A 1,153,433-nucleotide genomic window follows, 5' to 3' on the forward strand; every position below is an offset into this window, starting at 1 on the left:
AGCCGTGTGGGCCTCTTCTACCAAAGCCGCATCTTTCTTCTTCACCTGGCCGCAGGGATCTCCATTCTGGCAAAGTTGCGTGGTTTTCTCTTCCACCTGGCCAAGAGGGGGTCTGCACTCTGCTGAAACTGCATGGCTCTCCCTCCTAATGGCTACAGGGGTCTACATCTTTCTAAATAGCGTGGCTCTCCCCCTCATCTGGCCAAGAGGGGGTCCTCACTCTGCTAAAGCCACATGGCTCTCTAGCAGGCCCTCTCTCAGAGAAGCAGCTCCCAATTCTAGCCTGGGTAGCCCCCACTCTGCTAAAGCCACATGGCTCTCAAGCAGGCCCTCTCTGAGAAGCAGCTCCCAATTCTCAACCTGGTTAGCCCCCACTCTGCTAAAGCCACATGGCTCTCCAGCAGGCCCTCTCTCTGAGAAGCCGCTCCCAATTCTAGCTTGGGTACCCGCACTCTGCTAAAGCCACATGGCTCTCCAGCAGGCACTCTCTCCGAGAAGCAGCCCCAGTTCCAGCCTGGGTCGCTACTCCACTCTCCCTGGCCCAAAACTTGGCCACAGCTATTTAACATATCTATGAAACCAGTTAAAGGTTATAGATATGTTAAATGACCACTCCAGAGGTTAGCTGCAAAACTGTTGCTATGCAAAACAGTTCTCAATGGCCCTGCTCCATTCATCCCTTCCCCCAACTGACACCTGGGGTGGGGGGGGCGGTGAGGGCATCCTAATATTTCCTCCAATATTTCTGTACACTTTGAGTTCTGGACACCATTCCAAATCTTTTCTGGGCCCCCCCTTGGCTGCACCCTGTATCAAAAGCGGCCAGCTGGGTGAAATATCACAGTTAATGATATATTTATCCGAAGAATCTCCTAACTTTTCTCTATCTGCTGGTATTTTAAATCTCATAAAATACTCTTCTGCCATTTCAATCAATTTTGCCTCCTACAACACTGAGCACATACAAGAATAGGGGGAGCTGAAAATATCAATATACCTGCTGGAGGAGAAAAGCCACCAACAAAATAACTGCCAAAATGTAAAAACCCAAGTACAAGAAAAGAGCCAATACAAACAGAAAGAAAGGGCAAACCTAGAGCATCCAGACAAGGAGATCAAAGGGACCACACCACTGAACCTCATAGAATTCCTACTGTAGAAGTTCACCCTACAAAAACAGCTAGTAAAACAAAATATCAGAAAGTGCAGAAACAAACAAAAAATCACCTAAAATGGGGAGACAAAAAAAGAACATGCAATCAACAGGAATAGTACACTCCCCACTAAAAGAGCTAAATGAAATGGAGGTAACCAAATTGTCAGATATAGAATTCAAATTAATGGTTATAAAGATGCTCAAGGAACTCACAGTCAACTACAAGGAACTGAGTGAAAACCATGTCAGGAAGAAAAAGGAAATAGACACTATAAATAAAAACCAGGAAGAAATGAAAAATAAAATCTCAGAAATACAAAACACATTATGAGGAATTACAAGTAGGCTGGATGAAGCAGAAGACTGAATCAATGAGTTGAAGGACAAGGTAGAAAAAATGCCCAGATAGAGCAGGAAAAGGAAAAGAGAGTCAAAAAGAAGGAAGAGGTGGTAAGGGAACTGCAAAATAACATGAAACATAATAGTATCCATATAATAGGAAAAGAAGAAGAAGAAGAAGAAGAAGAAGAAGAAGAAGAAGAAGAAGAAGAAGAAGAAGAAGAAGAAGAAGAGATAGAAAATTTATTTGAAAACTAATGATGGAAAACTTCCCAAATTGCATGAGAGAAAAAGTCATACAAATCTAGGAAACACAGAGAGTCCCAAGCAAGAGGAACTCAAAGAGGCCTAATTCAAGACACATCATAATTAAACTGGCAAAATTCTAAGACAAAGAGAAAATCTTAAAGGCAGCAAGGCAAAAACAAACAAACAAACAAAAAAAAAAAAGTGCATTTCCATTTCTCAATGGAAATGCACCAAGCCAAAAAAGAATGGCAAGAAATATTCCAAATAATGAGATCCAGAGGCCTGCAACTCTTTTCCCAGAAAAAAAAAGTCTAAAAGAATACATCTCCACCAAACCATCTCTGCAAGAGATGATAAAGGCACTACTTTAAGAAAAGAAAAAAAAAAAAAAAAACAGTGAGAGAAAAAGAAACACAGGCATGAAAAAGTGGCCATGAATAAATACCCATTAATAATAACCTTAAACATAAATGGATTAAATGCTCCAATCAAAAGACATAAAATAGCTTAATGGATAAGAAGGCATGACCCACACATATGCTGCCTACCAGAGACCCACCTCAGGACAAAAGTCCTACACAGCGTGAAAGTGAAGGGCTGGAAAAAATTTTCCAAGAAAATGGACAGGAAGACAAAAGTTGGGCGGCAATATTCATGTCAGACAAAATAGGCTTCAAAAAAAAAGGCTGCTAAAAAGAGAGCCAGAGGTCACTTAATAATCTTCAAAGGAAGAATCCATCAAGAATACATAAACATTGTTAATATATACATACCCAACATAGGAAAATCCAAATACATGAAGAAAACATTGGAGGATTTTAAGAAAAATATTGACAGCCACACAATTATAGTAGAGGATTTCAACATCCCACTGCCAAAAATGGACAGATCTTTCAAACAAAATATCAACAAAGATATTGTGGAATTGAACAATGTCCTAGATGAAATGAACTTAACTGATAATATATCGAGCCTTTCATCCCAAATAAGCTAAATACACATCCTTTTCAAATACACATGGAATATTTTCAGAGATAGACCACATGATAAGATACAAAATAAGCCTCAACAAATTCAAGAAAATTGAAATCATATCAAGCATTTTATTTGACCACAAGGGAAAGAAGCAGGAAACCAAACTCAAGGAAAAAAACCCTCAAAAACACTGAAACTCATGGAGATTGAATAGCATGCTATTAAACAATGTATGGGTCAAGAATGAGAAATCAAAAATTGATTCTTGCTTGACTTTAAGCAAGGAATCAAAAAGTTTCTGGAAAGAAATGAAAGAAGCTCACAACAACTCAAAATTTATGGGACTTAGCCAAGGCAGTTGTGAGAGGAAAGTTCATAGTGATACAGGCCTACCTAAAAAAAGAGAAAGAATGAAACATTTCAAATAAACAACCTCACACTCCATCTACAAGAACTCTAGTAACAATAACAAAGACAGCCCAGAGCAAGGAGAAGGAAGGAAATAGCCTAAGATCAGAGGATAATTAAATGACATAGAGACTAAAAGCAAAAATATTTTCACTGATATGTTCCCTAGAGCAAAAGACATAAAAAAATGAACAAATCTGGTCTCATAAAAATAAAATGCTTCTGCACAGCTAAAGATAACAGTATTAAAATCAAAAGAGAACCAACGGTATGGGAAAACATATTTGCCTGTGATACCACAGACAAGTATTTGTTATCCAGAATATAAAAAGAACTCATATGACTCTACAGTAAGAAGACAAGCAACCCAACTAAAAAATAGGCAAAGGACATAAACAGATAATTCTCTAAGGAGGACATACAGAGGGTCCAGAGACATGTGAAAAGATGGTCAGCATTGCTAGCCATCAGATCAATGCTTATTAAAACCACAATACGATACCACTTCACACTGGTGAGAATCACCATCATAAACAAATCAACAAACACCAAGTGTTGGAGAGGATGCAGAGAAAAGGGAACCCTAGTGCACTGTTGGTGAGGATTTTGACTGCTGCACCCACTGTGGAAAACAGTCTTAATTTTTTTCATAAAACTAAAAATGAAAGTGCCATTTGACCTGGCAATTCCACTGCCAGGATTATATCCTACAAATCCTATGCACTCCAATCTTCATAGCAGCACAATTTACAATAGCCAAGTGCTGGGAGCAACCCCAGTGTCCATCAGTAATTGAATGGATCAAAAAACTATGAGGCATTTACACAATGGGATTCTACGCAGCCAAAAGAAAGAAGGAGCTCCTACCCTTTGCAACAGCATGGATGAAACTGGAGAGCATTATGCTAAGTCAAACAAGCCAGGCAGTGAAAGAGAAATACCATATGATCTCACCTTTAACTGAAACCTAATCAACAAAACAAACAAGCAAGCAAAATATAAACAAAGACATTGAAGTTGAGAACCGGCTGACATTGACCAGAGGGAACAGGTGAGGGGATTTTTGGAGAAAAGCATGAAGGGTTTTCAGGAAGATTTATGAAGAACCCATAGAGAAGGACACATAATAAGAAGGGGTGTAAACTGGTGAAGGAGGTGTGAAGAGGTGGGGGAAAAGGCAGAAAACTACTTGAATAACAATAAAAATATTAAAAACGAACTAACTAAATAAATAAAATAAACTATTTATGAAAATAGAATAAAATAAATTACAAAATAAAGGGTGAACACCACATGATTATATCAATGTATGCAGAAAGAAAGTTTGATAAAATATAGCACTCATTTGTGATATCAACTCTCAGTCAAATGGGAATAGAGGGAACACACCTAAACATAATAAAAGGTATATATGATAAACCCACTGCCAACATCATATTCAATGAGCAAAACCTACAGTCATTCCTCTTAAGATAGGGAATAAGACAGGGATGTCTGTTCTCACTTCTTTTATTCAACACATTACTGGAAATCCTAACCACAGCAATGAGACAAGAAACAAAAATAACAAGTATCCAAAAGAAGAAGTAAAAGTTTCATTATTTGCAGATGAAATAAAACTGTACATAGACAAACCCAAAGATTCTAATAAGACACTACTACAACTGACAAAAGAATTCAGCAAAGCATCAGGATACAAAATTTATATTAACAAATCAGTTTAATTTTTACATGACAGTAATGAGCTAATAGAAAAATAAATTAAGAAAACAGTCACATTCACAATTGCTTCACAAAATAAAATAACTAGGAATAAATTTAACCAAGCATGCTAAAAACCTGTACTTGGAAAATTATAAGTCACCGAGGAAAGTAATTGAAGAAAATACAAATAAGTGGAACCACATAGGTTGTCTGTGGATAGGACAAATAACATCAATAAAATATCCATATTACCCAAAGCAATCTACAGCTTTAATGCAATTCTTATCAAATTCTAGTTTAGTATCCCACCAAACTAGAATAAATATTTCAAAAATTTATATGGAACCACAAAAGGCCCACATAACAACAGTGATCCTTAGAAAGAATAACAAAGTAGGAGGAATCACAGTACCTAATATCAAACTATGTTACAAGATCATAGTAATCAAAACAGCCTGGTACTGGCATAAAAACAGATACTTATCACTGGAAGAGAACAGAGTGCACAGAAGTAAAACCACACTTTCATAATAATTAATATTCAACAGAAGAAGCAAGCACATACAATGGGTTAAAGGCAGTTTTTTTCAATAAATTGCATTGGAAAAATTGGGCAGATATATGCAGAAAAGTTAAACTAGACCACCTTCTTACACCACATACAAGAATAGATTCAAAATGTATCAAAGACTTAAATATTAGGCCCCAAACCATAAATGTCCTGAAAGAAAATAAAGGCAGAGAAGTCTTAGACATTACTCATAGAAATTGTTTATAGGGTGTATCTCCCAGGCAAGGGGAACAAAATGAATAATAAACAAATGAGACTTCATCAAACTAAAAAGCTTTTGCACAGCAAGGGAAATCATTAAAAAAACAAAAAGACAACCCACAGAATGGGAAAGCATATTTGCTGATACATTTGATAAAACAGGTTAATGTCCAAAATTTATAAAGTAGTTACAAAACTCAACACACACACAAAACAAATAAAAAAAATCAGACCAATTAAAAATGGGCAAAGGACACTAAATAGACACTTCTCCCAAAGGGACATACAGATGACCAATAGACATATGAAAAGATGCTCAATGTCAATAATCATCAGAGAAATGCAAATAAAAACCTTAATGAGATACCATCTTACACTCATCAGAATGGCTGTCATCAATAAATATAAAAACTACAAGTTCTAGTGAGGAAGTAGAGAAGGGGAACCTTTTACACTGTTGATGGGAATGCAGACTGGTACTACCACTGCAGAAAGCAATATAGTGATATCAAAAAAAATAAAAATGGATATGCCTTTTGACCCAGCAATCCCACTTCTCAGAATATATCTGAAGGAACCCAAAACACTAATTTGAAAGAGCATAAGCACTCTTTTGTTCATTTTAGCAGTATTTAAAATTGCCAACATAAGCAGCCAAATTGTCAATCAGTAGATGAGTGGCTAAAACAGCTATGGGACGTTTTACAATGGAATACTACTTGGTCATAAAAAAGAAAAAAATTACCCTTTGCAACAATATGGATGGACCTGAAGAACGTAATGCTTAGTGAGATAAGCTAGTCAGAGAAAAACAAATGCCATATGATTTCACTAATATGTAAAATCTAATGAACAAAGTGAACTAACAAGCAAAACAGAGATAGACTTATAGCTGGAGAGCAGATGACAGCTAGTGGAGTGTGGGGAGGTTAGTCAGTAGAGAGATTGAGCAAAGATAAAAGGGTGCTCATGGATGTGGACAATAGTGTGGTGATTGCTAAGGGGTGGTGATTTAAGGGGGCTAAATGGTAATGGAAAAATATATCATAAATTTCAATTTAATAATGTAATCAATTAATACATATTTATAGATTAGAAGGGAAAATGTAATTGTATCAGTATATGGGGATAAACTGCTTGATAAGACTCACAACTAACATTATACTTAGTGGTGAAAGACTGAAAGTTTTCCTCCCAAAGCAAAACATAATTCTAGGATGGCCAGTCTCATCACTGTTATTAATATTTTATTGAAGGTTTTAGCTAAATCAGTTATGCAACAACAATGAAAAGACATTGACATTAGAAAGGAAGAAATAAAGTCATCTCTATTTTCATGTAGCATAATCTTTTATATACTAAACACTCAAAAGAATTAATATTTAGGAATCTATAAGAACACTTACAGCTAATAAATTCAGTGAAATTACAGAAATCAAGATCAACAGGCAAAAATCAATTATAGTACTACATTAACAATGAACAATTTGAAGATAAAATGGAAAAATATATTTACAAGAGTGACAAGAGGAATAAATCAGGCAGAAATAAACTTAAGGAGGCACAAGATGTACAACAAAAACTGCATATCATCAGAAAAATAAAGAAGTATTATATAATTGGAAAAACATATCATTCATGAATTAGAATACTTAATATTTATAAAATGGCAGTCTTATCCAAATTGATCTTCTAATAAAACTCAATTTTTATCAAAACCAGTGAACTTTTTAAAAAAGAATTTGATTAGCTAGCTCTAAAATTTATATGGAAATGAAAGAACCCCAGAATAGTCAAAGTAATAATAAAAATAAAAAAATAAAATTAGGAGACTTACACTTACTTAATTCAGTGCTTACCACAAAGCAAAAAAAAAATGTTTCTGTATATAATTGGAATAAAATTAGAAAAATAGATTGATGAAATAGAACTGAGTGTTCAGAAACAAAAACCATACATTTATGGGACACTGATTTTTCACAAAGGTGTCAAGACAATTCAGTAGGAGAAAGAATAGTATTTTCAACAAATTTTGCTCAAACAATTTGTGTCCTAATATAAAAGGATGAAGTTGGACTTGTACCTACAACATATAAAAAAATGAACTACAAAAGCATCAAAACCTGTAACATCTAATATCATAAAACTTTTAGAATAAAATTTATATGTAAGTATTTTGACCTTAAAATAGTAATTGTTTCTCAAGTATTACTCCTAAAGCCAAGCATACAAAGAAAATACAGATAAATTAGATTTTATCAATATTTAAAACTTTTAATCTTCAAAAGGCACTATCAAGTAAATGAAAAGCATGTACCATATGATTTCACTCATATGTGGAGCCTAATGAACAAACTGAACTAACAAGCAAAACAGAGACAGACGCAGATGGAAAACAAAATGACAGCTAATTAATTGGGAGGAGGTTAGAGGACAAAGGGAATGTGCAAAAAGGAAAAAGAGCTCATGGACATGGACAATGGTGTAGTGATTGCTGGGAGGGGAGGGAGGTATAAAGGGACTAAGTGGTAATGGGGAAAAGTACAATAAAGATTAAAAATAAATAAATAAATAAATGAATAACACAGTAGAGAGGCCTATAAAAAAAAAGAAAAACAACCCACAGAAAGAGTGAAATATTTGCGATTCTTATACCTCATGAGTGTAGAATTCATAATATAGTAAGAATTTGAACACTCAACAACAAACAGAGCAACAATCAGTTAAAAAATGGGCAAAGAACCAAAGTAGATATTTATCCTAAGAAGATACACATATGACTAACAAACACATACAGACATGCCAATCATACATCATTAGCTAAATGTTAATTAAAACCACAAGATACCACTTAATGCTCATTAAGATGGTTATAATCAGTTAGTCAGATAATTGTAGGCAAGTGTATACAGAAATTGGAATACTCATTTATTGTTAGAATGTAAAATGGTGCAACTCTTTTATAAAATATTTTAGCAATTCCTTTAAAATGTAAATATAAAATTATCACCTGACCCAACAATTTCACTCTTTCATGTATATCACAGAGAATTGAAGATGTTCAAATAAAATATATCCATAAATGTTCATAGCAGTTTTACTTTAATATTTATTAAATTCATTACTCATAATAGCCAAACATGGAAACGATACAAATGCTCATCAACTAAGAAATGTATAAATGAATTGGGATGTGTCTATACATGGAACAGTATTCATCTGTTTAAAAAAATAAATATTGATAGGTAGTATAATATCTATCAATTTTAAACATCCCCTAAGAACACTAAAACACCAATTCAAAAGAACCTATGCACACCAATGTTCATAGCAGTACAATTTACAATAGCCAAGTGCTGGAAGCAACCTAAGTGTCCATCAGTAAATGAATGGATCAAAACATTATGATACATTTATACGATGAAATATCATGCAGCAGAAAGAAAGAAGGAGCTCCTACCCTTTTTGCCACAGAATGGATGGGTCTAGAGAGCATTAGGCTAAGTGAAATAAGCCAGGCAATGAAAGACAAATACCATACAATCTCACCTTTAAGTGGAACCTAATCAACAAAATGAACAAGCAAGCAAATACAACCAGAGACATTGAAATTAAGAACAAAATGACAGTAACCAGAGGGGAGGTGCAAGGGAATAATGTAGGGAAAGGTGGAATGGATTTTCAGTAACGTGTATAAAGAACACATGGATAAAACCAAAGGGGGTGGCGGTAAGATCAAGGGTGGGAAGTGGGGATGGCTGGGGTTTGGGGAAGTGGTGTGGGGAAATGGAGACAACTGTACTTGAACTACAAGAAAAATGTGAAAAAGTATAAAATTTAAAAAAGATACACCTCTAAAAATAAATAAATAAACATGTTAAGAGATAGATGCCCAGATACAAAAGACTGCATATGGTATAATTTCATTTATATAAATTGTCTTGAATAGGCAGGTCTAAAGTGACTGAATTCAGACTAGTGTTTGGCAGGGATGGAAGAGAGAAGAATGTGAAATAATTGCTTATAAATATGGGGTGAAAATATTCTGAGCATTAGTTTTGATAGTAAATGTTGTGAATATACTAAAAACCTAAACATTATAAAATCATATACTTTAAAAGAGTAAATATTATGGTATGTGAATTATGTAGGGAAAAAAAAGGATGCCAAATCTAAATGTAAAGTATGATCCTTGATTGGATCCCTGAAGAGAAATACAAACTTCTACAAATACTTTATTGAATACATACAATTAGCAAAACTTAAATAAAATCTGTTCAAGTAGAACAATTATATCATTACTAAATTTCCTGCTTTGGAAAAATTTGGGAAATTACACTGAAATTCTTGATGGGAAAGGGTATCAGTGATTGCTGCTTATTTTCTAATAATTCAAAAAGAATAAAAATGTAGCAAAATTGCTGTACCAAGGTGAAGGGCATGAAGAAATTCTTACTACTTTTCTTGTCATTTTTATGTAAATCTGAAATTCTTTTAAGATACAAAATTCTTCCCATGAAGTGAAAAATAAGTGAAAAATTAGAAAACAGAAAACTCAATACATCTAACAGAATGTGGTTGTGATCCTTTCTAAAAATTGGAGAAATTAAATTCCACGATTCTTCAAGGTTTCTTGATGATTTCTCAGGCTGTTACTAACAGTGAATGTGTAACATGTCAGAGTAGCCATTGAAAAATAAAACCCATACTATGCTGCAGGAAAAAAACCTCAGCAATACATGGACATTTATCTGTTGGATTTACAAAATTATTTTACTATCCATATTTGCATATATGTGTTTACATAAGTACAGTTTATAAAACAAGTCTATGTGGTCCTTGCTGGTATGGATCAGCTGATTAGAACAACCTCCAGTGTATCAAAAGGCTGAGGGGTTAAATTCCTGGTCAGGGACATACCTAGGTCGCAAGTTTAGTACCTGGTCAAGGTGCTAATGGGAGGCAATTCATCAATGTTTCTCTCTCACATAAATACTTCTCTTTCTCCCCTTTTGTCTCTATCTAAAATGAATAGACATATTTTTAAAAATAAAAAAAAAAAGAAATATGTGCCTGGTATCCTTTGTTGAAAAGACACTACTCCAGGTAATTACTTTTGCATTTTTGACAGCAAATCTTTTGAGCATATTTGTGTGTGTCTGTTTTTGTGTAATCTATTTGGGGGGTGGTTATTTATTTTGTTTAATAAATCTATGTATCTACTGTTCTTCCAATATAATTATACCTTGATTACTTTAAATATTTATCAGGCCTTAATACTGGGTGCAGTGATTCTTCTCACTGGAGCAGTTAGATATCCATAAACAAAATTTGCAAAAATTCATCAAACCAAACTTCTCGTATTAATTCTAAATGAATCTCAAATTTAAATATCACTGAAACCCTTGAAAAACTTTAAAAAGTCTTATAATCCAAGGTCTAGGCAATGTCTTCTTAAACTTAATATCCTAATCATGATCCATAAAAGTAAATATTGATCAATTTTGCTTCACGAAAATTAAATGCATTTGCTCTGTGAAAGACCCTATTGAGAGAGGGAAAAACAGAAAAGAGAAGCTACAGAATTAGATAAAATATTTGAAAATAACATACCTGACAAAGGATTTATCTACAAAATATACAAAGAATTTTCAGAATGGTTCCAGTCAAGATGGCAGCATAGGTAGCATATTTTCAGACTATAAGATGTACTTTCTCCCAACCCCAAGTTTGGGAGGAATAATAGTTGTTAATGCTGCTGTTGAGATCTGTTTACATTTACATTGGTAAAATATTATATTGTTTATGTTATTAAATATTTTATTACATTTTTTGCTTCAAAATGTTTTTTCTATTTTCCTCCCCTAAAATATACATGCATTTTATGGTCCAAAAATATGATAAACATAGTATTTGAAACAACCATATCAAAATTACAACTAAATTAAAGAACAACTATCACTCAGAATTTCTGTAATATAACTGAACAAAAGCCCTACAACCAAGGATATTAATAAAACCCACATTGAGGCTGGTAAAAGGGACAGAAGCACTGAATAGGCTGGTTAAAAATCAAAATCGGCTACAGAGTTCCCCCCTGACCAGGGAGGAGTCCCAGTCCCACACCAGGCACCCAGTACAGGATTCCATTGCCTAGAAGTCCCCATAACTTCTGGATGTAAAAACCAATGGGAATTACAGCTAAATGAGATTGAGAGCTTCTGTAGACCCAGGCATTCCTCTTAAAGGGCCCACACATGGACTTGCTTAGACTCTGAACTTCAGCAGTGGGAAAGCAGTTCAAAAGATCCCAAGGACTCATGGGGAGGAACTGATCTTCCTGGCTTCTGGAAAAAGGCTGGCAGAGCAGCTTTCTCTCAGACAGAAGTGCTAGCAGAGGCCATTGTTTCTTTGCTGAGCCCTCCCCCCAACAGAGCCGGAGGGCAGGCCCCATGTCCTGGCCTCCATCAACCTTGCTAACACTGTTCACCCACCTTGGTTATTTCCTGAGACCACACCCCTCTCAAATTGCAGGTTCACCTAAGGATTTCTAATGGCTTTTCCATTCAAAGTACATCTTTTGGCTCATGCTTTGAACTTTTCTAAAATCTCTCAAATGAGGAGCATCTGGCCTGTATACCCCATACCTCTTTCTAAGTGGCCCTAGGCCTGACACCAGCAGCAGCCAGCATTCATTCACAGTTTAGCCTTTTCCAGGTACCATAAGACCAACACAAGTAGCAGCCATCCACAGATCACTATTTATCTCATGCCAGTGGCCCTGGGCAGGGTACAGGCAGTAGCTGACACATCTCTGCAGACTCCCCAGAGCCAGTGTACCTGCTAAACAGCTTCAGACCATGTCAAGTTTATTACCAAACTACCTCCATGAGTGACACACTCAGAGGGCAAACTTGGCAGACAACAAAGCCCCAGTAAAGTGGGTCCTGCTCCATGTAGTGGGCCCCTGGCCAGCAGCTCCTCTACTGTATTTGCAGTCATTCCTCACAGTTGATCATCCTGGGGGTAAATCACTCCCAGTGACATGCCAAGAGCAATCAAGGTTCAACTATAACACAACAGTGTACACATCCTTCACAGGGGTGAAACTGGAATGTCCAACTCAGATGACCAGGGAGACTGAGCCACTGGGCTCTACAGAAAACCTACTAAGTAAGGCCATTCTGCCACATCAAGGAGATATAGCAAATCTACCTAATATATAGAAGCAAACACAGGGAAACAGCTAAAAGTAGGAAACAAAGAAACAGATCCCAAATAAAAGAACAAGAGAACTTGTATCAAGTGAGACTTAAATAAAAGGGAGGCAAGCAAAATACCAGATACAAAATTCAAAGCAATGATTATAAGGATGCTCAAGGAACTTAATGAGAACTTTGACAGCATTAATAAAAGAAGACATGGAAACAATGAAAAGGAACTTGTAAGAAATAAAAAATAAGCTAACTGAAGTGAAGAATAAAATATAAGGAATCAAAATTACAGTAGATCAAACAGAGAATCAAATCAGTTGTTTAGAATATAAAGAAGAGAAAAACACCCAATCAGAACAGCAGATAGAAAAAAAATCCAGTAAAGTGAGGATAGAGAAAGGAACATCTAGGACGACTGCAAGAATATCAAGATTAGTATTACAGAGGTGCCAGAAGAGAAAGAGGGAGAGACTGAGAGAGAGAGAGAGAGTATGAAATTAAAATGTATTTTTAAAAAATAATGACAAAAAAATCCTAACCTGGTGAAGAAAATAAACATACAAATCCAGGAACTTAGGAGAATTCCAAACAAGGTAAACACAAAGAGACCCACACCAAGACACATTATAATTAAAACACTGAAGATCAAAGACCAAAAATAAACTTTAAAACACCCATTTACTGATGGTCACTTAGGTTGCTTCCAGCACTTAGGTACTGTAAACTGTGTTGCTATGAACATTAGGGTGCATAGGTTCTTTTGAATTGGTGTTTCAGGATTCATAGGTATAATCCCAGTAGTTTTATGCCAGGTCAGCAAGAGAAATGGAGACAATTGTACTTGAATAACAATTTAAAAAAAAAAACACCAGGAGAAAAGCAGTTATTTGTCTACAGGGGAGATCTCATAGACTTTTAGCTTATTTCTCAACAGGAACTTTGTAAACCAGAGGGATTGATATGAAATATTGAGAGTGATGAAAAACAAGGACCTGCAACCAAGATTACTCTATCTAACAAAATATCATTTAGAATTGAAGGAGAGATGAAGAGCTTCCCAGACTAGAAAAACTAAAGGAAGTTCATTAACACCAAACCAATAGTACAAAAATGTTAAAAAAATTTTCTCTTAGGAAAAATACAAAACATTAAAAATATGAATATGAAATGGCAACAAATATATATCTGTCAACACATGCTTTAAATGTAAATAGATTAAATGCTCCAATCAAAAGACATATGGTGACTGAATAGATAATAAAATAAGACCCTTATATATGCTGTCTACAAGTCACTTCAGATGGAAATATATACAGACTGAAAGTAAAGGGATAGAAAAAACATTTCATGAAAATGGAAATAAAATGAAACAAAAATATGAAATAACAGTACTTACAGCAGATAAAATAGATTTTAAAACAAAAGCTATAACAAGTGACAAAGAGGAACCCATTAACTTCACTGCTTTGTATTTATTGGAAAAAACCCAAAACACTAAATTGAAAAGACATATGTACCTATGTGGATGCAACCTAAATATCTATAAATAGATGAATGGATAAAGATGTGGTGCATGTGCTTGATGGAGTATGATTCAGCCACAAAAAAAAAAAAAAAGAATTAAATCTTGCCATCTGCAACAACATATGTAGACCTAGATGGTATCATGCTAAGTGAAATAAGTCATACAAAGACAAATGCCAGATGATTTCACTTATATGTGGATTTAAAAAAAATAAACAAACATGCAGAAACAGATTCATAGATACAGATAACATTTTGAATGTTACCAGATAGAGGAGGGGTTTGGCAGGATGGATGGAAAAAAGTGAAGGGATATAAAGTACAAATTGGTAGTTACAGGATAAACACAGGAATGTAAGGTACAGCATAGGAAATATCATTAGTAGTATTATAATAACTATATATAGTATCTGATGGGTTTGAGATTTATCACAGTGATACCTTTCTTAGTTATGTTCATGTCTAATCATGTGGTTATACATCTGAAACTAATAATATTGTAAATCAAGTGTAATTCAAAAACTAAAAACTAAAAAAAATCAAAACAAAACAATATGAAAATAAACAATTCACTTTAAAAATGATAAAAATGAACAAACATTTTAACAAAGAACATCTACAAATATAAAATAAGCACAAGAAAAATATTCAACATCACTATAATCAGGAAAATGTAAATCCAAATCACAATGAATTTCAGTACACATTTATCACAGTGGCTGAAGTTAGAAAAAATAGTTACAACACCAAATGCTGGTGAGAATGAAGGAAAACTGATCATTCATTCATTGTTGCTGGGATTATGTAATGGTAAACAATTTGATAGTTTCTTATAAAACTAAACATACAACTACCATATAATCAAACAATTGCACACTTGAACATTTATTTCCAAGAATTAAAAACTTATATTCTATAAAAGACTGTACACAATCAAGCATAGCATATTTATTCATAGTTGCCAAATCTGAGAAAAATACAGATATTTTTAAAGAAGGGGGAGGAAGAAAGAGAGGAAGAGAAACATCAATGTGTTGTTGCCTCTCATGCACCTCCTACTGGGGACCTGGCTTGCAACCGAAGCATGTGCCCTGACTGGATGTTGAACCAGTGGCCCTTTGGTACACATTCCAGCACTCGATCCACTGAGCCACATTAGCTAGGGCTGAAAATAATACGGATATTCTTTAATGGGTAATTAGTTGAATAACCTGGAATGAGCCATACGATGGAACACTACTTAGAAATAAATTGTTGATGCATCCAACTATGTGGATAAATACACATATAATTATTCAGAGACAAATATTTAGTCTTAGAAGATTACATAGTTTGTGATTCATTTTTATGACATCATTAAAATGACAGAGTGATAGAAACAAAGAAAGAATTAGTCGTTGCAAGCATTCAGGGGCCAGAGGACAGATGTAAGAAGAAAGTGGATGTAGTGATACAAAAGCAATAAGGAAAGTCTTTGCAGAGGTGGATCTGCTCTGTGTCTTGACTCCATCAGTGTAAGTAACCTTGTTGTGATATATTGCTCTAGTTTTGCAAGATGTTGTAATTGCAGAAAACTGTGCGTATTAGTTGACTAGAACTGCCATAACAAAATACCATAGACTGGAGAGCTTAAAAAATAAATGTATTTCCTCACAGTTCTGGAGGTTAGAAGTCCAAGTTCAAGATGTCTACAGATTAGGTTTAACCTGAGGCTTCTCTCCTTGGTTTTTAGAGGGCTGTCTTCTTTCTTTGTCTTCTCGTAGTCTTTGCTCTGTATCCTCTTCTTACAAGGACCCAAGTCAGGCTGTAATAGGGCCCGCTGTTATTATTTTATCTTACCTTAGCTGCCTAATTAAAGGTACTGTCTATGAATACAAACACATCCTGAAGTACTGAGTTTTAGGATTCAAACATATGAATATTGAGGGATGAAACTGAGAATCCAATTCTAATTCTTATATCTATGGTCAGCCTATTTTGATAAGTGCCCCAAGAGCTTTCAAAGTGAAAAGAATAGTTAGTATAATAGTATTGCATGGAGAAAACTGGGTAACTACATGTAAAATAATGAAATTGTAATATTAGTTCACACCACAATAAAAAATAAGTCAAGCAAATCAGGGGCCAACCTTTAAGAGCTAACATTAGAAAACTCTTACAAGAAATCAGAGAGGTCAATCATTAATTATCTTGGACCGAGCAATGGGTTCTTAGATATAACTCCAAATGCAGAAGCAACAAAAGAAAAAAATAAATGAAACTTGGTCAAAATTAAAAATATTTTTGTGTTTCAAAGGACATGATCAAGAAGTAAAAAAAATTAGAATGGAAAAAAAATACAAGTTATATACCTAATAAGGAACTTTTATCAAGAGTACATACAAAAATTTTAGTTTGATGTACTCCAAATTATTTTGTTCTTTTGCTTCCTTTGCTCAAGGAAGTATATCAGAAAAAAATAATGTAACAAGAAATGTCCAAGACTTTGCTCCCAGGATTTTTATGATTTCAGGTCTAACATTTAAGACTTTAATTCATTTTGAGTTTATACTTGTATGTGGTGTACAAAGTGGTCTTAATTTAATTTTATTGCAAGTATCTATCCAATATTGAAGAGACTATCTTTAACTTATTATATGTTTTTGCCTCCTCTGTCAGATATTAATCCACTATAAAGGGTTAGGTTTATTTCTGAACTCTGTATTATGTTCCATTGATCTATACATCTGTTTATTTTTTATGTCAGTACCATGCTGTTTTAATATCTATGGTCTTAGAGTATGGAATGATTCCTCAAACTTTGTTCTTCTTCCTTAAAATCACTGTTGCTCTTCATGGTCTTTTGTGGTTCCATTTAAATTTTTGGATTATTTGTTCTAGTTTTGTGAAATAGATCATTGGTATCTTGACAGGAATTGTGTTGAATTTATAGATTGCTTTGGGTAGTGTGGACACTTTAATTATGCCAATTCTTCCAATCCATGAACACAGTATGTGTGTCTACTTATTCGTATCTTCAATTTCTATCCTCAATGCCTTGTAATATTCCAAGTATAGGTCTTTTACATTCTTGGTTAAATTTATTCGTAGGCATCAAAGGATACCACCAATGAAATGAAAAAAATACTGAATTGGAGAACATATTCACTGATACATCTGATAAGGGGTTAATATCAGAAAAAATATTGTGTAAATTTTATTTTTAAAATGTATAAAACTCAACACCAAAAAATAAACAATCCAATAAAAAAATCGGCAAAGGACCTGAATAGACACTTCTCCAAAGAGGACATGCAGATGACATATAGATATAAGAAAACACTCAATGTCACTAATCATCAGAGAAATGCAAATCAAAACCAAGAGGAGATATTACTTCACACCTATCAGAATGACTGGCTATCATCAATAAATCAACAAACAACAAGTGCTTGCAAAGATGTTGACAAAGGGGAACCTTTTGCATTGTTCTTGGGAATTTTGATTTTTGCAGGCACTGTGGAAAGCAGTATGGAGTTATCTCAAAAAATTAAAAAAAATAGAACTGCCTGTGACCCAGTGAATCCACTTCTGGGAGTTTATCCAAAGAAACTGGAAACACTAATTCAAAAGAATGCATGCATCTTATGTTTATTGCATCATTATTCACAATAGTCAAGATTTGGAAGCAGCCCAACTGTCCATTAGTAGATGAGTGGTTAAAACATCTGTGGTGCATTTACACAAAGGAATAGTACTTGGCTGTAAAAACAAAGAAAATTTTATGCCTTTTGACAGCATGGATGGACCTGGAGAACACTATGTTAAGTGAAATAAGCCTGTCACAGAAACACAAATGTTATATTCTCTCACTCATATGTGGAATCTAATGAACAAACTAAACTAACAATCAAAATAGAGACAGACTAATAGACAGCAGGCTTGCAGATCTGTGGGGGAGGCATTGAGGGAGTGAAGAAATCAAGCAAAAAAGAAAAACTGGTAGATGCAAACAACAGTGTGATGATTGTGGTGAAGGTATGGGTAGAGGTCGAAGGACATATGGGGGGATAAATAAAAGGAAATAAAGGAATAAAATAAGGAAATAAAAACAATAAAAATGAACTCTTAAAAATGATATGTAAAAAACTTATACAGACATAGACAAACAGTGTGGGAATTGACTGTGCCAGCAAGGGTTGGAATGGGCAAAGGAGGGCAAAGGGGGGAAATTGGGACAACTGTAATAGAATAACAATAAAAAATGATTTAATAAAAAACTAATACAACTTCACAATAAAATAAACAATGCAATTTTTTAAAATAGGCAAAATATTTAACTAGATATTTCTTCAAAATTGATACACAAATGGCCAGGAAATGCATGAAAAGATGTTCAACATTATGATTCTAAGATAATTGCACATTAAAACCACAATAAGAAAACATGCACTAGAATGACTAGAATGACTATAATCAAAGTCAGATAATAAATGTTGGCAAAGATGTAGGTAGCAGTCCCCAACATTTTAGGCACCAGGCACTGGTTTCATGAAAGACCATTTTTCCATGGAAAGGGATTGGGGACATGGTCTCAGGATGATTCAAGCCATTACATTCAAGCTCATCTCTTGCTGCACAGTCCGGTTCCTAACAGGCCCACACCAGTGTCAGTCCACAGCTTAGAGGTTGGAGACCCCTGATTTAGAGAAATTAAAATCCTTACTTGCTGCTGGTACAAATGTAAAATAATAAAGCTACTTCGACAAGTAGTTGGGAGTTCTCAAATAACAAAATTGAGTTACCAGATGATCCCAAAATTTCACTTCTGGAGAGTTCTATTTCCAAAAGAAATTGAATATGTCTGTATAAATGATTATAGCAGCATTATGAAAAATATACAAAAGTTGGAAACAACCTGAACATTTGCAAACTGTGATTTAGCATAGTTAGCTAATGGGTTTTAAAAATTGGAAGCATAAATGATGATGAAAAAATTAAAAATAAAACAATTAATAAAATAATAAAATAAAAATATAAAACTTTCTTATAAAAACCACATGGTATTTTTCATTGTTGATTTAATTAGTATTTTCCTGAAAACATATGATGTGGATATTTTATAGTATACAAATATGTGTAAAACACAGCAAGGGGATTCTGATAACATATAACACATAACATAATATATACTATATAGTATATAGTGTATGGTATAAGACATGTAACACATATATCTTCATGTTTGTGACTTAATTTTTCAGTCTTTGTAAGTTTTTTTGTTTGTTTTAAGAACTTCTTGTGGTTACAATGGATGGGGGACCACAGAACATTGTGATTAAGGATTCTGACTTTATATCAGGCAAACCTAATGTCCATTCCTGGCTTTGAAACTTTCTGTGAATGAAGAGTTGTTACTGGTACCTCTCTGAAGTTAATCTTCAAATTAAAGTGTGGATATTATTTCATTTTACATTTCTAGGATTCGTAATACTTTAAATTTCTTAGACCTTTAGATAAGATAGTTCATTTAAACTACCACAATGTATGATTCATAGGACTTTCCCAATAAGTAGCAGTAATTATCATTATTTTCTTGATTTAAATAACTAAGCCAAGTCTCACAAATTCGTTCCCTTCTCCTCCTTTCCCATGACCTTTGCATTATTTGATTAACAATATGATGGGTGCCTTTGCACATGAGACCTTTTTTTACAATTTATACTTTTTTTTTATTTTAAGGACACAACATTTTAGAAGAATTTCAATTCATAACCAGAGTGTTAGGCTATCATTTTACTGTTGAGGCATCCAAAACAACAAGTAGCTGGTCTTTGTCTCAGTGTCACACAGATTGACAAGGTGAAGTCTAGTACCCAGGTCTCTAATCTTCCATTTATTAGATCATTATTACAGTTATTCTGTATATCTCTTGCAGAAGGGCAGTTTTTTTCACACCTTTATGCATTACTCAAAACAACCACTGTAATTCATTTGGGGAACATGTATTCACACATACAAGCAAATATCTCATATACACATCAATGAGTAATAAATAAAAACACTTGTCAATTCTATTCAGGGTAAAAAATAGCTTAACTGTTGAAATTTGAGTGGAAATGCATTACTATCAATGGCTAGCTGTCATTTGTAGTCTTGGTCAATAGGAAAGGACACCTTTTACTTTATTACAGGGTCAATAACAGCAGAGAACAAAGGTACATATTATGAAAATCAAGAAATGGGGATTTGTGGTGAAAGAAGCAAGAGAAGGCAAAAAGAACCAAGTCTAAGAATTCAAACCTGTCATTAATTTTTTTTTACATTTCATTCAAACAACTGTTTGATTTAGTAAAATAACATGTCAGTTAACCTGATTTACAACTAAAGTAGCTTATTTTTTGTTTGCTTTGCAGTCGCATTGGTGATATATGAGAAAGGACATTCTCAAAGAAGTTGATGAGTTCCAAGAGAAGAAGCCATTTAGAAGAAATCAGGCCCTGGCCCTGGCTGGTGTAGCTCAGTGGATTGAGCGCGGGCCTGCGAACCACATGATCGTGGTTCAATTCCCAGTCAGGGCACATGACTGGGTTGCAGGCCAGTTCCCAGTGGGGGACGCACGACAGGCAACCGTACATTGATATTTCTCTCCCTCTCTCCTTCCCTTCCCCTCTAAAGATAAGTGAATAAAATATTAAAAAAAAAAAGAAAGAAATCAGGCCCCGGAAAACAGACTTAACTTTGAGGTAGATAGGTCAGCTTTAGGCATTAATCTCACAATAATCAATGGCGAAGATTCCCACAAAAGACACAGGTTGACTAGTTAGTTATTTTCTCCTGAAACAGAAGCCACATGGAGGATCAAATTAAAATTTAATAACTACAGAATGAGGGTACCTGAGTGGAAGATCCTATAACCATTCACATCCATTTGTATCAAGCTTAATTTTTTCTACTAAGTTATAATTTTCTACTTACTACTGTTCAATTGAATTAAATGATGATTTCAGTTAAGAGCATAATTGTTCTCACAATTGCTATAAAAATCATGTAAATCTCACAGTTTCAGTCTATTCTAGACATGCAATGTGATAGAGATCACATGGGCTACAAGATCAGAGAAAACTGACTGTGTGGCCTCATGTTGAATAAACATAAATTTTGTTAAGGAATACACAATTATCTTACTCCCAAGATGTCAGGAAAAGTTGAATGAAATATAATATACAAGGTCTGGTAAAAGTAATGCCTACTTGAGTGTAGTTGATAGGATAATGAGAAGGGTGCAATAATTTATTTTTAACTTGAACATTTCACTTCAAATGTCATATGGTGTGCTTGAGTGTGGTATTTTTATGCTACAGAATTATATGCTTATAATTTGCAATAAAATATTTTATAATAAAAAAGAGTATTATTTGTGCAGGACCCTGTATAAACACTCCTGATGTACTGAACATTTCAAAAAATATTAAAGAGTCAAGTAAAATTCTTTAGAGAAGTAAACAAATGTTTTTTAAAAACTAAACAAGAAATTAATTTATGCCTTGAAGAAGAATGTATTTCATTTAAATCTATAGTAATTTTAATAGGAAAATAAGTGTTTGAATGGATGTGATGAACTAGGAATTGCTGTAAGTATTTTACTTATACTAACCCAATGTTCACAATAACCAAACAATCCTAATAGGCAGATCTTATCTTTATCAGCATTCATCAGATATGAAAATCTTAGCACATACAACACATATAGGTTAACATCATACAGTTCTTGGTAGAAGATTCATAATTATAACTTAGGCAATCAGCCATTACAATGTATCCTCTTAACCACTTTGCTGTGTGTGACAATCAGGAGAGGTAAAGTTATGCTTCAATAACAATTAGCTCCAAATTTCAGTGAATTAAGGCAAAAAATATTATTTCCCACTCATCTGTGTCTACTTGGCATATGGGGTGTCTAATCTAAAATTGCCTCACTTGAGACCTCCACCATCTTGAACTGGTTGCCTCAAAAATAAAAAAATGGATATAATAAATATTTCAATGCCAAGATAAATTACAAATATTGAGTCAGCTTACATTTCACTGGCCCAATCAAGTCATGCTCCACTTTAAGGCAGTGACAAGAATACTGCCTTAAATAACTGTTAGACAACACAACAATACCTCTAGAATGAGAATAACTAGAATACTGATGAAGAGTCATACTGACTTCAAAATGAGGCATCCAAAAATTACACATATACTAACATACTTGTAATCATGTGCATGTATGCACAAAAACACACTGAAAAGCATATGTATACATTTCTTTTAGCAAGACTAAAAGAAGCACAATAAGTATTTCAGTCAACTCCTTCTTTCTGTGTTATTTGCTCTGAGACTATATGGTATACTACTGATGCAGGATGTCTTTTTAAAAATATATAAATTTTAACAAGCAAAAGGTTGAATACCTACAGTATGAAGTGGGATAATGCTAACACCAAACTCTGATATTTTAATTAGTCTGTGATCTGGTAAGTACATATTACTGAAAAGTACTATAAGTTAATTTCTTGATTTTCTATTAAGGTGGTAGAGTAGTTGAACATTATGATTGATCAGCTCCTCCCAAAACCACACCAAAATTACAAATAAATTGTAGAACAACAACAGTTGAAAAACACCTGAAGTCTAGCTGAACAAAAATCTTATAGCTATAAAGAAGCCATTTGGAGACTGGTAGAAGGGGTGTAGATGCAGAGTGGGCAGGTCCCACATCTACGAGGGAAATTAAGAATGAGGAGGAATATTGCAACTGTTGAGGTAACTCCCTGAAGAGCAAGGGGTCCCAGCCACACTCTCAGCTCCCCTGGCTGGACAACGGTGTCAAAAAAAGCACCCATGTTTGGCAGTGAAACACAGTGAGGCTTGCATCCAAGTGAGAGAAATGTACTTTCAGGTATTCTTCTTGAGAAGCTGTGCATGGACTCACTTGTTCACAGACTCACTTACTCTGGTCTTCAGTGTTGGGGTGACAACTCAAAGAATGCCAGAGACAAATGGGTAGAAACTGAATTGATTGGATTTATGGTGAGAACTGAAGGGTGGAGGGGTCAAGAAGGCTCTCTTTGGGGATAGTTATTAGCAGGTGATATGGTTTGAGCCCTCCCTCCACCCATGCAGTAAATGAAAGCAGGCATTAAATCTGAATTTTCCACTAACCTGCCTTACACTGTTCACACTACCCTGGTGGTTCTCCAAGACTCTGCCCCACCATACTCATGTGCTCAGCCTAAGCTGCTTCTAGCAATTTTTCCATACAACTGGCTTATATCAACCTATACTTCAGACACTCCTAAAAATCCCTCAATGTTCCACTAACTCCAAACAATCAGATGCTGGCCTTTGTACACCCTATACCTTTTGTAAACAGCCATAAGTCCATCCCTAACAGTGACCAGTCTGAACTTTGTAAGCATTGCATAAGACTTATTGTATAAGGAACTTGTATAAGCATTGTATAAGACCTGAACTTTTTGAGCATTGTAAGACCTATTAGGTTGTCCCATCATAACATAAGCTGCAGCCATTCTTGGCCCAAAATGTAGATTTAACTAAGCTGCAACAAACTAACACAAGAGGCAGTTGATATTAGCTCACATTTTGGTTCCCAGCAAACAATTCCAAGCTCAGAACTGGTGGCAGCCAGCCTTGCTCAGTAGTGTAGCCTCTCTCAAGTGCCTCCAAGTCTAGTCAAGTGACAACCAATCACAAATTTCTTTGTTGCTTCCACCATGAAACCCAAAGCTGCACACACATTTTAGCTAACCATGGTCTGCACCAGAAATCCTCCCAAGATCTTCCAGAACAAACCCCCAGTATCCAGCTTCAGACTATACCACAGCACCACCAAACAAGCTCCACAAATGACACACCTGAAGAATGGATTAAGCAAGTAACACCCATTTTGTGGGGTGAACACTTGCCCAGTAGCTTGTCTGCTTTAGCAACAGCTAACCCTCAAAGCCAGTCAGCCCGGAGTCAATTCTATTTATTGATGTGCCATTGACAATCATAGCTCAATGACAATAGGAACATATGCATAACCCACACAAATGACACCCTTGAAGCAACTGGCTCAATTAAACAGGTAGACTGAATCACTGGGCCTCATAGGACAACTGCTACTACAAGTCACTCTGTGAGGACAAGTCACTCTGTAAAAGACATAGTAGTTCTACTTGATACATGAAATAATATTGGAAGTCAACCAATGAGAGGAGAAAAGAAAATGTCCCAAATTGTTGGGAACTGCTCTGTCTGATTTCAGGAGTTGTAACTGCCCCCCCCCCCATAGCTAATACTGAGTAAGCAACCTCTGGAATATGAGCTACTAAGGAGACAAAGCTTATCTCTGGTAGCAAATGCTGCTTCTGCTTCATCCCCCTGGCCCCAATGCACAATGGGATAGTCCATGACAGGAAAGACCCCTCAAGGAGGGACAACCTGAGCCAGGCACAATCACTTGGGAGGCCATTATGGAAGAACTCAGGGGGCTGCAACAAAGAGGGAGTAATGGACTCTCACCCCCTAGCTAGTCTGACATAGCCTGAGTCCCCATGTCCTCTGAGAGAAGTGCTTCCTGGCTCTAATTCACTTAAGCCTGAAAACCCATGATTGGGGAGGTGGTGCAGCCCTTTGCCATCGAAAGCAGGTTCCAGGGTGATCAGGCATAAGAAATAATTCCTAAAAGTCCTGTCAAGCCCTGCTTTGCTAAGAGTACTTTCATTCACATGGTAAGGGTCTGAGCAGTAAATGAGTATGTCTCCCAAAGTTTCTGCAACCCCCTTACCTGAGAGACACTGATTTAGATTAAGCCCTCAGATTTCTTTGAAATGTTATCTACTGTTTGATCCTTGTCGCCTGTATTCCTGTGTATTACAACCCAATAAAAGCCACTGAGGAAGAGGCTTCTGCCCTTCTCCTCTGAGAGATTGGCCACCTCTCCTCCCTAAGCAGATCATGTCTGAGCAGCGTTACTTTCATCTGTGGCAGACGGGGGGACTTGCGGGCAAAGTCGCCCTCACACCAAATGAAAGAACAGGACAAAACTCCAGGAGAAAATAACCTTGAATTAAATAAATAAAATCAATGTACATAATACAGAGTTCAAAATACTGGTAAAACAAATGTTCAGTACACATAGGGAAGACTAAATAAAGTCAATGAAGACTTATACAAATATATAGAAAATATAAAAACGAACCAGTGGGAAATGAAGAATACAATAAATGAAATGAAGAATACATTAGAGAGAATCAGAGGCACATGATATGAATCACAGGATTGCACCAGCAATCTGGAAGACAAGGTTGCAAATAAAGAAGCCATTTGAAACAGCAAAAAGAAAAAAATAGTATTAGAAATTAGGAAAATTTAATGGGCATCTAGGAAACATTAGATGTAGTATCTTTCACATCATAGTGAAGAAGAGAGAGATCAAGGTAATGAAAATCAATTTGAAGAAATAATGACTGAAAACTCCCTAAACCTAGTGAATGAATTAAATAAAAAGTCCAGGAAAAACAGAAATTCCAAATAAGATGAACCCAGAGAGACCCAAGACAAATCATGATTAAAATACCAAAGGTTAAGGATAAAGATAAAAACTTAAAAGTAGCAAGAGAAAAGTAGTCAATTGTGTACAGGAAGCTGTCATGAAATTATCTGTTGATTTTCAATAGAAACTTAAAGGCCAGAAGGCAATGGCATGAAACATTCAAAGTGATAAAACACAAGGACCTGAAACCAAGATTACTCTACATAGCAATACTATTATTTAGAATTGAAGAAGAGATAAAGTATTTTCTGTACAAGAGAAAGCTAAAAATCTTCATCAGTTGAAAGCCATTATCACCAGAAATATTAAGGGACTTCTTTAAGTAGAAAAATATTTAAAATATGAATAAGAAAATATATAATAGAATATTTTTAATGTCAAATGCAAAAAATATAAGCACTGGATCAACCAACTGTAAACCTACTGATAGTACAATTGTTAAAAGGCAAAAGTGAGAAAATTAGATGTAGTTTTAATAATAAATTAAGAAATACATGAAAAAGAACATACAAAAAAGTTAAAAAATAATGACAAAAACATAAACATGGAGGAGGTGAGCAAAATTGTAGTGATTTTAGAATTTTTTAAACTAATTTTACAATAAACTTAAAATAGATGGTTATAAACATAGCTTAGCGAGTATAAAACACAAGGTACCATTGATAAAAAATTAGAAGAAATGCACGAGAAAAAAGAGAAACAAGTACAGATATGAGTATACACATATATAAATGAGTGTTGGTTAAAAAAGTAGTTTAATTCTTAAAACATATACTGAACTCTGATACATTCTACCCTATTGCATAAGTTGTAAACATAACGTTGATTTTACAGCCATTACCATATTTTGCCATGTATAATGTGCTCCTGTGTATAATGCGCACCCAAGTTTTTTTCCCAAACTTTCGGGGAAAATATATTTTATTTTAACTTTTAATCCAATTATTTATGTATTTGTTTGTTTGTTTATTTATATTTAGAAACAAAACTGATTATTTTATTCCAGGGTAATATTATGCATACAGATAGTGTTATTGCTTTTAGAGTTATACTTTTAATGCATAAACATAAAAATAATTTAAGACATTTATATAGATATGGAATTAATACTACCCATGTGTAATGTACATCTTTATTTTTCCCTCAAAAGTTTGGCCAAATAAAGTAAGCATTATACAGAACAAAATATGGTAACAGGTTTGTGACCTACAGTTTGGAAAACATTGGATAAAATAGGTTAATTTAATTAACCAAAATTTAATAGCTACTCAGTATTGGAGACAAAATTTCAACCTTAGCTTCCCCAATTGCAAGACTATACGAGTGCCATTAACAACATGAAATTTTATTCATGGGATGAACAACATGTTTATACATCGGCAGGAGTTTTCACTGGAAGCAGTTTATGGAGAAATAAAAAGAAACGTCTACCTTTTACCCAGAACTTCCCATGCCTACCTGTGAGGGTGGCTGGATTGTCCTTGACTTGGGGGTGCAGACTTGGCTAGATATGTAACTCTCAACACAAAGTTAGGCAGCTAACTTTGATATTTGGCACAACTGATATTTTAAAGCAATTTTATAAAATTCAACACTGTCATCTTTGCACAGTGGTGATATTGTAGCTCATTAGGCCTGTGCAAATTTTAATATAAAGGAAATAAAGTACATGATATACTAAATGCAGTGAGTTTAATGATAAAATAAGTACATAGCATAGCTTATTTTTCTTTTTGTCTATTAGAACTGCATCAATCTTGGATCAGGGACACACACATTCATCCACAGACAATGAGATGCAAACATATTTTATCCCAAATATTCAAAAGCCAAATGGGAAATATGAAGCAAAAAAAAGTCAAAGTTAGTAAGAAGGAATAAGAAGGACAAAATGGATGAAAGGAAAACAGCAAATGAAAATGGTTCCTATATTTTGTCATTCCTAAACCAAGAGCTGCATGTAAGCTTCCTCCCACACTGGCAGGAAGTGCTCACTTGTAGAGCTGAGGACAGACTCCAGCTTCACCCATATGGCTCCCACAGCCCAAGCACTGAAGTATGAGGGCCACCTATACTGGCTTCCTCTCCCTTAGATGAGGTTGTACTAGAGTCAAACTGGGGTGTCCCCTTGAACGGTGGACTCAGGAAGCATGAGCATCATTTGTCAAGGGTTGGGTAATAGATGGAATAGATAGGAGGACATAAAGAAAGCCATATACATTCCATAATATTTTAAATATTAAAAGTAGATTTTTCTATTTCTTATTTTCTCTTCACAATAAAACAAGAAAGTCTCATAGGTCATTATATTTGTTATCACATGAGGATTTTTTTTTTTTACTGCATTATCCCAAACTAAATATCAAACTATATGTGGTAAAGGACACTCACTGCTTAAATTTCCCCAAATATTGTGTAATGATGTATTGGAAAATATGAAACAACCTGGATGATATATTAATTTCAACTTCTATAAAACCTTCCATTTTTTTCTACTTTGCTTATCTCATCTTGGACTTGCAAGAATGAGTTTTAGCAATAGTCTAACCTGTTTGAATACCTCCAGCATTACTATACTAATCATTCTATTTTATGTCAACTTTATTACATTTTCTTCACTCATGGAAAATAGAAACAGTGAGATAGTCATCTGGGTGATGGAAATACAAAAATGATCAGAGCAGGATCTATGAGTGAAGGGACTCTCTGTCCATCCCAGAAACATGAAGGTTTGGTGATGATTTCCAGAAGAGAAGGTCCATAGCAGTCTTGAGGGAAGACTAGAAATTAATCAGATGTTATTGGAAAATAAAGAAAGTTATAAGCAGAGCAAATAACATTATTGGATATATGAAAATGTGAATAAGTACTCAGAAAATTGAAAGCAGTTTGATGTGCAGGAACTTAAAGCTCTCTCTCCAGCTGTCTGTCTGTCTCTCTCACTCTTGTCTTTCTTGCTCTCACTCACTCATTCTCTCTTTCTATTCTTTTAGTTTGATATAGAGCCATTTTACTTGCTGTTTAATTTCTTCTCATTGGTTCTAGTTATACCTGTGAGGCTCAATTTTCAGTTACGGGCTTTATCATCGCTAATATCAGAGAGAAAGACAAGGGGAAGATGAATGAAGAGGAGGGAGAGAAAAGAAGGAAAGAAAGAAGGAAGGGAAGGAATCACAAATCCAATTAGCTCTAAAAAAGTAAAGATAATTATTTCCAATCTTACAGAAAGGCAATGGTTTCTATCTCTGAAATCTCTAATTAACTTCTCAAGCTTTATTGGTTATCTTTCTTTAATTATGATGACAGAGTAATATGGAATATGCACACCAGCAGTCTCTCACATTCTACTCCTGAAGCTGTTTCTCCACCTAAAATTACATGGTTGCTTATTAGATAGGATGAATTCTCTGAACAAAAATAAAGATACATTCTGGAAAGGAGAATGAATGCGGAGGGAGGACAAAAGTCAGGCCTAAACGAGTTCCACAACAGTTCCTCTTACAACTGACAGGATTAAAATATTTGAAGCACTCTTTCAGTGCTTCTTAAAGTTAAACATAATTTCTTTCAATGTGCCCCACATTTCAGATTCACTCAATATCTTGATAATCATATTTAGGAAGAGAAATATACCAAAATTTCTCATTAAGCAAATGAGGTATGAAATCTTTTCAGTGACTTACCAGTGGCTCTTAAGTCAAGCGTGAAGGCTCTAATGTGACCCACAAGGCTCCACATAATCAGCTTTTGTCTCCATATTTAGACTCTTCTCTGCCATTCTGGCCCTCAGCTCAATATAACCATCATGATAACTTCTCCCTCTCTCACTGGTCTTCTGAGGAGAACTCCTTCTCTGCCCTAGATCTTTGTGGAGGCTTTCTCTGCCAAGAACACTTTGCTCCACCAGCTGCCTAATCTTCCTCTGAATTCATCCACCTTGCTAATGGTGAGGCCCCAGATTCAACACCCTGTTATTAGGGAGAATGCCTCTCACTTCAGTCCAGATTAATTTCTTCAAGTATATTTATATATGGAACACACTTTGTTTTCCTTCTTCTTAAAGCAGTAAAAGAGAATGGTAATTCTATAATAATTGTGATGTCTGACTTCCCCACTAGAATGAAAGCTCTATGTGAGAATAGGGAACTTGTCTGATTTCTCTTTATAGGCTTAATATAGTACTTTACATAATAGTCATTTAATAAATATTTGCAAATACGCACATGAATTTTTAAAAAATAATTTTCAAATTTTATTTATTTATTTTTAGAAAGAAGGGAAGGGAAGGGAAGGAAAGAGGGAGAAAAACATTAATGTGTAGTTGCCTCTTGTGCACCCCCAACTGGGGACCTGGCCTGCAACCCAGGCATATGCCCTGACTGGGAATCAAACTGGTGACCCCTTGGTTTGAAGGACAGCAATGAATCCACTGAAACACACCAGCCAGGGCTGAACACATGAATTTTTAAAATAATATTTACATTAGGTACAACAGCTGCAGATCTAATGTCACAGATCAGACACTAGAGCCAGATTTACTTCATATTCTTTATTCACTTTAGTGTTTTAATCAATCATCTTGGAAGCTAGTAAACCTTGGTTCTGCCAGAGACAACAGAGTATAAATACGTGGATATAAAATTTTGAAAACTTACTTTATCTGCAGGAAATACAATTTTCTTAGGAGAGTAAATGGTTATGTTTGGGGAAATACCATGATAATTTGTTTGGAAGGAAACAAATGAGAATAGGACAAGCTGAAGGGCTCTGTTCACAACACTGGCAGACTTGGCTTCTCTTAATCATGAGAGGGGGAAAGGCCAGAGAAGAGGGGCAAGATAAAAGCTTCTGGTCAGTGGTGAGAAAGGTGGAAACTTAAAGTTGGGGCACCCCTTAGAGAGAAGCAAACAGGGAAAGGCCACGCACAAGGCTGGTCTAAGGAAATTTTACGTAAGGGAGTGTTTTACATTCAACTTGAAGGATTTTGTAGGACTTCTGTTTCCTTCTCTACACCATCCCACCACAATTCCAAAACAGTTTTATTCCACTTACATGTGCTGTACTGAGGAGGCTTTTCTGTTTTTGTTTTATCATATCTTACATGTAGAAGCTCCAGTGGTCTGCCAGGAGTAAGGTGGTGTAGGAAAGAAATAGCACTTATGAATGAACAAGATATAAACATAATTAATTAGGAAAAAGTAGATAACTTGAGGCTCAGGAAACCATAACATGATACCAATTAGTTTTCTAAAATTTCTGGAGGAAATTTAGACTTCTACAGACTTAGAATTGGTCCACTTGATTTTATTTAGATCTCAAAAAATTAGGTCATCCAACATGATCTCTACTTTAAAATAAATTGAAGCTAAGAATCATTTTGTGCATGTTTACATGTATTTGTCCTTTTTGCCCGATTTTACTACTGATTTGTAACACACCAGTGTGGGGTTTTCATGGCTTGGGGGAGCATTTATGCACTTTGGTGTTCACATAAAATGTTGATGGCTGTGAGACCCTGCTGAACGTAAGCATTCTCTACTATTATGCTGATTATTAGTGAATATTTTAGTCATATACATGGAGTTTTTATCTGTTTTCCCTGCTCATAGTTTATTAGCTATAGTAAGACTTAAAATAGAGTATCTTGCATAAATGAGACCAAATTTTGTTACTTCTTAATAGCTACCTAGTATTTATAGCAAACATCCTATTTCCAGGCACTATGCTGTTCCTTTTTTTACACTTTACAAAGATCAAAGCCTCAAAGAATGAAGAACTGTTTCCAGTGTATTGCTGAGTCTGGGGCTCAGTACAGTAAAGCAATTGTCAGAGCAGCACAGCCAGAGGACAGACATAAATTTCAAACTCCAGTGTACTTAGTACTTACTAACTACATCTCAAGACAACCTAAAAGTCAATTTGAAAAAAAATAAAACTCTTGAATCATTTGCCTTGAAAAGAGAGAGGAGTCTTACTCACTTTTACTGGCTTAAGAGGATCAGTGCTTGGTAGGTTCTCCAGATATCCAAGGTGCAAAGTTTCCATACTGACATAATTTAAAGCTACACATAGTGAGAAAAGAATACAACTTGGAAGTCACTTCTTTTTTTTTCTTTTTTTAGAAATAGGGAAGTTAGAAAATATATGGGCTCTAACTTTTTAAAAATTCATTTCTACCTTCCATCTTTGTGGCCAACTTGACAAGAGGTTATATTAGACTGTTAGCATTCTTGAAAATAATACATTGTATTATAGTAGTATGGGGTTTCAAATAGCATATTTTGGTAGTGAGGTAAGGAAGGAAGGAAGGAAGGAAGGAAGGAAGGAAGGAAGGAAGGAAGGAAGAAAGGAAGGAAGGAAGGAAGGAAGGAAGGAAGGGGGAAGGAGGTCACAAGGGACAGAAAAGTAATACCATAGACAAAAGTTATTTTAGTGTTAGAGGAGGAGTTAGCAAAGAACATGTTATGCTTCAACCTTCTACTCATATGACACTCTAATTTGAATATCACAGTTTGAAAACTTTTATTTATTTTACTAGTGTAGATGGTGAGTATATCTATCTATATATATATATATATGTATATATATACATACATATATATATATATATATATATATACAGATACATATAATACATACATAAAAATTGAACAGACAATACATAACATCACATAATAGTAAAATACTTTTTTAATATAATTATATAGTTAGTACACCTCAAGCTCTTAAGAAGCACAGAAGTGGGTATTTTTGGCCAGCACCAACTAACCTTTGTTATCAAATTCTTTTCAGAATTGTCAATAACATTAGAAAGGCTTGGATAACTTCTCTCTGGAGGCAGCAGAGATTGTGACCAGTGGCCACCTTTTCTAAACCTGAAGAATCTAGAAGCAAGTAGTACTTTGCATTTGGAGCCAGATCAAAATATTATTAGATATTTCCAATTAGTAGAAAATATATACTTGCTCTATACTGATATCTCCCTAAAATGGTTACCCAAAGATTTTGGCCCCAGGATAAAAAGGGGTAAGTCTGTCATTCTGTCTTTTTATTTTTTTATAAGACTCCTTATAAAATGCATTTTCTTCTTTGTTTAAAATTATCTTTATCTCTGTTTTTTCTTTATTTTCTGGAATGACTTCTGGACACATTAAATATTTTTAGAGCTCTATTTAAACAAAAATTATAGTTACAATGAAGTTATTTTTAAATCACTGAGGTTAGAGGAATCAAAGGAAGAGTCTGCATCTCAAACAAAGGGTGAGTAATAATGAGCTTCACACACATCCCCAGATTTTTTTTAGTTTTATTTTTTATTGTTTATGCTGATACAGTTGTTTTTGCTTTTTCTCCCTTTCCTGACATCCACCCAGCCCCACTCACTCCCAACCCAATGCCCATATTATTGTCTGTGTCCATGGGTTGTGCATAAATGTTTGTTGGTTAATCCCTTCAGCATTTAAATCCCCTCTTCTTTCCAGCAGAAATCAGTTTTATGTATCTTTGCTTCTGTTATTGTTTTATTCATTAGTTTATTGTGTTCATTAGATTCCACATATAAATGAGATCATGTTGTGTTTTTCTTTCACTGACTGGCTTAATTCACTTAGGAGGTCCGTCAATACTATTGTAAATGGAACAGTTTCTTCTTTTTTACTGTTGCATAATATTCCATTGTGTAAATGTACAACAGATATTTGTAATCACTTAAGTAATGATGGGCATCTAGGATGTTTCCAAAAATGGACTTTTTTATTATTTTTTTCATATCAATACTATTTTATTTGTCTGTTATTTCTTTTTTATCATTGTTCAAGTACAGTTCTGCCTTCCCCCTGACCCTTCTCCACCACTCCAGCCCTCCCCACCTCCCTTCTGTATTTCTACCCCTCTTGATGTTGTCCATGTGTCCTTTATAACTGTTTCTGTAAACCCTTTACCTTCTTCCCCCATTATCCTCTCCTCTCTCCTTTCTGGTCACTGTCAGCCTTTTCTCAATTTCAATGTCTTTGGCTATACTTCACTTGCTTGTTCATTTTGTTGATTAGGTTACTGTTTTTTTTTTCCCATTTTTATTTAATTATTTTTCAAGTACAGTTTTCTGTCTATTACTCCCATCCCATCCCACCCCCATGCTCCCCCCTCCCTCCCATTTCCACCCTTCTCAGTTGTTGTCCATGTATCCTTTATATATGTTCCTCTAAATCCCTCCCCTATTTCCCCTGAAATTCCCTCCCTCTCCCCTCTGGTCACTGTCAGCCTGTTCTCTATTTCAGTGTCTTTGGTTATATTTTGCTTGCTTGTTTGTTTTGTTGTTTAGCTTCCTGTTAAAGGTGAGATCATATGGTATTTGTCTTTCAACACCTGGCTTATTTCACTCATCATAATGCTTTCCAGTTCCATCCATGATGTTGCAAAAGGTAGGAGCTCCTTCTTTCTTTCTGCAGCGTAAAATTCCATTGTGTATATGTACCATAGGTTTTTGATCCATTCATTTACTGGCAGGCACCTAGGTTGCTTCCAACTCTTGGCTATTGTAAATTGTGCTGCTATGAACATTGGGGTGCATATGTTCTTTGGGGTTGGTGTTTTAGGGTTCTTAGGATACAATCCTAGCAGTGGAATTGCTGGGTCAAAAGGCAAGTCCAATTTTAGTTTTCTGAGAAAATTCCATACTGTTTTCCATAATGGTTGTACCAGTCTGCAATCCCACCAGTGGACCAGAGTCCCCTTTTCCCCACACCCTCTCCAACATTTGTTGTTTATTGCTTTGTTTATGATAGCCATTCTCACTGGTGTAAAGTGGGAGATCATTGTGGTTTTAGTTTGCATCTGATAGCAAGCGATATTGAGCATCTCTTCATGTGTCTCAGGATCCTCTGTATGAAAAATGGACTCTTTTAAATAGTGCTACTATAAACATAGTATTATATATATATTTGCATATATATTTTTATATTGCTGTTTTGAGATCTTTAGGATATATTCCTAGAAGGGAATTGATAGGTTAAAAGTGAGATCCATTTTTCATTTGTTAAGAATACTCCATATCATTTTCCAAAGTGGTTGCATTCCCACCAACAGTGCAATGGGGTTCCCTTTTCTTCACAACCACACCAACATTTGTTATTTTTTTTTATTTATTGGTGGTAGCCATTATGACAGATGTAAGGTGATATCTCCTTGAGGTTTTAGTTTGCATTTCTCTGATGATTAGTGATGTTGAATATTTTTTCATAAGTCTACAGGCCCTCTATATGTCTTCTTTGGAGAAGTGTCTATTCAAGTCTTTTGCCCATTTCTTAATTGGGTTGTTCTTCTTCTTGACCTTGAGTTATATTAGTTCTTTGCGTATTTTAGAGATTAAACCCTTGTCAGATGTATCACTCGTGAAAATGTTCTCCCATATAGTCAGTTCCCTGTTTGTCCTGCTGATGGTTTCTTTGGCTGTACAGAAGTTTTTTTAATTTGATGTAGTCCCACTTGTTCATTGTTCACTTTGTTTCCATTGCCTTAAGAAATATACTGGCAAAAATATTTCATGTAGACTATTTGATATTTTACTGTCAATGTTTTCTTCTAGCTTTTTAAATTTAATTATTGTTCAATTATAGTTTTCTGTCCTTTACTCCCATCCCAGTCCACCCCGCACCCAGTGCTCCCCACTCTTCTAGGTTTTTTATGGTGTCATGACTTACATTTATGTCTTTTATTATTTTGAGTTTATTTTTGTGTACGGTGTAATTTGGTGATCTATTTTTCTTTTATTTTTTTGCATGTACTGGTCCAATTTTCCCAATACCAGATTTTCTTGGCTGCAGGTTAATAATACAGCATTGAACTTTAATTTAACTCATCATTTTTCCCATTCTGTCTTACCTTAAAGCAATTTGTTTTCTTATACAAATAAGATATATTTCTTTTTTTTTCAAAGAAGTTCGAGATTTATTTATTTATTTTTAAAGACTTTATTTATTTATGCATCTTTAGAGGGGAAGGAGAGAGGGAGAGAAACATCAATGTATGGTTGCCTTTTGTGCATCCCCTGCTGGGAGTTGGCCTGCAGGGAACCAGCCTGCAACCCAGGCATGTGCCCTGACTGGGAACCAAACCGCGATCCTCTGGTTCACAGGCCTGTGCTCAATGCACTGAGCTACACCAGCCAGGGCACAAATAAGATATATTTATTATAGAAGAATTTGAAAATATCAATAACAGAGAAAATACTTCATTAATAAAAGAAGAATATATATACATATTTCAGGGTAAGCTTTTGAGTTCTCTATTTATATATGCTTGTTTTATCTTACCAAAATGGGTCACATGAGACATGTTTCCAAATCCCTTTTGAAAGGATGCAAGCTTTCCACCTCGGAGACCTCTGCTGCACTGGCATGTAGCTTACCTGATGGGGATTCCTTACTGAATCTTCAAGATCCAAATGGGGGCATGGTTAAATTGGGGAAGACACTATTGTAGGCTTTGGTAAGTAGGTTGTGATCCATTTGTCTCTTCCGATTCATGATATTTTATTAATATTTTAACATATGATGTTTCTTCTGTCTCCTCTGTCTCTCTTTCTCTCTCCCTTTTACATTTATATTTCAAATAGTTCACTCACTGAAGTGAACAAAACAAGAATCTTTGTTTTTCATAGGTTGCTGTATTAATTTGATTCAAAAAGTTGTTCCTTTAAGGGAAACTTGAAATTCTTAAAACTTTAATCAATGTTCAAGTGAAAAGTTGTTTAATGACTTTAAATTGCTTTAGTTTGTTATATCTGGTTCAAGTCCAGTCTTCTGAAAATGCATTGTAATTATTCTACAAACTTTTTCCAGTTGTATAAAAACAAATCATGCAGTCAGATTCTCATAATTTTTAGGATGGCTTATTTGCACTTCAGCAGGCTTTTTCCAAAGATCAATTTTTCTGAGATGATGGGGTATATCGGTGACTGAAAAGAGAGGTAATATACAAAATAACTTAGTAAATTATATGCCATATTAGAAAATAAAATTGCTAATGAGAGAAATAGAAAAACCATCAGAAGACTAAAGATAGGTCTTTTGGCAGGTGAGGTAGTTTGCAAACATATAGAGCAGGGGTGTCAAACTCATTTTCGTTAGTGGCCACATTAGCCTTGCAGTTGTCTTCACGGAGCCAAATGTAATTTCAACTCCTTAATAGTTAAGGAGTAGTTACATTTATACAGTCTTACAGTTATTTTGGCCCTTTGAAAATAACTGCAAGGCCGATGTGGCCCCTGGTGAAAATGAGTTTGATACCCCTGATAGAGAGTGTTCAGGGAGAGTGTTTTTTAAAAAGGTAGTGTTTGAGCAAAGGTTTAAATGTTGAGAAGAGCATGGGGTGGGGGGCGGGCAGGGTTGGGAATATAAGACAGAAACCTGTACTTGAACAAGAATTAAATAAAAATTATATTAAAAAAAATAAATGTTGAGAAGAAGCTTGTTTTGTGAATACTGGGGGAGGACCATTCTAGGTAGTAGAAAACCATGTGTACAGGCCTTGATGCATTAGCAAGCTTGGCTTTCCCACCCTGGGACCAGCAGGGAGGTGTGTGTGGTTCACGTGGCATGATCCAGAGAGAGTAATGACAGAGGAATTCAGAGATATTTCTGGACACTAGATATTGTAGAACCTTGAAGGACAGTGTAAGGCATTTGGTTTTGCCTTGAGTGATATAGGGATTATTTCAGCATTTTTCGAGAGAAGTGACACTGTGTAATTCCTGTTTTCAATGTCTGTGGCTGCTTCATTAAAGAACAACGAGGACAGAAAACCTGATTGCAAACTGCTATTTAACAGTCTAGGTGAGAGCTGATAGAGCCCAGAATAAGAGAGTAGAAACACACATGGTGCAAAAGGGGGCAATCTGCAGGGATTTGAAAGATAGACTCAGCAGGATATCTGACGGACTGTCTGTGAAGTTGTAGGAAAATGTGGTGTGTGTCTGACCAACAGGGAGAAGAAGCCAGAATGGGGCCTCTTGAGGTCTCTCCCAACACATGTGGGAATCTTATCATCTGTTAACTGAGGAGCTGAAGTTTAAGATCTAATGCAAAACATAGTAATCACAGAATATAAAACATGAAATGGAACATAGAAATTAATTGTAAAAAAAAGAAATTAATTGTACCCCTTTATTTTACAGATATGAAAATTAAAGCTCAGAGAGGTGAACATAATTCCTCTGAATTATTTATGTTCCTGTCCTTCCATTTGTATAAATATAAATGCATAGAAAGCAGAACATATGCAGAGAGACATACACAGATCATGAGTGTACAGCCAGGTGATGTCCACACAGTGCTCATAATCAGGTCATCAAACCCAGGCCAAGAATCCCAATGGTACTTCAGAAGGCCCCGTGTTCTGCCTCCCAGAGACTATATTTCCTCCAAAGTAATAACCACTTTCCTCCAATCTGAAATCTATGTTTTTTAAGCTTTTGAACTTAAAATATAAAATCATATGCTACACTCTTTCTTAAAATTACTTTCAAGAGATTCCTATGCTGTAAAGTGTGATTGTTAGTTCATTTATTTTCATTGTAATATATTGCCCATAAATATAAAATATATTAATCCAGTCAGACATTTGAGCTATTCTTACCACTCCTGGCCTTGCCTATTATGATTAGTGTTACTATAAATATTTTTGCATATGTTTTATAAATTGCTTATTTCTTGCCTCAATTTATGTATTATCAATTATAGCTTTGTCTTCAAACTTTACAGATGTAATATTATTGCATGATTTGGCTTTAGCATGTGATTCCCCAGAAAATTTGTTTTTAGCTATACCTTACAAAAACAAAAATTCATGTCCCGTTCAAAGTTGTGACTTTTACCAACTCACATGTTCTTACAGAGTCTCTAAAAGGTGGCAGAATGCTGTTCTTACATAAAGATAACTGACACCTAAAGAACATTAAGAAAGAGATGAATCCTATAATGAGTGATTTTGCCATTCAGGCTTAGCCATAAACAGAATGGAAGAGTAAATATTATTTTTTTAAAAAGAAATGTTGGTTAGAAATTATATAATAATAATACTGCAAGCTCTAAATTACTGAGTGTTAAATAGGGTGCACTTTGGACAAAAACTGCTTGTTTAGAACCTCGTCCCTGCCATTTTCTGGCTGTATGAAATTTTTTGTCTCAAAGTTATCTTATGTCAGATATGAAAAATAATTCTACCTACGCCAAGTGGTGTTAATTGAATCAGGTAACTTGAAAAGACCAGGAACTATGTTTAAAATATAGTAAGCATTATACATATTTTGAGTAACTATTTTTCATTATTTTTGAGCATTAGATAGATACATTATTTCCAGGTTTTTTTTACAATCTTTCAAAATAGCTAGAACTATTTCTAAATGTATATGACATATCATTTTATGATTTAATATTTAATTTCCTAATTTTGTGGTCTTAATATGGTTTCTTTATTTTAAAAAATGTATTTTTGTATCATATAATTAATTTGCTTTATTTATTTCTAAATACTTTGTCTTGTCTCTGTAAATCTAAGGCAAGGACAAATCTAGATGGAAATTTCTTATTGCCTATTTTACAGATTTAATTACAGAGACCCACATAAGTTAAATAACTTACTTCAGGCTTTTCAGTTTGTTAAGTAACCAATTTTATGTCTTCTATTTTGCAAATCCAGTGGTCTTTTGCTATTTCTTGCTGCCCCCTGCGGTTTAGTGGAAAAAATTAAGTCTTCAGTGGGTTCCATTGTTATAAGCTAGTTTTAAAACCCTAATTTATTAGATGCTGCAGTTGTAAATCTTTATTCTCGGACTAAAGAAATGACAAACATCTAAACTGTCAGACCAAATGTTGATTTTTCAGTTTGATTATTTTGAAAGGTCATAAATGGCAGAGAAAAACATCAGAAATCAAAACAAATGAATTAATATAATAGCATGAATATGTATGCTACTTCTTTGCAGTACTTATAAGCTCTATTGATGTTCATTTCTGTTACAATTTTAAAATAGTTCTAGTAAATTAAGAAGTTTCAAGTGAGTCGTCTATTAGCCGCAACTAAAACCCTGGACAGAATGCATCAAGAAGCTGAGGATTCTGCAGAGAAAATGATAGCAGAAATATTGCAGTACAAAATGAGAAATATTGCACTACAACTCAAATGACAGTAAGATTCCTTGTACTTTTTTTTTTAATTTTGGATTTTCCTAGATCAGATACAAAGACAGCACAATACAAGGAAGTATGCATAAAATGTGGACAAAAGGAAATTAAAAAGAATCTTTTTTATGGAGCAGATATAATAAGATAAAACTCACCAATTTTGTTGTTTTTGTTCTCTCCTAACCTGCCCCCAGCAATCTTGTAGTGACACAAAAATAGGCAACTAAGAAAATACCTAAATTTCTAGAAATGATTGTTTTTCTTCCTCTATCTTATCTTTTGGCCCCAGAGGAAGACAATACACATCACCACAAAAAGTTCATGATGAAACAAAAAGATTAAGTCCTGATTTAGTTGTCTGAGGACTGGAATAAGGATCCCCTGTTGCAAGGAAAATTTCAAGGAGACCATATACAGGGAAAAAAATCTCAATCAAATGATCCCATAAAGTTGTGTATGAACTTCTTAACTCACCCTAAATCTGCACATGCTGAATATACACAGAATAACAAATACATTAAGAACTGAACCAAACTACTGACCACCACCTTGGTCTTAGACAGGCTACTGAATGGAATGCAGGAAAAAGCTGTAAATTGAATGAACTGCAATTGCTATTGAAACTGGCTTGACATTGGTACCACAGCCTTCTGGTATGTAGGAACTTGGCTCCTGACAATAACTTGACTACTAAACATAAAGATGAGTATTTTAATAGCATTCTGACACTCATAGCATAATACCCAAAAGGCATTAATATAGTTCATAACTCCTGCTCCTATGAAGGAACAGTAAATCCTGAAGTCTTTCAAGGGAAAAATATTAATTATTATTAACTCTGAGATGACAGAATATTAAAATTAGATCATAAAGAGCTATTATTAACATGACCCAGAAGTAAGGTTCAATATTTTTGAAACAAATGAAAAGATAAAAGGGCTCAGAAGACATAAAATATATTTTTTAAAAAGTAGGAAGATGGTGAAAGAGTGAATGGAAGGCACAATAACTTCCTCCCAGGACCAATCTGGAATTACAATTAAATTAGGAGGAAATCACCCTACACAAACAACTGAACAATAGCAAGACAGAAGGTTTATAACTTTGGACAGACAGAAGAGTACAGACAGAATTAGCTTCAGCACAACCTGACTGGTAAGGTGTGCTGTAGAGACTTGAGAAGACTGGCTGGGCATGCACAGGTGGCAGCACTGTAGGAATAATTAGGTGGCTGGTTGAATCCCTCTGAGAAGAGTGGGATTTAAACTCTAAACTGTGATTCCCAACCTAGAGCACCATAACCCCAAAAGTACACAGATAACAAAAAGAGGTGAAAAGTGGCAGGGTTGATCTCTCCAGAGATGGGCATTTAGAGTTTCAAAAAGCCACATAAATGGCCAAAACACAAATTTTTATTTGCAGCCACTTAGGCTGGGCCCCGGCAGAGGCAGGGTCAGAGTGGGTTGGTGATACCTCATGAAACACTGGGGATGGAAGCTTTGGGGAAGGAATTGAGTGAATAGATGCTGGGATCCTGGGGTTGAGTCATCACCCATATGGCAATAGCCGTCCTGCTTAGGCAGACAAATCCCCTCTGAGCAAGAGCAGCCTGAGGGAAATGATACCCTGACCAAGGAGGGATTCTTCCCTGCCCTATGGGGCTTAAGCCTGACTACTGAGTGCAGAATGACAAGATTAACACCTGAAGGAGACAGCCATAGACAGTAGATCCCTGAAAGTCTAAAACAGGCTACCTAAGGTCAGGCAGGGTCAATATCTGACATTACCAAAGTCAAATCCAGAAAGAAAAAAAAAACAATGGTAAATACCAGAGGCTACCAAGATAAAATCCATTGTGGTCTTCTCAATAATTTTCAATATTTTATTTCCTTCATAGCTTTTAACATTCATTCTTTTCCATCACGTTTGTGCATATTCAACCTTCTTCACTCCTTTTTTTATTCATGATGTAAATTCTACTTTCCCTCTTCACATTGCTCTGACTCCAACTCTTATTAGTCCTCCTCCCTCTAACCTCTCAAAATCGTTTTTCTTTCAATAGGTCATCTCATATTCACTCTCCTTTCTTATAATTGTCTTACTCTATTTACAGCTTTGTTAATACTGGTTTATTTACTGCTGGCTGTGGGATTGCAGGGGGTAGTTATTTTTGCAGGTATAGGTTTGTTTCCTGGGCTTTGTGGTTTTGTTCTGACAGCACCTGCAAAACAGCATACACTATGCAAAGGGTACAGTGACACTTGGTCAACAAGCTAGAAGGGAGAACCCACCAAAAAATGACCCAACAAAAGTCAAAACACAATTACAACCAAAAGCAACATGAATGGCATAAAAGCCATCCCCAAAGCATCAAGTTCAGGACATTAAGGAGATTGTACCTCTGAATCTAACATATCTCCTAACATAGAAGTTCACACCACAAAATTAGGGAGTCAAAACAGATCATTTTAAGATGCAGAAGCAAACAAAAAGAGTCTCACTAATAATGGGGAGACAAAGAAATGACCCCCCGATTAAAAGGACAGGATGAATCCTCACAAAGCATGTCACTGCAGCAGAGGCAGTAAACTATCAAACACTGAGTTCAAAACAATCGTTATAAGGAAGCTCAACGAAATCAGTGAGAATTACAAAATACTTCAGGACAGCAACAGGGAATTTACTGCAAACTATATCAGCATGAAAAAGGATATAGACACAACCAACAGGAGAAAAAAACAAATGAAAGACACAGTTTCTGAACTGAAGATTTCATGTTTAAGTGGAACTTAATTAACAACAACAAAAACAACAAACAAAAAAAAAAAAACCAAGCAAAATATAACCAAAGACATTAAAATTAAGAACAAACTGACAGTAACCAGAAGGGAGATGTGAGGGGATAGTGGAGGGACAAGGGTGAAGGGTTTTCAGGAACAACTATAAAGGAGACATGGAAAAAAACAACAGGGTGTGAGATCACGAAAGGAGGTGAGAATAGCTGGGGTGGGGCAGAGAGGTGGGGGGAAAGGCAGATAACTCTACTTGAAAAATAACAAAACACACACAAAAAAAGGAATCAAAAGCAGGCTAGATGAAGCAAAGGATTACTTCAGCAAGCTGGATGATAAGGAGAAAAAAAAAAAAAACTCCCAGAAAGATCAAGAAAGGGAAAATAATCTCAAAAAATACAAAGAGGTATGAAGGGAACTGCAGGACAGAATGAAACATAATAATATTCATATCATAGGGACACCAGAAGGAGAAAAAGAGGGGCATGTGTTAGAAAACCTGTTTTAAAAACTAAAGTTGGAAAATTTCCCTAAATTGATGAGAGAAAAAGTTACAGAAGTCCAGGAAGCACAGGGGTCCCAATAAAGAGGAACACATGGACCCACTCCAAGACGCACCACAATTAAAATGCCAAAATTCAAAGAGAAAGAGAGAGTCTTAAAGGCAACAAAGGGAGAAACAGGAAGTAACACGGAAGGGAGCCCAGATAGGTCTACCAGCAGACCTATCAACAGCAACACTATAAGCCAGAAGGGAATGGCAAGAAATATTCTACGTAATGACAAGCAAAGGCCTGCAACCAAGGCTATTTTACCTAGCAAGACTCTCAATAAAAATGTAAGGTTTATAAGGAGTTTCTCAGAAAAAAAAGAAGATAAAACAATATACTTCCACCAAATAATATAATAAATATATACTTAACATATATAACACAAAATAATATACTTCCACCAAACCAGTATTACAAATATGCTAAAGGAAATGCTTTAAGATGAAGAAGAAAAGGAGTGAGAAAGATGAACCCAGGTACAAATGGGGTAAAATGACAATGAATAAGTACCTATCAATTATAATCATAATTGTAAATGGATTAAATACTCCAATGAAAAGACATAGGGTAGCTGAATGGATAAGAAAATATGACCCACACATATGATGCCTACAAGAGACCCACCTCAGTACAAAAGACCTACACAGACTGAAAGTGAAACATTGGAAAAAAATATTGCAAACAAATGAACGGGAAAAAACTGGGGTATCAATATTTTTATTAGACAAAATAGACTTAAAATAAAGGGTATAAAATGAGACACAGAAGGATGCTTTATAATATTCAAGGGAACAATCCTTTAAGAAGACATAAATATTGCAAACATATATGCACCCAACGTAGGAGCACCCAAATATATAAGGAAGATCTTGGAGGACTTCAAGAAAAATAGAGACAGCAACACACTTATACTAGTGGATTTTAACATCACATTGCCAAAAATGAATAGATCTCCCAAACAAAATATCAACAAGGATATTGTGTAACTGAATGACACATTAGATCAAAATAACTTAACTGTTATACATATATATATATATATATATATATATACACAATATATATACATATTTATAACATTTTATCCTAAAGGAGCAAGATACACATTCTTTTCTAAAAGATGATCTATTTTCAAACATAGAGCACATGACCACAAAACAAAAATAGACCACATGAACACAAAACAAACCTCAACAAATTCAAGAAAATTGAAATCATGTCAAGCATTCTCATGGACCACTATGGCTTGAAATTAGAAACCAACCTGATGAAGAAAAATTTTAAAATATTGAAACTCATGGAGACTGAATAACATGCTATTAAACAAAGAATGGATTAATAATGATAGCAAAGAAGAAATAAAAATTCTATAAACAAATCAAAATGAACACATAACAGTCCAAATACCTATGGAACAAAGTGAAGGAGTCCTGAGAGGAAAGATCATAGGAACACAGTCCTACCTAAAAAAGATAAAACAAGCTAATACTACATCTACAAGAATAGAGAAAGAACAATAAAAAAGCACAGAGCAAGTAGAAGGAATAAAATAATCAATATCAAAGTAGAATGAAATGACATATGAACTAAAACAAGAATTCAAAGTATCAATAAATCCAAGAGCTTGTTCTTTGAAAATATAAAAAACCCAACAAGCAGTTAACAGGATTCATAAAAAAAAAAAGCTAAGGGCCAAAAACAAAATCAGAAATGAAAGAGGAGACATTACAACAGATTACACAGAAGTACAAAGTTTTGTTAGAAGTTCTTACAAAAAACTATATGCCAAGAAACTTGAAAATGTAGTTGAGATGGACAAATTCTTAGAAAAATATGATCTAAAACTGAATCAAAAAGAAACAGACGGCCTGAATAGGCCAATGACAGCTAGTAAAATTGAAGCAGTAATAAAAAAAGTTGCCTGGGGCAGGGGGACAAAAAACCTCTCAACTGGACAGTTTCACAGGAGAATTTTACAAAATATTTAATGAAGAGCTAATCCCTTTCCTTTTCAGACTGTTTCAAAACATCCAAGAATAATGAAGACACCCAAACACTTTTTATGAGGACAGCATCATCCTAATATCAAAGTCAGATAAAGAAAAAACAAAGATAGAAAACTACAGAACAATATCAGTGAATAATACACACTCTAAAATCCTCAGCAAGATATTCGCAAACCGAATTCAGCAATACATGAAAAAGAACGTACACCATGATCAACAGGGATACATCTTAGGGATTCAAGGATGGCATAATACTCACAAATCAATACATATAATATTAATATATCACATAAACAAAAGGAATGGCAAAAATCTCATGATCATATTTATAAATGCAGAAAAAGCATTGTATCATGTACAGTACCCATTTAACATAGAAACACTCAGCAAACTGGAAGAAGAGGGAGGATACCTCAACATAGTAAAGACCATATATGAAAAAGTTAGAGCTAACATCATACTCAATGGGGGAAAATTGAAAGCTTTCCCATTTATTTTAAGAACAAGACAATGGTGTCTGATTTCACCACTTCATTTCAACATGGTATTGAAAGTCCTAGTCACAGCCATCAGACAGAAATGACAAATAAAAAGCATCCAAATTGGAAAGGTTTACTTAAATATATCACTGTTTGCAGATGATGTGATATTGCACATAGAAAACCCTACAGAATCCATCAAAAAACTACTCAACATAATAAGTACAGTTGTCAAAAAGCGGGATACAAAGTCAATATTCAGAAGTCAAAGGCACTTTTATATACTGACAATGAAAGATCAGAATTAGAAATCAGAAAAAAAATCATGTTTGCTATAGCAACAAGACAAATAAAATACCTAGGAATAAACCTTACCAGGGTGGTTAAAGACCTGTAATCAGAAAACTACACAACACTGAAGAAAGTAATTAAGGAAGACACAAACAAATGGAAGCATATACCATCTTCATGGATTGGAAGAATGAACATCATCAAAATGTCCATACTACCCAAAACAGTTTATAGATTCAACACAATCTCTATTAAAATGCCAATGATATATCTCAGATATACAACAAACATTTCAAAAATTTGTATGAAACCATACAAATGACCCCAAATAGCTGCCTCAATTTTGAGATAGAAGAACAAAGTAGGTGGGATCACCATACCTGACATCTAACTATAAGACCACTGTGATCAAAACAGTCTGATACTGGCATAAGAACAGACACATAGGTTAATGGAACAGAATAGAGAGCCAAGAAAAAAAAAATCCAAGTCTGTATCATCAATTAATTTTCAACAAAAGGGTCTGACGCATAAAATGGAATAAAAAGAGTCCTTAAAAATGGTGTTGGAAAAAATGTTGTTAGGTGATCAGTACAGCTACATGTAAAGAAAATGAAAGTCAACCATCAAATTACAACATACACAAAGATAAATTAAAGATGGATAAAAGATTTAAATATAAGCTGTGATACCATAAAAGTCCTAGAAGAGAATATGGGTAGAAAAATTTCAGATATCCCATGCCGCAATATTTTCACTGATATATCCCCTAGAGCAAGGGGCATAAAGGAAATAATAAACAAATTGGACTTCATCAACATAAAAAGCTTATCCATATTTAAAGAAAACATCAGCAAAATAAAAAGGATACAACGGTATGGGAAAATATATTTGTCAAGGATATCTTGGACAAGGATTTGAGGCTCCACTCCAAGAAGATAAACAATTCAACTACAAAATGGGCATAGGATCTGAACAGACACTTCTCCAAGGAGGACATATATAGGGCCCAGAGACTTATGAAGGAGGCTCAGCATCACTAGCCATCAGAGAGATGCAAATTAAAACTGCAATGAGATACTCCTTCACTCCTGTCAGAATAGCCATCATAAACAAGGCAACAAAAAATAAGTGCTGGCAAGGTTGTAGACAAAAGGGAACCTGAGTACATTGTGGTGGGAATGTGACTGGTGCATCCACTTTGGAAAACAGTGTGGAATTTTCTCAGAAAACTAAAAATGTACTGCTTTTTGACCCAGCAATTTCACTGCTGGGATTATAACCTAAGAATCCTAAAATATTAATTTAAAAAAACCTATACTCCCCAGTGTTCATAGCAGCACGATTTACAATAGCCAAGTGCTGAAAGCACTCTACATGCCCATCAGTAGATGAGTGGATCAAAATACTTTGAGACATTTGCTCAATAGAATACTACCCAGCATTAAAAAAGAAGGAATTTCTACCTTTTGTGGGAGCATAGATGGAACTAGAACTAAGTGAATAAGCCAGATGGTGAAAGGCAAATATCATATGATCTCACCTATGAGTGGAACCTAATCAAGAAAACAAAAAAGGAAGGAAAAATATAACAACAGACATTGAAATAAAGAACAAACTGACAGCAACCAGAGGGATAGAGGGAAGGGACAATGAGGGAAAGAAGGAAAAGAGTCATCAATGAATATGTATAAAGGACCCATGGGCAACACCAAATCAGAGGTAGAATTGAGAGTGAGAATTGGGGGTGGTTGGGGCAGGGGAAAGTGATGGTGGGGAAATGGAGACAATTGCATTTGAACAATAATTTTAAAAATGATTTTAAAAGCACTTTATTAGCCAAACTAAAAAAATAAACAAACAAAAAGGAAATTGAAGGCATTTTTGTGCACCATCAATGAAATATCAGAAACTGAAATTAGGAAAAAAATCTCATTTGCTACAGCAACAACAAAAATAAAGTACCTAGGAATAAACCCAACCAAAAATGTAAAATACTCTTGGGATTATACCCTAAGGATTCTGAAACATCAATTCAGAAGAACCTGTGCACTCCAATGTTCTTAGCAGCATAATTTATAATAGCTAAGTGCTGAAAGCAACCTAGGTGCCCACCAGTAAATGAATGGATCTAAAAACTGTGGTACAGCCCTGGCTGGTGTAGCTCAGTGGATTGAGCGTGGGCCTGAGAACCACACGATCGCAGTTCGATTCCCGGTCAGGGCACATGCCTGGGTTGCAGGCCAGCTCCCGGTTCCCAGCAGGGGACACACAAGAGGCAACCATACATTGATATTTCTCTCTCTCTCCTTCCCTTCCCCTCTAAGATAAATAAATAAAATCTTAAAAAAACAACAACTGTGGTACATTTACATGATGGAACACTACACAGCAGAGAGAAAGAAAGAACTCCTACCCTTTGTGACAGCATGGATGGTTCTGGAGAGAATTATGCTAAGTAAAGTAAGCCAGGTGGTAAAAGACATATGTTCTCACCTATAAATGGAACCTAATCAACAAAACAAATAAGGAAGCAAAATATAACTGGAAACATTGAATTAAAAAACAAATTGACAATAAAACAAACAAGCAAGCAAAAATATAACCAAAGACACTGAAATAGAGAACAGGCTGACAGTGGCCAGAAGGGAGGGAATTTCAGGGGAAATAGGGGAGGGATTTAGAGGACCATATATAAAGGATACATGGACAACAACTGAGAAGGGTGGAAATGGGAGGGAGGGGGAGCACGAGGGGTGGGATGGAATGGGAGTAATAGACAGAATACTTTACTTGAAAAATAATTCAATAAATTTTAAAAAAAGAAAAAAAAAACAAATTGACAGAAACCAGAGGGACCAGATAGGGGAATAATGGGGGGCCGAGTAGGGGGATAATGGGGGGAAGGGAAGAGGAAGGGTGGTCAAGTGATGTGTATATAAGACTCATGGACAAAACTAAAATGGGGGATGATTGATGGTAGGGGATGGGGTGAATGTGGCTGGGGAAAGTGATGGGGAGGGGGGAGAATGGAGACAGCTGCACTTAAACAGTAACAAAAAATGAGAAAATTAAAACCAAAACAAAAAGAAAGAAAATTTATAAATGAAAACAAAACATTTTCAAAAAATATTGGATGGGCTAAATAAAAAATGGAGATAACAAGAAAAGGGTTAACAAATTCAAAAATTCATCAACAGAAATAATTTAATCTGAAAATTCAAGAAAAAATATGACTGAAAAAAATAAAGAGCCTCAGGGACGTGTGAGGTATAACCCAAGATGCAATCTTCATGCTATTAGAGTCCCAAAAGAAGTGGAGTCAACGTGGCACTTGAAAAAATGTAATAAAGGAATAATGCCTAAGAAAATGTTGGCAACATACAAACATTCAAATATACAAAATTTGAATAGAGAGCCCAGGAAAACACTCATGCCTTTGTATTCAATCAACATTTGATAGAGTAAGCCAGTACATAAAATGGGCTAAAGATGGTTTGTTCAATAAATAATGTTGGAAAAGTTGGACAGATATGTTAAGAAAAATGAAACTATATCATTTTTTGCATGATAAATAAGAAAAAATGGATTACTGAATTAAATGTTAGACTTCATAAAAATCCTAGAAGAAAACATCGGTGGTACATCTTGGATATTGCTCATAGCAATATTTTTTCTGATGTATTTTTTCATGCAAGGGGGAAATAGAAAATGAAACAAATGGGAGTACATCAAATTAAAAAAGGTTTTGCATTGGCTATGAGGTTGGCAGTAGGTTTTCATATATAGCTTTAATTGTGTTGAAGTATACTTCCTTTATTCCCATGTTGCAGAGAGTTTTTATTATAAATGGGTGTTTGATTTTATCAAATGCTTTGTCAAGATCTATTGATATGATCATGTGATTTTTGCCTTTAATTTTGTTTATGGGGTGCATTATATTTATTGATTTGCAAATACTGTGCCATCCTTGCATTCCTGGAATAAATTCCACTTAGTCATGGTGTATGATATTTTTAATGTGTTGTTGAATCTCAATAAAATCTAAATTTTATTGAGAATTTAGCATCTATGTTCATCAGAGATATTGTCTTGTAATTTTATTTATTTGTAGTGCCTTTACTTGATTTTGGAATTAGGATAATACCGGCTTTGTAAAAAGAGTTTGGAAATATTCCCTCTTCTTGAATTTTTAAAAATATTTTGAGGATAGGTGTTAGTTCTTTGGGGTTTTTTTTTTTAGATTCAATTGTTGATCAATATATATGTTTTGTCATTTTATTGTTCAAAGTTTTGATCTTCTTTTTCTCCAATAAGTCCCTTTAACATTTTATATAATAATGGTTTGATGAATATGAACCATTCTAGTTTTTTTCTTGTGTGGAAAACCCTGTATCTGCCCTTCGATTCTAAATAATAGCTTTGCTGGGTAGAAAAGTCTTGGCTTTAGGCCCCTGCTTTTCATGGCTTTAAATACTTCTTGCCAATCCCTGTTGGGAGCCACCCTGCCTGGTTTCAGGAGCTGTAACCCTACCATGACTAAGGCTGAATGAGCGACCTGCGGACCTTAAGCCACTAAGGAGACAAAGGTTATCTCTGGCAGGAGCACCACTTCTCCTCCTTTTACTTCATTCATAACTGACCCCCAGTGCTTGATCAGTTAGCCAATGACTGGTAAGATTCCTCAAGGGGGAACAAATTAAGGCAGGCATGATGACATGGATGCCCCAGGGAAGGACTTGGGGAGCTATGAAGAAAGGGGAGGTGATGGACCCTGGCCCCTCAGCTTTGACAAAGCCTGAATCCTCAGTCTGTCTTTGAGAAGTCTCCTAAATTTTTTGGCTATCTTGCCTCCTCTGCCTGACTTAAGCCTGAAACAACGACAAAGGGCAGTGCAACCCTGTGCTGGAAAGGGTGGGCTCCCCAGGTGATCAGGCCTGATAAAGGATATGTAAAATTCTGTGAAGCCTACTTTGCTAAGAATACTCAGTTAAATGATAAAGGCCCAAGCAGGAAACGAGTTCGTTTCCCAAAGTTTTGTAGCCTTTTAGCTGATAGACCCTGACTCAGAAGAAGCCCTAATAGTTTTTGTATGCTATCCATTGTTCGATCCTTACTGCCTGATAATAATTAATCAGCTGTACCTGTAGTCCTGTGCAAATTAAACACAACAAAAGCTGGTCTAGGCAAGGGTCAGTGCACTCTCCCCTTGAAAGAGTGGCCAGACTGTTCTGAGGCACTCCCCTCTTAAGGGAGTAGCTATGTCGTCCCTTTTTCTCCACAAGACTCAGTAATCTGTATGAATCTGTCTCATCTCATCTATGACACTGTGGGCACTGCAGGCCGGTGTCCACGTCAAATCCCATCTAGCCTGCATGCAAAGTTTCTTTGGAGAAATCTGCCAACAGTCTTATGGGAACTCAACTATAGGCAATTAACTTCTTTTCTCTTACTACTTCCAATATTTTCTCTTTTTTGTTAACCTTTGGCATATTAATTATGATCCATTTTGGAGTTTGTCTCTTTACATCCATTATGTTTGGGACTATTTGTGCTTCCTGGATTTGAATGTCTATTTCCTTTACTAAATTAGGGAAGTTTTCTTTCAAATACATGTCCAATGTCTTGCTCTTTCACTTGTCCTTCTGGCACCCCTATGATGCAGCTATCAGAACTTTTGAAGTTGTCCCAGAGGCTGCTTATATTTTCCTCCTTTTTTTGGATTCTTTTTTCTTCTTGCTCTGATTGGTTGGTTTTTGCTTCCTTATTTTCCAAATCATTGATTTAATTCTCAGCTTCATCCACTCTACTGTTGTTTCCCTGTACATTGTTCTTTATTTCAGTTAGTGTATCCATCATTTTTCACTGGATCATATTATTGTTGTTAAAGTCCACAGTAAGTTTCCTGAGCATTCTTATAAACAGTGTTTTAAAGTCTGTGTCTTATAGATTGCTTGTCTCCATTTCACTTAGCTCTTTTTACTGGAGTTTTGATCCATTCGTTCATTTGAGCCATGTTTGTCTCCTAGTTTTGGCAGCCTCCCTGTGTTTGTTTCTATGTATTATGTAGAGCTGCTTTGACTCCATGTCTTGGTAGTGTTGCCTAATATAGTAGGTGTCCTGTACGGTCCCATAGCACTGTCTCCCCTATCACCTAAGCTGGGTACTTGATGTATACCTTCTTTGTGGGTTGAGTACACCCTCCTCTTGTAGTTGAGCCTTGGTTGCTGCTTGCAGACCAATGGAAGGGATTTACATAGGCCAGTCAGTGTCAAGGATTGGCTGTGACCACTTTCCACCAACTTCTGCCCTTCATGGAGGATCAGCTGTGCAGGGTCAGATTGGTAGTATTCTGACCTGGTCTCTAGCTCTCCAGTGGACATGCTGGCCCTGGGGTTTCCTGGGTGATGCAGGCCAAGGTCAGCCTCCACCTGTGTTCTGCCCAGTGTCACTCTATATGAGCTATAAAGGAATCTGAGATGGCTGCTGCTTGTGCTGGGATTGGAGATTCTCAGGAAAAGCCACCCTGTGAATATAGGAAAAGCCAAGCTAGTGCTAGGACTGAGGCTCACTGAGGCCTGCCGGCTGTTTCTTGTTTGAGAATATTTAGGAAGTTGTGAGCATGAGCTACTCATATGGAAAGCTACTCATATGGAAAAGCAGTTTGGGTGGGCCAGACAGTTGTGGGAGGCATAATCTGTAGAGATCTCCAAGGTAAGTCAAACAGTGTTAGCCAGGTTGATGGAGTATCAGATATGGCACCAGCTTGCCAGCTCTGTGGAGGGAGGGTTTAGAAAAGGAACAATGTCCTCTGCTAACCTTGATATTAGACACTTCAGTTTCTCCCTCTATGCCATTGGTGCCTTCAAGCTGCTACCCCAGTACTGGAGCTCAGAGGGAGTAAGTCTGAATTGGTAAGTCTGTATGTAGGCCCTTAAAGAGGAATTTTAACAGTTTTTTTCTACTGACTTAATCCCTGCTGATTTTTGCAGCCAGATATTGTTTGGGTTTATTTTCCTGGCATTGGAACACTAGACTGGGAGGCCTGGTGTGGGATTGGGACTCCTCATTCCCAAGATACCCCTCCCAAATTTTTATGCACCACACATGGGTGAGGGACCAGCCTTTTCCACATTTGCATCCCTTCTACCAGCCTGGATGGATGTAGTTCATTTAATTCCATAGCTATCAGACTTCCATAGTTGTCAGTTGTCAGACTTCCACTTAACAATTCAGCATGAAGGTTGTTGTGTATTTTACTTGTATTTTTGATGTAGTTGTGCAAAAAGGCGAGCTTTGTCTGTCTATGCTGCCATCTTGACCAGAAGTCTGTGGTGTTAGTTCTTTGAATGTTTGGTAAAATTTACCTGCAATGCCATTTGGTCTTGCGCTTCTGTGTGCCAGGAGGTTTTTATTACTGCTTCAATTTTGCTAGTTGCTTTTAGTCTACTGAGGTTTTCTACTCCTTCCTGATTCCATTTTGGAAGATTGTATGTTTCTAGAAATTTAGCCATTTTCCCCAGGATGTCCAATTTCTGGGTATATAGTTCTTCATGGTAATTTCTTACAATCTTCTGTATTTCTGTGATATCAGTTGTTACTTCTTCTATTTCATTTTTTTATTCCATTCATTTGGGTCCTCTCTCTCTTTCTCTTCATGGATCTCATTAAAGGTTGTCAATCTTGTTGATCTTTTCAACGAACAAGCTCCTAAATTCTTTTTACAATCTAGGTCTTTTGCACAAAGGTCTTTTGTATTGTTTTTTAGTCTTCATGCCTTTTAAAGCTGCTCTTATCTTGTTTCTTTCCTTCCTTCTACCAGATATGGGCTTTGTTTGTTACTGTTCCCCTAGGTTTTTAGATGTAGGGTTAGGTTATTTATTTGAGATTTAGCTATCTTCTTTAGATAGGTCTCTATTGCTATGGCCTTCCTTCTCAGAACTGCTTTCCCTGTGTCCCATATGTTTAGAGTTTTTGTGTGTTCATTTTTGTTTGTTCCAGATGCTTTTTGATTCCTTCCTTGATCTTGTTGTTAACCTAGCAACTGTGCATTTGAATGCTTTTGAGTTTTTTTCCTTGAGGTTGGTTTCTCATTTCAAAGCATTGTGATATAAGCTGTTTGATACAATTTTAATTTCCTTGAATTTATTAAAGACTGCTTTGTGTTCTACCATGTGGTTTATCTTTAAAAATAATCCTTGTGAGTTTGACTAGATGTATATTTTGCTTCTTTGGGGTTATATGGTCTAAAATATCAATTACATGCACATTATCTAGAATGTTGCTCAACAATAAAATATCTTTGCTTATTTTAGTTTGGAAAATCTATCCATTGTTAACAGTGGAGTGTTAAAATCCCCTACAATGACTCTATTGCTGTCCAAAACTTTCTAAAATGGACAAAAAATAAAAGGGTTTTTCTTAGGATCAGTGAGAAGACAAGTGTGTCCACTTTCACCATTCTTATGCAGTGTAGAAGTAGAAGTTCTAGCCACAGCAATCAGACACAAAGAAGAAACACAAGATATTCAAATTGGAAATGAGAAGTGAAACTGCCAGTATTGGTAGACAGTGTACATAGAAAACCCTATAGTTTACACCAAAAAATGTGTTGACCAAATAAGTGAATTCAACAAAGTAGGAGGATATGAGGCCAATATTCAGAAATGAATGGCATTTTTACACCAATAATGAACTACCAAAATGAGAAACTAAAAAAGAAATTTTATATACTGTATTAATAGAAAATAAAGTTTCTATGGACAAATTTAATCAAAGAGGTAGAAACTGGGTACTTGCAAAATTACAGAACACTGAAGAAATTGAGAAAGATACAAATAAATGGAAGCATATACCCTGTTCATTAAAAGAGTCAGCATCATTAAAATGGCCACACTACCCAAAGCAGTATACAGATTTAATGTCATTCCTATTAAAATACTGATGGCATATTTCACAGATCTAGAGAAAATACTCTGAAAGTTTATATAGAATGAAAAAAGACCCCAAATGGCCTCAGCAATCTTGAGATGAACAAAGTTGGAGGGATCACAATACCTGACATCAAACTACACTGCAAGGCCACTGTCAACAGAACAGTCTGATACTGACATAAGAAAAGACATGTAGATCAATGGAACAGAATAGATAACCCAGGCATGAACCAATGTCTCTCTGGTCAATTAATATTTGACAAAGGGGGCATGAGCATACAATGTTGTAAAGATAGTTTCTTCAATAAAGGGTGTTGGGAGAAATAGACCAGTAGATGCAAATAAATAAATAAATAAATAAATAAATAAATAAAACTATTTCACCAACTTATATCATGTATCACAATAAACTTTTTATTTAAAAATTATTTATACATGTTTTTATTAATGTTCCAATACAGTTGTCTCCATTTTAACACCACCACTTTCCCCTGCCTTACTCAGCCAGACCTCCCACCCTTAATTCTACTCGGCTTTGTTTTTTTCCATGGGTCCCTTACACATGTTCACTTATGAACCTTTCCCTTTTGTCCTGTGTTATTTCCCTCTTCCCTCCCCTCTGGTTACTGCCAGCTTGTTCTTAATTTCAGTGTCTCTGGTTATATTCTGCTTGCTTATTTGTTTTGTTACTTAGGTTAAACTTATAAGTGAAATCATATGGTATTTGTCTTTCACCTTTTGGCTTATTTCATTTAGCATAATGCTCTCCAGTTCCATCCATGTTGTAATGAAGGGTCAGAGTTCCTTCTTTGTTTCTGCTGCACAGTATCCCATGGTGTAAATGTACCACAGTTTTTAGATCCACTCATTTATTGTTGGGCACCTAAGTTGCTTAGAGCACTTGGCTATTGTAAATTGTGTTGCTATGAACATTGGAGTTCATAGGTTCTTTTGAATTAGTGTTTCAGGGTTCTTAGGATATAATCCCAGCAGTGGAATTTCTGAGTCAAAAGGTAATTCCATTTTGGTTCTTAAGGACATTCCATACTGTTTTCTAAAGTGGCTGTACCGCTCTGAATCCCTACCACCACTGTACTCAGGTTCCCTTTTCACCACAACCTTGCCAGCACTTGCTGTTTGTTGATATAATTATGGTGGCCATTCTGACTGGTATGAAGTTGTATTTCATTGTGCTTTTAATTTGCTTTTCTCTCATAGCAAGTGATGCTAAGCATATTTTCATATTTCTCTGGGCCCTCTGTATGTCTTTCTTGGAGAAGTGTCTGTTCAGGTTGTTTGTCCAATTTATAATTGGATTGTTTGCCTTCCTTGTGTGGAGTCCTGTGAGTTCTTTATATATTTTGGAGATCAAACCCTTGTCTGAGATATCATTGGAAAATATATTTTCCCATACGTTTGATTCCCTTTTCATTTTGCTAATGTTTTATTTAGCCATGCAGGAGCTTTTTATTTTGAGATCCCACTTGTTTATTCTTCCCTTTATGTCCCTTGCTCTAGGGGAAATATTGGTGAAAATATTGCTGAATGAAATATCTGAGATTTTCCTGCCTATGTTCTCCCCTAGGACTTTCAATTTATCACAAGTTATATTTAAGTCTTTTACCAATCTCAAGTTTATTTTTCCGTCTGGTGTAAATCGGTGGTCAGCTTTCATTTTTATCCATGTATCTGTCCAAATCTCCCACACCATTTGTGGAAAAGACTATTTTTACTCCATTTTCTGCTTCCTCTCTCTTTGTTGAATATTAATTGATGATAGAGACTTGGGTTAATTTCTGGGCTCTCTATTGTATTCCATTGATCTATGTGTCTGTTCTTGTGCTGGTACAATACTGGCACTGTGGCCTGGGAATATAATTTGATGCCAGGTATGTTGCTCCTACCTACTGTGTTCTTTTTTCTCAAAATTGCTATAGCTATTCTGGGTCATTTATGGTTCCATATAAATTTTTTGAAATGTTTGTTTTATATCTGTGAAATATGTCACTGGTATTTTTATAGGGATTGCACTAAATGTATAAACTGCTTTAGGTAGTACGGACATTTCCATTATCAAAATAAACATAAAATAGATAAAATACTTAAATATAAATAATGATACCAGAAATATCCCAGCAGAAAACATAAGCAGTAAAATTTCAGATATTTCACATAGCACCATTTTTGTCAATACATCTTCTAGGGCAAGGGAAAGTAAGGGAAGAAAAAAATCGGACTACATGAAATTAAAAAGCTTCTGCATAACTAAAGAAACTATCAAATGGTAGGGTACATGGAAACTCCTATAGATTCTACAAAAAAAAAACTTCCCCAACTAATAAATGAATTTGGCAAAACAGCAGGTTGCAAAGTCAATATCCAGAAATCAAAGGCATTTTTGTATACTAACAGTGAATCAGAAGAAGCAGAAATCAAGATAAAAAATCCCATTCGATATAGCAAAAATGAAAACAAAATATCTGGGAATTAATCTGACCAAGGAGGTAAAAGACCTCTATGCAGAAAACTACACAACATTGAAGAAAGAAATCAAAGAAGCCACAAACAAATGGAAACATATATCGTGTTCATGGATTGGAAGAATTAACATAATCAAAATGTCCGTACTACCCAAAGCAGTTTACAGATTTAATGCAATACCTATTAAAGTACCAATGGCATATTTCACAGATATAGAACAAACACTTCAAAAATTTATATGGAATGATAAACGACCCTGAATAGCATCAGTAATGTTGAGATAGAAGAACAAAGTAGGAGGGATCACAATACCTGATATCAAACTGTATTACAAGGCCACTGTCATCAAAATAGTCTGGTACTGGCATAAAAACAGGCACATAGACCAATGGGACTGAACAGAGAGCCTAGAAATAAACCCAAGTCTCTACTCAATTAATATTTGACAAATGGGTCAATAAGATGAAATGGGGTAAAGATAGTCTCTTCAATAGATAGTGTTGGGAGAACTGGACAGCTACATGAAAAAAATGAAACTTGAGCACCAACTTACACCATAGATCAAAATTAATTCAAGGTGGATAAAAGACTTAAATATAAGCTGTGACACCATTAAAGTCCTAGAGGAGAATATTGGGAAGAAAATATAAGATATTTCACGAAGCAACGTTTTTACTGATATGTCCCCTAGAGCAAGGAATATAAAGGAAAGGATAAAGAAATGGCATCTCATCAAAATAAAAAGCTTCTGCACAGCTAAAGAAAACAGTATTAAAAAAAAAAGACAACCAACTGTATGGGAAAACATATTTGCCAATGATACCTCAACAAAGGTTTAATCTCCAAAATGTACAAAGAACTCACACAACTTCACTCTAAGAAGACAACTAACCCAATTACAAAATGGGCAAAGAACTTGAACAGACACTTGTCCAAGGAGGACACATGAAAAGATGCTCAATATTGCTTGCTATCAGAGAGATGCAAATTAAAACCACAATGAGATACCACTTTACACCACTGAGAATGGCTATCATAAACAAAGCAATAAAAAAACAAATGTTGGAGAGGGTGTGGGGAAAAGGGGACTCTGGTCCACTGTTGGTGGGATTGCAGACTGGTACAACCACTATGGAAAACAGTATGGAATTTTCTCAGAAAACTAAAAATGGACCTGCTTTTTGACCCAGCAATTCTACTGCTGGGATTGTATCCTAAGAACCCTAAAACACCAATCCCAAAGAACATATGCACCCCAATGTTCATAGCAGCACAATTTACAATAGCCAAGAGTTGGAAGCAAACTAGATGCCCATCAGTAAATGAATGGATCAAAATTTATGGTACATATACACAATGGAATTCTATGCAGCAGAAAGAAAGAAGGAAATCCTACCTTTTGCAACAGCATGGATGGAACTGAAAAGCATTATGCTGAGTGAAATAAGACAGGTGTTGAAGGACAAATACCATATGACCTCACCTTTAACAAGAACATAAACAACAAAACAAACAAGCAAGCAAAATATAACCAAAGACACTGAAATGGAGAACAGGGGGACAGTCACAAGAGGGGAGAGGGGAGGGAATTTCAGGGGAAATAGGGGAGGGATTTGGAGGAACAAATATAAAGGATAAATGGACAACAACTGAGAAGGGTGGAAATGGGAAGTTGGGGGGAGCACGAAGGGGTGGGTTAGGATGGGAGTAATAAACAGAAAACTTTACTTGAAAAATGATTTAAAAAATAAAATAAATGCAATGAGAAATTGTTTAATAAAAACAGTGCTTATGCAACAGGATGTTCATAGAAGCACTATTTTCAATAGCCAAGAGTTGGAAATAGGCTAAATGCCCATCAGTACACAAGTGGATCATAAAATTGTGATACATTTATACAATGAAATACTATGAGGCAGGAAAAAAGAAGAAATCCCTACCTTTTGTGGTAGCATAGATGGGGCTGGAGACAATCATGATAAGTGAAATAAACATGTCAATGTAATACAGGTAGTATACCATTTTACTTATAAGAATAATCCAGTGGTCGCTTTGGCAGCACATATACTAAAATTGGAATGATACAGAGAAGATTAGAATGGCCCATGTGCAAAGATGACATGCAAATTCATGAAGTGTTCCATATTTTTAGAAGCACCAAGAGTTAGGCTGTTGTTGCCGGCGAGGGGAACTGAGAGTGCGGGACTTGAGCTGGTACTCCCACAGTCTCAGGGAGCTGAAGGCTACTGGCAGGGTTCCTGGAAGAGTGCCAGTTGCAAGCTCCATCCCTACCCAGCCGGGCACAGACTGAGAAGCACCTGGAGTCAGGCTGTGGCTGTCGGTTTAGAAGAATTGTGAGTTGCCCAGTGTGTGCAGCTACAGCACTGGGAAAGGTCCAAGCCCAAGCCTGCGAGACCAGGAAAACCTGGCTGGCAGCACATGCCCTCATGCCAGGTCAGGGCTGAGAAGCTAGAGGAAAAACCTGCTCTCAGTGGAGCACGGGAGAGCGGCACAAGTCTGGATCTTGGGAGGACACTGGCTAGACCAGATAAGTTCACCCAGATGAGAGAAAGGCACACGAATAGCCCCTCAGACTGCTGCAGCTAGTGAAACCAGAAGAAAAGATTTGATCAGCTGGAAACCAACAAGAGGAGAAAGATGGAAGTGGAGAACACCAGATACCTACAGGAGACTGCACCACTGAATGTCACAGGCATCCTACCACAGAAGTTCAAAGCATAAACCCAGGGAACCAGAACAGATCACTTTAAGAAGCTGAGGCCAACAAAAAGAGCAACACAAACAATGGGAAGACAAAGAAACAATCCCCAAATGAAGGAAAGGGAGAAAGTTTCAGAAAGAATGTTAGATAAAATAGAGGCAAGCCAACAATAAGATATTAAATTCAAAGAACTGGTCATCAGGAAATTCAAAGAGCTCACAATGAGCTACCAGAAACTATAGGGGAGCTACAATGAACTCTCTGCAAACTATACCAACATGAAAAAGGAAATAGAAACCATCAGCAAAGGCCAAGAGGAAATGAAAAATACAATTTCTGAACTGAAGAACACAATAGAAGGTATGAAGAGTAGGATTGATGAGGCGGAAGACCGTATAAGTGAGATTGAAAACAGGATAGAAAGAATCTGCCAGATGGAGCAAGTAATGGAAAAGAGAATCAGAAAAAAATGAGGAGAATTTAAGAGAAATGCAAGACAACATGAAACGTAATAATATCTGAATAACAGGAATACCAGAAGGAGAGGAAGAAGAACAAGGGATAGAAAACCTACTTGAAAGTGTAATAACGGAAAATTTTCCTAAGTTGAGGAGAGATAAAGTCACACGGATCCAAAAATCGCAGAGAGTCCCAATCAGGTGGAACCCAAAGAGGCCTATTGCAAGACATATCAGCATTAAAATAGCAAACCTCCAAGACAAAGAGAAAATACTAAAGGCAGCAAGGGAGAAAAAGGAAGTAACATACAAGGGTGTTCCAATAAGGTTGGCTACTGACTTCTCAATGGAAACATTCCAAGCAAGAAGACAATGGCAAGAAATATTCCAAGTAATGAGAAACAGAGGCCTACAACCAAGGCTGCTTTACCCAGTAAAGCTCTCAATCAAGATAGAAGGCCAAATAAAGAGTTTCCAAGATGAAAGAAGTCTAAAAGAATATGCCTCCACCAAACCAGCTCTACAAGAATTACTAAAAGGGCTATTTTAAGGAAAGGAAGGAAAAGACAGAGACGGAGCGGAACACGGATACATAAATGGCAATGAATAAATACCTTTCAACAATAACCTTCAACGTAAAAGGATTAAATGCACTAATTAAAAGAGATAGAATAGATGAATGGATAAGAAAGCACAACCCAAACATATGCTGCCTACAACAGACCCACCTCAGGTCAAAACACCATAACAGACTAAAAGTGAGAGGATGGAAACAAATTTTCCAAGCAAATAGACAAGAAAAAAAGCCAGGCTAGCAATTCTCATATCAGACAAAATAGGCTTCAAAAAAGGGCCATAACAAGTAACCCAGAAGGTTACTTCATAATACTCAAGGGAAGAATTCACCAAGAAGACATTAACATCACAAATATATATGCACCCAACATAGGAGCACCCAAATATATAAAGAAAATTCTAGAGGACCTCAAGAAAGATATTGACAGCAACACAATTATAGCAGGGGACTTTAACTCCCCACTATCTAAAATGGACAAATCTTCCAAACAAAATATCAACAAAGATATTGCAGCATTAAATTACACCCTAGATGAAATGGACCTAATTGATATATATAGAGCCCTCAATCCCAAAGAAGCTAAATACACATGGAATATTTTCAAAGATAGACCACATAATAGGACACAAAAAGAGTCTCAACAAATTCAGGAAAATAGAAATCAAACCAAGCATTTTCTCTTTTCACAAGGGACTGAAATTGGAAACTAACCCCACAGGAAAAAAAAACAAAAACACCCAAAATCATGGAGACTGAATGGTATGCTATTAAACAATGAATGGGTCAATATTGAAATTAGGGAAGAAACCAGAAAGCTTCTGGAAACAAATGAAAATGAACTCACAACAACCCAAAACCTATGAGACATAGTGAAGGCAGTCCTGAGAGGGAAGTTCATAGCAATACAGGCTCACTTAAAGAAGATAGAAACATTTTAAACAAACAACCTAACCCTACGCCTGCAAGGACTCAAGGAACAACAACAAAAACAGCTCAGAGCAAGTAGAAGGAAAGAAATAAGCAAGATCAAATCAGAATTAAACAACATGGAGACTAAAAGCACAATTTGAAGGATCAATGAATCCAGGAGTTGTTTTTTTGAAAAGATAAACAAAATAGACAAACATTTAAGTAGGTTCATTAAGAAGAAAAAGGACCCAAATAAACACAACCAGAAATGAAAGAGGAGAGATTACAACTGATACCAAAGAAATAAAAAGGATTGTAAGAAATTACTATGCAGAACTCTCTGCCAAGAAATTTGAAAACCTAGGTGAAATGGACACATTTCTAAAAAAATATAATCTTCCAAAACTCAATGAAAAAGAAGCAGAAAAACCGAAGAGGCCAATAACAGCAAGTGAAATTGAAGAAGTAATCAAAAAACTCCCATCACACAAAAGCCCTGGACCAGATGGTTTCACAGAAAAATTCTACAAAGCTTTTAAGGAACCGCTAACCCCTATTCTTCACAGACTATTCCAAAAAATCCAAAAGGAAAAAAAAAATTACCAACTCTTTTTATGAAGCCAGCATCACCCTAATTCCAAAGTCAGATAGAGACACAACAAAGAAAGGAAACTACAGGCCAATATCGCTGACGAATATAAATGCTAAAATCCTCAATAAAATATTAGCAAATTCCTCCAGCAATACATCAAAAACATCATACATCACGACCAAGTGTGATTCATCCCAGGGATGGAAGGATGGTTCAATATCCGCAAATCAGTAAATGTAATACACCACATAAACAAAAGCAAAGACAAAAATCACACGATCATATCAATAGATGCGGAAAAAGCTGTTGATAAGGTCCAACACCCTTTTATGATAAAGGTACTCAGAAAAATGGGAATAGAGGGAGGATTCCTCAACATAATAAAGGCCATATATGAAAGACCTACAGCCAACATCATACTCAATGGGCAAAAACTAACATCTTTTACACTAAGATTAGGAACAAGACAAGGTTGCCCATTTTCACCACTTCTATTCAACATAGTATTAGAAGTTCTAGCCATAGCAATCAGACAAGAAAAGGAAATAAAAGGCATCCAAATCAGAAAGGAGGAAACAAAACTGGTATTGTTTGTAGATGATATGATATTGTACAATGAAAACCCTATAGCCTCTACCAAAAAACTGCTTGAACTAATAAATGAACTTGACAAAACAGCGGGATACAAAGCCAATATCCAGAAATCAAAGGCATTTTGTATACCAACAATGAAGCAGCAGAAGTGGAAATCAGGAAAAAAATCCCATTCGATATAGCAAAAACAAAAATAAAATATCTGGGAATAAACTTAACAAAGGAGGTAAAAGACCTGTATGCAGAAAACTACACAACACTGAAGAAAGAAATCAAGGAAGACACAAATAAATGGAAACATATACCGTGTTCTTGGATTGGAAGAATTAACATCATCAAAATATCCATACTACCCAAAGCAATTTACAGATTCAATGCAATACCTATTAAAGTAACAAGGGCATATTTCTCAGATATAGAACAAACACTTCAAAAATTTATATGGAACCATAAAAGACCCTGAATAACAGCTGCAATTTTGAGAAAGAAGAAGAAAGTAGGAGCGATCACAATACCTAATATCAAACTGTATTAAAAGGCCACTGTAATCAAAACAGCCTGGTACTGGCATAAAAACAGGCACATAGACCAATGGAATAGAACAGAGAGCCCAGAAATAAACCCAAATCTCTACAGTCAATTAATATTCGACCAAGGGGGCAGTAACATAAAATGGAGTAAAAATATCCTCTTCAACAAATGGTGTTGGGAGAACTGAACAGCTATATGCAAAAAAATGAAACTCAAGCACCAACTTACACCATACACCAAAATAAATTCAAGTGGATAAAAGACTTAAATATAAGCCGTGAAACCATTAAAGTCCTAGAGGAGAACATTGGCAGGAAAATATCCGATATTTCACGCAGCAATATTTTTATTGATACATCCCCTAGAGCAAGGGACATAAAGGAAAGAATAAACAAATGGGATCTCATCAAACTTAAAAGCTTCTGCATGGCCAAGGAAAACAATATCAAGATGAAAAGAGAAGCAACAGTTTGGGAAAACATATTTGCCAATGACACCTCAGACAAAAGTTTAATCTCCAAAATATACAAAGAACTCACACAACTCCACTCAAAGAAGACGCACAACCCAAGTAAAAAATGGGCAAAGGACTTGAACAGACACTTCATCAAGGAGGACATACAGAGGATCCAGAGACACATGAAAATATGCTCTAAATCACTAGCTATCAGAGAGATGCAAATCAAAACCACAATGAGATATCACTTAACACCAGTCAGAATGGCTATCATAAACAAAGAAACAAACAAGTGTTGGAGAGGTTGTGGGGAAAAGGGGACTCTAGTTCTCTGTTGGTGGGATTGCAGACTGGTACAACCAGTATGGAAAGCAGTATGGAATTTTCTAAGAAAACTAAAAATGAATGTCCCCTTTGACCCAGCAATTCCACTATTAGGAGTATATCCTAAGAACCCTGAAACACCAATCCAAAATAACCTATGCACCCCAATGTTCATACAGCACAATTTACAATAGCCAAGAGTTGGAAGCAACCTAGATGCCCATCAGTAAATGAATGGGTCAAAAAGCTATGGTAGATTTACACAATGAAATTCTATGCTGCAGAAAGAAAGAAGGAACTACTACCCTTTGCAACATCATGGATGAACCTGGAAAGCATTATGCTGAGTGAAACAAGCCAGGAGGTAAATGATAAATACCATATAATATCACAGTTAACAGGCATCTAAACAACAAAATAAACAAGCAAGCAAAATATGACAAATGACACTCAAATATGGAACAGGCTGACAGGGTCCAGAGGGGAGAGGGGGGAGAATCATAGGGGAAAAGGGTATTGACTCACATAAACAAGTATAAAGGACACATGGACAATAACTTAGGTTGTGGGCAGAAATGGCAGGGAGGTGGGGAGCATGGGGCAGGGGGTGGACAGGGCTAGGAATACTAGACAGAAAGCTGTACTTGAACAAGAATTAAATTTAAAAAATTGTAAAGTAAGAATAACTAATTAACAAAATAAACTAATGAGTAAAATAGGATCAGAAGCATAGAATCCTGAAACAGACTATCAGTGGTAAGAGGGGAGAAGGGAGATGTAGACTTTTTGAAAGAGGGTGAAAGGATTAATCAAAGAACATATATGAAGGGTCCGATGGACATAGAAAGTAATGTGGGGATTGAGTATGGAAGTTAGGGGCAGTCTGGGTGGAAGGGAGAAAGGCGGAAAAATTTGGGACAACTGTAATAGCATAAATAATACAAAATTAGAAAATAATAATACTTTTCTCAAAAAATATTTTGCACCACAAAGAAAACCATCAAGAAAATGGAAAGACATCCTCCTGAAAGGGAGAACATTTTGCCAATACATCTGATAAAGTGTTGATATTAAAAATTTATAAACAAATTATAAATCTCAATACCAAAAAGCAAAAAGACACTTCAATTTAAAAAATGAGCAAAGGACCTGAACAGACACTTCTCCAAAGAAGACATACAAATGACAAATAGACATATGAAAGATGCTCGATCACTAATCATTAGAGAAATGCATGTTAAAACTGCAGTGAGATATTACCCCTTATTGGTCAGAACGATTATCACTGATAAATCAAAAAACAAGTACTGGTAGGGATATGGACAATGTGGAAGCTTGTTGCATTGTTGGTGAGAATGTAGATTGTTGCAGCCACTGTAGAAGGACACAGTATAAACATACCTCAAAAATTAAAAATGGAACTGCCTTATGATCCAGTGAATCCACATTTTGGAATCTATCTGAAGAAACATAAGACACTAATTTGAAAGAATATATGCACCCATATTTTCACTGCAGCATTACTTACAAGATTTGGAAGCTAAGATTTGGAAGCAGCCCAAGTGTCCATCAGTAGATGAGTGAATAAAACTAACATGATACATTTACACAATAGAATACTACTCTATCATAAAAAGAAAAATGTACCCTTTGTGACAGCTCGGATGGAACTGGTGGGCATTATGCGAAGTGAAATCAGCTAGTTAGAGAAAAAATGCCATACAATTTCACTTATATGTGGAATCTAATGAACAAACTGAACTAATAAGCAAAATAGAGAAAGACCCAAAGATAGAGAGCAGGCTGAAGCTTGGGGGTGGAGTGTTGGGGGTGGAGGGATGGAGCAAAACAAAGGACTCATGGAAACAGACAACTTTGTGGTGATTGAGTTGGAGAGGTGGGTGGGTGGTGTTGGAAGAGGGTATAAAGGAGGTAAATGGTAATGGAAAATATAATAAAATAATAAAATATTAAAAAATAATAATACATAGTTTTAGTGAATTCCAAACAGGTTAATTTCAAAAGTACCCATGCTTGGATACATCATAATAAAGCACCTGAAAACTTAATTAAAAAGTTTAAAGTACAGGGCTTGGCAGGAATAATGCCCCTTTTTATTACAAATATGTTATTACAAAGTCATAATCATATAATTCTGGAAGATAACAGTATCACACTCAATCATGCCATGTGACATTTTAGGTAAAATGTTCAAATTAAAACTATAAATTATTATACCCAATGCACTCAAGCAGATTCTTACTTCTGTCAGAATCTGTACACTGAAAGCAATTAAAGAAAAAAAATTGCTTATAGGGAACAATAATTTAAATGAGGGTGGATTTTTTTAAAACCAAGGAGTACAAAAAACAGTTACAATATTTTTAGAGTGATGAACATAAAGAGTTGTTAACTCAGAATCTACTTCCACAAAAAATATTCTTAGGGAGTAAAGGTCTAATTGAACAAATTCTTAGATGAAGGAAAACTGATCAAATTTGTCAGCAGCTCTAAAAGAAATGCTAAAATAAGTTATTCATATAGAAGAGAAGTTATACCAAATGGCACTTGGAATGTCCAGACTGAAAGAAGAGAGAGCAACAGAAATATTAAATAACTAGTTGCAAATAAATAATCTAGAGTTCTCCTCTAAAGGCCTTTAACATGTGTATGTTAATTGAAAGCAAAAATTCTAACGCTGCTTAATGGAGATTTTAATATATGTGAACATAATATCAATGACAACTACAACATAAAGAGAGATGGTACAACAATGCCTGTGATGATAATTTTTCTACATTTCATTTAAAGTGATAAAATAAGTGTGATAAAACTTGTGGAACTACACATCAAATAAAAATAAACTTTTTGAATATAAATTAAAAAATTTGTAATTAAAAATTTATAAAACCTAAAAGGTTAATAATACTGTTATTATTAGAGGCACACATATACCCATTATTGACAAGTTTATTTTTGGTTAACAGTCATGTGTAATATGTTGAATTTCTTGTCTCTTTAGAGGGCAATAGAAATATATGGACCTAGTGAAGACTGCCAAAGGGGCAGCTCTTCTAGTGAGATTATGTGACTTTGTCTGGGAACAAGAGGGACTGAAGGCCTAAGGTAAATGGAAAATGGCAAAGCTAATCAAAAACTGAATACACTTGTAAAAGTACCACAATTCTCACTAAAAAGACATACTTTGTGTATAAAATAATCAGAATGAAAGTTTATGGAGTAAACAGACTATACTTACTAGTTTACGATTCTGCATATAAATTCTGTGAGTCTTCCTCATTTTAAAAAGGGGTGTAATAATAATAACAGATGCTGGATTTCATCTATAGCATTCCTATAGGTGAAATTCTTAGAACTGTGCCTGGAACATGCTTAACACCTCGATATAGATTAGTTGCTACAGGAAGTTTATTCAATATGTCCATGTCCTAATCTCCATCTTCTATGAATCTGTTAATTTACAAGACAAAAAGGACTTTGCAGTGTGATTAAATAAAAGATCTTGAGATTAATAGAAATTATCTAGATGTACCCAATGTAACGACAAGGGTCCCACCATATAAGTGAAAGAGAGGACCATGAGAATTAAAATCAGAAATGGTTTGCAGATGTTGTGATTGGAAGGAAGAGGCAAGAGAAAAGAATTGCAGGTGACCCCTACAAGGTGAAAATGCAGGAGAATAGAATCTCCCCTGCAACCTGCAGGAGGAGCATAACTTTATTGAAACCTCAATTTTAACCTGGTGAGATCCAGATTCATTTCAGACTTCTGAATGTCAGAACTATAAAATAATAGATTTGTGTTGTTTTAGGCCACTGTTTATGGTAATTGGTTGCAGCATCAACCAAAAACTTACAGTTATTTAAAGCAAATATTTTTTCTGGTTTTACTTCAACTTATAAAACTGGTACGATTAAAAAAACTTTTTTAAATTCAATATGATTTTTTTACAGAAAATAGATGCTTAGAAATGATCAATAAGTGAGTTCTCTGTAGTGGGTAGAAACTCACACTTGAAGTTGGCCGCCCCTGTATTCAAACCCAGATTTCAGCACTCACCAGCCTTGTGACCTGAAATTTCTTGTGCTTCTATCCCCATAACCAATACAGAGATTAATGACTGCCTGCCTAAAGAGTTGTTGTAGAAATTGAGATATTGTCACAATCATGCAGCAAATAAAATGACTCAATTAGTGGGCATCAAATAAGAATTATTGGTATTAATGTTTATCCAATATTCTCATTTCCCACATGAGAAAACTAAAGTCCAGAGAAGGCAAATGGCTTGGCTGAGTCACATTGATAATTCTTAGGATATGCATGGCTGAACACACATCTTTTAGCTTTAGGACAAATGTAAGCCCTTCATGGAGTTGACTGTTTCTGAATATCTATAATTCATTTTTCCTTTAGGAAAAAATTGAAGAGGTAAGCAGAGGCTGTGACTTGAAGATTATGGTTTCTAAATGTTTTCTTATATAAATTATTGTTCTAGACTCTCAATTAAAACTTGCACTTCCCTTTTCTAATCTCTTTTACCTTATGATAAAGCATTCTTTTCAAAGTATCCTTTTCAAATCTCAATTAAAACTTAGCTTCAGGTATAGCTGTCTCTTTTATACTGGAAAAAATAAAGGTCTCCTCTTTTATTCCCTGTCAAACATCTTCTGAAGTAAAATTACTCAAATGTCAAATGACAACATAATAAGCTTGTAGCTGCGCTACACCTGGCACCAGCAAGGTGCAGGGCTGTGCTGCTCACCTTGCCCATGGCCTTGCCAGTGGGGCTCCTGATCCAACCAGAAGGCAGTGACCAGAGCCACAGGGGCATAAAAAACAGCAGGGCAAACTGAGGGGATGTAGCAGCAGCATCAGCAGTCAGCACCCACCCAGGTGGAATGAGCTGGATGGATGCAGGAGACAAGCTAGACACTGCTGCCTGGGCCTGAACACACTAGTAGAAGAGGCAGTGCAGCTGTGGGAGAAGCCCACAGAGCATGCAGTGAGCATGGGTCTCCAGGCACCAGTACTGCGGAAGTGCGAGTGCCCAGTGCCTATACACGAGTGTTCAGTACAGGCCTCAGATGTCTATCAAACACCCAGGGATGTGCCCAGAAAGGCCTATCTTGTGCGTCTGGAGGACTATTTGTTTGTGCCAATCTTCCTGAGGAGAGGAAAGAAAAATCCTTGGGAAATTTGAAGAGGGGGAAGGACCAAGAAGCCATCTACCAGGGATGGGTGGGGACTGGAAAAGGTGAAGACTCTGTGGCTTTCTCAGGGTACTGGACAACTGCTGCCCAATAAGTAAACTCTTTATGTGTCCCCTATTCCTGACTATTTCCTGACTATTAATGTGCTCCAAGAATTGTGGCTGCAAACCACTGTGACATAACTCCAGACATTTTGGCGCCTGCTTAGAGTAGATCAGGAAGAACTGCGAGCTCTGTGGCTCATGGCTGCCAATGAAGCACCACCCCTGACTATTTTCACAGAGAGATGGGTTGTGTACTAGGGGCTAACATTATGGATCTTTACATGGCATGCAAATCAATGAATGGTTATACATAGGTCATTATGGGGATAGGCCTTGGGGCAAGATCTATAAGAATTAAGTCACCAGAAGAAAATCACTGTATATCCTGTAACCAGGCATGCACCCCTCTTCTTCCCCAGGAATGTTGAGGCTGATATTCTGGCCAAGATGCATTGGCTAGAAATGGTGTCTACCAGCACATGAGGTAGAAAAATAGCCCAGTGGCTACACCATTGGCTCTTATGGTACAATAGTCTCTTAAAGCAGGGCTTGCAAGCCATAGCTGCCACCCTCATACTGGGGCACTGGATGAAGTGTTTGTGGACTGTCCTCTAGACTCTAAATGAGAGGAGTTAGAGGTGTGGGGCCCACTCTGATGGAAGACTTACTCCAGCGGACTGCTGCTCCCATTCAGCTGCAGGTACATATTAAGGATGCCTTGCTGAAACTAGGCATGGGGGAAAAAAGAATATTCTGTTGTTTGCATTTGAGGGCCTGTTGTGAGGGCAAATAGCCACTTGGGAAATAATAACCTCCACATGTGTAGGGTGGCTCTTGTTGCTCCTTGGGGACAAGGAGAGTTCTTGGAGAGTAACTTACAAGTAGTGCCCTGAGCGATTAGGATACGGCCCCCAATTTTAAAACTGATGACATACTCAGGGCCAGCAAACCACAAAATGCCTCTTCATGGTACCTTTGTGATATCCTTATAGCACATTAGGAGTTCTCCACTGTCGTTGCAAGTAGATGCTAAACCCCCAGTGGAGGCACACAAGATAAAGTATTCACACACAGGAAGGCTCTCTCTGTCAGCCACTGTCTTATCTGCTGACCAGAAATTTGCATGTATGTTGCCTGAGGGTCATGGATTGCCATGATTGTCTATAACTGCTTTTAAATTTCACACCTAGGGTGCAAAGTAATAACTTACTTGGCTGGGTCCACACCTATGCCTCAGTGGCTAACCAATCAGCATGCTGAGTCTGCACTGAAATTCCCCTGGGCATGTCAGCTGGCCTCCCATGGCACTTCTCTCCAACTTCTGTCTCAAATTGGATTTGGTTACAGCACCAGTGGAACAGTGCATGTCCCTCATGGAATGCGACCTGGACTGACATCTACACTGGCGCCAAGCAGCCATATGACCAGCCCTGGCTGTTTGGTCAGCTGCTCCATGTGAGGTAGTCTCTGGGCTGGACTTTAATAGGTCTGTGTCAGAAGCATACTTGTAAACATTGCTGGGAGGCACAGAAAGGTGTGTGGGCTGTGTCCGACAGGGGTCCTCTGGATGTTTTGCTCACATGGGTGGCCTTACTTGCCTGGAAATTGCATGGGCCAATATAGCTAGAGGTGGCCTTACTTGTTGCTTGCTACTGCAGCTTGTACTGCTGCTACAGCACCTGGGTGCAGAGCTCTGCCCTTCTTGCCAAGGGACTTTAAAGGAAGACACCTTTGTGTAGATTGTACTGTGAGGAACCCTGAAGGGGTAGATTGTAGGTTAAATGGAGTCAGTCAGAATCCATCACCCAGATTTCTGGGCAACTAAAATAAGTAGCATTCCCATAACATTGAATGGGCCCACATGCACAGAATCATGCTTTGTTATATAGTATCTTGGCACCCTGCCAGCTTTGTGTACATGTACTGTATAATGAAGTTGAGACTCCCTGCCGGTGAGAAACACTGCTTGCAGGGTGTATGGATCACCCTGCCCTGAATAAAAGCATGTTAAACATTTCCACGGCTCTGCATTTTCTTCTATCTGCCCAAATTCCGTGTGAACCTGCCTGGCCTTGAAAAGCTACAACATACACTTCCTCCAGCTTGTCTACTACAATCATAATTCTAGGATGATAGCTGTCAGTAATGCAGTCACATTCTTTTCCACCATCAATTATACTAATTAAGTTAACAGTCTGATAGCAAAACATGTTTCCTAAATTCTATAGGATTTGGTCTTTACTGCCACTGTGAAAAGTACATTTTTAGGACTGAGTAACAGAATATTCTAGCTTCTGAGTCAATTTTTTGATGAGTTTAAGAATGCCTTAAAAAGAGACAAAGAAGACAGCTGGAGAAATGATCAATTAGGGTCCCATAATCTCTCTCTCTACCAAAATGTACTAAGCCTATCCAAGGTTTTTAAAGAAACATACCTCTCAAATTTCACATAATGCATGCACATACACACATATGCATGCACTCAAATCTTCACATAGAATTGTATTTGAAAATCTTGTATGTTGTATACTAGACCAATATTGGATTCAGCTCTAGAAACCATACTGAGTCCCTGGGTTAAGCTGTTTTTTTTCTATTCTAGTGCTTTCCTATCATTCTGTGCCTACTTCTATCAAAAACAAGACTTCCTAGCTCAACTATTATTATGTTAGTGTAAATATGTATATGTATCTTCATTTTCTTTTCACTACTCCATAAAGCCTTCAATAGACAGGAGGTTGTGGGTAGGTAAAGGGAACCAGACTATGTGATGGTAAGGATCATGCCCTTTCTATAATAAGGTGCATAATAGCAAGCCAGATTTGTTTTGGGGTGTGTTACATTAGGGCTTTATTTATTGACCACTCTGAGTATCTTCTCCTCTGAACAGTCAATTTAGGCACCAAGATAGTGAAAATAGGTTTTCTAGACGTTTTACTTCACTCTAGCCCCAGTAACTAACCACAACACCTCACCTCACCCTAAATGAGTTCTCAACAGAAAGCACTTTGGCTACCAGCCTTTTTTTGAACCATGGAAACTGACTTTAGAGCCAGCCTGAGTGTAATTCCAAAAACCATGCATAAAGAGAATGATGTGGCATGGAAGACAGGACTGGATGGATAGAGATTATCTGACAGCATCATCTAGTTTATTTGCCATTAATAGCAAGACATCCTACTTTCCTGGGCCTGTTCCAACCTGATAATAGTTACTCCCTAGGGATGGCCTCCTACCCCAATCCCCTCCCTTGGCTGAGCGGAACTACTGAAAAGGCATCTATGGACTTGAATTATTGTTTCTAACAACAACAGTACCCTACAGCATTCTAACCTCTGAATGAATTCTCCATTCACAAAGCAGAATTCTGTCTACCTAGCCCTTCCCGGCATCCACATTCCTCATAAGTGAGAGCATTTAATATGTCATACCAGTTTTCTTTTGTTTTCCATATAAGCACTCCCTTTAATAAAGGCACAGACAATTAATTTAATTAAAAGTTTAACACAAGAGCAATCTAATCTTTACTCCCCACCATTTTTATTATCTGATTTACCTCAAATTGTAACATATATGAGAATCATAGAGAAGGAAAGAAGGAAAAGGTATCAAGCTGGTTGTACAACGAGATAAATCAAAGAACAGCAAGGGAAGGCTCAGTATGGTGAATAGAGGACATTGGCCATTTGAATTGAGATGTTTTGATTTTTCAATAAATAGGATTCTCATCATTGGGTTATTTGAATAAGTCTCCTTCCTTTTCCAGAGTTCAGTTTTATGATCTGTTAAATGACTAGAGTTTCTCAAACTTGCTGAAATATGAGAATCACATGAGATACTTGTCAAAATATAGATTTCCAGGATATAAGTCAGATAAACCAAACGCGAACTTTCAGAGAAGAAGTCACTTCTGGTGTTCATGCTGGATAAATGCAGGTGCTCTAGGTAAAGGAGCCCTGCATTCTTGCCCCACTCTGACATCTTGGACCATATCTGATGGTCCATATCTGGGAGTCTAAGGCAACATTCCATTTGGGTTATGGTTAGAAACAAAATCAAGGGCTCAGGGTTTTTTCAGAAGTTCTTCGAAGGTACTAAAATATCAGAATGCAGAAAGTCATGGCCAGCCCTAGAAAAATTCAAAAACCAAACAAATGTATTTAGTATCTTGTCAAACTCCCTTATAGAGGTCTTTGCTCTGTCTCTGTTGCTTTCCTCTTTTCTTTAGAAATTCTTTGGCCCAGTGCTGGTCTCTGACTTATATAGACACCCCATCATGTCCACCTAGAACATTAGGGCCCCATTCTCATATCATATCTTATTTCCTGTCAATTTTCTATTCTCATGTCTGTGTCATTAGACAGTATATGAGAATAAATAAATATTTATATATTAATAACTAGTTTGGACATATATGTATTTTCTCAAGCAGAGTATTTGCATTTTAACCAGGAATATCACCTAAATTTAAAAGAAAGATTCTCTGTTGGGATTTTGAATAACATGTATAGTCTAGTGTGGAGATTTTTGGAGCCACTAGGTTGCTTCTGGCACACTAAATCACATCATATCATGATATGATATCACATCATGAAATCAAGTGCATTAATGGGGCTTTATTTTTTAACACTTTGATGTGTATGGATTCACCCACTAGGCTGAGATTATTAATTCTTTATCTACACGAAAAAGAATTTTGAAAATTTAATATAAAATTCACTTAGCCTTTTCTAATTGTATGAACAAACTTATTTTTTTCCATTAGGATCATTCCTGCATTTCAGCTTCTACTAACAATGAAGTCCAAGTCCCCCAGTGCAAATCTAAAAATAAGTTAGAACCATATGAAACATGTACATCTTTGCTTAAGCTTTAGCAAGGAATTATGATGGTGTCAAAACCACACATTACAGCATATGAGAATAATTTAGTGCAATTTTTTTTCTGTAAAGCTAAATGGACACACTTGACTTTCTAAATAATATTTGCAACATTAATATCAAATGCCTGGGGATTTTCCTATGTGGAGATTAGACAGTAAATGGAGGATAACGTTACTGGAAATGACATAACTTAAGGAAAAATATTTTCACTCATATTCATCTTACTAATTCACATAAAGTTTCAATAGAGCCCAACAATTTCTTTTGATTTTGTCAAGCAATGCACAGTGACTCACTGCCTAGGTTCTGCACACAAACATTTTTAACTGGAATGGGTACCACTATCTTTAAACTGTGAGTTCCCGGGAAAGTGAATGGATTCCCTAAACTTTAGGTTTCTCATTTAGAAAGTGAGTATTAAAATACTATGTACACAGTACAATTTCTATGAAGAACAATTGAGGTCATGCATGAAAGAAGCTTAAAATAACACATTGGCAACCAGTTATCATGTGATATTAGGGATATGCATCATTATTTTTACCCAATAGCTTTCTTACACAGAGGGGTTATTAATTGAGGTCAGTCTTTGCAAATCCAGTGCTTAATTACTATCTATAACTTTGGTCCACATCATGACTAACTTTCTTATAAATATGCTGAATAATAAAAAAAGTCCTGGAGAACATTATGCTAAGTGAATAAGACAGTCAGAGACAGACAAATTCCATATAATTTCACTCATGTGTGGAATCTAATGAACAAACTAAACTCATAAGCAAAATAAAGACACTCAAAGTGAGCAGGCTGACAGCTATGGGGGAGTTAGCAGGTAGAGGCAAAAAGGAAAAAGGATTTATAGACTTGGGCAACAGTGTGGTGATTACAGTGGGAAAGAGTCTGTAAGGGGGGTAAATGGTAATGGTAATGGAATACAACAAATTTTAAAGTAGCAGGGGGGAAAAGGAAGTCTCAAGGATCTTTTTTACCCCTGGCAATTAAACTTGGCAGTTCTGCCCCAAGCCATCTTTTCCAGGCTTTGTCTCTTTTAGCCATCACCCAGAGTAGCCAGTACCCTTCCTCGTCTTTGCTCACCAGACCCCTCTGCATGTGGGAGGAGAAGCTTTAGGAGAAGAGCAAGAAAGCTCTGTCTCCTTTTTCACCATAGGTTCCTCCTCCAATGAAAATGATAAACAGACATATTCATTGAAGGTACAATTGTGATTTTTCTCCAGGTATCCATTTTAATTTATTACCTAATAATTTTATTTTTATTTTTCCACTACTCTTAGAGAGAGAAGGAGAGATAAAGGAACGGGGGAAAGACGCATCAATTAGTTGCCTCCCATACATGCCCAGGCTGAGGTTAGAACACTCAACCTAGTTATGTGCCCGACCTGGAATGGAAATCAAAACCATGAACTGTCAGTTCAGATGACAGTCCAAACAAATGAGCTACCCCTGCCAGGGCTACTCCATAATGATTTTAATGTGAATGAACCAGGGTGTCCCTTGATGAAGTCAATAAATATTTATTGAGAGCAAACATTATAGCAAGTTCAATTCTAGGGACAAAAGTTATATTAATGAAAAAACAAGGTTTTAATTCACATGGCCCTTAAATATAGAGGATATGTATACATATACCAATGACCAAATGCTTACAAGTAATCACAAATATGCCATGAAAGAAAAGTAGATGCGGTATAATGCAGTCAAGGATTTGGAGAAAATAACATATAATAATAGAACAAGAGAAAAACAAATTACATTTAGATAAAAATAAGGAGAAAAGGTGTTCTATGCAAAACAGAATATATAAGGCCATGTGAAGGAGGATGTATAAAACAAAAGTGTTGTGCATAAAAAGAATTGAGGATGGGGCAAAAATGTAACAGAAAGAGAAGCAGGGCCATCTTGTTTATGGTTTAGGAGGCAATGTTAAAGACGTGATTTTTTGACAGCATTGTAAATCATTAGAAAGTTTTTTTTTTTCTCTAAAACAGTTAGGAGCTCAAGATTATTATTTATTTTTAAATTATTTTATTGTTGTTCAATTACAGTTGTCTGCATTTTCTCCCCTCCACTCCCTTCCACCCCAGCCAAAGCCACCTCTCTCCCTTGCTTCCACCCTCCCCTTAGGTTTTGTCCATGTGTCCTTCATATTAGTTCCTGAAAACCGTTCTTTCCCTTGTTCTCTCCCCAAACCCCTATGGTTATTGTTAGATTGTTCTTAATTTAAATGTCTCTGGTTGTATTTACTTGCTTTTTTTCTTTTGTTGATTGTGTTTGAATGTGATAGGTAATTTATGATATGAAGGAAGTGTTATTGACTTTTTGAGATGCCACAATAATAAGGTAGTGAAGATTTTTGTCTATACTTACTTTATTTTATTTTGGCATAATGGATATACAAGTTTCAGGTATACAACATAATGTTTCAATATTTATATATTTTGCAAAATGATCACCGCAGTAAGTCTAGTTAACATCTATCACCATAAAAAAAGAGTTCAGGATTATTTTAAAGGGATCACTCTGGCTGCAATATAGATAAGTAGAACTTGTAAATTATTAAGATGGGTATAAGAAGAAATAAAAAATGATAGGGGAGGTAGGAGAGATTCTGGATTGAAAAAATTCAAGAAAAGGTTATCATTTCCTGCAGTGAGCAATATTAAAGTAAGATAATTGGGACATGCTGAGTTTGATGGCTGTCTAGGGCATCTCAGTGGAGATATTATTGGGAAGAAAGCTGAATGTGTGCATAGGGAGGTCAGAGTAGTGATCTTGCTTAGTGCATGATGTCTAGCATAAAAGCCATGGGAGTATAAGAATTAACCTAGGGAAAGAGTATACAGTAAAAAAAAAATGCAACAATCTAAACTGAACCTCGAGGAACTACAAATTTTAGACACTAACTTTATTGTTGTTTGTTACAGTTGTCCTACATTTCCCCCCATTGCTCACCAAAGATTTCTTCCTTCCTTCAGCCTTTCCTTCCTTCCTTCCTTCCTTCCTTCCTTCCTTCCTTCCTTCCTTCCTTCCTTCATTCCTTCATTCCTTCATTCCTTCTTTCCTTCCACTTTCTCCTTCATCCTTTCCTTTTTTTCTCGTTTATCCTTCCTTATCTTTTCTTTTTTTCACTATAATCCACTTTAGTGCCAGCAGCCTATGGGCCAAGGCCAGACAATAGTTCAAGGCCAGTTTGCTGTGGCATGGTACACTATGAGACACCCAGGGCGGATGGGCCTGCCATAAATCCAAACCCATGAATCTGCGCATGAGTGAATGGGATAATTATTGATACCCTCTATTTCCTAATCATTGTCCCAGAAAATCTCTGTAATAATCAGTATATGGCAGCTTTTGCTATAAAAATAATCCCAAAAGTTTACTTCTTTAATTTGTTATATATCTATTTCAGGTTTTAAAGGCAAAAGAGATGGAAACTAATGAACAATCCACTGTCATCTAAACCCACAATCTCCATTCTTAACAGTTAGAGAGAGAGAAATCTGGGAAGTTGTATATCAGCTTTTGTGTGCCTCAGTCCAGAAGGAAAACCTGTTATTTCCTCTTGCAGTTGTAGTGATCAGGACAAGTCACTCACGCCTCTCTAATTAAAGGAGGGCTGGAGAATGCAGACTAATGCATGTAATTCTGGGAGACACCCCTGTCTTCACTGCAGTGTACTGTTCTGGTCACTTAGCATTTCTTCATTCTTTCTCCCCCACACTTATGATACATTCAAATCTTCAACAAATGATGAAACCCAAAGTCTCATTCATCCAAGACATTAAGCTCAAAGTCTGGTATCTCAGGGTGATGTCCAATAGTTTTATTCAATGGTTCCAAAGATAACTTGTCCTAGACTAGAGGTCTATGGACAAAAAAGAAGAATCAGGCCCTGGCTGGTGTAGTTCAGTGGATTGAGCACAGGCCTTTGAACCAAAGGATCACAGTTCAATTCCCAGTCAGGCCACATGCCTGGGTTGCAGGCCAGTTTTCATCAGGGGATGCATGAGAGGCAACCATACATCAATATTTCTCCCCTTCTCTCCTTTCCTTCTCCTCTAAAGATAAATAAAATCTTTCAATTAAAAAAAAAAGAATCATCTACCTCATGTATACTGCACTGTTAATATGGAATGGAGATAAAGTGACCAAAATAAACCCTGATCTCATTCAGAAAGGGAAAGAGAGAGGTAATGGGATCCATAGAAACCTGAACTCTGATAAGAATACTGTCTAGCCCAGAATACTGTTCTGGGCTAGAGAACACTTTTTGACTAAATCTAATTCTGTTTCCAAAAAACAAAGAACCTTGATTCTACTCTCTGAAGTGTTCTTGCTTTCCCATTATCCTTTTGAGATTTATCTAAATCTCTTTAGTATTGACAATCTTTTTTTGTCCTGGAAGCTCTTGGAGAAAGCTGAAAGACCTAAAAATTGTTTTGAGTCTCAAAGAATTTATAATTTACTCAAGTGCCCAGTTTCTTAGCAATATATAATTATCTAAAAAAATAGTATATTTCCTATTTATTTAATATCAATTTGTTTAAAGTCAATGCTTATATTTACTTTCTCATCTTCAAACCCCTTTTAATTTGAAGGGGTTATCTTGAGGCTTAAGATAGTTTACTGAAACTCATAGCTGTAATGACCCTTACCTGTGTCAGTCATTGAAAGGGAAGATTTTACTGGGAGGTATGTCCTTAACCTTTCTGGGGCCTTGAAGCATTGTGATTTCATTTGAGAAGTTTTAGCAGCATGTGTAATATCATATCTCTCTGACATTTGTCAAGAAACTGAATTTAAACTGATTTCTGTCTCTGAAAGATCCCTCAATATTTTTTCCTAGACTGTAGTATCTCAAAGATATTGGTTCTTCCAATAATGTAAGGCTGGGTTGCTGCAATCACTCTATTCTCTTTTTTTTCTTCTTGACATCTAAGCAGTTTATTACTCAGCTTGATATTTTCTTGTGATGCCTTCCCAAATGCACTCTAAATATTTATTCTCCCATGGTATTTATTGGCTCATATATGTATCATTATGAATGCCTCCTACTTTTTCTCCTAACAAACTATTTATTTTATTGTAAAGCAGCTTCCATTTGCCTATCAGAAAGCACAATTCTGACCCTTTACTTAAAAAAAAAAACTTCATATATAACCAGGGGAGCATTTATGTACTGAATACCCATTCTGTGTCCGTTGTGATTTCATGTGTTATTATGTGTAATCCTTGCATCAATGTAGTAAATAATTACCCCATTCACTCACGAGTGTTTCTGATATAGGGAGGTAAAGCAACTTTTCCAAGTTAAATCGTGTTAACTGACAAAGCTAGCCTTATGGACTTGAACTACCTTGACTCCAAACCACTAACCTCACTCCCTCCATTATTACCCATGAAGGAGTTAAAATAATGGATGAAATCTATAATCTCTAAGCAATTAAACAAGCTCTAGTCCTGTGAATGGTTAAGATTTTGAACATTGCAGATACAGTTTGTCTGATTTAAAATATCAGAGTCCCATGTACCTTGGTATCATCCTTAAATAAGCACTGCAATTTAACACATCTACTATATATATTTAGAATGTCTTTTTTCTTCAGTTTTTTTATTTTTATTTTTTTAATTTTTTTATTTAATTATTTTTCAAGTACAGTTTTCTGTCTATTACTCCCATCCCATCCCACCCACCATCCTCCCCCCTCCCTCCCATTTCCACCCTTCTCAGTTGTTGTCCATGTATCCTTTATATAGGTTCCTCTAAATCCCTCCACTATTTCCCCTGAAATTCCCTCCCTTTTCCCCTCTGGTAGCTGTGCCCTGTTTTCTATTTCAGTGTCTTTGGTTATATTTTCCTTCCTTGTTTGTTTTGTTGTTCAGCTTCCTGTTAGAGGTGAGATCATATGGTATTTGTCCTTCAACACCTGGCTTATTTCACTCAGCATAATGCTTTTCAGTTCCATCCATGTTGTTGCAAAAGGTAAGAGCTCCTTCTTTCTTTCTGCAGCGTAAAATTCCATTGTGTATATGTACCATAGTTTTTTGATCCATTCATTTACTGACGGGCACCTAGGTTGCTTCCAACTCTTGGCTATTGTAAATTGTGCTGCTATGAACATTGGGGTGCATAGGTTCTTTGGGATTGGTGTTTTAGGGTTCTTAGGATACAATCCCAGCAGTGGAATTGCTGGGTCAAAAGGCAAGTCCAATTTTAGTTTTCTGAGAAAATTCCATACTGTTTTCCATAATGGTTGTACCAGTCTACAATCCCACCAACAGTGGACCAGAGTCCCCTTTCCTCCACACCCTCTCCAACATTTGTTGTTTATTGCTTTGTTTATGATAGCCATTCTCACCGGTGTAAAGTGGTATCTCATTGTAGTTTTAATTTGCATCTCTCTGATAGCTAGTGATATTGAGCATCTTTTCATGTGTCTCTGGATCCTCTGTATGTCCTCCTTGCAGAAGTGTCTGTTCAAGTCCTTTCCCCATTTTTTAATTGGGTTAGTTGTCTTCTTAGAGTGAAGTCGTGTGAGTTCTTTGTATATTTTGGAGATTAAACCTTTGTCTGAGGTATCATTGGCAAATATGTTTTCCCATACAGTTGGTTGTCTTTTTATTTTAATGCTGTTTTCTTTAGCTGCGCAGAAGCTTTTTATTTTGATGAGATCCCATTTGTTTATTCTTTCCTTTATAGTCCTTGCTCTAGGGGACATATCAGTAAAAATGTTGCTGCGTGAAATATCTGAGATTTTCCTGCCAATGTTCTCCTCTAGGACTTTAATGGTGTCATGGCTTATATTTAAGTCTTTTATCCACCTTGAATTTATTTTGGTGTATGATGTAAGTTGGTGCTCGAGTTTCATTTTTTTGCATGTAGCTGTCCAGTTCTCCCAACACCATTTGTTGAAGAGGCTATCTTTACCCCATTTTATGATACTGCCCCCTTTGTCGAATATTAATTGACTGTAGAGATTTGGGTTTATTTCTGGGTTCTCTATTCTGTTCCATTGGTCTATGTGCCTGTTTTTATGCCAGTACCAGGCTGTTTTGATTACAGTGGCCTTGTAATACAGTTTGATATCAGGTATTGTGATCCCTCCTACTTTGTTCTTCTTTCTTAACATTGCAGCTGCTATTCGGGGTCTTTTATGGTTCCATATAAATTTTTGAAGTGTTTGTTCTATGTCTGTGAAATATGCCATTGGTACTTTAATAGGTATTGCATTGAATCTGTAAATTGCTTTGGGTAGTATGGACATTTTGATGATGTTAATTCTTCCAATCCATGAACACGGTATACGTCTCCATTTGTTTGTGTCTTCCTTGATTTCTGTCTTCAGTGTTGTGTAATTTTCTGCATACAGGTCTTTAACCTCCTTGGTTAGATTTATTCCCAGATATTTTATTTTTCTTTTTGCTATATCGAATGGGATTTTTTTCTTGATTTCTGCTTCTGCTGATTCATTGTTAGTATACAGAAATGCCTTTGATTTCTGGATATTGACTTTGTATCCCGCTGTTTTGCCAAATTCATTTATTAGTTCCAGCAGTTTTTTGGTAGAGTCTATAGGATTTTCCATGTACACTATCATGTCATCTGCAAACAGTGACAGTTTTGTTTCCTCCTTTCCGATTTGGATGCCTTTTATTTCCTTTTCTTGTCTGATTGCTGTGGCTAGAACTTCCAATACTATATTAAATAGAAGTGGTGAAAGTGGACAACCTTGTCTTGTTCCTGATCTTAGTGGAAAAGCTTTCAGTTTTTGCCCATTCAGTATGATGTTGGCTGTAGGTCTTTCATATATGGCCTTTATTATATTGAGGAATGCTCCCTCTATTCCCACTTTGCTGAGTACCTTTATCATAAATGGGTGTTGTACCTTATCAAAAGCTTTTTCCGCGTCTATTGATATGACCATGTGGTTTTTGTCCTTGCTTTTGTTTATGTGGTGTATTACATTTACTGATTTGCGGATATTGAACCATCCTTGCATCCCTGGGATGAATCCCACTTGGTCATGGTGTATGATCTTTTTGATGTATTGTTGGATGCGATTTGCCAATATTTTGTTGAGGATTTTAGCATCTATGTTCATCAGTGATATTGGCCTAAAGTTTTCTTTCTTTGTTGTGTCTCTATCTGGTTTTGGAATTAGGATAATGCTCGCTTCATAAAAAGAGTTTGGGAGTTTCCCATCATTTTGGATTTTTTGGAATAGTCTGTGAAGAATAGGGGTTAGCTCTTCCTTAAACGCTTTGTAGAATTCTCCTGTGAAACCATCTGGTCCGGGGCTTTTGTGTGATGGGAGTTTTTTGATTACTGCTTCAATTTCATTTGCTGTTATTGGTCTGTTCAGGCTTTCTACTTCTTCTTCATTGAGTTTTGGAAGATTATATTTTTCTAGAAATTTGTCCATTTCACCTAGGTTTTCAAATTTCTTGGCATACAGTTCTTCATAGTAATTCCTTACAATCCCTTCTATTTCTGTGGTATCAGTTGTAATCTCTCCTCTTTCATTTCTGATTGTGTTTATTTGTGTCCTCTCTCTTCTTTTCTTAATGAGCCTACTTAAAGGCTTGTCTATTTTGTTTATCTTTTCAAAAAACCAACTCTTGGATTCATTGATCCTTATAATTGTGCTTTTGGTCTCTATGTCATTTAATTCTGCTCTGATCTTGGTTATTTCCTTCCTTGTACTTGCTCTGGGCTGTCTTTGTTGTTGTTCTTCGAGTTCTTGCAGGCGTCGGGTTAGGTTGTTTGTTTGAAATGTTTCTATTTTCTTTAGGTAAGCCTGTATTGCTATGAACTTCCCTCTCAGGACTGCCTTGGCCGTGTCCCATAAGTTTTGGGTTGTTGTGAGTTCATTTTCATTTGTTTCCAGAAACTTTTTGATTTCTTCCCTAATTTCAATCTTGACCCATTCGTTGTTTAATAGCATACCATTCAGTCTCCATGATTTTGGATGTTTGGGGTTTTTTCCTGTGGGGTTGGTTTCTAATTTCAGTCCCTTGTGGTCAGAGAAAATGCTTGGTATGATTTCAATTTTCTTGAATTTGTTGAGGTTCATTTTGTGTCCTACCATGTGGTCTATCTTTGAAAATGTTCCATGTGCATTTGAAAAGAATGTGTATTTAGCTTCTTTGGGATGAAGCGCTCTATATATATCAGTCAAGTCCATTTCTTCTAGAGTTTCATTTAATGCTGCTATATCTTTGTTGATATTTTGTTTGGAAGATCTGTCCATTTTTGACAGTGGGGTGTTAAAATCCCCTACTATAATTGTGTTGCTGTCAATATCTTTCTTGAAGTCTTCTAGGATTTTTCTTATATATTTGGGTGCTCCTATGTTGGGTGCATATATATTTATGATGTTAATGTCTTCGTGCTGGATTCTTCCCTTGAGCAATATGAAGTGACCTTCTGGGTCTCTCTTTATGGCCCTTTTTTTGAAGTCTATTTTGTCTGATATTAGAATTGCTACCCCGGCTTTTTTTTCTTGTCCATTTGCTTGGAAAATTTGTTTCCAGCCTTTCACTTTTAGTCTGTGATGGTCTTTTGTCCTGAGGTGGGTCTCCTGTAGGCAGCATATGTGTGGGTCATGCTTTCTTATCCATTCAGCTATTCTATGTCTTTTGATTGGAGCATTTAATCCATTTACATTCAAGGTTATTATTGATAGGGACTTATTCATTGCCATTTTTGTACCACAGTTCCTCTCTGTCTCTCTCTTTTCCTTCCTTTCCTTAAAGCAGCCCTTTTAGTATTTCTTGTAGAGCTGGTTTGGTGGAGGCATATTCTTTTAGACTTCTTTTGTCTTGGAAGCTCTTTATTTGGCCTTCTATCTTGATTGAGAGCCTTGCTGGGTAAAGTAGCCTTGGTTGTAGGCCTCTGGTTCTCATTACTTGAAATATTTCTTGCCATTCTCTTCTTGCTTGGAGTGTTTCCATTGAGAAGTCAGTAGCTAACCTTATTGGGGCTCCCTTGTATGTTACTTCCTTTTTCTCCCTTGCTGCCTTTAGGATTCTCTCTTTGTCTTGAAATTTTGCCATTTTAATGATGATGTGTCTTGAAGTGGGCCTCTTTGGGTTCCTCTTGAATGGGACTCTCTGTGATTCCTGGATTCGTGTAACTTTTTCTCTCATCAAATTAGGAAAATTTTCCATCATTACTCTTTCAAATAGGTTTTCTATCCCTTGTTCTTCTTCTTCTCCTTCTGGTATTCCTATTATTCGGATATTATTACGTTTCATATTATCTTGCATTTCTCTTAGTCCATCTTCATTCTTTTTGAGCCTCTTTTCCCTTTCTTGCTCTTTCTGGGAGATTCTTTCTACTGTGTCCTCCAACTCACTGATCCGATCTTCTGCCTCATCGATCCTGCTTTTCATTCCTTCTACTGTGTTCTTCAGTTCCGAAATTGTATTCTTCATTTCCTCTTGTCCTTTGGTGATAGTTTCTATTTCCTTTTTCATGTTGATATAGTTTGCGGAGAGCTCATGGTAGCTCCCCTCTAGTTTCTGGTAGTTCCCCTCTAGTTTCTGGTAGCTCATTGTGAGCTCTTTGAATTTCCTGATAACTAGTGCTTTGAATTCAATATCTGATAGCTGACTTGCCTCTCTTTCATCTAACATTATTTCTGAGACTTCCACCTTTTCTTTCATTTGAGCATTGTTTCTTTGTCTTCCCATTGCTTATGAGACTCTTCTTGTTAGCTTCAGCTTCTTAAATTGATCTGTTCTGACTGCCTAGGTTTATGGTGTGAAGTTCTGTGGTAGAATTCCTGTGAAATTCAGTGGTACAGTCTCCTGCAGGTATCTTGATGTTCTCTGCTTCCACCTACTCCTTTCTTTGTGTGTGTGTGATCAGCTTGCGCACTTCCTCCTGAGGGCCCATCCTCCCGACCCTCCGTCGCTTACACTGCCCAGGCCGCGGGAATGGGGGCGTGCCTCCAAGAGGCACGCTCTGCAGGAGGGAGGCTCCAGGATTGCCCAGGCGGGCCGCAGCCTTGGGTCGGGATTCCTACAGGATTTGGGCCAGCAGCCACCTCTAGAATATCTTTTTAAATTTATTTAATTATTGTTCAAGTACAGTTTTCTGTCCTTTATTCCCATCCCAGCCCACCCCCCAGTGCTCCCCACCTCCCTCCCATTTCCACCCCCTGCCTTAGTTTTTGTCCATGTGTCCTTTGTACTTTGTTCCTGTGAATCCTTCCCCTTTTCCCCTGAAATTCTCTCCCCTCTCTCCTTTGGTTCCTGTCAGCCTGTTCTGTATTTCAGTATCTTTGGTTATATTTTGCTTTCTTGTTTGTTTTGTTGGTTAGGTTCCTGTTAAAGGTGAGATCATATGGTATTTGTCTTCTACCACCTGGCTTATTTCACTCAGTAAAATGCTTTCCAGTTCCATTCATGCTGTTGCAAAGGGTAGGGGCTCCTTCTTTCTTTCTGCTGCATAGAATTCCATTGTGTAAATGTACCATAGTTTTTTGATCCATTCATTAACTGATGGGCACCTAGGTTGCTTCCAGCATTTGGCTATTGTAAATTGTGTCAATCGTAGACTTTTTGATACTTTTTTCTACTTCTATTTTATAGGAATCTTGCAAGGGTTAGTATAAGTGAAACAAAGGAAACCTCCTTCAAGTGCAAAAATGACAAGGACACCACACCAAACTAACATCTGGTGACCACATTATCCAAATATTTAATTTAAGGAACTGATAGAAATAGCACTTGTTTTTTTTTTAATGTATTAATCTTGTCTCACTTATTTTCTAATTCCTCGATTCATTCTGTGATACTTTTTAGATTTTTTAAACAGTTAATGCTGCTTTTTGTAACACTCAATTCACACTCTCTTTTTTTCAGTTCTTTCACACTTCCAGAAAATCATCACTTAAAACTGACATTGTGTGTCTTATATCTTAATATACTCCATCTTTTCCTCAACCATCAATCTTGCCATGGCTATCTTTGTTAAAAAGACATGACCCGAAATAAAAATAAGAAATAATCTGCCCTGGCTGGCATAGCTCAGTGAATTGAGTGTGGGCCTGCGGACCACACGATGGTGGTTTGATTCCCAGTCAGGGCACATGCCTGGGTTGCAGGCCAATTCCCAGTAGGGGACTCAGGAGAGGCAACCATACATTGATATTTCTCTCCTTCCCTTTCCCTCTAAATATAAATAAAGAAAATCTTTAAAAAATAAATAAGAAATAATCTTTATTCAAAATGTGTTCATTATAACAGTCCTGTGCAATGTTTACAAATGGAACAAGATAGTAATATGAGTTACAATTTTGTCATCGATGACACCATTCCATCATTCAGCCTCTGTTGTTTTTGTAACTGGTGACAATCAATCATTTTAGTTTTGTTTAAAAATATCTCTGTAGTTAAAAATAATATGTAATATAAATAATGTAAATGTTCAATAAACTAGAACAACTCCATCACCAAAAGACAAATACCAGTACTTTAAAATTTTATGCTCATATATTTTACAAAGCTATTTATATATGTATGCATATGATGTATCTGGATTTTCTTTTTAAAATACAGAGGTATTTCTAATATCTTTGAAAATATTTTAAGGACTACCACATTCTAATTCATCACACCTTAATTTTGTCAATCAATCTACTATGGTTACATATTTATCTATCTTTTAAAATTTGGGGGGCTTGAGGGTACAGGAGTAAACACAACTATGCCACGGATAGCTTTTTAGTGTTATTTCCTTAGAACTGATGCTTGAAATTGAAAATTTTGGGTCAAGGTTTAGTGATATTTTCAAACCTCCAAATACATATTGTGAGATTGCTTTCCACAATTATAGAAGACCATTCTGCGCAGTGTGGGCCCAGCTCCTACTTGAAAATGCACAGGACCAATGCCCACAGATAGGTTCTTCCTTGGGGAATCAGGCCTGCATTGTACCTAGGCGACTTTGAGACTTGCCTTTTGCTAAAACTCCCTCACCCTGAATTGAGGCACAAGTGCTTATTGTAACTTCCTAAAGTCTGTGCTAAACCTCCCAAGAATGAGTGTAACCAGTTCAACCACTTTTTCCTTTGCATTTGCAAATATCCTTCTTCTGTGATGTAATTTGTGGCATCCTCTCCTTTGTTTTCTATAAAAGGTAACCACCTAAAGCCAACCTGTGCATAGTAAATGAGGACCATCATGTTATATGACCAGAAAAGCAATGAAAGCTGGTCAAGGCAAGGGCTGAGGCTTTTTCTCTTCTTGAGAGAGAAGTCATGCTGTCCTTTTTCCTCCACAGGACTCAGTAGTCCACGTGAATTTCTCCTATCTCATTCACAATGTCACAGACACCATGAGCCAGGATCCTTATCAGCTGGCACCCAGGACCAGGGACTCAGGGCTATGAGATGTCATTGTAGATAACACACCAACTTGGTTGGAGAACACATGCATCAGCCCAGGTAGGGACTGATGACACTGAGTGCTTTTCGGTTAGGTTGTAAGGTGTGTTGGATTTCAGAGGTAAAGCGGTTTCTTCCTAGGTTGCTTTCTCTTGTGACTGCTTTGCACCTGTACCTTCTTTAATAGGCAGGAGTCTTGCTCTCTCTCCCAAGTATTTACTGCAATCTTACAGCACAGGTCGAGCAATTAAGAGCCACAAGAGCACTCACTGCAATGCTGTAAAAACACTCACAAGCCCATCCCCATGGCACAATCCCCAAATAGGCCTGGGCTTGGGAGAAAGAGCAAAGATTTTCCCTTTCATCAGCTTTAAAAAAACATCAACTAGTTATAGGACAATTTATAAGAATGTCAGAAAATGCTTTCTTTTAAGCTGCCTCTTGTAGTCCCTTCAGTTTTTGCCCTTTCTCTCTATCTGCCTGCATAAGAATTTAAAGATGCAGGTGGAGAAAAAGCAAGTCTCAAAGTGGCCTAGGTACAATGCAGGCCTAATTCCCCATGGGAGAACCTATCCATGGGTGTGGGTCCTGTGCATCTCTGAGTGGGAGCTGGGCCCACACCAGGCAGAACAGTCTATACACAATGGTCATACAACTTTAGTGTTTCAGCAGTAAATGGCTGATAATCATTTTATTCTAGCAAGTGCTGGTATTGATTAGAGAAAATACCATTCTTTTGATGATTAGTTTATATTAACATATATTGTGTTTTTAGCACTTTACTAATACTTGGTATTTTTTAGTGTCCTTGAAAGTACAATATTTTATTTACAAAGCCTTGCCAAAAAGGTGTATTACTAGACTCTTACAGGTGGAGCATTTGAGGATAATGATAGAGAGTTCAATATATTGCTCCAGGTAACTCAATGGAAGAGCTGAGATTATAGGTCACTTATAGCACCCCTCAAGGTGATCCTTCTCTCTCTTTTCCATCTAGTCTTCTCTGAATGACTACCCCCTAGGTACAGCCATGCAGAGAGATTCATACCTCCCACCACCCTGGGACTGGACCATGGCCTCCATTTAGTTCCCTTTCTTTTTTTTTTCTACTAAACACATGCATTATAATGGGTGCCACCAAATCCTTTTAAAAAGTTGTGGTACATTTAATCAATGGAATTCTATGCAGCTGTAAAAAAAGAAGGAGCCCTTTCTTACCTTTTGTGATAGCATGGATGGACTTATAGATTATTATGCTAAGTGAAGTAAGCCAGTCAGAGAAAAGCAAATGCCACATGATCTCACTTACATGTGGGACCTAAATGAACAAAATAAACTAATGAACAAAATATAAACAGAGGCATGGACACATGCAACAGATAGAGAGCTGTCACAGGGGAGTGGGGAAAGGGGAACTGGAAGAGATTTGCCAAAGAACAGATATATATTTATATGCAAATCCCATGGACACACACAACAATGTGATGAAGGCAGGAGGAGTGTAGGAGCGTAGTGGATTGAGGAAAAAGGGGAAAATTGGGAACATCAGTAATAATGTCAAAAATGTAAATAAAATTATAATAAAGAATAAGTTAAAATATCTCAGAAGCCATATTGCTATATTATAATAAAAATCTGTTAAGAGCTGAGATAGACCTTTAAAATATTGGGCCAACTCCTTCATTTTACAGAGAAGAAACTGAGGAAAGGTTGTGTGACAGCTTCATATGGAAGCTGGCCCTGTGAAGGAATTCATATTCATCATTGTTAGTTAATCTAAGCTGTATGTGGAGGAGTATAGTGGGGACCCACATGTGTGCCTGCACCTGCTAGGGAGCCAATCACATTTTCTCAGTTTTCCTCTTTCACTATGGGGGTGACTTGTCCCACAAGTCCCCCCATCTTCCATGGATGAAAGTGACACTACCAAGACATGATCTACTTGGGGAGGAGAGGTGGCCAGTTTCTCAGAGGATAAAGGCTAGGAGCCCTCTCCTCCATGGCTTTTTTGGGTTGTAATACACAGGGATACTGGTGGTAAGGATCAAACTGTAGATAACATTTCAAAGAAATCTGAGGGCTTACTCTGAGTCAGTGTCTGTCAGGAAAGGGGGTTGTAGAAACTTTGGGAGACATACTCATTTCCTGCTTGGACCCTTATCATATGTACAAAAGCACTCTTAGCAAAGCAGGTTTCACAGGTCTTTTAGGAATTCTTTCTTATGCCTGATTACTCCAGATCCCACTCTAGCAAGGCAAGAGGCTGTGCCACCTCCCTCATCACAGGTTTTCAGGCTTAAGTAGATTAGAGCCAGGAAGTGCTTCTCCCAGAGGACATGGGGACTTGGGCTATGTCAGAATAGCCAGGGGGCGAGGGTACATCACTCCCTCTCTGTTGCAGTCTCCCGAGTTCTTCCATGAAGGCCTCCGAAGTGTCTGGCTTAGGTTGCCCTTCTCTGTGAGGAGTCTTACCCATTATGGACTAACTGACCATGCTTTGGGGCAGGGGGAGTAAGCAGAAGCAGCATTTGCTACAAGAGATAAGCTTTCTCTCCTTGTGGCTCACATTCCGGAGGTTACTCATTCACCCTTAGCCATGGGAGGTAGTTACAACTCCTGAAACCAGGCAGAGAGGTTCCCAACATTTCATATTCTGTCCTCTTCAGCCATGTATTGTTATTATGACATTCTTCATTGGAAACATGCAGTGAAATCTCATATCTACTTCTCACTTGTCACAAGATGTTACGTAATTTGTAGATTAATTTTATACTGTTAACCAGTGATAATTAGAATGCTAACATTTAAATTAATTTAGTCATCACTAGTGGCATTTATTTTTCCTCTGTGATGCCCATTGCTTTGTTTTGAAGTTATTTTTTGATCACTAAAGAATATAAAAACACTATGGAATTTTCCTGTGGGAAATTTTTCTTTAGTGTTTTCATTCTAGCATAACTGTTTAAATGTCTGCTTATTCCATTCCATTACTTGCTTACATATATTCAGAATCACATATTTTTATTGTTAGGGTGGGTGGGGATAGGAGGAAGCTCCGGCTGGACTTTGCCAAGACAGAAATCCTCACAGTAACCCGAGTCCGAGGAAGAGACCACCAATGCTATATTGCTGCTTTGTTCAGAGGGCACCAATCCCCAGCTCCCCCAGGGAGCCAACAAAAATAACACTCTATGACATTCCCTGCTTGGGTACGACTTCCCTGGCCTGATTTTGCAGGCCGGGGAACCTCGCTTGGGTGAACAAACCTCAATAAAGCTCTTTATTGCCTCCTTTGTGGCTGATTGGCATTTCTTTCTCGGTGGAGCCTAAGAAAACCTCTCATTTGGTTCTGAAACCCGGGATGAGTTGTTGTCTGCTGAAGACTGCTCCTCTCCCTACTCCAGGAGAAAGCCTCATGGCCGCCCCACCAGTCCGGACAAAGAACCAGGGTAAGTTCCGCTGCCCTTAAGTTTCTGGTCCCCGAACACTGATTCTGGGCCCCGGTCTGGAGAGACTGGAGAGACTGCTCTCCACCAAATCCCAGCACTGCGTCGGGGTGACCCTTCCTGGAGATGCTGCTCTCCCTGCGCTGAGAGTCTCTAGGCACTGAAGGAGCCGTTCCTATTCCTAGATCCTCATTTTTACCAACCACATCAGCAGATTGGGTTGAGGGGCACCGATTCCCATCTGCTGCTCCTTGTGGGACCAGGAATGAGGGGGCAGGAGTCCAAGCCAGATCCTAAGTCACCTCTAGGGTGCCTTCTGAAAAATTTGAAAGTAATTGATCTTGGCCTCAAGCAAAAATGGCTGAGTTTTCTATCCACTACGGCCTGGCCATTAATTGCACTCCCGCCCGGCTCCCACGCAAGTTCTCCTTGCCTGAGGGAACCCTGAACCCGTCTGGCCTCCTAAGCCTGCTGCCCCAGAGCATTCGTCCCCCTTTTCTGATCCCCCTGAAGACCCTGCTACCCCTCCTCCTCCTTATCAGCCCTGCCAGCAGCCACTCAGTCCTGGCTCCCCCTTCTCAACCAGTTTCTCCCTCTCCCTGTGAAGACCCAGCTACCCCTCCTCCTCCTTATCAGCTCCCACCAATGGTTACTCCAGCCAGGTCCCCCCCCTCTCAACCGGATTCCCCCCCCTCCCTCTGAAGACCTTTCTTCCCCTGTTAGCTCACATACTTGCTCCCACCTGAATCTAGAGGCCCTAGACTCCCTTATTTGCCCCCTCTGGGAAGTGGCAGGAGCAGAAGTTGTAGTTTGGGTCCATGTTCCTTTTTTCACTAGCTGACCTCTCTTCAATTGAAAAATGCCTAGGCTCATTCTCCACTAACCCTACCAATTTTATCAAGGGATTCCAGTACCTAGCCCAGGCTTATGACCTCACATGGCATGACCTGCACATCATTTTTACTTCCACTATGACCCCAGATGAGGGCAACCACATCTGGACTGCAGCTAGGGCTCATGCCAACCAAACCCCCACCACTAATCCTCTCATGCCAGTAGGGGCTGAAGCTGTACCAGAGGCAGAACCAGGCTGAGGCTACCAGGTAGGACAGGCAGGTTGGAGACGCTGTGACCAAATGGTCGAGTGCCTGATAGCAAGTATGCACCAATCTGCCCAGAAAGTAGTCAATTATGATAATCTCAGAGAGGTCACCCAAGGCCCCGGAAAAAAGGACCAGTGCTGTTTTTCAACAGACTAAACGAGGCAATGGTGCTCCATACCTGCCTCGACCCGGTTTCTAACACTGGGGCCACTGTCCTAGCTACTCACTTTATCTCCCAGTTGGCCCCAGACATTAGAAGAAAACTAAAAAAGGCCGAGGATGGCTCCCAAACCTCCATCTGAGATCTGGTAAATAAGGCATTTAAGGTTTTCAATAACCGGGAAGCAGAGGCTGAGGCTGCCCGCCAGGCTCACCTACAGCAAAAAGTAGCCCTGCAAACCCAGGCCATACTAGCAGCCTTGCGGCCAGCGAAAAATACCGGCCCCGGGGGTGAAGCCTAAGTCCAGGCCAAAGAACACCCCACCGGGGGGCCTGTTTCAAGTGTGATGAAAAAGGGCACTGGTCCTGCCTGTGTCCTCAACCTCGGCCACCAACGAAGCCTTGCCCTGAGTGCCGACAGCTTGGCCACTAGAGGTATGCCTGTCCCCCTTAGAGGCTTGTCTCTGGCGCCTCTATGCTGGGGACCAGCTGATCAAGGTGCGGACTCTTCCCTGGTCATGCCAGCCTAGGCAATTGAAGCTTCCCGGACTCGAAGACCCCTATCACCCTCACTGAGTCCAGAGTAATGCTGCAGGTAGTGAGTAAGTCCATCTCTTTCCTAGTAGACATGGGGGCTACCTACTCTGTTTACCATCTTTTTCAGGATCTCAGTCATGGAGGTTGACGGGACCCCGTCTTGTCCGTGGAGAACCCCCAGTTTAGCTGTAGTCTGGATGGCTTTCCCTTTTCCCATTCATTCCTTGTCATACCCTCCCGCCCTATTCTGCTCCTAAGACAGGATGTTCTCAAGTTACTAGGCACAAAACCCAACCCCTTCCCTCTCCCTTATCCTCCCGCTGTTGGAAAACCCAACTCCTCCTCCTGCTCAGCCCATTTCCCCCTCCCTGAATCTCACCAATCCATCCTGTCCTTTCCATCTGTTTACAGAGGAGAGACAGAGAATTGCGGTTAGAGTCTTAGCTCAACCGATAGGCCCAACATACTGCCCAGTTGCCTACTTACCAAAACAGCTTAACCCTAGCCTACATACATGGTAGCTGTGCCTCCAGGCATTAGGGAGCACAGCTGAACTCGGGAAGGAAGCCCTCAAACTCACTCTATGCCAAACTGTTACTGTATTTTCCTCTCATCGCCTTACGGACCTGCTATTCCACTGAGCTCTCTCTCTCTTTTGAGCCCTTCCGGTCTACAGGAATTCTACCACCTGTTCGTTGAGGGGACAGCCCTGTCTCTCCAGCTCTCACCATGCCTCAACTCAGCTAACCTCCTTCCAACCCCCACTATGGATATAGAGCCTGCCCTCTCTTTCCCAGAAGTACTAGACTTCCTGGGTCAGCCTCTAGACTGTCTACCATCTACACAGCGGCTATCTACATAGCCACTTGGCTTTGTGGAAGGAAAGGGGCTTCCTCACTACTAAAGGTTCACCTGTTGTTAATGCTTCCCTCATTGCCAAACTCCTCCAGGACACAGACCTACCCGCTACCATAGCAATGGTCCACTGTAAGGATCACCAGGCCTCACAGGACGCTGTTTCCCGTAGCAATGCCCGAGCGGATGCTGTGGCTCGAGAACTCACCGCACAAGCCCCGCCACACTGCATCCTCTTTCTGACCACTGATATTTGCCCCACCTATACCCCCCGAGAGTACTCCACTCTCCTCCAGCAGGGCGGGTGGCCAGGAAATGAGGGATGGGTCTTCCTCAATGGAAAAATAGCCCTACCCCAAGAACAGGCCACTGCACTTCTCTCTGAAATTCACCAATCTTTACACATTGGTCCGAAAGATCTGATGAGATTTCTAGACACCTTGATTATTCATTCCACTCTTTTCCAAGCCATCAAGGAAGTCCACTCTAAATGTGCCATTTGCTCCAAGACACCCACCCAGGGAGGGATGAAGTCTTAGGTCCCGGGCCATCAACTACATGGACACCTCCCCAGACAGGATTGGCAGGTCGACTTTACACACATGCCTCCCCACAAGAAATCCCGCTACCTTTTAACCTTTGTTGACACGTTTCCAGGTTGGATTGAGGTCTATCCCATGATAAGAGAAACAGCGGATATGGTGGCCAACTTCCTCCTCAACCACATCATCCTACGATTTGGGCTGCCCTCCTCTATCCAATTGGACAATGGCCCAGGCTTCATCTCCCAAATTGTCCAGCAGGTCTCCTTCTCCCATGGCATCACCTGGAAGCTGCACATCCCTTATCATTGCCAGTCTTCTGGTAAAGTTGAATGGCTAACAGAATCCTAAAAACCCATCTAACCAAACTTACCAACAGGACAGCCCTTTCAAAGTACTGTACGGCCGCTCTTTCCTTATTAACCATAACCTGCCAGTATATACTCCTCCTCTGGCCTCCTATCTGCCCTATCTCTCTCACCTCCAGCATCTTTTCCATGAACATGCAGACAGAGTTCTTCCTCCTGTGGGGGGTGTCGGGAGACAGGCCCAGTCACTCTCCTACAGCCTGGAGACCAGGTATTACTCAAAGAGCTCTGACCTGGACCGCTCCAGCCCAAGTGGACGGGGCCTCATACTGTTATTCTAACCACTCCCAGAGCAGCAAAACTGGTAGGTCAGACAGTGTGCGTCCACCTCTCCCACCTTAAGCCTGCCCCTGCCTCAGGAAAGTGATAAGTGCAGCCCATAGAAGATACCCGAGTCCGCTTTACTAAAACACCAAGTTCTCCCAATGAAGTCTCTACAAATCCTCCTTCTCCTCCTTCTTGCTTACCTATCCCTGCCAAAAACCCCTCCTAACCTACAAACCAAATACATCTAGAGATTCTTCATACGTGAAATATATCGCAGAAATGGACAGGTAAATTCTCACTCTGTCACTTTTGCGGACTGCCCTCCCTCTGGTTGCTCTACATCCATCTGTCTCTCTGCTCCCAAAAGTAGCTTTAAGAGGGCTAGACAGCTGGACTGCCAGGCATGGATTGCACATTCTCTGCTTCCTCTATGACTAGACAAAAATTAAGTGCAAACTCTGGCCAGACACATATGGAGGCTGCCTCTTCCACTATTGTAGATACCATACATAGAGTACTCTCCAGTCATGGCGCTTTACCATTTATGATCCACAGGACTCTAGATAGGAACAAGGAGTGAAGGGAAAACTATACAAAAGCCTCTCATATTTGTATCCCCAGAGTTCCATTGAAATATACTGAACTCTTGTTCCAGAACCATGGAATACAACCCTATTAACTAATACCATATTAACACATGAACAATCCTTGCAAACACAGATCTGAAAAAGAAAACAGAGTGCCCCTTTTTCTTGGCTAAGCTTCATACGCCAAGGAATCCAACTCTTCAATATCACTGGCATAGGAAACGTCACCGAGTGTTTCCTGTGTGCTTTTCTTGACCACTCCCCTATTGCGGCAGTTCCCATATCCCCTCCCCTCAAGGTCATGAACTCCCCGACACCTTTTTTCCTAAAGGATGTACCTCTCTTTCAAAACATAATGAACAGTCACAAAGTATGTTACACTACTGCAGGCGCTTCCTCATGCGACGAAACCGGGCAGCTATGGGGAACCACTACCAACCCCCCAGGTACATTTTTCTGGTGCAATGGAACACTGTTTCAGACCATTCACTCCTCCTCAGCCTTCCCCTGCTTCCTGACTGTACTGACCCCACAGCTTATGCCAAGACCCCACCACTCTTGAAATAACCCTGTGGTGGCGTTCCCTATTTTTTAGCACCCTGGCCCCAGTCCTAGGGCCAATCAAAATAATCTGCATACTATTAATGCTTTGCCCCTGTTTCCTGAGATTCCTCCAGGAAATAATTTGCGAAGCTTCCAGGATTACTTTTCACCAGATGTTGCTTCAGACACAAACCTACTCACCCCTCCCTGGTGAACTAGAAACAGTTGACCTCTAGGCCCTCCCCTCTACGCCCCTCCTGTCAGCATGAAGCAGCCAGATGAAACATGGTGCCCCTTATCCTATCAAAGAGGTCCAAATGTTAGGGTGGGCAGGGATAGGAGGAAGCTCCGGCTGGACTTTGCCAAGACGGACACCCTCACAGTAACCTGAGTCCGAGGAAGAGACCATCAATGCTGTATTGCTGCTTTGTTCAGAGGGCACCAATCCCCAGCTTCCATGGGGAGCCAACAAAAATAAAACCCCACGACATTTTCTGCTTGGGTGCGACTTCTCTGGCCTGATTCTTCAGGCCAGGGAACCTCGCCTGGGTGCACAAACCCCAATAAAGCTCTTGATTGATTACTTTGTGGCTGATTGGCATTTCTTTCTTGGCAGAGCCTAAGAAAACCTCTCACTTATTACATTTTTAATTTAAATTATATGCTAATTTTCTTTTGGTATGGCATGCAATTTTTAGATCTACCTTTCTATAAATCATAATTATGATTTGTAAAATTTTTTAAAAGATTTTATTTATTTATCCTTAGAGAGAAAGGGAAGGAGAGAAATATCAATGTATGGTTGCCTCTCATAAATCCCCTGCTGGGAACTGGCCTGCAACCCAGGCATGTGCCCTGACTGGGAATCGAACTGCGATACTCTGGTTTGCAGGCCCACACTCAATCCACTGAGCTACACTAGCCAGGGCTTGTAACATATTTTAAAATTTCATTGTACATGTACACAAAATTTTATTTGCTAAACTATCATATTAACTATGCTAATTACTTACTTTTTAAAAATAAAGCTGGAATGAATGTCCTTGTGTATTTTTATGATTCTATAGTGAGAAAAACTTCCTTATGATAAGTCATATGTTTAGAAGAATTTAACTATGGTCACTCACAAGAGTGATATCTTAGGATAACAAGGTATGAGCACTTGTGCAATTCCTGATATGTATACCATAATTCTTTTCTCAGAGTAAAATGTTATTTCCATCGATTCTTATGAAGATGTCTAAAGTTGTACACCATGGCTAATCTATTTCATTATAAACTTAAAGTTGTAAGCTTTCTACATAATTAGAAAAGCGAACTGAGGTATTTATTAGTGGAATACATACCTTTGTGCTGAGATTTGGTTTGGGGAAAATAGGATGACATATAATTTCTCAGCATATATACTAATTTCAAGTGATTAAATAATTAAAGACATTTAAATTTGTTTTTTAAATACGTTTGTAAAAATATCACTGGAATTTTAATAAAGATTAATTTAAACTTGTAGATTGCTTTGTAAGTATGGACAGTTTAATAATATTAAATCTTCCAATTTATAAAATAGAAAATCATTATATACATTATTTCATATGAATTTTTTATTGTTCAAGCATAGTCGTCTTCTCTTTCCCTGGAACCCTAACCCCTCCCTACCCATCCCTATCTTCCACCCTCAATTCTACCCCCTTTTGACTTTGTCCATGAGTTCTTTATACATATCCTTGATAACCCTTCTTCTATTTCCCCCATTATACCTCTTCCTTCTCCCCTCTTGTTACTATCAGTTTGTCCTTTATTTCAACTTTCTGCTTATATTTTGCTTGCTTCTTTGTTTTGTTGATTAGGTTTCATTTATAGGTAAGATCATATGGTATTTGTCTTTTATCACCTGGCTTATTTCACTTAGCGTAATGTTCTCCAGATCCATTCATGTTCTAAAGGGTAGGAGCTCCTTCTTTCTTTCTGTTGGGTTGTATTTCATTGTGTAAATGTAGCATAGTTGGTTTTTTTTTTTTATCCGTTTATTTACTGATGGGCATTTAGGTTGCTCCCAACACTTGGCTATTATAAATTGTGCTACTGTGAACATTGGGGTGCATAGGTTCTTTTGGATTGGTGTTTCAGGATTTTGGGGGTATAATTCCAGCACTGGAATTGCCAGGTCAAAAGGCAGTTCCACTTTTAGTTTTCCACCATGGCTGCACCGGTCTGCATTCTCACCAACAAGATACTAGGGTTCCCTTTTCTTCACAACCTCGTCAGCAGTTGTTGTTTATTGATTTGGTTATGATTGGCCTCTTTAATTTTCTTTAATTATTTTCATTATAATCTTTTCAATTTCAGCAGATAAGTATTTCACCTCTTTAGTTGTTTTACCTAAATATTTTATTTTATTTTTTTGGTGCTATTGTAAATAGGGTTGTTTTCTTAACATTTTTCAGATTATTAATCAATAGTAACTAGAAAGGTGACTGATATTTTGTATTTTGATTTTGTATTTTTCAACATTACTTAGTTTACTAGTTTTAATTGTTCTTTTTGTTTGTGTGTGTTTTGTGTGGAGTCTAGGTTTTTCTATATACAATTATTTTATGTGCTAACAGGGACAATGCTGCTTCATCCTTTTTATTTTAATGTATTTATTTGCTTTTATTGACTAATTACCCTGGCTAGGATTTCCAATACTATGTTAAACAGAAGTAGTGAGGATGTACATCCTTGTCTTGTTTGAGACCTACAAGAAAAAGCTTTTAGTTTTTCACTGTTGAGTGTGACATGTAAGGGAGGGGAAAAATGCCCCCTTTTTTCCCATTGATTTTTTGGCTATACTAAGAATTAAGATGTGAGACAGATTAACAAGAAAAAATGACCAAATTTAATTACATATGTACATGCAGAGCTTTTATAATAATATGGGGCCTAAGGACAAACCCAACAATTATGGCTTATTTGCCATCTTGAGAAAGGGAAAAGGGGTAATTATTTAGGACTTCAAAGGAGTGGAAGGCAGGTCATTCACATAGAGATAGAAAAGCGAATGTTCAGTAAACAAATACTTTCTGGGTCACCCAACAATGGGGAACAGAGAGAACTTTGATCAAATGAAGCTCACACGCCTCTCCCTTTCTATCACAACTGATTAATATTAAACTATAGTTTTCTATGATGATGGCTTCCTGGAGCAGGTCCTCTATCTAAATTCTTTTATGCAGTTAGGAGAAAGGCCAATCATACTTCCTGAGACTTTTGTTTCTTAAAATTAACCATCCAGTTAGCTCAGTTAGTTAGAGCATGTCCTGATGTGCCAAGGTTGTAGGTTTGATCCTCTGTCAGCGCACAGATGAGAATCAAGCAATGAATGCATGAATAAGTGAAACAACAAACTCTCTCTCTCTCCTTTCCTCTCCACCTCTAAAATCAATCAGTAAAAAATAACCCATTTAAAATAATAAATAAACCAAAAACGGCATTAGTGTTACAGTGGCAAACTCTGCTCCTTCAAGATATTGGCTATAGGCTTTCATATATGGCCTTTATTAGTGTTGGGTAACTTCTTCAACTCCCAGTTTGTTGAGAATTTTATTATGGATGAATGTTTAATTTTGCCAAATACTTCCTATAATCTATTTTGAAAATTACATAAATTATATCCTTTATTCCATCAATGTGGTGTATCATGAAAACAATTTTTTGTAGGTTGAGCCATCTTTTCATCCAAGGAATAAATTTTACTTGGTAGAATTCACCAGTGAAGCCATGGACTTCTCTTTATGAAGAGATTGTTGACTATTGATTCAATCTCCTAACTAGTTATAGGGCTGTTTAAACTTTTTTTGCTACATGATTTAATCTTGGTAGGTTGTATATCTCTAGAAATTTATCGGTTTCTTTTAGGTTATCCAGTTTATAGGAAATTATTCCTAACATCATTCTATGAACCTGTTTTACATTTTTGTGGTATTAGATTTAATGTATTTTATTTATGTGATTATTTAAGTCTTCATTCTTAATTTTCTCAGTTTAGCTGAAAATTTGTCAAGTTTGTTTATCTTAATGAAAATCAGGACTTCCAGCCAAGATTGAGGTGTAGGTAGATGCACTGTGTCTCCTCACACAGTGAGGAGAATTTGTTACCACAAAATTTGAATTTGTAACAAATTTTGAATTTGTTACAACAAATTCAAAAACAAACAAACAAAAACAACCAGGACTGACAGAAAATCAAACTGTATGGAAGCCTGACAACCAAGGAGTTAAAGAAGAAACATTCATCTAGACCTGTAGGAGGGGCAGAGATTGGCAGCTGGACAGAGAGTACTCGAGGCAGGGCTGTGGCTGGCAGACCCAGTGAGGTGGCAGATTGTGGACTGCCTGGTCCCATGATCATGAACAGATAAACCAAGAACAACTGGGAAGCTGACACAGAATCAAACCTCTGATTGAAAACACCTGTGGGGTTTGAGGGAGCAGCTGGAAAACCTCCCAGCCTCACAGGAGAGTGCTTTGCAGAAACCAATAGTGTCCTAGAATGTGCACAAGCCCACCCACCCGGAAATCAGCACCAGAAGGACCCAATCAGAATGTGGGTAGTGAGGGAAGTGAGTGAAAATTGGCAGTCAGGCAGTGAAACACAAATACTATATGATCTTACATTTAACAGGAACCTAATCTACAAAACAATTGAGCAAGCAAAATATAACAAAAGACACCAAAATTGAGAACAGGATGACAGTGACCAGAGGGGAGAGGGGAGGGAATTAAAGGGAAAAAGAGTGAAGAGTTTGCAGGAACAATTATAAAGGGCACATGAACAATAACAAGGGGGGAGTGGAAACAGGGGAGGGAGGTGGAGAGGGCTGGGGTATTGGGCTGAGGTGGGGGGTAAAGACAGAAAACTGTACTTGAACAACAATTAAAAAAAAAAGAAGAAGAAAAGCAGAGAGTGGAGCAAGCAGCATTGTTCCCTCTCAAAAACCTCCCCCGCATAGGACATCACAACACAGTGACATGAGTTGCCCTGCTCTGGTGTACACCTAAGGTTCCGCCTCTTACTCTGTAACAGGTGTGCCAAGACAAAAGAAAATGGCCCAAATGAAAGAACAGATCAAAGCTCCACAAAAAATACAAGTAAGTGATGAAGAGATAGCCAACCTATCAGATGCATATTTCAAAACACTGGTAATCAGGATGCTCACAAAATTGGTTAAATATGGTCATAAATTAAATGAAAAAATGAAGGCTATGCTAGGTGAAATAAAAAAAAAATGTACAAGGAACCAACGGTGATAGGAAGAAAACCAGGGCTCAAATCAACAATGTGGACAAGAAGGAAGAAAGAAACATTCAGTCATAACAGAATGAAGAAACAAGGATTCACAAAAATGAGGAAATTCTTAGGAATCTCCAGGACATCTTTAAATGTTCCAAATCATGGGAACATTTCATAGGATTACCAAAGGAGAAGAGGAAGAGCAAGAAATTGAACACTCATTTTAACAAATAATGAAGGAGAACTTCCCCAGTGTGGCAAAAGAAATAGACTTCCAGAAAGTCCAGGAAGCTCAGAGAGTCCCAAAGAAGTTGGATACGAAGAGGAACACACCAAAACACATCACAATTACAGTAGCCAAGATTAAAGATAAGACTAAAAAGAAACATAAAAGAAGCAAGAGAAAAAGAGACAGTTACCTACAAAGGAGTGCCCATAAGACTGTCAGCTGATTTCTCAAAAGAAACTTTGCAGGCAAGAGGGGCTGTAAAGAAGTATTTGAAGTCATGAAAGGCAGGGACCTACATCCAAGATTACTCTATTCAGGAAAGCTATCATTTAGAATGGAAGGGCAGATAAAGTGCTTCTCAGATAAGGTCAAGTTAAAGAGTTCATCATCATCCAGCCCTTATTGTATGAAATGTTCAAGAGACTTGTCTAAGAAAAAGAAGATAAAAATAAGAACAGTAAAATGACAACAAACTCACAGTTATTAACAACTGAACCTAAAACAAAAACAAGAACAAAAACAAACTAAGCAATCAATTGGAACAGGAACAGAATCACAGAAATGGAGGTCGCATGAAGGGTTATCAGCAGGGGAGTGAGTGGGGAGAGGGGGAAAATGACAGAGAATAAAAGTGATAGATAGAAAAAAGTGATAGATAGAAAATAGACTGGGGGAGGCAAAAATAGTATAGGAAATGTAGAAGCCAAAGAACTTATATATATGACCCAGGGACATGAATTAAAGGGAGGGAATGCAGGAGGAATGGGGTGTGCAGGGCAGAGGGGAATAAATGGGGGGAAATGGGACAACTGTAACAGCATAATTAATAAAATATATTAAAAAAGAAAATCAAGCTCTTATTTTACTGATTTTTTATCATTTATTATTTTTATTTCTGCTCTAATTTTTATTTCATTTCTTTAAAAATTCTAAAATTCAGATGGAATCCAAAGAACTCTGAAGCCAAATCAACTTGAAAAAGAATAAAACTGAAGGCACTGTACTTCCTGATTTCAAATATATTATAAAACTACAGTAATTAAGACATATGGTCCTGTCATATTGGTAAACATGTAGACCAATTGTATATATTTGAGACCCCAGAAGTAAATATATGCATGTACAGTCAAATGATATTCTAAAAGGGGGTGAAGAGTATACAATGGGGAAAATAGTCTCTTCAGCAGATCGTTTTCAGTAAACTGAACATCCACAGGAAAAAATTTAAATTGAACCATTATTTCACTATATACCCACAATCAACATTAAATAAATTAAAGACACAAATGTTAGTCTCTAAACTTGTGGAAGAAAATATAGAACAGCTTGATGAGATTGCCTTGGACATGATTTTATGGACCTGATACAAAAAATACAGTAAAAAAAAAGCAAAAGTGGACAAGTGGGATTTAATCAAATTGAAAACTTTTATGTAGCAAAAGAAACAATCAACAGAGTTATAAAGTTACCCATAGAATGAAAGAAAATATTTGTGCAATGTATATCTGATAAAGGATTGATTTTCAAAACATGTAAGGAACACTTACAACTCAGTAATAAAGAAAAAATCTAATGGCCCAATTTTAAAAATGGTCTAAACATAACAACCATGACCATTCCCCATCATGAAGCAGACTCTGCAGACTCCTTCCAGGACCCACTGAGAGTTCCTGACGGATGACACCTATGACTTTAGACCTGCAGATGTCAACTAACCTGGCACCCTCCTTGCAGTTTCTGCCTTTGAATGTCTTCCTTCTCATGACCAACTCAACCTCTGCCCAGTTTTGCCTCTCGCAAGAGCTCCTTTTCCATACTGCTACAATGTCCCAAAAGTCTTTGCCAATTCTGTGGCTGTCACTCATCCCCTCTAGTCTCACCAGGTAGGCTTGTGGCATGCACAAGCTCCTATACATACATGTGCACATTTCAAGAGCATCTTCCCTCATCAGGGGACATCCCAGGGCTTCTCCAGCAACACCTGTGCCTTAAATACTTAATATATATCAGTTCCCCCTCACCAGGCCAGGTAAGGTGAACTCCAGGTGCCGTATAAAGGGAAGGCAGCCATGGGAGGATCTGCCAGATGCTATGTGACCAGAAGATTTCACTGCTAAACATGAAGCTTTCAGGACATCTCACAGAAAGAAGCTACTTAATTCCTAAACCCACAATGTTGAAAAGTCCTTAGGGCGAGATGAGTAGTCCACTTAGGAATCTCATGTGCTGCTGACTGACCTGAAATGTGCACAACAGTCTGGAGCAGCAGTCCCCAACTCTTTTGGCACCAGGGACTATTTTTATGGAAGACAATATTTCCACAGATTGGGGTGGGGGATAGCTTTATAGCCTGCCACCAGATGTAGCTTAATTGTCACTTGCCACTCACTGATAGGGTTTTGATATGAACCCACAAGCAAAGAATTTATTATGGCTTCTGTGCAGTCAAACTCTCTGCTAATGATAATCTGTATTTGCCCCAGTGCTAGCATCATTGCCTCAGCTCCATCTCAGATCATCAGGCATTGGGTTCTCATAAGGAGTATACAACTTAGATTCCTTGTATGCACAGTTCACAGTAGTGTTCATGTTCCTATGAGAATTTAATGCTGCCACTGATCTGACAGAAGGTCTTCCCTGGGCAGGGGGAAGAGCCCAGGTTGTATAACACCAAGATCTGTATTTTGAACCTATTAATCAGGTTTTATGACAAGTAAGAAAATATTTTCAAATTTGAAAATATATTACTGACATTATATAAAATGTAATAACATGTATATTACATAAAATGTAATATAAATATTTTATATTTATAAAAATATAAATGTTATGAGCAAATGCTTCCTGGAGTTTTATACCTGGGATGACTCTATCCTAAACTAGAAAATAATGCCAAACCAAAGACAGCGAGTTGTGAACGGGGTGTGGGCTTAGAGTGGGTAAATTTTTGAGTGATGGGATTTTCTGGAGAAGTAATTTTCTAGGAAATTTTGCATCTAAATTCCAAATTTCATCATTTATAAATCTGGTATCCATCAATCTCTAATCGTACTGAAACAAATCTCTCAGGTACAATGTTTTGTTTTTACTTTAAAGCCTCATATGAATATATTGTTTTTCACCTCGACTGCTGTGATTCAGTAGATTGGGTGCCATCCTGCAAACCAAAAGGTCTCCAGACTGACTTTTAGTCAGGCACATGCCTGGTTTGCAGGCCACATCCCCAATTGGGGGCACGTGAGAGGCAAACAATCAATGTTTCTCTACCCCTCTTTCTCCCTCCCTTCCCCTCTCTCTAAAAATAAGTAAATAAAATGTTTAAAAAATAAATTGTTTTCCATCTGTTTTCATTACCATTATAAATTTTAAGTCAGGCTTTATTATGCTTATTTCTTTTAGCTGTGTTGAAAACAGACCTTGAAATTGGCTATTAATTCTTCAGGAAAATAAGTCATTGTCCACAGAAACAAGTTGCCAGACAAATGTCAAACACTCAGAAAATCACACTGTCCACCTTCTAAACATCTTGTTTCCCCAAGAGAATATAATGATCTTTGATAATGACAATAACTGTAATCTTGCTACATCTATGAAGATTTTCTATATGAAAGACATTAAAGAGTCCCAACCACAACTTGCTGAAAGTAAACACGGTACATTTAATGACACCAAAATATGAATAACAATCACCACTTAATGAATGTTCAAGCACCAAGTACCTCATTTCATTTATTTCATCTCCGATTTTCACAACAACCTTGTTATTTGTTGTCATCCCATTTTACAGATAAAAATAATATAAATAGCCCTGGATGGTGTGGCTTGGTGGACTGAGCACTGGCCTGAGAACCAGAGGGTCGCTGGTTTGGTTCCCAGTTCGGGGCGCGTGCCTGGGTTGCAGGCCAGGTCCCCAGCTGCAGGTGCACAGGAGGTGGCCACACATTGATGTTTCTCTCCCCCTCTTTCTCCCTCCCTTCCCTGTCTCTAAAAAAATAATAAAATCTTTAAAAAATAATATAAATAATTTACCCTCTATAAGACATGGCTAAGTTGAGATGAAACAATATATGCCTAATACTCTGAACAATAAATTTCAAATCCATAGGCTGCTGTTTCTTTGAGTGAAGTGTTAGAGATACTTGAAACAAAAAAATATGTTGAATGAAGGAGTCAGATATTATCACATTGTAACTACTAAGGCATTTATGAGAAATGACTTGGTGTATTTGGAGCCAAAAAACTAAAAAAAAATTGAAATAACTAGTCACTCCCCTTCTTAAAAATTATTTTAAAATGCCTACATTAACTTTTGCTTTCTCTTCCAGTAAATATAAAACCTTTAACAATTATGTAGTCCCAACACTTTCCATTTGGAGGCCACCCAAAATTCTGGTAGTCTTCCTTCTAGCTATTCTGCTTCCTCCACCAAAGTTTCAGAAAGACACTGTCTATTTTAAATCTTTTTCTGCTCACCACATAAGTTTGTTTCTTTGAACCTTTCCTGACCTCAAGATAAGGTCAAATTGAGAGGAGGAAGATGGTGGCAAGGTATGTGGGAGTGGAGTCCACTTCCCCCTGAGCACAGATTGAACACCTAGCTGATCTTCTGAGGAACGAAGTGAACAGCCAACAGCATTGCAGCATATATGAAGGTTGGAGGCCAAAGTTGTAGAGGACGTTGAAAAACAGATGGTAAGGAGATTGCTTTGGGACAAGAGGTCCTTGGGATCACCACAGGGACCAGGGTTGCTGCAGCCCCAGGCTCAGCATTTGCCACAGTAGTCTTGGAAGACAGTCAGGTCAGTGGCTTCCTCCCCTGCCAAACTGGGAGGATAGAGAAGCACCAGGATGGACCTGGATGAAATCAGGGGGACTGGGGGATAAAGATCAGCTGAGAGACTCACAGTGGCGGTGTTTACCTGATGATACTGTGTTCATCAGCTGGGTCATTATCAGAACAATTGGGGAGTGGAGTGACACCTGGAGAAGTGAGAAGAGTTGGACCATGACAGACCCTGACCCAGATAGTCTCCACTCTGGTTGAAAAGTCGGGCATGTGAGAGGCCAGGTGCTGGGAGCTGCAGGCTTGTACAAGAGGATTTTGTTCAGAAAAGAGGCTCTGGTTGACTGTTTAGGGAACTCCCCCATGGTGGCCACCCCCACCACCCTGGGCAACCTGCAACCACTGAAGATGCAGCCTCGGCCGCACTCCCACCACCGCAGTGGTGGAGGGCCCATCCCCAACAGTCTTGTGGCCTCTGCCGTGCCCCCGCCTCCATGGTTACAGCCTCAGCCACACTCCTGTCCATGCCACCTCAACTGCAGCAGCACCCCCCTCACCACAGCCCTGTGTCTGTGCCCCTGTGGCAGCCGTGAATGGCACCCTAGCCCTGTGCAGCTGGACTGGTTCACTAAGGGGAAGGCAGAGGCACCCTATGTAGAGGAGAGCAGCAGGGCTCAGAAGTTAGTGGTCTTTCAACTCAATTCAGAGAGGAAGTTGAATTACCCTGAAGAGACACTGAGAGGGTCTAGCACCTAGGACAGCAAAGACCAAGAAGGTGGTATGTGGGTTACCCCTAATTGGTGCACCTCAAGGACAGCACAACTGGTGGACTGAAGGCATAGGCCTGGTGTAGAAGGGCACTAGGGGACCAGCAGTGAACTGAAGAACTGGGCTGGAGGCTGGGCAACTGTAAAGAGTGAATCCCAGGCCTGGCCCCTATCCTCACAAAACCACAGGAAGGGAGAAAAGCAAAGCCCAACCCCTCTCAGCCTGCTTCAGCCAGGAAGACTAGCAGAACTCACTTGGCCAGTTTAAAGTCAGCCAGAGGCTTTTCTTTCTCTCTACATATATTTTTCTTTTTTTTCTTTTTTCCTAAGTGAAACAATTAGACTTGGAGTGGTGAAAGGACTACAGCCAGATCTAAAGAGGGATCACAAAACTAATCCCCAAAATTGAGAAAGAAATAAATTTCACCTTGCTGTTCCAGAGAATTTGTATGTTATTGTTTATTAGTATTATTTTTCATCATTTTAATTTATTTTATTTTATTAGTATTTTTATTTTTCTTCTTTCTGTAGTTTTCTTTTAATTTCTTTGTTTAATTGTATTGTTTGATTGGTTTTCCTTGTTCTCCCTTTCATAGTGTATTTTTTAAAATATATTTTATTGATTATGTTATTACAGTTGTCCCATTCCCCTCCTTTATCCCCCCCCTGCACACCCCCTTGCACCCACTTTCCCTCCCTTTAGTTCATGTCCATGTGTTGTACATATAAGTTATTTGGCTTCTATATTCCCTATAATATTCTTAACCTCCCCCTCTTTGTTTTCTACCTACCATTTATACTATTAACTCTCTGTCATTTTCCCCCTCTCTCCCCACCCACTCCTTCATCTGATAACCCTCCAAGTGATCTCCATTCCAAGTAATGTAATTCTGTTCCTGTTCTGATTGTTTGCTTAGATTGTTTTTATTTTTCTTTTAGGCTCAGTTGTTAATGGCTGTGAGTTTGTTGTCATTTTACTGTTCATATTTTTATTTTCTTTTTCTTACATAAATCCTTTTAACACTTTATATAATAAGGGCTAGGTGATGATACACTTTTTAAACTTGACCTTATCTGGGAACCACTTTATTGGTCTTTCTATGCTAAATGAGAGCTTTGCTGGATAGAGTAATCTTGGATGTAGGTCCTTGCCTTTAATGACTTCAAATACTTCTTCCAGCCCCTTTGGAAGGTTTCTTTGGAAAAATCAGCTGATAGTTTAATGGGAACTCCTTTGTAGGTCAATCTCTCCCTTTCTCTTACTGCTTTTAAGATTCTCTCCTTATCTTTAAAATTGGCTAGCATAATTATTATATGCCTTGGTGTGTTCCTCCTTGGGTACAAATTCTTTGGGACTCCCTGAGCTACCTGGACTTTCTGTAAGTCTATTTTCTTTGTCAGATTTGGGAAGTTTTCCTCCATTCTGTTTTCATATAAGTTTTCAATTTTATGCTCTTCCTCTTCTCCATCTAGCACCCTTTCATAGTGTATTTTTAATTTTCCTACTTTAACTTCACTTGTCTTCCAAGAGCACACTGCTTTAGGTCATATACTTCCTATTCTTGTTATTTAAATCATATAGATTCTGTCATATGATTGTTGTTCCAGTATTATTGTCAATAAATGTTGTTCCATACAATTGTAAATTCTATACGGCACCACTCCAAGATCTTAGCCCAGTTCACTGTCTTCAGGAACTTTATTACTGCTGTGATTAACTCATTCTCTCACACACTATACTTATTTTCTATCCTTTACTGCCACAATATCTTATAACCTGACTACCTACAAGCTCACTGTTTTCTTGATTCAACTCACAATCCTTTCCCATCTAACAAGAGTTGTATCCTTTTTCTGCCTTTTCTAAAAAGTGTCTCATTGGGTGAAATATCATGGCTAATAATATACTTATCCAAATGATCTCCTCTCTCTTTACATCTCATAGAAGACACTCCCACTGTCTTAGTACAATTCATCTTCAACTTCTAACTGAGAGCTGTGAACACCAGTATACTTGCTGGAAAAGAGAACCCACCAACAAAGGAACTACCAACAGATAATAAAGAAAGATGGTGAAGGAGTGAGTGGATGCCACACTAACCTCCACATAAGACCAATTTGGAATTACAACTAGACGTTGGAGAAATTACACAGAACAAAAAACTGAACAATAGCAAGAGAGAAGCCTCAAAACCTCAGACAGACACAGGAACCAGCTTTGACATAACCTCTCTGCACCTGCACAACAGCATAAAAGATGTGGTGGGCAGAGTGATCCTCAGGGAACCAGCTGGAGGGAAGGAACCATCAATGAAGACCCCCCAAAAATCAAAACCCAAATGCATCCAGGGAGCCAACATAAATGGCAGCCCAAGAGCAGTAAGTTCAGGGGATCTTCATCATCACTACTGAATCTCCAAGGTCTCCTACCATAGAAGTGCACACCAGAAACCCAGGGAGACAGAACAGATCAATTTAGGAAGCAGAGTCTCACAAACAATGGGAAGACAAAGAAAAGCCCTAAATGAAGGGAAAGGAGAAAGTCTCAGAAATAATGCTAAATGAAACAGAGGCAAGTCAACTATCAGATACTGAGCTCAAGCAATGGTTATCAGAAAGTTCGATGAGCTCACAGAGAATTACCAAAAATTACAGGGAAACTATGTAGAACTCACTGCAAATTATATCCACATGAAAAAGAAAAGAGAAATTATCAACAAGTACCAAGAGGAAATTAAGAATACTCTCTGAGTTGAATAACAGAGTAGAAGGAACTAAAAGAAGCCTAGATGAAAAAGAATATCAAATCAGTGAGCTGGAGACCAAGGTAAGAAAAAAACAAAAAAACAGAAAGAGCAGGAAAAGGAAAAAAAATCTCAGAAAGAACAAGGAGGTGTTAAGGGAATTGCAGAACAACATGAGCTGTAATAATATCCATATAATAGGGTACCAGAAACTGAAGAAGAAGAGCAAAGGATAGAAACCTGTTTGAAAAGGTAATGTTAGGTAACTTCCCTACATGATGAGAGAAAATGTCACACAAATCCAGGAAACACAGAAAGTCCAAATTAAGAGGAACCGAAAAAGGCCCACTTCAATACACAACATAATTACAATGGAAAAATTCCAAGACAAAGAGGTGATCTTAAAGGCAGCAAGGGAGAAATAAGAAGTAATATACAAGGCACCCGGGTAAGGCTAGCAGTTGACTTCTCAATGGAAACACTCCAGGCAAAAAAGATATTGGCAAGAAATATTCCAAGCAATGGTGGGAAGTGGAAAGACATGCAACCAAGGGTACTCTATCAAGCAAGGCTCTCAATTAAAATGGAAGGCAAAAAAAGACTTTCCCAGACAAGAGAAGCCTCAAAGAATACACCTCCCACAAACCAGCATTGCACAAGATACTAAAGGGTCTGTCTTAAGAAAAAAGAAAATGAAGAGTGTGAGAGAGAGAGGAACATGAGTAAGAAGGAAGTAAAATGACAATGAATAAGTACTTATCAATAATAACCACAAAGGTAAATGGATTAAATGCTGCAATCAAAACACATAGAATAGCCTTGGCTGGTGTAGCTCAGTGGATTGAGTGTGGGCTTGCGAACCAGACGATCGTGGTTCGATTCCCAGTCAGGGCACATGCCTGGGTTGCAGGACAGTTCCCAGCAGGGAATGCATGAGAGACAACCATATATTGATATTTCCCTCCCTCTCTTCTTCCCTCCCTCTCTTCTTCCCTCCCTCTAAAGATAAATAAATAAAAATATCTTAAAACACACATAGAATAGCTGAATGGATAAGAAACCATGATCCACACATATAATGCCTACAACAGACTTATAGAGTCTGAAAATGAAATGTTGGAAACAAATATTCCAAAGAAACAGACAGGAAAAAAGCACCAGGGAAGCAATACTCATATTAGACAAATAGATTTCAAATGAAGGGTAATAAAAAGAAACCCGTAAGGTCACTTCATAATATTAAATGGAATATTCCTTCAAGAGGACATAAACATTGTAAGTTTATATACATCCAACATAGGAACACCCAAATAACACCCAAATACATAAAAAAAAATCACAAAAAGTCCTGAGAGTAACACCATTATAGTAAAAGATTTTAACAGCCCACTGTCAAAAATGGACAAAATTTTCAAACAAAATAACATGAAAGATACTCTGGCATTGAACAACGCCCTAGATAAAATGGACTTAACTGATATATATGGAGCTCTTCATCCCAAAGAAGCTAAATACACATTATTTTCAAATGCCATGGAACATTTTCAAAGATAGACTACTTGATAGGACAAGAAAATTTAAATCATACCAAGCATTTTCTCTGACAACAAGGGGCTGAAACTAGAAACCAACCCCAAGGGAAAAGACCCAAAACACTCAAAATCATGGAGATTGATTAGCATGCTATTAAACAACACATAGGTCAAGAATGAAATTAGGGAACAAATCAAAAAGTTTCTGGAAACAAATGAAAATTAACTCACAACAACTCAAAACTTATGGGACATGGAGAAGGCAGTCCTGAGGGGGAAGTTCATACTGATACAGGCCTACCTAAAAAATATAGAAATATTTCAAACAAACAACCTAAACTTATGCCTACAAGAGCTCTTAGAACAACAACAAAAACAGACCAGAACTAGGCAAAGAAAAGAAATAACCAAGATCAGAGCAGAATTAAAAGACTTAGAGAGGAAAAGCACAATTCTAAGGATAAATGAATCCAGGAGCTGGTTCTTTGAAAAGATAAACAAAATTGACAAGTCTTTAAGCAGGCTCATCAATAAAAAAAGGAGAAAGGACACAGAGAAACACAATCAGAAATGAAAGAAGAGAGATTACAACTGATACCACAGAAATACAGAGGACTATAAGAAATTACTATGAAGAACTGTATGCCAAGAAATTTGAAAACCTAGGTGAAATAGACAAATTTCTAGAAAAAGATAATGTTCCAAAACTCAATGAAGAAGAAGCAGAAATCCTGAACAGACCAATAACAGCAGATGAAATTGAAGCAGTAATCAAAAAACTCCAGACACACAAAAGCCCTGGACCAAATGGTTTCACAAATGAATTCTACAAAGCATTTAAGAAAGAACTAACCCCTATCCTTCGCAGACTATTCAAAAAAAAACCCCAAAAGATGAAAGATTCCCAAACTCTTTTTAGGAAGCCAGCATCATCCTAATCCCAAAACCAGATAAAGACACAACAAAGAAAGAAAACTTCAGACCAATATCGCTAATGAACATAGATGCTAAAAGACCTCAACAAAATATTGGCAAACTGCATCCAGCAATACAGTAAAAAAGATCATGCACCATGGCCAAGTGGGATTCATCCCAGGGTTGCAAGGATGGTTCAATATTCACAAATCAGTAAATGTAATACATTACATAAACAAAAACAAAGACAAAATTTACATGATCATATCAATAGATGCAGAAAAAATGATAAGGTACAACACCCATTTATGATAAAAACACTCAACAAAGTGAGAATAGAGGGAGTATTCCTCAACATAATAAAAGCCATATATGAGATACCTACCATCAATATCATACTCAAAAGACAAAAACTAAAAATGTTCTCACTAAGATCATGAGCAAGACAACATTGTTCATTTTCACCACTGCTATTTAACATTGTATTGACTTAGCCACAGCAATCAGACAAGAAAAATAAATAAAAGGTATCCAAGTTGGAAAAGGGGAAACACAACTGTCATTGTTTGCAGATGACATAACAATGTACATAGAAAACCCTATAGATTGCTTAAAAAAAACTGTGCAACCTAATCAATGAATTTGGCAAAATAGTGCCTTACAAAGTCAGTATTCAGAGATCGAAGGCATTTTTGTATACCTACAGTGAAACATCAAATACACAAATCAGGAAAAAATTCCATTTGATATAGTAATATAAATAATAAAATACCTAGGAATAAACCTAACCAAGGAGGTAAAAGAGCTGTACTCAGAAAACTACACAAGACTGAAGAAAGAAATTAAAGAAGACACAAACAAATGGATACCATGTTCATGAATCAGAAGAACTAACATCATGAAAATGTCCAAACTATCCAAAGCAATTTATAGATTCAATGCAATCTCTATTAAAGTACCAGTGATATACTCTCACAGATATAGAACAATCACTTCACAAATTTATATGGACTCATAAACGACACGGAATATCTGTGGTAATTTTGAGAAAGAAGACCAAAGTAGGAGGAATCACAGTTATATCAAACTGTATTGCAAGGCCACTGTGATCAAAACAGCCTGGTACTGGCATAAGAACAGATATGTAGACCAATGGAACAGAATAGAGAGTCCAAAAATAAACCCAAGTCTCTATGGTCAATAATATTTGACAAAGGGGGCAGCAGCATAAAATGGAGCAAAGATAGCCTCTTCAACAAATGGTGTTGAAAGAACTGAACAGCTACATAAAAAAGAGACTTGAGCTCCAACTTACACCATACACAAAAATAAATTCAATGTGGATAAAATATTTAAGTATAGGTCTTGACACCTTTAAAGTCGTAGAGGAGAACGTAGGCAGAAAAATCTCAGATATTCAATGTAGCAATATTTGCATTGATATGTCCCCTAGAGCTAAGGATATAAAAGAAAGTATAAAAAAATGGGACCTCATCAAAATAAAAAGCTTTTGCACAGCAAAAGGAAACAGCATTAACATGAAAAGAGAGCCAACCCTATGGGAAAATATATTTGCCAGTGATACCTCTGACAAGGGTTTGATCTCCAAAATATACAAAGAACTCACATGACTCCACTCTAAGAAGACAAGCAACCCAATTAAAAAATGGGCAAAGGACTTGGACAGGCAGTTCTCCAAGGATGACATACAGAGGGTCCAGAGACATATGAAAGGATGCTCAGCATTGTTAGCCAGCAGAGAAATGCAAATTAAGACCACAATGAGATACCCCTTTACACAGGTCAGAGTGGCCATCATAAACACAGCAACAAACAAGTGTTGGAGACGTTGTGGAGAAAAGGGGACCCTAGTTCACTGTTGGTGGGATTGCAGACTGGTACAACCACTATAGAAAACAGTGTGGAATTTTCTCAGAAAACTAAAAATGGATGTGCCTTTTGACCCAGCAATTCCACTGCTAGGATTATATCCTAAGAACCCTGAAACACCAATCTGAAATAACCTATGCATCCCAATATTCATAGCAGCACAATTTAGAATAGGCAAGTGCTGGAAGCAACCTAGGTGCCCGTCAGTAAATGAATGGATCAAAAAAATTATGGCACATCTACACAATGGAATACTACACAGCAGAAAGAAAGGAGAAGCTCCTACTCTTTGCAACAGCATAGATGGAACTGGGGAGCATTATAATAAGTGAAATAAGCCAAGCAATGAAAGACAAATACCATATGATCTCACCTTTAATAGGAACCTAATCAACAAAACAAGCAAGCAAGTAAAGTATAGTCAGAGACATTGAAATTGAGAACAGGCTGACAATGATCAGAAGAGAGAGGAGGAGGGGATAAAGGGGGGGAAAGGGTGAAGGGTTACAGGAACAATTATAAAGGACACATGGAGAATAACAAGGGGGTGAAAATGGGAGAGGGAGGCGGGGAGGGCTGAGGTGGTGGGGGTGGGGGGAAAAGGAAGAAAACTGTACTTGAAAAATAATAATGTTAAAATATATATAAAGGTTCAAAGCAGGTACCATCTATATGCCCTTTAGCATGTAGTGATACACTGGCAGATTCCCAAGTAGATAAAGCTTGTGTGAATTGAATGAAGTCACGTTCCACTTAAATAAATTAATATAGTAACTCTTATTGCAAACTTTCCCATTTTAGCAATTTTGAATAGGAAATTTGTTAAGTCCTATGCATTTGGCCCTTAAAAATAGTTTCTTGTATGATGAAATAAAGGGAAAGTGTATATATGATATAATAAGTTTCCATGCAATTTGAAGGTATTTTGTCCTCAGTACTAGTCCATGATCCCTCAAAGCTACTTATTATGCCTAAATAAACTAACATCTGCAGTGTCTCAAACACAGCTATCATAGAGTAGGCACTTAGTAAATAGTGACTGAAATGACTTACCAAAAAAGGGAGTTTAAAAATGGCAATACAAAGAAATATATATAGTTAAAATGTATATACATCACTATATATATGTATATTTATATGTATATATAAAATATATCTCTGAAAATATTTTTAATTGTATAGCTTTAAATTATGTCAATAAAACTCTGTTTTTCATTGGAAGAGATGGGTGGTGATTTTTTAATTAAAAATAAAGTAATGAATTTTATTCAATATGACAAATTATAAACTTTTATTCTTGGCTTTGCATGATTTCTTAATAGACATAATATTGGAGGTGTAAAAAACTGAAAATATAAACAGATTTATTTTTTTGTTTTGTTATCTCCTCTTACATATTCTCTCCACCTGTCCCCAAATGAACAATAATTCAACAGCTGGCCAACTTTCCCACATGACTGCTTTAAATTTAGTTTTCTGTGTGTTTGTTTGCTTGTTTTTTCCTATTAGTAACCATACCCTTGCTGGCTCTAGGGAACACTCATTCCACCATTTTGAAAATCTTAATAAAAAGCTTATTATAGATGTTTTTCACTGTTTTCTATGGTGATTTAAATATAAAAAGAAGAAAAGGCATATATACTGGGGATTAGGTTACATAATGAAAAAAGCCTTTGAAATAAATTTTCTCCCTCCAAATAATCTATTCCTCAAAAATACACATTGGAAAATACAAACATGTTGTAAAAAAGTTTTTATAGTAGTGGTCATGACATATTATGTTTATGTTCAGATATCAATCTGTCTTACATAAAGATCAGGTGCACACCAGGCACAGACAGATTCATGCTGCTCCTCATTAATTCTTTTTAACAAACCTAGCAATAGCAGGTTAACTTTGAAGATAACTAATCTCTAGGAAACAGCAGCAGGATATCAGTAACCCTAAACATAGCATTTTTAAGTAGAAATTAAATTGTCAAAAAACTTTTGCCTTTAAGTTGGCAGGTTTAATGAGTAGAAAGAGAAGGGGGCAGAGAAAGAGAATTAGATGTATTTCATTTCTGAGCATTTGTGGTGCTGAATAACAGCATAGTTAGCCAAGATTCTGCCATCAGAACCTCTGCACTTCTACTTAATAGATTTATGCTTTACACAATGTTACTTAAATTTCATAAATTCCAGTATCTTTATCTGCCTCGCATACTAATAATACATTTTCAGAACTATGCCATGAATTCTAAACAAACAAATGAACAACAACAAAAAAGTCAAAATTTTTATTGCAGTTTGACATTTAATAAATGTTTTATTTTCCTCTAGAGAACATAACTAGTGGTGGCTTAAATAATGCACACATTCATTGTTCTGGAGCAAAAGTTAACTCTGCTACAATTAAGACCTACAAAAATGCCCTTCTTAGCTTTTTGCCATATCATTGTCCTGGCCATCAATCTCCTCATTTCCAAGTTGGCTACTTGGAAGATACAAACCGCATATACTCAGGAGATACATGCATTCAGTACTGTACTCAGGAGATACAGTCCATGCTCTGGGGATAACTTTGGGGACAATATGATTTTTATTCACACATTTTTCTTTCTTCCTAGAGAACAAACTTTCTTTCCCTTTGTAAATCAGAGCTGGGTCACATTGCAGGTACCAGATAATCATTCCCAGGGGGAAAAGTAATTGCTCTGGAAGGTTGAGTCACATCATGATTCCCTCCCCAGCCTGTTTTGCAACCAAAGAAAAATTTGAAATGGCTGTTGATTAAAAAACCAATAATGCTTGCTACTTCCATGGACTTGAAAAATACAGTATTTAGTTGCTTCTCACCTATAAGCACATATTACTTATGTTTACATTACCCTCTTATTTAAAAATCATGGGGTACATAAAAATTGTGAAGACAGGACAGGCTATCTCATCTATAGCACCTGTTTAACCAAAAGTAAATGATATATGTCTAGGAACATAAATATTTCTAAAATTAAATGTTGGTTTTGAAATTATCTTGATGCATTTGAGTAATGAATTATGTATATTTCCTATAGAATAGATAGTGTTTTAGACATATGCATACATTTTTACCCTAAGGATGAACTGACAAACAAAATTCTTAAAAAATCCAGTGGTTAGGGCTGCATAAGTTGTCTCCCTTGAGCTTATAACTTGTGACTGTATAACAAAAAACATATTTACAAATGATATTTTATTCACTATGAAAAAATACCTAAGCCAGGGATTATCACAATTCACAATTTATAGGTGTGGAAACTGTATCTCAAAGACACCAGTTTGTATACTCAAAGTCTCATACCTAGTAAGCTGCAAAGCCAAGGCTAATACAGTTTCTGATTCTAAGCTCAGAACTCTTCTCCTTAAAGCACTCCACAAGACATATATCACAAATGACTTTTCAGTGATTGTAATAAGGACTTCCTTCAGAGAGAGCCAGAAATAAAGTAGAGAAGAAAGGGTTTTTTCTTAATGTATGCTTTTGAATATGACATGCCTGGGTTTGTACAAACATAGTTATATATACTTTAAGGGTAAAATCCTCCCACAAAATAAATACAAGTATTGTAAAAATATATGGTTAGTAGAATGAACCATCAAGATACTATCCTATATTGCATACTTATTGATTATTCATAAAATTGATGTCCCAAATTCCAAGGTAAATAAGGGCAAATGACCTCAAAAGAACCTCTGAATCTGGTATAATGTTTAGATGGTGTTAAGATGGGTGTGTGTGGGGGGGGGAGGGAATGTAACTTCTAGGAAAGTTGACAAGACCTTTTTATATCTGATATTATTTATTCATCGTACATTTCTTGAAAGACTACTACCTATGTTAAAGACTCAAAGTTGAATACTAACTGCTAAGCTACTTAGAGTTAGAAAAATATGTCAACAGAAACATTACAGTAACAAATGTAGACCTCAAGAGAGAGATATTAGCTAAATTTAGACTTGACTGCTGAGTGCAACTTAGACAGGAAGGAGAAGTTCATAGGAGAAAGAGAGAGTAGTATTATTTTAAAATATATTTTATTGATTATGCCATTACAGTTGTCTTATTCCCAACCCTTCATTCCCCTACACCCTGCACGCACCCTCCCACACACATCCCCCCCCCCCTTTAGTTCATGTCCAAGCATCATAAGTTCTTTAGCTTCTACATTTCCCACACTACTCTTGCCCTCCCCCAATTTTCTCCCCACCATCTATGCTACTTATTCTCTGTACCTCATCCCCTCTCCTTCTCCCACTCCCCTGTTGCTAACCTTCCATGGAATCTCCATTTCTGTGGCTCCACTCCTGTTTTAGCTGTCTGCTTAGGTTGCTTTTGTTTTAGGTGTGGTTGTTAATAACTGTGAGTTTGCTGTCCTTTCACTGCTCATATTTTTGTTTTCTTTTTCTTAGATAAGTCCCTTTAACATTTCATATAATAAGAGCTTGGTGATCATGAACTTTTTGAACTTGACCCTATCTGAGAAGCACTTTATCTGCCCTTCCATTCTAAATGAAAGCTTTGCTGGATAGAGCAATCTTGGATGTAGGCCCTTGCATTTCATGACTTGAAATACTTCTTTCTAGCCTCTTCTTGCCTGTAAGGTCTATTTTGAGAAATCAGCTGACAGTCTGATGGGAAGTCCTATGTAGGTGACTGTTCCCATATCTCTTGCTGCTTCTAGGATTCTCTCCTTTATTTTTACCTTGGCTAATGTAATTATGATGTGCCTTGGTGTATTCCTCTTTCAGACCACCTTCTTTGGGTTGATTTCTGTTGTAAATTAGATGAAAAAAATGAAGGCTACTAAGTGAAATGAAGGAAAATGCACAGGGAACCAATAGTGATGGAAAGAAAACTGGGACTAAAATCAATGGAGTGGAAATGAAGGAAGAAAGAAACAACCAAACAGAAAAGGATGAAGAAACAAGAATTAAAAAAAAATGAGGAGAGGCTTAGGAACCTCCAGGACATCTTTAAATGTTCCAACATCCAAATTATAAGGATACCAGAAGGGGAAGAGGAAGAGCAACAAGTGGAAAACTTATTTGAGCCAATAATAAAGGAGAACTTCACCAATCTGGCAAAGGAAATAGACTTCCAGGAAATCCAGGAAGCTCAGAGAGTACCAAAGAAAAAGTAGTGTTCTTAAACAACTCGGAAACATGCATTACATCTAAAGGTTTTGGAAGTGTTCTATTTGCAGGAGATAGATTAATAGCATTCTGATATCATGGATGAGTATGTGGTGACAAGACTGATTCCGAGGTAGACTAGGAGAGAGAAGTAGTAGCAAAAGGCTCAAGTGATTTTTTTTTTCTCAACATTGTGCTGAAACCCATTTGCCTTAATGGAGAAGTCTACTCTTCTGCAAAGACTTTGCCTTCATTGCCCTAAGACTTGATTTTCTTTTTTTTTTTTTTTTTTAAGGATATGTTTGTGGATTTGAGAGAAAGTGGAAGGGGGTGCAGAGAGAGAGAGAGATCAATTGGCCACCTCCTATACTCACCTCAATGCGTGATGAAACTTGAAACCTAGGCATGTGCTCAGACAGAGAATCAAACCTACAAGCCCAGGGTACACAGGATGACACTCCAACCAAATGAATCACCCAGCCAGAGCAAGACTTGACTTTCTTGTTAAGGCAAACACACCTGACTTAGCCTGACTTGAATAACAGGCTTTAATTTCAGTCTGAAATTCCTTTAACTCCAGAACCACTCCATTATGCCAACTCCAAGTTTGCCTTCCCAGAGGAAGCAATCTTGGTCAACTTACAAACTCCTACAGCATTTATGATATGAACCATGAAGAACTTAATCGCATGCCAATTTACCTTAGTTTTTAATGTTTACATTTTTTCGTAAATCATTTTTAGTTCTATGATAGCGGAACATTTTCCCCATTTCTTATACCTATGTATTTTGTATATTACTGACCACATATTATAAAAAGGGGAAACAAAACAATAAGATTAAAACAGAAAAAGAAAGAATAAATGAAAAATAATTAACCTTTTGCTACATCAAGATTTTTAAAACTTTATTTCAAAGATATAGGTGGCAAAAGAAGTCATTCTTCAGTCCTTAAAACATATAATAGGTGAGGTTGAAAAAAGACAAAGTCTGATATTCAAAACAGAGTGGTCTACCACAACCAGTGCAGACTCTTTTATGATACATACCAGATACTCAAACGTCACAGTGAGTTCTAACTATTTGCTTTCTAAACATAAAGGAAATAAAATGGAGAATTTTCATTTTCAAGTGTTATATGGTTGAGGTCATTAATTCTGTATGATATATAACATGTCAGTCCTCCTGTTATTAGCATCCAATCTGTAAAATGGATTTATATGTCTTATAGAAATTCTGTATGTGTCACAGGAGAGTTACAAAATCAATGAGACAAGATACTTGTTGAATATTTGAAGACTAAGATACCAGTTGATAAATGATTGTTTCTATTCTACTTTTTTTAAGGAGAAAATTAAGGGAAAATGAAAGGAACATAAACATTTCCCATTCCCTATTAGCCACAAATGTGTTCTATCTATGCAGGATTCTTAAGCCTCTTCAAAACAAAGTGTTCTGTTTTTGTATATTAGTCAACATGAGAGAAAAAGGGAGGTTATTTTGTTTCTATTACACTGGTCAAAAGGAACCTTTAACATACTAAATGGTAATGTTTAGAACACAATTTCATTAGGTTAATAACAACCCAACTGAAAACAGTTTTAATAGTATTAGTATTCTAAAGCTAATAAAATCTTCCTGGCAAAATGCCCGCAGAAGATGGAATTGTTTCATTTGACAGGAACAGCTGTTTGCCCCTCACCTCATTCAGGACTGCAATATTCTTACTGAAATTTTAGCAAATCTTAGACAAATGTCTGCTGCTTAAGGCTCAAAGTTACTTTGAGAAGCGGTGTACTTGAGAGAAAAAACCTACAATGGTAAATAGAACTTTAAATTAGGTGCAGTTTATATATTATACACTGGGTCTGCATATGGACATCTATAAATGCAGAGTTCCAATATTTACTAATAACTTCAAAATCATTCACAGGTTTGGGGGCTTCTTGGAACAAATTTCCCTGTTTGCCTTTTAATATATAATCCAAGCACATTTTATTGGTACAGATTCATTTTACATCATTCTGCCCGAAAATAAACACAATATTTTCCATAATTTTGAAGTAGTTTATTTAACTAAACATGTTTTTTGAGAAGAGTAGAAAGTGGGATGATATAATGGACCATTATCCTCAATGACTTTAGGCTTGTGTTATCTGGGTATCATTTTCCTATTTGTAACCAGCGATGTCCTGAAGGGTGGACAAGACTGTGAAGCAAGGGAAATTTCACACACTGCTGGTGGCAGAGGAGGTGTGAACTGCTACCACCATTTTATAGAGAAATTGCCAATAACCACTAACATTGAATACAAGCATTTTGTATGGTCAAAACATTCACTCCCAAATGCAAATTTGAGAAAAAATAAGAAATAGGTATCAGACTGTATTAATTCATATTGAGAAAAAAACAAATAATCTGTAAATTAATAAGCAGAAGAATTAATAAATACATTATGTTGTACTCATAAAATGAACAATAATACAGCAGTTGAAATGAAAGACTTAGGGCTATATGTATCCAAATGCATGAGTTTCAAAACAATGTTGAGTAAATTGCAAGGTGCAAAATGAAACAATATGATGTTAATTATACATTGGTTACATGTAGTCAAAATAATACTATATACTGTTTAAAATGTAAATATGTATGGTAAATATATAAAAACAATCTATAGTAATAGAAAACAAGTATTTATTTCTAGATATGATGGGAAATGTTGGGATCAGGTAAGTATGTGGAAGGGACTTAATTTACATTGCAATACATTATTGCTTTTAAAGTATCTAAATGTTAAAGAACATATGTTTGTTTGTTTTTACCTAGACTCTAGTATGATTAAACTGGCCACAGACGTGCTTTTAAACCTGGGATTCTCAAAGGCCAGGGTTAGGGTAGCATCCCTGTGGGGCCCTCAGTAGGAGAATAAAGCCCAAGGAGCTGGACTTTGAATTCCATGCCCCTCCTCAACCAGGCCTCTGCCAACAGGACAGCATCTTGTAATTCACAATCTCCTGGTATGGCCTTTCTCTCACAGCTAAAGCTTGCGTTAGATAAGTCTTCCCAGGGCTCAAGAATTTAGTAACTAAACAGATTATTTTCAGTTAGAAGCTAGAGACTGAGGGTCATGTATTTAATAAGTGAGAGGACTCTCAGAATTCTTCCTCTCTAATAAAATAGCAATAATGCTAATCCAATTATCATTCAACTGCCTTTTAGTATTCCAATGATATGAGTTAGACTCTGAGCAAAACCACAGGTTAACCTCAGAATTCCTGCAGAAGCTGTAGCTGTGCAGTGAGCTGGCAGCTGAAGAGCTCAGGCTTTTCAGGAATCTATCTTGTAAAATGAGCCTACCTATTTGCTACTGCTTGGGAGTGGGGAGGGGACATCAACTTCCTTCGAAGTGATTCCACGCCAACGTGATTGATTGTAAGCTTCACCAGGACAAATCACAGTGGTCCCTCATTTTGTTAATGTCGGATGGCTTTCTGACAGCTTCCAATAAAAATAATATAAGTCGATATGTGGTAAAGCAGGAGAGTCACCAGATGTAAACTAGAGGCTAAAAACAGAATCTCCAGAAAGCCTGTGGGAAGAAACCGAAATTAAGATGTTTTTCCTTTTTTAAAAAACTTAAATCTTTCTAGCAGACCCTTCATATGTGAAATCTTATGAGACAGTCAGGATCCTCAGCCTCTCATCCTTACTAAACCCAATTTGTCTCCCTCACCTCCTCAGGCGCCAGCGAATACCTGAGCTCCAGAGCCTAAAGCAGGGGCACCTGGCCCGAACGACGTGCCTGCAGCGAGAAGAGCAGATGGCTCTGCGGTGAAAGGACGAGCGAGGGGAGCTGGATGAGGAATGGCAGGGAGCAAACCGAATGTAAACTCACTAAATCAGAAACCTCAGCATCATCAATACCCATCAGCCTTCCATACTGGGGGGTGGGGGGAAACACTCGGTAAATAATATCGCATTATTCAAGTGTTTCCTACCTAAACGACGACGACAACAACAAAGCTTGTCCTTAGCTTTGCAGATCTTTCCATGGGATATTACTTCTTGCTAACGCGTTTGTCATCTAACTCCTAGTATTCCTTCAGCAACGTTCTTCCAAAACCTGGTTTAAATTTCATTACCTTTACTCACCCCCAAGTTTGGAGTCGGGGAGGGAAGAGAGACTGAGGGGAAGGGAAGGAGAGGCACCCATCCCCACCCCTTCTCGTCCCCCTTCCCCGCCTCTCCCCACTGCCGCCCCGGTAAAGAAGCGTCCCACCGCACTGTGCAGGAGTGGACCGAGGCTCTGTGCTCAGGCGCCAGCTACCCGGAGCCCAGTGCTGGGCGGACCGAGCGGGGGCGGTGCGGAGCAGCGGGCTCCCCTAGGAGGAGCTGTCCCGCTGCCTGGTGTGGATTCGGGTTCCAACATCAGCCGAGTGCGAGTCTGCGGATGCCGTTGGATTGAGATTTGCATTTTTAAGGAGCGGGTGAGGGGAAGGCTGCGGCTAGGCGCAAGCACCGCCCGCGGCAGCCGGGGGCACTCTCTCTTCAGCTTCAGCTCTGGGAAGACGGGCTACGGTTTGGTAGGGTGTCTCGGAGCTGGATGGAGTGAAGAGGCCTTCTCCGCGGGGCTGGGTGGGAAGGGATCAGCGGTGCTGAGGGGAGATAGGCACGAAGCCACGGTGGGCGTCTGCGAATTTGGGATTCGATTGGAAGAGACTGCTTACTCAGGGGAAATGGATTCCGTACCACGGCTGATCAGCCTTTTCACTTTGCTGGTCTCCAGCTTGTGGCCTCCTGGATTAGCAGCGACAAATTGTAAGTATCAATTAGAAGCCGAGGATGGGTAAGTGAGGTGGGAAACGTTAGCATTTGGAAAGACAACAGTGTTCAATTGGATCTGCTCTGAGCACACGAAAAAGAAAAAGATGCTGGTTAGCGTGGTTCCATCACTCTAATCATCCCAAAACTTAGCAGAGCTCCAATGATCCAGCCTCGCTGGATTTTCTGCCCTCTCTCCAATCTCAAAGTTCAGGGAATATGGGAGGTGTCTTTTCCCTAAGCCTCCCTCTAGCTCCGTGTTCCGTGCCTGTGTGATTTCAGACAGAGCTTTTCCCTTGAAGGCCCCTGGTTCAGATTGTCGGCGCCGCCTGGGGCTGAGCTCCAGGGATAGAGATTCTCCCAACCACCACTCTGGGTGATCGCAGCTCATCTCTGAATGCTGCTGCCTAGGGTTTGCAGTATATCCAGTGTTTCACAATACAGGGCTCTCAGCTCTCTGCGAGGCAAAAGGCTCCAGTTGGGGTATCTTGCAACCCATAGGTATGGGTTTAACAGAATTGGGAGTTTTGGCCTAAGAGTCATGGTCCAGTGTAGCCAAACTACAAGATCAATGGCTGTCCCTGCTGCATGGGGAAGAGCTTTGATGCACACCTCACCTCCAAAATCTTTGTGCCAAATCAGTGTGCACTAAATGCACACTCTGTTTTCCAAGCTCTAACCTCTGCAACTGCAGAGCATTTAATTTATAGGCAGGGAGGCTGGACACCTGGGGATCCACTACCTGCACTGTGTATTTAAAGAACTCAGTTTGTAAAACTTGAATAAATCTCTAGAACCATCTGAGGTTTAAGTTCAATTGCTCAGCTGCCTCTCTAAGGCAGAGAAGGGGAAGTTTTCCAGCTCTTGAAACTCTTAAATGAGAAAGAGTGCAATTACGCCGACTGTATTTTTCCAAAGACGGTTTACCAGGGTCCCTCAAGTTTTCGGGCTTGCTCCACTATCTGCTAACTCCCTGAAACTTCAGAAATATTTAGTCATAATGGTACATTTTAATAGTATTCATTGTAATCTGAACCAAAATTACTAAAGGTGGTAAGACAATGCACCTCTACGAGTCCCTCTGCTTCACTCCTCACCGTCTTAGGTCTAAGAAGGCCTTGAGCAAGATACTCAACCCAGAGTTATTCTTCAAGAGAAGAGATTTAGAGAATTGCTATTTACTGAATACTGTCCAAAGCAGAACCAATGTTTCTCTCTGGTTGGGAATTATGGAGATTCAGAATCTACAGTTAGTATAATGGCTTATAAAGGTTTTATTAAAATTCGAATTCTAAAGCTGTGCTGAAGAGGTCAACCTCTCTAAAGAGGAAGATCCTAAGGCTCTTTGATTAGAAATTATTTAAGAAAACAGGTAAAGACAGGTTAGAATCTGATTTTTCTTTTCCTCCCCCTCCTCTCTGACCTATCCCTGCTTCTCCTCCTCTTTTTTTCTTCTCTTAAGTGAAATTGTCCCCATGGTACTTTAGAGGGGAAAAGACAAGCAACAATAACAACAACAACAACAACAACAAGAAAAATATCTAAATCCTCTAGTAAGTGGAAGTTAGGTATGGTGCTGAGCTAGTCTCTCTACCTCCTATAACAACACTAGAGGTCAGTATCGTCCTAATGATGCTAAGGTGTGGCAGAGAAAGGCAGTTTTCCTTTAGCACACTTAGCTATCTGAAAAAACTGAATATTCTGAAGATATACAAAGGTGGAAGGAGGAATAAGGGTAAATAGATAGAATATACTCTACAGGAATAGGATTTGGGATTTCTTATGTAGTACATTTTCTTAAGAGCAAGGAAAAATATAAATTGTTGAATGACATTTCCTGTAATAAATTAATTGAATTAGGTTAATACATTATAATAATACTTACAAAATCTCTATGGTATGGATTTAGGGCTCATGCTTATCATAACTGATGTAGCAATAAAGCTGATTCTGAAATTTAAAATGAAACTTTGTGATAATAAACTTTTTAATATGCCATCACTGACAGTTTCATTTCCTTATTTTCAATCAGTCTTTCAATTGCATGCATCTTGTTTACTAAATATTTGGGGGTCAATGTTCTTAAAAATAATGATAAATGTTTTTCTTATGCCAAAAATATATTCATTCAATGAACAATTAACTAGCATAAAAAATTGCTTCTGCACTCAGTAGGTCTTGATAGTCTTAGAATCTGTGATGTAGAACCTCTAAGGAAAAAGGAAAAAAAGGACATTCCACAATTCTAGACATCTATAGTCTACACTCTTCATCCATTAAATATAGGGCTTTGATTTCCCATCATAATTCAGTAACATTCATATGTGTAAGTTGAAGAACAGGCCATTTGTATAAGTTTATAAATTATTTGGAGAAATTCTTATTTCAAGTTTATACTTTAGTATATTTTGAAATAATATTTTATGTCATTGTGACACTAGCTTTGAAAATGGACTAGTTATCGGAGATGCTCCATGGCATCAGTATGCCTGTGAACTTTGTTCAAATAAAATTAACTTTTTTAAATTCTTCAAATAATTTGTTGTTGTTACTGTTGTGTATATGGTGTGTGTGTGTTTAATTTTCTCATAATCTTACAAAAATTTGGACATTTATCTCCAGGGAAAAATAAATGATTACCCAACTATAGATTTTAAACATCACTAATTAAACATTAAAATAAAGTCAGATTAGAAGGCCAGCTACGGTATAGATATTATGAACTTTTGCAGAAAATACAATTACCAACCAGTAATAAAATTCTGGAAACTCTCCCACTCCAAATTTTCAGGATATTAAATAGCTATAACACCTTCTTTGGATTTACGCTGAGAGAATTAGTTAATTTCAAATGAAGCTATGATAAGCTGGTGTTAAATGAAAAACACTTTTATGTATAATAATAAATTCTTTTGACACAAGCAGAAACAATGTGACTTGATTGTTGATTAAAGTGAAACCAAGAGTTTGAAATGCTGTGCAGTTCTAGTCCTACTTATGCTACAGGTAAGATATCACATGCCCATTGGGTTATGCAACCTTTTTGTGTTCACATGCTTGGGTATAAAATAGCAATTGAGATATGTGTCTGTTCCTATGCTGAACAACTGCTTAATATTTTACTGAGAATATTCATCAAATATTAGCTATGCTTAAAGAACATAAGAACATTATAATGGAGAACTTTCATTCAGAAGATAAGAGGAATGCACAGGACAGTAATAGGGTAACTATTCACTTTATTGTTTTTAACAATAATCAGATGTCATGTAATTATAAAGAGACTTATTTTTCACCAGTGAGTCAGTTCAAATATCTGTTTTTCATTACATATTAGGTTCACACAGATAATAGACTTGAGAGAGAAATAAAACAAGCAAAACTCTTCATTCTAGTCCTTTCCTTGTAGAACATTATCCGAAATATACAAGGATGCCAATTATATTTACAGATATCTTCAAATAAAGAGATACACAGCCATTTGCAGTTTATGCACAAACCCAATCAATGGTAATATTATATAGATAAACAAAGATCAGATTGATTTCTTTCAACAGGAAAGCGTTAGTGATATACTTTTTGTGGTGTATGTAGTCAGCAGATATAAAGGAAGTATATAATATTTATTTAGAAGAGTCCTAAAAATTTCCCATGGTTGAATATGCTTGATTTTGTCAATCTGTCCTATGAATTATCTTTCATTTCTCTTTGGTTCACAGGTCTGCACTTAATCCACTGAGCTACACCAGCCAGCTCTTTCATTTCTCTTAACATAGCCCTCCTTTCTCCCCAACCCTCTGCCAAACCACATTCCTGTTTCTACTATAGAAAATGTAAAGGAAAAACTAGACTAATGATTTTCACACAAGGGTGCAGAATTATGAAAAACTTTGTTTCTATAAGAATAAGTTTCCCCCCTTATTCTCAATCTAATGGAAAAATGTTCTTCAAATTGCAAGTTTTCATTTTTCCCTGCTCCTCTTGCCCTTGCCCCTTTTTTTCTTTAGTGGTATCCAGTTTTCTTTACTACATTGCTTTATTTTTTCTGTGCCACTTTTTACAAAAGAAAGTAATGTGATATTGTTGGGGATGTTTCTAAAAACCTTTAGTAGGTGATCCAAAGCCCTTTGGCTTATATGTCAGAAATCTGCTGGTATATGTATTTTATGCATGAGCTAATTATTCTTGTTATGTAGGAAAGTATGGAAGGAGTCTAGTTATGGCCAGAATAGTCATTCACTCAGTAGTACATTATTTTGAAACTTTGGTGTACTTATTTAGAGCTTTTATTTATTTACTTAAATAATGTAAATGTACATTATTTACAATAATGACATTTTTAATTCATAAGAAAGCCGTCTTCATTCATCAAAGCTTTGACACTGTCTGGCTGGTGTCCTTGTAAAAGTTATAACTTATCTTAATGTTCTTGGTGTATTAAGTAAAGGAGTTGGATCACATGATTGTTAAGGACCTATCTCATCATAATGTTTTGGTTTTTTTTTAATTTTTAACTGCTGATGTTGCCTACTGGTCACTCTATTTGAATACTTCTGGGATGATTGTACTCAAAATTGTTAAGCAATTTTATTTATAAGAACAACAACATAATAAGGTTTTAATTCCTACTAACTGCTGCACATTTTGTGTCTCTCACTTCATATGCTAAATCCACATAATTTGTAAAGGCCACACTACTAAGTAGACTTTATTAAATTCACTTTACAGATGAGTACATTTAAGGTTAATATAAGATAATACTTTTTCTAGGACCATAAAGCTAAATGAAATAAATCAATATCTGGAACTATATATACTTATCTCCAAAAATCCCACTCTTTGCAAAATGTGGAATTAATTCATAAGAACTTAGGATCTGTGTGAGCAGCTGTGGGGAGTTGCCTTGTAATTCCTATGATTAGTCTCTATAGCTCTGTCCTTAGCAAAGGCCATGGAGCTCACTGTTTCCACCAGAGCTCACTTTACTCCACCAGAGTAAAGTCCTAAGTCATATCTTTGAAAACCACCAAACATTTGGAATTTATGATCAAAGATAAGAATTTCACATCTGACATATATCAGAGACTTTTTTGTTACGTTTCCATAAAGACATGATAAGAAAAGGGCATAGTCTTAGAGAAGACTTGTGACCACAAACACACACACACTAATACCATGAAAGGTACCCCTATTGGAGTCATGTCTTGTCAGTTTATAGATGTCAAAGCAAACATATTAATTAAATAGCAAGTATAATAAGCTCCTTTTCCAAGTACAAGGCTGGTCCTGATCTGGCACTGCCTAATACTAAATTACATCTTGACCACTCCTTCCTCATCCTTTAATTTGTAAATTTATGGAACTCCTTCACACTCAACAAACCATATTTTCTCACATCTCCTTGCACCATTTATTAGTATATTGTCTACTTAGTTTAGAATACCCTTTTTCATTTTTATCTTCTCTTTTTTTGTCTCAACTCTACATACACACTCACACAGACACACATACACACTTTTCCCAACCTGGGTCAGCTACCCTTATGTATTACTGTTATATTTCTATAGCACTTATAAACATTGTCTCCCTAATTAAATGGTAAGTTCCCTGATTATCATATTTTGTTCAAATGTCTATATTCAATAACTAAAACTTTGGACAAAAGAATAGATGAAACAATACATGAATGGTCTCCAACTAAGAGCTTTTATTTCTAAGTTAAAATACTTCTGTGGTTTTATAGCTAGAATCTGTTTGAATTTATTTGTTTAATGTTTGTTCCTTAAACAAATATTACCTATTGCTTTTGGATATGCCTAGAAGTAATTAGCATGTGGGCTGCTACATGAAAGTGCAGACATTCAGGTTGTTCTGTTGGACACGAAAGCTGGTGAATGGGCCTGCACTCACCCATGCTGTATGTTTCCAGGACCTCGTTGCTGATGGTTCTACCTGTGTGTTAAGTGTTGGTTCCTAACCCAGAAAGTTGTTGCATCCCTCTGATTTCAATACAAAGTTTGAGCTAATTTTATTAACTTGCTTTTATAGTCTTAATGAGTGTTTCCTACACAGACTGTAGATTTACAAATATATAAGAACTTGTTTTCATAGTCCAGGGTTCAGTCTAAATGGAAAAGTTCAGGTTCTATTTAATTGGGTTTTAGTAATAAATCACTGGAAAGATCTTTTTAAATCACAAACTTACAATATTACTCTGATAACATTACTGAGTCTCCAGTGTCATCTTATCAAACTGTGGCTGAGGAAAGATTTAAGTGTTATTGGGTTGTGTGTTACTCACTTGAAAAACTTTTCGAAGAAATGAGTCCCAACTGAAGGCTCTTTTTCCAAAACTCATTTTTAAAAAAGAAATCTGGAGAAATATAGATGATGTAGAAGATATAGCCCGTGACCTCAAGAAACTTTGAACCTAGGCAGCTAGAAAAATAAAATTTTGAATATGTCAAAGTGATAAATGATATGACAAAGGTAAACAATGTATAATACACAAAAGAGAACTTCAGAGTGACTGGGGCATCAAGATAAGCTCTCTGTGAAAAATAAAAAGTAACTCAAGACTTAAAGTCATACTTCAGTTTCACTAGCTGAGAAATGCAAAGAGATTATTATAGGTTTTCTGTGTGAAAGCATGAGGTTGAGATATGTAGGAGTGGCTCAGAGGCATTGAGATAGAAGAAGAAACTACAGACAAGCATGGAGCACTTTCATTTTTACTGTTAAAGCTATGGAGAGTCATTGAAAAGTTTTGTATATGTAATTAGATATACATAATCAGATTTCTGTTTTAAAAAATTTACTGTGGAAAATAGGCTAGAATGAGCCAAAACTAATAGTAATAAAACCAGTTAAGAGATTATTACAATAACTCAGATGATAATTAATAAGGGCCTGAAGAAGGAAGTTTCATAATCGTCAAAGGTTACAAAGAATTAGGAAGAAAATAATGGCCAAGTAAATTTAAAGAATAGAAATACATGAGGTAGTATACTCACAGAAGCCACAGATTTGTGGTTAAATGTATTCTACACCTGCTCCCATTATTTTTTACATATGAGAGCTATAGATGCTAGAGAAGGTACTCTGTTCTTTGAAATGAAGTTTTTCTCTGGGAAAACCAAATGACCTTGTTCTCAGTGCAGTATATTTTATATTTGCATGACACAATAGAGCATACACTGTGTGTATTCAGCATCTTGAGTCTTCTAGTCTGTAAACTATGCCATTTTTTGTTAGCAGAGTGAGAACTAGTCATTAAATGACATGTAATTAAACATTCACATCTCCATTTTCAGTCACCCTCTGGTGGGGGTGAACAGGGAGCAACTGTCCGTGTTTGCTCAGTAGAAACAGAAACAAGGGGAATTGGGTGTGGCACATTGACTTGCTATCATTAGTGTTTGATTTGTTGGCATATACCCCATGTCTCTACATTTCTTTTTTTTTTAATATGATTTTTATTTAATTCTTGTTCACGTACAGGTTTCTGTCTTATATTCCCAACCCTGCCCGCCCCCCGCCCCATGCTCCCCGCCTCCCTCCCCTTTCCACCCCTCACCCTTAGTTATTGTCCATGTGTCCTTTATACTTGTTCATGTGAGTCCATTCCCTTTTCCCCTATAATTCTCTACATTTCTAATTGCTTTTGTGCATATTCTTGGGGGGTTGATTACTGCCATCTGTTCACTGGATCAGCTGAATTGATTGAGTTTCAAAGGATGACACTAGTAATGTTGAAGATAGAAAGAAAGTAAAGGGAAATGTCAAAACACTACCCATGATGTATATTATTTTTAACTATTTTTGGAAGCAGAAATATTCCTCTGAAGACAGTCTAAGGAGATCTGCCTAACAGAGAGATGCTTGTAGGTGTTAGTTTACGCTATTGTTAATGTGTATGTTCAGTTCCCTCCCTTCCTCCCATTCTTTTCCTCCCTCTCTCACATTTTTCCTTCCTCTCTTCCCCACTTCTGTCTGTCACGTGGCCATGTACTTTGGGTGTTACTCCTGGCTTTTCTCTGAGCTCATGATTGTCATAAAATATGAGAGCAGAGGAGAAAAAGGCTGTTGGATCCAGTTCTGCCCTGCCAAACTATGTGGGCACAATCACTAAATGTGAAGTTTCTCTACAAAGCCTATTTTGAGGGCAGTACTGACAGACATCTGCCACACACTGGCACTTGGGAAAACCCACCTGATTATAACACCCCCCACCAATATGTCCCCAAACAACACTTCTGCTAACCCCTGAAGCTGTAAAGTTTTTCCCCATAAAGCCATTCAGTTCATTGGAGTAAGCATTACAGAACAGAGTCTCACTGGGAGAAAAATATATATGATGTAAATCTGTACTTAAGCATACTTGAATAAGAGAAATAGACCATTTTCAGAAGAGAAACTTATAGAAGAGAGAGTACTAGGTATCTGAAAGAGGGGAAGAGAATGTTCTAAGTTGGGGAAGAACAAAGAATAGAAAGTTCAGCATGTCTAAGACAAGTGTTTCCTGATTTTGCCCTCCATATGTAATATGCAGGACTAACCCTCCATCTTACAAGGCTGAGAACACACCAGGTGGGCAATGAGAAGTGGTACAGGATGGTGAAAAGGGAATATGCCGTGCATCTCTGGGTTTATTTAGTTCTCACTTGGAGAATATTTTCTATATATACTGCAGTGGACTTTGTAAAGTTAGTGTAACTATGAGTCACTCCGTTTAAAATGCACATGATGTGGGCATTCAATAATCATACCTGTTATTATAATTAGTAATGAAACAACATAGATTCTCTCAATACCAATTAGGACAAAGACAGCTGTATTTCTATTCTCAAAGAAAGAAAGAGTGGTCCACTTTCCCTGCACTTGGGTATTCAGAGATCTGAGTGATTGCTGAGGCAAATAGAAACTTTTTCTTATTTTAACTCCTGTGTCAGAGGGACACTGGGCAGAACTGGTCTCTCTCTAATCAGGAAACACAACTATGTGGATTTCTCAGTTGAGTACTGGGCTCTATCAGCATATGATCACTGGGCCTTGGCCAGTGCACCTGCTTGCTTGAAACACAAATGCAGCTTCCTAAGAAAGTGGAGAATAGACTTTCACCTGGAAATGTAAGAAGCATATTGCCTCCAGAACCCTGAGCAGGTCCTGCAGGTGTCAGCAGTATGAGGAGTTGTCTGTGAACACACTCAGAGAGAATCGATTACCCCAAACAAGAGTGTGTGTGAAGTGTCCCCAGTGTCTTAGGCACTCCATCTGTGGGAGACTCAGATGGAGGTCAAATCAGAAGGTCTGGAGGCCTGTATTTCCTCTGTGTATACTACTGAAAGCATGCTAGGTGTGAACAAATACTAGAAGGATTCCTCTGTTCTTAGCATTGGGTTAAAAATTAGGGGCTGGTGCATTGATTAAGGAATTATAAATACTTATATCACCATTAAGTTCCTCATTCATCCATTCATTTATTCATTCAAGTAGGGCATGCTGTGCATGCACTTCCCTATACATTAACAAAAGCCTCACTACGATGAATTGATGAGGAGGATTGGGATTGTTGACCACATAGCTCCAGAAATAACAAAAGAAAATAACATCACTTCAAAATAAAGATATAACAGTATGGCCTCTGCACTTTGTTCTTGCTCAATTTATTAAGCACTCCTTTCCTTTCCTTAGGGCTTTTCTCTCTGCTTCCTTCACTTCATCATCTTTCCCTTGCTCCAATGTGCCTTCCTTTGAATGCTCTCTCCTTTCCTGTCTTCTTTCCTCCCCTCTTCTTTCCCTCTACTTTCTTGTTTTAAATCAGGTATTATTGATTATGCTACTACTGTTGTTTTGATTTTCCCATTTTGTCCCACTCTGCCTAGCACCTCCGACTCCCTCACACAATCCCCCCACCATTATATATGTCCCTGGGTCATGTGTGTAAGTTCTTTGGCTATTCCATTTTCTATACTGTACTTGAAATCCCCATGAATATTATGTAACTACCTATTTGTCCTATTTAATCCTCTCATCTCTTGACCCACTCTTCCCCAACCCCTTCCCATCTGGCACCTACCAAAAAATTATCCGTATCCATGATTCTGTCTTTGTGCTTCTTGGTTAGTCAGTTTTGTTTTGTTTTAATTCTAGATCTAGAATCAACTAGATTCTATAGTTGATACACAGGTAGTTTTTCCCCCTCTACTTTCTATCTCTCTTTCTGTGGAGGAACTTTGTCCAGCAGAGCCCCTGGCCATTGTGGATGAGAATAAGTTGACCAAAACATAATCTGCTTGGGGAAGAAATGCAGACAATCTCTCAAAGGAGAAGGGCTTTGAGCCTGTTCCTTAGTGGGCTTTTATTGGGTTAAATTTGCAGAAGAATGCAGGTAAAGCTCATCAATCATTGTAATGATCAAATAATAGATAACATTCAAAGAACTAAGAGGGCTTATTCTGAGTCTGGGTCAGATAGTTCAAGGGCCAGAAAACTTTGGGAAACAAACTTATTTTATACTTGGACCCTTATCAGAAAATTGAGGGAATTCTTAACAAAGCAGATTTCACAGGATTTTATGCATTCTTTCTTAGGCATGATCGCCCCAGGGAACCTGCACGTTCCTTCATCACCCTCTGGCATTGTTTCAGGCTTAAGTCAGGCTGGGAAAATAAGGCAGCCAGGAGATCAGGAGACTTCTTGCAGACTGAATGAAGACTGAAGCTATGACAAAACCCAGGGTTGAGGGTCCATCACTCCCTTTTTTATAGTTCCCAAGTCCTTCCCTGATTGCCCCATCGGGACCATGCCTGTCTTAGGTTCCCTCAAGGAATCTTACTCATCATTGGCTAACCAGTCATTGGCATGGGGTCAAGCAGTGTGAAGTAAAGGGGTCACAGGTGGCATCCCTGCCGAGAAGATAAGATTTGTCTTCTTAGTGGCTTATGGTCCCAAGGTCTTTTACTCAGTCTTAGCCATGGGAGGTTACAGCTTCTGAAGCCAGTCAGGGTGATTCCTAACAACTTTCCTCACTATGTTTCAATTCACATTTACTAAATCACTTGTATTTATGTTTTATAGTCAAAACTAATGCTTTTCACACATCACCAGAAGAAAAGAGTGTAGGTAAACTCAGGGAATTCTGAGAGCTCAGCTTTAACTGGACACCAAAGCATATGGTTTCTTGAATTTTATCTTAAATACTCAGTAAAACTGAAATTCTGCTCCATAATATATCCATGTTTAAAAAGTTGAGCAAAGGCCACATAAGGCCACATACACCCAGTGACACAGGCCTAAGCTTCTCAGTTTGTTCTCCCCTGTATGCCTTCCAGTATTCCCAGGTGAAGGAGAACAGTGTCCCTCTTTCTCCTCTCATTTGGGAGCAACAGGTAGCTTCAATTCTCACTCACTTGACTAGGGTGTGAGCTGCAGATTCTGGTCAATCAATAATGAGAGGGTGAAGTTCTAACCAGTTCCTAGGAGGAAAGAAGACCCACAATCTTATTTAGTGAAGAGAAATGGAGCTTTGGGGAGGGGCTGAGCAGCACCCATTGCAGTCACCTGGCATTTTGTTGTCACATCCACAGTTGACTTTTGAGTGAGTGAGCTGTATGAAGTGACAGGATTTGGGTCAATGAGGGCAGATACTTTCTAATTGGAAATAGGCTGAGCTAATCAGAATATTAAAGAGAGATTAATGTCTCTCACTGTACAACAATCAGGAAACTTTGATACTATCAAAAGAAATAAAACCAGCAGATTGGAATGTTGGAGCATTGGAGATTAAATACCAAGTTAACAAAAATATGTGTCTTTTACTTGTCAGGGTTTCTAAACCTACACCCTGTGATGGAGTGGTACTGATGTGGTCTTATTTTATTCCTCACCTTAGTTAGTCCTATGGACAGTTCTTCCTTCACTCTGTTGGCTTCAATTAATGTTTACTACATGATTTGTTTTTATGCTTTTCTTGTAGAAGCTAGGCTTTCAAACTTTTCCATTGAAGTGTCATGCACCAGGTTTTTAAAAAAAAAGGTGCAGGAGAACCCATGGGATTTAATATTTAAAATATTCTAGAATGAGAATGCACTGGCTTGGATTGTTAGGTAATTTACCAAGATCAAATAGACAGAAGATGGTCACACTGGGGTTAGAGTAAATGTACTCTAAAATGCATACTTTTTTTCACCAGAAATTATGTTTTTTAAACCCAAAACTAAGGCTGAGCTATTCTTAAACTTGAGGAGATGTTCAGCTTTACAGAAGCAATCTTTTGTGTGATTCATGGTAAGAAAATATTTACCAGTGTAGACCTACAGGATCCTCCCAGTGTGCAGGTCAGTCTTGTTATTCCAACCTTGCAGGCAGGCCTTCACCCACATCTAGATGTCCCTATGACAAACAATTCATGTGAAAGTTGATCGTATTACTCATTAAAGTTTGTGTCATCAATTCTTCATGACCAGGTACAATGCCTATAACCAACAGCTGTGGACTCCATGATCAGTGCCCAATATTTGCATGTTTGTTCCTGTTTCATGCTTCCTATAGACCTTCCTCACCAACACAGTACTTTCTCCACTGCATCATAACAACCTAGAAATTGTTAGATGGATATTCTGATTTTTTAAAAGTTGTTTCTAATAAGAAAAACCCTTTTACTGATACTTAGATTACAGGTTCAGATAAGGCAAGGGATAAATGACAGTTCTGTTCTCTGTTTATAGCTGTAGAGGTCATTCCACACACAGGTTATAACCTCCTTTCACCTGGTGGGAAAAGATGGAGGGCAGTTAACAAATGCTTATTCAATGCCATTATTCTTCATCACATGTTAGATGCAATGACTGGCACCTGCCCTGCCACCTCAAAGCACCTGCTTGACAGAGGAGGACCAGCCTGGGTATGAACATCCTTTCATCACAGGCTACATGAAAAGCCAAGTCAGGAACTTCTTTATTTTTTATTCTCATCTATCCTGCATTTGTCCCTTTGACCTCCACAATTTCTTGGCTTTGTTGTGAGCTCTGTCTTTGTGTCTTTCTATCCTCCTTTTTTTTTTAAGTTTTAGAGAGGCTGATTAATTTGTCCATTGTCCAGTATCCTAAGAGTCTTGACTTCCCCTATCAATGCCACTATCAAGGAAGGACATAAGAAACCATGAAATGGTTCACACCGAACCATTTATCAATGATTCACATTGATAAATGCTGGGTTTCATCTCTCCAAAAGAATTTGTTTCAAGGAATAAGGACTTAATATTTAAAGTTATTTTAGGAGCAGAACTTTTTGGTTGTCCAAAATGAAGTTACACAAAATTTCAGTATGTAAATTACAAAGATTTTTGCTTTGTGGAGGTACAGAAGAAGAGGTACGAGGAGGTACAGAATCCCACCACTCAGCATTCTCTTCACTCTGATATTCACAGAAGTACCCTGTGAGGATATCTACCTTATTCTTAAGTACAGGAATCTCTAAGTGCATTATTTCATTCAACAATGGTTAGGCATATTGAGGTTTTAAGGAAAGGTGGGCAGGTACCGTTAATGGTCATCAGTGCTTGGTGGGCTGCAACAAGTGCACCCTGGCTGTGTTTGCATCAATCTTTTGAGGTCATTAATATTTTAAATACTACCTCTTCCCAGGTGCCTGTTTTTAGCTCTTTAGAAATCTGGATTTTTTGTTGTTGTTGTTGCCATTGTATGTAAAATCTCAGGGCAAGAAAATTTTGCCCTGAGACTTACATAAGTTTTTTAAAAGATAGCACCTTGTCAAAAAAATATCTTATTTTGATCTCCTTTGTTAGTTAATGTATTCATTTTTAAAGAAATGTTATTTTGTGAAGGGCTTTGAATTATCCACACCCATCCCAGACACCCCTTTGGAACCTTCTGAAAAGAAAGGATTTCATGTTATTTATCCAGTGAGTGGGGAAAAAAAACTTGATAATTTGAATTAAAACACAGACAGGTTAGAATAAACCCAAGTAGTGTGAGCAAGCCTGGATTAGGGGAAATATTGGGGCAAGCCCCTGAATATCGGCACACAGGTCAATGTTCACTTAGTAATCTCATGCCTCTGATTCCTAACTTTGATGAGAGAAATAGAACATGGCCTCCATCACTAAGATCCTCTCAAAGATCCCTAATGATAATTAATGTGACTAGAAGTAGTGAAAGGTTACAAATTAAATTGTTGAATACATGGATTCAGTTTGGGTTTCAGTCTTGGTTTCAGATTTCAATTGGACAGTTAATTGTAATCATATGCTTGAGTGTATGCTTAGAGCACATCCATTAGAAAATCACATTGCATGTAGAACTACACAGCACTCACATACAAAAATAATATCCCAAGCGAATTCCAAATGTTCTTGCTTTTCATTCTTAACAGAATTTAATATAATAGATAATGTAAGATTTTATTATGTATAATATATATATATGTTATATATATATATTATTTATATATATATAACATATATATATGTATATATATGTATGCATATATATATATATATATATAATCCTAAAATAAGACCACATCAGTACCACTCCATCACAGGGTGTAGGTTTAGAAACCCTGACAAGTAAAAGACACATATTTTTGTTAACTTGGTATTTAATCTCCAATGTTCCAACATTCCAATCTGCTGGTTTTATTTCTTTTGATAGTATCAAAGTTTCCTGATTGTTGTACAGTGAGAGACATTAATCTCTCTTTAATATTCTGATTAGCTCAGCCTATTTCCAATTAGAAAGTATCTGCCCTCATTGACCCAAATCCTGTCACTTCATACAGCTCACTCACTCAAAAGTCAACTGTGGATGTGACAACAAAATGCCAGGTGACTGCAATGGGTGCTGCTCAGCCCCTCCCCAAAGCTCCATTTCTCTTCACTAAATAGGATTGTGGGATGATATATATATTACACACACACATATACATTTGAGTTACTTTAGCTTTCTTTCATGGTTAATATACCAGGTAGAATTTTATGTTGGTATATGTTCTTTGTAAATTGGTTACTTTGGTAAATGCCAACATTTATTATTCCTCAGGGTCAATATTGCTTGGATGTCACCTTTGTTAATATTTACCTCTATAGATAATACATTGAAATGGGCATCTGGATGAAATTAATATTTATTTATTTTCTGAAATTAAATTAGTTTTGCCAAAGAGATGGATAAATGCCATTGGGAAGTATGCAGATGTATTCTATGCCACTGCTCTTTTTAGGATGGCATTCAGTGAGGGGCTTAGGCATTTAGATTTACTGGGTTTTTTTGCTGTTGTTCTATTATAGTTGTCCCGATTTCCCCCCATTGTTTTCCTCTGCCCCCGCAACCTCCTACCCTGATCCCACTGTCAATCTCCATCCTGCTGTCCATGTCCATGGGTCATTTATATATACCTGTTCTTTAACTAGGCCCTTTCCCTTCTTTCCTCCCTTATCCCCCTCCTCACTCTCCTCCAGTCCCTGCCAGTCTGTTCCTTGTTACATGCCTCTGGTTCTACTTTGCTCTTTTTTGTTAAATTTAATTGTTGTTCAAGTACAGTTTTCTGTCTTTTACTCCCATCCCAGCCCACCCTCCCAGAGCTCCCCACTTCCCTCCCATTTCCACCCACCTTAGTGTTGTCCATGTGTCCTTTGTTGATTAGGTGAAATCATGTTGTATTTGTCTTTCACTGCCTAACTTAATTTACTTAGCATAATACTCTTCAGCTCAATCCATGTTGTCCTGAAGGGTAAAAGATCCTTTTTTCTTTCTGCTGCATTGTATTCCATTGTGTAAATGTTAGGTTTTTTTTTCACATGGTTCTTTTATCTAGTGGACAGAATGCAAAAGTTTCCTATATGTTTAGCTTGACATTTTAATAACATAATCAGGAGGTAATGATACTAGAACATTTGGATAATACGTGTGCATGAGATTAAAGCTCCTTCTACAATAATCAAATTATAGAAGAATACAAAAAGATATATAAAATTACAAAATTGTGTCTTAGGTTTTGAATTATTGATTTGTTATTTTGTAAGAACCTTAGGTTATGTCATGTGCTTTGGAGACATTATATGTATGTGTGCTTGTGCATGTGTGTATATGTGTAATGGTACACATTTCTTTATTAACAAAAGTTAGTACCACATGTTTAGGATTTTTTTTTTATTTATTGACTTTAGAGTGAGAGAAAGAGGAAGGGAGAAAGAAAGAGGGGGCAGGAGAGAGAGAGACATAGACACAGACACAGACATTGCTTTGTTGTTCCAATTTTTTGTGCATTGGTTGTTTCTTAGATGTGATCTGACCAGGGATCATACCTATAACCTTGGGGTATCAGGATGACACTCCAACCAAGTGAGCTAGCTGGCCAAGATCTAGGCATCTTTTAATATATCAAGCCAGGTTGACTTATTTTTCTAAAATTATTAGTCTATAATAAAATATTTCATGTTCTTGTCATCAGTATTTTATCAATTTTGAGTACTATGCATATATATATATATATATATATATATATATATATCATTTTAAGCCAAATGATTACCCAGTATATATATAGTATATAAAATGATATAATAAATGACATATAAAATGATATAATATATAAACAATATTTATATAAAATGATTAGATAAAATGATATATAAAATAATATATAAATTATAAAATGATATATGTATAAATAATATATATAATGATATATATCATTTTATGTCAAATGATTACTCACTATATATACATATATAATATATAATATATAATTAGACATATAAAATTATATATATTATATATATAACTATATAATATACAATATGTAATATATAATATACATTATATTATATTATATATTATATATAATAATTATATATATACAATCAGTAGTTTTATATATGTATATACTGAGTAATCATTTGGCTTAAAAAGAACTGGTAAGGCATTTCTAGATAAGCATAATTGTGACACATTCTGTGTGCTGTTATATATATACATGGGATGCATATATGTTTTGCTATGCAGGTATTCACACACATTGCCTTCCTGGTTGTTCCCTTTATAAAAATTGGTTTTGTTTAGATGTCATATCAGCAAATCTTTTTCAGCTATTAATGATCTGATAAAAGACCTGTACTTAGGAGAGATGTCATAATTAAGCACAGACTGTGGCTTAGTAGTCAAGGGAATAAACCATTTTGAAAATTCACTAGTCAAGTTAATCCAAGAAACATCTGAGCAAGTGAAACAAAATCAATTCAAGGGAAGAAGGTAAAACTCTATTGATGTTCTCACCCTTGTTGATACATTGTTTGGGGTAAAGATCTCTATGTTTTCTGCATAAATATCTGGTTTTATTGGAAAATTTTTGTTTGACTTATTGGGTTTCTATAGTTAAGTATTTTGTAACTGCTTTTAGGAAATATCACTTTGTATATGGTGAAATAAAAATACCTCACTTGGCCAATGAAAGTCTCATATTAGTTACATACCACCCAACTTTCATCCCAGTTAGAAATTGAAGCAGATACCACCTCTGCTTTGTGTGAGTGTGTTTGTGTGTAAGGAGGTTTGATTCCTAGAATCCAGAGACCCTGGAGAGTTCTCCATCATCTGCATGTGTATGTGCATGCACACAGCTGCACAAAGCACACATACATACTCACTGTTGAGTACTTTAGTTACTGTTTCTCTCATAACACAAATTGAACCTGGTTGTATTAGATCAGTAGTTATCATTTAAAAGCAATGTTGCCCCAGGGGTATTTGATAATATCTGGAGACATTTTTTGTTGTCACAACTGGGAACTTGCTACTGGAATCTAGTGGGTAGAGGCCAGGGATGTTAGTAATCATCAAACAATGCACAGGGACATATCCTATAACCTATAATTATCTAGCCCCAAATGTCAAGAAAGACAAAGTTTAAGAGAAACTCTGTTTAGATCTGTTGTTAGTCATTCATGAATCATCAAATGTTAATTGGAAACCACCCCCATCAAAAAAAATCCCTGCTTCTGACATGTAGTCCTATAAAAAGATACTTTTGAGAGGAAGTAAATATTGGTTCTGATTTGGCCCTTTATTGGCTGTGTAACTTTGTGGTAATGATTACACATTTTCCCCAAATAAGGATGATGATATCTACCCAGATTATCTAGGAATGTGAATAACACATGAGATAGGAGTGTCTTTGGAGAAGCTGTACACACATATTTTTGATATATTGATATCAATTTTAATTTTTATTATTTGGAGAAGTAATCACTTGTCTGTACTATCCCCACAGTTTTTAACAAATGAGGGATAACAGGGGTGATGTGGACACAATGTGATAGGAATTGGGGAACATGAGTTAGCTGGGAACTGAAAAGGTAAATTTCATACCATTTTTTAGTTTTTCTATGTACCTTTTTGTTTTAATGTTCAGTCTTATCTTGAAAACCATCTGGTCAGGTCACCTTTGACACAATGCCATGCATTAGCTAAAGTTCATTTTATAATAGAGAATTTCCTAACTCTTTGTCATTTTTTTTCTTTTTCTAGCCCCCATCTGGCATGCATATATATTTGAGAAGCTCTGGGATGAAACTAAAGGTGCCAAAGTGGCCTATGCAAGTGCTTCTGAAGTGACATAGAAACATGGGTCAGGAAAGGCCATACATCAATTAATTCAGATAACATTTTCTACCTTATTTAGCAGCTCAATGATTAGATAAGAATTCTAGCTTTGATCTCTTATCTGCTCTAATCTGATCTTTAATTTTTGAAATCAATTGAAGTAGACACACTGTCTTTGATTTGGCTTTTCAATGGAAATGTGGTGGTTGGCTTTCGCTTAGGTCTCTATTTGACTCCACTTTTTTGAAAAAGCAGGTTACACAAGTCAGAGACTGAAGAGTTGGGAAATGCAGGCATTTAAAGTTATCGTAGTCTATCCATGACCTGCATAACCTATATAGATGTCCATATCCCCTCAAAGCATTCAAGACCAGTGGCTGCTTCATTCTAATTCTTTCTTATAAACACACACACACACACATACACACACACACACACACACACACACAGAGTGACTTCACAGGTCAGCTCATGTTCCTCCTCCTAAAAAAACTGTAATTACTAGGGTGTCTATCCTTCCTTCCACTGCACCTTAATCCATCTACAAGTAGAACCAATCCACTCTCCTTCCTGACCTCTGCTTACTGGAATATCTCCAACCACAGCTTCTCCCTTTTTACCATGCCTATTCTGCATATACCTAAGGATATATGCAGCCTTGCTTCTCTTGATCTTCTTATCTCTTCTCTTTCTTTAATTTTTCCTGAGACATGGTTCTTCCTTTTTGGACTTCCAATATAAAGTTCCCTTGTTTTGTACATATTCTTTTTTGTCAATGTTCTTTTCAAAATACAATATTCAGAATAAATCACAATTGTTCCTTTAATCTAGATCATTGTGGCTGTGGGTGTCACAGTGTGATGGTCATTTTGGTCAATGACCCTGTGGTGGTCAACCCTGACACCAGGGTTGCAGAGAAGAGGCAGGTAGTTTTTACAATAACGTAAACCTTCAACTCTAAAATAAGTCAAATTGGAAAGTCCCAAGAGCTTTATTATCCACAGGCTGCTGATATCTCTCCTTTGTCTCACTTACTATTTTTATTTAATTAGCCCTCAAATCATATAAATGGTTCTGCTCACTTTGTTTTAGAATATCTTGCAGGGTATTATCTTGATGGATTCTCTTAAACTCTCATTTTCTTCTATCTGCATATATCTTACCCATGATCCATTCTAGTTTTCAATTATCCAATCTTAATTTTGCTATCCTGTAAACTCTAAAAGTCTACACAGTATACATTACATCTTTAGGATCTCAATACTGCCTTTTATCAGTTTCCATTTTTCTTTTCATTCAGAACTTGTCTAACTACACTACAATGTGTGGAATAACATGTTATATAGTCTCTGTTTGTAGTAATAGTAGCTACCATTAGTGACTGCCTACTGTGTGCCATACCTTGTCATTGATACTAATTATTCATGACATTGCTACTAATTGCTACTAATCTGCCCCACAACTTGTGCAGTTGTGGGGCAGATTAATGTTTCCTAAGCAACTTTAGTTTAAAGAAGCTAAATAATTTATCCAAATTTATACAACTGTTATTCAGTTTTATGCAGTTTATCTAAGATCCAACCCTGGTCTCAGGTTCCAAAGCATTGTGCTCTTTCCACCCAAGAAAGGATTTTAGACACCGGCTAGGAGTTGAGTTCTTAATACTGACTTCACAAATACATTTTATGTATGAGTTTTAAACTAGAAACTGATTTTAAGTTTTTGTGAAGAAACACATTCAATTTCTCAACATGAACCATGGCTGCTTTCATAGTAGAAGGCAGAGTCCCATTCTCCTGAGGTCCTATGTTACAGAGATGATGATTTGTATTGGCTTCTAGTCAGTAGTCCCCATCTCTGCTTTTATGCTTGCTTACACTTTTCAAAAAGTCCTATAGTTGTTCTTATTTCATCAACATTTGGAATGTATATGCTGTGAAATGATCACAACATGTTCAGGATCCATATCACTTAGGGTAACATTATCTCTGAACCCACACTTCTCAATTGTAGCTGTAGCACCATCGACCACAGAAGGAAGCAATAATAATGAGGAAACACCCACACAGGCAGACTTGCACATACACAGGCAAGACTCATCAAAAGGAGAGCCCATCTACATGGAGCATCAATATCCTTCAAAGCCTAAGAAATGCATATTATTTTAATATTAAAGAGCACAAACAACTGATTTCTGTATATTCATTTTCTATCCTGGTACTTTATTGAGTTCAGTTATTAATTGTATTAATTTTAGTGGATTCTTTAGGGTCTTTTGTACATAATTTCATGCCACTTGCAAATAGCTACAGTTTTACTTCTTCTTTTCCGATTTGAATAGCTTTTATTTATTTTTTTCTTGTTTGACTGCTATGGCTAGAATTTTCAGTACTATCTTTGTCATGTTGGTGATCTTAGAGGAATAGTGTTCAGTTTTTCACCACTGAGTATAATTTATGTTGAGGTATGTTCCTTCTATACCCATTTTGTAGAAAGTTTTCATTGTGGATGTTAAATTTTGTCAAATCCTTTTTCTATACCTATTAAGATGATCATATGATTTACCTGTGATTTTGTTGATGTGTTGGATCACATTAATTATTTTGTGGATTTTGAATCACCCTTGTATTCCTGGTATAAATACCACTTGTTCATGGTATATAATCCTTTTAATGTATTGATGAATTTGGTTTGCCAGTATTTGTTGCATCTATGTTCATCAGGAATTGTGGCCTGTAATATATTCTCTCTCTCTCATGTTGTCTTTGTCTGTTTTTGATATCAGGGTAATTTTGGCCTCATACAATTATATTAGAAGGGCTTGTTCCTCTTTAACTTTTTGGAATAATTTTAAAAGGGTAGGTATTAATTATTTTTTAAATAGTTGATAGAATTTCTCTGTGAAGTCATTTGGTTCTGGGCTTTTTTGTGTTGTTTTGATTACTGTTTCAATTTCACTGTTAGTAATCAGTCTTTTTGGATTCCTTGTTTCTTCCTGGTTTGTGCTGTTTTTGTAAATATTTTATTTATTGATTTTTAGAGAGAGGGGAAGGGAGGGAGAAAAATAGGGAGATAAACATCAGTATGTGGTTGCATCTCTCACAGCCCCTCTGGGAGCCTGGCCCACATCTGAGGCATGTGCCCTGACTGGGAATCAAACTGTCTACCCTTTGGTTCATGAGCTGATAGTCCACTGAGGTACACTAGCCAGGGCATTGGTTTATTGTAGATGGTCTTAGGTTTCTAGAAACTTATTTATTTTTTCTAGATTAGCCATTTTATTTGGCATATTAGTGTTCATAGTATTCTTTAATGATCCTTTGCATTTCGGTGGTGTTGGTTGTAAACTGTCCCCTTTCATTTCTGATTTTCTTTGTCTAGGTTCTCTCTCTTGCTATTTTGGTGCATCTTGCAAGAGGTTGTAAATTATATTTATCTTTTCATAGAATTATCTTTTAGTATCTTCTATCTTTTTAATTGTTTTTATAGAAGCCGCAAATGTGATATAGAGTAGAATATAAACTCTTACACAATTTTTAGGTAAACCATGAAATTTCAAACATGTCTCTGCCTTAGAAATATACACCTATAGATTCACGCTTAGTAGGTTTACTTTTCTCTGACTTAGAGATTTCTCAGGAAAAACCTTTGCAAAACATACCCTGGATCGATATCTATGTGCTTATATAAAGATTTTTAGGTTGGTCTCCAATTTAAAATGTCTTTTTCCATTTTGTTTTAAAAATATATGGTTTCTAGATTGTGTTACAATACAAAATATTACAGTTGTGTATGTGTATTATCTCACAGTGCCTTCTGATAAAAGGCACTATGTAGTCAGTGACAATAATAACACCTTTCAATTCTAGTACCATTTTTAGAGGTACTGTTACTGCTGGCTTTCTGTGTTGGAATATGGAATGCAGTGATATTGACAGACCCCAATTTGTCCCAGCCTTCTCACAGAAAGTCCTGAGTGCACTCTGTATAGGATTCTTAAGGATTTTCATTTTGTATGTAAGACTTACTGCAAAATCCCTTAAACTTCCCAAAGTCACTACATATGTATGTGTGTCTGTGCATTTTACTTGAATAAAGGTCTTATATTTTACTTGATTTACAAAACACGTCTATGACCCAGAAAGAAACTAAAAGGAAATAACATCGAGAGTCTCATTACCCTGTGTGTCTTCAGGAAAGGAGGGAGCAACCTTACTCTAAATGCAGTGATAGTCATTTTTGCCTAAGTGTGCAGGAATGGAATATTCTCTCCCAGCTCTCCACTGGATTGGATAAGTGTGAGCTCTGGGAGTCTAAAGAGCATAAGAGAAAGCCACTCAAGAGGGAAAAATTGCATATACTGTAAAATACAGTGACAAGAAAAGAAAACTTAAGATTTCACAATTTTGCCAGTGGCCAAATATGCACATCACAAACAGTCTGAAATTAATATGGATGAACATCTTTATTACAAAGAACAGAGATTCAAAAGAAATATTCAGGACCTATCCCTTTGTCCTTTGTAAGGTATCCTCTGGCATACCTTCACAAAAGAGAAAAAGAGGGAGTACTACTGCTTAATAGCTAGAATTTGCAAGTCTCTGAATATCCACCCAACAATGGTTACCACCCCCACTGAGGAACCACTAAACTTTAATCATTTTTATAACATCGGAGGAAAGATGGCAGCTGAACTATCCATTTTTTTCTTTGAATGTTAGGTGCCCACGGGAATAGACTAATCCTACTTCAGCTAGGTCAGGTTACCAGACAAGGTATATGTCATACAAGGAGACTTCCTACAGAGAAGTGAAAAAACATTTCACAATAGACAAAGACTGCACTGGAGGGCCATGAGGTCCCCTGAGTAATCTTGTGCCTATGCAGTGGAAGCTGGGAAATGATTGTGAGGTTGGGCTGGAGAGGGAGATCTCACCTTGGGCACATATATTTTATTAGATTAATAGTAGGATGGCCTTTACAGTCTCCAATATAAGAGATTTTTTTATACTGAAATCTTAAGAATTCCTAAGACTGTGCTTGAGTGTGCGGCTTGTTCAAATCATCTTTACTGCATATCTACAATGACCTGAAAATTGAATGCTTATCATGTGACGATAATGAGAACAGGACAACTGTCAGCTATATGGAGCATGCACACTCACCTTTACCACCCCCTTCTTTCACTATGATTCCCCACATCACCATCATGCCTGAACCTCCTCCCTCTTCCTCTCTCAAGGCAATTTCTCTCCTTTCCTGTTCTGGCCTCTCCTCTCCTGTTCTCCCCTCCCCTCCTCTCTACTTCCCTCCTCTCTCTCTTCACTCCAAGGGCCCTTTTGCTAAAACTTGTATCCTGACCCCATTTATTCTACAGCTCATTTGTTCTACTGCTGTGACTGTCTAAAATAAACTTTTCTCTTACAATTTGCAAAGAAAAAGAACAAGAAAAATGACAAGAAAGACCTAAAATTAATGGAACACATTAAAGAGTGAAACAATTCTGTAATATACTCCTATTAAGTATAATTTTCATAATAACCCTGCATGATTATTGTATGTTGAACCCTTGTTTACAGATAAGGAAACAGAAGCATAGAGGTATAAAGTCACTTACCTAAGGTCACAGAGATGGAAAGTGAAAATGTCAAATCAGGCACCCTGGCTTCAGGGTTCTCAATCAGAGGTTGACATCATAACCCTCATTTGACAAAGGAGAAAATGTGACTAGGTGAGGTGAAGAAAAATGTACATAAGGTTTGTCACAGCTACACACAGAGCTTGACTTTGAGGTCTGCACAATTTAATATGCCTTTTCTTATACAATCTCTCCATAAATCTGTGTCTTGCATACCATCAAATTGGAATTCAGCTCTCTAAGGGATACTGGTCCCTAAGTCTGATACCTGTACCCAATTATTTAGAAAGAGTAAAGCTCAATGGCATTTTATTAATCCTATCACTCTGGAAAACTCCTTGGAACTCCCTGTTAACTAGTTTTCTCCTGGGTACCTGGTACATTCAAGTGCAATCAATGACACAATTACCAAAGGGATAAGTTATAGGTTCCCTCCTCAGAAATGTGAAGCTTTTCATAAGCCAACCTGTCTCCTTTTTCAGTCATATCATCCCATGCACTCAGTAAGCACCTGTCAAGTGCCTATACTGTGAATTTGGTATGCAGCAGTAGTAAAGAGCCAATCTTTGCCTTATGACACATGTACCTGTCTAGGTTCTTGGCTGAAACACCTCTATAATAAAATATTGAATAAGAGGAGAAAATAAGAAGTTAATAACATGTATACCTCTTGTATGCATGGGAGATACCTAGTAAAAATTAGTAAATCTCCAAAATAGCCCAAGCCTTCACCTTACCTACTTTCTGTAGGGAACCAATTTGTTTTAGTCTGGCAAATGTGACTCAGCTCTGTATGGAAAAACTACAGAAGCAAAGTGGTGGACAGGAGCCAGACCTTCAAACTGAGTTTCCCCATGGGACTCAGGCCTAGAAAATGCATACAAACTGTTATGGCTTGCTCTTGCTAAAACTCTATCACCCTGGTCTAAAACAGCAAATGTGTATTGTCTATCTTCAAGGTAATTTCCAAAGCCTGTGTGAATTTTCCCAAAGACAGAGCTAATCAGCTCATCCCCATTCCCCTCTGCATGTTATTTTCATTTTCTTGATTGTACCTAAAATGTAGACAATAATATTCTATGTAATAGATAATACATCTTTGTCTGATATAAGACTGGAGGAAAACAATAAAAACCTGTCTAGGCAAGGGTCAATAAGCTCTCCCCTTGAGACAGTGGCTGAGGCATTCATAGGCACTCTCCACTTGAGAGAGTAGCCATGCCATTCCCTTTTTCTCCGCAGGATTTCTGTTGTCTGTACATTTATTCTCATTATCAGCCACAACAGGTGGACTCTGCTGGCCAGAGTTCACCACATCTAGCGCCCAAACAGGGACCCAAAGGCCATCAGCAGTCCGCCACAACTTTCTTCACTTAAAGACACAGAATAAATGTCAGGATGAGGGGTAAGCAATTACGGGAGGTTACCAGGAAACACACAGCAAGGGGGTAACATTGTTATGCAGATTTAAGTCTTTGCCTTCTCCATTGATAAGTTTCTAGAGATTCCCTCTTTTTCCAGGTACAGAAAGGGAAATGGAGGGAGACAGTCCTCCCTCTATTGGAGGGAGGTGTCCCTGATGAGTATAAAGATTCCTTAGAAGAGGATAAATTCTTTGTTTTCAGAGCTTCTCATGTGCATGACATTTGTCAAAATTAGCTGACTCAAGACAATCATTAAGCCAAAGACGCATATTTTAGGGTGGCAATTTATGCCCTCCTTTAACACTGAAAGGCCAGGATCAGAGGCCCATGAAGCATGGTGTCTGGTGCTGTCACCGTTTTCATAGTATGCCCTGTTCTTGCCTTTCACATGCTTGCAGCAAACAATTTCTCCTTTGCTTATCTCAAACACTGCCCTTACCAAGCCTTTGCTATTTTTCTGGGTCACTAATGCATTCTTATTTCTGTATTATTAGTCTTCTTATCACATAGATCTCTAATCTTTTCCTGTAATAGATTGTTCCTTTAAGTGAGAGCCATTTTCTACCCATCTCTGTAGTAGTAATAATGTATCCCCACTAAACCAGTGGCATGTGTAGTAGAGGCATGCTTTACAGAGTCATGCAGAGCTGGGATCCAATTCTAGCTGTACCTTGGGAATGGAACCTGGGGAAAACTCTTAACCAGCTTCTCCCTATCAGTAAAATGAGAATTCTTTTCTTCCCTCATTTTTTCTAAATTGTTTCCAAGTTTATTTTTATTAGGGTTTCCAGACTTGTTTTAAAATAAAACATATTATAAGGCATCATAATGCCTTAATTCAGTATTCTATAAGAATACTGAATATATATATATTACATATATATTTCCACACATAATATTCATGTGCTGTTTAATAATTGTCTTTTCCTTTTTCTCTGTACCTAGTAAATGCTCAATTAAAATTTTCTTTTTATTAAAATATTTTATTTATTTATCTTTAGAGGGGAAGGGAAGGAGAGACGGAGAGAAATATCAATGTATTGTTGCCTCTCATGTGTCCCCTGTTGGGAACTGGCCTGCAACCCAGACATGTGCCCTTACTGGGAATCAAACTGCAGGTAGTTTGGTTCGCAGGCCCGCGCTCAATCCACTGAGGTACCCCAGCTAGGGCTCAATTAAAGTTTTCTTGATTCATTTGTTTTGTTGTTTAGGTTCCTGCTAAAGGTGAAATTGTATGGTATTTGTCTTTCACTGCCTGGCTTATTTCCATTAGTATAATGCTTTCCAGTTCCATCCATGCTGTCATGAAGGGGAGGAGCTCCTTCTTTATTTCTGCTGTATAGTATTCCATTGCATAAATGTACCACTGGTTTTTGGATCCTTCCATTTACTGATGAACATTTAGGTTGTTTCCAGCACTTGGTTATTGTAAATTGTGCTGCTATGAACATTGAGGTGCATAGGTTCTTTTGGATTCAACAAAAAACAAGCAAAATATAACCGAAGACACTGAAAATGAGAACAGACTGACAGTGACCAGAGGCTACAGGGGAGGGAATTTCAGGGGAAAAGGGGAATGGTTTGCAGGAACAAATGTAAAAGACACATCAACAATAACAATGAGGTTGTGGAAATGGGAGGTAGATGGAGAGGGCTCGGGGGTGGGCTGGGATGGGGGTAAAAGGCAGAACACTATAATTGAACAACAATTAAAATAAGTAAATAAATTTAAATAAATAAATAAATAATAAAACACACAAATTTGTTTTCTTGGTTCATTCTAAGGTATTAACTGAGAATTAAAGTCATAATCCTCTCTGACACAGTGGCTGGGATGTTGAGCAGATGCATACACCTGGTTTCGCTCAGACTTAAGGGTATAGCTCTGCTCTTTAGAATGGATTTCAATTTCTTTAAAATATTAAACTTGCAAAATATGTGCAGCTTTAGTTCACTTGCCATACTCTGCTCAGGTTACTCAAATAAAATTTATAGTAGAAACCAGCTCAGAAACACAAGCACTATTCAAAATGTGTTATTTCTAAATGGAAGAGGGACCAGGAGAACATCAATAATGCTTAATCTTAGTTGGGTAAAGTTCTATGGGACTGCAGCATGTTAAAAAATCTATGGTTAATACCTAAAGGAGTGGTGCACACAATCATTTACTACTGATCAAACATTACAGATAGGAGGTGGGATAGGAACAGACATAATGACAAGTGATAAACATTTCCTGGTGACAGCACATCCTATGTATGCAATAAAATAATGTGAAGCCTTAACAATTATAAAACCACCTTTTCTATCTCCTCTCTCTTCTGAAAATACTCACACACACAAACGTAATTATAATAGATAAACATAAACTATCTCATTAGACACAAAGAGGTGGTCTGAAATTTGTCTTTGGATAAAAATCTAATGCAAAGATCCTCCCTAGTAGAAGCCCTGGCCTGCTTATTAGAGATTTTCTCTTGTTCATCTTGAAGGCCTTCTATTCTAAGGCAGAGCATTAATAGGGTGGTACCAATTACCCAGGATATGTTGAAGATCATTGTTGCCTGTAGCGTTGCACTATGGATTATGGATATTTAAAATGGTTTATGATATAGACCCCCATCATAATAAACTTTAAATCTAGTAAGGGCACTGAGCCTAATTTTAGCAATAAATTATATGGTTTGTGACAGGGGAGCAGGCCAATAAAGAGTACATATTTGGGGCTTATATAGATTTGAGGTTGAACTCCCACCCCCATAATCTAAATATATGTTCCTAGCTCCTGTTCATGTTACAGAGCTTTGGTAAATTTTGAGTGAGACATTCAATTAACCTGCCTGACAGGTAGTGACCACTCAGAAATGCTAAGGCTGCTTTTTAAATTTTTTTTATGGCATTCTTTGCAACACAAAGTTGAGTAGGGTTTCTCAATCTATTTGGGGTAAAGCCCTCCCACACTCCTCTCTTTGGCCCTACCTGTCACAGACTAACACTTTTGTAAAGTACACCAACAAAAATAAGCTACTGCAAAAATAGAATAAAAATAACAAAAATATAGAAAATACAATACTTTACTGTTACATTCAACATAATGAAATGTGCAGCCAGATTGCTTTAGGCTCCTCCGAGAACACAGTGGAGCTCTCTGCCTGTCTTATCCTGGACTCTGACAGTGGAATCTGGACCTGATACATCTTGGTTTGCATATTTCACTTTGAGTAGCTAACTGAAAACAACAATATGGTCCTTAAACTTAATATCATTAACTGTAAAAATTAGTGAATTAATCTGTTTGAAGCCTTTACTTAATGCCAATCTGTACAGAAAGACCAATCTTCATTTGAAAGTGATAATTAAAACCTGACCCAAAGGAATAATCAGGCACACACAGACATCAAGGACATGAACTGAGAAATACTCAGAGGAAAGTTTACCAGGTATCCAAGAAAAGATGAAAGAATTAGAAGCAGCCTGAACATTCCTCTCAAACAGGGGTCCTGATACTCATAGCAAAGAGGAAGTAAAAATTATTGCATTTCACAGTGTTGAACTTTTAGGATTATACAAATTTTCATTCCAGTTTGCAACCAGTAATTATTAATAATCATTGTTTTAAATTTTAATTGTTGTTCAAGTACAGTTTTCTGCCTTTTACTTCCATCCCATCCCACCCCCCAGCCTTCCCCACCTCCCTCTCATTTCCAACCCCGATCCTTGTTTTTGTCCATGTGTCCTTTATACTTGTTTCTGCAAACCCTTCCCTTTTTCCCCTTAAATTCCCTCCCCTTTCCCCTCTAGTCACTGTAAGCCTGTTCTCTATTTTAGTGTCTTTGGTTATATTTTGCTTGTTTGATTATTTTGTTGTTTAGGTTTCTATTAAAAGTGAGATCATGTGGTATTTGTCTTTCACCACCTGGCTTATTTTGCTTAGCATGATGCTTTTCAGTTCCATCCATGCTGTCACAAAAGGTAGGAGTTTCTTCTTTCTTTCTGCTGCATAGAATTCCATTGTGTAAATGTACCATAGTTTTTTGATCCATTCATTTACTAATGGACACCTAGGTTCCACACTTGGCTATTGTAAACTGTGCTATTGTAAATAGTGCTGCTATGAACATTGGGGTGCATAGGTTCTTATTAATAATAATTTTGACTGACATCACTACCATTGTGATGTGATCTTCCACTTTCTGCCTTTTTCACTGCATCTTACACTTTAATTCAGAAAGAACTCTATAAAATGCACAACTGTCTCTGTTACTAACTTCATGCCAGTGCAGGACTTTTATTGTCCTGGCTCTGTTTGAATTTTTTGAATTCAGCTCTCCTTCCTAGCTCTGCAAATAGTCTTGCATTTAGTGTTCTAATTGTCCTGAACTCTGGGAAGTTCCCTGCTTCCACCTTGCCTTTTTATTTATTTGTGCCTTCTTTTGTTTTTTCAGTTTCCTCTGTTTGGCCCAACATCAACCCCTCCTTGTCTGGCTGACTTTTAATTCTTCTTCAAGATTTACTTTAGATGTCCTCTATAAAGTCTTTCCTGACTTTTCTTCCCCTGTCTGGGCTAGATTGTCCCTGCCTTCTGTGCCAGAACTTTCCTCTGCATACCTTGACTACTGAAACAACCACATTATTCTGAAACCATCTGTTTATCCTTATTTCTTATTCATCAGCAAATGCCCAAGAACTGTTTAAGATATGCCCGTGATTGAAGTAGCTGTCATGGCCAGGTTGAGAGGCACTCAAGAATAGAGCTAAATACTGATAAAGCAAAAAAAAAAATTATTGTTCAAATGTGGCTAAGACAAAGCAGTACCAAAGCTCTTCAGATTTACCCCTTAGTAAAACAAGAACTATGTGATTAAGGCAATCTATCTACATGGCCCTCCCTTTCTCTGTACTATGTTTCTATTTTGATGTAAACTAAATACATATACATACATTTCAAGTCTAATCAATTGATTACCATCAGCTATCAGGACAAAGTCTTCACTTCTGGGTAGCAAAGAACATGAGACTTGGTATAGAATAATGGAAAGAGTACTGGGTTTTGACTGACATTTTGGCCTTGCTACTTACAAACTCAACAAGCTTTTAAACTTTCTGAGTTTCTGTTTCCGCAACTGAAAAAGCATGGTAATAACCTATATCATAGGATTAGTTTGAGAATTATTTGGCATGGTTTACATAAATACCTGGTAGTGTCAGACACAAAAAATGATGTCTTTTATGATTTGAGGCAGCTATTTTTATTCTGTTTAAAAGCTTGCTTTATGTGACTCTGCCGTGTCATTTCTAACAACCTTACATTGCATTACTAGGAAATAAATTTTGGGGGGCAATAAATTGAAGGTAAATCACAGCATGCCTTCACTCATCTTAAAACCTTCTTAAGAAATTATTAAAATATCTGATCTATGGAGCTGTTTCTTATTCCTGTATTATGAAGATTTTGGAAAATCTGAATTTTTCCAAATTGTGGAGCCCATGCTAAAGAGCTGGGATGAAATAACATGAAGGCAGGGGGAAATGTCAGAATCGTTTACTGAATGAAATAACTTTGTATTGTCATTAAAGACCAAAGTAGGTTAGATAACATGGAAACATACAGATACAGATATAAATATTTACTGTGTTTACAAATACAGATATAGATATTTCAACTAGTCCAGAGGACCACTAAAGATGTGAAGTAGGGGACCAAAGAAATGCCTCCATTTGAGCATAAAAAATAGATGTGTGCACTTTACCATCTTTTGAGAAAATTTGTGCTCTTGGATTTTTGTCCAGATACTTGCATTTGTTTATTTTTAATCTGGGGGAGAAGTGGTATGGGCATTTGGGCATGGGAAAATGCTTTTGGTTTTCCCAGGAGTGTGATGGGGAAACAGTGCTAAAATATTATAGAACATGTTATAAGTAATGCATTAGGGCCCTGACTCCCAGGCCCCTGTGCTCCTGCCCCTGACAAAGGTGAACCAAGATCATGTTTAAAAAGGAATAACAGTCAAGGTTACCTGTCTGCTTTGAGCAGCTGGCAATGCTATCACCCACCTTAAGTAGCCTGGCTAAAAGTTGCTGGAGATAAGACTTACAAAAAATAAGAGGTCAAAAGCATGAAGAAAGTGGGGTGTAAGATAGAAATTTAAGTTTCTTGGGGTCATTGATGCTTAAATGTTAAATTTACTGCAGCAAAATATGGCTACTGTTCTGATAGCTACTCAGGCTATGTAAAATACAACACACAACACTAATGAACTTTCAATGTGTTTATGAGCAAAATTGCCTCCAAAACAATACTTGACTTTTATATTTTTCTTCTTGCAACAGCCTCTGAATTTATTCCTTGACTTCCAAAAATTATTTCTTCCATCAGAACAAGGAGAGAGCCTGACTTGTGGTATGGGTCCTCCTTAAGTGCATGTTGATGTGTTCCCACTAATTATGTACCTACCAGAGTTTATGAATGGGAATTGAATAGGTGGGGACATGAACTTGGCATCCTATGCTTCCTATCTATGTGACCTTGGCCAAAATGAGCATGAGCTCTACTAATGTGAAGGTTAGATATATTGTATGTAAAGTCTCTTTAACACAGAGAGAGATCAAACCAAATTTTGTTCCCCTATCCTGACATCATGAGATAGCTGAATATGAGCATCTGTAAAGTCTGAAATATGATGGCTAGTGATGCCAATCATTGGTTTCTGCTTTGAAAATCCTTGACAAAGGATGAATATCAACTTTTTGGATCTTTCCAGAAACTGAGGCACACCTATCTGCACTTTCTAACTTTTCTCAACAATATCACTCTCTTCATCACTTCAACACTTCCATGTTAATTTCCAGCCTTCAGATAATGTTTTATTCTATATTTCTGGTTGCTCATGCCTCTTGAAATGTTCTTTCTCACTCCTTTCCATAAGCATATATTCTGTTCAACATTCAAAGTTCACCACAACTCTCACATTATTCATGACTGTCACCAGAACATTGTGATGCGGTTATTCATAACCAGTGGTATGTAACATTATGGTGGAACACAGGAGTTATCTAAAGTGGACATCTGGTTTTTCCACAAGTTTCTTAGAGTTACCTAAGCATCACATTCCATTTCAGGCTGTTTGTCTTCATCCTGAGCTGAACCACTTAAACTGCCTGCCCATAGTTGTACATGTCCTTGGTCACCCATGTCCCCTAAGGTGCTATTCTTATTTTCATTTCATTTTATTTAAGCCCATGTATATATATATATATATATATATATATATATATATATATATATATATAACACTTATACTTTATATGTATATATATAGTACATATATAAGTATATATATATATATATATTTACTATGAGACAATATTATTTTTAGCTAATATCTCCTAAGTTATCAAGAACTTAGAAAAATAGAAACCATCTATTTGGTAAGATATGGCTGAACTCTTCCTTTTGCCATCTAACAACATGATTATTTCTGTACTCAATTCACTTTCCTTAACCATTCCAATATCCACTGCTATGACTATAAATATGGCTTCTCTGTGACTATAAAACAGCATCTCTGTGCCTGTCTCTCCTGTGTCTTCATCTTCTCCCTCTCTGCTTTTCCCCTTTGAATTAATACCTGCTTTACCTCATTAATTTAGCATCTCTTCATCTCATGTTACTTTTCCTTTGTTTTCAGAAATAAAGTTTTAAGAAGGATCATTGATATGAAATACCTCTAGTGTGGCATCTGTCATTCACCCCTCTATTTACTAGATATGAGGTTCCCGAAATTCATTTCATCCAACTCTTCAGGACTCAGCATGTGACTGAGGAAAAGCCATAGTCTTTCAGGCTTGGCAGAAGTGGGGCTGAAACTAAGCTTTTCCTACTATGACCCATGTAAACTTGAGCATTTTAAAATTTTGTTTTCTGTCTCAGCACCTTCTTCTGTAATCTTAGAGTAAATTTCCCTGCCACATAGAGTGGGAACACAAACTGACAATATACATCAAGTGAGACATTCAGCACATTGGGAACATTGAGTCTTTATAAATTGGACATCACAGCAGGACTTTCTTACAATAGACATGTGTCTCTCTCTCCTCTCAGAATTCACTTTACTTTTCCTTAAGTGGTACCTCTTTCTCTTCTAGGTATCTTCCTATCTATTTATTGTTATCCCTTCTCATTTTCTTCTTTTTCCTTTCTTCCTTCCATTCTTTCTTTCTTTCTTTCTTTTTCTCCTTTCCTACAAATTTTTATCTTCTACTAAATGCTATGTTCTCCAAAATTCTAAATTATTTTTGTTTTCTTTGATGCTACTGTGTTCTTTACTCACCCAGACTTTGACTTAGATAATATTAATAGCTTGAAAATTACTAAATCCTCATGTCCAGTGCTGACTTTATGAGCTCTGTTACATGAACTGACATCATAATTTGGAAGGGACACAGACAATAAGAGTGCCCATTCTGAACTCATCTCTTTCTCCAATAAAGCACACACATTCCCTTACTTCGTAGCAACACAGGTTTTCAGGGGTCATCTTTGATTTGTTCCTCTTCCTTGTCCACTACATCTAATAAATTAACAAACACAGCCTCAATTTCTGCATGTTGCCTTCTTAATCTCTCTTCATTTTTGAATTTCCAATTCAATCTATAAATGGACAAATTGTGGCCAAATCTTCCAGTTAAAACAATTTAGTAGTTATTGCACAAGAGTGTCTTTTAAAATTGCAACCTTATAAGTACCAGAAATTCCAGAACCACGAGAAGTAAACTAGCCTGGGAAGATTATTTAGCATGCAAATTCCTAGACTTAATGCAGACTTCTTGAATAAGAATGTTGTGGCTAGTTCGTGCTTATGCACACTGAAATTTGGGTTTAACTCCAGAAAAAGATCTAATCCACAGAACTGTATATAAAGCTTTGCCTAATTTAACTTTTGACTGCCAATCTAACTTCATTGTCAACCATCCTACCATACATAGACCTTACATGTCTGCCATGTGGTTTAATTCTTCATACCACTATGCCTTTGCATAATGTCAAATTTCTTCCACTCCTGACTTACCTACTACACGTATTCATCCTTCTTAGACTAGATCACATCATTCATCTCTCTCTTATTAGGGCTTCCCAGAGGCTCTTAGCTTACCACCCATTTAAAACAAATGTCCACCTTTCATACTTACATAAATCTGAGAGCATCAATAAGTCACAATCCCTTGTTTTTCCGTATGGTCTAAAAGTTAAAAGTATTGTACACCTTACGATATTTAAGTGTCTGTTTATTGATCGGTCTTCCTCACCAACTAGAAGCTTCCTAACACTTAAATATTATTAACAGCATGTATTAGGTTCAAAAAATAATGTGTTAATTGAACAAATATCTCTAAGTCATTATATCTGCCAGTTGTATCCTATCAGTCCAATAGGCTAAACCTTATCTATCAATGACTTTCTGAAATTCAGGTATTACTCTTGTATGGAAACTTCATCCTCCTGTCAAATCCTGAGCTTCTAAGTAAGTGCTTTTGCAAGCTGCTTCCTGCTGATCCAATCTGCCAAGAATATTTAGTTGGCCCATGTCTGTATTCCTTGTATTCTGCAAGGTAAATTATTGTCCCACCTACTCTAGTGATATAAATATTTCTTATCTTGCATTTTTAAGTTATAGAAGTAAAATCATTATGGATACTATTATTGCCAAAATCTTATTGAAATTTTAGCTAGTAATATATTTATTGTTCCTTGTTTATAAATAATACAAATAAAATGTATTTTCAATAACACTAGCGCACTTTTTACTTACTGTATTTATTCTTTCCTCTTAAGCAGTAAAGTTTTCCTTAGTAGTGTTATTAAAATAATGGACTCATTAGATTTGTTTGTTTGTATTCTAAAGCTTTAATTGTAAAATGGATTCACTGTGTGTTGAAATGACATATATATATCACATAACCATGAGCAAATAGTAAATAACTAAAAGACTCTAATCGTAACAAATTTCTTCAGAAAATTGTGCTTTTGCTCTTTCTTTCCAAAAGGAAACCATGTCCTATACTGGAATGGGCACAGCTTTTCAGGTAGGACTAATAGGGTTGGATCCTGGCTTTGTGAGCTGTTAGCTATGTAACCATGCATTGGGAATCATCCCTGAACTAGGGTTTTCTTTTGTAAATTGGAGATAATGATGGGAACTTTGTAGGGCCACAGTGATAGAGATAAAACTAACTGTGAGTACTTATTGGGATACCTGGCCCATATCAGGCACTCAGTAGACGTATTTTCTATGATTTTACATGTTTTCTATCATGGTGTAAAGCAGACTGATTTTTTTTGATAGAACCATTAGGGAGAAGTTGACTAACCACTATTCTATTTTCTCTGGCATTTTGTTTTTGTCAGTGTTGACAATCTTCTGTGTGGCATCACCATAAAAGTATTCAATATATGTTTGACACTGGTCTTTCAAAAAGACTGCAAGTTCTTCACAGACAAGAGCCTATGAATGCCAACAGTGTATGCTCAGTAAATAAAAAAATTAATGGATGCAATACAAAATGCATGAATAACATTATACGAGAGAAGCAATATTGTACTTGTGATGATTCCTCTTTCTGCAAGCATGGATTCCTTAAAATGAGAAGTTAAAAACGTTTTAAATCTTTTATGAAACTAATAGTCTTTGTTTGTTAAGATTTTTCTGTGGTTGATTAATTTCCACACATTTAAGTCTTCACACATATGAGAAACTTAACAGGAATTATATTTTATTGTGTATAGGGTGGTCCTTATACCTTTCTTGGTCTGAGCACACAGTGTAATTCAAAGTTGAGAGATGTCTGCATCCACTTGTGCCAGAAACCCAGCATGTTGAAGATATCTGTTGTGATTAATCAGGCTAAGCAGTTCTCAAAGAAAAAAGGCCTCAGTGAGTTTGTTTTGCTGCAAAGGCTGCTCTGATCACGTTAATTTGTGAGGTAGAAGGAGGTGACAGTTTACCAAGGAAAATTGGGGAGATCTGCAACACTGTTCAAATGCTCATGAGAAGTTCCTTTTGTAATCCACAGGAGAGCTTATACTTACATCTGAGAAACAGTTACAGAAAAGTCCTGTCACAAATTGCAATCGTAGATAGTTTGAAGCAAAAACTGCAGGTGGATTATTTAGGGAACAGCTGTATGCATGCCTGCTTTATGGGCCCACATGGGTATGGAAGTGCCTGGCACTGTGTGGAACAAGAACCTGAAGTTTGGCATTTAGTAGAGTTTGGTCTGAATCCTGGTTCTGCCACTTCCTGTCTATGTGAGCTGCAAGTCACATAATTTTAGTATCTACATCTGTAAGACAGAAACAAGATGTACTTTGCAGAGTTATTGAAAGGTTTAGAGACCAAGTTCTTTCACGTGTAGTTGCTAAAAAGAAGAGTCATCACCCTACCTCCTCCTATCTCTAAGTAACTAGGTAATATGATTTAATAAATATTTAAAACTTCTCTCTAAAGTTATCTCCCTCATAATCTTACAAAGAGCCAGAAATTTTTACCGTGGTCATTTTGTTTCTATGGTTAAAACAAGGAAGTTCTTTGTTAAAATGCAGTACTTCTCTTAAGGGAGATGTGGCATATTATATTATCATAAACATAAATTCAGATAAGCTTTGGGGGGTACCTACTGTGTGTCAGACACCGTGTGTGCATATGTATACAGACAGCAAGAGAAAGTCTGATAATAGAAGAAATAGGGACACATCAGTAATTTGGAGGATTCTCTGCGTGTTACTCCTGAAATAAGCCTCAAATCCAGTATGTGTTTATCATCCAGGGCAATGGTGGTAATGAGATTATCTCTGTCTCAATAGAAGTCTTGCAGGTGTGTATGTTGTGTACTGCTCTGTGCCAATGCAGATTATGACTTCATTAAGAAAACAAAAAAGTGATCATCTTTAAATTCCATTGCCTAGAAGAGGGCCCAACACAATAAATATTTGTTAAATTATGCCAAAGTAAAACTGTTTATAGAAGTGACCAGAAGAGATACCAGGTATCTCTTTATTTACTTTACAAAATAAAAATTATGGCTAAGGATTATATTCCTAAGAGATTGCGACAATAGGTCCTTACCTAGAAACTCATAGATTGTGTTTTTAATCCTTTTGAGGTATGCTACTTTTCTAACAATTTTGTCACAGATGTTTTCAAATTGTAGTGGTTTAAGGTCCAAATTTTTCTTTTTGGAACTCAAGGTCTTTTATATCTGACTCTCTTCTCCTTTGTTGACCCTCTTTGCTGAGCTTTCTTCAGCTGTCCTAGTGTCTTTATCTGTGGTTTGCTCTCATGTTCCCAGTGTCAGGTCTTTGTCCATTCTCTTCTTTTGCCCTGAATCACCTCCTTCCCCCATCCCTGAGACAGAAGATCCCCCCTTTCAGCCACAGTTAGACTCCTAGTTCCTCTAGGGAATAGCCCTCTGATGCCATGTCAGCAAGCATAGACCTCCATCTTCTCTTTTTCAATCCTGGCTTGACTAGCCCCATGCTGTTTCACATGTTCTTAACTGGTTGTTTCATAATTGATTTATGATCTGTGCTATACTTCTCCAACTACATTGAAAAGACATAATGCCTGCCAGTGGAACTGTGATGAAGATTAAGTGAGGTAATAAATGAGACTAAGATTAACTCAATAAATATGAGTTATGATATTTTTCTTTCATTTCCTTAACTCTTCACATAGAGGTAAAATAAGCTGGACTTTGGAGAGCATTATTTCAATGTACATCAAAAAGAATGTTCTAAACTAGAGCTTCATGCAATGTTTTGTGTTGGGAACCACTCTGCCTGGTTTTAGGAGTTGTAACTAGCTCTCATGGCTAAGGATGAGTGAGCAATCTCTGGAATGGAAGCCACTGAGGAGACAAGGCTTGTTTCTGGCAGCAGATGCTGCCCCTGCTTCATCCCCCTGCCCCCAGAAGTCAGTGACAGGTAAGACCTCCCTGGGGGGGGGGGCAACCTAAGCCAGCCTTGATCACTTGGGAGGCCATCATGGCAGGACCTGGGGTGGGGTAGGCTGCAACAAGGAGAAAGTGATGGGCCCTCACTACCTGCCCCTGGCTATTATAACATAGCCCAGTCCCCATGTCCTCTGGGAGAAGCGCTTCCTGGCTCTAATCCACTTAAGCCTGAATACCTGTGACGAAAAAAGAGTGCAACCTTTTACCAGCTAGCGCAGGGCCCGGGTAATCTGGCAAGATAAAGAATTCTTAACAAACCTGCGAGATCTGCTCTGCTAAGAATGCTTTTAGTCAAATGTTTCTATTTTCTCATAGTTTTGTAGCCTTTTAGTTGATACACCTTTATTTAAGGACAAGCCCTAATGGTTTTTTGTATACTATCTGCTGTTTACTGTGTATCCATGATGAATAAACTTGTACCTGAATGCCTGCACAAAAAACAACAACAACAACAAAAAACACCAATAAAAGCCTGTCAAGGCAAGAGGTAGAGGGCATTCTCCACTATGGAGAGCGTCCTGCCCTTTTCCTCCACAGGACTTGATAGTCTGTGTGAATTTGTCTCAATCATCCATAACTATGCAGGCACTGCTGGTCAGTGCACCCATCAGTTTTGCATCTTAGAGCATGAAAATACCAGCCCAGCTCTCCAGTTCAAGGGCAAAGGCAGTTCTTGTTTAGAAGAAATTGACTGAGGCTTGGACTAGGCAGGTTCTGCTTTTTTCCTCAGGAACAATGAGTATTAATACTTTGGTCCATCTGTGACCATTGACAGTACATTGCTTGAGCATCTCAACAGATGAGATCATTACTATCCTGACAAGGAACTCTGATGTTAAGAATGGTGAGTTTATAAAAGAATATATGCACCCTGTGTTCACTGGAGCATTATTTACAGTAGCCAAGATCTGGAAACAGCCCTAGTGTCCATCAGTAGATGAGTAGATAAAACAGCTATGATACATTTACACAATGGAATGCCACACAGCAATACAAAAGAAGGAAATCTTACCTTCTGTGACAGCATAGAGGTTATTTTGCTAAGGGAAATAACATCTATGTTATTAGATGAAATCTTATTTCCCTTATAGCATCTATGTTATAAGGGAAATAAGCCTGCCAGAGAAAAACAAATACCATGTTATCTCACTTACATGTGCAATCTAATGAACAAAATAAACTGACAAACAAAATAGAAACAGAGGTATAGATACACAGCATGGACTGACAGCTGTCTCAGGGGAGGGGGGTTTGGGAGGCCTGGTTGAAAGAAGGTGAAGGGGTTGGCTAAAGCACATGTATGCATGAAGCATAGGCACAGGCAATAGTGTGGTGATGGTCAGAAGGAAAGGGAGGCAAGGATAGGTGGAGATGAGCAAAAGAAAGGAAAATGGGAATGGAAAGAGACTTTGCTTTGCTTGGATGAATAGGTGCATGATGCGATGTGCAGATAATATTTTATTGAGCTGTTCAGTTGAAACTTGTATGATTTTTTTGAACCAATGTCACCCAAATAAATTCAATTAATAAAAATAAATAAAACAGGAAATGCACTAATCTGAAAAAAAGAAATAATGCTGACTTTTACCATACTAGGAATTAGAGTTTTCCTCCACGATCAGTGTGTTTTTGTTTTGCCTTTTAAAATAATTTTAAAAATTAAGTGTATACCCTTCCTTTCATACAAATATTCTGCATATTAAAGAGAAATGAAAGATTCTGAAAATGTTCATCTTCTTCTTTATCTGCAGTTAAAACCCTATACAGTGACTTAAGAACTCCATACCTCCTTCAGGATGCCACCATTACTCCAGAATTCCACACCTACTCCAGAATCTCACAGTCATTCCAGAAACCCACAGGCACTCCAAGCATACCTTACAAACATCAATTCCCAGACTTCTCATTCCCTTGGCTCATTTTCTTCTCAGAGATTACTATCCATGCTCCTTTATCTTCTCCTCAACCACAGAACACATTTCTTAAGCAATTCTGTTGTCCAGGGGTATATTTGGTACTATAGCAACTTCTGGTTAGTCATAATCAATGAACACAACACACAATATATTAGGGTTCTATTGCTCCTGTAACAATTATCAGAATTGATGGCTTAAAACAATATAAATACATTTTTGTTCAGTTCTCTTTTCTAGGGAGGCCGAAATGACCCCCCATGGGCTAAAACCGAGGTGTAGCTGTAACTTCATCTCTCTCAGAAGGATTTAGAAGAAAATCTGTTTTCTTGCCTTTCCTACCTCTTAGACACTGGGCGCTTTCCTTTGTCCCTGGCTGCTTTCCCCCCACATCAAGCAACATCTGACTGAATCCCCTTGCTGCCATTGCTATGATGCTCCCTCTTCTGCCATCCTCTTTCATTTATAAGGACCCTTATGATTAGATAGGTTCATTCAGATAACTCAGAAAAATCTGTCTCAGGGTTACTTGATTAGGTACCTGAGTCCATCAGCAACTTCAATTTGCCTTTGTTCTGCAACTCAGTATGCTAACAGGCTGTGCAGAATAGGTAATGGGAAATATGGGTGTGTCATTTTCTGCCTATTACAGGAACGGTATAACATATTGGGTCAAACAATTAAATGATATATTACATGCAAAATGCTCATCATAGTACACAGTGAATAAGTACTTAATGTGTACTCAGTTTTTATCACTATGATTTTATTTTTTTTTAATTATGCTCTGATTATGTATTATAAGCAAAACCACAGCACAGTTCATCCTACAATCTCCAGGAAAGAGGGCAGTCATTCAGAATGAAGTAAGATGAGACATAACAAAGAGACTTATACTGTGAACAATAAATGCTGAGGTCTGTTGAGTGGTTTTTATTTTCTAGTCACTGTATAAGCACACTATATTTATTAACTCATAATCCTCACAACAATTTCATGACACAGGTAACAGTATTACTCCTGTTTGGCATTTTAAAAAAGAGACAGTGAGGTTAAGTAATTTATCCAGTTTCATACCTGACTTCTGACCAATGCAGGTTTTCTCTTAAATACAACTGCATGGATGAGTGTCCACATGCATGAATGTGTAAATGGATGAAGAAACAAAGGGGTGCACAAAAAGAATGTTGTTAGCTAAATGACCTACCCCCAAAGTAAAAGCATTGTCTTTCTGGTCTAAGTGATATTCAAGACCAAGCCTGAACACTTCCAAGCATATTGCATTATAGGCAAAATGGGCATTTCTTACAGAAGAAAAATTCCATACCTGGAGATTCAAAAATATACAGTATAAAATGGGACTTCCCAATCAAACTATTTTTAAGTGATTCAGGAGCTATGATTTCTCACATGAGGGCTTTGACATCAGTCAAAGTAGGTTAATGACTGAGGTAAAAATTTTAAGTGTATTTTGTAGGATCCATTTTCAGGAAAATCATGCCAATGGTGGAGACTAGACAGTGGATGGTCTCAGCCATGTCAGGTCAAGCCTGTCTGAGGGGTCCCACAAGTGTTTTTGGGTTGCAGTACCAGTCTTATCTTGCTTTTTTCACCAGGTGTGTACACATTTTTTCTTCAGTTTTTTTGCTTGGATAGTATATGCTGTCTCCACTAGAAGTGCATATTCTCCAAGGCTAGAGAATACTGGAGTGGAAGTGTTCACTGTGATTCATCCTAAAATTCTACTGACTGTGCCCTATTGAACAAAGCTTTAGTATTTGTTACTTTATTGTATTTCCCTTCCAAAGATGAAAAAATGTATTCTAAAGCAGAGAAGCTTAACCATTGTCTTTAATTCATCAAAATATACATTTTTGCCTACATAAATTATTTAAAATTTGATTTTGATTTTGATTTGTCCAATGATCAGTAATCCTTTTAGCTTATGTTTGATGTCTCTATTAATATGCATCATTTTACTTTTTCTGGTAGAAGTTACTCTGACCCTACATCTATGAGTAAAGAAAAATAAGAAAGTTGCAGGCTTTAGGAAAGCTTGTTAATCCCCATATCTGTAAGGCATATCTTTGGTCACTTTATGCAAAGACCATAGAAGAAGGCATTCTACTAGGTATTGTCCTCTTGTAGGTTATAATAAAATTACTTTAAAAAGTAAAACATTCAATAAATAAAAAATAATATTAGGTTTTAAATCGAAGACATAAACACACCATTTGACAAAGAAGAAAGATAAGACTAAAACATTTCAATAGCTATCTCAAGGCCACCCAACTAAATATCAGGTTTAGTGTTGAATCCCTAATTCCAGTCTCTACTATATGCCCAAATTTAATATCTGCTCTTCAAAACCTGCTGTTTCTCTTCTTGAGTTTCTATATTAATGATTAGCACCATTTTCCTAGATCAAGAAAATGTAATAATTCAGAGTCCTTTTCTCTGCCCTCTACACCATCCTCACATCTAGTTAATATGATTCTGATTGATTCTACCATCTAAATATTTTTCACATCCTTCTCCTGCTCTACATACTTCTAGAGCTTTTCATCCCTTATTTAGTCTTTTTCATCCCTTATTTAGGCTTTTTCCACAGTTTTCTAAAGGAATTATTTCCTTCAGTGTTACCCTTATGCCACTGTCTAATTCTAGACATTGTGTTGCCCACTGCATTTTTTTTCACTACATATTTGATTGTTGTTTATTTAGTTAGCACCTGTCATTCCATCCAACTCTTATAGGGTATCTCAAGCCCCTAATTCTGGCACACATGTTTTTCATGATTTGGCTCATACCTACTCTCCTACTTTTATTATAGCCATCCTTCTTATACATTCCTTCCTATTCCCCCACATCCCCAAATCTACTTCTCTGTGCTTTTGCTCTATTTCCCGTAGCTTGCAATTCCACCCTTCATTTTTTCCTAACTAATTCCAGTTTTTATACCTCCTAAAATTAGGCTCAGAAGTTTTCTGTTTCAGGATGCTATCCTGGTCTCTGATCTTAGGACAAACTCTATGCCTCTTCTCTGCGATTCTCTGGAACTGTGTATATTGAGTATGGAAGTGACCAGTCTTTTATGTGGGTCCTTATTTAACCATCCTCTCACTACAAGCTAGAACCACGTTTTGATCTATGCCCTGCCCGCCCCCCACCACACACACACTGGAGTACCTATTACAGTCTCTAGCACATATTAGCTGCTCAACAAAAACTTTTTAGACACAATTGAAAAACTTTTCATGGAATGTAACATGACTAAAGACAGGGCTGTGACCACAGATTTAGAGGTAGAAGTAGAGAAATTTCTAGGTTGTCTGTGTGAGAAAACCCCATTGCTTAACCACAGCCAAGTCAAGTAGGAGACTAAAACATGGAATTCCTTTCTTTTGTGAAGGTTTTTGTTTTGTCTTTAAGAAAGACAAATAGGGTTCTTCTAGTATTTGTCCACAGGGAAGCCAGCATTCACATTCCTATCTCCATATTGCCAGAAAAATCTGGGGAAAATATATCATATTTACACATTTGCAATTAATTTCATTAATGATTAGAAAGTATTCTAATCTTAGGGATAGCAGATGCACATTATTATTGAGTGTCTTGTTACACTTCTGTTTCTTTTTCTGGGTTCTACTGACTGGAGACCAATGATATCCTTCTTTTTTCTTTTTAAAATTTCCCATATGGCCTAAAATTTGATACAGACAAACTATGAACTCAGAAATGCTAGATTATAAACTGGTAGAAACCCACAGCACATAGCAAAGTTCGCTTAACACTGAGTTTGACTGGAAGATCAATTATATTTCTAAGATCTGCTATATCCAGTCATGTTATCTTAGGTTAATTAGTATACACTTCCAATATAACTTTCCTTTTTATAAAACAAAATATTAATTTAGATAATTTCCTAGATTTCTTACAACTTTAATGTTTTATGATTCTAAATTCTACAATTTAAATTTAAATGACTCCAAAGGTATATACTGAATCCTTTATTCTTAACAAAACAAGCCACAGAATAACAAGGTCTGGTCCCTGTTCTTACTAAGTAATAGTCTGCAAAAATAATTTTAAAGTGTAACAAAAATGAGAATTATAAAAGCACTTAGACAGACATATAGTACTCAGCACATACTTCTTAAACTCAACAAAACTTTTTGAGTCTATTTATATGTAATGTCTAGAGTACAAGGGGGAAATAAAGGAAAGTCTGTTCCTAGAGTCTAGTAAAACTAATAGCCATTTATTCAATTAATTAATAATTCCAATTTAATTCATTTAACTGTATACTATTCAAACCAGTATAATACATAACAAGATTATAAAGGTGTAGGATTTCAACATTGTTTCTGTTGTATCTTGTGAGATGGAGCTTTTTGTCAAGATAAAATATATATATATATATATATATATATATATATATATATATATATATATATAACCAACTCATGCTTTTTTTCCATTGGCTGAAATTTAGTGTTACACTAATTTATAGCTATAAGGAAGCAGACTTTAGTCATGTGCCAAAGTGAAATTTACTTGAAATCTATTAGAGGACTGGATAGTCCATTATTTGATTCTTACACAAATGGTATTAGCTTGGAGTTCATATGATTAAAGTAGCAGGTAAGTCTGGCAGCTCTTGCAGTATTTACTGGCCGATTACAGTAAGAAGTAGATGTGCAGAGAAGTGGGTCTGAGGATGGCAATCCAGTTAGGGTGCTACAATAGTTATCTAGCCAAGGGATGAGGGCTTTTGTTATTATGAAAATCATTTGAATAGAGAGCAAGGTCAAAATGAAGATTCTGCTCCAAGAAATAATCAGACTATTAAAGGAACCAGAGAGGTGTAGGCTGAGAAGATGTTGTGAATCCTTTAAGCCTAAGGTTGATCATGGACATAGAGATCAAGATCCCCAAATAGAAGTGCTGCTGTCCTAGAAGTGGAGTAAGTCTGGGGAAAGATGTCCATGCAAAGTGCTAGAGAGATTTGTTCAGAGATGCATGGACCTATGTGCATTTGAGCCAATGAGTTACACATGAAAATCTTCTGTATTTCCTGGGAAAAAGAAGCTGGGCTTTTGCCTCCCACCCCTCCCCTCCCGCCCCCAGAAATAAGGAGAAAACATGTTGCTCTCACAGCTGCAGAAAACTATCTTGTGAAACCTACAAAATCAGACTTAAAATGAAGCTGATATTCATAGAAAGAAGAGAAGAAGTATGGAAAGAAAGAACACACAGATAATATAATGGAATAGCTAAATCAGTTAACCCTAAAACTTATCTCTTTGGGCTTCTTCATATCTAAGATAAAACTCTTTTTTTATTAAGTGCATTTGATTTGGGGTTTCTACTACTTGTGCCAAAATGACTATAACATACTGTGTATAAGTATCAAATATGTGTTAGACACCAAGAATTAAGATTACAATCTGATGGTAGTAAATAGTTGTAAGGATACGATGATTTGTTTTTCAGGCATAGTAGGAACAATCCAGGCTATAAGCCTTCTTTTCTCTCATTCAATGTGTTTAATCAATCACAAATCGTGTCAATCTTATGACCTTTATACCCTACATACTTTGTTCCATTTCTAATGACATGAACCCAGTTTGGACTGCAATATTTGCATAGTGGATCAGTACTGCAGGGTTCTCTGGTCACCTACATCCATGCATTTTTCACTCTTCTGATTTATTCTGTGCCATACAAACCTGGTAATGCCATTTTCTGGCTTAAGAAATATATATTTTCAACAGTAAGTCATTGCTTTTTGATAAAATAGCTTACAAACATTTCCACATCATTATTCACCAATTATCTAATCTCTCATGACCAGACTTGGTCTCAGCCATTATGAATCTCTTTGAAATCCTATTAGTGCATTCAAATGCTTGTATGCCATTTGGTCCTCATACATGTTTTTCACTTTGCTGGGAGTGCTATACTTTCATGACAGTCTGACTTCTATCACCCTCAAGGTTTCGACTAAAATGTCACCTTTGTGAATGTTCTCTTCTGTCCCTTGTTTAGATTGCTCCCTTCTGCTAGACTGCTTCAACAATTCTTCTGTACTCAGTTTTTCTCATTCTAGAACAATTGCTTGTTCATTTTATTCTTGCATGTTCTAGAATGTCTTGTTTACTATTGTAATCTCTAGTGCCTACCTAGAGTGGACACTCCTTATTTAACTAAAAAGATGGATCATTTGAGGTTGTATATAGTCCAGGGCAGGCACAGACACTGATGTTAAGTAAAGTTGGTTACAGTTCTTGCAAAACAATAGTGATTAATTACTCATTGCTCTTTCCTAAAGTAAAACAAATGACTAGCATTAAAAAGAATATGCATACAACACTGGTGGGGGTTCCTGACTCAGACCTTGAGCCATGTCATTCCTCCTGGCGAATACCATTCTGACACAAACACAGGCTTGCAGTGCCTGTGGCATCATGGATGAGAGATGAGACAAATTCACACCGACTACCAAGTCCTGTGGAGGAAAAGGGACAGCATGGCTACTCCCTCAAGAAGGGAGCACACTGACCCTTGCCTAGACAGGCTTTTATTGGGTTTAATTTGCACAATACTACAGATACAGCTCATTGATCATTGTCAGGCAGTTAGGATCAAACAGTAGATAACATACAAAGAACTATTAAGGCTTCTTCTGAGTCAGAGTCTATCAGCTAAAAGGCTACAAAACTTTGGGAAACAGTCATTTCCTGCTTGGGCCTTTATCATTTAACTAAGAACATTCTTAGCAAAGCAGGCTTCACAGGATTTCACATATCCTTTCTCAGGCCTGGTCACCACTGGAGCCTGCCCTTTCAAGCACCGGGCTCTACCACCCTCTGTCATTGTTTCAGGCTTAACTCAGGCAGAGGAGGCAAGATAGCCAAGGAATTAGGAGAAATAAGGACTCAGGCTTCCTTAAAGCTGAGGGGCAAGGGTCCATCATCCCCTTTCTCCATAGCCCCCAAGTCCTTCCCTGGGGCCTCCACATGATTATGCCTATCTTAGGTTGTTTCCCACTTGGGGAATCTTACCCATCACTGGCTAACTGATCAAGCATTGGGGGCCAGTTATGAAAAAAGGAGCAGAAGCAGTGTTCCTACCAGGGAGATAAACTTTGTCTCCTTAGTGGCTTATGGTCAGAAGGTTGCTCACTCAGCCTTAGTCATAGGGGGTTTACAGCTCCTGAAACCAGGCAAGGCGGCTCCCAACACCATTCCAATTAGTCTTACCTGATCCCTATTGCTGCCGAGGTAATTATTCAACCTAATTATGTGGGTACAAAGAATAGGAGATCTGTCCACAGCCACAGGTGAGCCGAGTGTCAATATAGACATCAATGCATCATAAAGAGCTGGGATTAGAAGTTAGCTGGACTGATTTCAAACCTCTTTGATCTAGTCTCTAAATCACCTGAGTATCTGTTTACACATCTTGAAGTTGGAACTAATTAATTCTTTAAAGAATTGTACAAATGTAACCTTTGCATGCATAACAGCAACTATATGCTCAGGAAAGTGATACTTGTCATTATAATAACACAAAGGTCCTAATTTAGAACACGTAATAAACAACAGAAATAGGAATTCAAGTGCTGAGTAATAGTCACTTCTTCTCATGGTTGGTGTTCTCAGTTTAACATGGCAAGGCTATGATTCACAAACTAGATGATTCATAATCAAAAGTGGAAAAATCCAATTTAGTTCAGTGTTGGTACTAATGTTTGTCTCTATCTGAAGGCTCATCAGCTTGTCCGTCTGCTTCATAAAGCTAAAAAAGGATGATGTGTTCCCAGTGTGATTTTGGTTTCAAATTGAGAAATGCTTTCTGAAGCTGTTGACAGTAAGTGGCTATGCTCTGGAGGTAGAATTTCAAAGTCATAGGAATGTGTCTCTGTAACTGCCTCAGTGCTGAGAGCACAAAATATCTACTCAGCTACCATGGGTATTGTTGTGACAGCATTGGTGAAGCAGAAGTGGAAACATAATGATGGGAGAAGGCAGTGAGGATAGAGTGGGTGGGGGCAGGATGATTGGTGGGAGGTGTGCGACAATCCCTTACCCCCCCACATTCTTTCTAGAGGGTTATGGACAAGGGACGCTCACAGTAAACCTCTGGAATGCTTCTGTTTAATACAAATGATTTCAATTTATACTTGAACGGAGAATAAACCCAGGTTACATTTTGAAATTATTACATTTCCTAAAATCTAACATAGACTTTATTTCATTATAATATTTGGAGTTTAGGGTATGCATATTTAATCTAGTGATGAGTATCTTTCTCTTTGAAAACTGTTACTAAATTAATGGTTTATGTCATCTGAGCATTGAAAATATATATATTCCTTTAGGTGGCCAAGCCCCATGTCACTAGGAGAAGATATAATTCTATTATTGTGCTTGGAACTTTTGATGAAGAGATATGTTATCAGGTCAGTGTTCCAAGATCCCTCTTGTATATTATGCTATTATTCAGATAGTGCTTCTAAATGGCACTGAACTGAGAAAAATTTTATACAAAAATACTTGTATTGTTTTCTCATTATTAAAAATCAGGACATTGGAAAACATAAAATAAATAGAAAGAGAAACTCATCACTATAAGCCCACCAGCCATAAAAAAACTATGAACCATGCCTTGAACCACATGCTTCCTGAACATTTTCAATATACTGTCAGAATGATTTAATGGTGCTGTCTTTTTAATATATCAATACATGTGAACATATTTCTATGTCAATACATTTGTTTACAACCTCATTTTATTGTATTTATTTTATTATTTTATTTTAATTTAATTTTATTTTATTTTATTTATCTTTAGAGGGGAAGGGAAGGAGAGAGAGGGAAAGAAATATCAATGTATGGTTGCCTCTCGTGCATCCCCTGCAGGGAACTGGCCTGCAACCCAGGCATGTGCCCTGACTGGGAATCAAACAGCGATCCTCTGGTTCACAGGCCCGCACTCAATCCACGGAACTACACCAGCCAGGGCTACAACCTCATTTTAAATGACCAAATAATATTCCACTATGCAAATATGTTACTGTTTTTAACCAAGTTTCAGAATTTGCACAATTACTGTATATTGCAATTCTCTATAATGCATTTATTCACCTGTTTTTTAGACTAGAAACGTATCAATAAGACAAGAGCTCTGTTTTAATCAAATCTGTATTACAGATGTTTTTTACTTGGTAGGTTCTCATGAAACATGTTCGTGGATTTGAATTAACTCTATAAACAAAAAAATACTTGAGATAATGTGCAAAGTCCAGGGAGATAATCTATTAGCTTCCTGTGGCTGCTTGCCTCATTCTCTCCTGTGTGTAAAATTTCTCTGACTAGCTCTTAAAAGGATAAATATGCTTCTTTTTAGCTCCCATACAGATAATCCAAGATAATCTCTTTCTCTCAATATCATTAATTTAGTCATATCTGTAAAGGTACTGGGTTCTTTTTACACATTTAAAAAATATTTTAGGCCCTGGCTGGCGTAGCTCAGTGGATTGAGCGCGGGCCTGCGAACCAGACGATCGCGGTTCGATTCCCAGTCAGGGCACATGCCTGGGTTGCAAACCGGTTCCTTGCAGGCTAACTACCAGCAGGGGATGCACAAAAAGGCAACCATACATTGATGTTTCTCTCCCTCTCTCCTTCCCCTCTAAAAATAAATAAATAAAATCTTTAAAAAATATTTTATTTATTTATTACTACAAAGAGGGAAGAGGACAATGAAGAGAGAGAGAAACATCAATGTGCAAGAGATATATCGATCAGTTACCTCTTGCACACCCACAGGTACAGAGAACCTGTCAGCAACCCAGGCATGTGCCCTGACTGGGGATTGAACCAGCAACCTTTCAGTTTGCAGGCTACCACTCAGTCCACTGAGCCACACTAGCCAGGGCAAGATACTGGTCTTATTGTTGTTGCTTATTTGTTTGTTTGTCTTTTGTCATATAAGGAAACTATAAACTGCAGAAATTAGGGCATAAATATGCTTCTTTTGAAGGGGGGATGATTTTTGACTAACCACTAGTAGCACATAAATTCAGCTACAGTTTTTAATCTTGGGTTGTGCTTTTCTGAAAAACTTATTGAGTGAGGGGAGTGTGTAGGAGGACTTGATACTACTGTTCAAAATACCCTTTATAACTGAAAATATTTTATGTTTGGTGAAATGAGAGCTATTAGTTTTCTATTGATTTAAAAGGTACAGTGACTCCATATTATTCAATATCATTATTTGAAACAAAAACCTTGTATTTACTTTTACTTATAAATAAACTTGGTGGGGATAGTCAAACTAAGTTAAGTGGTAGAAAAGTTAACTACCAAGTCTATGGTAGTTAACTGGAGAAAGTGAGAGAAATAAGTAACAAAATCAAATAAAAAGAATTAAGTGAGGGTAAGGAGAAGGAAGTTGAAGAGAGGTTTACTACACTGAGAGAAGAGTGCAGACAGGATGGTGCCAATAGAAACCTTTTATTCTGTTGTTCTGCCCCCTTTTATTTTAGCCTAGGATCCTTGGGGCTTGTTTTGTTGTTTAATTAAATTTACTGGGTTGAAATTGGTTGATAAAATTATACAGGCTTCAAGTGTACAATTCTATAATGCATCACCTGTACATTGCATTGTTTGTTCACTACCCAGAATTAAATCTCTTTTCTTTATCATATATTTGGCCTCCTTTACCATACACTACTCCCCACAACTCTCTTTCCTCTGGTAACCAAAATACTGCTGTCTGTATATATGAATTTTTGTTTGTCTGTTTGTTTTGTTTGTTCATAGGTTACTTCCAGTTTTATATCCCACACGAGTGAAATTACATGGTTTTTAGTTTTTCTGACTGACTTATTTCACTTAGCATGATATTCTCCAAGTCCATCCATGTTTTCACAAATGGCAGTATTTCATCTTTTCTTATGGTTAGATAGTATTATACACACACACACACACACACACACACACACACATATATATATATATATACACACATACATATGGACATATGGAATATATGTGTGTGTATATAAACACACACATTATGTGGTATATATATAGTAATATGCATATATGTATAGTAATATGTATAATATATATATAGTAACATGTATATATGTGTATATGTGTGTATCATATCACATCTTCTTTATCCAATCCTCTATCAAAGGATACTTCAGTTGTTTCTATGTCCTGGACACCTTGAATAATGGTACAGTAAACACAGGGGTACATATATTGTATGTTTACAAATACATGCTTTTAAATGTATTGGGAAGATACCTAGAAGAGGAATTGCTAATAATACGGTAACTTTATTCTTAATTTCTTGAGGTAATTCTATACTGTTTTTTGTAGTGATTATACCAGTTTACATTCTCATCAGCAGTGAAGGAGGGTTACTTTTTCTCCAAAACCTCTCCAACACTTGTTATTATTTATCTTGTTGATAGCAGGTGTGAGGTGGTAACTCATTATAGTTCTGATTTGCATTTCCCTAGTAGCTAGGGAAGTTGAGCATCTTTTTGTATATCTCTTGGCTATTTGTATGATTTCAGAGAATTGTCTAGTCAGGTCCTCTGTCTGTTTTTTTAATTAAGTTATTTATTTTTTTTGTTGTTGATTAGTATGGTTTCTTTACATATTTTGGATAATAACTTATTTTTTTAATTTTAAATTATTTTACTATTGTTCAGTTATAGTTGTCTGAATTCACTCCCCACCACTCTTCCCCACCCCAGCCAAACCCACTTCCCTCCCATGCTTCTACCCTCCCCCTTGGTTTTGTCCATGTGCCCTTTACAGCTGTTCCTGAAAAACCTTTCCCCCATTAGCCCTTCCCACCTACCCTTTGGTTACTGTCAGATTGTTCTTAATTTCAGTGTCTCTGGTTATGTTTTACTTGCTTTTTTCTTTTGTTGATTAGGTTTCACCTATAAAGGTGAGATCATATGGTATTGAGAGGTGTTGTTTGTAAATATCTTCTCCCATTTCATCAGTTGCCTTTGTGTTTTGTTGACTTCTTTTTTTTAATCTTACTGTGCAGAAGCTGTTTATGTTGATGTAGTCCCATTCATTTATTTTTGCTTTTACTTCCCTTGCTTTTTCATAAATTCAGGACTTACTAGGTGCACTTGATAATCTGAGTAGAAAATGAAATGTAGGGCAAATAGATAAAAGCACGGCCTGTAAATTTCATTATCTGATGTCTTGTGGAACACATTAGCCAAGATTAAAATGAAGGAGAGAATCCAGAAGCAGCAAGAGATAAGGGGACAATCATCTACAAGGGAGTTCCCATTAGACTGTCAGCTGATTTCTTAAAATAGAGCTTACAGGCAAGAAGTGGTTGGAAAGAAGTATTCCAAGTCATGAAATCCAAAGACCTACAGCCAAGATTGCTCTATCCATCAAAGTTTTCATTTGGAATGGAAGTACAGATAAAGTGCTTCTCAGATAAGATCAAATTCAAGGAGCTCATTATCACCAAGCCCTTATTATATGAAATGTTAAAGGGACTTATCTAAGAAAAAGAAAATGAAAACTATGAACAGTGAAAGGACAGAAATCTCACAGTTATTAACAACCACACCTAAAACAAAAGCAAAACAAGAGGACAGCTAGATCAGGAGCGGAACCATAGAGATGAACACATGGAAGGTTAGCAACAGGGGAGTGGGAGGAGGAGAAGGGGGGAGAAGATACAGAAAATAGCATAGACAGTAGGTAGAAAATAGATAGGGGGGAGGGCAAGAATAGTAGGGGAAGTATAGAATCTAAAGAACTTGAGACACGTGCTCATAAACTAAAGGGGGGGAGTGGTGGGGGAGGGGGTGTGCAGGGTGAAGGGGAATGAAGGGGAGGAATAGAACAACTGTAATAGTATAATCAATAAAATATATTTTAAAAAAATTACCTTGGCATCATATCTCTTAGTAATACTAATGAGTGTCATCATTATTATTATTCATGCAATTTTTAGCATTACTATCATTTTCCTGTTATTGACAATAACTAGTATTCCTGTTATTATTCTTAATATTCATTTACTATGGGCAAAGCATGGTGGTATCTACTTTACATAGTTTATGTTTTTTGATCTTCAGAGTAATTCAGGCAGTTCTCCCTTGCAAAATTTTTAAATGTGGAAAGCAGACTCAATAATCAGTGAAAAAGTACAATTCTGTGACTTTACAGAGTTCAATTTCAAATATTATAAACTTTTTATGGTTGTCTTAAATGTATATAAATAAGAAAGCAGTAAAACAAATTTCACATTAATTAGAAATACTAGGAGCACCTGGTGCATTTGTTTGGTTTTTGTAACTTCTCTCTCTTAACTATCATAGGACTATTTGGATATACCTACCAATTTATTTATAAATGAAATTAAATATAAGCTTTTTATTTCTTTTCCAAAATACTTACCAAGAATAGTTTGAGCAGTGCTTGCCTTCTTTTAATTGTATGGCTTACCCCATGGAGTAACCAGTCAACCTCTCTCAGCCTCTGTGAATTATCAGACTTCTTCCTCAGTTTAAATTATGTTCTAATTTTTAGCTTTTATACTTTCACTGGTGTGTAGTATCTCTAAGTGTATCTTGAATGTAGAGTTGTCTGTTATTGTCACTTCTTCTGGGACACCTTCATTTATTTGTCACAATCAATCGTGTCAGTTATGTTGATAAGCTTGCCTTTACTAAGTTACTCTAGTTCATATCTAGTCACTTGAAGGGCAGCAGGGTCAACATTGTCAAAATCAGCTATCTCTTCTGTACTGCCATTTCATTAAATTTTAATTTTATTTTCAGTGTTAATACTTTTAATTTCTTTATTGCACATTCTCTGTTGTTGCCCAAGTCCCCTTCTCAATTGTCCACTTTTGTAAAAGGCATCATTTGTTCCACTAGGAACAAGGAAGTTGATACAACTACACACTTTGCTGGTTGCTCATGAACTGTATAACAGATGCAAAGCAACCAGTCACTTGAGATAAGTGATGTGATTGGCACTGGCCATGATGCTCATTTATTATTTATATGATTGCTTGTGGTCTAAAGAGCTACCAGTCAAGTTTGTCATTTGCGTATTAGTCACAAATAATGTACCATGATAACCTATATTTGAACCATGTCATTGTAGAACTTTGTTATTTAATTACACTGTGGTAAGTAAAATGTGTGTGTGCCAGAAATGTGCCAAGTGAGGACTACTTGTGCTATGAAGTAGGGACTATTATTTTTCCCATTTTATAGAAAAGAAAATTGAAGATAAGAAATATTAAATGGTTTACTCAAAATATTAGTCAGTCAACCCAGAATTAAAATTCAGGCACATTGTGCATAACAGAGCTTAATCTTCATATTCTTTGGCTTCTGCTTTGATCTTTTTTAAAAAATATATTTTATTTCTTTATTTTTAGAGAGAGGGGAAAGGGAGGAGAAAGAGAGGGAGAGAAACATCAGTGTGTGGTTACCTCTCACTTGGCCCCCACTGGGGACCTGGCCTGCAACACAGCCATGTGCCCTGACTGGGAATCAAACTGCGACTCTTTGGTTCACAACCTGCACTCAATCCACCTAGCTACATCAGCCAGGGCTGCTTTGATCTTATATCCACATCCCTCACAAAGATGAGATAAACTCTGATCACTAGTCTCAGGCAGCTCTACTCCTTAGGGAGGATAGCAGATTGCTGATTCTGTAGTACCTCTAGTCCAGAAAGGAACCTATCCTCTGCAAATAGCAGAGCTTCCAGCTTCTTAATTTTCTTGACTATGGAGAAGACTTTGGAGGAACTATAAAACATGTATGACAGTGTTCACATTTGATGTTTGCTATGTTCCCATTGCTAGTGTTCTCAATCCCTTGATCATGTCCACTTGGTTGAGAATTCCAAGCTTGTCCTTTCTTTTCCTCCTCAGTGGGTTATATTGGACCCTCTTTTAACACCCCTCTTGCTCTTGTATTTTTTTCCTAGAAACATTTTATTTTTTAAAATATATTTTATTGATCATGCTATTAAAATTGTCAATTTTCCCTTTCACTCCCCTCCACCCTGCACACCCCCTCACACCCCTATCCCCCCCTTATTTCATGTCCATGTGTCATACTTATAAGTTATTTGGCTTCTACTTTTCCCATATGCTTACCCTTCCCCTGTCTATTTTCTACCATCTATGATACTTATTGTCTGTACCTTTTCCCCCTCTCTCCTCCTCCCAATTCCCTGTTGCTAACTCTCCATGTGATCTCTGTTTCTGTGGTTCTGTTTCTGTTCTAGTTGTTTCCTTTGTTTTTATTTTTGTTTTAGGTGTGTTTGTTAATAATTGTGAGTTTGCTCTCATTTTACTGTACATGTTTTTTATCATCTTTTTCTTAGATAAGTCCCTTTAACATTTCATATGATAAGGGCTTGATGAAGATTAACTCATTTAACTTCATCTTATCTGAGAAGTGCTTTATCTGCTCTTCCATTCTAAATGAAAGCTTTGATGGATATAGCAATCTTGGATGTAGGTCCTTGCCTTTCATGACTTGGAATACTTCTTTCCAGCCCCTTCTTGTCTGTAAGGTCTCTTTTGAGAAATCAGCTGACAGTCTGATGGGAACTCCTTTGTAGGTAACTGCCCCCTTATCTCTTGCTGTTTCTAGAAATCTCCCCTTTATTTTTATCTTGGCTAATATAATTATGATGTGCCTTGGTGTTCCTTAGAAGCACCTTTCTGATGCTTTTGAAATTTTCCCTCACTCCTTTCTGCCAGCATAAGAGGACTATATGCAATTCATTTTTTGTTTTTTCCCTATTTTTATTGTTGTTTTATTGCAGTTGTCTCTATTATCCCATTACTCTCCTCCACCCTACCCACTGCCACCTCCCACATTCAATTTTGCACCCCCCATTGTCTTAGTCCATAGGCCCTTTATACATGTTCCTCGATGGCCCTTCCTCTTCTTTCCCCCATTATCCACCTCTCCCCTCCCCCTGGTCACTGTCAGTTTGTTCCTTATTTCCATGTCTCTGGTTCTATTTTGCTCACTTGTTTGTTTTGTTGATTAGGTTCCATTTATACTATGCAGCAGAAAGAAAGAAGGAACTTCTACCCTTCATAACAGCATGGATAGAACTGGAGAACATTGTGCTAAATGAAGTAAGCCAGGGAGTGAAAGACAAATACCATATGATCTCACCTATAAGTGTAAGCTAATCAACAATTTTTATTTCTTCCCAGGTAGTTCCTTAGCTTTCTCCCCGACCCCGTGTTTTCAGGAGACTGTCCGAAACTCATTCTCTGACTAAGAGATGAAATAAGCCTGACTATTTTTGGTGCTAGAAGTATCAAATTGGTGCACAGTTGTTGACAAAACTGAAGAGGATGAAACTATCTCTTCTGTCCACATAGCAAGCAACAATCCTTTTTACAAAATACTGGACCACTGTCTTCTTTGTTTGCATTATTATTTTTCAGAAGGGATAACAAATTTAATGGGTAAGGTTTAGAAATAAATTACTAGTTTTTCCAAAATGGTGGTGCTAGAGTTGGAGCCACCATGTTACTATAAAAGAAACAGTCCTAGGTATGAAACCCATAGACTTGCCTGTGAAGTCCAGCTCCATCACTCACCTACCATTTTTATAATTTAGGAAAACTGAACATTTCAGAACCTCCATAACCTCTTTACAAAATGAAGAAAAATTCAAACTCTCTTTATTAGTGTCAATAAGGATTTAAAGATAGTTCATGTAAAATGGCTGGCACATATAGGGAGCAATCCAAAGTCAAGCTTTATTTTTGGTACCTGGAAGAGAGGGGCACAGAGGCATGTAAAATTTTACACAAAGTTTTTTTCTTCATTCATTTATTTATTGATGTAGAAATCTTTTGTAGTATCCTCTGCTGTGGTCTAATTACAGTTGTGAGAAAGGCCACATACCAATTTATTATCTACATTTTAGATAGCATGCTTCCAAATGTACATCAATACAATAAGTTTAATGTTATAAATACAGTCAAATAATTAAAACCAGATGTAAATTTTATTTGGGAAGGGGTCATTAACATATATTGACTTCCTAAACATGACTGCATGTCAAAGCTTCCAAATTCATACTCCAGCTCTAGTTTCCTGATATTTGTGTTGCCATAAATTATTAGAAGATCTTGCTTGAAAATTCCTTTGTACTTCTGACCACATGACAATGTGTGATTAACTGAGCACATAGCCAAGGTTATGTTGACATAGTCTCTGGCTCTTAACAGTATTCACTTCTGGAAACCTGATCTTTTGTCACCCAGGGTCAAACATCAAGACCTTTTCTCTTATTCTTTTTTTCTTCAATCTTTTTTGAAATTATTGTTCAAGTACCATTATCTCCATTTTCCCACCACCATTCCCCCCTTCTCTGACCATCCCCACTTCTCACCCTTGATCCTACCCCCTTTGATTTTCTGTATGTGTCCTTTATAGATGTCCCTGAAAACTCCTCCCCACTTTTTCCCCATTGTCCCCTCCCACCTTCCCACTAGCTACTGTCAGTTTGTTCCTTTTTTATGTTTTAACACTTTTTTAAAAATAATTATTTTATTGTTCACATGTAGTTGTCTGCATTTACCCTCAACCCCGGCCATCCCCACACCCCTCTCCTACTTCCACCCCACCTTGGTCTGGTCCATGTGTTCTTTATAGTTGTCCCTGAAAACCCTTCTGCACTTTCTTCCCCATCATTCCCTCCCACCTCCCTTCTGGTTACTGTCAGATTGTTCTTAATTTCAATATATCTGGTTGTATTTTGTTTGCTTGTTTATTTTGTTGATTAGGTGAGAGGTTTTTGTCCCTGACCACCTAGCTTATTTCACTTAGCATAATGCTGTCCAGTTCCATCCATGGTGTTACAAAGTGTAGGGGCTCCTTCTTTGTTTCTGCTGCATAGTATTCCATTGTGTAAATATACCATAGTTTTTTGATCCATTCATTTACTGATGGACACTTAGGTTGCTTTCAGCACTTGGCTATTGTAAATTGTGCTGCCATGAACATTGGGGTCTGTAGGCTGTTTTGGATTGGTGTTTCAGGGTTCTTAGGATACAATTCCAGCAGTGAAATTGCTGGGTCAAAAGGCAATTCTATTTTTAGTTTTATGAGGAAAATCCATACTGTTTTCTACAGTGGTTGCACCAGTCTGCATTCCCACCAACAGTGTACTCAGGTTCCCTTTCCTCCATATCCTTTCCAACACTTGTTGTTTGTTGATTTGTTTATAATGGTCATTATTACTGCTGTCAAGTGGTATCTCATTGTGGTTTTAATTTGCATCTCTCTGAGGGCTAGTGAAGCTGAGCATCTTCTCATATGTTGCTGGGACCTCTGTGTGTAGTCCTGGGAAAAGTGTCCATTCAAGTTTTTTGCCCATTTTTTAATTGTGTTGTTTGTTTTCCTAGAGTGGAGTTGTATGAGTTCTTTATATATTTTATTACACCCTTATCCGAGGTATCATTGCCAAATATTTTCCCATAGACTTGGTTCTCTCTTTTCATTTTAATGCTGTTTTCTTTAGCTGTGCAGAAGCTGTTTATTTTGACAAGATTCCATTTGTTTAATCTTTCCTTTATGCCCCTTGCTCTATGGCACATATCAGTGAAAATATTTCTGCATGGAATATCTAAGATTTTCCTGCCTGTGTTTTCCTCTGACACTTTGATGATGTCGCCACTTATATTTAGGTTTTATCCACCTTGAATTTATTTTTGTGTATGGTGTAATTTGGTGATCAAGTTTCATTTTTTGTATGTAGATTTCTAAATCTCCCAACACCATTTGTTGAAAAGGCAATTTTTAGTCCATTTTATGTGTCTGCTACCTTTGTCCAATAGTAATTGACCATAGAGACTTGGGTTAATTTCTGGGCTCTCTATTCTGTTCAATTGACCTGTGTGTCTGTTCTGATACCAGTACCAGACTGTTTTGGTTACAGTGGACTTGTAGTATAGTTGATATCAGGCATTGTGCTCCCTCCCAGATTTTTCTTCTTTATTTTTTTTCCTATTTTTTCACTTTTCAAGCTTTTTTATTGATGCTCAAACACAGTTGTCTCCATTTTCCCACCACCAAATTCCACTGCCATACCCACATACACCACCCATCCTCAATCCTACCCCCACCTGCCTGTGGGTCTCTCATTCATCTTCATTTACAACCCATACTCTTCTTTCCAATGTTATTTTCCTCTCCTCTCCCCTCTGGTTACTGTCAGGTTTTTGTTGATTTCAGTGTCTCTAGCTATATTTTACTTACCACTTTATTGTGTTAATTAGGTTCTACTTATAGGTGAGATCATATGGTATTTGTCTTTCACTACCTGGCTTATTTCACCTAGCATAATACATTCCAGTTCCATGCATGCTGTCACAAAGGTAGGAGCTCCTTTGTTCTTTCTGCTGCATAGTATTCCATTGTGTAAATATACCATAATTTATTGATGCACTCATTCACCGATGGACACCTAGGCTCTTTCCAGCACTTGGCTATTATAAATTGTGCTGCTATGAACATTGAGGTGCATAGGTTCTTTTGACATGGTGTTTCAGGATTCTTAGGGTATAAACCCAGTGGTGGAACTGCTGGGTGAAAAAACAATTCCATTTTTACTTTCTTGAGGACATTCCATATTGTTTCTTTTTTTTAATCTTTTTTTAAAGTTTTATTTAATTCTTGTTAAAGTACAGTTTTCTGTCTTATATTCCCAGCCCTGCGCCCCAGTGCTCTCCACCTCCCTCCCATTTCTGCCCCCCACCTTAGTTATTGTCCATGTGGCCTTTATACTTGTTCATGTGAGTCCTTCCCCTTTCCCCTATGATTCTCTCCCTTCTCTCCTCTGGACCTTGTCAGCCTGTTCCGTATTTGAGTGTCATTTTTCATGTTTTGCTTGCTTGTTTGTTTTGTTGTTTAGATTCCTGTTAATGGTGATATCATATGGTATTTGTCTTTCACCACCTTGCTTATTTCGCTCGGCATAATGCTTTCCAGTTCCATCCATGATGCTGCAAAGGGTAGGAGTTCCTTCTTCCTTCCTGCAGTATAGAATTCCATTGTGTAAATGTACCATAGCTTTTTGATCTAATCATTTACTGATGGGCATCTAGGTTGCTTCGAACTCTTGGCTATTGTAAATTGTGCTGCTATGAACATAGGGGTGCATAGGTTCTTTTTGGATTGGTGTTTCAGGGTTCTTAGGATATACTCCTAATAGTGGAATTGTTGGGTCAAAGGGGACACTCATTTTTAATTTTCTTAGAAAATCCCATACTGTTTTCCATAGTGGTTGTACCAGTCTGCAATCCCACCAACAGTGAACTAGGGTCCCCTTTTCCCCAAACCTCTCCAGCACTTGTTATTTATTTCTTTGTTTATGATAGCCATTCTGACTGGTGTAAAGTGGTATCTCATTGTGGTTTTGATTTGCATCTCTCTGATAGCTAGTGATATCGAGCATCTTTTCATGTGTGTCTGGATCCTCTGTCCTCCTTGAAGAAATGTCTGTTCTCAAGTCTTCTGCCCATTTTTTAATCGGGTTGCTTGTCTTCTTTGAGTGGAGTCGAGTGAGTTCTTTGTATATTTTGGAGATTAAACCTTTGTCTGAGGCATCATTGGCAAATATGTTTTCCCAAGCTGTTGCTTCTCTTTTTATCTTGATACTGTTTTCCTTAGCAATGCAGAAGCTTTTAATTTTGATGAGATCCCATTTGTTTATTCTTTCCTTTATGTCCATTGCTCTAGGGGACATATCAGTAAAAATATTGCATACTGTTTCCACAGAGAGAGCACCAGTAACATTTCCCACCAACAGTATATGAGGGTCCCCTTTCTTCACATCCCCGCCAACACTTGTTGTTTGTTGATTTGTTTATGATGGCAATTCTGACCAGTGAGAAATGGTATATCATTGTGGTTTTGATTTGCAGTCTCTCTGATGGCTAGTGATACTGAACATCTTTTCATATGTCTCTGAGCCATCTGCATGGCCTCCTTGGAGAAATGTCTGTTCAGGTGCATTGCCCATTTTTTAATTGTATTGTTTGTCTTCCTGGTTGTGAGTAGTCATTTGAGTTCTTTATATATTTTGGAGATCAAACACTTGTCGGAAATATCATTGGCAAATATACTTTCCCATACACTTGATTCCCTTTTCATTTTATTAATGTTTTCTTTAATCCATGCAGAAGCTTTTTACTGTCATGAAGTCCTATTTGTTTATTCTTTCCTTTATGTGCCTTGCTTTAGGGGATATATTGAAAATATTGCTGTGTGGAATATCTGAGATTTTAATGCCTATCTTCTCCTCTAGGATTTTCACAGTGTCACAACTTATATTTAAGTATTTTATCCACCTAAATTTTTTTTTGTGTGTGTATGGGTCAGTTGGTGGTCAAATTGCATTTTTTTTGCTTGTAGATTTACGTGTTTCCCAACACCATCTGTTGAAGAGGCTATTTTGATTCCATTTGATGTTTCTGCTCCTTTTGTTGAATTTTAATTCACCTTAGACACTTGGATTTATATCTGTACTCTCTGTTCTGTTCCATTGACTTGTGAGTCTCTTCTTATGCCATTACCAGACTGTTTTGGATACTGTGGCCTTGTAATACAGTTTGATGTCAGGTATGGTAATCCCACCTATTTTATTCCTCTTTCTCCAAATTGCTGCAGTCATTTATGGTTCCATATAAATTTTTGAAGTGTTTGCTCTATGTTTGTGAAATATGCCATTGGTACTTCAATAGGGGTTTCATTGCTCTATAATTGTGTAGTTTTCTGACTACTAGGTTGTTTAACTCTTGGTTAGGTTTATTGTGACATATTTTATTTTTCTTGTTGCTATAGCAAATGCTATTTTATTCCTGATTTCTGTTTTTGATATTTTATTATTTGTGTACAATAATGTCTTTGATTTCTGAATATTAACATTGTATACAGCTGTATTCCCAAATTTACTTATTAGATTGAGTAGGTTTTTGGTAGAGTCTATAGGATTTTCTATGTGCATTATCATGTCATCTGCAAATAGTGACAGTTTTACTTCCTCCTTTCTAATTTGGATGACTTTTCTTTCTTTTTTCTTGTCTGATAGCTATGGCTAGGACTTTCTATAGTACGTTTATTAGAAGGGGTGAAAGTAGACAACCTTGCCTTTTTCCTTATCTCAGGGGGAAAGCTTTTAGTTTTTGCCCTCTGAGTATGATGTTGGCTGTAGGTCTCTCCTATATGGCCTTTATTATGCTGATGAAAACTTCCTCTCTCTGCATGTTGCTGAGTGTTTTTATCATAAATGGGTGCTGTGCCTTGTCAAATGCTTTTTCCACATCTATTTGATATGATAATGTGATTTTATCTTTGCATTTGTTTATGCAATGTATTACATGTATTGATTTGTGAATATTGTACCATCCTTGCATCACTAGGGTGAATCCCACTTGGTCATGGTGAATGATCTTTTTAATGTATTGCTGGATGAGGTTTACATATATATATATATATATGTAATATATATATATATATTAGGATTTTAGCATCTATGTTCATCAGCAATATTGGCCTGAAGTTTTCTTTCTTTGTTGTGTCTTTATCTTGTTTTGGGATTAGGAAGATGGTGGCTTCCTAAAAAAAGTTTGGGAGTCTTCCCTCTTATTAGACTTTTTTTAATAGTCTGTGAAGGATAGGGGTTAACCCTTTTTTAAATGCTTTGTAAAATTCTTCTGTGAACCATCTGGTCCAGGGTTTTTGTGTGTCAGGAGGTTTTTTATTACTGCTTCAATTTCAACAAGTTATCGGTCTGTTCAGGTTTTCTGCTTCTTATTCATTGAGTTTTGGAAGATTATAATTTTCTAGAAATTTGTCCATTTCACCTAGGCTTTCAAATTTCTTGGGACATAGTTCTTTGTAGTAATTTCTTTCAATCCCTTGTATTTCTGTGGCATCCATTATAATCTCTCCCGTTTCATTTCTGATTGTGTTTCTTTGGGTCATCCCCTTTTCCTGATGAGTCTTTTTAAAGAGTTGTTGATTTTGTTTATCTTTTCAGAGAATCAGCTCCTGGATTTATTGATCCTTAGAATTGTGCTTGCAGTCTCTATGTTGTTTAATTTTGCTCTGATCTTGATGATTTCCTTCCTTCTACTTGCTCTGGGCTGTCTTCATTGTTGTTCCTTACATTCTTGTAGGTGCTGGGTTAGGTTGTTCATTTGAAATGTACCTATCTTTTTTAGGTAGGCCTGTATCACTATGAACTTCCTTTTCAGGACTGCCTTTGCTGGGTCCCATAAACTTTGGGTTATTGCAAATTTATTTTCATTTGTTTTCAGAGACTTCTTGATTTCTACCTTGGTCTTATTCTTGACCCATTCATGGTTTAATAGTGTGCTATTCAATCTCCATTATTTTGAGTATTTTTGAGTTTTTTTCCTTGTGGTTGGTTTCTAGTTTCAGTCCCCTGTCATCAGAGCAAATAATCCAGAAGAGAGAAATGGATATTTCCAATAATAAGGGGTATCTCTACTACTTGTGGCTAAGGGCAAGGGACAACCTCTGGAATGCAAGCTGCAGGATACAAAGCTTGTGTCTGGTGGCAAATGCTGCCTCAGTTTCCTCTCCCTGCCCCCAAAGCTTGGTCAGAAGTCAATGACGGGTAAGACCCCTCAGAGGAGGGGCAACCTAACCCAGACTCGATCACTTGGGAGGCCTTCATGGAAGAACTCAGGGGTGCTGTGACAAAGAGCAATGGACTCTCGCTCCCTGGCTTTGACATAGCCGGGGAGTCCCTAGCTTCTCTGGAGAAGCACTTCCTGGCTCTAATCCCCTTAAGCCTGAATACCTGTTGGGGAGAGTTGCAGCTCCTTGCCTTGCTAGAGCATGTCTTGGGGACCAATCTGGCATAACAAAGACTTGCTGATAAACCTGTGAAATCTGCTCTGCTAAGAGTGCTTTCATTGATATATTAAGGGTTTGAGCAGGAAACCCTAAAACTCTGTTCCTGACAGACTCTGACTCAGATTAAGCCCTCAGATTTTTTTTGAAATGTTATCTACTGTTTGATCCTTGCTGCCCTGCATTCCTGTTATTACAACCCAATAAAAGGCCCTGGAGGAAGGGGCTCAAGGCCTTTTTCTCTTTGGAGAAACTGACCACTGCTGACCTGTCTTCCCTGAGAAACTGGCCACTGCTCACTTCTCCTCCCCAAGCAGATCATATCATGTCTCAGTCATATTTACTCTCATCTGTGGCACACAAGGGGACTTGGAAGGAAGTCCCCTCCACAGATATGGTTCCAATTTCCTTGACTTTCTTGAAGCTTGCTTTGTGTCCTATCTTGTGGTGTATCTTTGAAAATGTTCCATGTGCATTTGAAAACAATGTGTATTTAGCTTACTTGGGATGAAAGGCTCTCTATATATATCAGTTAAGTCCATTTCATCTACAGCATTGTTCAATGTCACAATATCTTTGTTGATACTTTGTTTGAATACAGAAACCCTCTACTATAATCCTGTTGCTGTCAATGTCTTTCTTGAAGTCCTCCCCTATTTTTCTTCTGTATCTGGGTGATCCTATATTGAGTTCATTTATATTGACAATGTTTATGTGCCCTTGATGGATTCTTCCCTTCAGTATTATGAAGTGACCTTCTGGCTCCCTTTTTATGACCCCCTTTTTGAAGTCTATTTTGTCTTGTATGACTATTCCTACCAATTTTTTCCCTGTTCATTTGCTTGGAATATTTGTTTCCCGTCCTTCACTTTGTCTGTGTAGGTCTTTTGTTCTGATGTGGCTTCCTTGTAGGCAGCATATTTATGAGTCGTGATTTCTTATCCATTCAGCTATTCTGTGTGTTTCAATTGCAGCATTTAATTCATTTCTGTTTAATATTATTATTGATAGGTACATATTCATTGCCATTTTTCACCTTTGTTACTCTTTCCTTTTCTGTTTTTTAAAAGGAGACCCTTTACCAGCTCTTACAAAGCTGGCTTGGAAGAAGTGTACTTTTGAGACTTGTTTTGTTTTGGAAACTCCTTACTTGGCCTTCTATTTTAGCTGAGATCCTTGCTGGTTAAAGTAGTCTTAGTTGCAGGTCTTTGTTATTTGTTGCTTGGAATATTCCTTGCCATTCCCTTCTGACTTGGTTCATTTCCATTGAGAAGTCAACTGCTAATCTTATGGGAGAACCTTTGTATGTTACTTTCTGTTTCTCCCTTCCTGTCTTTAAGATTCTTTGTCTGTGTTGGAATTTTGCCATTTTAATTATGATGTGTTTTGAAATGGGCTTCTTTGGTTTTCTCTTGATTGTGACTTTGTGTTTCCAGGATTTGTGTGGCTTTTCTCTTATCCAGTTAGGGAAAGATTCCATCATTATTTTTTCACACAGTGTTTCTATGTCTTATTCCTCTTCTCCTTCTGATGTCCTCATTATAGGGATAGTGTTAGGTTTCCTGCTCTTCCCTTTACCCCTCTTCATTCTGTTTGGGTGTTTTTTTCCTTTTCTTGCTCTTTCTGGGAGTTTCTTTCTACCTGGTCCTCCAGTTCACTGATTCAGTCCCGTGCTTTATCTACCATGCTTTTGATTCCTTCTACTGTGTTCTTCAATTCAGAAATTGTATTGTTCATTTCCTCTTGGCCCTTTTTGATAGTTTCTATTTCCTTTTTTCATGCTAATATAATTTACAGTGAGTTAATTGTAATTTTCCTGTAGTTTTTGATAATTCTCTGTGAGCTCATTGAGTTTCCTTTTTACCATTGTTTTGAACTCAATATCTGATCATTGACTTGCCTGTATTTCATTTAGCATTCTTTCTAAGGCTTCTTCCTTTCCTTTCATTTGAGGTTTGTTTCTTTGTCTTCCCATTTTTTTGTGAGACTATTCTTGTTAGCCTCTGCTTCTTAAATTGATCTGTTCTGATTCCTTGGTCCTATGGTGTGGACTTCTATGGTAGGGAACCAGTGAGGGTTTGTGGTGCAATCTCCTTGATCTCCTGAACTTGCTGTTCTTGGGCTGTCATTTATGTTGGCTTTCTGTATGGTTAGGGGTTTTGATTGTTGTTGGGTCTTCCTTTGGTGGTCCCTTGCCTCCAAAGTGACCCTATTAACTTAGGGTCACTCTGCCCACCATGTCTTGTATGCTTTTTACATGTGTGGACAGATTGTGTTGAAGCTGGTTCTTCTTCTGAGGAGAAGAATGTTTTGAGGTTTCTCTCTCGCTATCATTCAGTTGTTTGTTCTGGGTAATTTCTCCTCCGGTTAATTGTAATTCCAGATTGGCCCTGGGTGAAGGTAGCTGTGGCTTTCATTCCCTCCTTCAGCTTCTTCCATTATTTTCTGTTTGTAGTTCCTTTGTTAGTGGTTTCCTTCTTCTAGCGGGTATACTGTTGTTCGCAGCTCCCACCTACTCTTTTATGTGATCAGTTGTTTGGAGAAGGCAAAATGGATTTAAAAAGTGAGTGTATATTTTATGGATTTTAAAGTAACAACCTGTAGAGAACAGATAGGAAATCCTTTGGGTAAGCATAGTGTTAACCGTGATATTTCATCCAACTGGTCACTTTTAAGACAGGGCGGAAAAAAATAAGATTCTTTTTAGGGCCTGGGAAGTCTTGTGAGTTGTATCCAGAGTAATAGTGAGCCTGTGGGAGGTCAGATTTTGAGATATAGTGAGAATAAAGGGTGGAAAATATGTGTAGTGTGTGCTAGAATAGAGTTAGCCATGAGAGTAATAAAGTTCAGGAAACAGTGAAGTGAGCTAAGATCCCTGAGGGGTGCTGTGTAGTATTTACAATTGTATGGAACAACAGTTATTCACAATAGTAATGGAGTGATAATCATATGAAAGAATGCATGTGATCTGAATAACAAGAATAGGAAGTACATGACCTAGAGTAATGCACTCTTGGGACAGAAATGAAGTGAAAGAAGAAAAACTAAAAATACACTATGAAAGAGAACAAGAAAAACCAGTCAAACCATGCAATTAAACAAACAAAACAAAGAAAACTAAGCAGAAAGAAGAGAAATAAATACTAATAAAAGAACTAAACATAATGAAAAAATAGAAATAGTGAAGTAGTTGCAAGTTCTGTGGAATAAAAAAGTTAAATTTGTCTCAGTTTCTCAGTTGTTGTGATGATCCCTCTTTTGGGTCTGATTCTGGTCCTTTCAGAGCTCCAGGTCTTATTTTCTAGTTGTGGGGAAAAAAAGAAAAGAAAAAAAGAATATTTCTGCTGGCTTTAAACTGGCCAAGTCAGTTCTGCTGATCTTACTGACTGCAGCAGGCTGAAGTGGGTTGGGTTTCCCTTTTCTTCCTACATGTGGTTTTGGGAGGTGGGGGCCAGATCTGGGCAGCACTCTTCACATTTTCCCAGGCTCCAACCCAGGTTCTCAGATTGTTGCCAGCCCCCAGTGCCCTTTTGTGCCAGGCCTATGTCTTCAGTTCACCAGTTGCACTGCCCTTGAGGTGTACCAGTTAGGGGCAACTCACACACCACCTCCTCGATCTTTACTGTCCTAAGTGCTAAGGCCTTTCAAAGTCTCTTCAGGGTAGTTCAACTCCCCCACTGAGTTAATCTTTCTGGGCACTGCACTTCCCTGAGCCTTGCAGCTTTTCTCTGTGGGGGGTGCCTTCTCCTTCCTCTTAGTGAGCTAGTTCTGCCCTGCAGGGCAGGAGAGCTGCCATGGCTACTGAGGCAAATGTGGGCACTGGCCTCTGTGATAGGGGTCTTGGGCAGACCCCTGGGACAACAGGTGTGGTGGGTGTGGTTGCCCAGCCTTGGCTGCCACAGAGGCTGGAGACTGGACACTCTATCTGGGAAGGCTGAGTAGAGTGCGAGCCTCTGGGGCTGCAGCAGTGGGGGAAAGGCCCTGGTGCTGTAGGGTCAGGTGCATACATCTGAGGGAGCAGGCACTGGTGGGACCTCTCTGCTAACGTGACTGGGGGAAGGGCAGGGGTGGACCAGCAGCTGAGGCTGTGGTGGCTGCCAGGACATAGCTAGGGAAGTAGGAGTGGCCACCACAGGGTAACTCCCTAAACAGCCACAGAGACCCCCCACCCCCTTTTTAAACAATTTTTTTTTTCTTTTCAAGCCTGCTACTCCAAAACAAGAACCTGGCCTCTCTCACAACCCAACTCTCCAACCAAACTGGAGACTATCCAGGTCAGGGTCCATCGTGACCTACCTCTTCTCTGTTCTCTAGGCATCACCCAGCTCTCCAGTTTCTCTGTTAATGACCGAGCCAGTTTCCACTGTCTCAGAAAGTGGATACCACCCCTGTGTGTTTGCCACTTCATCTTTATTCTCCCCAGGGACTTGAAGCACCCAGGTCTATCTTGGTGCTGCTTAAACCTCCTTGTTTGGCAGGGGAGGGAGCTGTTGACCTGGTTCTCTCCCAAGAGTCCTGTGGCTGGCCTGGGAGGTGCTGGGCCAAGTGATGCAGCTGCCCTAGTCCCCGCACTTGTCCTAGGGACCTTATCTTTCCAAAGTGATCATCTTGCCATCTAATTTTTTCAATGTCCTCTATAATATTTGGCCTCCAGCCTTCACATATGTTGGGATACTTTTGGCTGTTCACTCTGTTCCTCAGAAGATCAGCTATGTGTTCCACCTATGTTCAGGGGGAATTGGACTCCACTCCCATCTATCACGCCACTATCTTAAATATCTGTCAGTTTGTTCTTAATGTCTATGTCTCTGAACATATTGGTTGCTTGTTTGTTTGTTGATTAGGTTCCACTTATAGGTGAGATCATATAGTATTTGTCTTTTACTGCCTGGCTTATTTCACTTAGCATAATGCTCCCCAGTTCCAACCATACTGTTGCAAAGGGTAGGAGCCCCTTCTTCTTTTCTTCTGCATAGTATTCCATTGTGTAAATATATCACAGTTTTTTGATCCATTAATTTACTGATAGGCACTTAGATTTCTTCCAACGCTTGGCTATTGTAAATTGGGGTGCATAGGTTCTTTTGGGTTGGTGTTTCAAGATTCTTAAGGTATAATCTCAATAATGGAATTGCAGGGTCAAAAAGCAGTTCCATTTTTAGTTTTTTGAGAAAATTCCATACTGTTTTCCACAGTGGCTGCAGTAGTCTGCATTCCCACCAACAGTGTACTAGGATTCCCTTTTTTCCACAACTTTGCCAGCACTTGTTTGCAGATGATCGTAGTGTTCATAGAAAACCTTACAGACTCCACCAAAAAGTACTCAATCTAATAAAGGAATTTGGCAACACAGCAGGATACAAAGTTAATATTCAGAAATTGAAAACATTTTTTTGTACACCAACAATGAAATATCAGAAACAGAAATCAGGAAAATAATCCCAGTTGATATAGCAACAAGAAAAGTAATGTACCTAGAAATAAACCTAAGCAAAGAAGTGAAAGAACTGTACTCAGAAAACTACAGCACACTGGAGTAAGAAATTAAGAAAAACATAAACAAATGGAAGCATATATTATATTCATGGCTTGGAAGAATTAATATTATCAAAATACCCATACTACCCAAAGGAATTTATAGATTCAGCACAGTCCCTATTAAAAGATCAATGACATAGTTCACAAATTTAGAACAAACATTTCAAAAATTTATGTGGAACTGTAAATAACTCCTAATAGCCACAGCAATTTTGAGGAAGAAGAATGAAGTAGTAAGGGTCATAATACCTGATATCAAACTATATTACAAGGCCACAGTAATCAAAACAGTCTGGTACTGGCATAAGAACAGACATGTAGATCAATGGATCAGAACAGAGAGTGTAGAAATAAACACATGTATCTGTGGTTAATTAATATTTGACAAAGGGGTCAGAAGCATAAAATGGAATTCAGAAAATGGTATTTGAAGATCTTTGTTCTTCCTTGAGGTTGGAGCTTATATTATTGTTTTAACTCTTACCTAATCCATGTAGTTAGTCCTGTTAATTTCCCTCTTAGCACTTACTCCTTTAGCCACATGGTACAGATTTTTGTATGTTGTATTTCCATTTTCATTTGATTCAAAGTATTTTTTTATTAAACTTTCTCTTGACTTAGTGGGTTACTGAGAAGTGTGTTGTTTAGTTTCAAGTGTTTGAGGATTTTCTTTTATCTTTTTTTTACTGGCAACAAATTTTATTCCATTATAGTCAGAGAGAACATTCTATTTGATTTCAATTTTAAAAAATCTCCTGAAGTCTGTTTTATAGCCCTTATGTAGTCTATATTGGTGGAGTTTAAGTTAATGTATATTTCAATACTATTGCTTGATAATGTTGTTGAGGGTTTTTTTTTGTAACATTGCTGATTTGATATTGTGTCTTGCTTTTTATCAATTATTTAAGGGAATGATGTTAAAATTCCCAACTGTAATAATGAATATATCTTTTATTTTTCAGTTCTAATAGCATTTGCTTCACACATTTAGCAGCTCTGTAGTTTGGTGATAAGCATTTATGAAGTTATGTCTTCTAGAGGTATTATATCTTTTATTATTATACTATCCTTCCCTACTTGTGATTTTGTTTATTCTGAAGTAGTTTATCTGATATTAATATAGTCATTTGTGTTTCCCTATGAGTATTGTTTTCCTGATATATCTTTTTACCTTTTCCTGCATTCATCCAGCCTATACTGTTAGAACTAAAATAAGATTTTTGTAAACAGCATACATTTGGCCATGGTTTATAATCCATCCTTCTAACCTTTTTTAAAAAAATTTAATTGGTATATCTAGACTGTTTATATTTAAGTTTAATATTGCTATATTAGCATTCAACATTTAATATTTCATTTTCTGTATGCTACCTCTGTTTTCACTCCTCTGTTTTATTTTTTGTCTTCTTGTGAATTACTTAAACAATATTTTAAATTCAATTTTAATTTAGCTGTTGTGCTTTCTAGTGTATTTCTATATATAGCTCTAATAGTGGTTGGTCTATGTATTAAATTACATATGTTATTTATCAGAGTCTGCTGGTGTCATCATTTTAGCAATTTAAGTTTACTATTAAAAACTTAATTCCTTTTAAGTATTTACTCTCACCCATTACTATTGTCTTAAATATTTCCTGTACCTAAATTTAGCCACGTTAGCCAATGTTACTACTCTTGTTACAGTTACCATACATAATTTAGAAGGCTGATAATGAGAAGAAAAGCTAATTTAATCAACCCATATGTTTGTTTACTGTGTTCTCTTTTCCTTCCTGATGTTTCAAGTTTACTTCTTTGCTAATTTTATTTTGTGTTTAAATGAGATGTTCTACCTCTTCTTTTACAGTAGATCTGGTGATGACAAATGTTCTCTTTTTAAATTTTTTATTCCCCTTCATTCTCTGTTTTCACTTAATTCTTAAAGGATAGTGTTGCTGAGATTATGGTTGACAGTTCTTTTCTTAAGCATGTGAAAATATATGCCATTTATTTTTTGGCCTCCATAGTTTTTGAAGAAATAATTTCTGTCATTCAAATAGATTTTTCCTTTATGGGTAACATGCTGTTTGTCTCTGGCTGTTTCTAAGAATTTTTCTGTTTCATCCAAGTACTAACCAGGCTTAATCCTGCTTCACTTCTGAGATCAAATGAGATATGGGTACATTCATGGTGACTACTATCAACAGATTAACAAACAACAAATATTGGTGAGGATTGGTGAGGACTGACATAAAAGGGAATTCTAGTGAGCTGTTGGTGGAAATGCAGTCTGTTGCAGCCACTGTAGAGAACAATATGGAGTAACCTCAAAATATTAAAAATGAAACTTTCTTTTGACCCAGCTATCCCACTTCCGGGAATTTAAGAATCCTGAATTACCAATACAATGATATATATGTTCGTAGCAGTGCTATTTACAATAGCCAATATCTGGAAATAGCATAAATACCCATTAGTAGATGAGTGGATAAAAAAAGCTATGATACAGTTACACAATGGAATACTAAGCAGCAGTAAAAAAGAAGGAACTCTCATGTTTTGTGACAAAATGGATGGACCTGGAGAATGTTATGCTAAGTGAAATAAGCCAGTAGGTAAAAGGCAAATACAATACCATCTCATTTATATGTGGAAGCTAATGAATACAATAAACTAACTGACAAAGTGAAACAGAAGTATAGATACATGGAACAGTCTGATAGCTGCTACAGGGGAAAGGGTTAGTGGATGAAAGATGTTGAATACATTAACCAAAGAACATGTATGCATGACCCATAGACATGGACAAAAATATGGGGATTAACTCAGGGAGGGGGGAGAGTGGGGCTGGGTGGAGGCAGGAAAAAGGGGGGGGGAGAAAAACTGCAATAGCATTCACAATGAAAATATTAGTTATTTGTCTCTTTTATTTTGGGCAAACATTTTCCCCAGGTTCTTAAATATATTAATTATGTTTCTATTTATTTAATGTGCAAAACTTCTGAAACTTTTATGAGACCAATTTATTTTTCATTGCTTTTGAGCTTTGAAAAACTTCTGTGTTTAGAAAAAAAATTTCTGGCATACTATGAATGCTTGATAAATGTACAATAAGTAAAGAAAAAAAGGAAATATTTTTTCTGTTTTTAGTTTTCAAATGTTTAATTATAATATGTCTTAGTATGGATTTCTTTGGTTTTATCCTATCTGGGGTTTACTCAGCTTCCTTATATGTGTATCTAGATATAAATAAATATCTAGATATCTTATATAGATATACCTTGTTAAGTTTGGGAAGTTTTTATTTATTTTTTTTAGTTCTTTTTCAGCTTCACCCACTTTCTCTTTTTTTTTCTGGGTTCTGATGGCACAAATGTTAAAACTTTTCTTTTCATAGACTAAGTTACTAAAGCTCTGTTTTTCAGATTGGATAATTTTTTTTTTCTATCTTTCAGTTTTCTGATTCTTTCCTCTCTCTCGTTCTGTTTGTTATTGAACCTATGCACACAGATGTTTATATTTCAATTCTTGTATCTTTTCGGTTTAATATTTCTTTAGTTTTTATGTCTTAATTTTCTGATAGTGCTATTTTTGCTTAGATTTTTAATGCTACATTTGTCTTGTGTGTTCATAAACAATTATTGAAATCATTTTCATCCTTGTTTTTAAATTTTTGTCAGATAACTGCCATATATCTCATCTTGGTGCTGGCAACAATTGATTATTTTTTCATTTAGTTTAAAAGTTTCTTAGTTGTTGGTATCATAACTGATTTCCAGTTCAAATTTGGATGTTTTCATATTTGGTTATGAGAATCTGGGTCTTAACTAAATCCCATTTAACTGGTATTTTGGGGCATTGTTATGGAGTCAGAAAGAGGATCCTCACCTCAGGAGTGCAATGTGGATTTAGAAATCAAAATTCCTCACTTTCCATTGGCACCTGACTGGCAGGGCTCCCATTTTTGCAGGGCAGGTTAAGAATTTTGGCTCTGCCTTGGCTTCTGTGTCTCAGCGGGTTGAATGTCAGACTACAAACCAAAGTGTTGCGGGTTCAATTCCAAGTTAGGGTACATGCCTAGTTTGTGGGCTTGGTTCCTGCTAGAGGGTGTGTGAAAGGCAACCACACATTGATGTTTCTCTGCTTCTCTCCCTCTCTTCCTCTCTTTCTAAAGATAAATAAATAAAACTTTACAAAAAAAGAATTCTGGCTCCCCACATGCTCCTCACTGAAACTAGAGGTAGGGTCTGTTTACTGTTAGTAGAGTGAAAGTCCTGGCTTCCTGTCTGATTTTCTTTGGTATCTCCCAGTGCCTCTATTACTGCCTCATGAATGGGGACATGTAGGTTCCTCACTCAGCCTTTTCACAGTAGAGGTAGGGTCACTTTTTTTTTTTTTTTTTTTTGGATGGTGCTGCCCGGAGCAAAGTAATCTTGGCTATGAGTTTTCTGATTTACCAAGTTTTTCTTTTTCTGTTCCTTTTCCTAGAGAGAACAGGCATCTGTTGGAACATTATTTGTCTTCCCTGATTAGTGTTTGCCAGTTGAAGCTTCATCGAGTTCTATGTTGAGATATGAGGCAGAAAGAAAGTTGAGTGCACTCACCACTCTCTCATTTCTCAGGTCCTAAGTTTTCTAGCCAGTATGCTTTTTTCCCTCCAAAGTTCAGAGTCTTCTTATGCTTGTTTTAATAATGTTAATAATTTCCATTGTACATAATGGAAGGAATAGGGAAAATCTGTCTACAGTCTTTTTTTTAGAAGTTGAAGACTCCACTGTTTTTTTTGTTTTTTTTTTAAGTACAAGAGGACAAAACAAATATTGTGTTGGATTACTATGCACCAGACATTCAACTTGTATAATCTCATTCATCTTTTCCCTAATCTTCTAATGTTGTCCCATGATTACCTGTGAAGTATAATACTTAGGTTTCAGAAAGCTTAAGAAACTTGCCCTTTGAGACAAATATTGGTTCCTTGTGAGGTTAACTTCCCTGCCCATGCCTCTCCTGCTATGCTTGTGCCCTCCTTCCGTGTTTTTCAGCATTTTCAGAGTAGCAACACCTCTGCAAAGAAGTTTAGCAAAAATCCTTCTCAAGTATTATAACAAATGTGTGAAGTCAGTTACTTAAAGAAATATATAGAATCCGAGGATAAAGAAACCTAAAAGTTTATTTATTTTATGTAAAAGTATACTTGTTTGGGTTCAAAATGTTTCCTAGTCCAGGCTTAGGCCAGGTAGCTCAGTTGGTTAGAGCATCATCCTGATATGCAGAAGTAAGTGGAAGAGCAAATTGATAATTTTTTCTCTCTCTCCTTTGTTTCTCTCTAAAGTAAACAATGAATTAATTAAAATACAGTAAATAAAATAAGTTCCCTAGTCCAGATCTCCTTGTCTTACACTGCAGCTTCTGAAACAATAAAATGAGAATGAATTAACCCATTTATCATTGAACTAAATCTTCATGAAGCACAACACAACTCGTAAACATTTACAAGAACACTGAAGGGCTGAAATACTTTGCCACCTTCATCATGTCAGTTGTCCCAGTCCACTCACAGTCAGCCTTCAAATTTTACCCAGTGACTGTGAGTCATTCCCACATCTAACTTTACACATATGTCATTATGACAGTCACCCCATACCACTAGAGCTTTTCTGCACTCTGTCTTTCCTCCTGTGAGTGGAGTCATTGAAAAGGAGAACTCAATCTTTTCATTTTCACTTCACTTTTACTCCTTTTTCAATAGAGGAGAGTAAGTTACCCTCAATGGGAGTTTTTAATAGTTCAATCACTTTACTGGCAATTACATAGTAGAACCCCAAGAAGCAATGTTGAGTAAATGTATGGGTAAGGGAAAGAAAGTATAACCCACCAAAAAAATATCATCTTATATTTTTGAGAAGGTATTTCTTGATTGAACAGGGCTTTATTTAACTAAAATAACACTGTTTACATTGAAAAATAATTAGAAAATAATTAGAAAATTACACACATTATTAGACCCATCCTGCTTTCATTATATTTGACCTTAAAAACATCAACCAACCACTTTTGATGAGAATACTTGTTTTTCTCCAACAAAAACATGACCAAGAAAGCTTACAAAGATCTGCCTGAGGAAAAACTTTCTCATGGGATTATATTGATTATTTTAGCTGGGATTGAAGATAAAGCTACTAATTTTCTTTATGAGACTGCAACTAATCAATATCAAATACTTATTACTCCTTATATGTTCAACAAAATCCTAAAGGCTAACGTAACTAAAGAAGAACAGTGTTATTGAAATGAACAGATTCTACAGAAGAAATAATGAGAAAATTTTATAAGACTATAGAAACAGAGACCTGGGTTGTGTCAGGTATCTTATATAAGCACAGAAGCGTTCATAGGAACAAGTATAAAGGACACATGACAAAAACTAAGGGGCGGGAGTGGAAATGGGAGGGAGGTGGGGAGTACTGGGTGGTGAGCTGGGATGGGAGTAAAAGACAGAAAACTGTACTTGAACAACAATGAAAATAAACAAACAAAACCCCCACAGTGCTAGCTTAGAAAAAGGAATGTAAAATATGCATTAATTGCTTCCCATGTATTAGCTATTATATAAGACACTCTCATATGTTATACTTCAGAAAAACCTTCCAAAATATATAATTATTTTTTTACATATGCAAAATCTGAGGCTTTGAGAGGCTGAATAACTTGCTTAATGTTGAATATTAACTGAAAAAGCTAGGATTCAAATGAAATTTGACATAAAGTGTATGCTCTGCAAAATACATTAGGACTGTTGAGCTGAATAGCAAGAGTTTAATTAAAATGTGCATTTTTGGAATTAGGACAAAAAAGTATAAGAATGAGAGGGAAGAAGTCTATGTGGAGGAGTTGTGGAGATTAAAGATGTGAAGTATTTGGATGTATGGAGAAAAGAAGACATGGGAATGGCTAGGGAAAGAAATTTCTCTGAACAGAAGAGCAGACCAGTATAATCAGAATAGAGGCACTTCTGGGAAATAAACTAATGAATAGAGGAGAGGAACGTGTACTCAATGGGAGAGAAATTAAAATTACATCAGAAATGTTTGAACAGAGTAGTATAATGTTAGGACAATTTAGGGATTAACCTTGCAGTTGGGAAAGAATGGTCAGAATAATGGCATATTTTCATGAGAAAGAGCAACTAGGGGCTCAGTTTTCCAAGACTTGGATTTGGTAAGACAAAGGCAGTGAGAAAGGAGGGATAGATGCCTGAAGGAGTTGCTCTCCAGATCTGGGGGATAGACTAAACATGAAGAAAGGAGAGGAATACTTTGCACAGCTCAAACATGCATGATTGTTCAAGTATGGGAAGCAACATGAGAAGAAGACTGAAACTGTGACCTTACCACATATGAGTTCATAATCTGTAAGTGTTATTTTACTGCTCTGAACCTTAGTTTCTTTTAAATCAGTTTTTCATTTTTATATTGGGATTTTTAAGACCCACTCCATAGGTTTTCTATGAAAATTAAATGAAATAAAATATTTTTTATTCCTCCCTTTGTCACTACACAGTGTCCTTCTTTGTCTCTTACTATAGCCTTAGTTTTAAAGTCTATTTTGTTGTATATAATTATTACTCTTGCAGACTTTTTTTCTTTTTCACTGCATGAAATATCTTTTTCTATCTCTTTACTTTTAGTTTGTGTATAGCTTTTCATTTGAGGTGGGTCTCTTGCAAGGTGCATATATGTGGGCCTTGTTTACTTATCCATTTAATGACCCTATGTCTTTTGGTTGCAGCATATCATCCATTTATTTTTAAGATGATTATTTATACATATGTATATAGCGCCATTTAATTGTTTGACTATTTTCCTCCTTTTTTAATCTTTTTATTCTTCTTAAAGCAAGCCCTTTAACATCTGTTGCAGAATTGGGTTGGTGTTAACAAACTCCTTTAGTTTTTTTTTGGCTGGGAAGCTCCTTATTTATCCTTCATTTATCCTTATTTATCCTTCATTTATCCAGCATTGCTGGGTAAAGTAGCTTTGATTGTAGGTCCTTGATTTTCATTACCTTGAATATTTCACACTACTCCCTTCTGGTCTGAAATGTTTTTGTTGAGAAATCAGATAATTGTCTAGTTGGTGGTACCTTGTACATAACCACCTGCATTTCTCTTGCAGCTCTTAGGATTCACTCCTTGTCTTTAAGCCTTGTCATTTTAATTGTGATGTGTCTTGATGTAGGCCTCTTTGGGTCCATCTTTTTTGAAATTCTGAGTTTCCTGGACTTGTGTATCTTTTTCTTTTACCAAATTAGGCAAGTTTTCAGTGATTATTTCTTCAAATAGGTTCTTGATCCCTTGCTCACTCTCTTCTCAGGGTGTGCATGTATAATTCAGAGATTAACTTTGTAGTTGGGGCAGAACTGATTAGAATAAAGGCATAGTTTCATGAGAAAGAGCAAGTAGGGGCTCAGTTTTTCCAGGTTTGGTATTGATAAAAGAAAGACAGTGAGAAAGGAAGAAATAATACCTGAAAGAATTGCTCCCCAGATCTGGGGGATGGACTAAATGTGAGGAAAGGAGAGGAATACCTTGTACATGCCATGGGGTATATATTCCCATGATGCACATATTGTTACTCTTCATGTTGTCAAAAATGTTTCTTAAACTCTCCTCACTCTTCTTAATTTTTTTTTCTTTTTGCTTCTCTGCTTGGGTGTGTTTTGTCTACATTGCCTTTCAAATCACTGATTTGATCCTCTGCTTCATCTAACCTAATGTTTATTCCTTCCAGTGTATTGTTTATTTCAGATATTGTATTATTTTAAAAAATTTTTGAACTATATATTTTTTTATTTAATTCTTGTTCAAGTACAGTTTTCTGTCTTATATTCCCAGCCCTGCCCTCTCTGTATTCTTTATTTATGACTGGTCCATTTTATGGTTTCTACACTTTTTCATGTTGTTCAGTATCCTTATAATCATTAAACTCTCTATGTGATAAAATGTTTGCCTCTATTTCATCTAGTTTTTCTTCTGGAGAATTCCCTTGCTCTTTCATTTGGGATCTGATTCTTTGTCTTCCCATATTGGCTGATTTTTTGTATTTGTTTCTATAGATTAGATAGATCTGCAAATACTCTGGTTCAGCCCTTTGTCAAATGCTGCTTGTGACTGGCCCTGGGCAACCTGTTTAGAGCTATCAGCAATCCACCATGTATGGCTTTCTTTGCTGATGCTGTTTGTGTGAAAAAAGAATGAGGCTGCATTCCAAGGTCACCTTTTACCAGTGCCAGGCACAGGGGAGAGTCAGCTAAAGTCTCAGTGCTCCCAAAGATCCACCTTAGTTAAACTTAATCACTGATATAGCCTCAAATTCTATACAGCCTCCTAACTTTAGCTCCACAGGATGAAGCATAGTAATTCCTGTTGCAGGGGGGGGGGGGGTTCTATTGCTTCCCCTCAGTCTGATGCCGTTTGGAGGGGACTGCTATGCCTGAGCAAGATGGCTTCTGCAGTATGGGGAATGGTTCAGCACAGGGATCCTGGTGGCTCTTCCTTTAGTTCTCTCCTCAAGTCCATCAGCCCCAGATTTCCCTCACGTGTCTATAGTACACTCTGCCCTCCCTCTGCTAGCGCCTAGGCTAAGATGCAGTATTATCTACAATAGCCAAGATTTGAAAGCAGTCCATGTGTCCATCATTAGATGAGTGAATACAACAACTATGGGACATTTACACAATGGAATACGACTTGGCCATATAAAAGAAAAATCACCCTTTACAATGGCATGAATGGACCTGGAGGACGTTATCCTAAGTGAAATAAGTGAGTCAGAAAAACACAAATACCATACAATTTTACTCTTATGTGAAATCTAATCAATAAACTGAACTAACAAGCAAAATAGAGACAGACTCATAGAGGACAGGATGACAATTAAGGGGGAGGGAAGGTTAGCAGGTAGAGAGATTAAGCTAAAAGGAAAAAGGACTCATCATAGACAACAGTGCGGTGATTGCAAAGGGGGAAGGTGATATAAGGGGACTAAATATCAAGGGAAAAATATAGTAAAAATATAAAAAATGAAATAAAATTGACTGTATTATAGAGAGTGCAAAGGAAGCTCATTCTTATCTTCTTGACAATTCCAGTCCAGGTATTGGGAATCTTAGCTTACTAAGAGATGAAAATTTACGTTCAATAAAATACATTATTAAAAGTTAAAAGCATATAAAATATGTAAAGCATCTGGCCCATAAAAGTCTCTCAACAACTGTGAATTTTTTCCCTTGGATAAATGCCAATACCTTTCTAAGGGAGAAGAAAGTACCAAGAAGTAGAAAGCGATGTTTGACTTAGAAGCTCTGATATATGTTATGTTAATATTCCACAAGCATTTGGAAGAAGACAATTGGCCTGGACCCTAAGGAAGATCAGGGGTCTCCAATTCATGAGGTAGGATAACAGTTTCTGTGTCCTAAAAGTATTAGGTAAAAACAGCATAGAGCTGTCTGTGCCTGTGATACTGCAATTGCCTTGTGTTTAAAACCTTAAGTAAGCCAAGTATGCTACCTGAAATTCCTGGGAAATGTGGAGCCTTCTGCTTCGCTTGTGTGCCACCTTTGTGTCAATCTGTGTTAATGCTCTTTTGAATTTAGAGGGTTAATGTTCTCTATATCACATTTGATATCCTCTTATAATAAAAAAATGCATTGTATTATAATATGGCTTCTGAAAAAAATTAATCCCACAATCATTTTCTGGGCTAAATAACTTGTCCTATTACAAAATTAGATTTTATAATACCTATGATATAGGGTTACAAACTAAGACACACAAAGGTAAAGGGATTTATTTGGGTTCTCAGCCCCAAATTAAAGCCTATTAGAGAAAAGCCAGAGTTATGGAGCTATGGAGGAAACATAGGGTTTAGAAAGACTGTGGCCACCAACTTGTCTCAGGGTTGGCAAACTTTGTAAAGGACAAGATAACAAATATTTTTTAGGTTTTGTAGGATATATTAACACCTCTGTTGAGTACCCTTCTCTTTCTCCTTTATATTATTTAATAAGTTATTTAAAAACTAAAAATAACCCTAGGCTTAAAGCTGTATGAACAGATCACCAGCAAAATTGTCCCCAAAGCTATAGTTTTCTAACTCCAAAATAGTTCAGGCCTTTAATTTTATATGTGGGATGACAAATAGATAAACAGGTCTAGTGAGATTCCAGGTGGCCCGACCTAGCTAGGAACTTCAGAATTCATCATTCGCATTTTCCTCATCACCATAATTTAATATCTTTAACACTTGCCAGTTGTGGAAGTGGAAGCAGTTATCTACCTATTTAAAGTCCAGTTAGGGCCATGTGAATGGACCTGATAATTGGGGCACCAGGCCTTGTCTCTTCCCCTTTGTGCCTATTCTCATCATTCACTTTTTAATAAAATTATGCATTACCTTAGTCCACAGATTGTTTGAGGTTGTGCACAAATGTACAAAATCCCACAATAATTAAATAAATAGTGCAGTCACTTGATACATGTGATAAAATAGTAAATAATAATGCCAAGAAAAACATTAGCAGTAAATAATAAACTTTGCCTTGGACTTCTAAGTTCCCAGTACTGAGATAGATTCATAGTTAGTCACAAATCCAGTGACCCAAGTTGGATATGATGACGAGAATCTGGATGTCACTCAGATTCTCAGGTGCCCTAGTTTTTTCCTCAGGATTCATAAGTGGAGAATTCTCACAATTTGACAAAGATTATATTTTTTTAAGATTTTTTTGTTCAAGTAGACAAGCATTTTAGAAAGCGTGATTTTTCTATGTTCTTACCAGATGTCAATGTAACACCTAACTTCTAGGTCTGACAACAGTGAGAAAGAGAACTCCCTCCTGACCTCTGGCCTCACTGTGGCATTGAAGTTTCAGATGAGGAAGGATCTGGGGCAGTGGGAAGAAGCGGAGCACATACCTACCCCTATGGCAGTGTGACCTATGCCTGTCCCATTCCTGCTCTGGTCTTAAGGCTTTGTGAGACAGACCTGGACAATCTAGCTTACAAAAGGGAGAAAGAAGGATGATAAAACATGGGCCATGCAAAGGTTCTCCACACTAAAAGAGCTTTTCAATGACAGAGGAATCTTTACCATTGATTCCTTTAATTGAAATTACCCAGGGCTTTGCAAAGAATAGGTATACAAATCTATTAGATCTCTTGTCCACTGTGCATAGTTTCTGCCCTTTTCCAATATGGCTGAGGGTTTCCACCTTTTCCAAGCAAACTATGTTGAAGTTTTCACTTATGGCTGGTTGGTGGTTCATCATCTTGATGACTGATATGATGATGCCTAGTTTTTATGTTGACTAGGTCCAAGATGCAAAACAAGAAATATCTAATTCTAGCCCTGGCTGGTGTAGCTCAGTGGATTGAGCATGGGCCTGCAAACCAGTCTATTGAGGTTCGATTCCCAGTCAGGGCACATGCTTGGGTTGCAGGCCAGTTTCCGGCAGGGGCCAGTTCTCTGCAGGGGATGCACGAGAAGCAACCATACATTGATGTTTCCTTCCTCTCTCCTTCCCTTCCCCTCTAAAGATAAATAAATAAAATGTGTAAAAAAAAGAGGCCCTGGCTGGTGTAGCTCAGTGGATTGAGCACGGGCCTGTGAACCAGACAATCGAGGTTCAATTCCCAGTCAGGGCACATGCCTGGGTTGCAGGCCAGTTCCCAGCAGGGGCCAGTTCCCAGCTGGGGATGCACAAGAAGCAACCATACATTGATGTTTCTCTTCCTCTCTCCTTCCCTTCCCCTCTAAAGATAAATAAATAAAATATTTTTAAAAAATGTTAAAAAAAAAAAGAAATATCTAATTCTTCTTCTTCTTGGCTCCACTCTGACATACACAAAATTTCCTCCACTGTCCCTGGCCTGGTTCCTGCTTTGGGAAGATTAATTTGCCCACTACTTCTTTGTTCTGCTTTCTCAAGCAAGGTGCATGCAAGCACTGGCTAATGCCTTTTCCTAACCCATGAAAGTAATCTCTTAGAGCCTGTCTGCCCTCTATGTCCTCATTTTCTAGGAACCATCTTTTTATTCCAGCTGCTCATCTCAGAACCATCGTCATGATTTTGTTTTCTCCATTTGGATACCTTGTAACTTTCTCTAAGAGCTACATTCAAGGTATGCCATGTAAATAGGTTGGAGTTGGAGACAAGAACAGTCACTCTACATTTGGAGCTCTGGTAATAAAGTGGCATATGAGACAAGTATTGGTCCTCCTCTAATTGCAGAGCACACTATCTATTGAAGAATTTTCAAGACTATACATTTAATTATCTAACAAGTGGAGAATATAACTTCCACTTGTCATCTCAACAACCTGTACTCACATCTTTGGCTACTTAGTATTCCTACGTTCCCACTAAACATCAATCTTTCAACAGTTTTTCATTACAGTCCAGGTATATTTGCACTATAACTTTATTTTTATTGAAAAGCATTATCTCTTGCCATAATCTTAGTTAACAAGTAGGAATAAGATTAGGAAAGAGTGGATTTCAGCACTAATCTATTTTATGAAATGGCTTTATTTTACAAGATCTTCATTTTGTTCATGTTATTTCTTTCATAACTATTGTTACATAACCTGTGGAAGTAGGTTGAACTTCTGCTGAAATCTTATCCTGTTATTTTCTTGCTATGTGGTTTTGGCAAGTACATTGGCCTTTCTCCTTCCTCACGTCCTTACCTGCAAAATGAGAAATAAGAATAGCTTACCTGAGGACTGGTGATTCAGAGTACTAAATACATTTGAAGGTTTTAGTTGAGGCTAGCATATAATCAATGTTCAATAAATGGTACCTATTATAATAACTCAGTGTGAGTTTTTGACTTGTATTTTGAAAGAGTGATGATTATTTAAGCATCAGCAACTCATTGCTAATTTAGTATCACATGAGTGCTGGTTGATTAATGATGACTGGTTGACTATCCATTATTTGACACTAGATGTTTCTGGTTAGTATAACAGATGGTGAGATATTTTCCTTTTTAGAGGAATGTGCAGTGCTTAGTTATATTAACATTTAAAATGTTTGACATTGTAAAGTTAAAGCACAACAAATTTACAGCTGATACTTCATCTTGCAAACCTTTAGTCTGAATTTGTTTTCACAGTCTCTTTAATCTCTATACTCTGGTACAAGATAGGGAAACTAGCTAATGGAACATGGACTACAATGATAACATTGCATTTGTATACTAGCTTGATAGAATTAAAATAAAAATATTTATTTCAACTCTGTTATTTCGCATGATTTGTATTACTGATATCGCAACCTCTTGTTCTAGAGCAAGCTTCAAAGTTTGCAGGTGGTACTAAATTATGGAGACAACAAATAATGAGGTGCAATGCCTTCTGATAGAGGATAAATTTGCTCATTTGGGCACCTCAGGCTAATAGAGAGCCTACGGACAGTAAATATATTTGGGTGTAGGTGAATGTTGAATAATGACTTATAGAATAAAGACTTAAGGGAAGGAGTGCCTAATGAATTAGAAATGCTTTAGTACAATGAATAAGAGAAGGCTGCTGAGTTATTAGATGAGATAATAAAAATGTTGAAACTCAAGTTATTTCTCCTTTGCAGAGAGAGAGAGGCAGATGTGTCTACAAGAAGAAACTAACATTTTGGATAATCAACATTTCAGAAAACAGAAAGAGCAGAAAATTAGGGTGAGAAGTCGGGTGAGAAGGGATGCTTTTCCCCTAAATTGTCAAAGGTGCCATAGGAACTGATGGTGGCCCCCAAAATGACCTGGTTCTTGTGCTTAGGAAACAGGAGGTGCACTCTTAAGGGCCTGTTAGAGGGTGATGGTGGTTTCACCAAGGATCTGTGTGAGGCTATGGAATACTGCGGGCCAAATTACTTCATTGGGGTCTACAGTGTGGATCCTGCCCTCCTCTTCCTACAGAATCCTGACTTTTAAATACTTGAAAAATAATTAAATAAATTTAAAAAATGCTCCACCGTAATTGTCCATTTACCTATATGACTCCTTTTTCAGAGTTTGAGTTTCTTGCACTCCCTGCCAGGATGAAAGCAAATGTAAATACCCCTATTTCCAAAGGAAATGTTCTGAAGATATGGTACCTTTCTTCTGTGTGACTCTTGAAGGAATCTCTGTTCTGCTGCCTTCCATTAAGGACAATGGCATTTTCTGGGAATAGCTCTTTTAACTTGTTATTCCCCCCATTTTTCTACTCAAAATTCACCCATTATTTATATTTAGTTTTTGTCATTCAAAATTTATTGAATATATAATGTGTGGCAAACCATTGTACTAAACTTTTCAGTCTTCATTTTATTTAATCTTTAAAACAATTTATGAGATAAATGTAATTAGCCACATTCATAATATATCACATATCATAATAAATAAAATATACTTAAACAAACAAACAAACAAACAAACAAAACCCTGAGACTCAGATAGGAAAGCAGCACTTCGCAAGACTGCACAGTTAGCAGATATTAGCATGAAGATGAAAGCTAAATCTACCTGTGTTAAAACTGCTCTTACCCTGGCCAGTGTGGCTTCATTGGTTGCAGTGTCATCCCATGCAAAGACTGGGGGTTCAATTCCTGGTTAGGACACATACTTAGTTGAGTTTTCAGTCCTTGGTTGCAGGATCTCATCTGTGCAGTGCACAGAAGGGAGGCAGCCAGTGTTTCTCAATTTCTTTATCTTTCTCTCCATCCTCTCTCCCTTCCCCACTTCTTAGGATTTTTTGCAGTGCTGCTCTGAGCATTCTTCTCAATCTATTCTCAAAATTTTGAAGACATTATCCTGTTTTTGGTAACATGCTCATACTTCATTATTTGTGCCTCACTTTTCTCTATTCTACTATATAACCCCCAAACAAATCCAGTGTTGTACTGTCTTTCACTGTCTTCAATTTCCATTTGTGTTTAGGTGAGCAACCTATCTAACAGCCATTAATTGTGTCTGATTATACTCATATATCTACCAATCAAAACACATTCATGTGGGCTAAATACAGCCCTGCTAAAAGAATTAGAGGGAAATCCTCTGGACAAGAGTTACATATTAAAAAAAAGTTACACATGGGAATATTGTTTGACTTCAACTCCAGTTATTTCTTCTTGCTGATTAAATCAATTCCACCTCTTGTAAGTTAAGACCCATTCTGTTGGGCATCTAGACACCCATTTCTAAGTGCATTTCTCTTAGACTCCCTGACATAAATTGTCTTGCATAACTTTCTTATGTCTATCTTTCTAATTATTCTATATGCTATTTTTGCTAATTTTATTTTATTTATTGTTGTTCAAGTATCCTATATACTTTTCAAGGACAAGAAGCACATACTAATGTCCTATTCATTCTAATAAAATACTTTGTGAACTGCATTCACTAGTCTTGAGCATATCATTTTTCTTTTCATTAATCTACATTATTTCTCTGACTGAACTATCATTACACTTCTTTTTTGTAATTTATGGGATAATTTTTATTTAAATTATTTTATTGTTTTTCAATTAATGTCCCTCCAAAACTACTTCTCTCCCTTGCTTCCACCCCCGCCTTGGTTTTGTCTATGTGTCCTTTATAGTAGTTCCCGAAAACCCTTCTCCCTTCTGTCCCCCCCTCCTCTGACTATTATTAGATTATTCTTAATTTCAATGACACTAGTACTATTTAATTTGCTTTTATCTTTTGTTTATTATGTTCCAGTTAAAGGTGAGATCATATGGTATTTTTTCCCCACCACCTGGCGTATTTCGCTTAGCATAATGCTCTCCAGTTCCATCCATGCTGTTGCAAAGGGTGTAAGCTGCTTCTTTCTCTCTGCCACATAGAATTCCATTGTGTAAATGTACCATAGTTTTTTGATCCACTCATTTGCTGTTGGGCACTTAGGTTGCTTATAGCACTTGGCTATTATAAATTGTGCTTCTATGAATATTGGGCTGAATAGGTTCTTTTGGATTGGTTTTTCTGGGCTCTTAGGGTATACTCCCAGCGGTGGAATTGCTGAGTCAAAAGGCAGATCCATTTTTAGTTTTCTGAGAAAATTCCACTCTGTTTTCCACAGTGGCTGTGCCAGTCTGCATTCCCACCCACAGTGCAGGAGGGTTTCCTTTTCTCTGCATCCTCTACAACACTTTTTTTGTTTATTTGTTTATCTTGGACATTCTGACTGGTGTGAGGTAGTATTTCATTGTGGTTTTATTTTTATTTTTTTATTTAATTTTTGTTCAAGTACAGTTTTCTGTCTTGTATTCCCAGCCCTTACCCCCAACCCTCGCTCCCATTTCTGTCCCCCACCTTAGTTACTGTCCATGTGTCCTTTATACTTGTTCATGTGAGTCCTTCCCCTTTTTCCCTGTGATTCACTCCCCTCTCCCCTCTGGACCCTGTCAGCACGTTCTGTATTTCAGTGTCTTTGGTTACATTTTGCTTGCTTGTTTGTTTTATTGTTTAGATTCCTGTTAACGGTGATATGATATGGTATTTGTCTTTCACCACCTGGCTTATTTTGCTCAGCATAATGCATTCCATTTCCATCCATGATGTTGCAAAGGGTAGTAGCTCCTTCTTCCTTTCTGTTGCATAGAATTCCATTGTGTAAATGTACCATAGTTTTTTCATCCAGTCATTGACCGATGGGCATCTAGGTTGCTTCCAACTGTTGGCTATTGTAAATTGTGCTGCTATGAACATCGGGGTGCATAGGTTCTTTTGGATTGGTGTTTCAGGATTCTTAGGATATACTCCTAACAGTGGAATTGCTGGGTCAAAAGGCACATTCATTTTCAGTTTTCTTAGACAATTCCATACTGTTTTCCATAATGGTTGTACCAGTCTGCAATCCCACCAATAGTGAACTAGAGTCCCCTTTTCCCCACAACCTCTCCAACACTTGTTGTTTGTTTCTTTGTTTATAGTAGCCATTCTGACTGGTGTGAAGTGGTGTCTCATTGTGGTTTTAATTTGCATCTCTCTGATAGCTAGTGATATGGAGCACCTTTTCATGTGACTCTGGATCCTCTGTATGTCCTTCTTGGTAAAGTGTATGTTCAAGTCCTTTTCCCATTTTGTTAATTGGGTTGCTCATCTTCCTTGAGTGGAGTCGTGTGACTTCTTTGTATATTTTGGAGATTAAATCTTTATCTAAAGTGTCATTGGCAAATATGTTTTCCCAAACACTTGCTTCTCTTTTTATCTTGATACTGTTTTCCTTGGCCATGCAGAAGCTTTTAAGTTTGATGAGATCCCATTTGTTTATTCTTTCCTTTATGTCCCTTGCTTTAGGGGATGTATCAGTAAAAATACTGCTGCGTGGAATATCTGAGATTTTCTTGCCAATACTCTCCTCTAGGGTTTTAATGGTTCCCCAGCTTATATTTAAGTCTTTTATCCACCTTGAATTTATTTTGGTGTATGCTGTAAGTTGGTGCATGAGTTTCATTTTTTTTTGCATGTAGCTGTCCAGTTCTCCCAACACCATTTGTTGAAGAGGCTACCTTTACTCAATTTTATGTTATTGCCCCCTTTGTCAAATATTAATTGACTGTAGAGATTTGAATTTATTTCTGGGATCTCTGTTCTATTCCGTTGGTCTATGTGCCTGTTTTTATGCCAGTACCAGGCTGTTTGGATGACAGTGGCCTTTTAATACAGTTTTATATCAGGTATTGCAATCCCTCCTACTTTGTTCTTCTTTCTCAAAATTGCAGATGCTATTCAGGGTCTTTTATGGTTCCATATAAATTTTTGAAGTGTTTGTTCTGTGTCTGTGAAATATGCCATTGGTATTTTAATAGGTATTGCATTAAATCTGTAAATTGCTTTGGGTAGTATGGACATTTTGATGATGTTAATTTTTCCAATCCATGAATACGGTATATGTTTCCATTTATTTGTGTCTTCCTTGATTTCCTTCTTCAGTGCTGTGTAGTTTTCTGTATACAAGTCTTTTACCTCCTTGGTTAGGTTTATCCCCAGATATTTTATTTTTGTTTTTGCTACATCCAATGGGATTTTCTCTTGATTTCTGCTTCTGCTGTTTCACTGTTGGTATACAAAAATGCCTTTGATTTCTGGATATTGAGTTTGTAACCCGCTGTTTTGCCAAATTCATTTCTTAGTTCCAGCAGTTTTTTGGTAGAGGCTATAGGATTTTCCATGTACACTATCATGTCATCTGCAAACAATGACAGTTTTTTTTTTCCTCCTTCCCAATTTGGATGCCTTTCATTTCCTTTTCTTGTCTGATCGCTGTGGCTAGAAATTCCAATGCTGTATTGAATAGAAGTGGTGACACTGGACACCCTTGTCTTGTTCCTGATCTTAGTGGAAAGCTTTTAGTTTTTGCCCATTGAGTATGATGTTGGCTGTAGGTCTTTCATATATGGCCTTTATTATATTGAGGAATGCTCCCTTATTCCCATTTTTTCTGAGTGCCTTTATCATAAATGGGTGTTGAACCTCATCAAAAGCTTTTTCTGTGTCTATTGATATGATCATGTGGTTTTTGTGTTTGCTTTTGTTTATGTGGTGTATTACATTTACTAATTTGAGAATGTTGAACTATCCTTGCATCTCTGGGATGAATGCCACTTGATCATGGTGTATGATCTTTTTAATGTATTGTTGGATGTGTTTGCCAATATACTGTTGAGGATTTTAGCATCTATGTTCATCAGAGATATTGGCCTGAAGTTTTCTTTCTTTGTTGTGTCTCTATCTGGCTTTGGAATTAGGATGATGCTGGCTTCATAAAAAGAGATGGGGAGTTTTCCCTCCTTTTGGATTTTTTGGAATAGTCTGTGAAGAATAGGGGTTAGTTCTTCCTTAAAAGCTTTGTGGAATTCTCCTGTGAAACCATCTGGTCCAGGACTTTTGTGTGATGGTAGTTTTTTTTATTACTTTTTCAATTTCATCTGCTGTTATTGGCCTGTTCATATTGTCTGCTTCTTTTTCATTGAGTTTCGGAAGATTATATTTTTCTAGAAATTTGTCCATTTTACCTAGATTTTCAAATTTCTTGGCATACACCTCTGCATAGTAATTCCTTACAATCCCTTCTATTTCTGTGGCATCAGTTGTAATCTCTCCTCTTTCATTTCTGATTGAGTTTATTTGTGTCCCCTCTCTTCTCGATGAGTCTATTTTGTTTATCTTTTCAAAAAACCAACTCCTGGATTCATTGATCTTTAGAATTGTGCTTTTAGTCTCTTTGTTGTTTAATTCTGCTCTGATCTTGGTTATTTCCTTCCTTCTACTTGCTCTGAGCTGTCTTTGTTGTTGTTCCTCGAGTTCTTGGAGGTGTCAGGTTATGTTGTTTGTTTGAAATGTTTCTGTTTCCTTTAGGTAAGCCTGTATTGCTATGAACTTCCCTCTCAGGACTACCTTTACTGTGTCTCATAAGTTTTGGGTTGTTGTGAGTTCATTTTAATTTGTTTCCAGGATTTTTTTTGATTTCTTCCCTAAAGTCTATCTTGACCCATTTGTTGTTTAATAGCATACCATTCAGTGTCAATGCTTTTGGGTGTTTTTGTTTTTTTCCTGTGGTGTTAGTTTCCAATTTCAGTCCCTTGTGATAAGAGAAAATGCTTAGTATGATTTCTATTTTCCTAAATTTGTTGAGTCTCATTTTGTGTCCTATCATGTGGTCTATCTTGGAAAATGTCCCATGTGCATTTGAAAAGAATGTGTATTTAGCTTCTTTAGGATGAAGGGCTCTATATATATCAGTTAGGTCCATTTCATCTAGAGTGTCATTTAATACTGCAATATCTTTGTTGATATTTTGTTTGGAAGATCTGTCCACTTTTGACAGTGGGGTGTTAAAATCCCCTACTGTAATTGTGTTGCTGTCAATATTTTTCTTGAGGTCCTCTAGGATTTTCTTTATATATTTGGGTGCTCCTGTGTTGGGTGCATATATATTTACGATGTTAATGTCTTCTTGGTGGATTCTTCCCTTGAGTAATATGAAGTGACCTTCTGGGTCTCTCTTTATGGCCCTGTCTTTGAAGTCTATTTTGTCTGATATTAGAATTGCTCCCCTGGCTTTTCTTTCTTGTCTATTTGCTTGGGAAATTTGTTTCCATCCTTTCACTTTTAGTCTGTGGTGGTCATTTGACCTGAGGTGAGTTTCTTGTAGTCAGCATATGTGTGGGACATGCTTTCTTATCCATTCAGCTACTCTATGTCTTTTATTTTATTTTATTTTATTTTATATTTATTCAGATTTATTTTTTAAGATTTTATTTATTTATTTATCTTTAGAGGGGAAGGAGAGGGAGAGAAACATCAATGTATGGTTGCCTTTCATGCGTTCCCTGCTGGGAGTTGGCCTGCAGGGAACCAGCCTGCAACCCAGGCATGTGCCCTGACTGGGAATCGAACCGCGATCCTCTGGTTCGCAGGCCCGGGCTCAATCCACTGAGCTGCACCAACCAGGGCTCCTCTATGTCCTTTAATTGGTGCATTTAATCCATTTACATTTAAGGTTATTATTGAAAGGTACTTATTCATTGCCATTTATATACCTGTGTTCCTCTCTGTCTCTCTCTTTTCCTTTTTTTCCTTAAAGCAGCCCTTTTAGTAATTCTTGTAGAGCTGATTTGGTGGAGGCATATTCTTTTAGACTTCTTTTGTCTTGGAAGCTCTTTATTTCGCCTTCTATATTGATTGAGAGCCTTGCCGGGTACAGTAGCCTTGGCTGTAGGCCTCTGTTTTTCATTACTTGGAATATTTCTTGCCATACTCTTCTTGCTTGGAATGTTTCCATTGAGAAATCAGTAGCCAACCTTACTGGGACCTCCTTGTATGTTACTTCCTTTTTCTCCCTTGCTGCCTTTAGGATTTTCTCTTTGTCCTGGAGGTTTGCCATTTTAATGCTGATGTGTCTTGCAGTAGGCCTCTTTGGGTTCCACCTGTTTGGGACTCTCTGAGATTCCTGAATCCGTGTGACTTTATCTCTCCTCAACTTAGGAAAATGTTTTGTTATTACTCTTTCAAGTAGGTTTTCTTCCCCTTTTTCTTCTTCCTCTCCTGGTATCCCTATTATTCCGATATTATTACGTTTCATTTTGTCTTGCATTTCTCTTAAATTCTCCCCATTTTTTCTGATTCTCTTTTCCATTATTTGGTCCATCTGGGAGATTCTTTCTATCCTGTCTTTGATCTCACGTATGCAATCTTCCACCTCATTGATTCTATTCTTCATACCTTCTACTGTGTTCTTCAGTTCAGAAATTGTATCATTCATTTCCTCTTGGCCTTTACTGATCATTTCTATTTCCTTTTCATGTTGGTATAGTTTGCAGAGAGTTCATTGTAGCTCCCCTGTAGTTTCTGGTAGCTCATTGCAAGCTCTTTGAGTTTTCCAATAACCAGTGCTTTGAATTCAATATCTGATAGTTGGCTTGCCTCTATTTCATCTAACATTCTTTCTGAGGGTTCCTCCTTTTCTTTCATTTGGGGATTGTTTCTTTGTCTTCCCATTGTTTGTGATACTCTTCTTGTTGGCCTCAGCTTCTTAAATTGATCTGTTCTGGTTCCCTGCATTTATGGTGTAAACTTCTGTGGTAGGATGCCTGTGAATTTCATTGGTGCAGTTTCCTGCAGGTATCTTGGCGTTCTGCACTTCTACCTACTCCTTCCTTTATTGTGCGTGTGTGATCAGTTGTGGGGGAGGCAAAATGGTTTATTACAGCAGAAGATTATTTCATATTATTTACAGACACAGTCAGTAGAGAAGAAATAGACAATCTTCAGGCTATGTATAGAGTTAACCGTGCCCTTTGACCCAGCTTGACACTTTTTAAGAAAGGATGGACATAAGTTAAGTCTCTTGTTGGGAAGGGGAGGCTTGTGAGTTGTAACTAGAAAGCAATGTGGTTGCGGGTGGTCCCATTTTGAGGTAAGGTGAGAGTACAGGTTAGTAACTAGGTGTAGTGTGTGAGTAAATAGAGTAATAGAATTCAGGAACCTGTAAGGTGGTCTAAGTTCCGAGAGATGTGGTATGAACTATTACTGTTGTATAGAACAGCTTTTATTTACAATAATATTAGAGCAAGACTCACGTGATAGACTCTATGTGATCTGTCTAAATGGGGGTTATAGAGCTTGGGTAGTATGCCAAAGGAAAGCAAGTGAAGGATAGAAAATTAGCAATGCACTGTGGAGGAAAGAGCAGTAGGAACCTTTCAGGTATTACAATATAACCAGCCAGGACTGAATCAAAAAACTATGGCACATTTACACAGTGGAATTCTATGCAACAGAAAGGAAGAAGGAGCTCCTACCCTTTGCAACATCATGGATGGAACTGGAACACATTATGCTGAGCAAAATAAGCCAGGCGGTGAAAGACAAATACCTTAAGTATCACCTTTAACAGGAATCTAAACAACAAAACAAACAAGCAAGCAAAATGTAACCAAAGACACTGTAATAGAGAAGGTGCTGACAGGGTCCAGAGGGGAGAGGAGAGAGAATCACAGGGAAAAAGGGGAAGGACTCACATGAACAAGTATAAAGGACATATGGAGAATAACTAAGCTGAGGGGTGGAGATGCACTGGGGGTGGGGCAGGGCTGGGAATACAAGAAAGAAAACTGTAGTTGAACGAGAGTTAAATAAAAATTTAAAAAAAGAATAATGCAAAAAAATAATAATACACCTAAAAGAAAACTAAGCAACACACAAACAATCCAACGCACACACACACACACACACATATACACACATACACAAAATTCAGGAGAAAGGAGGAATAAGCAGAAAATTTGTGAAGAACAGAAGGACTAAAACCGGACAAGAAGAAATAGAAATGAGGGACAGAGTATTGAAAGATAGAGCAACAATACAGTTTAAAAGATATAAGATTACTTAAAAAAGAAGTTGAGAGAGGAAAAAAAAAGAGGGAAGGGGGAACCCCCCCACACACACACACACACAAAACCACCCTTCCTTTGTCGGTTTCAAATTGTCCAAACCGGTTTTTCTGGTTGTGGCCCGCAGGGCTTCTCTGAGGGCAGGTATGCAGGCACACATGAGCATGAGCCAGGCTACCTGATTGGGATGTGGGTACCCACACCCCTGGGACACTGCCTGGGTCCCGTGGTGGGTCCCATGTGTTCCCACCCCTCCCCTAGATGGCTCCTGGGTGGTTGGGCCATGAGGCAAGCTGCTGTCACAGAATACCTCAGTTCACTTTCCAATAGAGACTTCTCCAGAAAGCGTGCCTCTCAGCCCAGTCCAATCCCAAAAGATTGGCAACAACAGTGTCCTTCTTAATTCCCCTGGGCTGGCAGGCTGGTGAGCTGGCGGGCTGGAAACCACAGAGTCCGCAGTTGAATAGGCCCCTCTGCCCTTGCCACCCTTTACGTTAACTTAAGCCCACAGGTCTCTGCCCAGTATTACTCAGCCTGCCTAGACGGGGAGGGTGGGAGTCAGTTCTCTCCCACGGACCCTGTACCAGGCCCATGGCTCCCATGGAGTCTGTTGCTGGCCCACCAGGTGCTGGGCCTCTGGAGTTCCCTCCACCACAGGCACCCCGGCCCTGGATTCAGACCGGGCCTCGGTTTCCCACTGATGGTGCTGGCCCAGATTGTCCGCTGCTTTCATCCATACTCTCACACTGCCGGAGGTTGTTCGCCTTGGGCACGTGGAGGGCGAAGCCTGCCGCCAAGGATGGCGCAGCCCGCTGCCAAAGAGGCCACAGGTGCAGCCGCTTTTATCCTCACTCGCCTTCTGGAGTCCTCGCCGACATGCAACTGGTTCCTCTGTCACACTCTCTGGTCTCTTATTTTCATAAATGTTGGGGAATTGTTGGTTGATTATGCTGTTCTTCAGTAGATCCACCTGGATTTTCTTTTTTTTTAATGTTTTATTTATTTATCTTTAGAGGGGAAGGGAAGGAGAGAGGAAGAGAAACATCAATGTATGGTTGCTTCTCATGCATCCCCTGCTGGGAACTGGCCCCTGCCGGGAACTGGCCTGCAACCCAGGAATGTGCCCTGACTGGGAATCGAACCTCAATAATCTGGTTGGATTTTCTACCAGATACACGGGAGCTGGGTTCCCTCTGTGCTACTCTGTCACCATCTTCTCATTGTGGTTTTAATTTGCATCTCTCTAATGGCTAGTGATGCTGGGCATCTTTTCATGTGTCTCTGGGCCCTCTGTATGTTCTTCTTGGAGAAGTATCTCTTCAAGTCTTGCTTATTTTTTAGTTATTTTTTTTCTTGGAAGGGAGTCATGCGAGTTCTTTATATATTTTGGATATCAAACCCTTTTCCGAGGTATCATTAGCAAATATGTTCTCCCATGCATTTGACTCTTTTCATGTTAATTCTGTTTTCTTGAGCCATGCAGAAGCTTTTTATTTCGGTGAGGTCCCATTTGTTTATTCTTTCCTTTATGCCCCTTGCTTTAAGGAACATATCCATGAAGATGTTGCTGCATGGAATATGTGAGATTTCCCTGCCAATGTTTTCCTCTAGGACTTTTATGGCATTACAACTTATATTTAAGCCTTTTATCCACCTTGAATTTATTGTTCTGTATGGTGTAAGTTGGTGATTGAGTTTCATTTATTTGCATGTAGATTTCTAGGTCTCCCACTACCATTTGTTGAAGAGGCTATTTTGCTCCATTTTATGCTGATACCACAGAAATACAAAGGGTTATAAGAAATTACTACAAAAAACTATATGCCAAGATATTTGAAAACTTAGATGAAATGGACAAATTTCTACAAAAAATATAATCTTCCAAAACTCAGTAAAGAAGAAGCAGAAAGCCTTAACAAACCAATAACAGCAGATAAAATTGAAACAGTAATTAAAAAGCTTCTGGCAAACAAAAGCCTTGGACCAGACAGTTTCACAGGAGAATTTTACAAAGTATTTAAGAAACAGCTAACCCTCATCCTCCACAGACTATTCCAAAAAATTCAAAATGATGGAACACTCCCAAACTCTGTTTATGAAGCCAACATCATCCTAATACCAAAACCAGATAAATATGTAACAAATAGAAAACTTTAGGCCAATATCACTGATGAACATAGATGCTAAAATCCTCAACAAAATATTGGCAAACCACAGCCAGCAATCTGTTACTCTTCTTTGCCATTGAAATGTGGCCCATTCCTAACAATAACTAGAATTTGGACATTCTTTATGAGCCTATGAGCCATATTCATATACATCATTTCATAAAATTTTAAAATAAATCTATGAGAAAAATATATCAGTATCCTGTTTAAATAAGATATTTAGAGGTGAGGTGACTTGCCCAGAATATGCTAATGAAGGCTTTTGTTGCTGGTATTCTAACACAGATATTCTGACTCTAAAATCAACATTTAATGTCTCAGCCCAGTTCTGTTTCCACTATGATAAATTTTTGCTTTCTAATCAATCTTACTTTTCAACTTTTATATTCCTTGATGACAGAGATGAATTCTATAGACCTCTATTATTGTCATAGTAATAACCAAATAAATATACAAATTAAAAGTATTCCGGTTGAGCAATCACAGATTAAAAATGAGTCTCCTGGTATCCTATAGCCTCCCATCCTCATCTTTTAATCAACCTCCCTTTAAAAACTTTCTGGCCTGTGCTGTCTTCCAGTGCCAGTGGCACCTAACACATACCACCATGTACAATGATCTTGTCTTTCATTATTGTTTTCTATGTGCTTTACCTAAAGAACATTGTTGCCAAACTCTGAATTACATATTCCAAGATGAGGAATCCTCCCTGCTGGGGAGGATTCACTCAAGTTAGGGCACTAACTGCAATTAACTTTGCTGACCATTATATGCTAGAGATAGTTCTAATGATACCATATTATGTGTATTGAGTCATTTAATCCTCAAAGCAACCCTGAGAAGTGATGTACGATTTTTATCTTAATTTTACTGATGAAGTAACTGTGCATAAATAAAAAAGTGTTTCAGAGACAAAGCTAGTATGTGTTCAGTGTGGGATATATACTAAACCAATTCTACCTTGGAGTCTGCTTTATACCACTATTTGAGTGTAAGTTAAGTTAGAGTTGTAAAAAACGAAATAAAACAAAACAAAACAAAAGCCTAGCCTGAAGAATGGCTTAGAGCCTTAGACAAACTGGCTTTATTCCTATAGGAAAGTCAGGTAAAGTCATAAAGTGCATGAATTCTGCCAAGGCCATCACACATGTATGAGAGAACCATGCTTCTGTTAGCAACATCAGCTATCATTCTGAGGATGCTCTGCAGCAAGTGTCATCTCCAATTTACAGACTAATTTGTATAACTGCCATTTTATCTCTCTATTATCTATGAAAAAAGCTCTGCTAGTATGTCTAGAAATTAAGAATCTCCATAATTTAGGTTCTGCTTACCTCTTCTGACTCATCTCCCATCATGCCCCCCTCACACTGTATGTTCTGATAGTAACAAGGGATCTATAATTCCCCCCACACCCTCAATTTTGAGGGCTTTCCTTAGGTTCTTATTCTGTCTGTGATCTCTTTCATATTATCTGTGCCTAAACAATTAGCCTTGATTCAACTCTTTTCTAATCCAGGTTATCTCCTCTCAGCACACATCTTTGATGATATATCTGTCCTCTGGAGCTCTAGAGTACCAAGTACTTACATATATATGAATGTTATATTTTATATATTACAATGACTGTCTTAGTTCATATATCCATAATTCACCACATAGCAAAGCCCTTGAAGCAAAGTTTGTCATATTGGCTTTTGCTTCTTAGTATCTAGTGTATCACATGCCAAGTGCCAAAAGAGGATTGGATTATGTATCAGACTCGGGTCTGGCTTTTTAAATTCAGTTCTAATCTCAACATAACCTCTTGAGTTTGATCATTACTAAGTCTACTCTACAAATAAAAAAAATAAGCTCAGGAAAATAAAGCAACATATTCAGAATTGCATATAGTAAGCAGTGAATATAATAAGTAAGTGACAGATTTAGGAAGGATTCAAATCTAGCAATATTCAGAATCCGGCCGTGGTTTCCAAGGCTTTACACTGCACAACACTGAATTCCCCCTCTGCCCAAGTAAGATGACAGTTGAAGTTTGGGAAACTGAGCGAAAAAATCAAGAATCAATAAAGCTAAATAAACAGATTAAGAAGGCATTTTATATGATTTTTTAAAAATATTTTATTTATTTATTTTTAGAGAGGGGAAGTTAAGGAGAAACATAGGAAAAGAAACATCAATGTGTGGTTGTCTCTCACACGTCCCTTACTGGGGACGTGGCCCACAACCCAGCCATGTGCCCTGACTGGGAATTGAACCAGCAACCTTTTGGTTCGCAGTCCAGCACTCAGTCCAGGAACCACACCAGCCAGGGCAACTACTATGGAAAACAGTATGGACTTTCCTCAGAAAACTAAAAATGGACTTGCCTTTTGACCCAGCAATTCCACTGCTGGAATTATATCCTAACAACCCTAAAACACCAATCCAAAAGAACCTATGCACACCAATGTTCATAGCAGCACAATTTACAATAGCCAAGAGCTGGAAGCAACCTAGGTGCCTGTCAGTAAATGAATGGATAAAAAAATTATGGTACATATACTCAATGAAATTCTATGCAGCAGAAAAAAAAGAAGGAGCTCCTACCCTTCGCAACAGCATGAATGGAACTTGAAAGCATTATGCTGAGTGAAATAAGCCAGGCGGTGAAAGACAAATACCATATGATCTCACCTTTAACAAGAAGCTAGCAACAAAACAAACAAGCAAGGAAAATAAAAACAAAGACACTGAAATAGAGAACAGGTGGACAGTGACTAGAGAGGAAAGGCAAGGGAATTTCAGGGGGAAAGGGGGAAGGATTTACAGGAACTAGTATAAAGGACACATGGACAACAACTAAGGGGGGTGGAGATGGGAGGGTGGTGGGGAGGACTGGGAGGGTGGGCTGGAATGAAAGTAAAATAAAACTGTACTTGAACAATAACTGAATTAAAAACTATTTGAAAAAATATATATAAACAAAAGAGAAGGCATTTTTTAAAAAAAGGTCTTAAGCACTTTCTTTTTATTACCCAAGGCTTAGATAGAAAAGGGCAAGACTGACAGAACTTGGCAAAGCCTAGGTCACAGACATTAGAAAGATAAAAGAATCCTGGGATAAGTCCAATAATGATATAACTCATAACAAAAGTAATTGTAGCTATCATGTTTGATCACTTACTATAACTCACCAATGACATTAACTGTGACAACAATGACTTTTATGTTTTATATTATTTTTATAAAATGGGTATTATCTTTATTTATTAAATGAAAATAAAAAATTAAGTAACTCATTTAAATTTGCATATACCAAGTGAAAAAACAGACTTCAAAACTCAAATTTATACTGTCAGATCTCAGATTATACACCTATAACAGGAAACATACACTGCTTCACTCATTGGAGGTTAACCTCCAATGAGGTGAGGACACCTAGTATTTCAGAACTGTAGAAGAGCAGTAGAACCCCAGGCAGGGAGAACAAGGGATGGTACATTCAGACAAGGAAGAATGGATGTGAGGTGGATTAAGAGTCTGCCCTGGTACATAGTATTCCATTGTATAAATGTACCATAGTTTTTTGATCCACTCATTTACTGATGGGCACACAGTAACCAGAGAGGAGGGTGATAATGGGGAAAGAAGAGGAAAGGTCATCAGGGAACATCTATGAAGGACCCATGGACAAAGTCAAAGGGGATAAGGAGTAAGGGTAGGAGGTGGGGGTGTATGAGATGGGGAAAAGTGGTGGCAGGCAAATGGAGACAATTGTACTTGAACAACAACAAAATATACATTAATCCATCCTGGTAATCCCAAGTACCTATCACAGCCTTATTTTAATATAGGAATTGGCCCAGGTGTAGGTGATAAAAAGCAAAACTAGATAGTGGATAATTGCAGCAAAAGCATAATTGCTTTTTCTCCAATTATGTAATAGATCCCACTTAGGACTGCTTTTGCTGTGTCCCATAGATTTTGGGTTGTTGTGTTATTTTCATTTGTTGAAAGTTGTTTTTTGAATCCTTCTTCGATTGCATTGTTAACACATTCATTGTGCAGTAATATGTTATTTAGCCTCCGTGTCTCTGTATGTTTTTCAGTTTTTCTTGTAACTGACTTCTAGATTCATATCAATTTGATCAGAGAAGATGCTTGGTGTGATTTCAGTATTCTTAAATTTATTGAGACTACTTTTGTGTCCTAACGTGTTCTATTTTTTAAAAAAAGTTCCATGTGCACTTGAAAAGAATACATATTCTGCTGCTGCGGGATGAAATGCTCTGAAGATATAAATCAGATTAATCAAATCTAATGTGTCATTTAAAGCCATTGTTGCCTCGTTGGTTTTCTGTCTAGAAGATCTTTCCAATATCAAGTGATGTGCTGTTAAAATCTTCTACTATGACTATATTACTATTGATCTCTTCCTTAATGTACATTAAGATTTGCTTTACATATTTACATGGTCCTCTGTTGGGTGCATAAATATTTATGAGGGTTATATCCTCTTGTTGGATTTCTCCCTTTGTAATTCTGTAGCATCCTTCTTTGTCTTTCATTATAGCCTTGGTTTTAAAGTCTATTTGGTCAGATATAGGTATTGTCCCTCTAGATTTTTTTTATTTTCATTTGCATGAAATATCATTTTTTATCTCTTTACTTTTAGTCTGTGTTTTCTCTCACAACTTTAGATGATAGCCTTTTTGGGTAAAGTAATCTTGCTTAAGAAACTTGCTTTTCATCACTTTGAATATTTCATACCAATCCTTACTGGCCTGAAATATTTTCATTAAGAAATCAGCCGTTATTCTTGTGGGAGCTCTGTTGTAAGTTACTACTGTCTTTCTCTTGCTACTTTTAAGATTTCCACTTTGTTTTTAACTTTATCCCATTTAATTATGATGTGCCCCAGTGTGAACCTCTGTGGGTTCATCTTGTTTGGAACTCTCCATGCTTCCTGGACATCTGTGACTTTATTTTTCCAATTAAGGAAATTTTGGTCATTATTTCTTCAACTAGGTTATCAATTTTTTGCTCTCTCTTTTCTCGTTTTGGTGCCCCAATGACGCTGGTATTGTTATGCTTTGTATTGTCCTAAAGTTCCCTTACATTATCTTCATTTTATTTTATTTTTATTTTTGCTGGTTTCATTAGGTGTTTTTTAAATATTGTCTTCCAAATCACTGTTTCAGTCCTCTGCTTCATCCAACCTACTGTTTATTCCTTCCAGTGCATTTTTTTAATTTCAGATATTATATTCTTTATCCATTTTTAATGTTTTCTTATTCCTTTTCATGTTGCTGTAGTTCTAAGATCCTTGTAGTTCTTGCTAAGCTCTTTGATTGTCCTATCCTTATAACCATTTTTCAACTCTGCATCTCATAAGTTGTTTGCCTCTATTTCATTTAGCTCTTTTTCTGAAAATTTTTCCTCTTCTTTCATTTGGACATGTTTCTTTGCTTCACCTTTTTGACTGCCTCTTTGTGTTTGTTTCTATGTATTAGGTAGACCTTCTATGATTTCCCGTCTTGCTAGGGTGGCCTTTATGTATTAGGTATCTTGTGGAACGTCCTTTATCACTTGAGCAAAGTGCTCTGGGAATATCTCTTGTTGGATTATGCAGGCCCTACTGTTGTAATTGACTTGATTACTATTTGCCCATTTGTGAGCCTCAGGCTATCTGATTCTGAGGATCAGTGCTGACTTCAGTGAAAGATACTATACATGTGCTGATCACATGAAGAGGAATTAACCTCAGTAGGGTCTAGTGCCTGCTGAGAACTTCCTCTGTATACCCTCCTTGTGAAGCTAACTAGATCCTTCAGTCTTAAGAGGAAAATTCCTAACAAAAACCTACTTCAAGAAGCAGGTTATCAAACTGGAGACAGCAATACATTAAAAATATCATACACTGTGATCAAGTGCGATTTATTCCAGGGATGCAAGTTTGGTACAATGTCCAAAAATCACTAAACATCATAAACTAACATAAAGGAAATTAAGGATAAAAATATATGGGTAATATCAATAGATACAGAAAAGGTATATATGATAAAAACTCATCACCCATTTTTGAGAAAAACTCTCAACAAAGTGGAAATACAGGGAACATACCTAAATGTAATAAAGCTATATATGACAAACCCACAGCTGAGATTATACTCAACAGGAAAAAATTACTTTCCCTTAAGATTGAAAAAAAAAGACAGGAATACCTTCGCTCTCCACTCTTATTCAACATAGCACAGGAAGTCTTAGCCACAGTAATCAAACAAGAATATGGAAAAAAGACATTCCAATGGGAAAGGAAGAAGTAAACTAGTCATTTGCAGATGACATGACACTGTATATAGCAAGGGTCCCCAACCCAGGGGACATGGACTGTACCAGTCTGCAGCCTGTCAGAAACGCATTTGCAACTGAAGCTCACCTAAGCTCTGCATCTTGTTCCCTCCGACCCCCTATCTTTCACAAAACTGATCCCTGGTGCAAAAAAGGTTGGAGACCATTGGTATACAGAGAGTCCAAAATAATCTACCAAAATCTACTACTGATAAATGAATTTAGTTAAGTAGAAGGATACAAAATCAATATTCATAAATTAGTTAAATGTTTTGCACTAATAATGAACTATCACAAAAGGGAAACTGAGTAATCATCCCATTCACAATTACTTCAAAAAGAATAAAATAACAAGAAATGAAAATTTAAAATTATTAATTTTTTAAATTAATTTGTTTATTTTAATTGTTGTTAAAGTACACTTTTCTGTCTTTTACTCCCATCCCAGCCCACAACCCTCAACCCTCCCCACCTCTCTTCCCTTTCCAACCCCACTAGTTTTTGTCCATGTGTCTTTTATACTTGTTCCTGTAGACCCTTCCCCTTTTCCCCTGAAATTCCCTCTCTTTTGCCCTCTGGTAACTGTCAGCCTGTTCTCTATTTCAGTGTGTTTTCTGCCTTTCCCTCAACCCCAGCCTACCTGCCCAGCCCCCCCACCTTCCTCCTATTTCCACCCCACCCCTTGTTATTGTCCATGTGTCCTTTATACTTGTTCCTGCAAAGCCTTCACCCTTTGCCCCTGAAATTCCCTCCTCTCTCACCTCTGGTGGCTGTCAGCCTATACTCAATTTCGGTGTGTTTGGTTATATTTTGCTTGTTTGTTTGTTTTGTTGATTAGGTTCCTGTTAAAAGTGAGATCATGTGGTATTTGTCTTTCACCACCCAGCTTATTTCGCTTACCATAATGCTTTCCAATTCCATCCATGCTGTTGTGAAGGGTAGGAGTTCCTTCTTTCTCTCTGCTGCATAGAATTCCACTGTGTAAATATACCATAGTATTTGAACCATTTATTTACAAATGGGCATTTAGGTTGCTTCCAGCACTTGGCTATTATAAATTGTGCTTCTATGAACATTGAGGTGAATAGGTTCTTTTGGATTGCTGTTTCTGGGCTCTTAGGGTATAATCCCAGCAGTGGAATTGCTGAGTCAAAAGGCAGATCCATTTTTAGTTTTCTGAGGAAATTCCACATTGTTTTCCATAATGGTTGCACTAGTTTGCATTTCCACCAACAGTGCACTAGGGTTCTGTTTACTTCACAACCTCACCAGCACTTGTTTGTTGCTTTGTTTTATGATGGCCATTCTCACTGGTGTGAGGTGGTATCTCATTGTGCTTTTAATTTGCACCTCTCTGATAGCAATACTGAGCATCTTTTCATGTGTCTATGGAACCTCTGTATGTACTCCTTGGAGAAGTGTCCGTATAAGTCCTTTGCCCATTTTTAATTGGCTTGCTTGACTTCTTAGCATGGAGTCCTGTGAGTTTTTTTTTTTTTTTTTTTACATATTTTGGAGGTTAAACCCTTGTATGAGGTATCATTGGCAAATATGTTTTCCCATACAGTTGTTTCTCTTTTTATTTTAATAGTTTTCTTTAGCTGTGCAGAAACTTTTTATTTTGATGAAATCCCATTTGTTTATTCTTTCCTTTATGTCTCTTGCTCTAGGGGACATATCAGTGAAAATGTTGCTGGGTGTAATATCTGAAATTTTCCTGCCTATGTTCTCCTCTAGGACTTTAAAGGTGTCAAGACTTATATTTAAATATTTTATCCACCTTGAACTTATTTTTGTGTATGGTGTAAGTTGGTGCTTGAGTCTCTCTCTCTCTTTTTTTTTTTTAATGTAGCTGTCCCAGTTCTCCCAACACCATTTGTTGAAGAGGCTATCTTTGCTCCATTTTATGCCGCTGCACTTTTTGTCAAATATTAATTGACCATAGAGACTGGGTTTATTTCTGGACTCTCTATTCTGTTCTATTGGTCTATGTATCTATTGTTATGTGAGTACCAGGCTGTTTTGATTACAGTGGCCTTGTAATACAGTTTGATATCAGGTACTGTGATTCCTCCTACTTTGCTCCTTTTTCTCAAAACTGCCACAGCTGTTCAGTGTCATTTATAGTTCCATATAAATTTTTGAAGTTATTGTTCTATATCTGTGAGAGTATATCATTGGTACTTTAATAGAGATTGCATTGAATCTATAAATTGCTTTGGGTAGTTTGGACATTTTTATGATGTTAATTCTTCTGATCCATGGACATGGTATCTATTTGTTTGTGTCTCCTTTAATTTCTTTCTTCAGTTTTGTGTAGTTTTCTGAGTACAGATCTTTTACGTACGTTGTTAGGTTTATTCCTAGGTATTTTATTATTCATGTTACTATATCAAATGGATTTTTTCCCTAATTTCTGTATTTGATGTTTCACTGTTGGTGTACAAAAATGTCTCTGATTTCTGGATATTGACTTTGTAAAGCATCATTTTGCCAAATTCATTTATTACATTGTGCAGTTTTTTTGAGGGATGTATAGGGTTTTCTATGTAAACTTTCATATCATCTACAAATAATGACAGGTGTGTTTCCTCCTTTTTGCTTTGGATGTCTTTTATTTTCTTTACTTGTCTGATTGCTGTGGCCTAAATTTCCAATACTATGTTGAATAGAAGTGGTGAAAATGGACGTCCTTTTCTCATTCCTGATCTTAGTGGGAGAGATTTTAATTTTTGCCTATTGAGAATGATATTGGCTGTAGGTCTCTTATAGATGGCCTTTATTATGTTGAGGACTGCTCCCTCTATTCCCACTTTGCTGAGTATTTTTATCACAAGTGGGTGGTGTACCTTATCAAATGCTTTTTTTGCATGTATTTATATGATTATGTGGGTTTTGTCTTTTCTTTTGTTTATGTGATATATTACCTTTATTGAATGGTAAATATTGTACCATCCTTGCATCCCTGGGATGAATCCCACTTGCTCATGGTGTATGATCTTTTTAATGTATTGTTGGATCCACATCCAACAATATATTGTTGCCAGTATTTTGTTGAGGAGTTTAGAGGCTATATTCTTCAGCGATATTTGTCTGAATTTTTCTTTCTTGGTTGTTTCTTTGTCTGGTTTTGAGATTAGGATTATGCTCACTTCATAAAAAGAGTTTGGGGTCTTTCATCATTTTGGATTCTTTGGAAAACCTGTGAAGAATAGAGGTTAACTCTTCCTTAAATGCTCTGTAGACTTCTCCTGTGAAACTATCTGGTCCAAGGTTTTTGTGTGTCAGGAGTATTTTGATTACTGCTTCAATTTTGTCTACTGTTATTGGTCTATTCAGACTTTCGGCTTCTTCTTCATTGAGTTTTGGAAGATTATAATTTTCTAGAAATTTGTCCATTTCACCTAGGTTTTCAAATTTCTTGGCATACAATTCTTCATAGTAATTTTTTACAATCCTTTGTATTTCTGTGGTATCAGTTATAATTTCTCCTCTTTCATTTCTGATTGTGTTTATTTAGGTCCTCTTTTTTTTTTTTTCTTGATGAGCCTGATTAATTGCTTGTTGATTTTTTTTTAATCTCTTCAAAAAATCAGCTCCTGGATTCACTGATCTTTAGAGTTGTGTTTTTAGTCTCTATGTCATCTAGTTCTGCTCTGATCTTGGTTATTTCCTTGTACATGTTCCAGGCTGTCTTTGTGGTTGTTCCTTGAGTTCTTGTAGGCATAGGGTTAGGTTGTTTGTTTGAAATGTTTCTATCTTTTTAAGTAGGCCTGTATTGCTATGAACTTGCCACTAAGTACTGACTTCTCTATGTCTCATGAGTTTTGGGTTGTTGTGAGTTTATTTCCATTTGTTTTTAGGAACATTTTGGTTTCTTCCCTAATCTTATTCATGACCTATTCCCTGTTGAAGCAGCATGCTATTCAATCTCCATGAGTTTGAGTGTTTTTTTTTTCTTTCTTGAGGCTAGTGCCTACTTTCAGTCTCTTGTGGTCAGAGAAAATGCTTGATATAATTTCAATTTTCTTGAATTTGTCTAGGCTTGTTTGGTATCCTATTATGTTGTCTATCTTTGAAAATGTTCCATGTGCATTTGAAAAGAATGTGTAAGTAACTTCTGTAGAATGAAAGACTCTCTCTCTCTCTCTCTCTCTCTCTATATATATATATATATATATATATTTATTTATTTATTTATTTATCAGTTAAGTCAATTTCCTCTAAGACATTGTTTAAAGCCACCATATCTTTTTTAGGATCTGCCCATTTTTGACAGAGGGGTGTTAAAATCCCCTACTATAATTGTGTTGCTGTCAATATCTTTCTTGAAGTCCTCCAAGATTTTCTTTATGTATTTGGGTGCTCCTATGTTGGGTGCATATATATTTACAATGCTTATGTCTTCTTGGTGGATTATTTTATTGAGTATTAGAAGTGACCTTCTGGGTCTCTCTTTATGGCCCTTTTTTGAAGTCTATTCTGATATGAGTATTGCTACCCCAGCTTTTTTTCCCTGTTGGTTTGCTTGGGAAACTTGTTCCCAGCCCTTCACTTTCAGTGTGTGTAGGTCTTTTGTCCTGAGGTGGGTCTCTTCTAGAAGAATATGTGTGAGTCATGCTTTTCTATCTATTCAGCTATTCTGTGTCTTTTGAGTGGAGCATTTATTACTTTTACATTTAAGGTTACTATTGATAGGTACTTATTCATTGCCATTTTATTGTAGCTGCATTACTCTCTCTCTCTTTTCCTTTCTTCCCTAAAGGAGTCCCTTTAGCATCTCTTGCAGAACCGATTTTGTGGAGGTGTATTGTTTTATACTGCTTTTGTCTTGCAAGCTCCTTATTTGGACTTCTATCTTGAGAGCCTTGCTGGGTAAAGTAGTATTGGTTCCAGGCCTCTGGTTTTCATTACTTGGAATAATTCTTGCTATTCTCTTCTGGCTTGGATGATTTCCAGTAAGAAGTCAGCTGCTAGTCTTATCAGGGTCCCCTTGTATGTTACTTCCTGTTTTTCCCTTGCTGGGTTAAAGATTCTTTCTTTGTCTTGGAATTTTGTAATTTTGATTATGATGTGTCTTAAAGTGGGACTCTTTGGGTTCCTCTTGATTAGGACTCTATGTTTCCTAGGTTTGTATGAGTTTTTCTATCATCAAATTAGAGAAGTTTTCCATCATTACTTTTTTGAAATATATTTTCTATCCCTTTCTCTTCTTCTTCTCCTTCTGGCTTCCCTATTATATGGATATTATTATGTTTCATGTTTTCCTGCATTTCCCTTAACCCTTCTTCATTTTTTTTTTCTGAGCCTTTTTTTTCTTGCTATTTCTGGGTGTTTTTGTACCTTATCCTCTAGCTCCCTGATCTGATCCTTTGCTTCATCTAGCCTGCTTTTGATTACTTCTGCTGTGTTCTTTAGTTCAGAAATTGTATTCTTCATTTCCTTTTGGCCCTTGTCGATAGTATCTTTTTCCTTTTTTAGGTTAATATAATTTGTAGTGAGTTCATCGTAGTTTCCCTGTAGTTTCTAGTAATTCTCTCTTAGCTCATTGAGCTTCCTGATAACCATTGGTTTGACCTTATTATCTGATAGTTGAGTTGCCTCTTTCGCTTAGCATTCTTTCTGAGACTTCCTCCTTTCCTTTCATTTGAGGATTGTTTCTTTGTCTTCCCATTGTTTGTGATACTCTTCTTGATAGCCTCTGTTTCTTAAATTGATCTGTTATGACTTTCTGTGTTTATGGTGTGAACTTCTATGATAGAATACCTCTGAGATTCAGTGATGCAGTCTCCTTAATCTTCTGAGCTCACTGGTCTTGGCCTGTCATTTATGTTGCCTTTCTGTATATCTTTGGGTTTTTATTATTGTTGGGTCTTTCTTTTTGGGTCCTTCCCTCCTGCTGGTTAACTGAGTGTCACTCTATCTACCATGTCTTGTATTCTGTTGTGCAGTTGTGGACAGGTTGTGTCGAGGCTGATTCTCTCTGTGCACAAGATTGTGAGGTTCTTCTCTCACTCTTGTTCTGTTGTTTGTTTTTGGTAATTTCTCCACCTTTTAGTTGTGTTTCCAGGCCATTCTGGGATTGAAGTTAGTTTGCCATCCACTCCCCCCTTTTCCTTCTTCCATTGTTATCTTTTGGTGGTTCCTTTGTTGGTGGGTTTTCTCTTGAAGCAGGTGTGCTGGTGTTCACTACTCCTTTCTTGCAACTTCTCTGCAGTACCAAAGTGGAAATTTCCTCACTGTCTCTGTTGTTAGGATGACCTCTGTTTAGGTCTAACTGTGGTCTTTTCCATGCTCTAGGTATTATTGTCTCACCTATGGGGAAAGAAGGAAAAAAAGGGAAGGAAAGGAAAAGATTAAACAGAAAGGAAAGGAAGGAAAAAGAAAAGAAAAGAAAAGAAAAGAAAAGAAAAGAAAAGAAAGACAGAGAAGGAAAGGAAGAAGCACTTTAAGAAAAGAAGGAAGGAAGAAGGAAGAAAAGAAGAAAGAAGAACTGAAAGCAAGAAGGAATTAAAACAATGATTTCTTTTGGCTTTAAACTGGTCAGGCCCGTTCTGCTTATCTTCCTGGCTGCATGGGGCTGAGTAGGGTTTGGTTTTGCTTTTAGCCCTTCCTGAACTGCACCTTTTACCATTGTCCAGCCTCGGCACAGTTCCTCGGTTCTCTTATGTGCCCAGACTAAGTCTTTAGTCCACCAGTTGTGCTGTCCTTGAGGTGCAACAATTAGAGGCAACATACACGCCACCTTCTTGCTCTTTGCTGTCCTAGATACTGGGGACTATCAGCACCCTTTCAGGGTTGTTTAGCTCCCCATCGAGTCAAGACTTTCTGGGACTGTAGCTCCCCTCTGCAGAGCTTCTCTGCTTTCCTCAGCTTTCCTCCAGTTGGCCATGGAGGGATCTAGCTAGGTGCAGGAGCCAGGTGGGAGGTTCTCAGTCTCTGGTGCTCCGCATATGAGTGTGGATGGGCTACTACGTGGCCATGAACATGGTGTGCACTGTCCCCAGTGCTTCTGCAGCAGGTGTGGGTGGGAGGTCCTCAGCCTCAGTTTGGGTGCACACTAACCCAGGACTGTGTGGGTAGGGGCACAGGAGTCTGGAGGCTGCTGTGGAGAATTCCCCAAATAACTGAGAAGTGCCTCTTTTTTCGCTTTGAAAAATTTCTCCTATTCACCCCCGCCCCCATCCAAACTAGCATGTGGTCTCTCACATAACCTAGCCTGTCTCTCTCCCAAGAATCTTGCAGCAGAACTGGTGGGTGCAGGGCCTGGGGCTGTCGCTGACCTGGTCCCCATGCTGGTCCCAGAGACCTCCTTGTTCTTAAGCACTCTTCTTACCATCTGATTTTCAATGTCTTCTATAATTTTTTATCTCCAGTCTTCATATATTCTGGAATATGGTTAGCTGTTCTCGCTGTTCCTCAGAAGATCGGCTAGGTGTTTCACCTGTGTGTTTGGGAAAGTGGACTCTGCTTCCACCTACCTTGCAACCATCTTCTCTTCCTTCCCCCAAGAAATGAATTTAACCAAGTATAAAAAAGTACTCAGAAAATTATAAAACACTGGAAAAATAAATTAAAGAAGATACAAATAAGTGGGAACATATACAGAGTTAGTGGAGAAGAAGAATTAACATCATTAAAGCAATTTATAGATTTAATACAATTCCTCTTGAGATACCAATGGTATGAGCTCGGGCCTGCAATCCACACGATCGCAGTTCGATTCCCAGTCAGGGTACATGCCCAGGTTGCAGGCCAGTTCCCAGCAGGGGACTCACAAGAGGCAACCATACATTGATATGTTTCTCCTTCTCTCCTTCCCTTCCCCTCTAAAGATAAATAAATAAAATCTAAAAAAAAAGAATAAACTCAAAATGAATTAAAGACTTAAATGTTAGATTCAAAACCATACAAATTCTAGAAGAAATCATAGGCAGTAAAATACCAGACATTTCTCACAGGAATATTTTTTATAATTAATCTCCTGGGGCAAGGGAAACTAAAGGAAAAATAAGTAAAAGAGACTACTTCAAATTAAAAAGCTTTTGTGCAGCAAAGGAAACCATCAACCAAAAACAACCTACTGAATGGAAGAACATATTTTCTGATGATACATCTGATAATGGGTTAACACGAAGAATTTATACAACTCAATACCAAGAAAATAATCCAAATTTTCTTTTAAAAAGTGAAATAACTGAATAAATACTTGTTCAAAAAGGATGACCCATAACTATGTGAAAAAATGCTCAATGTCAACAATCCTCAGAGAAATACAAATTAAAACAACAATGAGATATCTCCTCACAACTGCCAGAATGGCTGTCATCAATAAATCAACAAACAACTGCTGGTGAAGAATGTGGAAAAATGCAAAATATTGGTGGGAATGCAGATTGGTACAACCACTGTACTAAGCAGTATGGAATTAACTTAAAAAACAAAAATGGGCCCTGGCTGGTGTAGCTCAGTGGATTGAGCACGGGCCTGTGAAGCAAAGGATCATGGTTCGATTCCCAGTCAGGGCACATGCCTGGGTTGCAGGCCAGTTCCAAGTGGGGGACACATGAGAGGCAACCACACATTGATATTTCTCTCCCTCTCTCCTTCCCTTCCCCTCTCTCTGAAGATAAATAAATAAAATATTTTTAAAAAATTAAAATGGAACTGACTTATGACCCAGTGACTCTCCTTCTGGGAATATATCCAATGAAACCCCAAAGCACTAATTTTAAAGAATGTATGCACCCTATGTTCATTTACTGTAGCCAAGATTTGGAAAAAGCAAACTACCTCTCAGTAGATGGGTGGATAAAACAGTTATGGTACTTTTACATGAGGGAATATTACTTGGCCATAAAAAGAAGGAACTCTTAACTTCTGTGACAGCATTGATGGACCTGAAGATCATTATGCTTAGTGAAATAAGGTAGTCAGGAAAAGACAAATACCATATAATCTCATTTATATGTGGAATCTATTGAGTAAAATAAACAAACAAACAAAATAGAAACAGACTTTTAGGTACAGAGAACAGACTAACAGCTATTAGAGGGCAGGTAGTTTGGGGATGCCAGGGGAGAAAGGTAGAAAAATTAAGCAAAAACAACAACACTCACAGAGATAACTGTACGTGATTACCAGAGAAAAGGGGGTATGGGGGTGCTAGCATCGGCAAAGGGGTATAAATAATGATGAAAGGAGCCTTGACTTGTGGTGATGAACACACATTACAATATACAGATGATGTATTATAGAAATATACACCTGAAACCTATACAATTATATTAACCATATTTCCCCAATACATTCAATTAAAAAATAAAAAAAGAATAGCCCTGGCCAGTAAAGCTCAATTGGTTGGAATGCTGTCCTGTACAACAATAGGCTGTGGGTTTAATTCCCATCAGGGCACATCCGTAGGTTATGGCTTCAATCCCCAGTTGTGGTACAAATGGGAGGCAACCTATTGTTGTTTCTCTCACATCCAAGTCCCTCTCTCTGTTCCTTCCTTGATCTCTAAAATCAATAAACATATTTTTTAAAGTAAAAAGATAGATCCCAAAATTTTGTTTAAGCTTATTTAATTTAGCGATTCACTCACTGAAGTCCTAATAAATCCATGGACTGTTGATGTTTGGACTAAAAACAGCACATCAATATTATCAATGTGGAGAACTTAAAGGACCACTCATCTTGATTACTTACTTCAGGTCTTCTTCCAAAGAGAATTAGGCAGATTTTTTTTAAACATGTCTTCTTTTTAAAGCCAATTGGTATTTATAGTTCTATCTCAAACCTACCATAACTTTCTTATAACTGCCTTTCTCACAGGTTGAAGTCCCTGACGTTTATAACTGTCGGGCCACTGTTAGGTTCCAAACCACTTGCTTACCAGTCTTATAAGACCTGCCACAGATGCTAAAAACAGTTATGACCTCCTAAGAAACTGAGCTAAACAGTGAAGCTTCCTTCCCCTCCAGTACCACCAAAACCAGAATTAAATATCAAGGTATTAAAATACATTGTATTTTTTTTAAAAAAAACTACCTTTGAGATTTTTTGTACAGATATAAAAAGCAATATCAGAGGCAAAGAAACATCCACATCTTTTGGGCCACTTTAAAATAAATAAATCTGTACATGAAGCAAATAAAGAAACTGCAAGAAAAAATTGCTAAATAATAAATTCAAATATTTGAAATCATCCCAAGTAAATAATTATATCTTGGGCTCTGGCTGATTTTGCACAAGAAAAGAACACAGGCAAGCAGTGAAGTGATCAGGGTCTTCTGCCCATTTGTTGGCTTTGTGACCACACCTCAGGCAGACCACTCCATATGTTTGGGGTTCAGTTACTCTTTCGCTACGGAGAAATGGTCACACTAATATAAGTCACAGAAGTGAATATGAGAGCAATGAGAAAACTAGCCATCCTGTCTTTCTCTCTAGTCTCATTACATTAATTCAATAGGAACAAACCTCCTGTCTCCATTTCAAGAAAGGAGTCTTCTGGTGGAAGTTGACCTCTGTATCTGTGCTCTGGAAGCTGCCTCCTAGCTTCTCTGGAAATCTAACCTGAGAAAATCATTTAACTTCTCCAAGGTTCAGACTAATTATCTGTGAATTTGGATGAAAAATAATGCCTACTTTCTAAGACTGTTGTAATGATAAATGAGATAAATCAAGTAAAGCACTTAAAATAGTGCCATATACATTTAAAATACACAATAAATATTAGCTCTTGTTATTTGTGGCTTTTAGTTTCCTACATATAAGAATTTCCAAGTGTCTGTCACCTTAAATATCTACATATAATATAAATATAGTATATCATATCATATGTAATTTAACCATTATATAATATTAATATTAACATATTTATTTTTTGAGATTCCACATATAAGTGAGATCATACAGTGTCTTTCTCTGACTCATTTTACTTATAAAATATATACAGCACATATACACAGCATATTTATATATACTGTATATATATACACACACAATATACACAGTATATATATGTGTGTGTGTGTGTGTGTGTATATATATATATATATATATATATATATATATATATATATACTGTAATATACTGTAACCACTTCAGGCCTTTATTACAACTACCTTATTTCTCAAAGTGGCTATATGATGCTGAGCCCAGCTCATGGGGTCCACGACATTGTGGATAGGGGAGAAACATTCACATGGACTACCAAGTCTGGTGGGGAAAATAGTACAGCATGGCTTTTCTCTCAAGGGGAGCAAAAGCCATGGCCCTTGCCATGACTGGCTTTTATTGGGTTTCTTAGAACATTACATGATGGTCCTCATTTACTATGCACAGGTTGCTTTAGGTGGTTACCTTTTACAGAAAACAAAGGAGCCAATGCCACTAATCACATCACAGAAGAGGGATATTTGCAAATAAAAAAGGAAAAGTAGTTGAACGGGTTACACTTCATACTGGGGAATTTTAGCATGGATTTTAGGAAGTTATTTTGCAGTAAATGTTTGCCACAAATCTGGGTGAAGGAGTTTTTTGGCAAAAGCAAGACTCAGAGCAGCTTAGGCATATTTCAGGCCTCATTCCCCACAGGAAAACCTATCCATGGGCATGGGTCTTGTGCATCTCCGAGTGGGAGCTGGGCCCACACTGTGCAGAACAGTCTCCTACAGCTATACTTTCAGATTTTTGGACCAGGTGGTTACATTTACAATCTTCATTTCTTCTTCTTTTTATAAAGAAAAAAATAAAAATATAATGAATCATGTGTAATTATCACTCAACTTCATCTATTACCTATTTATGGTTTACCTACTACACCAACATTTCATCTTCAACATTATTTTGGAGCAAATTACCAGTATAATATAATTTGTTCATAAACATCAGTATGTGTCATTGAGAGGATTTTTGACTCTTTATTTTGAATTTCCATTCATTCCTTAATGAGGAATTATTTCTTCATTCCAGTCGTAGATGTTATAAACAGATCAGTGGTTCTTTCTTAATTCTCTGAGAAGTACTACATGACCTTTTCTCACAAGTGTGACTTAACCATTCTGCTTGAATAACTCCCATTTTATTAAAAGTTTTAGTTTACATTTTTTTGTTTGGTCAGATTAACTAATGAGTTAATGATTGCTACATTGTCAAATTCAGTGGGCTTTTTTTCAGTCCTAATTGTGTTACAGAACAGAGGTCCAAGGGGGGCAATATTTAGCCCAGGGTCAGCAAAAACTTACAGAACAACAGGGCCCACCCTGCTATAACAGTATGTTAATACCGTCTGGACCACCTACTGGGCTCCTCTGTCCACTGCCAGAGGAAATACGTCTCTCAATGCCAAAGACTTGTGAAAAGGAAAGGAAAGGTTTATTTAAAGCTATACAGACTTAAAGCAGTGACCTGATGTCCCCGTCAAAAATATCAAAGTCCTTTAGGATAACCACAGACTTCCACAGCGGTCCCTTCTCCCCTTGCCCTAATTCGGGGTACTGTAACTCTGGAAAAGAAGCACACATTTGTGTTTCAGGACCTTAGTACCTGCAGCTGTGTCACCGTCCAAGCAGGATCTCCAACTAATGCAAAGTCATGTAGCACCTTCTCATGGTCCACTGGCAAGAGTTCTTTGTACTCATTTTTCCAGGCAAAGTCTCTCCTGCTTCCGAGGCCACTCGGCCAAAGGGAGCACCCCAAAGCCACGTGGGCCTCCTCTACGAGAGCTGCAGGGGTCTACAGTCTGTCCAAAACCATGTGGTAGTTTTCTCCACCAGAGCTGCCAAGAGGGTAGGGTGACCACTCTGGCAAAGCTGAGTGGTGATTCTCTCTACCCCCAGCTGTGGGGGTCCCCACTCTGTCCAAAAGTGCCTGGTTCATTTTCTTTGCACTGCCACAGCCATGTGGCTCCCTCTCCTTCTCACATGGCTGCGGGGGTCCCCATTCTGGCAAAGCTGCAGGGTACTACTCAATGGCTGCCACATCTGTGTTTAAATCCCCTTGCCAATCTTCCTCTGCAGCCTCATTTCCGACTTCTCCCACAATCGGCTAAACTTGCCAGGACTCACATGTCCTCCCAGCTTTACTGGGCTGCTATAGTGCATCTGTGCAGGCATAGCCCCATGGCGTGGAGCCAATCATCTCCAAGCTCTCACGCAGACACTCTAATGGTGGCTGGAAGTTGTCTCCCAGTTATATCTTGGGTGGAAGTCACTCCCTTCTTCCTGGCTCAAAGCATGGCCACAGCTATTTAACATATCTGTGAAACCAGTTAAAGGTTATAAATATGTTAAATGACTGTTCTAGAGGTTATCTGCAAAACTGTTGCTATGCAAAAGAGCTCTCAATTGCCCCTCTCCATTTGTCCCTTCCCCCAGCTGACACCCTTGAGGAGGGTGGTAAGGGGTGAGGACATCTTATTTGCCTTTCTAATATTGCCTGGACACCCTGAGTTCTAGACTCCATTCTAAATCTCTTTTGGGAGCTCCCCTCTTTGCTGCACCCTGTTACAATTGTACTTGAATTTCTGCGGCCTTTCATACTTTAAAGTGAAATAAATTAAAACTAACATTAACCTCTGAATAAGTTACATAATGCTGTTAACCTTTATTTAAACTCTCAAAAATAGAAACAGTTCTATTTTAAGTCATGTAACATAATTATTGGCATAAGTAATTTTAATATGAATGAGAATTGATATTATTAATATTACCTAATTCCCCATGGGGTTCCATAATACTCAACTCTTTTTGTTTATCTTCTACAGATCATAATTTTAAGTCATTTATGGCAACCACAAGTTTTATAAAAGTTGATAAATTCAGACATTTGGACCTGGGCTCACATCTCGGAATTCTATGTAATTGCCATGGGGGAGGCTCATATATGGTCATTTTTTCCACTTCATGTCCATGTGAATGACCTGATTTTCTTTCATACACTGCCCACAAATATTTCCATTTGGATATTCTCACAAGCTCCTAAAGTGAGCATGTCTGAATAAAATTTTTTCTATTAATTATCTTAGTTATCCCAGTAACCTCCTTAAATGACATTGCTGAGACATGCTTAGAGCATTATTTTTTTGTTCACTACACTTGGGGAATAGGGATTTAAAAAAATGCTAACTTGATTTTCTTGCTGATGAATCTCTCCTAGGAGAACATGAAGCATTGGATTGGCTAAAAAGTGTCTGTTTTCTTCTATAAAATAAAAGACACAATTTTCACTTTTACCAATAACTTTACCAATTTGGATATTTTCAGTAGGTTGGCTCTCTCCCTCATGGTATAGCATTGATTTTTCTCAATTAACATCTTGGCTTGATTGCTATATACCTCATCTGGTCTACCTGACTGTGGATAATTGTCCAGAGAGATATCTCCAGCAGGAAACTTCACAAACCACTTTTGATATGTTCCATCAGTCACAGCACCTTCTCCATATGCTGCACAAATCTTTGGGGGTGCTTTAGTTACATTTTTTTGAAATAATAAAGTATAATATGCCCTAACATTGCATATTTTCTCCCATCTTCAGTATTAAAGTGACTACACAAAAGTTCACCAATCTCGATAAATTTTTTTAATGCATGCTGATATGACACCTGCCACAATACAATTCAACAAAATTGCTTCAGATGTAGTTAAAGATGACTGAGGACTATTAGAGCCATCTTACAGAAAAAAAAAAAAAAAAAAAAGAGTTTTTGACCAACTCAATATTTCTACATTGTGTTTAATCCCTGTCACTTTGTAACTGTCTGGCCCTACCTATAGATGCCAGGCTTCAGCATCTTTGTTTCAATAACCACAGTGTCCAGCACAGTGTGCCAGTTGCAAATTAATGCCCACTAAGATTTTTTAAGTATTGTTATCTGATGTTTAGACAATGGAGACACAATGGGAAAGTCTTGTTTTCATTTATTTTACAGCTAAATAAAGATATAGATATAGATCTTCTGCAAGTATATAAGCATATATAGATATTTTCTCCCATTTTAATATGCATATATTGTCTAGATCAATTATACTTTCAAGTTAAAAGTAAAAAAAATACATAAGCATATATGTATTTCATTATTTAAAAATAGAATAACTGCCCTGGCTGGTGTATCTCAGTAGATTGAGTGTGGGTCTGCGAACCAAAGGATTGCTGTTAGATTCCCAGTCAAGTCACTTGCCTGGGTTGCAGGCCAGTTCCCAGCAGGGGATGCATGAGAAGCAACCATATATTGATATTTCTCTCCCTCTCTCCTTCCCTTCCCCTCTAAAGATAAATAAATAAAAATTCTTATAAAAAAGAATAACTGTAACTCACTGTCATCAACTTTAAAGGAAAAAGAAAGAAGTGTACATATACCCATTTACTTTTTTATTATCTCAAAATTTATTAAATTGCATAGATTACAGCTCATCAAATTGTACACATTAAATACATACAGAATTGGAAATTAGTGGGTTCAAGGAAACAATGTTTGTTTGCTAATGAATAGATATTTCTGTAAAGTTAGAGTAAAGGATTTATATGGAATGTGATTGATGCTGAGTGTAGATGCAGAGGTTGCCTAGGCTGCACCTGGTCTGAAGTACTACAGGAGTACATGAAATAGCAACATCATGTCCTGGCAGAAGAGGGACTAATGCAATGTAAAAATACTGTGTACACATTTCTATCTGTATAGAAGTACAAAATTAATAGTGGCTTATAACTCCAGGAAAGGATATATATGTGTGTACACACACACACACACACACACACACACACACACATATATATATGTGTGTGTGTGTATATATATATATGTGTGTGTATATATATATATATATATATATATATATATACACACACACACGCCAAAGAATGTTCAAATATATACATGTGTATGTGTGTAATCATTCCCATCCCAACCCCACCACAGGTAGAATACACTCTGTGGGTGAGTTCTGATAGTTGGTATAAGAGAGGCTATAGTGGTTATACACAGTCTCCCTGGTATTAATTCTAGTCCATTACTTATTTAAAAAAGCATAGTTGCTTGTCATATTGATTGCTTTGTTTTGGGGGAAAATAGGGTTACTATTATCTTTACTTTTATTCATTTTTGAAAAATTAATACAATCACACTGTACACAGTTAGAAATGTACATAAAGATATGCATCTAATAGTTTCTTCCTATACCTATCCTTTAGAAAGCCAGGTGCCCTTCTTTGGAACAACTGATTTTTAATATGTGTATCATCAGAAATATTCTCCAGGTATACAAAAATATATAGACATCTTCCATTTTTAATATACATATGTTGGTAAATACATGTATATTATGCATCTTAAACTACTCTGCATCTTGCTTTTTTAATTTAACATATTCCAACAGTACCTTCAGATCAAAGCATAGGAAACTTGCTTGCTCTTTCTTAAGATGCGCATTATTTGTCCAGATTTTATCACCATGTGAAAATAATATTAGTATGATATAATTGTTTGTGTTAAGACAAAATGCTGTTTTTAAACAAATTCAGTAGGTTGTCCAAAGAACTGCTATGTGATCTTTTTCTATACAATTACATGCTATTGAAATTCACAGACATAGACAGCAGTATGATGGTTACCAGAGGAAAAGGTGTAAGGGCTAGTAAAGGGAAAAGGAGGCCAAATGTATGACAACAGAATATAATTTTAATTTGGGTGGTGAGCACACAGTGCAATATATGATCATGTGTCACTGAAATGTACACTTCAGTGTACATTATATGCTATTATTAACCAATGTCACACCAATACATTTAATTAAAAATGCACATTATTATTTAGTATAAGTGTATCATAATTTCTTTAATCCATTTCCACCATTGAACATTTAGATTTTAGCTAAGTAACCACTGTCATTAAAAACAATGTTGTTGTAAATAACTTTGCACACTGGACAGTATTTATTTTTGAGTACATGTATAAGAAATTTCTATAAGTGGTATCACTGAGTCAAAAGCTATAAATACTTGTTAATTTTAGTGATAGTGACAAATTGTCCAATAGACAAGTTCTTTGAATATACAATCCAATTAGCAATTAGTGGCTTCTAAAAAGTCTTATGAAAATGGTTTTGTTAATTTTTCTGATCTATTCAAGTTTAATTAATTAAAAATGGTATCCTGTTCTAATGAACATTTTCTATCAGCTTTATCTGCATCTTATAAATTTTAATATTTTATGCCCATCATCACTATTTTATGAATTTTTAAAAATTCATCAATTACATTTTTATGCAGATGATATTTTAACATGTTATTGGTGGCTTTTGTTGTTGTTGTGTTTACTTAATTTTGCAGTAATAGAGTCAGTTGATTTTATCACTTTTATATTGATTCTAGCTTTGCCCCATTTTAATCAGATAATATTGTCTGCATGATTTTAATCCTTGAGAACATATTTATATTTTCTTATTGGTTATTTCTTATTTACTTATTTAGAATCTTTTATGAATCATCTGGAAAATATTTTCTCGCAGTTACCAGGCTACAAAGATTAATAGATCTATTACAACTACTTTTAAAATTGCATTACTTAGATTATCTATACACCTTTGTTGGTCCACTTTATTTCTCATGGAATGTTTCTAGGTATTTATCCATTGCTTATTTTTTCCTTTATACATCTTATTTTGATAGAAATTACACTTACACCACATGTGGGAGGATCCAGGGTAATGAGGGTCTAGAAGTGAGAGTAAGAGTGTCAAGAGGTGTGATCACTTATCAGCTCCCCTGAAACACCAGTGAATGAGACAATGGGAGTGGTCATACTTTCAAGAAGGCATAGCATTCAGTCCCTAAAGTGTACCTGTGAGATGGGAGCTCAGGGAAATGGAAGCAGGTGCTCTAGTGAATGCCTCTGTGGGTTCATAGCTGGCCTCTGATGGTGGGCTTAGGACAACTGAGAGTTAGCAGAACCAGCGGTGAAGAACAAAAGCTGGACCTGGAGCAGAGGACAGCGAGGGTGACTGGAACCCATACCACCTGTCTGTCTTTTAATCTGACTATGAAAACCTACCAGAAGAGTCTAGTTAGCTTCCCTTCCAAATCTGACTCAAATCCTTTTCCTACTCAGGGCCATATAGAACAGAAAATCTGGAAAAAATATTTACTGCTTAACAAAGTTCACTCAACACAATCCAGCTCACCTTTGCTCATAATCCATTTTCAACTCTGAATTATTTGTTATAGATAGTGTGCCTGTCATATACAATAAAGTTGGGATCTAATCTTGGAATGCTTTCTTCCTTTTGATAGGTGAGTTTAGCTATATATATATATATTATTCCATGGTGGGATTTTTTCTTAGTTCTTCAAACATTTTCTATGAAATTTTATTTCTTGTGGCTTCATAAAACTATTTCTCCAGATACTATGTTTTCTTGTTTTTTTTGAATAATGTAGAAGGTTAAGATTTTTATTCTAGTGGTTAACATTAGAGCTATAACTATGTATAATATTTTAATTCTCTAATTAAAGAAAGACTTCTGATTGTAACCTCTGGTTATGAGTAGCAATTAAGTTAATCTTCCCTCTAGCTTGTACTTACCTGTCACCATCTGTTCTCAGGGTATTATGTCCTCTTTCCCACCATTTACACTTGTGATATTAAATGTACTTCTTCCTCCATTAATTAATTATTAATATTAATATTATTTTATTGCTATTAAAGTAGTTGTCTGCTCTATTACTTTAAATGTTAGTGCTCAGCAACCATTTATGAAAGATGAGAAGCCTAGAAAATAACTTCTTCCACCTTATAATCCCCTTGCTCCCTCAACTTTTCTCTTATACACCATCTCTGAATTGTTTACATGTAGTTTGCATTTCTGATATTGTTGCTCTTTAGGCTTTTATGTCATTTCTCAGAAGAAATGAAAATGCCCATTTACTCTGTCATATGCACATGAGAAGTATATAAATGTTTTTTTATGTTCAAAATCAATGATTCCCAAATTTAATTCTTTAGGTAATATTCAGAACAGTTTGTCTACCACATAGCAGGCTGCTTGTAGTCACGTATTAGTTTGTGGAAACCTTGCAGTGGTGAACCATTTTTTTGAGGACAGATATAATAATAATTTCATTAATATATTTCAGGAACCAAAAAATAATCAGAAATTTTTCAAGTTGAGGTCATAAAGTTTATTAATGTTCCTTCCAGGAGATTTCCTTAGCCTTTCACTTAGGCCCATATCCACTTTATATAACCACAGTTCTAGCAAGCCAGAGTATCACCAAGCCACCATCACATTAAAAGCACAAAACCAGAGTTTTCTAGAGAAGTATTAAGTAATAGCTTTACATCCTGACAGCAAGCAAAGAGATCCCAGGAAACAGAGCAATATGAGGTAATCATGATCACCTTCATGCATAGATTACCAGTGCATCACACAAGGTTCCCTGCTCTGGAGAGTCCCTATTTGCATACTCTTAAAATTTTTAGTTTATCATTATTGAAGGTGTGCTTTGTAAGTGATGCTCAGTGGGAAAAAAAAAAAAAAAAAAAAAAAAAAAAAAAAAAAAAACACATGCACGGGGCTTAGATCTTTAGCTAACAATGAAGTTTGGGCTGCCAGTTATCAATGTACTGATACTCCAGTTGTCCCTCTGGCACAAGGAGAGCTGCCAGCCTCCTTTCACAGAAAAGCTTTGGGAACACACATCACAACAGATGGGGATAAACATAACTTCAGGCAGATAAGGCAGAGCTGTCCCTGATCCAGCTGCGCAACATGAGGGCACAATAAGGTCACACAGTAAGAAGGGCTAGTGTCTTGCCCACTCCCAATACACCACACATATCGTAAAACAGAGTTTTGATCCTTTAAGGGTCACTCATCCTGCATGTGTTGGGGTACAGGCCTGTGAGAGGAGACTCACTTCCCACTGAAGCCTGAGCCCAGTGTATCTGCAGGGCAATTGGCAGCAGGGCTGAGCCAGAAGGCTGTCTTGATGAGTCACAGGAAGGGTGGATGGGCAATTGTGAGAATCTGCACTCACTCGGCAAGTATTTCCTTGCCTGACAAAGTGTAACATTAAATTTTTTAAAAAGCTCAGCAGCTCAAAGACACCAAGAAAAAACCACATATGCATGTTAGCAATTTTAATGACCCTTTTTCTGTTTTCTTAAAGTAGGAACCCAGATTTTATTTTTCACTTGGTTCCTAAAATCATGTCAGTCCTGCAGGTAATTTAGGTGCAAGGCAAACTTAGCAATGGCTCTTTCAGTGTAATTTGCATGAAATTACAGTTAGTGCTCAAAGGGTTATACAGGTTGTACTCAGTAAACTGAGCGTGTGGGGGAGCACAGGATTCACTATTTTTTTGGTCATTTACTTGCTTCACTAGGTCCAATTGTTTGAGGACTTTCATTCCAGGTTTTGATTCTTTTGATGTCATCACAGTGGCACCATATGTGTTTCTATCTAAGCCTCCTTCCCGTTGAATCTATGCATATGCCCAAACTGGCTCCTTTAAATGAGAACACAGGGCTTCTTGTTTAGGAGTTGGGGGATATATGCAAAGGCAAGTAATATACCAAATAGATAGCCCACCTTTAAAGCTACATGCAAATATATGCATGTATTCAGCTCTGTTTGGCCCTGGGAGGAGAGGAGGTCAGATTAATAAATAACTTAATTATCTTTTAAGAACTTAGAATCAAATTGGCAGCCAAACACATGCACATTAAAGGAAAAACAAACAATATTAATGACAATCATGATGCTGTCAAATGACATCAAAAAGCCATAGGACAAGAGAAGTCTGTATTTACTGAACACATGCCATAGGCAAGGCATAGTGCTAGTATTTTACTTATATGATTTCTTTTCCTTCTTCCTACCATCCTGAGGGAGGATGGCTTTTGATATCTTCATTTTTCGGCAATGAAACTGAGTCTCAGATAGCTGAGTTTTTCCCCCAGGGTCATACAACTGGTTGGCATTCAAACACAAATGTATGTGACCTCAAAGCATTCTACTTTAAAAGTGTACCTGCCAAGGGCAGCCATCTCTACTTATTCAGTATATTTTCCATTCAAAAACTTTCACATCTCTTACCTTATTTGATCTTTACAAAGGCCCTTGATGAAGAGTTCACCACCAGAAAGGGGAGCTGAGGACACAGAGCAGGTGATGAGCCCAGGTGCATTATCCATTTGCAAGTGTGGCTCTTCTGATCTCCTGTGATCTCTGTTGAATGAATGGACTGAAAAATGACTGTATAATCTAAGTGCAATTTGTTCTTGATGGTACTGTATGAATAATTCATGTAGCATAAATACTGTTAGATGAAGCACTTAACTAAATCCTTGATCTTATGCCTGCTATTATCTGGTTGGCAGACAGTCAAAAAATTAAATGAAATTTGGGCAAATTCCATACACACTTATTTGGGAAAGGCCACAGAGAGCAAATGAAGAAAGCATAAAGAGGGGAATTATTGAGAGTATGAAGTGTATTTGGATTTCTGAGACTGCTGGACATCCATTATGAAAACAGGTTAAAGTATAGCTCCAAATCTTAGAATAATATTATTCTATGTATTGACTACAATTACAGATAAACTGGAGTCTCCTTTCTGGCTGTGATGTGGGGGTTGGGTATTTTGCACAGTTTCAGCCTGTTGTGACTAAATCTTATATTGTTAGTGACCTCAGAGTCAAGTGTACGCTGATAGATATGAGTCTATTACAGTGTACATTTACCACTGCATGAGCCATAAGATTATTGACATCACCTAGAAAGTCAAACATTGTTTCTTCACCTTTCATTCAGTCAGTAATGTGGATAACTAAAAGCAGCCCTAGTGAAAAAAACTATAAAATGACTGAAACAAAGCCAGAGAGCACCTATGGTGAGAGATACCGAGCGTTCAGAACTCAAGGCTTTAGGCAGATGATGGGTTTCTTAACACCTAAAAATTTCTTCCAGCCTTCTCCATATTAGTCATAGAGTGGGACTCCTTTCCAAATAACAGCTTTTATTTCTGACTTCACAATTTCTCCAAAACCTGAACCCCGAGTCAACAGACTGATTGTTCAGGGGTTTTTATCACTCCACAGTTCAACACACCCATTGCTGAGGTTCTGCTCAGGTCCTTGCCATCTCTCTCCTGTTCCCAAAGATATAATTCTGATGAGTGCGAACACATGCTGTGGTTTATCCTTCACTGGACATCATGGTTCCACCTATAGGAGTTTGCTGAAAACTTGTGATACCCTGAATATAATGATGGTAGTTAATGGGCCTTCCCAAGAAATATTTAAACTTTCTTGAAGACTAATAGGATATTTATCTTCCATTCAAATTTTTGCACATAAACCTGGATTCTCCACTTGTCAAGCTAAAGAAACAAGTCTATCCCACCACTGGCTGGCTTATTTAATAATCACAGGCTTGCCTTCCTGACTTCTCATTTTGGTCTGTCATTCCTTCACATTATTTTCTTTACTTCTCAAAGACATGGATTTTCCTTTCGTTCTCCTAATATCTGCCTCAAGTTTTCCTTGAGTTGGCTATCTGTTTGGACATGGATAACTCAACACAAAACATTATTCTCCCTCTGCTCAGAAGCTGAAAAACTATTTGAGAGGTGCTCCGACCACCTGTCTTGCACAAAGGACCCATGTCAGCTGAGCCAGCTTGTCACAACACCCCTAGAAAGGAGGGCAGTTAAGGGCTCTTCCATTTACTTTCCAGTTCACCCAGAGCTATTAGACTTTGCTCTTCTCCCACATATCAAACTTGCTAATTTGTCTGGGTTTTTTTTTCCTTTATAATTAAATTTGTGCTCCTAAAGATGAATTTACAAAAGAAAATTGCTTAACTTAATGACATATTACAAAGTGCTTACCTGTGCAGGCACCATTCATTTAAAGAGAATACATTAATAAACATTGCCAGCACCCAGAAGCTGCTGACTAGGCCCCTGTAAGCACTTTTTCCTCCTCCTTAACAATAACCACCTTCTCTACTGTTGCAGTTAGCATTTTAATGCTTTTAAAATAGTTTATCTATACAGCAGGCATCTGTAACCATCATATATTTTTAACTGTATAAGTGGAACTGGTATCTTGTGTTTGGCTTCTCTTCTCAGTATTATGTTTCATTAAAATTTTTTCAAGTTGTTATTTGTAACTATACTTATTAATTTCCATTAGTAATTTTGGAAATACAATCTAAAAAACAAGATTTCATACAGAGCTGACAAAATACTTAAAATAAAAAGAAAACATTGACAATATCAAGACCAATAATATCAAGTGTTTGATATGCTTCTGCTGGGAATGTAAAGACATACAGACACTTTGGAAACAAGTTTGCTACTATTGACTAAATTTCAAGATGAGCATACTCAGATCCTGTGACTTAACAATTCCACTCTTGGATATATATCCTGCCAAAATGCATGCACAAGTTGTACTAAGAATCATATACAAAAATGATCTTAGCATCATTATCTACAGTATCCAAAAACTACAACTGCTCTAAATAAGTATCAACAATTAGAGGATAAATTATTACATCCATACAATGAATTATGTGTGAAAAATATTTGAATTTTGAAGCTTTTTATGCATTTTTACATGTGCTGTATTTCTCATTCAGAATAAAAAGGTTAATAATAAACTTTATTTAACAAATTTAAATAGAATGAATATTCTGTACCTTCATGCTGAGTAAATGAAATATTATGTCACTTAATATATATTGCCCATTTTCCATTGGGCTATGTAATATATTATTTGAAGGAATCATTTTTTATATTCTGGAAGGTTTATTGGTTCATTATATATTGCAAGTATCTTCGGCCTTGCTATTGTTTGTTCACTATCTTAATTAAGTTCAAATAGAAGTTCTTTATCTAATTGTGCAATGTTTTTATTTCTAGCATTGTGTATATTGTTTAAGAAATTTTAAAATGGTATACCAAGTTGAAACATTATTATTTTACCTTTCACATTTATATTTATACTCCTTTGAAATTTAGTTTTGTAGATGGTATGAAATAAGGTCAAATTTTATTTTGTTTTCAGTTTTCCCAACACTACTGCTTTACAGTGTTACCTTTGCTATAAATCAAGTTTCTACACATATATGGATCTGTTCCTAAGTTTCCTATTCTTTTCCATTGGTCAACATCACATGGCCCTCATTACTGTAGTTATAATAATTCTCAGTAAGAGAAGAAACTTTCCTATCTCATCCAATAATATCATTAACATTTTTGTCTTTTAATTTTCCACATACATTTTTAAACCAGCTTGTTGAGTTCCAAAACAAAATACATTGGTATATTAATCAGGATAGTATTTAATCAACAGATCTGTTTAGAAATAACTGACATCTTTTTAAAAAATATTTTTTTATTTATTTTTAGAGAGAGGGGAAGGGAAGGAGAAAGAGAGGGAGAGAAACATCAATGTGTGGTTGCCTCTCATGTGCCCCCTACTGGGGACCTGGCCTGCAACCCAGGCATGTGCCTTGACTGGGAATTGAACCAGTGACTCTTTGCTTCACAGGCCCATGCTCAATCCACTGAGCTACATCAGCCAGGGCTAGAAATAACTGACATTTTTACAACATTAATTAGGTCATGAGTCAATAAACCTAATCTGTCTCTCTCTTTCTTAATTTGTCTTATTTCATATTTTTCTCAATAATATTTAAATAATATTTTCTCCCTCCCCTCTCCCCTCCGGTCACTGTCAGCCTGTTCTCTATTTCAGTGTCTTTGGTTATATTTTGCTTGCTTGTTTGCTTTGTTGTTTAGCTTCCTGTTAGAGGTGAGATCATATGGGGAAATAAGGGAGGGATTTAGAGGAACCTATTTAAAGGATACATGGACAACAACTGAGAAGGGTGGAAATGGGAGGGAGGGGGGAGGATGGGGGGTGGGACGGGATGGGAGTAATAGACAGAAAACTGTACTTGAAAAATAATTAAATAAAAAATATATATATTTTCTCAATAATATTTTTTGCATAGAAGAATGTATTTATTTTATTATATTTTATTTTAGGTATTTTCTATTCTTGAAGTTGTGATGAATTTGAAATTATAATTTCCAAATATAATCTTCTAATTGTAGCCAGTATACAAAAGCAAATTTTAGTTAGAAAATTGACCTTGATTGTATTTGCTACCCTTGCCAAACTCATTATTTCTAGTAATTCATCTATGAATTCTTTCATATTTTCTATGTATGTAATTATAGTATTCATGAGTAATGAGTTACATATTTTCATTTCTAATCCTAATATTTTAATTATTCTTTTGCATGACAATGGATACGTCTTTTAGTATACTGTTGTAAAAGTGAGGATAATAGACGACCTTGTTCATTCCTGATCTCAAAATGATATATTTCAAAATTTGATCAATAAATAGTATTATGTTTAGATAAGTTTGTAGATTCCCTTCATTAGATAAAGAGTATATTTTAATATAGGCAATACTGTGTGTGCATGTAATTGTCAAAGCTTTTACTGCATTTAAGACAATATTATTTTTCTCCTGGCCAAGATGGAGGCATAGGTGGAAATACTGTGCCTCCTTGCAACAAAGATTTAGTAATAAAAACAGAACCAGAACAGACAGAAAATTGAACTGTACGGAAGTCTGACAACCAGTCGAGCAGACCAGTAAGAGGGGTGGAGTCAGCAGCTGGCAGAGATGGCGGTGGCTGACAGACCAGGGAGTGCAGCAAGCCTGAGGCTGAGCATGGTCACACATTCATGCAGAGATAAATTAGGCAAAAATGGGCAGCAAGACAGACTGTACAACCCAGGGCTCCAGCATCAGGAAATAAAGCCTAAAAGCACCAATTGAAAAGGTTGTGAAAGAGGCTTCTAACCTCACAGGAGAATTTGTTGGAGAGACCCACAGGGTCCTAGAATGTACACAAGCCCAGTGACCCAGGAACCAGCACCAGAAGGGCCCAATTGGCTTGTGGGAAGTGGCAGAAGGGGCTGAAATCTGAGGGAGAGTGGAACAAGCACCATTGTACCCTCTCAGACCCCACCCCCACATACAGCATCAGAATCCAGCAACTGGAATGCCTTACCCTGGTGAACACCTAAGGCCCCACCATTCATACATAACAGGCACAACCTGACCAAAAATGTATGGCTCAAACAGAAGAGCAAATCAAAGCCATGGAGCCAATATTTTTAAGCTACCAAGAGACAGTCAATATATCAGATGCACAGTTCAAAACTCTGGTGATCAGGATGCTCACAGAGCTTGTTGGTTTTGGTTGCAAATTAGATGAAAAAGTAAAGGCTACACTAAGTGAAATGAAGGAAAATGCACAGGGAACCAATAGTGATGGAAAGAAAACTGGGACTGAAATTAATGGATAGATCAGAAGAAAGAAAGAAACAACCAAACAGAAAATAATGAAGAAACAAGAATTCAAAAAAATGAGGAGAGGCTTAGGAACCTCCAGGACATCTTTAAGTATTCCAACATCCAAATTATACAGGTACCAGAAGGGGAAGACAAAGAGCAACAAGTGGAAAACTTATTTGAACAAATAATAAAGAAGCATTTTCTCAATCTAGCAAAGGAAATAGACTTCCAGGAAGTCCAGGAAGCTCAGAGAGTCCCAAAGAAGGTAGATCCAAGGAGGGGCACACCAAGGCACATGATAATTACATTAGCCAAGATTAAAATGAAGGAGAGAATCCTAGAAGCAGGAAAAGATAAGGAGGCAGTTACCTACAAAGGAGTTCCCATCAGACTGTCAGAGGATTTCTCAAAAGAGACTTTACAGGCTAGAAGGGGATGGAAAGAAGTATTTCAAGTCATGAAATGCAGGGACCTACATCCAAGCAAAGCTTTCATTTAGAATGGAAGGTCAGATAAAGTGCTTCTCAGATAAGGTCAAGTTCAAGGAGTTCATCATCACCAAGCCCTTATATGAAATGTTAAAGGGACTTATCTAAGAAAAAGATGAAAAATATTAACAGTGAAAGGACAGCAAACTCACAGTTATTAACAACCACACCTGAAACAAAAGCAAACTAAGTAGACAACTAAAACAGGAGTGGAGCTACAGAAATGGAGATCATATGGGGGGTTAGCAACAGAGGAGTGGGAGGAGCCGAGGAGGGGAGAAGGTACAGAGAATAAGTAGCATAGGTGGTAGGTAGAAAATAGACAGGGGAGAACAAGAACAGTATGGGAAATGTAGAAGCTAAAGAACTTATGATACATGGACATGAACTAAAGGGGGGGTGTGGGGGGAGGGGGTGTGCAGGGGGGAGGGGGATGAAGGGGGGAAATGGGACAACTGTAATGGCATAATCAATAAAATACATTATTTTTAAAAAGACAATATTATTTTTATTTTCTATATAAAATTAATTTTACTGGTAAATTTTAAATGTAAAAATTAACCTTGCATCTTAAAAAATAATTATTCATACACATATTAATACACAAGAATAGAGGTATATTTTGATTATGATATGTGATTATCATAGTATTATTATGTCATGATGTGTAAAATCAGAGTCTTTGAATTTTAAATATTGGTAAACTCAGTTTATTAGTATATATAATGCAATCATGGTATAATTATTTAATTTATTTTAATGTCTTATTCAAGTATATTGAAATATAAAGGAAATTAAAAAATCTAGATATAAAGTTCAGTAAATCCTCATTGAATAGACACTCTTATGTAACTAGTTTTGCTAATAATGTGTTTCAGACTTTACTAATGTAAAATGTTCTATGTAATATTCAATGTTCATGGACATAGAATAATGTATTAAACCATAGACTTCTACACAGGGGGGGGGGTGGGATGGGATGGGAGTAATAGACAGAAAACTGTACTTGAAAAATAATTAAATTTAAAAAAGAGAGAAAAAAAGAACCTCAAATACAAATAATTTCCTTAAAAAGAAAAGACATGTAATTTCCAGAATTATATCACACTTAGGGATCTGAGACAAATCCAATGGGTTGGGAGAAAAATGTCTTTGTCATAAAGATTATTTATATTCCAACTAAGAGCTAGAAAACAAAATAGAATGAGGTACTAGCATAATCACCTACAATACTTAAGGTAGAAAAAGATTAAGGACCCTCAAGTGGGACTGGCTGATCTTACCATGACCCTGTTATTGTTAACTAATTTTTACCTTGAACATTCTATTTATCTTCTCTAAAGTTCAATTTCCTCACCAGTAAAACCAAAAATTATTACCTTTTGTAGAAAAGTCTGAAGAAACTAAAATGTGCTAGTTCTTAAAACACAAAGCTTGGCATTCAGTAGATATTCAATAATTTTTTTCTATCCATCTACTCTTAAATAGCATAAACCCAAAACAATAAACAAAAATGATTTGATGATTTAACAATGTGTTTATTTGTTTGTTTTAGGTGTAAATAAAGAACTAATGATTACTGCTTTGATTTGTCAGTTATTATTGAAGCAGTAATTGTGCATGGATGGAGATGCAGAGCATTATGCTAAGTGAAATAAACCAGGCAGTGAAAGACAAATACCATAGGATCTCATCCAAGAGTGAAAACTAATCAATAAAACAAGCAAGCAAGCAAAATTTAAGCAGAGACATTGAAATTAAGAACAAAGTGACAGTAACCAGAGAGGAGAGAGTGACAGTAACCAGAGAGGAGAGGTAATGGGAGGAGAGGGGGGAGGATTTTCAAGGAATATGTGTAAAGGACACATGGACAAAGCCAAAAGGGAATAGGATTCAGGATGGGAAGTGTGGGTTGCTGGGGTTTTGGGGGGGAGGATTGTGTGGCAGGGAATGAGACAACTGTACTTGAACAACAATAAAAGACTCAAGAAAGAGGAAAAGGGGGGGGCAGAAAGAAGGGAGGGAGGGAGGGAGGAAGACAACTAATGAGAAGTAAAATGTAGCAGCAGTTACTTCAGAGGGAAAGTACAGATCCGATCTTAGCTGAGACTGTGAGTTCTCTCTCAGCATTTAGTACAGGGATGCAGTGTACACAAAGTGTTCAAACTAGAATTGTGGGACAAGGAGGCTCTGCCTGATAGGGTGTGCATACTACTGACTCACTTGGGACAGCAGGAGCAGGCAACAATAATTCTGCTGGCATCTGTATTCTCATAGGTTATTTAGTTGTATGCATGTAGTCAGTGCCCTGAGGTTGAGCTCCGTTGTTTCACTTCATGTTGGTGGTTTCCCACAGGCTCATTGTCTGTTCAAGGACCACCAGATATTTTGAATTATCTCAAGATTGGCCTATTCCTAGATAAATCAATCCTTTCTAACACAAACTTAAATGTAGCCCAGAACTCCTAGACATTTTGGAATGTTTCTATTAAGAATTTTATATTTGATAATAACTTCCGCATATATCAGAGTAACTGTTAGATAGTGCTTAGTCATGTATTTCTCAGGTACATGTGCTTTGTAATAAAATTTGCTCCTTACCTCCAATACAATTACCATGATTGAACTAAAATCTAGGATTAAATAAGGCAAGCTAGTGCTGAAAACTACACAACACTGAAGAAAGAAATCAAGGAAGACACAAACAAATGGAAACATAGACCATGTTCATGGATCAGAAGAATTAACATAATCAAAATGTCCATATTACCCAAAACAATTTACAGATTCAATGCAGTACCTATTAGAGTACCAATGGCGTATTTCACAGATATAGAACAAACACTTCAAAAATTTATATACAACAATAAACGACCCCAAATAGCTGCCACAATTTTGAGAAAGAAGAGCAAAGTAGGAGGGATCACAATACCTGATACCAAACTATTACAAGGCCACTGTAATCAAAACAGCCTGGTACTGGCATAAAAACAGGCATATAGATCAATGGAACAGAACAGGGAACCCCCAAATAAAACCAAGTCTCTATAGTCAATTAATATTCGAGAAAAGGGGCAGCAGCATAAAATGGAGTAAAGATAGCTTCTTCAACAAATGGTGTTGGGAGAGCTGGACAGCTATGTGCAAAAAATGAAACTTGAGCACCAACTTACAGCATACACAAAAATTAATTTAAGATGGATAAAAGATTTAACTGTAAACCATGACACCATTAAAGTCCTAGAGGAGAACATAGGCAGGAAAATCTCAGAGATTACACAGAGCAACATTTTCACTGATATGTCCGCTAGAGCAAGAGACATAAAGAAAAGAATAAACAAATGAGATCTCATCAAAATAAAAAGCTTCTGCAGGGCTAAAGAAAACCATATTAAGATAAAAAGAGAACCAACCATATGGGAAAACATATTTGCCAATTATACCTCAAACAAGGATTTAATCTCCAAAATATATAAAGAACTCACATGACTCCATTCTAAGAAGACAAGCAAGCCAATTAAAAAGTGGGCGAAGGACTTGAACAGACACTTCTCCAAAGAGGACATACAGAGGATCCAGAGACACATGAAAAGATGTTCAGTATTGCTAGCTATCAGAAAGATGCAAATTAAAAGCACAATGAGATACCACTTTACACCAGTCAGAATGGCCATCATTAATAAATCAACAAACACCAAGTGCTGGTGAGGTTGTGGAGAAAAAGGAACCCTAGTGCACTGTTGGTGGGATTGCAGACTGGTAGAACCACTATGGAAAACATTATGGGATTTTCTTAGAAAACTAAAAATGGATCTGCCTTTTGACCCAGCAATTCCACTGCTAGGATTATATGATAAGAACCCCAAAACACCAATCTAAAAGAACCTATGCACCCCAGTGTCCACAGCAGCACAACTTAGAATAGGCAAGTGCTGGAAGGAACCTAGGTGCCCATCAGTAAATGAATGGATCCAAAAATTATGGTACATTTACACAATGGAATTCTATGCAGCAGAGAGAAAGCAGGAGCTCCTACATTTTGCAACAGCATCGATGGAACTGAAAAGCATCATGTTAAGCAAAATAAGCCAGGTAGTGAAAGACGAAGACCACATGATCTCACTTTTAATAGGAACCTAAACAACAAAACAATCAAACAAGCAAAATATAACCAAAGACACTGAAATAGAGAACAGGCTGACAGTGTCCAGAGGGGAGAAGGGAGGGAATTTTAGGGGAAAAGGGGAAGGATTTACAGGAACAAGTATAAAAGACACATGGACAAAAACAAGGGTGGGGCTTGGAAATGGGAGGGAGTGGGGGTGCTGGGAGGTGGGCTGGGATGGGAGTAAAAGCCAGAAAACTGTAGTTGAACCACAATTTAAAAAAAAATGATAAAATTACAAAAAAGAAAAATATATAAGTAAATAAATAAATGCATTTTTAAAAAGAAAACATTTCTGTGCGTGTGTGTGTGTGTGCAAAATGTGTGTATATGGCATGTAAATGCATATATACCTAATACATATGCATATACTTACACAAGCATATAAAATCCAAATCTAAATTCTTCTATATTTTGGTAGCTGAAGAGTTTTCAAAGCCACTATAATTTTTCCAGATTGTCATTTCTGTAGCTTACTTTTCTTGCATTCAACTTAGACAAGATTACAATTCATCCTTAGACATGTTTCTTCTGGGGGACTCTTTTTTTTCACTTGGCTGATGGAAGGTATAAAAAAGATGGCTCAAAAACCATGATTCTTGTTTCCTCTGCAATGAAATGGTGTGACAGTAAGCCAGTCCACTTTCCAGACCATCATGACCCAGTTTGCTTCTGCCAATTCTGTGCCTTAGAGAGAGGATAGAGTGAGTGTTTTGAAGAGGAGGAAGGTTTTTGGAAGTTCAAGGGAAAATAGTTCTGATAGCAGGTCATGCATCTTAATCCAAGCTACCTGCTCTGTGACTTGTGGAGACCTAGTATGCGACACATGGGTGAGATAAGGGAGAGGAGGAGATCATTATTTGTTAAGCACCCACTAAGGACTGGGAATTTATATGTAAAACTTGTTTACTCTTCATAATAACTCACAATATAAAATTACATTTCTCTTTTAGAGAAAGAACCTGAGTTTCATGGGTGCCACGTATTTTGTCCAGGATTGTACACCTAGTAAATAGGGTCAAACAGTTTGGTATAGGTACAACTGACTTCAAATACTCTTTTGTGCACACAATGCTTCCAGGGACTTGGATGAATCAAAAGTGTCCAATACACTTCCTTCTCACCAGTGGATACCATTTAATCACTCTGTTTTTGTTTTTGTTTTTTTCTGTTTGTGGAACAGACCAGCCTCCTTAAGGACTTTACTCTTACTATTCCCTCTCCTCTCAGATATTTGTGAAGATGGCCTTTCATGCTACTTCTAGCTCTATTCCCCTGTAATCTATCTAGAGTGTCTCCTGACCACCTAGAGCAATGCAGCTTTCTTGGGCATGCTCATGATATCACCCTGCTACACTGTTTTTTTCAATTTTTAAAAGATTTTATTTATGTATCTTTAGAGGGGAAGGGGAGGAGAGAGGGAGAGAAATATCAATGGATGGTTGCCTCTCATGTGTCCCCTGCTGGGAACTGGCTTTTAACCCAGGCATGTGCCCTGACTGGTAATCGAACTGCTATCATGTGGTTCTCAAGCCCACGCTCAATCTACTGAGCTACACCAGCCAGGGCTGTTTTCTTGGCACATATTAACTGAATGTGTGCTCCTTACTTATGTTTTTGATGACTTATTTATAGTTTCAGGTTTCCCATTAGAATGGCCATTCCTTGCGATCAGAAGTTTTCTTTCTTAGTAATGATTGTATGCCTGCCCCTTAGATCAATCCATGGCACATAAGAAGCACCTAGCATATACTGCATATTTTGAAGGAGTAGAATGTCTCAGTATGCACTACATATTTTGAGAGAGTGGAATGAATATATCCTATCAACAACAGTAGGTAAAAAAAAAACACTTGTAATTTTAAATAATTTTTAGTAGTTATGATACCAAATGACTGATAAAACAAAAGATTACTAGGCAAGTTCTACAGGGTGGTACCATGTGAGAGGTAAAAATGATTTAAGATAGACCATACTATAACATCTTATTTTATAAAATCATAAGTTCAAAGTATATGGGCAAAAAGTGTCATGAACCAAAAAGAAGAGAAGGAATCACTACTGGAGGTTTTCATCAGAGATTAATTTATTCATTCATTTATTAACAAGTATCCCCAAATACTCTAGTATTAGACACTGTAAGGCAGTACTTTTCACATTTCAAAATGCCAGAGGGGCTTAAAAATACTCATAATTGGGATTCACCTAGTAATTTCTGATTTAATTCTCTGGTGGAGTGACCTAGTTGTTGGTGTGTTTGAAGGCTCCCCAGATCAGTCTGCTATGCAGAATGGGTTGACAACCACCACTCTGGGGACAGAGCATTAGCTTATGTGGGTGTCATAATCTGATAAAAGTAGCTGATACAGCAATCATTGTAGAGAGAAACAAGTGATGCCTAACACTAATGGTGACTGGGGGTGCTGCGGGGACAGAACAGGTGATGCTCATCACCTTCCATAGCCTAAGCAGACCTACATAGAACACAGAGGCCACATGGAAGAAAATACATTGGAGGAGGAATAAACAGAGGAAACATCATATGGAAGGGAACAAGGTAAACTAGAGAAAACTGATTTGGCATCCTCGGAGCAGGAGGAAGTAGTGGGTGAGGAAAAGGAAAAAATCTAGGTCTGCACAACTATCTTTGAGGGACATGATACCTAAGCAATTTTTAAATTATCATAAAATATTAATGGATTTATATAAAACAGGTTAGCCTTAGAGTAATAGAGTTACAAGAGAAATAGAGTTATGTATAGTCTAGGAATTATCTGATCTAACCTGATAATTTTATAGGTGAGGAAACTATGGTGCAGAAGCATTACTCAACTTGCCTCTAACCAACAGCCATATCATAGGGGAAAGCCTGGATAATAATATAAGCCTGGCATGTCCAGGCAGGTTTATCTACTGCAGTGCACTCAGGAGAAATGATACTAAGGACACAAAAATGAGTATTTGTGTTTGAAATGAGTATTATGTGTTTGAAATAATGAGAATGCAGATTTGGCATAAAAGAAGAACAGATACTAACTCAGTGGAGACAAAGATTCCAGTTATATTGTTATATGGTCCCAAAGAAGACCTGAGCATGCAATTACTTACACTCTAGTCTTGTTTCCAAAGAGGCTCTGTATTGAGTCTACTAGGTGTGGGATAAGAAGGTAGATTTTGAGTTAGGCAGATGTAAGAATTAATCTTAGTGTCCCATTGGTTTGGGTCATCCTGGACACCCTGTGTGTCCCTAGTGTTGGCCATCTTCACCTAAGTGGACACACTCTTTATCTTGAAAGGAAGGAAGCCTTTGCTATCAGTGACATGCATTCACACACACACAGAAGCCATGCATACTCATCTACAGGCTTTGCTTGACATAACAACAGTTAAAGCCATTCACAAGCCTACTGTGGTTGTCTTAGTCTGCATTTTGCACAGCCTGGCCATTTAAAGCATGTTTCATTAATGCAAATCATGGATGAAAAGGCACAACATTCCTATCCAGCTGGTCTCCTAGCACATGTGTTTACATTTCAGTTTCCTGTTTTCCATACTATTTTCATTCTAAAATATTTTAGAGGCTTACTCTTTCCTCTGTATTTCAGTTTCACAGAAGCCTGCACAGTCAACATAATCACTGCTTACATCTAGCTCCCAGGATTTTATCATAACTAGGGTGAGATACAAACTGTAAAACACATGCCCTCGTGGTCAAGTGCTGAACTAGGCTTTAAAAGAGTTTACAGTTGGAAAATGTTTGACGTATTCTGAATTGTAAGAGACCAAGGAACTCATTGCCCTACACCCCACCATCCTGAATTATCCAATGCCTCCAATGTTTATAATACACATCCAGACCTGAGGCTCTCTCACCTCTGTGACCCACATTGATCTTTCCCTTACAGCAGCAATTCTCAACTGGTGTGCCACAAGATTTTAAAAACACACAATACTAGACTATTTAGTATTGACTTAGTATAGACTATTTAGCACTGACTTCTTTTTCCTTAGATTGCCAAATACAATAAAATGATAACAACTAACACAACAATAGCCATCTGGTAGAATGAATCAAAATCATACCTATTTTTGTCAGGTTGAAAAATATATAGTATATTTTTGGTGTGCCACAGAACTCTACTAATTAGTTTATGTGTGCCATGAGATGAAAATTACTTCCTTACGGGAGCATCTGCTGAGTTTTTAGCGTGTACCAAACAATTTAGCACTTAGCTCTAATTAAATGAGGTTACGTAAAATCACTTTTGTAGAGAAGTGCCTGCTGTGAACTGCATGAAGCAGATGTATAGTATTATCACCACCATTAATTAGATTAATTGCTTTTGTATGTTCATTTTCCACCTCGATTCTTTTGTAAGCTTTCTACTGGAGGTTCCATATCAGGTGATACATGATGAGAAGAGAGGAAATTCTAAATAGATGTGGATTTATTAAAGGTGAAATTACTTAGTGGCATGATCTGTGCCTCATTATACACAGCAGTCTCATTTTTTCCTGATGACATTTTATCCTGGAAAATTGTCACTCATCCCTGCAAAGGGAATAATGCCAGAACACTAGCTATATTTAGACAGCCAAAACTGAAATAACTGTAACATGATTGATAACCTTAAGTCCAGGGAAATGATATTACTAATTAAATCATGAAACATTAGGCAGGATGGCAGGAACGGATACATTTAAAGTCATAATAACTCTTGCTTATCTTTCAAAAGTATTTACATACTGAATGATTCTGGTAAAACTGTCTCTATTTTCTAGACCAAGTTTAAAGTGCTCATTTCCATGGTTTCTGTAAACATAACAGGCAATCTCAGGTAAATCCAGGATCATGAGAGCAATTTCTTTTTCATATCACATTCTCCATTGTTCTATAGTCTTTCCCTCAGTTTTGAAGTTAAAAAAATTAACATTTTACAATTTCTAGAAACTAAAGTATGTGGTGAGGTAAGGTGCCATAAAAAACTAGAATTGAAAAAGCTATAATTTATTGAATACCTAATGTGTGCCCAGTTCATACATGGTTTACTAAGCTTACCAGTCCCATTTTTACAGATGAAAGTAAAACACAGAGATGTGGAGGTGGAAAAAACAAGGGAAAAGAATTCTCCCTAGCATGGCCAGGCCAACAAGGGCAGTCCTGTTGTGAATGAAGGGCTCATTGATGCCAATGTCAACGATCCTTCTAGGAGGCCATTTTCACTCTCTCTGAGTTATTCCCTATATATATATATATATATATATATATATATATATATATATATATATATATATATTAAACTGTTCTCTCTACATATTAAGCTCTTAAGTTTAATGATAAAAAGTGTTAAGAAAAAAACTCTCACGTTCTCTACTTATTAAACTCTTAAATTTAATGATAAAAAGGTTAAGAAAAATAAGTCTCTCACGTTAAGGAGCAGATGAAGGTCAAATTATTCTCCAGAGATGGTTACATTCATAAGTTAAATTCCTTGAAAGGATTAAAACTTCTAAGCCAATGAAAACTGAAGACAACCCTATGGGCTTTGGGGTCAACCAGACCTTTTGTCCCATTGGCAGTCAGACAGAATTGCCTGAACACAAACACATTACTCCCCAATTCTAGGTATCACCAACCCCTTCTCTAAAATGAGGCAATGATATTCACTTTGACAGTGTTTAAGAATATTAAATAGAGATTTTTAAGATATCAACAAGAAGACAAAGGAAGATAAGGGAGAGGTGAGAGTAGGAGTTTACAAAATTGTGTTCATGTGTTTGCTTATTTTCTGTTCAAAGATGGCCGTAAATATTGCACTATTGTAAATGTGGGCAAACAATAGGTATGGGATTAGGCGTAATAAAATTGTAGCTTAAAAGGAAAGGGATGAAAAATCAAGTTAAATAGGATAAAGAAGACTTAATTGAAGCTGCAAAATGATTGCTTTAAAACCTCTTTATGTGGTTTTGTTATTTTCCTGTCTAATAGCAGAGAAAAGGATGTTCCCAGGTGATCTATCTTACATTCTAACCGTCTTTCTGTCACTTTTGCAAATGAATAAACTGATACTGTCCCTAATTCTGAGGATGCTGTGCAATCACAATAAATTAATTACACACACAGAGGTAGAGAAAAGTCTTTTGGCATTAAATCCCTATCTGGGACCTCATCTTCATTCCATACAGATTATCAACTTGCCAAATTCAAGGCTATAGTCTATTGTTGTAATTAGACTTTGGGAACCATTTTCTGATTTCTTTTTTTCTGTGACTAAGATTTGCTGCTAAAATTATACACTGCAAGTACATTTCAGTATGTGTATTGGATCATATTTTATTTCCTTCTAATCTTCAAGAAATTGGCTCTGTTTTCAGTGTTGGATTTGTGTGGATTTAAAGTGCTACCTCTGAAATGACTGACCAGGAGAGGAAACAAGAAAGATGCGCACACTCTTCTGTCCTTTGGAAGCAGTGTTGTGCCCAAGCTTAAAACTGCACTGTCAAATTTGTAGGCTTGACTCAGCCTCAACTCCCACTGCTCTCTGCTCGTCCACCTTCCATCCCCCTTTAACCCAAGCTGAATCTTTCCCATGTAATATCTTCCCTTTGATATTCATAGAGTGAGCATAGAATTTTGAGAGTGAACTAAATATAATTCATCATCATGCCTGAAAAAACATGCATAAACTGAGACTCTTCTGGGCCAGTCAGGACATCTGGTCATCTCACATATGCAAACTTACACTTCAGCAGTCTCTCAGCTCCTCCATCATTAACTGGGAGCCTGAAAATCTTTCTGATATTGAGTGCTTCTATTTTTTGTGTTATTTTGTTTTCACATACTTTGAATACATGCTTTATGTCATGAAATAGGTTTTTAACCTCAACATAAAAACTCTCTTGGACATATGGACAAAGCCTAAATGGGGTAGGATTGAGGGTAAGAGGTGAGAATGGTTGTGCTGTGGGGAGTGGGTGGGGGGATAGAGACAACTATACCTGAACAATAAAAAATATATAAAAAATTAATATTTTGTTTTAAGCTTTTAATTATTGAGCAAAATGGGGAATTAAAGTCAAAACTCTTTAAATTCACATGCAATTCACCTTTAGCTTATTGTTATTGAAAATATTTATTTATAGTGGTTGTACCAGTCTGCAATCCCACCAACAGTGAACTAGGGTCAACCACTATGGAAAACAGTATGGAATTTTATAAGAAAACTAAAAAATGGACATGCCTTTTGACCCAGCAACTCCACTTTTAGGAGTATATCCTAAGAATCTTGAAACACCCATCCAAAAGAGCCTATGCACCCCAATGTTCATAGCAGCACAATTCACGATAGCCAAGAGTTGGAAGCAGCCTAGATGCCCATCGGTCAATGACTGGATCAGAAAACTATGGTACATTTACACAATGGAATTCTATGCCGCAGAAAGGAAGAAGGAACTACTACCCTTTGCAACATCATGGATGGAACTGGAAAGCATTATGCCGAGTGAAATAAGCCAGGCGGTGAAAGACAAATATCATATGATCTCACCGTTAACAGGAATCTAAACAAACCAAACAAGCAAGCAAAATACGACCAATGACACTCAAATATGGAACAGGCTGACAGGGTCCAGAGGGGAGAGGGGAGAGAATCATAGGGGAAAAGGGAATGGACTCACATGAACAAGTATAAAGGACACATGGACAATAACTAAGGGTGGGGGGTGGAAAGGAGAGGGAGGCGGGGAGCATGGGGCGGGGGGCGGGCAGGGTTGGGAATATAAGACAGAAACCTGTACTTGAACAAGAATTAAATTAAAAAAATAATAATAAAATAAAATAAAAAGAAAATATCTATTTATAAAAATTTCTGGTCATTGAATATTATGCTTGCCTTAACATGTTCAAAAACTAGATCACTCTAAGAATGCTAAAGCAGAATTTTTATAGCTTTGCAGAAAAGGACATTTGCAATTAAAATGATGGAAAAATTAAGGAGATGTATAATACCACAATGTAATGGTCAAGAAGTGTTATTTTCAAGAGTATAGGATAATTCAGAACTTATAAATAACTATATAATTAGATTAAAAGCCATTTTATTGTAAGACATATATTCTGGATTAACCAATCATACATGGGTGCTATTAACCTCATGTTGTCTTGGATGCAGTTTGTCACTGAATGTTTATTTGAAATAATAGAGAAAGAATAAGACACAATAATGAAACTGACTTTATTTTTTTTTTAAGATTTTATTTATTTATCTCAGAGGGGAAGGGAAGGAGAGAGGGAGAGAAACATCAATGTACGGTTGCCTCTGGTGTGTCCCCTGCTGGGAACTGGCCTGCAACCCAGGCATGTGCCCTGACTGGGAATTGGACAGTGATCGTGTGGTTTGCAGGCCCGTGCTCAATCCACTGAGCTACACCAGCCAGGGCTGAAACTGACTTTAGATCAGTTGAAAATTTAAAAAATAAAAATAAAAATAAAAACTCCATTTTGTGTATAGTGATGTGCTAAGGTATGGTCAGAGTAAGAATTAGAAAGCAGAATGAATACAGAATATGTATTAATTCACACAATTTGGACAGTTTCCCTTTTTTTTTGTAAACTGAAGAGAAAAAAGGTGATATGTTATAATAGTAGCAATTCCCAGAAGTGTAAAATTCAAAGAATATATCCATAAACATTAGTAACAGCAGTCTCTTTTGAGGTTTGATTTCTTTAAAAAACTTTGTAAAGTAAGGTACCATAGTAAACCTGCCTTCCATTAAAGTGAGTGGCTGTGTTTTCATGAGAGGAGCATTGGCCTAAGAACATGAGTTGTTTTGGGCTATAGTTTTGACCCTCATGGAATAGCTGTGTAATCTTAGATGCATTATTTTAAGATAACAGAGTCCCCCTTTTCTGATCTGTATGTCGGCTTAATAAAACATTTTTTATCTAACTCACAGTCCTATTCTGATGATGCATTTGATACCACAGCTTATTAAGATCACATTCTCTGTGAAAAGTGCTTTATTGTTCATCATACACATGAATGTCCTGAAGTACAACCCACACAGAAAAGTTAAGTTTTCTTAACAATCTTGTGTCATGAGTATACTTATTGTACTTGCAGCTGAGGACATGAAGGTGAAGAAGAGTTGAATAAATTGGCCAAGTTAGTAAGTGTAGAGCTGACTAAGTGATTCAATAGTTAGTAAGTGATTCAATACCAGGTTTATTTGACTGTGTAATTAGTAATTGTGTCATTGCTCTAGTAAATCCAATCCCTTGCTGATGGGTAAGTAATTTGGAGGTGATAGACTGGGAACTGAGCTAGGGATTCATTTCACTTTAGTGGTTCCATACCCATTCAAATCAAATCTGTTTTGGTAGTGACACTGCAAAACATTGATTTTATTTGTCCATTGAGGTGTTGTTGTTTTTTTTTTTCGGGGGGGGTGAACTAAATGAAAGACTATAGAGAAAAAAACTCCACAGTTATAAGCATTCCTTTGTTCACAGTTTCCAATACACAAGTTGTAGAAAGAAATAGACTCCTTCCTTTATGAATTTCCCTCTTTAGATTGGCGAAGACAAGGGAAACATTTAATTTAGCTTTCTGTCTTGGCACTACACCTCTTGTGTAAGCATGCCATGGCTGTGTGCAAAGGATGGATTAAAACAAGGACCTTGTCATTCCAGGTAAATCCATATAAGAGGGATGAGTTGAAGTATATTAATCAATATAGTCAGCTTAGTCTATTGAATGTGAGAGGAAAGATATGCCTTGTTCCTCCTTAGCAGGAAAAAGGAAAAGGTGTGAACATGCTGCACACACAGTGCCATCATGGTTACAGAAAGCCAATCTTCAGATCATCCCTGAGCAGAAAAGATATTTGCACAGCAAAGGGGCATTCAAACACTTCCCATGGTTATACTCAGAGGAGAGGCAGCCACAGAGGTGGAACCTCAGAGGACAACCAAGAGGGTGAAGGTAGAAAGACACAGAACAGCGGCAGCTCTTTCCAGGTCAGCCAGGAGAATCTATCAGCCCTGGCCAGGTGTTAGAGCATCAGTTGATGAGAGCATTTTTCTAATACACCACAGTTGCTGGTTCAATCCCTGGCCTGAGCACATACAGGAATCAACCAACGAAGGCATGAGTAAGTAGAACAACAAATCTCAATCTCTCTCTCCCTCAAAATAAAAAAAATAAAAATAAAAATATTAGTGATAAATAATAAAGATCTGAAGAAAGTGGCAGGCATTTAACTTGATAGAGGCTGCATACTGAACCTCCAGTGTACCCTTGATTAAACTGCATAATGGTTATGTTATTTCTTTGTGGGAAGGACTGGCCATCCGAGCACAGTGTTTTTCTGTTATAGTTTGCTAACTCTAAGAACACATGCCATTACAAGCAGTGCTCACAGTATTCTCAACACATCCTTCTGTTAGCTTCATTAAGTGAAGATACACATATTCATGTTCATGAAGATATGAAGATATTCATGTCATTAGATATTTTATTCTAGTGAACTGTGCTCAACTCTTAGAGTTAACATTTTCTTGCACAAATAACCAAATATTCCCTATGAAATAAGATCTTACTAGGGCTTTCATTTATCTTACCATATTATATGATACACTTCCACATGGGTCATTTGACTTCACCATTAGAATAATTCGGTGATGTAAATAGAATCAACCTTATTAACCTGGCTTTATAGATCAGCAGTTCAGTTAATTATTATTGTTCCTGAGACTTTCCAAATATTCAAGTTCTATGAACATTGAATGACTGTGATAAAATAGTAATAATGCCAATATAGCAATAGTACTAATATCTAATAGCTAATGAGCACTCACTGTGTGTTGAACACTCCATTATCAATTATTTCAATTTTTAACCTGTAAGTTAAAAATGTAATTATTATCCTATAAACTTCATGGGCATTGTTGAGGAGTTAGATGCAATAATGTATGGTAAAAGTCTTTAACATGTTAAATACTGTTCAAAGTGACTGTTCATTTGTCATTTTATTAACTACATGTAAATAATTTTATGTCTACAGCTCACTGAACCATGCACATTTGGCATCCCTGTCTGTTCTACTTTTCTCAGACACCCTACTCATGTTTCTTCAATTCCTTAATTATAATATAAATAACAGCAAAATAATAGGAACCATGATAATATGGTAATTAATTTATTCCATTGTAGAAACCTGTCTGGTTTACAAAGCATTTTATATGGTTTATCTACAAATACCCTGTGAATATGATAGATCAGATATCATAATTTCCATTTCTAAGAAGTAGGAATGATTCAGACAGACTAATTTTTCTGAATCACCTGAACAGCAAAGTAAAAGTCTCACCCACAGTTTTATTATTTCCTCTATAGCTACCTCTGCTTCATGTGAGTGTACATTTCTTTTGCAAGCCTTTTCTTGAAAAAAAATGCCTAGAAGAGTGCCTATGACTTCCTCAAAGCTTCTTATATTAAGGGTTTTTGCCATGCTACTCGCTGCAGCTGGTGGTCTGTGCTATCATGTACAGTCTGAAGGAGGTTGTCCTACAAAAATTATCTTTATTTTCATTCTCTATGGAGGACCTGGTCACACAGATGAGGGGTGAGGGGTCATACTGCTTTCTCTACAGGAAATGCTCTTCTGCTTATATAGCTGGAGTATCAGAAGATTAAGCTCATATGTCTCCTCTCTTGTGAAGTGTTTGCCAATACCCTGTTAATGAGCATTGCTGTGTATCTCCTGTACCCAGTAGTGACTGTCAGTGCAGCACAGGCAGTGCTTTCTTCCCCTCAATGACGCACAGATCTGTCTCATCCAGAAAATGGTGGGATCTTTGAGAGCCAGAACCACACCTGGGAGATACTTGAGTACAGATCATAGCACAATAGATGGAAAAAAACTATAGTAAATGTTTGAATGAATTGATAGATAAATAAATTGATAGATATAGATAGACCCTGTTTATTAGTGCCATAAATCAGCTATATGCTTTGATGGAAGATAAAGTGACGAAAGGAACTGCCTCTTTTATGAGGTTCCTTAATTGCTGTTTTTTCTTGCAACATTACAAATTTAATGTGCTAGTTCTTTGTACATGTCACCGAAACACATTATCAAATGGATGCGAAGCCTAATTCTGGTTTTATTCATGTGTAAAGGACAGTGTTGAGGTATTGTAAAAGTCTTACCTCTGTGAGTCAGTGAATTTCTTTGTGGTTAGTTCAATGGGCCCATTAGTTATCTAATCTAATTCTCATTTTCTTATTGGAGTAAAAGGAAAAAGACTCTGAAAGGAAAATGTGACTGTCATCATTAAAGGAAAGAAGGGTAAGACAATTAGAAATACTCCCAGACTATTTAGCCCATTGAAAATTAATGATCTTGTGCTTCAGACAGAAATTATGGAGCCTAGTAAAAAATGAGTTTGGGTACAACATTACACTTGGTTCTTTTATATGGCAGTTTCTTCTTCAGAAAATTTGCTATTAGTAAAATATTCCCAGCAAGGGGCTGGCACAAAGCTATTTCTATCTCATAAAAATTATATTGCCCACTTCTAGTCAATACAACACACTATCTAATAAAATTTAATTGTATATGATCCGAAGGCCCAGAAATCCTGTGGGCTATTGAAATAAAAAACATAGAATACAAATAATTGGCTGTAGTCAATATGCCTAATGATTTCTCCCACCTAGCTTTTTGGATATACCTGCATTTATTAACACTTTTTCCCAGGCTGAGCTGCTATTACTCCTCAATACTCCTCTTGACCTAACTCCACCTCAGAACTTCATCTTCCCAGCAGTAATGTTATACTATGGAAAGGTCACTGAGCTTATAATCAGATAAGCTAGGCTTCAGATTGTGATTCTGCATCTTCCTGGTTATGTGACCTGAAATTTTGTGCTAGCATGTCAGTTTCCTCATTTGTATAGTTAAAATAAAAATAACAAATATACAGATTGTTGAGAAAATTAGAGTGAATTAGGGTATGCCAATAACAACTAGAGCTGCATGGTAGGTCTCATTCATCCTTCTAAGAAATCATAGAGGGCTTCAACAAATGAAGCAAGGTGCTTTTGCTCCAAAAAAAACAAGCAAGGTGGACAAGAAGTAAGAGAGACTAAAAAACTCAAAAACCCTATAATCATTTTTCTGCATAAGCTGATGAATGGCCAAGTTTTTTTTTTTTTTTACCTCTTATGAGACCTGGCAACTATAACATTTCTGAGAATCCATATCTGCTGGAGGGCAGAGCATTTCTTCGACCAGCTCTTGTTGAGAGCGAGGTGTGCATCCAGAGAACATGAGCTTTGGTGGCTGATAATTCAGCTCTGCTTTCACCCTGCACAGGCTTATTGCAGCAAAATGGAGGCACCCTAGGCACACTGACATCTTTGGGGCCTCCTGCCTCTACAAGGAGGATTTAAGCTCAATTGGCTCATTTCTGTTTTTCCTGCACATGTCTGCACTAGATTAGTAAGGAGGGACTTGAAGAGAGACAAGAAAAAATGAATGGACAACTCAAATTGTGGTAAGAAGAACCTACATTTATCAAGGGAGTATCTATTTCCATCTGAAGCTGCAAATAGCCTTTCCCCTTGTGGAGACTTAAAGCACATCTCACTGTCTGGTTATTTCTGCTCCTATTCTTTGTTCTACACTTACTATATACCAACATTTACTTGTGCATCTACACGTCTACTTACATCTACATTTATGTCACCATCTTTCTTTCCACCAAAAACTAGGTGTGGAAGTCTAGGTTGTATTTATTTGTTTCATTCTGTTTTATTTCTAAAGTGTTTATATAGAGCATAATTCTTGTCCGTGTCTTGTAATTCATGCTCCTCTTTGCCATATAAACCTTGTTTATTCCTATTTTATTCTCTAAAACTGCAACACGTACAAACTTCTTCATAAGTAATAACCTTGATCTTTATTCATTAGGCTATACTCCTGAACTCCTGTATAATATATTATTGTGGTAATGATGAATCCTAAATTTGTATGAACTGCCTAATATTAGATGAGGAATGTTAAAATCACACCATCTAGATAATCTTGGGCATGTAGTTTCTATACTTGAAAACTGTGATGCCAAATTTTTGATTAAATAAATTTCCATTTTTAAAGAGTGTAATCTGGTCTTATAATTGTTGGAGGTTCTCAAAGGTAGAACCATTACTGTTTCATTATATGTAGCTCCATGGATGTAGCTGAATCAGAAAAGCCTGAAAAATGGCCCCAAGCCTTCATGTTTTGAACTTCCCCATTTCTGTAGTCATAGGGTGACTAGAATGAGAACAGGAACTAACAATAGGTAGGAAAAGTGAGACAACTGGTGCTTACCATAATACATGTGTGTGTGTGACAAGTAAAATCAAGTTCACACTGGAACGGGCTGCTGGCTGGGAGCAGTGAACCTCTTCTATACACATTGTTTGATTAAATCTCACATCCTCTAGTAAATGTCTTTTCATCAGGAAAATTCTGGTTGTTGTAAACAACATAACTTTAAAAAATATGCTCTATGTTTTTATATGCATTTTTGTCCTTTAGGGATATTCAGTTTCAAATATTTACAGACTTATATATAACATTCTCTAAGGGGGTGATCCCTTCTATAGGCTAGATAAGATGTCCCTCACTGTGTCATCTCTCTTTTTTTTTACATTAGCATGGCTTGTATTGTATTGTGTTCTGTGCATGTGTTCAGCTTCTTCTCCAAGACACAAATTCTTGAAAGGCCCAATGGTCTTTTCCATCTCCACACACCACTGCCTAGAACAGGCTCTGACTCAGCATTGGTGTTCTAGTGGTGTTTTTTGAATGTGTCAATGAGTGAATATATGTATGAATGTCTGTACAAATAAATGATGCTGAATATTACACTTAGGATGTCTCTTATTATTTTATTTTAAAATGTTCTCTCCATGTTTTAATAAGGTTGTATTTGTATATAAATAAAAAAAGGAGAGGAATGACAATGACAAAAGTGCTCAGTTTCATTTGGTACCTCACAGGGTTTGATGTAAACAAAATTCCAGTGAATTCTTTTGACCTCAGATGGTAAGCTAACAAAATCTGAAACAATGCACTAATCATGTAGATTTAATTTATATAATCTTGTGTAGAACCAAGTCATATGAGTGAAGTCCAATTCTACAGAAATTTTTCATTCATCAGTCTTCATGTATTGAATACAAGCAAGGCATTGTTCATTTGGATGCTTTAAGATAACAAAGTATAGAATTAAAACCAGTCTCTAACTTCAAAGAGCTTACATTCTAGTAAGAAGACTGTGACATATATGTCTATAAATCCTGTTGCCAAGTATCAAAACAGTGTGGGAAGCATGGCAATAAGATAATTTGCATTACCATCGAAGAGATGATGGCCAGATTTGAACATATGGAGAAGTTGGTAGCCATTCTCTGTGAAAGAAATGGCAGGGGGTTCTGAGTCTGAGGACTAAGATCAGTTTGTAAAAGTAAACACTGTGGAAGAGGGTTAGTGCTCTAAACCTGAAGGTAGGCCGAGGGAATACCCTGACAACACTTCCTTAATACCATTTGATCCACATTTCAGGGCAATTATATTTTGCTGGATTCTATTTTTTAATCAGTAATCAGCATAAATTTTCTTAATGAAATTATTTAAAAATATTAAATAACCGTAGTTTTTTAAACATTTTTATTTGTGTTCAAGTGCGGTTTTCTGTCTTTAACTCCCATGTCTGCCCACGCCCCCAAGTACTTCTGCCCGCCTTAGTTGTTGTCCAAGTGTCCTTTATACTTGTTCCTGTGAATCCTTCCCCTTTTCCCCCGAAATTCCCTCCCCTCTCCCCTCTGGCCTCTGTCAGACTGTTCTGTATTTCAATGTCTTTGGTTATATTTTGCCTGCTTCTTTCTTTTGTTGTTTAGCTTCCTGTTAAAGGTGAGATGATATGGTATTTGTTTTTCACCGCCTGGCTTATTTCACTCAGCATAATGCTTCCCACTTCCATCCTTGCTGTTGCAAAGAGTAGGAGATCCTTGTTTCTTTCTTCTGCATAGACTACATTGTGAAAATGTACCATAGTTTTTGGATCCATTCATTTACTGATGGGAATCTAGGTTGCTTCCAACTCTTGGCTACTGTAAATTGTGCTGCTATGAACATTGGGGTGCATAGGTTCTTTTGGATTGGTATGTCAAGGTTTTGGGGACATACTCCTTAGTAGTGGGATTGCTGGGTCACAAGGCATATTCATTTTGGGTTTTCTGAGAAAATTGCATACTGTTTTCCACAATGGTTGTGCCAGTCTGCAGTCCCACCAACAGTGAAGTAGGGTCCCATTTCCCCACAACCTCTCCAACATTTGTTGTTTGTTTTGTTTATGATGGCCATTCTGACTGGTGTCAGGTGGTATCTTGTTGTGGTTTTAATTTGCATCTCTCTGATAGCAAACGATATTGAGCTTCTCTTCACGTGTCTCTGGATCCTCTGTATGTCCTCCTTGGAGAAAAGTCTGTTCAAGTCCTTTGCCCATTTTTTTTAAATTGGGTTGCTTGTCTTAGTAGAGTGGAGTCATTTGAGTTTTTTGTATATTATGGAGATTAGATCTTTGTTTGAGTTATCATTGGAAAATATGTTTTCCCATACAGTTGGTTCTCTTTTTATCTTAATACTGTTTTCTTTAGCCATGCAGAAGCTTTATATTTTGATGAGATCCCATTTGTTTATCCTTTTCTTTATGTTGCTTGCTCTAGCGGACATATCAGTATAAATATTGCTGTGTGAAATATCTGAGATTTTCCTGCCAATGATCTCCTCTAGGACTTTAATGGTGTCGTGGCTAATATTTAAGTCTTTTATCCACCTTAAATTTATTTTGGTATGTGGTGTAAGTCAGTGCTCAAGTTTTATTTATTTATTTACTTATTTATTTTTGCACGTACCTGTCCAGTTCTCCCAATACCATTTGGTGAAGAGGCTATCTTTTCCCCATTTTATGTTACTGCCCCCTTTGTCAAATATTAATTGACTGTAGAAAGATGGGATTGTTTCTGGGCTCTCTATTCTCTTCCATTGCTGTATGTGCCTGTTTTTATGCCAGTACCAGGCTCTTTTGATTACAGTGGCCTTGTAATACAGTTTGATATAAGGTATTGTAATCCCTCCTACTTTGTCCTTCTTTCTCAAAATTTTGACTGCTGTTCAGGGTCGTTTATGGTTCCATATAAATTTTTGAAGTGTTTGTTCTATGTCTGTGAAATATGCCATTGGTACTTTAATAGGTATTGCAATGAATCTGTAAATTGCTTTGGGTAGTATGGGCATTTTGATTATGTTAGTTCTTCTAATCCATGAACATGGTATATGTTTCCATTTGTTTATGTCTTCCTTGACTTCTTTCTTCAGTGCTGTGTAGTTTTCTGTATACGGATCTTTTGTCTCCTTGGTTAGGTTTATTCCCAGATACTTTATTTTTCTTTTTACTATATCAAATGGGATTTGATTCTTGATTTCTTCTTCTGCTGATTCATTATTAATTACAAAAATGCCTTTGATTTCTGGATATTGACTTTGTAACCTGCTGTTTTGCCAAATTCATTTATTAGTTCGAGCAGTTTTTTGGTAGAGTCTATAGGATTTTCCGTATACACTATCCTGTCATCTGCAATCAATGACAGTTTTATTTCCTCCTTTTTGATTTGCATGCCTTTTATTTCCCTTTCTTGTCTGATCTCCGTAGCTAAAACTTCCAATCCTATATTGAATAGAAGTGGTGAAAGAGGACAACCTTGTCTTCTTCCTGATGTTAGTGGAAAAGCTTTTAGTTTTTGTCCATTGACTATGATGTTGGCTGTAGGTCTCTCATATATGGCCTTTATTATATTGAGAAATGCTCCCTCTATTCCCACTTTGCTGAGTGTTTTTATCATGAATGGGAGTTGTACCTTATCAAAAGTTTTTCCTCATCTACTGATATGATCATGCGTTTTTTATCTTTGGTTGTGTTTTTGTGATGTATTACATTCTGTGATGTATGAATATTGAACCATCCTTGCATCCCTGGGATGAAACCCACTTGGTCATGGTGTATGATCTTTTTTATATATTGTTGGAAGAGATTTGCCAATATTTTGTTGAGGATTTTAGCGTCTATGTTCATCAGTGATATTGGGCTGAAATTTTCTTTCTTTTGTGTCTCTATCTGGTCTTAGAATTAGGATGATGCTGCCTTCATAAAAACAGTTTGGGAGTTTCCCATAATTTTGGGTTTTTTGGAATAGTCTGGGAAGAATAGGTGTTAGCTCTTCCTTAAATCCTTTGTAGAATTCTCCTGTGAAACCATCTAGTCCTGGGCTTTGGGCGATTGGTTTTTTTGATTACTGCTTCAATATCATCTGCTGTTATTGGTCTGTTCAGGCTTTCTGCTTATTCTTCATTGAGTTTTGGAAGAAACTCTATATTTTTCTAGAAATGTGTCCATTTCACCTAGGTTTTCATATTTCTTGATGTACAGTTCTTCATTGTAATTGTTTACAATATCTTCTATATCTGTCCTGTCAGTTGTAATCTCTCCTCTTTTATTTCTGATTGTGTCTATTTGGGTCCTCTCTCTTCTTTTCTTAATGAGCCCACTTAAAGTCTTGTCTATTTTGTTTATCTTTTCAAAAAACCAACTTCTGGATTCATTGATCCTTAGAATTGTATTTTAGTCTCTATGTTATTTAATTCTGGTCTGATCTTGGTTATTTCCTTCCTTCTACTTACTCCGGGCCGTCTTTGTTGTTGTTCCTCAAGTTCTTGCAGGCATAGAGTTAGGTTGCTTGTATGAAATGTTTCTATCTTCTTTAGGTAAGCCTGTATTGCTATGAAATTCCCTCTCAGGATTGCCTTCACTGTGTCCCATAGGTTTTGGGTTGTTGTGAGTTCATTTTCATTTGTTTACAGAAACGTTTTGATTGCTTCCCTTATTTCATTCTTGACCCATTTGTTGTATAATAGCATACCATTCAGTCTCCATCATTTTGGGTGTTTTGGGTTTTTTCCTTTGGGGTTCGTTCCCTATTTCAGTCCCTTGTGGTCAGAGAAAATACTTGTTATGATTTAAATTTTCTTGACTTTGTTGAGGCTCGTTTTGTATCCTATCATGTGGTCTGTCTTTGAAAATGTTCCATTTGCATTTGAAAAGAATGTGTATTTAGCTTCTTTGGGATTAAGGGCTCTGTATATAGCAGTCAACTCCATTTCATCCAGGATGTTGTTTTGTGCAGCTATATCTTTGTTAACAGTTTGTTCGGAAGATCTGTCCACTTTTGACAGTGGGTTGTTAAAATCCCCTATTATAATTGTGTTGCTGTCAATATCTTTCTTGAGGTCCTCTAAGATTTTCTTTATATATTTGGGTGCTTCTTTGTTGAGTGCATATATATTTACCATGTTAATGTCTTCTTGGTGGATTCTTCCCTTTAGTATTATGAAGTGACATTCTGGGTCACCCTTTATGGCCCTTTTTTTGAAGTCTATTTTGTCTGATATGAGTATTCCTACCCTGGCTTTTTTTTTTCTTGTCCATTTTCCGGGAAAATTTGTTCCCAGCTCTTCATTTTTAGTCTGTGATGTCCTTTTGTCCTGAGTTGGGTCCCTTGTAGGCAGCACATGTGTGGGTCATGCTTTCTTACCCATTCAGCTATTCTATGTCTTTTGATTGGAGCATTTAATCAATTTACATTTAAGGTTATTATTGATAGGTACTTATTCATGGCCATTTTTGTACCTGTGTTCCTCTCTGTGTCTCTGTTTTCCTTCCTTTGCTTAAGGCACTCCTCTTAGCATCTCTTGCAGATCTGGTTTGGTAGAGGCATATTCTTTTTTTTTTTTTTTTTTCTTGGAAGCTATTTATTTGGCCTTCTATGTTGATTGAGGGCCTTGCTGGGTAAAGTAGCCTTGGTTGTAGGCCTCTGGTTCTCATTACTTGCAATATTTCTTTCCATTCTCTTCTTGCTTGGGGCAGTTCCATTGAGAAGTCAGTAGCTAACCTTATTGGATCTCCTTTGTATGTTACTTCATTTTTTTCCCTTGCTGCCTTTAAGATTTTCTCTTGGTCTTGGTATTTAGCCATTTTAATGATGATGTGTCTTGAAGTGGGTCTCTTTGGGTTCCTCTTTCTGGGATGCTGTGTGATTCCTGGATTTGTGTGACTTTTTCTATCGTCAAATTAGGGAGGTTTTCTCTTATCACTTTTTCAAATAGGTTTTCTATTCCTTGTTCTTTTTCTTCTCTGATATACCTATTATTTGGATATTATTATGTTTCATATTGTCTTGCATTTCTCTCAACACCCCCCATTCTTTTTTAGCCTCTTTTCCTTTTATTGCTCTTTCTGGAAGTTTTTTTTCTACCTTTTCCTCCAGCTCGCTGATCTGATCTTCTGCTTCATCAGTTCTGCTTTTGATTCCTTCTACTGTGGTCTTCTGTTCAGAAATTATATTCTTCATTTCTTATTGGCCTTCGCTGATGGTTTCTATTTCCTTTTTCATGTTGATATAGTTTGTGGTGAGTTTATTGTATCTCCTCTTTAGTTCCTGGTAGCTCATTGTGAGCTCTTTGAACTTCCCCATAACCAGTGCTTTGAATTCAATATCTGATAGCTGACTTGCCTCTATTTCATGTAATATTCTTTCATGGCTTTTCTTTCATTTGGGGGTTGTTTTTTTCTCTTCCCATTGTTTGTGAGCCTCTTCTTGTTAGCCTCAGCTTCTTAAGTTGATTTGTTCTGACTCCCTGGGTTTATGGTGTGAACTTCTGTGGTAGAATACCTGTGAAATTTAATGGTGCAGTCTCCTTCAGGTATCCTGGTGTTCTCTGCTTCCACCTACTTTTTGTGTGTGTGTGATCAGTTGGAGGGGGAGGCAAAATGGTTTATGGCATTGGGATAGTGTTTTTTTGATATTTACAATCACAGCTGGTAGAGAAGAGATAGAAGATCTTTAGGCTATATATAGTCTTAACCGTAATCTTCAACCCAACTTGCCACTTTTTGAAAGAATGGGAAAAAAATTAATTCTCCTTTTGGGGAGGGAAGGCTTGTAAGTTGGATCTAGAAAGCAGTGAGGTTGCCAGCGATCAGATTCTGGGGTAATGTGAGAGTAAAGGGTCATAAATAGATCTAGTGTGTGAGCAAATAGTGTTAATCACTCCAGTAATAGAATTCAAGAAAATGTGAAGTGGACTAAGATCTGGGAGATATGTTGTGAAATATTTACATTAGTATGAAACAGCTATTATTTACAATAATATTAGAGCAACAATCACATGACAGACTCTATGTGATCAGGATAACGTGAATAGGGAGTATAGAACTTTGGGTAGTGTGGTAAAGGAAAACAGGTGGCGTGAAGTATAGAAAATTAGCAATACACTGCGGAGGAGAGAACAGGGGAAACCTGTCAGATGATACAATATAACCAGGGAAGGCAAAGAGGCCTATACAGAAAGAGGAGGAATACAAAGATACTATTATAATATAAAAGAAGTGAAAATAATGAAAAAAATAATAATACAAATGTGCAGCAACTTGTGGCTTCTCTGGTATAGAAAAGTGAAATTTATCTCTCTGTCTCTACTCTTGGGATGCCCCCTCTTTGGGTCCAACTCTGGTCTTTTCACAGTTCCAAGTTGTTCGTGTCACTTGTAGGTAATAGGAAAAGAACAAAACAACAATAACAAAAAAAGGCAGGAGAAGGGAGGAAAAAGTGGTAAGTTTGGAAAGAAAGCATGAAGGAATGAACCAGGAAAGAAGAAAGGGCAGGAAAAAAGTGTTGAAAGATAAAAGAATAATAAATTTTAAAAGATACAAGATTACTTAAAAAGAACAAAAAACACATCTCTTGTTGGTTTTAAACTGGCCAAACTGGTTTTACTGGCTGCAGCACTGAGGGGCAATTCCTGTGGTCTTTCTAAAGATGGTCTCTCAGGGGCTAACCTGGTGTGTCCCCACAGCGCCCCAGAAAGGGGATCTAGATTATTTTCAGAGCACTTTCCCCAGGGGTCCTCACTGTGGGCTGGGGTGCAGGTGTGCGCACATCAGCTGGACTGTCCAGGATCTGGTGCAGTCCTTCCCAGTTCTGTGGGGGAATTCAAGGACATCTGTCCATCATCTGGATCACTGCCAGGCTAGGTGGGGAGCAGGGCAAGTTTCTGTCACAGAAGAATCCTTCAGTTTACTTTTCAAAAAATTTCTCAAGAAAGTCTGCCTCTCAGCACATCCTAATCCCCCAACCAGACCAGTGACTATCAGAGTCAGAGCCCAACAATGAGCCTCTCAATTCTCCTGGGCTGACGACCACAGAGTCCACGGTTGAACACGGCCCTTTGTCCTTATCACCCTCTCTGTAAACTCAAGCAGAAAGGTCTCTCCCCAGTTTTGCCCAGCCTTTCTTAGACTGGGAGGGAGGGATGCTGATGACCCAGCTCTCTCCCAAGAACCCTGCAGCAGGCCCAAGGTTCCCAGAGAATCTGCAGTACACCCGCAGGTCGCCTGGGCTCCCGAAGAGTCATTGGGTAGTACCAGAATGTTGGGTAGTACCGAAGTAGCAGGCATTGGGCACTGGTCACCAGGCAAGGCTGCTGCTGCCCCTGTCCCCGCTCTGGTCCCTGAGACCATACCGACCTGTAGCTGTCTCCTTACCTTCCAGTTTTTCTGTGTTTGTTACAATTTCAGGTCTCTTATTTTCATATATACTTGGGAACTGTTGGCTCTTTGTGCTGTTTCTCCATAGATCAGCCAGGATTCTCTCCCATGCATATAGGGAAATGGAATCTGCTCCTTCCTACTCCATCACCATCTCTCCCTCTCCCGCCTGGCCCTTTTCACTTAGCATATTGCTCTCCAGTTTCATCCATGCTGTTGCAAGGGTAGGATTTTATTCTTTCTTTCTGCTTCATAGAATTCCATTGTGTAGATGTACCATAGTTTTTTTATCCATTCATTTACTGATGATCACTTAGGTTTCTTCTAACACTTGGCTATTCTAAATTGTGTTGCTATGACATTGAGGTGCATAGGTTCTTTTGGATTGTTTTTTAGGGTTCGTAGGATATAATCCTAGAAGTTGAATTGCTAGGTCAAAAAGCAGTTCCATTTTTAGTTTTCTGAGGAAATTCCATACAATTTCCCATAGTGGTTGCACCAGTCTGTAATCTCACCAACAGTGCACTAGGGTTCTCTTTTCTCCACAACTTCTTCAACACTTGTGGTTTGCTGTTTTGTTTATGATGGTCATTCTCAATGGTGTAAAGTGCTATGTCACTGTGGTTTTAATGAGCATCCTTTTACAAGTTTCTGGACCCTCCTGGAGGGTCATCCTTGGAGAAGTGTCTGTTTAAGTCCTTTTCCCATTTTTTATTTGGGTTGCTTGTCTTCCTGGAGTGGAGTCATGTGAGTTGTTTGTATATTTTGGAGATGAGACCCTTGTCCAAGGTATCATTGGTAAATATGTTTTCCCATATAGTTGGTTCCCTTTTCATTTTAATTCTGTTTTCTTTAGCTGTGCAGAAGCTTTTTATTTTGATGAAGTGCTATTTCCTTTATGTCTCTTGTTCTAGGAGACATATCAGTGAAAATATTGCTATGTGGAATATTTGAGATTTTTCTAACTATTTTTCTCCTCTAGGACTTTAATGGTGTCACAACTTATATTTAAACATTTTATCCATCTTGAATTTATTTGTGTGTATGGTACCTTTACACAATGGAATTCTATGTGCCAGAAAGGAAGAAGGAACTCCTACCCTTGCAACAGCATAGATAGAACTGGAGAGCATTGTGCTAAGTGAAAAAGGCCAGGTGGTGAAAGACAAATATCATATAATCTCACCTTTAACAGGATCCTAATCAACAGAATGAACAAGCAAGTAAAATATAACCAAAGACACTGAATTTGAGAACAGTCTGACAGTGACCATAAGGGAGAGGAGAGGGGATTATAGGGAAAAAGGGTGAAGGGTTTGTAGGAACAACTATAAAGGACACATGGACAATAACAAGGGTGAGGATAGCAAGAGGGGAGGGAGGTGGAGAGAATAGGGGTAGTGGATAGAGGTAGGAGGAAAAGGCAGAAAACTGTACTTGAACAACAATAAAAATGTTTTAAATGCAATATAATTATGCACATTTTTAGTCAATTATTTTGGTGGTAATAGTTTAAAATCATTTGTACATAATATTACTCAAACTTAAAGGTGAAATTAAGAAAAAAAGAAAATATTAAATTGAAAAGGAAAGTTAGAGATTTTCCATTATAGGTGACGAAGCTGCAGCCAAAGCCCCCTTCGTGCTTCTCTATATCAGTGTCTCACAGGATTCTGATCATTTGGAGGAAACCCAGATACTGACTAGACACTAAGCATCTCTGCCATATTTCATGTCCTATAAAACAACCACAAGCAACAAGAGGAGAGGGGTGAGTGTATGCCAAGGTTTGCTGATCCTTAAAAAGAGTAGTGTCATTATTTTATATGGAGCAATTTTCAATACCTTGTTTTCATTCAGGGGACGTAAAAGAGCTTGTCATCACTGTCCTAGCAGATATGGCATTCTTAATTAAGCGATATCGAAAAAGTTTTGCTATGAAACCTCATTCCCAAAAGTAAAGGGAATGTGACATTTAGGCGTAAGCATGCATACTTTTCCATGAAGATCTTAAACTTTTGTTTCCGTGATGTTGGGTCTCTCTAAGATGCACTATTTTGTCCCACACATGCCATACCCCAAGGCTTCCACTGTTGTGCCATTGTCAGAAGATGGCAGGGAACTGTGCTCTTCTCTCAAAACAAAAAGAAGTATCAGTCCCTATGATTCAAAGAAAACCTATATAATTCTTTTTTTTTTAATTTAACTCTTGTTCAAGTACAGTTTTCTTTCTTGTATTCCCAGCCCTGACCCCGCCCAGTGCTCCCCACCTCCCTCCCATTTCTGCCCCACACCTTAGTTACTGTCCATGTGTCCTTTATACTTGTTCATGTGAGTCCTTCCCCTTTTTCCCTGTGATTCACTCCCCTCTCCCCTCTGGACACTGTCAGCACGTTCTGTATTTCAGTGTCTTTGGTTACATTTTGCTTGCTTCTTTGTTTTGTTGTTTAGATTCCTGTTAAAGGTGATATCATATGGTATTTGTCTTTCACTGCCTGGCTTATTTTGCTCAGCATAATGCTTTCCAGTTCCCTCCATGATGTTGCAAAGGGTAGGAGCTCCTTCTTCCTTTCTGCAGCATAGAATTCCACTGTGTAAATGTACCATAGTTTTTTCATCCAGTCATTGACCGATGGGCATCTAGGTTGCTTCCAACTCTTGGTTATCGTGGATTGTGCTGCTATGAACATTGGGGTGCATAGGTTCTTTTGGATTGGTGTTTCAGGGTTCTTAGGATATACTCCTAGCAGTGGAATTGATGGGTCAAAAGGCACGTCCATTTTTAGTTTTCTTAGAAAATTCCATACTACTTTCCATAGTGGTTGTACCAGTCTGCAATCCCACCAATAGTGAACTAGAGTCCCCTTTTCCCCACAACCTCTCCAACACTTGTTGTTTGTTTCTTTGTTTATAGTAGCCGTTCTGACTGGTGTGAAGTGGTGTCTCATTGTGGTTTTAATTTGCATCTCTCTGATAGCTAGTGATATCGAGCACCTTTTCATGTGTCTCTGGATCCTCTGTATGTCCTCCTTGCAGAAGTGTCTGTTCAAGTCCTTTGCCCATTTTTTTAATTGTGTTGCTCATATTCTTTGAGTGGAGTCCTGTGACTTCTTTGTATATTTTGGCGATTAAACCTTTGTCTAAGGTATCATTGGCAAATATGTTTTCCCAAACTGTTGCTTCTCTTTTCATCTTGATATTGTTTTCCTTGGCCAGGCAGAAGCTTTTAAGTTTGATGAGATCCCATTTGTTTATTCTTTCCTTTATGTCCCTTGCTTTAGGGGACGTATCAGTAAATATATTGCTGTGTGAAATATCTGAGATGTTCCTGCCAATGCTCTCCTCTAGGGCTTTAATGGTTTCATGACTTATATTTAAGACTTTTATCCACCTTGAATTTATTTTGGTGTATGGTGTAAGTTGGTGCTCGAGTTTCATTTTTTTTGCATGTAGCTGTCCAGTTCTCCCAACACAATTTGCTGAAAAGGCTATCTTTACTCCATTTTATGTTATTGCCCCCTTTGTCTAATATTAATTGACTGTAGAGATTTGGGTTTATTTATGGGCTTTCTATTCTATTCCATTGGTCTATGTGCCTGTTTTTATGCCAGTGCCAGGCTCTTTTGATTACAGTGGCCTTGTAATAGAGTTTGATGTCAGGTATTGTGATCCCTCCTACTTTGTCCTTCTTTCTCAAAATTTTGCCTGCTATTCAGGGTCGTTTATGGTTCCATATAAATTTTTGAAGTGTTTGTTCTATGTCTGTGAAATATGCCATTGGTACTTTAATAGGTATTGCATTGAATCTGTAATTGCTTTGGGTAGTATGGACATTTTGATGATGTTAATTCTTCCAATCCATGAACATAATATATGATTCCATTTGTTTGTGTCTTCCTTGATTTCTTTCTTCAGTGTTGTGTAGTTTCCTGCATACAAGTCTTTTACCTCCTTGGTTAGGTTTATTCCCAGATATTTTATTTTTGTTTTTGCTGTATCGAATGGGATTTTTTTCTTCATTTCTGCTTCTACTGATTCATTATTAGTACACAAAAAATGCCTTTGATTTCTGGATATTGACATTGTATCCCACTCTTTTCCCAATTTCATTTATTAGTTCGGGCAGTTTTTTAGTAGAGTCTGTAGAATTTTCCAGCTACACTACCCTGTCATCTGCAATCAATGACAGTTTTGTTTCCTCCTTTCCGATTTCGGTGCCTTATATTTCCTTTTCTTGTCTGATCTCTGTAGCTAAAACTTCCAATCCTATATTGAATAGAAGTGGTGAAAGTGGACAACATTGTCTTTCTTGTTCCTGATGTTAGTGGAAAAGATTTTAGTTTTTGCCATTGACTATGATATTGTCTGCAGGGCTCCCGTATATGACCTTTATTATATTGAGGAGTGCTCCCTCAAATCCCACTTTTCTGAGTGCCTTTATCATAAATTAGTGTTGTACCATATTAAAAGCTTTTTCTGCATCTATTGATATGATTGTGTGGTTTTTGCTTTCCTTTATTCATGTGCTGTGAGAATATTGAACCATCCTCGCATCCCTGGGACGAATCCCACTTGGTCATTGTGTATGATCTTTTTGATTTATTCTTGGATGTGATTTGCCAATATATTATTGAGGATGTTAGCATCTATGTTCGTCAGCAATATTGACCTGAAATTTTCTTTCTTTGTTGTGTCTATATCAGGTTTTGGAATTAGGATGATGCTGGCTTTATTAAAAGAGTTTTGGAGTTTTCCATCATTTTGGATTTTTTTGAATAGCCTGTGAAGAATAGAGGTTAAATCTTCCTTAAAGGCTTTGTACAATGCTCCTGTGAAACCATCTGGTCCAGGGCTTTTGTGTGATGGGAGTTTTTTATTACTGTTTCAATTTCACTTGCTGTTATTGGTCGGTTGAAGTTTTCTGCTTCTTTTTTGTTGAGTATTGGAAGATTATATTTTTCTAGAAATTTGTCCATTTCACCTAGGTTTTCAAATTTCTTGGTGTACAGTTATTCATAGTAATTGTTTACAATCTCTTCTATATCTGTGGTGTAAGCTGTAATCTCTCCTCTTTCATTTCTGATTGTGTCTATTTGGGTCCTCTCTCTTCTTAATGAGCCTATTTAAAGGCTTGTCTGTTTTGTTTATCTTTTCAAAAAACCAACTCCTGGATTCATTGATCCTTAGAATTGTGTTTTAGTCTCTATGTCTTTTCATTCTGCTCTGTTCTTGGTTATTTCCTTCCTTCTACTTTGGGCTGTCTTTGCTGTTCTTCCTCGACTTCTTGCAGGCATAGGGTTAGGTTGTTTGTTTGAAATATTTCTATCTTCTTTAGGTAAGCCTATATTGCTATGAACTTCCCTCTCAGCATTGCCTTCGCTGTGTCCAATCAGTTTTGGGTTGTTGTGAGTTCATTTTCATTTGTTTCCAGAAACTTTTTCATTTCTTCACCAATTTCATGCTTGATCCATTTGTTGTTTAATAGCATATCATTCAGTCTCCATGGTTTTGGGTCTTTTGGGTTTTTTCTTTTGTGGATGGTTTCCAATTTCAGTCCCTTGTGGTCGTAGAAATGCTTGGTGTGATTTAAATTTTCTTGACTTTTTTTGAGGCTCATTTTGTGTCCTATCATGTGACCTATGTTTAAAAATGTTCCATGTACATTTGAAAAGAATGTATATTTATCTTGTTTGGGATGAAGAGCTCTATATATATCAGTTAAATCCATTTCATCTAGGGTGTTGTTCAATGCCACAATATCTTTGTTGGTATTTTGTTTGGAAGATCTGTTGATTTTTGACAGTGGGGTGTTAAAATCCCCTACTATAATTGTGTTCCTGTCAATATCTTTCTTGAGGTCCTCCAAGATTTTCTTTATATATTTGGGTGCCCCTATGTTGGGTGCCTATATGTTTACGATGTTAATGTCTTCTTGGTAGATTCATACCTTGAATATTATGAAGTGACCTTCTGGGTCACTCTTTATGGCCCCTTTTTTGAAGTTTATTTTGTCTTATATGACTATTGCTACCCCCGTTTTTTTGTTGTTGTTATTTTTCTTTTTACCTGTAAAATTTGTTCACAGCTTTTCGCTTTTAGTCTGTGATGTCCTTTTGTACTGAGATGGGTCTCTTGTATGCCATATATATGTGGGTCATGCTTACTTATCCATTCAGCTATTCTATGTCTTTTGAGTGGAGCATTTAATCCATTTAAGTTTAAGGTTATTATTGAAAAGTACTTATTCATTGCAATTTGTGTACCTGTGTTCCTCTCTGTCTCTCTCTTTACCTTCCTTTCCTTAAAGCAGTCATTTTAGTATTTCTAATAGAGCTTGTTTGGTGGAGGCATATTCTTTTTTAAATATATTTTATTGATTATACCATTACAGTTGTTCTATCCCCCCCTTCATTCCCCTCCACCCACACACTCCCTCCCCCACCATTCTCCCCCCTTGGTTTATAACTACGTGTCTCAAGTTCTTTAGATTCTATATTTCCCCCACTATTCTTGCCCCCCCATCTATTTACTACCTACCCTCTATGCTATTTTTTGTGCCTCCCCCCCCTTCTCCTCCTCCCATTCCCCTGTTGCTAACCCTCCATGTGTTCTTCATTTCTATGTTTCCCCTCCTGATCTAGCTGTCCTCCTGGTTTGCTTTTGTTTTAGGTGTGGTTGTTAATAACTGTGTGTTTGCTGTCCTTACACTGTTAATATTTTTCATCTTCTTTTTCTTATATAAGTTCCTTTACATTTCATATAATAAGGGCTTGGTGATGATGAACTCCTTGAACTTGACCTTATCTGAGAAGCACTTTATCTGTCCTTCCATTCAAATGAAAGTTTTGCTAGATAAAGCAATCTTGGCTGTAGGTCTTTGGATTTCATGACTTGGAATACTTCTTTCCAGCCCCTTCTTGCCTGGAAGGTCTCTTTTGAGAAATCTGCTGACAGTCTGATGGGTACTCCTTTGTAGGTGACTGTCCCCTTATCTCTTGCTGCTTCTAGGATTTTCTCCTTCATTTTTGTCTTGGCTAATATAATTATGATATGCCTTGGTGTGTTCCTTCTCGGGTCCAACTTCTTTGGGACTCTTTGAGCTTCCTGGATTTCCTGGAAGTCTATTTCCTTTGCCAGACTGGGGAAGTTCTTCTTTATTATTTGTTCAAATAAGTTTTCCAGTCATGGCTGTTTCTTTCCTCCTTCTGGTACCCCTATAATCTGGATGTTGGAATGTTTCAAGATGTCTTGGAGCTTCCTAAGCCTCTCCTTATTTTTTTGAATTCTCATTTCTTCATTCCTTTCTGGTTGGATGTTTCTTTCTTCCTTCTGGTCCATTCCATTGATTTGAGTCCCAGTTTCCTTTCCATCACTATTGGTTTCCTGGACATCTCCCTTCATTTCAATTAGTTTAGCCTTCATATGTTCCTCTAATTTGTGACTATAATCAACCAGTTCTGTGAGCATCCTGATAAACAGTGTCTTGAATTGTGCTTCTGAGAGGCTGGCAATTTCTTGGTCATCGAGAGTTATCGGCTCTGGGGCTTTGAGTTCTTCTTGTGCCATCTTTTGGGCTGTTCATGCCTGTTCCGTAGCAGGATAGGAGCTCTAAGGTGTTCACTGGAGCAGGACAACTAAGTCGCTGGGTTGTGACATTGTATGTGGGGGCGGGGTCAAAGAGGAACAATGGCGTCCCATCTGCCTCCTGCTGCCACAGCCCCCACTGGTTCTGCAGCTTCCACCGTCACCGGGCCCACACGTTTCGTTCCACTGCATGCGAGTGTGCCACCGCCGTCAGCCTTCACCCCCTTGGGCCTGCGTGGTCTGTCTCACTGTGCGCGAATGTGCCACCGCAGTCAGTCTGCCCCACACCCCAACTCGTTCCAGACTGCCTGTGCACCTAGGTCGGGGGATCTGTCATGCCCTACCCTGACCACTGCTGGCTCCGCCCCTCTTACCATCCCCGTTGAACGGGTGGATGTAGTCGGACTTCTGTATAATTCAATTTTCTGTCCTTTGATTGTGTCTTTGTTCTCCAAACCTTAGTGGTATTCAGACTTGGTTGTGTTTCCACCAAGGCACAGTGTTTCCACCTATGCCTCCATCTTGGCGGAAGTCTCGAGGCATATTCTTTTGGACTTCTTTTGGCTTGGAATCTATTTATTTGGCCTTTTATCTTGATTGAGGGCCTTGCTGGGTATAGTAGCCTTGATTGTAGGCCTCTGGTTCTCATTACTTGCAATATTTCTTTCCATTCTCTTCTTGCTTGGAGTGTTTCCATTTAGAAGTCAGTAGCCAACCTTATTGGGGCTCTCTTGTATGTTACTTCCTTTTTCTCCCTTGCTGCCTTTAAGATTCTCTCTTTGTCTTGGAGTTTTGCCATTTTAATGATGATGTGTCTTGAGGTGGGCCTCTTTGGGTTCCTCCTGATTGGGACTCTCTGTGATTCCTGTATTTGTGTGACTTTTTTTTATCATCAAATTAGGGAAATTTTTCATTCTTACTCTTTCACATATGTTTTCTATTCCTTTTTCTTCTTCTTATTTTACTGGTATTCCTATTATTGAGATATTATTATGTTTCGTATTGCTTCGCATTTCTCTTAATCTCCCTCTCATTGTTTGTGAGCCTCTTTTGCTTTTCTTGGTCTTTCTGGGAGTTTCTTTCTACTTTGTCCTCCAACTCACTGATCAGTTGATCTTCTGCCTCATCAATCCTGCTTTTCATTCCCTCTACTGTGTTCTTCAGTTCAGAAATTGTGCTCTTCATTTTCTCTTGGCCTTTGCTGATGGTTTCTATTTCCATTTTTTTTACGTTGATATAGTTTGCGGTGAGTTCATTGTAGCTCCCCTGTAGTTTCTGGTAGCTCATTGTGAGCTCTTTGAATTTCCTGATAACCAGTGCTTTGAATTCAATATCTAATAGTTGACTTGACTGTAATTCATCTAACATTATTTTTGAGACTTCCACCTTTCCTTTCATTTGGAGAATGTTTATTTGTCTTCCCATTGTCTTTGAGCCTCTTCTTGTTATTCTCATCTTCTTAAGTTGATCTGTTCTGACTCCCTGGGTTTATGGTGTGAACATCTGTGGTAGAATACCTGTGAAGTTCAGACTTTTCTTCCCGTTGGACTGGTGCAGTCTCCTGCAGGTATCTTGATGTTCTCCGCTTCCACCTACTCTTTGTGTGTGTGTGTGTGTGTGTGTGTGTGTGTGTGTGTGTGTGATCAGTTGGAGTGGGAGGTAAAATGGTTTATGACCGCAGAAGAGTGTTTTATGTTATTTACAGTCATAGCCAGTAGAGAAAAATAGAAAATCTTTAGGCTATATATAATGTTAACTGTACTCTTCAACCCAACTCGTCACTTTTAAGAAAGGATGGACCAAAGATAAGTACCTTGTTGGGAAGGGAAGGCTATGAGTTGGATCTAGAAAGCAGTGAGGTTCTGGGCGGTCAGATTTTGAGGTAAGGTGAGAGTAAAGAATAGTAACTAGGTGTAGCATGTGAGCAAATAGAGTTAATAACTACAGTAATTGAATTCAGGAACCTGTAAAGTGGGCTAAGATCCAAGAGATGTGTTTTGAAGTATGTACAGTAGTATGAGGAACAGCTATTATTTACAATAATATTAGAGCAACAATCATATGACAGACTCTATGTGATCTGTCTGAAAGGGGGCTATAGACCTTTGGGTAGTAGGCCAAAGGAAAACAAGTGGCATGAAATATAGAAAATTAACAATACACTGTGGAGGAAAGAAAAGGGGAAACCTGTCAAATAATACAATATAACCAGCAAGACTAAGAGACCTATATAGAAAGAGGAGGTATACAGTGATGCTATTAAAATATAAAAGAAATTAGAATAATGAAAAAAAATAGAACTATGCAGCAATTGAGGCTTCTCCATTATAGCAAAGTGAAATTTGTCTATCTGTCTCTATTGTTGAGATGCCCCCTCTTTGGGTCCCACTCTGGTCCTTTCGCAGTTCACAGTTGTTTGTGTCTCTTGTGGGTTAAAGAAAACAAAGCAACAAAGAAGCCGACAAACCAACACACACACAAAAAAAGGCAGGAGAAAGGAGGAATAAGTGATAAACTGGGAAGAAAGGAAGAGGAACTAAAACATGAAAAAAGAAAGAACAAAGTATTGAAAGATAAAGCAATACTAAATTTAAAAAAATATAAGATTACATTTTAAAAAGTTGCTAAAAAACAAAACAACAAAAGAAAACAAATAAGGGAAAAAAAACCTTCCCTTGTTGGTTTCAATCTGTCCAAACCGGGTTTTCTGGTTGGGGCAGGATCTCCATGTGGGCTGGTGTGCAGGTGTGTACTCTTGCGCATGTGTGCCATCCAGGCTACCAGACTGGAATGCGAGTGCCCGCACACCCCACAGGCTGCCTAGGTCCCGCGTGATCTGGCATGTTTTTTCCCAGTCTTGTGGCAGGACTCAAGTGCTTCCACCCCTTCTCTGGATGACTGCTGGCCTGGGTGGGAAGTAAGGCAAGCTACTGTCGCAGGAGAACACCTCAGTTCACTTTCCAATAAAGACTTCTCCACAAAGCCTACCTCTCAGCCCAGCCCAATCCCCGGAAGACCAGTGATGGCAATGCTCTTCTCAATCCTCCTGGACTGGTGGGCTGGTGGGCTGGTTGGCTGGTAACCATAGAGTCTGCAGTTGAATGCAGTCCTCTGTCCTTGTTACCCTTTATGTAAACTTAAGCAGACAGGTCACCCCGTATTGCCCAGTCTTGCTTAAATGAGGAGGGAGGGAGTCAGTTCTCTCCTAGTGACCCTGTAGCAGACCCAAGGCTCCCAAAGAGTCTGCTGTAGATCCGCCAGGTGCTGGGCTTCTGAAGCTCCCTCTGTAGCAGGCATCCCCAACACTGGTCCCAGACTGAAGCCTCTGTAGCCCAGACATGGAAAAGGAACTATGTGTTAAATGAAGTGTGTGTGCATATGTGCATATATATAAAATGTTATTAGTGATGAGCCCACTTAAAATATATTTACTTTAATGGGCCTATTTGGAAAAAGTAGAGTTTTTCTCTTTCTCATCTCCCAGAATTTGACTTTTCTAACCATGTTTATTTTTCTTTCCTGCTTAATTTGTTTGAACACTTTAATCATTGAATTGCTTTCCAAGGTAATACGGATATATTTTTAACATGTGCAATATGGAGGGGACAGAGGAAGGCTTGCACTGAGGTTTGTCTCTTGTCTTTTTACATGTTCTGAGTCACAGGATTCATGAAGTCAAAGACAAAATAAATTTACTTTTAAGAAAAAAGAATTACGCTGTTGTGGTCCTCCAGGGAAACCAATTCTTCACTTAGTGACTAAGTCTTCTGCAAGTTTGGAAGGAGAGCAGCTGGACCCTTTATGTACAAATGCAACAGTACAATTCTTTTCTGCTCTGGAGAGAGTGAGCTTACCCTAGCATTTCTACCCACACTCAAGGCAGGACTGTAGAGAGCTTTGAAAAGTGCTTTTGAAAGAAGGTTTGAGGAAAAGGTAGGTTTATGCCAGATAATGTAACACAATCTCAGAAAGCTTTAACAAATAAAACTGACAGATGCTTGCAATCATTAATCTTAACCTGAAAATATGATTAAGACTTTAAGACTCTCATGGTCAAGTCTGAAAAAACCAAGGAGATTGTTTGTTATTCTGGCAAGGCCAAGGGGCAGGAGGTAGTAGGGCCAGTCAAGATGCTTGAAGAACAGAGGAGAGACTCAAATCAGAAAGATGGCACTGTGACTCCAGAGTCACCACTGACCATCAAAATGAACTTATTAGTGATTTTTGCTTCCTGAGCCTCATTTTATGCATCTATGAAATGAAGAAGCATCACCGTCAAGTCTATGGCAAACACAGCCCAACAACAGTTGTGGGAATGACCTGAACTAACATCTGTGTCAGGCCAGAGTGTGGAACTAGTAATGTGAACATTCTGCTTAATTATTTGAGTTAGAACATCTGGGTCAAACCCTAGCTCCCTACGAGCCCAGTAATGTGATCCAGGGAAGTTTCTCATCATCTGTAGGCCTCAGCTACTTTGTGAAATAGAATAATTCCAATCTTGTGGTTTATTGAGAACTGAATGATCTAATATGCATGCAAAGCTCATGGTACAGAGCCTGGCACATTATAAGCATGTGGAGGAGTTAAATTGTGCTTAAGAATCCATCCATAACACTTTGTCATTAGTTATAAAGCCCCTGGGGCTCAGGTTTCTGTGTGTGTAAAATGGAAGAGGGTCATTACAGTCATTCAGTATTCTGGTTCTTATTTTTGGTTATTCTCTATTGCAGCATTGAATGAGCTGCACTGGAAATCTGGTTGCCTATCTCTCTCACAACATCCATCTTCTTAAGAGCAGAACCTGGAGGTTAACTTTATATTATCTAACCCTTAGATTATATTCAATAAATGTTTGTGAACAAATGAATGAACTACTGAATATAAAACTTCATTACCACCTGTTCCTGTGCCATTGGAGTTTGGCTCCTTAACAGCTCTGCGGAGAGCCAACTGAGTCAGGCTCTTTGACTCAGAAAAGCAAGGGGCAAATTCAACTCTTGTTTCCTGATTTTCCCACCTTACTTTTCTTTTCAGCAATTGTATTTTTGTATCCCTTTATAGAAGTTTCCCTACCCACTTCCTTTTTATCTTGTTATACTGCAGGTAAAATTCTAATATATTGGAATTCATTTTGAAAGATATAAGGTGATAAATATCAAAAAGTAGAACTAAAATATAAGTTTTATAATTTAAAGTAAGTTGTGTAACATTCCTGAGCCTCATTATTCATTTGCTAGGTGAGATTTATAAGATGTGATGTTAACCCCTTCAGCTCTGGCTCTGGATGGATTGCTCAGTTGGTTGATCTGCTTCTGGAATGAGTATATGACACAATTCTAGTAAAACAAAGGATTTATTTGACCTAAAAAGATTTTTGAGAAGAAACAATTCATATTTCTTTTATTAGATATGTCAGAAGTACATTAGTTTTGCAGTTTTGAAAATAAAAATGACTTGCTGAAGTTGGTAAAGGAAAATCCAGAAATAACATGGGTTTTGTATAATATTATTAGGCCACTAAATTAAATAATTCTGAAGCCACTGTCCATTTTGTTCTATCATAAGACAAATTCTCTTACTGATTTCAAGCAGTTTGGATTTTTCTGTTTCTGACAACCTAAAGCACAGCACTTAGAACTCTTATTTATACCATTGAGTGACGAAAGAACTTGTTGAGGTAGTAGTTACATATTTATGCCAAGCCTGTTAACAAATTCAAAGATATTGATGTCTCAGTGACAGCATTCCCCCACCCTACTATGAACTGACGTTTGAACTATTTCTTGCTTACTTCATGGATCTGTGCCTGTTTAAGACCTAGGTTGATGGTTGTTTTGCCATCAGATAGTCAAAGTAGTTTATCTTACCACTGCAGCTCAACACAGTAGGCATTTGCTATTTATTTTCTATTGAAAGGGTGAAACTGAATAGTCCATGACAGGTGTAGAGAAGGTGTACTGGATATGTGTGTATGTTGGTGAATGAAACAGGGAGCTGCCTTCAATGCTTACAGGAATCTTACAGTTCAACTACCAACAAGTCTGCTTAAGTAAAAACTTCTCAATGTTCATTGCAAACCTGGGGAGAAAGTTCATATGAAGTGACTTTAAGAGACTTATATTTCACGTGTTTCAGCACTTGCTTTCCAGTCATGTGCCCTAACAAACACAATGGTCTTAAATGTTGAAGTTTCACTTGTGACAGTATGTGTCTTTTGAGATATAAAACTCACATAAGGGTAAAACAGTCAAATAATGTTGGTTAGTTTTTTTTTTCCTACTCAGATACAAAATGGTTTGAGTGGTAACTTATTTCATAAGTCAGAATTTTGTAACTGTTCTTCTTCATCATGTGTCCATAAGCTTCCTTTAGAGAGTCAGATAGTGAATAAGCATCGCAGGCCAGATGGTCCCTGTTGCAACACTCAACTCTGGTGTTATAGCAGGAAAGCCATACACGATATATAACTGAATAGAATGTGACTACATTCCAATATAGTTCTCTTCATAAAAATACATGACAGGCCAAATTTGGCCTGTGGGTCATACTTTGGTGAGCCCTCTAATTAATCACTGAATAGTTAGTTTGAACACTTTTTTCTCACTTTCATCTCTAACAAATTATAATACCATCATAAAATCACTTGATATCTTCTCTCATCTTCCTCATTTGGGAAATAAAGGAAGTGGAAAAGGTGATTGTCAGATTTTTCTATAACAAATATATGACATTATGGAACTAAATGATAATACAGAAAATACAATAAAATTTTTAAACTAGAAACCAACTTCAAAGAGATTATATGGTATTTGTCTTTCACCACCTGGCTTATTTTGTTTAGCATAATGCTCTCCAGTTCCATCTATGCTGTCACAAAGGGTAGGAGCTCCTTGTTTCACTTCATAGACAAATACCATATGATCTCACCATTAACAGGAACCTAATCAACAAAATGAACAAGCAAACAAAGTATAGCCAAAGACAGTGAAATTGAGAACAGGATGACAGTGATCAGAGGGAAGAGGATAGGAGATAATGGTCGGGGGGTGAAGGGTTTACAGGAACAACTATAAAGGACATATAGACAAGGGGTAATAGAAACAGGGGAGGGAGGTGGGAAGGACTGGGGAAGTGAAGAGGGGTGGGGGGAGGCTGAAAACTGTACTTAAACAACAATAAAAGAGGAAACTAAGAAAAAGAGAATGAGCTAAACAAAATAAAGTTCTCTTAATAAAAAGTCTAAGGTACTAGGGTATTAGCTCTTAATAAAACACAATTACTTTAAAAAAGAAACCAACCTCAAGGAAAAATTCAAAAATATTCAAATTCATGGAGACTGAATAGCATGTTATTAAACAATGAATAGGTTAAAAATAAGACCAAAGAAGGAATTGAAAAGTTTCTGGAAGCAAATGAAAATGAACTCACAACAGTCTAAAACCCGTGGGACACAGCAAAGGCAGTCTTGAGAGGGAAATTCTTAGCAATATAGGCCCACCTAAAAAATAGAAACATTTGAAATAATCTAAGCCTACATCTACAAGAAGTGAAGGACCAACAATAAACAAAGCTCAAAGCAAGTAAAAGGAAGGAAATAATGAAGATCAGAGCAGAGTTAAATGGCCTACAGACTTAAAGAACAATTCGAAATGTCAGTAAATCCAGGAGGTGGTTCTTTGAAAAGATACGTTAAGGAAAAGATTCATTAATATTAGGGCCATCAAAATAACAATCTACGTTCCTCTTGTCTCCCAACAATAAACTGTTCAATGATAGATACCACATGTGTTCAGTTTTCACTGTTCTCACTGTTTGCTGTCTTTGCCAATTTTTTTCTAGGTTGAGAGTAATAGACCATAGTACATAAGCAACACACTATAAACAATGAGCATGCAGGTATAGAGAATAGTATCATAATCAGTTAAAACCTACAACAGAGTTAATTTGACACATACCTAATGATGTACATATTTGAATTTTGAAGCATAATACTTAGGTAAAAATGATAAGTTATAGACATAAATGGCTGAAATTATTATTGCTGCTGCACAATCAGGTCATGTGTTAAATTTTACATTTTTCATTTCGTTGGGTCCTTGGGATTCATAAATTATCATTATTGTCAACACAATTTATAACTGGAGAATGCAAGGCTTTGTAAATTTCTGTCCAAAAGGCTATATTTATTGGTTTTATTTTATTTGTTTTCTATATTGTTTCTTTATATTATACTTTAAGTTTCACAAAGACTGTGGAATCATCTGGAATATGTATATATAGTGCAATAGGAAAACATACATACAATAATTTTTTAATCAGTGAGATAAAGGAAATATGTGATCAATGATAAAATAATGTTTAGACCATAAGAGAGGCTAAAAATTGACTGTGCCTTTTAGAGCAATGGTGAGATGATAATAACTTTTGTGAGCTGAGTGCTTAGTACATCAATTCATTTATTTCTAATTATTTTTTATTGTTGTTCAGTTACATTTGTCCCCATTTCCCCACTGTTAATCTCCCCTGCCCAATCCAACCCCCATTCCCAAAGACAATCCCTTCCACACTGTCCTTGTTTGTGAGTCCTTTGTATACATTTCCCTTCTTTCTCCTGTTATCTCCCCTCCCCTGTGTTCCTTTTCAGTTTGTTCTTCATTTCCATGTCTCTGGCTCTTTATTTCTCATTTATTTGACCTTCAAAGTCTAATTTCCACTTTATACAAAGGTCAGAGTGATAAAACTGTTTACTAAGTTAATTGAACTAGTGAATGAATAGAGTTTAGATTAAATATCAATCTGCATGATTTCATATCATAGTCTACTATGCTCAGTAGGAGAGGACTTGAGTTGAGATAAATGAGGGTCATGGTGGGGCTGGGATTTTGAAAAACTAAATTGTAAATCCAAGTATCTAGAATACTGAGGTGACAGAGAGGACAGAAGTGGGCAGACTTGCATGGCCCAGCACAAGCATACACACTAAGAGGAGCCACAGGAAAACCATCCCAGAGACCAATGCAACTTAGCAAGCATTCAGTATTGCTTTAATGATTTATTGACAAGAATATATTTTGAATGATTTCAAAAAGGTACTAGTTATGTGAGTGTCAACACAGTGGCATTATTATGTGTTCATTTTACTTTGGACATTTTCCTTACTTAAGAGAAACTTCTTTACTTAAAAGAAAAAGAAACATTGAAAAATGTGCTCTGTAGGAGTGCAGACAAGAACAAAAACAATTGGCAACCACCTAGGTCAAGAGATCTAATGATATATTGGCCTATGACCACCCTCAAATTAAATATAAAAATAAACATAGTAATAATTAAATTTTGGAAGTTTTTTTCAAAATTCATCTATAAAATTCACCATAAGATTGTGGGTGACTAGAAATTATCTCATGGTAAGATGACATTTGGAAGATATCTTTAATTGTGTATTAAGATTTCAAGAATTAAAGAAATGAAGTGAACAAACACAAATAATTTAAAATATATAGCAGGTACTCATGACACATGTAGACATTGGCCAGGAAGCTACTTCTCTGTGCAGGCTGAGCTCCTGTGTCATTGATCTAAATATCCTGGGGCAGGTTTTCTACTTTGTTCTTCACACATATTCTATCTGTAAAACTTCCTCAAGGCAAGGATTTCATAATCTAGTACACAATCCATGTACTTAAAGTACATGGCACCAAGCCAGGCACATAATAGATGCTAAATAAATGTTGGATATTTTAATTATAATTATGAATGAAGTGAAGATATTTATATATAAGTAGTAGGACCTGAGACATAAAAATATGTTACTTAAAAAAGCACTTTTTTGTAAAATGCTTAAACCTACGTTGAGTAGTCAGTCTATATTGCATATTTCATTTGTGCCAGGTATTGTATTAAGTACATGGCTGGCATTATTTCATTGAATTTTTATCATAGAATTATGCAGTAGGTCTCTTACTTATCTTGTGCATTTCCAAGTCAGTAAATAACAACACAAAGAGGTGAAGGGACTCACCAGTTGCTCCCCAGTTGAAAGTGGCCAATGGGCTTTACTCTCACACAGACCAGTGTAACTGGCTTGAATGTTAAATAGGTATACTCAAGTGGTCCACACTGGGCAGATAAAAACTTCATCATTGATTTTGGAATACTGGTGCTGTTATTAATATGGAAGAAACATGATTCTTTGTCTTTTTTTTACCACACTGCCCTGATCCATAGTTTGAAATAAAGAAACATAGAATCAAGTAAGAGAAAGACAATTGTTTACCAGAATTTCATCTAGAATTACAAAAAATGAAAAACACTAACTGTTCTCATTTTGGAAACTAAAGGGTTGTCTAGTTACTATATGTTTATATGAATAAGTAACTATAATATCATAATGACAATAAATATATCATAGAATATTTCTCAGAGCATGTTTCTTATGGTGGCATAACAGCTTCTGTTTCTCTCTGCACCTCCTCATGTCCCTAAATATCACTAACCAGATAGAAATACCAAATAGGGACAGAGCACTTTAACATCAAATTTTCTCTAAAATGCATGTTAACCTTCAAATTTGAAATAAAAGAGGGTGCCTCAAGTTGCTATGAACAGTGTACCTTCCAAATTAACTGGTATGTTTTTCAACTATTCCTATGGCCATTATACATTTAGAACTATGGGATATTAAATCTGGAAACAGACCATAAAGATTATTTAATCCCATCCATATTTGAATTTCAGAAATGGGGAAAATAAAGCCTTGAAATGACAGCAAGAGGAACTGATGGCAGAACTAACATACCTTGCCCCTGTGTTCTCTTCTGACCATAGCACACTCACACCCCTCAGGTTGCAAGGACAATGAAATGTTTCCTCCAGCCCCAGGAAACATGTATATGCAAAGCCTTGTTTATATAAAGTTGTTGCCATAAAAAACCCTCAGGAAGAAATCATCTTATCTGTTTACTCAAAAAGTGTTTTCATTTATGCAAAGGTCAAGAAGGGATTAGCATGATTGGAGGAATTAGGCATGGAAGTCTCAATCTGATTGCCATGAAGACACTTCCAGACAGAAGAGTTGGTCGGGGATTATCGTTCTACATGAAATTAAATAAAATTTATTCATCTCTCTCCCTTAAGGTCACTAACAGCAATGTTGACTTTGGTTGAAGCTCTCATTTCAAAAGCAATGTGCTTTCCTCTCTCACATCTACCCTACAGAAAAGCTATGACCTCATGTGACAGCCTGTGATACTATTGGCCTCTCCCCATTATCACTTTAATATCTTCTCTCTGTCTGCCGTCTTATTTTTCCAGTTTCAGGAAAGGGAAAAAAGAACAAAATGTTTGCTTTTGTTCCATGAAGAAATTGCTCCTCTGTGTTTAGCTTCAAGTTATTGTCTTTGCCTTTATTTTTTAAAGAATTAAAATCACTGTTAACATTTGTGGCTGAATCATGTTTCCTTCTACTCCAAGTTTTATTACTCTGTTCTTTGTCTCACTCTCTTAGCTGGGACATCACCAAACATTCCCTTTTTTACATTTGTATTTATCCATAATGCATGGCTCTAGTGGATTTCAAAATACGATTGTTTTCCTGTGTTTGGCTGTGAAAACATTAAAATGCATTCCAAGGGGTAAAGGGGGGAAAATTGGACATCTGTAAAAGCATAATCAATAAAATATATGAAAAATGCATTCCAAATGTTATAAAATATACCTTCACCCTTGAAGTCACTTAGCCTTTTGTGCAAAGAAATGTATCCAGTTCAGACTGGATCAGGCACTGTACTAAGTGCTTAGACACAGCTGCAAACGTGGTAATACTCTTGACCCCATGAAACTTACATTATAGGGAGGGATATATGATAGGCTTCCACAGTGATACTAATATGATTTCAGATAGCTCTAAGTGATAATAAGAGAAATAAACCCCAGTTAGTTCAGACACTTGAAATTAGATTGTGATTTTTTATAATGTTTCTGAGGGAATAATGTTTGAACAAATATCTAAATGAATAAGAGAGCAAGTTTGGAGGAAGAGAGGAAGGTGCAGTCTATGAGACTAAGGCACCTTTATTTTCTGGAGGAACTGCAAGGATGCTAAGGTAACGGAATGGCTGAAGGATAGATAGTGTGGAAGATAAACCATGAGCTAAAGCAGAATACATAGGGCCACATGATCCACATAAAGGGAGTTGGATTTTATCACAATTGTGTAAGAAGCTGTTGGAAGCTTTTGAGTAGTGGTTTAAATGATACAGTTTAAATATTCTTAAAGTCACTGAAGCAATATTGTAGAAGGGGCCGGGTGGTGAAAGACTAATATCTTATGATCTCACCTATAAGTGGAAACTAATCAACAAAACAAAGCAGCAAAGCAGATAGCAAAATAGGATTAAGGCATGGAAATAAAAAACAAATTGAGAGTAACCAGAAGGTGGGGCGGGGGGCGGGGGGAAGCGTCAAGTCAAGGAATATGTATAAAAGATTCAAGAAAGAGACAATGTGTAGGAAGTGGGGGTGCAGAGGGAGATTGAATGTGGGAGATGGGGAGATGTCCTTTTGTGTCAACAGATCAGGTTTGAATCTCAATTTAATAAATCATAGTGTATCATTTTGTGCACTAGGTGAGCTCTCTGAGGTTCTTCCCCCTCTCTGAAAAATGGAAATGTGTAGAGCAACATCCATCTCCTGTGGTTGTTTTGAGGATTAAAACCAAATGGAAGCACCTAAGATATAGTGGATGTAACTTAGTTGGTGCATGATTTTGGACTATCTTCTTAATCAGTCTTTTTCATAGTTTCATCTTCTAAAAAAGGGAAATTTCTGAAATGTTTGCGAAGATTGAATAAAATAATAAGCCTGTAGTTTTTACCAAAATGTCCAGTATAGCATTCTTGTTACAAAATTGTAGGTTGACATCCTATTTTCATCTTTGGCAACTTTCTTTCACCTTCCTGTTGGATGCATGGACACATATGATCACATTAAAGATCTACTTTATGAGTGGTTTCAGATATGCAGCCCAATAAATGTCTTCAATCCTCTTTCTCTACCTTTTCATCACTAAAGCTTCAAAGTGGTATATTATAGTGTCAAAGACATTAAAAATAATCTGTAATGATATTTTTCTGCCCCCATCACCAGCTATCTGTCCATAGACAACTCCTTTTCACTTTTATTACCATTATACCTGTTGGTATCTTCCATTAATTCATTCTACAGCCATTCAAAAGCCTATTCTATTTCAGGGCACCAGACACTAAAAAAGATACAAAAAATAAAATCAAGGATATATGATATTTATTCTGGGAAATGCATAGTTTAGAAAAGAAGTCCCATACCGGTGTTCATGCACAGACAGACAAACAAACAGACAAATAAATAAATAAATTTCCTATTTGAAATAAGGTATTCTTTGTATTGAAAGTCCCAGATTATTTACTTTGCCTATAAAAGTATAAATATTTACCAGAGTTACATATAACAGTACAGCAACTGACTCCCAATGGGACATGAAATGTTCATTTTCACACGATTCCTCTCCTCCCACCTGCCTTCCACCATCACACTCAGGCATTACCTTCTGTGTATGCAGAGATTTATGAATGTGAAACCTTAGTTGATTGCACAAAGGAATAAGGTCTAGACATGGAGACTGTCCAAATATTCAGACCACAGAGTCAATTGTTCTGGTTAAAATATTAATGCTGATAATCAAAACTAAAGTCTCACAACAGCCAAATGTTTGAGCTGCAATTTGCCTATTTGCTTCATCATTTATTGCTCCTATGGCTTCACATCTGTGAATCTGTAAACAAGAAAAGACTGAATTATGGGGACTGTTATTTAGTTCAAAACTGAAATTCTGTAATTCTGATAAAAACATTATGTTTGAAAAATTATTTAAAAATTATATGCAGTTCTTATTAGAGTCAGTAAGTATCTAATTCATATTTACTAATCTAAAGCTTAGAACTAGTCACATTTAGTTACCTCTGGATTCAAGTATAGGAACCCAAGTTGTTGGAGGTTTTTTTTTTTTTTTTGCTTTTAAAAAAATTTATTTTGACATAATATTTAAGATACAGCAAAAGACAAAAAGAATGATAAAGTGAACACCCAATGTAAGAAATAACACAAATATCTAATTGACATTCCCATCTCTGGTTACAGGCTCCTCTCTCCCCATCAGAGATATCAACAATACTGTTTATGGGGATTATTATTTCTCTCTTCTTTAAGATTTTAAAATATTTGTAGTTCTTCCTTTTATAGTATATACAATATTGGTTGCATATTTTAGTGTAAGTATAACTGGGGAACCCAAGTTTAAAGAAATGGGCACTGCTGTCCTCCAGACTTGACCAGGTCTTAGACAAGCTGATCAGCTTAACCAGTTAGAATGGAAGCTTTATCTGGTAGACCTCTTAAGTGAGTGTTGCCAGTTTTCTCTCTTACCTTGATCTCTTATTGGCTTCTACTTTTACTTATTGTAAACAGCTGTGGCAGCTCTATTACTGTGCCAGTAATCCCAGCTGATAACAGAAACCACCAAAAAAGTACTTTACAATTTTCAATCCCTTAAATTTCTTTCTGGGTAGTGTTAGCTACCAGAAAGAGTAAATGGGGCAACTGGGATTTGCAATTAGAATGTATGCATACACTGACCAAACCTACATCACTAGCAAAGATGAAGAGTCTACAAAACTCAAAGGTTTCCCAAGCTAGAGACTCAGCTCACTCCCTCTGTCATTGAACAAAATGTTCAATTTCCTCTTCAAACCTCTCTGAACAAGGAGCCAGCAAGTGAGGTACTGCTCAGTTTCTATTACCTGTTCCTGTATTAGCTTTTCTCATTAGGGCATCCTTGCATGTAGAGACTGTCCATAACCAAGGAAGCAGGGCCATGGTTCCTGGGAAGTTCAGTGTGTCTAAAGTTTCTGCTCCACTTAGCAGGGTGTCAATGGACATTTTTACTCAGTTTGACTCTAATATTTATAAAGGTAGAAACTCTTCACTCCTCTCCTTTGTATATGGTTCTTTTGTCCCACTATCTACCCTAAATTCTCAAACTTAACACATTCTATTTTGTAAGCTATACCTCATATTTCTTTCTCTTTCAAAATAAAATATCTCAGGAATACCCTGTTAGTTTTCCTCCTTCTCCCAAAATTCATTTTCAAGTGAAGTTCTATAGTTTGTAGAAGCAATACATATTTTAAAATGTTGCTATACTTTTCAAAAAATAGTTAAAGAGGTGGTTTCTGTTTAATATTGTTCCAAATGTGACTGCAGAGTTAAAATTATAAGAGACTGGAAAATTTTCTCTTAACACTCAAGAGTCCATTTTTACTTGGCAATTTCAACTCTACTCCTCATTTGGAGTTAGTGAGTTAAAACAAAATATTTTTTAAAAGGTTCTAGGTTTCTCTGCATAATATATAAATTCCTGAAAAAAAATAAAAAAATAAAAACAAACACTTCTCATTTTAAAAACATAAACACAATGTAGCGGGTTTTATGTAGAGAAACTGATTCAATGTCCATGTAGTCTAAGATTCTGAAAATAATCACAAGTCATTGAAAACAGATGGTCTCTTCCCATCTCCTGTCAAGCCAGTTGCAAAGAGTGCAACTAGACTGGAATCTCAGGGAATGTGGAGCTGTTTCCCTGCAGGGTCATTAGTCTGCAGTACAGTGGGACCAGGACAGTATGATTTCCAGAGTCTAGAAACAGTCTAGAAAGGTAGTTCTAGACTACCGCATGACAAAGAACTACCTTTTCCTTCTGCGTGTTAATAGTTTACCCCTGAGATCTAGTGAAGGAAGGAAAGTAAAATCCCCAGTGATACAAGGCCAAAGTAGAGTGTGAAAACACCTGAATGTCAAGAAGGACAAAAAGGAGGAATTAAAGGAGACAGGAGGATATGTCCAATGTTGGGAGGAAGAGAAAAAACAGATACAGGAAGGAGAAGGAAACTAGAGCTATTCTAATTCTTGTCAGCCTTCTCTGTGGGAAGGATGTGGGGAGGTCAGTGTCCTGCTGTGACAATGCTGATGTGAGGATATGTGAGAAATGCCATACAAAGCATGCTTCTACATGAGCTAACACACAATCACCAGTTTTCTTTACCTCTCCGTGAAGTAGCTATCTCACTGTGAATTATCAGTCAGACCAGGGAGTAGAAAGCAGAGATTCTGGGTTTACAGATATGGTATAAAAGAGACTCTCTAATCATTTTCTAAAAGTTCTATCAGAAGAGTGAGAAGGAGAACATTTGTGAACAAGCCTTGAGCTCAATACTTCTAACTTTCAGGGTTTTCTTAGTGTAGGTTCTGTTTGTTTTGTAGCAGTTGTGACAAACCTAAGCCTGTTCTTCCTGCATATGAATGGTTTAATTTATTGGTCAAAAAGTTGCTTTCTATTCAATTTTCAAACAGATGTAGAAAAATAAATTGGAGAAAAATATTTCCTGAGGTGGTTGGAAGGAAAGGATAAGTTAGAAAATGTTCTCTTAATTTTTAAAAATATCTGCAAAAATTTCTTGTTGGGGATGCTTGGGGCTTGGCCTGAATGGACAGAAGAGCAAGAAAGGAGAAGCAATTGTATCCTTTCAGGATCATTTCTATTTTGGGAACATTAACAAAGACCACCAGCTGCCCCAAATCCTCTGTATAAAAAATAGAATATAAATACATAAAGATAGCAATTGTTATTATTATTATGTAGTGTTGCCTATTCCTCACCAAAACTAAACATCTCTACATATTTGGCAATATAACTGTTTCATGCTTTGAAGCTGATACAAACTTTAAAAAATTACTCCATGGGATCTTCCACACCATCCAAATAACACACCTAACAACCACCACACTTCTAATATAGGGACAACAACACCCATTTTGGAATCAATAGGTTTATTTTTTTCTGTACTCAGCACTGCCTCCTAAACTTGTTTCTTCCTGGTTCTTTTCACTGTTTGATTTACATTCATGTTTTCTTCTCCACCAGACTGTAAGTCTCTTCAGAGCATAGACTGGACAGTATTGATTATATCCTACAAAGCTCCTGTTCCTCTGCATGCAAAATAACAAGCAGCAGAGGGAAAACTGAGGGGAAGCTAAGAGCTAGCTGTTCTTTCAGTACCATCTGTGTGGTTGATGTTGCTGGCAGGTTGAGCTTTGGATTGGTGCAGGGAAAGTGGAGGGGAAGGCCATGGTGATGCACTGAGCAACTACTGGCCCACACATGGACATATTAAAAACAAGGGAAGATTTAATTCATCATCAGGGGAAAATGAACTATGAAGATGATGGAAAAGCACAATGAAGAAAGGCCACTTTGAAAGAAAATTTCAACATAGGCAAAGTGTCTGTAAAAATCCTTGATTTAGAAATAGGAATTGGAAAGAGTTGACAATTCTTGTGAAATTTCAAGGAATGCTACAGAAAATGTAACAATTTGTTTTTCAGAAAATCATAACTGGCAATGTGATGGTACACTTCCAGGAAAACTTGGTTTCTAAGATCTAAGCAACTTGGCCCATTAGAATTACAATGTTCCAAAAATTTAAATGTAATGCTCAAGTATTAATTCTGGTTATATTTTAAGGTGAAGAACAAAATGAAAGTACATTTAGAGCCCTTACTCCTGTGTATATTCAGTGTAACTCTGCATCTTACATGAAGGAGAGACATGTGAAACCAGTGTCCCCCATTTTCTGGTGTTAGGGTCATTTTGAGTGACATCCATCACTTGCCACATGACATGTCTGTCTTTCTCTTATCTTCACATGGGTAAAGGTGGTGGACAGTAGCCTGGTCAGGAGCAACATGTAGAATCTATCTATTGCCAGGGCCAAAATAATCCAGCTGTCCATTTAAGGGAGCCTGGTATACATTCCCATTTTGAAGAGAGGAGAGGCAGGGAGACTTAGGAAACCAGGGCAGCAAACTAGGACAGGAACACTGTAGGGTGATGCAGGGTCTGAGCAAAGGAACAGAGAAAATAAAGAAAGACAGGTGGCATATGGAGATTTTAATGAAGAAATCTACTTTAAAACTTTATATGTCTTAAATGTGTTTTTTCTCTGAAAAGGCATTATGTTGACTTCTATTTCAATGTCTGACATAAACTTTACTTTTCTTTATGTGAGTTACTGTGGGAGCTCAATGCATATTTGACTTATTCATTTGGCATGATTTAGTACCTGAATTATTTTTTAGAAGTCTTGCCAATATTAGCATTGTATGCAGATGCTTTTCAAGTGAATGGCATCCAGGGACACTAGAGGAGATGTTGCTATCAAATTACACATCATTGTTCTCTGCCACTCTCTGAAAGGAATACAGAACAGCAGTTTCCAAATGCCACTTTGTGGGTAAAATATGTAGGTTTTTCTGGTAGTGTCTGGCAGAACTTTCTGACAGGCTGTTGGGTGAGAGTAGATACAATACAGAGTCACAGTTAGAGTGACAGCCCTGGGCCACAGTAAGTTATGTCAGCTTCTATCATCACTTGGGAAAGAATAACTGTAGGTCCACGAACACAAATGATTGGTGAGAAGACTGCAAGAGCAGGAAAAGGGGCTGGAAGAGCCCACTGGGTCAGATCATCATGGAAAAGCATATAAAGTCAGAGTGGAAAGACAGTGCTCATAAATTCCATGGCCTTCCCATTCTACTTAGTGACCTTGAGTCAGCTACCTTGACTTTACTGATCAGTAGTCTTATAGATCTTAAATAAGAAACCCAACAGGCTCTTGTGGCTGTGTTCTGATCCATTAGCCATTTGTGAAACCCCTACTTCCTTTTCCACCTCCCCAACTCCACCATGTGGGTTGATTTTTTCTAAGTTGCTGAGAACTATAGTAGCAACCTCGTATTGCTGTTACTCAGATAAAAAGAAGGTTATTGCTTTTCAAAAACAGGATAGAGTTACAGCAGAGATATAAAATTTTGGCTTCCACTGGGTAATTTCAGATGTCTTATTGGCTCTTCTGCCCTCCACAAATGCTCTTTTAATTTCCCCACTTGTCTAAAGCTACCTCTTCTCTTTAAGCAAGGTCAGATAAAGGAACTAAAGGTTAATTTGTTATATATTGAACACACAGGTCACATTACCCCATTATGCCAGGTTCAAAATACCTTTCCATTGTTTTTGATTGTCAGGAGAGTAACACAACAAGATCACCACAAACCTTAAGCAAATCTGAGCTTTCTCCAGATATGGAAATGGTGAAAAACTCTTAATGATACTTTCTGGATGTGCAGCTAGAGTTGCTGGAAAAGAAAAATTGATGGAGTAGGCATTTGACCTTAATCAGGGTTCACCAAAGATTTTGGGATTATCAAGCTGGCTGAAGATGTCCTTGAAGATGATATGATGCATGCGGTATCTATGTTTATCTAAGACTCTTGACCTACTCATATCTCTAATGTTGAGAATTTATTATTTCTGTAGAATCTAGTCCCAACTATCAGAGCAAAAGACTAGGGGTCCTCACTGTATGGGCATTCAGCAGAGTGAAGGTCAAGCTTTTCTGATTGATGTGGTAAAGGCTAAAACAGGACTTTCTGAGGAAAATGGTTCAGAAAGGCTTTGTGTCAACCAAATTTGGTTGTGGCTCATGTTCTTCACCAGAAAATAGTAGCACAGTGACCTCTCTCCCTGTGCACAGCCATAGTCTATGTTGGCCGTTTTACCAGCCTAGCTCACATGCTCACATGCTCACATGCTCAATGCCTGGCTACAGAATCCACTGTAAATGATACCAAATGTTTAATGATTGAATAATTATGATGAACAGTTCTATTTATGTTTCTCTATTAGAATTTTATTACACATAGTTTACTTTTTTCAGCTCTCAATGTTTCTATATACTAAGTGCTTGTATAAAAACAAATTATGTAGTGGAAGACTGCATTTCCCTTTCAAAACAGCAGCAAAAATGGTAGGAATTCTTCAGAGAGTGAGAAATATATGTGTATTAGGGTGAATGTTATCATTAGTATTAATTTGTGAGAAGTCATTGCTAAATAACTACTGAAAGGTTTATGTGTTCTTTATTATAAAGTTTATACATTAAAAAAATAGAAACTATAAAACACCAGTAATTGATTTGCTAACTAAGAATATTTTGATATCATGGTCTATGTTTTACTAATTTTAAATGTTATCTCTTTTTTTCTATACATACTAATTGTTAACATATAAATATATGCATATATTTCTATATACATCAAAAAAGTGCACCAAATATACATATGTGTACATTGTGTGTGTATTAAAGCTTACTTACTTACAAATTAGTATCCTGATTTTTTTAGACTTTACCTTATACTGTAGTCTTTTCATTAAATTATCCTAAAAATATTATTTAAAATATATTTACTTTTTATTAAATTATAGTTGATACACAATATTATTAGTTTTAGGCTACAACATTGTGATTTGACATTTATAGGTGTTATGAAGTGATCACCAATGTAAGTCTAGTAACCATCTCTCACTGTACAAAGTTATTACAATATTATTGAGTATATTCCCTGTGCCAAATACATTACATCTCCATAACTTATTATTTTATAATTGGAAGTTTGTATTTTGAAAATGTATTTAATTAATATTGAAAATATTTTAAATTAATATTGAAAACTCACACACTGATGCGACAGTCTCTGGGGCTAACAACATTGTGGATTAGAGACTTTGCTGTGTCCTTCCTTTTCAATTCCCAGAATTTCTCTTCTCTTTTCTGATCTTTCAGTATTCTCCACATGCCAGGTATAAAAGAATCACTGCATCTGCTAGCAAATAATCCTCTAGGCTTCAATTTCCTAAAACATAGCAAAAAATCTTTGAATAAGAGACAATATCATTGTTTTACACCTCATTATCGAGAGACATGAATTAATTTTATTTAGCTGAATTAAGGGAAAGGAAGTACCACTTACTGAGCTTAATGATGAAATAACTCAAAGTACAAAGCTCAGAGATCTGAAAATGCCTTCCTTTTAGGGGTTTTGTGGCTTCTAAACCAGGCAACACTCATGTTTAGGGAGACACTAGCAATCTATTTTCTTCCAGAAGGTCTGCTGTGTTTTCTGTCAAGAGAGACATGGGAAAATAGAGGTTCTGAAGTCAGAAAGCTCTGGACCCACACTTGCTTCTTCCACCTGAAACGTGTGCATTTATATGTGTTATTTCTTCCTTTTATATTATTTTTTATGTAAAAGAGTGGCAAAACTCATTTATTTGGGGGTTTGAGAGGAATACATATGTGAATGTGTGAATAGTGCCTGGCACACATGAGATATGTACTTCTGTGTGCCTGCAAGTGTACATACAAGAATATAGATTCCAAACCCCCCAGCAAGGAGATAACTCTGGTGAGCACTGTAATGTCATATATATATGGAAGTAGCAGGGTTTTAATTATATATATATATATATATATATATATATATATATATATATATATATATAATTTATTGATTCTAGAGAGAGGAGAAAGGAGGGAGAAAGACAGAGACAGGAGCATTGATGTGAGAGAGAAACACTAGTTGGTTGCTTCTTGCACATGTCCTGCATAGGGACCAAACTCGCAACCAAGGCATGTGCCCTGATAGGGAATCAAGCTAGCAACCTTTTGGTTTTCAGGATGATGTCCAACCAGCTGAACCACATGGGCCAGGGAATCCCTACTACTTTTTACATCAACTTTGTATTTTAATGATTTACCTTTTCCTTCACATTCCTCTTCTCCAGTGTCCATTCCTGTCTCACCTGGGTCATTGGTTATACTGAGCAAATATCCTTCCTTAAGTATTGTTTTATATGTATAAAAATCAATAGCTTTCATACAACCCAGGCATTTCTTTGGCTCAAAAAATTCCTTTATTATTTCTTAGTTTCAAAATTTTTATTTATCTTTTAAATGAGTTTTACTCTCCATTAAACCTTATCCACCATGTTCCTGATATTATCATTTCATTTAATTTCTGAGACAACAAAATTAACTAGCTCTATAATTATAGTCTGACTAATCTGACAACAAAATGGGTATTAATTGGTATTTCCCACATATTGATATATTCTATAGTTATTGTAACATATTACTTAATGTTACTATTTTTGCATGTCTTTGTATACTATCATTTAGCTTGTGATTCACTAAGACCACAGAGCCCAATTTGGTCTCAGTTCCTCAGAGGCAGTACTCATTCTTCCTTTCAGGTTTGAAATGTTTTTATTGTTACTATAGTGATGGTGGTGGTGGTTGTTTGCTTTTTTGTGTGTTTGCTTTTTTAGCTCACAAGATTAAGGCAAACATAAGGTTGTCACATTTTGTTTTATTTTAGACTTTTGATAGTTTTCTCATTGTCATAGGATTGATAAAATTTGCCAATAGAGAGACATTAATTTGAATAAGAATAAATATGTATGGAAAAATTCTGCAATTTCAGAGCTCCTTCAAGAAACACCATATTAAAGTTAGTTTCTCACTCACCCACACACCACAGTCCCCTGTCGCCCCCTCCTGCCCCTAGCCTTGCACAAACATGCACTTCTACTCACTCTCTAAGAATTCATATGTTGATACTGTAGGCTCCACAAGATCAATTTTACCTGGAAGAATGTGTGCACATTTTTACTTATTTATCTATTTTTAAATCACAAAGTATGTCAGTAAAGTATTTTGTAAAGTGATTACATTATTATCAGATGAATGATGCATTCTACAAAATCAGAAGGGATCAATATTCAAACTAAAGATGCCTTCTTTAATTATAGGCAAAATGCAAGTCACATAAAATGAAAGGGAGGTGTTATCCCAATTCACTCAAAGACAGGTGTACTTCCAACTTCTGACTTTTGAAATCCAAACTTGTGGCTTTACCATAATCTACAGGACTTTGATGCATTCCTGATAGTTTTGACTTTTAGATTTCACTAGTTGGCAGTATGCCTGTGCTTAATTCTGCTGTTCATCTGTTTATTTCTGTTCCCCAAAGACAAGGCTATTTTAGAATACACATTTATCTCCATCAAAAAATAAATAAACCTCTGGTGTTTCCCCACCCATCAGTGTAATATGGATAATTCTACAATAAATGAAAGAGAATAAAATACATGATTTAAAAAACATTAGAACTATAAATAAAGACAAAAATATTTTGCTTCTGCTTTCTTTATTCAACAATTTATTTCATGAAAGACTATTCTGAAAGTTTAAAAACAATTGCATAAAATGCACAATGGTCTTTTACAGAACTTCAAAAATCCTGCAGAACTGAGATTATTTCCATCACAGAAAATCAATTTTCTATAAATAGCGAAGAAGCAAAGATTTTAGGCCAACATCATATATGATTCTCAAGAGTCTATTTTCTGCTTGTTTTCTGGAAGAGTTCATTGGCAATTTGAAATAGATATTTTGTACCATCGTTTAATTCCTCTTCTTCTCATCAGCATTGGTGATATTAGATGAAATATTTTATGTTTACTTTAAGATTCAATTATCTCCACAAATGATGGTACACTTATAAAAATAAATATTGGTTGTTCACTGTTTGCTATGTGACCCTTAACACTAGTAATAGATGAAAAGAAAATGAGTGTTCAGTAATAAGTCCCAGCTACTGCCCTCCAAACCTATGTCTGGTAGAATCCCAAAGCCTAACTTTATACAAATTAAAAATAAAATGAAGGTTTAGGAGTATTTTGATATAAATTTTCTGTAAATTCAAAATGAGTTTTACTATTATTCATTATAAATTCTTCCGACAATTGAAAAAATCATTTAAGAATTATGATATTTGGTGCTGACTGGTGTGAGTGACTTAGTGGATTTAGCACCGTCCTGTGAACTGAAAGGTCATTGGTGTAATTCCCAGTCAGGGCACAACAAACCAATTTGCAGGCCAGGTACCCAGGTGGGGGTGTGCAAGAGACAACTGATTGATGTTTTTCTCTTTTTCTTTTCACTTTCTTCCCTCTCTCTAAAAGTTAACAATTATTTAAAGAAAATAATTATGGTATTTGTTAAACAAAATCTTCCATTAAAAAAGTGTTTCTGGAAGAAAAGAAGTATTAAGCAAAATGCTAGTCAAAAGAAAAAATGTGAATGCTTATGTATGTTATGTTTTAGGGAAGAAAAATGTAAGTTGTTTTCAAAGAAGTTACAGTGGCTACACATAAGGGAGGGTGAGACATGGTGAAGGGGGAGTTCTGTGAGATGAGCACAGTCTCTAAGGAAGAAGTATTTACTACTTCTGATTGGCACATCACCAGTCTTCAACCTTCAGGCACATGCAGGATGCAGAGAGGTCTAGTGGTTAGCTAGCAGATGCCTGGACATTGATTCAAAGCTTCAGCGCACATACAGGTATATAAGCAGTCTTTCCTCAGCTGGCCCCAGTTATGAACAGGCTCACTGTTCTGTCTTACTCTCTCACTCTCTGTCCTATTGTAGTTTAGTTTAGAATGCCTCAGAGTTTTGTTTTTTTTTCATTGTTATACTGTTTCGTGATATATTACTATGGGAAAACTTATAGTTAGAAAATATTTCTAGTTCTTCATCTTTGGATTTCACAAAGTGAAAATAAGCTCCCTACCAATTAATGCTTTGCTAAGTAACAGAAAACACCCTCTTCTGCAGCCCATTTCTTCCTATTATTACTATCTGTAAACGACCCCCTCAGTTTCATATTTGTACCTCCCTCCACATTCAGAAAATGGAACCTGGAAAAGAGACCCAAGAGTACTATGAATTGTCTTTTGAAAGAGAAAGTACGAAGAAGTTTCAGAGAAATCAACCATTTTCATCTAGCAGGATCTATTTATTCAGACTGATACATTGCCAGAAAATAAAAACAGATTATTTTGATGATAATGTAATTGTATATTTAATTTATTTACATACTAATTTTACATTTACATTATATTTTACATGTAATATTTATTTTAGAGAATCCTTGATGTTTCTTTTATTGGCCATATCTGTTAGCACAGTACCTTGTTTTCAGAGTTTATTAAATAATTATAGAGTAAATAAAAGTAAAATGTATAAGAATTTCTGCATTCCAGAATAATTTATTGCTTCTAAGTCAAACTTATATTATGCAGGAATTTCTCACCTTATGCATAATCAAGCTTTGGCAATAAATATAGAATTTAATTTAGTAAATTAAGCATCATGAAGATATATTTGGAATATGTGTTATCTATATGCCTATAGCCAGGTTTATCTTTTTTCTTCATTCTTTTGTTCTTTGTTTCTAGCAAGCTAATACCTATCTCCAATATGCTTTTATTCTAGAAGTAATGTATCTCCTTAATGTTGAAAATAGGTCAAGTAAGGAAAGAAGCCCAGTGAATCAATGAAAAGCATCCTAGAGGAAGTAGGAAATGTCTTAATTCCAGTTCTGGCTCTGATCTACACTGTCTGAATCTATTTACACAAGTTACTTACCCCTATGTTACCTAGTGAAAGTCATTTATCTCTTGCCTGTTTCACAACTTTTTGGTAAATATAAAACAAAATAATTAATGTGCTCTAAATATATATCTATTTATATACATGTATTTCAATTATATATTCATAAATGGTATTGTTTATATAATGGTGACAATAGTAGTAGTTATTAGCTAATTATATGTTAAATAATAGTGCTAATTGATAATGATAAACCTATACTTTAAAAAGAGAATAAGATTCTTCCTTCTGTCCTTTCAATCTTGATTCAATCAGTAGTTACTCTTAGCTTTAAGATGTTTTGAGATTCAAAGTTGGTTATGGGACAGAAGTTATATAATGATTATAAAATGTGTTAAAAGGAGTCACTTGAAAAGATAAGTATAGTTTTAACCTGATGTACATAGATAACATTATATATCGTCTTACAGAATTAATGCCTGCTTGAGTGTGGTTGGTAGGGTAATAATATTGGTGTAATAATTTATAGTTTTAATTTTAACATTTACTTAATATTTCATATGGTATGCTTGAGTGGGATATTGTTATGTTACAGAATTACATGATAATGATTTTGTAATAAAAGATTTTGTAATTAAGAAAGGGCTGTTATTTGTGCCAGACCCTGTGTTTTAGAGAAAGTAGATCTAAGATTAAGCCTTAATAAATAAGACTTCTTCCCCAAAGAATCAGACTTGGGAGCACACTTTTAGTCATTGCACTAATCTATTCCTTCTATTGTTATAGCAAAATAGTTATATGTTTGTTTATTATTTATAGGAATATTATTATCACCATTAGAAATCACCCTTGTATTCTCTTCAAATGAAATATGGAAAGGCAATTGTCCTAACCACAGTTATGTATTTCTCCTTAAATGTAATGGTAGGTGAAATTATAGACAGTAGCTCATTTAATTCTTTAAAAATGTTTAAATTTTTTTAAAATTATAATTCACATACAGTATTATATTAATTTCAGAAACAGAACATAATGATTAGACTTTTATGTACCTTATGTTATGATCATTCTGATAAGTCTAGTATCCATCTGACAACATATATAGTTATCATGATATTATTGTCTAGATATTTTATATCCCCATGATTATTTTTATAACTGGCAATTTGTATTTCTTGATTGGTTCCATTTTTTTACACATTCCCCAATCCACCTATCAAATTTTTCTCTGTATCTATGAGTTTCTTTCTGTTATGTTTGCTCATTTATTTTGTTGGTTAGATTCTACAGGTAAGGGAAATCATATGGTATCTGCCTTTCTCTGTCTGACTTATGTCACTTGGCATGATATCCTTTAGGTCCATCCATGTTGTTGCAAATGACAAGATTTTATTCTTTTTTATTTTTTATGCCTGAATAATAATATTTCATTGTATATATGAACTGCATATTCTTCATCCAGTTACCTAGTGGTGAACACTTAGGTTGCTTCCATATCTTGCTTATTATAAATAATGTTGCAATGAACATAAGAATGCACATGCCTTTTCAAATTGGTGTTTTGTATGTCTTTTTGTATGTTTTGTATGTCTTTATTCATATCTGAATAAATATCCAGATATGGAGTTGCTGGATGATATGGTAGGTTTTTTATTATTTTATTATTTTTTTATTATTTATTTATCTTTAGAGGGGAAGGGAAGGAGAGAGGAAGAGAAATATTAATGTATGGTTGCCTCTCACGTGTCCCCTGCCAGAAACTGGCCTGCAACCCAGGCATGTGCCCTGACTGGGAATTGAACTGTGATCATCTGGTTCACAGGCCTACGCTCAATCCACTGAGCTACACCAGCCAGGGCAGTAGTTTTATTTTTAAGATTTTAATAACTTCCATACTGTTTTGCATAGTGTCTGTACCCATCTGCATTCCTATCAAAAATGCAGTAGGGTTTCATTTTCTCCATAACCTCACCAACACTTGTTGTTTGTTGATTTATTGATAACAACCATTCTTACAACTATGAATTGATATCTTATTATGGTTTTTATTTACATGGTCCTAATGACTGGCGGTGTGAAGCATCTTTTTATATGTCTATTGGACATTTGTATGACCCCTTTAGTTAAATGTCTCCAGATTTTTCACCCACTTTTGTATCTTATTTAATTCTTGAAATATTTCTAATAAGGACTGATTACAAGTTTTAACTGATGATGAAAAACTGTGACTCACAAAGATAACATACTAAAATACACACAGTTGTCAGGGAACTCAAGTTTCTCACCAGATTTCCTTTACTACGGAATTCACTCATCTCTACTTCTATTGCCTCTAGAATACATAAGGCTGTATCAATGAAGTGAAGAACACTGACACTGGCACAACAAAGTTCTGGCAATTACATCACCCCTGACAAATCCAGGAATTAATACTTTAGTCTCATCACTCCTGTTCTTTAACCATGTGTTTTTACTTCAGTATGTGTCACTTACTTAAGAGTGTGTCCACCCAAATTCTTTAATGTTTTCACAAGTACCAGCATCTTCCAGGTAGCGTTGCCTTCATGTTCTTGCCTTTATTTATTTATTTTTTGTTTCTATGGTATTTCATTATTTCTCCACTTATTTCTGACTATTTCTTTGGCACCTGTGAAACAACCCTTGTTGTGCTGTATTTTATCCTTTCAACCAGAAGCTTTCTGCCATTTTACTCCATACCAGGCAAGTTAATTCACTTTGTGTTTCCAAATCTTTTATACTTAAATTCTGACTTCCTTATTATGAAACATTTGAATATTTGATATAGTATTGTCGTTATTCATTCGCATAACTAACAAATAAACAGTAAATAATCCTCTTAGTATGGGAGAGTATCCACATTTTGCTTGTTTGTTTTGTCCTTTAATATTTGGCTTAGTCATCACTGTTACCATACAGTCTGTCTGATACATTAGTATGATTTAGATTCTTCTTCTCTATGGCCACTTATTTCTGTATACCTAGCACTGGATGCAGTGGCTGGCATTTAATAAGCACCATTTAGAAAAGAATAAGCAAAAAATAAATAAATGAATAAAATGTATGTTTATAAATAAGAGATTGCTGTAAAACTCCTAATTTCTCTGATCTAATTTATAATGTCAGATTCTAAATACAAATTCTGCTAATTATTTTTGGTATCCTTGAAAACCATCTCTTAATTTTCAATAAATAGTAAAATATGTAATTCTTTGCATTTTCAATTTTTTATTTACTGATTCGAGAGAGGAAAAGAGGGAAGGAGAGAGATAACTAGTGGGGGATAGAGAAAGAGAGAGAGATAACTACATCAGTTTGTTGTTCCACCTATTTGTGGATTCACTGGTCCAAGCCCTAACCAGGAATCAAACCCACAACCATGCCATATAAAGTTGATTATCTGATCAACTCAGCTATCCAGCCTGAGCCCTAAAAATGTCTATTTTCCTTTGAATTACATTCAAGGCTTACAAACAATTGAAAATAAAATGCACGTTTGGCATGTTGTAATGCTATAGAATCAACTGATATTGAATTTCTGTCACTGTCCTCTGCTGAGTTGAATGGCTTCCTTGCAGAAATCACCATCTATTGCATTAATCAATCTAATCAAATAGTATATTATAGTCATTCTTTTCTCTCTTTGAAAATGTGTAAAACACAGTTAATGTATTTTATTGAAACTCCATTATGGTCTCTTCTAAATTTTTTAATGGAAGATTATAATTCAGTTGGCTAAATTTATGTATACATTCATTCAAAGCCCATTATTTTAGTGTAATTTACAGAGAACTTCTCAAAAACTAAGTGGAAATAGATAAGAGATAATACTGTTTCTTAGATATTCACTTTCAAGGTATGAAGGCAGATATGTAGATAATTGTAACAGATAGTGTTATTAGGTTTAAGATATATAGATATTCAGTATTTTTTGACAAAGAGCAAAAGAGAAAACCCATGAGATCAGGAATTTGGCTGACTCTAAAGGAAGTTACACACTTGCTGAAGAAAAAGGAGAGGCTGGTAGAGCACTGTAGGAGGAGGCAGAAGATTTTGAGGGAGAGAGTAGCACAAGCAAAGACAAAGAGACAAGAGTGACAGATGTGTTTAGGATTGAAATATGTTGACCGGATTATAGCAGTATTGGATTTGCATATCTGTGAGAAGAGACAGAGATTAAGCTGTAAATATGCTCAAGAACTACTTTTAAAAGGACCGTATATTATGCCCTCACCAGCTTTTATTTGGGGGTGGGTAGAGTTAAACTGAAGAGCTGTGTGATTAGATTAACACCAGAAAAAAAACCACTCTGGTATAGAGTTATCCAATAAAGTGTAGTTAAATTTTATATAAATAATGGATATCACTTTAGTATAAATACATTCCAAGTGCTGTGTAAGATATACACTAAAAAGAGTTGTTCATTGCAGACTTAAAATCCAACTGAAACTGAGCAAGTTGTATTTTAATGTATTAAATCAGACAACCTTTCTTCGGTGACAGTGTAGAGAATGGGTGATAAAAATACATAAGGCAGAAAGACCAACTTGGGAGACAAGTATTAAATCTAGATCTGGCATTTGAGCCATAGTGGCAGTGGGATGCACTGTTAGATTTCAGAATGTTGGACCACCTTGCTATAGGTATTGAAAGTCAGAGAGGTACCATTTGAGGTGAAAGACTGCTTTTGTTTTTCTTATTTTTAAAAAATACTTTACTTATTTACTTTTAGAGAGATGGGGTGGGAGAGAGAAAGAGGGGGAAAGAAACACCAATCCAATCAGTTGCCTCTCACCTGCCTCAAACGAGAGATCTGGCCTGCAATCAGGCATGTGCCCTGATTAGGAATCGATCTGGGGACCTTAGAGTTTACAGGGCAATGCCCAATCAACTGAACAATGGTCAGGGCAAGCCTATTTTTAGAGCTGTAGATCTTATTAGAAATCAATGGATATTTTGGAACAAATAGATAATTTTACCAACCAAGCCCTATATGTGTTAAATTGAGGAGAGTGTCGCATATATGAATCTGTGCCCAGAAGGATGTTGGGTGAAACAGGTGCTGAGGTGATGAAATCTAGAGATACAAAGACCCAGTGTAGTTATCTTAGTTTCAGGGGGACGTTCACAGATATGCACTATGTTGTTTACATTATGCTTCTTCAAATTCCTTTTCTACTAATTTTCTCATATATATACCCAATGGTCTTACAGTCACTTATTATTAACCCAAGTTGACAGGTAAGGAAATCTGCATGTATGTATAGAGGTACTTTACTTTAGCTCCCCTATTAAACTACTTTTTGCTCTTTCAATTCCAGTTGAAACCTTACATGTCCCACCAAAATTTTTACTGCTCACAGTTTACTTCTTTGCCTCTTACAATGCCAATATTTATTTTCTTTTATTTTAATTGTTCAAGTACAGTTTCCTGTCTTTTACTCCCATCCCAGCTCACCTACCCATCTCTCCCCTACATTTCCACCTTCCCCTAGTTTTTGTCCATGTGTCCTTTATATTTGTTCCGGTAAACCTTACCCCCCTTTCCCTGAAATTTCCTCCTCTCTCCCCTCTGGTCACTGTCAGCCTGTTCTCTATTTCAGTGTCTCTGGTTATATTTTGCTTGTTTGTTTTGTTTTGTTGTTTAGGTTCCTGTTAAAGGTGAGATCATATGGCATTTGTCTTTCATCACCTGGCTTATTTTGCTTAGCATAATGCTTTCCAATTCTATCCATTCTGTGGCAAGGGGTAGTAGCTCCTTCTTTCTTTCTGCTGTATAGAATTCCATTGTGTCAATGCCAATAGTATTTAATTCAGCACAAGCCTTCTTTCTGAGGCCTCATATGATTTCAATTTTTGCATGCAAATTAGTAGAATTGTAAAATGCCCAAAGACAGTGGTAAAGTCTTTCATCTTTCTGTAAACTTCTGAAGTATCTTAGTGAGTGTTGACATGTAAAAGGCTCTTCATAAATATTTTATTATTGAACCCTTGTCTTATGTATTATTGGCAAATATGGTATTTTTCTGTGTATAATGCACACTTTTTTGACCAAATTCTTAAAGGAAAAATAACACACATTATACATGGATAGTACCTGAAATACCTTATATCGGTTCTTGTGTTTTGTAATTATTTGTTACATAAAATTTATTATAGCATAGTATGTTCAAAAATGCTAAAATTTCTTTTTAATACAAAAGCAAGTATCTAAATATAAACATATAATTAAATTAAAAAAAATAAAATGATTATTTTCCTGAAAGTTTGGACCAAAAACATGGGTAAGCATTATATACAGGAGTGTGTATGTTTTTCTTTTCATTTTGATATGTAGATGCTCTTTAGTTTGATGTAGTCCCACTTATTTATTTCTTCCTTTATCTGCCTTGTCCTAAGAAATATATCAGCAGAAATATTGCTACTATGAGATATTTGAAATTTTTCTGCCTGTGTTTTTTCCTCTAGGATTTTTATGGTGTTACAATTTATATTTAAGTCTTTTATCAATTTTGAGTTTATTCTGTTATATTCGTAAGTTGGTGGTCTAGTTTCACTTTTTTGCATAGACCAACCAGTTATCCCAACACCATTTGTTGGAGAGGCTATTTTTACTCCACTATATGCTCATGCTCCCTTTGTCAAATACTAATTGACTGTAGAGACTTGAGTTTATTTCTGTATTCTCTATTCTGTTCCATTTATCCATGTGAACTACAAAACTTATAAAAAACTCAGATGATTCAACAGCAGGAAGACAAACAATACAATTAAAACATGGGCAAAAGATCTGAATAAACACTTCTCCAAGGAGGACATGCAGATGGCCCATAGACATTAGAAAAGATGCTCAGTATCACCAGCTATCATAGAGACGCAAATTAAAACCACATTAGAATACCACCTCACACCTGTCAAAATGGCCATCATTAAAAAAAAAAAAAAACCAGCAACAACAACAAGTACTGGGAAGGATGCAGAGAAATAGGAACACTAGTGCATTGTTGCTGGGAATGCAGACTGGTGCAGATACTGTGGAAAGCAGCATGGAATTTCCTCGAAAAAATTAAAAACGGAACTGCCTTTTGGCCCAGCAATTCTGATGCTGGGAATATAATGTAAGAATCCCAAGTCACCAGTTCAAAAGAACTTCTGCACCCCGATGTTCATAGTGACGGTATTTACAATAGCCAAGATGTGGAAACAACCTAAGTGCCCATCAGTAAATGAGTGGATCAAAAAATTATGGTACACTTATACAATGGAATTCTATAAAAGAAAAAGGAAGAAGGAACTTTTGCCACATCATGGATGGAACTGGAGAGTATTTTGCTAAGTGAAATAAGCCAATGAAATCTCTTGGTAAAAGATGAACACCATATGATCTTACATAGAAATGGAATCTAATGAACAAAATAAACCAACAAACAAAATAGAACCACAGGCATGGAAACATGGAGGAGACTGAAAGTGACCAGAAGGGAGAGGGGAGGAGAACAATCATAGAAAGAAGAGAGGTTTAGATAAAGAACGTGTATGAATGACCACGGGCATGGACAGCAGTGTGAGAATTGGCTGTGGGGGTTGGGTTGTGATGGGCAGAGGAGGGAAAAAAGGGAAAAATTGAGGCAACTGTGATAGAGTAACAACAAAATTATTTTAAAAAATGTAAGTGTATTTTATTATCAAACTATCAGTGGCAGAGATAAAAGTAAATAAAAGTTTCTTGGTATATGAAGCCCTATTCTGCTCTTTTGGGTTATCTTCAGACCCTGTTTTTATTCTGTTTTTGTTGTTGTCGTTGTTTAACCATGTAGAGGAATGTTTGAGAGCAGAACAAACACACAAAAAATATAGACCTACATACTACTCAGAAGATGCTTTATTCATCCCCCATGTTTAGTGTAGAATTGCACCTAAGCTATATTAAAAAGACCATATCTGTATAAACTGCATCATGGAACAATTTAACATTGTTATAGCATGAAGGTTCTACACCTGACACACACTTTTTCTCCTAAGAAGCCATGCTTCATTTTTTTGTTTTTTTTTCCACCCATCCTGACTATGTAAGTTGAATCCTCTTCAGTCTGCCTAGGGTCTGAAAGTGCTAAAGGAGTGTGAGCAGAGTCCCTTGTGCATGGCCCTAGCTAATGGCAGTTGCTTTATATTTATAAATATCTTATCTTATTTATTTATTTATTTATTTATTTGTTAGTATAAGGCCACATGTTCCTTTAAAGATATTCAAAGTACACTTAATATATATTTTATAAAATAGTATTGTCACTCTGAACTGAAACTCAGAATACCTTGGACACTTATGAAAACACAATTTGCTGGCATTCAAGGTTTCTGAGTCATTTAGTCAGGGTTGTCCTGAGATTGTGCAATTTTAACACATTCCCAGGCAATACTAAGATTATTACTACAGCACCACACTTTGAGTTCTGTTGATACAGAATGGATTGCCTGAGTATACACCATACAGACATTGGTATATAGTTGCATGCATCTGTTCTATAATGTGTATTATATTTAGAGACATATTACTGTTCATATGCTTTTCTGTATACTTAATGCACATATATAAATATATGCAAATAGCATGCACACTTATAGAAGCTGCTTTTATATGTCTGTAGTATATATAAATGCATATGAAAAGTTATAAACCTAAATATATAATTGCACAATACAAATATGTGTGTGCTCGTATATAGAAATATAAGTATGGCCCTGGCTAGTATGACTCAGTGGACTGAGTGACATCCTGTGAATCAGTTGTTGGTTCAGTTTCCATTCAGGGTACATGCCTGTGTTGCAGGCCAGGTCCTCAGTAGGTGGCACATGAGGCAAGCACACATTTATGTTTCCCGTTCTCTTCCCCTTCCCCTCTTTCTGAAAGTAAATAAATAAAATCTTTAAATATATATGTATGTTTGTAGATGATGCCTATGCTGTATATGTGCATGTGCATATTATTAATATTTCTTCTAATTTCCAAAATTACATTTATTAAGTAAAACATCAAACTCCATATTTTGTGTTAAATGCATTGACAAGCAATAGTTAAGTTTCCATCCTGAGGGCAGAGATGTGTTTGCGCAGGTCTTCTTAAACTGTGATTACCATTCAGTTTCTCTAGAGTCTCTCATATTTGCCTTATTTCACATATGGAAATGCCAAGTTAAATAAGCTCTTTGTTCTTTCAGAACCATTCAGATCCTATTGCAAAGTCATATTTCAGTTATTTCACTCCTTTTCCTTCCTCACACCAGATAGTGTAATCTTTCTGTCATTAAACTGGCAAAATTGATGGAAAAGAAGTACAAACTCAATGTATTGTGTGCTCCTGGGTCACATTCCCTCCATCTGTTGAATGTGTGTTTTCATGAAAGCAAACATTGACTTTGGAGGAGGAGGAAATGAGAACTGTGAGATTAGGGCTTCACACTTACTAGACCAGAAGTAGTGAGAAAAATATTAAAGCACCAGGGTTACCAGATTTTATGGGACACTCAATACATAATAGCTTTTCTCTTTTTTCTAACCACCTTCCCTCATCCAAAGTTCTTCAAACACAATGGAGTAATATGGAAGAAGAACAAAAGAGTGGAAGAGATTGTCAACTGTTTCTAGCTACTGTGTTTCACAGGTGTGATTATGGTTTTGGTTTCTTTAGACTTCTTGACAACACATTACAATAAATGCTAATGTCAATGCATAACTTTATTAAATATATAAATTGTTTTAGTAGGATGTTCTAAGATTCTTAACTAAAAATGGAAGAGCCAGAATTTAAATAAAGATATTTCTGCATCCAGAGTTTAGATGCATGAATTGAGATCAGTGTTCCCTTAAAATGACCTGCAAAAGACAGTTGAATTAATATATAGATATAGATCGATATAGATATAGATATAGATAGATCTATATCTAGTATATATCTCCCTTTGGAATATCTGAGTACACATGTCTCATTAGAGATGAAAGGATCAGTGGTACAGGTCCTAGCAGGACAATGCATTTTGAAGCAATAAAATAAATTTTGTAGGAAGAATGAGAGGGGAAGTATTTGTGGTATGCTGTCAAGATCAAAATGTATCAAATACAAGGTGGTGAGTTGCCCAACCAGAAACTTTCTTCGTGTAAAGTCTGAGGTTTACATATTTTTATGCCCATAGCTTTTTATTAGGGTGTTTGGCCTGTGGCAAGTTCACAACACACAATCATTGAATTAATTACCTGATTTGAGTTGGCCATGCTTAAAGTTAGTCTGCCCTTACTAGTTCTCTAATGCTTGTAATTCTTTAACAAGGTACAAGGTTTTATTTTATACAACGAGATAAGGATAATTGCTAATAATGCAGAGAGAGAGAGAGGAAACATTGACTCAGCAACTACAAGTATACATAATCAGTGTTGGACCATCTTCTGAGATTGTGGTATACTAGAAAGATGAAGTTCACTGAATGTCTGATTAGGAGTAGGGAGAGATAAAGAAATAAGAGAACTGAATGGTATTAGGTAAAATGTTATGATCTCATTACTTTCCTGGTATCTGATTTTTTTAGCCCACTTTCAGCAGAGGAAAGGTGAGGGGTAGCTTTGGGAGTTGGGAGACCCTATGCACAGAAGCTTTCCTGGAAGCTTCTCTTCCCAGGGGCATTGTTGCTAGACCCTTAGCTTGAGCAGAGAAAATATTACGAATCCAGCATAGAAAACTGCAGATCCTGAAGGTAAAAAAAAATTGTAAAGAGGTCAATGAGTCAGCTAAATCAATGTTTAAAGATCCTTGGGGGAGTTTGGAAGTCAGATGCTTTAAAACTAAAGAGAGTAATTACAAATTAAAAAGAATGAAAGAAAGAGAGAAAGTGTAATTTCAACAGTAGCCAGAATTAGTTTTACCTGTCATGCTTTGGACATTGTTGTCATAAAGAATGAAATTACTCATGACCGATGGCATAGGGATTTTAACATCTGGATGTCTCAACTCTAGCTTAGGTGATTGAGTGCAAAACCTTCATAATGGGGTTTCAGTATTTTGAAAGTTAAGTCTTTTCTAAGTGCTTTAATGTTTCCTTCAATCAAGCAGTCAATCTGAATTTAAGCAAAATATTTGGGAAATGAATATTCTATCATATTCATCCTCTAGATATTTAGAAACTGTCACTTTAATTTTTTCTTGTTGTTCATGCAGAAAATATTTGTTGAGCAGTTATGCAGGTAACAGCAAACCACACAGAAATCCCTAACCTTGTAAAACTTAAATACTGGTGGAGGTAAATAAGCAAAATAAATTAGTAAAGTATATAATGCACTGAACAGTTTACATTGTTGCACACTTTCATAAAGTCTTCACCTGGGTCTAGTTAGTTAGGGTAACTCCAGGATCCATTGCTGACCCTGTAAGGAAAATAGGCTGAGTAGCTTAGAGGGGTCCTCACACATCTCCTCAACAATTTCCTAGTTTCTCGGTCATATGCAGATCACTAAGTTACCCTGAGCCTCAATTACTTCAGCTTCAGTAGTGTGGTTTTCACAGTTGCCTTGAAAGTAATTGAGTTCATAGATCATATATTTGAAAGAGCATGAATGTGACTAGTGAGGAGGAGAGCACTGAGTAACTTAATACTTCAACATACTCAAATCAACATAACTTTGATTAACCAAGGGGAAAATTCCTTTTTTGGAAAAAATACTTCTGATTTGTTTTGTTTGCATTTAATAGGCTGGACAGAATTTGACATCTTAAGAATTGGGAAAGAATCATAGGGGAAAAGGGGATGGACTCACATGAACAAGTATAAAGGACACATGGACAATAACTAAGGGTGGGGGGTGGAAATGGGAGGGAGGTGGGGAGCACTGGACGGGGGGCGGGCAGGGCTGGGAATATAAGACAGAAACCTGTACTTGAACAAGAATTAAATAAAAATTATATTTAAAAAAAAGAATTGGCAGGCCATTTGCCATAAGATTGCTAATAAATTCCAAGACACCATGTACGTTACAGGACTGCTATTCTAGGTATACATGATGATGAACTCATGTAAAGGATTTAAGGGATGAAAGTAGAGGAGACTGAGCTGATTCTCAGCAAATGCCCAATGAAAGTTAGCGCTATAGAGAACAGGTGCCACTCCCCTACCAGGCTTTCATCTACCTCCATTGTAGGCTTTGAACATCTTTTAACATCACTGATTTTTTTTGCATCTCAAAAATTAGAAAATATATCAAATTGGCCAACTATTTGTTGGGGCTTACAGAAGAGATCTTCCTCCCCCTCCCCCCAAAAAAAAGAAGATACAAAAACATTTGTGCTTTAATTAAAACTTACAACATCCGTATGTTTTGCTAAACACTTTTCTTAAGTATCCAGGGTGAGATTTTTCTCTCTTTGTTCAATAATGTGTATGTTATTTAAATAATTTATTGCTTTGGTGGTTTGAACATGGATATGATATGAGGCTTATTAAGCTAGCAATTGGTAGCAATGGGAAATGTAGTCTAAAAATAACAGTTTCACAAGTTAAAAACAATGGTGGAGGTAATCAACAAGAAAAAGTCTATTAGGAAAGAGGGGATGAGTGTAGTTTCAAATAATGTGCTTTCTCCATGTGTGAGCTGAAAATTCCACTGACACTTTTTTACCACACTGGCCCCATGGGTCATTTACCCTATCCCCCCCAGGGCCCCAGCACTTATTGGGTCAATTACCCTAAACTTAAAATCAGAAATACCCTGGCCTTGTGAATAACTGCTTCCTAGTATGTCAATTAATTAAAAATGTGTGTAGTGTGGGTGGACCTAGAGGGTATTATGCTAAGCGAAATAAGTCAAAAGAAAGAAAGACAAATACCACATGGTTTCACTTATATGTGGACTCAAAAAAAAACCCCAAAACAAACAAAAAAAGAACAAATGAAACAAAAGGGTAGGGTCAAGTAAAGGAACATGTATAAAGGACCCAACAGAGGGAGGATTGAATTGGGGAGGTGGAGGTGTGAGTAGGGCAGGCAAGAGTAATGTGGGATAAATGAGGACAACAGTAATTGAACAGCAATAACAATAAAAAAATCAGACTGATAAAAACAGAGATCAAAGTGATGGTTACCAGATGGGGATGGTTTGTGGTGGTAATAAAGGTGAAGGGGAATATAGTCAATAACATTATGATAAGTTTGCATAGTTACAGATGATCACTAGAATTGGTGGGGTGATAATATTGTCAGGTATACAAATGTTGAATCACAATACTTTAAAACTAAAACTAATATAACTAATATAATATTGTACACCAACTAGATTTAAATTTAAAAAAATGTATGTGGCAAGAGAAAAACACTCAATCAAGGTACTTGGACTCCTAAAAAGAGACATGGAAATATGTATTTTAAAATTATTTATTTATTTACCTTTAGAGGGGAAGGGGAGAGGGAGAGAAACATCAATGGATGGTTGCCTTTTGTGCGTCCCCTGCTGGGAGTTGGCCTGCAGGGAATCGGCCTGCAACCCAGGCATGTGCCCTGACTGGGAATCGAACCGCGATCCTCTGGTTCGCAGGCCTGTGCTCAGTCCACTGAGCTACACCAGCCAGGGCGAAAAAAAATATTTTATGCAGTATTCACTTATCTGAATCTGCCTTTACTTCATTAAAAGAAGAATAAAGCTGTGATAAGAGATGCCTCTTCATTGGCAATATCATATGATGTCTAATAATATAGTTGGCCAAAGCATTATATATAAATATTATATATCTATCTATCTATCTATCTATCTATCTATCTATCTATCTATCTATTATATACTATATATAACCTTTATGTCTGTCAGTGCTTTGTTTTAAGTATTTTCTCCAATTTCTCTCATTATAGAAATGATTGATTTTGTGTTATTTTTCTTGGCATCAATCTTTCAATCCTTCTCATGCTCTGGGACGATGCCACTCAAGGTGTTTATTTTTCATCCTGAAAACTCAGATTGATTTCTTTTCAGCTATTGAATGATAATAATACAGGCTTGACTTTTTGTGATATTTTTTTCTGGAATTCAAAAGGTTAAATACAAAATTTTTGAACTGGTGGTGATGATGCTGGTAGTAGTGGGGGTGGTGGTGATGTCATTGAAGAAATAGTGTGTTAAGAGAAAAGACCAAAATGCATTTGGGTTTTCTGACTAAAAGCCTAAAAAAAACTGTATCTTTTCTCAGGTCAACAAATATGCATGATACGGATCTGTATAATTTGTACAAATATACATACATATAACCAGATCTATACCATCCATTATATATGTATGTGTGCACACATACATGTGTGTACACACATGTATGCATATATGCACATGTATAGGCATATAGGTATATAAACTTGCAATGCATATATGACACGTGCATATGTCTATGCATGTATACACACACATATGTCATTTAGTATGTGGAGAAAACTTCAGAAGATGGGGGCTCCATGAATTGTCTTTGCTGTGCATATCAGAGTGTGCTCACCTCTCTGGGTTTTTACATTTTCATGTTTTTCTATATGCCTCTTCCATTAAAAAAATTTTACTTGCTTTGCCAAATAAACTTTCTTAAAAATGCTTCCAGACCTTGAAAAAATTTTAAATCATCTAATTTATAATCAGTTACAGATACATGGCATTAGCGTAAATCAATATATTAAGAAACACTGAGGTCCTGGCTGGTGTGACTCAGTGGACTGAGTGCCAGCTTGTGAAGCAAAGGGTCAGTGGTTTGATTCTCAGTCAGGGCAGATGCCTGAGCTTCAGGCCAGGTCTCCAGTATGGGGCACACAAGTGGCAACCACGCATTGATGTTTCTCTCTCTCTCTCTTTCCCTTCCCCTCTAAAAATAAATAAATAAAAATATTTTAAAAACATTGCAATGGTTGCATCTCCTATCAGCAATCACAAACCAAGACCTTTTACTACCCACCTTCACCCCCATCTTCTCACTCAAATGGGAAACTTAGGACCTGACTTTAATCTACTCCACCCATAACTTATACCCTTACAAAGTCCAGGAAATACAATTCAGGTAAGTATTCTTTCATTTGGGGTAATTGAGCTCACACAACCAAACTTTATGTTTAGCCTCTCCCCCAATTTTATTTTATTTTATTTTTTAATTTATTGTTTTAATTTATTATACAGCTTTCTGCCTCCCCACCCCAACCCCAGCAATCCCCACCTCCCCCTCGATTCCAGCCCCTGCCCCTCGATTTTGCCCATGTGTCCTTTATAGGTGTTCCTGAAAACTCTTCACCCTTTCCCCCCATTATTCTTTTCTATCTCCCCTCGGGTTACTGTACATTTGTTCTTAATTTTAATGTCTCTGTTTATATTTGCTTGCTTGTTTGTTTTGTTGATTAGGTTCCACTTAAAGTTGAGATCACTCTAGGAAGACAAACAACCCAATTAAAAAAATGGGCAAAGGACTTGAACAAATATTTCTCCAAGGAGGATATACAGAGAGTCCAGAAGCATATGAAAAGATTCCCCACCCCCACAATTTTAAAGCACAGATTCCTGGTCCAAGTGTTTTTTCACCAACAAAAAATAGTAAAAAGTAAGATAATGTAGCTGATGTCATGATGCTTGTTATATAGCAATGCAAGAAATAAAATTCAGTTTTTAAAAATACATTGTAATAATTTATTGTATAATCTGTTTTTTTCTTAAAAAGAGGTGAAATCCTACAAAGAGAAGTTAATTAGTCTATTACTTGTGAAAACCATATTTTTTGCAAATTTTTATGTTGAATGACATAGATGTTTAGAGGGAAATGGGGTTTAAGTTGGCAATGGGCATATGTATTTATTAATATGAATGATAACCATATTCAGCTTAAAGAACATATGTTCTCCCTTTTATATGAAGTTCCCTGATGTTGTTAAAATCTACAGATTAGTCATTACTGAGAAACTAGAGTCTCTGGATTTACCAAAATCTAAATAATTTGAGGCAATATTCTTAATATTAGCTATTACTCTGATGAGTAGTTGTTTTCCTTAGATTACTTTAATTTATAATAGTAATGAACATAGATTACATGGCTAATTTAAAGTGGTTAACTAGCCCTGGCTGGTTTGGCTCTGTGGGATGAAGTATTATTCCATAAACTGAAAGGTTGTAGGTTCAGTTCCTGGTCAGGACACATGCTTAGGTTGTGGGTTTGGTCCCTGGTTGGGGTGCATATGAGAGGCAACTGTTTGATGTTTCTTTACCCCATCAATATTTCTCTCCATCTGCTCCTCCTCCTTTCCCTTGTCTCTAAAAATCAGTAAGCATATCCTTGAGTCAGAAAAAAAGAATAATCAGATTTATAAAGGCAAACATATCTGTATTTTTTCTTTTCTTTCATCAAAAATTATCATCTGTAATATTTCCTGAAACAAAATAAGCAAGGAAAATAGTATTTTAGTAGTTATAAATCAATAGCATTACCTCATATTTTTATTCAGAATAAAATGTTTTGAAGTATCCAGATGCATAATATAATATCATATGTGCTGTTAAATTAATATATTTTATAGTTAAAACTAGACACAAAGTTTGTTCTAGTTTTTTTTAAATCTACTTTATTGATTATGCCTGCACAGTTGTCCCATTCCCCTTTTCATTCCCCTCCACCCTGTATACCCCCCTCCCCCATCATTCTCCCCCTTCAGTTTATGACCATGTGTGTTAAGTTCTTTAGATTCTATATTTCCCCTACTATTCTTGCCCTCCCCCCTATCTATTTTCACCCCACTATCTATGCTACTAATTTTCTGTACCTCCCCCCCCTCTTCTCCTCCCACTCCCCTGTTGCTAACCCTCCATGTGACCTTCATTTCTATGGTTCTGCTCCTGATCTAGCTGTCCTCTTAGTTTGCTTTCCTTTTAGGTATGGTTGTTAATAACTGTGAGTTTGCTGTCCTTTCACTGTTCATATTTTTTCTCTTCTTTCTTAGATAAGTCTCTTTAACATCTCATATAATAAGGGCTTGGTGATGATGAACTCCTTGAACTTGACCTTATCTGAGAAGCACTTTATCTGCCCTTCCATTCCAAATGATAGCTTTGCTGGATAAAGCAATCTTGGCTGTAGGTCTTTGGATTTCACGAGTTGGAATACTTCTTTCCAGCCCCTTCTTGCCTGGAAGGTCTCTTTTGAGAAATCAACTGACAGCCTGATGGGAACTCCTTTGTAGGTGACTGTCCCCTTATCTCTTGCTGCTTCTAGAATTCTCTCCTTCACTTTAATTTTGGCTAATGTAATTATGATGTGCTTTGGTGTGTTCCTCCTTGGGTCCCACTTCTTTGGGACTCTCTGAGATTCCTAGACTTCCTGAAAGTCTATTTCCTTTGCCAGATTGGGGAAGTTCTCTTTTATTCTTTGTTCAAGTAAGTTTTCCACTTGTTGCTCTTCCTCTTCTTCTTCTGGTACCCTGGTCTGGATAAAAGGTTCATTGTCAGACTTCGGTACATTTCAATTTTCTGTCTGTTCCGGTTGTGTTTTTGTTTTTAAAGCTTTGTTGCCCTTAAATGTGTGAGGAGGCACAGTATTTCCACCTATGCCTCCATCTTGGCCAGAATTCCTCTTGTTCTATTTTTTAACCCTCTAACATCTGAATATTAGCAAAGAATAATTTTAAGTCTCCATAAATTAAATTATTCAAGTCACATCACACATTGGCTTTACTGTATTGAAAGAGAAATAACTCTGGTTCACAGGTAAAAATTAATTGTTTTGAAATTAACAGAAGAAATATGTCATTCTATGACCAGTCAATGATATCTCATAACTGAAGTAAAATCCTCACATTTACATAATGAAACTAGGAAAAATCAGCATAGGATGATTATCTTAGATATATTATGTGAGGAAATACTTTTTGAAGCCACTTCAGATGACATTACTTGGAACAGAGAATGTTTAGCCTGTCTTTCAGTATTGCAAGGGTCAGGACATACAAGATAATGGAATTATGCCCTTTGAAAGGTACTAAAGGGTGAACTAGATAAAAATAATAAGGATGTATATTCAATATCCATGCATTTATTTAACAAAAAGGCACTGGATGTTCATGATATACAAAATCTGTTCTGAAGAACAAGATGAAGATGTGGGTGCTACTCTCACTAATTTATAGTAAAAAAATAGGTTAGGCAATATAGGCAATCCTAGACTAGAAAAGGATCATAGAGGAAGAACATGTATACAGTCTTGCCTGTCATGGATAGTTTGAGCCATTCTGGGGAGAGTAGGGGTTATATGGGAGCAAGAGGAAGAGAATCCCCAAGCACACAGAGCATAGTTTTGGTAGTTTCCTCTTAATTTCCATTGGTCTTCAATTAACACGTACTGGTTCCCCTCTCTTTGCTCTCACATTCTTTGCCCTTACATTCTTGACCTGAGATGTGGAATATCCTAAGTAAGAAGCAAACCCTACTCAAGACAATTGTGGTGCAGAAGATGGCAGGAACTTTTAGAAATATAAAACAGCATTCTAAGGCCAATGCATATAAAAGAACTGGCCCATTAAGATAATTTAACGTTTGATGTGACTGGTGAAAAAATGGAGAAAACAGATATTAGGTGAAAAGAGATAAGCAGGGTCATAGTTAACATGCTAACAAGTTGAACATTTTTTAAGCTATGAAGAGATGCCAATGATTTTTTAAAATTTTATTTTTTTGATTTTTAGAAAGAAATAGATACTTCTTTTACTACTTATGTATTCATTCATTGGTTGCTTCTTGTATGTGTCCTGACTGGGGATCAAAACCTCATTCTTGGCTTATCAGGACAGAATGATGCTCTAACTGATTGACCTACCCAGGGCATATAGATGAATTTTAAAATGTGATACTTGAAACAACATAAAAGAAGATGACAAAACCCTTTTTCTTCAGATGTTTTAAGGAGCTACAGTCTTTGGGTAGCTTCAGTTTGGACCTTCGTGGGATTGGGTAGATGACTTGTGATGCAGATTCTATGATCTTTTTTCATTACCATGAAAAGTAGCAGAAATGCTGAGTGGGACACTTTCCTTTTTTAATGTTTTTAAATTTAATTATTGTTCAGGTAGAGTTTTCTGTCTTATATTCCCAACCCTGCCCACCACTCGACCAGTGTTCCCAACCTCCCTCCCATTTCGGCCCCCCACCCTTAGTTATTGTCCATGTGTCCTTTAAACTTGTTCATGTGATTGCTTCTCAGCCTTTTGGCTAAGATCAAGTGTAGTATCTGTTCTTATCAGTTTAAACTTGCTCACGTGAGTCCATCCCCTTTTTTCCTATGATTCTCTCCCCTCTGGACCCTGTCAGCCTGTTGATATTTCAGTGTCTTTGGTCATATTTTGCTTGCTTGTTTGTTTTGTTGTTTAGATTCCTGTTAACAGTGATATCATATGGTATTTGTCTTTCACAGCCTGGCTTATTTCACTCAGCATAATGCTTTCCAGTTCCATCCATGATGTTACAAAGGGTAGTACCTCCTTCTTTCTTTCTGCTGCATAAAATTCCATTCTGTAAATGTATCATAGTTTTTTTGATCTATTTGTTTACTGATGGGCATTTAGGTTACTACCAAATCTTGGCTATTGTAAATTGTGCTGCTTTGAACATTGGGTGCATAGGTTCTTTTGGTGTTTTAGGGTTGTTAGGATATAATCCCAGCAGTGGAATCGATGGGTCAAAAGGCAGGTCCATTTTTAGTTTTCTGAGAAAATTCCATACTGTTTTCCATAGTGGTTGTACCAGTCTGCAATCCCACCAACAGGGAACAAGGATCCCCTTTTCCCCACAACCTCTCCAAAATTTGTTGTTTGCTGCTTTGTTTATGATGGCGATTCTGACTGGTGTCAAGTGGTATCTCATTGTGGTTTTAATTTGCATCTCTCTGATAACTAGTGATATTCAGCATCTTTTCATGTGTCTCTGGATACTCTGTATGTCCTCCTTGGAAAATGTCTGTTCAAGTCCTCTTCCCATTTTGTAATTGGGTTAGTTGTCTTCTTAGAGTGAAGTCATGTAACTTCTTTGTATATTTTGGAAATTAAATCTTTGTCTGACATATCATTGGAAAATATGTTTTCCCATAGAGTTAGTTGTATTTTTATCTTAATGCTGTTTTCTTTAGCCATGCAGAAGCTTTTAATTTTGATGAGATCCCATTTGTTTATTCTTTCCTTTATGTCCCTTGCTCTAGGGGACATATCAGTAAATATGTTGCTGCGTGGAATATCTGAGATTTTTCTGCCAATGTTCTCCTCTAGGACTGTAATGCTGTCATGGCTTATATTTAAGTATTTTATCCACCTTGAATTTATTTTCGTGTATGGTGTAAGTCAGTGCTCAAGTTTCATTTTTTTTGCAGATAGCTGTCCAGTTCTCCCAACACCATTTGTTGAAGAGGCTTTTTTTACTCCATTTTATGTTACTGCCCGCTTTGCCAAATATTAGTTGCCCATAGAGACTTGGGTTTATTTTGGGATTCTCTGTGCTCTTCCATTGGTCTATGTGCTGTTTTTATGCCAGTACCAGGCTGTTTTGATTACAGTGGTTTTGTAATACAGTTTGGTATCGGGTATTGTGATCCCTCCTACCTTGTACTTCTTTCTCAAAACTGCAGCTGCTATTCAGGGTCCTTTATGGTTCTAAATACATTTTTAAAGTGTTCATTCTATGTCTGTGAAATATGCCCATGGTACTGTAATAGGTATTGCATTGAATCTGTAAATTGCTTTGGGTAATATGGACACTTTGATGATGTTAATTCATCCAATCAATGAACACGGTATAGGTTTCAATTTGTTTGTGTCTTCCTGGATTTCTTTCTTCAGTGTTGTTTAGTTTTCTGCATACAGGTCTTTTACCTCCTTGGTTAGGTTTATTCCCAAATATTTTATTTTTGTTTTTGCTATATCGAATGGGATTCTTTTCTTGACTTCTGCTTCTGCAAGTTCATTGTTACTATATAAATGCCTTTGATTTCTGGATATTGAATTGTATCCCATTGTTTTCCCAAATTCATTTATTAGATGAAGCAGTTTTCGGGTAGAGTTTATAGGACTTTCCATGCACACTATCATGTCATCTGCAAAGAGTGACAGTTTTGTTTCCTCCTTTCTGGTTTGGATGCCTTTTATTTCCTTTTCTCTTCTGATCACCGAGGCTGAAACTTCCAATACTATGCGGAATAGAAGTGGTGAAAGTGGACAACCTTGTCTTGTTCCTGATCTTAGTGGAAAGGATTTTAGTTTTTGCCCATTGAGCATGATGTTGGCTGTAGGTCTCTTATATATGGCCTTTCTTATAATGAGAAATGCTCCTCTATTCCCACTTTGCTGAGTGTTTTCCTCATAAATGAGTGTTGTACCTTATCAAAAGCTTTTTCTGCATCTATTGATATGATCATGTGGTTTTTGTCTTTGCTTTTGTTTATGTATGTATTGCAATTACTGATTTGCTAATATTCAACCATCCTAGCATCCCTGGGATGAATCCTACTTGGTTGTGGTGTATGATCTTCTTGATGTATTGTTGGATGCGATTTGCCAATATTTTATTGAGAATTTTAGTATCTATGTTCATCAGCAATATTGGCCTGAAGTTTTATTTTTTTGTTTCTGTCTCTATCTGGTTTTGGAATTAGGATGATGCTGGCTTCGTAAAAAAGAGTTTGGGAGTTTTCCATCATTTTGGATTTTTTGGAATAATATCTGAAGAATAGGGGTTAGCTCTTCCTTAAATGCTTTGTAGAATTCTCCTGTGAAACCATCTGGTCCAGGGCTTTTGTGTGATTGGAGTTTTTTATTACTTCTTCAATTTTATTGTTATTGGCCTATTCAGGCTTTATACTTCTTCATTGAGTTTTGGAAGATTATATTTTTCTAGAAATTTGTCCATTTCACTTAGGTTTTCAAATTTCATGGCATACAGTTCTTCATAATAATTTCTTACAATCCCTTCTATTTCTGAGGTATCAGTTGTAATCTCTCGTCTTTCATTTCTCGTTGTGTCTATTTGAGTCCTCTCTTCTTTGCTTAATGAGCCTACTTAAAGGCTTGTCTATTTTGTTTATCTTTTCAAAAAACCAACCCCTGGGTTCATTGATCCTTAGAATTGTGCTTTTAGTCTCTATGGCATTTAATTCTGCTCTGATCTTGGTTATTTCCTTCCTTCTACTTGTTCTGGGATGTCTTTGTTGTTGTTCCTCAAGTTCTTGCAGGCATAGGGTTAGGTTGTTTGTTTGAAATGTTTGTCTTCTTTAGGTAAGACTGTATCACTATGAACTTCCTTCTCAGGACTGCCTTCACTGTTTCCCATAATTTTTGGCTTTTTGTGAATTCATTTTCATTTGTTTAAAGAAACTTTTTGATTTCTTCTCTAATTTTGTTCTTGATGCATTCATTGTTTCATAGCATGCCACTCAGTCTCCATGATTTGGAGTGTTTGGGGTTTTTCTCTTTGGGGTTAGTTTCCAGCTTCACTCTCTTGTGATTGGAGATAATGCTTGGCATGATTTCCTTTTTCTTTAATTTGTTGAGGCTCACTTTGTGCCCTATCATGTGGTCTGCCTTTGAAAATGTTCCATGCACATTTGAAAAGAATGTGTATTTAGCTTCTTTGGGATGAAGGGCTCTCTCTATATATATCAGTTAATTCCATTTCACCTTCAGCATTGTTCGATGCCACAATATCATTGTTGGTATTTTGTTTGGAGGATCTGTCCATTTTTGACAGTGTGGTATTAAAATCCCCTACTATAATTGTGTTATTGTCAATGTCTTTCTTGAAATCCTCTAAGATTTTCTGTATATGTTGGGTGCTCCTATGTTGGGCACATGTATTTTTATGATATTAATGTTTTGTTGGTAGATTCTTCTCTTGAGTATTATGAAGTGACCTTCTGGGTCTCTCCTTATGGGCCTTTTATTGAAGTCTATTTTATCTCATACGAGTATTGCTCCCCCTGCTTTTTTACTTGTTTGTTTGCATGGAAACTGTCTTCCACCCTTTCACTTTTAGTCTGTGATGGTCTTTTGTTCTGAGGTGGGCCTCTAGTAGGCAGCATATATTTGGGTCATTATTTCTTATCTATTCAGCTATTCTGTATTTTTGATTGGAGCATTTTATCCATTTACATTTAATGTTATTATTGATAGGTACTTATTCATTGCCATTTTTGTACCCGTGTTCCTTCTGTCTCTCTCTTTTCATTCCTTTCCTTAGAGCAGTCCTTTTAGCATCTCTTGAAGAGCTGGTTTGGTGGAGGCATATTCTTTTAGACTTCTTTTGTCTTGGAAGCTCTTTATTTGGCCTTCTATCTTGATTGAGAGCCTTGTTTGGTAAAGTAGCCTTGGTTTTAGGCCTCTGGTTCTCATTACTTTGCAAATTTCTTGCCATTCTCTTCTTGCTAATAGCATTTCCATGAGAAGTCAGTAGCCAACCTTACTGGGGCTCCCTCTTATGTTACTTTCTTTTCTCCCTTGCTGCCTTTAAGATTCTCTCTTTATCTTGCAATTTTGCCATTTTAATGATAATTTATCTTGAAATGGGCCTCTTTGGGTTCCTCTTGATTGGGACTCTCTGTGATTCTTGGATTTGTGTGACTTTTTCTATCATCAAATTAGGGAAATTTTCCCTCATTATTCTTTCAAACAGTTTTTGTATGCCTTATTCTTTTTCTTCTCGTTCTAGTACCCTTATTATTTGGATATTATTATGTTTCATGTTGTCTTGCATTTCTCTTAATACCTCTTCATTCTTTGTGAGCCTATTTTCATTTTCTTGCTCTTTTTGTGAGTTTTCTTCTACTCTGTCCTCCAACTCACTGACCCAATCTTCTGCTTCACCAACTGCAGTTGTGATACCTTCTACTGTGTTCTTCAATTCTGAAATTGTATCCTTCATTTCCTCTTGTCCCTTGCTGATAGTTTCTATTTCCTTTTTCATATTGACATAGTTTACAGTGAGTTCGTTGTAGCTCCCCTGTAGTTTCTGGTAGGTCATTGTGAGCTCTTTAAAATTCCTGATAACCAGTGCTTTGAATTCAATATATGATAGTTGACTTGCCTCTATATCATCTAACATTCTTTCTGCAGCTTCCTCCTTTCCTTTCATTTGGGGGTTGGTTTTTTGTCTTCACATTGTTTGTGAGCCTCTTCTTGTTATCCTCAGCTTCTTAAATTATCTGTTCTGACTCCTTGGTTTTATGGTGTGAACTTATGTAGTTCAATGCCTGTGAAATTCAGTGATGGAAACTCCTTTGGTTATCCTGGTGTTTTCCGCTTCCATCTACACCTTTTTTGTGTGTGATCAGTTCGAGGGGGAGGCAAAGTGGTTTATGACTTCAGGAGAGTATTCTGTGATGTTTACAGTAACAGCTGGTAGAAAAAAAGATAGGTGACCCCCTCTCTATGTACAGAGATAACCGTAATCTTTAACCCAACTAGTCAGTCACTTCTTGGAAAGGGTGGAAGGAAGATAAGGATCTTGTTCCAGAAGGAGGGCTTGTGATTTGGATCTAGAAAGGAGTGAGGTTGAAGGAGGTCAGATTCTGAGGTAAGGTGAGAATAATGGACGGTAAATATGTGTAGTATGAGAGAGAATAGAGTTAATTAGTACAGAATTATAGTTCAGGCAACAATGTAGTGGGCTAAGATCTGGGGGGGGGGTTGTATAGTATTTACAATAGTATGTAATAGCTATTATTTACAATAGTATTAGAGCAACAATCATATGGCAGAATCTATGGTATATGAAGATTAGGGAGTATTGGACCTTCAATAATGTGCTAGCTGGACAAGGGGAAGTAAAGGACAGTAAATTAGCAACACACTATGATTGAGGGGACAGGGAAAGCCTGTCAAGTGATACAATATATCCAGCCAAGGAAAAGAAGACTATACAGAGAGAGGGGGGATACAGAGATATTGTTAAAATAAAAGATGTAAGAATAATGACAAAATAATGAACAAAATACAAATATGCAGTGACTTGTAGTTTTCTGTTATAGCAAAGTGAATTTTGTCTTTCTGTTTCTACTGTTGGGATGTCTACTGTTTCTACTGTCAGGACCACATTCTGGTCCTGAACATCTGTCCTAGAAGGAGTCTTCCACAAGTCCCTTGAGGGACACTACTAAAAATGCTCATTTTGGTGCTTTTCAGGGCATTAGGAAACATGTAGAAGATCCAGCATTCTTCTCTGGAAGCCAGGATGGGTAACACATGGTCAGCGATCACCTTAAGTCAGGGCTCATCAAATCGGCCTGTAAAGGACCAGAAAATAAATAAGGTCTGCTGTGTGAGCCAGAGGGTATCTCTCTCCACTTCTCTGCACTCTCACTGTAGCTCTGAATTGCCCCATGCACTTGACCCAGAGGAATGGATGGGCCTACAAGTCAGTAAAATTCCATTTATTGAAACAGGGATTTGGCTGGATTTGGCCTGGACTATAGTTTTGTCCATTCTGTATAATGAAGTTCTGCTATAAAAATATTTAAAATAATATTCACACATACTGAAAAAATCACCTAACAAGTCTATATATAACAAAAATATACACACTGATCACATATAAATGATAACTTAGGGAATGAATGTGGAAGTGGGGTAATATAGAAGAGAATAACAGATGAGAAGAAGGGGAAAATGATGAAAATAGAACTAGAAATAAGGATTATCATTGGCTCCAGTTTCTACTTAGGACTGATTTCTTGTTTCTAAACAAGGACACACAAACTAAAGTTTTGAATAAGAAACCTTGGTGTGTTTATGAGTTCTTAAGAGCTGAGGTACTGTGTAAAGAAAGTGCAGGTGAAATGACCACTGTGAGTTGCCATGAAATATGGGTCTCTACTTTGCTGACACTTACATTTGTGGTAGGCAGTCAAAGAACTTTGTGTTAGATCATTTTTAGTGCTCTTCTTTTGAAAAATAAATGGTACTAGATAAAAATATCTTCATTTTCTTCTTGATCAGAAAATAATGATTTGACAAATGCCCAAAGGGAGAAGACAATTGTCAAGTAACATGGCTTATATTGCTCAATATATGAGTACTCAATATTACTAGTTATCAGAGAGATACAAATTAAAACCACAATGAGATGCCACTTTACACCAGTCAGAATGGCCATCATAAACAAAGCAATAAACAAATGTTTGAGAAGTTGTGGAAAAAAGGCTACCCTAGTTCATTATTGGTGGGATTATAGACTGGTACAACCACTATGGAAAACAGTATGGAATTTTCTCAGAAAACTAAAAATGGACCTGCCGTTGACCCAGCAATTCCACTGCTAGGATTATATCCTAAGAACCCTAAAACACCAATCCCAAAGAACCTATGCACCCCAATGTTCATAGCAGCACAATTTACAATAGCCAAGAGCAGGAAGCAAACTAGGTTCCCATCAGTAAGTGAATGGATCAAAAAAATATGGTACATTTACACAATGGAATTCTATGCAGCAGGAAGAAAGGAGTAGCTCCTACCTTTTGCAACAGCATGGATGGAACTGGAAAGCATTATGCTGAGTGAAATAAGCCAGGCAGTGAAAGACAAATATCATATGATCTCACCTTTAACAGGAACCTAAACAACAAAACAAACAAGCAAGCAAAATATAATCAAAGAAACTGAAACAGAGAACAGGCTGACAGTAACCAGAGGGAAGAGGGGAGGGAATTTCAGGAGAAAAGGGGAAGGGACTACAGTAACTAGTATAAAGGACACATAGACAAAACTAAGGGGGGTGGAAACAGGAGGGAGGTGGGGAGGCCTGAGGGGGTGGGGTGGGATAGGAGTAAAAGATAGAAAACTGTACTTGAGCAATTAAATAAATAAATTGAAAAATATATAAATATAAAGAAAAATAAAGAAATAAAACAAATAATAAAAAAGAAAAAAGAAATGGTGTTTTGCCTTAAACCCTGGGCACTGAGATGTACAAAGAAAAGAGTGTGCTAAACTTGTGTGCTAAACTTTGTGCTAAAAGAAAGGAAGTGGAGTTGGTTTGGGATTCATATCTTGTATCTCCCATTTCTAAGGTAAATTACTTAAATTTTGTCATACTCAATTTCTTCATGTTCCAGTAAAGATACCTTGAAAGACTGAGGACGAGGAACTTCAATTAAAATTTAGCTTCAGTTAAATTTAGCTTCAGTTAAAATTTAGCACTGGTACGCAGCAACACTCCTGTCATAGAAGATTTATTGATAGTTTGTATGAGGAGCAGGTCCTCATTTTCATTGTTCTCCATATTTCCTGGCTAAGATAATATACTCATTAACCCATACTCACTTACAGAGAGATGCTTGCTCCCGCAAGAGTATAGCATTTTTTATGGAAATACTACCAATGTATTGTCTTGAACCCCAAAGCACCTAGAAAGCATTACAGTTCCCACTATAAAATACTCACAAAACATTTTTATAGAGACTAATTTAAAAAAAGATAATGTTAAAAAAGTAAGTGAATAATTAAAATTAGTAAAAAGCAAAAGAAACACACAATGGTGGTCAAAGGTCACACAGGGTCATCCACAATGCCCGGGTCTCAAAAATCCTATAATAATATGAAGATTCTGTCATCTGTTTTATTCCTTCCCATGTCCCAAAACTTGGGGTCAGTGTTTGCTTTTCTTACAGATTCAGCCCCAGCTCTTTTCTCAATATCATTTGGCAGTGAGACAAGCAGTATGTGTGCACTATCTGAAATGGTAGGTGGTCTGTATAAATGGTATTTATAAAATGTCTCATGTTTCTAAATCAGTTCCAAATGATTCATATTCTTTCACTTGCACACTATATATTTCCTTGGTCCTTCTAAAATATTTTAATTAAATTGAGAGTATATGAAGTACTATTTATCAATTAAGTTGAAAACACAAATAATAAAAATGAATTGATATGCCTTCCACCTCAATTTGGGAAAAATAACATTGTCATTTTGTGAGAATCTGCCTGTGGGCCCCTCTCCAATCTTATTCAATCCCTGTTTAATGAGGCAAGGAAGACTTACATGTCTTGTTTTGCAGGAGACCAAATTCCACATTTAATAAAGGAGAAACCAATCAGTTGCAGCCCAGGAATCAGAGAAAGTAAAGTGGACCTAACACTAAGTGTTTTTATCTTCTCTGTCTGCCATACTGGCTCTGTAGATTCTGGAGATATGGTCATGTATACATTCAAAATAATTCCAAATTCCAGGTAAAATTTTTTTCTGAAAATGGCTTGAATAAAGTTTCCTTTGGAATTTTAATACTGGACATTTTGCCTCTTCTTGGTAATTAAACATTGATTTGGCTATACCTCTATACATCGTAACAATGTTGGCAGAGTGTATGTAGAAATCACTTGTATTTGGCCAAAGTTTTCCAAGATGGTTTGGTCAGGAGATTGTGAGCAAGTTAATAGAAGGTACAGAAGTTTCCTAGGTCACTTCTGTAGAACAGTAATAAAGTAGATAAGTTAATAGGCACTAGACAGATATAGTGCCAAACCCAGCTCTGTGATCTTGAGCAAGTTACTTAAATTCTCCTTATAAAACCAGAAAAAATAATGCCTGATATAATAGTTTTCGGAGGAGTCAATTAGTTAAATTAATGTAAATCACCTGTCACAATAGCCTTTTGTCAATACATACTGTGTGCTGTTGTAATGTTAGCAGTTGTAGCAACTGGAACAGAATACCATATTTTGCCATATATCATGCACACCCACATTTTTGGCCCAAACTTTCAGGAAAAAATATTTTGTTTTAATTTTTTATTTATTTATATTTAGAAATAAAACTGATCATCATATTCCAGGGTACTTTGCATACATATATTGGTATTGCTTTCTAGCACATAACACACTTTTAACACAAAAGTATAAATAAAACATAAAAACATTTATATAGATATGGAATTAGTATTACCTATGTGTAACGTGCATCTTTATTTTTCTCTCAAAATTTGGGCAAAAAAGTATGCATCATACACAGCAAAATATGGATACATATTTCCCACACTGTAATATACTTTGTGATAGGAACAGAAACTTTGCCTATAAGATGCCCTTATTGATAATCTTCCTATTTCCTTGTCTGCCATCCCATTTTCCTCCACCATGGGGCTGGGACAGCTTTGTCAGTCTCCAGCTGTGTGGTCCCACAAAGGTTATTTAAGATTCCAGAGGTCTGAATTAGGCCAGTGAGGGCAGTTACATGAAATAGTAAATTGAGAGAAAGTCAGGAGAGGCCACAAATGTTGTAGGTCTTTCCTGGTCCATGTGTGACTCACTGACCAGCAGAGTGGGAGATTTGGGAGCTTGATCCTGAATAAGATTCTGCATTCTATCAAGATGCCAGTGTAATTCATGCTCTCAATGAGGTTGAGGTGCCTGGACCATCCTAAACAGAAATACAAGGATTCTGGAATTGGGTGAGGTTTTATAGGAAGATGATCAAAGCAGGAATTCTATCAGGTTCACCTCTTTTGATGGCTCACACACAGCATGAAAAAATACTGTCCTGTCCAGATATCAACAGATATCAAAAATGAGCAAATGACTACATATTTTCAACTTATCAGTATTCATGTAGATTCAGCCCAACTCTCTGTGGCAAATATAATATTTAGTATCCAATAGCATTCATTCACATTTTCCGAGTGCACTAAAGAATGCTTCCCTAACGCATTTATATTAAGAACTAGACTCTGTGACCCAGTTCATCAAAACATGTTTGAAAAATTCTCTTTGGAGCTCTCAAAGCAATGCAATGCTTTAAAGGATTTATTTTTTTCATTCTGTCTTTCTTGAGTCTTGACTCAGAACACTTGAGGTAATGTTAAAGCTGACAGAGAAACTGAAAGTCCTGTCCCTTTTTGCCCAGAAGAAATGTTTGACTGGAGCTTTCCAACCTGGGTTTTCATAAAACCTAAACTTAACCTTGTTCAGAAAAAGAACCCTGAACTTTCAAACCAAATCCTTGTCAGTAGTATTCAACTTGCAAAGTACAATGTTAGGAGGAAAAAATGAAGAAATATAGCAATGAATGCATTTCAGTTTGAGGTTATCGAGACTTGAAATGATCACTTCTCTTGTTTTTCGATGACATTAAATTTAAATGTCTTGCTTCATGTGTACTTACCACTTCTTTCATCTCCATTAATTTTTGCTCACAGTTTTGAAATATAGCACTTCTGTCTTCAGCAATGAAATTAAATTTCCCTAAGGTAATAATTACATTCCAGTGTGTCTTTCCTCATATTATTTGATTGCTAAAGATTTCCTCCAAAATGGGAAATATTTAGTGAACAAAGTACAATGTATTTTCCTGCTATGTTTAATTTGTTCATATATAATTTGAAGGGTTGGTTATGAGAAAAATGGGAATTGAACTCATCTAACCATGACAGGATTTCAGATTATGAATACAACTCAGACTTTATTGATGCTATTAAACTACAGCACCAAATACCTGGACATGGCCATATAACATTTACAACATTTTATGTCTCCATAGCATTCACCAACATTTGCTTAAAAATCACAGTAATGATTCAGGATGGCCAAGAAGAACATTTTGCCTGGAACAAGGTTTTGTTTTTAGCTTGTCCCCCTAAAAATTATTATCTAGAGGCCTGAAATGTCTCAAAAATTATTATATTTTCATGCCTGCTAGGTCATTTTATAGAGTCTTGCAGGGTCGTAAGTGATGTCAGACTGGGAAGCTCTCTGGACCACACAATTGGTGGAATGGATTGTCTGTTGGAACCTAGCCCTTGCTTCTTCTTCTGAGGAGCAAACATTCTCCAGTGCACAGAGCTTAAACAAAGAACACACCACACAGTAAATTATATGCAGGATTTTTATTGAGTTATTTAAGAGTTACCATTTTCAAAGATGAAATGTGATAACCTGAGGATCTCAGAATAATCAATACTTATAAATAATATTTTATAAATAATAAAATAATGAGTAATATTTATCTGTATGCAATAAGCTTAGGTTTTCTTTCTAGTGATTTTTCTTGGATCAAATATGCAAAAGTAATAGCATACAAAATAATGCCAAAAATAAAAGGGTAATATTTAGTATATAGCCTGTACTCTGTCTGTTCCCTCTCTTCCAGGGAAAATAGTTCTTTTAGAAGAGAATAAAAACATAAACCAGCATCATAAATCATCAGTTAAAGAGAACCAGCTGTTTAGTGAGGACCACCCATGCTAGTTTATGGGTCACCTCTGCTTAGTTCCCATTCCAAATTATGAAAAGCCAGACCCAGAGAGACCTAGTGAAACATTAAGGGAACTGCTCATTGAGGATAATTAAAAATTAGATATCTGAATGTGTTTCAGTTGACAATTTCAGTATTCAAATTTATTTACTCTCTAAACATTATTTCTTACTTAAGAGTCTTTTCAGAGGGCTGTTGCATAATTATAATGTTGTAGTTATCATTACTTGAGTAATTCCTGTGTGCCAAGCACCATTCTTTCTGTTGGAGTTTCAAAATAATCCTCATTTGTGCCTGTGCCCTGTAGAGAACAGGCATCATCAACCTCATTTTTCAAGGATGAAATTTGTAGCACAGGAAGAAATGGATTTGCCTAAATTTGCCAAGTCAGGCAACAGAACAACCAAAAGTCCAAGCAGAGTGATGGCACCCACAGCTGTGGCCTTTTCATTCCATGTTACACTGTCACATATTCATTGGTCTTGTACAGCCAGGTTGCTCCATATTTCCAGGTTAATTCCCATCACCCTCAGATCATTGTTTTCTTTTTTTTGCCCTGCAGAATAAGGGATATTTGAGTCTATAACAAATGCTTTAGAGAGCAGATGACTTTGCCTCCCCAAGCCATATCCCTGAAACCTGGATAAATATGTCATTTGTCCCCTCAGAATGTGGTCACCATCACAGCCACCCTACCTGCTGAGATGCTTTTTCTAAATATCAATAGAGTAGGCATTTGGGAAAAATACACATTTATAAAAATAGTGATTACCTCATCAAAATGATCAAGTCTTGATTTCACTCTCCTGTGTGAGTTGGGCAAATGAGTCTCTATTAGGAACCTCCTTGATTTCTACCCAGATTTTTAATCCCAATTTAAAATTTCCCTCTACTTTAAAAAAATCTACTTAGATAATTATTGAGCAACTAATTTGAGATCATGATTGTGAAAGGCAATGAAGATCAGAAGTAATGTGGTCCCAGCTCTGAGATATGGAGGTCTCACTTGTTATAACATCATCAAAGCGAGGACCTTTCTGGTACTGGGTCCTCCTAGTGGAGTGGAGAATAAACATAGAAGACGCCAAAGGTGGAAGAAATTCTTGTTTACAGGAGAGATAAGGCATGCTTTCAGAAGCATCTTTATACTGTGCCATGAATAAGAGTTGATGTTTGGGCAAAAGTAAAGTGGTATGGGGGCATTCACAATGGAGTCAAATATAGATGGGCACAGAGGGGTGATGTGGCATGTCCAGAAGGCTGCCAAAAATTTTCATGTCTGAGCATAGATGAGGAAATAAGGAGTGTTAGAAGACAAAAATCACAGAAAGCCTAACCATGAATGAATATACAGAAGTAAAGAACTAGAAACTTCTGAAGGCATGGGGAACTACTCACCTCAGGTCCCTGTGATGTTTCTTTATTCCTAGATATAGCATTTACTACTACTGTGTATAGCACATGTCTCTTTGGGCAATTAAGAATGTATCCATTTGTAGTGTTGTATCACCTACCATCTTATATGTATCTATGTGTAGTTTTCATTCCTATGAGAGCACTCATATTTATCTAAAAGGAGGGTAAGAAATGGTAACTATAATTTAGAAATCATTTTCACCTGGGCCATTCATCATCTCTGTTTTGCTTGATAATTTTTTCGAGTTTAAAAATGATTTGTGAGCTCAGGTCTCTAACATAATAAAGAGATATTAAAACCAAAAATCTTGAGATTATCCTCTATTATTACCTCACTTTTAATTCACTTGGCAATCCTGATTTTTAATAATATAACTAAATCACATTCTCCAATTCCAATTGTCAGTTTTTTTAGGTCAGACCTTTATTTTTTCCTTCATTACTTCTGAAGGTCTTGACTGAGTCTTCATTTTACTAATTTTTGCTCTCACTAACCTTTCCCTATCCTTATATCTGCATGTCCCTTTGTCCACTCTGAAATCAGAAAATGCTTTCTGAAATAGAAATCACTGTGGCTCTGTCACCCAAAGTAGGGTTTTTCAACTTTTTAGGGTTATAATCCCAAAACACAAACATGATAGTCCTGTTTCAAAATGTCAACATTAAATAAATTGAATATAAGGATGAAAAATAAATCCAAACATTTTCTACATCCTTATCCCTTGCAATGCTATGGTTTCTATTCCCCTTAAAACTAACCCATCTGTGAATCATATCACATTATGCCTGTAACACTGTGTAAAATAACACTGTGCAAAATTTATTGAGTGCAGCAAAAATGTGATAAAACTTAGAATGTTTAGTGTTTAGTCTTGGGGCTGAAGTAATGCAGAAACAGTAAAGCTTTGGGTACAGAATTATCCTATGAACACTGAAGAGCTGATAAAAAATAGTCTTAAAACCATCTGGATGAGTAACGTCTGAAAGACATAGAAGATATAAGAAATGTCACTCTACAAAGGCAATCTTTGGAACCAGAGATGATGAGCTGTAATATAAGAAAAAAATGATAGAAAATAAAAAAAATTAACATGTGTCTAGTTGTGTGCCAGTAACTGGGCCAAATATATTAAATATATGGTCTGTTTATTCTCATAATAAGCCTATAAATAGTTAATATCCCATTATCTATAGAGAAGACTGAGATTAAATAACATCTAAAGGACATATTAGTGAGCTTCAGAGTCAAGATCTGAATTCGCACGGGGCTCAAACTCAAAGTCTGAGCTCTTTCCAAGTATACTATTGTCTCCATCTGGTCCAGAAACACATATTACACACAGAAGAAGATTAGAATTTTGAAGGACTACTAATTCTGTCTTTGAGCTGGCATCATTTTTTCACTTAAAAAAAAACAATTGTGCCTATTACCAGTATATGTTTATCTTATACAATTATATTGTTGATATTAACCTCACTGAGTTGTGTTATCAACAAGTCCCCAACTCATTGCTATCTCTTTAAAATTATTTTATTGTTGTTTAAGTAGAGTTGTCTGCATTTACCCACCATTACTCCCCCATCACCCCTGCCATACCAACCTCCCTCCCCTCTTCAACTCCCCTTGATTTTGTGCATGTGTTCTTCAAAGTTATCCTGAAAACCCTTTCCCCTCCCCACCCAGTATCCTTTCCCACTTCCCCTCTGGTTACTGTCAGATTGTTCTTAATTTCAATGTTTCTGGTTATATTTTGCTTGATTGCATGTTTGTTGATTATGTTCCAGTTAAAGGTAAGATCATATGCTATTTGTCCCTCACCTCCTGGCTTAATTCACTTAGCAAAATACTCTTCAGTTCCATACAGGGTGTTGCAAAGGGTATAAGCTCCTTCTTTCTCTCTGCTGCATAGAATTCCATTGTGTGAATGTTCTATAGTTTTCTGATCCACTCATTTGCTGATGGGCACTTAGATTGCTTCCAGCACTTGGCTATTTTAAGTTGTGCTGCTATGGACATTGAGGTGCATAGGTTCTTTCTGACTGGAATTTCAGGGCTCTTAGGGCATAATCCCAGCAGCAGAATTACTGGATCAAAAGGCAGTTCCAGTTTCAGTTTTCAGAGAAATTCCACACTGGCTGCACTAGTCTGTATTCCCACCAACAGTGCACTAGGGTTCCCTTTTCTTTCCATCCTCTCAAACACCTGTTTCCTGATTTTTTTTTCTAAAATCTTTTTTTTAAGATTTTATTTATTTATCTTTAGAGGGGAAGGGAAGGAGAGAGGGAGAGAAATATCAATGTATGGTTGCCTCTTGTGCGTCCCCCGCCGGGAACTGGCCTGCAACCCAGGCATGTGCCCTGACTGGGAATCAAACCGCGATGTGTGGTTCGTAGGCCTGCGCTCAATCCACTGAGCTATACCAGCCAGGGCTGTTTCCTGATTTGTTTATGCTGGATATTCTGACTGGTGTGAGGTGGTATCTCATTGTGGTTTTAATTTGTATCTCTCTGATGGCTAGTGATGCTGAGCATTTGTATGTGTGTCTCTGGGGCCCCCTGTATGTCCTCCATGGAAAAGTGTGTGTTCAAGTCATTTGCCCATTTTTATTGTTTTTTCTTTTCTTCCTGCAGTGGAGTGGTGTGAGTTCTTTTTATATTTTGCAGATCAAGCCCTTGGCCAATGTGTCATTGGTATGTTTTCCCATAGGATTGACTATCTTTTCATTTTAATACTGTTTTCTTTAGCCATGCAGAAGCCTTTTAATTTGATGAGGTCCCATTTGTTTATTCTTTCCTTTATGTCCCTTGCTCTAGGGGGCATATCAGTAAAAACGTTGCTGCATGAAATATCTGAGATTTTCCTGCCAATGTTCTCCTCTAGGACTTTAATGGTGTCATGGCTCATATTTAAGTCTTTTATCCACCTTGAATTTATTTTTGTATGTGATGTAAGTTGGTGATCGAGTTTCTTTTTTCTTTTTTTTTTTGCATGTAGCAGTCCCCATCTCCCAACACGATTTGTTGAAGAGGCTACTTTTACTTCATTTTATGTTTCTACCCCCTTTGTTGAATATTAATTGACTATTGAGACTTCAGTTTATTTATGGGCTCTCTGTTTTGTTCTACTGATCTCCATGCGCCTCTTTTTATGCCAGTACAAGGCTGTATTGATTACAGTGGCCTTGTATTACAGTTTGGTATCAGGTATTGTGATCCCTCCTACTTTGTTCTTCCTTCTCAAAATTGCTGCAGCTAGTTGGGGTCATTTATGGTTCCATATAAATTTTGAAGTGTTTGTTCTACATCTGGGAAATATGTCATGAGTACTTTAATAGGGACTGCATTGAATTTATAAATCACTTTTGATAGTATGAACATTTACTAATGTTAATTCTTCTGATCTATGACCATGGTACATGCTTCCATTTGTTTGTGTCTTCCTTAATTTCTTTCTTCAGTGTGGTATCATTTTATGAGTATAGGTCTTTTACCTCCTCAGTTAGGTTTGTTCCTAGGTGCTTTTTTTTCTTGTTGCTGTATCAAATGAGGTTTTTTTTCCCCTGATTTCTGTTTCTGATGATTCACTGCTGGTGTACAAAAATGCCTTTAACTTCAGAGTATTGACTTTGTAACCAGCTGTTTTGCCAAATTTATTTATTAGGTCGAGTAGTTTTTGGTGGAGTCTAGGATTTTCTATGTACACTATCATGTCATCTGTGAACAGTGATGGTTTTGTTTCTTCCTTTTCAATTTGATGCCTTTTATTTCTTTTTCTTGTATGATTGCTGTGGGTAGGACATACAGTAATATGTTGAATAGGAGTGGTGATAACAGGCATCCTTGTCTCGTTCCTGATCTTAGTGGAAAAGCTCTAAATTTTTTTCCAGTGAGTATGATGTTGGCTGTAGGTCTCTCATATATGGATTTATTATTATGTTGAGGAATGTTCCCTCTATTCCTATTTTCTGAGTATCTTTATCACAAATGGGTGCTGTACCTTATCAAATGCTTTTTGCACATCTATTGATATAGTCATGTGATTTTGACTTTCATTTTGTTTATGTGGTGTATTCTGTTTATTGATTTGGAAATACTATATCGTCCTTGCATCACTGAGATGAATGCCACTTGATCATGGTGTATGATCTTTTCAACATACTGCTGGATGCAGTTTGCAAATATTTTGTTGAGGATTTTGCATCTATGTTCATCAGTGATATTGGCCTGAAGTTTTCTTTCTTTGTTATGTTTTTATCTGGTTTTGGTATTAGACTAATGTTGGCTTCATTAAAAAAAGTTTGGTAGTCTTCTATTTTCTTCAATTTTTGAAATAATATGTGAAGGATTGGGGTTAGCTCATCCTTAAATGCTTTGGAAAATTCTCCTGTGAAACCATCTGATTCAGGGTTTTTTTGCATCAGAAGCTTTTTAATTACTGTTTCAGTTTCATCTGCTGTTATTGGTCTGTTAAGGCTTTCTGCTTCTTCTTTATTGAGTTTTGGTGGATTGTATTTTTCTAGACATTTGTCCATTTCACCTAGGTTTTCAAATTTCCTGGAATATAGTTCTTCATAGTATTTCTTATAATCCTTTGTATTTCTGTGGTATCAGTTTTAATCTCTCCTTTTTCATTTCTGATTGTGTTTATTTGAGTTGTCTCTCTTTTTTCTTTTAAGCCTGCTTAAAGGTTGCAAATTTTGTTTATCTTTTCAAAGAAGCAAGTCTTGGATTCTTTGATCCTTAGAAATGTGCTTTCAGTCTCATTGTCATTTAATTATGCTCCAGTCTTAGGCTATTTCTTTCCTCCTACTTGCTCTGGTTTTTCTTTGTTGGTGTTTCTTGAGTTCTTATAGGCATAGGGCTAGGTTGTTTATTTGAAGTGTATCTATCATTTTTAGGTAGGCCTGTGTCACTATGAACTTTCTTCTCAGGACTTCCTTGGCTATGTCCCATAAGTTTTGGATTGTTTTGAGTTCATTTTTCTTTGTTTCCAGAAACTTTTTGATTTCTTTCCTAATCTCATTCTTGATCCCTTCATTGTGTAATAGCATGCTATTCAGTCTTTATGAGTTTGAATATTTTGGGTTTTTCTCTTGTGGTTGGTTTCTAGTTTTACTCCTCTGTGGTTGGAGAAAATGCTTGGTATGATTTCAATTTTCTTGAATTTGTTGAGGCTTGTTTTGTGTCCTATCATGTGGTCTATCTTTAAAAATGGTCCATGTGCATCTGAAAAGAATGTGTGTTTAGTTCCTTTGGGATGAAAGGCTCTCTCTCTCTCTCTCTCTCTCTCTCTCTCTATATATATATATATATATATATATGTATCAGTTAAATATATGTGCATTAAATCTATTTGTTTTTTTTAATTCTTATTCAAGTACAGTTTTCTGTTTTATATTCCCTGCCCTACCCTGCCCAGTGCTCCCCACCTCCCTCCCATTTCCGCCCCCAACCTTAATTATTGTCCATGTGTCCTTTATATTTATTCATGTGAGTCCCTCCCCTTTTCCCTTATGATTCTCTCCCCGCTCCTCCCCTCTCTGGATCCATTAAATCTATTTGATGGACAGTGAACGATATGTCCAATGGACAACTGTTAAATCTATTCCCATTTGTTGTTTAATAGCATACCATTCAGTCTCCATGATTTTGGGTGTTCGGGGTTTTTTCCTTTGGGGACGGTTTTCAAATTCAGTCCCTTGTGGTCAGAGAAAATGCTTGGTATGATTTCAATTTTCTTGAATTTGTTGAGGCTCATTTTGTGTCCTATCATGTGGTCTATCTTTGAAAATGTCCCATATGCATTTGAAAAGAATGTGTATTTATCTTCTTTGGGATGAAGGGCTCTATACATATCAGTTAAGTCTATTTCATCTAGGGCATTGTTCAATGCCACAATATATTTGTTGATATTTTGTTTGGAAGACCTGTCCATTTTTGACACTGGGGTGTTAACATCTCTTACTATAATGGTGTTGCTGTCAGTATCTTTCTTGAATTTGTCCAAGATTTTCTTTATGTATTTGGGTGCTCCTATGTTGGGTGCATATGTATTTACTATGTTTATGTCTTCTTGATGGATTCTTACCTTGAGTATTATGAAGTGACCTTCTGGGTCTCTTTTTATGGCTCCTTTTTTATGTCTATTTTGTCCCATATGAGTATTGCTACCCCGGCTTTTTTTTTCTTGTCCTTTTGCTTGGGATATTATTTTTAGTCTGTGTAATCTTTTATTCTGAGGTGGGTCTCCTATAGGCAGCATACGTATGAATCATGTTTTCTTATCCATTCTGCTATTTTCTGTCTTTTGATCGGGGCATTTATTCCATTTACATTTAAGGTTATTATTCATAGGTTGTTATTTATTACCATTTTTTCATAGCTGCATTCCTCTATCTTTTACTGTTTGTCTCTCTGTTCTTAAATCTAACCATTTTTCATGTCCTGTAGATCTGGTTTTGAGGAGGTATATTCTTTAAGGCTTCTTTTGTGTAGAAAGCTCTTTATTTGGCCTTCCATTTTAATTGAGAGCCTTGCTGGTAAAGTAATCTTTGTTGCAGGTCTCTGGTTTTCATTATTTGCAATCTTTCTTGCCATTCCTTTCTATCTTTGAGCATTTCCATTTAGAAGGCAGCAGCTAGTCTTATTGGGGCTCCCTTGTATGCTATTTCATATTTTTCCCTTGCTGCCTTTAAGATTCTCTCTTTATCTTGGAATTTTGAGATTTTAATTATGAGGTTTCTTGAAGCAGGGCTTTTGGGGTTCCTCTTGATTGTGATTTACTGTGTTTTCTAGGTTGGTATGATTTTTTCTCTAATCAAATTAGGGAAGTTTTCCATAATTATGTTTTCAAACAGGTTTTCTATCCCTTGCTCTTCTTCTCCTTCTGGTTTCCCTATTATATGGATATTATTATGTTTCATGTTTTCCTGCACTTCCCTTAACCCCTCTTTATTCTTTATGATCCTCTTCTCCTAGTCTTGCTCATCCTGGTTGTTTTTTCTTCCTTATCCTCCAGCTTGCTTATTCTACTCTCTGCTTCATTGAGCTTGCTTTTGGTTTATTCTACTGTGTTCTTCAATTCAGAAATTATATTCTTCATTTCATCTTGGCCCTTGTTGATAGTTTCTCTTTTCTCTTTCATGTTGATACAGTTTGCAGTGAGTTCATTGTAGTTTTTCTGTAGTTTTTGGTAATTTTCTGTGAGCTCATTGAGCTTCCTTGTAACCATTCCTTTGAACTCAATATCTGGTAGTTGACTTGCCTGTATTTCATTTAGCTTTCTTTCTGAGGCTTCCTCTTTTCCTTTCATTTGGGAATTGTTTCTTCGTCTTCCCATTTTTTGTGAGACTTTTATTGTTAGCTTCTGTTTTTTAAATTAATCTGTTCTGTCTCCCTGGGTTTATGGTGTGAACTTCTATGATAGAATCCGTACTAGATTCATTGACACTGTCCCCTTAATCTCCCAAGCTCACTGGTCTTGGGCTATTTTTTATGTTGGCTCTGTGTATGTCTTTGGGTTCTGATTGTTGTTGGGTGTTTCTTTGTTGGGCCCTTTTCACCAGCTGGTTAACTGAGGGTCACTCTGTTCACCACCTCTTGTATTCTATTGTGCAGGTGTGGGCAGGTTGTGTTGAAGCTGATTCTTCCATGTGTATAAAGTTTTGTGGATTGTCTCTTGCTTATGTTCAGTTGTTTTTTTCTGGGTAATTTATCTACTATATAGTTATATTTCCAGATAAGTCCTTGGTTGAGTTTGTGTGGTTTCCACTCCCTCCTTCAACATCTTCTATTATCTATTGTTGGTTCCTTTGTTGGTGGGTTTCCTCTTCCAGCAGGTATCCTGGTGTTCACAGTTTCCACCTACTCTTTTTAGTAATCAGATGGAGGGAGAAGGCAAAATATTTTAAGACAGAAGAATGTATTCTGTGATACACTGTGATACAGTACCAGCCCATATAGAAGAGACAGGAGATCCTTTGACTATGTATAGTGTTAACAGTGATATTTCACCCAACTAGAAACTTTTTAAAAGGGTGGAAAGAAGATACGATTCTTGTTGAGTGGGAAGGATTGTGAGTTGTATCCAGAAAGTGGTGAGCTTGTGGGATTTCAGATTCTGAGATACAGTGAGACTAAAGGATAAAAATCACGTGTAGTGTGTGAGAGAATAGAGTTAACCACACCAGTAATAGAATTCAGAAAACCATGAAGTGGGATAAAATCTGGGAGGAGTGTTATATATTATTTACAATTGTATTGACCAGCAATTATTTACAATAGTAATGGAGCCACAATTATGACAGAATCTATGTGTTCTGGATAACCAGAATAGGAAGTACAGGGCCTAGAGTAGTGTGCTAGTGGAGCATAAGTGAAGTGAAAAACAGTAAAATAACAGTACGTTATGAAAGAGAGGACCAAAGGAAATCAGTCAAACAATGCAATTTAACCAGCCAAGCAAAGAAGACTAATCAGAAAGAAGAGGAATAAAAAATACTAATAAAATAAAACACATAAGAATGATGAAAATAATAATACAAATATGCGATAACTTCAAGTTCTCCATAGTAGCAAAGTAAAATTTGTCTCACTGTCTCAGCTGTTCTGATACCCCTTTTGGGGTCTATCTCTCGTATTTTCATAGTTCCAGGTTTTTTGTTTCACTTATGGGAGTTATATTATTAAAAAAGGAAGGAAGGAAGAAGAGATAAAAAGATAGAGAAAGGAAGAAGGAATTAAACAAGAAAGACTTAAAAGACTTAAAAATTCAAAAAATACTAAAAACAAAACAAAACAAACAACAACAACAAAAAATCTCCTGCCGGCTTCAAACTAGCTAAGCCAATTTTGGTGTTCTTCCTAGATGCAGCAGTCTCAGGGGTGATTTCACTTTTATTCATTCCTGTTCGGCCGTCAGCCTCAAGCCCAGTTGCCCAGGAGTCTCTGGCATGCGTGTGCACTCTCCTCGGGGCTTTGGGTGTGGGCTCATGGGACCTCTCCTGGCACCTCTGATGTAGGCTCTCGGCCTTGTGCAGTGTGCACTCTCCCTGAAGTGTGGGCATGTGCACTTGGCCTAGCTGCCTCTGGTTCCACAGGTTCAGGCCTGCACTCTTCCCAGGGATATGGTAGTGGGCTCAGGGCCTTCCCCTCTACCTCGGGAGCACTGCAAGACTAGAGGAGGCCAGAGTGGCTACTGCAGGAGAATTCCCTAAAAAACTGTCAGGTATCTCTTTTTTCACTTCTTCTTTTTGAGAAATGCCTCTTATTCAAGCCTGCTACTCCCTAAAGAGGCCTGGCCTCTCACCAGCCTATCCAGGTCAGGCCCCCTTATGGCCCAACTCTGAACTCTCAACTCTCTCTAAGTGTCATCCACATACTCTGTAGGTGCTCATAGCCCCTGTGTGCTTGCTTAGTCTGTATTCCCCTATCTGATACTCTGAACAACTAGGTCTCTCCCAGTGCTGCTCCAACCTTGCTTGGCAGGGCAGAGAGCCATTGACCCAGCTCTCTCCCAAGAACTCTGTGGCAGACCTGGCAGGAGCTGGGCCTGGTACTGTAGCCACCTGGTCTCTGTGCTGGTCCCATGGACCTTACTGCCCTGAAGCACTCTTGTTACCATCTGGATTTTCAATATCCTCTACAATTTTTTCAATTTTTGGCCTCCAAGCTTCATATATGCTGGAGTACTGTTGGCTGTTCCTGAAGCACTCTTGTTACCATCTGGATTTTCAATATCCTCTACAATCCTTTCAATTTTTGGCCTCCAAGCTTCATATATGCTGGAGTACTGTTGGCTGTTCCCTCTGTTCCTTAGTAGATCGGCTACATATTTCACTCATGTGTAGGGGGAAGGGTGCTCTGCTCCCACCTACCTCACCACCATATCCCTACCTGTACCATAGTTTTGTGATCCATTCATCTACTGATAGGCACTTAGGTTGCTTCCAGCACTTGGCTATTGTAAATTGTGCTTCTGTGAACATCGGGGTGCATAAGGTATTTTGGATTGGTGTTTCATGGTTCTTGGGATATAATCCTAGCAGTGGAATTGCTGGATCAAAAGGCAGATCCACTTTTAGTTTTCTGAGGAAACTCCACACTGTTTACTAAAGTGGCTGCACCATTCTGCATTCCCTCCAATGATGCACTAGGGTTCCCTTTTCCCCATGCACTCTCAAACACTTGTTTGTTGATTTGTTTATGATGGTTGTTCTGATCAGTGAAGTGGTATCTCATTGTGGTTTTAATTGGTGTCTCTCTAATGAATAGTGATGTTGCACATCTCTTCATATGTCTTTGGGCCCTCTGTATGTCCTCCTTGGAAAAGTGTCTGTTCAAGTCTTTTGCCCATTTTATAATTGGGGTTTTTGTCTTCCTGGAGTGGCGTTGTGTGAGTTCTTTGTATATTTTGTAGTGCTAATCCTTGTCTGAGGTATCAGTGGCAAGTATGATTTCCAATATGTTTTGTTCTCTTTTTATTTTAATGCTGCTTTTTTAGCCATGCAGAAGCTTTTTAATTTGATGAGGTTCAATTTGTTTATTTTCCACTTTAAATTTATTTTTGTGTATGTAGTTAGCTGGTTATGGAGTTTCTTTCTTCTTCTTTTTTTTTTTTTCACGTGTAGATGTCCAGATTTCCCAATACCATTTGTTGAAGAGGGTATTTTTGCTCCATTTTATGTTCCTGCCTCTGTTGTCGAACATTGATTGGCCATTGAGACCTGGGTTTGTTCTTGCTCTCTATTCTGCTCCATTGGTCTATGTGTCTGTTCTTATTCCAGTTCCAGGTGGTTGTGATTGCAGTGGCCTTGTAATACAGTTTGATATCAGGTATTGTGATTCCTCCTACTTTGTTCCTTTTTCACAAAATTGCTGCAGCTATTTGGGGTCATTTATGGTTCCATATAAATTTTTAAAATATTTCTTATTTATCTGTCAAATACATGATTGTTAATTTAATAGGGATAGCATTGAATCTCTAAATTTCTTTGCATAGTATAGATATTTTGATGATATTGATTCTTTCATTCCATGAGCATGGCACATGTTTCTATTTGTTTGTCTTCCTTAGTTTCTTTCTTCAGTGTTATGTAGTTTCCTGAATACAGGTCTTTCACCTCCCTGGTTAGGTTTATTCCTAGGTACTTTGTTTTACTTGTTACTACATCAAATGGGATTTTTTCTTGATTTCTGTTTCTGGTATTGCATTGTTGGTATACAAGTATGTCTTTGATTTCTGAATATTGACTTTGTATCCCACTGTTTTACAAAATTCACTTATTAGGTGAAGTCATTTTTGGTGGAGTCTGTAGGATTTTCTATGTAAATTATCATGTTGTCTGCAAACAATGACAGTTTTGCTTCTCTCTTGCCAATTTGGATGCCTTTTGTTTCTTTTTCTTGTCTGATTGCTGTGGCTAGGACTTCCTTTGCTATATTTAATAGGAGGCTGAAAGCAGACATCCTTGTCTCTTGCTTGATCTTAGTGACAAAGCTTTTAGTTTTTGCTCATTCAGTAGGAGGTAGGTCTCTCATTTATGGCCTTTATTATGTTAAAGAATGCTACCTGTATTCCCACTTTGTTGAGTGTTTTTATTGTAAATAGGTGCTATGCCTTATCAAATGCTTTTTCTGCATCTATTGATATCATTATGTGATTTTTGTCTTTCCTTTTGCTTATGTGATGTATTACATTTATTGACTTGTTAATATTGTTCTATCCTTGCATCACCCATAGGATTCCACTTGATCATGGTATATGATCTCTTTAATGTATTGCTGGATATGATTTGCCAACATTTTGTTGAGGATTTAAGTAAGCACCTATGTTTATCAGTGATATAGTGATATTGGTCTGTAGATTTTCTTTCTTTGTTATATCTTTGTCTGGTTTTGGGTGAGCATGATTCTGGCTTTATAATAAATGTTTGGGAATCTTCCATCTTCTTGAACTTTTTGAAATAATAAGTGGAGGAGGGGGTTAGTTCATCCTTAAATGCTTTAAAAAATTCTCCTGTGAAACCATGCAGTCCAGGGCTTTTGTGTGTCAGGAGGTTTTTTTTTTTTTTTTTATTACTGCTTCGATTTCATCTGCTGTTATTGGTCAGTTCAGGCTTTTTGTTTCTTCTTCATTCAGTTTGAGAAGATTATATTTTCCAGAAATGTTTCCACTTCATCTAGGTTTTCAAATTTCTTGGCATTTAGTTCTTTGTATTCATTTCTTATAGTCCTTTGTATTTCTGTGGTATCAGTTGTAATCTCTTTTCTTTCATTTCTAATTGCGTTTATTTGGGTCTTATCTCAATTTTATTAATGAACCGGCTTAAAGACTTGTTGATTTTCTTTAGCATTTCAAAGGAGCTGCTCCTGGATTCTTTGATCTTTAGAATTGTACTTTTAGTCTCTGGTTAACTGAGTGTCACTTCACCCATCTTGTCTTATAATCTGGATTGTGTCAAAGTTGTTTCTTCTGTTTGTTCCAGGTTTTGAGGCTTCTCTCTTGGTGTTGTTCAGTTGGAGGGGGAAGGCAAAATGGATTGAGCCAGCAGGAGTGCATATATGAAATTTAAAGTACTAACACATAAAAAAGAGATGGGAGATCTTTTGGGTAAGCATAGTGTTTACTGTGATACTTCATCCAATAAATCACTTTTTAGATGGCATTGAAAAAAGATGACTCTTGTTACAGGGAAGAAGGATTGTGAGTTGAATCCAGGAAACTATGAACTTGTGGGAGGTCAGATTGAGAGATATAGTGAAAGTAAAGGATAGTAAATAGGCATAGTGTGTGAGAGAATATAGTCAACAACAACAGTAATAAAGTTCCAGTAGACAGTGAACTGTGCTGAGATCTGGGAGGGGTACTGTGTAGTATTTATAATTACGTGGAACAATAATTATTTACAACAATACCGGAACAAAAATCATATGACAGAATCTATGTGATCTTAATAACAATAATGGGAAGTACACAGCCTAGAGTAGTGTGCTTTTGGAACACAAGTGAAAGAAGGAAAATTACACATACACTGTGAAAGAGAGAACAAGGAAAACAAGTCAAATAATACAATTAAACAAATGAAATGAAAAAAAGTATACAGAAAGAATGAGGCATACACTGGCCTGCAGTGTCCGTGTCATTATGGATGAAATGAGACATTTGCCTGGACTACCAAGTCCAGCGGAGGAAAAAGGACAGCATGGCTTTTTCTTTCAAGGGGAACAAAAGCTGAGGCCCTTGCTATGACTGACCTTAATTGGGTTTCTTGGCACATTACCTGATGGTTCTCATTTATTATGCACAGGTTACTTTAGATGGTTACATTTTACAGAAAACAAAGGAGCCAATGCCACTAATTACATCACATAAGAGGGATATTTGCAAATGAAATGGCAAAAGTGGTTGAACTGGTTACACTAGTTCTTGGAAGGTTTAGCATGGATTTTAGGAAGTTACTTTGCAGTAAATGTTTGCCACAAATCTGGGTGAGGGAGTTTTTAACAAAAAGCAAGACTCAACGCGACATATTGCAGGCCTGATTCCCCACAAGAGAAGCTATCTGTGGGTATGGGTCCTGTGCATCTTGGAGTGGGAGCTGGGCCCAGGACACGCAGAACTATCTCTTCCATCTCCTCCCTTGTTTTCAGTTAGAACCACTATAGATCCCAAAAAGCTTGTTGCTTGCTTGTCTCCCACAGCACCCTGAGAAAACAATTTGCACGTACATGAAAGTACATAGAGCATTATTATAATCAGTAAGGAACCAGTGGTTCCAAAGACCCACATTCTCAGATTAAGCCAATCAATCAGTGTCAGGCAGTAATGATTTTAATAACATGCAAAGAACTCTGAGGGCCTATTTGGAGTCAGGGTGAGATAGCAAAATGGCCATAAAATTTTGGGGAAACAAATTCATTTCAGGCTTGGGCCCTTATTATTTAAATTGAGAGTATTAGCAAAGTAGGTTTCATAGGATTTTATGCTTTCTTTCTTAGGCTTGTTGCCCTGGGGAACCTGCCCTTTCTAGTACAGGGCTGCACCCACCTCTAGCATTCTTTCAGGCTTAGGTAGAGCAGGGAAAGTAAGGCAGCCAAGAGATTAGGAGACTTCTTGCAGACAGAATGAGGACTCAGGCTATGTCAAAGCTTAGCGAGGGCCCATCACCCCCTTTTCTATAGCCCTCCAAGTCCTTCTCTGAAGGCCTCCACCTGATTGTGTCTGTCTTAGGTCGTCCCTCCCTTGAGGGATTTTACCCGTCATTGGCTAACCAACCAAGCACTGGGGGCCAGGCAGGGTGAAATAGAGTGGCCAGAGGCAGTGCTCTTGCAAGGAAGATATAAGCTTTGTCTCCTCAGTGAATCAGGTCCCCATGGCAGAACAGACCCAGATGAAGCAAGTCCCTTTGGCTCTTACTCAGCCTTAGCCATGGGGCATTACAACTTCTGAAACTAGGCAGTGTGTTTCCCAACATCTAATCTCCCCCCTTTTTATTGTAAATGCAATCATAGCTATTAAGACTGTGAAATCTACTATTTGCTGTTTCTGAATGTAATTTTAAGAAAACAATATCCATATATACATCATAAAGCACAAATAAGGATTCAGACAAGAGGGCATCCAAGGGCTGCTAAGGACCCAAACTTGTAAATTCAGTCCATTGAAACAGTTTTTAGAGTTCAACCATTAAACATTATGTGGCCCCGAGGGGTTGTTGCCCTCTGCAGGAGGAGTTTGAGCCTTGGGCTCCATCATTTGGGCAGGCCCCATTCTCCGCTGCTGGCAGACCCAGGCCTGTGAGTGACAGTGTGAGTGTCCATTTTCCTTCTAGTTGTTCAGGGTCAGCTGGGCCATCTGGTCTGTCTGTTGATTGGTTTTTCAGCTTCAGGTCGCAGAGCTTGGTCTGTCCCAGTCATGATAAGTCTTTACTCTTTTGGCTGTTAGCCAGACAGGACCTGTAGGAATGGAAACACAAGCATACCCTCTTCCCCAAGTTAAGAGATCCATAGGGCCTTGCAAAGAGCCATCTCCCAGAGAATCTCTATATAAAACCTGAGGATAAGATGATTTTGGATCCTTCTTCTGAAAAGGTTTCTCAATTGGAGTATAGAGTGATTCATGACAATTTAGAAAATTGTAGGTAAACATGGCTAATAAAATCAAATTTATGGGAAGGACTCATGACTTTTCCTTTTTCTGTTTCTTAAGAAGATTTCTAAAAGTATGAGGAGCCCGTTCTACAATTGCCTGATTGGTTGGATTTTTAAGGTATTCCTGTACTTTTAAGGTATTCCTGGATTTTAAGGTATGTTGGATATTTCTTTTTTAAAAATAATTTTTTATTTAATTCTTGCTCAAGTACAGCTTTCTGTCTTATATTCCCAACCCTGCCTGCCTCCTGCCCCATGCTCCCTGCCTCCCTCCCATTTCTGCCCTCCTGGATATTTCAACACTGAAGAAAAACCTGATTACAATGAGGGAGGTATCCAGGGCCATTGTCAGTTTTAATTTGCTGAGGCCATCCTAAATGACTCAAGCCAATGTATATTTTTAGCAGATCCTCCTGTTAAAACAGATGCATGTGGGGCATCAGATCAATAGAAATATGAACATACTTGAATTTTACAAAGGGAGCATAATGAGTGACATCTGTTTGACAAATTATTTGAGAACTTAGTCCTTGAAGATCAACTCCTGTAAATGGGGGTGCCTTGCTAAGGGCTTAAAAAGACAGCCCCCTGCTGTTTCTGCAAGCTGCACTGAGTTTATTGTTCTCAGGACCTGGTAGCTCCTAGGTTCACAGTTTTCAAGAAAAGTGGGAAAGATGAGGGAGAGGTGCTCTGAAAAAATATGTTTTAGACAAAAATGTTTGCATACCAAGGGCCTTTTGTGACTTGATTGACTAACCATTCCCTTCGGCAGAGTAGCCAGTTCTTCCCCGAGGAAACAATCAGTGTTTACAGGTACTGAGTTAAAAAGTGGTACTTAGTCTTCTGTGGAGAAGGGCTAGTTCTCCCCAGGAGACAGTAGGCCTATATCTCAGTTTTATAATAAAGGTCACAGCTCTGGCATAAACAAGGAGGATTCTTAATATTTCTTTAAATTGTCACACCCCCATCCCACTTATAGCATGCTTTAGATTGGTAAATTTATGAACATATTCACAATTTTCAGAAACAGTTTTTTCTTTACTGGCAAATACATTTCCTTTTTTAGAATTGGAGTTTTGACCTGCTCCATTTCCAACCTGTGTAGGTTCATCCCTCCTTAGGCAACCTGGTGGCCCCCCTGCACTAGGAAGGCCATTATATTGATGCCGACCCTAGTGCAGACACCTGATCCGCAAAGCGCACTGCAGCCCAGAACTCCTGGGCTCAAGCAACCCTCCTGCCTCCTCCTGAGCAGCTGGGACTGCAGGTTCGTGCCACCGTGCCAGACTGGTTGCAACTGCGCCTGAGTGTATAGGACTGCACCTGGTGCAGGGTGCTGGGAATGGTCCGCCCCCCGCCCCGCCCCCCGCAAGCACCTCTCCAGGGATGCACCACGGAGAAAGGGAGGTGAGGCAAACCAATCTCCCCTCCAGGCAGCTGCCCAGCCCCAGTAGAGAGACCCAGTCCCCACTCTACTTGCGGCAGGTGCAGGTGTGCACACTCGCACAGGCGGCTGCAACCGTGTTAAGAGCACGAACTCACATCCACCCCACCAAGCTCAACCTGCGAGCTAGCCCTGACACTCAGGGCCCCTGGCGGGAATCTCGAGAAGGGCCTAGCTAGTGCGTATCGATCCCTTCTATTCCATACTTCCAGAACTAAAGATCCCTAATCTAGGAGACATGCAGCAGTGTCAAAATGCTGCTGAACCTAAAACATTGCTCTTGTTCTTTAGAGAGCCCATTCACCATGGTTGAGGATTCCCGGAAACCTTCAAAGAATTTTTTTAACAAATAAAAGAACCTTTTCTGAAATTTCTCCCACCGCAAGCACAGTGATTACAAAATGAATCCCCATTTTGCCTTTTTCCCACCTGCACCTTTAAATCCTTAGGCCGGCAGACGGACGGAAAAGGCAAAACTGAAGGGGCTGGAAGAGGCAGCTTAGAACAAAGAATTTACTGAGATGACTATAAACTGTCCTGCAACTAGTTGATATTTTGAAAGCTGATTAAAGGGAAAATCTTTGCGAAAGCATTATGCTGAGTGAAATAAGCCAGGTGTTGAAGGACAAATAGCATATGATCTCACCTTTAACAGGAACCTAAACAACAAAACAAACAAGCAAGCAAAATATAACCAAAGACACTGAAATAGAGAATAGGCTGACAGTGACCAGTGGGGAGAGGGGAGGAAATTTCAGGGGAAATAAGGGAGGGATTTAGAGGAACAAATATAAAGGATACATGGACAACAACTAAGAAGGGTGGAAATAGGAGGGAGGGGGAGAGCACGGCGGGGGGGTGGGATGGGATGAGAGTAATAGACAGAAAACTGTACTTGAAAAACAATTAAATAATTTTTTTAAAAAATTAAAAAAAGCGGGGCAATCTTTGCTCTTTCTCCCAAGCCTAGAGCTACTTGGGGGTTGTGCCACAGGGATCGGCTTCTGGGTGTTTTTACAGTGTCATAACTGCTCAACCTGTGCCCACGAGGTTGTGGCAAAAGCATTGGAGAGGGAATAAGGCTTATGCTTACTAAAGAAGGTACAGTTGCAAAGCTGTCACAAGAGGGTGACCTAAGAAAAAAACCTTTCTCCTCTGAAACCCAACACACCCTAGGACATTCCCAAACAGCACTCTAGGTCCTCAGCCCTTATCTGGGCTAATGTGTACATATGATACAGGGTGCAGCCAAGGGGGTGCCTAGAAAAGATTTGGAATGGTGTCCAGAACTCAAAGTGTATAGGAATATTGGAGGAAATATTATTAAGATTTCCTCACCCCACCCAGGTGTCAGTTGGGGGAAGGGACGAATGGAGCAGGGCCATTGAGAGCTGTTTTGCATAGCAATAATTTTGCAGCTAACCTCTGGAATGGTCATTTAACATATATATAACCTTTAACTGGTTTCATAGATATGTTAAATAGCTGTGGCCAAGTTTTGGGCCAGGGAGAAGTGAGTGGTGGCTACCCAGGATAGAACTGGGGGCTGATGCTCAGAGAGAGTGCCTGTGGGAGAGGCATGTGGCTTTAGCAGAGTGAGGACCCCCTCTTGGCCAGGTCAGGGGGAGAACCACGCTGTTTTGGAAAGATGTAGACCCCTGTAGTCATTAGGAGGGAGAGCCATGCGGTTTCAGCAGAGTGCAGACCCCCTCTTGGCCAGGTGAAAGGAAGACCATGCAGCTTGCCAGAATGGAGATCCCTGCGGCCAGGTGAAGAAGAAAGACGCGCTTTTGGTGGAGTGCGGCTTTGGTAGAAGAGGCCCATGCAGCTTTGGCGTGCTCCCTTTGGCTGAGTGGCCTGGAAAGCAGGAGAGACTTTGCCTGGAACTTGGTACAAAGAACTCTTGCCAGTGGAAGGTGCCACGTGACTTTGGATTAGTTGGAGATCCTGCCTGGACAGGTGACATAGCTCACAGTGCCAGCGACCTGAAAAATGGACGTGTGTTCTTTTCCTGATTTACTGTACCCGGACAGTAAATTGGGATAGTGGGTGGGAGTTGGGATAGTGGGAGAAGGGAGTGCTGTGTGTGTGTGTGTGTGTGTGTGTGTGTGTGTGTACCCTTAAAGACTTTAATATTTTAAGGAAGTCATTAGGCCTGAATAGCATTAAATAAACATTGTGTTTCCTTTTCACAACTCTCTGACATTGAGAGATGTCTTTCCAATTGGCGGTGGACAGAAGAGCCCAATAGATATTAGTATACCGTCCTTGGGAGGGGCCTCTGTTTTCTGAAGCAGTTTTTGACATCTGTGGGTGGGCCAAGTATTGCTCCTCCCCCGGACCGTTGTTCGGTAACACATACTCCAACCAAGTTGGTGTATTGTCAATAGTGACAATGGCTCCTGTCCTCTGGGTCCATTTTCAGGCACCAGCTGATGAGGACACCAACCTGCAGTGTCTGTGTCATTATGGATGAAATGAGTCATTCACACGGACTACTGAGTCTGGCAGAGGAAAAGGGGCAGCATGGCCTTTCTCTCAAAGGTAGCAAAAGCCTTGGCCCTTGCTGTGACTGGCCTTTATTGGGTTTGTCCGGCACATTATATGATGGTCCTCATTTACTATGCACAGGTTGCTTTAGGTGGTTACCTTTTACAGAAAACAAAGGAGCCAATGCCACTAATTACATCACATAAGAGGGATATTTGCAAATGAAATGGCAACAGTGGTTGAACTTGTTACACTGGTCCTAGGAAGGTTTAGCATGGATTTTAGGAAGTTATTTTGCAGTAAATGTTTGCCGCAAATCCAGGTGAGGGGGGTTTTAACAACAACAACAACAAAAAACAAGACTCAAAGTGGCCTAGGCACATTGTAGACCTGATTCCCCACGCGAGAAGCTATCTGTGGGTATGGGTCCTGTGCATCTCGGAGCGGGAGCTGGGCCCAGGTCTCCTACAAAAGAAGAGAAAAAATACTGATAAAATAAAGGAAGTAAAAGTAATGAAAAAGTAATACAAATAATGATTTGCAAGTTCTCTGGAATAGCAAAGTGAAATGTGTCTCAGATTCTCAGTTGTTAGGGTCATCCCTCTTTAGATCCCTCTGTCCCTGGTCATTTCACAGCTTTAGGTCTTATTGTCTCACTTGGTTCAGGGGCAGGGAGAGAAGGAAAGAGAGAAAAAAGCCTCCTGCTGGCTCTAAACCAGCCAGGCAAGTTCTGCTGGTCTTTTTGGCTGCTGTAGGCTGAGGGGTTGGGTTTTGCTTTTCTCCATTCCTATGGTTTTGGGAAGATGGGGGCCAGGTCTGGACTGCACTCTTCACAGTTGCCTAATCTCCAGCTCAGTTCCTCAGTTTGCTGCCAGGCTCTCAGTGCCCTTCTGCCCCAGGCCTATGCCTTCAATCTTCCAGTTGTTCTGGCCTTGAGGTGCATCAATTAGAGATAAGTCACACACCACCTTCTTGCTCTTTGCTCTCCTAGGTGCTAGGGAGTCTTAAAGTCTCTTCAGGGTAGTTCTGTAGTGGCCTGCCCATGAGGGGGCTTGCAGCTGAGTCAACAGGATCAGGGAGAGCAAGTAACTAAATAACTGGGAAGTAAGAACAAAGAATTTCGTATTAACTCATATCAGCAGTTCTGCTTTCTGGCTTCTGTAAGATGCTTCCTGCTTTCCCGCCAGAAGTAAGGGTCAGAGTGACAGACCACTCCCTCACCCTATATAAGCAATTGTTGCCCACCGATGGGGCCCAGAATTTGGAGACTGCCTCCTCTGGGTCTGCATGTGTAAATAAAGTTCCACTCCCTACACCTGAAAGTGGCTGAGTTGTTTTCTGGAACAGTTCGGCTCCCACACTGAGTTCAATCTTTGTGGGGACTTCTAACTCCCTGAGCCCTCCTGGTCTCTGTTGGGGGAGTACTTCCTCCTTCCTCTTAGTGAGCCATTCCCACCCTGTAGGTCAGGGTGTGCCACCCTTGCTGCAGTGGCTTGTGTGGGCAGGCACCTCTCTCATTGCTATCTTTTTAATCAGACATTTTTCTTAAATTCCAATGAGCATATTAAAGACACAGAGAAATTTTAGTTTTTCCTTTAGGAACCTTATGCCTAGACCCATTAAAAATGAAGAGGGTTATATGGATTGGTTGAGATGTACTTTAAGATCATGGTCTTGTGAGTAGCCAGGATTTTCTGAGCAACTGAGTACTACCCAATGAAGATCATGATTAGCTATTGGAAGTTTAGCTCTACTGTAGTAAAATAAATAAATAAATAAAGTGTGTGTGTGTATATGTGTGTGTGTGTGTGTGTGTGCGCGTGCATGTGTGTATAAATAAACAACAATTTAAAAAAACCCTACTGTGGAAGCCACAGCATTACTAGGGAATTCTCAACTCTTACAAGCACTGAACTGACAAAAGCACTATTCTTACAATTATCCATTTGTCTCTTTTTCTTCATTTAAATATTTCATTTATAATTATTTAAAACAGTATACTATTTAAAATTAAATGACCCTATTTTTAAAATTTTTTAAAGATTATATTTATTTATCTTTAGAGGGGAAGGGAAGGAGAGAGGAAGAGAAATATCAATGTATGGCTGCTTCTCATGTGTCCCCTGCTGGGAACTGACCTACAACCCAGGGATGTTCCCTGACTGGGAATCAAACTGTGATCATGTGGTTCACTGGCCTGCACTCAATCCACTGAGGTACACCAGCCAGGGCTGTATTTTTTAACTTTAAAAGCCTTTCTTGTATATATTCCATTCATATCCCATTCTTTCATTTTTTTAACTTTGTGTAAAAACCAAGTAAATTTAAAACTGATTTAGCACTGTGCTTTGTAATAGTGTTGATGGATGAATATGGAAAGGGTGGCATGAGGGTTTATATAAGAAACGTTAAATTCAGGAAACATTTTCAAGTAGGTAAGTTTCTTTTTCCAAAAATTGCTTTTTCCTTATCACTCTCTTCTAAAACCCTCCAAATTAACTTAGCCTTCAATATCTGCTTTGCATATTCTAGAAATTTCAAAGTATTTTTATTTATTGAATCGTACATTTTCTACCATGACAAATTTAATGTGTTCTAGCTAATACAATTAAGTTATGAAGGAACATTCATAACCTTAAAGGTTTAATATCTTTAGCAATTTTGTGTTTAGATAGTCAGAGAGATGTTTTTGTGGGGCATGTCCCTAACCTCTGATTGAAGTTGATCCTAATAACAGGTCCCTTACTTTTTTTGACCATAGTTTCTTGGGCCTCACTTTCTGAATGACCTGTCTGCCATCCTATCAATGATATCCTGGCTTTATGTTCAGCTTGAATGTGTTAATATGCTTTTAAGTCATTCCTTGTTCATTTATCATCATAAACCCAATTTAAGGCTGTCATCCTTAGCAAGTTTTAGTGAAATAAACATATTGAAAGTCACATTTTACAAAGGCTGGTTTAATGAGAGTAGAGCACAGTGGTAAACTGAATACATAGTGTGATTAAGATTAACTTAGCGAATGGGTAAGAGAAGAAAAAAAACTGTAAATCTGAGGGATTGTTCTAAGCAACAAAATGATAGGATTTGTATCCTTCATCTTTTAACTCAGAACAAAGATTTATTAAACATACACATAGTGCCAGATACTATATACAATGATAAAAATGTATTAATCAACATGATGATTTATATTCCCCAAATAATTAGTATAGAGTGTGCCACACATATGGGAAGTTTAAGAAGCATTTGTTAAATTGGATGGTCATTGATAAATTAGATTTGGATAAAAAAATAAATAAGACCAGTTTACTTGAATGCAGTATTTCTACCATGGGGATTTTTTTAAAAATCACCTGAGGCAGGATAGGGGAAAAAAGAAATAATCTGTATAAAAGCAATTTTGAAGCCACTGAGTTTGGGCTAATTGTGGCACATCATGTACAGATGTTCTTGAAAATGTAAGAAAAAAAGAACTAAACTCACAAAGAGGGTCAAATAGGAGACTGGTTGTTGTCTATCTACGATGCATTCCTGCAATCATTTGGGGGATTTGAAGCAGATTTTTAGAGAAACAATGTACAAATTGTTACAACAACCTTGGTTCAAAGCCCAGGTTAGACACTGACTAGAGTATGAAATGGAAAAAGCAACTTGTGGGTTCCTCATCCATACAACAGGGATGCTGATCTCCTGTTGGCCAATCACATTAACTGCTGACAACCTGGATAAAATGTTGCTCACTGCTTGTCTCTGTGCTTGCTTATCAAATTCAATTATGATCTTGTCCTAGCAAGCCACTTAGAAGGGAAGCTCAGTTCCACCATATCATATCTTTCCTAAAATCTTAAATAGAAATGTTTGAAAGACCTGTAAATAATCCAAGCACTTTTGTTAATTCCTAGACAGGACCAGCCTGCTTCTGGGTTCAGCTTTGTCCCTTTATCCCCACCATGTGACAGGAATCTGTCACAATTGCTTTTATTAATTTTAAAGCCTGACAGATGTTCTGACACCTACAATGTGCTCAGTTAAAGTCTGTTGGTTGAACAAATGAACAATACTCCTGTCAATTATAGCTGAGGACTCTGAAATGCTGAAAGGTAAAATGAGAATGTGCTCTTAGTGAAGAGACTAAGACTCCTTGATCATGAAGATCAAGACTCATGAAGAGCCATGACTCCTTGATCCCAAGCCAAATGATTTTTATGCATAATTGTTTATAAATATATGGTGCTTTTATAAAAGTACCTTTGAGTTGTACTATTTACCCTTGGGGGTAAATGCAGATGGGAGGTGGTGTGCAAGGTGGAGGTGAATAAAGGGGGGAAAATGGGACAACTGTAATAGCATAGTCAATAAAATATATTTTTAAATATATAACAAATAAGACAATGCTACAGTGATGTAGGAGGAAACATCAGAGTCAATGGAACAGAATACAGAGATAGACACAAATTTTAATATAAAATTTAAAATTATCACAATATGCAAATTAAAATATAAATATGGTAGCATTTTAAGGAACAGGGAAAAGATAAATTATTAAATAGCCAAGTTGAAAAAATTGATTATCCACTTTAGAAAGAAAAGTTAAATCCTCTAGTGTACTTTGTTGTCCACCAAAAAATAAATTTTTAATGAATCAAATATCTAAATTTTCAAGAAAAATTACAAGAAAATATAAGTGATTATTTTCATGAACCTAAAGAAGAGAATTTCTAAATATGGTACAAAACTGATAGACAGATAAATAAAAACTGATAAATAGATAGATTAATATAATGACTACAAAAATATAAAATGTATATACAGTGAAAAATAAACTTCAAAACAGCAATTTAAAGCCATTTGCAATATAAGAACAAAAAGATTACTCTTTTTTAAATAATAGCTATATTAAGACATAATTCACATGGTAAAAAGTTTATTCTTTTAAAGTATGTAAGTCAGTGATTTTTAGTATATTGATAAAATTGTGCTTCCACCACAATCTAATTCTAGAATGTTCTCATCACCCCATAAAGAATCCCTGTTTCCATCAACACCTTCCCCCACACCTAGTCACAACTAATCTACTTTCTGACTCCATAGATTTGCCTATTCAGGACATTTCATACAAATGGAATCACAGATTATGTGCATGGTCTTTTGTGTCTGGCTCCTGCCACTTAACATCAGTTGTCAAGGTCCATCCATATTCTATCATGTATCAGTACTTCCTTCTTTTCTTATGGTTGAGTTATGTTTCTTTGTGTGAATATATGCATGCTAGGCTTCTTGAGTTCAGGGTCTATATCTGTGACTTTAATTCCATCTTCCCTCAGACAAAGCATAACCAGGTGATCAAAAGGGTGGCACTGCATTCAGCTGGAGATGGTGTCAGCACAAAGAGGGTTTAACCTTTTCGTGACTCACTCAGAGAACCATATTTCTTGGTTTGTTCATTAGAATGTAATTTATCTTTTAGGATTTCATGGTATAAAATGGGGACAGGGTCAGAATTCAAGATCATATTAGAATTATTTAATTTTGTGGTTTCCTAAGCAAAATTTTAAGTAAGAAGAAAAAAAGAAATGAAGCTAAAAGAATGAGTTCTGAGCACCATTGTAGGCACTTCACAGAATGTATGCTTTATGTCTTTTTTAAAAAGTAGGCCATTAAGTATGCAATGCTAAGAGTAATTTTATCTCAGATATAAATGCTGGTCTTTTAAGCTCGAAATACCAATATACAGACAATTTATTGTGGTGATGATTATGCTTGCAATTTAACTTCAGAACTATATTTAGCTTTACTAGTATTTTAACTATAATAAGTAAAATATATGTTGCCAACAATATGTTACTTAAAGTGTAATCATCTTAAAAAGTTAATAATAATAATGTCTGAGAAGTTGTGTAAATATCATATTTATTCAGAATTCTTTTTTTTCTTTAAAGATTGTATTTATTTATTTTTAGAGGGGAAAGGAAGGAGAGAGGGAGAGAAATATCAATGTATGGTTGCCTCTCATGCGTCTCCTGCTAGGAACTGGCCTGCAATCCAGTCATGTGCCCTGACTGGGAATCAAAGCATGATACTCTGGTTCACTGGCCCGTGCTCAATCCACTGAACTACACTAGCCAGGGCAACTCAGAATTCTTTTTTGTGCCTTTATTTTTTTAATTAATGGAAAAGAAGACTTTTAAGATTTCACTATGAATCTGTATTGTAGAACAAATTATTCCCACTGATTCAAATTGAAAATATAAAATAACATGTTTGATTTAAATAAACATATATTACTATGAAAACAATATATTTTTCTTTTTGTTTTTTTATTCTTTCCTTTATTTTTAATTAAATTTATTGGTGTGACATTCGTTAACAGGATCATGTAGGTTTCAGGTGTACATTTATTTGAGATAAGATCTATATACTTCACTATGTGAACAGCACCTTTAGTGTGAAAGAGCTATTGGTGACACCAATTCTTGGGTAGGACTTGTGACATAGAAACAAGATCCCAGAAATAAATTTGTTGAAATAGTTGCTTTAAATTGCAGCAGATATTACAGACAATTCATATACTGCTTCCTATTCTCATTTTGTTCTTTATCCCTTAAAGTTAATATTTTCTAATCTGTTCTCATTTCATCTTCAAAATCAATCTACAGGGCACATGGCAGAGATGACTTTCTCTGACAGATAACAATGGAAATAAAGCTTACTGAATTTGAATGGATTACCTGGAGTCACCAGGACAAGAGAAAAAATCAGTCTAGCATGTGAATCTCCCAGTTCCAATGCTCCTAAGACTTTCCACTATTTCACATTGTCCCAAATAATTAGTTAAAAACAAAACAAAAACAAAAATCTAATTATTGTTATTATTTATGCTAGATCAATCACCTCTGCTTTAAGAATAAAACATATGTGCCCTGCCTGGTGTGGCTCAACAGATTGAACTCTGTCCTGTGAACCAAAGGGTTGTCAGTTCAATTCCCGGTCAGGGCATATGACTGAGTTGTGGGCCAGATGCCCAGTAGAGAACACATGAGAAGCAGCCACACATTGATGTTTCTCTCCCACTTTTTCTCCTCTCTCTAAAAATAAGTAAAAGTTAAAAAGATAACTCAGATGTGTAAAGATAATGTACACTTTTGGATTTAGAATGGTTATATAGATACTTTATTAAATTCCCAGTGACTAGGGGTTATTTAATTAGAGAACTGGTCTGTTCTTAATTTAGGTGACATCAAGATTGTTTATGTGATATGGAGATGACAGAGGGAACTACCTGTTGTCTGGGAACAGGGGAGCCTTTCTCACTTCTGATTTTCAAATCTTCTGCTCTTATCACTGTTAGGAGGAACAAGAGAGCCAAATTTTACACATGGGCTGTAGCAGCTTCTGTTCTGACACACAGGCTCCAATGAAGAAAGTCATCTAGAGGGATCTCCTGGATCCTTTTCTTAGCACAGATAGTTTTAGTGGATTTACTAATTTCCAAGATAGAAACATTGATACCACAAACTTAGATAAGGAAAGCACATTTGAGAAGAAGATGGTCAGTAGAAAAATGGCTAGGGTCCTAAGGCAGGTGAGTTTTGGAAACTCATCTCTGCCTGTGGCTATGACTCGTGAATAAGAAGACTGCATAATGTCAGGTGAGACGGAAAAGATCTGGACATCTGGATAGCAAGGTGCCTGATTCACTGGTTTGGATGTGACTTTGATGAAACTCTTCTGAACTTTGCTATAAGTTTATTTATTTCTCTATATCTCTGAATTTCTCAATAGTCTCTGAACTTCTTGAGTTATGAGATTTAATTTTACTCAAATATATCCTCAATTCCTAACAAAGGTCAAGCATAAAATAGGTTCTTATAAAAACTTATTGGACTGAATTAAACTAAACTGATTAGGTCACTTCTAGTTCTACTTAGGGGAAAATAGGATAAGGGGTACAATACTAAGACAAATGTCATCAGTGACATATGAAAAGCCGTAATGTTACCGAACAAAGGGTCCGAGGGGGGGCAATACTTGGCCCACCGAGAGATGCCAAAAACTGCTACAGAAAACAGGGGCTCCTCCCAAGGACGATACACTAATATCTATAGGGCTCTTCTGTCCGACGCCAATTGGAAAGACATCTCTCAATGCCAGAGATTTGTGAAAAGGAAACAAAATGTATATTTAATGCTATTCAGGCCTAATGCCTTCCTTAAAATATTAAAGTCTTTAAGGGTATACACCTACACACACACAAACACACACACGCACAGCGCTCCCTTCTCCCACTGTCCCAACTCCGGGTACCGTAAATCAGGAAAAGAGCACACGTCCATTTTTTTCCCAGGCTGCTGGCACTGTGAGCTGTGTCGCCTGCCTGTCCAGGCAGGATCTCCAATTAATCCAAAGTCATGTGGCACCTTCCACTGACAAGAGTTCTTTGTACCAAGTCCTAGTCAAAGTCTCTCCTGGTTTCCAGGCCACTCAGCCAAAGGGAGCACGCCAAAGCTGCATGGGCCTCTTCTACCAAAGCCACACTCCACCAAAAGCGCGTCTTTCTTCTTCACCTGGCCGCAGGGATCTCCATTCTGGCAAAGCTGCATGGTCTTCCCTTTCACCTGGCCAAGAGGGGGTCTGCACTCTGCTGAAACCGCATGGCTCTCCCTCCTAATGACTACAGGGGTCTACATCTTTCCAAAACAGCATGGCTCTCCCCCTCACCTGGCCAAGAAGGGGTCTGCACTCTGCTAAAGCCACATGCCTCTCGCCACATGGCTCTCTTGCAGGCACTCTCTCAGAGAAGCAGCCCCAGTTCCAGCCTGGGTAGCCACCACTCACTTCTCCCTGGCCCCAAACTTGGCCACAGCTATTTAACATATCTATGAAACCAGTTAAAGGTTATAGATATGTTAAATAACCATCCCAGAGGTTAGCTGCAAAACTGTTGCTATGCAAAACAGTTCTCAATGGCCCTGCTCCATTCATCCCTTCCCCCAACTGACACCTTGGGGGGGGGGGGGCCGGTGAGGACATCTTAATATTTCCTCCAATATTCCTGTACACTTTGAGTTCTGGACACCATTCCAAATCTTTTCTGCCCCCGCCCCTTGGCTGCACCCTGTATCAGTAAGAACCTAATAAAAAATGGTAGCATGGTTTTGTACATTGGGCATGCTTAAGAAACATATGAATGCTATAATAATACAATATATTACCTTTAAAATATCTTCAGTTTGCTTATGGAACTGAGTGTCATAAGGGTTGTGAGTTATTGAGAAGTGGTGGAAGCTGTGTAATTTGAAACCAGAAGATAACTGTTACTACATATATGGATTGGTGAGGTTTATGACACAACTGCGCACTGACCAGGATATTACATGGTGTCTTCTGTGTGCACCTCTGTGACCATGTGCATAGAACTTTCTTGTGGGGCTCAGTTCAATCAATTTTAGTTTTTTGCATCATCTATTATTTTCTGATTATAAAACAGGCCTGAAAAAATACAATATTTTAACTATGCTTAAATTGTTTTCCAATATATAAATACTGTAAAAGGCTTGCATTTTCAAAGTGCCTGGGTATATGCACCTTCTTTCACTGGCATGCCAGGAGACTACTGATCTCTAGCTTTATTTCCCATTCTCAGAATGATTGTGTCTGCAGAGGTGCTTTGCTGTGATTTTTGTTATTTTTCTTTTCTGGTTCTGTTCTGTGTTTGTCAAATACCTCAAAATATTTTTAAAATATTTGTGGTGAGGAATAAAACTCAGAATATGCTTTGCTAGTTTATTTTTAAAACACATTTAATTAACAAAATAATTCTATGTTTCTTATTAATTTTCCTGCAATTAGGTGAAATACTTCCCTTTAAGAATTTTACAGATAAGACCCATTGAAATTAAGAAAAAACTGACAGTAACCAGAGGGGAGGGGCAATATGGGGAAAAGGAGGAAGGGTCTTCAGGAAAAACTAAATGGACACATGGACAAAACCAAGGGGACTGGGATCAGGGGAGGGAGGTTGAGATGGCTGGGGTGGGGGTAGAAAATAGAGACAACTGTACTTGAACCACAATAAAAAATAAAGAACAAAATAAACTAACAAAACAGAAACATACAGATACAGAAAACAGACTCTTGGGGGCCAGTGGAAAAGGGGGTTGGGGAACTGGACGAAAAGGTGGAGGGATTGAGAAATCCAGATTGATAGTCACAAAATATTTATGGAGATGTAAAGTATAGCATAGGGTATATAGTCAATAATATTGTAATAACTATGTATAGTGCCAGTTAGGTACTAGAAATATCAGGGGGAACAGTTTGTAAGTATATGATTGTCTAATAACTATAGTGCACACCTGAAACTAATACAAAATAATTATAAACATAAACTATAAATGAAAAAAATAAATAAAAATGTAAGCTAAAAGAAAAACAATAATTTTACAGATAGGAAATCAGCCTCAAAATTTCATTTATTTTCTTTAAAAAATGTCACATCAAGTCTTTATGCGAGCCATTAATACCTTGAAATTTATCTTTAAACCAAATAACACATTTCTAATTTTTTTGACTGGAGTTTTTCTAAAAGTTTCTTGCAATGCCCTGCAAGATTAATTGTAAACAAGATAAAAGAAATGGAAAAGAGTATCTGTACTGTTATGTAAATTCATTCTTCCTCTCTTCCTCCCTTCCCACCTCTCTCCCTTCCTTTCTTCTTTCTTTCCTTCCTTCCCTCACCATTCCATTCTTTCTATATGACTTTATAAAAGCCTATTATGTACCAGGTATATTCCCAAGGTTCCACAAAGGTCATGTCATCTATAAGAGAAAACAAGCAAAAAAAAATAAAATACTACAAGACTTGTACATGACAGATATGTTATGTGAAGAGCAACATCCTCTGCATGTGATTGCATGGTTAGGGGATAACAGTCCATGTGGCAGAATATATCTATGTTCTTAAGGCCACACCTCTGCCCTTGGCCCTCATCATGTTTCATATATGGGGAGCATCAAAGACACCTTAGAAGGCATATTTACCTCATTTAGGGAAGGCTGGAAGGGTACCTACTGAAGTGAATAGCATATTCAATACTGTACAAGATCAGAAATATTCTCTATTACTTTGCGGAATAGAAATTAATTGTTAAAACTAGAGACTCATTTTTAAAAGACTTTCACACCACTGAGAGTGAGATATTCTAAACTGTTCTGTTTCTTTAGATGCAACTATTACAAGAGTCCTTAGGGTCTGAATATTAGAGAGTAGTTGAACAATGTTTCCCCCTTTAATAGTCTTCCTTCTTACAGAATAATCTCAGTAGCTGTTAACTCAAGGCTTTTCTCAAGCAGTTTATTCAAGGAATAGATGGGTAATAATTGGGCTTTTGAGTTAAACAAATATAGATGAGAATTCTGGACGCACTATTTTCTAGTGTTGTGACCTTGAACAAAATAACATCTCTAAATTTTAGTTTATCCAACTGTTAAGAAAACGTAACTTTTTTAAGGTTGTTGAAAGGACTAGATGAAACAACACATGAACATAAATAGTGCTGGCCTTGTCAAAGCAGGCGATTAATAAATGGTGGTGGGTAATGGAATAATTCTTATTTTTAAATTTTATCTCTTAATGATAAAATTTGCTCTCTTTCTGTCCTGTTGCTTCAGACAATTGTGATGACCCATTAGCATCCCTGCTTTCTCCAATGGCTTTTTCCAGTTCTTCAGACCTCACTGGTACTCACATCCCAGCTCAACTCAACCGAAGACTTGGTGAGTAGGGTGCAGAATTTCTAAAGCACTGTGTGGATTTGGCATACCATGGTTAAATGGAAGAAAGTGCACCTCTGTACACTGAGATAAAGTTCTTCCTCTTTCAGAGGAAGAATGCAGGTAGGGGCTAACAGTAAAGTAAACATGTCTCTCTGCACAAAATGGATATTCAAATTATGCAGATTCTTTTACCCCAACTCACATTATTCTTCCTTGATGATCATGAGAGGCCTTTGAGAAGTATTTCAAAAAGCATTTGGTTTATTTTAATGTATATTACATAAACAGTTACGGAAATATATTTATAAAAAGTATAAATAAAATCTACAAAGGTTTTCCCTTGATAACTTTAATTTTTACAGTAAAATAAATGTTGTTGATTTTTTAAATGTGAAATACTATTCAGTAAAAGAAAGAAAACACAGAAATATGCAATCCTACCCAATAGAGATATGCATGATTAAATGCTGGATGTGTATCTTTACAGTGTGTGATAGAAATAAGAGCAGACACCCCCTAACTAATCTCTTGAGTAAAATTTATTTGGAAAATATAATGCTAGATATCTATATAGATATAGTTTAAATCTAATTTTAATGTTGGTCATTATTTTTATATTTATATATTTATAATTGTATAGTTACTTGTTTTAATTTTTAAGACTAAATATCTGATAGTTGTGTATCTAATAAATGTCATAAACTCTTTTTCAATTTGAGAAAAATAATTTTGTGTGTAACTTTAATAGATACACTACTCTACTAGAGTTCGAATTAATTGCTTTTAGCTATATTTTCCTTTTCATACGTAAAACCAATCACATTAGTAAGTTTTTTTAATGTTGAACTATCTTTGCATTCTGGAAAAAGTTTTAATTGGTTATTGAATTATTGATATTCTTTTTATAATCTGCAGAATTATTTAATTTGGTGACATTGTAATTTATAATTTTGAATATTAATTGTAAATTTGATTTGTAATTTTATTTTTATATTTGTTTATTGTTTCATGCTATGTTTCACAGATTTTATTTTTATTTAATGGGGTTAGTAATTTAAATGTTAGCAAGTGCTATTGCTTTGTTGAGGGAGGAGTTTAAGAATATTATTTTAAAGAAAAAAGAATGGCTAATTATAAACCCAGCAGGATAATATTAATAATATTTTTTACTAATTTTACCCTTTGCTGAATACTCTGTACCATAACTCTTTAAGGCATTTTACCTATATAAAGTTTTTTAGTCTTCACAATGATAAATAAGGTAAGAATTATTAACTTTTACCTTCAAGTATGGTTCTTGAGGTTCAGAGAAGTTTTGTAACTAAAATCAGAGTTAGGTAAGGGAAATGATTGGTTTAAAATCATAGTTATATAGCTGACAGTGACCAGAGGGTACAGGGGAGGGAATTTTGGGGGGGAAAGGGGAAGGGTTTACAGGAAGAAGTATAAAAGACACATGGACAAAAACTGAGGGGGGGGGCGGTGGAAATGGGAGGGAAGTGGATAGGGCTGGGGAGGCTTGCTGTCATGGGAGTAAAAGACAGAAAACTGTACTTGAACAGCAATTAAAACAAAAAATAAAACATCTGGAGCAAGAAAAAATAAAAAGCAAATTAGATACAAATACACACACCTTAGTTATGCAAATCAAAGGCTTTGCCCATAACAACCACATCAGCAAATTGACTCACTAACACAGGTTTTAAAAAAGTAACCATTCTTGGAAACAAGCTATCAGTCAGAGTTCAAATACTAGTATGATATTTACTGATGAACTTTGTAAATATCTGCCAGTCACTGTTCCCAACCTCAGTTTTTTATCTGTAAAGTACAGCAGTATTGCCTATCTTGCAGCATCATGTGTGGACTAAGAAGACATGGACATATTAAAAGATCCTTCTCACCTCAGAGTGGAGCATAACTCTGGAGCAAGGAGGTACACTTGTCATTTCAGGGAAAACCACAAGTAGGCAAAATTGGGAAGATGCATATAAAAAAACTAGACTACCTCATTACAACATACACAAGAACAAACTCAAAATGGATTGAAGACTTAAATGTAAGTTTCAGAACCACAAAACTATTAGAAAAGAACATATACAGTAAAACCTTGAACATTTCTTTTAGCAATATTTTTTTCTGATATATCTCCTCTGGCAAGGGAAACAAAAACAAATAAATGAATAAATAGGATGATATCAAACTAAAAACTTTTGGCACAGCAAAGGAAACCATTGACAAAAAGAAAATACAATCCACTGAATGGAAGAAGATATTCACTCATGACATATTCAATAAGGGGCGATATCCAAAACTGTAAAGAATTCATGTAACTCAACACACACATTTACAAAAAAAATCCAATTAAATGGGCAGAGGACAGAAGACCTGAGCAGGTACTTCTTCAAAGAGAACATAACAAACGTGAAATAAACTTGTGAAAAGATGCTTCATGTCACTAATTATCAGAGAGATGGAAATTAATAACTATGGCATATCTCCTCATCCTTCTAGAATCATTATCTTCAATAAATGAACAAACATTAGGTATTGGTGAGGATGTGGGGAAAAGGGAATGCTTGTGCATTGTTTGAATGCAAATTGGCACAGTCACTGTGGAAAACAGCATGGAGGGTCCTAAAAAATTAGAAATGAATCTGTCTATGTCCCAGTAATTTCACTGCTGGGTATGTATTCAATAAATCTCAAAACACTAAAATGAAAGTATGTACACACCTATATGTTTATTGTAGTGTTATTTACAATAGCCAAGATACAGATGCAACCTAAGTGCTTGTGCATCAATACATAAATGTTTAAAAGATGGTGGTGCATGCATACAATGAAATATTACTTAACCATAAAAAATAATGAAATCTTATCATTTATGATAGCATGAATCATCCCAGGGGCTATGTTATGTTAAGTAAATAAGTCAAGGAATAAAAGATGAGTACAATATAATTTAACTTATATGTAGAATATAAAAAACAAAATAAACACAAATAATAGAAACAGACTCATAAATAAAGAGAATAGATGGAAGGTTGCCAGGGGGAGGGGATTGCTGGGCTAGGTGAAAGAAGTGAAGGAATTAGGAAGTACAGATTAGCAGTTACAAAGTGGTCACAGGGATCTAAGGTAAAGCATAAGGAATATAGTTGATGAAATGGTAATAACAATGTATGGTGTCAGGAGGGCATTTGAAAATCTATTATCATTGACCACTATGCTGTACACCTAAAGCTAATACAAAATAATAATGATGTAAACAGTAATTGAAAAAATATAACATTTTCATACAGAATGCAAATTAACATACAATTAATTGACAGCTAATTTGATATTGATATTAGCATTTTTCACATATATGCAATATAAATCATGTGCATGTGCATAAATACAAATACACACAGTAGTATATTTAGATTAAGTCATGTATATATAGATGTGATCTGATGTATCCAGATTCAGAGTTATATATAGAGAGAGGTGGATATATGCAGGGTTGAAAATACACATACCTCCATTTCCAATAGAATATATGCATACATGCATATATGAATGCATATAATAATATGTACCTATACGTATTCACATACTATGTATAATATATAAATAGACACTATATATTGCGTATGTGCATATACAGTGTATAGTATAACAAACTTATTTTGTAAATATTATTAAAAACAAATTTGTTAGACCTGGCTGGTGTAGCTTAGTGGATTGAGTGCGGGCCTGTGAACCAGAGGATCGCAGTTTGATTCCCAGTCAGGGCAAATGCCTAGGTTGCAAGCCATTTCCCAGCAGGGACACACAAGAGGCAACCATACATTGATATTTCTCTCCCTCTCTCCTTCCCTCCCCCTCTAAAGATAAATTTAAAAAATTAAAAAATATTGTTCTATGAATTTTATGAGTATAAAATTTAGATATTTCAAAGATAATTTTTATTTATATGGAAAATAACACTACAAATTAATGATTCATTTTTTAAAGACATAATCTGTTTCCACTAAAATAACCTACAAATAATTATCTGTTCTACGTGTCTTCCTTTAAAACTTCCATTTTGAGTTTTTGTTATATTTTTTGGATAACATTGGACAATAAAATCATATAGATTTCTTAGTTTTTAAATTTTTCAATGATGTTCAAGTACAGTTCTTTTCATTTACCCCCTACCACTCACCCACCCCAACTTCCCTACTTCCAACCCTCTATCCAACCCCACTTTGACTTTGTCCATATGCTTTTTCAAGATGTTCCTTGACAACTCTTCCCCTACTTCCTCCATTATCCCTTTCACCCCTCCAGTCCAGTTACTATTAATTTGTTCTTAATTTTAATGTTTATGGTTATATTTTTCTTGCTTGTTTGTTTTGTTGATTAGGTTCCACTTATAGGTGAGATCATATGCTATTGGTCTTTCACTGTCTGGCTTATTTCACTTACCATAATGCCCATTAGATCCATCTATGCTGTTGCAAAGGGTAGGAGATCCTTCTTAATTTCTACTGTGCACTATTCTATTGATCTGGTGATTCCACTGCTGGGATTATACCCTAAGAATCCTGAAACACCAAATCTAAAGAACCTATGCACCCCAGTGTTCATAGCAGCACAATTTACAATAGCCAAGTGTCGGAAACAGCCTAAGTGCCCATCAGTAAATGAGTGGATCAAAAATTATGGTACATTTACACAAAAGATCATATAGGTTTCAAGTGTGCATTTCTATGATACTCAATCTGTGCATTGCATTCTGGGACCACTACCAAAGTCAAACCATCTACTTTCACCATTTATTTGGTCCCCATACCCCTCACCTGCCTTTCCCTTCCTTCCCTGTGGTACAGTTGTCTTCCCCACCATACAGTTGCCTGTATCTATGAGCTTCAGTTTTATATCCCACATACAGAAAGGGGGAGAAAATGAGATTATCTTCTGGCTGGTGGGACCCTTGTAGTACAGACTTCCTCACTAGATGAGTATTCTGGTACACATTTGTATTAGTATATCAGCTGGCATTGTAACAGGCTGCATTTAGCTTTAGTGAATTTTTTTAAAAGACTTTCAGTGTGTTTTCCCATTTCATGATGGGTAATTTGAAAGCACACCTGCCCACACAATGCTGAGTATTCAGCAGTTTTTGACCAAAAATGGCATGACTCTCATGCCCCATTCTCCCCACTTACTGAATCTCAGCCTGAGCAACTTTTTTTTGTTTCCCCTTATGAAGAAAGTCTTAAAAGGGAAACATTTTGCTGATGTGGAAGAGGTGAAAATAAAAACAGCAGAAACACTAAAAGGATTCAAAATTCATATGTTGAAAAATTCTTTAGAGCAGTGGAAAAAATATCTTGATAGGTGTATTGCATCAAATGCAGAGTACTTTGAAGGTAATTTACATTTAAACATGTAAGGATAAACACCTGTTTTAATAAATTCCAAGTTTTGGGGAATATAAGTGAAATTGTGAAATTTCATAAAAGTGAAATATTTTATATAAGTGAAATCATATGGTTTTTAGTTATTTCTGGCTAACTTTTTCTCTTAGCATAATATCCTCAATGTCTATTCATGCTTTCACAAATAGTAGAACTTCATCTTTGCTTATGGTTAAGTAGTATCCCATTATTTATATGTACCACATCTTCTTTATCCTTTCTTCTATTGAAGGACACTTTTGTTGTCTCCATGTCTTGGCCACCACGAATAATGCTGACAAAGGAGTGTATATATCTTTGAGAGCAAATGCTTTTGAGCTTCTCAGGTAGATACCCAAGAGAAGGAATACTGGGTCATATAATAATTCTACTTTTAATTTTTTGAGGAATCAGCATACTGACTTCCATAATGGCTATACAATTTACATTCCCACCAGAAGTGAATGAGGGTTCCCTTTTCATATAACCTCTTCAATTCTTGTTATTTCTTGTTTTGGTAATAATAGCAATTCTAACAGGTTAGTGGTGAAATTTTATTATAGTTTTGATTTTTATTTTTCTAATAGCTAGTGAAGTTGAACATATTTTTATGAATGTATTGGCCATTTATATGTTTTATTGAGAGAGGTGTCTGTTCAGGCCCTCTGCTCATTTTTACAATGAGAATGATTATTTGGTATTGAGTTGTATGAATTTTTTATATATTTTGGATATTAACATCTTGTCAAAATATTGTTTGCAAATAATATCTCCCATTTGTGAGTTGCCTTTTTTTGGTCACTTTCTTTTGCTATGCAAATATTTTTAATTTAATTTGGTCCTGTTGCTTTATTGTTTGCCTTTACTTCCCTTGATTTTGGGATTAAATTCATAAAATGTTCTCTGTATACAAGGTCCATAAGATTAATACTTAAGTTTTCTTCTATGTACTTTATTATTTTAGATCTTAAATTTAGGTCTTTCATCAATTTAAAATTAACTTTGGTTCATGGAGACAAACTGTAGTCTAGTTTTATCCTTTTGCATTTCCTACCACCACTAAATGAAGAGACTTTTTTCTTTATTTTGTGCTTTTTGACTCATTTGTGAAAAATTATTTGCCCGTACACATGGTTTTATTTCTGTGCTCTTCATTCTGTTCCTGTGGTACTTGTGACTGTTTTTCTGCCAATTCCATGCTATTTTGATCATCATTGTTCTGTAGTGTAATTTGAAGTCAAGCAGTGTGACACTTTTGTCTTTATTCTTTTTCTCAAGATTGTTTTGGCTTTGGGTTTTTTTTGTGGTTCTATACAAATCTGATGTTTTTGTTCTGTTTTTGTTAATAAAATGGGAGTAGGATTTTGATGAGGATTGCCTTAAAGCTGTGTATTGCTTTGGGTAATATAGGCATTTTAATTATGTTGATTCTTTTAGTCCATGAACATGGAATATCTCTCTCTCCATTTTTGTTGATTCTTTTTCAATCTGTTTTAAAAATGGTTTGTAGTATTCAGGATATCAGTCTTTCACATCCTTTGTTTAATACTAAGTATTTTATTTCTTTGGTTGCCATTGTAAAATGAATTATTTTAATGTCTTTCTATGAAGTTTCATTGCTAGTATACAATAATTGGAAAATGAAAAAAGAATGCAGTTATTTTTTTGCATTGGTATTGTATCTGGCAACTTTACTATATTTGTTTATTGTTTCTAATAGATTTGTGTGTGTGTGTGTGTGTGTGTGTGTGTGTGAAGTCTTTAGGGTTTTCTATGAACAGAATCATGTTGTCTGAAAAAAAGTAACACTTTTACTTCTTCCTTTCTGATTTGGGTATCTTTTATCTTTTTTTTCTATTTGATTGTTTTTACCAGGATTTCCAAAACTATGTTGAATATAAATGGTGAGAGTGGAGTTTCTTCTCTTGTTCTTGATTTCAGTGGAAAAGCTTTTAGTTTTTTTTACTTTTGAGTATGATATTGGCTAAAGGTTTGCTATATATGGCCTTTATTAGGTTCATGTACTTCCCTTTGACACCCATTTTAAAACTTATTTTTACTTTATTTAAAAAAATATTTTATTTATTATTTATTTATTAGAGATCAGAAAAGGGAGAAAGAAAAAAGAGGGAGAGAAACATTAATGTGTGGTTGCCTCTTGCATTCCCCCTCCTGGGGACCTAGCCAGGCATGTGCCCTGACTGGGAATTGAACTGGCAACCCTTTACTTCAAAGTCCAGCTGTCAATCCACTGAGCCACACTAGCCAAAGCAATGAAACTTCCTTTTACTTTAAAAGAGGAAATACATAAAATGTATCTCAAACTATTAACTATTTCATATGGTTTAAAATCAAGCATACTCTCTACATACATAGAGATTTAAAAATTGCATGATGATTTTAATTTAAATTCTCCATATAGTGTTTTAAACAGCAGGTTCACAGCCAGATGATAAAGAAATTCTATGGTGCACTGCCATTATCACGTTTATCTCTTTCCTAAATGGTTTAATTGTGTGCCTAGCAATTATACTTCTTCTCTTATTAGCTTGTGCTTACCAGAATACAACTAAATATCAGAAAAAAATAGTAGAATATTGTCCTATAGAAAAAAGGTACCTATCAAGAAAAGCTCCTGTTATAACTTCCAAACATGTTATGATCTTTTAATGATGAAAGAATAAGAAACATACCTCATATATATGCTGTCTACAAGAGACCCACCTCGAAAGAAAAGTTTTGCACTTTTGGAAGGTAAAAGCATGGACAAGAATTATTCCATGCAAATGGAGACAAACAAAATAGATGTGATAGCAATATACATCTACAAAATAGATTTCAAAACAAAGGTCACAACAAGAGACAAGGTTACAATGTCTTACTAATGAAATCAACCAAATAAATCTATATAACACTTATAAACACACATGCATCCAATACAGGGATGCCTAAATATATAAATAAAATCTTAGTGAACTTTAAGGGAGAGATTAACAGCAATACAGTCATATTAGGGGTTTTGAATACCTCTCTGTCAATAATGGATAGATCTTAAAAAACAAAAAGAAAATCAACAAGGATACAGTGATTTTAAATGACACCCCAGATAAAATGGATTTAGTTGATATTTACAGAACAATTCATCCTAAATCAGCAGAATATACATATTTTCAAGTGCACATGAAATACTCTCAAAGATAGACTACATGGTAGGACACTGAATACGTCTTAAAAATTCAAGAAAAGTGAAATAATATCAAGTGTCATCTTGAATAACAATTGTAGAAAACTAGAACTCAACTAATAAAAAACTCAAAAACATTCAAACACATAAATGCCAGTAAGTGTGTTATTAAACACGGAATGGGTTACCAATGATATCAAGGAAGAAATCATAAATTACCTGGAAACAAATGAAAATGAGTACATAATAACTTAAAAAATCTACTGAATACAGATAAAACAGTCTGGAGAGAGAAGTTTACAACATTACAGTCTTTTCTCAAGAACCAAGAAAAAAATCAAATAACAATTTAACTTATATCATAAAGACTTGGATTTTTTTCTGGGCTCTCTATTCTCTTCCATTGGTCTATCTGTGTATTCTTATGTCAGTAGCATACTGTTTGGACACAGTGGCATTTTAGTATATTAGATATCAGGTTTTGTGATCCTTTCTACTTTGGTTTTCTCTCTCAAAATTGCCATGACTATTTGGGGTTATTTTATAGTCTCATATAAATTTTTGAAATGTTTGTTTAATATCTGTCAAATATGTCATGGGTATTTTTAATAGGGATTGCATTTAATCTATAAATTGCTTTGGGTAATATGGATATTTTGATGATGTTAATTCTTCCAATCTATGAAGACTGTATATGCTTCCATTTATTTGTGTCTTCCTTAATTTCTTTCTTCAATGTTGTGTAGTTTTCTGAGTACAGGTCTTTTACCTCCTTAGTAAGGTTTATTACTAGGTACTTTATTTTTCTTATTACTATAGTAAATGGAATTTTTTTCCTTTCTGATTCTGATATTTCATTGTTGGTGCATAAAAATGCCTTTTATTTCTAAATATTGACTTTGAATCCTGCTGTTTCGTCAAATTTACTTACTAGGTCAAGAAGGTTATTTTTATGGAATCTATAGGGTTTTCTATCTATATTATCATTTCATCAGAAAACAGTGACAGTTCTTCTTTCTCCTTTCCTATGCATATGCCTTTTAAAGGTGGCAGAAGTATAAAATGAAGTAAAGATAGCCTCTTGAAAGAATGGGGTTGGGAGATCTGGACAGCTACATGCAAAAAAATGAAACTCAATCACCACCTTACCCCATGCATAAAATAAATTCAAGGTGGATAAAAGACTTAAATATAAGTTGCAACATCATAAAAGTCCTAGAGGAGAACATGGGCAAAAAAAATCTCAAACATTCTATGCAGTAAAATAATCACCAATATATCACCCACAGCAGGGGTCTCAAACTCATTTTCACCCAAGACCACATCACATCAGCCTCCAGTTACCTACAAAGGGCTGAATGTAATTTCAGGACTATATAAATATAACTACCCCTTAACTGTTAAGAAGCTGAAATTACATTTGGCCCTTTAAAGGCAACTGATAGGTTGATATGGCCCCCAGGGAAAATGAGTTTGACATCCCTGCCCTAAAGTAAGGGACATAAAGAAGAGTATAAACAGATGGGACATCATCAAAATAAAAAGTATCTGCATGGCTAAAAAAAAATCAGGAAAATGAAAAGAGAACCAATCATATAGGAAAACATATTTGCAAATGATACCTCAGACACAGGTTTGATCTCCAAAATAAATAAAGAACTCACACGACTCCACCCCAGGAAGAAAAGCAACCCTATTAAAAATGGGCAAAGGACCCGAACAGACACTTTTCCAAGGAGGGCATACAGAGGGTTGTGGGGGTGACTTTGCCTGCAAGTCCCTGTCTGCCACAGATGAAAGTAATACTACAAAGACATAATCTGCTTGGGGAGGAGAGGTGGCCAATTTCTCAGGGGAAAAAGGCCAGGGGCCCCTTTCTCAAGGGGCTTTTATTGGGTTGTAATACACAGGAATACAGGCGGTAAGGATCAAACAGTAGATAACATTTCAAATAAATCTGAGGGCTTGGTCTGAGTCAGTGTCTGTCAGGAAAGGGGGTTGCAGAAACTTTGGGAGACATAGTCATTTCCTACTCGAATCCTTATCATATGAATGAAAGCACTCTTAGCAAAGCAGCTTTCACAGGACTTTAGGAACTCTTTGTTACGCCCAATTTCTCCAGATCCAGCTCTAGCTGGGCAAGAGGCTGCACTGCCTCCCCCATCACCCATCAGGTTTATCTGTATTACACAGCCAGGAAGTGCTTCTCCCAGATGAAAATGAGGACTCGGGCTATGTCAGAATAGCTTGGAGGGAGGGGGGCAAGGGTCCATCACTCCCTCTTTGTTGCAGCCCCCCAAGTCCTTCCATGATGGCCTCCCATGTGACTGTCTGGCTTAGATTGCCCCCTCTGAGGGGTCTTACCCATCTCTGACTAACTGACCAAGCATTGGAGGGTGGGGAGAAGCAAAAGCAGCACTTGCTGTCAGAGACAAACTTTGTCTCATTAGTGGTTCGTGTCCTGGAGGTCACTCACTCAGCCTTAGCCGTGGGGGGCAGTTACAACTTCTGAAACCAGCAGAGCAGTTCCCAACAGTACTGGAAGTTCTAGGCACAACAATCAAAAAGAGCAAACAAACAAAGAAAAAGCATCCAAAATGGAAAAAGAAAATAAAGCTGTTGTTATTTGCAGATGGTATGAAGTACATAGAAGACATTAAAGATTCCACCAAAAGTTGCTAGCTCTAATTAATGAGTATGATGTATTTAAGAATATAAAATTGATATTAAAAAATAAGTGGCATTTTTATACACCGATAATAAACTATCAGATAGAGAAACTTAGCAAAGAATCTCCTTTAGTAATGTGGCAACAAAAAAAATAAGGTACCTAGAAATAAATTTAACCAAGAAGGTAAAATATTTATACTAAAAATAGCTATAGAACATTGAAGAAAGAAATTGAATAAGATACAAATAAATTGAAGCATATGCTGTGTGCATGAATAGAAAGAATGTGCATCATTAAAGTTTCCATATTATCCAAAGTAATCTGTAGATTCAACAAAATTACTATTAAAATACCAATGGTGTATTTCACTGATCTATAATAAATACTCTAAAAAATTATATGGAACCAAAAATGACCCTGAATAGTCTCAGCGATCTTGAGAAAAAAATAACACAGTTGGAGGTATTATAATACCTGACAGCAAACTATACTACAAGTCTATTGTAAAAAAAAAAAAAAAAAGCCAGGTATTGGCATAAGAACAAGTATATAGATCAATGGAACACAATAAGATGACTAGAAAGTCATCTGAACCTTTGTAGCCAATTAATATTTGATAAAGGATACAAGAACATACAATAGAGTAAAGATAGTCTCTTCAATAAATGGTGTTGGGAAAATTGGCCAGGTACATTAAAAATGTAACTAGACCACCGACCTATACTATACACAAGAATGAACTGAAAATGAATAACAATCTTTAATGTAAGTCAAGAAACAATAAAAGTCCTAGAAAAAACACAGACAGCAAAATCTCAGACATCTCTCATAGGAATATTTTTGCCCATATATTTGTTGGAGCAAGGGAAACAAAGGAAAGAATAAACAAATGGGACTATATCAAATTAAAAACCTTCTTCATATAAAAAATCAACAAAATGAAAAGAAAACCCATTGTATGAGAGAACATATTTGCCAGCGATGTATCTTATAAGAGGTTAATTTTCAAAATATATAAAGAACTACACAACTCGGCATCAGGAAGACAAACAATCCAAATAAATAACAGGCAAAATACATGGATAGACACTTCTCCAAGAAGGACATACAGATGGCCCATAGACATACAAAAAATATTCTCAACATCACTAATCATCAGAAAAATGCAAATTAAAATGATAATGATATAGCACTTCAGACCTGCCAGAATGGCTATCATCAATAAATCAACCAACAACAAGTGTTGAAGAGCATGCGGAGAAAAGGGAACCTTAGTGCAGTTTTGGTGGAAATAAAAACCAGTATAGTCTCTGTGAAAAACATTATGGAGTTTTCTTAAAAATTAAAAATGGAACTGCTTTTAGAACCGGTGATTTCACTTTTGGGAATATATCCTAAGAATCCCAAAACGCCAATTTGAAGGAATGTATGAACCCCTATGTTTACAATAACACTATTTGTGATACCCAAGGTCTGGAAATGGCCCAAGTATCCATCATTAAATAAGTGGATAAAAATGTACATGTACACAATGAAATATTAATACTTAGCAGCTATAACAAAAGAGAGAGAGAGGAAATTTTACCTTTTGTGCCAGCATGATTAGACCTGGAAATTATTATGCTAAGTGAAATAAGATAGTTGTTTAAAGTCAAATACCATATTATCTCACTTGTATGTGGAATCTAATGAAAAAAATAAACTAATAAACCAAATAGACATAGAGGCATAGACACATAGAACAGACGGACAGCTGTCAGATTGGTGGGGGAAAGTAGGGAATTGGATAAAAAGAAGATGAAGGGTTTAACAAAATAACATATCTACATAAACCATAGACATAAACAACAGTGTGGTGATGGCCAGAGGGTAGGGGATGTAAAGGTAGGGGAAAGCTTGGCAAAGGAGGAAAAATGTGAACATTTGTAACAATATAAATAATGGAAACAAAGCAAAAAGATAAATATCACATTATAAAAAGAGAGAGAGAGAAAAGAAGAAGGGCTCCTAATGTCAACTTAAAAATAGAGTATAACAGCCATTGCTAAATAAAGGACTCTTCTGCAAGCTGTGCTTCAGGAAGAATCCTGCCCTGAACTACTTGCTTGCTCTGTGTCCCTGCTGTCTGAGTCAATCCTTATAAATAACTCCTGGAATCCTATTTCAACCAATAGAACTGAGCATTCCCCACAAAATCAAATTTGCATAGCTATATCCCATTAGCATATTTACTGACCAATTAGAGTGTCCCCACTCTGACCAATCAAGACAGTGATTTTGGAACTAATCAAAGTGTGAGGATGTGGGGTCCTTACCTGCATGAAAATGGACAAATAAGGGATTGGGGATTGGACTTCTCTCCATATAAATCAGCTCCCTCTGGCTTGGGAGGGACACTTGCCCTTTATAATAAAAACTGTGTTTCCCCAGCTAGAGTTGAAGTGTCAAAGACATCTTGCTGGAGTGGATGGGAGCAGAGCTGTTTAATGGGAGAGGAACCTTATGAGAGAGAAAACTTGCCTGAGGGCCATCTCACAGCTGTGCTGTTCCATGTGCTATCATAATGGAGCAGTAACACTATTAAACTGTGTCACAACTGTGCTATCCTGCAGCCATGCTTATCACAGTTGACATGTTTGCATTGAATAACGTTTCTTTCTTCCTCAGACACCATGTTAGAAACCCCTGTTGGTATTGCATTGGTACCAATTACCATTGGTTGATATTATTTAGCACTATGATAGGGTCTCACTGTTCTAAGACCTTGGGTTAATCACAACTACCCCCTCACAAATTTCATTGCTCTCTCTGTGTCATAGGTAAAAAATGCCATTGCACAGAGAGAAAAATAAATATTAGAATAAGAATTCTAGATAGAATCAAAGCTAGTTAATATCTTACAAGATAATAAAATATTTTCTATTAGACAAATGTAAGTTAACATGTAACTTCAAAAAATCTAATGCATAATCAACGAGTAAGAAGCATAAGCAAATAACAAATACATTCTTCTAGAGACTTAAATAATAATTGAGTGAACTTGTTAAAAATTGACTCAGCTGCTGCTAGTTCTGGGCCTGGGGCTGCTTAGCAAGAAGTAGTGGGCTCACTGAGGCCAGATAATGCTTGTTTGAGAGGAATTAGGAAAATCTGAAGCATTACACAAGACCTTTGCATGGAAAAAATAGTGGAAACAGCTTGTGTGAGCCCAAAAATGGGGTGGGAAGAGCATCAGGGAATCACCATAGTGAGGTAAATAATATGAGTCAGGTTGACAGTCTCAGATATGGCACCTGCCTGAAAGCTCTGTGTGGAGAGGGCTCAGGGAAGGAAAAGAAAAAAAAAAAGTCTCTGCCACCACTTATGTTTGGGAGAACACTGTTCCCTGGCTCTTGTCCTGATGCAAGACACTTCAATTTCTCCTGGTATGCCACTGGTGCCTTTGAAGTTGCTTCCCTGGTGCTGGAGCTCAAAGGGAGTAAGTCTGAGTAAATCTATGTGTGGGTCCTTTATGAGGAACTGCCTGGGTATCCAGAAGTTTCTGTCTTCCAAATCCTGAATTCCAACCTATTTTCTAAAATAATGACAGAAAACTTCCCTAATTTGGTGAAGGAAATAGACATACAAGTTCAGGAAGTGCAGAGAGTCCCAACAAGATGAACCCAAAGAAGACCACACCAAGACACATCATAATTAAAGTGCCAAAAGTTACATACAAAGAGAGAATCATAAAAGCAGCAAGAGAGAAGAAGCTAATTACCTACAAGAGGGCTCCCATAACACTGTTAGCTGTTTTCTCAGAAGAAACTTTTTAGGCTATAAGGGATTGGCAAGAAATATTTAAAATGTTGAAAAGCAAGGACCTACAATCAAGATCACTTTACCCAGCAAAGCTATAACTTGGAATCGAAGGGCAGATAAAAAGTTTATAAGAGAAAAAAAAAAAAAAACTAAAGAAATTCATCATCACCAAACCATTATTATATGAAATGTTAAAGGGGCTTATTTAAGAAAAAGGAGATCTAGGGGAGAAAGATGGTGGCGGAGTAGGACAAAGGATTTTGCTTCCCTCCACATGCTGGAGAAAGACTGGGCTGATCTTCGGAGGAGCACAGCAGATGCCCAACAGGGACCCAGCATATAAGAAGGCAAGACTCCAGAGACTGTAGTGGACACAGAATGACCAGAGGTTCAGGAGAGGAGGAGATAGCAGATCAACAAGGTACAAGGGAGCAACACAGAGGCGGTGGCAGGCCCTCCACCAGGCTGCGCCAGGGCTCTGGCTGCCCGCCCCGGTCTCTGAGAGCCGAGGGTGGGCAAAAACAACTCTGGGAGAGAACTAGTCACTGACACCCCCCCTATCTGGCAGGGTGCTTGTTGGAAAACACCAGGAGAGATCGGTTTGCCAGTAGTGGCAGAGAGAGGACTGGGCATTCGGAAGCAAACCAGAGATCTCTGATAACCCGTGGAGTCAGGCTGTGGTTGCTGGCCTAGGAGAACTGAGAGTCCCCTGTACATTCCCTGTGTCTCGGGGCCTGTGCCAACTCTTGAACAGTCTCCGGCTGCTGGCAGGACCCCTGGAAGTGAGCCAGTCGCCAGCTCCATTCCTACTCAGCCAGAGCAGATTGGGAAACACCGGGAGTCAAGCCTTGGCTGACGGCTTGGGGAACTGAGAGTCGCCCATGCTTTCCTTGTGGCATGGGACCTGCGCAGGCTCTTGGCTGGAGGAACTGCGACCTACCCGTGCTTTCCTGGTGGCGCGGGGCCTGTGCCGGCTCTTGCCTGGGGGCATTGACTCCCCCGTGTGTTCCCTGTGGCTTGGGAGCTGCGCCAGCTCTGGAACAGTCTTGGGGATTCTCAGACTGCTGGAAGGGCCCGTGGAAGAGAGCCAGTCACCAGCTCCATCCCTACTCAGCTGCCGAAGACTGGGAAGCAGCGGGAGTTAAGCTGTGGCTGTCAGCTTGGGAGAATTGTGAGTTGCCCTGTGTGTTCAGCCACAGCACTGGGAAAGGTCTGCACCCAAGCCTGCGAGACCAGGAAAGCCTGGTCTGAGAGAGCACGCCTGCATGCAAGACCAGGGCTGGAAATCCTTGGGAAAAAATCCACTCTCAGTGGGGCGCAGGAGAGGGGCACCAGACTGGATTTTGGGAGGCCATTGGTGAGACCAATTGAGCTCATCGAGGTGTGATAAAGGCCACACTAACAGCCCCTCAACCTACTGTAGCTAGTGACCAGAAGAAAAGGTTTTAGCAGCTGGAAACCAACAGGAGGAGTAGGTGGAAGTGGAGAACACCAAGATACCTACAGGAGACTGCACCACTGAATTCCACAGGTATCCTATCACAGAAGTTCACACCATAAACCCAGGGAACCAGAACAGATCAATTTAAGAAGCTGAGGCCAACAAGAAGAGCAACACAAACAATGGGAAGACAGAGAAACAATCCCCAAATGAAAGAAAAGGAGGAAGTCTCAGAAAGAATGTTAGATGATATAGAGGCAAGTCAACTATCAGATACTGAATTAAAAGCACTGGTTATCAGGAAATTCAAAGACCTTAGAACAAGCTTTCAGAAACTACAGGGGATCTACAATGAACTCTCTGTGAACTATACCAACATGAAAAAGGAAATAGAAACCATCAGCAAAGGCCAAGAGGAAATTAAGAATACAATTTCTGAACTGAAGAACACAGTAGAAGGTATGAAGAGTAGGACTGATGAGACGGAAGACCACATAAGCGAGCCCGAAGACAGAGTAGAAAGAATCTCCAAGACAGACCAAGTGTGGAAAAGAGAATCAGAAAAAATGAAGAGAGTTTAAGAGAAATGCAAGACAATATGAAACATAATAGTATCCGGATAATAGCGAAAACAGAAGGAGAAGAACAAGAGATAGAAAACCTACTTGAAAGAGTAATAATGGAAAATTTTCCTAAGTTGAGGAGAGATAAAGTCACACGGATCCAGGAATCGCAGAGAGTCCCAGGCAGGTGGAACCAAAGGGGCCTACTGCAAGACATATCATAAAAATGGCAAAACTCCAAGACAAAGAGAGAATCTTAAAGGCAGCAAGGGAGAAAAAGGAGGTAACATACATGGGGGTCCCAATAAGGTTGGCTGCTGACTTCTCAAAGGAAACACTCCAAGCAAGAAGAGAATGACAGGAAATATTCCAAGTAATGAGAAACAGAGGACTACAACCAAAGTTACTTTACCCAGCAAGACTCAATCAAGACAGAAGGCCAAATAAAAGCTTCCAAGACAGAAGAAGTCTAAAAGAATACCCCTCCACCAAACCAGCTGTACAAGAATTAGTAAAAGGGCTGCTTTAAGGAAAGGAAGGAAAAGAGGGAGACGGAGAGGAACGCAGGTACCAAATGTCAATGCATAAGTACCTTTCAATAATAACCTTAGACGTAAAAGGATTAAATGCACCAATTAAAAGACATAGAATAGCTGAATGGTTCAGAAAGCATGGCCCACACATATGCTGACAACAAGAGACCGATCTCAGCTCAAAAGACCATCACACACTAAAAGTGAAAGGGTAGAAACAAATTTTCCAGGTGTACGGACAAGAAAGAAAAAGCCGGGGTAGCAACTCTCATATCAGACAAAACAGACTTAAAAAAAAAATAAAAAACGGCCATAAAGAGAGAGCTAGATGGTCACTTCATAATACCCAAAGGAAGAATCCACCAAGAAAATATTAACATCGTAAATATATATGCACACAACATAGGAGCACCCAAATATATAAGAAAAATCATAGAGGATTTTGAGAAAGATATTGACAGCAACACAATTATAGTAGGGGACTTTAATTCCCCAGAGTTAAAAATGGACAGATCTTCCAAACAAAATATCAACAAAGATATTGCAGTATTTAATGACGCGCTAGATGAAATAGACCTAATTGACAGAGCCCTCCATCCCAAAGAAGCTAAATACACTTTCTTTTCAAATGCACATGGAACATTTTCAAAGATAGACCCCATGATAGGACACAAAAGAAGTCTCAACAATTTCCGGGAAATAGAAATCATACCAAGCATTTTCTCTGTTACAAGGGACTGAAATTGGAAACCAACCCCCCAGGAAAAAAAACCAAAATACCCAAAAGCATGGAGACTAAATGGTATGCTATTAAACAACAAATGGGTCAAGATTGAAATTAGGGAAGAAATCAAAAAGCTTCTGGAAAATAATGAAAATGAACTCACAGCAACCCAAAACGTATGGGACACAGTGAAGGCAGTCCTGGGAGGGAAGTTCATAGCAATACTGGCTTACGTAAAGAAGATAGAAACATTTCAAACAAACAACCTAACCCTACGCCTACAAGAACTCTAGGAACAACAATAAAGACAGCCCAGAGCAAGTAGAAGGAAGGAAATAGGCAAGATCAGAGCAGAACTAAATGACATAGAAACTAAAAGCGCAATTCTAAGGATCGATGAATCTAGGAATTGGTTTTTTGAAAAGATAAACAAAATAGACAATGCTTTTAATAGGGTCATTAAGAAAAGAAGAGAGAGGACCCAAAGAAACACAATCAGAAATGAAAGAAGAGAGACTACAACTGATACTACGGAAATAGAAGGGATTGTAACAAATTACTATGCAGAAATGTATGCCAAGAAATTTGAAAACCTAGGTGAAATGGACACATTTCTAGAAAAATATAATCTTCCAAAACTCAATGTAGAAGAAGCAGAAAACATAAACAAGCCAATAACAACACATGAAAATGAAGAAGTAATAAAAAAACTCCCATCACACAAAAGCCCTGGACCAGATGGTTTCATAGGAGAATTCTTCAAAACATTTAAGGAAGAACTAACACCTATTCTTCACAGACTATTCCAAAAAATCAAAAAGGAAAGAAAACTCCCAAACTCTTTTTATGAAGCCAGAATCATCCTAATTCCAAAGCCAGATAGAGACACAACAAAGAAAGAAAACTTCAGGCCAATATCGCTGAGGAACATAGATGCTAAAATCCTCAACAAAATATTGGCAAATCACATCCAACAATACATCAAAAAGATCATACACCATGATCAAGTGGGATTCATCCTAGGGATGAAAGGATGGTTCAACATTATCAAATCAGTAAATGTAATACAGCACATAAACAGAAGCAAAGACAAAAACCACATGATCATATCAATTGATGCGGAGAAAGCTTTTGATAAAGTTCAACACCCATTTGTGATAAAGGCACTTAGAAAAAGGGGAATAAGGAAGCATTCCTCAATATAATAAAGGCCATATATGAAAGACCTTCAGCCAAGATCATACTCAATGGACAAAAACTAAAATCTTTTCCACTAAGATCAAGAACAAGACAAAGTTGTCCACTTTCACCACTTCTATTCAATAGAGTATTAGAAGTTCTAGCCACAGCAATCAGACAAGAAAAGGATATAAAAGGCATCCAAATCAGAAAGGTGGAAACAAAACTGGCATTGTTTGCAAATGACATGATAGTAAACTTAGAAAATCCTATAACCTCTACTAAAAAAACTGCTGGAACTAATAAATGAATTTGGCAAACAGCGGGATTCAAAGTCAATATTCAGAAATCAAAGGCATTTTTGTATACCAACAATGAAACAGCAGAAGCAGAAATCAGGAAAAAAATTTCATTTGATACTGCAAAAACAAAAATAAAATATATGGGAATAAACCTAACCAAGGAGGTAAAAGACCTGTATGCAGAAAACTACACAACACTGAAGACAGAAATCAAGGAAGACACATAACAAATGGAAAGATATACCATCCTTATGGATTGGAAGTATTAACATCATCGAAATGTCTGTACTACCCAAAGCAATTTACAGATTCAATGCAATACCTATTAAAATACCAATGGCATATTTCACAGACATAGAACAAATACTTCAAAAATTTATATGGAACTATAAAAGACCCCAAATAGCAGCTGTAATTTTGAGAAAGAAGAAAAAGTTGGACGGATCACAATACCTGATAGTAAACTGTATTACAAGGCCACTGTCATCAAAACAGCCTGGTACTGGCATAAAAACAGGCACATAGAGGAATAGAACAGAACAGAGAGCACAGGAATAAACCCTACTCTCTACAGTCAATATTTTACAAAGGGTGCAATAACATAATATGGAGTAAAGATAGCCTCTTCAACAAATGGTGTTGTGAGAACTGGATAGCTACATGCAAAAAAATGAAACTCAAGCACCAACTTACACCATACACTAAAATTAATTTAAGGTGCATAAAAGACTTAAATTTAAGCTGTGACACCATTAAAGCCCTAGAGGAGAACATTGGCAGAAAAATCTCAGATATCCCACACAGGAATATTTTTACTGATACTTCCCCTATAGCAAGGAACATAAATGTAAGAATAAACAAATGGGATCTCATCAAAATTAAAAGCTTCTGCATGGCTAAGGAAAACAGTATCAAGATAAAAAGAGAAGCAACAGTTTGGGAAAATATAGTTGCCAATGATACCTCAGACAAAGGTTTAATCTCCAAAATATACAAAGAACTCACTGGACTCTACTCAGAGAAGACAAGCAACCCAATTAATAAATGGGCAGAGGACTTAAACAGACATTTCTCCAAGTATGACATACTGAGGATCCAGAGACACATGAAAAGATGGTGGATATCACTAGCTATCAGAAAGATGCAAATTGAAACCACAATGAGATACTACATTACACCAGTCAGAATGGCTATCATAAACAAAGAAACAAACAACAAGTGCTTTAGAGGTTGTGGCCAAAAGGAGACCCTAGTTCACTGTTGGTGGGATTGCAGACTGGTACAACCACTATGGAAAACTGTATTGAATTTTCTCAGAAAACCAAAAATGAATGTGCCTTTTGACCCAGCAATTCAACTATTAGGAGTATATTCTAAGAACCCTGAAACACCAATCCAAAAGAACCTATGCACCCCAATGTTCATAGCAGCACAATTTACTATAGCCAAGAGTTGGAAGCAACCTAGATGCCCATCGGTAAATGACTGGATCAAAAAGCTGTGGTACATTTACACAATAGAATTCTATGCTGCAGAAAGGAAGATGGCGCTCCTACCCTTTGCCACATCATGGATGGAACTGAAAAGCATTATGCTGAGCGAAATAAGCCATGCGGTGAAAAACAAATACCATTTGATCTCACCGTTAACAGGAATCTAAACAACAAAAGAAACAAGGAAACAAAATATGACCAATGACACTCAAATACGGAAGAGGCTGACAGGTTCCAGAGAGGAGAGGGGAGAGAATTATAGGGGAAAAGGGGAGAGACTCACATGAATAAGTATAAAGGACACATGGACAATAATTAAGTTGGGCGGTGGAAATGAGAGGGAGGTGGGGAGTACTGGGTGGGGGCAGGGCAGGGAATATAAAACAGAAAACTGTACTTTAATTTAAAACTAAATTAAGAAAAGAAAAGGGAGAAGATCAACCTTATGAACAATAAAATGGCAATAAATACATACTGATTAAAAATTGAATCTAAAAAAACAAAATAAGGAAAGAAGCAGAACAGAAAGAGATCATAGATACAGAAAATGTTTTCATGGATTCTAGATGTGAGAGAGGTAGGGTAGATTTTCCAAAAAAGTGAAGAGATTAAGAAGAACAAATTGGTGGTTACAGAATAGTCATGGGAGTGTAAAGTACAGCACAGGAAACAGAGTAGCCAAAGAACATATTTGCATGACCCATGGACACAAACAATGGTGTGGGGATTACTTGAGGGAGTAGGGGTAGTGTGGGTGAAGGGGGGGGGGGTAATTGGAAATAGCATAATCAATAAAATATAGTTTAAAAAGTGTCCTCAGGATGACCTTGAATGGATACACTATATTTTCTTTTGATTTCCAAATTTTGGGTGGTTTTCTTTTAACATACTCCATTCATTCATTTATTCATTTATTTATCACAGTAGTTTATGAATTTCTTATTTTCTCTGTCATTCAGCCTTTTACAAACTTCTTATGAAATTTTCTGATTTTTCCACACAAAGTAAAATTCAAATTGTGATACCCTTGACTTTCATAAAACTAAGTCCCCTTGCTCAGTTGTACATACTCAGTGGCATCCTTGTTCTCATCACTGCTGAACTATTTCACAAAGTGACATTGCCTACAAGTTCTCTGAATCTCCTGGGAATCATAGCCAGGTTTCTCTCACTTGGGACAGTATGAAATCTTTCATAAAATAAAATGGTGTAAAGTGAAGAAGCAACTACCATTAATTTAAAAACCAAAATCCTCTTCAAATTTATTTTCACTAAACAGCTACTAATGCTCTTTTGTAAAATCAAAGTGGTATGATGCAAATTTTCTAAAAGCAAAAGACACCTGTAGAACTTTGGCATGCTTTGAACATAGGTGCTTAAGGACCTCTTTACCTCCATTGTGTGTTCAGAGCATACACATCCTCTGACCTATTCCCAGGAAGAAAATGCACATAGCTGGTAAATATGTGGTGTCATAGCAGGGATCAATCAAAAGTTGAAAAGAATATAGGGAAAGTATGCTGATGGTAACCCTAGTGTCTTAGTAAAATAAGTGTAACGACCTCTGGCAGTGACAAAATCATATTTCTGAGAGAAAATTCACTCTTGGAAATGGTGTCTGAGCTTACACATTTTTGTGGTGCACAAGCTCTGAGAAATCCACCAAAAGAGGATGATGCTAGGTGGTGAAAGACCACTGTAATAGCCTTCACACTGCTATTTCATCTACGAAAGGAATTTGCCAAATAGAATTTGTGTTCTTTCACTTCCGTATGCCCCTTTGCTCCCATCTAATCCCCATGCAAAGAAATAAAAAACAATAAATACAACTAATTACTTTTGTAAAAAAATCCTAGAAAATAGATTAAACTGTACGTCAGATCACCATTCACTTAGCTTGCCAAGTCAATCCATACAGTTGTGGCTTAGCAGAGACCTGACTTTGTCACATGTGATTGATTTTGTGGCAGGAAAGTTTTTGATTTGGGCATTAAAGTCAGCTGGGCTGGGAGAAGCAATTTCTGTCAGCAGGAAGCCACAGAGCTGTGGGTTAGACCTGCCTAAAGTCCCAGGAAGGTGACCTTATATGATCAAAAGCAAATAGAAATAGTCATCTTTGGTCCCATGATAGTAGAGGTTTTTGCTTTTCTTTCCTATCCCCCTAAAATATGGTTTTACAAACAATTATGTTTGCTTTTTGTTCCTTGTACTGTTAATCTTTCTTCTTTACTCAATATATTTTCTAGATTCCTGCCTGTGTAAATTAATAATATGTGTTTCTAGCATGACAGACAATGCAGTTGCCATGGAGAATTAGATTTTTTATATCAAGGCATTTTCAGCTTCCTGGGCCTTTGGACTGATGAAGAGGCTTGAAACTCATGCCTCTCTTTGGTAAAGAATTCATGCACACGTTTTCCTCCTTTGGCCAGCACTGTTTGTAAATAACTAAGGGTATGTGAAGGTCTTAGGAAATGGCTTTTCAGTTTGGCATTATTGGTCCCTCTATGGAGAGATATGGATTGGGAACGGTGCAGGAATCAGTGTTTCACAATTAGCATGCTATCAGCTGTCTAGGGACTTGTCCCAGATAGCTAGGTGACAATCCTGAGATTCCAGTTTTACAGGCAGCACTACAACACCTGCTTGCAAAAAAAGAGTACACTTCTCCCAACTGAATTGATTGAACCAGATATGACATGAATAGAATCTAATCTGTTTCATGAGAAAGTTAGGTATACAGAAATATGTCACTGGGGTCCCCTCTCTCTCTTTGAAGGGCTCTTTCCTTTTTTATGTACCTTTCTTTTATTTTTTCCTGTCCTAGCTATCCCGGGATGTCAGGGCTCAGATCCTGTGCTTTCCTCTATTACTTTTAATGCACTCACCCTTACTACTGGAGGTATGGACTCTGAATGGAAACATAAACATCACCTGGGAATGTGTTAAAAATGCAGAATTCTGACCTTTGCCCCAAATCTACTGGATCGGAACCTGAGCTTTAACAGCTCCTGCATTTGCAAAGTCAAATTTGAGATGTACTGTTCTAAGAGCATCCCTGAACCTTCTGCCTCTTCAGTTCTTACCTGTATAATTTCTTTACTCTGGATCTCTAGGGTAGGAAAGGATGGAAGTGTTAACCTAAAAATAAAAGGCCTTTCAAATGGAGAGGCAACAAGTACTTATTTGAAATCAAAGAATAGCTGTTCCTGTGCACTGATTAAGACTGAAACCAAAATAGTGTTTCTATTAGTATACAAAGGCAATGAATGGGGTTTTTATGGGAAAGAGGGAACCACTACATCAATAGAAGGAAGCCACTTTTATTGGTGCAGATAAGTTAACATGGTGATACTAGTTCTAAATAATGTTTTTAATTTTCAGTCCAAGGACCATCTGGCTGGCAGTCATAAATCTGCTTTCTTGTTATTGTTGTAAATAGTTCTTTGGGGCACAATGTTATGTTACAAATAGTCCAGAGGTTATTGCCCTGTTTTAACCTTAAAAGTTTCAGATATAAGACTTGCAAGGTAGGTTCTCTAGCATGGTGGCTCCAGCTCCATTTTAAAGTGGTTCTGTTTGTAGTATTGTCTATACAAGAAAAACAAAGATAGCTAAGTAATTATGAATAAAAAACTACTAAAAACTCAGAGGTAGTTTTGATATCAATTGCCATAGATACCACAAATATTTTGCAAAGATAAGATCTCACTCAATTTCTCAGTTCACTTCATTTAACTCAAATTATCATAACATAAAAATATAGTAATAGAATTAGTAGTGAGATAATTAATGGCATATATTTGTCTAATGGTTGACAGTTTACTACTGTATTTTCAATAGTGTCATAATAGAAGGAAATGCGTTGCATTGAAGAGCATATTGTATAGTGGATCCTCTTGCTTTGTGTAACCAGTAATAGTTAGAGAGTATCTACTCAATTGATTTATTGAATTCATGGAGCAAGCGATTTTTACTTAAAACATTGTGGGAGTGCCATTTTAAAGATGAGCTAAGGATTATTGTGTTCATCATATGGTAAAAATTGTAACATAAAACAAACTCTAAGGAACCAGAAAACAGGAGCTGATATAAACATGCAGCTCATTTTTCTCTAGCAATCTGGCTTGAATGTTCCTTATCCAATGGAGGTGCCTTCCCTGGGGCCCCTTTTCTATGTTTCAAACCATGCTTATCTTACTTACATTCTCTACCATCTGTTGCTTACGTCTCAAATTTAGTTTTCTAATCAATATACATGTTTGATGAAAATCCAGATTTTGTAAATTAATCCTTGTGATTTGTTTGTTAAAAATGTGTTTCTAAAGAATCTCTTCCACAAAAGTATCTAAAACAATCAGTTATTATCCTTGGAATAGTTTTGTTAGGTTAATTACATGTTCAAGAGACAAAAACTCACTACCTTGAAAAATTTCACTAGCTTGAAAAATATTATATTATTGAGATTAGGCACATGGAGATTGGGAGGTATCTATATTTCTATTTCTTGAACACAGTCATTGTTATAAAGATATGCACCCTGTAATAATTAATTAAGCCAAATATTGTTTTGGTGAGATTTTTCTATGTCTGTGTTTTATTTTATATATTTTTAAAGCTTTTATTTATTTATCTTTAAAGAGGAAGGGATGGAGAAAGGGAGAGAAATATCAATGTATGGTTGCCTTTTATGAGTCCCCTGCTGGGAACTGGTCTGCAACCCAGGCATGTGCCCTGACTGGGAATTGAACCACAATCCTCTAGTTTGCAGGCCCAAGCTCAATCCACTGAGCTATGTCAGCCAGGGCTTATTTTATATTTTAAAAAAATAATTAAAAAGAAAAAAAAATAATGAGGACAGGCTTCAGAGCTGGTTCATAGATGTCACCCTCAATGTAGACTTCATTCCGGAGCTAATGTGCCTGCCCAGCATCTCTGCAAAACACAATGTTCCAGGAAAGAGAACCCATGGTCTCAGCAGAGAGGACTTCTCTTCAGGCCATTCAATTGTGATTCCTCAGAACTACCCTGTGGTGATCATCACTTGGAACACGTTAGAAAATGCAGATTGTCTGATTTATTCCAGTCCACGTAAATCAGAAACTCCAGGAAAATAACTTAGAAACCTCTGGGTTTTTTTAGGCTCTCTCAGGTAATTTTGATGCACTAAATTTTGAGAACCACTTAGAACAATGAGTGTTTTCAGGACTCAGGATCCAGGATCTAGGACACAGACCAGCCAATTACTACAATCGCAAATCACCACCGGACCTTCCTTATGTCTAATTAGCCATAATGTTGTCATATGTCAGCTCCTGAACCCATCACAGTAAAAGGGAGGTGGAATTACCTGACTGGGTTTAGGCTATTGGTCTGATATGAAGTAAAAGAATAATTAATCAAGTCACCTCTTTCTCTTTCTTGAGCTATATCTTCTGCCTTTTATTTGGTTACATTGCACAGATCCTAGTCAAAAGAGTAACTTCCTGTTGGAGTTTTTAATTGATGCCAGAGTTTTTCTCTTAGATAGAAATATAACAAGATGAAGTTTTGGGGTCAACACAGTTAAACACACTTCTCTTTAACCATTATATGCTCATAGTTAAGGAACATATGAGTTGTCATATCTTATCTTATTTGATCCCTGATAAAGTAGACACAAAATGTATAACTTTTAGAGAAGTAGATAAATTATTAAGGTAATAATTTATTAATAAATTATTAAAGTCACAGAGTAGAAAGTAACAGTTTCAACACAAACATCAGACTTGGTCTGGGCGCTAGCTTTCAAACCAAAATGCCCCAGGAAAGCAAGATAGGTGTAGGTGGTCAACTGTACTCACTAGAGGGAAGTTTTCAGTAGTTTTAAGTGCTAATGTCAACAGTATGAGATTTACAGCTACTCTGTCAGCTACTCTTTTTTACTACTCTATCACAGTTGTCCAAATTTTACCCCATTGCTCTCCACTGCCCTGCCCACCACCCACTCCAGTCATTCCTACCCTGGTGTCCATGTACTTGAGTCATTTATATACACTCCTTGACTAGACCCTTTTCCTTCTTTCCCTCCTTTGCCCCCCCCCCCCGTGACCTGGTCAATATCAGTCCTTTTATTTCTGTTCATCTGGTTCTATTGTCTTGTTCATTGCATTCCACTTATAGGTAAGATCATATGGTATTTGTCTTTTGCCACCTTTCTTATTTCACTTAGCATAATATTGTCCAATTCCATCTATGCAGTCACAAAATGTAGTCATCCCTTCTTTCTTTCTGCTACATGGTATTCCACTATGTAAATGTACCACTGTTTTTGTTTTTTTTTTGACACACCCATTCACTGATGGGCTCTCAGGAGGTTTCCAGCACTTGGTTATAGTAAAAAATGCTGCTATGAGCATAGGGGTACAATGAGTCTTTTGAATTGGTCTTTCAGGATTATTAGGATATAATCCCAACAGTGGAATTGCTGGATCAAAAGGCAATTTCATGTTTAGTTTTTTTTAGGAAATTCCATACTGTTTTCCATAGTGGCTGCACCAGTCCCACTTCTTCCTCAAGACTGCTGAAGCTATTCAGGGTAAATTTTAGTTCCACTCAAGTTTCTGAAATATTTATTCTAAATCTTGGAAATACATCATTGACATTTTAATAAGAATTGCATTGGAATTATAGATTGCTTTGGATAGTATGAATATTTTAATGATGTTAATTAATTATTTCAATAAATGAACACAATATAGGTTTCCCCTTATTTTTATCTTCCTTAATTTCTTTCTTCAGTGTTCTATAGTTTTTTTTTTAATACAGGTCTTTTACCCCCCTTGTAAATTTTATTTCTAGTTGCTTTATTTTTCTTCTTGTTTTGGTAAACTGTTTTCTTTCCAAGTCTCTGTGTGTGATATTTCATTGTTGGTGTACAAAAATGTTTTTGGTACCTGAATATTGCTTTGTAGCCCACTTTTTGCCAAATACACTCATTAGATTGAGTAGTTTATTGGTGGAGCCAAAAAGGTTTTCTGCATTGAAAATGCAGGAAAAGAATGGCAACAGACATTCCAAGCAATGAGAACCAGAGGCCTACAACGAAGGCTACTTTACCGAGCAAGGCTCTCAATCAAGATAGAAGAATAAATAAAGAGCTTCCAAGACAAAGGAAGTCTAAAAGAATATGCCTCCACCAAACCAGCTCTGCAAAGATGCTAAAAAGACTGCTCTAAGGAAAGAAAAGAAAACAGAGAGACAGAGAGGGACACATACAAAAATGGCAATGAATAAGTACCTATCAATAATAATCTTAAACATAAATGGATGAAAGGCTCCAATAAAAAGACATAGAATAGCCTAACGGATAAGAAAGCATGACCCACACATATGCTGCTTACAAGAGACCCACCTCAGGACAAAAGACCATTACAGATTAAAAGGGAAGGGCTAGAAAAAAAATTTCCAAGCAAACGGACAAGAAAAAAAGGCCGGGGTAGCAATTCTCATAGCAGACAAAATAGACTAGAGACAACAAGAGAGACCTAGAAGGTCACCCATAATACTCAAGGGAAGAATCCACCAAGAAGACATTAACATCATAAATATATATGCACCCAACATAGAAGCACCCAAATATACAAATATAATCTTAGAGGACCTCAAGAAAGATATTGATAACAACTCAATTATAGTAGGGGATTTTAACACCCCACTGTCAAAAATGGACAGATCTTCCAAACAAAATAAAAACAACGATATTGTGGCATTAAACAACACTCTAGATGAAATGGACTTCACTGATATATATAGAGAGAGCCTTTCATCTAAAAGAACATAAATACACATTCTTTTCAAATGCACATGGCACATTTTCAAAGATAGACCACATGATAGGGCACAAAAGAAGTCTCAACAATTTACTACCATAAATTGTTGGTAGTAAACAATTCCTATGGAAGGAATTTACAATTTATAGTCTTCACTATGACCAAGCAGAATTTATACCAGGGATGCAAGGATGGTTCAATATTTGGCAATCAGTAAATGTAATACATCACATAAACAAAAGCAAAGACAAAAATCACATGATCATTTCAATAAATGTAAAAAAAGCTTTTGATAAGTTACAGCACTTATTTATGATAAAAACACTCAGCATAGTGGGAATAGAGGGAGCATTCTTAAATATGATAAAGGCCGCACATGAGAGACCTGTAGCCAACATCATTCTCAATGGGCAAATACTAAAATCCTTTCCACTAAGATCAGGAAGAAGACAAGGTTGTCCACTTTCACCACTTGTATTCAATATAGTAATGGAAATCTTAGCCACAGTGATCAGAGAAGAAAAGGAAATGAAAGTAATCCAAATCAGAAAGGAGGAAACAAAACTGTTATTTTTCGAAGATGGCATGATAGTGCACATGGAAAATCCTATAGGCTCTCCCTAAAAATTGCTTGACTTAATAAATGAATTTGGCAAAGCAGTGGGATACAAAGTCAATATCCAGAAATCAAAGGCATTATTATATACTAACAATGAAACAGCAGAAGCAGGGACTTCCGCCAAGATGGAGGCATAGGTGGAAACACTGTACCTTCTCCCATAACCAAGTTTGGATACAACAAAAGTTTTGGAGAACTAAGACACACCCAGAGACCAGAAAACGGAATTATAAGGAAGTCTGACAGCTAGGAAGGTAAGAGAGATGGAGCCAGCAGCGGAGCTTGGTCCGGCAGGACAGACCTAGGAGCTCAGGCAGCCCAGAACTAGTCGGGGTGCGGGGCAGACTGACCAAGGTCGCACATTTGTGCGCAGTAAGATGTACCACGCAGGCCCCAGGAGGCAAATCCAGTGGTGGAGGGCTGACAGCGGTGGCACACTTGAGGGCCGTGGAGCGAGGCCTGTGGGCCTGGTGACAGTGGTGGCTGCGGTGCCGGTGGGGGTTGCGGCAGCCGGCGGTGGAGGGAAGCCATTGTCCCTCTTTGACCCCGCCCCCACATACAACATCACAACCCAGCAACTGAGTTGCCCTGCTCTGGTGAAAACCTAGGGCTCCGTTCCTGCTACTTAACAGGCACGAACAGCCCAAAAGATGGCGCAAGGAGAACTCAAAGTCCCAGAGCCAATAACTCTAAGCGACTGAGAAATTGCCAGCCTCTCAGAAGCCCAATTTAAGACACTATTTATCAGGATGCTCACAGAATTGGTAGAGTACAGTCACAAATTAGAGGAACATATGAAGGCTAAACTAATTGAAATGAAGGGAGATGTCCAGGAAACCAATAGCGATGGAAAGGAAACTGGGACTCAAATCAATGGAATGGACCAGAAGGAAGAAAAAAACATCCCACCAAAAAGGAATGAAGAAATAAGAATTCAAAAAAATGAGGAGAGGCTTAGGAACCTCCAGGACATCTTTAAACATTCCAACATCCGGATTATAGGGGTACCAGAAGGGGGAAAGAAACAGCCATGAGTGGAAAACTTATTTGAACAAATAATAAAGGAGAACTTCCCCAGTCTGGCAAAGGAAATAGACTTCCAGGAAATCCAGGAAGCTCAGAGAGTCCCAAAGAAGTTGGACCCAAGAAGGAACACACCAAGGCACATCATAATTACATTAGCCAAGACTAAAATGAAGGAGAGAATCCTAGAAGCAGCAAGAGATAAGGGGACAGTCACCTACAAAGGAGTACCCATCAGACTGTCAGTGGATTTCTCAAAAGAGACCTTCCAGGCAAGAAGGGGCTGGAAAGAAGTATTCCAAGTCATGAAATCCAAAGACCTACAGTCAAGGTTGCATTATCCAGTAAAACTTTCATTTAGAATGGAAGGACAGATAAAATGCTTCTCAGATAAGGTCAAGTTCAAGGAATTCATCATCACCAAGCCCTTATTATATGAAATGCTAAAGGAACTTATATAAGAAAAAGAAGATGAAAAATATTAACTGTGTAAGGACAGCAAACCCACAGTTATTAACAACCACACCTAAAACAAAAGCAAAACAAGAGTTCAGCTAGATCAGGAGTGGAACCATAGAAATGAAGAACACATGGAGGGTTAGAAACAGGGGGGGTGAGAGGAGGAGAAGGGGGGAGAAGGCACAGAAAACAGCATAGATGGTAAGCAGAAAAGGGATAGGGGGGAGGGCAAGAATAGTAGGGGAAATATAGAATCTAAAGAAATTGAGACACGTGGTTATAAACTAAGGGGGGAGAATAGTGGGGGAGGGAGTGTGTGTGTGGAGGGGACTGAAGGGGGGGAATAGAACAACTGTAATGGTATAATCAATAAAATATATGTAAAAAGAAGGAACAGCAGAAACAGAAATCAAGAAAAAAAACCCACTCAGTATAGCAAAAATAAATAAATAAATAATTAAATAACTTGGAATAAACTTAACCAAGGAGGTAAAAGACATTTATACAGAAAATTACACAACATTGAAGAAAGAAATCAAGGAAGATATAAATAAATGGAAGCATATACTTTGTTCATGATTTGGAGGAATTAACATCATCAAAATGTCCACACTACCCAAAGCAATTTACAGATTCAGTGCAATACCTATTAAAGTACCAATGACATATTTCACAGACATAGAATGAACACTTTAAACATTTATTTGGAACCATAAATGACCCCGAATAGCAGCTGCAATTTTGAGAAAGAAGAACAAATTAGGAGGGATTACAACACCAAACTGTATTACAAGGCCACTGTAATGAAAACAGCCTGGTACTGGCATAAAAACAGGCACATAGAACAATGGAATAGCACAGAGAGTCCAGAAATAAACCCAAGCCTCTATTGGCAACTAATATCTGACAAAGTGGGCAGTAACATAAAATGGAATAAAAATGTCCTCTTCAATAAATGATGTTGTGAGAACTGGACACCTACATGCAAAGAAATGAAACTTGAGCACCAACTTACACCACACACCAAAATAAATTCAAGGTAGATAAAAGATTTAAATATAAGCTGTGACACCATTAAAATCCTAGAGGAGAGTATTGGTTGGAAAATCTCAGATATTTTATGCAGCAACATTTTTACTGATATGTCCCCTAAACTAAGGGATATAAAGTTAAAAATAAAGAAATGGGATCTCATCAAAATTAAAAGGTTTTGCACGACTAAAGAAAGCAGTATTAAGATAAAAAGAGAAGCAACAACTTGGGAAAACATATTTTCCAATGATACCTCAGACAAAGGTTTAATCTCCAAAATATACAAAGAACTTACACGACTCCACTCTAAGAAGACAATCAACCCAATTAAAAAATGGGTCAAAAACTTGAACAGACACTTCTCCAAGGAGGATGTACAGAGGATCCAAAGACACATGAAAAGATGCTCAATATCACTAACTATTAGAGAGATGCAAATTAAAACCCCAATGAGATACCACTTTACACCGGTCAGAATAGTAATCATAAACAATGCAACAAAGAACAAATATTGGAGAGTTTGGGGAAAATGGGAACCTAGTTTATTGTTGGTGAGATTGCAGACTTGTACAACCACTATGGAAAACAGTATGGAATTTTTCTCAGAAAGCTAAAAATGAATATGTCTTTTGACCCAGCAATTCCACTGTTACGAGTATATCCTAAAAACCCTGAAACACCGATTCCAAAAAACCTATGTATATCAGTGTCCTTAGCAGCACAATTTACAATAGCCAAGAGTTGGAAGCAACCTACATGCCCATCAGTAAATAAATGGATCAAAAACTATGGTACATTTACACAATGGACTTCTATGCTGCAGAAATGAAGAAGGAACTCCTACCCTTTGCAACAGCATGGATGAAACTGGAAAGCATTATGCTGAGCTAAATAAGCCAGGCAGTGAAAGACAAATACCATATGATCTCACCTTTAACAGGAACCTAAACAACAAAATAAAGAAGCAAGCAAAATACAACCAAAGATACTTGAATACATCACAGGCTGATAGGGATCAGAGAGGAGAGAGGAGAGAATCACAGGGGAGAAGGGGAAGGATTCACAGGAACAAGTATAAAGGACACATGGACAAAAACTAAGGTGGTGGGTTCAGAAATGGAGGGTGGTGGGGAGCACTGGGGTGGTGGGCTGGGATGGGATTATAGGACAGAAAACTGTAATGGACAATAATTAAATAAAATTTTTAAAAAAGAATGGGAAATATAATGTCAGATTACTAATGACAAGAAAAATGATTTTGATAGTCTGGAGCGTAGAGAGATAGTAGGAATGTAGATTAGAAACATATGATAGCAAGAGAGGAAATAAATTTGAAAACAAAAATCAGTAGACAAGGGAAGAAGTTAAATGGAATAGGGAAGGGGGACAAAATATGAGATTTGGAAAAAAAAAAACCTTTAGTATAAATGCTAGTGACCTAATAGGCACAAACATAAAGGAAAATAAATGAATGTTTAAAAAGTTGTAGAGGAGAGAGAATAATGCAAATCATGAAGAAGACTGTGGTGGAATACTGTCTTCCCTTTTCTGGATCCCGCCCTGGTAATGTGAGATGGTGTCTCAATCTGACCCTAGGCAGACTGTTTGATACTGCAAATGACCCACCGTCTGTGGCTGTCTCCTTCAGATTTGGCTAGACTCCACTGTTGTTCCCTTGTAGGTTTCTGTCAGCCCTGGGAGACATGTAATGACCTGAGAGGACTGTCAGTAACTTCTCTATCTGCCTGCAGAGAGGGCCTCTGGTGCGATCAGGTGGGTGGGAACCCTGAGTCACTACTGGGGGAGTCCAATATTCAGTCTTCAGGGAAGATGGTGAGAGTCTTTCCCCATTCCCTCGCTGCACATCTTTGTCTCTTTCGAATTCTTTACAAGGTGAATTTCCTGATCATTTCATGTAAATGGCCAATCTGTGTAAAAGGGACATCTCTTCCTTGCTTAATACGGGGAGCAGCTCTCTCTGGATGCTGAGGCTGGGTGAGGCACTTGAACCCTCTTTGTTTCACCTGTCTCTGTGCTCCACTGGGTTTAGTGGATCAGGGCCTGAGAATCAATGTAGCTTGTGGTGCCTGGTTAAAGGCTCTTTCAGAGCTTTTTCTTCTTTCTCCTGCAGAAATGTGCCCAACAGGGTACTCCTGAGCCTGGCCTCACTGATCTGCAGAGCCTGTAATCCTGAAGACAAGGGTTGTGCTCACCTGTCTGTAAGGGAAGCTGCCTGGCTGCAGCAAATCTCAGGCATTCCGTTTTTGGCCTTCCAGACCCAAGACTACTGTTCTCTCACAGGAGAATCAGGCCTGCATTCCCTACTCTGTACAGACCCCTTGTCATCAGCTGTAGGGGGTGAGACCCACATACCCTTCTATGTGACTCTATCACTCTGAATCATCTGTTGGTAGAGCTGATGAACCCATGTACATATGTGTGTGAGCCCTGGGTACCTGCTGAGTCTCAGTCTTGCCTCTGCTCCCCTGTTAAGTTAGTTACTGTGTGTTCCTCATGCTGCAACACTGAACACTGGGAAGAACCCAGGCAGTTCTCCTCATGCTCCCCCTTCCCCCAAATCACAGAGTCTCTCATGGTCAGAGCTGGCGACTGCCTGTCAGAGCTTCTGACAGTTTTAGATAAAGTTTCTCTCTGAGTCTTTCTCAGACGGCATTGAGAAGAGCCTCACAGCTATACTATAACACAGGGTGGTGATGGGAAGCTGGCCCTGCTCCATGCAGAGATTTTCAGCCTCAGAAAGTCCTGCTTCCAGTGCACTGTTTCTGGAGCTAGCACCTCTCTGGTCCTTTTCTCTCCACCACTGGTGCTTGTAGTGGCTGTGCAGATCCACAGCCACCTGGGCTCTGCAATGCCAAAAGTGAGATTTACAGTTTTAAATGACTTCCATTCCACTTCTCCACTTTCCCTTCAAGGATCTTGGGAGAGGTGTTTCTTTTTTCTTGTAAAACTAAAAATAGGAACAGTGTCTTATCTTGCTGAGTCTTTTGTACTGCTTTATTCATGGATAGAATTCAATAATTATATATCCATTAAAACATGAATAAATGATCCACTAAAAATCTCCCAGGTCTGAGCAGCTGATGGGTATAGTTAGATTATATTGATTTGCCAAATTAAAATAAAGCTTAGCTTTTGCCTCTTTATAAGAGAAGTCTAGAACAGTGTTGTGCAATAGAAGTGCCTGCAAGGCTGTAAATATCCCATAGCTGTGTTAGCTAATAAGGTAGTCTCCAATTATACATGGCTATTGAAATACAGATAACACCACTGAGTGAAATTTCAATATAGTTTAAGTTAATTTCAAATTAAATAGGTACATGTGACTATTAGCTACTATACTAAACAGTGTAATTCTGGTGTCCTTTGAAGTGTTCTGTGTTTGACACTCTCACCTAAATTTATAAAAATGCCTTGGTGCTTTTCTGTATACAGGTCCAGCAAAAATAAGGCTTTTTTGAGTGTGGTTGGTAAGGTAGTAATATGAGTGTAATAATTTATAGCTTTAATTTGAATATTTCACCTAAAATGTCATATAGTGTGCTTGAGTGTGATATTGGTATGTTACAGAATTACATGATTGTTATTCTGTAATAATATTTTTGTAATAAAAAGGAACATTATTTGTGCTAGACCCTGTATATGAACAGTCCTTGGTCTGCAAGGGGCATAAATTGAGATGTCATTCTTGGGACTGAAGTCTAAATTTATCTAAACCCAAGTGCACTCTTAATAATCTCTCTTGCTTCTTGTATAACTTTTCCCTGTGCAATACATGCAGATATTCTTTTTTGACCCATGAGAATATTAAGAACTCCACTCTTCATAAGGGAAGATTCTTATCATAGGCCAACACAGCAAAACTGAGTAATAATCACCAGAACCCTTCAGAGTAATAGTACAAATCTCTTATTTTTTCAAAGATTTTATTTATTTAATTTTAGACAGAGGGGAATAGAGGGAGAAAGAGAGAGAAAGAAGCATTAATGTGTGGTTGCCTCTTGCACACCCCTACTGGGGACCTGGCCAACAACCCAGGCATGTGCCCTGATTGGGAATCCAACCGGCAACCCTTTGGTTTGCAGGCCATAGCTCAGTTTACTGAGCCACTCCAGGCAGGGCACAACTATGTCCTATAAACATAGAAACACATAGATTTGTATATAAGTCTGCACACTATCACAAGGTTATTGGTGCCCATATCCCTCAGATTTTAGTTTAGGGCAAGGACAACTTCTTAGAAGCTGAGTAAAAAATGGACTTTCTGCTTAAAATATGTGTGGGGATGTGATTTTTGTGGACAGATTATGAGGGAAGAAATAATGAGGGAGACACTACCAATAAATGTGGTCTCAGCTAAAGTCTACCTTCATTCAAATTCCAAGAGAAAATTCTGGACCACAGATTGCACCATAAACTCACCTAGCTTGGTGAGTTAGGAATAGGAAAAGTGTTAGCTTCCTAGGCAAGAAGGCTTCTGTTTGGCTAAGGGAAAATCTCTGGAGGAGGGGACAGTCAGTTCTAATTGTCAGCTACCACTCTTGGGGATAAAGCAATCGTCTAAAGACAATCTAAGTAGAGTCATGAAAAAATCTTCAGCAGAACTACTTCCAACCCCAATAGCTTTTTCTTCCTTTATCTGCCCAAGGGATTTCTTTATATGCTTTAAATACTGCCCTGTTCCTCAACAGTCTTCAATCAATGCCTGATACTGTTGATGTATAAAACCCCTAGTTTCCTCCTGCTCTGGTGGTATAACCCTAAGGTGCATCTATGCTGGTACGATTAAGTTCAGCCTTGGGAATGGCTAGCTACCTCCTATACTATATATTGGCTCTCTTTTATTCCTATTTCTTCTACATTGACTTCACCTGACTTCTTGGGGGCACTTCAAATTCATGTCTCATAATTGACTTCTGGGAATCCAAACTGAGTTACAAAGAGGGCCACTCTCCCATTCTGGTTTCGACTGAACCTCAATTATGATACCTGGGTCTGATTCAGATTCAGAATTTCCCTTCCTTTATATTGATCTCCTCTTGTGAGCTCCTTTGTTTTTTCCTGCCAACTGACCTCAAGTATGGCTACTCTAGGTTTTCCTACGGGTTTTGTCTTATTTTGAGAACCACAGGGCATTTGATCCAATTCTCACTCTCCAAACATGCAGATAGAAATATAGAGCCCTGACCAGGACCAGAATGCAATGTCCATGTCTTACTATACCTGGCTAGTAGCAGAAAGGTAATGGCCAGTGCACCAGGTGGCAAATTCCCAGACTCAAGTGTTTTTGCTGGTTCACTGGTTCTGTTACAGATGGATGGTAACAATGCTCTGAGCAGAAGTGCAAGAAGCACTTTTGAGTGCTATGAACAGGCCTGTGAATGTTACTACTTTTGCCCATACTGTATAGTGTTACATATTTATAGGGAGCCTCTCATTAACATCACCAGGTAGTTTGTGCCTGAAAATTTTCAAACTTTTCCTATAGAGGCACCAACTGTTTAATAATTAAAGTTGCAGCTTGTAATTCAACCTAACAGCCCAGTCACTTGTGAGAATGTGATTATAGCTTTTAGGGCATTGTGTAAATCTGGAGGAGGTGCATGCCTAGGAAATCTGCTCTCTATAGTGTTTATTTTAGGGATTTAAAAAATGACCAGTGTGCTTCACAGATTAGGTGTGAACATGTTATTTATTATTTGTGACTCTTAGCTTCTGTTGGTCTTGTGCTAAATGGACTGTTTTTGATAGTTTTGATAGTTGTGAAATGCCAGTTAGCAGAGACCTACATATATTTTGTGCCCATTTTCATGTTGTGATATCAATCAATTCTCACTTCCCTTTCTCAGTTAGAATGGAAAATAAGTGTAGAAAAGAGATTTCTGCATTTTGACTAGTCATTTTCTTTCATGCTTAAAGTCTACCCTTGCATTTAAAGTTGGGAATAAACCTTGTGATATAGAGGGTTGAGCAGAGAAACCTGGGTCTCTTGTCTTTAAACTTTTCTTAGACTTCTTCATATGAGATGTTTCTCTTGGTGTAAGACACTGGTTTCAAAAAAAATTTAGGCAGGGACAAGAAATAAGAACAACTTGATTGGAGAACAGTTTCTCACCATATAATCTGCATGGATTAGTTGGTTCTTTGTGGCTGCTTCCTTCTCTAGTGAGTGAAAATTAAAAAAAATACTATTGCTTATTGCTAGGAGAATCAAGTGAGATACTAAAAATTGTTTGAAGTGGGAATTATGACTCTAGTGAGAATTTGAAAGAGGACAAAGAAGGAATACAAGGGAAGTGTTATGTCTTTGCTATTCAGAGGTTACATAGATTAGTGATTAAGATCTCAGGTTCTTGGGTCCTGGATTTCTGTGTTTGAATTCTCTACTCTATCACTTACTAGTTGTGTAATCTTAGAAAAGCTACACAGTCATTGTTGCCTCAGATTCCCCACCTGTGAAATAGGGGTAATAATATACCTGTCATGCAGAACTACTGTGATTATGAATGAGACAATGCTGGCCACATGCTAGGTCAGTGCCAGACTGTGAACAAAGACTGTTAGCTAGTAGTGTGTAGAAATGAACACCCTACAGGTGTGTGGAAGGGGGATGGTGAGAAGAAGCCAAAAGCTAACTGGGAATGGAAAGAAATGCCAAGCAAAAAGGAAAGATTGGCATTTCTGAATTCAAAAATTTTCAGATTTCCTTGGCAATTGTAATTCTGACATTAAGTATCAATTTATGTTGGTCTGGGAGGGTTGGGAATCAAACTGAAGTGAGTGTTTATCTCTTTCTTTCTTTTAAATCAGCTTTATTAAAATGTAAAGCATGCACCATACAACTCACTGTTTAAAGCAAACAATGCAACAGCTTCAAGCGTATTCACAAAATTGTGCTTTCATCATTGCAATCTATTTTAGAACATTTCATTGCCTCAAAAAAAGCACTTATGCATTATTTCCCAAACTTCCATTTCTCCCAGCTCTGAGCAATTACTAATCTGCCTTCTGTAGAGTGTCATCTTTAAATCCAGAGTGATTTCATATTGTTACTTTTTTGTTCTTAATATTTGAAAACTGCATGTGGTATTTAAATATGTAAATAATGATCTATTTATTAGTAAAATATTAGATCTGACACTTTATAAGCTATCTAACCCTGTTTCCAAAACCACTTAGCATGTCAGCTTACAGTCCCACACCCAGAAAAGCTAGATTCAGAGCCTCTCCTTCCTCCTCCTTCGCATTTTGTTCTGCCTACTTCTCCTTTAGTTCCTTTAGTACTTTTTGCTAAGGACCAGTCCTATGCTTCCACTCCCCAGAATTACAGTAGGTTTTTGTTGAAACCAACTCTCAAAATAAACTTAGGGGGGATAAAATTGTGGCAAAGTAGGTGGAAGCTGAGCCCACTTGCTCTCACCCCTAACTCAAATTCTTGGTTGATCTTCTTCTGACAAATAGCCTGAACAATCAAGTATCCTAGCTGATGTGAAGTTTCAAAGCCAAGGAGTAGAGAAGGCACTTTACTATGAATGGCAGGAAGATTTTAGAGGTTAAAGGGGAAATACTCCATGCATGGTGCCTGCAGCTTCAGAGATACTAGTCAGAAACCTCAGCTTTGTTGGCTCTCTCCCCTCCCAGGACAGGGAACACCAGAAACGGGTCAGAAGTGACTTGGAAGAATATAGAAAGTTGGGGAAATCCCGACTACACCCACAGCAAGAAGCACTTCCATAGCTGCAACATTAAATGCCAACCAGAAGAGTGCCAGAGAGAGAGAGGAACTCTATCTCCCAAAAGGATGAGAAGCCACACCTGGGTCAGGCAGAGGCAGGTGGCAGACAGCAGTGACTGTGAGAGACTTTTGGCTTTTTGGAGAGGTGGTGTGGGAGGAGAACCAGACAAAGACTTGGTACTACAGTGGGTGGGCCACAGAGAGACTTTTTAAAAGGGGAGCTAAATCATGTTTAACATAGGAACCCTGAGCATAGTTGCCCTGGCAACAAAGGGACCAGATTGAAAGTTCAGCTTGCTCCCACTGAATATAAGTAGTGCAGAGAGATCAGAAAGTTATACAGCAAGGGGATTTCTTGGCCCTAGCCCAGCACTACTAGCAGTGTAGGCTGAGCAGATTGGAGGGTTTGGGACAATGTCTCCTATGAGGGCAGTGGGTTGGGAACTGGATGGGCAAGAGTTGAGCACCCGAGATTATTTACAACCAGCCAGAACCACCTTCCCCAGCAGAGTTCAAACCTCTGGGAAGGGAAGGAGGTATGCAGCCCCCACCTCCAACAGGGTTGTAAGCACCTCATCCAACAAAGAAGCTCTGCAAAACAGGCAGGACATATTCAAGAACCCCCTGCAGGGTGCATATCTGCAGGAGAAAGAGGAAGATAAATGACAAAAGCCCCATTTTGTGTCTCTCTCAGGGAGACAAAATACAGTGGTTCCTACAGCCCTATTCCACTGAGACCAGCAGTACAGAGGGACCAGAAATCTGTGCATCAAGGGAGAATCAGGGCCCCATCAAGCCTCATCTCACACACAGAGCTGTCATCAGCACCAAGCAAGAAAGAGCTGACCCTCCTAAACAGATTGGCTTTTTTTCTTGAAATGGACAGCTAGTTCAGCAGAAACTATACATTATTGGAAATAAGATCGAACATGCCAAGATGGGTGGTGTAGGGGCTGGGTAACACAACCACAATTTTTCCAGAAGACTGAACAATGCCTCCCAGGGGGTCACCCAGGGATCCTATTTCTTGATCACAATAGAAGCCCCCTCTAGATTCAGGTAAAGGTGACACATGCAGTGCAGCCAGAAGTTGGATGACCCATCCCTGGACCTTGAGCTGATAAAAAGCCAGAGCTGGATCCAGAAGAAGATAGAAGGCAAACACCAAACTCTGCTCAGGTGAATTCCACCACATTTTTCTTCAGAATTTGCTTTATTTTTTTTCTTTCAACAGTCTTTCAACGCAGCCTTTCAACATTTATTTTTATTTCAATTATATTGCAACTAATAAACTATTTTGTATTTTGTTTTTTATTTTTAATAGTTATATCTTCATATTTTTATTTTATTTTAAATCTCATATTGTACACTTCCCTTGTCTTACTCCATTTTCCTACATTATGCCCTTTCTTATTTTTTGTTTTTATTTCCCCCTTCTATACCTTTTTTTCTATTCTTTCCTCATTATATCTCATCCTTCTGTCCTCTCAAAATCATTTTTCTTTCCGTTAGTCAGCTCACATTCTTTTCTTCCTTTCTTACAATATTCTTATTTTCTTGGCACCTTTATTATTGTTGCTTGTTTGGCATGGATATTGTAGTTGTTGGTACATTCCTTCAATTGTGTTCCTACTTGTTTACTTTTTTTTTAAATTTCAAATCCTATAGGTTACTGTTCCTCTGTCTTACTACACTTTGCTTTCTTTCTGACCTTGCTTATTTGAGGTTGTAATTTTACTCTTTCCTCCTCTCAGCCCAGATTCCATTCCTTACTCTTTTTATTTCTCCTCCCTCTACCTTATCAAAATAATTTTTATTTGCTGTAGTCATCTCATATTCTCTTTTCTCTTTCATATAATAGTCTTATTTTCTTTCTAACTTTATAAATCTTTGCCCATCTTATTGTTACTGCCTCTATTCTGGTTTTTCTTCAATTTTGTTACTATTGGTTCACTGTTGTTGTTTTTTTTTATTTTAATTTAAAACCTTATATTATACTCTTCCTTTTTTACTCCATTTTGCCATTGCCCTTTCCTTTTTCAATTATGATTTAAATTCTATTTTCTTCCTTTCTTCACCTTGTATCGGTTCCCTACTCTTTTTATTTTTCTCCCCCTTCCCTCTCAAAATCATATTTTTCTCCTTTAGTCATTTCATATTTTTATTTCTATCTTATAATATATTTAATCTCTTTACACCCTTATTAGTCTTCCCTTAGTTGCTGTTGATATTGTTGGTATGGTAGGGTGGTATTTTTGCTGGTGTGGGTTTTGTTTTCTGGTTAGTTTTGCTCTGTCCTGCCAGCAACTGTATAACAGCATAGAAGATGTGGTGGGGTTAGTGACTATCAGCCAGTCACCCCGAGTGGAGAACCCACCAATGAATGAGCAATCAATAACTAAAGCTACAGCAAGAGGGCCCACATAAACTGAATAAAGGGCCTCCCTAGATCCAAATCAGGTGACCACAGAGACTGTACCACTGAGTACCACAAAACTCCTCCCACAGAAGGTCACCCATAAAGACAGGTGGTCAAAGCAGAGTAGTATGAGATGCAGAAGCAAACAAACAGAACCACTTAGAATGAGGAAAGAAATAAATAACCCCCAATTGAAAAGAAAGGAGGAATCCCCAGAAAAAGATTTACATGACTTTGAGGCAAGCAATCTATCTGATATAGAGTTCAAAATAATGGTTATAGGGATTCTCAGGGAACTCACTTATAAGTGGAACCTAATGAACAACACAAACAGGCAAGCAAAATAGAATCAGAGACATTGATATTAAGAACAAACTGACAGTAACCAGAGGGAGGTGGGAGGACATAATCGGTGGAAAATGGAGCAAAAGTTGTCAAGGAACATATATAAAGGACACGTGGACAAATCCAAAGGGGGATAGGATCTGGGGTGGAGATAGGGATGGCTGGAGTAGGGGGAAGTGGGAGAGGACAACTGTACTTGAACAACAATAATATATTAGGAAAATAATAAATATTGGTTAAATATTAAAATAAAAAAGGAACTCATTGAGAACTACAAGGAACTTTATGGGAGCTACAAGAAACTTAGTTGGAACTATAAAAGCATTCAAAACATATAAACTATGAATAATAACCAAAAAGAAATGAAGAACACAATATCAGGAACATAAGTTACACTAAAAAGAGTTAAATGCAGGCTAGATGAAACAAAGAGCCAAATCAGCAAGCTGGAAGACGAGTAGGAGAAAACACCCAGTTGCAGCAGCAGAAGAAAAAAAGACAAAAAAAAAAAAAAAAAAAAAAAACAAGGATAGATTAAGGGAGTTTCAGGACAACAAGAAACATAATAATATTCACATTACAGGAAAATTAGAAGGAGAAGAAAAGGAATAAAGGGTAGAAATAATAATGACAGAAAATGTCCCTAACGTGGTGAGGGAAAATATCATGCAAGTTCAGAAATTAAGGAGGGTCACAGTCAAGATGAACCAAAAAAGTCCCACTTCAAGTTATATAATAATTAAAATGGCAAAATTTAAAGACAAAGAGAGAATCTTAAAACCATTAAGGGAAAAACAGAGAGTAACATACAAGGATCTCTGATAAGGTTATCAGCTGATTTCTCAACAGAAACACTACAGCCAGAAGAATTTGGTACTAGGTATTCCAAATAATGAAAATCAAAGACCTGCACCCAAGAACACTCTATGAAATGAGGTTATCATTTAAAATGGAAGGTGAAATAAAGAGGTTCCCAGACAAAAGAAACCTAAAATGGCATATGTCCACTAAGATAAAACTGCAAGTGATACTATGACAGCTTTAAAAAGAAGAAACAGAGGCAGAACATGTACAAAGGGGAAATTATAATGAAGAAGCATGTGTCAATAGTAATCTTAAATGTAAATGGATTTAATATTCCAATCAAATTCCATAGGGTAGCTGAGTGGTTAAGAAAACATGATCTGTATATATGCTGCCTGCAAGAGACCCACCTCAGAACCACAAAAGATCTATACAGGCTGAAAGTGAAGGGATGGAGAAAAAATATTCCAAGCAAATGGACATGTAGAAAGGCTGGGGAAGCAATAGTTATATCAGCCAAAATCAGTGTCAAAACTAAAGCTATAAAAAGAGACAAAGAAAGTCACTACATAATACTTAACATAGTGGTCCAACAAGAGGACCTAACCTTTGTATACGTATATGTACTCTCCACAAGGGCACCTAAATACATAAGGAAAATCTTGAAAGACTTTAAGAAGGAGATCGACAGCAATAGAGTTATCATAGCATATTTTAATGCCACAATGTCAACAATGAATAGACCCCCAAACAAAGAATCAATGAAAATATTGTGGTATTGAACAACGCTCAAGATCAAATAGACTTGATTGATATTTACAGGACATTTCACTCCAAAAAAGCAAAGTATACATTCTCTTCAAAAACACGTGGATCATTTTTAATAATAAACCACGCAAAACAAGCCTTAAATTCAAGAAAATTTATATCATATTAAGCATCTTCTCAGATCACAATGTATTGAAACTGGAAACCAACCTCAAGCTAAAAAAACTGGAAAACATTAAAATACATGAAGACTGAATAATTTGTTATTAATTATTAAATGGGCCAACAATGAAATAATGAAAGAAATCAAAAAGTATCTGGAAACAAGAGAAAATGAACACAAAACAACCCAAATCCTATGAGACACAGTGAAGGCAGTTCTGAAACAGAGGTTCATTTAAACACAGGACTACCTTAAGAAGAGAGAAAAATGTCAAATAAATAACCTAGCCTTACCTCTTAAAGAATTAGAGGAACAACACCAGAAGAAGCCCAGAGCAAGTAAAAGAGAGAAAATATCAAGATCAGAGCAGATTCAAAAGACATAGAGATTAAAATAACATTCCAAAAACCAATGAATCCAGGATCTTATTATTTGAAAAGATAAACAAAATTGCCAAATCTTTAACAAGATTCATCAAGAAAAAGAGGGAGAACCCAAATAAATAAAATCATAAATAAAGGAGGATAATGAACCATTTATACCCCAGAAATACAAAGGATTGTAAGAAATTACTATATACAACTACATGGTAAGAAACTGTAGAACCTAGGCAAAATCGACACATTTCTGGAAACATACATTATCTCAAAACTGAATCAAGAGGAAGCAAAAAATCTGAACAGACTAATAATAACTAGCAAAATTGATGCAGTAATCAAAAAACTCCTAGCACACAAAAGCTCTATACTGAATGCTTCACAGGTGAATTTTACCAAACACTCATAGAAGAGCTAATAACTACCTTCTCAAACTACTCCAAAAAATATCAAGAAGAGGGAATATTCCCAAAGTTATTGTACAAGTCCAGTATTATCCTAATTCCCAAACCAGGTAAAAACACACAAAAAATCACAGGCTAATATCTCTGATGAATATAGATGCTAAAATCCTCAACAAAATATTGGAAACCTGGATCAATACATTAAACAGATCATGCACCACGTTCAAATGTGATATATCCCAGAGATGCAATGATAGTATAACATTCACAAATCAATAAACACAGCGCATCACACAAACATAATGAAACACAAAAATCCCATGATCATATCAATAGAGGTAGAAAAAGCATTTGACAAAAAACAGTACCCATTTATGATAAAAAAAAAAATTCAGCAAATGGGGAATAGAGAGAGCATACCTCAAGATAATAAGGGCCACATATGAGAAACCTACCACCAACATCATACCCAATGAGCAAAAACTAAAAGTATTTCCCTTAAAATCAACACATGACAAGGATGCCTACTTTTACCACTTTTATTCAGCGTAGTACTGAAAGTTCTAGCCACAGCAATAAGACACAAAAAAATAAATAAAAAGCACCCAAATTGGAAAATAGGAAGTAAAATTGTCATTATTCACAGAAGACATTATAGTGTGCATATAAAACTCTATAGTGTTCACCTACTCTACCTAATAAGTGAATGTGGCAATGTAGTGGGATACAAAGTCAATATTCAGAAACTGATGGCATTCTTGTACACTAACAATGAAGTATCAGAATGAGAAACTAAGCAAAAATATCCCATTTTCTATAGCAGTAAGGAAAATAAGGTACCCAGAAATAAATTTAACCAAGGATATAAAATATCTGTATTTGGAAAACTATACAACACCGAAGAAAGGAATTGTGGAAGATACAAGTACTAGGAAGCATATACTGTGTTCATAGATTGAAAGAATTAACATCATTAAAATGTGCATACTACCTAAAACTATCTATATAGTCAATGAAATTCTTATTAAAATATAAATGGCATATTTCACAGATTTATAACAAATATTCCAAAAAATTATATGGAACCATAAAAGACTCTGAATAACCACAGCAATCCTGAGAACAAAGAACAAAGTTGGAAGGATCATGAAACCTGATATCAAACTTTATTACAAGGTAACTATAATCGAGAAAGCGCGGTACTCATGTAAGTGCTACACATAGATCAATGGAACACAATAGAGATCTCAGAAACCCATGTCTTTGTGGTCAATTAATATTCAACAAAGAGAACACAAGCATAAAATAAAGACAGCCTCTACAATAAAAGGCATTAGGAAAACAGTACTACTAAAAATAACAATAAAAATACTAGAAAAATAACAACAATGCAAACAAATAACAATAATAATACTAGACCACAAACATATACCATACATCAGAATAAAATCAAAATGGATAAAAGATTTAAACATAAAAATCCTAGCAGAAAATGTAGCCAATAATATTTCAGATATCTCACATAGCAATATTTTTGCTGGTATAATTTCTAGGGCCCAGGAAAAACAAACGAATGGGACTACATCAAATTTAAAAGTTTCTGTATGGCTAAAGAAAACATAACTAATTCTTTTGGAGAATATATTTGCCAATGATACATTGGATGAGGGTTTAATCATCAAAGTATATAAATAATTCATATGACTCAACACCAAGGAGACAAACAACCAAATTTTAAAAATGGGCAAAGGACCTGAGTAGACACTTCTCCAAAAAGGACATGGAGATGGTTCATTAGCACATCAACATCAGGAGCCATTAGAGATGCAAATTAAAACCACAATGAGATATCATATCACACCTGTTAGAATGGCCATCATTAATAAATAAATAAACAACAAGTACTGGTGAGGATGTAGAGAAAAGGGACCCCTAGCACACTGTTGGTAGGAAGACAGATTGGTGCAGCAATTAAAGAAAACATTATGGAATTTCCTCAGAAATTTAAAAATGGAATTGCCTTATGATCCAGTGATTCCACTGCTGGGAATATACCCTAAGAATCTGGAAACTCTGATTCAAAAGAACATATGTTCATGGCAGTTCTATTTATAACAGCTAAGTGTTAGAAACAGCCCAAGTGCATATCAGTAGATGATTGGATTAAAAATCTTGTAAATTTACACAATGGAATACTACCCAGAAGAAAGAAAAATGAAGTCCTATATTGTATGATAGAATGGATGGAAATGAAGATTATTTTGCTAAGTGAAATAAGACAGTCAGTGAAAGACAAATACCATATGACCTCACTTACAACTGGAATCTAATGAACAATATAAACTAATGGAAAAAACAGAACTGGAAACACATGGTACAGACCAATAACTGTAGGAGGGGAAAAGGGAGAGTGGGAATGGTGGAAAGAAGGGGAAGTGACTACTCAAAGAACATGTATGAATGATTCATGGACATGGATAATTATAAGGGAATTGACTTTGGGTAAGAGGGGTGGGCTGGATGGATGGGAGCAAAAGGGAAAAGAGGAAATTTGGGAAACTGTAATGAAATAAACAATAAAAATACTGATTCTCAGGTTAGGTTTCTGAGAATCAGGATAAAGCCTCCAAATAATTCCATATCCTATGTTTGGGAACTATGGGAGAATTCTAGATGCTGTAAAATTCTCAGGTGTGGTTATTTTTCTTTTAAAATTGAAACAGTCCTTTACATTTCTATTCAATTCTTTTAAATTTAAACCACAGGAGTTATGTAAATTGTTGTTAATAATTACTGATACACAGCCAAGATTACAGTCAACACTGACTTAGTTAACACCTTTAACTTCCCAAACACCAGTATCTGTGTATCTGTTACACCACCCAATATAAAGAATAATTGAGAAACAGAAAGCTAGCATGGATATGGTGAGTCTTTAAAGCAGCTGCAAAAATATCTTCAGGCTATTCTCATCATTTTTAAATACTAATTTATTGTTCTGTAGAAGGAAGAGAATGCTTGTCATAGCAACCATGGCAACCCTGAGTGTCTGGCCTATTAGCTGTGATTCAGGGAGCATGCTCAACAGCAGGGAAAGAAGTCCTTGGTGTCTATCACCTAGAGAGAGAGTGTGCTTCTATTTATGATCTTAGGCTGAAAGTCCTGGGCATAGATAATTCTGAATGAATGCTAACAGTAACAATTTAATTTACTTAATTGCAGGGGTATTAATAAACTAAGGTTTTTACTGTGGGCAAAATCAAGATGTACTTTCTAATGACAAATTTGAAGACATTTTTATTTTAGCATTAACTCTCCCTTATTTGTTTGTTTGTTTATTTTTAGTCAGACTTTTGTGATTTTATTCTTTCCAGGTGGTGAGGTAAATTTCTTGTTATTGTTTTTGTTTAATCCTCAACATTATTCTTAGCATACATGCATATGATATGAATAATTATAATAAATGAATGAAAAATTCTGAAGCATTACTAGAAAGACTAGTTGTAGATTATTGGAAGTAAAAGACAAATAAAATTTGAGAATTTTAATTTCAAAAATAGTAATTGCCTTACAAAAAATAATAAACCCCATGTCATACCACCAGCTGTCAAATTGTTATATATACTCTTTATGCAGTAATCTATATAAATGTGACTAATTAGATAGTTCATAAGATAAAGACATTCTCATAATATAAACTATGTTACATGCAAAAAACATAAAAGTCACTTAGAAGGAGCACTTTCACTCCTCATTTAGTTCACCAAACAGATTATTTCTAACACTTAAAAATATTATTGCTATTATGTAGCTTATACAACTTTGCTTTTTTTTTTCCACTTAAAAAGAAAGAAGCCTCTCGAGATGAAAAGATGATGTGGAAATAGAGCAGGTTCAGGATAATTTTAGATTTTGTGCAAATGTAAAATTTTCTTAAACCTTTATGCCAGTTTTGAGAAGTTAGGGGTATGGATTGGAGATTGTGCACATGGAGGTGAAGAGAAATCTGAGTGATAAAAATTTACTTGTGGATATGACTCCTCAAATGCCTCCTCCTATTGCCTTTCCTACTTTTTCACTTGCTAGGTTTTTACATTAGAAACCTTTGTTTGTTTGTTTGTTTAAGTAGTCTCAAATCGCTATGATTGAATCCTAAGGGCCCTGTGCTCTGAACTTCTGGATCTCAGGTTCCTCAACTATATTATGGAAATTATGCTGTTTACTTCACAGAATATTATCCGTGTAAGATAGGCTCACCCGCAGTATCAATAGGTTTCAGTGTGCAATGGCTTAAGCACAATAGGTCAGACTTTGTTCTAAGCAGGTGTTCAAGCAGGGAGATGCTTCTCTCCATGCTGATGCAAGATTCCAGGATCATTCCACTCTGTGGTTATGCCATCGGCTAGGATCCTATTGTCAACTGCATCCCTCAGTAGCAGAAGGGAAAGCAGACAGAAAAGAGACTTGATGGCCTGCATGTGGCACATCTTTTTCTTCTCTTTAAAAAAATTGATTGTATTGGAGTGACATTGATTCACTGGATTGTATATGTTTCAGGTGTACATTTCCAAGACCCATGGCCTGTATATTGCATTGGGTGCCTACCACCCAAAATCAAGTTATCTTCCATCACTATATGCTTGGCTCCCTTTACCTTTTATTGCTCCCATCCCCTTCCCTCTGGTAACCACCATGCTGTTGTCTGTTTGTGTCTATGAGTTAAAGTTTTATATCCCACATATAAGTGAAATAATATGGTTCTTAGCTTTTTCTGACTGACTTATTTCACTTAGCCTAATATTTTTAAGATCCACTTACGTCATCTCAAATGGCAGTGTAGTATTCCTCTTTTCTTATGGCTGGGTAGTATACCATTAGTACTCCATTGTATATATGTACCACATCTTCTTTACTCACTCTTGTTTTTATTTTTTATTGTTGTTCAAGTACAGTTGTCTCCATTTTATCCCTATCACTCCCCTACCCCAGTCATTCCCACTTCTTACCCTTGGTCCTACCCCAAGGATCTTTGGTTTTATCCATGTGTCCTTTATAGATGTTCCTGAAAACCCTCCCCCTTCACTCTTCTATGGAAGAACACTTTGGTTGTCTTCATAAAACAAAAGCTCACAAATCTATAAGAAAGATCATCAGCAAACTTACAGCATAAACAGGCATAATTTTTAACAACAAAACATAAAAGGGGAGGGGAAAGTTCTCAATTTATAATGGAGGCTAGAGATTAGATGTATTGAAAAGACAAAGGACTACTGTATATATGAAACTTTATTTTTCATAAGTCTAATAATAACCACGCATAAAAATTTCAAAACCGAGTTACATAACCAAAAAAGAGAAAAGAGAAGAAAGAAGTATGAAATACCACTAAACAAAAACAACAGACAGAAACACAAAATTAAAGAGCCAATGGAGCCCACAAATGTACCAGAAAACAAAAGATAAAATGGCTATAGGAAATTCTCATACATCAATAACTACTGGAAATATAAATAGACTGGATTCACCAATAAAGAGCCACAGAGTGGCACATCTTTTTCCAACTAACGTTTTTTTCAGAGAAGATTTGTCTATGTAACCATATCTCCAATAGTTGGAGAGCTTAAATGTGCAACTAAGTCATGCACATTGCAGTCCTTATTACTACAGAGGAGGAAATAATAGGTATTGGTGAATTTCAGTGATATCTGCCATTGCACTCATGTCCTGCAAAACACACAATACCTACAATAGGTATTGAGCACATTCTTTCTATTTTTTTCCTTGTCTGCTATTTCCCTGCATTTGAATCTTTTCAGGGAAATGAAAAACATTTTATCAAAGCAAAATGATCAATAGCACTAGCTATTTATTGAGAGAAAACCAATGCGTGATTGTAGGATAAGCCTTATGGCCAGAGTAGGGTCTGCCTCATGCTCTCCATCTCTTTTGTCCACATGTCCACTCCCATAAGATGAGAAACCATCTCTTCAGTAGGGAGCCAGGACACTAGAGTTCTCAGTTACCAAGGAGAAATCCAATTGACTCCTCCAAAGACATCAAGAACGTAGACTGGCATTATTAAAATTGCTTTAAATTACATAGCTTGAAATAAAATGGAATTTAATTCTTAATCTCCTCTAAATAGTCAATTAATTCCTGGGCTTGATGCTCTGAGCAAGGTGCTTCAGGGCCTGTTTTCATCCCATTCATACTCATGGCACCAGACATTGCAGCAGCTTCAGCTGAAGGTCCAGAAGTTTTGTGAACTCTGATATCACTACAAATTAGTTAAATTGTTTACTCCTATGTGAGATAAAGACAGAAAAGTAGACCATGAGTTGTCCAACTAAGCAAGAGCTAATGTTGATCATCTACAAAGTTCTAGTGTGTCAAATATCAAAATTCTAAGCCCAAAGTCTTTTGTTACATATCAAAATGTCCTTGTGCATCAAATACATTGAATCACATGCAGATCCAGGAATGTGGCATTCTTTCACTTCTCTCTGAGATTTGCATATGCTGTCACTTTGACCCTGTTTGATCTCTCTAATGTTTTCTCGATTCTACCTTGTCTTTCTGGAAAATAGACATACTTGTTTCAGGTTTTAGCTCCACCATCATTTTCTTTAGGTATTCTTAATCACCTACTGAGTCATTCTGTTTTCTGTGCTTCTATTGTACCTTCTGTATACCTCTTGTAACACTTCCTTACATATCACTTTGCACATTTTTTGTGTGTCTCTTTCTTCAGCACCGAGCATGCTTTTGGAACTCAATAAACACCATTGAATGAATGAATACTAACCTCTCAAAGTCATAGTCAGTGATTTTTCATTTCTGTATCCACAGCAAAATACTGATTTCCAAATAGAACATATTTGGAGTGAGATGAGCAAAGAAAAGAGAAAAGGGGAGAAAAGAAAATAAAGAAGGGGACATTAATGAGGCAGAGGACAGAAGACATGTTAAAAGTTAAGATTGTAAAAAAAAAAATTATTAAGAATCCAGAGGATGGAAACTGTAATGACTAAAGAAAGAGGAAGAATAATAAAGGAAATGGTATTTGAGATGAACATTAAAACATGAAAGCAAATTAAATGGAGGGAGAGGTTGACAGTGGACTAAGAAATCACCAGGGGTTTAAGAGCAGAGCCAGGGAATACTTAGGGTAATGATATTTTAGTTGAACGCTGTTTCATTTCTTTTTGGGAATTAAAGTCATGACTGTGTGAGATGTTACTACAACTCTCTGTTTGATCCTCCTTCAGGAGCTGGTGGTTGGTCCCCAGAGGACTCCAATGCTCAGCATTGGCTCCAGATGGACCTGGGAAGCAAAGTGGAGATCACAGCAGTAGCCACACAGGGACGATATGGAAGCTCTGACTGGGTGACAAGTTACAGTCTCATGTTCAGTGACACAGGGCACAACTGGAAACAGTACCAGCAAGAAGACAGCATCTGGGTAGGACATTGTTTCTCTTTATATAAATAATAGTGAGATGTGATACTGGTAACTAGTGAACTTTTGTTGTTTTTCTGTACCCAGACTGAGAGTAGCTCAATAGCTGATGAGTACTCATTTAGACATACTTAGGCCATATACAAGTCCTATCTCCAGCATGGCTCTAGTTCCTGGGGAAATTAAGAGGCTTGTTGCTAAAGTTCAGTGTTTTCCTGCTTTTCTGGCAACTTGGCTAATTCACTGACAGGAACTCAGTTCTTTCATCTATAAAAACAGAAATACACTAGGAAAGTTTGATTATTAATGAAAATATATTGATTTACTGGGTATTAATTTATTTATATAGTTATTGATTTATTATATGCTAGGTACTTTACAGACCTTGTAATGATCCAGTTAACTCAGCTATGTGGCTTGACTGAAGTCGCACAATTTGTGAATCTTGGTATGGTAATATGCAATCTGGTCTGACATTAAAGCCAGTGAGTCTAACAGACTTTCTCCAAGATTTGAAAGCAATGAAGAGGGTTAAAAATACAAAACAAAGATAAAATTTAAAATTAGCCTGTATTTATAAAGAATCTTCAGGTTGGAAGTAAAGAACACTTTGCTCCAAATGAAAAAAAAAAGAAAAGAAAAAACCTTTCCTTCCCCACCCCAACCTAAACTCTTGGCCTCGCAGTATAATCCCACAACCATGAGGTGAGCAAAGAAACGTCGGGGAAGAGCAAGGGACACTTGAAGGAGAGATACACATTGAAAAAAAATGCCTGTTAGTTTATATAACTTATAATTTAGCAAAAATTTCACCAAAATGTGTATTGTTTTCTAAATACACATAAAATGTGAGTAATTGGCAATTGATAGCATAATCTTTCTTTTTCATAGTCTCCCTATTTCCTTCCCTCTGTTTGGCACATGTATTTTTAATTGGAAAAATATACTCTATACTTACTGTTATTTTTTAAAATTTATTTTTAAGTTGTTGTTTAAATACAGTTTTTTGTCCTTTATTCCCATCCCAGCCCACCCACTCAGTCTCCCCCCCTCCCTCCCATGCCCCCCCCCCCCGCCACCCAGATTTTGTCACTGTGTCTTTTACAGTCCTTTCTGTAAACCCTATCCTTTTTCCCTTGAAATCTCCTCCCATTTCCCCTCTGGACACCTTCAGCCTATTCTCAATTTCAGTGTCATTGGTTATATTTTGCTTCTTGGATTGTTCGGTTGTTTAGATTCCTGTTAAAAGGGAGATCTGGTATTTGTCTTTCACCACCTGGCTTATTTCACTCAGCTTCCACTAATGCTTTCCAGTTCCATCAATGCTGTTGCAAAGGGAAGGAAGTTCTTCTTTCATTCTGCTGCATAGAATTCCATTTTTAAATGTACCATAGTGTTTTTTTAATACTCATATGAAAAAAGGGATTTAATTATTTTTATTTTTTGTTTAGATTTATTTAATTCCTGTTCAAGTACAATTTTCTGTCTTATATTCCAAGCCCTGCCCATCCCCCCAGTAATCCCAACTCCCACCCATCCCCCCCCACCTTAGTTATTTTTCATGTATCCTTAATATGCTTCCTTGTGAATCCTTTCCCTTTCCCCTATGATTCGCTCCCTTCTCCCCTCCGGTCCCTGTCAGCCTGTTCTGTATTTCAGTGTCTTTGGTCATATTTTGCTTGCTTGTTTGTCTTGTTGTTTAGGTTCCTGAGAAAGGTGAGATCATATGGTATCTGTTTTTCACTGCCTGGCTTATTTCACTCAGCATAATGCTTTCCAGTTCCATCCATGATATTGCAAATGGTAGGAGCTCCTTCTTTCTTGCAGCTGCATAGAAACCTGTATATTCCATTGTATAAATGTACCATAGTTTTTGGATCCATTCATTTACTGATGGACATCTAGGTCACTTCCAACACTTGGCTATTGTAAATTGTGTTGCAATGAACATTGGTATACATAGGTTCTTTTGGATTGGTGTTTCAGGGTTCTTAGGATATACTCCTAATAGTGGAATTGCTGGGTCAAAAGGCATGTTCATTCTTGGTTTTCTGAGAAAATTCCATACTGTTTTCCATAGTGGTTTTACCAGTCTGCAATCCCACCAAGAGTGAACTAAGATCCGTTTTCCCCAAAACCTCTCCAACATTTGTTGTTTATTGCTTTGTTTATGTTGGCCATTCTCACTGGTGTAAAGTGGTATCTCATTGGGGTTTTAATTTGCATCTCTCTGATAGCTAGCAATATTGAGCATCTTTTCATGTCTCTGGATCCTCTGTATGTCCTCCTTGGAGAAATGTCTGTTTAAATTTTTTGTCCATTTTTAAATTGGGTTCCTTGTCTTCTTAGAGTGGAGTCATGTAAGTTTTTTGTATATTTTGGAGATTAGACCCTTGACTGAAGTATCATTGACAAATATGTTTTTCCAAACAGTTGGTTCTCTTTTTATCTTAACACTGTTTTCCTTAGCCATGTGGAAGCTTTTAATTTTGATGATATCCCATTTCTTTCTTCTTCCCTTTATGTCCCTTGCTCTAGGGGACATATCAGTAAAAATATTGTTGCGTGAAATATCTGAGATTTTCATGCCTATGTTCTCCTTTGGACTTTAATGGTTTCACAGCTTATATTTAAGTCTTTTATCCACCTTGAATTTATTTTGGTGCATGGTGTAAATTGGTGCTCAAGTTTCTTTTTTTTTTAAAGTAGCTGTCCAGTTCTCCCAATACCATTTGTTGAAGAAGCCATCTTTACTTCATTTTATATTACTTCCCCCTTTGTTAAATATTAATTGACTGTAGAGATTTGGGGCTACTTCTGGGCTCTTTGCTCTGCTCCATTGGTGTATGTGCCTGTGTTTATGCCAGTACCAGGCTGTTTTCCTTACAGTGGCTTTGTAATAGAATTTGGTATCAGGTATTGTGATCCCTTCTACTTTGTTCTTCTTTCTCAGAATTGCAGCTGCTATTTGGGGTCTTTATGGTTCCATATAAATTTTTGAACTGTTTGTTCTATGTCTGTGAAATATGCCATTGATACAACAATAGGTATTGCATTGAATCTGTAAATTGCTTTGGATAGCATGGACATTTTGATGATGTTAATTCTTCCAGTACATGAACATGGAATATATTTCCATTTATTTGTGTCTTCCATGATTTCTTTCTTCAGTGTTGTGTAGTTTTCTGCATACAGGTCTTTAACCTTCTTGGTTAGGTTTTTTTTTAATTTTTAAATTTTTATTTTTATTTAATTTTTGTTCAAGTACAGTTTTCTGTCTTATATTCCCAGCCCTGTGCCGCCCAGTGTTTCCCACATCCCTTCCATTCCCCCTCCCACCTTACTAATTATCCATGTGTCCTTTATACTTGTTCATGTGAGTCCATCCTCTTTTCCCCTATGATTTTTTCCCCTCTCCCCTCTGGACCCTGTCAGCCTGTTCTGTATTTCAGTGTCTTTGGTCATATTTTGCTTGCTTGTTTGTTTTGTTGTTTAGATTCCTGTTATCAGTGAGATCATATGGTATTGGTCTTTCACCGCATGGCTTATTTCGCTCAGCATAATGCTTTCCAGTTCCATCCATGATATTGCAAATGGTAGGAGCTCCTTCTTCCTGTCTGCAGCATAGAAGTCCATTGTGTAAATGAACCGTAGCTTTTTGATCCAGTCATCGACCGATGGGCATCTAGGTTGCTTCCAACTCTTGGCTATCGTAAATTGTGCTGCTATGAACATCTGGATGCATAGGTTCTTTTGGATAGGTGTTTCAGGGCTCTTAGGATATACTCCTAATAGTTGAATTGCTGAGTCAAAAGTCACATTCACTTTTGGTTTTCTGAGAAAATGCCATACTGTTTTCCATAGTGGTTGTACCAGTCTGCAATCCCACCAACAGTGAATTAGGGTCCCCTTTTCCCCACAACCTCTCCAGCACTTGTTCTTTGTTGCTTTGATTATGATAGTCATTCTGACTGGTGTTAAGTGTTATCTCATTGTGGTTTTAATTTGCATCTCTCTGATAGCTATAGATATTGAGCATCTTTTCATGTCTCTGGATCCTCAGTATGTCGTCCTTGGAGAAATGTCTGTTCAAGACCTTTGCCCATTTTTTAATTGGGTTGCTTGTCTTCTTCGAGTGGAGTCCAGTGAGTTCTTTGTATATTTTGGAGAGTAAACCTTTGTCTGAGGTATCATTGGAAAATATGTTTTCCCAAGCTATGGCTTCCCTTTTTATCTTGATACTGTTTTCCTTAGCCAAGCAGAAGATTTTAATTTTGATGAGATTCCATTTGTTTATTCTTTCCTTTATGTCCCTTGCTGTAGAGAACGCATCAGTAAAAATATTGCTGCATGGAATATCTGAGATTTTCCTGCCAATGTTCTTCTCTTGGGCTTTAATGGTTTCACGGCTTTTATTTAAGTCTTTTATCCACCTTGAATTAATTTTGGTTTATGGTGTAAGTTGGTGCTTGAGTTTCATTTTTTTGCATGTAGCTCCCCAGTTCTCCCAACACCATTTTTTGAAGAGGCTATCTTTACTCCATTTTATGTTACTGCCCCCTTTGTCGAATATTAATTGGCTCTAGAGTGTTGGGTTTATTTCTGGGCCCTCTATTCTATTCCATTGGTGTATGTGCCTGTTTTTATGCCAGTAACAGGCTGTTCTGAGTACAGTGGCCTTGTAATAGAGTTTGATATCAGGTATCGTGATCCCTCCTACTTTGTTCTTCTTTCTCAAGCTTGTGGCTGCTATTCGGGGTCTTTTATGGTTCCAGATAAATTTTTGAAGTGTTTGTTCTATGTCTGTGAAATATTCCATTGGTACTTTAATAGGTATTGCATTGAATCTGTAAATTGCTTTGGGTAGTATGGACATTTTGATGATGTTAATTCTTCCAATCCATGAACACGATATATGTTTCCATTTGTTTTTATCTTCCTTGATGTCTTTCTTCAGTGTGTGTAGTTTTCTGCATACAGGTGTTTAACCTTCTTGGTTAAGTTTATTCCCAGATATATACATTTTTTTGTTTTTGCTATATCAATTGGGATTTTTTTCTTGATTTCTGCTTCTGCTGATTCATTGTTAGTATACAAAAATGCCTTTGATTTCTGGATATTGACTTTGTATCCCACTGTTTTGTCAAATTAATTTATTATTTCGAGCAGTTTTTTAGTAGAGTATGTAGGATTTTCCATGTACACTATCATGTCATCTACAAACAATGACAATTTTGTTTCCTCCTTTCTGATTTGGATGTCGTTTATTTCCTTTTTTTCTCTGTTCGCTGTGGCTAAGATTTCCAATAGTATATTGAATAGAAGGGGTGAAAGTGGACAACCTTTTCTTGTTCCTGATCTTAATGGAAAAGATTTTAGTTTTTACCCATTGAGTGTGATGTTGTCCTTAGGTCTCTCATATATGCCCTTTATCATATTGAGGAATGCTCCCTCTATTCCCATTTTGCTGAGTGTTTTATCCATAAATGGGTGTTATACATTATCAAAAGTTTTTCTGCTCCTATTGATATGATCATGTAATTTTTGTGTTTGCTTTTGTTTATGTATGTATTACATTTACTGATTTGAGAATACTGAACAATCCTTGCATCCTTGGGGTGAATCCCACTTGGTCGTGGTGTATGATCTTTTTGATGTATTGTTGGATGAGATTTGCCAGTATTTTGTTGAGGATTTTAGAGTCTATGTTCATCAGCGATATTGGCCTGAAATTTTCTTTCTTTGTTGTTTCTCTATCTGGTTTTGGAATTCGGGTGATTCTGGCTTCATAAAAACAGTTTGAGAGTTTTACATCATTTTGAATATTTTGCTATTGTCTGTGAAGAATAGGGGTTAGCTCTTCCTTAAATACTTTGTACAATTCTCCTGTGAAACCATCTGGTCCAAGGCTTTTGTGTGATGGGGGTTTTTGATTAGTGCTTCAATTACATCTGCTGTTATTGGTGTGTTCAGGTTTTGTGCCTCTTTTTCATTGAATTTTGGAATATTGTATTTTTCTAGAAATTTGTCTATTTCACCTAGGTTTTCAATTTGCTTGACATACAGTTCTTCATAGTAATTTATTACAATCCCTTTTATTTCTGTGGTAAGAGTTGCAATATCTCCTCTTTCATTTCTGATTGTGTTTATTTGGGTCCTCTCTCTTCTTTTCTTGATGAGCCTACCTAAAGGCTTGTCTGTTTTGTTTATCTTTTCAAAAAACCCACTCCTGGATTCATTGATCCTTAGAATTGTGTTTTAGTCTCTATTTCATTTAATTCTGCTCTGATCTTGCCTATTTCCTCCCTTCTACTTGCTCTGGGCTGTCTTTGTTGTTGTTCCTGAAGTTCTTGCAGGCGTAGGGTTAGGTTGTTTGTTTGAAATGTTTCTATCTTCTTTAGGTAAGCCTGTATTGCTATGAACTTTTGTCTCAGGACTGCCTTCTCTGTATCCCATAAGTTTTGGGTTGTTATGAGTTCATTTTTATTTTTTTCCAGAAACTTTTTGATTTCCCCCCTAATATCATTCTTGACCCACTTGTTGTTTAACAGCATACCATTCAGTCTCCATGGTTTGGGGTGTTTTGTTTTTTTTCCTTTGCATTTGTTTTCCAATTTCAGTCCCTTTTGGTCCATGAAAATGCTTGGCATGATTTCAATTTTCTTGAATATGTTGAAGCTAATAGAGTGTACTATCATATGGTCTATCTTTGAAAATGTCCCATGTGCATTTGAAAAGAATGTGTTCTTTTAAAAAAAAAAATTATGTTCTTTGGGATGAAGGGCTCTTTCTATATATATCAGTTAAGTCCATTTCATCCAGGAGGTTTTTTTTTAATGCTGCAATACCTTTGTTGATATTTTGTTTGGAAGATCTGTCCATTTTTGCCAGTGGGGTGTTAAAATCCCCTACCATAATTGTCTTGCTGTCAATATATTTCTTCAGGTCCTCTACATTTTCTTTATGTATTTGGGTGCTTCTATGTTCAGTGTATATATATTTATGAGTTTAATGTCTTCTTCTTGGATTGTTCCCTTGAGTAATATGAGATGACCTTCTGGGTCTCTCTTTTTGTCCCTTTTTTTGAAGTCTATTTTGTCTGAGATTAGAATTGCTACACCTGCCTTTTTTTCTTGTCCGTTTGTTTGGAAAATTTGTTTTTAGCCCTTCACTGTTAGTCTGTAATGGTCTTTTTTCCTGAGGTGGGTCTCTTGTAAGCAGCATATGTGTGGGTCATGCTTTCTTATCCGTTAGGCTATTCTATGTATTTTTATTGGAGCCTTTCATCCATTTATGTTTACGGTTATTATTGATAGGTTCTTTTTCATTCCCATGTATGTAGCTCTATTCCTCTCTTCCTCTCTGTCCTCTTTTCCTTCCTTTCTTTAAAGCAGTCCTTTTAATATTTCTTGTAGGGCTGGTTTGGTGGAGGCATATTCTTTTAGACTTCTTTTGTCTTGGCAGCTCTTTATTTGGCCTTCTATCTTGATTGAGAGCTTTGCTGGGTATCATAGCCTTGATTGTAGGCCTCTGGTTTTCATTACTTGGAAAATTTCTTGCCATTCTCTTCTCGCTTGGAATGTTTCCACTGAGAATTCAGTAGCCAACCTTATCGCGGCTCTCTTGTATGTTACTTATTTTTTCTCCCTTGCTGCCTTTAATATTCTCTGTTTTCTTGGTATTTGGCCATTTTAATGATGGTATGTCTTTTTTAAATATATTTTATTGATTATACCATTGCAGTTGTTCTAGTCCCCCCCTTCACTCCCCTCCACCCACACACTCCATTCCTCACCATTCTCCCCCCTTAGTTTATAACCAGGTGTCTCAAGTTCTTTAGATTCTATATTTCCCCTACTATTCTTGCCCTCCCCCCTATCCCTTTTCTGCCTACCATCTATGCTATTTTCTGTGCCTTCTCCCCCCTTCTCCTCCTCTCACCCCCCTGTTTCTAACCCTCCATGTGTTCTTCATTTCTATGGTTCCACTCCTGATCTAGCTGTCCTCTTGGTTTGCTTTTGTTTTAGGTGTGGTTGTTAATAACTGTGTGTTTGCTGTCCTTTCACTGTTCATATTTTTCATCTTCTTTTTCTTATATAAGTCCCTTTAGCATTTCATATAATAAGGGCTTGGTGATGATGAACTCCTTGAACTTGACCTTATCTGAGAAGCACTTTATCTGTCCTTCCATTCTAAATGAAAGTTTTGCTGGATAAAGCAATCTTGGCTGTAGGTCTTTGGATTTCATGACTTGGAATACTTCTTTCCAGCCCCTTCTTGCCTGTAAGGTCTCTTTTGAGAAATCCGCTGACAGTCTGATGGGTACTCCTTTGTAGGTGACTGTCCCCTTATCCCTTGATGCTTCTAGGATTCTCTCCTTCATTTTGGTCTTGGCTAATGTAATTATGATGTGCCTTGGTGTGTTCCTTCTCGGGTCCAACTTCTTTGGGACTCTCTGAGCTTCCTGGATTTCCTGGAAGTCTATTTCCTTTGCCAGACTGGGGAAGTTCTCCTTTATTATTTGTTCAAATAAGTTTTCCACTCGTGGCTGTTTCTTTCCCCCTTCTGGTACCCCTATAATCCGGATGTTGGAATGTTTAAAGATGTCCTGGAGGTTCCTAAGCCTCTCCTCATTTTTTTGAATTCTCATTTCTTCATTCCTTTCTGGTTGTATGTTTTTTTCTTCCTTCTGGTCCATTCCATTGATTTGAGTCCACGTTTCCTTTCCATCACTATTGGTTTCCTGGACATCTCCCTTCATTTCAATTAATTTAGCTTTCATATGTTCCTCTAATCTGTGACTATAATCTACCAATTCTGTGAGCATCCTGATAAATAGTGTCTTGAATTGTTTTTTGGAGAGGCTGGCAATCTGTTGGTCACTTGGAGTTATTGGTTCTGGGACTTTGAGTTCTTCTTGCGCCATCTTTTGGGCTGTTCATGCCTGTTCCATAGCAGGATTGGAGCCCTAAAGTTTTCACCAGAGTAGGGCAACTCAGTTGCTGGGTTGTGATGTTGCATGTGGGGACGGGGTCAAAGTGGGACAATGGCTTCCCTCTGCCGCTTGCCGCCGTAGCCCCCACTGGCACCAGGCCCACGCGTTTCGTTCCACTGCACGCGAGTGTGCCACCGCTGTCAGCCCTCCACCACTGGGTTCACCCCCTGGGGCCTGTGTGGTAGTCTCACTGTTCGCGAATGTGCGACTGCGGTCAGTCTCCCCCACACCTTGACTGGTTCCGGGCTGCCTGCATGTCCAGGTTGCGGGATCTGTCCTGCCCGACTCAGCTCTGCTGCTGGCTCCGCCTCTCTTACCATCCCCGTTGAACGGTTCGTTGTTGTTGCACTTCCATATAATTCCATTTTCTGGTCATTGGGTGTGTCCTAGTTCTCCAAAATTTTTGTTGCATTCAAACTTGGTTGTGGGAGAAGGCACAGTGCTTCCACCTATGCCTCCATCTCCACGGAAGTCTCTAATGATGATATGTCTTGAAGTGGGCCTCTTTGGCCTCCTCTTGATTGAGACTCTCTGTGATTCCTGAATTCTTGTGACTTTTTCTTTCATGAAATTGGGAAACTTTTCCATAATTACTCTTTGAAATAGGTTTTCTATTCCTTGTTCTTCTTCTTCTCCTTCTGGTATTCCTACTGTTTGGATATTATTATGTTTCTTGTTGTCTTGTAATTTTCTCAATCCCTCCTCATTCTTTCTGAGCCTCTTTTCTTTTTCTTGCTTTTTCTGGGCTTTCTACTTTGTTCTCCAACTCACTGATTTGTTCTGCTTCATCGATCTTGCTTTTCATTCCTTTTACTGTGTTCTTCAGTTCAGAAATTATATTCTTCATTTCCTTCTGGCCTTTGCTTATGGTTCATATTTCCTTTTTCATGTTGATATAGTTTGTGGTGAGTTCGTTGTAGCTCACCTATAGTTTCTGATAGCTCATTGTGAGCTCTTTGAATTTCCCGATAACCAGTGCTTTGAATTCAATATATGATAGTTGACTTGCCTCTCTTTCATCTAACATTCTTTCTTAGGCTTCATCATTCCCTTTCATTTAAGGATTATTATTTTTTTTTTGTTTTCCCATCATTTGTGAGACTCTTCTTGTTGGCCTTAGCTTCTTAAATTGATCTGTTTTGACTCCCTGGGTTTATGGTGTGAACTTTTGTCATAGAATACCTGTGAAATTCAGTTGTTGCAGTTTCTTGCAGGTATCTTGATGTTCTCTACTTCCACGTACTTCTTTCTTTGTGTGTGTGTGAGCAGTTGGAGGGGGAGGGAAAATGGTTTATGACAGCAGGAGAGTACTTTATGATATTTACAGTCACAGCCAGTAGAGAAGAGATAAAACGTCTTTAGGCTCTATATAGTGTTAACTGTAATCTTCAACCCAATTTGCCACCTCTAGGAAAGGATAGACCAAAGATAATCCTCTTGTTGGGGAGGGAAGGCTTGTGAGTTGTATCTAGAAAGCAGTGAGGTTGCGGGTGGTCAGATTTTGAGGTAAGGTGAGAGTAAAGAATAGTAAATCGACATAGCGTGTGAGCCAGTAGAGTTAATCACTACAGTAATAGAATTCAGGAAGCTGTAAAGTGGGCTAAGGTCGGAGCGATGTGATGTGATGTATTTACAGTTGTATAGAACAGCTATTATTTACAATAATATTGAGCAACAATCATATGACAGACTCTATGTGATCTTTCTGAATAGGGGATATAGAGCTTTGGGTAGTGTTTCAAAGGAAAACAAGTGGCGTGAAGTATAGAAAATTTGGAATACACTGTGGAGAAAAGAACAGGGAATACCTGTAAAATAATACAAAATAACCAGCCATGACTAAGAAACTTATTGAAAAAGAGGAGATATACAAAGATGCTATTAAAATATAAAAGAAGTGAGAATAATTAAAAAAATAATGCAACTATGTAGCAACTTGAGGTTTCTCTGCTGTAGCAAAGTGAAATTTGTCTCTCTGTCTCTATTGTTGAGATGCCCTCTCTTTGGGTCCCACTCTGGTCCTTTTGCAGTTCCCAGATGTATGTGTCTCTTGTGGGTAAAAGAAAACAAAGCAACAAACAAACAAACACACAAAAAAGGCAGGACAAAGAAGGAATAAGCGATAACTTTGGGAAGAAAGGAAGAAGGATTAAAAAAAGAAAGGAGAGGAACAAAGTATTGAAAGATAAAGCAATAATAAATTTTAAAAAATATAAGATTACATTTAAAAAGTTGCTAAAAAACAAACAAACAAAAAACCTTCCCTTGTTTGTTTCAACCTGTCCAAACCAGTTTTTCTGGTTGCAACAGGATCTCTCTGAGGGCTGGGGTCCAAATGCATAAGCGCGAGAGCGTCTGGCTGCCAGACTGTGGTGCAGGTGCCTGCCCACCCCACAGGATGCCCGGGTTTTGAGAGATCTGGCATCGTCCTTCCCAGTCCTGTGGTGGGACTCAAGTGCTTCTGCCCCTCCTCTGGATGGCTGCTGGCCTGGGTGGGAAGTAAGGCAAGCTGCTGTCACAGAACACCTCAGTCTACTTTCCAATAAAAACTTCTCCACAAAGCCTGCCTCTCAGCCCAGCCCAATTCCCAGCCATACCAGTGACAACAATGCTTCTCTTAATTCTCCCAGGCTGGCAGGCTGTCAACAACAGAGTCTGCAGTTGAACACAGCTGTTTGTCCTTGTTACCCTTCCTGTAAACTTAAGCAGAAAGGTCTCTGCCCGGTATTTCCCAGCCTTGCTTGGACGAGGAGGGAGGAAGTCAACTTTCCCCCATGGACCCTGTAGCAGTACCAAGGCTCCCAAAGAGACTGCTGTAGACCTGCCTGGTGCCGGGCTTCCGAGCGCCTTCCATAGAAGACGCCCCTGACGCTGGTCCCAAACCGAAGCCTTTTGAACCCGAATGCCATGTCAGCCCTGAGGTCGTTAGGCGCTGGCAAAGGGCAAGGGCCCCAGCCACCGCCTCTGCTTTTGACCTTACTCACTTCCCAGAGTCCCTACTGACCTGTGGCTGTCTGGCCCCTCCATCACAATTTCTGGTCTCTTATTTTCATAAATGCTGGGGAACTGTTGGTTGATTGTGCTGTTCCTCAGTAGATCTGCCAGTATTTTCTCCCAGGGATACGGGAACTGAAATTGCTTGGTCTTACTCTGTCGCCATATTCCTGCACCATAGTTTTTTGATCCACTCATTTATGGATGGCCACCTAGGTGGCCTCCAGTCCTTAGCTATTTTAAATTGTTCTGCAATGAATGTTGGGGGGTATAGGTTCTTTTGGATTAGTGTTTCAGGGTTCTTAGGATATAATCCTAGCAATAGAATTGCTAGGTCAAAGGCAGATCCATTTTTAGTTTCCTGAGAAAATTCCATACTGTTTTCCATAATGGTTGTACCAGTCTGCAATCCCAACAACAGTACACTAGAGTCCCCTTTTCTCCACAACCTCTCCAACACTTGTTGTTTGTTGCTTTGCTTATGATGTCCATTCTGACTGGTGTGAAGTGGCATCTCATTGTTGTTTTAATTTGCAACTCTGTGGTAGTTAGCAATATTGAGCATCTCTTCATATGTCTCTGGGTCCTCTGTATGTCCTCCTTGGAGAAGTGTCTGTTCAAGTCCTTTTTCCACTTTTTAATTGGGTTGCTTGTCTTCTTAGAGTGGAGTCGTCTAAGTTTTTTGTATACTTTGGAGTTTACCCTTGTCTGAGGTATCATTGGCAAACATGTTTTTCCATATGGTTAGTTCTCTTTTTATTTTAATACTGTTTAGCCATACAGAAGCCTTTTATTTTGCTGAAACCCCATTTATTTATTCTGTACTTTATGTCCTTTGCTCTTGGGGATACATCAGGAAAAATATTGCTGCATGAAATATCTGAGATTTTCCTGCCTATGTTCTCCTCCAGGACTTTAATGGTGTTGTGGCTTATACTTAAGTATTTTATCCACATTGAATTTATTTTTGTGTATGGTGTAAGTTGATGCTCAAGTTTCATTTTTTTGCACCTAGCTGTCTACTTCTCACAGCACTATTCGTTGAGGAGGCTATTTTTACTTAATTTTATGTTGGTGCCCCTTTTGTTGAATATTAGTTGACAATTGAGACTTGGGTTTATTTCTGGGCTTTCTGTTCTGAACCATTGATCTATGTGCCTGTTTTTATGCCAGTATCAGGTTGTTTGATTACAGTGGTCTTGTAATACAGTTTGGTATCAGGTATTGTGATCCCTCCTACTTTGCTCTTCTTTCTCAAAATTGCAGCAGCTACTTGGGGTCATTCATGGTTCCAAATTAATTTTTGAAGTGTTTGTTCTATGCCTGTGAAATATGCCATTGGTGCTATGATAGGTATTGCATTGAATCTGTAAATTGCTTTGGGTAGTATGGACACTTTGATGATGTGAATTCTTCCAATCCCTGAACACAGTATAGGTTTCCACTTGTTTGTATCTTCCTTGGTTCCTTTCTTCAGTGTTGTGTAGTTTTCTGCATACAGGTCTCCTAGCTGTTTGGTTACCTTTATTTCTAGGTATTTTATATATTTATTTATTTATTGCTGTTTTGAATGGGATTTTTCTTGATTTCTACTTTCGCTGTTTCATGGTTTGCATACGAAAATGCCTTTGATTTATGGATATTGACTTTTTAACTTGCTGTTTTGCCCAACTCATTTATTAGGTCAAACAGTTTTGAGTGGAGTCTATAGGATTTTTTATGTACACTATCATGTCATCTGCAAACAATGAGCATTTTGTTTCCTCCTTTCTGATTTGGATGTCTCTTATTTCCTTTTATTGTATGATTGCTGTGTCTAGGACTTCCCATACTGTATTGGATAGGAGTAGTGAAACTGAACAACATTGTTTTCTTCCTAATCTTAGTAGAAAACTTTTAGTTTTTGCCCATTGAGTATGATGTTGGCTGTAGGTGTTTCATATATGGCCTTTATTATATTGAGGAATGTTTCCTCTATTCCCACTTTTCTGAGTGTTTTTATCATAAGTGGGTGCTGTATCTTAGCAGATGCTTTTTCCACATCTGTCGATATGATCATGATCATGTGGTTTTTTATCTTTGCTTTTATTCATATGGCTTATTACATTTACTGATTTGTGAATGTTGTACCATCCTTGCATCCGTCGGATGAATTTTACTTGGTCATGATATATCATTTTTATAATGTAGTGTTGGATGTGGCTTGCGAACATTTTGTTGTTGATTTCAGTATCTATGTTCATGGGTGATATTGGCTTGAAGTTTTCTTTCCTCATTGTGTCTTTACCTGGTTTTAGGAGTAGGATGATGTTGGCTTCATAAAAAGAGTTTGGGAGTCTTCCATCATTTTGAATTTTTTTCAAATAATCTGTGAAAGATAGGGGTTAGCTCTTCCTTAAATATTTTGTAGAATTTTCCTGTGAAACCATCTGGTCCAGGGCTTTGTGTATTTAGAGTTTTTGGATTATTACTTCAATTTCATCTGCTGTTATTGGTCTATTCAGGCATTCTGCTATTTCTTGATTAAGTTTTGGAAGATTATATTTTTCTAGAAATTTGTCCATTTCACCTAGTTTTTCAAATTTCTTAGCATACAGTTCTTCATAGTAATCTCTTATACTCCTTCATATATCTGTGGTGTCAGTTGTAATATCTGGACTTCCATTTCTGATTGTGTTTATTTGCGTCTTCTCTATTTTTTCTTGATGAGTCTGCTTAAGTCTTGTCAATTTTCTTTATGTTTTCAAAGCAGCAGCTCCTGGATTTTTTTATCCTTAGAATTGTGCTATTAGTCTCCATGTCATTTAATTATGCTCTGATAGTGGTTATTTCCTTCCCTGTACTTGCTGTGGGCTTTCTTTGTTGTTGTTCCTCAAGTTCCTTTAGGCACAGGGTTAGGTTTTTATTTGGAATATGTCTATCTTTTTTAGATAGGCCTATGTTGCTATGAACTTCCCTAAGAGGACTGCCTTCGCTGTGTCCCATAAATTGTGTGTGGTTGTTAGTTCATCTTTATTTGTTTCCAGAAACCTTTTGATTTCTTCTATAGTTTCATTCTTGACCCATTCATTGTTTAATAGCATGCTATTCCATCACTATGATTTTGAGTGTTTTGGTTTTTTTCTCTTGCTTTTGGTTGGTTTCTAGTTTCAGTCTCTGTGGTCAGAGAAAATGCTTGGTATGATTTCAATTTTCTTAAATTTGTTGAGGTTTGTTTTGTGTCGTATCATGTGGTCTATCTTTGAAAATGTTCCATGTGCATTTGAGAAGAATGTGTATTTTGCTTTTTTGGAATGAAGGGCTCTCTATATATATTAGTTAACTTTATTTTTTTTCTAGAGCTTTGTTCAATGCCACAATATCTTTGTTGATATTTTGTTTGGAAGATCTGTCCATTTTTGACAGTGGGGTGTTAAATTTCCCTAGTATAATTGTGTTGCTGTCTATATCTTTGTTGAGCTCCTCTAAGATTTTATTTAAGTATTTGGGTGATCCTATGTTGCATGCATATATATTTACAATGTTTATGTCTTCTTGGTGGACTCTTCTTTTGAGTATAATGTAGTGACCTTCTCAGTATCTCTTTATGCCCCTTCTTTTGAAGTCTATTTTGTCTGATATGAGTATTGCTACCCTGGTCTTTTTTTCTTGTCCATTTGCTTAGAAAATCTGTTACCAGCCCTTCACTGGTAGTCTTGTATATCTTTTGTCCTGAGGTGGGTCTTTTATATGCAGCATATTCATGGTTCATGCTTTCTTATATTTCAGCTATTCTATGTCTTTTAATTAGAGCATTTATTTCATTTATATTTAAGGTTATTATCGATAGGTTCTTATTCATTGCCATTTTCATACCTGTGTTCCTCTCTCTATCTTTTCCTTTCTTTCCTTAAAGCAGTCCATTTAGCAAGTCTTGCAGAACTGGTGTGGTGGAGTTGTATTCTTTTAGACTCTTTTTTTTTTTGTCTGGAAAGCTTCTTATTTGGCCTTCTATTTTGATTGAGAGACTTGTTGGGTAAAGTAGTGTTCTTTGTAGCCCTCTGATTCTCATTACTTGAAATATTTCTTGCCATTCTTTTCTTGCTTGTAATGCTCAATTGAAAAGAGAGTTGCTAACCTTATCGAGGCTCCCTTGTATGTTGTTCCTTTTTCTCTCTTGCTGCCTTTAAGATTCTCTTTTCGTTTTGGAATTTTGCCATTTTAATGATAATGTGTCTTGAAGTGGACCTCTTTGGGTTCCTCTTGATTAGGACTCTCTGTGTTTCCTGAATTTGTGTGACTTTTTCCGTAATCAAATTACAGAAAAAGGATTCTATAGGATTCTTTAGGAAATTTTTTCCTCATTATTTTTTCAAATAGGTTTTCTATTCCTGGTTCTCCTTCTTCTGGTATCCCTATTATTTAGATATTATTACGTTTCATTTTGTCTTGCATTTCTCTTAATCCCTCTTCACTCTTTCTGAGGCTGTTTTACTTTTCTTGCTCTTTCTGGTTATTTTTTTTCCTACTTTGTCCTCCAGCTCACTGATCCGATCTTCTGCTTCATCTACCCTGCTTTTGATTTCTTCTACTGTGTTCTTCAGTCCAGAAATTGTATTCTTCATTTCCTCTTGGCCCTTATTGATAGTTTCTATTTTCTTTTTCTTGTTGATATAGTTTTCAGGGAGTTCATTGTAGTTTCCCTTTAGTTTCTGGTAATTTGCTGTGAGCTCATGGGTCTTCCTCATAATCATTGCTTTTAACTCAATATTTGACAGTTGAGTTGCCTCTCTTTTATTTGGCATTGTTCTGAGGTTTCTTTTTGGGGGTATTGTTTCTTTGTATTCCGATTGCTTGTGAGACTCTTCTTGTTAGCCCCAGCTTCTTAAATTGATGTGTTCTGACTCCCTGGGTCTGTGGTGTGAACTTCTGCGGTAGAATACCTGTGAAATTCAGTGGTGCAGTCTCCTTCAGGTGCCCCGGTGTTTACCACTTCCACCTACTCTTTTTGTGATCATTTGGAGGGGTAAGGCAAAATGCTTTAATACCAGAAGAAAATATTGTGTACTATTAACAGTAGCACTCAGTAAGAAAGGGATAGGAGATCCTTTGGCTATCAATAGTGTTAACCATTATATGCCACCCAACTAGCCACTTTTTACGAATAATGAAATGAAGATAAGACTCTTTTTGAGGAGGGAAGAATTGTGACTTGGATCTAGAAAGCAGTGAGGTTGTGGGAGGTCAGATTCTGAGGTAAGGTGAGAACAAAGGATGGTATATAGATATACCATCTAGTAGTTTGTGAGAGAATATGGTTAACCACCACAGTAATATAGTTCAGGAAACCATGAAGTGGGCTGAGATCTGGAAGGGATGTTTTGTAGTGTTTACAAGAGTGTGGAACAGCTATTATTTACAATAATATTAGAGCAACAATCATATGACAGAGTCTGTGAGATCTAGATACCAAGAATGGGGACTCAATAGTCCTTCAGTAGTGTGCTAATAGAACACAGTGAATTAGCAATACATTATGAATTAGAGAACAGGGGAAACCTGTCATATGATATAACATAACCAGCCAAGCAAAGAAAGCTAAATAGAAAGAAGAGGAATACAAACATATTATTCAAATAAAAGATGTAAAATATTGAAAAATAAAAATACAATATGCAACATCATGCAGGTTCTTTGTAATAGCAAAGTGAAATTTGTCTCTGTGTCTCAGCTGTTGGGATGCCCCATCTTTGGGTCCAACTCTGGTCTTTTCACAGTTCCAGAGTTTTTTTGTCTCATTTGTGGGTATTTCAAAAAAAAAAGCAGACTAAGGAAAGTAGAAGATATAAAATTGGAAAGAAACAAAAAGGAATAAAATAAAAAAGAAGACAAGAGAAGCAAAATGAATTGAGAGATAAAAAATAATAAAAATTAAAAATTAGAAAATTACTTAAATAAGTCAATCAAACAAAAAACAGAACCAAAAAGAACAAAACAAACAAACAAACAAAAAACCTCTTGCTGGTTTCAAACTGGCCAAACCAATTTTTCTGTTCTTGATAGCTGCAGCAGGCTGAGGGGCAGGCTTACAGGTGTGGGTGGGTCTTCTGAGGGCTCAGGCTCCCTCTCAGTTTACTGAGTTTACCGAGTTTACTGAGTTTACCGGTGTGGTCCCCATGTCTCTGGAGGCTCATGAGCTCTGTCTGATCCCAGGGTGTTCCACAAAGCGCTCTCTCTCCCTGGGTTGCAGGCATGGGTGCCTAGCTAGGCCACCTCCACCATTCACATGGACTCTGGCACACACTCTTCCCAGGGTTATTCGTGGGTGCTCACAGACCTGTGTGTTTGCCACTCAGTCCTTCCTCTCCTCTCTGCTACTTCAAGCAACCAGGTCTCTCCCGGTGCTGTTCAAACCTTGTTTGGCTGGGAAGGGAGCATGGACCCAGCTCTCTCCCACCAGTCCTGTGGCTGGCCCAGCGGGCGCTGGGGCTGGGGCTGCAACCTCCCTGGTCCCCAAGCTGATCTCTGGGCCCTTATTGTCCTGAAGCACTGTCCTTACTGTCTGTTTTTTCAATGTCCGCTGCAATTTCTGGTCTCTTATTTTCATATATGCTGTGGTACTGTTGGCTGTCTGCTCTGTTCCTCCATAGACCGGCCAGGTTTCTCTCCCATGTCTAGGGGGAAGTGGAATATGCTCCCTCTTACCTAGCCACCATCTTATCTCCTATTCATTGTCATTTCTTGTTTGCCTACCCTTCACTATTTTTAATTGAAATAATGGTACATTGAGAATTAAGATTAGTTATGACAGACTAAATTTGAGCACATTATTCTGTCACTAGCAATATTAGATTGTAATACTCATAGATGGCATGTATTTCTTCATTTTTAAAAATGAACTTTTGGATACTATTTTATTGTTTTCTCAATTTTGAAGCCCCCATATATTTTATAGGTTTTTGTTTAGTTTTTAGTTTGAAATAAGAATTAAGCACACTTTCCATTTTGAGGGACAATTTTAATGATTTACATTTAATCTAGAGGGACAAATAGATGTGAGACTATTTATTCTCTTTGGTGTTTTCAGTCAGAATTGGCTGTTTGTTTGTTTTTTTTGTATTGAATTGCATTTTTGAGATATTTTATCTAATTTTTTTAAAACCACAAGTTTCATATTCTTTTTTAAAAATATTTTATTTATTTATTTATCTTTAGAGGGGAAAGGAGAGAGGGAGAGAAAGATCAATGTATGGTTGCCTTTCGTGTGTCCCCTGCTGGAGTTGGCCTGCAGGGAACCAGCCTACAACCCAGGCATGTGCCCTGACTGGGAACTGAAAAGCGATCCTCTGGTTCGCAGGCCTGTGCTCAATTCACTGAGCTACACCAGCCAAGGCTAAAGATTTTATTTTATTTTATTTTTAATTTATATTTAGAGAGAGAGAGAGGAAGGGAAGGGAAGAAATATCAGCATGTAGTTGCCTCTCGTATGCCCCCAAATGGGAACTTGGCCCGCAACCCAGAGCCTGCAACCCAGACCTGTGCCCTGTCTGGGAATCAAACCAGTGACACTTTGGTTTGCAGCCCGTGCTCAATGCACTGAGCTACGCCGGCCAGGGCTCAGGGCACATATTCTTTAGAACCAAATGACCTGCTCTCAGTCTATGCTCTGGATCAGGGTGCAGTTTAAGGACAAACAGTTCTTCTGGGCTTGTGAACTGTTACAACTAGGTTCATTCCAGTCCTTTGTCCATATTGGTTTACATGTGTTTTCAAATAACTCCAAGCCTCTTGAAGACAAGAGCCTGTCTTGGAGGCCCTTTCAGCCTCTGTGCCTATTGCTGCTGGACATATAGCAAGAACTATTCATTAGATGGTCATTTAAAGAAGTGTAGAATCAGTAGGGCTTCTAGAGTTGGAGGGGAGGAAAGTGTTTTAATCTCTTACCTTACCCTCATAACAGCCCAGCCTTCAGCCTTCACATTTCTAGAGATGCAAAAGACAGACACTGGGTGGTCAGAAAAGAAAAGGCAGGGAACCATGTGTGTAGAAAGGTGGTAATTGCAGTTATGGCTTTTCTAGAGATGCTTAAAATGTTGCAGAACTCTTAGGAGAGGCAGTAGCTTCAGGGTCACTTGGTCAGGTGCAACCAGTGGGAGGGGAAGAGACTTGTGGAGGGATCATCACTAATTCTAATTGGAAGAATCAAATGCAGTAACATTAGGCACAAACACCGTGATATGTGATACTCAGTAACCAGACTCAAATTTGAAAAAAAATGTGCATCCAATTATATAAATACTGAGAAAACTAAGTTACTGAACACCAATTACACATCACATAAGCAAACATGTATAATATTATATATGTATATGTAAGCAAATATATATGTAACATTATATATGCATACATGTGAATGTGTATGTGTGTGTATAATATTCTTATAAACTCTGGAGATTCTGTATTAATATCTCCATGAATGAGAGCCAGGAGACTCACAGCAACCCATCCAAGCTCAAATAACCAGAAACTGGTAGAGACAGAATGCAAAATGTGGACTTAGTCCTAAGTATACCTGAATGTAAAATTGTATTTTTACTTCTTTTTCACTACACATGATTTAAAATTTTTTTCAGTTAATTTACTTTTTTATAAGTATAAAGTTTGTCTGAACCTCTCTGTAAGAATATTAAACCCCAGCATTTAATTCCCATGTTGCTAAAATTTAAAAAAGGAAAAAAAGCAGGAGTTATATCTAAATGCATTCCTTTGTGTTATAAATAATTCTGAAACTTTTTAAAGCTGTTTAGGCATCAGGAACACCCTTCAGACTCAGGCTATTTCACCAAACAATTCACAGACATATGTAATATCTGAATTGTGTGTACTGTCCATTTCTGCCAGATTGTGTATAGATTTCCTCAAGAGTTTTACTTTTACTATTTATTTTAAATTTAAAGTTAGAAGTAAGACTGGAGTCATCAGAGTTAAGCCTGTAAGCTTTTTAAAATAAAACTCTCCAAATTGTTTTTAACTTTGCAGAAAAATGTCAATACCTAAAAATATCAATGATGATATTGACTTAATTAATGATTAAGTATCAAAGATACTTAAGATTCTCTGTATCAAAGATATGGAGAACTTCTTGAATGAAACTCTTACATGGTCTTTCTTTTAAAGATGTTCTTAGATGATATAGAGTTTAAAATGCTGTTTAAAATTGATTTACCAAACCATACCACTGCAGCACGCACTATGGATAGTATATCAATTTATCAGGGCTTGAAAGATGTATTTTATTTTATAAAGTTCAAATCACAACAGGAATTCTGAACATATACCTGCTTAATGTGCAGTAACAAATATTCATCCCCCCAAATCTAATTTTCAGTATTTCTGCTCTGGCACTAAAGGGGATGTTCATGAGTGAGGCCAAGCAGCCACTTAACAATGCCTCATGATTTGTGAACAGGCCACAACTTTCATTTGCTGAATACTTAGGTATGAAGGTGTTTCAGTGACAAACTTAGTAAGAGTTTTATAATCTTACCAGATTCAAAATGTTTTCATCATTGATTTGTAGACAATATTAAGATTCTAACTCTGAAAACAGGCTGAGTGTGACCAGAAGGGAGAGGGGAGGGAATTTCAGGGGGAAAAGGGAAGGGTTTGCAGGAACAAGTATAAAGGACACATGGACAAAAACAAGGAGGAGTGGAAATAGGGGGGAGGTGAGGAGGGCTTGGGGCATGGGCTGGGATGGGGATAAAAGGCAGAAAACTATACTTGAGCAATTAAAATAAAATTAAATTAAAAAAAACAATGATAGGATGGACAAAAAGATTTTAATACTAAGCATCACTGTTAACTGATATTTGGTAAAGTGTATGAAATTTGGAAAAAAGGAAACTAATTCTCTAACAAAATCCACCCAGAGTAGAGTCCTTTGTCATTTTGAAAAATATGCCAGGAGAAACCCTTACTGTCCCTATTGTGTCCAGAGTCCTTTGTGAGAGTTTTCAAACCTTTTATCAATCCAATCATTCTTTATGTACTACTACGAAGTGTTCTAAAAATGCATTTTTTCTCTATATGCATTGGCACTACCCTTTACTTTTTGGTACTATCTTTTATTATCCTTTTTTATTTTATTTTCCTTTATTTATCAGTCTGGATTTTCAACAACTGGTGTGTGTGTTTTGATATATGTTATCCCTTTTAAAAATTACCTTATCCACTGTTGCAGACTCTGTCCAGCAGAGTCCGCCTGTTGTGGTTGATGATGAGAATCAATGCACGGGCGACAACAATCCTGTGTGGAAAAAGGGAACAGTCATGACTACTCTCTCAAGGGGAGAGTGCCTATGGTGCCTTGGCCACTCCCTCAAGAGGGGAGTGCCCTGACCCTTGCCTAGACAGGCTTTTATTGTTTTCCTTTGGTCTTACATCAAAGAAAGATTTATTATCTATCACATAGAACATTATTGTCTACATTCTAGGTACAATCAAGGAAATAAAAATAGCATGCAGAGGGGGATGGCAATGAGCTGATTAGCTCTGTCCTTGGGAGAGCTCACACAGGCTTTGGAAGTTACCTTGAGAATAAACAATATACATTTGTTGCTTTAGACCAGGGTGAGGGAGTTTTAGCAAGAGCCAGCCATAACAGTCTGTAAGTATTTTCTAGGCCTGATTCCCACAGGAAAACTCAGAAAACCCAGTTTGAAGGTCTGGCTCCTGCCCACCACTTCACATCTGTAGGTTCTCCATACAGAGCTGAGTCACATTTGCCAGGCCAAGACAAAATGGTCCCCTACAATCCACATTGCTTCTGGTATTGTACAAGTCATTCTGGATTCCTTTCTATTCATATTAGACTAAATATCTCTATGTTTTCAATCAATTATAAAATTTCAGTTGTATTTCTCTTTAGTTCCTCCTCCCCCATCTTCCTGGGAAAATCAACAGTGGCAAGTTTTTTAGGCACAAACACAAAAGCCTTCTATAAGGAATTAAGTACCCAGTATATTACTTGTTTTGCTTTCAATATCCTCCCTCATGGCAAGTTTTACATCCATTTTGACTAGAATGGTATAGTAGGGTGGTGTTTCTAGTCAATGAATTGACAAGAATTTAATAAGGTCTTCTTATGACTGGGCAGGAAGTAACTACAAAAATTTTCAACCCACAAGAAAGGATCTCCTAGTAGATGTTCAAGTGTATTTCACTCACCAAAGGAATTTCTAATGACACAGCCTCTGAATCTCATCACTGTTTGCTGTGTTTCTTAAATGTGTGAGATGACATGCATCTTGATAATCTTAACCTTCACATCCAAGAACTTCACAAGAAACCCAGTGTGCAAAAACCAAAGAAAAGTCTGTCCTAAGCCCCAGCATCATATTATATGCATATTGGATAAGACATTTACCTTTTCTGACCACTTTTATACATATGTAAAAGTGTTCAAAAATTATTTCTGTTATATAAATCTAAATGTTTCTGATTTGGAGACTTTAATGTCACCTAAAAATTTTATAATTTTTACAATTCTTCTGCATTTTTATAGGATAACAGCATAAGAACTAAAAACAATCTGTAAGAATCCTGGATTCTTCTTTTTCTGTTTTTCCTTCTTATTGCATTTATTGGAGTTACACTGTTTAACATAATTATACAGTTTTCAGGTGCACAATTCCATAATACATCACCTGCATACTGTTTGGGTATTTACTACCCTAAGCCAAGTTCTCTGTCTGTCACCATTATCCCCCCTATATCCTCTTTCACCTGCTCCCGTGCCCCTTCCCCTGGCATTCACCACACTGTTGCCCATGCCCATTAGTTTTTTTGTTGTTGTTTGTCAAACCTCCAACTTCCAAACCAGTGCTCCCCATGTCCTCTCCAATGGCTGTCAGCAAACTCCATGAGTTTCATTCATGAGTATGTCTTTATTTTTCTTATTAGTTTATTTTGTTCAAAAGATTTCACATATGAATGAAATCACATCATAGTTGTGTTTCTTTGACTGGCTTATTTCACATACAGTAAGGCTTTCCATGTCCATCTATGCTGTTGCAAAGGGCAAGATGTCCATTTTATAGTCAAGTATCATTCCACTGTGTAAATGTACCACGGCTTTTTATCTACTTATCTTTGATGGATACTTGGGCTGCTATCAAATCTTGGCTATTGTAAGTAGCACAACAATGAACTTGGGGGTCCCCATATACTTTTGAATTAGTATTTCAGGTTTCTTTTGATATATTATCGGAAGTGAGATTACTGGGTCAGAATGCAGTTCCATTTTAATTTTTTGAAGTAACTGTACTGCTTCCCACTGTGGCTGCACCAATCTGCATTCTCACCTACAGTACACAAGGGTTCCCCTTTTTCCACATCCTTGACAGTATTTCTTCTTTGTTGATTTATTGATGATAGGCATTCTTACAAGTGTGAGGTGATATATCATTGTGGTTTTAATTTACATTTCTCTGATGACTAGTGATGTTGAACATCTTTTCATGTCTATTGACCTTCTATTCATCATCTTTGGAGAAGTGTTTATTCAGGTCCTTTGCCGTCTTTTCAATTATATTGTTTTTTGTTTTGCTTTTCTTTCTTTCTTTGTTTCTTTGGTGTTGAGCTATTTCATTTCATTTCATCATAAATTTTGGATATTAACCCTTTATCAGATATATCAGCAAATATGTTCTCCCATTCAGTGGGTTGTCCTTCCATTTGTTTAATTGTTTTCTTTGCTGCACAAAAAAATGTTCAGTTTGATGTAGTCCTCTGTTTTTGCTGTTGTTGTTTTTGTTTGTTTCCCTGGCCCAAGTAGATGTGGGATGGCTGGGATTGGGTGGAGTGGCAGGGGGAAATGCACACAATTGCACCTGAATAGCAGTGAAAAAATTTAAAAAAAAGAAAGAAAGAAAAAACGTTGCTGAGAAAAATGCCCGTGATTTTACCATCTGTGTTTTCTAGGATGTTTATGGTTTTAAGGTTAATATTTTTTTATTTAAATTATTTTATTGTTGATCAATTGCAGCTGTCCGTATTTTCTCCCCACCTTTTTCCCACCCCCTCCAAATCCACCTCCCACCCTTGCTTCCATACTTGTCCATGTGCCCTTTACAGTGGTTCCTAAAAACCCTTTTCCCCACTGTCCCCACCTTCCCCTCTAGCTATTGTTAGATTGTTCTTCATTTCAAAGACTCTGGTTGTATCTTGTGTACTTTTTTCTTTTGTTGATTATGTTCCAGTTAAAGGGGAGATCATATGGTATTTGTCCCTCACCACCTGGCTTATTTCACTTAAGTATAATGCTCTCCAGTTCCATCCACACTGTTCCAAAGGGTATAAGCTCCCTCTTTCTCTTTACTGTGTAGAATTTCATTTTGTAAATGTACCATAGTTTTCTGATCCACTAATTTGCTGATGGGCTCTTAGGTTGTTTCCATCACTTGGCTATTGTAAGTTGCTAAGAACATTGGGTTGCACAGGTTCTTTTGGATTGGTATTTCAGGGCACTTAAGGTATAATCACAGCAGCAGAATTGCTGGGTCAAAAGGCAGTTCTGTTTTTAGTTTTCTGAGGAAATTCCATACTGTTTTCCATAGTGGTTGTACCAGTCTGCAATCCCAACAGTTCACCAGGGTTCCCTTTACTCTGTATCTCTCCAACATCTGTTTGTTGATTTGTTTATGTTGGACATTCTGACTAGTGTGAGGTGGCATCTCATTGTAGTTTCATTTTGCATCTCTCTGATAGCTAGTGATGCTGAGCATTTTTACATATATCTCTGGGCCCTCTGTAAGTCCTTTTTGGAGAAGTGTCTGTGCAAGTCTTTTGCCCATTTGATAATTGCTTTTTTTAATCTTCCTGGAATGAAGTTGTGGGGATTCTTTATGTATTTTGGAGATCAAGCCTTTGTCTGATGTGTCATCAGCAAATATGTTTTCCCATACATTTGGCTCTCTTCTCATTTTACTGCTATTTTCTTTAGCCATGCAGAAGCTTTATAATTTGATTAGGTCCCATTTGTTTTTTCTTTCCTTTATATACCCTTGATTGAGGGGGGCATACCCATGAAAATGTTGCTGCATGGAGTGTCTGAAATTTTCCTGCCAATGTTTTCCTCTAAGACTTTTATGGTGTTATCACTTATATTTAGGTATTTTATCCACCTTGAATTTATTTTTTCATATAAGTTGGTGATCAAGTTTCATTTTTTTATTGTAGCTCTCCAGACATCATTTGTTGAAGATCCTATTTTTGCTCCATTTTATGCTTCTTCCAGTTTTGTCAAATACAAATTGACCATAGAGACCTGGATATATTTCTGGGCTCTCTGTTTTGTTCCACTGGTCTATGTACCAGTTTTAAGCCAGTACCAGGCTGTTTTGATTACAGTGGTCTTGTAATACAGTTTAATATTAGGCATTCTGATCCCTCCTACTTTGTTCTTCTTTCTCAAAATTGCTTTACCAATTCAGCATTATTTATTGTTCCATATAAATTTTTGATGTGTTTGTTCTATATCTATGAAGTATGTCATGGGTACTTTAATAGGTATTGCATTGAATCTGTAAATCGCTTTTGGTAGTATGGAAATTTTGGTGATGTTAATTCTTCAAACCCATTCGCATGATACACACTTCCATCTGTGTATCATGCTTCCATGTCTTTCTTAATTTCTTTCTTCAGCATTGTGTAGTTTTCTGAGTATAGGTCTTCTACCTCCCTGGTTAGGTTTATTCCTAGGTACTTTATTTTTCCCGTTGCTATATCAAATGGAATTTTATTCTCTTATTTTTCTTTCTGATGTTTCATTGTTGGTGGACAAAATTTCTTTGATTTCTGATTATTTACTTTGTAATCATCTGTTTTGCCCAAACTGTTTATTAGGTCAATTAGTTTTTTCATGGATTCTATAGGATTTTCTATGTACACTATCATGTCATCTGCAAATAATCACAGTTTGTTTCTTCCTTTCCAAGTTGCATGCTTTTTATTTCTTTTTCTTGTCTGATTGCTGTGCCTAGGATTTCTAATATTGTATTGAATAGAATTAGTAAATGTGGGCATCTTTTGTTTTTTGTTCCTGATCTTAGTGGGAAAGCACTAAGCTTTTTTCCCATTGAGAAGGATGTTTTCTGTAGGTCTCTCATATATGGCCTTTATTATGTGAAAGAATGCTCCTGCTATTACCACTTTTTTAGTGTTTTTATCATTAATCTGTACTTCACTTTATCAAATGTTTTCTCCACATCTATTGATATTATCATATAATTTAGATATTTGGCTTTGTTTATGTGGTGTATTATGTTTATTCATTTGCAAATATTGTACTATCCTTGAATTCCTGAGATTAATCTCACTGGGTCATGGTGCATGAACTTTTCAACGTATTGCTGGATGCAGTTTGCCAATATTTTGTTAAGGACTTTAGCATCTGTGTTCATCAGTGATATTTGCCTGAAGTTTTTTTTTTTTTTTGTTATTTCTTTATCTGGTTTTTGGGATTAGGATGATGTTGGTTTCATAAAAAGAGTTTAAGAGTCTTCCATCTTCTTGAATTTTTTGAAACAATGTGTGGAGGATGGGGATTAGCTTTCCCTTACATGCTCTTTAAATTTCTCCTATGAAACCATCTTGTCCAGGGCAGTTGTGTTTCAGAAGCTTTTCAATTTCTGTTTCAATTTCATCAGGTGTGGTTGGACTGTTTAGGATTTCTGCTTCTTCACTGAATTTCAGTAGATTATAATTTCATGGAATTTGCCCATTTCATCTAGGTTTTCAGATTTATTGGCATATAGTTCCTCATAGTGTTTCTTATAATTCTTTATATTTCTGTGGTATCCATTGTAATCTCTTCTCTTTCATTTCTGATTGTGTTTATTTGAGTTCTCTCTCTTCTTTTTTTGATAAGCCTGCTGAAAGGCTTGTCAATTTTCTTTCTTTTCAAAAACCAGCTCCTAGATTCATTGATCCTTAGAATTGTGCTTTTAGTCTCTATGACATTTAATTCTGCTATGATCTTGGTTATGTTCTTCATTGTACTTGCTCTGGGTTGTCTTTGTTGCTGTTCCTCAAGTTCCTGTAGGCATAGGATTAGGTTGTTTATTTGGAATGTTGCTATATTTTTTTAGGAAAGCATGCATCACTATGAACTTCCCTCTTAGGACTACCATGCTGTGTCCCATAAATTTTGGATTGTTGTGAGTTCATTTTCATTAGTTTCCAGAAACTTTTTGGAAAAAAAGTTCTTCCCTAATCTCATTCTTGACTCATTCATTGTTTGATACCACACTACTGAATCTTCATGATTTTGAGTGTTTTGAAATTTTTCCTTGCAGTTGTTTTCGAGTTTTAGTTCCTTGTGGTCATAAAAATCACTTGATAGGATTTCAGTTTTCTTAAAATTTTTGAGGCTTCTTTTGTATCCTATTATGTGGTCTATCTTTGAAAATGTTCCATGTGCATTTGAAAAGAGTGTGTATTTTGCTTCTTTGAGATGAAGATGTCTGTATCTATCAGTTAAGTCCATTTCATCTAGAGCATTGTTCAGTGCCACAGTACCTTTGTTGGTATTTGGTTTGGAAGATCTGCCCATTTTTGACAGTGGAATATTAAACTCTCCTACAATAATTGTGTTGCTGTCAGTATGTTTCTTGAAGACCTCCAAGATTGTCTTTATGTATTTCGGTGTTCCTATACTGGGAGCATACATATTTACTATGTTTGTATCTACCTGATGGACTCTTCCCTTGAGTATTATGAAGTGACTTTCTGAGTCTCTTTTTATGGCTCTTTTTCTGAAATCTATTTTGTCTGATATGAGCATTGCTACCCTGGCTTTGTTTTCCTGTTCCTCTGCTTGAAATATTTATTTCTAGCCCTTCACTTTCATGCTGTGTAGGTCTTTTGTTTCAAGATTAGTCTCCTGTAGGCAGTATATGTATGCACCATGTTTTCTTATCCATTCAGCTACTCTGTGTATTTTGATTTGGGGCATTTATTTCATTTATGTTTAAGGTTATTATTCACAGATGCTTATTCATTTCCATATTTTTGTTCCTGTATTTCTCTCTCTTTCACTCTTTTTATTTCTTTTGGAGTAAAGCAGGATTTTTTTAAAATATATTTTATTGATTATACCATTACAGTTGTTCTATTCCCCCCTCTTCATTCCCCTCCACCCGCACACTCCCTCCCCCACTATTCTCCCCCCTTAGTTTATAACCACGTGTCTCAAGTTATTTAGATTCTATATTTCCCCGACTATTCTTGCCCTCCCCCCTATCTATATTCTACCTACCCTCTATGCTATTTTCTGTACCTTCTCCCCCCTTCTCCTCCTCCCACTCCCCTGTTGCTAACCCTCCATGCTTTCTTCATTTCTATGGTTCCATTCCTGATCTAGCTGTCCTCTAGGATTGCTTTTGTTTTAGGTGTGGTTGTTAATAACTGTGAGTTTGCTCTCCTTTCCCTGTTAATATTTTTCATCTTCTTTTTCTTATATAAGTCCCTTTAGCATTTCATATAATAAGGGCTTGGTGATGATGAACTCCTTGAACTTGACCTTATCTGAGAAGCACTTTATCTGTCCTTCCATTCCAAATGAAAGTTTTGCTGGATAAAGCAATCTTGGCTGTAGGTCTTTGGATTTCATGACTTGGAGTACTTCTTTCCAGCCCCTTCTTGCCTGGAAGGTCTCTTTTGAGAAATCCACTGACAGTCTGATGGGTACTCCTTTGTAGGTGACTGTCCCCTTATCCCTTGCTGCTTCTAGGATTCTCTCCTTCATTTTAGTCTTGGCTAATGTAATTATGATGTGCCTTGGTGTGTTCCTTCTCGGGTCCAACTTCTTTGGGACTCTCTGAGCTTCCTGGATTTCCTGGAAGTCTATTTCCTTTGCCAGACTGGGGAAGTTCTCCTTTATTATTTGTTCAAATAAGTTTTCCACTCGTGGCTGTTTCTTTCCCCCTCTGGTACTCCTATAATCCGGATGCTGGAATGTTTAAAGGTGTCCTGGAGCTTCCTAAGCTCTCCTCATTTTTTTGAATTCTTATTTCTTCATTCCTTTCTGGTTGGATGTTTCATTCTTCCTTCAGGTCCATTCCATTGATTTGAATCCCAGTTTCCTTTCCATCACTATTGGTTTCCTGGACATCTCCCTTCATGTCAATTAATTTAGCTTTCATATGTTCCTCTAATTTGTGACTATAATCAACCAGTTCTGTGAGCATCCTGATAAACAGTGTCTTGAATTGTGCTTCTGAGAGGCTGGCAATTTCTCGGTCCCTTAGAGTTATTGGCTCTGGGACTTTGAGTTCTTCTTGCACCATCTTTTGGGCTGTTCGTGCCTGTTACATAGCAGGATCGGAGCCCTAGGTGTTCACCAGAGCAGGGCAACTCAGTTGCTGGGTTGTGAAGCTCTATGTGGGGGCGGGGTCTGAGAGGAGCAATGGCGTCCCATCTGCTGCCTCCCATGGTGGCCCCCACAGGTGCGGCAGCTGCCACCGTCACCAGGCCCACGCGTTTCGTCCCACTGCATGCGAGTGTGCCACCGCCGTCAGCCCTCACCCCCTGGGACCTGCGTGGTCCGTCTCACTGTGCACGAATGTGCGACCGAGGTCAGTCTGCCCCACACTCTGACTGGGTCTGGGCTCCTTTCGCGCCTAGGTCGGGGGATCCTTCCTGCCTGATCCTGCTCCTCTGCTGGCTCCGCCCCTCTTACCATCCTGGTTGTATGGTTCATTGTTGTCGGACTTCCGTATAACTCAATTTTCTGTTCTTCGGCTGTGTCTTTGTTCTCCAAACCTTTGTTGTATTCAAACTTGGTTGTGGGAGAAGGCACAGTGTTTCCACCTATGCCTCCATCTTGGCGGAAGTCCCTCACTCTTTTTATTTCTGCTCTTAAAGCAAACCCTATAGCACCTGCTGCAAAGCTAATTTGGAGGAGATATATTCCTTGAGGCTTCTTTTGTCCAGGAAGTCCTTATTTTGCCTTCCATTTTAATTGAGAGACTTGCTGGGTGAAATATTCTTGGTTTCAGGCCTCTGGTTTTCATTACTTATAATATTTCTTGCCATTTGTTTATGGCTAATAATTTTTACATTGAGAAGTCAGCTGCTAAATTATTGGGGCTCCCTTGTATGTTACTTCCTGTTTCTCCTTTGCTGCCTTTAAGATTATCTTTTTGTCTTGGAATTTTGGCATTTTAATTATGATTTGTCTTGAAGTGGACCTCTTTGTGTTTCACTTGATTGGGACTCTATGTGTTTCCAGGGTTTGTGTGACTTTTTATCTCATCAAATAAGAGAAGTTTTCCATCATTACTTTTTCAAACAGGTTTCCCTTCCCTCCTCCTCCTCCTCCTCCTTCCTCTTCTTCTTCTTCTTCTTCTTCTTCTTCTTCTTCTTCTTCTTCTTCTTCTATTCATAATGTACAGATATTATGTTTCATATTGTCTTGCAGCTCCCTGACCACCTATTCATTCTTGCTTATTCTTTTTTTCCTTACCTTGCTATTTCTGGGTGCTTTTGTTTTCTACCTTGTCCTCCAGCTTGCTGATGTGATCCTCTGCTTCATTGAGCTTGCTTTTGATTTCTTCTGCTGTGCTTTTCACTTCATAAATTGTATCTGTCATTTCCTCTTGGCCTTTGTTGAGAGTTTCTATTTCCCTTTTCATGTTGATATAATTTGCAGTGAGTTCATGGTAGTTTTCCTATATTTGTGATAATTCTCTGTAAGCACATTGAGCTTTCTCATAACCATTGCTTTGAACTCAATACCTGATCATTGCCTTGCCTCTTTTTATTTAGAATTCTTTCTGAAGCTTCCTCCTTTCCTTTCAATTGGGGATTGTTTCTTTGTCTTCCTATTGTTTCTGAAACTCTTCTTGTTAGCTTCTGCTTCTTAAATTGATCTGTTGTGACTCCCTAGGTTTAGGGTGTAAACTTCTATGGTAGAATACCTGTGAGATTCTGCACTGCTTTCTTCTTGATATCCTAAGTACACTGGTCTTGGGTTGTTGTTTGTCTTGGCTCTGTATATGTTCTTGGGTTCTGATTGTTGTTTGGTCTTTCTTTGGTGGGTCCTTCTTACCAGCTCCCTACCTGAGGTTCACTCTGTTCACCACCTCTTGTATTCTGTTGTGCTGGTGTGGGCAGGTAGTGTTGAAGATGGTTCTTCCATGTGTATGACGTTCTGAGGATTCTCTCTTGCTCTTCTTCAGTTGTTTGTTCTGGCTAATTTCTCCACTATTTAGTTGTACTTTTAGATAGGTCCTGGGTTGAGTTAGTGTCACTTCCACTCCCTCCTTCACCTTCATCTGTTGTTATCTGTTGGTCATTTCTTTGTTGATGGGTTTCCTCTTCCAGCAGGTACCCTGGTGTTCACCATTTTAGCCTGCTCTTTTTTGCGATCATTTGGAGGAGAAAGCAAAATGTTTTAAGACAACAAAAGAGTATTCTGTGATATGATATAGTGTCAGTCAGTATAGAAGAGATAGGAGATTCTTTGGATATTATAGTGTTAACTGTTATCTTCCATCCAGCTAACCACTTTTTAGAAAGGGTGGAAAAAAATATAAGACTCTTGTTGAGGAGGGAAGGATTGTGAGTTGGATATAGAAAGTAATGAGCTTGTGAGAGGTCAGATTATGAGATATAGTGAGAGTAAAAGATAGAAAATAGGTGTAGTGTGTGAGAGAACAGTTAACCAGAACAGTAGTAGGGTTCAGGAAACCATAAAGTGTGGTAATATCTGGGAGGGGTGTTGTGTAGGTATTTACAATTATATTCAACGGCAATTATTTACAATTGTAAATGAGAAACAGTCATATGAGAGAATCTATGTGATCTGTATAACAATAATAGGAAGTATAAGATCTAGAGTAGTGTGCTAATAGAACATAAGTGAAGTGAAATACAGTAATTTAACAATACACTATTAAAGAGAGAAGCAAGGGAAACTAGTCAAACAATGCAATTTAACCAGCCAAGCGAAGAAGACTAATCAGAAAGAAAAAAAAAATATATGAGAAGATGGCGATGGAATAGGAGGAAGTAGATTCCATTTCCCCCTACACACGAGAGAAAAACCTAGCAGATCTACAGAGGAACAGAGCAAACAGCCAACAGTACCCCAGCATATATGAAAAGAAGAGACCAAAAACTTAAGAGGACACTGAAAAAACAGATGATAAGGACAGTGCTTCAGGACAATAAGGTCACAGGGACCAGCTTGGGGACCAGGGTGGCTGTAGCCCCAGGCCCAGTGCCCGCCCAGTGTCAGGTCTACCACAGACTCCTTGGGAGCTGCAGGCCTGCCACAGAGTCCTTGGGAAAGAGTCATGTCAACTGCTCCCTCCCTCCCCAGCCAAAAAAGGTTTACACAGCACCAGGAGAGACTTGGTTGCTTGAAGTCCCATAGAAGGGAATAAGGACAAAGAGGAAAACACAAAGGGTCTGTAATCACCCACAGAGTCAGTGGTTGCTGGCTTGGGAGAGTTGAGAGTTGCGCAGTGATGGGCACTGACCCCAATAGTCACTGGTCTGGCTGGAGAATTAGGCTGTACAGAGTGGAAGGCTTGAGTAGGAGCAATTACTCAAAAAGAAAAACTGGGTATTTCTCCTGCAACAACCACTTTACCTCCTCCCCACCCAGCTGGGCAGCCATCCTCAGGTTCCATGAAGGCTGGGTGGAAGGTCTTGTGCACTCGTATAGCACTGGGAAGGGCAAAACAACCTCTCCATGCAAGCACACCAAAACCCCAGCCCACAGCAGTAACCCCAGGGGAAGGAGCCTCTAAGGAAGACCTGGATCTTATGCTCAAGGTTCCGTGGAGAGGCACTAGACTAGCTCTAGGGACAGTGCACCCAAGACTGGCAGAGTGCACATTGAGAAGGGAGAAGAGCCATACTAATTGCCCCTCAGCCTGCTGCAGCCAGCAAGACCAGAAAAAACAGTTTGGGTAGTTTGAAACCAACAAGATTTTTTTCCCTTTGTTTGTTCATTTTTTTCCCTTTGTTTGTTTGTTTTTTAAAATAATCTTTTATAAAAAATTTTACTACTGTTTTCTCTTTCAATACCTTTCTTGTCTCTTTTCTTTTTTCTTGTTTTATTCCGTCTTTCGTTCTTTTCAATTTTATCTCTTCTTCCTCCCTTCTGTTTTTTTTTTTATTTATTTATCTTTAGAGGCGAAGGGAAGGAGAGAGGGAGAGAAACATCAATGTATGGTTGCCTCTGCCGAGGACACACAATGTATCGTGTGTCCCCTGCCAGGAACTGGCCCGCAACCCAGGCATGTGCCCCGACTGGGAATCGAACCTCGATCCTCTGGTTCACAGGCCCATGCTCAATCCACTGAGCTACGCCAGCCAGGGCTTATATATATATAAGACAAAAAAAACTGGAACTGTGAAAAGACCAGAGTTGGACCCAAAGAGGGGGCATCCCAATACTTGAGACACTGAGACAAATTTCACTTTGCTATTATTGAGGACCTGAAACTTACTGCATATTTGTATTATTATTTTTTCATTATTCATTCATCTTTTAATTTAATAATATGTTTGTATTCCTCTTCTTTCTGTACAGTCATCTTTGCTTGGCTGGTTATATTGTATCATTTGTCAGGTTTCCCCCTGTTCTCTCTTTCACAGTGTATTGCTAATTTACTGTCCTTCACATCACTTGTGCTCCTTCAGCACACTACTCAAGGTCCTATACTTCCTCTTCTTATTATCCAGATCATAAAGATTCTGTCGTATGATTGCTGCTCTACTATTATTGTAAATTAAAGCTGTTCCACACAATTCTAAATACTTCAAAACACCCCTTTTGGATCTTAGCCCACTTCACAGTTTCCTGAACTCTATTACTGTAGTGGTTAACTCTATTCTCTCAAACACTACACCTATTTACTACCCTTTACTGTCACCTTACCTCAGAATCTGATCTCCCACAACCTCACTGCTTTCATGATCCAACTCAAAAGCCTTCCATCTCCAACAAGAGTGTTACCTTCTTTTTAAACTTTCAAAAAAGTGGCTAGTTGGGTGGAAGATCATGGTTAATATTATATATAGTCAAAGTATCTCCTGTCTCTTTTCTACCAGTTGCTACTGTAAATATCATAGAATACTCCCTGCTGTCATAAACTATTTTGCCTTTCCCCCCAACTGATCACAAAAAAGAGTTGATTGAAATAGTGATCATGAGGATAACCACTGGAAAAGGAAGTGGTTATCCAAAGAATACAACAAAGAAACCACAAAGAGATAACAAGAGAAGAAGGTGAAGAAGGGAGTGGAAACCACACAAATCTCAATCCAGGAACTATCTGGAAATATAACTAATAGTGGAGAAAATACCCAGTACAAACAACTGAAGAAGAGCAGAAGAGGATCTTCAAAACCTGTACACATGGAAGAAACAGCTTCAAGATAACCTTCCCTCATCAGCACAACAAAAAACAAGAGGTGGTGGATAGAGTGACCCTCAGTTAATGAGCTGGTGGGAAGGACGAAACAAAGAAAGACCCCAAAACAATAAAAACCCAGGGACAAACACAAAGCCAACTTAAATGACTGCCCAAGACCAGTGAGCTTGGGAGACCAAGGAGATTACACCACTGAATTTTACAGGTATTCTACCACAGAAGTTCACATCATAAACCCAGGGAGCCAGAAGAGATTAATTTAAGAAGCAGAGGCTAACAAGAAGAATCTCACAAGCAATGAAGGATAGAGGAACAATCTCCAAATAAAAGGAAAGAAAAAAACCTCAGGAAGAATGCTAAATGAAATAGACACAAGTAAACAATCAGATAAGGAGTTCAAACAATGATTTTCAGGATTAATGAGCTCAAAATGAGCTACCAGAAACTACAGGGAAACTACAACAAACTCACTGCAAACTATATCAACATGAAAAATGAAATAGAAACTCTCAACAAAGACCAAGAGGAAGTGAAGAATACAATTTCTGAAGTGAAAAACACAGCAGAAGGAATCAAAAGCAGGGTTGAAGAAGTAGAAGATTGAATCAGGGAGCTAGAGGACAGAGAAGAACAAAACACCCCAAAAAGCAAGAAAAGGAAAAGAGGCTCAGAAATAATGAAGAGGCATTAAGAGAAATGCAAGACAATAAGAAACATGATAATATCCCTATAATAGAGATACCAGAAGGAGAAGAAGAGATGGGGATAGAAAACCTGTTTAAAAAAGGAATGATAGAAAACGTCCCTAATTTGATGAGAGAGAAAGTCACACAAATGCAGGAACCACAGAGGGACCAAAATAAGAGGAACACAAAGAGGCCCACTTCAAAACACATCATTATTAAAATGGCCAAATTTCAAAACAGAGAAAGAACATTAGAGGCAGCAAGGGAGAAAGAGGAAGTAAGATACAAGGGAAACTCAATAAGGTTAGCTGGTGACTTCTCAATGGAAACGCTCCAAGCAAGAAAAGAATGGCAAGAAATATTCCAAGTAATGAGAATCAGATGTCTACAACCAAGGCTACTTCACCCAGCAACATTATTAATCAAGATAGAAGGTCAAGTAAAGAGGTTTAAAGGCAAAAAAAAAAAAAAAAAAAAAAANAGGTTTTAAGGCAAAAAAAAAAAAAAAAAAAAAAAAGTCTAAAGTAATACACCTACACCAAAGCAGCTCTGCAAGAGATACTGAAAAGACTGCTCTGGGGAAAAAAATTACATAGAGAGAGAGGAACACAGGTATGAAAATGACAATGAATAAATACCTATGAATAATAACCTTAAACATATATGGAACAAATGTTCCAGTTAGAAGACATAGAATAGCTGAAATATAAGAAAGCATGACCCATGCATATGCTGCATACAAGAGACATACCTCAGGACAAAAGAAGTACACAGATTGAAAGTAAAAGGTTGGAAACAAATTTTCTAAGCAAATGGACAAGAAAAAAAGCCGGGGTAGCAATACTCATATCAGACAAAAAAGACTTGAAAATACGGTCTGTAAAGAGAGACCTCGGAGGTCCCTTCATAATACTCAAAAGAAGAATTCACCAAGAAGACATAAACATTGTAAATATACATACATGCAACATAGGATCACCCAAATACTTAAAGAAAATCCTAGAGGACTTCAACAAAGATATAGACAGCAACACAATTATACTAGGGGAATTCAATACCCCACTGTCAAAAATGGACAGATCTTCCAAACAAAATATCAATAAAGATATTCTGGCATTGAACAAAGCCCTAGATAACATGGACTTAACTAATATATATAGAGTCCTTCGTCCCAAAGAAACAAAATACACATTTTTTCAAATGCACATGGAACATTTTCAAAGATAGACCACATGATAGGACACAAAATGAGCCTCAACAAATTCAAGAAAATTGAAATCATACCAAGCATTTTCTATGACCACAAGGGATTGAAATTAGAAACCAACCAACCCCAAGGGGAAAAAAACAAAAATTAAAAAAAGATGAAGATTGAATAGCATGCTATTAAACAACAAGGGGGTCAAGAATGAGATTAGGGAAGAAATCAATTTCTGGAAAAAAGCAAAAATGAACTCACAATAAGCAAAAACTCATAGGACACAGCGAAGGTAGTCCTGTTAGGGAAGTTCATAAAGATACAGTCTTATCTAAAAATATATAAACATTTCAAACAAACAACCTAACCTTATGCCCACAAGAACTCTAGCAACAACAACAAAGACAGCCCAGAGCAAGTAGAAGGAAGGTAATAACCAAGATCGGAGCAGAATTAAATGACGTAGAGACTAAATGCACAATTCCAAGGATGAATGAATCCAGGATCAGTGTTTTAAAAGATAAACAAAATAGACAAGCTGACTCATCAAGAAAAAGAGAGGGCCCAAATACAATCAGAAATAAAACAGGAGAGATTACAAGTGGCTCCACAGAAGAAATACAAAGCATTGTAAAAAATTACTATGAAGAACTATATGCTAAATTTTTGAAAACCTAGGTGAAATGAACAAACTTCTAGAAAAATACAATTTTTCAAAACTCAATGAAAATGAAGCAGAAATTCTGAACAGACCAATAAGTCAAATGAAATTGCAGCAGTAATAAAAAAAGAAAGAAAAAATCCTCCCAACACAAAAGCTCTGGGCAAGATGGTTTTGCAGGAGAATTCTACAAAACATTAAAGGAAAAGCTACACCCTTGTCTTTTAGAGACTATTCAAAAATATCCAAAATTATAAAGCTCTCCTAAATACTTTGTATGAAGCCAGTGTCACCCTAATCCCAATATCAGATAAAGGCTAACAAAGAAAGAAAACTTCTGGCCAATATAGCTGATGAACATAGATGCTAAAATCCTCAATAAAATACTGACAAATTGCATCTAACAACACATTATCTGATACACGTCTGATTTATCAGACGGAATCAACACGTCTGATTTATCTATATGTTCTTTCATTTTTTCCAAGTTTTTATTCATCTAAGCATTCACAATTAGCCTCTATTTTATTCAGGTCATATGTTTTAAGATGGTATCATTCTAATCATTCCTGATGTCATAACATAGACAGCCTTACTCATGAGGGATGCCAGGGCCACAGTGATATGGACTGTTGGGGAAGGCAAAAAAATAATTCTTAAGAGCTGTGGACATTGATTAAAACAAGGAATTTTTACAAGACTGGCACCTGTAAATAAAATGAAAGCAGTTTAGGATATAGTATGGAAAAGTTATAGACAATCCTATTGATTTGTCTTGTGTCTATATCCCTGGATGCCTACTTCAGTGGGACATCTACTCAGAAAGTAGGTGCTTTGAGAAGACTACCAAATGTATTATTTAATATCTTCTGGGTAATTCTAATAGCTCATTTATATTTTATGGAAGAAGAAACTGAGACTTAGGAAGACCAAGAAATCTAGCCCGTATCAAACAATTAATATTCTGATAGACCAAGGGATAAACCCAGCTCTGTGGGTCCATAAAGCCTAAGTACCTACATCACTAGATACTAACTTAGTCAAAGAGTGATGGCAAGACCCAATATTCCTAAAGTGTTGTTGCAATCTGGGTTTAGGTTTAGGACATATTCTGTTACAGCAGGAAAAATAGTCTGCTAAGGTAGAACTAAGTGGGAATTCAAATGCCACCTGGGCTAAACCAGAATGGTCAACCTCTTGGGAAAGCTTGGTGAGCATGAAGATTCTCAGAATGTATCCCTAACATATTATATCCTTGTCAGCTAATTTCAGATTTTTCCTGCTGATGACTCTGATGCTAGTGGTATGCTCATGATTGTTTCAGGAAAAAAAAAAAAAGGCTATTACAATTACCTTTTTGGCCTAAGTCCTCATTTGATTGTTCTCTAAAAGAGATCATCAGGGCTAAAGTTGAGAGACCAATACACATAAGGCTGAGATCTGTTTCCTCCAGTGTTTGCATATTGATCCCCAGTTGTTTGCTTCTGCAACATGGGCATAAAAATGTCTACCTCCTCTTGTGTAGAATGGTGTTTCAGTTCTCACACCTAGAGGCTCTGACCCCTTTTCTTTTTACTGGTTAGTATAACCCTGTTTCTGTACTGTTAGTAAGGCTTCTCACTGAGTCCAATAACTCTACATGTTCAGCCATTCCTTTCAAGGCTGATTCAGGCACCCCCTCTAGCCTATCACTCTTCTTCAAATATATTGTATGCATTAGTTATTACATATATTAACATTTAGTTTACAGTTTGCTCTTATAAAATTACATTTAAAAAATATATATTAGTGTTTCATTATAGAATTCTTTGGCTTGTATAACATGATAGTCCATGTTTTCCTATGGCTTTCTGTACTCTGTTTAAACATGAAGGCCTTCCATATGTTACCCAGCCCTTTTCTCAGGGAATCAATTGAAATAATAAGTTACACATTTAGGTCATGAATTCCTCAGGTTCATCCTCAAATAACTTCCAGAGTCTCTGAGAGATGTTCTTATCTTTATGATTTATACACATTTATTATACCAATTTGGCCTAGAACAATCTCAGTATTGATCACTATTTGATATAATTTTTAGCCTACCAATTATAGAAAACAATTGCCTACCATCAGCATATATCTTTTAAAAGCTCATTATATGCCAAACACTGTGTTTCATGTTGGGCAAGAAAAGGGGGTATAAGGTGTGATCAATTCTTTCTATGAATGTGTAGAACCATTAAAGAGTCAAAAAATTACTCTGCAATACAGCACATGAGTAGCACGGAGAGTAATTCAGACACATGGAGCTGTCAAGAAGGTGTGCTGATGTTGTAGACTGCTCTGCCAGGTTTTATGAATTGTATCTGTACCCCTTGTGGCTAAGGGCGAGGGACACCTCTGGTATGTGAGCCACAGGAGACAAAGCTTGTCTCTGGTAGCAAATGCTGCCTCAGTCCCTCTCCCTGCCCCCAAAGCTTGGTCGGAAGTCAATGATGGGTAAGACCCATCGGGGGGGGGGGGGGGGGGAGCAACCTAATCCAGACTGGATCACTTGGGAGGCCTTCATGGAAGGACTCAGGGAGTTGCAACAAAGAGCAACGGACTCTCACCCCCACACACACGGGCTTTGACAAAAACCGAGTCCGCATGTTCTCTGGGAGAAGCTTTTCCTGGCTCTAATCCCCTTAAGCCTGAATACCTGTTGGGGAGAGGTGCAGCTCCTTGCCTTGCTAGAGGGTGTCCTGGGGGAAAATCTGGTATCACAAAGACTTGGTGATAAACCTGTGAAATCAGCTCTGCTAAGAGTTCTTTCATTCATATAATAAGGGTCCGAGAGGAAATGAGTATGTCTCCCAAGGTTTCTGCAACTCTCTTCCTGACAGACACTGACTCAGACTCTGAATCCCTCAGATATCTTTGAAATGTTATCTACTGTTTGATTCTTGCTGTCTTGTATTCCTGTGTATTACAACCCAATAAAAGGCTATGAAGCAGGGGGCTTGGGGCCTTTTCTCCTCAGAAAGACTGGCTGCTGCTGGCCTTTGTCTCCCCTGAGAAACTAGTCACAGCTCACCTCTCCTCACTAAGCAGATCCATCATGTCTTGGTCATTATTCACTTTCGTCCATGGCACCTGGGGGGACTCGAGAGAGAAGTCGCCCCCACATGCTGAGGAATAGATGATTGGGAAGGGCTTAGATGAGTTGAAAGGACAGTCATTGTGCTTAAATTACTTTGGCTTCCAAGCAACTACAAAGCGTTGTATGCCTGATAAAAACTCCACAAACATAGGAAGGATGGAAGAGAAATCATAAGAAAGGGGAAGCGCTCACAGCAGAAGTGCTATAAGCTAGATCTTCAAGGAAGGTGTATCAGATATATATGAGATGCACCAAATCAATTTAGATGTAAGATTTCTCTAGTCAATTACACAAAATAAACCTGGAGAATTGTCTTGTTAGAGATGATAGACTGCTAGCACCCATGTGTTCTTTAGTTAGAGACCAAGGCAAGTAATTCATTTTGTGTAATTCATTAACTTTATTTTGATGCTTTTGTGTTGAATAACAAAGATTACATACAAGAAAATGCTATCAAGTATAATGTTCAAAATTTTGTTAATGGTTCTCTCTTTGGTTCTCTCACACATTTAACATGCAAACTTTTAATAGAGATTTTCACTTCATAGTTGGTCATTTTAGAAACTGAGATAAGAACATGGCATGTTCAGAAACTTGCCCCAATCTAATGAAGACTACCAGTAAAAATCAAGGCATCACCATGCACAAGACCAAGAGAGATGAGGCATGAAGGGAAATGCAGAGGCTTTTGACTGGGGTCAGAGTCTCCTTGCACCATTGGTTGCTTGTATGACATTGGAAGTGTCACTTAATGTCCTTGTGGTGATCATTCTCTCCACCCCTGGCAGTCATAGATCTACAACTGCCTAGGCCCTTTGTATCCCCTCCTCTACACTTCTGTGCTCAGAATTCCTGGTTTATGGGCTGCCCTGGGAGCTATTTGGAGAAAAACCCTTCATAATGTGTCCAGTTCAAAACAGACAAGTAAAAGCTCTTGAAGCTTAATGTTCTCCTTGACTCATCACCATGGTTCTATCCTAAATAGTTACTGACCTTAGAGTCTCTTGTCATTGAATGAGGCTCTGCAGAAGAGGGAAGAAGAAACAACTGGCCGATCAGCATTGTGGAAGCCACAACTTTTCTTTATCCCAGTTTCCCTCCAGCACATTGGTTTCACACTTAGCTCTTGAAAGTTCTCACCAGTGCCCATTTACCTTCCTTTCTCAATGCCAGAATATGCTGAGATGTTTCAGAGAACTCCCCAACATAACTTCAGAGAACTTCTAGCCTCTTTAAGGAGTTAATACTTTCAACACATTTAAACATATGTATTTTAAACACATCACCTGAATAGGGATCAACATACAGTTTTTAGGTATAATATTCATATGGACACTTTCCAGGGGAGAGCAAAGGTTTGCAGTCTCCAACAAATTGGTTATATTTTTCATGGGAATGGATACAACACCTGGTATCAAAGCTGAGGGTCAGCTTAAAATTAATTCTTTCAAATTCACTGATATTAATTTAATCTCACTGTTATGGTACTTAGTGGTTTGCAGAAGATTTGATTTCTTAGGGGCTCAGTTCCATCCTCTGCAAAGTGGGTATAATGAGCATACGTGTACTTACCTGATGTGTCCTGTAGAGGAAAAATTTTTAAAAAGGTATGTTCATCTAGTGTCTGATAGGGCCCCTTAAGACACATATAACAGGTCCCTCCTGCAGAGCCTCTGATCCAGTAGGTCTGAGAAGACTGAGAATTTGCATTTATAACAAAATCCTGGGAAATGCTGCTGCTCCTTATTGGGAACCTTATTTTGAGAACCACTGTATTAAACTGTAAATGAGTGAATGCATGTAAGCTTTATATAGTGCTTAATAAATGAGGGATACAATTACTATCGCTATTAAAGACAGGTGTATGTGATAGTAGGCACCCAGGTGATAGTAGCTCCTGGTGATTTTTCTTTTTTTTTTGAGATTTGTATACAAAATAGAAAGGAAAAAGAAAGTCAGCCTTTATTATTATTATTATTGTAATGAACTAAATGCTCAGTGGAGAAGGTAAAATTTCCATGTGGTTATAGTCCAAGCTAGTTACTTACCTAGGATCATTAAAGACAATTTGCCAAGAGTCCAGACAGAAGGTTGGGGGGAGATCCTGGGAGTTACTGACTCCTAAAGGGAAGGACTCTAGGCCAAAGCCTGAAGACCAAGTATCTACTTGACTCCAGACAGGTGAAAAAATTACAGAACTGGCAGGATATTCAAGGAGGGGAAGGGAGTCTCAGTGTTTAGAATAAAAGTCTGAAAGAAAGAAGGCTTCATTAAATTTTTGGTACAGTGATAGCAGTTGATAATAAGTAAAAAAGCATAATGTAGTGACTGCATGTTTCTATTTCTTTGAGTATGGGCTCTAGTTGCATGAGAAAAAAACACAGTGAAATCACAGTGTGAATGGGATGTGATCCTGTGTTTCAAACCTCTGATGACTGCAGGTGTTCATATAGGAGAGCATTACTCTTTCACTGCAGCAGTCATGGTCATTCTCTGAATTTCAGAGAAGAGCTGAGTAAAATCACTACATTGTCTAGACTCTAGCCTTGAGAAAAATTATCTAACTGAGTACTTAGTGACTCAAGAGGTATTTATAAATTAATTCACAAGTCCATAAAAAGGGAGTAGTGTTTTTGTTTTGTTTTTCAGTAACAAAATTAAAGATAGGTAGTCATAAAAATTGGATTGGATTTTAACCTGAAGTTTTATCAGTCCTTTGTTATTTGGGAAGAAATATGTGCTTCAAAAAAATCTCTACCAGAGGATCATGGAATCCTAACATCCTATTTTATGTGATTATAATTTAGAATATCAAGCATTTATTAGGCACAGGCAATATTCTGCATGCAATAAATTAAGGAGACTTCAAGAGTAGGATTTAGAAATTTCTAGTCAGAGGTAAGATAAATGCATGGAAAGATACACAATGAAAAGGTATGCACAGATGGGCATGTGGATGAGAGCATGAAGTTTCTGACTTGCCAATAGAATAAGTGTGATACAATTTTCCCTATAGTTTCTTACAATGGGGTATCCACAGTTTTGTCCTATCTAAACCCATTTATGGTACAATGCTGTAAAAAAAGAGCCAGCGTCCATAAATGGAGTATGAAACAAAGTAGGAGGAGCTGATAAAGACCGCATAGATAAGAATGAACAAGTTAGTACTATGTTCTAAACAAGTCAGCTGCCTGCGGATGGTAACTTGTGTGAATATGGAGTCCAAGTGTAGGTGAGAAAAAGACATCACTGTGTAGGTGGAGAGGTACATGTTATACAGCCACATTTACCTGAGGGGGGTGAGTCTTTTCCATTTTATGTTTATATCCCTGACTTCCCCCTGTCCTCACCCCACCTTCCCCATCTAGTGCATATTTCTGTGAGATTTTGTGTTTCATACAGTGTTGTTGTTAGTGCTTTAAGCATGAGAGCATTTAAATATGTTTGGGTGTGTGTACAGAGGCTGCTTTAAGCTGTAGTATGGGAAGGACATCCTATTCCACTGCAGTAAACACATGGGTTGAAGGACAACCCAATGCTTGCCAGTGGGCTTTTTGTACAAACAACACCCTCAGTCTGTATTCCACCAAGCTTGATCTGCTACACCACTCACATTGGTTGCTGGTTCAGGTGGTTCATGGGTGATGACCAACCACACTGCCTAGCCGAGGCCAAGTCCTGTTCTCTGTGACACATTTCTGAAGGAAGCAGTTACTCAGGATGCTCTTGAGTCCTGTTTTCCTTCTTTGGTTGTGATTTTCATCCACTTCTAATGATTCCTCCATATATATTCCCCCATATTATATATATTCCATATACTTATGGAATATATATTATATATGTGTTCCATATATTTATGGACTATATATTATATATGTATTCCATATATAGTATGTACTTGGGCTTCTTTCTTTGACATGGATCTGTCACATAATAAATAATTTCTAAAACAATTAAATGACAACTCAATAAATGGCTTTGTCAATTTTGGGTAATGGAAAACCACATTTTCGTGTAAGAAAATATAAAACCTTTTTTTTATAATACCCTAGAGGTGTTTTAAAAATAACTGCACATTTAGCCCTGGCTGGTGTAGCTCAGAATATTGAGCACTGGCTGTTGGGTCATTTCGCAAACCGAAGGGTTACCAGTTTGATTCCCAGTCAGGACACATGCCTGAGTAGTGGGAGAGGTCCCCAGTAGGGGCACTGGAGAGACAACCGCACATTGATATCTGTCTCTGTCTCTCCTTTCCTTCCCTGTCTCTAAAAGTGAACGAATCAAATCTTTAAAAAAAGTAACTGCAAATTAAAAATTTTTCATGTATTTAAGTTTGCGAAATCAAGTAAGTGTACTTTGTAAACGTTTTCTCTGGAAATTTGAAACCTTACAAATGATCTTATTTAAATGGAGAGCTGTGAAGCCCTGGCCCGTGTAGCTTAGTGGATTGAGCACACATGGTTTGATTCCCAGTCAGGGCACATGCCTGGGTTGCAAGCCAGTTCCCAGCAGGGGTTGCATGAGAGGCAACCATACATTGATATTTCTCTCCCTCTCTCCTTCCCTTCCCCTCTAAAGATAAATAAATAAAAATCTTTAAATAAATAAATAAATGGAGAGCTATGAATGAAAATTCTGCTATTTTAGTATGTGCTATTATCATTTAAGCTAGAGCTGATAAATAAATTAACATATATCCACACATAATATGTTTATATAATTATATTTTTAAATCATAATAATATAAATGTTAGATTTAAATACATGTGTGTATATCTTTAAATAAATAGGTGGTGTGTATATGTCTATATACATGGATATACATTTAATATTAGCATGTTTCATTTTAATTTCTTCTTAATTATAAATTCAGATATTTTACCTTTATAATAGTTATAGGATTTAGAATTTTTTAGAATATGTTTGCTCCATATATTTTATAATAAATCTTGATATTGGAATTAGATGTCATAACAGTAATAATACATAAATCAGCCGAAGGTATTGTAAGCTTTGGTCACTAATTGCAAAATTCTTATTAAAATGCAGAAAACAAAGAGAAAAAACATAGTACTTTAATGATATAACAATGAAACTGGATCCCACCATTTTTGACAGAGGCTAGATTTGAGTGAGAAGCAGTTTGATGAGATTGAAGACTTTAAAAAAAAATGTGCCTGAATTTTAATTTTAATTTTAATTTTTTATGTATTGGTATTAGAGAGAGATGCAGGGGGAGAGAATCAGTGACTTGTTGTTCCACTGATTTATGCATTCATTGGTTGATTCTTGTATGTTCCCTGACTGGGGATTCAACCCACACATGGTTGTTGTATGGGGATGATGCTGTATCCAACAGAATTACCTGGCCAGGCTGAATTCCCTTTTCAAGTACATTAGAAACAATGGTACTTGCAACACATATTGAGTTCAACAATGAGCAACATTTGTGCTAAATACCTTTATAAACCCTTCAAAGGAGAAATTATTCCTGCTTAAAAACAAGACAGTGGAGGCCATAGAGTTAATCATTAATCATGAAGACTCCTCTATGTGAATATCAGGGCTGAAATGTAAAAAGAGGCCATCTGAACATGAAGTTTGTCCATCCAAGTGCACAGCATCCATTCAAATCAACAGAGTAGTTCCTGTAGGGATTCAGGGGTGCTAGCCATCTCACTTTGAAAAATAGATCACATTTTTTGAGATGATCATAATTACTCTCTGTAATACAGATGACTCCTGGTGAAGAGACATATTAAGGATGTTTTAAGTGTCACTCTATTTATTGTTCAGTGACTTGTGTGAAGTTATTATGTAAACAAGAAAAATAAGGCAAAGAAAAGAAATCATTGTACTTTGAAAATAATAGGGCACCACTGACAGAGTTTGTGCATGCTGGACACTAATAAAGAGAGTGCAGTCTGAATTAATTGTTGTCCAGTTAAAACCACTTTTGCTTATCTGACACAAAATACAGTGCTGCCAATACCCGAATAACTGTACTCCATGGATTTGGATAAGAAGATGATGGAGAAGGAGGGTTTTGGGGTCAAACTGGATCAAGATTATATTGTTTCATTTGAGTCTTTTTGATTTAAGATTAATAAACTCTCTTTTATGAATGAATTTAGAGTGTGAACTTTAGAATTAGGCAAATCTAAATTTGAATTCCTACTACTTCCTAACAAAGTCACTCTGAGCAGCACTTTCTCTTTCTGAATCTTAAAAGTTCACATCTGTAAAAGTTAATAAAATGTACATCAGAGTGATGCAAGGGTTCATAAAGGTATCAATCTATACAGACTAGCAATTCCCCAATGTACCTGACATAATAAAAGTCATTAAATTAGCATCTTTAAATTCTTTTTTTTAATATTTTATTTATTTATCTTTAGAGGGGAAGAGAAGGAGAGAGGGAGAGAAACATCAATGTATGGTTGCCTTTCGTTGGTCCCCTGCTGGGAGTTGGCCTGCAGGGAACTGGCCTGCAACCCAGGCATGTGCCCTGACTGGGAATCGAACCTTGATCGTCTGGTTCGCAGGCCCGCGCTCAATCCACTGAGCTACACCAGCCAGGGCTTTAAATTCTTATTTGAAGCAAATTTAAATATTTACCCAGACTTTGTGAGAATTTCAAAAGGCAGCTTTTCTCCCTCAAATGTAAGATGATTAAGAACCATGAAAACAGCCTTCTTGGTGCACACAGGTGTATTTTCCAAGCCAGTAGCATCTTCAAATCCCAGAGGCCATGACATACTAGTTGCCTTCTGGTAAGAAGAAGAGCAGGGCTTTCCTAGTTTCTGAGCATTTCCACTATTAGGGTAATGCTGCTCAACTTACTCCCAGGACAGATGAGGCATCTACCATTCATTTTTTTAGGCAAATACAAGTTACTATGAAACGTGAAAGAAGTACAAGTTTGTCTGGAAACAAAGTAAACTATCTGGAAGGACAGGCATTTAATACTGAATAGATTTTTAGCACTTGATATTTTTCTAATCAGCTCCTAGGCAAATCATTTGAGCTTCACGTAAAATAAAAACTGGTGCCTTGGTTGAGGACAGAAATCTTGCTGCAGGCCCAGAATCTCAGGTCCCACTTATTAAGATCTAATTCACTCTAAGTAGACAACTAACCCAATTAAAAATGGGGAAAGGACTTGAACAGACACTTCTCCCATGAGGACACGCAGAGGATCCAGAGACACATGAAAAGATGCTCAATATCGCTTGCTATCAGAGAGATGCAAATTAAAACCACAATGAGATACCACTTTACACCAGTGAGAATGGCTATCATAAGCAAAGCAATAAACAACAAATGTTGCAGAGGGTGTGGGGAAAAGGGGACTCTAGTCCACCGTTGGTGGGATTGCAGACTGGTACAACCATTATGGAAAACAGTATGAAATTTTCTAAGAAAACTAAAATTGGACTTGCCTTTTGACCCCGCAATTCCACTGCTAGGATTGTATCCTAAGAACCCTAAAACACCAATCCCAAAGATTGCACCCCAATGTTCATAGCAGCACAATTTATAATAGCCAAGAGTCGGAAGCAACCTAGGTGCCCATCAGTAAATGAATGGATCCAAAAACTATGGTACATATACACAATGGAAGTTTATGCTGCAGAAAGAAAGAAGGAGCTCCTACCTTTTGCAACATCATGGATGGAACTGGAAAGCATTATGCTGAGTGAAATAAGCCAGGTGTTGAAGGACAAATACCATATGATCTCACCTTTAACAGGAAGCTAAACAACAAAACAAACAAGCAAGCAAAATATAACCAAAGACAATGAAGTAGAGAACAGGCTGACAGTGACCAGAGGGGAGATGGGAGGGAATTTCAGGGGAAATAGGGGAGGGATTTAGAGGAACAAATATAAAGGATACATGGACAACAACTAAGAAGGTTGGAAATGGGAGGGGGGCACGTGGGGTGGTGGGATGAGATGGAAGTAATAGACAGAAAACTACTTGAAAAATAATTAAATACATTTAAAAAAAGATCTAATATCACAATTCTAGGTGATAGCAGTACACTTCTTGTTCATTCTGAGTGGGCTGAGTGGCCAGTCAAATCAAGTCAGACAAAATACTGACTTTTGACTAATTTCTAAAAACACAATTCACTGTTTTGGTTGAGTAGTTTTTTGGTGGAGTCTGTAGGATTTTCTATGCGAATTATCATGTCACCTGCACACAGTGACAGTTTTGCTTCCTCTTTTACAATTTGGATGCTTTTTATTTCTTCTTTTTCTTCTTCTTCTTTTTTTTTTTTGTCTGATTGCTGTGGCTAGGCCTTCCAATACTATGTTCAATAGGAGTGGTGAAAGGAGACATCCTCTTGTTCCTGATCTTACTGGGGAAGCATTAAGTTTTTGCCCATTGAGTGTGATGTTGGCTTGTACGTTTCTCATATACGGCCTTTATTATGTTAAAGAATGCTATATCTATTCCCACTTTCCTGAGTGTTTTTATCATAAATGGGTGCTGTAACTTATCAAATGCTTTTTCCACATCAATTGATATGATCATGTGATTTTTGTCTTTCATTTTGTTTATGTGATGTATTTCGTTTATTGATTTGCAAATATTGTATCATCCTTGCATCCCTAGGATGCATCCCATTTGATCATGGTTCATGATCTTTTTAACATATTGCTGAATGCGATTTGCCAATATTTTGTTGAGGATTATAGCATCCATGTTGATCAGCAATATTGGCCTGAAATTTTCTTTCTGTGTTATGTCTTTATCCGGTTTTTGGATTAGGATGATGCTGGCTTCCTAAAACGAGTTTGGCAGTTTTCCATGTTCTTGGATTTTTTGGAATAATCTGTGAAGGATAGGGGTTAGCTCATCCTTAAGTACTTTGTAAAGTTCTCTTGTGAAACCATCTTGTCCAGGGCTTTTGTGTGCCAGGAGTGTTTTTTTTTTTTTTTTATTACTGCTTCAATTTCATCAGCTGTTATTGCTCTGTTCAGGCTTTCTGCTTCTTCATTTAATTTTGGAAGATTATATATTTCTTTTTTTTAAGATTTTATTTATTTATCTTTAGAGGTGAAGGGAAGGAGAGAAGGAGAGAAATATCAATGTATAGTTGCTTCTCATGAGTGCTCTGCCGGGAACTGGTCTGCAACCCAGGCATGTGCCCTGACTGGGAATCAAACCGCGATAGTGTGGTTCTCAGGCCCGTGCTCAATCCACTGAGCTACACCAGCCAGGGCTGGAAGATTATATTTTTCTACAAGTTATTCCACTTAGGTTTTCAAATTTCTTGGCATATTGTTCTTCTTAGTAATTTTTTACAATCCTTTGTATTTCTGTGGTATCTGTTGTAATCTCTCCTCTTTCATTTCTGATTGTGCTTATTTGGGTCCTCTCGCTTTTTTCTTGATGAGTCTGGTTAAAAGTTTGCAGATTTTGTTTATCTCTTCAAAGAACCAGCTCTTGGATTTATTGATTTTTAGAATTGTGCTTTTAGTCTCTATCATTCAAAGCTGCTCTGACTTAGTTTTGTTTTGTTTTTTTTTCTTCTTCCTTTTACTTGCCCTGGGCTATCTTTGTTGTTGTTCCTCGAGTTCTTGTACATGTAGGATTAGGTTGTTATTTGAAATGTTTCTGTGTTTTTTTAGGTAGGCCTCTATTGCTATGAACTTCTCTCTGATGACTGCCTTTGCTATTGCACATACATTTTGGATTGTTGTGAATTTATTTTCATTAGTTTCCAGGAACTTTTTGATTTCTTCCCTAATCTCATTCTTTACCCACTCATTGTTTAATAGCATGCTATTCAATCTCCGTGAGTTTGAGTATTGTGGAGTCTTTTCCTTGAAACTGGTTTCTAGTTTCAGTCCTTTGTGGTCAGAGAAAATGCTTCATATTATTTCAGTTTCCTTGAATTTGTTTAGGCTTGCTTTGTGTCCTATCATGTGGTCTATTTGAAAGTGTTCCATGTGTATTTGAAAAGAATGTTATTTTGCTTCTTTGGGATGTAGGCTCTGGCGCTCTCTCTCTCTCTCTCTCTCTCTGTATATATATATCTGTATTTGTGTGTATATATATATATATATATATATATCAGTTAAGTACATTTGATCTAGGGCATGGTTCAGTGCCACAGTATCTTTGTTGGTATTTGGTTTGGAAGATCTATCCATTTTTGACAGTGAGGTGTTAAAATCCCCTACTATAATTGTGTTGCTGTCAACATCTTTCTTGAAGTCCTTTAAGATTTTCTTTATGTATTTGGGTGCTCCTATGTTGGGTGCATATATATTTACAATGTTAATCTCTTCATGGTGGATTCTTCCCTTGAGTATTATAAAGTGATAATACTTCCCTTGACCTTCTGGGTCTCTTTATGGCTCTTCTTTTGAAGTGTGTTTTGTCTGATATGAGTATTGCTACCCTGACTTTTTTTTTTCCTGTCCATTTGCTTAGAATATTTGTTTCCAGCCATTCACCTTCAGTCTGTGCAGGTCTTTTGTTCTGATGTTGGTCTCTTGTAGGTGGTTATGTGTGGGTCACAGTTTCTTATTCATTCAGCTATTCTATGTATTTTGATTGGATCATTCAATCCATTTACATTTAAGGTTATTATTAATAGGTACTTATTGATTGCCGTTTTCATACCTGTGTTCTTCTCTCTTTCTCTCTGTTTTCCTCTTTTCTTAAAGCAGGCCCTTTGGCACCACTTGCAGAGCTGATTTTGAGGTGATATATTCTTTGAGGCTTCCTTGTCTTGGAATCTCTTTATTTAAGCTTCCATTTTAGTAAAGAGCCTTGCTGGATAAAGTAGTCTCAGTTGTAGGCCTTTCTTTTTCATTATTTCAAATATTCCTTTGAATATTTCAATCTCTTCTGGCTTATAGTGTTTCCATTGAAAATTAAGCTGCTATCCCTATCAGGGCTCCCTTGTATATTACTTTCTGTTTTTCCCTTGTTGTCATTAAGATTATCTCTGTACCTTGAAATTTTGTGATTTTAATTATGATGTGTCTTGAAGTGGGCCTCTTTGGGTTCCTCTTGATTGGGACTCTCTGTGTCCTTGACTTGGGTGACTTTTTCTATCATCACATTAAGGAAGTTTTCCATCATTACTTTTTCAAACAGATTTTCTATACCTTGCTCTTCTTCTTCTCCTTCTGGTATTCCTATTATACAGATATTGTTACATTTCATGCTGTCCTTCAGTTCCTTTAGCACCATTAATTCTTTCTGAGCCTCTTTACCTTTTCTTGGTCTTTCTGGGAGTATTTTTCTATATTGGCTTCCAGCTTACTGATCCAATCCTCTTCTTCATCTAGCCTGATTTTTATACCTTCTACTGTGTTCTTCAGTTCAGATATTGTACTCTTCATTTCCTCTTGGCCCTTGTTGATCATTTCTCTTTCATTTTCATTTTAATATAGTTTGTAGTGAGTTCATTATAGTTTCCCTGTAGTTTTTGGTAATTCTCTGTGAGCCCATTGAACTTCCTCATAACCATCGCTTTGAACTCAACATCTGATTGTTGACTTGCCTCTATTCCATTCAGCATTTCTTTCTCAGGCTTCCTCTTTTCTTTTCATTTAGGGGTTGTTTCTTTGTCTTTCCGTTATCTGTGAGACTCTTCTTGTTACCCTCTGCTTCATAAATTGATCTGTTCTGACTCCCTGGGTTTATGGTATGAATTTCTATAGTAGGAAACCTGTGGTATCAAGCAATGAAGTCTCCTTGGTCTCCTGAGCTCTTGGGTTGTTATTTATGGTGGCTCTCTGTATACCTTTCAGTTTTAATTGCTGTTGGTTACCTGAGGGTCATTCTGTCTACCACATGTATTCTGTTGTGCAGGTGTGGGCAGGTTGTGTTGAATCTGGGTCTTTTGTCTCTCCAAGGTTTTGAAGCTTCTCTCTTATAATCGTTCACTTGGTTTTTCTTGGTAATTTCTCCACCATTTAGTTGTAATTCCAGATTCATCCTGGATGGAGGTTTTTGTGATTTCTACTCCCTCCTTTACCTTCTTCCATTATTATCTGTTTGTAGTTCCTTTGTTGGTGGTTTCCTTCTTCTAGCAGGTATACTGTTCTTCACAGCTCCCACCTACTCTTTTATGTGATCAGTTGGTGGAAGAAGGAAAAATGGACTAAGACAGTGAGTGTATATTTTATGGGTTTTAAAGTACCGACCTGTAGAGAAGAGGTAGGAATTCTTTTGGGTAAGTATAGTGTTAACTGTGATATTTCATCCAACTGGTCACTTTTAAGACAGGGTGGAAAACAGATAAGACTCTTGTTAGGGTCTTGGAAGGCTTGTGAGTTGGATCCAGAGTAATAGTGAGCCCGTGGGAGGTCAGATTTGGAGATATAGTGAGAGTAAAGGGTGGAAAATAGGTGTAGTGTGTGCTAGAATAGAGTTAGCCACGAGAGTAATAAAGTTCAGGAAACAATGAAGTGAGCTAAGATCCCTGAGGGGTGCTGTGTAGTATTTACAATTGTATGGAACAACAATCATTCACAATAGTAATGGAGCAACAATCATATGAGAGAATGTATGTGATCTGAATAACAAGAATAGGAGCACTGGGGGTGGGGGCAGGGCAGGGAATATAAAACAGAAAGCTGTACTTGAATAAGTATTAAATTTAAAAAATGAAAAAATAAAGCCTGGATTAATATTTAAAAAAAGAATAGGAAGTACATGACCTATAGTAGTGTGGTATCGGAACACTGTGAAGTGAAAGAAAGAAAATTAAAAATACACTATGAAAGAGAACAAGGAAAAACAGTCAACAATGCAATTAAACCAACAGAACAAAGAAAACTAAACAGGAAGAAGTAAAAAAATGCTGATAAGAGAAAAGAAATAATAATAATGAAAAATATAATAAAAATAAACAATAACTTTCAAATTTTCTGAAATATTGAAGTGAAATTTGTCTCAGTTTGCCAGTTGTTGTGATGATCCTTCTTTGGGTGACTTGTGTCCTTTCACAGGTCCAAGTTTTAGTGAATTAATAGTGGGGGTGGGAGAAAAAACAAAGAAATAAATAATGAAAGGAAGAAGGAAAGAAAAAAAGCCTCCTGCATGCTTTAAGCACCCAAGCCAGTTCTATTGTTCTACTTGGCTGCAGCAGGCTGAGGGGTAAAGGAATTTGCTTTTCTTTCTTCCTGTAGTTTTGCACGAATGAGGCCCAGGTCTGAGCCATACTCTGCACAGTTGTCCAGCCTCCTGCCTGATTCCTCAGTTTGCTTCCAGGCACCCAGTGCCCTTCTGCACCAGGCCTACACCTTCAGTCCAACAGTTGTGTTGTCCTTGAGGTGCACCAGTTAAGGGTAACTCACACAGCATCTTCTTGCTCTTTGGTGCCATAAATGCTAGGGACTATCAGAGTCTTTTCAGGGTAGTTCGACTCCCCAACTGAGTTAAATCTTTCCGGGGATTGCTTACTCCCTAAGCCTTGATGCTCTCCTCTGCAGGGTGCATCTCTGCCTTCCTCTTAGTGAGCCAGTTGGGTGCCCAGCACAGTGGGTGTACTGCCATGGCTGCAGCGGTGGACATGGGCATGCACCTACTCTATTGCTGTAGCCAGGCAGTGGGTATTGGTGAGCAGTACCTCTGGGTGGCTGGATCAGGGGCGTTCTGCCCCAGGGCTGTGGGTGTGCATGCTAGACCTCCCCTGCTGCTTCCAGTGAGATTGCAGTAGAGATAAGGTGGTGTCAGTGGAGCACCTAGCAGGAGCAGGGAGCTCAGCCATGGGGTTGGAGTGGTGGTTAGGTGGGTCATGTACCACTGGGGCTGCAGGTGCAGTTGGGCACCCTTTACTGCTGTGGTCAGGGTAGAGTAGGGGCACAGCCACAGACCTAGAGGCAGAGGTGGGCCTACCTCTGAGTCTGAGGATACTGCATGGAAGCAGCCAGGGAAGGTGGGGGTGGCTGCTGCAGGAGAATTCCCTAAACAGTCACAAAGTGACTTTTTTTTTTTTATTTTTAATTTCCTCCTGCTCAAACCTGCCACTCCAAACAAGCCCCTGACCTCTCACACAGCTCACCTCTCCAATCAGACCAGAGACTATCTGATTCAGGGTCTGTCACCACCCAACTTTTCTCAGCCGGAGTCCACAGTCTCAGTGGGTGCACACCACCCCTGCATGTTTGCCACTCTGTTCTTATTTCCCCCAGCGACTTTAGGCATCCAAGTCCATCTTGGTGCTGCTCAAGCCTCCTTCTTTGTCAGGGGAGATAGCTGTTGACCTGGCTCTGTTTCAAGAATCCTGCAACAGGCTCAGCAGGCCCTGGCCTGGGGCTGCAGTTGCCCTGGTCTCCGCACTGGTCCCAGGCACATTCTTGTCCCAAAGCGATCTCCTTAATGTCTGATACTTCGATGTCCTCTACAGTTTTGGCCTCCAACCTTCATATATGGTGGGATACTGTTGACTGTTCACTCTGTTCCTCAGAAGATCAGCTAAGTATTCCACCTGTGTGTAGGGGGAAGTGGACTCCTCTCCCACCTATCTTGCTGCCATCTTTCGGACTTAACATTTTGTTTACTAAAGTCTCAAGTAGCAACTTGCTTTGGATAAAGATGTGAAATAAGACCTAAAAAAGGGGGTCAGGGAAACATCAGGGAAATAACACTCTGCATCTAGAAGTGAATAGGAATAAGGTTTCAGGAAAGGTCGGGAAGGTATTTAAGGAACCAAATTGAGAATCATCTTTATTTGGTGAAACTTAAAGAATCTTTTAAGAGAGATAGCTAGTAGAATTAATACACAATCTAGAATTAAAATATCTATGTCCCACTCCTGGCTTGGTGGCTTAGTTGTTTGGGAGCATCATCCCATACACCAAAGGGTTGTGGTTTCCATCTGAGGTCAGGGTACATATCATGGTTGGAGTTTGACAAATCTTATGGGAAAGAACCTATAATATTTTTTTTACCTTCTCAGAAAATAAGAAAAATGTTATTTGCTTCTTTGAAACACAGGACTTGTGTGTGAAACAGACAAGATAATAAGATTGGGCAGATATAGTGGCTGATGTATCTTCTGGGTTTGTTTAGGTAAATTTCTGTTTACACATGTTCTTCCACTGTAATTTTTAATTAATTCACTTTTCACTCTCAAATATGTCTTGCATGATAAATGATATAGTCCATGTACTTCTAGGGTCCATTAATTCAGAGTATGCAAATTATAATTAGCTCAGAATAAACAAATACTGAGGAAATGTAGTATCTTTTGAGCATGTGTGACTGGAGGATTGGTAATGATATTAATGAATGTTGGATGATCCTTGCCCTACTATTAATTCGGGAGATGGCCAGCAATATTTTTAAGAGTGTAAAAGGTTAAGCATGATCAAAAAGTCTACCAATGGATAAAATCTTGGTTGTAAACCTCCAGTAGTTATTCAAGTTGAGGGTTTTTAGAAGTCTATGACATCAAAGTTATCAATAATGCAGTAAATATTAAAACCCCAATTTCTATGGAGTTCCAGAAAAAGGATTATGAAAATAAAAAAGGGAGCTCACCTGTCTTAATTAATATTTATTAAAGACAAACTCAACTTCTTTGAGAGAAAGATACCCCGTAGAGGGTGGATCAGCAAATAAAAGAAAAATGTACTTTGCTTTAATGCTTCAGAGGAATCAAGTGATTCTTCTATTAAGTAGAGTCTATTTAGAGGCTACAAGGTTAAGACATATTATTTTAGTCACTTTTTAACTGTTAAATAAATCAACTTGTTGCAGAAAGTTGAATACTGCTGCCCAATCCAATTTATGTTTACTTGGAATCTCATAATGTTGTCTTTTTGTAAATAAGATATTTGTGAATATAAGTAGTTTAAGATCTTGAAGTGAGATCATCTTGACATTAAAATTTTTTAATCAAATGACTGATATCCTCAGAAAGAGGAGAGGACACCAGGAAATGTTAGAAAGGCCATATAAAGTTGAAGTTAGACACTGGAGTGACTCACTACAAACCTAGGAACACCAAGGATTGTCAGGAGCTACCAGAAGCTAAGGAGGAGCAAGAGTTTCAGCAAGAATATTATTCTACTGACAGTTTGATTTTGGATTTATTTCCAGAATTATGAGAAAAAACTTTTTTAAAATTTCATTTAAGCCACTCAGTTTGTGGTAATTCATATGGCAGCCCTAGGAAACTATTGCAATTCATTTAGGACTTTGGGGTATGTACTCTGATATTACATGTGTAACTCTGAGCTTCTCTATCAGAGGGTAGGCACTTTGAGTAGCAGCCATAGCACAATGCTACCACTGGTTTAATGCAGCCAAAATCTGCTGTCCATATTAATCCATTTCAGCCTTTGAGCCTTTCCTCAGAGTAGTACTTGGAATTCTCCTTCAGTTTCCCCATGTCTCCTTAAGTGATCTCTTGCACATCTTTACTACCCAATTTGTTGGGACATCTCTTAGAGCTTGTAGCAATTCTTCTTTATATTTTGTTATAATCCCTTCAAATATTGCTTCATGTGAGTTCATCTTGTCCAAGAAATTGAAGGGGATGATTTTGGAGATAGCTCTGATTTGCATCCCCATCTGTCTGTTTAGCTTTGCACAAAGTAAATATTCAATAGTATTATGATGACTGTAGAGATTTCGGTTTATTTCTGGGCTCTCTGTTCTATTCCATTGGTCTATGTGTCTGTTTTTATGCCAGTACCAGGCTGCTTTGATTACAGTGGCTTTGTAATACAGTTTGGTATCAGGTATTGTGATCCCTCCTACTTTGCTCTTCTTTCTCAAAATTGCAGCTGCTATTTGGGGTCATTTATGGTTCCATATAAATTTTTGAAGTGTTTGTTCTATTTCTGTGAAATATGCCATTGGTACTTTAATAGGTATTGCACTGAATCTCTAAATTGCTTTGGGTAGTATGGAAATTTTGATTATGTTAATTCTTCTAATCCATGAACACGATATGTGTTTCCATTTGTTTGTTTCCTCCTTGATTTTTGTTGGTGGGATTGCTGACTTGTACAACCACTATGGAAAACAGTATGGGATTTTCTAAGAAAACTAAAAATGAACGTGCCTTTTGACCCAGCAATTCCACTGCTGGGGTTATATCCTAAGAACCCTAAAACCCTAATCCAAAAGAACCTATGCACCCTGATGTTCATAGCAGCACAATTTATGATAGCCAAGAGTTAGAAGCAACCTAGATGCCCATCAGTAAATGACTGGATCAAAAAGCTATGGTACATTTACACAATGAAATTCCATGCAGCAGAAAGAAAGAAGGAGCTACTACCCTTTGCAACATCATGGATGGAACTGGAAAGCATTATGCTGAGTGAAATAAGCCAGGCAGTGAAAGACAAATACCATATTATCTAACCTTTAACAGGAATCTAAACAACAAAATGAAACATGACCAAAGACACTGAAATACAGAACACGCTGACAGGGACCAGAGGGGAGAGTGGAGAAAATCACAGGAGAATGGGGGAAGGATTCACATGAATAAGTATAAAGGACACATGGACAGTAATTAAGGTGGGGGGTGGAAATGGGAGGGAGGTGGTGGGCAGGGCTGGGAATATAAGACAGAAAACTGTACTTGAACAAGAATTAAATTTAAAGGAAAAGAAAGAAAAAAATAGGAATATTATGACTATTTCCCTGGCTTCCTCAACAGTGATAAGATTAAAATGCTCTCTAAAATTACTTTTCATCATTATAAATTTTACTTGAAAACCATGCAATTGATGCATTTACAAGGGATTATCTTTTGCCCATAGCTCATTAAAGCTGTCTTTATATAGCACACATATTTATAGAAACACTGAAACCTTGGCCCCTAAGCAAGAAAAGTGATATGTGCAAATGGGCTGCATGAGAAAAAATACAAAAATCAAAACATTGTACTGCAAAATATAATGACTCTGCCGGGTGGCTGCAAATGTGGGATGTAGACAATGAATGAAGTAGTGTGGAGGAGGCAGCCAGAGTTGTCAGGGGAAAGAAAGGATATAACACTTCATTAATTTGTTCCCAGCACACAATTTTCAAGATTAACCACATATTGATGCTCCAGAATATGCTCTTTGTAAATGACCGAAGGTGATATGACAGGCATTTCAAAACATTAATCATTAGATTTATGTCACTGCTGAGGAAAAAGGCTCATTATAACTGATTTTGAACATTGTGAATCTGCTTCACAGGTGAGATACAATTGTGGCATTTGGGCAAAAGGGCAAGATGAATGCAAAATGATGTCACAGGGCCCCTATCAGAGGCCTTAGTGATACTTTATTTCCTCTCACCATTCATTATTTGAAGAATGTGAAACAATATTCTATGTTTATGAGAAAGAGTTTACGCATTTTTATTTTTTTTAATTTATAGATTTGAAAGAGAGAGATAGAGAGAGATTTGCTGTTCCACTTACTTCTGCATTCATTGGTTGATTCTTGTATATGCCTTGACTATGGATTGAGCTGACAACCTTGGCATATTGGGACAATTCTCTAGCAAAGTGGTCTACTCAGCCATGGTTATAAGTTTAAATCAGGGCCAGCTGTGTGCTATGCTGCAGAAGAAACTGAGGAAAGTATAAATTTGTGACTATGCTATCACAGGGTTCCATTTAGAGAGACTCTACTAGTCCTGTCCAGGTGGTTTAGTTGTTTGGAGCATTTCACTGTGGGGAATAATTTAAAATGCATATATCAAAGCCAAGTAATACTTAAAACCGGCATACCTTGTTTTTTTCCATAATACAAAACACTTGGATGAGACAGTATATTATTAGAGTTTAAAAGAAAATATTCATTCATTCACTAATGGAGAGCTATAAATTTAATTTAAAATTATTAAAATCAGACTTCCTGCCAAGATGGAGGCATAGGTGGAAACACTGTGCCCCCTCCCACAACTAAATTTTAAGACAGAAAAGTTTTAGAAACAAAAACACAGCCAAAACAGTGAAAATTGAACTGTACGGAAGTCCGAAAAAACAACGAAACACTCAGCCAGACCGGTAAGAGGGGCAGAGGCAGCGGCAGAGCGGGGTCGGGCTGGAAAGACTGTTTGGTCCAACCACAGGAGCGGAAGCGGAGGTGGCTGGTGGATCCCATGTGCGGGGTGGCGATGGGAGGACCCAGTGAGGGCACAAGGCTGACTGACTGCAGTCACACATTCGGGCACAGATAAACCAAGCGAAGGAGCGAACAGTGAGACAGACCCTGCAGGCTAGGGCCCCAGGGATGGGAATTAGAGCCTGAAAGCACCAACTGGAAAGACTTTCTTGGGGTCAAGGGGCCGGGAGAGGCTCCCTGGCTCACAGAGAGTTTGTTGGAGAAACCCACAGGGTGCTGGAGAGTACATGGGCCCACACATCTGGGAACCAGCACCAGAGGGGCCCAATTTGCTTGTGTGAAGCCACAGATGGGACAGGAATCTGAGAGAGAGTGGAGTGGAGCAAAGTGCCATTTTCTTTTTCCCTCTCTGACCACGCCCTCAAATACAGCATCACAGTCCAGCAACTGGGTCACCCAGCCCTGACAAACACCTAAGGCTCCGCCCCTCAAGCATAACAGGTGTGAACAGACCAAACATTATGACTCAAGAACAGCTCAAAGCCCCAGAGCCTATAAGTCTAAGTGACAAAAAAACAGCCAGCCTTTCAGATGCACAATTCAAAATACTGGTGATCAGGATGCTCACAGAATTGGTTGATTTTAGCCACAAATTAGAGGAACATATGGAGTCTAAACTGACTGAAATGAAGGGAAATGCTCAGGAAACCAATAGTGATGGAAAGGAAACTGGGACTCAAATCAAGGGAGTGGACCAGAAGGAAGAAACAACCAAACAGAAAAGAAGGAAGAAAGAATAATTTAAAAAATGAGGAGAGGCTTAGGAACCTCCAGGACATCTTTAAATGTTCCATCATCCAAATTATAGGGGTACCAGAAGGGGAAAAGAAACAGCCACAAGTGGAAAACTTATTTGAACAAATAATAAAGGAGAACTTCCTCAGTCTGGCAAAGGAAATAGACTTCCAGGAAATCCAGGAAGCTCAGAGGGTCCCAAAGAAGTTGGACCCGAGACATTAGCCAAAATTAAAATGAAGGAGAGAATTCTAGAAGCAGCAAGAGATAAGGGGACAGTCACCTACAAAGGAGTGCCCATCAGATTGTCAGCGCATTTCTCAAAAGAGACCTTACAGGCAAGAAGGGGCTAGAAAGAAGTATTCCAACTCATGAAATCCAAAGACCTACAGCCAAGATTGCTTTATCCAGCAAAGCTTTCATTTAGAATGGAAGGACAGATAAAGTGTTTCTCGTATAAGGTCAAATTCAAGGAGTTCATCATCACCAAGCCCTTATTACATGAAATGTTAAAGGGACTTGTCTAAGAAAAAGAAGATAAAAAATATGAACAGTGAAAGGGCAGCAATCTCACAGTTCTTAACAACCACACCTAAAACAAAAGCAAACTAAGAGGACAGCTAGATTGGGAGCAGAAGCATAGAAATGGAGATCCCATAAAGGGTTAGCAACAGGGGAGTGGGAGGAGGAGAAGGGGGGAGAAGGTAGAGAATAAGTAGCATAGATGGTAGGGTAGAGAAGGCAGAGAATAAGTAGCATAGATGGTAGGTAGAAAATAGACAGGGGGGAGGGCAGGAATACTATGGGAAATACAGAATCTAAAGAACTTGTGACACATGGACATGAACAAAAGGGGGGGAATGGTGGCAGAAGGGCATGCAGGGTGGAGGGGAGTGAGGGGGGAATTGAACAACTGTAATGGTATAATCAATAAAATATATATTTTAAAGTAAATAAATAAAATTATTAAAAATCCACATAGTGTAAAACTCATAGAATCTTTTGCCTCAAAATCTGATTCCAATTAAATATGTATCATATCATACACATGTAAAAGTAGAGTACAATTTTCAAAGCTTAAATAATTTTGAGAAATTACTAACTTTACTGAAGAATTATTCCTTTTCATACTGACTCTCTCAGATATATAGCTAGAGAAATGTTCTTCCCAGTGTATTTTCAGCCTGCCTACCACCTGCCACAGTGTCTATATTATAACCAGGCCACTCTATACTTGGGAGCTGCAGGCAAGATGCTATTTCTGTGGTGACATTTCCTTCCTTCTTGGCTGCCAAATGCAAGGACAGTTCAGGTGCCATTCTTTACACTCTTGAACAAGATAAAAATGCTATATATGTAGTTGAGAGTGTATAGGTTTGACCAAAGCGGGATTTTCTAATTGAAACGGTCAAGGAAGCATGGAAAGATTAGACAAGTACCAGTCTCAGTTTTATTTTGATTATTATACCTGATTATTAGTCATTTACAATCCATTCATTCTATTCAGGAGTAAAATGGCTTGTGAAAATGTATGTAATTAGAAAATATAAAATATATCAATGAGGGAATTGCAGAAAAGAAGAAATAATGGTACAAACCAAGATAAATTCAGTTTAAGGCTAATACAACAGATTAGACTTAATACATAGCAGCTTCCTATAACAAGTATCATCTTTGTTAACATTGCTTTTGCATGTGAAATACAAATCTCACTGCAAAAATTAAATACGTTAAGATAGAAATAATAGCACTTTATCTTCTAGTCTCCTTTAGTTTATGTGAAGCCAGTTAGATACTTTACAGGTCAGTGAAAGAGACTGGTATTTTCTGATGAAGCATAGCATGGTATTTACCTAAACACCTTCTGGAAAATAGCAACTCTTGGGAGGTTTATTTCTATAGTGCCATGTAAGACGGGCAGACTGGAGATGTAGGAGCAGGTGAACGGCAGTAAGCCAAGTGAGATAATGTCCTCCTTCAAGAAATTCCATTTGGATAGAAGTCCTGAGTGGTTAAAAAAACTGTGGTGCACTTACACGATGGAATACTACACAGCAGAAAGAAAGATAGAACTCCTACATTATATGACATAATGGATGGAACTAGTGAATATTCTGCTAAATGAAATAAACCAGGCAGTGAAAGACAAAGACCATGAATTTTACCTAGAAGTGGACCCTAATCAACAAAACAAATAAGTGAGCAAAATATAACCAGAGACATTGAAATTTAAAAAAAAAAAACAATTGACAGTGACCAGAGGGGATGGAGGATAACAGGGAAATGAAGGGGAAGGGTCATCAAGGAACATGTATAAAGGACCTATGGACAAGGATAATAACAGGGGGGATTGAATGTATGGTTTGGGCAAAGTAAGAGAGAGCACTGAGGGGGGGATGTGGACAACTGTAATTAAGTGATAATTAAAAATTAAAGAATATAAAATAAAAAAAACATCTACTTCAGGGTCCATATGATAAAATCCAAGGACCATCCTATCTTCCACCTTCTGCCAAAAAAAAAATAATAATTAGCTTCATGACTAATCTATCTCGCTTAACCTGGCTAATTTTCAAACATGCACAATTTGGAGGCTCATTGTTCTTTAGTGACACTCTTTTGTATATACAGTGTTTACAAAGTCCAACTGAAGGAGACACCGTGAGGCTAGGAAAAATATGGGTCCTATGTCCACAAGGACTGACTTTGAATCTCAGCTCTATTATCACCAACTTTCCTGAGCTATTAGACCAAAAATTGCATTTTTTTACCTACCCAATTTCCTTCTTATGGTATGCAAATTAACATCATCTCCCAGGTCAGATTATTTAGGGATTAGGGGGAATTAATATAAAATGTCTGTCACACAGGTGATCAACAAGTGGTTGACCTTGATAGACACCTTTGCTGTATGATAACCCATTTAACCATGTATAGGAAGAAGACGTTTTCAATCTCTAGATGTCAGAGTAATGGAAACAAGCCTGCTTTGGGGAATCATCTGCATATTCAGACCAAGGGCACTGATAAGAATCTTCTGAGTTGAGTAACAAAATGAGTTTATTTAAACCATAAAAATATGTGAATGTTTTGTTTTAAGTAACTTTCTCAATTTGATTCTTCTTAAGAAACAACAGACATAATCTCATGGTTGACAGTCTTTGAGTAAACTGAGTGTGTGCTCAAATCTACACACATACACACACGAGTCACTATGGCCAGTGATCAAATCAGAATTAGATCCCACATTAGGGATCTAATAGATCATCAATAGACCAAGATTAGGACTATTGATTGTTCCTGTGTCAACATGAATCTGGAGCGCCAAAGCACTAGCTCCCCTCTTCAAAATTCTTTGGGGGAAACTATAGAATCAGTTGTCTAAGAGATACAGATTCAATATCAAGGATAAAAGGACAGGAGGAACACTGAATTTAGGTGGTCAAATGGAGAGAACAGACTAATAGAGGGTGGGATGGAGTGAAATCAGACCTGGTGCAAGGTAAGATCCTGAATGATCTTCTCTAACTACCTGATAGCTTTATAAACTTACTCAACTACCAGAGACACTTTAGAAAATTAGAGAGCCAGAGGCTGTCATAGACACTCTTGTTACTTTATTTGTGTGCTTCATTGGAATTTCTGTATAATACTATTGTGAATTTGTGTGTCTGTGAAAGAGAGAGAGAGAAAGAGAGAGAAAGAGAGAGAGAGAAGATGTGTGTGAGTGTATACATAAGTACGTGTACGTGAGTGTTTGAGTTTGCATTTATGTGTCTGCATACACTTTGGGGAGTACAGCATTTCTTTTTCATGAGTTTACTTTATGATGAAGGCCACAGGAAGTGTCAGTAACACAAATCTCAGAAGAGATCCCAGAATTATAATTCTTACCATAAATTATGTTGCTAGAGGACCTAGCAAGGTGTTCAGGTTGGCTGCATTCATTGTTTAGGGAAGGTAGATTGTCAGACAAGGAACATGATAAATACTCCCACCTCTCTCACAATGATGGAGTCATACGGCTGCCTAGTCCTCACCTTGGCACAGAAAGAACATGAATAAAGCTCCCACTGTGTGTGCTTTGTCCTCTGGAATTCCAGCACTGCTAATCAATGCTGGCTTGCCTCATTCTTTCCTTAGGGTAAATTTTACTTTCTGCATCCCAAAAGGTTCAAATGGACATCTCTGTGCATACCATCATGCTAATAACAGCTTATTGGCTACAATATCAGGGTCATTATCCCCCTCAAGTTCATGAGGTTCAAATTGCCACTTTAACATCCTTCGCTTATGTTTTAATCAATTACTATCCTTTATACCAGCTGCTCTTAAACCCCAAGGAAGTCTTACCTAAAAATGCAGCTTTCTGTCTCTGCTTCCTGAAGGCATTCAGAGATGAAAGAATGAGGATACTGAGGGAAGCATGCCTGAGAGAGATTATAGCAAGTTAGGAAAAATAATAGGCCCTCTGGCAAATTTGTTAAATGTGATGAGTGAAACCAATTCTTGAGCAAATAATACTGACATGAAGTTGGAACCAGTGCAATGTGTGTGTGCAGTCTAGCTTATCTTGGTAATAGGGGGCTGGCCTTAGAGCCCAGGGCCTATCTTCTGCTCTAGCAGCTCTGGCTGGACTACATAAAATTAATGGACCTTCATATTTCCACTTCCAGCTTGTTAATGGTAAAATGAATGGAGCCTATCAGGAAGGATTTAGGTCAGTGCGAAACTGAACATCCAAGCAGATGAACCACAAAAGCCACAAAAAGACATACCACAAATTTCAGAGGCTGGAAGAATTTATCATGGTCCTTGTCTGAAAACTTAGAGCCACAAGAAGACAAATCACAAAGTTTCAATTCTTACTCAGGTTGGCAACCTTCTTTCTGCCCCCATTGCACTGCCTTTGCTAACAGAGTTAGGCTTTGGGTCTTCCAACTCCGATCAGGTGGGGAACTTTGAGCAAGTTGCTTAATCTCTCCAAACTTTCATTTTCTCTTTTAGAATAGGAAATGGAAATAAAGTCACTGATTCCATAAAATCAATATGGTTGTTATGTCATATCTCCTGAGCCTTGCAATAGCTAGGGCTCAACCAATGACTGTTGATAGTACTTTTATCCTTAGGACTGGACAGAAGTTGTAGGCATCTTATGATATGATAGCTCAGCATTACCATATCTGATAATCAGCTGGAATTTTCTGGTATGCACAAGTAGAGATGATCATTTTTAAAACTAAATTGACATGTTATTAAACTGGATGAAATCAAACACTTAATAATATGGATATGTTATTAGTTTCTTTTCAGACTTTGAAAACTGATCCTATTCTGTTTGATTCTGGGAACGTCTTAAGTTTCACCTTCAAATGTTGGGCAGCCCTCAGAATAATTTATGAATAGGTCTCTGAAGCATAAAATCTCATTTTCTTAAGTGCATTTGTCAAAAGCTTTTCTGATGTGTGTCTTGTGTAGGACTTAGTTACTGTAATCCCCTCAGCCTCACATGCAGAAGGCATATTTTTGCTGAAACTTTCCCTTGACAGGTCTTGGGATGATCACATTTGACTGGTGTGTTGATGCTCTTCCTTTAACTCCTGCACTGTGAGCTTTATATCATGTTTTACTTTCCTATGTATTAATACTAGGATCTTTGTGTACAGAGGAAATGAAGCTATAAAACTCAGTCCTGTCAGACAATTATGTTTCATCTAAAAACTGACACTTTGTCTTTTGTGTACTAAGCCAGGAATGGTGAACAAACAGCATCTCATTTGCCTTTCCAAAAACTCATCCCATAGAACAGAAATTAAATGTGCTTTTAGCTAGTCTAAGCATAATATGGAATTATTAAATGGAAAAGAGATTTTTCAACATACTGTGAAGGCTTTAAAATTATGTACTACCATCATTATTATTGGGAAACAGGCATCATCTCTCTCCCTTTTTTATAGTGAAACTCTATTTTAAGATTCATAATTTTTAAGAATCACCTGCTCTTCATAGAATATTCCCTCTTCAGGTCTGACAGACACCCAGTCATCTTCACAACATGTATTTGAAACATTTTGAACATGTTTTTTAACAGGATGTGAAAACTGGATTTTATTTTGTTTTTTCTTTTTAAAATTTTTATTTATTTATTAATATATTTTATTGAAAACTGGATTTTAAACAAAATGTATGCTGTTTAGAAGATTATTTGAAAAGAAATAGCTGAAGAATATATGTACTATGCACGTTTAAAGACAAAATTCAAATTCTCATATTTGGAGTCATGGTAATTAATTTTCATTACAAATGTAACTCCTCTTCTAATCAAGAAATCCAGTAACTATTTTCCTTTGACCAACAACCTCCTGAGCTATTGGCAGAATTAATAAAGCTGTCAGGATTTCCTTAGAATGTTGCACATCTCTCTGTATGCAATTTAATTGTGAAGAACAAATATGCCTGTGGCACATCAGGAAGACTAAACACATCAGTCTTTTAGACTTTGGCACCTGTTTCTGTACTTGTTTATCAACTTTTCTAAAATTAAGGGAGAGCATCTTGATATAAAAATGAATAAAAGTTATGTAATTTTCCAGGAGAATGACTTGCATAATTTTTTTACTCTCTGACAAGGGAGAATATATATTTTTCTAATATATGGTTTTGGAAATGTACAATGTTATGTGTATGAGATTATATTCACATCTTGGGAGAATTTGGGGAAATGCACCTGGAAGGCAAACTATTTTAGAAGAAAATATAGAAAACCCAGAAGCAGAAGGAGACATAATGCAACTCAGTTTCCCTCAATTTAAAATATGTTCATAGCACAATTTGCAATAGCCAAGAGTTGGAAGCAACCTAGATTCCCATCGGTAAATGACTGGATCAAAAAACTATGGTACATTTGCACAATGGAATTCTATGCTGCAGAAAGGAAGAAGGAGCTTCTACCCTTTGCAACATCATGGATGGAACTGGAAAGCATTATGCTGAGCAAAATAAGCCAGGCAGTGAAAGAAAAATACCATATGATATCACCGTTAACAGGAATCTAAACAACAAAATAAACAAGCAAGCAAAATATGACCAAAGACACTGAAATATGGAACTGGCTGACAGGGACCAGAGGGGAGAGGGGAGAGAATCACAGGAGAAAAGGGGAAGGACTCACATGAACAAGTATAAAGGACACATGGACAATAACTAAGGTGGGGGGCAAAAATGGGAGGGAGGTGGGGAGCACTGGGGGGCAGGGCTGGGAATATAAGACAGAAAACTGTACTTCAACAAGAATTAAATTAAAAAAAATAAAATAAAACATGCAGTTCTAACTGGCAATTCAGGTAGGGACTCTCTAAAGGAGATTCTGGGATATGGTGTAGGGGATAGGGAGACTGAGTGAGAGAGCTTCTGGTTATGTCAAAATCAAGTAGTCTTTTTGGTTGTTGTTGTCTAAAGGTGATTGGCAGTGATGGATGGCTAAGTCAAGTCATGCTGCTAATTTACCTCCCCAGGTTTGTTTAGCACATCAGAAATCTGTTCTTTTGATGGAAAGAAAAAAGACAATGAAATGTGCACCGAGTTGAATTTTTCAAAGCAATGCTGTCACACGAATTAATCTGATTGAGGAGAATGGCCTATCATTTACTAGGTGAACTTGGGGTCAAATGCCCACCTACTTCAACTGAGTCCTCCATCTTTGGATGAATAGATATTGGCCAACACACAAATAAGTCAGAGTTCTGACTGCAGTGACTCTTTTTGCTTTGAAACAGTCAAGGAGGATTATCTTTTATAAAGAGTAACAAGACATTTATAAGTGGGTTTAATTTAACCAAGTATTGAAGTTTTATTTAGTTTTTATTTCTTTTATTTTTCTCAGTCTGAGGTAAAAGATTAATATTACTGACTGATTAGTATATGTCCTCTGTCATCACAAATATTATAAAATTAGAAAATGGCGGCGGAGTAGGACGGAGCTACTGCAGTTCTCCTACACTTGGGGGAAAATCCTGGCAGATTTACAGAAGAACAGTGCAATCAATTCCCCAACCAACAATTCCCTAGCATTTATGAAAATAAGAGACCAGAGATAGTGACGAACCAGACAGCTAGAGGTCCTTGGGGTCTCAGGGACGCAAGTAAGGACGGAGGCGGCCAGACCGGCGGCAGCCATTAGCCGGCGCGTAAAGACCTCGGAGCCCCGGCTGCCCCAGCGGTTGGAGCCCAGAGGTTTCCTTCCGTCTGTGCCCAGCAACAAGGGTGTCTGCCACGGAGAACTCATCGGGAGCCCGGCAACCCTGAGAAAAGTCAAGAGCAGCGGCAGCAGTGAACTCATCGGGAGCCCGGCAACCCTGAGAAAAGTCAAGGGCAGCGGCAGCGCTGGCGGAGGCGGCAGGACGGCAGCCATTGGCCGGCGCATAAAGACCTTGGAGCCTTGGTTGCCTCAGCGGTCGGGGCCCAGAGGCTTCCCCTTGCGCCCAGCAACAGGGACGTTGAACACAGAGGACTCATCGGGACCCCAGCACCTGTGAGTAAAGACAAAAGCGGCAGCGGCAGGGCCAGCTGCCCTCGGGAGCCAGGCACCCCAGAGTAAAGTCAAAAGCAGCAGCGGCAGGACCAGCAGCCATTGGCCGGCGCGTAAAGACCTCAGATCTGCTGCTTTCGCAGCTTCCAGGGCCCAGAGGCTTCTGTCTACAGCCAGCATCGGGGCGTCTGCCACAGAGGACTCAGCGGGAGGCCAGCAACTGTGAGTAAAGACAAAAGCGCAGTGGCAGGACCGGCTGCCCTGGCCAGCCCAAAACGCCTCAGAGCCGCCACTGCCGCTGTGTTAGGGGTGTAGAGGCTTCCGTCTGTGGCCAGTGCCATGGAGGACTCATAGGGACCCCAGCACCCAGTGGAGGATTGGGCCGGCTGCGGGGTCCCTGGAAGAGCTGGCTCCCTCCCTCACCATCTAGGAGGGGCTAGGTGGCAGAGACCTGTCTGCCTAGGTGTGCAGGGAGGGTGGCAAGGACAGGGGGCCGTGTTCAGTTGCCATCTCTGTGGTCGCCAGCCCACCAGCCTGCCAGCCCACCAGCCTGCCATCCCAGGACATTTGAGAGGAGCATTGTCCTAACCAGTTAGATTGGGGATTGGGCTGGGCTGAGAGGCACGCTTTCTGGAGAAGTTTTTACTGGAAAGTGGACTGAGGTGTTCTGTGAAGGCAGCTTGACTTGCTTCTCACCCAGCCACAGGACAGTACCAGATCCCGTGGGACCAAGGCAGCCTGTCAGGTGGGCGGGCGCCTGCACCCCAGTCTGGTAGCCTGGCTGGTGGGCGGGTGTGCGCCTGGGCCTACAACCCAGCCCACAGAGGGGTCCCGCTGAAACCAGAAAAACCGGATTGGACAGTTTGAAACCAACAAGGAAGGAGTTTTTGTTGTCGGTTTTTTTTTTTGTTTTTTTGTTTTTCTTTTTTACTTTTATTTTTAAACTTTTTTCAGTAATCGTATATATTTTTTAATTTTATTGTTGCTGTATCTTTCAGTACTCTGCTCCTGTCCTTTCTTTTTTCCTGTTTTAGTCCCTCTTCATTTCACCCCAAACCTATTGCTTTTTCCTCACTTCTCTTGCCCTTTTTTTGTGTGTTTGTTTGTTTGTTTGTTGCTTTCTATAGCACTGTAAATACTTCACGACACATCTCTCCAGTCTTAGCCCGCTTTACAGGTTCCTGAATTCTATTACTGTAGTGATTAACTCTACTTGCTCACATGCTACGTCTATTTACTATTCTTTACTCTCACCTTACCTCAAAATCTGACCACCCCCAACCTCACTGCTTTCTAGATACAACTCACAAGCCTTCCCTCCCCAACAAGAGGCTTATCTTTGGTCTATCCTTTCCTAGAGGTGGCAAATTGGGTTGAAGATTACAGTTAACACTATATAGAGCCTAAAGATCTTCTATCTCTTCTCTGCCAGCTGTGACTGTAAATATCATAAAGTACTCTCCTGCTGTCATAAACCATTTTGCCTCCCCCTCCAGCTGATCACACACACACAAAGAAAGGAGTAGGTGGAAGCAGAGAACATCAAGATACCTGCAGGAGACTGTACCACTGAATTTCACAGGAATTCTACCACAGAAGTTCACACCATAAACCTAGGGAGTCAGAACAGATCAATTTAAGAAGCTGAAGCTAACAAGAAGAGTCTCATAAGCAATGGGAAGACAAAGAAACAATGCCCAAATGAAAGAAAAGGTGGAAGTCTCAGAAATAATGTTAGATGAAAGAGAGGCAAGTCAGCTATCAGATATTGAATTCAAAGCACTAGTTATCAGGAAATTCAAAGAGCTCACAATGAGCTACCAGAAACTAGAGGGGAGCTACCAGAAACTAGAGGGGAGCTACCATGAGCTCTCCGCAAACTATATCAACATGAAAAAGGAAATAGAAACTATCACCAAAGGACAAGAGGAAATGAAGAATACAATTTCGGAACTGAAGAACACAGTAGAAGGAATGAAAAGCAGGATCGATGAGGCAGAAGATCGGATCAGTGAGTTGGAGGACACAGTAGAAAGAATCTCCCAGAAAGAGCAAGAAAGGGAAAAGAGGCTCAAAAAGAATGAAGATGGACTAAGAGAAATGCAAGATAATATGAAACGTAATAATATCCGAATAATAGGAATACCAGAAGGAGAAGAAGAAGAACAAGGGATAGAAAACCTATTTGAAAGAGTAATGATGGAAAATTTTCCTAATTTGATGAGAGAAAAAGTTACACGAATCCAGGAATCACAGAGAGTCCCATTCAAGAGGAACCCAAAGAGGCCCACTTCAAGACACATCATCATTAAAATGGCAAAATTTCAAGACAAAGAGAGAATCCTAAAGGCAGCAAGGGAGAAAAAGGAAGTAACATACAAGGGAGCCCCAATAAGGTTAGCTACTGACTTCTCAATGGAAACACTCCAAGCAAGAAGAGAATGGCAAGAAATATTTCAAGTAATGAGAACCAGAGGCCTACAACCAAGGCTACTTTACCCAGCAAGGCTCTCAATCAAGATAGAAGGCCAAATAAAGAGCTTCCAAGACAAAAGAAGTCTAAAAGAATATGCCTCCACCAAACCAGCTCTACAAGAAATACTAAAAGGGCTGCTTTAAGGAAAGGAAGGAAAAGAGAGAGACAGAGAGGAACTGTGGTACAAAAATGGCAATGAATAAGTCCCTATCAATAATAACCTTGAATGTAAATGGATTAAATGCTCCAATCAAAAGACATAGAATAGCTGAATGGATAAGAAAGCATGACCCACACATATGCTGCCTACAGGAGACCCACCTCAGGACAAAAGACCATCACAGACTAAAAGTGAAAGGCTGGAAACAAATTTTCCAAGCAAATGGACAAGAAAAAAAAGCCGGGGTAGCAATTCTAATATCAGACAAAATAGACTTCAAAAAAAGGGCCATAAAGAGAGACCCAGAAGGTCACTTCATATTGCTCAAGGGAAGAATCCAGCACGAAGACATTAACATCATAAATATATATGCACCCAACATAGGAGCACCCAAATATATAAGAAAAATCCTAGAAGACTTCAAGAAAGATATTGACAGCAACACAATTATAGTAGGGGATTTTAACACCCCACTGTCAAAAATGGACAGATCTTCCAAACAAAATATCAACAAAGATATAGCAGCATTAAATGAAACTCTAGAAGAAATGGACTTGACTGATATATATAGAGCGCTTCATCCCAAAGAAGCTAAATACACATTCTTTTCAAATGCACATGGAACATTTTCAAAGATAGACCACATGGTAGGACACAAAATGAACCTCAACAAATTCAAGAAAATTGAAATCATACCAAGCATTTTCTCTGACCACAAGGGACTGAAATTAGAAACCAACCCCACAGGAAAAAACCCCAAACATCCAAAATCATGGAGACTGAATGGTATGCTATTAAACAACGAATGGGTCAAGATTGAAATTAGGGAAGAAATCAAAAAGTTTCTGGAAACAAATGAAAATGAACTCACAACAACCCAAAACTTATGGGACACGGCCAAGGCAGTCCTGAGAGGGAAGTTCATAGCAATACAGGCTTACCTAAAGAAAATAGAAACATTTCAAACAAACAACCTAACCCGACGCCTGCAAGAACTCGAAGAACAACAACAAAGACAGCCCAGAGCAAGTACAAGGAAGGAAATAACCAAGATCAGAGCAGAATTAAATGACATAGAGACCAAAAGCACAATTATAAGGATCAATGAATCCAAGAGTTGGTTTTTTGAAAAGATAAACAAAATAGACAAGCCTTTAAGTAGGCTCATTAAGAAAAGAAGAGAGAGGACACAAATAAACACAATCAGAAATGAAAGAGGAGAGATTACAACTGATACCACAGAAATAGAAGGGATTGTAAGGAATTACTATGAAGAACTGTATGCCAAGAAATTTGAAAACCTAGGTGAAATGGACAAATTTCTAGAAAAATATAATCTTCCAAAACTCAATGAAGAAGAAGTAGAAAGCCTGAACAGACCAATAACAGCAAATGAAATTGAAGCAGTAATCAAAAAACTCCCATCACACAAAAGCCCCGGACCAGATGGTTTCACAGGAGAATTCTACAAAGCGTTTAAGGAAGAGCTAACCCCTATTCTTCACAGACTATTCCAAAAAATCCAAAATGATGGGAAACTCCCAAACTCTTTTTATGAAGCGAGCATTATCCTAATTCCAAAACCAGATAGAGACACAACAAAGAAAGAAAACTTTAGGCCAATATCACTGATGAACATAGATGCTAAAATCCTCAACAAAATATTGGCAAATCGCATCCAACAATACATCAAAAAGATCATACACCATGACCAAGTGGGATTCATCCCAGGGATGCAAGGATGGTTCAATATCCGCAAATCAGTAAATGTAATACACCACATAAACAAAAGCAAGGACAAAAACCACATGGTCATATCAATAGACGCGGAAAAAGCTTTTGATAAGGTACAACACCCATTTATGATAAAGGTACTCAGCAAAGTGGGAATAGAGGGAGCATTCCTCAATATAATAAAGGCCATATATGAAAGACCTACAGCCAACATCATACTGAATGGGCAAAAACTGAAAGCTTTTCCACTAAGATCAGGAACAAGACAAGGTTGTCCACTTTCACCACTTCTATTTAATATAGTATTGGAAGTTCTAGCCACAGCAATCAGACAAGAAAAGGAAATAAAAGGCATCCAAATCGGAAAGGAGGAAACAAAACTGTCACTGTTTGCAGATGACATGATAGTGTACATGGAAAATCCTATAGACTCTACCAAAAAACTGCTGGAACTAATAAATGAATTTGGCAAAACAGCGGGATACAAAGTCAATATCCAGAAATCAAAGGCATTTCTGTATACTAACAATGAATCAGCAGAAGCAGAAATCAAGAAAAAAATCCCATTCGATATAGCAAAAAGAAAAATAAAATATCTGGGAATAAATCTAACCAAGGAGGTTAAAGACCTGTATGCAGAAAATTACACAACACTGAAGACAGAAATCAAGGAAGACACAAACAAATGGAGACGTATACCGTGTTCATGGATTGGAAGAATTAACATCATCAAAATGTCCATACTACCCAAAGCAATTTACAGATTCAATGCAATACCTATTAAAGTACCAATGGCATATTTCACAGACATAGAACAAACACTTCAAAAATTTATATGGAACCATAAAAGACCCCGAATAGCAGCTGCAATGTTAAGAAAGAAGAACAAAGTAGGAGGGATCACAATACCTGATATCAAACTGTATTACAAGGCCACTGTAATCAAAACAGCCTGGTACTGGCATAAAAACAGGCACATAGACCAATGGAACAGAATAGAGAACCCAGAAATAAACCCAAATCTCTACAGTCAATTAATATTCGACAAAGGGGGCAGTATCATAAAATGGGGTAAAGATAGCCTCTTCAACAAATGGTGTTGGGAGAACTGGACAGCTACATGCAAAAAAATGAAACTCGAGCACCAACTTACATCATACACCAAAATAAATTCAAGGTGGATAAAAGACTTAAATATAAGCCATGACACCATTAAAGTCCTAGAGGAGAACATTGGCAGGAAAATCTCAGATATTTCACGCAGCAACATTTTTACTGATATGTCCCCTAGAGCAAGGACTATAAAGGAAAGAATAAACAAATGGGATCTCATCAAAATAAAAAGCTTCTGCGCAGCTAAAGAAAACAGCATTAAAATAAAAAGACAACCAACTGTATGGGAAAACATATTTGCCAATGATACCTCAGACAAAGGTTTAATCTCCAAAATATACAAAGAACTCACACGACTTCACTCTAAGAAGACAACTAACCCAATTAAAAAATGGGGAAAGGACTTGAACAGACACTTCTGCAAGGAGGACATACAGAGGATCCAGAGACACATGAAAAGATGCTCAATATCACTAGCTATCAGAGAGATGCAAATTAAAACTACAATGAGATACCACTTTACACCGGTGAGAATGGCTATCATAAACAAAGCAATAAACAACAAATGTTGGAGAGGGTGTGGGGAAAAGGGGACTCTGGTCCACTGTTGGTGGGATTGCAGACTGGTACAACCATTATGGAAAACAGTATGGAATTTTCTCAGAAAACTAAAATTGGACTTGCCTTTTGACCCAGCAATTCCACTGCTGGGATTGTATCCTAAGAACCCTAAAACACCAATCCCAAAGAACCTATGCACCCCAATGTTCATAGCAGCACAATTTACAATAGCCAAGAGTTGGAAGCAACCTAGGTGCCCGTCAGTAAATGAATGGATCCAAAAACTATGGTACATATACACAATGGAATTTTACGCTGCAGAAAGAAAGAAGGAGCTCCTACCTTTTGCAACAGCATGGATGGAAATGGAAAGCATTATGCTGAGTGAAATAAGCCAGGTGTTGAAGGACAAATACCATATGATCTCACCTTTAACAGGAAGCTAAACAACAAAAGAAACAAGGAAGCAAAATATAACCAAAGACACTGAAATAGAGAACAGGCTGACAGTGACCGGAGGGTAGAGGGGAGGGAATTTCAGGGGAAATAAGGGAGGGATATAGAGGAACCTATATAAAGGATACATGGACAACAACTGAGAAGGGTGGAAATGGGAGGGAGGGGGGAGGATGGGGGGTGGGATGGGATGGGAGTAATAGGCAGAAAACTGTACTTGAAAAATAATTAAATAAAAAAAATTGGAAAAAAAAGAAAATAAAAAAAACTAAAAAACACAAATATTATAAAATTAACTTCAAGGAAAAGATAGGTATTATTGTCTCATTTTGTACATGAAATAATTGTGGTTCATAAATGTTAGTAAATTTACTTCAAGTTGTAAGTGAGGCAGTATTTGCTCTAGTAATGGTGGGGCTTGGGGATAAATTATAAATTGATATTTTATTGTACTACATTCTTGCATATGTAAAAGCTATAAATCACATCACCTATTAAATAATTATGTTTTCTACACCTTTTTTAACAAATATGCTTTCATAATAAAGTAGAAGTCTAGATTCAAAGTGGAACATGCACTACCCACAACACTCTTCCCTTCCGATAAGTAGACCCATCTGACACATCACAAAGAGCAGAGCTCACACTTCCAAACTCTGCCCATCAGCTGCTGTTTTACCATGCTTTGGCCCCAAGGTTGCCCACTCTAACCTTGTGGTCTGGATCATCTTCTCTGAAAAGGATGAGCCTTGGAGAGGTCTGCACAATCCCAGAAAGTGGGTTTAGGGTCATTTGGTTATGAAATTTTAAGGTCAGGGTACCTGAAATAATCATAGTCTAAACTGGAATGACAGGGGAGGAGCATAGGCTCCAAGGAGGCTCATCAGGAGCCAGACCCTATGGAGGCTTCATCTGCAGGGAGAAACTCAAGAAAAGGAGGGCTAAAAAGAAGCCCTTACCAATCTAGTAGATGAAAGATGCTACCACGTGGACAGAGTGATTGAAAGACTCAATGAATAGATACAAACTAACACCATGTGACTACATAGTTGATATTTTATTTTATCTGTCCTACCTTGGTGCTTTCTAGTGCTTTAAAATAAGTAAATAAATAAATAAACAAACAAGTAAATAAAATGTGAATCAGGCTAACTTACTATTTAGGATTCTATTTCACATGAACAAAATAAAAATTTTAAGAGTCAGTCCTCAGTGCAGAACCTTAAGTTCCCTGTGTGCCTTTGAGCCCTGGGACAAAAATCAGGACCTCCATGACACTGAGTTATGTGTCCATGTCTGTCTTCTTGTGTAGGACCTTTAGAGTACTCAGGAACACTTATCTGCTGCTAGTACCTCTAATAAAATATCTGGGCTCTGCAAAGTCATCGGCTGTGCTCCCAGTGAGCCACAAGGGCTCTGAACTTCTGTGTGTCTACTCCAAAGGGGAAAAAGAAGCCATGAGAAGTCCAGGTCCATGGTCCAGACAGGGAAATTGATAAAAAGAGGAAGGCCTCTATAGACTGACTCAAAAAGTAACTGCAAGGTAAATAAAAGGGAGCCTGGGATACAAAAAGATAAAGCAGTTGCGTAATTGGCAACTGGTTGTTGGGTATCTATTCAAGTCCCAACCTCATTCTACAGCATATACTAGATCAAACAAACAAAATATATGTGTGTATATGTATATATGTATGTCTGTGTATAAGGGCCCTGTTATTAAAAAAAGGCAAATCATCCAGTTAGATTGAGAGAAAAATAGGGTAAAAACCTGAGTCACTTTGGAAAATGAAAGCATTGTTTGCTCAGATAGCCGACTCCCTCAAACCAAGTCTGGAGGTATGAATGAGGATATAGCTGTGCTGGGCAGAGTAAGAACAATAGTTCTTGCATTAAAACACAAATGTAAATAAGAGTCTCTAAATAATTTTTAAAAATTATGACCTGATGTAGCATTATAGGTCATAAGCACACTTCTTTTTGCAAGGAAATGAAAAAAAGTAAAAACTCCCAGGTCAGGAACTGGCCAAAGTGAGGGTATGAGACGCTCAGTCCAGTCCATCTAATCTCAGAGATAATCTAGGGTCACATCTGTTTAACAAGCACAGTATTTAATTTCTGCAAATTTTAAAGAAGGGAGAAGAGAATAACTCTTGAGTATGACTTGGTAATTTTTAAATATGTAAATTTTTAATTTGTAAAATGGTGTTGTCTTTTAAGACCAAGTTGAAATATCTTTACTGCAGAATTTCTTAACCAAGAAAAAAAAACACTATGTCAAATATGCACATTCTAAAAGTTATGTAAGTAGCCATATCAAGATGACTAAAGAAAAATATTAGACCTTCTTTTCTTCTACCTTAATTCTCCCATAATTAGTATAGATATACTTAACACACTATAGTTTCCCAGTGTTTGGTTCCATAGTTATGGTCAACATTCCCATGAAATAGAGTTTAGTGATTGCTGAATAATGGCAAGGAATGGGTTATTTATACATAGAGCTGTTGATTCTCTTAGCCCTTGGAGATTCTGGGAAGTGCCTAGATGGATTATCTGTCCTAATGATGGAGCAACCTCCTTCAGCACTGTACCAGTATAATCACTGAATATTGTGATTTGGAAAAAGGTGGCAATATACTGCCAGCTGAGTCTAAGAAAGAGAACAAAATGCAAGTGTGATGACTAAATCAAAGAAAATTAATGGAGGAAGTAAGTTCTATATATATATAGTTGAAAGAGCTCTGAATTTAAAATTAAAGAAGGAATAGGATAGCTTCTGCAAGAAAGAGATGGAAGAGAGAAAATTAAGAGAGCACCATTAGAAGATGATAAGGAAATAGTAGGACGACTGACATTCTGAAAGGGCATGTATAGGCCATGAGAAAACTGAGGCCAGCTCTGTGGTCCAAAAGTTCTTGGGGTGGGGTGGGGTAGATGGCAAGAGGAAGAAGACATCTCAGGGCAAAGATGTGATATGATAAAGGTTGGGTTTGGGAAAATGCATCTTTTAGGTGCAGGCATGAAGGAATGATAGGGAGAGAAGTTGATGGAGTCCATGACATTTGAGAAAGATCTCTGAATCTATAATTTTTCAGTTTCCATCTGAAAGCTTTTTCTCAAAAAAAATACAGTCTTAGTTTTCTCTTACTTTAAAAATTTACTTTATATATTTAAAAATAATTTTCAGCTTGAAAAACTTATTTTTATTTTGCTTTTAGATTTTAATTGTGTGCCTGTGACATAAACTCCACATTCAAGTCTTTGCTATAGATAGATATCAAAAATTAAGTAGAGAATGAGTTTATTTCTAAGATATTTTTAGTTTTCTCAAGTTTTGATCTGGACTTTCAGTTTTAATTTATTTTCTTTGGCTTAGATAGGATGAATTTATTTGGCTTAGAGGTAGAAGTGTTCTCTAGCAACAAGACTGTACTTTTAAATGTGTTATGAAAATGGATTGCAATGATCTTTAATAGGAACTAACTGTAGTGTACACACCAGACATGTGTGTACAGAATGTGCTTTCAGAAAGATAATCTGAAGCCTGAAAACTTTTCATAAACCATCTGCTCAGCACCTCACCTCTGGAAAAGTATAAAAAAAATAAAGGGGGAGACTTGCTAAATCATAAAATTTTAGAGTAAAATAATATAACTCTAGCTTTATCATTGCACAGATGAAGAAGAAGGGGTGGATGAATTAAATGCTAATACAACTTATTTGGCATTTGTTATTTGTGTGTTGATTAAATTGCTTAGGTTCTTTGAGCCTCTTTCCTCATCTGTAAAAATTGATAATAGTATCTACCTTGCAGGAATGTTGGAATGATTAAATGGCATAGCATATGTAAAATACCAGTTATGAAGTAAGTGTTCAATAAATCATCCCCATGTACTATTATTTTATTAATATTATTTTTATAAAAACAAATCTGAAACATGAAAACTAAGATATGTTTTGTTTGGAGAAGTAAAGAGTTCAATGCATGAGTCTGCTAAAGATGGTCTCTAAGCATATGATAAGTAAATGGGTAATCATGTAGGTCATTTCCTCATGAATCTTTGTTCTTGACCTTGTTCCTCAAAGCATGTTGTACAACATAGGAAAAGTGGTGATAGCCTTACTTCTGATAGTTACTTATGGCTATATGGCCTTAACTAGGTCGCTTAAATTTTTTTAGCTAAGAGACCTATGATTACAAATATAATCCAGCAAGCAACATATTCTGTATAATGCTTCTCATATTAAGTATTATATGATCATTGGTTCCCTATTCTCAGCACCTTACCTCTAACATTAACATGCTACCAGACTTTCCTACCTTCCAGTTTACTTTTGGTTCAGAAAATATAGTGGGTGATAGAGAAATATATAGGAGATGACATTACATCTGTGAACTAAAATTAAAATGAATTATGACATCGGTGTACTCTTATAGCTTGAAGAGGAAGGTGGAGTTACAGATTTGTCCATATGTAATGTACTCTCAGCTTTTTTCATTGAATCTGTCAGTGTTTGGGCCTGAGACTTAGGGAGATTTCCTCAACCCTAACCATTAAACTTGCTGACTAGGACAACCCAAATTTCTGATTTCCACACACAGAGTAGATATAAAATGTGCTTCCATTTTGGATGCCACATTTACCTGGCAAATAACAAAAGAAATGACCCCTATCCCATTTCCTGTCTGCCAGGTGGTGAGCCTTGTCTCCCCTTCCTATGATGGAGTTTGGTGTTGTGGGGCTCTCACCGAAGAACACTGCAGGGAGAAAAGTGGGTGCCACTTTTTACCACAATACCATTTTGCCACATTATTTAATTTACCATTAAATTATTTTTAAATATATAAAGCAAATTTTACCACAATACCATTTTGCAAATTAAAAATTTACATATTTAAAAATTACCAAGTCATACTCAAGAGTTATTCTCTTCTCCCTTCTTTAAAATTTGCAGAAATTAAATACTGTGCTTGTTAAACAGATGTGACCCTAGACTGTCTCTGAGATTAGATGGACTGGACTGAGCATATCATACCCTCACTTTGGCCAGCTCCTGACCCGGGAGTTTTTACCTTTTTCATTTCCTTGCAAAAAGAAGTGTGCTTATGACCTATGAGTGGGCACCACTTTTCTCATTTACAGTAACATCATGCACCCTCTGTAATTTATTACTTATCTTCATATTAACTCTGAAACATACATTATGTATAGCAATATTTTGTAGGTTGACACTGAAGCTTAAAAAAATTAAGAAAAACTAGTTTAGGTGCACAGACCCACAGGACTCCAAAGTGTATTGGCCAGAGCTGTCCAAAGAAATAGAAAGCAAGCTGCAGATGTAATTTTACATTTTCTAGTAGTATCATTTTAAAAGATAGATAGAAACAGTTGACATTATGTTAATAACAAATTTTATTTAACACAATATGCACAAAATATTATTTTATTATATAATAGTGTAAACTTATTTTTTTAAGATTGTATTTGTTTATTTTTAGAGAGGGGAAGGAGAGAGAAAGAGGAGAGGAACATCAATGTGTAAGAGATACACCAATCGATTGCCTCTCAAATGTCCCAAAATGAGGACCTGGCCCACAATCCAGGCATGTGACCTGGCTGGGAATTGACCAGTGACCTTTTGGTTCTCAGGCCAGCACTCAATCCACTGAGCCACACGAGCTAGGGTTAATAGTGTACAATTACTAATTAGTTATTTTGCTTTTTTGTATTGTCTTTAAAATAGCATATTTTAACCACTTTTTGAAGTACAATAAAATACAAAAAACATACATGTTTAACACATACAAATTGATGAGTTTTTAATAAAGTATATATTTATAAAACTATCACCACAATCTAGCATAGAAATGCATCTATCACCTTCAAAATTTCCCTCACCTTCTTTATTTACTATTATTTGCAGAAGATGAAAACACATTGAGCCCTGGCTGGTGTAGCTCAGTGGATTGAGTGCAGGCCTGTGAAGCAAAGGGTTACTGGTGTGATTCCCAGTCAGGGCATATATCTGCGTTGCAGGCAAGGTCTCCAGTAGGGGACACATGAGAGGCAACCACACATTAACTCTTTCTCCTTCCCTTCCCCTCTCTCTAAAAATAAATAAACAAAATATTTTTAAAAACACACTGAGATCTATTCTCTTAACAAATTTAAAATTTTTAATGCAGTATTACTAACTAAAACACTGTGCTTTATAGTAGATCACTTGGACTTACTTGTCTTGCACAACTGAAACATTTTGTGGCAGCCATCATTTTTCCTTTCATTCCTATAATTATACTGTTTTTTTATACCCCATACAAGTAATGTTATGTAATAGTTGTTGTTTGGGATATGGCTGATTTCACTTAGAATAATTTGAGTCCATTATACCACCAATGACAAAATTTCCTTCTTTGTTAATGCTTGATAATATTACATTATGTGCATATATAACTTTTTCCCGATTGTTTTTTACTTTTTATTTTTATTTAATTCTTGTTCAAGTACAGTTTTCTGTCTTATATTCCCAGCCCTGCCCCCCAGTGCTCCAAACTCCCTCCCATTTCCACCCCCCACCTTAGTTATTGTCCATGTGTCCGTTATACTAGTTCATGTGAGTCCTTCCCCTTTTCCCCTGTGATTCTGTCCCCTCTGGACCCTGTCAGCCTGTTCCAGATTTGAGTGTCTTTGGTCATATTTTGCTTGCTTGTTTGTTTTGTTGTTTAGATTCCTGTTAACAGTGATATCATATGGTATTTCTCTTTCACTGCCTGGTTCCTTATGGAACCATCCTTGCATCCCCGGGATGAATCCCACTTGGTCGTGGTGTATGGTCTTTTTGATGTATTGTTTGATGCGATTTGCCAGTATTTTATTGAGGATTTTAGCGTCTGTGTTCATCAGCGATATTGGCCTGTAGTTTTCTTTCTTTGTTGTGTCTTTCTCTGGCTTTGGAATTAGGATGATGCTGGCTTCACAAAAAGAGTTGGGGAGTTTTCCTTCCTTTTAGATTTTTTGGAATAGTCTGTGAAGAATAGGGGTTAGCTCTTCCTTAAAAGCTTTGTAGAATTCTCCTGTGAAACCATCTGGTCCAGGGCTTTTGTGTGATGGGAATTTTTTGATAACTTCTTCAATTTCATCTGCTGTTATTGGCCTGTTCAGGTTTTCTGCTTCTTTTTCATTGAGTTTTAGAAGATTATATTTTTCTAGAAATTTATTCATTTCTCCTAGGTTTCAAATTTCTTAGCATACAATTCTGCATAGTAACTTCTTACAATCCCTTCTGTTTCTGTGGTATCAGTTGTAATCTCTCCTCTTTCATTTCTGATTGTGCTTATTTGGGTCCTCTCTCTTCTTTTCTTGATGAGCCTACTTAAAGGTTAGTATATTTTGTTTATCTTTTCAAAAAACCAACTCCTGGATTCATTGATCCTTAGAATTGTGTTTTAGTCTCTATGTCTTTTAATTCTCCTCTGGTCTTGCTTATTACCTTCCTTCTACTTGCTCTGGGCTGTCTTTGTTGTTGTTCGTCGAGTTCTTGCAGGCGCCAGGTTAGGTTGTTTGTTTGGAATGTTTCTATCTTCTTTACATAAGCCTAAAAAAGATATGTATTGCTATGAACTCCCCTTTCCGGACTGCCTTCACTGTTTCCCATAAGTTTTGGGTTGTTGTGAGCTCATTTTCATTTGTTTACAGAAACTTTTTGATTTCTTCCCTAATATCATTCTTGACCCATTTGTAGTTCATTAGCATACCATTCAGTCTCCATGCTTTTGGGTGTTTTGGTTTTTTTCCTGTGGGGTTGGTTTCCAGTTTCGGTCTCTTGTGATCAGAGAAAATGCTTGGTATGATTTCTATTTTCCTAAATTTGTTGAGACTCGTTTTGTGTCCTATCATGTGGTCTATCTGTGAAAATGTTCTATGTGTATTTGAAAAGAATGTGTATTTACCTTCTTTGGGATGGAGGACTTTATATATATCACTTAGGTCCATTTCATCAAGGGTGTCGTTTAATGCTGCAATATCTTTGTTGATATTTTGTTTGGAAGATTTGTCCATATTTGACAGTGGGGTGTTAAAAGTCCCTACTACAATTGTGTTGCTGTCAATATCTTTCTCGAGGTCCTCTAGGATTTTCTTAATATATTTGGGTGCTCCTATGTTGGGTGCATATATATTTACAATGTTAATGTGTTCTTGGTGAATTCTTCCCTTGAGTATTATGAAGTGACCTTCTGGGTCTCTCTTTATGGCCCTTTTTTTGAAGGCCATTTTGTCTGATATAAAAATTGCTACCCTGGCTTTTTTTTCTTGTCCATTTGCTTGGAAAATTTATTTCCATCCTTTCACTTTTAGCCTTTGATGGTCTTTTGACCTCAGGTGGGTCTATTGTAGGCAGCATATGTGTGAGTCATGCTTTCTTATTCATTTAGGTATTCTATGTCTTTTAATTGGTGCTTTTAATCCATTTATGTTTAAGGTTATTATTGAAAGGTACTTATTTATTGCCATTTATTGGCAATTATCTACTATCATTATTAACATTAGGAAACAGGCATCATCTCTCTCCCTTTTTTATCGTGAAACTCTATTTTAAGATTCATAATTTTTAAGAATCACCTGCTCTTCACAGAATATTCACTCCTCAGGTCTGACAGACACCCAGTCATCTTCACAACATGTATTTGAAACATTTTGAACATGTTTTTTTAACAGGATGTGAAAACTGGATTTTATTGACCCTACAAATGGAGAGGGAAGTTCATAGCAATACATATCTTCTTTAGGAAGGAGATAAAAATCCAGGAGATAAAAATCCTGTGTTCCTCTCCATCTTTCTCTTTTTCTTCCTTTCCTTAAAGCAGTCCTTTTAGTAATTCTTGTAGAGCTGGTTTGGTGGAGGTGTATTCTTTCTACTTCTTTTGTGTTGGAAGGTCTTTATTTGGCCTTCTATCTTGATTGAGAGCCTTGGTGGGTAAAGTAGCCTTGTTTGTAGGCCTCTGTTTCTCATTACTTGGAATATTTCTTGCTATTCTCTTCTTGCTTGGACTGTTTCCATTGAGAAGTCAGTAGCCAACTATATTGGGACCCCCTTGTATGTTACTTCCTTTTTCTCCCTTGCTGCCCTTAGAATTGTCTCCTTGCCTTGGTCTTTTGCCATTTTAATGATGTGTCTTGCAGTAGGCCTCTTTGGGTTCCACCTGATTGGGACTCTCTGCGATTCCTGGATTTGTGTGACTATCTCTCCTCAACTTAGAAAAATGTTCCTTTATTACTCTTTCAAGTAGGTTTTCTATCCCTTGTTCTTTTTCTTCCCCTTCTGGTATTCCTATTATTTGGATATTATTATGTTTCATATTGTCCTGCATTTCTCTTAAGCTCTCCTCATTCTTTCTGAGTGTCTTTTCCATTACTTGGTCCGTTTGGGAGATTCTTTCTACCCTGTCCTCGAGCTCACTTATGTGGTCTTCCGCCTCATCCATCCTACTCTTCATACCTTCTGCTGTGTTCTTCAGTCCAGAAATTGTATTCTTCATTTCCTTTTGGCCTTTGCTGATGGTTTCTCTTTGCTTTTTCATGTTGGTATAGTTTGCGGTGAGTTCATTATAGTTCCCCTGTAGTTTCTGGTTGCTTGTTGTAAGCTCTTTGAATTTCCTGATAACCAGTGCTTTGAATTCAATATCTGATTGTTGACTTGCCTCTATTTCATCTAACATTCTTTCTGAGACTTCCTCCTTTTCTTTCATTTGGGGATTGTTTCTTTGTCTTCCCATTGTTTGTGATGCTCTTCTTGTTGACTTCAGCTTCTTCAAGTGATCTGTTCTGACTCCCTGGGTTTATGTTGTGAACTTCTGTGGTAGGATGCCTGTGAAATTCAGTGGTGCAGTCTCCTGAAGGTATCTTGGTGTTCTCCACTTTCACCTACTCCTCTTGTTGGTTTCCAGCTGGTCAAACCTTTTCTTCTGGTCTCACGAGCGGCAGCAGCATGAGGGGCTATTAGTGTGGCCTTTCTCGAGTCTTGGTGACCTCAACTGGTCTCACCAGTGCCCTCCCAAGGTCCAGACTGGCACCGCTCTCCAGCACCCTACTGAGAGCAGATTTTTTTCCCCAGGCTTCCCAGCCCTGGTCTGGCCTGCAGGCGTGCTCTCTCAGCCAGGGTTTCCTGGTCTGGCAGGCTTGGGCGTGGAACTTTCCCAGTGCTGCGGCTGAACACACAGGGCAACTCATAATTCTCCCAAGTGGCAACCACAGCCTGACTCCCCGGTTTTTCCATCTGTGCCCATCTGGGTTGGGAGGGAGCTGATTACTGGCTCTCGTCCAGGGCCCTTGCTAGTAGCCCAAGGCTCCCAGAGTCTGTGGCAGACTCGGCTCTGGCCCTGTGCTACAGGGAACGCAGGGGCGATTCTCAGTTCTTCCAAGCTGGCAGCCGCAGCCTGACTCCATGGGTTATTAGAGCTCTCTGGTTTACTTCCCAATGCCCACTCCTCTCTCTGCCACTACAGGCAAACCAATCTCTCCTGGTGTTTTCCAATCTATGCCCTGCCAGATAGGGAGGGTGCTGGTGACTAGTTCTCTCCCAGGGTTGTTGTTGCCCGCCCTCGACTCTCAGAGACCAAGGGGGCCCCGGGCAGGGCCCTTGAGTGTCCTGGCGGAGGGTCTGCAGCCTCTGCGCTATTCCCTCGTACCTTGTGGATCTCCAGTCACCTCCTCTCCTCAATCTCTGGTCATTCAGTGTCCACTACACTTTCTGGAGTCCTGCCTTCCTATATGCTGGGTCCCTGTTGGCTATCCACTGCGCTCCTCCACCGATCAGCCCGGTTTTTCTCCGGTGCATGGAGGGAAGCAAAATCCTTGTCCTATTCCACCACCATCTTCTCCCAATTCCCCCTAACTTTTTAAATAGACTTATCTGGCAGTAGATATTTAGATTATTTCCTTGTCTTGGTTGTTATAAATAATGATGAAATGAACATGAGAGTTCAAATATCTCTTCAAGATCCTGATCACACTTCTTTTGGGTATATACCCAGGAATAGAAATACTGGATTAAATGTTAGTTTTATTTTAAATTTTTTGAGGAACCTCCATACTGTTTTACATAGTAGCTACACCAATTTACATTTCCCCCACCATTGTATAAAAGTTTCAGTTTTGATACTGACCATCCTAACTGGTGGAAAGTGATATCTCATTCTGATTTTGATTTGCATTTCTCTAATAATTAGTGATTATTATTTTCCTGAGTCACTTTGCAATTCCTAACTCTTGATCCTGTGGATGTGTTGATTCTTGACCCATTGCTTACCTTATCTTTTAAGAGAAGTACCACTTTACCATGATTTTTCTGACATGGCATGAGATAATTTGTTTGACTCAATGGCCTATCCTTTAGTTTTGCTCATGGTGCTAGTATTCTTGGAAATGCTTACTTGTTCACTGAGCTTCCAATGCTACACTCTGATATACCTTTCTCAGTGGCCCACCAGAGACTCCAGCCCTACTTCTGGTGCCAGGCTTTCCCCTCACTGGAATCCCCATGGGATTCTTACTTGTCTTGCCAACCATGACTATGAATGGAACTGTCTGTTGTCTTCCAGTGGAAAGGATTTTTCAAAATTCCTTAATTTCTAGTTCTATGAGGTTTCTCAGATATAAGCCTAACATTCTTTTTAAAAATATATTTATTTATTTATTTTCACAGAGGGGAAGGGGAGAAAGAGAGGGAAATATCAATGTGTGGTTTCCTCTCATGTGGCCCCTACTGGGGACCTGGCCTGCAACTCAGGCATATGCCTTGACTGGGAATAGAACTGGCGAACTTTTGGTTTGCAGGTTTGTGCTCAATCCACTTAACTACACCAGCCAGGGCAAGCCTAACATTCTTATTCAGAAAACTCCACAGTGAAACGTTCTTCATTCCTGGGAGGTTTTTTTTTACATATTCATTTTTTTTTAATTTAATTGTTGTTCAAGTACAGTTTTCTGTCTTTTACTCCCATCCCAGCCCACCTCCCTAGTGCTTCCCCCTCTCTCCCATTCTCCCACTTCCACTCCCCTTAGTTTGTCCTTTGTGCTAGTTCCTGTAAATCCTTCCCCTTTCCTGGGAGATATTTTAAGAGACACAAAAACCAAAGTTATATAGAACAACTTCTTAAACAAGAGTTTCCCATGAATGTAGATTTACCATATGTGATAGAAGGCAGTTCTGAAGTGAACAATGATAGGGAAGTAGAAAATAAAAAAAGAAAGAAAAAATAATATTGCATGCCTTGGGGCAAGTTAGGCATGCTTCTGAGATGAATTAAAAATAAAAGACCTTAAGGCAAAATTTTACTTTGATTTTATGTTAAAGAAAGATTTGACTGATCCAGTTAAAACTTAATTAAGAAAACATAGATCAACTTATCTTTCAGTTGTCATTTATGAAAACATGCCCCTGGATTTATTTAAACGTTATCTACTTTTAGTGAATATTTAAGTATGGATCCACAAAAATCTGCACCATGATCAGATGATGAGTCCAATCCCAGGAAAAAAAAAACATACGGAGACAATTTTTCAACATTCCAAATACATTATAACTGAAACTTCATCACTATTTGGGGTAATTCAGCAACACTAACAAAGTTCAAAGTTACTATTAGTAAATGAGTGACATGCTCTTTCCCCCCAAATTTATTCACGAGAAGAACTTATTCCTTTCTTCTCTGGACTTGTAATGGAAAAATCTTAATTTGGAGGTATTTTTGGGTGTTACACATTTACAGAATAACAGAGATAGACCTGGCTGGTGTGGCTAAATGGACGAGTGGCAGCCTCTGAACCAAAAGAGTGATGGTTTGATTCCCAGTCAGAGCACATGCCTGGTTGTCGGCAAGGTAACCAACTGGGGGTGTGGGAGAGGAAACCAGTAGATGTAGCTCTCATTGTCCCTCCCTTCTTTTCTCTTTCAATAAATAAATAAAATCTTAGAAAAAAAGAATAACACAGACAAAGGAGTGTGTACCTGGGGAAAAGGACTAGTGCAGCAAGCGCAATCAAACTGAGTCAAATGAAAAGGGTGAAAAATATTACAGATGTCCAGTCTAAAGGATATTTTGGCAGGATTGGAAATGAATGGCATGTGACTTCCATGACAAGAAGAAGCCACAAAGAATGGGGAATGCAGGAAACAATATCCAGCTGATCACATTCTATAGGTTTTGGTGTTGACATGAGATGGAGAGCTGAACTTTATGACCTTGAAGGACCTCTCCAGCATTGAGATTCTATCAAAATATTCTTCTCCCACAGCTAAATGTAGAATATTTGTCCCCTTCTGAAACACCACAAGATTCTATTTAGTCATGTTAGAAAAGGAGAGGCCTGCTAATGAGGAGTTGTATACCTTGAATCGGACTTGTTTTTCTAAATAATCAATAATACACATTGCCATGCAAGGCAGGTAGCCTCAGCACACGTGCCTGGACTCATCTCACCTAATAAAGAGGGAAAACCCAAGCCTTCTTTGCTCTTAGGCAAGGAAGTTTTATTGACCATAAACAATCTGCAATCAAAGAAGAGAAACCACAGAAGTCCTATAAACTACAAGTATTTGTCATGTTTTCAAAATGAACAAAATACACAGGAGTTCAGCCTGGCTGGTATAGCTCAGTGGACTGAGTGCGGGCTGCAAACCAAAAGGTGGTTGTTCGATTCCCAGTCAGGGCACATGCCCATGTTGCAGGCCAGGTCCCCAGTAGATGTTCCAGAGGCAGCCACACATTGATGTTTCTCTCCCTCTCTTTCTCTTTACCTTCCCCCCTCTCTAAAAATAAACAAATAAAATCTTAAAAATATATATACAGGAGTTCTTTAGAAACCTAAGCAGTCTAGATATACTTAATTCTGTCTGCAGGAAACCCCAATATGTATTTTCACATAAGTGATTGGGTGGAACCAATCCTCATTACTTTTCAGCTCCAAATGATTTAATATGTACTATTTTATTACTTTAAAATAAATATTGAGTGAATTGTACTTTTTCATTATTGTTACTAGTAGTAGTAATGGTAATAGTACTAGTAGTAGTATCATTAGCAACAATTATCCGAGAACATCAGTTAGAATAGGTGTAAGAGTTAGCAAGAATAGTTTTAATTAAGGAGTGATAGACAGAAAAAGAGAGAGTATATGTGTTTATTTGTCTCTTACAATCAGAAATCCAGTGGCAAGCAATTCTGGGCTGGTAGAGCAAATGTGAAGTAACTAGTCAGTGCAGGAATATAATTTGAGTCCAAGTTTATTTGAAATCAGGGCCCATGCACTTGCAATCATCACCATGTTGACATACAAGAGTCAGCCCCAGACTCAGAAACAGGTCCTCTTATAACTGACTGCATTATATTACTACCAAGTGTCTCCCTGCTCCCCACTTGTTCCCAACATGCTCCCAACAGATGGAGTCACAATGTTCTTACTATGTTCAGCTGTCAGTGTAAGTTCATTGTCTCATAGTTATTGCAGCATCTTCACTATATGTAATTAATATTAAGAAAGCTGCCCTGGCTGGTGTAGCTCAGTGGATTGAGCGCGGGCCTGCGAACCACGCGATTGCGGTTCGATTCCCAGTTAGGGCACATGCCTGGGTTGCGGGCCAGTTCCCAGCAGGGGACTCACGAGAGGCAACCATACATTGATGTTTCTCTCCTTCTCTCCTTCCTTTCCTCTCTAATGATAAATAAATAAAATCTAAAAAAAAAAAAAAGAAAGCTGAAGGAAGTTTGGGAGCTCGAATGGCATATTTCACAAACGTAGATGAAGGCAGTTCTTGTTAGAGAGGATAATAAGACCATTAAACTTGCTCAAAATAACTAACATCATCAGGCCTAATAGACCTAATGCTATATTTAAGAAGAGACTTTGAAAATAACAAGGTTATAATAAAATATAAGCAGATTCTACTCATTTAATTAATTCTCACCAAAGGAACCACAACTTCTTTTCAAAAAAAATACTAGGATAAAATAATAAAAAAACAATGAGTTTGCTCCTACAAACAAGTAATCAGACTTTAGTAAACATTTGCCTTTGCTTAATTATTCATTATAGTCAGCTATATATGGAAATAAATGGATCTTAACACCTCAGATGGCCAATCATGTGTTCACTTATATGCCCACAGTCAAAACAAAGTCCCAGACAAGCAGTGACTTCAACATTTTATGCAAATTAGAAGAACTTTTAACAAATAGGCCTCAAACGGGTGATGCAGTACTTTCCTGAGTGATCAAAAATTTGAGATGATGAAGAATGGTTTCATGAGGCTCAATCATGTCATCTAAGATGATATTTCTGACTAAAGAATGGTATCTATGACAAATATTACAGACTACAGTAGAGATGCATGCTCATATTGAATTAGAATTTGTCACCATCCCTTGATTTTTCCAATACTTAAAATGAGCCTTGTTTCCTTGTTTCAATCCTCTCATTTCTTTCCTACTTCCTCTCTTTTAATTATGTCTAAGTTCTGTGGCAGAAGGCATATATCTTCTTACATAATGTTTCTATTATAATTTATCATGGGGCTTGTTTATGCACCTGGCCATGATATGTTTAAAGTTTGTTCCTATTTATTCCGGCACTTGATATTATGTATTTACTGAACACTTACTAGGTGTCAATAGTTTGGCATAATTCTTTCTGTAGAACTAAAGAAGACAAGTTCCAGAATCACTATTTGCTGCCTCAAAGCACAGATAGAGCTAAGCTTATGTTGACTATATACCAGTGTTGCCTGGACAGTCCAGATTTGTGCTTATTGTCTGAGTATAACTATTTATAGTGAAATGTTTCATCTTCAAGTGTCTTAGTTTGGAGGATAAATTATATGCTCATCCTAGTTAGAACCGTAGGACATGTGTCTTAAGTTTGTGACCACATCTGGCTGTCTTCCTTGTGTAGTTGACAATAGATTAAGAAAACTCAGATTATGTGAGTTGAAAAATATTGCCTTTGTTATATAAGAAATTGAACTACAAAGCCTACCAGAAAACAGAACCACCCTTTAGAATATTCCGTGCAACATTAGCTTATACAGTAAAACTAATGCTAGCTAATACTTATTGTCTATATACAACACGCCAGGCTGTGCCAAGGGCCATCTAACCTTCAGCAACAAACCTTTAAACAGGGATGTTTATTGCCATTTTTTTGTTGTTGAGGACAGTGAGGTTCTGACAAGTAAAGTGAGATGTCCAAGGAACTTAAATGTAACCTCCCTGGAACTGAAACTAGGGATGCTGTATATGAATTCACTTATTAAAACAGTGCTACTCACAAATTCCAAAGAACCTGTTCTTGCTTGTATGTGGATACAGTGGGTACAATTAGTTGGAACATAGGATAGGAGTCACACCATTACACTCACTGAGTTTGTGTGATTGCCCACACTATGGTAGAACCTGTTAGATTCAGGAATTCAACCTCTCATTCTCTTGTACCAAACCATGCTTCAACCTCCTTAACCCTACTCTTCCAGTAGTTACACATATATAGTCCTCTACATGGTTTATATATGTAGAAAGGCTATACTCTTCCCTTATATATATTCACCAAAAATAATGCACACTTAAACTTTGACACATGCCTTTCAGCTTTCAGCATTATACTTCACTTGAAACTTGTATAGCTTAAACATCTATTTGCTTGAAGAGAATTTAGTATTTGCTACCCATAATCTAACTCATACTTTATATTTAAAGCTAATTGTTCCAGCTTTATTTATTCATCTTTAACATTGTATAAGTACAAGGTGTACAACTCTTGAATTGATACACTTATGTATTATAAAATAATTACCACCATAGCTTTAGCTGGCACCTCCATCATATCACATAATCATCTTTTCTTGTTTGGGTAATAGCACAGAACATCTATTCTCTTAACAACATTCAAGCATCACTCTCTTTTAAATATCCCAGACACCTTCTCTGTGATCAATGCTTGTGGAGAGTTCCCTAAAACACCACTTGAACAAGGGTGCTTATTATATACAGTGGGCTTTTATTTAATCTTTAGTGACAGTGTAGAGTGATCATAGCAATGAAAGACAATAAAATATTGAAAACGGAGTGCCACTTCCCCTTTAGTCACCAGCTGTTCCCAGCTCAGGAGATCTAATTGCCTATCTCTTCTTAAACCCCAGTTCCCTGAGAACACCATATCCTCAAATCAAGACCCTCTCTTATCCCATCGTTTTACATAGCCCCAGGCCCCAGAAAAAAACAAAATAGATTTTAAGATTACTACAGCTATTAAAATATTCTAAAAATAACAAAAATCCATCTACATCAGAATAACTACTTCATCCAAAGAAGGAAGTGTCATTTTCTTGTTACTATTGTACTATGCCAAATAAATACTTTTGTCTGGACCTTCCAAGATGTTTATGGGGCTGTTTCTTAAACAGAAAAGCAAGCTCTCTTTCTTCTCCACCACGTTAGAACAAAAACATGCTGAAATTAGCTTTTAAGCTAACAATTTTCTTTAAATGGTAGGTATAAAATCTATTTCATTAATCACTAAAGCATATTTATTAAGCTACTGTAATGCTGCAGCAATGTGAGGAAGATTACAGGACTATAAAGCAGCATAATATGGATGCTCAAGGACCTTTCAAGTCAGTTGAACAGAGAAAATTTGTCAAGAACATATAAAAAAGAGAAAGAGGGTGAAAAGCCTAGGTGTTTTTCCCATACCTTGTCTCCTACCCAATAACACAAAACTTGTTTGAAGATTAAAATCAAAACATCTATGGAAATAAATATGCTCTTTAAATTTTAAGTAACTTAATTAAAATTAATTCAATACTTATTTATTTTCAAACCTCTGTCATCCTTTGAGTAAGTGATGGCAAACAGAGAATGCAAAAAGAGTATTTTAAATTGCTATTTTTAAAATATGTTATTGAGCACTATAAAAATAGACAACATAGATTAATGAAAACACTTTATCATAGAAAATTTAAGGTGAATAATTTCTCCTCCAACTGAGATATTATTTTTGTTTTTACACATGGAGTTATTTATAAGACTAAAATTTCTAAAAAGTCCATGAAGTTCAACCCCAAGGAGAAGCGAGCTAATTGAGGAAACCTGGAAACTGTGGATTCTCCTGGGCCCAATTAGACAAAAAAAAAAAAAAAAAAAAAAAAATAGCTTTTGCTTTGCTTTCTTTCTTCAGTGGGTGTTGCAGGGGTGTTGCTAACAAGTATGGAAGCTGAATGAGACATAAACAAGAAAGTAAAAAGCATCTTCTACAATTCTAGTTCTCCAGGCTTGGGCCAAGCAGTTGTCTTTCTTAGCAACTCACCCTAAAGTGGAAAGCACTTCTCTCACCCTACAGTACCTCCTAGGATCCCCAGAGGACATTTGTCTGTAGGTTTTATGTTCAAACTCATTTAAAAACTCTGTTCAGATTCTTTCTTCTTCCCAAAAATGAATCAGCAGTTACCCATGTTTGAGATGTAAAGATTCAAGGCAATATGGTTTTCAGGCTTTCAGGACAGAGGTGTCTTCAAGTTTAAATGAATCACTTAAGTAGAAATTCTGCAGGAAGGGATGCAAGATGGTGGAAAATGATGTAGAAACTGCACAAAATTCCTCCAAGGACCGAACTGAGTTCATAACCAAATTGTAGAGAAATAATCCTGGAAACCAATTGAACACTAGCTAGGAAAAAAAGCCCTTTTAACCAAGGACAGACAATAGAAACCATTTCACAAAAATGTGAATTACAGGGTTCGTGGAAGAGGCATGAGAGGGGTGACTGGGCTCCCACAGGTGGATAGTTGAAGTTTTGGAAGGGTTTTTCAGCAGTTGGAGGGTTGCCTCTGAGAAGTGTGGAGTCTAAATCCCAAGGTGGGCTCCCCAGTTTACAGCACCAGAGCCAGGAAAGAAACCCAGAGAATATCCATCTGTGAAAAGCAGTAGGGTTTCTGCCCACCAGGGAGAAACTACCGGAGACACAGAGAGCCTCTTAAAGGGCCAATACACAAAACTGCATTTGGAGCCACTTATCTTGGGCTCTGGCAGAAGGAGGGCAGGGTGGACTAGAGACATGTGTGGAGAGTCTGGGGCAGGTGGTTCTGGGAACATGCTAAAGGAACACCCACCCGGATCCCTGTGACGAGTCATTCTCCACACTGCAAAGTCCATCTTGCTCAGGCAGAGCAATCCTCTCCAACTGATATTAGAATGAGGGAAAGCAATAGCCACTCCCACAGGGATTATTATGCCCCATCTTGTGGATCTTAAGCCAGGCTGCTAAGTACACTTTGAGGCCATATCAGTGATTAAGTTTAACAACTAAGATGGATTTCGGGGAGCTCAGAGATTTTAGCTGGCCTTCTCCTGGGACAGCTGCTGGTAAAAACTAGCCTTGGTGCACAGTTCAGTTCTTTCTGCACACAAGCAGGCTCAGCAGAGAAAGTCACAAACTGTGGATAGCTGATAGCTCCAAGCAGGTTACAGGAAACTGGTTACTGGCCCCTAGCTCAGGGCCAGTTACAGGAAACATCTGACATAAAACTGTATGACAGTCTTTGAATATCTACCTAATGCATAGAAAAAACACAAAGAGCTAGCCAAAATGAGAAGAAAAAGAAATAGGTCCAAAGTTAAAGGGCAAGAAAATCCTTCAGAACAAGAGGTAAGTGAAGGGGAGGCAAGCAATTTGTGAGATATAGAGTTTAGAGTAATAAGTATAAGGCAACCCAGCAGCATGAAAAAATGATATGGAAACAATAAAAGGACCAGTAAGAAATAAGAAACACAATATCTTAAAGAAATAATACACTGGAAGAAATAAATAATAGGTTAGATGAAAAAGAGGATCAAATCAGTAATTTGGAAGACCAAGTAGAAAAAAAAAAACACCTAAGCAAAGAATCATAAAGAAAAAAATAATTAAAACAATGAAGAGAGCTTAAGAAACCACTGGGACAAAACAAGACATGCAACATCCCTATCATGGGAATACCAGAAAGAAAAGAGGGTAAGCAAGGAATTGAGAACATATTTGAGGAAATAATGCCTGAAAATTTCCACAGCCTTGTGAAAGAAAAAATATACATGTCCAGGAAGTGCAGAGAATCCCAAACAAGACTGAACAAAAGACTACACCAAAAGATATCATGATAAAAATGACACTTTATAGATAAGGAGAGAATCCTAAAAGCCAGGAGGGAAAAACAGGTTGTTATCTACAAAGGAGCTCCAAATTGATTGCCATCTAAAAACATTCAGGCCAGAAGGGATTGACACAAAATATGCAAGGTGGTTGAAAATCAAGGACCTACAACCAAAGCTAGTTTACACACAAAGGATATCATTTAAAAGTTGAAGGAGAAAGAAAGCACTTTCCAGATAAGAAAAAGCTAAAGGAGTTTGTTAATACCAAACCAGTACTGCAACAAATGTTAAAGCACTCTCTTTAAGAAGAAGAAGGTGAAGAAAAATAAAACCAGAGGAGAATAGTTTAAAAATAAAATTTAATAACTATGTATCTATTGATAACCACCTTAAATATAAATGGCTTGAATGCTGCACTCAAAAGACATGAGGTAGCTAAATGGATAAGAAAATAAGACTCATATATATGCTGTCTCTAAGAGACCCACCTCAGATCAAAAGATACTTAGAGACTAAAAGCAAAGGGGTGGAAAAAGCTATTTCTTACCATGGATAGGAAGAAAAAAGCTGGAGTAACGGTCCTTAAATCTGATAAAATGGACTTTAAAACCAAGGCTATAATAAGAGTTAAATAAGGGCGCTACATAATGATAAAGGAAACAATCTAATGGGGGGCAATGGCACTAAAAAACATTCATACACCCAACACAGGAGCACCTATTTGTACAGCAAATCTTGACGAACAAAAAGTAAAGATTGGCATAAATACAGCCATTGTAGATGATTTTAACACCCCATTGACTTCAATGGATAGATCTTCCAGGTAGAAAATCAACAAGGAGACAGTGACCTTAAATGATAAACTTGATCAAATGGATTTAGTTGATATCTTTAGAGCATTTCACTTGAAAGCAGCAAAATATACATATTTTCGAGTGCACATGGAAGATTTCTAGGATGCATCACATGTTAGGAAACAAAACGTCTCAATAAATTTAAGATTGAAATAATATCAAGCATTTTCTATGACCACAATGCTATGATAGTAGAAATCGATCATAAAACGAACACTAAAAAATACACAGAGGTGGAAGCTAAATAACATGCTATTAAATATAATGGTTCAACATTATGAGATCAAGGAAGAAATCAAAAGATACCTTGAAACAAATGAAAAAGAGAACAAAACAATCCAAATTATTTGGGACATAGGGGAAGCAACCTTAAGAGGGAAATGCATAGCAATACTGGCCTATTTCAAAAAATCAAGGAAAAGCTCAAATAAACAATCTAGATTTACACTTAAAGGAACTTGGAAAAGAACAACAGACAAATCCCAAAGTGAGAAGGAAATAATACATATCAAAGAAGGAATAAATAGAATGGACTCTAAAAATATAATTTAAAAGATCAATTGATCCAAAAGCTAGTTTCTTGAAAAGATAAACACAATTAACGAACCTGCACCCAGAAAGAGGATTCAAATAATTAAAATCAGAAGTAAAAGAAGAAAAATAAAAAGTGACACCAAATAATAAAAAAGATTGTAAGAAAATATTAGGAATGACTATAGCCAAAAATTTTATAACCTAGATGAAATGAATACCTTCCTAGAAATGCATTAATATTTAAAAACTAAACCAAAAAATCAGAGAATCAGAATAAACAAATTATACTTAGTAAAATTGAAGCAGTATTCAGAAAACTCCCAGCAAAAAAAAATCCCTTTACCAAATGGCTTCACAGGTGAATTTTGGCAAATATTCCAGGAAGAACTAACACCTCTCCTTCTCAAACTATTTCAAAAAATTCAAAAGGAGGAAAAGGTGCCAAGCTCATTTTTCAAGGCTAGCATTCCTAATTCCAAAACTAGATGAGGGCACTATTAGAAAAAGGAAATTACAGGATAATATATCTGATCAACATAGATGCTAAAATCCTCAACAACATATCAGTAAACCAAGTATAGCAATGCATTTTCAGGGGAGGGGGTTCTATCCACAGGGTTCCCTCAACTGCCATGGATGAGAATAAGTCTACCAAGACATGATATGCTTGGAGAGGAGAGGTGGCTAATCTTTCAAAGGAGGAGGGCCTTGAGCCTGTCCCTCAGTGGGCTTTTATTGGGTTCAGTTTGCACAGGAATACTGAACAGGTAAAGCTCAGCAATCATTATCAGGCAGTAAGAATCAAACAATAGATAATATATGAAGAACTATGAGGGCTTATCCGAGTCCTGGTCGGTTAGTTAGAGGGCTATAAAACTTTGGGAAATGAACCCATTACCTGCTCAGACCCTTATCAGAAAATTGAGAGCATTCTTAGCAAAGCAGGCTTCACAGAATTTTATGTATTCATTCTTAGACCTGATCCCCCTGGGGTGAACCTGTCCTTTCCAGCACAGGGCTGGACTGCCCTCTGTCAATGTTTCAGGCTTAAGTGTGGCAGGGGAAGTAGGGCAGCCAAGAGATTAGGAGACTTCTTGTGGACAGAATGAGGACTCAGGCTGTTTCAAAGCCGAGGGGTGAGGGTCCATCACCCACTTTTTCTATAGCCCTCAAGTCCTTCCCTGGGGGCCCTTTCATGACCATGCCTGTTTTAGATCATCCTTCTCTTGAGGAATCTTACCCATCATTGGCTAACTGGTCAGACTTGGAGTGAAGCAGGGTGAAGTAAAGGGGGAAGAGGTGGCACCCCTGCCAGAGAGATAAGCTTTGTTACCTTAGTGGCTTAGGGTCCCACGGTCTCTCACTCAGCATTAGCCATGGGAGGTTATAGCTTCTGAAATCAGGTAGGGTGGTTCCCAACAATGCATCAAAAATATTATACATCATAATCAAGTGGGATTTATTCCAGGAATACAAGGTTGGTACGACATTTCCAAATCAATACACATGACCCACTACATAAATAAAAGTAAGGATAAAAAACACGTGATTATATCAATAGATGCAGAAAAGCACTTGATAAAATCCAGTACTCATTTATGATTAAAAAAAAAAACCTCTCAGCAAAGTGGGAATAGAGGGAACACACCTAAACATAGTAAAGTCTATATATGACAAATCTACAGCCTGCATCATACTCAGTGTGAAAAATCTACAATCATTCCCCTTATGATTGGGAACAAGACAGGTATGTCTGCTTTCACCTCTCTTATTCACCATAGCACTGAAGTCCCAGACATTGCAATCAGACAATAAAAAGAAATAAAAGGATCCAAATTTCAAAAGAAGAAGTAAAACTGATGTTATTTGCAGATGACGTGATACTGTATATAGAGAACCCCAAATATTATACCAGCAACCACTAGGACTGATAAATGAATTCAGTGAAATAGAAGGATATAAAATTAATATTCAGAAGTCAGTTGCATTTTTATATCCCTTTAATAACTTAACAGAAATGAAAATTAAGAAAGCAAACACATTCACAATTGCTTTAAAAAGAATAAAATACCTCGGTATAAATCTAACTAAGGATGTAAATACCTGTGCTCAGAAAAAAATAAAATGCACTGAAGAAAGAAATTGAAGAAGATGCAAATAAGTGGAAGCACATCCCATGTTCATAAATAGGAAGAATTAACATAATTAAAAGGTCCATGCTACCTAAAGTAATCTATAGATCAAGGCAATTCTTATGAAGACTCCAGTGACTTATTTCACAGAACTAGATCAAAGATTTCAAAAATGTACATGGAACCACAAAACACTACAGCATAGCAACAGCGATCATGAGAAAGGAATAAAATTGGAGTAATCAATCTACCTAAACTCAAACAATACTCTAAGGCCAGAGTAATCAAATATTATGGTACTGGCATAAAAATGAACCCAAAGATCAATGGAACAGAATATGGAACCCAGAAATAAACACACACAATTATAGTCAATTAATATTCAAATAAGGAAGGAAGCACACACAACGAGCTAGTTTATGCAATCAATGGTGTAGGGAAAATTAGAGAGACGCGTGCAGAAAAATGAAACTAGACCACCTTCTTACACCACACACAAGAATAAATTCAAAATGGATTAAAGACTTAAATATTAGACCTGAAACCATTACTAGATGGTTAACTGAAACCAAATCCTAGAAGAAAGTATATTCAGTAAAAGCCTAGATATTACTCACATCAATATTTTATCTGATATATCTCCTCAGGCAAGGGAGACAAAATAAAAAATACACAATTGGGACTATATCAAACTAAAAAGTTTTTGCGCAGTGAAGGAGACTAACAACAAAATGAAAAGATAATCAATACAATGGTAGAACATATTAGCTAATACATCTGTGCTTGCTTTGGCAGTACATATACAAAAATTGGAATGATACGGAGAAGATTAGCATGGCCTCTGAGCAAGGAGGACATATTAGCCAATACATCTAACAAGGGGTTAGTATCCAAAATTTATAAAGAATTTAAAAATCTCAATGGCAGAAAACCAAATAACCCAATTAAAAAATGGGTAAATGACCTGAATAGACATTCTCCAAAGAGAGCATACAGATGGCCAATGGGCATATGAAAAGATGTTCAATGTCACTAGTCATCAGAAAAATGAAAATTATAATCACAGTGAGACATCACCTCATACCTGTCAGAATGCCTATCATCAAGAAGTCAACAAACAATAAATGCTAGTGAGGGTGTTGAAAAAGGGAAACCCTTTTTCAGTGCTGGTGGGAATGCAGACTAATGCAACCATTATGGAAAGCAGTATGGAGATACCTAAAAATATTTAAAATGTATCTGCTTTTTGATCCAGTGATCCCACTTCCGGGAATATATCTGAAGGAACCCAAAACATTTATTTGAAAGAACATAAGCACCTTTATGTTCATTGAAGCATTTTTTACAATCACCAATATATAAAAGCAGCCCGTTGTCAATCAGTAAATGAGTGGATTTAACAACTATGGTACATTTACACAGTGAATACTACTTGGCTGTAAAAAAACGAAGAAAATCTTACCCTTTGCAACTGCATGGATGGAACTAGAAAGCACTGTGCTAAGTGAAATAAGACAGTCTAAGAACAACAAATGCCATAAAATTTCACTTATGTAGTGGTAAATAATGAACAAATTGAAGTAACAAACAAAATAAAAAACAGACCCTTAGAATGGAGGGAATGATGACAGCTATTGGGTGGGGTTGGGGTGGAGGGATAAAGCAAAATGGAAAAAGGACTTGTCATGGACATGGACAAGAGCATGGCAATTACATGGGGAGGTGGGTATAAGGGGGTAAATTGTATCAGGAAAATACAATAAAATAAAAAAAAATAAAAGATTCTAATCACTATTCAATAAATACAAAATACATCATTGGTGGCAAAACAAAAGGTTTTGAAAATCAGGAACAAGCTGAGTATCTTAAGTCTAATAATTAGCTACTGTTAGCCTCAGCATTCTTCTGGGAACAATTAGTAGATTCTGAAATTTAGAAGTGATGACTATTAAGAGTCCTGTACTCAACAGGCTATGGCCAGGTGGTTTTAACAAGTGATGTAGCAACCTAGAGTGATTCTTCCTTCTTTCACCATTGAAATTTTCTGTGATGGTTAGTGCATGCAAGACAGTATCACAGCCAGCCTTCTCTGAAAGCTTCAGATTGCTCCAGGGTATTTGTTAATTGGGTACTTCTTTTCAAATTATCACCTGTTGAAAAATTTTGTTTATTCCTGTGTATCATTAAAACATGCCTCCTACTGGTCATACGCTCCTTCAGAACAAGCACCATCTTATTGGTGTGTGTTTTTATTTGTTTATTTATTTACTTACTTGCTCACTCACTCATTTTTGTATTGTCAGGAGCACCACCAAAACACACAAAGATGCTCAGCCCATGATTGGTGCACGTGAATATTGATCAAAGTTTTAATCCTTACAGAAAATGTTTTCCAGTTTCACAGGCCAGAAAGCTGAAGACCTGACAGGGCAATTTTTCTAATTAGCATAGCATGTGGAGGGCCAGAGATTGAGACCTGAAAGTGATTCTCTAGAGTCAAAACAGTTCTTACTAAGATAGAAAACATCTCATTATCATCTTTTGTTTTTCAGATCAATAGAAGGAAGCTTAGAGGATGATAGGTGTCTCACCCATGCATGTGCTCAGTGAAAGCAAGCGCTCTAACCAGGCCTCCCAATTAGGTATCCAGAGCTCCTCCTCCTCTCACCTGTTTTTTTTTTTTCCACCGTGAAAACCATTCCCAGGATGGTTCTAGAGCCTCAACTCTCCTTGTCCTAGGTGCCCAGAATTGGCTTGGCCCAGGCAAGAGCAATGATTTTTCCCCCCAATGACCTGAAGGAATCTGTCTCACCAGAGTCCTGGATTGGCATTGGTTGAGAGGTAGATTTTAGCTATCACCTGCTTGCTTGTCCTAATTTTTCTGGAGAGCATTTTCTCTAAATGCTTCTTACAAGCAGCCAGGCCATTTTATTATATGGCAGTGTGTCTCGAATCTTGGAGTGCAGGAGTGTGATGCTATTGAGACATTAAGTAAAAGAGATTGTAGAATTCATCACTTCAGGCTGAGGGGTGAGATGCTTGAGATCCTGGAAAGATCTCTGCCTTTGGAGCCCAGTGTGGATTGTGAGCAGTTTACCCTCATAAGCCGGTAGGCTTGTGGGCTGCACTCACACACATCAGATATAACTTTTTCAGCTTGCTAAGTGAAATAAATTTAGAAAACAACAGAATACTGTTTCTGGCTTGGCAATATTAACTTTTGTTAGGAAGCTTTGCCTCATCCACTGATAATGAAAAAGGGCCTTTTCCTGTAGGCCAGCCCAGTACCTGTACTTAACCTCTATTCAAGCCTAGGAAGCACCAGTACTGCTCAACCAACATATTTTCTGGCCCATTGATAAAATTCCCAACATGTCCAAGTAGGCCCCATAATTTTGTGTCCACCTTGCTTCCTCTCCAGGAATACAGTATTGTTTAACCTAGCATTTAAAAGATACAGCTGGGGGCCTCCATGACCCATCTTGAAACTTGTTCTCATGATATGATGCCAGAACCCTGATAGGCAGTTACTTATTAACTATTTTAAAATTTTCTCTGCTTTTGAAATTACTTTGTTTTACCTGGTTTCTCTATTAGACTATAAATGCCTTGTGAACAGCAACTGTAATTAGCTTACTTTTTTTAGCCAGAATCCTTAGCAAAGAGTTGGGAACATTCTATGTTCTCAAGAAATTAGAAGACACAGGCCTTGGTCAGGTAGCACAAATGGTCAGAGCATCATCTCGATACACCAAGGTTGTGGGTTTGACTTCTGGTCAGGTGACATACAAAAATAAACCAGTAAATGCCTAAGTAAGTGGAACAAGCAATCTCTCTCTGTCCGTTTGTCTCTCTCTCTCTCACTAAAAAAATCAGTGAAAATATTTTTAAAAGAGATTGGAAGATACAGAGCAACTTTTTAGTATAGTTTGTTATTTTACAACAGGTTAGTGGTTGAAGTGTGGCTATACATTCCATGGTGTGGATGTGCTGTGTTTTCTTCCAGGACAATGACTTGTTTTAGCTAGTGAAATTAGAGGTAGTTTTCTCTTGATTGATCATTATCATCTGAACTCTTCTGTTAAACTGGAGGAGAGCAGTTTCACAAGAGTTAGCCAGATCACTAGTGTAAGGAACTGTAACCACTTAGGCAGTTCCCCTCTTTCCTGGCACTCCTGGTAATACCTGGGTATAGGATATCTCTTTTCATGGTTATCTCAGGTGAAATTATCTATTCAGTATGCAGTATATATATATATATATATATATATATATATATATATATATATGGCAGTAGGAAACTAGATTATATAGTCATTTAAAATTGCTGATCAGCTTTTATACACTGACTTTCCTGTCACGCACAGCTTTGGACTTTGTGTCTTTCATTTATTCATAGAGAAAATATAAATTTTTAAAACTTTTTAAAACTGAAATGTCCATACTTTATCCAGAACATCATTAAATGCAGGGAGTTTAGTCATTTGGCCACATTTCATCTGGAACAATGAAAAATATTATAATAAATAATATATTTATGTAATCAATACTTTTTATTTATTTATTTCCCACCATGTGACAGCTATTTTAAATGCATTGCTTTTTATTTTGATCACAACACTCCAAACTAGGTATTATTTTACAAATGAGAAAACCAAAAGCAAGGGAAATTAAATAACTTTCCTGAGGCCATCCAGGTGCTAATTGGTGGGTTGGGATTCAGTTTGAGTCTGCCTGGCTCCAGCTCACAAAGGCCTTCACCCTGGTGGTACCACCTCTCATTCCCCCAGACTCAGGCCTTCTCAAGCCTGGCCTGCTGAATTTGCCAGCAAACACCAGCCTTAGAAGCAAGTTTGCCATCCTTACAGTTACATTTTGGAGCAGTGGGTCTCAAAGTATTTGGAAGGCTGCAGAAACTGCAGATGTCTAGGTCCAACTTTAGATATTCTGCCTTAATTGGTCTGGAGATGGCCCAGACATTTAGAAATTTTAAAAGTATTCTGACAGTTCAAATGTGCAGCAAAGTTAGAAAAAACTTTTGGAGCAGTGCCCCCAAATTCAGTGTGCGTGTGAATCCCTTGTGGATTTGTTAAGAAAGATTCAGATTCTGTATAGCGGTGCTTAGACCTGACTTCCCACATTTCCACAAAGCCCTCAGTGACACCTGAGTTGCTGGTCCACAGACAAATATGTCGCTACAAAGTCCCCAGAATTTACACCATTTCTCCTCCTAGCAGATCAGTCCCCTCTCCTCCAGTTTGTACTCCTCCTGACAGAACACCTCTAGCCGAGGGCTGTGCCTTCCCTTCCTAGCAGCTGTCTTCAGGCAGGCTTAGTAAGTCATGTGAAGCTCCAGATTTTTAAAATACCTTGTTAGCTGAGTGGAATAAAGGGTAATGTGTAATGAAATCAGGGTCCTAAGTTCAGTGCCTGAGTTGAATGCCCATAGGGATCAATTAGTTTTTCTCCCCTCCTGGCCAGTCTCCAGGCTAGCCATTATATAGATGTACAGGGTTGGCCCTGAGAGACAGCTGCCTCCTCTGTCGTTCACAAAATTACTCAACAGAAAATCAGCCAGTGTCTGGTTCCTACCCACAAGGGGTCAACGGTGTTGTCTTGATAGAAATAAACATTCAACATTATCAGCTATAACTGGTGCTTACATGTTTGGGGCACTGGGCTAACCATTTTAGAAACTTCAAAACATTCCATGAGGTAAGTAGTCTCATTATCCCTATCATATAGATGAGAAAATTGAGTTCATGGCTTTAATCTTCTGACAGCACAGGGACTATAAGCAACCTGTAATACCAGAACTGAGGCTGTATACTGCATGCTAAGAGCATAAATTAATGGTGACAAATACAGCCTTTCAGGGTTGGACACTTAAGAATACATCTTTCTAAGCCCTCTCTTGCTTCTTGATTCTTTGTATTGCCCCTTCAGTTTATAATAATTATGACTGTCTCACTGATTTACTGTGTTTTTAAAGAAGCATGAATCAGATTGTATCTGTATTAAAAACAAAGAAAAATCCTTATCAATTATATAATACTGGGGCTATTTTAGCTATATCCAAAATGAGCAGCAAGAGTAGCTACAGGTTTAACTACCATAACAAAGGCCTGGGTCTTCAGATGTAAATATCTTAGACTCTCTTGGTCTGTCATCAGTTTACAAATAGGCTAAGAATTTCCCCATTCAAATTTATGTTTTATTCCTATGCATGTGACTATCGAGGTTGGTTTTATTTCCATAGCTGAGGAAATACTAATTTAGATATAAATGTTTTGTTTTAAGCAAAATAATCAACAAAAAGTCTCATCTATTTTGGTTTAGTGTTCAAAAATAGAATTTTTTTAGATTTAGAGTGAATTTGAATACTAAAATAGTGATGAAAATATTGATTCCAACAAATTTGAAAATTTATATAATTAAGCCAAATTGCTAAAAAAAATAAATAAAAACAAACTAAGTACCAGTTACTGAAAGATACACAGCATATCTTTGGAAATATTCCCCATTCACTTTCCATGTTCAGATAATTAGTCACGCACTCACTTTAAATCAAACCAATCAACTGGTCAACAATTTTTTATTGACAACTTGATATACCGGGATCTCTCTTCAGCCCTAAGAATTGTACCACTCAAACGTGAGGCCTGCTGACATAGAGATTTCATCTTTTATGTAAGTGGAAATATTTTATTTTCCTTATTTTAAATTAAATGTTTGCTTGCTAGTTATAGTGTTTTTATCTTGTTCTAATGGATGACCAATATATTCTGACAAATATTTTGTTTTTGAGTTGATGTTATTCAGGGTGCTTCATGAAATGAAAAAAATAAATAGAACTCTCAGATCCTTGCTATTTTAACTAAAATACCTTCCCAAATCTTCCTCTTCAAAATTATTCTCTAACCCTTCCTTCTGCCTTATTTCCTGATTTTCATTTTATCACTCTCTAAAATTATTCTCTTCTGAATTTATTTTCACCTCCACATATCCTGCTCATCTTCACAAATTTTTGTCTATAGTTTGATAGTGTGTCATCAAAACCCAGAATAGGACTTAGGAAATAGGACCTAGGCACTCAACAAATAATCATTTGGATTGATGAATGAATGAATGAATGCGTATTAGCCACGAATTCAGCAGAAGAGAATTATGCACTTGATGAGAGGTTAAACAGAGATGACACTTTAAGCTCCTCCATCTAAGCATAGATTTAAGATTTATGATTCATTTTCTTTTTTTCCATTAATAATAACAATTACCATTATTAATTCGTTGAGTCTGCAGGGTACGATCAGGGTGATTTTGTGCCTAATGATCCAAGTATACCATATTCCTACCAAAACTGCACTCGGTATTATATTTTATCTATTCTGCTGTGCTGTTTCAGTCTTCAAATATTTCTGGTATAAAACATAGTTCTTTTTTTTTCTTTTGCACCTCCTGAAGACTATTTCACTAATATGGACACCTTCAATTTTTGCTAGGGATCCAAAGTTAACATTTCCTAAATTGCTTCATTAAAGATTGTTTTTAATGAAATTGGTTACTGAACTGTTGCTAGCAACAAACTAGAGGGAAAGAATGAATGGCAAGTTTTCACCTGTCTTAATGGGTATAAAATTGGTTTTATAGTGTTTACATTTATGATCATTTAAAAACCTAGGTTTAAACAGCATAAAAATAGTATCAGTTTGTGATGCGGTCTGTGGCCAATGGGGTCCGTGTGTTGTGGCAGCAATAAACAAATTGATACAGACTACAGAAGTCCTGTGGAGAAAAGGGATGTCACAGCTGCTCTCTAAGTGAGAGAGGGACCCAACCCTTGCCTGGACAAGCTTTTATTGCTTTTCTGGGTACATTAAATCGAGGATGGTCCTCATTTACCATGCACAGATTTGCTGTAGGTGGTTACCTTCTATAGATAACAGAGGGAAGGATGTTGCTAATTACTTCAAAGAAAAGGATGTTTGCAAATGCAAGGGGAAAAGTGGTTGAACTGGTTACACTCCACACTTGGGAGGTTTAGCACAGATTTTAGGAAGTTACTTTAAAGATATGCAGTAAACATCTTCTGCCTAAATCCATGGTGAGGGATTTTTAGCAAAAGCAAGCCTCAAAGCAGCCTAGGTACAATGCAGGCCTGATTCCCCACTGGAACACCAATCCTTGGGCTTGGTTCCTGTGTGCCAACTTGCTCCCCACCAGTATTCCAAATTAGGGGCTGGGCTACATTCGCCACTGACACACGGAATGGTTCCCTATAAGTCTGTGTATACAAACTTAGCATCAGTCCCCATAAATAAAAATAAGGGTATAACACTTGAAGCATAAGGAAATTGGTTTGGTCTTAAAAATAAAATGAAAGGAAATAAAATTTATGCTTTTTTTTTTCTCAGCAATTGCCAGGCACTCAAGTATTTTTTTTTAAACTTTACTGATGTCCTGTGAGGTGAATATATCATCACCATTCCAAAAATGTAGAAACTGAGGGTCATAAAGATTAAAAAGCTAGTGAGAAATTTAATTCAGACTTTGAACCAGACATGTTCACTATACCTTGCTATTTGAATGCTACAATACTACCTCTTGTGCTCCAGGCTATTACACTCAGTATAATTATTGATTGTTAAAGATACTCATGTATTATAGTGTACAACTTTTATCCAGAGGTATGTCTTGGGAAACTCTACTTAGATATATATAATATATAATAGCTATATAATAAAATATATATCTATAAATTACATTATATAATTATATAAGACCATATATATGTGTACATACTTCTGTTTGCAAACACACACACACACATATTCTGGTTGATAGAATATAAATGCTTCTTTCTTTTCTAACTTATATTCATTGTTCTAAATTGCTAAAAGGAACATATATTACTTTTCATCTTTATATTTTTAAATATTGAACGGGCTTTTTAGAGAGCAACTATACATTTTTACATTAAAATGTTTTTATTTCCGTTATGTTGTACTTAAAGCACAATATTGATATTTTTAAACTTTTATTTAATTGTTTAAGTACAGTTTTCTGTCTTTTACTCCCATCCCAGCCCACTTGCCCCCCCAGTGCTCCCTACCTCCCTTCCATTTCCACCCCCCTTAGTTTTTGTACATGCGTCCTTTATACTAGTTCCTGTAAACTCTTCCCTTTCTCCCCTGAAATTCCCTCCCATCTCTCCTCTGGACAGTGCAACTTTTTTTCTTCCCCTGAGAAACCAGCTGATAGTCTTATGGGAACTTTTCGGTAAGTATCTGTTTCATTTTCTCTCGCAGCTATTAAGACTCTCTCCTTATCTTTAATCTTGGGTAATGTAATTGATGTGCCTTAGTGTGTTCCTCCTTGGGTACAACTTCTTTGGGATTCTCTGACCTTCCTGGACTATGTGGAAGTCTGTTTCATTTGCCAGATTTGGGAAGTTCTACTTCATTATTTGTTCAAATAAATTTTCAATGTTTTGGTCTTCCGCTTCTCCTTCTGGCACCCCTATGACTCAGATGTTGGAACATTTAAAGTTGTCCCAGAGCTTCCTAATCCTTTCCTTATATTTTTGAATTCTTGTTTCTTCATTCTGCTCTGGCTGAATGTTTATTTCTTCCTCTTGGTTCAAACCATTGATTTGAGTCCCGGTCTTCTTCCCTTCACCTTTGGTTCCCAGTATACTTTCCTTTATTTCACTTTGCATAACATTCACTTTTTCCTTTATTTTGTGACCACACTCAGCCATTTCTCTGAGCATGCTGATTACCAGTGGTTTGAACTCAGCATCTGACAGGTTGGCTAACTCTTCATCCCTTAGTTCTATTTTTGGAATTTTGATTTGTTCTTTAATTTGGGTCATATTTCTTTGTCTTGGAGTGCCTGTTACAATGTAAGGGTGGAGCCTTAAGTATTTGCCAGGACCAGGCAAATCCATATTGCTGCATTGTGGTGATGTATGTGGGGGAGCGGTCTGAGAGCAGGCAATGGTGCTTGCTCAGCTCTTGGCCACTATCAGTCACCTCCTGCTACTAACAGGAAAATTGGGCCCTTCTGGTGATGTTTCCTGAGTAGGTGATTTTATGTATTTTCTAGGACCTTGTGGGTCTCTCCAATGAACTCTTCTGTGATACTGGGCATTTCCCCTGCCTACTCAACCCCCACAGGTGTTTTCAGTCAGAGGTCTAAAGGCTCTATTTTCTTGTGCTGGAACTCTGGGTTGTGCAGTCTGCCTAGCTCCCTAGTTGTTCCTCCCATGTTAAAATGTGGGACTGCTAGTGCTGTGGACTGCCACCTTGTCAGGGGTCCTCTCCACCACAGCCCTGGCTGCCTGTCTCTGACCATCCTATCTGTTCTGGATGAATGTTTCCTCTTTAACTCCTTGCTTGTCGGAATTCCATACAGTTCAATTTTCTGGCAGCTCTGGTTAATTTTATTTTAAAATTTGTTGTCCTTCTTTTGGTTTTGCGAGGAGGCTAAGTATATGTCTACCTAAGCCTCCATCTTGGCTGGAAGTAGTTCACGTTTTCTTATTCATTCAGCTACCTTATCTTTTGAATGGGGCATTTAATCCATTTACATTTAAGCTTAGTATTGATAGGTACTTATTCATTGTCATTTACTCTCTTCTTACCTTTGTTCTTCTCTCTCTCACTTTTTTCTTCCTCTTCTTAAAGCAGTACCTTTAGCATATCTTACAGCACTGGTTTGTAGGAGGTGCATTTTTTTCATCCTTCTTTTTCTGAGAAACTCCTTATTTCACCTTCCATTTTAATTAAGAGCCTTGCTGGATAGAGTAATCTTGGTTGCAGGCCTTTGCTTTTCATTACTTAGCATATTTCTTGCCATTCCTTTCTGACTTCCATTGAGAAGTCAGCTGCTACTCTTATTTGGGCTCCCTTGTATATTACTTCCTGTTTCTCCCTTGCTGCCTTTAAGATTCTCTCCTTGTCTTGGAATTTTTTTCATTTTAATTATGATGTATCTTGGAGTGGGCCTCCTTGGGTTGCTCTTAATTAGGCCTATCTGTGTTTCCTGAATTTGTGTGACTCTTTCTCTCAACAAATCAGGAAAATTTTTCATCATTACTTTTTCAAACAGGTTTTCTATTCTTTGCTCTTCTTCTCCTCCTTCTGGTATCACTATTTTGTGGTTTTTATTACATTTCACGTTGTCCTGTACTTCCCTTAACCTCCCTTTTTTCTTTTGGGGTCTTTTTTTTCCTTTTCTTGGTCTTTCTGGGAGTTTTTTTCTACCTTGTCTTCCAGCTCACTGATTTGATCCTCTGCTTCATCTAGCCTGCTATTGATTCTTTCTACTGTATCCTTCAATTCAGAAATTGTATGCTTCATTTCCTTTTGGCCCTTGTTGATAGTTTCTTTTTCCTTTTTCATGTTGATATAGTTTTCAATAAGTTCCTCATAGTTTCCTTTTTGTTTTTGGTAATTCTCAGCGAGCTCATTGATGTTCTTATAACCATTGTTTTTAACTTGTATCTGATATTTGACTTGCCTCTATTTCATTTAGCATTCTTTCTGAGGCTTATTCCTTTTTGTTCATTTGGGGTTTATTTCTTTGCCTTCCCACTGTTTGTGAGACTCTTCTTGTTTGCCTCTGCTTCTTAAATTGATCTCTTCTGGATCCTTGGGTTTATGGTTTGAAATTCTATGGTAGGAGATCTGTGAGATTCAGTGGTGCAGTCTCCTTGATCTCCTGAAGTTGATGCTTTGGGGATGCCATTTATGTGTACTCTCTGAAAGTACTTGGGTTTTTACTGTTGTCACATCATTCTTTGGTGGATCCTTCTCTCCAGCTCTGTGAGTGAGGGTCACTCTGCTACCACATCTTGTACACTGTTGTGCAGGTGCTCATAGACCAAACTCACAAACCCAGGGGACAAACCCACATCTGCAAAAATATCCACCCCAACCCCTGCAGTCTCTCTATCAACAATTGAACCGGTATTAGTTATGGTGCAAAGAGATTAAGACTAGGATAAGAAAGAGAGAAACTGGTATAAAATCTAGTGACTGAATATGCAAACTTGTTGGATAATAAATGAGTATTAAAAATCTATGAAAGAAAGAGAATATCACTAATCATGGAGAAGACCACAGTGGATTTTATTTTGGTAACCTCTAGTATTTACCACTGTTTTTTCTTTCTGGGTCCTCCTTTGGTGATGTCAGATGTTGACCCAATCTTACCTTAGGCAGTCTGCTCTGCTACTGTCCAGGATTTATTGTCTGTGGCTGTCCCCTTCAGCTGTTAGTCTAGTCACTTTGCACTCAGCAGTCAGGCTTAAGTAACACAGAGCCAGGGCAGGGTCTCTCTTGAGGGTGGGGCTGTTGTTTACCCTCAGGCTGCTGCTGATCAGAAGGGGGTGATCTGCCTGAACAGGATGGCTGGTGCTGTATGGGTGATGACTCAGCACTGGGATCCTGGTGTCTATTCTCTCAGCTCTCTTCCCAACGCTTCTGTCACCAGTCTCTCCTCAGGTGTCTCTAGCACACTCTGCCACTGCCTTTGCTGGAGCCCCAGGTAAGTGGCAGCAAATGAAAGTTTGTGTGTTGTCCCTTTAAAGGGCTCTTTGCATCTCCAATCATCTCTCTCTGGCAGAGAGCAACTCTGCCACTTTCCCCTGCCAATTGTTATTTTTGTACTTTTGGGGCTCTGGTGCTCTGGGATAGTCATCCTTGTTTAGAGTTTAGACCCCACTCTTCCCAGTGGGGTCCAACCCAATGAGAAGTGTTAATTATTTCTCCAGCATGCCACCTGCAGGCATTTAGCCAGCCCTTTCAAGTCTCCACTATGCTCCGTACCAGTAAGTTAGTGCTGAAGCTCATTTTTTCTGTTTGTCCAAGGTTATAAGACTTCTCTTTCACTATAGTTCAAAGAGTTTGTTCTGGGTGATTTTTCAATAATTTAATTGTAACTCCAGATTGGTCCTGGGAGGAGGTTAGTGTGGCTTCCATTCACTCCTTGACCATCTTGCCCCCTCTAATTTGTATATTACTCTAAGTAATTAATACTAACTGTTCACAAAAGGCAAACTTATAAATCTCAAAGTGAGTGCAACAGTTTGTTTTCTTGTGTAGTTGGATGTTGATAGGACAGCCTTGCCATCTGGAATGATGGCCTCCACCTTGCTCCATAAGTAATACACATCACTCCACTGTTCCTATTCAGTGAAACTAGTTTGATGACCCCAATCCACATTCAAGGGAGCAGGGGGCTGGTGAAAGTGCATGTGTTCAACATATGAAACATTTAATTAATTTTCTGTGCCCCACTGCTTCTAACCAGGTTACCTTTTAAGAATAGTTTTCAAATTCAGGACTTAATATTGATTTCAACTTTTTCTTACATGTATACAGGAAAACCATGACTCATCCTAGCTTAATGGATGTCTGTCCATTTGTTGTGGTGTTGGTTGTGGTAGCTGTCACAGTGTTTTCTCTTATTTTAGGTTTAGTGCACACAGAAATGTGTTTGTTTATGTTCTAAATTATGTCAACTGGGCCCAAACATTCCTGTAATCTTAAAAGCAAATAAATAACCAAAAAAAGGCAAAGCATTCCAATAAACTATGACAAGTCCCTTCACCTAGTCTGTGAGCTAAGACTGACCTCCTATAGCATAGGTCATTTAAGCCTGTATGTTAAGGTTGGGTAGAAATGAGCCATGTGAGGATAAGAGAATCAGAGGATGGTCTAGTCAATGAGCAGAGGTCAGGGTAGTCAAGGAGGAAGAAGAAGCATGTATCCTTGTGTAATGAATTAAAGTAAACAGGGCTACAAGGTGAATATACAGGGAGCAGAGTGGAAAACTAGCAGAGAGCAGAAATAAAAGGTCTGGACTGCCACGTGAGAACTTGAGAGTTTAGCCTGAGGACAGAAGACTTAAGCAAACTACTGCTAGGGATGTTACATTCCTGTCTTCCTCCAAAACACTGCCAACTGTGAGGATGCAGAAATATCTCTGGCCTGAGGGAAACAGAAGCTTTTCAGGACCCAAGTTTTCAAGCTGCCTCTAGAAAGGTAATCAGAAGGCCAAAGGGCTTGACATGCCTGCAGTTTTAACTTTGAAAAACTGAGGAGGGGTGTACATATCCATCAGATGGCATTACAGGAACTATAGATCCCAAGCATTCTATTTCTGTTTTGACCACAAATGTACCTTCACATTGCTTTGTACACAATATAAAAGTGAAAAGTAAAAACTGTTGCATCTTTTTAAACAAAAGCTCTCCTAAAGAAGTTGTGCTAAGGGAATACTTGTTTCCTTTCAAGCTTGTGACTTAGCAATTATGTGATTAGGTATTGTGTGATTTATGAGGCCAAGATATATAATTGCTACAACCACTAACCTTTGCTTTGATGATGTACTATCTAATACTGCAATTTATAGTCTGAATCTTTCTTTTCTTTTCAGAAGCAGTATATAATCTCCAAACACTGGTCAGTTGTAGTTGCTAAATAAAGTATTGATTACCTTCTTAAACTATAGTGCCTTTTGCAGTTTGTGAACTAACATCGCACTCTTCATGTTGCCTTTATCCATTACATTTTATTATTGTCTTCATCCCCCCTGCACATATGGAGGAAAATTATTAATGAAGGATTTATGCATAGTGTAGTATTATTGGCTCTCCTACTACAGTTAAATTTTATTCATGTTACTTTGAAAAAATGATCTTTCGTTTATTGCATATACTTTCTTACTAGATTGCACTGCTTAGCTTGGTTTACTAGTTTTAAATTTGCCTGACACTTTCCCACGCATTGCTCCCATGCACATCACCTTCATCATGGTCTCCTAAAGGCTTGTTCCTGGAGCTTCTATTTGGATAGTGTTTCCATCCTGTCCTGGCTCAAGGTATCTTATCAGGCCTAACAGAATTCTCCTAACTCTGCTCCTGCTATTTTGTCTCTGATTTCTCTGGGGACTAGTCTATGGATTTACCTTAAATACTCCACTTCAGATTATTTGTGGGAGAATACCCACCACAGGTATTCACCTTTGTGGATTCCTCAAGAAAAAAACTTGACTGAAGTAAACTTTAATTTAAGAAAAATAATTATGATAAAAGCACAGTTTCCCTGCTCCTTTGCATTTACGTGTCCATTTCTACCTTTGTCCATTTGGTTCCTACTCTCCACCAAAGCAGTTCTATGCTTGAGTAAGGTAAGCATGTAAGGGATGTTTAGTTTAGGAAGCAATTAGCTAACTATAAAGTTCCGCCTTTGCTTTTCATGAAATGTGCCTTTTCTCCTGAACTCTGTCCTTAGAACTTCTACCTGGTAGTTGAATCCTTTGTTGATCTCTTTTTTGCATTTTGACTCCATATATTTGCTCTTTGTTTATATAAGGATACTCCCTTTCTCAGCAAATCTACCTTTTTTACAACAAATTGTTTTCTACCAGCCTTCCTGGTGTTGTTAAGACATCAGTCCCTCTCATGAACATTCAGGAGGTCCTTTTTGTCATATGGTTTAAGGCCTTCCATATATTTACCAGCATGTGGGGAAGATGGAGGCAGAAACCTGACATTACTTCCTGGAATCAACTCAAGCAGGCAAGTACCATTTGGACATACAGCCAAAAGGTATGAAAATGTACATGTAAAACAATATATTCAATCTTGGCACATGTTTTTTGAATGATGATTCTTAAAACTAGATAACACCACCTTATAAACCCATGTCCAAATGTTTGCAGCTGACAAATGAAGCAGCTGTTTGTGGTCACACAGCTGTAGAAATACCTACTCTTCCATGGAGGCTAAGGGCATCTGTTGATGTAGTAACAACAATCAAGACAGATGTTCAATTTAGAAACAAACAATTGCCAAAAATTCTATTTTTGCTTGTTTCAATAAAACATTAAATCATTAAAGTGGGTTATAATTTTCAGCTATTTATGAACAAAGTACACAGATAATCTGGAAGAATTGAAATGGTTGCAAGGGCATCCTGATTGGGCTGTATTGCTTTGACACAGTGAGGCATGACCAGACTTACTTCTCTGCATCTTGATCATTATCACCTTCATCATCAGTCCGATCTGTGCTGGGAACTTGGCTCACTGGTAGGAACAAATGGTGAGCAAGATAGACATAAGCCTGGTTTTATAAGCTGAGTGTATATTCTAGCAACAGAGATAATAAAATAAATAATTAAGCAAATAATTAGAAACAAAAGTAATTTTAATTATTATGCTAAGAGGAAGTATTTTGTGCAGTGAAAAATGTATAATTCCATCACTCAACTTCAGCTAAAAGACCAAGAAGGGCTTCTCTGAAATAGTGACATTTAAGGCAAAATGTGATGTATTGGAGGAAATAACCGTGGAAGGTCTACCCTTCTACTTTTTTTTTGTAGAAGGGTAGACCCAGAGAGGGAGCAGACTATGAAAGCCTTGAACCAAGGGAGCTAGCTCATTCAAATGGCAGCAGTTAGAGGAGCCACGTAGAATGAGACCAGATCCTTCCAGTTCCCAATGGCAATGGCAAGTGATCACTTAAGAGTTCTTAAACACCTGTACAGCTGTAAAAAAGGATTTTCCATGTGGAGTGGTATGATTACATTCCCCATTGTAAATTAACATTCTGGCTACACTGTGGAGAACATGTTGGAGGAAGGCAAAAGCAGTTATAATATAATCAGGGGAAGAACTGTTACCAGTCAAGTAGTGACAGTGGACCTCTTAGTTCATATTTCTGTAGAGGACTGTCAGACTTTGTAATTTGTTTTCTGTGTTTCCCAAAGTATGCACAGATCTCAGATGTTTCTTTGAAAATGACCTGAGTCATTTATTCACTCACTGAATATCCCTTCATTGTGAATTGACCCTGTGTGAGGAACTGAGTTTCAGGGAAGGAATGCACAACCTCAGCCACCAGGAATACTCTGGGAGAGGGAGGCAAGTGAATTACAGTCTGACAGGGCTATCACACAGCTATCAAGGACAGTGCTGTGATTATATATATATATATATATATATATATATATATATATATATATATATATATATATATCACAGCCTAACAGTGTGTCAAACGGGAGAAAGTATTCTTCTCTCTTCCAATAATTTTAGTGAAGTTCAAAACTAAGCTATATATGGTTCCATCCTGGTGAGAGAATTAATGGCTATCACTAGGAATGTGACTTCTGTTGGCTAGCCATATCTTGTCACACAAGCATTCCTGAAGGAGCTTGAGTGGCATTTGTTCTACACAGATTGAGTGGCAGATGGTGGACACGCCACAATTTCTCCAGGAGAGTGCTGTGTATCAACCCCAGAATGGGGACTAAGATAGGCCAATGCCTGCTACACTTCTACCAGAACACCTCTGCTCACTTTGACCTTCTGTTTTTGTTAACTTGATATCTCATCAAAATATTTTCCTCTGACACAGGTAGGGATGGAGGAATTGCTGATTAAATCACTCATATTTGTTACATCTAGAATACTTCTTGTTGGCATTGATTTTATCTTTGATTTTTGGCAGCAGCGTTTTATCTTGAACCTATAATCTATAGATTCAAGCACCTTAAGATTTAACCTTCAACCCTGTTTTCCCTTTGGTTATGTTCTGAATTTATTATGGGGTAGTCTGGTCGTCCATGGACCTTTGGGATCATTCTGGGAAGAATAACTCATGTACCAGAAATTGTAGACACAAGTGGGAGGTCAGGGACTTGCTTTCTTGGGATTAAATGACAAAAACTGAAGATGATTAGATGTCTTCTGAAGTACAATATTTGCTCCATTGGTGTTTCTTAGGTCTTGAACGAGGAAGAAGAGACCCTTCTGGAGAAACAAAAGATGCTTTGGAGACCAGATCTCATGGCTTCTTGATATCTGCTACTTTGTTTCCCCTTTTGTCTTCCATACCTTCTGCATAGTCTTCTCTAAAATCTTGCTAGAAGTTGGTTAGAAATGAAGAATTTCAAGCCCCATCGCAGGTCCACCAAATCAGAACCTAAAATATATAACAGGGCTGTCAAGTGATTTGCAAGCACTTTACAGTTAGATAAACATTGCTCTGAAACCTTCAGTCTCAAGCACCCTATGTTTTATATTAGGAAAGATTTAAGGCTATATTTGAACACAATATTCATTGAGCATAAGTTGTTACACACTCCCCACAAGCAAGGTAAACTTCAAGAGAGAACTATTGGGACTACCCCTATATCTTTTTTGCATATGAAAACTCTCCCTTCATTTCCAATACTGGAAGACATCTATTTGAGACTAGAAAGTTATACTTTCTTATAGATGAATGTTAGTTGTGAATTTAGAAGCTTGAGAGCCAGTATTAGCCACTTATCTGCAGTCTGACTCTGCACCCCGACCCTTTCCTCAGCCTACAGGCTGGTTGCTAATATTATTCTCGACTACCTTCTCGGCTAGCGATTGAATTTATTATTTCTATTTCCTTTGTCACAGGTGGCCAATCCCATTCTGCTAACTAAAACCAACATAGATGTGCTATAAATTTTATTGACTATTTTATGTAACAGCTTGAATTACAAGAAGGTTCAAACCTAATTCATGGAAATTTAATGCATAGAAAAATTTAAGCCAGAAACTATTTAACAGACTTAAAATGTTACCAAATGAAGAGAATAGGGTCAGTTTGTTTGAGTGATAACATAAGAAATAAGGCTGAATTGGGGAGGGAAAATATGCCTCTTGACCTGTACATTTATCTCCTAAATGAAGTATCAGCTCTTTTACTATTTTTAAATTAAAAAAAAATGAGCTAACATATAAATGTAAAAGCACTGCAATGACAAATTCCCCACATTGAGTACCGAGAGATCATTTTTGTGGATTTATAGAATTTGAAAACAGAGACTATAAAATTGGGGAAGAGCATGTCTCTATGGGCAAAACTGAGCTGGCTTTAAGTCCCCATGAACCATGCACTTACTTGGGTGAGTTGCTTCAGCTTTCAGACTTCGGCTCCATGTCTATAAAATAGAGAAAGTAATAACTCTACAAAGAACTATTTTATAGAGTAAATGAGATTATTTACTTATTGAACTCATCACAATATATTACAGGTATTTAGTAAAGTGGAGGTAGTAACATTAGGAGAGAAAGCTGAGAGATAAGTAATGGCCAGAATGACACACTATATAATGCTAGGGAATCTTTGTCGATTCAATTAAATTTAAAAGAACCACCTCTATTTTCATATTTGAGCCCCACAGACCACCTTAGGAGTAGTAAATATATATAAATTTAATATACAGATGGAACACCATAATTATGAGGTTAAGTGACAGACAGGGCTCCCAGCCAGTCCATGGCAGAGCCAGGACTGCACTCCACTGCTCTGGGGCCTTTAACCAGAGCTCCACTTCTGGGTTTCACTGATGCTTCATCCTGTGTCTATTGATGTTGTGTCCCATGGGCCCTGCTCTGTGCCAGTTAAGCTTCCCTACTAAGATAGGTAAGATATGGAAGAGCAAAGGGGCTCTGTACAGAATAGACAGCATGCTAGATCCACAAGACAGGTGTATCCCACATACCTAAAACAGTGTTTCCCACATAGTAAGCACTGGACATACCTGTTGGGTTAAGCACTAAGCACATGTTTTTATATTACAAGAGAAAGGTTGGAGAATATTACATATTTGGTCTGCTCTAGGCAATATTCACCTACAAGGGATTGGAATATGTAAACTTTCATAAGGATAACTGTGCATTGATGGGTAGTTGTCACACATTAGTTTATAAAAAGGAACCCTCTCAAATGTTCATTAAAACTGCAGATTTCTATTCCCACCATCACTCTGAGTCACTTGGTCAAGATGGTTCTCAAGACTGTGTTGGTATTAATGCAAGCATATGTGAGCTACACACTGATATACCTCAGTTTGATTCTAGGTGAAGATGTGTGTGTGCATGTATGCACTTGTGATTTTTAGTTGGGGGAGGTGGATGGAAGAAGGTGCCAGATGAGAAAGAAAACATACAAACATATAGAATGTTCTACTTAGTGGGTTGGTAAATTCTTTCTCTTCTATTAATAATTACACTTATGTTTATATTTCTTCATGAGGAAAAGTACAGATTGGTTAGAAACATGATTTCCCACTATGTTTTCCATTAATTTTCATCCTTCTTCCACTGCCCACTTTGCTATAACCAAACCCTAATGAGCCCTTGGAAAGAGTGAGAGAAAAAAAACAGGTCTCATAAAGTTCCCTAATGTCTGTTTCAAAAAGCCTTTATTTTTTAATTTTTATTTTTAGATCTTTATAAATAACATTTCTATTAGAGTGTTGTCAAAGGCCCCATATAATTTATGAAAACTTTTTTTAAAGAAAAGTAGGCAATGATTTCAAGGACAATGCCAAATATCTTTAAAAGTGCTGTATTTAAAATTATGGATAAGGAGAAAAGTTTCAGGTAGTTAAGATTAAGTTTCAGGTAGTTCAAGATTTGCAAGGAAATCTTGACATTGACATGAGCATGACTGACTGAGAGGAGCTTAGGTTTGAACTGAGTCACCCCATAACCTTATGCAGGTGTATCAGTACTCCAAAGACAAATATACCTCTCTGACAGTTTCTTTAGTATTTTTTAAATATTTGGGTTAAAGTAAGATAGCATCTATAAATAAAACTCAGTATATGTCCTTGGTAGTTAGAAAGACATTAAACAACTATTGAGTTTTTTCACTCTGATATTGTGTAAGAAAGTCTAATTATTTTACTTCTCTTTACACTCTCTTCAGATGACCTTCTTTTCTTCTTCTTTTCTTCTTTACTCTATCTAATTAACTGTCATTTTTATTAGCTCTATTAAGCAGCTCAGGCTGCTGTAACAAAGTATCAGAGACTGGGTGGCTTAATCAATGATCATTTATCTCTCATAGTTCTGAAGCCTGGGAAGTCCCACATCAATGTACCAGCCAGTTCAGTTCCCTGCAAGTGCCCACTTGCTGGCTTGTAGGTTGTAGGTGATGTATTCTCCACTGCATTCAAATGGTTTTTCTTTGGTGCATGTGGGTGTAGAGAAAAAATGAGATCTCTCTCTCTTCCTCTTCCTAGAAGGCCATCAGTTCTGTCAGATTAAGAACCTACCCTTATTACCTCTTCTAACCTCAATTACCTCATAAAAGCCTCATTTATAGTCACATTGGGAGTTTTATAGCTTCAACATATTCATTTTGGGGGAACACAACTCATCAATCACAGCCTTTGTTTTCTAATGTTCTCGAGTTTTCTAATGTTCCTCTGGGAAGAAGTCAACCGTCTGTACAAGTCTCTTGATAGTTACATGAGTGTTCATTCAGTAAGACTATGTTAATAACCTACTATACTAGGTTTGGCTCTATTCTAGGATCTGGGATTACCAGACACTTAAAAAATGTGAAGCAGTATAATATTACTGATATGGTCATAGAAATAGGTCCATTATACTGTGTGGTACAAAAGAGGGAACCCTGACTTACGGCTATAAATGCAGATTACATAGATTCTCTAAATATTAGTAGTAAAGAATGTGGAGAGGGAATAGAAAACAAGAAAGAGCTTGGTGCAGGAAAGGCAATAAACCACCTGCAGACAGTTTGGAGTATCTAGAAGCTGAATTGGAAATGGTGACTTGGAGAGTCCCAAAGCCAGCATTTCAGACAGGGACTTGTTTAGAGTAGACCTTATATATCTTCCTGAAGAACAACTTCTTTGCCCTTGAAGACATTAAGTGTAGTGTAACAATAGAGCACAGTGTTTAATATAAGAATTGGGTTGGAGATGTGTGGGACAAGTGTTAGAGTGGGTTTGGCAATTTAAAATTTCACATTGTAATTGCTAGTGACAAGCCCTTTTATCAATTACTGTATTTTTCAGACTATGATATGCACTTCCCCCCACCCCAAATTGGGAAGAATAATGGTTGTTAATGCTGCTATTGAGTTCTGTTTGTATTTACATTGCTGAAATATTATGTTATTTATGTTATTAAATATTTTACCACATTTTTTGCTTCAAAGTTTTTTTCCTATTTTCCTCCTCTAAAACCTAGATGTATCTTATGGTCCAAAGAATATGGTAGCTATTTTTTATTGTTGTTCAAGTACAGTTGTCTTCATTTTCCCACCAACACTCCCTCTCACCCCAGCCATCCCCACCTCCTACCCCTGATCCCACCCCCCTTCTTTTTGTCCAGGTGCCCTTTATAGGTGTTCCTGAAAACCCTTCCCGCTTTTCCCCTCATTGCCCCTCCTACTTCCCCTCTGTTACTGTCAGTTTGTTCTTGATTTCAATGTCTCTAGTTACATTTTGCCTGCTTGTTTGTTTTGTTGATTAGATTCCACTTAAAGGTGAGATTGTCATCAGATAACTATTGACCAACTAGTATTCATGGCATCAGGTTCTGAATGGGCTAGATATTACAGTGTATTCATTTGTGCCATGTTTCTCCTTGTATCTCAACTAACCCAGTGCCATCACAGATATTTAAGAGTCACTCAGGCTTTCACATTCAATTCATATAAAATATTCTAAATAACATATCTCAATTATTATAACACCTGTTGAAGATAGCTGAAAAAATTAAGTTATTTTTAGGAATGCAATCATTGAATATATATGAGACAGAAAAGGCAGATGTTTTAGGGTCTCCCTTACTATGATAGGAATTTGTTAAAGATATGGCCCCTAATTTTAATATCATTATAACTCCTTAGATATAGTCAACTCCCAGGCCTGACCCTGGGCTGGTAGCTCAGGTCAGAATAGATATGACCAGCAGCCCAAAGAAAATCATGCTACAGGGACTCTAATTCTATTCATAGAATTACCTAGAAATCCAAAATGTGGCTTTCACTCACTATACTTTTTTCTCTGTCTTAATATAGTTATTTTGTCTTATGACTTAAACACAATAACTGCAACACACAAATGAAAGTTCTGACTCTGTCCTCAAACCCCTTCAACGTTTGAAACTTGTCAAGTATTTGAGTTTGTGCTATTGTAATGGATAATTCCCTTATTGTTCATGTGATAAGATATACTATATAGACACCAGGTAATCTAGTGTCATGAAAATAATTTGGAAGCTAACAAAGCTATTGGACAGGCAAGGCATATGGATGAGAGTGGGGTGGGGATGGGGGAAAGATAACATTTTAAATCCAAATCATCCCTGCTCTCCATTCATTGGCAATGATTTACTCAAGATGCCAAAATTATACTTGCAGGTGAACTTAATGGTTTTCTTCACTTTATTATTTTAACTGATAGAGCTAAATTGCAGACTTCAGTTCCTTTACTTAATAACCAAAAAAATACTATATTTTATTCTTTGTCCTTCAAAGTAGCCTTTGATTTGTTGTCCAAATGGATTTTTTTCTTTCAGAAATACTATGGATTGGTAATTTGTAGGAAAAGTTGCAATCCTTTTTATTTTCCAGTACTGATTTGAAAACAGTAATGAAATAATGTTGCCTTATCTCTCAAGTTTTCAGAGAAAGATGAACATGCCTGGAGCTGGCAACATGCAATCTCTTGCTATTTAGTAATAATTACTTAAATTACAGAACTTGTCTGTATTCTATTACTGATTCTTGAGTTTCACCACCTGTAGTTTTCCCATCTTCAGAAGTAAGGAAAAATAGCTCAAATTAGAAATTGCATTGCCAAAGCCTATAAAAAAGCCATTTTTCCTTGACTTGTGGTGCTTTATTTGAATATCCATGGTGGTAACTAAGAGACCGTTATTTTGTCTCTGGTAGCAGGTCCAACACAGAGTTATGATTTACAGTTTTAGCCAAGTGAACACAATGAGGCGCTAACTGACCAAATTGTTTTCATGTGGATAATGTACCTAGTAGCCTCCAATTGATTGTATCCAGCTTTTTCCTAAGCTCAGAATTCCCATTTTCACTTTTTAAGCTAATAACATGTGTGGGTTTCCTTTTCCATTTATAAAAGTAATACATGCTTACTTTATCAATACAATATATAAAGAAGGAAATAAAATATTTTATAATTTCAGCATTATTTTGGTGTTTTAAAGACCACCCATACATGTATCTATGTAACCAATCTATCTATCCATCCATCTATCCATACCTGCTTTATTTAACATTATGATTGAGATAACTTACATTATATTATAAAAAGTATATAAAAGTATTAAAATAAACATTAAAACATGTTTTCAGCTCTTACAATTTTCACTTTGAAGTAAAAGAAAGCATATCAGAATGTGCATATAGTATATTTATATGTTTGAAAATTACATGTGTAATGTATATAATAGGCAAATAAAACTTTCTGTTTGATGGGTTTTGTGTTCTGCTTTGCCTGTGCTATCCTTTTTCCAATTGGAGAAAAGCTTAATTATGAAGAGTATATGATTTAGAGGTGGCAAGTGAGCCCTGACAGAGCCATATGTCCTGTGGTTTTCAAATCTCACGCATTCCAAGAAGCTTCCCCAGGGGTTGCCTTGGGCAGTAGTGCTTTCTATCCTATTGCTTGAGCTGCTCCACTCTCTTAGTTTTTGAATAATGTTATTTGACAAGATGATTTATTAAATTTGTGTATGTAAAGGTTTCAATTGATTTAAAAATATTTGAAAGCTGTTAGTTTTGTTCATCTTATTCAAGGTGGCTGTCTCTCCTACAATAGGCCTTTCAGGGGTTGTTTAGATGATATTTTATCTTCCCAGTGATTATTAGCTGAGAGTGCAAGTACAAACCCTTCTTTCCAAAGTAGGGGTCTGAAAAATTTAAAAATTTTACCACCTCATGTCAGCTATTACTATTTTAGGAATCCAGGTATACAGTCCCTGTTGGTCAAATGTGCAAATGTCATGAAAAGTATTTTGCTGGGAGCTTCTGAGAAAGAAGGTTTCTTGTTCTTGAGGAAAGAAAAAAACAGATAAGTTGGGTTTTCTTGCTATCTATTGATAGAGGCCTGGAACAACTTCTATAACTCTAATATGAGCCTAATGGGCCAGACAGAGGAAGGCAGACCTCAGATAACCAAGTATGTGGAAATATGCCTTCATCTAAATCATTCTGCTTGCTTCCCTTCCTCATCCCAGCCTCAATTTCTAATTAGTTTATTTTATTACTGTGGAGAGTTAGGATGGTAGGACTTGAGTGATGTGAAATGTCATCCTCATCATGCCAGTAGACCAAACATTCTCGGACAAGCTCAGTAACTTGCTGGGACTGGAGAAAAACTATACCTTACCGGCATTAGAGGACTTGAGTATGATTTGAAGTAAAATAACTTAATTTTCTTCATTTAAAAGTTGACTAATTCTTTTACATCTTGATCACATTAGTAAATTGATGATAACTATCTATACAATACTTAAGTTACAGAATTGCTGATTCACATTAAGTATATAATGAATGGGTGATACAAAATGGTTAGCATTTTCATACTTGTGATAGCTAGAGTACACAATGATAGCTAACATTGAGGGAGCCTTTTCTATATGCCAGGGTCTAAAGTAAAATATTTCACTTTCACGGTCACTAAAAACTTAGGAGGTAGGTATAGGTTCTCAATTTTATATGACCATTAACATCAAATGACTTCAATTAAGACCTAACATCATTATGGGGCAAATGTTCCCTTCAGCTTAAATAAGTTCAGGTCTGATGCAGACCCTGGCAGATGGGGTCCACAGCATTATGGATGAATGACAAATTCACATGGACTACCGATTCCTGGGGAGGAAAAGGGACATCCACATGGATTCTCTCTCAAGAGGAGAAAAGCCTTGACCCTTGCCTTGACAAGCTTTTATTGCTTCTCTGAGCACATTACATGATGGTCCTCATTTACTATGCACAGGTTTGCTTTAGGTGGTTGCCTTTTACAGAAAACAAAGGAGAGTATACCAGTAATCACATCACAGAAGGATATTTGCAAATGCAAAGGGAAAAGTGGTTGAACTGGTTACATTCATCCTTGGAAGGTTTAGCACAGACTTTAGGAAGTTACGGTAAGCACTTTCTGCCTCAATGCAGGGTGAGGAAGTTTTAGCAAGAAGCAAGTCTCATAGTAGTCTAGGTATAATGCAGGTCTGATTCCCCACAGGAGAACCTGTTCATGGGTGTGGGTCCTGTGCATCTCTGAGTGTGAGCTGGGCCCAGGCCATGCAGAACTGTCTCCTATACAGGTTAGATATTGCAGCCACATGAGTTAATAATTTTAATACTAGTGATGGTGATGATAATAATTTTCAAACACTTTCAGAAATCAGGATTGTGAATTGTGCTGTACTTATTCCATATTTTAGGTAAAAACTAAGTCATGCAAAGGTTAAGCAAATTTCCACACACCACACAGCTTTGTAGTGGAGAAGCTAAGATTAAACTCAGGCTCTTGGTCTCAGAGGGTGTCACACTCTTCATCTGTCTGATAACCTGTGTTTACACTCTGAGCAATAGCTCCTCTCTGTGATCTCATAATTAATATAGTGATTGATCTACATTATTGTCTGAAGAGGATTTTTGGAACATCAAAACTATGGCAAACAAATATCAGCAACTAGTCTTCAGAGAAGAAGAATCAACAATTTGTTTTTACTTTTTCGCTTCTATAATTTCTGTATATATTCATTGTTTTTAAAAGAAATCAGGCACTTGTTAAAATATAATAGAGAATATAAGCACAGATATAAACATAATTAGTCATTTATAATTCTTTACTATTGAAATCACTGATTTAAATAAACATACACATTCAAGCTCTTCATATTCATATTTATATTCATATATGATATGTATGTGTGCTAACTATTGTGTACCAGAACCAGTGCTGGAGATATGAAACTGGCAGAATGAATAGAGACAGACAAACACAGACAGCATTGACACTTTTTAAAACTGCAATATATGTGATAAGCTCTAGAGTATAAAGTCTGCAAGGCTTCATAGATGAAATGAAAAGAAAAAATTCCCAGTAAATAATTCCCAGAAGACACAGCAAAGCAGCAGGAAGGGAAAAGAGCTGAGGCTTCTCCGGAGAAAGGGAAGCATAGGACAGGGGCTGCAGTCAGTGGGAGCAGCAGACACACATGATCTACTCAGTGCCACTGGGAAACAAACTTCAGGTTGGGGCTGTTGACAGGGATAAGGGAACAGGAAGTAGCAAGCAGGGGCAAAATCATAAAGGCCTACTTTGTTATGAAGCTGATATGTCTAAGTTCATATCTAATCATTGAATAATGTTAAGCTAGACATCACTGTTAAAATATACCTTCAGTTCAAAGAGAACATATATTTACACCACCCATTTTTATTGAGCTTTGTGCTAAAAATATGACTACATAATCAGTAATTCCTCAAAAAGTATGACTGAATCTGTCTCACATTCCAGATACAGTGCATAGGCTTGTGATCAGAAAATAAAAGGATATTTATAAAATGATGGGCCAGAATATTTCTGTAGTATTTCAGATTATTCCAGTGTTAGTAGCTGGCCACACAACCATCTGTTCCCTCAGCCAGAAACCTAAGCATGTTTTTGACTTTCTGCCACTGCTGGTCATTTCCAATCTATTTGTTATTTCTCTTTCTTAAACATGTCTCCCTCTGTTTCTTTCAAGTCTATTGCCAGCCACCGCTATATTTATACAAACCACTTAGCCCAGATGTCCTTCAAGACTCCAGTTATCTTCCCATGAATCTTCCCTACACTTTCTCCTCTACATGGATGGAAATGACCATTCACACCTGAACCTCGCAGACAGTTTTGGGGTTGTGTTTTACTACATGTCAGTCTCTCATCCTAGATTCTCTATAATCTGTTTATTGAGAGCAGAGATGATGCTAAATTCATTTTTTTAATCCTTAGACTCAGTACATGGCACATTCCTGACACTGTAAACGATCAGCCAGCACTTGCCAAGTGAGTGACAAGACATCTCTTAATGTATTTTTTCCTGGTACTTCTATTCCTTATTTGTTTTAGGAGGTTTTTCACATTAAATTACATGATTTTTAGTATTTAAGGCCAAAGTCGATGTCAATTCTTTACTCTTGGGATTTCTAGACATTAATATATTAAATGAAAAATATGTATAGACAACGGATTTTCAACATGACACCAAGAAAATGAAGTCTCATAGGTTTGCTGTGCAATATATCAAGGACCCTTGCCTGTCAGTATTCTGTCTGTTGGTTTAATAAAGAAAATATAAACTCTATATAGGGACAGATCAAGATAGGTGCATAAGCTCATATTTTAGTTTAGACTATCACTTACCTGGCTCTTGTCTTCATGTTGGAAGTGTGTTTATTTGCTTTTTGTGTGTTTGTGTTTATGTATGAGTATGTATTGGCATAGACTCCATATATATATCTTCAATATATATATATATTGAAGATAGAAGGAGGAAGATAACTTGGGAGGGAGATGAATAGAGTAAAAAACAAAATTATATATATATTTTCATAAAACAAGGAATAACTAAATATTCTATGTTCACTTTATACTATATTATCATAAATTATGCAATTAGTTATAAAAGAACTCCCATCACACCTGTAGCATTTCTCGTGTAGAATAGTTGTTCTAGCCTCCTCTTTCCCAGAAGATATTTGATGATACCAGATATTGGACAATTTTGCTTGTCAGAGCTCGAAGATGGGGTTGTACCTCCATTTTGTTGGTAGAGGCCCCAGCTATTGCTACTGCTAAACATAGTATAATGCACAGGCTAGCCCCCCTGGGCAAGGGCTGATCTGGTTCAAAAAATCAGTAGTGCCCAGGATGAGAAATGCTGATCTAGGGAATGAAGATAGAAGGAGGAAGAGAACTTGGGAGGGAGAGTATGATATATATATATATATATATATATATATATATATATATATCACATATATCACATATATCACATATATCACATATATCACATATATCACATATATCACATATATCACATATATCACATATATCATATATATATATAATTTTGTTTTTACTCTATTCATCTCCCTCCCAAGTTCTCTTCCTCCTTCTACCTTCATATCTTCATTTCTTCAGGATGAGAAATGCTGAGAGTATGATATATATACTCTCTCACTACTGCTGATGTTGAAGAGATGGTTTAATGGAGCATCTAACTGAAATAGCATGGCATCAGACCTTTTGGGGCCAACCCACTGCTTCCATGCCCACTTTCAATTTCTGGAGCAGCTGCCTTGGACACTTCAGTTGAGGAAAACACTCACCTCACCTCACAAGCAGTAAAATTGTGTTCTAAGCTATAATTAAGTCAACTCCAGCAAATAAGCTTTTCCTTTATCAGAAAAATGTGTAAGTGTTTGGGTATTTTTTTAATCATGATTTAGAGAGAAAAAAAGGACTTTACTCATAATTTAATTTTTTTTTTTACTGTTTCTCACATTTTAGATTTGTGGGGTTGTGTGTGCGTCGAGTGTATACGTGTCCTTCAAACAGAAAATTGGAGATCTATTCACTGGTGAATTATGTATTTCTGATGCCCCATTAAGTATCCTTGATTTTTAGGAATGTGCTGCACTGGGAAAGGAGATCAGTTGTGAAGTTAGCAGCTGCTGGGCTTAGTTTATGGGAAAATGGTATGGTCTGTGAGGGGGGATGCTGTATTTCAGGATCCAGATGAGCAGTCATTTGGAGCTCTTGTAAAGTCTCTAAAGCAGTTAGTACTTCAATACACCTTCACAGAGGACTGGCTGGAGAAAATAGGTTTACAATGGCACAGGAATGATACAGGAGAAATTCTGTGTTGTTGGAGCAAAAAGTAAAGGAAAGAATTAGAACTTTTTTTTTTTTTACTTTACACGTTTATCATGTAATAAAAGGGATATATTAATTCTACTTTGAAGTTTCTGAAAATATTTATTTCATTACAGAGGAACAAACATATTAATTAGAAATTTGAAAAGATAAATTTTAATAGACATGTAGCAATGGTGGCATGGAAATTCTGTTCTTCAACCAAGTATGATTGGAAGTTAGTGGGAATTCCTCTTAGATTCTGCTAATATAGTGATTCTGGTCTTGGATTATATGAGTTTTGACATATTTTGGATGCTTTAAAATAAATGAAAACAGAAAGTTGGAGCAGATTGTATTACAGCCTCAAGAATTTGAAGCAATAAATGTAAATCTAAATTTATATTTGATACATTTACATTTGATATTGCTTTTATAAACTATTTTCACATTTATTTATTTTTCAAAAAAATCTCTAAAAGTAACAATTTTTATTTAATATGATGACGAAGTCAGAATTTATCAGGGTCAGGCCCATAACATACAGGCTAATGATTGCCTTCCCTTCTGGCTCTTTCAGAAGAAAGTCATTTCACTAGTTAGATTCAGTTTGTTATAACTTGAGAGCTTGCTATCTGTAGCTATGAGGTTAACTTCAGAAATTTCACTGCATCCAAATATGAGACAAAACCGGAAGGTAATATACAGGGGTAAAAGGAGAAAGAGATTCTGACAGACTTTATTAAGATAAACTTCATCGTAATCAAATCAACCAGGAAAATAAGTATATGTGTAAATGGATATTTAGTAGAGGTAGGTATATCTTGTTTGGGGAGTCTCAGGTGAAAAATTGACTAATAGATATGACATTTCATTAACTGCTTCACAGTGACCTCTCAGTGCAGTTGGAATTTGTCATATAATAGCAAATAGCACCTGGAGTAGGTGCTCAGAGCATAAAAGCTTGACTTCCTCCTCAATCACAGAACTGTGTGTGGTAGAGCTGTAGTACACATGCACCCTTTTTCTGCTTCTCTAAAATTCCAGGTACTTAAAACTACTCTTTCAACAAACACCAACTGAATCTAATATATATCTAGTACTACATAGGATGAGACTATGCTTCTTCTTTGTGGGGGACCCTGATTTTATAAATAAATAATCTCATAAGTTTCTGTTATTATAGAGGTTAAGGTACAAAGTACAGAAGAGAGTTACCATATATGCCTAGATGGGTCATAGATTCCTCCTCAGGGGAAGAACTTGATCTGAGCACTTAAGTTCTCATGGAGGTCAGCAATTTACAAAATGGAAATCTCAAGTCCATAGTTCTTAGCACTACTGGCTACTTGTCTTGATTCTAAGGTTTTAGCATGGCCTCAAAAGAGAAAGTCATAAACTCAAGTCAGTACCTTAAAAACAAATGTGACTAGGTCTTGGTACTAGTGAACAAATCCTAAGTATCTCACCATTCAGTAGCATGTCTCTTGCATTAGCTGAGAAATCCAAGGGAATCAGGAATACCAAGAGAGCTGGAGCAGGGATTCATCTGTAGGAAGAGATGGTACCTAAACCCTGGGGTGTCATCTGTGTATGGGTGTAACACAATGTCCACAGTACCCTTAGCTCACAAGCAAAGTTCACATTAGAGTAAACATCTTGGAGTCCAGAAGTTTGTACCTTTCAACTCTGGCACTCATTGATATAATTAAAGGCAGTGACAAAGTCACTCCTGTCTAGGCCTCCTTTTCTCATTTCTCATCTCTAAAATGAGAAAGTGAGATAGGGCCTTTTTCAGCTTCCTTCCTAATTGAATTTATTATACTCTAACTATTCACATATTAAAATAAGTTTAACTAAGAATCTGGCTGCTTTATCTCCAATTTATTTAGAGAAATAGGGAAATGTGACTATAAACCAGCACTGGAAGGGAAGGTGACCCTGGCTAGACCCTATACTTTAAAGTGTATGGCAGAGTTCAGGGCCTTGTACAGGGAGACAGAGCATGAGCTAAACCAGCCAGAGGCTTAAGATTTAAGCACAGCTATTCTGGTTCTAACAATGAAAACACCAAATGAGTACAAGAATGATAAAAACAGATAACAAATAAATAATAAATAGAATTAAATGTTTGCAGAATGTACCGGAGTGCAGTCATGGGTGAGGACCAAGAGAACATTAAGTTTAGATACAAGATGTGGGGGGTTGTTGAGGAGGAGTTTTGGTAGAAAGCTCATCATGAAAAATTTGTTCCCTGGGAGTCTGTTCATGGGGCTTAAAATTACTTATTAATCTATATTTATGGTATGCATAAGATATACTTCCTTCTTAAAGTTATGAAGTTTTCAGAATAATTTTTAAATCACTGAACATTTTTGCTACCTAGAACTAGTGATGTGTGTTTGTGGGTGTGCACACACATGCACACATGTGGTGGACATGGAAAAACTCTTAAAGTATTTCATTTTATGAAATATGACCGCAGCCATCAGTATTAAGCCTTTGGTCGATAAAATAAGAGAGCCTATGAATCAATAAGAATGATGCTATATTTGAAATGAAGTTTATTAAAGCAGTTAACACAGGCTCTGGAAGTACATTGTATGGGTTAAAATTGATGCCCTTAGATTTATTATAAGCTGTGTGACCCAGCACACTTTATTTCAGTATTTTCTCCATTACTTTCCTCATTTTTAAAATGAACATTATAAAAACACATCTCATATAAGATTTTGAGAATTAAGTGAACATCTCATGGTTAAATAAATAAAGTAAAAAAAAAAAGAGCAGGGCCTAAGTTTATGCTCAAAAGTAAAAGTTGTTATAGAAAGGAAGTTTTAAAATTACGTTAAAAGCAGAGTTACCCTCTTGCACTGTTGGTGGGAATGCACATTGGTGCAGCCATTGTGGAAAGCGGTATGGGTATACCTCAAAAAATTAAAAATAGAACTGCCTTTTGACCCAGCAATCCAACTTTTAGAAATATATCCAAAGGAACTAAAAAAACTAATTTGAAAGAACATAAGCACCTGTATGTTCATTGCAGTGTTATTTACAATAGCCAAGTGCCCATCAGTAGATGAGTGAATAAAACAACTATGGGGCATTTACACCATTAAATACTTCTTGCTCATAAAATTGAAGAAAGTTTTATCTTTTGCAAAAATATGGATGGACCTGGAGAATATTATGCTAAGTGAAATAAGGCAGTAAGCAAAAGACAAATATCATATGACTTCATTCATATGTGGAATCTATTGAACAAACTGAACTAACAAGTAAGAGAGAGACAGATTTGCATAGCAGGATGACAGCTAAGGTGAGTGAGGAGGTTAGGGGGTAGAGAGATTGAGCAACAAAGAAAAAGGGTGCATGGACTTGGCCAATAGTGTGGTGATCATGGAGGTGGGACACATAAGGGGAATAAATGGTAGTGGAAAATATACAATAAAATATAAAAAGCACAGTTATATTGGGAGAAGTATATGCTTAACTTAAGGTTCTACTATATAGTACACACACACACATATATATATTATACACATACATATATATTTGTTCTTTAAAATATTTTATATTTTAAATGTATTAAATATATTTGAATGCATTTAAATATATTATTTTATATTTAAAGTATATTAATGCATAAAATATATTAATTAAACACAATAAAATGTTTGGTTTTTAAAATATCTTATGCATATAAAATATTACATATATATATATAAATACATATAAATATGTTAAAGTACATCTATATAATATTTTAAAGAATAAATATTGCTCTCATTTTTCTCATATATAAGATGAATGAGGTATAAGAATGAGTCTTTTTGGAGAAATTCCATAGAGAAAATGGTAGTTCCTAAATTGCAGGCACTTTACATATGTTCATCAAACCAGTAACCCTGTCTTATCCCACCCCTCTTGCCTCTTGTAGTGAGGCTGGGACCTGGGAGCTAGGAGCTCACCTTGCTCATATCATAGATACTACTTATAATATTTGGCCTCTTGCTCATAATTCTATGAGTTTATTTGATTCTTGGTCTTCTAGAGCTTTGTAAAAAAAAAATCTCTTCTTTCCTGAATTAGTGCCTTCTCTCTCTTCACACTCCAGGAGACTGATCAGAATTTCCTTATTTTTGTTACTCCATTTATTTTATTAATTTTATTGAAGTATAAATGGCTTACATATTTCATTAGTTTCAGGTATAGAACATTTGATTAGATATTTATCTATCTTAGAATTTCATTACCAAGCTAAGTTTAATAACTATTTGTTACCATGCAAAGTTATCATACTGTTATTGACTATATTTATTTTCACTTTTTTCACTAACCCCCTCTCCTCTCTGGCAACCATATGTTCTTTGTTTCTGTAAGTCATTTTTAGTTTTTTTTTGTTTTCTTTTGATTTTTTAATTTACATATTTAGAAAAATTATGAGGTATTTGTGTTTTCAGTCTGACCTTTTTTACTTGACATAATATTATTTATGTCCTTCAATGTTGCCTCAAATGGCAAATTTTCATTATTTTTTATTGTTGAGTAATTATCTTTTTTCCCCATTTATCTATCAATGGATACCTAGGTTTCTTCCATACTCTTAATATCATAAATAAATAATGCAGCAATGTTCATGGGGTACTTGTATTTTTAAATTATTATTTCTGATTTTTTTGATAAATAGCCAAAATTGGAATTGCTGGATTGTATGAGAGTTATATTTTAGTTTTTTTGAGTAATTTTCATATAGTTTTCCAAAGTATCTGCACCAGTTTGAAACTCCACCAACAGTGCATGAAGATTGACTTTCTCCACATCCTTTCCAACACCTGTTGTTTGTTGTGTTCTCATAGTATCCATTTCAGTGAGATGATATCTAACTGTGGTTTTGATATGCATATCCCTGATGATTAGTGGTATTAAGCATTTTTTCATATGTCAGATTTTCATCTATATGTCACTTTTTAGGAAATGTCTTCATGTGCTCTGCTTATTTTTATCAGATTATTTATTTTTTGTTAGTGAGTTATATGAGTTTATAATATATTTTGGACATTAACCCTTATCAGATATATACCCTTTGAAGTTATCATCTCCCTTCATAAGGTTGTTTTTTGTTTTGTTTTGTTTTGTTAGTGGTTTCCTTTACTGTACAGAAGCTTCATAGTTTAAGTTCAATTTATTTATTTCTGCTTTTGTTTCTTTGCCATATAAATTACAAACAGGTATTATGCACACTAATGTCAAAAGTTTATTATGTATGCATTCTTCTAGGAGTTTTATGGTTTCAGATCTTGCATTTAAGTCTTTAATCCATTTTGAGTTATTTTTGTATATGGTGTACAATTGTCTAATTTCATTCATATGCAAGCACTTGTTCAGTTTTCTTAACAACACATGTTGAAGACACTGTTGTTTCTTCATTGTATATTTTTGCCTTCTATACCATAGATTAATTGACTATATGAAAGAGGTTTAATATATCATTGGTCGATATATCTGTTTTTGTGCCAGTACCACATTTTTTTTATTGTTAGAGCAAAAGCTTGATTGTTTTATTATAGTATAATTTAGAATCAGGGAGCATGATACCTCCAGTTTTGTTTTTCTTTATTAAGATTTATTTTGCTCTTTATTTTTGTGGTTTCATATTACTTTTAGGATTATTTGTTATAGTTCTGTAAAAATGTCATTGGTATTTTAATATGGTTTGCATTGAATCTGTAAATTTTGGGGTGTAGTATGGGCAATTTAACAATATTAGTCCTTCCAATCAATGTATATGGTATATCCTTCCATTTATGGTCTCCCTATGTTCTTCACTAGGACTTTTATGGGGTCATAACTTACATTCAAGACTTTTATCCCTCTTGAGTTTATGTTTGTATATAGTGGAATTTGGTGGTGTAGTTCCATTTATTTGTTTTTTTTCCAATTTTTTAATTTAATTATTTTTCAAGTACAGTTTTCTGTCTATTACTCCCATCCCATCCCACCCCCCATCCTCCCCCCTCCCTCCCATTTCCACCCTTCTCAGTTGTTGTCCATGTATCCTTTATATAGGTTCCTCTAAATCCCTCCCTTATTTCCCCTGAAATTCCCTCCCCTCTCCCCTCTGGTCACTGTCAGCCTGTTCTCTATTTCAGTGTCTTTGGTTATATTTTGCTTGCTTGTTTGTTTTGTTGTTTAGCTTCCTGTTAGAGGTGAGATCACATTTATTTGTGTTGTCTTTGATTTTTTTAATGCCTTAAAGTTTTCTAAGTACAGTTATTTCACCTATTTGGTTAAACTTATTCCTCAGTATTTTATTGTTTTATATGCAATTTTAAATTGAAATATTTTCTTAATTTCTTCTCTTGATTATTTGCTATAGGTGTATAAAAATGAGACAGAGTTCTGTAAATTAATTTTGTGTTCTGCTACTTTACAGAATTCACTTATTAGTCCTATTAATTTGAGTGAATTATTTAGGATTTTCTGTATAAATTATTATGTCATCTGAAAATAGTAACAAATTTATGTCTTTCTTTCCAGATAGGATGCCTTTTAATTATTTTTCTTGTCTTATTGCTGTGTCTAGAACTTCCAGTATTGTATAGAATAATAGTGTAAAAAAGTGGGCATCCTTGCTTTCTTTCTGATTTCAGATAAAAGCTTTCAGTTTTTCATCATCACAAATAATGCTCATCAGAAAGAAAAAAAGAGCTCTTACCCTTCACAGCAGCATGGATGGATCTGGAGAGCATTACACTAAGTGAAATAAGCCAGTCAGTGAGAGACAAATACCATATGATATCACCTATAAGTGGAGCCTAATGAACAAAACAGATAAGCAAACAAAATATAACCAGAGACATTGAAATAAAGAAACAAACTGACAGTAAACAGAAGAGATGGAAGAGGGAGATAATGGGGGAAAACAGGTGAAGACTCATCAGGGAACAGGTATAAAGGACACGTGGATAAAGCCAAATGGGATGGTATTGAGAGTGGGAGGTAGGGAGGGGTAGCGTAGAGGGTATTAGAGAGGGGCAAATGGAGACAACTGTACTTGAATGACTATAAAAAAGAACACAAAGACAAGAATATGCAGAACAAGGATTTCAATTATTAACTTTATTTTCCATGGAAAATAGCAATATATCACCAGCAACGCTTCAAAAATTAGAACACAAGGGAGAGTCCCTGGCTCTTTCTCTATGTATCTATATGACTGCCAACCTGTCACTAAACCTCAGAGCCCCAGATCTGAATCTCAAAATCTCAAACACTGGGTTAAGGGTACCTCATGACTATTGTAAATTGTGCTGCTAGGAACATTGGGGTGCATGGGTTCTTTTGAATTTGTGTTTCAGGGTCCTTTTTTAATTTTATTGTATTTTAACTGTTGTTCAAGTACAGTTTTCTGTCTTTTATTCCTATCAGCCCACCCACCCAGCCCAAATTCACTTATTGGGTCAAATGGTGTTTTGGTGGATTCTGTAGGGTTTTCTATGTACACTATTATGTCATTTGAAAACAATGACAGTTTTACTTCCTCCTTTCCCTTTTGGATTGTTCATGCCCTTACACATATTGATGTTTTTTCTTAAATTGTGTAAGCACTTATGTAGTAGTGAATGTATTGATCCTTTTTCTATCACACCTATAAAAAAGTTTATTTTGACATGTTAGAAATTAATCTTCTAGTTAAGTACCATTTTCTTCAAAATAGTCCTAAAGACCTATTGCACTTGTTTCAGTGATGGTTTCACTTAAAACACTGTGAAATACTTTCCAAAATGGTTTTAAGATATAAATCACAGAATTAACCCCTGGCTGGTGTAGCTGAGTGGATTGAGCACACGCCTGTGAACCAAAGGATTGTGGTTGGATTCCCAGTTGGGGCACATGCCTGGGTCTCAGGCCAGTTCCCATCAGGGGATGCACGAGAGAGAACCACACATTATTTTTCTCCTTCTCTCCTTCCCTTCCCCTTTAAAGATAAATGAATAAAAATTTTTTAAAAAATAACCCACCTTCTTTCATTTTTGTGAACCCAATTCAGTATAACCAACTTAATTATTCACTTATTCCCAAACTTGTTTTTTTTTGAAATGGCTTATGACTATTTACAAACTAAAATTACCTTAAAAGGATTAGCATTTGTTGTGTGGATATTATCAAATATGAGATATTAATTCTAAAAAATTTGTTGGAAAATGAAAGTTACAAACTCTTCTAAGCAAACTTAGTATTACCAGGAAAATTTAATGTTCTTCCAACTATGACTACTTTGAATGCTAAAATGTCTATCATGTATTCTAATAAATTTAAATATGTATGTAAAATATGTATACTACTTATTGGAATACAAGTGGTTTGTTACTTTTCTAAAACTAACTTTTCTTTATGCTGAATTCTTACACCTCCACACTCATAAAATACAATCTTTTTTTACATTCCTTCAAATAATTTAACAGCTATTGACCTTTAAAAAAATCTTTAAAAATGACATCTAGACTTTGTGAGGAGACATCACTTTGGTAAAAATAGGTGTGTGGGGGTTTTGCTGGCTTAATTTATCAATCATTTTGAACCAAATTGACATAACTTTATTTACTATAAAATATGTTTAGGTTGTAGTACCCTGGCTCGTGTGGCTCAGTAGACTAAGTACCAGCCTGTGAACCAGGAGGTCGCTGGTTCAATTCCCATTCAGGGCACACCCCTAGGTTGCATCCCAGGTCCTCAATAGGGGGCATGTGAGAGGCAACCACACATTGGTGTTTCTCTCTTTTCTCTCTCCCATCTCCCTCTGTAAATATAAATAAATAAAATATTTTTAAAATGTGTTTAATCTTTAAAACATGTGTTTAAGATTCTATATATTTCTAACCTCATACATACAATGAGGTCTAAAATTCTTGGGTACTAAAACATGCATGAGGAAATCTTTGTGCATCCTAAGAGAGTAGCTAGGGCTGACTACCTCATAGCCCTCTCTTACAAGGCCTTTTCTTTCAGTGTTGTACCTGATACAGGTAATCCAGGCTTTTGTTTGTCTTCCCAAAGAGGATACTGACCTCAACATTATTAGAAATGTTTCTTTTAAAACTTTTTCATTTTTCAAAAGGCTTTGACTTATATTGCCTGACACCCTTCTATAATGTCCCCAGACATTGCCTTATCTGTACACAACAGATAGTGTCTTTGATAGTTACATTTCTCTAGAGAAGAGAACAAGTTTCAAACATCAAACAAAAAAAAAACTCATTCCTTTTGAGAAATAATGGAAGTATTTGTAAAAATAATATAGAAGAGATACTTCCTGAAACAAAGATAGTCTTTCTATATTTTCCCTAAACTTTGCAGATTTCTGAGAGTGCCCTTATTCAGGTGTGATCCTTTTCAAGGAAACTTCTTTCTTTCACCCTAATTTCATGGATAAAGTAAAATCAAAAGCCAATTATTGGGGCAGCTCTTTCCATTCTGTGACTATACATGCAAGCCCTACTGGCTGTCCACTATTTGTCATGTTCACTTTCTCTGGTAAGCAGGCCAGTCCACCTTGCAGGTGCTTTCTTGCTAGTGTGATTGTGATAGATTCCTGATGGTTGTGCCTCTAATCTAAGCCATAAGCAAAGATAGTCAATGAGAGGCGAAAAGGATGGATTCAAGTCAATATATTAAAGAAGTTTATTTGAATGAATTTTCAAAATAAGAAGTACATGCTTAGGGTTAGTGGTTTGAAAGAGATAAAAGAATGAAGAAATTGAGGGTACAGAGAGAATAAGAAGAGCAGAAAGGCAGTCATGGAAAATAAGAAAGAAGTATTTCCCAACACTTATTGAAAAATCTGGCCAGGATAAAGGATCTGCAGCAAATTGTATAACAATTGATAGTGCCAAAGAATATTTTACTTTGAAATTAATGGAGATTGACAGACATATCCATCAAATGTCTATTATGTCACTTATAATTTATTTTTTTAAGATTTTATTTATTTATTTTTAGAGGGGAATGGAAGGAGAGAAGGAGAGAATTTTCAATGTATGGTTGCCTCTCGTGAGTCCCCTGCTGAGAACTGGCCTGCAATCCAGGCATGTGCCCTGACTGGGAATCTAACCAGCAACCCTTTGTTTCACAGGCCTGTGTTCAATCCACTGAACTACACAAGCCAGCGTGTTATGATTTAATTTATATAATTATAATACTGAAGAGGAAACAATAAATACACTGCTCTAAGGGCAGGTATTTGCATGGAAGGGTAACCCAAAAACAATTTAACATAACTACAATGACAGAGCTAAGGGAGAGATGGAGGAATAGCATACCATAAACTTGGGAGCAGGAGAAGTATTTGAAGAGTAGGCAATAACTATGCTAGAGTAGTAGTGATGCTGACACTCAAAGTCTCTCAAGAATGTCAGTGCACTTTTTCCTTTTGATGTACAGAGAACCATGTGGCACTTATCTGCTTCAATAGTCTTCATTTCACCAACCCCATTTGAAATAAACATTATTGTGAAGATTCACTTTCCTATGACACATGAAATTGTATCCTTGCTCAACATGCTGAGGAGATAGTGATTAAAGAAAAAAAGATAATTAATATTGTGTTCATTATGTGTCCAACACTGCCTTAGCTATAGTGTATCTTAATCAGGAGACTCTCCTCTATGTAAATATTGCATGCATGTTACAGGAGAAAGTGAACCCAACTTTAGTTAAGCACCTTAACCAGGGAACATATAGAAGGTGGAGAATGGAGCTCCTTGTGTTTCCAGAGTCTTAGAATCAGAGAAATATGATATCTGAGGAAAAAGCTCTTGTCCTTCAACCACTGGTTGGGGCATCAGCGACTAACCAGCTCTGTAAGTTAAGGAAGTCACTCAATTTCTCTGAGCTTATGCAACTGTGATGTAAAGCAAAGATATTAACCCAAAGTTGCTCTAAATATAGAAGTATTATATAGAAAGTTATATTTTAATATTTGTAATTTGTTAAATTACTATTTGTAATAAAAACAGTGACTTGATAAGCACATTTTTAGATGAAGGTGTATGCTCCAGGGTTTGAATAGGGGTACAACTGTTCTGCTTATGAAACATATATATATATAATTTGGTGTTCTTTCAAAGTTAAATAGAGCAAGTAGTATAATTAAAAATAAATCCATGAATAGACAGACCCCCTCCTTCTAATTCTACAAATCTTTGGTAAAGTTATTAAAGTCATAAAATACTTGGGTAAAGTTGTTTTTTTCTGTTCTGTTTTTAATAGGGGGAACAACTAATAAAATGGTCTGACTTTAGGTCTAAATTAAGAAGGAACAGCATTAAAGCATGTGTGTAGCATGTGATTTAAACAAAGAGAATAGCATAAGAAGGGCTACAGAGCTGAAATCAGATCAGATTGAGGTATGTCTTTCAGGGAAAGAGAAAGCCATCTGACATCTCACAAAATGCAACGAATGTAGCAATAGGAAAAAAGACAGAGGATGTACATTTTCAATGGAGGGTAATAGTACTATGACTCACCACAGTGTGTGGTGCTCTGCCTTATTCTAAAGGGCTTTCGGTGTAGATGTGAATTTAAGTCTTCAATTATAGATTTCCCTACTTCTCACAAAAAGAAACAGAAAACTGAAGGCCACAACACCAGAAGAGAGTGTAACATTGAACTAATGCTCTGAACCTGGGATATTTTTATAAGTTAGGGTCCAGTGCAGATGGAGTATGAAGTACAAATGCAGAACCATACATGCAGCCACCTGTTTCCCTAATAGAAACATGTTCTAGACTCAGAGATATGAAGCTGTCCCAGTGTGCACTACCTTCCCTTACATTTCCGTAGAACAGTGCCTCAAATTCTTACATATTTTTTTCTATTCCCACAATATTGCAGAATAGAAATGGTTATCACTTTGAAGGCTTGGAAGGAGACGAAAAATTTAGAGGTAAAATTTATATCAAGGGGTGGTAGTTTATGAAAGTCACAGCTATTAGGGTTGATGACAGAATACTCACATGAGGGATTTCCGAGGACTGCAGTTATTCTTGGGCTTCATCTCATCTCAGTGTACCACAGCCACAGGGAGTGAGGACAGGATAGGCATTTTTCAGTTAAAAAGAGATATATGTCATAACAGTCTTGTAGACTGGAAGTTTGTCTAATATATACAAATGACATTATGCCATCTGCAGGCAGATGGGAATCAATTAGTACATGAATACAATATTTCAACAACACAACAGTAATCAAGAAGATGTTTTCACACTGAAACAAGAACATAAGTATATATGGAATATATAAGGATGAAGAGACACCACCAGTAGGATGAAATAACATGGATTAAATAAGAAAAAAATAAAAAGGAAATTTAAAATATTTAGGTAGAATTTATTTTCTTCTTTCTTAGTGTTAGTGAAAGGTATAAATAATGTTAAAAATATTTAACATAAAGATGAAAGGAAAATAAAAGAATTTCAAGGGATCTGGAAACATAGTGGTTTTTGTTCTTTAGTAATGTCTACGGACAATTGAAAAGACAACCATAAGAACATTTTAAAACAACATGTATGAGACCTACTACTGTCTTAAGAGAGTGCTTCAATCTGTTGTAAACTAAGTAGAGTTTCTGAAGATGAAAAGAAGGGAAGCATATTTTAGGGGCCAAGTTTCTAGACTACATTATTTTAAGGCTGATCTTGCAACATGAGGAATTGGTTTGGACCAGGCAGAGTTTTTACCCAACACCTTTACATTGGTGGGCACAAAGAACCAAGAACCCAAAAGTAAATGTCAATTAGCAAGTTGTTAGTCTTGGTCAGTTTCTATTTTAGTTGGTTCACAGTTTTATCTTAAGAAAAAGTATTTTCCAAAGCAAAAGATAAATCATTTTTGCTTATTCTCAAAATTATTTAATACAGAGAGAGGGGATAAAGCTGTTTTTAGTTCTCAATAACCTGTTTTTCTAAATTTATGATTAGATATTTGCCTCTTCTATTTAAAAAAAACACAACAAAACATGTGACCAAGCTGTTTTTTTCCTTTTGAATGATTCTTTTATTTATTTATTTGATTATTTTTCAAGTACAGTTTTCTGTCTATTACTCCCATCCCATCCCACCTCCCGTGCTCCCACCTCCCTCCCATTTCCACCTTTCTCAGTTGTTGTCCATGTATCCTTTATATATGTTCCTCTAAATCCCTTCCCTATTTCCCCTGAAATTCCCTCCCCTCTCCCTTCTGGTTACTGTCAGCCTGTTCTGTACTTCAGTGTCTTTGGTTATATTTTGCTTGCTTGTTTGTTTTGTTGTTTAGCTTCCTGTTAAATGTGAGATCATATGGTATTTGTCCTTCAACACCTGGCTTATTTCACTCAGCATAATGCTTTCCAGTGACCAAGCTGTTTTGATTACAGTGGCCTTGTAGTATAGTTTTTTATCAGGTATTGTGAACCCTCCAATTTTGTTCTTCTTTCTAAAGATTGCTGAGGTTATTGTTGTGGCTCCATATAAATTTTTGAAATATTTGTTTTAAATCTGTGAAATGTGCCATTGATATCTTAATAGGAATGGTATATAGTATATAAATTGTTTTGGATTGCATAGATATTTTATTGATGTTAATTCTTCCAATCCATGAACATGGTGTATGTTTCCATTTATTTGTGTCTTTTTCACTTTTCTCCTTCAATGTCTTACAGTTTTCTTTTTAAAAATATTTTATTTATTTATCTTTAGAGGGGAAGGTAAGGAGAGAAGAAGAGAAATATCAATGTATGGTTCCCTCTCCTGGGTCCCCTGCTGGGGACTATCCTGCAACCCAAGCATGTGCCCTGACTCGGAATCAAACCATGATCCTTTGATTTGCAGGCCTGCACTCAATCCACTGAGCTACACCAGCCAGGGCACAATGTCTTACAGTTTTCAGAATATAGGTCTTTACCTATTTGGTTATATTTATCTATATGTACTTTATTTTTTGTTATGGTAGCAAATGAGATTATTTTCTTAGTTTCTCTTTCTGATAGTTCATTATTGGTGTCTAAAAAACAGTCTGGCACTGGCATAGGGACAGATACATAGATTAATGGAACATAGTAGAGAGCCCAGAAATAAACCCAGCTCTTTATAGTCAATTAATATTCAACAAAGGAGGCCTGAGCATACAACAGAATAAAGAGAATCTCTTGAACAAATGATGTTGGAAGAACTGAACTGGTGCAACCAGAAAAATGAAATTAGACCAATATATTTTACCATACACTAGAATAATCTCAAAATGAACAAAAGACTTAAGCATAAGTCATGATACCATAAAAATCCTAGAGGATTTTACCACCTATACACAGGTGGTAATATTTTGGATATCTGACTTAGCAATATTTTCACTGATATATCTCCAGGGGCAAGGGAAATAAAGGAAAAAATAAACAAATAGGACCACATGAAATTAAAAAGCTTCTGTACAGCTAAAGAAACCACCATCAATATGAAAAGGGAACTGACTGTATGGGAGAACATATTTGCCAACAATACATAAGACAAGGGTTTAATCTCCAAATGTATATAAAGAATCTATACAACTCAACACCAGGAAGACAAAAAAACAATTTAAAAAATGAACAAAGTACATGAATAGACATTTCCCCAAGGAGGACAGAAAGAGGGCCTATGAAAAATGTTCAATATCACTAGCCATTATGGAGATACAAATTAAAACCGTGATGAGATACCACCACACCTCTCAAAATGTTACCATTAATAAATTTTAAAAAATCAAGTACTGGTGAGGATGTGAAGAAAAGGGAACCCTAGTACACTATTGGTGGAAATGCAGAATATTGCAGGCACTCTAGGAAATAGTATGAGATTGCCTCAAATAAGTTAAAAAAGGAATTTCCTTTTGACCAAACAATTCCACTGCTGGGATTGTTTGGGATTGCCTGTTGGAATTCCACTAGGAATCCCAACACAAAAATTCAAAAGAATTTGTGCACTACCCATGTACTTAGCAATACTCTGTACAATAGCCAAGATTTGGAAACAGCCTAAGTGCCCACCAGTAGCTGAATGCATAAAAAACAAACAAACAAAAAACACACATACACACATGAAAAGAACAGCTGTGGTACATCTACACAATGGAATACTATGCAGACAAAAGAAAGAGAGGCTTCCTACATTTTGTGATACCATGGATGGAAGTGGAGATTATTATGCTAAATGAAATAAGGCAGTCAGTGAAAGACTAATACCACATGATATTTCTTATAATAGGACTCCAATAAACAATATAAACTAATGAGCAAAATAGAATCAGAGGCATAGAATCATGAAACAGACCAACAGTTGTAAAAGAGGAGAAGAGAGCTAGGGACTAATTGAAATAAAGTGAAAGAATTAGTCAAGCAACACGTATGATGGACCCATAGACATGGACATGGACAGCAGAGAGGGGACTGATCATGGAGGTGGGGGAGGTAGGGGATGTGGTGGGAGCTGAATGGGGAATGAGTGGGACAGCTGTAATACCATAAATAATAAAATATTTAAAAAGTAAAAACTGATGTGACTGAGCCCTGACCAGGTAGCTCAGTCTGTTAGAGCATTGAACCAATACACCAAGGTTGTGGGTTCCATCCTTGGTCACATATGTACAAGAATCAACCAATGAATGCAGAATTAAGTGAAACAACAAACTGATGTTTCTCTTTCCCCTTCTCTGTATTTCACTCCAAAAATCAGTATTTTTTTTTAATTTGACCAGATTTTTCTTACATAGAGTTAGTTTTAGTCATTAATTTTTCATGAATGTGTGAGAGGGGATCCAAAATAACTGGAATTATAAAAATATGTATTTATTCTTTTAATTTAATTCTTGTTCAAGTACAGTTTTCTGTCTTTTATTTACAGCCCTCCCCACCAGTGTTCCACACCTCCCTCCCATTTCCAACTCCCACCTTAGTTATTGTCCACGTGTCCTTTATACTTGTTCATGTGGGTCCTTCCCCTTTTCCCCTGTGATTCATTCTTACATGTTTAAACATCAGTCACCTTTAAAGCACTCTCCATTTGATGCAGTACACCTATTGAAACTTTTTTCCCACTACTCAAAATAGTTTTTGAACTTGTAGATTTTCATGCTTCCTAGTGTTCCTGCCATTTTTGTTTCGCTCTTCCATATCAGCAAAATGTTTCCCTTTGAGGACTTTTTTTTTTTAATCTGGAGAAACAACAACAAAAAATTACTCAGGGTAAGATCAGGAATAGGGAGCACAGGGCACACAGGTCAACGCCATTTTTGGTCAAAAACTGATCAACACTCATAGTGTGGGCAGGTGCATGCATAAATTACCCATCATGAAATGGGCAAAGCACTTTGAAAAGATTTCTTAAAAATTCAGAGTTTAAACACAGCCTCTTACAACAATGCTAGCTGGTACACTGATACAGATGGGTTCCTAGAATGCTAACCAAGCAGAGAAAGCCTGAGCTAAGAGGGCTCCCCACTCCAGAAGATAATTCCAGTTTGGGAGGTTCTTCCTCATAGTCCTCCTTACTTTTTTATTGAAATATGTGTCAAACATTACCCTATTAGTTTCAGGTATGCATTATCATGATTCAATATTTATGTACATCATACACAAAAAGTCTAGTTATTATATGTCACCATACAAAGTTTTGATAATGTTATTGATTATATTTCCTCTCCTGTGCATCATAGCTTCATGACTTATTTATTTTACAATTGTAAGTAAGTACTTCCTAATTACCTTTACTCTATTTCTCCAACCCCAACTTCCTTCCTACTCTAGTAACCACCAGCTTGTTTGCTGTATCTATGAGCCTGTCTCTATTTTGTTTTCATTTTTTCTTTCTTTATTACTTTTTTTTAGATTTCACACATAAGTGAAATCATACAGTATTTATCTTTCTCTGTCTGACTTATTTCATTTAGCATAATTCCCTTCAGATCCATCCATATTGTCACAAATGGCAAGATTTCATTTTTTATGGGTAATATTCTATTAATATGTATATATGCTATATCTTTATCCATTCTACTATTGATTGACACTCATTTCTATATATTGTTTCCATATCTTGGCTATTGTAAATAGTGCTGGAATAAACATAGAGAAGGATACATATTTTCCAATTACCATTTTTATTTTATTTGGATAGATTACCAGAAATGAAATTGCTGGATCCTGTAGTAGGTCTATTTGTAATTTTTTGAAGAACGTCTATACTATTTTCCATAGTAGGTACACTAATTTACATTCCCACCAATGGCATACAAAGATCCTTTTTCATCACATCCTCGCAAACACTCTTTTTGTTTTTGTTTAGTTTTGTTTGATGATAACCATTATGAAATGTGTGAGGTGATATATCATTGGGGTTTTTATTTGCATCTCTTTGATGATTAGTGATGTTGAACATTTTTTTTGTGTGCTTGTTGATCATCTATATGTCTTAGTCAAATCTATTCAAGTCTTCTGCCCATTAATTAAGTTGGTCTGTCTGGGTTTTGTTTTTTGTTTGTTTGTTTGTCTGTATAGTAAGTGGTATGAGTTCTTCATTGGATATTAACCCTTTATCAAAAGTAGCATTTGCAAATATCTTCTACTATTCATCAGGTTTTGTTTTCATTGTGCTAATTGTTCTCTTCATTGTGCAAAAAAAAAAAAAGTTAATGTAACCTCATTTGTTTACTTTTGCTTTTATTGTCCTTGCCTAAGAAGACAGTTCCTAGAAAAAAATTTGCTAAAACTGATGTCAAAGATCTTACTCTGTTTTCTTCTATGAATTTAAAGGTTCAGGTCTTACATTCAAGTTTTAATATTTTTTAAATTTATTTTTGGACACGTTTTAAAATAACCATCCAGTTCCTTCCTTCCTTCCTTCCTTCCTTCCTCCCTTCCTTCCTTCCTCCCTTCCTTATTTTTCTTATTTATTTTTTATTTGTTCCTTTTGGTATGTAGCTATCCCAGTCTTCCAAACACAACTTATTAAAGAACTATATTTTTCTCGTTATATATTCTATCCTCTTTTATTTTAGATTAATTGACTATATAGTTATTTCTGGGTCAATTTCCATTCCATCTATCTGTATCTGTTTTTGTGCCAGTCTCATACTGATTATTATAACTTTGCCATATAGTTTGAAAACAGGGAGCTTGATGCCTTCAGTTTTGTTATTCTTTTTAACAATGGCTTTGGCTATTTGGGGCCCTTTGTGATTTTATACAAATTTAGGATCTTTTATTCTAATTCTTTAAAAAATGTCATTGGCACTTTGAGAGGGATTGCATTAAGTCTAAGTTCCTTTGTGTACCATGGACATATTAAAAATGTTAATGATTATATTTCATGAATATGTTATATATCTCCATTTATTTTTATTTTTCATTTCATCAAAGTCTTACAATTTTTGGAGTAAAGTTCTTTCAGCTCCTTGGATATATTTATTTCTAGGTATTTTATTATTTTTATGCAACTGGAAATGGGATTTTTTTATTTCTGTTTGTGGTAGCTTGTTATCTGTGTATAGAAATGTCACCAATTTCTTTATAGTAATTTTGTATCCTGCTACTTTACTGAATTTATTTATTCTAATTGTTTTTTTTAAATTTGTTTGAGTGTTTAAGATTTTGTATTTATAGTATCATGTCACCTGTGAATAGCAATAGATTTATTTTTTCCTAATTTAAATGTCTTTTATTTATTGCTCTTGCCTAATCTCAATGTCTACAACTTTAAATACTATGTTGAAATTGTGGTAAGAGTAGGCATCACTGTCTTGCTCCTAATCATAAAGTAGAAGCTATTTACTGTTGAGCATGATGTGAAGCTGTGGTTTTGTTATATATGGCATTTTTATTATGAATTCTGTTCCCTATATTCTCACTTTGATGAAAGTTTCCATCTTAAATACATTTTGCATTTTATTATATGCTTTTATATGTATCTATTGAGATGATCATGTGATTTTTATCTTGTGATGTATTAAGTTGATTGATTTGTGAATCTTGAAACATACTTGTATTGCTGAAAGTAATGCCACTTGTTTATGGTTATAATCATTTTAATGTATAGTTGAATTTAGTTTGCTAATGTTTGGTGATGATTGTTGCATCATTGTTTGTCAGGGTTATTGCACTATAATTTTTGTGTTATCTTTGTATGGTTTTGACATCAGGGTAATTCTAGTTTTGCAAAATGAGTGTGGAAGCATACCTTCTTCAATTTTGCGAAAAACACTGTGAAGGGTATTTATTAACTCTTGGTGAAATGTTTGGTGGAATTTACCCATGAAGGTGTCTGGTCCTGGACTTTTGTGTTTTGGTAGTTTTCTCATTACTAATTCAATTTCATTATCACAGGTTACTGGGTCAGAGGTGGAGTTACCCCTGTCTCTTTATCTTTGTCTGTCCTAACAGTTTCAATGAAGTTCCCATATCAGTAGTTGTGCAGAAGTTTTTCAATCAACCCTCAGTATTTCAATAGAAGTTTTTGCATATATAGGTATAGATTTGGTGTGTCCATGGGATGAGATGAATTCAGGGTCTTTCCTATACTGCCATTTTGAACCTTCCTGTAGTCTTCCATTTTATGACCACACAGATGCCATCAGTTTAGAAAGTTTCTCTTCCATTGTGTTCCTAACTCTTTTAAAAACTTTTTAGTTAATTAATTTATTTTTAGACAGAGGGAAGGGGAGAAAGAGAGGGAAAGAAGAATCAACGTGTGGTTGCCTCTTGCACACCCCCTACTGGGGACTTGGCCTGCAACCCAAGCATGTGCCCTGAGTGGTAGTCAAACTGGTGACTCTTTGTTTTGCAGGCAGGTGTTTAATCCACTGAGCTACATAAGCCAGGGCTGAGGTAACTCTTTTTGCACGCATTAGTCATTTCTTCTTTTGGAAGAGTTCTCCTTAAAGTTGATTATATTCTCTATGCTCCATACCTTTAATCTTTTTTTTTTTTCTTGTCAATTTTCTTTTTTTGTGTAATTTGTGTTTTCTATAAGAAGTAAATAATACTTTCAAAAATAAAGAATGCATATTTAAATATGTGTATACCAAAAAGTGTCAGAAACTAAATGCTCCAAAATGTTTTTGAAGTATTTTTATCTAATAAAAATAGATCAAGTAGGTTAACTTTACAAATCTACTATTCTCATTTTCCATATTACTTTTTGAAACAGGTATAATTTTGCCATGGTTGAAAAAACTAATTTTATTTTTATGAAAAAAAAGACAATAAAAGATCCTGGCTGGTGTAGCTCAGTGGATTGAGTGTGGGCCTGCGAACCAAACAACTGCAATTTTATTCCCAGTTGGGTTGCAGGTCAGTTCCCAGCAGGGGATGCATGAGAGGCAGCCATACATTGATATTTCTCTCCCTCTCTCCTCCCCTTCCCCTCTAAAAATAAATAAAGAAAATCTTTTTTAAACGACAATAAAAGGGAAGTGAAAGGTTTCAGAGCCTCCTTTCCTGCACTTAACTTTTATATGTGTCCAATTAGAGTGTGGGGAACTGCTGGTAGAAGGGAGGAGATCACAAAAAGCCCTGAGCAGCTATCTTGCCATATCCATCTCACGGAACCCAAAATTCACCTCACTGACCCTCTTATTTATCCCCCTGAAAACCATACCTATCTAACTGCATCTTGTACCCATGTAACTAAGCCCCATACACATCTCAGTGAACCCTGTATCCATCTTAATCCATCTCACTGAACCCAGGGTCTGTCTCACTAAACCCCATATTCATGTCACTAAACCCTGAACCAATGTCACCAAACCCTGTATCCATCTTGCTGAACCTCATACCCAACCTGTTGAACCCTGTGCAAATCTTACTGAGCCCCATACTCATCTCACTGAGCCCCATATCTATCATATTGAGCCCTGTATCCTTCTCGGTGAACACCATATCTATCTCACAGAACTCTGTGACCATCTCACTGAACCTTGTATTCATCTCTCTGAACTCTGCATCCTTCTTACTGAACCCTGTATCCATTTCACTAAACTCTGTACAAATCTCACTGACTCAACTTTTCCTCATTAACCCATTGTGCTGCATAAGCCACCTTTTGTAGAAAACCTAGAAAAACATGGGGTTGCCCAAAAAGTCCATTTAGTTTTTTTCCATAAAAGACACATTTTTCATTTTCACAGATAGCTTTATTGATTTGGATATTTTGAGTATGTAATTATCTCCCACGTGTTATACCTTTGACTGTTCTCAATTAATGTTTCCATTGACCGCTATCAGCTTCAACTGGTCTACCTGAGCATGGATCATTGTGCAGTGATAAATCTCCAGCATGAAACTTTGCAAACCATTTTTGACACATTTGATTAGTCTCAGAACCTTCTCTAAATGCTGCAAATATCTTTTTTTTTGCTTTTCAGTTACATTTTTACCAATCTTAAAGTAATAAAATATAATATGCTAAAAACGTTGCATATTTTCTTCCATCTTCAATACTAATATGGCTACACAAAATTTCACCAATTTTGACAAGTTTTTTTATTAAATGCACACTGATATGATAGCTGACACAACACAATCTAACAAAACTGTTTAGAATGAAGTTAAAAACAACTAAATGCTACTAGAGCCATCATATGAAAAAACAAACAAAACAGTTTCTTGTCCAACTCAATAGAATGCTTTTTCTATAGTTAATTTCAGAAGCAGCTCCAGAGGTTCTGTCTCAATCACCTCCTTGGTAAATGACATCTTCAGAGGTGAGCCCAATGTCATGGAAGACAAAATGCCTACATTAATTTTTGGATTTTGCAGCCATTTTTATTTTCCCAAATTAAGAAATCTAAACATAGAAGTGAAGCTTTGATATCTTTAATTCACATTTACTGGATGTGATAAAAATCCATGGATACTGAAAAGTAAGGAGGGTGTTTCCATTCTTAAAAGGACTAATTTGTGAGCTTTTATTAGCATTTGTTACATCCAATATCAATCAACTATGCCAGGTATAATATCAGAATAACACATCTGCAAATGAACTAGAAGTGGGTGTTTAGAGTGGATGATTGACAATGCTTATAGATGAAACAAAATTTTCTTTTGCTAAATCTTAGCAGTATAGATGAATATATTATTATCAAACAAATGAGCCAAAATGTTCTCATGATTTGACCATTATATTTAGCAAAACAATTATTAAAATATTATAAAATCCTAAAATCTTTAGAAGATGTAAGGAACTAAAGATAATGTCTTTCTCTTATTATCGTATGTGTACATCCAATAATTTTAGCATATATTTTAAAAATATACTTGGTGAGATGTTGATCCATAGAATCCCAACCTTAAATATCATGAGAAGAAACTTCTAAGTGTTATTGAGAGTAGTTATTTGATGTGTCTAGTAAATAGTATTGGTTTGAGAATCTTATCTTACTGCTTGATGTCTTATCATAAATTTGATGGTTTGGTTTATTTTTACATAAGTCATGATTTTTCAAAATCTAGGCTATCATTCTTACTCTTTAACCATTGTTAACTCAGTAACTTGGGACATAACTTTTAGCTTCTTTACCGTGGATGATTACACTATGTTAGAGAAAGGCAAGTGTTGTCCTCTAAGATTGAGGGAATAAGCACGATAGGATTCTGGCTAGATAATTCAGCCTTCACTTTGCTATCAATTTTAATAGCTTTCTTCCTTCTAGGTCTAGCCTTAGGTTTGACCTTTTTGAGAATGCATTATGCTCCTTTTCAGTCGAGCTTTTATCTCATTCTATACCCCACTGCTTAGCAATAGATTTTTATGTTGAGTAAACACATTACCCACTGTCAATAATTGACTACACTTGATTTTTCTGTACATGTTCAATCACTCTTCAAAACACACCTGTGAGCATACCTAGTGTATGTCAGTGAGTCTTTTCTAGAAGCTCAAGATACATAGGAAAACAATAAAAGAATGTGGTTTATAATATGGTAGAGAAGACAAAATAAATAATTTAAAAAACAAATGTTTTACTCATTATGGTTTTGGTAAGTGATATCAAAGCACTATGATATTTTCTAGTATCTCATATTAATTGCCTATTGCTGGCTATTAATCAGGACATGTATAACTGTAATTCTACTTTTGGTCACTTTTTTCAGTAGCTTCCAAGACACTTCATTCTTTGTATTTTTCTCAAATGTAAGCTGTAGAGCCTATAAGATTTAGAATATATAGAATTATTATTCTCAAGGTAGAGAATATCTCGATCTAATCTATTCTTATGTTTCTAGATGTGTATCTCCAAATATTTTCACATTCTGAACTTTAGACCCATAGATCCACCTGCCTTCTTAACAGCTCCCTTGTACCAAATCAACATACCCAATATGAAATGACTTCTTCCCCAAACTTGCCCATCCCTCAGACTTTGAAATCTTACTAGATAACAACTCAGTCCTTCTAAGAGCCCCCAGACCTTAGGTATATATCATTGCAAGGTTTCTTTCTTTCACACCTCATAACAATCTATTAGCTCTAATGTCAAATATATATAGATATATAGATATATATGTATGCACATATATGCACTATATATGTATATATAGTGCAAGTATGTGTACACACACATGTGTGTGTGTGTGTATACACATGCTTCAAACCACTGTCACCCTCCACCCAATACTATCTCTACTTCTATCACTTATCTTGCTGGAATCTATCAAACAGAAGGCAGAGATATTCTTTGAAAGCTTAACTCAGCTATGTCTGTCCTCTACTTGATCTAACACAGTAGCTCCCTATACATCTCAGAAAAGACAAGGTACATAGAGTCGCCTACAAAATCATCCACAATGAGAGGGGGAGGTAAGGTGGCGGAGGAGTAGGACAAAGGATTTTGCTTCCCCCCATGGGCCAGAGAAAACCCAGGCTGATCTGCAGAGGAGCACGCTGGATAGCCAACAGGGACCCAGCATATAGGAAGGTAGGACTCCAGAAAATGTAGGGGACACTGAATGACCAGAGGGTGAGGAGAGGAGAGGACTGCAGGTCAACAAGGTCTGAAGGAACAGCACAGAGGCTGCAGGCCCTCCACTGGACTGCGCCAGGGCCCTGACCAGTCCACCTGGGTCTCTGGGAGCCGCAGGCTGCCAGCAAGGCCTCTGGAAGAGAGCCAGTCATCAGATCCCCCCCCTACCCAGCTGGGCATGGACTAAAAAGTGCCAGGAGTCAGGCTGTGGTTGCTGGCTTGGGAGAATTGAGAGTCACCCTGTGCATTCTGCCATAGTACTGGGAAAGGTCCGCGTCCAAGCCTGCGAGACTAAGGAAATCTGTCCGGGACTGCACACCCACAGGCCAGGCCAGGACTGTGATTCCTGGGGAAAATCTGCTCTCAGTGGGGCGCTGGAGAGTGGCGCCAGTCTGGATCTTGGGAGGGCACTGGTGAGACTGGCTGAGTTCACTGAGAAGAGAGGAAGGCCACACGAATAGCCCCTCAAGCTGCTGCAGCTAGTGAGACCAGAAGAAAAGGTTTGGCCAGTTGGGAACCAACAAGAGGTGTTTGTTTGTTTTTTTGTTTGTTTGATTTTGTTTTATTTGTTTATGGGTATTTTTGTCTTTAAATGATATTTCATTTATTTAGCTTTATTATTCTTTTATCTTTTAATACTTTTACCCTCTCTCTTCTTCTTTCTTGTTTTATTCCTTCTTCCTTTCTTTCCAAACCTACCATTTTTTCCTCCCATCTACTGCCTTTGCTTTCTCTTTTTCTCTTTCTTTTTGCCCCTCTCCCCCCAAGTGAGACAAAAGAATTGGAAAGGCAAAAAGACTGGAGTTGGTCTCGGGGGGCGGGGGGCATTCCAACAGTAGAAACAGAGAGAGAAAATTCACTTTGCTATAACAGAAAAACTACAAGTTACTGCATATTTTCATTTCTTTTCATTATTTTGTCATTATTCTTACATCTTTTATTTTAATGGTATCTCTGTATCCCCCCTCAGTCTGTATAGTCTTCTTTTCCTTGGCTGGATATATTGTATCACTTAACAGGTATCCCTGTCCCCTTAATCACACTGTATTGCTAACTTACTGTCCTTTAATTCCCCTTGCCCAGCTAGCACACTATTGAAGGCCCAACACTCCCTAATCTTGGTATATCATAGATTCTGTCATATGATTGTAGCTCTAATGCTATTGTAAATAATAGCTATTACATACTATTGTAAATACTACACAACACCCCTCCTCCAGATCTTAGCCAAATTCGCTGTTGCCTGAACTATAATACTGTAGTGATTAATTCTATCCTCTCTCATACTACGCCTATTTACCATTCCTTATTCTCAGCTGGCCTCAGAATCTGACCTCCCTCAACCTCACTTCTTTCTAGATCAAAAACACAAACCTTCCCTCTCCGACAAGAGCCTTATCTTCCTTCCATCCTTTCTAAAAAGTGGCTAGTTGAGTTGAAGATTAAGGTTATCTCTGTACATAGCCCGGGGACCACCTGTCTCTTCTCTCCTGGCTGTTGCTGTAAATATCACAGAATACTCACCTGCTGCTATAAACCACTTTGCCTCCCCCTCAAACTAATCACACACACAAAAAAGAAGGAGTAGGTGGAAGAAGAGAACACCAGGATAACCGAAGGAGTCTGCACCACTGAATTTCACAGGCATTCCACCACATAATTTCACACCATAAACCCAAGGAGTCAAAACAGATAAATTTAAGAAGCTGAGGATAACAAGAAGAGGCTCACAATCAAGGGGAAGAGAAAAAACAACCCACAAATGAAAGGTAAGGAGGAAGCTGAAGAAAGAATATTAGATAAAACACAGGCAAGTAGACTATCAGATATTGAATTCAAAGCACTGGTTATCAGGAAGTTCAAATAACTCACAATGAGCTAACAGAAACTACAGGAGAGCTACAACGAACTCACCGCAAACTATATCAACATGAAAAAAGAAATAGAAACTATCAGCAAGAGACAGGAGGAAATGAAGAATACAACTTCTGGATTGAAGAACACAGTAGAAGGTATGAAAAGTAGAATCGATGAAGCAGAAGATCGGATCAGTGAGCTAGAGGACAAAGTAGAAGAAAACTCACAGAAAGTGCAAGAAAATGAAAATAGGCTCACAAAGAGTGAAGAGACATTAAAAGAAATGCAAGACAATATGAAACGTAATAATATCTGAATAATAGGGATACCAGAAGGAGAAGAAGAAAAAGAAGGGATAGAAAACCTATTTGAAAAAAAAATAATGAAAGGAAATTTTCCTAATTTGACGAGAGAAAAAGTAACACAAATCCAGGAATCAAAGAGAGCCCCATTCAAGAGGAACCCAAAGAGGCCCATTTCAAAACACATCATCATTAAAGTGGCAAAATTCCAAGACAAAGAGAGAATCTTAAAGGCAGCTAGGGAGAAAAGGGAAATAACATACAAGGGAGACCAATAAGGTTATCTACTGACTTCTCAATGCAAACACTCCAAGCAAGAAGAGAATGGCAAGAAATATTCCAAGTAATGAGAACCAGAGGCCTAAAACCAAGGCTACATTACTCAGCAAGGCTCTCAATTAAGATAAAAGGCCAAATAAAGAGCTTCCAAGACAAAAGAAGTCTAAAAGAATATGCCTCAGCCCTGGCTGGTGTAGCTCAGTGGATTGAGTGCGAGCCTGCGAACCAGAGGATTGCAGTTCGATTCCCAGTCAGGGCACATGCCTGGGTTGTAGTCCAGTTCCCTGCAGGCCAACTCCCAGCAGGGGACGCACAAAAGGCAACCATACATTCATGTTTCTCTCCCTCTCTCCTTCCCCTCTAAAGATAAATAAATAAATAAACTCTTAAAAAAATAAAAAAAATAAAAGAATATGCCTCCACTAAACCAGCTCTGCAAGAGATGCTAAATGGACTGCTCTAAGGAAAGGAAGGAAAAGAGAGAGACAGAGGGAACACAGGTACAAAAATGGCAGTGAATGAGTACCTATCAATAATAACATTAAATGTAAATGGACTAAATGCTCCAATCCAAAAATATAGAATAGCTGAATGGATAAGAAAACATGACCCAAACATATGCTGCCTACAAGAGACCTACCTCAGGACAAAAGACCTACACAGAAAAATGTCAGGGGCTATAAACAAATTTTCCAAGCAAATGAACAAGAAAATAAAAAGCCGGGGTAGCAATACTCATATGAGACAAAATAGACTTCAAAAAAAGGGCCATAAAAAGAGACCCAGAAGGTCACTTCATAATACCCAAGGGAAGAATCCACCAAGAAGACATTAAAATCATAAATATACATGCACCCAACATAGGAGCACCCAAATATATACAAAAAAGTCTTAGAGGATTTCAAGAAATATATTGATAGTAACACAATTATAGTAGGGGATTTTAATACGCCAGTGTCAAACAGAGACATATCTTCCAAAAAAATATCAACAAGATATTCTGGCATTAATAATGCCCTATATGAAATGGAATTATATTATATATATATATATATATATATATATATATATATATATATATATATATATCCCTTCATCCCAAAGAAGCTAAATACACATTCTTTTCAAATGCACATGGAACATTTTCAAAGATAGACCACATGATAGGGTACAAAACAAGCCCCAACAAATTCAAGAAAATTGAAATCATACCAAGCATTTTCTCTGACCACAAGAGACTGAAATTAGAAACCAACTCCAAAGGAAAAAAAAAACAAACAAACACTCAAAATCATGGAGGTTGAATGACATGCTATTCAAAAAATGAATAGGTCATTAATGAAATTAGGGAAGAAATCAAAAAGTTGCTGGAAACAAAAAAAAATGAACTCACAACAACCCAAAACTTATGGGACACGGTGAAGGCCGTCCTGAGAGGGAAGTTGAGAGCAATACAGGCCTACCTAAAGAAGATAGAAACATTTCAAACAAACAAACAACAACAAAAAAAAGACTAAACCTACACCTGCAAAAACTTCAGAAACAACAACAAAGACAGCCCAGAGCAAGCAGAAGAAAGGAAATAACCAAAATTACAGCAGAATTAAATGATATAGAAACTAAAAGCACAATTCTGGGAATAATGAATCCAGGAACTGGTTCTTTGAAACGATAAACAAAATAGAGAAGCTTTTAAGTAGGCTCATCAAGAAAAGAAGAGAGAAGTCCCAAATAAACACAATCAGAAATGAAAGAGGAGAGATTACAACTGATACCACAGAAATAGAAGGGATTGTAGGAAATTACTATGAAGAAATATATGCCAAGAAATTTGAAAACCTAGGTGAAATGGACACATTTCTAGAATAATATGATTTTCCAAAACTCAATGAAGAAGAAGTAGAAGGCCTGAACAGACCGATAACAGTACATGAAGTTGAAGCAGTAATAAAAAAACTCCCATCACACAAAACCCCTGGACCAGATGTTTTCACGGGAGAAGTCTACAAAACATTTAAGGTGTTTTGTAGACTATTCTTCACAGATTATTCCAAAAAATCCAAAAGGAGGGAAAACTCCCAAAGTATTTTTATGAAGTCAGCATCATCCTAACTCCAAAACCTGATAGAGACACAACAAAGAAAGAAAACTTCAGGCCAATATAGTTGATGATCATAGACATTAAAATCCTCGACAAAATATTGGCAAATCACATCCAACAACACATTATAAAGATCATACACCACAACCAAGTGGGATTCATTCCAGGCATGCAAGGACGGTTCAATATTCCCAAATCACTAAATGTAATACATCACATAAATAAAAGCAAAGACAAAAATTCATGATCATATCAATAGACACAGAAAAAGCTTTTGATAAGGTACAGCACCCATTTATTAAAAAAAAAAAAACACTCAGCAAAGTGGGAATAGAGGAAGCATTCCTTAATATAGTAAAGGCCATATATGAGAGACCTACAGCCAACATCATACTCAAATGGGCAAAAACTAAAAACTTTACCACTAAGATGAGGAACAAGACAAGGTTATCCACTTTCACCACTTCTATTCAATATGGTATTGGGAGTTTTAGGCTCAGTGATCAGGCAGGAAAAGGAAATAAAAGATATTCAAATCTGAAAGGAGGAAACAAAGCTGGCATTGTTCACAGATGACATGATAGTGTAAATGAAAAATCCCATAGACTCTACCAAAAATTGGCTTGAAGTAATAAATGAATTTGGCAAAACAGCGGGATACAAAGTCAATATCCAGAAATCAAAGACATTTTTGTATACTAACAATGAATCAGCAGAAGCAGAAATCAAGAAAAAAATCCCATTCAATATAGCAAAAACAAAAATAAAATATCTGGGAATAAATCTAACCAAGGAGGTAAAAGACCTGAATGCAGAAAACTATACAACACTGAAGAAAGAAATAAAGGAAGACACAAACAAATAGAAACATACACCGTGTTCATGGATTGGAAGAATTAACATCATCAAAATATCCATACTACCCAAAGCAATTTACAGATTCAATGCAATACCTATTAAAGTACCAATGTCATATTTCACAGACATAGAACAAACACTTCAAAAATTTATATGGAACCATAAACGACCCTGAATAGCAGCCGCAATTTTGAGAAAGAAGAACAAAGTAGGAGGGATCACAATACCTGACATCAAACTGTATTACAAAGCCACTGTAATCAAAACAGCCTGGTACTGGTATAAAAACAGGCACACAGACCAATGGAACAGAACAGAGAGCCCAGAATTAAACCCAACTCTCTAATATTCGACAAAGGGGGCCAATTAATTAAAACTTATGGGACACGGTGAAGGCCGTCCTGAGAGGGAAGTTGAGAGCAATACAGGCCTACCTAAAGAAGATAGAAACATTTCAAACAAACAAACAACAACAAAAAAAAGACTAAACCTACACCTGCAAAAACTTCAGAAACAACAACAAAGACAGCCCAGAGCAAGCAGAAGAAATTAATATTCGACAAAGGGGGCAATGACATAAAATGGAGTAAAGATAGCCTTTTCAACAAATGGTTTTGGGAGAACTGGACAGCTACGTGCAAAAAAAACAAAACAAAAAAAAAAAAGAAACTTCAGCACCGACTTACACCATACATCAAAATAAATTCAAGGTGGATAAAATACTTGAATATAAGCTGTGACACCATTAAAGCCCTAGAGGAGAACATTGGCAGGAAAATATCAGATATTTCATGCGGCAACATTTTTACTGATATGTCCCCTTGAGCAAGGAATATAAAGGAAAGAATAAACAAATGGGATCTCATCAAAATAAAAAGCTTCTCCACAGCTAAAGAAAACAGTATTAAGATAAAAGAGAAGCAACTGTATGGGAAAACATATTTGCCAATGATACCTCAGAGAAAGGTTTAATCTCCAAAATATACAAAGAACTCACTCGACTCCACTCTAAGAAGACAAGCAACCCAATTAAAAATTGGGCAAAGAACTTGAACAGACGTTTCTCCAAGAAGGATATACAGAGGATCCAGAGACATGAAAAGATGCTCAATATTGCTAGCTATCAGAGAGATGCAAATTAAAACCACAATGAGATACCACTTTGCACCAGTCAGAATGGCCATCCAAAACAAATCAACAAACAACAAATGTTGGGCAGGTTGTGGGGAAAAGGGGACCCTAGTTCACTGTTGGTGGGATTGCAGACTGGTACAACCAGTACGGAAAACAGTATGGAATTTTCTAAGAAAACTAAAAATGGACTTGCCTTTTGACCCAGCAATTCCACTGCTAGGGTTGTATCCTAAGAACCCTTAAACCACAATCCAAAAGAACCTATGTACACCAATGTTCATTGAAGCACAATTTACAATAGCCAAGATTTGGAAGCAACCTAGATGCCCATCAGTCAATGAACTGATCAAAAATTATGTTACATTTACACAATGGAATTCTATGCAGCAGAAAGAAAGAAGGAGCTCCTACCTTTTGCAACAGCATAGAAGGAACTGGAAACCATTATGCTGAGTGAAATAAGCCAGGTGTTGAAGGACAAATACCATATATTCTCACCTTTAACAGGAAGCTAAACAACAAAACAAACAAGGAAGAAAAATATAACCAAAGACACTGAGATAGAGAACAGGCTAACAGTGACCAGAAGGGAGAGGAAGGGGGGGCGGAATTTCAGGGGAAATAGTGGAGGGATTTATAGGAACATTTATAAAAGATACATGGACAACAAATGAGAAGGGTGGAAATGGGAGGGAGGGTGGAGCACGGGAGGTGGGATGGGATGGGAGTAACAGACAGAAAACTGTACTTGAGAAATAATTAAATAAAAAATAAAAATATAAATAACGAAAATCCACAAAAACTTCTAAAGTGCTGTTTTCTATTATGTTCTTTTAGTGAACTTCATTCAAATAACTGTTAATTAGATAAAGAAATCAATTCTTGAATGGGGACCAGCAGACAATTTCCAAACACATTCACTCTTCAGCACTGGGATTTTGAGTGGATATTCGCTTCCCATCAAATACATAGTTCATGTTTGGTGTGATTGACAGGGAGTGTCCATTGTCCACACTGCATGCTTTTCAGATGCATTTTCATCATTATGCTATATGAAATAACAATTGATTTTTTATTATGAAAATATTATAAATACTGTCTTGATTCCCTAGCTAACCCTTGCATTAGCCTCTCAACATTTATATTGAAACAAACAATTGCAATAATGAATAGCAAGTTTGATCAATGAAAAGCAGAGAATTAATATAAAATGAATACACAAAGATATAGTTTTAGAAATTAGCTTCTAAAAATTGATGACTACAACCTAAATGTCTATCAGTAGAAAAGTGAGATATAATTCAATACAAAAAATGTAAAAAAGAACGAGATAGCACCCTAAATGTATATACTGGTATAGAAAGATATACAAAATATATTATTCAGCGAGAAAAGCAAGATGTAAAGCAGTAGGGATGGGATACCATCATTTGAATACAAAAGGAAAAGTACATATGTATTTTTGTGTATGTATACAATATCTCTGAAAAGCTATAGGAGACACTGGATATGGTGAGTTCTAGAGAGTGAAACTGAATGGCAGAGTTGTGGGGACAGGGTTAGGAGGGAAATCATGACTGAATGCTCATTTAAATTTTTAGTCATGTACCCTGGCTGGCATAGTTCAGTGGATTGAGCCCGGGCCTGCGAACCAGACGATCGCGGTTCGATTCCCAGTCAGGGCACATGCCTGGGTTGCAGGCCAGTTCCCAGCAGGGAACACACGAGAGGCAACCCTACATTGATATTTCTCTCCCTCTCTCTTTCCCTTCCCCTCTCTCTGAAAATAAAAAAAATATTAAAAAAAATTTTAGTCATGTAAATTATTGTCTATGTAAAATAAATAAAAACTAAATAGCTTGAAAATTGGTAGTTTGACAAAAAACTGATTTAGGTAGGAGAGGACAGAAGAGATGAGACTGTGATAAACTTAGAGGTGCCATCCTGGATTAGCCCTGTTGTCTCACCAGATCTCATGGTGCTGAGGAGTGTGCAAGAGAAGATAATTCCTGGTGAATGGGAACAAGAGACCTATATCCACCACCCAATTGTTTCAGGAGAGTCAGGGACACATGACCACAGTGTTATTAAAGGGCTTTATATATTTACACAGAAAAAAATCATGGAGACCATTGAATCTAAAAGGAAGATGAGTTGCCCTGGCTGGCGTAGCTCAGTGGATTGAGCGCGAGCCTGCGAACCAGACGATCGCGGTTCGATTCCCAGTCAGGGCACATGCCTGGGTTGCAGGCCAGTTCCCTGCAGGGGCCAGTTCCCAGCAGGGGATGCACAAGAAGCAACCATACATTGATGTTTCTCTTCCTCTCTTCTTCCCTCCTTCTCTAAAGATAAATAAATAAAATATTAAAAGAATAAAATAAAAGGAAGATGAGTTAAGTTGGAATCAGGAAACACTAGATTTAATTGCAAACACTCAATTATATTACTTGTATTAAATGATTTAATCTCATGGTTCTTAATTCTCCCTACAGATTAGTTGTCAATGGCATCTTTTAAAAATGTATACTCAGGTCAGGGGCCTTATCATGTATCAATAAAAATAGAATCTCTAGAGTAGGAGGATACATTGATATTTTTAAGTCCCTCAGATAATTCCAAATTGGAGGCAGAATAAAAAACCTTTATTCATTCATTCATCTTTGCTTCAGTTTTATAACTTGTTAAATTTATAAGTTTAACAAGTATCAGATAACATTATACATGGTCAATGACACATTTTATTTTGCTGTGAGTCAGTTTTATTTTTTAATTAAAATCATTTATTGTTGCTCAGTTACAGTTGTCTGTATTTTCTCCCCACCCCTTCATCCCATTCCCTCCAAATCTACCTCCTTCCCTTACTTCCACACTCCCCCTTGATTTTGTCCATGTGTTCTTTATAGTAGCTTCTGAAAACCCTTCCCCTCACTGTCCCCTCTCCCCTCTGCTCTGGTTATTGTTAGATTGTTCTTAATTTCAATATCTCTGGTTATATTTTGTTTGTTTTTTTCTTTTTTTTTCTATGTTCCAATTAAAGGTAAGATCATACGCTATTTTTCCCTCACTGCCTGACTTATTTCGCTTAGCATAATGCTCTCCAGTTCCATCCATGCTGTCACAAAAAGCAGGAGTTCCTTTTTTCTCTCTACTGTGTAGAATTCCATTGTGTAAATCTACCATAGTTTTTGATCTACTCATTTATTGATAGGCACTTCAGTTGCTTCCAGCACTTGGCTATTGTAAATTGTGCTGCTATGAACATTGAGGGTCAAAGGTTATTTTGGATTGGTGTTTCAGGGCCCTTAGGTTATAATCCCAGCAGTATAATTGCTGGGTGAAAAGGCAGTTCCTTTTTCACTTTTGTGAGGAAATTCCATATATTTTTCCACAGTGGCTGCACCAGTATGCATTCCCATCAATAGTACACTAGGGTTCCTTTTTCTCCAAATCCTGTACAATACTTGTTTGTTGATTTCTGATGGCCATTCTGACCTGTGCAAGGTTGTATCTCATTGTAGTTTTAATTTGCATCTCTCTGATGGCTAGTGATGCTGAGCATCTTTACATATGTTTTCTAGGCTTTCTGTATATCCCCCTTGGAGAAGTGTCCATTCAAGTCTTTTGCCCATTTCTTAGTTGGGTTTTTCGTCTTTCTGGGGGGGGGGGGGATGTGTGAGTTCTTTATATATTTTGGAGTTCAAACCTTTGTCTGAGGTATCATTGGCAAATATGTTTTCCCATATAGTTGGTTCTCTTTTCATTTTAATGCTGTTTTCTTTAGTCATGCAGAAGCTTTTTAATTTGATGAGGTCCCATTTGTTTATTCTTTCTTTTTATGTCACTTGCTTTAGGGTACATATCCGTGAAGATGTTGATGTGTGGCATGTCTGAGATTTTTCTGCCTGTTTTCCTTTAGGGCTTTTAGGTTGTCATGACTTACACTTAAGTCTTTTATACACCTTGAATTTACTTTTGTGTATGGTGTAAGCTGGTGATTAATTTCATTTTTTTCATGTAGTTTTCCAGATCTCCCAACACTATTTGTTGAAGAGGCTGTTTTTACTCCATTTTATGCTTCTCTTTCTGTCAAATATAAATTGACCATAGAGACTTGGGTATATTTCTAGGCTCTCTATTTTGTTCCATTGTTCTGTGTATCTGTTCTTATGCCAGTACCAGGCTGTTTTGATTACAGTGGCCTCCCAATACATTTTGATATCAGGTATTGTGATCCCTCCTGCTTTGTTCTTCTTTCTCAATATTGCTGCAGATATTTGGGGTCATCTATGGCCCCATATAAATTTCTGAAATGTTTGTTCTATATCTGCAAAATATGCCATTGCTACTTTAATAGATGATGCATTTAATCTATAACTTGCTTTGGGTAGTATGGACATTTTGATGATGTTAATTCTTCCAATTCATGAGCATGGCACATGCTTCCATTTGTTTGTGTCTTCCTTAATTTTTTTCTTCAGTGTTGTGTAGTTTTCTGAGTACAGGCCTTTTACCACCTTGGTCAGGTTTATTTCTAGGTACTTTATATTTCTTGTTGCTATGTCATGAAAAATGTCCTCAAGAAGGAATAACAAATTCATTCCAGACCCTGTCCTTCTGCTCTGTTTTGTAATCAAATGGAGATGGATATCAAGCTTGTAAGATTTTCCTGAAATATGAAAATGGAAAGGAATGAGAATATAGTAGATAATAAAATCTGTGTCCTAAAATTAAGTGAAAGAGTTGGGTTGAAAATGGTTTTAAGAATTATAAGGGTAAAATACTGATCTTAATTTCAAAATAACCATTCATACTAATATGGAAATGGAAACCTGATTAGTATCACGAATTCAGGTGAAACAGACTATCATTCATTTAACAAAATTGACCTTTGTGATAAAAAATCCATGATAAGAAATATAGAGTTTTCATTTGTTTTTCTAAATATTATTACCAAATGAAAAAGTAGAGACAATAATAAATGCTACTGGGAAATAAATGCTGGTTCAGAGTAAGGATGGCCCTTGCAATGGTAATTTATGAAGCACTGTTCCCAGGTAAATGGAGGTTGTTCAGGAAGAGAGGGATGATCATTTTGGAGCCTATGGGTCCATGCATCTCTGTACTAGGATAAATGATTTTCATAATCCCCAAGAGTTTGTCTAAACTAAATTCCAGGATTCTGTGACATTGGAGAATGCATATCTATTTATGTGTGTACTATATGTGTGTATAATACAAATTTGAATGTTCAATCAATATTATAAAGTTTGGCACTTGGTAAGTGGCAGTTTTGGCTTCATAAATGAGCACACCATTTCATGTTAATATCTGCTGTCTCCTATTTTAAAGAAGATCTTTCCTTTTTGTGCAATATTCCGCAAAGGATTCAGAGGGTCCAACTTTTTTTAAGCTTAAGAAAATAATTAAAATTAGAATTAGAATTCTTCTATGATTCAGGCTCCACACCCCTAGAAAAGTGCTGGGGTAAGCACTATTGTTTATTTATTTTTCCAACTCCTTTTCTGTATTTAATTGGAAATATTGATACCTATAAACAGGTGTCTCCTGAGGTTTGGGGAAGATTAATATCTTATAGACTTAAAGAAGGAAATATGAGGAATTAAAATAAAAAATCTTGGAAAATCATTGCTGATAGTCTTAAAGCAGACTCAGAGGCAGTTATTAGCAGCTTTCAATGATAACATGGCACAAAAAACTCAAGCTCACTAACTAGGTAACTAAGGAGGTGTTTATTTACATTATGCACTCACTCTTCCACTATAAATATTTATTTGCTTTAGTTGAAGAATTCATTCTTCAAAAAGGGCCTGTCTCTTTGTATGCATTTAAAAGATTAGCATGAGTTACACCTTACTTCAGAGAGAGAATAAGGTAAGTGCAGAAACTAAGGAATTGTAGAGGAAATCATACTAGGAGGTGCCAATAATTTCTGCACACAAAATTAGAGATAATACATCTTATGAATAATAGTATAAATTATGGTTGAAAAAATTAATTTTGGAAAATTTTATGGTTACCAGAGAATGTAGTACTTACAGATGAAGCTTCAAAAAATTCTAAGAGATTCCGAGCTAACAGTGTGAATAACACTGAAAGAAAAACTTTCATGTATTCAACTCATTTCAAATCATAATTAGCATCTTGATTTAAATGGGCTGTTGGCCCATTTGGACTCATGCCTTGGACTTAAGCTTTTTGGTTGCTCCTAGCAATTCAAAGAGCCAATGCTAACTCTTGGAAATAATTTATAGTTTCTAGTTGTTTTGAAACCATTTGGGTATAATCACATAAAATGGGTTTACAGGATTTGTAAATAGAGACTGATGCTTACTCAAAATCTTTATCCAATGATCTGAGAGGACTGAAATGGTCTAGGTATAAATATAGCAATACACCCAAATTTTAATGTGTTTAGTTAAGGACTCCATGAAGACAACGAAATGACTAAGAAAGGCTGAACTCATTCTATGACATAAACCATATGTAATATATCACACAAAAATATATAATTATATGTAACATTGCATATAATATACACATATAATTGAGGTAGTATTTTTGGTATTTTTCCTGTGTTTTTCTAGATATCTCTCTAAATATAAATGTGTAATTCTACACATGTAAATGTACATAATGCATATTTTAAAATCATATTTTAAAAGGCTTTTCTATCATCACATGTATACTCATCTAATTTTTACAATAGCTATTTAGTATTCTATTATATGATCTTATCATTTTCCTTCATTTTTGGACGATCAAGTTGACTTCAATTAAAGTTTTACATTTTTTATCTATTGATTTGAGAGAGAGAGGAAGAGATAGAAAGGCAGAAAGAGAGCAAAAAACAGACAGACATCAATTTTGTTGTTCCACTTATTTAGGTACTCATTGGTTGCTTCTTGTATGTGCTTGACTGGGGGTTGGATCAACAATGTTGTATTGAGACAATGTTCTAACAAACTGAGCTACAAAGCCAGGGCCACAATTGAGCTTTCAGGTTTCAAGATAGTGCAGACACATTACTTGTGAGTTTGTCTTGGTATACTTTGTGAGAAAAGCCACAGAGTTGCTTCCTGGAAATGAAACTGTTAAGGTACAAGGTATATACATTTATATGTTTATTCTGTTGGATATCATTTTGTGTTGAGGTATTTTTGGCCTCAGCTATTATTTGGTAGACTTTTGCTAGTTTCTGTTTACATCTTTGTAGAGGAAAACAATGTTCTATTTCAGAATGCCAGGAAGAAGCTTACCTTGCACATTAATCATCTTGCACAGGAGAGATACTTCCTTCAATGTCCTACGGAAAATGACTTTGTGAGTTCCAACAACACTCTGGTACTGACTTCCTTGAGAACTCTACATTCAACTCAGTGACCTGTATCCAGTCCTGGGATCTTCCTCCTGTGGGTAGAAAGAGTAGTTTCCTGAATGGGGTGGACTCCTGAAAATAGATAGATCCATAGTTCGGCTGAAACATAAAAATTGATTAGCAAAATGACACTCAGGAATGCAGATGATCAAAGGTATTATAGTTTAAACAGATTGTTCCTGATACCTTGCTTGTGGAAACTCCTTTTCTTGAGACTATGCTGAAATCAGAATTGGAATGGCAGCTGGGTTAACACATTTGTTTGTGTGCATATGTGTATACATATGGCCTGCCCAGAAGATATCCAGACATTTAACATGAAAAGGAGAGACATTTATTGAAGAAGATACAAGATACAAGAATTATTGTACTTAGGACAATGATGCCTCTGTCCCTTCAAAGTAGGTACCTTGGGACCTCATGTATTTCTTTCAGTTGGCATTAGCTGCTTTGTCATATTTTTCTGAATCTTAATGGTCTGAAATATCTTTCATTTCAAGATGATTTTACTATAATAACCCCATGGAGACATACAACAATGTAGTGATGGCCGGGGGATGGTGAACGGGAGAAAAGTTGGGGGTGACAATGGAGGACATCTGTAATAGAATCAACAATAAAAAAGAAAATTTGAAAGCATGAGTGAAATTGAGCTAAATCAAAACTAAGAATTCAGTTTTTACAATGTGATCCAGTCACATCCTAGAGTACCTTGTTATTTTTTTCAAAGAGAGAGAAGAATATTTATGTTACACAATTAGCCAATGATAAGATACCCATTAATTGTAACTCATGAGTTATAACTTATTAAATCCAATCATGATAGAAAATGTGGTAGTAAAGCACTTTTTGTAAATAGTCTTGACCTTCAAATCGTCTGCAGTTTTTTTTTTAAAGAAAATGGAGGGAAGATATTCTTAATAACAACAAATGTGGAGTTTACCTGAAGTTTAAGTTTGTTCTTATGTGTATTGTTGACATTTTACCATAATCACATTGCCTCTCTCTGGAAGGCAGTACTAAGTGAATGGAGCCTTTGACACAGTGAGGTGAATGGTTAGGAGAAGAATCAATCATTGCTGGAGTGATTAGAAAAGGTTTTTTTTGGTGCAGAGAGGCTGCAGTGGACTTCAAAAGACTGCTAGAAGCCGGCGAGTTAGGAAGGAGGACATCCGAAGCACATGATGTAGCTGTGCCTGTACACTTTCAAGACCTAAGTCTCCCTGTCTATAAGTCCAATGCTAACATTTGCTTCAGGATGTTAATGGGAATGTAATCAGGTAGTATGAATGCAATGGTCATCTTCAGGGAAGGCTGGTGCTGTGCTGACTTAGAACTATTATTTCTAATATACTGTTTGCCATGTGCTTTAAACTCCTTGAAAGAAAGGTGAGCAGAAACACACAGGCCCTTGCCTGCGGTTCTTGGCATAGAAATAGAGGTGAGGCAGGAATGTCTCAGACTTCAATCATGGTGTGTGGAAAACAGGTCTGCAGGAGTATGTTTGAAATGTATCATTTCAAACTACATACCTAATTTAGTTTCAAGAAAACTACAGAATCTGAGGAATGTGAAGAACACTCTAAAATGGAAAAATAGTGGCAGCCTTTCCAGTATTTAATTTAAAAAGTTATATTTCCTAATTTCAGATATTATAATTAAACCAAAAGGAAACCTCAGAATTAATCAAGAATTAAATAGTTTGACCTAGGATTTGTGGGTAAGAAAAAGGACAGCAAATTATTTTAAGTGCTTAGTTTTCTTTGTTGTTGTTGTTTTCTCTTTTTGTTTTATTTCTATTCAATTAAAATTGTCTCCATTTTCTCCCCAGCACTACCACCCACCCTAGTCATCCCCATCTCCCATCCTGAATCCTACCACCTTTGGCTATGTCCATGTGTCCTTTATACACGTTCCCTGATGACCTCCCCCTTTCCCCCCTGTTCTCCCCTCCCATCTCCCATCAGGTTACTATCAGTTTGTTCTTTATTTCAATGTGTCTAGTTATATTATGCTTCCTTGTTTGTTTTGTTTACTAGATTCCACTCATAGGTGAGATCATATAGCACCTTTCTTTCACTGACTGGTTTATTTCACTTAGCATAAAACTCTCCAGATCCATCTACGGCATCTCAGAGGTTAGGAGCTCCTTCTTTCTTTCTGCTGCATAGTATTCCATTGTGTAAATGTACCAAAGAATTTGGATTCATTCATTTAATGATAGACACTTCAATTGCTTCCAACACTTGGCTGTAAATTGTGTTGATATGAACATTAGGGTGCATAGGTTCTTTGCAATTGGTGTTTCAGTACTCTTAGGGTATAATCCCAGCAGTAAAATTGTCCTGTCAAAACCATTTCCATTTTTAATGTTTTAAGAAAATTCTGTACTGCTTTTTACAATGGCCGCACCAATCTGCATACCACCAACAGTGTACCAGGGTTCCCTTTGCTGCAAAACCTTGAAAGTACTTGCAGATTGTTGATCTGGTTATGATGTCCATTTTGACTGGTGTGAAGTGGAATCTAATTATAGGTTTAATATGCATCTCTCGAAGATCAGTGGTGCTGAGCATCCTCTCATATGTCTCTGGGCCCTCTGTATGCCCTCCTTAGAAAAGTATCTGTTTATATCATTTGCTCATTTTAATTTTTTTTTACTTTTTTATAAATTTACTTAATTATTTTTCAAGTACAGTTTTATATCTATTAATCCCATCCCATCCAACACCCCCGGGCACCCCCTGCCTCCAATTTCCACCCTCCTTGGTTGTTGTCCATGTATCCTTTATATTTGTTCCTCTACATCCCTCCCCTATTTCCACTGAAATTCCCTCCCCTCTCCCCTCTGGTAGCTGTGCCCCTATTCTCTATTTCAGTGTCTTTGGTTATGTTTTGCTTGCTTGTTTGTTTTGTTGTTTAGCTTCCTGTTTAAGGTGAGATGATATGGTATATGTACTTCAACACCTGGCTTATTTCACTCAGCATAATGTTTTCCAGTTCCTTCTATGCTGTTGCAAAAGGTAGGAGCTCCTTCTTTCTCTCTGCTGCATAGAATTCCATTGTGTATATGTACCATAGATTTTGATTCATTCATTTACTGGCGGGCACCTAGGTTGCTTCCAACTCTTGGCTATTGTAAATTGTGCTGCTATGAACATTGGGGTGCATATGTTCTTTGGGATTGGCATTTTAGGGTTCTTAGGATACAACCCCAGCAGTGGAATTGCTGGGTCAAAAGGCAAGTCCAATTTTAGTTTTCTGAGAAAATTCCATACTGTTTTCCAAAATCCCACCAAGAGTGGACTAGAGTCCCCTTTTCCCCACACCCTCTCCAACATTTGTTGTTTATTGCTTTGTTCATGATAGCCATTCTCACCGGTGTAAAGGGGGATCTCATTGTGGTTTTAATTTGCATCTCTCTGATAGCAAGTGATATTGAGCATCTTTTCATGTGTCTCTGGATCCTGTGTATGTCCTCCTTGGAGAATTGTCTGCTCAAGTCCGTTGCCCATTTTTTAATTGGGTTGCTTGTCTTCTTAGAGTGAAGTCATGTGAGTTCTTTGTACATTTTGGAGATTAAACCTTTGTCGGAGGTATCATTGGCAAATATGTTTTCCCAAACAGTTGGTTGTTTTTTATTTTAATGTTGTTTTCTTTAGCTGCACAGAAGCTTTTTATTTTGATGAAATCCCATTTGTTATTCTTTCCTTTATGTCCCTTGCTCTGGGGATGTATCAGTAAACATATTCCTGTGTGGAATATCTGAGATTTCCCTGCCAATGCTCTCCTCTAGGACTTTAATGGTGTCACGGTTTATATTTAAGTCTTTTATCCTTCTTGAATTTATTTTGCTGTGTGGTGTAAGTTGGTGCTCAAGTTTCATTTTTTCTTCCACGTAAATATCCAGTTCTCCGAACATGATTTGTTGAAGAGGCTATCTTTACCTCATTTTATGTTACTGCCCCCTTTGTCAAATATTAATTGACTGTAGAGAGTTGGGTTTATATCTGGGCTCTGTGTTCTATTCCATCGGTCTATGTGCCTGTTTTTATGCCAGTACCAGGCTGTTTTGATTACAGTGGCTTTGTAATACAGTTTGATGTCAGGTATTGTGATCCCTCCTACTTTGTTCTTCTTTCTCAAAATTGTGGCTGCTATTTGGGGACTTTTTTGGTTTAATATAAATTTTTGAAGTGTTTGTTCTATGTCTGCGAAATATGCCATTGGTACTTTAATAGGTATTGCATTGAATCTGTAAATTGCTTTGGGTAGTATGGACATTTTGATGATGTTAATTCTTCCAACCCATGAACACGGTATATGTTTCTATTTGTTTGTGTCTTCCTTGATTTCTTTCTTCAGTGTTGTGTAGTTTTCTGTACACAGGTCTTTTACCTCCTTTGTTAAGTTTATTCCCAGATATTTTATTTTTGTTTTTGCTATATCGAATGGGATTTTTTGCTTGATTTCTACTTTTGCTGATTCATTGTTAGTATTCAAAAATGCCTTTGATTTCTGGATATTGACTTTGTAACCTGGTGTTTTGCCAAATTCATTTATTAGTTTGAGGAGTTTTTTGGTAGAGGCTATAGGATTTTCCATGTACAGTAACATGTCATCTGCAAACAATGACTGTTTTGTTTCCTCCTTTCCAATTTGAATGCCTTTTATTTTTTTTCTTGCCATATCTCTGAGGTTAAAATGTCCAATACTATATTGAATACAAGTGGTGAAAGTGGAAAAGCTTGTCTTGTTCCTGAACTTAGTGGAAAAGCTTTTAGTTTTTGCCCATTGAGTATGATGTTGCCTGTAGGTCTTTCATATATGGCCTTTATTATATTGAGGAATGCTCCCTCTATTCCCATTTTTCTGAGTGCCTTTAACATAAATGGGTGTTGAACCTTATCAGAAGCTTTTTCTGTATCTATTGATATGACCATGTGGTTTTTGTCTTTGCTTTTGTGTATGTGATGTATTACATTTACTGATTTGCAGATATTCAACCATCCTTGCGTCACTGGGATGAATCCCACTTGGTCATGGTGTATGCTCTTTTTGATGTATTGTTGCATACACTGTGCTAATATTTTATTCAGGATTTTAGCAACTATGTTCATCAGCGATATTGGCCTGTAATTTTCTTTCTTTGTTGTGTCTCTATTTGGTTTTGAAATTAGGATGATGCTGGCTTCATAAAAAGAGTTGGGGAGTTTTCCCTCCTTTTGGATTTTTTGGAATAGTCTGTGAAGAATAGGGGTTAGCTCTTCCTTAAAAGCTTTGTCGAATTCTCCTGTGAAGCCATATGGTCCAGGGCTTTGTGTGATGGGAGGTTTTTGATTACTTCTTCAATTTAATTTGCTGATATTTTCAGGTTCAAGCTTTCTACTTCTTCTTCATTTAGTTTTGGAAGATTATCTTTTTCTAGAAATTTGTCCATTTCACCTAGGTTTTCAAATTTCATGGCATAGAATTCTTCATAGTAATTTCTTACAATCCCTTGTACTTCTCTGATGTCAGTTGTAATTTCTCTTCTTTCATTTCTTATTGTGTCTATTTGTGTCCTGCCTCTTCTTTACTTAATGAGCCTACTTAAGGTTTGTCTATTTTGTTTATCTTTTCAAAAAACCAACTCCTGGATCATTGATCCTTAGAATTGTGCTTTTAGTCTCTATGCCATTTAATTCTGTTCTGATCTTGGTTATTTCCTTCCTTCTACTTGTTCTGGGCTGTCTTTGTTGTTGTACTTCAAGTTCTTGCAGGTATACAGTTAGGTTGTTTGTTTGAAATGTTTCTATCTTCTCTAGGTAAGCCTGTATTGCTATGAACTTCCCTCTCAGGACTGCCCTCGCTGTGTCCCATAAGTTTTGGCTTGTTCTGAAGTCATTTTTATTTGTTTCCAGAAGCTTTTTGATTTCTTTTCTAATTTCATTATTGACCCATTCAATGCTTAATAGCATAACGTTCAGTCTACATGCTTTTGAGTGTTTAGGTTTTTTTCTTTGGGGTTGGTTTCTAAATTCAGTCTCTTGTGGTAAGAGAAAATTCTTGGTATGATTTCAATTTTCTTGAATTTGTTGAGGCTCATTTTGTGTCCTAGCAGGTGGTCCATATTTGAAAATGTTCCATGCGCATTTGAAAAGAATGTGTAATTAGCTTTTTGGGGATGAAGGGCTCTATATATATATCAGTTAAGTCCATTTCATCTAGGGTGTTGTTTAATGTCACTATATGTTTGTTGATATTTTGTTTGGAAGACCTGTCCATTTTTGATACTGGGGTGTTAAAATCCCCAGGTATAATTGTGTTGCTGTCAATATCTTTCTTGAAGTCCTCTAAGATTTTCCTTATATATTTTAGTGTTCCTATGTTGGGTGCATATATATTTACGATGTTAATGTGTTCTTGGTGGATTCTTCTTTTGAATATTATGAAGTGACCTTCTTGGTCTCTATGGTCCTTTTTTTGAAGTCTATTTAGTCTTATATTGGAATTACTACCCCGTTTTTTTTTCTTTTTTGTATGCTTGGAAAATTTGTTCCTAGCCTTTCGCTTTTAGTGTGTGATGGTCTTTTGATGCGAGGTGGGTCTCTTGTTGGCAGCATATGTGTGGGTAATGCTTTCTTATCCATTCATATATTCTATGTCTTTTAATTGGTGCATTTAATCCATTTATGTTTAAGGTTATTACTGAAAGGTACTTATTCATTGCCATTTATGTACCTGTGTTTCTCTCCGTCTCTCTCTTTTCTTTCCTTTCCTTAAAGCAGCCCTTTTAGTAATTCTTGTAGAGTTGGTTTGGTGGAAGCGTATTCTTTTAGACTTCTTCTGTCTTGGAAGCTCTTTATTTGGCCTTCTATCTTGATTGAGAGCCTTGCTGGGTAAAGTAGCCTTGGTTGTAGGCCTCTGGTTCTCATTACTAGGAGTATTTCTTGCCACTCTTTTCTTGCTTGGAATGTTCCATTGAGAAGTCAGTAGCCAACCTTAGTGGGACCCCCTTGTATGTTACTTCCTTTTTCTCCCTTGCTGCCTTTAGGATTCTCTCTTTGTCTTGGAGTTTTGCCATTTTAATGATGATATGTCTTGCAGTAGGCCTCTTGGTTTCCACCTGATTGGGACTTTCTGTGATTCCTGGATTCATGGAACTTTATCTCTCCTCAACTTAGAAAACTTTTCTGTTATTACTCTTTCAGGTAGGTTTTCTATACCTTGTTCTTCTTCCTCTCCTTCTGGTATTCCTGTTATTCGGGTTTCATACTGTCTTGCATTTCTCTTAAATTCTCCTCATTTTTTCTGATTCTCTTTTCCATTACTTAGTCTGTATGGGAGATTCTTTCTACCCTGTCTTCGATCTCGCTTATGCGGTCTTCCGCCTCATCCATCCTACTCTTCATACCTTCTACAGTGTTCTTCTGTTCAGAAATTGTATTCTTCGTTTCCTCTTGGCCTTTGTTGATGGTTTCTCTTTGCTTTTTCATGTTGGTATAGTTTGCAGAGAGTTCATTGTAGCTAGCTCCCCTGTAGTTTCTGGTAGCTTGTTGTAAGCTATTTGAATTTCCTGATAACCAGTGCTTTGAATTCAATATCTGATTGTTGACTTGCCTCTATTTCATCTAACATTCTTTCTGAGACTTCCTCCTTTTCTTTCATTTGGGGATTGTTTCTTTGTCTTCCCGTTTCTTGTGATGCTCTTCTTGTTGGCCTCAGCTTCTTAAATTGATCTGTTCTGGTTCCCTGCATTTATGGTGTGAACTTCTGTGGTAGGATGCATGTGAAACTCAGTGGTGCAGTCTCCTGTAGGTATCTTGGTGTTCTCCACTTTCACCTACTCCTCTTGGTGGTTTCCAGCTGGTCTAACCTTTTCTTCTGGTCTCACTAGCTGCCTCAGCCTAAGGGGCTATTAGTGTGGTCTTTCTCTCATCTCGGTGAACTCATCTGGTTTCGCCAGTGCCCTCCCAAGATTCAGACTGGCGCTGTTCTCCCATGCCCCTGCTGAGAATAGGTTTTTCCCCAGGCTCCCCAGCCCTGGCTTAGCATGAGGGTGCGTGCTCCCAGCCAGGCTTTCCTTATCTCACAGGCTTGGTCTTGGACTTTTCCCAATGGTGTGTCTTAACACACAGGGCAACTCACAATTCTTCGAGGCTGGCAGCCACAGCCTGACTCCCAGTGCTTCTTAGTATGCGCCTGACTGGTTAGGGAGGGAGTTGGTGACTGGTGCTCTTCCAGGGTCCCTGCCAGCAGCCCGCAGCAACCCGAGACTGTGGGACTACCAGCTAGGGTCCCGCACTACCAGGAACACACAGGCGACTCTCAGTTCCCCAAGTTGGCAGCCACAGCCTGACCTCATAGGTTATCAGACCTCTCAGTTTTGCTCCCCAATGCCCATTCCTCTGTCTGTCACTACAGGCAAACCAATCTCTCCTGGTGTTTTCCAATCTGTATCCTGCTGTATAGGGAGGGTGCTGGTGACTAGTTCTCTCCCAGGGTTGTTTTTGCCCACCCTCAGTTCTCAGAGACCAAGGCAGCCTGGCCAGGGCCCTGGCGCAGCCTGGTGGAGAGCCTGCAGCTTTTGTGCTGTTCCCTCTTACCTTGTTGATCTGCGGTCATCTCCTCTCCTCAACTTCTGGTCATTCAGTGTCCGCTACACTTTGTGGAGTCCTGCCTTACTGTATGCTGGGTCCCTGTTGGGTATCTGCTGTTCTCCTCCACCGAGTGGAGGGAAGCAAAATCCTTTTTCTTGCTCCACCGCCATCTTTTTCCAAGCTCTCAACAAGATCTTAATATATCAGCTCCAGTAACTACTGGATTTTACTCCAAGATCCTGCAATGGTAACTTATTCCTTCAGAGTAAAATAAGAATAAACCAACAGCCAAGTGAAAGAGATACACAGGACACAGAGCTTTCACACCCTCTCTTCCAACCAATTTCCCAGAATCTCTAGGTGTTCACTGTCTGGAAATTCTCCATTGTTGATATTTTAATAGGCATTTAATTTAATCTATGAATTGCTTTAGGTAGTATGGACATTTTAATGATGTTAATTGTTCCAATCCATGAACATAGTATATGCTTCCTTTTATTTTTGTTTTCCTTAATTTCTTTCTTCAGTGATGTGTAGTTTTCTGAGTTTTTTATCTTCTGATTAGGATTATTCCTAGGTACTATATTTTTCTTCTTGCTATAACAAATGGGGTATTTTTCCTGATTTCTATTTCTGATATTTTATCATCTATGTACAAAAATGCCTGTGAATTCTGAATATTTACTTTGTATCCATATGCTTTGTCAAATTCACTTATTAGTTCAAGGAGGTTTTTGGTGGAGGCTATAGGTTTTTCTGTGTACACTATCACATCATCTACAAACAATGACATATTGTTTCCTTCTTTCCAATTTGTTTTGCCTTTTATTTCTTTTTTTTTTGACTTATTGATGTGGTTAGGAATTTCAATACTATGTTGAATAGAAGTCGTGAAAGCAGGCATTCTTGTATTTTTCCTGATCTTAGTAGGAAAGATTTTAGGTTTTGTCTATTGAGCATAATGATGGCTGTAGGTTTTTCGTATATGGCCTTTATTATGTTGAGGTATGCTCCCTCTATTCTCACTTTGCTGAGTGTAATTTATCATAAATGGGTGCTGCACCTTATTAAATGCTCTTGCCACATCTATTGATATGATCATGTGATTTTTGTCTTTTTTTATGTGATGTACTACATTATTGATTTGTAAATAGTGTACCATCCTTCATCACTGGGATAAATCCCACTTGATAATGGTATTTTCTGAGTTTTTATCAGAAACTTTTTGATAAACTTTATGAACTTTTTCATGTATTTCTGGATGTGGTTTGACAATATTCTCTTGAGTATTTTGGCATCTATGGGTCATCAGCAATATTGGCCTATAGTTTTCTTTCTTTATTTGGGTCCTCTCTCTTTTCCTGTTAATGAGTCTGGTTAAAAACATGAGTCTGGTTGATTTTGTTTATTGTTTCAAACACCCAACTCCTGAATTTATTGATCCTCAGAATTGTCCTTTTAGACTCTATTTTATTTAATTTAGCTCTGATCTTCAATATTTTCTTCCTCCTACTTGGTCTGGGCTTTGTTGTTTTACTGCTAGTTCTTGTAGATGTAGTGTTGGGTTGTTTATTTGAAATATTTCTCCTTTTTTAAATAGCCCTGTATCATTATGAATTTCTCTTTCAGGATTGCCTTTGCTGTGTCCCATAAGTTTTGGACTGTTGTTAGTTCATTTCCATTTGTTTTAAGATACATTTTCATGTCTTCTTTGACTGCATTCTTGACGCATTCATTGTTTAACAGCATACTATTCAGTCTCCATGGGTTTGAGTGTTGGTTTCTAGTTTCAAAGAAGTTTCTTTTCTTTTTTAAAAAATATTTTATTTATTTATCTTTAGAGGGGAAGGGAAGGAAAGAGGAAGAGAAACATCAATGTATATCAGTTAAATCTATTTCATCTAGGGCATTATTCAATGTCACATTATCTTTGTTTCTTTGTTGATATTTTGTTTGGAAGATCTGTCCATTTTTGACATTGGGGTGTTAAAATCCCCTACTATAATTTTGTTGCTGTCAATATCTTTCTTAAAGTCTTCTAGGATTTTTCTTATATATTTGGGTGCTCCTATGTTGGGTGCATATATATTCACAATGTTTATGTCTTCTTGGTGGATTCTTCCTTTGAATATTATGAAGTGACCTTCTGGGTCTCTCTTTATAGACCTTTTTTTGAAGTCTATTTTGTCAGATATCAGTATTGCTACTCTGGCTTTTTAAAATTGTTCATTTGCTTGGAAAATTTGTTTCCAGCCCTCACTTTTAGTCTGTGTAGGTCTTTTGTTCTGAGGCTGGTCTGTTGTAGGCAGTGTATGTGTGGGTCATGCTTTCTTATCCACTCAGTTATTCTACATCTTTTGATTGGAGCATTTAAGCCATTTACATTTAAGGTTATTATTGACAGATACTTATTCATTGCCATTTTAGTACCTGTATCTCTCTCCCTCTCTCTCTCTCTTTTCCTTCCTTTCCTTAAAGCAGTCCCTTGAGCATCTATTGCAAAGCTGGAGGCATATTCTTTTAGACTTATTTTGTCTTATTTCCTTATTTTCAAATAAGGAAACTCCTTATTTGGCCTTCTCTCTTAATTGAGAGATTTGCTGGATAAAGTAGCCTTGGTTGCAGGCCTCTGGTTCTCATTACTTGGAATATTTCTTGCCATTCTCTTCTTGCTTGGAGCATTTCCATTGAGAAGTCAGCTGCTAAACTTATCAGGGCTCCCTATTATGTTACTTCCGTTTCTCTCTTGATGCCCTTAAGATTCTCTCTTTGTCTTCGAATTTTGCCATTTTAGTTATGATGTGTCTTGAAATGGGTCTCTTTGGGTTTCTCTTGATTGGGACTCACTATGTTTTCCAGATTTGTGTATTTTTTTCTTATCAAATTAGAGAAGATTCTCATTATTACTTTTTCAAACAGATTTCTTATCTCTTACTCTTCTTCTTCTGCTCTGGTCTGTCTATTATACAGATATTATTACATTTTATGTTGTGTTGCATTTCCCTTAACTCTTCTTCATTCTTTCTGAGACTCTTTTCCTTTTCTTGCTGTTTCTGCGTTTTGTTTAGTTTTTTTACCTTGTCCTCCAGCTCACTGATTTGATCTTCTGGTTCATCAGGACTGCTTTCGATTCCTTCTATTGTGTTCAATTCAGAAATTGTATTTTCCATTTTCTTTTGTCGCTTGTTGATAGTTTCTATTTTCTTTTTCATGTTGATATAGTTTGCAGTGAATTCATTGTTGTTTCCCTGTAGTGTCTTATAATTCTCTGTGAGCCCATTGAGATTCCTCATAACCATTGCTTTGAACTCAATATCTGCTAGTTCACTTTCTTCTATTTCATCTAGTTTTCTTTCTGAGGATTCCTCCCTTTTTCATTTAGGGGTTGTTTCTTCATCTTCCTGTTGTTTTTGAGACTCTTCTTGTTAGCTTCAGTTTCTTAAATTCATCTGTTCTGACTCCCTGGTTTTATGGTACAAAATTCTATGGTAGAGTACTTGTGAGATTCAGTGTTGTGGTCTTCTTGATCACCTGAGATCACTGGTCTTGCACTGTCATTTATGTTGTCTCTGTGTTTTTCTTTGGGTTTTGATTGTTGTTGTGTCTTTATTTGGTGGGTCCTTCCCACCAGCTGGTTAACTGAGGGTTAGTCTGTCCACCACTTCTTATATTTTGTTGTGCTGGTGTGGGCAGGTTTTGTTGAAGCTGGTTCTTTTTGGTGTACACAATTTTGAAGATTCTCTCTTGTTCTTATTCAGTTGTTTGTTCAGGGTAATTTCTCCACTATTTAGTTGTATTTGCCAGAGAGGTCCTGGGTTGAGTTAGTATGGCTTCCACTCCCTCCTTCACCTTCTTACCTTGTTATCTGTTAATGGTTCTTTTGTTGGTGGAATCCCTCTTTCAGCAGGTATCCTGGCATTCACAGCTTCCACCTACTCTTTTTCGTGATCATTTGGAGGGGGAAGGCAAGCAAGAGTGTATTAAGACAACACGAGTGTATCCTATGATATTTACAGTAGCAGCCAGTAGAGAAGAGATAGGAGATCCTTTGGATGTGTATAGTGTTAACTGTGATATTCCTCCCAACTATCCACTTTTTAGAAAGAGTGGAAAGAAGGTAAGACTCTTGTTGTGTGGGAAGGATTGTGAGTAGGGTCTAGAAAGCAGTGAGCTTGTTTGATGTCAGATTCTAAGGTAAGGTGAGAATAAAGGATAGGAAATAGGTGTAGTGTGTGAGAGAATAGAGTTAACCAGTACAATAACTGGGTTCAAGAAACGATGAAGTGGGTTAAGATCTGGAAGGGGTATTGTGTACTATTTGCTATTAAATGGAACAGCTATTATTTACAATGATAATGGAGCAACAATCATATGACAGAATCTATGTGATCTGGATGACAAGAATAGAAAGTATAGTACCTTGAGTAGTGTGCTAATGGAATACGAGAGAAGTAAAGGACAGTAAATTAACAATATGTGGTGAAAGAGAGAACACTGGAAACCTCTCAACAATACAATTTAACCAGCCAAGAGAAGAAGACTAAACAGAAAGAAGAGGAATACAAAAATACTATTAAAATAAAAGATGTAATTATAATGAAAAATAATAATACAAATGTACAATAACTTGCAGGTTCTCTGTACAAAATGAAATTTGTCTCACTGCCTCATCTGTTGTGACAACCCGTCTTTTGGTCCAACTCTTGTCTTTCACAGTTCCAGGTTTTCTTTGGTCTCACTTGTGGGAATTAAAAAAGAAGAAGGAAGAAGTAAGGAAAAAGAGATAAAATGGGAAAGAAAAGAAGAAGGAATCAAACAAGCAAGAAGGAACAATTAGAAAAAGGAGCTGAAAGGTTAAAAAATAATAAAAATTAAAAAAAATAAAGAATTAAAAAAAAAGAAGCCTCTTGCTGGTTTCAAACTGGCAAAATCGGTTTTTCTGATCTTCCTGGCTGCACCAGGAGGAGGGGAGATTGGTTTTGCTTTTCTCTCTTCCTGATCTGCACTCAGCCTCCAACCCAGCTCCCCAGAAGCCTCTGGTCCCTCAGGTTCCACAGATTTGGGCCCCTACTCTCTCCAGGGCTAGCCAGGTGCCTCTCCCTGGAGCTCTAGGTTCAGGAGCCAGGCTTTCCACAGAGTGAACTCTCCCAGGTTTGCAGCTGGCGTGGGCACTTGGCCAGGCTGCCTCAGGTCCCTCAGTTTCAGGTGCATACTCTTTTCAGGTTCACACTCTTCCCAGGAAATGCTCAGGGCCTTCCTCTCCACCTTCGCACTGCCACCCAGATGGGTAGAGAGGAGGCCAAAGTGGCTGCTGAAGGAGAATTCCCTAAACAGTGTCTCTTTTTTAACTTTTTCTTTTTGAGAAATTTATTCTATTCAAGCCTTTTGCTCTGTACCAAGGCCTGGCCTCTCACACAGCCAAATTCTCCAACCAGAACTGGACCTGGCACTATTGGGGCCAGGACCTTTCACGGCCCAACTCTCAACTCTCCCCACTCAGTATCCACAGACTCTGTGGGTGCTCAAAGCCCCTGTGTGTTTTTCCCGTTAGTCCTTATTCTCCTCTCTACGACTTCAAGCAACCAGGTCTCTCCAAGTGCTGCTCAAACCTTGTTTGCCAGGGAAGGGAGCCTTTGACCCAGGTCTCTTCCAAGAACCCTGTGGCAGATCCAGTGGGTGCTGGGCCTGGTACTGCAACTGCCCTGGTCCCTGCACTGGTCCTAGGGACCTTATTGTCCTAAAGCACTCTCTTCCCAGTCTGGGTTTTCAATATCCTTTACAATTTTTGGTCTCCAATCTTCATATATGCTGGGGTACCACCAGCTATTCTCTCTATTTCTCAGAAGATTGGCTAGGTTTTTCTCCCATGTGTAGGGGTAAGTGGAATTGACTCCCTTCTATACCTTGTGGCCATCTTTGGACTCTGTATCTTCCTCAGTTTTTCCCTTCAGTGTTCAATAGTTTTCCAAATAGAGGTCTTTTACTTCCTTGGTTAAATTTATTTCTAGGGATTTTATTTTTTTGTTCCTGTAGTAAATGTGATTTTTTTTCTTAGATTCTTTTTCTGATAGTTAATTGTTGGTGTACAAAAATGCTATCAATTTCTGAATATTGACCTTATTCCTGCTACTTTGCCAAATTCACTTATTAGGTCTAGTAGGTTTTTGGTGTAGCTTATAAAATTTTCTATGTACACTGTAATGTCATCTGCAAATAATGAGTTTTACTTCCTTCTTTCCAATTTGTATGCCTTTTACTTCTTCTTGTCTGATCACTGTGGCTACAATATCCAGTACTAACTTGAATAACAATGGTAAAAGCAGACACCTTTGTCTTCCAACAATACAGTAAACATATCATACACATGATCAAGTGAGATTTATTCCAGCGATGCAAGATGCTACAATATTCACAAATCAATAAATATGACATATCAGATAAACAAAATAAAAGAGAAGTCACATGTTTAATTAATACATGCAGATAAAATATTTGATAAAATCCAGCACTGATTAATTATTACAACACTGAGCCAAATGAGAATAGAAGGAGCATATCTCAACATAACAAAAGCCATATATGGAAAACCTACTGCCTCTTATACCCATTTTTAATTTGGGCAAAAAAGTTAATGAGCGAAATAGAACCAGAAACATGGAAACAGGGAACAGATTGACAGCTGCCCAAAAGGAGGCAGAGAGGGTAATAGTGGAGAGAAGGGAAAGGATTAGCCAAAGAGTATGCATGAATGACCCATGGACACAGATAATGGTGTAGGGATTGACAGTGGGAGTAGGTGGTGGGTGGGCAGAAGAGGGAAAAGGGGGAAATTTGGGAGAACCAGCAGAAATAGCATAAACAAAAATAAAAAAAGGAAGTGAATCAAAATTTGTTCAGGAACTATAAAGGACACATGGACAAAACCAAGGGGGGTGTGGAATCAGAGGAGGGAGGTGGGGATGGCTGGGTTGGGGCAAGTAGTGGTGAGAAGTAAATGCTGACAAATGTGCTTGAACAACAATAAATAATTTAAATTTTTTCAGAAAGTTCTATATACATTAAAAATTACTGAGGAAATATAGTACAAGTAAGCAAACATACAACTGCTATAACCCCACATACATGGAGAAAACTATATTTCTAAATATCCTTTACATATATTCTCTGCATATATTTATATATTTTGAAAAGAAAAATGGAATTTAAAAAACTTGGACACCTTTTTTTTAAAAAAATGGGAAAGTTAAGTATTTGCCCAAGTTCTCACATCTAGTAAATGGTAGAGCAAGGGTTTACAATTCAGCGTATATAACCACCCTCCTAACACTGTACTGAAGAGTAAAGTTATAGCACAAAGGCATGGAAACAAGATTACACGTGATATCTGTGACCAATGACAGTGAATAGCTTAGTTTCTGGAGTTTACAGGGAGGCAGGTATTGTGCAAAATAAGACTCAATACAGAATGGGATCAGCTTAATGGACTTTGAATATCAAGTTCAGGAACTCAGATTTCCTGTTTGACTACATTCAAATGCTGTCCGCCAATATTGAAGTTGGACCAATTGTGGAATTATCAAGATGGAGAATCTGAAAATCATTATTTGAATCTGGGAATAAAGAAAGTGTGAAGAGAGCCTGAGTGTCCCTTCATGCAGTGAGGTACAAACACATTCACCCAGCCTCATTCCTCTGCATTTATAAGGAGTATGCATATCCCCTTAGTATTTATGCACAAAAGCAGCTGGAAGGATGATTAGTTTTAGCAGTGGGAAACACTGTTGAAAACTACTGGACAACAGCTAATCAATTCATAATCCTAGGGGATTTTTTGGATAAAAGAAGTTTTAATGTAGAATTGCTTTTATATGAATTATTATGTCAATTTAATAGATAAAGAAGTCAAAATTCTGAAAGATAATACAAATTGCTTTTGGCTACATATAGAATAATGATGGGAGATGATTTTCAAGGGTACCTCTCTCTGAAGCCCAGAAACTTCATACTGAATGATGTAGCCAAGGATCCAGTACCACTGCTCAATGGGGATAAGAGATAGTAAGTGAAATGAAGATTGAAGATGTTATGTACTTGCCACCTTCTGTGTGCTACAACGTATGCCATGTATTAGAGATGCATAATTCATTGGAGCAGAGAACTTCAGGTGACTGCTGTCTAGATGAGACTATCAGAAGAACATAAATGCTTGCTAGCCTTTTCATGTTTCTATAACAGAAGAGACAATAGGAATAAACAAGGAGCATAACCAGCTTAAACAAAGAGGTGGGGAGCCCACTGGATAAGATGCTTAAAAGACAATTTGCTGGTTTGCTTGAGGGATCTTTTAGCCTTTTGATATGGTAGAAGGAGGGTATGGTGAGCAGAGAAGAAGCAGGAGGTGGTTCAGAAAACAGAGAGGTTTATAAGCCATGCTAAGAAATTTGTCCTTGATCTTAAAAATATGAACTATCTTGTCAGATTGATTAGATGGTAATAACATTGGAGGGAGAAAGATTATTCAAGTTGGTATTGTGGTGATGCAAGGAAATGGTGATGAAGGTGGTTGTTGAGATGAAAGGAGATGAAACATATACCAGATGTTTACTTAGTTTTTCATTTACTTAGGGTCAGATCTCAAAGCTTGCAGCAAATATCCAGATATTTTATTTGTTTTTTAGCAAATTAGCATTAGAAATTATTTCAGCATGTAACTGCTCCCCTTTCTTCCTTTCTTCCTTCCTTCCTCCCTCCCTTTTTTTCTTTGTTCCTTTGTGCTTCAAATATCCCTTTTAAAAGTTTAAATACAGGTTTTCCCTAGGAAGGATTATTGCTCAAGCTACTAACAATTTAAAAGGAAAAAATGAAAGTCAGATAAGAGCAGAAATGGAAGAAAGGAGCAAGGAAGAAGAGAAGAAGATTGTGATAAATTGGGCCTATTATATAGTTTTGCCAAAAGCTGACACTGAGCTTACATCTTCTTTGAAGAGTTCTGGTTTGAGATCTAAATCTCAGGGGAAAAAAGACACATGATGTTTTTTGTGTTCTTTATCTCCCATGAGAATCTTCTATTTCCTCAAAAATTTCCACTCAGGGAAGTTAAATTATCTTAGCAGAAAATCAGCTGCTTACATGACAGGTGAATTTAGGCTTGTGTGCTAGTACAGACATTGATATTTGGAAATTGTCCTGAAAAACTTGGAGGAAATAATGATAAGAGCCTTTTAGTCATTTCTTGTTCCCCACAAATATGGTACCAGGATTGCCCTGTTCTCTGCTCAATTACATGTAAGAGCCCACAGTCTGTGGTAGCTTGTGGGGTCAACAACCAGATTTTCATTGACACAAATTGTGATTGAGGAAGAAATATGGACAGTTTGTGCTAGATTCTTCTGATGCTTCTCCCTCAGATAGTTTCTGATAGGCTGTATGGTGCAAGATTTCTTAATTATATACATGGAAACATTCTTTACTTTATTAAAGTCAGCTACAGTACTAGAAGGGATTCAAATATGCAGTATTGTTTCAATTCCTTCTCCAATTAATGGAATCTTTTTGACAAAAAAATGTGTCTTGAAACTCCTATCTTTGATTCATCCACCCAAAGCTGTGAACATGAAGTTCTCTCATTATGACATTGTGTTCCCGTTTATATGGAGCATGATTCCTTTGGAGCATGATTTCTATGAAGCAAGATGCTCCCTGAAAAAAATAATAGGGTCCCTTAGTGAACACTAATTAGGGAAACAAACACTGCATATCACTCCTTCTTTGCTTCAACAGATCTGTGTGAGGCCTCCTCACTTGTCATTCTAGAAGATCATTCTCTCAAGGAGCTTACAGTGCTGTGCAGAGACACAAACAAGAAAAGCGATAAGTTTAGAAAGAAAATTGCTTCAAGATAGGAGAGTGGGTTATGCTGGGCAGAGGAAAGAATTTGACAAGATCACAGAATAAAGCTATTGCCTTGCAAACACAGGACTGCTGAGCTTATCAGTCTTTCCATCTTTGTTTTATTTTTTTCCTTGTCCTTGGCTTCACCCTGGACACACTGGTAGTACTCTTTTCAGCTCTGGACCCAACCAGCCTTTGTTGCAATGTCTCTCTTTAACTCCAGGTCCTGTGATAGAAAGCCAGACCCTTTTGTCAACTCCCCTGCTTAGTTCTCTTAGTTTCTTTTTTTTTTCAGAAGTCGAAGAAGAGTGAAGGTATTGTTTCTTATTTTCTTTAGTGAAGTGTGAAAAGTCTTAATTTGCTAAGTGGGTATTTCAGTTTTCTCCAGTCATGGGCCATATTGTCCAGCTGCCACATGTATTGGGGTTATAGTTCTCAGCATATAAATGGGAAAAATATATATGACACTGTTAGCAACAATTGCCTTATTACCCATTATACTTAGAACAGAAACATCACAAAATTCAGAGCTTCTGAACAAGTACAGCAATGGCAATGGAGGATTCTGGTTTCATGTGCATGTACTCATTTTTAAACATGCATAGTGTCTTCCTAGGTAATTAGTGCTCTAGATCAAGATGATCCTAGCCACATATCCATTTAGCTCTAGGTTGATACACATGTTTTTGACATTATTAGCTGATCATAGTTTATTTTCTAGCAAAAATGTACTCAGTCATTATAATTGCTACAGGGAATGTGGTAGCATAATTATATGTATAAGGATTCTACTGTTCTAGGATGACTATTGAGGAACTTAATCCAGAAACTTCCTGTAAATCAGATGCTTATTTGTAAAGCTTTTAATGAGAAAAGGCCCATAGTGACTTGAGAAGCCTTCACCTTCTACTTTAAAATAGCTTTACCAATGCCCTTTCTTAGTGCTTAAAACTTTTGATATTTAATAAACTCTATTTGTGCGTGAAGTATTGATGGAACAGTTTAAATGCAAAAAAGCAACACACTGATTCATCTAATTAGGAGAATGATGAGGAAAAGTGGGAATTCACCAGCTTTGATGAGAGGCCTGGAGGTAGATACCCAGGTGCTTCATGAATAAGGGTGATGCACCTATGAGAAGCCAGGTTTTCCTGTATGAGATACAGTACTGAGCATGGATAGTGCTGGTGCCTCCACTGGAGCAGGAATTGAATTGAGGACATTGTGCGCAATCTTTTGCTTGCTACTCAGTAACTTCTGCTGTCAGGTCTTTCTACATTCCTTCATGGGAATCAGACCTGCTGTCAGGTCTTTCTATATTCCTTCACTCATGTGATCTGTTGGATGAAATTTTGTTAGTATGTTTGGAGACTCTTTATCTGATGAGATTTGTACCACAAACAACTTTGATATGGCCCTGGCCAGTGTGGTTCAGTTGGTTGGAGCATCATCTTGTAAACTGAAAAGTTTAATTCTTGGTCAGGGCACATGTCCTACATTGTAGGTTCAGTCCCAGTCAGGGAATATATATAAAGGAACTGATTGATGTTTTTCTCTTACAGCAATGTTTCTCTCCCTCTCTCTCCCTGTTTCTTTCCCCTTCTCTAAAGTCAATAAGCATGTCTTTGGATGAGGATAAAAATTAAAAATCAAATAACTTTGCTATGGATAAAATAATAATAAAGTGGCCAATATTAGGATTTCATATAGGATTCCATTTTCTGAACCTGCCACAAAATAACCACACTTCAGGAGGTAAGAATGACAAGTTGGGCACAGGAATGAATGCATAATAATGGCTTTGTCAGGGATGAGATGGGAATAAGGAAGACTTAATACAATTGAAGGGTTTTTCTACTGACAGGGACAGAGGAAAAGAAATATGTTTTCAGTGACTCTGTTCCATGACTCAGAAAGAGTAAAAACACGCAGCTCCTAAGGAAAGTGAACTGTACATGTCTGTCTGACTTCATGGCTCAATTTCCTCAGTCTTCCTCTAATGTTGCCCAAATCTTTGAATTTTCCCCTATTCTAGAGGTCATACCTGGCGAAAGAGGCAAGGTAGAGAGTGGCATGGATCAGTTACCCTCCTTGCCAAGTATCATGATCAAACTAGAGAGTTGGGACCACCCTTACACAGCTATCACGTTCCAGATGGTCTTCTAAGTTAATGAAATAACCACTCCTGTGTAACTACAGGTATATATACATACTGCATATGCACTGATAATAATGTAATATGCAATGCACCATGAAAAGTTAGAAGAAATAAATATCCAATAGTTTAACTTTCCTTTTTAACCCCCTAAAATCTATCATGTTAGAATTTCTGTCAGAAACCTATGCCTAGCACCTGCCTGTCCCATCTCTTTTTTTACTGTTAAGTCAGTGCCTGTCTTAACTTCATTTTGGCACATATGCCTGAGCAGCAGTTTAGAACATTAAGCCTGAGTGGGTTTATCAATTTTAGTTTTAACTCTATGGTTTGCATGATAATTACCCTCTGCCTTATTAAATATATCTTATTAAATAAGAAAAATGTATTTCTAATTATTTCTGAGCTTCTGGTCCTTTTTTAGCTCTAGTCTGCCTCTTATTTGGAGAGAGCCCTTTGAACGTCATTCAAACATTTTAAGTAAGTTTGACAAATACACACTGTGGGGACAACTTTGCCCACAAGTGCCCCCATCCACCATGGATGAAAACACTGCCAAGACATGATCTGCTTGGGCAGAAGAGATTGCCAATTTCTCAGAGGAAAAAAGCCCAGAGCACCTTCCTCAATGGCTTTTATTGGGTTGCAATATGCCGGAATACAGGTGGTAAGGATCAAACAGTAGATAACATTTCAAAGAAATCTGAGGGCTTAGTCTGAGTCAGTGTCTGTCTGGAAAGGGAGTTGCAGAAAATTTGGGAGACATACTCATTTCCTGTTCAGACCCTTAACATATGAATAAGAGCACTCGTTGCAAAGCAGGTTTCATAGGACTTTTAGGAATTCTTTCTTATTACTGATTACCCCTGATCCCGCTCTAGCCTGGCAAGAGGCTGCTCTGCCTCTCCCATTACAGGTTTTCAGGCTTAAGTGGATTAGAGTCAGGAAGCACTTCTCCCAGAAAATATGAGGTCTTTGGCTATGTCAGAATAGCCAAGGGGTGAAGGTCCATCACTTCCTCTTTGTTGCAGTCCCCCGAGTCCTTACACGATGGCCTCCCAAGTGATCGTATCTGGCTCAGATTGCCCCTCCTCTGAGGGGTCTTACCTGTCCTGGACTATCCCACCATGCATTGGGGCCAGGGGGATGAAGCAGAAGCAGTGTTTGCTACCAGAGACAAACTTTGCCTCCTTGTGGCTCACATTCCAGAGGTTGCTCACTCATCTTTAGCCGTGAGAGCTAGTTACAACTCCTAAAACCAGGCAGAGCAGTTCCCAACAACACACCTTGCATGGGGCTTGAAGGTATTAATAATTCACTGCTGCAGAATATACTCACACAAAAACATTTGTCCACCATAATAGGTATTGGAAAACCTCTATATCTGTTAGACTATTGCCTATATCCATGAGAATCTCTATGTGCAATTTCATTTGAGCACAATGTTTAATATAAGATTTACTATATCCCTGGAAAATTTATTTGCACCATTTTCCTGATGAGAAAACCAAGATTTAGAAAACTTATGTTCCTTTTGTTCAGTCATTCACTCAGTAAGTCAGCAAATCATGTAAAACAGTGTGAGCAACTTTAAGATGCTCTATGTAAAAATTTTGATTGGGGTTAAAAAACACCATTTCAACATATTTTTAAGAAATACTGTGCTCCATGTACTGAACTAGACATTCCCATTTACAATAAGATGCAATCTTTATCTCCAAGGGAATTGCAGTCCAAGTGCCTACCTGGGGATCCCTGAGTAAGTCAGCAGATGGTTAGGATTGGCACCCAGAACTTCTCTTCCTTCCTTCCTACTCTACTGTTACCCTCACAACAGCCACACAGGCAACATAGTTTGTTTGGCAGAGTGCCCGTCTTGAAATAGAAATCTCCCTGAGCATCCCTGATATTTTCTGTTAAAGTTACTGAAGCAAAATTTTGTTTTACACCTGTTATTTCTTATTCAGACTGTAATTAAACAAACTTATTATGCCTTCCCTGTGGCACCAGCATACATACAATCTCACTGACAAATTCATCAGTGTGGATTGATTTTGTGCAGTATATTCATTGAATGCAATGACTTGGTCTGGTGGCAGCTGACTCAGCCTGCTCTTCAGTGGTAAGATCCAGTGATGGTGCTGTCATAGACTCACAGTTTATGGCCTCTCTATTAGCTGCCTAATAAACTAGTTGAAAATCATTGTCAACTTCATTGTGACCATAAGTTATTGTGTTCACAAACCTCAATGTTCTTTAATATGAAGGAATGAACAACCAAGAAGAAGGAAATGAGTATTGATTCTGGTAGCCTCCTTTCATTTACAGGCTTAGGATGATTAAGGTCCCTGGGAGCCCCTCTCATGTTCTCCTTCACTTTTATAGGCATGTAAGAACTTCTCTGATATTCAAATTACTTTAACTCTAGGAGAAGAAATGGGGTATAAAGATTAACTTCTATACCATATTTCTGAATAGGGACAAAGTCAATGATAGCTGTGTCAAGAACAATATGCATGGTATTTTAAAATAATAATAACATTTATCTCATGACAATAGTTCAAGGTCTGTGCCCAAATTCAATATAACACTGCTTGAGGTAGGGGGACAGTAAAAACAAACTTTTCAAAAGTAGTGTATATAGTATGGTTCAGATTTAACTCTCTAATTCTCAGAGTCTCCAGGTAAAGTGAGGAACACCATATTAAGTGACTACACAATTTTAAAGTGTATTGCAAATGCAGAATGGTTAAATGCATGTGTGAGGGTGTGTGCTGAGGTGCTTCCTTTACTGAGCAATTTGGCTAAAGGTTTCCTAATGATAAATAGAATGCAGTGAAGTATAATATGCAGGGGGCCTAGCAAGCGTCAGGTAAAAAGGAGACTTGAAAAAATGGTAGCTATTATTGTACCACAATAATAGTTGTGCTGCTTTCAGAAACCTGGTGTATGGGATGACAATGGAAGTGGAATAAAAGAATCACTGGTCTTTGATGAGAATATCTATAATCTAGTCCCAATTTGATAATTTATTGATTTATTGCTTATCACTTAATTTCAACTCTTCAAAACTAAGTTCTTTTATCTCTAAAATAAATATAATACTGATTTCTTATCTTACAAAGATGTTATACTCACATGAATTAGTGAACATTTTTTGCGGTCATTTTCTGCCCCCACATCATCAAAAATTACTGATTTAATTTCTACATCAAAGTTAGTTATTCCTCTTCTGAACAAATGTACGGTCTCATTCAAGATGTACTCATTATGGCTGGATTCTTTTGCAGAATGTTTAGTTGCAGGTATCAATAGTCTGTGACTATTTTTATTATTGAGTATTGAGTATTATTCAAATCTTCTAATATTCTGTGTTTAATTTACACTTTTTCAAACTTGTTGACATATAAAATTAGATTTTTTATTTTATACCTTTCTTCCTACATAAAAAAACAAAACATTGTAAGCAATATATTTTCTTCTAAAGACTACTTTAAGTGTGTTCTACACATTTTGACATAGTGCTTTTATCACCATAGAATTTGAACTATTTCCTAATTTCCATTGTGAGATCTTCTTTGACCTACAGTTAACTTCTGAATATTTGAGGGTTCGCTGAGTAACTTAATATTATGAATTATTTTTTTAAAGATTTTATTTATTTATCTTTAGAGGGGAAAGAGATGGAGAGAAATATCAATGTATGGTTGCCTCTCGTGGGTCCCCTGCTGGGAATTGGCCTGCAGGGAACCGACCTGCAACCCAGGCATGTGCCCTGACTGGGAATCGAACTGTGATCCTCTGGTTCACAGGCCCACGCTCAATCCACTGAGCTACACCAGCCAGGGCTGAATTCTTAATTTTATTGTGGTTAGAAACAAGCTGTGTAGTTTCAATAATACTTTATCATATAGAATGTGCTCTCTCTTAGTAGATGTTCCATGTGCACAATGAAATCTACAGTGTAGTGACATAGTATATGAACAATCATTAGGCTAACTCACTAATAGCGTTATTTACATTTTCTCTACTGTGATGATTTTTACATTTATTCAGTCAATTACTGAAAAATGTAAAAAACATCTGAAATTGGGGACTTTTTTCTCCTGTTTGTTTCTATTTTTTTCTCCTTGTATTTTTAATCTTTAATGTAGCTGCATATAAACTTATTTTTGTGTATTCATAATCAATTGGCCCTTCATAATTTTAAAATGTATCTTGTACCTTGTAATATACTCTACTTTGTCTAATATTAATAGAACTGCAGGTTTATTATGCCTACTGTTGTTAAGTAATGTTTTCCATCTTTTTATTTTCAACCCAGCAAAGCTTTGTTATTCAACAAATAAGTATTATATAAAAGGTATATTAGTCTTTACAAGGTTATAAACAAACAATTTCTGCCATTTGATTGGAGTTTTACTCAGTTATAAAAAAATGTATTTTAGCCCTGGCTGGTGTAGCTCAGTGGATTGAGCGTGGGTCTGAGAACCAGAGGATTGTGGTTTGATTCCCAGTCAGGGCACATGCCTGCCTTGCAGGCCAGCTCCCAGCAGGGGACACATGAGAGACAACCATACATTGATATTTCTCTCCCTTTCTCCTTCCCTTCCCCTCTAAAAATGTAATTATTTTTAAAAATATATTTTATTGATTATGCTGTTATAGTTCTCTCATTTTTCTCTCCCCTTTATTGCCCTCTGCCCCGTATTCCCCCTCCCACCAGCATTCCCCCACCTTAGTTCATGTCCATGGGTCATACATATAAGTTTTTTTGGATTCTCCATTTACTATACTATTCTTAACCTCCTCCTATCTATTTTGTACCTAACATTTATGCCTCTTATGCCCTATAACTTTTCCCCCATTCTTTTCCATCTCCCTCACCACTGATAACCATCCATGTGATCTCCACTTTCATAATTCTGTCCCTGTTCTACTTGATTGTTTAGTTCATTTTGGTCTCTGTTTTTTTTTTTTCTTTTTTTAAGGTTTGGTTGTTGCTAGTTGTATGTTTGTTGTCATTTTACTGTTCATATTTTTATCTTCTTTTTCTTAGATATGTCTCTTTGACATTTTATATAATAAGGGCTTAGTAATGAAGAAATTCTTTAACTTGACCATATCCGGGAAGCACTTTATCTGCCTTTCCAATCTAAATGATAGCTTTGCTGGATAGAGTAATCTTGGGTGTAGGTCCTTGCCTTTCATGACTTTGAATACTCCTTTCCATCCCCTTCTTGCCTGCAAGGTTTCTTTTGAGAAATCAGCTGATAGACTTATTGGCACTTTTGTATGTAACTATCTCTCTCTCTCTCTCTCTCTTTTTTTTTTTTTGCTGTTCTTAAGATTCTTTCTTTTTCTTTAATCTTGGGTAATGTAATTACGATGTGCCTTGGTGTTTGCTTCCATAGGTCCAACTTCTTTGGGACTCAGAGTTTCCTGGACTTCCTGGAATTATATTTCCTTTGCCAAATCAGGGAGGTTCTCCTTCATTATTTTTTCAAGTGGGTTTACAATGTTTTGCTCTTCCTTTTCTTCTGGCACCCTTATGGTTCAGAGGTTAGAATGTTTAAAGTTATACCAAAGGTTCCTAAGATTCTCCTAATTTTCTTTTTGAATTCATGGTCTTTCACTTGTTTTGGTTGGATGTTTATTTCTTCCTTCTAGACCAAATCATTGATGTGACCCCTGTTTCCTTTCCTTCACAGTTGATTCCCTGTATATTTCCTTTTATTCATTTTGCATACCTTCACTTTTTCTTCTATTTTACTTTTACACTCAACTATTTCTATGAGCAACCTGATTACCATTGTTTTTTACTTTTTAAAATTTTATTTATTTTAATTGTTGTTTAAGTAAAGTTCTCTGTCTTTTACTCCCAGCCCAGCCCACCCCTGCAGTGCTCACTCCCTCCCTCCCATTTCCACCCCCCTTAGTTTTTGTCCATGTGTCCTTTATACTTGTTTCTATAAACCCTTCCCCTTTGCCCTGAAATTCCCTCACCTCTCCTCTCTGCACACTGTCATCTTGTTCTCTATTTCAGTGTCTTTGGTTATATTTTACCTGCTCATTTGTTTTGTTCTTTAGGCTCCAATTAAAGTGAGATCATATGGTATTTGTCTTTCACCACGTAGCTAATTTCACTCAATATAATGCTTTTCCAGGTCCATCCATATTGTTGCAAAGGGTAGGAGCTCCTGCTTTCTTTCTGCTGCATAAAATTTAATTGTGTAACTGTACCATAGATTTTGTATCCATTCATTTACTGATGGACACCTAGGTTGCTTCCAGCTCTTGGCTATTGTAAATCGTGCTGCTATGAACATTGGAATGCATAGGTTCTTTTGGATTGGTATATCAGGGTTTGTATGATATAAATCTAGCAGTGGAATTGCTGGGTCAAAAAGCATATTCATTTTTGTTTTCAGAGAAAATTTCACACTGTTTTGTATATTGGCTGTACCAGTCTCCAAACCTACCAACAGTGCACTAGGGTCCGCTTTTCTCCACAACCTCTCCAACACTTGTTTATTGCTTTGTTTATGATGGCCATTCTGACCAGTGTGAAGTGATATCTCACTGTGGTTTTAATTTGCATCTCTCTGATAGCTACCAACATTAAGCATCTTTTCATGTGTTTCTGGATCCTCTGTGTGTTCTCCTTGGAGAAGTGTCTGTTCAACTCCTCTCCCCATTTGTAGTTGGGTTGCTTGTCTTCTTTGAGTGAAGTCGAGTGAGTTCTTTGTATATTTTGGAGATTAAACCTTTTCCGAGGTATCATTGGCAAATATGTTTTCCCAAACAGTTGTTTCTCTTTGTATCTTGATACTGTTTTCCTTAGCCATGCAGAAGCTTTTAATTTTGATGAGATCCTATTTGTTCATTCTTTCCTTTATATCCCTTGCTCTAGGGGACGTATCAGTAAAAATATTGCTGCGTGGAATATCTGAGATTTTCTTGCCAATTCTCTCCTCTAGTGCTTTAATGGTTTCATGGCTTATATTTAAGTCTTTTATTCCCGTTGAATTAATTTTGGTGTATGGTGTAAGTTGGTGCCCGAGTTTCATTTTTTTTTGCATGTAGCTGTCCAGTTCTCCCAACACCATTTGTTGAAAAGGCTATCTTTACTCCATTTTGTGTTATTGCCCCCTTTGTCGAATATTAATTGACTATAGAGAGTTGGGTTTATGTCTGGGCTCTCTATTCTATTCCATTGGTCTATGTGCGTGCTTTTGTACCAGTACCAGACTATTTTGATTACAGTGGCCTTGTAATACAGTTTGATATCAGGTATTGTGATCCCTCCTACTTTGTTCTGCTTTCTCAAAATTGCAGCTGCTATTCAGGGTCTTTTATGGATCCATATAAATTTTTGAAGTGTTTGTTCTATGTCTGTGAAATATGCCATTGGTACTTTAATAGGTATTGCATTTAATCTGTAAATTGCTTTGGGTAGTATGGACATTTTGATGATGTTAATTCTTCCAATCCATTAACATGGAATATGTTTTCATTTGTTTATGTCTTCCTTGATTTCTTTCTTCAGTGTTGTGTAGTTTTCTGCATACAGGTCTTTTACCTCCTTTCTTAAGTTTATTCTAGATATTTTATTTTTGTTTTTGCTATATCGAATGGGACTTTTTTCTTGATTTCTGCTTCTGCTGCTTCATTGTTGGTATACAAAAATACCTTTGATTTCTGGATATTGGCTTTGTATCCCGCTGTTTTGCCAAATTCATTTATTAGTTCCAGCATTTTTTTGATAGAGGCTATAGGATTTTCCATGTACCCTATCATGTCATCTGCAAACAATGCCAGTTTTTGTTCCTCCTTTCCGATTTGGATGCCTTTTATTTCCTTTTCTTGTCTAATTGCTGTGGCTAGAACTTCTAATACTATATTGAATAGAAGTGGTGAAAGTGGGCAACCTTGTCTTCTTCCTGATCTTAGTGGAAAAGTTTTAGATTTTGCCCATTGAGTATGATGTTGGCTGTAGGTCTTTCATATATGGCCTTTATTATGTTGAGTAATGCTCCCTCTATTCCCATTTTTCTGAGTACCTTTATCATAAATGGGTGTTGAACCTTATCAAAAGCTTTTTCCCCATCTATTGATATGACCATGTGGTTTTTGTCTTTCCTTTTGTTTATATGGTGCTTTACATTTATTGATTTGTGTATATTGAACCGTCATTGCATCCCTGGGATGAATCCCACTTGGTCGTGGTGTATGATCTTTTTGATGTATTGTTGGATGCGATTTGCTAATATTTTATTGAGGATTTTAGCGTCTATGTTCATCAGCGATATTGGCCTGTAATTTTCTTTCTTTGTTGTGTCTCTATCTGGCTTTGGAATTAGGATGATGCTGGCTTCATAAAAGACGTTGGGGAGTTTTCCTTCCTTTTGGATTTTTTGGAATAGTCTGGGAAGAAAAGGGGTTAGCTCTTCCTTAAAAGCTTTGTAGAATTCTGTGAAACCATCTGGTCCAGGGCTTTTGTGTGATTGGAGTTTTTTGATTATTGTTTCAATTTCATTTGCTGTTATTGGTCTGTTCAAGTTTTCTGCTTCTTTTTCATTGAGTTTAGGAAGATTATATTTTTCTAGAAATTTGTCCATTTCACCTAGGTTTTCAAATTTCTTGGCATACAGTTCTGCACAGTAATTTCTTACAATCCTTTGTATTTCTTTGGTATCAGTTGTAATCTCTCCACTTTCATTTCTGATTGTGTTTATTTGGGTCCTCTCTCTTCTTTTCTCCATGAGCCTACTTAAAGGTTTGTCTATTTGGTTTATCTTTTCAAAAAACCAACTCCTGAATTCATTGATCCTTAGAATTGTGCTTTTAGTTTCTGTGTCATTTAATTCTGTTCTGATCTTGGTTATTTCCTTCCTTCTACTTGCTCTGGGCTGTCTTTGTTGTTGTTCCTCGAGTTCTTGGAGGCGTCAGGTTAGGTTGTTTGTTTGAAATGTTTCTATCTTCTTTAGGTAAGTCTGTATTGCTATGAACTTCCCTTTCCGGACTGCCTTCACTGTGTCCCATAGGTTTTGGGTTGATGTGAATTCATTTTCATTTGTTTCCAGAAGCTTTCTGATTTCCTCCCTAATTTCAATCTTCACCCATTCGTTGTTTAATAGCTTACCATTCAGTCTTCATGATTTTGGGTGTTTTGGGTTTTTTTCATTGGGGTTGGTTTCCAATATCAGTCCCTTGTGATCAGAGAAAATGCTTCATATGATTTCTATTTTCCTGAATTTATTGAGACTCGTTTTGTGTCCTATCATGTGATCTATCTTTGAAAATATTCCATGTGCATTTGAAAAGAAAGTGTATTTAGCTTCTTTGGGATGGAGGGCTCTATATATATCAATTAGGTCCATTTCATTTAGGGTTCATTTAATGCTGCAATATCTTGGTTGATATTTTTTTTTGGAGTATTTGTCCATTTTAGACAGTCAGGTGTTAAAATCCCCTACTATAATTATGTTGCTTTCAATATCTTTCTTGAGGTCCTCCAGAATTTTCTTTATATATTTCAGTGCTCCTATGTTGGGTGCATATATATTTACAGTGTTAATGTCTTCTCGGTGGATTCTCCCCTTGAGTATTATGAAGTGACCTTCTGGGTCTCTCTTTATGGTCCTTTTTTTGAAGTCTATTTTGTCTGATATGAGAATTGCTAACCCAGCTTTTTTTTTTTTTTTTCTTGTCCATTTGCTCGGAAAATTTGCTTCCATTCTTTCACTTTTAGTGTGTTATGGTCTTTTGACCTGAGGTGGGTCTATTGTAGGCAGCATATGTGTGAGTCATGCTTTCTCATCCATTCAGCTATTCTATGTCTTTTAATTGGTGCGTTTAATCCATTTACGTTGAAGGTTATTATTGAAAGGTACTTATTCATTGCCATTTGTGTACCTGTGTTCCTCTCTATCTCTCTCTTTTCCTTCCTTTCCTAAGGCAGCACTTCTAGTAATTCTTGCACAGGTGGCTCGGTGGAGGCGTATTCTTTTAGACTTCCTTTGTCTTGGAAGCTCTTTATTTGGCCTTCTATCTTGATTGAGAGCCTTGCTGGGTACAATAGCCTTGGTTGTAGGCCTCTGTTTCTCATTACTTGGAATATTTCCTGCCATTCTCTTCTTGCTTGAAATGTTTCCATTGAGAAGTCAGTAGCCAACCTTACAGGGACCCCCTTGTATGTTACTTCCTTTTTCTCCCTTACTGCCTTTTGGATTTTCTCTTTGTCTTGGAGGTTTGCCATTTTAATGATGGTGTGTCTTGCAGTAGGCCTCTTTGGGTTCCACCTGTTTGGGACTGCCTGCGATTCCTGAATCTGTGTGACTTTATTTCTCCTCAACTTAGGAAAATTTTCCGTTATTACTCTTTCAAGTGGGTTTTCTATACCTTGTTTTTCTTCCTCTCCTTCTTGTATTCCTATTATTCGGATATTATTACGCTTCATGTTGTCTTGCACTTCTCTTAAATTCTCCTCATTTTTTCTGATTCTCTTTTCCATTATTTGGTCTGTCTGGGAGATTCTTTCTATCCTGTCTTCTATCTCACTTATGCGATCTTCCCCCATACCAATTCTATTCTTCACACCTTCTACTGTGTTCTTCAGTCCAGAAATTGTATTTTTCATTTCCTCTTGGCCTTTACTAATGGTTACTATTTCCTTTTTCATGTTGGTGTAGTTTGCAGAGAGTTCACTGTAGCTCCCCTGTAGTTTCTGGTCGCTTGTTGTAACCTCTTTAAATTTCCTGATAACCAGTGCTTTCAATTCAATATCTGATAGTTGTCTTGCCTCTATTTCATCTAACATTCTTTCTGAGACTTCCTCCTTTTCTTTCATTTGGGGATTGTTTCTTTGTCTTCCCATTTCTTGTGATGCTCTTCTTCTTGGCTTCAGCTTCTTAAAGTGATCCGTTCTGGTTTCCTGGGTTTATGGTGTGAACTTCTGTGGTAGGATGCATGTGAGATTCAGTGGTGCAGTCTCCTGCAGGTATCTTGGTGTTCTGCACTTCCACCTACTCCTCTTGTTGGTTTCCAGCTGGTCAAACCTTTTCTTCTGGTCTCCCTAGCTGCAGCAGCCTGAGGGGCTATTAGTGTGGCCTTTCTCTTGTCTTGGTGAACTTAGTTGGTCTCGCCAGTGCCCTCCCAAGATCCAGAATGGTGCCGCTCTCCCGTGGCCCGCTGAGAGCAGGTTTTTCCCCAGACTTCCCATCTCTGGCCTGGTGTGAGGGCACGCACTCCCAGCCAGACTTTCTGGTCTCGCAGTCTTGGGCTTGGACCTTTCCCAGTGCTATGGCTGCACACACTGGGCAACTCACAATTCTTCCAAACCAGCAGCCACAGCCTGACTCCCAATGCTTCTCAGTCCGAGCCCAGCTGGGTAGGGATGGACCATGTGACTGACGCTCTTCCATGGGCCCTGCCATCAGCCAGCAGTTCCCTGAGGCTGTGTGAGTGCCCGCTGGATTCCCCTGCTATCGGAAATGCAGGCCACTGGGAATTCACGGGACTCCCAGACCCCCAAGCTGGTAACCACACCGGACTCCCGGTGCTTCTCAGTCTGCGCCCGGCTGGGTAGGGATGCACCTGGCGATTGGCGCTCCCCCAGGGACCCTGTCAATAGTGCGCAGCTCCCGGAGGCTGTGTGTGCGCCTACTGGAGTCCCCAGCTGGAGTCCCCCGCTATCGGGAATGCGCACCACCGGGAATGCACACCACCATAAATGCACGGGACTCCCAAACCTCCAAGCTGGTGACCATACCTGACTCCCGGTGCTTCTCAGTCTCTGCCCGGCTGGGTAGGGAGGGAGCTGGTGACTGGTGCTTTTCCAGGGGCACTGCCAGTATCCCGAAGCTCCCCGAGACTGTGGGAGCTCCAGCTCAGGCTACTGGGAATGCCGAGGCCCCTCAGTTCCCCAAACTGGCAACCACAGCCTGACTCCACAGGTTATCAGAGCTATCCGTTTGCTTCCCAATGCCCACTCCTCTCTCTGCCACTATAGGCAGACCGATCTCTCCCGGAGTTTTCCAATCTACACCCTGCTGGTTAGAGAGGATGCTGGTGACTAGTTCTTTCATAGGGTTGCCATTGTTGCCCTCCCACGGCTCTCAGAGATCAAGGCGGCCCTGCCAGGGCCTTGGCGCTGCCCGGCAAAGGGCCTCCAGCCTCTGCGCTGTTCCCTCATACCTTGTTGATCTGAGGTCCGTCTCCTCTCCTCAACCTCTGGTCATTCAGTGTCCGCTATACTTTCTGGAGTCCTGCTTTCCTATATGCTTGGTCCCTGTTGGGTGTTCGCTGTGCTCCTCTTTAGAGCAGCCTGGTTTTTCTCCGGCGCATGAAAGGAAGCAAAATCCTTTGTCCTACTCCACTGCCATCTTCCCCTAGACTCATGTAAGTACTTTATATATTTTGGAGATTAATCCCTTGTCTGAGGTATCATTGGCAAATATGTTTTGCCATGCAGTTTGGTCTCCTTTTATTTTAATACTGTGTTTCATTTTTTAGACTTTCAGAAGCTTTTTATATTGATGAGATCTCATTTGTTTATAGTTTCATTTATGTCCCTTGTTTTAGGGGACATATTAGTAAAAATGTTGCTGCATAAAATATCTGAGATTTTCCTGCCTATGTTCTTCTCTAGGATTTTAATGGCTTCACGGCTAATATTTAAGCCTTTTATCTAGAATTTATTTTTGTGTATGGTATAAGTTGGTGCTCGAGTTTCTTGTTTCTTTCTTTCTTTCTTTCTTTCTTTTTTTTTTTTTTTTTTGCACATAGTCATGCAGTTCTCCCAACACCATTTGTTGAAGAGGCTGTTTTTACTCCATTTTATGTCATTGTCCCTTTGTCGAGTATTAATTGACTGTAGAGACTTGGGTTTCTTTCTGGGCTCTCTGTTCTGTTCCATTGGTCTATGTGCCTGTTTTTATGCCAGTACCAGGCTGTTTTAAGTACAGTAGACTTGTAATACAATTTGGTATCAGGTATAGTGATCCCTCCTACTTTGTTCTTCTTTCTCAACATTGAAGCTGCTATTTGGTTTTATTTATGGTTTCATATAATTTTTTGAAACATTTGTTCTATGTCTGTGAAATATGTCATTGATACTTTAATATGTATTGCATTGAATCTGTAAATTGCTTTGGGTAGTATGGACATTTTTATGACGTTAATTCTTCCAATCCATGAACACGGTATATGTTTCCATTTATTTGTGTCTTCCTTGATTTCTGTCTTCAGTGTTGTGTAGTTTTCTGCATACAAGTCTTTAACCTCCTTGGTTAGGTTTATTCCCAGATATTTTATTTTTGTTTTTGCTATATTGAATGGGATTCTTTTCTTGATTTCTGCTTCTGCTGCTTCATTGTTGGTATACAAAAATGCCTTTGATTTCTGGATATTGACGTTTTATTCTGCTGTTTTACCAAATTCATTTATTAGGTGGAGCAGTTTTGGGGTAGAGTCTATATGATTTTTCATGTACACTGTCACGTCATCTGCACACAATGACAGTTTGGTTTTCTCCTTTCTGATTTGGGTGCCTTTTATTTCCTTTTCCTGTCTAATTGTTGTGGCTAAAACTTCCAATACTATATTGAATCAAAGTGGTGAAAGTGGACAACCTTGTCTGATTCCTGATTTTAGTAAACAAGTTTTTAGTTTTTGCCCATTGAGTATGATGTTGGCTGTAGGTCTCTCATATATGTCCTTTGTTATGTGAAGGCATTCTCCTTCTTTTCTCCCTTTGTTGAGTGTTTTTATCATAAATGGGTGCTGTACGTGATCAAATACTTTTTCTGCATCTATTGATATGACCATGTGATTTTTGTCTTTGCGATATATTATATTTACTGATTTGTGAATGTTGAACAATCCTTGCATCCCTGGGATGACTCCCACTTGGTCATGGTGTATGATCTTTTTAATGTATTTTTGGATGCAGTTTGCCACTATTTGGTTGAGGATTATAGCATCTATGTTCAGCAGCAATATTGGCCTGTAGTTTTCTTTCTTTTTTGTGTCTTTACCTTGTTTTGGGATTAGGATGATGCTGGCTTCCTAAAAAGAGGTTGAGAGCCTTCCATCATTTTGTATTTTTGGAATTGTCTCTGAACGATAGCAGTTTCCTCTTTCTTAAATGCTTTGTAGAATTCTTCTGTGAAACCATCTGGTCCAGGGCTTTTGGGGGGGGTGGTGGTTGATTATTGATTCAATTTCATCTGCTCTTATTGGTTTGTTCAGGCTTTCTGCTTCTTCATTGAGTTTTAGAAAATTATATTTTTCTAGAAATTTGTCCATTTCACCTAGGTTTTCAAATTTCTTGGCATACAGTTCTTCACAGTAATTTCCTACAATCCTTTGTAATTCTGTGGTGTCAGTTGTAATCTATCCTCTTTCATTTCTGATTGTGTTCATTTGTGTCCTCTCTCTTTTCTTGATGAGCCTACTTAAAGGCTTGTCTATTTTTTTTATCCTTTGAATAAAACAGCTCCTGGATTCATTGATCCTTAAAATTTTGCCTTTCCTCTCTAAGTCATTTAATTTTGTTCTGATCTTCGTTTTTTTCTTCCTTCTATTTGCTCTGGGCTGTCTTTGTTGTTGTCCCTCGAGCTCTTGTATTGTAGGGTTAGGTTGTTTATTTGAAATGTTTTTATCTTTTTTAGGTAGGCCTGTTTTGCTATGAACTTCCCTCTCAGTACTGTCTGTGCTGTGCCCCATAAGTTTTGGGTTGTTTTGAGTTTATTTTCATTTGTTTCTATAAGCTTTTTTATTTCTTCTCTAATTTCATTCTTTATCCATTCATTGATTCTTAGCATCCTATTCAATCTCCATGAGTTTGAGTGTTTTGGTTTTTTTCCCCCCTTAGGGTTTGTTTTTAGTTTCAGTCCCTTGTGGTCAGAGAAAATGCTTGGTATGATTTTAATTTTCTTGAATTTGTTGAGGCTCATTTGTGTCCTATCATGTGGTCTATCTTTGAAAATGTTCCATGTGTATTTGAAAAGAATGTGTATTTAGCTTCTTGGGATGGAGGCCTCTCTCTCCCTCTTTCTATATATCAGTTAAGTCCATTTAATCTAGGGCTTTGTTTAATGCCGCTATATGTTTGTTGATATTTTTTGGAAGATCTGTCCATTTTTGACATTGGGGTGTTAAAATGTCCTACTATAATTATGTTGCTGTTAATATCTTTCTTGATGTCCTCTAAGATTTTCTTTATATATTTGGGTGCTCCTATGTTGGGTGCATATATATTTACTATGTTAATGTCTTCTTGGTGGATTCTTCCTTTTAATATCATGCAGTGACCTTCTGGGTCTCTCTTTATGACCCTTCTTTTGAAGCCTATTTTTTGGATATAAGTATTGCTACCCCAGCTTTTTTTTTCTTGTTCATTTGCATGGAAAATTTGTCTCTAGCCCTTCAATTTCAGTCTTTGTATGTCTTTTGTCCTGTGGTGGGTCTCTTGTATGCAGCATATTTGTGGGTCATTCTTTCTTATCCATTCAGTCATTCTATGTCTTTCCACTGAAGCATTTAATCTATTTAAGTTTAAAGTTATTATTGATAGGTATTCATTCATTGACATTTTCATACCTGTGTTCCACCCCCTCTCTTCATTCCTTTCCTTAAAGCAGTCTCTTTAGCAGCTATTGCAGAGTTGGTTTGGTGGAGGTGTATTCTTTTAGACTTCTTTTGTCTGGAAAAATTATTATTTGGCCTTCTATCTTAATTGAGAGCCTTGCTGGGTAAAATAGCCTTGGTTGCAGGCCTCTGGTTCTCATTACTTGGAATATTTCTTGCCATTCTCTTCTTGTGTGAAGCATTTCCATTGAGAAATCTGCTGCTAACCTTATCGAGGCTCCCTTATACGTTACTTCCCATTTCTCCCTTGCTTTCTTTAAAATTCTCTCTTTGTCTTGGAATTTTGCCATTTTAATGTTGATGTGTCTTGAAGTGGGCCTCTTTGGGTTCCTCTAGATTGGGACTCTCTGTGTGTCCTGGATTTGTGTGACTTTTTCTCTTATCAAGTTAGGGAAGTTTTTCATCATTACCTTTTCAAATATGTTTTCCATTCCTTCTTCTTCTTCTTCTCTTTTTGGTACCCCTATCATTGAGACATTATTACGTTACATATTGTCTTGCATTTTTCTTAATCACTCTTCATTCTTTCTGACTCTCTTTTCCTTTTCTTGCTCTTTCTGGGTGTGTTTTTTTTTTTTTTTTACATTGTCCTCCTATTCGCTGATTCCATTTTCTGCTTCATCAGTCTTGCTTTTGATTCCTTCTACTGTGTTCTTCTGTTCAGAAATTGTATTCTTCATTTCTTCTTGGCCCTTGCTGATAGTTTCTATTTCCTTTTATGTTGATATAGTTTGCAATGAGTTTGTTGTAGCTTGTCTGTAGTTTCTGGTATCTCATTATGAGGTTTTTGAGCTTCCCAATAACTAGTGCTTTGAATTCAATACCTGATAGCTGACTTATCTCTATTTCATCTAACATTTTTTCTGAAGCTTCCTTTTTTCCTTTCATTTGGGGATTGTTTCTGTGTTTTTCCATTTTTTTGTAAGACTCTACTTTCTAGCTTCATCTTCTTGAATTGATTTGTTCTGGTTCCCTGGGTTTGTGGTTTGAGCTTCTGTGGTAGAATACCTGTGAGATTGAGAGGTGTGGTCTCCTTCATCTTTTAAGCTCACTGGTCTTGGGCTGTCCTTTAAGTTGGCTCTGTGTTTGTCTTTGGGTTTTGATTGTTTTGGGGTCTTTCTTCTGTGTGTCCTTCCCACTAGCTGGTGAGTTGATGGCCACTCTGTCCACCACCTGTTGTAATTTGTTGTGCTGGTGAGTGCAGGTTGTATTGAAGCTAGTTTTTCCATGTGTACAGGTTTTGAGGATTCTCTTTTGCTCTTGTTCAGTTGTTTGTACTGGGTAGTTTCTCCACTATTTAGTTGTATTTCCATATAGGTCCTGGATTGAGGTTTGTGTGGTTTCCAATCTCTCCTTGACCTTCTTTTGTTGTTATCTGTTGGTGTTTTTTGTTGTTGTTGGGTTTCCTCTTCCAATGGGTGTTCTGGTGTTCACTGCTTCCACTTACTTTTTTTTTATCAGTTGGAGGGGAAGATAAACTGGTTTAAGGCAGCAGGAGAGTATTCTATGATATTTACTGTAGCAGCAAGTAGAAAAGAGATAGGAGATCTTTAGGCTACATATAGTGTTAACCGTGATCTTCCACCTAACTAGCCACGTTTTAAAAAGGATGGAAAGAAGATAAGACTCTTGTTGGGGAGGGAAGAATTATGAGTTGGATCTAGAAGGCAGTTAGGTTGTGGGAGGTAAGATTCTGAGGTAAGGTGAGACTAAAAGATAGTAAATAGGCATAGTGTTTGAGAGAATAGAGTTAACCACTACAGTGACAGAGTTCAGGAAACTCTGTAGTGGGCTAAGATCCAGGAGGGGTGATGTGAAGTATTTAAAATTGTATGGAACAGCTATTATTTACAATAATATTCAAGCAATAATCATATGACAGAATCCATGTGATCTGGATAACATGAAAAGGGGGTATAGGACTTTGGGTAGTGTGCTAAAGGAAAACAAGTGCCATAAAGGATAGTAAATTAGCAATACAATGTGGAGGAGAGAACAGGGGAAACTTGTCAAATGATATAATGTAACCAGCCAAGCAAAGAAGACTATACAGAAAGAAGAGGAATACAAAAATACTATTAAAATAAAATATGTAAGAATAATAAAAAATAATAATACGAATATGCAGTAACTTGTAGTTTCTTCTCAATAGCAAAGTGAAATTTGTCTCACTATCTCAACTGTTGGGATGTCTTCTCTTTGGGTCCAACTTTGGTCCTTTCACTGTTCTGAGTTTTTTGTCTCACTTGTGGGGGGAAAAAAGGCAGGAGAAGGGAGGAATAAGAGATAAAGTTGAAAAGAAAGAAAGGAGGAACAAATCAAGAGAGAAGGAAAGAGAGGGGAAAGGTATTGAAAGATAAAACAATAATACAAATTAAAAAAATAAAAGGTTACTTAAAAAAAAAAAACAAGCAAAACAAAAAACACCTCTCATTGGTCCGAAACTGGCTGAACCATCTTTTCTGGTCTCCCTAACTGTAGCAGGCTGAGGGGCAATTGGTGTGGTCTTTCTCCCTTCCAGATGTGTGTTCAGCCAGTCTTGCAAGCAGTCTCCGAAGAGATAGTCTGGTGCCTCTCCTGGTCACCTTATGTGGGGTACCCAGGTCTTCTTTTGAGCACTGTTTACCAGTGGGTTATCTCTGTGGTCTGGGATGTGGATGCATGCGTGTGCCTGGCCGTGCTGCCTGGGTCCCATGGGTTTGGGCATGAAACATTCCCAGTACTATGGAGAGATGCAGGGCCTTTCTGGCCACCTCTGGATTGCTGCTGGATTGAGTGGGGAGTAAGCCAAGAGGCTGTCTCAGAATAATTCCCTAGTTTTACTTTTTGACAAATTCCTGCTACTCAAGCCTGCTGCTCAGTACAGCCCAATTCTCCAGCCAGACTGGTGACTATCAGGGTCAGTGCATGTCATTGCAGGGCTCTCAAGTGTCCTAAGTCAGCAACCACAGACTCCATGGGTGATCATGAATGGCTCTTGTGTGTTTGCCTCTCTGTCCTTATTCCCCTCTTTGCAACTTCAAGCAACCAGGTATCTCCAGGTGCTGCTCGAATAATGGTTGGCCTGAAAGAGAGGGAGCAGTTGACTTGGCTCTCTCCCAAGGACTCTGTGGCAGGACTGCTGCTCCCAAGGAGTCTGTGGTAGACCCAGTGCTGGCACCAAGTGCTGGGCACCATCCCGGGGCTACAGTCATGGCCCTGTGCTTATCCCTGGGAACGTATTGTCCTGCAGCAGTCTCCTTACCTTCTGGTTTTTCAACATCCACTAGAATTTTTTGTCTCTTATTTTCATATATGTTGGGGTACGGTTGGCTGTTTGGTCCTTCCTCTGTAGATCAGCCAGGTTTTTCTCCCATGTATAGGGGGAAATGGATCTGCTCCCTCCTACTCTGTGCCATCTTCCAAGTCTCCCTGATTACCAGTATTTTGAACTCTGTATCTGATAGGTCGGCTATCTCTTAATTGCTTAGTTGTATTTTTGGAGCTTTCATCTGTTCTTTCATTTAGGACATATCTTTTGTCTAAGCAGGCCTGCTATGTTGTAAGGGGCAGAGCTTTAGGTATCTGCCAGGGTGGGGGCAATCCATGTGGCTGCATTTTGGTGCTATATGTGGGGGAATGGTCCAAGAGGGAGCGACACCACTTGCTCAGCTCTCCAGCCAGCTTTCAGTCACTTCCCCCACTACCCACAAGCAAACTGGGCTTTTCTGGTGTTGATCCCCAGGTTGGTTTTGTGTATGTTCCAGGATCCTGTGGGTCTCTTTAACAATTTCTCCTGTGAGGCTGGAAGTCCTGCCACTGAAACCCCCATAGATTTTTATAGCTAGAGGTTTTGAGGCATTTCTCCCCCAAGCAAGAACTCTGGGTTGCACAGTCTGTCTTGCTCCCCGGTTGTTCCTCCTGGTTTATCTGCATGCAAATGTGGCACCACCTGTTTTGTCAGCTGCCTCCTCATGAACCCAGTCCTCCAGCCACCACCTGACAGAAAACCCACTCCACCCTGACTGCCCTTCTACCAGTATGGATAAATGTTTCTTCTTTAACTCCTTGGCTGTCAGAGTTCCATACATTTAGATTTTCTGACAGTTATGGTTATTTTTTTGTTTTTAAATTTGTTGTTGTCCTTCTTTTGGTTGTGTAAGGAGGCAAAGTGTATCTACCTATGCCTCCATCTTGGCTGGAAGTTCTTTCACTTCATGATTTTTAATAGTAATTATATCAAATATTTAATATTAGAGTTATTAGACAGTATGTGTTTTCTGTTCAGCAGAAATATCAGACTGTTCATGTGACCCTATATTCTTGAGTGTTTTAAGGGTATACCAAGATTGAATTTTTTTAATGGAAATCATTAAACAGATAAATAATTTCTTAGTGTTGACTTTTGCCTTTTTAGAAACCAGTGGACCTACTTATTGGTTGGCAGTGAAGGGCATTAGTAAGCAGGCTTTGTCTATGAATATGTGAATCAGAGAAGAAGGCAAATGATGACTCATAAGAAAGCAATCATATCAGTATGCTAGCTGACCTGTACAATGGTGATGATGAAAAGTTTTGTGGATGAATAGTTGTGATAGATTTTTGAGCAATGGGAATGTAATTAATGCCACTGAAGTGTATAATTTAAAGTTGTTAAATGGTAAGTTTTATGTTATATATATTTTACTCCAATGGGGGAAAATAAGTATACAGAAAAATTTCTACTCCAGAAATCATTTATCTAAATAAAGGCCAGGAGGCACAATTTTAGCTCCCATACCATGTATTCCTTTGTTTAAATTTCACAAGGAAATATAAAATAAATTACCTAAAAGCTGGATCCTTCTGTTACCCTGCTTTTAACAATTAACAATAATATATTTGAAGAGTTAGGATGCTGTAGAAAATCTATACGGTTTGAAAGAGTAAAATCTTGGAATTGAGTTTCAGGCCAATTACTAACAATTGAATAATTTAAGGAATTTCCCTCCCCCTTCTTTTTTCTTTCTAAGCTTCAAGTTTTGTTTTGTTTTGTGCCCCCACCTCCGACAAAAATGCTAATAATGGAAAGTGCTTAGCATAGTAGAAGCACTCAGCTAAATATAACAATTACCTAAAAAAATATTGTCATTTATCTCTTATACCACAGTGATTAGGAACATTAAAGACAGAGAAATCTATATGAACAACAATTAAGATAAATAAACATAAATAAATAAATAAATAAGTAAATAAATAGAATATCAAAACTTCATTGTATTACTATATAAAGCTTTCAGGTGTGGCATCTTATGACTTGTTAGAATTCACTTACTCAAAAAACTGGGGGTTGGTATTAAAGAATAATGTACATTTTCAAAAATATGATGTATAATGAAAAATTCTCACACAAGTCAGATTTCACTTGAAATATCTGAGAAATTGAGAGTTTTTTTCTGAAAGACTTAGTGAAATAACATGTAGATTTGCAGTGACTTTCCTTGAGCTCTAGCGTGTAAGGAAGATCCATCAAAATCACAGATTTCACTGGGCCTCCTCTTCCCTTTGCAGACCTTTGTTGGGAACACTAATGCTGATAGTGTGATGCACCACAAGTTACTGCATGCAGTGAGAGCCCGCTATGTTCGCTTCATGCCCATGGAATGGAATCCAAGTGGAAAGATTGGCATGAGGGTTGAGGTGTACGGATGCTCCTATAGTAAGTACCCACATGGACTGTCAAACTATCGACACAGTACCAGTTTATTTATATTGAGAATAGCAATCTAAATTGTTTTAAAGTTATTTCTGGACTTTGATAATCCATAAACATTTGAAAATTTGAAATTCAAACCATGAAAGAGAAAACAAAAGCTCTCCTATTTCAGAATGGAAAAGCTTGGAGGTAACAAATGATAAATACTTAAAAGATTAAATTAAGAACTATTAATGTTTGAGTTGCCATTTTTCCTTGCAGTAAAATAATAATTTAAGTTCAGTTATTTCTTATCAGGAGTGAGTATTACAAAGTTATTTCCTCTTTCAGAGCCATGAAGGAAAGAAAAATACAAGCAAAAATGAACAAGAACAACTAGAACATCAATAATAATAGTAATAAAAACTTCTTCCTGTTCACATGTCAAGAGGAGGAGGGAAAGGGACATTTCAACCCAATGTAACCGATAGAATGCTTCTTACCTGAAATTATGCTAGCCATTCTTTCCTCTGTGAGTTGCTTGTATTGAAAGTACAAGTAGAGCCCATCTTGTATGTAAAGAAGATTGTAAACATAGACAGAACTGGTAACCACTCTAAAATAAGGTCAAAATTATGCAAGAAAGCTTTCCATTACTTTAATTCTCCCCCTTTCAGTTTTATATTTAAATCTAAAATTACATAAAACTCAAAGGGAGATGCAAATTAAAACCACAATGAGATACCACTTTATACTGGTGAAAATGGCTATCATAAACAAAGCAATAAACAACAAATGTTGGAGAGGGTGTGGGGAAAAGGGGACTCTGGTCCACTGTTGGTGGGATTGCAGACTGGTACAACCATTATGGAAAACAGTATGGAATTTTCTCAGAAAACTAAAAATGGACCTGCTTTTTGACCCAGCAATTCCACTGCTGGGATTGTATCCTAAGAACCCTAAAACACCAATCCCAAAGAACATATGCACCCCAATGTTCATAGCAGCACAATTTGCAATAGCCAAGAGTTGGAAGCAACCTAGGTGCCCGTCAGTAAATGAATGGATTAAAAAAAAACTGTGGTACATATACACAATGAAATTCTATGCAGCAGAAAGAAGGAAGGAGCTCCCACCTTTTGCAACAGCATAGATAGAACTGGAAAGCATTATGCTGGGTGAAATATGTAAGGTGTTGAAAGATAAATACCATATGATCTCACCTTTAACAGGAAGATAAACAGCAAAACAAACAAGCAAGCAAAATATAACCAAAGACACTGGAATAGAGAACAGGCTGACAGTGACCTAAAGGGAGGGAATTTCAGGGGAAATAGGGGAGGGATTTAGAGGAACATATATAAAGGATACATGGACAACAACTGAGAAGGGTGGAATGGAAGGGAGGGGGGGCATGGGGAGTGGGATGGGATGGGAGTAATAGAATACTGTACTTAATTATATAACACTAAATTGTCCTTCTGCCTTAGCAGTGCCATTTCCTGATCATATGCTATGACACCTAATAAAAACATTTGATTACTACTACTTTAGTGTAAATTAGTTCAATAAATTCCTGGCTTTGGTTACAAGAGTGCATAATGGGTTATATACTTGCACTCTTTTTCCATGTAATGGTCAACTAAATATCTGAAGAATCATCTGAATATCTTCATAAAATGTATTTTCCTGATCCTGTCTTATACAAACTTGACTATGGTTTCTGGGGTTACAGATCCAGAAAGCTGAATGTTAACAAACTCCCCATGTTAATATAATATATGAATTATGCTTCATATGTCCACTTAAAAGTCTAATAAATATCTGAAGCTTAATATAACAAAAACAGAATTCTTGGTTAGCATTCTCTCAACATCCTGCTCATTCACATTGCCCCCATCTCAGTATCTGGCACCACTGTTTATCTACCTGCTAAAGTAAAAATCCAGGACACAGCCTTAGCTCCTTCCTTTCCATAACTTCTATTCCTATGTAATGTATCTACAGTTCAGAGTGCTTTCCTCCCAAACATATCTTAAATCCATATACTTCTTCTGTTTTCCTGAGCAGAAACCTCTATCAGTACCATTTCTTTGGGAAGGAATTTAAAAGTTCCTGTTCCATGACACAACCTCCCTAATCTCATTTTTTCCTGCAATAGCCAAAGTGATTTTTATAAATAAAGAAATAAAATCACATCATTTCCCTTACCTGCTTTACTTAAAATTGAAAGTCCTTATTGACAAGTAATATTTCCCATTGAATGTTCTCTGCCCACCTCTTTAACTTCCTCTACTTCTCTGTATCCTTACAGACTTTCTTGTTATTTCTTAAATACATCAGGCTTTTTCTACACCAGGGCTTTTGCACTTCTGATCCCAAGGTACAGAACATTTTTTTCCTGGAATTTACATGTTTAGCTCTTTTGATCTGTGTGATTCTTAATTATAATGCCACCTCTTCAGAGAAATTCAGTCTCATTGCCCCTCTAAAGTCACCTGACTATTTCCTGTGCACCCAGTATTAACCCATAGTTATATACCATGGTTTTACTGATTCCTATTTCTACCCATACACTAAAATATCTTGCCTGGGCTTACTAGTTTGATGCTTTCCCTCTCAAGCCCCTGTACCAGAATGTACATACTGTGAGAGCAGGCACCTTGACTGTTAAGTGCCAGAACATCATAGAGACAGACAGGTGTTCAATAAATACTTGTGAAATGGTTGGGACACCTTGTTGTCCCAACCCAGACAGCCAGGTTATTCAGAAATTAGTTACTGTTAATACACCCATTGTAAATAACTGTTTTCCCCCATGGGCCTATAAATCTTTTTCTCTGAAATTACATTTGATTATGTTGCTAAAGACTGGTAGAAATCTTATAGTTATATAATTTCTTAAGTCTTAAACTTTCAGCAATTTTAGAAATTGCTGCACCTTCATTCATTCATGCATGCACTCACATAGCTGACAACATTTATTTAACATTTAAGATGTTTCAAGTATCATGTAAATCTTTAAGTAATTATTTATTAATCTATAAATAATTAAAACCTTTTCCTGGACTTTGATAAGTTCTGCATTTTTTCTGTTCAAGCATTTTATATTATTGCATTTAATTAATTGATTATGTAATTGTTTTGTTGACAACTGTATTTCCCAACTAAATTCTAAGCTTCAAAGAGACTGTGCCTGTTGGGTATCCCCATGCTCTGTCCAACACAGAGTTGAATACACAGTATATTTTCAGTAAGTATTGTTGAATGATTGACATTGCTGATATTCAACTTTGGGGTAACAGGCATGCCAATAAAAGCATGCAATATGGGATTATGTGTGTTTGATAGAAATCTGCCATGGAGGCAAAGGGAGGAGAGTAAAATGTCACTGCTGGAGTCCAAGTCAGGACATCACCACCTCGCATCCCATGGGTCTCAAAAATCTAGTAGTCAAGTCCCATAGCAAGGATCCCAGGCAGTAGGAGAGGGTTGTCACAGAAGCCGCAAAGCTTGTTATGCTTAGTGCATAGAAGACAACGGAAGAAAAAGTGTGAAGTAAAGATATGTGCCTCTCTTTGTGCCTGCATTCCCCATGTTGTCTGCACCTTCTTTCCTGTAGCTTAAAATAGAATTAATCTGGCCTGAGGGAGTACAGACAGTTATGGTAGAAGATAGTCCTTCCCTTAAGCTCCAACTCCTTGAAGATAAAGTTTACACTTTTCAGTTTAAACAGCTTCTCCTCATGGGAAAATTCAATGCAGGCTGGGGACTGAGAAGTTTACTGTCTTTCAGTTGTCTGTCAACATTACAGATTCTGCCCCAAGTTAAGATTTGTTTTGCTTCACTATGTTTGTTCTTCTCTCTTCAAACCTGACTTAATAAGTCTGTGCCTGTAGATTCCTTTTTCTTTTTAATTCTCACCCAGGAGTATGTTCATTGACGGGAGAGAAAGAGATAGAGATAGAGATAGCGAGAGAGAAAGAGAGAGAGAGAGAGAGAGAGAGATCATTGAGATAGACAGAATTGAAGAGTTGCCTCCTGTATGAGCCCCAGCTGGGATAGAATCTACAGCCCCCTTGTGCATAGGATGATGCCCCAACTAACTGATCCACTGGGGGAGGAAAGTAAACACCTGTAGATTTCTCTTGCAAGTGCCCATCTCTGGAACCTGTGTTCTACTTCCTGTGGGCTTCAGCATGCATGACTCGCCATGTTTGTCCCTTATCTTCCCTTTCCTAGCTGCTCTGATGGCCTCCCTGCTGAATGGCTCCCTCACTGAAATAAGCACCATTTCACCTACTGAAGGACTCCTGAAAGCACTGGGTAGAGTTTATACTCCTCACACACTTAAATACTACTCTCTTTTATCTTCTTTGTCCCCCATATTCAACTTCCACCAAGTGCACAGACTGTGTGATTCCCTCCTGATTCTATGTGTTCATAATTGATGCCACTTTTTTCTGAAATACCCTTATTCTCTTTCATCAGAATGCCTCCTAATTGCCATCAAATACCCAGATCAAATGTCACCTCTTTTTAAAGTTTTTCTGACTCCCACACCTAGTCATGTGACACCCTTTTAGGGTTTATGTTTCAATTCTATGCCTTGCCTTGTTAAATTAAAATTAGCCAGTGTTCCGCTCTACTCCCCAGTCTGTTCTTGTAAGGTGGAGATCTTGTCCTGCCTTTCGACTCCTGGGGCCAAGATCAGAGTCTGAAAACTACTGGATGTTCCATCAAGATTTACTGTGTATTTAATTATTTAGACACAAAAACTAGCCAGCCTTATTCATTTTTCAAACTTTTTATTGTATTCTTCAAATGTACAGTGCTGTTTTTAATGGGAGCCTCCTTTATCTTGTACATACATAAACAATTTATAGGTGATAAAATTATGAGCTCATTAGAACCCTCTTTATACATGGGTTTCTTTAATATCTCACACTATTTCCCATTGAATAATTGAAATCATCAGTGATCACAATTCCTAAATTGAAGGTGCTTAGAGCCTCCTAAATCTATTGTGGTATATTGTGTCTTTAAACCTCTAGAAGTAAAGTATATCCCCATTTTCTCTAAATATTTACATTTTTAAATCATATTTCTTGCAAGGCCTTCATTTCCTCTTACAAATGCCAGAATGACTCTTTCCCTTTTTGGGTTCCTGCTGCTTTCACCAGGGGCATCTTTTTTGCCCTGGCCACAATGAAATTTATAGTGAAATATTCCTTTTTGTGTGTTCAGATGTGAACAATGGAAAAAAAAAAAGCCTGCTCCTAAAAAAATGAGTCTTTTAGCAAATACTCTTGTCTTCAAGACAAGAAGATTCCTGTTTCCTCATTTCCAAATGACAGTGGTACTCACTGTTAAGACTGCTATATCATTTTTTAATTACCATGAATATAGCATAAAGCAAATTATCTAACAAATAGTCTGTGCTTAGTGAGAGCTATGCTAATGTAAGTGCATAGCCATAGAGGAAACCCCTGTATTGCCACTAAATGTTTTTTTTGGAGAAATATGAACCATATCCTCTATCAGGCAAGGACACTTCTGACATGCAGGTCCTTGTTTGCTGTTGTTTTCACTTTCATTGTTGTAGGCTCTGGGATCTCAGTTTTCTGTCACCTCCAGGTTCTTTCTTTATGCTCAAAAGTAGAGTCAAATGTGTTCTCCTAATGCATTCTACAAAGATACAATGTCTTCTCCTATTACAATTACTACTGCTAAATAATTCCTTGAAGTGAATAATTCCACAGTAAGCCAAGAACATACTTTTAACCCACTTAAAGATAATTATCCTGAACAAGTTATACCTTCTTCTGGCTGTATGTCAGGTTCATTTTGGCTATGACACATTGCCCATGTACAGATATCTGGCAGCCAAGCTTGCTATAGTATATTCTCATAGTAATAATAGAATATCTCCTTTATCATCATTTTCCTCCTGTGCCAACTCTGTTGTCTACTGACGTATTTGTTTTTTAAGTTTTGCATCTGTGATTCCTCCCTCTAAACAATTAGTCTTTGGTGAAACATGTTCATGCTGGTGAACCAAGTGGATAAAGGACATGGCTCTGCTGTCTCACTGAATTGGAGATACAAAAATGCACACTTAAAAATGCCAAAATAGAATTGTATAAAATAATTTATTTCTTGTAGAAACAACAAAAAACAATGAGGAAATAAGAAGACTCATCCTGAGTTGTGAATCAATTCTTGTCTAAAGAGCCAATATCTTTGCTATTGGTGGCAAGTTTCCCATCTGTGGGGGTGACTTTGCACCCAAGTCCCCCTGTCCACCACGGATGAAAGTAAACACTACCAAGACACGATCTGCTTGGGGTGGAGAGATGGCCAGTTTCTCAGAGGAAAAGAGGCACTGAGCCCCTCCTTCCAGGGGCTTTTATTGAGTTGTAATACACAGGAGTACAGGGTTGCAAGGATCAAACAGTAGATAACATTTCAAAGAAATCTGAGGGCTTAGTCTGAGTCAGAGTCTGGCAAGAAGAGGGTTTGCAGAAATTTTAGGGTTTCCTGCTCAGACCCTTAACATATGAATGAAAACACTCTTAGCAAAGCAGGTGTCACAGAATTTTGAGGGATTCTTTCTTATGCCAGATTTCTCCCCAGGATCCGCTCTAGCAAGGTAAGGAGCTGCACCTCTCCCCAACAGATTTTCATGCTTAAGTGGATTAGAACCAGGAAGCGCTTCTCCCAGAGGACATGGGGACTCAGGCTATGTCATGCAGCCAGTGGGCAAGGGTCTATTGCTCACTCTGTTGCAGCCCCCCGCGTCCTTCCATGGTGGCCTCCCAAGTGGTTGAGTCTGGCTTAGGTTGCCCCTCACTGTGAGGAGACTTACCCGTCATGGATTTCCGACCATGCTTTGGGATGAAACTGAGGCTGTGTTTGCTACCAGAGACAAGCTTTGTCTCTTGTGGCTCACATTCTGGAGATTGCTCACTCATCCTTACCCATGAGAGGTAGTTACAATTCCTGAAACCAGGCAGAGTGGTCCACATCACCCATCAATGAGTTAGCAATTGCCATTAGAAAGGCCACCACTACCATCATCAATATCACCTTCCCTACTGGCATTTTATATGCACAAGATGGTGCAATGCACACTCCAAAACTAATCTTTTAAGATATAAACTTCTATTTTTATGTACTATAGAAATAGAAACAAATTAAATTTATAATAGTGAAGTGACTTTTAAATCAGTAATTTGAATCCTGAGGCAAATATTTCTTCTGAGCTCTAAAAGTATATTTTCATAATATCTCAATTTGATTATGCCATAAATAGCTCCTATTTGTCATATTTCTAAGGGAACTCTTAACCAATTTGTGCCTTCCAACCACACTCATCATTTTTTTCTTGTGGTCTTCCTCATCTCATAAATACTACCAGTTGCCCAAAGCTGACATGATAATCTTTCTTGAATTTTTTTTCTTTCCCTCATTTTGCACAGTAAATCCACTAGCAAGTTCTATCACTATTACTTCTAAAAAACCATCACAATTATATATCCATTTCTTTTCATCTTCACAGCCACCAGCCTTGTTCCATTATGTCTTCTATCACCTTGTTGTTTTAATTCAGCAACCACTTGCAGTTTCTCTTTTAGTCCATTATCTCTGCTACAGTCAGCAGGATCATCATTACATACAGAGTTGAGCCACTTTGTACTAACATTTTTTCAATGGCTTCTTCCTGCCTATAATAACAAAACCAAAGTCTTGTGCATAAAGAACAGGTCCTGTGGGATATATATGGAGAGGGAGAGAAAGAACAAGAGAAAGAGAAGAATGTTAGATAGATGAACGATAGATACAGTCATAAATAGATACGCATCTAATAGTGATTTACATGTTCATTTCACTATGAATTACCTATCTCACTCCCTAGTTTATGAGCTTCGTAAAGTCAAAGATCATATCAACTTAGATGCCCAGTTCTCAACTCAGAAAAAGGACTATTTTAATTAATAGCAATTAAATTTATTGAATCACCTCTGCTTGAACAACCGACGGTCGCCCATGCTTCCCGGCCTTGCGGGGCCTGCACGGGCCCTCTACTTGGGGAATCGCTAGTCGCCCGTGCTTTCCCAGCAGCATGGGGTCTTCCCCAACCCTCGGCTGGGGGAATTGAGAGTCGCCCGGGTGATCCCTGTGGTGCGGGACCTGCACCGGATCTCCAACAGTCTCCGGGAGTCTCCGGCTGCTGACTGGGCCCCTGGAAGAGAGCCACTCACCACCTACATCCCTACTCAGCCTGCACAGACAGGGAAACAAAGGGAGTCAGGCTGTTGCTGATGGTTTGGGAGAATTGTGAGTTGCCCTGTGTGTTCAGCCACAACACAGGGGAAGGTACCCACACAAGCCTAGGAGAACAGGAAAGCCTGGCTGGGAGTGTGCACCCTCATGCCAGACCAGGGCTGGAAAGCCTGGGAGAAAATCCGATCTCAATAGGGCATGGGAGAGAGGAGACAGTCTGAATCTTGGCGGGGGCGGGGGGGGTGGTACCTGGTGAGACCAATTGAGCGTACCAAGGCACAAGAAAAGTCACACTAACAGCCCCTCAGGCTGCTGCAGCTAGTGAGAAAAAAAAAAAAAAAAAAAAAGTTTGACTAGCTGGAAACCAACCAGAAGAGTAGTGGAAGCAGAGAACACCAAGATACCTACAGGAGACTGCACCACTGAATTTCACACGTATCCTACCACAGAAGTTCACATCATAAACTCAGGGTACCAGAACAGATCAATTTAAGAAGCTGAAGCCAACAAGAAGAGCATCACAAACAATGGGAAGACAAAGAAACAATCCCCAAATGAAAGAAAAGGAGGAAGTCTCCGAAAGAATGTTAGATAAAAAAGAGGCAAGCCAACTATCAGATATTGAATTGAAAGCACTGGTTATCAGGAAAATCAAATAGCTTATAACAAGCTACCAGAAACTACAGGAGAGCTAGCTACAATGAACTCTCTGCAAACTATACCAACATGAAAAAAGAAATAGAAACCATCAGCAAAGGCGAAAAGGAAATGAAGAATACAATTTCTGAACTAAAGAACACAGCAGAAGATATGAATGGTAGGATCAATGAGGCGGAAGACAGCATAAGCAAGCTCGAAGACAGGGTGGAAAGAATCTCTCAGACGGACCAAGTAATGGAAAAGAAATTCAGAAAAAATGAGGAGAGTCTAAGAGAAATGCAAGACAATATGAAACGTAATAATATCCGAATAATACGTATAACAGAAGGAGAAGAAGAAGAACAAGAGATAGAAAACCTACTTGAAAGAGTAATAACGGAAAATATTCCTAAGTTGAGGAGAGAGAAAGTCACACGAATCCAGGAATCGCAGAGAGTCCCAGTCAGGTGGAACCCAAAGAGGCCTACTGCAAGACACATCATCATTAAAATGGCAATACTCTAAGACAAAGAGAGAATCCTAAAGGCAGCAAGGGAGAAAAAGGAGGTAATATACAAGAGAGTCCCAATAAGGTTTGCTACTGACTTCTCAATGGAAAGATTCCAAGCAAGAAGGGAATGGCAAGAAATATTCCAAGTAATGAGAAATAGAGGCCTACAACCAAAGCTACTTTATCCAGCAAGGCTCTCCATCAAGATAGAAAGCCAAATAAAGATCTTCCAAGACAAAAAAAGTCTAAAAGAATATGCCTCCACAAAACCAGCTCTACAAGAATTACTAAAAGGGCTGCTTTAAGGAAAGGAAGTAAAAGAGAGAGACAGAGAGGAAGACAGGTAAATAAATGGCAATGAATAAGAACCTTTTAATAATAACCTTAAAGGTAAATGGATTAAATGCACCAATTAAGAGACATAGAATAACTGAATGGTTAAAAAAGTGTGATCCACACATATGCTGACTACAAGAGACCCACGTCAGGTCAAAAGACCACCACAGACTAAAAGTGAAAGGCTGGAAACAAATTTTCCAAGCAAATGGATGAGAAAAAAAAGCCGGGGTAGCAATCCTCATATCACACAAAATAGACTTCAAAAAAGGGGCTATAAAGAGAGACCCAGAAGGTCACTTCATAATACTCAAGGGAAGAATCCACCAAGAAAACATTAACATCATAAATATATATGCACCCAACATAGGAGCACTAAAATATATAAAGAAAATTCTGGAGGACCTCAAGAAAGATATTGACAGCAACACAATTATAGTAGGGGATTTAAACGCCCCACTGTCAAAAATGGACAGATCTTCAAAACACAATATCAACAAAGATATAGCAGCATTAAAATACACTCTAGAAGAAATGGACCTAATTGATATATATAGAGCCCTCCATCCCAAAGAAGCTAAATACACTTTCTTTTCAAATGCACATGGAACATTTTCAAAGACAGATCATTTGATAGGACACAAAACAAGTCTCAACAACTTCAGGAAAATAGAAATCATACCAAGCATCTTCTCTGATAACAAGGGACTGATATCGGAAACCAAACCCACAGGAAAAAAACTAAAACACCCAAAAGCATGGAGATTGAATGGTATGCTATTAAACAATGAATGGGTCAAGATTGAAATTAGGGAAGAAATCAAAAAAATTCTTGAAACTAATGAAAGTGAACTCACATCAACCCAAAACTTATGGGAAACAGTGAAGGCAGTCCGGAAAGGGAAGTTCATAGCAATACAGGCTCACCTAAAGAGGATAGAAACATTTAAAACAAAGAACTTAACCCGATGCCTGCTAGAACTCGAGGACCTACAACAAAGACAGCCCAGAGCAAGTAGAGGGAAGGTAATAACCAAGATCAGAGCAGAACTAAATGACATAGAGACTAAAAGCATAATTCTAAGGATCAATGAATCTAGGAGTTGGTTTTTTGCAAAGATAAACCAAATAGACAAACCTTTAAGTAGGCTCATCAAGAAAATAAGAGAGAAGACCAAAATAAACACAATCAGAAATGAAAGTGGAGAGATTACAACTGATAACAAAGAAATACAAAGGATTGTAAGAAATTACTGTGCAGAACTGTATGCCAAGAAATTTGAAAACCTAGGTGAAATGGACAAATTTCTAGAAAAATATAATCTTCCAAAACTCAATGAAAAAGAAGCAGAAAACTTGAACAGACCAATAACAGCAAATGAAATTGAAACAACAATCAAAAAACTCCAATCACACAAAAGCCCTGGACCAGATGGTTTCACAGGAGAATTCTACAAAGCTTTTAAGGAAGAGCTAACCCCTTTTCTTCACAGACTATTCCAAAAAATCCAAAAGGAAGGAAAACTCCCCAACGTCTTTTATGAAGCCAGCATCATCCTAATTCCAAAGCCAGATAGAGACACAACAAAGAAAGAAAATTACAGGCCAATATCGCTGATGAACATAGACGCTAAAATCCTCAATAAAATATTAGCAAATCGCATCCAACAATACATCAAAAAGATCATACACCACGACCAAGTGAAATTCATCCCAGGGATGCAAAGATGGTTGAATATTCGCAAATCAATCAATGTAATACACCACATAAACAAAAGCAACGACAAAAACCACATGGTCATATCAATAGATGGGGAAAAAGCTTTTGATAAGGTTCAACACTCATTTATGATAAAGGTACTCAGAAAAATGGGAATAGAGGGAGCGTTCCTCAACATAATAAAGGCCATATATAAAAGATCTAAAGCCAACATCATACTCAATGGACAAAAACTAAAAGCTTTTCCACTAGGATCAGGAACAAGACAAGGTTGTCCACTTTCACCACTTCTATTCAATATAGTGTTAGAAGTTCTAGCCACAGCAATCAGACAAGAAAAGGAAATAAAAGGCATCCAAATTGGAAAGGAGGAAACAAAACTGTCATTGTTTGTAGATTACATGATATTGTACAATGAAAACCCTATAGCCTCTACCAAAAAACTGCTGGAACTAATAAATGAATTTGGCAAAACAGCGGGATACAAAGCCAATATCCAGAAATCAAAGGCATTTTTGTATACCAACAATAAAGCAGCAGAAGCAGAAATCAAGAAAAAAATCCCATTCGATATAGCAAAAACAAAAATAAAATATCTGGGAATAAACTTAACAAAGGAGGTAAAAGACCTGTGTTCAGAAAACTACACAACACTGAAGAAAGAAATCAAGGAAGACACAAATAAATGGAAACATGTACCGTGTTCGTGGATTGGAAGAATTAACATCATCAAAATGTCCATACTACCCAAAGCAATTTAGAGATTCAATACAATACCTATTAAAGTAACAAGTGCATATTTCACAGACATAGAACAAGCACTTCAAAAATTTATATGGATCCATAAAAGACCCTGAATAGCAGCCGCAATTTTGGGAAAGAAGAAGAAAGTAGGAGGGATCACAATACCTGATATCAAACTGTATTACAAGGCCACTGTAATCAAAATAGCCTAGTACTGGCACAAAAACAGGCACATAGACCAATGGAATAGAACAGAGAGCCCAGACATAAACCCGACTCTCTACAGTCAATATTCAACAAAGGGGGCAATAACACAAAATGGAGTAAAGACAGCCTTTTCAACAAATGGTGTTGGGAGGACTGGACAGCTACAACAAAAAAATGAAACTCAAGCACCAACTTATACCATACACCAAAATTAATTCAAGGTGGGTAAAAGACTTAAATAAAAGCCATGAAACCATTAAAGCCTTAGAGGAGAGCATTGGCAGGAAAATCTCAGATATTCCACACAACAGTATTTTTACTGATACGTCCCCTAGAGCAAGGGATGTAAAGGAAAGAATAAACAAATGGGATCTCATCAAAACTAAAAGCTTCTGCATGGCTAAGAAAACAGTATCAAGATACAAAGAGAAGCAACTGTTTGGGAAAACATATTTGCCAATGATACCTCGGAAAAGGTTTAATCTCCAAAATATACAAAGAACTCACTCGACTCCACTCAAAGAAGACAAGCAGCCCGATTAAAAAAATGGGCAGAGTACTTGAATAGACATTTCTCCAAGAAGGATATACAGAGGATCCAGAGACACATGAAAAGATGCTCGATATCACTAGCTATCAGAGAGATGCCAATTAAAACCACAATGAGATACCACTTAACACCAGTCAGAATGGCTATCATAAACAAAGAAACAAACAACAAGTGCTGGAGAGTTTGTGGGGAAAAGGAGACCCTAGTTCACTGTTGGTGGGATTGTAGACTGGTACAACCACTATGGAAAATAGTATGGAGTTTTCTAAGAAAACTAAAAATGAACGTGCCTTTTGACCCAGCAATTCCTCTCTTAGGAGTATAACCTAGGAACCCTGAAACACCAATTCAAAAGAACCTATGCACCCTGATGTTCATAGCAGCATAATTCACGATAGCCAAGAGTTGGAATCAACCTAGATGCCCATCAGTAAATGACTGGATCAAAAAGCTCTGGTACATTTACACAATGGAATTCTATGCCGCAGAAAGGAAGAAGGAACTACTACCCTTTGCAACATCATGGATGGAACTGGAAAGCATTATGCTGAGCAAAATAAGCCAGGTGGTGAAAGACAAATACCATATGATATCACTGTTAACAGGTATCTAAACAAAACAAACAAGCAAACAAAGTATGACCAATGACACTCAAATACGGAACAGGCTGACAGGGTCCAGAGTGGAGAGGGGAGAGAATCATAGGGGAAAAGGATTTGGACTCGCATGAACAAGTATAAAGAACACATTGACAATAACTAAGGTTGGGGGATGGAAATAGGAGGGAGGCGAGGAGCATGGGGCGGGAGGTGGGCAGGGTTGGGAATATAAGACAGAAAGCTGTACTTGAACAAGAATTAAATTTAAAAATTAGTTAAAATAAAGAAAAAAAATTATTGAAACAAAAGCTGTGTCCCAAGATGGCACATCCAGTAGGTTTTTGAGACAGGATTTGAACCCAATTCCCTGTTGTTGTTACACTCTTTGCATTCCCACTATATGTCTGAAGGTATACATGGGGAAATTTTATTATCAGGAAATGTTACATTCAACCTTCTAATAACCACATTATTATTTAATTAACAAGACAAAAGTGAGCAATCTACAGTTCTTCAGCATATGTATCTAAAATGTACAGAGATAAAGTTTAGCTATTGTCTAGTCCAGGAGCTCTTGGGCTAGCACACTTCTACTTTTTATCCCTCTCCTGTGTTCTCAAACCTAGCTCTGCATGAGAATACTTGGTGTATATATTTAAGACCTATTCTAACACTACTCCAGCGCAATCATAAATACTCTTCAAGGGCCCCAGCAAAAGTAGTGTTGTTGTTGTTCCTAGGTGATTGCTATATAGAGTCAGAACTTAAAACTATTTTCTCAAAGTGCTCTTCTAATTCTGAGACTCCATTCTAAATCTAAAAATTTATTTTTATATCTGTGATTGCTTATTTTAAGGATTCCCAGTGAAGCATTAAAACACATTTTAACAGTAATATACAATAATGTTAAACATATAGAATCTACACTCAAAAAATTAGAAATGCAAACCAAATTTTATCACCTATTTGTCATGCAATCTTCAAAAATCTTGGGCCCATCGTTTTCACAATTGTTTTCTATGAAAAAACAGGTAAAAATAATGCTCATTGTATATATTCAAGTTGCTTGAAACAGGATATGATGATAAAGTTTCAAAAAGTATTTGTTATGATTATCATTACTTTCATCTAATATTTAAGGTGGTTGTCACATTTCTCTGTTTTTTTCTTCCTTCTTCAGGACCTTATTCCATTAGTACCTCAAAGGAAAGAGGTAAATTTTGTTACACATAAGGTCCAAAAGAGTTCTGATACCTTAAAGAGTCCATCTGGAGACTAGGCTCTGTGGACTTCTGTCTGGGGACTTCTGTTTGAGTTCCTTCAATAATGAAAAGCTAATTAATTTTTAAAACACTGTAAATCCTTATAAGATTTAATGATCTGTTAGGCTTTCCAATCTCCTTTAAAAAAACACAGCCATTATGTTATACCTCAGGTTGCCTTTTATGCAAGAAAAGTAAACGAACAAACATTTTGCTCCTATTTTAATTAAATATTGCCTAGTAGTGCCATCCAAAATTCATTAGCTTCTGAGCTAAAGTGCTAACATTACATTCTTTACCCTGAAAAGTCTCTTTGCCCTCCCAGCTTCAGCTGCCCTCTTTGTGGTTGTTCTCATCATCTGTGGCCATTTATCATACATTGTGGAGGCCATAAAGTGGTAGAGTGCATCTTTGGCTTGCTAAGGCCCATATGGCCTCATTACAGGGAACCTCAAAAGGCCACATTTGAAAACACTGGAGAAAACATGGGGGCAAGATGGCAGCTGTCATACCTCAGACTTGGAGACCCCAATGTGAACTTTGAATCCTATCCCACATATCATAGCATTTTATAGTTGGAAAAACAACTAAAATCATCCTCTGTGATTATTTTATTTTATTGGTGAGGATACTGAGGTACAGAAATGTTTTTAAATTAGCTTAGTCAAATAATGCAATATGCCTACTATTCTTTCTTAGTTCATGTAGAAAAACCTAATTTTTCCTACGAAGAGACAAATATACATATACATGTGCAATGAAAGGATAAGAGAAATATTTTTAGTTTGTTGAGAATATGAAAGTGTTTTCAGCAGGGAATCAATTCATTCATAAGCCTTTCTGCTAGGCTGTGGAGATACAGAAATAAATAAGACAACCTCTGCTCTTTAGGAGCCCAAAGGTTGTTACAGGTATGAAAGGCAGATATAAATTCTTGTAGTGGAGGTTGAGGAAACCAACTCTTATCTAAGGCTAGCAGAGGAGGAGGAAATCCACAGCTAATAGTTTTTCCTGATGGATTAATGTGCGTGAGTTATCTGACTATATGGCTCTGACTCTCATAGCCCATATGCTAATAGTGGTGATTTTAGAGAAAACCTTGAAAGGGGAAATGACTTAATAAACACTTTACTCAGTGGTGGCTTTCCACACAATGCCAAAGCCTTTGTTTCCTACATCATGTTTTATATTTACTCTGTTGAAATGGTCACTGAAGTTATTTATTGGTATTCTTCCTATGGAGCTCTAGCAATAAGTTCTGTATATTTTGCCCAGGTAGAATTATTAACAAAGAATGTTCAATTTTTCCCAAATATAAAACCATGCCAAATCTTTTATTCCCAGAAAAAAATGGTAACTAGTCTTGGGGGGGGGGGGGATTGCAATTATCTTCTCCATTTTTGACATTGCTATTTAAATGAAACATCTTTCCAGGGAGCAATTGTTTATTATGGCTGAGGACCACTGATAGTTTTCTGAAACAGGGAGCTGTTCATAATTGTGTTATGCCATTTTCATTGACTGCTCAGTGTCAACTTTTACCTTGATCATTCTTTCTGTGAACTGGTGAATGGATTTGTGAAACATTATCCCCTTCATGAAAGCTTCTGGTAGCCTGTCTGTACCTCTCTAGGGGTGATCAGCCATTTCCCAAGTTGCACTTTTCACTTGGGTGACCATATGTCCAATCTAGCCCATGCCACTGTCCGGTTTAATAATCTAGAGCTTCCTAATCAGTCACACAAATTTTTAATGTGCTGAAAGACATCTACAAACCTAAGGTACCTAAAAAAGATAGACATTATATGTCTCACTGTAAGAGCAAAAACGACTACATGCTAAAGCTAGGGTTGGAATTCAAAGCTTTTATTATTTTTTTTCTATGACTGTTTTTCTGTGTTGTCTCCTTGCCAGCTATCCTGTTTCTCAACGGTTGTCATACAGAAAAATGTCAGAAATTTCTGTAAGAAAACCTATTTTTAGGATGTGTCACTATTGTCTTTAGGAACTTACATTATTTATGTAGTTTATCTGAGGTTATTGACTTTTGATAAGGCCTGGAAAAGTTGCAGAACTGGTGGAGGATCTATGCATATTTGAACGGACTGCAGAAACATTTGTGGTTTGTGGATTGCTAGCCAAAGACCTTGAGTATTCGGTGCAAATGTATGGTTTTAATAATTATGATTTTTCTTATATAGTATATTATGAAAGAAACTTCAACTGTAATTGTATCAAAAATCATGTTTACTGTGAGCAACTGAAGAATCTGAGTGGGACCACTTGCCTCAGTGTGAAGCAATAATTTCTCTATCAATGCTGAGCTTCAGCTTCCCAGCCAGTGAGAAGTGTGCACTCCGTGTCACCAACCCACACGAGACCCCTTCTCAGCTCACCTGGGGATTTGAGCTTGGAATCATTTATTCAGTAGAACCCTTTTCTCAGCTGGTTTTCTGACAAGCTACTAACATCCATCAAATATATCAGAATATGTCTCCAGAATTATTTTTTTTCTCAGAAAACAAGGTATGACAGCTGGGTCAGCAATTATGAACTCAGTGGGAAGTAAACCAGCACTGGAAGTTTTCAGTGCCACTGGGATACAGGGGAGCACCTGCTTGATTATCCCAACCTACAAGGAGAGGTTTGCAAGCTGTAGGAACTGCCTTTAACCTGAAAACTTCTTGGGTTCACAGTTGACTTATATTTTATATTTTAGAAAAACCTGCCAATATATGACCATATTAACAAGCCAAAAATTGAATTGAATTGAGTTTATAATACTGAGGTTCTAAAAATGTATTTTGAGAAGGAGGGAGAAATTGCCCATCCAAGAAGTGAATCTCTTAACAGCTGGTTTCTGGGTGGCACTGTTGATGAGTTAAGGAACTCTGATGAGTGGTCAATGTGGCAGGATGAGGAAAAGTACAACCAAACACCAGAAGGGTCCGCAACCTTGTTAAAACACAGAAACTGGAACAGAGTAATTCCAGTGAGGACCTGGACAAGTAGCCAAGAGTGAGAAGCAGGGTGGACAAATAAGTAACCAAGGTAAATTTTTTGAAAACCAGACTTGATGATGTGCTTTCCCTACTTTACATACATTGATAATTGTTTCTCTACTGACTTCAGAGTTACATTAAAACCTCAGAGTTACATTTAAAGGACCCTCTATCATAAAACTCCCCACCCTGTCTCCACTCTCTTGACTCTCTCTGCCCTGGGATCCTGTGCTTTAGTGAAGAGGTTCTCTAACATCAGTAAATATCAGGATCACATACAGTGTACAATAGCACACAGGTGGCTGGGACCCAATCCCAGAGTTTCTTATTCCATTGGTCTCTGATGGGGTCCCAAATCCTGCACTTCTGAAAGGCTCCCTGCAGATATCCAGTATGCTGGTGCAGAGAGCACACTTCTAGAGCAACACCTCTAGCGTGTCTGAGTCCTTATAGATTGAGATCTGTCCTTGTACTCTTTCCCCCATGCTTGGAATGGAGGCTTCTGCCTTCTGCTGGCTGGATGTGTAATTGCGTCATGCTGCTCTCTTCACCATAGCCATTTGGAGCTGGGAACTCTTCTGAATTTATTACTCTTGGTGTGTGCTGAATATGGGCTCCGTATGCTGAGAGGGTTCAATAAAGGTTCAAATGAGAAAATATCTGACTGAAGTAAGACCACAAAAGTCAACCAGGATGGGGGTTCAAGCTTACTGGAGATAGGATAGGGACTGCATTGCATATCTACCCACAAATAGCCTCTCAAGTATGTGTGTGGTTTCCATTTCCCTCCCAGAAGCAGCCACTTTTCTGAGTGAACTTGGTCTCAGAAGGAGCAAGCAGAAAAGAGAAGAAACCACTGGGAAATTCAAATCAACTTTTAAGAAAAAGAAAACTTCCTGTTCAAAGTTATTTTCTTATACACTTGGCATCTCCTTTCTTATGCACACACACACACTCACTCAGGGCCCAGCGCATGTCTGATTCTCACTGCCTGAGGTCAGAGGCAGCCTCACTGTACACAGGAGGTAATTCTCACCAATCCCCCATTTTTTTAATGAGGGAATGTGTATTGCTGGGTGTCAAACACCCATCTCCATGTGTAGTTTTCAGGCAGGTACACTATCACTGTGCTTTGACATCTCTGTTTTGTAAGTGGGGAAAATACAGACACTGCAAGGCTGATAAGAACATTAAATTAGGCAAATACATTAATTCCTTTTTCCCCTAAAAAAATGGGTTACTCAGTTCAGAGTAACTATCTCTATGACTGGCTTAGAGAGGATGTAGAAGAAAATTAAAAAAGCAATATTTAATTTTTTTGGTACTTTTGGTTCCCTAAACCTACTTTCAGAAGTGCTCACCCACTTTCCCATCTGCCAATAGAAGCCTATTTCTACTCTTTACACACCTTCCCACAAATTTTTCTTTGTTTTGTTTTCTTCTTTTTGTGTGTCATTGAAGATAGTCCTCTTTCAAGATAATTGTAAAACATGAATGAAGATGCTGATGTCCATAAAAAATAACAAAGCCCCATGCCCCAACTTAAGTACCAAACCAGAGGATCAGGGCAAATTGTGTATAGTAATATCTAATATGGAAAAACAGAATATAATAGAATTGTTTTTCTTAACAGCAACATTACAAAAATTTGAGTAATTATTCTTATCATTTTAAAGTGATAATATTTTATCATTTTTTATCATTGTTTTATCCAAGTGAAATTGAGAATGCTATTTCACATTGTTTCAGTGCCTGGGGAAAACATTACATATTCGGCTGGGGAAAACCTTAATTCTTTTTTAAAGTGTATTTTTTGGAAAAATGCATTTTGTTAATCCTTTGTTTTTCCATTTGTGAAACAGTTGATGCATTTTGTGTATGACTTAATTAACATTGCAAAGATCTCTAGGCCATTTGCCTGACTTCTGTTAGAGGCAAAGCTTTTCTCATTAGCTGTTGTTCACATTAAGAGGGTAGATTCCACTTTTGCCAGACTGATTGTGTGCTCTCCAAAGGGGCTTCCCACCTCTACACAAGTGAGCATATGTGAGCAATGCAGGTATCACCTCCCAAGTGGTTATGGAGTGGGGGCAGGTGATGTCTCAGGAAATCAGGGACAATCAGCAGCATCATGCTTGGGCATTGGAAGCTCACTAGGTTGCTAAGTCATTTCACAGGTGTTTCTGCACAACACAGTGATCTGACTTAATGAAGCGGTTAATACACAAGTGGCCATGCCCTCATGGGATGCACTGTCATGCTGGAGAAATGGACTAAAACAGATCAGGGAACAACCATGTATCAAATTCCAACTGGGAGGTGAATTAGGAAGAAAGTAGATGACACTTAGAAGAAGGAAACTAATGGGAGAAACCTGTTAGGGAAAGGAACAAGACGCAGAGCTGAGCATCAGAACATTGGAGAGAAAGGCACAGTACTTGGAGAGTGCTCGGCACAGTCAAAGCAGGGGTAAGCCTAAAGTGATATGTTGAATTTCTAATTCTACCACTTGCTAATGATGTATTTTTCATCTTTGGTACCATAGTTTCCCCATTTGTAGGACAGTAATAATAACAGTATGCTCCTCATAGGGTATCTAAATGGGTCAAACAAGTTCATGCACAAACAACATTTAGAGAATTCCAGGGTTCATGATGTACATTTTGTGGATATTACTAACCCCCTCACTCCACTTATGCACATTCACATGACTCACACACCCTGAGTGCAGCATGCAGGAGGAGAGTCAGGGTTGGGAAGACAATTAGCAGATGAGGTGGGAAAGGAATACAGAGACCAATCCTGGTGAGTTTTAGAGATTTGATATATTTTTAATTCAGAGAAGTTTACTGAAGGATTTCAACAAAGAGGATGTGTGATGTTGCTTACATTTTATAAAAATGAGAGAATGTGTCAGAAGGAGGTGATGGAGGTGATGGTTGAATCAGGAAGGGTAGCTATGAGGTTATTTTGAGAATATGGAAGGTGATGATGAGGGATTGATTGCATGCCTGCTCAGTGTGATGTGAAGGATACTGAACCCCAAACTCAAACAAAATTTCTTCACATCATGTTCTTCATATTGTCTTTATAGCATGCTTCAAATCTTTGCTACTCCAGTACTTCCTTTGGATTAGGGACTGAAATGTTAATGAGTCACTAGTCATTTCCAAGTGTGAGTTTTATATCATTCTCACAATGACATTTAGGGGTGGTTTCGCCTTAGCTCTATTTTACGGATAGGAACATTGAAGCTCTGGGATGTCAAACAGTTGCCTCAAATTCACCTGCCAGGAGGTAACAAAACCAGAATTAAAACCCTGGCCTGTAGATTTCAATTGCTAAACCAGAACAACATTTTCTTTGTTCCTGTTTTGTCCATTGTCTATGTTTCCTTAAGATCTCATAGCAAGATAGAGATGTATATTTTTAGAGACATAGATAACCTATGTCACTAAAATCTATATCATTAATTTTGTCTATAGATTAACTAGACATTTGAGGAAAGATCTACATGGAAGTAGATCTTAAATGCTGTGATGAATTGAGATCGAGAGTAGATAATATATTAGAGTGGAGAGTGAAAGAGTCAGGGCACTGCAGACCTAGATACAGGGCACAAAATGTGTCTTCTAAGCAGTAGTAAAGTATATGTTTATTCATGGGAGCACTTGTCCCAGTCTCATACGTAGCATATGAACTTTTTGTTCCCATAGTACCAGTTGATTTCTATTTTATAACATGATGCCTTAGCCTCATTGCCCACAAATTGCACATGCTATGTCCACTCACTTCCCACTATAGCTGTTAAGGACCCCATTCCAGACCCAGAGTCTGGTGCAGTGGAAGAGGGAAAGCAATCAGAAGAGAGAATGCAGACCCAATATACAGATGAAGAATTTCAACTGGAGTTTGAGAAGCTAAAATGTGGCAGTATGGGAAACTTGAGGCCTACTTGACATCCCTTGGGCTGTGAATCATTGACTCCAAAAGAGAAAAATACAGTCATTTTGCATGAGAAGATAGAGTATCTGCTACTAGGATGGACTGAATAAGAACTAAATCCCTCTAGTTGACCCACTCAATATTAATATGCCTACTGTTATTGATTTAACATAAATAGTGTGCCACACATGATGGTATCAATTTATATGTATTATCACTTTATATGTATTAGCATATTAATTCTTACATCAGTGTTGTCTGAAAGATGTAAATTACCCCATTGTATAAAATCAAGTCTTAGAGAGGTAGAGTTGCCCAAGTTGACCCAGTTAACAAGCTATGGCTACTGTATTTTAAAACTCTTGATATGATATGCACACTATGATCCTCATTGTTCCATGATTGTTGAGTTTGCTGCCTGCAGTCTCCATCTGGTTTGAGTAAAGTTTTGTTCAAGGAACAGGTCTAGGGCACTGACAAGGAGATCGGGGGACAGTATGAAAGCAATGGGTTGTTTGTGGAAATCTCTGTGTGTCCAGACTATTTATTTTTAGGGTCTAGACAGTCATCAGCAAACTTTCAGTTAGAAATACTCTACTCCTAGGGAATAAATTATAAGATTGTATTTTAAAACTAAATATAATAAAAGTATGATTTTATTTTTATTTCAGAAATCTAATTTTACAAATAATATTTCTAGGTCCTCAGTAAAAAATTCATAATGAATCACTGCAGATACTCAAGCTGCAAATTTTAATTTTTTGGTGAATAATTAAAAATTGAGTATTTTCAAGTAATTAGTTTCAAATAAGACAAAGTCCACCCCCTCCAAATACCTACTCACCACCATCTCACTCACATAAGATAGCATATAGTGAATCTGTTTCAAGTTATAATTAGCCTAATTTTTCTATCATAAAAGCAATAAATTTAATTATGAAGCATTCATAATTTAAAAATAAAAATAATGTGAAAATGTACAATAACATCTCCCAAATAGAGTCCTTACTAACTTATTTTTAAAGACATTTTAGATTCACATCAAAATTTACAGTTTTTATATACTGCTGACTGAAAATATGCATCCTCATCTGTTATTAGCACCCCCAAACAAAAAGGTACATTTTTTACCACTGATGAACTTAAACTGATACATCATAATTATTCAAAATTTATAGTTTTCATTACCACTCACACTTGGTGATGTACATTCTGTGTGTTTGATGAATATATTAACATATCCATTACTATGGTGTCATGCAGAATATTTTCACTACCCTAAAAATTGTGTATACTTTGCCTATGAATACCTCCTCCCCAATCTGTGGCAGCCATGCTCTTTTTATTTTTACCATATTTTTGGCTTTTTCAGAATATTATATAGTTGGAAACATACAGCATGTAGCCTGTTCAGATTGGCTTCTTTCACTTTGTGATATACATTTGATTTTCTTCCATGTCTTAGTATAGCTTGGTAGTTTATTTTTTGTGGATAAATTATATTCCATTGTCTGGATATATCATAGTTTATTTATTCATCCCCTACAGAAGAACATCTCAGTTGCTTCCAAAATTTTTAAATTGTAAATAAAGCTGTTTTAAACATCTGTGTCAGGTTTTTGTTTAGACATCAGTTTTCAACTCCTTTTGATAAATACCAAAGACTGTGAATGATGGATGGTATGGTAGGAGTATATTTAGCTTTTTAAGAAACTGCCAAACTATCTTTCAAAGTGCCTGTACCATATTGTGCTCCCACCAGCAATGAATGAGTATCCCTGGTGTTCCATATCCTCACTAACATTGGGTATTATCAGCAATCCAAATTTAAGTATGTAGAGATATCTCATTGTCTTAATTTACATTTCCCTAATGGCATATGGGTGTGGAGAATATTTTTATATTCTTATTTCCATCTGTATACATTCCTTAATGAGGTAAAACCCTTCTAAAATCCCTCTAAAAATTTGGTCATACAATAGATAGATTTTACACATCCACAATCTAAATGTATCTAAATTACAATTACTTGACCTTCTTTTGCTTTAAATAATAAATAAACATTTTTGTATATAAAAACTAAAATAGTAATTGTCACTGGCACAAGATAAAGGGAGAGATGAAAACGATGCAATATATTTTCCCTCTGTTTTAAAATACCAAGTTTTTCTCATTGCATGTGAGTATTCTTTTCCACCGAAAGCAGGAAAAAATCTCAGAATCCTCAACACAGGGTAGTTGAAAGACAGTACAATTCAGTCGGAGTTGAATAAGACTATTTTTATCTCTAACCTTGGTCCTGAGAGGAGTAGATCAAGCAGCTCCAACTATCAAGCAAAGTAACAAGAAAGAAAAATTATGAGATTACATTAATTATTACATTCTGGCATCTGACTGAATGTAGGTACTTATGGCACTCTCTCATCCTGTCCCTTCAAAAAAGAAATGACATAACAAAAAAAATGGAACATAATCAACAAAAGAAAAAATATATAGCCAGAGACATTGAAATTAAGAATAATCTAACAATAGCCAGAGGTGAAGGGGGAGGACACAGTGGGGGATAGGTTTTCAGGAGCTACTATAAAGAACACATGGACAAAATCAAGGGGTAGGGTGGAAGCAAGGAAAGAAGATGGGTTTGGCTGGGGTGCGGGGGAAGTGGTGGGAAGAAAATGCAGACAACTGTAATTGAACAACAAAGAAGTAATTTTTACAAAATGACATATCACTAATGAGAGGTTTTGGTTCTAGGATGGCAATCAATTCACACTTTAACTCAGTGTGTGGTGGTTACTTGTACTTAAATTATTCCCCCATATCTAATTAGGATGGGTCTAGTTTATATACCTCCCTTTAAAACAACAGGTCCTTCCAGATGTCAAAAACATGCATATACAAAGAACTCACAGGACTTCACTCTAAGAAGACAACTAACCCAATTAAAAAATGGGGAAAGGACTTGAACAGACACTTCTGCAAGGAGGATATACAGAGGATCCAGAGACACATGAAAAGATGCTCAATATCACTAGCTATCAGAGAGATGCAAATTAAAACTACAATGAGATACCACTTTACACCAGTCAGAATGGCTATCATAAACAAAACAATATACAACAAATGTTGGAGAGGGTGTGGGGAAAAGGGGACTCTGGTCCACTGTTGGTGGGATTGCAGACTGGTACAACCATTATGGAAAACAGTATGGAATTTTCTCAGAAAACTAAAATTGGACTTGCCTTTTGACCCAGCAATTCCACTGCTAGGATTGTATCCTAAGAACCCTAAAACACCAATCCCAAAGAACCTATGCACCCCAGTGTTCATAGCAGCACAATTTACAATAGCCAAGAGTTGGAAGCAACTTAGGTGCCCGTCAGTAAATGAATGAATCAAAAAACTATGGTACATATACACAATGGAATTTTATGCTGCAGAGGGAAAGAAGGAGTTCCTACCTTTTGCAACAACATGGATGGAACTGGAAAGCATTATGCTGAGTGAAATAAGCCAGGTGTTGAAGGACAAAGACCATATGATCTCACCTCTAACAGGAAGCTAAACAACAAAACAAACAAGCAAGCAAAATATAACCAAAGACTCTGAAATAGAGAACAGGCTGACAGTGACCAGAGGGGAGAGGGGAGGGAATTTCAGGGGAAATAAGGGAGGGATTTAGAGGAACCTATATAAAGGATACATGGACAACAACTGAGAAGGATGGAAATGGGAGGGAGGGGGGAGGATGGGGGGTGGGGTGGGATGGGAGTAATAGACAGAAAACTGTACTTGAAAAATAATTAAATAAAAAAATTGGGAAAAAAACATGCATATACAATGGACAACAACTAAGCTGGGAAGGAAGCGTAGAAATTATGAGGATATACATTGATTTTTCTCTCCTCTTCTTTTTTATTTTTTGTGCCCAGAATCAGATGTTGCAGATTTTGATGGCAGAAGCTCTCTTCTGTACAGGTTCAATCAGAAGCTGCTGAGCACTCTAAAAGATGTGATATCTCTGAAGTTCAAGAGCATTCAAGGAGATGGTGTTCTTTTCCACGGAGAAGGTCAACGTGGAGACCACATCACCCTGGAGCTCCAGAAAGGGAGGCTCGCCCTGCATCTCAGTTTGGGTAAGGTCAAGTTAACCTCTGCTCAGACACCTACAGAAAACTTTTTTTTTTTTGTAGCAAGTTCTAGTTTCTAATCCTCCTAGTGTATGAGGTGGAAGTTTATAAAGCACAGTACAAGTGATGTATTTCTTTTATTCCTGTTGGAGAAGAAAACTGCCCTGTTTTGAAATGGTCAAGCCATAGATGACATTATTTGAAATGAGATCATATTGGTAGGTAAGGAGATATATATGCTAATTGCTGGGATTTATTTTGTTTGGTTATTCATTTATTTGCTTATTATCTACCTGTATGTCTTTTTATGTTTTTTAAAAGTAATTGAGTAAGTTTAAACACACACTCATGTTCACATATTATAATGAGTCTTGCTCGCAATACTTCATTTGGTACATTTGGTACATTTATGAAAGGAAAGTTCCAGGAGAAAAAATGAAAAAGAACATGTTACTTTCTTTAGTTTTTTTTGTTATTGTTTGTTTGTTTTGTTTTTAGGGAGGAGATGTCATGTATATAAGGAAAGTGTAAGTTTCTGGGCATTCTTGTGTCTTTTTATGATGGGTACTGCTTTCTTTAGGTGTCCTGGCTGCCCCACAGTGAGCTTGAAACTTGTCAGATGCATGCTAATTTAGTACAGAATACCCTCCAATCTTCTGCACATTGAGGACATAAACCTCTTGCTGTGGGTTGGTGCCTATAATGGACTGTTTTACCTCAAGCAGGTCTTCATTTCACTGTAATCCTCTTCCTATCCCAAAGGAAGAAAGAGGGGGGTTCCCTATCCTTTATGTGATCAAAGGCACTTTTGGAGGAAGGGTGAGACAACTGCAGGAGGCAAGGAGCAGAATTATGAAAGATTCAAAGGCAAATCAAAAAGGAAATTATAAAGAGAGCCAAATGGATCAAAGAAGAAGTGACTGTTTTATATGACAATGATTCCCTGCCACCCATTTGATATTTATTTTTTCCACATTTTTATCTTTTGCTTTATTTGTTTAAGTTTCCCTTAAGAAAGTTATTTTGAGATCAGTAATAATTCTACTGTTACAAAGAGTTCCTATATCTAACTCTCAGAGCAATCTGCCCCATTTTCTCTATGATATTTTTTTAAATTTAATTATCATTCAAGTAGTTTTCTGTCTTTTACTTCCATCCCAGCCCACTCCCCCAGTGCTCCCCACCCCCCTCCCATTTCCACCCCCCTTAGTTTTTGTCCACATGTCCTTTATGTCCATGTGTTTCTGTAAATCCTTCCTTTTTTCCCATAGGGTTGCCAAAAAAAGTCTGTTATTTTTTTTCTATAAAATGAAAGGCACAGCATTCATTTTCAGCAATACCTTTATTGATTTGAATATTTTGAGTATGTTGGTTATATTCTGCTATTGGTTTCTAATGGGTAGAGGCAAAGGGTGCTGCTAAACATCTTCCAATGTATAAGATAGCCCCACAGCAAAGGGTTTTTTGGCCAAAATATCAATATAGAAAGAAACTTCACAAATCACTTTTAACACATTTGATCAGTCACAACAACTTCTCCATACACCGCACAATATTTTTTTGTGTATCAGTTGCATTTTTACCTTTCTTGAAATAATAAAGCTTAATGTGCTGAAAATGCTGCATATTTTCTTCCATCTTCAATATTAAAATGGCTACACAAAAATTTCCTATTTTGATATTTTTAAAAAATTCATTCTAATGTGACAGCTGTCACAATACAAACCAACAAAAATGTTTAGAATGAAGTTAAAGATTACTAAGCCCTGCTAGAGTCATTGAATGGAAAAAAATAAACTTATTGACCAACCCGATATTAGAAAAAGGGGTGAATATTATACTTGTGAAAGGCAATTATCAGTAAGTATTCACTATTAGATAGTAAAGAAGGAAAGTCACAGCAGAATTCAGTCTGTAAGTTCAAGTTTCCTCAAAGACTGGAAAAAATCACAGATGAATCATAAAAAAATATTTAAACAGTTAACAAGAGAGACATAAAAATGAAGATTAGTTCAGACTCAACAAAAGGTCAGAACACATATGTCTTTATTTTGAGTGGTTTCTGAGTATCTTCTTAGCCTCCTGAATATTGTCAGGGTACAAAAACAATCTCTGGAATCCTAAATTTAACTCATAAAACTGACACCTAATACATCAGGTTAAATATACACCAAAGGCATCTTTAGAACAGTGTATTACTTAGAAGAGAGCAGTAAGAGGACTTGGTAGTAATTTAATTGGTTGTATTTTAGTGGTTCATCAATGAACTACCTGCAGGGTGGACATATAAATATTGGTTCATTAACTGCTATTTAATTTCTAGGAAAAACATATGGGTGAATGAAGGGAAGCCCTCACCCTCTGCCAAGTACATGTGCCTTAGAGAGCATTGTGGGCTGTGAGTGAAGTTACTATTTCTCGCCAATATTATAACATATCTTTACTGATAATATTAATTCTACCAGTTACTGCTAAAAGTATTTTGATTGTCAATTCACATATGGCATTCCTCTTCTACGGCTTTGTTTCCTCAGTATTATATGATGGAAAGAAATGGGTGTGGTCATGCAACAGATTTCATTAAAATTGCAGACATTGGTTGGCTGTGTATTGTGGGTAAAGCTGCATAAACTATATGTATTTTATGTATTTATAACATAGGCTAATAATAACTATCTTGCAGAGCATGAACATAAAACCAAAAATATTATGAATGGATAATTTATGTCAGTAAATAAATATGGAGATGTATCCAGATGAGAAGCTCTTAATATTTCTCATTTATTCAACAAATATTTGAATGTTTCATACCCTCTGCTACCCCAGTCTTCCTAAAAATAAATGATTATATTAAGATAAATAGGACCTGCACCTTGTGATGATACATAGAAGACAAAGAAAGTCTTTTTTTCCTCCTAATTTCTTCTGCTCTATGTTTCTAGCCATAGTATTGACAAAGTAAAACTTCATTCAGCATTAAAAATATGTTCTGTCTGTATTCTATAGTTTGGTAATGCCTTCAATTTTTACCTGCTTTTGGATTTCTTCCATTTACATCAGTTTCCATGGTTGAGTGCTTCCTATACTTACCCATTTTACTCAGTTGCCTGGTATAGTTTAGTAGCTCTGTTTCTAGAGACACATCATTATCTATTAGTACTTTAACTTCTCATATGTCAGTTTTGCCAGTAGGTATCTGCAAGCACTAACTTAAGTGGAAATTACTTGAATTGCCTAGAATGAAGACTGTAGTGCAGGTTCCACAAGTGCAAGGTAACACTTTGTTCATTACTGCAGCTACAGAACCTAGATAAGCACCAACCTAAAGTCGGCACTTGAGACAAATTGAGTACATTGGAAAAAGGGTTTATATTTCATACATCAGGGCCTGATATAACTACACATTGTTTTTATTGGACTTGTTCACCTGCAAGTCTATGCTCTTAACTTCCTCATGACCCATTCTCTCTCCTATGAGCGTGCTTAACATTTACAGAGTACCCACACTGTGCTAAAATACTACCCAATTCACATAGCAATCCTATTAGCCAAGTAAACATAAACCCCAATTTACCCATGTGGGATATTAAGTTCAAAGAATATAAATCACTTGCTCAATTTGCATAGCTGACTATTAGATGTAACCACTTTTAATGTCTAGTTATATCTAACCAGTATTTTATTTTATTTTAGGCTTCCAATTTATGACCATTTTTATTGATTTAGATGCTATTGAATTTATCTCAGAAATAATCTATCATTTTCAATACTCAAACTTTATACCTCTTTTGGTAAATTTACTTGTCTATTTTCCACATTTTCTTTTTTTTCTTTTTTTTAAATATAATTTTTATTTAATTCTTATTCATGTACAGGTTTCTGTCTTATATTCCCAACCCTGCCTGCCCCCCACCCCATGCTCCCCGCCTCCCTCCCCTTTCCACCCCCCACCCTTAGTTATTTATTGTCCATGTGTCCTTTATACTTGTTCATGTGAGTCCATTCCCTTTTCCCCTATAATTCTCTCCCCTCTCCACTCTGGACCCTGCAGCCTGTTCCATATATGAGTGTCATTGGTCGTATTTTGCTTGCATGTTTGGTTTGTTTAGAATCCTGTTAACGGTGGGATCATATGATATTTGTCTTTCACCGCCTGGCTTATTTCACTCAGCATAATGCTTTCCAGTTCCATCCATGATGTTGCAAAGGGTAGTAGTTCCTTCTTCCTTTCTGCAGCATAGAATTCCATTGTGTAAATGTACCATAGTTTTGTGATCCAGTCATTAACCGATGGGCATCTAGGTTGCTTCCAACTCTTGGCTATCGTGAATTGTGCTGCTATGAACATTGGGGTGCATAGGTTCTTTGGGATTGGTGTTTCAGGATTCTTAGTTCCCTAATTCACTGTTGGTGGGATTGCAGGCTGGTACAACCGCTATGGAAAACAGTATGGAATTTTCTAAGAAAATTAAAAATGGATGTGCCTTTTGACCCAGCAATTCCACTCTTAGGAGTATATCCTAAGAATCTAACCAGTATTTTAGTATTATTTTAAGATTATAAAATATGCTAATGAGCCCTGGCTGGGTTGCTTAGTTGGGTAAAGTGTCATCCTGTACACCAAAAACTTGAGGGTTTGATTCCCAGTCAGGGCACATACCTACGTTGCAGGTTGGCTCCCCTTTTGGGTGCTCATAGGAGGCAACAAATCAATATTTCTCCCAATTGATATTTCTCTCTCACATTTCTCTCCCTCTCTCTTTCTTCCTCTCTCTAAAATCAATAATCAAGAAACATATCCTCAGGTGATGATTAAAAAAATAGGCTAATGTGCTCCTGTTATATCTAATAAGGAGCTGATATTCAAAATGTACAAAGAACCCATACACTCAACATGGAAAGAATAAGTAACCCCATTAAAATGTGCAGAGAAACTAAATAAACACTTCTCCAGAAAGAACATAGGGATAGCCAAAAGACATATGAAAAGATGCTTAACATCTTCCATGTGACTCTTTCTTTGCTGATTGTTTGATTCACATTACCTAGTTACCTCTACCATGTCTGACCATACTGGTCAGTTCTGTGGTAAAGTTGAAATAGGTGGACACTATTTGATTAATTTTTAGGGTAGGAAAATGACTTTCCATTACTATAAATAAGAGTTTACTTATAAACTCTTCTTATCTCAGACCAGAAAGAATTTTTACACATTTCCATTTAGATTACCTGTGGCAGTTTTCCCTCTGTAGAATTACAACAGGAAAAACCTTCCATACAGTAGGGAAATCAAAGAGCAGAGGTATTATGTGACTGGGAAACTGTTGTAAGAACTACATAGGACATCAATAGTACATGTAGGTCCCTCATTCTAGCAAGAGTTCAGTGCCTTTGAACAGAGGCAGAAGTTTGGTGCTGTCTGCAGTAAATACAGTAAAGTGAGAATCCTGGAATAGCATAAACAAACAGGTGTACTGCAGAGTGTGCAGTGCAGGTGTCCTGGGGCCAAATTTAGGGTTTACAGGCAAAAGCACTGATTATATAACAACCCATTAAGATATATTGAGATATCAGTGAAATCTCTTCACATTTCCAAAGAGTTCAATGGAAATTTACTTTAGCTATTTTAAAATTCACACATTTTAATAAGCCAATTCACATGTATTTATAGAATGTGTATAAATGTGTAGAATGTGTTCTGAGCTTGTATTAAATACTTAAGAAACTTTTTTAAAGTTGCTGTTTTTGAGAGTCTACCTTTAAGCACTCTACTAGACATTTAAAATATATATTTCATTTAAATCACATTATGATCCTATAAACTATATCTAACCCCATTTCACAGATGAAGAGATGGTCATTGTTACCCAGTCAGTTTTTCAAAGTGACAAATTTGTATATCTCTAGACCTAGGATTAGAACCCTCTTTAATCTTACACCAAAACCCTAACATTAATAATTGAAATTTTGTAAATCTTCATAAAATAATTACATATTAAACATCAGCAAGTCCATGTGAATGTGTTAAATTGTGAGAATAGAGAGAAATGGGTGGGAGAGAGGAGTCCAGAAAGGCTTTATGAATTAACTGTAATCATGTGGCTGCGTTAGTTTTTTTCTTCATTAAAGTCTCACTTAATTACTTCACAAAATATTCATTAGCTCTGCATATTGTCACACATTTTTTAAAAAAATTCTCATTGGAGGACATTCTCACTTGCTTTTTTTTAGAGAGAAAGGAAGGGAAAGAGAGAAACATGGATGCAAGAGAACCAATACAAAAGAAGCATTGATTGGTTGATGCGCATAGGGACTATGGATCTTATGCGTTTGGACAGGGGGTCACTGGCACTCATGCCTGCCTGACTGGAGGGGGGTGGTAAACCCTCAACCTAGGTATATGCCCTAACCAGAATGGAACCCACAACCTTTCAGTTATGAGACAATACTCCAACCACTGAGGCACAAAAGCCAAGGCCACACAAGAGATTTTTATGATAATGACTAGCCTATAGAGATGAAATTTGCCTTTTCATTTTACATGACATCCATGCCCCTTCGTGTTACCCCATTTTTCTTTTCCAGAATTCTCTCCTTTTTTGATCCATTAAATTATTTTCTGAGAATGTCTATTCCTCTACAAGCTTGTGTGTGTGTGTTTGTGTGTGTGTGTGTGTGTGTATGTGTGTGTGTGTGTTGGATGCAGATGGTCCAAACATAAGAAATGAGGGTGAATGAGTATCATTTTTTTCCAGTAGCAGTAGTGTGAGAATATTAGCTTTGTTGACAGAGAGAGCAAAGTTGTAACCGAAATTCTTTTTTGTCCTTGGGTAAGACGTGTGGATTCTTTGAGACAGGCATTTTTGCAGGGTTGTGCTCAGAAATGATCATAACAACATACATCAAGTCTGTACCTCATGTAAGAAGTTTAATAAATACATTCAAATACCAATATTGATAATCTTAAATTAAAAATGGTACAGTCCAAAAATTCCAAAAATCCAAGGGAAGCAAGCAGTGGAAATACCCACATGAATGCCCAACTATTCAGCCAGGAATCAAGCTTTTCTAAGAGAGATTTCTTTTTTGGCTTACAATCTTAAGCAAGAGAGTTTTCAATCTCTTTTGCTCAGGCTATCTGAAATTCATAGATTGTAAAAGTGAAAGTGACATACATATTTGAACTAATTAAGACCAAGCAAGAAAATTCCATCGAAGAAGACTTCTGGGTGAAAAATAATGCAAAATGCACACACTTAGGCACAAAATATTAGTTCTAATGGTGAAGAAATTGACATGTTTAACCACAGTATGTTGGGGGTGGAAGATAAAAAGATTATATTAGAAATGTTTTGCAAATATTTTATGCTTTCTATACAAATTGTTATATTTTGGGGGGTTTAGAGTAATATTTATATGATTTCATTTTAACTATATCTCAAACCACGTGAGGATCTGTACATTTTAATTAGAAATAAGATGGTTTTCTATACTTCTTTGGCCTAAAAAACAGCTTTTGCATATTTTTCTTGTCTTTCTCCATGGGGATTTTTTCTTGCCTTAATCAACTGCAAACTAGTTAAAGCTAGCAGTTAGACTTCAACTGTCACTGATATAAAACTTAAAATAGGATAAAGAGATTTATAATCTTTTGAAAATTGTTTATTTGTAATCTCTAATCATGATATTTTTATGTAACGTGGAATGTTTTCTAGGACTAAGATCCTGCCTTCTTCCTGGAAACACCAGGTACAGATACAATACAAAAGTTCTACTTATGGATTGCATAAATTCTATTTTGCCAGTTATTTAAACAAACAAATTTTTACACACTTTTGTTTTAATACATAATTTCTGAGCGTTAGCATTGAATGAGTAATGAAAGGGCAAGTGAAATTCATTCATATCTGCCATTTTTTATAAACTTAAAAGTAACTTGATTGGAAAGAATATATGCACTCCTATGTTCATTGCAGCATTTACAATAGCAAAGCTATAGAAGCAACTCAAGTATCCATCACAGTAGAAGTGGATAAAAAGCCTGTGATACACACACATATACAATGGAATAGTACTTGGTCATAAAAAAACAAAATTTTACCTTTTGAAAATTCAGAAGTACAAATTGGTAGTAACACAAAAGGCAGGGGGATGTAAAGTACAGCATAGGGAATATAGTCAATAATATCATAATAACAATATATGATGCCATTTGGGTACTGGAAATATCAGGGGGAATACTTTGTAAGGCACATAATTGTCTAACCATGATACTGTACATATAAAACTAATACAAATAATATTAAATGTAAATCAAAATTAAAAAATAAAAATTAAAGAAGCAAAAATGAAGTAACTTGTAATGCAGTAGGTATTCTATAATTTAACCATCATTCATGCAGTGTTCAATAAATCAGTTATGGAAGACAAGGGTTAGACTTTTAAATGTTTGTTTTCTCATTACAAAAATAATGTTCACTTTAAAATATAGAAAAAAGAAAAAGAAAACTTTTGTTAATATTTTAGTAATAGCATACTTGAGTTTTACATTTTTATTTATTTATTTTCTGTAGCTGTAACTTACTCTATATTTATACTATTCTATCTTACTTTCATATATTTTAAATCAATAAGGTATACATTTTAATTTTTATTATATATTCTCCCCATTACCATACTATTCCTTTATGTCCCTCTCCCCTCTTCAATCGCTATGCTGTTGTCAATGTCCATGAGTTCTTTTTCTTTCTTTTTTAAAAATATTTTATTTATTTACTTTTAGATAGAGAGGAAGGGAAGGAGAGAGAGTAGGAGAGAAACATCAGTGTGAGGTTGCTTCATATGTATCTCCTACTGGGGACCTGGCCTGCAACCCAGGCATGTGCCCTGACTGGGAATTGAACCAGCAAACTTTTGCTTCACAGGCCCATGCTCAATCCACTGAGCTACACCAGCCAGGGCTCTTTTTCTTTTTTGTTCCATTCCTCAACCCTGTAACTTCCCCAATCATATGTCATCCTGCTCTCCATATATGAGTCTGCCCCCATTTTTCTTGTTAGTTTGGTTTGTTTATTAGATTCCACATATTAATGATATCATATGTCATTTGTCTTTCTCTTATTAGCTTATCTCACTTAGCATAATGTTCTCCAGATTCATCCATGCTATCACAAAGGGTAAAATTCACTTCTTTTTCATGGTCGAGTAGTATTCTGTTGCATAAATGTGTCATAGTTGTTTTATCCACTCATCTATTTATAGACAACTGGGCTCTTTCTCTACCTTGGAAGTTGTAAATAACACTGCAATGAACATAGGGGTACTTATGTTCTTTCAAATTCATGTTTTGGATTCCTTTGGATATAGTCCTAAAAGTGGCATTGCTGAGTCAAAAAGCTTATCAATTCTTAATTTTTAAGTATCCCCATACTGCCTTCCATAATGGCTCAACCAATCTGCATTCCCACCAACAATGCAAAGGAAACTATTTCTTCACATCCTCCCCAACCCTTATTGTTTATTGTTTTATTGATGACATGTATTCTGACAGGTGTGAGATGACATCTCATTGTGGTTTTAATTTGCCTTTCTCTGATGTTTAGTGACATTGAGCATCTCCTGATATGTCTATTGGCCATCTGTGATGGTCTGTCCAGGCCGTTTGCCCATTTTTAACTGGGCTGTTTGTTTCTGGGGGCATACTACTCAAGGGCCTAAAATCCCTATTCTTGCTATCTAGATCCTATAGATTCCATCATATGATTGTTGCTCTAATATTATTGTAAAAAATAGCTATTCCATACCATTGTAAATACTACACAACCCCCCTACCAGATCATGGTTTTCTGAACTCTATTACTGTAGTGGTTAGCTCTATTTTCCCACACACTACACCTATTTACTATCCTTTACTCTAACCTTACCTCAGACTCTGACCTCCCACAAGCTCACTGCTTTCTAGATCCTTCCCTTCCCAACAAGAGTTTTATCTTTTTCCCATCCTTTCTAAAAAGTGGCTAGTTGGGTGGAATGTCATGGTTAACACTATACATAGCCAAAGGAACTCCTGTCTCTTCTCTACCAGCTGCTACTGTAAATATCATAGAACACATTCTTGCTGTCTTAAACCATTTTGCTTTCCCCCTTCAATTGATCACAAAAAAATGAGTAGGTAGAGGCTGTAAATGCCAGTATGCATGCTGGAAGAGGAAACCCACCAAAAAATGAATCATCAACAGATAACAATGGAAGAAGGTGAAGGAGGGAGTGGAAACCACACTAATTGCCACCCAGAACTCACCTGGAAATACAACTAAATGGTGGAGAAATTACCTAGAACAAACAATTGAACAATAGCAAGAAAGACGCCTCAAGATCTCAGACAGACAGAGAACCAGCTTCAATACAAACTGCCCATACCAGCACAACAGAATACAAGACATGGTGGATGGAGTAACCCTCAGTTAACCAGCTGCAGGAAAGGACCCACCAAAGAAAGATCCAACAACAATCAAAACCCTAGTACATACAGAGAGCCAACAAAAATGACAGCCCAATAACAGCAAACTCAAAAGATTAAGAAGACTATACCACTGAATATCACAGGTCTTCTACCTTACAAGATCACACCATAAGACCACAGAGTCAGAATAGATCAATTTAAATTGCGGAGTGTAACAAGAAGAGGCTAACAAATAATGGGAAAACAAAGAAACAATCCCCAAATTAAAGAAAAGGAGGAAGCCTCAGAAAGAATGCTAAATGAAATAGAGGCAAGTCAACTATCAGATATTGAGTTCAAAGCAATGGTTATCAAATAGCTGAATGAGCTCATAGAAAATTACCAAAAACTACAGGGAAACTATAATGGACTAACTGAAAACTATATCAACATGAAAAATGAAATAGAAACTATCAAAGGGACAAGAGGAAATGAAGACTACAATCTCTGAACTGAAGAACACAGTAGAAGGAAGCAAAACCAGGCTAGTTGCTGCACAGGATTGGATCAGAGAGCCAGAGAACAATGTTGAAAAACACCCAGAAAAAGTAAGAAAAAGAAAAGAGACTTGTAAGAGTGAAGAGGGGTTAAGGGAAATGCAGGAGAACATGAAACATAATAATATTCATATAATAGGAATACCAGAAGAAGAAGAATAATAACAAGGAACAGAAAACCTGTGTGAAAAAGTAATGATGAAAAACTTCCCTAATTTGATGAGACAAAAAGCCACAAAAATCCAGGAAACAGAGAGAGTCTGAATCAGGAAAAACCCAAAGAGGCCCACTTCAAGACACATCATAATTAAAATGGCAAACTTCCAAGACAAAGAGAGAATCTTAAAGGCAGCAAGGGAAAAACAGGAAGTAACATATAAGGGAGTCCTGATAAGACTAGCAGCTGAACTTTCCATGGAAACGCTCCAAGCAAAAGGGAATGACAAGAAATATTCTAAGTAATGAAAACCAGAAGCCTGCAACCAAGACCATTTTACCCAGCAAAGCTCTCAATTAAAATGGAAGGCCAAGTAAGGAGCTTATCAGACAAAAGAAGCTTCAAAGAATATACCTTCTACAAACCAGTTTTGCATGAGTTGCAAAGGGTCTGCTTTAAGAACAGGGAGAAAAACAGTGAAAGAGATAGGTACATTGGTAATAAAAATGGCAATGAATACGTGCATACCAATAATAACTTTAAATGTAAATGGCTTAAAATGCTCCAATCAAAACACATATAAGAGCTGAATGGGGAAAAAAGCATGTCCTACATGTGCTGCCTAAAAGAGACATACCTCACAAGGAAAGACCTACAGAGACTGAAACTGAAGGGCTGGAAAAAATATTCTAAGCAAATAGGAGAGAAAAATGGGGTAGCAATTCTCATAACAGACAAAATAGACTTCAAAACAGGAGGTATTAAAAGAGACATGGAGGGACACTTCATAATATGCAGTGGAAGAATCCATCAACAAAACAACAACATTATAAACACATATGCACCCAACATAGGGGCACCCAAATACATAAAGAAAATCTTAGAGGACTTCAAGAAAGATATTGACCAGAACATTTGTATAGAAGATTTCAACACTGCACTGTCAAAAGTGGGTAACTCTTCCAAACAAAATGTCAACAAAGGTACTCTGTCATTGAACAATGCCCTCAATCAAATGGGTTTAACAGAAACATATAGAGAGACTTTGGTACCAAAGAAGCAAAATACACAATCTTTTCAAATGCACAAGGAATATTTTCAAAGACAGACCACATGACAGGACACAAAGCAAGCATTAAGAAATTCAAGGAAATTGAAATCATATCAAGCGTTATATCTGACCACAAGGGACTGAAACTACAACTGCAAGGAAAAAACTCAATACAGTTAATCTCATGGACATTGAATAGCATTCTATTAAACAATGAAGGAGTGAAGAATGAAATCAAGGAACATATCAAAAGCTTATGGAAACAAATGAAAATGAACTCCCAACATTCCAAAAGTTACAGGAAACAGTGAAGGCAGTACGGAGAGGGAAGTTCATAGCAACACAGGCCTACCTAAAATATGTGTGTGTGCGTGTACATGCATATGCATATATGTGTGTATGTATACACGTATATGTGCATATATGAATATATGTTGTGTATATCTGTATATATATATACACATTTCAAATAAACAACAAAACCTTACACCTACAAGAACATGAAAAACATCAACATATGTGTGTATATATATATGTGTGTTGTGTATATATGTGTACATACACATTTAAATATATATGTTGTGTATATGTGTATACATACATAAACTTCATCATGTATATATATATATATATATATATATATATATATATGTTGTGTATATATGTGTGTTTGTGTGTGTATATATACACACACATTTTAATAAACAACAAAACCCTACACCTAAAAGAACATGAAAAACATCAACAAAGACAGCCCAGAGCAAATAGAAATAAAAGAAATAACCAAGATCACAGCAGAATTAAACAACATAGAAACTAAATCCATAATTCTAAGAATCAATAAATCCAGAAGCTGGTTCTTTGAAAAGATAAACAAAATCCACAAGCCGTAAGCAGACTCATCAATGAAAAAAGAGACAGGACCCAAATAAACACAATCAGAAATGAAAGAGGAGGGATTACAACTGATACCACAGAAATACTGAGGATGGTAAAAAAATATTATAAAGAATAATATGCCAAGAAATTTGAAAACCTAGATGAAATGGACAAATTTCTAGAAAATATAATCTTCTAAAACTCAATGAAGAAGAACAAAGCCTGAACAAACCAATAACAGATGCTGAAATTGAAGCACTAATCAAAAAGCTTCCAACACTCATAATCCATGGACCATACAGTTTCACAGAAGAATTTGAAGACACATTTAAGGAAGAGCTAACCCCTACATTTCTCAACTATACCAAAAGATTCAAGAAGACAGAAGAAGCCCAAGCTCTTTTAATGAAGCCAGCATCATCCTAATCCTAAAATCAGATAAAGATATAAGAAAGAAAGAAAACCTCAGACCAATATTGGTGATGAACAGAGATGCTAAAATCCTCAACAAAATATTTGCAAACTGCATCCAGCAATATGTTAAAAAAATCATACATCATGACCATGTGGGATTCATACTAGAGATGCAAGGATGGCACAATATTCACAAATCAATAAACTTAATACATCACATAAACAAAACAAAAGACAAAAATCTCATGATCATATCAATAGATGTGGAAAAAGCTTTTGATAAGGCACAGCACCCATTTATGATAAAAACACATAGCAAAGTGGGAATAGAGGAAGCATTCCTCAACATAATGAAGACCACATATGAGCCACCTGTACCCAACAATGTACTCAATTGGCAAAATCATAGACCTTTCTCACCAAACCAAGAACAAGAAAAGGATGCTTGCTTTTACCACTTGTGTTCAACATAGTATTGGGAGTCCTAGCCAAAGCAATCAGATAAGAAAAGGAAATCAAAGGCAACTAAATTGAAAAGAAAGAAGTTAAACTGTTATTGTTTGCAGATGACATGATCATGTACATAGAAAATTCTACAGACTCCATAAAAAAAAAAAACCCTGCTCAACCTAATAAGTGAATTTGGAAAAACAGCAGGATACAAAGTTAATATTTAGAAATTGAAGGCACTTTTGTACACCAACCACAAATATCAGAAACAGAAATCAGGAGAAATATTTCATTTGATATAGCAACAAGAAAAGAAAAGTACCTAGGAATAAACCTAACCAAGGAGGTAAAAGGACTATACTCAGAAAACTATACAACAATGAAGAAAGAAATTAAGGAAGACACAAACAAATGGAAGCATGCACCACACTCATGGAGTGGAAGAATTGACATCATCAAAATGTCCATACTACCCAAAGTGATTTATAAATTCAATGCAATCCCTATTAAAGTACCAATGACATATTTCACAGATATAAAAAAAAATCATAAATTTATATGGAACCTTAAATGACCTCAAATAGCAGTAGTCATTTTGAGAAAGAAGAACGAAACAGGAGGAATCAAATTACCAGATATCAAACTGTATTACAATGTCACTGCAATCAAAACAGCCAGCTACTGGCATAAAAAACAGGCACATAGAACAATGGAACAGAACAGAATGCCTAGAAATAAACCCAAGTCTCTACAGCCAATTAATATTTGACGAAGGAAACAGCAGTATCAAATGGAGTAAAAATAGCCTCTTCAACAAATGGTGCTGGAGAGCTACATGCAAAAAAAAAAAAAAAAAAAAAAAAGAAACTTCATCAGAAACTTACACCATACACAAAAATAAATTCAGGGTGCACAAAAGACTCCTAAGTCCTAGAGTCCTACAGAACTCTATAGTCTAAAGACTATAAAATTCCTAGAGGAAAACATTGGCAAGGAAGTCTCAGACATCCCACACAGCAACATTTTCACTGATATGTCCACTAAAGCAGGGGACATAAAGGAAAGAATAAACAAATGGGATCTCATCAAATTAAAAAGCTTCTGCATGGCTAAAGAAAACACCATTAAATTCAAAAGAGTAACAGCTATATGGAAAAACATATTTGCCAATGATACCTCAAACAAGGGTTTAATCTTCAAAATATATAAAGAACTCACAGGACTCCACTGCAGGAAGACAAAAATAACCAATTAAAAGATGTGCAAAAGACTTGAATGGACACTTCTCAAAGTAGGACAATACAGAGGGTCCAGAGACATATAAAAAGATGTTCAGCATCACTAGCCATCAGAGAGATGCAAATTAATACTACAATGAGATACCAGTTCACACTGCTGATATTGGCCATTATAAACAAATCAACAAACAAGAAGTGTTGGAGAGGATGTGGAAAAAGGTAACCTTAGTGTACTTTTGGTGGGAATGCAGACTGGAGCAGACACTTTGGAAAATAGTATGGAATAAGGACCTAGAAACACCAATCCAAAAGAATCTATGAACCCCAGTGTTCATAGCAGCACAATATATAATGGCCAAGGACTGGAAGCAACCTAATTGTCCATCAGTAAATGATTTAATCAAAAATCTATGGTACATTTACACAATGGAATACTACAAAGCAGAGAGAAAGAAGGAGCTCCTACCCTTTGCAACTGCATAGATGGAACTGGAGAACATTACACTAAGTGAAACAAGCCAGGTGGTGAGGGACAAATATCCTATGATCTCACCTTTACCTGGAACCAAATGAACAACAACAACAAAAAATCAAGCAAAATATAACCAAAATATAATCAAGCAAAATAAGAAACATTGAAATTAAGAACAATCTGACAGTGACCAGAGAGGAGGTGGGAGGGGATAATGCAAAGGAGTGTTTTTAGGAAGTACTATAAAGGACAAATGGACAAAACCAAGAGGGGGGGGGTGGAAGCAAGGAAGGGAGGTGGATTTGGCTTAGGATGAGGGACTCTTGGGTGAGGGGGATTCAGACAAGTATAATTGAATAACAATAAAATAATTTAAAAAATATTCCAGTAATGAAAAACAAGAGCTGCAACACTTACTACTCTATCAAGCAAAGTCATCATTTAAAATGGAAGGCAAGATAAAGCTTTTCCCAGACAAAAGTAGTCTAGATGAGTACATCTTCACCAAGCCATCACTGTAAGATATGCTAAAGAGAGTGCTTTAAGAAGAATATATATATATATATATATATATATATATACACACACACACACACACACACACACATGTACACATGTATACACACATATATTCATATATATGTATACATATATGTATATATACACATGTATACATATACATACATATACATATACATATATATATAGAGAGAGAGAGAGACCCAAATACAAAGGGAAAATGGCAATGAATAAATACATATAAATAGAAACCTTAAATGTAAATAGATTAAGTGCCCAAATCAAAAAGTGTAGGGTAGCTGATTGGATAGAAAACAGGACTTACATATATGCTGTCTACAAAAGACCTACCTCAGAAAGAAATATATACACAGGCAGAAAGTGAATGCATGTAAACATTTATTTCATGCAAATATACATAAAAAGCTGGGATAGCAATACTTATATTAGACAAAATAGACTTCAAGAGGAATCCTATAAAAAGAAATGAAGATTATCACTTCATAATTCTTAAGGGTATACTCCAGCAAGAAGATATAACTATTATAATTATATATGCACCCAAAATAGTTGCATCTAAATATATAAAGAAAATATTGGAGGACTTTAAGAAAGAGAAAGGCAAAAATAAAGTAATTATAGGGAAATTTAATACCCCACTGTGAACAATGGATATATCTCCCAAATAAAAAAAATCAACAAAAATATTGCAGAACTGAACTTCAATTGAAATATCAATATACTTCATTGATATTTATAAAACATTTCACCCCAAGGAAGCAAAATACATATTCTCTAATGCACATGGATCATTCTCAAAGATAGACAATATGGCAGGACACAAGAGAAGCCTTAACCAATTCAAGAATATTGAAATCATATCAGGCACCATTCAGATCACAGCAGCTTGAAACTAGAAACCAACCTCAAGAAAAAAATAAAAAAATATATTCAAATACATGGAGGCTGAATAACAGGTTATTAAATAATAAATGAGTTAACAATAAGATCAAGTAAGAAATTAAAAAGTATCTGAGAACAAATGAAACTGAACACACAACATCCTAAAACCTATGGAACACAGAAAGGCCACACTGAGAAGGAAGTTTATAGCAATGCAGGCTTACCTAAAGAAGACAGAAAAATCTCTAACAACCTAACTCTACATCTAAAAGAACTAGAGGAATGGCAAGAAACAAAATCCAGAGTAAGCAGAAGGAAGGGAATAATCAAAGTGACCAGAGAGGAGAGGGGAGGGAATTATATATATATATATATACAGAATTAAATGACATAAAAACTAAAACATATAATTCAAAGGATCCATGAGTTCAGGAGCTGGTTGTTTGAAAAGAGGGGAGAGGGGAGGGAATTTCAGGGGAAATAAGGGAGGGATTTAGAGGAACCTATATAAAGGATACATGGACAACAACTGAGAAGGGTGGAAAGGGGAGGGAGGGGGGAGGATGGGGGGTGGGACGGGATGGGAGTAATAGACAGAAAACTGTACTTGAAAAATAATTAAATAAAAAAATTAAAAAAAAAAGAAGACTTGAACTGAAGACCTGAATTCGGGTTCTTATCTAAACTTTTGTCTCTGAAAGAAACAATAAATTAAGTAAATAAATAAAAAAAAATAAAAAAAAAGAAAAGATAAACAAAATTGACAAACTGGTAACCAGACTCATCAAGAAAAAAAGAGAAGATGCAAATAAGAAAAATCAGAAATGAAAGGAGAAAAGTAACAAGTGATACCAAAGAAATGCAAAGGATTGGAAGAAATTACTCTTAACAACTAAGTGTATGCCAAGAAATTGGGCAACCTAGGTGAAACGGATAAATTTCTAGAAACATGCACAATCTTCCAGAATTGAATCAGGAAGAAGCAGAAAACCTGAATAGAATGATAACAATTAGCAAAACTAAATCAGCAATCAAAAAGCTATCTACACAAAAAAACCCTGGACTCGATGGTTCCACAGGCCAATTTTACCAAACATTCAAGAAGACCAATCCTTCACAAACTATTCCAAAAATTCAAGAATAAGGAAGACTCCCAAACTTTTTATGAGCCCAGTATTATCATCATCACAAAACCAGGTAAAGACATAACAAAGAAAGAAAATTACGGTCCAATATCTCTGACAAACATAGATGTGAAAATCCTCAACAAAATACTAGCAAACTGGATCCAACAATACATCAAAAAGATCCTACACCATGATCAAGTGGGGTTTATTCCAGGGACACAGGGATGGTACAATATTCACAAATCAATAAATGTAACACACCACAAATAAAATGAAAGACAAAAATCATATGATCCTATCAATAAATGCAGAAGAACATTTGAAAAAATCCAGCACACATTTATAATAAAAACACTCAGCAAAGTGGGAAAAAGGAAGCATGCCTCAACATAATAAAGGTCATATATAAAAAACCTACAGACAACATCATACTCAATGGGCAAAAATTAAAATTTTTCCCTTAAGATCAGGAATAAGACAAGGCTATGCACTTCACCACTGTTATTCAACATAGTACTGAAAGTTCTAGCCACAGTGATTAGACAACATGAACAAGTATAAAGGACACATGGACAATAACTAAGGTGGGGGGCAGAAATGGGAGGGAGGTGGGGAGCACTGGCAGGGCAGGGCTGGGAATATTAGACAGAAAACTATACTTGAACAAGAATTAAATTAAAAAAATACATTATTTAAAATTTAATAAATAAATAAATAAATACATTATTTAAAATAGAAAAAGAAATAAAGAAATAAAAGGCATCCAAATTGGAATGGATAAAGTAAAACTGTCATTATTTTCAGAAAACTTGATAGTGTACATAGAAAATCCTATAGGCACCATCAAAAAACTACTGGTCATAATAAGTGAATTCAGCAAAGTAGCGGGATATAAAGTCAATATTCAGAAATCAATAGTATTTTTGTATACCACTAATGAATATACTTTTAAAATAAGTACTTCTTAAAATTATTTAGATTTAGATGCCTCTATAATATTTCATCTGGTGATTCCAAGGATAAACAAAGCTACTTTTTCTCTTTCTGAATGATTGAACATTATCTCCAATTTTTTAATTATTAGACAATAAAATATATTTCATTATTTTTCAGTTTGTACTTAAGGTAGATTTCTGAAATGTAATTTACTAGGTAAAGAGTTATTAAAAGTTTTTACATTTTCCAATATTTATTAGTATATTTTTTAGTTCGGTAGAGTTCATATTGTATTAGCTTTGGGCAATAAAAATAATTGACTAAGTAAATAAACAACTAAACAATGAGTAATATTAATTCACTTTTGAGAAAAGGTCAACAAATTAGTTTAAGCATTTATGAACATTTTATTAGGCATTTTACATGAAAACATAAGTGTGTTAACTAAGATTTGGGGTTTCACTAAGCACCATAAAAAAGAAGTAGCAATATTTTATTTAAGAAGCTAGACACTTTTATTCCTTTGAAGTCTTAAATATATGGGTGAAATTATTGGATGAAATGGTAGTTTCAAACTTTAAGATCCAAGGTTAGACTACAGGAGAGAAAGGCTAACTTTTAAACTTGATAAGAACAAGGGTGGGGTAAGCAGTGAGACTCTAATCCCTGCTGTTCAGATGCTCTGACCAATTGAGATGGTGGTGATGAAGGGGGCAGCAGAGGAGGAGAATGTGGTTGTTACAACTAACTTGCAATTTTACTAAAGATCCCAATCTACATGCCATAACAAATAAATTCATACAATTTAGTTTTATTATTCAGCACATTTAAAAGTTACACACCTGATGTACTTAAAACAGATTATCAAGTATTTTAAAATTAGGATTTGGGATTAATAGCCAGTCATTTAAAAAATATAAAATAAACGCTTTTACTTAATCTAGGTGCCCGTCAGTAAATGAATGAATCAAAAAACTATGGTACATATACACAATGGAATTTTATGCTGCAGAAAGAAGGAGCTCCTACCTTTTGCAACAACATGGATGGAATTGGAAAGCATTATGCTGAGTGAAATAAGCCAGGTGTTGAAGGACAAATACCATATGATCTCACCTCTAACAGGAAGCTAAACAACAAAACAAACAAGCAAGCAAAATATAACCAAAGGCACTGAAATAGAGAACAGGCTGACAGTGACCAGAGGGGAGAGGGGAGGGAATTTCAGGGGAAATAAGGGAGGGATTTAGAGGAACCTATATAAAGGATACATGGACAACAACTGAGAAGGGTGGGAATGGGAGGGAAGGGGGAGGATGGGGGGTGGGATGGGATGGGAGTAATAGACAGAAAACTGTACTTGAAAAATAATTAAATAAAAAAATTGGAAAAAAAATAAGTCTCTCAAACTATCTGTGCTAAAAAATAAAAATAAAAGTAAAATAAAATAAAATAAATGCTTTTACAACCCCGATATAGGCCTGACCCCTACTTTATCCCTATTTATTAATTCAAGCATTTTTGGTATATCCCCTAAAATTTTCTATAATTCTATTTCTTCCTTTTCTTTCTGTATACCTCTTACTTCATTTATGGCTGATTGCACTGGCTAGAATCTGCAGTACAGGTTGAACAGAAATGGTAGGAGCAGACATCTTTTACTTGCCCCTAGTCTTAGCTAGGAAACATTGAAGTTTTTCACCATTAAGTATGGTGCAAGCTATAAGTTTCTGTAGGTGATCTTTATCAGGTTCAGCAAGTTCTCTTTTATTTCTAGTTTGCTTACAGTTGTTTATATAGAATAAATATTGAAATTTTTGCAATATTTTTCTTTCTCTATCATAATAATCTTGTGCTTTATAGTTATTATTTTTCCTCTTTTTTGCACTTTATTTATTTGTGTATTTTTCCATTACCATTTAGTTCCCTTATACCTTCCTACTCCCTGCAGTCACAACATTGTTGTCCATGTCACTGAGTCTCTTATCCCTTTTGCTCAATTCCTCCACCCCTTATCCTTCCCCCCTTCTGTCATCTTGCTCTCTACCTATGAATTTGTCTCTATTTTGCTTGTTATTTCAGTCTCTTCATTAGATTCCACATACGAGTGAAATCATATGGCACTTTTCTTTCTCTGACTTATTTCACTTAACATAATATTCTCCAGGCCCATCTATACTGTTACAAAGGGTAAAACTTTCATCAGTTTTATGACCAAGAAGTATTCTATTGTGTAAATGTCCCATAGTTGTTTTATCCACTCATCTACTGATAGACACTTCGCCATTGTAAATAACATTGCAATGAACGTACAGTTGCTAATGTTCTTTAGAATTAGTTTTTTTGATTCCTTTGGATATATTCCCAGAAGTGGGGTTGCTGGGTTGAAAGGCAGATCCATTTTAAATGTTTTGAGGTATCTCCATACTGCTTTCCACAGTGGCTCAAGCAATTTGCATTCCCACCAACAGTTCAAAGTGTTTCCATTTCTCCAGATCCTCACCAGCACTTGTTTGTTGATTTATCGATAACAGCCATTCTGACAGGTGTGAGATGGTATCTCATTGTGGTTTCAATTTGCCTTTCCCTAATTATTAATGATGTTGAGCATCTTTTCATATGTCTATTGGCCATCTCTGTGTCTTCTTAGAGACATGTCTATTTAGGCCCTTTGCCCATTTTTAATTGGGGTTTTTGTTTTTTGGTGGTGAGTTTTATAAGTACTTTATACATTTTGGATATTAACTCCTTATCAACTGTATAGTCAAATATGCTCTCCCATTCTGTGGATTTTTTTATGTTCTTGAGCAATCATTAACTCTTGGACAAGTTTTACTTTATAAGTAGAAGGATTAGTGTATGTGTGCATTTTTGTATGTGAGTATGTGTGTAGAGGAGGGGGTGTTCTTTGTTCTTTATTGTTTCATTGCTAGTGCAAATTTTCATCCACCTTCTCAAAAATCTCGCAATTAATCTGAGTAGTTCCATTATTACCCCATTTCTAATATCCAAGTGACATGTAAGGCCACCTCATCCTTTCTGTGCTCTCTTTTTCTAAGCTTCTTAGAATTTATGCCCCATCTACATTTATGCCAATATCACTGCCAGTTTTTTCCTCTAATTAAATTTAATAAAACAGCCAGCATATCTTTTCTTAAATAGTAATCATAATTCATAATCTATGATTAGTAATTCACCAATGGCTCCCATTCCTGAAAGGTACAATATAAGCTGTAAGTTCACACACTAGCACAATAGTCCTGAATGTCCTGTAGACCTATGTGGTCATGCCATTTGGGCCATGTGGAATCCCTCTACCATGTTCCAGAACTACCCCTCCAAGCCATGGTACTTGCCTCTCCTGATTGTGTAACAATGTTCCCGTGTTCCTCATTTTGGCCTAATAAATATCAGGCCTGTCACTGCTCCTTAAAGGAGGACTTCACAGATCCTAACCCTATATTTTTTGGCTCCCTAAACTAACCTAAAATTTGGTATCATTTTCATGGATTTATTTATTGAGAGTTTCCACAGTAGACCTTCAGAGAGGGTAGATTGCCTTTAAACTGTGTATTGCCTTTATCTCCTTTATACATCACCTGTCACAGTGAGTAGCACAAGTATATTTCAATACCTCTTTATAAATACAAGGGAGAAAAAAAGAAAGAAATATAGAAAGAAGGAAGGACATAAGGAAGGAAAGGAAGATGAAAATAAAATATCTATTATTCATTAGCTTGATTTGACAAATGGTAAGAACTCAAAAATTGTGGAACAAATAAACAATTAAAAAATCAATTAAATGAAACCAGCTATGAGATTTCTGGCTCTAATTTTTGAATTACAGTAAATTTGCTGTCTCACCCCTACACAAAGTGGTGACTTAAGACCATCATGGAGGTACAGTGGGCAGTGATCCTTCTTGACCCCTAAACCACACTTGAGCAAGAGTTACAGTTGTTCTAGCAAAGATATTTAGCTTTCAGTTACTTAGGGGATCAAATACATAAACTATTCAAAACAATGAAAGTGTATTCATAAGTAATAATTACTTGTGTTGAAGTATTCACTTTGTTACATCTGGGTAACTGTGTAACATTCTGCTGATACATTTGACAAACATACATTCTGCTGATAAAAAAATCTGTGATCTTTTTGACAAAAGGTATAGGCAGGAACTTCCCTAAAACTGGAGGGACAGAAAGGAGAGGGACCCATGCAGAATTGATTTACAATTTACCTCTTTACCTATATGTCTCACATTCTTCTAAGAGATGTCTTTCAAGCTCAACTCAAGCTAAATAAACATATGTAACCAACAGCATGATCAGAGTGAAAAGGGCCAAACAGACCTGGTTTGGAACCCTGGATACACCTCTGGGTCTTGCATGCTTAACCACACTGAGCCTCAGATTCCCTATTTGTGAAATACAGGTAATAATTTTGCCTTAGAAAATTAAAAATGGAGGTTATAAAATTCCTACTTAAGTGCTATTCACATTGTAGGCACTTGAAAAAAATTGCCGTTTCACTTTGGCTTTGCCCCTATACTTGCCTAATTCACTGTGAACTTAGCTAGTCAATCTCCTCCAAAGTACAATACAAAATTCACTTTCTCTATTCACAAGCCACTGAAACACAGAGAATGTATATTATTTCTAAATACAATAACCTCATTTTTCAGTAATATTTATGTGATTCTTAGGATAGAGTTTCTTTCATTTTTTTTTAATTTTTCAAGTCCTGAAGGCATGTCATTTTCTGTCTAGAGGAGTGTGTGGATATGAATTGACCTAGATTTTGGTCCTGGAACTTGTAGGCAATACTTGCGATTCCTTCACAAGCTCAGCAGAGTTCTGGGCCTATAGAGATAAAATGATCTTTACCTTCATGATAGAGAATGCTGGCTTGCTTGTAAAAAATTCTAGTGCTTAAAGCTGACCTCAGGCACAGATGTTGTTCTGTGTTCCTTTCCCCTTCACAGATGACAGCAAAACTAGGCTTAGCAGCAACCTACCATCAGCTACCTTGGGCAGCCTCCTAGATGACCAGCACTGGCATTCGGTCCTCATCGAGCGGGTGGGTAAGCAGGTGAACTTCACCGTGGACAAGTACACACACCACTTCCGGACCAAGGGAGAGACTGATGCCTTAGACATAGACTATGAGGTGAGTTGATACTTTCTGCAGATCCCTAGGCACCTTGCCCAGGATCAGTGTGAAGATCAGTAAACAAAAAGTCACTAGAGAAAAGTCTTATACTGGAGTTTATCTTTCCCTCCATCAAAGCCAAGGCAGCATACAGTGAAGGAGTCCATGGAGAGAATCTGAACAGTGAGTTATCCTGGGCATGAGAAATAATGGTGGAAACCCACAGGGCATCAGATAATTGTGTGAGATTTTAAATCAGCAAGTCTCATTTGTATTTTTTTGTATTTTCTGCGGTATCACCCTGTATCATTGCTTAGAGTCCTGGTTAATTCAGTCATTCCTTTTTCCAACATAAAATTTAATTAGTGACAATTAAAGAATAAGGAATTATACTAACATGATGTTACATTTCAATTATACCTCAATAAAATAAGAATTGTAAATAAAACCTAAAATAATATAAAAGTAAACTCTAGGTGCTTGTCTTTAACCTTCATTCCTAAGGAAACTTTTTACTAATACACATGAACAGTTGTTACTTTCTTACAGAAGAAGCAGTGATATGCACAAGTGCTACAAAACAAAAAAAGGTTGTACAAAGTTCTGCAAAATAGAAGCCAAGTTAAACATCTTTGCTAGTAGTTTGATTCAAAAAGTGTACATTGTGCCATACTGTATACTGTACAATGATCTAGGAAATAAAATTAGAGATTACTGAGGCTAAATTCCTGATCTGGAGAAGCTTACAGTATAATGGTCAGTCAAACCTGAAAAACTGGTACAAAACAAGGAGATGAAAGCTACAGTGGAGAGCAGCACTGGGTACTATGGAGATATGAGAGAGAGGGCACTCAGCTCAAACTACTAAGATAGGCTTCCAACAGGAGACACTGCTAAGTCTCACAAGAGGTGTAAGGTTGGACTGATGAGGAAAGTCAGAAATGTTGGCCAGGCCAGACAGCCCACTGAAGAGCACTTTGACTGTAACAAAGTGCATAATTGTTACCACCCAGTGTTCACAGGGTTTGAAACAATAGGCAGGCAGTTGTGCTGGAGCCAGCTGCAACTGACTCATGTGAGGACCATCTAGTACACTTTCAGAAATTTTGTAAACTGATAAACACAGTAATTATTAAAAGTTGAGTTGAATTAAATAAAGCATTTCATTTACATATTTATTTTTTATTGTGGTTGAAGTACAGTTGTCTCCATTTTCCCACCACCACTTTCCTCCAACCCACACACCCACACCTCCCACCCTCAATCCTTCCCCTCTTTGGCTTTGTCCATGGGTACTTCATACATTTTCCTTAACAATCCATCTCATTATTTCCCTTATTATTCCCCTACCAACTACCCCCTAGTTACTGTCAGTTTGTTCTTTATTTCCATGCCTCTGATTATATTTTGCTTGCTTGTTTGTTTTATTGATTAGATTCCCCTTATAGGTGAGATAATATGGTATTTCTCTTTCACCACCAGGCTTACTTCCCTTAGCATAACACGCTCCAGTCCCACCCATGCTGTTGCAAAGGGTAGGAGCTCCTTCTTTCTTTCTGCTGAATAGTATTCCATTGTGCAAATGTATCATAGGTTTTTGATCCACTCATTTACTGAGGGGAATTTAGGTTGGTTCTAGCACTTGGCTATTGCAAATTGTGCTGCCATGAACATTGGGGTAAATAAGTTCTTTTGGATTGGTATTTCAGGGCTCTTAGAATATAATCCCAGAAGCCCTGGCTGGTGTAGCTCAGTGGATTGAGCACGGGCCTGCGAACCAGAGGATCGCGGTTCGATTCCCAGTCAGGGCACATGCCTGGGTTGCAGGCGGGTTCCCTGCAGGCCAACTCCCAGCAGGGGACGCACAGAAGGCAACCATACATTGATGTTTCTCTCCCTCTCTCCTTTCCCTCTAAAGATAAATAAATAAATCAAATCTTTAAAAAAAAGAAATAAGCCTTGTAAAAGCACATTTAAAAAAAAGAATATAATCCCAGCAGTGAAACTGCAGGATCAAAAGTCAGTGCCATTTTTAATTTTTTGAGGAAATCCCATATTGTCTTCCACAGTGCCTACACCAGTTTGGATTCCTGCCAACAATGTATTAGGGTTCCCTTTTCTCCACAACCTTCTTAGCACTTACTGTGTGTTGATTTGTTAATGATGGCCATTCTGACTGGTGTGAAGAGGTACCTCACTGTGTTTTTAATTTGTATCTCTCTGATGGCTAGTAATGCTGAGTATCCTTTCATATGTCTCTGGGTCCTGTGTTTGTCTTACTTGAAGAAATGTATGTTCAGGTCCCTTGCCCAATTTTTAATTGGATTTTTTGTCTTCCTGGACGGAAGTGCTATGAGTTCTTTATATATTTTGAAGATCAAATCCTTTTCCAATTTATTATTTGCAAATATATTTTTCCATGCAGTTGGTTCCTTTTCACTTTGCTGATGATTTCTTTAGACATGCAGAAACATTTTATTTTGATGAGCTCCCATTTGTGTATTCTTTCCTTTTATATCCCTTTCTCTAGGGGACATGTTGGTAAAAATACTGCTGTGTGAAATATCTGAGATTTTCCTGCCTATGCTCTCCTCTAAGACTTTTATGGTATTGTGACTTATATTTAAGTATTTTATTCCTTCAGGTGTGTGTGTGTGTGTGTGTGTGTGTGTGTGTGTGTGTGTAAATGGTGTAAGTAAATGGTGTGTAAATGGTGGTAGAATCCTTTGTCAAATATTAATTGTCCATAGAGATCTGGGGTTATTTTTGGGCCCTCCGTTCTGTTCCATTGATCTATGTATCTATTCTTATGCCAGCACCAGACTGTTTTGATTACAGTGGCCTTGTAATATAGTTTGATGTCAGGTATTGTGAGTCTTCTTACTTGATTCTTCTTTCTCAAAATTGCTGCAGCTATTCAAGACTGGGTCCGTGTAAATTTTTGAAGTGTTTGTTCTATATCTGTGAAATATGCCATTGGTAGTTTAATATAGTTTGCATTGAATCTATAGATTGCTTTGGGTAGTATGGACATTTTGATTCTGTTATTTCTTCCAATTCATGAACAGGGTATGTGTTTCCATTTATTTGTGTCTTCCTTAGTTTCTTTCTTCAATGTTGTGTAGTTTTCTAAGTAAAGGTTTTTTACCTCGTTGGTTAGGTTTATCACTAGGTAGTTTAATTTTCTCTTTGCTATAGTAAATGGGATTTTTTTCCTGATTTCTGTTTCTGATGCCTCAATTACTGAATATTGCTTTTGTATCCTGCTGCTTGGTCAAATCACTTATCAGGTTTTGTAGTTCTTTGGTGGAGTCTATAGGATTTTCTATGTACACTATCATGTCATCTGCAAACAACAACTGTTTTACTTTCTCCTTTCCACTTTGGATGCCTGCTTGCTTGCTTTCTTTCTCTCTCACTCTCTCTCTCTTGCTCCTCCTTCCTTCCTTCCTTCCTTCCTTCCTTCCTTCCTTCCTTCCTTCCTTCCTTTCATTTCTTTGCTTTTTTTTTTGGGGGGGGGAGGGCTTGGTCACTGTGTCTAGAACTCCCAATACTATAACGAGTAGAACTGGTGAATGTGGACATTTTTTTCTTGATCCTGATCTTAGTGGGAAGGCTCTTGTTTTTCACCCATTGAGTGTGATTATGGCTGTAGATTTTTTTATATGTGTCCTTTATTATGTTGAGGTATGCTCCCTCTACTCCCACTTTGCTGAGTGTTTTTTATCATAAATGAGTGTGGTGCCTTATCAAATGCTTTTTCCACATCTGTTGTTATGATCATGTGATTTTTGTGTTTCCTTTTTGTTTATGTGATGTATTACACTTATTGATTTGTGAATATTGTACCATCCTTGTATCCCTGGAGTGAATCCCACTTGGTCATGATGTATGGTCTTTCTAATGTATTGGTGGATGTGGTTTGCCAATATTTTGTTGGGGAATTTAGTGTCTATGTTCATCAGTGATATTGGCCTGTAGTTTTCTCCCTTTGTGATGTCTTTATCTGTTTTGGGGATTAGGATGATTTGGATTTTTTAGAGTAGTCTGTGAAAGATAAGGATTAACTCTTCTTTAAATGTTTCACAAAATTATCCTGTGAAATCTCCCAGTCTAGGGCTTTTCTGTGCCAGGAGGGTTTTTTGTTTGTTTGTTTGTTTTACTGCTTTAATTTTACCAGCGGTTATCAGTGTGCTCAGGCCCTTTGTTTCTTCTTGGTTCAATTTTTGAAGATTGTATTTTTCTAGAAATTTGTTCATTTCACCCAGGTTTTCAATTTTCTTGCCATGTAGTTGTTCATTGTAATTTCTTACTACCCTTTGTATTTCTGTGGTATCAGGTATAATTTCTTCTCTTTCATTTCTGATTTTATTTATTTGGATCCTCTGTTTTTTCCTTGATGAGTCTGGTTAAAGGCTTTCTACTTTGTTTATCTTTCAAAGAATCAAAGCCTGAATTCATTGATCTTTTGAATTAATAAAACATTTTAAAATGTAATAAATTAGCCCTGGCTGGTGTAGCTCAGTGGATTGAGCACAGGCTGCAAACCAAAGGGTCACAGGTTCAATTCCCAGTCAGGGCACATGCCTGGGTTGCAGGCCGGTCCCCAGTGGGGGCTATGTGAGAGGCAATCACACATTGATGTTTCTCTCTATCTCTTTCCCCCTCCCTTCCTTATCTCTAAAAAATAAATAAATAAAATATTTTAAAATGTAATATATTATTGATTCTTAATTATTTTATTATGCTATTTTTATCTACAACCCTCTACCACTCTATGCATCTATATTTAAGGTCTCTTACTCTTGTTATATCTTAAAATATTTTATTTATTTATCTTTAGAGGGGAAGGGAAGGAGAGAGGGAGAGAAACAACAATGTGTGGTTGCCTTTCGTTCATCCCCTGCTGGGAACTGGCCTGCAGGGAACTGGCCTGCAACCCAGGCATGTGCCCTGACTGAGAATCGAACCGCCATTGTCTGAGTCGCAGGCCCGCGCTCAATCCACTGAGCTACACCAGCCAGGGCTCTTGTTATATCTTTGTGGTGGAATTACATGTCTTTCCTATTTTATGTTCATTAACATTCCTTTAATAGCTTGAAATCTACCATAGTAGGAATATTTACACCAGAACTATTGGAAATTATTATAAATCAAGTTTTGATTCATTTTATTCATTATCTAGACCAGTGATGGACAAACTACACCCTGTAGGCCAATTCTGACTTAAAGCCTGTTATCCTCCAGCCTGTGTGTCAAGAAAATGTTTACATTGAAAGGGTTGTCAAAAAATAAGAAACAAAAAAATAAATATGTGACAAACTGTATGTGATTATAGATAGAAAAAGTTCAGTAAAAATTCAAACAAACCATTCTATTAGAATTGTTCTTTACAATTTATAACATAGAATTTACAATACAGATTACTCTAATTTTTTGTAAATTGTGTCTAAACACTGTTTATATCAGTAAAATAATGTAATGTTTGTTTAAAATGCACACATACAGACACACATATATAAATATTTATGTGTTTGGGAGGCATCATGAATAGCCAGATTCTAAATCGTTGTCAATACACCACTTGAGGCAGGGGATAGTGCAAGATAAAACAAGAATGAGGGAGAACCCAAGTGATAATGAGCCATGTAAGCCATGTTAATGAACATAAACTATGGGGGATGAGGAACCACAAAAGGATTTTTTTTCAGAATGATGACATGACCAGTTTTATGTTTTAGACTAGTAATTCTGAATATATGTTTCAGAAGTCAACCCAATTATATCTCCTGGAAATTTGTTGAAAATATCCATGTTGCACCCAAACTTATGAAACTAGAATCTCTGGGAGAAGGGTTCAAAAATATGTTTTTAAAGTCATGCAGGTGATTCCATTGCCCCTAACATAAAAGAACCCCTATTTTATATCAATTAATCTGAAGAGTTATTCTGTGGCTTAGTCTTCTGGGTAGGTGGAAGGAGGGGTTTACTGGATAGATAGTTGAAAACCCTGCTATGATGCAACTTCAGTCACTAATAAGAGACAGAATAAAAGAGTGGCAGTGGTGAAGAATAATTGAATATTTAAGATATGACCTTTTTTCAGTCATTGTGATGAGCTACAAGAAAGATTTTCTCTTTTGATCCTAATTTTATTTTAGAATACTGTGGATAAGTTATGATATTCATTAACTTCAAAAGAAAATTTGTCATTTTTTTTTACTCAGAATGTGACATACTCTAGTTTTTTTAGTTGCTTATAACAAGAAGCCTCTGGATATCAATCATTCTCATTTTTCAACTTTGTTTAAATAAATTAAAAATAATATATACAGAATTGAAATTACCTTAAAGCAAAGAGATATCTTTTATGAGCTTGAGGACAATAAAGAACATAAAATCATGTTCCCTCAAATGTCATAAATGATTGTAAAGTTCACTTAGTTGCCTGCTCTAATATGTATTTTTAAGATGAGCCCTGGCTGATGTAGCTCAGTGGATTGAGCATGAGCCTGTGAACCACACAATCGTGGTTCCATTCCCAGTCAGGGCACATGCCTGGGTTGCAGGCCAGTTCCCAGCAGGGAACTCATGAGAGGCAACCATACATTGATGTTTCTCTCCCTCTCTCCTTCCCTTCCCCTCTAAAGATAAATAAATAAAATCTTTAAAAAAAGATGATATTTATCTGTCTGTGGTCTCCTGTGTAGAAAACCCTTATGGAATCATAGCTGAGTGGCATAAAATGAATGTTAGCACTGAGGGAAAAAATTCAATGAATTCATTCAATTTATGAAATTGGAACAGATTTTTTTTTCAGAAAATACCTGAAATTCTTGCCATTCCATAAAAATGGTTCCTTAGTTTAAAAAATATATATTGTGAAATGTTCCCATAAAGCAACTTCTACTTCAAAAACTTCAAGTCTCTTCCCAAGTGTGTGGCCAGCTTGCTCCAATGACAGAAAAGAAAAGAGATGGACTGGACTAGTGATGTTGGCTCTACTGGAATGCAAGAGATATGTTTCAGGAGAACTCTAGAAAAACTGGAACTCTTCAGCTTTTAAACTTTCACCTTAAAGGCATGTGGAGAAGAAGAGTACTGTGGACTGTTTAGAACAAACTCCTGTGTTCTTAACACTTTACCATTAACTAGTTATATAAGTTTGGAAAATAAAAAAATCTTAAATTCTGTTACTCAGAAATAATTTTAGCACTCTTATTAGAAGGGATAGATCTAACTAATATATAAATCTAGAGTATTTTTATGAAAATATTGTTCATTAAATAGAATCTGGGGTACCGATTTGATTTTTGCCATGGTCTGATATGCACATATATGAGTCCTGGACACAACCAGCTAAAAAGATTACTGAATTCAGGGCCCCTGGTTTTATAAATTCTTCACAAATTTTAGGTATTAGCCACAGCCCCGTATCAAATGTATCATTGAATATGTTATCCCATTCCATGGGTTGTCCTTTTTTGGTTGTTGTTGATGGTTTTCTGTGCTGTGCAAAAACCTTTCAGATTGATATTGTTCATTTGTTTATTTTTTAATTTCCCTTGCCTAAGGAGATATATCAGATAAAATGTTGCTAGAAACAATGCCGAAGATTTTACTGCCTATGTTTTTTCTAGGGTTTTTAGGTATAACATTTAAGTCTTTAATCCATTTTGAAATTATTATTGTGCATTTTATAAGAAGATGATCTAGTATCTTCTTTTCTGCATGTATCTGTCAAATTTACCCAACACCATTTATTGAATAAACTATTTTAAGCCCATTTTATGTGATAGTTTCCTCTGTCAAATATTAATCGACTATAAAGGTATGGGTTTATTGATGCTCAACACCAAAAACCCCAAAACAATCCAATTTAAAAATGGTAAAGGACCTGAACAGACTATTCTCCAGTAAGACAGACAGATGGCTAATAGAAATATGAAAAGATCCTCAATATCACTAATCATCAGAAATATGCAAATTACAGCCACAATGAGATATATCTTCAAATTGTTCAGAATGCATAGCAGACAGCATAATGACTTTATGTGAGGCATCTACTAGAAAAATGACCACATTACAATGTAAACAGTTGCCTGTGTCTCATCCCACTTAAACAAAAAACACAGACAAGTGCTCATAGAATCTCTGTCAAATGTAAAGCAGAAATAATACATTCTTTTGCCTCTTGTTGGAATTTTACCCCAGTTCAAATCACTCAGCCTGTGTGACTTTCTCCAAATGCTTATGAGGATCTGTCAGGTCTTACAGTAGTTCATGTCTTTTTTAGCCTGGAGGAGAACGGATTCAAGAAAGAGAGATTTTTAGGATCTTAGAGATTTCATTTCTCTGAGATTCTTATAATCACAGAAGACTTTTCTTATCAAGACCATTCAGTGGTCCTATTTTGCATATGTCTTACAATCATCAAAACTATTATAACAGGAAAAATGGCGGTGGAGTAGGATGGAGCGACTCCAGTTCTCATACCCATGGGAGAAAATCCTGACAGATCTACTGAGGAACAGCGCAATCAATTTCCCAATTAACAATTCCCGAGCATTTATGAAAATAAGAGACCAGAGATAGTGATGAACCAGACAGCTACAGGTCGGTGGGGTATCAGGGACATGAGTAAGGATGCAGACATCTGGGCTGGCAGCCCTCAGCCAGCACATAATGGCCTTGGAGCCACCAAAGCCACAGTGGTCGGGGCCCAGAGTCTTCCCTCTTCGACCAGTGGCAGGGGTGTCTGCCATAGAGGATTCACCAGGAGCTGGGCACCTGGCAGAGCCTTGGGCCAGCTGTGGGGTCCTTGGAAGAGAACTGGTTCACTCCCTCCCCATCTAGGTGGAGCTGAGTGGCACCAGGAAGACACCTGTCTGCCTAAGTTTGCAGGGAGTGTGGCAGGGATAGGGGGCCATGTTCAGTTGCAATCTCTGTGGTCGCCAGCCCATCAGCCCACCAGCTGGGAGATTTGAGAGGAGCATTGTCCTAACTGGTCGGGTTGGGGATTGGGCTGAGCTGAGAGGAAGGCTTTCTGCAGAAGTTTTTATTGAAAAGTGGACTGAGGTGGTCTCCTGGGTAGGCAGCTTGCCTTGCTTCTCACCCAGCCACAGGACGGGGAAGAACCAGTACCAGATCCTGTGGGACCCAGGCAGCCTGTCAGGTAGGCGGGAGCCCAACCCCAGTCTGGTAGCCTGGCTGGCGCCTGGGTGTGCACCTGCGCCTACAGCCCAGCCCAGAGAGGGGTCCTGCTGAAACCAGAAAAAAACGGATTGGACAGTTTGAAACAAACAAGGGGGGATGTTTTTTTTTAACTTTTAAATTATTTTTCAGTAATCATATTTTATAAAATTTTATTACTGCTTTATCTCTCAATACTTTGTTCCTCTCCTTTCCTTTTTTCCTGTTTTAGTTCTTCTTCCTTTCATCCCAAACTTATCCATTTTTGCTCCCTTCTCCTGACCTTTTTTAAAATGTTTCTTTGTTTGTTTCTTGCTGTCTATACCACTGCAAATACTTCACAACACATCTGTCAGGTCTTACCCCAGTTTACATGTTACTGAAATCTATTACTGTAGTGATTAACTCTACTTGCTCACATGATAGACTTATTTACTATTCTTTACTTTCACCTTACCTCAGAATCTGACCACCCACAACCTCACTGCTTTCTAGATCCAACTCACAAGCCTTCCCTTCCCAACAAGAGACTTATCTTTAGTCCATCCTATCTTAAAAGTGGCAAGTTGGGATGAAGATTATGGTTAACACTATATATAGTCTAAAGATCTATCTCTTCTCTACCAGCTGTGACTGTAAATATCATAAAGTACTCTCCTGCTGTCATAAATCATTTTGCCTCCCCCTACAACTGATCATACACATGCAAAGAAAGGAGTAGGTGGAAGCAGAGAACACCAAGATATCTGCAGGAGACTGCATCACTGAATCTCACAGGTATTCTACCACAGGTGTTCACACCATAAACCCAGGGATTCAAAACAGATTAATTTAAGAAGCTGAGGCTAACAAGAAGAGTCCCACAAACAAAGTGAAGACAAAGAAACAATGCCCAAATGAAAGAAAAGGTGGAAGTCTCTGAAGGAATGATAGATGAAAGAAAGGCAAGTCAACTATCAGATATTGAATTCAAAGCACCGGTTATTAGGAAATTCAAAGAGCTCACAATGAGCTCTGAGAAACTACAGGGGAGCTACCAGAAACTAGAGGGGAGCTACAATAAACACTCCACAAATTATATGAACATGAAAAAGAAAATAGAAACTACCAGCAAAGGCCAAGAGAAAATGAAGAATACAATTTCTGAACTGAAGAACACAGTAGAAGGAATGAAAAGCAGGATCGATGAGGCAGAAGATCAGATCAGCGAGTTGGAGGAGATATTAGAAAGAATCTCTCAGAAAAAGCAAGAAAAGGAAAAGTGGAAGAGGAAAAGTGGAAGTCTTCAGAAAGAATGAAGAGGGATTAAGAGAAAAGGAAGACAATATGAGATGTAATAATATCTGAATAATGGGAATACCAGAAGAAGAAGAAGAAGAAGAAGAAGAAGAAGAAGAAGAAGAAGAAGAAGGGATAGAAAACCTATTTGAAAGAGTAATGATGGAATTTTTTTCTAATTTGATGAGAAAAAAAGTCACACAAATCCAGAAATCACAGAGAGTCCCAAACAAAAGGAACCCAAAGAGGCCCACTTCAAGACACATCATCATTAAAATGGCAAAATTGCAAGACAAAGAGAGAATCTTAAAGGTGGCAAGGGAGAAAAAGGAAGTAACATACAAGGGAGCCCCAATAAGGATAGCTACTCACTTCTCAATGGAAACACTCCAACCAAGAAGAGAATGGCACAAAATATAACAAGTAATGAGAACCAGAGGCCTACATCCAAGGCTACTTTACCCAGCAAGGCTCTCAATCAAGATAGAAGGCCAAATAAAGAGCTTTCAAGACAAAAGAAGTCTAAAAGAATATGCCTCCAGCAAACTAGCTATACAAGAAATACTAAAAGGATTGCTTTAAGAAAAGGAAGGAAGAGAGAGAGACAGAGAGGAACTCTGGTAAAAAATTGGCAATGAATAAGTACCTATCAATAATGATCTTAAACATAAATGGATTAAGTGCTTCAATCAAAAGACAGAATAGCTGATGGATAAGAAAGCATGAGCCACACATATGCTGCCTACAAGAGACCCATCTCAGGAAAAAAGAACATAACAGACTAAAAGTGAAAGGCTAGAAAAAAATTCCCCAAGCAAACAGACAAGAAATAAAGGCCCGGGTAGCAATTCTCATATCAGACAAAATAGACTTCAAAAAAAGGGCCACAAAGAAGGACCCAGAAGGTCACTTTATAATACTCAAAGGAAGAATCCACCAAGAAGACATTAACATCGTAAATATATATATACCCAACATAGGAGCACCGAAGCACATAAGGAAAATCTTAGAGGCCCTAAGAAAGATATTGAAAGCAACACAATTATAGTAGGGATTTTAACATCCCACTGTCAAAAATGGAAAGATCTTCCAAACAAAATATCAACAAATATATTGCGGCATTAAACAACACCCTAGATGAAATGGACTTCATTGATATATATATAGAGCACTTCATCCCCAAAAAGCTAAAAACACATTTTTTTCAAAAGCACATAGAACATTTTCAAAGATAGATCACATTATAGGACACCAAATGAGCCTCAACAAATTCAAGAAAATTGAAATCATACCAAGAATTTTCTCTGACCACAAGAGACAGAATTTAGAAACCAACTCCAAAGAAAAAAACCCAAAACACTCAAAACATGGAGACTGAATGATATGCTGTAAAACAACAAATGAGTCAAGATTGAAATTAGGGAAGAAATCAAAAGGTTTCTGGAAACAAATGAAAATGAAATCACAAAATCCCCAAACTTATGGAACACAGCAAAGGCAGTCCTGACAGGGAAGTTCATAGCAAGACAGGCTTACCTAAAGAAGATAGAAACATTTCAAACAAACAACCTAACCTGACACCTCTAAGAACTCGAGGAACAACAACAAGGACAGCCCAGAGCAAGTAGAAGGAAGGAAATAACCAAGATCAGAGCAGAATTAAATGCCATAGAGACTAAAAGCACAATTCTAAGGATCAATGAATCCAGGAGTTGGTTTTCTGAAAAGATAAACCAAATAGACAAACCTTTAAGTAGGCTCATCAAGAAAAAAAGAGAGAGGACCCAAATAAACACAATCAGAAATGAAAGAGGAGAGATTACAACTGATACCACAGAAATAGAAAGGATTATAAGAAATTACTATGCAGAACTGCATGCCAAGAAATTTAAAAACCTAAATGGACAAATTTGGTGAAATGGACAAATTTCTAGAAAAATATAATCTTCCAAAACTCAATGAAGAAGAAGTAGAAAGCTTGAACAGACCAATAACAGCAGATGAAATTGAAGAAGTAATCAAAAAAGTCCCCTCACACAAAAGCCCTGGACCAGATGGTTTCACAGAAGAACTCTACAAAGCATTTAAGGAAGAGCTAACCCCTATTCTTCACAGACTATTCCAAAAAATCCAAAATGATGGGAAACTCACAAACTTTTTTTATGAAGCCAGCATCATCCTAATTCTAAAGCCAGATAGAGACACAACAAAGAAAGAAAACTTCAGGGCAATGATGCTGATGAACATAAATGCTATAACCCTCAATTAAATAGTGGCAAACTGCATCCAACAATACAATAAAAGGATCATACAACACAACCAAGTGGGATTCATCCCAGGGGTGCAAGGATGGTTCAATATTCACAAATCAGTAAATGTAATAGATCATATAAAAAAGCAAAAACAAAAACCACATGATCATATCAATAGATGCAGAAAAAGCTTTTGATAAGTTCAACACCCATTTATGATAAAGACACTCAGCAAAGTGGAAATAGAGTGAACATTCCTCAATATATGCAAGGCCATATATGAAAGACCTATAGACAACATCATACTCAATGGGCAAAAACTAAAAGCTTTTCCACTAAGATCCGGCACAAAACAAGGTTACCCACTTTCACCACTTCTATTTAATATAGTATCGGAAGTTTTAGCCTCAGAGATCAGGCAAGAAAAGGAAATAAAAGGCATTCAAATTGGAAAAGAGGAAACAAAACTGTCATTGTTTGCAAATGGCATGATAGTGTACATGAAAATCCTATAGACTCTACCAAAAAACTGCTCCAACTAATAAATGAATTTAGCAAAATAGCGGGTTACAAAGTCAATATCCAGAAATCAAAGGCATTTTTGTATGACAACAATGAAGCAGCAGAAAAAGAAATCAAGGGGAAAAATCACATTTGATATAGTAAAAACAAAAATAATATATCTGGAAATAAATCTAACCAAGGAGGTTAAAGACCTGTATGCAGAGAACTACACAACACTGAAGAAATAAATTAAGGAAGACACAATCAGATAGAAACATATACCATGTTCATGCATTGGAAGAATTAACATCATCAGAATGTTCATACTACCCAAAGCAATTTATAGATTCAATGCAATACCTACTGAAGTACCAATGATATATTTCACAGACATAGAACAAACCCCTCAAGAATTTATATGGAACCAGAAACGACCCCGAATAGCAGCAGCTCCAATGTTGAGAAAGAAGAACAAAGTAGGAGGGATCGCAATACCTGATATCAAACTGTACTACAAGGCCACTGTAATCAAAAGAGCCAGGTACTGGCATAAAAACAGGCACACAGACCTATGGAACAGAACAGAAATCAGGAAAAAAAACAACTCTCTACAATCAATTAATATTTGACAAAGGGGGCAGTTACATAAAATGGGGTAAAGATAGCCTCTTAAACAAAGGGTGTTGGGAGAACTGGACAGGTATGTGAAAAACAATGAAACTTGAGCACCAACTTATACCATAAACCAAAATAAATTAAAAGTAGATAAAAAAACTTAAACATAAACCGTGACACTATTAAAGTCCTAGAGGAAAACATTGGCAGGAAAATCTCAGATATTCCACACAGCAATACTTTTACTGATACGTCCTGTAGTGCAAGGGACAAAAAGGAAAGAATAAACAAATGGGATCTCATCAAAATAAAAAGCTTCTGCACGGCTAAAGGAAACAGCATTAAAATAAAAAGACAACCAACTGTATGGGAAAACATATTTGCCAATGATACCTCAGATAAAGGTTTAATCTCCAAAATATACAAAGAACTCACATGACTTCACTCTAAGAAGACAACTAACCCAATTAAAAAATAGGGAAAGGACTTGAACAGACATTTCTCCAAGGAGGACATACAGAGAATCCAGAGACACATGAAAAGATGCTCAATATTGCTTGCTATTAGAGAAATGCAAATTAAAACCACAATGAGTTACCACTTTACACCAGTGAGAATGGCTATCATAAACAAAGCAATAAACAACAAATGTTGGAGAGGGTGTGGGGAAAAGGGGACTCTGGTCCAATGTTGGTGGGATTGCAGACTGTTACAACCATTATGGAAAATAGTATGGAATTTTCTCAGAAAACTAAAATTGGACCTGCCTTTTGACCCAGCAATTCCACTGCTGGGGTTGTATTCTAAGAACCTTAAAACACCAATCCCAAAAAACATATGCACCCCAATGTTCATAGCAGCACAATTTGCAATAGCCAAGAGTTGGAAGCAACCTAGGTTCCAGTCAGTAAATGAATGGATAAAAAAAAAAACTGTGGTACATATACACAATGAAATTTTATGCAGCAGAAAGAAGGAAGGAGCTCCCACCTTTTGAAACAGCATAGATAGAACTGGAAAGCATTATGCTGGGTGAAATATGCAAGGTGTTGAAAGATAAATACCATATGATCTCACCTTTAACAGGAAGCTAAACAACAAAACAAACAAGCAAGCAAAATATAACAAAAGACAGTGAAATAGAGAACACGGGGACAGTGACCAGAGGGGAGAAGGAAGGGAATTTCAGGGGAAAGAGGGGAGGGATTTAGAGGAACAAATACAACGGATACATGGAAAACAACTAAGAAGGATGGGAATGGGAGGGAGGGGGAGCACAAGGGGTGGAATGGGATGGGAGTAATAGACAGAAAACTGTACTTAAAATATTATTAAATAAAGTTTAAAAAACTATTAAAACACTTTTAAATAATTTACATGTTTTTAATACTGAAGAAACAATTTACAAAATAAAAAATATTCTAATTTCTCTTATTAGTATAAATAATAGATTATCTCAAGCCCTCTAAATATTTTAAATTATATATATATATATATATAGTTTTAAATATATTACTTTTTATTTCTTCTCTGAAAGTGTTTTATTTTTTTAATTTAATTTTTTTTAATTTAATTGTTGTTCAAGTACAGTTTTCTCTTTTACACCCTTCCCAGCCCACTCCCCAAGTGCCCCCCACCTTTCTCCCATTTCCAACCCCCTTAGTTTTAGTCTATGTGGCCTTTATACTGGTTCCTGTAAATCCTTCCCCCTTTCCCCTGAAATTCTGTCCCCTCTCCCCTCTGGTCAGTGTAAGCCTGTTCTCTATTTAAGGGTCTTTGGTTATATTTTGCTTGCTTGCTTGTTGTGTTGTTTAGCTTTCTGTCAAAGGTGAGGTCATACTGTATTTGTCTTTCACCACTTGGCTTATTTCACTCAGTATAATGCTTTCTAGTTTCATCCATGCTGTTGCAAAGGATAGGAGCTCCTCCTTTCTTTCTGCTGCATAGAAATCCATTGTGTATATGTATCATAGTTTTTGGATCCATTCTTTTACAGATGGACACCTAGGTTGCTTCCAACCCTTGGCTATTGTAAATTGTGCTGCTATGAACATTGGGGTGCACAGAATATTTTGGATTGGTGTTTTAGGGTACTTGGGATATAATCCTAGCAGTGGCATTGCTGGGTCAGAGGGTAGGTCCATTTTTTAATATTCTGAGAAAATTCCATCCTGTTTTCCATAGTGCTTGTACCAGTCTGCAATCCCCTAAACAATGGATTAGGGTCCCCTTTTCTCCATAATCTCTCCAACACTTGATTGTTGTTTTGTATATGATGGCCATTCTGACCAGTGTAAAGTGGTATCTCATTGTGGTTTTAATTTGCATCTTTCTGATAGCTAGCGATACTGAACATATTTTCATGTGTATTTGAATCCTCTCTATGTTTTTCTTGGAGAAATGTCTGTTCAAGTCTTTTGCTCACTTGTTAATTGGGTTGGGTTGCTTGTCTTCTTAAAGTTGGAGTCCTATAAGTTCTTTTTATATTTTGGAGATTAAACCCTTTTCTGATGTATTATTGGCACATATGTTTTCCCATACAGTGGTTCTCTTTTTATTTTAATACTGTTTTCTTTAGCCATGCAAAAGTTTTAATTTTGATGAGATTTCATTTGTTTATACTGTCCCTTATGTCCCTTGCTCTAGGGGACATATCAGTAAAAATGTTGCTGCATGAAATATATGAGATTTTCCTGCCAATGTTCTCCTCTAGAACTTTAGTGGTGTCTCAGCTTATATTTAAGTCTTTTATCCACCATAAATTTATTTTGGTGTATGGTTTAAGTCCATACTCAAGTTTCATTTTTTTTTTTTTTGCACATAGCTATCCAGTTTTCCCAAACCATTTGTTCAAAAGGATATTTTTAGTCTATTTTATGTTTTTGTCCTCGTTGTTGAATATTAATTTACCATAGAAACTTGGTTTTATTTCTGGGCTCTCTGTTCTGTTCCATTGGTCTATATGCCTGTTTTTTTGCCAGTACCAGGCTGTTTTCATTACAAGGGCCTTGTAATACAGTTTGGTATCAGGTATTGTAATCCCTCCTACTTTGCTCTTCTTTCTCAAAACTGCAGCTGCTATCTGGGGTTGTTGATGTTTCCATATATATTTTTGAAGTGTTTGTTTTATTTCTGTGAAATATGTCATTGGTTCTTTAATAGGTATTGCATTGAATCTGTAAATTGCTTTGGGTAGTATGGACATTTTGATGATGTTAGTTCTTCCAATCCATGAACATGGTATATGTTTTCTTTAGTTTGTGTCTTCATTGATTTCTTTCTTTAGTGTTGTGTAGTTTTCTGGATACAGGTCTCTTACCTTCTTTGTTAGGTTTATTCCTAAGCATTTTATTTTTCTTTTTGCTATAATGAATGGAATATTTTTTCTTGATTTCTGCTTCTGCTCTTTTATTGTTTGTATACAAAAATGCCTGTGATTTTTGGATATTGACTTTGTATTCTGCTGTTTTGTCAAACTCATTTATTAGGTCAAGCAGTTTTGGGGTAGGGTTCTTAGGATTTTCCATGTACTCTATCATGTCATCTGCAAACAATGACAGTTTTGTTTCCTCTTTTCTGATTTGGATGTCTTTTATTTCCTTTTCTTCTTTAATCGGTGTGGCTAAAACTTCCAATAATATATTGAATATAAGTGGTGAAAGGGAGAGAGACCTTTTCTAGTTCTTGATCCTAGTGGAAAAGATTTTAGCTTTTCCCCATTGAGTATGATATTGGCTGTAGGTCTCTCATATATGACCTTTATTATGTTGAGGAATTTTCCCTCTATTCCCAATTTGCTGAGTGTTTTTATCACAAATGTGTGCTGTATCTTATCAAAAGCTTTTCTACATCTATTGATATTATCATGTGATTTTTGTCTTTGCTTTTTTATGTGAAGTGTTAAATTTACTGATTTGTGAGTACTGAACCATCCTTGCATCCCTAGGATGGATTCCACCTGATCATGGTGTCTGAGTCTTTTAGTGTCTTGTTGGATGCGATTTGCCAACACTTTGTTGAGGAATTTAGTGTCTATGTTCATCAGTGATATTGGCCTGAAGTTGTCTTTCCCTGTTGTATCTTTATCTGGTTTTGGAATTAGGATGATGCTGGCTTCATAAAAAGAGGTTGGGAGTCTTCCATCATTGTGGATTTTTTGGAATAGTCTATGAAGAGTAGGGGTTAACTCTTCCTGAATTGCTTTCTAGAATTCTTCTGTGAAACCATCTGGCCCATGTCTTTTGTGTGCCAGGATATTTTTGGTTAGTGCTTCAATTTCATTTGCTGTTATTGGTCTGTTCAGAATTTCTGCTTCTCCTTCATTGAGTTCTGGAAGAGTATATTTTTCTAGAAATATGTCCATTTCACCTAAGTTTTCAAATTTCTTGGCATACGATTCTTCATAGTCATGTCTTACAATCCTTTGTATTTCCGTGGTGCCCGTTCTAATATCTCCTCTTTCATTTCTGATTATGTTTCTCTGTGTCCTGTCTCTTTTTTATTGATGAACCTGCTTAAGGACTTGTCGATTTTGTTTATCTTTTCCAAGAACCAGCTCCTGGGTTCATTGCTTCTTAGAGCTGTGCTTTTAGTCTCTATGTCATTTAATTTTGTTCTGATCTTGGTTATTTCCATCCTTCTACTTGCTGTGGGCTGTCTTTGTTGTTGTTCCTTGAGGTCTTCCAGGTCTAGGGTTTAGTTGTTCATTTGAAATGTTTCTATCTTCTTTAGGTGAGTCTGTATTGCTATGAACTTCCCTCTCAGGACTGCCTTTGCTGTATCCCATATACTTTGGGTTATTGTGAGTTCATTTTGATTTGTTTCCAGAATTTTTTTATTTCATCCCTAATTTCATTTTTGACCCATTTGTCATTAAATAGCATGGTTTTTAATCTCCATTATTTTGAGTGTTTTGGGCTTTTTTATTTGGAGTTTGTTTCCAATTTCAGTCCCTTGTGGTCAGAGAAAATGCTTGGTATGACTTCAATTTTCTTGAATTTGTTGAGGTTCTTTTTGGGTCCTACTATGTGGTCTATCTTTGAAAATGATCCTTGTGCATTCGGAAAGAATGTGTATTTAGCTTCTTTGGGATGAGGGACTCTCTATATATCAATCAAATCCATTTCATCTATGGTGTTGTTTAATGCTGCTATATATTTATTGATATTTTATATCACCCATTTTTACAGTGGGGTGTTACAATCCCCTATTATAATTGTGTTGCTTTCAATATCTTTCTTGAAGTCCTCTAAGATTTTCTGTATATATTTGGGTGCTCTTATGTGGGGTGCATATATATTTACAATGTTAATGTCATCTTGGTGCATTCTTCCCTTGAGTGTTATGATGTTACCTTCTGGGTCTCTCTTTATGGCCCTTTTTTTAAGTTTATTTTGTCTTATATGAGTATTGCTACCCGGTGTTTCTTTTCCTGTCCTTTTGCTTGAAATCTTTGTTTCTAGCCCTTGACTTCCAGTCTGTGTAGATCTCTTCTCCTGTGTTGGGTCTCTTGTAGGCAGCATATGTTTCAGTCAGGCTTTCTTATCCATTCCTCTATTCTGTGTCTTTTGACTGGAGCATTTATTCCATTTACATTTAATGTTATTATTGATAGGTACTTATTCATTGCCATTCTTATACCTGTGTTTTTCTTTGTCTCTCTCTTTTCCTTTCTTTCCTTAAAGCTGTACTTTTAGTATTTCTAGCAGGTCTGGTTTATTGGAGGGGCATTCTTTTAGACTTTTTTGTGTGTGTTTGAAGCTTTTTATTTAGCCTTCTATCTTTGTTGAGAGCGTTGCTGGGTAAAGTAGCCTTGGTTGCAACCCTCTGATTCTCACTACTTGGAATATTTCTTGCCATTCCCTTCTTGCTTGGAGTGTTTCCATTGAGAAGTCAGTAGCTCACCTTATTGGGGCTCCCGTGTATGTTACTTCCTTTTTCTCCCTTGCTTTCTTTAAAATTCTGTCTTTGTCTTGGAATATTGCCATTTTAATGATGATGCGTCTTGAAGTGGGCCTCTTTGTGTTACTCTTGTTTGGGACTCTCTGTGATTCCTGGATTTCTGTGATTTTTTCTCTCATCAAATTAGGGAAGTTTCCCATCATTATTTTTTGAAATAAGTTTTCTATCCTTTGCTCTTCTTATTCTCCTTCTGATATCCGTATAATTTGGATATTATTGCATTTCCTATTGTCTTGCATTTATCTTAATCCCTCTTCATCTTTTTCTGAATCGTTTTTTAATTTTCTTGCTCTTTCTAGGAGTTTTTTGTATGTTGTACTCCAAATCGCTGATCCCGTTTTCTGCTTCATCTATCCTGCTTTTGATTTCTTCCACCATGTTCTTCAGTTCAGAAATTGTATTCTTCATTTCCTCTTGGCCCTTGTTGGTAGTTTCTATTTCTTTTTTCATGTTGATATCGTTTGCAATGAACTCATTGTAATTCCCCTCTAGTTTTTGGTAGCTCATTGTGAGCTCTTTGAACTTCCTGATGACCAGTGCTTTGAATTTAATATCTGATAGCTGACTTGCCCCTATTTCACCTAGCATTCTTTCTGAGGCATTTTCCTTTCTTTTCATTTGGGGATTGTTTCTATGTCTTCCAATTGTTTTTCAGACTTTTCTTGTTAGCTTCAGCTTCTTAAATTGATTTGTCTTGCTTCCTGGGTTTATGGTGTGACCTTCTGTGGTATGATACCTGTGAGATTCAGTGGTATAGTATCTTTGATATCCCCAGCTCGCTGGTCTTGGGCTGTCTTTTACGTTGGCTCTGAGTTTGTCTTTGGGTTTTGGTTGGTTTGGGGTCTTTCTTTTGTGGGTCATTCCCACCAGGTGGTGAACTGATGGTCCCTGTGTCCACCACCTGTTTTAATTTTTTGTGCTGGTGAGGGCAGGTTGTGTTGAAGCTAGTTATTCTGTGTGTACAGTGTTTTGAGGATTCTCTTTTGCTCTTGTTCAGTTGTTTCCACTGGGTAGTTTCTCCACTGTTCAGTTGTATTTCAAGTTAGGGCCTGGATTGAGGTTTGCGTGGTTTCCACTCTCTTTTTGACCTTCTTCTGTTGTTATCTGTTGGTGGTTCCTTTGTTGTTGGGTTTCCTCTTCCAGTGGGTACCCTGGTGTTCACTGCTTCCACTTACTTTTTTGTGATCAGTTGGAGGTAAAGGCAAAATGGTTTATGACAACAGGAGAGTATTCTATGATATTTCCAGTAGCAGCCAGTAGGGAAAAGATAGGAGATCCTTTGGCTATGTATAGTGATAACCATAATCTTCAACCCAAGTTGCCACATTTTAGAAAGGACAGAAAGAAGATAAGGCTCCTGTTGGGGAGGGAAGTTTTGTGAGTTGGATGTAGAAAGCAGTGAGGTTGTGGGAGGTCAGATTCTGAGGTAAGGTGAGAGTAAAGGGTAGTAAATAGCTGTAGTGTATGAGAGAATATAGTTAAGCACTATAGTAATAGAGTTCAAGAAACTGTGAGGTGGGCTAAGTACTGGGAGAGGTGTTGGAAGTATTTACAATTGTATGGAACAGCTATTACTTATAGTAATATTAGAGAAACCATCATATAACAGAATCTATGAGATACCAAGAATAGGGAGTATTGGCCCTTCAATAGTGTGCTAATGGAGCACAGGTGAAGTAAAGGACAGAAAATTAGCAATACACTATGGATGAGGGGACAGGGAAAACCTGTCAAGTGATACAATATATCCAGCCAAGGCAAAGAAGACTATACAGAAAGAGGAGGATTACAAAGATACTATTAAAATAAAAGATGTAAGAGTAATGAAAATAATGAAAAAAAAAGTAATACAAATATGCAGTAACTTGCAGTTTCTCTGCTATAGCAAAGTGAAATCAGTCTCTCTGTCTCTACTTTTGGGAAATCCCCTCTTTGGGTCCAAGTCTGGTCTTTTCTCAGTTCCAAGTTTTTTGTCTCACTTCTGGCAGGGGTGGTGGGGGGAAAGGCAGCAGAACAGAGGAAAAAGTTATAAGTTTGGAAAGAAAGGAAGAAGTAGTAAAACAAAAAGGAGGGAAAGCGAAGAAAAAATATTGAAAGATAAAACAATAATAAGGATAAAAATAAAAGATTAGAAGGAGAGGAAGATGGCGGCAGAGTAGGACAAAGGATTTCGCTTCCTTCCACTCGCCAGAGAAAAAACGGGCTGATCAGTGGAGGAGCACAGTGGATACTCAACAGGGACCCAGCATATAGAAAGGCAGGAATCCAGAAAGTGTAGCAGACATTGAATGAACAGAGGTTGAGGAGAGGAGTTGACTGCAGATCAACAAGGTACGAGGGTACAACGCAGAGGCTGCAGGCCCTCCGCTGGGCCGAGCCAGGGCCCTGGCCAGGTTGCCTGGGTCTCTGAGAGCCTAGGGTGGACAACAACAACCCTGGGAGAGAACTAGTCACCAGCACCCTCCCTAACCAGCAGGCACAGATTAGAAAACACCAGGAGAGATCAGTGTGCTTGTAGTGTCAGAGAGAGGAGTGGGTGTTGGGAAGCAAACCAGAGAGCTCTGATAACTCATGGAGTCAGGCTGTGGTGCCCCCTGTATTCCTGGTAGCCCGGGACCTGAGCTGGTGCTCCCATAGTCTCTGGGAGCTGCGGAATACTGGCAGGGTCTCTGGAAGAGCGCCACTCGTCAGATCCATCCTTACCCAGCTGGGCGCAGGCTGAGAAGCACTAGGGGTCAGGCTGTGTCTGCCAGCTTGGGGAACTGAAAGTCTCCATGTGTCTGTAGGGCGGGACTTGAGCCAGCGCTCCCACAGTCTCTGGGAGCTACAAGTTACAGGCAGGGCCCCTAAAAGAGCATCAGTCACCAGCTCCCTCCCTACCCAGCCGGCGCAGACTGAGAAGCACCGGGAGTCAGGCTGTGGCTGCCAGCTTGGAAGAATTGTGAGTTGCCCTGTGTGTTCATCCACTGCACTGGGAAAGGTCCATGCCTAAGCCTTCGAGACCAGGAAACACTGGCTGGGAGCACGGGCCCTCACGCCAGGCCAAGTCTGGGAAGCCTGGGGAAAAACCTGCTCTCAGTGGGGCATGGGAGAGCAGCACCAGTCTGGATCTTGGGAGGGCACTGGCAAGACCATTTAAGTTCACCAAGACACGAGAAAGGCGACACTAATAAACCATCAGGCTGCTGCAGCTAGTGAGACCAGAAGAAAAGGTTTGACCAGCTGGAAACCAACAAGAGGAGTAGGTGGAAGTGGAGAACATCAAGATACCTGCAGGAGACTGCAACACTGAATTTCACAGGCATCCTACCACAGAAGTTCAAACCATAAACCGAGACAACCAGAACACATCAATTTAAGAAGCTGAGACCAACAAGAAGAGCATCACAAACAATGGAAAGACAAAGAAACAATCCCCACATGAAAGAAAAGGATGAAGTCTCAGAAAGAATGTTAGATGAAACAGAGGCAAGTCAACTATCAGATGTTGAATTCAAAGCACGGGTTACCAGGAAATTCAAAGAGCTTACATCAAGCTACTAGAAACTACAGGGGAGCTACAATGAACTCTCCGCAAATTATACCAACATGAAAAAGGAAATAGAAACCATCAGCAAAGGCCAAGAGGAAATAAAGAATACAATTTGTGAACTGAAAAACACAGTAGAAGGTATGAAAAGTAGGATCAATGAGGCAGAAGACCGCAGAAGTGAGATCAAAGACAGGGTAGAAAGAATCTCCCAGACGGACCAAGTAAGGGAAAAGAGAATCAGAAAAAATGAGGAGAAATGCAAGACAATATGAAACGCAATAATAGACACATAATAGGAATACCAGAAGGACAAGAAAAGAACAAGGGATAGAAAACCTGCTTGAAAGAGTAAAAATGGAAAATTTTCCTAAGCTGAGGAGGGATAAAGTCACATAAATCCAGGAATGACAGTGAGTCCCAATTAGGTGGAATCCACAGAGGCCTACTGCAAGACACATCATTATTAAAATGGCAAAACTCCAAGAAAAAGAGAGAATCCTAAAGGCAGCAAGGGAGAAAAAAGAAGCAACATAGAAGGGGGTCCCAATAAGGTTGGCTACTGACTTCTCAATGGAAACATTCTAGGCAAGAAGAGAGTGGCAAGAAATATTCCAAGTCATGAGAAACAGAGGCCTAGGTCCAAGGCTACTTTACCCAGAAAGGCTCTCAATCAAGATAGAAGGCCAAATAAAGATCTTCCAAGACAAAACAAGTCCAAAAGAATACGCCTCCACCAAACCAGCTCTACAGAAATCACTAAAAGTCCTGCTTTAAGGAAAGGAATGAAAAGAGAGAGACAGAGAGGGACACAGGTTTACAAATGGCAATGAATAAGTACGTTTCAATAACAAACTTCAACGTAAATGGATTAAATGCACCAATTAAAAGACATAGAATAGCTGAATGGATAAGAAAGCATGACTCACACATATGCTGCGTACAGGAGACCAACCTCCGGTCAAAAGACCATGACACACTAAAAGTGAAAGGATGGAAACAAATTTTCCAAGCAAATGGACAAAAAAAAAAAAAAAAAAAAAAAAGCTGGGTTAGCAATTCTCATATCAGACAAAATAGACTTCAAAAAAAGGGCCATAAAGAGAGATGCAAAAGGTCACTTAATAATACTCAAGGGAAGAATCCACCAAGAAGACATTAAAATCGTAAATATATATACACAAACATAGGAGAACCCAAATATAAAAAGAAAAATCTGGAGGACATCAAGAAAGATATTGAAAGGAACATAATTATAGCAGAAGATTTTAACACCCCAATGTAAAAAATGGACAAATCTTCCAAACAAAATATCAGCAAGGATATTGTAGTATTAAATGACACCGTAGATGAAATGGACCAAACTTATGTAGAGAGAGCCCTCCATCCCAAAGAAGCTAAATACACATTCTTTTCAAATGCACATGGAACATATTCAAAGATAGACCACATGACAGGACACAAAACAAGTCTGAACAAATTCAGGAAAATAGAAATTATACCAAGCATTTTCTCTGATCACAAGGGACTGAAATTGGAAACCAACCCCACAGGAAAAAACTCAAAACACCTAAAGCATGGAGATTGAATGGTATGCTATTAAACAACTAATGGGTCAAAATTGAAATTAGGGAAGAAATCAGAAAGCTTCTGGAAACAAATGAAAATGAACTCACAACAACCTAAAAATTATGGGATATGACAAAGGCAGTCCTGAGAGGGAAGTTCATAGCAATACAGGCTTACCTAAAGAAGATGGAAACATTTCAAATGAACAACCTAATCCATTGCCTGCAAGAACTCAAGAAACAACAACAAAGACAGCCCAGAGCAGGTAGAAGGAAGGAAATAACCAAGATGAGAGCAGAATTAAATGACATAGAGACTAAAAGCATAATTCTAAGGATCAATGAATCCAAGAGTTGGTTTTTTGAAAAGATAAACAAAGTAGAGAAGCCTTTAAGTAGGCTCATCAAGAAAAAAAGAGAGAGCACCCAAATAAACACAATCAGAAATGAAAGAGGAGAGATTACAAGTGATAACAGAGAAATAGAAAGGATCGTAAGAAATTACTATGCAGAACTGTATGCCAAGAAATTTGGAAACCTAGGTGAAATGGACAAATTTCTAGAAAAATATAATCTTCCAAAACTCAATGAAAGAGAAACAGAAAACCTGAACATGACAATAACAGCAAATGAAATTGAAGAAGTAATAAAAAAAACTCCCATCACACAAAAGCCCTGAACCACATGGTTTCACAGGAGAATTCTACAAAGCTTTTAAGGAAGAGTTAACTCCTTTTTTCACAGACTACTGTAAAAAATCCAAAAGGAGAGAAAACTCCCCAACTCTTTTTATGAAGCCAGCATCATCCTAATTCCAAAGCCAGATAGAGGCACAACAACGAAGGAAAACTACAGGCCGATATCAGTGATGAACATAGATGCTAAAATCCTCAATAAAATATTCTCAAATCACATCCAACAGTACATCAAAAAGATCATACACCACGACCAAGTGGGATTCATCCCAGGGATGCAAAGATGGTTCAATATGCACAAATCAATAAATGTAATACACCACATAAACAAAAGCAAAGACAAAAAACACTTGATCATATCAATAGATGAGGAAAAAGCTTTTGATAAGGTTCAACACCCATTCATGATAAAGGTACTCAGAAAAATGGGAATAGAGGGAGCATTCCTCAACATAATAAAGGCCATATATGAAAGACCTACAGCAAACATCATACTCAATGGGCAAAAACTAAAAGCTATTCCACTAAGATCAGGAACAAGACAAGGTTGCCCACTTTCGCCACTTCTATTCAATATAGTATTAGAAGTTCTAGCCACAACAATCAGACAAGAAAATGAAATAAAAGGCATCCAAATCAGAAAGGAGGAAAAAAAACTGGCATTGTTTGAAGATGACATGATAGTGTACATGGAAAATCCTGTAGCCTCTACCAAAAAACTGCTGGAACTAATAAATGAATTTGGCAAAACAGCGGCATACAAAGCCAATATCCAGAAATCAAAGGCATTTTTGTATGCCAACAATAAAGCAGCAGAAGCAGAAATAAAGAAAAAAATCCCATTCGATATAGCAAAAACAAAAATAAAATATCTGGGAATAAACTTAACAAAGGAGGTAAAAGACCTGTGTACAGAAAACTACACAACACTGAAGAAAGAAATCAAGGAAGACACAAACAAATAGAAACATATACCGTGTTCATGGGTTGGAAGAATTAACATCATCAAAATGTTCATACTACCCAAAGCAATTTACAGATTCAATGGAATACCTATTAAAGTACCAATGTCATATTTCACAGACATAGAACAAACACTTCAAAAGTTTATATGGAACCATAAAGGACCCTGAATAGCAGCTGCACTTTGAGAAAGAAGGACAAAGTAGGAGGGGTTACAACACCTGATATCAAATTGCATTACAGGGCCACTGTAATCAAAACAGTCTGGTAGTGATATAAAAGCAGGCACATAGCCCAATGGAATAGAACAAAGAGTCCAAAAATAACCCCAACACACCACAGTCAATTAATATTTGACAAAAGGGCAATAATGTAAAATGGAGTAAAGACAGCCTCTTCAACAAATGGTGTTGGGAGAACTAGACAGCTACATACAAAAAAATGAAACTCGAGCACCAACTTACATCATACACCAAAATAAATTCAAGGTGGATAAAAGACTTTAATATAAACCATGAAACCATTAAAAGCCTAGAGGAGAACATTGGAAGGAAAATCTCAGATATTCCACGCAGCAATATTTTTACTGATACGTCCCCTAGTGCATGGGACATAAAGGAAGGAATGAACAAATGGGATCTCACCAAAATTAAAAGCTTCTGCATGGCTAAGGAAAACAGTATCAAGATACAAAGAGAAGCAACTGTTTGGGAAAACATATTTGTCAATGATACCTCAGACAAGGGATTAATCTCCAAAATATACAAAGAACTTACATGACTCCACTCTAAGAGGACAAGCAACCCAATTAAAAAGTGGGCAAAGGACTTGAATAGACACTTCTCCAAGGAGAACACACAGAGGATCCAGAGACACCTGAAAAGATGCTCAATGTTGGTAGCTATCAGAGAGATGCTAATTAAAACCACAATGAGACATTACTTTACAGCAGTCAGAATGACTATCATAAACAAAGAAACAAACAATAAGTGCTTGAGAGGTTGTGGGGAAAAGGGGGCCCTAGTTCACTGTCGGTGGGATTGCAGACTGGTACAACCACTATGGAAAACAGTATGGAATTTTCTAAGAAAACTAAAAATGACCGTGCCTTTTGACCCAGCAATTCCACTATTAGGAATATATTCTAAGAACCCTGAAACACCAATCCAAAAGAACCTATGCACCCTGATGTTCATAGCAGCACAATTTACCATAGCCCAGCCTTCGAAAGCAACCTAGATGCCTATCGGTAAATGTCTGGATCAAAAAGCTATGGTACATTTACACAATGGAATTCTATGCTTCAGAAAGGAAGAAGGAACTACTACCCTTTGCAACATCATGGATGGAACTGGAAAGCATTATGCTGAGTAAAATAAGCCAGGTGGTGTAAGACAAATACCATATGATATCACCATTAACAGGAATCTAAACAACAAAACAAACAAGCAAGCAAAATATGACCAATGACACTGATATACAAAACAGGCTGACAGGGTCCTGAGGTGAGAGTGGAGAGAATCATAGGGGAAAAGGGGATGGACTCACATGAACAAGTATAAACAACACATGGACAATACCTAAGGGTGGGGGTCGGAAATGAGAGGGAGGTGGGAAGCAATGGGGGGTGGGTCGGCAGGGCTAGGAATATAAGATAGAAAACTGTACTTGAAGAAGAATTAAATTTTTAAAAAGTTGGAAAAAATAAAAGATTACTTTAAAAAAAAAACAACTCCTTTTTGTTTCTAGGTGGCCGAACTGGTTTTTCTGGTGTCACTGGCTACAACAGGCTTAGGGGTGATTGGTGTGGCCTTTCTCCCTTCTTGGTGTACTCACTCAGTCTCAGGAGCACTCTCCCAAGATCCAGAGTGCCAGCTCTCACCAGTGTCCCACCAGTGTCCCACCCAAGGAATCCAGGTCCTCTTCAGAGCACTCTTTCCCCAGTAATCACCACTGTGGGCTGGGTTGTGGGCGCGTGCGTGCACAGGACTAGGCTTCTCTGGTTCCACAGGCTTGGTCTGGAACCTTTCCCAGTGCTACAGGGAAACACAAGGGAGACTCTCAATTCTCTCAAGCCAGAAGTCACAGACTCCAGGGGTGGTCAATGCCCCCTTGTTTGCTTCCTTGTGCCTATTCCTTTCTCTGACACTTCAAGCAAACAGGTCTCTCCCAGTGTTTTTCAAACTGTGCCCGGCTGGGTAGAGAGGAAGATGATGACCTGGCTCTCTCCCAAGGACCTTGTTGCCAGCCCTCAGCTCCCAAATAGTCTGCGGCAGACCCAGACCAGGCCCCTAGTGGCTAGTGCAGCAGAGGCAGCAGCCTCAGCCTGTGGCCCCTGCGTTGGTCCCTAGGACCTTATTGACCTACAGCTGTCTCCTCATCATCTGGTCTTTCAGTGTCCACTACAATTCCTGGAATCCTATTTTCCTATATACTGGTTCACTGATGGCTATTTGCTATGTTCCTCTGCAGATCGTCCTGGTTTTTCTTCCATGTGTTGGGGGAAAGCAGAGTCCTCTCCATCCTACTCCACTGCTATCTTCCTCAATATTTTTAGAAATATATATTTTTGGAAGTATTTATTACTATGATGTAATTTTCAGAAATCTGGAAATACAATATATGAGCAATTTTGTCTATATAAAATTAAATATATATATATATATATATATATATATATATATATATATATTCATATGGCCTTCCACAAAAAAGTATATATGATATCACCTCCCCAATAACTTAAAATATACTTTAAATTCAATTAATAAATTTAAAAAAACTTCTAAATTATTTTTATAAAGTTAAGTCAATGGAAAAACACTATTAAAAATACAAGTTGCTCTCAAATATATGAAAATATACTCAACCTCACTTAAAAAGAGAAATGCAAATCCATGGTACAATTATATTTTTAACTTAGATCGCAAAGACCAAAAAGTTTATAATGTAAGCATGGACAGCAAGAAGCCCTGGTATTTCATATGTTGTTTTGGGGCTGTAATCCAAGAGAGGGTGAAATCTTTTAAAATTGGAAACCCACAGTTTTGAACTCAACCATTCTGTTTCTAGCAATTTACCCTACAATTATTTTTAATTTAAATTATTTTATTGTTGTTCAATTACAGTTGTCCATATTTTCTCCCAACCCCTCCTTTCCACCCCGTTCAAATCCACCTTCCTTCTTTGCTTCCACCTTTTCTCTTGGTTTTGTCCATGTGTCCTTTATAGTAGTTCCTGAAAACCCTTCTCCCCACTACAATTATAAGCAAATGTGTGCAATAAGCAATATTTTAAGAAAATTGAAAATGAAGACATCCCCAAAATTATATAAAAAGAAAGTTAATAAAAAATGTTTAATCCATAGGAAAACAGACTCTCTAATGTGCCAGGTGACCTTGCACCATCCACATAGCCATGCAGCCAACTCCTTGCTGAACAGTTGACTTAGGTCTAGAAGGAAAACTATGAATTCTCCTGAAACACAAGGAATGGAGGCCTACAAGGAGCAGCTCCAAGTCCATCTTTGTTGTGCTCCTGCCCCATGTTGAGACTATCATAGCAGTTCCTACTGCCTCATAGTTTCTGTGTAGGAGACTGGTTTGTCTTGGCCTGGCAAATGTGACTCAGCTATGTATGGAAAACCTACAAAGGTCAGGGCACTCCCCTCTCGAGGGAGTGGCCGAAGCATCCAGAGGCACTCTCCCCTTGAGAGAACAGACATGCCCTTCCCCTTTCCCACACAATATTGTTGTTGTCTGTACATTGATTCTCGTCGTAAGCCACAACAGGTGGACTCTGCTGGACAGGGTCTGCCATACTTCTGCACTTGGAGAAGAGAGCTGACCCACAAAGAATTGCTGATCTGTCCAGAATTGGTTCTACAATGATGGACTCCCACAGCTTACACTGTTGCTGCCTGATCTGTTTTGCTTTTGTATCGTCTTTTTTGTGTGTGGGCCTGGGACCATGGGCAGCTTCAAGGCTTGGCCACTCTTCTCTTTGCTGTCTGGGTAAATCAAAAAACCATCTGAATTGAAAAGTGGCTCTAAATCTTTTATTTTTACCAGCCCATCAGGCAGACCTTGAACTTGAGCACACCATGTTATTCTCTGTGTTTGAGATACCCATGCAGAAGTATTATTCACCCATTAAAAAAATAAGGCAGCCCTACATGTTCTGATATAAACCATTATCAACATAAATTATTAAATGAAAAGAAAAATCATTGTTCAGTGCAGGATAAATACTACCTGTCTTTAAAAAATAGAAAAGAATGACTTTCTATAGACTTGAAAGTACAGAGACAGACAAAAATATCTGAAATGATACTAAAGTGATGGAAAAGGAAGGTAATAAGAGGATGGGGTCAGTGAATAAAGAATCCTGACTTTCTGCTTAATGTTGTTTTTTAATAGATTTTATTTATTTATTTTTAGGGGGGAAGGTAAGGAGAGAGGGAGACAAATATCAATGTATGGTTGCCTCTCGTGCATCCCCTGCTGGGAACTGGCCTGCAACCCAGGCATGTGCCCTGACTGGGATTCGAACTGCAGTCCTTTGGTTCACAAGCCCGTGCTCAATCCACTGAGTTACACCAGCCAGGTTAATATTATTTTTAAACATTTTGAATTTTCTATGACATGCAGAAAATTGTTTTCTAAGGCAATAGAATACACGACTTAGAAGATATTTCTTATAATTGCTTTTAAAATTTCATCCTCTGGTTTTTATCATCTTTTCCAAAACACACAACTTATAATGTTATTAAATATATATTTTTAATCATCTTTCTCATCATGTTCAGCCCATCCATAGAATCTAAGCCTATCACAAGGTTGGAGATCCTCTTTGCTACTTACATTTATTTCTCTAGGATTGTGTCTAATATATAACACTCAGTAAATACTTGTTAGGTAAATGAAGGAAGTTTCCTTTTGTGTATTATAAAAGATAACCATGCCCTAGCTAGTGTAGATCAGTGGATTGCGCACAGCCTGTGAACTAAAGGGTTGTGGGTTCAATTCCCAGTCAGGGCACATGTCTGGGTTGCAGACCAGGTCCTCAGTAGGGGGCACACAAGAGGCAACCACACATTGATGTTTCTCTCCCTCTCTTTCTCCTACCCTTCCCCTCTGTCTAAAAATAAATGAAATCTTTTTAAAAATTAACTATTTATGCCCTTCCTTCCATAAGAAGTTCCAAATAGTCCTCTTATGCTCAGAGTCCACCCCTTTCTGCCACCCTTACTTTAGTTAATATTGCCTCTGTTAGATCTCAGACACAATTAAAGGACTGGCCAGACACAATACAACTTATTTATTTGGTGACTGAAATAACTGAAGATGACTAGAGAAACTGTCTTCTAGATTATATGGTAGTATAAATATTATTGATCCTCTTTTCTTTGGAAAATATGTTGCAAAGCTCACATAGAAGGCCTACATAGGGGAAAATAAACAGAAGAAATAAAATACGGGAAAAATGAGCAGATGCAAAGTGGAAGTAAAAAGAAAAATATGGAAGACAGAAAGTTTCTTGTTTTGAATGGCATTTTGTGATTTTGTTTAATCCCTTAAGCAGCCTTGTGAAGGAGATTATTATGTCCTATATCACATACGTAAAACCAAGACAGGAGAGACTGATCCATAACCCATTCCTATTTCTTAATAGCCAGAGTAAGGAACACAGGATTTGAGCCGAGGCCTATGTGGCCATTGGACTGGGGATCCTTTAGGTAACCAAGCTTTCTCTATGAAGGAGGGTTAATCCCTCAAGATACAAGCAGGGTTTTGCCCTTATCCTGGCTTCTACATAAATTCAAGTCTTGAAATCACATTACTAGGGACTATTATTTATCTCTAGTTTTAAATTTTGGATGTGATTTGTGGACTTGATAATTTTATATTTGCTCATGTTTTATAGCAGTGAAATGGAACATAAGGACTGCCCTTGAATATATATTGAAAGTAAACTAATTGTGTAGAGCATGAGTGAGGGAATATTTCATTACCAGTATTACATACACAAAAACATCATTTTTATTAACAAGAACTAAAAAATTAACTTCATGTGCACATTTACTCTCAAGGTGGTAGAATAGGTTTTAGTTATCTATTAAGACATTGGAGACTTGCTGAGTTTGGGCTAAATTATTGTAATCATCAGTAGAAGAGTGTAAAGTTAACCAGGCTCCATCTGGTTGCATGCTTGTAAGTCCTGAGGCAAATGTGCAAACAGAGTTCCACATATTGAAAGTTTAAATATTTAGAGTTAAAAATAAGCTAACAAACTTTTGAATAAAATTTTCTCTTCTCTCTACTTTGACAGATGTACCTTGATAAATATATCCCACATGTCCAAGCCCTGTCCACACTGTAAGCAGCTGCTCTGTTACCATGCTGCAGCCCTTAGGCCCATTGTCTGACAACAGGAGGACAGACTAGGAAGAAAACAAATTGTATGGGGCCTCACAGCAGTTTCAGAGCTGTTGAGGGAGGGAGCGCTGAGATGCTGTAGACAAAAACCAAGGTTTAAAAAAGTCCTTACCACCTTGGCTCCAAACACCTTCTCCTGTGAGGCAGGATGAAACCTGAGGCTAGCCCCAATGAGGCTCTCTGGAGTATCAGTTTTTAGCAGGAGTACCTCTTGCCTGGCTGTATGAGGGATACTGTACTTAGGATTTCCAATGAGTTCTTTGCTTGAATGTTGAAATACACATGATTTAACCCATTTTCTAAATAATCTAAGCTAAAAATATTGTATTTTTATTCAGACAAAAAATTAAAAATATGTGTTGAACGAATCAGGCTGTGTCAGCACCTGATTTTTGTGAGTCTGTAAAAAGATAGCTATTTGGAGACAGCAACCATAGGCTAGCAGTTGATCAGATTTGGGCCAAGAGTAACACTAACAATAATAAAAAAGAAGTCTGGCTACAGCCAGTAAAGTTCCAACCTGTATTCAGGTATAAAATCTGCTCTGTAGCTTAAGAACATAATGTTGCTCTAACAGAGAAAGTAGGAAGAGCTGGTTTATGCTTTTGAGAAAATAGTGGTGGTTTCTGTTTCTGTATTGTACAACCCCTCCTTTCCTTCCCCACAGACAGCCTATAGAACTCACCAAATGGTACGTGGCAGTTTGTGTAAGACTAAGGGTATCCTGGGGTTGTGGCACTTTCAGTTTTAAAAATGGAAAAGTAACTCTTTCTTAAATAATTTGTAAAATCCACCTATGAAACTGTCTGATCCAGGGCTTTTGTGTTCCAAGAGTTTTTTGATCACAGCTTCAATTTCTTCAGCTGCCATTGGTCTGTTGAGGTTTTCTGCTTCTTCTTCATTCAGTTTTGGAAGATTATACATTTCTAGAAAATTGTCAATTTCTTCTAGGTTTTCAAATTTCTTGGCATGCAGTTCTTCATAGTGATTTCTCACCATCCTTTATATTTCTGTGGTATCCATTGTAATCTCTCTTCTTTCATTTCTGATTGTGTTTGTTTGGATCCTCTCTCTTTTTTCCTTGATGAGTCTGGTTAAAGGCTTGTCAGTTTTGTTGATCTTTTCAAAGAACCAACTCCTGGATTTATTGATCCTTAGAATTGTGCTTTTCATCTCTAAGTCATCTAATTCTGCTCTGATCTTGGTTATTTTCTTCCTTCTACTTGCTCTTGGCTCTCTTCGTTGTTCCTGGAGTTCTTGTAGGTGTATGGCTAACGTTGTTTATTTGAAATGTTTCTATCTTTTTTAGGTAAGCCTGTATTACTATGAACTTCCCTCTCAGGTCAGCCTTTGCTGTGCCCCATTAGTTTTGAATTGTTGTGAGTTCATTTTAATTTGTTTCTAGATACTTTTTTATTTCTTCTTTGATCTCATGTGGGCAAAAGACTTAAATATAAGTCATAACACTATAAAAAGGCAGAGGAATCTCATATATTCCATGCAGCAATATTTTTTACCAATATGTCCCATAGAGCAAGGGACATAAGGAAAGAGTAAACAAATGGGATCTCATCAAAATAAAAAGTTTCTGCACTAATAAAGAAAACAGCATTAAAATAAAAAGAGAACCAACCGCATGGGAAAATATATTTGCCAAAATACCTCAGACAAGGAATTATCTCCAGAATATGTAAAGAACTCATAGGATTCCACTCCAGGAAGACAAAAAAAAAAAAAAAAACAATTAAAAATGGGCAAAAGACCTAAACAGACACTTCTCCAAGGAGGAAATACAGAGGTCCCAGAGATATATGAAAAGATGCCCAGCATCACTAGCCATAAGAGAGATGTAAATTAATACTACCATGAGATACCACTTCACACCAGTTAGAATGGCCATCATAAACAAAACAACAATGACAAGTGTTAGAGAGGTTGTGGAGAAAAGGGAACCCTAGTATAGTGTTGGTGGGAATTCAGACTGGAGAAAACACTGTGGAAAACAGTATGGAATATCCTCAGAAAACTAAAAATTGCACTGTTTTTTGATCCAGAAACTCCACTGCTGGGTTTATATTCTAAGAACCCTGAAACACCAATCCAAAAGAACATATGTACCCCAATGTTCATGGCAGCACAATTTACGATAGCCAAGTACTGGAACCAACCTAAATGTCCATCAGTAAATGAATGAATCAAAAAACTGTGGTACACTTACCCGATGGAATACTACATAGCAGGAAGAAAGAAGAAGCTCTCACTCTTTGGGACAGCATGGATGGAACTGGAGAGCATTATGCTAAGTGAAATAAACTCAGTAGGGAAAGACAGATACCTGATTTTACCTCTAAATGGAACCTAATCAATAAAACAAACAAGCAATGAAAATATAACCAAAGACATTGAAATTAAGAACAAACTGAGAGTAGCCAGAGGGGAGGTGGGAAAGGATAATGGGGGAGGAGGGTTTGCAGGAACAACTATAAAGGACACACTGACAAAACCAAGGTGGGGCGAGATTAGGGCGGAGGTAGGGATGGCTGGGGTTAGGGGGAATGGTGAGGGGAAAATGTATACACCTGTACTTGAACAACAATAATTTTTTTTAAATAGTAAAATAAAAATAAAAATGGGAGAGTATCGGGCAAACTAGGACACATAGTTCACCTTAGCCTGAGGCCTGATTCATTGAGAGGGTTATTCTCTTGAACCAGAAATAGAAACTAGAGGCAAGATGGTGTGCATAAGGGATGAAAAATGGGGTCTTAGACTGAAGGGTTGAAGATCCAGCACCCCCACCTCTTAGCTGAAGAGACTTAGTTGAAGTGCTATATCACTGTAGGCCGTCGCTAGCATAATTTCTTCTTTTTTTTAGCATAATTTCTTCTTGACCTCATAATTTACATCTAATTGTAACTCTCACATTTTTAATAAACATTATTCTCATGTCCCATGTTATTAAAATATTTATACCACTGTTGACAAATAAGCGAGATTCTATCATATTAATTCTTGATTATTTCCTTTAAAAAACAGTATGGACTATTTGAACTGTTTCCTATTTTTCATCTTTACCAAAATTAATTTGTGACTGTGCACATAAGTTTCTTGATATGATGCAGGTAGCTGCATGGAGGTATATTTTGTTGATTCTTGGCTTTAGTCTAGCCATATTCTTTCAGAAGTTAGGATCAGAGATAAATATAAAAATGTCCATTTTATTTTATTTTCCGCTTCCCCTCTAAAATATTGTTTTATTTAGTATTTAAAAAGTTCAGAAAAGAAGTGAGTAGTTTTTTAAAATAAATTCTTAAAAACCAATCAATTATAATTGTTTTTACATGGGCTAATCAGTATCCTTTTAAATGTGTAATCAAGAAGCATCTATAAATATTTGAGCCACTTGGCCCATACTTATAACTGAATCTACTGAAATTCACTTACTTCCCTTTCCTGTTCCTTCAGAACTTATAACTAAGTTGTTTTGTTTTGTCTACATTTTTTCTCATAAAGCTTAGTTTTGGAGGAATTCCAGTACCAGGCAAACCTGGGACCTTTTTAAAGAAAAACTTCCAGGGTTGTATTGAAAACCTTTACTACAATGGAGTCAACATAATTGACCTTGCTAAAAGACGAAAGCATCAGATTTACATCGTGGTAAGTCAACATCTTTACAGCTTGACAGTTTCTAACCTTGTACACATCCCACCCTTGGTACCTTTTCACAATATGTTTATAACACCATTTTAAAGGTCCTATAAGTCTTCCATGGCAAGCAGGATGAGATGCAGGGATTGGGTCAGTGTGGATTTCATCTTTGGGAGAAACAAATACACTAGAGGTGCCTGGACAATTTCATGTCCCTGGTGTGAAGTTGTGCAAAGGCTGCAGGTAAGTTCTGCTGTCTGCACTGGGCTGACACGATTATTTTTATTACCTAAGGGAAATGAAACAATAGAACCAGAAACTGTATTAAACTCTTATTGTTGATACTTAAAACAGGACACTTTGAATAAGAGATTAAACTTCAGGTGTTTTGGGGATTCCCTGTTCAGCATTTACCATGCTGGAAAGTTAAATAATTTTGAATTAATGAGTATTTGTGTTCTCCAAAGACCATGCATTTCATGAGGGCCTGGGCTGTCTTGTTTTTTGTCACTAGTGCATTCACAACATCCGTCAGAGTGCCTTACACAGGACTGCTAATCACTAATGCTATTTTTATCTATAATTGTGGAGTAGTCTGTTTCTTCTTTTTTTAAGATTTTATTTATTTATTTTTAGTGAGAGGGGAAGGGAAGGACAAAGAGAGGGAGAGAAACATCCATGTGTGTTTGCTTCTTGTGCGCTCTGCACTGGGGACCTGGCCTGCAACTCAGGCATGTTCCCCGAGTGGGTATCAAACCAGCAATGTTTTGGTTTACAAGCACATGCTCAATCCACTGAGCTACACCTGCCAGGTAAAGAGTTTTGGAGTAGTCTATTTCTCCTTCAAGTTCTAGCAGTTTTTACATCACTTATGGTATAGCCTTGTGGTTTGGTACATAAACAGTAGAGATTGCTATGTCTTCTGAATGGACTGGCCATTTTATCCATGTATAATGTTCCTCTTTGTCTATTATAACTTTCTTTTCTTGTTATCATTGGACTGTAGTAAAAGTCCTGACTCTCCACTAAGCCATCTCTGATGCTAACACTGAAAGGATTGGGTGGTTCCTCATTACTGCTGTGCAGGGTTAGAGGTCCAGGCTCTGCTAGATATTTGGTCTCCACTGATACCCCAGGGAGAAGATTGCTGCATCCTGGCAAAGATTAACAACATCCAGGCTCCCTATTTAGTCATCTCTGACACTTAGCTGGGAGCTCTGGGCACCTGTTATAGCATGAGTGGGTAGTGGTGGGACCATGTTTTTTCTATGGGGCTTGGCTGCCTTAGAACAATTATTGTTTAGAGGTGTCCAGACTTACTATGCTTTCTTTTCCTGGACCTTTGATTACAGAGAACAGACTTCTAATGGTGATTTTTTTCTGTGCCATTGTTCTCTCTGGGTTGCTACCTTCTTCAGCAACAAGTTTAAGATAGTTAAGGCCAAAATAAAATATAGGGAACTTACCACTGTTGTCCTTTGGGTCTCAAAATCACTATATACACTGGCTTTAATCTCACTGCCATTCATATTCTTATTAGGTTTCTTTTCCACATAATGTCTAGGGTTTTTAAGTTGCACTTAGTGGTAGCAATAAGGAAAATCACACTACTTCATCTTCCCAGAAGCAGAAGTACCTTAAACTGACATTCTTTTAAAACCCATGATAAAATAGGTCATTCTGTCATTTACAGAAAAAAATCTAACTCTCTTCTCAATTTGGTCATTGGATTATCTGGTCACAGTGACATTTAAATTATCTTTATGGTTTTTTTTTGATAGTATAAACTATAATGGGTACTTTCAATTTGGGAATTTCATAAGTCAACACATTTTTAATGGCATCTTTGGATCCCATGGTGAGGCAGGGTTGCTTGGGGGAAATAATACTTGGGTTAAAGTTTGTCAACATTTTAAAAGGTGTTAGCCAAAAGTCTGACTCTGTTAGTTCTAAAGAGTAATGACTGTGCTAAGTAGGGTTCAGTTCCCCAGCTGTGACTCTAGGAGATCCTCTGCCATTACTTACCCATTCCTTGACTCATGTCACCCACACGTGATTAGGTTGCCCATCTTCTAATTAAGCTAAACACTAGATTGCTATTGGTAGTTTTATTGAGTTTAGGTCAGTAAGCTGGGCCATGCAAAGCATACTATGGTCACCCATTCCCCACTATTATTTCCAGGAAATATTTTATAGTGTACCAGTTTCATTGAGTTCTATCCTCTAATGTAGTGGAATCATACACTAGGAGTTTAGCTTAGATTAGTGTCATGGCCATCAACACAGATGAATGGCAGGCAGCACTGCCTGCCACTGTGCTAAGAATTGACAGAGCAATTTGAAAACAAGGAGCTTGGTAAACATTGCTCACCTTCATTGTTCATATACTGGGGTTATTTGAAAGCATAAGAGCCTGAGATTTAGATGTAAATAAGATCTCTATAGCAACATTTATAGAAGAAATATTCATAGATATTATGCATTAGACAATATTTTAATGGTGAGATATACTAGATAAGTCACTGAGCATGCAGTGCAGAAAAAGAGAAATAAGGAAGAAAAAGGAGAGAAAATATGCATTTCTAAATATTGGCAGAATCATCATCTTCTTTTCTGAGAGAACCATTAGATAAAATTTTAATAAATGTTTTGTTGATAATAAACTACTATATCACTTGCCAAGTCTCCCAAAACCTTGCAAGCATATTTTTTTATTACTCAGCTTGGTGGTATTGTTAATATGAAGCACAAAGAATCCATCTAGTGTCAATGTATTGGGAAAAAAAAAACAAGAAAACTGTTTTTATAGCTTAACGAGCTTTAGTTTTAACCTTCACAATGTAAAGACAGGGGGATAAACATTATTTTTCTCAAAAATTACTTTCATCACCTCCTTAAGTGATAATTCACATCAGTACATACACACAGTCTTTTTTCCCTATTCCTTAGAATTTTTTGTTGGAAGAACTGATTTGCACTGTTAATTACAAGTACACAGTCTGTTATTTCCCTAGTAGGGCTTAAAATTTCCCCAAAGGACACTATATCAGCTACAAAATCAGCTTTGCTCCAAGTCACTAAGTCACTCCTGTGCTAAGAGATGGTGCTATTGTCCTTCTGTGCTAAAAGGACTTTTGAAAGAGATGGTGCTATGGTCCTTTTCCAGTGTTTACAGGCTCTCACAGTTATTGAATCTTGGGGATTTCAGAGTTTAGCAGGAAACTTGAGGAGCCAACAAATCAGACAGCAAGTATATGGTAATACCCATATATTACAAAATGATATTTTAGGCTCAGGGGAGAGAAAGGTTTGATTTCATCCATCATGGATCTCTCCAAAAAGCTGCATTCAGGCAGCATTTCCATTGCAATTTGTCATTCCTTTCTTGTGGGACCTGCCCACTCCCTGGAGATTTAACAACAATTCAATAGGGATTATTCCATTTAGTCCTCACAGCTCGATTTAACTACAAGATGATCCTCTACATCCCAAAGTGTAGAATTAAAAAATTAACAGCTTAAAATAGACATAAACATACCTCATTACTCTTCCTCAAATCTTTCTTCCTATGCTAAATGCAATATAATAAACACTCAGGAAGTGAATGGCCCATTGAAATGTGTGTGCAGTACCTGTAATGTGAATTTTTATATAAATAAGAAATGTACTGCTTTTCTAGTTTCTTAAAAAATGATTAATTATATACCTTTCACTTTATAATAAAGGATGCTTTCTCTGAGCTCTCCTTTCTAGTGTTATACCTCCTCTCCCAGAGGCAAGGGTAGCTATCTGACTGCCTAGGAGTTGGCTGTGTGGTCTTACTTACTTTATTTATTATAGATCTTAAAATTACTGTTTTTTCTTTATTTAAAAGAAGAGGATGGTAAAAATGCTTATGTTACTGTACTTTATCTCCTTTCTCCTAGAAAGGAGAAAAATTAAAATGGTTAATAACAAGACTATAGTTACAAATTGGCTTTGGAGCTAACTGACCATGTCAATTAACTTTTGTGCCTTTTTCCCCAAATAACAAAAATCAAGGAACTGGATGACCAGTGGCCAGTTATAAATGCTTAGTTCCTAAGCATTCATAATGATAACCACTTCCTTATTGCTAAACAGTCCCAAAATGTGTTTCCACTGAGTGTAGAAGGAAGCTTCACAGCCCTCTCAACCCTCTGTTTCTGACAGCCCTGGAAGTGACATGATGGTAGGTAAACTGCTTAAGTTTCTAGTCCCCAGTCCATGCTCACTCAGCTATGAGGCCTTGAGAAAATCACCAAACTTTAGTACCCTCATATGTAAAATGGAAAAAATGTAACGCCTACTTCAAAGTGTTGTTGTGAAAATTAAATATCTTAAATGATATTAAATAAAATTAAATAAATAAAATTGGGAAACAATAGTATCAAACTCAAAGGGTTATTATGAAGATTATTTTGCACAATACAAGGTCCACAGTAAGCACTCAATAATTTGGAGCTGTTATTAAGTAAAATTTCTACTCATACATTTGACTGAAATTTGCATGTAAACTAATATTTAATTGTCATCTTAGTGTTTGCATTCTATGAGCCCAACAAATAATAAAAGTAGAGTGGAAAAACCTTGTGTTCTATCTTTTGAGTCTGAAGTTTAGTTTACTACAAAAGTATAAATTATGAAGTGGGTTTTGAGTAAATATATTACAAACGCATCCATCTCATTCATTTGAGGAGACTTAATGACCAATTCTAGACTAGATTTAGTAAACTTATATACTCCTTTAAAATAAAGCCTTTAGAAAAGATGTTGCCCAGTGGTCTGGGTATAACAATCATATTAAGTAATAGTGGAGGGGGTTGTGAAGTCTATTATCTTTTGTCTATATCTCTACTGTCATCCATCTCATTGGATAATGGCTGTTTATCTCTTGAAGCTCTGAAGCCAAGAAAATGAACTCAGCAATAAGTTTAAGTCTACAGATGACATCATGCATACATTCACACCTGAATGTATAATTCAGTCACACACACAGTCATTCACCCTAGTCCAGCAACCTTTGTCTTACCTTCCTGTGACCCAGAAGCTCATGAAAATTTCTCAGAGAAAACTCTTTAGTGTGTAGTGAAGCCTATAATCTCTTCAGCTTGTTCCTGAAATCATGTTACATCTCTGTGAGTATGCTGTGTGATAAATTATACTTTCCCTTGATGGAAAAAATAATATGAAGAAACAACTGACATATTGTGCCTTCTCTCTGAACACTCCTGCTATTTTCACTGTTATTTGGCTAGCCTGACATTCACATCATCTGCTTCTATGTTATATGCAGCTCACACCCTAGAAAATTACATCCAAATTATCAGCTTTCAGAGAAGATACTTTTTTTCTTTCTTTGAGGAAACTGAAATAGCTTCAAGGTTGTATGAGAAATAACGTGACTTAAAATTTAAAAAGTAATAACAATGAAATGGTCTTCTTCTGTGTAAATTATTCTATATTAAATCAGTGTTATAACTTTTGAAGGTGACCAGTTTCCTTAGCTCATATAATGAAACCAAACTTATTTTTAAAAAATACTACTTTAGGATGTTAAAACATATATTTATATATATATATTCTTGATGAATATTTGGAATATATAGACTAGAACACTCAACCAACCAGAGAGTAAAACAATATTCTCATGTTTATATATTTAATTTTCATATTTTAAATATATTTTATATAGCATAGACCACATTTTATTGATATCTTTATATGTTGCTTTTTAAGATTAATATTTTTCTTAAAATGTTGTCTTTATTTTTTATTAAAATTACTTAATATCTTTATTTACAAGCATCAAAAGATTATTTAAACTTTAAATAAATTCATGATAATTTATTTAAGATTTTACCACATTAAAATTTAGGTTGTTCAAATTTTTACTGCCAGAAGTTATTATGAGATTACAAATATAATGAATAGGTAGATATTTTTATGCAATCCATATTGTTTAAAGTCTTTACCAATTTCCATACCCATAGTGTATAGAAGAATGGGACTCTCCTGCCAGTTTTACCTCATGCGCTGCAACTATTTGAATATTCAAATTATTTTTAAAAGAGTGGGGCTAAATGAAAATTGAAATAAACTCAGTTTCTTCTCTGAAAACTTTTCAGCTACTGAGCTGAGCATATTCCTTTTATGTTTTTTTTCCTCCAATGATAATCCTTTCACTTGAAGACATCTTGTTTCAGAGAACTATCTTACAGACAATGTTGGCATTAATGACAGAGGGCAGTGAGAGGGATGACAGGTAAAACTATGTTTGTGTTAGTTCTTCTGTCTCTGAAACATCTGTGAGAAGTAGTCAGAGACAAACATTACTTTACTTTATACTAAAAGATCCATTATAGTGAAGATTAGGCAAAGTCAATAGTATATAGTCAATTGCTGTCAGTCACAACCTTCTTCCCCGACTTCTGGAAAGCACTGCACTATCAGCTTTTATTCTTCTTATTATACATCTTTTTTTCATAGAGTCCTGAATGACTTTTATGTCAAACTGAAGAAAAAAAATACAAGGCTGGACAAATCCATGAATAGCACCCACAAACTTTGGAATCAAAGACTGACTAGGGGTTTCAGAAATGGTCCCTATGTAGTTTGGTAATTTTCAAATAAATTTCTCTTGGGTGTCTCTTGCAATGTAAGAGCTTAAGATAGAAGCCTTGCCTTTGGCAAGAGAAAGAAAAGTGGCAGCAGAGAGTGAAGCTCTGGGAAGAACCTAATTCTCTTACACCTAGATGGCTGTGATCTTGGCAGGAGCTCCTGACTGGGCCCCATAGCTCTCAGTATGTCCAGTCTCCAGCATCTGGCTGCCAGGCTTTTCCTTCTGGATTTCAGGAGATGGATGAGAGCCTTGAGTAGGGATTAAGTGCTTCCTCAGAAACTCAGTCTCTGTTACCAATAGCTCTTATTCTTCAAAATGCCATTCTTTTCTACAAAATGAATGGCAACCTTGGTGCTTGGATTTTGAATCCTTTATAATCAACTCACCTAATGGATAAAAGTTTGCTTCTCACAGTTTCTCACCAGAACTGCTTCTTTTTCATCTAGGCATAGATTACTCACTCTTCCTGTTATTCAGTATGTACATATCCTCCTCTCAACTTTTCATTCTGTGCTTCCACTACACCAGGGGAATGCCTTTCTTCCTCACCTTTTTCATGACCCAGCCCCAAACTAATCATCTTTCTTTTCTTCAAGCTGACAAATAGAGTTAGCACCCAGAACCATATGGATACTCAAAATATGTAACTGATTCTCAGAGGCAGAGCAGAGTTGTGGAGACCCCAAGCTATGTCAACCACAGAACCTCAAGTTATTGTCTTGTGGGGAGGCTCAGGGGTAACTGAAAGTTGTGCAGGCACACTTAGGTTTCAAGGAGCAAAAACAGTGGGCTATACAGCATAGGGACATTGGGACAGTGGCTATATAGCAAACAGTTTGGAACTTTTGAAATTATAAAAAATAAACAAGGTTACGGTATAATTAATGTGAGCCCTCTGCTGTTCCACCCAGAACATGCCAACTCCAGTGTATTGTCTAAGCTAAGAAGAGTCATGGGGCCAGGTCCAGACTGGATAGAAGTATGTACTATCATCCGGAGGCAGAATCCACCATGGGTTTGGGAAAGTATCAATATGCAGTGCGATATGTTGTTGGTGTTTTCTAAAGTCTTTCAGACACAACTTCTCAGAGCCCCTCTCAAACTCTTGAGCTCATTATGCCTTTCTTGCTGTGAACTTCACACTTATACAATATATTTCAACTTGGCACTTGATTTTTAATCATTATCATCATCCTCAAAACATAGTAATTGAGTACCTCCTGTGTTCACAGTTAATGATCCTTGCCTCTAATGGTTGAAAACTTAAAAACCTCTCTCTGTTTCAGCACCAACACACTGGGTGCTGGGTCACCATTTCAGAATTCAAAGCTGACGCTCTTACCTTGGCTGTCTTCTCAAGTATATTTTCTGCTCTCCTGCTCACCAACCATTTTGATGACTACTTCTCTTCTTTGCCTCTTGCTTTCCTGTGTGGTCTGACGTACTGTTTTTGTTTGTTTCACAATGTTGATTTCCTTCACTACCACTGTTTTTCTATTTGGTATTCTAGCTTCCTGCTTTCTTGCTCTGACTACACCTCAGATTTCAAGGCTACACCTCAGATTTCTTGCCCTTCAGATTTCAAGGATAACAGTACTTCCAAATACCACACACTAGCCATTGCATACTCTTGGCAAAATTCAAAGACAGCTTACAAGAGTTTAGAAGAAAAAAATATTGGGCTGGTAGTCAAGAAAGGCTTAAGGAAAGTATAGGAATATGACATAAGCATTGAAGAATGACATGTCTTAGATTATTCCAAAATGATAGGAAGACAGGCCAACCAGGGTAGTAGGCTATGAAAAAGCTTAGGTTAGGGGTCTAAGTATCATATTTCTGGAAAACAATATCCCAGTCTAGTTGTTTGCAAGAGTTTTTTCTATAACCCTAAGTACCCTGTTTCACAAAACAATCACAGTTCTCTGTGTCACTCATAGTGCTGAATATGTGACAGTAAAGAAATGTATGGATAAAAGCAATATGTCTTGGCAGGTTGTCAAACTCATTTTCACTGGGGGCCTCATCATTTTTGCAGTTGCCTTCAAAGGACCAAATGTAAATTTAGGGCTGTATAAATGTAACTGCCCCTTAACAATTAAGTGAGAGCTTGGCACTGCTATGTGGTAGAAACAAGGTTCTGGGCCAGATAAAACAAGGTGGATTCTGGCTCATGGGCCTTGTGTTTTCCACCTGTGTTCTTGAGGAAGTGTGTGTATGATCCTTGAATCCAATAAGATTAAATCTCAGAACTACCACATAATAGCTATAGATTCTGGATACAAGAGTCACCCCTGAGGTACTGTAGGCATTGAATCACTAATAGTTAATAATAGTGTCATATTTACTGTCCCACTTTGCTCATCATTTCTTGTTGTATGTTCCTTACAAAGACTTAGTTTGATGATTGTATCTATCCTGTTCTGTAAATGGCCTTCTATAAGTACACTACTAAAGATTTTAGATCAGTGATTGTTAATATGTCAAGGGACATGCACCCCTATAAGAATATAATGAAAACCGTCAGACATTTTATTTTGAGTAACAGTCAAGAGCTCCAGGTTAAATTTCAAATTATTAGAGTGATAGATAAAATTAAACCCCTTCTCAATTTTTACAGATCCCTAATTGTCTTATATAAGTGTTCCTTGTTCAATTACTAGGACCCTAAGTAAGTACAGACCTGACCCTGGATCACTTCCATGTGTCATAGCTGGGCTGGCTTCCCAGAAACTCTTCATCCATTTTCAAAAGATTTAGAGGACACTACTATCTGTCAAGGTCCAGGCTATTTGAAAAAATAAATTTTAATATAAAAAGCTAGCTAATAGAAGATGATTAACTATTAAAATTGGCAAAAGAGGGCTATGGAGAGTTTAGAAATAGCAAGTAGAAAAAAACAGGTTATTTTCATAGATGTAGAGAGAGTAGATAGTAAAAAACTTAGGAACTAAGAAATCTCTCCCTGCCCACTTCCCAGGCTGAGATTCAGGGGAATCATGAGGTTATCAGGTAAAATACACAGCCCTGCAGAAAACAAAGGTGTTTGCTAGAGAGCGTAGGTCTAGCTGTCTATGGAAGCTCACCAAGGGGAGTGTGGGTTGAGTGCACAACTGGAGCTCAGCTGCGCAGGGCCATTGAGCTCCCCACTGAAAAATGGTAATCCAGGAAAGGAACCCACAAGAGAAGTATCTTCTGAATGCTATTCCCCAGCAGTGCCCTCTATGGCCCTCTATTGTCAAAGCCTAACTTTTGGCCAGGGTACAAAAGAGAAATGTTTACAGGTTCCAACTTCAGTAGCAACAGGAGGGCAAAGAAAAGTGGCTTTGGAGCTGAGACTCAGAAGTAGAAAGTTGGCACAACCTCAATCTCTCTTTTTTCCTTTGAACACCTAGGTCGAAATTAAGTGCCTGTGACATCTACGAGAAGGAATTGGGGTGAAAAAGGGAGGCATACATGTGTTTATGACTTAATGTTGCCTGATTATAGCCTTATACAATAATAGCAAGTCTAACTAGTGTATAAAATACAAAATCTCAAATACAGGTCTGGACTCTCATGAGGAGTAAAACATCAATTATTTAACTTTGTCATTACACATTTACTCACTAAAAAATAGTGACACTACAACCACTCTTATGAATCCATGCAATTTAGTACACTAGAAACAATTTATCATACTTTAAAAGATTAGGTAGGTAGGTATCTTAAAAAGATCTGTAGGTAGATTTACATGGGAAGTACCCAAACAACTTACCACTCTATAAATTGTGCCAAATTTATGTATGCTACAATTCTCACAAAGCTTCTCAAATTCTATCTAAAGGTTTTCTCATGCAGCTTACTCTTCCCCTTTAAACTTAAGTACCTGCTATTTCTTTCTCATTTTTTCTAATACCTTAGTTCAGCTCATCATGCTATTTCTATCACCCTTCAGGGTTACTCATTCTCGCCCATGGTGACCTCCCTGATGCTGTAAGAAGGTCCAAAACTTCCCTTGCTTCAGCCAAAAATGTATGCCTTTAGAAAGGCATTCATATTGGCCTAATTGCATCAACACAAGCTAATATTTAATCTATTTAAAGATAATAATAATTTAAAAATGCAAATTAAAAGATTGACCACGCTTTGAGGAAGTAATTCTGAGATCAAAACAAGCTTTAAAGGACCCATTTAGCCTCCATTAATTACATTTCATGTGTCTTGTAGATGTCTTATGCTTAAACAGATTTGAGGGTGATGAAATTTCCTAAAACTCACCATTCACTTCAGTGATATGTGTCATGTGGTGAAAGCCTATAAACACAGTATGTTTGTGAAACACACTGCAACAACCACAGCTGAACTCAGACCTCCAGAATGGCTCATTCAGTACCAGCTTCCATAGTGAATGGAAGCTCAGGAAGGTCCAGAAGATGCCCCTAATTTTCTAGGCATAATTTAATGTTGTTTTTTTTTTTCACATGAATGGACAAATAGAATACTTCACACGAACGTAGCAAAAACCCATTCCACATGCTTTTAGTAAACTAGGAAGGAAATATGTGAATTTATCAGATTTTTATTTAATGTGATGACCACCAGAAACAAACAAAACGATCTAAGAATCATTTCTTCATCTTTACACTCATAAATTTAAGTGTTTATAACTAGGCTTGACCATCTATGTTGTGTGTGTGTCAAATTTCAGTGGCTTAGACACAGACACCATTGCAACTCTGACACCTTCTGCAGGAAGCAGTGGTCCCATATTTCATAAGAGTTGTGAGATGACCAGGGCAAACACTGCTCTGGCAAAGTGCAAGAACCCAGCCCTCTCACCAATATAACTAAATAACCAACTTATGAACCAATAAATATTTTGACAATAATGTATGATTCCCATTTCTATTAAAAATTTATGTTTATATGTTATATAAAATTTGAAAAACACAAAGAAGTAGGAAGCTAAAAATTACCTGCATTCTCAACAAAGCTTAAATATTATTAAGGTGTGTATTTTCTAGTCTTCATTTTTTAAAGGAAAAGTCTTTAAATAATTTGTGTCCAAATTTCCTCTTCTTATCTGGACACCAGTCAGATTGATGTCTACCCTAATGGTCTCATTTTTTCCTTAATCATCTCCTTAATGTTTCTATCTCCAAATACAGATCCCATTCTTTGATGCTAGGAGTTAGTGCTTCAACATATGAATCTCAGGAAAATACAATTCAGTCCATAATAGTCAAATTTTATTATCTGAAGACCATTTAATTTGCTTATGACAGCTGTCTATTGCAGGAAAAAAAAATTTTCCTCCAGCCTCTCTAAATTTCTTGGATAGGTTAATAACTAAATCAATGTTAAATATATTAACCAGAGAAAATGTCCAAAGTTTATTACAGGTGTACATTCAGGTGTGCCATAGATTAGGAGACACCAGAACACATTGGGCTGTTGAGTCTTATATGCCATTCTGTACTACAGAGAGGGAGGCTGGGGTCTGAGATTTCAAAGGAAAAACAGATGATTTCCAGGTAGATGGGAAAGAGCGAACATACAATTAACAAATTCTTGCTGGATAATCCAGAAACCATGGGGCACAGACAGGAGTCCAACAGACAGGCTCTTCTAGATTTCTCCCAACCCATCACACTTATTTCATATGTGACAAGGTGAATGTTCTAAGATTTCCTTCCTGAAGCAGATTTTTGTATCTGAATTTCTTTAGACAGGTAAAGGGTGAGGGTCAAAAGTTCTTTCTGAGTCTATTGTTTCTTAATAACCAGTTTTAAAATAATATCCAAAAAATCATGTTTTGGGGTGATGAAGCTCTGATCCCTTTCAGACTTGCCTTTGAAACTTTGAATAAGAAGTTTCTCAATCCATAATCTAAATTAGTAAATTGATCCATAGTTGATTGACACAATCGCTCAATCCTGTGAATGAATATGTCCATTTAGTTTAACTATTATGTTTCATTTCAGAAGTGGATGATGCAAATGAACTCCCAAAATAGGCCTATATTGTGTAAGTAAGCAATGAGGTATTTAATAAAAGGCATTTCTATGGAAACAATATTCAAAAATATTAATATTTAGAGCAATTGTAAACCAGTTTTTGAGCCTGAGCAGCTGACAGCTGAGGTAATTTATAGATGCCAGGCTCAGAGCTTCTTTTGCTGGAATGAGGACAAGCAGTGACAATCTCATAGATTTTCCTGGTTTGCCATTTGATTGATTCTGGTAATGTCATCAAGTGATCAGACAAACTGTTTTTGTTGTTTATTTGCATTAAAAAGACATGAAAATTGTCTAAACATAAGCTTTGCCATTTTCTCTGAAGTTTATATTAAGTCATCTAGTTGCAGTTGGCAGGGCTTCAAGGAAAAGGGAAATTTTAGTTCTAAGTAATCCTAAATCAGAGGATCAGAGAAAATTGAAAATTTAGTTCAGGAACTTGTAACCAAATATTTGAAGAAACTAGAATAACACAGAATTCAGTCTAGTTTAAGGCTAAAGAGCAAAAACCTCAAAGAACAGGGCTAGAATTTGATATCTATAACTGGGTGTGTTATGAATTTTACTAAAATACAATTTTTCTCTCTAAAACCACCCTCATTTGAAAACCATAAATAGCCATATTAAACTAATTTATTTGCAAGTAAGTGTAGTTTCAGTAAATTTGCCTTATAAATACAAGCATAGCAATCACATAGTAAGTCAGCATAGTGAAGTCATAGTAAATTTGCCTGAATAAATACAAGCATAGCAATCACATAGTAAGTCAGCTTTGCTGGAACTATTCTTTTACTTTTCATTTTTTTATCTTCACCCCAGGATACATTTTTATTGATTTTAGAGAGAGGGGAAAGGACAGACAGAGAGACAGAGACACAGAGAAATTTTGATGTAAGAGAGAAACATTGATTGGCTGTCTCCCATATGTGCCTCACACAGAGATTAGACCTGCATCCTAAGCATATGATCTGACTGGGGGGGGTCAAACCCAAAACCTTTTGGTATATGGAATGTCACTCAAACTAATGGAGCCACCTGGCCATGGCTGGAATTTTTCATAAGAAATCGCCAGCTTGAACTTTAAAAGACCTCTCAACATGAAGAGGCCGAGACAAATACTTCCATGTGACTGTGCCTGCAGTACCTTTAGATCTGTGTCAGTTTTACTCTTGTCAAGTACCCCACCAAATATTCTGAAGTTTCTGCACTTGGAGGAAAGAGACTCTCCTTCTTCACCTGGTAAGGCTGCTGTTGTTTTCCCAGGGATTTTTGTCCTTCACAGACAATCCTTTTCTTCAGGCTACCTGGTCATACCTGAGTCTATAAATATCTCTTTCAAACATGATATTCCAGTAAGAGCATTGTTAGTATAACCAGTTTCAAATTATGTCATGTTACAAAGAAAATAGATTCTTATTGAGTTTATACAAATGATCAGAGTGCCATGAAAATAATACTCACTGAGTTTTTAAATTCTGGAAGGATGAAGTAGGGAGAAAATATATTGATAAATGTTTCAATTCTGATTACTAAGGTATAATTCACTAAATAGCTCTAGGTCATGTGTAGTTTAAGAGAAACAAATTTCCTTATATCTGGAAAATAAAAGATTAAAAAGCATTCAGCAACATTTTAAACAAAAAGTCATGAAAATTAAATTACCTTTAGCAACTCATTCAGAGTCATACAAATAATTCTTGTTTATCTTCATCTTTTGTTAGTAGTTTCATGAATGTGATATTTTCTTAAAATTTTTCAAATCTTCGTCCAATGTAAAGGTATAATCTGAAAGTTTATTAGAAATATATATTTCAGAATAGATCAGAGTCCTTTCAATGGATCTTTCTAAAGATGAAACATAATTGTAGAAACACCAAAGAAAAACAACAACTGTCCATAAATGACAAAAAATTAGAAAGACATGGTTAAAGATATGAATACAATGCAATTGAAAAATAAATTTGCTTTTCTCTATAACATACAACATTTTGATATAACTATAATTATAGTTGAAAACATTTCATCAGAGCATATCAGAAACTTATCAATTTCATATATTTTTCAACATATATTAATAATATTTACCCATATAATATACCCTAGCAGATTTTCATAATTTATTTTACAGTATTTTCCATGCAATTTAATGTACCAAATACAGCTAATTAGTTTGATATTTCTCTTTTACAGGAACAGAAAAGAAATCTTCTGAGGTTTTCAAGTCAAGAAAAGAGTATTTTTAAAATTTGAAATTTTTCAAGCATGTCAAAAGGTTTGGACATTTTGCTAAAGAGATCATAGATCATTATAAAATAATAATTAATTATCTACTTTACTAAATGATAATAAGAGATTTAAAGACAAATGTAAAAGGTCACATAATTGTTAGCAAAATTTTAATCCTTAGTATTGAGGAGATTCAGTTTGCCTAAGAAATCAAGGACCTGAATAAGACAACATAAAGCACAGAAAGCTATTTTTATAAAAAACAGAAACTTTGCTTTCTAAGCAGAAAACTTTACATATATTAGAAGTAAATCAATCAGTATAGGGAAACTGTCCTTTTAACAGAGAAAGAGAAAATCAAACTAATTTTATGATGTATTTTTGATATTTAAATTCACTTGATATTTAACCAAGTGAGTAATAAATTTATTATTACAATCTTATTCATTTTGATCACACATAAAATTTTCTTTGTCAAGATTTCATTATAGAAACAATTATAAAAGACATATGGACAGTAACAAGGGGGGGGGAAATGGGAGAGGTAGGCAGGGAGGGCTGGAGTGGTGGGAAGGGGTGAGGGAAAAGGCAGAAAACTGTACTTGAACAACAATAAAACATTTAAAAAATATTTTATTTCTTAAACTTTATATAATATTTAGTGTAATTCCCTCAAAAATGCATTTTTATAACTTATACCTTCTTTTACCCAATACATACATTAATTTTCTTTCATTTTAATTAGAATTATTAACCATAGAAAACTTAAATTCTAGTAAAACCTTAAAAGTAAAAAATAGCTTTCTTTATAGTGGCAAATTTATAAATATGAATTAACCCCTAGAAACATAGGTTTTTTAACTGGCAAACATATTTCACAATTTTTAGAAATATGGGCTTTCTCAATAAAACATAAGACATATTTATTTGTTCCCCCTTGGGCTCCCCCAAATAAAACAAAAATGGAGACTGGCAGCCCATTAAGGTGTTAGAGATCCTGATTCTTCTATCCTTCTATTTGACCACTCTCACTCTGTTGTTTCCACCCTGAGGGTACTACAGTCTTCTGGAGATATAAGTGTCATGTGCAGATGTAAAGCTTCAGAAGAGAAAAAGAAGAGAAGGCAAAAGAAATACTCCTGCCAGCAGAGATGACTCCATTCAAGGAGCATTCCAGGAAGTTCAACACAATGTTTCTGCCATGCCATACCTCACAGACCAGACTTAGCTGCCTAGTCACAGATATATGCAGGTGAAGTAGGGAAACGTGGTCACCCATCTGAGTATAAATTGGAGTTCTTCTACCAAGAAAGGCAAGGAGATTTGACTTTGAGTAAATAACTAGATGCCCCTGCAAAAATCTCTTTAAATATTAAACTCAGTAAATGGAAGTTCTCATATAAGAAGTGATAGAATTTCTATTTCACTTTCAAAGTAGGAAAGCCCAATTCTAACTTCACCCTTATAACAATGCTCCAGATTTATGCTGTTTGATTTGGTAACCAATAGCCATATGTGTCTATTGAGCATTTGAAATGTGGCTAGATCAAATTAAGATGCATTGCAAATGTGAAAAAACCTCAATAAATTTAATATAGATTGACTGTTTAAATAATGTTTGAATACATTTAGTTAAAAACAATGCACAAAATTAAAATTAAGTTAATCTCTTTCATTTTGCGTTTTAGATTATTTTTTATAATTGACATACACCATTATGTCAGCTTGCGGTACACAACAATACAATTCAATATTCATATACATAGTGAAATAATCATATTAAATCTAGTTAATATCTGTCCTCATAATTTTGTAATGTGACTACCAAAAAGTTTTAAATTATATATATGACTTTTATTACATTTATATTATACAGTTTTAATTTAGATTATCTATCACAAATATATATATATATATATATATATATATATATATATATATATATAATACAAATAGGCAAATTTTTGTTGTATCCTCTAATTTTTAAAATTATTTTTATTAACAAAACTTTTTAGCCCTGGCTGGTGTAGCTCAGTGGATTGAGTGTAGGCCTGTAAACCAAAGGATTGAGGTTCGATTCCCAGTCAGGCCACATGCCTGGGTTGCAGGCCAGTTCCCAGCAGAGGATGTATGAGAGGCAACCATACGCTGATGTTTCTTTCCCTCTCTCCTTCCCTTCCCCTCTAAAGATGAATAAATAAAATGCTGAAAAAAAAGAAGAAAATTTAATGTTTATATAGAGATAACCATAGTAATCATAATTAGATATCTTTTTCCCATTTCATAAAGTATTATTTATGAAATTGAAATGCTTTTTCGTACAATATACTTATTATTGAGTTAAATTTGCCAAATTTTCCAGGCCAGTGGTGGTAGTTGCCTTTCACACACATTTGCTGCTTTTCTAATCTCTACCCAGGAACTAAGAATCACACATTATGTTTTCAGATCTATGAACACATTTGTTCATCACCAAAGTGAATGGAGTCATAACAGCACCATATGAGTGTGTAGAGTAAATAGTTGCTTTGCATATGGGATAAGCTAAATGGTTTGGAAAAGAAAGTTCACTTAAAAGGAAAAAAATTAACACATACACACAGGCACAAACTGCATTCCTTTGGCTTTATACTACCCTAATGATTTACTACCATCACCTTGAGTAGGATAAATACATAATAAAAGTTGCAGTAGAGAGGACATATTATTCAGAGATTATTCATAAGTGGAAACCATTGGAAATGGTAGTCATTGGGTTTTATATCTAGCTGCATCTATACCTTCTTAGATTAATTACTACTATTATTTTCTCAATAATTTACACTAATTCTCTTAATAGCAATTTCTAATCCTGAATATTTTCATGAAATACTGTCATGAAAGTTTTAGAAAGCTATTTTACTGTTTCTTCACTGTAAATAAATTAGAAATAGAGAAAAATTTAATTATGTACATAAAAATTGACGTAATTCCACCACTCAGAGAGAGCCAGAACTTTGCAAATTAATTTCTTTTCTTTTGATTTTTAATAATTTTTTATTTAATTCCTGTTCAAGTACAGCTTTCTGTCTTACATTCCCAACCCTGCTCAACCCCCGCCACATGCTCCCCGCCTCCCTCCCATTTCCGGTCCCCACCCTTAGTTATTGTCCATGTGTCCTTTATACTTGTTCATGTGAGTCCATCCCCTTTTCCCCTATGATTCTCTCCCTTCTTCCCTCTGGAACCTGTCAGCCTGTTCCGTATTTGAGTGTCATTGGTCATATTTTGCTTGCCTGTTTCTTTTGTTTAGATCCCTGTTAACAGTGATATCATATGGTATTTGTCTTTCACCACCTGGCTTATTTCGCTCAGCATAATGCTTTCCAGTTCCATCCATGATGTTGCAAAGGGTAGTAGTTCCTTCTTCCTTACTGCAGCATAGAATGCCATTGTGTAAATGTACCATAGCTTTTTGATCCAGTCATTGATTGATGGGCATCTAGGTTACTTCCAACTCTTGGCTATCGTGAATTGTGCTGCTATGAACATTGGGGCGCATAGGTTCTTTTGGATTGGTGTTTCAGGGTTCTTAGTATATATTCCTAATAGTGGAATTGCTGGGTCAAAAGACATGTTCATTTTGAGTTTTCTTAGAAAATTCCATACTATTTTCCATAGTGGTTGTACCAGTCTGCAATCCCACCAACAGTGAACTAGGGTCCCCTTTTCCCCACAACCTCTCCAGCACTTGTTGTTTGTTTCTTTGTTTATGATAGCCATTCTGACTGGTGTTAAGTGGTATCTCATTGTGGTTTTAATTTGCATCTCTCTGATAGCTAGCGATATCGAGCATCTTTTCATGTGTCTCTGGATCCTCTGTATGTCCTCCTTGGAGAAATGTCTGTTCAAGTCCTCTGCCCAGTTTTTAATCGGGTTGCTTGTCTTCTTTGAGTGGAGTCGAGTGAGTTCTTTGTATATTTTGGAGATTAAACCTTTGTCCTAGGTATCATTGGCAAATATGTTTTCCCAAACAGTTGTTTCTCTTTGTATCTTGATACTGTTTTCCTTAGCCATGCAGAAGCTTTTAATTTTGATGAGATCCCATTTGTTTATTCTTTCCTTTATATCCCTTGCTCTAGGGGACGTATCAGTAAAAATATTGCTGCATGGAATATCAGAGATTTTCTTGCCAATGCTCTCCTCTAAGGCTTTAATGGTTTCATGGCTTATATTTAAGTCTTTTATTCACCTTGAATTTATTTTAGTGTATGGTGTAAGTTGGTGCTCAAGTTTCATTTTTTTGTATGTAGCTGTCTAGTTCTCCCAAAACCATTTGTTGAAAAGGCTGTCTTTACTACATTTTATGTTATTGCCCCCTTTATCGAATATTAATTGACTGTAGAGATTTGGGTTTAGTTCTGGGTTCTCTGTTCTATTCCATTGGTCTAGGTGCCTGTTTTTGTGCCAGTACCAGGCTATTTTGATTACAGTGGCCTTGTAATACAGTTTAATATCAGGTATTGTAATCCCTCCTACTTTTTTCTTCTTTCTCAAAATTGCAACTGCTATTCAGGGTCTTTTATAGTTCCATATAGATTTTTGAAGTGTTTGTTCTATGTCGGTGAAATATGACATTGGTACTTTAATAGGTATTGCATTGAATCTGTAAATTGCTTTGGGTAGTATGGACATTTTGATGATGTTAATTCTTCCAACCCATGAACACGGTATATGTTTCTATTTGTTTGTGTCTTCCTTGATTTCTTTCTTCAGTGTTGTGTAGTTTTCTGTACACAGGTCTTTTACCTCCTTTGTTAAGTTTATTCCCAGATATTTTATTTTTGTTTTTGCTATATCGAATGGGATTTTTTTCTTTATTTCTGCTTCTGCTGCTTTATTGTTGGCATACAAAAATGCCTTTGATTTCTGGATATTGGCTTTGTATGCCGCTGTTTTGCCAAATTCATTTATTAGTTCCAGCAGTTTTTTGGTAGAGGCTACCAGGATTTTCCATGTACACTATCATGTCATCTTCAAACAATGACAGTTTTTTTTCCTCCTTTCTGATTTGGATGCCTTTTATTTCATTTTCTTGTCTGATTGTTGTGGCTAGAACTTCTAATACTATATTGAATAGAAGTGGCGAAAGTGGGCAACCTTGTCTTGTTCCTGATCTTAGTGGAATAGCTTTTAGTTTTTGCCCATTGAGTATGATGTTTGCTGTAGGTCTTTCATATATGGCCTTTATTATGTTGAGGAATGCTCCCTCTATTCCCATTTTTCTGAGTACCTTTATCATGAATGGGCGTTGAACCTTATCAAAAGCTTTTTTCCCATCTATTGTTATGACCATGTGGTTTTTGTCTTTGCTTTTGTTTATGTGGTGTATTACATTTATTGATTTGTGCATATTGAACCATCTTTGCATCCCTGGGATGAATCCCACTTGGTCGTGGTGTATGATCTTTTTGATGTATTGTTGGATGCGATTTGCTAATATTTTACTGAGGATTTTAGCGTCTATGTTCAGCAGCGATATTGGCCTGTAATTTTCTTTCTCTGTTGTGTCTCTATCTGGCTTTGGAATTAGGGTGATGCTGTCTTCATAAAAAGAGTTGGGGAGTTTTCCCTCCTTTTGGATTTTTTCGAATAGTCTGTGAAGAATAGGGGTTAGCTTTTCCTTAAAAGCTTTGTAGAATTCTCCTGTGAAACCATATGGTTCAGGGCTTTTGTGTGAGGGGAGTTTTTATATTACTTTTTCAATTTCATTTGCTGTTATTGTCCTGTTCAGGTTTTCTGTTTCTCTTTCATTGAGTTTTGGAAGATTATATTTTTCTAGAAATTTGTCCATTTCACCAAATTTGTCCATTTAGGTTTTCAAATTTTTTGGCATGCAGTTCTGCATAGTAATTTCTTATAATCCTTTCTATTCCTGTGGTATCAGTTGTAATCTCTCCTCTTTCATTTCTGATTGTGTTTATTTGGGCCCTCTCTCTTTTTTCTTGATGAGCCTACTTAAAGGTTTGTCTATTTGGTTTATCTTTTCAAAAAACCAACTCCTGGATTCATTGATCCTTAGAATTGTGCTTTTAGTCTCTATGGCATTTAATTCTGCTCTAATCTTGGTTATGTCCTTCCTTCTACTTGCTCTGGGCTGTCCTTGTTGTTGTTCCTCGAGTTCTTAGAGGTGTCAGGTTAGGTTGTTTGTTTGAAATGTTTCTATCTTCTTTAGGTAAGCCTGTATTGCTATGAACTTCCCTCTCAGGACTGCCTTCACTGTGTCCCATAAGTTTCAGGTTGTTGTGAGTTCATTTTCATTTGTTTCCAGCAACTTTTTAATTTCTTCCCTAATTTCAATCTTGACCCATTCGTTGTTTAATAGCATACCATTTAGTCTCCATGCTTTTGGGTGTTTAGGGTTTTTTCATTGGGGTTGATTTCCAATTTCAGTCCCTTGTGATCAGAGAAAATGCTTGGTATGATTTCTATTTTCCTGAATTTATATTGAGACTCGTTTTGTGTCCTATCATGTGATCTATCTTTCAAAATATTCCATGTGCATTTGAAAAGAAAGTGTATTTAGCTTCTTTGGGATGAAGAGCTCTATATATATCAATTAGGTCCATTTTGTTTAGGGTGTCATTTAATGCTGCAATATCTTTGTTGATATTTTTCTTGAAAGATTTGTCCATTTTAGACAGTGGGGTGTTAAAATCCCCTACTATAATTGTGTTCCTGTCAATATCTTTCTTGAGATCCTCCAGAATTTTCTTTGTATATTTGGGTACTCCTATGTTGGGTGCATATATATTTACTATGTTAATGTCTTCTTGGTGGATTCGTCCCTTGAGTATTATGAAGTGACCTTCTGGGTCTCTCTTTATGGCCCTTTTTTTGAAGTCTATTTTGTCTGATATGAGGATTGCTACCCCGGCTTTTTTTTTCTTGTCCATTTGCTTGGAAAATTTGTTTCCAGCCTTTCAGTTTTAGTCTGTGGTGGTCTTTTGACATGAGGTGGGTCTCTTGTAGGAAGCATATGTGTGGGTCATGCTTTCTTATCCATTCATCTAGTCTATGTGTTTTAATTGGTGTATTTAATCCATTTACGTTGAAGGTTATTATTGAAAGATACTTCTTCATTGCCATTTGTGTATCTGTGTTCTTCTCTATCTCTCTCTTTTCCTTCCTTTCCTAAAGCAGCCCTTTTAGTAATTCTTGTAGAGCTGGTTTGGTGGGGGCGTATTCTTTTAGACTTCTTTTGTCTTGGAAGCTGATTATTTGGCCTTCTATCTCGATTGAGAGCCTTGCTTGTTAAAGGTGTCTTGATTGTAGGCCTCTGTTTCTCATTACTTGGAATATTTCCTGCCATTCTCTTCTTGCTTGAAATGTTTCCATTGAGAAGTCAGTAGCCAACCTTACTTGGACCCCCTTGTATGTTACTTCCTTTTTCTCCCTTGGTGCCTTTAGGATTCTCTCTTTGTCTTGGAGGTTTGCCATTTTAATGATGATGTGTCTTGCAGTAGGACTCTTTGGGTTCCACCTGTTTGGGACTCTCTGCGATTCCTGAATCTGTGTGACTTTATCTCTCCTCAACTTAGGTAAATTTTCTGTTATTACTCTTTCAAGTAGGTTTTCTATACCTTGTTTTTCTTCCTCTCCTTCTGGTATTCCTATTATTCTGATATCATTACGTTTCATGTTGTCTTGCGTTTCTCTTAAATTCTTCTATTTTTTTCTGATTCTCTTTTCCATTATTTGGTCTGTCTGGGATATTCTTTCTATCCTGTCTTCTATTTCAGTTATGCGATCGTCCGCCATATCAATTCTATTCTTCATGCCTTCTACTGTGTTTTTCAGTTCACAAATTGTATTCTTCATTTCCTCTTGGCCTTTACTGATGGTGTCTATTTTCTTTTTCATGTTGGTGTAGTTTGCAGAGAGTTCACTGTAGCTCCCCTGTAGTTTCTGGTAGCTCGTTGTAAGCTCTTTGAATTTCCTGATAACCAGTGCTTTGAATTTAATATCTGATTGTTGGCTTGCCTCTATTTCATCTAGCATTGTTTCTGAGACTTCCTCCTCTTCTTTCATTTGGGGATTGTTTCTTTGTCTTCCCATTGTTTGTGATGCTCTTCTTCTTGGCTTCAGCTTCTTAAAGTGATCTGTTCTGGTTTCCTGGGTTTATGGTGTGAACTTCTGTGGTAGGATGCATGTGAGATTCAGTGGTGCAATCTCCTGCAGGTATCTTGGTGTCCTGCACTTCCACCTACTCCTCTTGTTGGTTTCCAGCTGGTCAAACCTTTTCTTCTGGTCTGCCTACCTGCAGCAGCCTGAGGGGCTATTAGTGTGGCCTTTCTCTCCTCTTGGTGAACTTATCTGCTCTCGCCAATGCTCTCCCAAGATCCACAATGGTGCCGCTCTCCTGTGCCCCACTGAGAGCATGTTTTTCCCCAGGCTTCCCATCTCTGGCCTGGCGTGACAGCATGCACTCCCAGCCAGGCTTTCCTGGTCTCTCAGGCTTCGGCTTGGACCTTTGCCAGTGCTGTGGCTGCACACACTGGGCAACTCACAACTCTTCCAAGCCTGCAGCCACAGCCTGACTCCCGGTGCTTCTCAGTATGCACCCGGCTATGTAGGGATGAATCTGGTGACTGGCTTTCTTTCAGGGGCCCTGGCAGTAGCCCGCAGCTCCCTGAGGCTGTGTGAGCACCAGCTCGAGTCCCCCGCTATCAGGAATGCTCACCACCGGTAATGTGCACCACCGGGAATGCACGCTACTGGGAATGCCTGGGGACTCCTAGACCTCCAAGCCGGTAAGCACAACCGGACTCCCGGTGCTTCTCAGTCTGCGCCCAGCTGGGTAGGGAGAGAGCTGGTGACTGGTGCTTTTCCAGGGACACTGCCAGTGTCCCGAAGCTCCCCGAGACTGTGGGAGTGCCGGCTCAGGCTACTGGGAATGCCGGGCAGCTCAGTTCCCCAAACTGGCAACCACAGCCTGACTCCACGCGTTATCAAGGCTCTCCAGTTTGCTTCCCAATGCCCACTCCTCTCTCTACCACTACAGGCAAACCGATCTCTCTGGGTGTTTTCCAATCTGCACCCTGCTGGTTTGAGAGGGTGCCGGTGACTAGTTCTCTCCCAGGGAGAGAACAACTTTTTGTTGTTGCCCTCCCTCGGCTCTCAGAGATCAAGGCAGCCCTGCCAGGGCCCTGGCGCTGCCCGGCAAAGGGCCTCCAGCCTCTGCGCTGTTCCCTCGTACCTTGTTGATCTGCGGTCATCTCCTCTCCTCAACCTCTGGTCATTCAGTGTCCGCTATACTTTCTGGGGTCCTGCTTTCCTATATGCTGAGTACCTGTTGGGTGTTCGCTGTGCTCCTCTGCAGAGCAGCCCGGTTTTTCTCCAGCGCATGAAGGGAAGTGCAATCCTTTGTCCTATTCCGCCGCCATCTTCTCCTCTCAATCTCTTTTCTATACCTACCTATTTAAACATGTTTATTTTATCTTATTTATGTGTACACATTTGTATTCTGTTCTTTTTATTTGGTATTATATTATTTAAAATTTTTATGTTTGCCATAAACATTGTTATGAGTGATGGGAAAATAGTATGTCATATGGACATACCATAATATGCCAGATTACTTATTTAATTTTAGACCCAGCTTTTTATTATTTATAAGTAATGTGCTTATTATATGAATCTTAGTCCAATTTTAAATTATTTATTGAAAATATACTTTTTTAAATTTTTTATTTTTATTCAATTCTAGTTCAGGTAGTTTTTGGTCTTGTATTCCCAGCCCTGCCCCCCCCAGTGCTTCCCACCTCCCTCCCATTTCCGCCCCCATCTTAGTTACTGTCCATGTGTCCTTTATACTTGTTCATGTGAGTCCATCCTCTTTCCCCTATGATTCTCTCCAAAAATATACTTTTAATACTGAAAGTGAAGTATCAAAAATAATTATTAATATTTCAAGATTTTTATTTATATTTTTATACAGTTTTGCACACTATTTGGTACAAAAATCAAAGTGTGTTTAGACTAGATTTATAGCTTTATTCTGTGCCTTAAAAATAAAAGTTTATCAGTTCAATTTAGTTTATTTTTTATTCCTTTCCACTACCCACCTCCTAAGTAACTCCCCTGGATTTCGCTTCTAGGTAAAAGGAACTGCCTTTTGCAAAAGCTAAAAACTAGGACACAAGTGTTCATCTTTGATGCATAGGTTAATAAGCACAAAATAGTCAGAAACAGGCACACGCAGGCAGGAGGTGCAGGAACAGGGAGTTAGTAGGCCAGGACAAGGCAAAGCCAAGAGTGAGCCTCTAAAGGCCAAAGTTAGCATGTGGCTCTCATTGGGTCTCTTTTCTCCTGGTGCCTATGGGCAGCCAGCACATTGGCGGCCAGAGGAGAGGGCCATGTGAGGAACCTCCCAATAGCCTGTCCTTCTCTGACCATAAGCGGGGTGATCCCTCCAATTAAAAATGTTTCCCTCTTAGGTGTCCCTCAAGTGAAAATTCAAGAATAAATATCTCTGTCCTGGGAGGTCTCCTTTGGCAGGAAAAATAAAGTGTACCTGTTTAGATTAATGCTAAGCATCTAGTCTACCTCAAATTTCAAAAATGCTTCATTTGTCTTCTAATCCTTTATTTCAATCCTGTTCCCAAACCCACTCCTTCCTACTTATCCTCTCATTCACAAACCAAAAAGGTCCTTCATGAACTCCTGTCCCAGCAAAACTGAATTCCCTCTCATGGCACTTAATTACAGTTATGGTGACATGGTCCATGTTCCCCATCCTGATGCAATGCAAGCTCCAGGGAGGCAAGAGCTGAGCCTGGCTGTGTCCTGGGCTGTGTCCTTGCCAGCAGGATCAAACCTGGCCCCTATGAGCTGCTTACTATATATCTGTTGAATAAGTTATCTCAAAAATGAAGGAGCCTATCTCCCCACTAGCATAAAAAAGAGGTTTTATTTGGTCCCCTACTCTCCCTGAGTTTGTGAACTGGGAAGATAGCTTCAGCTCAGAGGGCAACTTTTCCCTTACATTTACTGACAGTATACTAGTCATTCCTGGTAGTTTTCAGATAAATCAAATTAGAAGTAGTTGTACTCATTTGGAAAATCAAGAACTGGCTTTGAAATATTTCCCCACAAATTATATTGAATCAAGATAATTTCTCCCAGCTTGTAAATATTTGATTGGCTTTGTTCATGACTGAAACTCAGCTTTGTACTGCTAACTTTATTTTTCCACTTACCAGAGTGTTGTGATATCTGGATAATGATTAAAAACAAAACAAACGCTAGCAATAAAAATGATATAACCCTTGGAAATGTCACATTTAGGAAAACCTAAAACTAGTCAAGGCAAACAGAACTTCAAATTGGATCTGCAATATTCCTTTGAGGTCTTAAAATTTGTTTTCTGCTCTGTCATATCTGACATATCCTCTGGACTCAGAACCTAAGGAAGGGATATACCAAGACTTGGCTGGGCAGTATTTGAAGAGTCCCAACAGAAGTACACTAGACACCCATCCTCCACTTCCCTCACCCACCTGTGCTGTCCATTGCTCTAGCTGCTGCCTTAATCCCCAGACTTGATTCAAACTAATTCTACTTTTGGCCAAGGTCTATTCCCAACTTATTCTTAGTATTGTAACAAACTCAAAAATAATCCAGAGGCTTTGATAGAAAAAAAGGAACCATTTATCCAAGGGTACTAGGTTTTGTAAACTGAAAACAAAACTAAGCAATACCCAAGGTATCCCAACGAAGAAAGAAACAATGAGGGTTCTTAAAGTAAAAAGTACATTCTTGAGAAGAATCAGGCCTGCATCCATAGCCTCTGGATTGATCTGAGATGTTAATCCTCTAGATGAATTGTGGTCTGAATAATGGGTGTCAGACTGTCTGGATAATACATGTCAGGTGATCAGCATATGTAAACATTTCCCCCTACTCTGGTAGTTAGGGTGTTACAGGAGGTTTCGTGTATATCCATGTATTGAATCAAGACTGTAAAGTTCAAAGGCTTAAGTTCCCAGGCTAGTTAAGAGAAGACTAAGATAGTTTCCTCAAGCTTAAATCTATTTGATTTTAGTAATTTGGCATCTTGACTGTTGTGACTTCATTTTATTTCTTAACTATTTCCTACCTATCTATGAACTCTAGTCCTTTTACAACAGAGTGTTTTACTCTTTCAATGCCCCATTTTTGTTTTCTTTTTCTATGGGGCTTACCAGGCAGTATGATTCTTGGGTGCCTGGGTGCTAGAGATCCCAGGCCTCAGACCTGTCGATGGATTTCTGGTCTATGTTGATGTCAATCCTTACTACCTTCCACCCACACATCAGAGGCATAATAAGGGTTGGGCTTCTCCTGAGAGAATGCTATGTGTGGGATAACTGCTTCTGGCCTAATGGGCATACAAGGAAACACAGCCAGAACAGCAAGTGTAGCAAACCATACATGTCACTGTAGTGAGGCTGTGGCTGGCAAAGCCTAGTACTGATGCAGCTGTTGGGGAGCCAGGCCCATGTCTGAGGCTGCAGTATTCCAACCATATTTTTCTATTGCATATCTGGTGGGCCTTCAATTTTCCTTACATTCCTTTTGTCTATAGCTTCTCTATTTTCAGATTATCATTTAGGCAGAGATGAGTCAACTTCCTGGTGCCTTTCACAAAATAGTTAAGTGGCTTTATTAGTATCACAGGCAATAGGTGCCTTTGGGTTGTGAAACAAATCCAAAGGAATGCACTTGCCAAACCAACACAACTACAAAAAGATGGTGATTCCCATCACTGACTAAAATTTGACTGGAGGAAAATGCCAAGAGATAAAAAATACCTATGAGCGAGTCATCAGTGAAGGCACTGTTGGCCATAACCTGTGTTCTACACAGCCAACACAAGATTGGCAAGTAAGAGGAAATATTAAAAGGGAGTGTATCCCTAACAGAAAGATAAGAGAAAGGTAATGTTTGTGTGAGAAATTCAGACACTGTTAGTTTTTGCTGCTAGGTCTAAAGTTTACCATGTGCATCCACGACCTCAACTGAAACAAGAAAACAAAAATGCTCAATCACAGAACACAAACATATTCATTTTAATGCATTTCTTCTCACTTCTGATAGTCCTTATTTTAATTTAGTCATTTATGACAGTTTTTTCTCTGCTATCTATGGCTTAGCTGAAACACCCTGTGACCAATGAACAAGTGATAAGGGAATCCATGTACAGGAATGTTTGACAAACATGGAGCCCATTAACTCACTGTTTAATACATTTTAATCTGTTCCATCTATCATACACTCATATTTAGACTACGAAGGTGTTTCCAACTTTGTATTTGTAGGCAGAACAACATCTTCTGAAGTTGGTCCCTCTGTACCCAGATAAGGCCTACATATGACAGTTTATCTGATTTACTCAGTAGTCACATGACAAAGACTTCACCAATACCAAGTTCTTTCTGTTCAATGCTCCTTGCCCATCATTCCCCAAGAAACCATGGTAATTATGCTGTAACTGGAAGACATCCTTTTTGTTGAACCCCTCCACCATACAGGAAAGCTTTTAGTTGAGTGGATTTTATTGGATTTCAGTCAGCATTTGACAAACTTCAGATGTGGTGGCAATGTGTCCTGGATACCTTTAGAAGGAAGGTGCTGCATAGAACTTCTGTTCTCTCTTATTGGCACAGCCATTTGACCAGCACCTAGCTAAGTAGTATACATATAATTTATCTCATTTTATCATTTCCAATGAAGTTTTAACTACTGTAGTTCCTGTTAATCTTCAGCACTGACCCAGCATTCTCATTGTGAAATATAGGGTCCTTTCCTGAAAAGGGGAGAGGAGGAAGAATAGACAATGGATTGACAATAGGGTTATACTGTTTTTACTAATTTTGGTTTCTTTTTTTAAAAAAATATGAAACAGTACCATCTTTTGCATACTTACTATTTTGTATCAATACTTACTATTTCTCATCTGATCCTGAATCAGCCATCTATCATTATTTTCCCAACCATAACAGTGGAAAATAAGGATCAGAGAAGATATGGCTTTCCCAGTAAATATTTGTGATAAGAATTCAGTTCTGTCTAAACTGAATAATATCATTTTCTTCTCATAATTCAAAGTCAGATGCTCCACAACTCATTGTAAATGTATTATATTTAAAATCTATACTAGTATTAAAGAATAGATCATTATTACAAGGCATATAAGAAATGTTATATATGTAATGTAACACATATGTGGATATATGAACAAATGGTATGGTAACAAAAAGCAGTAAAAGCCAGTGCAGAGAACAGTTATTTTAGAGATGGAGGAAGTCTGGAAAAGCCTCAGACATAGCCAAGAAGGAAGACCATTCAGCCTTGGAGGGAAGGAGAGTGAGGGAGGGTAAAGAAGCCTGAAAATGTCATTTCTGGTGGAGAGTAAGGGAGAATTATCTTTAGGGAGCAGGTTGGCATAGTTAACTCTAAAAATTGCTGGGATATGTAAGCTTAAGGACTTGTGTTTGCTGTCAGTGTTTCTGCACACTCTGGTGGGGGTGGAGCCAAGTCAGGGTAAAGGAAGCAGCAAGAGTTATCTCTGCTTTTTCTTATTTGAAGTCTATTGTATTACAGAGAGTGGGAGCTGCACCTGAGCTTCCCTCCTCTTAGTCCTGTACAGTATCTTCTATCAATTTTAGCAGCAAAATATTTGTTACTTTTCCCCCTTTGCCATTCTAGACAGAGCTTTCCACAAGCCTTTTGCTGTTCCTGTTGACATGAGTTCAATGACCGCCTGAGGCTGGCCCTGGGATACCCTTTGTGCACACAGTACAGTCTCTGCTCCCCACTGAGGGTGGTATGTGAGTGCTTGTCATGGTCTCTACATCAGTTCCCTCTTTACCTCTCTTAAACCACTTTTGTTGTAGCATAGGATCAACTTTCGGTACCTCAACATGATCTAAAGGAGTACACAATTGTATGTCTTTCTGTCCTTTCCACTTCATCTTGCCTGCTGTTATGCTGGCTGCTGGCTTCTGGACTATAGTCAGCAGGCCTTCTGCCAGACCCTTAAATACACCCCACACCTTTTTGACTCAGGCCTTAGCAATTCTTTCCCTTTCTGCTCAGATAATACAACATTTATCCTCATTCTCCAATTAGCTACTCACTCTTCTGTAAAATCTCTATTCCAATGTTATCTCCTTTAGGCAGCCTTTTGTGACTCTCCAGATTGGGACAGGATTCTTTTGTACATGATTATATATTCTGTCTCCGTACAGCAATTGTTGACATAGGGGTTTTGTGCTGTCCTCTCTAGGGAGGGTGTCCTTGAGGAGGATAAATCAATGAAAAGGATTTGCTTCCTCCACTGACTCAAACATGATGCTTGTGTTTCAGGAGCCTGGTTGTCCTTAAAAAGCCATCAAAGTTTATAAGTTACAGACGGAACAATATTAGCCCTTGTTGGTTTTGGTACAAGACAGTGTTTTTACATAGCGGTGGGCAGTCTCTCTAAGATAATCTATGAGCATATATTTAGGGTTTCAAAATTGCATGCTTCTTCCACAGAAATACTACTCTTATAATCCAATTAGTAATTATGGTCAAAATGAACACTTAATGACTATGCAGTGCAAAGGATCACAATCACATTTATGTATATAACTTAAAAAGTTATATTCTATGCTTAGCACATTGTTTTATAATGCTTGAGAAATCTTGAAATTCCTAATGAATTAAGCACACGGTAGAATGGAGAAAGTCTGGGACTGGAGCAACCTTCTTGGCAGGGGGATGGAATGAAAGTTAAATTAGTAGATTAAAGAGGTATATAAGGTAGAATATATACTGTTTACTCTTTGACACTCTCTGTTTTGACACTATTCTAAAGGAAATTGTCTTCTTGCATAATAAAATTCTTTTCTAAACTGCTGGTGAGTACTCTCTCAAAGACAGACTTAAGAGGAATTCTGAAGTCAAAAATGGCATTATTGAAAATGATTAAATAGTCTATGTTGATTTCAAAAGTAGCACTTTGTCACTTAGCTGATTTTTTTCTCTCTACTGTGATGGATGGGTTGGGTATGGATACTTCTCAGGACTAGAGTGTTTCTGCTTGCAGCCAGCACAGCTAGGAGGGTGTGTGAGCAGGTGTCAGCACAGCAGCTGTTGACTGCAATCACTCACATTCCCATAAGAGTTGGGTCACGTTTGGGACAGAAGGCACTTCCCATCCACCCCCATTTTGCCTCTTCTACTTGCCCTTGGGCTTAGCATTAAAGAACACAATAGGAGTGTGCTCTAAAAACCAAGGGTGGGGAGATCAGAGCACAATATGAAGGGAATGTGGGGGAGAGAGTTTAGGTGCAGGGCCAGCAGTGGAGCAAGGAAACTATCTAAAAATGGAGGATATGCCCCGATGAATTTTAAAGGTTTCCTTCTCCCTGATGAGCAGAGTGTTAATCTTCACACATAGTCTTACTTAGGCAGTGAGAATCCCTGAGGCATTCATTTGGAGTTCTTACCGCCAGGGATATGTGAGTGTCTCATGAGTGTTCCTCAAGAAATTTTGAGTCCGCTTGCCTGCTTCACAAGTACCTGAGGCCCATTAGATATTATAGGAATGGAGTGAGTTGGAGAAAGGGAGCTCCCGTGCTTCTTGTCAGAAGGGGAGAATCTCAGTTCTTCTGGATCCCGAATTTCTTGAGGGCCGCCTTCCGTGGATGTTGATCCAGAAGGCCCTCAGAAAATGTCTAGGTTTGAATTAAACATTGGATTTTAAATCAATAGGCTGCTGAGGTCCAAAATGAGTCTCCCCAGAATGTACCACCCTGACATGCAAATCATTTCAGGCAGAAATCGAGTGAAGGCCAACAAACTCAGGAAGAGTTTTTTGTTTTGTTTTGTTTTGTTTTGCTTTACCTCCCCCTTCCTACTTAAAGAGATTAATATAGAAACACCTGCTTCAGGAAGGGGATTATTATAATCAGTTTAGCATATTCTCTTTGGCATCTATGAATTAAGTATGGTTAGCAGGATGGATCCATGCAAAATCTGTTCACTGGTTTCCTCTCTGCCCCATTGCTTCTGACTTGTCCAGCAAGAATTTGTTTGCCACTTTCTCAGCTACTTATGAATTGCCTATTTCCCTTTTGAAATTCCAAACTTATTCCCCTTTTCTCCTTTGACTGAATGACATGTATAACACATTTTGCCTCACTGTTACTGAAATCTCATGCTAATGTTAACTCCTTGTGCACACTCATTACAAATTTTATTTTCCTCTGCTGATTTGCTATATATCATTTGAATTATTTGACCAACCAGAAGTATTAAATGGGTGAGGGGGAAGTTTCCTTGGTTCCCACAAGGGAGAAGAAGCATTGGTACAATCTCCTACCCTCCTCCCCACAGTCTCTGCACTGCTTTTCAACCGTTTCCCCTTCACACAGCTTAAAACATGGGCTATTTCTCTGCAATAACAAATTTCTTACCAGAGGGGGTGTTACTAATCTCAGGGAAAAAAAGGGGGAAAGAAGTTTAGATATCTCCTGACTTCACTGCAGGAGTATTTGTGATTTTGCTTATTTCAGAAGACAGCCCACCTCAATTAAACTGCCATCAGTAGGAATATGTTCATTCTTGAATGGATATCCACCATAAATCAAACAAAAGCATATTAAAACAACAGTGAATATCACGAGCAAGTTGGAAAATATGTTTAAAGATTTTTATTTATTTATTTTTAGTGAAGGGGAAGGGAAGGTGAAAGTGAGGGAAAGAAACATCAGTGTGTGGTTGCTTCTCATGCTTCTCCACCTGTTGACCTGTCCTGCAACCCAGACATTTGCCACGACTGGAAATCAAACAAGTGACCCTTTGGTTCTCAGGCCCACGCTCAATCCACTGAGTTGCACTAGCCAGGCAAGTTGGTAGATTTTTAAAAATGGTGGTAGCCAGTACAGAGAAGGAAGGTACCAAAGATGGTAGTTAAAACCAATGTCTTCCAAACCAAGGTTTTTCTCCCATTGTCACTGCTGAGGAGGCATAATGCTTTTATTAAATTACTCACCTTTTCTAAGCTCAGTCTGTACACTCTTTAAACAGGTGCAGTGTTATTATGAGGAACACATGGGATCTGTAGCTAAGTGTTTGGCCTCCTGCAGTCTCAGTGGGCAGCATAAACTCAGTTTTTTGTGGCTGTTGTTTTGTTTTGTTTTTGATTGATAGTAGGAGCTTTATACTTTGGAACATTAATTACTTTCTGGGGATCTAACCTACAGAGAAGAAAACATCTAAGCAACTAAAGCAAATGATTAAAGCAAGAGTATGTTCATAGCAGCCTGCTTGATGAGTGAATCATTAGAAGTATACTATTGGTAGAAGTTTGTTTGGCAATGACTGCATGTTTTCAGAAATCCAAGGCAATCATACATAAACATGGTTGGGGTCAGGGAGATTTTTCCAGACTATGAGGTATTTGTGGTTTAACAATTAACCTGCTCTGAGCTATACTTAGTATCTACCCCACTACCTGGCCACCTTAGTGGGAAGTTGGATTCAGGGAGCTAGTCAAGACAGGTACTATCCTTTCTAACTACCTGACTTTTCTGGCATAAGTTGCATTGGCTAAGTGTTAAGTCTCATGAAAAGGCAGCTATTCAGACCTTGGGAGGGAAGATTTACATGGAACTCGATATGTCTATGACAATCCAGATGAGAATATTATGTTCTACCTGCCTGAATAAGTTTGCTGCATTGTTGTAGATTAGTTTGGTGTCTAATACTGATGAATTATAGGAATAGAAAACAGCATGTGGTTGGCTATGGGGTATGAGATAAAAATTGCAAGTAGTTTTCATAATGTAACATCTACTCATGATTTATAAGGCATCACCTGCATTCTCCTCATTCATTAAATAGAAATGACTCTAGCGCATGGCTTAGTTGGGCACATACACACAGTTCTTTACCCGTAACTCCCTGTAGTAGAAGCTTATTCTAGTCATCCTCAAATAAACTTGGACCAAATTTTCCTTACTTGTGCCAAGGACAATCTTCTTCCTCTTCCTTCTGGTTCTAGTCTATGTACAACTAATATTCCCCACCTCAAGTCCTTCCATCCACCTTCTGCTCCCCATGCTTTTGAAAACACTCTAAATGAATTAAAACTCTTGCTCAAATCTCTTCACAGCTTCTAAGTTTGACTGATAAAATTAACAAGCATAAAAGGGCTTTTAAATTCTCCCTCATAGTCCCTGAGCCTCCCTGCTCCACTTAATGTTCAGCGATGTTACATTCCCTGTAATCCCCAGGAATGTCATTTTGCTAATTTCTCTAAACCTTTTGAACCCCCATGTACATTTTGATGAAAAGGTTGGCTGGCACACTTCTATCTCTCCTTCCCAACTTGGTTGCAGGAAAAACTCCCCTCCCTTGTGAAACATTGCTTGTATAGTTATGTCTTCTACTATCTCTCCTGGGAGCTGGTGTCTGTGTCTCTTCTTAGCACATTCCACATTGTAACAAAGTATTTTCATGTGTATCTCTTTAGAAGTTACACCAGTGCTTGGCACACAGTTGGTTTGCAATGCATATTTATTCAATAAATTGATTTGATTATTTTTATATCTGGTTCTTTAAAAAATAATGATGCTTTGCAGCCCCTGATTCCTCCCAGGTCTTTGATGGCTGTCTTTGCAGGTAGCACTGTGATCCTTGACAGAGGAATGGAACACAATCTTGCAGGTGTATATAAATAAAACTGACACATTTTTTCCTTTAAAATATTGCAGCTGAATGTGGAATGATCATGAAATTAAGGTCAGCTCTAGGTGGTTGTTTATATCAGCTGTCAGATTGCAGAATAAAAAATGACTTTTATATGTTTGATTTTTATTGTTTTCCAGGGCAATGTCACTTTTTCCTGTTCCGAACCACAAATTGTTCCCGTCACATTTGTCAACTCCAGCAGCAGTTATCTGCTGCTGCCTGGCACCCCTCGAATTGATGGGCTCTCGGTGGGTTTCCAGTTTCGAACATGGAACAAGGATGGTCTGCTTCTGTCCACATTGCTGTCTGAGGGCTCAGGAACCCTGCTGCTGAGCCTGGAGGGTGGAACTCTGAGACTCCAGATTCAGAAAGCAGCAGAACGGGCAGCTGAAATCCTCACAGGTACCATCGGCTCACAACCACTTGGTTGACTTTTAATTCACCCAAGTTAACACATGTTCGAAATTCTGACCATATCATACAGAATCTGGTTCCCAGAGAAGAGGATGATCCAGTGTTCACAAACTGATCGTCAGTCTGAAGAGGCAACAAATTTAGCTATGCAAGCTTTGACAAGTTCCTTAATTTCCTTGTCCCTCAATAATCTCATCTGAGAAGTGGAAGCAAGGATTCCTATCTGATACTATTGAGCATAATATATGCTCAATTGCAGAGATCTTTGCTAGGTCTCTGCAGACATGGTATATGTTACACAGAATTCACCATGCTCATTCATGAAAAGCATTATTTTGTGGATGAAGAAGTGAATCACAGAGGCTAAATAACTTCTAAAATCACATGACAATCAGTGAAGGCACCACAATTTCATCCTGACTTTTACTGACTTTACAGAGTGTAGCTTCCGTACATGCCACAGTACCATCAGACTTTTTGCAGCCACCTAATTCTATTTCAAGTAAAATTAGTGAGTTTTTAAAAATATTTGTAACTTATTATGTAAATAATACTACATATGGCATCTGGCTATGACATTTTAAAAATTATTCTCAAATATTTAAAGTTTGGAAAGTGCTTACTTTAATAGTGGACAGTATTTATTCTAATGTATAGCAATATGTAACAAATCTATGAACAAGTCATACTCTGGCTCTGTTTCTTCAAAATGAAACAGTGAAACTTTCCCCTCCTTCTCCACTTATTATCTCACTAATTAATGACTTCGCTATTTCTAGAAGCAATGTGTTGAAATAGCTGACAGCTACTCACTGAGGTCAGACCACACGTCAGGCATTGGATTAGGGCTGAGACATGCTATTGAGTCAACAAATTTTTGATCAGCCTCCCTGGATATACCATATGAATCAAATTGCCTCCTCTGTGTACCCTGAGTCAATATTTATTCTGGATTACATGACATTGCATTTTTATTTATTTTAAATGCATTTCTTCCTGCACTGGACTGTGAGTTTTGTTACCCGAGTAAATTAGAAAAATGTAACTAAATTGAAAAAAACCTTGATTTTATAGTCAAGATTAGGTCAAACTATGGGAGATCCTCAAATGCCAATAAGTGAACAAAAAGGCCCCTTAACCCCCTGCAAAATGCTTGGGGAAATGCTTGGGTCTGGGAATCAGACAGATTCAAAAGGCACCTCTTTTCATTACTATTCTTTGTCCCTGCATAAATTTCTTAACTTTGTCTCATATAAAAATGAGGGTGTTTTAGTTATCTATAGCTGCAAAACGTATTATAGCAAATTTTAATGGTAGTAAACTTTTATTATGTCTCAGTGTCTGAGTCAGTATCTAGATACACCTTGGCTGGGAGATTCTGGCAGGAATCAAGTTGTTGGTGAGGGTTGCAGTCATCTCAGTATTCAAATGGGGGTGGATCTGCTTCCATGCTCACTTGTAGGTGGGTGGCAGGCCTCAGAAGACCCGCTTCGTAGCTTAGCCCCATAGTCTCTGCAAAAAGCTGACTCATGAAATGAGGGCACTCTTACCCTGGATTGAGTGAGACACAGGCAGTGAGAAAGACCGCCCAAGACAAAGCCATAGTCTTCATGTAACCTAGTCCTAGAAGTGGCCTGCTATCACTTTTGCGATATTCTATTCATTAGAAACAATTCAGTAAGTTTAGGTTTTGCCTTAGTTGAGAGAATCATGCAAAGGTGTGGACAGCAGAAGCTGTGGGTCTGTGGAGTCCTCCTTAGAGTCTACCTAAATATAAGATATACAAATTCTTCACAAAATTCTTATGGAATAAAATAAGATAGTGTACCTAGAATCTTGAGCGCAGTGTTGAGAAGCTAGAATCTTCTTTTCTTTTATACTGACTCAAGACCTATAGCTCCATAGAGTCATGAAAGCTAAGTTAATGTGTGCGGTCATGGGACTTTTATAAAATTTATAAGATTTCCTATAATGGAGGTGAGTTAATAACTTAGGAACATAATATTTTTTATGTGCAGAGTTATAAAAGTTAATCTTCAGTCCTCCTTATTCAAAGAAAAATGTAAGCTAGTACTGGGCTATTGCTTTTTAATCGGCAAGATGTTTGAGGACAGAGAATTGTCAGCCTCAGGTCACAAATGCAGTTTTAATACAGTGCCAGCCCAGGTGACACATTGTTCTAAAGCATCCAGGTGCTGCCTGTATTATTAAGCACATGCCAGCCAATTAAAATGTATTTATGAGTGAAAGAGTGGCTGGGAAAACTGTTGGGTTACCCAGCTGCATCCTAATATTGCCCATCTGTTTCCTAATATTCTCTTCTTGTAAGGACATCAACCATATTGGATATGGTTTCACTCATATGACCTCATTTTACCTTAATTACTTCTTATAAGTCCTATCTCCAAATAAGGTACATTCCCTAATACTGGGGGTTACAGCTTCAGCATATGAATTCAGGATGGGGGGCACAATTTCAGCCCATAACAATGCATGTTAATTGCATATCTATTTAACTGGTTGTTCAATGTTCTTCTCACCACTAGGTTGTACAGATCCATGGTTGTACAGATCCTAACTACTATTTGCCCAAAACCTGGTATAGCCCTTGCTTATAACAGGTCTTCAATAAACATTTACCACATATGTGAGCAACTGTCTGAATATATTAACTAGTAGATTTGACCTCCAAAATATTTCTAAAAGATAAAAATTTTAACAATGAAAAAAAGAATCAATAGTGATTTTTAACAAACACTCTTGTAACAACTATTATATGCTGAAGAATATGTCAAACCCAGGAATGAGCTCTCTTTGGGGAAAGCATTAATTAGATGAAAGCCAGCAGAGCTCACAGAGCTCCCAGATCTAGGGGGATGGCTGGGAGAGCTGTGTCATGAAGAATGGAAGTACTCACCCTGATTAATACTTGTGGCAGATGGTTTTGGTCTAAAGCCTTGAAATTAACAGAGCTTCTCCCCCAATATTACCCTTTTTATATAAGCCATTTGTATTTAGTCATCATCTGTACATCAAACAATGATAACTTCATGAACTTCATCCTTTGTTTTAATTAAGTAATAATTAATGTCTCTGTGCTTTAGCTAAGATAATGTTGATATGAAAATCCCTTAGCAAGGGTAAAAAAAGATAGCCATGAGACTATGACTGTCACAACAAGCTATCTAGCTGGTATAGATTTCATGTTTCAGACACAGAAATATAATACAGCATTCCATTTTATAGGAAACAGAGATACAACTGCCTGAGTTTCAAGATATTAAGAAAAGATTGGGAAGGTCTACCAAAGTAATGATGTCTTGGGCAACCTTAGCTTACTCAGATCTGAGTAATGATAAAGGAAGCATTTTATTTAACTTACTATTTCTTCTTCAACACTCACTGAATAGAGCAACAAAAAAATCTAGATTTTTATTAAAATCTACTATCACCTCCCTTGATATTTTATCATTTCTACTTTAATAATTCTCTCATATTGTTCATTTTATTTTCATTTAATTCAGGAGGCTATTAAAGTGTCTATTCTGTGCTGATTCTGTACTCAAACTCCAGGATGCAGGCATTGCAGCCCAGGAGCACATGTGCATTGCTGGGAGGAGTGATGGTAGGGCCTTTACAATGCAATGGGACACATGCTTAGGACACTGGGGGAGCTTAGAGAAAAGGCATCTGGATGGGTGAGAAAGGGGAGGCTCCCTACAGGTGGGAAAAACACAGCTTGGATTCAGACAAATTCAGACAGCTTTGATTTAAACTCATGGATAGAATTTGGCCAAGCAAAGAAGAACATAAAGGATACTCTCCAATTAGAGGAGAGAAATAAGATCTAGAAGGGTAAGATTCCACAGATGGCTGAGGATATTTGGGTCACGGAGGAAAAGGCAGATGTACAAAAGATGCAGTAGTATTTTGGCCAAGGGCACTGAGTTTAAGTTCTGTCCCAAAGGTTATAGAGAATGATCTATCTCTGGAGGTGGGCTACATTTGTATTATGTAGGTGTTTGAGCTGGACATTCACATCACCTTCACCACCAACACAAATATGTCTCATATCTTGTCTGACTCTAGTGGATGGCAAACTCTCATATACTAACAAAGGGTTTTGAGGATCTAGGTTACCTTGACAAGTGAGCCCTGCTTTAACAAGTAGGAAAAATTTAATTGTGATTTATCATCCATGCTCTGGAAAAAGTTTTGCTGCTGAAACTTGGCTGTGCAATCAGCTTGTGTGATGTTCAATCAATCAATGAGCATTTAGAGAAGCAGAATGTGCCATGCTGATTCTAGGGGTGAGACTCCAAAATGTGACTCAGACTCTGACCTGTAGGAACTTGTAATCCCACTGGGGAGATAAGGCTTACAGGGACAAATTATTAATTAATAGTACAAGGTAGTGAATAATACAAACTAAGTGTATACATCAAACAGTAGATGTTATATGATTTTTCAAGGAGGAATCACTATGTGCTGCTCTGGTCAAGAAAACCCTGCTTCAGTTGTTTAAAGGTTTACTAACTTGTTCATTCAATCTTTCAGCACTTTTTATATGTCCTTTACTATTCTAGGAGATTGTATTAGAAAGTCAAAAATATATTCTTTCTATTTTTGCAGTTTAGAAAAGGAAGCACCAGAATGAAAACTGGGTATTGGAGGATAGAGAGAGAAATTTGGATAGTGGAATGACTTGGAATGCCATATAAGATGGAGAGAGGCTGGGAGTGGAAGCAGCAATTAGTTAAGTGCATTTAATTGGAGAATATTGAATATATTAGCCTCACCAGAGTAGTGAATTTGTAGTAGTAGTAGGGTTGAATTTGTAGTAGTAGTAGGGTTGAGATTGAGAGTACAGACAGAGACTTGACTACGGAAGGCATAAATTGTAAAGAAAAGCAGAGTGAATTTGATTCTCCATGGTCCATGACCACTGGAGGAATATTTGCTGTGAGAGAGTTTAAACTAAAAAGATGTCCTGTAGAAGAAAGAGGTCAGAGGCTGGTAATGAGGGAGCCCATCTGAGGGAGCTCATCACAAAAATTTCCATCTGCATGGATAAAGGATAGAATAAAAGTTGGAGAGGGAATTTAAGAAATGTGTAAATTCAATCCAATGTATGTAAAGAAGGGTTAATATAATTTTATAATTGATGAACAAATGATATCCAAGAAAAACAACTCAGGATCAAAATTGTAGCTTAATGGTAGTAACAATTGTGATATGCTCTTTTATGATTTAATTGACATTTTAAGGCTGTCTTATTCAATTATTTATACAACCCCACTCTGATCTCTCAAAAATTTAAACTACCTTTGAAATATGAAGTAAATGTAGCTATGACAGAATATGGGAAAACAGCTTAATTTCTGTGGAAGATAAAGCCTGGAAACTTCCAAGTCAATCTAGGCAATTCTGTGTCTACTTTATAGAAGGAAAGCAGGTATCAAGCAGATTAATACATTTAGAACTTAGAAATGGCAGGGCCTCGAGCCAGAGGTAATGGGTAAATAAGGTATCAAAGAAATGTGTTTCAGGTTATGTCCAGGGTTGCAAGTTGAGTCTTCAGGGACTCTGCTCTAGCCTGGGCTACAGATTTGCATGTCCAAGTGTAGTGCAATGACTGATGCTTAGAAATCCTGGGACAAGAACAAGTATAAAGGACACATGGACAAAAACTAAAGGCAGTGGAAATGGAACAGAGGTGGGGAGGGCTAGGGGGCGGACTGGAATGGGAGTAAAAGACAGAAAACTGTACATAAACAACAATTAAAATAAAAAAATTGAATAAAAAAGAGAAATCTACACTCTGAAAAAAAAAAAAAAAAAAAGAAGTCCTGGGACAGCCACTCAATTCCCAAGGTTCTGTCTTCATACCATAATGAGAAACACTGAAATAGGATGAAGGTTGAAGGTTGAAATGCAAAGATCTGTAGAGAGAGAGAAAGAGAGGAAGAGAGAGAGAAAGAGAGCCTCTGCAACCCCAAATTTATCCCTTTAACCCTGCCGTGTTTCCAAACCAAAGGAATATCTCTATTCCCACCCATCCCAACATCCCATTACCCCACTCCCCACTCAGAGAAATTTTGGTAAATTCTGGTAATATTTTTGGTGCTGGGTGTGGAGACATGTTACTACCATATAATAATTCAAGGATTCTGCTAAATATCCTGTGCCTCTTGGGACACCTCACCACCAATGAAGAATTATCTGATCCAAAATATCTAGGGCCAGTGTTAAGGAACTTTGCTTTAACCTGTGAGAGAGTTTATGGCTTCAGAATAGTATTTCACCACTCTGAGTTTCAGTTTTATCAAATATTAACTGCAAAGTGTTATAAAAGTCTCATTACAAAAAGTTTAAAAAATACAAATGTTCAATAATATTACCTGGAAAGATTAAATCAAAGTAATTGCAATTAGCTAGAAATCCAATGTCAGACCCAAGTAGACACTGGGAAACAAATTTGACATATTTAAAATTTTCTTAAAATCTAGGAGTTCCACAAAAGAACAGGACTGAAGTTTAGATGTTGTGGACTGCTCTGCTTGGTTTCAGGAATTGTAACCCTAAACCCCACATGGCTAAGGATGAGCGAGTGATCTCCGGAATGTGAGCCACAGGAGACAAGGCTTGTCTCTGGTAGCAAATGCTGCCTCAGTTTCCTCCCTGCCCCCAAAGCTTGGTTGGAAGTCAATGATGGGTAAGTCTCCCCACAGTGGGGAGCAACCTAAGTCAGACTCGACCATTTGGGAGGCTTTCATGGAAGGACTGGGGGAGGGGGCTGCAACACAGAGGAAACAATAGACCCATGCTCCCTGGCTATGTGAGATAGCCCAGTCCCCATGTTCTCTGGGAGAAGCACTTTCTGGCTCTAATTCTCTTAAGCCTGAATACCTGATGGGGAGGGGTGCAACTCCGTGCCTTGACATAGCATGCTCAGGGTGAGGTGGGCGCACAAATCTGGCATCACAAAGAGTACCTGATAAACCTGTGAAATCTGCTCTGCTAAGAGTGCTTTCATTCATATGATAAGGGTCCGAGCAGGAAATGAGTATGGCCACCTCCCCTCCACAAGAAGATCATATCCTGTCATGTTTACTTTCATCTGTGGTGGATGAAGGGACTTGGAGAAAAGTCGCCCCCACATTTAGACTCAGTTTTACAAAAGGAACTTGCCTTATGAGAATATAAACTTGAGGCAGCCACCTTGGAAACCCTCTGGCAGCTCCTTAAAACATTAAGGATTGAGTAAACATGTGACTCAGCAATTCCACTCCTAGATGCACACTTAACAGTACTGGAAGCAGGTCCATTCAGAATTGTGTACACAAGTGTTCATAGCATCATTGTTCACAATATCTACAGAGTGTAAACAACTAAAATGTCCATCAAGAGGTCAATGAATAAATGAAGTGGCATATCCATATAATGGATCATCGTACAGCCATAAAAATGTACTGATACATGGTATGCCATAGATGAACCCTGAAAACATTATGCTGAGCAAAAGAAGCCAGTAACAAAAGAAAATAAAATGTATGATTTTACTTGTATGAAATGTCCATAAGGCAAATCTATAGGGACAGAAAGTAGATTAGTGGTTGACTACAGCTGGAGGTAGGGGGGTGATGACTACATGTTACATCATTTAAAAAATATTTTATTGTTGTTCAAGTAAAGTTGTCTGCATTTACCCCCCCACTCCCCCCAACCCCAGCCATCTCCACCCCCCTCCCCTGCTTCCACCCACCCTTGGTTTTGTCCATGTGTCCTTTATAATTGTTCCTGAAAACCTTCCCCCACATTATCCATTTCCACTGTTATAGCATTTCTTGGGGAGGTTACAAAATGTCTTAAAATTAATTGTTGTGGCAGATGCTTATCTCTGTGAATATACTAAAAATGATTAAATTGGCCCTGGCTGGTGTAGCTCAGTGGATTGAGCACGGGCCTGTGAACCACATGATTGTGGTTCGATTCCCAGTCAGGGCACATGCCTGGGTTGCAGGCCAGTTCCCAGCAGGGGACTCACAAGAAACAACCATACATTGATATTTCTCTCCTTCTCTCCTTCCCTTCCTCTCTAAAGATAAATAAATAAAATCTTTAAAAAAGAAACCTTTAAAATAAAAAATAATTAAATTGCACACTTAAATAATAAATTAAATGGTATATGAATTTCATCTCAGTAAAGCTGTTCCCAAAATAGAAAGGATGAAAGAAAGAAAGAAAGAAAAAGAAAAGAAAAATTCAACAGCAGAAGATAGAACTTTGCACAGGTAACTGCACATCACAATGATTCCTGGAGCAGGGCAAGGCAGGCTTTGGAGGTGTGCAGTGAAGGAACTGAGCCTAGTTGCCTGATACCACCTTTTGAATTTTGACTCTGCCTCCAAGTAGCCATATGACCCCAGGAAGCTTCTATTACTTTCTGTTTTAGCTTCTCTAACCTGAAGACAATGAAACTTGGTCTGCAGGACTACTGTGAGAATTAGGAATTATATATTTAAAGTGTCTTGCATATTGTAGATATTCATTACCGGTAGTATTGGATAGTACTTATGTACTATTAGCTATTTTTATAATTGAGCTGTGTTTCAAAAGGTCATTTTCAAGTTCAGTTGCAATGATGAAAACTGTCTTTTTAAAGTCTTGGTTTGGTTCCTGAGCAAGCACAGAGCAGCCTATTTATTCCATTGTGTAAGGGACCTTTTATACAAATGCCTTAGGATAAATTCTGGTACCTGGGAAGTTCTGCTTCATGTAATGAGAGCAAGAAGTGGAAATAAATGAAAACTTTCCTATTCTTATCTCAGATTACTCAGTTTGTTAGTTTTAAAAATAATTATAAATGTTGTACATTTTCTTTCACAAACTTTGGAAATTCTAGTAATCTATATAAGAAAAAACACTAATAATCTCTGATTCTATCATTCAATGTCATTCCAATATTTTTCTTTGCAGTAATTTTTAATAAAACGGGAACCATACTTAGTTCCTATGCTTTTAGCCAGTTTTCACTTATCCAGATATCACTAACATTCTTAGACATGATTTTTAATGATTATACTACATTCCATAATATTAAATACATCATATGTAATATAACTGATCTACTATTACGGAAATTGGTAGTTGTGAAATTTTTCCGTGGTAAGTAATGATGTCATGAACTTTACCACAAATCTTGGCTGTAACTCTGTTACTATTTTAGGATTAATCCCCCTCCCCCCAAAAAAACAACTATGGGAAATGATGCATGACATTTTTCAGATTTTTGACAATTATTGGTATATTGCCTTCCAGAAAAAATATGTACAAGTTCATGCTACAACCAGCTATGTATCAAATTGCCTTTTCCCTTGTATGTCCACAATGTATAAATTTTTTTATGTTTTTCCAGTCTAGGAGATGACAAATATTATCTGATATCACTTTACACCTTAAAAAATTTGTGTGTTATCATCCAACAAACTTTCCAGAACCCAAGTCCTACCTTTTAAGACTCAGCCCCTAAGTCATATGAGTGCTTAGCACCACAAAGTGGCCTTAAATACCCTGCTTGTCCATGCACAGAGGTTTTTGCCCCATAGAGCTTTTCCTGGACTCAGCAGTATTGCTTTTCTGTTCTCCCCAATGAAAACATTTTTTTCCCCAGAACTACTTATTTCAGGGAGGTTTTGGGGAAAAAAAAAAAAAAAAACTACTTGATAGGATTGATTTGTCTTAATTGGTGAATAATTAATATCACTTTTGTTAGGATGGGTGAGGTAGGGTAAAATGGCAGCTGAACTACAACCTGGAAAAGATGGCTGACGCCAAACCAGAGAGCTGGAAGGGCAGGCTTTATCGACATAGAAATCTGAGCCCGAGGAGAACCACCAATGATATATTGCCCCTTTGTTCAAAGGTGACCAATCCCCAGCTTCCATAAAGACAGCCAACCAAAATAAACCCCCGCCACATTCCCTGCTTGGGCGTGACTTCCCCGGCCCCACTCTTCGGACCAGAGAACCTTGCCAAGGCGCTCAAACTCCAATAAAGCTCTATACTGCCTAACTTGTAGCTGATTGGCATTTTCTTCCTCAGTAGAGCCTAAGAAAACCTTTTAACTTAAACCTGTACCTTCAAAAGTGTTTTCTTAAAAACAAAACCTTGAGAACCTCTAGGGTTGTTTTTTGGGGGGGATTAACAGAATGAAATGGAAGGGAGTATAAGATAAAAAATCAGGTAATATGCTACTTTACTTGCCTTGGGATCTATTCTCTGGTCAGTTTCTCTAAGCTAGTCTTGTTTGTTACCTAGCTCTTTCCTTCCTCTTCTAAAACCTCTAACAGAGTTGTTTTCAAACCTCAGCCACACAATTGAATCTCTGGGGATCTTTGAGACTTCCAAGGCCTGGAGCCACCCCAGCAGTCTACATTAATTAGCTTTCTTTTTAGAAGCTCCCCTGGTGATCTTTCTGTGTGGTCAGCACAAAGAACTCCTGTTATCATAATTCTCTAAAGAGCTAAAATTTCATACAGCCTACCCCTGCAGGGACTATAGACCATGTAGGCAAAGAGCATAAGAGATCAAATCAGATGAAAAAGGACACCAAGAAGAAATAAAGGAAAAAAAGAGAAACAAAGAGAGAGAGATAAACGAGAGAAGAGAAGAGAAGGAAGAAAGGAGGGAAGGGAGGGAAGGAGGGAGGGAGGGAGGAAAGAAAAAGAAAGAAAGGAAGGAAGGAAGGAAGGAAGGAAGGAAGGAAGGAAAAGAAAAGAAAGAAAGGAAGAGAAGAGGAAGAGAAAAGGAAGAAAACAGGTGACTAAGCAAACCCTCATTAAGTGATGGTTTTAAAGACAAACATGGAGGGGAAAAGAGTTCTAATCAAAATGGCTGGGTAAGCAATTGCGATACACAAACACTTTCTTTACCACATCAAAATTATAACTAAACTGCAGAACAGCAATCATTCAGAGCTGCCTGAAATCTAACTGAATAAAAATTGTATACCTAAGGATATAAAAAAGAAGCCACATCAAGGCTAGTAGGAGGGGCATAGATGAGAAATGGGCTATTCTCACACCCTCGTATAGTGATTAAAAATAGAGAGGGACATCTCAGCTACAGAGTACTGCCCCCACCGAGGAGTGAGAGATCCCAACCGTGCACCAGGTCTCTCATCCCAGGATTCCAGTGCCAGAAAAAGAAGTCTCCATAACATCCATAAAAACTAGCCAGGATCACGGCGGGTTGAGACAAAAATGCCTCTTTTGAGTCCAAGGTGTTCCTCTTGAAGGACCCTGCATGAACTTACACTCATTCTCTGTGACCTCCAGCACTAGGATAAAAGCTTGAAAGGCACCAGGGATGTATGAAGGGAGACTGAACTGTCTGACATCAGGGCCAGAGCTGGAGGGGAAGCTTTCTCACAGACAGAATTGCTGGCAGAGGATATTTTTCTTTTTCTGAGACTTCCCCAACATAGTTGGCAGGCGGGCACCATACCTGAGTCTCCATCAACCTGGCTCATACTGTTTGCTCCACCCTGATTATTCCCTGGTACTTCATGCAATACAACTTGAGGGCTCACCTAAGCTGCTTCCAGTGGTTTTTCCTTATGAATGGCCTGTCTTGACTAATGCTTTAGACTTTCCTAAAATCCTTCAAGCAAGCAGCATCTATCCTCAGCATGCCCCTTACCTCTCTCCCTAAGTGATTCCATGTCCAGCACTAGTGGCAACTGGCCTTGGTTTAGCAACTTGGACCCTCCTGGGTACCTCCAAGCTCAGCACAGGTAGCATTCATCAGCAGATCACTTTATAGCTCATGCTGTGTGACCCCTTAGTAAGTTATAAAATGTCTAGTCACTGGGTTATACACCTGAAACTAATATAATAGTGTGTATCAATTGTAATTGAAAATTTTTAAAAAATATTTAAAGTTAAGAAAAAAAAGACAAAACTGGATAGTGATGTGGGGAAAGGGAGGACTCAGAATCTGAAGACAAGCTGATGTGCTGGTCCCAATAACAAATTGAGCAGAACTCTGGTCTTCAGCCTGTTTCACCTATAAGGAAACTAGAGAATATATCTTTAATTACACTGACACTCCCTGTGGCCCCTATGTTTACTTTCTTTCCTGCTGTACCTGATGCCAGAAGTATGCTAGGCCTTTAGGGGCTATTTACACCTTATTCGTTGAACTCCTTCCTGACACCCAACTCAAACAATCTGTAGTTGGTTTTCAAAGACAGTCTCAAATGTTATGCAGACATATTTAAAGTACTATGCAAATGAAGTTAAAGAAGTGAAGACCTGCAGCTGGCTATGTCCTCTGATGCCACTGACAGAAGTCAATTGTTCATCCTCACTAGTCCTGCTTCCAGTCTTGTTTCCTCCCAGATCCTATCATCTACCAACAGTGTTTGAATGCTCATCTCTAGCTATGTCATTCCCATGCTGAAGACCCCTTATAGACTCCCATGTTCTGACACAGTGATTTTCATTCCTGGCTGCACCTGAGATTCATTCAGGAGCTTTTTTAAAAATGCAAATATATAGGGTCCCATCCTCAAAGATTATAATAAGAATTGACTTGGGTAAAATACCCTGATGAATCATATATCAAAGGACTTTGTTGAAACCCCTTACTTAGCCTGGCATTTGTGACCCCTGGAAGAGTGGATCATCTTTCCACCTGCCTTGCTATTGTTCTCTCCTGCTTCTCACTCCAAACCTTCACTTCTTTGTACAAGCTCTCTATCTCTTCAAACCCTTGCTCTAAGGGTACAAACTATTGCTCATTTTTCAAAATGTTTCTGTACTGTTATCACCTCTTGTGAAGACTTTTCAAGATCTTCACATGGAGTTGGTCAAATCTTTTTTCTTTATTTTCTTCCCCCCAACTTACTGTTCCTTCTAGAATTATTGTTTGTCTGCTTCACTGTTTATCCCACCAGCCTGACATACTCCAAGGACAGGACGTTCATCCACATTACCTATGTCCCTTCACTTAACTATGTCTACCCTAGGATAGAGGTCATGTGATATTAATGTCCATATTCACCAGTGCAGGGGCAATAATGTAGTTGCTGTTCTGTCCATATGTTTTAGCAAACACTGTCTTCTTATGATGAGATATAAAATGAACTATATGTTTCTGTGTTAACTTGTGTAATTCTCACAATAGCCTATAAGTATAACAATTGTCCCCATTTTGCAGGAGAGGAAATTGAGGCAAAGAGAAGGAAGAGAGTTTCAGTACATAGCTGGGTAGCATATATGCTAGTGTGTGTAGAAATGTGTGGCTCTCTGTTCTTGTCATACCCAAATCTTTATGACTGTATATTTCAGCTAGCCCTTTGTAGCAACAGAGCCTTCACAGATGATAAGCTTTTGCAGGAAATAGTTGACAACATCATGACTAATTTCCAATACAGTTTTCTTTGTAAGGTAGGCCAGCAATGTAGTGTGCACCAAAGATATCTGGACCAAAAGAACAATGGAAAAAACTTTTAATAAATACTCACTATATCCTCATCTTCTCTAGGGACTTCCCTGCCTGATCACAACTTATCCCCTTAACAATGATACAGAGTAGGGATAATTTTACAGATGATAAAACCAAAGCTGAGTCAAGGGAGGTCACTTAGCCATTGTCACATACAGAATTAAGGGAAGGTTGGAATTAACTAGTCTCTTACCTCTCCAACAGAAAACTGCCTCCTCCTGGTACACCATGGAACTCTAGCTTTTCTATTTTACTTTTTCCTTCAAAAAATAGCTTATTTTTCCTAAAAATGAAATATAAGCCATTAGGAGAAAAATGTAGAAAAACAAAAATTGTAATCTGACCAACCAGAGATAAAACCATGAGAAACTTTTGAGAGTTTTTCCTTTTCAGCGTTTTGCTATTATTTATGTTGCTAGAGGTCAATTAATCTGTTCTTTGCCTTTGGTTGTAGTTTACATACAAGTCTGTGTTTTCCACTTTTGTTGTTAAGCAAACACCCAAAGTTGTCCAGCCATTTAGACCACAGTGTGGAAATGGCCAGAGGGAAGAAAGGCAAGGGTGGGAGGGAAGTATAAAAAGGGGAAAATAGGGACATCTGTAATAATGTAAACAATAAAAATAAAAGAAAAAAAATAGAATTAAGTGGTTAAAAATAGAAAGAAAAGTGACTCTGGTGAAGCAGCTGAGGGTTTGGTTTAAGTAAAATGATGATTGGAACCACTCTGAGAATGCACCGGGACCACAGCAGGGAAAGAAAACCAGCCCACCTTCCCCAGCTCTCCTAGATCAATCATCCCTATGCTTGCCCTTCCTGTTTCTTTTGCAGGCAGCAATTTAAATGATGGCTTGTGGCATTCAGTCAGCATCAACGCCAGAAGGAACCGCATCACTCTCACCCTGGATAATGATGCAGCATCCCCGGCTCAGGACACCACCCGGATACAGATTTATTCTGGAAATAGTTACTACTTTGGAGGTTAAATCACTTAGCTTTCGAGATTGAAAATAAAGGAGGGAGGGAGAATGCAGTGGACATTAGTTTTTCTATTGATTCTTTCTTTGTCAATTAGACCATTATTCTAACACACACATAGGCATACCCCATACCAAACACACAGACACAGGCAGCCACCTCCATGCTCAAAATAATGGGAAGCAAACTCTCTCACAGCTGTGCAGATATAAATTATCTAGGTCAGTGCTGAGAAAAAAAAAAGAACTTTAGTTATAAGAACTGGTGTTACATAACATGTCCAAAAGAGATTTTTATAACCATGCCAAGGCTCTACAATCACATTTGAAAGGGAAAACTCAGCTGAAAACTTGGAGAAAGTATCAATAGTCAGCAGTGCCTGGGAGAAGAGATATCTAAGTGAGAGGGAGAAACCAGCACTCTCACTCATCTAGGCCACTCATCTGGCATTTTGTTGTCTTCATCCCACATCCCTGGGGGCTATTCCCATGAGTGGGGCAAATAAAAATGGGGAAGTCATAGAAGGCCCATGAATGCTTAGCTCCATATGGGGAAGCCAGTACAGACCCAGTCCTTTCAGTGTTGGGTGAATCCTGGAAGTCTTTTCCACTACAAGACACAGGGCAAACTGGTAAAGGGGGAAAACATGTGATTGGCACTTAATAGATTTTTATAGTTACATATATATTTTTATTTAGTCTTTTTCAAGGTGGCCCCTTCTGTTAAAAATAATATCTAATTTATTGGTCATTTGTTTTTATGTTAGAAAAAATCTCTAAAGAGTAAATAATTTTAACAACTGTCTGACAATGAGCAAGACACTTAGGGTTCCTGAACTTCCCATACTGAGGCCATGGAATTATTCAGAGAGTTCTGTGTTACCAAGGTATAGCTCAGAGTCTCCTACCTGGCAAAGAATGGATGAGCTGGTTTCACATGTTGTTAACATAGGCATGGACTGGGGTTGGTCTACAGTTGCCAATATGTTTCTCACTAGGAAACTGAAGACATATTGTGTGTAAAATTATAAAGTGCAGTCTCTAATAGGATTTACAAATCATGTCTCTCAGACAAGTGACATGTGATTAAGCTTTGAAATACAAGCGGAGCTCTTCACAGATGCAGTGTATATATCAGGGTATCCCTAGAGGGAAGCACTAGGGAGCAGTCTATTTGTGGTTTGATTTTAGGGCTTCCAGGATAGACTCTGTCCTTTACTCTAAGTCTTCTCCATGTGTGCATGTAACACATTTCTTTGAAAAGGGAACATTTCCATTCTCTGTAAATATTTTTTGTGTCTTAGCTCATTTAATTCACAAAGTGACTTTGTGAGTTAGGTAATTGTAGCCCTGTTTCAGAGAAAGTAAGACTGGTGTTTGCTTAGATGAAATAATTTGTGTGAATAGTAGAACCAGGATTCACCTCCAAATATGTTCTCCACAGTCCACTGGCAATAACAAAGGATGACAACTAATGTAGAACAAAAGCTGTGGAAGGAGTGTCTTGGGGCTCCAGTGATATATCCCCAAAACTATTAATTTTGCATCACATGCAATGCTTCAAACAGGGAAAGAAAAGCAATCATGTCCTTAATTGTATTTAAAAAACAAGGAGCATAATTATGATATGTAAGCACCTGAATGTCTCCAAGGAAAAATGACCCTTACCCAAAATGAAGAAAGATCCTTAGATGTGGTTCTTATGGCCCTAGGCTCAGAAGGTGAGAATTTATCTGTGATTTGAAGTGTTAAAAAAAACTCCCACACATAGACTATAAACTTAGGGAAGGTGAAAAATGAGTTTGAGTAATAGTCAACTTAACATAAATTCTCTCTATAGCTTCAATTAGAAGTCCTAACATTTCTCTTCATTTTATAGTGTGTGTGTGTGCTCGTGAGCTATTGACCATCTATCTGCCAGGCTTCAGCCCAGCAGTGACTGTCTATTAGAAATGGCTGGAATAATTCCCAATTATTTATGGGTTGTTGCCATGTTCTCAAGTTTGCATTTGCATATTGTCTGAACTTATTGAAAACATTCAGGATGGAGTTTATAAAGAGCTCCAGCATTGATATACCTATTTGCTTTCTACCTATCGTAAGGAGGAGATATGCCTAAGTTACAGACTGTTAAATTTGCATGATGCATTTTTTAAAAGAACACTTCTTAAGAAAGTATGGTGCTAACCTTTCAAGTGTGCTGTTACAACCCTATAATGGTGTGCATTTAAATCATTAGTGTCTTTAGTGTCTGAATTTGTTTTGCACATCACTTCAAAATTCCAGTTACATTCTATGTGTACCTTTGTCAGGAACTAAGCCTATTAAAGCTAACTAATCAGATAGTTACTCTGCTGCCATCCTCATTCAAAGCATAATTTCCTTAGAAAGTGTGATTCAGAATTAAATAGTGCACTTAGAAGTGTGTTTCAAGACAGAACCAACATCCCCATGTAGTTACAATAGGCTGTGTTCGTGGGATAATTGAAGTGTCTCAGGCAGAAGAATGACACACAGTTTATCTAGAGAAAAAGTGAAGGACAAGATACATGGTTGAGTGCTCATATTCCCTTCAACATACTGGTTTTTTGTTGTTGTTCTGTACAGTAATTGAGTATACTCCCCTTTGAACCAGTTCTGTTCCCTTTCTGAGAATGCTAGGATCTACAAGTAAACTCTATGCACTGCTGTGAATGAAAAAGCACCATAATAATTACACCTTAATATCGTCCACGGATAGGTCTCCAAAGCAATGACTGATCATTTCATCATTCTTCTCCATTTTTTTTCTCTGTCCCACAGGATGCCCTGACAATCTTACTGTTTCCCAATGCTTAAATCCTATTAAGGCTTTCCAAGGCTGCATGAGACTCATCTTTATTGATAACCAGCCCAAGGACCTCATTTTGGTTCAGCAAGGTTTCCTGGGGAATTTTAGTGATTTACACATTGATCTGTGTAGCATCAAAGACAGGTAATTATTGTCTCTTCTCCTCTGTTCTCCCAATCCCCACCTCCTCATTCTCACTGCTATAAATATGTGTTTCTTTAAGCAAAATTCTAATCTGCTGACATTAGCCACATTAGACATAATTAAGTTGCTTAATGGAAAATATTTCTGAAAGGATTTCAGACTAGAGAAAAAATGGTTTAAATTAATTGAGTCTGTTTATGTTGGCTTGCAGTAAGTGTGATATGCAAATTAAATCAAACTAAAAATTTGTGAAAGAATTAAAATTTTTTGCGTAAACACCATTTGATTACTTTGAAGTTAAGAGTAAAACAAAAAAGGAGGGAGACATCACTTTTCGCCTAAACCATTTCATTTTTCAATGCAATGGGTGTCCTTTCTTGTATGTACATGAAATGAGCATCAGGCTATCCGGGATCCTACAATAGAAGTGTGGGTAGTGACCAGCTCTACACAGACACTCCTGGGTGACTGGTCTTTGCTATTACTACCTTGAACCATTTCTTCTTTGGTCCAGAAGAGATCAAACCCTGGACCAAGAGAATCAACATGTTCACTCTGCAACCTACAATCTAACAAAAGCTCAGTTTCTTTTTTAGTCTCTCCTGGGATCTGGTTCCTTTTGTGTTAGAAGTTTCTAGACTCAAAGACATACTGCAGAAAAAATGTTAAAAGTATTGATTCTGAATTTTCAGCAAAGTTCCCCATGTTTCTTCTCTATCTATTGCCTCCTACATATCTCTGCTTCTACCCTTCCTGCCTAAAATACCATTTATTAAAAGGAGGAATAACATGTGGTTAGGTGCAAGCCTCTGTGTTGGTGAAATAGAGTGTTAGTTTTCATCAGGGAATAAATTAGTCATTACAATAAAGTGCAATAAATTATCAGGAAATGTACCCTTATCTGTATTAGATATGGCAGATGCAACTTAGTTTGGCCTAATAAGAATGAGGTCAATAAGGTTTTCAGGAAATGGTGCTGAGCCAAATTTTACAGAACAGAGAGACCTGGATGAGGGGTGCAGGGTGTGGGTGTCAGATGATTTGGTAGGACTCAGCATGTGAAATGGCATAGCAATAGGATAGGTCATACTTGCAAGTAGTATATCAATTCAAGAGACTTATTTTTCATTTTAAAATCTGTAATGTTTAAATAATTTTTCAATTGATGGTAATAATTTAATAGGCAACATTTGCTTATCTTACTGGCATATAAAATAGCAGTATGTCTTACAAAAAACAGTGTCTTAGATTTAACAAAATATTGATCAGGAGGATTTTAGGTCACTGTGGTGGAGCACATGGCAAGAATATGGTTAGAGATGTGGATTAGTATTAACAGGAGAACTTCCAGTGCCCGTGAAATTTGTCTTCAGGCTCTAGGCAAGAATCAAAAAGGAAGGCAGGCAGATCTGCCTAGTGAAAGAGTACTCAGGAAATAGGAAGAAAGTTGTATTGAAGGAGAACCATCCCAGAGCTGGAGATAACAGCCCAGGCCAGCGGAGCAGTGAGAAGTAGTAGGGCACTCTAGTGAGCAGCACAAAGTGAGATGTGCAGATCCCAGTCTCTGATGTTAAGAGTGACCAATGTAATTTGGCAGAACTTTATGAGAATGTTTCTCTGTTAATATCCAGAGATAAGAGATAAGAGATAAGCATCAAATCACAAAGACCTCTTGGCTCTTCTACTTTCTCTTTTCCCTAAGTGACCAGCTGGATATCTGGGTAATACAATGTGTCCTTCATTAGAATTTGCTAGTTTAGAGACCTGATAAAAAAAGATGCTACGCAAAGTGGTTGCTGCCCCCTCTAGTCTGTTGATGAGCAAGCACAGCCTTTGTAAATTGGAATTCAACAGAGGAAACATTTATCAGTAGGGTTATCCTACAATATCTTAATTTCTAATGAAGGAAGCTTTCATTTTGCTGACATGAAAATTATTACCATCTATACTGTATCACTATTTTTTTGTAATTGTAGTGTGTATAACCATATTACATACAATTTTATTGTTGTATAACAATAAGGGATTGTGCTAGTTTTGTGGGTAAATGGTATGTTTTTCTTCATTTACCAAAAGAAAAAACATGGAAAAAAGGTTTTGCATAATTATTTCTTGAACTTATATTTAACATTTATTGGAAGAGTGCAGGGGTTAAAAAGCAGGTGGTTTCTCAGTTTTGTGAGGTTTTTTTTTTTTTTTTTTTTTTTTTTTAGGTATTAATTACTGTAAACTCAACTTAAGGGCAAGTACAGAGTCTTTGCCTTCAAGGAGTTTGCTACTTGGGGGTGAGGTGGGTGTGGTTGGGCATATGAAGGTGGAAGAGTTGACTGTGGTTTTCTTACTTGTGTTCCTGTCAAGAAGTTCATTGAAGATAGCCTATGGTCTGGCCTTCCAGTCTCTTGTCTCCCAGACCAGTTTCTTCTGTGCCCCTTCTTGCTAGACTATGTATAGAGACCCAGGCCTCTTGCCCGGCCTCACAAGGGCTTGCCCTCCCTGTTCTACCTAAGTGTCATCTGGCTTGGCTATGCAAAGAGAACCAGGCCTCCCAGCTCCCCTTTCTGCTGTCCATCTTACACACACACAAAGGCACCTAGTGCTGGTCACTGTGGGAAAACCAGATAGGAGAAAACCAAGATAGCATTCACAGAAGATGCTCCTGTGATTTGAGATCTTAAGAGCTTTCCCCAGTGGGAGTCCTTTAAACATACTCTCTTTAGATAGTGCTTAAGCCCACTGCCCAGCTTGTGCATGTTTACAAATCATTCTTGGGGCAATTCTTTGAGAAGAAGCTGGGTGGGTCTCTTCCCAGCAACTAAGGACTCAAACTAACAATTTGCATCTGAATGCTTGGCAAATGCAAGTCTTCTGGTCTCAGGGAAGAAGGGATTTAGAGTGATTGCCCTGGCCACAATTCTGGTAGCAGGACAAGTGCTGGCTTTAGGAAGCTTCCTCTGCTGAATCACCCAGTGCCTAAGAGGCAGAGCCCTCTGATAGGAACCACAGTTGGAGCCAGAGTGGAACACCCCTAATGTACTTTCCTCTGATTTTTCTAAACCTCTATAACACAATGTGAAGCCACTCTCTCACCTCTGCAAACAGAATCCCCAATGTCATGTTATTTACACCCCACACTCCTGTTCTCCAGGAGCTATATTTATCTTGCACCCCTTGAACTTGAGATAGGCAAAGCATGCTAATCTAAACTATCACAGAGCTAAGTAACCTCTATAAATGCTTTACTCCTTCAGAAACTGTTTATCACAGCCTCAGTTACTGGGCTTCACAGATGGGCAGTGAGTGAATGACTGAAGCAGTCTTGTGTACACACCAGAGTGTGATAAAATGTGGTGAGAGCTTACAAGCCATGGGGGTGCAAAGCATAAATACCCCCGGTTTTAAAGGTTAACTAAGATCCAGAGTTGCATGTCAATTTTCTCATGGTCACAGGACTACAGTTGCAGTCTGGAGATGAACAATGCCAGTGTCCTATCTCATACCAACTATCCAAAAGATACCAATCTGGCAATTTTAGTCATTGTGTGCCTATGGCTCTAAATGTGTAAGCCCATCTTCTGCCCAACCATTAAAACAAAAACTTTTTAGGAATATGCAATATATTAAATTCATTGTAAACTTTAGGTGCTTCTAATGAGTCTCCATTTCTTAAAAAGGATATTCAAAGTGATGTGTGATATCAGGCAGGGACTAAAATAAGTAAGTGAGGCACAGTCCCAGTGGCCCAGGTCAAGGATACCTTTTGCTAAGACTTTTCTTGAAGGATCTGACAAGTCAATGCCAGGAGCATGTCCATTCTTGCACAGTTCACAACAGAAGAAACAAATCACCAAATGCTATCTAAGAATTTGAATAACAGACAGGATCCAAGGTATAGAGGACCAAAGGGATGCTGATGAGCCAGCTGTCTGAAATGAGAAAAAGTGGAAGTCACGGCTGAGGAATTTCATTAATTGCAGTGTGGGTGAAACAAAGCCTATTTAATACCCAGTTCATCACTCATCAGCTTGAGATATGATACATATTATTTAACCATTTAAAATGTGTTTTCTCTTTTGCAAAACCAAGATTATAAAACCTACATTTGCACTGATCATAAACACATGAGATTTGGGGGGCTCAGTTGCATATCTAATAAACAGATACACAGTAAACATTGCCATGTTAATTCCCAGAGCCAAAAGTTTGCTAACTCTCTCCTTTCCATGGGGAGAAGGGAAGCCAAAATCTCCCTCTGAAGGTCCTCCAACCCCCACCATGGCTCAAAGATCCCCAGCAGTCTCTGGGGTAGATCCCTATAGACATACCTCACATGTGCTTTCTAGTCAATCTTCTCTGTGACTCCCTTGGACTTTGATTCCTACTTCTTCAGAGGAGCTGCCTTTCTGGAAGACTAATTACCACTCATCAGGAAAATGTGTATCAATTTTGTACCAAGGCTATGGTTATTAGATTCTCCTAAAGCTTTGGTCTCAGTGCCTGGATAGGGTAAAGAAAGCTTGTGATGTGCTTAGGACACATAATTTAAGGCAGTCCTTATTTCCAGATTCATGTATGTGCGGACTCTGAATTTATATGAACCTGGGAATGAATGCCTCCTTGAAATTTTCAGGTCAGTTCTAGCATGTCTGCATCAGAATTGCCAGTAGGACTTGTTAAAATCCATGTGGCTGGATACCACCCCTAGAGTTTCTGATATTACTGTGAAGGCCAATAAAATGTGTATTCATACCAAATTTCAGGGTGCTCCAGGTGCTGTTTTGCTGATCTGGGGGCTAGATTTTGAGAACAACTACCCTAAAGCTTCTAATCCTGGAGCCTATGGGATTACATGGATTCTTATAAAAGGGGTACAAGTGTAGGGGAGAGGGATGGCTTTGGCCCCAACTGAGTCCTCAAGCAGCTAAGAGTCTCACTGGGCTCTGAGAAGTTCCAGCAGCTCTGTGTCAATCCCATTCTTCAAAGAGGTGTTGAATTCAGTCCAAGGGAAACCAGCCAGTCAAACGAATTCCACCTTCCTCTAGAAATTTCTGGTATTTGTCACTTAACTCCTCCCCTGCTTCCCACTGCGAAGAAAACTTTCCATGAACACAAATAAACAAAGATCCTCAGAGGTGCCTGAGTAAAGAGATGTTTTGTTTGGAAGGGAATATGGTTAGAATAGCTGCAGATGCAGATGCCAGCAAACACAATTTACTTTTGTGTTATTTTGAGGAGAGTTGACTCTTTAGGCTCACTGAAAGTCTCAGTTTGATTTTTGCTTGTAGACAAGCCTCACACCCTGTGTGTGAGAGTGGTTCCATTATAATGTAATGGCATTACATTATAATGTAATGTAATGAATGACTCCACCCACCAAAAAATATTGCTCCATAACTTTATAAAGATTGGTGGAAACTGAGTTCCTCTGATTTTCTGGCACCAGCAAAAGGTTTCTGTGACCACTGGTCTAGTTTCTTGGGTCCTTTCCTCAGAGAAGTGGCACTGGGGAAGGTCCTTAGAGATCATTCAGCTCTGGTTTTGAATGAAAGGAAAAGGAAGTCTCACAGTGTGGAGCAGGGTGTTTGCTCCTGCAGGCTTTGCTGTTCCATTCTCTGATGACTATTTTGCTTTTTTTCCCTAAAATTAAACAATTTGCTTTTCTGAGTTGAGTGAATTTATGTGGACCATTTCATTAAGTGTCTTTCAGCAAAAGAAGTTATTGTGTGTGTATGTGTGTGTGTGTTCATCCCATAATCTCTTCCCATTTACTTAATACTCATTATTTTAAGGAAAGCATCTGCTAATCTCTCTGGTCAAGATTCTGACCTTGATTCAGAGTTGGGGTGTTATAAACAGTGAAAGGGGAAAAAGACAACATTATGTTGTACAACGTGTCGTAAACAGACTCATGCTAAAAATTCACCCTGTGTATAGGAGTTCAAAACAGTACTTCATATAAAGAAATGACATTGCAGGATAATGCATATGTTTTAGTTCTTCTCTAAACTTGAAAACCACTACATTGGGGGCCAAAAAAGCATAATACCCACACAATCTGAGCTTCTAACTCCAGAATGAGAAATGCTACAATATGGTATTCTCTCTTAACTCATTGGATGAGGTCAAAATTGAAACAAGGGCACTTCTGCTGTTTTATTTATTATTTTTAGTCTACTTAATGTAGGAAAAGAAAATGCTATATTTTATTTTATTTTTTTAAATACTTTATTTATTTATCTCTAGAGGGGAAAGGAAGGAGAGAAGGAGAGGAGAGAAATATCAATGTATGGTTACCTCTTGTGAGTCCCCCACTGGGAACTGGCCTGCAACCCAGGCACGTGCCCTGATTGGGAATCCCCTGACTGGCATGTGCCCTGATCCTGTGGTTCACAGGCCCGCGTTCAATCCACTGAGCTACACCAGCCAGGGCCAGAAAATGTTATATTTTATATAACAGTTATGGAACAAATATCTCTCAATATTATTTCATTTAATTTTCACCATGGTCCTGCAAAATCCTCAAGATTGTTCTTAGAACTGGGCTTTTAAGGGCAGTAGTACCAGCATCATTTGGCTACTTGTTATAAATGTGTATTATCATGCCCGGCACATACCTGCTGGGTCAGAACCTTGGGGAAGGGGAGCCATCCAAGTTTTAATAACTTTTCAGGTGAATCTGATACACACTCATATTTGAAAGCCATTGGTTTGCTCCATTATTGTCATTTCAAGACCAGTGATGTTCACAGAAGTTTAGTGTTTGGTGGTGTCAGGATTCATTCAGAATTTGCTGACTCCTCTGCCCATGTAAATGTGGATGGCCTATTGACTAAAGGCCAGAGAGAGAGGAGAGATGGCTTGGGTAGCCAGAACAGGTTAAGGGAGTATCACAGAGAGAGTGAGATTTAAGGGAAACTAGAGAATCGGGCTTGGTTTAGGAAGGTCAAGCACAGGATTCCATGTGGGTAGAGAGCATCAGGATGGGCCTGAGAAGAGTTATGGTGCTGGGCATTTGCGTGTCTGGATGGGAAAGGCTGCACTAACAGCAGAGGGCAAAAGAGAGCTTAAAGTCAAGGCTGTAATGAACTTGGCAGCACATAGCAGTTTGCAATCTGAGGAGCACACCATACTAATAGTCAATGCTTAAATCAGGGGTGTCAAGCTCATTTTTACCATGGACCACATCAGCCTTGTGGTTGCCTTCAAAGACCCAAATAAGTTTAGGACTGTATAAATGTAACTACTCCTTAACTGTTAAGGAATTGAAATTACATCTGGCCCCTTGAAGGCAACCATGAGGCTGATGTGACCCCTGGTGAAAATGAGTTTGACACCCCTGGCTTAAATAATGCTTCCTGTGTGCCAGGCCATCTTATAGGTGTGTGTGTGTTTGTGTGTGTGTGTGTAAGAGAGATACATATATGCTCACCACAACCATGTGAAGTAAGTAATGTTACTAACTCCATTTAATAGAAAGAGATGATTTAAGCACAGTGGCACTAAGTAACTTCTGCAAGGATACACAGCAAATACTTAGCCAAGCCTGATTAGAAACCATGGAATCTCATCAAAGAGATTATGCCTGGCTTTGCACTGTACTACTTCCGACTTTGCAGTTAGATGATATCCTACATGGTCCAGCAGGACTGAAAAGCAGAAAATGATGTGTTTTGATATTTTGTTCAAATCATGAAACAGGTTTTATTAACACAAGAAGAGAAGGGACACAGGTAACAGTTTATGGATCACCACAGAAGCCAGAGGCAATACCATCCATGTGGCTCATTTTCACAACCTGTGACAAGCCCACTGAGAGAGACACAGAAAGAACCAAAGTCTCCGCCAAGATATTTATCCTTACCTATGTCTTTGGTCTGATTAGGAAACAGAGGATTCTGGGAACTAGCTTGGACAGACTATCTTGATGAGAAAGATTCTGAGCTGATTTTGTAAGGATCTTCCATCTAAGCTGCCCAGCAAAAGTACTGATTTATTTGCTTCTTGAATGAGGAATACTCCTCACTAATTACTCCTTACCTCTTTAAATGTCAGTATGGAATGGGAGCTTTGGAGGCCATTGAAACCTCTATTTGATCTGAGTAAGTGACCCTAAATAAGTGCATAGGCATTCTGTAATTAAGCTCATTTCTCTCATTACTATGAAATGGTACTTCTCTACCTGTGTATAAAGAAGGATACCAAGATACCTTTGATTCATGGAAAACACAGAATGCCTACAAAGCCAAGTACAGCACTTCATTCTGTCCAGACAGAGACGGTAGGACTCATCTGCAACAACTAGTAATCTGAAACTCTGATGTTGAAAAGAAAGCCAGAAAATTGAACTGGGTGAATTACCACAAGCACCTCAGAAGGTAAAGGTTCAATCCAAAGAGCTATAGATTGAGGATGAGGTAAAATGTGCTTGTTCAGACAGAAGTAAGAAAATGTATATGAAATCAGATTTTTTTGATCACCTCTTCTGAGAAAAACTAACTATAGAATTAGGATGGTTTCAATAACATAGAAGCTAAGGAAATTTTTTTTACCTGAATCACAACATGAAAAAATTATTTTAGATCCTCAAGACACTTATACTTAATTCTGTAGAATATATTCCTAGTTTAGTAACCAGAAGAAGGAGGTTCTTCTTTATTACCCCTTTCACAAAATCAATATCTCAATAATGCCTTCATCTACCTTACTGATAAAGTCATTTCATCTGTTTTTCACGTTTTCCAAAAAGTCTTCTTTTTTGGTATAGCCAGTGTCACATTTGGTTTTTCTCATCTCCATTGATGGTCACTGATTGAGATGCTGAGGCAAAGTATCTGTGGTCTTTTAATATTGTTCTGATCTAGTCTAAAAGAATTCATGGGTGATCCATAAGTAATCACTATTTATAGACACAGCTGGAAAAGAAAAAGAGCTTAATCTGTTTTGTGTTGGAGGAAAAAAGTAAGACTGACCTGTAATAAAATGTGCTCACCAAGACTGGAGTTCTGAATGCTTAGACCCTACTGCTCCCTGTATCTGGTATGTGGTTAGCAGAACAATATACCATTCACTTCAGATCTCAAATACCCAAAGGGGATATTGGCCTCCCTGACTGGCAGATCAGGAAACCAGCTATAACATAAGTTTAATAATGTACCTCAAAAAGAGGATCAAACTCAAAATTTAAAATGATAAATCCCTGATGTGTTTCTTTTAGCACAAAATTGGACACACTTCATGCCTCAGTTTCCTCAGTGGTCACATGGGGAAAACCCATTTCATCTCGATGGGTTTTAACAAGAACAAGCTACTGTTATCACTCATTTTCTTGGGGTTTTATGTAGCAAGGACTGACAGAGAGCAGGAGAATGAGAGTTCTGAAGGTTAGAAGCAGGAGGGATGGAAATGGATCAGGTTCCAAATATCTTAGCCAGCCAGACTCTAAAAAAAGAGAAGCAGAAAAGGATGATGCTTTCTGAATAATTTACCCTCATGAATTTTATGTGTTAATACAGTTTTATATCTTTATATTATTTTATATTTTGGAATGTGATTAATATTTTCATTTGCTTTAAGTTACAAATTCAAATTTTTTCCTTCAGGTTTAGTTTTATCTTAAAAAGATCACTTCAATGATTTACTACGTCAACTGTGGGGCTTTTCTATCCTAAAACCAGGATATACTGGGGACCAAGCAGTGGCTGTCTCAAGACCTGGAAAAGGTGAAGGGAGACCAACAAACCTAGAGGAGATGGCTATGTGAGACCACTTTAACATATCAAACTTGAGTCTTGAAACTTGTTTACCCAGAACATCATTAACTCTATTATGAATGATATTATCATCACCTTCCTTTCTGCTTTTACCCATGCTAAAAAAAAAACATTTTTTAAATGTTAAGGTTTTTTTTTTCAATTGAAGTTTGATGTACAGTATCATGTTGGCTTCAGGTGCACAACCTAGTGAGTAGACATTTATATAACTTACAAAGTGTTCACTCTGATAAGTCTGTCCCATCTGGTGCCATGCATAGTTTTTATAATATTATTTATTATATTCCTTATCCTCTACTTTACATCCCCATGACTATTCTGTAATTACCAATGTGTGCTTCTTAATCCCTCCACCTTTTTTACTTAGTCCCCCTACCCACCTGCCCTCTGGCAATCATCAAACTGTTCTTTGTGTCTGTGAGTCTATTCCTGTTTTATTTGTTTATTTTATTCTTTAGATTCTTCATATAAGTGAAATTATATGGTATTTGTCTTTCTCTGTCTGACTTTCCCAATCAAAAGACACTGGGCAGCTGAATGGTTAAAAAAAAATTAGGACCTTTATATATGTTGTCTGTAAGAGACTTACTTTAGATCCAAAGATACATCAACTGAAAGTAAAGGGTTGGAAAAAGATATTTCATAAAAATGGAAACAAATAAACAAAAAGAAGTGAATATAGCAATACTTACAACAGACAAAACAGACTTTAAAACAAAGGCCATAACAAGAGACAAAGAAGGATCCAGCAATTTCACTTCTTAGTACTTACCTAAAAAAAACCTCAAAACACTAGTTCAAAAAGATATATGCATCCTTATGTATATTGCAGCATTATTTAGAATAGTCAAGATAAGGGAGCCACCCAAGAGCCCATCAGAGATTAATGGATAATGAAAAAGATTCTTTTCACTGTAATCATTTGGTAGGGGGGTATTCCTGATTTAAATAAAATAAAAATAATCATCATCACCATCCCAGATGTGCTTCTTACACAGCTCAAGGTTTATAGATTAAATCGAATAATTTTATTGAGAATTACAGAAGCTTATGCTTTGAAATGAAAATTGTGCCTCCACATCAGCATGTATGTGTGCATGTAGGTGTTTATATACTCATACACAAAGCACGCATGATATGACATCCAGTGGTCTTGATGCTCCTCCTTTTCCTCTTGCTGCCAGACAGTTTGTGCTTTGCTAGTCTTCATGCAACTCAACCACTCATTCAATAGCTCTTTTCTGAGGACCAGCACATTTTTTTTGTCCTGGGCCTAGAAGAGAGCAAAATAAACAGTTGTTGATTTTTGCAGGCTCTGGTCTTTCTCATGTTCTTGGATCCTGCAGCTGTCTTTTACTATTATGGGGCATTGATTCATTTATTTATTTGTTCCTTTATTTATTTTTTCATTTGTCCTTTGTATTTGGACCATCTCTGTCTATCAGGTGCTGGGTAGGAGCTGAGGATATAGTTGAGTGCTGAACACCACAGACTATCTCAGATTTCAGAAAGCTCATTGGGGGACAGAGATTTGGACCAAATAGTGATGGAAGTAAACATGCAAGTTCCTGAATATTGGCATGAATAAAATAAACAGAGTACTAGAAGAAAATCTGAGAGAAAGCCTGGCTTATATGAAATTGGAGCAATTCAGCAAGAAGGGAAGATGTGGCCTCATTCACTGCAAACATAAGGGTTCAGTGGTCACTGCAATTTCAATCAATGAATGTCTCAGAAGATTGGACTTTCCAGTGTCTCCTACACTTCTGACTGTTGAATCTGATCTTAACCTCTTACCTGTGTGTCCTCTGCTGAACGAACTCACTATTTGGTGTGAGGGTACAGGGGATAAGAAGGAAAAAATTTACTTTCTTTAGTGGTAAGAGGCTTGCTAACTGGGATTTTAACTAAAAACAAATTTCCTATAGTTCCCCAAAACACGAGTATGCTAGGAATTCTTCTGTCTGCCATTAATAACATCCCCTTGCTGATCCTGCTCCCTACCACTGTTACCCTGGCTTCAATGGGTAAAGGGTTTATTCCTAGTAATGCATTCCTAATATTATATGTGTTATATGTACACATATACTTAGCAAAATAAAAGGAAAAAAAGTCCATGTCTGTGCACCCAAAGCAAACACCAGTGTAAAGGTGAGAATAATATTTTAGCTGGCAGTTTGGTGAATTAAGAGACTTGGAAAGTGACAGCAGAAATGTGCATGTTAAATATCATTCAAATTACTACACTCATGTTAACCTTGGGATTTTTGTGAGGAGACGCACCTGAAATGAGATCACCTGATTGCCAGGGCCTCAGGGAAATGGTAAAGAGAATAATACAAATCACTTTAATTTCCATGGATGTGAAATAATTCCTCAACATCTGAGATATCTGAGAGGTAAAGGAAAAATGAGCCTTGATCAAGAGCAAGGCACACACCCATGTCTCTAAAAGCCTGGGGTTCCATGGTGGATTTTCTTTGAACCCACATTTGCAGAGTGGTGTAGGGACACATATGAAGAGGTCCAAAGGATGAGCTTCTGAGTACATTAAAATTTTCACTTGCAACTATTTTATTTTCCATATCACAGTGAATTCATAACACAACTTCTCTTGAAAGAATTATTCTAAATGTAAAACCACTTTTTAGATAGGGAAATAAAATAGCTGAGAACTATTCTTACAGTAAAAATTTGTCTCATGTCTCTTTCCCACTTTCTAAAATGTATATTTTATTGCAATGCTACTTATGGTGAAATTCAGATTCTATACATGCAATTCACATGTTCTCCAGTACATGATGGAGCCTGAGGCATTAAATGTGAGAATCCAAATCCTCCAGCTTGCCTTTTAAGGTCTCCCATGACCTTGCCTCTTTCCTTCCATCCACTTTTATTATCTTTGTCTTCTACTACATTAATTCATCATTCCATATACATGCATTTGTTGATTTTTCCATTATGTTCCTGTATGTATGTATGTTGGGAATTGCTCTGCCTGGTTTCAGGAATTGTAACTGCCTCCCATGCCTAAGGATTAGTGAGCAACCTCTGGAATGGAAGCCATGAGGAGACAAAGCTTGTCTCTGGTAGCAAATGCTGCTTCTAGCTACTCCCCTCCCTGCCCCCAATGCATGGTCAGATAGTGACAGGTACAACCAGCAACCTAAGCCAAACATGATCACTTGGGAGGCCATCATGGAAGGACTCAGGGAGCTGCAACAAAGAGGAAATAATGGACCCTCGCCCCCTAGATATTCTGACATAGCCCAGTCCCCATGTCCTCTGGGAGAAGTGCTTCCTGGCTCTATTCCACTTAAGCCTGAAAACCTGTGATGGGGGAAGGCAGTGCAGTCCCTTTACCAGCTAGAGCGGGGTCCGAGGTGATCTGGCAAAAGAAAGAATTCTTAACAATCCTGTGAAGCCTTCTTTGCTAAGAATGTGTTTAGTTAAATTATAAAGTCCCAGGCAGAAAATGAGCTTGTTTTCCCAAAGTTCTGTAGCCTTTTAGCTGATAAATCCAGACTTAGAAGAAGCCCTAATGGTTCTTTGTATACTATCTACTGTTTACTGCCTGACAATGATTAATAAGTTGTACCTAAACTCCTGTGCAAAAAAAAAAAAAAAAAAAAAAAAAACAATAAAAGCATGTCTAGGCAAGGGTCAGCACGCTATCCCCTTGAGAGAGTTGCCAGGCCACTCCAAGGCACTCCCTGCTTGAGGGAGTAGCCATGCTGCCCCTTTTCCTCCACAGGACTCGGTAGTTCATGTGAATTTGTCTCATGTCTCATCCATGATGCCGTAGGCACTGTGAGCCAGTATACATGTCATATGCATGTGTGTATATATTATAATATATACATGTATATAATATATGTGTGTATATGTTATATATTTTTTCTCTGTCTTCAAAAAGCTCAAAAGCAGGTGAGCCAGACAGTAAACCAGACATTGTTCACAAGGAAACTCATGGCATCATGGCACTGAGGGTCTTGAATCTATCTGAGCTGCATTTTTGGCAACAAACACAAATAGGAATAGAAGTGGAAACTTATTTCCCAAATGTACAACAGCCTGCCCTGTAGCAGCCAGTCTCATCCATTGCTGCCTTCAAGCCCTTGCTGCTACTTTACTTTCTGAGTTCCCTTCCCAGTTCTTTTTTTGTTCAAATTCTGCCTATCTTTCAAGGGCCAGTTTGAATTTTACTGACTCAGTGAAGTCTCCTGACTGCTGTAGATGTTCACAATTATCTTCCTTATTTACTCTGGCACTTCCCTTCTCTGTTTCATTTTGCTCCCAATCATGGCTGACACCTGCTTTGCATCTGCATTTTGCCCGCCCAAAGAAAGTTCTCGATGTATTCACTTGAGATATTTTTTGCAATTATTTGTTGAATAATTTAAACCTTCAGAATATTTGCTCTTGGTAGCTGAGATGAACTACAAGTGAAGCTCATGAAATGTAACACACTTCTTGCAGTTGGATACAGTACTGCCTCAAGATATGGAATGAACATGAGGATTTTAAACACTGTTGCACGTTCCAAACTCTGTTGACTGCTGTCCAAGATTTGGGAATTAAAGCCCTTCACCTCTTTTTCATCTTGAAAACTTTCCAATGTTGTTCACACCAGTTAGCTCTCTATTTGAGTGGCAAGAGTGCCTGAGAGGAGCAGCTGGTGCCAGCTGTCACCATTCACATGGTGTGAAGTGCTCCTTCTGTGAGCACCAGTGAGCAAGAGTGTGTTTGATTAGCAAGATCATCATAAAATTAGACAAGCAAACCACAGCAATGTATTTGAGCAATGTCATCTATAAATATTGCAGTGGAAGGAAGAATGTCAACACATTATTTTTATTATAATCTTGTGCTATAAGAAAAAATGGGGCAGCTTGGCAAGAGAAAGTGAGTCTAAAGAGAAGGCGACTGAAGGGAAACACACAAAATCTCTTCCGTGGTTTTGAGAAGATGTCAGCAGTTTCTTGGTAAGAGCATCTCAGTGTTCACCCTCTGAATTCTCTGAGCTCTAAGCTGTTCCTGGAGATTAAATTGGGAAAACTTGTGAGATTGTCATTGTTTACCTACTAAGAGTGGAACAAAAAAATGTTACTGGTGAGTGGCAATGTATCTGTAAACGTATCAGCTATTTGTTGGAAGGTGAAATAATTGAAGAAGAGTAAATGTCTTCCATGAGCCCAAAGAGCAACATTGGGATCATATATGACCCATACTTTGTCACCAATGTCTTTATACATTTTTTCAAAAGTACATGGCAGAAACTGATACATCATTTGATTATGTTACATTCCCTAGTGTCTTCTAACATAGAGAGCTACCTCCAGCTTTTTCCAAACACCATTTAAATCCCCTTGGTAAGCACTGCGTGGCTGTATTCTTACACTGACAGTGCAGAAAGAGAAGGCAGAGCAAACCCACCCAATATACACCTCAGCCCAAGCCCTTTGACTGGTCTATATTGTGAATGGGGAGACATGGAGTTGAAAATAATAAAATACCTAAAATAAACCTAACCAATATTGTAAAATAGAGACCTGTAATTAGAAAATTAAAAGACACTGGAGAAAGAAATTAACGAACATACAAATAAGTGGAAGCACATACCCTGTTCATGGAGAAGAAGAATTAACGTCATGAAACTGCCCATACTACCCAAAGCAATTTACAGATTCAGTACAATTCCTATCAAGATTCCAAGACATATCTCACCAAACTAGAGCAAATATTTCAAAAATTTACATGGAACCATGAAAGGCCCCACATAGCAACAGTGATCCTGAGAGAAAACACATTTGGAGGAATCATGCTTCTAATGTCAAGCTCTAGTATAAGGCCATAGTAAGCAAAACAGCATGGTACTGGCATGAAAACAGACACATAGATCAATGAAACAGAATAAAGAGCCCATAAATAAAAGAATTAATGTTCAACAGAGGAAGCAAGTATGTACAGTGGGCTAAAGATAGCCTATTCAATAAGTAGTGTTGGGAAAATTGGATGGATACCTGCAGAAAAATGAAACTAGACAAACTTCTTACACCACACACAATAATAAGTTCAAAATAGACCAAAGACTTAAATGCTAGAACTGAAACCATAAAAATCCTGGAAGAAAACATGGGCAGCAAAATCTCAGACATTGTCCTTAGCAGTTATTTATCAGATATCTCTCCCCAGACAAAGGAAACAAAGGACAAATAAACGAATGGGACTTCATCAAACTAAAAATTTCTGCAAGGTAAAGGAAATTCTCGACCAAATAAAAGACAACCCACAGAATGGAAGAACGTATTTACCAATAACATATGATGAGGCAGTAATATCTAAAATTTACAAAGTGCTTACAAAACTCAACACCAAAAAAATAAGCCTGAATAGACACTTCTACAAAGAGGCCATGCAGATGGCCAATAGATATATGAAAATATTCTAAATGTAACTAATCATCAGAGAAATGAAAATTAATACCATAATGAGATCTTACACCTCTTACACTTCTCATAATGGCTATTGTTAATCAATCAACAAAAAAGTGCCCTTGAGGATATAGAGAAAGGGGTCTTTTTGCACTGTTAGAGAGGAATGCAGCCCAGTGCAGCCACTGTGGAAAGCAGTTTGGAAACACCTCAAAGATTAAGAAATACCTCAAAGATTAAGAAGGAACCTATAACACTAATACAAAAGAATATAAGCACCCCATATATTCACTATAGCATTGTTTTCAATAGCCAAGATATGGAAGCAGCTCGTGTCCATCAATAGATGAGTTGATAAAACAACTATGGGACATTTACATAATAGAATATGACTTGGCCATACAAAAAGAAGAAAATTTTACCTTTTGCAACAGTATGGATGGATCTGGAGAACATGCTAAGTGAAATAAGCCACTCAGAGAAAGACAAATACCATTTGATTTCACTCACATGTGGAATCTAATGAACAAGCTGAATTAACAAGGAAAACATGGACAGACTCATAGATGGAGAGCAGAATGACAGCTAGTGGTGGAGGGTAGAGATAGAGCAAAAAAGAAAATGGACATGGATGGTAGTGTGGTGATTGCTGGGGGGAGGACATATAAGGGGACAAACTGGTAATGTAAAAAATACTATAAAGATTAAAGTAAATAAACATTCTCTTTTTAAAAAATAAATATACAGAGTTGATTTTTTTTCATTCTCTGTGAGGTTTTACCTTATTTTTTGTATACTATATGCTAACCAGAGTCACCTAACTTTGGTAGATTTCAGACAAAAGTCAGGAGCTATGCTGGACTTTCCCTCTGCTAATTCAGATATGTGAGAACAATATTAAAATGTTTAAAATGACCTAGTTCCATTTTACAAACAAAAGAACTGTATATGTGGGTGTTAAATGAGTTTTCCAATATTATATAGTTAGCAAACATTTGTTATAAGAAGTTAATGGAGCCCAGACAACTTGGGAATAAAATAAAAATTTTGGTCTTTCAAAGTTAAATTCAACATCTATTAGGCTTTAATGAATTATCTTGAAGATACACACAGTGTCTATGCCAGGCTGAACTATGCCTGAATTAATGCTAGCATTTCTAAAGGAAGAATGTATTTTTAAAAAGTAAGTTGGTAAGAAACTAAATCATAAATAATGAAATCAAATACTAAAGCTAATTATAGCTGAAAAGCTGAGTTAGGAACTCTTTAATCTCATACACTTAAAAAATAATTCATTTCTCCAGTGCAACATCACAGGACAAGAGAAATGGCATTAAATGCACACCCTGCAATTCTTTACTCCTGTTGTCAGAGGGGAGGGTCACTGTGGGTCTGAATATTTCTTTGTAGGAATGGATGAAGCTTGTAACATTGTAACATAAGTGTTTGCTTCCACAAATCAAATACTAATTGGATTGGGCTAGCACTAATCACTGTGTGATGATAGAAATGTTCTCCTTTATGCTGCCTGAGACCCAGTAACTAGCAGCTACTGAGAATTTGAAATGTGGATATTTTGACTAAGAAAGTCAAAATTTCTTAATTTATTGTATTTTATTTATTTATTTATTTATTTATTTATTTATTTATTAAAGGAGAGGGTTTTTTTTTTTTTAAAGACTTTATTCTTTTATCTTTAGAGGGGAAGGGAAGGAGAGAGGGAGAGAAATATCAATGTATGGTTGCCTCTCGTGTGGCCCCTGCTGGGAACTGGCCTGCAACCCAGGCATGTGCCCTGACCGGGAATCAAACCGTGATCCTTTGGTTCACAGGCCCACACTCAATCCACTGAGCCACACCAGCCAGGGCATATTTTAATAAATTTAGAGTTAGACAGCCATGTGTGGCTAGTGACTATCCTCTTAGATGATTCGGGAGTAGACGCTTTGCATTGGCCAGTCTTCATGGAGCTAATGTTTTTCTCCTAAGCAACATGGGGCTGCTTCTGGGGTAATTCTCAAGATTAGGTTTGGGTCTCAGAATGACAACATGGTAAGTAAATATAATACTACCTCTAGCATCCCAGGCAGTGGATGACCCTGGGTCTCTATCTTTTAATAGTACTCCTTCCCCAAAGACATTTACATGAGAAGAGAAAGGCTAATCATTGTTTGCCTTAATTTTTTCCAATAACCTGACAGACAAGTGGTTTAACTGTCACTAGTTCAAAATGTTAGAAATGTTATATTACTTAAGAAGGTAACTTTATTATTTCCAAGTATTCTTTCGCTCTATTTGTTGACCACTTCAAAATAACCTTGTACATAAAAACATATTTGGGGCAAATGTGTACTTATAATCTAATTATAAATTATCAATAAGTCTTTGGTTTCTATTTTTTTAAAGAAAATCATCTTCATTTTTTATTCCAAATATCATAGTACATACCAGAGTTATTGACAAATTTCAAAAAACTGTCTGCCCAATTCAAAGAACTTGATATAAAAGTTCTTTGACATCAGAGTACCCTGTTAGGACACAAAACATGGGTGAGTTTATTCACTAATGTAATTTAGATCAGTCAGTCTGTCAGGAAGTAGTGGCATTAAATCTAGAAATCCTAGAACTATCATGTCTTGATTTCAAATTTAACTGACAGCCTTCTAATATTTTGCAACCTGATGACACTTACCTAAGGCATGGAAAAATTGTTTGTCAATCAGGTGGAAATATTGGGACCTCTGTAACTCACAGGTTTCAGAGTAAATATGTAAACTGGAGCACACGCCAACCTCTTGTGAGATTTCCCTGCATGAGTCACTGTTGTGGGAACTTGTGGTAGTGGGAGTCTGCAGGACTGGATATCAGTGCTTGTCACATCTAGAGCCCAACCCTAGACTTAGTGCTAAGCCATCACAACAATTATTTCAGGTAATCACTAAAATAATCCAATAAAATAGCAATCACTGTCTCTAGGAAAGTAAGGATAACAGATTAATCAATACTTTCCCAGATAAAGGCTACCTAAGGTGTCTCTAGAACAACTGGTTGATTTTACTAAAATGGATAAAAATGGCCTCAAATAAAGACACACACCATACTGCAGATATTAACCTACAACAATTTTCACTCCTACCAATGGGTTAAAAGCAATATTATAATTGGAACCTAACCATAAGGGGTGATAGTTTCTAATTTTAGGTTCCATTTTAGAGTGTATGAAAATCATGTGGAAAACTCTTTTAAAATGCACATCTGGACCCTACAAGTCTGAGTAAGGGATCTGAGATGAAGATTTGGATTCTGCATCTTATCAAACACCAGGACATCTTTGGATCAGTCTTTCACAAATATTGTGTCAATAGATTTAAATAACAAAAATTTCTGTGATTGAAGAAAAAAGGAAAAAGACTCATAGACATGGATAACAGTGTGGTGAGTGTGGAGGGGGCAGTGTCAAGGTGGAAGAGAGATATAGGAGGTAAATGGTAATGAAAAAAATACAATAATTAAAAAAAATAAAAAATAATCCTTATTGAAGTCATTATATTATAGCCTCATACAACCCAAGTTGGTGTGGCTCAATGGATTGAGTGCCAGCCTGTGAACCAAAGGGCCACTGGTTCCAATCACAGTCAGGGCACATGCCTGGATTGCAGGCCAGGTCCCCAGTAGGGGGCGTGTGAGAGGCAACCACACCTTGATGTTTCTCTCCCTCTCTTTCTCCCCCCTCCCCTTTGTCTAAAAAATAAATAAATACAATCTTTTAAAAATATATAGCCTCATACAATTTTTTTCTACACAGTGGGGAACTAGCCTACTAGTTCTTTCTAATGTTAATAATATTTTGTGTAAAATGATCATTCATGTAAGTTTGATAAATGTTGGGTAAATATAACATTAAATGGGTCTCTTTACAGCAGGATTACTCATTGTGTATGTGTTTGTGTATGTTCAGTTGTTGTTCCCAGAACCTGATGACCTGTACAGGATGGAAATTAATTAGAAGGTCACAATTTTACAAATATATGTGATCATGAATCCTTTCTTTTCACAGACTACTCAATTCATATAACACTTAGAAAAGCTAAGTGGAATACAAGGAATATGGTAATCGCCCAGGAGCTGGTCAGTGGTTTAGACAAAGTAGCTTCAAAAATAGCATGAAAAAGAACTAGGGGGTCATAAGTCAACATTAACCTTCCCTTCTGTCTCCTCAACAAAACAAACATTTATCTATCAAGGTAATTCTTCTGTCTTTTTCCCCCTTATCATTCTAATGTCCAAGATACTTGTTTTTGATTTGTACATACTTGGATTTACAGCTGCCTTTTAAACTTCTGTGATCTTAAATGAGCAGCTTTATTTATGATCCTTACTTCCTTAGAGATGATTGCTGTCTTATAGGGTCATTCTGATGACTAGCTGAAATAATTGTTTTGATAGCCTAGCACTAAGTCTAGCACATTAAGTGTAACATTTAATAGATGGTAGAGGTTAACATTATTTCCCATATATAAATATTTTTGGGATATTCAGGAAGAAAAATAAGTAACATAATTGATGATTTACTTTCTAAAACTCTAGAGGTGGCAAATAAGCTGTGATTTCTGAGGCTGCCACAATGCTTGAAGCTGAGGGAGTATTCTATTCCCTCAGAATACTCTCTGCTGGCTTCAGAGAGTATTCTGAGGGATTCCACAGAAGTTCTGTTTCACAGGAGAAAGACTACAGCGAATGACTAGTGGTGTCCACCACTGACATAGAAAGGAAAAAAGCAGGATGAGTGACAGCTATTTTTCTTATTCATGTATGGAAAAAGTAAAATGAAAAAGTGAAAGGTGCTCTCAATCCTCTAAAAATTAATTACTGACATGCCATTCAATTATACCAAATAAAAGTACAGTGATGAACAGTTAAGGGCTAATCTTTTTGGTGTGGATTAATTTTGAGAAGAGACACACTAGTGTAAGTTTACCAAGTATTCATTTTTGAGCTATAACTTAAGCTGTCCCTAAAATGACAGGGAGGAATTTCACACAAAGGTGAGAGATAATGAATGCAGGGGTGTACAGATTAGTGGGTTAAAATGAGAACCAAGGGCAGTCCTTTACATGCCATGTATGATTTTATCTAAGCCCTCACTTCTGTCATTATCTGGGGTTGTTCGTTCCCCTCTCCATTCCCTGATCCTGGTTCCATGGGACTTTGCATTGCATTCTTACATAATTCCTGGCCTATTACTGGGAGGTCTGATCCATCAAGATGGGCTAAGCTCTCCCCTTCCAGGAAGTCCCAAACAGAGAGTAGAGAGGAAGTATATTTTTTAATAGAAGAAGACTTAGGTTGCAGAATTTAGAAACTGGCAGCCATATTCCTTACAACAGGTGAGAAGATGAGACGCAGGTGGAGTTAGTGAAATCAATGCACAAAGAAACAAAGGCCTGGCCTAGGAGGAGTAAACCCCCAGTTATATTCAAGTGCCCAGGCTCAGCTTTTCCTAAGGGCCCTGTTCTCCCCGGTGGTTGAGTCATCAGTTTTTATTTGAATTCTGTGAGCCCATGTTTTCTCCTTGACCTAAGACAGGGTGTCAAACTCATTTTCACTGAGGGGCAACTTTAGCCTCTTGGTTGACTTCAAAGGGCTGAGATAATTTTAGAATTAACATAAATGTAACTACTTCTTAACTGGTTAAGGAGTTAAAACTACATTCGGCCCTTTGAAAGCAACTCTGAGGCTGATGTGGCCCCTGGTAAAAATGAGTTTGACACCCCTTACTAAGATGACTTAATGTGGGAACATTTCTAGGTAAGGTTTTCATTAATATGCAAACCTTTTAAACTTTATTTTTCATACTTTTATGTTTAATAATAAAATAATCTAAACAAGTTGAAAGAAAAATTATGATTATATAAGGCATATTTTTTTAGTATATATTTTTTCTTGCTTGTACGCTCCACAATGTCCATTGCAAGGGTCATAACACATTGTCTCAAATCAAATTTAAAACCTGTTCCTAGAGCAGTTGCAAGGTCAGGGGCCAATGAATGTGTTGATGGGCTGTCACTAGTGTTATTAGCAGCAGGTAGGCTGTCAGCAGTTCTGTCACTGGGCAGTGCGTAGCCATTGAGTCTGGTTTCAGTCTCTGCTGCCACACCTTTCACACCCCAGATGCAGATCTTTACCACAGAGCAGTAGCTGCTCAGTTTCCTCCAGGAAGCCAGGTGTGCTGTTCAAGTGGACAGGAAATGATGGAACTTAAATGAGGGAAAATAAAGTGTAACTTTTCTTACAAGTTCCTGAGGTTAGCAACAGGGAATGGGAATATCGGATCTGCATGCACAAGCTGAGTAGCTAACTGAGTTTAGCACTTGAATAATTTGGAGATTGTCTTGATTTTACTAAAAATAAAATTAAATCTTGGAAAGGCATAATTAATGTCAGATGCCGCATGAGCTAGAAAGTGTCAAAACTAGGACTGAAGTTGAGTCTCTTTAACCCGACATCTGGGTTATCTGAATGCACTCTGTCACCCCTGTGAAGGAACCCAACACTATACCTTAACTGGAACACAAAAGGATGGTACTAGACCAACCCTCACTCTGTCATAGCAAAGTCTCTGGGCTCAAAAAGGAAAGCCTAATACTCTGCCTGGTTCTCAAACACCAGCTCAAGTTTAGTTGTGTTGCATGACCTTTAAAGTGAAAAATCAAAGAACATTATAAGTTTGTTCTTTGGGTCAAATGGATCAGTGTGATGAGCAATCCTGCCCCTGCTGGTGTCATGTGTATTCACAGTATTTGTGAGATCTAGAGGCCATGGCAGTGCTCAAAGAAGCCAGGGCCAGACTAGAAACTACTCATCACACTGGAAAATAAAATCTTGGAAGAAGTCTGGGTAATAGAACCTCAAAGGAGATTGATCAATCTAATTGTAACTTGCCTCCTTGGCTTATATTATATGAGTAGTTTTTTTTGGCAGGAAAATATTTTCATTTTAGTAAATAACGTCATAAGACTGTCCATATCAGGTAAAAGCAATATTTGAAAATCAAATTAAATACTTCTAAACTTGGTGTATGAAAACAATAAAAGCCATCAAAACAAAACAAGGGGTCACAGATTGCAGACATACCTTAGCCTCAACATTTTTATGGGGCTATGTTTTCTGTTTTTTAAATATTTAGAAAACCCTCATTCATGGAGGTATATAGCTGCCAAGCTGTAAAAATTTGAATACTTTGTCTTGCAATAACAGTTATTTTAATAAGATTCACTCAGAAGCATTAAAAAATAAGTGTGACTTTTTAAATTTCAAATTTGAAGATTGTGTGTATTCCTTACAAATAAGAAAGCAAGATAAATGCATAGTTAGTGCTATCACTTTCTGTAGTATGGCATTGTTTAGATGTCATGTCTACCCATTTATCTGTTCTTCTTCATTATTAAGCAGTAGAAAGGACATGTGGCAAGTAGAGGTTCCTAAGCTTATCTGGTTTAAGTAGATTTAAGTGTAACAGTGCCCTCCCCTGTGCTACTCTGCCTGCAGGAGCCTGAGAAGACCTGATGACACTGGGCTGTGACAGCCTTCCCTAAATAACATGTTCTTGTTTCCATGAATACACAGAAAAAACATGCAAAGATTTATACCAATGTCTTCAGGGTTACTCTGGACAAAACTGGCATATTGTGCATTGCACTATATTCTGACACTGGAAAACTATAACATTTTAATATAAAAAAACAACTAGAAACATTTGCAATAAGAGACAAAAAAGTGGGGAGCTTCACATTTGCACCTCTACTGAACAATCTCTGTAGGATATTTATTCACTGCAGTGTGAGGACCAGCAGCATTGGAATCTCCAGGAACTTTGCATGAATCCAGAACCTCAGGTTCCACCCCAGACCTACTGTATCATGGTCTACTTTTCAGGCAAGATTTAAAAAGCACTGATCCATACAACAGAATTGTTCTAATTTATAATAGAATGTGAGTAATGACCTAAATTTTAAGAATAAGACAATTCTGATATCCTGGAGAGCTCTACTGTCTGCATTTGATAATTAGTCTCAACAAAAACATTTAAATACAATCTCTATAACACTAAGAAAATCTATTTCAAGGTCCGTAAAACCTTTTACCTACCCAGTATCAAGTACAAAAACCAGACCAGATTTTTTTCCCATGAAAACCAGAGCTTATCAGTACACTGCATTGTGTGTTTTGATTCCTATGAATCACTTCTAGGACACTGTGACAAATGGATTGATTACAGAAATTTGATTCTATCTTATTTAGTCAAATTGATAGAGTTTTATTCCCCTATGATTTTAAGAAAACACAGACATTTATTATTTGGGAAAAGACAATATGCATCTTTCTGTCTGTCTTAAGTAACCAGATAACAATAATTTGCTATTGGATTCATGAACTCAGGTTGCTTCTCATATTTGTGGAATTGGAATAGATAACAATGAGAAATTCTTGATTCAAAATATTCTCTGCTTTTTTTCTGGAAAAAAATGAAAATGACTTCACGACAACCCAAAACTTATGGGACAGAGTGAAAGCAGTCCTGAGAGGGAAGTTCATAGCAATACAGGCTTACCTAAAAAAGATAGAAACATTTAAAACAAACAACCTAACCTGATGCCTGTAAGAACTCGAGGAACTACACAAAGACAGCCCAGAGCAAGTAGAAAGAAATAAATAAGCAAATCAGAGCAGATTTAAATGACATAGAGACTAAAAGCACAATTCTAAGGATCAATGAATCCAGGAGTTGGTTTTTTGAAAAGATAAATAAAACAGCCAAGCCTTTAAGTAGGCTCATCAGGAAAAGAAGAGAGAGGACCCAAATAAACACAATCAGAAATGAAAGAGGAGAGATTACAATTGATACCACAGAAATAGAAAGGATTATAAGAAGTTACTATGCGGAACTCTTTGCCAAGAAATTTGAAAACCTGGGTGAAATGGACATATTCCTAGAAAAATATAATCTTCCAAAACTCAATGAAAAAGAAGCAGAAAACCTGAACAGGCCAATAATAGCAGATGGAATTGAAGAAGTAATAAAAAAACTCCCATCACACAAAAGCACTGGACTAGATGGTTTCACAGGAGAATTCTACAAAGCACTTAAGGAGGGGCTAACCCCTGTTCTTCACAGACTATTGCAAAAAAATCCAAAATAAGGGAAAACTCCCCAACTCTTTTTATGAAGCCAGCATCATCCTAATTCCAAAGCCAAATAGACACAACAAAGAAAGAAAACTACAGGCCAGTATCAATGATGAACATAGACACTAAAATCCTCAACAAAATATTGTCAAATTGCATCCAACAATACATCAAAAAGATCATACTCCACGACCAAGTGGGATTCGTCCTAGGAATTCAAGGATGGTTCCATACTCTTAAATCAGTAAATGTAATACACCACATAAACAAAAGCAAAGACAAAAACCACATAATCATATCAATAGACACAAAAAAGCTTTTGATAAGGTACAACACCCATTTATGATGAATGTACTCAGAAAATTGGGAATAGAGGGAGAATTCCTCAATACAATCAAGGCATATATGAAAGACCTACAGCAAACATCATACTCAATGGGCAAAAACTAAAATCTTTTCCACTAAGATCAGGAACAAGACAAGGTTGCCCACTTTCACCACTTCTATTCAATATGGTATTAGAAGTTCTAGCCACAGCGATCAGACAAGAAAAGGAAATAAAAGGCATCCAAATCAGAAAGGACGAAACAAAACTGACATCGTATGCACAAGACATGATAGTGTACATGGAAAATTTTATAGCCTCTACCAGAAAACTGCTCGAACTAATAAATGAATTCAGAAAAAGTGCAGGATACAAAGTCAATATCCAGAAATCAAAGGCATTTCTGTATACCAATAGTGAAACAGCAGAAGCAGAAATCAAGAAAAAAATCCCATTCAATATAGCAAAAACAAAAATAAAATATCTGGGAATAAATCTAACCAAGGAGGTAAAAGACCTGTATGCAGAAAACTACACAACACTGAAGAAAGAAATCTAGGAAGATACAAACAAATGGGAACATGTACCGTGTTCATGGATTGGAAGAATTAACATCATCAAAATGTCCATACTACTCAAAGCAATTTACAGATTCAATGCAATACCTATTAAAATACCAATGCATATTTCACAGACATAGAACAAACACTTCAAAAATTTATATGGAACCATAAAAGACCCTGAATAGCAGCTGCAATTTTTAGGGAAAAAAAAGTAGGAGGGATTATAATACCTGATATCAAACTGTATTACAAGGCCACTGTAATCAAAACAGCCTGGTACTGGCATAAAAATAGGCACATAGACCAATGGAATAGAACAGAGAGCCCAGAAATAAACCCAACTTTCTACAGTCAATTAATATTTGACAAAGTTAGCAGTAACATAAAATGGAGTAAAGATGGCCTTTTCAACAAGTGATGTTGGGAGAACTGGACAGCTACATGCAAAAAAGTGAAACTTGAGCACTGACTTACACCATACACCAAAATTAATTCAAGGTGTATAAAAGACTTAAGTATAAGCCATGAAACCATTAAAAGCCCTAGAGGAGAACATTGGCAGGAAAATCTCAGATATTCCACGCAGCAATATTTTTACTGATAGGTCCCCTAAAGCAAGGGACATAAAGGACAAATAAACAAATGGGACCTCATCAAAATTAAAAGGTCCTGCACGGCTAAGGAATCCAGTAAGAAGATAGAAAGAGAAGCAACAGCTTGGGAAAACATATTTGCTAATGATACTTCAGACAAAGGTTTAATCTCCAAAATATACAAAGAACTCACTTGACTCCACTCAAGGAAGACCAGCAACCCGATTAAAAAATGGGCAGAGGACTTGAATAAACATTTCTCCAAAGAGGTCATACAGAGGATCCAGAGACACACGAAAAGATGCTCAATATCGCTAGCTATCAGAGAGATGCAAATTAAAACCACAATGAGATACCACTTAACACCAGTCAGAATGGCTATCATAAACAAAGAAACAAACAACAAGTGCTGGAGAGGTTGTGGGGAAAAGGGGACCCTAGTTCACTGTTGGTGGGATTGCAGACTGGTACAACCACTATGGAAAATAGTATGGAATTTTCTAAGAAAACTAAAAATGAACGTGCCTTTTGACCCAGCAATTCCACTATTAGGAATATATACTAAGAACCCTGAAGCACCTATCCAAAAGAACCTATGCGCCCCGATGTTCATAGCAGCACAATTTACAATAGCTAAGAGTTGGAATCAACCTAGATGCCCATCAGTAAATGACTGGATCAAAAAGTTATGGTACATTTACACAATGGAATTCTATGCTGCAGAAAGGAAGAAGGAGCTCCTACCCTTTGCAACATCATTATGGAAATGGAAGGCATTATGCCGAGTGAAAGAAGCCAGGCGGTGAAAGACAAATACCATATGATACCACCGTTAACAGGAATCTAAACAACAAAACAAACAAGCAAGCAAAATATGACCAATGACACTCAAATATGGAACAAGCTGACAGGGTCCAGAGGGGAGAGAGAAGAGCATCATAGGGGAAACAGGATGGACTCACATGAACAATTATAAAGGACACATGAACAATAACTAAGGTGGGGGGGTGGTAATGGGAGGGAGGTGGGGAGCACTGTGTGGGGGGCAGGCAGGGCTGGGAATAAAAGACAGAAAACTGTACTTGAACAAGAATTAAATAAAAATAAAAATAAAAATGAACATTCTGTACTTTGAAGAGATATCCTCTGAAGAGCACTGGGCATATCTCAGTCATAAACTTTAGGTTTGCCGAGGAGTAGAAAGAGAATCTTTCCATTTTCCTATTCATTGGCTACCAAAGGTAGGGCAGCAGGATAGCACAATGTGGACATCCAGGTATGTCTTGAACCCCTGAAGTTCTACCGGGACTGCTGATGTGCACAAGAAAAGTTTCTTGTTCCATTATCTCAGCAATAAAGACAGTTGACACTCTTTTGTGTACTAGACACTGGAAAATACAGGAACTGACCTCTAAGACTTTCTTTTTTATTTACTTAATTTCTTAGTGTCTGCATCTGCTGTAATTACAACAAGTTTCAAACATAAGTTCTGCTGAGATAAGTTCCATTATCTCAGCAATAAAGACAGTTGACACTCTTTTGTGTACTAGACACTGGAAAATACAGGAACTGACCTCTAAGACTTTCTTTTTTATTTACTTAATTTCTTAGTGTCTGCATCTGCTGTAATTACAACAAGTTTCAAACATAATTAAAATACAACTGTGGGGTAAAATGGGATTATGGTAATTGTTAGAACAGAGAGTCATAGAAATAGATCCCAAAAGTGTTCAGAAAAGCTATCTGACTAAAACAAGATCAATTCAGTCAGCCGCTAATTAAAGCAAACAGACAAAGGAATGCAACCTAAATGATTTGTATAAAGATTTCATTTATTTATCTTTAGAGGGGAAAGGAAGGAGAAAGGGAGAGAAACATCAATGTATGGTTGCCTCTCATGGGTCCCCTGCTGGGAACTGGCCTGCAACCCAGGCATGTGCACTGACTGGGAATCGAACCAGGATCATGTGGTTTGCATGCCAGTGCTCAGTCCACTGAGCTACACCAGCCAGGGCCCTAAATGATTTTTAATGTAAGAGCTTCATTAAAGGCTTACACTACTCAGCTTGAGTTTTGAAGACTATTGAAATGTTTTGCTCTTTTCTTTCTAAGGAAAGGATATAGAAATTGAAACCAACCTTCAACTGTATAAAAAAAAAAAGAATGAGGATTCTTTAAAAAAGGAAGTTACTTTTTATAGGAGCAATATAGTTGAGCATACATTCATATTTATTTATAGATAACAAGTTATTTGAACATTTGTTAATTTCAAAGTCCTACAATGGATGCTCTATTTATTTTAGTCTACCATGGGAACTGGAGAAGAAAGACATTTTATACTGAGGAAAATATTTTTATAGGTGTTCATATAAATACACTGAGCATTTTTGAGTCTGATTTATGTTTTAACAGATGACTCCCTCTAGATGAATTCAAGCTGAGGATTTTCGGGAGTGTACATGTGTCTACACGATAAAAACATCTATATAGCCACTAGAACAACAGGCTCTGAGGCACACACAGTTAACCATTGTGCATTTTCTTAGGCAATAGATACTTTGTAGATGGATAGAGAGCCAAATGAAAGGTGATCATTAGGAGTATATTACCAGGCTGGCTTAGTTCCAAAGAGCCAAGGCACTATTCATTGAGTCTTATTTCCAGAGTTTAATAAGGGAAGTGGAAGGTGGTCAGTTAGACCTGGGTTGAATGTCCCCCCTACCTTAGCTGATGACTAGGTAGTAAACTGAACCTCAGTAGGTTCAGTTTTCTGTCTTTTATTCCCAGCCCTGCCTGAAAGAGACTTATTCTCCTGGAACTCTTCTCTTGTTCAGCTGGTCTTGGACCTGCCCTGAGAATGTTTCTTAGGGTGGCATGACTATCTATTCACAGAGACCATTTCCTAAGTAGACTGAGTTCCTCTTTGTTGTTTAAAAGCAAAATAAAATATGAATATAATCTCATGTACACATTTTCTTCCAGTTTTATTGTAAAAATCATGACCAATCCATAAATATATAGAGATGGATATGGCACTTTTATTTCAACAGTTAACTTCTATTAACGGATTATTAATTTGGTTTATATACTAACAGACCTTATTCTTTCTATGTAACAAAGGACACCAAAAGCAGAAGCTAAGCATATTACTCTACAGTGTGCTTTTGGCCTTAAAAATATATTATACATGGAGAAGCTTCTAATATCCTTACATATTTATGTTCATATTCATTTTAATTGCTTCATAGCAATCTATATTGTGAATGTGCCATAATTTATTAACCATTTGTAAAATAATAGAAAATTTTAAACTTCTAATAATGATAGTAAATTTATATGTATCTTCATATGTAAAAAAGTGTTTCTGGAGCATTATTATAAGAAATAGAATATCTAGGTCAAAGCAGATATATAATTTTAAGTTTTGGAAATGCCACCCACTATGTCGATGGCTTGACAGGTAGCATGAACAGCAAAAAAACATGACAGGGAAACAATGGAAAAGCCATTTAGACAATGTGTAAAATAAGAAGAAATCCTTAGAAAACATTTTTAAAAACAACCATCAAATATTTTTGAAATAACACAAAGAAAAGGAGCTGATGCACTTACCTTAATACTTGCAAATTAAGAAACATAAAATAAAATTTAAGGTTGGATATATTGGAATAGACAGAGTCACCTAAACACTATTTAAAGAAGTTTCAGACATTTTGGAGGAGAATTTGGGTAACAGATTTAACCTAAAATCTTTTATTTTCACCATAAAGCACCCACTAATGTGACAAAGGGACACACAAAAGCAGAGGAACTGGTGGCAACATTGAGAGCTTTAGGTTTAATAAATGGAAGTCACTGCTGGGGAAAAGCTCTGGGGCCTCATGCAGAGCATGGGGAGCAGTACAGCTCTCCCTCAGAGCAGGGCTTATGGTCCTAATCATGAGCCAAAGAGAGTGTTGATGGTAACGGGGTGCCTACAAAGGATGACTTTTTTATTCAGGAAGTTTGCTTTTAGTTTTAAAGAGTGATAATAGATTTTTTAAATTATGAATTCAAAACTCTGCTTTTAAAAAAAGGTTTATAATAAATAAGGTTTATTCTAATTTAATTAAATTCAGCTTATATATTATATTTTATTTATAAGTCTAGCAAGTACTAGTAATTAGAGCTAGAGGACTTTGAAAACATGCTTAATCCCATTTGTGGATTTAGTTATTTAAATGCCTTTAAATGTTTTAAACTACATTTATACGTTTTATTTACTTTTGAAGTAGTTCAATTCATTGCGTTAATAAAACAGAATGCCACAAAGTTTATAAAACTTAACTATTCAGAAATTTAACATTTAACCATAGTGAATTTAATCTTAGACATTCTACTACAGGAGACTTTTAAGTTCTAAATTAGTTATCTTATACTTTTAAAATTGGAATTTACGAGACTTATTCTCAATACGTCAAATTCCCTTAAAAATTACAAATACCATAGAACTATTGATTTTTTTTCAATTTTCTTATTATCTTGCTACTAGGAAAAAGGCCTATCTCAAGCCAATTCAGAGATCCATTTTTGACAGATGTCTTTTTTTTGAAAGTATAGTTGATAGACAATATGATGTCAGTTCCATATGTACAACATAATAATACAACGTTCATATACTTCACAATGTGGTCACCACAATAAGCCTAGTAACCATCTGTCACTTGTAAAGTTATTATGATATTATTGAATATATTACTTGTGCTGTACATTATACCAACATGACTTATTTCATAATGGAAAGTTTGTTCCTCTTATTCCCCTTCTCCTTTTTCAACATCTCCCCACACCCTGCTATTCTTCAACCATCAGTTTGTTCTCTGTATCTATGTGTCTTGTTTCTGTTTCATTTATTTTTTTCAGATTCCACAGACATGCGAAATGATGCATTCTGTTTCTCTGACTTATTTCATTGAGCATATCACCCTCTAGGTCCATCTATACTGGTGCCAATGGTAAGGTTTTGTTATTATTAATTGCTGAGTAATATGTAATTTTTAAGAAGGAAGAATTAGAGATTCCTTGTTAGAATAAAGAATAAATAAATTAAAGGTCAATTAATGATCATCAGACTCCTTGACACAGACTGTTCAATGTCCTGTAAGATTCCTCCTAAGTTTAACAATTAATTGACATTGGTCTTCATTCTATTAAAATCTATTATAAATATCATTAAGCATTTTTCAAAGTCAAAAATGCTTGTTTCTTCCCCCCAAAAGTTCAAGTTACATTATACAGATGTTTTGACTGAAATCAGCTTTGGGACCATTTTTTTTTCCTTTCAGTACCATATTCACCCTAAAATATTAATACTAAGTTTTTTGTTATCTTACACATTCGAATCTGAATTCAGACTTTTCTAGTATTAAAAATGTCATGGTTAAAGAAGACATTTACTATGCTAAATGATGAACATGCAGGCATGGTGCTTGTTGATGATGCTCAGTTAAGGCTCCAAACTTCCCTTCATTCAAAAAGCAAAGATGTATCCTGACTGTACTTTCCATTTTGTTTAGTAGACCTTGATGGGTTTTTGTATTTTTCTATATTTATAGGATTACACATTAGTTAATATTATTTTAAATAAAATGCCATCAATCTTTGAATAGGTTAAATGGCTTTGTTTTACTTGAAGTAATAACCTATAAGGACTTCTACCAGAAGGAAGAAGAACCTAGAAGCAATTACATTAAATCAGGCTTATGAAATGTGGAAAAATATCTATCATCTGAAACAGTAAAATAAAAACAAAAGCAAAGTAGTGAAAGGAATTATTTCTCAGGTACTTATTTTAAGGCTTTCATGAATTAGCAATGAAAAGGGATTTAAAATGCTTTTCCCACTGTAGAGAATTTATAGAATGAATTATATATTATTATGCTACTTATATAATAAATATAGACTTTATTTCCCAGTGTGGGTTTACAGGAACTAGTATAAAGGACACGTGGACAATAACTAAAGGGGGTGGAAATGAGAGGGAGGTGGGGAGCACTGGGGGGTGGGCTGGGACGGGAGTAAAAGACAGAGAACTGTACTTGAACAATAATTAAATAAAAAATTTTAAAAAAGAAATTGACTGAAGGGATTAAATGTGAAAACTATAAGACCAGTTATGCGATAATTACAGTTATTCAGGTAAGAAATTCTGGTGGTTTAAACCAGAGTGTTCAGCATTAAAGGTGATGATAAGTAGTCAAATGCAGGAGAACTGTGAAGGCAGGAGCAGAAGGATGTGCTCCTACCTCAGATGCGGGGTGTGAGGGAAGGGTAGGACCTTTAAATTATGGGATCTAGACAGTGGTAAAAATAAAGTTGCTATCATCTGAGAGTGAAAGAATGCTATAGGTGAAAAGGGGCACCTTGGCTGGTATGGCTCAGTGGATTGAGCACTGGCCTGTGAAATGAAAAGGGTGAGGATAAGGAGTGAGATGGTATAACCATGCAAACTGGGTTTCTGCTGCTTGGTACCCTTATATATTACTCAAAAATTTGTCTTGAAGAAAAAAGGTTTTTAGTAACAAAGTTCCAAACTTGGGGGGCTTAGTGTACTCCTACTTGGAGCCCTTCTCTCTCATGAGACCCAGAACTCCCCTTGCTCCCCAAAAGGCTGCAAGCCAAAACCATGCCGAGAAGTTCCCCATTTTCTTATCTGTCCTTAAATCAGTCATACAAACAGATCTCTGTTCTCTCTGAAATGTGCCCTTGTGGTTTTTAGAGTCACCATCTTCTCAAAGCAGCTCCCTCCTTCAAGATCTGGGGCGTGCTGTTCTCTATCTTCATGTAGCGGTCTAGAAAATGTTTGCTGTGCTACACTGGGTCATGATAAACACTGGGTCCAAGATGCTAGAGCTCAGGGAGGGATGTGTACCTGCATGGGACTCTGACTGCAGGAATGGGCTCCACCTTCTGTGGGGTCTAAAGCCCTGGTGGGCCCCACATCATATGGCCCGACAAATGCTTCTATCTGGAGAGTAGGACCAGAGGCCCAGAATGTCCAAATGCTGAAAACCAGAGGGAGAGAGCTTGCATCAAGCTCCAAAGTCCTATACCAAGATCTCCAGTACAAAGAGACTGACTTCTCTGTGCCAGGCATGTAGAAGAGGAGAGAGAGAGAGAGAGAGAGAGTGAGAGTGAGAGAGAATGAGCATGAGCCTTTCTGTCATTAAGTACTGTTCCCTTTAAAAACACCCATAAGTGAGTAGCCCTGCCTCCCTCTGCCAAACCAGATGGGTTTTGGAAACTGCTATTCAAAAGTACTGTCCTTTAGTAATGCAGGAGTCAGCAGCTCAGCATTCCTAGTCACAATTCAGCTCTAAGCATTTCTCACAAGTCTGTGTGCACCAGCCTGAGTCCTTGCAGTATCAGTTTATTTCCTCTGGAGCTGCCTTTACTCCAATCATCAGTTCACCAATGTGTCTCTGTTCTTGGCCAGGCAGGTGTCCTGCAGTGCTTTCAGCTCTGTCACTGTCTTTTGTCCTGGAGGGGCACTGAGGATATTTACAATGGGCCTCAAAACCTCCAGCCCTATAGACAGACCCACAGACAGACCCTTGTATTTTTTCATGACCTCTAGTTTTAAAGGCTTGGCTCAGAATTCCCTGAGTATCCAAAATATCTGGCTCTTCCAATGGTGTTTTAGTATCCATCATTTTTGTCACCTCTCCAGTGTATTTGACCCTGTTTTGGCTGCCATCTTCAGTCAGGGCGAGAAGTTCTAAGCCATGCACAGGCCTGGGTGGGAACTTCCAGCCTCCACAGCTCACACAGGCACAGAACAAACTTCCCACCTGGCCATGTCATGAATCACTCTGCTAAGTCACTATGCCACAGTCACATTTGCAATATAACTTGGGCATCAGCTTTCTTCCACAGCTCCACCCTTCAGGAAGTCTTGGGCTGCTAATGTGCCTTTGTTATGCTATGTGCCTCACACCCATGTGCTTTCTGTTCTGTGGCACTCTTCCCCATCCCCTCACTGCTTTTTTTGCAGGATATGGGAGGATAGTGGGGTTCCCCTACTTTCCAGAGATCTATGCTCTGGTCTGCCCTGTTAGAGTAGGAGGTCACAAATTTAGATTTGGACATAAAAATTTTGAAAATATTTCTTAGACACTCAAGTAAAGTTGTGAAGCAGGCAGCTGAATTTATGAGTCTGGAATTCAGGAGAGAACAGTGAACTTAAAATATAAACTTGGTATATAAAGTCATGGAATTTGCTATCACTGTTACTCTATAATCTGATTTTTGTTTAAGGAAAGTCAAAAATTCACATTTCTTTTATGAAAATTTTAAATTATAAACAATGACAAAATTCATTTTCCAGAGTATCTTGAATCTCACTGCTTTACTATTGCTTTTCTAAGGATTCACTTCAGCTGGAAGTCCATGCTGGGTCTCAGCTAAAGTTAAAGCTATCTGAGGGAAATAACCACTCTGATCTTTTTCAAGAGGAACTTCAGGAGCCCTTCTGTTACCCCAATTGCCAAATGAGAAAAACTGCACTTACCAGGATGCTTGAAACTGGACTCAGGCTTAAATTCCAAGAAATGTTTGCCTCTAGTCTTCCAAGTGGCTCAGTCTCTTCAGATCTTATAAAATAATTTTCTTTCCTTGAAGAGTGTCTTGGCTGTGCATCAACCTTTAAAGAAAAGCATTTTATCTCTTCATATTTTCTTGTGAATAACCCAGCACATCACAAAAACAACAGTAAAGCCAGAACCACACACCTGTGAAGGCTGGATGGTGAGCACTAATGAGGTCTGAGGACCACTGTGCAGAACTCTTCTTTTCACAGTACCAACTATCAATGGTCTCTCTCTTTTGGAAAAAATGTTGATTTGGGGGGAAGAAGAAATATAAATTCTTATATGAAATTTGTATATAACTTTGTCCCTATTATATTGTTTTCCCCCTTTCATTCCTAACTTTTCTCTGTGTCTCCTTCACCTTTTTCATTTATTTCTCTTCAGAATGCACACTCTGCTTTTATAAAGAGTGCATAGCTTCCAGTTTGGCGCAACCAAACTTGTGCCCAAACAACCACTGGTCATGATGGCACAACCATTCAGACCAAGTTACATATGAAATGTTATTAAGATTTTATTTTATTTTATTTATTTCTTTTAGTAGTTACTGTAGTTTTTACATTGCCATTTAGTCCCCTTAAGCCCTTATCCCCCACCAATCATCATAGTGTTGTCCGTGTCCATGAGTCCTTTTTCCTTCTTGCTCAGTCACTCCACACCTTAACCCCACCCCTCACTAGCTGTCATCCTACTCTCCATCTATGAGTCTGTTCCATTTTCCTTGTAGTTCAATATGTTCATTAAATTCCACATATGAGTGAAATCATGGTATTTGTCTTTCTCTGCTTGGCTTGTTTTACTTAGCATGATGTTCTCTAGATCCATCCATACTGTCACGAAGGGTAAAATTTTACTCTTTTTTTATGGTCAACTAGTATTGTATTATGTAAATGTCCCATAGTTGTTTTATTTGCTCATCTGTTGATGGACACTTGGGCTGTTTTCATAGCTTGGCTATAGAAAATAATGCTGTAGTGAATATGTGGGGTGCTTAATTCTTTGAGGTATCCCCATACTGCTTCCCACAGTGGCTCAACCAATGTGCATTCTCACCAACAGTGCAAAGTACTCCAATTTCTTCATATCCTTGCCAACACTGATTGTTTATTAATTTATTGATGATAGCCATTCTAACTGGTGTGAGATATCTTATTGTGATTTTAATTTATGCTTCCCTGATGATTATTGACCTTGAGCATCATTTCATGTGTCTATTGGCCATGTGTATGTCCCCTTTGGAGAAGTGTCTATTCAGGTTCTTTGCCCATTTTTTAACTGGGTTGCTTTTTTTATATTAAAATTTTTTAGTTCATTTTAAATTTTGGATATTAACCCATTATCACATGGATTGTTAAATATGTTCTTTAATTCTGTGGGTTGTCTTTTTATTTTGTTGATGATTTTCTTTGCTGTGCAAAACCTTTTTAGTCTGATGTAGTACCAGTTGTTTATTTTTTCTCTTGCCTATCAAGATATATCAGATAACATGTTGCTATGAGCAATACCTGAGATTTTGCTGCATGTTTTCTTCTAGGAGTTTTATGGTTTCAGGTCTAACATTTAAGTCGTTGATCCATTTTGAATTCATTTTTATATGTGGTGTAAGAAGGTGGTCTAGAACTATTTTGCATGTATCCATCCAATTTTCCCAACATCAAATATTGAATGGACTATCTTTAGCCCGTTGTATGTGCTTGCTTCCCCTGTTGAATATTAATTGACTACAAAGTTGTGGGTTTATTTATGAGCTCTCTATTCTCTTCCATTGATCTATGTGTCTGTTTCTATGCCTGTTTTGATTACTACGGCTTTATACTAGAGCTTAATATTAGATAGTGTGATTCTTTCAACTTTGTTTTTCATTCTCAGAAGTGCTGTTCCCATGCAGGTCCTTCTGTGGCCCCATATAAATTTTTGAAATACTTGTTCTACTTCTGAGAAATGTGTCATTGGAATCTTTGTACTATTGCATTGAATCTATATAGATTGCTTTGAGTAATATGGACATTTAATGATGTTATTTCTTCCTCTCCATGGACATGGTATGTGTGTCCACTCATTTGTATCTTCTAATATTTCTTTCTTCAGTGTCATAATTTTCCAAGTACAGGTTTTTTATAATCTTGGTTAGGCTTATTCCTACACACTTTTTTTATTTGTAGCAATTGTGAATATGTTTGTTTTTCTTCATTTCTCTCTTAGTTTTTTGTTGGCATATAAAAATGAAACTGGCCCTTGCTGGTGTTGCTCAGTGGATTGAGCATGGGCCTGTGAACCAAAGGGTCACCAGTTTGATTCCCAGCCATGGCACATGCATGGGTTGTGGGCTGGGTCCCCAGTAGGAGGTATGAGAGAGGCAACCACACATTGATGTTTCTCTTCCTTTCTTTCTTCTTTCCTTCCCCCTCTCTAAAAATAAATAAACAAAATGTTTTTTTAAATGAAACTGATTTCTGGATATTAATTTTGTATCCTGCTACTTGGCTAAATTCATTTATCAGTTCTAGTAGTTTCTTGGTGGAATCTGTGGGGTCCTCTGTATGCAGTATCTTGTTATCTGCATGACAGTTTTACTTCTTCCTTCCCAATGTGGATGACTTTTATTTCTTCTTATTGTCTGATTGTTGTGGCTAGGACTTCCTGTACTATGTTGAATAAGGGAGGTGAAAGTAGACAACCCTGTCTTGTTTCTGCCCTTAAGGGGAACACTTGTAGTTTTTGCCTGTTGAGTATGATGCTGGCAGTGCATTTGTCATATATGGCCTTTATTGTGTTTAGGTATGTTCCCTCTCTTCCCACTTTGCTAAGAGTTTTTAGTGTAAATGGGAGCTGGATTTAATCAAATGCTTTTTCTGCATCTATTGATATAATTATGTGATTTTTATCCTTCATTTTTTGTTGCTTATCATTTATTGATTTGCAAATATTGTTCCAACCTTGCATTCCCACAATAAATATCACTTGATCATGCTGTATAATCTTTTTAAAAAATATTTTATTTATTTACCTTTTAGAGGGGAAGGGAAGGAGAAAGGAAGAGAAATATCAATGTATGGTGACCCCTTGTGCATCCCCTTCTGGCAACTGGCCTGCAATCCAGGCATGTGCCCTGACTGGGAATCAAACCATAATCCTTTAGTTAGCAGGCGCATGCTCAATCCACTGAGCCACACCAGCCAGGGCTGTATAATCTATTTGATGAATTGCTGTATTCAGTTTGCTAATATTTTATTGATGATTTCTGCATCTGTTCACGAGGAATATTGGCCTACATATATATTTTTTTTCTTTGTAGTGTCTTTATCAGGTATTGAAATAGGATAATGCTGTCCAAGTAAAATGAGTTTTAGAGCCTTTCCTCCTCTTGAATTTTATTAAATACTTTGGAAAGAAGTGTTAGTTCTATCAGAATATTTGATTAAATTCACCTGTAAAACCACCCAGTCCAGGCTTTTGTTTGTTGAGAGTTTTGTGATTACTGCTACATTTTCATTAGGTGTAATCTGTCTATTCAGATACTCTGATTCTTCCTGACTTTGTTTTGGAAGACTCTGTTTTTAGGACCGTATCTGTTTCATCCAGGTTGTCCAGTTTGTTGGTATATAGTTATTCATAATATTTTCTTACAAACCTTTATATCTCTTTGTTGTCAGTTGTTATTTCTACTCTTTAATTTCTAATTTTATTTATTTAGGTCCTTTCTCTTTTTTCTTGATGAGTCTAGCTAAAACTTTATCAATCTTGTTTATCATTTATCTTTTCAAAGAACCAGCTCTTGGCTTCTTTGATGTTTTGTATCTGTTTTTTAAAATGCTATTTCACTCACTTCTGCTATGATCTATATTATTTCCTTCCTTCTACTCATTTTGGGCCTTTTTTATTGTTCTTTTTCAAGTTCCTTTAAATTTTTATTTAGATTGTTTATTTGAGCTTTTTCTTCCTCCCTCCCTCCTTCCCTTCCTCCCTCTCTCTCTTTCTCTATTTTTTCTCTCTCTTTTTTTTATGATATAGTCTTGTAATGCTATGACTTTTTCTCTTAGGATTGCTTTCACAATGTTCACCAGATTTTGGATTGTTGTACCCCCATTTTCATTTGTCTCCAGATATTGTATGTTTTCTTCTTTAATCTTGTTGTTGACTCATTCATTACTTAATAACATGTTATTTAGCTTTTGTCTCTTGTGCATTTTGCAGTATTCTTCTTCTGATTGTTTGCTATTTCATAGCATTGTGTTCAGAGAAGATGCTTGATATAATTTCAATCTTCTTAAATGTATTGAAACATGTTTTGTATCTTAACATATGGTCTACCCTAGGAAAAATTCCATGTGCACTTGAAAAATATGTATATTCTGCTGCTTTGGGGTGAAATGCTCTGAAAATATCAATTAAATTCCTTTCATTTAGTGTGTCATTTAAGGCTGCCATCTCTTTGTTGGTTTTCTGTCTAGAAAATCTATCCACTGAAATCAATGGGGTGTTAATATCCCAAACTATGATTGCATTTCTGCTGGCCTTGTCCATTATGTCCATTAAGACTTGCTTCACTTATTTAGGTGCTTATGGGGGCGACTTTCCTCACAAGTTCCTGCATGTGCCATGGATGAGAGTAAACATGACTGAGACATGATGTGATCTGCTTGGGGAGGAGAGATGCCCATTTTCCCAGAGGAAAAAGGCCTTGAGCAGTGGCCAGTTTCTCAGGGGAAGAAGGCATCGAGCACCTTCCTCCAAGGGCTTTTATTGGGTTGTAATACACAGGAATACAGGGCAGCAAAGATCGAACAGTAGATAACATTGCAAAGAAATCTGAGGGCTTAGTCTGAGTCAGAGTCTGTCAGGAACAGAGTTTTAGGGTTTCCTGCTCAAACCCTCAACATATGAATGAAAGCACTCTTAGCAGAGCAGATTTCACAGGTTTATCAGGAAGTCTTTGTGATACCAGATTTTTCCCCAGGACATGCTCTAGCAAGGCAAAGGAGCTGCACCCCTCCCCATCAGGTATTCAGGCTTAAGGGGATTAGAGGCAGGAAGTGCTTCTCCCAGAGGTCATGGGGACAAGGGCTATCTCAAAACTGGGGGGTGAGAGTCCATTGCTCTTTGTTGCATCCCCCCAAGTCCTTCCTTGATGGCCTCCCAGGTGATCGTGTCTGGCCTAGGTTGCCCCTCCTCTGAGGGGTCTTACACGTCAATGACTTCCAACCATGCTTTGGGGGCAGGGAGGAAACTGATGCAGCATCTGCTACCAGAGACAAGCTTTGTCCCCTGCAGCTCCTATTCCAGAGGTCGTGCTCCTTCATCCTTAGCCACAATGGGTAGAGAGTTACAATTTCTGAAACCAGGCAGAGTGGTCCACAACAGGTACTCTTATGTTGGATGTGTAAATGTTTACTAGTGTTGTATGCTTTTGTTGTATTGTCCCCTTTATTATTATGTACTGCCCTTCTCTGTCTGTTACTATACATTGTTTTAAAGTCTATTTTATTAAACATAAGTACTGCTATCCCAGCATTTTTTCCTTTTTATTTGCATTAAGTATCTTTTCCCATCCCTTTACTTTTAGTTTCTGTGTATCTTTCAATCTATGGTGGATCTCTTAGAGGCAGAATATATATGGGTCTTTTTTTCTCATCCACTCAACTACTGTATGTCTTTTGGTCTGAGTATTAAAGCCATTTACACTTAGGGTGATTATTGATAATACATATTTAGTGCCATTTTACTGTTAGACTATTAATCCTCATAATCATTTTTCTAAACTCTGATAAATTGCTGACCTCCATTCCATCTGTTTCTGGTTCTTGAGAATTCTCTTGTTCTTTCATTTGGAGTCTGTATCTTTGTCTTCACATTTGGGCTGCTTCTTTATATTTTCTTAATTTGTTGTTAATCTGATCTGTGATGTAGCCTTAAGTTTAAACTAGCTGCCTGGCTTAAGCACCACTGGGTACTCTCCTTGGGAGGGGCTATTGCATCCCTTCAGGCTGATTCCACTTGGAGAGGATTGCTCTGCCTGAGAAAAATGGCTTCTGCAGTGTGGGAAATGACTCAGCACAGGAATCCTGGCAGCTGTTTCGTCAGTTCTCTCCCTGGAGCCACCAACCCCAGACTGTCCTTAAGTATCTTTAGTCCACTCTGCCCTCCCTCTGATGGAGCCCAGGGTAAGTGGCTACAAACAAAATTTTGTGTGTTGGCTCTTTAAGAGGCTCTCTGAGTCTCTACCTGTCTCTCCCTGGAAGTCAAAACGTTTGCTGCTTTGCATAGCTGTATGTTATCTGGGTTTCTTTGTATTTCTGGTACTGTAGGCTGAGGAACCTAGCTTAGGGTTTAGACCCTATACTTCTCAGGAAGAACTGCCAAGCCACTAAAATATCATCCCTCTGGAACTTCAGCTGCTGCATGTGGGAGCCCAGATAGACCCCTCACACCTCCTCTGTACTCTCTGCCAGTCTCCCTGTGGTGAAGTGTTTTGTGTTTTTTTTCTGTCTGTCCTTGGTTATAACTCCTCTCTGAGAAGGTTAGTGCTCAGTTTGTTATTCAGCCTGATTTCTCTACAATCTAGTTGTAATTCCAGATTGGTCCTGGAAGGAGGTTAGTGTACCTTCCACCTACTCCTCTACCATCTATTTTTAGGACTTTAGAAGACAGGTATGTGTCCAAAGTGATTGACATTGTCACAGTATGTGTCTCGGTATGTGTCTGAGCAATTTGAATTAAGAGACTGTGATAGCCCTCAAACTTAATGAATTTTTTTTTTACTTTGGTAGCTCTACACTATTCTTTTTACGGGTTCATGTCTTAAGTGATCAAGTTCTACCGAATAGAGATAAAAAGGAAGCACAAGCTAAAATAAACTGCTTAAAGAATATGGAAGTTATACTCATAAGCCTGCCCTTTTAGAATAAGCAAATTGAGATTATGCATATTTTATTTTGAATGTCTACTTTACAGGAGTTAGTTTAATAACAGTGTTTATTGAACCAGAATGAACCAACCTCAAGGCAGTCCTGTAAGTATTCATTAATTTTTTGTCATCCTAGAGATGTTAGGTTTTCCCATAACTGAGTATTCATTTTCTCTACTAAAATATAATAGTGTTTTCTTTTTTTGATTAACCTTAATGAAATGAATTTCTAGCCAAAATTTTCATTAGTAAACTAAGTTTATTAACATTCCAACACAAAGATCTGTGGGAGGCTTGTTAAAGATGTGCTCAAACTGTCATATATTCTTACATTTCCCCAAGATTCCTCCTCTTGCATGCCCATCTGAACTTGGCAATTATGGGTTTTTAAATACTTTAACTATAGATTCTAAGGAAAAGGTGTTTCTATTTATTTTTAGTGTGTTTGTTTATAGAATGTTTATTTGCCAAATGTTAAGATTCCATTAGATGAAAAGAACAGAATTCCAACTTGAACTTGCCTGAACAAAATGGGGGTTCTCCTGGAAATATCTTGTGGTATCTCAAAGAATCTAATATAGTTAGTTAAACAACCAGCCCTCACAGAGTTCAGTAGCTCAACCAAGTCTTGAGAACAACAGGAACCAGTCATAAAAATACTGTCAGGATTCTCTCTATTTAATTTTTTTCTCCTGCAGGCTGCACCTAAGCTTGCTCTCTCCACACACACACACACACACACACACACACACACACACACACAATGAAGACGAGCTTTCTCCTCATGGCTGAAAACATTGCCACTGAATTTTTACTGTATAATGTCAACCACCGGGAAGAGGCTGGTATGAACTTTCATTATGATAAAACAAAAAGAACTGTAGGATAAGAATCTACTGACCTGACTGGCTTTGCTCAGCTTTCCATCTTTAAAGAAATTGACCTTTTGTTGAGGAAGGAAGTGTAACAATAATACTATTATTTGCCAGTCATGGAATCTGCGTGTTTATGTTTTCGGGTGGAGGAGTCAAGTAGGATGGGTGGGCTAGAGTATGAAGAGGTAATGTAAAAACTTGACAGCTTCAGAGAAGAAACTGAAGAAAAATATACTGCAAGAGAAGCAATATTTAGGAGGAAGGATGTATGGGATGAAAAGAAAATAAGGTGTGGAACAGGTGAGCATTTATTCACAAGCTAAATCCAAGACTCTCCATTGAGGCTTGGGATTTGTAAATGAGGACACTGATGCTTCAGATTTATGTAACTTCCAACAGCATAATAGTAGTGGTTGGTGGGGACTGTGGTTCATCTGATTGACAAGCTTATTTATTTTCCTTTCTACAAGACTGCAAGCTGGGGGTAAAAACCAAGAAGAAGGTTAACATTTGGAGTAAGAAAGAGACCGATTTTTGGTGTATTTATTTATTGTTTTGTGTGTGTGTGTGTGTGTGTGTGTGTGTGAACACGTTCCACAGCAAAATTACTGGGTCCTATTTTCCCCCTGTTCTTTAAGTCATAGATGGATACCAAGGAGTTACCAATAAGCTCTTGCCAAACATAAACACTGTCAGCACAATTAAATGCTGTGCTGAGCAGAAAATGTCTAATTATATGTCTGAACATATGCAGGATATTAGTTTCTGGGCTTTGAAATAATCATTGCTGGAGGGTTCCTTACCTATATGATACATTTAAGGCAATCACATTCTCAGTGGCTCCACAATGAATGCTTACACCTTCTCCACCTTCTTCTCTAAATTCATGGAATTTTTCTTTCTGTAAAGATGGACTTAAAAATCTCAGTGTTTATATAAGACAGAAAAATGTACTTGAACAAGAATTAAATAAAAAATAAAATAAAATAAAGATTTCAGTGTTTATCATTGCTTTTACCCTTAATTTTATTCATTGTACATATTGAGCTCTTGCCAGCTTCTCTCTTAGTAGGAACAGGGCTTGCAGTATCAAGATTTTAATTAATGTATTGTAAAAGGTGAAGAGAATTACCCAAAGACGCTGTGCAGCAAATTGCTGATCTGGGATTCATACTTAGAAATATGTGATCCTGAGATTCATGATCTCTGTCCAGGAAAAAAAAAAGGAAGATTGCCTTCACTCCGATTAGAACAAGGGACACTTAACATTTGTTTCTCTATTATTTTTGCAGTATAAAGTGTTTGTCTTATTTTGTTGCAAAAATGCCTTACATCTTGAATTTTCACATAATCCAGCACCAGTCCATTATAATCCCATTTGTGGACATCATTTGTAGTAGCTTTATGATAGTGTTCCACATGAAACTAATTCTGGAGAAATTTTTTTTAAATTTTGAACAATATTTTGACTCATCATGAAATCACTATGAATAATAATTAGCATGCATACTTTCCATATTTCTAAATGTATCCTTAAGATAGCTTTTTAAGTGTAATTGCTAGGTCAAATTATATGAATATTTCAGAGTTCTTAATGTGTATAATGAAAGTACTTTTTAGAATAGTTATACTGTTTTCAGTATAAATAGTAAAACCCTCATTTTAAGGGTGGTATTAGTACATTTAAAACTGATATAATTTTCTGCATGCTAAATGACCAAATACATTCTTTACAAATTTCATGTTGCCTTTTAAAAATAGTAATTAGAAATAGATTCCTGGCTATACTCCAAAGGAGAGACATGGGGGCAGTGACCACAATTTTCTGTACCTTTTCCCTTTAGCCACAGAACATGTATGCATAACTCATAGATACAGACAACACTGTGTGATGACAGTTGGAGGGAAGAGGTGTGGGGAATGGATGGAGGCAAGGGAAAGGGTGGAAAACAGGAACATTTGTATTAGTGTTGACAATAAAAACAAGGGGAAAATATATCAAGTTCACAAACTGTGTAAGTGCATTCAGATGTTACAACTCAGTGTTTTTGTACTGAATCTTTGATGAAGGTCAAATCTACAGATTAAACTTCATATAAGAGTTAATTGAGTTACTTAGACTATGATTAATTTCACTTCACAATGATGCCAGTATGTTTTTATCTTCAGAAAGTTCTGACGCACCATCTTCTAGGAAGATAATCAGCATCTCTCTAGAATAGTGCTTACCAGGGGGGAATCTCAAAATTGTGGTTCCATAAGATATTGCTCAAAAAAGATCCCAAAGCCAAATAACTTTGACAATGAGCATTTAGGATGCACATTTACATATTCACATCTTTGTGATACAATAAAGAAGTGTGTTTAATTTTTCCTTAAAAAAAAAAATCCAAAACCCAAGCCCCTGGCAGGACAGTTCAGTTGGTTTGACTATCATCCTGATAGGCCTAGATTAAGGATATGATTCCCAGATGGGGCACATACAAGAATCAGACAGCCCTGGTTGGGTAACTTGGTTGGTTACCTTGGTTTGTTGAAGTGTTCTTCCATACACCAAAAAACTGTGTATTCAATCCTTGGTCAGGGCACATACCTAGGTCATGGGTTTGATCTCAGGTGGGGTGCACATAGGCAGCAAATGCTAATGTTTCTCTCCCACATCAATTTCTCTCTCTCTGTCTCCCCTTGCTCCTTGTCTTTCTCTCTACTGTAAAATAAATAAATAAAAGTATTAAACATGTAAAACCTTTCCAAAGTATAAAATTACAATCTTTGTACATTTTGTTCTGTGGAAAATGAAAGACCCTACAGAATCTGGCCCCTTCATATTAAACTCAAGTTCATGAGATTTTTTCCCCCATGTTGAAATCCTTAACTTGATTGCCTAAATCAGCTTGGAGCCTCCATTGCCAAGTAATTGAGCCAACCTCTTGTGATATATCATACTATTTTAATGGCACTGAAGTCTGTTTTAGGTATAAAAAAGTATAGGTATAGAAGAGTAAAAGTATAGAGAAGTACAGGAGACTGATTTACACTATCAATTCATGTAGCTGGATATGGCATCTTTGTTTTCTTTTTATTTCAAATGATTTGGTTTTCTTTGCTTTATCTCCTATTAGGTGTTTGCCAAACTATTGTGAACACGGAGGAAGCTGTTCCCAGTCTTGGACAACTTTCTATTGTAACTGCAGTGACACCGGTTACATGGGCACCACCTGCCATCACTGTGAGTAGATTTATGGTTTATTCACAGAGAATGGACAAAACCCAGGAATATCAGCATTACCTTCAGGAGGCAGTCAGCATGGGGTGTGCATTTTTTATTCATTCATTCACCACGTATTTCTTGAGATGATACAATATGCAAAACACTATGGTGGGCATGGAGGATACATGAATATACGCCATATTCTCATGGAATATATGTCTATAAGGAAGACAGACAGGAAATTGGAAATATTGAGGTAGAGGCAAGACAAGGCACTGTAGGTGCACAGAGGTTAGGTATTAAGTCAACTGCATTGTCTTGATGGGCTGAATTATGCTGTGATAAACAACCTTACATCTCAGTGGCCTAAGTCACCAGCAGTTTTGCTATCCCTATGTCCCATGCTCATAACACATTGGCAAATGCCCACCTTTCACATTGTCTTCATTATGGGATGCAATCTCCGTCATCCGGGAGGTTGCCATGGTATGAAGAAAGAAACACATACAAGTGGCAATCATTACTTCCACTCACATTCACATGGGAACAGCTAAATTCAAAAGAGAAATAAGTTCCATCTTATCATGAGGTCTGAGACAGCAGAACCAACATATTGGTGATAAATACCAATGTCCATATGTCAGTGGTTGGGAGGCTTCAAATAGAAAACTTGGGCTGAACTTTTGGTGGGAGTACATTAGAAAAAAAAGAAAAAAGAAAACTGAATCTGCAACTAGTTTTCATATGGCTGGATTGTGCTGACAGTGAAGGAAAGTGTAGGAGAGGAAGCAGAAACCAAGGAAGGCTAGAGCTTGCAAAAAATGAGGGATGAGGAATAAAAATGAATACATAACATCAGCCCTGATTTCTATAGTTTTATAGTCCTCTTGGGGCTGCAGTCACTGTGGAAAACAGTATAAAATTTTCTTTAAAAACTAAAAATGGAACTGTCTTTTGACCCAGTGATTCTGCTGCTGGGAATATACCCTAAGAATTCTGAATCACCAATTCAAATGAACGTATGATCCTCTATGTTCATAGTGGCACTATTTACAATAGCCAAGGGCTGGAAACAGCCCAAATGCTCATCAGTAAATGAATAGATCAAAAAACCGTGGTACACTTACACAAAGGAATACTACACAGCAAAAAGAAAGAAGAAACTCCTACCTTTTATGACAGCATGGATGGAACTGGAAGATATTATAATAAGTGAAATAAGTCAGACAGTAAAAGACAAATGCCATTTGATATCACCTATAAGAGTAATCTAATGGAAAAAGTAAACTAATGAAGAAAATAGAACCACAGACATGGAACCATGAAATAGAATGAAAGTGACCAGAGGGGAAGGGTGAGGTGGATAATGTTGGAAAGAAAGGGAAGGGTCTAGAAAAAACATGTATGAATAACCCATGGACATGAACAACAGTGTGGTAATTGACTGTGGGAGTAGGGGTTAGGATGGGTGGAGGGGGGCAAAAACGAAAAATGGGGACAACTGTAACAAAATAACAATAAAACTGATTTTAAAAAAGAATAGACTCTGTTTTGCATAATCACAATTGTAAACCTACTTTTTCCACAACCCATATAATGTTATATGTCAATTATATCTAAATAAAAGGAATAAATAAAATAAAAGGAAAAAATCATGATAACATAAAGAAAGCTTAATATTTAGAGAATGGTATGCCAAACTATATTGAGAAAGACATAATTGGAAGGTGCCAACATTAGTTATGGTCTGTTTTATGGAACATATGAAATTTTAAATTTTTGTAGAAGTTAGAGGAATGGGGGAAGGACAGTTTAGAAAGATGAAAGAGCCACACCAAGGCCAGGGTTGTACAGAGGACTTCAGCAGTTTCAAGTTTCTGCTACTGTGGGAATGATGCTCAGAGATACAGAAAGGGAGTAATAGATGCCAGCTGGGCTAAAGTAAGACTCATACTGGATGAGCAAAGTCAAGGTTCCTCATCCTTGGAGAACCTCTCAGACAATCTGGGCCCTCTTCTCTACCTTAGAATGTAGTATTCACCAGCAATGACCACAAAGAATCTAAATCACATCAGAGAAGAAATAGCAAAATTGTGATGATGGGATGATTTTATTATTGGTCTTAGTTTCCTGAGGAAATGGACAACATTGTCTTGGTATATAGTAAAAATACCTTATTTATTTTTCCCCAATTTTTTATTTAATTATTTTTCAAGTACAGTTTTCTGTCTATTACTCCCAACCCATCCCACACCCGTGCTCCCCCCTCCCTCCCATTTCCACCCTTCTCAGTTGTTGTCCATGTATCCTTTATATATGTTCCTCTAAATCCCTCCCCTATTTCCCCTGAAATTCCCTCCCCTCTCCCCTCTGGTCACTGTCAGCCTGTTCTCTTTTTCAGTGTCTTTGGTTATATTTTGCTTGTTTGTTTGTTCTGTTGTTTAGCTTCCTGTTAAAGGTGAGATTGTATGGTATTTGTCCTTCAACACCTGGCAAAATGCCTTATTTAAAATTGTCTGTTAGAAATTTGGAACACCAAAAAGAACACTGGGTGAAGAGAGATTGGATTTAAACTACCTAGCTCTTGCACTTGAATAAGTACATAATTTCATTCTTCTAAGCTCCATTTCTTCACAGATCCTATGAAAGAAAACTAATAAAATTTTGTTGGATATCTAAATGCTAAAATTTCATGTTTTTGTTTAAGCTTTCCAATAAATACCAATTTAGAAGTGTTGAGTCTGATTTAAGAAATATTATTCCTGAATAGACAGAAGTAACATATACTTGTACAGGAAACAAAACTGTAGGACATACAGGGTGGAGCAAAGTAGGTTTACAGTTGTTCTATTGGAGAAATAATACTATAATTAATAATAGTGGGATAATAAATTGTGATTTGTGTGTTCAGAAATGTAAATTTACTTTTCCTCTGCCCTGTATATAGGACTATCTAGACTGTAATACCACTCCTCTGATAAGAAGCTCAGAAGCAACCAAATGACCTTCAGTTTAACAGTGAGACAAGAGAACCCTGAAGAAGATTTAAGTTAAAACTACCTAATGTGGGGGGAAATTTAATGCCATCATTTCTATGAGTTTTAAAGCTTATTTCTTTCAATTTTTCTAAAGAAATTTAACAATATTTCAAGGAGTTCATCTCTATCAATGCTCTTCTACTTTATATTTTTCATCCATCAGGTTAAAATAGTATATTTTTAACTTTAAAAATAATATTGATGGAGGTGAGGGACTAGTAGTTAAAGGAACATTGCCAAGCTGATGAGCTGAACAGTCAACAGACTAAGCTTATCAATACCACCTGTATACCACCTTATTTTCCTCCTTCCTATGAAGTTGTTCTGTGCTTACATATGGGCTGTGACAATAAGAAATTCTTGGCTTCCTTCTGGAAACCAGCCAGGACAAAGGTGAATCACCTGTGTAACTCCTACCTATGAGGTATGAGGTTCATTCCTCATACCCATGAGGCAAACCTATGACGTTTAACAAGTACTCTTTGGATGCCTGTGCAATTTAAGAATCTGTCCTTCCTCTAACCACTCCCACGCCACCAACTAGATAATGACCATTATTTTGAGTCATTTTGTAAATTGAGTGAATCAAGCTGTGCTTTCATGCCTTTAACAAGCATGGGTCTCACATGTGGGGCAACAGAGATGCAAGCTGCCAAAGATAACACACAAGATACCCTCACATGACAATAGAACAAGCAAGTTCAACATCCTCCTCTTGTGAAAATTGAAATGTTCTTGGTGTGTTGGGGCATTTTTTCTTGAAGAAATCATTTACAATCAGAACAGTAAATGTAAGGTCTTCAGAATATTTAAAACTGATAATTTCTTGAGTGCTCTTTCAGTCTTTTGTCCTTCTAAGCTCTTTAGGGTTAGTTTTATTTTTTTACATTATTGGTTCTTTCCAGTAAATGTAAACCAACTTAGAACAGATAGAATTAACCTCTTTCTTTTTTCTTCAGTATATTTTATTGATTATGCTATTAAAATTGTCCCTTTTTTTTCTGTTTAGCCCTTGTGTGTCTGAGTGAGGGGAAGAAGGGTCCAATGGAATCTCTGAGAAATGACAAAATGAGAATTTTGAGTATTTTGACACAGCAACTTGAGGTAGAAAGTAGATATATCATTACCCTATTTCAATTTTCCTTCCTTTTTAGCTAGTGACACATAAAAAGCTTGTGTGTCAAATGAGCCTTGCTCACAATCACTTCTTTAAGAAGGAGATGATTCAAATGAGCCTTGTTCAAAATCACTTCTTTAAGAAGGAGGTGATTAATGTGTGAGAACTTCCTGTCCAATCTGTGACAGCTTCCTCTTATGAGGAGAAAACATGGGGTCATTGCTTACCCCTTGAGCTTTCATTGAACATTATTATATCATGTCTTTAGCTGTTTTTTTTGTTGTTGTTGTTAGAAATCTAAGTTGTATTGTATTCTTCAGAACAGTAAGTAAAAGTGAAACAAAGTTTGTGATTCAAATCAAATCTTAGCAACCCAACCGATGTTCAGGGCCTTGAGACCACCAGACATAGTTACCATGATTATTAGTTTTATACAGTGTGAAAGTTTAGAAGCCACGTATTTAAAGCCAAAGTTGCACATATTCAGGGTATATCTTGGGTATGGCATATTGTCCACCTAATTAGAAATTTAAGTTAAGATTTAAATAAGGATGTTTTTGATTATGGGAGCTTAGTGCTAGGGTCAGTTTACAACAATGGTTAAACTGAGATGGATATTATTATCATCTTTATTTTGTAGATGAGCATATTGAGTCCTATATAAGATGCATAACTTCCTCAAAATCACATAGCTAGTAAATGCTGGAGTTGTGACTCAAATGGAGAGAATCTGGCTACAGATGTCAGAGACTTAACCCCTATATCTGATCTCCTTTCTCAAACAAGCATTTGTAAACCACTGTACCTGAACTTAGTGTTGGTATATCCATGACACTGTTCATATCATTATGATACCCTAATTGAAATGCAGTTGTAGAAGACAAAGTGGTGAGAGAGTTTGTGTTATAGAATAATCCCTCTATAGTTTCATAAAACTATCACAGAAGTAAGGTGGGATAGGTCTTTAAGAAAGCTAAAATTAGAACAGATATAAGAAATAGGAAAGCCTATTAAAAACAGAAAGACTTTCATGAGTGAAGACCTGATGGTAGGACATGTATGTTGTTTGGGGGCAAAGCAGATTTTTTCCTGATTCAAGACAGGAAAGATAAATAGCTTTATTCACTTATTCCTGAAGCCAAGATGGGATCCCTATAAGGCACTTTTTCCTAGGGGAAATATTAGTTCACTTTCTATTATGACCAAAGCTTTTCATATGCTATTCAAATATCTATGAATACCACTTTAATGATTACATAATAAATAGTCTGTTTAATGACACTTTTGTTTTTATTTAACCATTTTAATATTTAGATTTTTGACAGGAGAGTCCTGGTGTTTTTTCTCAAATATATGTTATTATAGCTGACATTTCCAGTGAGCATCTTTTGCTTATTTTTTAACCCCACAAGTGCTATTGGCCTAGTCTTAAAAATGACATTATTGAATCAAAGATTATGAACAGTTTTAAGGATCTTAAGTCATATTGCTAACTTGCTTTCTTAAAACCTTGGTACAGTTTATACTCTGGTCAATAATTTCTGACATCTTCTTTTACCTTCTCTGTTTAAAGTGGAAATTATTGACCATCATGGTGAATTCCAGATGAAACAGTTTTGTTTTGTTTTTAGATGACATGTACAATAAAAATAAGATTGTTTCCACATAATTTTTTAAAGATTTTATTTATTTATCTTTAGAGGGGAAGGGAAGGAGAGAGGGAGAGAAATATCAATGTATGGTTGCCTCTTGTGGGTCCCCTGCCGGGAACTGGCCTGCAACCCAGGCATGTGCCCTGACTGGGAATCGAACCACGATCATCTGGTTAGCAGGCCCGTGCTCAATCCACTGAACTACACCAGCCAGGGCCACATAAATTTATTTTATCATTCAACAAGTACCTTTTGAAAGCACATCTGGGGGCAATGACTAGGTATTTCATTATTAGTCTCATGGCAAGTAGACTCAATATATGATACAAGTACATATTTATTATCTATGTGCCTCCAACTGAGGGGGACTTTCCTTGATCTTCTCGATAGCTGTGTCTGATGACTATCACATGTGCATCTCTCATGGTCTCTTCACTATTTCTCAGCCTTTGCTAACCTCTTTCAGTGTGTGGCCTCTCTGACATCCTAAAAATGCCTTTTAGTTCACTTTTCAACTTGGCAAGAGAATGTCAACTTTCTTACCCTCACAAGCCTGATATAGTGCTTCTCCCCATTGGGTAGTCAATAGCCAGGTATTGATTAGTAACATATCAAGGTGTCTGGCTATCAGGCCCTGCAGTAGTCATCACAGAGAAATAACATGTTTGCTATTTTAACAGTAGGTAAGTGGTCCTATAACTGCATTTGGTGGTTCAAGCCAAAGGTTGGAAGGGTGGAGGATTTTGCTAATAAGATGATTCATTCAAAAGCATCACTCATATTTCTTAGCTTAGGTCAACATCAATGTTAAAGAAAAAACAGTGACCAGTTACCTCTCATATTCACCCCAAATGGGAATCAGACCTGCAACCTTTTAGTGTGTAAGACAACTCTCCAACCAGCTGAGTCAACTGGCCAGAATAATGTCACATTTTAAAGGACTCAAGAAAATACAACTGAGTCACAACTAAAAAAGAACTAAAAATGGTAACCCCCAAAACAGAAGAAAGGAATAGTTTTCAGGAATAGATTATAAACATAAATGTCCAAATAATATCCCCAAGTAATATGTGAAAATTAGTTTATTATTGTGGTGGATAGTTGTCGAATGACTGAACAAGTGCTTAAAAAAGAAATTGGAGAAAAATGCAATAATGGAAAGAAAGAAACTATTTTCATAGGTGACCAATGACTGTGGTACTACTGAAATATATTGGAATGTATTTGTTGTTCCAAGAGAATTTATTAACTGGTGATTATCATAGCCATTGTAAAGATGAAGTGAATAAAAACTATTATGTGCCATTGATATGATTGTACTCTCCTTCTGGAGAAAAGACCAATATATGTTAATAAGTAATGAAAGGCAGTGTGTAATTACACACATAAGAGTGACTGCAAGATGGTTGCTACTCCCTGAAGGGAGAGATCAGCATAGGTTGAACTAAGTGTGAAAGAGTACTTAGAAGATTGATCAGTTCTGAGCACAGGACAGACTTAGATACACAGAGATGTCTTAGGAGAGTATTGTTCATGACAGAGAATCAAATAAAAGAGTTTAAATAAGAATGAGCATGGAGCATGTTTGAATTTACTCACGACACTTGCCTAAGAAGAGAATGAATATTTGTTGAGTTCCTTTTAGTTTCATATGCTCTTCTCAGGGATTTATATAAATCATCTCAGTTTCTGAGGCCCATTACATGATTTGCTCTCACCTTATTTGACTATGCAATTTTTCAAACATCTGAGTGTTTACATATGCAAATATCTTGACCAGAAAGAATACTTATCACTTTCTCAGCCTGAGTTAGTCACCTCTGTAACCTCCTGGGAGAAGTCTCTCTAGATCATTCCTTGATATTTCTAATTCCAGCTAATTCCACATCAACCAAATATTCATCTTGACTATGATATTGTAAGTTCAGAACTTACAGTACCATATTCAAGATGAATATTTGGTTCTTCTTTTTCTTCCATAACTGCAGAATTTTTGGAAGAAAACTCTGATGCCAAGAGCTTTCTTGGCATCAAGATGTACAGATATTCATCTGTACATTTGGCATCTACTAACACACAGTAGATCAATGAACATCCTTTTATGGCCCAATTGTTTGAAGCTATAGTGCTGGTGGAACTGAAATTAGAACTCAGTCCTAGATAACTTGAAAGTACTTTCTCATCATGTTACAACATCTCTAAGTGGAAGAAAGAACACTCAGATATTTCATGAAACATGACAGGATTCAAAAACAAAACTAATTTAAAAACTTCTTATCAGAGATGGAGAAATAAAGGGTGTTAAATCTCAAATTAATCTCAAATTGAGATTAAATCTCAAATTAATCTCAAATTGAGTTTCTTCCTTTTAAATACATGTCAACCATTTAAAAGTTTTCACAGTTATTTCCTACATATTAATTTGCTCCGTTTATTCTTTCTTTTCTTCTTCTCAATTCCCTTTCTCCTCATTAATTGAGGCTACAATAAAGCTAACTTCAAATAATTGCATTGCATTGACAAAATCCAAAAAATATAATCACAAGTTTGGCTTCATTCCAAGCCCTGAGACTCAACAAACAAATTGCAAAATATGACAGAATATTGCTAATTGGAGATTATTTCATTGTTGATGTTTCCTTCCTGTGGAGAACCATTGATATTTACTTTGAACACTGAACAGAAATAATGAGTATTTATTTCTGCTTTCAATCAAGAGAAGGCCAATTACTATAGAAATATAAAGCTCCAATATGTCCCATAAGTTAGAAGTTATCTGGGCTGGATACATACATCTAAGTTCAACATATGAAGGCACATCTTCTTCATCTGTATCTGAGCTTTGGATTCAGACATGTTTCAGTTATATGTACAGCTTTCTGTCTTTGGGCAAATAACTTCTTCTCAGCCTGGGTTTCTTGATCTCTAAAATAATAATTAATTGAAAGAGTTATTGTGTGGATTAGGGGAAAGGAATGGAAAATATCTAACATAATATTTTGAATTTGGCATTTCTATGTTAAATGGTATCTATTATATTTAAAATTATGTTTTTGAAAGTTTAAGAATGTTTTTCATGTAAGAGACTTTTGATAATTTGTCTTCCTGCACCAGCAAATCATACAGATCTAGGAACACTTTTTACACTGTAGAGTGCTAAGTAAGTATTAGGGGTTGCCATTGTGGAATAACTGAGAGACATGATGTCACTGAAAGAAGACCAGGCTGGGGCTCAAGAGGCTTGAGTCAGATCTGTCTCTGCCATAGTGATCTTCAGCAAGTCACATGCATCCTATAACTCATGCCTCATGGGACAATGTGGGTTATACATTGACTATACATAGTCCCTAAGAAAGATTATTTTGAGAAGCTCCAGCAGCATGAGTCAGAATGAGTATATTAATTCACTAGGGTGTGTTATAATCATACTGTACAATTACTCTTTCTATCTTAGCCATTTCCTAATATTATAGCTCAGGATAGTATTTGCAGCTATCACATAGCACAACTCTTATCTAATGTTTAGAGCACAGTGAGTGCTCTTTTGCACTATTATCTGAAATAAAATTTAAAAGTAAAATGAATTAAAACAATAAAGATAATTTGTAAGGTAAAGGTCATGAATGTTTAAATCTCTTGCATCTTGCCCTTAGAGCATTTGGTTATGTTAAACCCCTGTGGTTTTCATTAGGAATGGATCAAATCAAGGAATAATAAGAGTAATAAGCTATAAGAGAATGGGAGGGAGTGTGATTTCTCAATATAACATATCAGGTTTATTTTATTTTTTATTTTATTATTTTAAAGATTTTATTTATTTATCTTTAGAGAGGAAAGGAAGGAGAGGAGAGAAACATCAATGTATGGTTGCCTCTCATGAGTTCCCTGTTGGGAACTAGCCTGCAACCCAGGCATGTGCCCTGACTGGGAATCGAACCGCGATAGTGTGGTTCACAGGCCTGCGCTCAATCCACTGAGCTACACCAGCTAGGGCCTTAAAATTCTATAACACAATAACACTGTGACCTATGGCAAATTAGTTCACTAATTTGAGTCTCACTCATGTCATACATGCAGAGAAAATAGTATTTGTCCCTTATTCTACTGGGATAAATTTATGAACCAGTGGGCATGAAAACTGTTTGACAAGTCTGATTCTAATCTTTCCTTTTACATTTCTTCTTCTTATATATTTGCATCATTTTGTTCTTACTGCAGCCTTGGTGAGGGAGAAGCCAATCTTTTCTCTTGAATCAGAGAAAAGATTTAAGATTCAGAGCAGTTTAGAATTCAGAGTCCAAGGACATTCAGTCGTGAGTAGGACTAAGACCTAAATATTCTTGTTGTCTCTGGCTTCATCACTCTGAATATTCTACAAAAATTTCTTTAGCTGTAGTATTCTCTAGTTGTTGTTAGTGAAACTCTAATATAATTTTACATTTTTGTTTTTGCTCCTTTCATTCTGAAAGAAATTCTGAGTATATTATTGCTCAGCTTCAAAACTTCAGTGGCTCTCTGTTATTTGATAATCTGACTCCACTTCTAAGCTCAGTAAGTATGGTTCCATATTGGAAGCCCCACTAAATCACAAAGAGTTTCAGTCATGACCCCATATGTATCCACATTATAGCAGCTCTGATCAACTTTTCATTTGCTTAAACATATCAGGTTTTTTTTTAACCACACCATTTTTTTGCCCCTGAATGTTCTCCTATTTTTTTTTTGTTAATTCTGAATTCTATTTGAACACCTTGCTTGAGTCTCTCCTTCCTCTGCACAATGATTGCAATAATTGATCTTTTGTGTGAGCTCCCTGAGGGCAGAAACTTTGGTTTTTCACCCACATACCCTAGTACTAAGCACCCTGTCGAGGATACTATATGTGCAAAATAAGTGTTTAAAGGATGGCATTCTGACTGTAAACTTGTTAGCATGTCCTTGAAGTGTATTTGTATATCTCCTCCACTGGGAGAAGGTAAAAGACAATAAGCCATATAATTTTCCACAGTACTTGTTAGCCTTTCTCTTTGGCAATGAAGAGAAGTGTCCTGTTTTTAACTCTATGAAAGTACTGAGGCTTCTGCTTTGATTTCAAAGTGTGTTTTCTTAAAGAGCTCCTCATCAAGGCCCCTGTAACTTCCAAACTGGCTTGTAAATCATCTTTCAGTTGGCAGAGTTACGGTGTACAATTTTAAGACATTAGCATAAACAGGATTTCATATAAGTAAATACATGTAGAAAACATAAAAAAGGAACTAAAGCTGTTCTTTATTATGGCAGAACATGTAACTGAGTTTATTAGTCTGTCAAGGAGAAAATGTCAAAATCAGTTTTAGGCAACAGTCTTTCTGCTGACAGCCGATGTTATGATAAGGCCTTGGCAATCCTCTTTCACTCCTGTCTCCTGATCTCACTGGTGTGATGGCTGGGAGAGGAGGCCAGTTAATCTATCTTCTAATACTTTATTTCATTGCTGCATGGCATCTAAATGGCCATTCAGTAGAATAATTGTTGCATAACCTGCAGATCGGAGATGCCTGGAGCTCCCAGGTCTTCTGAGTACGGACCTATATTTTCTAGCTTCTCCTTAACAGGGTCTTTGGTCCAATGACACCACTAATGTATTGTCAAAAGAAGCAGAAAATAAATGTTTTTTAATTTGTATTTTTTATGGAGATGAGCATGAAAATAAATAAGTAAATAAATAAATGCACACACACACTTTTAATTAGGTTGCCTTGAGTTCAATTTCAGGCTCTAGCAATTACTAATTGAGTAACCTGGGAAAAATTGATCAACTCCTCTGTGCCATGGTTTGGTCACCTCTAAATATAAGAATACTAGATCTGTGTCAGGATTTTTTTTGTTGATACTTACATAAGACAGAGCATCAGTTTTAGTGCCAACATAAGAGGCATGTGACTTACTTACTCTGCTTAATTGACCCCATGAACTTTTACCTCTTCTTGTCTTCTGTGTATAACATCTAGATTAGTAACAGATTCTGGTTTCTACTTTTGGAAAGGATCTTTGAGTACAAGCATGTTGTTTTCATCCCTCTTCAAGTCAATGCTGTAGGAACATCCTAATCAATACTTCTTGCTATTATTATGCTTCTCTGGCGGCTGGAAGGTTGGTTGCTCTTAGAGTCTCAATTTCTCTGGCTAGTTGTTCTTATGTCTTCAGTGAGCCTTCTATGGAAATCTATAATTTAATTCCTCTTTGCAGTTTTGAGGAGTTCCCCAAAGAACAGGACATGCTATCATTTTCTTCCACCACTAGTGAAATAGGAGGTTGGTCAGTTCCATAATTCTTGAAATCATTGAATACAGAATTAGGTAATAATAATCAGGATGAAAATTATTTTATTGATATTAATTAATATGAAGTATACTTATCATATTATAATACTTATAACTGATCCCCAAATCAGTGAACATAGATGATTCCACACTTTATTTTGGCTGCTGCTATGATTTAATTGAGATGTTTATTTTAATTTAGCATCAATTGTTACAAATTTATCATATTTTCAGATCATTCTGCCACACAGCATACATTTATAACAGATATGTATAATTAAGTATCTACCTTGGGTCCACCCTGTACATGATACCTGAGCAATTGAAGATCTGATTCTTGTTCTGAAGGATCTTAAAATTAGCAAGAATTGGAGAAGAAAATGTATTATATACTCATGAACTAATAAAGATTGTACATAGTCAAAGAGTAAATTGAATATAGGTATAGATAAGAATTTAGGTAGCAAGCATGGATGATGTGATGAGGCATGAGGAGAAGAGATACTCAGTAATTCTGCACTTGAGCTAAACCTAGTACATACAGGCAATATGCACTTAAAGTCGTAGAAAGTAGGGCAGGCCCTGGCTAGTGTAGCTCAGTGGATTGAGCTTGGGCTGTGGACCAAATGGGTCACTGGTTCGATTCCCAGTCAGGGCACATGCCTGTGTTGCAGGCCAGGTCCCCAGTGGGGGCCATGTGAGAGGCAACCATACATTGATGTTTCTCTCCCTCTCTTTCTCCTCCTCTTCTCCACTCTCTAAAAATAAATAAATAAAATATTTTTTAAAAAGTAAGCAGGGCATATCAAGATTTCAGTGTATAATTAATTTGGGTGGAGTTGTAGTAAGGAGAGATTTGTACAGATTAAAGCACTTATGAATGGAGAGTGATAATGATGATGAGCAAACTTGGTATATCATTCAAGCAGGACTGAAGAAGAGAAATAGGACCAGGAGGGTGTGTGTTTGTATATATAACAGCTATACAGATATGAGTATGAAACTTACAATATTATTTGTTAATCATTGCATTATTTTTCATATGAACAACTGTGAACTTACTTTTGCCCTACCCTGTGTGTGTGTATTCATTCAGAGATTTGGGGAGCTGGCTAGGTAAGTCTGTGATACATAGGGTAAGCAAGCAGGAAGGACAATATAAAAATCTAAGGCATGAGATGAAGTTGCAGTCTACAACTGTAATTTCTCCTTCAGAGAATCCTCACTCTGCTCTTAAATCTTTTAAACTGATTGAAGCAGGCCCACCCACATTTTTTTGGGGGGGATATGTTTCTTTTTTTTAAGATTTTATTTATTTATCTTTAGAGGGGAAGGGAAGGAGAGAAGTATCAATGTATGGTTGCCTTTCATGAGTCCCCTGCTGGGAACTGGCCTGCAACCCAGGCATGTGCCCCGACTGGGAATCAAACTATGATCGTGTGGTTCGTAGGCCCGTGCTCAATTCACTGAGCTATGACAGCCAGGGCTCGGAATATGTTTCTTAAAGTCAAATGATTATGGACTTTAGTCACATCTACAAAATACTTTCACAACAACACCTAGATTAGTGTTTGAATGAATTACTGGATACTACAATTTAGTCGATTTGACACAAAAAAACGATCATTACAATCCGCCCATTTTTCATCATGGCATCTATATTCATCTCTTTTAATTGTATTTAGTTATACTTCTGTGTAACATAGCATACCTCTGCTTAACATGTGCAACTCTCTTATGTATAGCTGATATCATTTAGGTTTGTGTCACATCTTAATTATAACACAGTGTTATTGCTACTAGTTGTGGTGTGACAAAGATCTTGAACAAATGATATTTTATGCAATCAAAACACAACTTCTTATTTGTCTTCTACCTTTATTTTAAATTTATTTAAAATATTATTTTCTGAATACTATGGGGAAGAAGATGGCATCAAGATAGGTGGGAGCAGTGTCCACTTCCCCCTGCACACAGGTGGAACACTTGCCTATCTTCTAAGGACAGAGCTAACAGCCAATAGTATCCCAATATGTATGAAGATTGGAGACCCAAAACTGTAGAGGACATTGAAAAATCAGGTGGTAGGGAGAGTGCTTTAGGACAATAAGGTTCCTGGGACCAGCCCCAGGCCTGGTGGCTAAAAGGTATGCCGAAAATTTCTTGGGAGAGAGTCAGGTCAATAGCTCCCTCCCCTGCCAAACAAGGTTTGAGTAGCACGTGGAGAGACCTGGTTGCTTGAAGTCACAGAGAGGGAATAAAGACTAAGTGGCAAATACACAGGGGTGGTGATCAACCACTGAGACTGTGGACACTGGCTGGGGAGTGTTGAGAGTTGGGCCATGATAGACCCTGACCCTGGTCTGGTTGAAGAGTTGGGCTGTGTGAGAGGCCAGGAGCTTGTTTGGAGTGGCAGGTTTGAACAGGAGGGATTTTTCAAAAAGAAAAAGAGGCATTCAGTGGCTGTTTGGGGAATTTTCCTGCAGCCACCATTGCCTCTTGCACCCCTACCCCAGCTAGTTGCACAGTGCTCCTCGGGTGGCTCATAAAGCCCCCATCTCACACCTGAATCCCTGGGGAGGGTACAAACCTGAACCAGTGGCTGCCAGACCCACCCCAGTAGTGGAGGCTGAGTGCTCATGCCTGCAGCCTCAGGAGGGAGTGTGCCTGAGCCTGCTGGGAAGAGAGACCTCACACCCAACCCCTACACCCAAAGGGAAGCAGCAGAAGAGGCAGGTATCTACAACCAAAGTGGCAGACACAAGGCCGATTGGCTAAAAGGATAATGGAGACTACCCTGCAGAGGATAATTACAGGACTCAGGGAGTCAGCAATCCCCAGAAAGACTTAACTCAGCTAGGGTGCTGAACTAGCCTAAAGGGACTCAGAGTCTCTAGCATCCAGAACAGCAAAGGGTGAGGAGGTGGCATGTGAATTGCCCCTAATTGGTAAACCTTAAGGACAGTGTACTGGTGAACTCAAAGCATAGACTGGGTGCAGGAGGGCACTGGGGGCCTGAGAGCAAACTAAGGAACTGGGCTGGAAGCTGGGCAACTGTAGAGTGCAGCTTAGGAAAAGAGAAAAGCAAAATCAATCCCCCCTCAGCCTGCTGCAGCCAGGGAGACCAGCAGAACTGGCTTGGCCATTTTGAAGTCAGCAGAAGTTTCCTTTTTAAGGTTTGTTTTTTTTTTAACTTTTAATTNGAGAGCAAACTAAGGAACTGGGCTGGAAGCTGGGCAACTGTAGAGTGCAGCTTAGGAAAAGAGAAAAGCAAAATCAATCCCCCCTCAGCCTGCTGCAGCCAGGGAGACCAGCAGAACTGGCTTGGCCATTTTGAAGTCAGCAGAAGTTTCCTTTTTAAGGTTTTTTTTTTTTTTTTACTTTTAATTCTGTCTTTCCTTCTTTCTTTTTTTTTTATCCATTCTTCCTTCATTCTTTTTTTTTTTTTTGATTTCCGCAAGTGAGACAATAAAACCTGGAGATGTGAAAAGACAAGAGTTGGACCCAAAGAGGGCTCATCCCAACAGCTGGAACAGTGAGACAAATTCCACTTTGCTACCCCAGGGAATTTGAAAGTTATTGTATATTTGTGTTATTATTTTTTCATTATAGTTACATCTTTTACTATATTAGTATTTTTGTATTTCTTTTCTTTCTGGTTAATCTTTACTTGGCTTATTAAATTGCACTGTTTGAATGGTTTCCTTTGTTCTCTCTTTCACAGTGTATTTTTAATTTTCCTTCTTCAGCGTTCCATAAGCACACTATTCTAGGTCCTACACTTCTTATTCTTGTTATCCAGATCACATAGATTCTGTCATATAATTGCTGCTCCATTACTACTATAAATAACTGCTGTTCCATACAGTTGTAAATACTACATAGCACCCATTCGGGATCTTAGTTCACTTCACTGTTTCCTGAACTTTATTAATGTTCTGGTTAACTCTATTCTCTCACACACTATACCTATTTTGTATCTTTTACTCTCTCGTTGCCTCATAATTTGACCTACAAGCCCAGTGCTTTCTAGATTCAACTCATAATCCTTTCCTCCCCCTAACAGGAGTCTTATCTTCTTCCCACCCTTTCTAAAAAGTGGGTGCTTGGGTGAAATATTACACTTAACACTATACATATGCAAAGGATCATGTATCTCTTCTTTATGAATTTGTACTTTAAACACCATAGAATACACTCCCACCATCTTAAACCATTTTGCCTTCCCCCTCCAACTGATCACAAAAAAGAGTAGGTAAGAGCTATAAACACCAGTACACCTGTTGGAAGAGGAAACCCCCCAACAAAGGAACCACCAGCAGATTACTACAGAAGAAGTTGAAGGAGGGAGTGGAAGCCACACTAATTTAACTTAGAACTGATCTGGAAGTACAACTAATGGTGGAGAAATTACTCAGAACAAACAACTAAACAAAAGCAAGAGAGTATCCTCAAAGCCTTGTATGCACAGAAAAACCAGCTTCAACACAATCTTCCCACACCTGCACAGCAGCATACAAAATATTGTAGGTGGAGTGACACAGAGTTAACCATCTGGAGGAAAGAAACCATCAAAGAAAAACCCAACAACAATCAAAACCCAAACACATACAGAGAGCCAACATAAATGACAACCCAAGAACAGTGAACTCAGGAGATCAAAGAGACTGTACCACTGAATCTCACAGGTCTTCCACTATAGAAGTTCACACTATAAACCCAGGGAGTGAGAACAAATCACTTTAAGAAGCAGAAGCTAACAATAAGAGTCTCACAAACAATGTAAAGACAAAGAAACAAACCACAAATGAAAGAAAAGGAGGAAGCCTCAGAAAGAATGCTAAGTAGAATACAGGCAAGTCACCTACCAGGTATTGAGTTCAAAGCAATTTTATAAGGAAGCTGAATAAGCTCACAGAGAATTATCAGAAACTACAGGGAAACTACAATGGACTAACTGCAAATGATATTAACATGAAAAAGGAAATAGAAACTATCAACAAGGGCCAAGAGGAAATGAAGACTACAATCTCTGAACTGAAGAACACAGTAGAAGGAATCAAAATCAGGCTAGATGAAGCAGAGGATCAGATCAGTGAACTGGAGGACAAGGTAGAAAGAAACACTGACAAAAAGAAGACAAAAAAGAGGCTTAGAAAGAACAAAGAAAGGTTCAGGGAACTGGGGGACAACATGAAACAAAATAATATCTGTATAATAGGAATACCAGAAGGGGAAGAAGGAGAACAAGGGATCGAAAACCTGTTTGAAAGAGTAATGATGGAAAACTTCCCTAATCTGATGATAGAAAAAGTCACACAAATCCAGAAAACAGACTGAGTCCCAATCAAGAGGAACCCAAAGAAGCCCACTTCAAGACATCATAATTAAAATGGCAAAATTCTAACAAAGAGACAAAGAGGGAATCTTAAAGGCAGCAAGGGAAAAACAGGAAGTAACATACAAGGGAGTCCCATTAAGACTAATAGCTGATTTCTCAATGGAAACACTCCAAGCCAGAAGGGAATGGTAAGAAATATCCCAAGTAATGATAACCAGAGGCCTGCAACCAAGACCATTTTATCCAGCAAAGCTCTCAATTAAAATGGAAGACCAAATAAGGAGCTTCCTGGACAAAAAAAGCCTCAAAGAATATACCTCCTCCAAACTAGCTCTGTAAGAGATGCTAAAGGGTCTGCTTTAAGAGCAGGAAGTAAAACAATGAAAGATAGAGGAACACAGGCATGAAAAAATGGCAGTAAAAGTACCTATCAATAATAAACCTAAATGTAAATGGATTAAATGCCCCAGTCAAAAGACACAGAATAGCTGAATGGATAAGAAAACATGACCCACGCATATGCTGCCTACAAGAGACCCACCTCAGAACAAAAGACTTACACAGACTAGAAACAAATATTCCAAACAAATGGACAGGAAGCAAAAGCTGGGATAACAATATTCATATCAAACAAAATAGACTTCAAAAAAAGAGACATAAAAAGAGACCTAGAAGGTTGCATCATAATACTCAGGGGAGGATCTATCAAGAAGACATAAGCATTACACATATATATGCATCCAACATAGGAGCACCCAAATACATAAAGAAAATCTTGGAGGAATTTAAGAAATATATTGACAGGTATTCATATTATATTATCAATAAACATGATACACAACATGAACAAATTGAAAAACAAAAATCACATGATCATATCAACAGATATGGAAAAAGCATTTGATAGGGTACAACACCCATATATGATAAAAACATAGCAAAGCAGGTCTAGAAAGAGCATTCCTCAACATAATAAAGGCCATATATGAGAGACCTACAGCCAACATCATATTCAATGGGCAAAAACTTACAGCTTTTCCATTAAGATTAAGAAATAGGCAAGGATGCACACTTTCAACACTCCTATTCAACATAATATTGGAAGTCCTAGTCACAGCAATAGACAATAAAACCAAAAAAAAAATCCAAATTGGAAAGGGGGAAGTAAGAATGTCATTGCTTGACATGACAGTCAAACTTTTGATTCAGTGGTGGGGATGTATTGAAGGAGAATGATTCTACTTGGGGTGATGCCTTCTCTTGTCACATTAATTTTTTTAAGTGAGAAAACAACAGACTTGGGCCACCTTCGTGAGCCAGGGGATGGGTGGAGAAGCACTATTCCTGCCTTATTTCTTTCATCCTGAGGTCTCCGCCAGGTCACCTTCCTCTTTCCACATTTTAGAGCTCTGCTTCATTACTTTGCATTATGGACATGGTGATAGTTCTAATTAGCAAGGAAGATCAGGGAGGAATAAGTCTAAACCATCTTATCTGAACTGGAATTACCTCCATAAACTTAAGAATCTGCTTTTTAAATATATACAAACAATGTTTGATTTTTTAATTTAAATTTTAAATAGCTAAGCTGTTCATAATCACAAATGAATCCCTATAAAAAAACATGCAGAAAAGCCCTAATTTTCATTATTTTCTTCTGTGTGCCCAGACCTATCTCCAGACTGTAGTAGATAGCTTGTATTGTCTATCTAAGCTTCTTTATAGAAATGCAAGAAATACAGATGCATATTATATACACTGTTTTGCACTTTGTTATTTTTAAATAATGATCTATCTTAGAGTTCATCTTTCCACATCAGCACATAAAGGGTTTCAACATTTTTTCTCATTCACTTGAAATTCAGTTGTAAAGTTAAACATAATTCATTACATAAGGCAAATAATAGGCTTTTGAAGATTTTTTCTAATCTCATGCAAATAAAACCACAGTGAACTTGAATATATGACATTTCTCATACTTGTAAGCATAACTGTATACTTTTAGAGAGGGATTTCTAGGTCAGAGGATATATATTATTTTGCTACATATTACTAAATTGACTTCCATGTGCTTTGAGACAATCTTCACTCCTATTAGCAATGCATGAGCCAGGTTCCCCATATATATACTAACAAAGAGTATTAACAAAAGTTTGGATGTTTGCCAGTTTGATATTTCTTGGGAAAATAGAAATAACATTCTTTAAAGGCATGGTGGTGTTTAGAATATGATAACAGAGCTCTATGAATGTTTTGTCCTCCTCACAGCCTTCAACATGACTAATAGTTACCTTGTTGATGATACTAGAAAGAATTCAATCTACATCTGTAGTTATACAATTATATCTATGTCTGTGTATGTATATATGTATACATGATGCATATTTGCCTGTGTATGCATACATGTCTGTATATACACATATACAGAAATATAAATGTGTATATATATGTACAAATGTATAGATATAGATATAGATATAGATATAGATATAGATATAGATATAGATATTATCTGTCCAGAAGGTACCCAGCTATATAACATGAACATTATAGACATTTATTGAAGAACATACAAGACACAAGAAACATTGTACTTAGGAAGACAATGCCTCAGTCCCCTTCAAAGCAACCACCTTGGGACCTCACACAGTTCCTCTAATTGCTATCAGCTGCCCTGTCATATTTTCCTGAATCTCATTGACTATGGTCTGATATATCTTCCCTTTCAAAGGTGATTTTAGTTTTGGGAAAATCCAGAACTCGCAGGGCATCAAATCTGGGCTGTAGGGGTGCTGAGTCACCTGAGTGATTTGAACTTGTGCCCAAAAACTCTGCACAAGATGTGAAGTATGGGCAGGTATGTTGCTGTGATAAAGCTGCCAATCACCAGTTGCCCATACCTGTAGTCTTGTGAATCCTCTGAACAGGTTCTATGGAGGAATGTGCAAGCTTAACACAAAATTTGATGCAGGTTCATTGCTTTATTCATACAGTCTTTTTTAATGTGATGTCCACACAGTACACATGCTCACTCAATGGTGTCTACTGCCTCCACTGACTACAGTGAAATTGTCATTGTCCACGCATGCATATTCCAGTCCACTCTCCATAGCTGCCAGTTTACTTTGATGCCATGTAAACCTGTTCTCATTATATTGACAATGGCTGGAATTTTTCAAGATAGACCTTAACAGTTTTAAGGTACATTATATACCTTAACAGACCTTGTATCTATTTTAAGGTATATATGTGAATATATGTATACACATATGTGTTTATATATTATAAAACAATGTAAATATATATAATTCTGCCTTTAAGAAGTTTGGAGGACAAAAGTCCATGCATATAATTCTTTGTTAAATAAGTAGAATAAATAAGATTTTGGAGTTCAGAAGAACATGGACACCATAGGTTGGGGCACTTTTCTGTAAGAAGTGAGGAGAACTTCATAGGACATCCGCATTGGCACAAGTGTAGAGGATATAGAGAATATGAGTCTGTGACAGAAGGAATATCTGGTTTCTTAAAGACTATCACTAAAGGATAGTGGAATGTTAATGGAGTTGATGGGGGGAACAAATGCCTTGGGGCCAATAAGGAGATAAGATTGACCATAGGGACTATATAGGGAAGGCAGTGAACAACCAGGCTGAACCTCACAGATAATATGGGGTGGGAATATTCTCTTTTACACTGTCTAATTATTCAAAATTTCTCTCTAAATGATATGGATATTTTTATTTCTCAACAAGTAGAGATCACTTCGGGTTTCTTAATTATAAATTAAAATCATGTTGAGGTAGAAATAAAGTGACAGAAGGAAAAAAGTAAAGGTTGAAATATTGTTTCTGTGATAGACTTCATTGGTCTCCTCTTTCTTCCTGTTAAAAAAACAAAAAACAAACAAAAAAAAAACCCAAAAATGGTCCAACCCTGGCTGGTGTAGCTCAGTGGATTGAGCACTGGCCTGTGAAGCAAAGAGTTTCCAGTCTGATTCCCAATCACAGCACATGCCTGGGATGCAGGCAAGGTCCTCAGGAGGGGACACATGAGAGGCAACAACACATTGATGTTTCTCTCCTATTCTTTCTCCTTCCCTTTCCCTCTCTCTAAAAATAAATAAATAAAATACTTTTTAAAAAAGATCCAATCCTCTAATTAGAAGAAAAAATAAGTGTGTGCACAAACTTCCCTATGTGATTTCTCTAAGAAATCAAAACTCTTCCATTTTCAATTTGCTAGTATGACAACATAAAATGATCTCATCTAGAATTTTATAAATTATTGGTAACCTTTAGGCAAAGTTTAAATAGGAGTGAATTTAAGTGTTTGTGCAAAAATTGGACAACTTCAAATTTAAGTTTTCAGGAAGCTAGAATTGAACAAAAAGAAAAAGCTCATAGGGAGTGATCAATCAAGATACTCAAACACATAGACCTGGCAGGAGCAGGGAAGTAAGCTGGCAGTCTGAAATGCAAGTTTAGTAGGAAGAAATGTGAGGTTCTGTGTTTGGAGGGCTCAACAGCCCAACAGGGGGATTTTGCTTTATATGCATATGATCTCCAGGGGGAGAAAGTTGTTTCTAATGTCCCAGAGGCCATCTTCCTAAAGACTGACGCAGCCCTGTTGTAGTACAAGCAGTACTTGAGTGAACTGGTTCTCAGGTCCAGGGTAGGTGCATTCTTCAGTGGGAACTCTTTCATAAAAAGGAGCCAGGGGGTTAGAGTAGTTTTTTTTTTTTATATTACTTCATAAAACACACAATGAAATATATCTCTGCTTTAAATCTGCCTTAAAAATGGATCTTAGAGGATTAAAATGTGAGCGATATGGAAGCACTATAAATTGAAGTTTCTGTACACATCTGATGAAATTTCAAGTTTTAAGATTATACATCACCCAGAATGACCTTGTTTTCTTTGGGTCAGAAGGGTCCAATGGCTGCCTCTTGTCTGTTGGTTTTCAGGCATGTGTTTAGAGAATAGATAGCATGTGCCACTAGTGAATAGTCTAATTAGTCCAACATTGTAGTCAGGGTGATGCTACTTGCCTGGCTTTGCCTACTCTGGGAACATGTGTTTGAATCTAAGGGGCTAGTATGATTTACCAGTGAAGCCATCCACTTGTTACAGCTTCCCATCAGACACTTTCATCCAAGATATCTGACCAACACAACAGGATAAGTGAAGACTGAATCCAGTTTGGGATGTGAATTGAATTCAGTGTAATAGATATATTTGTAAAAAATGAAAATAGATTCAGTGAATGATGAGATCAAGCTACAGCACCCCCTTTTCAAGGAAGTTGTATATGCCACTTAATCAACAAAGTGAGGATTTCTCCTGGGAGTTTCTTCTGTTAATCGAGGTTGTCCCTGTTTCTTGATCCCTGTCTGTCCTTCACTGTCTGATCAAGGAATTGCATCTTTCTCTCTGGAAACATTTGTACAGAGTTCCCACTTGGGCTGATGCAAGTGTCCTCCCATATTCCTTATGCATCATGATTCTTTATGTATAATATATATTAATGTGTCTGATGGAAGGCCATGGGTATTGTGCTTACTTATGCACTGCCCTGAATGAGTGACTGTCCTCTCTCCTCTTCAGTGAAGTCTATGCATTCCTCTGAAAACCATCTCATACTATGTTTTGGAATCTTGAAGATATTTCAAATATTGCTCTTTTTAGCTTTTGTTCATTTCAGTTTCTGTTTTCTTCCTCTTGGTTTGTCTCTATTCTAGATATAGTTAACATTTATCAAGCACCTATCAAGCATCAGACAGTTTATAAGTTCTTTTACAGGTACTTTATTACAGGTAATATCCCATTTGCTCTTCAAAACAAGTCCACGAGGTAAACACTATTATATTTTACAGAAGAGGGAACTGTAATGCAAAGCGATTGGTAGTTTCTCCCTCTGCCTGGCTCCAGTGATCTATCTGGTTTTCAATTTTCTAAGGCACTATTGCACACATTGTTCTACTTAGACTGAAGTGCAAAGCAGTATGAAGGTCTTTGGTAATCAAACAAAGCCTCAGTCAAGAGTTGGAGGCTCCTGCTTATTACAAAGGGCTCAGACACATCTCTTCTGAAGACAGGCTGCCCACCTCCCATGAGGACCTGGGAAATAGCCTGCAGTGCTCAGGCTCTTGCCCTGGGCTCTTGCAGTTTCAGAGCTGGGAAACTACAAAATTCTGGGATCCTATTTAAGATTATATATTTCTAAATTATTTTAGAATAAGGAAAGAAATCACTCACATTGAAATTTTAATAAAAAATGACAAGTATATCATAGATTTCCAAATTAAAAAATATTTTATCATCTCTCTGACACAATTTTATACTTTTATTTCCTTGTAACTCTTGAGTACTTTGTCCTTGATCACCTTTATTGTATATGATGTTGATTACTTTTTACAGAGAATAAAACAATAATTCAGTTTTCTTCTAGTATGGTTGATATATATTTTATTTTTTAACTATATCAATAATTTAGAAAATAAATTTTTCAGCTTCACATTTTATTTTTGGTAATATCATACAAAGTTTAAAAATATACATTGCTTATCTATTTTATTTATTTATTTATTTATTTAGTATTTATTTATTTATTTATTTTTAATATATTTTATTGATTATACCATTACAATTGTTCTATTCCCCCCCTTCATTCCCCTCCACCTGCACACTCCCTCCCCCACCATTCTCCCCCCCTTACTTTATAACCACGTGTCTCAAGTTCTTTGGATTCTATATTTCCAACACTATTCTCGCCCTCCCCCCTATCTATTTTCTACCTACCATCTATGCTATTTTCTGTGCCTTCTCCCCCCTTCTCCTCCTCCCACTCCCCTGTTGCTAACCCTCCATGCGTTCTTCATTTCTATGGTTCAGCTCCTGATCTAACTATCCTCTTGGTTTGCTTTTGTTTTAGGTGTGGTTGTTAATAACCGTGTGTTTGCTGTCCTTTCACTGTTAATATTTTTCATCTTCTTTTTCTTATATAAGTTCCTTTAGCATTTCATATAATAAGGGCTTGGTGATGATGAACTCCTTGAAGTTGACTTTATCTGAGAAGCACTTTATCTGTCCTTCCATTCTAAATGAAAGTTTTGCTGGATAAAGCAATCTTGGCTGTAGGTCTTTGGATTTCATGACTTGGAATACTTCTTTCCAGCCCCTTCTTGCCTGTAAGGTCTCTTTTGAGAAATCCGCTGACAGTCTGATGGGTACTCCTTTGTAGGTGACTGTCCCCTTATCCCTTGCTGCTTCTAGGATTCTCTCCTTCATTTTAGTCTTGGCTAATGTAATTATGATGTGCCTTGGTGTGTTCCTTCTTGGGTCCAACTTCTTTGGGACTCTCTGAGCTTCCTGGATTTCCTGGAAGTCTATTTCCTTTGCCAGACTGGGGAAGTTCTCCTTTATTATTTGTTCAAATAAGTTTTCCACTCGTGGCTGTTTCTTTCCCCCTTCTGGTACCCCTATAATCCGGATGTTGGAACGTTTAAAGATGTCCTGGAGGTTCCTAAGCCTCTCCTCATTTTTCTGAATTCTCATTTCTTCATTCCTTTCTGGTGGGGTGTTTTGTTCTGCCTTCTGGTCCATTCCATTGATTTGAGTCCCAGTTTTCTTTTCATCACTATTGGTTTCCTGTGCATCTCCCTTCATTTCAATTAGTTTAGCCTTCATATGTTCCTCTAATTTGTGACTGTGTTCCACTAATTTGTGACTATAATCTACCAGTTCTGTGAGCATCCTGATAAATAGTGTCTTGAATTGTGCTTCTGAGAGGCTGGCAATTTCTCGGTCGCTTAGAGTTATTGGCTCTGGGACTTTGAGTTCTTCTTGCATCATCTTTTGGGCTGTCCGTGCCTGTTCTGTAGAAGGGTCAGAGCCCTAAAGTGTTCACTAGAACAGGGCAACTAAGTCACTGGTTGTGACGTGGTATGTGGGGGCCGGATCAAGGAGGGACAATGGCTTCCCGTCTGCCACCTGCCACCGCGGCCCCGGTGCTGCAGCCACCACCATAACCAGGCCCACGCTATCCTTCCACTGCACTCGAGTGTGCCACCGCCATCAGCCCTCCACCACTGGGTTCACCCCCTGGGGCCTGTGTGGTCCATCTCACTGTGCGCGAATGTGCGACCGCGGTCAGTCTGCCCCACACTCAGACTGGTTCCGGGCTGCCTGTGCGCCTAGGTCAGGGGATCTGTCCTGCCCGACCCAGCTCCGCTGCTGGCTCCGCCTTTCTTACCGGCCCGTCCCGTTAGTTGTTGGACTTCCGTATAATTCCGTTTTCTGGTCTTTGGGTGTGCCTTAGTTCTCCAAACCTTTGTTGTGTTCAAACTTGGTTGTGGGAGAAGGTACAGTGTTTCCACCTATTCCTCCATCTCGGCGGAAGTCCCCCTCTGTTTCTATATTTTACAATAGGGATATAAATGGCAAATCACAAAAACTGTAGCTTTGACCTTGGTGCTTGAAAAGGTGAAGTCTAAATAAAACTATTTTGCTCTCTGAGTTATCATTATCTTCAATGAAAGTGAGCTTCACAAGCACATTTTAAATTGTACCTTAGGCCATAAATTAGCTGTCAGGATTAGATGCAGATTATTTTTCTTAAATACGAAAACACTGATTTAAATTCTCTGTCCAAGTACATTATATATGTGCTTATATTTATTAAAAGTCTATTCTAAAGGGTTTTAATATGTCCATCAGTGTCCTTTTCATTGATAAGTATAGATCTTTGTGTGTACTCAATATTAAACCATCAAGTGTAGCCCTAGCATTTACTACTTCTAATGGAGACAAATCTGATAGAGCTTTGTTTAGTTTTCCTTCATGCTCCCATCTTCCTCCTAACAGGAAATTTGACATTCTCCTCAGTGGCCTCCAATGGCAACTTAAAATTGAATAAGGTATATCTTGTCTTTTAGAATGAGTAAAGATGATCATTTAAATTTTATTTTGTCACTATTATATATATATATACACATAATTATATATGTATATATACATATATATATGCATAATTTGTATTTATCTGAATTTGTATACATACAAATTGAATTTACCTAATTTGTATACATATATATATGCATATTTTGTATTACATGTATATATGTGTGTATTATATATGTATTATATACATGCATTATATATATTATAATACACATTATAATACATATAATACATGTTGTAATACATATATATGTGTTATACATGTATTATATATGTATTATATTTGCGTTATGTATATATGTGTTATATACACATGTGTATATATGTATTATATGTATATATGTATATATATACATAATTATATATGTGTGTATATATATATAATTTTATTTACCTGAATTTGTATACATACAATTTGAATTTACCTAATTTGTATACATATATATATATGTATAATTTGTATTTGTATTTACAAATACAAATTTGTAATTTGTATTTACAAATACAAATATGTATAATTTGTATTTGTATATGTATAATTTGTATGTATATTTGTAATATGTATAATTTGTATATATATATGTATAATTTGTATGTATATATATTTATAATTTGTATTATATAAATACAATATTTGTATTTATATATATGTCTCCTCTCACAATCAAGTTTAAAGACAACAAAGTTTCAGTAACAAAAATGCAGCCAAAACACAGAAAATTGAACTATACGAAAGTCCGACAACAACGAACCATTCAACAAAACTGGAAAGAGGGACAGAGCCAGAATTGGAGCTGGGGTCAGGCAGAAAAGATCTCCTGACCCAGGTGTGCAGGCAGCCATGGGCGGATTCCAGGTGTGGGATAGTAACAGGTGGATCCAGTGAAGGCACAAGGTGGCAGGCTGACCACAGTCACACATTCGCGTGCAGATAAACCAGCAAAGGAGTGAGCAGGAGACAGACTGTGCAGGCCCCAGATGTGGGAAGCAGCAGAGGGGACTGCCATTGCCCCTCTCTGACCCCACCCCCACATACAGCATCACACCCAGCAACTGAGTTGCCCTGCCCGGGTGAAAACCTAGGGCTCTGCTCTTCATACGTAACAGGGGCAAACAGACCAAAATATGGCTCCAGAAGAACTCAAAGCCCCGGAACTGATAACTCTAAGCAACTAAGAAATAGCCAACCTATCATATGCACAGTTCAAAATACTGGTGATCAGGATGCTCACAGAACTGGTCCATTTTAGTCACAAATAAGAGGAACATATGAAGGCTAAACTAATCAAAATGAAGGGAAATGCACAGGAAACCAATAGTGGTGGAAGGGAAACTGGGACTCAAATCAAGGAAGTGTGCCAGCAGAAAAAAATGACCAAAAAGAAAAATATGAAGTAACAAGAATTCAAAAAAATGAGGAGAGGCTTAGGAACCTCCAGGACATCTTTAAACACCCCAACACACGAATTATAGGGGTACCAGAAAGAGAAGCAAAAGAGCAAGTGGAAAACTTATTTGAACAAATAATAAAGGAGAACTTCCCCAATCTGGCAAAGGAAATAGACTTCCAAGAAGCCCAGGAAGCTCAGAGAGTCCCAAAGAAATTGAACCCAAGATGGAACACACCAAGGTACATCATAATTACACTAGCCAAGATTAAAATGAAGGGGAGAATCCTAGAAGCAGGAAGAGATAAGGGGGCAGTCACCTGCAAAGGAGCTTCCATGAGACTGTCAGCGGATTTCTCAAAAGACACCATACAGGCAAGAAGGGGCTGGAAAGAAGTATTCCGAGTCCTGAAATTCAAAGACCTACCGCCAAGATTGCTCTATCCAGCAAAGCTTTCATTTAGAATGGAAGGACAGATAAAGTGCTTCTCAGATAAGAACAAATTCAAGGAGTTCATCATCACCAAGCCTTTATTATATGAAATGTTAAAGGGACTTATCTAAGAAAAAGAAAATGAAAAATATTAACAGTGAAAGGACAGCAAACTCACTGTTATTAACAACCACACCTAAAACAAAAGCAAACCAAGAGGACAGCTAGATCAGGAGCAGAAACATAGAAATGGAGATCACATAGAGGGTTAGCAACAGGAGAGTGGGAGGAGGAGAGAGGGGGAGAAAGTACAGATAATAAGTAGCATAGACGGTAGGTAGAAAATAGACAGGGGAGAGGCCAAGAATAGTAGGGGAAAAATAGAACCTAAAGAACTTGAGACATGTGGACATAAACTAAATGGGGGGAATGGTGGGGGCGGGGGTGTGCAGGGTGGAGGGAAATGAAGAGGGGAATTAGAACCACTGTAATGGCATAATCAATAAAATATATTTTTAAGAAGAAAGAAAAAAGAAAAATAAATATAAATATATAATACATAAATATATAATTTGTAAACATAATAATATTTAAGTATAAACATATATTTATTATATGTGTGTATATATGTGTATACATATATCTAATATTGAGCCACTCTTGAATTTTTGGACTAAACCCCTACTTATCCATTATGCCTTTTAAAATAGGCTATTGGATTATGTTTGCTGATATTTTATGCATTATTTTAGGAATATTCATAAGTGCATCTGAAGGTTTTTTTTGTTTGTCTGCTTGTTTGATTCTTGTTGTGCTCTTTCTTAGGCTTGGAGATCATTTTTATATTGTAATTAGTGTTAAGGGAGAACAACACCAGATTGTTAGGCCTTAGTCCTTGAGTTTAGCTGAGGAAACAATTCAGAGGTAAAAAAACAAACACTTGTGAAAAGTTGATTTAGAAAGTCACAGAAGTAGAAGAAGTGAGCCATGGAAAAAGTGAGCCAGCTAGGCTGCATAGACCCAGGAAACAAATTACAAAGGCAAAAGTAGGGTTCTTCGCACTTAGGAGAAAGAAAGACACAGAAAATGCACCTGGCGGAAGGAGATAGGAAAGGCACAGGTGTGCTCAAGGGAGTTTGTACCTGGGGAAAGAATGCTGGAGAAGGGTGCTGGCATGCTCAAAAGAAAGTGAGAGTGAGCATCGGGTCCTTTGTCTTAAGGGGTTTTATCCACTCTCCAAAGTCAGAGATTTTAAGGCAGGTCTCAGGGGAGGATCTCAATAGAGTATTTCCCAGTTTTTGAGATGTGTCCTTTCAGGGTTATGGACTCTATTAATTGTTCAGCACTAGCTTAACGGGTAATTAGTCGTTGCAGCTGATCTTGATGTCAGTCATGGTGTCACTTCATCTGATTTTGATGATTTTCTTGGCCTGTAGCTGAAACACAACTGGGACATAGATGCTATCTCTAGTTTGACCAAAACTACATATCTGTGATCAGTAGACCCCACACATATTTGATGTGCTCAGAAACCTGATTGTCCTGAAGGCTTAATGCTTAAGGGAGTAGTTGTGCAAAAATTTATTTGGGAGTTCTACAAGGATATTCTCCAACTGTCTTGTTCCTTCTCAAAGAGGCTCAAAACCAGATGACTAATGACGTGTCAGAGAAGAAAGGTTAGGGGAGAATCTGAACCATATCACCAGCAATAATAAAGGTCAGGGGGTCTAAACAGCTGGACCAGTGGATATGCTGTGTAAGGAAATGTCACCCTAGGGTGAGGTTCCACCCTACAATTGTCCATTGCTAGACACCTGGGGCTTTCCACCATGAATAACCTTTTGTATTTGGCCTAGAGTTCCTACTCTGCTCATATCTGTCTACCTACTTAGTATGTCACTTATTTTGTATAGTAGTTGAAATATTTATTTTGCTGTGCTTTGAAGAAGTATAAATGACATGATAAAAACATAGACTTTAAATGAATCCATATGATTCTAATGTCTTGTTCCAAGGGAGATCTTTAAATGTTTTTTTTCTTTCTTTTATAAGAATAGGTCTTTTAATGTTTTTCTATTTGTACTGCTGTTAAATTTGTTAAGATTTAGGCCATGAATTATCTGAGACCTAGAGCCATGTAGTTTCCTTTAGTGTTCTGAGAAAAATTAGTAGGTTTTCAGTAAATGTGTATGCATTACTTGTTAGGTCTAACATGAAAGGCACACACAAACACACACAGCTGGAAGAAAAAGCTGGTTTAAAAAGATGAAAATGTCAAATTATTATAAAATCAATATTTGTAGGAATACTAGAGCTATATTGCATCAGTGAATCAAAAATTACATGTGATTAGGAAAAGAGTATTCAGAGGGAAAAGTAGACATTCTACAGAATTTGAAAATGGTACAACCAAAATAGCCAAAAACTAAAAATAACCCCAATGAACTAAGAATTAAAATCCAACATCTCTGCACAGAGGGAAGGTAGGACCTATTAGTTTTTCATAAGAGTCTTGTGATTCATGATTTAAAAATCACAAGGCTTACTATCACTAAAATAAATCACTAAAAAAAGTCAAGTAGACTAAAAACTGACAAAAAGGAAGAGGCAACATTGCATGAAATGATACAGTAACAATAGCAATAATAATAATAATTATAACAATAATAGTTCATATTTATCAAGAAATTCATATGTGCCAAGCACTATGCTAAGTACTGTATGTGAATTATCTCTTCAAATCCTTACTACAATTGCATGAAGTAGGTCTTTTTATAATTATATCCACATGAAAAAATTAGTGTTTTGGGAATTATTAGTTATCTATTCCTGCATAATGAAACAGCAAAATGTAGCATCTGAAAACAATAGATATCACCCCTTTATAGGTTTACAGAACCTGAGTGCTTCTGGTTGGGTTTCTCATAGGGCTGCAGTTAAGATATCAGTCAAGGTTGTGATCATTTCAGTGTTTAATGGTGGAGCTCTGCTTCAGAGCTCATTCCCATGACATGTCTCATTGACTGCTCCCAGGGTGGGTAACCAGGATTACCCAAGGTGGGAGCCACTGTCTTTTTATAATCAAGACTTAGCAATGATATATATCACTTTTCTCATGTTCTGTTAGAAGGACATCTGTAAGTCCAGTCCACATTCAAAGAGAGGACTTGAATTCATGAGTAAGATATGAATACCAAGAGATGAAGATAGAATGAATTAGTTTAGTGATTTCATAGCAGGGGGGGGACTTAGCTTATGCATAGGTAGTAAGTCATAGCCTTATGAGGCAAAATGAATTTGACCCAAGGGCTCAACTTCTTAACCACTATGTAACCCCCAAAATGCTGCCTGGGTGGGACAGCATCAGCCCTTTCACATGGTTGTTTTCCTGGGTGTGTAGGAGTGGCTGGAGAGAGGCGCCATGCATTGACGTGACTTCCACATATATGACACACCCAGCTGTATTATCAGGTTTGAGAAAAGAGAAATAGGTTATATATTATGGTCAATATGTAGGGTGCTACTATAACTCTCCAACATACCTCCTACATTAGTAAATGTATATGGCTGCAAGAAAAGTCTGTGAGTACAAGGATAGTCTTGAATTCACTCTAGTTTATAAAAGCATTAGCAATCTTGATATTTATAACTTTATTGGTGATGAATTATTTGATACAACCCTCATACTTGATCATGACAAACTGTAGCTTCATTTTCCTGGGATGATTTGTCAAAGGGACATGTTGGATAAGGTGAGGAGCTGGTCCTCTGCCTGTAAAGTTGTTGGGAGGCACTGAAGTGTTTTAAGCATGAGAAGATGACACAATTGGGTGTGTATGTGCTTCTCTGAAATATACCATTTGTCAAAAGCTTCAGGCAACACCCTGAATTGTCATGTATGAGAGAGTAGTTGTTTCCTTTACACCCCACTGGATTCATTCATGGTGGTGTAATGAGATTTCTTTATTTCTTATGTCTGCAAATTGGTCAAGGTACCCTATCTCAGGGTATCTGTGTCTGCCTTTCTCTGAACACATAAAGACCTTTGTGTGAGCTCATAAGTCCCACGCTGATTACCTGCTTTATGTCCTGTTGTCTGGTGGCAACCACATTGTTGACATATTTTAAGAATTTAGTAAATACTTAATTCAACTAATCTTGATTGGGCACCTACTATATGTTAGCTATTGTGCTAAGCTCTAGACATTTATAAATATGAAATCCCCATTTTACTTTATTAGTTAAAAGTCACAGCCATATATGGTCAGTTTCAGAATAGAGAAGGGACTTAGCAGAGGTAAGGGGAGACCTTATGAAGGATGAGACCTGTGAGCTGGTTAGAAGAATGGCTGTTACAGAATGGAGAATGTGAGTCCATTAAGTATTGGGATGCTGGTTTGCTAATACTTGAGGGTAAAGCCAAGGTTATAGGAGAAGAGAAAGAAGTCAACATTGATAATCAATATAAAAAGCAGTCACTGATTTATCTAAGGAATATACAGAGCCATGCTAAGTCCCTGCTGCCTTTATATCTTCTCAGCCCTCTATGAACGATCCTGTGAGGTGTATAGGCACCAAGGGAACACGGCTGGTTTCTTCTACATCGACCCGGATGGCAGCGGGCCGCTGGGACCTCTCCAAGTGTACTGCAATATCACAGGTGAGAATGAAGAATTCCCACTCACACTCTGTCTAGTTGTGTGATGATCCACAGCAAAGGGACAGTCTTGTAAATAAAAAGCCAAGTTCTGGGGGGAAATGGTATTTTAATAAATAATTGAATTAGCTTCTAGGTTATTTTCATGAGTGAAGAAAACTTGTTAACCATCTTGATGTTCTACTACAACCAAGAATTAATTATCAAGCATTTTTTGTAGAACTTGTCAAGGACATTTTTCTCTCTCAAAAATCAAAAACTGAAAGTGAATGAAAATCACTAGACAAAAATCAAAACTCAAATCATAAGAAACCTTGACTCAGGAAGTGAAAAAGCTTGATTTATGTCTGATCCTGAGGACTGTGTATCCCACATTCTCTTGGAACTGCAGTTGTTCATCAGTGAAATAGGAATAGTAGTTTCTACCTCTTGGAGTTGCAAGGATTAGACAAATTCATGTATATTGGAGCAACTAGTCAGACTAACTGTTCAGTAGATGCCTAGTAATAAAAAAGTGAGCTATATTTGTTTTTTTCCTGGCAATTTTGTTTATCTTGCTGCTTCATTCTAAAGTGCAGAAGATCCTAGTCAAAGTCAATTATTACATGAGTTTAGAGATAGCATATGATCACTAAATTATTTATTTTGAAAAAATAGCTCCACAAACCAAAATGTGACATAATAGTTTAATAAAATAGTTTTGTGAGTATTTTCTCTACTGTGAATGTTGTTAATTGGCACATCCACATTTTTTAGTATATTTTGAGTCAAGCACTAACTTTGTGAGAAGCCAGCAGAATCATGTGGTGAAGCAGAAGAAAAGTAGGGGACTCTTGAATTGAGTTCTCCAACCCCAGGCTTCTTTTCAACAAGGGAACCCTCTTTATGGAGTTCTTTCTATCCTGGGAGAAAGAACCAGACACTGTCCTGGGAGCTGAGTCTATGCAGAGTAATAAGACACAGCCACTGCCATTCATGAAGCAATAAAATTGGTTGCATGCAGAAAATTGCATGAGAAATAGCATGCAATATCACAGGTAGTCATGCAGGCAAACCTTAGCAAAAATGATGACTAATGAGGCTTAGCAATTCACCCATCTGAATACAAAGGGCCACATTTTTTTGACAGAAAAATACTAGTTTTCTGCCAAAAAAACTAACATTCAATTTCATGTAGTTACATGGAATTGAATGCTATTTTATTGCATTTTCATAATCCTTCACCTGTGAAATCTATATATGCTAGCTATTCTCAACAATTTTATAATATAAATTAGAAATTGTTGCTGTTTTATTTTAATGGTTATGGTAACATACAGTGTTCAACAATCTAGTCAAGTACTAGGTGGAGTTCTCAGTGGATCTTGGTTATTTCAAAATGTAATTAGTATATAGATCTCTGCAGGTTCTTGCTAAAAATGTAGACGTCCCAACCCTCAAAATTCTAATTTAGTATATGTACTTTACTGAGCTCTCCAAGTGATTCTGATGAAAATTGTCCCTGATCCACACTTTACCAAAAACCAAGGCAGTGATTTGGCTTCAGAATAAGGCAAAAGAGATATCAGTGCCTGCTGATGAATGATCAGTGCTTACCAACTTTGAGAACCGAACTGAGGGTTGACAAATATCATTCTTTTTGAATCCTAAAAACAAATCTGAGGTAGATATTTTCCTCTCTACCTAACATAGAAGTTAAAAGAGTATGAGAATTTCATGACTTGCTTAAGGTAATAAATACTGGAACTAATAGTGAAGAGTTGGGAAATAAACAGAAGCTTCTATATTAGTAATAATCTATATCACTAAACATTAATTAGATTCTTTATATTGCTTCTGTTTTGCTTTAAACAATGCTTTTTGTTATAAAATAAATAAGTATTAATTATTAAAATTAAGGAAAAAGTATAAATAAAATGTTAAAGTCACCCATAAATCACAATCAGAGATCTCCAATTGTTACTTTATTGTTAGAATTTTCTACTTTTTTTGTGAATTTATATGTGTTTTTTCTATGAATGTGTGGTTTTCGATATATATTTTAAAATTATTAATTTAATAGACTAGCATAGACTTGTCCTTATCTTGCTGGTGGAAATCATGTTCTTTCACAGGATTGCAAGGAAAACATTTTGAGAGATCCAGACATGGAAGGTCGTGGTGTGATACGATTTATTTGTGTGGAAACAGAAAGCTGCCTTTGAGTTCTCAATGTCCCATCTCTGTCTGTCCTGCTTTGAAAAAAGTCCAATTTTGTTTCTATCAGGGCCAGAAATAGGGTCAATATCCAGAGATCCTGTGCCATATTAAAACTTAGTATTTTGGGGTCTGTGTAGTCTGCCGCAAGCTTCAGGTGGCTACTAGATCCACATGGCTGCTGTGAAATGAATAAGCACACTAGGTGAGCATGTGTTACTAGTGAAGAGAAAGAGAGAGAAAGAGCTCTTCGTTATCTGGGACTACTATTTTTTGGACCATAAGACACACGTAAGTTTTAGTGAAGGAAAATAGAAAAAATTTTTGAAGCAAAAAATGAGGTACAATATTTAATAACATACATAACATAATATTTTGCCAACGTAAAAGTAAAGCTACATTTGGACTATAACATGCACCCCCCCCCCTTTTCCTCCCAATTTTGAGGAGAAAGGGCAACGTATAGTCCAAATAATATGGTATATTATCTCAGGCTTGGGGAGGATCAGGCATTTCTTCAAACTAACCAATCAACTTCCCAAGCTTTTGTGGGTTTCTGATGAGTCCACCCCTAACCAGTTTATTTCCTAGATCTTCCAGGTGCTATGCCTCTTATCCAATCCGATCCTTTTCCCAGGCTGGACTGATAGCCTTCTGTGATTGCCATCTTGGCTCCAATTGCCATGTGTGCTTATTTTGCCTGAAAGTCTGTGCCAGTGAACAGGAAGATTGAAAAGCTTGTCCTTCCTCCCCATACAGAGGATGGAGGTGTTAATCCCCTTTGCAGGTCAATGACATGATCCCCTGGGGTTTGTGAAGTTGTGGCTTCCAGATTAAATAATTTCTGTACTTTACTATGCTTTATTATGCTTAATAATGTCTGACTACATTTGAGCCCTTTATTACTATTTAACTACCCACACTAACACTTATATTATTAAAGTATACACTGAAATTAAAATATGTACATTAAATATGGCTTAAATTTTTAAACACTCCAAAATAATGTAAGTTCAGTGACACAGAGGATATAATTAATATAAAGGTCTTATTTACATAGACTCTCTGTTCATTTTTGGAAAGACTTCTCTTAAGATTTATGTTAATATGTTGTCCAGGAGTGGCTAAAGATTAATGTTTACTTACATATAACTCTAATTGTTTTGCTGATGTGGTCCTGAAGAAGTCAGGACCCCAGATTTGTGTTGCAGAGTTGATGGTCTTCATTATATATGATTGGGCATTTCTTTTAAATGTGGTTTTTGGTCACCTGTAGTTGCAAAATATTCAGGTTTTGTTTTCCTAGAACAAACTTCTAAATAAACTGAATTATATAATTATCAGTTTAATTGGTAAATATTTTAGTACATTAATATAGTGATAATCTAGTCCATGTTTTTCTATTTGAAAATATTAAATGGTCTTAAATATGAGTGACTTATGACACTAGCAAAAGTGCGATAAGAAATGTTCAGGAATGAGAGGGAGGGAAAGAAAAAGAAAAAGGGAAGACTTGATCTGTGTTTAACTCCCATTTGTGAAAACACCACGTTGCTGTTGTCTGCATTTCTCAGTAGCATCTACTGGATAGTATAAATAGCCTCGGCAGGCAGATGTCTGGGTTATCTTCCTCTACCTGCACAAGCTGGGTGCCATCTGTGTTTAGAATTACTTGAAAGATTATGTGAAGTTCACCAGAAAAGGGGAAATTTCTCGTAAGAAGTCTGCAGATATTTGCAAATAGCTGTCATGAGGGTGAAGAAGGATGTTTTTAGTTGTGGATACAGTAAATTTGAATAAAAAAAAAGTATCTCTCTTTAAAATGTACCCTTGGGGAACATTAGCTCTTCATTTCTGTAGGCAAGGTGACACCTTACTTCTCCTGGAGATGTAACTCTGTGCATCTTACCTACCACAAGAGATAAAATTCTTAAAAGTTCCAGAAGCAACTGTCTCTTTGGATATAAGCCAACATGATCTGTGCATGGGGAAAGAAGGTCAATTTAGGGGAGTATCGATAAAGTGGACTAACTCTAGGCCTCTACAAATTTTGACAATGTGCTGTACTCAAGATTAAATTACTTTACTAAGGGACTAGTCAGTGGGAGAGAGGGGAGGCTCAGTGTTTGGATGGAAGATTGACTGTAGTTATGAATGAGGAAAACAAGAATTCTGTAGGAGTACACATTTGGCCTACTTTTAACATCTAAATAATTTATCATTCATTTCAACTCAATATAAATGTGCTCATTCCAGGCACTATGAGAACTGCTAATTTTTGCTATTATAAAATTGTATCTGCATTAGCCTCTCCAGGTTTCTATAATAAAATTCTACAATTTCACTGGCTTAAAAAAAAAAAACAGATGGAAAAACAGAAGTACATTGTTTCACAGCTCTGGAGACTAGAAGTCCAAATTCAAGGAACCTTGTTGTCAGTGTATATGAGGTTTTCCTTTGTCTTTGGTTTTGCTTAATTTCTTCACCTGGGATTATTACCAGAGGGAAACAGGTTGGGCAGGTAGAAGAGGGTAAAGGGGGAGGGGGGTAAATAGGGATGAAAGGGGACTTGATTTGGGGTAGTGAACACATAATATAATATATAGATGATACATTATAGAATTGTTCACTTGAAACCTATATAATTTTATTAACCAATGTCATCCCAATAAATACAATTTAAAAAAATCAAGGAGTCTGCAGGGCTATGTTCCCTCTGAACATTTCTTGCCTCTTCCTAGCTTCTGGGGTTTTATGGAAACTCTGGGCTTTCCTACATTTGTAGCAGCAGCACTTAAATTCCTACCTCCCAGAGGCTTTCACCTGCTTACTTGTGACATAGTTCACATGTGATCATCTCCTATCATGTGACTGTGTGCCTTTTTCTTCTTTTCTTATAAGAATATTGGTCATATTAGATTAGGGTCCATCTTAATGGAGTACAATTTCATCTTTATTTGATCACATTTACAAAGAATCTATTTCAATTTAAGGTTTCATTCACAGGTACTGGGGGTTAGGACTTTACAGATACATATTCAGAGGAACAAAATCCAAGCCATAACAGTATCATTTCAGTAACAGTCTGCATCACTGGCTAATCATGGGGGAGATACAGCAGCAATTAAAGTGTAAGGCCAATGATAGGGTATGTCAGGTGTGTGTAGTGTGTGCTGGGGGAATTCAGACAGGGCTTAACCCAGGCATGTCTAAGACCTGTACAGTGAGGCAGCTTTCAGGAAAAGAGTCACAGAAAGATGTTTTTAGGAAGAGAAACCAAATGTCAAAAACAAAGTCACATGGTCTCTTATACCTGCACATTTGTGGGAGTCACCAAAGTCACAAAGTTGTGTCATTAGTTTAGAACACTGAAAAACTCATGAGGGTGACTGAATAGAAAAAAAAATAGTCAAACTGTCCTAAGAAGGTGCAAGCAGAAACTGTTGAAGGTTCACAGTATGAACCCTAGTTTCCCGACAAGGAAATCTGCCTTCTCAATTCCAGGAGCAAAAAAAAAGGATGATTTTATTATAAATATTTTTTGTAAATATTTTATTTATTTACTTATTTTTAGACAGAGGGGATGAGAAGGAGAAAGAGAGGGAGAGAAACATTAACATGTGTCCCCTACTGAGGACCTGGCCTACAACCCAGGCATGTACCCTGACTGGGAATCGAACCTGTGACCCTTTGCTTCACAGGCCCATGCTCAATCCACTAAGCTACACCAACCAGGGCTATTATAAAGAAGTTTGATTATGCAGGAATATTTACTGTTGAAATTTCTGAGCTCCAACAACAAGACACTATCCTCATATCATGCATGGACTTTAGCACTGTTCCCCTATCTTGAGGACAGTGGATATGCCAGATGGCTTGCTCACATGTGGGACTATTTATAAAGGTGTGAACATACAAGAAGAAATAATGGGAAGAGGACCATACTACAGACTAGCAAGAGAGGGACTGTTTTCATTATCAGACTCACAGAAGCAAGGGCAGGGAGCATTTCCAGAGCAGGAAGGATGGTGGTGTGTGGAGAAGCTGGTTACTCCTGTATGGAAACAGCCAGCAAAGAGCTTAGAGAATGACCTCAATCTCTCTTGGCTCTTTCCAGTATCCTTTCTACATCTCCATTGACAGAACACTGCTTGAACTCAGAAGGCAAGCGCATTTATTGATGTAATGCTTTCAATCAGTCTTCTTGGACACAGAAAAGGATGAAAAACTTGAAAAGTGCACCAGGTGTGAAAAATGGAAAGATATCCATGTTAGACTGTTTAATGAACTATCCAAAGAAGTCTATGGAAAAATAATTAGAACCCAATTAAAGATCAAAGACGGAAGAATGCAGGAAGATGGTGGCAGAGTAGGACAAACAATTTTGCTTCCCTCCATGCACAGGAGAAAAACTGGGCTGATCTGCAAAGGAGTGCAGCGGATACCCAACAGGGACTCAGCAAATAGGAAGGCAGGACTCCAGAAACTGTAGCGGACACTGAATGAACAGAGGTTGAGGAGAGGAGATGTCTACAGATCAACAAGGTATGAGGGAACAGCGCAGTGGCTGCAGGCCCTCTGCCGGGCCACGCCAGGGCCCTGGATGGGCGATCCTGGTCTCAGAGAGCTGAAGGTGGGCAACAACAACCCTGGGAGAGAACTAGTCACTGAAACCATCCCTATCCAGCAGGGCGCAGACTGAAAAACACAAGGAGAGATTGGTTTGCCTGTAGTGTCAGAGAGAGGAGTGGATATTGGAAAGCAAACTAGAGAGCTCTGATAACCCATGGAGTCAGGCTACGGCTGCCGGCTTGGGAGAACTGAGAGTTGCCCATGTGTTCCCTGTAGCATCTGGCCTGAGCTGGGTCTGCTATAGAACCTGGGAGTCTCGGCCTAATAGCAAGGCCTCAGGAAGAGAGCCAGTGACCAGCTCCCTCTCTACACAGCCTGGCGTAAACTGAAAAACCTGGGAATCAGGCCAAGGTCGTGGGCTTGGAAGAATTGTGAATTACTCTGTGTGTTCAGCTACAACACTGGGAAAGGTCCGCGCCCAAACCTGAGAGACCAGGAAAGTCTGCCTAGGAGCACGCGCCCTCACAACAGGCCAGGGCTGGGAAGTCTGGGGAGAAACCTGCTCTCAGTGAGGGGCAAGAGAGCTGCACCAGTCTAGACCTTGGGAGGACACTGGGAAGACCAGATAAATTCACCAAGACAAGAGAAAGGCCACACTGATAGCCCCTCAGGCTGCTGCAGCTAGTGAGACCAGAAGAAAAGGTTGGACCAGCTGGAAACCAACAAGAGGAGTAGGTGGAATCTGAGAACACCAAGATACCTGCAGGAGACTGCACCACTGAATTTCCCTGGCATCCTACTACAGAACTTCACACCATAAACCCAGGGAACCAGAACAGATCAATTTAAGAAGCTGAGGCCAAAAGAAGAGCAACAAAAACAATGGGAAGACAAAGAAACAATCCCAAAATGAAAGAAAAGGATGAGGTCTCAGAAAGAATGTTAGAGGAAATAGAGGCAAGTCAACAATCAGATATTGAATTCAAAGCCCTGGTTATCAGGAAATTCAAAGAGCTTACAATGAGCTATCAGAAACTACAGGGGAGCTACAGTGAACTCTCTGCAAACTACACCAACAAGAAAAAGGAAATAGAAACCATCAGTAAAGGGCAAGAGGAAATGAAGAATACAATTTCTGAAGGGAAGAACAGAGTAGAAGGCATGAATAATAGAATCAATATGGCGGAAGATCTCATAAGTGAAATAGAAGACAGGATAGAAAGAATCTCCCAGACAGACCAAATAATGGAAAAGAGCATCAGAAAAAATGAGGAGAATTTAAGAGAAATGTAAGACAACATGAAACGTAATAATATCTGAATAGTAGGAATACCAGAAGAAGAGGAAGAAGAAGAAGGGATAGAAAACCTACTTGAAAGAGTAATAATGGAAAACTTTCCTGAGTTGAGGAGTGATAAAGTCACACGGATCCAGGAATCACAGAAAGTCCCAATCAGGTGGAACCAAAAGAGGCCTACTGCAAGACACACCATTATTAAAATGGCAAAACTCCAAGACAAAGAGAGAATCCTAAAGGCAGCAAGGGATAAAAGGGAAGTAATATACAAGAGAGTCCCAATAAGGTTGACTACTGACTTCTCAATGGAAACATTCCAAGCAAGAAGAGAATGGCAGGAAATATTCCAAGTAATGAGAAACAGAGGCCTACAACCAAGGCTACTTTAACCAGCAAGGCTCTCAATCAAGATAGAAGGCCAAATAAAGAGCTTCCAAGAAAAAAGAAGTCTAAAAGAATATGCCTCCACCAAACCAGCTCTATAAGAATTACTAAAATGGCTGCTTTAGGAAAGGAAGGAAAAGAGAGAGATGGAGAGGAATACAGGTACATAAATGGCAATGAATAAGTACCTTTCAATAATAACCTTAAACGTAAATGTATAAAATGCACCAATTAAAAGACATAGAATAGCTGAATGGATAAGAGAGCATGACCCACACATATGCTGCCTACAAGAGACCCACCTCAGGTCAAAGGACCATCACACACTAAAAGTGAAAGAATGGAAAAAAAATTTCCAAGCAAATGGACAAGAAAAAAAAAAACGGGGTAGCAATTCTCATATCAGACAAAATAGACTTCAAAAAAAGGGCCATAAAGAGAGATCCAAAAGGTCACTTCATAATACTCAAGGGAAGAATCCAGCAAGAAGACATTAACATCGTAAATATATACACATCCAACATAGGAGCACCCAAATATGTAAAGAAAATCCTAGAGGACTTCAAGAAAGATATTGACAGCAACACAATTATAGCAGAAGATTTTAACACCCCACTGTCAAAAATGGACAAATCTTCCAAACAAAATATCAACAAAGATATTGCAGCATTAAATGACACCCTAGATGAAATGGACCTAACTGATATATATATATAGAGCCCTCCATCCCAAAAAAGCTAAATACACTTTCTTTTCAAATGCACATAGAACGTTTTCAAAGATAGACCACATGATAGGACACAAAACGAGTCTCAACAAATTCAGGAAAATGGAAATTATATCAAGCATTTTCTCTGATTACAAGGTACTGAAACTGGAACCAAACCCCACAGGAAAAAAACCCCAAACACCAAAAATCATGGAGACTAAATGGTTTGCTATTAAACAATGAATGGGTCAAGATTGAAATTAGGGAAGAAATCAGAAAGCTTCTGGAAACAAATGAAAATGAACTCCCAACAACCCAAAACTTATGGGACACAGTGAAGGCAGTCCTGAGAGGGAAGTTCATAGCAATACAGGCTACCTAAAGAAGATAGAAACATTTGAAACAGACAACCTAACGCGAAGCCTGTAAGAACTCGAGGAACAACTACAAAGACTGCCCAGAGCAAGTAAAAGGAAGAAAATAAGCAAGGTCAGAGAGAAATTAAATGACCTAGAGACTAAAAGCACAATTCTAAGGATCATTGAATCCAGGAGTTGTTTTTTTAAAAGATAAACCAAATAGACAAAACTTTAAGTAGGCTTATCAAGAAAAGCAGAGAGAGGACCCAAATAAACACAATCAGAAATGAAAGAGGAGAAAGTACAAGTAATACTACAGAAATAGAAGGAATTGTAAGAAATTACTATGAAGAACTGTATGCCAAGAAATTTGAAAACTTAAGTGAAATGGGCAAATTTCTAGAAAAATGTAATTTTCCAAAACTCAGTGAAAAAGAAGCAGAAAAACTGAACAGGCTAATAAGAGCAGATGAAATTGAAGCAGTAATCAAAAAAACTCCCATCACACAAAAGCCCTGGAACAGATGGTTTCAAAGGAGAATTCTACAAACCTTTTAAGAAAGAGCTAATACCTATACTTCACGGACTATTCCAAAAAAGTCCAAAAGGAGGGAAACTCTTTTTATGAAGCCAGCATCATCCTAATTCCAAAGCCAGATAGAGACACAACAAAGAAAGAAAACTTCAGGCCAATATCTATGATGAACATAGACGCTAAAATCCTCAATAAAATATTGGAAAATCACACTCAACAATATATCAAAAAGATCATACTTCATGACCAAGTGGGATTCGTCCTAGGAATGCAAGGATAGTTCAATATTTGTAAATCAGTAAATGTAATACACCACATGAACAAAAGCAAAGACAAAAACTACATGATCATATCAATAGACACAAATAAAGCTTTTGATAAGGTTCAACACCCATTTATGATAAAGGTACTCAGAAAAATGGGAATAGAGGGAGCATTCCTCAATATAATAAAGGCCATATATGAAAGACCTACAGCCAACATCATACTCAATGGGCAAAAACTAAAATCTCTTCCACTAAGATCAGGAACAAGACAAGATTGCCCATTTTCACCACTTCTATTCAATATAGTATTAGAAGTTCTAGCCACAGCAATCAGAAAAGAAAAAGAAATAAAAGGCATCCAAATCAGAAAGGAGGAAACACAACTGACATTGTATGCAGATAACATGATAGTGTACATGGAAAACCCTAAAGCCTCTACCAAAAAACTGCTGGAACTAATAAATGAATTTGGCAAAACAGTGGGATACAAAGTCAATATGCAGAAATCAAAGGCATTTTTGTATACCCTTAACAAAACAGCAGAAGCAGAAATCAAGAAAAAATCTCATTCGATATAGCAAGAACAAAAATAAAATATCTGAGAATAAACCTAACCAAGGAAGTTAAATAACTGTATGTAGAAAGCTACACAACTCTGAAGAAAGAAATCAAGGATGACACAAACAAATGGAAACATATATCATGTTCATGGATTGGAAGAATTAACTTCATCAAAATGTCCATGCTACCCAAAGGAATTTACAGATTCAATGCAATACCTATTAAAATACCATCAGCATATTTCACAGACATGGAACAAACACTTCAAAAATTTATATGGAACCATAAAAGACCCAGAATAGCAGCTGCAATTTTGAGAAAAAAAAAAAAAAACAAAGTAGGAGGATTACAATACCTGATACCAAACTGTATTATAAGGCCACTGTAATCAAAACAGCCTGGTACTGGCATAAAAACAGGCACATAAACCAATGGAATAGAACAGAGAGCCCAGAAATAAACCAAACTCTCCACAGTCAATTAATATTTGACAAAGGAGGCAGTAACATAAAATGGAGTAAAGATGGCATTTTCAACAAGTGGTGTTGGGAGAACTAGACAGCTAGATGCAAAAAAATGAAACTTGAGCACCAACTTACACCATACACCAAAATAAATTTAAGGTGGATAAAAGACTTAAGTATAAGCTGTAAAACCATTAAAGCCCTAGAGGAGAACATTGGCAAGAAAATCTCAGATATTCCACACAGCAAGATTTTTACTGATATGTCCCCTAGGTCAAGGGACATAAAGGAAAGAATAACCAATTGGGACCTTATCAAAATTAAATGGTCCTGCATGGCTAAGAAAAACAGTATCAAGATAAAAAGAGAAGCAACTGTTTAGGAAAACATATTTGCCAATGATACCTCAGATAAAGGTTTAATCTCCAAAATATACAAAGAACTCACGTGACTCCACTAAAAGACAATGAGTAACCCAATTGAAAAATGGGCAAAGGACTTGAACAGACACTTCTCCAAGGAGGACATACAGAGGATCCAGAGGCACATAAAAAGATGCTCGATATCAGTAGCTATCAGAGAGATGCAAATTAAAACCACAATGAGATACCACTTTACACCAGTCAGAATGGCCATTATAAACAAACAAACAAAAAAAAAAACAAACCTCAAGTGCTGGAGAGGTTGTGGGGAAAGGGGGATCCTAGTTCACTGTTGGTGGGATTGCAGACTGGTACAACCACTATGGAAAACAGTATGGAATTTTCTCAGAAAACTAAAAATGAACGTGCCTTTTGACCCAGCAATTCCACTATTAGGAATATATCCTAAGAACCCTGAAACACCAATCCAAAAGAACCTATGGACCCCGATGTTCATAGCAGCACAATTTATGATAGCCAAGATTTGGAAGCAACCTAGATTCCCATTGGTAAATGACTGGATCAAAAATCTATGGTAGATTTACACAATGGAATTCTATGCTGCAGAAAGGAAGAAGGAGAGCCTACCCTTTGCAACATCATGGGTGGAACTGAAAAGCATTATGGTGAGTGAAATAAGCCAGGTGGTGAATGGCAAATACCATATGATATCACCCTTAACAGGAATCTAAACAGCAAAACAAGCAAGCAAGCAAAATATGACCAATGACACTTAAATACGGAACAGGCTCACAGGTTCCAGAGGAGAGAGGGTAGAGAATCATAGGGGAACAGGGGATTGACTTATATGAACAAGTATAAAGGGCACATGGACAATAACTAATGTGGTGGGTGGAAATGGGAGGGAGGTGGTGAGTACTGGCGGGACCAGGGCTGGGAATATAGGACAGAAAACTGTACTTTAACAAGAATTAAATAAAAATAAAAATAAAAATAAAACAAAGTTCAAATATGGTGGTGAGGAAAAATTAAAAACCTTGGAAATATATAAATCATGGAGTTAATCAATAGACTCTAACCTGAAGCAGAAAATACCTCCCTTTGTAGGTTAAAATGAGAGCGAGATTAGAATGGATACAAAAAACACACACTGACTTAGAGAACTGACTGACTCAAAGAGTCAATGTCACTAAACTGATGAATAATAGGAAGGCAAGTAGACAACTAGGATGAACTTTGACATACTAAAAAGTCATGTTTTGTTAAAAGGGACACCTGGGTTCTGTGCCATTTCCTGATGCTAAAAATGCCCTGACTGGGTGTGGGTACTTTTCTCCAATAATGTAAAATTCATGGTCATTCTTGGCGATGTCAGTCTAATTGAGCACATACAAATGGGGGCGTTTAATACAACAAGGAATTCAGTGAGGACTTTGAATTGTGTGTCTGGGTGGAAATGAATATGATATGGGGTTGCAGGGTGCATTACATGCCCCCAGGAAGTGATGGAATTCTGGGCACTAGGATCAGTGCAAAGAAAAAAGATAGGAGTGAAGGAAGGGAAGAGTACAGTAAATAATAGTTACATGAGTGAGTGCCTGAAGTACCCATACTGTAAGGTTGCATTGTTCGGACAGGAGAATGGAACTTCTCAGTTGTTTTCTGCTTTCCTTGGTGAAATGATTAATTTTATATTTCAGCTAGGCTGAAACGCAGTGCCCAGATATTCGGTCAAACATCATCATTAATGTTTCCATGAGGGTGTTAGTTCAAGGCCTTAACAGAACAAAGACTGACCTCTTCCAAGAAAGAAGAAATTCTACTAGCAGATGCCCTTCGGATTTGAACTGCAACTCTTTTCTGAGTCTGCAACCTGTTGGCCTATCCTATAGAGTTTAAGCTTACCAAGCCTCCATAATCAGTGAGAGAGAGAGACAGAGAGACAGAGAGGCAGAGTGAGAGGGACAAGAAAGGTAGACATAAATTTATAAATACATTTGCACCCTGTTGGCTCTGTTTTTCTGCACAACCCTGCATTATAACCTTGGAGTTTGAGCAGTCTTGGTGCTTCTCCACTCTTTCCTTTCATTTTCTGTACATGTCCACCATGGCACTAATAACACTGCCTTATAACAAGCAGTGTTTATTTGTGTGCCCCCTGATGGAAACTCTGAGCTCTTCAATAAAAAGTGAGACACAGGATTTGAAGAATCTCTGGATCTATCTCACAGAAACTCTCGGGAGTCCTAGTGTAAACAAAACTATGGGAAATCACAGCCAAATTAAATATTTATTTTTACCTTTCTCCTTTTCTTCTCTTTCCTTCTCATAAATTGTCTTAGACTAAGGCTCTGACCCATTAACCCAATAATTTGGTGCTATGGATTCTGCCTCAATGTCTAATCATAATCTAGATTCAGTCATTACTACTCCTTGCAACCTCTTCTGCAAATGCAAGAGTAAAAGTGCTCAACTGCTCTTTATTACCCTCAAGATCTTTCATTGCTACCCATTCTTATATATAGGCATTTTGTAATCACATTGGATTTCAAATCCCATTGCTGGCACTTTCTAGCTGACTATATGACCTTGGACAAGTCATTCAGCATTTCTGAATTTTGGTTTCTTTATTAGTAAAACATAGTTGATAAAGATGGCTACCTTTCAACGTTAATGTGAGAATTACAATATAGGAAAGTTCCTAGCCCCCAAAAGTAGATAGTTATAAAGTAGGGTAACCCAATATTATGGTGTAATAATTAATTGTGCCTTCTCTCCAACTCACTACTATCTCTGTGTAGATGATATCTATATAGTCATGAAATTTCCGAGGCTCTAGGAGCCTGGAGGGAGCATTTCTCAGGGGAAGTTTCTGTTATCAATAAAGTACAGTTAGAAGGGTGAGTCACCTTAACAAGAATTTCCTTAGAATTTGACATTTATACTTATTCTATTCAATTTATATTACACCATTTTTAATGTCAAGACATCTTGGCAACATGTTAACAAATGTTTCACAGTGACACACTGTCTTTCCTCTATAAATTACAAATGCATACTAGTATGCAAAATTGTTTGTCTGGAACCACTAACAAAAACACACATTTCTTATTTTGATGAATACAATGCCAATTTAATGCATCCACACCTGTACAGAAAGCATCAGGGATTGTAAGGGGTTTGCAAGGAATGCTTAATCAAATTTCTAAAGCAAAACTAGTTTTCCACTTTCAAACAGCTCATAATGAAACTACCTTACAAGTCTGCATATCTTAATACTCTCCCTATTATGGTGCTCCATTTCTCACTCCTATAGCAGCAAGCTCAGTTTTCACTAAAACTCATCAAAGAATGTATAATGGAGTAGATAGAGAAACCATACTTGAAATCTTTCTAATATTCCTGCACATGATACTGCAGGGTGATTGCAGATAATAGGTTGCAATCTGAACTACTGATAGAAATAAGTATGTCCATCCAGTTAGGTCTAACAGTGGTCAGCCTTGCTTCCCAGAGTTGGATCACTTTCAGTGAGTTTACAGTTTACAAATGGGCTGTACAAGGATAAGGCAGTGTAGAGAAAATAAGAGTCACCTATGATATAAGACAGGACAACTTATAGACATATATCTCTCACTGAGCTTTTTAATTAATTTTGAAAGCTGTATTTTACACCAAAAAAAAAAAATTGGGTTGTTGATGTCATGTTCATCTGTAATGAAATAGTGTCTTGTACTTTCTGTTGACATCTCCCTGATAATTTCTACCATGAATATTTCTCTCAACACACACACATATGCATGCACACACATATACACACCAAAAGAAAGTATTTATTTTCATTGCTTGACAAACTCTTTCACACTGGGATGAAGACTTCAATTTTCATAAATTATAAATTGGATAGCCTTTATTGCACAAGGAATCTGGCCAGAAAATTGTCACTTGATTACAGAGTTCATAAAATTGTGCTAATGTTACAGAAAAATGAAGCGACTAGACACCAAGGGTTCAGGGACACAATCTTTATTACGTGCATGGGCCCAGAGGAGAGTGATCTCCAAATTCTGAGCTCTGAACAAAGGGTTCTTGGGGTTTATATAGCCTGCAGAACCTTCCTGTCTACGTGGCAAAGTAAGTTACAGAAGCGGAATGCGGAAGTTATGTCTATTTCCTTATTTGGGGATATCTGAGGTGTCGTGGCCCTCTTTGGCTGTGTGGCAGAAGCAGGTTCCAGAATCGGAATGCGGAAGTTAGACTCTCCTATGGGGCATTCTTAGACTAGCAGAAAAGGGGCTTTTCTCTATCACTATCTACCTACTGGGTACTAGTCTAGTTGGAGATTCACCAGTGTGAAGCAGCTGGGATAATTTTTGTTTTCCAAATGTATTGATGAGGCTAATGAGTTGTAAAAATAAGATTTTCTTATAGCCATCAGATCTAAAGCCTTTTCAAGGGTCCCTAAAGCATGGAAGCAATTATTCTTCTATTACTATGAATCAATGTGTAATGGTTCTCTGCTGGGCCAGGCATTAGTGAGGCACTGAAGATATAGGAATGATTAAGATATGGTCTTCCAACTCTACAGAATGTACAGTTTTATGTCCTTGTAGTAAAAAGCACTGTAGGGGCAACTTTCCTCGCAAGTCACCCTGTCCACCATGGATTAGAGTAAACATGACTGAGTCTTATTGTGATCTGCTTGGGGATGAGAGGTGATCATTTTCCCAGAGGAAAAAGGCCTTGAGCAGTGGCTAGCTTGTGGGGAAAAGGCGTTCAGACCCTTCCTCCAGGAGCTTTTATTGGGTTGTAATACACAGGAATACAGGGCAGTAAGGATCAAACAATAGATAACATTGCAAAGAAATCTGAGGGCTTAGTCTGAGTCAGAGTCTGTCAGGAACAGAGTTTTAGGGTTTCCTGCTCAAACCCTCAACATATGAATGAAAGCACTCTTAGCAGAGCAGATTTCACAGGTTTATCAGGAAGTCTTTGTGATACCAGATTTTTCCCCAGGACATGCTCTAGCAAGGCAAGGAGCTGCACCCCTCCCCATCAGGTATTCAGGCTTAATGGGATTAGAGGCAGGAAGTGCTTCTCCAAGAGGTCATGGGGACTCTGGCTATCTCAAAGCCAAGGGGCGAGAGTCCATTGCTCTTTGTTGCAGCCCTCCGAGTCCTTCCTTGATGGCCTCCCAGGTGATCGTGTCTGGTCTAGTTTGCCCCTCTTCTGAAAGGTCTTACCAATCTGAAAGGGCTTCCAACCATGCTTTGGGGGCAGGGATGAAACTGAGGCAACATTTGGCCAGAGACAAGCTTTGTCTCCTCCTGCTGGCATTCCAAAGATCATCACCGGCCCTTAGCCATAGGGGGTAGAGAGTTACAATTCCTAGAACCAGGCAGAGTGGTCCACAACAAGGCACCCAAGTCTTTAGCCTTCCCCACTCATTCCCCACTGATTCAGCCTCCATACAGCAGCCAGGGTTATCTTATACAAACATAGATATCTCCCACTTCATCTTTTATCTGTGCAAATTCCACGCTCTGTATGTGTGGGTTACAGTTTTTGAAGGGCACAGTTGTGAGGATATACAAGCTCAAATGAATTAATGAACAGTCTTAAAATAATGCCTGCACTTATTATATCTTCCAAATTATTATAATTAATATTATTATAATTGTTATCTGTGACACCACAAGGAAGGCCCTTGACTGCTGTATCTCACTTTCTTTCTGTGGAAGTAGAAGATGATAATAATAGCTTTTATTATTGCCATGTAGTCAATTACATGAGTTAACATTTCAACAGTGGTAGAGTGACTGATGTGGGGCAGGTGGTAAAGAAATTGTAGGCCATTCTTCTTTTTGTCTTTCCCCTCCCTCCTCTGGAAACACATCCACTGTCTTAATGGGCTACAGGTTCAACTCATCTGGGGAGGAACCCAAAGGCTATGTCTCAGTAGAAAAGTGTCCTTCCCTGGTTAGGATCCACACATGAGTGACATGTGCTGTGGCTCACTAGCAATTTACTCAGGTGGAAGAACAATTGTATTTTCACTTATGTTTCAGAGGGTCACTTTATTTTCCTTGAATGATGTATTTTCCAGAGGACATTTTTTCAAATAAAGAACAATGATAACAGCTTAGAGGAACGAAGGGGAAGGGTCATCAAAGAACATGTATAAAGGACCCATGGACAAAAACGATGGGGGTAGAAATCGATGGGAGATGGAGGTGGGTGGGGCAGAGGAGAGTAATGGAGGGATAATAGGTACAACTGTAATTGAAAAACAACAACAAAAAAAAAAGAAAAAAAGGAAATAACATAAATAAAACAAAATAACCAACCAAGCAATAAAATGTTTTTTTTTTTTCTGTTTAATACTTTATGTTGTCCACACAGTGATTCCAGAAGGCTGGTCTCTAAGGCAAAGCTGGTCTCTCTAGGCTAGCAGGTGGCATAACATCCTGTAAATTAAACCATTAAATAAAACTACTAAGTCATAAATATGTAGCATTATCCTGAAATTAAAGCATTGTCACTTCTGAATTACTAAAATTTTTAATAGGCAGTTAAAGGAAATTCTCTCACAATCCCTTCTACATAGCCAGTTTATTCCAACCACATGGATGAGAAGAAAAGATTCAGGGCCAAGATGGGAGGGTGGCTTCACTGTGTTTTTTTCTCATTTATTTGCTTATTCTTGCATTCATCCCCCTTTATTAATTCACTTAGTTTCCTATACCATTATTAATAATAGAACTTATTTTTAAAGGTGTTGTGAGGTTCATATGAAATAACCAATGTAATCCATACAAGAAATGTCTGGCATTATATACACAGTATGTGGCAGCTATTATTTATTATTTCTATCACTTTTTAAAAGGATTTTAATCTTACAGGGAAAGGATGGGAGAAAGAGAGGGAGGGAAACACCAATTTGAGGTTGCCTCTTGCACACCCCTTACTGTGGATCTGGCTCACATGTGCCCTGACTGGGAATCAAACTAGCAACCCTTTGGTTCACAGGCTGGCATTCAATCCACTTAGCCACACCAGCCAGGGCCTATTTCTCTTACATTATCCCCTGGAACCTTGACTTTTGTTTCTTAGGGTGCAGTAATTATAATAATAAGCAATAATTTTTATGACTGTATAACATTTGACACACTAAAATCACTCATGAATATTAATTCAACATTATTAATAAAAATACTGGAAATGAATATGCTATCATGGAGTGAATATTTGAATTTGATGATTTTGCTATTTGACAGTTGTTTGGCCAATTAGTCCTTAGCCATGTGTGTGTAAGAGGACATGCACATGCACATGCACACGGATTTGTTGGAGCATAGTGGAAGAGTTTTGAGCACTTGCTGCATGTTAAAACCTATGCAAAGCACTATCTTTTTTCAGCAAAGTTTTTATTTTAAATCATTCAAATGAACAGAAAAGTTGAAAAAAGACACTAAAATAAGCCTCTTATACTTTTCACCTACCTTCTCCATTTAAAATGTTATAAAATGTTAACATTTTATAACATTTGTACATTTTTGCTACCCTCATCTCTCTCTGTCTCTCTCTTATTGCATCTCTCTCTTGATGCATGCACCAGCTTGTGGTGCCTGCAGTATCATGGATGAGATACGAGACAAATTCACACAAACTACCTAGTCCTGTGGAGGAAAAAGGACCGCATGTCTACTCCCTCACGCAGGGAGCACCTCAGAGCGGCTTGGCCACCCTATCAAGGGGAGAGCACATGAGCCCTTGCCTATACAGGCTTTTATTGGGTTTAATCTGCACAGGAATACAGGTACAGCTTATTAATCATTGTCAGGCAGTAAGGATCAAACAGTAGATAGCATATAAAGACTATTAGGGCTTCTTCTGAGTCAGGGTCTATCAGCTAAAAGGCTACAAAACTTTGGAAAACAAACTCATTTCCTGCTTGGGCCTTTATCATTTAACTAAGAGCATTTTAGCAAAGCAGGCTTCACAGGATTTTACATATCCTTTCCCAGACCTGATCACTGGGGGAGCTGCCCTTTCCAGCACAGGGTTGCACCGCGCTCTGTCATTGTTTCAGGCTTAAGTCAGACAGAGGAGGCAGATAGCCAAGGAATTCTTAGAGACTTCTTGCAGACAGACTGAGGATTCAGGCTTTGTCAAAGCCAAGGGGTGAGGGTCCATCAAGCCCTTTCTCTATGGCCCCTCAAGTCCTTCCCTAGGGCCTCCATGTGATCATGCCTGTCTTAGGTTATCCCCCTTTTGGGGAATCTTACCAGTCATTGGCTGACTGATCAAGCATTGGGGGCCAGTTATGAAAAAAAAGGAGCAGAAGTGGCACTCCTATTAGGGAGATAAGCTTTGTCTCCTTAGTGGCTTATGGTCAGAAGGTTGCTCACTCAGCCTTAGACATGGGGCAGGGATCCAGCTCTTGAAACCAGGAAGGGTGGTTCCCAACACTCTCTTCTTTTTCCTCCCTTCTTCCTTATAATTGCCAGTTTTTATAAAACTATTTGAAAATAGTTTGTAGGCATAATAATAATTTAAACCTAAAGATTTCAGCTTCTAGCTCTTACAAAACAATATTTTTTGTATAGCCACAATATCAGAATCATACATATAAATAAGCATTAACTAAATTAATATCCAATATATAGTCTATCTTATCCCTGTTGTCTTTTATAGCATTGTCTGCTTTTTTTAATATTTTTATTTGGGATTGAAGCACTGTCCATGCAATGGATATTTTTTAAAATCTTCACCTGAGGATTTGTATATTAATTTCAAAAAGAGAGGAAGAGAGAGACAGAGAAACATCAATGTGAAAGTGACACATCGGTCAGTTGCCTCCTACCTACAACCTTTTATTTTCCAGGATGACGCTCCAACCAAATGAGCCACCCAGCCAGGGCCACACAATGAATGTAATGGTTATGTCCTTTTAGTCTCTTTTAATTTGAAGGCTCCATTCCCTAACTCATATTATTCAATATTTTCTTAGCTTTTCATGACAGTAACTTTTGAAGATTAGTACAGGGAATCTCCTAAGTAAAATATTCCATATTTTGTTTTTTTAATTTATTTGTTATCATTAGAATACTTGGGCAAGACAACCTCATGGGTAGTGAGTGTTCTCCTCAGTGCATCCTGTCATGAGGGATAAGACATCATTCTGGGCCATACTTGGGAGGGTCACTTCCATCCCTTGGCTAAAGCAGTTCTGCTAGATCTCTACATTATGAAGTTATCTATGTGATTCTATGGAAATATCTTGTTCCCCAGTATTTCCTCACAATCTGTTGATAATTCTAACCCATAGAATTGGTTACATGAGAATTTTCAAGTGTTTTTCTAATTCTACAGTTCCTTCTAGTCTGTAGCTGTCATTCTGACTTCTTCTCCACAGAATAGCTTTGAAAATTTCTCCCCCTCCTCCACCTCCCTTTGTATCACTACAAACCCATAAATTATTCCATTTAAAAATGTCGTTACTATTATCATTCTATTTTTATGTTAAAATAGTCCTTAATATAGCTAGCCAAGATTTCTTTATTTCTGCTCCTATGTCTTTCTTAAATGCCTTCATTAATATTGGAATACTTCCTTGCTTCCTAGCACAGGATGTTTGAAGACGTTACCTTGATGTTTCACTGCCTAGATCCAGACTTGGCTATTTTCCAAAAGAAGTCTAGTTCATTTTTGTAGCAACTTGCTTTTGGAAATGAATACCTAGGTATTAGATTTGCTTATTTCTAGAGAAATAAGGCCCTTCCTGCATGTGAAGCAATCTTAGTGGACACAGAAGAAAAATGCACATATATGTTCCAGAGCCAACATGTGAGCTGAGAGAAAGAGATAATTCTACTCTATTCTTTGAGGATTTTTGTTTGTTTGTTTTTGTTGACAATCTCCAGAATCAGATTATAGAGCCATGAAGCAGAAGAAGCAGGCACTCTTACATTTACAGAAGGCTTATCTCTTTCTGTGACCTGGTAAGAGGAGAGGTAAATAATGTGTTCACTATTCCTTCTCAGTACTAAGGCAAGATCTCTGCGGTTAGTGCACTGCCTTATGGATCCATCTGAGTTCAATCCTGACTACTTTAGCTCTTCTAAATAACTATTCATTGTGAACCTGTGGTGCAGGTACTTGGTTATATCATCTTAGAGTTGATCTTGTTTAATTCACATTAAAGTGTGATAAAGTGTGAGGTGAAGATCTTTTCTCCTTTTTTGATAAAATATAGGTTCAGAGAGATTGAAGAGCATGTCAGCATTGCTCAGTTAGCAAGTGACAGATGTAGAGATTGAATTAGCTCTATGTTAGTGGTATGCTATGTCCTGAGAAGCACCACAATAGTGCCTGCCACAAGGACACTCTTACAGACCTCATAAAATTTTTGACAGGGACTACAGACTGTGCACCTGTTGGGAACTGCTCTGCCTGGTTTCAGGAATTGTAACTGCCTCCCATAGATAAGGCTGAGTGAGCAATCTCCAGAATGCTAGCCACTAAGGAGACAAAGCTTGTCTCTGGTAGCAAATGCTGCTTCAGCTTCATCCCCCTGTCCCCAATGCATGGTCGATAATTGATGATGTGTATGACCCCTCAGAGGCCGGACAACCTAAGCCAGATGCAATCACTTGGGAGACCATCATGGAGGGACTTGGGGGACTGCAGCAAAGAGGGAGTGATGGACCCTCGCCCCCCAGCTATTCTGACATAGCCCAGTCCCCAGGTCTTCTGGGAGAAGCACTTCCTGGCTCTAATCTACTTAAGTCTGAAAACTTGTGATGGGAAAGGTGGTGCAGCCCCTTGCCTGGCTAGAGAGGGATCCGGGGTGATCTGGCATAAAGAATTCCTAACAATCCCGTGAAACCTGCTTTGCTAAGAATGTGTTTAGTTAAATGATAAAGGCCCAGGCAGAAAATTAGTTTGTTTTCCCAAAGTTCTGTAGCCTTTTAGCTGATAGACCCTGACTTAGAAGAAGCCCTAATGGTTCTTTGTATACTATCTACTGTTTACTGCCTGACAATGATTAACAAGTTGTACCTGAACTCCTGTGCGAAAACCCAATAAAAGCCTGTCTAGGCAAGGGTCAGCGTGCTCTCTCCTTGAGAGTGTTGCCAGGCTGCTCTGAGGCACTGCCCCCCTTGAGGGAGTAGCCATACTATTCTTTTTCTTTTACAGGACTCAGTAGTTCATGTGAATTTGTCTCATGTCTCATCCATGACACTGTAGGCACTGCGAGCCAGCGCACGCATCATGCACTAGTTCCCAACCCTCTTTGCATCAGGTGATTTGGATTTGGAGACCCCCTTCTCTTCTCTCCTGCTCAGAGGGTAGGGCATGGACCTGGTCCACACCCTCTTCTCCTGCCCCAGAAGCACCAGGCTTTCAGCTGCAACAGGGACTCTTTCCCAGAACAAGCTATGAATGCCCTCAGGGCTCAGAATGTCGTTCAACTTTGTGCCCCTCAAGCTACTACCTTCTCAGTTCCTAACAGTGTTCTGCACACACTAAACATTTATTAAATTTTTCTTGAATAAGTCAGCAAACAATAAACAAATAAGTATGATACAGTATGTGTGGAGTCCATTCAAAAACACACCCTCCAAGACCATAAAACTGATTTATCAGTTTTCTTTGATCTTGACAACTATTTTAAGGCACACAAAGAGAAAAATAACTACATAAAAGTATGTAAAAAGTAAAGATTCGAGTGAGGCAGTAGGATAAATCACAGTCAAGTCTGATCACAGTCATGAGATCATGAGGTTGTAAAGTGTGGCCCAAGTAGCAAGTGGAATAGTGGTCATGGCTGGAGCTGGCCCCTGGCCTCACACTAGGGTATTTGCTCCATCTAGTGCACAGTGCATGCAGCCATACCAGGGACTGAGACTGAGATTTTCACTCGCCTAAACTGCAGAAGCTCAGAAAGCAGCAGTTCCACAGAGGTTTCAGTAGGGTGTGAATGGATTCATACGTAGGCAACTGGGCCGATCCCTCCCAGAGAAAACACAACTCAGAATGGAATCCTGTTGCTTTTTAAACCTTTGGGTATTGTTTTATACTAATTGTCTCCCTTTCTTTTAAAAGATGAGAGGAAGGTGGCATTGACTCCTCAGCACAGGATCCCATAACTGTTTCTAATAATGAGATTGTCCTTTCTGATCCTCCCTGAATCATTTCATCAGAATGACTTGTAGCAGTTCGACTTTGATTTTGAATCACCTGCCCTGAGCCAGGAACTCTCAACCGTGTGTTCTCTATTAATTTCTCATAAATTACCTAACATGGATTCTATCCAGTTTACAGGGACGAGATTGAGGCTTAGAGAAGGTGAACTGTCTCTAGTATGAATGTAGTCGGAGCAGAGCCCACAGGGTCCCAGGCCCACGGTCCCCAAGCCCTTGCTCTTCTCCATATAATCTGCCTCCATTCCCCACAGAATCTCTTCCCACATGGAAATTTACCCAGCAGTTATTGCTTGTTATTTAAGTGGTAAGATAAAATAGAAACATGTAAAAAATTAAATAACTATCAATGCAAAATTACAAGATATCACTAGGCTGTAGATGGGTAGATGGTAAATGAGTGGTAAAGATAGTGCTTTCAGGATTATTTAAGCTGCCTCTTGCCTTGGCATAGAAAATTCACTTTGTCAACATAGATAAGTGTACCAAAAGTGACCCCAGGGACCTCAATATAGACTTGCTTTATTACAGTAGACATATAAGTGAATTGACACATTTTTCAAAAGACTATAAGCATCGCCCCACAGTGATTTAAATTCAATTAAGCTGGACATTGATGATCTGTAGAGTTCCTTCCAAGTATTGTGATATAAAAATTGCAATGTTTCTTTTTCCTTTTTTTATGGCTCTGCAAAAAGACAAATATGTGTGTATAATGAGGTTTCATTAATCATAGTTATTTTTTGCCTCTCTTTCCTTTTTCACTCTTCTTTTTCTATACTTTATTTTGGGAAGAATGATTTTATGGTAACAGAAGGAATAACTTGAAGAATCTGTAATTATTACTACTACTAATAAATAATCATCACAGTCATATAGCAACCAGACAAAATAAGAGAAATCTCTGTATGTAAACAGTTCACTACTTCTGAAATGAGAGCAGCATGAATCAGACAGGTCACCAGAAACCCAGGATGGGAGGTCACAGGGGTCTTTCTGGGTGATAACTTGGCAAGATGTTATAGCATTATAGAATGTTGTAGAATATTCCACCATGACTACTCTACTGGGACTTTTTAATACTCTGTTTTTCTTCTCTTGTTGATGTTGTTGTTGAATGTAGGTATATCTTGATAATATAACTTGAAATCTCTCTTTTTAAATTTGGACCATCACATACTATTCAGAAAAGAGCTGCTTTGGGAATATTAAAAGGTAGAACCTAGTAGGATATAAATTACAGTGATTGACTAATCTCACCACTTGACAAAATTTCTTGAAGTTCTACAAGGTGTTCAATGCTAGCCTAGGATTGGTTGGTCAGAGGATAAAGACTGCTATTGACCTGTTGTCCATTTTCAAGAAAAGAGTACACAGTGTCCACTGGACAGGCTTCCCTAATAATGTTCCCTTCCCCAACAGATCTTTAGGCAACCCCACTTAACTCATAATCTTAAGAGTACTTATAACAGCATGGCATATGTGTCCTTCTTATGTATATAACTATTTATCCTAAAATAATGCTGAGCTTTGAAGGAGCTTAACAGTGAATTATTGTCCTATGCATGTACTCTAGTGGCCAGTACAGCACTAACTAGATGCATAGTTGAACATAAGAATTAGTAATGTGTTTTACATCTTGGGAGATCTAATAGTTTCATGGGGATGTAATTGAAAGCAAAATTCACAATGTAATTAAAATTGCTTTATTAATCTGCATAACAATAGATTGTTAGGTCTTTGAAATGGTGCTTTGGAACTTTATTGCACATGCTATTAGATAGCCTATGACCTATGACTCAATTTTGTAAAGGTGAAATGGTAATATGGGTAATATGCCTCACAGTCATGAGATCACTCACATTTATGCCAGTGAATGATCATAATGGCTAAATGATGCTTTTAAAAAACAAAGATATTATTTTTATTTTAAAAATTATTGAGATATAATTAACATATAGCATTATATAAATTTAAGGTGTAAAACGTATTGATTTGATATATTTATATATTACAATAAGATCACCACAGTTGTGTTAGCTAACACCTCTATCATATTACATAATTATCATTTTTGTGTGTGTAGTGAAAATAAGACCTTGTATCTTAGCAACTTTGAAGTTTATAATATGAAAATGTTGACTATAAACATTAAGCTTTTCATTAGATCTTCATTTCCCCAAAGCTATAGTTGTTAAAACAGCATGGTACCAGCATAAAATAGTCATATAGACCAATGGAACAGAATAGAGAGCCCAGAAATAAACCCTTGTGTTACAGTCAAGTCATATTTAACAATGGTGTGAAAGACATTCAATGGAGAAAAACTAGTTTCTTCAATAAATGCTATTAGGAAAATTAAATTACCACATGAAGATAAATGAAATTGGACCCTTATCTTACACCACTTATAAAATAATTTCAAATGGATTAAAAACTTAAACATAAGACCAGATATGATAAAAATCCTAAGTGGGGAGAACCATCAGGAGGAAGCTCATTAACATGTTTTGGTGATGATATTTTTTGGATATGACATCAAAAACACAAGCAACAGCCCTGGCTGCTGTAGCGCAGTGGATTGAATGTAGGCCTGCAAAGCAGATGATCGCGGTTTGATTCCCAGTCACGGCACATGCCTGGGTTGCAGGCCAGTTCCCAGCGGGGGACACATGAGAGACAACCACACATTGAGATTTCTCTCCCTCTCTCCTTCCCTTCCCCTCTAAAGATAAATAAATAATAAAATTAAAAAAAAAAAACAAGCAACAAAAGAAAAATCAACAAGTGGAACTTTATTAAACAGAAAAGCTTTTGCATAATAAAGGAAACAAAATAAAAATACCACCCATGAAATGGGAGGAAATATTTACAAACCATATATTTGGGGAGAAGCAAATATCTTAAATATATGATAACTATTACTTTAGACTCAGTGATATTCTTAGTGAATTGAACAGATCCTTGACAACTCAAAATTTCAAAATGCATTCTTCTCTTGAGCAGAAAATTTGTCCCGATAACTCAATACCTGTATTCTTCTGAGCAAGATAGAGAACTGGGCTCTGTTTCTCATCCTGGGCTTGAATGGTAGTGAACAGCAGAAAAAATTATAGAGAATACACTGGATAGCAAAATGGCAACATCAATGTTTTTTTTTTTTTTGTTCAGATTGCTGCGTCCATAAAAATTAAATAGGAAATTCTGCTGAAGAAATTTCAGAAAATGCAAAAGGCACCAATAAATATAGTGACATGAGGCTATTCCAGAGTGAAAAGATAATTGCATGAGATGGTAATAACTAATCACATACAGCAGCAGCAATAGTACAGTAACTGCACTCCTTCTTGCTTGTTAGCCTCTTGATGGTTGAGCTCCCCACCCTAATTCTCTAAGGGGAAATGAAATTTAGGTTCTCCTTCTAATGTTATAAAAAAGTTCTAATGTATAAATTCTTTTTTTAATATTTTATTTATTTATCTTTAGATGGGAAGGGAAGGAGAGAGGGAGAGAAACATCAATGTATGGTTGCCTTTCGTGCATCCCCTGCTGGGAGTTGGCCTGCAGGGAACTGGCCTGCAACCCAGGCATTTGCCCTGACTGGGAATCGAACCGCGATCGTCTGGTTCGCAGGTCCGCGCTCAATCCACTGAGCTACACCAGCCAGGGCCCTAAATTCTTAACTCTTTTGCTTGCTAGACCACCTATTATGTGTCTATGTAAAACATCATTATACTATTATAAATCATTATAATATCATTAAAAAACTGATATTAAAATCCCTGTTTTCCAATGAGGAAATGTCAGAGGTTATATAACTTGCTCAAAGTCTCATAGCTGGCAAGTAGCAGAGCACAGGTTCTAACTGGATGGACTTGTCTGTAATCTAGACTGTCTCAAGGAACCTTGCAGCCCTAGACACTGCTCTAGAGACCAGAACATATGTCCTGTGGTGGAGAGTCCTGTGCTTCAGGCAGACAACACAAGGTGTGTATTGGAGCCTAGAGGATTTTATGATGTCTTTCCAGTCATAGTACTTAGGTGATTTACTTTCATTGCCTGCATGAAACTGGACCTTCCTGAGTTACAGGACAACCCCTATAGGTTTTCTTGTGTAAAAGCTCAAGTTCACAGAACTTCAAAAAAAAAAAAGCAATTTCTGGTCTGGATCTCTCTAAATTGGTGTTTTCCTCATTTATTTTGATAGATTTTGGGGAGAGAAGTTTGTTTGGTTTACCTTAGTTCCTCTTAAAGTGGCTCTTATTTTATTCTTTGGGAAAGAACACATTTATTTTTTATTGTTTTAATATTTTATTTATTTATTTATCTTTAGAGGGGAAGGAGAGAGGGAGAGAAACATCAATGTATGGTTGCCTTCTGTGCATCCCCTGCTGGGAGTTGGCCTGCAGGGAACTGGCCTGCAACCCAGGCATGTGCCTTGACTTGGAATTGAACCATGATCCTCTGGTTTGCAGGCCTGTGCTCAATCCACTGAACTACGCCAGCCAGGGCTGGAAAGAACACTTTTAATGCAAACTACTATGACAACTACCCAAGGTCACTTACAGCTTCTTCTTGATGCCATTGTTAATAATAGCAGCACCTGATATCTGTGAAATCTTTGATGCTTTTATACGTAATAAGCACCATAGATTTTTGTGGCATGCTTAGTAATTTAGTTAATAACAGACTTCCTCATACAAATCCCCTCACTTAACCTTTACAACTACTCTGTACAATTGGTATCATTGTTGTTTGTCAAATGTTACTGATGCGGAAACATAAGTTAACAAAAGTAATCATTTGACCAAGGTTGCTTAGCCAATTAAGTAGCAAGTTGGCACACAGATCCAGATCTTCTGAACTCAGAGCCAAGGCTGCAAACACTAATGTCCACCTACTCTTTGACTAAATTGACCTTCTTGAATATTTGGCTTCATGGGTCCAATTTTAGTGTCCAATTTTAGTACAAGCATATGTGGGTTCATGAATGAAACACCCTGCATGTACCTAAAAGACTGTCCAGAGCAAATGTTACTTTTTTGAAAATCCTTCAGAGCTGACCTTCACATTGACCTTCTCTAGTTAAAATTACAGTACCCATCCTAAAAGAGGCAGCCAGAACATCAGCCACCATGGTCAGCTCCAAGTGGCACTGACTGCTGGCCTTTAATACTATCAGGGTCAGGGCTTAATCAGCACTGCTGCAGGGGAAGCTAAGGGGAAGAAACAGAAAGAGAGAAAAGATAATAGTCATTTACTCCCCCACTTCCAGTCTTTATTCTGCTATCTCCCAAGAGAAAAAACTATCACAGGACAAAGGTTATTTTTGAAAGGAAAGCCAACAAAGAGACCTGGGTTTTGAGCAATCAGCTCCCTTCCTGTCATTCATCTTGTGCTTGCAATGAGGGCTCTGATGTCTAAATGAACTGTGGGAGCACTTTAGAGCTCTTATTGTTCCCTTGTATCTTCTGTATTTTGCATATATCAAAAATATCGGTAGATGAATTATTAAAACTTCACTTTACCCTCAGGGTACAGAGTCAAGGGTTGGCGGTATTAGTGGCTTTAAGAAGAAAGATTGTCTGTCTAACTCAGCTTTCCTTTCCATTTTGCCAAAGACAGAATATGATTTTGGTAAAGTGATCCAATGACTAAAAGAATAAGCAAGTAAATTAATGAATGTATGAACAATTAAATGAATGGACACATAGATATAAAAATCTGTGTTCATCATGAGGGAAATCCAAATTCCTAAGATCAATGGTATGTGGATCACTTTTCAAATCAGACACATTGGATACAGTAAGATTCAGGACAAATTCGGTTTTCTGGATCCTTCACTTATCTATATCACTACATTGTTATATCTGTGTGTGTGTATATATATATATATATAGTCTACCATGGTAGATTGTTGTAAATAGGGTTATAAAATGCCCCAGAATGGGTCAGTAACATAACATCCATTATTAGACTGGGTTTTCTTTTTCTGTTTCTAAGAACTATGGACATTTTAAGACTGTCAGTCTTTATCTGTCCCTCTATAATAATGCATTATTGTGCAATTACTTTTCTTTAGTTATTTTGTCAGCATTTGTTCATATTGGCACCAGCATTTTTGTTTTTTATGTTAATTATTTGTGTAATATTATTTTTACCAACATGAACCATGTTCTATTTTTATGTTCAAAGTCAAAATCCAGTAACCTTCATTCTAATTTATTTTTAGACTTTATAGAAAATGTAATTCTGCCTCAATTAAACATTGAAGATATCTAGGTTGTAAGTGGGCTGTCCTTATACTTAAGATGAATCAGAATGTTTGAGCATAGTTCAATATTATGGTGTAACAAATGGATCATTTTTTAGAGTTGGCAAATACTTTAGAGATTAAAACCAAATTCTATTTTTCTCTTTCCTCCTTGTATTATATTGACGCTAAAGTAGAAGGCAACTCATGGTCTAGCCTCTTGGTAGTGCTAATTAATAGTGGTTATTTCCAGAGAATATGCCCACCATCTTTGCCTAATAGATATACCTTGGACCATTTCTTTGCTTTTTAGACCTTGGTTTTCTCATTTGTAAGACTGAGGAGGTAAGGAAAGAAGGAAATCACTGATGTCTGGGTTGGGCTCCTTCTCAGCCCTGAAAATCTAGGAAGTATATTGATGGTATTATGTGGTAAAGATTCTAAGATGACAAAAGGTTTTTCAGATTTACTATTCCTCCTTTGCTTTATTTGTAAGCATATTCATAATTAAATTATAAAACCAATTGCAGCAAATTATTTACCTTAAGTTATTATCACAGAATATATGATGCCTCACAAATAGTCTCTTGCAACTATATTTTTGGTTGCTATTCTACAGTAATAGCCCTGCCACCTGCCACAGTGTAGGTGGTTTTGCTGTCCTTTTATTTTTATTTTTTATTGATGATAAAACACGAGGAAAACAAGAAATCCAATTATAAAATGAATAAAGGACCTGAATAGACACTTCTCCAAAGAGGGTCCAGAGATATATTAAAGAATTTTCAACATCACTAGCCACCAGAGAGATTCAAATTAAAACTACAGTGAGGTACCACTTCACACCATTGAGAATGGCCATCATAAACAAAGCAACAAATAAGTGCTGGGGAAGTTGAGGAGAAAAGGGAGCCCTAGTGCACTGTTGGTGGGATTGCAGACTGGTGCAACCACTGTGGAAAACAGTATGGAATTTCCTCAGAAAATTAAAAATGGAAGCAACTGCCTTTTGACCCACTGATTCCACTGCTGGGATTATACCCTAAGAATCCTGAAAAACCAATTCAAAAGGACCTATGCACTCCATTCTTCACAGCAGCATTATTTACAATAACCAAGTGCTGGAAACAGCCTAAGTGCCCATCAGTAAATGAGTGAGTCAAAAAACTGTGGTACATTTACACAATGGAATTCTATGCAGCAGAAAGAAAGAAGGAGCTCCTACCCTTTTGGACAGCATGGATGGAACTGGAGAGAATTATGCTAAGTAAAATAAGCCAGGCAGTGAAAGAAAAATTCCATATGATCTTACCTATAAGTGGAACCTGATTAACAAAAGAAATAAAATAGCAAAACAGAACCAAGGACATGGAAATATAGAACAAATTGTCAGTGACTAGAAGGGAGGGTGAATAGAGGCAAAAAAAGGGGAAGCTTCAAGTTAAGGAACAGATTTAAAGGACCCATGGACAAGGATAATAGAGGGAGGATTGAATGTGGAAGAAGTTAGGTAGGGCAGGGGAGAGCAATGTGGGAGGAGAAAATAGAGACAACTGTAACTGAACAACAAAAAGTAAATTAAAAAAAAAATTGAACACCCAAAAAGTAAGGTAACTTGTTCAAGCTTGTTATGAGCAGAAAGGTTTCACATACAGGTCTCTCAATTCATAAACAAATTTGTCTCTGCTCTCCTTGCCTTCCATTCTTACTTATCATAGGAAAAACATGTTCTCTCTCCCTGAGTTAATGGTCTTCACCTCTGCATGTTATTTTATTGTATGTCTCCATAAATATATTTGTCAAAGACAGGTAACATGGAGAATAAGTAATAAAAAACTGTAATTAAGTGCTTTAGAATTCAGTGTGGATTGTACAACTTCATCCTTGTTAATTGTGTATATTTTACAGATATTCTCCATGAATAGGTTTTATTTTCTACCCAGATCTTATTTTTTTCTGAGATAATCATCAATGCTAGTGTTTTTCTTGAAAAGTAGGGTATGTCAGTAGCTGGAAGGACTGCCTAGTCACTTACTATGTAATCCAAAGTAAGCTGCCTAAGTCTCCTCACTTACATTTCCCTCATTTATGATGTAGTGGTATTGACTCCCTTCTGATTTAAGTAATATTGATTTTTAAAAGAGATAATAGACATTAAATGCTAACCATACAGCCTGTGAAATAAGGGTGTGCCATCAAGGGGCATATGTGAGATCATGGCCACTTAATTTGGAGGTTCGGATTCACAGACAATAAAGACCCCAAGTCAAAGATGAATAGTTAAGCACTTTATTAAGTGAGAGAAGATAGAAAAACAATAATCAAGAGCACACATCACCAGATGGGAAATCACCAACACCCAAACATCGACACTGGGGAATCCCGAAGGCAGCAGTGGTCGGGGTTTGTCTTGGGAACAGTTCCAAGTGAAGTGCCCTTCCCTTGGGTGGGATTCCACAATATCACTAGGGAGCTACGATTTAATATGTTGTAGTGGTTACACGCCTAGGGCCTTGTGTGATTTTGACTAACTAACTGTTCCCTCTGGGAGAGGGGCCAATTCTCCCAAGGGAACAGCTAAAGATCAAAAGGTGCTAATCTCTTGGGAAAAAGGGTCAGTTGTCCCTAGGAGACAGCACTATATTTTGCTTTTCCAATGAAGGTCATAGCTCAGGCATAAACAGGGAGAATTCTCAAAGTCCCTATAACCCTTCAAAGGGCTCCAGAACTTTAACTCCAAAGATTACTAACCTTCATTCTAACTTTCAATGGAGCTTTATGAGGAGCAAATACTCTCTGGTCAAATTCTTTTTTAAAAAGATTTTATTGATTTTACTTTTAGATAGAGGGGAAGGGAGGGAAAAAAGAGGGAGAGAAACATCAGTGTGTGGTTACCTCTCACATACCCCCAACTGGGGACATGGCCTGCAATGCAGGCATGTGCCCTAACTGGGAATCAAACTGGAGACCCTGTGGTTCACAGGCTGGCACTCAATCCATGGAGCCACACCAGGTGGGGCTGGTCAACTTCTTTATGTGATCAGAGCACTAAAGTGGTGGTTAATTTTTGCATGTCATGCTACCCATCAAACTGAATGTATGACCTTTCAGCTTTCTTGAGGTACATAAGTGTGATAACTGTCTTCTAACCTCTACTTCCTTTCATTGTGTTTTCTGGGCAGAGGACAAAATATGGACATCAGTGCAGCACAACAACACACAGATGACCCATGTGCAGGGCGCCAGCCCTGAAAAGCCCTATTCCATGGCCTTGGATTATGGGGGCAGCACACAGCAGCTGGAGGCTGTGATTGACAGCTCAGAGCACTGTGAGCAGGAGGTGGCCTACTACTGCAGGAGGTCTCGCCTGCTTAACACACCAGGTAAGACTCACCCTTGCCCCTACCACTGTACGTGATCATGCAAGTCTATCACAGTGTGGCAAAAGGGCACTATCAACCTGGAATATCATGGAGATGAGTGTTTGGCAACAAGGGAGCTATAGTTGCCATCCTGCACTGAACAGTGGTGAGAAAGACTGCTAGGAGAGGATGGGCTAGTCATCACTTTGACACCCAGGAGGGTGTACCCAGGAGGACTTTCCATAGACTCCTCATCTGCAAAGGGGAATGATAGTGATGCCCATCCTGCAATAGTTGTGATCACAAAAACTGTCTTAAGAGCAATGGCAATTGAAGACAGAATTTGAGCTATACATAAAAAATATGAAGGTGAGACATTTCTGACAGAGGAAATAGCTCATGAGAAGGCACCAAGGATCTCTGCACATTCACCAAAGAACACTGAGTTCTGTCTGGAGCAAAAGATACACAGGGAGCAGTGTTAGGCAATGAGACTAGTGGTCAAGCAGGGACAGTACTAATTACCTGAAAAATGGAAGCCCTAATGGGAACTTATTTTATTAAAGTAAAATTTGCCTCTAAAAATTAGATTAACCTCTTTTTAAATCTTTTCCTGTGGCTATTTTTTTCAGAGTGAATGGTTGGTTTAGTTATTAACATGTTTGCAAAAACAAAACATAAAACCAAGCAAATGAAAAATCCTTTTAGTACTGCTTACCAAAGCCACAAAGGGATTTTGCAAAATGTCAGATGTGTTTTGTCAAAGATTATGCATGCCCTGGGAATCAGTCATTTTTTTGTAAATGTTAGTTCATCATTTGTTTCATGGCAGAAAATAGGCCACCCACCACAGGGATGTGGGATATCCAAGAAAGGAAATCAGAATCTTTAGCTTCAAGTAATTTACAATCCAGTATTTGGAGGTTAGGAATTGTGAAAAGCTTGAGAAACCTGGACAATAAAATGACAAAAACAGAGACAGGTTAGAAGCCTCAATAACTATAGCATGCAGCATCACTGATCTAGAATATTTAGGGGAAGCTTCATTTCACAAAGTGAATTTTCCAGATAACTGTCACCTATTGCTTTAGGCACCAAAAATCTCTTGAGAGAATTTCTAACTATTTGAAATAAAAATCTCAAATGGATTAAACATCCCCTTGCCATCTTAAACAGATAATTCTACACATAAAATGTAACCTCTCCTCATGACTCAGTACCATCATTGTGAAAATCAGTTATTGTACTTACCTATTGTACAAGCCATGCTTGCAGGGTGATTAGATCATTAGATCAGAGGCTCTGGTTTTATGGCCCTTTCCCAGCATCCTCAGGTGGTGCTGCTATCTTGAGAGATTCAAGCTTATATTTGTTCTTCTTTCTCTCTCTTCTGGCAGTCAAGCCCTCACACAATACTCTCAACATTATTTGGAAAATATTAGTCTCAAAAACCAACATACTTGTTATTGTGTGGTTTCCAGTTTTCTAAGGATTAGGTTTGCTGGGATTTAGGAAAAATGTGAGAGTGTTTATTATGACATTGGTATTTTCCTGAATTTCTGCATTCTGTGATGTCAGTTTGACTACACCACTGAGCTGTACATGTTCTATTTTTTCTAACATTACTACCTTTAATTTTATAAGGATATTTGAGTGGGAGGGGCATGGATTTGGGAACAGGCCATATGGAGGATTATGTCTTGACCCTCTCTGTCTCTTAGTAATTATGTAACATTGTTCAAGTCATTAAATATCCACAATTTTACCACTCATAAATGTACATGAAAATCCTGAACTAATAAGGCTAATAGAAACACTGAATGAAAAATGTTGCTTCTGCTCTTGTGCCATGCCTGACACAGAGTGCATGCACAGCAAACCCCAGTGCCCATATTTTTTTCCTAGCTCACAGCTTCTATCCCAGCAGGGGAGGTCCAAAATTTGTGTTGTAATGGAAAACAAGTTCAAGGAGCACATTACTTCTATTTTAATAGTATAAATAGAATAATTATAATGATTACAACTCATGCAAGAAAACAATCTCATCCCCCAGAGAAGAAGAATGTTACACTTAGATGTGTATCCTTCCATATGGTTTGCCACATGGGTATTCACAAAAGTGAGAGCATACTATATGTATATGTATGTATATGTATATTGTATCAATATGTATATTGAGGTTTGAAGGTATGAATTAATCCTTGTTTCCCCATGGGTTCTGAATCAAATGAGGTAAATAAGAAAGGACAATGGGCATGTGCAGACAGTGTCTGCTTTCTCCTGAGCTGGCTTGAAGAACACAGCATGGACCAGAGGGAAAGGGGACCTCCTTGTCCCTGGCCACAGTGGTTGTGGCACTGGGTGAGGGGGTTGCTGACAGACAGCCTCATAAAGACATGGCCCCAGCATCACACCCCTCAGTGCAGAGGCCAAGCACCTAATCCCCAACCCAGCTGCACTCGCCTCATGGATGTGTGTGGCAGACGGAGACAATAGTGTGTACATGGATCCCAGAGCCCGCACCAAGGGCACTGTCTTAGTTGGGACTCCTATAAGAAAATGGTGCAGAGTAACTGATTCATAAAAAAACCTGAAATTTATTTCTCACAGTTCTGGAGAGGTCTATGATCAGGGTCCAAGCATGATTGGGTTTTGGTCAGGGATTTATCCAGGTCACACACAATTCACTTCTCCTCCTCCTGTCCTCACAGAGCACACTAATCCCATTCATGAGGACTCCACCCACATGACCTAATCACCTCCCAAAGACCCCCCACCTCCTGATACCATCACATTGAGGGTTAGGATTTCAAACTTACGAATGAATTTTGGAGGGACACATTCAGTTGATAAGAGGCACATACCTTCAGGAATATTTTCCTATACTTCTTAATTCTGAAGCCAGTCACTTTACTGAGAAGGCCAGAGAGCAAAGAGCCAATTGACTCCTCACCCACCAGCCAGTTTGGAAGAGCTGAGCAAGCAGCTCCCCCCTCTGCTGCAGCAGGGCTACCTGTGATACTGTTTCACTCCCTGTATTTGTCACACACATAGTACAGATATTGTTCCTTATCAACACATATGCCCGCCTGCCAAATCTTTATTAATAACAGTTTTCCACTATATGGATGTACCACAATGGGTATACAAATTTAATAAATCTCCTGTTTTGAACATTTATATTATTCCCTTCTTTTCACAGTTAAAAATGTTGTAAGAACACATTCACTCATAGATTTTCATGAACAAAACTAATTATATTCTTAGAGTGAATTCTTTGGATTGCCAATGGAGAGAGGATACATACCTGTAAGGTTTTTGCTACATTGATTCTACGGTGTATCAAGTCTGCAGCAACATACTGTTAGCACAGCTGCAGGAGTAAGCACCCATTTCCCAGCAATCTGATAAATGCAGAGGGGGCTCAAAGACAATTATAAATATTTTTGTTAATCAAAAACAATGTGTAGGCTGATTCCCATAGCTTATTGGAGGTAGTAGATACTACTGGTAGCCAGGTTTAGTAGAAGTTATAAAATAAGTTACAGTAGACTCAAATTAATAAGAGAATGTAGAGGATGACTTATTGCTGTAGCTTCTCCTCAGTAATGTGCACACTAAATACTAAAGGGAGGAAATAATAGAAGGCAGGATGAGAGAAAAATAAATAACCTCAGTGGCCACCAATGACTATATAGTGCTTATGCTTGATAATATGTGTGGGGTGCTATGCAAGCAATACCTCTAATTCGAAACAACTGTTCTGCACACTAAGAGTTATTATCCCCACCTGGCATTTCAGAAAACAGAACCTCAGAGAGAAAAAGATAATTAATGTCACACAGCTTGGGAGGGACAAGTCTAATTCTTGAATGTAGCTCCACCTGAAGTCAAAGCAAGGAACACTGTTTCTGATACACTGTGGGAAAAGAATCAAAAGTTAGAAGGAAATGGAGTAGTCAGGAAAACAGGAGTTCACATTACTTTTCTTATTTTGTAAGAAAGTGTAGATGAAGAGGTAGATGAGCAGCCCGAGACACCTGTGCTAAGGCTGCGTGGTTGTCAAGGTGCCCTTCCCTGAATGCAACATCTTCCATGTCTCAGGTAGCCCTTCACATGGGGGCCCTGTGAGTCCCTATAACTGTGTCCCCAGGCCAAGTTCTGTCTGTTCCTGGCTGCATCTTTGGTGCCATCCTTCTGGTAGCAGGCCAGGGAAGTACAGATGAAGACAGGCTGGATAAGGCCAGACCTCATTCACACTGTATCTTTTTCACTTAGTTAGTAATTAAAACATGACGCTATCATTTTCTGACATGTTCTACTGACAGTCTTCTCCCAACCTGCTGGTAAGTGCCAGCGAATGGAATGTGTCATCTCTCTCATTAGCCAAGTGTTTATACTAGTTACTCCTGAAAGGGACAGAATTAGAAGAAATCAAGGTACCCTGCAAATATGTCTTTGTTATCCCCATTCATCTTGTAGTTGTTCTCACAATACTGGCTACTTACTACTATGAGCTTCAGGCAGGTCTGTGGCCTTGTGATTCAGAGCAGCTTGAACAGCAATAGTCAACAGACCACAAGTGCTCAGAGGCACCCTGTTGCTAAGGAGCAGGTAGCCACTTGTCCTTAAAGGCAAGGGCTGCCCTGGTTGATCACAGGCCTTTTCTCACTGTCAGCACCTCCTCAGGAATTCTTCCCAAGGTAGAGTTCCTGAAGGCTACAGATTATGGCCATACGAAATAAAACAAAACCCAGATTAGGAAACACTAACACAGAAGACAAAGAAGAAACATTGAGCCAGGAAGATCCTTTAATCACACGACCAATTTACCTTTAACCCACTGTCCCCACTAGAAGGAAGGAAAGATTGAAATGGGATAGGATGGTGATTGCCTCAAAGATCCCAGAATCCAGGTCCCTGCTGGAACAGGGCATTAAAGCCCTGTCTATCCCAGAATCTATTCCATTGTCTCCATGGTGCCTAGAATCCCTTTGTGAGATTTATTTGTTGCATACAAATATTGGATATATCCATCTTTTTCACTCACCACAATGTGTAGTGAAAGTCTGTTTGGGTCCTGGATGGTGTGGCTCAGTGGATTGAGTGCCAGCCTGCAAAGCAAAAGGTCTCTGGTTCAATTCCCAGTTAGAGCACATGCCTGCATTGTGAACCAGGTCCCCTATAGGGATTGTGTAAGAAGTAACCACACATTGATGTTTTTTCTCCCTCTTTCCCCCTCATTCCTCTCTAAAAATAAATAAAAACAATCTTAAAAAAAAAAAGGAAGACTGGGAATACATCTCCCCATGCAGCTCTGAACTCCCTTAGGTGGAGGTAAGAAGTTAATTCTGATACATGGAAAACCACTGGATATTTAGACATACTGATTTTGAAAAATAATATTTGTTGGAAAGCCTAGCCAGAGTTTAATTTGGTTCAGAAAAAAAAAAAAAAACGGAAAAGAACCTTTGCTAAGCAAATCAGTCATGCAAACAAGTTTGCTTGTTTGTCATGAGGGTTGTTCAGGTTCCACAGTAGAATGACTGATGTAGTGCACTTACAGCCCCCATTTCCCTACTGGTCCAAAGTCACTCCCATTCATTTCCTCATGTGGTGCATGAGTGGTTTCCACCTGGAGTTGACTGCTTCACCTAGTTATGTTGAAAGAAAAAGTAAATTCTTTCTTTCTAAAGTATTTTAAAATTGTCAATTTTTTTCTTTTCCTTTAGCTTATGGTAGTTGAGTGAGCAAATATCTAATTGTCTATTGGTTATATATATTAATAGTTGATATATAATTTAGACTGTAAATAAATATATGTATAAATATATGAATAATATTTACATACTGTAGAGTCAATGGTATATGTAGCATGCATTATGTATTGGCATATATACTCATCATATCTGCATGAGTATATACTCTTTGTATTTCCAAATAGATATATAAATGCTTTCATGTGTATAAGCCCGCAGGTCCACTTGTATTATTTGACTTCTAATGTGTACAAAACTAATGATTAAGTTTAGAAATCTAAGTAAGAAATTTTGATACAGAATAGTCAAATTATTCTGATAAAAAATAACACTTCAAGGTTCTCTGGTTATTACTAAACTTAATACACTTTGTCCCCAATAATTGTTCAATTAACTGATAATTACATTTTCTTTCACACAATAAGTATTTATTGATTCTTCATTATGCACCATACACATTTCTGGTTAGGTGGAATAAAACATTGAAGAACAAAGAGTTCCTGCCCACATAGCTGTAGTAGGCAGGAGAGAAATAAACCAAACATACATGTGTATGCACACATACTCACACAAGCATGCACACAAACCACGTTCACATACATACATGAGCATACATCTTCACATACATGTACAGGCATAAACGTATTGACACATAGAATCAGTTTGTGGGAAATGTGAGGCAGAAAAAAATTGAGAAAAAGCAGGGGCCTGAGACTAACCATGGTGGGAGTTCTAATTCAGGTAGGCTTGTAAAAAAAAAAAAAAGGCTCTCTTAGCTGCTAGGGATCACACCGTTGCCACCAGAATGCTGGGTTAAGGGAGGACATGGGGCCTCTGAAATCTGGGTTGGAAGACTCCAGGCTCAGCAAAGACATGGAGGCCATTTTGGCTAGGGAGGAGGGAAAGGAAATAAGGATAATAGAAAAATAAACTCAGGTGTCCAAAGACCAGATCCTGAAAGACCTAGGACTGTGAAATTTATTTAAAGTATGCAGGAAGTTCACCAGAACAAGGGATTTCTCTTTCTCTTCCTATTTGAAATCCAAAAGCTAATGTCTGTTTGTTTATGCCAGGTTTTAACCAGGTATATATTTGCCTAAGCACATAGATATTTTAGATTACTTCCTAGATCGGGCGAAGTGGAAAAATTAAGAGCTTCCTGAGAGCAGAAGCCATGTCACTCGTTCATAGTTCTGACCTCCACAGTATAGCTCAATGTTGGGAGAAAAAGGCTTAGAGCTCACCTCCGATTGCTTATGAATCATGGCTCTACTTTTGTTTTGCTGCTGCTATGGGACTGAATTGAGATCACTTTGGCAGCTTCACCCACCCACTGCAGACCTACCCCCCACCACATCGACACATCTCATAAGTCTCAGTCAGAGAGCTGGAATCCTTGTTCCGTGCAGCGCACTACCCTCAACTATCCGCATGTTTGTTTGTTTTTTTGGCCTCTGTCTCTTCATTATTCCTCCCTTTCCCCATCTCCCACACTTCTTTCCCTCCCTTGTTTCCCCCACTTCCTTCCTCTCCCTCCCCACTTCCTTTCTCTTCATTTCTTCCTTCAACTTCCATCCCCCTTCACTCCATCCTTCATTTCTTTCCCTCCTCCTTTACCTTCCCTCCTATCTCCTCCTTCATTTTTATCCTCCCTTCTTCCCCGCTCCCTTCTCCTCTTCTCTCTCTACCCTTCCTCCTGCCTCCTTCCCCACTCCCTCCTTCCCCTTCCTTCTTTTCTAACTTCCTTCTTTCCATCCTTACACACACACACACACACACACACACACACACACACACAGACAAAAATACATAGGTGGATCTGATCCCAAAGCCCATGGTTCTTTCAGAACACCAAGTTGTCACCATACTACTGAAAAATTTTTGGCACAGGAGCAGCATAATGAAAAACAGAAATGCATGCCATGGCATCTAGAAAACAAAATGCTGGGGCAGCTTATACAATATCTTTAATTAAAAGGTATTTCTACTTTATGTAATTTAAAAGTCTATAAAGAAACTCAGGGCACCAATAATGCATGTTTTTTTATTACCAGCACTGCTGATGATATTGGCTCTCAGCTACCGAGCACTTTTTCTCTGACAGGCATTTAAAGATCATTTCATTTAATCCTCTCAATGATCTTGTGAAGTTTGTATTGTCAGTGTCATTTTATTAATGGAAGGGGAGGTTTTAAGAAGTTAAGCCTTTTGCCCAAGGACTAATAGCTGCTAAATGCTAGAGACTGGTTTCAAATAAATTTTCTCTGGCTTTAACCTTTATCTGCATTCCAAAATAAGGTACAGGAAAAAAAGGAGGGTTCAGATATCTGAAGAAAAGGCTCCTCTTTATTCTGGTCATCAACTGTAGGTAACAAATTGTCTTTCAACTTAATGGTTTCAAATAGGCAACATGGAGCAGATGGACAACTGTCAGAGGAAATGAAGGATATATATGTGTATATATATATATATATATATATATATATATATACACACACACACACACAAACACACACACACACACACACACACAGACAACAGTGTGGTGATAGCCAGAGGAAAAGGTGGGGTGGGTGGTTGTAGGCAAAGTCAGAATGGGGAGATTGAGATGGAAGGAAACTTTGCTTGGGGAAATATTCACAATGCATTGTGCAGATGCTATTTTGTTGAGTTGTATACTTGAATCCTATATGGATTTGTGAACCAATGTCACCCCAATAAAATTAAGAAAAGAAAAATAGGCAACATTCATTTTTTACCTATAAATCTGTAGTGTGGAGAACATCCAGCAGGACATGATCACTGCTATTTCACTCCACCTCACCTAGGCTGGGGCTAGGCCATCTGAAGCCTCCTCTCATTCAGTGTGTGCTGGCTTTGGTCTGGAGTCTTCAGTTGATAGCAACCTCCACTGGACATGTAAACTTTCCATGTGGCTGCTTGACTTCCTCATAACACAGTAACTAGATTTCAGAGACAGAGGTCCCAAGAGAAAGTGTAGGCCAGGTACAGCTGTATTGAATTTTCTTACCTTAAATTGGAAGTCATGTAGTATTACTTCTGCTGTGTTCTAGTTATTACAAGATGGTCACTCAAAGAGAGGGGAACTTTATTCCATATTTTAATGATGTATATGTACAAACATGTTTTAAAATAGCCTTATCTTCTTCCAAATTTTGCACAAATAATCAACTAGCTTAAGAAAATACAGCACATTCAGGGCAGTGGGAGGAATCAACTCCAGGTCAGAACTAATTCATATATTTGAGTCTCCACTTACTTTTTTCAGGGACTATTGTCATCCTTAAACTAATGAGGCTAAAATGTGCTTATAAGAGAGTTATAAGAGTTTACTAAATGTCTTAAAAACATAAAGAGACTATCATATGAATTATTAAGTCAGTGCATTTTACTATATATGAAAGCCAACTTTTCTAATGTCCTAATAGCTCACTCTGGGTGTTTTACTGAGACAATAAAGGCAAACTGTGATGTTGTGGATTTTATAAATAGGAAATATACCTCAGTAGAGCTAAAGATCTAGATATATATCTGAAGAAAATATATACTATTCCACAAATATTCATGGCATGAAAAATGTCTGGCTATGAACAAATTGCTGTTCAGATTATTAAGTACTGCTATAATGAATGTGAGTTTCCCAAAAGTCAATATTCAGATCCTGTATAAAGTAATTTAATTTTTTTCTCACCACTTTATGAAAGAGCATGTTCATTTACTTTATCTTGTGCTTAGGAGAAGAAGAATCCTAGTTTCTAATCTTAAACGACAGTGCAGTGGAAGCAACATGAAAAGAACATGAATTTTTGAATTATAAAAACTGGCTTTAAATTTTCACTTTTTCTACCTAGTAACTAAAATCTTGAACAAGTTAGATGAGCCTTCTGAATCTCTGTTTTCATATCTGTAAAATATAGTGAGATAGGTGCTAAGTCTTGCATATAGTAGACATTCATGGTACATTTGTGTGTGTGTGTTTTTTTTGGGGGGGAGTTGTTGTTGTTTAGCCAGCATTTTATTGCACTTTCCAAAGAACAAGAGAGAAAGGGTCTCCCATAGCTACCAGGAGGCCTGCTCAGAATCCCATGGTATGTTTTGTAAAAGAGTTCAATTTTGGATTTTGTCTCTTGTTGCCCTATGGGCATAGTTACTTCCTACACTGTAGTTCACTTATTTGTAAATGTAGTATTTGCCTACCAAATAGTGCTGTTGAGAGTGTTAGAGTTCCAGCCATGTTTCCTCCCTATGTCTAAACCACTCATCTATCTTTCTCATTGCAGTTACTGGTAGTAATATCTGTGTAGTTTCTTAAAGTCAAATGTAGAGCTCATTTGCTCTTCAAATACACGAACAAATACCCAACCCCATCTGTTTTGCAACCTTTCAAAGCTGGGCAGGTTCGCTCAGGATTCAGGCAGATGGAAGAAAATTTGTGGATGTCTGACACATCTTTACCAAGGGTGAGGCAATGCACGCACTCTGCAAGCCACATGTCACACTGGCAGGGAGTCCCAACTCTCTTATATTCTAAATGCACAAAAAGCTGGCAGGGTGCCAAGATATTATATAACACAGCATGATTTTGTGTATGTGAACCTACTCAAGGTTATTGGAATACTGTTTCTCTTAGTAGCCCACACATAGGTGTGAGGGAGCCTGACTGACTTCATTTGCCCTATACCATCAGTCACAATTGACTTTGACTTCAGCCTATTCTCTCCAATTGCACTGCTACTAAATAAATTTACACCCCATAACCTCCAGACAGGTCAAACGCCTCAGGTTCCTACTTCCTTTCCTATTTCCTCCCTTATTCCACTTCCCAATGGTTTATATCTTATACAACAACCAAAGGGAGGAGCTTTCCAAAATGAGATTATATAACCTGGCTTTAAATCCTTCCCATTTCCTTTGCAATTGAACCCAGACTCCTTACTGTGGCCTACAGAGCTATGTAGGCTCCTGTTCTCCCATTGCTCACTAAATCTGGTCCTTTTCCCTGTATTCTGTTCATTGCTAAGCTTTATCCTCACCTCTTAGTACTGATTGAACTAGCTGCTTTCTCTAATCAGAGACTACATTACTCTTTCCATGCTTAGCTCTCAACTTAAATTGTACATACAACTAAAGTATCCACCCCACCACTTTTTATCACTTCATCATTTTTAAATATTCTGCACTGAGGTTAAAACTACCTGTTATTTTCTTACCATTCATTTGTGGTTTTTTTTTTTTTCTCACCTCTCTGAATAGAATGTGAGCTCCATGAAAGAGGAAACTTCCTTGTTTTGTTCACCATTTTATCCTCAGAATGCCCTAATATTACCTGGTATCTAGCAAACATTTAGTAAGTAGTTGTTGAATAAACAGAAGACCCCTCCTCAATTATAACAAGTACCACTCATATATGTAGGTCAGAGGACTCCTGGTGAAACAAGTACATTGGGCTAAGACTGCTGCATAGACTCTTCTTGCCAGCAAGAAGCAGCTCCTCAGAGTGGGAAGGGCTAGGCTGGAAGGTGGGCACTATCATCTGACTCTGGGGTCATCTACTGTTGACTCCATGTGACTTTGAGAGAGAAAGTTACATTTTATGGGTCTCAAGGTTCTCATCTTTAATCCTAGCAAGTTATAATTGATGTTCTCCGAGTGTACTTTCTTCTCTGACACTTCATAACTCTATGCTAACCTACAGAGAGTGAGTTAAAACATATATCACAGGTTCTTACTGTTTTATCACAGTAAAGAACTAGAGAAACTGGTTTAGAAAAGGCACTTTTGATACTCTTAAGGCCAGGAAGTATGATAATTTATTTATATAGTAGGTGATATTTTTGACACCTTCATGCACCTGATCTTCTCAGAATACACTTTCTGTACAGTAATACTGATTGTGCAGAGATGGTATTAATCTTCCCCTAAGTCATAACAAGCCAAGAATCCTAGGAATAACAAAGTCTTACCTTAAAGTATTTATGAATTTAGTACAATATTTACTTTATAAACACATTCGGTGGGTTATGAGCTAGATAAGAAAATACAATTATACCAGATGAACAGATGAGGTGCTAAGCACCTCATAGCTTGTTTTAAGGAGTTGGGCCTCACACCAGATTTCCTTCCTGCCAGAGGCTTCACTATAACCAGGCCAAAATGAAAGCAGCAGGTGCCAGCAGAGCATAGGGCATGACATTACTTGCCTTGGTTCAAGCACTTGGTCTACTATGTATCAGCCACATGATCTTAGATATGGTTGTCAACATCTCTAAGCCAAAGTTACCTCATCTCTAAGAATGAGGGTGACAGAAATAATAATCGTATCTATAAGAACAAGAATGTTTGGAAACGTGCACTTTTTATAATTTAATTTCTCAATTTGCCAAAGTTATTTTGAAATAACAGAAATAATTTTGTAAACATAATTTTTACTGTCTTCTTACTTTTACTGAGAAGGAGTGGGTAAATTATGGTGTTTTTATTCTTTGTACTATTCTCCACGTGTGTGTGTGTGTGTGTGTGTGTGTGTGATCTAACAAAAATACCAAGCAGTGTGCTAGGTGTTGCAGAGACTGTTAAGCCATAATTTCAGTAATGAACAATGACAATAGACATGTTTTAGGCTCTGAAGCAAAAAATATTTTAGGCGAGGTTCTGAATTCCCTACTCTGCTACTTATTTGCTGAATAGCCATTGTCATGTCATAACTTAAGGCTCTGAGTCATGTTTTTCTCAACTGAAAAATTTTAACCCAACTTGGAGGCTTTGTCAGGGATTACAATGCATATGTAAATATGACTGACTATGTGACTACTAATATTTAAGGAGCTTATTTCCTGGTAGGCAGAATTAGACACAATACTTATATGTTAGTGAGATGTAAAGTCCTATGGAAAGAGAATTTAGTTTTACTTGGGTAAATTCCATAAATCTTCTATGGAAAGGTATAACTTCTTTTAAGACACAGATGGAAGGAGATGAGTCATTGTGATGGGAAAAGGAATGGAGGGGCCACAGTGTGATTCACCTTCAGAGGATGAGGGAGAAGATATATTTAGGAACTAAGCAGCTTAGGTTTTTTTTTTTTTTTTCAGAGAAGGGGACAGAGAAAGTGAGAAGAAAGAAGGGCAGAATGGAGGGAGGGCCTTCTGTGATTCAGATGCCCTGTAGCACTCTCTGTAAATTAACTCATCTACTTGTATTCAATGAAGAAGACTGCTCATTCTGAGGAGTAATATAATAGGAAGGTTAACTAAGTGATTGTAGAGAGACAAAAAGATTAATTAGGTATCTGTCTCAGTGGTCAATAAAAGAAGTAGGAAGTAAGAGGTCAACATTAGGAAAATAAAAGAGTGATTGGTTATGATGAACAAAGTAGACTCTAAAACATTGTTCAATGAAAATATATGATCTATATGGGAACTTTAAAGTGATCTAATAGCTACATTACCAACATGAAAAGAAATACACAAAATGTTATATTATTACCTCAGTCACTGAATAATATGTTATTTCATTTTTATAAAGGAGGAAACTGGGATATACAGATGCAGTAAATTATCCTAGGCCTTACAGGAATAAATACAAGTAGATCTAACTTTAAGGCCTATACTCTCAGAAATAAGACACAGATGTCAAGATAATGAAGAAAAAGCAGGATCAAGATCCTGAGTTCAGAGACCTTGTTTGGTACGATGAATGGTTCTGTCAAATAAGAACTGTGTTAACTGAGAAGAGCATATTTATATATAACACATGCAGCAGGTTATAACATCATATGTATATACATATGTATAACTAACCCTTACTTATATACCTGAATATATATGCATTTTATATTGTTTTTCCTTTAAGATTATTAATTATCCCACTCTGGGAGGCATTTAAAGTAGAAGGGGGAAGAAAAAGGAAATATATTAGCATTAAGCCTAGCTTTTGGATCGAATAGTCGCAATGTGCTAGTTTTTTTTTTTTTTTGTAAGCATTTCTAGATACTAGTCAGATAAATTCTAAAACTGCTTTGTTTAATCTCTACAATCTCATAAGGTATAGATTAGTACTAATGAACAAACTGAGGTTGAAAGAGGTTAAGTACAATAAGAACCATATGACTATCCACATCTAAAGAAATACACATGTATTTAGTAAAACCTGCTACAATTAAATTCTCTATTTCATGACAAAGAAAAACAATCTTTGATTAAGCCTGTCTTGTTCCCAGCTACCCAGGTACCATTTATAAAAATTCCAGCCCTGGCTGGTGTAGCTCAGTGGATTGAGCTCGGGCCTGCAAACAAAAGGATGTGGTTTGATTACCAGTCAGGGCACATGCCTGGGTTGCTGGCCAGTTCCCAGCAGGGGATGTACAAGAGGCAACCATCCATTGATATTTCTCTCCCTCTCCCCTTCCCTCCCCCTCTAAAGATAAATAAATAAAATCTTTAAAAAATCCCCTTGGACTAAATCTAACTGAGACTGGATCTTGCCTAGCAAACCAGTATTACAGATACAGTCAGAAGTTACTCCAAAATCTATCTGGCTAATCATTTTATAAGATGCCCCCAAGAATAGAAAACTAATTTTCTCTGGGAATTATACATCACTGACAAGGAAAAGGAATCAGATAAGAAGAAAATCAGGAATGAAGTTGCTAAACCTAACAATCCATCTATATATATTCAGCAAAATGTGTCTATCGAGTTTAGAAATAATAAACTGTCAGGACACTGGAGTAGTTGCTGACACTACCTTGGGAGGATTAAGAGAGAGGAAGGAAGGAAGAAAGCAAGAAGGAAAAACAACCTTCTGGGGAATTATCTCTGAATCAGGACTCTGTACTTTGTTTCATTTTGTATTTTGAATGAAGTAAAAAAGATAAAACAGACTCATGATTTTAGACAAATAATCCTGCATGATCTTCTGAAGGGCCTGAAATTATGATGTTGAAAACCAAGAGTCCATTACAATAGAGACACAACTATTTCAAAAAGTGCCATCACACAATGAGCTTCTTCAACTTGATGGGAATACATTGGCAATAGGGATGACAATTTGTTGGCAACTAAGAGGCACAGAAGATATGCATTTCCCCAGTGGTGGAATTAAAAATAAAATCCCTTTCCCAGTGAGACTTCTGCAACTCTGATTTTTTTTCAAGAATAACCACTGAGTCTTATCCCTTTTAAATACCTAGAGCCATACTTGGTACCTCAAACAAAGTAGCTTCCCCCAAAAATCATCCTTGTATGTAAAATTTATTTTGAAATATGGTAAGTATCATCAAAAGAGCACTTTGAAAAACAATAATTAGAATTCTTATGTCAAACACCATAGACTAAATTATCCTGCAATAACGACAACATAATAAAACATCTTAAAGACTAGAACAAGTTTTCATTTTTCAAATAGGCTAGACATTCATCATGGATTGCTAGGGGCTCTGCTCTATGTCTTCTTGTGACAGGACCAGAGTGATAGAGTAGTTCTTCTCTTGAGTGTCACCTTAGAAGAGGAAAAGTGCCTCCACCCTGCTGCTTTCTGGTAGTGACACATGTCACTATTGCTTACAACTCAATGGCCGACATTGAAATATGTAGGGAAGAAAAAATAATTTTCCCTCAAATTTCTGAGTCCTGGGCTGAGTTGCGTGGAGTAGAAGACAGATTAACAAGGGGAAAAGAAACAGAATTCTATTAATATGTATGTGTTATGTAGATATGAGAGATACCTAGTCAATAAAAGCCATGGCATAGAACTCCAGCTTACATAATATAACAACAATAACAATAACAACTGCAATGACAACAAAAAACAATGCATTTGTGGAGAAATGATAGGACAAAGGAAAGTGTTAGACTTCAAATTGTGGAGGTAAAGGCTGGTTGGTAAAGTCAGCTCTATAGATACCTCTGATTCCATCATCAGGTTAATGGGATCTTGAGTTGTCTTGGGTGATTTTTTTTGTTGTTGTTTTTTCAAGTACAGTTTTCTGCCTTTTCTTCTCATTGCTCCCCACCACCTCAGCTCTGCCCCACCTCCTTCCCATGTTTCCATCACCCCTTGTTGTCCATGTGTCCATGTTATTGTCCATGTGTCCCTCATAATTGTTCCTGTAAACCGCTCGCCTTTTCCCCCCATTATCCTCTTCCCTCTCCCATCTGGTCACGGTCAACATGTTCTAAATTTCAATGCCTTTGGTTATATTTTCTTTGCTTATTAATTCTGTTGATTAGGTTCCAGTTAGAAGTGAGATCACGTGGTATTTTTTTCTCACTGTTTGGCTTATTTCACTTAGCATAATGCTCTCCAGTTCCATTCATGCTGTCCCAAAGGGTAGGAGCTCCTTTTTTCTTTCTGCTGCATAGAATTTTATTGTGTAAATGTACCATAGCTTTTTTGATCCATTGATTTACTGATGGGCACTTAGGTTGCTTCTAGCACTTGGCTATTGTAAATTGTGCTGCTATGAACATTGGGGCACATAGGTTCTTTTGGATTGGTGTTTCAGGGTTCTTAGGTTACAATCCCAGCAGGGGAATTGCCAGGTCAAAATGCAGTTTCATTTTTAATTTTCTAAGGACATTCCATACTATTTCCTACAGTGGCTACACCATTCTGCAATCCCATCAACAGTGCACTAAAGTTCCCTTTTCTCCACCACCTCTCCGACACTTGTTTTTTGTTTGTTTGTCTGGTTTTTGTTGCTTTGTTTATGATGACCATTCTTAATGGTGTGAAGTGGTATCTCATTGTGGTTTTGATTTGCATCTCTCTGATGGCTAGGAATACTCAGCATCTTTTCATATGTCTCTGGACCCTTTGTTTGTCCTCCTTGGAGAGGTTTCTGTTAAGTCCTTTGTTCATTTTTTAGTTGGGTTGCTTGTCTTCTTAGAGTAGAGTAATGTGAATTCTTTATATATTTGGGAGAACAAACCCTTGTCTGAGGTATCATCGGCAAATATGTTTTCCCATATGATTGGTTCTCTTTTCATTTTAATGATGTTTTCTTTAGCCATGCAGAAGCTTTTTATTTTGATGAGATCCCATTTGTTTATTCTTTCCTTTATGTCCCGCGTTCTACAGGACATATCAGTGAAAATATAGCTTTGTGGAATACCTGAGAGTTTCCTGCCTATCTTCTTAACTAGGACTTTTATGGTGTCATGACTTATATTTAAATCTTTTATCCACCTTGAATTTATTTTTGTGTATGGTGTAAGTTGGTGGTCAAGTTTTATTTTATTTTTTGCATGTAGCTGTCCAGCTCTCCCAACACCATTTGTTGAAGAGGCTATTTTTGCTCTATTTTAAGATACTGCCCACTTTGTCAAATATTAATTGATTATAGAGACTTGGGTTTACCCCAGGGCTCTCTATTATTTTCCATTGGTCCATGTGTCTGTTCTTATGCCAGTACCAGACTGTTTTGATTACAATGGCCTTGTAATACAGTTTGCTATCAGGTAGTGTTATCCCTTCTGCTTTGTTCTTCTTCCTCAAAGTTGCTGCAGCTATTCAGGGAGGTTTATGGTTCCATATAAATTTTTAAAATGTTTTTTTTTTCTATATGAGTGAAATATGTTACTGGTACTTTAATAGGGTTTGAATTGAATCTGTAAATTGTTTTTGGTATGGACATTTTGATGATGTTAATTCTTTCTACTCATGAACACAGTATATGTTTTCATTTGTTTGTGTCTTCCATAATTTCTTTCTTTAGTGTTGTGTAGTCTTCTGAGTACAGGTTTTTTACCTCCTTGGTTAGGTTTATTCTTAGGTATTCTATTTTTCTTGTTGCTATATCAAATGGGATTTTTTTCCTGATTTCTGTTTTGGATATTTCATTGCTGGTGTAGAAAAATGCTTTTGATTTCTGAATATTGACTTTGTACCTCACTGTTTTGTCAAATTTAATTATTAGCTCGAGCAGTTTTTTGGTGGAGTCTATAGGATTTTCTATGTACAGTGTCATGTCATCTGCAAACAAAGACAGGTTTGTTTCCATTATTTCCATTTTGGTGCCTTTTATTTTATTTTATTTTTTATCTTGTCTGATTGCTGTGGCTAGGACTTCCAATACTATGTTGAATAGAAGTGGGGTAAGTGCACAACCTTGTCTTGTTCCTGATCTTAGTGGGAAAGTTTTTAGTTTTTGTCTACTGAGTATGATGTAGGATGTAGGTGTCTTGTGTATGGCCTTTATTATGTTGAAGAATGGTCTCTCTATTCCCATTTTGCTGAGTGTTTTTATCATACATGTGTGCTGTACCTTATCTAATGTTTTTTCTTCCTCTATTCATAGGATCATGTAATTATTGTCTTTGTTTTTGTTTATGTGGTGTATTACATTTATTGATTTGTGAATATTGTGCCATCCTTGCATCCTTGGGGTGAATCCCACTGGATCATGGTGTATGATCTTTTTAACATATTGCTGGATGTGGTTTGCCAATATTGTGTTGAGGATTTTATTGTTTGTTTCCATCAGTGATATCAGCCTAAAGTTTTCTTTCTTTGTTGTGTCTTTACCTGGTCTTGGGATTAGGATGATGCTGGCTTTATAAAAGGAGTTTGGGAGTTTTCTGTTTTCTTGGATTTGGGGGGACTATTTCAAAAAATCCAAGGGGTTAGCTCTTCCTTAAATGCTTTGTGGATTTATCCTGTGAGACTGTCTGATCCAGGACGTTGTGTGTTGGCAGTTTTTTGATTGCTGCTTCAATTCCCTCAGCTGTTATTGGTCTGTTCTTTCTGCTTCTTCTTGGTTCAGTTTTGTAAGATTATATCTTTCTAGAAATTTCTCCATTTCAGCCAATTTTTTAATTTTTATTGCATGTGTATCTTTGTAGTAATTTCTTACAATGCTTTGTATTCTGTGCTATCAGTTGTAACCTCTCTTCTTTCATTTCTGATTGCATATATTTGGATCTTCTCTCTTTTTTTCTTGATGAGTCTGCTTAAAAGCTTTTCAATTTTATTTATCTTTTCTAAGAAGTAGCTCCTGGATTTATTGATTCTTAGAATTGTGCTTTTAGTCTTTATGTCATTTAACTCTGCTCTGACCTTGGTACCTTCCTTTCTTCTACTTGTTCTGGGCTGCCTTTGTTGTTGTTTTTTGAGTTCTTTTAGATGTAGTATTAGGTTGTTTATTTGAAATGTTTCCATCGTTTTTTTAAGGTAGACCTGTATCTCTATGAACTTCATTCTCAGGACTGCCTTCACTGTGTTCCATATGTTTTGGGTTGTTTTGTGTTCGTTATCATTTGGTTCCAGAAACTTTTTGATTTCCTTCTTGATCTCATTCTTGACCCATTCATTGCTTAATAGTATGCTATTCAATATCCATGAGTTATAATGTTTTTGAGTTTTTTCCTTGAGGCTGGTTTCTAGTTTCAGTCCCTTGTGATCAGAGAAAATGTCTGATATGATTTAAGTTTTTGTAAATTTGTTAAGCCTTGTTTTCTGTCCTATAATGTGGTATATCTTTGAAAATTTCCCATGTGTATTTGAAAAAAGTGAGTATTTTGCTTCTTTAGGATGAAAGCATATATATATATATATATATATATATATATATATATATAATCAGTGAAGTTCATTTAATGTAAGACATTGTTCAATGCCACAATATCTTTGTTGATATTTTGTTTGTAAGATTCATTCATTTTTGACAGTGGGGTGTTAAAATCTCCTGTTATAATTGTGTTGCTGTCAATATCTTTCTTTAAGTCTTCCAAGATTTTATTTAAGTATTTGAGTCCTCCTATGTTGGGTACATATATATTGACAATGTTTATCTCTTATTTTTTTTTCTATCTTTTTAATTGTTTTTTATTTTTTTAATTTAATTCTTATTCAAGTACAGTTTTCTGTTTTATATTCCCTGCCCTGCCTCTCCCCAGTGCTCCCCACCTCCCTCCCATTTCCTCCCCCACCTTAATTATTGTCCATGTGTTCTTTATACTTATTCATGTGAGTCCCTCCCCTTTTCCCCTATGATTCTCTCCCCTCTCCTCTCTGGACCCTGTCAGCCTACTCCGTATTTCAGTGTCATTGGTCATATTTTGTTTGCTTGCTTGTTTTGTTGTTTAGATTCCTGTTAAAGGTGAGATCATATGGTATTTGTCTTTCACCACCTGACTTATTTCGCTCAACATAATGTTCTCTAGTTCCATCCATGATGTTGCAAAAGGTAGGAGCTCCTTCTTCCTTTCTGCAGCATAGAATTCCATTGTGTAAATGTACCATAGCTTTTTGATCCAGTCATTTACCGATGGGCATCTAGGCTGCCTCCAACTCTTGGCTATCATGAATTGCGCTGCTATGAACATCGGGGTGCATAGGTTCTTTGGGATTGGTGTTTCAGGGTTCTTAGGATATACTCCTAAGAGGGGAATTGCTGGGTCAAAAGGCACGTTCATTTTTAGCTTTCTTAGAAAGTTCCATACTGTTTTCCATAGTGGTTGTACCAGTCTGCAATCCCACCAACAGTGAACTAGGGTCCCCTTTTCCCCACAACCTCTCCAGCACTTGTTCTTTGTTGCTTTGTTTATGATAGCCATTCTGACTGGTGTAAAGTGGTACCTCATTGTGGTTTTAATTTGCATCTCTTTGATAGCTAGAGATATCAAGCATCTTTTCATGTGTCTCTGGATCCTCTGCATGTCCTCCTTGGAGAAATGTCTGTTCAAGTCTTTTGCCCATTTTTTAATTGGGTTGCTCATCTTCTTTGAGTGGAGTCGAGTGAGTTCTTTGTATATTTTGGAAATTAAACCTTCTTCTAAAGTATCATTGGCAAATATGTTTTCCCAAACAGTTGCTTCTCTTTTAATCTTGATACTGTTTTCCTTAGCCATGCAGAAGCTTTTAATTGTGATGAGATCCCATTTGTTTATTTTTTCCTTTATGTCTCTTGCTCTAGGGGATGTATCAGTAAAAATATTGCTGCGTGGAATATCTGAGATTTTCCTGCCAATGTTTTCCTCTAGGGCTTTAATGGTTTCACGGCTTATTGTTTATGTCTTCTTGATGTATTCTTCAAATATTGCCCTTGGATATTGAGTATATGGATCCTTGAGTATTATGAATTAACCTTATGGGTCTCTTTTTATGACCCTTTTTGATGTCTATTTTGTCTAATATGAGTATTGCAACCCCAGCTTCTTTTCTCCTGCCCATTTACTTGGAATATTTGTTTCCTCCCCTTCACCTTCAGTCTGTGTAGGTCTTTTGTTCTGAGGTGGGCATCTTGTAGGCAGCATATGTGTGGGTCATGATTTCTTATCCATTCAGCTATTCTATGTGTTTTGATTGGAGCATTTAAAATCCATTTATGTTTAACATTATTATTGGTTGGTGCTTATTCATTGCCATTTTTTCATACCTTTGTTCCTCTCTCTCACTCTTTTTCTTCATTTTCTTAAAGCAGTCCCTTTATCATCTCTCCCAGAGTTGATTTGGTGGAGGCATATTCTTTTAGATGTCTCATGTCTGGATAGCTCTTTATTTAGCCTTCCATCTTAATCGAGAGCCTTGCTGGATAAAATAGTCATGGTTGCATGCCTCTGGTTTTCTTTACTTGGTATATTTCTTGCCATTCTCTTCTGGCTTGGAGAGTCTCCATTGAGAAGTCAGCTGCTAATCTTATTGGGGCTTCCTTGTATGTTTCTGTTTCTCCCTTGCTGCCTTTAACATTCTGTCTTTGTCTTGGAATTTGCCATTTTAATGATGTGTCTTGAAGTGGGTCTCTTTGGGTTCCTCTTGATTAGTACTTTCTGTGTTTCTGGATTTGTGTGACTTTTTCTCTCATCATATTAGGGAAGTTTTTCATCATTCCTGTTTCAAACAGGTTTTCCATCTGTTGCTCTTCTTTTCCTCCTGGTATCCCTATTATATGGGTATTATTACATTTCATGTTGTCTTGCAGTTCTCTTACCACCTGTTTGTTCTTTATGAGTTTCTTTTCCTTTTTTTGCTCCTTCTGGTTGTCCCCCCCCCCCCACCTTATCTTACAGCTCACTAATTAGATCCTCTGCTTCATTCAGCCTGTTTGTAATTCCTTCTAGTATGATTTTTTTTTTTATTTCTGAGATTTTATTGTTCATTTCTTTCTGGTTTCTGTTTATAGTTTCTATGGTGGGGGCGACTTCTCTTGCGAGTCCCCCCAGGTGCCACAGATGAGAATGAATCATGACTGGTACTTGACGTGATCTTCTTGGGGAAGAGGGGTGGCCATTTTCCCTGCTGGGGAAAGGCTGTGTGCTAGTGGCCAGTTTCTCAGGGGGAAAAGGCCAGCAGCAACCAGTTTCTCTGAGGAGAAAAAGGCCTCAAGCCCCCTGCTCCATAGCCTTTTATTGGGTTCTAATGCACAGGAGTACAGGGCAGCAAGGATCAAACAGTAGATAATATTTCAAAGAAATCTGAGGGCTTCAGAGTCTGTCAGGAGCAGAGTTTTAGGGTTTCCTGCTCGAACCCTTAACATATGAATGAAAGCACTCTTAGCAGAGCAGATTTCATGGGTTTATCAGGAAGTCTTTGTGATACCAGATTTTTCCCCAGGACACACTCTAGCAAGGCAAGGAGCTGCACCTCTCCCCAACAGGTATTCAGGCTTAAGGGGATTAGAGCCAGGAAGCGCTTCTCCCAGAGAACATGGGGACTCGGGCTTTGTCAAAGCTGGGGGGTGAGAGTCCATTGCTCCCTCTTTGTTGCAGCTCCCTGAGTCCTTCCATGAAGGCTTCCCAAGTGATCCAGTCTGGCTTAGGTTGCCCCCCACTGTAAGGGGTCTTACCCATTGTTGACTTCCAACAAACTTTGGGGGCAGGGAGAGGAAACTGAGGCAGCATTTGCTACCAAAGACAGGCTTTGTCTCCTGCAGCTGGCACTCCAAAGGTGGACCCTCACCCTTAGCCACAAGGAATCGAGATACAATTCCTGAAACCAGGCAGAGCGGTCTACAACATTTCTATTTCTTTTTTTTTTTCATGCTGATGTAGTTCTCACTCAGTTCCTTGTAGTTGTCTGTGAGTTCCTTGAGCATCTTTATAACCATTATTTTGAATTCTATATCTGATAGTTTGGTTACCTCCATTTTGTTTAGCTCTTTTAGTGGGGAATCTTCCAGTCCTTTTGATTGCCTGTTCTTTTTTTATCTTCCCATTTTATATGACTCTTTTACTTTGTTGCTATGCTTTCTGATGTTTCATTTTGCTAGCTGTCTTTGTAGGGTGCACTTCTATGGTAAAAATGCTATGGAGTTCAGTGGTGTGATCTTTTTTATCTCCTTTTCTGGACACTCTAGGTTTGCCCTTTCTTCTGTTTGTGCGGGCTCTCTCAGTTTACCTGGCTTTTTACCTTTTGGTGATCCCTTTGTTGGTGTATTTTGTCTTCCAGCAAGTATACTGATGTTTGCAACTCCCATCTTTTCTTGTATATGATCAGTGGCAGTGCGTAGGCAAAACTGATTAAAATATCAAGAGAGCATTCTATGGGATTTTTAAGTACAAGCAAATAGAGAAGAGATAGGAATCCATTTGGGTTAATATAGTATTAACTGTGATATTTCACCCAACTACCTACTTTTCATAAAAAATGAAAGAGAACTAAGACTCTTGTTAGAGGGGAAAAGGATTGTGAGCTGAATCCAGAAAACAGAGCACTTGTGCAAGATTAGATGATGAGATATAGTGAGATTAAAGGATAGAAAATAGGCAGTGTGAGAGAGAATAGAGTTAACTACAACAATAATACTACTCAGTATTAAAGTGAAGTGGACTAAGATCAGGGAGGGTTGCTGTGTAGTATGTACAATTGTATGAAACAACAATTATTTACAATATTATTGAAACAACAATAATATGATTAAAATATATGATCTGGATAACCAGAATAAGAAGTACCCAATCAACAGTTGTACATTATTGGAACACAGATGAAGTGAAAGAAGAAAAATTAAAATACAATAGACAATAAGGAAAACAGGCCAAACTTTGCAGTTAAACAGAGAAATAAAATGAGGAAAACTAAACTTAAAAAAGAGAAATTAAAAAATACTAATAAAATAAAAGTGGTAAAATAATGAAAGACAATAATAATACACATAAACAATAAAATGCCAGCTCTATGGGATAGCAAAGTGACATTTTTCTCAGCTTCCCTGTTTGTGAGGTTAGCCTTGTACACCCCTTTTTGATCTGTCTCTGGACCCCTCAAAACTCCATGTCTTATTGTCTCACTTGAGGGAATTAAAAAGAAAAAAGAAAAAAAGAGAGAGGAACCAAAAACAAAGAAAAAATAACAATAATAAGCCCCCTGCTGACTTTAAACCAGTTCAAGGGTTTCTGCTGGTCTTCTTAGATGCCACTGGAAGATGAGGGCTGGGCTTCCTTTTTCTCTCTCTTTCTTTGGTTTTGAGATGATGGGGACCAGGTCTGGGCCACAATATTCAGTTTTCTGGCCTCTGGCCTAGGTCCTCTATGAGCTACCAGGCTCAAATCATCCACTCAGTCTCTGAACTCACTGTGTTTGTCAATCATGAGTGTGCTGTTTCACTGGGTCACTCAGTCTCAGGCTCACAGCTCTCTGGGCATGCAGCACAAGACAAGCTTGGGCATGTGGTTCTACTCAGCCACTCAGTCTCTGGGTGCACACAGCTCAAATCACCCTCAGGGTGAGCCAGCTACTGCTCAAGAGTTCCGTACAAAGCAGCAGCCTACCATTTTTAATAAGTGCATGGATTCTCACACTGTCCAACTTTCTTACCAGTCTGGAGACTATCAAATCAGGGTATGACATGGCCCTAGTCCTCATTTCTCCAGGTGTCACCTGGCATGTCAGTTTCTCTGGTGCCAGGGTCCACAGTCGCAGCAGATATGTACTGCATCTGTGTGTCTCCTACTTTGTCTCTATTCCCTCCAGCAACTTCTAGGATCAAGGTCCCTCCTGGTGCCAGGCTGCCTTCCCTGCTCTGGTAGGGGAGGGAGCTGATGCTCTAACTCTCCTCCTTGTATCCTGTGGCAGGTGCTGGACCACGGGCTGCAGTAGCCTCAGTCCCCTTGCAGATCCCAGGGACTTTACCATCCTAGTGCAATCTCCTTGCCATCTGTTTTTCAACATTTCCTATAATCCTTGCCCTCCAAACTTGTTATCAGCTGGAATTCCATTGGCTGTTCACTCTGTTCCTCAGAAGATTAGCTAGGTGTTTTAGCTGAGCACAGGGAGAACTGGGCTCCACTCCCACCTACTTCCCAAAACTCTCCTAGAGTGATTAAATTTTATCTTTTTTGGTAAAGGAGGAAGAGCACCTTTAAAAATGCATGTCATGCTTTTAGGAAAATAGGGAGAGGGCAATGTACTTTCTAAGTCATTGTTTCTTCTCAATTGCCTTTAGCTCAAAATGATCCTTGTATAAATTGGCACATTTGGGATGGCATATTCTGCTACCTTCCAAATACCTACAATCCTAAAGGGACCAGGTAGTATCCTCTTTCCATATGCCTGGAAGGTCAAGAAACAGTAATTGGTGTATTGCTTCAGTGCTCATCACACAGTGGGTGGAAAATAAAAACAAGCTGTACCTAAATAAGAATTGAAATAAAAGGGTGTGCTTGGAATATTGCTTTTTCCTTCATATCTACTATGACATATATTTTTTATTAACTTGGGGCATATCAAATAAAAATATATCAGAAGTGTAAAATACTGTAATTTATTTTTAAAGTTATGATCCTTATGTAAACATAAATACAGTAGCCTGAAATTTAGTTTTAGATAAAATCAAATATTTGATTATTATTAAGATAAGCTTTACTATTTAGTTAAATTAAAGTGTCATTGTTACCTCATGAAATGTCAACATAAATTGGAGAGATAATATTTTTAAAGGATTATTTTATTCCCTAATGTATATGTGGATAAAACTGTCTGTATGCATGTGCTATTGCCTACATGTATGTGTCTATGTAAAAACTAGAAAACATTAAATATTTTGATTCAAATGAATATACCATCTGATACTGTTTTATGAATCTATTGCCTCTGAAATATTATCTGCATGTTTGTGTTTTGAGTACAAGTATAAAAAATACACCCCAATATATTGCTGACATATTTTTCTCATCCTGTGAATGCTGTCCTACTCAACCTGAAAGCCAGAGAACTGGCACAGCAGACAGAGCTAGTCACTTGTGGCCAAGGAAGGCTGTGTACCGTACTGCAGTGTCCCAAGGCCATGAGCTCTCCACAGGCCTACCTTGCAATGAGTATACTCCAGTAGCTTGGGTTAATTTTTCACAGTGGTTTCTTCTTCTTCTCCATATTATACATATGGTGGAGTAGTTTTGATCCTTTGATACATTCAAAGGTTTTCAGGTAATGGTAATGGTGTATAAACCACAACAAAGAGTTAAAGGAAAATTATTACTTGCGATGTTAAAAGAATAAATTTTATGGCAGCTAGATGTGCTTTCTGGGGAAAAAGTGTTGGACCCCAGGCCAAGTGTCTCAGTTGGTTGGAGTGTTGTCCCATGTACCAAAAGTTTGTAGGTTCAATCCATGGTTGAGGTGTGTACAAGAGGCAACCTATCAATGTCTGCCTGTCTCTCTCTCCCTCCCTTTCTTTTTCTTTAAAGTCAATAAGTGTATCCTCTGGTGAAGATTTTTTTAAAAGGTATTGAAAAAGTTAAAATGACTGGGTAGTCATTAAAAAATGACTAGAAGTTAGAGATTAGTAGACATCCTCTGATAGTAGGAAGGTCTGTAAACATTCTGGCAGCTGAAGAAGATTAATCAATAAATGAGCGAAGAGAGAGAAGAAAAGATGTCCTGAGGCAGTTCTTGCCACTGGCAATTTGAATGCATCTCTATAGGGTCTGCTTAGAACATTATAATGCTGATTGATTCACACCAAGGAAAAAAAAAAGCAATTCTATCTCTTGCTAAGTGAAGGTCTGAAGGATCCAAGCTCTATGCTCTTTCAGAGCACTCATTAATCTACATGCCTATTCTGGGTACCACACAATTCTACGTCTTTGATCTGACAACTCATGTATCTTGTGTCTTTGTTATCCCATTCATTTGATGGTGTAGATATAAGGGGACCTTTGACACTGAGAACAAGTATACTCATGTATATGAATATTGCATCCATCCTGAAGTACCATGTTTAGTCAAAATAAGTATGATGCTTACTTTGGTTTCATAAGTGCCCCTGAGTCTTTGGCGGATGCTTTCTCTCCTGCCTCAGGGAAATAGTAGTTTCATATTTCATCCTCCATTGTGCCTGAATACACAGTTTACTTAAAGGTTAAGAATGATATGTCTAATTAAGTGGATGAAGCAATTCTACATCAACATTAATAGTGCATGGAAATTACTCCCTATGGCTGCATTTTTTAAGTAGTAGTTATCTCCATATCTATTCTCTCTTTCCATTTTTTTTCTTTCTGAACAACTAAATGAAAATTTAACAGTAGCAAGAGCACCTGTGTTGTTAGAAGAGAAAAGGTGATAATTGTTTCTGCTGGACCCTTTCTCATTTTTCCCCTGATAAGGGCATCATTCTTCAGACAGATTTGCTTTTCTAATCAAAGCCAGTGCATGGAATAAGAAGCCAGAAGGACAGAGAGTTGTCAGGAAACCTCTGCTGCAGATGGATATGATGGAAGTCAGTCATCAAATGATAAAATGTGAACTTTTATTTCACTCTGGAATTGAAAGGCTATTGAGAACTGAGTAAAGAAACAGTAAAGGTAAAGGTAAAGGATAAAATTCACTCTCTCTCTACAGTAGAGAGAGAGTGAATTTTATAGAGGTTAAAAATAAGTGACTAATGATGATGTATCATAGAATTCTGTGGCTTTGGAACACTGCCTGTATCAGGCTTTCTTGCCCTGAATCAATTTATACCAGATTATTAAGGCCTCCAACCCATCACTGAAAGCATGGTTTATCATATGCTATTCAGAAAATCCTCTGTATCAAGAACCTCCATAATAAACAAGCATACAAGTCAAATTGTGTTGTGAATTTATTTTTCTCTGGACTTTTTACTCAGAGGCTCTACTGAGGGATGGGCAAGAGTCTGAGAGATCTTTAGCAACTAACTGAACAGTTTAGGAGCAACTGTTTAGCATGATGGTTCCAGAGGCACTGAGGAGAAAAGAACAAGTTGAGCACATGTTGAATCTTTACTAGAAAGAACAAAATTGCCCAGGAACTCTATAATGTAGAGTGAGATCTTCAAAAATAACTTTATTTACTGTAGGGATAACTTTGCGTTTAAGTTCTCCCATCCTTCACGGCTGAAAATAAAACTACCAAGACATGATCTGCTTGGGGAGGAAAGGTGGCCAATCTCTCAGAGGAGAAAGACCAAGAGCCCCTTCCTTAACAGCTTTCATTAGGTTCGTAATATACAGGAAGACAGGTAAAGCTCATCAATCAATGTCAGGCAGCAAGGATCAAACAGTAGAAAACATTTCAAAGAAATCTGAGGACTTAATCTGAGTCAGTGTCTGTCAGGTAAGGGGGTTGCAGAAACTCTGGGAGACATACTCATTTCCTGTTCAGACGCTTATCATAAGGATGAATGCACTATTAGCAAAGCAGGCTTCACAGGACTTTAGGAATTCTTTCTTATGCCCGGTCACCACGGATCCTGCTCTAGATGGCAAAGGGCTGCACTGCCCTCCCTGTCATAGGTTTTTAGGCTTAAGTGAATTGGAGCCACAAAGCACTTCTCCCAGAAGGAAATGGGGACTCAGGGTATGTCAGAATAGCTGGGGAGTGAGGGCCCATCACCCCCTCTTTGCTGCAACCCCCCAAGTCCTTCCTTGAGGGACTCCCAAGTGATCATGTCTGGCTTAGATTGGCCCCCTCTTTGAGGGCTCTTACCTGTCACTGACTAACTAACCAAGCATTGGAGGCCAGAGATAGATGAAGCAGAAGCAGCACTCCTGCCAGGGAGATAAACTTTGTCTCCTCAGAGGCTCACAGTCTAAATGTCGCTCACTCAGCCTTATCCATGGGGGGCTTACAGCTCCTGAAACCAGGCAGGGTGGTTCCCAACAATTTACCATGATTTAGCAGGGTCCTACTCATCTTCCCTCCATGAGTCCCTTATTTCCCTATTTCATTATTTACTATCCTTATATGTTATTTATTAAATAATTTATTATTATTTAAATACTTCTCATATATTATCTTCTCTTCCTCCATGGATCCTTTCTAATATGCTATATTTGAGCTCAGGAATTTCCAAAGTATAACAGGAAAGTTTAATGTAATCTAAAAAATTATTTGTATTATGTACATATACATATATATGCATATATATATGCATATATATATATATGTATAAACTAGCACATCAAGCACATTATTTCACACCTCTTATTACTAAGACAGTAGTGTAAGCTAAAAGCAAGTTAGTAAATTTAAAGTAAATTAAGTTCTTAAGTAAGATATGAGTTAAAAATTGTACAGGAAGAAATGGTAAGAAACGCAAACTGGTTCTGCTAAGACAGAAGGGTAGAAAGTGTGAGGTTATTTTTGTTCTCTAGATACATAGGCTCTGTCACATCTCTGTTTTAATCACTATGGGTCCCATTTTCAGAAGTGTCTTTCTCATTCAACGCTGCTGGTAACATTTTGTCTTTCTTTCCCAGGTCTGCATTCTCTGTGAGTCCCAATCTGATTCATGGGGACTGAGTTACTGTTTGCTCTTTCTATTCACTTATTATCTACTTCATAATTTCATTGTATTAAGTATCCACATTTGTTATAACCAGTTGCATAGCAAGAGCTGATATGAAGTAATATTTTTAAGTTATGAGAAGCTAGATATGCATTTAAAAGATATTAAATAATTAGCTTTGAATAGACAATTTTTCCAGAACTTCTCTTAGGAAAGTCACCAATGAGCAACATGATTGCCAAATCCCATGGTGATTCCAGGGATTATTTCTTGATTTAGCCACATTTGGACCAGATGATCACTTCCTCTTCTTTGAAATACTTAGTTTGCTTGACTTCTAAGACGCCACACTCTCCAGTTCACACCTCCTTACCTGACTGCTTTCACTGTTTTCTTGTTTTTCTTTTCTCCTCACACCTTAAAGAAGTTACCATTGAGGACTTTAATTCCATCATCTGACAAAGACTCTTAATTTAGATCCCCAGCAAAGATTTATTTTCTGAACTCGAGGTTGACAAGCCTACCTGCCTAACTGGTCTTTCTTTTCTTTTTCTTTCTTACTCTCTCTCTCTTTCTCTTTTCTTTCTTTCTTTCTTTCTTTCTTTCTTTCTTTCTTTCTTTCTTTCTTTCTTTCTTTCTTTCTTTCTTTCCTTCCTTCCTTCCTTCCTTCCTTCCTTCCTTCCTTCCTTCCTTCCTTCCTTCCTTCCTTATTTCCTTCCTTTTCTATGAAAAGGAAAGGAATTATTTATTTAAAAGTTATACAGATTTAGGTATAATAACTTAATCTCTTCATTAAAATCCTAAGTCCCTTAAAACACCCACAAACACAAACAGTCTTTCCTTTCCCACTTTGCCCAGTCCAAGGTACCATATCTCAGGAAAAGAATAGGGGTTCGTGGCTCTGGTAGCCCCCAGTTCTTCCCAGTAATCCATGCTCAGATGGCAGGCCTCCCTTGGTTCCCAACACCATCAGCTGTGTCATCTCTGTGATCACCAATTAATACAAAACCACATGTGGCTCCTTTCTCATGGCCCGCTATCAAGTGTCCTTTCACCCCTTTCCCTCCCGCAGTGTTTCTCTTGCATTCTTTCAAACTGCTAAGAGAGAACTCTGCATCATGGCTACATCTTGCTCTCCTGTTTCCTAAACTGAATGGCAAAAGGAGCCCCAAAACATGGTCTTTCAACATCCAAAAATAGTTTTCTCTTTTTCTTTCTTTACATTTATGGCCCCAGCATTCTTTCCCAGCATTCTTAATCAGATGCTCAGACCATGAGATCTTGGAGAAATTCTTAATTCCTGTTTTTCCCTGCTTTCTCATAACATGCGTTTTCTTTCAATTACAGTTTACATTCAATGTTAATGTATATGAGTTTCTAATGTACAATATAGTGGTTAGACAATCATATGTTTTATAAGTGGTCCCTCAATATTTCAAGTACACGCCTTGCACCATACATAGTTATTATAATATTAACTACTATATTCTCTATGCTTTAATTTACATCTCTGTGACTATTTTGTTATTACTAACTTTACCTTTTAATCTTTTCATCTTTCTTACCTATTCACCCCAACAACCTCCCTTCTGTCAACCACTCATAACATTATTAATCCTGCTGTCTACAATCAAAACATATCCAGTAATTAACCACTCTAACAACCATCTTTGTCACTCTCCAGGCTCAAGATGCATCATCTATCATTTGGATTACTACAAATGACAATTAATTGGATTTTCTTTCTCCCTCCTATTACACTCTTAGTTTTTTTTCTCTACATAGAAGCTGGTGTGTATTTCTTCCTGATCTCAATGATTCAGTGTCTCCTCAACTCACTTAAATCAAGGCTGATGACTTCTCAGGCCTTCAATACTCTAGACCCACTTGATCTCTCTCTCTGTCTCTTCACCAACACCTGTTATTTTCTTTTTTATTCCCCGAGGACAGCTATTCTAGGAGGTGTGAAGTGATATTCCATTATAGTCCTGGTTTGCATTTATTTAATAATCAATGATTTCAAACATTTTTATAAGCTTGTTTGGTCATTTGAACTCTTTGGAGAAATAGTTATTTCTTTGCCCACTTTTTGTGTTGTTTGCCTTTTTGTTGTTGAGCCTTTGGATGCTAGACTCTTATCCAATACACACACACACACACACACACACACACACACACACACAAACACGTAATCTGACTATATATATATGTATATATTATATATAATTGCAAATATTTTAGGCTGTCTTTTCACTTTCTTTATAGTGTCTGTTGATGCAAAGTTTTTAATGAAGTATACTTCTTTCATATATGTTGTTATTTGCACTTGTGTCATCAAATCTAAAATCCATCTTAGAACTTTTGCACTTGCTCTTCTCCCATCTGGAAAACTCTTTTACAATTTATCACATACATTGTCTCTACCTCTCTCAAAACTTTGCATAAGTATGAAATCAAGGCTCTCATTATTCATACTGTTAAAAATTGCAACCGTGTCTGGCCCCAGAACTCTCTATCCCCTTTTCTCTTGTTTTATTTTTCTTCACTACTGATTCTTATAACATAATTTACTTACAAGTGTTTCCAGACTTAAGCTAAGTAAGGCAAGGATTAGTGGTTGTTAATGTACTATCATATTCCCCATGCTCAGAGAAGAGCCTCCTGCAGAGAGAGTGCTCGGTACACCTGTAACTAGGAGCCTGGCACTTCTTGTGTATAAGCAGTCTTCAACTGTTACTTTGTCATTGCTGGCATTATCAGTATAATCACCACTATCAAGCAATAGTAAGAAAGGTTCTACCTTCTCATAGTGCTATGCTAAGTATAGTTATAGATGCACATGTGTGGGATTTTCCAGGGCAATTTTGATTAAAAAATAAGTTTATTAGACAATGTAACACAATTTTTGCCTTAAAGAACATAAGAGTAAAAAGCAGCAATTCTGCGTCAATGCATCAAATTTGCTTAGAAGCTGATTTTATGAGCTTACATCAGTGTCATAGTTTTTCTGAACCATAGTTTCCTCATCTGTAAAATTAGATTGTTATGATTATTAAAGAAAAACATTCCTGTGGGTCTCTCACCAAATGAACTATGTGCTAATTTCAATTGCTAATAGGTGAGGCATGGACAAATTTAAGTGGTAGCTCTTTTAGTGTTGGCTGGGTGGCTCAGTTGGTTGGAATGTCATCCTGTGCATCAAAAGGTTGTGGGTTCTCTCCACATTCAGGGCACACACCCAGGCTGTGTGTTCTGTTCTTGGTCGGGGCAAGCACAGGAGACAACCAATCAATGTTTCTTTTCACATTGATGTTTCTTCTCTTCTCTCTCTCTCTCACCATTCCTCTCTCTCTAAAATCAATAATCCTCCTGGTGAGGATTAAAAAAATGGTAGCTATTTTAAGGAACACTGAGCTTATTAGTAATAATTACTATGCCGTCTTAGTTGAAAATTTGGAGTACTCAGTGCTAAAGCACTATATCCTCTTTAAAAGATATGCACTGGATGCTATGGCTCAGTAGACTGAGCACTGGCCTGTGAAGTAAAGGGTCACTGGATCAATTCCCAGTCAGGGCACATGCCTGGGTTGCAGACAAGGTCTCTAGTATGGGGCATGCAAGAGACAACCACACATTGAAGTTCCTCTCCCTCTCTCTCTTTCTTCCCCTCTGCCTAAAAAATTTAATAAACAAAACCAAAAAAAAGTGACATGTGCTCTGAATGAGTTTTCTTGATATATGCTATTTTATTATTATAATAATGGAGATTATATGGATGATGATGATTAAAATAAATACCTAATTAAGAATCCAGAGTTCCTGATAGGGTATTAGTAATACAATGGCACAATCAATGTATAAGTATTAGTTTAAAATTTTTTGTCTTTTATCCTGATTTCCTAAAGGTCTGTCCAGAAAATATCCATCTGTGTAATATGAAAAATAGAGGCATTTATTGAAGAAGATACAAGATACAAGAGACATTGTCCAAAAGACAATGAAACCTCAGTCCCCTGCAAAGTAGGCACCTTGGGACCTCACAGTTCTCTCAATTGACATGTATTTTGAGCTGCTGCTGTATTTTCCTCAAGTTCATCAACAGTCTGAAATCTCTTCGCTTTCAAAGCTGATTATAGTTTTGGGAAAAAACAGAAGTCACAGGGCACAAAATCTGGGCTGGAGAGAGGCTGAGTAGCCTGGGTGATTTGCTGTTTTGCCATAAAACTCTGAATATGTGATGCCTAAGTGGATGCATTGTCATGATGAAGGTGACAGTCACCAGTTGCCCATAACTGGTGGGCAACTGAATTATTTGAATAAGTTCTGTGGAGGAATATTCAAGCTTAATGCAAAATTTCATACAGATTTTTTGCTTTACTAGCTCAGTCATTTTGAATGTGACAGTCACATGAGTACACATGCTTACTCAACAGGATCTACTCCCCTCGCTGACTAGTACAGTGAAGTCACCATTGTTCACAGATGCCCATTCCAGTCCACTCTCTTTGGCTGCCAGGTTAAATCAATGTCACACAAACCTGTTCTCATTGTATTAACAATTGTTGGACTTTTTCCAGACAGATTTCATATATCAGCTAACTAATATTTCTTTAAGTCCTCAAATATTAGGTTACATGGTAATATTTCCAATAGGCTTTGCTTTAGGGGAACTGCTTGTATATAAAAAGAGTTATCTACGAGAATAATGAAAACATTATTCATCATTTTAATACTTACAATATACTAAAAACAACCAGGGTAATTATTTTGTGCATTAGGTAATTTTGTTATCACACACACACACACACACACACACACACACACATATATATATATATATTCTTTTTTTTAATAGAGAAGCACTTAATGCACTGGGAGAATCAGGAATTTCTGTACTCTAACAGCTAAAAAGGGAAAAGTAGAGATATGAACTTGGGTTTTTCCCTAATTTTAAAGCTCTAAAAATTTTTCTTAATAATGAGGTGCTTGTTTTTTTTACAGTTTTAAAATATATTTAACATACTGCAAAATTTTCCCATTCAAGAGCTATAGTTTGTGGTTTGGGATATATTCATAGAGGGATATATTCAAGCAAACATCATCACTGTCTAATTTTAGAGTACTTTTAACATCCCCCATAAACATCCCCTACATATTCTCATTCTAGCTCACTATATGACTTGTCTCCCACAATGCCAGAACCCCAGACAAATACTATCTAATCCTGAATTTTGTATTTTTCTATTGTAGGCATTTCATATAAGTGTAATCATATAATACATGATCTTTTTAAACTACTTATGTTTACTTAACATAATAATTTTTAAATTCATCATGTGGTAGCAGGTATCAGCATATTATCTCTGCTATTCTCAATTAATATTCCACTATATGAATGAAACACATTTTGCTTACCCATTCATCAGTTTATGGGCATTTTAATATGTGTCCATATTTTTGTCTACTGTGAACAGTGCTGCTATAAATGTGTATATACAATTTTTGTGTAGAAATCAATTTTACTTTCTTATGGGTACATAACTTAGAGTGGAATAACTCTTGTCAGATATGTAATTTTAAAACATTTTCTCCCATTCTGTAATGTGTCTTTTCACCTTAATGGTATATACCCTTTGATGCTATTTTTTAAAATTTTGATGAAACTTACTTTATTTTGCTCTTCTGTAACTTGTGTTCTTACTGTTATATGTAGGAGACCATTACTCCCTCAAGGTCACAAAGATTAATTTGTATGATTTCTTTTAGAACTTTTATATTTTTAGGTTTTAAATTTATATATATATTCATTTTGAGGTAGTTCTTTTAATTATGATATGAGGTAGGTTCTCATCTTCATTGTTTTGCTCATAATATACAATTGACCCAGCACCATTTGTTTAGAAGACTGATCTTTAGCATTAAATGGTCTTGACTGACAGTGTCCAGAGGGTATAGGGGAGGGAATTTCAGGAGAGTTTCAGAGAAAAAGGGGAAGGGCTTACAGGAACAAATATAAAAGACACATGGACAAAAACTAAGGGTGGTGGAAATGGGAAGGAGGTGGGGAGGTCTGAGTGGGTGGGCTGGGATGGGAGTAAAAGACAGAAAACTGTACTTGAACAACAACTAAAATAAAAATAAATTATAAATAAATAAATAAATAAATAAATAAATGGTCTTGGGACTTACGAACAAGATGGAAGTGTAGGTAGATACACTGCGCCTCCTCACACAACCAAAAGGACAACAAATTTAAAAACAAAAAATATAACCAAAACTGCCAAAAAATCAAACTTTATAGCAGTTCAACAACCAAGAAGTTAAAGAAGAAACATTCATCCAGACCAGTAGGAGGGGTGGAGATAGGTAGCCTGGGTGGAGAAGGCTTTCAGCAAGGTGGCAGCTAAAGGCTGGGAAGGGCAAGATGGTGGCTGTCAAGTGGGCAGTCCCAGATTTGTGTGCAGATTAACTAGGAGGAACAACTGGGGAGCAAGACAGATCATGCAACCCCAGGATCCAGTGTGGTAAATTAAAGCCTCAAAGACTCTGAATGAAAAAAAAACTGTGGGAATTAAGGCAGTAGGAGAAACTGGCAACAGTCTCACAGGAGAGTTCATTGGAGAGACCCACAGGTCCTAGAATGTACACAAAACCACCCACCCAGGAATCAGCAACACAAGGGTCCGATTTCCTTTTGAGTAGCTGAGGAACTGGCTGAAAGTCACCCAAGAGCTGAGCAAGCAGCATCATTCCCTCTTGGATGCCTCCCCCGCATACAGTGCCACAACCGAGTGACATGGATTGCCCAGTCCTGGTGAATACCTAAGGCTCTGATCTTTACTACATAACAGGTGCGTTGAGACAAAAATACATGGCCCAAAGGAAAGAACAGATCAAAGTTCCTGAAAAAGTACAACTAATTTATGAAGAGATAGTCAACTTATCAGATGGGGAGTTCAAAACACTGGTAATCAGGATGCTAACAGAAATGGCTGAATATAGTTGCAAAATAAAGGGAAAAGTGAAGGCTATGAAAAGTGAAATAAAAGGAACCAACAGTGACAGAAGGAAACTGGGACTTATATCAATGGTTTGGAGCAGAAGAAAAAAAATAAATGTTCAATCAGAACAGAATGAAGAAACAAAAATTCAAAAAATGAGGAGAGGCTTAGGAACCTCCTGGATAACTTTAAATATTCCACCATCTGAATCATAGTGGTGCCAGAAGGAGGAGAGGAAGAGCAAGAAATTGAAAAATTACTTAAGAACATAATGAAGGAGAACTTCCTTAATCTGGAAGGAAATAGACTTCCAGGAAGTCCAGGAAGCACAGAGTTTCAAAGAAGTTGGACCCAAGGAAGAACACACCGAGGCACATCATAATTACATTACTTAAGATTAAAGATAATGAGAGAATCTTAAAAGCAATGAGAAAAGGAAAGAGTTACCTACAAAAGGGTTCTCAGAAGACTATCAGCTGATTTCTTTTGAGAAATCCTTCAGGCAAGAAGGGCTGGAAAGAAGTATTCAGTCATAAAAGGCAAGGATCTACATCCAAGATTACCCTATCCAACAAAGCTATCATTTACAGTAGAAGGGAAGATAAAGTGCTTCCTAGATAAGGTCAAGTTAAAGGAGTTCATCATCACCAAGCCCTTGTTCTGTGAAATGTTAAAGGGACTTATCTAAGAAGATCAAAAATAGGAACAATAAAAACAACAAACACAACTATCAACAACCAAACCTAAAAATATGAGCTAAGCAAACAACTAAAACAGGAACAGAATCACAGAAATGGAGATTACTTGGAGGGTTATCACTGTGGGGAGGAGGAAAAGTTACAGGGAATAAGAAGCATAAATTGTAGGCATGAAATAGGGGGAGGTTAAGAATAGTGTGGGAAATGGAGAAGCCAAAGACCGTATAATGACCTATAGACACGAACTAAGGTTGGGGGGTATAGAGAGGAGGGGAATAAAGAGGAGAACTGATGGGAGACAAAGTGGGACAACTGTAATAGCATCATCAATAAAATATACTTTAAAAATAAAGAAACGATCTTGGAACATTTGTTAAAAGTTATTTGATGACAAATGTGAGGGTTTATTTCTGGACTTGTACTTATATCGCTTACGTGTTTCATTGATCTACTTGTCTGTTTTTATTCCAATATTATACTGTTTCAATTATTATAGTGCTGTATTGGGTTGTTAATTGAAAAATATGCTTCCTATAACTTTTAATTCTTTTCAAAATTTTTTTGGCTATTCTAGGTCCTTTGCATTTCCATGTGAATATTAGGTTTCATATGATATGCCAATTTCTGCAAAGAAAAACTGATTTTATAAGGATTGCTTTGATTTGTAGATCAGTTGGAGAGTATTGTCTTCTTCCCAAATTTGTCTTCTGATCAATAAACATAGAATGTATTATCTATTAATTAGAGCTTCTTTAATAACACAGAAAACTGTACTTGAACAAGAATTAAATAAAAAATAAATAAATAGAAAAAATTTAAAAACACACAAATAATAATAATAATTTGTTTCCACAATGTTGTTTAGTGTACAAATCTTGCAGTACTTATATTGAATGTATTTGTTGGTATTTTATTTTTTGAAGCTTTTATAAATATTTGCTTATTTTGTTTTTTAAATTTTTATTTATTTATCTTTAGAGGGGAAGGGAAAGAGAGAGGCAGAGAAATACCAATGTATGGTTGCCTCTCATGCTGTTACAGAAAAATGAAGTGACCAGACACCGAGGGTTCAGGAGCACGGTCTTTATTACGTGCATGGGCCCAGAGGAGAGTGATCTCCAAATTCTGAGCCCTGAACAAAGGGTTCTTGGAGTTTATATAGTCTGCAGCTGCCTGTCTACGTGGCAAAGCAGGATACAGAAGCGGAATGGGGAAGTTAGTTCTGGCTACGGGGCTTATCTTAGTCCTTGGGAACATCCTGTTATTTGCTTTCTCAAATGACCGGCTAGCTCTTTCCTGGGGTGCTTGGTGGTCAGGTGAACAAAGGTTTTTGGTATCATTCCCCTCTTTGATGCTTGACAGAACTATTAGCTGGTCTAGCATCACTATAAGGCTAGTATAAAGCTGGCCTATAAATCTTGGGATATCTTCTGATAACGATGCCTCTAGAGGGACAGGATCTTGGCGGTTGTTCTGGGGGTCACTGTGGCCTCTAGACTCTGGTCCGTATTATACAGGGGCCAAAACTCAGGCCAAGAAAATGATGATTAGGGGTCCCAGGAAGGGGAGCAACCACTGGAGCCAAGCTTGAGGATTTATTCCCTACCTCTGCCACCCCTCTCCACCTGCTTCTTTAGTACTGTGGTTTATGTTCTCTTGGATTTCTCCAACCTTTTTGCAGTAATTCCTGACTGGTTTACATAGTAGCAACATTTCTCTCCTAGGAATATACAGGTCCCCCCCGCCCCTTTTCCTGGATTCAGAGCATTAATGAGGTTGTTTTCCTCATCATTTTCTCCTCCTGTGATTTACTATTAGGGAGGGGTTCTGAGATTCCTTTCTCCTTATGGAATCAGATAACGGACAATGGACAAAGGTCTCATCTTCTTATAACTACTTTAGGCTGGACATGGACATCATCCTACCTACCCCTGGGTCAGGGGTACCCTGAAAGAGGAGGAGGGGGGTGCAGCATAAAGGGAGTCCTTCCTGCAAGGAGAAGGACCGTATAGGGTCCTGGTCAGTTGGCTGTCACCAGGAAGTCTCAGGCTTGGTGTCCAAAGGCTGGCATTACTGGACCGTTGGCCTCCTGGTCAGGTCATATTCTGGAGGTGACAGATTAGGCAAGAAATTGGAAGCACAATAAAATTATAACTATTAAATGACAAAAGCATTTAATAGTTTTAAATGCCTTTAATAGGCATTTGTAGTAAGGAGTGGGACTTCAGTAAAGAATGGCTTATCTGGTGGAAGGTGTACAAGGCATGCTATACCTATCCATGACTCTTGTGGCCTGCTATACTTCACTTGGGCTGAGGGGAATACATAAAGATTTCCCTCCTTTCAGATTTCTGAGCCCTTTCTGTCCCAGTTATCAAGACAGAAAAGGGAATATCAGTTCTAAAGGAAAGCCCACAGACCACCTCAACTGTTTATCAACCTAACTACTTAGTTCAATCAAACCGTTGAGTCTCAAGGGGGGGCGATGACAAAGATGGGCTCCTTAAGTGAGGCCTATATTGTAACTAATCATCCATAGGCATAGGCAGGTCATAGGCATACGACCTATGTAAACAGAAGAACACACAGGTTAATTCACACAATAATCCCCAAACCAGTTGCTGTGCCTGTGACACTTGTGCCTCTTTTGGGATGACATTCCATTGCAAGGCCTTTCCTGAAATGACATTTAACAGTGGCAATTTGACAGGTCCTTTGCACCTGTAAATTGTACATCTTTGGTGACATCACAAACCTGGTTTCAACTCTTAAATGAAAATAAGACAGTTTTAAGACAGCTGCACCATTCTGATATCCAATACTGAGCATAGTGATTTTCCTTGAACTATAATTTTTCTCCTTAAGATCACCCTCACTGTTATTACAGGGACTACTTTGGGTCCCACTTTTGATTTTGACTGTTCATTTGCATAAACACACTAAGAGCAGCCTGGATCACTTGTGATCTTCAAGTCCGCTTTGCTGGAACTCACACAGGGAACCTTCAGATTGACTTCTCAGTCTGCCCTTCATGTCACAGAAGCAGAGCCACACATCCACCATCTGGCTTCACCTGTACCAGTCATTTCACTCAAATCCTTGAGCCTCCATTGTGCCTACAGGTTCCTTTCAGCCATCTTTCAGGAAAGCAACCTTTGTTCCTTCCCTGGAAAAGCTGGCTGGAACTGCACAACCAACCAAATTACCAGGTTTTTCTCATGGGCTTTCGCCAGCTTCACATGTCAATCCCAGTTCCTCTGAGCTCTCTGGTTATGACCAGAACCCATACATGCCTCCTTCAGGCGTGGCATTCCGGTCAAAGTCCTGGTTAACAAAACCACTATTAATAACTGGTCTTATTGGTTTTATGCAAAGAAACCTTATGTCATCATTCATTCCTTCAGAATGCCAAATTCTGGAGGGATCAGGTAGGGAGAAAAACACAAAGCTTGAAGGAAAATCTTTCTTCTTCTAATACCCATCAAGATGCATCTCCATGCCTTATACCTTCTATTACTAACACCACATAATTTTTTCCAAAACTTTCACATTTCCATTTATTTTATAACCTCCCACAGACTTTCTGCAATATTCACAAACCTCCTATAGCCTTTTTTTACCTATCCAGATTTATCCATAATTCACTTTTAATCCCTGTTCCTTTCCCACACTGGGAAGGACTGTACTTAAACTCGGTATCTGGCAGCCAAAAGTCCCTAGATTCACAGGGATATTTTTACCTTCTTGAAGCTTAGACCTTGTGAACAACCTATAAATCAGATGGTCAGCCTTGGACCTCAGTTCATGATCTTCAAAATCAGAGCCATTCCTATCAGAACTGGTTACACAGAGGACTGACTGCTGCAGTGTCCACGCAGCAGCAGCACACAGCTAAGCAGTTTTACAAAAGCAAGAAAGCAGGGCTGATGATAGGGTCATATAACATTCTTTTGTTCTTACTTCTTAGATACTTGGTTGTTTACCCCTCCTTATCTTAGTGGCTCAGCAAATGGACCCAGTCCCTCTGACTTGTCTGGGTTTGTCTAAACAGGTCTCCTGCGACATCTCCCCCTTTATCTATTCTGAGGATGGGAGGAGGTCTCCTGAAGACTTAGGGGCATTCCTAATTCTAAGTAGTGCCAGCGGCAGCAAATCTGTACAAGGTCATCCAGTCTCTTTCTCGGCGAATGATTTTAGATCTCTGGTCAGGGCCTCTCTAAGGGGAGTGGGAAAGTTTCTGAAGCACTTTGGCAGTCTGGTGTGGGTCTAAGCCAGCTAGGCTGAGGACTGTATGCGCCCGTAACCCTGGTCTTTGTTGCCTGCCAGTGGGCTTTTTCTCTTCCCTTTTCAGAGCAGATACAGAACAAAATCCAAAACACAGAGTTCCGAAACAACACACAGGCCTTCTATTGCACCAGTGCATCCACTGGTGCCTCGCAGAAACATGTTCCTTCCGGCCCAGTCTCACAGCAGAGACATGCTGCTTTGCCTCAGGCTGAAGCACTCATCGGCCCAAATTGACCCTTCTTGGGTCCCAGGTGGCAAAGACATTCTCCCCAACCAGGTACAGGTGACCTTTCCTAGGTCTTACAATACAGTTTTCTGATCAAAAACAGAACCACATGTGAGAAATTTGCTCTTTTCCCATGAAACCAGAAAACAAGTAGTTTAGGTTTCCTTTACTCCAGGTTTAAAACTTTCACATCCTTTATACATATTTCTACTTATCTAGATTCATCTATCATTCTTTTTTACTCTTGGTTCCTCTGCTTAGGCAATCTGGTAGCTCGCTGCTCCCGGGAGGTATCTGGTTTTCTGAAGGACCCACTGCTGGGCCACCCTGCTGTGACAGTCTAATTGTTTATACAGGTAGACTACTGGCCTTTTCCAGAGTTCGTGGTCTTGGGTTTGTGGGCTGGCTGAGAGCCCCGTGGCCCATTGTACTAAGACCTCCTTCCTGGTGGGGGGTCTGACCGGGACGGTGACTACTGTGTGTTCCGCCCCGGTGTCTACCATAAAGTCAATGTCCTGGCCCCAACTTTTACTCTAACTATGGGCTCCTGGGGACCAAGCACAATGGAGCCCAGTCCTCCTCAGTCTTGGCTGAATCCGGCAAGGGCTAATACATTAGGGTCTGGTGCCGGTGGGACTGCTTGGCTGTTAGATGACTCCTCCTGTCGCTTGCAGGCTGGGCAGTCCCGCTTCCAATGTCCTCGCTCTTTGCAGTAAGCACACTGATCTTTTTCTACTTTTAAGTGCCCCTTTTTATTACTCAGTCCACTTTTGATGCTGTGGAGGCTGGTTTTCCTAGTGATGTGGCTAAGAGGGTGGCCTGCAATTTTTGGTCTTCTAAGCGGGTGGCCGCCGCGGCTTCATCTCGGTTTTCATATAGTTTGTTGGCTACTGACAAGAGTTGGTTCAAAGTCATGCCTGCAAAGCCTTCTAATTTCTGAAGCTTTTTCCTAATGTCTGAGGCCAACTGGGAGATGAAGGCCATGGTTCATCTGGTTCATACACTGGTTCTTGGTCGCCTCTGGGTCAAAAGGGGTATAAACCCAATAGGCCCCCATTAAGCACTCTAGGAAGTCCCTGGGGCACTCATCTGCCTTCCGAATTATGGTGGCTACCTTGACCATATTGGTGGGTTTTCTAGCCACCGCTTTTACCCCCTGTAGTAAGGAGTGGCGATACTGATCAAGGGCCGCCTGTCCTTGTTCTGTGTTTGGGTCCCAGACCAGCTGCTGCTCGGGGGCGGCTGGGCGAGTCAGAGGGTTGAGGGTCCCAGCTGGTGGGGCCCAATATGGAGGCGGCTGGAGGACAACTAATTCATCTTCCTGCATCTGATCTTGGTGGAAGGGGGGGGGGGCTGACTCTGGCAACTAGGGCGGTAGAGGTCCTCTGTCCCCGGGACCACGCACAACGCGTCCTCCGACGTGTACCACCCGAGGTCTCTTTAGGGCGGTTTGGAGTCCCTGCACACTGGCTCCGCTATCTGGGCATGTCCTGGGCCAGTTCTTGCCACCTGTCTATATAGGCATACTGGTCGGGGTGACCTGGCTTTCCCGTAACTACGAGGTGAACTGCTCTAGTGTTGGACAAATTTAAAGTTCCCTCGGGGGGCCTGCCGACTCCAAATGTGGGCCATTCCGATGTGCAAAAAATCTCAAGTTGTTCTGCATTCAGAAACGGGTCTTGCCCTCTAAATCTACTGAAATTCTTGAGCATACAATCTAAGACTGTGGAAGGCCCGCCTCCCACTTGGCACAGCCACACAAAGGGTGGGGTTCATTCGCTCACCCACCTGGCCTTCCCCCTCATGGAATGAAGTCGATCTTAGCTAAGGTTGCCCCAGCAGAATTCGGGGTTAACGGCCAACGGTTATGCCGTATAACCTGACACAGGAACCGCAGGTTGGGACCCAATCTTGCTCCGTAGGTTTTTCACCCGTGGAGCCACAAACACACACACTCTCACTTTCACTCTCAGACACTCAGAAGTTAAACATTCCCTCCCCGAGTGAGGGTCCAGTGATCGGACTACCTAGTCTCAATCCTCAGGCAGATCTGGGAGGACTCAAATCTCCCTTCCTGGTCTCAAGTTAGGTCCCTCCCCGAGTGAGGGTCTGAGGATCGGACTCAGTTCCTGACTCTGATCAAATTTTCTGGATATGAGAGGTGATCAGTCTCTCCCTGGTCTTGGGTCCAGTCCCTGGGGCACTTACCGATTTCCGATTGGCGTCTTCAGATAGATCGTGGTTCGAAACCCTCACTTCCCGTCTGGAGTCTCGGGTTGGCATCCAGTGCCCCGACTGGTCGGGGCCTAAGAAATCTCAGGGCACGTGCCCCCCTGGTCCCCGATCGGGCCACCGGATGCCCGGCCTGCCCTGTCCAGCTGGTGGCAAATCAGCCCGAATTTATGTAAGGTCGCTTCCCGGTCAGGGAACCAAAATGTTACAGAAAAATGAAGCGACCAGACACCGAGGCTTCAGGAGCACGGTCTTTATTATGTGCACGGACCCAGAGGAGAGTGATCTCCAAATTCTGAGTCCTGAACAAAGGGTTCTTGGGGTTTATATAGTCTGAAGCTTCCTGTCTATGTGGCAAAGCAGGATACAGAAGCGGAATGGGGAAGTTAGTTCTGGCTACGGGGCTTATCTTAGTCCTTGGGAACATCTGTTATTTGCTTTCTCAAATGACCGGCTACCTCTTTCCCGGGGTGCTTGGTGGTCAGGTGAACAAAGGTTTTCCGTATCAATGCGTCCCCTGCTGGGAAGCAACCCAGGCATATGCCCTTACTGGGAATCAAACCTCGATTGTCTAGTTTGCAATCCTGTGCTCAATCCACTGAGCTACACCAGCCAGGGCTCCTACTTATTTTGTTTTGATGTATGTATCTGTATGTTGCTTTTTGCTATACTCTTCCCGTAATTTTACTTTTGGACTGTTCATTGCTAGCATATGAAAAACAATTACATCTTGTATTTTGACACATTCTTTTAAAATTTTTTTTCAAAGATAATTTTTATTTATTTTTAGACAGAGGGCAATGGATGAAGAAAGAGAGGTAAACATTAATGTGTGGTTGCCTCGAGTGGCTCCTACTAGGGACCTGGCCTTCAACCTACCCTGACTGAAAATAGAACCTGCAACCATTTGGTTTGCAGGCCGACAGTCAACCCACTGCGCTATACCAGCCAAGGAGTATTCTGACACATTCTTGAAGTCATTTATTAATTCTAAACATTTGCACTGGATTTCTTAGGATCTTCTATACACACAATTATGTCATCTACAGTGAAAGTTTTAATTTAATTAGATGAAGTTTCTTCCCCTGCTTAATTTTCCTGGCTGGAATCTCTAATGCAATTAATTAGAAATAACAAGAGTGAACATTTTTGACATGTTCCTGATCTTAGGAGGACAGTGTTCAGTCTTTCTCCACCATGTATACCATAGACTGTAGGTGTTTCATGGGTATTCTTCATAAGTTTAGAAAGTTTTCCTATAATCCTAGTGTTTTTAAATCATAAAAGTATGTTGGGTTTTGCAAAGTGTTTTCTCTCAGTTTATTGAGATGATCAAATAGTTTTTTTTTATTTTATTAATATAAAGCATTTTTATATATAGCAACAATTAATTTGTTATATTGTTTAATCCTTTTTACATGTTTGTTGATTTTGCTTTGCTAGTATTTTGTGAATATTTTTGCATCAATATTCATCAGTGATATTGACCTATATAATTTATTTGTATGGTTTCAATATCACAGTAATAGTGGCCTTATAGGACAGATGGAGAAGTAAGTGTCTCCTCTTCTATTTTCCATTTCTTGGAAAAATCTTAGAAGGATTGACATTATTTTTAAACACTTGGTAAAAAGCATCATTGAAGTTGTCTGGGCCAGTGCTTCTGTGTGTGTGTTGGTAGTGGGTGCTTATATTATATTAGTGATTCAATCGCTCTACTTATAAGCCTATTCAAATTTTATATTTCTACTTAAGTCAGTTTTAGCAGCTTATTTGTCTCTAGGCTTTAAAAAATTATCTGGGCTGTCTAATTTATTTTTATACAATTTTTTATAGTAGTCTACTATTAACCTATATATTTCTGTAAATTCAGTAGTACTATTCCTTATAACATTTCCAATTTTATTAATTTTAGACTTTTCAGTCTTTTATGCTTAGTATAGCTCAAGTTTTGTCAAGCATTAATATTTCAAAGAATTTTTTGTTTTATCAATTTTCTACATTTTGCTATTATTTATCTCGCTTATTCATGCTCTTCTTAAAAATTTAATTTCATACTTCTTTTATTATTTATGCTGTTACACTTGTCCCAATTTTCCCTTTTTACCTCCCACCATGCTCTAATATTTATTATTTTTTCTACTAAATTTTGGTTTAGTTCATTCTTTTGTTAGTACCTTAGCTAGAAAATAAGGTTGTTTCCTGACATAGTTTAAAAATATTTTATTGTTATTTATTACCGTTGCCCCATTTCCCCCCATTGCTTCGTCCTGCCCTACCACCACCCCTCTTCCACATTCAATCTTTCACACCCTGTTGTCATTGTTGTCCTTTATACATGTTCCTTGACTTGACCCTTCCCTTTCTTTCCCCCATTATCTCCTCCTCCTCTCTAGTCCCTGTCAATTTGTTCTTTATTTACATGTCTCTGGTTATATTTTGTTTGCTTCTTTGTTTTGTTGATTAGGTTCTGCTTATAGAAAAGATCATATGGTATTTGTTTTTTACCACCTGGCTTATTTCACATAGCATATTATCCTCCAGTTCTATACATGTTGTTGTTGAATGTAGGAGTTCTTTCTTTTCGCTGTGTAGTATTTTATTATGTAAGTGTACCAGTTTTTTATCCACTCATTTACTAATGGACACTTAGGCTATTGCCAGCACTTAGCTATTGTAAATAATGCTACTATGAACATTGGGGTGCATAGGTTCTTTTGAATTGGTGATTCAAGATTCTTAGGGTATAATTGCAGGGGTGGGATCACTGGATCAAAAGTCAGTTCCATCTTTAGTTTTTCGAGGAAATTCTATACTGTTTTCCACAGTGGCTGCACCAGTCTCCATTTCCACCAAAAGTGTACAAGGGCTCCCTTTTCTCCACAACCTTGTCAGCACTTGCTGTTCGCTGATTTGTTTATGATGGCTGTTCTGGCCTGTGTGAAGTGGCACCTCATTGTGGTTTTAATTTGCATTTCTCTGGTGGCTAGTGATGTTGAGTATTCTTTCATATGTCTGTGTGCCCTCTGTATGTCCTCCTTGGAGAAGTGTTTGTTCAGGTCCTTTGCCAATTTTTAAATTGGATTGTTTGTCTTCCCGGTGTTGAGGTATTTGAATTCTTTATATATTTTGCAGATCCAACCCTTGTCTGAAGTATCATTGGCAAATATATTTTCCCATACGGTTGGTTCTGTTTTAATTTTGTTGATATCTTCTTTAGCTATGCAAAAGCTTTTTAATTATTTTCATTTTTAATCATTTGGTCCTCTTATATCCTCCTCTACACAGCAATATAATAAAGTTATTTTTTTAATTATTGGTTATTTAGTGATGTGTTGCTTAATTTCTACTTATTAATGACCTTTCTCCAGTTTAACTGTTGATTTTTAATTTAAATTCAAGATCTTTGGATGACACATTTTCTATATTAATATTACTTAGTCTTGTTATTTCTTACCATATAATACATCCTGGAGAATGTTTTCTGTGTGATTGGGTAGATTATGTATTTTGCCATTGTTGTTTGGATTGGTCTCTGATGTTTATTAGGTTTAGTTAATGTATAGTTTTATGTAGGCCTTCTGTTTTCTTGTTGATTTTCTACCTAGTCTGTTCATTATTAACATAGGATATTGAATTTCCTAACTCTTATTTTGAAGTTGTTTATTTACTGTTTATTTTCAACGTATCTCTGTCTTTGAATATATCATGTGTGTTTGATAGGTAGCATATATTTTGATCAAAACTTTTTATGTCTACTCTCTCACTTCTGTTTCTATTGCTGTCTCTTAATTGGGCCATTTAATCTATTTATATCTAAATTAATTACTGATATAATATTTGTATTTGTTTTATGTAATTTATAACATTTCCCTGATATTTAGTACCTATATTTTAATAGGTATTTTCTAGTTTTACTTTTAAAGATCATGTGACATTTTTCTTACTGTACTGAGTTAATTTCTTATTATCCAGGGCACTTATTATTTATTTAAAACAATCTAGTTTAGAATAATGCTAGTTTAATTTCAATAGCATACACAGCTCTTCTACAAAATACCTTTATTCTCACTTTCCTCATGTGTATCCCCATTGCAATACAAACTGAATATTTATATACAGTGTGGGGCAAAAATAGATTTACAATTGTGAGTATGCAAAACCCAGAGTTTATTCTTGTTATTGTTTATTAATTATTGTATTATTTTCCATATGAACAACTTTCCATATGACAAACCTACTTTTGTCATCCCTGTAGAATAGGCTCCTTTTCATTGTTTTATATATTTTCTCTATTGATATATTGTTTTCATACTATATTTTAAGTATTTACACATAAATTTCTTTATTTCTTTGAACATATTTATAAAAAATTATTTAAAGTATTTGTCTAATGAGTCCAACGTTTGGGCTTCATCATGAGCCATTTTTATTGGCTGCTTTTTTTTGTTCATATCTTGTGATTTTTCTCATAAATTGGACATCTTAGATAATATAAGAATTCTGAAATTTAGATCTTCCCTCCTCATATTTTATGTTGCTGTTTTGTTGTCACTGATGATGTTTGTTCAGCGATTTTACTTAAGTAATTCTGAAAACCTGTGCTCCTTTTATTCTTTGTGTTGTCACTGAGGTTTCTGCTCAGCTAGCATGGTTTATGGTTAATGATTGGACAGCTTTCCTCACATGCCCCAAATTAATCAGTTTTCCAGGTTTTGCTGAGAAGTTTTGAGTGTATGATGGGGCATTACGTCCATGTCAGCAGTTCCCAACTCTGCCTTCATTTTCACTTCCTGCTTATGCAAATCCATTAAGTCAGTCAAGTGAGAAAAACTGTGGCCTTTTTAGTCTTCTCAGAGCATGTGCACAGTCCTGCACATGGGATATTCTTTTATACCCTGGATTCTTGGATATACGCTGATGCTTTCAAAGCCCCCACTAATGACATCTTTTCCCCAGTTCTTTCACATTCTAATCAGCCTCTTGTCAGTCCTAACTGGCATCAGTATTTAGGTAGCTGAAATATTAAATAATAGCCACCTATTGCTTTCAACAAATACCGTGAAGATAGGGATGATACAACAGAGTTGAGCATTGAGTCGGGACATAGTAGACTTTCATATGATAATACAAATTTGTGTTGGGGCTTCCAGAGGTATACCAAATTCATTCTTCTCCCTTGAAGGGCTGTTATGTCACTATAGTTTGTGAAGCTGGTGATTTTGGGGGCTTCTCTGGTGTTGGAGAGAAGGGGATGGAAATAGAGCAAAGTAGAGCCCTATAAAACTTGTATTTTACTGAGATTCAGCAGTTTTTTCTCAATCGTTCCTCAGATCATTGCAAGCCTTTATTTATTTTCCAGAGTTTTGAAAAAAATATTTTGACAATATTCTCATTGATTTTATAGGGAATAAGGTTTTAGGGATCCTTCCTCCACCATGTGGAAGTGCTTCCCTAACAGTGAGGGTTTTGAACTTTGTGTGAGACTCAATGCTCAATTAGCCTTATTAAGTGCTATACCCCTTTAAATTAAAAACATTTCAGAGTTTACAAAATAGTCATCTATGATGATCTTCATAGCATCTGCATGAAGAAGAGAGGGCAGCTATTTTTTTAATCTCCATTGTACAAGTGAGGAAACACACTGAGGAGCTTTCCTTAAATAATTAATCAAGATAAGTGACACAGCTCAGCCTGGAACCCAGGGTACTGCTTAACAGTTCTGTTTTTTTTTTTCATTGTTTTTCTTGAGGGTGAATCAAGATGAATTTCTTTCCTAATTCTTTGGGTGTGTGGCCTTTTACATGCTCAAGTGCTTCAAAGTCAATCCAACTCTGCGGCTGGCTCCCCCCTCTCGAATCTCTCTGTTGTTCATGGACACATTAGTTTCTACAGTTTTCTAAATTTAAACTAGTGGACATTTTATCTTATCTTTAAGTGAGCATCCAGAAAAATATTCATAGCAGATTCCGTCAAGGTTCTCTGTCAAATTTTCTCATTTGTAGTAGCGCCAGCCTAGCCATTCTTTTTTCCTTTAAGATTGATCTTAAATGTCATACCTTCTGAGAAGGGTGTTTGGGTTCCCCAGACAGGTCAGATCTTTCCCTTCCTCAGCTTTGCACCATCCTGTACTTTTCTCTGCAGAAACACTCTTTTGTAACATAGTATTTCTACCTTCATTTTATTGATCTGAGTCAGTGACAAAGGTAGCACTTCTAGAAAACTGAAGAATGACTTATTTTTCCTAGACATATGTCTGTGCCCCCACAAAACCTGACACATAGTGGGGTCCTGTAAACAGTTTCCAAACGACTTATACTCATCTTCCCAGTCATCAGACACAGGTTCTAGAGTGCCTCCTTTGGTAAGTGTTTTTGAGACCAGTAGTTTCATATTTACTAAGTCAAAAATGTAGGTCCCTTCAAGAGCACTTTCTATTGACTGCTTTTATTTTTTAACCTGATTTCCTAGGGGCTACACCTGAATCAGTATAATTTAGTAGTCAACCTATAAGTAATTAGATGTCGTTAAATACATTGCATGCATACCACTCTTTGACAAGGGCCTCTATATGAAACACATACTATTGAACTTTAGGCACCTTACAAAACAGCTTTGGCCATTACTACATACTTGCGCAGGGCCTCAAGGACAACTATTTGCAAGTGTCTAGTTTCTCTCCTTTCCCAGGTCTTTTCACATTCTTTTCCATGAAAGGAGCCTTTGAGATCATCAGGGATATATAAGAGCTATTTAAAGTCTCTACATTCTTTTGGTCCTCCCTGATTCCCCATTAAATCCCACTAAGTTGTTTGTTCCAGCTGATATCACAACCTTAAGCAGCTGAGATGCTGCCAGCACTCTGCTGTGGTTTTTTTTCTTTTTTTTTTTTTTCTGGTAATGTCCTGGAGTTGACCTTTCCCCTCCCATCTATCTGAGCTGGAGTTCAATTAAATAGTCACCCCACTGTGAAAGTAGAGATTTCTCAGGGAAATGCGAGTTTCTATAAAATGTTGACTGTTCTCTGATGACGGTGCTTTCAATGCAGTTCTAGATTGGCCCATTGTCTGAAAGATTGCAAACTTGTGGTTACCTGGCCTCTGAGAGGGGGAGGGAGAGAAAACCAGAACATCACATACCTTCCTCAGGAAGAACATCACCTGTGGTCCTGAGCTTCAGCAGTTTCACTTGAATGGATGATTTTCAATTGGTTATGTGGCTCAGGTTAAATATCAGAGGTCTGAAAATAGTTGATTTTAATTGTTTTCTCTGTGCTATGTTGTTTTAGACAGAAAGTGAATTCATGAAGGTCCTCACTCTGCCATTTCAGAAAAGGTTCTGATTTTATAATTTTGAACTTTGAGAATGTGAGTTAGGCTTGGAATGAATGGCACCTTGCTACCAGCTACAGAAAATTATGTTGTCTAATTAGAGATGTAAAACATAGGATATAAGTGATTTAGATGTTTAACAAACTAAATGTTTCAGTCAATCTGTAAATATTTACTTACAGACAACTGTAGTGATCATAATAAATTTTCTCTTCTATTTAAAATGATTTTATAGAATTTTGCTGTTGCATTTGGTGATAATAGTAGTGGTGGCATGTGTATATAAGAATGTATGTATCTTTGAGGTTTTTGTCTTAACTCAAGAATATATTATTGGGGTAAAATCAACTATTTCCCAAAGCTGAGAGCAATAGTCTGGGTTAATCTAAATAATTAAAGAGTGCCTGTAAGCAGAGCATGACTAAGTTATAAATATCAACTTTTTGGGACCAGTGTGCCCCCATTCTTTCTTGAACATGATGTAGGTGGCACTGTAGACTGGTCAGTCCAATGTAGGCTTTTTAAGGAAGAAACTCTACTAAGCATCTTGTAATAATTTTACTATGTTTATTTTTCTGTTTCATTAATCACCAGAAATAAGGGGACATTTTTGTCTTTGTTCATCTTAAATCCTGTCTATCATTGAATTCTGTACTCACTATGTTCTACAAATGCTATATTTGTTTTTATACCATACTAATGATAAAAAAATAAAAGTTCCCTTGTCAATCCTCCTAAATATTAGGCAGCTTGCATTTATTGATTGACAAATCCCCTTACCTTTTTAATAGACTAATCATTTTATCTATACAATGCCACTGAGGAGGTAGTAAATTCATGAAATTCCACCTTGGAAAATTTACTTTTTCTTGTTGCACAAGGCTTGGAGATCCTTCTAGCCAGATTTGAAGGATGTTGTTTCAAAAAGGTAAATTTTATCTTCCCTGAGACAGTCCATTTGCAAAATTAATAGGTAAATTAGCAAAGTGTAACAGCCCATTAGACTTACTGTCATAGTTTAGAGTCTGGCAGGGCTGGGAAAGGAAGCAAAGGTCAAATGGGTGAATAGAAGCCTCCCTGAAATGACAGGAACCATCCGTCTGTGGTGGAGACTTGTGGTCACTCAAAGGAAGCCTACAAACTGCTATTAGCATGTGTCCCTCAGTGTTTCAACACACACTCATCAGTGGGGATCTTTGGGCCTGAAGGCTACTGTCAGGATTTTAGTTACTAAGTGCGGGCTGAAATCATTGGATTAAGAAAAAAACTGCCTGAGTCTGTTTCTACTAAGCATTTCCTCATGTATTAAAAAAAGTATCTATTGAATGCTCACAGTGTTGAATTTTTCATACCCCTTACTTTCTACTGAGATCTAGATATAGCAATTGCTTTCTACTTGGATAACTAACTCTCTTATATACACTGGAAATCACTGTCTTTCTACCCAAGAGACTATGTCCCACACTGGCTTAAAAACATGGTCTTTGCAAGGAGACTGATTACTGTGTGTCCTTGGGTAGGTTGTTTATTTGTGTTATTTGTCTTGCTTCTTCTTTGAGGCTAACATTATTAGGTGAAAAGTGAGGATAATATTACCTTGTGAGGTGGTTTTAGTTGTAGTGATTAAATAAAAACATTTATCCCAATATAATCATAGATAACTCTTATTGAACCCTTAGTATATGCCAGGCCAGATGTTAAGAGATTTACGTAAATTATGTTGTTTAAGTCTCACAACAAGCTGTAAAGTATGGACTATTATTATGTATGTCTTACATTTGGATAAACAAGTTTGAGAAATAAAACAACTTGTCCAATTTCACTCAGCAAGTAAATGGCAGAGGATGACTTCAGAGCTATGCTGTCTGGATCTAGAGCCTTAATTATTAACCACCAGGCGTTACTGTACTCGGAAATAGTAGCATTCAACCAAAGCCAAGTTTCCTTTGCTCTTATTCCACTTCCATCCTTCCTATCTGCCATAGGGATTAAAACTCTAGTTGAGTACTTTTCTAGCTAACTTCTGAGGGACACAATCTTTAACACTAGTTAATAAAACTCCTTGGTCTTCAAAATGTAAATTAAGTGAGAGCCAAAGTACACCTGGATGAAAATCTGCCCCTCATGCTAATTTTAATTTCAACTGTCAATGTTCAAGGGGTCCATCTCCATTTTGCTTCTCATATAAACTAAAGAAGACACATTGTCTCCATTTTCCTGTTTCAGATCTCATCTACTTCACTGTTTTGAAGGCTGTGCAGAAAAATACTGCAAAATGGATCGTGTCTGCTTACACTTTATTTCTTAGTACTCACATAGGTCATCTCAATGACCTATGGAAAAATTTGTGTCAAAGGCTAACAAAGCTGATGAAAACTTTTTCTTTGTAGGTAATGAGTATGAGTATCCTAGGAGCTCTGCATTGAAAGAAAAAGTCACATTTGGTGTTTGTCATGACTTGAGGTAGTGAAAACACTTTTACTGCCAACAAAAGTGGTTTTATGATATTCAACCCTGAATCACTAAAATCTGAATTTTCAGTAAAGAAAATTTCACTGCATATAACTGAGGTTTAAAAACCAAACCAAATCAAACAAAAACATGTGAAATTCATTACCAGAGCAGTTTTCATTGGCAAGTTTGCTTATATAGTTAATGCCTTTAAAGAATCTAAAGACACTGGGTATCTAAAATAAGTGTGTGTATGTGTGCCCATGTAAATGAGTGTTCCTGTGAAGAAAAAGAAATGGCATATAAGTGAATGTTGAGCTGATAAGTGATATAAGTTCCAGAAGCCTGATATTATAATTGCTCTTAGAGTTTTCATTTTTGCTTTTGTTACCTTGTAGTGTTTTTTACTTCTTACTCTATAATTAACTTTTCATAGATTGAAGTCAGCTCCACAGTTACATTATGAGTAACATACACTTGTTTTTGAAGCAATATGATGTCATGGGATATTGGATCTGGGAGTTAAACATTGGTCCATCTAACTCTAAAGTTCACTATCACATAGCTCTGCAGAGAAATGGATGAAAATTGATTGAAACTCTACTGCTTTTGAACTCAGTGGTGTCTGGCATAGGTAGTGGTGGGGGGTAGAATTGATTCAATATTTTATTTATTAATGGCTTCATAGCACTCAGCTAAGCGCTGGCCATCTGAGAGAGGTACACAGATACTAAGATAGCACCTAATACCTTTGTTTAAGAAACTTAACATGTCTTTTTGTGGAGTGGGGTAGAAAAGGAGGTATAAACTGAAGAAGGATTTGAAGGAAAACTTGACACTTGTGTGAACAGTGCAAGGCTAGAAGAAAAGTACTCTATGGAAATTTGTAGACCTTTGAACTTGGTGGGGGACTATGATTTAGTGAATATATTAAAATATTCTCTGGGGGTGGATGACCTGCAGTGGAAGAGGACATGGGATGAATGGAGAGAGGCAGAGACAGAGTAAGCTTTCTCATCACAAGTATGAAAAACTCCAAGTGAGACTAGAAAGATTTTACTAAGTTGAGACCTAGCCAACATACAGAATTTTGAAAAATAATATAATGATTAAAAACCACAACTTTTGGATTGGTTGGTTGTATATGAACCAATGGATGAATGAAACTTTGAAGTAGGTGAAGTAGAACTTTGAAGCTTAGGTAAAATTTGTATAAGTAAATAGTGATTATAAGCACGAGAAGTTATAAAAATAATTTGATGTTTATTTTTAAAATATATTTTATTGATTATGCCATTACAGTTGTCCCATTCCCCACTTCACTCCCCTCCACCCTGCACACCCCTCCCCCACCATTCCCCCCTTTCGTTCATGTCCATGTGTCACAAGTTCTTTAGATTCTGTATTTCCCATAGTATTCCTGCCCTCCCCCTGTCTATTTTCTACCTACCATCTATGCTACTTATTCTCTGTACCTGCTCCCCCCTTCTCCTCCTCCCACTCCCTTGTTGCTAACCCTCATGTGATCTCCATTTCTATGTTTCCTCCCCCAATCTAGCTGCCTTCTTAGTTTGCTTTTGTTTTAGGTGTGGTTTGCTGTCCTTTCACTGTTCATATTTTTTACCTTCTTTTTCTTAGATAAGTCCCTTTAACATTTCATATAATAAGAGCTTGGTGATGATGAATTCCTTGAATTTGTTCTTATCTGAAAAGCACTTTATCTGTCCTTCCATTCTAAATGAAAGCTTTGCTGGATAGAGCAATCTTGGCTGTAGGTCTTTGGATTTCATGACTTGGAATACTTCTTTCCAGCCCCTTCTTGCCTGGAAGGTCTCTTTTGAGAAATCCGCTGACAGTCTCATGGAAGCTCCTTTGTAGGTGACTGTCCCCTTATCTCTTGCTGCTTCTAGGATTCTCTCCTTCATTTTCATCTTGGCTAATGTAATTATGATGTACCTTGGTGTGTTCCTCCTTGGGTCCAACTTCTTTGGGACTCTCTGAGCTTCCTGGATTTCCTGGAAGTCTATTTCCTTTGCCAGACTGGGGAAGTTCTCCTGTATTATTTGTTCAAATAAGTTTTCCACTTGTGGCTGTTTCTTTTCCCCTTCTGGTACCCCTGTAATTCAGATGTTGGAACATTTAAAGATGTTCTGCACATTCCTAAGCCTCTCCTCATTTTTAAAAAATATTTTATTTAAGCCCTGGCTGGTGTAGCTCAGTGGATTGAGCACAGGCCTGCAAACCAGAGGATTGCGGTTTGATTCCCAGTCAGGGCACATGCCTGGGTTGCAGGCCAGTTCCCTGCAGGCCAACTCCCAACAGGGGACGCACAAAAGGCAACTATACATTGATGTCTCTCTCCCTCTCTCCTTCCCTTCTAAAAATAAATAAATAAATAAAATTAAAAAATATATTTTATTTCTTTATTTTTAGAGAGAGGTGAAGGGAAGGAGAAAGAGTGGGAGAGAAACATCAATGTGTGGTTGCCTCTCATGTGTCCCCTTGTGGGGACCTGGCCTGCAACCCGGGCATGTGCCCTGACTAGGAATCAAACCCACAACCCTTTGCTTCACAGGCTCGTGATCTATCCACCGAGCTACACCAGCCAGGGCCATTTTTTTGAAATCTAGTTTCTTCATTCTTTTCTGTTTGGTTGTTTTTTTTTTCTTTCTTCTGGTCCATTCCCTTGATTTGAGTCCCAGTTTCCTTTCCATCACTATTGGTTTCCTGTGCATGTGTATTTATGAAGTTATTTAAGATTATAAATCTAAATCAATATAATTTTCTACAATGGTGGAAATGTTCTACAGCTACACTATCTTATATTGTGGCTATTTGCCCCATATGGTTATGGAGCACTTGAACTTTTGGGATTGTACATAAAGAATTACACTTTTAATTTTGTTTAAACTTAAATAAATAACCTCATGTAGCTATTATATTGGACAGTATAGCTTTATAGTTTTGGAGTGAATAAATTTGAGTGGTGGATAACATAATTTCTGACTTTGGAATGCAGAAGTGGAGATGAGGGGTTAGGGATTAGCTGACTTGGTCACTATGGTCCTTCTAGGTTTGGTATGTGAATAGTTAGATGATTTGGCATGAAATGGGAGTGGGAAGAATAGCAAAATTACCAAGTAATACTATATATTGCTGTATCTGAAATGGTGGTACGTAATGTGGTAGTGCTCATTGATAAGGCCAGACCCATGCCAGAACTTCTTCATTGTAAGGAGTCCAAACACTGCACTATAAGAAGGACCCTGACTGATCTGGGTACTGGTATAGTTTCTGGACACAGCTTTTCTTATTCTGTTTTTTTTTTTAATATCATTCCTTTGAGTTTATATTTTTAAATTTATTTTGTTATGTCGTTCAACTACAGTTGTCCCCATTTCCCCTCTACCATGCTCCCCCACACCACCCCCACCACACTCAATCCTACTCCTACTTTGGCTTTGTCCATCAGTTCTTTATACATGTTCCTTGATGGCCTTACCTCCTTCTTTCCTTTGTTATCCCTGCTTCCCTCCCCTCTGGTTACTGTCAGGGTCTTCTTTATTTCAATATATCTGGTTATATTTTGCTTGCATGTTTGTTTTGTTGATTAGATTCCACTTATAGGTGAGATCATAAGGCTAACAATCTATCATGCAGTTTACCTAGATGTCTGTAAACTGAACAATTAACATTTCCCATGTGATATACTTATATGGCACTGCTTTGGAAGTTTCATTATGGTTCATGGGTTTCCTTTTCAACCAGAATTACATTTTTCTTAAGTTCCTCTCTCAAGTGCTTAAAGAATATTGATGTGAAAAGGTTGTTGGTAATCACAGAAAGCAGTTTCTACATTCACAAAGAATGCTATTTTCTAAGCATAGAAACTACCAAGAAACTTGTAAGTAATACACAGGAAGATCCAATTGAGTTATAACGAGTCTGTCATTAAAAATAGCTATTTTCAGCCCTGGCTGGTGTAGCTCAGTGGATTGAGCATGGGACTGCGAACCACACGATTGTAGTTCGTTCCCAGTCAGGGTACATGCCTGGGTTGCAGACCAGTTCCCAGCAGGGGACTCATGAGAGGTAACCATACATTGATATTTCTCTCCTTCCCTTCCTCTCTAAAGATAAATAAATAAAGTCTTAAAAAATTAGCTATTTTCAGACCATTCAGGAGTTCCAGCCAAGATGGAGGCTTAGGTAGAAACCCTTCACTTCCTTGCACAACCAAAAGGAGGATAACAACCAATCTAAAATCAATAAACAAGCAAAGTGCCAGAAATTCAAACTGCATGAAACTCCAACAACTGAGGAATTAAAGAAACAGTCAACCAGACCAATTGGACTGATAAGGTGGACTTTGTGGACTGACTCGGCAAAATCTCGGCAAGGCGGTTGAGCGGTGGGGTTGACTGCTGAGCATGGCAGAGCTGTGCAGGAGGGACTGACTTAATGGGAAAACTGAGACTCAGAGATGACTGTGGGCTAAGGCTCAGGTTGCCACAGTTGGGGATACTTCTCCTCGGACATGAGAATCTGTTGGAAAGTATGCTAGAAACATGCACGCAAGATGCATCATTCCCATTCTGGTCCCTCCCCTACAGGTATCCCGGAAGGTGCTTCTGGCAGCAAAGAAGGTTGCCCTGCCTGAATAAATACCTAAGGCCCCACCCCCTTACAACTTATCAGGTGTGCCAAGGCAAAAAAATATGGCCCAAATGACAGAATACAGCAAAACCTCAGAACTAAGATGAGGAGATTGCAAACCTATCTGATGGAGAATTTAAAGCCCTGGTAATCAAAATGCTTGCAGAACTGAATGAGCTTGGTCAAAAAATGAAAGAACAAAAGAAAGATACCAAAAATTAAATAAAGCAAAAATATTCAGGGAACCAACAGTGAGAAGAAGTAAACCAGGATTCAAAGCAATTATTTTGAATAAAAGGAAAAAATAAACCTCTGATTGGACCAGAATGAAGAAACAAGAATAAAAAATGAAGAGAAGCTGAGGATTCTCGAGGACAGCCTGAAACATTCCAATATCCAAATTATAGGAATAACAGAAGGAGAAGAATAAAAGCAAGATATTGAAAACTAATTTGGACAAATAATAAAGAAAAACTACCCAATCTGGCAAAGAAAATAGACTTCTAGGAATTTCAGGAAGCTCAGCAAGTCCCAAAGAAGTTGGACCCAAAGAGGAACACACCAAGGCACATCATCGTTAAGTCACCCAAGATTAAAGACAAAGAGAAAACAGCAACAAGAGAAAAGGAGACAGTTACCTACAAAGGAGTTCCCCCATAAGGCTATCAGCTGATTTCTCAAAAGAAACCTTACAGGCAAGAAAGAGCTGGAAAGAAGTATTTGAAGTAATGAAAGGCCAGGACCTACATCCAAGATTACTCTACCCAGCAAAGCTTTCGTTTGGAATGAAAGGGCAGTTAAAGTGCTTCCAATATAAGGTCAAGTTAAAGGAGTTCATCATCGCCAAATCCTTACTATATGAAATGTTAAAGAAACTTAGATCTAAGAAAAAGAAGATTAAAAGTTTGAACAATAAACGACAACAAACTCACAACTATTAACAGATGAACCTAAAAGAAAAGAAAAACAATGAAAACACAAACTAAGCAAAAAACAGAACAGGGACAGAATCAGAGAAATGGACATCACACAGAGGGAGTTCAGTGGGGAGGGAAAAGTGAGTAATGGGGGGTGGGAAAGGTACAGGGAAGAAGAAGCATAATTGGTAGGCATAAAATAGATGGGGAAAGATAAAAATGGTATAGGCAACAGAGGACTCAAAGAACTTATATGTACAACCCATGGGGGGGAATGCTGAAGAGTGGGGGGGGCAGGGTGGGAGGGGGTAAAATGGAAAAAATTGGGAAAACTGTAATGGCATAATCAATAAAAAACACTTAATAGCTATTTTCCCTTATAGGATTTATTATCTTCAGCAAATCTACTTCTGAATTAATGAATACAGAGAATTATGAACAGTTACTAGTAACTATTTACATATAATTGCAGTATTAGAATGTTAGGAAATGCTACATGTCCTTAGTAAATTAAATTTCCCATCTTTTTATACCAAATTAAACATTTATGTATCAAAATGTTTATTAAAAAAATTGAGCATTTTGTTCAAGTACAGTTTACCAGAACTAATTCTGAACTAATGGGGCCAAATATGTGGAACTGCTACACTCATGAAAAGCATGCCAGATTCCTAGATCCACATGCTTTAGACCTTGATTTTTCCTTGTATACATGGGAAGAAACATCGCTATCACTACAATACTCATTGCTGAGATCTATCAATCTCTATTTCAAAACCCATATTATAACTAAACTCTATATTGATTGCCAACCAAATTTTTTTTCTAATTGGTCTTTCATTTCTTTTTATTTTCTGAAATGAAATAATAAGCCTTTTAGAAATTTTGAAATTGGTGGGTTATTTATTGATTTATTTTTATTTAATCAAGCAGAATACTGAGGGCCTTGGGGTTGTGGAATGGTCTGGGCAGCCATATGACATGGCCTGGTTTCTGTTTTAGAATTCTCAGCTGAATGACATTGAAAGAAGAGGCTGAGGAGGGGAGATGGGACAGGAGCCTGGCTCTGCAGTGCAAGTCTGAGATACTGAGATCCTACCTGGGGCACTGGCAGTAGCTGAGATAGAAGATGAGCCAAATTTCAGGAAAAAAAGTCAGTAAGCATTGATGGGTCCTTAAAATAAAGAGAGTGCAGAAATGTTAGGCAGAGTGAATGATCTGGGATTCTAGGATAAATTGTAGAAATCTGGCCTCTTGAAAGGAGTAAATAATAATGCAATTAATTCCATGGAGGGTAAGATTCCCTGGTGTGATTGAAAATGGGCTAAGTTTATTTGGGGGCATGTAGTTAGCTAGCAAGTGCTATGTCTTTGGGGGAACTAAAAGCAGAGTTGTGCAATATATAGAATTGTATGGACCTCTTAAGCAACAATGTATTGCCAAACTGATGCAAAGTCATTACCCTTAAATAATAGCACACGTCTAAGATTTGATTAATGTAGGGTTAGATTTTTTGATGCCTCATGCAGACAAGGTCAATTAGCTTACATCCATGTAAAATCTATTGTGAATAATTCATGAATAAAAGTTAGCTGTGAACATGTTAAAAATAAAAAGTGGGAAAAACACTGAATTCATTGGAAATGTATTTTTATAATAGCATGCAGATAATTATATGTGGATAATATTCATACTCAGGATTGAACACACTATCCCTTGCCACTATCCCGTTCCTGAGAACTGTAATATTATTGTTCTTACTACCATCACTAGTTCCACTTTGCATCTGACCACACTAGTTCAGTAAACATTTATAAAGTGTTTACTCTTTTCCCAATGCATGTTAACTTTTGGGGGTATAATAGTGGATACAGCAGAATCATTGTTCTTAGGGAGCTCACAGTCTAATGGAAGAGATAAATCAGTAAACAAAATGAACAGAATAATCATTGTTGTGATGGACATAGTCATAGAAACCTGATCTTGGGCATGGATTCTGGAGTGAGATTAGGCCCAAGGAAGTCTTAAAAGATGAGTGGGAATTAGCCAAACACAGGATTTATGTGGTTTGTGAGTAAAGCTGGGCCATCAGCAAGGCCTCTGCACTGTGAAAAAATATTGTTTGTATATGTATGTGTGCATGTATGTGTGTTTGTGTGTGTGGTTTTGTGTGACTGGGATGGGGGAGTGGACCATCAGTAGCTGATTAGAGTATACATCAAAAGACATTTCAGTTTCTATGGTGTTTTTATTCTTAGTTCAATTGTTTTTGTTCTGAACACCATACTAAAGACTTCTATAAGAAATAAAATTAACATTATTTTTTCTCTTCCATATTGCTTACTTGTACCCATTACAGGACAATAAGCCTTTACCCTTGAGGATGGTGAAGGAGAGGCAAACAGGAGATGTTCTATTCTGACTTGTCATACACTCTCTTTGTTACTGCTCCTTTACATTTATTCACTGGAGACACTTTCTATAATGAATGGATCTACTTTACTTCTAGAACTTGAGAAAAAACAATAGATGCACTTAAAACTTATTTAAAACCTTATATTTAGCATTAGTATGATTCTTGATTTGAGTTAAAAAGAAAAGAGTAGCTTATGTTTGTTAAAAGTGTATCATTAGCCCTGGCTGGTATGGCTCAGTGGGTTGAGTGTTAGCCTGGGAACCAAAGGGTTGCCGGTTTGAATCCCAATACAAACACCCAATTGGGTTGTGCGCCAGATCCCAGGTAGGGGGTGCATGATAGGCAACCACACATTAATGTTTCTCTCCCTCTCTTTCTCTCTACCTTCCTCTCTAAAAATTATATATATTAAATGTACTGTCAGTCCAAGGTCATTACTAAAGGTAAAATGACATAATTATTGAAGGCCAAATTAATTATTTAAATTCCTTCACAATGAATTTTTACCCAATAATCTTGTGCAAGAAAAAATGTTTTGTACTTGTCTCTTTACCCACTTTTTGTCATCATTGTTATCCCTCTAAGCCCCCATTCACTAATTTCCCCTTCACTGAGCAGCATGAACAAAGACTATTCAAATGTTTTTTTTTTCTTCAGTTGTCACTAATTTTTGCCTGTAATTATATAAAAACATTTTAACAGCTATCCCGGTCTCATTTCTTGTTTCAACCATTTTTGTTCTGCTCATTTTTTTGAAATTATGAAATCCTGCCTCAGGTCACATTTGCATGTGAGTTGAACATAGGATATCCTTGCATGTCACTCAGGCCTTTGTGACTCTCTTCCCAGCTGGATTCTGTAACCCCTTCCTAACATTCATCTCTAGTTTCCCTGAGCATCCAAACTCCTGAAGCCTCCTTTCATTTCTACACTGGCCCTTCTGTCTAGAACAACCCCATGTCATATCACCCCTCCTTATTCATTAAGATTTTATTTTAATATTATCTCTTTCTTAAAGCCTTCCTTAACATCTCCAGGTGAAGCCCCCTCAGTGTAATTCCATGGTTCTTTGATTATTCTGATTTTTAAGCTGGAATGTATTATGGTGGTAAAATTATTTTTTTTCAAGTCCTTTTTCTGATATCATGTGAACTTGAAGATGAGAGCTGTGTCTGTCTATGTTGGTATCACTGGCATTCTAGCACAATGACTGGCACTTATTTAAAACACAATCAACTTTTCAGGGATGAATTATTCTTCCCATGCATTCAGTCCTCTACCTTTTCTTCAGTTTGACCATAAATTTCTGTGATCTGGTATCTGTGTACATCATTATGTTACAATACGTTACACAGTGCATCCGTAAGTGCTATGCTAGGTTTTTTTGTTTTGTTTTGTTTTGTTTTGTTTTTTGTGAGAGGTGGCAACCACCAATCCCTTCATTCCTGTGTGTGCATGCTGCTCTCCCCAGAAGAAGACAGTATCTGTGTCCTTTCCTCATAAGTCCAAGCTGCCAGTTACTCTAGTTTGCTTTTACCTCATAACTTTGTGTAAATTTTCTGTCTGGGCATGAGATTTCATAAAAGCTTTTACATTAGTACTCTTAGGATCTACTTAGCTTTCATGTAATGAAGTACAAGGTGGACTGTTGAAAGATGAAAAGACCACAGAAGGGAGAATGGAACAGAAAGTCTGCAGCTGTTCCATTAACCCCTGTTGAGATATCCGACATGTGAGTGAAGCTTTTTGACATGTTTCAGCTCATGCTAAGCTCCCTGGTTAATATGGTCATAGGCAATATCACATAGAGAGAAGAAAAGCCCATAAAGTTGTTAGAAATAATAAATTGTCATTTTTAGCAAAGTAAGTGAAGTTGATTGGAACACAGGCATACTTATATGTTTATGTATTGACTATTGCTACTTTTCACACCCAGGACAAGAGTCAGTAGTTGTGACTAAGACCGTTTAGCTTTCAAAGTCTAAAATATATATTATCTGGTCCTTTACAGGAAAACGTGGAACCCCCTTATTTATTTAAAAAATTAAATTTATTTCTGGCAGATTAAAACAAGAGATATTTATTAGATAATTCAATTTCTGAAGGTTAGAGGTCAGGAGTGGTTTAGCTGAGCGGTTCTTGTTCTGGGTCTTAATATTGCAGTTAAATGTCAGCTGGGGTGGTGTCATCTGAAAGCTTAACTGGGGCTGGAGGCAATCCTCTTTTAGGACACCGAGCTTGAAATAGTTTACTAAACAGTAATAGATCACTAAAATGCATATATTCAGATATCAGCTGACCACTGAAGGAGTAAGGGATAAAAAGAAAGATGTCATAGGTCATATGATTTCGATATAAGGCACTGATGTTTAAGTGATGGGGCAAAACACTTATGATAGCATAAGTGTCATAAATATAATAAATTAATATAAATATCACATGATATTTTGAAATCAATACTTTTTTGTTTTAGGTACTTTTTCTGTTTCTTGGTAACAGTGGAAAATGTAATATATTAGAACAGAATAAGATAAATTAAATAAAAACATTCTATAACTATGTGCAGGTAAGATTAAAGTTTCTTAAGGTATTATCTTCTGACATCACTAAATGGAACCAAAGAATAAGCTGTTCGAGCCAAGGGAGTTGTCTCTAATGGTCTTTGAGGAATGCCATTGCTGATGAATGCCCCTCTTCTCAGTTTAACATCTTTTAATTGCTTTTGGCCCTTCCTGGTGATTCCCCAAAGTGGACATTCATCTGTTTGTTAGATGTCAAAGAAGTTTTTTTTTCTAGAACACATAATCTTCTCTCAGAATTCTGAAATTGTCCACTGACAAATTATACAGTATGAACAGAAGGCAGCATGTCATGGTAGCGAGAATATGTATTTGTGAGTTCCATAGTTACAAATTCAAATTCTGGCTTCACCATTTACTTACTGTTTGTACTGGACAACAACTTCTAACCTTTCTGTTCATGACTTTTCTATAATGGAAAAGTGGACAAAATAGAAAGATAGTTGGTACATAATAAATACATATTTGTTCTCTTTGTAATAAAATATATATTTTATGCTCACAGGTTATCTTATTCAATTTAAAAATATATCCTAGGTCTATTACTGTTTACTCAGAACAGTTTAACAATGATGATCATTTGTTGAGAACATACTATGTAAGACATTGTGCCAAGCTCGAAAGTACAAAGATAAATATTGCAAGTGATAATATCCTCTTCAGTATAAGGAATCAGATGTGGTAACTGTCAGATCTACTGGGACACAGGGCTAGGCTAGATTCTACTCAGTATTTTCCAAAGTAAGAACATAAACAACTGACTTATATCAAGTGTTTACCATGTGCCTAATTCTGAACACTTTACACACATTAGTTACTTCCCTTCTGATACTCTATGGCATCTACAGCTGTGACATAAATATGCCATTGTGGGCTGTACTTTTCCCACTGAGAATCAAGGTCCTATCATCATATCACAGGGTTAGGCAGATCTGTTTTCAATAGAATTAAACTGTTTTCCCTTATAGATATTTTTAAACATTTAAATTCTATATATAGTTTAAATAATGTTATATGGCAAATAAAATAAAATACAAAAAATAAAATAAAACTAAGCAACTTATCTGTTGTATTTTATTGCAACTGACTCTAACCAGCTGAAGTTGATAAATATTGATGAACTTTGAGCTACTTACTGGGTGTAGTTTAAGATGACTGCCTTACCATGAACAAACAGGACATCTTATAGGCAACTGTATACAGATATGTGAGCTCATTTCATTTTGTCTGAGTGATGGTTTTTATTACTGCATTGGCACAAGTCCACAACCTTCCCTTTCCATGCTTTGATAAAAACCCTGACTTTCTCCTTCACAAATGAGTGTTCCTTGGCCTAGCAAAAAAATAGACTCAGCATTGTTATTAAAATATGTATATATATATATATATATATATATATATATATATATATATATTAAGCTTCAGTAGTTTTTGTTGTTTGTATTCATTGATGAAGCATTAAGTGAGTGATTTGTCTGCAGACATTAGTTTGTAAGCGTCAGGGCTGGGATTTGAACCTACACAGTCTGACTCTTGAATGAACACTCCTGTCATCTCACCTGCACAGTGTCAAATACTGAACACCAATTTATTTTCTATAGTGCAATGTCAAGCACTTAAACATAATTTGGAATAATCTAATAGTTGTATGGTTTCACAGAAGTATTGATAAAGACCTTAATATGAAAAGATATGAGCCATTCACTGTTATGCGTGTAAATAACATATAAATACATTTTTTGTGGTGTCCATCTCAAATGTGTAACAACAAACTTTCAAAAAAGTATGTATATGTATTTGTATATATGTTTATTATAAATTTACACATATAAAAATAGCATACAATTTATAAATAACTGTAAAAATATCTATTATTCTTATTGTAAATTTCATGTAGCCATGTGACTCTCACAGACTGTCTGTTGTTTTTTTGCCAAATTTTGGTACTCATAATCAACCTATGATTACAGTTTATGGAAGAGTATAGCTCCAACATAAACATCAATTTATATTTTTATTTTAAGTAATATGAAAGTAAAACAATAAAAGCAGATGCTGAAACCTTATTTATTTTTTAATGATATGAGTGACCTTTTTTGTAAATTATATTATAATTTTGAATACTAGTATTTCTCAATTTTTGTATTATTTACATGTAATGACTGCAACATGGCACACTTTTAAGTTAATTTCTATTATTGTATTTTCTTCAACCATTTCTGAACAATCAGAAATTAATTGATTGTGTAAACAATCAATGAGACAATAAGTCAAGCCAGGGTTTGTGGTACACTTGTCAGCTTTTGTGTTGTGAATACACTCACCATGGCTGATTACATACCACTGACATGATGTCACTGAAGATGGAACTGGGAAGAGATGCATAGTAGCATACCATTCTTTGACATTCCAGTGACAAACTTACACTAGATAAAAATAACAGTAAAACAATTGGAAAAATAATTGAATATTCTTTTTTGTAATAATATGCTTTATTAATTATAACCTTACATAATTTTATTTTTAATAATGATTATGTTTTACAAACAGCTCACAAAATTTCTGAATGTTTACTAATTCTCCCTTTTCAGCCAGTACAAGCTGACAGCAGAACACCCCTGGGTGTACATGAAGAATTTCAATACAGGAAAAATATTTAAATTTTGAGTTAGACTTTAAAATATGCTCCTAAATTATTGGATGCTTTTAAAAAATAATCTAAAAGAGACAAAGCACCACCCACATTAGAAAATGAAGCATATCTTGAGAAGAATGGATTAATCACAAGCCTAGGAACTAAAACCCCAAATCAAATCTCTTTCTATCACCATACTCTCAACCCTCTCTCCACTTCACTACCCTGACTCACTTTCTCCTCTGCTAACAAGTCAGTGTAACCTATGTCTATGAGTTTTGTTTTTGTGCGTGTGTGTGTGTTGTTAGAAATAAAAGCAGGATGTTGTAACTTCCTAGGCCAGCCACTGGGGCCTGGTCTTTCTGCTCTTTATTCCTAGGGCTCCCAGGAACACTCAGACACTCACACACAAACACATATTCTGAAACCAAATCTGGAGTCTATCACTGCTGCTCTGGGTTGAAACCTGTGGTAGCCTTTGTAAAAGTTGCTCTAATCCATCCTAGATATACTGTTCATGAGAGGCTGTATGATGACTTGTTACCAAACAGAAGTACAAGGGGGGGCAATATTTGGCCCACCGAGGGATGCAAAAAAACTGCTACAGAACAACAGGGATGGTATACTAATACCATCAGTATACTAATACCATTAGTATACCATCCCAAGGATGGCATACTAATACCTACTGGACTCGTCTGTCTGCCGCCAATTGGAAAGACATCTCTCAATGCCAGAGATTTGTGAACTATTCAGGCCTAACGCCTCCATTAAAATATCAAAGTCCTTTAGGGTATACACCTACACCTACACACACACACACACACACATACACACACACACACACACACACACACACACACACACATACACACACACACAGTGCTCCCTTCTCCCCCTGTCCTAACTCTGGGTCCCATAAATCAGGAAAAGAGCACATGTCTGTTTCTCCAGGCTGCTGGCATCGTCAGCTGTGTTGATGACCAGGTAGGATCTCCAATTAATCCAAAGTCATGTGGCACCTTCCACTGGCAAGAGTTCTTTGTACCAAGTTCCAGTCAAAGTCTCTCCTGTTTTCCAGGCCATGTGGCCAAGGGAGCGTCCCAAAGCCATGTGGGCCTCTTCTACCAAAGCTGCAGGGGTCCGCACTTTGCCAAAAGTGCATGGCTCTCCTTTCACCTTGCCAGGAGGGGATCCTTATTCTGGTGAAACCGCGTGGCTCTCTGTCCAATGGCTGCCGAGTCTGCTTTTAAATCCCCGCGCCAGTCCTCCTTTGCGGCCCCATTTCTCTGACTCCCCCCACAATTGGTTACACCTGCCAGGACTCCTGTATTATTACAAGTTTACTGGGTTGCCATCCTGAGTCTGGGCAAGTGTGGCCCCATGGTGGGAGCCAATCAATTCCAAGATTTCATGTAGGTGCTGTAACTCAGGGGACCTGCCCCTAGTTACCTCTTGGGTGGAAGTCACTTCCTTCTCCCTGGCTCAAAACTTGGCCACAGCTATTCAACATATCTATGAAACCAGTTAAAGGTTATAGATATGTTAAATGACCATTCCAGAGGTTAGCTGCAAAACTGTTGCTATGCAAAACAACTCTCAATGGCCCTGCTCCGTTTGTCCCTTCCCCCAACTGATACCTGGTGGTGGGAGGTGAGGACATCTTAATATTTCCTGGCCACCCTGAGCTCTGGACCCCATTCCAAATTCTTTATGGGGGCCCCCCTTTTGGCTGCACCCTGTTACAAGGGGACCCATTTCTTCACATTCTTGCCAACACTTTTTAATGTTTATCATTTTTATTTTAGTCATCTTCACAGGTGTGAACCGGTATTTTATTGTGGTTTTGATTTGCATTTTTCTAATATCCAATAATTTTGACCAACTTTTAATGGAAAAGGATTTGCTATTATTTTTTAAGATTTTATTTATTTTAGAGAGAGGGGAAATGAGGGAGAAAGAGAAAGAAACATCAATGTGTTTCTCGAGAGCCCCCCCACCAGGGATCTGGCCCACAACCCAGGCATGTGTCCTGACCAGGAGGGAATCAAACCAGTGACCCTTTAGTTAACAGGCTGGTATTTAATCCACTGAGCCACACCAGCCAGGGCAGTACTTGCTATTTTTTAATTTCATCATTTTTCTATGTGCTTTTGAATCCTAAAAATTCTTTACATACTCTAGTTACTAGACCATTGCCGGATGTATGATTTGAAAATATTTTCTCCATGAGTTACCAATTTAATCAATACAATCAGTTGTATGATTAACTCAAGGGGAGATTATTATCCTATTTTTTCAAATATTTATTGTAAACATTTTAAATATGTATAATAAATGTAGTGAACACTTGTATACTTATAATCTTGAATGTAGAGAAATATTCTGCCTTATCACGTATCCATAGTTTTCTGGTGTTATTTTTTTCTTTCAACCTTTTTAAACATTCCTGGTGCAACCCTTCTTCTTCCTTAAGTAACTTTCTTTCTTTTCTTTTCATTTTCTTTTTCTCTTGCATTTTCTCCCTCCCTCTCTTCCTCCTTCCTTTTGTTTCTTTATTTTTCATGTAAATTTTTAAAATTGTTGACATTATTACAGATGTCTCCATCTCCCCACCCCTGCCTTTGCCTGCTTCCAGCCAGCCCCCAACCCCCTTCCCTCTGGCCTTCACCACACTGTTGTTTGTGTCTATGAGTTATACATATATGATTTTTGGCTAATCCCTTCACCTCCTTCCTAAACTTTAATATTTTTAATCAATATCTACCAAAGAAAGACTAAGAAGAAACAACAGTAACAACAAAATAACACATCCTATGCAAAATGGAAATATTTATGTTTGAGTTCTTATTTAAAAGGGTACAATCAGTTGTAAGAATTATATTTAGCATGAGCAGAATGCCCTTTAAATCATTTGGAAATCAGAATGATGATGTTCTTTTGTTGACCAATTTGAAATTGCCCTCTTTTAAAATTGAGGGGCTTCTCAGATTAAAAAAAAATGACCTTTAATGCCATCCTCAACTTTGTATGTATTCCAACAGCAAAGGGGTTGGGAACTGCCCTGCCTGGTTTCAGGAATTATAACTACCTCCCATGGCTAAGTGAATGACCTTCAGAATGCAGGCCACAGGAGACAAAGCCTTTCTCTGGCAGCAAGCGCTGCTTCTTCTTCCCCTGCCCCCAAAGCATGGTTGATATCCATGGCTGGTATGACCCCTCAGAGAGGGGCAACCTAGGCCAGACACAATCACTTGGGAGGCCATCATGGAAGGACTCGGGGGGCTGCAACAAAGAGGGAACAATGGATCCTCATTCACCCTGCTATTGTGATATAGACCGAGTCCCCATTTCTGTCTGGGAGAAGCACTGCCTGGCTCTAATCCACTTAAGCCTAAAAACCTATGATGGGGAAGGCGGTGCAGCCCTGTGCTGAAAAGGGTGGGAATCTGGGGTAAATCAGGCATAAGAAAGAATATGTAAAAATCCTGTGAAACCTGCTTTGTTTAGTATGTTCTCATTTAAATGATAAGGGTCAAAGGAAGAAGTTTGTTCCTCAAAGTTTTATGGCTTCTTAGCTATCTGACCCTGACTGAGAATAAGCCTTCATATTTCTTTGAATGATATCTATTGTTTGATCCTTACCTGTATTCTTGTGCAAACAAACCAAATAAAAGCTCCTTGAGCAGGGGGCTCTTGGCCCTTCCCCTTTGAGGGATTGGCCACCTTTCCTCCCCAAGCAGATTTGTCTTGGTAATGTTTACTTTCATCTGTGGCAGATGGTTGGGGGCCGGGGGGGACTTTGCAGGCAAAGTTGTCCCCACACAAAGGTAATTGCTTAAGGAGGATTTTTTTTTTGTGGTCTTGTGAGTGGGAGGTTATACCCTCTAGTGCCTTATTTTATACCCCTAAATTTAATAGTGCCAATTCCATGGCTGTTGAATTTACCTGCTTTATTTGCTCTAAGGAAAAATTTCAGCAGAATTTCTGAAGGGTCTAGAGAATTGCATGTCAAGCAATGTTTGCCCTATATCAATTTTGCACAACATTGCAGAAAGAGAATTTGAATGGAATCTCTCATTATGCAAAAGCAACTGTTAGGAAGATGCAACTGAATTTAAGACAATTGGCAAAGAAATGAAATACAGCATTACAGGGAGGTAGGGCACAGTCAAAGGATTGATGTGCCCTTTTTCCCCCTTCTGTTTTCCAGATTTTGTCATTCACTTCAGGGGCTATCAAAAAACACTATTTTACAACCAATCTAAATTTTTGAACATTGCCATCTGATGTGCTTATTTCAACACATGAATGTGAACAGATGATTACATTGTAACACTAAATGTGCCAGCTGTTCCTATGTCAAAGTAAGTATCTATGCATTTTATTTAAAAGTAAAACAAAGCTTTTAAATCTCATTGCTCTAGAACATTCTTATATATAATTTCTAACTTCCCTTCCCAACTTCTTTTCTTATGAAAAAAAGCAAGGTTTCATGGAACAGTATTCTCTATTTCTGGATGTATTACAGAAGATCAGTGCTCAATGGCTTTAGCCACATCAGTGAATGTCACACTATTTGTGCACACTATAAAACTGAGTTTAAGGATTTTCCCAAGATTTTGGTTTGAGTTTTTCAGGTTCTATACACAGCTCTGGAAGGCTGCCTACATCTCTGTCAGCAAATGTCCATGGATTCTGTTGGCTTTCACCATTAAACAGCATTGTCTGTCTAAGGTATTTCTTTCTCCCTGGTTGTAGTACACAAACTAGAAGAGCAACTATTAATCTTACTGAATTTCTTTAGTTTTATGTTCTTTAACCTAATAACATGAAGTATTTCACTTTCCACCCACAATACACTGGAGATCACTCAATTTGCAGGGGAAAAATTGATGGCCCTAGGTCTAGCTAAGCAGTTGCAAATGCAGGTATTCTATCAGGAGGCCTTCTGCAGGGCTCCACCTGCAAAAGTAGATCTGCGTTGAAAAGATCATCAGTGCCCAAATAAGGAATTTTTACAATTTTTCATAATTTTCTCAAAACACTAAGCAAACCTAACAACAGAGTATTGGGACAGAATATGAATCTCATTATACTATTATTTCAGGAAAATTCCAGGAATGATATATGTTCTCTTAATTCTGAAAGGGTACACAGAAAATTACACGGTCCTTAAGTGTGTGTATACAAAATGTTTTACATCATAAAATAATTATAAAGTATCATAATAGATAATTCAGCATACCTCTTAATATGTTTGATGTTTTATCAAATCATTTTAAATATTTGTCTGAGTATAAACACAGGGGGGAAAGGAGAAAGAAATAACAGCACGTTTACAATTATTTTCCAGTTAAAGTGTTCTTTGCAGCGATCTACAAATACTTGGCTGCCTTTCTCTTCATTCCTGTCCCAGCTCTCACTCTCCCCTCCTCACTCAGCCTTGCTCCCCAGTTAAACCAAAATACAGGTTATTCCTCCAGCTTTCAACATAACATCATTATAGCAGCTGGTTGTACTGCCTCAGACATTCTCCCTGCATGTAGCTGCTTTTTATATTCTCTCACTTCATTCAAGTTTGACTCAACTATCACTTTGCTATGTACTAAATATTTGTGCCCACTTCCCAAATTCAAGTGGAAGGCCAAATTCTTAATTCAATGATGTTCGGAGACAGAGACATTTGGATATGATTAGGTCATGAGATTGGGGCCTTAATTAATGGGAAGATGAATGAAAGATCAGTCTCTGTCCTGCATACTACAATTGCAAGACACCAGATTTCTGGCTTCTTGGTGTTGGACTTTTCAGGCTCCATAACTTTGAAATATCAGTTTGTTGTTAAGCCACCAGCCGAAGTTAATCTGAACTGAAAACATACTTTCTCCCGGAGGCCTGTCCTCATGGAGATCCTCCTATATTTAACACTGTCTCTGCTGCTTCTCCCTGTGTCAACCCCCTTAGTATCTTCTACTTTTGCTTTCTGTTTAGTACTTTCTACTTGATTGCATATTATGTAATTATACTATGTGACATATATGGTTATACATTACACACACATGCATCTTTTACAATGGTATGGGTATGTGTGTAACTTCCCTTTTCATAACATATATTCCCTTAGGGCAGGGTATATTTGTTTTATTTAAATCTTGTGATGTATCTCATGTATGTGGAACAGTGTCTGGCACATATTATGCTCTCTAAATATTTGGTGAAGGAATGAGGTTTTGAGTTATGGATAATTTATAATAAAAATAGAGGAATACAAATTGATAATATAATGATTCTCTAAGAATGGAGAGGATACGCTATATAATAAAATGAGTAGTGTAAAAATTAAAGTAAAACTTCAAGATTTTTGAATGACTGGAAACAAATTATCTTTGTAATTCATATCTATTAGCAAACATGCTTTACCAACCTGTCACCTCTCAAGATATACTTCAGTTTGGGAATACTGTGAACTTACATTACAGTTTTTCCCTAGGGGAACAAAATATTGAACAGATTCTTCTGCCCAGGTTCACTATTTCCACTTGCATAACAGCTACAAGGCCGGGAAGATGGTAATGAGTCTTTGTTAGGTTTGGCCTTGAAACCAGGGAGTTGTGAAATGGTAGCTATAATTCTAGGTTATAATTCCACATCATCTGAGATTTCCTCACTGGTACGTAAGGAAATTACCAATACAGCAAATGCCCACTTGGTAAATTTTGTAAATAATTCGTTTTATGTGACTTAGGGTCAATGTCCATCATTTAGAAAGAAAACATTGAATTTTAAGTTTTATGTGTTTTTAACTATTTTGTTCCTCTTAGCCACAGCTAAAATCCAATGTTAATTAGTACTACTTTCAGGTTAATTTTATTTTGAAAAAAATTACATTTGTATGAAAATGAAATAATATGTGCATTTCTTCTCAATCATTGTTTGTTAATCCATTGCTTATTTGTTGGATTTTAATGTCCCTTTAAGTATTCCCAGGTAGAAGAAGAAGCTTACAATCCTTCATTGACAGTGAAGAGACAGGGAAGATCTACCCAGTGGTGATGGCAACAGGTGACCTAGTGATAGAGCAAGACAGAACAAGTTGAAGAAAGGGTTTAGATCCCTCCAAAAATTTCCATTAACATTTGATATAAAGTTTCATGTTTGATATGAACAAATACAATTTTCTTAAGTGAGTGAGGATAAAAACATCTCTAAAAGGAATTTCTAATTTATTGAGCTGCATCACATAATACATTGTATTATCCAAATCAATACAGGGTTTAATAAATGTAAATAAAATTTGAAAACATCTTTAAATTATTCTACCTAGCCCATTATTACTATCTCTTAGCCACTTATGAAGCTAATGATCTAAACATAATCATCTCATTTAGACCATGGCCAGGTCATGCTAACACATTCAGAGATGGGGGAGGCAGTGCAAGTGGGAGAACTGGATTTCACTTTCAGTTTTACAGGGTTAGCCCATGACACTGAGGATTCCCAACACATCTGTTTCACTTTCTATTCCTAGAAAATAAGCATATCTTCTTTTATCATTCTGGATTTTTAAGAATTTGATGATAAAAGAGAGGGTTTTCTCCTCAGCCTTAAGTATTTTAAATTATCTTTTCATACAAGCAAGACTATATAAAGTTATTATTCAGATTTCAATACCTTAAATTATAAATTGTGATGAATAACTTTTCATATGCTATCCAAGCTGGCAAGATAATATTGATGTCAATAGAAACTACTCAGTTGAATAAGGGAAATTTATGTCAGGTAATTAGTTGGGCCTGTATGGTATTTTGGTTATTATTGTTACCATTTTCCAAATTAACTAAGTAATTCGAATTGAGGTTATAATTTTTGAGTTTATAATTAATATGTTAGATAATCAAGTGGACTTTTTATTTACATTTATTGCAATATGAACTAGACCTCAACTCATATAGTTAGAATGAAGAGGCTTTGGTGATACCAACAGTTCACGAAGGTGCCAGATATTAGTAAATGCCAGAGGCCATCACCAACTTTGGAACTCAAGAGAACAGGGAGATGAAGTAGTGGAAGAGGTCTACCAAGTAAAATCTAGATCTAGTTAAGAAACTCAACCACTGGTATTTCTACAAAACAAAGAGGAAACCAAAAAGAAATACCCTGACCTCCTTCACTTCTCTTCCTGCTGGTGCTTCCATTGGCTTGTCTGCAGGGGCATCTTCTAAGGGCACAAAGAAGGGCAAGCCAAAGTGGAGAATGCATCCTGGGGATGGGAGGTACAAGGAGGTTTACTAGCATTAGAGGGATGTAAATTACATGCAATTTATTATTATGTCAGACACTGACATTTATGTGTTTTTTCCTGAACTGCATTTGCAAAATAGCTTCCAGGGGTTTCGCAGAGTGAGAAGGATACAAATAGTTTTCTTGTGTGGGAGCTTAAAAAATTATGCTTTTTACTCACCTTCTAAATTCTTCTAGTTGGGCTAATAATAAAATCATCAGAGACAGATTAACAAGAGAAAATCAAGATTTAAAAAATCTGCATGAAATTAAAGACAGTGGAGCAACATTGAGTGTATACAACATTTTTGGACAAAGGAGAAAGGGGAATTGCATATTAGAAGTGGGAATGGGCAATTTGCAGGTAGTTGAGGAAGATAGAAACATACATGGCAGAAAAATACTTGCTAGAAAACACAGGGCATATATAGATGATAGGACTGGAGTCTTAAGGTGATTAAGCCAAAGCTCCCTTTCTAGGGTAGTTTTCTCTGAATCTCTTGGGCAGGAAAGAGGAGAGGGTCAAAGGTTCTTTCTGCGTTATGTTTCCAAATAAACAAGTTAAAGTCAGGGTCCAGAGGGGAGAGGGGAGAGAATCATAGGAGAAAAAAGGATGAACTCACATAAAGAAGTATAAAGGACACATGGACAATAACTAAGGTGGGGGGCGGAAATGGGAGGGAGGTGGGGAGCACTGGGCGGGGCAGGGCTGGGAATATAAGACAGAAAACTGTACTTGAACAAAAATTAAATAAAAATTAAAATTAAAAAATATAAATAAAATAAAGTCAATATCCCAGAAAGGAGGCTTCTAGGTGGCAAAATGCTTGTTTCCTTCACGGGATACCACCTTAGAATGAGTGAACTCTTTGTTAATGGAAGTAATGGGTTCTCACACCACCTCTCATGATCACTATTTGTGCTAATTGTTGAGTTCTCTAAGGTGAAATTACTCAACAGTTGACAACTGTGGTGAATCTGTAATTATTTACATATAATTTCCCTTTAATATTTCCCTGCCTAACTATAGAGAAGCTTCAGAAATGGGTTATTTCTGTTCTGCACCCTAGGCAGAAAGGTCAGCTTGTGTAACCCTTCTCTGAAGATCAGATTATAATAACTCTCTTACCATGGATTGCGTTCAGTTCCATAGAGTGTAGAGTAGAGTCTTTTCTGGCCACGTCTATGAACTGGCAATATCTAGCATCACTTTTGCTTGATATTTCTTCTACCCTAGGCCTTTGTAAAAGCAGTAGCAAGTTTCCTTTGGAAATCTCTATTGCAGTCACTCATACTAAGATGTAGGTTGAGGTAGCAACTTGAGGAATCACTGCCAACTTCATGGGAGTACTCATGTATGTGTGTTCACTTTAATAAAGATCACAAATGAAAATATCTATGAGGGCCTACCAGATGACATAAATGAAAACATTATTTCTAGACCCATTTGTGTAGAAAATAAATCTTTGGGGAAAGTTCTGTCAAATTACAATTTCATTAAGTTATGCATACATTGCTTGCACACAAGTATAAAATTAGCATGTTGAAGATTTATATAAGTCATCAAAGAGAGAACCAGCAAAGTGGCAAAGTCAGCTCAAAGACCACTTGAGGAACACAGAATTATAGTTAGTCAGGAAAATATACTAAAATAAGTTTGCTTTGTTAGAAGCAAGACTGGTTAATGTTTGTTTACAAGCCAATAAAACCATAACTTTTGGAATTACAAGTCATTTTTATCTCTACTGAACAAAAATCTACAAGTTAACATGTGTTGTGGTCCTAATCAATAGTAAAGAGCATGTCACACAAAGATAAATCCCTTAAAGAAATAATCTCATAGGTAATTAAATTAAGTATTGGTTGGGCCTGTTAAACAATGTCTCATTATGTCCTTGAAAAGGATTCCTATCATCCTTTTATCTTATTTTCAAGTTGTAAGTAAATTTCCTTAACAAATCAATATGCTGCCTTCTATTTTTCTTAAACCATGCAACTACCCTGGTTTTCTTTGGCTTCCCAATTTTAATAAATGTAAAATATTCCTTTTACTTCTTACATTCCTTTTAATTCTTCTATAAATGTATAAAAATAAATAAACAAAAGTGAATCTAGGTACAACACTTTTTTCCATCCATGGTGAATGAACAGATGGCAGCTGATACTGCAGCTTGGTGTCTGAAAATGATGTGATGAACTGGAGAAGACAGGAACAGGAATCACAAGTCCAACTTTATCTTTAGTGGAGAAACTGGTTTGTAGGACTGTGGGCCTGGTAAGATCCCCTGATTTTCCAAGTGGCCCCAGAAATTTAGACTTCTTATGTTTAATCTCTTGATTTTTAAATGTTGAAAAATTAATTTGAAAATTCAGAAACACTCTATATGTCAGTAGTTGCAGGCTACCTCTGATCAAGGAGCTTGTATTGTGCAACCTTTTTCTTAAGTTAAAGAAAACAAGCTTTGGTAGGGAAATTTTAGTTTCTTAGATACATTTGTGTATGGTCAGTGCTAGGAAAACAGTGGGTTTGCCCTATATAAATTTAAATGTCAGCCTGGAATACTTAAGTATTCTAAGTTCAATAAAAGGACTTAATATCTATTGTCTGTACATCTATTTGTCTATTCATCAACATGTATTGTGTCTACATGGTGTGCCAGGTACTATGCTGAACATAGGAAGAAGAATTTGAGTTCATCTCTCCTTGAATTTTGGAAGACATGCTTTCTACCCTCAAATTTTTGACCCTAGCCACCTGCTTAATCCATGGCAGAATTATGCCTTTTTTTTCCTTACTATGTAATTGAAGCTATTCTTTTCAGAGTATTTGGGACCAAGTCATTGTTAAATAGAGCAAATATTTCTTAGTCATTATTCAACCTGAGTTTTCTGTGGTATCTGAGCCTGTTCTAACTTCTTTGAAAATCTTTCTTTTGGAATCCAGGAAGTTTTTCTGTACTGCTTGGTAAGTATTTTTCTCTATTGTTTTCCTTTGTACTGCTACCACACATTTGTCTCCTACTGAATTAGTTTTATTTCTCTTTCCAAATCCTTTGAGTCAATCACCCCTCACATTGCAATTTTCCTTTCTCCTGTAAGTCTCTTCAGAGTATTACTAACAGACACTGTTCCCTCTCTCTTGCTCACAACATCCAAATGGTCATTTGGTCTTGTATTCTATAATCCTGCTAATCTTGTAACTACTTCCCTCTATCTCTATCTGCTTTAGTTCAGGCTCTCCTCATAGTGAATGAATTACAACAGTTGAGATATTTGTGGCCACAAATGCAACTTATTAGTACCATAAAATGTTTTGTTATCTCATTTATAAAATGTTTTAAATTTGAACAGTCCCTAGTATTGTTTAATTCAGCATCTCATCACAGATGACATTTTTTCATTTTTTCATGTTTTTCTCAAGCCTCACCGTCATAACACCCAGATTATGTAGAAGTTCCAGCATGTCAACATACAGAATGATATGTATTAGCAGAAGAAAGTTTTCCTTATGGTTTATTTTAAGATTCTGGCCTGATACTTTTGATTCTGTCTATTACTTTTATATTTAATAGACCAGAATTGTATATGTTTATGTATAAAACAATAACTGAAAAAGAATTATTTCTTTTTTTAAAGATTTTATTTTTAGAGAGAGGGGAAGGGAGGAAGAAAGAGAGAATCATTGTGTGGTTGCCTCTCAAGTGGCCCCCCTGGGGACCTGGCCCACAACCCAGGCATGCGCCCTGAATGGGAATCAAACTGGTGACCCTTTGGTTCACAGCTTGTGCTTAATCCACTGAGCTACACCAGCCAGAGCTGAAAAATAATTATTTCAATCAGCCTACACTAGTTAGAATTTATTTTTCTTTTGGACCCACCTCCTTTAGTCACATGTAAAGTTGATACATGAACCAAATAATGATATCTAAATTTGAGCATGCCCAATTCTGTTTGAAGCATTTGTGCTGTTACCTCATCCAGTACTCACAACAACCATATTTGGTAGATAGTATGATCTCCATCTTACAGAAGTAAAAACTAAAGCTTAGAAAGTTTTAAGGGCTTTCAGCAAGATTATATAGCTACTAAGGTTTATATCCAAACTGCCTGATACAGTGATTTGCTCTTTACCCACTCATATTTTACCAAATGTAGATTTCTATAGCATGAGAGAGGGGTATGTGGAAGGAAGACTTGCTGGGTAGGCTTACAAAAGTGTGTGCTACAGTTCACTTTGATACCATTCTAATAATATTTTTTTTTATTTTTCAATTTTTATGATTGTTCAATTACAATTGCCCCCATTTGCCCCCTATTACCCTCCCCTGCCCTACCCACCCCCACCTTCCACACTCGATCACCCCGCCTCACCCTGTTGCCTTTGTCCTTGAATCCTTTATACATGTTCCTTGATTTGACCCTTCCCCTTCTTCCCTCTATTATTGCCCCTCCTCCCCTCTGGCTACTGTTAGATTGTTCTTAATTTCAACGTCTCTGGTTATATTTTGCTTGCTTTTCTTCTTTTGTTGATTAGGTTCCTTTTAAAGGTGAGGTCATAGGATATTTGTCCCTCACCACCTGGCTCATTTCATTTAGCATAAAGCTCTCCAGTTCCACCCATGCTGTCACAAAGGGTAGGAGGTCCTTCTTTCTTCCTGTTGCGTATAATTCCATTGTGTAAATGTACCAACATTTCCTGATCCGCTCATTTAATAATGGGAACTTAGGTTGCTTCCAGCACTTGGGTATTGTAAATTGTGCTGCTATGAACATTGCAGTGCATAGGTACTTTTGGACTGGTGTTTCAGGATTCTTAGGATATAATCCTAACGGTGGAATTGCTGGCTCAAAAGGCAGATTCATTTTTAGTTTTCTGAGGAAATTTCCTACTGTTTTCCATAATGGTTGTACCAGTCTGCAATCCCACCAACAGTGCACTAGGGTTTCCTTTTCTCCACAACCTCACCAGCACTTGATGTTTGTTGATTTGTTTATGATGGGCATTCTGACCAGTGTGAAGTGGTGTCTCATTGTGGTTTTAATTAACATCTCTCTGATGGCTAGTGATGCTGAGCATCCTTTCATATGTCTCTGGGCCCTCTGTATGTTTTCCTTGGAGAAGTGGCTGTTCAGGTTTTTTGCTTGTTTTTTTTCTTTTTTTTTAATTGGACTGTTTGTCCTCCTGGAGTGTTTTTATCATAAATGTGTGCTGTAACATATCCAATGATTTTCCATATCTATTAATATGATTATGTAATTTTTGTCTTTGCTTATTTGTGTGATATATTACTTGTATTGATTTGAGAATATTGTACCATCCTTGCCTCCCTGGGCTGAATGACACTTGATCATGCTGTATGATCTTTTTAAAATATTGCTAGATGTGACTTGCCAATATTTATTTTGTTGAGAATTTTATTGTCTATGTTCATTGGAGATGTTAGCTTGAAGTTTTCTTTCTTTGTTGTGTCTTTATCTGGTTTTTGGATTAGGATGATGCTGACTTCATAACATGAGTTTGGAGGTCTTTTGTCCTCTTAGATTTTTTGGAATACTCTGTGAAGGATAGGAGTTAGCACTTACTTAAGTGCTTTGTAGAATTTTCCTGTGAAACCACGGAGTCCAAGGCTTTTATGTGTCACAAGTTTTTTTTTTTTTTTTTTATTGCTTCAATTTCATCTGCTGTTATTGGTCTCTTCAGGCTTTCTTCTTCTTCTTCTTCATACAGTTTTGGAAGGTTATATTTTTCTAGAAATCTGTCCATTTCATCTAGGTTTTCAAATTTCTTGACAGATAGTTTTTTGTAGTAATTTCTTAAAATACTTTGCATTTCTGTTGTATCAGTTGTAATCTTTCTTCTTTCATTTCTGATTGTGTTTATTTGGGTTCGCTCTCTTTTTTTCTTGATGAGCCTACTTAAAGGCTTGTCTATTTGGTTTATCTTTTCAAAGAACCAGCTTCTGGACTTATTGATCCTTAGTATTGGGCTTTTAGTCTTTATGTCACTTAATTCTTCTATGATCTTGGTTGCTTCCTTCATTCTACTTTCTCTGGGCTGTCTTTTTTGTTGTTTTTTGAGTTCTTGTAGGTGTAGGGTTAGATTGTTTATTTGAAATGTTTCTATCTTTTTTAGGTAGGCCTGTAGCTCTATGAACTTCCCTCTTGGGACTGCCTTCGCTGTGTCCCATATGTTTTGGGTTGTTGTGAGTTCATTGTCATTTGGTTCCAGAAACTTTTTGATTTCCTTCTTGATCTAATTCTTGACCCATTTATTGTTTAATAGCATGCTATTCAACCTCCATGAATTTGAATGTTTTCGAGTTATTATCCTTGAGGTTGGTTTCTAGTTTCAGTGCCTTGTGGTCAGAGAAAATGCTTGATGTTATTTCAATTTTCTTAACATTTTTGAGGCTCATTTTATGTCCTATCATGTGGTCTATCTTCGAAAATGTTCAATGTGCATTTGAAAAGAATGCGTATGTTGCTTCTTTGGTATGAAAGGCTCTCTCTCTATATATCAGGTATATTCATTTGATCTCTGACAGTGTTCAATGCCACAATATTTTTGTTTATATTTTTGGAAGATCTATCCAATGTTGACAGTGGGGTGTTGAAAACCCCTGCTATAATGGTGTTGCTCTCAATATCTTTCTTGAAGTCCTCCAAGATTTTTGTGTGTGTGTACTTGTGTGCTCCTATATTGGATACATATATATTGACAATGTTTATGTCTTCTTGATGGATTCTTCCCTTGAGCGTTATGAAGTGACTTTCTGGGTCTGTTTTTATGGCCCTTTTTTGAAGTCTATTTTGTCTGATATGAGTATGCTACCCCGACTTTTTTTTTCCTGTCTGTTTGCTTGGAATATTTTTTTCCAACCATTCACTTTCAGTCTGTGTTCTGAGGTGGGTCTCTTATAGGCAGCATATGTATGGGTCATGCTTTCTTATCCATTCAGCTATTCTATGTCTTTTGATTGGAGCATTTAATCAGTTTACATTTAATGTTATTATTGATAGGTATTTATTCACTGCCATTATTTTGTACCTATGTTACTCTCTCTCTCACTCCTTTCTTTCTTCTTCTGCAAGCAGTCCCTTTGGCATCTCTTCAAGAGCTGGTCTGGTGGAGATATGTTCTTTTAGACTTCTTTTGTCTGGGTAGTTCCTTATTTGGCCTTTCATCTTAATCGACAGTCTTGCTTGATAAAGTAGCCTTGGTAGCAGGCCTCTGGTATTCACTACCTGGAGTATTTCTTGCTATTTTTTTCTGGCTTGGAGTATTTCCATTGAGAAGTCAGCTGTTAGCCTCACCAGGGCTGCCTTGTATGTTACTTCCTGTTTTTCTCTTGCTACCTTTAAGATTCTCTCTTTCCTTGGAATTTTGCCATTTAAATTGTGATATTGAAGTGGACCTCTTTGGGTTCCTCTTGATTGGGATTCTCTGTATTTCCTGGATTTGTGTGACTTTTTCTCTCATCAAATTAGGAAAGTTTTCCATCATTCCTGTTTCAAATAAGTTTTCCATATGCTGCTCTTCTTTTCCTTCTGGTATCCCTATTATATGGATATTATTACATTTCATGTTATCTTGCAGCTCCCTTACCACTTGTTTGTTTTTTTCTGAGTTTCTTTTTCTTTTCTTGCTCCTTCTGGGTATTGTTTTCAATCTTGTCCTCCAGCTCCCTTATTTGATCCTCTTCTTCATCCAGCCTGCTTGAGATTTCTTCTAGTGTGTTTTGTTTTTATTTCTGATATTTGATTGTACATTTCTTCTTGATTTTTGCTTATAGTTTCTGTCTCCTTTTTTGTATGGTTATAGTTCTCACTCAGTTCTTTGCAGTTGTCTGTGAGTTCCTTGAGCATCTTTATAACCATTATTTTGAATTCTATATCTGATACTTTGGTTAGCTCCATTTCATTTAGCCCTTTTAGTGGGGAGTCTTACACATTTTTTTAAATTTCAGCTCTTTTTTTGTCTCTCCTTTTTAGGTGACTCCCCACCTGATTGTTTCTCTGCTTCTTGGTTTTTCACTTTGCTAGCTGTCTTTGTAGGGAGAACTTCTGTGGTAGGAGTTCTATGAGGTTCAGTGGTGTGGTCTCTTTGATCTCCTTGTCTGGACACTCTAGATTTGGCCTTTCTTCTGTTTGTGTGGGCTCTCTTGTACTTGTGTTTTTGCCTTTTCATTGTTCCCTTTTTGGTTTTTCTCCTTCAGCATGTATACTGATGTTCACAACTCCCATCTATTCTTATTTGTGATCAGTGGTAGGGGGTAGGCAAAATGGAATAAGACAGCTGGAAAGTATTTTATGTAATTTAAAGTACCATCAAGTAGAGAAGAGATAGGAGATTCTTTGGATAAGTATAGCATTAACTATGATATTGCAACCAAATAGCCACTTTTTTACAAAAGGTGAAAGAGAGATAGGGATCTTATTAGAGGGGAGAAACATTGTGAACTGAATCCAGAAAACAGAGTACTCATGCAAGGTTAGATGATGAGATGTAGTGAGAATAAAGGGTGGAAAGCAGGCATAGTGTGAGAGAGGATAGAGTTAGCCACAACAATAATAACACTCAGGATTAAAGTGGGCTAAGATCAGGGAATATTGCTGTGTAGTATGTAGAATTGTATGAAACAACAATTATTTGTAATAGTACTGGAACAACAATAATATGATAAGAAATATATGATTTGGATAAACAAAATAGAAAGTACCCAATCAAGAGCTGTATTTTATTGGGACACGGGTGAAGTGAAAAAAGGAAAATTAAGATACAATAAAGGAAGAATAAGGAAAACCAGTGATATAATGCAAGTAATGAGAGAATTAAAACTAGGAAAATTAAATATAAGAAAGAAAATTTAAAAATGCCAATAAAATAAGAGTACTAAAATAATGAAAAAAATAATAATACACATAAACAGTAAAATTCTAGCTCTATGACATAGCAAAATGACATTTGTTATCTCCATTTCTCATTTTGGGGGGTTAGCCTTGTGCTCCCCTTTTCGATCTCTCTCTTGACCCTTCGTAACTCCATGTTTTATTGTCTCACTTGAGGGAAGAAAAGAAAAAAGAGAAGCAGAGAAAGAATCCTCTCTGTAATTTTTATCTCCTTGAAATATTTTCTTGTATATATAGTATTTTATAAATGTTATACTGGAAGAAAACCTAGGGTCAGGAGGATTTAATTATTTATTCATTAGGAAAAGTCCTAGTTTTGGCCTATGTAATATATATTTTTTAATTTTTATTTTTGGTCTTAAGGAGAGGAGAAGAGACAGAGAAAGAGAGTCAGAGAAATATCAATGTGGGAGAGAAACAGTAACCAGCTGCCTTGTGTAGGCACACCAACTAGGGACTCAACCTGAAACCTAGTCTTGTGCCCTTAACCGGGGATTGAACCAGCAACCTTTCAGTTTGTAGGCTAATGCCCAATCAACTGAGCCACATTGGCCAAGTCAGCAATGTTTTTTTTTTTAAAGATTTTTTTAATTCATTTATTTTTAGAGTGAGGGCAAAGGAGGGAGAAAGAGAGGGAGAGAAATATCCATGTGTGGTTGCTTCTTGCATGCTGCTCACTGGGGACCTGGCCTGCAACCCAGTAATGTGCTGACCCAGTAACTGGTGACCTCTTGGTTTGCAGGCCAGTGCTCAATTCACTGAGTTCCAGGGCCCAAGCCGGGGCCTAAGTCAGTATATTTTAAATTAAGATATAATACCTTTCTGAAATTGTTCATATAAGAGTTCCTATGGGCTCATATTTCTGAGGTCAAAAGTGAGGAAGAAGCCCTGGCCAGGTAGCTCAGTTGTTTAGAGTGTTGTCTCAATACGCCAAGGTTACGGGTTATGGCACATACAAGAAGCAATTAATGAATGTACAAAATAAGTGAAATAATGAATTGGTCTCTCTCTCTGTTTCCTCCACCTCTCTCTCATATATACACACATATACACACACCCACTGACCCCACACACATACTTTCTCCTCCCCAAATTCAAATTAATTTTATAAGATAGTGTAGAATATTCACTTTTCAGCTTTCTTTGACTCAGTTTTGAGAATTCTTTTGCAAGTTTATGCTACATTGTCTCCTTGAGGATAATTAGGATAGTAGGAACTTAAGGGTTAGTCACTGAAATGGAGGTAAAGCACATCCAGAAGTTTCTGCAGTAGAGTTCAGGATATAGTCTTCTACTTCATCTGTGCACTGACTAAGAAGGAAAGAGACTGATTGTGCTGAAATAACCTGTTGGAAGTTCTCTGGTCAGGAGTTATTATGTTGGACAAACCGAAGGAAACATACCCTGTGAAGTCTGTGGTGCCAAGTAGCTTAAATGATGGGTCTGCACAATTTTATGTTTTATTTTTTTTAGATGTTTTAAAACTTGGGGAATAAGCCCTAGCCAGGAAGCTCAGTTGGATGGAGTGTCATCTCATGCACCAAAAAGTTGTGGGTTTTATTTCCAGTCAGGACACATACCTGGCTTGCAGCTTTAATCCCCAGTCAGGGTACCTACAGGCGAAACCAACCAGTGTTTCTCTCCCTCTCCTTCTGTTGCTGTTTCTCTTCCTCATCAATAAACATATTCTAGGGTGAGAACAAAAAATACCAAAAAAAAACTTGGAGAATAATTCAGGTCATAGTAAATGAGTACAAAAATTCAGAAAGGCGCTGAACATTTAAAAGGAAATCCAGTTACAGTACATACACTTTGCCCCTCAATTTGCATGTTATCTTCAACAAAACCAAACACCCTGTTGTTATTTCTTTGAATCGTGGTGTAAGGAAATCTGAGAAATTTGTTGCAAAAATCCCAACATTAAATTTTGCTGTGGCATTATTATTGTGTATGAAGATATAATAGGTTAGAGATGCTTATTTATTGCATTATCTTTATTTTAGTGAATATAAGAAACTATCACTTACAATTTTCTAAGTTACTTCTTATCATTTAAATCCACCCATACACATTTTGCTGAAAGGCTCTACATTTTTAAACCATGAGTTATATTTTCACATATCAGAGCACAGTGCCATAACATAGAGGTTAAACACAGGGATACTTGGTCAAGAATGTCTGGATTCATGTCCTGATTCTGCACATTCTAGTTGTACAGCCTGGAGAAGTTACTTTCTATCTGTAGTCAGGGATGACACTAACTACCTAATATGGTGGTTGGGATTATTAAATGAGCTAATATATGCAGAGTATTCTAGAATACTACTTACAATGTGCGCACTCTCAGTAATGTTTCATACTGGATTTTTTTATTAACAAAGAGCAAATAATCACCTTCTGTTGTCATGTATTGTCATATGCTGAGGTCATTAACTCTAAACTAAATAATTCTAAGAAAGGTTATTTAATTATTTATTTTAAAAAGTGCATGTAACCTGAATTTCCCTAAACCTTGTTTGTATACATGAAGTCAGAACAATAAGAATTCCAAATATGTAGAGCTAAAGCAATTATTGTGTTTTTTTTTGTTATTCTATTACAGTTGTCCCAATTTCCCCCTTCACCCTCTTCCTCCCAGCAATGAAATTCCTCATTAGTATTTTCTGTATCCTGCATATTGAGGACTTCACCACTTCTCCAAAGTCTCAGGGCCTACTGCAGAATTTATGGTGGAATCTCCCAAGGGGACACAATTTTCTCACATTCTTCTTTTTGTGCTGTATTTCACTGCTGGACTGTGCATGAAAACACTGCTTTCTTGCCAAGGGGCTGGCCTTGGAAACCTTAGAGTTTCAGCTCCCAGAGCACAAAGCAGTGTGTGCATGTTTCTTTCATTTTTGATGAACCACAGGGTATAGGCAGCTATGGAGTGCAAAATCCTTCCCTGTTCAGCTCTGTGTGAAGTAACCTAGCCCTGAACACAAAACTGTTGTCTTGCAGCCTCAGCCAGACCATAAGCCAAAAGGTAATAGGTTCAATCCCCAGTCAGAGTACATGCCTGGGTTGCAGATTTGATCCCTATTTTGGAGCATGCAAAGGGCAACCAATTGATGTTTCTTTTTCACATTGATGTTTCTCTCCCTCTTTCTTCCTTCCTTCACTCTGCTCTAAAATTGGTAAATATATTTAAACAAATTTTAAAAATCCCATTGTCTCTCCCACTCCTAATACACATACATTTCAGACTCCTATTTATCAGAAACCTTTCCTGAAGTAGATATTTAATTAATAATTTCACTTTAGGCAAGAAACTTAGATTTCAGAAGTTTAAAGAATGGATCCATTAAGTGTTCTTGTGTCTATATAGCTCCAAAACAGACACATATCTTCATGCCAGCCCATAATCTCTTGAGCAGCTTTTGTGTGTGTGTTAATGAAATATTTACCATGAGTTCAACCTCTGCAGTGAAATCAGAATTAAATTTCACATATCCTTCCAGCTAGTATGCATGTTGTGATTTGTGCTTTTCCACTATGACCTTCCACGTTAGGCTCTGACTGGGACATGAGTACTGGGCAGTACTGTCCAGACAGTTCCTATTCTCTGTCTGTGCTGTATCTCAGGACCATCTTTCTGTGGGTGGTGGTGCCTCCTGGCTTGGAATCCTTATAAAGATGTGGCTGTGGTGCCAGCATCTGATCAGCTTCAGCTGAATAGATCTACTGATGTTTGATGTTCTCAGGCATCAAGCCTGGAAGGGTTTCCTCATCAGACCAGTTTGACACTATGGTTGTCCCACTAAATTAATGTCCATTTCTTCAATTGTCATCATTCTGTGGCAGCCTAATATCTTCCTAACAAATACATTTAGTTAAAAATCATTGAAGTGAATTCTTAGTTTATAACCAAGAATCTGACTAATATAAATTTAATTTTACCTGTTTTCTGCTATCCTTTTTTGTTCTGTTAAAACTTCCTATTGAAACTTTCTCAAATTTTTGAAAATTGCTATTTAAATACCTGGACATAAGGTGATGTTAATATCTTGACAAAACAGGAAAATGTTTTGTATCTCCCTTTTAATTTAAAACAACTAGGAATGCTATATTTCAACAAAGGATCCTCTATTCAACACATAATCGCACCTACAACCTCCAAGCATCATTGCTTCTAAGGGTGAAAGCATCAGAATGAGCATGGCAGGTAGGTCAAGGGGAGGAATAGAGATGGTGACTACCAATATAATAAAGAAAGTGCTGGAGCTCCAGTTGACACAGAAAGAATGAAGATGTCTGGCCACCACTCTCACACTGTGGCCTGGAGAGAAGCAAAGGCAGAAGCAATGTACCTGCCTGAAAAACTAGCTCCCATTGCATCAGAACCCAGTGACAGGCTTGGAGCTCCAGGAGATGTATAGTGACCTTTGCCTATACAGAAGCAAAGTTGTCTATAGTACCATTGCTAGAAGAGTGTCAATGCCACTTGGGGCAGTTATTGTCTGCAGAGAATCAATGCCCTTTGTGTTGGCCATTACTGGCAGAAAAGCAAAACTATGGTCTCACAATGGCTATTACTGACATATTGGAAAAGTTGCAAAATTGTGATCCCACCTCTACCTGCTCATCCCATTGCAGCAGAATCTGGTGGAGATGTAATTCACTGAGGCACATGGCATGCCTCTGTTAACACAATGTAGCTGGTGGCCATTAGTAACTAGAAGATAACACCTGGGGTTTGCAGACCTGCACCCTATCATCCTCTATAGGCCACCACGGAGTGATGTTCTGAGACCAAGGTCAAATGGTCACAAAGGGGATGCCCACTACCTTAGGAAATATGGGCTATTTTCCACAACCTAGAAGAGAATACTCCACTGGGCTTCTGAAACTGTCAGTGGTACAAGTAAAACAAGCAAAATTGCACTGAAGCATCATTTACTGGAAAACAAAAATAAATAAATAAAAATACCTCTACTTGTCAATATGCTGATTGTTAAGAAAAACGGTACCTAAGAAAGAACAGCTCAAGTTCTCAAGTATGCTGGTGAAAAAAAAAATCCATTAAGTTCCAGGAAAACTAAGGTAACAAAATAACACCCCCCTCTAAACTGAAAAGCCTCCATGAACCCAACTTAAAGACATGAAAGATGGAGACTTAAATGGAAGAATATTTAAGATTATAGTTATGAAAGACTTCAACAATATACAAGACAACTTATAAATATATTGAATAAGCTCAGGAATAAAATTAATGAACAAAGGAGAACTTTACTAAGGGGACTGAAACAATAAAAAATAACGAAACAGAAATTCTAGAGTCAAAGAACTCAAATGAGACAAAGAATGCATTGGAGACCATTGGAAATAGAGTAGAATAGATGCAAGAGAGAATTAATGAGTTAATTAGTTAACTAATTAATTAACAGATAGGAACCTAGAAAATGCCGAAGGAGAAAGAAGACAGAAAACTAAGACTTAAAAAAAGAAAAAGTTCTACAAGAACTAACTGATTTGTTTAGAGAGAGCAACATAAGCAAAAAGAGTAAAACAGAAAGAGAAGAGAGGGAAAAGGGAATAGACTACTCATAGAAATAATTAATGAGCCTTTCCCAAACCTATGGGAAGAATTAAACATTCAAATATAAGAAATTAACAGAACAACTATCTCAACTCCAAAAAAAAACCCTTTCTCCAATATACATTATATTAAGATTGTTAAAAGTTAATAACAGAGAAAGAATTCTCAAGAGAGCTACAAAGGAAACATCATTATATTATTGACATATTTTTCAGTAGAAAACTTCAAAGCCAGGAGAGAGTGGAAGGAATTATTCAAAATATTGAAAGAGGGACCCTGGGTGGGTAGCTCAGTTTGTTAGAGCATCATCCTGATATGCCAAGGATGCAGGTTCAATCCCTGGTTAGAGTGTATATAATAAGCGACCAATAAATGTATAAAATAAATGGAAAAACAAATAAATCACTCTTACTTCCTCTTCTTCTTCTTCCTCTCTCCCTACTTCAAAGGATCAATTTTAAAAGTTTTTGAAAAAAGGAAAGAAGCAAATAAGAATAATAAACACAGGAAAGTTATCCTTTGGATATGAAGGTAACAGAAAAATTTCCAGACAAACAAAAGCTGAGAGATTTTACCACCACAAGATCTGCATTAAATAAATTTTGACCAAGCATTTTTACTAGAAACCATACAAAGATAAAGATACAAAGATAAACCATACAAAGATAAACCATACAAAGATAAACTATACAAAACTTTGAGTAAGGTAATAAATAGAAGCAGGATGTGGCAACTCTACTTCAAACTAGGATATTAAACAATTATAATAAAAAGGTTGACTGGAAGAAAAACATTAAAAATAACTACAATTACAGTTATTTACTGTGGTAATAAATGCATAGCTTAAAAAGCGATAATTTGTGACAACAAGAACATAAAAGGAAAAAAGTTAAAAGGACTATATATATATGCAGGTAAATGAAAATAAGATGTACTCAAAAGGACTATTGTAAGACATCTTACAGAAACTTAATGGTAAACAAAAAAATAAAAATCCAAAGCTTAGATGCAGAATATAAAAAGATGGGAAACGAAGGAAAAATCATGAAAAAACCCCAAACTAAAATAGCAGACAGAAACATAGGAGTAAAGAAATAATAGAGATACAGAAAAACCAGAAAACAAAAGATAAATGACTGCTATAAGTCTGGATGTATCACTATATAGTCTTAATATAAATGGATGGACTTTACCAGTCAAAAGGCACAGGATAGCAGGATAGTTTTAAAAAATAAGACCCAACTGTATGTTGACTTCAAGAAATATGTTTTAGCTCCAAAAAGACACATAGACTCAAAGGGAAGGGGTGAAAAATGATACACCAAGCAAATGGCAGCCAGAAAAAAGCAGGTGTAGCTGTACTTATGTCAGTCAAAATAGATTTCAAGTAAAAAAAAAAGGTAACTGAGACAAAGATGAACATTTTACAATGATAAAGGGTACAATCCATCAAGAAGACACAGTACTTATAATATATATGCACACAACATGGGATCACCAAAATATATAAAGCAATTACTAACAAACTTAATAAGAAAAACTGACAAAAATAATGTAGCAGGAAATTTGAGTATGTACTTTACAGCAGTGAATAGATCAAGCAGACATAAAATCAATAAGGAAACATCAGCCTTGACTGACACATTATACCAGGTAAATTAATTTCTATTAATAGAAAAGTCTATCCCCAAATGACAAAACAAACATTCTTTTCAAGGGCACATGGAATGTGCATGGAATTTCAGTCTACTGAAATCAAGGACAGATTAAAAATATATTAACCAATGAATTCTATCAAACGTTCAAAAAAGATTTAACATCAATGTTTATTTTTTAAAAATTCCAAAAATATTAAGGAGAAGGGAATACTTTCTAACTTATTTTACAAAGCCAAAGTACCTTAATGTCAAAGACAGGAGAGGACATAAAAAAAAAAGGAAAGTTATAGGACAATATCTTTGATTAACACAGATGCAAAAATACTAAACAAAACACTAGCAAATCAAATATAGCAACATATTAAACAGATCATGCATCATGATCAATTGTAATTCATTCCAGGAATACAAGGATGGTTCAACATCTGCTAATCAATGTGATAGAGAACATTAACAAAATAAAAAATAAAAATCATATGATCATATCAGTGCTGCAAAAAAAGAGCACTTAACAAAATACAACATCTTATAAAATGGGCATGGAATAAAATTACCTCAACATAGTAAGGACCACATATAAAAATGTGGCAGACTCTGGCTAGCAGAGTTCCCCTGTTGTGACTGAAGACAAGAACAGGCTACAGCAATCCTGTGGAGGAAAAAAGAGACATCATGACCACTCTCTCAAAAGGAGAGCACCTCTGAGTGTCTTGACCACTCTCTCAAGAGAACAGCACTCCAACCCTTGCCTGTCTAAACAAGCTTTTATTATTCTTCTTGGATCTTACATCAAAGTAGGATTTATTATCTATTACAGAGAATATTATTGTCCACATTTTAGGTACAATCAAACGAAATTCTTTCATACCTTTAGGTACAAGGAAATGAAAATAACACATGCAGAAGGGAAAGTTGATGAGCTGACTAGCTTCATCCTTGAGAAAATTTACACAGGCTTTGGAAATTACCTTGAAGATAGACAATACACATCTACTGCTTCAGACCAGGGTGAGGGAGTTCTAGCAAGAGCAAGCCGTAACAGTCTGTATGCATTTTCTAGGCCTGATTCCCACAGGAAAACCCGGTTTGAAGGTCTGGCTTCTGCCCACCATCTTGCTTCTATAGGTTTTCCATACATAGCTAAGTCACATTTGCCAGACCAAAACAAAGTGGTTCCCTACAATTCCCCGCTTTTTTTTGGTTAAGGCTGTTGTGGAGATGCATACCACAAGACTTGCTACTTGTTGGTCTCTTTTGTGACCCTGGGAAAATAATTTGTAAATTCATTGGAATATACAAAGCATTATTAAAATCAGTAAACAACCAGTGGCTCCAGTGACTCACAATGTAAGACTGAGTCCATTAAACCATTTTTGGAGGATTTAGCCACTGAGATTATCATAAAGTATTTGAAAAATCTCTTGCTTAGTTAAGTGTTGAATGTCTTGAAACTGCTGGCCTAACCCCAGTTATAATTTATTACTTTATCCCTTTAAATTAGTAGAAAAATCTTCTCTTAAGTGATGTTGAATATCACTCCAGGAGTGTTGGCTGAAATTCCATTGTAGTGGGGTGACACACAGTTTGGAGAAACCAGGATCATAGGTCAGGTAGTGATGGGTCACTAGTGTGTCCTGGCACTTGTTGAACCAGTTGAGGGCTGATTTAACAGCAGAAAGGCAGGTAAGGATCTCTTGATTAATCTGGGCCTGTTGAAATATTTCTAAGGTGGAATTGGTTAAGAGAATATCAACACTATGAGCAGTTTGAACTGGTTCAATGAGGGCAGCAGTTCCTGTGGCAGCAGTAGCTGGGGCAACTATAACAGAGACAATAAATACAATTAAGATGCTGACAAACCATCAGGCTCTTAAGGAGGCCAGCACATTGTTACATGCTGCTTACTATGCCATTGGGATCTTTTCATTTACTGGTTACATTAACTGGCACCTATATTGAATTTGTCTTCTATCTATATAAACCATAGTGAGGCTTAACTGAGTCATATTGAGATGAGTAAGACAGCCGGCATATATGGAACCTTCAGGGACAGGCAGAGAATAATTTTTTGCTGATTTATTATAAAAGACTTGAGCTGTCCCTGGAGCTAAAAACAAGTAGGGGTGACAGGTACAAACCATGACCCAATCCTTTTTTGAAGGGCCATTTTGGTAGAGACATTTAAAAAATTATACTGGCATTTTTTCTTGTTTTGTTTTGTTTTTGTTTTTGCAATAAAAGGCAAGCCCACTTTTCCATGATTTGTAATGCCAAGGGCTAGTGTTGTTGGGAGGAACAATTCTGATAATAGGTGCCCTGGTACAGGGCCCCTCTCACCACATATCAGTATATGGGACTTGAGGCAGAGCCAAAACTATTGCTGTGCCAAGCTTAGCCAGTACTTTACAATTAGCTCCCCAGCTCTCTACTACAAAAGGACTTATGAGGAGAAAAGCAATAGTGGCATTAGGTCCTCTGCACAAAGACCAAGAGACTGAATCTTTATGTCTAGTGTCTAAAGTACACAGAGAATCTGGAGGGGGATTTGAAGCATGGTAAACTCCCCTTTGGACACACAGACCAACTGCAGTTACCATAAGGAGCTGATAGTAATCACTGTACTGCTCCTTGCTTGAAGCATAGTTTCTATTTTATAGGTAAGCACAAAGTGTCAGTAAGAACAGAAAAACAAACTGGTAAGTATTCAGCAACTAAAATGGGATTTTTTGGCACTGACATCCAGTGCTTGTTTTCTTTTAATGGGCCATCAGGGAGCATCTATACTCCTCCAGTCCACTAAGTGTCATTAGTGGAAAAGGGAGGTTCAACATTCTACCAGGTATGCACCTTAAATATTGGTGGGTCAACAATGTGAGCCCAATAAATATGAGAGGAATTATTTTCAGTACGAATTATTTTATAATGGCAGTTAAAAGCAAAACTTTAGCCTAATTGGCTGACACCACTGCTAAGTAAGCAATAAATTTGTTTTCTGGGGTTTCCTCCACCTTAGTATTAGCAAGAATTTTATCAGCTTGAAAATGAAGAGCCTTAATGCCCCCCTATTTGGTGGAGATACATCTAATGGGAGCAGTATGAGACATTGAGAGATTATTACTCTCTATCAGAGGCATCTGAGCCTCGGCCTCAATTATTGGTGTGGTCTGCAACCCCCTTTGTCAGTGAGTCCAAACCCATGTGCAATGTCATGAGTATCCATGTTCCTTCTGGTTGTTCAGTGTCAGCTGGGTTATCTGGTCCATCAGTTCATCAGCTTTCATCTCCAGGTGGTGAAGCTTGATGCCGGTTTTGTTCATGATAAGACTTCACCCTTTTAGCTGGAAGCTGAAAAGGACAGAAGGGTTGGAAACAAATGCATACACTTAACCGTATCTTTAGAGATATACAGGACCATTCCAAGTACCATCTCCCAGCAGATTTCCATATAAAACCTGATGATAAGATGACTTTGCCTCTTTCTTCTGAAAATGATTATCAATTGGAGTACAAAGTGGTTCACCACAATTTAGAAAATTATAAGTACTCATAGCTAACATAATCAATTTTTTTCTTCTTCATTTTTTCAAACTTATTTAATTATTTTTGAAATAGAGTTTTCTGCCTATTACTCCCAACCCAACTAACCCCCCCCCCATATTGCCCCACTCCCTCCTATTTCCACAATTCTTAGTTGCTGTCCATGTATCCTTTATATCTGTTCCTCAAAATCCCTCCCCTATTTCCCCTGAAATTCCCTCCCCTCTTCCCTCTTGTCACTCCCCCCCCCCCCCCGTTCTCTATTTCAGTGTCTTTGGTTATATTTTGCTTGCTTGTTTGTTTTGTTATTTACCTTCCTGTTAAAGGTGAGATCATACGGTATTTGTCCTTCAACACCTGACTTATTTCACTCAGCATAATGTTTTCCAGTTTCACTATGCTGTTACAAAAGGTACGAGCTCCCTCTCTCTCTCTGCTGCATACAATTCCACTGTGTATATGTACCATAGTTTTTGGATCCATTCCTTTACTGACAAACACCTCAGTTGCTTCCAACTTTTGGCTATTCCAAATTGTGCTGCTATGAATATTGGGATGCATATGTTCTTTGGGATTGGGGTTTTAGGGTGCTTGGGATACAATCTCAGCAGTGCAATTGCTGGGTCAAGAGGCAGGACCAATTTTAATTTTCTGAGAAAAGTCCATACTGTTTTCCGCAATAGTTGTACCAGTCTGCAATCCCACTAACATTGGACTAGAGTCCACTTTTCCCCACACCCTCTCCAACATTTGGTGTTCATTGCTTTGTTTATGATGACCTTTCTGACTGGTGTAAAGTGGTATCTTATAGTGGTCTTAATTTACATTTCTCTGATAGCTAGCGATATTGAGAATCTTTTCATGTGTCTCTGGATCCTCTGTATGTCCTCCTTGGAGAAGTGTCTGTTCAAGACTTGCCCATTTTTTAATTGGGTTAGTTGTCTTCTTAGAGTGAAGTTGTGTGTTCTTTGTATATTTTGGAGATTAAACCTTTGTCTGAGGTATCATTGGCAAATATGTTTTTCCAAGCTGTTGCTTCCTCTTTTATCTTGATACTGTTGTCCTTAGCCATGCAGGAGGTTTTAATTTTGATGAAATCCCATGTGTGTATCTTTTCCTTTATGTCCCTTTTTCTAGGGGACATATCAGTAAAAATATTGCTGCATGAAATCTCTGAGATTTTCCTGTCAATGTTCTCTTCTAGGACTTTAATGGTGTCATGGCTTATATTTAAGTCTTTTATCCACCTTGAATTTATTTTGGAGTCTGGTGTAAGGCGGTGCTTGAGTTTCATTTTTTTCACGTAGCTGTCCAGTTCTCTCAACACCATTTTTGAAGAGGCTATCTTTACCCCATTTTATGTTACTGACCCCTTTGTCAAATATTAATTGACTGTTAAGATTTTGGTTTATATATGGGCTCTCTGTTCTATTCCATTGGTCTATGTGCCTGTTTTCATGCCACTACCAGGCTGTTTTGATTACAGTGGCCTTGTAATACAGTTTGGTATCAGGTATTGTGACACCTCCTACTTTGCTCTTCTTTCTCAAAATTGTAGCTGCTATTCGTGGTTTTTTATGGTTCCATATAAATTTTTGAAGTGTTTGCTCTATGTCTGTGAAATATGCCAATGGTACTATAATAGGTATTGCATTGAATCTGTAAATTGCTTTGGGTAGTATGGACATTTTGATGATATTAATTCTTCCAGTCCATGAATATGGTATATGTTTTCATTTGTTTGTGTCTTCCTTGATATATTTCTTCAGTGTTATGTACTTTTCTGCATACAGGTATTTAACATTCTTGGTTACATTTATTCCCAGATATTTTATTTTTGTTTTTGCTATATCGAAAGAGATGTTTTTCTTGATTTCTGGTTCTGCTGATTTATTGTTAGTATACAGAAATGTCTTTGATTTCTGGATATTGACTTTGTAGCCTGCTCTTTTGCCAAATTCATTTATTAGTTCAGCAGTTTTTTAGTAGAGTCTATAGCATTTTCTAAGTACACTATCATGTCATCTGCAAACAATGACAGTTTTGTTTACTCCTTTCCGATTTGAATGCCTTTTATTTCCTTTTTTTGCCTGATCACTGAGACTAAAATTTCCAATACTACATTAAATAGAAGTGGTGAGGCCCTGGCTGGCGTAGCTCAGTGGATTGAGTGTGGGCCTGCGAACCAGAGGATTGTTGTTCGATTCCCAGTCAGGGCAACATGCCTGGGTTGCAGGCCGGTTCCTTGCAGGCTAACTTCCAGCAGGGGACACAGAAAAGGCAACCATACATTGATGTTTCTCTCCCTCTCTCCTTCCCCTCTAAAGATATATAAATAAATAAAATCTTTAAAAAAAAAGAAAACTGTACTTGAAAAATAATTAAATAAATTAAAAAAAAAAGAAGTGGTGAAAGGGGACAACCTTGTCTTGTTCCTGATCTTAGTGTAAAAGCTTTTAGTTTTTGCCTATTGAGTATGATGTTGGCTGTAGGCCTTTGATATATGGCCTTTTTTATATTGAGGAATGCTCCCTCTACTCCCACTTTGCTGAGAGCCTTTATCAAAATTTGGTATTGTACCTTATCAAAAGATTTTCCCACGTCTATTGATATGATCATGTGCATTTTGTGTTTGCTTTTTTTTTTTATGTGATGTATTACATTTACTGACTTGCAGATATTGAACCATTCTTGCATCCTTGGGATGAATCCCACTTGGTCATGGTGTATGATCTTTTTGATGCATTGTTGGATGTGATTTGCCAATATTTTGTTGAGGATTTTAGCGTCTATGTTCATCAGTGATATTGGCCTGAAGTTTTCTTTCTTTGTTGTGTCTCTATCTCATTTTGGAATTAGGATGATGCTGGCTTCATAAAAAGAGTTGGGGAGTTTCCCATCATTTTGAATTTTTTGGAATAATCTGTGAAGAATAGGGGTTAGCTCTTCCTTAAATGCTTCGTAGAATTCTCCTGTGAAGCCATCTGGTTCAGGGCTTTTGTGTGATGGGAGTTTTGGATTACTGCTCAATTTCATCTGCTGCTATTGGCCTGTTCAGGTTTTCTGCTTCTTTTTCATTGAGATTTGGAAGATTATATTTTTCTAGAAATTTGTCCATTTCACCTAGGTTTTCAAATTTCTTGGCATACAGTTCTTGATAGTAATTTTTTACAATCCCCTCTATTTCTGTGGTAATTTCTTCTCTTTCATTTCTGGTTGTGTTTATTTGTGTCCTCTCTCTTCTTTTCTTAAGGAGCCTACTTATAGGCTTGTCTATTTTGTCTATGTTTTCAAAAAACCAACTCCTGGATTCATTGATCCTTAGAATTGTGCTTTTAGTCTCTATATCATTTAATTCTGTCCTGATCTTGGTTATTTCCTTCCTTCTACTTGCTCTGGGATGTCTTTGTTATTGTTCCTTGAGCTTGCAGGCACAGGGTTAGTTCGTTTGTTTGAAATGTTTCTATTTTCTTTAGGCAAGCCTGTATTGCTATGAACTTCCCTCTCAGTTCTGCCTTCACTTTGTCCCATAAGTTTTCGGTTGTTGTGAGCTCATTTTCATTTGTTTCCAGAAACTTTTTGATTTCTTCCCTAATTTCATTTTTGAACCATTCATTGTTTAATTGCATACCATTCAGTCTCCATGATTTTGGGTGTTGTGGGTTTTTTTCTTTAAAATTGGTTTCTAATTTCAATTCCTTGTGGTCAGAGAAAATGCTTGGTACAATTTCAATTTTCTTAAATTTGTTGAGGCTCATTTTGTGTCCTATCACGTGGTCTATCTTTGAAAATGTTCCATGTGCATTTGAAAAGAATGTGTATTTAGCTTCTTTGGAATGAAGAGCTCTCTATATATCAGTCAAGTCCATTTCATCTAGGGTGTTGTTTAATGCCACAATAAATTTGTTGATATGTTGTTTGGAAGATCTGTCAACTCTTGACAGTAGGGTGTTAAAATCCTCTACTATAATTGTGTTGCCATCAATATCTTTCTGAATTCCTCAAAGAATTTCTTTATATATTGGGGTGCTCCTATGTTGGGTACATATATATGTACGATGTTAATATCTTCTTGGTGGATTCTTCCCTTGATTATTATGAAGTGACCTTCTGCATCTCACTTTATGGCTTTTTTTTTAAGTCTATTTTGTCTGATATTAGAGTTGCTACTCTGGCTTTTTTTTTTCTTGTTCATTTGCTTTGAAAATTTGCTTCCATCCTTTCACTTTTAGTCTATGATGGACTTTTGTTCTGAGGTTGGTCTCCTGTGGGCAGCATATGTGTGGGTCATGATTTCTTATCGATTCAGCTTTCCTCTCTCTTTTGATTGGAGCATTTCATCCATTTACATTTAAGGTTTTATTGGTAGGTTCTTATTCATTGCCATTTTTGTACTCGAGTTCCTCTCTGTCTCTCTCTTTTCCTTACTTTCCTTAAAGCAGTCCTTTAAGTATTTCGTGTAGAGCTGGTTTGGTGGATGCATATTCTTTTAGACTTCTTTTGTCTTGGACTCTCTATATTTGGCCTTCTATCTTGATTTAGAGCTTTGCTGGGTAAAGTAGCCTTGGTTGTAGGCCTCTGGTTCTCATTATTTGGAATATTTCTAACCATTCTCTTCTTGCTTGGAGTGTTTCCATTGAGAAGTCAGTAGCCAACCTTATTGGGGCTACATTGTATGTTACTTTCTTTTTCTCCCCAGCTGCCTCTAAGATTCTCTTTTTGTCTTGGTATTTGGCCATTTTAATGATGATGTCTCTTGAAATGGACCTCTTTGGGTTCCTCTTGATTGGGACTCCCTGTGATTCCTGGATTCGTGTAACATTTTCTCGCCTCAAATTAGGAAAATTTTCCATCAATACTCTTTCAAATAGGTTTTCTATACTTTTTTTGTTTTTCTTCTACTTCTGGTATTCCTATTATATGGATATTATTGTGTTTCATATTGCCTTGTATTTCTCTTAATCCCTCTTCATTCCTACTGAACCTTTTTTCTTTTTCTTGCTCTTGCTGAGAGTTTATTTCTACTTTGGCCTTGAACTTGCTGATCCAATCTTCTGCCTCAGCGATTTTGCTTTTCATTCATTCTACTGTGTTTTTTAGTTCAGAAATTGTATTCTACATTTCCTCTTTGCCTTTGCTGATAGGTTCTATTTCCTTTTTCATGTTGATATAGTTTGCGGAGAGTTCATTGTAGCTCCCCTATAGTTTCCAGTGGCTTATTGTGAGCTCTTTGAATTTCCTGATAACCAGTGCTTTGAATTCAATATCTGATAGTTGACTTGCCTCTATTTCTATTAACATTCTTTCTGGGACTTCCACCTTTCCTTTTATTTGGGCATTATTTCTTTATCTTCCCATTTTTTTGTGAGAATCATCTTGTTAGCCTCAGCTTCTTAAATTGATCTGTTCTCACTCCCTGGGTTTATGGTGTGAAATTCTGTGGTAGAATACCTGTGGGAATCAGTGGTACAGTCTCTTGCAGGTATCTTGATGTTCCCCGCTTCCAACTACTTCTTTCTTTGTGTATGTGATGTGCTGGAGAGGGAGGCTAAAGGGTTTATGACAGCAAGAGAGTACCTTGTGATATGTACAGTCACAGCTGGCAGAGAAGAGATAGAAGATCTTTTGTTTGTTTGCTTTTTAATTCTTCTTCAGTACAGTTTTCTATCTTATATTCCCAGCCCTGCACCCCCCCGGTGCTCTCCACCTCCTTCCCATTTCTACCCTACACCTTAGTTATTGTCCATGTGTCCTTTATACTTATTCATGTGAGTCCCTCCACTTTCCCCCTTTAATTCTCTCCCTTCTCCCCTCTGGACCCTGTCAGCCTATTTCTGAATCCCTCACCCTATTTGAGTGTCTTTGGTCATATTTTGTTTGCTTGTTTGTTTCATAGTTTAGATTCCTGTTAATGGTGATATCACATGGTATTTGTCTTTTACTGCCTGGCTTATTTCACTCAGCATAATGCTTTCCATTTCTATCCATGATGTGGCAAAAGGTAGGAGCTCCTTCTTCCTTTCTGCAGCATAGAATTCCATTATGTAAATATACCATAGTTTTTTGATCCAGTCATTTACTGATGGGCTTCTAGGTTGCTTCCAAATCTTGGCTATTGTAAATTGTGCTGTTATGAACATTGGGGTGCATAGGTTCTTTTGGATTGGTGCTTCAGGGTTTTTAGGATATACTCCCAATAATGGAATTGCTGGGTTAAAAGGCACGTTCGTTTTTAGTTTTCTTAGAAAATTCCATACTTTTTTCCATAGTGATTGTACCAGTCTGCAATCCCAACAACAGTGAACTTGGGTCTTCTTTTCCCCACAATCTCTCCAGCAATTGTTGTTTGTTTGTTTCTTTGTTTATGATAGCCATTCTGACTGGTGTCAGGTGGTATCTCATTGTGGTTTTAACTTGCCTTTCTCTGATAGCTAGCAATATTGAGCATCTTTTCATTTGTCTCTAGATCCTCTGTATGTTCCCCTCGGAGAAGTGTCCGTTCAAGTCTTTTGTCCATTTTTTAATTGGGTTGCTCATCTTCTTTGAGTGGATTTGAGTGAGTTCTTTATACATTTTGGAGATTAAGCCTTTGTCTGGGGAATTATTGGCAAATATGTTTTCCCAAGCTATTGCTTCCTCTTTTATCTTGATACTGTTGTCCTTAGCCATGCAGAAGCTTTTAATTTTGATGAGGTCCCATTTTTTATTCTTTTCTTTATTTCCCTTGCTTTAGGGGACGTATCAGTAAAAATGTTGCTGCGAAGAATATCTGAATTTTTCCTCCCAATGCTCTCCTCTAGGGCTTTAATGGTTTCATGGTTTATATTTAAGTCTTTTACCCACCTTGAATTTATTTTGGTATATCTTGTAAGTTGGTGCTCAAGTTTCATTTTTTTCACGTAGCTGTCCAGTTCTGCAAACACCATTGGTTGAAAAGGCTATCTTTATTCTCTTTTATGTTACTGCCCCCATTGTTGAATATGAATTGACTGTAGAGATTTGGGTTTAGTTCTGGGCTCTCTATTCTATTCCATTGGTCTATGTGCCTCTTTTGTGCCAGTACCAGGCTATTTTGATTACAGTGGCCTTGTAATAAAGTTTGATATCAGGTATTCTAATCCCTCCTACTTTGTTTTTCTTTCTCAAAATTGCAGCTGCTATTTGGGGTTTTTTATGGTTCCATATACATTTTTGAAGTGTTTGTTCTATGTCTGTGAAATATGCCATTGGCACTTTAATAGGTATTGCATTAAATCTGTAAATAGCTTTGGGTAGTATGGACATTTTGATGATGTTAATTCTTCCAATCCATGAACACGGTATACGTCTCCGTTTGTTTGTGTCTTCCTTGATTTCTTTCTTCAGTGTTGTGTAGTTTCCTGCATACAAGTCTTTAACCTCCTTCGTTAGGTTTATTCCAGGTTATTTTATTTTTGTTTTTTCTATATTGATTGAAATTTTTTTCCTGATTTCTGCTTCTGCTGTTTCATTGTTGGATTTCTGGATATTGACTTTGTATCTCGCTCTTTTGCCAAATTCATTTATTAGTTTGAGCAATTGTCTGGTAGAGGTTATAGAATTTTCCATATGCACTATAACGTTATCTGCAAATAATGCCAGGTTTGTTTCCTCCTTTCCGATTTGGATGCCTTTTATTTCCTTTTCTTATCTGATCGCTGTGGCTAGAACTTCTAATACTATATTGAATAGAAGTGGTGAAAGTGGGCAACCTTGTCTTGTTCCTGATCTTAGTGGAAACACTTTTAGTTTTTGCCCATTCAGTATAATGTTGGCTGTAGGTCTTTCATATACGACCTTTATTATATTGAGGGATGCTCCATCTATTCCCATTTTTCTGTGTACCTTTATCATAAATGGGTGTTGTACATTATCAAAAGCTTTTACTGTGTCTATTGATATGATCATGTGATGTTTGTCTTTGCTTTTGTTTATGTGATGTATTACATTTACTGATTTAGAAATATTTAATCATCATTGTACCTGGGATGAATCCCACTTGGTCATGGTGTATGATCTTTTGGATGAATTGCTGGATGCAATTTGCTTATATTTTATTGAGGATTTTAGCGTCTATGTGCATCAGCGATATTGGTCTGTAGTTTTCTTTCTTTGTTGTGTCTCTATCTGGCTTTACAATTAGGATGATGCTGGCTTTATTAAAAGAGTTTGGGAGTTTTCTCTCCTTTAGGATTTTTTGAAATAATCTGTAAAGTATAGGGATTAGCTCTTCCTTAAAAGCTTTGTAGAATTCTCCTGTGAAACCATATGGTCTAGGGCTTTTGTGTGATGGAAATTTTTTGATTACTGCTTCAATTTCATCTGCTATTATTTCCTGTTCAGGTTTTCTCCTTCTTTTTTATTGAGTTTGGAATATTATATTATTCTAGAAATTTGTCCATTTCACCCAGGTTTTCAAATTTCTTGGCATACAGTTCTGCATAGTAATTCCTTACAATCCCTTCTATTTCTGTGGTATCAGTTGTAATCTCTCCTCTTTCATTTCTGACTGTTTATTTGGATCCTCTCTCTTCTTTTTTTGATGAGACTACTTAAAGTTTTGTCTATTTTGTTTATTTTTTCAAAAAAACTCCTCCTGGATTTATTGATGCTTAGAATTGTGCTTTTAGTCTCTATGTTATTTAATTCTGCTATAATCTTGGTTGTTTTCTTCCTTCTACTTACTCTGGGCTTCTTTGTTGTTGTTCCTCGAGTTCTTGCAGTCATCAGGTTAGGTTTGAAATATTTGTTTGAAATATTTCTATCATCTTTAGGTATGCCTGTATTGCTATGAACTTCCCTCTCAGGACTGCCTTCGTGTCCCATAAGTTTTGGGTTGTTGTGAGATCATTTTCATTTGTTTTGCAAAACTTTTTGATTTCTTCTCTAATTTCAATCTTTACTCATTAATTGTTTAATAGCATATCATTCAGTCTCCATGATTTGGGGTGTTTTGGGTTTTTTTACTGTGGGGTTGGATTCTAATTTCAGTCCCTTGTTATCTGAGAAAATGCTAAGTATGATTTCTATTTTCAAGAATTTTTTGAGACTCGTTTTGTGTCCTATCATATTGTCTGTCTGGGAAATATTACATGTGTATTTGAAAAGAATGCATATTTAGCTTCTTTCGGATGAAGGGCTCTATATAAATCAAGTAGGTCCATTTCATCTAGGTAATCACTTAATGCTGCGATATCTCTTAATACTTTGGAAGATTTGTCCATTTTTGGCAGTGGGGTGTTAAAATCCCCTACTAAAGTTGTGTTGCTCTTAATATCTTTCTTGAGGTACTCTAGGATTTTCTTTATATATTTGGGTGCTCCTGAGTTGGGTGCAGATATATTTACGATGTTAATATCTTCTTGGTGAATTCTTCCCTTGATTATTATGAAATGACCTTCTGGGTCTCTCTTTATGCCCCCCTTTTTTGAAGTTTATTTTGTCTGATATGAGAATTCCTACCCCAGCTTTTTTTTTTTTCTTGGCCATTTGCTTGGAAAATTTGTTTCCATCATTTCACTTTTAGTGTGTGATGTTCTTTTGAACTGAGGTGGGTCTCTTTTAGGCAGTGTATGTGTGGGTCATGCTTTCTTATCCATCAGCTACTCTATGTCTTTTAATTGGTGCATTTAACCCACTTACATATAAAGTTGTTATTGAAAGGCACTTATTCATTGCCATTTTTGTCCCTGTGTTCCTATCCATCTCTCTCTTTTTCTTCCTTTCCTTAAAGCAGCCGTTTTAGTAATTCTCGTAGAGCTGGTTTGTGGAGGCATATTCTTTAAACTTCTTTTGTCTTAGAAGCTCTTTATTTGGCCTTCTATCTTGATTGAGAGCCTTGCTGGTTAAAGTAGCCTTGGTTGTAGGCCTCTGTTTCTCATTACTTGGAATATTTCTTGCCATTCTCTTCTTGCTTGGAATGTTTCCATTGATAAGTCAGTAGCTAACCTTATGGGGGCTCCATTGTATGTTCCTTCCTTTTTCTCCCTTGCTGCCTTTTGGATTTTCTCTTTGTCTTGGAGGTTTGCCTTTTTAATGATGATGTGTCTTACAGTAGGCCTCCTTGGATCGCACCTGATTTGGACTCTCTGTGATTCCTGGATTCGTGTGACTTTATCTCTCATCAAATTAGAAAAATTTTCTGCTATTACTCTTTCAAGTAGGGTTTCTTTCCCTTGTTCTTCTTGTCCTCCTTCTGGTATTCCTATTATTTGGATATTATTACATTTCATATTGTCTTGCATTTCTCTTAAACTCTCCTCATTCTTTATGATTCTCTTTTCCATTACTTGGTCCGTCTGGAGATTCTTTCTACCCTGTCCTCTAGCTTGCTTATGCCGCCTTCCACCTCATTGATCCTACTCCTCCTACCTTCTACTGTGTTCTTCAGTTCAGAAATTGTATTTTTTTATTTCTTCTTGGCTCTTGCTGATGGTTTCTATTTCATTTTTCATACTGAGGTAGTTTGCAGAGAGTTAATTGTAGCTCCCCTGTAGTTTCTGGTAGCTTGTTGTAAGCTCTTTGAATTTCCTGATAACCAGTGCTTTGAATTCAATATCGGATAGTTGGCTTGCCTCTATTTCATGTAACATTCTTTCTGAGCCTTTCTCCTTTTCTTTCATTTTGGGATTGTTTCTTTGTCTTTCCTTTGTTTGTGATGCTCTTCTTGTTGTCCTCGGCTTCTTTAATTCATGTGTTCTCTTTCCCTGGGTTTATGGTGTGAACTTCTGTGGTAGGGTACCTGTGAAATTCAGTGGTGCAGTCTCCAGCAGGTATCTTGGTGTTCTCCCCTTCCATCTGGTACTCCTCTTGTTGTTTTCCAGCTGGTCAAACCTTTTCTTCTGGTCTCACTAGATGTACCAGCCTTAGGGGCTATTTGTGTGGCCTTTCTTGAGTCTTGGTGAACTTAACTGGTCTCGCCAGTGCCCTCCCAAGAATGGAATGGAAATGGGAGGGAGGTGGGGGACACTGGGAGGATGGGATGGGATGGGAGTAAAGGACAGAAAACTGTACTTGAACAATAATTAAATAAAAAGTGCTTAAAATGAAAGTATAATTATCAAAGTGAAAATAAGAAGAATGGGCAAGATATCCTGGGCCATTATCAGTTTTAATACATTGAGGCCATCCTAAATGACTAAAGGCCTCAAGCCAATGGGCTTGTATATTTTTAGCAGATTCTCCTATCAAAGCAGATGCATGTAGGGCACCAGAGTAAGTACCAATAGAAATGTGAATATATTTTAATTTTCCAAAGGGAGTGTTATGAGCGACAGCTGTTTGCCAAATCATTTGAGAACTTAGTCCTCGAGGGTTAACTCTCATGAATGGATATGCCTTAGTAAGGGCTTGACAGTCAGGGCATTCTTTAATAATTTGCTTAGCTTGAGAATGGGGAATAACAAATTGTCTTCAAAGTGCTTGGCTGTTTTGATGAAAAAACTGGTGAGAAGCTGCTGCTTGCTGGAAAGCAGTGAGGATGCTAACTAAGGTATCTGACTTATTGTTACCATCCACCAAGGGGCCAGGCAGACCTGAGTGGGATTGGATATGAGTAATGAAGAGGGAGTGTTCTCATTTGTCAAGGAGAGACTGTAAAGTCAGAAATAAGTTAAGCATATTTGAGTCAATTGAAGTCTTTCAGTAAGTCAATTAGTGCCTGATCTAAATGTTGAATAGTATAGACAGTATATCCAGAGTCACAAAGTATATTTAAAGCCTCCTTAGGCCATTGTCACAGGGCCATAATTGCAGTGAAAAGTTCAGCCTTCTGAGTAGAGGAATGTCCTGAGACTACAAAATTTTTCCAGCTATTGCCTTCTTTCCAGGCACTAGCAGCCCATCCAGTTTTCCCAGACCCATCAAGAAATATAGTTTTTGCTCCCGTTTTTGGCACTGGGCTGATTTTTTCTGCTAGTCTTATCTGAAGGAATTGAATGTTGTGAAGCAGTCTGTCTGAGAGTAAATTAATTTTTAGTCTTCTCACAAAATTAGCTATGGCACACTGAAATTCTGAAGATTGAGTTGTTAATTGCTATAAATAAACCTGAGTTAAGGGATTATGAATGAAGTCAGGATCATATCCAAATAACTCCTGTGTTTGCTCACGTCCTTTTAGTATGATATGGCACAATGCAGTTATCTAGGTGGTAATGGTGTGTTGTGGCTGATGAGACAGAAAAAGCCACTTTATCATAGTTAAATGAGGTGATAGTTTTCCTATGAAACTCACTGGAGTGCCTAAGGTTGGAAAGTAGAAAAGCCAGACAGGGAATTGTGGATTAACTCTGGTTAATTGTCCTTGCTGAATATGCTGATTTATTATAATTAACTCTTGCAAGGCCTCAGAGGACAATTTCCTAGGGGAATTGAGATCTGTGTCTCCTTTAAGGGTATTAAATAAATTAATTAGTTGCTGAGTGGGTATTCCAAGGCTGGGTCACACCTAATTAATTACTTCTAAAAATTGTTGGAGGCGATTAAAAGTTAAGTCCTTGGGTGGACTCATTTGAAGGACTTGGAGCCAAATTGTCCTATTAAAAAGGATATAACCTAAATATTTCCAAGGCTCTGAATGATGGATTTTCTCTGGAGCAATTATCAGTCCAGCAGAGACTACAGAGTTTTTAAGAAAGGAAGCAGTTTTTGCTAGCACATCTTGTGAAGGAGCTGCAATAAAAATGTCATCCATATAATTATAGATAATGGAATCAGTGAATAGATCCCTCCTATAGCTGAATTGCTATATGAACAAAATGCTGACAAATAGTTGGACTATTAAGCATTCCTTTGAGTAAAACTTTCCATTGAAATCGTTGTAAAGGCTGAGAATTATTAATGACTGGGAGAGAAAATGCAAACCACTCCTGATCCTTTTCTGCTAAAGGAATTTTGGGGGGAAAAACAGTCTTTTAAATCAATGATTAGAAGCAGCCAATCTTTAGGAATGCAAACTGGATTAGGAGCCCCTGGCTGGAGGGGGGCCATAGGCTGGAGGGATTCATTAATTTTCCTTAGATCATGAATGAGCCTCCACTTGCCAGACTTTTTTTTTTTTTGTATAACAAAATAGGCATGTTCCATGGGCTGTTAGAGTGTTCAATATAATTTGCTTTTAGTTGTTGTTTGACTTAAAAAATGGGTCTGTTTAAGTCGCTCTCCTTTAAGTGGCCACCGATTAACCCATACCGGTGTGTTGGAGAGCCAAGTAAGCAGCAGGAGAGTTTTAAGAGCAGCAGCCACTAGGGAAAATGTGGCAGAGAGATTTGCATTCCTCACTGACTGAGATCACATACCCAGATAGTAAGGGGCATAGGCAAAACATATGGTCAAATTCTCCCTACCTGTCTCTCTGGCCCATAACATCTAAGAGACCATACACTGAGTTGAGGTTGAGAAATTCCTCCAACAACTGTAACAGCCATTCCATTGTCTGTTAAAAGGCCATTCAGGTGGCCAAAACTGATTTGAGATAGCAGAGATATCAGCTCCCATATTTACGAGACCATAAAAAGTTTTATACTTTATTTTTATTTGTAAGATTGGCTTATTTAGCTTAATGGATTCTATCCAGAAAACTGGTTGTTTGTATTGCTGAAGTCTCTCTCTCCTCTCAGTATTTTGAGTCTTTGAGCTTACATAGGGGAGGAGGAGCAGCTGGGCCATGGGTGTTTGAGCAGGAATAATATGATAGCCATATGCTTTAAGCATGATTTTAATTTATTTTTTTATAATCTGAGTCAGCCACCCCTGGCTGAACAAAGATGCCTTTGGTAGTAATGCTGGATCTTCTTAAAATTAGACCTACTATTCCCAGGGGTAGAGGTCCCCAAACACCAGTGGGAGCTACAAATATTTGACCCTGTTCCTTTAAGAGGAGCTCATTGGTGGTGACCAAGTCCAGGCCTGTGCTTCCGTGGGTGGCTGCACAAAGGTCAGAAACTCTGCATTTCCTTGAATTCCCTGATACTGGTTGTTGTTCTGAAAGCTCCAATTGGGGCTGGGGGCACTGGAGTGGGCACCCCCCTGGAAGTTTCCCTGAATTAGTTGGTTACTTTTGTTAAGCTTGGAGCAACATTCCCTTGCCCAATGCCTGTCTCTGCCACAGAGTAGATAGTCCTTGGGGGGAAGCTCGTGATTACCTTTTCCTCTTCTCGGTGTGGACAAACAGTCCTTGTGCAGGTGAGCAGGATTTCCACAATTAGAACATTCCCAAATGTTATAATTAAGGGAATTAACATTCCCTTAATTGCAGTGTTACAGAAAACAACTCAGCCACTTTGGGGTGTACTGAGTGGAACTTTGTTTTATGCGTTCGTACCCAGATGAGGCAGTCTCCAAATTCTGGGCCCCCATCAGTGGGGAACAATTGCCTATATAAGGATGAGGGGAAGTCTGCTTAAAACCCTGCTTTAGGATTTTAAGATTGGGGGGCCGGGGCTTGAAGTGCCAGGTGACCAGCCTTTATACTTTGCTCCCTGACTGAGCCTCGAGTTAAATTACTGTGATTGGAATTCCCTATGAGGCCCCTACAGGTCTCCAGGATTGACCCCAGACACCTCCATAAGGCCACAACTCACGTAGGAACGCTTGAGATCTCAAGCCAGAGGGAGGAATGCCTCTCATCTTCTGTGTTTCAGCAAGAAGCTGAGACACTCATAAATAACCCTGTAACTAACACTGAGTTCTGAAAGCAGTCTTCAGAGTCCAGTTGAAACTGAAACACTCATTTACAATCTGCTTTTCTGTTTACAGGCAGGCAGAGGGAAAAAGGCAAAATAGAAAGGACAGCAAGAAGCAGCTTTTCAAAGAAAGACTACGCAGGGGTGCTTATAAGTAAAAAAAAGCTAATTGGAAGAAAAATTAATTGCTCACTCTCCTAAGCCTAAAACCTGACTGGGGGTTGTGCCACAGGAATGGGCTTGTGAATGTTTTTACAGTGTGACTCTCATTGTGTGGACTTTGCTTGCAGTTGGCAGGAAACCTAGTGTTCTGTCCTGGTCCATGTTCTAACTTATCCTGTCATAGGTGATTTTCAGTGGCAGGTGCCCTTGTGGCTCTTAACTGCTCAACCCGTGCCCACGCAGTGCGGTGATTTCCAGAGAGAGAGAGCAAGGTTTTTTGCTTACTAAAAAGAGTGTGGTCACAAGAGAGGGCAACCTTGGAAAAATACCCATTTTCTCTGAAGTTCAACACTCCCTGTGACCTTATCGAAAAGCAGTTGGTGTAGTCAGCCCTTACCTGGGCTGATGTGCACACTCCCATCAACTTGGTGTGTTGTCCACAAGGGCCCGTCATAGCCTCTCTGTCCCTGTTCCTGGTGCCAGATGATGCAGACTCTGGCCAACAGAGTCAACCTGTTGTGACTCAAGACAAGAACAAATGCACAGGCCACAGCAATCCTGTGGAGAAAAGGGGGTCAACATGGCCACTCTCTCAAAAGGAGAGCACCCCAGCCCCTGCTGGTCTAGACAAGCTTTTATTATTTTTCTTGGATTTTACACCAAAATAGGATTTATTATCTATTACATAGAATATTATTGCCTACATTTTAGGTACAATCAAGGAAATGAAAATAACACATGCAGAAGGGAAAGGCGGTGAGTTGATTAGCTCTGTCCTTGGGAAAATTTACACAGTCTTTGGAAATTACCTTGAGGATAGACAATACACATCTACTGCTTCCGACCAGGGTGAGGGAGTTTTAGCAAGAGTATGCCATAACAGTCTGTATGCATTTTCTAGGCCTGATTCCCATGGGAAAACCTGGTTTGAAGGTCTGGCTCCTGCCTACCATCTTGCTTCTGTAGGTTTTTCATACAGAGCTAAGTCACATTTGCCAGACCAAAACAAACTGCTTTGCTACATAAAAACTCTCCAGTAACATATTACTCAATGGCAAAAGAATATAAGCTTTTTTTCTAAGATCTGAAACAAAAAAAGGATGGCCACTCTTGCCTCTGTTATTTCACATAGTGCTAGAATACCCAACCCAAGCGATTAGTCAAGAAAAATATGAGGAATCAAAATTCGTAAGAAAAGTGTAAAACTGTCACTATCATCAGATGATATGATTGTGTGTATAGAAAACCCTAAAGACTCTCCACCCAAAAATATTATAAATAATTCACAAATAAAGTTGCAAAACATAAAATCAATATATAAAAATCTGCCACATTTCTGTATACTAATAACAACAACATATCAAAAAGAGAAATCAAGAAACAATCTATTTACAATGGCAACAAAAATAATAAAATATTTAGGAATAAATTTAACAAAGGAGGTCATGGACCTTTACAATGAAACTATGAGACATTAACAAAGAGAATTAAGGGGATGTATCACAATCCCTGATTTTTTGACTCTACTACAAACTTACAGTAATCAAAACATCATGGTACTGGCAGAAAAACAGACACACAGATCAATGGCACAGAATTAAGAGCTTGAAAATTAACTCACAAATATAGGATGGGACAAAAGTAGATTTAGAGTCCATATGGAAAATATAATAATAATAATATAAGAACAAACTGTTTTCATAGAACTATATACCTACTTTTTTTTTCACCCTGTATATACAGAACTAAGTTTTAACAAAAAGAGAGAGAGAGTGAGAGAGAGAAGAATATACAGTGGAGAAAGAAAAGTTTCTTTAGTAAATGGGACTATTGAGATTACTATTAAATGGTGTTGGAATTACTGAACACCACACACAAAAGAATGAAACTAGACTACTATCTTTAATTCAAAAACTTCTATAGGAGACCTGAAACGATAAAATAGATATTGTGTAAAACATATATAGGCACTAAAATTAAACCACTCAGGGTGGTTTTTGTGAACTTAACCCCAAAGACAAGGAAAGCAAAATAGAAATAAATAAATAAATGGGACAAAATCAAACAAAAAGATTCTGCACAGAAAAAAAAATCAACAACAAAAGGGTAACCAACCAAATGGGAGAAGATATTTGTGAATTGAAGGTATCTTCAATTATGGGCAAATTATAGAACTATTAAAGAACTCATACAGCCCTGGCTGGTGTGGCTCAGTGGATTGAACGTGGGCTACAAACAAAGGATTGCCAGTTTGATTCCCAGTCAGGGCACATGCCTGTGTTGCAGGCTAGGCCCCCAGCAGGGGGAATGCAAAGGGGAAACACACCCTGATGTTTCTCTCCCTCTGTTTCTCATTCTCTTTTTCCACTCTCTAAAAATAAACAAATAAAATAAAAAAGAGAAAGAACTCATACAACCCAACAACAAAAAGCAATTTGTTTTTGTAAAAATAGTCAAAGGACTAAAATAGATATTTTTCTATGAAAGACATACAAATGGCCAACAAACATATGAAGTGATACTCAGCACCACTACTTATGGAAATGAAAATTGAAACCACGAGTTACCACTTTCTACCTTTTAGGTCTTTCTAAAAGAAAAGAAAGGTGAAGTTGTTGGAAAGGATGTGGAGAAAAGGGAACCTTCATACATCATTGGTGGGAGTGTAAACTAGTATGACCACTATGGAAAAGGCATAAATATTTTTTCAAAAAAAATAAGAATAGAACTACTATATCACCCTGCAATTTCTCTTAAGGATACTTACCAAAAATATAATTTAAAAGAACTTATTGGTAAAAGTATCTCTATCTTTATTTTCAGTGCAGCATTATCTATAATAGGAAAACTTTGAAACAAATCAAGTGACTAGCAAAATATGATTAGATAAAGAATGTATGGTACATATTTATAATGGAATATTAATCCACCATAAAAAGAGAACAGATTGCCATTTTTGACAACGTGGATAAATATTGAGGTTATTATGTTAAGTGAAATAAGTCAGATAAAAAAACAAAAAACATATCATTTCACTCATATTTGGATTCTAAAACAAAAAGTAACAGGAATGTGGGTGGGAGGGGGTGTTCACAGAAGAGGGTAATAAAAGGGGGAAAATGGGAAAACCATAATAGCATAATCAATAAAATATATTAAAATTATAGATAAATAAAACAAAAAGTAATAAAGGAAAATAAAACATATAATAACAATCTCATAGGTATAGACAGCAGAATGGTGGTTAGAGTGAAAAGAGGGTAGGGAAGTTTTAAAGTGAATAAAGGGGTCAAATACATGGTTAGAAGGGAACAAGACTTTTGGTGGGGAACATGGAATAGAGTACACAAACATCAAATTATAACCTTGTACACCTGAAAAATATATGCTGCTAAAATTAATGTCACTCCTATAATTTAAATTTAAAAAATGGTGATAAACATTAGGAAATGTCCTGAATTACTCTTTGGTCTTTATATCAGACATTTTTACTTCTCCATATAGGAAACCATTTGGGACTTGCCCCCTGCCTTCAAGTTCTGCTCAGAGTTTATTTTTTTCATTGAGTTCTACCCTGGCCATCCTAAAATTGTAGTACACAAATCTTTGCAACATACCTTATCCTTACTTGGCCTGATGTACTGTTTCCATATTCTTATCCTTTTCCTAATACTAAATTACTTAATTATTATCATTGTCAACTTTTTATAATTACAACGCACTCTTTTGAGAGCATGTTTTATTTTTTTATTTGTTTTTGTTTGTTTAATTTAGCTAAGTGCCTAGAATAGCTCCTGAAATATAGATTTTCAGTAAATATTGCTAAAGGAATATATATATATATATATATATATATATATATATATATATATATAATATTTACATACAATTTTATATACGAGTTCTGTCCAGAAGGTATCTAGCCATGTAATATGAAAAATAGAGACATTTATTGAAGAAGACAAAATATAAGACACATCGTACATAGGACAATGACACCTTAGTCCCCTTCAAAGTAGGCACTTTGGGACCTCATACATTTCTTCTAATCACCATCAGCTGCCCTATTACATTTTCTTGAAACCCACTGATGGCCTGAAATCTCTTTTTTTTTTTTTTCAAAGTTGATGTTCATTTTTGGAAAAGCCAGAAGTCACAGGGCACCAAATCTAGGCTGTAAGGGGGCTGAGTCACCTGGGTGGTTTGATGTTTCACCAAAAAATACTGCATGAGATGTTATGCACGAGTAGGTGCACTGTCACAATGAACTGCCAACCACCAGTTGTCCATAGGGGTGGCCTTCTGAATCATCTGAATAGGAATGTTCAAGCTTAACACAACATTTTATGCAGATTTGTTGTTCTACTTGCTCAGTCATTTCATATGCGATGGCCACACAGTACACATCCTCAGTCCATGGTGCCTACCACACTCAGTGAGTAATAGAGTGAAGTCATCATTGAGCACATATGCAGATTCTAGTTCACTTTTCTTGGCTGCCAGGTTACATCGATGTCCCACAGACCATTCTTGTTATACTAACAATGGCTGAACCTTTTTCTGGACAGATTATATACATATATATTTAAAAATTAATACTCACTTAAAATTACCAAAGAAAGAGCAATCTTTCTGAACATCATATTTAAACATATAAACCTAGTATGTAATCTACATTTTCAGGTTTATATAATTAACAGAAATCTATTTTTGAGTCTTGTCCTTGTTAATTTCTTTCTTTGCAAAGTTTAGTGAAATCTATTGAATCTTTTTTTATGATTTGAAAAACTTCTATAAATTTAAATTATTATTCACAAAATGATAATGTATACAAAACCACAGGTGTAGACAGCAGTGGAGGTGTTTAATAAGTACAATTTTAAGCTGAATGGAGTTAAGTCTAGGTCCCCTTTGGAAATTTCTCTTTTGTTTCTGTTGAACATAAAACAGGAATTGAATATATGTTTATATTTAAAAACAAAAAGAAACATTTATCACATCAATTATTCATGATTTACCACTTCAAGGTAGAATAATTCTGAGAATGCTACTACATTGAAATTTTGGCTAGGCAGGATTTAACTTTTTGCAACTCCTGATTTAAAACATATAATGGATGAATAATTTATGTGTATGAATAGTAACAAGTTTTTCTGCATTACTCTCATTGCTGAATTCCTATGGAAGTCACTGAGGTAAGTTGTAAGAACCCTGACAATCTTAGACTTACAAGAATTTGTAGATTATGAGAAAACTCATGGAAAGTACTCTGAAAAGCAGAAGAATCTCAGGCATATGTAATCAGGAGCAGAAAGCCTGAAAGAATATACTCATGCCAAAATTTCACTCTTCATTCTGTTTAAAATGTTTCAAACCATTCTATTAGCCTTTAAAGGGTTAGCCTTTAAATGTTTCAAGCCCTTCTACTAGCTAGAATTACAGTGGGAGATGTCTGTTAACCAGTATGATTTTTAAAGCATGGATGAAACTACAGGGTATTATGTTAAATGAAATGAGCCAGAAAGTGAAAGACAAATACCATATCATATCACCTATAAGTGAAGTGGATCCTAATCAAGAAAACAAACAAGGGAGCAAAATAGAATCAGAGACATGGAAATAAAGAACAACTGACAGTGAGTGACAAGAGGGGAGGTAAGAGGAGATAATGGGAGAAAGAAGGGGAAGAGTCATCAAGGAAAATGTATAAGGGACCCATGGTCAAGGACAATGAGGGGAGAATTGAGTGGTATGGACAGGGAAGGGAAGAGCAATGGGAGAAAAATGGGAACAAGTGTAACTGAACAACAATAAAAATTAGAAAAAATGGTTCTAAGTGGAGAAATAATTTTTCATAGTTTCAAATAGCTATAAATCATTAAACACTATTTCAAATACATTGCTTTCTTTCTAAATTCTACCTCAGCAGATAAATCACACTCAAGTGGACTAGAGGGTTGGTAGGTTTATTTAGCTCATGAAGCTGTTTTAGGACTGAGGTAAGCTTAGGTGGCAACACAAGGATAAAACATTGTGTATTTAAACATGTTTGCCCATGTTGGCTTTGGGTCCAAGAAATGGAAGAAATTTCTCCACCTCTCCCTCCTTCTAGCACTGCCCAGGACTTTCCTCTATAATCTAGAATCCAAACTACATAGTCAAGTTCAAAGTCATCATGGGTTATTTTGTATATAAGCTAAATCAAGTTTGTAATCATATTAATTATATCATTATTAATGACATGAATTCTGAAAAAAAACAATCGTGCATAGCTTCTGGTGTATAAGCTTCCTTATATGATTCAGAAGGCCACACCTATGGGCAACTGGTGGTTGGCAACTTTATTATGATAGCACACCCACTCATGCATCATATCTCATGCAGTACTTTTGGGTGAAACATCAAATCACCCAGATGACTCAGATCCCTATAGGCACCAGATTTGGTGCCCTGTGACTTCTGGCTTTTCCAAAAATAAAAATCAGCTTTGAAAAGGAAGAGATTTTGGACTGTCATTGTATTTCAGGAAAATATGATGGGGTAGCTGATGGCAATTAGAAGTGTGACTACTTTGAAGGGAACTGAGGCATCATTTTCCTATGTAGAATGTTTCTTATAGCTATATTTTCTTCCACAAATGTCTCTATTTTTCATATTATATGGAAAGACCTCGTGTTTGTGTGTGTGTATGTAAATTTTGTTCTTATGTATGTCCTAGTTTATTTACTTAATTGTGATACATCCCTGATTTGGTAGGCATTTAATAATGTTTTGTGACTCTGCTTTTGAACAATATCCTACTCTAAAAACCCTTTCATGAAAGTGTTGGTTACAGATACATATGCATGTAGATATAGATATTTTTCTATATACATCTGTATGAGTATAAGAGAGGGAGGAAGGAGAAAAATACATGTATATTCTTTAACAAAATTTTAATCCCAGGTTCTGTGATACCTGTTTTGTTATTTTAGTCATGCTCCCCTCTGAGTTGTGAAATACCTTGTCTTTCAGATGGAGTACCCTTTACTTGGTGGATTGGCAGGTCAAAGGAAAGGCACCCTTACTGGGGAGGTGCTCCTCCTGGAGTTCAGCGATGTGAATGTGGCCTGGATGAGATTTGCCTGGACATTCGGCACTTTTGCAATTGTGACGCTGACAAGGATGAATGGTAATGGGATCATGACCTTTATGCAGGTGTGGAGGAAACACATTAATTGCTGCATAACATTTCAACCAAGAGAAAAGGACATGGATGAGAAATTTGGATAGGGCATCCTAATGCTTGTGATAATTTTTAACTTAGAAAATAGCAATTTTTAGTACTTTTAAGGCTATTACTGAGGTTTATCAAGCATATTGTTCTATTATCCCCTCCTTATATTCTGAACATAGTGATGAATTTAATATTTAGCTTTGTGATTTAGTCAATGTTTCTATAATGTATAGAATACAGGTTTTGAGGGAGTGAAAGATAGGAATATGTAATTAGACAGACATATTTTCATTCTCCCATTTCCCCACTGTTTTAGTTACCAGCCAAACCTATTACTGCCAATGAAAACACAGCAAAGAAAACTGATGTTTGCCCTGGTATGACTCAGTGGATTTAATGCTGGCCTCTGAACCAAAGATTTGCAAGACAGATTCCCAGTCAGGACATATGCCTGGATTGTGAACCAGGTCCCCAGTAAGAGGCACAAAAGAGGCAACTATACAATGCTGTTTCTTTCCCTCTCTTTCCCCCTCTCTTCCCCTCTCTAAAAATAAATAAATAACATCTTAAAAAAAGAACAAAGAAAACTGATATTTTTTGACCCTCTATTTAATCCCACAACAACCTAATAATTCCTTGTAATGTTCTCTTTCTTTTTTTAAATTTTATTTATTTATATTCAGAGGGGAAGGGAAGGAGAGAAAACGAGAAATATCAATGTATGGTTGGCTCTAGTGTGTCCCCTGCTGGGAACTGGCCTGCAATCCAGTCATGTGCCCTGACTGGGAATTGAACCACAATCGTGTGGCACTTTTCTCATTATTCATCTTAAGATTGAATAATGTGGGTTGCAGAGAAGTTAAATAATGTTCCCAAGGTCCAAATATCTATTAAGGGGCAGATTCAGAATTCGCATGCAGGTATAGCTGGCTGAGGCCAAAGTCTCTATTACTTTGTCATACCAAGTTACTTTTGTCAGATACAGATTATTTTTCAATTGCCATGTCTGTAATTCCTTTGTTCTCCAGGTGAACTGCTTAATTTTCACCATATTGATTATGAAAAATACACAGAACACTTCCAAGCCCACTTTGATTTTGACTGAGTTTAAGGCATTCTTCAGTCCGGGCTTTGAATTTTGCTTGTTTCATCAAATGCTACTCAATATAATTAGTAATTCTTATGTCAAGTGGCTCTCATCCAGTTGAAATTTAAGTGCTGTGCCCTCACTATTAAACAACAGGAGTATTTCAAATGAAATTTAAAGCCAAGTCAAAACCTCAGTTCTGCAAGGCAGGGACCAAACATTTTGTTTCATTTACTAGATGAACTACCTCTTCAGAATGCTGTAGAGCTGCTAGGGCTCCAAGGTAAGGTACTTGGGTGCCTTCTCCAAACCTAGAAATCTTAACATGAGCTAATTCACATGAAGTTGACTGGAAATAAGATAGAATTTTTCATTCCTTGAGCCTCCACTTTACCCTGCACTGACTTCTCTGACAGCATCAAGGATGCCTGCAAATAAACTATTACTCATGTCTCTGTCAATACTTAGCCCCTCCAGATCTATCCCTATGCTGTAAAATTCAGTGGTAGGTAGCTGAATAGATAAATTTAGAAGACTTTGAGGAGAAATTATTACAAAATATTATCTATGATCTTGAGATCTTTGTGTGAAAGGGTTAGAAGATTGTGTTGACAGGAAACATTCAAAATTCTCTGTAATCTTAAATTCGCTCAATTTTTTATTCTTCAATTCTCATTCAGTATGGATAACTTTAGAAAAGCATAAATCTACATAGAGCCTTGAATGAAAACACCTTTACTGTATTATGTATAACTAGAGAGGTTGGTATGGGAGGTAAAATATAAAAAATTTTTGAGAAAGGAAAGTGTTCTAATTACCTTCAACTCTCATTCCGTTTTGACTGAATTGTTGATATTTGCTAACTATTTTATTTCCTACAAAAGGGTGCAGCCTTTTTGTACTGATATAGTCCTTTCCATGCTGCTTTTGTGACTTCTGTTCCTACTTAACAGCTGACCAGAGCTGAGTTTGATTTTCTGAGTACTGAGAGGCTGCAGTGGAGAATGATATTTCATCACTTGAAATTGAAAGATTACACCATCATATTGAATTGCCCCCACACTCTGTTCTCTAGGACTTTCCACTCATCATCCTATTTAGATTCAAGGCTCCTACTTTGACTTTCTCACTAGTTTAATACATTTGAACTCCTCATATAGTGACTTAAATTCATCATCTAGGCTGTGCTTAGAAGTACACTTTAAAATGTCTTTTCTCTAAACTCTGGGTCAAACAATACCTTTATTTATACAAAAGTTATTGCACATTTCATAAGTCTTTCCATTTCCTTTAAAGCCCTGGCAAAAGCCCCATCATTTGCCACTTTTTGTGGCAAATAATCTCTGGTAGGACATCAACATTTAATTTTAGACATAGCTTTTAATCAATAACCAACCTACCAAGGGTCAAGAGAATTTCCATTTTTAAATATGCCTATCCTATCCATGGGATTCCAGAGGATATGTTAAGCATCTCAGGGCAAAATATAGGTGAGATCTGGAAGTTCATTCTATCATTGTGATGAGGAGACAGAGGTGAAAATTCTGATTTAACTCTTTTGGATTTTATTCATTGCCTTTGGACAAGTCATTGCCTATCATAAATTAGTCTAAAAATAATTTGTTACAAAAGCAATTGTATGTCACATGTTTATTTAGTGCCTTCTGAGACAGTTCAAGCAGTTCTCTGTGCAGAAAAATTCAGGCACCATAATCTCTGACCTTGAGGAACTTGTTGCATAGTAGAAAATAAAAAGCTAGCTAGCAGTAAATGGACCAGTGAGATGAATTTGATAATAAAAGAAGCATAGCTGTGCCCATACCTAGGGTGAATATGGTCTGAGATAGTTAGATTTCAAGAAAAAGTGGTAGTTAAGTTTTGAAGGACCGGAAGTTGATTAAAGTTTGTTTAGTACAGGTAGGTGGAAACTCCATGTGTTCGGACAGGGAAATGTGAAAAAATATAAAATTATTACTCTCCAAAAACATCAGCATATTGACATGGTTGCTGCATAGTTCTCATTTGGGGAACTCACAAGAGATGAAGACAGGAAAGAAAGTTGAATCCACATCATGAGACTTCTTATATGTGAAATAACAATGAGATGGGTTTGTAACAAGGATTACAAACTTAGACCACACATTCAGACATGAAATATGGCAGAGCCTCTAGAAAGTAATTCATTTTTTCTTCTATCTATTCAACTCTATTATTTATTGCAGATAGAAAAGTGCAAAACTGACATAATTATGAAATAATAAAACATATTACTTAACATTTTTCCAGCCTCATTCTTGGATAACATGTGGACAAGCTGGTTTTTCACTTATTTGAAATTTTTGTTTCAATCATCCCCCTTTAAGTATTATTGGTGTTCTGCATGTTCCCAAGAAATATCAAATACATTTCCTTTGTAAAATTTTCTCAAGTTCCTGCTCTTGGTAGTTAGTCAGAAAGCCAATTAGGGCCACTATAGTATCTACTACAATAGAGAGAAGTTTAATATATTATGAGTCCTAGATAATGTTGTTATATAAACATGTTATCTTTCATATACTGAAATGTTCTTATTTAACCCAATATATCTCATGTCTCATATAATAACCCCAACAACTCTTGAGGTTTTTTATTATCTCCTTTCCCCAAAAAAGAACACTGAGGTCTGAGATGAAAATTGGCTTTGTTAAGGTCACGTGACTAAGAGGGTAGAGTTGGGTTCTAGCTGAATTCAAGAATGTCTTGCTGAGTACATCAAAGAAGCTGCTAAGTTGGGATTTTGAGTCATGGCTATTAAGGATACCAGAGAGACATCCCCTAGGAGCTCTCAAGTCATGTGATGGAAGTCTGTATCTTTCTTTTTGCTGTTGTAATGAATAACAGTTTCATAATCAATGATTGTTCGCAAAGGCACTCCTCTTTGATTTAATGATTCAATGTATAGTAATTCTCCCTCTATCTGCTAATTTCTTTTTTTTTAAGATTTTATTTATTTTAGAGTTTTGGCCAAGATGGAGGCATAGGTAGAAACCTTTCACTTCCTCGCAAAACCAAAAGGAGGGTAACAACCAATCTAAAATCAATAAAAAACAAGAAGCAACAAAAAATCAAACTGCATAGAACTCCAACAACAAAAGAATTAAAGAAAAACAATCAATCAGAACAACCAGACTTGTAAGGCAGCTGACTGCCCCAGGACGGCAGGCAGAAAAAAATCTAAGTGAGTTGATGGACCTTGTGGGAGGGGCTGGCTGCAGCAAGGTAGCTATGCAGGCTCTGTGGGTGGGGCTGACTTAAGGGGAAACAGACTCAGAGTTGATACTGCTGTTGCTACATAGGTAGAAACTTCCAATCTCACACAAGAGTCTGAGGGAAAGCATGCTAGGGACAAGCGAGGGAGCTGCATTGTTCCCGCTTGTTGCCTCCCCTATAGCAGCACCCCAGTGCAGCAAAGAGAATTAAGAAATATGGATCAAATGAAAGAACAGAAAATAACCTCAGAAAAAGAACTAAACAATGAAGATATAGCCAACCTATCTGATGGAAAATTTAAAGCCCTGATAATCAAAATGCTCACAGATCTGACTGGGCTTGGTCAAAAAATGAAAAAAAACAAATGAAGGATACTCAAAATGAAATAAAATCAAAATATCCAGGGAATAAATATTGACAGGAAGAAAACCAGGACTCAAATCAACAATTTGAAAAAAAAAAGAAAAAAAAAACATCCAACAGGGACAGAATTAAGAAACAAGAATTCAAAAAGTGAAAAGAGTCTTACAAACCTATGGGACTGTGGGAGCCACTTTCCTCGCAAGTCCCCCATATACCATGGATGAGAGTAAACATGACTGAGACTTATTGTGATCTGCTTGGGGAGGATAGGTGGCCAGTTTCCCAGAGGAAAAAGGCCTTGAGCAGTGGCCAGTTTCTCAGGGGAAAAAGGTGTTGAGACCCTTCCTCCAAGGGCTTTTACTGGGCTGTAATACACAGGAATACAGGGCAGCAAAGATTGAACAGTAGATAACATTTCAAAGAAATCTGAGGGCTTAGTCTGAGCCAGAATCTGTCAGGAACAGAGTTTTAGGGTTTCCTGCTGGAACCCTTAACATATGAATGAAAGCACTCTTAGCAGAGCAGATCTCACAGGTTTATCAGGAATTCTTTGTGATGCCAGATTTTTCCTGGGACACACTCTAGCAAGGCAAGGAGCTGCACCCCTCCCCATCAGGTATTCAGGCTTAAGGGGATTAGAGGCAGGAAGTGCTTCTCCCAGAGGATGTGGGGACTCAGGCTATCTCAAAGCCAGGAGGCGAGAGTCCATTGCTCTTTGTTGCAGCCCTCCGAGTCCTTCCATGATAGCCTCCCAGGTGATCATGTCTGGCCTAGGTTGCCCCTCCTCTGAGGGGTCTTACACTTCAAGGACTTCCGACCATGCTTTGGGGGCAGGGAGGAAACTAAGGCAGCATTTGCTACCAGAGAGAAGCTTTGTCTCCTATGGCTTGCATTCCAGAGGTCACTGACTCATTATTAACCACCGGGGGTAGAGTTACAAATCCTAAAACCAGGCAGAGTGGTCCACAACATGGAACAACATGAAACACTCCAATATTTAAGCTATAGGGGTGCCAGAAGGAGAAGAACAATAGCAAGAACTTGAAAACTTGTTTGAACAAATAATGAAGAATAACTTCCCCAATCTGGTAAAGGAAATAGACTTCCAGGAAGCTCAGAAAATCCCAGAGAAGTTGGACCAAAAGAGAAACACACCAAGGCACATCATTATTAAATTACCCAAGATTAAATAAATATAAAGAGAAAATCCTAAAATAAGCAAAGGGAAAGGAGACAGTTACCTATAAAGGAGATCACATTCTACTATCAGCTAACTTCTCAAAAGAAACCTTGCAAGCAAGAAGGGGCTGGAAAGAAATATTTGAAGTCATGAAAGGCAAGGGCATACATCCAAGAATACTCTGTCCAGCAAATATTTCATTTAGAATGGAAGGGCAGATAAAGGGCTTCTGAGATAAGGTCAAGTTAAAGGAGTTCATCATTGCCAAACTGTTATTATATTAAATATTAAAGGGACTTATCTAGCCCTGGCTGGTGTAGCTCGGTGGATTGAGCACAGGCGTAGGAATCAGATGATCATGGTTTGATTCCCAGTCAGGGCACATGCCTGGGTTGCAGGCCAGTTTCCTGCAGGCCAGCTCCCAGCAGGGGACACATGAAAGGCAACCATACATTGATTTTACAAAAAGGGACTTATCTAAGAAAAAGAAGATTAAAAGTATGAACAATAAAATGACAAGAAACTCACAACTATCAACAACAGAACATAAAAGATAATAAAAACAATGAAAACTAAAACTAAGCAAACAGCCATACAGGAACAGAATCAGAGAAATGGATATCACATGGAGGGATTTCAGTGGGGAGGGGGAAGGGAGGAGTGGGGGGGGGTACAGGGAAGAATACACATAATTAGTAGGCATAAAATAGATGGGGAGAGATAAAAATGGTATAGGAAACAGAGGACTCAAAGAATTTATATGTACAGCCTATGGACATGAACTATGGAGGAGGAGCATGCTGGAGGGTTGCAGGGAGAGGGTGGAGAATAGATAAAGAGAGAAAAAATGGGAAACTGTAATAGCATAATCAATAAAAATACTTACAAAAAGATTGTATTTATTTATTTTTAGAAAGAGTGGAAGGGAAGGAGAAAGAGGGAGAGAAACATAAGTGCATGGCTACTTCTCATGTGCCCATAGTGGGGACCTGGACTGCAATCCAGGCATGTGCCCTGACTGAGAATCAAACCTCTGACCCTTTGGTTCACAGGCCCATGCTCAATTCACTGAACTACACCACTGAGGGCCCTATCTGGTTATTTCTGATCCAGCTACTTCAAACCGGTGGACTCCTTCGAGTAAGAAAGAAAACTGGTGGTAGATTCAACCTAGAGACAGTACAGGAGAGTGGTGGACTATGTGGAAAGCAGAAAATCAGACATTCATGTAGAGGGAAATGATGGATGCTTGTGGATGGATATAATGAATGATAATACAGGGATACAGAGGATGGCTATACAGGTTTGCAAAGATATTTGTACAGAGATATAGCAGATTGTTGTACGAGGGTATGGGAGATGGTTTCAGTGGGATACAAAGGATGGTTATACAGGGATACAAAGGATGTTTGGGGTGACAAGTTGGAGGGGCTGGTAGATGGTCTAAAGTGTGTCTCCTGGTGATGGCACATGGGCCAAATAAGACACTTTCTCATCTAGACATCCAGGTAGTACAAAACCGAAGCCCTCTTGTTTAACAGGCAAATTTCTTTTTATTTATTTATTTAAAAGAATACACAGACACAATTATTTTAAGTACAGTAACTTAGTTCCTTGCCCTTTGCTTTTCCTGAACCTTTGTAAAAAGTGTATGGAACGAAATATTAAAATAAATGGTATAACTTTTAAATTCTGCTTAGGATTTAAACATTTTGCTGCAGATGACTTTTCTCCTGGCTATCAAAAAGTAATTAGAGGTGATCCTAGGTTTCCTAACTTTTATTTCTATAAATTTGCCTTCCACATTTATTATTGGCATATACAAGTTTAATTCAGTCCCAGGACCTTGACCTCCACAGAGGTCCTTTATTCCTTTCCCATGGAATTTAATGAGACAATTACTTTTAGGAGGATGATGCTGGGTATATTCGAGTGGGTTAGGACTGTGCTGTTTACTCATCTAGGCTCTTCATTGATCTCTCAAACTTCCTTTGATTTCTTCAAGAAAGAGATTGGCAGACTCAGTGCAGTGAGGGTGCCTCATACCTGGTAATAAAATAGATGGGGTAGGAATCCTGAGCCCTGAGAGGAAGGAAAGGATTACCTCAGGGCACGCCAAGGCTCTATCTCACTAAAGCAATAGTATTATACAAACTCTGCTTGTTGAATTTTATTATTTTTAAATCTATTTATGAGCTATTCTACTGCTTATTGAGTTTTGAAAATGGCTTTGCCCCAAACAGGCAAAATTATAAGGGTTTATCTGGATGTTTACTAACTTAGTCCCTAAATTTCCACATGCATCTAGCAGAATATACAGGGCCAGTTCCTTTTGTTGGAGAAAAGTATGCTTGGCACATGGTAGGTCCTTCATGCTTTCATTATTGAGTGAATCAATTAAAAATAATTAATGGAGTTATTCATTTTCTTCCCATTTTATCTTTCTGGCCAAATGCACCCTTTACTTGGCAGTTACATTTGGCCATTTTATTCATTAAATTTTCACTTAAAGTATATAACCTGAAACAATGTAATACTGGCTCGTTTACACTAATAATCCCATGACTGGATTTCTGATTGTTTTTAGACAGGATGTTTTTGGTACATATGAAAACAGGGATTAAAAGGCATCACATATGTAAGAAAAAGAAGAAACAATAAAAAATGGGGAATAGGAACTTACAACCAGAGTTTGATAATTCAAAACCAATATATCACATTATTATTTTATAGATTTGTAGATTGTGTTAAATAGTTGATATTTAGCCAAGGGCAGCATTATGGATTTGCTTGTTTGTTTTATATTTAATGATGCCACCATTCTATCATCTATGAGGAAAATAATGAATACAAACAATTTATGATATATTGTTTTTAGGAAACAAAACATAGCTATGAAATACTCCTTATTAAATTGATAGGAAACAAAGATATAGACCGATGCTGCTGTTGTGTATTTTACCATTCCTTTATGATAAACTTTTTATTTGTGATTTTTCACCATTAAAAATAAAATTCAATTAACATTTTTAAATCGAGGTACACTTTTCTCACTTTTAAAAATCATTATTTCTATTGCATGGGTTCCTCATTTAGAGTTTTTAAATTGTCCACTTTTTTCTCTTGATAGATGTGGTCAAATTGCTGAAGGGACTTAGGGCTAACTACAGATCACAAGGGAGTACTAGTTCAGAACCGGCTGCCCTGACTCTGGGGTGAAAGGATCTCCCACAGGGATGTGCGGAACTCACTAGAGGCAAAACAGGGCTACACAGGAAGACATTAAGCAAACCTCTTTTTTTCTCAGAACTTGCTGGAACCCTTAGCCAGGTGTGGACAGCTCTGACAAAACCTAAGTGATGTTCCTCAGTTTTTCTGTGTGTATGTGTAATTTCTACTGTGCCTGGTGTTGCTTCCTAGGTCCATGGCAACACTCTGGCACCCGGGTAACCGCAAATCAATGTCAGGGTCTCTTTTTTTTTTGAGGTATGGAACCTTCATCATTAAGAAGGAGAAAGAGAAGGAATAGGAGCAAGAAAAAGAGGAAAAAGGGAAATAGTTTTGTTTTATTTGCAAATATGCCATATAGGTTTTCAGTGAAAATATTATGAAATAGCACATGTAATACATTTAGAACTTACACAATTGAATTCACATTTGGAACTCACATCTACTTTTGCTGGCAGCACCCTCATTTTCTGGATGTAAAATATGATTTACTTTTAAATATTTTATTATGTAATGGGATGATCAAACCCTGGATTTGTCACATATGACCTATAGATTGTAAATTACTTAGCTACTCTGAGCTTCAGGTTTCTATTCTATGAAAAATACATGAAATAAAATAACAAAATTAAAAAAAAGATTATCTGGGGAGTACTGGCTGAGTTAACAATAAGTTGTGCACATAGCAGACCATGTATTTGGTTCTCAAAAATGTTTTAGTAATCATTTCTATTATTCTTTTTATTTTTATACTATCTTAAATAAAATGCAAAAGGCAACATTTACTTATAGGAGTTAAAGTAGTTTCTAAGAAATGTCTATATACATATATACAATAACATAAGATAATTAAATAGCAAACCAGAATAGTAAAATATATCATTCAGCCAATAAATTGTGTGTGAAATGACAAAGGAACACTTTCCCCAAAATGGGGCTGTCCTCTGAAAGTTAGGTAGAAAAATAATGATGTACTGGATGGGTCTGTCAGAAACAAAAATGATCAAGGAGATTGCTTATATATGTAACCAAAGAGTTTGTGAACAACCAGAACTCCTGGTAAGGTGACCCCATATAACCTTGGGAAACATAGGCCTGGAAAATGATTGAAAATTAGTGAACTGAAACCTAATTAATTGACTTGTATCTTGTGTGAAGAGAGCTTGTGTGAATGGAATGGAGATGGTCAGACTGTGAGACCCAAGAAGAAGGTTCAAGGACTCAGGGCCTATTTTGTTATCCCATAACTACCATGAGAAAATGCAGACTAAATGTGGTAATTAAGAGCTTTCATGCAAATTCATAGGATAGTCACTCTCTGTGGGAGTGAGACTAAGCCTAGAGAACAGGTGAGCGTGGTGGGTTCAGAAAAGGCTTTGCTGTTCAAACTCTGGCCTCTGTACTTGCAAATGATGTACCTTGAGAAGTTTGGTCACCTCTCTGAAACACAGTTTTTTCTCCTGTACAAGCCAGGAGAATGATTATAACATCATCATAGGGTTAAGAATTACATAAAATAATGTGTAAAACTAGACTTTGATGTTCACATGGCCATGGAAAGCCAACAGGCAACTCCTATGGCCAGTTCCAGTCATGTGTGTGCTCAATTGAATCGCAAAGCCATCAGTATTCTAAAAGCAGTGCCTCTTATGGATCATTTTTTTGGAAAGAAATTTTCCTTGTGAAAGGCAATTGTGGTTTTAATAGTATTTTATTGTTCACTCTATTATGTTGAGAGTTTTGGAATTCAGCATCTACCTTTAAGAAATAAAAACATGTTCAGAGGTTTTAGGCTACCAAGAAAGAAGTCTGGTTTACATTTGTAAGTGTGTTTCTGGGAGCAATGTGGAGAAGAATGAAAGAAAGGAGGCAAGCATACAGATTAAGAGCAGGGAGCCAGGTTAGGTAACCAGGCCAAGGCCCAGGATGGGACTCCAAGGCCTCCAAATAGTTGACACCAAAGAATTCAACAACTCAACATCAGAAAAACAATCTAATTTTTAAAATGGACAAAAAACCTGAGTAGATATTTCTCTGAAGATGATATATAAGTGGCAAATAGTTATGAAAAGATGTTCAATGTCACTAATCATCAGAAAAATGTAAATTGAAACCACAATGTGGTATCACCTCTAATCTGTCATAAGGGCTATCATCAATAAATCCACAAATGACAGGTGTTGGCAAGGATGTGAAGAAAAGGGGAACCTTGTGCACTGTTGGTGGAAATTTAGATTGTTGCAACCACTGTGAAAACATTATGGAGTTTTCTCCAAAAATTAAAAAAAAAACTACTTTATGAGCCAGCAATTCCACTTCTGGAAATATATCTGAAGACACCTAAAACAGTGATTCATGAGGCTATATGCACCCCTATGTTCATTATACTTCTATTTAAAATAGCCAAGATTTGGAAGCAGCCCAAGTGTTCATCACTAGAAGAGTGGGTGACATAATAAAATACTACTCAACTATAAAATATAAGGAAATTTTACCTTTTGTGGTATCATGGATGGACCTAGAGGATATTATCCTAAGTGAAATAAGCCAGTCATAGAAAGATAAATATCATATGCTTTTACTTATATGTGGAATCTAATGAACAAAATAAACAAAATAGAAAGGGACTCAGAGATACATAGTACAGACTGACACCTGTCAGAGGGGAGGGGGCTGGAAGATTTGGTAAAATAGGCAAAGGGATTAGAAAAAAACAGATACAGACAATAGTATGGTGATTGGTAGAGGGAACAGGGGCATGGAAGAGGTTGAAGAAGGTAAACAGGGGATAAATGGTGATGGCAGGATACTTGACTTTGGATGGTGAGCACATAGTGCATTGTATACATCACACACACACACACACACACATGTATGATTGTACACTTGAAATCTATATATATTGGGTTGGCCAAAAAGTTTTATTTTTCTATAAGATGGATCTAGTAGCTCTTAATTGTCTTGAACTTCATTCAACACAATTTTGTTAGATTGTATTATGACAGCTGTCATATCACTGTGCATTTAAAAAACATAGAAATTGGTAAATCTTGGTGTAGTCATTTTATTATTGAAAATAGAAGGAAGTACAACACATTTTTGCATATTATGCTTTATTATTTTGGTAAAGGTAAAAATGCACTGAAACACTAAAAAGGATTTGTGCTGTCACTGATCAAATGTGTCAAAAGTGGTTTGCAAAGTTTTGTTCCAAAAATTTCTTGCTGGGTGATGCGGAATGGTCGGGTAGGCCAGTTGAAGTTAATAGCGATCAAATTAAGACATTAACTGAGAACAATCAAATGTTTTACCATAGCAGAGATAGAAAAATACTCAAAATATCCAAATCAATAATTGCTGAAAGTGAAAAATGTGTCTTTCATTTTACAGGAAAAACTAAATGGATTTTTGGCCAACCCAATAATTTTATTAAGCAGTATAACACTAATACATTTAAGTAAAAAAATAAAAACTGGGGCCAACTGAATGAAGATAGGGCAGTTGAACTGAAATACATAGAGAAGGTGAGATAATGGAAGCTGTTAATCAAGAATAGCCAAGGATGTGAGAGAGCATTAAGATGGCAACAGAGTAGCATGGAGGGAACCCAACTCCCGTGCATCTGGTAGAAAATCTGGGCAGATCTACTGAAGAACAGCTTAACAACCAACAATTCCCCAACATTTATGAAAATAAGAGACTAGAGAGTGTGACAGAGGAACCGGACAGGACTCCAGAAGGTGAGTGAGGACAAAAGCGGCTGGGCGCCGTGGCACTCCCAAGGCGGGCGACCTCCAGCGGAGCATAAGTATGGATGAGAAGTGGCGCACAATCTGGGCCAGCACCATCAGTGGGAAACAGAAGCCCTGTCTGAATCCAGGGCCCTGGGTGCCTGTGGCGGAGGGAACTCCAGAGGCCCGGCACCCAGTGGGCCTGCAACAGACTCTGTGGGAGAGAACTGACTCCCCCCCTCTCCGTCTAGGAAGGCAGGTTAATACTGGGCAGAGACCTGTGGGCTTAAGTTAACGTAAAGGGTGGCAACTTCGGACTCTGTGGTCGACAGCCAACCAGCCCACCAGCCCAGGAGATTTAAGAAGGACACTGTCCTTGCCGTTGGGATTGGGCTGGGCTGAGAAGCAGGCATTGTGGAGAAGTCTCTATTGGAAAGTGAACTGAGGTGCTCTGAGACAGCAGCTTGCCTCACGGCCCAACCACCCAGCAGCCATCCAGGGGAGGGGTGGAAACACCTGGGTCCTGCCACAGGACTGAGAAGGACAGTGCCAGATACCACAAGAAACAGGCAGCCTCCCAGGGGTGTGGGCACCCGCATCGCAATCCTGCAACCTGCTTGTGCGTGCCTGCATACATGCCCTCAGAGAGGCCACAACCAAAAAAAGCGGTTTGGACAGTTTGAAACTGATAAAGGAAGGAAAGGCAAAGGTGGAGGCAGAGAACACCAAGATACCTGCAGGAGACAGCACCACTGAATTTCACAGGTAATCGACCACAGAAGGTCACACCATAAACCCAGGGAACCAGAATAGATCAATTTAACAAGCTGAGGACAACAAGAAGAGGATCACAAACAATGGGAAGACAAAGAAACAATCCCCAAATGAAAGAAGAGGAGGAAGCCTCAGAAAGAATGTTAGATGAACTAGAGGCAAGTCAACTATCAGATTTGGAATTCAAAGCACTGGTTATCAGGAAATTCAAAGAGCTTACAACAAGCTACCGGAAACTACAGGGGAACTACAATGAACTTTCTACAAACTATACCAACATTGATGAAAATAAGAAAAATAAAAAGGAAATAGAAACCATCAGTAAAGGCAAAGAGGAAATGAAGAATACAATTTCTGAACTGAAGAACACAGTAGAAGGTATGAAGAATAGAATCGATATGGCAGAAGACTGCATAAGTGAGATCGAAGAGAGGATAGAAAGAATCTCCCAGATGGACCAAGTAAGGGAAAAGAGAATCAGAAAAAATGAGGAGAATTTAAGAGAAATGCAAGACAACATGAAACGTAATAATATCCAAATAATAGGAATACCAGAAGGAGAGGAAGAGGAACAAGGGATAGAAAACCGACTTGAAAGAGGAATAACGGAAAGTTTTCCTAAGTTGAGGAGAGATAAAGTCAAACAGATCCAGGAATCACAGAGAGTCCCAAGTAGGTGGAACCCAAAGAGGCCTACTGCAAGACACATCATCATTAAAATGGCAAACCTCCAAGACAAAGAGAAAATCCTAAAGGCAGCAGGGGAGAAAAAGGAAGTGACATACCAGGGGGTCCCAATAAGATTGGCTACTGACTTCTCAATGGAAACATTCCAAGCAAGAAGACAATGGCAAGAAATATTCCAAGTAATGAGAAACAGAGGCCTACAACCAAGGCTACTGTACCCAGCAAGGCTCTCAATCAAGATAGAAGGCCAAATAAAGAGCTTCCAAGACAAAAGAAGTCTAAAAGAATACGCTTCCACCAAACCAACTCTACAAGAATTACTAAAAGGGCTGCTTTAAGGAAAGTAAGGAAAAGAGAGAGACAGAGAGAAACCCAGATACATAAATGGCAATGAATAAGTACCTTTTAGTAATAACCTTAAAGGTAAATGCATTAAATGCACCAATTAAAAGACACAGAATAGCTGAATGGATAAGAAAGCATGACCCACACATATGCTGCCTACAAGAGACCCACCTCAGGTCAAAAGACCACCACAGACTGAAAGTGAAAGGATGGAAACAAATTTTCCAAGCAAATGGACAAGAAAAAAAAGCCAGGGTAGCAATTCTAATATCAGACAAAATGGACTTTAAAAAAGGGGCCATAAAGAGAAACCCAGAAGGTCACTTCATAATACTCAAGGGAAGAATCCACCAAGAAGACATTAACATCGTGAATATATATGCACCCAAATCAGGAGCATCCAAATATATAAAGAAAATCCTAGAGGACCTCCAGAAAGATATTGAGAGCAACACAATTTTAGTAGGGGATTTTAACACCCCACTGTCAAAAATGGACAGATCCTCCAAAAAATATCAACAAAGATATTGAAGCATTAAATGACACTCTAGATGAAATGGACTTAATTGATATATATAGAGCTCTCCATCCCAAAGAAGCTTAATACACATTCTTTTCAAATGCACACAGAATATTTTCCAAGATAGACCACATGATAGGACACAAAATGAGACTCAACAAATTTAGGAAAATGGAAATCATACCAAGCATTTTCTCTGATCACAAGGGACTGAATTGGAAACTAACCCCACAGGAAAAAACCCAAAACACCCCAAATCATGGAGACTGAATGGTATGCTATTAAACAACGAATGGGTCAAGAATTAGGAAAAGCCCTGGACTAGATGGTTTCATAGGAGAATTCTACAAAGCTTTTAAGGGAGAACTAACCCCGATTCTTCACAGACTATTCCAAAAAATCCAAAAGGAGGGAAAACTCCCCAACTCTTTTTATGAAGCCAGAATCACCCTAATTCCAAAACCAGATAGAGACACAACAAAGAAAGAAAACTTCAGGCCAATATCTCTGATGAACATAGATACTAAAATCCTCAATAAAAATATTGGGAAATGTCATCCAACAATATATAAAAGAGATCATAGACCACGACCAAGTGGGATTCATCCCAGGGATGCAAGGATGGTTCAATATTCACAAATCACTAAATGTAATACACCACATAAACAAAAGCAATGACAAAAACCACATGGTCATATCAATAGATGAGGAAAAAGCTTTTGGTAAGATACAACATCCATTTATGATAAAGGCAGTCAGGAAAATGGGAATAGAGGGAGCATTCCTCAATATAATAAAGGCCATATATGAAAGACCTACAGCCAACATCGTACTGAATGGGCAAAAACTAAAAGCTTTTCCACTAAGATCAGGAACAAGACAAATTTGTCCACTTTCACCACTTCTATTCAATATAGTATTGGAAGTTCTAGCCACAGCAATTAGACAACGAAAGGAAATAAAGGCATCCAAATCGGAAAGGAGGAAGCAAAACTGTTATTGTTTGCAGATGACATGATAGTGTGCATGGAAAATCCTATAGACTCTACCAAAAACTGCTCAAACTAATAAATGAATTTGGAAAACAGCATGTTATAATGTCAATATCCAGAAATCAAAGGCATTTTTGTATACCAACAATGAAACAGCAGAAGCAGAAATCAAGAAAAAAATCCCATTCAATATAGCAAAAGCAATAATAAAATATCTGGAAATAAACCTAACCAAAGAGGTAAAAGACCTGTATGCAGAAAACTACACAGCACTGAAAAAAGAAATCAAGGAAGACACAAATAAATGGAAACATATACCGTGTTCATGGATTGGAAGAATTAACATCATCAAAATGTTCATACTACCCAAAGCTATTTACAGATTTAATGCAATACCTATTAAAGTGCCAATGGCATATTTCACAGACATAGAACAAACACTTCAAAAATGTATATGGAACCACAAAAAACCCCAAATAGCAGCTGCAATTTTGAGAAAGAAAAACAAAGTAGGAGGGATTAGAATACCTGATATCAAACTTTATTACAAGGCCACTGTAATCAAAATAGCCTGGTACTGGCACAAAAGAGGCACATAGACCAATGGAATAGAATAGAGAGCCCAGAAATAAACCCAAATATCTATAGTCAATTAATATTTGACAAAAGGGGGCAGTAACATAAAATGGAGTAAAGATAGCCTCTTCAACAAATGGTGTTGGGAGAACTGGACGGCTACATGCAAAAAAATGAAACTTGAGCACCAATTTACACCATACACCAAAATAAATTCAAGGTAGATAAAAGACTTAAATATAAGCCATGAAACCATTAAAGCTCTAGAGAATAGCATTGGCAGGAAAATAGCAATTGCAGGATATTTCATGCAGCAATATTTGTACTGATATGTCCCCTAGAGCAAGGGACATAAAGGAAAGAATAAACAAATGGGATCTCATCAAACATAAAAGCTTCTGCATGGCCAAGGAAAAGAGTATCAAGATAAAAAGAGAAGCAACAGTTTGGGAAAACATATTTGCCAATGATGCCTCAGACAAAGGTTTAATCTCCAAAATATAGAAAGAACTCACTCGACTCCACTCAAAGAAGACGAGCAACCCAATTAAAAAATGGGCAAAGGACTTGAACAGACACTTTGTCAAGGAGGACATACAGAGGATCCAAGGACAAATGAAAAGATTCTTGATATCACTAGCTATCAGAAAGATGCAAATCAAAAGCACAATGACATATCGCTTAACACCAGTCAGAAGGCTACCATAAACAAAGAAACAAACAAGAAGTGCTGGAGGGGTTGTGGGGAAAAGGGGACCCTGGTTCACTGTTGGTGGGATTGCAGACTGGTACAACCACTATGGAAAGCAGTATGGAATTTTCTAAGAAAACTAAAAATGGACGTGCCTTTATATCCAGCAATTCTACTGTTAGGAGTATACCCTAAGAACACTGAAGCACCTATACCAAAGAACGTATGCACCACAATGTCCATAGCAGCACAATTTACGATAGCCAAGTGTTGGAGGCAACCTAGATGCCCATCAGTAAATGAATGGATCAAAAAACTATGGTACATTTACACAATGGAATTCTATGCTGCAGAAAGAAAGAAGGAGCTCCTACCCTTTACAACATCATGTATGGAACTGGAAACCATTATGCTGAGCGAAATAAGCCAGGCAGTGAAAGACAAATACCATATGATATCACCTTTAACAGTATTCTAAACAACAAAACAAACAACCAATCAGAATGTAACCAAAGACACTGAAATACAGAATGTGCTGACAGGGTCCAGAGAGGAGAGGGGAGAGAATCACAGGGGAAAGGGGGAAGGACTCACATAAACAAGTATAAAGGACACATGAACAATAATTAAGGTGGGGGAGCAGAGATGGGAGGGAGGTGGGGATCATTGGGGGGGCAGGGTGGGAACAGAAGAAAGAAAACTGAACTTGAACAATGGTTAAATAAAAATTAAAAAAAGAGAAATAACCATGGATGTGAGGAAAATAGAAGAGGCAAAGGTCTCTAAGGGTATCGACTGAGCAACTGGGATCATGGGCCCAGGTCATTCACAGAATTGAGTAACGGAGGCAACCAGGAAAGCCAGTCTCTGAAAAACAAGAAGTGGAGGTGGTTTGAGCATATAAGTTAGAGATGAGTACTTTTGGCATCTAAAGAAGTGACTTAATTGTCGGTTGAATGATACATATTCATGGGGATGGGGGGGGAGAGTGTGTGTAACAACAACAAAAAAAGGCAACATTAAGAAATGTCCAGACAAAATTAGAGGCTGCCATATTGCAACGGCAATTGATAATTGTGAGAATTTTCTATGGAGCAAAGGGAGAAAAGGCTGATTGTGGTACTTTGAGGAGGAAAGGGGAATGGACTTGATGAGATAGGAGAAAAAATGCCATAAATTTCCTGAGGAAATTTCAAGGCACTACTGAACACTGCCTTCTTCCCTACTGATAACAGGTTAATCAAATTTTACCTCCAAAATCTTCATTTGTAGTAGTATTTTTTTAATCAAATGTATATTTACAAAATCTTGGGAACCATTTTAATTTCTTAGTAAAAAGTAACACTGGGTGAACTTTGGCTGTATTTATGTGACTTAATTTTGCATTCTCACATCTACTTGAATTGAGTCCTACAGTTTCAAGTTTCTAGAATATTTATGAAAGAAATTTAGGTTCTGAAAATTTTAAATATCTGCCAGAATTGCTTTGTTTGCTAGGATCTGAAAATAAGACTCCAGTTATTTTCTTGCCAGGGTGGGGCACAGCTGAATAGATATCTCCAGGTATGGACTTGTACAATATATTTGACCACAGTATATGCTTGCATTTGTATTTTTGGACAACCAAGTGACTCTTTAGCTTATTTTGAGCTTCTTGTCATTTAATTCCCTAGGTCACTTTTCTTTGGAAATGCTCAAAAGGAAGACAAAAGGGAAATAAATGTCTACACCAAAGTTAGGATAGAATTATTGGCAAGCATCAACATGGTGGTTTAGACTTGCAGAGTTGCCTGTGAGCATCTTACCAGCCATTCCTTGAAGCCACAGGCCATGGAGTGCATTGTTTCACCTGCTCATGGGAAAGGTGTACAGAGTGTCTTGAAACTAATCTACTCAGATTTATAGAAGGGCTTCAAAGGAAGCTGGAGTCTGGAGCTCTTTGCATAGTGTTCTATGTTTTTCTATCTTATTCATAAGGTTTTATTTTTAATTTGGAGTGAAAGAGAGAGGATGTAAAAAAAAAGAAAATAACTCTTTGTTAGACTCAGTCACCAAGTGACTTTATTAAAAACAAAGCTTACAAAGTAGCAGTTAAGTAAAATTGGTTGGTGAAAGCAAATATGAGCATGTCACTTATGCCAGGCTTTTCTGATACACTAGCAGGGGTGTCCAACCTTTTGGTGTCTCTGGGCCACACTGGAAGAAGAGTTGTCTTGGGACATGCATTAAATGCATTATCTCATGTAATCGCAAAAAAAAATCTCATGTTTAAGTAAATTTATTATTTTGTGTTAGACCGCATTCAAAGCCATCCTGGGCCACATGTAGTCTGTGGGCTGGGGGTTGAACACCTCTGCTAGAAACCAGAGGGTCCTGTTTTACTCTGCAATTCTGAGTTTGATAAAATCTCAAGATTCAGATACTAAACTGAGAAGAGACCACATTGACTAATTTCGAGTCATGCCTTTTTTCCTGAAAATATTTTTCTCAATTATTTTTCTTAATTCACATTTTTCTTAAGTCATGTGTGTTTCTTGATACCCAAGTATTTTGTGCCTTGAGGGTCTCTGTAAGCTGGAGTCTGTGGCTGGCCTCTTCATTTCTTGTTCATCAACTGGGAGACTTCCTATCTTATTTTCCTTTTAAAAATTCTTTGCAGTCCATATTTTAATTCCAAACTTTACTGGGAATTTCAATAGCTTTTTGAGTTCCTACTATGTAATAGTCAGTATGTGAACCATTTTATATACATTTGATTCACACAATATCAAATTAGTATTATTATCACCATTTAAGAGATGCAGAAATCAAGGCCTAGAATGACCTCACTGAGATCACATGAGTATATTGAGGTACATGAATTCAGCCCATCTCATTCAAATGGCAATGCTTTCCCACTACAGCACAATCATTTCTGTAGTTATCAAATATGTTAGTACCCTTTACCCTAAGGGAGAGGCTCATGTATTCCAAAGGAAGACAAACTCTGTAAAGTGTTTGTTCTTGAGAAAACAAGTTTGAACGAAAGAGAAAGAAAAACAAGATAAAGTGTAGAAAGTCAAATGTGGAGCTCTGAACTCTGTGCTATCCATAGGTACCAAATTACATCAAACGATATATTTTATATCATTTTCTTAAGGTTAAAATCCACCACTACCACCCACCCTCCAGATATTCTACCCATTGATACTTTGAAAGGTTTGAATCATACCTGTCATTCACAAACTTAATTAAATTCAGTCTAATTCTCAGTGTGACCCTAAAAGCATGAATAAATATTCAAAGTTCCCTTGATGCCTATGTTGCCTGTCAACTGAACGTATTTCTCAGCTGCATTTCATTGACCAGTGCAGTGTTGGGTCCCACCACACTGTTTTATTTATTTCTTTCTTTTTTTAAAGAATTTTAAATTCATTGCCAAAACTTAAAATTTAAGAATTTTTACATTAATATTCCAGGCTAGCCCATTGGTCTTATTACATATAAATAACATAATTACCTTTTTACTAATAGATATTACTGCCTTCTTTAGATAAACAACCCACTTTCTTTCTTGCGGTCTTCCCATCTTTTTTCTTTCTCTTTGTTTTTACCCCTGACAGTGAACCTGTGTGTCAGGTTCTATTTATCATCTAACATAAAGCCAGCTTCACTCATTTTTACTCCTTTCCTGGTCTCTGTTGTCATTTGACTTTGTATCTGTTTCTAGACCATTAAATAACCTTGGAGAGTAGTTATTTATTTATTGTTTATTTATTTATTTTAGTTTTTAGATGAAAAGTAATTTTGGTAATATGTATTGCATCATCAAATTTGATATGAATTCTTTTTCTTTCTTGTTTGCAAAATATTTTTATCCTTAGAGTACTATTTGGATATCCTAATACTTTGACACAAGGACATCAAATTGATGTTGACAAGATGACAGTGTGTAAGGAAAGCACTATACCATTTCACCTTGAAAATAAAAATGGAGAGAAAAGAATCCTATGGAGATAGAGAGCTACATTGAGAGAGGATGTGTTTTGGTTTATACCACTTTGACTACTTGGAATTTGCTTTGTAATGTCTTCCTGAAAAGATATTGGAATGTGAAGACTCATAATTTATTTTAAGTAACATTTAGATCTGTACTTTCAAATACAAACAAAAGTTTTAGTTCAGATAAGAATTACATTGAGTCGTACTACTCTATTTTTCAGCCTTTCCCATATATCAGACACCATGCTAAGTGACTATATAATCTCATTTAATCTTCTCTGTAACTCTATGATATATAATTTATCTCCATTTTAAAACTGAGGATACTGGGGAGTCTCAGAAATAAAGTGCCCTGCCCAAGCTAACACAGATAGAAACTGGGGACCTGATTTTCTAGAACAAATCTGTCTGTTTCCAAAGCTATACCCTTAAAACACTTTTTTGCACTATTTGGTCCTTGCTGTGTTTTCCCAATCTGAATATTATTTTTGTTGTCTCTAAACTCAGAGGGTTAAATGACAATGAAATTTATGGTGATTGTAAGTGTTTTTTTGACTTCTTTATGAGTATAGTTAGATCACCAATATGAAACTGCTTCTTTATGTTCTTGTTATCAACTTGCTGCATCATATACTTTGCCCTGAATATTGGATAATGTTGCTCTGTCTTTCAATTCCCATGTACCAGAAAGATGATTCATCTTTCATTTAACTGAGACTGTGTTAGTGGGAAGCCCAGACCATTTGTTTGTGGTTCTCAGACTGCCTCATATGATTCAGTTCTACTCAGATTAACATATATTTTGACATACTTGTCAAATTTAGATATGGGATAGATACCAACTATGTGACCATACTCCTGCCCGTCTGTCATGTCACCTTAGGCAAATTATCTCTAAGCCAAAGTTTCTAATTGGTAAATGGGAATAATGGCACCCACTGCATAGACATATTGTATGGGAAAAATAAACATACCTCTTAGTATATTTCTGGTTCATAATATTTATTAATTCAATTACCTACATTTATTTTCTACTCTTGGTTAAATAGCATGTTCTTATCAGTAGCCCAAAAACACAATGTACAAAGAAAAAAATCAATAGCTTAATCCTATTATTTAAGAATAAAACTGGCAAAGGTTGACTAGTCAGTTTCCTGCTTTCGTAATCAACAAAGGGAAGACCAAAGTACCTTAACTACCAAGATCTCTAAAACACAAAACAAAATGAAGAGCAACAAAGCAGTAACTGCAAAGACTTTTTCTTCAACCTAGAGATAAAAGGTGATAAGAAGCATCCTAAACTCATTAAAATGGTTGGCAGGTGGCTAAAACATTGCTTGGAGTGATTTCACAAATAAGCTGTAATAGGGATTTGCGATGCCTATTTCAAAGGAGTTCCTGAGATAGGCAGTCTCCGCCATATGAAGAACTATGAAGAGAGAGGCAAAATTTCCTTTATGTCAGCACTGCACTGGGCCGGTGGGTGGTCTTAGCTACAACAAGCAAAAGGAAGATCTGAAAACTACCTGTTTCTTTTTTTAATTTTTTGTATTTAATTATTGTTCAAGTACAGATTTCTGTCTCCCACTCCCATTCCAGCCCCCACCCCGTCCTCCCCACCTCCCTCCCATTTCCACCCCCCTTAGTTGTTCTCCATGTGTCCTTTATACTAGTTTATGTGAATCCTTCCTTTTTTCCCCTGAAATTCTCTCCCCTCTCCCCTCTGTTTCTTGAAAGACTTAGGAAAGATGCAAAGTCAGCTTGGTTTTGAAAACTGGCCATGGGTTTTGCAATTGGCATTCCAGCTTTTCACATACTTTTAGGAGATGAAAGGCTCTCTGTTACCCTCCACCCTGCCTCACCCTGTTGCAACCACCAAAATCACTTCTCTAAAGAGGATTCTTGGTAAAGAGTCTCTGTGTTATCCACCTTTTCTCCTTTTGTCTTAAATTTATGTTTTTCAGGACAAATGATACTGGCTTTCTTTCCTTCAAAGACCACTTGCCTGTAACTCAGATAATTATCACTGATACCAACAGATCAAACTCAGAAGCTGCTTGGAGAATTGGTCCCCTGCGTTGTTATGGTGACCGTGAGTACTAATGGAAAGCATCTTTCTTTCTGCATTACATAAGCACATTATGTTTTTATTTCCTTACCCCTTTCCATGCAGTTTCGCCCAGGCTTAAGAATTATCATCCACATTCTCAGCATTCTATACCTTGTTGCCAAACAGTAAACCATGCTTAAGGCTTTTCTCATTTGCAGGGCACTTCTGGAATGCAGTCTCATTTTATACAGAAGCCTCCTACCTACACTTTCCTACCTTCCATGCGGAATTCAGTGCTGATATTTCCTTCTTTTTTAAAACCACAGCTTTATCTGGAGTTTTTCTAGAAAACCTTGGCATTACAGACTTCATCCGACTTGAAATAAGCTGTAAGTTCCCTCACTTATGAATTAATATAATTGGTCAACAGGAGAAACTCCAGTCTTAACTTTGCCACTGAGTGCCAATTTGTACTGCAAAATTAATGTTACTGGACATCTGTAAAATTAGCAATGACGATTCCTAGTTCCTTCCAATATTTTTGTGTTATCATTACCTATAAGTATTTAATTAGTCATTCTCTTATCAAAATAGTGTATTCCCCAAATTTCCACGGATAACTGTGGCAGTGGCCTTTATGTGATGATCCATGGGTATTTCTTACCTATGACTTTAAGCTTCTACACCACAGAATGTGTTCATGACAATTTATGTGGAAAGCTAAAGAAAGGGCTATTATTATGCTTTCTATGTTTGGCATCTACTGTTTTGTTGTACTTTTGTTCTGAAAGTAATATACTCAGTTATTTCTTACCTCCAGAAATGAATCTCTACCCAATGAGAATCCCCAGTGTTTCTCTCCCACTTCATCATGAACTTTGGTGTATCTAGTGCATTTGATGCCACAATGCATCACCTTTTAACATTCCATCTCCTATATATAAGTTAGATGAAAAATAATAAATGCAGTGAGTAAGATGCCCTATCATTAAACTTTTATACATAATCATGTTAATAAAATATTTTAATACAAGAAGACAATATAATAGTTGAATATTATTCAATTACATTACTTTTTCTAAAAAGGGAAAATCGTACCTGCATACTGTCCTGTCCAGTAATAATAACCATAACATTTCTGCTTCTTAGACTTTACTTCTATAAATTTGTGAATGAATTCATCAAAATTGATCTTTGCATGCTCATGTGTAATAGACCATGATCAGATTTATCCACTATTTTCTCTCATATTTATCAACAGATATTTTTATAACTTTAAAAATAATTTTTACATTGAAAAATATATACATAAATTGCAGAAAATGTTTTCAGCTTAAGGATACACTTGGTACAGAGTTATACAAATCCCATTTTATAATAAATTAAAAATATTTCAATGTTTTCTATGTATATGTATCAGAATCACATCTAACAACTTTCAAATATCTCTTCAATAAAGAATTATCCTAAAATATTTTCCACAGAAAATTCATCATAGATTGCTATTCTGTTTGGTAAAACTTAAAGGATTTCTGAGTATTTCAAATTGCTTGAGCTTTCTTTGAATGCTATTTTCTCCACAACCCCTATGGTACTACATGTTCACATGTTTCAACAGATTTGGTTAAATAATGATAGCTCAGTAATTATAAAGTTGAAAACACAGAACTTCACATCTTTTTTTTTTTAGATTTTTTTTCTCCAATTTTTTTATTTAATTATTTTCCAAGTACAGTTTTCTATCACTCCCATCCCATCCCACCCCCACGTCCCCCCTACCTCCCATTTCCACCCTTCTCAGTTGTTGTCCATGTATCCTTTATATAGGTTCCTCTAAATCCCTCCCTTATTTCCCCTGAAATTCCCTCCCCTCTCCCCTCTGGTCACTGTCAGCCTGTTCTCTATTTCAGTGTCTTTGGTTATATTTTGCTTGCTTGTTTGTTTTGTTGTTTAGCTTCCTGTTAGAGGTGAGATCATATGGTATTTGTCCTTCAACACCTGGCTTATTTCACTCAGCATAATGCTTTCCAGTTCCATCCATGTTGTTGCAAAAGGTAGGAGCTCCTTCTTTCTTTCTGCAGCATAAAATTCCATTGTGTATATGTACCATAGTTTTTTGATCCATTCATTTACTGACGGGCACCTAGGTTGCTTCCAACTCTTGGCTATTGTAAATTGTGCTGCTATGAACATTGGGGTGCATAGGTTCTTTGGGATTGGTGTTTTAGGGTTCTTAGGATACAATCCTAGCAGTGGAATTGCTGGGTCAAAAGGCAAGTCCAATTTTAGTTTTCTGAGAAAATTCCATACTGTTTTCCATAATGGTTGTACCAGTCTGCAATCCCACCAACAGTGGATCAGAGTCCCCTTTTCCCCACAGCCTCTCCAACATTTGTTGTTTATTGCTTTGTTTATGATAGCCATTCTGACTGGTGTAAAGTGGTATCTCATTGTAGTTTTAATTTGCATCTCTCTGATAGCAAGCGATATTGAGCATCTCTTCATGTGTCTCTGGATCCTCTGTCCTCCTAGCAGAAGTGTCTGTTCAACTCCTTTCCCCATTTTTTAATTGGGTTAGTTATCTTCTTAGAGTGAAGTCGTGTGAGTTCTTTGTATATTTTGGAGATTAAACCTTTGTCTGAGGTATCATTGGCAAATATGTTTTCCCATCCAGTTGGTTGTCTTTTTATTTTAATGCTGTTTTCTTTAGCTGTGAAGAAGATTTTTATTTTGATGAGACCCCATTTGTTTATTCTTTCCTTTATAGTCCTTGCTCTAGGGGACATATCAGTAAAAATGTTGCTGTGTGAAATATCTGAGATTTTCTTGCCAATGTTCTCCTCTAGGACTTTAATGGTGTCATGGCTTATATTTAAGTCTTTTACCCACCATGAATTTATTTTGGTGTATGATGTAAGTTGGTGCTCGAGATTAATTTTTTTTTTGCATGTAGCTGTCTAATTCTCCCAACACCATTTCTTGAAGAGGCTATCTTTACTCCATTTTATGTTACTACCCCCTTTGTCGAATGTTAATAGACTGTAGAGAGTTGGGTTTATTTCTGGGTTCTCTATTCCGTTCCATTGGTCTATGTGCCTGTTTTTATGCCAGTACCAGGCTGTCTTGATTACAGTGGCCGTGTAATACAGTTTGATATCAGGTATTGTGATACCTCTTACTTTGTTCTTCTTTCTTAACATTGCGGCTGCTATTCGGGGTCTTTTATGGTTCCATATAAATTTTTGAAGTGTTTGTTCTATGTCTGTGAAATATGCCATTGGTACTTTAATAGGTATTGCATTGAATCTGTAAATTGCTTTGGGTAGTATGGACATTTTGATGATGTTAATTCTTCCAATCCATGAACACGGTATAAGTCTCCATTTGTTTCTGTCTTCCTTGATTTCTTTCTTCAGTGTTGTGTAGTTTTCTGCACACAGGTCTTTAACCTCCTTGGTTAGATTTATTCCCAGATATTTTATTTTTAAAATAAAATTTTTTTTTGTTTTTGCTATATCTAATGGGATGTTTTTCTTGATTTCTGCTTCTGCTGATTCATTGTTAGTATACAGAAATGCCTTTGGTTTCTGGATATTGACTTTGTATCCCGCTGTTTTGCCAAATTCATTTATTAGTTCCAGCAGTTTTTTGGTAGAGTCCATAGGATTTTCCATGTACACTATCATGTCATCTGCAAACAATGACAGTTTTGTTTCATCCTTTCCGATTTGGATGTCTTTTATTTCTTTTTCTTGTCTGATTGTTGTGGCTAGAACTTCCAATACTATATTAAATAGCAGTGGTGAAAGTGGACAACTGCCGCTGCCCGCAGCAGCAAGGGTGGTCGCGAGGTGAGGCGAGGGACTTAAAAGAATGGAGAGGACCATAAGCTCTGCTGGCAAATGGCAACTTTATTCAAGGAACTGCTGGCTTATATGCAGAACTCCCACATCTCCCCCTTTTTTATTTTATATAACGCATTGGTTCCACATTCTTTGTCCTGTTCAGCTTATGTTTCTTGAGGTCTATGTACAAGCCACCGATTTGTTTAAGAAAAAACCGAATGATGCAAGGTATACACAACAAAAGCAGAATAACGAAGATACCAAAACCTATCCAATTATAAAGAAAATGTTCAAAAGAGGGAAACTGTTTGGATAAAGCGGACAAGAAATTCTGAGCATCTCCATCAATATCTATGTTTAAAGGAGGAGCATTTATCAAATCTTGAATCTCTTTATGTAATGTAATAAGGTCTAAGGATGAATTGCAATTATGCCAAATTCCTAACAAATGGTTACGAATCTTTTCCCATGGAAACTAGTTGAATTATAGGGAAAAGGGGTAACACATATATGGGAAAACATGAAATGACATTTTAAAGAAGATCAAACCTCAAGCGAGTTTAACTCTTAGTATTGTTAATATAGACAGGGACAAAGTCATTATCGTTTTGGGTCACAGGATGCATCATGGGAGGATTAGGGACAAAAGTCCAATATTCTTCAGTCTTCACTTGAATTCTCAGTATCTACAAAAGGCTCAGCAAAATCGCCAGGCGTTGGATTCTTCTCCGAGCTTACTCCGGGTGGTTGAGGCGAGGCTGTATCGTCAAGCGTGCTAGCCGACTCCGCAGCCGGTTCATCTTGCTTCTGGGCATGTCGGACACAGCATTCAGGAAGCCAACGAGGGGCTTCTGCGTCTGCTGGAAAAACACAAACATGCCCCCTGCCCCAAACTAAAACTGGGTCAGGTCCATGACGAGACCCATCTATGGGGTCTCTCCAATAAACCAACGGGTAATATCGCATACGCAGCCCCCAATGCCGAGCTGCGGAGCGTCCCTCTACATCCAAAGTTAAAAAATTAAGAACAAATAAGGAATGTGACACTAACAGTTTAGGAGAATGAGGATCATACCATCTCCCCCCTTTTAATTTAGAGAACTGTTGTTTGAGGGAAAGATGAGTACGTTCAATAATACCTTGTCCTTGTGGGTTGTGAGGTATACCTGTTTTATGTAGAATCTGGAATGAAGCACAGAAAGAGGTGAAACTTTTGCTGAATAGGGACTTGAACCCTGGACCCTCAGATTAAAAGTCTGATGCTCTACCGACTGAGCTATCCGGGCTCGTAATCTCGCCACTGCTGGCCTTGGTTCTGCTGTTGGATAACAGGGAAAATATGAGGAGTAGAGGAAAATCCTTCTATGGATTCGCCCTCATGAAATGCCCTCCGCATCGCCATCTGTAACGGGGATGCGCTCACATCATTAGGAGGTGGACCTGGGCGATATCCCACTCGAGCTATTAATGGAGTGGTAGGATTTTTTGGAAATAGAGGATCTTCAAAAGGAGGGTCTATGGGGACTCCATCCTGAACTGGTTCCTCCTTAGTTTCATAAGTCTGCTTTTTTAAAGCCTGAAGAAGATGAAGGAGGTCTTTAAAATTAAAATCCAGTTCTGTCTCCTTTGGATTCTCATTTATTTTCTTTACATTAAGAAAAGCCCCATGGGAGGGGTCATAGGCGGCCGCTTGATCTGCTAAATCTCCCCAGTCTACTTTACCGGGGCCCGGTGGCCCTGACTTGTCGGCCTCTACCTTAAGGTCAGGTTGAAGCGCCCCCATGGGATGCATGGAGGCGTTGACCTTTCTTAGGTCTTGTAATACTCTCCATTTTCCTGATTTCTTTTTGATGACAAAAATGGGGGAATTCCAGGGCGATGTGGAAGGCTCAATATGACCAGCAGCAAGCTGCTCCTGCACCAGCTGCTGGGCTGCTTTAAGTTTTTCTTGAGGTAGCGGCCACTGATCCACCCCTATGGGGTTATTATCTTTCCAAGAGATTGGATCAGCACATGGGGCAGGAGAGATAGTGGCCGCTACAAAAAAGACTGAGAGGGTTAGGGTTAGGGTTACAAAACGACGTATTTGACCCTTAGAGGTGGCAATGCCTCGCCCCCTCAATAAGGAGCAAAGGACTTGTTCAAAAAGTCCCTGATCTGATGAGTGGGAAATTCCCATGATTATAAACTCTCCAACACCGCTCCCTGCTACTTTTACTTTTAACTTACCGGGCGCCCGTAGCAGCGGTCCTCTCGGGCTCCTCTATCCTCGCGATTAGGACTCTGCTAGTCCCCCCAGACCCCCTTTTTCCGGGTCCCTGTTCGGGCGCCACTCTGACGCTGCCCGCAGCAGCAAGGGTGGTCGCGAGGTGAGACGAGGGACTTAAAAGAATGGAGAGGACCATAAGCTCTACTGGCAAATGGCAACTTTATTCAAGGAACTGCGGGCTTATATGCAGAACTGCAGTGGCCTGAGAACAATGTTGTTTTACAAAAGTTTGTACACTCCCGAAAGCTATCAAGAGGGCAAGATGTTCTCATATCCTGAGAACATTAGCCCAAAGATAACGGTGTCCTCATGACTATCACTTTCTTGGAACATGATGCATATGGCAAGATCTTGTTCTTTCCTTCAAGGCTGAGAACGAGAAGGTCCGGAAGATGTCAAGATACCCGCCGGCTCCAGGGACCAGAAACCAAGTCCCTCCACCATTTTCACAGTGGGGGACTCTGTCTTTGGTCCCCTGCGGCCTGGCGGGCTCCCACAGACAACCTTGTCTTGTTCCTGATCTTAGTGGAAAAGCTTTTAGTTTTTGCCCATTCAGTATGATGTTTCCTGTAGGCCTTTCATATATGGCCTTTATTATATTGAGGAATGCTCCCTGTTTTCCCACTTTGCTGAGTACCTTTATCATAAATGGGTGTTTTACCTTATCAAAAGCTTTTTCCACATCTATTGATATGACCATGTGGTTTTGTCTTTGCTTTTGTTTATGTGGTGTATTACATTTACTGATTTGCAGCTATTGAACCATCCTTGCATCCCTGGGATGAATCCCACTTGGTTGTGGTGTGTGATCTTTTTGATGTACTGTTGGATGCGATTTGCCAATATTTTGTTGAGGATTTTAGCATCTATGTTCATTAGTGATATTGGCCTGAAGTTTTCTTTCTTTGTTGTGTCTCTATCTGGTTTTGGAATTAGGATGATGCTGGCTTCATAAAAAGAGTTTGGGAGTTTCCCATCATTTTGGATTTTTTGGAATAGTCTGTGAACAATAGGGGTTAGCTCTTCCTTAAATGCTTTGTAGAATTCTCCTGTGAAACCATCTGGTCCAGGGCTTTTGTGTGATGGGAGTTTTTTGAATACTGCTTCAATTTCCTTTGGTGTTATTGGTCTGTTCAGGCTTTCTACTTCTTCATTGAGTTTTGGAAGATGATATTTTTCTAGAAATTTGTCCATTTCACCTAGGTTTTCAAATTTCTTGGCATACAGCTCTGCAGAGTAATTCCTTACAATCCCTTCTATTTCTGTGGTATCAGTTGTAATCTCTCCTCTTTCATTTCTGATTGTGTTTATTTGTGTCTTCTCTCTTCTTTTCTTAATGAGCCTACGTAAAGGCTTGTCTATTTTGTTTATCTTTTCAAAAAACCAACTCTTGGATTCATTGATCCCTAGAATTTAGCTTTTAATCTCTATGTAATATATTTCTGCTCTGATCTTAGTTATTTCCTTCCTTGTACTTGCTCTGGGCTGTCTTTGTTGTTGTTCCTCAACTTCTTGCAGGCGTCGGATTAGGTTGTTTGTTTGAAATGTTTCTATCTTCTTTAGGTAAGCCTGTATTGCTATGAACTTCCCTCTCAGGACTGCCTTGGCTGTGTCCCATAAGTTTTGGGTTGTTGTGAGTCCATTTTCATTTGTTTCCAGAAACTTTTTGATTTCTTCCCTAGTTTCAATCTTGACCCATTCGTTGTTTAATAGCATGCCATTCAGTCTCCATGATTTGGGGTGTTTTGGGTTTTTTTCCTTTGGGGTTGGTTTCTAATTTCAGTCCCCTGTGGTCAGAGAAAATGCTTGGTATGATTTCAATTTTCTTGAATTTGTTGAGGCTCGTTTTGTGTCCTATCATGTGGTCTATCTTTGAAAATGTTCCATGTGCATTTGAAAAAAATGTGTATTTAGCTTCTTTGGGATGAAGCACTCTCTATATATAACAATTAGGTCCATTTCATCTAGAATGTCATTTAATGCTTCAATATCTTTGTTGATATTTTTTGGAGAATCTGTCCATTTTTGACAGTGGGGTGTTAAAATCCCCTACTGTAATTGTGTTGCTGTCAATATCTTTCTTGAAATCTTCTAGGGTTTTCTTTATATATTTGGGTGCTCCTATGTTGGGTGCATATATATTTATGATGTTACTGTTTTCTTGGTGGATTCTTCCCTTGAGTATTATGAAGTGACCTTCTGGGTCTCTCTTTATGACCCTTTTTGAAGTCTATTTTGTCTGATATTAGAATTGCTACCCCGGCTTTTTTTTTCTTGTCCATTTGATTGGAATATTTGTTTCCAGCCTTTCACTCTTAGTCTGTGATGGTCTTTTGTCCTAAGGTGGGTCTCCTGTAGGCAGCATAAGTGTGGGTCATGCTTTCTTATCCATTCAGCTATTCTGTGTCTTTTGATTGGAGCATTTAATCCATTTACATTTAACGTTATTATTGATAGGTACTTATTCATTGCCATTTTTGATCCACAGTTCCTCTCTGTCTCTCTTTTCCTCCCTTTCCTTAAAGCAGCCCTTTTAGTATTTCTTGAGTAAACCAGCTCTACAGCTGGTTTGGTGGAGGCATATTCTTTTAGACTTCTTTTGTCTTGGAAGCTCTTTATTTTGCCTTCTATCTTGATTGAGAGCCTTGCTGGGTAAAGTAACCTTGGTTGTAGGCCTCTGGTTCTCATTACTTGAAATATTTCTTGCCATTCTCTTCTTCCTTGGAGTGTTTCCATTGAGAAGTCAGTAGCTAACCTTATTGGGGCTCCCTTGTATGTTACTTCCTTTTTCTGCCTTGCTGCCTTTAGGATTGTCTCTTTGTCTTGAAATTTTGCCATTTTAATAATGATGTGTCTTGAACTGGGCCGCTTTGTGTTCCTCTTGATTGGGACTCTGTGATTCCTGGATTCGTGTAACTTTTTCTCTCATCAAATTCGGAAAATATTCCATCATTACTCTTTCAAATAGGTTTTCTATCCCTTGTTCTTCTTCTTCTCCTTCTGGTATTCCTATTATTCGGATATTATTATTTTTCATATTATCTTGCATTTCTCTTTCTCCATCTTCATTCTTTTTGAGCCTCTTTTCCCTTTCTTGCTCTTTCTGGGAGATTCTTTCTACTGTGTCCTCCAACTCACTGATCCGATCTTCTGCCTCATCGATCCTGCTTTTCATTCCTTCTACTGTGTTCTTCAGTTCCGAAATTGTATTCTTCATTTCCTCTTGTCCTTTGGTGATAGTTTCTATTTCCTTTTTCATGTTGATATAGTTTGCGGAGAGCTCATGGTAGCTCCCCTCTAGTTTCTGGTAGCTCCCCTCTAGTTTCTGGTAGCTCATTGTGAGGTCTTTGAATTTCCTGATAACTAGTGCTTTGAATTCAATATCTGATAGCTGACTTGCCTCTCTTTCATCTGACATTATTTCTGAGACTTCCACCTTTTCTTTCATTTGGGCATTGTTTCTGTCTTCCCATTGCTTATGAGACTCTTCTCGTTAGCTTCAGCTTCTTAAATTGATCTGTCCTGACTCCCTAGGTTTATGGTGTGAACTTCTGTGGTAGAATTCCTGTGAAATTCAGTGGTGCAGTCTCCTGCAGGTATCTTGATGTTCTCTGCTTCCACCTACTCCTTTCTTTGTGTGTGTGATCAGCTGGAGGGGGAAGCAAAATGGTTTATGACAGCAGCAGAGTACTTCATGATATTTACAGTCACAGAGTTGCTGGGCCCCCGCTGAGTCCTTTGTGGCAGAGACCTGGATGCTGACCGTAGACAGAAGCCTCTGGATCCTGGAAAGTGTGGCAGCAGCAGCTCCGAGGTCTTTACGTGCCGGCCAATGGCTACTGGTCCCAATGCTGCTGCTTTTGACTTTACTCTGGGGTGCCTCTCTCCCCAGGGCAGCTGGCCCTGCCACTGCCGCTTTTGTCTTTACTCACAGGTGCCGGGGTCCCGATGAGTCCTCTGTGTCAGACGCCCCTGTTGCTGGGCACAGGCAGAAGCCTCTGGGCCCCGACCGCTGAGGCAGCCAAGGCTCCAAGGTCTTTACGTGCCGGCCAATGGCTGCCATCCCGCTGCCACCGCCAATGCTGCCGCTGCCCTTGACTTTTCTCAGGGCTGCCGGGCTCCCGATATGTTCTTCGTGGCAGATGCCCCTGTCACTGGGCACAGACGGAAGGAAGCCTCTTGGATCCAACTGCTGCGGCAGCCCCGGCTCCGAGGTCTTTATGTGCCGGCTAATGGCTGCTGCAGGTCTGGCCGCCTCTGTCCTTACTCGTGTCCCTGAGACCCCAACGACCTCTAGCTGTCTGGCTCGTCACTATCTCTGGTCTCTTATTTTCATAAATGCTGGGGAATTGTTGGTTGGGGAATTGATTGTGCTGTTCTTCTGTAAATCTGCCAGGATTTTCTCCCAGGTGTAGGAGAACTGGAGTCGCTCCATCCTACTCCACTGTCATTTTAGAGAACTTCACTTCTTATCCTTAAAAATAAATTAATACAGGTTGGAGCAAAAGTAGATTTACAGTTGTGAGTAGATGAAATGTAGAATTTATTGTTTTATAATTATATATTAATTTTTACATTCTTTTCCATGTGAACAACTTTTAACCCACTTTTGTCCTACCCTGCATATCTGAGTTTGCATGTTCAGGAGCCAGTAGCATACATGGAGTTCTTTGTATTAATTCCCCTCTAGAATAGAATACATTCTAAATGAGAAGTAATTAAAAATCCTATTTGAGACTTACATGTACATATTGTTAAATTTATACTAACATCAGCATTTGTTATACTTAGACAAAAATAATAGAAGACTGTTATGACTTACATTTAGATATGGAGGTACATAGTAGTAACAAGAAACAGATCTACTTTCAGTTGCTTGTGCTAGTTTTTCTACTTGCCACACTGAGGGTAAACTCTTATTTTTTATACACAGGGTAGATTACTCCCATCATCTTGCCCTTGTTAGACGCAGAACCAGGAATACTCATGCTTACCATTAGGAGTCTCATTCATCTGTGTTAAAATTGATGTTTTCTATAGTTTGGTTGAGGCAGTTGACTATATTACAATAATGTGACCTCATCCTATACCCTTGAAAGCATAACTAATGTCTTACCAGCAGAAAATCAGACATTTAAGAGCTCCATAAAAGTAGCAAAAAGCATTAACCACAGGAGATAGCTGCAGTGTGTATATGCTTCTCCAGCAAATTATCAAGCACTATGTGTTCCTTTTGCAATTATACACAATTCATAAAGCAAAGAAACCACTCTAGTTAATTGGCGGTTTTGACCTTCTTTTACTCCAGCAATCAAGACTATTTAGAGGAGGAGACTGGTGGCTTTAGTGTGGAGTAAGATCCCTTGTACCTAACTTTGCCTGGGACTGAAGATGTGGAGTTGAGTGTCAACTATTTCACAATATAATATAATAACCCCTATGTAAATTGAATAAGAATTAGGCTTCAAGGCCATTTGATTCATCTAAGCAGCAGCTAATGTTATGGTTTATTATCACATAGTAATAAGTGATGATTTATTGTTAATTACATTTCAATGTCCAACTGGCACTTTTTGGTACTGAATTTTAGATTGTACAAAAATGTCTTAAATGAAAGTGGTATTACATTGAATGAAAATGTAAAATCCATCAGGATTAATTTATAAACAACCTGACAATTAGATACTGGTTTTTATTCTCATTTTACAAATGAGAAAACTGATACGAAACAAGGTTGGAACACTAACCTGAGACCATGAAGACTCCAGAGTCCACACTTTCAATTTCATTGTAAAGGCCTCTATCTCATTGCTTTTCCTCTAAGTCAGGGCTCACATTTTCCAGAATGAAAAATAATTCAAGTTCTCAGTTAGTTAAAATTCCGCAGGTTGCGTTTTTTTATATCAAGACTGGCTTTAGGTTAGGGTTGAAAGTTAAAGAGGGAGTCGTTCAAGGTGTTGTTTGACCTCTGATAATTCTCTTGCAGCTGATGACTTTATCAGATCTTGCAGCTGCAGTAAATACCCATGTTCTGTTTTAGAAGTAAAGGAAAGGGGACAACTCCAAGGTGCTAGGAAAAAGGGAAGGTCTGACATATGAAGGTTCTATTTATTGAAATGGACTGTCTACTTCTTAGCTTCAATTTATAATTTAATGTCCACTTCCTTTAGATTTAGAAAAAATTATATAATAATAGCATATATAAGAGGATATACTCAATTGAGAAAAAATAATTCTAAGTTTGAAGTAAGATTAAGTTTAGTATGTGAGAAGCAGAAAATTACAGTTCTAAAATTTTTTTACCTATAAAATTGAAATAAAAACAAAGCCTTTCTAATAAGGTTGTTTTGAGGATGGAAATGATAGAATCTATGGTCAGTGCTTAGTATAGTGTCTTGCAGAGTTCATTGTACCTACTTTGCTGTGTCTACTTCTCTCTCTTTTTCTCTCCCTCCATGGCTCTATGACTTGTGCTGACACCATTACCACCACCACCACCACTATTATCATTGTCATATCTTTATGTATATTACCAACCCTCACTGGCTGAAACTGGCTTGTATGATATGTAAATTGATATAGAAGGATAGAGTCAGGGAAGGAGCCCAGAGTGGGGAGGGAGGTGCATGTGTTCCATACCAGACACCGCCACTTGCAGCTATGTCTCCTTGCACATACACTTAAACTTTCTGGGTCTCTCTCTCTCTTTTTTAAAAAATCTTAGTTCAAATGCTTATATCACATGTATCAATAAAATAACATGGAGAAGTGCACTGGATATTCCAGGCCACAAGTCTTTTCCCTAAAGGAGTGGAGCTGCCTAGGTAACCCAGTATCTATATATATCTAGGAGGACAGGAAGCCAAAATGGTCACAGAAAACCCAGAACTTTGAAACATATACATATGTGTCAGATTGACATTGGTGTTGTAGGTCACTACACTATTACCTGAATTCTCAAACTCAGAAATGACTGGGCCAAAATAAAATCTTGAGGCATAGTATTTGGTAGATATTAATTTTATTACTGTGGGGGTTTCTACTGAACTCCTCTTTACCTAGCTATTGACTTATGATTGTTTATATTATTTAGTCACAATATATTTATTTCCTAAATGCATTGATGACTCCTTTCATCTTTCTACCTATTTCCCTTTTTGGTTTCAGCTCCTTCTGAGATCACTTTTGCCATTGATGTTGGGAATGGTCCCTTAGAGCTCGTAGTCCAGTCTCCTTTTCTTCTGAATGACAACCAGTGGCATTATGTTCGGGCTGAGAGGAATCTCAAGGTGACCTCACTCCAGGTGGACAGCCTCCCCAGGATGAGCAGGGAGACTTCTTCAGAGGAGGGCCATTTCCAATTGCAGCTGAACAGCCAGCTGTTTGTAGGTAGGGGAAATCTTAAGGCATCCTTTATACCAAAATCCTTCAAAACCATTCTGTGACCAGGCCTAAGGGAAATTGCTTTTATTTTAAGCCAAATAAATGAATAAAATATGACATAAAACATTTATAATTGTAAATTTTATTTTACAAATTCTTTCTTGCTTGCTTCATTATCCACAGCAATAAAAAAATATGCCAGAAAAAGATTATGTAGCAAATTTTGAGGTGATCTCAGACTTGTTTGTATCTTTTATCCTTGTACATATCCAGGGACTCCTATTATTTTTTATTTTTATAATCATAATACTCTTAGAAAAATAATATATAAGCTATTTATACTCTAGTGGTGCCAACTTAAAGTCAGTGGGCTACATTTTCCCCCTTCGGCTGATACCTAAATCCTAGGAATTATCGTAACAATGTAATAAAATATGCTGCACCATTTATAATGGATTTAAGTCATCAGTAATATGATGATCACTTCTCAGCTTTTTGGCTAAGATCAAGTGTAGTAATATGATGAGAGAAGGGACTGTTGATTCTTAAACTAGGCGCTTCTTTGATACTCCCTAAAATCATATTACTTGGGTGGCTGCCTTACATAAAGCAGTCCTCACCTCCAAGCAAATGACTCTCCACTGGTCATTGACTCCATGAGACTCAGGTGAAGCTTTAGAGAAGTTGTTCATCTGAACTGGCTGCTACCGCTGATCATAGGGGAGTGGAAAAGTACAGACACTATTCACTGAGTCATGCATTTATTAATTTCATAGTCACTGAGAACCTAACATATATCAGACTCCTTGTTGAATGGTAGAGACTGACAAATTGTGCAATGACACTGCTTTCAACGAGTTCATAATTGTGTGTGTGTGTGTGTGTGTGTGTGCGTGTGATAGAGAGAGAGAGAGAATTTAGCTACATTAGTCCAAGTCAGAAAGATCAGTCTTATAGCTGTAATTTAGAAAGGATTTTTATTTTTAGAGGGGGTGGGAAAGAAGGGAGAGAAGGGGAGAAACATCAAGGTGTGGTTACCTCTTGCGTGTCCCCTACTGGAGACCTGGCCTACAACCCAGGCATGTGCTCTGACAGGGAATCAAACCAGTGGCCTTTTAGTTGGTAGGCCAGCGTGTCATCCACTGAACCACATTAGGCAGCTGAAAGGATTTTTTATAAATGTGTTGAGCAGGGCAGGTAAAGCTTTAAAGCACAAAATATAGCTGTAAATGTTAGGGAATAACATTGTAATATTGTAATTGTAACAATATCAATTGTTAATATTGTAATTGTAATATTATCAAAGCAAAGAAGCTGCTCTTACATAAAACTTGAAGTTCAGATGCTTAAAACAATGATATAAATGAGTTCCAAAAGTTGCCAATCTCCCCAGATTTAATTTCTTCTTCTTTATAAAATATTTAATCAACTATCACACTGCATAAATTTCCTGTAAGTAACAACATTCCATCAGCAATCAACTGGTGTTTTCACTTGCTTCTTTTACATTGGGTTTGTAAAATTTTAAGCCTTGAAGAAAGTAGTCACTGAAAGCATGTAAGCTTAAAAAAAAAAGAGAGAGACATCATATTCTCTTTTCTCAACAAGAATCATTCCTTCTTCATCTGTTATGTTTTTCATATCTACCAGAAACTAGGATATAAGTAATTACAACAATGTTATGATTATGAGATTTACTTAATTAATAGCCTATTTAAGTTATATAATTATTAAAATAATTTTAAAATTTATATTAATGTTTCAATTCTCATTAAATATCACATTTTATTTATCTGTAGAAGTTTGTTGATCATCGAGATTTTTTGATGAAATAAATTCAAGTCATTTGAAATTTTTATAAATTACATTCAGACTATCTTCAGACAGTCTTTATGAATCTTTCAGGCTGAAATTTGTATGTAAAAATGGAGTAATGTTTGATAGTTTCATGCAAATTTTATATAGCTATGTATTATCATATGTCCTAAATATGTGGTAATTTTCTGCAAGTCAACAAGAAAAATAGGCAGCTGTGTTTCATGGCAGGTATTTCTCCACAGATATTTCAATTAGACTGATCACAAAGATACTGAGTTGTAGGAGCATGTGGATGGTTCTAGAGGTGACACCTTGCTCAAGGTGGAGCCAAGGTCAGCTGTGGCAAGAGCACCTGCTTCTATGTTTCTCTCCAATAAATTCCATCTCCAATGTTACTCAGCTTTATCAAATTTGTCTCAATATTCATGAAGAAGAAAAATGCTGCTGGAGGTTATTTTAGTCTGTGGATTTGAATTTTATTGTTTAGTGTTCAGTGATACATGCATTTAGAAATATCAGGTATCTCAAAATGCTGAGGTTATGATATTTCTAGTTTTACAATTTAGTGGTTCAAAAAAGAGCAAAAACCAAAACAACAACAATAATAATAGCATGCTCTATTTAACCACAGCAACCCAAATGAAGAATTACATTTCCTATCATTTGGAAATCTAGAGACACTGAATACTTTTATTTGCTGGGCAGAAAAATATATTAGTTTGTTCTTTATTGTGATAAATTGAATGTGGCAGTACTTAAATATTAATTTGGTTGTGCCTGACCAGATACCTTTAGCTACTGAAGTATCTTTCAAGTCATTTAACATGGTAATCACTGTTATTACCTCTGTGCTCCTGAGTGCTTCCTGAGTACCAGAAATGGATTCAAGTTCATAGAATAAGGCGGACCTCCTTGTATTGCCCCTGATATTGGAATGTGAAGTTGAAGTGTTGGTAACATTAGGCAATTCATGCTGGATTCCCAGAAAGAATATTTTAACTTCAGGCTTTTATAACCACACTAGTTACAGTTACATTTACAACTATGCTTTTTTCACCGATCACATTTTCTTTAACAGAGTAGGAGAAACTTTATAACATACAGCTTCTGAAATGTATGCTGATTGTTTATGATTGCCCCATGTTTGATATTTTTAGAGGTCTCATCCATTTGGTTTGGTATTCCCTGCTAATGTGCCAGTCACTATGAGAATGAGGCAAGAGGTTTCCAAGAACTTGTACCCATATCAAACAGTGAAATGAGGAGATACGGGTATGAATTCCAAGTAAGTTGCCAGCAGGCCATGAGGTCTTGGTAAAAAAACAAAAAAAACAATTGTTTAAAAAAAACTTTAAAAAGCTAACAATACTCCCCCAAAACTAGCCTAAGCATATTCATTTTTTCATTTGCAGAATGAAAATGATGGGGCTTGTAACTAATTTTTTACATTTTCAGGATTTACTATCTCCATGTACATCATTAGGAATGACATCTTTAGCCTCATGACTATGTGTGTGTAGCAGCAAGGAAAAGTCTCATTTTCTCCAAGTATGACAATATCGAATTTTTCTAGGTGTGCTGCAATTATAGAGTGGACATTTGTAAAGATGTTGGCCTGTGGGTCTCATTTTTGTGTGGCATTACTTCCATTTTACTTGTCTTTCATGGAACTTAATTTTCCACCTTTTTATCTTGATTTCTTTGTGTCAAAATAAACTGAAATTACTCCCAACTTATAACTCCTTGGGGAAAATACTACACTATCTTGGTAAATCATAAAGTTACAGAGATCCAAAATGTTGCTCTTGCCTCCACACTGGCATAAAATTGGGGATATAGGAAATATTCCTATATTCAGGTAAATCATGTCAACTGTGGTGAGGGCACAAAAGAAAACAGAGGCCCTTATACTTGTGCTCAAGGAGGGTACAAGAAATTGAGCTGTGTCTCTGGAGCACTGAGCATTTGTCCAGAGGACACATGGAGGTTTTCTAAGACAGGCTGAAAATGATGACAGTCACATTTTTAAGAATTGATTCATGTTCACTCCAAAGAAGCAGCATTACAATGAACACACTTAATGCCAAGAGCTAACTGAAGAGTTTCATCTAACAGAGCTTCTAGTGAGGAGAGCTAACTAATGGTGTAAGTTTTAGCAAGAGTGATATAAAAGTCAAGAGGATAAATATATGTGTATATGTCACTTAGGAGAATAAACCATATAAAAAACCAGGGGAAGGAAGGTGAATAGTCACTCATTTATAGGAGTGACCCAAATTGTCTAATCAAATAGTTCATTTTAGGATTTGAGGGCTGTGAAGATATATAGGCTTTGAAGGTTAAGAGATCTCAGTATGACTCCTGGTTCTGTTATATAAATTCTGGTGTGGCTCAGTCTGTTGGGCACTGTCCTGCAAACTGAATAGTTGCTGGTTTGATTCCCAGTCAGGGCACATGCTTGGGTGCAGACCAGGTCCCCAGTTATGGGCATGGGTAAGGCAAATAGTGGTATTTATTTTTCACATTGATGTTTCTCTCCCCTCTTTCCCCCTCCCTTTTCCTCTCTCTAAAAATAAATTAATAAAATCTTTTGAAAATATGTTTGATCCTTGACTCTGACCAAAATAATGTCTGTGACACTAAGTTTTTTCAACTATGTAATATGAATAATATGGATCATGCATTTTTATTATAGAGCATTGAGTTAATTATAAAATTTCTAGCATATAGTAAAACTGCTTGTTTTTGTTAGAATTAGAGGCATTTTTCTTATTCTCAAACTACTTCTAGGTTAAGTATGAGACTCAGTTATATGACTTTCAGCAGCTTAATGCTATAAGGATAATGCTATATTTCTGTTGTTGTTTCAACCTTGTGTAAACTCTAGACAAGCTGCAGACAAATCCACAAGAGCCAGGAAGGCAATGTGAATGATTGCTGTGATCCTGGTAAGAATGTGGTCATTGGAGGGTGCATGCAGGTCATCTTTTAGTGCAGCTGAGTTTTTTTCCTTAAATATATTTTATTGATTATGCCATTACAGTTGTCCCATTCCCCACTTTTGTTCATGTCCATGTGTCACAAGTTCTTTAGATTCTGTATTTCCCATAGTATTCCTGCCCTCCCCCTGTCTATTTTCTACCTACCGTCTATGCTACTTATTCTCTGTACCTTCTCCCCCCTTCTCCTCCTCCCACTCCCCTGTTGCTAACCCTCCACCTGATCTCCATTTCTATGGTTCTGCTCCTGATCTAGTTGTCCTCTTTTATAAAAATATATTTTATTGATTATGCCATTACAGTTGTTCTATTTCCACCCCCTTCATTCCCCTCCACCCTGTACACCCCTCCCCCACCATCCCCCCCTTAGTTTATGACCACGTGTCTCTAGTGCTTTAGATTCTACATTTCCCCTACTATTCTTGCCCTCCCCCTATCTATTCTCTACCTACCATTTATGCTACTTATTTTCTGTACCTTCCCCCCCCCCTTATCCTCCTACTCCCCTGTTGCTAATCCTCCATGCGATCTTCATTTCTATGGTTCCACTCCTGATCTAGTACAGCTGAGTTTTGTCATGCAGGAAGCAAGTTCCTTGTTAACAGATCTTCTGATTCTTTAGTGGAATACTTACTGGAATTTAAAAATGGCTTCTGTTTAAAAAATAGGCAAAGAGTTAAAATAAATACTTGTTGGGCAAGAAATATGTAAACTAAGAAATATGTGCATATGAGTGTAGGTGTGTGTGTTTGTGATGGTAGGGATGAAGGAGGAGAGCTGTGGAGTGCCTGGGGGAGAGTACCATATGACATAAACACAAGGTACATGATGAGGTCCAAAGTCAAGACACACTGTGGGCACCAGGGAGCCATTAACAATTCAGGTGCCTGATACCCTGAAGTCAGAGCAGGAAGATGAAGAGATAAATGGAGAAAATACCTTTCATCGTATATCAGCTGTGCTAAGGATTTGAGCTCCCCCCCCCCACATATGACTATTCTTTGAAGGGTATAAAAGAGGTCTGGCAGAATTAAATTTTTACATATGGTTGATCTCTCTGATTGCAAGGTGGTGAGTGGATGCAAAGAGTCAGAGCTGAGAGTAGATACATCAATTGGTTATTGCTAGAATTCAAGTGGTGCGTGGCTCTGGGTGTGGAAGGAAGCAGATGGGTCCTAGATATCTGCAAGAGAAGATCCACAGGGCCAGTTGTGGGGGAAGGGCTGTGAGAGAAGAGGAGTAGGGAAAACTGGGGCTGCATTTCTACTCAGTATTCAAGTTTCACAAAGATTCACACCTCTAACACATATTATATACAGAGTAGATAATGTCAGAAATGGAGGGCACTGACGACCTGACAAGGTAGGAGTGTGTGAGTGAGAACATCGTTTTAGAAATATTCTATACTGAGTCTACATACAGGGGTGAACAAAAGCAAGTTTACAGTTGTGAGTACACAAAACATAGAGTTTATTCTTGTATTACTAGTTAATTATTGTATTACTTTCCATACAATCAAATGTAAACCTACTTTTGCCCACACTTGCATTACTTCTATTACTTCTCCATAAAAAATAAAGGAGCCTAAACTCTAATTTTTATCTGTTTTTATTTTTCCTTGTAAAAAATAAAAAAACAGTCAGGCAAAACCTAACATTTAGTTAATTTGCCATTGAGTTCATAGACCATTGTGTAATTTGTTTTGTCAGCACCTGGGATAGCACTGATTCTCCTTGGTTTGGGTCATTTTCACTATACTATGTTTGAAACATCAAGGGGTGCTTTTCTGTCAGAGGAACCACCCCATTCATTCTTTTCATTTAGAAATTTGTTGACTGATCTCTATTTCAGGCTGACAGTGACCAGAGGGGAGAGGGGAGGGAATTTCAGGGGAAATAGGGGAGGGTTTTAGAGGAACATGTATAAAGGATACATGGACAACAACTGAGAAGGGTGGAAATGGGAGGGGGGAGGGGCACGGGGGGTGGGATGGGATGGGGGTAATAGACTGAAAACTGTACTTGAAAAATAATTAAATAAATTAAAAAAAGAAATTTGTTGACTGACTCACATGCAAAGATAACGTGCAATATATCCTTCATTCTCTACCTCTGCTAGAATATAAGTGCCACTATGAAGATATATGAAGAGTTATTTAAATCCACCATAAGGAGTAACAACAAAATGAAAGAAAAATAAAATAAAATATTTCATTGCATAAATCCTCTCCTCTTTATTCTACACAGTCTCTAGGAAAGAAACAATGAACATTCCTCTATAATCTGCTTGTATTTTAAATTGTTTTTTCTTGTGTCTAAAAGGAGATGCACTCACTAAAATTGGGATTGGCAGAAGATTGCAGTTTGGGTTTGACCCCTTGGCTGGCTTGGATATCATTTAGCAGAATTGAAAATAAAATGGCGTTTTATCATTAATTTAATCCTTTAAGAACATTCTGTCTCTAGATGCAGACAGTGACTGTCTGCATATAAATATATGCATTTATAGGTCTGATGATATTATGTGATTCAGAGAAAGCATAATTCTCCCTATTTCTACCCTATGTTGCCACCATCCCCATTTCCAATATTTACTTGTCCATCCTGCCATGTGGACTGATGCCAGCAAAAATCAGGTTACATGTTCATTTCTTTAACTTACAGCTCTGTTTCTTATTTAAATCTATATCCCCATTCTGAGATAGCACATTTGAAATTCATATCTGTATCCACCTTGGTGGGAACATATTGATATTTTTATTTGGTAATTTGCTAGACCAAGATTTAATAAAGTTGCAACAGGAAGGACTAGAGATGAATGAGGCTCAGAGAACAGAGATGACTTGCAAAGAAAATAAGTGGCTGCTAGGCTTAGTTGTGTTCCAACACACCTTCTCCTCCTTTCCATCAGTATTCCATGTAGAACTAGAAGAACTGATTGTCCTCCACAATCTATGTGCATGGATTTGAGTGCAGTGCATTGCATTTGGAATAGAACTTGGGTTCCTTATTGCCGAACATGTGTCTTCTCTGGGACCTTCCAGAATTCCCAACACAAAATAAATACCCTCTGATGAGATTTAACTTAATTTCTAGCTTGTTGTTTCTCAATACACATTTTTCTGATATTAGACATTTAGGTTAGTAGAATCTTGGATTTCTAACAGTAGCAAAATACCCTGAATCTTTGAATCTATTCTGTTCTTGAATAATTTACACAAGTATTGAAGATGTCTCTGAAACCATCAATAGGTACCCTCAGCAGAAAGTGGGGTAGCAATTATTTTCTGCATTCTAGAAGAAGAAATCTATCTTTCAAATAATAAGTTGAGGGTAATATCTTGGATGGACAGATATATACACAAATAGTTATATAGATATACTATTATAAAGATTTACAAGAAGAGATACAAAAGCAGTGATTGAGGATGTACTGTATCTTAACTAAGTCTTACTGTAAACATATGAAATAGAGTTATTCTGATTGTACAGATCAAGTAGCTGAAGCTCTGGTGAGTCAGTGGTCAGTACGGCTAATCATCTAGTAATATGGAGTTTGACTCCATGTTTTTCTGGTTCTAAAATCCACCCTCTTTCTAGTTCATCATATTGCACTAATCAAATAAGCATTACAAAGCTCCTTGTGGTTTTCTAATTTCATGAGCCTAGCAACTTGCTTCTAACTTTTCCAGAGGTACAATTTCACTCTATGCATTCAACTTCAGATTTCTGCTGTGTGCTAAAAAGACATTTTATTTCATTTGCAAAGAACATGACAAGTTTTTTTTTTATCTTAAAGTTCCTATCTTAAATATGTAGATTACAGAATTTCATAGGAAGTATAATGTCTTTAAAAAACTGTTTTGAGTGTACATTGGGTGGTGGGTGTTTTTCCTAGCCTGAAAAGGCATACATTTTCTCAAGGCTCTTTAAATTCCAATTCTGCATGGAAACTTTAGTGGAAAAGTAACCAAAGCATCACACCATAACAATTGCTAACTGTTATGAATGTCATTTCTAAACTTAAAAAAATTGGAACACTTTGACACCTTATATGTCTTTCCTTGTATTTTTTGCCACTTAGGGGGAACATCATCAAAACAGAAAGGCTTTCTAGGATGCATACGCTCTTTACACTTGAATGGAAAGAAACTGGACTTGGAGGAGAGGGCCAAGGTCACATCTGGAGTCCACCCAGGATGTCCAGGCCATTGCAGCAGTTATGGCAGCATCTGCCACAACGGGGGCAAGTGTGTGGAGAAGCGCAGTGGATACTTCTGTGACTGCACCAATTCACCACATGAAGGACCCTTTTGCAAAAAAGGTAAAATAAGCATTTTTGTTTTCCCAAGTGCTGTTTTGTAATACCTACAGCCTATGGCCAAGTCATATTATTGCATCACCTTAGACAGTCTTCAAACAATTATTTGGTTTCCCTCAAGTTCTCTCTGTTTAGAGACTCTGCATATCTCCTCAACATAATTACATTTATTCATTATTACTGGGTGTGGGCACTGGCAACAAAATTGTAATAAAAGGATAGTAAAAGTATAAGCAGGCTCACCATAGCTAAGAGTCAGCTGAACACTGGGAAATGTGGATTCTCATTTCTGTTGGGTCACATGGATCACAAAGGGTGCGCTTACTTCAGTTCTACTCGATTAGCCCATAAGTGTAATCAAAGCATCATTTAATCTAACCCTGGTAGAACTTTAGAAGCCCTTAAGCAAACTAAGGTATTTTTACAACAGGGAGAGTGGAGATATGTTAGCAAAATCAGTATCATGTATTTAGTAACCCCTCCCCATTCTTCAGGAGACATAAATGGGATTTGAGGCTTTAAAAGCCCTCCCAAGAGACTCATACTTAGCCCATCAGGGTGCTGAATATGAAACAGAGGAGTCAAAATTCCTGCCCTGATGCCTTTCTACATCCCCTTCAAATCTCATTAATTAATTGCATTAACAAAAGCTAACCATGATGAATACTCACCTTGGGCAAGGAATGAGAGTCATGATACAAGTTATCCAGAGAAATTCAAAGTAAGAATACAAATTGTAATATCTTGGTTTTCAAGATATTTTTAGTATTTCTAAATAAAATAATAATATTTAAATTAAATGCTTAGTATTTTTAAAATAAAAGAGAGATTTAATCTATTATATGCCTTTGTAGAATGTTTGTTTATTTTATTGATAAAAAGTTTGTTGAGTAAATACTAAAAACAGTATTTCAAGAGCAGTATTTAAAGAGATCCAAGATGGCAGTGAAGTAGAAGTTACATACACTCATTCCAGGGACAAAACTGGATTTCCAACTAAAATGTAGGACAATTAACCTGAATAACAATTAAAGACTAGCTGAACAGAAGTCTTATAACCAAGGAATGACTGAAGAAGCCACTACAAGCCTGGTAAGAAGGGTGGAGACAAAAAAAAAATGGACTGGTCTCACTCCCATAGGCAGAGCTGAGAATTCTAAAAAATATTCTACCTGATGGGCGTTCCCCCTGAGGAACAAGGGATCCCACCCATATGCCAAGCTCTCCAGCCCAGAACACCAGAGCCAGGAAGAGGCACACACATAACATTTGACTATGAAAATCAGCAGGGTTTCTGTCCACAAGGGAGAGAGGAGTCTGCTAGATATACAGGCACACTTTTAAAGCAATAGTGCACAAAATCTTTTTTTGTAGTCACTGACCTTGAGCTCCAAGCTAGAGAGGACAGAGCAGGACAGAGTCAGGAGACACTGGGATTTGCAGCTCCAGGGAGGGAGCTGAAGAGACAGCCACCAGGGTCCCTGTACTTAGTTTCTCACCCATACAGAAGACACCAACTTTTATAGGTGGAGCACTTCCCTCCATATTGCATCAGACTGGGAAAATGGAATAACCCCACCTTCTAGACTCCCTGGCACTCTACCCTGCAGAGTTCACACACTGCCGATAAATCAGCTGCTTGGGCCCTGGATATAGAGGTCTGGGCAGACTTAGAGAGTGTAAGTGACTGAGTTATGTGGCTCTAACATAGGGGGCCGTATTTTTCTTGCACACCAAACTGGCACAGAGCCCTTCTTTCACAGAGCTGAATCTTGTTCTGTTTGGACCTGATACACTCTGCTGGTCTCACCCTGATGATAACCTAAGATGTTGTCTCACCACAAATGTCTTTGAACACCCATCTGGTGCCAGCTAGTCTTGGTATACCATGAAACTTCAGTTGAGTGGCTTCAGACCCAGCACTTGTAGTGAGTTTGAACCTGTGTCAAGCTGGTGAATACCACACTCCTGCAACTCAAGTGCCACCAGAGGCTCATTCATTGACTAAGTCTAAGAGGCAGTCATCAGGTGGAGTCGAGTGAAGGTGGATCTTGGGGTGCCCTGGGCCTTTTGAAAACCTGACCCTAGTCTTGATGCTGGTGGAAGTTGGTCTCAGTGCACAGTTTGCTCCTTCTCATGTACACCTAGTTCAATGTTCATCACAGTGTTATTTATAGTAGTTAAGCTATGGAAACAAGCCACTGTCCATCAATAGACGAGTGGGTGAATAAGCTGTTGTACATACATGAGGTCCATCTAGAAAGTAACCAGCCATGCACTATGAAAAATAGAGACATTTACTGAAGAAGATGCAAGATACAATAAATATTATGCAAAGGACAATGATGCCTCAGCCATCTTCAAAGTAGGCACCATGGGACTTCAAATGGCTCTCCCAATCACCATCAGCTGCCTGTCATATATTCCTGAATCTCAGCAACAGTCTGAAATCTCTTCCCTTTCAAAGGCGATTATGACATGATAATGTGCATAGAAAGCTCTATAGATTCCACCAAAAACTACTTGGCCAAATAAATAAATTTGCCAAAACAGCAGGATATAAAGTCAATATCCAGAAATTGAAAGCAATTTTTTATACTGACAATGAAATATCAGAAGGAGAAATCAGAAAAAAAAATCCCTTTTGACATAGCAACAAGAAAAATAAACGACCTAGGAATAAACCTAACCAAGGATGTAAAAGACCTGTACTCAGAAAACTATAGAACACTGAAGAAAACAATTAAGGAATAAACAAATACATGGAAGCATATACTGTGTTTATGGATTAGAAGAATTAACATCATCAAAATGTCCACTCTACCCAAAGCAATTTATAAATTCAATGCATTCTGTATCAAAATACCAATGAAATATTCCACAGATATAGAACTAACACTTCAAACATTTATATGGAATCATAAATGACCCCAAATAGCCACAAGAATTTTGAGAAAGAAGAAAAAAGTAGGAGGGATCACAATACCTGTTACCAAACTGTATTATAAGGCCACTATAATCAAAAGAGTATGGTACTGCCCTGGCTGGTATAGCTCAGTGGTTTGAGCATGGACTGCAAACCAAAGGGTCATTGGTTCGATTCCCAGTCAGGGCACATGCCTGGGTTTCGGGGGCCATGTGAGATGCAACCACACATTGATGTTTCTCTCTCTTTCTCCCTCCCTTCCCCTCCCTAAAAATAAATAAAATCTTTGAAAAAAAGAGTATGGTACTGGCATAAGAACACATAGATCAATGGAACAATATAGAGAGTTCAGAAATAAACCCATTCCTCTATGGTCAATTAATATTTGACAAAGAGGGCAGAAGCATAAAATGGAGTAACAATAGCCTCTTCAATGAATGGTGTTGGGAGATCTGGACAGCAACATGCAAGTAAATGAAATTTGATCACCAACATACACAATACACAAAAATAAACTCAAATTGGTAAAAAACTTAAATATAAGTCACAACACCATAAAAGTCCTAGAGGAGAACATAGGCAGGAAAATCTCAGATATTCCAAGCAGCAATATTTTCATGATACATCTCTTAGAGCAAGGGACATAAAGGAAAAAAATAAACAAATGGGACCTCATCAAAATAAAAAGTTTCTGCATGGCTAAAGAAGACATCAGCAAAATTAAAAGGGAACCAACTATATGGAAAATATATTTGCCAATGATACATCAGGTAAGGGTTTGATCTCCAAAATATATAAAGAAGTCACACCACTCCACTCCAGCAAAACAAATAATTTAATTTAAAAAAATGGGCAAAGGATCTGAAAAGACACTTCTGCAAGGAGAACATACAGAGGGCCCAGAGATGTATGTAGGATGCTCAGCATCACAAGCCATCAGAGACGTGCAAATTAAAACCACAACGAGATACCACTTTACACTGGTCAGAATGGCCATCATAACCAAATAAACAAATGACAAATTCTGGCTATGTTGTGGAGAAAAGGGAACCCTAGTACACTGTTGGTGGGAATGCAAACTGTGTAGTCACTGTGAAAAACAGGATGGAATTTCTTCAAAAAACTACAAATGGAGCTGCCTCTTGACCCAGCATTTCCACTGCTCTAAGTATACCCTAAGAATACTGAATCACCAATTCAAAATTACCTATGACCCTAATGTTCATAGCAGCACGATCTACAATAGCCAAGTGTTGGAAGCAACCTAAGTACCCATCAGTAAATGAGTGGGTCAAAACACTATGGTATATTTACACAATTAAATACTACACAGCAGAAAGAAATAAGGAGCTCTTACCCTATGCGATAGCATGGATGGAACTGGAGAGCATTATGCTAAGTGAAATAAGCCAGGCAGTGAAAGACAAATACCACATGATCTCACCTATAAGTGGAATCTAATCAACGAAACAAACAAGCAAACAAAATATAACTAAGACATGGAAATAAAGTATAATCTGATAGTAACCAGAGAGGAGGAGGGAGGGTATATGGGGAAAGAAGGGAAAGGGTTGTCAAGGAACACGTATAAAGGACCCATGGACAAATCCAAAGCACGGTAGGATTGATGGTGGGAGGTGGGGTTGGGTTGCACAGAGCAGAGTTTTTTGGGGAAAATGGAGACAATTCTACTCAAACAACAATAAAACAAAACAGAAATACAAAGTTGATTTTAGTTTTGAAAAAAGCAAGAAGTTCTAGGACACCAAATATGAGCTGTAGGGGTCTGAGTCACTTGGATGATTGGATGTTTCATCAAAAAACCCTGCATGAGACATGATGCATGAGCGAGTACATTGTCGTGATGAAGCTGCCAATCACCAGCTGGTCATGGCTGTGGCCTATTCAAATAGTTTCCAAGGAAGAATGTTCAAGCATAACACAAAATTTGATGCAGATTCATTGCTCTACTCACTCAGTCATTTTGAATATGATGACCACAGAGTATACATGCTCACTCAATGGCATCTACCACCTCCATGGACTAGTACAATCAAGTTGTCGTTGTTCACCCATGTGCATTCCAGTCCACTCTCCTTGGCTACCAGGTTACGCTGATGTCTCACAAACCATTTGCATTATATTAACAATGGTTGGACCTTTTCCAGGCAGGACTTGAACACATGGAATATTACTTGGAATGGAATATTACTTGGCCATTGAAAACAATGGGATGTTACCACTTGCAACATCATGGGTGGACCTAGAGGGGATTATCCTATGTGAAATAAGTCAATCAAAGAAAGAAAAAACACACAATTTCTCTTACATGTGGAATATGCAATAGAACAAACAAAACAGAAACAGATTCATATTCAGAGAATAAACTGATGGTTGTCAGAAAGCAGGGTTGATGAGAGCCTAGACAAAAAAATGGTAAGGAATAGAGAAATAGAGTGGAAGATACAAAACAATCACTGGGATGTAAAATACAGCATAGAAAACATAGCCAATAACATCATAATACCTATATATGAAACATTTTGGATATTAAAAATATCAAATGTAGGGGCAAGATGGCGACCGAGTAAGATGGAGCAGATTCCATTTCCTTGTACCCATGGGAAAGGATCCTGGCCGATCAGCAGAGGAGCAGCGCAGGCAGCTGGCAGTTCCCCAGCATATATGAAAATAAGGGACCAGAAATTGTGATGGCCATGGAGAATCCGGAGCCGGTGGTGGTACAGTGGAGTCTCAGGGAAAGACAGAGCAAAGACAGGAGCAGCAGGGACTTTGGCCTGTGCACAGTCTGGGGACCAGTGCCCAGCAGGTCTCGGCAGGAGCCCAGTGCACCTGGGTCTACGCCCAGTGGGGACCAGCTCCCAGTGCATCTTCCCCAAACTCTTTGGGAGCCCTGGGCCTGCCAAAGCATCCTTGGGAGAGAGCTGGGTTATCAGCTCCCTCCCTCCCCAGCCAAGCACGGTTGGGCGCCTGGAGAGACTTGTTTGCTAGAGTTCGAAGAGAGGGTGCTGAAGACCAAGGGCCCAGATCAACCGTGGACTGTGTGGTCACCAGCCCCGGAGAACTGAGAAGCACAGTGTGGGGCTCTGACTCTGATAGTCACAGCCACCAGTCTGCTCCCTACCCAGCCTGGCTGTGAACCAGAGATTGGACAGAGGGCCTGGAGTTCCCCCACAAAACTGGGACGAGTCTGTGCTCGAACCCACGGGAACCATGCAGCCTGCCCGGCGCATGCGCCCTACAACCCATCCCACACTGGTAACCCCTGAGAAAAGAATGCTGTGAGGAAGTCCTAGATCCTCTTCCTAGGGTGCTGGGGAGAGGCACCAGTTTGGATCTTGGGAGAGTGCTCTTAGAAAGACCACACTAATTGCCCCTCAGCCTGCTGCAGCCAAAAAACCCAGTTTGACCAGTTTGAAACCAACAAGAGATGGTTTGTTTGTTTGTTTTTAAGTAATCTTTTATTTTTAATTTTATTATTGTTTTATCATTCAATGATTTTTTCTGTTTTGTTTCTTCTTTTCTGTTTTATTCCTTCTTCCTTTCTTTCCAAACTTATCACTTTTTCCTCCCTTCTTCTGCCTTTTTGTCCCTTTTACCCACAAGTGACACAAACAACTTGAAACTGAGAAAAAAACAGAGCTGGACCAAAAGAAGAGGCTTCCTAACAGTACAGTCAGAGAGACAAATTTCACTTTGCTAGAGCATAGAAGCCACAAGTCGCTGCATAGTTGTATTATTTTTTCATTAGTCACACTTATTTTATATTCTAATAGTATATTTGTATTCCTCCTCTTTCTGTATAGACTTTTTAGTCTTGGCTGGTTATATTGTATCATTTGACAGGTTTCCCCTGTTCTCTCTTCCACAGTGTATTTCTAATCTTCTATACTTCACATCACTTGTGTTCCTTTAGCATACTACGCAAAGTTCTATACCCCCTATTCAGACAGATCACATAGTGTCTGTCATATGATTGTTGCTCTAATATTATTGTAAATAATCGTTATTCTATACAACTGTAAACACTTCCCAACACATCTCCCGGATCTTAGTCCACTTCACAGTTTCCTGAATTCTATTACTGGAGTAATTAACTCTGTTTGCTCATACACTACACCTATTTACTATCCTTTACACTCACCTTACCCCCAAATATGACTGACTGCAATCTCAGTGCTTTCTAGATACAACTCAGTAGGCTTCTCTCTCCAACAAAAAATTTATGTTTTGTCCATCCTCTCTTAAAAGTGGCAAGCTGGGTTGAAGATTACAGTTAACACAATATAGAGCCTAAAGATATTCTATCTCTTCTCTACTGGCTGTAAATGTAAATATCATAAAATACTCTCTCAATCCAATAAACCATTTTGTCTCCCCCTCCAACTGGCCACACACACATACAAAAAGAATAGGTGGAAGTGGAGAATGCCAGGATAACCAAAGAAGACTGCACCACTGAATTTCACAGGCATTCCACCACAGAAGTTTATACAATAAACCCAGGGTGTCAGAAGAGATCAATTTAAGAAGCTGAGGCTAACAAGAAGAGTCTCACAAACAATGGGAAGACATAGAAACAATCCCCAAATGAAAGGTAAGAAGGAAGCCTCAGAAAGAATGTTAGATGAAATAGAGGCAAGTCAACTATCAGATATTGAATTCAAAGCACTGGTTACCAGGAAGTTAAGACAGCTCATAATGAGTTACCAGAAACTACAGGGGAGCTACCACAGTCTCATCACAAACTATATCAACATGAAAAAGAAGTAGAAACTATCAGAAAGGGACAAGGGGAAATGAAGAATACAATTTCTGAATTGAAGAACACAGTTGAAGAAATCAAAAGCAGAATTGATGAAGCAGAAGATCGGATCATTGAGTGGAGGTTAAAGTAGGAAAAAAACCACAGAAAGAGCAAGAAAATGAAAAGAGGCACAGAAAGAATGAAGAGGGATTAAGAGAAATGCAAGACAATATGAAACACAATAATATCCAAATAATAGGGATATGAGAAGATAAAGAACAAGGGATAGAAAAACTATTTGAAAAAATAATGATGGAAAAATTCCCTAATTTGATGAGAGAAAAAGTCACACGAATCCAAGAATCACAGAGAGTCCCAATCAAGAGGAACCCAAAGAAGCCCACTTCAAGACATATTATCATTATAATGGCAAAATTCCAAGATAAAGAAAGAATCTTAAAGGCAGCAAGGAAGAAAAAGGAAGTAACATACAAGGGAGCCCCAATAAGGTAAACTACTGACTTCTCAATGGAAACACTCCAAGCAAGAAGAGAATGGCAAGAAATATTTCAAGTAATGAAAACCAGAGGCCTGCAAGGAAGGCTACTTTACCCAGCAAGGCTCTCAATCAAGATAAAAGGACAGATAAAGAGTTTCCAAGAAAAAAAGAAATCGAAAAGAATAAGCTTCCACCAAACCAGCTCTGCAACAGATGCTAAAATGACTGCTTTAAGGAAGATAAAGAGAGACAGGGGCACAGGTACAAAAATGGCAATGAATAAGTACCCATCAAGAATAACATTAAATGTAAATGGATGAAATGCTCCAATCAAAAGACATAGAGTAGCTGAATGGATAACAAAGCATAACCCACATATATGCTGCCTATAAGCGACCCACCTGAGGGCAAAAGACCTCCACAAACTGAAAGTGAAGAGCTGGAAACAAATTTTCAACAAAAATAAACAAGAAAAAAAAGCCGGGGTAGCATTACTCATATCAGAAAAATAGACTTCAAATAGGGGCCATAAATGGAGACCCAGAGGTCACTGCATAATAATCAAGGTAAGAATCCACCAAGAACAGATTTTACATCATAAATATATATGTATGCAACATAGAAGGATCCAAATATATAAAGAAAATATTAGAAGACGTCAGGAAAGATATTGACAGCAAAACAATTATAGTAAGGGATTTTAATGCCCCACTGTCAAAAATGGACAGATCTTCCAAACAAAATATCAACAAATATATTGTGGCACTGAACAATGCCCTAGATGAAATGGACTTGACTGATATATATAGAGCCCTTCATCCCAAAGAAGCTAATTATACATTATTTTCAAATGCACATAGAACATTCACAAATTCAAGAAAATTAAAATCATACCAAGCATTTTCTCTGATCACAAGGGACTGAAATAGGAAACCAACCACAAAGGAAAAAACCCAACACACCCAAAATCATGGAGACTGAATGGTATGCTATTAAACAATGAATGGTTCAAGAATGAAATTAGGAAAGAAATCAAAAAGTTTCTGGAAACAAATGAAGATGACCTCACAACAACCCAAAACTTAGGGGGCACGACGAAGGCAGTCCTGAGAGGGAAGTTCATAGCAATACAGGCTTACCTAAAGAAGATAGAAACATTTCAAACAAACAACCTAATCCGACGCCTGCAAGAACTTGAGGAACAACAAAAAAGACAGCTCAGAGCAAGTAGACGGAAGGAAATAACCAAGATGAGAGCAGAATTAAACGACATAGAGACTAAAAGCACAATTCTAAGGATCAATGAATCTAGGAGTTGGTTTTTTGAAAAGATAAACAAAACAGAGAAGCCTTTAAGTACGCTCATGAAGAAAAGAGAGCGGACACAAATAAGCACAATCAGAAATGAAAGAGGAGATGTGGGAGACTTCTGCCAAGATGGAGGAATAGGTGGAAACACTGTGCCTTCTCCCACAGCCAAGTTTGAATACAACAAAGGTTTGGAGAACAAGTACACACCCATAGACCAGAAAACTGAATTATATGGAAGTCCGACAACTACGAACCATTCAATGGGGACGGTAAGAGAGGCAGAGCCAGCAGTGGAGCTGGGGCGGGCAGGACAGATCCCCGGACCTAGGCGAGCAGGCAGCCCGGAACCAGTCGTGGTGTGGGGCAGACTGACTACGGTCGCACATTCGTGCACAGTGAGACGGACCACACAGGCCCCAGGGGGTGAACCCAGTGGTGGAGGGCTGACGGTGGTGGCACACTTGTGTGCAGTGGGACGAAACATGTGGGCCCGGTGATGGTGGCAGCTGCACCACCTGTGGTGTCAGCGGCGTGAGGAAGCAGACGGGACACAATTGTTCCTCTTTGACCCCGCCCCCACATACAATGTCACAACCCAGCGACTTAGTTGCCCTTCTCTAGTGAACACTTTAGGGCTCCGATCCTGCTATGGAACAGGTACAGACAGCCCAAAAGATGGAGCAAGAAGAACTCAATGTCCCAGAGCCAATAACTCTCAGAGACCAAGAAATTGCCAGCCTCTCAGAAGCACAACTCAAGACACTATTTATCAAGATGCTCACAGAACTGGTTGATTATAGTCACAAATTAGAGGAACATATGAAGGCTAAACTAATTGAAATGAAGGGAGATGTCCAGGAAACCAATAGCGATGGAAAGGAAACTGGGACTCAAATCAATGGAATGGACCAGAAGGAAGAACGAAACATCCGACCAGAAAGGAATGAAGAAATGAGAATTCAAAACAATGAGGAGAGGCTTAGGAACCTCCAGGACATCTTTGAACATTCCAACATCCGGATTATAGGAGTACCAGAAGGGGGAAAGAAACAGCCACAAGTGGAAAACATATTTGAACAAATAATAAAGGAGAACTTCCCCAGTCTGGCAAAGGAAATAGACTTCCAGGAAATCCAGGAAGCTCAGAGAGTCCCAAAGAAGTTGGACCTGAGGAGGAACACACCAAGGCACATCATAATTACATTAGCCAAGATTAAACTGAAGGAGAGAATCCTAGAAGCAGCAAGAGATAAGGGGACAGTCACCTACAAAGGAGTACCCATCAGACTGTCAGCGGATTTCTCAAAAGAGACCTTACAAGCAAGACGGGGCTGGAAAGAAGTATTCCAAGTCATGAAATTCAAAGACCTACAGCCAAGATTGCTTTATCCAGCAAAACTTTCATTTAGAATGGAAGGACAGATAAAGTGCTTCTCAGATACGGTCAAGTTCAAAGAGTTCATCATCACCAAGCCCTTATTATATGAAATGCTAAAGGGACTTGTATAAGAAAAAGAAGATGAAAAATATTAACAGTGAAAGGACAGCAAACTCACAGTTATTAACAACCACACCTAAAACAAAAGCAAACCAAGAAGACAGCTAGATCAGGAGTGGATCCATAGAAATGAAGAACACATGGAGGGTTAGAAACAGGGGAGTGGGAGGGGGAGAAGGGGGCAGAAGGCACGGAAAATAGCATAGCTGGTAGGTAGAAAATAGGGGGAGGGCAAGAATAGTGGGGGAAATATAGTATCTAAAGAACTTGAGACACGTGGTTATAAACTAAGGGGGGGGAATGGTGGGGGAGGGAGTGTGTGGGTGGAGGGGAATGAAGGGGGGAATAGAACAACTGTAATGGTATAATTAATAAAATATATATTTAAAAAAGAAAGAAAAAAAGAACCTACTATGTGTAGGCACTGAAGTAAATACTGTCACCTGGAACCCCAAATTTCCATTCTTAAAAAAAAAAGAAATGAAAGAGGAGAGATTACAACTCATACCACAGAAATACAAAGGATTGTAAGAAATTACTATGAAGAACTGTATGTCAGGAAATTTGAAAACCTAGGTGAAATAGACAAATTTCTAGAAAAATATAATCTTCCAAAACTCGATGAAGAAGCAGCAGAAAACCTGAAGAGACCAATAACAGCAGATGAAATTAAAGAAGTAATCAAAAAATTCCCGACACACAAAAGCTCTGGACCAGATGGTTTCACAGGAGAATTCTAGAAAGCATTTAAGGAAGAGCTAACCACTATTCTTCACAGACTATTCCATAAATCCAAAATGATGAAAAACTCTCCAACTCTTTTTATGAAGCCAGCATCATCCTAATTCCAAAACCAGAAAGAGAAATAACAAAGAAGAAAAACTTCAGGTCAATATCCCTGATGAATATAGACACTAAAATCCTCAACCAAATATTGGAAAATTGCATCCAACAATTCATTAAAAACATTACACACCATGACCAAATGGGATTCATCCCAGGGATGCAAGGATGGTTCAATATTTGCAAATCAGTAAATGTAATATACCACATAAACAAAAGCAAAGACAGAAATCACATGATCATATCAATAGACACGAAAAAGCTTTTGATAAGGTATAACACCCATTTATGATAAAGGCACTCAGCAAAATGGGAATAGAGGGAGCATTCCTCAATATAATAAAGGCCATATATGAAAGACCTACAGCCAATATAAGAATCCAGAGGAAAAAACTAAAACCTTTTCCATTAAGATAAGGAACAAGACAAGGTTGTCCACTTTCTCCGCTTCTATTAAATATAGTATTGAATGTTTTAGCTACAGCTATCAGACAAGGAAAGGAAATAAAAGGCATCCAAGTCAGAAAGGAGGAAACAAAACTGTCATTGTAGATGACATGATAGTGCACATAGAAATTCTATAGATGCTACCCAAAAACTGCTTGAACTAATAAATAAATTTGGCAAAGCAGCTGGTTACAAAGTCAATATCCAGAAATCAAAGACATTTTTGTATACTAACAATGAATCAGCAGAAGCGGAAATCAAGAAAAAAATCCCATTCAATATAGCAAAAACAAAAATAAAATATCTGGGAATAAACCTAACCAAGGAGGTAAAAGACCTGTATGCAGAAAACTACACAACACTGAAGAAACAAATCAAGGAAGACAGAAATAAATGAAAACATATACCATGTGTTCATGCATTGGAAGAATTAACATCACCAAAATGTCCATACTACCCAAAGCAATTTACAGATTCAATGCAATGCCTATTACAGTTCCAATGGCATATTTCACAGACATAGAACAAACACTTCAAAAATGTATATGGAATCATAAATGCCCCCGAATAGCAGCCCGCAGTTTTGAGAAAAAAGAGCAAAATAGCAGGCATCACAATACATGATACCAAACTGTATTACAAGGCCTCTGTAATCAAAGCAGCCTGGTACTGGCATAAAAACAGGCACATAGACCAATGGAATAGAACAGAGAGCCCAGAAATAAACCCAAGCCTCTACAGTCAATTACTATTCGACAAAGGACGCAGATAAAATGGGGTAACGATAGCCTCTTCAACAAGTGGTGTTGAGAGAACTGGACATATAGATGCAAAAAAAAATGAAGTTTGAGCACCATTTTACACCATACACCAAAATAAATTCAAGGTGGATAGAAGACTTAAATATAAGCTGTGATACCATTAAAGTCCTAGAATAGAACATTGGCAAGAGAATCTCAGATATTTCATGCAGCAACATTTTTATTGATATGTCCCCTAGAGCAAGGAACATAAAGGAAAAAAAATAAACAAATGGAATCTCATCAAATTAAAACCTTTGCCTGGCTAAAGAAAACAGCATTAAAATAAAAAGACAACCAACTGTGTGGGAAAACATATGTGCTAATGATACTTCAGACAAATGTTTAATCTCCAAAATATACAAAGAATTTGCATGACTTCACTCTAAGAAGACAACTAACCCAATTAAAAAATAGGAAAAGGACTTGGGCAGACACTTCTCCAAGTAGGACATACAGAGGATCCAGAGACACATGAAAAGATGCTGAATATCACTAGCTATCAGAGAGGTGCAAATTAAAACCACAATGAGACACCACTTTACGCCGGTGAGAATGGCTCTCATAAACAAAGCAACAAACAACAAATGTTGTTGTGGGGAGTGGTTTTTGGGAAAATGGAGACCTAGTTCATTGTTGGTGGGATTGCAGACTGGTACAACCACTGTGGAAAACACTATGGCATTTTCTAAGAAAACTAAAAATGGAGCTGCCTTTTGACCCAACAATTCCACTTCTGGGATTATATCCTAAGAACTCTAAAACACCAATCCAAAAGAACCTATGCACCCCAATGTTCATAGAAGCACAATTTACAATAGCCAAGAGCTGGAAGCAACCTAGAGGCCCATCAGTAAATGAATGGATCGAAAACCTATGGTACATTTTCATGATGGATTCTATGCAGCAGAAAGAAAGAAGGAGCTCCTACACTTTGCAACAGCATGGATGGAACTGGAAAGCATTATGCTGAGTAAAATAAGACAGGTGTTGAAAGACAAATACCATATGATCTCACCTTTAACGGGAATCTAAACAACAAACAAAAAAGCAAGCAAGCAAAATAAAAACAAAGACACTGAAATAGAGAACAGGGGGACAGTGTCCAGAGGGGAGATGGCAGGGAATTTCAGTAGAAAGAGGGGTAGGATTTACAGGAACTAGTATAAAGGACACATGGACAGCAACTAAGGGGGGTGGAAATGGGAGGGAAGTGGGAAGCATGGGGGGCTGGGTTGGGATGGGAGTAAAAGTCAGAAAGCTGTACTTGAAAAATAATTAAATAAAAAAAGAAAAAATATCAGATGTAATACTTGTTATAATGAATGATTAGCTAACAACTATGCTGTACATCTGAAACTAATATGAAATAATACAGTCACTTAATTTTTTAAAATAATAAAGAATTTTTTAAATTTCAGCATTTAAATTATTAAAATAAAGTGCTTTAATCACCATTTTATTTATTTTTTCATTTAAAAATTAATGTTCATATACAGTTGTCTCCATTTTCCCACCATCCCTTCTCCCTGCCCCACCCACCCCACCTCCCAACCTCAATCTTATCCCCCTTTGGTTTTGTTTATTGGTTCTTTTTACATGTTCATGGATGACCCTTTTTCTTCTTTTCCCTATTATTTCTCTCCCCTGTGTCCTCTGGTTATTGTCTGTTTGTTCTTAATTTCAGTGTCTCTGGTTATATTTCCTTGCTTACTTGTTTTGTTAATTAGTCTCCACTTACAAGTGAGATCATATGGTATTTGTCTTTCACTGCCTGGCTTACTTCATTTAGCATAATGCTCTCCAGTTCCACTCATGTTGTCTCATAAGGTAAGAGTTCCTTCTTTCTTTCTACTGTGTAGTATTTCATTGTGTATATACACCAGCGTTTTTTGATCCACTCATTCACTGGAAGTATCAAATAATCACCACATTAAGCACTATTTATAAACAAACAATGATGGTAGTTATAAAAAGTCTTGTCAATTCATTAAAACACATTTCTCAAGCCTCTGTTGCAAGCAGTGCTTTATTCAATCCATTTTCCTGTTGCAAAGAATAATGCAGTATTGTCTTCCAAGGATCCATAGTCTATGTTGTTCACCCAATTACACCAGCCTTCTCTCTAGTTAATGTGAATTGCTTGCTTATTATCACTAGAAAGCTTTGGGATTCTTGGAAGAATATAAATGGTGTAATTTGTAGGACCAACAAAATATTGGGTCCTGCACTTGAGCTTGAAATAAAGCAAGGCCCATTCTCATAGGCTATCAATGAAGGTAAGATAAGCAAAGTGCTACTGGGGTAGTTTGTGAACAACTACCCAAACAATTGCAGTGCCACCATTGAACTGTCTCCACATAGTAGAAGAAGCAACTACAGAATAGACAGTACCAGGCATTGACACTAAAGAATACTGACTATTTAAAAATAAGGTCTATACTCAGAGCTTGTATTTTGAAAAAAAGCTAGTAGACCTCTGCATTTTTCCAGGGACAGACACTGTTCAAATATCTCATAGATCATATTGTTCTGAATATATGTAATTTTTCATTGATTCCTTTCTCCAAAAACAGTTTCTATGAATTATCTATGCTCCATGCCACTCTATCATTCAACTGAATTTGTTGAAATATTATCTGTGTTCTCTCCCCACTTTTTATTTTTATCTATAAGCAAAATATTCAAATATGTGTTTAGCCTTTTTAGCTTGTTTCAATATTTCACTGATTCCAACTTCATCTCCCCATCTCACAAATCTTAGGAAATTATTTCTTTATATTCAGCATATCCAATGTCTATGAGATCAACTTTTTTTAATAAAGTCTATTAACCATGCTAATTGCCTTTGGAAATGTAACTTAGAACTGAAATGAAGCCATTAGCTACAGGATGGTCCTGAACAAAATTGCTTTCTATTGAAGTGGTCTTCTATGCTGACTTACCATGGCATGCATATAAAGGTGTGGAAATACTGGAAATCCATGTGGTACAATCAGGGGGATTCATCCATTAGCTATTCCTGAGCTAGAACCATGGTCCATTTCTGTTTCCTATTGCAGTACAAAGAAATAATAATCATAAAATTTGCTTGAAATTATTGACTGAAGCACTTACCTTTTTGTCTCCAACCTAGTAAGGAGGATAATAATCTATACATTTAACATATGAAAACATTGAAGGTCACAGAAGTTTAGCAACTTGCTAATATTGTCAGAGCCAGGGGTTGAATCAGCATCTTTTTTGTTCCTTATCTCCTGTATGATCCTAATTTTATTCTGTACAGAATTGTGGTAATAGGATTCACATACGTAGTTTTTGGTTTTGTGTGTTTTTTCACTTGAGATTTAATTTACATATCATGATATTCAAAGTTTTAAAATGTACAATTTAGGGGTTTTAGCAGATTCACAAAGTTGTGCAACCATCACTGCTATCTAATTTCGGACTATTCATCATTTCCCCCCAAAGAAATCTTATCCCCATTAGCAGCAATTCCCCATTCATGTCTTTCCCAGTTCCTGGAAATATCTCCTTTTTGTCTTCATGAATCTTCCTATTCTGAATATTTTATATAAATAGAATCATACACAATATGGACATTTAGGATCTGGTTTCTCTCACTTATTGTGTTTTCAATATTAATTTATATTATAGAAGTTTTCAGTACTTATTCCATTTTATTTCTCCAAGAGTATTCCAGTGTCTGGAGGTACCATATTTTGCTCACCATTTATCAGTTGATGGTTTGGAATGTCCCCCTTTTTGTGTGTATGTGTGTGTTATTATGAATAATGGTGTTAGTGACATTCCTGTACATATTTTTGTGTGAACTTTTGTTGTCTATTCCCTTGCATATTTACCTAAAGGAGGGATTTATGGGGCAATGTTTACATTTTTGAGGAAGTGTCAAACTGTTTTTTAAAGTGGATGATCCATTTTACATTCTCATCAGTAAAGTATGAAGATTCTGATTTGTCATGTTCTCACCAATTGTTATTGTCAGACTTTTTTGATAATAGACATTCTATTGTGAACACATGAAATGGCATATTATTGTGGCTTTGATATATTTGGCATTTCCCAAATGACTACTAATATTAAACATTTTTATGTATTTACTACCCATGTGTATATCTTATTTGGTGCAATATTCATTCGAGTATCTTGCCCACTTTTAAGTTGGCTTTTTTCTTTTTTATTAGGCAGTTGTAAAAATTCTTTGTATATTCTGAATATAATTTTCTTATTTATGTAATTTGAAAATGTTCTATTTTTTTAATTTTTAGTAGTATGTTTTAAGAACAAAGGTTCTTTTTTATTTTGATGAAGTATAATTTGTCTTCATTTTTTTTTTTCTTTTGTGGCTTGTGCTTTCAGATTTATATCCAAGTAATCATTGATTAATCCAAGGCCATGATGAGTTATGGCCATAGTTTCTTCTAAGTGTTTTATAGTTTTATCTCTTAGTAGTAATAATTTATTACATTTTAGTAATAAATTTTAATATTATGCCAATTGTTTTATTTTTGTTAGGTTGTTGTTTTATTTCTTATTAGTTGGATGTGTTTAATTACAATCTAACTGATTTAGTCTTGGATCTATTTTGAATTAATTTTTGTGTATGGTGTTAGGTAGGGGTTCAACTTTATCATTTTGTTTGTGAATTGCCCAGGTGTTCCAACACCATTTTTAACATATGCTTGTCTTTAACTCACCTCCAGCCCCACTATTGTCTGAACAATCTAGGTGTAACTGCCATTATATTGTCATTTAATTTATTTTTAAATTAAAGTCATTAGGTAGCATATTTGGAATTCTAATTGGTAACATGTTTGTAAATCTAGAAAAATAAAAATTCAATCTACTCAAAGACTACAATAAAAAAGAAAATTTGATTTTCTTCTAGCTCTTTTCTTTGCATTCAATATAGCCTAGATGTCTGTCCATTACATTTTATATCCTGAATGTTTTATTTTGTCACATTCATTTTTTAAATTGTTGTTCAAGCACAGTTTTCTCCACTTTCCCACCACCACCCTCTCTTGCCCTACCCACCCCTACTTTCCACCCTCAATCTTACCCACCTTTCACTTTATCCATGGGTATTTTATACTTGTTCCTTGACAATCCTACTTCTTCTTTCCCTCTTTATCCACCTGCTCCATCTCCTCTGGTTACTGTCATTCTTATATAAATTTGTTAGTTTTAATGATTGCAAAATATTCCATCTGGTGGAATTGCTTCTGCTTATGTAACACATACTACTACCAGAGTATTTTAGGTTAGCAAAAGTGGTATTCTGCTACCAGGTTTTCTTATGTTCAGATTCTGGCTCATTTGCAATGTACAGCTGTGACACTGGTTATATAACTCAACCTATGATTACTGGTTTTCTTACCTATAGATATGAAAATGAGGACAATTCAAGAATCCTCTACAAAGGATTGTGGTGAACACTCAATGAGCACTTCAAAAAGCCCATGGAATAGTGCCAGACATATAAAGTCTCACTAAATGCTTACTCATATTTTGGAATTTTAGGTTATTCCCATTGTTTGCACATAGATAATGCTGCAAAGAGTGCATTAATCATTTCGTTAATAATGGAATTTCAGTGAAAAATTGTATGTATATTTAGGCACCCTATACTAATTGCAAAAATCTATTTAAAACATTCTCTAATATTTACCTTCCTGACAACATATACATTTTCTACTCTTTATTTCAGAAAAATGAAATTATACACTGTGGTAGAGAGAAGAGTTTTAGAACCCCATGAACCCATTATTTAGCTTCAAGTTATCAACCGATGACTATTTTTATTTAATCTGTATACTCACATCCACATCTCTTACTATTTTGAAGTTAATCCCAGATATCATATCACTTTATCTATAAATATTGCACTATACATTGGTAAGTGACAGAATCATAAAAGCACATATCAACAGGGCCATTATCATAAGAACATTTTAGTAATAAATTTTAATATTATGCCAATTGTTTTACTTTTTGTTAGGTTGTTGTTTTATTTCTTATTAGTTGGGTGTGTTTAATTACAATCTAACTGATTTTTAGGTAACCACTAGCCTACTCATTACCTAGGATTGGTATTCATGATTTTTCTAATTCTAAATTTAACTGTATTGTTGTTATTAAAACTAGCTTATTGTTTACTGACTCCCTACTATGTACCACAATTTTACATAATTGCTTCTAATCTTTCTATCCACCACAATACTGAATTCATCCCTATTTATACTTGGATACACTGAGGTTAAACGACATCCAGTGGGAAGTGGAGAGTGGCACAGACAAGTGTCAATTTCCAAGTCTATCAGACTACATGGCTGGTTCAGACACATACCCCTGTAGCACCACCCTGCTTTCTAGCTACTTCTCTTCCCACATGTTAAGGCTTAATCAATGTTGAGCTTTTTGTTCAGATCTTCTGAGGCTACTCTGGTATATGATGACATCCAATACTGGGAATTATTTTCTGTCAGTCATGCATCATATACTAGGCTGCCTTCCATCAGTGTTATTTTTTATGTGTACCCTGTCTTTTCAAAACAGAATCAGCACAGTTCTTTCACTAGGTAAGTGCCTAAGAGATGTGTTAATAATGGTATTGTGGTCCTAGAGTACCGTGATGGTCATTGATAAACACATTAAAAGTTAAGATTTTTCTTCTATTTATCCCAAAAGTTTTGGATGTTCAGAAAAATCAGAGAGCTTAAATGGGATCAGAGAGCTTAACTCCTAGATTATAAAATATAAGAAGCTGAAAGACTAAGAGAATCCAAGTGTTTTGTTGAATTTCCTTTATATTGGGATCGACAATACCTAAACAATAAAAATATTAGCAATAGAGGAGGTGGGAGGAGAGAAAGTTGGTGAAAATTTCTAGTTAAAAAACTTTTCATTTTAATTTTCCGTCTCAAGTATAAAGAAAAGGGTACTATATGTGTCCATATTTAATATGCTACACAATGGAATGATCTGAATTATACTTGAAAACATGTAAAAACATCAAATAAAAACTATTTTTCTATCAACTAGCCAATAGTAACTCAAAATGCAGGTGAAATGTCCCCAAGGAAGTCAGTTTACTCAAGGAAAGTGTTCAAATAAAGAAGACAATTAATCTGTATTCTCACTGTCACAAATCTTTGTTGTATATCTTTGTAATCAGGAGTACTGATGTAACCTGCATGATAAATGTGAACCCTTTCCCCGAACCTTTAGTAAAAATAAAGTGGTATTTACAATCTGCTAACAACATAAATAAATATGCAATTTTAATTTTTTGACAGGCTGTTGCAGAGTTTTCACAAAAGCAGAAAAATTGCAATAAAATTAGAAAGCAAAAGTCAGGTTTGATTATGTTTTAGGAGACAGCAATTCAATAACAGAATTTATGGGGAACTAGGAATTTTCTACATATCAGTTGGAAAAGGAAATTAATGATGCCAAAATCAGTTCATGTTTACTGTGCTATTTTTATGACAGAGGTTTGCTGCCAAAACTAAGCTTTGTTGTTCTAAGAAGGAACCTTTACTGTCTAGAGATAACGTTAATTAAAAGAAGAGAATATTCAGCATTTAGATGGAAGTATAGTCAATAAACAGATTTTTTATGTGAAGAAAATAGAAAGGGGTTCTGTTTAAATTATCTTCTAAAATGGAAGTCTATGAGTTCAAACTGAGTGAGTAACTCCTTTAAGGGCTTTACACACAGAATCTTATTTATCCACACAGCAATACTGTTGAAGTCAGTTTTATGCTTTTGCCAGATGAGAAAATGGTTTCCACAGGGTTCCCCTACCTGCTTGGAACTACACAGCTAGTGTGAAATCAAGTGAAACTTAGCTTCAGTGCTGAAGCCAAATCCCATGCCAGTCCCACCAAACTAATAGTGGGTGTGAGGACATTATACAGGAAGGATATGGAGTGGCATGTTCCTGCTAATTGAATGTCATCAGTGTCTTGATGCTTCCTTTCTTCGTGGTGGTGGCAGAACTCTATGCAATGCGTTGTGATATGGGAATGGTTTCTCATATGAGACCTATTTGCCCAAAACTTCTCTCTTTTGGGGGATTGGACACCAGTTCCTACACATCTAAGATATTGAGCCTGGGAGTAGAAAATCTATGTCTTTCTTACTGTTTCCATGCATCTCCTCTCTTCAATTTTCATAGATCCTCACCCTTCACCTAACACCACAGAGCATTGCTGCTGCCTCCCAGTGTTCCACTCTCAGTAATTTACGACCCATGTCAAATCCTTCAAATACATAAGAAAAACACAAGCCAGAACTGAGAGCATCCCAGTTTTAAAAGTAAGATGGCCCCAGTGCAATTTCTCTAAATTAAGTTGTACGCAGGGACATTTTATCTTTGGTTCCTGAAAAATGAGCCTGACACAGGGTAGTTATTCTACAAATATATGTTAAACTGGGCATAAAGTTCGCAATGCAAATCCTAGCTCTCTTTTTTAGCTATGCAGTCTTTTTCAAGGTTCTTAGCCTCTGGAAGCCACATGTTTCTTATTTGTATGTGAGAATAATGACTTCTGCCATTTGTGGCAAAATTATTGTGGAAAGCATACCGTATAATTAATGTAGTGGAACATTACATAGGAACATTAAACAAGCTATTGCTATATGTAGAGTAGTCAACTAAATACTTGTGTTTTCTCCTCTTATATTTTTCAGAGATTTCTGCTCTTTTTGAGGCTGGCACTTCAGTTACTTACATGTTTCAAGAACCCTACCCAGTGATGAAGAATCTAAGCTGGTCATCCTCAGCCATTTATGCAGAGTCAGCTCCATCTAAGGAAAACATTGCACTTAGCTTTATGACAGCCCAGACACCCAGCCTCTTGCTCTATATCAATTCTTCTTCTCAGGACTCCCTGACTGTGCTGCTCTGCAAGAATGGTGAGTACTGATGGTTTGAAGACTGATGGAGTATTTTATTTTGCTAGACTAGAGGAAAAGTACATGCCTTGCAGAATTGTGCATAATTTCAACCTAAATTTAGCCCCACCTGAGCAGCCTATTTCCAGACCTCCAGGCAAACCTTTAATTAAAGTTACCTTTATGAGTTGCAATTTGTATCCAGGCCAGTGTCAGTTCATTGTTGACATCTCAGATGCATTGACTTTAATTTGCCTTGAGTGTGTAGCAGTGATACTTTATTTATTCTGTGCTGGAACCCATTAAGTGTAAAATAGGTGATCATGAGCATATCTGAAATACAGAAGGACACTGCCACATATATGTTGGCATCTTTACTGCAGTCTCCTTTAGAGAGAGCTGTTAAAACAACTAGTATAAATGTAGGATGCATTAATAAAAGTTGGTTGCCAAAATCTTGGAAAGAAGTAATATAGGTGAGTTACAACCTTGTAGGATATGGATCTGTGTTCTGAGAATCAAATTTTGAAAAGAATGTGAACAAAATGGCCCTGACCAGTGAGCCTTAGTTGTTTGAGCATAGTCATGCAAGGTGAAAGGTCACCAGTTCAATTCTAGGTCAGGGCGCATGCTTAGGTTACAGGTTTGGTCTCCAACTGGGGCATGTACAACAGTCAACCAATCAATGTCTCTCTCTCTCACATCAATGTTTCTCTATCTCTCTCTTACTCCCTCCCTTACTGTATCTCTAAAATAAACAAATAAAATAACTTTTAAAGAATGTGAACAAAATGAAATATGTGAAGATTAGAGGAATAAAAGAGTTAAAACCTACTTTATTCAAGGAATGGAGGACACCAGTTTTGATAGCTATTAGGAGGAGTTAGGTTTTCTTCTTTCATGGTTTAACTCCACACTGCCATAATGAGGACTGTTGATATCGTCATGGCATAGGGAACTATGTGATCAAAATCCTAGGGGAAGAAACAATTATCAGGATAGGCAACGAGGGCAAAAATGTGAATATTCTTGCAGTCTTGTCTCAAACAACACTTTCTTGTGCACAAGAATATGTCTTTTCTCTTCTTGCAATTTGCTGAATAGTGAGATGAGCCTGGCCTTTACAATCACCCAACACAGAGATGGATTGTAGTAGGGCACTGAAGACAGGATCCTGAGATATGCAATATGCACTGTGCCCTTTCCAGACGTTAGACAGAGACCAGAGACTCTAGGCATTTAACTGGCTCTACTTTTTCTTTTTCATTTTTTAAAAATTTCTTTTCACTTCTTCATTTGATCTTGCTTTAACTATTTATAACATTGAAAATAAGAAATAATATATGGGCCTAAAACAAGGATCAAACCTAGCAGGCCTCTGAGTTGAATCATGCCTGAAGTACAATAATAATAAAAATGTCCAAGAAGAAGTAACAGGATTCACTCATTCTTAGAACAACATCGTGGAAAGAAAAGGAAGAGAGGGAAAAATAGAATAAAATGATAATAGGTAATTACGGAAATATTTATTCTTTAAGAGCCTTTAAGAGAGAGAGTAAACAATATGGGTTTTAGGCCTCTTATTTAAGAGCAGAACTTTATGTGATTTAAAGCCATTTTATTTTGGGCTTCTTTTATTTATTTTATTTTATTTCATTTTACCTTCTATCACCTTTAATTCTCACTATACCCTCTTCCACCTTTCCACTCCTCAATTACCACAATATTGTCTGTGTCTGTGACTTCCTTCTCTTTTTTTTTACCCTTTTAACTCAATTCCTCCATCCCACAACCCTCCCCAGAACTAATTGTCTGCTCTCAATCTATAAATCTGTCTCTATTTTTCTTGTTAGTTCAGTTAAATCATTAGATTCAATGTATAAGTGAAATCATATGACACTTGTATTTTCTGGCTGGATTATTTCACTTACATAATGTCCTCCAGATTCATCCATGCTGTTGCAATTGATAAAAATTTCTTATTTTTACAGCCAAGTTGTATTTCATAGTGTAAATGTCTCATCATTGTTTTATTCACTCATTTACTGATAGACAAATTGGCTACTTCCAAATCTTGGTGATTGTAAATTATGCTTAAATAAAAATAGAGATGCTTAAGTTCTTTCTAATTAGTGTTTTGGGTCCCTTCAGATATATTCCCAGAAGTGGGATTCTTAGGTCAAAAGACTGAACTATTTTTAATTTTTTTGAGGTATCTCCATACTGTTTTCTATAGTGGCAGCACCAATCTGCATTCCTGCCAACAGTGCACAAGTGCTCTCCTTTCTCCACATTCTCTCCAACACGTAGTTTGTTGATCTATTGATGAAAGCTATTCTGATATGTGTGAAGTGATATCTCATTGTGGTTTTAATTTGACTTTCTCTGATAATTAGTGACATTGCACATCTTTTCATACATCTCTGGCCATCTGTATGTCCTCTTTGAGGAAGTATCTATTTAGGTCCTTTGCCCAATTTTTTTATAGAATTGTTTGTTTTTTAGTATTGAGTTTGTAAGTACTTTATACATTTTGGATATTAGGCCTTTATCAGATGGTATCTATGAATATATTTTCCCATTCACTGGGTGTTCTTTTTATTTTGTTGATAGTTTCCTTTTCTGTGCAAGACCTTTTAAATTTGATGTAGTCCCATTTGTTTATTTTATTTGTTTGCTTCCCTTGTCTAAGTAGACATATGAGAAAAATATTGTTAGGAGAAATGTCAAAGATTTTACTGCTTGTTTTCTTCTAAGATTTTGATTATTAAGCAAAATAACATGTTACTAAACAACTAATAGGTTAACAGTGAGATCAAAGAAGAAATCAAAGGGTACCCTGAAATAAATGAAAATAAGAACACAATAACCCAAAATGTGCGTGAAAGAGTAAAATAAGTTTTACAGGGAAATTCATATCATTGCATTTTTATCTCACAAAGCAAAAAGCTCAAATAAACAATCTAACTATATACTTGAACTTAAAATAACAATAAACAAGCCCAAAGTGTATAAGAGGAAGCAAATTATAAAGATAAGAGCAGAAAAATGAAATAGAATCTAAAAGACAATTTAAAAAATAAATGAATTCAAGTCCTGGTTCTTTGAAAAGATGAACTAGATTAGCAAACTTTCAATCACATTCATCAGGTCAAAAAAGAGAGAGAGAGAGAGAGGATCCAAATAAATAAGATCATGAATGAAAGAGGAAAATTAACAACTGACACCAAAGAAAAACTAAAGATAGTAAGAAAATATTACAAACAACTATATGCTGACAAATTGGACAACCTGGATCAAATGGATAAATTCCTAGAAAAATATAAAGTTCAAAAGTAAATCAGGAAGGATCAGAGAATCAGAATAGACAGGTTACAACTCATGAAATTAAAGTAGTACTCAAAATACTCTCCCCCACAAAAAAAATCCTTGGACTGAGTGGCTTCACAGTTAAATTTTACCAAACATTCGGTAAAATTTAGTACTTCCCTGTTAGGGAAGATCTAACACCTATCCTTCTGAAAAAATTTAAAATTTTCAAAAGGAGGAAAGACTCCCAAGCTTATTTTATGAGACCAGCATTATCCTACTTCCAAAACCAGATAAAGACATTGCAAAGAAAGAAAATTATAAGCCAATATACCTGTTAAACACAGGCACTAAAATCACCAACAAAATATTATATTAGAAAACCAAATTCAACAATACATTAAAAAGATCATACACTGTGATCAAATGGGATTTATCTCAAGGATTCAAGGTTGGTACAATATTCACAAATTAACCTGGTACACCATATAAACCAAGTGAAGGATAAAACCACAAAAGCATATCATAGACACAGAAAAAACACTCGTTAAAATCCAATACACATTCATGATAAAAACTCTTAGCAAAGTGGAAGTAAAAGGAACATAGCTCAATGTAATAAAGGCCATAAATGAGAAAAGCATAGCCAACATCATACACAATAGGCAAAAAATACAAGTGTTTCCCTTGAGACCAGGAACAAGAGAGATGTCTGTTTTCACCAGTGTTATTCACCATAGTACTGGCAGTTCTAGTCTGAACAATCAGACAAGAAGAAATAAAACGCAGCCAAATTGGAAAGGAAGAAGTAAAACTGTCATTATTTGCAGGTGACATGATACTATATGTAGAGAACCCTAAAGATTACACAAACACAAGCTACTAGAACTGATAAACGAATTCACTAAAGTAGCAGGATACAAAATAAATATCCAAAAATCAGTTTCATTTTTATATGCCAATAATGAATAATCAGAATGAGAAACTAGGAAAACAATCCCATTCACAACTGCTTTAAAAAGAAAAAAATACCTAGGAACAAATTTAACCAAGGATGTAAAAGACTTATACTCAGAAAATTATAACAGAAGAAAGAAATCAAAGAATGTACAAGTAAGTGGAATCACATATCCTGTTTAATGATAGGAAGCATTAACCTCATTAAAATGCCCATACTACCCAAAGCAATTTATAGATTCAAAGAAATTCACATCAAAATGCCAATGATACATTTTACAGAACTAGAACAAATATTACAAAAATGTATGGGGGACATCAAAATGAAATTTATTTATAAAATTTGTGTATTTATTCTTACATATTTAAGCTTTGTTCACCTTCAGAATACTCTCAATTTGATGCAATACACCAATCGAGATGTTTTTTCCACTGCTCCAAACAGTTTTTGAACTCATCGATTTTGATGTTCTCTTGTGTTTCTACCATTTTTTGCTTCTCCTCTTCCACATCGGTGTTTCCCTTTGAGGACTTTTTATTCATCTGAGAAACAAAAAGAAAAAAATAGTTACTCAGGGTGAGATCAAGTGAATAGGGAGGGTGGAGCAGGGGGGTCATGCTATTTTTTGGTCAAAAACTGTTGAACATTCAGTGCAGCGTTCCAGGTACATTCACATATTATCCACCATGAAATGGACAAAAGCCTTGAAAGAGTTTTTTAAAAAATCCACTGAATCCAAATTTAGCCTCTTACAACAATGCCAGCTTGTACACTGATACAGATGGGTTCCTAGAACACTCACCAAATGGGAGTAGCCTGTACTACAAAGGGTCTATCTACCAGAAGATAATTCGGGGGCGTTTTGGGTCCCCCCACATCTGGAACCACAAAAGAACCTGCATAGACACAGCATTCTTGAGAAAGAAGAAGAAAATTGGAATAATCACACTACCTAATGTCAAACTACACATAGCAAGGCCATGGTAATTAAAACAGCATGGTACTGGCATAAAAATAGACATGTAGATAAATGGAATAGAATACAGAGTCCAGAAATAAACCTACACCTTTATAATCAATTAATATTTGACAAAGGTGGCAAAAACATACAATGGACTAAAGATAGTCTATTCAGTAAATGGTATTGGGAAAATTGGACAGAAACATGCAAAAACTGAAACTAGACTACCTTCTTACATTACACATAAGAATAAATTAAAAATTTAGAAAAACTTAAATGTTAGAGAGATTGGAGAAATATGGCGGTGGAGTAGGACAAAGGATTTTGCTTCCCTCCATTCACCAGAGAAAAAATTAGCTGATCGGCGGAGGAGAGCAGTGGAGACCCAACAGGGACACAACATATAGGAAGGCAGGACTCCAGAAAGTGTACCACTGAAGGAACAGAGGTTGAGGAGACGAAACGACTACAGATCAACAAGGTATGAGGGAACAGCAGAATAGCGCAGAGGCTGCAGGCCCTCTGCAGGGCTGCGCCAGGGCCCTGGCCAGGTTGCCCCGGTCTCTGAGAGCGGAGGGAGGAAAACAACAACCCTGGGAGAGAACTAGTCACCGGGACCCTCTCTAACCAGCAGGGCACAGATTGGAAAACACCAGGAGAGATCGGTTTGCCTATAGTGGCAGAGAGAGGAGTGGGCATTGGGAAGCAAACCAGAGAGCTCTAATAACCCGTGGAGTCAAGCTGTGGTTGCCGGCTTGGGGCACTGAGAGTCGTCTGTGTGTTCCGGGTAGCTCGGGAACTGAGCCCGCGTTCCCACAATCTCGGGGAGCTGCGGGCTACTGGCAGAGCCCCTGGAAGAGCGCCAGTCACCAGCACCCTCCATACCCAGCCAGCGCAGGCTGAGAAGCACCCTGAGTCAGGCTATGGCTGCCAGCTTGGAAGAATTGTGAGTTGCCCTGTGTATTCTGCCACGGCACTGGGAAAGGTACAAGCCGAAGCCTGTGAGACCAGGAAAGCCTGGCGGGGAGCACGTGCCCTGATGCCAGGCCAGGGCTGGGAAGCCTGGTGAAAACCCTGCTCTCATGGGGCTCGGGAGAGCTGCACCAGTCTGGATCTTGGGAGGGCATTGGCGAAACCAGCTGAGTTCACCAAGATGAGAGAAAGGCCATACTAATAGCCCCTCAGGCTGCTGCAGCAAGTGAGAGCAGAAGAAAAGGTTTGACCAGCTGGAAACCAACAAGAGAAGTAGGTGGAAGCGGAGAACACCAAGATACCTGCAGGAGACTGCACCACTGAATCTCACAGGCAACCTAACACAGAAGTTCACACCGTAAACCCAGGGAACCAGAACAGATCAATTTAAGAAGCTGAGGCCAAAAGAAGAGCAACACAAACAATGAGAAGACAAAGAAACAATGCCCAAATGAAAGAAAAGGAGGAAGTCTCAGAAAGAATGTTAGATGAACTAGAGGCAAGTCAAATACCAGAGGCTGAATTGAAAGCACTGGTTATCAGGAAATTCAAAGAGCTTACAACAAGCTACCAGAAACTACAGGGGGGCTACAATTAACTCTCTGCAAACTATAGCAACGTGAAAAAGGAAATAGAAATCATCGGCAAAGGCCAAGAGGAAATGAACAATATAATTTCTGAGCTCAAGAACACAGTAGAAGGTATGAAAAGTAGGGTCGATGAGGTGAAAGAGCGCATAAGCGAGATTGAAGACAGGGTAGATAGAATCTCCCAGATGGACCAAGTAATAGAAAAGACACTCAGAAAAAATGAGGAGAGTTCAAGAGAAATACAAGGCAATATGAAACACACTAATATCTGAATAATAGGTATATCAGAAGAATAAGAAAAAGAACAAGGGATAGAAAACCTACTTGAAAGGGTAATAAGGAAAAATTTTCCTAAGTTGAGGAGAGATAAAGTCACACAAATCCAGGTATCACAGAAAGTCCCAATCAGTTGAAACCCAAAGAGGCCTACCGCAAGACACATCATCATTAAAATGGCAAACCTCCAAGACAAAGAGAAAATCCTAAAGGCAGCAGGGGAGAAAAAGGAAGTGACATACAAGGGGGTCCCAATAAGATTGGCTACTGACTTCTCAATGGAAACATTCCAAGCAAGAAGACAATGGCAAGAAATATTCCAAGTAATGAGAAACAGAGGCCTACAACCAAGGCTACTGTACCCAGCAAGGCTCTCAATCAAGATAGAAGGCCAAATAAAGAGCTTCCAAGACAAAAGAAGTCTAAATGAATATGCCTCCACCAAACCAGCTCTACAGGAATTGCTAAAAGGGCGGCTTTAAGGAAAGGAAGCACAAGAGAGAGATGGAGAGGAACACAGGTACACAAATGGCAATGAATAAGTACCTTTCAATAACAACCTTAAACGTAAATGGATTAAATGCACCAATTAAAAGACACAGAATAGCTGAATGGATAAGAAAAGATGACCCACACATATGCTGCCTACAAGAGACCTACCTAAGGTCAAAAGACCATCACACACTAAAAGTGAAAGGATGGAAACAAATTTTCCAAGCAAATGGACAAGGAAAAAAAAAAGCTGGAGTAGCAATTCTTATATCCGAAAAAATAGACTTAAAAAGGGGGGCCATAAAGAGAGACCCAGAAGGTCACTTCATAATACTCAAGGCAAGAATCAACCAAGAAAACATTAACATCATAAATATATATGCACCCAAAATAGGAGCACCCAAATATATAAAGAAAATCCTAGAGGACCTCAAGAAAGATATTGACAGGAACACAATTATAGTGGATTTTAATACCTCACTGTCTACAATAAACAAATCTTCCAAAAAATATCAACAAAGATATTGAAGCATCAAATGACACCCTGGATGAAATGGACCTATTTGATATATATAGAGAGCCCTCCATCCTAAAGAAACTAAATACACATTCTTTTCAAATGCACATGGAACATTTTCAAAGATTAATCACATGATAGGACACAAAATGAGATTCAACAAACTCAGAAAAATAGAAATCATACCAAGCATTTTCTCTGACCACAGGGGACTGAAATTGAAAACGAACCCCACTGGAAAAAATCCAAAACACCCAAAATCATGGAGACTGAATGGAATGCTATTAAACAATGAATGGGTCAAGATTAAAATTAGGGTAAGAAATAAAAAAGCTTCTGGAAACAAATGAAAATGAACTCACAACAACCCAAAACTTATGGGAAACAGTGAAGGCAGTCCTGAGACGGAAGTTCATAGCAATACAGGCCTATTTAAAGAAGATAGAAACATTTCAAACAAACAACATAACCCGACGCCTCCAAGGACTTGAGGAACACAACAAAGACAGCCCAGAGCAAGTAGAAGGAAGGAAATAACGAAGATGAAAGTAGAATTAAATGACATAGAGACAAAAAGCACAATTCTAAGGATTAATGAATCCAGGTTTTGGTTATTTGAAAAGATAAACAAAATAGACAAACCTTTAATCAGGCTCATCAAGAAAAGAAGAGATAGGACCCAAATAAACACAATCAGAAATGAAAGAGGAGAGACTACAACTGATAGCACAGAAATAGAAGGGATTGTAAGGAATTACTCTGCAGAGCTGTATGCCGAGAAATTTGAAAACCTAGGTGAAATGGACACATTTCTAGAAAAATATAATCTTCCAAAACTCAATGAAGAAGAAGTAGAAAACCTGAACAGGCCAATGACAGCACATGAAACTGAAGAAGAAATCAAAAAACTCCCATCACACAAAAGCTCTGGATCAGATGGTTTCACTGGAGAATTCTACAACAATTTTAAGGAAGAGTTAACCTCTATTCTTCACAGACTATTCCAAAAAATCAAAAAGGAGGGAAACCCCTCCAACTCTTTTTATGAAGCCAGCATCATCCTAATTCCAAAGCCAGAGAGACAGAACAAAGAAAGAAAGCTACAGGCCAATATCACTGATGAACATAGTTGCTAAAATCCTCAATAAAATATTGGAAAATTGCATCCAACAATACATCAAAGAGATCATACACTGCGACCAAGTGAGATTCATCCCAGGGATGAAAGGATGGTTCAATATTAGGAAATCAGTAAATGTAATATATCACGTAAACAAAAGCAAAAACAAAAAGCACATGATCATATCAATGGACATAAAAAAGCCTTTGATAAGGTACAAGACCCACTTTTGATAAAGGCAGTCAGCAAAATGGGAATAGAAGGAGCATTCCTCAATATAATAAAGGCCATATATGAATGACGTACAGCAAATATCATACTCAAGGGGCAAAAACTAAAAGTTTTTCCACTAAGATAAGGAACAAGACAAGGTTGTCCACTTTCACCACTTCTATTCAATATAGTATTAGAAGTTCTAGCCAAAGCGATCAGACAAGAAAAAGAACTGAAAAGTATCCAAATTGGAAAGAAGAAACAAAACTATGATTGTTTGCAGATGGCATGATAGTGTACATGGAAAACCCTATAGCCTCTACCAAAAAACTGCTGGATCTAATAAATGAATTTGGCAAAACGGTGGGATACAAAGTTAATATCCAGAAATCAAAGGCACTTTTGTATACCAACAATGAAACAGCAGATGCAGAAATCAAGAAAAATATCCCATTCCATATAGCAAAAACAAAAATAAAATATCTGGGAATAAACCTAACCAAGGAGGTAAAAGCCCTGTATGCAGAAAACTACACAGCACTGAATAATGAAATCAAGGACGACACAAATAAATGGAAACATATACCGTGTTCATGGATTGGAAGAATTAACATCATCAAAATGTCCATCATCAGTTTACAGATTCAGTGAAATTCTTATTAAAATACCAATGGCATATTTTCACAAATATAGAACAAACACTTAAAAAATTTATATGGAACCATAAAAGATCCCGAATAGTAGCCGCAATTTTGAGAGAGAAGAACAAAGTCGGAGGGATCACAATACCTGATATCAAACTGCATTACAAGGCCACTGTAATCAAAACAGTCTGGTACTGGCATAAAAACAGGCAGTTACACCAACGGAATAGAACAGAGAGCCCAGAAATAAACCCAACTCTCTACAGTCAATTAATATTTCACAAAGGGAGCAATAACATAAAATGGAGTAACGATAACCTCTTCAACAAATCGTGTTGGGAGAACTGGACAGCTACATGCAAAAAAATGAAGCTTGAACGCCAACTTTCACCATACACCAAAATAATTTCAAGGTGGATAAAAGACTTAAATATAAGCCGTGACTCCATTAAAATCCTAGAGGAGAACATTGGCAGTAAAATCTCAGATATTCCACGCAGCAATATTTTTACTGATATGTCCCCTACAGCAAGGACTATAAAGGAAAAAAAAATGGGATCTCATAAAAAAAAAACCCAACAAACTTCTGCACAGCTAAAGACAGCATTAAAATAAAAAGACAACTAACTGGATGGGAAAACATATTTGCCAATGATACCTCAGACAAAGGTTGAATCTCAAAAATATGCAAAGAACTCACATGACTTCACTCTAAGAAGATAACTAACCCAACTGAAAAATGGGCAAAAGACTTGAACAGACACTTTTGCAAGGAGGACATAGAGAGGATAGAGGGACACATGAAGAAATGCTCAATATTGCTTGCTATCAGAGAGATGCAAATTAAAACCACAATGAGATACCACTTTACACAGGTGAGAATGGCTATCATAAACAAAGCAATAAACAACAAATGTTGGAGAGGGTGTGGGGAAAAGGGGACTCTGGTCCACTGTTGGTGGGATTGCAGACTGGTACAATCTATGTTGAAAACAGTATGGAATTTTCTCAGAAAACTAAAATTGGACTTGCCTTTTGACCCAGCAATTCCACTGCTAGGATTGTATCCTAAGAACCCTAAAACACCAATCCCAAAGAACCTATGCACCCCAATGTTCATAGCAGCACAATTTACAATAGCCAAGAGTTGGAAGCAACCTAGGTGCCCGTCAGTAAATGAATGGATCAAAAAACTATGGTACATATACACAATGGAATTTTATGCTGCAGAAAGAAAGAAGGAGCTCCTACCTTTTGCAACATCATGGATGGAACTGGAAAACATTATGGTGAGTGAAATAAGCCAGGTGTTGAAGGACAAATACCATATGATCTCACCTCTAACAGGAAGCTAAACAACAAAACAAACAAAGAAGCAAAATATAACCAAAGACAGTGAAATATAAAACAGGCTTACAGTGACCAGAGGGGAGAGGGGAGGGAATTTCAGGGGAAATAGGGGAGGAATTTAGAGGAACCTATATAAAGGATACATGGACAACAACTGAGAAGGGTGGAAATGGGACGGAGGGGCTGAGCACGGGGGTGGGGTGGGATGGAGTAATAGACAGAAAACTGTACTGGAAAAATAATTAAATAAAAAAATTGAAAAAAAAAACAAACCTTAAATGTTAAAAAATGAAATTATATAAAAGCTTCTGTAAGGCTAAGGAAAACAGTATCAAGATAAAAAGAGAAGCAACAGCTCGGGAAAACATATTTGCCAATGATACCTCAGACAAAGGTTTAATCTCCAAAATATACAAAGAACTCACTCGACTCCACTCAAAGAAGATGAGCAACCCAATTAAAAAATGGGCAAAGGACTTGAACAGATACTTCTCCAAGGAGGACAAACAGAGGATACAGAGACACATGAAAAGATGCTCAATATTGCTAGCTCTCAGAGAGATGCAAATTAAAATCACAATGAGGTACCACTTTACACCAGTCAGAATGGTCATCATAAACAAAGCAACAAAAACAAGTGCTGGAGAAGTTGTGGGGATAAGGGGACCTTAGTTCACTCTTGGTGGGTTTGCAGACTGGTACAACCACTATAGAAAACAGTATGGTATTTTCTAAAAAATGTAAAAATGACTGTGCCTTTTGACTGAGCAATTCCACTCTTAGGAATATATCCTAAGAACCCTGGAACACCAATCCAAAAGAATCTATGCATCCCGATGTTCATAGCAGCACAATTTATGATAACCAAGATCTGGAAACAACCTGGAGGCCCATCGGTAAATGACTAGATCAAAAAACTATGGTACAGTTACACAATGGAATTCTATGCAGCAGAAAGAAAGAAGGAGGTCCTACCCTTTGCAACATCATGGATGGAACTGGAAAGCATTATGCTGAGTGAAATAAGCCAGGCTGTGAAAGACAAATACCATATGATATCACTTTTAACAGGAATCTAAACAACAAAACAAACAAGCACGCAAAATATGACCAAAGACAGTGAAATATCAACAGGCTGACAAGGTCCAGAGGGGAGAGAATCATAGGAAAAAAGGGGATGGACTCAGAAGAACAAGTGTAAAGGACACATGGACAATAACTAAGTGTGGGGGGCCAAAATGGAAGAGGGAGTTTGGGAACACTGGGTGAGGGGTGGGCAGGACTGGGAATATAAGGAAACTGTACTTGAACAAGAATTAAATAAAAATAAAAAAAAATTAAAGCTATTTAAAAAATAAAAATTAAATGTTAGACTCAAAACCATTTATCTGTCTTTCTGTAATGTCTCTTTGGGTTTGGTAAGGCTAGCTGAAGACCCTGAGGCATGGATTAACTGATTAACATAGGTCAGACAGCTAATTGGTGACATAGCTGAGACTGAAAGCCAGATCTCCTGATAAATAGCTCAGCAACTTTTTCTTTAATCTGGTTGATCTTGTTATGATGTCGTTGAACTATAAGTAAGAGTTTCAGAACACTAAGGTACAAGATTTTCCCCAAAGCATTTTTTGGGTATGGTCTCACAGGCACATTTGTAGCTGCTAGTCCTTTTCTATGGAGAGAGTTAATGCATGTCATAAATGGCCACATCTGACTAAATATATACTACTCTACATATACTCTATTAAAACATTATACACACACATACACTCTATGTTGGTCACTTTTCTAATTAATATATACATTTGATCCTTGCAACAACCCTTTGAGAGGTGGTGTTAATATACCCAATATTGTATAGTTGCATAAATTAAGGCATACAGGTATTTAATATCTTGGTTAAAATTCTAAAGCAAGTAAATAATTGACATTTAATCCTCTCTCTCTAGTCTGGGAACATATTCTGTATTCTTCACACAACTGCTAAACATATCTGCTATTTATTTTTGAAACACATTAAGTTTTAAATTATTTGAATTTGTATAATTAGGAAGGCATTTTCTTATATCCTAAAAACTCGCTTTATTGAAAGATGTGTTTGACATAATGAACATTTGCATTTTTTAGAACCCTGACCAAATGAAGGAAGCAAAGAAAAAGCTGTGCCTTGCTTGCTTGTTTGTTATAAGCTTAGATCTCAGTGCAAGTGTAAAAGGGTAGGACTTGCAGCTTATTCTAACTCATGGGAAATGAGTGTCCAAGCCATGGCTAGTAATGGAGTGCCCCCCTCTCCTTACTTAATTCCATATAGAGAATCATCCCTAAACCCCCCTACCACACTCTCCCACCATTGTTCTAGGGAACTTTTATCAGACTACACAATAGTGGATGGCTTAGTGATTTAGGATCCTGGATATTGCCTGCCATCTGTCTTTCCTACAGAGTCACAATTAAGAATATGTGCTCATTTGTGTATTCTCTCATTGACTCTCTTTATATTTATTAGTCTAACTGCATATCAGGAACTCTGAAGACCAACAAAGATAAGCAAGATAGGGTTCTATCTAAAAATGATTTAAAAAAGAGAGAGGAGAATCAAAACTGCCTTAATCTCACTGAAAGACAATTTAGGTACTTGAGGAAGTCAAGTTGCTCATATTTCTCAAGAAATCCAACTGGAAGTTAGATTTTGCCAAACTTTAAGGATGCATCTCCTAAGAACTCAGGAATTGTAGTAATAGAGTAAAATACCTTGAGTGATAATGGATATCTTGCACTGGAGGTTATCAAATAAACACAAAAAAACAATTTATTAGGAAAAACATAATAAACATTCCAGAAGTGAATGACAGAATAATAATCTCTGAGTATCTCTCCAAGTTTGAGATTTTGTGATTCTATATTCCTTTCTTGTATGCTCTCACATTTCTATGTCTTTCTGGTAGGTCTCATTTGCAGGCTATGAAATGATTCAGTAAAGAATTAATAGGGTGGAGAAACTGAGACAACTATTATAGAATAACAATAAAAAAGTTTTTTTGTTGTTGTTGTTTTTTTAAATTTTTTTTATTTAATTATTTTTCAAGTACAGTTTTCAGTCTATTACTCCCATCCCATCCCACACCCCATCCTGCCCCCTCCCTCCCATTTCCACCCTTCTCAGTTGTTGTCCATGTATCCTTTATATATATTCCTCTAAATCCCTCCCCTATTTCCCCTGAAATTCCCTCCCTTTAGGTCACTGTCAGCCTGTTCTCTATTCCTGTGTCTTTGGTTATATTTTGCTTGCTTGTTTGTTTTGTTGTTTAGCTTCCTGTTAGAGGTGAGATCATATGGTATTCGTCCTTCAACACCTGGCTTATTTCACTCACCATAATGCTTTCCAGTTCCATCCATGCTTTTGCAAAGGGTAGGAGCTCCTTCTTTCTTTCTGCAGCATAGAATTCCATTGTGTATATGTACCATAGTTTTTTGATCCATTCATTTACTGACGGGCACCTAGGTTGCTTCCAACTCTTGGCTATTATAAATTGTGCTGCTATGAACATTGGGGTGCATAGGTTCTTTGGGATTGGTGTTTTAGGGTTCTTAGGATACAATCCTAGCAGTGGAATTGCTGGGTCAAAAGGCAAGTCCAATTTTAGTTTTCTGAAAAAATTCCATACTGTTTTCCATAATGGTTGTACCAGTCTGCAATCCCACCAACAGTGGACCAGAGTCCCCTTTTCCCCACACCCTCTCCAACATTTGTTGTTTATTGCTTTGTTTATGATAGCCATTCTCACCGGTGTAAAGTGGTATCTCATTGTAGTTTTAATTTGCATCTCTCTGATAGCTAGTGATATTGAGCATCTTTTCATGTGTCTCTGGATCCTCTGTATGTCCTCCTTGCACAAGTGTCTGTTGAAGTCCTTTCCCCATTTTTTAATTGGGTTAGTTGTCTTCTTAGAGTGAAGTAGTGTGAGTTCTTTGCATATTTTGGAGATTAAACCTTTGCCTGAGGTATCATCGGCAAATATGTTTTCCCATACAGTTGGTTGTCTTTTTATTTTAATGCTGTTTTCTTTAGCTGCACAGAAGCTTTTTATTTTGATGAGACCCCATTTGTTTATTCTTTCCTTTATAGTCCTTGCTCTAGGGGACATATCAGTAAAAATGTTGCTGCGTGAAATATCTGAGATTTTCCTGCAATGTTCTCCTCTAGGACTTTAATGGTGTCATGGCTTATATTTAAGTCTTTTATTCACCTTGAATTCATTTTGGTGTATGATGTAAGCTGGTGCTCGAGTTTCATTTTTTTACATGTAGCTGTCCAGTTCTCCCAACACCATTTTTGAAGAGGCTATCTTTACCCCATTTTATGATACTGCCTCCTTTGTTGAATATTAATTGACTATAGAGAGTTGGGTTTATTTCTGGGTTCTCTATTCTGTTCCATTGGTCTATGTGCCTGTGTTTATGCCAGTACCAGGCTGTTTTGATTACAGTGGCCTTGTAATACATTTTGACATCAGGTATTGTGATCCCTCCTCCTTTGTTCTTCTTTCTTAACATTGCAGCTGCTATTCGGGGTCTTTTATGGTTCCATATAAATTTTTGAAGTGTTGTTCTATGTCTGTGAAATATGCCATTGGTACTTTAATAGGTATTGCATTGAATCTGTAAATTGCTTTGGGTACTATGGACATTTTGATGATGTTAATTCTTCCAATCCATGAACACAGTATACGTCTCCATTTTTTTGTGTCTTCCTTGATTTCTGTCTTCAGTGTTGTGTAATTTTCTGCATACAGGTCTTTAACCTCCTTGGTTAGATTTATTCCCAGATATTTTATTTTTGTTTTTGCTATATGGAATGGGATTTTTTTCTTGATTTCTGCTTCTGCTGATTCATTGTTAGTATACAGAAATGCCTTTGATTTCTGGATATTGACTTTGTATCCCGCTGCTTTGCCAAATTCATTTATTAGTTCCAGCAGTTTTTTGGTAGAGTCTATAGGATTTGCCATGTACACTATCATGTCATCTGCAAACAATGACAGTGTTGTTTCCTCCTTTCTGATTTGGATGCTTTTTATTTCCTTTTCTTGTCTGATTGCTGTGGCTAGAACTTCCAATACTATATTAAATAGAAGTGGTGAAAGTGGACAACTTTGTCTTGTTCCTTATCTTAGTGTAAAAGCTTTCAGTTTTTGCCCATTCAGTATGATGTTGGCTGTAGGTCTTTCGTATATGGCCTTTATTATATTGAGGAATGCTCCCTCTATTCCTACTTTGCTGAGTACCTTTATCATAAATGGGTATTGTACCTTATCAAAAGCTTTTTCTACATCTATTGATATGACCATGTGGTTTTTGTCCTTGCTTTTGTTTATGTGGTGTATTACATTTACTGATTTGCAGCTATTGAACCATCCTTGCATCCCTGGGATGAATCCCATTTGGTCGTGTTGTATGATCTTTTTGATGTATTGTTGGATGCGATTTGCCAATATTTTGTTGAGGATTTTAGCATCTATGTTCATCAGTGATATTGGCCTGTAATTTTCTTTCTTTGTTTTGTCTCTATCTGGCTTTGGAATTAGGGTGATGCTGGCTTCATAAAAAGAGTTTGGGAGTTTCCCATCATTTTGGATTTTTTTGGAATAGTCTGTGAAGAATAGGGGTTAGCTCTTCCTTAAACGCTTTGGAGAATTCTCCTATGAAACCATCTGGTCCGGGGCTTTTGTGTGATGGGAGTTTTTTGATTACTGCTTCAATTTCATTTACTGTTATTGGTCTGTTCAGGCTTTCTACTTCTTCTTCATTGAGTTTTGGAAGATTATATTTTTATAGAAATTTGTCCATTTCACCTAGGTTTTCAAATTTCTTGGCATACAGTTCTTCACAGTAATTCCTTACAATCCCTTCTATTTCTGTGGTATCAGTTGTAATCTCTCCTCTTTCATTTCTGATTGTGTTTATTTGTGTCCTCTCTCTTCTTTTCTTAATGAGCCTACTTAAAGGCTTGTCTATTTTGTTTATCTTTTCAAAAAACCAACTCTTGGATTCATTGATCCTTAGAATTGTGCTTTTAGTCTCTATGTCATTTAATTCTGCTCTGATCTTGGTTATTTCCTTCCTTGTACTTGCTCTGGGCTGTCTTTGTTGTTGTTCTTCGAGTTCTTGCAGGCGTCGGGTTAGGTTGTTTGTTTGAAATGTTTCTATTTTCTTTAGGTAAGCCTGTATTGCTATGAACTTCCCTCTCAGGACTGCCTTGGCCGTGTCCCATAAGTTTTGGGTTGTTGTGAGTTCATTTTCATTTGTTTCCAGAAACTTTTTGATTTCTTCCCTAATTTCAATCTTGACCCATTCGTTGTTTAATAGCATACCATTCAGTCTCCATGATTTTGGGTGTTTTGGGTTTTTTCCTTTGGGGTTGGTTTCTAATTTCAGTCCCTTGTGGTCAGAGAAAATGCTTGGTATGATTTCAATTTTCTTGAATTTGTTGAGGCTCATTTTGTGTCCTATCATGTGGTCTATCTTTGAAAATGTTCCATGTGCATTTGAAAAGAATGTGTATTTAGCTTCTTTGGGATGAAGCGCTCTATATATATCAGTCAAGTCCATTTCTTCTAGAGTGTCGTTTAATGCTGCTATATCTTTGTTGATATTTTGTTTGGAAGATCTGTCCATTTTTGACAGTGGGGTGTTAAAATCCCCTACTATAATTGTGTTGCTGTCAATATCTTTCTTGAAGTCTTCTAGGATTTTTCTTATATATTTGGGTGCTCCTATGTTGGGTGCATATATATTTATGATGTTAATGTCTTCGTGCTGGATTCTTCCCTTGAGCAATATGAAGTGACCTTCTGGGTCTCTCTTTATGGCCCTTTTTTTGAAGTCTATTTTGTCTGATATTAGAATTGCTACCCCGGCTTTTTTTTCTTGTCCATTTGCTTGGAAAATTTGTTTCCAGCCTTTCACTTTTAGTCTGTGATGGTCTTTTGTCCTGAGGTGGGTCTCCTGTAGGCAGCATATGTGTGGGTCATGCTTTCTTATCCATTCAGCTATTCTATGTCTTTTGATTGGAGCATTTAATCCATTTACATTTAAGGTTATTATTGATAGGGACTTATTCATTGCCATTTTTGTACCACAGTTCCTCTCTGTCTCTCTCTTTTCCTTCCTTTCCTTAAAGCAGCCCTTTTAGTATTTCTTGTAGAGGTGGTTTGGTGGAGGCATATTCTTTTAGACTTCTTTTGTCTTGGAAGCTCTTTATTTGGCCTTCTATCTTGATTGAGAGCCTTGCTGGGTAAAGTAGCCTTGGTTGTAGGCCTCTGGTTCTCATTACTTGAAATATTTCTTGCCATTCTCTTCTTGCTTGGAGTGTTTCCATTGAGAAGTCAGTAGCTAACCTTATTGGGGCTCCCTTGTATGTTACTTCCTTTTTCTCCCTTGCTGCCTTTAGGATTCTCTCTTTGTCTTGAAATTTTGCCATTTTAATGATGATGTGTCTTGAAGTGGGCCTCTTTGGGTTCCTCTTGAATGGGACTCTCTGTGATTCCTGGATTCGTGTAACTTTTTCTCTCATCAAATTAGGAAAATTTTCCATCATTACTCTTTCAAATAGGTTTTCTATCCCTTGTTCTTCTTCTTCTCCTTCTGGTATTCCTATTATTCGGATATTATTACGTTTCATATTATCTTGCATTTCTCTTAGTCCATCTTCATTCTTTTTGAGCCTCTTTTCCCTTTCTTGCTCTTTCTGGGAGATTCTTTCTACTGTGTCCTCCAACTCACTGATCCGATCTTCTGCCTCATCGATCCTGCTTTTCATTCCTTCTACTGTGTTCTTCAGTTCCGAAATTGTATTCTTCATTTCCTCTTGTCCTTTGGTGATAGTTTCTATTTCCTTTTTCATGTTGATATAGTTTGCGGAGAGCTCATGGTAGCTCCCCTCTAGTTTCTGGTAGCTCATTGTGAGCTCTTTGAATTTCCTGATAACTAGTGCTTTGAATTCAATATCTGATAGCTGACTTGCCTCTCTTTCATCTAACATTATTTCTGAGACTTCCACCTTTTCTTTCATTTGGGCATTGTTTCTTTGTCTTCCCATTGCTTATGAGACTCTTCTTGTTAGCTTCAGCTTCTTAAATTGATCTGTTCTGACTCCCTAGGTTTATGGTGTGAACTTCTGTGGTAGAATTCCTGTGAAATTCAGTGGTACAGTCTCCTGCAGTTATCTTGATGTTCTCTGCTTCCACCTACTCCTTTCTTTGTGTGTTTGTGATCAGCTGGAGGGGGAGGCAAAATGGTTTATGACAGGAGGAGAGTACTTTATGATATTTATAGTCACAGCTGGCAGAGAAGAGATAGAAGATCTTTAGGCTCTATATAGTGTTAACTGTAATCGTCAACCCAATTTGCCACCTCTAGGAAAGGATAGACCCAAGATAAGTCTCTTGTTGGGGAGGGAAGGCTTGTGAGTTGTATCTAGAAAGCAGTGAGGTTGCGGGTGGTCATATTTTGAGGTAAGTTGAGAGTAAAGAATAGTAAATAGACGTAGCGTGTGAGCAAGTAGAGTTAATCGCTACAGTAATAGAAGTCAGGGACCTGTAAAGTGTGCTAAGACTGGAGAGATGTGTTGTGAAGTATTTACAGTGCTATAGAAAGCAACCAACAAACAAACAAACAAACACACAAAAAAAGGGCAAGAGAAGTGAGGAAAAAGCAATAAGTTTGGGGTGAAATGAAGAGGGACTAAAACAGGAAAAAAGAAAGGAGAGCAACAGAGTACTGAAAGATACAGCAACAATAAAATTAAAAAATATATACGATTACTGAAAAAAGTTTAAAAATAAAAGTAAAAAACAAAAACAAAAAAACAAAAAAAAAAACCAACAACAAAAACTCTTCCTTGTTGGTTTCAAACTGTCCAAACCGTTTTTTCTGGTTTCGGTGGGACCCCTCTGTGGACTGGGTTGTATGCCAAGGCTCACACCCGCCCACCAGCCAGGCTTCGAGACTGGGGTGCAGGCGCCCGCCCACCTGACAGGCTGCCTTGGTCCCACGGGATCTGGTACTGTCCTGTGTCTGTGTGAGAAGCAAGTCAAGCTGCCTTCACAGAACACCTCAGTCCACTTTCCTGTAAAAACTTCTCCAGAAAGCATGCCTCTCAACCCAGCCCAATCCCCAACCTGACTGGTTAGGACAATGTTCCTCTCAAATTTCCTGGGCTGGCAGGCTGGTGGGGTGGCGACCACAGAGATTGCAACTGAACATGGCCCCCTGTCCTTGCCACCCTCCCTGCACACCTAGACAGACAGGTCTCTGCCACCCAGCCCCTCCTAGATGGTGAGGGAGGGAGCCAGCTCTTCCAGGGACCCCGCAGCCGGCCCAATGTTCCACTGGGTGCTGGGCTCCGTACGAGTCCTCCGTGGCACTGGCCACAGACAGAAGCCTCTACACCCCTAACACAGCAGCAGCGGTGGCTCTGAGGCATTTTGGGCTGGCCCAGGGCAGCTGGTCCTGCCACTGCCGCTTTTGTCTTTACTCACAGTTGCTGGGCTCCTGCTGAGTCCTCTATGGCAGACGCCCCAACGCTGACCATAGACAGAAGCCTCTGGGCCCTGGAAGGTGCGGTGGCAGCATCTCCAAGGTCTTTACGCTCAGGCCAATGGCTGCTGGTCCAGCCGCTGCTGCTTTTGACTTTACTCTGGGGTGCCTGGCTCCCGAGGGCAGCCAGCCCTGCTGCTGCCGCTTTTGTCTTTACTCACAGGTGCCGGGGTCCCGATGAGTCCTCTGTGTCAGACGCCCCTGTCTCTGGGTGCAGGGGGAAGCCTCTGGGTCCCAACAGCTGAGGCAGCCAAGGCTCCAAGGTCTTTATGCGCCGGCCAATGGCTGCCATCCCGCTGCCACCGCCAAGGCTACCACTGCCCTTGACTTTTCTCAGGGTTGCCGGGCTCCTGATGATTTCTTCGTGGCAGACGCCCTTGTCGCTCGGCACAGATGGAAGGAAGCCTCTGGGCTCCCACCGCTGCGGCAGCCGCGGCTCCGAGGTCTTTACGCACTGGCTAATGGCTGCTGCCGGTCTGGCTGCCTCCATCCTTACTTGCGTCCCTGAGACCCCAAGGACCTCTAGCTGTCTGGTTCGTCACTATCTCTGGTCTCTTATTTTCATAAATGCTGGGGAATTGTTGGTTGGGGAATTGGTTGCGCTGTTCTTCTGTAAATCTGCCAGGATTTTCCCCCAAGTGTAGGAGAACTGCAGTCGCTCCGTCCTACTCCGCCGCCATTTTCTCTCGATCTCCCATTAATTTCCACAATAAAAAAGTTTTTAAAAAGCACTGGTATCCTTACAGCTTGTTCCCAGTATGTTAAAACTATTAGGTCACTGACATAATTGTCAGTGAATAATATTGGTAACATTGTATTAAAAAGAGGTAGGATTATTTTTTAATGTGACTTGGATATACTTTGGTGAAAAATATACCTGTGATAATACTAATGGAAGTTAAGAACATTTAAAAATTAAAAAAATAACTTGGAAAAGTCTTTCTCAGGAAGGTTTTATAAAATCAATTTATAGCTTTCTGAAATGGCTTTAAGAGTCTTCTGTTAGTACAGGTGTCTTAACCTTTCTTTTGTTTAGGTACCTTTGGGAATCTGATGGAAATTATGATGAGAGGGTAATTCTTAAAAGGAGTTCTTTTTGTTCTCCTCAGGAGGAAGAAAATGCCCACAGCCATGTCCAACAAAATAGCTATGATTGCACCACTCTTGGTTAAGAAGTCAGGGGTGAACACAAGTGGATGAACTGTGTAAATAGTGAACAGAATTCTTTGCTTGCAACTTCATTTAATAAGGGTACCCAGGCCAGAGGAAAGAGGAGCAATGTGACTCAAAGTCATGTTTACTTGTCTATCCCTGGCAAGGATTGGATTTGTCAGGTTTGGAATTCTTCTTTGCCTTTTTTTTTCTTGACATTTTTCCAACTAGATACTTGCTTAGTTAAGCTGCTGCTTAATTTTTCAAATGAAATCAGATTCTTCTTCTTAAAGGAAGAATATAATTTTAATTCCCAGGAATAAAGAATACAGTCAGAAGAGAAGGCATTTCTGTGTTAGTGAGACCTCAAGAAAAAGAAGGCAGTTGTTGTTTCATAGGCTGGGGCTTGGAGCCACAGGCAATTTCTGAGAGACCTGGCAATTGGAGAAGAAGGAACATTTGAAGGAGGGAAATGGTCTGGAGAAAGAGACAGAAGTGTTCTAAAGATGTATATATAGTTAACTTTCACAGAATTTTATTGAGTGAAGGCGCTGCCTTCTCCAGGGTAAACCTTTATGTTTAGCAAATACGCACAGAGTATCCACTATGTGGCAGGGACTATTTCATGGTAGAAGTAAAAAAAAAAAACACAATACAGAACATGTGTTAATTCTGAGGCCATCGATCTATGTTTAGATTATTAGGGTACAATGTTTATACAGGGCTCCTGTTCATCGTCCCCTGCTGGCTGCCCCAGCATCCTCCAGTACTGAATTATTCCTCTGACACTGAATCAGCAATTCCTTTTTATCAAACTTTTTAAACATGTACATTCATAAGATACACTGGGTTTGTGAGTGTACACACGTTGGAGGGAATGATGATAAACCCAGATGCTTGACATTTTCAGCAGACAGAGTCCAGGGAGGCAGGGATAAGGAGGAATTTAGAGAGGGGGCTCCTTTATAGCATCAATCTCAGTGGCTGCCCCCATGGTTGAGCTGACCATAAGGAAGTCCCCAGATTGCTGTTTTCCAGGAAAGACCTTCAGAGTCTAATTCTGCCTCCTGCCGCCCCCTCTCTGACGCCAGCCTATGGGCATATGCTCAAGGAATTCAGATAAATAGACTGAGTAAAGGATGCCTTACTTGCATCCTTTAAACAAGCCTAGGCTTGTTTCCTAGGCTTTACTACTCCCAGAGAGCTTCAGTCTCTGGGCTTGTGTCAAGTAACACTTGGATACTTTTGAACTTATATTTTCCAAAACTCTTTTTATACATATTTAGACTCTTTTTAGGTTGGTTCATTTCCTACATTTCTGGGTTTTCAGATAATCTTTGCTGGGAAATACCAGGTTCTGCTGGCAAGTCCATTGTCCATTTCTCAGTAATAAGGTTGTGACACTGTAAACTTAAGAGGGTGATCAAGAGTCCTTCTTCCTCACTTTCTCCTAGTGCAGAGAGAATGATATAGCCAGGAATAAATGTCATCTCCCGTGTCTTACAGTTAAACCACTGAACCAAGGGGTGGGCTTGAGTAAGGAAATAAAGGCATGATGAGAAAAACTGCATTTGGGCAATCTTTCTTGCTTCTCTTCATTGTAGTACTTTTAAATTTAATTTTATTTATATAAGTATTTATCTTTATGTTGTGGTATATTTCAAGGTCCTTGAAGTTTACTTTGGACTGAATGGTGCCCCTCCCTAAAAGTCCCATATTAAAGCCCTGACTCCTATGTCTGTATTTAAATGATCCCTGATCTGACAGGGTAGTGACCGTATAAGAAGAGACACCAGAGTCTGTTTCTCTCTTTCTCTTTCTCTCCTCTGCCTTTCTCTATCTTTCTGCCATATGAGGTGACTATCTGGAAGCCAGCTGGAAAGTCCTCACCAGGAACTGAATTGGGTGGTGCCTTGAAGTACTTGGCCTCCAAAACTGTGAGAAAATTAGTTTCTATTGTTTAGGCCACCCATTCTGAAGTGTCTGTTATCGCAGCTCAACCAGGCTAAGACAAAGACAAAAATGAGACATGAAAGAAAATGAGCTTCATAGACTGTAAAGTGCAAAATACATTTTTTTTGCCCTGGCTGGCATAGCTCAGTGGATTGAGCACATGCCTGCAAACCACGTGATTACAGTTTGATTCCCAGTCAGGGCACATGCCTGGGTTGCAGGCCAGTTCCCAGCAGGGGACTCACGAGAGGTAACTATACACTGATATTCCTCTCCCTCTCTCCTTCCCTTCCCCTCTAAAGATAAATAAATAAAATATTTTTAAAAATATATTTTATTTTTATTAGGCCCTGGCTGGCATAGCTCAGTGGATTGAGCAGAGGCCTGTGAACCAGAGGATTGCGGTTCGATTCCCAGTCAGGGCACATGCCTGGGTTGCAGGCCAGTTCCCTGCAGGCCAACTCCCAGCAGGGGACGCACGAAAGGCAACCATACATTGATGTTTCTCTCCCTCTCTCCATCCCCTCTAAAGATAAATAAATAAATAAAATCTTTAAAATATATATATTTTATTTTTATCGATTATAATAATAATAATATGTGAGATATCAGGTTTTGCTGGTAGGAACAGTCTCAGATGGACCTTCATTGTAGAAAGAGAAAATGTATGCCTGAGTTAACAGATTGTGGATGTGAAGGCCTGGATTAAGGATAATTAAGATTAAATTTTAATGCAAAGAGGACACAAACATTGCCCATTGTAAAATATAGAGGCATGTACATAATGAGTGGGACATTACCCTAAGGAAGGAAAAATGTGAGTCACTGGGTGTCCAACCTGTATGGTAGCTGCTGTCACTAGGCACAGGCAGAATTTTTTGTTATGTAAAAGCATGAAAACCAAAAACACTTATCAGAGCTTTCTCAAATACCCTCTCAACCAGACCTTTGGAGAACTTGTCTGATGTCTCCAAGAGGAAAAAATACACACACACATACATACATACATATATGTATATACATATATATGACAAACACACACATATAAATATATGACACACTCACATATATAGATATGAAGAGTAGAGTATATGTGCAGAACTAATGAGAGCTCTGCTCATTGCAAAGCCAAGCTCAAGAAGATAAAGCTGGGAAAACATAGTTAAACACCAGAGAACACATACCTCTATCCAACCACTCCACCCTGCAGCTTGCTGGGCACCTGTGAAGCATCAAGGAAACCATATAATGGCCACAGCAGCTGCTGCCTCAGTGCTCTGAGGCCCTGAGTGGAGAACAGTGGTCAAAGACAAGTAAGGCAAAGAAAAACTAGAAAATGCATTTAACTCTACAGACATCTATATAATACCTACTTTATGCATCTGCTAGGTTTGTCATGCCAAATTACCACAGGATGGGTGTCTTAATCTACAGAATTTATTTTCTCATGATTCTGAGGACTGGAAGTCTGAGATCAATGTACCAGAAGGTTGGTGTGTGGTGAATCCTCCTCCATTAGGTTGGAGACGGCCACTTTCTCTCTGTGTTCTCCATGACCTTCCTTAGGATGTATGTATGTATGTGGAGAGAGAGAGTGAGGGGGAGAAGAGAAAATCTGAACACACTCTCTGGTGTCTCTTCTGAAAAGAACAGTCCTTGTGTTGGAGCTCTGCCCTTATAACCTCACTTAACCATAAGTACTTCTTTAGAGGCCTTACTCCCAAATACAGCCACACTGGGGATTAAGCTTCATTCTATGAATTTGAGGGAGATGTAAACATCAGTACATAATACCTACCATGTGCCACATGTTGTCCTATGTGTTCATATAGAAGAATGTATGTAGTACAGTGGGCTTCTACAAGATTATTTTAGGTTAGTTTTCATGTACCATTCACTTTTGTAATTACAGTGGGGTCATGTTGGCTAGGAAGGGCAACTTGTCTCAGCATCACTAAATGGTTCTTAGTGCACATGGGCATAGATATAAAATTGTTACATGAGTATTGATGTTCTTAATACTGTTCTTCCTGATACACATGTGAGAGGCAGGGCTGTTTGGGCAGCAGAGTTTCTGCACAGTTTGCATTCTTCGATATTATTTTCTGAGGGCTCTGGGGTCTTCTCACTTTATACTTTACCAGTTTAAACACTCTTAAGAAATTTTCCAAGAATTGAGCAACTGCTTGTTTTTATAACAAAGCCGGTTACTTACAATATAGTTTGAGAAATCAATACAATTATTATCTTTTTGTATGCTTCATTGTAAAAAGAGAAATGAGGTATATTAGTTATCCTGGTTTCTTCATCTGTGAATTTTGGATAATTATAATGGTTAAGGGCCTGGTATCACTGTTGTTGGGGATAAATAAGATTCTGTTTGGCCCTGGCTGGTGTAGTCCAGTAGATTGAGAGTGGGCTGAGAACCAAAGGGTCACCAGTTAGATTCCCAATCTGGGCATATGCCTGGATTGTGGGCCAAGTCCCCAGTGGGGACCACATGAGAGGCAACCACAAATTGATGATTTTACTCTCTCTCTCTATCTCCCTCCCCCCTCTCTCTAAAAATAAATAAATAAAATCTTTAAAAAATAAGTTTGTAAAGCATTTGAAGGAACTCAGATAAAAGACATGAGAAGTGTCTATTTAGGTCCTTTGCCCAAATATACACTTCTCACATATTTTATATGAGTTTCTTCAACCCCAAACACTAATTCTAACAAAAGTATATTCACCCATATGTTCGTTGCAGCATTATTTATAATAGCTAAGATCTGGAAGAAGCCCAAGTGCCCCTCAGTAGATGAATGAATAAAAAAAGTATGGCATGTTTACATGATTGAATACTACTCAGCTGTAAAAAAGATGGAAATCTTACCCTTTGTGACAGCATGGACTTGGAGAGCATTATGCTCAGTGAAATAAGCCAGTCAGAGAAAGACATATCTTATAATTTCAGTTTTATGTGGAATCTAATCAACAAATTGAGCAAGCAAATGGTGACAGACTGGTAGATAGAGATCAGGCTGATATGTTATGGAGCTTTGGGGGATGGAGGGATTGAGCAAAAGAGAGAGAGAGAACTTATGCACAAGGACAACAGTGTGGTGATTGCTTGGGGGAGGGCATACGAGGGGAGCTGGAGTAGGGTATAGGAGGGGAAAATGGTGATAGAAAAAGACTTGGTGTGCTGAACACACAATACAGGGTACAGATGCTGTGTTATAGAATTGTGCATCTGAAACCTGTATAATTTTGTTAACCAGTGTCACCCCAATACATTCAATACAAAGAAAAGAAACTTAAAAATTTTGTAAACATATAAAATATTGTGAGAAAAATACAAAAAGGGATTATTATGAAAACAGACCAAAGAGCTTGTTAGTTACTGAGCCACCGTTTTTTTTTTTTTTTTTTTTTAATATCTTCTTAAGCTCAGGGTGGAGAGAACGGGGCACTGGATGTTTAGCTTTTGGACTAAGCCTCTAATTAGAGGCTTAAGGATTAAGAAGGTAGTTTGAAGATTGTGTGACAAAAGCTTTTCTCAGAGAAAAGACATGTTTTTATTCTTCTTAGACTGCCTGACCTGTAACACTGACATCTTGAGATGTGTAACAAATTCAACAGAAATCTGAACTTGGATCTTACTCTCTTCTCTGTGCATTTAATTACCTTTTGTGCAGCACAAATGTCTTGAATTATCATTGTTTCTCTTGATTCAAAGTTATTGAAGATGTGTTTCCACCTTAATAAGTAGTTTGGCCTCTCGATATTTAGCAATGAGGGCGCTGGAAATGCAATCCCTTGTCTCAAAGCTACAGTAGAGAGATAGTGAATAGGTTTTCAACCCTGCGAGTCCAGTTCAAATTCCTAATACTGCCCACACAATACCTTGATCAATCAGCTGAAAAAGAGTCCACAGAAGCTAATACTTCAAAGAGCTCACCATATGCAAGATGCAGTTTCAGGCTTTGTATACATCAATTCATTTTATTCTCAAACAGTATCTATGGGGTCACCCCTGACATTTTCCCACTTTACACATGAGGAACCTTAGGCACAGGTAGATTAAGTGACCAGAACATACAGCAAGCAACCAATAGGACTTAAAATAATACCTTGCAAGACTCACATTTTAACTTGTACATATTCTGATCTGTTCTCTGACCTCTCCTTGTACTGTGTGTATTGTTCTTATGGAAGCAGTCGTTTTCTCTCTGCAGTTTGTGTCAGCTTTCATACAGTTTGTGTGCTATGTCAAGAACATCATATCCACCTCTTGTGGTCCCCCCACTGCCTTGTTTAAAGACCTCTGTTTAAAAGATGGACCAAGCAGAAATGATGGGTCACTATATGAGTGCCCAAACCCCGTCAGGATATTTAAAAGTATATTAACATTAGAGTAGATTTCCAAACACGTCCTTGTATTTGGCAAAATGTGCTTTGCTGCACATTGGAACACATAGGACTATCAAGTGAAAAGAGTTATATTCCTTATAAATGCCAGTTTCTGTGATGCAAATTGCATGGTATAGCTAGAGTTCTTGGCTCTGAGACTAGTCAGCTAAATTTGACAATCACTGTCAATTAAAATTTTGAAGTGAAACAGTGCATGGAGGAATGCTACTTCCTTAAAATAAATTATTTTAATATTATTGATAGGACCAGGAGAAAAAAATAGTTAAGAAAAATCACACAGAATGCATTCTTGTTCTTATTTAAACATAAGAGATGGATGCACACATTTATTGTCTCTCATTTTACACTTTTTTACAATGACATAAATAACTTTAAAATTAAAAAGGTAGGAATTCAGAAAGACAAAACCGAGCAAACCTTAGGATGGATAAAAAATATCAACACATTGTGGAAATTGGACAGCATGTGCAGGAGAAAGACTGGATCAGTCCAAGTCTATAAAAAGCAGGTGAAGGGGAAGACATCCAGGCAGAGACTCAGCCCTGGAGGTTATGTATACCATGGTGCTGCAATGAGTCATGATGTTGGGGGAGACCGTGTAAAATTTTTATAGCTGTTGACCCTAGAGCCACATATCCGGTCCAGGAAGATAAACAAAATTCGTTTGCACCTCCATTTCAGAATTCCAGAGACATATTGTGTAGCTCATTGAAATTAGATCAGAGTTTTCTTTTAAAAACAAAGTTTTATTTTTTAAATATTTTATTTTATTTATCTTTAGAGGGGAAGGGAAGGAAAGAAGGAGAGAAATATATTCAATGTATGGTTGCCTCTCATGAGTCCCCTGCTGGAAACTGGCCTGCACCCCAGGCATGTGCCCTCACTGGGAATCGAACCCCAATCATCTGGTTCACAGGCTCATGCTCAATCCACTGAGCTACACCAGCCAGGGATAGATCAGAGTTTTCAAAGCTGAGGGCAAGACTGAGATAGAAGGCTGAAGAAAGAAACTGATATCTGTACACAAGGCTGTGGACTCCTGGCTTTAAGTTTTTTCTTCTTCCAAGAGCTATTTTAATTTGTCATTTCTTTCTTTATGCAAGAGATCAGACTATTTTTCCAGAGAAGAATTGAACAGCCCCATGAATTATATGTGTGATAAATATAATTTTAAGATATATTTTTAGATTTTATTTATTTATTTTTAGAGGGGAAAGGAAGTAGAGAGAGAGAAATATAAATGTATGGTTGCTTTTGGTGTGTCCCCTGCCGGGAACCGGCCTGCAACCCAGGCATGTGCCCTGACTGGGAATCAAACCGCGATCCTGTGCTTCACAGGCCCGCACTCAATCCACTGAGCCACACCAGCCAGGGCTATTTTAGAGAAACCTCAGATTTAAAAAAAAAAAATAGCTTACCCATATGACCACCTGACAATGAATCCTACGTATTAACAAATATCAATCTTGTACATAGAATTTTCAATTCTGTACATAGCGCCTCAGTCACAGTGTGAACAGATAACTAGGGTCATCACATTTTTTACAACATATTCCATCACATATTCCTCCAAGATGAAAAATAAAGAAAAAAGCAAATAAATCAAGATAATCGAAGAAAATAGAAGTAATTAAGGAGGCAGAAGAAACATTAAAAACATAATATCTTCAGAGAGGTAGAAGAATATATACATCTATGAAACGAGAGCATGATAATTTAAAATGAAATTGGCAAACAATAAAAAATAAGTCTTGGTAATGCTGTAAAAGAAATTATTAAAAATGTAGAAACTTGAGAAATTTTCCCCACAATTGAACAAAATGCAAAAAGTGGACAATGAGAACAGAAGAGAAAATTAGAGGATCAAAACATGGTGTTCAATATGTAATAGAATTTCCAGAAAGAGAGAATAGAAAAGGAGAGGACATCAGCAAGTATATGATAGAAAATAATGTGTAGAACAAAATAAATATGTAAAGTTTGCTTTCTTAATCAACACGATGACAGAAGCAGACACACACCAAGGTAAAGGCAGACCCTAAGGACAGACCAGTATGCAGAGTTGCACAGAATTTCACAGAAACATTGGTAGTCTGAAGGTAATGGGAGACCATCTTCACAATTTTAAGGCAAAATGGTTTCAAACTAGAATTCTATGCTTATGCAAGTTATCAGTCACATGTGATGGATGGAAGTATGAGAACAGGTTTTTTAAAAATATTTTATTTATTTATTTATTTTGGACAGAAAGAAAAGGAGGTAGAAAGAGGGAAAGAAACATCAATGTTCTGTTGCCTCTCAAATGCCCCCTAATGAGGACCTGATATGGATGGCAACCCAGCCATGTGCCCTGACTAGGAATCTAACTGATGACCCTCTGGTTTGCAGGCTTATGCTCAATTCACTAAAGCACACCAGCCATGAAAAAAAGTTTAATACATAAAGTTACAGAGGGTTCTCATGTCGTTGTCTAAAGCTTCATAAATATCTTTACTGAGTTGCTACTTAATATGCATGTTATTTAATACTGTGTAAAAAATTACTCCAAAATTTAGCACCTTAAAATAGCAAGTGCTTATCACCTTACACAGTGCTATGATGGGTTAAGAATATGAGATTGGTTTAGCTGGATGGTTCTGTCTCATATTCTCTCATGAGAGGTCAAACTCTTGGCCAGCTGCAGTAATCTAGAGACTGGACAATCTCCTTCCAACCTTCATGCTGTGGCTGAAAAAGTCAGTTGGCCTCCCCAAAAGAAAGTGGTGAAGGGAGAGAGAAAGGAAGAGAGGGGATGAGGGTAGAAGGGAAACAAAGGGAGGGAAGGTGGGAGGGAGGGAGAGAGAGAGAGAGAGAAAGAGAGAAAGAATAATAATTAAGACAGAATTTGAAGTCTTTTAAAAATATTTTATTTATTTTTAGAGAGAGGGGATGGGAAGGAGAAAGAGTGGGAGAGAAACATCAATGTGTGGTTGCCTGTCATGTGTCCCCTACCAGGGACCTGGCCTGAAACCCAGGCATGTGCCCTGACTGGGAACTGAACCAGTGACCTGCTTCACAGGCCTGTGCTCAATCCACTGAGCTACACCAGTCAGGGCTGAAATCTTTTAAAATCTAAATTCAGTAGTGGAACAGTACAACATGATGTGGAGGGAGGTTATAAAGAGGTATGCATAATAGGAGTCAGGTGTCATTGAGGAGCATCTTAGGGCCAGCCTACCAGAATGTCCTGTACCCGAAGAAAAACATATATAAAAAGAAAGGCATGGGCTCCAGGAAACAGGTTACCCACCATAGAACAGGTAGGTTGATTTCAGGATAACTCCCTTGCAAGCATCCTAGTGAGTAGCCAGTCTAGGCCAATGGTTCTCAACTGGGCATGAGTTTGTCCCCCAGGTAACACTTGGTAAAATATGCAGACATTTTTAGTTATTTTTTAAAGATTTTATTTATTTATCTTTAGAGAGGAAGGGAAGGAAAGAAGGAGAGAAATATTATCAATGTATGGTTGCCTCTCTTGAGTCCGCTGCTGGGAACTGGCCTGCAACCCAGGCATGCGCCCTGACTGGGAATCGAACCATGATCATGTGATTTGCAGGCCTGCACTCAATCCACTGAGCTACACCAACCAGGGCCATTTTTAGTTATTAAAATGAGAAGCAATACTGATACATAGTGGGTAGAAGTTATGGGGTGCTATTAAAATTGTAAAGACCTAAGGCAGTCTCACACACACACACACACACACACAAACACACACAGACACAAATAATTATCTGACCCAGAATGTCAATAGCTATGAGGTTGAGAAAACCTGCTCTATAATGAGACATACATCAGAGGGCTTTTGGAGGAAGGCTCATAAAGAAAATATGTAAATTACAGCTATCAGCAAAGTGTGATGTCCAAAGATACAGCAACATGGACTTGGAAAACCAACCTAACTAAAATTGTGGCATACCCGTGTGGGAGACCATGGAAGGTTGGCCATGTGTGACTGGGCCCAAGACATGTAATTCTTCATCTACCATAATGGAAAACCAAAATGTATCATCTAAAATTGATAAATCAAGAAATAACAATATATTTAGTGAAGTTGAAGGAACATAACAAGGAAACTAATAGAACTAAATTTAATTGCATATGAGAAGGAGGGTCTAGGAGTAGGAAAAAGTGAGGAAGTCTTTCTATACTATGTGGCTTTTAAAATGCAGAATTTTTATAAACAGCATTTAAGTACATAAAATAAATCCATTGATGGAATATCAAGAAAAAGGTGTGCAGTTTTGTTAATAGAAATTTAGTTCCCCCTGAAATGCATACAATTATGTAAAGGATATTGACTGAAGGCACATTGGATGACTGCACAGTTGCATGCATGCCTGAATTCTTAGTTTTCTCTACATGAATTGAGTTCTTCCATGAATTAGTGGAAGAATAATAAATGAAATAATTTAATTGGAAATATTCATTATAACTGATGATTCCACTTCCTGTTTAGATGGTCCATTGCAAAACCACTAAAACGTGTCTTCAGTGCTAGATCTATTTTAGGCCTTCACTTGCACGAGCTGCTATGACTACTCTTTTTTAACCCTCTGTATATATGAATACCTCATCCGAACAAAGGCCCTTTAAATGTTGGCTGCTCTTTACACATTGGTTTTATTATGGCAGTTGACTTTTATTGAAGGACACACCCTCACTGAGATACATCATCCATTCCTATGACTGCATTTAGTGAGTATGTGGTTCTTTGTGACTTCCTTCTACTGTCCCATCCCATAGAACCCTCAAAGTCCACCTGTTGTAAATTGACCTCAAGCTTAACCTCACCTACCAAAACACACATGCACACTCACATACTGATAGATCTTCTCTTACTTGAGTTCCTCTTTCTCAGAGAAGTCCTCTATCTTCAACTCAAATTTCCAAGTCAGAAACCTGCTTCACTCATGCCTTCCTCTTTCTCACCTCTCCCAGAATCCATCAACCACCGATCTTCTTGCAGTGCACTGTATTGTTTTTCACAGTGTCATTTATATCTAGACAACTTTTTTACTATGATTTTTTTTTCTGGCCACTCTAAATTATAATTCTGGTCACTTCATAATCAAATTGTTGCAACAGTGCTCAAATACTTCTCCCAACCTCTCTAGTCCCGAGTCCTTCAGTTCTCTGCTCTGACTAGGATGATTTTTTTAAAATTCAAGTATATTCATATCATTCATTTTTTATGACACCCCACTGTCCTTGAGCTAATTTCCAAACTCTCTTCAATCTTAGGTTTTTGCTTTCCTATGAAATTTTAATTCTCATCATTCTCACATCCTACTGTACCCTCTTCTCATATTGAATTATGTTCAGATCATTGACTGAGTCATGTTCTGTTTCACCTCAGGTCATTACACCTTTTGTTACCTTTGCTTAAAACATATTTTTCTTTACCACTTTCATCCCTTTTGTTCTGGCAAACTCTGATTTTTTTCAAGTCTAAATTCAATGTCACTTCTGGGGAGTATTTCTGTTCCCCTCCAAAGATAGTGTTACATGCCCCTCCTATGGCTTCTGCAGCAGCCTATTATAGATACAGTCACAATCTCTCTAAATTTGCACACTTGTTCATTATAACAGTAACTAAAGCAGGTAGCACTGGTGTAGCACCATTTATGGGCTTTGAGTTTATACACAATAATTATGCCATCACTATTTTACATTTTCTAGCAAAATTGCTAAGAGCTTTTAATAACAACAGGGCATTTTGTGTATGTGTATGCAAAAGAGCCTTTTTAGATGCATATTCTTATGGTTCCTCTGTACGAGTTCATTGTCATATCTTTGTGGTGCACTAAAGCACAACTAAGAATCAAAGAGAATACATTAAAATAGGTAACAAACATGAAGTTAAAATGAGAAGAAAACCTTAAGAAGTAGCAGATACTAAAAGTGAATTATTCTTTTTCTAATTTTGATGGATAATTTTTCTCTCAAAGCATGCTAAGGGTCTAAGAAAAATAAATTCAGAGAGAAGGGATTTGAAACAGATAAAATATAACATTTAAAAAAGAGAAATGAATAAATTTGACCAAGCCATCAGTTCTGTAATGGTAACACTGCTGGGTTTTAGTTGTTTGTATTGCCATTCTTAGGTGGGACTTTCAAAAAACAAATGAGATTAAAGATAAAATTTCTGATGGTTCAAATAAAAGCAAAGCAATAAAAATCAAAGAAACAGCACACGTAAATCCTTCTTGAAGGTCCTGATTTCTAGCTCTCTGTAGCAACAACTGAGAAAGCCTGGGTGTCCTGTAACTTAGGTCACTGACATTTGTCAGTCTTTTCAATAAAATGACAATGAAAGACTAAATCCATGCAAGATGGGGGATAAATTAGCACACAGTTGAAAATACTGGAGAAATGATCACTGTATTTTCAGGTGAAATGTTTCTGATAAAGTAATAATCCCCTGTAATCTTTTTCCAGATTTAAATACAGCCAGTCTTTGTGCCAGCAGTTTAATTTTGTTGGCTGTCCTTGTCTTACAAATATATTTAGTAGAGCCTGGAATATCATTGTGTGGAAAGCTGAAGTCTTTGTCACGCTGAAGCTGAGCAAAGGCAATAAACTAAGAATAAAGTGAAAAGGAATTGAAATGGGTGATCTGAAGCATATTTCCTTGGAGCAGGAAAGCAAACTTTTTTCTTCTGCAAGCAGGTTGATTTCATCAGTCATGTCTTCCTATTAGATGCCTCTGTTGTAATGATATTGACTTATATCTACATGGCACCCTGTTTGGCATTGCTCCAAAATGCTTAAGATGCATTTATGGGAAATACATGCTGAAAGTAGCATAATGAAAATATACAACACCAGTTTTCTTTCTATTTTTTCTTTTCCTTCTCTAAGATTATTCTTCCCAGGAAATTGTCCTGAGATGTCTAACCTAAGCTTTGTCCACTTGTTTTGTAAATTGTGTCTGACTTACTGAGGTACAGGACCACTACAAATTTTAAATTATTAAACCATAACTAACATACTCCATGGTTTATATTTGCTAAATTGGTTACTGCTGAAAGTGGATTACAGAGAAAGAAAGTTGAGGCGATTATAGCGTTTTGCTTTAGCAATAGGAATGAATAACAATCACTATGATAGAAAGCCAGAAGGATAGGTTCTTATATTAGTTTTACATTGATAAGTACCATCCTTCCAAATACCCAGTGGCTTAAAAGATCCCACATTTCTTTTTTTTAATATTTTATTTATTTATCTTTAGAGGGGAAGGGAAGGCGAGAAGGAGAGAAATATCAATGTATGGTTGCCTCTCGTGAGTCCCCTGCTGGGAACTGGCCTGCAACCAGTATGTGCCCTGACTGGGAATCGAACTGCAATTGTGTGGTCTGCAGGCCCGCACTCAATCCACTGAGCTAAGCCAGTCAGGGAGATCCCACATTTCTTATTTCACAGGTCCCTTGAGTCAGGAGTCCAAGCATTTTATCTGGGTCTTCTGCTCACAGAATTATAGGCTGCAGTCAAGGTGTCAGGCAGACTGTTGTCTCACCAAAGTCACCACTGGGGACCAATCTTCTCAGCTTCCTGGAGTTGTTGGCAAAACTTAGCTAGTTGTAGTTTTAGAACTGAGGTCCTTGTGTCTTGCTGGTTGTTGACCCAGACATTGTTTTCAGCTCCTCAGTGTGGCCCAGAGTTCCTGACCACTTGGTACTCTCCATAGGCCTTCCCAGCTTAATTTATCAAGCCAGGAAAGGAGGACCAGTACCTGTATGAATGTATGAACCTTAAATGTTACCCAGGAGTACCTTTACTAGCATTCTATTTTTCAAAACCAAGTCCTAGGTCTTACCTACATATAGGGCTGAATTATATATAGTGTGCAAGCCCAAAGCCTACTTTAGAGTCTACCTCTCACATTTCCAGTGCTCATTGGTCATTAAAAAAATGATACTTTTCTCCTTTCACTCAAAGTAATAAAAGTGAATTATTAATATATGCATAAAACAAAATTGATAAATTTCACAAACTTAATGTTAAAAGAAACCAGATATAAAAATGTACATTCTCTACAATTCCGGTTTTTTATGTTTCAAACACATACAAAATTAATCTATGCTATTATAAATTATAATATTAATTATCCTTAAAAGATAGTGACAATAAGCCCTGGCTGGTGTGGCTCAGTGGATTGAGCAAGGGCCTGCTAACCACACGATTGCGGTTCGATTTCCAGTCAGGGCACATGCCTGGGTTGAGGGCCAGTTCCCAGAGGGGGACTCATGAAAGGCAACCATACATTGATGTTTCTCTCCTTCTCTCCTTCCCTTCCCCTCTGAAGGTAAATACATAAAAAAAATCTAAAAAAATAATTTTAAAAAAGATAGTGACAATAAGAATATGTGAAGGGGCCTCTGGGGTGCTGGACTCTTGTCTACTGAACTTGATTCATTCCAGTGGTAAAAAATTTGTGAAGTGTCATATGCCTTTTCCTAAAGAAGTATAATTACACATTATACTTCAATAAAAATTAAAATAAAACTAAAAAAATTCCAGGTAACCTTAGACTAGTCACATTATTTCTATCGGTTTCAGTTTTCTAATCCTTACAATGAGGTCAACCTTGATAATAAGTCCCTTCTAACAAAATGTAGTTAGAATTGTGTGAAACATGGAAGGGGCTATAAGCTGCATTAGATAACTGTAAAGTGCTCATAATTTGTATTGTCTCCAAAGAGAACAGCATTCGGTCAATACATACTTCCACTTACAAAGCATTGACATTGAGAAATCAAATTAATGTCAATGAACATATGCTTTGTAAAGTCTTTTTCAGCTCAGAAAATAGCTGTGATCTGTTAATTTGGAACTCTCTTCAGACCAAGTGCCAATGGCATAGCTATGATGGAAGCAGGCAACAGGCAGGTCTGATCTGGGGGGCAGGCAAAAAAAAAAAGAAGTGCACTGCAGAGAATTTAAAACAATAAAGAAAGTTGTTTTCCTTATACTATCCCCATGCACCCACCATTGTAGGTGACACCATTGATTTAACATTCTCATCCACACTGATAGCTTCACCACTGTACATAATTTGGTATGGCACTGCTAGGAATCATGTTAAGCACAGGACTGCTTAAACAGTTAACCTATGAGTCTCTATGCTGGATAATGACACAGAAGCCAAAGAGATAGATGTGTACCAGCTAAATAATGTCTATTCTAAAGAACCCCTTCATGGCAGAGTCTGAATTTTCAAACAAGATAGGATAAAATATATTGTAGCCTCAATTGTCCATCAGCTTCCTCCTTCAAACCCCACTTAGTAATTATGGCCCCTGAAATTATTAGGTAAGTATCTCTCAGAGATGTTTGTCTAAATTAAAATTTGTAGTGAACTCATGAAATAAATCTTTAATTTAGAAACTCTCTCATAATCATATACCTGTCACTTGAGAGGACATTATGCCTCCAAACACTGCTGACTACAGCCATTGCTCCAGGTTCATCCCATCTCCTTGCTGCTGTTACCTCCTGACAGGTCTTCCTCCCTATACACTGGCCCTTTGGCCCTCCATTTTTCACATGGCACCCAAGGGCTTTCCTTCACAACATGAAGCTCATTGCATTACTCCACAGCTCAGAACTATATACTTCTGCAAGGAAGATATACAAAGGGCCCATAGACACATGAAAAACTGCTCAACATCACTAGCCATCAGAAAGACTCAAATTAAAACCACAATGAAATACCACTTCACGCTGGTCAGAATGGCTATCATAAGCAAATCAACAAACAATAAGTGCTGGTGAAGCTGTGGAGAATAAGGAGCCCTAGTACACTATTGGTGGAAATGTACACTGGTATAGCCACTGTGGAAAACAGTATGGAATTTTCTCAAAAAACTAAAGATGGAACTACCTTTTGATATAGCAATCCCACTGCTGGGTCTGTGCCCTAAGAATTTTGAATCGCTCATGACAAACAACCTATGGACCACAATGTTTGTTGCAGCACAATTTTTAATTTTTTTCTTTTAAGATTTTATTTATTTATCATTAGAGGGGAAGGGAAGGAGAGAGGGAGAGAAATATCAATGTATGGTTGCCTCTGGTGTGTCCCCTGCCGGGAACTGGCCTGAAACCCAGGCATGTGCCCTGACTTGCAATCGAACTGCGATAATCCGGTTCACAGGCCCGGGCTCTCAATCCACTGAGCTACACCAGTCAGGGCTGTTGCAGCAAAATTTATAACAGCAAGGGATTGAAGACTGGTACAACCACTATGGAAAACACTATGGAATTTTCTAAGAAAACTAAAAATGAACATGCCTTTTGACCCAGAAATTCCACTATTAGGAGTATATCCTAAGAACCCTAAAACACCAATCCAAAAGAACCTATGCACCCCAATGTTCATAGCAGCACAATTTACAACAGACAAGAGTTGGAAGCAACCTAGGTGCCCATCAGTAGATGAGTGGATCAAAAAACTGGTACATTTATACAATGGAATGCTACACAGCAGAAAGAAAGATGGATCTCCTACAGTGTGGATGGAACTGGAGAGCATTATGGTAAGAGAAATAAGCCAGGTGATGAAAGACAAATACCATAGGATCTCACCTATAAGTGGAACCTAATCAATAAAATAAACAAGGGGGCAAAATAGAGCCAGAGACATGAAAATAAAGAGCAAACTGACAGGGACCAGAGGGGATGGAGGATGAGGATAATGGAGAAAAGAAAGGGAAATGGCAAGTCAAGGGACATGAATAGAGGACTCATCAGGCATGGACTATGGGTGGGAGAATTGGCTGTGGGAGTAGGGGGTGGGGCAGGAGAAAGCAATGGGGAAAAGATGGAACAACTGTAACTGAACAACAATAAAAATAAAATAAATAAATTTAAAAAACTATACAATGATATTTCTTGTCACTCAGAAGGAAAATCAGGTTTTCTTCTGTCCAACAGGCCCTACAAGATCTTGTCCTTCTACTATCCTCAGTCTTTTCCATTTTCTCACCTAGGCCCAGCTCACAGCCTCCTCGCTATGACTCTAACATCCCTTCAGGCTGACACTTGGGGCTCTGCACTAACTTTCTCTCTGCCTGAAGCCCTCTTTTAATGAACCAGATGCCACATGGTTCATTTAGGTTATGCCCCTATGCACATTATCTAGTCTGAGTCCTTTCCCAACCACAGGCTACCCTATGAGGACGCCAACAACTGGGCATTAGAAATCATACTGGCTCTGAGTCAGGCCCTACTCTTTTTCTGCCTTCTTTTCCACTTGATGTGACTTTATCAACTTATTACCTGTCTTATTACCTGGCATCATACAAGGTGGGACAAAAGTAGGTTTACAGTTGTTTGTATGGACAATAATTAAATAATTAATAAGTAAATAATTATGAGGTCTGTTCAGAAAAAGTCCAGCCATTGTTAATATAATGATAATAGTACATGCAATGTTGATGTAACCTGGCAGCCAAGGAGATTGGACTGGAATGTACATGTGTGAAGGATGATGATTTCACTGTACTTATCAGTGGGGGTAGTAGATTCTGTTGAGTGAGCATGTGCACTGTGTGGATGTTGCATTCAAAATACCTGAGTAAGTAAAGCAGCAAATATGCATCAAATTTGTGTTAACCTTGAAGATTCCTCTGTAGAAACTATTCAGATGATTCAGAAGGCTGCAGCTAGCGTGGGAAACTTGTGATTGGCAGCTTCATCACAACAATGACCCACTCATGCATCATGTCTTATGCAGAGTATTTTGGGCAGAACGTCAAATCACTCAGACCCTCTACAGCCCAGATTTGGTGCCCTGCAACTTTTGGTTTTTCCCAAAACTATAATCACCTTAGAAAGGGGAGAGATTTCAGACCATCAATGAGATTCAGTAAAATATGATGGCGTAGCTGATAGCAATTGGGAGAACTATATGCGGTCTCAAGGTGCCTACTTTGAAGGGGATTGAGGCATCATAGTCCTATGTACGATATTTGTATCTTGTATCTTCTTCAATAAATGCCTCTGTTTTTCATATTACATAGCTTGACAGACCTTCTGGACAGACCTCGTTAATCAAGAATAAACTCTGTCCTTTGCGTACTCACAACTGTAAACCCATTTTTGCCCCAATCTTATCTCCCACATTTGTTACCTGACATCAAAACTAGAATGTAAGTTCTGGAGGGCACAGACTTTGATTTTTGAATGTCCAAGACCTAGACTTGAATTCAGCACATTGTAAACGTTTACTAAATTATTACTTGAGTTAATGATAGAAAGTTTGTTTGGCTATTTTACTGGTAACATTGGATCCCCATCATCATCGCAGCGGTTCCTGTATCCTGCTGGTAATTTTTTTTTAACTCACATGATATCAATATGGGCCTGTTAAACTCATGACCTGAGGTTTGTTAGAGATTTTAATAATCTATCACACCAAAGTTTCATTGCAATTCATTAAAAAAACAATAAATAATTGATGATGCTATTGTTGGAATGACTCCATTAAAATGAGCATTCTGCATATTACCAAATTAAAATTATCTTCAAAGTAATGGTTGGTCATGGACCTGATAAGGTGAGATTGAATGATTTATTTCTTTAGTTTCAGGGTTGAATTTGAGAACCAGATTAGACAATTACAGAATTAAGAGAAAAAAATAAGAAAAGTAAAATTAGACTAGAACAGAAGAAAAGTTTTTTAAAGCAATTGAGAAATGGAGTTATGGAGAAAATAAGAAAAGCAGGAGAAACAACCATGTTACCATGCTACCTGTCCATGCTACAGAGAATTTCCTTCCAGGACTGACCAACTCCATACAGCTGCTCACTTACCAGGTGTCCTTGTCTTGAAGTTCTTTTCCTGCTTCCCATGCTTTTCCCATATAGGTTCTGCCTTACGTAACAGACCTCTCTCTGTAGGGATTTCAGCCTAGGGGTGCAATTGTATGTCCCCTAAGGCCTTGGAGCAACAGAGCTAGGTAATGTGTAAACTCTCTGCTTGGCTTTACCCCTGGATGATCATGGGTTCTATGTTCTGTCACCTCAGGGTTCATCATGTCCCATCAGCCTGACTGATATGGATTCTCAGTTGCTGGAGAGCTGTGGGGATATTTAGGTGGGGTATTCTGGAAGAAGAGCCTCTGATTCATTTTGTGTGTGTGTGCCTTTTTTATTTAATTATTTTTCAAGTACAGTTTTCTGTCTATTACTCCCATCCCAGCCCACCCCCGTGCTCCCCCCTCCCTCCCATTTCCACCCTTCTCACTTGTTGTCCATGTATCCTTTATGTATGTTCCTCTAAATCCCTTCCCTATTTCCCCTGAAATTACCTCCCCTCTCCCCTCTGATCACTGTCAGCCTGTTCTCTATTTCAGTGACTTTGGTTATATTTTGCTTGCTTGTTTGTTTTGTTGTTTAGCTTCCTGTTAGAGGTGAGATCATATGGTATTTGTCCTTCAACACCTGGCTTATTTCACTCACCATAATGTTTTCCAGTTCCATCCATGATGTTGCAAAAGGTAGGAGCTCCTTCTTTCTTTCTGCAGCATAAAATTCCATTGTGTATATGTTCCATAGGTTTTTGATCCATTCATTTACTGACGGGCACCTAGGTTGCTTCCAACTCTTGGCTATTGTAAATTGTGCTGCTATGAACATTGGGGTGCATAGGTTCTTTGGGATTGGTGTTTTAGAATTCATAGGATACAATCCTAGCAGTGGAATTGCTGGGTCAAAAGGCAAGTCCAATTTTAGATTTCTGAGAAAATTCCATACTGTTTTCCACATAGATTGTACCAGTCTGCAATCCCACCAACAGTGGACCAGAGTCCCCTTTTCCCCACACCCTCTCCAACATTTGTTGTTTATTGCTTTGTTTATGATAGTCATTCTGACTGGTGTAAAGTGGTATCTCATTGTGGTTTTAATTTGCATCTCTCTGATAGCAAGCGATATTGAGCATTTTTTCAAGTGTCTCTGGATCCTCTGTATGTCCTCCTTGCAGAAGTGTCTGTTCAAGTCTTTTGCCCATTTTTTAATTGGGTTAGTTGTCTTCTTAGAGTGAAGTCTTGTGAATTCTTTGTATATTTCAGAGATTAAACCTTTTGTCTGAGGTATCATTGGCAAATATGTTTTCCCATACAGTCGGTTGTCTTTTTATTTTAATGCTGTTTTCTTTAGCTGTGAAGAAGCTTTTGATTTTGATGAGACCCCATTTGTTTATTCTTTCCTTTATATTCCTTGCTCTAGGGGAAATATCAGTAAAAATGTTGCTGCATGAAATATCTGAGATTTTCCTGCCAATGTTCCCCTCTAGGACTTTAATGGTGTCACGGCTTATATTTAAGTCTTTTATCCACCTTAAATTTATTTTGGTGTATGATAATTCTTCTCATTTGTTCTTTTCTATTATGATCGTTCACTTTTCTTCATTACAACATTATTCTATTTAAACCTTTTTCTTATCCTTTGAGACTATCATTATGGACAATTTTAACCAATCCATTAAACAAAGCATGATAGTCATAGTATTGTGTGTTTACGGAGCACAAATCACCTATAGAACCAATATGAGTACCTTTGCAGGACTTTGTATGGGAGAATATGTGATTGGTAACTTCTTTCCAACATTTTTGAAAATTCTTTTTGTGCCTAGAAGTTATTTGTTTTTTTTTCTTTAAATAAAATTAAAAAGAGAGAAAAACAGATCAACATTTCAAATGATATCTAGGGAAACTCTGGGTAATTTCACTCCAAATTTGTGATATTTATACAGCAAATGCAGATACTATGTTCACTCACTGTTATAGCACTCCCTAAAACATTTGGCTTGTACATAAAACTTTTGTGGGGCATCATGTTAGACTATACATCTTTTGCCTACTAAGAGAAATTTTAAGAAAAAAAATTTTTGGCAGAAATTGATGTGCATTTTAGCTGAATACTTCAGGAAGATTATTTTTTGTTATTTTAATCTTCATTGTATTTTTTCATTACAATTTAGTCCCCTTATACTCCCCTGCTTCAGCAATCACCACACTGTTGTCCATGTCCATTGGTCTTTTTTCCTTTTTGCTCAGTCTCTCTATCACCTAACCTCTCCTTTCCAATAGTTGTCATCCTGCTCTCCATCTATGAGTCTGTCCTTGTTTTCGTTGTCCATTCAGTTTGTTCATTAGATTCTACATATGAGTGAAATCATATAGTATTTGTGTTTCTCTGACTGGCTTATCTCACTTAGCATAATGTTCTCCAGGTCCATCCGTACTGTCACAAAAGGATATTTTTTTCTTTTTTTATAGCTGAGTAGTATTCCAATTTGTAAATGCCCCATAGTTGTTTTATCAACTCATGTGTTGATGGAGAACATTAGCACCCCTATGTTCATTGCAACATTATTTATAGTTGCCAAGATATAGAAGCAGCCCAAGGAAGATATTTATATGGTTCCTGATCCCCAAATGCACATATGTGTACCAAGCATCATGTGTATATGTGGGACATAGTGGTTTATGCATGCTCCCTGTTCTCAGGGAACTCGTGATCTTACAGAATAAAATAACACAGGAAAAGGAAATTCAATTTGTTATGAATGTTATAATTATTGTGACCAATATTTTAACAGTAGTGCAGGAAAACTTCTAACAATAATAAAATGGGGTGCTAATTATAATTTTACCCTCATAGTATAGTGTTTTGGCACTGTTCTTGACACGCTGGTTACTGGTAACTTTAGCTGTAATTAACAAACACAGACATGGGGAATGATGCTGGGAAAGATACCTGAGAGAGCAAAAGATCAATTGCTAAAGGAACTGAGTTCCTCAGTGCCATATTGAACTTTAGATGACACTCATAATATATTTCTGAGCTATTGTGTTGGGTGTTAAGATCACCTTCTATAGCTGACCCATGAACAAATGCTTAGTCTCCCTGATCACCAGAAGCCCCTGCAACACTGCTCACCATCATCACACACTCCATTTTGGCAAAGAGCACTCACCATACTAACCCCATGCCTTACAGTTTCACTGCAGGAAGATTTGCAGAGTAAGGTTTATAAGTGTTTGGGTTTTAATACTAAGTTTATTGCAAATTGGCCATACAACTTTTTGCAAATCAGTGAACTTTAGCTGATTGTTCTTTGGTGCTCCCAACAGACTGAAGTGTGATATAGCAGATAGAAACAGACTAAGAATGAATTCCAGCTCTGACACTTACCAGCTGGGTGACTTTGAGTAAGTCCCTGAACATGTCTGCACCATAGACTATCTTTGGTGTAATAACTACAGAAACACAGAGGACAGTTAGGAGATGACAGAAATGCTAAGTTCCTCTGTGAAGCTCCTAGCACAGTGTCTACCACAAACTGTATCAGTATCGTGGTAAGAAGCTGCTGTCGTTACTGTGACTGATGTAGTGGCTGACTGCACATCAGGGTTGGCAATGAGTAGCAACTCTGTCCTTTTAGACAAGGAACCATGCCCTTTCCCAGAACCATCTGGGAGTCATTATTTTTTTTCATCTTTCATGTTATTTTCCATTTTCTTGCTATAATGCCTATTTGCTGCTCACCTCCCTGCTGCATTCCCAAACAGGAAGTAGCATGCTTGCTGGCAGGTGTGGGCTATGTGACTGAAGGAATAAACAGAAAGCTGTGATGAGTGGCTGTTTGCTAGAGTGGTTTATTCATTGTGTGAAGTTAGAGAAGGTTGTCAGTTACCAGCTCACTGTGGAGGGTCACGGGCAAAACAGTCAGGACAGCATCACTCAGTATTGACATCAGGGGGATAATGGTGTAAGGAAACTTGTGTCATGTCAATTATTTAAAATACTATTTTGTCCAGAAAGAGACTCTTGTGGCCACTACTACTGATGAATAATGACTACCCAGGGAACAGTTGGGAAGGTCCTTGGCTCTGGTTCAAAGAAGGACATAATTGATTAGTGGTTTCCACTGAGATGGAAAGGGCAGGTACACTTAATGTTCATCTATTGGCATACTGGTCTTAGTCCCTGAATTAACTGCCCACTCATGAGTGTCATGCAAGCAGAAAAAAATCTTGTGTTTAATTTATTGACTTATCAATTTTTCAATAATTCTTTCATCCCTGGATCTAACAGATTTTTACAAGACCTGAGAGATAAAACGAAGATTAATTTAAATGAATATTGTTTTTTCCACCCACTCTACTTTAATTTTTCTTGCAAACAATATTCATGCAAATATACAGCTACTCATACATTCCTAACCATTGTAAAAATGAGAGAATGGTGAAGAAAGAAAACTGGAAAATGATAATTATTAGATAAATAAAGATAATTATTTAAACCATTTATATTTAGAGTTCTTATAAAAATATCATGTTATGCTAAGGTCTACCTATCATCTATTTTCTTTCACACAAGGCATCATATGTCTTGTCCTAAATCACATTTTGGATAACAAATTTATATTCTTAAAACACTTGGAAAACATTTATTTCCTACAATAGGAGTTATTTACTATATTGATTTATCTCCAACAACTATTTGTTTGCATCCAGAGATAAGCATGCCAGCACTGGAAAAGATATCATATATCTAATTGTTCATCTAAAATCCCACTTAAGCCTCCTCTTCCTCAAAAAAGGCCTTATAGGTGACAGAAAAAAGCCATGAGAATCCACTGCATACATTTGATATTGACTGTAGAACAGTCCTTTGTTCTATGGGTAGAGCAGAGAGAGTAAGGACATTGCAACATGAAGCGAAACCTTCAGGAGGAGAAATGAATATATCATAAAGGTTCTTTCTTGCTCCAGTATGAACTCCTTCCCAAACAGGACAGCTTTTGAGAGGCAAACACTTTGGGTGGTACAATTTAGGGCCTGGGAGCGGTTACTGATCAGTCACATTTTCTCTAGAACCTGGGGAGGAGGAGAGGAATTGTGCTTTACGCAGAAGACCTGCATGCTGTCTTTTCTGCACTAGATGTTCTTGTAATAGCGCCATAATGCCAAATCCTCCAGCATGTCCAAGAACCTCTGAAATTAGATTCATGTGTGTGATGTGTGGAATGATTCTGTGGACAAAAATTGGTAGCTTTAATTAGGAGCTGAAACGTGTCTTTAAATAAGGGTAAGAAGGTTCAGGGGTCTTTCTATCACATTGTTTTATTTAATAAAATATAGTGATTTTTAAGTATTTTCATCTCTATTTTTGGTATTCTATTTTAATATGCTTTGCTCTCTTTACATAACCAAAATATTTATATATGATGTTAATTTAATTAATATTTTATTTTCAGGGGAATTTCAGGGGAAAAGGGGAAGGATTTATAGGAACTAGTATAAAGGACACATGGACAACAACTAAGGGGGGTGGAAATGGGAGGGAGGTGGGGAGTACTGGGGGGGGGTGGGCTGGGATGGGAGTAAAAGAAAACTGTAATTGAACAACAATTAAACAAATAAATTAAAGAATATTTTATTTTCAAATGGTATTTTTCAAAATCTGAATTATTGGGTTTTCAGAATTCACCAGAGATTTATGACTGCATTAATTTTATAAACTGAAAGAGGTACCTCAGTTTAAGAAACTTTATGACCATTTCTCCACTCCATTTAAAAATCTTACCAGAGTATTTAGTCTGCAATAGTTTAATCTTATCTCCCAAGTTATTAGTGAAGTGAAATATATTCAATTAGTTGCATGGCCTTTTCTGTATCAGTTTGGGTCCCCTTGATTTTCAGACTAGTTGATGAAGCAGGCTTAGAATTGGGAGCAGGAAACCAAAATACTTAGAAGTGGGATGCAGACAAAAAAAGTGGAGAAACTAGATGGTGAGAGTGTTTCCCAGCCCAATTACCAGTACCTCTTCAAATCCTGACTGCTTTTTTGTGGAAGGCAATCTGGACCTTTCTGATTCTTACCTCTGCTGTTTAGGCCCAGAACCAGCTGGTCCTCCAAGCCTGGTCTCCGGATCAGCATCACTTGGACATTTGTTAGAAATGCACATTCACCTGCTGAATTGGAAACTTTGGGGTGGTATATGATGGTTTATGGTTTAAAAAGCTTCCAGGGTATTGTGACATGGGCTCCAGTTTGAGAACCACTACCTTAATCAGCTAAAACTTACCTGTGATAGAACTCACCTGGAAAATTGGTTAAACATCTATCTTTCAGTTCTATTCCTGAAAATTTTGACTAAGTGGGTTTGTGATGTGGTCCCAGGAATGTTGATTGTTAATGAGTACCCAAGGGAAACTTGGGTACATTTTCATCAGGAAACTTTAGCACCAGCAGGGAAACTTCCTTGTTATGTCCCATGGCACCCTGTTTGCTGATGATGGGCCACAAATGTTCTCAGCATGGAGCCCTCTCAACCCTCAGTGTTCATGTAGGCATGAGTGATGACACACCTGGATTTGTCATCTCTGAGGAGCCATAGTGGTGCACTGCAGCACTTCTTGAGATGCTGTGATGTGAAAGGTGTGAGGCCTTCTAGACCTGGCCCCTGGTCCCCCAGGATACCCAGACCTCTGTCTCCCATCTTGTTCCTGGGATAAACTCAAGCCATCTGGTCAGGAGCACCTCAGCCTAGGAACCTTGGTCTCTCACAGTGATACAATATCTGAGAAGAAAGGGAGGAAGGGTAACCACAAGCTCACATATGTCCTTATTAGAGTTTAAAATAAACACTATTTTTTCCACATTTATTTTGTATGCTATATTTTGCTTCTTTAGTTCAATTATCAAATAAATGTGATGTATCCTTTTGTAAGTAGTTCTCTTCCAGAATAATAAATATGAATGCTTATTGTATGCTAAGTAGTGTAATCATTACTGCATCTGCATTTTCTTGTCTGTGTCCTCCCATTTTTCTCCTGCTTCTATTGCCATTAGCATTCTCAGACAAGGGTCCTAATGTATAGGGAGCCCTGTGACTTGTTGTCTGCAATTGTCTCTGGTCTGGGTGAAATGTGCCCTGTGTTAGGAGTGGATTTAAAGTCTGAGGAAACCGGCCACCAACTCAGCTTCAAGCTTTCTTCCTCAGAGTTGTACAAACAGTGGAATGTGGGCTGGGTGGGCAGATGGGTAACAGCAGGAATGTTGTAGTTTGACAAATCACATGTGTAGTACTGATGCCACTACAACCAAGATATTATAAGGGCAATTCTATCTCTCAGACTCTATTTTTATGCCACAGAGTTTGATAATGATGTCCATTTCTCATTTAAAAATGTGTTATGAAAAAAAGAATATGTGAAATACCTAAAACCATACCTGCCAAATAGTAAGTTTTCAAAAAATGCAACTTCTCTTTTCCTCTCAGGCATTTTCCAGCTGTGTTGGTATAGTTGATTTGCCTGAGAAATAGCTTCTCTATAATTAACACAGATATTTGCTTAACAGATATCTGCCAAAAACTCATTATGTGTTTTGCACATAGCCCAGAAGATGAAAGAAGGTTGAAAGGTTACAAATGTATGCAACACTTGTTACATACCAGGCACTGTGTGGAGTGTAATCCTATGTAGTAGATACTATTAGTATCATCACAAATTACAGATAATGAAAGAGCAGAGAAGATTTAAATATTTGCTGATAAAGTGGCAATTCTGAAATTCAGACCATGTATAGAGGGTTCTTGAATAATGCAGATTCCTTATTATACTGAAAAGATAAGATAGGAATGTTGTTTGTATCAATTAGCCTATGGTAAAAGTGGTTCTGCTTCAAGTTAAAGGCCTTTTTTGCTTAGAGTGGCACAATCTATTGGTAACACTGAGGACTCACTGTGTTCTGCTTTCAAATTTATGTTCTTAACCATTATAGTCCAGACCTTAGATTTGAGTAGTTCTCAGTTTAGATCCCAAAGGCTAATGTTTTAATTAATTTATTTTTTTTAATAAAATGTATTTTTAAAATTTATTTAATTATTTTTCAAGTACAGTTTTCTGTCTGTTACTCCCATTCCATCCCACTCCCCGGGCTTCCCCCCTCCCTCCCATTTCCACCCTTCTCACTTGTTGTGCACGTATCCTTTATATATGTTTCTCTAAATCCCTCACCTATTTCCCCTGAAATTACCTCCCCTCTCCCCTCTGATCACTGTCAGCCTGTTCTCTATTTCAGTGACTTTGGTTATATTTTGCTTGCTTGTTTGTTTTGTTGTTTAGCTTCCTGTTAAAGGTGAGATCATATGGTATTTGTCCTTCAACACCTGGCTTATTTCACTCAGCATAATGCTTTCCAGTTCCATCCATGATGTTGCAAAAGGTAGGAGCTCCTTCTTTCTTTCTGCAGCATAGAATTCCATTGTGTATATGTACCATAGTTTTTTGATCCATTCATTTACTGACAGGCACCTAGGTTGCTTCCAACTCTTGGCTATTATAAATTGTGCTGCTATGAACATTGGGGTGCATAGGTTCTTTGGGATTGGTGTTTTAGAATTCATAGGATACAATCCTAGCAGTGGAATTGCTGGGTCAAAAGGCAAGTCCAATTTTAGTTTTCTGAGAAAATTCCATACTGTTTTCCACATAGATTGTACCAGTCTGCAATCCCACCAACAGTGGACCAGAGTCCCCTTTTCCCCACACCCTCTCCAACATTTGTTGTTTATTGCTTTGTTTATGATAGCCATTCTGACTGGTGTAAAGTGGTATCTCATTGTGGTTTTAATTTGCATCTCTCTGATAGCAAGCGATATTGAGCATTTTTTCAAGTGTCTCTGGATCCTCTGTATGTCCTCCTTGCAGAAGTGTCTGTTCAAGTCTTTTGCCCATTTTTTAATTGGGTTAGTTGTCTTCTTAGAGTGAAGTCATGCGAGTTCTTCGTATATTTTGGAGATTAAACCTTTGTCTGAGGTATCATTGGCAAATATTTTTGCCCATACAGTTGGTTATCTTAATGTTTTTATACCCCCAAAAAATAAAGAAAAGAAAAGTGCTCACTCTACACGTACACACTGACAAATGATTTTTCTCATAAGAACGAAATTGTAGACAATTGACTCAGTTGCTTTATCTCATCAGCTGTACTTTTTTCCTGAAGAGTGAATTTACTGAGCACAAATCCCAAGGGAGAAATGGCTAAATAAGGTATGGGCTTCTTAGCCAGCTGTTTCAGAGAGGTAGTTCATGTTTAAATATCTAGGCTATAAAGGGAAGGTGTTGCAGCAGAAGGCCTCTGCAAGCCATTGGAAAATATTTGGTTTTTGTTCACTCGTGTTGGAAGCGGGGACTGGCACAATGCAATCTGTAAGTAATAGGAGCACTCTCACCTAAATTGTGTCTAGAAAGCCATAGGCAAAACTGTAACCCTGTATTCAACTGGGAGATGGTATTGCAGTTGCCATCCAGCAGGTACTTCCTCAACATCTTCCTTCCTTTACCAGATTTGCTTTCATGATATGTTTATAATGACTCACAGCTAATACCTAATCTGAAGGGTGATTGAGGGGGTTAAATGAGAATGTAGATAAAGCACTTCACACAGAGCCTAGTTCAGAGATCACAGTTGATGGTAACTTTTGCTATTAGTGACCACCTATTGCTATTTAAATACAAATATAAAGATTATGCATGCTATTTTTAGAATTATTTTAATTTCATATTATGTTGTGGGATTTTTCCATATTGTTATATATTAGTTGGTAAAATGTACTAGATTATGTACTTTGTTTACATTTTTCCTATTATTGGGTATTTGTTGATTTTCAATGTTTTGCTTTTTAAAAAAAATCTAATGAATTACTTATCACTATATCTTTAGGACCTTATCTAGTGCCTTGGATAATTTCTAGATGTGGAATTGCTAGGTCTACACATATGCATAGTCTTAAAGCCTTAGCTATATATTGCCGAAGTGCCAGGGTTGTTACAGAAGGTCCTGCAGGGCACTTTGGATTTCCTGTGGCATCCTTCAGGGTGGCCACATTCAGATTCATTCCAGAAAGTGTAGTCTAGTACTAATGAGGTCTGAGTCATGAAATCAAACCCTGGTGTGGCATTTAGCACCAGTATCTATATATATATATACTTTTTGTATTGCTTATGGAGGGAAAAGTTGGGTGTAGTGGTTGGCTTTCTGTCTTGTTTATGATTCTTTAGGAGGGATCTTTAGCATTGAATCTTAATGACTGTCACTGTTTCTTCCTGTTAGTGCCCAAGAAAGGTTAGTGGAGTCATGCCCCATGAGAACATGAGCTGCGGTCTCCTGGGATGAGAGCTGATTAAAATAAACTGTGCTGTGGGAGCCTCGATCCACATTCTTTAAATTCTACAAATGAATGTTCCCTATATTCAGGGGGAATAGGCCTAGAGTTATTCTTTTTTTTTTAATTTTATTTATTTATTTATGTTTAGAAGGGAAGGAGAGAAGGAGAGAGACATCAATGTATGGTTGCCTTTCGTGCATCCCCTGCTGGGAGTTGGCCTTCAGGGAACTGGCCTGCAACCCAGGCATGTGCCCTGACTGGGAATCGAACCGCAATCCTCTGGTTCACAGGCCTCTGCTCAATCCACTGAGCTATGCCAGTCAGGGCTAGAGTTATTCTTAAAATATGGAAATATCTTTTGTGTCAATGTATAAATGTGTTCTCACTAGAAGTGGCCATAATCCCTACTGAAGAGTTACTAATCATGCATATAACTAGTTTGTATTTCAGCTTTCCTCAGGGAGTTCACGACATTTTGCAGATATGAATTGCAAATAATAAATAATGCCTTTGATTTCTAAGAAACCAATCTCTAAGGGTTTAAGTTTATGACTCCCAGTATTCTTACAGAAGTAAAGCTCTCAAAACCCAAGGTTTAACTACCTCTCACCTTTTATAAGAAATAACTGTGAACTATTACTAGGCTATTATTGTACCACACTGGAACTAGTATATGTGAGGGAGTGGCTTTGTAACTTGGTTTTAAAAACCAGATAGAAATAGAGAGGACGATGGTAGCAAAATAGGTGGGAGCAGAGTCCACTTACCCCTGCACACAGGTGAAACACCTAGCCAATCTTCTGAAGAGCAGAGTAAACAGCCAATGGTACCCCAGCATGTATGAAGATTGAAGGCCACAACTGTAAAGGGCATTGAAAAATCAGGTGGTAAGGAGATTTCAGGACAACAAGGTCCCTGGGACCTGCATGGGGATCAGGGCAGCTGCAGTTCTAGGCCTGGTGCCAGCCTCAGGATTCATGCTAGGAAGAGAGCCAGGTCAACGGCTCCCTCCCCTGCCAAACAGGGAAGTTTGAACAGCACCAGGTTGGACATGGATGCTTGAAAGCACTGAGGGAAATAAAGATGAATTAGCAAATGCACATGGGCAGTGTACACTCGCTGAGACTGTGGACGTTGGCTGGGTCATTACCAGAGAAACTGGGGAGCCGGGTGATGCCTGAAGAAGGGAAAAGAGTTGAGCCATGACTGATCCTGAGCTGGATAGTCTCTGGTTTGGTTGGAGAGTTCGGCTGTGTGAGAGGCCAGGTGCTTATTGAACAGGAAGAATTAAGAAATTGTTTCTGGGTAGCTGTTTAGGGAATTCTCCTTCGGTGGCCTTCCCCATCCCCACCCCCTGGCTGTGCCCCTGAAGCCTCCACACCCTTGGCCACCGAAGCCATTGTGGCCAGGACGCCCAACCGTGGTGAACCTCTCCTCCTTTTAGCCTCAGTGGCAGAGGGCGCCTGCCTGCACTTGCTGCCTCGGCAGTGTGCCCTACTCAGTCTTTGCCACAGTTACAGAGGCCATGCACCTACTCCCACCACCCCAGTGGCATGCACCTGTTCCCGCCACCCTTGTAGCTGTGCCCCACACCCCACCGCTGCAGCAGCAGAGGCCACTCACCCACACTGTATGCATGATACCCCCCCCCAATCCTGCAGCAGCAGAGGCCGCTTGCACATGCCCGCTGACACAGAGCAGGCTCACTCACTCCTGCTCTGAGCTACTGGACTGGCTTGCTAGGGGAAAAGCTTAGACGCCCCCCACAGAGGAGAGCAGCAGGGCTCAGGGACTCGGCAGTCCCCAGAAAGACTTAATTTAGTGGGGTAATCGAACTACCCTGAAGGAACTTTGAGAGTCCCTAGCACCTAGGACAGCAAAGAGCAAGAAGGTGGTGTGTCAGTTACCCCTAATTAGTGCACTTCAAGGACAGCACAACTGGTTAATAAAAGGCATCCTCCTGGTGCAGAAGGGTGGTGGGGACCAGGCAGCGAACTGAAGAACTGGGTTGGAGGATGGACAACTGTGAAAAGTGTGGCTCAGACTTGGTCCCCATTTCTTCCAGGAAGGCCACAGGAAGGGAGAAAAGTGAAACCAAGTCCCTCCTCAGCCTGCTGCAGGCTGGAAGACCAGCTAAAGTCTTTGGCCAGTTTAAAGCCAGCAGGAGGCTTTTTTCTTTCTTTCTTTTTTCTCTCTCTGTCATTCCCCCCCCCCCCCCACAGGTGAGACAATAAAATCTGGAGATGTGAAAGGAACAGAGTAGAACCCAAAGAGGGGTCATTTCAACAACTGAGAAACAGAAAAATTTCACTTTGCTATTCTGGAAAGTTTTCATTCTCAAAGTGAAATTGAGAGTTATTGTTTATTTATATTACTATTTTTTCATTATTTGTACTTGAATTTTATTAGTGTTTTATTATTTCTCTTCCTTCTGTTTAGTTTTCTTTGTTTTGTTTGTTGGACTTCATTTTTTGACTGTTTCTTCTTGTACTTTTATAGTGCATTTTTTCCTTTTTTAAAACTTAATTGTTGTTCAATTACAGTTTTCTGTCTTTTACTCCCATCCCAGCCCATCCCCCAGTGCCCCTCACCTCCCTCCCATTTCCACCCCCTTTAGTTGTTGTCCATGTGTCCTTTATACTAGGTCCTGTAAATCTTTCCCCCTTTCCCCATGAAATCCCCTCCCTATCCCCCTCTGGTCACTGCCCCCCTGTTCTCTATTTTAGTGCCTTTGGTTATATTTTGCTTGCTTGTTTTTTTTTGTTGTTGTTGTTGTTTAGCTTCCTGTTAAAGGTGAGATCATATGGTATTTGTCTTTCAATGCCTGGCTTATTTCACTCAGCATAATGTTTTCCATTTCCATCCATGCTGTTGCAAAGGACAGGAGCTCCCTCTTTCTTTCTGCTGCACCAAATTCCATTGTGTATATGTACCATATTTTTTGATCCATTCATTTACTGATGGGCATAGTGCATTTTTAATTTTTCTTCTTTCACTTCACTTGTGTTTCAATAGCATACTCCTCTAGGCTGTGTACTTCCTATTCTTCTTATTCAGATTACATTATTCTGTCATATGATTGTTGCTCTATTACTATTGTAAATCATTCTTGTTCCACACAATTATAAATACTACAAGATTGCTCCTGAGACAGCTCATTCACTGTCTTCCAGAACTTTATTACTGCTGTGGTTAACTCTATTCTCTTGCACACTATACCTATTTTCTATCCTTTACTCTAACTTTACCTTTACCTTTATCTAATCTGATCTCCCATAAGCTCACTGCTTTCTAGATCCAGCTCAAAATCCTTCCCACACAACAAGAGTCTTATGTTTTTTCCACCCTTTCTAAAAAGTGGCTAGTTGGGTGAAAGAAATATCATGGTTAACACGATGCTTATCCAAAAGATCTCTTGTCTCTTCTTTATGGGTTGGTAATTTAAGTCACATAGAATACACTTCTACTGTCTTAATCAATTTTGCCTTCCCTCTCCAACTGATCACATAAAAGCCCAGGTGGGAATTGTGAATACCAGTATAACTGCTAGAAGAGAGAACCCACCAACAAAGGAACCACCAACAGATAATAACAGAAGAAGGTGAAGGAGTGAGTGGAAGCTATACTAAGCTCCACCTGGGACCAATCTGGAATTACAACTAAATGGTGGAGAAATCACCCAGAACAAAGAAGTGAACAACAGCAAGAGAGAAGCCTCAAAACCTCAGACAGACAGAAGAACAAGTTTCAACACAACCTGTCCACACTTGCACAACAGAATACAAGATGTAGTGGGCAGAGTGACCTTCAGTTAACCAGTTTGAGGAAAGGACACACCAGAAAAAGACCCTAAAACAATCAAAACGCAAAGACACCCAGAGAGACAACATAAATGATAGCCCAAAAGTAGCAAGTTCAGGAGGTGAAGGAGACTGCATTACTAAATCTCACAGGTCTTCTACTATAGAAGTTCACACCATAAATTCAAAGAGTCAAAACAGATTAATTTTAGAAGCAGAGTCTAAGAAGAAGAGTCTCACAAACAATGGGAAGACAAAGAAACAAACCACAAATAAAAGCAAATGAGGAAGCTCCAGAAAGAATGCTAAATGAAATAGCATTTAAAGGAAAGTCAACTATTGGATATTTAGTCAAGACAAGGGTCTTAATGAAGTTCAATGAGCTCAGAGAGAATTACCAAAACCACAGGGAAGCTACAATGTACTCACTGCAAACTATATTGATAAGAAAAAGAAAATAGAAACTATGAGTAAGGTCCAAGAGGAAATGAAGAATAGAATTTCTGAATTGAAGAACACAGTAGAAGGAATCAAAAGCAGGCTAGATAAAGCAGAGGATCAGATCAGCGAGCTAAAGGACAAAGTAAGAAAAAATACCTAGAAAGAGCTAGTGAAGAAACATAGACTCAGAAAGAATGAAAAAGGGTTAAGAGAAGTGCAGGACAACATGAAATGTAATAAAAATCCATGTAATTGGGACCCCAGAAGGAGAAGAAGATCAAGGGATAGAAAACCGGTTTGAAAAAGTAATGATGGAAAACTTTCCTAATTGATGAGAGAAAAAGTCACACAAATCCAGGAAACACAAAGAGTCCCAATCAAGACAAGCCCAAAGAGGCCCACTAAAGACACATCACAATTAAAATGGAAGAATTCCAAGACAAAGAGAGAATCTTAAAGGTAGTGAGGAAGAAACAGGAAGTAATGTACAAGGGAGCTCCCAATAGGCTAGCAGCTGACTTCTCAATGGAAATGCTCCAAGCCAGAAGAGAATGGCGAGAAATATTCCAAGTAATGAAAACCAGAGGCCTACAACCAAGGAAACCCTATCCAGCAAGGCTCTCACTTAAAATGGAAGGCCAAATAAGGAGTTTCCCAGAAAAAACAAGGCTGAAAGAATAAACCTCCTCCAAACAAGCTCTGCGAGAGATGTTAAAGGGACTGTTTTAAGGAAAGAAAGGAAAAGACGGAGAGAGAAAGAGAAACACAGGTACAAAAATGATAATGAATAAGTACCTATCAATAATAACCTTAAATGTAAATGAATTAAATGCTCCAATCAAAAGACATAGAATATCTGAATGGATAAGAAATCATGACCCACACATAACTGCTTATAAGAGACCCACCTCAGAACAAAAGACCTACACAGACTGAAAGTGAAGGGCTGGAAACATATTTCAAGCAAATGGACCAGAAAAAAAAGCTGGGGTAGCAATATTCACATTATATAAAATAGATTTCAGAAGAAAAGGGCCATTAAAAGATATTCAGAAAGTAACTTCATAATATTCAAAGAAAGAATTCTTTAAGAAGACATAAACATTGTAAATATATGTGCAAACTAAAATAGGAGCACCCAAGTACATAAAGAAAATCTTGGAGGACTTCAAGAAAGCTATTGGCAGCAACACAATTATAGGAGGGGACTTTAACACCCCACTGTCAAAAATGGATAAATTTTCCAGACAAATTATCAACAAAGATATTGTGGCATTGAGTAATGTTCTAGACTAAATGGTCTTAACTGATATATAAAGAGAGCTTTTCACCCCAGAGAAGCTAAATACACATTCTTTTTAAAAACACATGGAACCCTTTCAAAGATAGACCACGTGATAGGACAAAAAACAAGCCTAAAAAATTGAAATTATATCAAACATTTTCTCTAACCACAAGGGACTGAAACTGGGCCCCAACCTCAAGAAAAAAAAACACTAAAACTTATGGAGAATGAATAGCATGCTATTAAACAATGACTGGGTCAAAAATGAGATGAAGGAAGAAATCAAAAAGTTTCTGGAACCAAATGACAATGAACTCCCAACAATCCAAAAGTTACAGGATATAGTGAAAGCAGTGCTGAAAGGGAAGTTCATAGCAATACAGGTCTACCTAAGAAAAATAGAAACATTTAAAATAAATAACAAAACCCTACACTTACAAGAACTCCAAAACCAACAACAAAGACAGCCCAGAGAAAGTAGAAGGAAGGAAGGAACCAAAATCAGAGCAGAATTAAATGACATAGAGACTAAAAGCACAATTCTAAGAATCAATAAATCCAGGAGCTTGTTCTATAAAAAGATAAAATTGGTAAGCCTTTAAGCAGAATCATCAAGAAAAAAGAGAGGGACCAAATAAACACAATCATAAATGAAAGTGAAGAGATTACAATTGATAGCGTAGAAATACGAAGCATTGTAAGAAATTACTACAAAGAACTATATGCTAAAAAAAAATTGAAAACCTACACGAAATGGACAAATTTCTAGAAAAATATAATCTTCCAAAATTGAATGAAGAAGAAGCAAAAAGCCTGACTAGAGCAATAGCAACTAACAAAATTGAAGCAGTAATCAATAAACTCCCAACATGCAAAAGCCCTGGAATAGACAGTTTCATAGGAGAATTCTACAAAGCATGTAAGGAACAGCTAACTCCTATCCTTCATAAACTATTCCAAAAAATCCAAGAAGACAAAGATTCCAAAATTCTCTTTATGAAGCCAGCATTATCCTAATCCCACAACCAGATAAAGACATAGCAAAGAAAGAAAACTTCAGCACAGTATTGCTGATGAACATAGACACAAAGATCCTCAACAAAATATTGGCAAACCACATCCAGTAATAAGTTAAGGAGGTCACACTGCATGATCAAGTGGGATTCATACCAGGAATGCAGGAATGGTACAATATTCACAAATCAATAAATGTAATGCATCACATAAACAAAATGAAAAACAAAAACCATAAGATCATAGTGATTGATGTGGAGAAAGCATTTGATAAAGTACAGCAACTATTTATGATAAAAACTCTCAGCAAAGGGAGAATAAAGGGAGCATTCCTGGGTGTAATACAAGTTGTATACAATAGATATATAGCCAACATTATACTATATGGACAAAAACTTAGAGCTTTTCTGCTAAGATGAGGAACAAGACAAGAATGTCTGCTTTTACCACTCCTATTCAACATAGTATTGGAAGTTCTAGCCACAGTAATCAGAGAAGAAAAAGAAATAAAAGACAACCAAATAGGAAAGGAGGAATCAAAACTGTCATTTTTTTGCAGATGACATGATAGTGTACATAGAAAATGCTATAGACTCCACCAAAAAAAACCTTCTCGACCTAATAAGTAAATTTCACAAAACAGCAGGGCACAAAATCAATACTCAGAAATCAAGGCATTTTTGTACACCAAAAATTAAATATACAAAATGGAGATAAAGAAAAAAGCCCACTTGATATAGCAAGAAGAAAAATAAAGTACCTACAATAAACCTAACCAAGGAGGTAAAAGACCTGTACTTAGAAAACTACACAACACTGAAGAAAGAAATTAATGAAAACGCAAACAAATGGAAGGATGTGCAATGCTCATGGATTGGAAAAATATAAATCATCAAAATATCAAGGCTACATGAAGCAATTTACAGATTTAATGCAAACCCTATTAAATACCAATGACATATTTCAGATATAGAACAAACTTTTCAAAAGTTTATATGGAACCATAAATGACTCCTCATAGCTGCAGCAAGTTTGAGAAAGAAGAACAAAGTAGAAGAGATCACAATACCTGATATCAAACTGTATTACAAGGCTACTTGTAATACAGTAATCAAAAGAGCCTGGTACTGGCATGAGATACATAGACCAATGGAACAGATTAGAAAGCCCAGAAATAAACCCAAGTCTGTACGGTCAATTAATATTTGACAAACGGAGCAGAAGCATAAAATGGAGTAAAAATAGTCTCTTCAACAAATGGTGTTGAGAACTGGACAGCTACATGCAAAAAATAAATAAATAAATAAAATTTGATCACCAACTGACACCATACAGAAAAATGAATTCAAGGTGGATAAAAGAGTGCAACACAAGTTGTGACACCAGAAAAGCCCTAGGGAAAACATAGGCAGGAAAATGTCAGACATTCCACACAGCAATATTTTCACTGATATGTCCTCTTGAGCAAGGTACATAAAGAAAAGAATAAACTAATGAAATCTTATCAAATTAAAAAAGTTCTCATCGCTAAAGAAAACAGTATTAAAAGGAAAAGAGAACCAACCATATGGGAAAACATATTTGCCATTGATAGCTCAGACAAGGTTTGATCTCCAAAATATATAAAGAACTCAAACAACTCCACTCCAGGAAGTTAAACAACCCAATTAAAAAATGAGCTAAAGAGTAAGTATGAAGGACACATGGACAATAACTAAGATGGGGGGCGGAGATGGGAGGGGGGTGGGGAGCACTGGGGGGGCCGGGCTGGGAATACAAGAAAGAAAACTGTACTTGAACAAAAGTTAAATTAAAAAAAATAAGCAAAAGACTTGAACAGACACTCCCTCAAAAACATACAGAGGACCCCGAGACATATGAAAAGATGCTCAGCATCACTAACCGTCAGAGAAATGCTAATTAAAAGCACAATGAGATACCACTTCACACCACTGACAATGGTAATCATAAGCAAAACAACAAACAGCAAGTGTTGAAGAGGATTTGGAGAAAAGGGATCCCTCGTACACTGTTGGTGGGAATGCAGACTGGTACATCCACTGTGAATAACAGTATGGAATTCCCTCAGAAAACTAAAACTGGAACTCCCTTTTGCCCTAGACATTTCACTACTGTCATTAAATCCTAGGAACACTGAAACACCAATCCAAAAAAATCTATGCACCTCAATGTTCATAGCAGCACAATTTACAATAGCCAAGTGCTGGGAGCAGCCTATTTGCCCATCAGTAAATGAATGGATCAAAAAAGCTGTGGTACATTTACACAGTGGAATACTATGCATTCAAAAGGAAGAAAGAGCTACCTTTTGCTACAGCGTGTATGGAACTGGAGAGCATTATGCTAAGTGATATAAGCCAGGCAGTGAGAGACAAATACCATATGATCTTACCTATAATTGGAACCTAATCATTAAAACAAACAAGCAATAGAAATATAACCAGAAACATTTAAATTAAGAACAATCTGATAGTAACCAGATGGGAGATGGGAAGGGATAATAGGGGACAGTGGGGAAGTTTTCAGTAACAACTATAAAGGACACATGGATAAAACCAAGGGGATGGGTGAAAGAAAGCAAGGGAGCGAAGTGGGGATGGCTGGGAGGTGGGATGGCAGGGGAAATGCAGACAATTGTAATTGAGCAACAATAAAATAATTTTAACCAGGTTTTTTTTTAAAGATTTTATTTATTTATCATTAGAGAGGAAAGGAAGGAGAGAAGGAGAGAAACATCAATGTATGGTTGCCTCTCATGACTCCCCTGCAGGGAACTGGCCAGCAACCCAGGCATGTGCCCTAACTGGGAACCAAACAGGCCCACGCTCAATCCACTGAGCTACACCAGCCAGGGCCTTAAACAGAATTATTAAATATAAAAAACAGGTAGATTACATATAGTGGCTTTTAGAGTAAATACCATGTCTCCATGAGATGGTATTTTGACCATGAGAAATTTTCATTAATTAACTATAAAATTAGGAAAGAGGGAGTAAAAAAAAAAAAAAACACAGGCTACAATATTACAGTCCTTAGTTCAGTATTGGCTTTGAAGCACCTTAGGGACTAAATTTCATCTTTGGCTAAAATAGCTCATTTCTTTTACTTCTGAATGGAGATAGCTAGATGAAATGTATGTAAATTGGAGCAATCTATTTGTTTCACAGCTTGCTCTAGCCTCAGTTACTCACTCAGGGAAAGCAGTGGAATAATTATTGGACTATTTTTTGATTTAGTAGAGAGTTCAGCTGCAACTGAATTAATATATAGTAAATGTGATAGTTTAGTCACAGTTTTGCTTATAAAACAGTACATAAGTAATGACCACTGGTTACTTTCTATATAAACCTGCTTCCCCAAGGAAATAATTTGTTCTAAATTTTCCTTTCATTAGGCAGAAATTTGAACATGAGATGATAATTAGGTCTTTCAAAATTCTTGAAGGCTGCTGCCTACCTGGCAAATTGTGCATATGCCATTGATATCAATTGGCAATGAGACCAGCTCTCTAGGTGGCTTCTTCTGTGTTCAACACCATAGTTGCTTCCTTCCAGTTTCTTGTTGTGTAAGTTGAGGTCTTAAATACAGTGCTGCTTCAACAGAGCTCCTTTAGAATCAACTTAAGAGCAACAAAAACGATGATTCAGAGGATCAAGCCCAAAACAACTAGTAATTAAGATGATGGTTATGACTATGCATTCTATCCTCATTCCACATGGGATTTCTGCAAATGCATCTTCAAAATAATAATTATGATACAAGTTAACATTTATGAATGTTATGTGCCAGATACTCATAAAATACTTGATATAGATTTAATCATCACAATTTCATGAAGCATGTGCTATGATTATACCCAATTTGCACACAGAGAAAGTGACATGCTGGAGTACATTTGAATTGCCCAGGGCCCGCCTGCCAACCTGGCCATAAAAATAACATGTTGACAAGAGCACAGGCTTCACCATGTCAGGGAACTCCATAACCATTCTGTCATTGCAAGCAGTATGGAACATCTTGTGAAAGAACATGGATATTATTCTCTTACATTATAACCAGTCTTTGAGCTATGAAACTGGGAAGAACTAATATGAAACAGAATCTCTAACTTACTATAAAACTTTGTCTTATTACACAAGGCTGGCTGTGAATGAATTATAGGGATGCAGTCTACACACCTACCTGTCAGTGGCCCTTAGAGCTCTATGTCCTTCCTCCATTGCTCTAAAAATCTCAGTTCCCACATTTCTTGTTATTTCATGCCATGTTTACCTTTACATACACATTGACACTTTAATATATCACATAGTAGCATAGTAGTTAAAACTTATTTTTTGTGCCATTTTAAAGCCTGTCATTTTTGCTAAACACATATTTAGAGAGGGAAGATGGTGGCCAAGTATGTAGAAGCTTAGTCCACTTGTTCTTGCACCCAAACCAGTCACTTGGCTGATCTTCAAGAAAATAAACTAAACATTCAATGTAATCTTAGCTGTTATAAAATTTGAAAGCCAAGAACTAGAGAAGATGCTTCACAACAGGTGCATATGAAACATGGCAGGAGTTGTGACTCCCAGTCAACCAGCTGCAGGGGTGAACACACTAACAAATGAGCCACCAACAGCAAAGCTCAAGTACAACAAGGGCCCACATAACCTGAGTAAAAGGCAACCATAGGGCATCCAGATAAGGAGATCAAAGAGACAACACCACTGAGTCCCACAGAACTCCTACCACAGAAGTCCACACCACAAACACAGACAAGCAAAGCAGAGCAACATGAGATGAAGAAACAAACAAAAATAGTCCTCTAAATGGGGAGACAAAAAAAGAATTCTCAACTGAAAGGGATGGAGGAATACCCAGAAAAAGAGCTAAATGAAATTGAGGCAAGCAATCTATCAGACATAGAATCAAAATAATGGTTAAAAGGATGCTCAAAGAACTCAGTGACAATGATGAGAACTTATTGGAAACTACAGCAACATAAAAAAAAAAAAAGAAAGAGAAACTGTGAACAAGAACCAGAAAGAAATGAAGAATACAATATTTAAAATGGAAAATACAGTAGAAGAAATTAAATGCAGGCTAGATGAAGCAGAGAACCAAAACAGCAAGCTGGAAGACAAGGTATTAAAAAAAAAAAAAAAACTCAGAGCAATAAAATAAAAAAAAGTCCTCAAAAATAACTAGGGAACTTTAAGGGAACTTCAGGACAACAAGAAACATAACAATATTTGTGTAATAGGAATATCAGAAGAGAAGAAAGGGAGCAAGGTATAGAAAACCTGTTTTGAAAAAAATAACAGAACACTTTCCTACATTGGTAAGAATTACAGCCATGCAAGTTCAGGAAGCACAGAAGGTCCCAGTTAAGAAGAACTCAAAGAGGCTTACTCCAAGACACATCATAATTGAAATCCAGGATCCTAAATACAAAGAGAATCTTAAAGGCAGCAAGGAAAAAAAAAAAAGTAACATACAAGGGAGGTCCAAAAAGGCCAGCGGCTGATTTCTCAACAGAAATACTGCAAGCTGGAAGGGACTGGTACAAAATATTCCAGGAAAGGAATAGCAAGGACCTATAACCAAAGCTATTCTATCCAGAAAGGCTCTCATTTAAAGTGCACAGTGAAATAAAGAGCTTCCCAGACAAAAGAAAGCTAAAAGAGTGTGTCTCCACCAAGCTAGCACTACAAGAGGTGTTAGAGGGACTGCTATAAAAGAAGAGAGCCCTGGCTGGTGTAGCTCAGTGGATTGAGCACAGGCCTGTGAAACAAAGGGTTGCTGGTTCAATTCCCAGTCAGGACACATGCCTGTGTTGCAGGCCAGGTCCCCAGTAGGGGACACATGAGAGGCAACCACACATTGATGTTTCTCTCCCACTCTTTACCCTTCCTTTCCCCCCTCTCTAAAGGTAAGTAAAAAAATTAAAAGAAAGAAGAAGAGAGAAAGACAGAAGCAGCGGGACAGAGAAAGGAGGGGGAGAGAAACACAAGTATACTGAAAAAATAAATACCTATCAATAATAGCCTTAAGTATAAATGGATTAAATGCTCCAGTCAAAGGACATAGGATAGCTGCAAATATAAGATAATATGACCCACATATATTCTGTCTTCAATAGGCTTACCTCAGAACAAAAGATCTGCACAGGTTGAAAGTGTAGGGATAAAAAAAAATTCCAAATAAATGGACACAAAAAGAAAGCTGGGATAGAAATGCTTATATCAGACAAAACATACTTTAAAACAAAAAGCATGGAAAGGGACAAAGTAGGTCACAGTCTAATACTTAAAGAAGGAACAATCCAACGGCAGTGTATAACTCTTGTAATCATATATGCACCCAACATAAGAGTACCTAATTATATAGAGGAAATTTTGGAGGGCTCCAAGAAAGATATTAACAACATAGTCATCACAGATATTTTCACACCCTACTGTCAACAATGGATAGATCTTCCCAACAAAGAATCAGCAAGGGCATTGTGGAATTAAATTACACTTTAGAACAAATGGATCTAGTTAATATATATATAGAACCTTTCACTTCAAAGAAGCGCAACATTAATTCTTTTCAAATTCATATGGAATATTTTCTAATATAGACACCTGCTAAGACACAAAGAAATTCTCAATAAATTCAAGAAAATTGAAATCATGTCAAACATGTGCTCAGATAACAATAACAATGGATTAAAACTAGAAACCAACCTAGAGGAAAAGATTCACAAACATTCAGATATATGGAGAAGGAGTAAGGTGTTATTAAATAACAAATGGGTCAACACTGAGACCAAGGTGGAAATAAAAAAAAATATCTGGAAACAAATGAAAATTAACGCATAACAAACCAAAACCTATGGGACACAGTGAAAGAGTCCTGAGAGGGAAGTTCACAGCAATACAGGCCTACTGCAAGAAAATAGAAAAAAATCTCAAATAAACAACCTATCCCTACATCTAAAAAAAACTAAAGGAACAACAATAAGCAATATCCAGAGTGAGTAAATTGAAGGAAATAAACAAGAACAAGGCAGAATTAAATGATATAGAGACTAAAAGAACAATTCAAAGTATTAATAAATCCAGGAGGTAATTTTTTGAAAAGATCAACAAAATTGACAAACCTTTAACTGGATTCATCAAGAAAAAAGAAGAGGAGACCCAAATAAATAAAATAAAAAATGAAGGAGAGGAAATTACAACAAATACCACAGAAATACAAAGGACTGTACGAAATTACCATGAACAACTATATGCCAAGAAATTTGACAACCTGGGAGAAATGAGCAAATCTCTAGAAACATATAATCTGCCAATACTGAATCAAGAAGAAGCAGAAAGCTGTATAGACCAATAACAATAAGTAATATTGAAGCAGTAACTAAAAATATCACAGCACACAAAAGCCCTTGATCTGAGAGCTTCACAGATTAATTTTACCAAACTTTTAAGGAAGAACTAACTCCTAATCTTCTCCAACCATTTCAAAAAGTTCAAGCAAGGGAAAGACTCCAAAATGTTTTAAGGCTATTATCATTCTCATTAAAATCAGATAAAGATACAACAAGGAATGAAAACTACAGGCCAATATTTCTGATGAACCTAGAGGCTTAAATCCTCAACAAAATATTGGAAATTTTGATTCAGAAATACATTAAAAAGATCATACACCATGATCAGTGGGATTCATCCCAGAGATGCAAGAATGGCACAGTATTCACAAATCAATAAATGTAATATATCACATAAACAAAAGGAAAGACAAAAATCACATGATCATATCATTAGATGTGAAAAAAGCATTTGGTAAAATTCAGCACCGATTTATGATAAAAACACTCACCAAAGTCAGAATAGAGGGAGCATACTTCAACAAAATAAAAGCCATAAGCAGAACATGTACAGCTAACACTATACTCAGTGCACAAATACTAAAATCTCTCCCCTTAAGATCAGGAATAAGACAAGGATGTCCACTCTCATTGTACTGGAAGTTGTAGTCAGAGAGATCGGACAAGAAAAATTTTTAAAAGGCATCCAAATTGGAAAGGATGATGAAATTGTCATTATTCACAGATGACACAATATAGTACATAGAAAATCCTATAGTCTCCACCAAAAAACTACTGGACCTAATAATTGAATTTGGCAAAAGAGAAGGATATAAAGTCAATATTCAGAAATTGATGGCATTTTGGTACACCAACAATAAACTATCAGAAACAGAAGCTAAAAAACAAAAATACCATTTACTATTAGCAACAAGAAAAATAAGGTACCTAGGAATAAATTTAATTAAGGAGTTTAAAGAACTGTACTCAGAAAACTATAGATCACTGAAGAAATAAATTAAGGAATTTAAAAGTAAATAGAAGCATATACAGTGTTCATGGGTTAGAAGAATTAATGTTATTAAAATGTCCATACTACGCACAACAACCTATAGATTCAACACAATTCCTATTAAAATCTCAATGACATATTTCACAAATCTAGAATATTTCAAAAATTTATATGGAACCAAAAAAGACACCAAGTAGCCTCAGCAATCTTGAGAAAGAAGAGCAAAGTAGGAGGGATCATAAAACCTAATACCAGCCCTGGCTGGTGTAGCTCAGTTGATTGAGCGCGGGCCTGTGAACAAGACGACTGTGGTTCAATTCCCAGTCAGGGCACATGCCTGGGTTGCAGGCCAGTTCCTGGCAGAGGACCCACAAGAGGCAACCATACATTTATATTTCTCTCCTCCTCTCCTTCCCTTCCCCTCTAAAGATAAACAAATAAAATCTTAAAAAAAAACTAATATCAAACTATACTACAAGGCAACTGTGATAAAAATAGTCTGCTACTGGCATAAAAACAGACACACAGGTCAAAGGAACAGAATAGAGAGTCCAGAAATAAACCCAAGTCTCTGTGGTCAATTGAAATTTCACAAAGGGGGCATGAACATACAACGTAGTAAAGACAGCTTCTTCAGCAAATGGTGTTGGAAGAACTGAATTGGTACATGACAAAAAATGCAACTGGATCACCAATTTGCACCATAAACCAAAATAAACTGAAAATGGACAAAAGATTTAAATATAAGTTGTGACATCATAAAAGACCTAGAGGAACAAATAGGCAGGAAAATTTCAGATATTCCACATTATACTTTTGCTGATATATCTCCAAGGCAAGGGAAATAAAGAAAAAATAAACAAATAGAACTATATTAAACTGAAAAGCTTCTACAGGGCTAGGAAACCATCCTCAAAATGAAAAGTGTATAGACTGTATGGGAGAACAAATTTGCCAGTGATACATTGGACTAGGGTTTGATCTCCAAAATATATAAAGAACTCATATTACTTAACACCAGGAAGACAAACAATTCAATTAGAAATGGGCAAAGGACCTTGATAAACACTTCTCCAAAGAAGGACATACAGAGTGCCTATAGACATATGAAAGGATAATCAACATCACCAGTCATCAGAGAGATGCAAATTAAAAACACATTGAGATACAACCTCACATCTGTCAGAATGACCATCATTAATAAGCCAACAAACAACAAGTGCTGGTGAGGTTGTGGAGAAAAGGGAACCACAGTGCACTATCGGTGGAAATGCAGACTGTGCAGCCATTGTAGAAAACAGTATGACATTTCATTTAAAAAATTAAAACTGGAATTGCCTTCTGACCCAGTGAATCTGCTGCTGGGAATATAACCTTAGAATCCTGGTTTACCAATTCAAAAGAACTTATGCACCCCTATGTTCATAGTGATACTATTTACAATAGCCAAGTGCTAGAAACAGCCTAGGTACCCATCAGTGAATGAGCAGATGGAAAAACTGTGGAATATTTACACAATGGAATACTAAAAAACAGAAAGAAGGAAGGAATTCCTTACTTTTGCAACAACATGGATGGAACTGGAGAATATTATGCTAAGTGAAATATCCCAGTCCAGTCAGTGAAAGAGAAGTACCATATGATCTCACCTATAACAGGATCGAATGAATCACATAAACTAATGAACAAAATAGAAACACAGGCAAGGAAACATGGATCAGATTCAAAGTGACCACAGGAGCAGGGGAGTGGGACAATGGTAAGAAAGAAGGGGAAGAGACTAGACAAAGAACATGTATGGATGACCCATGAATATGGGTAACAGTGTGGGAATTGACTGTGGAAGCTAGGCTGATGGGGGCGGCTGAATGGGCAGAAGAGGACAAATGGGAAATAATTGAGGGGAGTGCAATAAACTATTGTAAATGATAAAAAAGAACTTTCTTTTTCATTCCTATATTACCCATCTTATTTAAAGCTAATACTTCATCCCTTTATTCTTTTATTAGATGACTATTGGTTAACTACTATATGTCAGATGCCTTTGTACTGAAGATACAAACATAAGTGAAACAGACAGGATCTCTATCCTCTTGGGCCTTTCATACTAATGGAAGAGTCATATATTAATAATAATATGCTAATAAAATATAATCACAAACTGTGAAAAGTTTCATGTAAAAAATGCAGTGTACTATGAGAGCTCATATCAAACTTGGGGACTGTGCACATAGAGTGCTTCCCTGAGGGGGAGAGCTTTGTGCTGAAATATGAAGGACTGGCAGGGCTGGTTGTGTGTGTGTGGGGGGCTGTTTTCAGTAGCACAGAAAATGTGTGTGCAAAAGCTCTCTTAGGAGAGAGGATGATGGGTAAAGGAACTGAAATATGGTCCTGCTGGCCACAGAGAATAGGATGAGTGTTGTGAAAGGTATGAGAAAGTCAGGTGGGCTTAGATCACCCCAGACCTGGGATGCTTGTGTCAGGGACCTTGTATTCACCTCAATACACCCAACCTACCACCAGATCTGTTGCACTTGCTGTTTCCTTCTCAAATTATCTTTTTTCTCCTCTCACTCAGGCTTGCCTTCACTGGGCCCATAGTCCTTTAGACAGTAATTTTTCTAGAATATATTTTACAATACTTTCTCCATTAGAATCATCACAGACTCCTCAACCTCTGTAGTATGATTCTAAACCCATTGTGACAGAGCCTTGTAACAAATGATCTGTCCCAATTTTATGTGGAAAACTAAGCTTTTTGTCAGACAGTTTCCTGTTTTAGTCCATTTTCTCTGAACTAGAATGCATTACCAGTTATGAAGGGGTTACTGGACAAGACTAAAGGAGTCTATGTTTTGTTTTGCACAAATCAAGGCTCAATAAAACACAAATAGGAGCTTGCAACAAAGAAAGTAAGGATTTTAGTTGAGAAATTAGCCCACACCTAGAGTCACAGGTGAATTAGTGCTCAAGGATGTGCCTCTCTGTGGCTTCCAGGAACTGGTTTATATAGGGGAGAAATGATTAATCATGGTGACTAAGGGAACTAGGGTAATGGTCAGGGTTGTAGTCAATGTGGATTGGTTGGAACTAAGGTAGGACGTCACTGATAGTGCATGTGTCTGGTCCTGATGTTAGCCATAACATTGCTTCATCTGATTTCACTGCTTTTCTGGACCTGGAGCTGAAAGACAATTAAGGCCTACATGTTATCTCTATTTTGACCAGAAATTCTGTCTTTGGGGTCAACAGACTCAAGGCTTTGTTTCTTAAGATTATTTAATGCTGATCAGAATTGTACTGTCTTGAGGGCTTAATGCTTAAGGGAGAGGTCATGCAAGAAAGAGGCAGGTGAGCTAAGATGCTGGATGAGGCCCATTTAAATTAAAAGAAAATGAAGAATAAAAGGTCATATTAAAAAAATAAAATTTCTGTGTAGTTGCAAGGAGATCCTTGGCGAACTCTGGAGAATTCTGCTAAATCTGGAGAAACTCAAATGCAATCACTTTATTTTTCTTTCAGGAAAAGCATACCTGTATGCTTTTAAAAAAATAAGTAAAAATTAATGTTTTACATAAGTGAAAATAAAAGTTTTGTAGTTAAAAGGTATCATGAGTTTTGTTTCTATGTACAAGTTTCCTGAAATGTATTCATTCATTCATTTGGCAGATATTTAGGCAACACTTACTATATGAAAGGGACAATAGAGGAAAAAATAATAAAGCTTGCAAAGACATGAACCTCTTTTGGCTGGAATGTAGGACATTAGGAGAGGAAGATTTGTGGGGCTATGGCTAAGATAAGTTTAGAAAATATAGGCAAGGTATTGGGTTTTATTGTGCTGATAGGAAAGTAGTGTCCTACACAGCAAGAAACAATGTCACAGATGTGAAGGAAAGTAAAGTTGTTGTTGATGTGGAAGCGTTTGAGAAAGGATGGTCAGTGGGAAGACATTAACTGGCTCAGGCATTGTAGAACATTGATAGGATCTCTTAAATATGATGGTTCCCTTTCTACCTGTTACATGCTCCCATAGAACATGGGACATTTCCTCTAGGTTGTGACATTTGTTTTGTTCATAGATGTGGGTTTACTGCCCAATCTTACTGGGAGGTCTATGCTCCATGAGAACAGAAGCTTTGGCTGTGTAGTTTTAGTGCCCAGCAAAAGAAAAGCACATAATAGGCACTGAATAAGCACTTGCTGACTGACTAATGGATGACCTCATCATATTACACCTCGCTTTCATGGTTTTAAAACCAGCTTTTATTTTAAATATATTTTATTGATTATACCATTACAGTTGTTCTATTCCCCCCCTTCATTCCCCTCCACCCGCACCCTCCCTCCCCCACCATTCTCCCCCCCCCCTTAGTTTATAACCACGTGTCTCAAGTTCTTTGGATTCTATATTTCCCCCACTATTCTCGCCCTCCCCCCTATCTATTTTCTACCTACCCTCTATGCTATTTTCTGTGCCTTCTTCCCCCTTCTCCCCCTCCCACCCCCCTATTTCTAACCCTCCATGTGTTATTCATTTCTATGGTTCCATTCCTGATCTAGCTGTCCTCTTGGTTTGCTTTTGTTTTAGGTGTGGTTGTTAATAACTGTGGGTTTGCTGTCCTTTCACTGTTAATATTTTTCATCTTCTTTTTCTTATATAAGTCCCTTTAGCATTTCATATAATAAGGGCTTGGTGATGATGAACTCCTTGAACTTGACCTTATCTGAGAAGCACTTTATCTGTCCTTCCATTCTAAATGAAAGTTTTGCTGGATAAAGCAATCTTGGCTGTAGGTCTTTGGATTTCATGACTTGGAATACTTCTTTCCAGCCCCTTCTTGCCTGTAAGGTCTCTTTTGAGAAATCCGCTGACAGTCTGATGGGTACTCCTTTGTAGGTGACTGTCCCCTTATCCCTTGCTGCTTCTAGGATTCTCTCCTTCATTTTGGTCTTGGCTAATGTAATTATGATGTGCCTTGGTGTGTTCCTTCTTGGGTCCAACTTCTTTGGCACTCTCTGAGCTTCCTGGATTTCCTGGAAGTCTATTTCCTTTGCCAGACTGGGGAAGTTCTCCTTTATTATTTGTTCAAATACGTTTTCCACTCGTGGCTGTTTCTTTCCCCCTTCTGGTACCCCTATAATCCGGATGTTGGAACGTTTAAAGATGTCCTGGAGGTTCCTAAGCCTCTCCTCATTTTTTTGAATTCTCATTTCTTCATTCCTTTCTGGTGGGATGTTTTGTTCTTCCTTCTGGTCCATTCCATTGATTTGAGTCCCAGTTTCCTTTCCATCACTATTGGTTTCCTGTGCATCTCCCTTCATTTCAATTAGTTTAGCCTTCCTATGTTCCTTTAATTTGTGACTTTGTTCCTCTAATTTGTGACTATAATCTACCAGTTCTGTGAGCATCCTGATAAATAGTGTCCTGAATTGTGCTTCTGAGAGGCTGGCAATTTCTTGATCGCTTAGAGTTATTGGCTCTGGGACTTTGAGTTCTTCTTGCGCCATCTTTTGGGTTGTTCGTGCATGTTCCATTGCAGGATCAGAGCCCTAAAGTGTTCACTATAACAGGGCAACTAAGTCGCTGGGTTGTGATGCTGTATGTGGGGGCGGGGTCAAAGAGGGACAGTGGCTCTCACTGGTATTGCAGGGCAACTAAGTCGCTGGGTTGTGACGCTGTATGTGGGGGCGGGGTCAAAGAGGGACTATGGCGTCCTTCCTGTCCCCCCCCTGCCGCCACGGCCCTCACCGGTGCCGCAGTAACCGGGCCCAGGCGTTTCGTCCCACTGCAAGTGAGTGTGCCACCGCGTCAGCCCTCGCTCCCTGGGGCCTGCGTGGTCTGTCTTACTGTGCGCAAATATGCGCCCACGGTCTGCCCCGCACCCCAACTGGTTCCCGTCTGCCTGCGCGCCTGGGTCGGGGGCCCTGTCCTGCCCGACCCTGCTCGCTGCTGGCTCCGCCCCTCTTACCGTCCCGTTGAATGGTTAGATGTAGTCGGACTTAGGTATAATTCAATTTTCTGTCCTTTGGTTGTGTCTTTGTTTCTCCAAATCTTTGTTGTATTCAAACTTGGTTGTGGGAGAAGGCACAGTGTTTCCACCTATGCCTCCATCTCGGCGGAAGTCTAAAACCAGCTTTTTTATATCTGTAAAAACATGGGAGATTAACTATATGTCCTCTGAATTTTATCCCCTAAGGACCAGTACTGTTTGCTCTTCCTTTTTTTCTCCATAGGCATAATATACGAAATTCACCCTCTCAATAAAGAACAATGTTTTTTGTCATTTCTTTTTATGGCATATGCAGTGTTTAAGTATCTTTCTAAGAGGCTAAACTAAATAGTTAGGCGAGGGTATGATGTCTGTGTGTAGGTGTGGAAGTGCATGAGTGAGTGTGAGTCTGCTAGTGTGCTGCAGGGTAGGATGTTCTTTATTTTTATTTTAATTCTAATGTACTATATGTTCAGGAAGGAAGAATTTGGAACAAAATCAGAAACTATAGAAAGTATTCTGGGCTGCTACTGTTGTCTCCTCTCTCTGTTTCATCTCTGATGAGTAGGAGGAGACTCTTCCCTCAGCTTCTTATCTAGTTCATGCTGTTATTTAGAGGAAGCATTGTAGGCCTTGGGTTCAGAACCTCATATTACCACCAAGACTTTCAGTAGATATTTAGCTTCCCTGAGTTTCATTGTTTCTCATTTGTAACAGAAAATAATTATTGCAAATTGCTGTCTTGTCATTACCTCTGCCACAAAGAAGTGATGGTTCCTCTGAGGAATGAGGATAAGAATCTTGAAGGGGTTAAAGGAGAAGGGCCAGGAAAACACTGTGTGCCTGCACCCTGATACATCTCTAAATACTACACTAGTCTTCTCATCAGGTGAAATATCATAGTTACATACATAAGAGCTTATATAGCACTAGGCATGGAGAAGGTGCTCTGTAAATCTCATGTCAATCCTCTTCTCTGAGTGCATCAATCAGGTGCAAATCAACATTTTGTTTATAAGGCCAATGTTGGAAAAATGAAGAATAAGGAATACATAAGAGAGCATCCTGGACATGTCCCTCACTTCTGAACAAGTGGGACTCCACCAGCAGAACTTGTAGCAGCTCCACCCTTCAAGAAAGATACTTATCTGCATGTCTTTATGCCATTATATGGGGCCCTATGGTTGTCTCTCAATGACTTTGTATTGTGCGAAGTGCCTAAAAATATTCATGAGCTAGTTACACTATTTGATAATGATTTCAGAAAATGGTTTAAGAAATGATCTCTAATTGACCATCATTTACATTTTCTTTTATGGAAGTGTCTGAAGCCAGCACTAACTGCTTTGCTCTCTCTGCTCTTGGAGCATAGATACATTTTGAACACACTGTATTTGCCACAAGTTTGAATTTTTTTTAAATTATCATTCTGTACTCACCAGAATTTTTTGTTTTTTGAATGTTACTTTTTCACTATTATTAAGTAGTGCACACAGTATTAGATGTTAAGTATAACTTTCACACCTGGTTACTAAATGCAGTGAGTTTAGCTCCTTGTTATATGGATGCATTCATGCTGTGGGTCAAATACCACCCATCTGACCCCCTGGAATGAAATAATTGGAACATGTATCATACTTGTCATCAAATTAGGCCTTTTGGAATTCTACATAACATTTAATAAAATAAAATAATGACTTGAAAAAAAACATAGCTCAGAAGGTGTGATGACTTCCTTAAGGGACACAGTTTTAGTTGACATTGCAAAATTTTCCGTAAGCATTGTTTTCTACTTATTCTCTACATGCATCCTACCACACTACAGACATGCACCTCATCTTCTTTTTCTTCTCACTGTCTTTGGCACATGATTTCCTTTAGTGAAACCCTTTTTGTCCTGTTCATGTGGCTAACATTCATATGTCCTTCAGGACTCCTATTCAGGATATATCCAAATCTTCCCCATTTTTCCAGTTTTCTTATCTGCATATGTCTTTTTCCAGTACCTCCTTCAATGTATTGTAATAGTCTTCTTATTGCTCAATGTTGCTCACTAGGCTGCACAGGAGCTGAGAAAAAGACTGTGTCTGCCTTGTCTAAAACAATATTCAACTTCATTCCTGGGACTTCATGGATGTGGACTTTTTTTTTTTTTTTTTTTTGCTGCAGATAGGTGGAAGGCCTGCTCTGATTGAGTTTTGTAATGGCTTCATGGAAGATGTAAGGACCCATACAGGAGCTCCTTTTTAGGAGAAGCAGTGGTTCTCAATAACATTTTAGCTAGCCAGTTAACAGATAAAAAAAACAGCACCAAATATTTCTGTGAATTTACATCAGTTTATTCTGTCAAAATCTGTGCTCATTATACTTTTGTCAAAAAGGTTCAAAACACAGGCATACAATTATCATTAGTTCCAAATATTGCATTGTTTTAGGTGCCATGATCAAAAAGCCATTACATTTAAAAGTAATTGGATAGTAAAAAGTAAACATAAAATTGACAAAGCCATCTCATCCTAAATACTTTATGTACTAATTACTATGTTGAATCCTAATGACTACTGCCTTCACACCCCGTAAATCATATTAAAGTAAAAGGAGAAGACTTATAAATACAAGTGAACACTAATTGTGCCTCAGAAGAAAGGAAAGCAGATATTTAGAAGCTCAATGAAGTCTCTAAACACATCAAGCATCAACCAGCCCTTCCAATGGAGTTTTGTGGACCATGCCTTTTACCCACACTGTAAAGACTGAGTTTGGGTTGGGGGCAAGCCTGAACCAGTGGAATTTATATGGTTTCATTCTTACATAACAACTGACAAATAAAAATCAAAATAACTCCTAGTTTTAGCATTTAATGTATTTTGCTTTTGTTGGAAAAGTCTGCCTTTCCATGATAGAGGAATAGGTCTTAACAGAATGCCATGAAAAAGGGGCATTTGGTTGCATTTACTACCAGTAATTTGACTCTTTTCCTATGCAATTGACTTTTGAGTTAAAGGTAAAACAGGTTGTAGAATATTTTCTGCAGACGTAAACAGAAGCACTGAAATAGAAGATCTTTGCTTATTAAGGTGCTTTGAATAGGGCTAAATGAAGTAAATCAGAACCTATCACCAAACAGGCCAGAGGATTTGGTACTTGTTTAGTGCTTCCTCTGAGAGATTTCAAGATTGTTTTTGAATAAGAAATGAATTGAGCCCTAGAAAACCATTATAGGTGAGTGAATCCGGGAATGCTCAGCACATTGCAGTTACTGATTCACGAGAAATTCTCAAGTAGCTGAGAATGTTTTCTTTAGGATGGCTGATTCTTTTCAGTACTAATCTGTCCTCACCTTACCCAAGATAGAAACAATGGAGAACAAACTTAAAATTTAACTTTGTCATGAAAATTGTTTTTATTTTCCATGGAGTTTGCAATTCTTTTAAGTATAAACTCTCTCTTCCAAGAAGCTTAACAATATAAGATTTTTTTTTTTAATTTGGAGTTATGCGACTAAATTTAGTATTCAAATGTGCATTCAATGATTGAGGACAAGCTCTGGATAAATAAGTTTGGCCTCAAAATAATGACAAAGTGCCTTTTAGCATTTTCTCTGTGAACTCT

The 1,153,433-nt window shown here is 37.4% G+C and overlaps 1 protein-coding gene, 1 long non-coding RNA gene, 5 other non-coding genes and 1 pseudogene across 7 annotated transcripts; 6 read left to right on the forward strand and 2 right to left on the reverse strand.

Annotated features, from left to right (window-relative positions):
* The first annotated feature begins 59,684 nt into the window (after positions 1 to 59,684).
* LOC118997201 (U6 spliceosomal RNA) lies at positions 59,685 to 59,791 on the forward strand. Its single transcript, XR_005068633.1, has one exon. It is a non-coding gene; the product is annotated as a U6 spliceosomal RNA (small nuclear RNA).
* Positions 59,792 to 78,108: 18,317 nt separating this feature from the next.
* Positions 78,109 to 78,239, reverse strand: LOC118997203 (small nucleolar RNA SNORA42/SNORA80 family). The gene has a single exon (XR_005068635.1). It is a non-coding gene; the product is annotated as a small nucleolar RNA SNORA42/SNORA80 family (small nucleolar RNA).
* A 124,001-nt stretch (positions 78,240 to 202,240) lies between these two features.
* On the forward strand, positions 202,241 to 207,442 carry LOC118997195 (uncharacterized). The gene is made up of 3 exons (XR_005068631.1): positions 202,241 to 202,386; positions 205,290 to 205,428; positions 206,843 to 207,442. It is a non-coding gene; the product is annotated as an uncharacterized LOC118997195 (long non-coding RNA).
* A 125,998-nt stretch (positions 207,443 to 333,440) lies between these two features.
* On the forward strand, positions 333,441 to 333,593 carry LOC118997200 (uncharacterized; annotated as a pseudogene).
* A 40,020-nt stretch (positions 333,594 to 373,613) lies between these two features.
* Positions 373,614 to 893,107, forward strand: CNTNAP5 (contactin associated protein family member 5). Its single transcript, XM_037060827.1, has 14 exons — positions 373,614 to 373,620; positions 377,642 to 377,746; positions 430,315 to 430,508; positions 639,702 to 639,849; positions 665,559 to 665,762; positions 689,885 to 690,069; positions 726,559 to 726,702; positions 761,457 to 761,721; positions 776,075 to 776,224; positions 779,023 to 779,194; positions 825,591 to 825,697; positions 858,454 to 858,573; positions 891,941 to 892,141; positions 892,953 to 893,107. The coding sequence occupies exons 1-14, from the start codon at positions 373,614 to 373,616 to the stop codon at positions 893,105 to 893,107; spliced, it is 2,157 nt and encodes a 718-aa protein (XP_036916722.1).
* LOC118997202 (U6 spliceosomal RNA) lies at positions 530,957 to 531,062 on the forward strand. Its single transcript, XR_005068634.1, has one exon. It is a non-coding gene; the product is annotated as a U6 spliceosomal RNA (small nuclear RNA).
* LOC118997199 (small nucleolar RNA SNORA51) lies at positions 794,325 to 794,457 on the forward strand. The gene has a single exon (XR_005068632.1). It is a non-coding gene; the product is annotated as a small nucleolar RNA SNORA51 (small nucleolar RNA).
* A 144,463-nt stretch (positions 893,108 to 1,037,570) lies between the features above and the next one.
* On the reverse strand, positions 1,037,571 to 1,037,644 carry TRNAK-UUU (transfer RNA lysine (anticodon UUU)). The gene has a single exon. It is a non-coding gene; the product is annotated as a tRNA-Lys (tRNA).
* Between the last annotated feature and the right edge of the window lie 115,789 nt (positions 1,037,645 to 1,153,433).

Source organism: Sturnira hondurensis, unplaced genomic scaffold (assembly GCF_014824575.4).
Source record: "Sturnira hondurensis isolate 20B ecotype Veracruz unplaced genomic scaffold, ASM1482457v3 Scaffold0012541, whole genome shotgun sequence".
Lineage (NCBI taxonomy): Eukaryota > Metazoa > Chordata > Mammalia > Chiroptera > Phyllostomidae > Sturnira > Sturnira hondurensis.

Bases quoted from the DNA above. Each gene is read 5' to 3' on its own strand.
- CNTNAP5 (XM_037060827.1), top strand. The intron at 377,747-430,314 runs GTGAGTAGGGTG...ATCCTCCTTCAG, and splicing joins TCAACTCAACCGAAGACTTG to GAGCTGGTGGTTGGTCCCCA. The intron at 892,142-892,952 runs GTAAGACTCACC...GTTTCATGGCAG, and splicing joins TCGCCTGCTTAACACACCAG to AAAATAGGCCACCCACCACA.